Here is a 1,153,433-nt window from a genome sequence, read left to right as displayed (position 1 = left end):
ATCCTTGCCTCACAAGTCTCCTTTTTTTTTGGCTATCTTGTAGATGTAAATTACATAATCTTCTTATTTTGAATGTTGCTTTGGAAAAATATAAGACGTGTTTGAATCTTTTCCTTATTTAATGGCTTATTTCTTTGTTTGGATGTTCAGAGAAAATTCTTTCCTTCCTTCCTTCCTTCCTTCCTTCCTTCCTTCCTTCCTTCCTTCCTTCCTTCCTTCCTTCCTTCCTTCTTTCCTTCCTTCCTTCCTTCTTTCCTTTCCTTCCCTTTCCTTCCCTTTCCCTTTCCCTTTCCCTTTCCCTCTCTCTTTCTCTCTCTCTTTCTCTTTTTCTCTCTCTCTCTTTCTCTTTCTCTCTATCTCTCTCTTTCTTTCTTTTCCTGAGACAGGGTCTTGCTCTGTTGCCCAGGCTGGAGTGCAGTGGTACCATCACAGTTCACTTGAGCCTCAAACTCCTGGGCTCAGGCAATCCTCCCAACTCATCCATCTAATTAGCTGGGATTACAGGCATGTGCCACCACTGCACTGGTTTCCATTCCCAGAGAGAATTCTTTCTCTCCCTCCCTTCTTTCATCCCTTGCACACTCACTCTGTCTCTTCCCTGTGCTTTCTCTCTCTTTGTTTGTCTCCAACTTCACAGGATGTGTCTCGTTGACTATTCTGACTCAATTTTCTCTGGCCCATGTTGTGCCCTTATAATATGTAGAGCTGACTCACGCCTATAATCCCAGCACTTTGGGAGGTCAAGGAGGGCAGATCAGTTGAGCCCAGGAGTTTGAGAACAGCCTGGGCAACATGGCAAAACCCTGTCTCTATCAAAAAATACAAAAATTAGCCGGGTGTTGTGGCACGTGCCTATAGCCCCAGCTACTCAGCTGAGGTGGGAGAATTGCTTGAGCCCGAGAAGTGGAGGTTGCAGTGAGGTGAGCTCATGCCACTGGACTCCAGCTTGGGTGACAGAGGGAGCCTGTCTCAAAACAAACAAAAGAAAAAGAAAAAAAATGGTTTCTGTTTTCTTCTCTAATTATAAGTATGTTTGATCTCTTTTGCTATTGTAGCTGTCATTTTCTCTCTAATTCACTTTAATTGTATCTTTATTTCAGTTCCTTTTGATTGTATTTCTTTATCTGTCCTCAATATTACTGTCTTTCTACAATGTTTAGTCTACCTTATATACTTTCCAATTTTGTCTTTATTTCTCTGATGGTTTTCTACTTTTTGCTAGAGTTCTGCTGGCTCACAGTTCATTTCCTCCTATTTTCTTTCTACAAATTCCCTGAATTCTGGCATTTAAAAATTCATGGTGAAATGTTAATGTGTAATTTTTTTTTTTTTTTTGCTTTTAGCAGCATTTTTTTTGGATGAATGTTGTTCGTATTTTGGTAAATTTTGTAACTCTTTTTGAATTTTCAACTAATAGTTACTTTGTATATATGCTATGTTAGTTCATTAAAAAAATCACTTATTATTAACTTAAAGTTTTTAGTTCCAGCTATTTAAATATGGTCTCTGATGGAGTGCATCTCAACTCAAAGCATTCTGTTCCTCTGCTGTTTATGAAAAACACTAGTTGCTGGAAATACGGTTCATCTGTATCATTCTTTTTTTTTTTTTTTTTTTTTTTGAGACGGAGTATCACTCTGTCGCCCAGCTTGGAGTGCGTGCAGTGGCACGATCTCGGCTCACTGCAACCTCCGCCTCCTGGGTTCACACCGTTCTCCTGCCTCACCCTCCTGAGTAGCTGGGACTACAGGCGCCAGCCACCACGCCCGGCTAATTTTTTGTATTTTTAGTAGAGATGGGGTTTCACCGTGTTAGCCAGGATGGTCTGGGTCTCCTGACCTCTTGATCCGCCTGCCTCGGTCTCCCAAAGTGTTGGGATTACTGGCGTGAGCCACCGCGCCAGGCCCATCTGTATCATTCTTTGTGTTGCTCTTCCTCCTCTGTTTTTCTGAACTTCAGGGGCTTCACCTGTGAATTGTTTCCTTCAGCTCCTGCACTTTGTTGCAAATAGGATATGTCATTTATGCACTTCAGGGTGAGCCACTTGCCTTCAGGAGTTCCCTGCCCAACCCGGCTTTTCAGCTCTGCCATCACTAAGTTCTCTTGCAACTCAGTCTTACTTCCTTTCTTTTTCTTCCTATGTGGTTTCTGTCTGATTTCAGTTGCTTTTTTTTTTTTTTTTATCAACTCTTAAGCATATTTTGGAGGCTGCAGACTATATTTTTCTTCTTGTTTCACTGAAAATGCAGTTTCTGGATTCTTTTTCATTTCTTCTTACTCCTTTTATGTGTTTTTAATAGAGAAAATGGATAAATAAGCTGATATGTGCAGCCATGTACATACCAGAAGCCCCTAAGATGATTTTAAGGTTATCTATCATATTGGGTTTTTACTGTTGTGAAACAGTGAAGAATTGGGGTTTGAGAGTCCTTAGAAGAGTTCTCCCCCCACTTAATAGTAAAATAGATTACAGATTACAAAAACAAACAAACCGTACCTGACTTTGACTATGCAGAAAGTTAAAGAATTATTTTAGCTAGCTCTGAGTTAAAACTTTAAGCACCAGACCTTTCCATTTGAACCACTTTAGAAGAAAGTCCTAAATATTAACATACTTCTTGCTTTCTTGGTGCTTAAAGAATGAACCAGCCGGGCATGGTGGCTCAATCACTTTGGGAGGCTGAGGAGGGCGGATCATGAGGTCAGGAGATCAAGAACATCCTGGCTAACATGGTGAAACCCCATCTCTACTAAAAATACAAAAAATTAGCCAGGTGTGGTGGCATGTGACTGTAGTCCCAGCTACTCGGGAGGCTGAGGCGGGAGAATTGCTTGAATCTAGGAGGCAGAGGTTGCAGTGAGTCGAGATTGCACCACTGCACTTCAGCCTGGGTGACAGAGTAAGATCCCATCTCAAAAAAAAAAAAAAAAAAAAAAAAAAAGAACAAACCGTGTGTGGATGGTTGCAGTTGGAGAATAGGGATTATTATGACTGTATTGTACTAAAATATGGTTATTCCATTTATGGAGCGGAGGGTGTTGACTTTCATATGAAGAGGCTCTAAAGCATCACTTTTTTTGTCATACATAGTTTTTTATTTCTCTCTTTTTTTTTGAGTAGGTTTTCTTTAGTCAACCTTTATTATAGCTATTAATGTGTTTGCTTGTTGTAGTCCTTTGAATTTAGTGAAGTCTCAGAATTTAGACAACAAAGATTGCTGGAATTATATACAAAGTAAAAGCAAATATACTTTGGGCATGACATGAGGGACTCTCCCACAATTAGGATGATAATCAGTGCTCAGACCTTGTAATATCTGTTTCAGTTGCTTGGGAATCTGCTGCTTCTTGGATCTCAGCAGCACTCTGATTAGGAAAGGAAGCTGATTACTTACATTTCTGAGACATCAAATGTGTATTTAGTTTTGATTTTATATGTGCTTAATGATATTATTTGACTTGTAACATTGTGACTATAAAATGTTCCTACTATATAATTTGTTTTATCGTAAATATTGTAGAAAGTCTAAAGAAGACATTTGCCACAGCATCCTACTGCAGAGAAGGGTGTTTTTGTGTTCTCAATGCCCAGTTGTCCTAGTGTCTGGGGGAGGCACAGACATTTGCTATGCAGGCTGAGTACGTAGGGAAGGTTCTAAAGTTGTTAAGTGCAAGCCGCAAGATTCTAAGATTAATTGTGCTTCACTCTCCAGTGAGATTAATGTATTATAAATCATAGAGGCATATCCCATCAATCTGGTGCCTCGATGCAGGGAACATTATAACCCTTAACTCAGCAGAAACATACCTTCCATCCATTACAGCATCTCTCCTGGAATAAAGCATGTGCTCCTCAGATAGGGCCAGGGCAACGGACAGCATTTTAAAGACATCTTTGAGATAGCTGTTACAACAGGGAAACCATTTCTATGGCTCCTTGGTTTCACTCTACAACAATAACTTTTGTAGACAATACATATTTAGAGAAGTGTTTTCTGGACACTTAGTATCTGCACAGCCCTGGGGTAAGTTCTCTGGGGTGTATGAAAGGAAGAAAACTTATGATTCCTACTCTTGATAAGCCTACTGTTTGTTAGAATACTAACAGCATGATTTTGATGCTAATAGCTATTGTTTATCTAGCATTTACTATATGCATACCAATAGAATATACTAAGAAATTATTCATAGAATGTATTTTAAAATAAATGCCAACAAGGTTAGAGAAAGAAAAGATATGTACTGGCTGGAGTAAAGTCCCTATAGAAGTCGGGCCTGTGTTGAGCCTTATTGGTGGAAAGGCTTTAGAGAGGTGGGACAGGGTACATTTCTCAATGTAGGGTATATATTGCATGAGAAAAATGAGGTTAGATAAGCAGTGAATAAATACAAGAAAAGAGGCTTGGAAGTAGCTAGCAGAACCACAGAACAGGCAAGAGCCTCTTGCTGTGTACTTTTTCACCCTTCCAGGCTCCATCTGATATCAATTTCATTCCCCTCTGGGGACACCTTGCCTAGAGGAAGAGAATTCCCATAGGAACTCATCACAAGGAAGGTGAAAAGTGAATAACGCAATAAAGCTGGACAGGCAGGTCCTATAGGCTACACCAATAGTCATTTGACTACATTGTGCCAGCTAGGTTGTGTGTGCAGATACTTCTAGGGCCAAAGTTAGTTTGCCAACATTTGGCAGGGAGATAAAACCAAGCTTCCTCCTCCCTTTCCTCTTCCTCCTTCCTTATTATAAAATAATATTATAAACTTATGACCCCTTCCTTCTCCTTTTAATTTATCCTCTTCCTTGACGCCAAGCTCAGCCCCCCTAGTTACAGCTTCATGCCATGCACGGCTCACTCAACTTCATTCATTTATTCATTCGACAGGTATTTATTGAGAATTCCATGTGCATCCTCAGAAAATATACAGCCTTATAAGGAGGACAATTAAGAAGAAATTACAATAAGTATGAGCATAGCATCCTCTATTTCTAACAGAGAGGTTTCTTTAAATTATTGAGGGGAGGAGGGCATCAGAAAAGAAATGACATACAAACTGAGACCAGAAGTATGAGTGGAGATGTTCTTTATCCTTCCCAAGCCTGTTGAGGGTACCTCTGTTTGCTCTGGGAAGCTGCCAGGCACTTTAAGGTTCTTGGCTGACTTTGGCTGCCACCACCAGCATACACAAGAAATTAATATATTTGTTCAATCAATAAATATTTCTTGAGAAGTTCTAGTATCCAAACAGTGTTCTGCGCTGTGTGGATTCAGCTATAAGCCAAATAGGCAAAGCACTTGCTGTCATGGAGCTTGCATTCTAGTAGGGATGGGCAGAGAACAAATAAATAAACAAAAATAGATAATATGTTAGGTGCTATGGAAAAAATAGCAGAGTAAAGTGATAGAATATATGTTCTTGTATGTGTGTGTGGGTATACACTATTTTAAATAGGGTGGTCTGGGTTTCTCTGCTGAGGTGATATTTGAGCAAGAACTGATGAAAAGAGTGTGATGTGGCTTTCTGGGGAGGGGAGCAGCACTCTAGGCAAAGAGCACAACTAGAGCAAAGGTTCCTTGGAAGAAGTGTGCTAGGTGTGTTCAAGGAACTGCAGAAAGGCCAGGTGATGAGAGCTCAAGGAGGAGAGCAGAAGTGGATAAAGTTGTGGAGTTTCTGTCCCCATGGCAAGGTTTACATTTAAGAGCTGCTGTGTCGAGATATGACAGTAGAGGGGCAAGATCAATAATGAAGGAGGTCAATAAGGAGGCTATTGCAATGGTTCAGGCAAGAGATGGTGGTGGCTTGCTATGGTGGAAGCATGGGAAGTGGCAGGATTCTGGATATACATACAAGATAGAATGGATAGGTTTGCTGATGACTTGGATGTGGGTGTGAGAAGAAAGGGGTCAATGATCACTGAAAGGATTTTGTTCTAAGTCACTGATAAAACAGATTTGTCATTAATTGAGATGGGAAAAGCTTCAAAAAGAACAGGTTTTGGGGAGCAAAAATATGTTAAGTTTGTTATGCCTGGCTATCATTCAAGTGGAGATTTCACGTAGGCAGATCATCATACAAGCCTGGATTTCAAGGGAGTGTTTGGGAGTTGTTATTTAAAGCCGTGAGACAGATTGATCAGCAAGTGGGGGACTCTAAAGATAGAATAGATAAGGGCTGAGGGATGAAGCTGGGGGGCCTCCTTGCTTAGAAGTTGGGGAGATGAGAAGGAGGTTGGGAGGGTGCAGCCAGAGAGGTAGAAAAAATAAGCAGTGTGTGCTGCCCTGGAAGCCAAGCAAACATTTCAAAGAGGAGGAAATGACCACCTCTGTCAAATGCTGCTGAGAGGTCAATGGTGCAAAGACCAGAGGTCACTGATAACCCTGCCACAGTAGGTTTGATGGAGTGATGGGTCCAAAGGCTGATAGGATGGGCCCAGAGAGGATGAGAGGAGGGAAGTGGAGAATGGCTATGGAGTCACCTCTTCCATGGAGTTGTGCCACAAAGAGGGGCAGAGAGATGAGCCTATAGTTGGTAGGGAAAGTGGGGTCAAGGGAGGACATTTCCCAGATGAGAGAATAGCAACATGTTTATGGGCATCATTTAGTAGAGAGGGAAAGCAATGGTGCCAGAGGGAGTGACAACTGCAGGGATGATGGCCTTAGCAGGTGAGAGGCATGAAATCCCACAGCCAGTGGACAGGAGTAGGAATAGCTCATTCCTGCAACAGGAGGGCAGGTGGGTGGGTGGCTTTGGGGTGTGCAGTGCAGGAGTTCTCCTCTGATGGCTTTACGTTTCTCAGTGAAGTGAGCAGCTGGGTCCTCATCTGAGCATGGGGATGGGGAGGAGGTGATAAAGTTGTGGGTGGAGAGAAGGGATGAGGTGGTCTAGGAGATTGAGAGAGACCAGCTTGGATGGAAGGCATGACTGTGGGGTAGTACGAAGGGCCTCTTGAGGGAAGTGGGCATGAATTTAAAAATAGCTCAGTCAGAATGCTTCAGGATAGCATTTACCAGGGTGAATCAGATCTTGGGCTTATTAAACCCACATGGGAGGAGACATTTTTGAAGAATTCCCAGGATGGTACTGAAGCCCATTGCCCTGTTTCATGTCTGGAGGACAGAGATATTCTGCCAGTAGATGACTTCTGACCACAGCTCTACAAGGCAGACATGGAGTTAGGGTATTTCCCATGGGGGGCGCAGAACCCCAAAGGATGGCCAAATGTATTTATCACAAATTCATCTTCAACTTCCTTTAACTATCAGTGGAGACATGCTAGAAGGTTATAGGAAAGACACACAAGCATTTAAAGGTTTGTTAAGATCAACACATAAGGATTTGGTGTGGAGGTGAGTCAGCTGACATACCAGAACTCTAGTGCACTGGGAGGTAGCCAGACAGAGAGGAGGGGAAGGAGTTCCAGGCAGAGGGACCTGCATGCAGAAAGGCTCAATGGTCATGAGAGCATGGAGGGGCATGGCCATTGCGGAACTGGAAGATGTTTGGAAATATTGGCTTATATGCGTCTGGGCAGCTGTCCTTCTCACTGTCTTCTACTCTGCCACCTCACTTCAGCCTCTAGGCCTTTACTCATGCTGGCTTTCCTGCTATGAATGCCCTCCATCTGCTAGGCATTCATCTGCTGCAATTGTGCAACTGGGGGCACATTAGCATGTATTTTATGTTCCCTTCTTGAGTTGGTTCAATTTCTCTGTCTTCCATGACAGCCTCTTTTTCTATTACAAGCCACACTTTCTCTCCCTTCTCTGAATTCCTCTTATATTTAGAGGGTAGGATTGCCAGATTTAGCTAATAAAAATACAGGATACCCAGTTAAATATTACACAGGACACATACTAAAACATTATTCATTGTTTATTTGAATGTCTAATTTAATTAGGAAGTCTGAATTTTATCTGGTAAGCCAAATAGAGAAAGAAATAGTTAAGCATTCATTCAACAAATCTTTGTAGAGAAGGAACATGTGAGGCCCTTTATTGGGCCCTAAAAAGTGGACTCCTGTCCCCAGGGTTGAGAGGCATCTTAGACAAAACAAGTATTTAGGTCCTTAGCCAGGTAGTAGCATGGAAAAAATGTTGCAAAATATTCAGCTTGGATAAACTCCTCCAGAATTTTGCAATCATAACATCTGGAGAAAAGCTATTTTAATTTCAGTATACATGAAATTTTTGTGATATATTTTCATTAAGTACTGTAATTTTTAATTTTAATGATGGCTAGAGATGGAGACATCATTATCTTTTCAATGCTGAGAACATCTAAAAGTCTTCATTAAGACTTGTTGCCTATGAGGAGTTTGTCATGTGTTATTAATATCATCATCATCATTGTCATCAACATTTATCAGAAGTGGCAGCTGTGTAGGCAAAGGCAGGATGGTACAGTGGTGAGCACATGCATCCTGGCGATATTATTTGCTAGCTGTGTGGTCTTGGGAAGCTACTTAATCTCTCTGTGCTGCAGTTTCCCCATCTGTAAAATGAAGTATATTAATAATATTTATTTCAGAGGGGTTGGTGAGAAGGTTAAAGAGTTAAAACATTTGAAGGGCTTAGAATAGTGGTTGGCACCTGGTAAGTGCTACGATAAGTGTAGGCTAATACAGTTTTCTCTTTTTTTGAGATGGAGTTTCGCTGTTGTTGCCCAGGCTGGAGTGCAATGGCATGATCTTGGCTCACTGCAACCTCTGCCTCCTGGGTTCAAGCAATTCTTCTGCCTCAACCTCCCGAGTAGCTGGGACTAGGGGCACACCACCACACCTGGCTAATTTTTGTATTTTTAGTAGAGATGGGGGGTTTTACCATGTTGGTCAGGCTGGTCTCAAACTCCTGACCTCAGGTGATCTGCCTGTCTCAGCCTCCCAAAGTGCTGGGATTACAGGCATGAGCCACCGTGCCAGGCTGGCTAATAAAATTTTAAAATTAATTTTAAACATATGATGTAATTGATATATATACTAGCACTATGGGAGCTCAGAAGAGGAAGCGGCTGGGTGAATGGCTGGGTCAGTATGCCTGAGATGTGAAATGAGTCTATTGGTGTTGGTCTTCTATCTTCCCTTAAACCTCCTTGAAGGCGAGAATCACATTGCCTGAATCTTTGTATCCATCCCTCACCCCCCTCAACTCTTTCTTTACTGGTGAAGTATGGGCTTTGACAACACTTGTTGATGAGTACATTAACACTATTGCCAGCATAAAAAGTGTTAGTGATATTCATGGATGTTTCACCAAGGCCACGGTTCCAAAATACTTTAAGTATCTTTAATTTCACTATTCTTGATTTATTTGTAAAGACTAAGGAAACATTTAATTCAGGATAAACACATCAGGATATCTCAGGTGAATTTTATAAATACTCTGGGAGTGAAAGCAAAATGACAACTCCCTTACCATTCACATCTTAGTATACATTGGTATTTGAGGTAAAAATAATACTGTTTTTACATATGATGGAGTTTTTAATAAGTGACCAACATGGTTTTCACCACTTACTCATTATCAAACTGAATTTCCCAAACCTCTCTGAGAGGTGTTATTCATCCCACATTACATACAAGAAAGTGGTGGTGTAGAGTGGTTAAGAAACTGTCTAAAGTCACTTAAATAGTAATGATTTGGTCCTAGGTTCAAGTTCAGGACTGTAGGATGTCAAAGCCCTTGCTCAAAATGAGTAAGAATGTTTCTCAGCCTGAAAAGTTAGTGGAAAAGAGAGCAGAGAAGAGACATGGGACTCTTTATTCATCGAGTCATTCATTCATTTGCTCAAGTTATCGGGCCTGCAGAGGTAAAAAGGATAAGGCCCTGTCCCCAGGGAGGTCACAGTCATAAAGATCTGGGTATAGGAGGATGTGATAAGTGCTCTAGCAGAGGTGTTCATCAAGCTCCCAGGTAGCATTGAGGATGTAAAAATAATGGTGCCTGAGAATGGGGCTCTGGCTGGGGAAGGCATCACAGAGGAGGTGACATTTGCTGAATTGTGCAGACTAAGAGGAAAAAGCGCTTGTTTAGGTCCTAGTCGGCATTTAATAAACACTATGTAAGATTTGCAATTAATTTCACTTTACCATCATTATATAGACAACAGGAAAACAAATATTTTTTGAAAGTCTACTCGGTACAAAGTCCCATGTTAGGCACATTTATAGACAGAGGTTAGCTTCCTGGCAACCATCTGAAATAGAAACTCTGATCTCTTTCCAGATAAGGAAACGGAGGTTCAGAGTGGATGAGACTTGCTGAATGTGGAAAGTTACTTAGTCAACAAATTCACTTATCTGTTTATTCACTCAAGAATTGGTTAAACCCTACTGTGTGTCAGGCAATGTGCTTGGTGCTGAATAACAATAATGAACCAAAGAAAAATAATCTCACTCCTTTAGAGTTTACCATCTAGTGGGGGAGAAGAACATTAATCAAATATATACGTATATACGTCTGTGTGGGCATACGTATACAGTTGACCCTTGAACTATGTGGGGATTAGGGGTACCAATACCCTGCACAGTTGAAAATCTGTGTATAAGTTTTGACTCCCCCAAAGCTTAACTACTAGTAGCCTACTGTTGACCAGAAGCCTTACTGATAACATCAACAGTCAATTAACAGCCGGGCATGGTGGCTTATGCCTGTAATCCCAGCACTTTGGGAGGCCAAGGTGGGTAGACCACTTGAGCTTAGGAGTCCAAGATCAGCCTGGCCAACATGGTGAAACCCTGTCTCTACTAAAAATACAAAAATTAGCTGGGAGTGGTGGTGTGCACCTGTAGTCCTAGCTACTTGGGAGGTTGAAGCAGAAGAACTGCTTGAACCTGGGAGGTGGAGGTTGCAGTGAGCCAAGGTCATGCCACTGTGATCAAGTCTGGGTGACAAAGTGAGACTCTGTCTCAAAACAAAAACAAAAACAAAAACAAAAAACAAAAACACAATGGCAAAAAACAAAAAACAGTCAATTAACACATATTTTGTATGTTATGTATTATATGCTGTATTACATGTATTCTTACAATAAAGTAATTTTGAGAGAATAAAATGTTATTAAGAAAATCATAAGGAAGAATATTTACTATTCTTTAAGTGGAAGTAGCTCATCATAAAGGTTGTTATCCGTGTTGTCTTCTTGCTGAGTAGATGGAGGAGAAAGGGTAGCGGGAGGGTTTAGTCTTGCTGCCTCAGTGGTGGCAGACAGGGAAGAGGTGGAGGAAGTGGAAGGGGAGGCAGGAGAGGCAGGCACGCAAATGTAACTTTTATTGAAAAAATTTCGGGTATAAGTGGACCCATGCAGTTCAAACTGATGTTGTTCACAGGACAACTGTGTAAGTACATAGAGATATAAGCAATGCATCTTTTGAGAAGAAATTTCTGGTTGAGGTGATTGAGGAATACCCCAGGATCTGCAATCTTGATTGTCCTTTGACCTCTTCCTGGCAGGTCTGTGCCCAGGTTACAGTGTCAGTCAAAACCTCCAATGCAGTTCCACTGAACATGGGGAACTGCTGTGTTCTGTGTTTACAGGGAGCACTATGGGGAACAGGAACAGAGAGGAACAACATGACTGACTCTGGTGGCCGAGAACGCTATTCATGCACATGTGTGAGACACCGTTGGTGGGTGCTGTGAAGGGAGGCTGAAGTGTCTGCTGTTTTTTATGGGAGCAAAACCTGAGCTGAGAAATACGGTTTAGTGCTCTTATTCTGTTACTAATTTTGCTCTTTGGTTTTTACAAGGGTGAGTGTTAGGAGAGCACAGGCTTCCAGGAGGGTGAAGCAGGGCTGCTATGTTGATTCAGACCATGGTACTCCAGAGTTGTGCAGAATACAGCCTTGCGACCACCTGGTGGCTCTGTGGGGGTTTGATGCAGGACAGCCTCTGCTGGGAGGAACAGGATGAAAGCACTGGGCATCAGGAAGGCTCCCAGACAAGTTCAACATTCCCTAAGACCCACTTTTTTTCCCTTTATCAATTTGAGAAAGGCTGATCCTGGAAAGTGTGTTATTTCTATTGTTTTTATCTTCCCTGTCCCCAAACCCCTGATGAGATGCACTTTAGGTAGGGGTGTATCTCAGGACAAGGCTACATCCTCCCTCCTTAATCTAAAAGGCAGCTCTAGCCTACACTGGAGAAAAGGAATTGTTCCAAAAATTTGAATGAAGTTTTTTCAACAATGAACAGGAAGAAGCTTTGACTTCCTGAATGAGTAGAACCTGACAGTGTTAGAAAGTTATGGAATAGGACAAAGACCATGTTTACAGAGCCACAAGGGAGAACAGGGGATCCCACAAAGGAGCCTTTCTTGCTACTGCAAGTGCGGTCTGCAAACCAGCAGCCTTGGCTTGTCAGAAAAGCAGAATCTCTGCCCTCAGCCCAGACCTGCTGAGTCAGCATCTGCATTTGAACAGAATCCCCTAGGGATTCATAAGTACATTAAAGTTTGAGAATCACAGGTATAGTTGGATAAAATAAAACATTTGATGTTTATATTCTTGGCTTCTGGGCAGAGCAGCTAACTAAGGGAGGCATTTTTGACGTGCTGGTGTATTTTGGGCTGTCAGCTGCTCTTTCTTTCACAGGATCTGCTATCATGCTTGTCATCTTGGTCCCTCAACAGAAAACCTTCAACTATTTATCTGGAGAGACCACAACCCACGCCATTAAAAAGCAGACAGATCTTTGTATTTGTGAAGGCTCACAATTAATATTTTATAGAGAAAGGATTAATAAAACATTATGCAATTAGCTGCTTCCCTTTAGCAATCACACCTCATTAAGGGAGGTAGGAGTCAGCCTACAGGACCCCCAGCAGCTGGCCTAGGCTCTGACTTAGAACAGGCCTGATGGTTTAGGGGAGTGACAGCCTGACTCTGCCTTGTTTGGAGCAGAATTTTCTCCTGCAAGTGGTGTAATAAGTGGGGTTGGTTCTCAGCAGGATAACTTAAGGCAGCCACGCCTTTTTCTGTATTTCCAGCACTTTCTATGAATTTATTCATTTACACTGTCTTCTGGATACTAGGTACTGTGCTACGTGATGGAAAAAGAGCAGTGGTAAATATCTCCCCCTTCAAAGATTCTGGATGCCATCAAAGACTCCTGCCTTTCCTTCAAAGCCCCTTCCCACCTGGCACCACCTTGTGGCTCCTGGCATTTCTTTCTGCTAGCCATCCTACCTGTTTGGCTCTGGTGTCTTCCACCCTATGAATATATCACCAGGTGCATTCTGCCCTCTGTGGCCCCCTCCTAGCCTTCCTTCTCTCTATCCTGAAGCTGCACAAAGAAGCCCCTTTCTCTTCCACCCTCCCAGTGGACTCTGTCACTTCCTGGGGATAGGTCTTTCATCCTGACACAGGGCACAGACACTTTTGTGTGTAGCATGCTGTCATCTTTATGGTAGCTCTGCTTGGCTGACACTTGTCTCTGCTTCTAGTCTGACATCCCCGTGTAAGGCTGTGTCTTTGTCTGAGATTAGCATGTTGACATGGTCCTGAAACCCCCAGAGACAGAGCTGACAGCACCTTCTAATTTCCACAGACTGCATTAACTCTTGCCCTCCTAAGAAGACTGTGATCATGAAGAAGCCCAATTAAACATGTGGGATAAAAGAGCATTGGGCTGGGATGTCACGCTTGGCAGCCTGACAGTCTACCCATGTGCTAGGTCACCTTCTCTAAGCCCCTCAGAGCTGGAGGCAAGAAAACAGGGCCTCAGTGACAGCATCTTCAGAGCCAAAGTGACAGAGGAGGGGATGCTCTTGTCAGCTTTGTTTGATCAACCCATAACAGGCAATCTAGAGCATGCCACCTCTAACACTCTAAAATAAATGAATTAGGAAAGGGAATTATCCGGGTGATTGCTTCTCCTCAATAGCCTACTTCATCCCTGTGGATGAGAAGGAGAGGAAGAGTAAGTGGGAGGGGCAGAGAGACATTAGGAAGGCTGATTTGACTTGGATCTGATTGTCGTGGTGGTCTTACATTTAGATGGACAAAATTTGGTCTATGCACCTCCTACCTCAGCTCAGTGCAGTTGGAATCATCTGACAGTTTTAATCAAAGATGTGATGCAATCAGATATGTTTGTTGGGAAGGCCATTGTAGCAGATGTTGTTGATGCCCTTCCCAAATCCCTTTTTTATGTTGGTGTCCCCATCTCCCAGCTGCTGTGAAGTTTTGCTGCAAATAGCTCAGAGGTGTCCGCTGCCTCCTCCTTTTTTTTTTTTTGAGATAGAGTCTTGCTCTGTCGCCCAGGCTGGAGTGCAGTGGCACTATCTCGGCTCACTGCATGCTCCGCCTCCCGGGTTCACGCCATTCTCCTGCCTCAGCCTCCCAAGTAGCTCGGACTACAGGTGCCCGCCACTGTGCCTGGTTAATTTTTGTGTGTGTGTATTTTTGGTAGAGACGGGGTTTCACCGTGTTAGCCAGGATGGTCTCGATCTCCTGACCTCGTGATCCTCCCGCCTTGGCCTCCCAAAGTGCTGGGATTACAGGCATGAGCCACCACACCTGGCCCCCCGACTCTTTTTTTTTTTAATGTAATTGGACAGATTGAGCTGCCCTGCCTGTTAAATGCCATGTCTCACCCCCAACCCACCACCCAGTCAATGGCTGATAGTCACAAGGAGGTAATTTACCTGGTCTCAAAGTGGGACCAGCTTTGGTACAGTTAGTGCCACTGAACTTATCTGAGGGATCAAACTCAGACCACACTTTGGCTTAGTTTTTTTCCTCTTCCCCCAACCCCTTCTTTCCTTATCTCCCTTCTTTGAGGGCATTCCCCAGTACATCACTTGAACAAGAAGCCCCATCTTAGGTTCTGCTTCTAGGAAGCCCAACCTAAAACAGTTATTATGCACAGAAATGTGAGGACCTAGTGCTAAGGAGACAGGGTAGGAGGCTCTGCCATGGTTCAGGCACACAATAAGGCTATGACCTGGGGAAGTGGCAGTGAGAACAGAAAGAATGAGAGAGGTGCCAGAGACATTAGAATGAGGCGATCTGCGAGGAGTCCATACGTGACTGGGTAGGGGCTGAAGGAGGAAGCAAACATGACTGATGTTTTAGGTATAGGTGAGGATAGCACATGTGGTGATACTCACATTAACGGGAAGGAAGATTCTTCACTTTTTCCTTTTCTATCTCTGCAAAGGCAACCACCTCTAGCTCACTTCTCCTGTCCTCCCTGCGCTTGCCTCTGGGCTCCTGCTCCTGCTTCTCTCTCCTCCCTGAGTTGTTTTGGGCTCACAGTTGTTCCCTGCCTGGCAGAGTCTCCATTCCTCAAGTGTGCTACATCTCTCTAATCAGATGATGATTTCCATGTCTTCAAGGACTGTGCTGTATTCGTTACTGTATAGAGGTCCATGTGTGTTTTTTGTGTATGTAAGGGGAATTTTAAAATGTTTGTCACAGAGAAATAGGAACGCTTTTACACTGTCGGTGGGAATGTAAATTAGTTCAATCATTGTGGAAGACAGTGTGGCGATTCCTCAAAGATCTAGAACCAGAAGTACTATTTGACCCAGCAATCCCATTACTGGGTAATACAGTATATAAAGAATAGAAATCATTCTATTACAAAGATATGTGCACACATATATTCACTGCAGCACTATTCACAATAGCAAAGACATGGAACCAACCCAAATGCCCATCAATGATAGACTGGATAAAGAATATATGGTACATATATACCATGGAATACTATGTAGCCATAAAAACGAATGAGATCATGTCCTTTGCATGGACATGGATGAAGCTAGAAGCCATTATCCTCAGCAAACTAATATAGGAACAGAAAACCAAACACTGCATGTTCTCACTTATAAGTGGGAGCTGAACGATGAGAATACATAGACACAGGGAGGGGAACAAAACACATACTGGGGCCTATTGTGGGGAGGGAGAGCATTAGGAAAAATAACTAACGCATGCTGGTCTTAATACCTAGCTGATGGGTTGATAGGTACAGCAAACCACCATGGCACATGTCTAACTATGTAACAAACCTGCACGTCCTGCATGTGCACCCCAGAACTAAAAATAAAAATTGAAATAAAAAAGTTTGTTGATTAATTAGTACCTTTGCTCTTAAAACACTGGTGTGCCATAACAAGTCCTCCCTGGCTGGGCTGAGGGCTTTACATTTATATAATGTCATTACCTGCAGACCTTGGTTTCAGGACCGTGAAGTTACTTATTTTGCTTATCAACTTTGTTGAGAAATAATTTCTGTGAGATAAACCACATCTATTTAAAGCATACAATTCAATGAGTTTCATCAGTTATTTGCACTTATAAAACCAGCATCACGATCAAGACAAAAGCCACTTGCATCATTTTTTTTGCCTCTTTGCATTCCATCCCACCTTACCTCTGGGCCCACACAACCACTGTCTTTTTTTTTTTTTTTTTTGTCACTATAAATGGTTTGTATTTTCTGAAACTTAAACTAAAACAAGTTGCATTTTATGAAAATGGAATCATCCAGTATGTATTCTTTTTTTTTTTTCAGGTATTTATTTTTTTAATTTTGTTTTTATTTTCATTTTTATTTTCGAAACAAGGAGTACATGTGCAGGTTTGTTATATGGGAATGTTAAATGATTACGAGGTTTGGAGTATGGATCTTGTCACCCAGGTAGTGAGCATAGCACCTGATAGGTAGTTTTCTAACTCATCCTCCCCACCAGCCTCCCACACATAAACTTTGCAGCAGCATGGATGTAGCTAGCGGCCATAATCTTAAGTGAATTAACACAGGAACAGAAAACCAAATACCTCAAGTTTAGCTTGAGTTTAGCATATTATGTCCGTATGTGCTCAATGTCCAGCCCCCACGTACCTCAGTGTTAAGTGGGAGCTAAACACTGAGCACACATGGACACAATATGAGAATAATAGACACTGTGGGCTACTAAAGGAATGAGTCACTTTCTAAGTCAACAAATGATGCTAGCAGAAGAACTGTGGAAGAAGAAAAGTTATATCTTTAAAATGTACCTTTTTTTTTTGGAGAATAAATTGCTTCATCTTGATCATGTTGGAAGAGGTCCAATGTAATCTACTTGCCACCTAATGTTTTGTAGACCCCATCCAGGGGAAGTTTGCCTCTGCTCTGGGCTTAGATTTGATATCTTCTGTTGGTAACCTCAGAATTAGAGAATAACAAAATCAGGTTTAGTGAGAAAAAGTCATTTTTTTTCTCATTCACTGCATAATATCAAGACAATAAATTCTCTCCAGAACATACTATGAAAGAAAGCAGACTTGCCTTACCCTGTGAGAAACTTAAACCATGCATATATATGCAGACATTGCATGTCTATGCAAAAACAAACTGATTCTGCTTTTGTTTGTTTTGATTGAAAGTATATGTTGGATTAATAATGCATGCCAGGTGTTAGGTACGGTATCATTCTGCTCTAACAATAGTATCATGTGTAGAAATGCAGCAGCAATTGGTATCTTACAGTATGTATTCTTTTGTGCTAGGCTTCTTTCACTCACCATGATCATTTAGAGATTCACTCATGTTGTTAAGAGTATTAATAGTATTAGTAGTCCATTTTCTAAGTTAAAATTTTCATTTTGACATAATTTTAGATTCATATACTGTTGTAAGAAATAATACAGAGGGCCCTTGTGTACATTTTACCGAGTTTCCCCCAATAGGTACATCTTACAAAAATACAGTACACTATTACAACCAGGATATGGACAATGGTACAGTCAATCACTACAAGGAAATAAATCTCTCAGTTGCTCTTTTCTAGCCACATCCACTTTCATCACACCCGCTGCCTCTTTTTAAAAAATGGGCTTTATTTTTTAGAGCAGTTTTAGGTTCATAGCAAAATTGAACAGAGGGTACAGACATTTCCCATATGCCCCCTGCCCCCACTGACATGCACAGCTTCCCCCGTTACCAACAGCCCCCACCAGAGTGGTATATTTGCTACAACTGAAGGACCCATATTGATACATTTTATCACATAAAGTTTTTAGTTTACATTAGGGTTTATTCTTGGTGTTGTACCGAGTTAGGAGTTGGGTCTTTACTCCAGAGGTGAGGATTGGACACTGGACCAAATTGGGGACTAGCTAAAACAGGGACTGGGCAAAAGCAGCTTTCCATAAGACATGCCCACTGGTATGCCATATTAGTTTACCATTGCCATGGCAACATCTGGGAGTTACTGCCCTTTTCCATGGCAATGACCTGACAACCCAAACGTTATTACCCTTTTCCTAGAAATTTTTGCATAAACCATTTCTCAATCCACATGTAATTAAAAAGTGAGTATAAATATGACTGCATAGCTGCCCCGAGCTGCTACTCTCAGTAGCAGCTGCCTATGGAATATCCCTGCTTTGCAGGAGCAGTCACAGAGCTGTAACACTGCCAGAGCTGTAACACTGCTGCTTCAATAAAGCCGTTTTTTTTTCTACCCTATCACCAGCTTGCCCTTGAATTCTTTCCCAGGCAAAGCCAAGAACCCTTGTAGGCTAAGCCCCAATTTGAAGCTCACCTATCCTGTATCAGTATATTCTATGGGTTTGGACAAATATGTAATGACATGTTTCACAATTATAGTATCATACAGAGTAGTTTCACTTCCCTAAAAATTTTCTGTGTTCTGCTGGTTCACCCCTCCCTCTCCCCTACTTCCGACCCCTGGCAACCACTGGTCATTTTATTGTCTTCATAATTTTGTCTTTTCTACAGTGTTATATAGTTGGAATCATACAGTGTGTAGCCTTTTCAGATTGGCTTCTTTCACTTAATAATATGCGTTTAAGTTTACTCCAGATCTTTTCATGGCTTGATAGGTCATTTCTTTTTAGTGCTGAATAACATTTTATTGTCTGGAAGTACCATGGTTTATTCATCCACTCTCCTACTGAAGGCTATCTTGGTTGCTTCCAAGTTGTGGCATTTATGAATAAAACTGCCATAAACCTTCATGTGCAGGTTTTTATGTGGACATAAGTTTTCAATTCTTTTGGGTAATACCAAGGAGCACCATTGCTGAATCATATGGTAAGAGTATATTTACTTATTAGAAACTGCCAAACTGTCTTCCAGGGTGGTTGTACTATTTTGCATTCCCACCAGCAATAAGTGAGTTTATTTGTATCCTCATCAGCATTTGGTGTTGTCAGTGTTCTGGATTTTGCCAGTTTAATAGGTGTGAGTGGTATGTCATTGTTGCTTTAATTTGCATTTCCATGATGACATATGATGTGAATCCTCTCTTCAACATGCTTGTTTGCCATCTGTATATTTTCTTTGGTGAGGTGTTTGTTAAGGTCTCTGGCCCATTTTTTAAATTGGGTTGTTTGTGTTCTTATTATTGATTTTTATGAGTTCTTTGTATATTTGGGATCATAGTTCTTTATCAGGTATTTGTTTAGCAAATATTTTCTCCCTATCTGTTGTCTTCTCATTTTCTTAACAGTGTCTTTCACATAACATTTTTAATTTTAATGAAGTCCAGCTTATCAATTATTTCTTTCATGGATTGTGCTTTTGGTGTTGTATCTAACAAGTTACTGTGTAACTCAAAGTCATGTCTAGATTTTCTCCTATGTAATTATTTTCTATGTAAATAATTAGAGTTTATAATATTTTACTAAATTTAGATAATACAGAAAAATAAAAATCATTTGCAATCTCTAACATGACTCCTACAAAGATCAAAGATAGTAGGTCTGTAAAAATAATAGATATTTGTTTTTTAAAATTGGACATTCTATAAATATTCTTTTATAATGTATATTTTCCATTTAACAATATATTTTAAGCATTTAAATATGTCATTCAATATTAACATGATTTTCATTATTGTACAGTATTTTATCAATCCTTATGTTCGTTCAGTTTGCCTTGAATATTTCAGTATTATAAATAATGCCTCAGTGAAGGATCTTGTACATTATCCTCTAGGGGTTTTATAGTTTTGTGTTTTACATTTAAGTCTATGATCTATTTTGAGTTAACTTTTGTGAAGGACGTAAGCTCTGTGTCTAGATTAATTTTTTTTGCATGTGGATGTCCATTTGTTGCAGTACAGTTTGTTGAGAAGATTATATTTTTTATTTTATTTCCTTTGTCCCTTTGTCAAAGATCAGTTGACTATGTGGACTTATTTATGGGCTCTCTATTTTGTTCCATTGATCTATTTGTCTATTCTTCCACCAGTTCCACACTGTCTTGATTACTGTTGCTTTTACAATAAGTCTTGAGGTTGGGTAGTTTCAGTTCTTCAACTTTGTTCTTCAATATTGTGTGGCTATTCTGTTTTTTCTTTTCTTTCTTTTTTTTTGCCTCTCCATATAAACTTTAGAATCAGTTTGTCAAGATTCACAAAATAACTTACTAGGATTTTGATTGGAATTGCATTGAATTTATAGATCAAGCTGGGAAGAACAGACATCTTGATAATTTTTTTGGTTTGGTTGTGTGCCCCCAGAATTCATATGTTGAAATCCTAACCCCAATGCGGTAGTTTTAGAAGGTGGAGACTTTGGGAGGTAATTAGGTCTGAGGGTAGAGCCTTCAGAAGTGGGATTAGTGCCCTTATGAGAAAAGACATGAGTGATTGCTTCCTGTCTCTGCTCTCCAGCATATAAGGACACAACCAGAAGACATCAATCTGCAAACCAGAAAGTGGGCTCTCATCAGACACTGAGTCTGCTGACACCTTGATCTTGGACTTCCCAGCCTCCAGAACTGTGAGCATTATATGTTTTTTTTAGCCACCCAGTCTATGATAATTTGTTATAGTAGTCTGAATTTACTAATACAACAATATGGAGTCTTCCTATCCATGAACATGAAATATATTTCCATTTATTTAGTTCTTGTTTACTTTCATTCAGCAGAGATTTATAGTTTCCCTCATATAGACATTGTTTATATTTTGTTAGATTTATACCTAAGTATTTCAATTTTGGGGGTGCTAATGTAAATGATATTATGTTTTAAATTTTAAATCACACTTGTTCATTGCTGGGATGTAGAAAAGTGATTGACTTTGCATATTAACCTCATATCCTGCAACCTTACTATAATCACTTATAGTTCCAGGGGTTTTTTGTTGTTGGTTCTTTAGGCTATTCTGCATAGACAATCATGTCATCTGTGAACAAAGGACGTTTTCTTTTTTCCTCATCTGTATACTCTTTGCTTTCTTTTCTTGTCTTATTGCATTTTCTAGTACTTCCAGTATAGTGTTGAAAATCAGTAGTGACGGGACAACCCTGCCTTGTTTTTTTTATCTTAGTGGGGAAGCTTCCAGTTTCTCTCCATTAAGTTTGAAATTGACTGTGGATTTTTGTAGATACTCCTCATCAATTGAGGAAATTCTCCTCTGTTCCTAGTTTACTGAGGGTTTCTTTTTTTAATCATGGATGAATATTGGATTTTGTGAAATGCCTTATTTTGCATTTAGTTGTATGTTCATGTGACTTTTCATTTTTAGCCTATTCATGTGATAGAGTACATTAATTGATTTTTGAATGCTGAAACAGCTTTGTGTACTTGGGATAAATACCACTTGGTCATGGTGTATAATTCTTTTTATACATTGTTAGATTTAATTTACTAATATTTTGTTGAGGATTATTGCATCTATTTTCATGAGAGATATTGGTCTGATATTTTTTTTCTCTCATAATACCTTTCTGGTTTTGATATTATGGTAATACTGGCCCTATCAAATGAGTTAGGAAAATTCCCTCTTGTTTCTATCTTCTGGAAGATATTGTAGATAATTGGTATAAGATATTCCTTAAATGTTTGGGAGGATTCACAAGTGAATACATCTGGGCCTGGTACTTTCTGTTTTGAAAGCTTATTAATTTTTGATTCAATTTATTTAGTAGATATAGACCTATTTGAATTGTCTATTTCTTCTTGTGTGAGTTTTGGTAGACTGTATTTTTCAAGGAATTGATTCATTTCATCTAGGCCATCAAATTTGTGAGCATAGAGTTGTGCAAAGTATTCCTTGCATATCTTTTTAATTTCCACAGAATCTGTAGTGAAGTCCCTTTTTCATTTGTGATATGAATAATTTTGTTCTTTCTTTTAGTTCCTCAGCCTGACTAGAGGCTTATCAATTTTATTGATCTTAAAAAAACAGCTTTTGGTTTGGTTGATTCTTTTCTATTGGAATCCTGTTTTCAATTGTATTGATTTATGCTCTAATTTTCATTATTTCTTTTCTTCCTCTTACTTTAGATTTAATTTGACCTTTCTTTGTACTTTCCTAAGGTGGAAGCTTAAATGATTAATTTTAGATCTTTACTCTTCTTTGTATGTGCAATCAATGCTATAAATTCTCTGTAAGCACTGCTTTTGCAACATCTCAGAAATTTTGATAAATGTTTTCGTTTTCATTTGGTTAAAATATTTTTAAATTTCTCTTGAGATCTCTTCTTTGACCCACGTGTTATTTAGAAGTGTGTTATTTAATCTCCAAGTATTTTAGTATTTAGTATTTTACATTCTAAAATACCTTTCTGTTATTGATTTCTTATTCAATTCCATTGTGGTCAAAGGGCAGGCATTGCATAATTTTTATTTTTTTAAATTTGTTAAAGTGTGCTTTATGACCTAGAATATAGTCTGTCTTGATGAATGTTCCATATGAACTTGGAAGAATGTGCTGCTGATGTTGTTGGATGAAATAGTCTATAGATATCCATTATATCCTACTGACTAATGGTGTAGCTGAATTCAACTATGTCCTTACTAATTTTTCAGCTGCTGAATCTGTTTTTTTTTTTTTCCCAATACAGAGTGTTGCTCTGTTGTCCAGGCTGGAGTGCAGTGGTGTGATCTCAGCTCACTGCAATCTCCGCCTCTCAGGTTCAAGCAATTCTCCTGCCTCAGCCTCCTGAATAGCTGGGATTACAGGTGTGTGCCACCATGCCCAGCTAATTTTTGTATTTTTAATAGAAATAGGGTTTCACCATGTTGGCCAGGCTGGTCTTGAACTCCTGACCTCGTGATCTGCCCACCTCAGTCTCCCAAAGTACTGGGACTACAGGCATGAGCCACCACGCCCAACTTCCTTTTTAAATTTTTTTGTGACAAGGTCTTGCTCTGTCACCCAGACTGGAGTACAGTGGTGCAATCACAGCTCACCACCTCAGCCCACTGAGTAGCTGGGATTATAGGTGCACACCACCATGCCTACCTAAGTTTTAAATTTTTTGTTGAGATGGGGTCTTGCCATATTGCCTAAGCTGGTCTCAAACTCCTGGGCTCAAGCAATCTTCTCACCTTGACCTCCCAAAGTGCTGGGATTACAGGTGTGAGCCACTGTGCCTGGTCCTGACCATTCCTGATACAGGTGTGTTAAAATCTCTAATAATAATGGATTCATCTCTTTATTCTTGCAGTTCTATCAGTTTTGCTTCACATATTTTGATGCTCTGTTGTTAGGTCATACATGTTAAGAATTGTTGTGTCTTCTTGGATAATTGGCCCTTTACCATTATGCAGTGCCCCTTTTTATTCCTGATAATTTTCCTTGCTCTGAAGTTCACTGTCTGAAATTAATATAGCTTTCTTCTGATTAGTGTTAGCATGGTATATATTTCTTCATTTATTTACTTTTTCTTTCTCTTTTTGTTTTGAGACAGCATCTCACTCTGTCATGCAAGCTGGAGTACAGTAGAACAATCATAGCAGCCTTGAATTGCTGAGTTCAAGTGATCCTCCTGCCTCTGGCTTTAGAGTAGTTGGGACCACGGGCACACACTACCACACCCAGCTAATTTTTTGTAGAGGCTAGGTCTTGCCATGTTTCCCAGGCTGTTTTCAAATTCCTGTGCTCAAGCAATTCTCCTGTCTCAGCCTCCCAAAGTGTTGGGATTACAGGCATGAGCCCCTGTGCCCAGCCATCCATTTACTTTTAATCTGTATGTTTCTTTATATTTCAAGTGAGTTTCTTGTGGACAACATATACTTTGGTCTTGTTTTTTGATCCACCCTGACAATCTCTGTCTTTTGATTGGTGCATTTAGACCATGGATGTTCAAAGTGATTACTGATATAGTTGGATTAATATCTAACATATTTGTTACTGTTTTCTATTTGGTGTCTTACTTTACTCTTATTTTTGTCTTTCACTGTCTTCCTGTCTTTTGCGGTTTTAACCGTTTTCCCATTTGCCCTGAGAATACTTGGTGGTGGTGCTTGTGGCTGCAGTATTTAACCTGATACCTTGCCTTGAAATATCTCACTTTTATTATTATTTTTGCATCACTGTAGTATATCAACTTTGGAAACAAAATACATTATTCTATTTATAGCATTTTGGTTTTAGTAGTGGTATTTCCATTTACAAAATATAGTAATTCTCTATTGTTGACAATGTCAGATTCTAGAAAATGTAGCATTCCTATGCATGATGTTAATATTGTTCTTGAACAATTATTGGCCAAAGATTCATTTGACAAATGTTATTTTTCTGAGATAGATGATTCTGATAATTTAGACAATCTGATGTAAGTTCTGTTTAGAAATAACTCCAAGAACAGTTTTTATAATTTATTTTCACATTGAAAATCAGTCATATTTGCTTCAGCCTCAAAGAGCACGTTTATATAAAATAAAGTGAGAGCTGGCAGTGAGCTGCACATTTTTTTTCCTAAACAAGAAAAGGGTTAATTGAGCATCTTATATGATTCCAATATTTTTTTCTTTTTAGCATGTCAGTGTAGTTCTTTTTTCATTTTTTTAGTGATTGCCCTAGAATTTACAATATCTGTTTACAACTAATCCAAGTTCACTTTTAAATAACACTATACTAAACAGAAGGAAAATGGCAGACAGGAGGCAGTGCTAACTTGTAGCTCCCACTTGGATGGACAGAGCAATGTGTGGAGACTCATATCGTAAACTTTTGTTCCAAGAACTATCCCAGGAACATAACAGGAAAGCTGAGAGAATCCACAGACCTTTGAAGGAAGCAGATTGCTCCTGCAGGCCTTGGGAGACAGCCCGAAAACTGTGAGTTCTCAAAGTGTGAAAGGGGGATTATCTACCCCCAAGCTCACACCTTCACTGGGGAACCTGAAGATCCAGATCACAAGAAAAGGATTTGACCTTACCTGGAGCTGAGACAATTTTAGAGAGCCAAGTGAAATACGGGGGATAGAAGAAGCAGCAGGAAGAGCCATCCCCAGGGAAGCCATTTCTGACTTTGTCTCACAGAGGTCACTTGGGAGGGCTGCCAGAAGAACTAGGAATAGACCATAGAGAGAAACTTCCAGCTGAACTTTGTAACAGTTTTGACTGAATGTGAAGTTTCCTGGATAGAAACTGGGGGAAAGGGTGAATCAAAAGAGCAGACATAGCACAGAAGCCATGGCAGGAGGGGAGGCCTGAAACCTGACAGCCCTGCTTGCTTTCTCAGCTGGGAGGCTGGTAGCCTGGGGCAAGTTCTCAGCCCTGCTCACTAGCTGCTGGACATAAACTTGGTGCTGTTGGTGGGGCATGGTGGGAATGAGACCAGCCTCTTGGGCTGTGTGGGAGCTAGATGAGGCTGGTAACTGCTGGCTCCCCCTATTTCCCTGTCAACCTGCATGACACAGCAAAGGCAGCCATAATCCCCCTGGGAACATAACATTGGCCTGAGGACCACACCCACATCCCCCACAGCAGCTGCAACAAGCTCCGCCCAAGTAGAGTGAGCTCAGATATTCATAACCCTGCCCCGACCTGAGGGTCCTTCTCTATCTCCCATGGTAGCCAAAAACAAGGGACACAATCTCATCGGAGCTCTAGGTCTCTGCCCATCACCTGATTCTCCCTATATCACAGCAGCTGATGCTCTCTTGAAAGCACCACCTCCTGGCTCGAGGCCAACCAATGCAAAACTAGTGCAATAAACAAAATTACAACTAAGGACCCTCACAGATTCCATTTCAGTCCCCTACCACCTCCACTGGAGCAGGTGCTGGTATCCATGGCCGAGAGACCTGAAGACAGTTCACATCACAGGACTCTGTGCAGACACTCCCCAGTACCAGCCTGGAGCCCAGTAGCTCTGCTTGGTGGCTAAATCCAGAAGAAAAATAACAATCACTGCAGTTTGGCTCTCAGGAAGCCCCATCCCTAGGGGAAGGAAGAGAGAACTACATCAAGGGAGCACCACATGGGACAAAAGAATCTGAACAGCAGCCTTGAGCCCCAGATCTTCCTTCTGAAATAGTCTGTTCAAATGAGAAGGAACAAGAAGAGAAATTCTGGTAATATTACAAAGCAAGGTTCTTTAACACTCCCAAGAGATTACAGTAGGTCAGCAGCAATGGATCCAAACCAAGAAGAAATCCCTAAATGCCAGAAAAAGAATTCAGAAAGTCAATTATTAAGCTAATCAAGGCAGCATCAGAGAAAGGTGAAGTCCAATTTAATGAAATAAAAAAAAGATACAAGCTATGAAGGGAAAAATCTTCGGTGAAATAAATAGAAGAAATAAAAAAAGATACAAGATATGAAGGGAAAAATCTTTGGTGAAATAAATAGAATAAATAAAAAACAATCACAACTTCTGGAAATGAAGGACACACTTAGAGAAATGCAAAATACACTGGAAAGTCTCACTTATAGAATCGAATAAGCAGAAGAAAGAACTTCAGAGCTCAAAGACAAGGTTTTCAAATTAACCCAATCCAACAAAGTTGAAGAAAAAAGAATAAAAAAAGAACAAAGCCTCCAAGAAGTCTGGGAATATGTTAAATGATGAAACCTAAGCATAACTGGTGTTCCTGAAGAAGAAGAGAAATCTAAAAGTTTGGAAAACATATTTGAGGAAATAATTGAGGAAAACTTCCCTGACCTTGCTAGATATCCAGACATCAAAATACAAGAAGCTCAGAGAACACCTGGGAAATTTATCACAAAAAGATCACCTAGGCACATAGTCATCAGGTTATCTAAAGTCAAGATGAAGGAAAGAATCTTAAGAGCTTAGAGGCAAAGGCACCAGGTAACCTATAAGGGAAAACCCATCAGATTAACAGCAAATTTCTTAGCAGAAACCTTACAAGCTAGAAGGGATTGGGGCCCTATCTTTAGCCTCCTATTTTCAGCCAAGAATTTTGTATCCAGTGAAACTAAGCTTCGTAAATGAAGGAAAGATACAATATTTTTTAGACAAACAAATGCTAAGAGAATTTACCACAACCAAGTCAGCATTATAAGAACTGCTAAAAGGAGCTCTAAATCTTGACACAAATCCTTGAAATACAGCAAAATAGAACCTCCTTAAAGCATAAATATCACAGGGCCAATAAAAGAAACACACACACACACACACACACACACACAACCAAGGTATTCAGGCAACAAATAGCATGATGAATAGAATAGTAATTCACATCTGAATACTAACATTGAATGTAAATGGCCTAAATGCTCAACTTAAAAGATACTGAATGGCAGAACGGATAAGAATTCACCAACCAAGTATCTGCTGCCTTCAAGAGACTCATCTAACACATAATGTCTCACTTAACTTAAGATAAAGGGGTGAAAAAAGATATTCCATGCAAGTAGATGCCAGAAGTGAGCAGGAGTAGCTATTCATATATCAGACAAAACAAACTTTAAAGCAACAGCAGTTAAAAAACACAAAGAGGGACATTATATAATGATAAAAGGACTTGTCCAATAGGAAAATATCACAATCCTAAATATATATGTACCTAACACTGGAGCTCCCAGATTTATAAAACAATTACTACTAGACTTAAGAAATAAGATAGACAGAAACACAATAATAGTGGGGGACTTCAATACTCCATTGGAGGCAGTAGACAGGTCATCAAGACAGAAAGTCAACAACAAAACAATGGATTTTTTGTTTCAGAACATTCTACCCCACAACTGCGGTGTATACATTCTATTCATCAACACATGCAACATTCTTCAAGATAGACTATATGATAGGCTACAAAACAAGTCTCAACAAATTTAAGAAAATTGAAATTATATCAAGTACTCTCTCAGACCATAGAGGAATAAAATTGGAAGTCAACTCCAAAAGAAATGCTTAAAACTATGCAAATACATGGAAATTAAATAACCTGCTTCTGAATGATCATTGGCTCAACAATGAAATTAAGATGGAAATTAAAAAATTATTTGAACTGAAAGTAAATAGTGACAGAACTTAACAAAACCTCTGAAATACAGCAAAGCCAGTGCTAAGAGGAAAGTTCAAACCCTTAAATGCCTACATCAAAAAGTCTGAAAGAGTACAAATAGACAATCTAAGGACACACCTCAAGAAACTAGAGAAACAAGAAAAAACCAAACCCAAACCCAACAGAAGAAAAGAAATAACAATGATCAGAGCAGAACTAAATGAAACAGAAACAAAAAAAAAATACGAAAGATAAATTTAACAAAAACCTGGTTCTTTGAAAAGATAAATAAAATTGATAGACCATTAGTGAGATTAACCAAGAAAAGAAGAGAGAAGATCCAAATGAGCTCAATTAGAAAGAAAACAGGAGATATTACGACTGATACTACAGAAATATAAGAGATCATTCAAGGCTACTATGAATGCATTTAGGTGCATAAACTAGAAAACCTAGAAATGATGGATAAATTACTGGAAATATACAACCATCCTAGATTAAACCAAGAATAAATAGAAACTCTGAACATGTTACCGGTAGAAGGTATCCAGGTTCTTGGCATCTCGAATGAAGAATTGGTCAAAATGCACAAACAAAATGAGGAAAGCAAAAGCAGGGATTTATTGAGAATGAAAGTACACTCCACAGTGTTGGAGCGACCTGAGTGTAGGGGGGCTCAGGAGCCCCACTTACAGAATTTTCTGGGGTTTCAATACTCTAGACGTTTCCCATTGGTTACTTGGTGTATATTGTATATAAACAAAGAGAATGAAGTGAAGTCACAGATCATTTACTCAGAATGTGTCCTATTATAAATTGAGAGGATGTTACGTGTGATCTACATAAACGGAGAGGATGAATGTGAAGTTACAAAGTGTAAATGGCATGAATGGAGAGGATGAAGTGAAGTTACAAAGCCATTCATATTCCTGTCATTGCTGAAGTGCTTTCATTTGATTTAGTTCTAGGAATTCATTGTGGATTGGCCTTATGTTCCCTGCCTCCAGGCCTCATTTCCCTGCCTTAGACAGACCAATAACAAATGGCGAGATTGAAATGGTAATATAAAATTGCCAGCAACAAAAAACAGTCCAGGACCAGATGAATTCACAGCTGAATTCTATCAGACATTCAAAGAAGAGTTGGTAGCAATCCTATTGACACTATTCCAAAAGATAGAGAAAGAGGGAATCCTTTCTAAGTCATTCTATGAAGCCAGTATCACCCTGATACCAAAACCAAAAAAGGATATAACAACAACAAAAAAAAAGAGAACAATATCCCTGATAAATATAGATACCAAAATCTTCAACAAAATACAAAAACAAAAACCCTGAATCCAATAGCATATCAAAAGGATAATCCACCATGAACAAGTGGGTTTCCTATCAGGTATTAAGGAATGGTTCAACATACGAAATCAATAAATGGAATACACCACATAAACAGAATTAAAAACAAAATCACATGATCATCTCAATAAACGCATCTAGCATCCCTTTATGATTAAAACCCAGCATCCCTTTATGATTAAATCCAGCATCCCTTTATAGTTAAAACGCTCAGCAAAATTGACATAGAAGAAACATACCTTCTATGTCAAGGTAGTAAAAACCGTCTATGACAAACCCACAGCCAACATAATACTGAATGGGGATAAGTTGAAAGCATTCCCCCTGAGAACTGGAACAAGATGAGGATGCCCATTTCTACCACTTGTCTTCATTATAGTACTGGAAGTCCTAGCCAGAGCCATCAGACAAGAGAAAGAATAAAGGGCATCCAAATTGGTAGAGAGGAAGTCAAACTGTCACTGTTTGCTGATGATATGATTGTATACCTATAAAATCCTAAAGATTTCTCCATAAAGCTCCTAGAAATAAATGAATTCAGCAAAGTTTCAGGATACAAAATTAATGTCCACAAATTAGTAGCTCTGCTATACATCAACAGTGACCAAGCTGAGAATCAAATCAAGAACTCAATCCCTTTTACAACATCTGCAAAAAAAAATACTTAGGAATATACCTAACAAAGGAAGTGAAAGATCTCTACAAAGTAAACTACAAAACACTGCTGAAAGAAATCATAGACGTCACAAACAAATGGAAACACATCCCATGCTAATGGATGCGTAGAATCAATATTGTAAAAATAATCATACTGCCAAAAGCCATCTACAGATTCAATGCTATTTCTATCAAAATACTATCATCACTCTTCAGAGAACTAGAAAAAAAATCCTAAAATTCATATGAAACCCAAAAAGAGCCTGCATAGCCAAAGCAAGACAGAGCAAAAAAAAAAAAGAAAGAAATCTGGAGGCATCACATTACCCAACCTCAAACTAGACCATAAGGCCATTGTCACCAAAACAACATGATATTGGTGTAAAAATAAGCACGTAGACCAATGGAACAGAATAGAGAACCCAGAAATAAAGCCAAATACTTACAGCTAACTGATCTTTGACAAAGCAAACAAAACATAAAGTGGGGATAGGACATTCTATTCAACATATGGTGCTGGGATAATTGACAAGCCACATGTAGAAGAATGAAACTGGATCATCTCTCACCTTATACAAAAATCAACCCAAGATGGATCGAAGACTTAAATCTAAGACCTGAAACCATAAAAATTCTAAAAAATGACATCAGAAAAACCCTTCTAGACATTGGCTTAGGCAAGGAGTTGATGACCAAGAACACAAAAGCAAATGCAACCAAAAGATAAATAGATGGGACTTAATAAAACTGAAAACTTCTGTACAGCAAAAGGACCAATCAGCAGAGTAAACAGACAACTCACAGACTGGGAGAATATCTTGGGAATCTCTACATCCAACGAAGGACTAATATCCAGAATCTACAAGGAACTCAAAGAAATCAGCAAGATAAAAACAAACAATCCCATCAAGAAGTGAGCTAAGGACATGTATAGACAATTCTCAAAAGAAGATATACAAATGGCTAACAAACATATGAAGAAATGCTCAACATCACTAATGACCAGGGACTTGCAAATCAAAATCACAATGTGGTACCATCTTACTCTTGCAAGAATGGCCATGATCAAAAAATAGGCCAGGCGCAGTGGCTCATGCCAGTAATCTTAGCACTTTGGAAGGCCAAGGTAAGTGGATCACCTGAGGTCAGGAGTTTGAGACCAGCCTGACCAACAAAGTGAAACACCATCTCTACTAAAAATACAAAATTAGTGGCTGGGAAGATGGCTGAATAGGAAGAGCTCCAGTCTGTAGCTCCCAGCGAGATCAACACAGAAGGTGGGTGATTTCTGCATTTCCAAGTGAGGTACCAGGCTCATCTCATTGGGAGTGGTTAGACAGTGGGTGCAGCCCACAGAGGGTGAGCCAAAGCAGGGTGTGGCATCACCTCACCTGGGAAGTGTAAGGGGTTGGGGAACTCCCTCCCCTAGCCAAGGGAAGCTGTGAGGGACTATGCCATTAGGAACGGTGCATTCTGGCCCAGAGACTATGCTTTTCCTATGGTCCTTTCAACTCACAGACCAGGAGATTCCCTCAGGTGCCTATACCACCAGGGCACTGGGCTTCAAGCACAAAACTGGGCGGCTGTTTGGGCAGACACCCAGCTAGCTGCATGAGTTATTTTTCATACCCCAGTGGCACCTGGAATGCCAGTGAGACAGAACCATTCAGTCCCCTGGAAAGGGGGCTGAAGCTAGGGAGCCAAGTGGTCTAGCTCAGTGGATCCCACACCCATGGAACCCAGCAAGCTAAGATCCACTGGATAGAAATTTTCACTGCCAGCACAGCAGCTTGCAGTTGACCTGGGATGCTCGAGCTTGGTGGAGGGAGGGGCAGCTGCTATTACTGAGGCTTGAGTAGGTGGTTTTCCCCTCACAGTGTAAACAAAGCTGCCGGGAAGTTTGAACTGGGTGGAGCCCACTGCAGCTCTGGAAAGTCACTGTAGCCAGACTGCCTCTCCAGATTCTTCTTTCTGGGCAGGGCATCTCTGAAAGAAAGGCAGCAGCCCCAGTCAGGGGCTTATAGATAAAACTTCCATCTCCCTGGGACAGAACACCTGGGGGAAGGGGCGGCTGTGTGCGCAGCTTCAGCAGACTTCAACGTTCCTGCCTGCTGGCTCTGAAGAGAGCAGTGGATCTCCCAGCACAGCTCTTGAGCTCTGCTAAGGGACAGACTGCCTCTTCAAGTGGGTCCCTGACCCCCGTGCCTCCTGACTGGGAGAAACCTCACAGCAGAGGTCGACAGACACCTCATACAGGAGAGCTCTGGCTGACATCTGGCAGGTGCCCCTCTGGGACGAAGCTTCCAGAGGAAGGAACAGGCAGCCATCTTTGCTGTTCTGCAGCCTCTGCTGGTGAAACCTAGGTAAACAAGATCTGGAGTGGACCTCCAGCAAACTCCAGCAGACCTGTAGCAGAGAGGCCTGACTGTTAGAAGGAAAACTAACAAACAGAAAGCAATAGCATCAACATCAAAAAAAGGATGTCCACACAAAAACTCCATCCAAAGGTCACCAACATCAAAGAACAAAGGTAGATAAATCCATGAAGATGAGGAAAAACCAGCGCAAAAAGGCTGAAAATGCCAAAAACTAGGATGCCTCTTCTCCTCCAAAGGATCACAACTCCTTGCCAGCAGGAAACAAAACTGGATGGAGAATGAGTTTGACAAATTGACAGAAGTAGGCTTCAGAAGGTGGGTAATAACAAATTCCTCCGAGCTAAACGAGCATGTTCTAACTCAATTCAAGGAAGCTAAGAATCTTTAAAAAAAGGTTAGGAAAATGGCTAACTAGAATAACCAGTTTAGAGAAGAACATAAATGACCTGATGGAGCTGAAAAACACAGCATGAAAACTTCATGAAGCATACGTAAGTATCAATAGCTGAATTGATCAAGAGGAAGAAAGGATGTCTGTGATTGAAGATCAACTTAATAAAATAAAGCATGAAGACAAGATTAGAAAAAAAGAAGAATGAAAAGGAATGAACAAAGCCTCCAAGAAATATGGAACTATGTGAAAAGACCAAACCTACATTTGATTAGTGTACCTGAAAGTGAGGGGGAGAATGGAACCAAGTTGGAAAACAGTCTTCAGGATATGATCCAGCAGAACTTCCACAACCTAGCAAGGCAGGCCAACATTCAAATTCAGGAAATACTGAGAACACCAAAAAGATACTCCTCGAGAAGAGCAACCCCAAGACATACAATCATCAGATTCACCAAGGTTGAAATGATGGAAAAAATGTTAAGGGCAGCCAGAGAGAAAGGCTGGGTTACCCACAAAGGGAAGCCCATCAGACTAACAGCAAATATCTCTGCAGAAACCCTACAAGCCAGAAGAGACTGGGGGCCAATATTCAACAGTCTTAAAGAAAAGAATTTTCAACCCAGAATTTCATACCCAGCCAAACTAAGCTTCATAAGCAAAGGAGAAACACAATCCTTCTCCTTCATAAGTGAAAGAGAAATACAGACCACCAAATGCTGAGAGATTTTGTCCCCATCAGGACTGCCTTACAACAGCTTCTGAAGGAAGCACTAAATATGGAAAGGAAAAACCAATATCAGCCACTGCAAAAACATACCAAAATGTAAAGACCATCAACACTAAGAAGAAACTGCATCAACTAATGGGCAAAATAACCAGCTGGCATCATAATGACAGGATCAAATTCACACCTAACAATATTAACCTTAAATGTAAATGGGCTAAATGCCCCAATGAAAAGACACAGGCTGGCAAATTGGATAAAGAATCAAGACCCGTCGGTGTGCTGTATTCAGGAGACCCATCTCATTTGCAAAGACACACATAGGCTCAAAATAAAGGGATGGAGGAAGATTTACCAAGAAAATGGAAAGCAAAAAAAAAGCAAGGGTTGCAATCCTAGTTGCTGATAAAACAGACTTTATACCAACAAAGATCAAAAGAGACAAAGAAGGCCATTACATAATGGTAAAGGGATCAATGCAACAAGAAGAGCTAACTATCCTAAATATATATGCACCCAATACAGGAGCACCCAGATTCATAAAGCAAGCTCTTAGAGACCTACAAAGAGGCTTAGACTCCCACACAATAATAGTAGGAGACTTTAACACCCCACTGTCAACATTAGACAGATCAACGAGATAGAAAATTAACAAGGATATTCAGGACTTGAACTCAGCTCTGGACCAAGTGGACCTGGTAGACATCTACTCTACCCCAAATCAACAGAATACACATTCTTCTTAGCACCAGACAGCACTTACTCTAAAATCGACAACATAATTGGAAGTAAAACACTCCTCAGCAAATGTAAAAGAATGGAAATCATAACAAACAGCCTGTTAGACCACAGCACAATCAAATTAGAACTCAGGGTTAAGAAACTCACTCAAAACCATACAAGTGCATGGAAACTGAACAACCTGCTCCTGAATGACTACTGGGTAAATAATGAAATTGAGGCAGAAATAAGTAAGTTCTTGAAAACCAATGAGAACAAAGACACAATGTACCAGAATCTCTGGGACACAGCTAAAGCAGTGTTTAGAGAAAAATTTATAGCACTAAATGCCCACAGGGGAAAGTGAGAAAGATCTAAAATCAACACCCTAACATCGTAATTAAAAGAACTAGAAAAGCAAGAGCAAACAAATTCAAAAGCTAGCAGAAGACATGAAATAACTAAGATCAGAGCAGAACTGAAGGACATAGAGACATGAATAACCCTTCAAAAAAATCAATGAATCCAGGAGCTGGTTTTTTGAAAAGATTAACAAAATAGATAGACTGCTAGCCACACTATTAGAGAAGAAAAGAGAGAAGCATCAAATAGACACAATTAAAAATGAAAAAGGGGATATCACCACTGATCCCACACAAATACAAACCACCGTCAGAGAATCCTATAAAAATCTCTACACAAATAAACTAGAAAACCTTGAAGAAATGGATGAATTCCTGGACACATACACCCTCCCAAGACTAAGCCAAGAAGAAGTCGAATCCCTGAGTAGACCAATAACAAGGTCTGAAAATTAGGTGGTAATTAATAGCCCACCCATCAAAAAAAGCTCAGGACCAGATGGATTCACAGCCGAATTCTATCAGAGGTACAAGGAGGAGCTGGTACCATTCCTTCTGAAACTATTCCAAACAATAGAAAAAGAGGGACTCCTCCCTAACTCATTTTATGAGTCCAGCATCATCCTGATACCAAAACCTGGCAGAGACACAACAACAACAAAAAATTTCAAGCCAATATCCCTAATGAACGTGCATGGATGCGAAAATCCTCAATAAAATACTGGCAAACCAAATCCAGCAGCACATCAAAAAGCTTATCCACCATGATCAAATCGGCTCCATCCCCGGGATGCAAGGCTGGTTCAACAAATGCAAATCAATAAATGTACTCCATCATATAAACAGAACCAATAATAAAAACCACATGATTATCTCAATATATGCAGAAGCAGCCTTCAATAAAATTCAAGAACCCTTCATGCTAAAAACTCTCAATAAACTAGGTATTGATGGAATGTATCTCAAAATAATAAGAGCTATATATGACAAACCCACAGCCAATATCATACTGAATAGGCAAAAGCTGGAAGCACTCCCTTTGAAAACTGGCAAAAGACAAGGATTCCTTCTCTCACCACTCCTATTCAACATATTATTGGAAGTTCTGGCCAGGGCAATCAGGCAAGAGAAAGAAATAAAGTGTATTCAAATAGGAAGAGAGGAAGTCAAATTGTCCCTGTTTGCAGATGACATGATCATATATTTAGAAAACCCCATCATCTCAGCCCAAAATCTCCTTAAGCTGATAAGCAACTTCAGCAAAGTCTCAGGATGCAAAATCAAGTGCAAAAACCACAAGCATTCCTATACACCAAAAATAGACAAACAGAGAGCCAAATCATGAGTGAACTCCCATTTACAATTGCTACAAAGAGAATGAAATACCTAGGAATACAACTTACAAGGGATGTGAAGGACCTCTTCAAGGAGAACTACAAACCACTGCTCAAGGAAATAAGAGAGGACAAAAACAAGTGGATAAACATTCCATGTTCATGGATAGGAAGAATCAATATTGTGAAAATGGGCATACCACCCAAAGTAATTTATAGATTCAATGCTATCCCCATCAAGCTACCACTGACATTCTTCACAGAATTATAAAAAACTACTTTAAATTTCATATGGAACCAAAAAAGAGCCTGTATAGTCAAGACAATCGTAAGCAAAAACAAAGCAAAAAGTACAAAGCTGGAGGCTTAATGCTACCTGACTTTAAACTATACTACAAGGCTACGGTAACCAAAACAGCATGGTACTGGTACCAAACAGATATATAGACCAATGGAACAGAACAGAGGCCTCAGAAATAACACCACACATCAACAACCATCTGATCTTTGAAAAACCTAACAAAAACAAGCAATGGGGAAAGGGTTCCCTATTTAATAAATGGTGTGGGGGATACTGGCTAGCCATATGCAGAAAACTGAAACTGGATCCCTTCTTTATACCTTATACAAAAATTAACGCAAGATGGATTAAAGATTTAAACATGAGATCTAAACCCATAAAAACCCCAGTAGAAAACCTAGGCAATACCATTCAGGACATAGGCATGGGCAAAGACTTCGTGACTAAAACACCAAAAGAAATGGCAACGAAAGCCAAAATTGACAAATGGGATCTAATTAAACTAAAGAGCTTTGGTACAGCAAAAGAAACTATCATCAGAGTGAAAAGAAAACCTACAGAATGGGAGAAAATTTTTGCAATCTATCCATCTGACAAAGGGCTAATATCCAGAATCTACAAGGAACTTAAACTAATATCCAGAATCTACAAGGAACTTACATTTACAAGAAAAAAGCAACCCCATCAAAAAGTGGGCAAAGTATATGAACAGACACTTCTCAAAAGAAGACATTTATGCAGCCAACAAACATATGAAGAAAAGCTCATCATCACTGGGCATTAGAGGTATGCAAATCAAAACCACAATGAGATACCATTTCATACCAATTAGAATGGCAATCATCAAAAAGTCAGGAAACAACAGATGCTTAAGAGGATGTGGAGAGAAAGGAATGCTGTTACACTGTTGGTGAGAGTGTAAATTAGTTCAACTATTGTGGAAGACAGTGTGGCGATTCCTCAAGGATCTAGAACCAGAAATACCATTTGACCCAGCAATCCCATTACTGGGTACACACCCAAAGGATTATAAATCATTCTACTATAAAGACACTTGCACACATATGTTTATTGTAGCACTGTTTACAATAGCAAAGACTTGGAACCAACCCAAATGTCCATCAATGATAGACTGGATAAAAAAATATGGCACATATACATCATGGAATACTATGTGGCCATAGAAAAGGATGAGTTCATGTCTTTTGCAGAGACATGGATGAAGCTGGAAACCATCATTCTCAGCAAACTAACACAGGAACTGAAAACCAAACATCTCATGTTCTCACTTGTAAGTAAGAGTTGAACAATGAGAACACATGGACACAGGTAGGAGAACATCACACACCAGGGCCTGTCAAGGGGGTGGGGGACTAGGGAAGGATAGCATTAGGAGAAATACCTAATATGATGGGTTGATGGGTGCAGCAAACCACCATGGCATGTGTTTACCTATGTAACAAACCTGCACATTCTGCACTTGTATCCCAGAACTTAAAGTATAATAAAAAAAAATACAGGATTATCTGGACATGGTGGCACATGCCTGTGATCCCAGCTACTTGGGATGCTGAGGCAGGAGAATCATGTGAACCCGGGATGCGGAGGTTGCAGTGAGCTGAGATCGTGCCATTGCACTTCAGCCTGGGCAACAAGAGTGAAACTTTACATGTTGGCACAGATGTGGTGAAAATGGAACACTTTTACAATGCTGATGGGAATGTAAGCTAGTACATTCCCATCAGTACAACCATTATGGAAAACAATGTGGAGTACAACCATTATGGAAAGCATTAGTGTACAACCATTATGGAAAACCATTATGGAAACAACCATTATGGAAAACCATTATGGAAAACAACCATTATGGAAAACAATGTGGAGATTGCTTAAAAAACTAAAAGTAGAACTACCATTTGATCCATCAATCCCACTACTGGGTATCTATCCATAAGAAAAAAAAATCATTAAATGAAAAACACACTTGCACACGCATGTTTATAGCAGCACAATTTGTGATTGCAAAAATATGGAACCAGCCCAAATGCCCATCAATCAATGATTGGATGAAAAACTGTGAGATATATATTTATATATATATACACACACACCATGGAATACTACTCAGCCATAAAAAGCAACAAAATAATGGCATGTGCAGCAACCTGGATGAAATTGGGGATCATTATTCTAAGTGAAGTAACTCAGGAATAGAAAACCAAACATCATATATTTTCACTCATAAGTGGGAGCTAAGCTACGAGGATGCAAAGGCATAAGAATTATACAATGGACTTTGGAAACTTGAGGGAAAGAGTGGGAGGGGGTAAGGGATAAAAGACTACACATTGGGTACAGTGTACACTGCTCGAGCAATGAGTGCACCAAAATCTCAGAAATTACCACTAAATAACCAAACACTACCTATTCACCAAAAACGTATTGAAAGAAAATAAATAAATAAATGACACTATACTGCTGCATAGGTAATGTATCTTATAATAACAACACAATCTCAATTTTTCCTTCCATTCCTTGTGTTGTTGCAATCATTCATTTCACTTACATTTAAACACATATATATATTTACACGTGCATATATAATCTATTGTTGCTATTATTTTGAAGAAACTGTTATTTGTTAGATCAATTAAAAATAAGAAAAAGAAAAGTTTTTATTTTACCTTCTGTGATATTTTCCCTTTCTTTTTGTAAATCCTAGTCTCTGACTTAGACAATTTTCCTTTTCCCTAAAGAATTTCTTTTTTTATTTTATTTTATTTTATTTATTATTATTATACTTTAAGTTTTAGGGTACATGTGCACAATGTGCAGGTTAGTTACATATGTATACATGTGCCATGCTGGTGCACTGCACCCACTAACTTGTCATCTAGCATTAGGTATATTTCCCTAAAGAATTTCTTTTAACATTTCTCTCAAGGCAGGTATACTGGCAACAAATTCACTCAAATTGTATTTTTCTGAAAAAGTTCTTATTTCTTTACTTTTGAAGGATAATTTTCGAGGGTATAGAATTCTAGGTTATTGTTTTTTCTCTGATTACTTAAAATTTTTCACTCTACTGTCTTCTTGCTTACATGTTTTTTTTTAACAAGTCAGATATAATTCTAATCTTTGCTTCTCTATAGGTCATTTGTTTTTGCCTGCCATAGTTACTTTCAGAATTTTTTTATTTTTGACTTTCTGTAGTTTGAAAATGATGTGCTGAAGTATTGTTTTTCTGGCATTCATTTTGTTTGGTATTCTCTGAGCTTCCTGAATCTGTGGTTTGGTGTTTTACATTAATTCAGGGGAAATTCTCAGTCATTTTTCCAAGTATTTCTTCTGTTCATTTTTTTTCTCTCTCTTTTTTAATCCTTCTCACATTTCCATTACATATGTGTTGCACCTTTTGTACTTCCTGGATATTCTTTTCTTTTAATTTAGTTGTTTTTCTCTTTGCTTTTCACTTTGGGAGACTTCTATTGAGATATCCTAAAACTTGGAGATCCTTTCCTCAGCCATATTCAGTCTACCATTAAGCCCATAAAAGGTATTCCGCATTTCTCTCACAGTGTTTTTGATCTCTAACATTTCTTTTTTATTATTTCTTAGAATTTCCATCTCTCTGCTTACCTTAGAATTTCCATCTCTCTGTTCTTGCCTGCAGTCTAGTTTATCCATGATAGCCCTTAGCATCTTAATCAAAGTTGTAAATTTTCTGTATGTTAATTCCAACATCTCTGCCATAGTCATATCTGAGTCTGCTTTTGATGCTTTCTCTGTCTCTTCAAACTGTTTTTACTCTTTAGTATGTCTTGTGATTTTTTTTTTAATAGCCAGACCCAATTTATTGGGTAAAAGGAACTGCTCTGAATAGGCCATTTGCAATGTGGAAAGGTGCATAGAGAAGAGAATTGTTGTGTAGTCCTCTGATTAGGTCTCAGTCTTTTAGTGAGCTTGTGCTTGGGGACTGTGAACTTCACCTGTGATTTTTAACCCCTCCCCCTGGCCCTGCCTTAGATGACAGAGGATAGCTAGAGTGGGCTGTAATTTGGTATTTCCTTTTTCCCAGGTCACTTAGGCTCTGACAAAACCCCAGCAGGTTAGGCTGTAGTAAAATAGTTTCTCCGGAAGGCAGACCTTGTTAAGAAGAACAGAATGCTTTGGCATATTTTTAAATGGTTCATTTTCTTGTCTCCCTCCTGGACATGAGGGGATTTTTCTCTGATATTGCCATAAGAACCTTGTAGAGGTTTAGAAAGTAAAACTCACCGAAGTTTGGGGACCCCTCACTGGTCATGACTGGTTCCCTCTGGAGTTTTTAATCTCTCAGGATTGTTCACACTGAGCCTCCAGCAATTCATCAATTGCAGCTCATGCTTTCTTACCTCAGCACCAGTTCCCATAGCAGTTTCTGCTCCTTCAAGTTGTGATTCTCTCTATTCCTCTGTTAGTCTCTCTAATTTTGGGGTCAGCAGTTTGCCCTGTGACACCACTTTAACGAATCTAAGAAGAGTTGTTGATTTTCCAGTTTGTACAAGTTTTTACTTGTTGTTAAGATGGAGTGGCAACTTGCCAATTTATTATAAGCTGGACTGGAAACCAGAAACCTCATGCCTGCTCTTTAGCCCCTAGCAATCACTAGTCTGTTCTCCATCTTTATAATTTGGTTATTTCATATTAATGAAGTAATTTATGTAACAGAATGTAACATTTTGGGAATGCCTTTTTTAAACCCAGTATTTCTCTGACAATTTATCCAGCTCGTTGCTTATAACAATACTTCATACCCTTTTATTGCTGAATAATATTCCATAGTATAAATGTATCACAATTTTTTTAACACTTTATCTTTGGTCTTTAATTATTCATACATATTTATATATTACTTATATTTTAAACTGCTAGGTGGAAGAAGCTGTATTCTCTTTTTACTTTCTTAAAAGTATTATTCTATTTCTATTTGACACATAATAATTTTACAGATTTGTGAGGTACATTGTGATGTTTTGATACATGTATACATTGTGTAATGATCAAATCAGGGTGTTAAACATACCCATCACCTAAAACATTTACTATTTTCTTGTGAGAGTATTCAAAATTCTCTCTTCTACTTATTTTGAGAAACACAATATTTTTAGCTATAGTCACCCTACTGTGAGATAGAATGCCAGAACTTATTCCTCCTATCTAACTGTAATTTTCTTGCTTACTGATAAAAGTTTCCTCATGCCCCATTTTCCCTTACCTTCTCTATTCTCTTGTAATCACTATTCTACTCTGTAATTCTGTGAGATCAGATTTTTTAGATTCCACAAATGAGTGAGAGCATATGTTATTTTTCTTTCTGGGCCCAGCTTATTTCACTTCACATACGTCCTCCAGGTTCACCCATGTTTCCACAAATGACAGAATCTCATTCTTTTTTATGGTGGAATAGTATCTCATTGTGTATATATATTACATTTTTCTTTATCCATTTATCTGATGACACTTGTGTCATTCCATATCTTGGCTATTATGAACAGTGCTGCAATAAGCATGGGTGTGCAGATATCTCTTCAATATACTGATTTAATTTCCTTTGGGTAAATACCTGGTAGTGAAATTGCTGGATCATATGGTAGTTCTTTTTTTAAAAAAAATTTTGAGGAATCTTCATGCTGTTTTTTTTTTCATAATGACCCTACTAATTTACATTTCTATTAAATAAGAAAAGGGTTCCTGTTTTCCCAGAATCATACCACCATTTGTTGTTTTGTGTTTTTTTGATAACAGCCATTCTAATTGGAGTGAGTTAACATCTCACTGTGGTTTTGATTTGCATTTCTTTGGTGATTAGTGATGTTGAGCATTTTTTCGTATACATGTTGGCTCTTTGTCTTCTTTTGAGAAATGTCTATTCTGGTCTTCTGCCCATTTTAAAATCAGATTGTCTTTTTGCTATTGTGTTGAGTTCCTCATATATTCTGTATATTAACCCCTTCTGAGATCCATAGTTTGCAAATATTTTCTTCCATTTTGTGAGTTGTCACTTTACTCTGTTGGTTTTTTTATCATATAGAAGGTTTTTAGTTTAATGTCATCCCACTTGTCTCATTTTGCTTGTGTTGCCTGTATTTTTGAGTTCTTATAAAAAATAATTTGTTCCCAGATCAATGTCATTAAGCATTTTCCCTAGGTTTTCTTCTAGTAGTTTTATAGTTTTGGGTCTTACATCTAAGTCTTTAATCTATTTTTAGTTGATTTTGTCTATGGGAAGAGATGGGAAGCTTCATTCTTCTGCATGTAGATATCCAGTTTATCCAGCACTATTTATTAAAGAGACTGTTCTTTCCCCAATGTGTGAGTGAGTCTTTTGCAGGCAGGATATAGTTGGGTCTTGTTCTTGTATTCATTCAACTACCCTATATGTTTTATTGGACAATTTAATCAATTTACATTCAAGATTATTATTGATGAGGCAGAACTTACTTTTGCCATTGTGTTAATTGTTTTCTGGTTACTTTGTAGATTAAACATTTTTTTTTCACAGGTGTTGATATTGTGTAAATATTTTGTTCCTTTCTCTCTCTTGTTGTTTACCTTTGTGATTTGGTGGTTTTCTATAGTCATTAGCTTTTATTCCCATCTCTTTCTAATTTGCATATTTGTTATTTTTTCTTTGTTACTCTGGGGCTTGCATTTACAAAATCTTGTAGTTATAGAACCTTTTAAGCTGATAACAACTTAACTTTGCTCACACAGAAATATTTTAGACTTCTACTTTCTCCCCCACAGTTTACAATTTGATGCCTTAATTTATATATTTCTTTACTGTATATTCCTTAACAACTTATTGCAGCTATGGTTATCATTGATCATTTTGACTTTTAACCTTTACATTAGAGATCTGAAAGATTATATACTACTATTCCAGTAAATGATTATCCTGAATTTGCTTATGGGCTTACCTCTACCAGTGAGTTTTATACTTTCATATGTTTTCATGGCAGTAATTAATTTCCTTTTGCTTCCAGTTGGACCACTTTCTTCAGCATTTATTGTAAGACTGGTCTAATCGTAATGAATTACATCAGCTTTTGCTTGCCTGGAAAATACTTTATTTTCCCTTCATTTCCAAAGGATAGTTTTTCTGGGTATGGTATTCTTGGTTGAATAATTTTTTTTTCCAGCACTTTAAATATATCATTCCATTCTCTCCTGGCCTGCTGAGAAATCTACTGATAGTCTAATGGAGATTGTTTTATACTCGGCTGGATGCTTTTCTCTTGCTGCTTTTAGAATTATCTCTGTCTTTGACTTTCAATAGTTGAATTTTAACATGCCTCAGCAAGGACTACTTTGGATTGAATTTAATTGTGGGCTTTGAGCTTCATGGAAATGGACATCCATATCTGTCCTACAATTTGTCAGCTTATTAAATAAGCTTTATGTGCCTTTCTCTGAGCTTCCTTCTCTATAATTCCCATAATGTGAAAATTTGTTTTCTTAATAGTGTCCCATAAGTCTCATCTTTCTTCACTCATTTTAATATTTTTTCTGTCTAAGTTATTTCAAAAGATCTGTCTTCAAGTTAATAAATTTCTTTTGCTTGATCTAATATGCTGTTGAAGTTCTCAATTGTATCTTTTATGTTATTCGCTGAAGTCTTCAACTCAGGATTTATATCTTATGTTATTTATTTCTTTGTTGAATTTCCCATTTACATCATAAATTGTTTCCCTGATTTTGTTGAACTGTCTACCCATATTCTCTGGTATCTTGTGGAATTTTCTTAAATCCAAAATCTTAAATCAAAATCCAAAATTTGGATTTTGTTCAATTCTGCATACCACACAAGTGTCTCAGCATTGTTTCTAGGTGTTGGAAGAATGTTTTAGTCTGTGCATGTTTGCTAGTTGAACTTTCTATGGGGGAGAATGGAGCCTGAGACTTCCTATTTGACCATTTTTTGAATGTTACTCTTGTATCGTAGTTTGCTTAACTGTAAACCCATTAATGGACATCTGGTTGTTTTCAGTATTTGGATATTACAAAAAAAGAAGCATATACATTCATGTACCGGTTTGTGTGAATATAAGATTTTATTTTATTTTATTTTTTGGAATGAGTACCCAGGGATGCAATTGCTGGATCATATGGCAGTTGTATATTTGGTTTTTAAAGAAACTGCCAAACTGTTTTCCAGAGTGGGTATGCCATTTTACATTTTCACTAGCAGTGTATCAGTAATCCAGTTTCTCCACATCCTGGACTGTCTATGGTGTTGTTATTATTTAAACATTTTTAGCCATTCTGATAGGTATGTAGTGATATCTCACTTGGTTTTAATTTGTGTTTTTCTATTGACTAACAATATCAAACATCTTTTCATGTGCTTATTTGCCATCTTTATAGCCTGTTAAGTGAAATGTCCTTTTATGTCTTTTGCCCATTTTCTATTTGGATTTATTTTTTACTGTTGAATTTTGAATGTTCTTTATATACTCTAGATGGTAGTATTTTGTTGGATATCTGGTTTGCAAATATTTTCTCCCAGACTATAGGTTATCTTTTCATTCTCTTTACAGGCTCTTTCATAGAGCAAAAGTTTTAAATTTTGAGGAAGTCCAATTTAAAGAAAAGTTTTTTTTTTCTTCAGTAGATTATGCTTTCTGGTGTTACATCTAAGAACTGTTTGTTTATTTTTTCTAAGTTTTATAGTTTTGTGTTTTATATTTAAGTCTGTAATACATTTTGAATGAACTTTTGTATAAGGTATGAGGTCCAGGTAAAGGTTTTTTGTTTGTTTGTTTTCTGTTTTTTCTTTTTGCCTATGGATGTTCAATTATTCAAATACCATTTAAAAAAAATTCTAAAAGCATGATTAGTAACATTTCCTTGTACTTTAAATTAACTTGAGAATAATAACTTAGTTTTCAGAACCTAATTATTATTTAAACATTTTTCTCCCAAATATTTATTAGTATATTTTAAAAGGGTTATTCAAAATTTATGGTGCAACTATCCTACACTTTTATTTTATTTAATATTTATTTATTTATTTATTTTTGAGATGGAGTCTCGCTGTCTCTCAGGCTGGAGTGAAGTGGCACCATCTTAGCTCACTGCAACCTCCGCCTCCCAGATTCAAGTGATTCTCCTACCTCAGCCTCCCGAATAGCTGGGATTACAGGTGTGCACCACAATGCCTGGCTAATTTTTGTATTTTTAGTAGAGCTAGGGTTTCACCATGTTGGCCAGGCTGGTCTCGAACTCCTGACCTCAAGTCATCTGCCAGCCTCGTCCTCCCAAAGTGGTGGGATTATAGAGGTGAGCCACTGTGTCCAGCTAATGAGACTTCTTTTTTTTTTTTTTTGAGACGGGGTCTACCCCTGTTGACAAGGCTGGAGTGCAGTGGTGCAGTCTTGGCTCACTGTGGCCTCAACCCCCCTGGCTCAAACAATCCTCCCACCTCACTCTCCTGAGTGGCTGGGACCACAGACACATGCCACCACGCCTGGCTAATTTTTTTGTAATTTTAGTAGAGACAGGGTTTTGCTATATTGCCCAGGCTGATCTTGAACTCCGGAGCTTGAGCGTTCCTCCCGCCTCTGCCTCCCAAAATGCTGGGATTACAGGTGTGAGCCACCGCGCTCGGCCCCCTATGTTTTAATCCATAAAAGTTTAGTATAATATTTTCAAAATTTAAATCTGTATGAAAATTTAGAAATCATTTTTAAGATTTTAAGATGCTGTGTTACTGCTGTTTGCGTGCTAGTTATGTGACTATCCAACCAATGGTGAAACAAACACAGGCTCCAATGTCATTTGCTAAAATGACTATCCTTCCTCCAACCAACTGCAATTGTAATTTTGTCAAAAATTAGTTGGGTAATTTTGTGTAGCTCTATTTCTGGGTTTTCAATTCTGTTCCATTGATCTATGTGTTTATTCCTCTGCCAATACCACATAGTTTAATTACTATAGCTATATAATCAGGCATAAAATCAGGTAGACTGATTTCTCTCACTTTTTTTTTTTCAAAAAAAGTTTGTTTTAGCTATTCTACCTTCTATGGCTTTCAATATACATTTTCCAATTATCTCATCTATATCCACAAAAGATCTTGTCAAGATATTGATAGGAATTGAATTAATCCTGTATATCAGTTTGAGGAACTTAATCTTATGACTGTGTTAAATCTTTCAATTCATAAGAACAGTGTATCTCTCTACTTATTTAGATCATTGATTTCTTTCTTCTATTTTTTCATTTTCAATATGAATGTCCTATATATTTTTTGATAAAAAGAGATAATTTATTGATAGCTGTTGCCTTACTCTGAGTTTTGACATTTCGTTAAAATTAAGCCTTAAAACTTTGTGTTTTGAAAGGCCCAAAAATGGTCAGTATAATGAGGACCTGACTTTCTAAAACTGAAATTAAAATGTATATCAGAATCAATTGAATTTTTCCTTCAAGAAATTGTTATCAAAGCTTCATCTCAATAAATTGTTTTAAAAAACAAATAAAAAAGACAATGTCAGTTTTGAACTAAGCCCCATTTTTTTTTAACCGTTTTCACTTACATGGATCCAGTCTGACTAACTTTAGGTGAAGAAAAGCAGTGTCATTTGGAAATACATAGATATTTTACTCCCCCTGGAAAAATTCATTTTTTTCTCCATTTAGAAATAATTTCACATTTAAGATCTCTAGAAGTTTACTTTTTTCCTAGGCAGATGCTTTTTATAATAATCTGAGATAGGAAAAAATCCTTAGCTGCTTCATAGGAATCAAATTATCATTTGTCTTAAAATGAATACATTTTACATGACCATTTAGAAATCCTAAAAGGTCCCTGTCAACCACACTTTAAAAGGGGAAACATTTAGAAGGGGAAACATTCGATTATTTTCTAGTATCACTCTGCTCTGTTGGGTGTAAAATATAGCTAGCAAGGCTGGGCAGGCCTCTGGAGAAGGAGGAAGGAGAGCTGGCGAGATGTGTCCATTGCAGGTCTCCAGGTCAGCAGCCTCCAGAGGGGCATTTGGGGCCCATTTGGAAGAGATGGCCCTGGCATGTACTAGGCTTTGTTCTTTTCTCTTGACCCTGGTGGGAACATGGCTGTAAGAATACCATCTTGTCTACTTTCCTTATATCCCTTGTAAACATATTATTATCCCATCTTGTAGTACATTTTAAATCACAATGCCAAAGTGCCACAATTCTCAAGGAGTGGTCCCTGCACACCTGATGGTCTCCCAGACCCTTTAGGGATTTGCAAGGTCACAACTACTTTCAAGATAATACTGAGATATCACTCATCTTCTTTGTTGTTTTGACATCTGCAATGGTGGATAAAATTGCTGGTGTCTCAGCGGGAGTCAAGGCTGTGGGACACAATTGTACTTGTATTGTGTAAATAGTGTACTATATTCTTCACTGCTATACCCTACAGAAAAGAAATCCAATTTTATTGAGAATATTCTTTATGCAGCCATATAACTATTAATTTTATCATATCTCAACCCTTGAGTACACGACTTTTTAATAGCCTATGTGAGGAAACAGGAAATTTATTCCCATAAAGTGTGGTTATTTTGAGGAAAAACATTTGTGTGGTTGAGCTGCAAGCTGAAATATTATTTTTTTAAAAATTTTATTTTTCCATAAGTTATTGGGGTACAGGTCGTATTTGGTTACATAAGTTGTTTAGTGGAGATTTGTGAGATTTTGGTGCACCCATCACCCGAGCAGTATACACTGCACCATATTTGTTGTCTTTTAGCTCTCAACCCCCTCTCACTCTTTACCCCAAGTTCCCAAAGTGTATTGTATCATTCTTATGCATTTGTGTCCTCACAGCTTAGCTCCCAGGTATCAGTGAGAACATCTGATGTTTGGTTTTCCATTCCTGAGTTATTTCACTTAGAATAATAGTCTCTAATCTCATCCAGGTCACTGCAAATGCTGTTAATTCATTCCTTTTTATGCTGAGTAGTATTCAATGCAATACCACCTTACTCCTGTAAGAATGGCCATAATCAAAGAATCGAAAAACGGTAGATGTTGGCATAGATGCGGTGATCAGGGAACACTTCTACACTGCTCGTGGGAATGTAAACTAGTACAGCTGCTATGGAAAATAGTGTGGAGATTCTTTAAAGAACTAAAAGTAGGACTACCATTTGATCCAGCAATGCCACTACTGGGTATCTACCCAGAATAAAAGAAGTCATTATTCAAAAAAGATACTTGCACATGCATATTTATAGCAGCACAATTCACAATAGCAAAATCATGGAACCAACCCAAATGCCCATCAATCAACAAGTGGGTAAAGAAACTCTAGTATATATATACAGATGATGGAATGTACATGTTTTATTAAATTTATACCTAAGCACTTAAATTTTTTAGTGATTGTAAATACCATTGCATTTATAATTTTTTTTTCTTTTTTTGAGATTGAGTCTTGCTCTGATGCCCAGGCTGGAGTGCAGTGGTACTATCTCGGCTTACTGCAACCTCTGCCTCCCATATTCAAGCGATTTTCCTGCCTCAGCCTCCTGAGTAGCTGGGATTACAGGCGCCCGCCACAACTCCTGGCTAATGTTTGTATTTTTAATACAGACGGGGTTTCATCATGTTGGCCAGGCTGGTCTTGAACTCCTGACCTCAAGTGATCTGCTCGCCTTGGCCTCCCAGAGTGCTGGGATTACAGGTGTGAGCCACCATGCTCAGCCTGTGTTTGTAATTTTGATATTAATGTATTCATTGTGAATATATAAAATATATTTTATTTTAAATGTATTTATCTTATATTCTGCCACCTTACTGAACTCATTATTAGTTTCATTTTTTCTTTCCTTCTTTTTTTGAGACAAAGTCTTGCTCTGCTGTCCACGGTGGAGTGCAGTGGAATGATGTTGGCTCACTGTAATCTCTGCCTCCCATATTCAAGCAATTCTCCTGCTTCAGCCTCCTGAGTAGCTGGGATTATAGGCGCCTGCCGCCACACCTAGCTAATTTTTGTATTTTTAGTAGAGATGGGGGTTTCACCATGTTGGTCAAGCTGGTCTCGAACTCCTGACCTCAAGCGATCCGGCCACCTGGGCCTCCCAAAGTGCTGGGATTACAGGTGGGAGCCACTTTGCCCAGTTTAGTTTCATTTCTTCTTTTTTTTTTTCTTTTTAAAGATTACTTTGGATTTTCAACACTGACAATATGAAAATAAGAACATTTTTTATTTCTTCCTTTCTACTCTGTGCATCTTTTATTTCTTTTACTTATCTTGTTTCACTGGCTAGAACTTTTATGTTGAATAAAAGTGATGATAGTGGACATCCTTATTTTGCTCCAAACATTAAGGGAAAACATTCAATTTTTCATCATTAAGTATAATGTTAACTGTAAGGTTTTTTGGTAGATGCTCTCTATGAAGTTAAGAATGTTCTTCTCTATTCCTTGCTGGGAGATTTAAAAAATATCATTAATAGGTGTTGAGTTGTATAAACCAATCTCTCTCCTTCAATTTATATAAGCATGTGATTTTTTTTCTTCAGTTTGTTCAAATGGTGGATTACATTGATTGATTTTTGAATACTAAAGCAGATTTACATCCTTAGAATAATCTCTACTTGGTCATGGCATATAATTCTTTTCATGTATTGCTAGATTCTATTTGCTAATATTTTGTTGAGAATTTTTGTTTCTGTGTTCATCAGGAATTTTGATCTGTGCTTTTCTTTTTTGTGTTTTTTTTCATGTTTTAGAATCAGGGTAATAGTAGCTTCATAAAATGAACAAAAAAGTATTCACTCCTATTTTCTGGAAAAAGATTATGTAGAATGAACATTATTTCTTCTGTAAATGTTGGATAGAATTACCCGTTGAAGCTTTCTTGTCCTGGGGTGTTCCTTTTGGTGGGTTTAAAAAATTATTAATTCAATTTCCTTAATAGTTGTGGGGCTATTTAAATGATCTATTTCATATTGGGTGAGTTGTGGTAGTTTGAGTTTTCTGAGGAATTAATCTATAATCTCTAAATTGTCAAATTTCTGTATGTGGAGTTATTCAGAATATTCCCTTATTATCCTTTTGATGTCTGTAGTAATATCTTCTGTTTCATTCCTGATACTGGTAATTTGTGTCTTCTTTTTATTTCTTTGTCACTCTTGCTAGAGGCTTTTAGATATTTATTGATTTTTTTTTAAGAAACTTCTCTTTGTTTCACTGATTTGCTCTACTATTTTTCTGTTTTCAATTTTATAAATTTCTGTCTTCATCTTTCTTATTATCTTTCTTCTGCTTGTTTTGGGTTTATTTCACTCTTCTTTTTCTAGATTCTTGAGGTGCGAGATTAGATTGATTTGAGATTTTTTTCTTTTCTAGTGCTAAAAATTTTCATTTCAGCATGCTTTCACTGTGTTCCACAAAGTTTGAGTTGTTTGTTTTTATTTTTATTCAGCTTAGTGTATTTTTAAAATTTATCTTGTAGCTCCTGCTTTATCCCATAAATTATTTAAATGCATGTTGTTTAGGCTCTGGGTGTTTGGAGACTATTATCTTTCTGCTACTGATTTGTAGTTTTATTCCATTGTCCTCAGATAATATACTTGGTATGACTTCAGTCATTTTAAATTTGTTGTGATTTGTATAATTTGTTTGCCCAGGAGATGATCTTTCTTTATATTTGTGCCATTGGCACTTGCAAAGAATATGTATTTTGCTGTTGTTGTGGGAAGCATCCTATAAATCTTTATTAGATATGGCTGGTTGGTGGTGCTACTGAGTTTTATATCCTTGCTGATCTTCTGTCCAGTTATTCTATCAATTGTTGAGAGAGAGGTGTTAAAGTTTTCCAGTAAAATTGTGGATTTGTCTATTTATCTTTTCATTTCTAACAGATTTTGCTTCAATTATTTTATGTCCCTGTTTTTTGGCACATATACATATAGGATTACTATGTCTTTTGGTAAATTGACCCTTTTTGTCATTATATAATGTTTCTCTCTATCTTTAGTAATTTTCTTTACTTTGTTGTCTTCTCTGTCTAATAATATAGCCACTCTGCTTTCTTTTTATTAATGTTTACATGATTATCTATCATCTACTATCTACCACTTTCTTTTACTTTCTACTATCTACCATTTTCTTTTACTTTCAACCTGCCTATATTCAAATACAACCTTGTAATATTTGACATGAGTTACATGTAGATAGTATATGTTGGGGTCATGTTTTTAAATCTATGCTGTCAGTATGTCTTTAACATGCTTAGACTATTTACATTTAATGTAATTATTATGTTAGATCTTAAGTTTGCCATTTAATTTTTTGTTTTCCTTTGTTCTCTTTTTTGTTTCTGTTTACGTTTTTCTGCCTTCTTGTGGGTTACTTAAACATTCTATAGAATTCCATTTTGATTATCTATTCGTATCTATTCTTAAGTATGTCTTTTTAAATAGCTTTTTAGGTGGCTGCTGTAGGTATTACATTATATGCACATAACACAGTCTCCTGGTGTGTCATTTTACCAGTTCAAGTGAAGTATGCAAACCTTACCTCCCTCTGTGTCACTTTATCCACTTTCATTTATAATATAATTTTCTTATTTTCTTGACATGCATTTAGAACTATATCACAGAGTGTTATAATTTTTTCTTTAAATTTCAAATATGATTTAGAAAACTCAAGAGAAAAGTATTATATTTTCTCCTATGTTCAGTTACTGTGTTTCTTCTTCCTGCTGGATGTTTCAAAGTGCCTTCTTTTATCATTTCCTTCCTGTTTAAAGATCTTCCTTTAAGCTTTGTTTTTGGATAAGTCTGCTGGAGACAGATTCTTTTGTTTTCCTTCATCTGAAAATTTCTTAATTTCCCTTCATTCATAAAGAATATTTTCATTGCATATAGGCTTCTGTGTTAATAGGTCTTTCAGCACTTGAAAAATACGTCATTATTTTCTGGCCTTCATGGTTTCTGATGAGAAATTCATTGTCATTTGAATTGTTTTCTACCTATAGATAAGTTAGATAAGTTGTTATTTCGCTCTTGCTGCTTTTAAGACATTTTGTTTGTCTTTAGTTTTCCAGTTTGAGTATAAAGTACCTAGGTGTGGATTTCTTTAGATTTATCTTCTCTGGGTCTTGCCAGAGAAGGAGAGAGGTGGATCAGAGAGGGAACTTAACACATATAAGTAATCAGGAGTCTTTGGGTCAGAGCGCTGTGAATGGGATCGTTATCGCTGCTGGATTTATCTTATCTATGATTAGTAGATGTTTGGTGTAGTTTCATAGGCTATGCAAAGCACACAGGCTCTAAATGGCTAACAGTCTGCTTCTTTGAGCTGTGTTTGAAATAACTGGATTTGTAAAACTTGAGTTTGATACTAGTTGGCTTTTGAGTGAATTAATCTCAGCCTTCTGTGAAGAAGTAAACAAGCCAGGGGCCAATACACAGAGGTCATATTTGGCTCATTTATGTAACACAGATGACACTTCCTTAAGTCTTCTCTGACATCACCTCTGACACCTTGGGTGCTGAGCTTCCTAGCTTGTCTGCTTTCTTATTTACACTTTCAGTCTTCTTATCTTTATCTTCTATGTAAAATGTAGAGTGTTTTTAGTTGTATTTAGAGGAGGCAATAGGGAAAAGTACATCTACTCCATCTCCTGGAAGTGCAAGTCCCAGGACATTCCTTTATATTATTGGGTAGAGTATTAGGTCGTTCTCACACTGCTATAAATAAATACCTGAGACTGGGTAATTTATAAAGAAAAGAGGTTTAATTGGCTCATGGTTCTTCAGGCTGTACAGGAAGCATAGTGACGTCTGCTTCTGGGGAGGCCTCAGGGAGCTTTTAATCACGGCAGATGGTAAAGGGTGAGTGAGGCATCTTACATGGCAGGATCAAGAGGAGGAGAGAGGGAGGAGCTGCTACACACTTTTAAACAACTAGATCTCACGATAACTCACTCACTCACTATCACGAGAACAGCACCAAAGGGATGGCACTAAACCATTCATGAGAACTCCACTCCCAAGATCCAATCACCTTCCACCAGGCCCCACCTCCAACACTGAGGATTGCAATTTGACATGAGGTTTGGTGGGGACACAGATCCAAACCATATCAAATAGTATTTTATTGTATGAACATACCACATTATCTTTACTGATGAATATTTGGGTTGTTTCTCTTTTTTTTTTGAGATAGAATCTTGCTCTGTTTCCCAGGCTGGAGTCCAGAGGCACGATTTTGGCTCACTGCAGTCTCTGCCTCCTGGGTTCCAGCGATTCTCCTGCCTCAGCCTCCTGAGTAGCTGGGACTACAGGTGTGTGCCACCATGCTTGGCTAATTTTTTGTATTTTTAGTAAAGATGGGGTTTCACCATGTTGGTCAGGCTGGTCTTGAACTCTTGACCTCAGGTGATCCACCCTCCTCGGCCTCCCAAAGTGCTGGGATTACAGGTGTGAGTCACTGTGCCTGGACTGTTCCTCATTTTTGACTATTGTTAGTAAGGTTGCTATAAATATTCACCTAAAAGGATTCAACTATACTTTGTACAAACAAAGATTCACTCTTTTTTCAACATGAGGAGATATACAGTTCCAACAAACATTGGAAGATAGTTCTTGTATCCATCTCATCAAATTCAATCATGGTCTTATGAGAACACTGTTATCTTCATATTGTATAATTAACCATCTCCACTAATACTTGTAAAAATAATAAGGGAAACTAGGAGAGAGGCAGAACACACAAACATATACACACATATACAATAAGCAAGGAAAAAAGTATGCACAGCTCTACAGTCCATGTTTTTATAACTAATAACAAGTCTATAGCTGGCATGTATAATTTATTTCTTCCAATATCCATGTTTCCTTTGCTTTTAGAAAACCTCAGCTAGTATGTGTTCTTTATGACGTGGGGTGACTGAAACCTTCATTTCTGAAGGGCCTAAGTCTTTAGTGGTCCTGCCATTTTTGATCTTCTGTAGTTTTCCATTGATTTTTCACTGTTGAACAGGGAACTACTAAGAGCCAGCCCAGAAAATTCTCTTTGTTTTAGACATAGTCCTCTGTGCTGTCATTTAGTGGCAGTAACCTAACCCTCACTAATCAGGATCAATTATTCCAGCAGCATGAGGAGCCCAAATGACCATGTGACTTGTCTCAACGTCCAATCCAATAGAAGTCATTATTTTGTGTCCTGGTGAAAGCATTCCTTTGTTCTGGGGAACAAAGATCTCCAAACCACCAGAACTCAAGGTGGAGGAAACAGGAATGAAAAGTTATGCTAGTGTAATTTAGGTATTGTAGTGAGAAGAACCATTTTCACTTCTGCCCTTTGATTCCTGGATTGCTGTATTCTTGTAGTTAGTGAAGTGGCACCATAGATTTGTGACCAATGCAAACTGTGTACTGAATCCTGCATAATGGAACCCTATCCATTCATGCTATTATCTGCCAGCTGGTTCTGTAACTAAATCTTTAGCGTATCACTTCATCATTCTATCAGTTCTGCTGTTTTAGAGTGATGAGGCATGCAATACCATGGGCATGAGCCCATTGCTCCACCTCTTTTGCTGTGAAGAGAGTTCCTTGATCAGAAACAATATGTGTAGAAAACCATGATGTTGACATGGCAGTTTGCAATTGCATGGAATGCCATGCTGGTAGAAGCATAGATAGATAAGACAAATTCACATCCAAAATTAATGCCTAGTCAAGTGAAAGCATATTGTTTTCCCTTCTGTGATGAAATGGATGTATTATAGTCAACTTATGTGTAGGTGTCTGGCTAGTCCCCTTAGGGCATTTTAGGATGCAGGGTTGGGCTCTGCTGCTGGCAAGTTAGATACTTGGCAATAGCAGTAGTAAAGTCTGCCTTGGTGAGGGGAAATCTATGTTGTTGGGCCCATGTATAACTGATGCCCTGCCACTATGCGCACTTTGTACATGATCTGTTGAACACACATTGGGGTGATTTGTATCCACAGAACATTTTACCTTGTCTATGTTATGAAGAACATCCTCTGTAATGGATTTCCTTTGGTGAGCATTTATATGGAACATAAATACCTTTCCATTCTGTGTCCATTCATAGAGGTTCATTTCCACATTTTTCAGAAAATTTAGTAAGTTTTTGGTCATTATTTCTTCAAAACGTTATCTGAACCAACCTTCTCTTCTAATTTTGGCACTCCAATGTCAGTCACAAATGTCAGAACTTTTGATATGATTCCATAGGTTCCTGAGGCTGTATTCACTTTCTAATATCTTCTGTTGTTGTTGTTTAAAATAGGTAATTTCTACTGACATGTTTTCAAGCTTGCTGTCTCTTTCCTCTGTCATCTCCATTCTATTGAGCTATTGAGACCATTGGTTGAGCCCAATGGGCTATTGAGCCCATTCAGTGAATTATTTATTTCACATGTTCATATTCTCTTTTTCAGTTCAGAAATGTCCACTTAAACTTTTTTTTTTAATTTCTCTGGATGAAAATGTCTACCTTTCTATCCATTTAAAGAGTGTTTACCTTTGCTTGATGAAGCCTGTTTATAACAGCTCTTTGAAGTATTTGTCTGATGATTCCAAAATCTGTTTCATCTTAGAATTGGCATTCGTTGAATATATTTTTCCTTGAAAGTCGATCACATTGTACTAGTTCTTTAAACATTGAGTACTTTTGGGCTGGACGTGGTGGCTCAGGCCTGTAATTTCAGCACTTTGGGTGGCCAAGGCAGGCAAATTACTTGAGGTCAGGATTTTGAGGCCAGCCTGGCCAACATGACAAAACCCCATCTCTACTAAATATACAAAAATTAGCAAGGCATGGTGGTGCATGCCTTTAATCCCAGCTACTTGGGAGACTGAGGCAGGAGAATTGCTTGAACCCAGGAGGTGGAAGTTGTAGTGAGCCAAGATTGCACCACTGCACTCCAGCCTAGGCAACAGAGCGAGACTCCATCTCAAAAGAAAAAAAAACCAAAAAACAAAAAACCATTGAGTACTTTTTTATTTTATTCTGAACATTTTGAACATTATGTAATAAATCTCTGTCCCATTAAATTCTCTGGAGAATGTTAATTTTATTGTTTTAGCAGGTAATCAATCAATTAAGTTCAAAGTGCAAGTTCTCTCTTGCCATCTGTGGGCAGTGGTTCCAATGCTAGCCTAGTTTTATTATACTGTTTTGGGTGTAGTCCATGCACATGACATTCTGAGACATGGGTGGTGGATGATACTGTAGTTCAGATTTCAAAGGCTTTGCTATGATGCATTGGATTTATCTTGTGTAAGCACAGCTTAGAAATTATCTTGGAACTTGTGGCAGAATTAGGGGGTCCCTTTCTCCAGCTATCTTATCTCTAAGATTTTATCTACATTCTTTAGCTCACAGGGTTCCTTTTTCCAGATCCTCTGCCCCGTTTCCCAGGCTGGAGTGCAGTGGAGCAGTCAGGGCTCATTGAAGCCTTGACCTCCTGGGCTTAGGTGATCCTCCCAACTCAGTCTCCTGGGTAGCTGGGACTACAGGTGCATGCCATCATACCTGGCTAATTTTTTATATTTTTTGTAGAGACGGGGTTGCACCATGTTGCCCAGGCTGGTCTTGAACTCCTGGACTCAAGCAATCTGCCTGCCTCAGAATCCCAAAGTGCTGGGATTACAGGTGTGAGCCACCATGACTGGCTGATTTTCTCAGTATTTAAAAATCCCTGTCTGCTGCATAGTTCTGCAGTGGTCCACCATTGAGTCAAATTCAGAGGATAAAAGAATAAAAAAAAACTAGGAAACATTCCTTGAAATGAATCACTTTTTATGTTGCCTCCTTCCCTAATCTACCTACTATTGTTATTTTTTAGAGTCAGCAAGTATTAGCTTTTTGTATTTTGTCTGAGTTTTTAGTTGTAACCAGTGGGAGAAAAAGTTGAAGTGGGCTTACTTCATTTTGACTGGCATTAGAATTTTCAAACAACGATATTCTTAGAGATGTTGCTATGACTTTGGAGTATGCTGCCTGAGAATTGAGTACTTTTATTCATGTTTTTGTACTAGTGAACAGAACATGCTGGTGGGTGGGATCTTGAGTAGAGTGTACCTGATATGGTTTGGCTCTGTGTCCCCACCCAAATCTCATCTTGTAGCTCCCATATTCCCATGTGTTGTGGGAGGGACCAGGTGGGAGATGATTGAATCATGGGGATGGGTCTTTCCTGTGCAGTTCTCTTGATAGTGAATGGGTCTCATGAGATCTGATGGTTTTAAAACAGGAGTTTCTCTGCACAAGCTCTCTCTATTTGCCTGCCACCATCCATTTAAGATGTGACTTGCTCCTCCTTGCCTTTCACCTTCTGCCATGATTGTGAGGCCTCACATCAGCCACATGAAACTGTAAGTCCAATAAGCCTCTTTCTTTTGTAAATTGCCCAGTCTCCGGTATGTCTTTATTAGCAGCATGAAAACAGACTAATACAGTAAATTGGTACCAGTAGAGTGGAGTGCTGCTGAAAAGATACCCAAAAATGTGAAAATGACTTTGGAACTGGGTAACAGGCAAAGGCTGAAACAGTTTGGAGGGCTCAGAGGAAGACAGGAAAATGTGGGAAAGTTTGGAACTTCCTAGAGACTTGTTGAATGACTTTGACAAAAATGCTGATAGTGATATGAACAATAAGGTCTAGGTTGAGGTGGTCTCAGATGGAGATGAGGAACTTGTTGGGGACTGGAGCAAAGGTGACTCTTGTTATATTTTAAAGAGACTGGTGGCATTTTGCCCCTGCCCTAGAGTTTTGTGGAATTTTGAACTTGAGAGAGATGATTTAGGGTATCTAGATGGCAGAATAAATTTTTAAGAAGCAAAACATTCAGGAGGTGATTTGGGTGCTGTTAAAGGCATTTAGTTTTATAAGGGAAGCAGAGCATTTTTTGGAAAATTTGCAGCCTGACAATGTGATAGAAAACCAAATCCCATTTTCTGAGGAGAAATTCAAGCTGGCTGCCGAAATTTGCATAAGTAATGAGGAGCCAAATGTTAATCCCCAAGACAATGGGGAAAATGTCTCCAGGGCCTGTCACAGGTCTTCATGGCGGCCCCTTCCATCACAGGCCTGGAGGCCTAGGAGGAAAACATGGTTTCGTGGGCTGGGCCCAGGGTCCTTGTGCTGTGTGCAGTCTAGGGACTTGGTGCCCTGCATCCCAGCTGTTCCAGCTGTGACTAAAAGGGGCTAAGATACAGTTCCAGCTGTGGCTTCAGAGGGTGCAAGCCCCAAGCCTTGGCATCTTTCATGTGGTGTTGAGCATGGGGGCACACAGAAGTCAAGAATTGAGGTTTGGGAACCTCTGCCTAGATTTCAGAGGATGAATGGTAATGTCTGGATGCCCAGGCAGAAGCTTGCTGCAGGGGCGGGGCTCTCATGGAGAACCTCTGCTAGGGCAGTGCAGAAAGGAAATGTGTGGTTGGAGCCCCCCACAGAGTTCCTACTGGGGCACCACCTAGTGGAACACCACCTACTGAGAAGAGGGCCACCATCCTCCAGACCCCAGAATGGTAGATTCACTGACAGGTTGCACTGTGCACCTGGAGAAGCTACAGACACTCAATGCCAGCTCATGAAGGCAGCTGGGAGGGAGGCTATACCCTGCCAAGCCATAGGGCTGGAGCTGCCCAAACTTTGGTAACCTACCTCTTACATCAGCATGACCTGGATGTGAGACATGGAGTCAAAGGAAATCATTTTGGAGCTTTAAGATTTGACTGCCCTGCTGGACTTAGGACTTGCATGGGACCTGTAGCCTCTTTGTTTTGGCTAATTTCTCCCATTTGGAATGGCTGTATTTACCCAATACCTGTACCCCCATTGTATCTAGGAAGTAACTAACTTGCTTTTGATTTTATAGGCTCATAGGCAGAAGGGACTTACCTTTTCTTGAATGGGACTTTGGACTGTAGACTTTTGAGTTAATACCAAAATAAGTTGTGACTTTTGGGGACTGTTGGGAAGGCATGATTGGTTTTGAAATGTGAAGATATGAGATTTGGGAGGGGCCAAGGGTAGAATGATATGGTTTAGCTCTGTGTCTTCACCCAAATGTCATCTTGGAGCTCCCATAATTCCCATGTGTTGTGGGAGGGACCAGGTGGGAGATGATTGACTCATGGGGGCGGGTCTTTCCTGTGCAGTTCTTGTTATAGTGAATGGGTCTCATGAGATCTGATGGTTTTAAAAATGGGAGTTTCTCTGCACAAGCTCTCTCTTTTCACCAGCCGCCCTCCATGTAAGACATGACTTGCTCCTCCTTCCTTTCACCTTCTGCCATGATTGTGATGCCTTTCCAGCCACATAGAACTGTAAGTCCAATAAGCCTCTTTCTTTTGTAAATTGCCCGGTCTCAGGCATATCTTTATCAGCAGTGTGAAAATGGACTAATACAGTACCACAGAGAGGGATCCTAGTATCTACAAAAAAGGATCTTGGTTTCTACAAAAAAAAAGACTAGAAATGACCTCCTTTATCATCTATGAGCAAATTTCTAACTTTGGAGGAACAAATCATTGCATGCTATTTGCTGACAGATACTTTGGAAAAAGGAAATTTTTGCCTAAAATATGATGTATGCTGAAGTGGAAATAGTAATTGGTGACTACAGTGACCAACGGCTATCATTAATATCATATGGGGTCTGCAGTTGAGTCCTTGAATGAGGTCTAAAATCCCTTGTATGGTCAAATAATAATTTTTCTTTCTTATAAGAACAAATAGCATTAATAATTTGAGACACCTACTCTTAAGTAGGTAGGCCCAAACCACATACCCTACCTTGGATGGTTTTCACTGGGGGAGAGTGAACATTATTCTCATATTCTTATTTAAAGCCCCTTTTGTTTAGCAATTTCATTTATTTAATCTTTTGATACATATGTAGTTTATATGAAAAGGAATTTGTATTTGGCTTTTACTGAAGACTCACAATTTTTGCTCTACAGAAACTAATGAAATTAAGGAGAAATTTGTTCCTTTGACTCCCAAATAAGTAAAAAAGAAGTTGCAATTGCAGTTTGCTTCAAAAATTGGACCCAAAATTTTTGCCCAGCAAAGTAATACAAAGGGTCATGACATTCAAGTCCCACCTTTTCCAGGGACAGTTTGCTTGCCTTTGCCATCGGCTTTAGACACTGACAGAGAAATGTCAGATCTGGTTAAAAGTTTTTAGATCAGGAAATATTCTGCTACTTAGGGAAATGGTTGAGTAGAATGCAAGTTATAACAAGATATTGCTTGGATTTTGCATCTGATAGAATTAAAAGGCATGTGAAACCCTTTGGCCAGACCTCGAGACTAGGTTGACAGGTTTTGAAAACTTTCATTTTATCCTAACTAAAAATAATTGAAGCTGTGCACGGTGGCTCACACCTGTAATCCCAGCACTTTAGGAGGCCAAGGTGGGTGGATCACGAGGTCAGGAGTTTGAGACTAGCCTGTTCAGCATGGTGAAACCCCATCTCTACTAAAAATGCAAAACGTTAGCCAGGCATGATGGTACACGCCTGTAGTCTCAGCTACTCAGGAGGCTGAGGCACGAGAATCGCTTGAACCCAGCAGGTGGAGGTTACAGTGAGCCGAGATCGTGCCATTGCACTCCAGCCTGGGCAACAGAGCGAGACTCCGTCTCAAAAAAAAAAAAAAAAAAAAAAAATTGAAGTACCATTTAGTCCAGGGAGGCGAGCAGCCTCAGAATTGGTGGGCTCTAATGCATAAGACAGGTCTAACCCTCACAAACATTTCATTTCCTCCCCAGGGTACCTCCCAAAGCAATACTTTCTTGTGGTAATCCTTTTGCTTGAGACCTCAAGTTTAAAGATGAGACATAATGAGTGTTTGGAGGAGGAAGTTTAAGAAAACTGCATTCATGTTTTTGTTTGTTTGTTCGTTTGTTTTTTTCCCTAAGCAGCTCACTAATTACGGTCCCCAGAGAGTATGGCTCAAACTACTTTGCACAATCTCACCTACAGATTATATTTCCCTCTCACCCCCAAGGCCCAGAGGGCTAACCTGGGGGGACCTATACTTGGAGTGGACTTCTTACTCTGGTCTGGCGTAGAAAGAACCAGAGACCTGTGTCTGAGGCAAAGTCAAAATCAACACGAAGACCATGGCACAGGGGAGGGGTGCGAAAGGGATCCTGAATAGAAAATCAGGAGTCAGGCTGAAAGTGGAGAAAACAAAAATGGTTCAGGAATAAAGTGGGGGTGGTTCTGTGTGGTTTCTGGCACTGGTGCACTTGAAGTTTACATGTATTGGTTAGGGTGGAGCAGAATGGGGTGGGGGTGAGGGGCTGATGTAGACAGGCCTATTAGAGGGCTCTGAAGGCACAGGAAGAGACACAAACAGACCACTGTGGAAAAGGTATCTTTGGTACTTGTTTTCCTCTCTCTTTGTCAGAATAGTGGCTATAGACTCAGCTGTAAATAAACATTTTTTAATTTGTTATTTTTCCCTTTTTATGGGTATAAGTATTATTTTAAAATATTTTATTATAACATTAAATGTGCTAAATGGTAAACAACAGCAACAACAAAAATCAAACACAAACTTTGAAACCACAAAAAAGGTTTGAGAAAAAACTAAAAATGCACCAGTAATCAGAACACACAGAGGTAACTACTACTGGTATTTAGGTGAATTTCGTACCTGGTATTTTGGTGAATTTCTTTATAAGTCTTCCTTTTCTAAACTAAAAAGCAGCCCCCTCAATATTGTTTAGATTCATTTATCTAAAAATATGTAATGAGGCCCTACTCTGTGCCTGACACTGTTCTAAGCACTATTACGTATGGTAGGAATGAAGCTGACAAAATCTTTGTCTTCTCTTGCTGACATGCTCGTGAGAATGGGGGGAGACAAACATAAGCAAAACAAGTTAAATATATAATATTTTATATGTGAGTGTTAGAGAGAAAATAAGGTACAGGAGAGGCAGAGGCTCTTGGTGTCTGAAAGAATTGCATTTTTAAAAAGGGTCATTACAGAAGGTCTTACTAAGAAGGGGACATTTGAGTGGATACCTAAGGTAGTGAAAAGCCACGTGCACATCTCAAAGAATAGGGAATAGCAGGTGCAAAGGCCCTGAGATGGGAGTGTGCCTGAGCTGTGAGAGAAGTGTTGAGCAGACCAGTGTGCCTGGTGTGAGAGGGTGCAGGAGACTGGCAGGAGATTAGGTCAAAGCAGAAGTAACCTGCTGAAATGACTTTGGCTTTAACCCTGGGGATGATGATAAGCCCATGGAGTGTTTTCAACAGAGGAAGGATATGATTTGACTTATGTTTACTAGAATTTCTCTGGCTGACAGGGTGTGTGAGGGGCAGCGGAAGAAGTGGCTAGACCAGAGAGGAGGTCCTTGTGATAATCCAGGGGGAGAGGGGATGATGGTAGCTCCATGTAGGTGATAGCACTGGAGGTGGTGAAGAGGGTTTGATTTGAAGGTAGAAGTGGAGGGCTTGATGATGAACTAGATACGGGATGTGAAAGAGGAATTCAGAGTGACTCGAGATGTTTGGCCTGAGCAATTGGAGAGATGGAGTTACCACTAATTGTGGTGGGAATACTTTGGTAGAAGCAGGGTTTTGGGGGCAAGATTAGGAGCTGATTTTGAACCTGTTAAATTTTGAGATTCCTAGTAGGTTTCCAAGTAGAGATGCTGAGCAGGCAGTTAGACATGTGAGTCTGGAGTTTAGGCATGAGGTCAAGGTTGACATAATTTTGTGAGTCATCATCTGCATGTAGATGACATGAAAAGCCATGAGAGCAGATGAGATCATTAAGGGATTCCGTCCAGTTAGAGAAGTGAAATGGTCCAAGAACTGAACCATGGGGTGGGCCAGAGCTAAGAGGTCAGGGAGATGAGGAATCAGCAAAACAGTTTGTGAGATAGGAGGACACCAAGGCCACCTGGTGTCCAGAAAGCCAAGTGAAGGCACGTTGAAGTAGGAGGGACAGCAGAGTGATCAGCTGTGTCAATGCTGCAGATAGGCCACAGAGCCAGGTGTGGAGTGTGTGGGGAGAAGGACTGTGCTGTGCGAGGGTTTTTTTCTGAGCGTGGTTTATGGATGTTACAATATTTCTCAGAGGGAAAAAGAGGAAGAACATTTCGAGAAGGAACTATTTGAACAAAATCAAGAGAACTGAAAGCAAATGTTTTTAGTGGAGTGCCAAGTAATTTTGGGTATGGTTGGAGAGATGCTGGGAGATGAGGCTGGAAAAGTCCAGAGGGGCCTTGAATGCTCTGCTAAGGAAAAGGGAAGGATTAGAATGGTCATTTGTTGAGATTGATCAATAATTAATGAAATTACTCCAGTTAATTTTCATGACAAAGTAACCAGGTCAACATTATTGCTTCCATTTTACAAATGTGGACAGTGAAACTCTGATGAAGTAACTTTTCTTACACCCTGTAAGTGGTACAGCCAGAGTTCCAACCCAGACCCATCTTGCTCAAAACCTTTGATATTTTCAAGTAACCAGCCTGCATTCCTCAGAGGTTTAAATGGAGATGTTTGAATTAGCAAGTGACACATTCAGATCAATGTTTTGGATAGGTACCTGGCAGGAGAGTAGGGCATGGGTTTGGGGTAGCCATGGTCTCTAAAATCACCTCAGATGGGTGAACACTTACACAGACTACATGTACTTTTAATTGTTGACCTTGTATTTTCAACCAGGGGAGCTGGCCAGGTGAACCACAGTTGCCAGGTGAGCCGCACCATCCAGAGCAGGGAGCATGTGCTGGGGTATTGATTGGAGAAAACTTTTTACACATTTGCCCTCAGTAGATGTACCCTGTTAGTGAGCCAACATTATTTTGTCAATGTCTGTGACATGTTTCATCATGTGGAGCATCTGATACCATTTAGACAAAAGACCTGGAAAAATAAAGTCCAGAACAATTCAATTAAATGAAAAAGCTCAGCTTCTCATGCAAGTCTAAGGAGACCCATTTTCAAGTCAATGTCATTATAACGCTCAGTGGGGGAGCATAATTCATGGAGCATCTTCTGCACTAAGACCTTATTACGATGATGGGTGTAAAGAAATATCCATGAGACATGCACACAGAAGATAATGAGAACCTCAAACCATGACGTGTTCAATGAACTGTTTAATTGGATAGAATTTTATCTGAGACGGCGGCCATCCTTCTGCTCTCCAGCTATGATGGGAAGTTATGGAATGTCGATCATCATGAATGCTGTCCACAACCCAATGGCAGAATGAAATCACATAAATGCAAATTACACTGTAATTAAAGAGGAAAGAGGCAAGAAGCAAAAACATTTAGCTGAGCTTGGCCTTCAGAGTCCTCCATTGCCTTTGAGAGTTCAGTAGGCTTAGGGTTTGCTTTGAAATAATCCACTTATGCTGTTGATGGGGGCAGGAGGTTAATGAAGAGGAGTGCAGGGATGGTGCAGGAACTCAGCACTGGGGTGTGATAGGAAAAAGGAGAAAGAACAGGGTATTATTTATATGGGGAGGCAATGCTAAGACTGTTTTTATTGGCTGCAGTTATATCTATTTTTTAATTTAATGTTTTGAATAGTTCTAAGATTCCATTCCAAAATAAAATAAGATAAATAAAATAAATAAACAAGTCAAAATTCTCCTTTCCCACCTTTAGCCCCTTCCCAGTTTTCCAACCCCAGGAACCACTGTTGTTTGTGTTTTTAGTGTCTTTTCAGACTGTTTTTGTGCTAATACATACTGGAATTTGGAATTTCCCCCCATTTTTATGTGGAAGGCAATATACCTTGCTTTTTTTACTTAATATATCATTGATCCCCTTCTATACTAATACAAATAAACATCCTTATTCTTTTCTACAGCTGCCTAGTGCTCAATGGAAATACCATACTTTACCAATCCCCTGTTCTTAGAGATTTCATTTATTTCCAATATTTTGCTACTACAAACAAGTGCCATTGATTGGCATTTCTGCTTTCCCCACTGGATTCTGAGCTCTATGAGGGCTATGTCCCAGACCTTACTCATTTTGGTATTTATAACACATAATACAGTCTCTAATAGATAGCATATGTTCAGTAAATGCGAATGGAATTCACTTAAATGGAACTCAAAGAATCCCATATAAGCAGCCGTGATGAACACAGCTGTCAGCTGCCTGTGGGCCGAGAAGATGGCTGCCCATGTGCAGTGATTTCAGTAGGCCTGGTAAGACCTCATTCCCCCTCCTACCCAACTCCAAATCTTTTCAGACTTTCTGGATCATACTTTAAATCCCTCTATTCCTTTCATCCCTTTAGCTTCCTGATCTCACTCTTATTAAACAGCAAATGTTCCACCCTCATATTTGCATCATTCACCTCTCAGTGGGGTCTTTGGACCTTCTCTCTCTGGCCACACCACCTATTCTGACCGTTTTAATTGCTATGAGACACAGGTCTTAGGAACCTGAGGGACAGACACCTAAAACCTGCAGTGTCAAATCAGAGCTGGCTCTCATTAATATTGCCAGATGGTCACTTGCCCAATTGGTCCAGGACTCGAGTAGAGACTCAAACCCAGACAGCCGGGGCTCAACTTCTAGCTTTGTCACTTAGTAGTGTGTAACACCAGGAAGTCACTCTCTGTGTCTGCATTTCTTTATCTGCAAAATAGAGGTTCTTACAGCTATACCTACTGTCTTAGTCCTTTTGGGCTGCTATAACAAAATAGCATTGACTGGATAGCTTAAACAACAGAAATTTAATTCTCACAGTTCTGGAGGCTAAGTCCAAGATTAGGACAGATGTTGTGTCTGGTGAAGGCCCACCTTCTCCCTGTACCTCACATGGTGGAAGGAGCAAGGCAGCTCTCTAAAGCCTCCTTTATAATGGCACAGATCCCACTCATGAGGGCTCTGCTCTCATGATCTAATCACCTCCCAAGGTCTCTATCTCCTAAGCATTATTATGGGAGTTAGGATTCCAACACATAAACTTCAGAGGACACAAACATTCAGACCATAGCACCAACCTCATAGTGTTGTTGAAAGAACAATGAGTTAACATACGTGGAGTACTTAGTACAGTAGCTGGCTTGTAGTAAGTGCTATGTAAAGGTTTTCTGTTATCGTTATTGGTCTTCGGGGTGGGCAGCAGGGTGGATGCCTGCTCTCCGCTTTAAATCTCTGTTAGCACTCCTGGGTAACCATCTCAATGCAGGGAGTGGTTGGCCCTCTCTGTTTTGCTTTCCTGGGGCAGAAATTTTGGGTCGCTGGTAATATTTAACTGAAATGCTCTTACCTTATTTGAGGAGCTCTAGTTATGGAATATAATAACAGCTGTCTTACCTCATTTGAAACACTGGGCAGGGAAAATCTTTTTCCTCCTCTTATTATGTGATAAAAATACTAAAACACAAGCAAACATGCTTTCCAGATAAAGATGGGACTGCTTGCATGAGCTTTGCCAACATTAAAAATTCCTTTCCTATGTTGCATTTGCATTATTTGCTTCCTAGGAATGAACTCACAGATTCTTCATGAGTTCTTCTTAAGAGCAATAAAAGTAGCTTCAGCCTGTCAGTCCCATCAGTTTCCAAGTTGAGAGGAAAACCCATGCCATGAGGATAGCACAGTGTCCCTCCTCTGTGCTCCCAGAATGCCACATGCTTAGCCCTATGAATGGAATTAAAACATTTTATAGAGTTAGTTATACATGTACTGGACTGGTTTTCCATGAGCTGCCAGGTAGTACTCATTATTTGAACCAAGACGGGAGGGCTGTCCTCAGCATGAGTTGTATAGGTTGCACATGGATAGAATTTAAGTGACACCTTCCAGACTTTACTAATAAAAGCAATGTGGGGGCCAGGTGTGGTGGCTCACGCCTATAATCTCAGCACTTTGAGACGTTGAGGCAGGCAGATCACTTGAGGTTAGGAGTTTGAGACCAGCCTGACCAACATGGAGAAACCCTGTCTCTACCAAAAAACACAAAATTAGCCGTGCGTAGTGGCGCATGCCTGTAATCCCAGCTACTCGGGAGGCTGAGGCAGGAGAATTGCTTGAACCCGGGAGGTGGAGGTTGCGGTGAGCTGAGATAGTGTTATTGCACTCCAGCCTGGGCAATAAGAGTGAAACTCCGTCTCAAAAAAAAAAAAAAAGTAATGTGAGGTCTCTTGCCAAAATACAGATTCCTAGACCCCATCACAGAGGAGGCAATTCAGTAGGTCTGAGGTTAGGCCTGGGAATCTGAATTTTCACTCTGTAGCTCAGGTAATTCTCATGCTCTGGCAAGTCTGGCAAATACTTGCAGAGTGCTTAAGAGCTCAGGCTTTAGTCAGACTTGGGTTTGAATCCCAGCTCTTTCACTTACTAGCTGTGCTACATTGGTCAAGTTACTTCCTGTCTACACCTCACTCTTCTCATCAGCTAAACATGGATTATAATAATATGTCCTCAAAGGGTTGCTATAAGTTTAAATGAGAAAATGGATGAAAAATGACTTGCACAGCCCTGACACATAACACATTCTACAAATGACAGCTCAATTTTCACAATGACACTAAGGGGTAGTATCATTACGAAAATTGATCCTCATTTTGAAGATGGGAAAGCTGATATACAGGCAGGCTAACGAGATAGCTGAGTTCACACAGCTAGTGAGTGGCAGAGTTAGGTTTGAAATCCAAGCAGTTTCTTTTGAAGTGGCTCTTGACAGGCTTGGGGACAATCAATGTTGGGAGGGAATGAAGTGGGGCTTTGAAATACATGCCTTGCACATACATTGACCCTTTCCCTATAATGCATTGAGAATCTGAAATTGAATCCTAATGTATTAGGCAATATATTAGGATTAGAGGGTTCTCCTCAAAGTCTGAAGGAGATAAATTTAGAACTTAAAGAGAAGCTCTTCATGGAGTAGAAGAAATTTAAGGAACCAGTTTTTTAGGCTAATAATATAACTAATTTTAAAATAAGTAAAATTCCTGTATAGCAGATCCCTGAGAATCTCTGAGGGTGAGTGATGGGTTGTGGAGTTGGCATCATTGAGGGTAGCCAAACTTCTCAGGGTATGAATTTCCTTGTCATGACTTTATCCTTGCAGTTTCCAGGGTTATAGTCCACACCTAATCAGCACTATCTGAGAACACTGTCCTAGGACCAATTCCAGAAAGTTTTTCATGGTAATGGCAGTGGAAAAGGAAGACGAGCAAGGATGTACACAAAATGTTTGCTTCTGATTCAAATAATGAAGGATAAAAATGACCTTCAGTGCTAACAGGAAATCACTGGATAAACAAACCATAGACTCAAACATGTCTTTACAGCCATCAAAGAGCTGTAGGTGCAAAGAAACAGAAAAGAAATACACTCCAGAGATATCAGTCCTTTTTAGGTAAACTGGGAGTGGACACTTTCATATCAGGGGCTGGTTGTACTGAGGTTAGGGACATTGTGGGCAAAAGAGCAAGCCTGCCAGAGTCTTGGCTGGGATAAGAAGAAACAGCCAATTTATTTTTATTTTTATTTTTTTACAAATCTGTGGCTGGCCTTTGGATTTGAATGTGGAAGAGACTTAAATGCAAAGATAATCTACTCTGCCCAGTAATTCTCTTACATAGAAATCCTGTGTAATAAACAGAGCTTTGAGGCAGAGCTGGGAAGCAGAAAGAAAGTTTGTGATCCTGCAGTCTTACAGTTTCAAAATCTTGGGATCTTGAAGTCTCATGGTCTCTCATTCTTGTGGTCTTGCAGTTTCCTGGCCCTGCAGTTCTGAGGTTCCATAATATCACGTAATGCGCTCTCAATAGTTTTGTGATTTCAGTTTTGAGGTCTAGCAGCCTGTGGTCTCAAAATCTTAAGGTCTAGCAGTCATGTGGTGCTTTAGGGAGAGGCCTCAACTTATTTAAGTATCTGAAGACATATTTACTGGAATCTAATTAATGGAAGCTAATTTAATGGAAGCTAATCAAAGCTGCAACCAAACATCTTTACCCCAGCTGCCTAACTAAAGCACACAATTTATATACTTTAGCCTCTACTATTATTTTATAAACAATACCTGGCATATATAAAAATTATAACACATGTAAAGAAACAGGAGAATGGGAACCATAGACAAGAGAAAAATGAGTAAGTAGCACTGAGGTTGAGATTAGCAGACAGGAACTTCGAAATAACTATAGTAAATACATTAAAAAAGCTACATGAAAAGATGAATATAGTGAGTAAAGAGATGTGGAAATTTTAGAGAAGGTGTAAAAACTATAAAAGAGAACCAATTGGAAATCCTAAAATTAAAAAAATATATACACACCTTAAAAACATTTCACTGTGTGGAACAGCAGATTATACATACAACTGAAAAAAGGAACAGCGAAGATGAAGACGTGCAGTAAAAGCCATCCAAACAGAACAAAGTGAAAAAGGGTAGAAAGAAATAAACAGAGACTTAGTGACCTGTGATATAGCAACAAGTGGTCTAAAATACAGGTAATTACAGTTCTAGGAGGAAAGGAGAGAGAATGAGACAGAAACATTGTGATGAATTTTGGCTGGAAATGTCAAAAGTTGTTAAGAAACAACAACCCCAAAATCTAGGAAGCTAAGTAAACTGTAAGCAAGATAAATTCAAATAAAATCACACCCAGACACATCATTGTCAAACTGCTGAAAACCAAAGATAAAAACATCTTGGAAACATCAGGAGAAAGATGGTGCAGTACATACAGGATAACGTGTTCCAAGTGACCATTGACTTACCCTCAGGAAAAAAATGGGGCTCAGAAGACAATAGAACAAGTTTTAAAGCATTGGGAAAACAAACAAACTGTCAACACAGAATACCATGTCATTCAAAAATATCCTTTAAGAATAAAGGCAAAATTAAGGCACTTTCAGAATATAAACACACATACACACGAAAATTAATTGATAGCAGGCTTGCACTACACAAAATGCTAAAGGTATTTATTTAGGCTGAAAGGAAATGATACCAGATAGAAACTCAGATGTGCAGAAAGGAATGAAGAACATCAGAATGGTAAATATGTGGGCAAATAAAATATAAAAGACTACTTTCCTCTTAATTAAAAACTTATGACAGTTTAAAGTCAAAATTATAACATTGTCTTGTGGGATTTTAAACATATGTCAGTGTAAATAATGTGTAAAAGTCATAAGATAAAGAATGGGGGATGGGTGTGTTAATTTTCTATTTCCGCTTAACAAATTACTACAAATGTGGTGGCTTAAAACATCATAAATCTATTCGCTCACAGTTTAGTAGGTTGGAAGTTCAACATGGTTCAGCTGAAGGCCAAAATCAAGGTGTTGGCTAGGTGGAGCTTTTATTTGGAGGCTTTAGAGAAGAATCTACTTCCAAGCTCATTCAGTTTGTTTGTGAAATTCAATTCCTTATTGTTGTAGCCTGTTTATTTGTTGGCTGTCAGCCAAGGGCTGCTCTCAATTTCTAAAAGCTTCCCAAGTTTCTTGGCATATGGCCCCCTCCATCTTAAACCAGCACTGGAACTTCAGATTCCTCTTGTACTTCAAATCTCTGACTTTCTCTTTTGCTGCCAGCCAGAGAACCAGAGAACACTCTCTGCTTTTAAAAGACTTACCTTATGGTTCAAGCCCACCTGGGTAATCTCTGTATCTTAATATGAACTGGCTTTGCTCTTTAATTATATCTGTAGAATCCCTTCCCAGCAGTCCCTAGATTAGTATTTGACTGAATAACTAGGGGATAGGAGTCTTAGAGCCATCTTTAAAATTCTGCCTACCACAGTAGAGAAATGCATCTATATTATTGCAAGATTTCTATATTTAACATAAAATGGTACAATATTATCTCTAAATAGACTGTGAAAAATTAAGGATGTATATTATACTTCCTATAGCAATCATAAAAACTACAATGCCAACAGACATAGTCAAAAAGCCAGAGAAGAATTCTAAAAATTATTTAATTAATCCAAAACAAAAGCAGGAAAGGAGGAGCAGAGGAACAATAAACAGTGGAGACAAACAGAAAACACATAGAGAAACAGTTAAATACTATTCAGAAATATGAGTGAACCACTGATACAATGATATAAATGAATCCTCAGATTTATAAACCTCAAAAAAGACCACATACTATATAATTTCATTTATATGAATTACTAAAGTACTAAAAATAATCTATGGAGGAAAAAAAGAACAGTTGTTGCCTTGAGGAGCAAGGCAGAGATTTTTCTGGGAATTGACATGAGGGAATTTTTTTGGAGTGAAGTAATGTTCTGTATTTTGAAAGAGGTTTGGGTTGCACATGTGTACACATATGCCAGATCAATTGATACACTTAAGATTTGTTCGTTTTGTTGTATGTAAATTTCACCTCAAAATTAAAAAAATGTAAATACTAACTATAGTTATGATACACATGCTAAAGTATTTATGGTAAAACATACTTATATCTGAAACTTATGTAAAAATAAGGTGAATTGATGGGTAGAGAGATGGATAGATGATAGATATGTAATAAAACAATTATAATCAAATGCCAATCATTGAATTCTAGGTAGTAAATACGCAGCGTAATATTATTTCAACTTTCCTGCATGTTTGAGAGCTTTAATGAGAAAACATTAATAGAAAAAAGGTACAATAAGACATTTTCAGATAAATAAAAGCTGAGAGAATTTGTTGCTAGCAGATCTGAACTCAAGATGTGCTAAAAAAGTTTCTTAGGTGGAAGGGAAATGATACCAGATTGAAGTCTAGTTCTACAGGGAGGAAAGAAGATCAATGGAAATAGTAAATAGAGAATACTATTTTTCTTTATTTTCTATGTTCCTTAAATTCAATGGACTGTTGAAAGCAAAAATGCTAACAGTGGATTGTGGCATTTAAAATATATGTAGAAGTAAAATATACAACAATAATACAAAGGGAAGGAGATAGTATAAACAGAATTATACTTCGTAAGTTTCTTCATTATAATGAAGTGGTATAATATCTATTCCAGGCAGACTATGACAAAAATGCATATTTTAATGTAGTAGGCAAACAGAAGACATAATGAAAGCAGTTATAGCTAAAAAGCCAATAGAGAAGACAAAATGTTAAACTAAAAAAAGCTTAATTAACCCCAGTAAAGTTAGTAATACAGGAAGAAAGAACAGAAAAAATAAGTAGAAAATAAGAATTACATTAAATATAAACAGACTAAACATGTTGTTTAAAAGGCAGCAATTGACAGATTGTATAAAAAAGCAAGACCCATCCCTATGCTGTTTAAAAGATATACAGAGACACAAAAGATTGAAGGAATAGGAAGAAAAATATATAGCATGCAAATACTAAGCCTAAGAAAATTGGTGTTATACCAGTTTATAACTGATAGGCTGTATTAAAATCATGTAAGGAGCATTATTAGAGATGAAAATGGCCATTTCATAGTGAGAGGCTAAAGTTTGGTCTAAGCATTTTTATAAAGGATTCTGAATTTCAGGCAGGTTGGTGAACATTTGCCTAAAACACCTGCTTTGTGTTTGAGGCTTCTATTTTTTAAATGAGGTCAGTTTCTGATAAAGTTTGGCTGTGCCCCCACCCAAATCTCAACTTGAATTGTATCTCCCAGAATTCCCACGTGTTGTGGGAGGGGCCCAAGGGGAGGTAATTGAATCATGGGGACTGATCTTTCCCGTGCTATTCTCGTGATAGTGAATAAGTCTCATGAGATCTGATGAGTTTATCAGGGGTTTTCGCTTTTGCTTCTTCCTCATTTTCTCTTGCTGTTGCCATGTAAGAAGTGCCTTTCACCTCCTGCTGTGATTCTGAGGCCTCCCCAGCCATGTGGAACTGTAAGTCCAATTAAACCTCTTTTTCCCCCCCCAGTCTCGGGTATGTCTTTGTCAGCAGTGTGAAAACAGACTAATACAGTTTCCAAATGGAGGGGGCTGTCTGGGTTGTGAGTTTTGCTGAATCAGACCACAATTCATGGATCAGTACAGATCTATTAGGTGTTGCATGGGCTCCCGGTGCTGGACAGGTTGATGCCAGGGACATAGGCTACATAACCCTTTCCTATGAAGAGATTATATCTTCCTGATGATACACATACTTACCTACAACTGACAGCACAAAACAAGAATTTTTCTCCAATCACAGGCTTCAAACATGCTCTGTTGTTTTTCCCTTTCCTACCCCTTGACAACAGTTCAGGCAGATCTTGTAACGTGGTCCTGTCAGCTACAATGATGGTCATTTTGACAGCTGAGAATCATGTTCAGGCAGCAAATGGTCCTTGGGGTCAAATTGCAACTTCAGCCTCCCTCTCTCCCCTCTAAAGCTTCTCCCTCTCCCCAGCTCAGCCTGGCCTGTGTGTGACTCAGGTCTTCTTTCATTCTCTCTTCGTCATTAGGATTTTTGGGGGGTGGGCAAGAGGAGGGAGAATTTGAAGAAAGGGGTCAAAGCGCCTGTACTTAATGGTCTCTGCTGTTGTGGTTCCTTCTTTGCTCACAGGGGCTGGCTACGGATGGTTTTTAGTGCCAGGGAGGAATGTGCTTGCTGTCTTGCAGTTACATGTGTGGGTTTTTCAGAAGCCTCTCAGGAGGGGGCCTTACCACCCAGATCCCTGGCCTCCTGGTGAGGCACTCCCTGCCTGGCCTCTTGTGGCTCCTGTCCCCAGCTCCTGCCCACAATGCAGTCCCTTCCTGCTGGGGCTCCTTGGCTTATGGGAGGTACACCCTTGCTCCTCCAAATTCTGTGGCTCTCTTTCCTCATGGGCTACTCTGCTCAGCCTTCCACCCTCAGAATTCTCCAGCTGAGATCCAGGAGACTATGCCTTTTCTCCCCTAAAGTACAGGCAACTCTTGTCCAAGTCTCCCAAGAAGGGTGTCCCCACATTCTTTACTGGGGCAGCCCTGGGACAGGACAGGGATCTCTGCAGCTCGGCAAGCATCTGGCTGGAGAGGATGGTCAAGCTCCCTTTCTGCAGCATCCTCCATCTCTCTGAGTGTTGTCCTAAGAGCCCTTCTCACCCGGCCTGGGTTGGACAGGAGCACTCATCTCCCCACTTCTTTCATAGCCATCTCCCCCAGGGACTATTTCTCTCGTTAATGACCTCCTTTGACTTTCTAGTCTGTGTATAAGGAGAGGGGAGTAGTGGGGCAGGCTTATAGGACCACTTGGTTGTTTCATCAGGGCCTGTTATGGGGTGGGGGGAGGGGGGAGGGATAGCATTAGGAGATATACCTAATGTTAAGTGACGAGTTAATGGGTGCAGCACACCAATATGGCACATGTATACATATGTAACTAACCTGCACATTGTGCACATGTTCCCTAAAACTTAAAGTATATTAAAAAAATAAGCATTTGGTACTCTCTTTATAATTAGGGGCATTTAACACTAAAATCCTCAGGCACGGGGCTGTGATTCTGAGCTGGGCTGGAACATCTCATTCACCCTTCTGTCTACGCACAGATGAAGGGAAAGCATCAGAAAACGCATGGTAATGGACTTGACTTGGGGGTCTCTGCTCTGCCCATTAGGTGTTATAAGATAGGAAAGACAACAGGCTTGGAGTCTTAAGACTGCAGGATCAGGGCCTGAACTGAGCCTTGAGGGAATTTTTTTTTAACTTGAAAAATTGCATTATAAAAGTTATACATGCTCCTTATACAAAACAGCCACAAATAAAATCAACCTTCCTTCCCTCCAGTCTTGCTTCTCTAAGATAACCTCTCATGACAGTTTGCTCTGTGTACTTCCTGCTTTTTAAAAAAATGCACATATAAAAGCACATATCCAAACCACAAATAAAGCACACAGATTTTTTTCAAGAGCACCCCATGTGTATTGGCTTGAAGGATTTCGAACAGTCGTTTTCAAATATTTGTGTGCTTCCTGTCCCTGACCTGGAGAGACAGGGCTGCCAGGTATGACTGTGCAGGCTACACTCTGTCCGAGAGTGCCTGCCTGAAGGATTTAGGGGGCCTGAGAACCAGCCCGTGTTCTGTTGCCCAACCACACACCCTGGCTATGTGCATTTGGAGAAGGGGCACCGGAGGGAGGGAGGCCTTTTCCTAATTACAGCAAAGGCACTGGATCTTTGAGAAAGTTCCTGGTTAGTGAAATCAGAGAAGGAAACTGACCAGTCAAATGCCAGAGCAAGGCTATTGTGTCACCCAAGGCCATGTGTGCAAAGAAGCAGGTGGACTCTATACCAAGGACACATGAGCTGTGTGGTCAGGGACCTCTGGGAACTCGGAAGAACACATGCTCCTGCCCTCTGGAAGCTGACAATCCATGAATGGAGGAAGTCACACACCTGAAATGTATGTGAACAAAAGTCAAACGGAGTACGGGATGCTGCTGGTATCTTAGATCCATGCTTCTGTCTGGGGATATGCTCTTCCAGGCTTTCTGATGGTCAGTGTCACTGCCCTGCTCAAAATCCTTCACTGGTGTGTCTTCCATCACCTTCAGGAGAAAGAAAACCCAAACTTCTTTCCAGGACACGTGAGGAGAGACCTTTGAGATCTGACCCCTGCCCCTGGCACCAGCCCCATTTCCTGGCCCTGGGTTGCTTCCAGGATCCTCTCCCTAACATGCACCTGCTCTCACGGCTCTGCAGCCTCTGGCGTTGGCACATGTTGCTCTCCCAGTCTGGATGTCCTCATGGCCACCTGCCCCAGGTGCTCCTCTCTCTCTCTGGCTAGCACTGACTTAGTTCCTAACTGTGGTGATGCCCATGTGGTTTGGGAATTTCCTTCCAAATACCGTCTTTAATCTCCCTTGTAGTTTAAGTGGAGTTGGAAACAGTGCAGCTGGTAATAGACTGTCTCGTATTCATTCATTCCTAAAACTTCATAGGCCTACAGAAGTGAGAAAGGAGGTCCAGATAGCCCTGCCTGGGTCTCAGAGAGGGAGGGCTTCAGGAAGACATATTGAGTTTTTGTGCAAATTAAACTTTACGTGCAGTGACAAACCATTACATGCTCTGTTGAGGTAGAAAATGGCATTTTTCTCTAAGCCCTGTTATGTTTGAAAGTTATTTGAATAACAGTATACTTGTACATCCAAATCAATTTCTTGTTAGAATAAGTCTACTTTTGAAAAACAGTCTTTCAGGACACACATATTTAATCTTGATGGAAGATCATTTCATTTTCTGACACCATTCAGCTTCAGTGTTCAGTTGTAGTTGGAATTAACACAAATAAGCTCCTAATTGTGTTTTGTGAATCAAAACCTAGAAAAAAATTAAATCTTCCTCAAAAAGAAAATATATTTCATATATATGGTGCCCTCTGGGTACTGTGGAAAGCCTGAGGTTGCCTCAATCACCTGAGCAGGTTAGACTTTTTATGCCAGTGTTTGCTGCCAGTGATGGATGAGTTTTCTTTCCTGAGGAATGTGGATGATGAAAAATAGTGACCTCTTTGCTTTCCACAGGGCCCTTCCATCTGCCCACGCTGCTCCCATCTCCTGATTTGTGAAATTCATCAGGTGTGCACCCTTCTAATGGCTACTCCAATGAAAACAGTAAAAACCCATCAAGCCAGACCAAGAGGAGTGACCTACTTATATCAGATTGTGTTAACTTTCCGTAAGTGTGCATTTTCTGCCCTGTTCTCAGCTTCTTTTGATAGATGATGTAGGGAGCTGATCGGTGAAACTCCTCTACAGTATTTATCGTAGCTTGTTGGTGAGGATATTGACACCAAATCAGTGGACCCTGTTTGAAGAGCCACATGAAAATTTGAAGGCTTGAATACAAGAAAGGCTTTGTTTCATCCAAGAAACTGCTATGCTTGATTTTCCATGGACAGATTCAAATTCATAATTGATTGTCTTCTTTTGGCTCCCAGGAATCTCAGAGCCATATTTGCAGTCCAGCCTTTCACCCTTGTCTGACCCTGTGAACCCCATATTTATGTATGCTGTCTCTTGATTCATCTTTCTACTTTATTTACACTAGTTTCTGATGTTTATTGGATCTATATTTATATTCATATATCTAGCTCTAGCTCCTTTTATCAAGCACATAGAATGAGTGGAACCTGACAAGATGCTAGCAGGAGACAAGTATTTATGTGTATTTATTCTTTTGCACCACTATCCCATCAGACCTGGTCTGTGGACCACTCTTCCCTGCATCCAAAATGAAATTGCTACACAGTACCATAACTTTTCTTGTCAATCTTAAGTAAAAACATTCTTTGTTCACTTTCAATCACAAGAACAGTTTCATCTTCATAGTTTCAATGTTCACTTCTGAGCAGTAACAAAAATTCAGAATTGCTTTCAAGTTTCAACTTCCCCAGCTGTGAGTCTACTTCTGGATGTGAAACCTTGCTGGGTGGGGGCACTGAGGATGCAGCGAGCATTGACAGTCAGCCTCTGTTTTTCTCTGAATTGCTCTTCTAGCCTTCTCCACCCTCTTCCCCACACTGCGTCTTGCTCCTCCTGAGTAGAATGGAAGAAGGGGGTAGGAAAGTTCTTACCTGCTGGGGTTACCTTGTCCTGAGAGATAAGGCAGTTTTGGTCTTTTCAAAATGACCCATCTGGCTTCCATAATGCAGCCCTGGGGCTAAAACACAGGATGCACCTCTGTCCAGCTGTGGGTGGAAGGCAGTTTGCTCCTAGGTTGTTTCAGCCAGCTTCCCATGCATTCCTTTACACCTAGGTGGTGCAGCCATCTCTGTGCCTGTCACACACCAAAGACACAGGTTGAACTCCACAAATGTTTTTTGTAATACTCTTGCATTTTTCTGACTTCACAATTTGGCCATGGGCCAGTTTATTGGCCAGGAAAGAAATGAGCACTTAGAGGGCTGCTCAGGAGGGTTCAGTGAAGGGATTGTGAGTAAAGGCAGTGTGGGCAGGGCAAGGACAAAAGATTGTGAGGCTTCTGGACACTAGCAGCATGCCCTGAAAGGGTTGGGAGAGGAAATAGTATATTGGATGTGAAAGACAGGCCACTGGATAGGTGTAGTGGCTCAGAGGAGCCATCCAGAGCCACAGCAGTGGCCAGGCAGGGGTGTGTTATGGGTTGAACTGTGTCGCTCCAAAGATATATTGAAGTCCTAACCTTTGGTATCTGTGAATGTGGCTTTTTTTTTTCTTTTGAAATAGAGTCCTTGTGATGAAATCAGGACATAATAATTAAGATGAGACCATACTAGATTAGGGTGGTCTTTAATCCAATATGATTGGTATCCTTATAATAGGAGAAGAGACAGACTCAGACCCAGAGAGGAGAACACCATGTGGAGATGGAGGCAGAGCTTGGAGTGATGCACCTACAAGCCAAGGAACACTGTGGATGGCAGCAGCTGCCAGAAGCCAGGAGAGAGGCATGGAGCAGGTGCTCCCTCAGAGTCACCAGCAGGAACCAACCCTGCTGACACTTTGATTTCAAACCTCTGTCTTCCAGAACGGTGATAGAATAAATTTCTGTTGTTTTAAGCCATCCAAGTCTGTGGTAATTTATTATGGCAGCTCTAGGAAACTAACACTAGTGTAGGATAAAAAATTTTCTCAACTCTGTTCCCCTGTTTTCTCTCATTATGATGCCTATCACTGGCCGGACCCAACTGGAAGCTGGAAAGCAAGGGAACTGTGATGTGGTCCCTGGAGGTCAGCCTCTGGGTGCAATGCAGAGCAGAGAATGGATGGAGGGTGACTATAAATGGAGAATAATCCAGGCTTCTGACTTCTTCAAGTTCAGAGTCAGGTGGAAGATGACATGAACCCCAAAGGCTCTGGAGAAACTGCTGTCCCGACCCCTCTTTTCCACCCCTTGCACCTGGTTCTGTTGTGAGCACAAGCAGGCTGCGAACACAGCTTGTTCCTCAAAACTGCATCTTGGACAAGAAATTGACTTTCCCCGGGAAACAATGTTATAAACAGGCGAGGAGTGGTATGTGCGTGCCGAAGAAAGAGATGATGTAGAAGTTAAAAGGCTGGAGAACAATAAACATGAAAAGCAGTTCAACGTCATTTGTAAGCAAGCCAACTCAAGTAAAAATAACACTGAAATGAATTAATTGCCACCCTTCAGGTTGGCACAGAAGGATGTGATGGCTGTCTCCCAGGGCTGGTGAAGGCAGGGGGAAGAAGACTCACTCTCTACTGCTGCAGGACTGGTTGTGGATTCGGTGAGGCATAAAGACCCCAGCACAGTGCTGGCTCCCTTTCTCTTCCTGCTCAGCTCCTTTCCCGACATCTGCAACTTGCATTGTAAAGCATAAGACAGGGAAAAGTCAAGGTTCAGCATCAATGTCTCAGTGCTGTGCAGTGTTATTTGCATAAACCTTCCCATTCACTGATGGAAACCCCTGGCATGTTCATGCCGAGCATTCTTAGCAGTACACATACCTGGGGCAGATCAAGTGCTATCATGAGAAAATTGACTGCATTAAATCACACAAGTCTTAAGGGAAGTGGAAGGGCAGGGTGGGAACTGATAGCTAAGAACAACATTTGCACCTTATGACAATTGCCTCATCATTGTGGGGAAGCCTATACAAATATGACTAGTGTAGCTGCAGTGTGTGTTCTGCCCATAGCTCCTCAGGTATTTTCACCATTTCCACCTGTGCCAACCTGATGTCTGGTAACTTATACTTTCATCTTTGTTGTGGTTTGCCTTCAGAGTACAGAAAACCCCTTTGTCCCTGTAAACAGCCAGCAGGAAGTGCCTATGAATTAATCACCCTTAACCACTGACAAGTGGTTTATGAGTGTTGGTCAAGAATATTCAGCTCCCTGGCCAAAATAATTCTGAACCCTATTTTGTGCTATTTACCAGAGCGCCCCCAGAGGATTAAGCTTTAATCTTCCACTGTTGTAGCTGGCTGAATAATGGTTGCCTTCCCCTCCCATACCACTTGCCCTCCTTCCTACCCCTGTTCCTTGCACCTCCCTATAGGTGGCTTGTCCTCAGAGACTTGGCTCAAAGTCTGCTTCTGGGGCAATATAAACTAAGACAAGTGGCAAGCGAGGCCTCCTTAGCCCATGTTTTCCAGATATACATTTTGAGACTCAGGGATTGGGCTAACTTTGGCCACTTGCTCCTTGTTTTTTTGTGTTAATCCATCACCAACAGTTGCACAGCTCATTCATAACATCCACATAATGAAATCATGTATCCAGCAAGGGTTGATAGGTGTAAATTATTAACAGTTATTAAATACTTTTATTATACTCACTTAACTACAGCAGAAAATGGGGAACTAAGAATAAGTAACTTGTCAGGATCACACAGTAGGTGAAGGAGCCGGATTTCAAACCCAGCACCTGTATTTTGAACCCCCATTTGTAATGACTGTACCATACCATACCCTTAATAGAATGATGCCTGCTCTACTGTTTTGTATCAAACCTTATTGCCATTCTTCTTATAAGTCTTTTGTTTCATGTAAGTGAACAGAGAAATAAACATACAGGCCCATGGGGATGTAGATGGCCAAGTGAGAGGGAGGCCAAATAGGCAGAGCTCTCTAGAGTTCCCATCCCTTTTCAACCAAGAAATTCCATATTCATATGTTATATGAGTACATTCTCTGTAAGATGTCACAGGGTACTGGGGAAGTGTTTGGCAGCCACCAGTGTGGTAAGACATGACCTATTTTGCACTGTAGCTCTGCGGGGACTCAGGTGTGGAAATAGAGTCTTTGGATGGGGGTGTGGGATCACTAGGAAGCCATAGGAGGAGCAGGAGATGAGGTTACTTGTATCAGAGACTAAGGGACATTCAGAGCAAGAGAGGCTGGTGGGTTTAAAGAGATATTTGGGATATAACATTTCAAATACAGCACTTACTTTCAAAGTCTAGCTTCCACCTTGTTATCTAATTGTGTCCTCTTGTTTTTAATTTAAGTTCCTCAGGCTTCAGATAATTTATGATATAGCTTGTTGATCAAAGGGAGAAAGTCCTGTTAGAAAAATGCTTCTTTGAACTGGGGGTGGGGAAAGGGTGGGTCCCACTTCCTCAAAGTAGATTGTCCCAAGACTCCACCAATGCATTGGGCAGAGTTTTCTCCCCCATGCTGAGTCCTGCTGCCATTATTAGGGACTTCAGCAACCTTGTGGTGGTCAGTTCCATGCTCTGGCCCCTCAGAATCCTGATCTCCTTAACTCAGGAAGCCTTCAACTCCTCTCCACTTCAGCTGTCTATTCCCATGGTCATACCCTTGTGATCACTTGGGTCTCCTCCACTCTGGGATCTCAAACGACAGTAATACTTTGACCACACCTTGTATTTTTCTGTCACTCTCCCTGGGTTCATCTCACAGCATCTGCTCTTTGTCTACATTGAGATTTCTAATTCCTTAATCCGTCGATTGTCTTTGTATTTGCTTACTTCCCTCTCAATCTAGTCCTGACCTTGGGGTCTGTCATCTCAGTCTCTCTCTTGCCAACAGCTTCACTCCCTTTACCTAATCTGCCCTTCAGTGCTACCTATACTTCCACATGGGGTCAGCCTGGCCCTCCACCATCTCTAATCTTACCTGGGCTACCTGCTAAACACTGCTGGGCACAATTATACAGTGTTGCTGTTTGAGTCACCAGAAACTCATGGTCTGATACCTGAGTCAGGTGCTCAACTCTACCTGGAAAGAACATGCGCCCTGGGCAGTGGTGTCCCCCAATCCTCTCAAAAACTCTTACACTCTCTCCCCTCTCTTCAACCTCCTATGCCAGCACCTCTCCTTTTTCCACTGGAGGTTGACATGGCCTCGCACTGATGCTCAGAAGAGGATTCTCATCCAGAAAAGGATTTTTGTTCCATCTTCCAAAACCACCTGCATCTCTGCCCAGCTCTGTCTCCTTCCTTCTGGTCTCTCTTCTTGTGTGGGGTCACTCACTGAAGCTGGATGTTTTCCTCTTGTGGAGTTTGCTTATTTTGTTCCCTCTACCTGACTAACGCCATTCGTTCTTCTCACCTTGGAATAGTCCTTTAATCACCCTCCACCCCTCCTCTTCTCATTAGCTCAGCAAGTCTGCTTTTCAGTTTCTCTATTTCTAAGGTCCTACCTTATATGTTTAATGATTTCATGAGCTAAAGGCATGAAACCAGTGGGGGCCAGGGCAGAGGTGAGAATTGGGTCTCCTGAGTCCCCCATTTCACTCCTGCAACAGGTTAGGCTCTGTTCCAAATTGCCACCTGAGGCATCTTAAAAACCTTGGCCTCTGAGGAGAAGTTGAGTTTTCTCAATTGTCATTAACACTGACCTTTTGAAATACAGCCCAGAAAGAAGCAAAGAGGATTTGTCTCTTGATTTCAACCCTGTGTGCCTCAGTTGCAGAATTGTGTTTGGGGAGCTTGTTCTTAGTAAGCCTATTACAAAAATAATGCAGATACATAATTGTAGGGGGAAAATGAAATTTTATTCTCTTTCTGTGATGGCCTTGAGGGAAAATAGAAGCACACAGAAAATTCTTTACTTAGGAAAATAACCAGAACCTCCCCCATGTGCTATGTAATTTAGTTATGAGGTACCTTGAAAAACAGAAGTCTATTTATCTTAAGCCCCTAAAGAAATATCTTCATGGAGAGATTATTCTAGTGAAATTTATTTTGAGGAATTTTTTAGAGAACATCAGTCTTTACTACCCATTAATCAGATTTCATTTGCTGTTACTTTGGTTTGTCTTTAGTTATGGGCAATTATTTTAAGACTGCTGATTGCTTGCTATAAAGGATTGGATTTTTATGTTATAAAAACATTCCAAATGATCTATTGGCCCGAACACTAGCCCAAATGCTGTTGGGGAGTACTGGCAGAATTCTGGGAGGCAAATCACTTTAAAGTCGATTGGGGTTGGTCTGGGCTGTGACAAAGAAGGATGAAAATGGTGCTGTGCAGGAGGTGTGCTTTAGAGGTGGAATATTTCTCAAATGTGGCAACAGTTTTAAAGGCAGTGGTGGAATGGGTTGAGTCTCTGGAGAAGGAGCATGATCCAAGCCCACTTTTGGGGAGGCCAGCTCCCACAGCCTGCTGGGAGGGGTGCTATGCACCCACCCCCACCAGCTCCTCTGGGCCTCCCTTCAGCTTCCCTCCCAGGGCTCTGGGAAGAGCCCAGATAAAAGGACAAATCCTTACATGTCCCCAGCAGTTCTCTCTGGCAGAAATTATGCCCCTCATTCCCCAAAGTCAACATCAAGACAGACCTGAAGGGCAAACAGACACAAGGGTTGGATCCATTCATCCACAGTTTGATCTGACTTGCAATGGTGGGACCTTGAACAAGTCATTTTAATGCTCTGAATCTCTGTTTTCTCACCTGTACAATGGAGAAATAAGAATACTTGCACTTCTATGGAGCTGTTATGAGGAATCAATGAGACCCTGCATATACAGCATACATCCTGATGGATGGCCCCTAATAGATACTCAGTACATGCCATTACCATTTGTATCTGTTAAGTGGGCTAATAATCTCCATCTCAGAGATTGCTGTTGTAATGATTAATGACATAACTTAGGTGAAGGACTTACACAGTGTTGGGCATACAACACACTCTCACTATGGGGTAGCCATTAATATAAGTATCAGTAACTGTGTTCGGGAAGGTTCCTGTCCACCTTCCTGAGCTGAGCTCTGCCCACTCTCCTCCTCGTTCATGCGCTCCAGCCACCCTGGCCACTGTCTGTCCCCCAACTCTCCAGGCTTGCCCATTCTCCCCTTGCCTGTCTCTTGCCTGTGTCTCGGTGGCTCCTGCTTATTGCTCAGTTCATAAGTCTAAAGTCTTTTCTGCAGAGACCACCTGGGTTTAAGAGCCTCACTGCCAACCTGTCCCCCTCCCACTCACCATCCCTGAGCCATGTCCATCCCCTATCCCACGTGATGGAGCATGTACCATCATTGATTCACTTACTATCTCTTTTCTCCTACTAGGCTGGATGTTCCATGAAAATGGGGGTCTCTCTTATTCACTGCTGCTCCCCAGGGCACAGTACAATGCCCAGCAGAGATCAGGTGCTCAAAAAAATACCTTCACCACCTTCACCCTTTTGAGTCCCTATTGAGAGCCCCTGCCCTGCCCCCCAACCCCCAAGAAAATTCATTTTGCAGTCAACATCTTGGAGCCTTGAGAATGCTTAATGTTCCCTGAAACAGGCCATATAAGAAACTTCACAGCACTAAGCATTGAGAATGTGCAGGAAAAAAATCTCCCCAAGGATAAAAGCTGAATCTGCAGGTAGGGCTTGGGGAAATTGTGTTAGATAGAAGAGGGAGTTCCATCTTCCAGGAAGGAGGCAGTGGCAGCCAGATCCTCCTGGGGTACCTTCCTGCCCAGAGAGAGGGGAGAGGAAGACACCCTCACTTCCTGGGCATGAATGCTGTGAATTGCTGTGAACAGCAACATCACTGGATGCTCCTGGCCAGAAGCCTGGCTCCCAGGGGTGGGCTGCTTCAGCAGGGGTGGGAGAGAGGGGTAGGGATGCAGTCTGCAGCTATGGAAAGGCAACATGTGAGCCCCAAAAATGATTCAGTCTAGAAGATGTGGATAGCCTCATGGATAAACCAGAGCATGTGGGAGAGACAGGAGAGAAGGAAACAGTATTGGGAGTAACTGAAATAGTCAAAACAGAAGGCCACAGGAGAACAAGATGAATTTCTGTGTTTAACGGGTATAAGACACCCATCCATCCATCCATCCATCATCCATCCATTCAAATACTTACAGATCTTTTCCTCTTTCCCTCCCTCCTTTCTTCCCATCTTTCCTCTTTTCTTTCTTCTCCCCATCACTTGGCCTTGGAACAAATCACCTGCTGGCTGCTGGAGGCATAAATAAGTGCCTAATCCAAATGCTTAATGAGTGAGTTGAAATGGGGAGGGGGAGATAAGCAGGGTCAAGCCAGAACATGAGGCACCTTTCTGAAAAATTTAAAAAGCGCTTCTTTCACTAGTAAAAAATAAATCAATGTTAGTACATGGTCCCACCTGAACAATGGTGCCCAGAAACCATGACTCACTCTGGGGGAGCTTTCCAGAGCCCTGGCAGGCAGCACATGTCCTGGCAGGCATCACATTTGGATGCTGAAGAGCACAGTCCAATATCCCTGCCTGTTCCTCAGCCCTTGGCTCAGGCAACTGAGTCAGGATCAGAGTCAGAAGCAGGGTTCTGGGAGTGGAATTGCATCTCCTGGAGCAATGATGGGCAAGAGAAGTGACATTGGGAGAAGGCACAGCTGCACACACAGATGAGTCAGTGACAGCCTAGAGGCTTTCTCTCCTGAGTGAGCACACTGTGCCCGGGCTGGCTGTGCCTGGTGGGTTTGTTGGTGGCAGCGCATTGCTACTGCCCCAGGACACACCTAGCTGGGAGTCCACACACTCTCCAGTGTTCTCTCAGATAAGTGAGTATCTGAGAGCCCAGTGGCATTCTTTAGGTGTGGTGACCTTGTACAGTGTACTATCTGAACATCCATAAATACCAGTCCTCCAGGTAAGTAAAAACATTAATGTAAACGGCATGGCATATGCTTAGACAGAGGTGAGTAGAGGGCTAAAGGGGGCACAGTAGATGGCACTAATATTGCTTCCTGAAGCTCCCTCAAATTCTCTTGTATTGCCCATGCCTGGGGCTTCTGAAGAGCTTCTCAAGTCATCAGGATGCCTCCCTCTCCCCTGTCCAGCAGGACGTTACTTGGCCCCATCTGCCTTTGCATCTTGATCCTGACCTTGCCTGGCTTTGTTGGGGTGGGTCCCTGGTTGTGGGCTCCAAGACTGGTTCTGGGCCAGCAGTTCTTTGAGGACTCTGGCACGGTCCCTCAGCTCCTCGTATCACATTCATGGACAGGAAGTGCCACTTGCCTACTCCTGCTGAGGCCCCAACATCCCCAGCTCTCACTTGTCAAGGCTGGGCAGCTCCTCAGCCCTTGCCCCTGGGCAGAGCAAAGAGGAAACAGCAGGTCTGTGCTTCAGGATGTCTCTGCTTTCCTCTACTAGCGTACTTCCCTGGGAGGCAAGCACAGCCTTTAGGACGAGCTGATGGTCTTGTGGCCCCCAGGGAGGACAAGCTGGAATCAATAGCATTAGGGAAATACTGTGATTTAACAAACCCCACACAGCGGATGACGCCAGCATTTGCACCAGCCAACACAACACAGAACAAGTTCTTGAAGGATTCTGTTTGATTTATACAAGTTTTCCATGAATAATTGACTGAAGCTGACAGTGGATTGCTGCTGCTGAATTATCTTAATGTCTTCCTGGAGAAACTCTGTGCAGGTTATTCTTCTTGCTAATAAGAATCACCTATCTATTTATCTATCTGCCGGAGAATAAAGAGTCCACACTGCCAAGGAACATTGTCCTTGCTGGGGAAAATTTTGTCTTTCTTGAGATGTATGCATGTGCTCTCCAGCTGACTTATCAAAGGTCCTCCTGGGACCACAGCAGCTGTTGCATTCCTGGCGCTCTGTCTTTGAGCTGGAGCTTACCTGCGGCAGCTCTCTCACGTTTGCATGACTGCTTGCAGGGGCCTCAGATGTCTCATGCAGTGGCATAAATTCTCTTTCTACCCACACACCATAGCTCTGTGTCTATTTCCTAATGCTTTCAAACAAAGTCTTTCTTTCTTTCTTTCTTTCTTTCTTTCTTTCTTTCTTTCTTTCTTTCTTCCTTCCTTCCTTCCTTCCTTCCTTCCTTCCTTCCTTCCTTCCTTCTTTCTTTCTTTCTTTTTTGAGACGGAGTTTTACTCTGTGGCCCAGGCTGCAGTGCAATGGTGTGGTCTCAGCTCACTGCAACCTCTGCCTCCCGGGTTCAAGCTATTCTCCTGCCTCAGCCTCCTGAGTAGCTGGGACAAAGTATTTCTACTAACATATGCACATATATTAGAAGGTAGAGTGGAGTAGTTGGGAAAGATAAAACAAAACCAAAAGCATGGATTCTGAGGCCAAGACCTGGGGGTTTGAATCTTGGAAGTAGCTGCCCTAGTAGTTGTGTGATCTTGGCCATTATAGTAGACAGAATGATGGCCTTCAGAAGATATCCACATCCTAATTCCTGAAACCTTTGAATATATTATCATGTATGGCAAAAGGGACTCTGCTGATGTGGTTAAGAATCTTGAAATGAGATTATCCTGTATATTGCAGGTAGGCTGAATGTAATCACAAAGATCCTTATAAGAGGGAATAGAGTTGAAGAGGAGAGATGTGGTGATGGAAGCAGGGCTGAGAGAGAGAGAGGGAGGGAGAGAGAGAGAGAGATTTGGAAGATGCTACACTACTGGCTTTGAAGAAGGAGGGAGGGGACACAAGCCAAGGGATGCAGGAGGCCTCTAGAAACTGGAAAAGGCAATAAATGCATTATTTCCTAGAGCCTTTCAAAGGAATGTGGCCCTGCACTGACACTTTGATGTTAGCCCAGTGAACCCATTTATGCTCTCTGACCTCCAAAACTATAAGATAAGGAATCTGTATACTTTTAAGCCACTAAGTCTGTGGTACTTTGTTATAGCAGCAATAGGAAACCAATATAGGCAGCTGCTTTACCTTTTGGCTTCAGTTAGCTCACTTCTAATAAGAGGAGAGGAGGTAAGTTAGGGATTGATTTCCTTGTAAGGAGTTGAGTAGATGAAATGAGGTAGTGAATTTGCAGTGGTCAGCAGATAGCGAAGAGGGAGGAGGAAGCAGAGAAAGGCCTTCAGGATGAGGTACTCTGGACAGGGCTTCTCAGACCGTCTGTGCTGAAGGCCCCCTTCCTTCATTTAAAAATAAATTTCAATTCTTTGTGGATCAATACTTTTATATAATACAATAAAGATGAATTATTAGAAAAAATTAAAATAGCCAACAAAATTCAAGTCCTGCATTTCAAAATTATTAGATTCAATAGTCATAAAATTGTTCTGTGTAATTGCTCTAAATGTTTTTAAACACGTTCACTTTCTGTGCTTACCTCACTTTCTGTGCGTGGGTAACAAATAGTTTGGTGGTTGTCCCTGGCCCTGGCCCATACTCTGAGTCTACTATTATCTGGAGGTGAGTATAAGTTGCAGTCAAGGCCTGGGGAAGTCAAATTGCTTTACAGATGAGGCCAAGGCCAGATTGAATTTTGAAGTATGAATAGGAGTTCAGCAGGAAGAAAAGAGCAAAAAAGAAAACAGGAGAACAGCATGTTGAAAGGTACCAAGGGAAGGGGTGTGTCATGCCTCAGATGTGAACTTGCATGACATTTTTGATGGACAACATACTGAAATTTGACCTGTTTTAGGATCTTGACAAAATAGAGAGTAAAATATACTATAGTTTAATGATGAGAACATTATCTCTCAGCTGAAAACCCCTCAGAAGTTTCCCCCTGCCATTAGGATCAAGTGACAACTCTTAGAGGAGCATGGAGCCTGCGGAAACTGGAGAGCCCTGGCCCTTCCTCTTGCTTCAACCTCTCTTTGCCCTGCCCGAGCCCCAGTGCTCCAGGCCCACTGGCCTCCCTTCTCATTCTCACAGGCATATCCTGCTCTAGGACCCTGTCACGCCGTTCCTTGGACTGGCATGCACTTCCAGTCTTCTCCTTGCCAGGCCAGCTTCTCTCTATCCCTCAGGTCTCAGCTTGAATGACAGTTTCTTAGGGGATCTTCTCTTACATCCCAGCTTTGTCCAGTTACGTGTTCCAGTAAGCACCTGAGATAGAGTTTTGCCTGTCTTAGTGCTCAGTAAATACCTAGTGGATGAATGAAGAAGCACACTACATGTCTCACTTCCTAGCAGATACCACAACTGCAGTGAAAGCTCTACGTATTTATGTTTAATGTCAATATTCCCACTAAACTGTAAGCTGTATGAAGTCAGAGATTGTGTCCATTTTGCCCCTCACAGTGCCTCATACACAGTAGATGCCCAATAAATACCCATTGAATGGATATGTGAGTGATTGAAAAGTTGAGTGATGGGCTTTGGGTTGGATTGGTGGGGTAAAACCTAGAGGAAGCGATTAATTGTCTCCTTGGAGTTGCATCAACAATAGCTGACATGCAAAGTTCTCCCTCTCACCCAAAGCCTTCTGCTGTGGTTGATGGTGGGATCCAATGATCACAAGAAATGAAGCAACTTTTCAGATCACAAAAAGAATCAGTGAGGGGAAGATTACATTTTCCAGAGAAACAAAGGCAACCAACCTATTTATGCTTAATTATTTTGTTTTAAGAGTGTCCTGGACATTTTCTTCAGGTAGTCGTAGAAAAACCACATTCAATTACGCTCTGTTCTCTAATACTAAAACAAAAACAAATGAACAAATGAAACCCATAATAAAAAGTAAACCAATAACAGTTAACAAAACAATCAACCAACCCAACTGTATAAAACAACCAGAAGACATCAATAACTCCTTTCTTAACAATTTACCCCAGGACACATGTAAAATACACAGAAGTAGAACCTTACATGTATTAAGTGCTCTCTATATATTAACAGATGTGACTTTTGTCCTCTAAGATGCAGATCTCATCCCATGGCCCTGGCATGGTAGGATCTGTAGCTTCTTGGAGTGGATTTAACAGCTACAAGGGCTCCTTGGGGAGATGGGGCTGAGTTAGGATTATAGTTGTTGAATGTCCCTGGCTTGATGTGATGTGCCACTTTGGATGCAAGGACCAAGGAGGACTCTCTGAAGCTCTCTGCCCTGAGCCATCAGATGAAAGGTACATTTCCAGCCATGAGTATACAGTAAAGTGACAATCTTTTTCTTTGTTGGGGGACAATCATGGCTTCATTAAATATTAATTCCTCAGGGACAGTGGGCAGGGCTTCTCTTTGGAGCCTTTATGATTTTTAAGGTAGGGTCAGCACTTAGTCATGCTGGTTAAAGGCTCACTGACAGGCTAGTCCCTGTAAACACTAGTTTATAGTCCCCAAGAGGAAAGATGATCAGTAGAAAGAGACCAATAGGAAGGGAGTTGGGAGACCTGGAACTTAGTCCTAGATCCATGATCTTTCTGAGCCCCTCTGGATTCCACCCACTCTGCTGATTGCTGGGGGTTGCTGTGAAAATCAACTGAGTTGATGAACATGGCCATGGATAGGAAAGTCCCAAAGAGCGATATAAACGTGACTCACTGGTTGTGTAGGTGGATTTATCTGCGAATACACATAACATAAAATTTACCATCTTCACCATTTTAAGTGTACAGTTCAGCAGTTACATTCACATAGTGGTGCAATCAATCTCCAGAGCTTCTTTCATCTTGCAATACTGAAACTCTATACTCGTTTAAACAGCAACTCCCCATTTCCCCCTCTCCCCAGCCCCTGGCAAACACCCTTTACCTTCAGTCTCTATGGCTCTAGATGTCTCACAATAGTGGAATCATATAGCATTTGTCTTTTTGTAATTGGCTTATTTCACTTAGCATAAGCTCCTCAAAGTTCACCCATGCTGTAACATGTAGCAACATTTCCCTCCTTTTTGAGGATGAATAATATTCTATTAAATACAAAACCACATTTTATTTATGTGTTCTTCTGTCAATGGACACTTGGGCTGCTTCCACATTGTGATGATTATGAATAATACTTCTATGACTATGGGTATACAAATTGCTCTTCAAGACCCTGCTTTCAATTCTCTTGGGTATATACCCAGAACTGAAATCGCTGGATTATGTGGTAGTTATGTTTTCAAGCTTTTGAGGAACTGCCATACTGTTTTCCACAATGGCTGCATCGTTTTATATTCCCATCAGCAATACACAAGGTTTCCAGTTTCTTTACATCCTTACCCACACTTATTACTTTTTTTTTAATAGTAGCCATTCTAATGGGTGTGAGGTGGTGTCACTTTGTGGATTTGATTTACGTTTCCTGGGTGATTAGTTATGTTGAACAACAAGCATTTTATATGCTTGTTGGCTATTTGTATATCTTCTTTGGAGAAATATCTGGTCATGTCCTTTGTCCCTTCTTAAAATCAGGTTTTTTGTTGTTGTTTAGTTGTATGAGTTCTTTATACATAACTTCATTTTATTTATCTGATTTTCTTGCAATCCAAGCCAAACTTACCTGATTTGGGAAATAAAGAAGTCTTTATTTCCCCAAGGGTCATGAAATGAACTCATACTTTCTGTTCATGGATTATCTAATTTCATCTTCATAGCAATCTGTGAATAAGTTATTACTATCACCTTCACTTTAGGGAAGAAGAGACTAAGGCCACAAGGAGTCATTGTCTTTGACCAGGTCACAGGTAGTAACTGACAAAGCCATTACAGCTGGTAGCTAGGTGCCTAGTCTGTGCTCTGAAACTGCTCCTGTCTGCCTTGGCCAGTGCAGAGATTCCTGGGTGAGTTCTTACGGTCTGAATGACATATTCTGTACCCTCTGGACAGCCTGGTGGTCTACCTTTAGACATTATCCTGATCTCTTCCCATCCCTTGCCAATAGGCACTTCAATGTGACCCAAGTGTGTGAGCCTTAACTTAGACCAGACCTGAGGCTAGTTCTTGGAATCCGAGATTCATTCATTCATTCATTCTACAGATATTTGTTGAGCACCTAGCAAGTTTTAGGTATTAAAGCAGATTATCCAGTATAAATAAGACCCAATTCTTCCCAAGTTGCTCACACCTAGTGGGGGAGACAGACACAAAAGGCATGTGTATTGTTAATTTTGTGTGTCAGTTTTACTGGGTCATGGTGCCCAGACATTGGGTCAAACATTATTCTCGGTGTGCCTGTGAGGGTGTTTTTGGGTGAGATTAACATTTAAATTTACAGAATGATTAAAGCAGATTGCTCTCATGAATGTGGTGGGCCCCATCCAATCAGTTGAAGGCCTGAATAGAACAAAAAGGCTGATTAAGAGGGAAGTCCTCTTGCTTGACTGCTGAGCTGGGACATTGGTTCCTTCCTTACTTAGGGCAGAAACAATGGCTTTCCTGGGTCTCAAGCCTGCTGACTGCAGACCTTGTGACTTGTCAGCCTCCATAATCATGTGAACTAATTCCTTGTAATAAATCTCTCTCTCTCTCCCATCCGCCCCTTTCTTACACACACACACACACACACACACACACACGCACCCTATTGCTTCTGTTTCTCTTGAGAACCCTGACTAATACAGCACAGTTATGAAGCAGAGTGGCCAGCTAGTGGTGGAGGCATCAATGCTCTGTCACGAAGGCTCTACCAACACAGAAAAGTGGGCCTTTGATCCCAGTCTGGGAGACCTCAGGGCACATGGAACTCCTTCCTTGCATCAGCAGCCTCCATAAGGGCTGCACTTCTCTGGCCTGGTAAATTCCAGGGGCCATGGCTTCCATAATGTCTAAAGCTTTCAAGGATATTGGCAGATGCATGGACTTGTGCACTCAGTAAATGTGCCTTGAATACCTTTTGTGGGATGGATCCTGTTCTAGGAATACAGTCTTGAGGAATGCAGATTCAGAAGCCCCTCCTCCTATGAGACCTATGGTATAGCAGAGATGGGAGACTAGTCAATAAGAAAATAGTAATAAGTTCCATGAAGACAATCAGTTAGGCATTGTGTTGACTTCTTGAGTTAGGTGAGAATCACATTCCAGGCAGTGAGAAGAGCCAGGATAAAGATGAATACAGAAAGGAGGATGATGGAGCTGGACCTGCTGAGCATGGGCAGGATGGTCTAAGGTGAGACCAGAGAGCTGGGCTGGGCCCCTGACCATGGAAAGGAGCTTGTATTTTATTCCAAGTGTGAAGGAAAGTCTGGAGAGTTTGGAGTAGAATATTGTGATCTGATTTATAATGAAATAAAATGTCCCTCTGTTGCAGTTGTCTAGACAAGAGGTGATGGTGACCAGGACTTAGGTGGAGACAAAAAAAGAGGGACAGGCATGGGCAGGCTTGGGATATATTTTGGAGGTAAAATTGATTAGAATTGCTGATGAATATTGGGGAAAGGAAAAAGGAGAATGGACTTGAGGAAGAAGCCCTAATCTAGGAAGCGGTGATCTGGCTGTCTCTGAGGTCAGCAGAGGCCCCAGATTGGAATCGGCAAGGGCACTGGCCACAGAGAGGGCAAGGCCAATAGGTTTTGAGCTGAGGCCTGTCACGCCACTTTCTTTAGTTCATCTGAGCATCAAGTTAACAGTTTCTAGTCTCTTCCTTAGTTGTCCCGTTACCTGGACCAGAGCTGTCTCTGGAAACACTTTAGATCACCAAGGAAACGTGGGGCTATCTTCTGCTTCTCTTATCTTGTCTTAAGACCTACGTACGCCTCTGCTTCCCTGAGAGGGGATGCTGCTCAGTTCCTGGGCCTCTCAGGTGCTGGGCAGAGGTCACTGCATGCCCCTGGGAGAGCTACCCACAGGACACACTGTTCCCCTGATGTGTTAGGCTCTTCATACCTCTGCCCCATCATGCTGCACTCTGTGCCTGGAAGGCCTTTCCCCTCCTCTGAAGACTGACTCCAACATCATGCAGCAGCCCTTTCTGACAGCTGCTCCCACTCCAGGCCTCTCCTCCTTGTATCCACAGCCTCTTGGTACATGTAATAATTGTCCCTTAACTGAAGAGTCCTCCTGCATGAGCTGGTGGATTTCCAGAGTGCAGGAACCATGTCTAACTTATCCAGCCCACAGCCCAGGGGGCTCAATCATTGTTTTGATGGAAGCAGCAAAAAGAATCCCATTGTTGGGTACAGCAGTAGTGGGCTGGGGGAGAACAACTTGACTTTTCCAGAGATGTCTGGCTTCTCTTCCATAAACCATGCTTCATGTACCAGCAGCACAGATGATAATAGACTCCAGCTTTATCTTCATTTCTCTGATTAGGAAGATCTACTTTTGAGTTAAGGTTGTAAATGAGGTGCTGTGACTACTTCTTGAATAAAAGACCAAAATTTGCTTGAACTTAGGTGATAAGTATTTTACTTTTACGACATGTTTGGCATTATGTTCAAAGCAGAATACATTAGACGTTCTTATAATACAGGCTCAGTGTTGGGCTAAAATTCAAATGTGCTCGCACAAAATGGGAAAAAGTCTGGAGGCTTTAATCACAGCTTGTGATTCAGCCTGATTGACAGTGTTTCCATTTTAAAAAGTCTCTCTTTTTCATGTGAAATGAATGACTCTTTTTTCATTTTGTTCCTTTAATAGGAAATGTTCTCATCGTGGAATGAAATCTCTACAAGCATCCCATTAAATAGTAAAATGTTACTGCTGTGTCTGAGTGAAATTACCATCCAGGGGAGGCATCGGATTGTAGGTGTACAATACTAGAGTATGTTTTCCCAACTTGCTGAGCTTGGAGGCAATTTGTTCATCTGAGGACAAACGCACTCAGCATCCTTGTCCTTCCTCTCCTTCAAGTGAAACCTTGTTTGCACATTAGCTGGGCCTTTACTGGATGTCAGCTCTGGCAACTCCATTCCGTCTACTTCAAGTGAAGAAGGACTTGGTGGGAAAAATCTCAGAGTGAGTTTCTGAATCCAATCCCAGAAATAAAGCCAGGCAGCAGGACCAGAGGTGGCCTGGAGTGCCACCCCAAGCCAGTGAGGCTTTACTTTCTTTCACTTATCCATGTTTTCTCTGCCCTTCTGACTTACAGTAGTCCAACCGTCTTTGCTGCACAGTTCTCACAGTGGAACAGGGTCATTGCTACCACTCCCAAATCTGCCTGCACTAAACCAGCCACTCAGAGAGAGTCTGACCCCCTTCTCAGTCTTAAATGCAGTGCCCCTCCTTGAACCAGTCTCTAATAGCCACACATGGGTCACATTATCCGATGGAGCTTCTGCTACAACCCTGAGATTGGATGAGGGAGGGTCATTTCCTAGGAAAGCGGTAGGAAGAATGTAATCCAGGCTGCACCCATTACGTTGCTAACAAGGACCCAGATCCACTCTACAACAGAGAACAAGCTTAGTGATGCCTACCATGCTGGAATTCACATTCTGACAATGAAGCCCATAAAGACCTACTGGTGGACAAGGGCTTACACAGGACAGAGAACATGTATTTCTGATTCTATGTGGAGTTGTGACCACATGTAAATCCCAGATGCTTGCCATCACATTCTTAGGGCTTGTGCAGTTGATTTGTCTTGGCAGAGGGGCAGGGGGAGATGTCGCCACTCCTCCCAAGCCGTTTCCTTTCTCTCCCTCAGACTGGATCCTCACTAGGGGATATTTACCACAGACCAGGAGCCTCCAGCCTCACTGATAAAGTTGCTGACCCTCAAAAACATGGCTTCTATACATCTTCTAGATGTGGTATTGGGACTGAGAAAGGCAATTTGCTAAGGTCCCACAGAGAGGAAGAAGGGACTGGGATTGGCATTCGCATATTCTTATATCTAAGGCCTATGTTTATTCCATAATACCACACTGTTCCCAGGGACAATGGATAGAAAATAGGCCTATCGTGAGAAAGGATGTAGACGTGCATGGATGGACCAGGTATCTGCTGGGATTTCCAGCTGCTAGGACCTCACGCTGGCTTAGAATCCCATTCTATGCCTCGTGGAAGCTCACAGACCTCGAGTAGATATTGTTAATTTCTCAGGGGCTTATGTGCCCACTGTTCTGTCATGGGTCAGGTTCTTGGGCCTGTGGGTGCTTTTTCCATATGGCATAGCATTGACCCAGACATGCAGACACCTTCCTTTTATTAGGTAATTCTCTGACCCTAAGGTTTTGTCAATGTGAGTGTAGCAGCCTTCCTGAGGATTTAGAAGTTTCCTTCTGATGATGCAGACAGTCTACGTTTGAATTAGTCACTCCCACACTTTATCTTTTGGTCACCACATTCAGCGACATTTCCACTCACTCTACTCCACAGAGTCCTGTTGCTTCTCACCATCCCCAGAATTCACCTCTATTTCCTACTTTTTCTTGAGTTTCAGGGTAAAACATATTTTCTCTTGCCTAAGAGCTGCTAGATCTAAATCTTCTTGCTATTTTCAGCCTCTCTTAGAACTCCTGGGTGGAACAAGAGCTTCTGTTCATGAAAAGCTTCCTTCATCTCTGCCCTGTGAGCTGCTGTCTCTCTTTTCCCCAGATCCAGACTTGCTTGTCTACCTGTAGTTGCTGCTGCAGTTTGCAGCCACTCACATCAGTATCTGCTGTTGGAGATCATTTTTCTCTGACAGCATTGGCTTGGCCCTCCCTGCTTGGGGCCTCCAGAACAGCCATCCTTGAGGAGAGAGAGAAGGCATTTCTTCTAAGAGGAGCAGCCAAGAAAAAGTGTGGTGGCAGAACTGACTGAGGGGTGTGCAAGGAACAGTGGGGACTGGGGCTGAGGGACCTGTTGTGTTGAGGGACGTGAGATGGTAGATGCCACAGGGCCCGGCTAGTCTGGAGGGGCGCCATGGTCTATGCAGGGGATAATGGAAGGACTTGTCTTTAGCTTTGGCCCATGCATGGAAAGTAAGGGCTAATTCTTAGGCATATTTTTGTCTTCAGCCCTAAGCATAGTGTCTGGGTCATAGAGGCAAATGATAAATACATGCTAAATAAATGAATAAGCACAGGAACAGGTTTTGTCAACTGTGAAAGAGATTTAAGGCATTAGGGGTTAGGTGGATCCAAGAGGCCATTTTGTAATCCCTGGAATCCCACTCTGTAGACATCTACCTTAAGGTCAGCTCTGGGTTAAAAAAGGGCTGTCTCTGCTCCCCACTGGGCAATCCCTGGGGACCAGAGCTGACTGAGCCCACAGGACCTGGACTGGTGAGGCCCATCAGCCTGCAAGCCCCTGAGGGAGTTAGTCTACTTTATTCAGCATTGTGTCTCCAGCCCCAGCACACATGGGGCTTTAGGAGTTCGTGAAATGTGCCCCAAAGGAAATTCTTCCAAATAGAGACTGTTGTGGCCACCGGGTGGTGCCATTGTTCCAGCCAAAGCCCACAGAGCCTACTGGGAAGACCGCATTGTTTGGAACTTTGAGTTGAATCCAAGGTTCTTCAACATATCTCTCAGGCTCTAATCTCAATGCAGTATATTCTCATCCCATAACAAGGGGATTAACAACACAATTGTAGTTAATTTGAATTGAGAAAATCTATTTCAGAAAGCAAAATTCACGGCCATTCTTTCTCTCAGCCAGCCAAGAAGGGCCCAACTTGTTGATAGGGGCAGGTTCTGCACAAACTGGCAAATCGGCTTGCAGGCTGAACTTCCTACACAGCTCACTACTGTGCTGATTCACAGAACTGCAGAGCTCACTAAGCATTCCGGCCCCTGTGCACTATCTTGGTACCCATCATAAAGGCAGCTGGAGACAAATACAGGAAGGATCCTCAACCTAAATTCCCATCACTCCTTCCCCAGCACTCTTTGCTCGCAAGCTCTTGGTGTAGGATGCGTCTCTACTCTTCTCCATATGTTCATATCCTACCTTTCCTTTAACGTTAATTTCCCAAAGAGGACTTTTGTGTGCCCCCTGCTCCTAAAACCAAAACCTTCTCTGAATCCTGGAAGCACTCTGACCAAATGGGCTCTGAGAAACAGCACTGTGACCCACATTTTTCTGTACCTGTTGTTTCTTGACTCGTGATTAAGGTGGTAATTCCCTTTAGGACAAACTTCATTTCTTGAGTTTGTTGTGTTCCTGCACACAAAAAGCACTCAGTAGATATTTATGGATGTTGAAGAGCAAAGTAAAACATACCGCTTCATATTCAAAGGGCTGAGAGATGTTTAATAGCTAAACATAAAAAGAGAGAGTTCCGTGGGTCATTACTCTTGTTCTCAGATAGCTATAGATTATGACTTTAGATTATAATCTGTACACTAGCAGTATGACTTTGTATTAATATTATTATTAGAAATAACATTAATAATAAGTGCATTTATTGAGTGCCTAATATATAGTAGTCACTGTGCTGTGCATTTTACATATGTACCTAATTTTTTTCTCAACAACCCTGGGAGGCATTATTTCCATTTTCCACAGGGGGAAGAGTAAGGCTCAGGAAGATTAAGTAAACTGTTCAAGTTTCTAAGTTAGTGCTGGCTGAGCTCTGTGGAGTTGACTATGGGGTTCGAAAACCCAAGCTGCTTTTCAGAATCCTTGTCCATAGGGACCAGGTCCCATAGTGGGTGTTGGGGTCATGCAAAGCTACACTTAATTAGATCCGACTCTTAAAGAGCTCACGGGCACAGAGAACACTATGGCTGGAGGAGCAGCAGCCTAGGGTGATGGCCAGAAGCAATGCATCTTGGAACTTTTATAGAAGTGAATCCCTCAAATTGTCCTTCAGTAGGAACCAGACAAATCTCAAAGTACAATATTCTTGCCCAGTAGAGCATGTGCAAGGAAAGTGTATCATTGCTTATATGGTATGATTTGGAGGCCACCTGGGAGACTTTCCTATCCCCAAATACCTTCCTTTCTTGCCTGTTATGATGCCCTGAATGTCACCAATAGTTCTTATTTCCTTTGAGTTTTAAGTGTTTTTACATTTCTCAACATTCTTCATGACCTATCAAACCTGGTAAGAGATGAGTTGAGAGCCATTTGGAGAAGGATGAGTGCTTGGAAGTGGCAGGGGACTGGGCTTGCTTTGGCTGTTGGCTTCTCCTGCCATGGTTGGTGATGAGGCCAGCATGCAGGCCAAAAATCTGTTAAACAAACATAGCAGGTATTGCTAGCAATAAAGATGGAGGAGAGAACTGTAATCCCAGCACTTTGGGAGGCCAAAGCAGGTGGATCACGACATCAGGAGATCAAGACCATCCTGGTTAACATGGTGAAATCCTGTCTCTACTAAAAATGAAAAAATTAGCCAGACATGGTGGTGGGAGCCTGTAGTCCCAGCTACTCGGGAGGCTGAGGCAGGAGAATGGGGTCAACACAGGAGTTGGAGCTTGCAGTGAGCCGATATCGCAACACTGAACTCCAGCCCGGGCAATAGAGTGAGACTCGGTCTCAAATAAATAAATAAAAGATGGAGGAGAGAAGACATGTCTTCAGAAAAATCTTTACTCAGCTGAAGATGCCTGCAAAAGAAATGCATTTTTAGGGATGGAAATTTCTGGCTTGACACTGAGTATTTCCTTGGTGAGAAAAAAGCTAAAAGGGCCAAATTGGCTGTCTACATGAACAGTAGGAAGCTCCCAGTCAATCTCTGATGCTGGCAATCCCTTCTTCAGAGGACAAGGATTTTCATCCTACTATTAAAAATTAAGCTAAGGGTGAAAGCCCTTGTATATTAGTCCATTCTCACACTGTTATAAAGATACTACCCGAGACTGGGTAATTTATAAAGGAAGGAAGTTTAATTGGCTCACAGTTCTGCATGGCTAGGGAGGCCTCAGGAAACTTACAGTCATGGTGGAAGGCAAAGGGGGAGCAAGGCACGTCTTATATGGTAGCAAGAGAGAAAGAGAGAGTGCAAAGGGGAAACTGCCAAAAACTTTTAAAACCATCAGCTCTTATGAGAACTCCCTCACTATCATGAGAACAGCATGGGGAAAACTGCCCCCATGATCCAGTCACCTCCCACCAGGTCCCTTCCTCGACATGTGGGGATTACAATTTGAGATGAGATTGGGTGGGAACACAGAGCTAAACCATATCACCTTGGAAGAATAAATTGCTAATTTTTCTCTCTCTTGGGAATTGATTGATGTGGAGAAAAAGAAGAGGATTAAAATGTGAGGGCATTGAGCACCTGGGGGCAGGTGTGGCAAGATAGCTCAGGGCATCAGGGATGCCTTCGGAGTTTGCTGATTTCATAAATGTGTTATGAGTTGGTCTAAAGTGCATGTGACTGAAAACGCTGTACGCTTGAGAATTTAATAGTTTTCTGGGTTACTTTCCTAGAGTGGCTGTGGTGGGTTGAATAATAGTCTTCAAAGATATCCAGGCCCTACTCCCTGGAATTTGTTAATGTTACCTTATATAGAAAAAGGGACTTTGTGGATGTGCTTAAATTAAGGATCTTGAGAAGGGAAGATTTTTCTGGATTATCTAGGTGGCTGCTAAATGTAGTAAGAAAAATTACTGATAAGAGGAAGGGAAAGAGAAACTGGGCTACAGACAGAAGAGAAGAAGGCCATGTGATGAAAGCAGAGGGAATTGGAGTCAGAAGCAGAGAGAGAAGCTGCTGGCTTTGAAGTTGGAGGAAGGGGCCATGAGCCAGCCAAGATATGCGAAAAATGCGGCTGCAGGGACTGGAAAAGTCAAGGAAAGAGACTTTCCCCTAGAGTCTCTGAAGGGAGTACAGCCCTGCTAACACCTTGGTTTTGACTGTTTACCATTTTGGACTTCTGACTTTTAGGACTGTAAGAGAATACATGTGCATTGTTGTAAGCCATCACATTTGTAGCAATTTGTTACAGCAGCCATAGGAAGCTAATACATGGGTGGTTTGGCTTGAATATTTGTGAGTGCAATCCATTTTTTGTCCTGTTCATTTCTTCTGCCATGTGAAGATATAGCAGTTTTCCTCTCCAGAATATGCAGCAACAAGGTGCCATCTTGTAGCAGACGGAACAAGCCATCACCAGCCCCTGAATCTGCAGGCACCTTGATCTTGGAATTCCCAGCCTCCAGAATTGTGAGAAATTTATATTGTTTATAAATTACCTGGTCTCCGGTATTTTGTTTTAGCAACCAGAACAGACTAAGACTAAGACAATGGGCTAAGATGAAAATTTTTATCCATGGGATCCTACCTTTAAGGAGCTTTCAATTTCTGAGAATTGTGGGTCAATTTCTGAGATAAGACCAACAGGAATCTTTGAATGCTAACTGTGCACAATATTATTTCCTTTCACCTTTAGTTAGCAGTGGTGTGAAGCAGTGGGAAGTAAATGGGTTTATGCTCAGAGAGACCTGAGTCTAAGACCTCTTGCTACGACTTATCAACTGATTGACCTTGAGAGTGTTATTTGAACTCTTGAATTTCAGTGGCCACATCCTAAAATAGAGCTAAAAATGTAGGCTACTGTGGACATAATGATATAAGGGCTGTAATAAAGTCACAACTAGCTCAGTGCCTAGTACAGTAGTATTAAATCTCTCCTCTTTCTCCCCATAGATATACAAGGTATCAATGGTTCACAGTAACTGGGGACATAATTGTGAGTTAGTAAAAAATCTAAATTTGAGGCAATTTTGGGTAAAAAAACTCCATCTTACAGATGGGGAAATAGATTTAGAGAAATTATATGATTTGTTTAGGGTCATACTACAAGTCAGAGCCTTACTGTAGCTCTGGTCCTGCCAGTCAAGTGCTCCTTACTGTTAGTGAGATGTACTGTGATATGATCTAACACGCTTTTCTTGGATTGTCAGTGACCACAACCCATGATTAGTTCTTTGGCTTTTGGCATTCCTCCCTCTCACAGGTTGGGGGAGACTGAGTTGGGGATTAGGCACAGATAGAGAAATGAAAAAACAATTTTTTCTAAATGGACTTGGCATGGACTTTATTGACATTAGGTAAATGGAGTCTGCTTTTTAGCAATGTTATGCACTGCGGCATAAGGGATGATGGTGTCTAGAAACAGTCCTGATGATGCTGAAACAGCAAATGCTTCATTTTCCTTGACCACAGCTGAGTTCCTTTATGCAGACCAAAAAGAAGAGGAAGAAGAAAGAGGAAGAGAAGGAGAAGGAGGAGAAGGAGGAAAATGTAAAGCAAAACTCAAATCCTGTGGGATTTAAACTGGTGTGCATACTCTACATGTATGTACATACATGACTAAGGAGGTGAGCATGTGCATGTCTGTGCCCATGTGAGCTGGCATATGCACCATGCCCTCTGTTAGCTCAGACTAGAAAGCCTCAGAAAGCAGAGCCCAACACAAGGGTTTTGTGCCAATGATTTGTTTTGGGAAGTGAATCCAGGGAACAGGAGTGGGGAACTGAGAGTTGGGAAACAGAGAAGGTGGGACCGCCAATCCAAGGATGCGTCATCGAGCTGGTCACTGCCATGGATGGCTGGGCTCAGCCCCACTGGAACCCTCTGTGGCGCTGTCCAGGATGTGCCTGGGAATGGCCCACTTGAAGATGGGAGAGGCAGTCGTTATCTGGGGGCGTTCATAACTGTCGCCCTTTTAGGCTTCCTCATGATTCAGAGTGGCTGACCACTTTGCCATGGGCATTTCACAGGCAAGGAGTAAAGAAGCCTGGGGACAGCAAGGAGAGAGAGAGTGGGGGAGCTCTAGCAGTTGGGGACACAGGACTCTCTGGTTACATTTGCTTACAGTTGGTGTCTTCAGTAAAGGATGTGGTAACAGGGCAGGTAAAGAGTATGTGAGATGAGGCACAAGAGGTGTCTGATACATCCTCCTACCAGAAGATTCCTCTTTTGTGTTGAAACTTCAATCCTGTGGTATTATTAAAAGTATCTTCCACATGTTGAAGACCACAGGTAGAGACCTGATGGATTTTGTTTATGCTTAGGGAATTATTTAGAATTTTCCTAACTGAGGGCAAATAAAAGGAGTGACATTGGCCAAGGATCTATGATGCATCCTAGACTGCGCTAGAAGGAGGTGTGAGGGGATGAATATAACATGAGTTGCTGTCTTTAAGAAAGTGTCATAACAGAGTAGGGGTGTTGCTGACTTGTGACAATCAAATGGAAGTTAAATTTTCAGCTCCTCATCTTATTAGCTGTATGGACCTAGGATCACAACACCACTTCTCTGAGCCTCAGTTTCCTCATTGGTGAAATGAGAAAAATAATTACTTCTTTAGAGATATAATATAATAATTGAATGATACAATGAATGTAAACTGCTTAGCCCAGTCCCTGGCACATTATATGTGTTTAAAATGGTGGTAATAAGAAGCAAGTGGGACGATATCAGCACATAGATGATTTCTGTGTATCCTGTTAAGGTCTATGTTAAAGAGAAGCAGAGTGAAGGGTGAGTATAGGCTTTCTGAAGAAGCTTACTTCAAGATAAATAGTTGAAATAATAATACAATAAAAGATGAAATGAAATCGGTACTTTTGAGAAACCATTAGAACTAGTAGCAAATTGAACAGTCTGAATGCTTAGGAGTAAGCCTAACAAAAGAGGGACGTGATCCACATGAGACAAAGTTTAAGGTAACAGATATACCATGTTTCTAGATGGGAAGAGACAACATTTAAAAGACGATAATTCTCAAATTATTTTATAAATTCAGTAATATGCATCCATTTTTGGCGTAAGATTCATTGCTACCTCATTTTTTTTTTTTTTTTTTTGAGATGGAGTCTCACTCTGTTGCCCAGGCTGGAGTGCAGTGGCACAAGCTCAGCTCACTGCAACCTCCGACTCCCAGGTTCAAGCGATTCTCCTGCCTCAGCCTCCCCAGCAGCCGGGATTACAGGCAGCTGCCACCGTGCCCGGCTAATTGCTACCTCATTATTGAAAAAGAAATTTGTCAGTATCTGTCGCATCACACCTTTTGACCTAGCAAATTCATTTCTAGGAATCTATTCTTTAGCAATACTTTAATGAGCATAAACATGTCCAAGGCTCATTGTAATAGTCTGTATTAGTAGAACGTTGGAACCTGTCTGTTCTTTAAGGAACGATTGTATTGTATTACGGAATGAAATGTAATGTAATGGCAAGCAAGACTTTTGTCAGCCTATGTGTATTGACAGGCAGATTTTCTAAGGCATTGAGTCACAGAATAATAGGTAGAGTATGATTCCAATTATGTAGAAAACGTAGTATGAGTGTATGTATGTGAATGAAGAAATATGGGCCTGGATGGGCACCAATTTTCCTGGAAATTGAGCGAGGTTAAATGGAGGCTTGATTTTGTTTTTCAAATGGAAGGAAATTGTGTTTGTTAATGTTTTAAAAAGGTGAAATAGTAACAGATATATTAAATGACACTCCTAAATTCATGAAAATAGCATAGTCATCAAGTAAAAACCTAAATGGGGTTATTCCTTTCTATTTTTCTTGACTTATGGCTCAGTATTTAAAATACAGCTTTTACTCATGATCATTAAATATTGATTTTTCCAGTTTTTAAAGTACTTTCAGGTTAATTTCCCTATTCATGTAAAAATCAGTGTTTGGGTGACTTACCAAAGTTTTATGTTCTTTTTTTATTCCTTCATCCTCCATAATTGTTTTTCCTTTTTCCATATATTTATACTTGAATACATTCTTGATTTTTACATTTTACTTTACATCCTGCTATGCTGTTTAGATGTGTTACATGACCTCTTAGTTATACCCGTGACATCTGCGAGTCTTTTTCTTAGCTGATAGAGCCCACACTTAAAATTTGGGGGTGTCAACTCAAGATGTTCCCCAACTGTTCTCACAGGGTCACCAGCTAGTCTCACAGATCCATGATGGTGGGAGTCAGGAGCTGCCTCCACGCTTAGTCTTTTCCTGTCTTTTCGCTATCTCCTCTAAGGTCCTGCTTAAGAACCTTGAGTCTTGTGTATCCCAGGGGAAGGTTAAAGTTGTCAGAGCCTGCTCCAAAAGACAAGCAAGTCTTTCTCTTCACAGCCTCAATGGCATTTCCTAGCATCATTTGATGGGCTATCATGCTATTAGTTTCTTTTTCAGGAAGGGAGTAGACTGGAAGGAAAGAAAGCTGAGAGAGAAAAAGCAAACCTCTTTCTTCCACAGCTGATGAGAATGTAAAATGAAACATGAGCAGGAGTTTGCCAGATAAAACATAGGAAGGAGTGGTCCCGGCAGTGGAGGCTGCTGGAGAGAAGAACAACCTGGGGAGGGTGTGAAGCACGAGCAGCTCCAAACGATGGAGAAAGCCTAGTGGGGGCCGCCTGGCCAAAGTTTGTGGATACTGACTTCACAGGGTTTCTCTCCTTGCCTCAGTTTCTTCATCTATAAAATGGAAAGAATACTAGCATATACCTCACAAGATTATTGTGAGAATTAAGTGAATTAACATTCCTGAAGTGCTTAAAACGGGGCCTGGTGAGTGGTATGGGCCATATAGTGTATGCATTATAATTGTGAACAAGCTGTGGCCTTTAATTATTTTGGCCATTTCTTTACATATGAGTTATCTAATTTTTAAAAATTTTTCTTATAAATTTTTTTTTCCAGTTTGTGGAGAGAAAAGCTGTCAACTTTGTACGTTTAAAAAACACAGTGGTTTTATTTTAAAACAGTCCCTATTATCCTGTCCTGGCCAAAAGCTTTTCGGCAGGTTTTTTTTTTGAGACGGAGTCTCGCTCTGTCACCCAGGCTGGAGCGCAGTGGCGCGATCTCGGCTCACTGCAAGCTCCACCTCCTGGGTTAATGCCATTCTCCTGCCTCAGCCTCCCAGTAGCTGGGACTACAGGCATCCACCACCACAGCCAGCTAATTTTTTGTATTTTTAGTCGAGACGGGGTTTCGCAGTGTTAGCCTGGATGGTCTCGATCTCCTGACCTCGTGATCTGCCCGCCTCAGCCTCCCAAAGTGCTGGGATTACAGGCGTGAGCCACTGCGCCCAGTTGGCAGTTATTTTTCAATTGGATTCATCTGAAGGTTGGGTGGCCTCTGAGCACATGCTGCGTTTTCCTCTCGGAAAAATCAATGGCAGATGGCTGTCAGTGGGCCTTTGAGTGGCCCTGAAGAACTTGTTGAAAAAACTACTATAGAGGAAAGCTGTGCTTTGGGTCCAAAGTCCCCTACAGAGTCCATCCTCCTGCCTCTGTGGGCTCTGGGTGGGCCGAATGGGTGGGGATGGTGAAGTGTAGCCTGCCAGCAGGGGTGTGCTGGTAAGTTGGCTCTGCTGGATAGGAGCTTTGATTCGTAGCATTTGCTGATTACTGTAGTGTAAATCCTTCCACCATGAGGTCGCTGAGTGCAGAGTTGGGAAGAGATGAGCACAATCAGCTCTCATAAGTTGGTGTGAGCCAGCTGAGGAAGGACGTGGGCTGGATGGGAGAAACCTTATTCCTATAGCAAAGGGGCTGGAGCAGGTGAGGCTTTGGGGGATTTCTTTTTGAGCAGGGAACATCGGAGGAACCGGAAGGGAATTAACATTAGCTGAGCATTTCCTGAGTACATTCTGAGCTAGGTGCTTTGCAGACATTATCTCATCTGATCTTTGTAATGACACTGTGAGTCAGCTAACTTCAGCTCCATTTTCATATGAGAAGAGAGGGCCTCAGAGGAGTTAAGTAACTTGCCCAAGGTGACACAGTGGCAGACTGGGGGTTGCAATGAAAGGATAGTGACTCCTGGGATTGAAAGTAGCAGAGATAACGCTAATAAAAAAGTTATAGGTAATTCTCTATGGGTGAATCCATTTTAACTTCACCCCAACTGCTCTGACATAAAATTCATGGATTTAAGACCTGGGGGGAGCTTTTATTTAGCTCAAACAGATAAGGAAAGTGAGCTAGAACAGTTTGATTTTGACATAAAGTAAGGCTTATATGAGGACATGTACTTGCTGCAATAGTTAGGAAGGTGCTCTGTGCTTGTGGAAGAAAGAGACTGGGAAAGGGTGATTTCACCCTCCCAGGCTCACGCCCTTCAGGGAAAGAAGCAAGGACCTCTGCCTGGGGAAAACAGTGATTCTTGGGGCCAGGAGCCCATAGGAGGATGTGCATCCTTTCTTCTCCATGGGGAAGACCCCATGAATTCTGGGGACATGAATTGAAGCCCAAGGAGAGGGACACTACTTGAGGATGCTGACAAATTGAAATCTTCAGGCAAACCCTTCAGTCAGGGGCAGATGCTTTCTGGTCTCCATCAAGGAAGGCCACCTTCATAAACACAGTTCTCAGCATTGTGGGACCTACTGATTTGGCTGTCACTTCTGTGCAGAGGGGATGGGGGAAAGTTTCTGGCCGTCACCTCATATTTTAGCCTTTGTCTATTAGGGAGGAGTTGAGTGGGGACATTTCAAACACGGTGTCCACCCTGCTTTATTTTCCTCTGTGAATGATTAATTAGCACCTGGTTGGAGGAGGCCACATTTACTGGGGGCATGGTTACTCTGTCTTAGAGGACCTGCTGGCATGCTCCTTGTCATGTCCTATGTCCACAGGCAGTGGGTTTCCTCTCTCTGCAAGTTCACCTGGGCAGAGCCTGCTTCCTCAGCTTTGGGCCACTTCAGTCTTTTCTCCACCCCAGATGTTTAAGCGGGTAAGTGAACTTAGGGCTATTTGTTGGGACTTGATCATTTTAATGGTGAAGGCATAAAATAGGTGCTCAGTGGAGATGAATAGAATTAGTGTTTTTCCTACCATACTGCCCTCTGGGGGTATTGCATATCCTCCTGTAGAATGTGCTGTTGTGCTGTTAATATAAGTTTCACTCACACATTCATTCTTTAATGCATTTATCAACAAATATTTATATGCCAAGACTCTGCTGAACCATTAAAGATCTCGGAGGCAGAGTCCCTCACTCTTCTCTTCTTTCTCCCACAAGCCCTGACTCACAGCTGGTTACACAGGAGTATGCAGCAAAGAGTTATGATGCCTCCTGATCTTCAGCTTCTGGAGTCCTGTGGAGTTAATCCAGGTCCCTCACGGTGCTCAGATGCCCAGTTACAGGCTCTGAACCTATGGTGCCAGATCACATGTACTTCAGCCCTCCACCACTGCAGGTGTTCGATTGGACTATGAATCTCTGGGATTTCAAAATATTCAGGCTTAATGACCCAGTTCTGGCTCATGTCCATAAAATTCAGGGAACCTTAGCTAAGCCAGTTGAAATCCATGGAGAAATGGGGTCTCAGAGCTGCAGACGGGAGGAGAAAAGGACCCAGAACACAGCTGCCTCTGCTCTGGCAGACCCGGGAGTCTGAGCTAATGCAGCAAGGAGGGACCCAGGGAGCCAGACCTTAGTGATGGGTGAGCCACACTGTCTCCATGGGCAGAGCAAGTAGCATTTACTGGATGGAGCAGGAACTCATTTCCTTTCCAAAGAAAGGGCAACCTGTTCAAGTGGAAAGAAGAAGAGAATTATTAGCATGTGAAGCCTTCAGCTTCTTGAGGCAGAATGGCAGGAAATGGTTGCCTGGGGAACCCCTGCAGCTCAGGCTCATCTGAGGTGGCCAGAGAATTGAGTTCAAACTCTGGGCTGGCCATTTTGTGGCTTTATGACCTTGGGCGGCCATGTAATCTCTCTGAATTCAGTTGCCTTTTCTTTAAAGTGGGGAGTAAGAACACCTCTTTATGGGTTATTGTGAGGACTTCAGGGTGATATTTTTGAAGTACCGTGTACAAGACAGGCACTTGGTAAATGCTGATCTTCCTCTTTCCATCCTCAATGAACATCATTTCTGTGGTAGCTGGTCTCCAAAGATGGCCTTCAGTGAGCCAGGCCTCCCAACATTCACACCCTGGAACCTGGGCTAGCTCTCACCAACAGAATGCAGTGCAAATGATACTGTGTAATTTCAAGGCTCGGTTACTAGGAGCTGAAGCATTGCAGCTTCTCCTGAGCCTCTTGGAAGGCTTGCCCTTGGAATGCCCCTTTCAGAAGCCAGCTGCCATCATCATATGAAGAGGACACATATAGGCACTATGGTTGAGAGCTCCAGCTGAGTGCCTAGGCACCTGCCAGCATCAACTGTCAGTCATGTGAGTGAGTCATCTTGCATATCCAGTCTGGTCAAGCCTTCAGATGGCTCCAGCCACAGCCACTATCTGACTGTTGCCACATAAGAGACCCCAAGTGACCACCATTCAGTTAGCCCATAGAACCAAGATACATGTACATTTTTGTTTTAAGCACTATGTTTTGAATTGGTTTGTTGAGCGGTAACAACTGGAACCTTCAATAGCCAACAATTGTTTTTGTGTGGAAATTCCACCATTACTGATTTATTTCTATGAGTTAGACATTAACCTACTTGGAAGTCCCCTTTTAGAATGCAAGGTCCTTTTACCCTAGATTTTGCTGGGACTGGGTTTCAGTATTGACTGAAGAAAGAAGACAGGTGGAGAAGACAGCTTGGGGACTCTAAAGCTGAGCTCTGTGATGGGTCCAGTACCTGGCCTGATTGCCCCAGCTCAGTTCTCAGGCTCACAGGAGGAGGCCACAGGTCCTGAGTTGCCTGTGGTGAACCCAGTGCTCTACAGCTGTTGTGCTCACTAATCTTACCCAGAACCCTGTGAAGCAGAGAGGATTACACCCATTTTATAGATGAGTAAATGGAGGCTCAGAGATGTGGAGATGTGCCCTCATTCACAATCACAGAGCCAATAAGAGCAGGGCCAGGCTATGTCCATTTCTGCCTGATTCTGAAGCTGGGTCTCTTTATGTTGAGACTTTTTGGGTATTTCTGGCAGTAGTTCTTTTCCCTATCCTGAGAGCCACGCTTTGGACCAGAGGCCTGCTACATGTTTAGATGGTGGAGGTGGGGCAGTTTTCCCCAGAGGGCCATAAGCAGGGTGTGCTGTCCATCCCCTCAGAGGCCTGTGGTTCCAGAGCAAGGTCAACGGTCTTCCCTTTGGTAAGCCTCCAATCTCTGAATATAAGTTGCTATTCTCATTGAAGCCCTGATTTTTTGGGAGATAGGTCAGAAGCCCTTGTATAGCTGGGTCAGATGCCTGTTGGGTAGCCGCCAGGAGGGTCTGAGTACTTCGGTCTGACTGCTCTGCGGCTCCATCCGCTCCCATCACACATAGCCTGTTGCTGTCTCCAGGATCCCATGCACGTTCCAGGCCTCTTCACCAACAGGACAGATGAACTTGGAGAGATTAAAGTGGGAAAAGTCTGGGCATCTCCTCTCCTCAAGACAGAAACTCACATTTTCCTGTTAGCAGCCTCTCAACATGCTGGCTTTATCTTAAAGAAACTAAAAAGATGTGCTGCAGCCAAAACGGGTTTTCGACATAAACCTGCTATCAGATGGCCTATCAGTCACTCTCTGTCTACCTGCCTAACTTTCCACACAGATGGCACCTGTCTTAAATTCAGGAACAACCCCATTGTCCAAAATCAGGACTCTGGGCTGGGCTAGACTCAGGAAAGCCACAGGTCACTGTGGGAGAGGGAAGGGCCTGGCTCACCCAAGGGCAGAGTGGAGGACTGCCCATGCTGTGGGCTTTCAGGTGAGGAGGGGAATTGGACAGCTGCTCTAGAACAACCCCTCATGGGGCGGGCATGTCACCAGGCACTTGTCAAATACCACATCCTTTATTTCTCATGACATCTGTGTAGGATGAGCATTATAACCCCTGTTTACAGATTAGAAAACCGAGGATCAGAGATATTAAGTGACTAAGATTTTCTTCATTCATTCACTCACTCACTCACTCAATAACTATTTACTATCTTAGTTTGGGTTCCCTTGAAGCAGAGCCTGACACAAGTATTTGGGTGCATCTGTTGTACTGAGGGAGTGTTTTCAGAAAATTCTAGTAAGGAAGTGAAGGAAGCAGGATGGGCAGGGGAAGGAGCTGAGCAAGGATGAGGTCTTGAGTGTAGTCTGGCCTTGCCATGAATCACAGGGGCTCCAGAGCATAAATGGCACCACAGAGCTGCCCCACCTTGAGATAATGGGGCTGTGCTCTCATACCCCTGTATTAGTTGGCCAGTGGTCCCCCGAGGGTGGCGATATACCTCCCAGTGTCTCTGGGTGAAGCAGCTCCTGTGAGTGAAAGATGATTATCTGGAGAAGGCCACATGTGTAAACCTGTAGCACCAACTCTCACAGCAGGAGCTGAGGCCTGGGTGTAACCTGACACTGTAAGCATGACCAACCATCTTGATTTGCTCAGGACCAAGGGATTCCTGGGATGCATGGGCACCAACAGTATCTACTACATTGACTGAGGGTCTTGATAAAAGTTTTCTCAAGAAAACTCTTCTTGGTCATGGAGATACAGGGGTTAGTGGTGGAAAGATATGGTCCCTGTCCTCAAGCGCCCACAGTCTGGTTGAGGAGACCCACAAAAATGACAATGGCTATACTACATGGAAAGAGGCACTTGTGGCCCTAGGAATTCAGAGAAGGAACCCTCACCCAGTGTGGAGGGGTGGAACATGGGGAGTGAGGCAGAGCTTTTCCAGAGAAGGTAATGCCCAATAAGAATGTGAAAAAGAAGAGGGACTTAGCCAGGTGAAGAAGTTGGGAGAGGAAGGGAAGGGTGATATTCTAATTATGGAAATTTCAGGTTTAAAAGATCGAAACTTAACTACAGAAAAATGATGAGATGTACAAGGGTGTACCTGACATGTGTTAGTTACCTAATGTTGAGGAACAAATTACCCTAACACTTGGTGACTTAAAATAACAAACATTCATTATCTCACAATTTCTGAGGGTTGGGACTTAAGGAGCAGCTTAGTGAGGTGGTTCTGGCTCAAGGTCTCTCATGAGGTTGTAGACAAGGTGTTGTTTGAGCCATCTGAAGGCTTGGCTGTGGCTGAAGGATCCACTTCCAAGATGATTCACTCACATGGCTGTAGCCAAGGGGTCTCAGTTCCTCTACAGCTGTTGACAGGGGGCCTCAGTTCCTCCCCATGTGGGCATTTCTATAGGGCTGATTGAATGTTCTCTGACATGGCAGCTGGCTTTTCCCAGAGCAAGTGACCCCAGAGAGAGCAAGATGTAAGCCACAATGCCTTTAAGACCTACCCTCAAAAGTCATGTTCAGTCATTTCCACCACATTTTATTCATTAGAAGCAAGTCAGTAGGTTCGGCCCACATGTAAAGGGAGGGGAGTTAGGCTTCATCTGTTGAAGAGTTGAAGAGTGGAGTGTCAAATAATTCATGGACATATGTTACATTTACCAAACCTCAGACTTCACTGGATCCAGGGTCAAAAATGAGGTCCATCATTATCTCTGAATCTCTCTCTCTTGCTCACTCTTGCTTCTTTTCCTGCTTTAGCTCCTACAGCTGGAAGATCTGTCCCCACTGGCAGCAAGAGGGGAGGATGGCATCTGGCAGACCCTGACTTACATTATTCCAGCTCCCTGACCTAAAAGATAAAACCTACTCCTCCTCATTTAATAAAATCAGAAGGAAAATGCAACCAGAGAATAAAAAAAAGAAAATCACAAGGAAAGGCTTTGGTTCACCTCATTTGGATCATATGGCCCATCTTGTTTTCCAAGGGAAAGCAGCTCTCTGATTGGCTGATCCTGGATCACATGCCCATTCTTATGTCTGGAAAGAATAAGAATTGTGATCATTGGTCCCTCAGGAGTCACATGGCAATGCTGAAGGAGGAAAAGCTTTTCTCAGACCACTATTTCTATTGCATGTGATAGAAGCAGGAGATAACTCCTGTAAAGGTGACAGGCAAAGAATGGGATGCTTCCTGGCTACATTTTGTGTGTGTGTGTGTGTGTGTTTGTGTGTGTGTGTGTGTGTGTGTATGTGTGTTCGGGCTGGGTTAGAATGTTGGTTGGTGATGAGGGAGCTGGAGAGAGAAGACAAGGCCAAGGCTAAAGAGGGGCCAAGTGTGTGATGATGGAAGGTCTCCCATGCCACACAGAAGAACTAATATCCATCTTGAAGCAAATGGCATCAGAACAAGGGTATGCCATGATCATATCTATTTGCAGAAAGATTACCCTACAATAATTTAGAGGCTAAATTAGAGGAGGCTGACTGAAGACAAGAATGCTGATTCAGAAAGCATTTTGGTGATATAGTTGAAAAAGTCACTTTGGAAGAATTTTAAATGTCATCACATGTGGTGAAATTTTAATTACTCCTGTTGGGTGACTAGGAGAATATTATAGGCAGGACAACATTCTGGCCCTTTTTATTAAGCTGTATGTTAAAACATGCTTTGGCTGGGGCCAGGCATGGTGGCTCACGCCTGTAATCCCAGCAATTTGGGAGCCCGAGGGGGTCAGATCATGAGGTCAGGAGTTCAAGACCAGCCTGGTCAACATAGTGAAACCCTGTCTCTACTAAAAATATAAAAATTAGCCGAGCATGGTGGCACATGCCTACAGTCCCAGCTACTTGGGAGGCTGAGGCAGGGGAATTGCTTGAACCTAGGAGGCGGAGGTTGTGGTGAGCTGAGATTGCGCCACTGCCCTCCAGCCTGGGCAACAGAGCAAGACACTACCTCGAAAAAAGAAAATGCTTTGGCTGTTCCTGTTAAGCCTTTTTCCTGTGTTTCTCATTTACTCGATAAATATTTGTGAGGCATTTAGTCAGGGCAATGGCTAAGCCAAAAGAATGAATTTCTGATAATAAAATATCAAGGCATCTTGACAGGTTGATAGGGGAGATATTTTTGAGTAGAAGGGATAACAACCTCCTTGTTCCATGCATAAAACTTTCAAAACTTTCTCATTCTATGATAGTTAAATATAAAATACCTCTGCTTTTCACATATTCTTAAATTTCATCCTCATAGCCTCACAGCACTTACTGGGTATGCTGCCTAATGAGTTGTCTGAGCGCAACCATCAATCCTCCCACAGGGTTCAGCACCAGTCATGGGCTTGCAGAGATGGGCCAAATAACACCATGCCACCAGCAACAGCAATGGCAATTTAAGAAGTTCTAGGCACTGTTCTAAGTGTTCTATGCATATTATCTCATTTGATTTTCCTAACAGCTCCAAAAAGTAAGTACTATTACTATTCTCATTTCACACTGAGAAAACTGAGGCTTAAAGAAGTTAAATAAGTTGTTGAAAGTCACATGCTAGAACATAGTGGTTTTGAATCCAGGCAGTGTGATTCCTACTGAACTGCTCTATGGACTCTCCTGTGCTGACTTTTGCTAACATGCCGCAATGTAAGGCAGAACATGAACCTTGGGTGGAGACTCTCTAATGTGGGTCACATGGGCCATCTCCATGTGTTCTTTGGAGCTGGCAGATGGATGCTATTGTAAAACTCCCCCCGGGAACATTTTGTTCTCAGTGAATCTCCAGGCAGGGTCAGGATTTCAAGCACTGTTACTCCTCTGGGAAATATCTTACAAGAAACAGCGAAGAAAAGCTTGGCAAAAAATTACAGCATATTACAGCAGGAAAATATAGTATCACTGCATGCATTTTCTTTCTGCAACTTTATACGGGTGCTTCTTTTGCATTCAGAAAGGGCTCTGAAAACATCCTTGAGGAAAACTCTGAAAATGTCCAATCCAAGTGTTGTTGTTAGGAATGCAATTCTCCAGTATTTCCAGTTCTCCTCTTTCTAGGTAGTGGCAAGTGGCATGCACCTGCTTCTTTGAGGTCAGATGTGGCCATGTGACTTGTGTTGGCCAGTGGAATGTGAGTGAAGGTGAGGTGTCTCACTGCTGGGTGGGATCCTTTAAGAGTGAGTGTACGACTCGCTGTGCTCCCTCTCTTTGCTGTGGTGTCCAGCAAGTCATGCTGTGTGTGCCTGGCTCTTAAGCTGCAGAGTCCCAGCCCACCTGTAATAGACACTGAGTAAGGGAGTGTTACACTTTTCTTATCTTAAGCTATTGATTTTGGGGTTGTTAGTTGCTTGATTGTTGTCTAGTATGTCTGTTCAACCAAAAAAGCCCTATGTTCCCCTGTTGAAGGAATTACCCTGAGTCCCTGATTGGAGTTGATCTAAAGGACAGATAATGCTTTGGAGACCATTGTATCTGGATTTTGACCCACTGATTACCTCAAAGTCACAATAGATAAATTGTAGATAAAAGTAGATAAGTAGATTAAAAAAATGAAATACTGAAATGAGGATCATAATGGCACTTGATTGATGTATGATTTGACTTTTTAGAGCTTCTACATCTACCATCATTTTTGCCTCCAATGATAACAAAAACAATATGTGACAGATTCTGTTTTCCAAAGATGGCTTAATATCTGCCATCCAATATATGCTCTTCTGCAATGTGACCTTGGCACTCCTCCATCAAGAGGTGGGGTTGAGTTCTCCATCCTTGAACCTGGGTGGGGATGGTGACTACTTTGGCCTATAGGATAAATACAGCAGAGGTTATGCTGTACCAGCTCTAGGAGTTGCCCTTCATTGGCTGGGAGCTTCTTATTCCTGCCTGCCATTAAGAGGCAGCCTCCATATAAGAAGTCTGACTGCACTGAGATTTCTATGTTGAGAGAAAGCAAGAGATGTGTTTAGAGCCTGGGATGAAACAATGTGCAGAGGGAGAAGAAGAGAAGAGAAGGGAGGGAGAGGTATAGAGATAGCGACAGAGAGATATCGAGGGACAGATTAAGAGAGGGAGAAGAGAGAGATGGAAATTGATCAACAAGTGCCATTGTGCTAGGCCATTGTGCTAGATATGAGAGTAAAGAAGCACCATAGAATGGAATCCTCCAACTCCAGCGGCCCCAGCTGATGCCACATACAGCTAAGATTAAACAACCAGCTGGGTCCTTCCTCAAATTCTTGAACCACATAAACATGAACAAAGTAAAGGATTATTTTAGCACTATGTTTTGTGATAGTATGTTATGTAGCACTAGACAACAAAAATATAAAAAACAGCAAAACCTGGGAGGTAGAAAGGCATGACTTATTTTCTTATTTTAAAGATAAGGAGGCTGGGCACAGTGGCTCATGCCTGTAATCCCAGCTTTGGGAGGCCGAGGCAAGCGGATCATGAGGTCAAGATATCGAGACCATCCTGGCCAACATGGTGAAACCCTGTCTTTACTAAAAATACAAAAACTAGCCGGGAGCGGTGGTGCACACCTGTAGTCCCAGCTACTCAGGAGGCTGAGGTAGGAGAATTGCTTGAACCCGAGAGATGGAGGTTGCAGTGAGCCGAGATTGCGCCATTGCACTCCAGCCTGGCAACAGAGCGACACTCTCTCTCAAAAAAAAAAAGATAAGGAAACTGATGCTCAAAGACATTAAATCATTTGTTTGAGGTCATAGTGCTCCTTGCTCCTTGGTGGAATAGGAAGGACTGGAACATAGATTATCAACCTAGCTGAGGGTCTTTCCACAACAAAAACTATCCTGGTACATAGGATGCTTGGGGTATAACTCACAGATGATCTATATGAGAAAGAAAATGAAGCCCAGAGAGGTTGAGGGCCTTGTTAAAGCCACACAGTGAGTCTGGGCCACTGACCAGATAAGAATTCCATCTTCTGACTCCTGGGTCTAGTTCTCTGGCCTCCAGGGTTTTGATTTCACCATTATATGAAAGAGGAAGAGCCAAATTGCTTGAACAATTACAGTGTGTTTTTGTTGCCTCTGTTTCTTGGTATTACCCTGTAAAAGCAAATGATAATTCTCAGGGGGATAGTCAATAAAAAGCTGTAAAAATATCTCATTGCCACAGGCTGAACATTTGAAGGAAAATTTGCCGAGGAATGAGCCCCGTTGTTGGTGCCAAGAGACCTAAGGAAAGGAGAAGTCAAGGCACCTGCCTCCACCACAGGAGCCCTTGCTGAACCCAGAGCCCTGGCTCAAACCTACCCCTGGACATTCAATTTCTGCAAATAGAAATCAAAATAGAAGTATCTCTATTGGCATGTTTATATATAATAATTGTATATATATGTACATATATATACAATTGTATATATATGTACATATATAACATTGTATATATGTGTACATATATAAAAATATGTCTGTGTATATACATATACACATAATTTATATAATGGTGTAATAATTTTGTTGACCGGTTTAAATTCCCATCATTGTCTTCCAATATGTCCTGTTAGATCTTTCTCTCCCCATAATGTTACCTCCAGATAACAAGATTCATAGCTTTCTGGTCACTTCTTAGTTATAACAGTCCCATTTTCAGGTATTAAAAGGTCTAGTCAAATATAAGTCAAAACTTTAATCTCACATCTGACTTCTCTCCTCCTCCCAGTGTAGATGACCCAAACTTAGGGCCTTTCGGTGAGAAAGAAGGTCCTCGACTTTTTGCTCTTTCTCCCATTCCCCCCACCTCCCTGCTACTGGCTCCTGTACCCTCTACTTTTTTCCCCCAAAGGAATACCTGCATCCTCTTGCTGATCTGGCAGACACTACTTTTGAGCCAGACTCCATTAGGATAACTGAAACCCACTAACTTCTGTGGTGTCCGCTTGGCACATGGGAATCCCACACATCCTTGCCCCACCAAATAGTAGCAGTGCAGCCTGCCCAACTTTGTCTTATCTCCTCTTGTACCAACATCATAGGTATCTTCTGCCAGGCTGTGTCCTTATGGTTTTCCAGGCAGGAATCAAACATAGTCTCTAGGCTCATTATATCAAAAACTCTCAAAGGACATTATTAAGGTATATGAAGAACTCTCACCATTGTATGGGCTAGCTATTTCTGTAATGTTATTTAAGAAACCACTCCCAACGTCAGTGACATGTAACTAGAAACATTTATTCTCACAATCATGGGCTGTAGTTCAATTGACGCAAGTTGGCCTTGCCTGGGCAGGTTGGTTTGAAGTGGTGGTTCTTCTTGGTCTTGGGCCCTAGCTGCTGGTTGGGCTCAGGTTTGCTGCACATATGTTCCTTCTTGGCCAAAGCTAAAGGGGAAGCAGCTACCCAGAGGAAGCTATACCCAGGAGATGATAGAAGTGTGGGAGAAAAAACCAAACCACACATGCATACTTCAAACCTCTGCTTACATCAGGTCTGCTAATTTCTCATTGGCCACAGCAAGTCCCATGACTGAGTTCAAAATCCAGGGGTCAGGAGGTAGGTATACTCTGCTCACAGTAGGGCCAAAACAAGTCACATGCTATGCCCAACACCAATGGGGTGGGAAAGAATGTGGAGATGTCTGATTGAAGGGAATATTAACTCAACAGAAATCTAGTTTACCACAATCACTGAGATGGAATCCCATTTCTGCAACTCAACTTCCAAACATTACCAATTTCTTCAAGCAATTCTCTTCTTCCTGTCTTAAGGGGGCCACTCCTTCCTCTCCATTGTAAAGGAAGGGAGGAGACTGATTCTCTAATCCTACTTTACAGTCAATGAACTCTGTCTGAATGACTCATCTTTTCATTTATAACCAGAATGAAGAAGTGGTCACTGGGCTGATTTTGCTGTCTTTTAGCAAGTTCTGCATGGCTGTGTCTAGGGATTCTCTTTAGAATGGGTATATATATATATATATACTCATATATATATATACTCATATATATACTCATATATATACTCATATATATATACTCATATATATACACATACTCATATATATATATACTCATATATATATACTCATATATACTCATATATATATACTCATATATATATACTCATATATATATTCATATATATATATATATATATGTCACCTTTTGATCTCAGCTTTGGAGCTTCAGCCAATCAAAGGAAAAAGTCCCAATCAAAGGAAAAGTCTCTTTCCATAGTGAAGCAGCTGCATTGTCTGGGGTATATACCCTGGGGTTTGTCATCATGGGCCAGGGAAATTTAGGACATAGACACACACGAGGAATTTAGGAGCAGAGGTTTAATAGGCAGAAAAGAAGAGAAAGAGAAATAGCTCTCTCTATAGAGAAGCGGGTCTCCATGTGGAAAAGGCTGGTGGACGGCAGATGTGCTGGATTTTATAGTCAGGTTTGAGGAGGCGGTGTTTGATTTACGTAGGGCTCACAAACTGGTTCGATCAGGTATGATGTTTACATAGCTGGGGAAGGCTGGTCGCCCCACCCTAATCTTATTATGCAGATGGGCTTCCCAGTTGATCTGTGGCCAACTTGTCTGCTCCTTATTGCACACGTGGTTGACAAAGAGAAGGGAAGATGAGGCGCCATCTTGAACATGATCGGCACAACTGCCAGTATCTATGTCTGCAGCTCGATTTTACAGGCTGCTTTTCATTTGAAAGGGAACGACTTGTTTGTAACAACTTGCTTTCATGACAACTAATCTGGTCCCATGAAAGTGATAATTTGGGGCTGCTTTTCATTGAAAGGAGAACCTTACCGAGGATTTCTGTACCCTCACTATCTGCGTAAATAATTTCTTCTTAACACCTGTATCAATAGGATATGCTATAATTCTTCTCATATTGTCTACTTCATTTTCCCCCCTTCATATGAATCGGTAGACATCTTTTCATGCCAAGACATACAAGACATACACAATTCTCTCATTCCTTTCTGGTTTTTTTTTTTTTTTTTTTTCAGACAAGGTCTCACTCTGTCACCCAGGCTGGAGTGCAGTGGTGCAATTTTGGCTCACTGCAACCTCTGCTTCCTGGGCTTAAGCAATCCTCTGACCTAATCCTCCTAAGTAGCTGCGACTACAGGCACATGCCACCACACCCGGCTAATTTTTGTACTTTTTGTAGAGATAGGGTTTTGCCATGTTGCCTAGGCTGGCCTTGAACTCCTGGACTCAAGCTATCTACCCACCTTGGCCTCCCAAAGTGCTGGGATTACAGGCATGAGCCACTGTTTCTGGCCTCAATCCTTTAAATGTATGAAGATATCATTATTTAAATAACAAAGCTCTTAAATGGGAGAGATCTAGGCTGTTTTTATTTTATTTTTGTTACTTTGAATACCTTTGCAATAAGCATTCCTGATATGTATCTTTATACACTTTATTTCCATGGAATTTATTACTAAAAGTGGGATTGCTGAATTAGCAATAAACTCTAATAAATAAAGATTGTACCAATTTTTACATTTTTGTGGAGAAATTCAAACCCAACATATTTTTATATAACATTTCTTCAAAACCTCTATTGCAGGAGGCATTATTACTCTCTTTAATTTTTGTAGACTAGCAATTCTGATATAAAAATGGAAGGCCTCAGTGGTAAATCTGACTTAGAGTTGAGAAGATAAAGGCCAAAAAAAAAAAAGAAAACCCATAAAAAACCACAGTTGCCTTCTTTCCTCTTTTGTCATGCATACACTGACTGACAGTGAAAGACTGAAAGGGTGTCTTTTTTTTTAACTTTTATTTTAGGTTTGGGGGTACATGTGAAGGTTAGTTACATAGGTAAACATGTGTCTTAAAGCCGAAGGAGAGATGAGACATCAGAATCCATGGGATTCAGATTCTTTGCAGCAGCAGCAGCAGCAGTTGGTGCCTACCTCCTTGAGCCCAGCTAACATGCAGACTACAGGGGAAACAAAAATGACTAAGCAGTAGACAGCCTCTTCTTTTTTTTTTTTTTTCTGAGACAGAGTCTCACTCTGTTGCCCAGGCTGGAGGGCAGTGACACGATCTTGGCTCACTGCAACCTCTGCCTCCCAGATTCAAGCGATTCTCCTGCCTCAGCCTCCCAAGTAGCTAGGACTACAGGCATGTGCCACTATGCCCAGCTAATTTTTGTATTTTTAGTAGAGACAGGGTTTTGCCATGTTGGCCAGGCTGGTCTCAAACTCCTGACCTCAAGTGATCTGCCCTCCTTGGCCTTCCGAAGTGCTGTGGTTACAGGTGTAAACCACCATGCTCAGCCAACAAACAGCCTGTTAATGGTATGGGCAAGCAATAGATTGTGATTGCATCCACAGTTCATGAATTTATCATGCACACCATGGAACATAAGCTCTTATATTTAATAGTAAAAAAAGGTTATATCCTGGTATCAATTTTGCTGTCTTTGTTATTTAAGAACTTTAAAATATTTTCAACTTATTTATTTTCTGATTATCAAATAGATACGTTATCTTGAAAGTAGAATAAAAACATAAAGATGCAGAAAAAGATTTGCTTATAATCCTGCTACCTAGAAGCATATAGAACATGTTGGTGTTTGGTTCTGAAGTCATACAAATATTATTTCTGGGTCTGCAGTAATGAAGTACCACCTTTGGTGGAAATTTCCTGAATTGCAGGTAATGAAGGTGATCAGTCATTTGCAAAGAAAGAAATGGAAAAAAGGAAGTGGCAAGCTTGTTCATCTTTATTTCAAGGCAAATGCCCCTAGAAGTTTATGTAGGGAGAAGTGAGAGTCTGGAAGGAGCACAGGCTTGGGACCAGAGGAGGAATGCATAGAAGTGAAGGGGAGTGCTTCAAAAAACAGTTCATTTATTCAATTCTCTTGTTATAAGTTATCTCTGCTTATTGCTATTGTTAAATTTCTTGCTGTACAGGATTTCTGCTTATTACTATTGTTAAATTTCTTGATGTTTTGACAGTAGATTAAAAACAGTTTAAGCCTAACATTTTAATTGAGTAATGGTTTGGGAGAAAACTAAAACATAGATTCCCCAAATCTGAAAATTAGGCAAAACGGTTTTTGTTACATTTAACTGTTTTAGTCCATTTTTTGCTGCTATAACAGAATACCTGAGTCTGAGTAATTTATAAAGAAAAGAGATTTATTTGACTGATGATCCTGGAGGCTGGAAAGTTCAAGATGGGCCGTTGTATCTGGTGAGGGCCTTGTGCTGTGTCACAACATGGCAGGGAGCAGAAGTGGTCATATGCAAACAGACCAAACACCAGGAGCAGTCTAGCTTTGTAACAATTTGCTTTCATGGCAGCTAATCTGGTCCCATGAGAGCAAGAACTCATTCCTACCAGATAGGATTAATCTATTCATGAGGAATCTGCCCCTATAGCCCAAAATCCTCCCAATAGGAGCCACCTCCCAACATCGTTATATTGGCAATTAAATTTTAACCTGAGTTTTGGTAAGGACAAACCACATCCAAACCATAGCATTAACTTTAGTTTCTGTGGTTTTAAGATAGAACGATTTTGGAAAAAGAAACAAAGAAATAAACTCCACCAAAACCTTTCTCTTTGTGTATGAGAGTCTAGGTATGGAGAGCTGGCAAAGTGGCTACAAGCAGAGATTGCAACCCAGGGACTCTGAAAATGGGGTTTATTTGCAGGAGCTTAAACAAAGGAACCCTTGGATGTGGTATGATTCTCTTCTATTTAAACCATGCTCTAAAAGGTGTCCACTTTAATTATATTAGTTGTTCCTGGTGGCATATTGCTCAGGCATTGCCTAGGCAACCCTCCATCACCAATGCCTGCACTGGACTAGGGGCCAGGGAGAAGGCGGTTGGATCACAGCAGGGATTTCTGACCCTGTCAAGTTTGAGGATCTCCTTAAATGTCAAAATATTCCTGGTACCTCCACAGGCTGACGCATGTGCTTTTAGCAGCTCTTTGTATTTTGTATTTGTTCATTGCCCCAGCAGCTTCCTACATTTGAAAGATACAAGCTGATGTGTGGGATAAGTGCTGCTCTTTTCTCAGTCTGCATACAGTGTTTGGTGTGCATGATGATTCCTAGAGCTCGTGGGTTGCTCTGTGCCCCAAATGTTGGGCCTCCCTGGGCCAGAAGATCTCTCTAAGCTGTTCATGGTGGAGATGATGACAGCCTTCCCAAGGCTGCCCTGGGAAAAAGTACAAAGAGGTCACCTCACTCTGATCTCAGTGCAAAATAAACAAACTCAGAGATAGTCCAGTTATCTTGAATGCAGGGCGTTTGAACCTGGCATCTCTGGAATCCTGTGGAGGCACAACATTGAGATTAGGGGCTTCTTGACTTCACTGAAATCCTTTGCAAAATCTTGTGTGTATCTGCTTTTCATTATGGTCTGCCATTTTTCCAGATCTCAGAGTCCAGTATCCCTGGAAGTTGTTCAGAATGCCTCTGCCTTGAAAGATGCAGACCACATCAAGACTTGTCTAGCTAGAATGATGGCAGTCACATGGCTTGTCACTGGAATTGTAGCAATGACTCTCAATATTGAGCACTTGCAACAACAGACCAGGCACCATGCTTGAGACTGTGGGGATGTATTCTCATTCCAAAGCCCTATAGTCTTCATGACCATCCTTCCCAAGGGGTGTTACTATCCCCTTTTACAGAATAAAGCCCTGAGATCAAGAGAGTGTAAACACCTTGACAGGGTCCTACAGAAAATGGTAGAAATAGGCATATAGACCCAGTCTGAGTACATTGATGTTGGGGCTCTCCGAGCACCACTCCAGGAAGGCAACAATTGTTCAAATGAGTCATTACCCTGGAAATTCCTGCAGATGGGTTAGGAACTTCACTTACCCATCCACTGTTCCTGAGAGCTGAGAAGGAAGACTTTGTTTCTGTAGTTGGGAACCAATCCTTTGAGAAAATCTGCTGCTCACAGGAGAGGTCTGAGGTGGAGTTTCCTCCACCCCAGTAGGAAGATTCTCATCTTTAAACTCATAGAGGCAATGGGCTTGTTCCAAGAACTCATCTCTTCCATTTCTGTAAACCATAACTGTTCACTTTTACTTGCACAAGACCTGTGACTTTCCTTTAAACTAGGAAACAAACACTTTAGTTAGGGACAGTGAATGCCTGACTTTTGGACAACAGTAGTCATTCCTTTACTGTTTATTTTATTATTATTATTATTATTATTATTATTATTATTATTATTATTATTTTGTGGGGAAAAGCCACCACTGAGGTGATACCACAATGCAGGGGAAGGGGAAGGGTCTGTCTGGGAAACCCAGAAATTGTGCAAAAAGGCCACAGCCTGCAGGGCGAGGCAGGATCATGGTGGGAGAAGGACAGCTCTAGTTTCCCTCCTGATGGTGGGTGGGGGTTTTGTCTCCCTCATCTCAGTGGCTCCAGCATTAGCACAGTGCCTGGCACTTAGTAAGCACTTGCTAAAGTGCTGCTGAGGAAGGCACAGTTTTCCAGCTCAGAAGTCCCAATCTGATAATAGTAAAGGGTGGAGGGAAAGCATTTTGTATATGGCAGAACCCCTACTCTAGCCAGCTTAAGTCATGAAGGAGGATTTGAGAGGCCAGGGTGGATACTGATACAGACCCAGGAACAAAGCCAGGTCCCTTCTACCTCTCACCTGAGTTTCTCCTGCCTTTCAGCATCATTCTTCAAGACCAGTTCTCTGTGAGACAGGGCATAGTGTGAAAGCAGGGTGGAGCCCTCATCCATCACAGCCTCCAGAGCAAGGGATGGGATTCATCTCAACCTCTCTGTGCCACTTAGAAGCTGTGTGACCTTGGGAAAGTTACTTAACATCTCTGTGCCTCAGTTTCCAAGTCAGCAAAATGGAGATAATAATAGTGTTATTAATAATAATAGGGTTGTTGTGAGAACTAAATGAGCCAATATATGTAAAACACTTGGTATAGTTACTAGAATATAATTACAAGTGTTTGCTATTACTCTTATTATTATTATTATTAATTTCCAACTCAACCACCTGTATATGCTTCTCATTAGCCACAGGATAAACTTGCATTCTGTTTTTCAATGGCCTCTACAATCTGGCTACAGATCCCTCTCCAGGCTTGTCATTCATCCATCTAACATACTAGTCCAGCCCTTCTACCTTTCTTCATGCTGTTCCCCTACCTGGCATGCCTACATTTCTTTCTCTGCTGCTCTAATTCCCTTACATTTTCGTGATGTCTGGGATGTTCCACTTCTTCCATAAACTTGGCCTGGATACTGAAGCCAACATGGGGTGAGACTGGACTTTTTTCCTGCCATTTCATGTGTGTTAGCCCATGGAACTTTATTTGCTCCTCATGCCCAGGGTCAGGCCGATGTAGCATTCAGTCAATTTGTATTGAGTGAATTTGCTATCTGCTTTGGTGCTCAGAGAGAAACTTCCCATGTCTGGCTTTAAGATGAAAGACTTTTTATTATTATTATGGTTTTCTTGGAAGAAAAAATATAAAAGAAATAAACCTTGAAACAGCCACTGTTTTATATAGAAAGCATTATTTCTGAACTAAATGATTTTTTCCTGAAAGAAAATTTAGAAATTAGATAGCTCCTGGTGGAATTGAAGGACTGGAAATGAAGTCATGCACAAATTCACAGCATCTGAAGAACTAGTTTTTGACCCTATTTTGCTAACTTCTACAACTTGGTATAAACAATTCAAGCTTCTGGGCCCGGTTCAGGTTTGCAACAACATGTGCCCCTTGGGCTTTTCTCCAAATTGCCTGTTTTTGTAGATTTAGTCAATTATTTGCCTTGGAATGTACTAGCTTTTCTGGGAACTTCTACACAACCTGATTTTTCTGGTCGTTTTCTGGCAGAGAAACTCCTTGATTTCAAATGAAAATGGCCTGACAGATCATTTGAAAACCAGGGTAACAGGAAAATGCCTTACTTCACTCTCTTCATGATGCCAGCCCTTCCTTCCTCCTCATCCTCTCTCTTGCTACAGATATCAAAGTGTTCTCTCAGAAACATACCTCCTCGATCTTCTAGTCCTTTAAGTCTCAAGGTAGGTCTGCATTGTTTCATAAGTTCTCACTGACCTCAGAATGGATGATGTGGTTCAGAAGCAGTGGCTGCAGATGTGTGTGTATGTGTGTGTGTTTGTGTATATATGAGTGTGTGTCTGTGTATGTTTCTGCATGCATGCATATGTGCTTGTGTGAGCCTGAACGTGTGTTCCCCACTGGGGAAGGGGAGTTGTGTGCTGGTAATACTTTTCCAAGGAAGACATGGCTATGGACAGAAGCGGGGAGGCTCAGAGGCAGCAGTGCTCCCACCACCTTGGGACTCAGGTTATCTTTTTTTCCCTGTGTATATTCCCTGCCTTGTTGCTGAAGTTCTTCGTGCTTTTCTCCTAATGCTCCCATATTAAATTCAGGCACTTATTACATTATTAATTAGACATACATAGAGTGGAATCTGGGATTTATTTATTTGCTTTGGAGTTGGGCAATGTGGAAATGATATCTACAGTTTAAATGACATCAACGTTTCCCCACAAGCCATGTTTCTCATTACCTTTCTGTCTTAGTCCATTTTGTGCTGCTTTAACAGAATGCCACAGACTAGGTAATTTATAATGAACAGAAATTTATTGATTCACAGTTCTAGAAGTTAGGAAGTCCAAGATCCAGGGGCTGGCATCTGTTGAGGGCTTTCTTGCTACATCATAACATGACGGAAGGCATCACATGGCAGAAGGGCAAAGAAAGGGTGAGAGAGAGTGAGAGAGAGCATGGGGTAGGGGGTGGGGGACACCTAAACTTGTCCTTTTGTAAGGAACCCACTCCCATAATGACAACATCAATTCACTCATAAGGGCAGAGTCCTCATGGATAATCACCTCCAAAAGATCCCACTTCTCAATACTGTTGCATTGAGGATTAAGTTTCCAACATATGCCATTTGGGGGACACATTCAAACCATGGCATTCTCAAAACAAGAAAAGGGAGATATGGCACATAGTAAACTCTGAAAGTTTAATAATGGAAATAAATGAGCATTTTCTGGGTGCTCATGTCCCCCTTCATTGCTTCGTCTCTGCTCTTTTGCATGATATCCTCTCTTCATTGCAGTCTTTCTTCTGGCTCTCACCTCATCCAATTTCTGCCCAGTCTTCAAAACCTAATTCTGGCCCTACAGCTAAAAACCATCTTCCAACAATTCAGGCCACCAGGTAGTGCTTCCCAATGCTTGTTGGGTTGGGAAAGGGCTGTTAACCAGAATTGCCCAGAGACTTTTGGAAAATACAGATGTCCAGTGCCCTACCCTGCAGAATCTGATCATGGGGTCTGGTGTGGGACCCGGGAATCCACATTTTTAAAAGCTTCATAGGTGATTCTGATGCTCATCTGGGTTTGAGACACATTGCTGCAGAGGCAAAACCACATATTGAACTGCCTAATTGCTTTTTAGTTGTCCTCGGGGTTTTCTTATGGTTAGAAAGTGATGTAATTTGGATGTTTGTCCCTTCTGAATTGCATGTTGAAATGTAATCTCCAGTGTTGGAGATGAGGCCTGGTGGGAGGTGTTTAGATCACGGGAGCAGACTTCTCACGAATAGCTTGGTACCCCCCACCCCCAACATTGCCCCCACCCCCACCACCATGGTAATTAGTTCATATGAGATCTGGTTGTTTAAAAAAGCCTGGAACCTCTGCCTCTCTTGCTCCTTCTCTTGCCATGTGACATGCTGGTTCCTCTTTACTTTCTGCCATGATTGGAAGATTCCTGAAGTCCTCACCAGTGCAGATACCAGCACTATACTTCATGTACAACTTGCAGAACCATGAGCCAAATAAACTTCTTTTTTTAATCAATTACCCAGCTTCAGGTACTTCTTTATAGCAATGCAAAATAGACTAATATAAAACATTAGTACTGAGAAGTGGGGCATTACTACAAAGATAACTGAGGATGTGAAAGTGGCTTTGAATCTGGGTAATGGACAGAGGTTGGAAGAGTTTAAAGGGCTCAAAAGAAGGCAAGAGGACAAGGGAAAGTTTGGAATTTCTTACAGACTTGTTAAGTTGCTGTGACCAAAATGCTGATAGAAATATGCACAGTGAAGGCCAGTCTGATGAGGTTTCAGATGGAAATGAAGAATTTATTGGGAAGTAGAGCAAAGGCCACTCTTGTTATGCCTTAGCAAAGAACTTGGCTGCATTGTGTCCATGCCCTAGGGACTTGTGGAAGTTGGAATGTAAGAATGATGACCTAGGATATGTCATGGAAGAAATTTCTAAGCAGCAAAGCATTCAAGAGTTGGAGTTGACATGGCTGCCTCTAACAACCTATGATCAGATATGGGGGTAAAGGAATGACTTAAAATTGAAACTTATAATAAAAAAGGAAGCAGAGTATAACAGTTTGGAAAATTTGCAGCCTGGCCATGTAATAGAGAAGGAAAGAGTGTTTTCAGGAGGGGAATATAAGTAGGCTGTGGAGCAACCACTTGCTAGCTCACTTAGCATGAATAAAAGGGAGCCAAGTGCTAATATCCAAGATAATGGAAAAAAGGCCTCAAAGGCATTTCAGAAATCTTCCAGGCCTCCCCTCCCATCACAGGCCCAAGGGCCTAGGAGGAAAGAATGGTTGCAGGGGCCAGGCACAGGGTGCTGCTGGCCTACTCAGACTCAGGACACTGCTCCCCACATTCTGGCTGCTCCAGCTCCAGCTATGGCTCAAAAGGCCCTAGGTACAGACTGCTGCTTTGGAAAGTACATGCTGTAAGCCTTGGTGGCTTCCACATGGTGCTAACTCTGCAGGCATGTAGAATGCAAGAGTGAAGGAAGCTTGGCAGCTTCCACCTGGATTTCAGAGGATGTATTGAAAAGAAGGATGTGGCAGAAGCCAGCCACAGGGGTGGAGCCCTCACAGAGAGACTCTACTAGGTCAGTGCAAAGGAGAAATGTGGGGTTGGAGTCCTCACACAGAATCCCTACTGGGGTGTTGCCTAGTGGAGCTGTATAAATGAGGCCAACACCCCTGAGACCTGAGAATGGTAGAGCCTCTGGCAGCTTGCACCCTCAGTTGGAAAAAAATCACAGGCACTCAACTATAACTCATGAGAGCAGTCATGGGGTTTGCACCCTGCAAAGCCACAAGGGCAGAGGTGCCCCAGGCCTTGGAGACCCACTCCTTGCACCACTGTGCCCTGGATGTGAAACATGGTGTCAAAGGGGATTATTTTGGAGCTTCAGGGTATAATGTCTGCCTTGCTGGGTTTTGGACTTGTATGGAGCCTGTAGCCCCTTTCTTTTGGCTTATTTCTCTTTTTTGGAACAGGAATATTTACCAAATGCCTATACCACCATTGTATCTTGGAAGTAAATAAACTTGTTTTTGATTTTACAGTCTCATTGGTAGAAGGAGCTTACCTAGAGTCTCAAATGAGACTTTGGACTTTTGAGTTAATGCTGGAATGAGTTAAGACTTTGAGGGACTATTATGAAGGGATGGTTGTATTTTGCAATGTGAGAAGGAAATGAGATTTGCAGCAGGGGGAGGGGGCAAAAGGCAGAATGATATATAGTTTGGATGTTTGTCCCCTCCAAATCTCATGTTGAAATGTAATCACCTCTGTTGAAAGTGGGGCCTGGTAGATGTTTGAGTTATGGGGGTGGATCCCTCATGAATGGCTTGGTGCCCCCCTACAGTTCATGTGAGCTCCTGTTGTTTAAATGCGCCTGGCACCTTTGCCTCTCTCTCTCTTTCTCTCTCTCTCTTGCTCCCTCTCTTGCCATGGCCTTCTGCCATGACTGGAAAATTCCTGAGGCCCTCACCTGTGCAGATGCCAGCACTGTACTTCATGTACAACCTACAGAACTGTGAGCCAAATAAACTTCTCTTTATAAATTATCCAGCCTCAGGTACTTCTTTACAGCAAGGCAAACTGGACTAATATGGAAAGCAACCTGAAGACAAGAACTAGCTTTGTGCCTTTTCGGTTTACCCTGCAGACCCTAGCTAAGGTCAGGACACTCAATGTCTTGAGTACTCTAGAAAATCAGAGTACATCCATTGATAATTTCTGAGTTTGTGTCCCCATCCCAGGCTTATCCTTTGGGCTCCAGCCTTGCATAATTGTGCTAATTATGAAGCTGTTTCCTCTTAACTCTGAAACATTTTTGGACTTAGTCTGCAATGCTGGGGCTTGGGCTCTTGCAGATGACATTTTTTCCTTGGCCAGTTAGCTCCACTAGGCTCTGCAATGAGGGGACACAAGAGGAATACAGGAAGACTGCAAGCTTGGAAGGGGGAGAAGGAAAGAGCTTCTTTCTGTTTTTTCACTATTCTGGACACCATCACTGCAATGGTCTCTCCTGGGCAGTGGCAGTATGGCAGTTGCTGTCAGTTTCCAACTTTTTCCCACACCCCTAGAACCAGCCTCATGAAAGTCCCTTAAATACACTCGCAACAACCAGGCAGTGATCCCTCCTCAGAGATGTGGATCCCAGCTAAGAGACTGTTTCTTTCATTCCACCAGCCCAAGGGGTGATAGCAGCTCCCTGCAGTTCCCATCTCTGTGTTATCCCAGTGTCCCTTTTCTATTCAAAGTCCTATAATACCTGTTTAACCAAGTCCCCATCTTCAGTTCTCTCTGTTTAAAATAACTGGTGTGGTCTCTGTTTTCCTGACTCAGTTGAACTGTTACAATACCCAGCTGCTGCTGTTTGATTCTGCTTGGCTGCTCCTCAAGCAGCTCACACTTCACTCACCCAAGGCAGAACTCTGATATTTTCCAGAAACTTGTCATTCTATACTGTCTGGATCCACCATCACCCAGTGCTTAATCCAGAGTCACAGGCCTCATCCTTCACAGGCATTGCTCTCTCCCATGCACCCCATTGGTAAGAAAGGGCTACTGACTCCTGGAGCCCACCTCCCAGCCCAGGTGACCATCGATTTATTAACAGTCTTCCTGCCTTTTCCTTTGGCCCTCCACAACTCATTTTCACATGGAACTGAAAGTAATGCTACTAAACTGGAAATACAAGTGTGAAGTAATTTTGCTTCACATCCTTCACCAGCTTCCTGAGACACTTACTCTCTGTGATGGCCCACAAGTCCTGCCAAGGCCATTTACCTGTTTTTCTCCCCTCCTTATTCCCTGAACTCCAGCCTCTAGCTGTGTTCGTTATCTGAACATGCCAAGCCTTTTCCTGCCCCAGGGCTGTGGTACCTATTGCCCCTCTGTCCAGAATGCTTTTCTCCTCCACTCATACATGGCTGGCTCCTGCTCATTCTTGAGGAAGCAGCTTGTAATTCATCTCTTTGAGAAGACTTTCACTGGCATCCTCTTTAGGGTTGGTACCTCTTAGCTCCATGCCTCTTTCCTTCCTAGCACTTCTCATTTCCAGTCATCTACATGCTTATATCTTCATTTATTTTATCTTACTCATTAGACTATAACATCCATGGTGTGGGGACTGCTTCTCTGTAATTCTCCACTGTGTCCCCACAGTCCCCTGGTCTCATTACAGATGTGCTAACAGAAAGAATGAATCTAGAATGGTTATCAAAAAAAAAAAAAAGAGAAGGGGGGCAAGAAAAACTAATACAAATTTAGCTAGCAACTGTTCTAACAGGCTGCAAGATGTTCTCAAGTAGACACTGCCACTAATTATCTCTAATTAGGGCCATAGACACTTCTCTAAAGAAAGGCTGTTAGGGATGTTGAAATATGTAGCTGTATACAGAGAGAATATGCTTAACATAGTGGAATTTTTAATAAACATATACTTACAAATCTCTTGATTATATTTGACACACACACACACACACACACACACACACGCATTATATATTGCACCTCAGACATGGGCCTGGGAGGAGGGAAGCTATGTAAATCATAACCTCAGGGACCAAATAATGTGCAGTTTCTGTGCCATTAAGAAATCCACATTGCATTTGGTAAATGGGTCAGCTACTGGTTAAGTGGGCTTCTCAAAGAATCTAGCTAGCTGTCTTGGTCACTGAATGCAAGTTTAGATGTTTTCTAGAGAGACAAGATCAGGGTGCTGTGGTTTATTTAATTCTAGCCTAGTCCTTGTTGGCACCATGAGTTGGTGTGAACATTGCAATGTAATATTCATAGAGTTCTATTTTTTTTAGTTTAATTTCATTTTAGTTCGTTAGTAGTAAAATCCCTGCTGGCGTGTCATTTAATTCGTTCTCTGTGCTAATAATGATTTCGAAGACTTTTATAGAAATGATTATATGGTAATACCAAATCTGATGGTGGATTCCAGCCATCATTTACAGTAATAGGATCATAATGAAGCTCCCTGGGGTATGCCTTCTTCTAATACTGCTTGGGGGTGGAGCAGGAATCTGCTTAGCTTCATTTTCTCACATTATCAGAAGATCCTCACTATGGATCTCTTTGTGGAATGGCCCTTTTCTGGCAGTGATGAAAAATAAAGGGTTGCAGAGCTGAAGTCCTACTGGTGAAGCTAGATGGGCTGGCCACATCTGCCAGTTGCACAGCTCATGAAAAGGATGGGATTAGAGGAAATGGAGACCAGTTACTGCCTGGTCCTTTTCATGGACAGTCCCAGTTATGTGTGTAAACATTCATTGTGCAAACTGGCACCTGGGGATGTTCAGAGGAGAGTCATTCTATGTGTCTGCCTTTCAGCTGTGGTGTGTCCCTCCTGGTACTAACATGTAATGTGTGCCTCACTGTCCCAAGCACTGAGGATAGAAGATGAATGAGACACCATCTCTGCTCTAAGACTCAGGACAAATGAGTCCTAAGTATCACAGGGCTGGAATGGGTGTCTCTATGGGAAATAGGGGTGGGACAGGTGGGCCCTGTGCTTAGTGGGGATGCAGGGGAGAAAGATGGTGTCATCATAATTTGGAGGATCACTGGGGAAAGTGGTTGAGCTGAGTCTTGAAAGACAGGTGGTGCTTTCTGGGAAGAAATGGCGTGGGGTTCAGTAGAGGGTCATTTCTGGCAGATAGGGCCTTGTATGACAAGAAATTCTAGGGACTTCATATTGTCTGAAAGGCCAAGCTAAGTTCAGTGAGGTTGGAGCTGATACATGATTTTGTCATTCTTCCATGCCTTGCTTCAAATGACCATAGAGGATCCTCTAACCAGGCATTCTACCGTTCTTCCTTTGCTATGTCCAGAAGGAGAAGAGGGAGGGCTCTCATTCTTTATGGCTTAGAGGTAGACCTCAGACCATGGGCTGAAAGTTGTGAAAAGGCAAATTCAAGTTCAATAATTAGGAAAAACATTTTAATGTTGGCTCCTTAAAATAGACTACATGGTGAGGTAATGAATTCCGTGGCAATCAGCGACTTGCCCAAGCACTCAAAGCTAGTTAGGCCAGCATTAGAATGCACACTTAGGGGGTCCTGACTGCAAAATACAGTGTTCTTTTTACCACCTAGAAGCTGGGTGTTGCTCCTACAAAACACCACAGAATTCTGAGCCTAGGACTAGACCTGAGCAGCTGGAAACATACAGACTTGCTGAGTGCCTTGCTTATTACTGCCATCATAACAAATAGTTGTCATTGAACAAACAGCAAGCCATGTCAGGTATTTCCTTTTATTAGCTCTTACAAGATTCCTGTTGGAAAGCTGAGAGGTCACGGAAACATTTGTCTACAACCTCCTTGAAGAATGTGGTGAGAAAAATATACATACATATGTGTGTGTGTATATATGTCTACTTTGTGATGAGTCTGAGGTTGTTTCCTGCTCTGAAGGGGCTCAGAAGTGCTTCTGGAGGGCAGACTGGATATTCTTCAGCAGGCCCCACTTAGCTCGGTTCTTCCCATGTCCATCTGGTGTTACCACCTGCAATCAGAAGCAAAGAGTCATGGCACCCAATAGACAACAGCTCCCAGTAGCCTGGGCCCTTCTGCATGTCAGACACTACACATATCATTTCATTAACTCCTCACGACAACCACAGTGGCTGTTGGTGCCACTTTATAGATGAAGAAGCTGAGGCTCAGAAGGACCAGGAAGCTTTCCCAAAGCCCCACAGCTACAGTGTCCTGGGATTGTGATTCCATAGGCCAGATCCTACTTCCTTTTAGGGTAGCTCATGTGACTAAGTGCTGATGACAGTGATGGGGCTGGACCGCAGGTGAGCTTCACCATAGAGGATCCCCTGTATCCTTCCTCAGCTATTAGAACTTGGTTCTGTCACAGCTTTTATCAGTTGTTAAGTTTCAGCTAATGCATTTGACTTTCTTACCAGACCATGAGCACCTTGATTGGGGTGTGGGGGAAATGATAGTCTTTCATCTCTGTGGTCCCAACACTAGTTATGGAAAAGAGAAGATTCTTAGAGAAGTATATGAACAGTGAATAGAACTATAATATAATTTGTAAATCTGCCAGTTGTTTTCCTTTGATGCTAGCAGAAACAATTCATACTATCTTTAATTACAGTGAATGGCCAGTGCTACCTGAAAAAGAAAGACTGTACTGGGCACGAAGGGTAAGAAGAACCCTCCTAGAAATCTCACCAAGTTAGCTTAGATGTTGCCCTTCATGCCTTACCTTGAAGATACTGGGTTTCTTCACTACTGTGGTCTGGCAGCATTCCCATTCCTTCCCCCCAAATATTTATGGAGTGAGGTCGAGACCCAGGGATGAAAGACAGTCCACTGGATCAATGGGCTCTGCTGAGGTGAATGAGGACTTGAGATAGAATGGGGGTGGGGTTTGGATGGTGAAGAGGAATGTTTATACAGGGCACAAAGTCTCTATGTACAAAGCTTTTAACCTTCTATATTTGTATATAAAGGGAAAGGGCAAAAACAAAGAAGCCAGACCCTTATTAGCATTATGCTCTCTGCTTTTACAAAATTTTTGGTTTTAGAGAAGACAGGGCTGCATGCAAGGCAAAGGTCATATTATATACATGATATTAGATTATCCATTGCTGAGTAGAAATGGAAATAATGCATAGAGATAACCCTGATAAAAGTAGTATAAATAATGTCCAAGATACACACAGAGTTATCAGAGGGCATGAGGAAGATGGAATGGTGTTACGAGGTGTTAGGAATTAACTCATAAATAGGAGATTGAGTTTTTGCTTTAAAATATAGTCAGAATCTTCAAAGATAAAGACTGTATGTGATATGTGAATGGAGCAGTGAGGATTGAGGTGTGTCTATGAAAAAGGGAATCAGGTAGAAAGAAGGACAGAAGAAACAGAAAAACAAAACTTGGAATATTAAAGAAATTGAAATGATAGTTGACATCTCTTCCCTGCCCCAAATGCCCCAGGCTCATATTGCTTTCCAGATGATTTCTACCAAACTCTTAAGAGTTATTGTAGAAAATAGAAGAGCAAAAAGTTTCCCAGCTCTTTTTATGAAGGTTGTGAAATATTGATTCCAGAACCAGATAAAAATATATGCAAAAAATTGAGCCCAATTCCCTTATAATTATAGATGCAATAAACCAAAATAAAATACGAGCTAACTGAAGTCAACTGTATTAAAAAGTAATACATCATGAACACACAGGATTTATTCCATGAATGGAAGTGGAATTTAGTATAAGAAAAATCAGTCAATGTAATTCACTTCATTAATAATGGCCTAAAGGAGAAAAATCATGTAATTACCTCAAATAATGCAAAAAATTTAATAAGTACCTATTTCTCAGAAACCTAGAAGTAGAAGTAATTTTCCTTAACTTAATAAGGATTATATACCATAAAAATTAAATAAAAAATAACTCAATGGAGAAACGTTAATATCAGGAATAAGACAAGGATATCTACTAACACTGCCACAATTTTATGTATGACTCAAGGTTCTGGCCAAAGCCATAAGGAAAGAAAAAAGAAATAGAATTGTGAGAATTGTAAGTAAACAGATAAAACCATCATTCTTTATAGGAGATAGGATCATATGCCTGGGAAAACAAGCAGAAATAGCAGATTGGGTCTCAGAATAGTAAGGAGAGTTTTTGACATTGCTGGAATCAAGATTACCCTACAAACAGAAATAGTCTTTATTCTAAACCAGTAATCTATTAGAAAATATAATAAAATAACTTTCATAATATCAACAGTCTGTAAACTATTTGGTTTATTTATTTATGGTATGCAACATGATGTTTTGACGTATGTATACAAAGTAAAATAATTACTACAGGCAGGCAAATTAGCATACCCACCATCTCACATAGTTATCTTTTTTTGTGTGTGTGAAAAGAACACCTAAAATCTTAACAAATTTTCTATCAATACAATATTATTAACTGTAGCCCTCATGCTGTACGTTAGATCTCTAAATGATCTAGTTTAACCAGGAATATGTGCACCTATGTAGGAAAACTTAAACACCCCAGTAAAGAAGATAGACTATGGTTTGAGTAAATGTTCAAACATATTACAAAAATACCATTTGTTTCCAAATTAATGTAGAAACACAATGCCTTCTGAATAAATTCTATCCGAATGTTTTCTAAGAATTCAAGTTACTCCAAAATGTATATGAAGAAATAAATTTCTATGATTAGCTAAATAATTTCCGAAAAAGAAAGAAGGATAATGGGCATACTTACCTTAGCAGTTCATAAAGACATGGCAGAAAGCTGAGGTTCAAAAATAATAAAACAAGTATGGTATTGATATAAGAGCAGAAATATAGACCCATGGCATGTAATAGAGTCCTCAGAGACATATCCCTAAATATATGGAAACTGAATATAAAAGTGGCATTTCTGGCCAGGCGCGGTGGCTCATGCCTGTAATCCCAGCACTTTGGGAGGCCGAGGCGGGCGGATCACGAGGTCAGGAGATAGAGACCATACTGGCTAACACAGTGAAATCCCGTGTCTACTAAAAATACAAAAATTTAGCCGGGCGTGGTGGCGGGCGCCTGTAGTCCCAGCTACTAGGGAGGCTGAGGCAGGAGAATGGCGTGAACCCAGGAGGCGGAGCTTGCAGTGAGCCGAGATCGCGCCACTGCACTCCAGCCTGGGCGACAGAGCGAGACTCCGTCTCAAAACAAAACAAAAAACAAAAAAACAAACAAACAAAAAAACCAAAAGTGGCATTTCCATTGTATAAATATGAATGATAGATATTTCTTGGTAGATGGTATTGGGAAAGCTGCACTACATGGTGAAAAAGAACATCCCTACCTAGGACTACATAGGCAGGGTACATACATACATTTGATACATACAAAGGCAGAGTCTGGATGGATTAAAGAGCTAAATTTGAAAGGTGAAACTGTAAATTTAATAAAAGAATATATAGAAGGTTATCTTTGTGATCTAATCCTAAGAAAAGACTTTTTAAATAAAACTTCAAAAGGTTAAGCTATAAAGAAAAAATAATTGATGATTTTGATTATATCAAAATTAAATATTTCTGCTATTTTATGAAGTACACTATGAACAAAGCTGATAGGCAAATGTCAGAAGAGAAGATAATACCAATGTCTAAAACCATTACCTAAAATATATAAGGACATCCTGCAAATCACCTAGAAAAAGAAAAATGCAATAGAAAAATGGGTGAAGGATATCAACAGGTTCTTTACAGAAGAAGAAATCCTGAAAACTAACAAAAATATAAAATGAAATTGAAAATAATAAGGACATATCATTTTATGCCTATTGGGCTAGCAAAATAATAGAAAGCTGGATCTTGCTAAATGTAGGTGGGGCTTAGGGTATAGTGGCTCTAATCTATTCCTTATGGAAGTGTACATGGATGTGGTCAAATTAAGTACCCACATGTCAATGGCCTAGAAATTTCACTCATATGTATCTAATATGGGGCGAATTGCACCTGACCCCAAATTTATATGTCAAAGCCCTAACCCCCAGTACTTAGAGTGTGATTATATTTGGAGATAGGGCCTTTGAAGAGGTGATTTAATTAAAATGAGGACCCTAATCCAACCTAACCGGTGTCTTTATAAGAAGAGGAAATTTAAACACAGAGAGGTATCACAATGCATGTGCACAAAGGAAGGACTATGTGAGGAGACAGTGAGAAGGTGACCATCTGTAAACCAAGGAGAGAGGTCTCAGGAGAAACCAACCCTGCCAACATTTTTATTGCAGACTTCCAGCCTCGAGAACTGTGCAAAAACTAATTTCTGTTTAAGCCACCCAGTCGTGGCATTTTCTTATGGAAGCCTTAGCAAACTAATCAATAACCCAGAGAACCCTTACACACCTATGGTGTCCATAAGGTGACATATATAAGGCTGTTCACTGCAGTATTATTGGAGGTCACCTGGGTGTCCATCCTGCCTGAAATAGACAGGTAACATGTGGTGAACAAATGCACATTCTGAAAGATCAGGTGTTGTCAGGAGTAAAAGACAAAATGCCCATAACAACATAGATGGATCATAAAAACACAGCATTTAAGAAAAAAAGGTAAGAAACAAAGTAAGATATGTAACACAATGCTAGTTGTGTAAATTAATAACACATTGAAAACAACAATGCAAATCATGGAAGAACACATAAAAACAAAAAGATACACATAAAACATATTAGAATGGATGTCACAAAAGGGAATATATAAATAAGAATAGGGCTTTGTATAGATCAGTGCTAATGATGGACCATGACTGAGGTGTATAATTAATTCAGACCTCTGTACATGAGGTTAAAAAGAAATCAGATCCAGCATGATCCTAAATTATACTTGTTCCAGGATTCAAGCCTATCTACAGGGCAAGCAAAGGAAGGACCAACAGGGTTCTGCTTACATGAAAGGTCACGAGCTCTTTAGAAAAGAATAAATCCTAAGGAGATAAAGAATGCAAACCATGTTGGTTTCATTTTAGGGCACGGAGTCACTGTGAGTGTGTGGGTGGCTGTGGGGTAGGCTTGGGGTAGTTATTTTGAGTGTGAAATAGTGGTGGTCATTCAGATTGAATGACCTCCAACCCTAACCTTTGAAAGTGTGTGGCTCCAACCCTAATCTTTGAAGGTGTGTGGCTCAGCCTGAGAGTCTGCAGCAGGAAGAGGAAAAATCAGGAAGGGAATTTCATGATGGCCAGGCAGTCCTGCTGTGTGGCTGGGGTTTCAGCAGGAGCACAGGCCGAATAGGAAGACAGCAGCACTGCAGAGACTCAGGGCAGCTGGCAGGACTACTTCCTCAGCCCCATCAGACACCGAGGATGACTCTCAGTGCAGACTGAGAAGGGCTTTGAGAGGATGGTTGGGGACAGGGGTTGCTGCATTTCCTGAAGAGCTAACAGGGAAAGACCCAGAAAATTACCAATTTGTAACTATTGTTGAGCTTGAATTTTTACCTCCAAGTCTGATGTAACCTAGGACATCCACTTTACAGATTGTGGTAGACAGAATAATGGACCCCAGAGATGTCCATGTCCCAATCCCAGAACCTTTGAATATGTTAGGTTACACACATAGCAAAGGGGAATTAAGGTTGCTAGTCAGCTGGTCTTTTTTTATTTTTTTGACATGGAGTCTCACTCTGTCACCCAGGCTGGAGTGCAGTGGCTTGATCTTGGCCCACTGCAACCTCTGCCTCCCAGACTTAAGCGAGTCTCGTGCCTCAGCCTCCCAAGTAGCTGGGATGACAAGCGCACACCACCACACCCGGCTGACTTTTTTTTTATTTTTAGTAGAGACAGGATTTTGCCATGTTGCCCAGTCTGGTCTCAAACTCCTGGCTTCAAGAGATTCTCCTCCCTCAGCCTCCCAAAGTGGTGGGATTACAGGTGTGAGCCACTGCACCTGGCCCAGCTGGTCTTCAGGTAGGGAGACTAGCCTGAATTATCAGGTGGGCTCAATGCAGTCACAAGGGACCTTCAAGGTGGAAGATGGAGGTGGAACAGAACCAGAGAGATGCTAGTGTGAAAACTCAGCCCAATGTTGCTGGCTTTGAAGATTCAGGAAGGGGTATGAGGCAAGGAATGCGGGTGGCTTCTAGAAGCTGGAAAAAGCAAGGAAATGCATTCTCCCTCAGGCCCTTCAGAAGGAATGCAATACGGCTGACACAGATTTTACCCAGTGAGACCCATTTGGACTTCTTCAGAATTGTAAGGAAATAAATAATTTGTATTATTTAAACAACTAATTTGTTACAACAACAATAGGAAACTAATACACAGATAGGCAGTTAGATTTGTCATGGGAAGCTTTCATGGAAGTCAGCTGAGATATAAAGTCAGAGGGAGACAGTGAGTCAAAGTAAGGAGACTGTTTTCAGAAATGGGTATGATGGTCAACAGATATATTGAGGACCAGAGGAAGAGCAGGAGAAGAAACTGAGGTCAACACGTACATGACTTACCCTAAAACACATTTCTCTACCTTCAAAAATATTAATTAGGCTCTTTGATGTTAGAAGCTTTCAGCTAGGGACCATGGGCACAGAAGGGTGTGTAAGACCAACACCTATCCTCATAGACCTGAGCCTAGTGGAGTTGGGACTTGAATCCAGGTACACAAGACCAAATACAATGCTCTTTTCAATGCGTAATCTTGACTTTCAAAAAATAAAAGTTCAGCTCTCCCTGCTGTTGGCTTTGACATCATTCTCCCAGAGTAAAGTACTATGTCCCCAGGGCTGAGCCTACCCTGTTCCAGACTTAGTTCCATCTGATCATGGTGCAGGGGAACAAAGGACTGTGGGCTTGGATGCAGACCAAGGTGTCCACTCAACTCATCCTTCCATGAGGCCTCATTTTTCTTATCTGTAAAATGGAAGACACTTTGCTTCTTACAGCCTCATTTTTCTTATCTGTAAAATGGAAGCAATCACTTCCTCCTTTCCCAGTGGTTGGGATGATTAGTGATAATGAATATACCCCATCTGACATAAAAATGACCTTCAAATGGGACCTTTCAAAATCATTAAAGTTAATTTTCTTGCTGCATGTATTACACACCAAATAAATCTCTTAAAAATCAAGTCCTAGACTATGCAAATAAAATATAAAAGGTGTTATTTCACTTTTTAAAACAAAAATACGTGTGATGGAAATATTGCATTTCGGATAAGAAATGATCCTGCTGCCTCATTGCAACATTTTAAGTGAAACCTTTCAGGAATACCTGCATAGAACTGGTGCCAAGGAAAAAATTTTGATTTTATAGGTAAGAAATGAAGTCATTACTTTTATGAAACTTTATAAATGTCATTCAAACACACATCTTATTTTCATTTGGTATTGAAGGCTTTAATTATGCAAATCATGACAAATGTTAAGGAAACCAGTGTTTCCTCTGGAATGCTAATATAACCACAAAGAAGGGAGGAAGAATTACTTCTGAAGGAAAAATCTATATTGCAGCTCCTCAAGTCAGATAAAAATGAAGCTTTCAGAAAACCTCATTAATTAGGGCTCTGCTCATTTAGATATTGTGTAAAAAAGAAAGGGACTGGAATGCATTTCCTTCTCTTACAGGGAGGGCAAATTAATCACATAAACACAATTTCAAGGGAAATGCTATTTTTTGACTGATTGTATAAAACACTTAACAGCTTTCAGGCATCTTATGGTACTTTGTAATTATTAATTTTATCAATTTATTTCTTCACTCTTTAATTTAGACATTCTTTATATGTTCATTTATTTGGTCACATTTTCACTCATATACTCATTCAATAACTATTAAGAACCGGCTATATGCAAAGTGCTGTGGTAAGCACTGTGGGAGAAAGAACCATGAATTAGATGTGAATTTTATTCTCAAGGAGTCCATAATTTCAGAAGGGCAACAAAAGCCTCTACCTAAAAAAAGCCAAGAGGGACTGAGATGGTAGACTGATGACATACTTTGGTATCTCCACCCATTCTTTCCCTGGCATCTGAAAATAATTGATTACATATATATACTTTTAGCAACAGTACTGAGTGCCCTTCATGGGCAAGACAGTTTTGAGGAATTCCTAAAAACTGAGAAGGCAGATGAGATTAGATGGAAGGAAAAATCCATAGTCAAGAGACATGTGGATGTGGGGCAGCCATGGGCATTCCGTGCTCTGAAGAGAAGGGTATCAAGAATGAGAAGGGCTTTGGGGCAACTGAGCAGCAGTGTAATTGGCTGGAGGCTGGCAGGAGGAGTGGCTAGCAGGCTTCCCCATCTCACATCCTTCCTGTGCCAGGTTTGACCTATCTCTCTCTCTCTCTCTCTCTTTCTATCTATCTATCTATCTATCTATCTATCTATCTATCTATCTATCTATCTATCTATCTATATCTGTGTGTGTGTGTGTGTGTGTGTATATATATGTGTATGTGTGTGTGTGTCCATGGGTGCTGGACTCTATGAGGCAAAGCATGTCCCCCTGGGGCTGGCAACCAGGATGAGTAGTCCCACCCTAGGAGATTTGCTATTGGTGTACTGACCACCCTTACTCCTGCTTTGCCTTTATTACTAGAGGTAGCAACCACTCGGATTCTTTTCCTCGAACATTTGACTAAGGAAACAGAGTATGGTTGGTCAGATGTTGTTGGGCATTGGAGCTTTAAGGTCACACAGAGGTTGGGCCATGACAATTCAAAACCATATACAAGCTGAATTTAAGGGAGCAGAAACTAAGGGCTAGCCAAAAATGGTGCAGATCCAGAGAGAAGCAAAGAGAATGAGAGAGTGAGAGAGAGAAGGAAGCAGGGAGAGAGGAAGAGAAGAGAAAGAGGGAGAGGGAGAGAAACTGATGACTCTCCAGTTCCCTTGGGTATCAGATCAGATGCATATCCTAGAAGTGGTCTCATGAGACTTCCTGTATCTTTGTCATAAATTTCTCTTTTCAAAAGCTGAAATGAATGGACTTTTTTGTTTTTGTTTTTGTTTTTTTTGCTTCTAAAGAATTCCTGATTAAGATGTAATCGACCCTGATTCCAAAGAACACCCTGATGGTTATATGGTAAGATAGCAGCTCTAGGCAGTCTTGGTATTTTTATTCTCTTTCTCCTTTTAATATCAATAAAATTATACTCATGAATGTGTATTCCCTGGAGATATAAAGAAGAGTAAGTCTTGGATCACAAAGAAGATAGGAATAACTTTGTCCTTTCTTTTTTGGAATGCACACTGACCTGCTTAGTGGCAGTTTCTCGACTTTCAGATGAACAATTGTTTTTAGTATAAATAGGTTCTAAATATTGCACTGGACATATTTTATAAAAATTATTGTGTGCCAGAAATTCAAATTTAACTGGGCATCCTGTATTTTCATTAGTTAAATCTGGCACTCCATCCTTGCCTGGGAATAGCACCTCATTTTTATCTTTCTCGTACCACAATTATTTCATGTCCTTCTCACACAACAATTATTTGTTTACTAGACCCTGAGCACCTTGAAGGCAGGGATTATGTTTATTTTCCTCTGAATCTCTACATCTGTACGCAATGCCTAGAACAAATGTTTTTGAATCAAATAGAACAATTCTCAGGCGTCATCTGCAAAGTCTGGTTGAGGCCAGCAGCCCTCTCTTTGGCCTCAAGTTAACAAATGTTCTGTGCTTAGAGGAAGAGTCCCATAGTGAGTTCTATAATCTCACGATCATCTTAACAGGGCCTCATCCAGAACCTACCATAGAAAAAAAAATCTGTCTGAGAAATAACGCACACAATACCTTGCAGATATCACTCCATTGCCCAGGACCATTATCATTGATGGCTCTAACTTTAAACACGTATTCTGTGTTGGGGGTCAGGTTGTGCAGCTCCAGATTTTGCTGCATTATGTCCCGAATTTGTCCACAGAGCTCCATTTGTACGTTGTTAGGAGGAGAAGTAATGACTTCATAGAATTCCATCTCAAAAGAGTCCACGTCTTCTGCTGGACATGTCCAGTAAACCTATGGAAGAAATGAACATACTGGTGTGGTACTAGTATACATCATTCAGCTTTCTTTCCCTTAAAGATTTGTGATGTTGACTATCTGTGGGGTGAGTTTAAGCTGACCCCATCCCCTGTAGCTACCGAGGACTTTTAATTAGACCATGCACAAGTCTTGGAAGACTGTGTGATGAGGCCTGGCATGATGGTTGTAATGAGTTTCACAAACAGAAGGTTTCTGTTCTGTTACTGTCAGTCGACATGGAGGTGACAATTGTCCTCCTGCTTGAAAAATACCGAAAAATAGAGGGGAAGAAAATAAACGTCACTCATAATCTCACAATTCAGTTAATTCATTATTATTTCTTTGCAATTTCAGAACACACACACACATACAAACATATATATATATAAAAAAAACTTGGATTATGTAGCTTTGATTTCTATTTTCTTTTACTTATGTTGTATGTTTTCCTAAATCATTACAAATTCAGTAAACTACCATCTTTGAAATTTCTCCCAAAATAATTTAATCCTTCTATAGTTGAACATTCAGGTTGTTTCTAATTTTATACTCTAATAAATAAATGCTGTAATAAATACTGTTGGGCATAAATATTTGTCTGAATTTTTAATAATTTTCTTGGAAGAGATTCCTAGAACTAAAACTGAGTTTAAAAAATCTCTATGATATTAACAATACATATTGAAAAGGTACAACACAAGTTTTAGAATATTTTCTATGCTAAAATCCTAAAGATTTGAGAGTGATGTTAACATAAACTTAATCTTCTGCATTGCTAAGCACTATGATTCCTGTATGAAGTCCATTCCATTATCCTAAAATATGAATCGATGATATTTTAAAATCAAATAACACTGTCTGGCAGTAGGTTTAGGTGTCCTCTTTCGACAGCAAATGACTTGACTGAGTTGTTTTGCATAGGTCTGTTTTTTGAGCTCATCAGGGATGACTAATAGGTGGCATGGGGTGACTATTTTCCATGCCCAGGTATAGAGCAGATACTAGCAATCCTCTGACTCCAGAGCAAGATCCTGCCAACTTCTCAAGAGGTCTCAGTTGGACAAGGAGATGAGACCCAGTGCTATACTTGAGGTAATAAGCATACACGATAGGCCTTGCTGATCCAGTATCAATTGGAAATGTAGTTCAGCTGCTCAGTTATGGGCATTGCTTCTGTGAAGGGCAGAAACACTTCATCATGTCGATAGCTCATGGAGTGTTCTATCTTGCAAAGTATGGGTTGTTCTTTGTGTTAATTATAGACAATAAAACATAGATTGTGATGCGTCAGGAGAATGGAAAAGTAAATCTTGGTCTGTATCTGGCCTTCATTTGTTAGATCCTTAATACTAAAGTGTAGTCTGTAGACAGCAGCATTGGCAGTACCTGGAAGTTTGTGAGAACCAGAATCTCAGGCCCCTTTGAAACCTACTAAAATAGAATCTGCATTTTAACAAGATCCCCAGGTGCACATCAATGTTTGAGAACTCAAGGATCTGAAAGTCTTTGGGAGTGTTCTCAGATTATGGGAGACAAAATATGAGCTCTGCCACATGGGAGCAGGCCATGGGTTGACTCTAGGAAAAATCCAAGAGGAGGAAAGAGGCACTGTAATAGAATATTTAGTTGCATGTTAATTTTTCTCCTCCATAAACCTTAATAAAGTGTTCTACAAAAAATTCAGTGTGGGTTCAGCTAGATTTGAAAGGTATGTTAAAGAAAAGGCCATTTGTTCATGTTGTCCATGTTAGGTCAAGAGGGTCAAAGGGAAGTCATGTCCCTTGAGGCCAGGCAATGGCACTTACAGAGGTCTGTGACAGACCCCACTCTTCACTCTCTCCCTTCAAGGCGGGTTGAATCTCAGAAGAGTTGAAATTTCATTGGGGATGATCCTCCCAATTTTTCCAAATCATAGAGAGTCTGGATATTTGCTTTAGGAAAGGTAGCAATTTAAAGGAAACAGCTGATAGGTAATGGAGCCTGCATTTCTAAGTACAATTTCTGTGCTGTCTCTATTACAGGCTTTCCTTTGGGAAACATTACACTGCCAAGTAGTGTCTCCAAATTACTTTGGTTCCCAAATTGGGTTCTCTTTCAGTTGAGAAGCTGCCTTTGCAGTGGAGGTAGGGCTTTCAGATATATTTACGATTATGAGTTAAGTATATTGACTGTTTGGTTTAAGCTAATTTTGGGTTACTTAAGATTCCAGGAACTTATCCCTTTTGAATGGGATGACCACAAAGAGTCTAGAGGAGCAGATATGAGTGACCAGATCCTAGAGGTCAAAGAGGTAAGTGCAACCTTTCCTGACTACTCACTTCTACTCTGTGCCCCACATCCTCCCACTTCCCCACTGGGCCCAGAACCTTTCTTACCTTGGCAGCTCTTGGGTACACCAGAGTCTGGTAGATAACAATTGGGCCTGGGGTCTTCACAGAGCCATCGTTGAATGAGTACCAGTTGTGGAAGCTGCTGCTGTTCTGTACAGACTGGCTGTCTGCTCCAGCACTCCAGTAGGTGTAGAGGCCGTCTGTGGGTTTGGCAGGGGTGGCTGACTGGGCTCTCCCACAGGCCTCCAGACCCACCTTGGCCTTCTTGTCAGTGTTGCTGAAGGACAACATGGAGGAGCTTCGCTGGTATATGTGCTGGTTGCCGAGGCTGTGGGTGCTGAAAGTGACCTTCCTGGCAATCATTGTTTCTGAGTGCACGGGGTAGGGGGAGGGCAGCGAGTCCCCTGAGGGGCGTACCTTCTTGGGCCCTGTGGGGAAGAGCTCATGGATGGCACTGGAAAGCTCAACAAAGTCCAAGGGCATGTAGTTTATTGAGTGCAGCCGGAGCTGTGGGTCAGGCCTGTAGGTGGTCTGGATGCCGTCCTCGATCTGGTCCACCAGGATCTTGGCTGACTGCAGGAATGCCACCTGGCCAGTCTCCTTCAGGGCTTCCTTGGAGTAGGCGATCAGACCATCCATCTCGTTCACTTTCATGGTTGTAACATACACATATTTTTCAATTTCCTTCTGCCTGGACACTTCTAGATTCTCTATCTGCTCCATGATGATCTTCTCTTTCTCCTGAAGAATGCTGCGCAACTTGAGAAAGCCATTTCTGATCTCTTTTCGCTTTGCCTCCTTGTCAGCTTTAAAGCTGTTTTTTAAGATGTTGAATTCCATTAGGTCATTATCAATTTCATATCGGACTGCAAAAATGCCAAGTTAGTTACTTTTAAAATTTTCATCTCCCCAGGTGTCAAAGTCAGTAGCAAACTAGAACAAATTACCCTAGGCTCCAAGAGGTGAATGAAGAGGGAGGGAAGGCACTTGTAGTTGGGCTGAAAGAGGCTGGAATAGGTTTATGAAATGAATTTGGTCCTCCTTGGTACACCCTTCCCCTTCTTCCCCCTCTGATCCTTCTCTGGGTTATTTCTGTCTTGTAACAGTAATCCCTATGGCCTTGGGTCTGAGACTGGAAGTTCAAGCCCACCCTTGATATTGGTTTTTACGATTTCAGTTGTCTGCAAGTTGGACTTGAGAAGAGGTGAAGTCACAAAGTGACTGGTGCCTGATTTTCCCTGTAGGAAACCTAAGCTTTTGCAGTGGTAAGAGGAAAAACTAAGTTTCTGCCTACTACTTCTAAAGGTTGTCTTGCATCATTCGCTAAGCCTCCAGCCCTGTACAACAGTGGGAAATCAGCAAAGCTTCCCTTCATTGAGGTGGCTCTCTTAGATGCCCTTTTCCCCCCTTTGTCCCTCTTGTGGTTCAGCTATGTCACTTCTCTTTGCCTTTCCCCCACTCCTTTCAAAAAAGAGTCTGCTGTCACACTTCAAGGAAAACCAGTTTACCCTGTGTCCCCTCATATGGCATTTGGATTTTAAGTTCACTCAGTCATTCAACAAATATTTACTGGAGCCCTGTTACATGCCATGTATCTTTTAGGCACTAAGAATATGGTTATGATTATGAGAGGGCATCTGTGCTCAAGGTATGAATAAATCCAAAGATACTACAGTTTAAGGATGCTATGGCAGGGTAAGCACGTGGCACATCTCTATCTGTGAAATGAGCTTTATATGAAAGGTGAAATGAATACCTTTGTTAGCTTTAAAGGATTTGAGGCATTAAGGAGCAATTTGAAGAATGTCAACCTTCTGTGGTCTATGCTACGGGTAAGGTTCTTCTCATGAAAGGTAAACTCTTCAGTGAATTGATGGGCAATAATCCTTACCAAATTTTACTCAGGAGTGGGGATGACTAGCTATTTTTGCACTTGGTTCATAACATTATCCTGGGTTCATAGGAAGCTGGACTTCTGTGAGTGGTGGTCATTGTAACAAGGGTGTGCACTTGAATATGGGAAACCCTAGTGTTCTGTCAGATCATGAGGACAGGGACCACATTACCACTATGACTATGGTGGGTAGAGGTGAGCAAATGTATTTGTTGAGTAAAAGCCATTCTTTCCTGTCTTCTAACATCTCATTGGTGAATGCCAGCAGTGTCACTCTCTGGCTAACTCCCTGAAGCCCCAGTGTTTTCTTGCCACCTCCTTCCTCACACTGGCTCAGAAAAGATGAGGTGATGCAGGTGAGACTGAAAGGGAAACTACCAGGGTGCGATTTCAGTGCTGAGAACTGCTTCTTGCCTTCCCCAATGCACTGTGACTATGGCAGCCAGAGTTCTACTTTGCGCATTATTTTCTTTGACTATTCAATATTTACCTACTGTTAAAGATACTTGGATAGGAAATTTCTTGCTGTATTCGGGATTGATTAGGCTTATGTAGAGCAAAGTCCTGAGAAGCAGGATAAAAATTTCTTAGATGAGAGGAAAAAGGCATCTCCAGGAGAAGAAAAAAGACAGAGGAAGCCAGAAATGTCCCACCCCAAACCTCTGCAAATATGAAACCTCTGCAAGAGCTGATTTTAAAGCAAAGTCAAATCAAGGTCTCTTTTAGGCAATACACTTAAAACTAGTTGTTATTTATTAAACACTTTTTATGGACCAGATCCATATGTTTTTATCTATCACATATATCTTCTTACAATGAAGATATTGTTTCCACTTATAGATGAAAAAGCTTGAGGCCCTGGGAAGTTAAGTGATTGTACAGTGTTACACATCAGGTAAATGGGAGAAACTCGGCTCTGTCCCTAATTCTATTTGTCTAGCTCCAAACTAGGTTCTTAATTGCTTCAGCTGTGGCTCTCAGCCCTCTCTGAGTACCAGAATAACCTGAGAGAGTGTTAAAAAAAACTCTTCTCTTGGACTCATCTGCTAAGATTCTGAATCAATGGGCCTGTACTGGGGCTCAGGAAGCCAGGTGAGGCAGTTTTCAGTGAGGTTTAGAATCGAACCCAGAGAATCTCCTGGGATCATGATAAAGATGCAGATTCTGATGCTCTAGGCCTGGGGTGGGTCCTGAGATTCTGCATTTCTAACAAGCTCTCAGGTGATGCCAATGCTACTGGTCCTTGAACCATACTTTGAGTGGCAGGGACCTAAACTTTTGAGCTCCCTTTATTTCAGTGGTTCTCGACCTTGGCTGCACCATAGAATCACATGAGGAGTTTTTAAAAATTCCATTTGCTGAGCCTGCACCTCTATGTGGATGGGACAGGGGCATCAGTTTTTAGTAAAGCTTCTAGAATGGATCTTCTCTCTAGGTCCCCCAGTTTCTCAATGTGTATTCCCAGATCACTTGCTTTTGAATAACCTGGAGATCTGTTTAGAATGCCAATTTATGGTACCTCCCAGAAAAGTGAATCAAATGCTCACGAACAAGTTTGAACCCTGGTTAAAAAAAATTTGTGTGTCTGTTTCTTCAGCAAGGATGAAAGGTTAAATTCTTTACTTATAGCTAATATCTAATTTACCAATTATCCCTTTTTCCCTTTCCAACTGCTGGGTTTCCTGGAATTTGGACAGGCATTTTCCCCCCACCTTGAATTGAGCTTTGTTGTCTGCTCAAATTTTAGGTGCCCTGGACTCAGAAAACTATCCTAAGTTTCTCATGTATTAAGGACAAGGTTCTCTACAGAGGGATGGAAGGCACAGTAGGTTGTAGGCGGCAGTGCCTTCACCATGCTGAGGCCCCAAAGAATCCAGCCAAGCCCTGGCCTAGGGAGGCAGTGAGTCCTACCTTCAGAAAACCCTTTTGGAACCAACAGTTCTACCATTTTCTTGGTAATGTGGTTCCTGCAGGGTTCCTTTAATACGAAGTCTTCCCTGGTGGTGGTTCCAAAATTAAATAAATGTCAATTGACAAGCAAGGTTTCCAGGTATGTGGCCATTGAGAAAAATTAAGGTATTCCTGAAGCTACTGAGAGGTCCAGGGTGATGTGGTCATTAGCAAAGCCTGTTTCTGACCCACCTTTACATCCAATGGGACCTTTCTGTGCAGGTCAAGGAAAAGGTGCCTCCCTCCCAAATGTGTAGGCCTATCTGAATGATGGAGACTAACAGATCTGACAAAGAGAAAGGCCTGGGTTGATCTGGTGCACTTTGGTAACTGACTGTAGGCCACTCCTTAATGAAACAGACCATGGATGGTAGTGGTGGTTCCCCTTCCCTCCCCTTCAATCTCTTCATCTTCAGATTCTGGTCACTGCTTAGCACAAAGTAGATTGTCAAATGAATATTGTGGAATTAATGATAGGCACTGGAGTCAAATAGACTGCATCTGCCACTTATTAGCTTCCTGTCCTAATTTTTTTTTTGAACCACAGTTGTCTTATCCATGGAGGACATTTTAATGCCTGTACTGTAGCATTATTGAGATTAGACAAAATGTGCTCCACAGGCCTGAGTAAAGTTGACCTTTATACAAGGAACTATTCCTGGGGGTAAAGGGCACTAAAGGGATCTTTTGGATTCTCATGTCTGACCGGGTAGAGACATACCCAGAAATTATGGGGCTCTTTGTTGAATCCTGTGAAATATTATACTTGGTTTTGTCGCTGAAACCAGAAATTATGGGCTCTTTGCTGAATCCTGTGAAATACTATTATGCTTGTTTCCATCACTGAAACCATCATTGAAATATTATTTCACTTAAAGCAATATTATATGTAACAATATAAAACAACCAAATCACCATGAACAAGCATGCAGAGGAAAAATAAGCTGTTGACTAGAATGCTATTGACTAGTTAAGAGTTGTCCCTGTTGTTATATGTTTGCTGCCAGTTTATTTACTTTGGCATCTGCAAGTTTTGGAAAAAAATTCATGGAGGGAAATTTAACATTGAGATAATCCTCAGCACTGACTTAATTATCTCCCCCTGCATATTTAGGAAAACCAAAGAGATCCAACAGTGACAGAATATCTTAGAACGTCACAGAACATCAGTATACTATAGGATCAAAGTCTTCATTTTCCAAAGGAGAAAATGAGACCCGAGGACATGAAGATTATAATCAAGATTGTAGAATCTTTATGCACTTGTCATATGACTTTTTGCATGCTTTACATAGAGGAACTCAATCCTCATGGCAACCCAGTGAGGGGGTCACTACTATTCTCCTGTTTCATAGGTGAGAAAAGCAAGGCACGGGGAAGTTAAGTGGCTGGTGGTGGTTGCCAGGAGCGGACACCAGGATAGTGACTTGCAGGGTAGCACAGTGTTTCCTGGTGCCTTGATTGCTCCACTAGGTGGAATCTGTTAAGGCACTCACTTAACAGATTGCCCCACGCCATCTTCCCCATGTGTTCCTGAACTAGAAGTTAGGCTAAAGGAGTGGAAAAGGGGAGGACCTGCTTTGAATTTGGCGATGGCGCTGAAGAGTGAGGCGGCCCTCTCGGAGCAGGCATCGATGAGGCTAATGGTGTCGTGGCCATTGTGGAAAGAGAACTTGCAGAAGGTGCAGAGCAATTCGTTGTCATTGCGGCAGTACTCGATGATGCGGCTGGATGGGTGGTGGATGCAGATCCTCTCGTCCTGTTCCTCGGCGCTGGTGTCCACAAAGACGTGGTCTTGCATGGCCACATCCGAGTGGAAGGCCTTGAGGCAGTCGTTGCACAGGTTGAGGCGGCAGGTGATGCAGCGCTTGTAAGCGATGCGCCTGTTGCGGCAGACCTGGCAGAGGATGGGCCCGGAGGAGCGGTCAAAGCGCCACTTGAGGTAGCCGTGCTCCTGCATGTAGCGCTTGGTGAGACGCCCGTGCAGGTAGTTCTCGGGCAGCTGCATCTTGTTGCTGTAGGGCATGCAGTGCGAGCGGTCGCACACTGGGCAGATGAGGATGAAGAAGTTCTCGGTGACCTCGGCGTGCTTCTGCAGCTGCCGCAGGCACTTCTCGCACAGGCTGTGGTTGCAGGGCAGCATGAATGAGTGCAGGCGCAGCCGGCTGCACATGGGGCAATTGAGGTGGTTCACCAGGTGACTGTTGGCTGCTATTGACTTTACTTCATCCACCTGGGTATCGCTGCGCCCAGTGCGCAGGGCAGTCTTGGAGCTGAAAGGAGAAGCAAAGGCAGGGTTTCAGGAGGCAGGCTCAAGAGCTTGCTCTGCTTCTCTACCTCTGAAAGAACTCTTGGTTCCTGAGGGGCAGTCTAGTGTGGTGGTGAGGAGCCTGAGCTGGGCGCTAAGGTGCCTGCGTTCTCAATCTGTCTCCACCGTTTTTCAGCGGGGTGACCTCAGGTAAGCCAGTTAACCTCTCGGCCTGTTTCCTTGTTATAAAATTAGTACCTATGTCATAGAGTTTCTTGAGAAGATTAAAATTGAGTTTAATACTTGTACGGACTAAGAGCAGTCCGTGGTACACAGCCAGTGTGCTGAGACTGCTTGTTGTTATTAAGCAAAGGAAAAGCAGCAGAGACTGGCGTTGTCAGCTAGGCCTTGGTGTTCGGTTGGACATGGGTAATATCAAAACACAATATCAGACAAGGCCATTCTGTGACTTCGATGGATCAAAGCAGAAACAAGACCACTTAATAATGTTTGGACTCTGACAAGAACGTTGTCTAAATCACAAAAATGACCCAACGGCCCCCGATCCTGGTTGATTTTTTTTTTAACCAAAAAACCTAGTTGATTTTTTTTTTTAACAACTTTTGGGTCACTCTGTTCTTCCTACCTTCTAGATAAGATTTATTAAGATATTCAATAGATTTACTCCCGTGTCCTTACCTAACATGAGCCCAAATCCTGTAATAACTTTTCAAGGTACGTTACACTTTCCCATGCTTTATGGTCTCACTTGTTGCAATGAGTCAATAAATTTAATCTTGTCCAACTACAGGTGTGTTCTCAGTGTTTTTTTTTTTCCTGGAGGACATTGACATTATTTATTGTACATAGATGGAACACAGAGCAAGTCTGTACCTGAGCCAAGCCTAGAACCTGTGTGATCTGCCAACCAGAGCAATAGGTAATGGTAATGGATCTGGGCTTTAGAGGCAGAATGCATGTGATAAAAAATGCATTTTTACACTTTACAGTTGTACCTTCTGAGATGTTTTTTTAAACCTCTCTCATGTTCAGTTTTCTCAACTATAAGTCAAAGCTCACAGTACTACTTGCTTTGTGAGGTTTTTATAAAGTCTAAAAGATAATCCATGTAAGTGCTTAACTGCTGGTACATAGTAAGCATTCAATAAATGTGGCCACTGTAATTACACCCCTTTGCCACTAGCCAGCTAATGTCTGCAGTAGAGAGAAATCATAATACAGGAAAATAGTGGCCAAGTCTGTGAAAAGTATGTGCTTCTACTGTTTCATTTATGTGTGTTAAGGCTCTCCATTTGTCTAATGCCTGAGGCTGATTTCATATATTTAATCGTAAGAGCTATGGCGTAAAAGCATACTTATAAAATTCAAGTACCTGTTCTAAGAACTTACAATCAGCAAATGCAGTGTATAAAAATAAATGAAATAGCTGTGGGAATGGAGGTGTAAATAGGCACACAATTTGCTGCTATTGCTATCTCCTCTGTTTGCATAATAATATTTGGATACTAATCTTGACATTGCGGCTGTGTTCCTTTTTGCTTTTGTCTTCTTGCATTCCTTATGTGTCCCTGTCTTCCCCGCTCCCTTGGCCAGGAGCCTATGTCTGAGTCCTGACAGTCACAGGTGCTTCCCAAGTATATTGGAATGGAGTGGCCCTGTGGTGACAGAGAATGCTCCCTGTGTAGATTAAGGCACCTGGAAAATTTGTCCCTTAGGGATCTGGGAGCTCTAGGCATGCTGGCCTCGATGTTCTCAGCTCTATTTCCTCTCTGCTTTCCCAGATTCCTGCATGGGTCCTGAAGGGATCACCTGGTGGTACAGGTTAATTGTCCATGTAGTGCTTGGATGGACTTTAGTTTGCTTAAAAAAGTAAGGCATGGAGAATCAAGGTATAATATAAAGAGAGGCTGTTATGAGGCCTTCACAGGAGGTATCTCTACTAGGAAGCTCATGAACTAGCATTTTCACAAAAAAGAAAGAAGAAGTGGGGGAGGGAGGTGTTGGAGGATGAGAAAGAGGTCTCAGGGCTAAGAGACAGGTATTAATGGCCTAGGGAGCTGTGTTAGAGGTGAAAAAGGAAGTGAGAAAAAGATTAAGATGGAGAGGGTTGAATGAGACCAGAGTGAGGCAGGACAAGTAAGGTGCTGAGCAGAAGGTGGTGATGAGAAGCAGGGGAGGCAGAGGGTCAGAAGCCAGGAGAGAGGCCAGATTGAAGAAAAGCACCCAGAGCCGACCTCCTAACTCTTGTGGTAGCATCCCTGCCCATCCTCCAAAAGCCTCAGGCTTGGACGGGGCATTCAGTGGCCATGGTTCCATTTCAAAACGGTCATCAAGCCCAGCGCTTTTATCTTCTTGCTGAGATATCCTGTCTCTGCTCCTCTGCACAGCCCCCTCTGTCTCCCAAAATCAGGCCTGTTCTTGCACCTGGATTCTTACTGTACCACCTATCAAATCTCCTGGCTTCCCTCCTAGCCTCCTGCAGGCCATTCTGCACATTAGAATCACCTGAAGCGGGGTGGGGGGGTTGATTCTAATTAATTCAGATGCTCAGATGGTACCCCAGACCAATAAAATCAATGTTTGGGGGGGTGGGGATCAGGCATCAGTAATTTTAAAAGATCCCCAGGTGACTTCAATGCACAATAACGTTGGGGAGCTACTGAGCCTAAGGCATTTTCCTAAAGCACCAATTTTATCCCTTTCCTGTTGAAATGGGCTCAGAGGTTCAGTTGCTGTTGCACAACTGAACAACAGGTAGTTGAGAGAGGAGTGTGGACACAATTTTCCATGTTTTAGGATTTCTAGACTTGCATTGAGAATCCCTGGATTTCCTATTTATGCAAACACTATGAGAGGGTCATGGGTGGAGAGCTATGTTTGTTAAGCATCTACTAAATGTTTAATTGCAAGATGGATAATATCTTTCCCCTGAATTCACCACACCTTTGCTCACAGAATTGCTTTTCCAGGCTTGAAAGCCTTCAAACTGGCCTTCCATTTTTCTGCCTCTTCTAATCCTGTCATCTTATGGTGCTGTCATCTTTCCCCTTCTAAGAAGTGTGCTCTTACTACTTCAGACTCCCCTCATGTGTGACATAAGAAGACTGGTTTGGTAGAGCAGGTGAGGATAATGTAGGACCTGATATGAAGGGTTAGCACTCCAAATGAATAATTGAGACCCTAAGTACTATGACTTCTGGATGGGAAAAATAAGGTAGTAGGAGTTCATGGATGTATGGGGTATTTATATGGTCCGCAGGGTCAAAAGTGCCCCATAGAAGTTCTTACTTTTCCATTAAAAGTTACAGGTATTAAGAGTTCATAGGAAGAGAAAGAGCAATTTATATTTTTATATCACATACAGATTACAAAGCACATACATTAATCCTTATATCTACAATATCATGGGGGGGGGTATTGTCTCCGTTTTGCAATACAGCATTTTAAAGTTAAGATCCCAAATTTTACGTTCCAATCCTGACTCTGTATGTTTCCAGCTGTGTGATCCTGGGGCTACTTAACTTCTCAAAGGATCAGTTTCCTCATGGAAACAGTGGACTTAGGGTGAGGGGTTAGCTGGGGTCATGCATGAAGTGCCTGGCAAGTTCCTTAAGCACTAAGTATTAGCTATTACTGTTTTGTACAGATGAGAGAGTTGGGGTTCAGAAGAGTGAAGTGCTCATTTACATAGTTAATGGCGCTTAGATTTGGAGCTCCTGGTCTACATACATAGTGACCATTTAGGATCCAATTAATTGCTACAAAATTCTTGGCTCCTCCTTTTAGATAAAGAAATGAACTCAGAGGCTCACTGGCCTGCCCTGTAGACTTCACAGCTGGCAAGTGGTCCCTAGTTTTCATGAGCCAATGCGGCCCCACATCTGGTGCCTGGCACTTACGAGGTATGGATGCTCCTGAGGCGGCCCTTGTGGAAAGTGATGATGGTATTGCGGCAGCAGCGGCTCTCATAGTAGTAGCAGTTGAGATTGCTGCTGGCTGTGCAGCAGCACTTACAGTTGGGATCATTGGCCCAAGAGCAGCAACACCAATGGCAGTTGGGGCTCTCAGAACAGGTACAGTGGCAGAACTGGCAGTTCCGCTCATCTTTGTAAGGGCAGGGGAAGCAGGTGCAGTTCCGCTCTGAGGTGAAGATGAACTTGCAGCACAGACAGGAGCATAACTGAGGACAACATCTCGGCCATGTACAACATGGACAGCAAACGCACATAGCAGTTTCCATGGTGCCTACATGATTACCACCGGCCTCCCAGGACTCTTGATGCCTCCTCTACCAGAATACTGCTGTCAGTTCTCCAGTGGAGGAGTCCTTCCTCCCATTCATGAGGCCATCAGCTTGAGAGTTGCAAGAAGTTGGCTGTTATGAGGACTTCACAGCTGGTGTCCCTACCAGGAAGCTCATAGGGTGGCATTTACATATATCAGTCTGAGGGTATTTGCTTATGTCACAATCCCTGTCTCTCTACCATGCTGGGTAGATAGGAGGATGCGGCCTTGTGGGTGGTAGCTGGTATGTTGGTGGAAACTCCATGCTTCCATGGAACCAGCTGTAGAGGAGTGGTGATGCAATGAGCATCCTGGAAGTTTAGTTGTCATTTGTCACTTTTTGGATAATGGAGTAGATTTCTGAAGCTATTTCTCCTTGTTTGGTGTTCTGCCTGCAATTTGGACAAGTGGACTTCAGATTATGTCTTCGTAGACTGAAAGGCTTGGGTATGGTTAATTAGAAAAGTAGATTCACATGGTTTTCCACATGTTAGAGGAATTGATAGAATTCTATTTGAACAAAGGACAGTGTTTACAAATAATAGCAATGCCATATTTAAAGAGATATCACCATTCAGAGAAAGAGTTAAAGAAAAAATATATAGGTTCACTTAGGAACTTCTTTCAGTAGTAATTGATTTTATCAATCAATGCATAGTCGCTGCTCATTTTCATGAAGCTTTATACTTAAGTCACTCTGAATATTTCTTGGGTTTTTTGTAGCTGCATGGTGTTTGGGTGAGGTTCAAGCTTTCTGTCTTTTCCCCATCCTACCCCCACTCCAAAAAGAGGCTGGAACTCTACATTAAATCTTTAACTGTTCTGCTAGTATATGCTCAGTATTCCTAGAAAAAAGACCCTATATTTTAGGGAAGAATTTCACCTTCCCATTTAAGCAGCTTGCAAAGATTAAAAGAACAGAAATTTCATGGTCATAGTACATTATAGTATGAATACTGTCTTGTTTTTAGAAAAAGAAGCAGAAGTGAGAGCTGAGTTTAGCTGCAGGAATTTACTGCATAATTTAGTATCTCCCCCTATGGTTATCACCTTTATAATAGAGAAAATCACTGAGTGCCAACTATGCCAGCCACACATTGATATTAGATTTCTACAAGTGAAAATCCCGGATCTTAGGGTATGTCCTTTATCTTTTTTTAAGGCAAACTGCTAAATTTCTTACTCAAATAAATGTGCCAGTTAATACCAGCAAGGAACATACAACATTCAAAAAAGTGAAACACCTTTTCCTCACGTTTGCCAAAACTCAGTTTTATCAATCTCTCTCTCCATCCTCCAGGCATATAGGTTAGAGTTTCATTCCCAGATTTATGATACATTTTCACTATTGGTTTCTATAAGGTCTTATTAAAAACTTATTAATATGTAATTCACTTACCATTAAAGTCACCATTTTAGAGTAAACAATTAAATGGTTTTCAGTATATTCATAAAATTGTGCAACTCTCACCATTATCTAATTCCAAAATATTTTCATCACCCCTGTAAAACACTCATTAGCAGTCTCTCCCTGTTCCTCCTTTCCCCTAGCCCTTAGCAGATACTCTACTTTTCTGTATTTATGGATTTGTCTATTCTGGAGATTTCATATAAATGCTATCATATAATGTGTGGCTTTTGTGTCTGGCTTTAATTTAGTATAATGTTTTCAAGGTTTATCTGTGTTATAGCATGTATCAGTTTTTTTTTTATGGCTGAATAATTTCACATGGATATACCACATTGTATTCATTGTCAGTTAATGGACATTTAGATTGTTTTCACATTTTAGCTGTTAAATGTTTAAATGTTTCTGTGAGCATTTGTGTATACATTTTTTTTGTGTGAGCATTTTTGTAGAAATATGTTTCCAGTTCTTTTGGGTAGGTTCCTAGGTGTGGGATCATATGGTAACCCTATGTTTAACTTTTTGAGGAAATGCCAAGCTGTTTTTCAAAGTGACTGCACAATTTTACATTCCCACCAGCAATGTATGAGAATTACCATTTCTCCACATCTTTTTCCAAACTTCTTGTCTTTTTTTCTTCTGATTATAGCTATTATAGTAGGTATAAAGTAGGATCTCATTGTGATTTACATTTGGATTTCCCTGATGGCTAGTGATGTTGAGAATCTTTTCATGTCCTTATAGGACATTTGTATGCCTTCTTTAGAGAAATGTCTATTTAAATCTTTTGCCCATTTAAAAATGGAGTTAATATCTTTTTATTGTTGAGTTGTCAGAGCTCTTTGTATTAGCTAGATACTAGACCCTAACCAGATATGATTTGCATCTATTTTCTCCATTCTATGGTTGTCTTTACATTTTTAAATGGTGTCCTTTGAAGCACAAAAGGTTTTAATTTTGATGAAGTCAAATTTATCTCTATTTTTTTTGTAGCTTGCCCATTTGGTGTCATTTAAGAAACCACTGCCCAATCTAAGGCCATGAAGATTTACACCTATGTAATCCTATAATAAATAGCTTTATAGTTTGAGCTCTTACACTGAGGTATTTGAATTATTTTGAATTGTTTTTGTATTTGGTGGGAGTTAGGGGCCCAATTTCATTCTGTTGCATGTGAATATCCAATTGCCATAGCAACATTTGTTGAAAAGACTATTGTTTCCCATTGAGTAGTCTTGAAACCCTTGTTGAAAATCAACTCACCATAGATATATGATTTATTACTGGACTCTGAATTCTATTTCTTTGATCTATATGTCTATCCTTGTGCTAGCCACACCATCTTGATTACTGCAGCTGTGTAGTATGTTTTGAAATTGGAAAGTGTGAGTACTCCACTTTTGTTTCTGTTTTAACATTATCTTGTATTTTCATATAAATTTTAGGATCAGCACTACTACTTTTTGTGCAAAAGTCCACTAGAATTTTGATAGCTATTGCATTAAGTCTGTGGATAAATTTGGGGAGAATTGCCATATTAAGTTTCCTGATCCACGAACACAGAATATTTCACTATTTATTTAGGTCACCTTTAATTTCTTTCAACAATATTTTGTAGTTTCCATTGTACAGGTCTTGCACTTATATGGTTAAATTTATTCCTAAGCATTTCATTCTTTTGATGCTACTGTAAATAAAATTGATTTTCTTTATATTTGGATTGTTCATTGTTAGTGTGTAGAAATACAACTGATTTTTAATAGGGCCATTTATATTGACTTCTGTGTATATCTTGCAACCTTGCTGAAATCACTATTAGCTCTATTTTAAAAATTTATTTTAAAGGGTTTATATATATAACTTTGTGTTATCTGTGAATAAAGATATTTTCAGTTTTTCCTTTCTAATTTAGATGGCCCTTTTTTATTTTCCTTGCCTAATTTCCCTGGTTAGATCTTCAAGTACAATGTTAAATAGAATTGGCAAGAGTGGACATCCTTGTGTTGTTCCTAATCTTAAGGGAAAAAATTTTAGTTTTTCAACATTAACTATGGCATTCGCTGTCGGTTATTTACAGATGTCCTTTTATCAGATTCAGTTGTATTATTTGATTTTCATATGCCGAGTCAATTTAATAATCAAATTAATTATTTGATTTTCATATGTTGAGTCAATTTTCTGTTCCTGACATAAATCTCATTTCATAATGATGTAATTTTATATTTTGTTGGATTTGGATTGCTAGTATTCTGTTGAGAAATTTTTTAACAGACTAAGACAATATGATTTGTTATTCTGAAGTAAATATACGGTTTATAAATATACAGGAACCTGTGATTCCCATCAAGTTCCTGGTAGGAACAAAATGGCACTCAAATTAATTTGTAGAAAAATTGGTTTCTCTTAAATGCAAATCAAAACCACAATGAGATACCATCTCACACCAGTTAGAATGGTGATCATTAAAAAGTCAGGAAACAACAGGTGCTGGAGAGGATGTGGAGAAATAGGAACACTTTTACACTGTTGGTGGGACTGTAAACTAGTTCAACCATTGTGGAAGTCAGTGTGGTGATTCCTCAGGGATCTAGAACTAGGAATACCATTTGACCCAGCAATCCCATTACTGGGTATATACCCAAAGGATTATAAATCATGCTGCTATAAAGACACATGTGCACATATATTTACTGCAGCACTATTCACAATAGCAAAGACTTGGAACCAACCCAAATGTCCAACAATGATAGACTGGATTAAGAAAATGTGGCACATATACATCATGGAATACTATGCAGCCATAAAAAATGATGAGTTCATGTCCTTTGTAGGGACATGGATGAAGCTGGAAACCATCATTCTCAGCAAACTATCGCAAGGACAAAAAACCAAACACCGCATGTTCTCACTCATAGGTGGGAATTGAACAATGAGAACACATGGACACAGGAAGGGGAACATCACACACCAGGGCCTGTTGTGGGGTGGGGGGAGTGGGGAGGGATAGTGTTAGGAGATATACCTAATGTTAAATGATGAGTTAATGGGTGTAGCACACCAACATGGCATATGTATGCATATGTAACTAACCTGCACGTTGTGCATATGTACCTTAAAACTTAAAGTATAATAAAAATAAGAAAAATTGGTTTCTCTTTTTTTAAAAAATTTAACTTTAAGTTCTGGGATACATGTGCTGAATGTGCAGGTTTGTTACATAGCTATACATGTGCCATGGTGGTTTGCTGCACCTATTAACCCATCATCTACGTTTTAAGCCCACATACATTAGGTATTTGTCCTAATGCTCTCCTTCCCCTTTCCCCTCACCCCGCTACAGGCTCTGGTGTGTGATGTTCCCTTCCCTGTGTTCAACTCCCACTTGTGAGTGAGAACATGCGGTATTTGGTTTTCTGTTCCTGTGTTAATTTGCTGACGATGATGGTTTCCAGGTTCATCCATGTCCCTGCAAAGGACATGAACTCCTTCTTTTTAATGGCTGCATAGTATTCTATATTGTATATGTGCCACATTTTCTTTATCCAGTCTGTCATTGATGGGCATTTGGGTTGGCTCCAAGTCTTTGCTATTGTAAATAGTGCTGCAATAAACATACGTGTGCATGTTCTTTATAGTAGAATGATTTATAATCCTTTGGGTATATACCCAGTAATGGGATTGCTGGGTCAAATGGTATTTGATTCTAGATCCTTGAGGAATTGCCACACTTTCTTCCACAATGGTTGAAGTAATTTACACTCCTACCAACAGTGTAAAAGCGCTCCTGTTTCTCCACATCCTCACCAGGATCTATTGTTTCCAGACTTCTTAATGATTGCCGTTCTAATTGGTATGAGATGGTATCTCATTATGGTCTTGATTTGCATTTCTCTAATGACCAGTGATAATGACCTTTTTTTCATATGTTTGTTGGCCGCATAAATGTCTTCTTTTGGGAAGTGTCTGTTCATATCCTTTGCCCACTTTTTGATGGGGTTGTTTTCTTCTTGTAAATTTGTTTAAGTTCCTTGTAGACTCTGGATATTAGACCTTTGTCAGATGGATAGATTGCAAAAATTTTCTCCCATTCTGTAGGTTGCCTGTTCACTCTAATGATAGTTTCCTTTGCTGAGCAGAAACTCTTTAGTTTAATTAGATCCCATTTGTCAATTTTGGCTTTTGTTGCAATTGCTTTTGGTGTTTTAGTCATGGGTCTTTGCCCATGCCTATGTCCTGAATGGTACTGCCTAGGTTTTCTTCTAGGGTTTTTATGGTTTTAGGTTTTTTATGTTTAAGTCTTTAATCCATCTCATGTTAATTTTTGTAGAAGGTGTAAGGAAGGGGTCCAGGTTCTGTTTTCTACATATGGCAAGCCAATTTTCCCAGAACCATTTATTAAATAGGGAATCCTTTCCCCATTGCTTGTTTTTGCCAGGTTTGTTGAAGATCAGGTGGTTGTAGATGTGTGATGTTATTTCTGGGGTCTCTGTTCTGTTCCATTGGTCTATATATCTGTTTTGCTACCAGTATCATGCTGTTTTGGTTCCTGTAGCCTTGTAGTATAGTTTGAAGTCAGGTAGCATGATGCCTCCAGATTTGTTCTTTTTGCTTGGGATTGTCTCGGCTATATGGGCTTTTTGGTTCCATATGAAATTTAAAGTAGTTTTTTTCTAGTTCTGTGAAGAAAGTCAATGGTAGCATGATGGGGATAGCATTGAATCTACAAATTACTTTGGGGGGTATGGGCATTTTCATGATATTCTTCCTATCCATGAGCAAGGATTGTTTTTTCATTTGTTTGTGTCCTCTCTTATTTCCTTGAGCAGTGGATTGAAGTTCTCCTTGAAGAGGTCCTTCACGTCCATTGTAAGTTGTATTCCTAGGTATTTTATTTTCTTTGTAGCAATTGTGAATGGGAGTTCACTCATGATTTGGCTCTCTGCTTTTCTATTATTGGCATATAGGAATGCTTGTGATTTTTGTGCATTGATTTTGTATCCTGAGACTTTGCTGAAGTATATCAGCTTAAGGAATTTTTTGGAGTGAGTCTGTTGAGAAATTTTATATTTATATTCATAAAGGTTATTGGTCTGCAGTTTTACTTTCTTGTGATGTCTTTGGTTTGGTATCAAGATAATGCTGACCTCATAAAATGAGTTATCAAGTGTTTCTCTTCCTTTAATTTTTTGAAGGGTTTGTGAAGGATTGGTGTTAATTTTTCTTTAAATATTTGGATTTAAGTTACTGTTTGGTATCCTTTTTTATCAGCCTGAAGAATTCCCTTTAGTATTTTTTTATGGCTGACCTGCTTACAGTAAATTCATGTTTTGCTTATTTTGGATGTCTTAATTTTTCCTTCATTTTTGAAGGAAAGTTTTGATGGACATAAAGTTCTTGGTTGACAGTTTTTTTTTTCAGCACTCTGCATATGTCATTCCATTTCCCCCTGGCTTCCATTACTTCTTTTTTTTCGTCTTTAATTTTTGTGGGTACATAATAGATGTATACATTCATGGGGTACATGAGATATTTTGATACATACAGTGCATAATAATAATAGGACAGTACATAATAATAATAGGATGAGTGGAGTATCCATCACCTCAAGTATTTATCCTTTCTTTGTGTTACAAGCAAGGACTCCAATCATACTTTTTAAGTTATTTTTAAATGTACAATAAATTATTATGGACTGTGATCACCCTATTATGCTATCAAAGAGTAGATATTATTCATTCTACCTACCTATATTTTTGTGTCCATTAATCATCCCCATTTCCCCCCACTCCACTACCCTTCCCAGACCCTGGTGACCTTCTTTCTACTCTCTATCTCCATGAGTCAATTGTTTTTAATTTTTAGCTCTTTTGAATAAGTGAGAAAATGAGAAGTTTGTCTTTCTGTGCTTGGCGAATTTCACTTAACATATTGGCTTCCAGTACCATCCGTATTGTTGCAAAAGACAGGATCTCATTATTTTTATGGCTGAATAGTACTGCATTTTGTATATGTACCTTATTTTCTATATCCCTTCATCTGTTGATGGACACTTAGTTTGCTTCTAAATCTTGGCTATTGTGAATAGTGCTGTGACAAACATGAGAGTGAGATGTCTCTTAAATATACTGATTTCCTTTCTTTGGGGTATATACCTAGCAGTGGGATTGCTGGATCATATGGTAGCTCTATTTTTAGGTTTTTGAGGAATCTCTAAACTTTTCTTCATAGTGGTTGTATTAATTTACATTCCCTCCAACAGTGTATAAGGATTACCTTTTCTCCACATCCTCGCCAGCATTTGTTGTTGTCTGTCTTTTGGATAAAAGCATTTTCACCTGAGGTGAGATGATATATCATTGTACTTTTGATTTGCATTTCTCTGATGATCAATGATGTGGAGCACCCTTCCATATACCTGTTTGCCATTTATATGTCGTTTGAGAAATGTCTATTCAGATCTTTTGCCCATTTTATTTATTTATTTTTAAAATTTTGTTAATTTTATTTAATTTTTAATTTTTTTATTTTCACAGGTTATTGGGGAACAGGTGGTGTTTGGTTACATGAGTAAGTTCTTTAGTGGTGATTTGTGAGATTTTGTTTCACCCATCACCCGAAAAGAATACAGTACATGCAGTTTGTAATCTTTTATCCTTCATCCCCTTCCCACCTTTTCCCCTGAGTCCCCAAAGTCCATTGTGTCATTTTTATGCCTTTTGCATCCTCATAGCTTAGCTCCCACTTATCAGTGAGAACATACAATGTTTGGTTTTCCATTTCTGAGTCACTTCACTTAGAATAATATTCTCCAGTCTCATCCAGGTTGCTGCAAATGCTATTAATTCATTCCTTTTATGACTGAGTAGTATTTCGTCATATATATATATATATATATATATATATATATATACCACAGTTTCTTCATCCACTCATTGATTGATAGGCATTTGGGTTGGTTTCACACTTTTGCTATTGTGAATTGTGCTGCTGTAAACATGCATATGCAAATATCTTTTTCGTGTAATTTTCCTTATACGAAATTTTCCTTATACTTATTTTCCTCTGGGTAGATACCCAGTAGTGGGATTGCTTTTGTGGTAGTTCTACTTTTAGTTCTTTAAGCAATCTCCACACTGTTTTCCATAGTGATTTTGTGCTAGTTTAAATTCCCACCAGCAGTGTAGAAGTGTTTCCTGTTGACTGCATCCAAGCCAACATCTATTATTTTTTTATTATGGCCATTCTTGCAAGAGTAAGGTGGTATTGCATTGTGGTTTTGATTTGCATTTCCCTGATCATTGGTGATGTTGAGCATTTTTTTCATATGTTTGTTGGTAGTTTGTAAATCTTCTTTTGAGAATTGTCTGTTCATGTCCTTAGCCCACTTTTTGATGATTTTTTTTTCTTGCTAATTTGAGTTCATTGTAGATTCTGGATATTAGTTCTTTGTTGGACGTATAGATTGTGAAGATTTTCTCCCCATCTGTGAGTTGTCTGTTACTCTGCTGATGGTTCCTTTTGCCATGCAAAAGCTCTTTAGTTTAATTAAGTCACAGCTATTTATGTTTGTTTTTATTGCGTTTGCTTTTGGGATCTTGGTCATTAAATCCTTGCCTAAGCCAATGTCTAGAAGGGTTTTTCTGATGTTATCTTCTAGAATTTTTACAGTTTTATGTCTTAGATTTAAGTCTGTGATCCATCTTCAGTTGATTTTTGCAAAAGGTGAGAGATGATCAAGTTTCATTCTTCTACATGTGGCTTGCCAATTATCCCAGCACCATGTGTTGAATAAGGTGTTCTTTCCCCACTTTGTTTTTGTTTGCTTTGTCAAATATCAGTTGGCTGTAAGTATTTGGCTTTGTTTCTGCATTCTCTATTCTATTCCATTGGTCTGTGTGCCTATTTTTATACCAGTACCATGCTGTTTTGGTGACATGGCCTTATGGTATAGTTTGAAGTCGGGTAATGTGATCCTTCCAGATTTGTTCTTTTTGCTTAGTCTTACTTTGATGATGCAGGCTCTTTTTTGGTTCCAAATGAATTTTAGGATTATTTTTTCTAGTTCTGTGAAGAATGATGGTGGTATTTTGGTGGGAATTGTGTTGAATTTGTGGATTGCTTTTGGCAGTATGGTCATTTTCACAATATTGATTCTACCCATCCATGAGCATGGAATGTGTTTGCATTTGTTTGTGTTGTCTATGATTTCTTTCAGCAGTGTCTTGTAGTTTTCCTCGTAGAGGTCTTTCACCTCCTAGGTTAGGTATATTCCTAAGTATTTTGTTTTATTTTTTGTAGCCATTATAAAAGGGGTTGAGTTCTTGATTTCATTCTCCACTTGATCACCATTTGCTTATAAGAGAGCTACTAATTTGTGTATGTTAATTTTGTATCCAAAAACTTTGCTGAATTTTTTTAAAATCAGCTCTAGGAGCTTTTTGGAGGAGTCTTTAGGGTTTCTAGGTATACAATCATATCATCAGCAAGCAGCAACAGTTTGACTTCCTCTTTATTGGTTTAGGTGCCCTTTCTTTCTCTTGTCTGATGGCTCTGGCTAGGACTTCCAGTACTGTGTTGAATAGAAGTGGTGAGAGTGGGCATCCTTGTCCTTTTCCACTTCCCAGAGGGAACGCTTTCAACTTTTTCCCATTCAGTATTATATTGGCTGTAGGTTTGTCATAGATGGCTTTTATTACATTGAGATATGTCCCTTAATATGCTGATTTTGCTGAGTTTTAATCATAAAAGGGTGGTGGATTTTGTTGAATGCTTTTTCTGCACTTATTGAGATGTTCATGTGATTTTTGTTTTTAATTCTGCTTATGTGGTATATCACATTTATTAGCTTGCATGTGTTAAACCATCTCGGCATCCCTGGTATGGAACCCATTTGATCATGGTGGATTATCTTTTTGATATGTTGTTGGATTCAGTTAGCTAGTATTTTGTTAAGGATGTTTGCATCTATGTTCATCAGGGATATTGGGCTATAGTTTTCTTTTTTTGGTTAAGTCCTTTCCTGGTTTTGGTATTGGGATAATACTGGCTTCATAGAATGATTTAGGGAGGATTCCCTCTTTATCTTATGGAATAGTGTCAATAGGATTCGTACAAATTCTTCTTTGAATGTCTGATAGAATTCAGCCGTGAGTCTGTCTGGTGCTGGACTTTTTTTGTTGGTAATTTTAAAATTACTGTTTCAATCTCCCTGCTTGTTATTGGTCTGTTCACAGTATCTAATTCTTACTGATTCAGGAGGGTTGTAGCTTTCCAGAAACTTATCCATCTCCTTTAGGTTTTCTAGTTTATGTGTGTAAAGGTGTTCATAGTAGCCCTGAATGATCTTTTGTACTTCAGTAGTGTCAGTTGTAATATCTCCTATTTCATTTCTTATTGAGCTTATTTGGAGTTTCTCTCTTCTTTTCTTGGTTAATCTTGCTAATGGTCCATCAATTTTATTTATCTTTTCCAAGCACCAGCTTTTTGTTTTATTTATCTTTTGTAAGTTTTTTGTTTCAATTTCATTTAGTTCTGCTCTGATCTGTGTTATTTCCTTTCTTCTGCTGGGTTTGGGTTTGATTTGTTCTTGTTTCTCTAGTTTCTTGAGGTGTAACCTTAGATTGTCTCTTTGTGCTCTTTCAGACTTTTTGTGTCTCTTGAAGGCATTTAGGGCTATGAACTTTCCTCTTAGCACCGCCTTTGCTGTATCCCAGAGGTTTTGATAGGTTGTGTTACTATTGTCATTCAGTCAGATCAAAGAAATTTTTAAATTTCCATCTTGATTTCATTTTTGATCCAATGATCATTTAGGAGCAGTTTATTTAATTTCAATGTATTTGCATGGTTTTGAAGGTTCCTTTTGGAGTTGATTTGCAGTTTTCTTCCACTGTGGTCTGAGAGAGTGCTGGATATAATTTTAATTTTCTTAAATTTATTGAGGCTCATTTTGTGGCCTATAATATGGTCTGTCTTGGAGAAAGTTCCATGTACTGACGAATAGAATATATATTCTATGGTTTTTCGTTAAAATGTTGTATAAATATCTGTTAAGTCCATTTGTTCTAGGGTATAGTTTAAGTCCATTGTTTCTTTTTTGACTTTCTGTCTTGATGACCTGTCTACTGCTGTCAGTGGAGTATTGAAGTCCCCCACTATTATTGTGTTGCTGTCTATCTCATTTCTTAGGTCTAGTAGTAATTGTTTTATAAATTTTGGAGCTCCAGTGTTAGGTGCATATATATTTAGGATTGTGGTATTTTCCGGTTGAACAAGGCCTTTTACCATTACATAATGTCCCTCTTTGTCTTTAACTGCTGTTGCTTTAAAGTTTGTTTTGTCTGATATAAGAATAGCTACTCCTGCTCATTTTTTATGTCCATTTGCATGGACTATCTTTTTCCACTCCTTTACCTTAAGTTTATGTGAGTCCTTTTGTGTTAGGTGAGTCTGTTGAAGGCAGTAGATATTTGGTTGGTGAATTCTTATCCATTCTGCAATTCTGTATTTTTTTTTTTTGAGACAGAGTCTTGCTCTGTTGCCCAGGCTGGAGTGCAGTGGCACGATCTTGGCTCACTGCAAGCTCCGCCTCCTGGGTTCACACCATTCTGCTGCCTCAGCCTCCCGAGTAGATGGTACTACAGGTGCCTGCCACCATGCCCAGCTGATTTTTTGTATTTTTAGTAGAGACAGGGTTTCACTGTGTTAGCCAGGTTGGTCTTGATCTCCTGACCTCATGATCTGCCCACCTCGGCCTCCCAAAGTGCTGGGATTACAGGAGTGAGCCACCGTGCCCAACCCAATTCTGTATTTTTTAAGTGGAGCATTTAGGCCATTTACATTCAACGTTAATATTGAGATGGAAGGTACTATTCCATTCATTGGAATACATTTATTGTATTTTTTAATGGTTTCTTTGAGATTTATGCTTTAAAAAGGCTCTGTTTTGATGTGTTTCCAGGATTTGTTTCAAGACTTAGAGCTCCTTTTAGCAGTTCTTGTAGTGCTGGCTTGGTAGTGGTGAATTCTTTCAGCATTTGTCTGAAAAAGACTGTATCTTTTCTTCATTAATGAAGGTTAGTGTCACTGGATACAAAATTCTTGGCTGATATTTGTTTTGTTTAAGGAAGCTGATAGTGCCCCATTCCTTTCTGGCTTGTAGGATTTCTGCTGAGAAATCTGCTGTTAATCTGATAGGTTTTCCAGTGCTTTTGCCTCACAGCTCTTAAGATTCCTTTCTTTGTCTCAACTTTAGATAACCTGATGACATTGTGCCCAGACAATGATCTCTTTGCGGTGAATATTCCAGGTGTTCTTTGAGCTTCTTGTAGTTAGATATCTAGATCTCTAGCAAGGCCAGGGAAGTTTTTCTTGATTATTTCCCCAAATATGTTTTCCAAACTTTCAGATTTCTCTTCTTTCTCAGGAATATTTCTCTTCTTCCTAGGAATAATAATTCTTGTTAGGTTAACATAATGCTAGACTTCTTGGAGGCTTTGTTGGTATTTTCTTATTTTTTTCCTTTGTCTTTGTTGGATTGGGTTAATTTGAAAACTTTGTTTTTGAGTTCTTAAGTTCTTTCTTCTGCTTGTTTGATTCTATTGCTGAGGCTTTCCAGAGCATTTTGCATTGCAATAAGTGCATCCATTTTTTCTGAAGTTTTGATTGCTTTTTATCTATGTTATTTATTTCATTGAAGATTTCTCCCTTCATTTCTTGTATCATTTTTTTCAACTTCCTTAAATTGGGCTTTGTCTTTCTCTGGTGCCTCCTTGATTAGCTTAGTAACTGCCCTTCTCAATTCTTTTTCAGGTAAATCAGGGATTTTTTTCTTGGTTTGGATCCGTTGCCAGTGAGCTAGTGTGATTTTTGGGGGGTGTTAATGAGCCTTGTTTTGTCATATTACCAGAGTTGGTTTTCTGTTCCTTCTTATTTGGGTGTGCTCTGTCAGAGGGAATGTCTAGGGCTCAAGGCTGTTGTTCAAATTCTTTTGTCCCACACGGTGTTCCCTTGATGTAGTACTCTGCCCATTTTCCTAGGGATGTGGCTTCCTGAGAGCCAAGCTATAGTGATTGTTATCTCTCTTTTAAATCTAGCCACCCAGCAGGTTTACCAGGCTCCGGGTTGGTACTGGGGGTTGTCTGCACAGAGTCCTGTGATGTGAGCCGTCTGTGGGTCTCTCAGCCATGGATACCAGCATAGCATTTGGGCTGTCTCCTGGGTCCTGCAGGAGCAATCTGCTTTCTTCCATGGATATGTGGGTTCCCTCAGCTTTCCTGACTTACTTGTGCGGTGGTTCTGGAGTAAGAGTTCATAATGTGAGACTCCACAAGCTCCTCTGTTCATCTGAGTGGAGCTACAATTTAGTTTTGCCTCCCATCTGCCATGATCCCCTTTTGCCCATTTTTAAATTGCAGTATTAGATGTTTTCCCATAGATGTTGTTTGAGCTCCTTATATATTGTGGTTATTAATCCTTATCAGATAAATAATTTGCAAATATTCTCTCTTATTCTGTGGGTTATCTCTTCACTTTGTTAATTGTTTCCTTCGGTGTGCAGAAGGTTTATAACTTGATGTGATCCCATTTGTTCAGTTTTGCCTTGGTTTCCTCTGCTTGTGGGGTATTCCTTAAGAAATTTTTGCCCAGAACAATGTCCTGGAGAGCTTCCCCAATGTTGTCTTGTAGGAGTTTCATAGTTTGATGTCTTAGATTTAAGTCTCTAATTGATTTTAATTTGATTTTTGTATATGGCGAGAGATAGGGGTCTAGTTTCATTTTTCTGCATAAAGATATTCAGTTTTCTGGCACCATTTATTGAAAAGACTGTCTTTTCTCCAGTGTACATTCTTGGCACCTTTTTTGAAAGTGAGTTCACTGTAAGTATGTGGATTATTTTCTGTTTCATTGGTCTCTGTTTTATGTCAGTACCATACTGTTTTGGTTACTATAGCTGTGTGTTACAATTTGAAATCAGGCAATATGATTTTTCTAGTTTTGTTCATTTTGCTCAGGACAGCTTTGGCTATTCTGGGTCTTTTTAGGTTTCATATAAATTTTTGGATGATTCTTTTTCTATTTCTGTGAAAAATGTTATTGGTATCTTGATAAGGGTTGCATTAGATCTGTAGATTGCTTTGGGAAGTATGGACATTTTAACAATATATTGATTCTTTCAGTTCATGAATATGGAATACCTTTCCATCTTTTGTCTCCTCTTCACTTTCTTCAATAAATGTTTTGTAGTTTTCATTATAGAGCTCTTTTACTTCTTTGGTTAAGTTACTTCCTATGTATTTAATTTCATTTATAGCTATTGTAAATGGAATTACTTTATTGATTTCTTTTTCAGATTGTTCGCTGTTGGCATATAGAAATGCTGCGGATTTTTATATATTGATTTTGTATCCTAGAATTTTACTAAATTTGTTTATGAGATCTAACAGTTTTTTTGTGGACTCTTTAGGTTTTTTTCAAATATAAGATTATATCATCTACAAACAAGGATAGTTTTACTTCTTCCTTTTCAATTTGGATGCTCTTTATTTCTTTCTCTTGTCTGATTGCTCCAGCTAAGACTTTTAGTGCTGTGTTGAATAACAGAGGCGAAAGTGGGCATCCTTGTCTTGCTTTAGATCTTAAAAGAAATTCTTTTGGTTTTTCCTTATTCAGTATGATACTAGTTATAGGTTTGTTGTATATGGCTTTTACTATGTTGAGGTATGTTCCTTCTATACCCAGTTTCTACGTCTGGGTGCTTTAGTGTTGGGTGCATATATAGTTACAATTGTTATATCATCTTTCTAAATTGACCTCTTTATCATTATATTATAACCTTCTTTGTAACTTTTTTACAGTTTTTGTCCTGAAATCTATTTTCTCTGATATAAGTGTAGCTATTCCTTTTCTGTTTTGGTTTCCATTGGCATGAAATATCTTTTTCCATCCCTTTATATTTTAGTCTATGTGTGTCTTTATATGTAAAATGTGTTTCTTCTAGGCAACAGGTTGTTAGGTCTTGCTTTTAAAAGATTCCATTCAGGCACTCTGTCTTTTGATTGGAGAGTTTAGTCCATTTACCGCCAATGTTCTTATTGGTAAGTAGGAACTTACTTCTGCCACTTTGTTATCTGTTTTCTGGATGTTTTGTGGTCTTGTCTTCCTTCTTTCTTCCTGTCTTCTTTTTAGTGAAGGTGATTTTCTCTGATGGCCTGTTTTAATTTCTTGCTTTACATTTTCTGTGTATCTGTTGTATGTCTTTTGACTAGAAGTTACTATGATGCTTGCAAATAATATCTTATAACCCAATTGTTTCCCCTCAGCTTTTAAGTTCAGGGGTACATTTGCGGGATGTGTGGGTTTGTTACATAGGTAAACATGTGTCATGGTGGTTTGCTACACAGATCATCCCATCACCTAGGTATTAAGCCCAGCATCCATTAGCTATTCTTCCTGAGGATATCCATCCCTGACAGGACCCAGTTTGTGTTGTTACCCCTTGTGTCGATGTGTTTTCATCATTCATCTCTCACTTATAAATGAAAACATGCAGTATTTGGTTTTCTGTCCCTGAGTTAGTTTGCTGAGGATAATGTCTTCCAGCTCCATCCATGTCCCTACAGAGGACATGATCTCATTCTTTTTATGGCTGTATAGTATTCCATGGTGTATATGTATCACATTTTCTATATCCAGTCTGTCATTGGTGGGCATTTAGGTTAATTCTATGTCTTTGCTATTGTGAATAGTGCTGCAAAGAACATATGGATGCATGTATCTTATTAAAGAATGATTTATATTCCTTTGGGTATATACCCAGTAATAAAATTGCTAGGTCAAATGGTATTTCTGCTTCTAGGTCCTTGGGAAATCCCCACACTCTTCCACAATAGTTGAACTAATTTCCACTCACACTAACAGTGCAAAAGCATTCTCTTTTCTCTGCAACCTCATCAGCATCTGTTGTATTTTGACCTTTTAATAGCCATTTTTATTTGCATAAGATGTATCTCATTGTGGTTTTGATTTGCATTTCTCTAATGATCAGTGATATTGAGCTTTTTTTTCATGTGTTTTTTGGCCACATGTATGTCTTCTTTTGAGAGGTGTCTGTTCATGTCTGTTGCCCACTTTTTAATGGGGTTGTTTGGTTTTTTTCTTGTCAATTTAAGGTACTTGTAGACTCTGGATATTAGGCCTTTGTCAAATGGATAGATTACAAAATTTTTCTCCCATTCTGTAGGTTGTTTGTTCACTCTGATGATAGTTTCTTTTGCTGTGCAGAAGCTCTTTAGTTTAATTATATTCCATTTGCCAATTTTTGCTTTTATTGCAATTGCTTTTGGCATTTTCCTCATGAAATATTTACCCATGCCTATGTCCTAAATGGTATTGCCTATGTCCTAAATTGTATTGCCTAGATTTTCTTCTGGAGTTTTTAAAGTTTTGGGTTTTACATTTAAGTCTTTAATTCATGTTGAGTTAATTTTTGTATATGGTGTAAGAAAGGGGTCCAGTTTCAATTTTCTGCATATAGCTAGCCAGTTCTCTCAGCACCATTTATTGAATAGAGACTCCTTTCCTCATTGCTTGCTTTTGTCAGGTTTGTCAAAGATCAGATGGTTTTAGGTGTGTGGTCTGATTTCTGAGTCCTCTATTCTGTTCCATTGGTCTATGTGTCTGTTCTTGTACCAGCACCATGCTGTTTTGGTTATTGTAGCCTTGTAGTATAGTTTGAAGTCAGGTAGTATGATACTTCCAGCTTTGTTCTTTTTGCTTAAGATTGCCTTGGCTATTTAGGCTCTTTTTTGGTTTCACATGAAGTTTAAAATAGTTTTTTTTCTAATTCTGTGAAGAATGTCAATGGTAGTTTAGTGGGAATAGCATTGAATCTATAAATTGTTTTAGACAGTATCACCATTTTCATAATATTGATTCTTCCTATCCACGAGCATGGAATGTTTTTCTATTTATTTGTGTCCTCTGATTTCTTTGAGCAGTGATTTGTAGATCCCTTTAAATAGGTCCTTCACATCCCTTGTTAGCTGTATTTCTAGGTATTTTATTTTTTTGTGGCAGTTGTGAATGGAAGTTCATTCATGATTTGGCTCTTTGCCTGTTTTTGGTGCATAGGAATACCAGCAATTTTTGCACATTGATTTTGTATCCTGAGACTTTGCTGAAGTTGATATCAGTTTAAGGAGCATTTGGGCTGAGACAGTGGGGTTTTCTAGATACAGGATTAGGTCATCTTCAAAAAAACAAAGATAATCTGACTTCCTTTCTTCCTATTTGAATACCCTGTCTTTCTTTCTCTTGCCTGATTTGCCTGGCCAGAATTTCTAATACTATGTTGAATAGGAGTGATGAAAGTGGGCATCCTTTTCTTGTGCCGGTTTTCAAGTGGAATGCTTCCAGCTTTTGCCCATTCAGTATGACATTGGCTATGGGTTTGTCATAGATGGCTCTTATTATTTTGAAGTATGTTTCTTCAATACCTAGTTTGAGAGTTTTTAACATGAAGGAATGTGAATTTTATCAAAGGCCTATTCTGTGTCTATTGAGATAATCATGTGTTTTTTGTCTTTGGTTTTGTTTTTGTGATGAATCACATTTATTGATATGCATATGCTGAACCAACCTTGTATCCCAGGGATGAAGGCAACTTGGTCGTGGTGGCTAAGCTTTTTGATGTGCTGCAGGATTTGGTTTGCCAATATTTTGTTGATAATTTTTGCATTGAGGTTTATCAAGGTTATTGGCTTGAAGTTTCCTTTTTTTGTTGTATCTCTGCCAGATGTCAGTCTCAGGATAATGCTGGCCTCATAGAATGAGTTAAGGAGGAGTCCCTTTTTTTCCATTTTTTTGGAATAGTTTCAGTAGAAATGGCTCCAGCTCTTCTTTGTATCTCTGGTAGAATGTAGCTGTATATCTCTCTGGTCCTAGGCTTCTATTTATTGGTAGGCTATTTATTACTGCCTAAATTTCAGAACTCGTTATTGGTCTATTCAGGGATTCAATTTCTATCCAGTTCAGTTTTGGGAGGATGTATGTGTCCAGAAATTTATCCATTTCTTCTAGATTTTCTAGTTCATATGCATAAAGGTGTTTATAATATTCTCTGATGGTTGTTTGTGTTCCTGTGGCATCAGTGGTGATATCCACCTTGTCATTTCTGATTGTGTTTATTTGATTCTTCTCTCTTTTCCTCTTTATTAGACTAGCTAGCTGTCTATCTATTTTATTAATTTTTTTCAAAACACTGGCTCCTGGATTGATTCATTAATTTTTCTTGAAAGTATTTTTTTTTTTGTCTTTATCTCCTTCAGTTTAGTTCAGCTCTGATCTTGGTTATTTCTTGTGTTCTGCTAGTTTTGGGGTTTGTTTGCTCTTGGTTCTCTAGTTCTTTTAGTTGTGATGTTAGGATGTCAATTTGAGATCTTTCTAGCTTTTTGATGTGGGCATTTAGTGCTATAAATGTCCCACTTAACACTGCTTTAACTGTGTCCCAGAGATTCTGGTACATTGTCTGTTTGTTATTAGTAGTTTTAAAGAACTTCTTGATTTCTGCCTTAATTTCATTATCTACCCAGGAGTCATTCAGGAGCAGGTTGTTCAATTTCCATGTAGTTGCATTGAGTAAATTCTTAATCTTGAGTTCTAATTTGATTGTGCTGTGGTCTGAGAGACTGTTTGTTATAATTTCAGTTCTTTTGCATTTGGTGAGGAGTGTTTTACTTCCAATTATGTGATGAATTTGGAGTAAGTGCCATGTGGCAATGAGAAGAATGCATATTCTCTTGTTTTGGGTGAAAAGTCCTGTAGATATCTATCAAGTCCACTTGAGCCAGAGCTGAGTTCAGGTCTTGAGTATCTTAATTTTTTATCTCGATGATGTATCTAATATTGTCAGTGGAGTGTTAAACTCTTCCACTATTATTGTATTGTAAGGGACTCTAAGTCTCTTTGAAGGTTTCTAAGAACTTGCTTTATGAGTGTGGGTGCTCCTGTATTGGGTGCATATATATTTAAGATAGCTCTTCTTGTTGAATTGAGCCCTTTACCATTACATAATGCCCTTCTTTGTCTTTTTTTCACCTTTGTTGGTTTAAATTCTGTTTTGTCAGAAACTAGGATTGCACCCCATGCTTTTTTCCATTTTCCATTTTCTTGGTAAAATTTCCTTCATCCCTTTATTTTGAACCTATGTGCATCTTTGCAGGTGAGATGGGTCTCTTAAAGACAGCATACTGATGGCTCTTGGCTCTTTATCCAGCTTGCCATTCTGTGTCTTTAAATTGGGGGCATTTAGCCCATTTACATTTAAGATTAGTATTGTGATGTGTGAATTTGATCCATCATTGTGATGGTGGCCAGTTATTTTGCAGACTTGTTTATTTGGTTGCTTCATAGTGTCACTGGTCTGTGGAATTCAGCCTGTTTTTGTAGTGGGTGGTAACAGTTTTTCCTTTCTTATTTAGTGTTTCTTTCAGGAGCTCTTACAAGCCTGGCCTGGTGGTGATGAATTCTCTCAGCATTTGCTTGTCTGAAAAGGATCTTATTTCTCCTTCACTTATGAAGCTTAGGTTTGACTGGATATGAAATTCTGGGTTGGAAATTCTTTTCTTTAAGAATGTTGAATATTGACCCCCAATCTCTTCTGGCTTGTAGGGTTTCTGCTGGGAAGTCTGCTGTTAGTCTGATGGGCTTCCCTTTGTAGGTGACCTGGCCTTTCTCTCTGGCTGCCCTTAACATTTTTTTTTCTCTCATTTCCACCTTGGAGGATCTGATAATTATGTGTTTTGGGGTTGACCTTCTCATGGGTTTCTTACTGGGGTTCTCTGCAGTTCCTCAATTTGAATGTTGGCCTGTCTTGCTACATTGGGGAACTTCTCCTAGATGATATCCTAAAGTATGTTTCCAATTTTGTTCCATTCTCCCTATCTCTTTCAGGTGCTCCAATCAATTGTAGGTTTGGTCCCTTTACATAATCCCATATTTCTCAGAGATTTTGTTCATTCCTTTTTATTTTTTTCTCCATTCTTGTCTGCTTGTCTTATTTCAGAAAGATAGTCTTCAAAGCTCTGATAGTCTTTCCTCTGCTTGGTCTAATCTGGCTTGTAAACTGTTGCTACTTGTGATTGCACTGTGAAGTTCTCATGTTGTGTTTTTCAGCACCATCAGGTCAGTTATATTTCTTTCTAAACTGGCTATTCTGGTTATGAGCTCCTGTATTGCTTTATCATTATTCTTAGCTTTGCATTGGGTTACAACATGCTCCTTTAGCTCAGTGAAGTTCATTATTACCCATCTTCTGAAATCTAATTCTGCCAATTAAGCCACCTCAGCCTCTGCCCAGTTCTATGCCCTTGCTGGAGAGGCATTGTGGTCATTTGGAGGAGAAGAGGCACTCTTGATTTCTGAGTTTTCAGCATTTTTGCATTGATTCTTTCTCATCTTTGTGGGCTTATCTACCTTCAGTTTTTGAGGTTGCTGACCTTTGAATAAGGTTTTTGTGGGGTATTTTTTTGTTGATGTTGTTTTTGTTTTCTGTTTGTTTGTCTGTGTGTTTTAACACGCCACTCTTCCATAGGACTACTTTGGTTTTCTGGGGGTCCACTTCAGACCCTAGTTGCCTTGGTTTTTCCCATACCTGGAGATGTCACCAGTGAAGCCTGGGAAACAGCAAAGAGGGCAGCCTGATCGTTCATCTGGAAACTTTGTTCCAGGTGGGTACTGACCTGTTGCCAGCCCAAGCATGCCTGTAAGAGGTGGCAGGAGACCCCTGTTAGGAGTTCTCACCAAGTCACAAGGAATGGGATCAGGGAACCTGCTTAAAGACACAGTCTGTCTACTTCTTTGTAGAGCAGGTGTCCTGTGTTGTTGGTGGGGGGACCCTTCCTTGTCTAGACCATTTGGGTTCTTCAAAGCCTGGAATGGCTGCATCTATTGAACCACAGAGATGGCAGCTGCCCCTCCCCACTGGGAGCTCTGTCACAGGGAGAGATCAGAGCTCTATCCGTGGCTGGATTGGCTGAAGCCCCCACAGAGAAGTCCTGCCCAGTGAGGAGGAATGGATTGGGTTCCCTCTTAAGGAATCAGTCTGACCACAGTCTGGCAAGGCAACTGTGCTGCCTTTTGGGGAACATTTCCTTGTCCAGGCTCTTTGGGTTCTCCAACACTGGCAGGCTGGAATGGCTGAGTCTATCAAACTTCAGAGATGGTAACCACCCCTTTCTCTGGAAACTCAGTCACCTCTCAGGAAGATTTCAGCCTGCTGCCATTGGCTAGCTGGAATTGCAAGCCAGTGGTTCTCATCTTGTGAGGTGATGTGGAAGTGGGGCCCACAGAAGAGTGCTGCTTGGCTCCCTGGATTCAGTCCCCTTCCTAGTGATACGTATAGACAGATATTCCACCTTGCTGGAGATCCTGGGGATGGAGAATATAAAACTCCTGGGTCTCTGTGTGTGCCTGAGTGGTTGCTCTGCCAAGACTTCACAGAGCCCTGTGTAGCAGACCCAAGGCCCTAGTGGTGTGGGCTCATGAGGGGATCCCCTGATCAGTGGGTTGCAAAGCTCTGTGGAGAAGTGTGGTTTCCTGGGCCAGGCTGCACAATTACTCACTGCTTCCCTTGGCTGGGGGTGGGGGTTTCTTTGGCTGTGTGCCACTCCTGGGTGGGCCATCACCCCACCCTGCTTTTCTTTGAGTTGTTTGCCTAGTCAGTTCTAATGTGAGAACCTGGATATTTCAGTTGAAGATCCTGGATTCACTTGTTTTTTCATTCCTCTCTGTGAGTGCCACAGACTGCAGCTGCTTCTAATTGATCATCTTGACCTCCAATCCCAAATTTTAAACCGATGACAAATTAATAATGAATGCATAAGAAAGCCAAAGAGAAAACTGATACAACTCTTTAAATTCATTCCACTGTTGTTTCTAATTATATTTTATTGTACTATTTCTTAAAGTTTTTGCAGTTATTATTTTTGATTGGTTCATCTTTTAGTCTTACTACTCCAGATATGAGTATCTTATATATCACAGTTATGGTGTTATAATATTCTATTTTTCTATATATTTAGTGAGTTTTGTACCTTCAGATGATTTCTTATTGCTCATTAATGTCCTTTTCTTTCAGATTGAAGAACTCCCTTTAGGATTTTTTTGTAGGATGGGTCTGGTGTTGATGAAATCTCTCAGCTTTTGTTTGTTTTTGTTTGTTTGTTTCTTTGTTTGTTTGTTTTGAGACAGAGTCTCACTCTGTTGCCAGGCTGGAGTGCAGTGGCGCGATCTCAGCTCACTGCAACCTCCGCCTGCTGGGTTCAAGTGATTCTCATGCCTCAGCCTCCTGAGTAGCTGGGATTACAGGTATGCACCACCACACCCAGCTAATTTTTGTATTTTTAGTACAGACGGGGTTTTACCATGTTGGGCAGGATGGTCTCAATCTCCTGACCTCATGATCCACCCACCTTGGCTGGGGCCAGCGCACCCAGCCCTTTTGTTTGTTTTTATTTCTCCTTCATGTTTGAAGGATACTTTTGCCAGATATACTATTCTAGAATAAGATATTTTTCCTTCAGCACTTGAAATAGTCATGCCACTCTCTACTAGCCTGTAAGTTTTCCACTGAGGAGTTTGCTGCTAGACATATTGGAGCTCCTTTGTATATCATTTGTTTGATTTCTCTTGCTGCTTTTAGGATCATTTCTTTACCTTTGACTTTTGGGAGTTTGATTATTCAACGTCTTTGGGTAGTCTTGTTTGGGTTAAATCTGCTTGATGTTTTATAATCTTTTTGTACTTAAATATTTATATCTTTCTTTAGGTTCAGGAAGTTCTCTTTTATTATTATTTTGAAAAACCTTTCTACTTTTATTTCTCCCTCTACCTTCTTTTTAAGGCCAATAATTCTTAGATTTGCCCTTTTGAGGCTATTTTCTGGATCTTGTAGGCATCCTTCATTTTTCTTATTCTTTCTTCTTTTGTCTCCGCCAACTGTGTATTTTCAAATAGCCTGTCTTCAAGATCATGAATCATTTCTTTTTCTTGATCGATTCTGCTGTTAAGAGATTCTGACGCATTCTTCTATCTGTCAATTGCATTTTTCAGCTCCAGAATTTCTGCTTGAGTCTTTTAAATTATTTCAATCTCTTTGTTAAAGTTATCTGATAGGATTCTGAATTTCTTCTCTCTGTTATCTTGAATTTCATTGAGTTTCCTCAAAACAGCTGTTCTGAATTCTCTGTCTGAGGTCACATATCTCTGTTTCTCTGAAATTGTTCACTAGTGCTTTATTTAGTTCATTTGGTGAGGTCATGTTTTTCCAGATGGTTTTGATGTTTGTGGATGTTCATTGGTGTCTGGGCATTGAAGAGTTAGTTATTATAGTCTTTGCCTTCTGGGCTTGTTTGTACCCATCCTTCTTGAGAAAGCTTTCCAAGTATTCAAAAGGATTTGGGTGTTGTGATCTAAGTCTTTGGTTACTACTGCCAGATCTGCATTAGGGGATGCCCCAAGCCCAGTAACACTGTGGCTCTTGCAGATTCATATAGATACCATCTTGGGGTCTTGGGTAAGATCCAGTAGAAATCCCTCAATTGCTAGGCAGAGACTCTTGTTCTCTTCTCCTACTTTCTCCCAAACAAAGTCTCTCTCTCCATGATGAGCTTCATGGACTTGGTTGTGGGGTGATACAGACACCCCTGTGGCCACCACCACTGGGACCGTGCCAGGTTAGACTCAAAGGCATCACAGCACTGGGGCTCATCCAAAACTTACAGTGACCACTGCATGGCTACCACTTACGTTCACTTAATGCCCATGGGCTCTACAGTAAGCAGATGGCAAATCCAGCCAGGCTTGTGTCTTTCCCTTCAAGACATAAGTTTCCCTGGCCCCAGGTAGACCCACAGGTGCTGTTCAGGAGCTAGGACCTGGAGTCAGGAACCTTAGGAATCTAGCTAGTACTCTATTCTACTATTACTGAGCTGGCACCCAAGCTGCAAGACCAAGTCCTTCCCATTCTTTCCTCAAGCAGAGAAGTCTCTCTGCATAGCCACCACCACCACAGGCCCACGGTGAGCACTGCCTGGCAACTGCTGATGTTCACTCACATCCCAGAGGCTCTTTAGTTGGCCTGTGATGAATGCAGCCAGGCCTGTGTCTCTTCCTTCAGAGAATTGGGCTCCCCTCTGGCCCAGGGCAGGTTCAGAAATACTGTCCAGGAGCCAAGGCCTTGAATCGAGGACTGCAGGAACCCACTGGGTGCTCTACTCCACTGTGGCTTAGCTGATATTATGCTGCAAGGCAAAGTCTCCTTCAATCTTTTCTCTCCTTTCCTCAAGCATAAGAAGCCTCTCACGCTAAACATCACAGCTGGGAATATGCTGGACCACAACTAAAGCCAGCATGGCACTGACTCTGACCAAAGGTGAGACCCAGTAGTCATCAAGGTGAGTACAGCCTGTCTACCGCTGTTGGTTATTTCGGGCCCAAGGGTACTTTAGTTAGCAGGTGATGAATCCTTCCAGGACTGGGTTCTTAACTTCAAGGCAGTGGGTCCCTTCTGGCCCAAAGTGTGTCTAGAAATGTCCTCTGGAAGCTAGTGTGTCTGGAATTGGTGGGTTCTTGGTCTCACTGACTTCAAGAATGAAGCCGTGGACCCTCGTGGTGAGTGTTACAGTTCTTAAAGGTGGCGTGTCCGGAGTTTGTTCCTTCTGATGTTCGGATGTGTTCGGAGTTTCTTCCTTCTGGTGGGTTTGTGGTCTCGCTGGCTCAGGAGTGAAGATGCAGACCTTTGCGGTGAGTGTTACAGCTCTTAAGGTGGCATATCTGGAGTTGTTCATTCCTCCCAGGGGGTTCATGGTCTCGCTGGCTTCAGGAGTGAAGCTGCAGACCTTCGCAGTGAGTGTTACAGCTCATAAAGGCAGTATGGACCCAAAGAGTAAGCAGCAGCGAGATTTATTGCAAAGAGCGAAAGAACAAAGCTTCCACAGTGTGGAAGGGGACCCGAGCGGGTTGCCACTGCTGGCTCTGGCAGCCTGCTTTTATTCTCTTATCTGGCCCCACCCACATCCTGCTGACCTGTTGATTGGTCCATTTTACAGAGAGCCGATTGGTCTGTTTTACAGAGAGCTGATCGGTCCATTTTGACAGGATGCTGATTGGTGCGTTTACTATCCCTGAGCTAAACACAAAAGTTCTCCACGTCCCCCCTAGATTAGCTAGATAAAGAGTGTTGATTGGTGTATTTACAAACCCTGAGCTAGACACAGAGTGCTGATTGGTGCATTTACAAACCTTGAGCTAGATACAGAGTGCTGATTGGTGCATTCACAATCCCTTAGCTAGACATAAAGGTTCTCCAACTCCCCGCCAGATTAACTAGATACAGAGTGCCGATTGGTGCATTCACAAACCCTGAGCTAGACACAGGGTGCTGATTGGTGTGTTTACAAACCTTGAGCTAGATACAGAGTGCTGATTGGTGTATTTACAATCCCTTAGCTAGACATAAAGATTCTCCAAGTCCCCACCAGACTCAGGAGCCCAGCTGGCTTCACCCAGTGGATCCCACACCAGGGCCACAGGTGGAGCTGCCTGCCAGTCCCATGCCGTGCGCCCACACTCCTCAGCCCTTGGGTGGTCGATGGGACTGGACCCTGTGGAGCAGGGGGCAGTGCTTGTTGGGGAGGCTCCAGCCGCACAGGAGCCCACGGTGGGGCGGGAGTGGTGGGGGGAGGCTCAGGCATGGTGGGCTGTAGGTCCTGAGCCCTGCCCCATGAGGAGGCAGCTAAGGCCTGGCGAGAAATCGAGTGCAGCAGCTGCTGGCCCAGGTGCTAAGCCCCTCACTGCCTGGGCCGGCGGGGCCGGCCGGCTGCTCCCAGTGCAGGGCCCGCCGAGCCCACACCCACCTGGAACTCACGCTGGCCCACAAGCACCACACAAAGCCCCGGTTCCCACCCGCGCCTCTCCCTCCACACCTCCCTGCAAGCCAAGGGAGCCAGCTTCAGCCTCGGCCAGCCCAGAGAAGGGCTCCCACGGTGCAGTGGCAGGCTGAAGGGCTCCTCAAGTGCGGCCAGAATAGGCGCTGAGGCCGAGGAGGCACCAAGAGTGAGTGAGGGCTGCGAGGGCTGCCAGCACGCTGTCACCTCTCACTAGGGCCTGGAATAGTGGCCTCCCAACCCTTCCTGGTGCCCTGCTCTACTATGGTTGAGCTGGTATTCACGCTGCAAGACAAAGTCCTCTTTACTGTCTTTTCTCCTCTCCTCAAGCAGAAGAAAGAAGTTTCTCCCAGAGCTGTGAGCTGAGCTGTCTAGGGTCGGGGAGGGGTGACACAAGCCCTTGGTCACCCTAGCTGGTGTCTCACTAGGTCATGTGCACCCCAAGTCCAATGGCTTTAATCCCAGCACAGCACCAGGACTTTCCCAGGAATTGCAGACCTTGTGGCCTAGATTGCCTTTCAAGTTTAGTTAGGAGCCCAGAGAACCTTATCTAACAGTAGAGGGGCTTGCCAGTACTCAGGTTTCAACTGCTGGGATAGACAATCTGCCTCTGGCTATGGCTTATCTAAATGATCCTTCTGTGGGTGCCACTGAGTTCTGCCCTGTGTTGCTTTCTGCTGTGACAGGACAGCACTGAGTTCCAATGCAAAATCCCACAATCACTTTGCTCTCCCTCCCCCAAGCACATACATTCTCTCTGTGTGCCACACAGCTGCCGCCAGGGAATGAGAGAGGGGTGTGTTGCAGGTGATTCAAGGCTATGTTTTCTACCCCCTTCAGTGCCTCTTTTCTTACTATGATGTTAAAAACAGGTACTGTGATTGCTCACCTGAGTTTTGGATTTTATGAAAGTGGTTTTTTTTAGCGTGTGAATAGTGGTTCAATTTGGTGTTCCCGGGCAGAGGATGATTGATGGAAATTTCTCTTTGGCCATCTTGCTCCGCCTCCCTGTAGTCTTGGCTTCCATTATTTCTGAGGAGAAATCTACTGTTAATCTTACTGAAGATTGTGTGTGATTCACTTCTCATGTGAGATAAGTAAATTCATTGCTTTTCTCTTATTTTTTCAAGTTTCTATCTGAATAGTTTGATTATGATGTGTCCAGGGTGAATATCTTGGAGTTTATTATTATGTTTTGAATTTGTGGAGATTTTTGATATGTAGCTTCGTGTTTTTCATCAACTTTGGGAAGTTTTTAGCCATTATTTCTTCAATTTTCTCTCTTCCTCATTCTCTCTCTTTTGTACTTCTATAATTACCATATACCAGCCTATACTAGTATGCTTGATGATGTCTTTTTTTTTTTTTGAGATGGAGTCTTGCTCTGTTGTCCAGGCAGTGCAGTGGTGGGATCTTGGCTCACTGCAACCTCCACCTCCTGGGTTCAAGCGATTATCCTGCCTCAGCTTCCCAAGTAGCTGGGACTACAGGTGCGTGCCACCACGCCTGGCTAGTTTTTTCTATTTTTAGTAGAGGTGGGGTTTCACCATGTTAGCCAGGATGGTCTCGATCTCCTGACCTCATGATCTGCCCGCCTCAGGCTCCCAAAGTGCTGGGATTACAGACATGAAGCACCATGCCTGGCAGTGATGTCTTACATCATCCTGAATTTCTATTTTTTTTTAATGGACTGCTGAATTTCTTTTTTTTAATGTTTCTCTTTACTCATAATCTTTATTATTGTTCTTAGACTTTCATTTAGTTCTGCAGGCATAAATTCCTTTAGTTATTCAATGTTTTTTAAAATAGTGAATTCTGAGTCCTTTCCTAGAAAACCAATGTCTGCACTTCAGGGATAATATATATTGACTGCTTGTTTTTTTTTTCCATGAATGGGCCATACTTTCTCTTTTTTTTTCTTTTTTTGTATGTCTTGTAATTTTTTGTTGATAACGAGATGATATGGTTTGGTTCTGTGTACCTAGCCAAATCTCATGTTGAATTGTAATCCCCAATGTTGCAGGTGGGACCTGGTGGGATGTGATTGGGTCATGGGAGCAGTTTCTCAGGAATGGCTTAACACCACCCCCTTTGGTGCTGTTCTTGTGATAGTGAGAGAGTTCTCATGAAATCTGGTTGTTTAAAAGTATTTATTACCTCCCCCTACTCTCTCTTCCTCCTGTTCTGGCCATGTGAAATCTTGGGTCTCCCTTCACCTTACACCATGATTGTAAGTTTCCTGAGGCCTCCCCAGAAGCAGAAGTCACTGTATTTCTTGTACAGCCTGCAGAACAATGAGCGAATTTTTTTTTAATAATTACCCAGTCTCAGGTATATATTTATAGCAATACAAAAACAGAGTAATAAGCCAGACATTTCAAAGATAATAATCTGAATTCTGGAATTCAAACTCTGCCTTCCCCAGGGTTAGTTGTTGCTGCTTATAGTTTTGGTTTGCTAGGTAACTTTCTGAATAAATTCTGTAAGGTCTGTATTCTTTTTATGTGTGGTCACTGAAATCTCTATTCTGTTAACTTAATGGTCAGCTAATGATTGGACATAGATTTTTTTTAATGACTTGGAACTAAGAAGTCTTCTACTCTGAAACATTCAAGTTGGCTTTTCTCACATGTCTGACACTTTGGCAGAGTTCATTCAAAGACTGGGTTCAGCTAAGACTGCCATGGTCTCTTTAGTTTGGTGGCCTCAAGTAATCAAACTTCTTATATGGCAGCTCAGGCTCTCAGGGAAAATGTTTTAAGGGATCTGTGTGACAGATACTAGGCACTTTATGACCTAATATTGATGTCTTACAACACCATTTCTGCTGCATTCTATTGATCAAGCAGTTACTAAAGCCAGACAAGATTTAAGGGGAAGAATTAGACTTTATAGACTTTATTTCTCAATATAAGAGTAGAATTTTTTTTCACTATCTTTAATCTGGTATAGTAACCATTAAACAAATAATTTTTAAATGGAAAAATATCTAAAATGGAGAACATAAATAGAGCATATAGCTTAAATATAGTCTTTGTATATATAGTAAAAATAAAAGTACAATATAAAATAATATGATAGAAGTAAAGCCAACAATACTGCTCAAATCAAACAACATAAATAGGCTTAACTCACCTATAAAAAAATTAAAGACTTTAATACAGCTCTTCAATCAAAGACTGATCAATTGTACAAACATTTGTAAGATTGTAAATCTAAAGAATATAATGAATACCTCTGAATCCTAGTAACAGACAACAGACCATCTTTTCAAATGCACATGAGAGAAGGGGTTGAGGAGAGCTAGAGTCAGAGACCCAGGAGTTTCCTGTGTCCAGTGGTGCTGGAGCTGCCTGAGATACCATGTTTCAGAACAGAGTAAGACCCCTGGTAAAGAAGAACTGAAGATATTGTACAGATATCAGATATAGTCTAAGTACAAAGAAAGCACTAACTTGCCTCTGTGGTAACAGGGAATGGAATGGGCCCCAAGCATACTACAGCAGCTCTATGGAAAAGTGGCCAGATTGTTACGTGGGTGCTCATTCCCGTATCTCTTCACAAGGCAGGTCCTCCAGGCCTGGGCCTCCAGCCACCCCTCACCAGAGCTATTGAGCCAATAGCAACTCGGCAACTCCCCAGACAGAGCCTCCAGGGGCAACTGAAAGCCTGGCAGTGGAACTGCCCTTGCCACCCTTGTACTAATGAAGGACCAAAGACCCTAAGTGCCTTATCCATACCTCCAACAAGCTGCAGTCAACCCAAGGAGAAGTGTCCAGTCTCTCTCCCAAGGGTTCCCCCTGTCCCCTACTGCTCATCACAAGACAGGAAACCCCTGGCTTGGGCCCATAGAACAGACCCTCCATCCTAGGCTGATTGCACTGAGTGATTGCTGGCCTGCATCTCTCTGGGGTATGAGCCGCCAGGAGACACGCAAATGACCTTTGGACACAGCCACTACTAAGATCCCTTTCTCTACTACCTCCAAGTTGGGGAAGGGACACAAACACTGAGATCATCTCAGAGCTGCAGTGGGCAGCCCAGGAATGCCCAGTTACAATCTATAGCCATCACTCAAGGGAGAGAGGAACCCACACTTTCAAAGCTTTGGCAGGGAACATGGTTGCAACTGTGACAGAACATAAGGGAGCCACACAACCAAGTAAGAGTCTACCAACTGACCAATAAACCTAAGTTCCACCTGCTGAATCGCACCCTAAACCTTCAACACCAAAAATGCCTCACTAACATACCTTCCTTTGAATCCAGAGACAGAAACCAGCTTCAAATAAAGATCCTGCACAAAGTCTTGGCCCAGTGAAGACATCTGGAAAATAAGTGTATTGACTGTACTCAATCTACTCTGCAGTTAAAAAAAACACCCACATGCAGAGATGAGAAAGAACCAGTGCAAGAACTCTGGTAACTCAGATGGCCAGAGTATCTATCATTTGTCCTCCAAATAATTGTGCCAATTCTCCAACAGGAGTTCTTAACCAAGCTGAACTGGCTAGAATGACAGAAATAGAATTCAGAATATAAATAACAACTAAGATCATCAGGATTCAGGACGATAGGAAAACCCAATTCAAGGAAAATAAGAATCACAATAAAGCAATACAGGAGCTGAAGAATGAAGTAGTCAGTATAAAAAAGAAACTAACAGGTCTGACAGAGCTGAATAACACAATACAAGAATTTCACAATGCATTCACAAGTATTAACAGTAGAATAAACTAAACTGAGGAAAGAATCTCAGAACTTGAAGACTGGTGCTCTGAAATAAGGCAGCCAGACAAAAATAAAGAAAAAAAGAATAAGCAAAACCTCCAAGAAGTATGGGATTATGTAAAGAGGCCAAATCTATGAATCACTGGCATCCCTGAAAGGGAGGAGGAGAAAGCAAACAACTTGGAAAACATATTTCAGAATATCATCCATGAAAACTTCTTCAGCCTTGCTAGAGAGGCCAACAGTCAAATTCAGGAAATACAGAGAACTCCTGCAAGACTCTACACAAGATCATCCCCAAGACACATAATTATCAGATTTTCCAAGATCAAAATGAAAAAAATATGTTACAGGCAACTAGAGAGAAAGGACTGGTCACATACAAAGGGAACTCCATCAGGATAACAGCTTACCTCTCAGCTGAAACCCTACAAGCCAGAAGAAATTGAGGGCCTATCTTCAACATTCTTAAAAAAATCTTCAAGAATTACATATTCAGCCAAACTAAGCTTCCTAAATAAAGGAAAAATAAGATCCTTTTCAGATAGGCAAATGTTGAGGGAATTAATTACCTTACAAGAGATCTTGAAAGGAGCACTAATATAGAAAGAAAAGACCTCTATCAGCTAATATAAAAACACACAGACTTAGTGACACTGTAAAGCAACCACACAAACAAGCCAACATAATAACGAGCTAACAGCACATTGACAGAATCAAATCCACACATACCAATACTAACCTTGAATATAAACAGGTTAAATGCCCCCACTTAAAAGGCACAGAGTAGCAAGATGGATAAAAAAGCAAGAGCCAATTGTAAAAAAGCAAGAGCCAATTGTAAATGCTGTCTTCAAGAGACTCATATCACATGTAATGACACTCCTAGGCCCAAAATGAAGGGATAGAGGAAAATCTACCAAGCAAATGGAAAACAGAAAAAAGCAGGGGTTGTAATCCTAATTTCAGACAAAACAGATTTCAAACCAACAAAGAAAAAAGAGGATTAGATAATCATAGATGGTTCAATTCAATAAGACCTAATTATCATAAATATACATGCACCCAACACAGATTCATATGCACCCAGATTCATAAAGCAAGTTCTTGGAGACCTACAAAGAGACATACAGTCCCACATAATAATAGTGGGAGACTTCAACACTCCACTGACAGTATTGGACAGATCACTAAGGCAGAAAAGTAAAGATATTCAGGACCTAAACTTAACATTGGGTTAAATGGATCTGATATCTACAGAACTCTCCACCCCAAAACAATTGAATATACATTCTTCTCATCATCACATGGCACGTACTCTAAAATCGACCACATAATTGGATATAAAACAATCTCAACAAATGTAAAAGAACCAAAATCATACCAAACATAGTCTTGGACCACAGCATAATAAAAATGGAAGTCAAGACTGTGAAAGTTGCTCAAAATCATGTAATTACATGAAAATTAAACAACATGCTCCTAAATGACATTTGGGTAAATAATGAAATTAAGGCAGAAATCAAGAAGTTCTTTGCAAATAATGAAAACAAAAATACAACATACCAGAATTTCTGGGACACGGCTAAGGCAGTGTTAATAGGAGAACTCATAGCACTAAATGTCCACATCAAAAAGTTAGAAAGATAACAAATTAACCACTTAACTTGACAACTGAAAGAATTAGAGAAGCAAGAACAAATCACAAAGCTAGCAGAAAATGAGAAATAACAAAAATCAGAGCTGAACTGAAGAAAATTGAGACAGAAAAAAACATTCAAAAGATCGGTGACACCACACACACCTACAACCATCTGATCTTTGACAAACCTGACACAAACAAGCAATGGGGAAAAGATTCCCTATTTAATTAATTGTGTTGGGAAAACTGGCTAGCCATGTGTAGAAAACTGAAACTGGACCCCTTCCTTATACCTTATACACAAATCAACTCAAGATGGATTAAAGGCTTAAATGTAAGACCTAAAACCATAAAGATCCTAGAAGAAAACCTAGGCAGTACCATTCAGGAAACAGACATGTGTAAAGACTTCATGTCTAAAACACCAAAATCAATGGTAACAAAAGCCAAAGTTGACAAATGGGATCTGATTAAACTAAAGAGCTTCTGCAGAGCAAAAGAAACTATCATCAGAGCGAACAGGCAACCTAGAGAATGGGAGATAATTTTTGCAATCTATCCATCTGACAAAGGGCTAATATCCAGAATCTACAAACAACTTAAACAAATTTGTAAGAAAAAAACCAAACAACCCCATCAGAAAGTGGGCAAAGGATATGAACAGGCACTTCTCAAAAGAAGTCATTTATGTAGCAAACAAACATATGAAAAAATGCTCATCACTGGTCCTTAGAGAAATGCAAATCAAAACCACAATGACATACCATCTCATGCCAGTTAGAATGGTGATCATTAAAAAGTCAGGAAACAACAGATGCTAGAGAGGATGTGGAGAAATAGGAACGCTTTTACACTGTTGGTGGGAGTGTAAATAGGTTCAACCATTGTGGAAGATGGGGTAGTGATTCCTCAAGGATCTAGAACTAGAAATACCATTTGACCCAGCAATCCCATTATTGGATATATACCCAGAGGATTATAAATCATGCTTCTATAAAGACACTTGCACACATATTGCAGCACTGTTCACAATAGCAAAGACTTGGAACCAACCCAAAAGCCCATCAATGATAGACTGGATAAACAAAATGTGGCACATATACACCATGGAATACTATGTAGCCATGAAAAAGGATGAGTTCATGTCCTTTGCAGGGACATGGATGAAGCTGGAAACCATCATTCTCAGCAAACTATCACAACTATGGAAAACAAAGCACCACATGTTCTCACTCATAAGTGGGAGTTGAACAATGAGAACACATGGACACAGGGAGGGGAACATCACACACCAGCCTGTCAGGGGTTGGGGGGCTAAGGGAGGGATAGCATTAGGAGAAATACCTAATGTACGTGATGGATTGATGGGTGGAGCAAACCACCATGGCACGTGCATACCTATGTAACAAACCTGCATGTTCTGCACACATACCCCAGAACTTAAAGTATAATAATAAAAAAAAGATCAATGAATTCAAGGATTGATTTTTTTGAAAAAAAAATAAAATAGGCCATTAGCTAGATTAATAAAGAAGAAAAAATATCCCAATAAACACAATTAGAAATGATGAAGGGAATGTTACTACTGACCCCACAGAAATAAAAACAACCATCAGAAGCTTCTACAAACACCTCTACATACACACATTAGAAAAGAGATAGATATACCCACCCACAACTGAGTGGGGAAAAACTGATTCCCTGAACAGACCAATAACAAGTCACAGAATTGAATGAGTACTAAATAGCCTGTCAACCAAAAAAAGCCTGGGATCTGATAGTTTCACAGCTGAATTCTAGCAGATGTACAAAGAAGAGCTGGTACCATTCCTACAGAAACAATTCCAAAAAAATGAGGAGGAGGAACTCCTCCCCAACTAATTCTATGAAATCATCATCAGCTTGATACCAAAACCTGGCAGAGACACAACAACAACAACAAAAACGTCAGGCCAATATTCTTTTTGTTTTATTTTATTATTATTATACTTTAAGTTTTAGGGTGCATATGCACAATGTGCAGGTTAGTTACATATGTATACATGTGCCATGCTGGTGTGCTGCACCCATTAACTCATCATTTAGCATTAGGTATATCTCCTAATGCTATCCCTCCCCCCTCCCTCCACCCCACAACAGTCTCCAGAGTGTGATGTTCCCCTTCCTGTGTCCATGTGTTCTCATTGTTCAGTTCCCATCTATGAGTGAGAACATGCAGTGTTTGTTTTTTTGTCCTTGTGATAGTTTACTGAGAATGATGATTTCCAATTTCATCCATGTCCCTACAAAGGACATGAACTCATCATTTTTTATGGCTGCATAGTATTCCATGGTGTATATGTGCCACATTTTCTTAATCCAGTCTATCATTGTTGGACATTTGGGTTGGTTCCAAGTCTTTGCTATTGTGAATAGTGCCGCAGTAAACATACGTGTGCATGTGTCTTTACAGCAGCATGATTTATAGTCTTTTGGGTATATACCCAGTAATGGGATGGCTGGGTCAAATGGTATTTCTAGTTCTAGATCCCTGAGGAATCACCACACTGACTTCCACAATGGTTGAACTAGTTTACAGTCCCACCAACAGTGTAAAAGTGTTCCTATTTCTCCACATCCTCTCCAGCACCTGTTTCCTGACTTTTGAATGATTGCCATTCTAGCTGGTGTGAGATGGTATCTCATTGTGATTTTGATTTGCATTTCTCTGATGGCCAGTGATGGTGAGCATTTTTTCATGTGTTTTTTGGCTGCATAAATGTCTTCTTTTGAGAAGTGTCTGTTCATGATGTCCTTCACCCACTTTTTGGTGGGGTTGTTTGTTTTTTTCTTGCAAATTTGTTTGAGTTCATTGTAGATTCTGGATATTAGCCCTTTGTCAGATGAGTAGGTTGCGAAAATTTTCTCCCATTTGTTATTCTTAATGAACATTGATGCAAAAATCCTCAACAAAATACTTGCAAACTGAGTCCAACAGCACATCCAAAAACGAATCTACTGTGATCAAATGGGCTTCCTCCCAGGATGCAAGGTTGATTCAACATACCCAAATCAATAAATGTGATTCATCACATAAAAAGACAGAAACCACATGATTATCTCAATAGATGCAGAAAAGGCTTTTCATAAAATTCAACATTCATTAATGTTAAAAACTTTCAATAAACTAGGTGTTGAAGGAACATACCTCAAAATAAGAGCCAGGTATGACAAACCCACAGCCAACATTATATTGAATGGGCAAAGCCTAGAAACATTCCCCTTGAAAACTAGCACAAGACAAGGATGCCCTCTCTTACCACTTCTATTCAACATAGTATTGGAAGTCCTAGCCAGAACAATCAGGCAAGAGAAAGAAATAAAAGGCATCCAAATATGAAGAGACGAAGTCAAACTATCTCTGTTTACAGATGACATGATTCTATATCTAGAAAATTCCATAGTCTTGGCCCAAAAGCTCCTCCAGCTGATAAATAACTTCAGCAAAGTTGAAGGATACAAAATCAATGTACAAAAATCACTAGCATTCCTTTACTCCAACAACAGCCAAATGGAGAGCCAAGTCAGAAAGGCAATCCCATTCCAAGTGCCACAAAAGAATAAAATACCTAGGAATACAGCTAACCAGGAAGATGAAAGATCTCTACAATGAAAATTACAAAATATTGCTCAAAAAAATCAGAGAAGACACAAACAAATGGAGAAACATCCCATGCTCACGGATAAGAAGAATCAGTGTCATTAAAATGGCTATACTGTCCACAGCAATTTACAGATTCAATGCTATTCCTATCAAACTACCAATGACATTCTTTATAGAACTAGATAAATTTATTTTAAATTTCATATAGAACCAAAAAAGGGCCCAAATTGCCACAGCAATCCTAAGCAAAAAGAATGAAGCTGGAGGCATGATGTTACTCAACTTTATACTACAAGGTTATAGTGACCAAAACAGCACGGTACTGGTACAGAAACAGGCACGTAGACCAATAAAACAGAATAAAGAGCCCAGAAATAAGGCCACACTTCTATGACCATCTGATCTGTGACAAAGCTGACAAAAATGAGCAGTGGGGAAAAGACTCCCTATTCAATAAATGGTTCTGGAATAACTGGCTAGCCATATGCAGAAGATTGAAGCTGGACCCCTTCCTTACACCATATACAAAAATTAACTCAAGATAGATTAAAGACTTAAATGTAAAACCCAAAACTATAAAAAAAAAAAAAACCTGTAAGACAACCGAGGCAATATCATCCTGGACATAGGAATGGGCAACTATTTCATGACAAAGACACTGAAAGCAATTGCAACAAAAGCAAAAATTGACAAATGAGATCTAAATAAACTGTAGAGCTTCTGCACAGCAAAAGAAACTGTCAACAGAGTAAATAGACAATCTACAGAATGGGAGAAAATATTTGGAAACTATGCATCTGATAAAGGTCTAATATCCAGCCCTATAAGGAACTTAAACAAATTTACGAGAAAAATCAACCCCATTAAAAAGTGGATAAAGGTCATGAACAGACACATTTTAAAAGAAGACATACATGCCACCAAAAATCATATGAAAAAAAGCTCAGTATCGCTGATCATCAGACAAATGCAAATCAAAACCAGAATGAGATACCATCTCACACCTGTCAGAACGGCTATGATTAAAAAGTAAAACAATAATAGATGCTAGTGAGGTTGCAGAGAAAAGGGAATAGTTATACACTGTTGGTGGGAGTGTAAATTAGTTCAACCATTGTGGAAAGCAGTATGGCGATTCCCCAAAGAGCTAAAAGCAGAACTGCCATTCAACTCAGCAATCTCATTGCTGGGTATATACCCAGAGGTGTATAAATCATTCTACCATAAAGACACATGCACATGAATGTTCATTGCAGCACTAGTCATAACAGCAAAGACTCCAAATCAACCTAAATGCCCATCAGTGACACACTGAATAAAGAAAATGTGGTATACATGCACCATGGAATACTATTCCACAATAAAAAAGAAAAGGCACATGTCTTTTGTGGGAACATGGATGAAGCTGGAGGTTGTTATCCTTAGCAAACTAACACAGGAACAGAAAACCAAATACCATATGTTCTCACTTAAAAGTGGGAGCTAAATGATGAGAACTTATGAACAAAAGAAGGAAAGAACAGATACTGGGGTTTACTTGAGAGGGGAGAGTGGGAGGAGGGAAAAGAGCAGAAAAGGTAACTATTGGGTACTGGGCTTAATAACTGGCTGATGAAATAATATGTACAACAAACCCCCGTGGCATATGTTTACCTGTGTACCAAACCTTCACATGTACCCCCAAACTTAAAACTTAAAAAGCAAAAACAAATGCACATGAGTCATTCATGAAAATTAACCATATTTTAGCAATCAGAGAAAACCTCCATAAATTCCAAGGAGTAGGAATAATATTTTCTGGTCACAATGAAAAAATTAATGAAATTAATGCTGGAAAGGAAATATCCAAAGGATCTTCTTCCCAGGAACTTAAAAAAACATATATTAAGTAACATTTAGATCAAAGCAAAAATGCAAAAAAAAATTGCATAATTTATTATAGATAAAATAATAAAAGCATGACCTATTATAATCTATATAAAGCAGTCTTCAAAGAAAAATTTATAATATTAACTATCTTTATCAATAAAAATAAAAAGTAGAAGTGAGTTAAGACCCAATTCAAAGAGCCTGTAAAAGAACAAGGTAAACAAAGAGCAGAAGGAAGAAATTAATAAAGATAAAAGCAGAAATTAATGCATCAGAAAACTTGTCGACAAACAAATGACAAATAAACTAAAAAGTTTATTCTTTGAAAAATAAATGAACCGCATTGTCAAAACACCCACATATCTAGCAGAAAAAAAATGGAGAAAGTGTAAATACACAAAATAAAAGTGACATGTAATCAAAACAGAAATTCTAAAAGATTATACTGGACTATTGTGTACAACTATGGAAACAAATTAATTGTGAAACCTAAATGAAATGGACATTTTTAAAGAAAAATGCAACTTGCCATATTGATCCCAGCAGTAATGGAAAGTCTAAACAGACCAACTGTCATAGAATCAGTAGAGAAAATAACAAATGAGCTCTCCCACAAATGGGCACCAGGACCAAATATTTTTTGACAGGGAATTCTGATAAATCTTTAAAGATTTGAGAAACCCATGTGCAATAAATACTGTATTAAATATTACAATGTTATAATAAATATTAAAACACAATAACTTTTCATTTCAAACAGTATTGATAGTGGTAAAATAATAGACTGACTGCTAGAATAAAAAAATTCAAATAGACCAAATTGCAAATGGAAATTTAATGTCTGATAATGATATCTTTTCAAATCAGTGATGGAAAAGGAGTATTTAACATATGGGGTTAGGAGGACTGGATAGACTTATGTATAAAAACAAAATTGGATCCATTTCTCATACTATCCACCAGGGAAAATTCTGAAAGGATCAGAGATTTAAATGTGGTTTAAAAAAAATCTTATAAGTAATAGAAGAAAGCTTGTGTTAATTGCTTTATTACCTGGGATTGGGGAAAAACTTTCTAATTATGACACAAAATACAAAAGCAATAAAGGAAAAAGATTGATAATGAAAAACTGATAATTACAACAACAATCTTTTAAAGGACAGAGCCAGCAAAAAGAAAAAAAGAAAAAACACCCACAAGAATACCAACCCCGCTAACAAAGTAGAAAGACCAATAAAAAATTAGAAATAATTTATGGCCTACATCATAGGCAAGGATTTGATTTCCTTAACATCTAGAAAGATTCTTAAAATTTTAAATGAAAAAGATCAAGACTCCTATAGAAAAATGAGCTAAGAATATGACAGTTTACAGAAAAAACATAAATGGCCTGTAACCATATGTAAATGTGCTCACTTTTGCTCATAATAGAAATACAAAATAAAACTAGACTGAGATAACATTTTTTGCCCATCAGATTACCAAAATTAAAAAAAACTGTGAACACACTCCATAGCGAAACTCGGGGAACAGGCGTTCCCATACATTACTGGTGAGAATGTTATATGACACAAACTCTATTAGAAGGGAATTTGACATAACTCTCTAAATTACATTTACCTGTTGACTTAACAATACTATTTCTGAGGATCTTTCCCAAAGATACATGGACAAAAATTAAAAAAAAATCATTTATTGGATGATTATGGCATTATTTGTGCACAAAAGTAGAGACAATCTGAATATGCATCAATAGGAACTGGTTATATAAACTAGGGTACGTCCACACACTGGTGTCTACTGCAGCTATTATAACAACAAGAAAAACCCCTGTCTAGCATCCTAAACTGGTTTTAAAGATATATTATTGAGTGAAAAAAGCAAGGTGTAGAAATGTACGTATAATATGCTACCATTCATCTCAGTAAATGTCTTAGGTCTCTGTTTTATATATTCATATGATATGGAAAGATAAACCAAAAGCTTAGATTTATGATCAAAGGTGGGAACAGAGTGGAAGGGACTGTATACCTCAAATAAGTGGTCTTAAAATCATCAAAATATTTTACATAATTATAAACAAAAGTAAAAAGAGCAATTGTAAAAAAAGCAAAGTGAAACAAATGAGTGTAAGTACAAACTAAGTTGGTGGGGAATTATTTCAAGTTAGTTAGTTTAAAGCACAGTAATTTTACTGTACATCTCCAGTGGGGTTTATCCCTAAAAACAAATAAAACAAAGATAATTTAAAAATTATTTCAGTAGTCATATTGTTAGGGGTAGTGTTATTCTGAAAGTGTTGTGCATGTATTATACAATAAAACAAATGATGAATTATGTTGATGTCAATGTGAATCAGAATTTTTGACATAGAAAGGACAGACCGATGGGCAACTCCTGAAGTCAGGAAAATCTTATAGTCCTGAATTTGAGTCTGAAATATCAATATCAACCCACGATGTATTTTATCTGGAAAAAAGAATATTTCTAACACTGGCCACAGAAAAGGCCCAGAGACCATGACTTACCCAGTAGTAATGGGTCTCGTTTTTTCCCCAAAGTAGTCTCTGAGTATGACTAAAAGGAAGTAGGGCATTTTGGAGGAATGAGTGATTCCCGATCTGGGCAGGAAATGTAAGATAAACAGTAGAACAGGAAAAACAGCACTCCAGCAGGGCAGGGTCAGGTGTGAAGAAATGAAGCCAAATGAGTGGGTATAGTGATGCTGTGGTGTGCTGCACAGTTACCTTTGTAGGAGTGAGGCACTCATTCTCTAATTGCTTAGAGTGTTGGCTGCTCATAGGTCACAGCTGAATCTTTCTCTGGGAATTGCTTTCAGAGGAGGGAAGCCGCCTTGCCCAGGGTTACTCCCCTATTCAGGGAGCAGCCCTGCCTAAATTGAGACAACTTGAAGGGCCGCCCATGCTAGTGAGGAGGTCCTTGAGTAATTGGCTAAGGTTTACAGCTGTAACTATATTACAGTTTAGCTTTTTCCTATGTCCAGTCCTGTTCAGCACATTCCCCAAGAGCACTCCCCAGTAATCTGTCCAGTCCTGTTGGCCTCATTCCCCAAAAACACTCCCCAGTAAACCTGGGTGCAAATCTCTCTCACACAGTCTGTTTCTTGCAGAACTTGGCCTAAGAGAATGAGTATGGGAGCCATCTGGCTTAACTGCCTTATTCTCCATAGAACATAATATCTGTTTTTCATCCCATAGGATTAGCTTCCAGGGGTCCTAGCAAGGTGCATCACAGTGTCAAGAATGCACTGCATTCAGAGAAGTTCAAACTATGGATTCCCACCAGGTATTTATAATTCATTGACAGTCCTCCCAGAGCAGGTATAGTTTAATAATTAGAAGTCATTTTTACCATAGGAAATGTTGCTTGGTAACATAGCTGACATTCCACCTTTACTAGGTTTCCAGGGAAACCGATATAGAAAGTTAAATCAAGGTCATTTTTCCATAGAGAAAGAGCACGAGTTTTATTAACCCTCTGTTCACATTTAAAATCCATGAGTTCATAAAGATAAGTGAAACAAAGATCCCAACAACTCTCACTAGAAAACAAATTCTATTATAATTATTTGAGAGGGGGTCTTACTCTGTTGCCCAGGCTGGAGTCCAGTGGCATGATCTCTACTCAGGCTCAAGCGATCCTCCGACCTCAGCCCCCCAGATAACTATGGGCGCATATGTCAACATGTCTGGTTAATTTTTAATCTTTCTGTAGAGACGAGGTCTCCGTATACTGGCCAGGCTCATCTTGAACTTGGGTTCAAGTGATCCTCTCGCCTTAACCTCCCAAATTGCTGAGATTATAGATGTCACCACCATGCTTGACCAACTAATTCATTATTTTTAAACCTGGTAAATAAAGGAAAAGAATAATTTATATAGACTATCTTATATGAACTGCAGCTCAGGATAATGAATGAATTGATAAAGGGAATTTCCTCTTGATAGAAGTATGCCAGCTAATAAGTGAAGGGCAGAATTAAAAAGTATCTCCCCTTTGCCGCTTCTACTGAAAAGAAGAATCTAGACCAAGATCATCAGTGACTGCTAATAGCGCCAAGGGGAGACAATTAGACATTATGTGCCCCCTGATGGAAGTACACAATACTACCTGTAGTATTCTTGCAAAAACGTCTAACCTGAATCTTACCAAGCTTCTAGATCTAAGTACCAATTTTTGGGGACAGAGGAATAAGCTAAATAATATTGTAGTGATGCAATTTTCAAATTCCAGATTGTGGAAATCTCTACAGGACAAATGGCCTGGTTTCTACAACAAAGTTATTGACATGGGGGGTTGGAGAGAGAGAGAGAGAAGGGGAGGGGAGCAGGGACCAACAGAAGGACAGAGAGACATGGATACGTGAAGAAGGGAATGCATAGATAAGAGAGACCTGAGAGACAAGAGGCATATTAACCAATTATAATGCATAAAACATATATATGTTGATTTGAACAATGTGTAAATTTATGATTCAGTTGAGCAAAATTAAACATTGAAAACCCCAGGCATTCTAAGGAGAGACACCTGGCCGACCCCAGGCATTCTAACAGGAGAGACTCCTGGCCAACCTCAGGCATTTTAGCAGGAGAGACTCCTGGCCATCCCTAAGCATTCTAATGATAGAGACACCCAGATGACCTCAGGATGATGAGGAAGAAATTATTAGTTTTTTCAGATGTGATTATGATATTGATTATGTTATTTAAGAGTCCTCTGTCTTAGTTCATGAGGTAAAAAAGAAAACTAAAAAAAGTCTTCAACTTTTGGAGATACAGACAGAAATATTTACAGATAAAGCAATAATCTGTTCTTTTTCCTTCCAAAATAATCTGCACTGTAGGGAAATGGATAAAAGATTAGAGGTAACTAGATTGGACATAAGTTGATAACTGCTGAAACTGGGCAATAGAGTTCATTACATGTTTGAAAGTCTTCATTATAACAACTAGAAGCATATATACATTTAATTTTTAATATGATAATCTCACTCCAGGGAATCTATTTATAGATATCACCCCAATAAAAATGTTTTATGTAGCAACACTAACAACAAAAAACCGACCAATAAGCCCAGGAAATAAACACCCAACAATGGCATAAGGTTGAATAAATGATGATGCATTCATACCATGTAGTCAATAGAAAGAATAATTTAGAGTCAAACCAGTTTACCTGAAGTTTTCAGGAATATTGCTGAATGAGAATAGTGAGATGCACATATGTATGCATGAGATCCTATTAAAAAAAGAAAGACAAAAACCCTACATTTGCACATTTGTATATGTGAGGGTGCCCAGAGGGTTATTAACATGGGTTGGGAAATTGTTTTGGGTAGATAGTAGGGAGGTGAAGCTGCTGAAAAACTTTAGTAAAAATTAAAGGAAGCCGTGGTGTGGCCCGTGTTCTGCGGGCCATGTTCTCTGGGTATGGCCAGAGTGCGAGCTGTCATGTCAGGCTGTGTTTCAGTCCTGCTTTGCCATTTGCCAGGGGTGACACAATGGAGAGGTTAGCAGTGTTCACAGAGCACCTACTGCATGCCCAGCCTGGCCTGGGAGCTCGCAATACACAAGTGAAGATGCCACTCCTTCTTCTGAGAAGCTGCTGTGCTAAGGTCAACATTTTAAGCACAGGATGCTACAGGCATAGCACTTAATTTTATGAGCCTCAATTCCCCCATTTGTAAAATGGTGTTACAATATCTGCCTCACAGGGCTACTATGAAAATTAAATATGTGCAACATGAGTGTAGCTATACCTTCTTGGATCACACCCCTCTCACTATTAGGACCAAACATGTTATTATTGTCTCCAGGGGTAGGAAGATGGGTAGTTGAAATAGGTAAGGTGGGGTGTGGTTGGGGGAGAGTCAGAGAAAAGTCTGAGAGCTAAGGCATAAAAAAGTAAGGCAGAATTTTATGATTGTTTCTTGAGAACGCAAAGGAGGCAAATTTTTTCATTTATTAATTTGAAAATATTAATTTAATGTTTACTATGTTATACAAGTTTATTTTCTCACAGTTCTGGAGGCCAGGAATCTGAGGTCAAAATGTGGGTAAGGCCATGCTTCCTCTGAAGGTACTAGGAATGATCTGTTCCAGGCCCCTTTCCTAGCGTCTGATAGTTCTTGGTTTGTGGCAGCACAATTTTAATTTCTCAAGGTTTTCTCCCTGTTTGTGTGTCCATCTCTGTGTCCAAATTTCCCCTTTTCATAAGGACACCAGTCATATTGGATTAGGGCCACTCTTTCCCCTATGACTTTATCTTTCCTAATTATGTCGTCAATTAGCCTATTCCCAAATAAGATCTCATTCTGAGGTACTGGGGGTTAGGACTTCAACATATAAATTTACATAAAAGGAAAGGACATTGAAATGCTCAAGTGGGTGGGTGGGTTGTAATCTTAAATAGGGAATTCAAGGGGGGCCTCATTGAGAAGGGGACACTTAAGTGAATGAAGGCTTCAGGAAGTAGAGAGTGGGCCATGTGTCAAGCAGAGGGAATAGCCAATGCAAAGGCACCAAGCTGGAGCAAGCTTGGGATTTTCCAGGAACAGCAGGGAACCAGTGTGGCTATAGCAGAGAGAAAGTGAGGGAAGATGGGAAGGCAGGGACCTGGTTGAGATCGTGTGGCCCTTGGAGACCTGTGAAGAACTTTGGCTTTTACTCTGAGCATAATGGGGAATTATTTGCAGACACTAGACAGTAGAGGTATGATCTGGTTTGTGTCTTGAGAAAGGTCACTTTGGTGGTGAGTTTTAGAATACATTGTGAACGGGTGGGGAAGCCATTAGGAAGCTAGGGGTGTGATCTAGACGAGAGATGACTGAGACAGAAGAAAGAGGTGAGACTTTCTGGGCAATGTCTTGAGCAGAGTAGTAGAGATGGGATTTGCTGCACAAATAGAGGGATTGGCTTTAAAAAGCCATGGCATGGTACCGGGCCTCTGAAAATATTTATAATTTCAATTCTTTCCGATTACTGCAAATTTAAAGAACATAGCAAAATATCTGGCGGACAGAAGGCCCTCAATAAAGGTCAGTTTCTTTTCTTTCCCTTGTATTCTTAAGTCTGTCTCACCCTACACTTCTCCATTCCCAATCACTCATCTTAATCTTTGCTGGCTCTTTAATCGTTAAAGAGTGTAAATGGTTGTTGGCTTAAAGCAGTACATTTTAAATTGTCCTCTGAGGAATCCTAGGTATTTGAGACAGTGCCGTGGGGCCCAAGTGGGGGTCAAATAATGGCTAACTGGAGGGATCTTGAGCTGCCCCTGCCCAATCCCCAATTCATACAGAAACACTTATACCTGTGGTTTGTACAGGGCTTTATCTTTTTTAAAAAATTGTTTCTACTTTAAAAAAAATCCATTGTCTTAAAGCATTCCTCCTGTCTGAGATATTTTAAACCTTTTAAAAACAAATAAATGAGTCTTTAATGGTCAAATTTTAGATCCTGGTTCTGCTAGTTTTACTAGCGTTTTTCATATAGGCTTTTCTACTTTATCAAATAATAATGATGATGATGATCACCAATATTTGTTGAGGGCTAAACTTGCTCTTGTTTAGAATCCTGCCTAGGAAATTGTAAAGAATGAAGCTACACATAAAGTCATAGATCCATACAGGCATAGAAAGTAAGAGGTTGGAGTACCCTTTTAAAAATTCTCATTTCACCCTCTCAATTTATTAACAAAATAACAGAGAAATGTTGACTTGGCCAAAGTTATCCAAGAATAGCTGAATCGAGAATCCAAGTGACTTGTGTCTCAGGTCACCAGTTTTCCCATTATATGCTGCTGGGAGGCAGGTGTCCTTAGATTAGGATAGGGAGTGTCATGATCCAGCTGTTGAAACAAAAGGTAGACACGGAGTATGTCCTGAAGACATTTGATGTGACATTTACCATCCCTGGGACTTCAGGTTTACAAGCTCCACCACATTTAAGAGCCCTTTAAACTCTCTAATTGCTCATTTATCTGATGTTACACAAATAGTCCCCACAGATACAGACTGACAGGTAAACAGCTTGTTGAGAATTTATTTAAAATGATAAACTAACATAATGCATCTTCTCTTGAGAGAATTACCAAAAGCACAGGATTGCACTGCAGTTTGCAGCCATATTTCTTCCATAGTCACTATTGGCTGTGACCTTCTAATTTTCTTGGGGAATGTTTCATTCCTTGATCCGTGAATTACTGCACTGCAAGCAAACCTGGCAGATCTTTTGGGAACAGAAAGATTGGGGCAACCTGGTGAAGGTAAGAAGAAAACACTCTGGGTATTGGCCAGATCTGGATGGAAATCCTGCCTCTGCCTCTTATATCTGGCTTTCTATGGGCAAGCTCTTCAGCTCACTATGCCTCAGTTTTCTCTCAGTGAAATGGGAATTATAGTAACATCTACCTCACTGGATGGTTGTGAGAGTTAAATGAGCTAAGTTGATACAGAAGCCTTCCCCCCAACATCTCTGACTCATGCTTCCCAGCTTCTCCTTGTACTCTGGTGATGGAGAGCTTCTTTCTTCTGCCTGAGGAAGCTCATTTCACTTCCCACTTGGGAGATCTCTCTTTTGGGAAACTCTTAAGTTGAGTGAATATGTGGTAAAGCTCAAGGAAACATAGAGTCACTTGGGAACTATATCCCAGTATTGGGACCCAGGTTCTTTGAAGTGTTACTTTCTTTTTATGAAATCATTTTATTTTTATTGACCAATTTTGGGGGACATTTATGCTCCCAAACGGTGAGCCACGTTTCTTTCTAGGACACATTCCCCTGTTTAATTTACAATAAAAGTTTTTTAAATTCCAAAGGAAAATAAGCAATTTCTTAATTGAATTAAGTCAACAACGTATTTACTTTGTATTAGCTCTGAGCTAAATGCGAACTCTCAGGTTTTTCTTGTGCTAATTGCATGAAAAGGAGCATCAGCCTTATTATTCATAATGCTCATTCTGTGACATTCCTGAGTTTGCTTAACAATATTTCGTCAGTGTGATTACTTTGAACAATCTGAGTCCTTGTCAGTACTGCATGACTTGCTTTTATTAGGTAGAAGGGGTTCCACTAGTTGGGTTCTAGACATGGACACTTGCTGCAGCAACGCAATTTCCCCTTGATAGTTAAGATTAATCATCCCAGGCAGAAGAATAATCTACTTCTTTGCCTGTTGTAACCCTAGCATGCAGAATCCAACATGACTGGGTCTCAATCTTGACTTCCAACTCAATGAAACCATTGTTGTGTCACCCAGTGACAATATTTCTCTCTTGGGATCTAAGACTTTTTAAAATAGTAGAGCCTGAAAGTATAGGGACAGGAAGTATCAATTCTTCAAGTTGAAAGGGGCTATTCCTACTTCCATCTTTTGATTCCTGGACCCATGTACACTAGTTTTGGGGGAAACAGTACCATATGTTGGACATAGATTCAACAACATCTTTTAGGATAGTACCCCAACCTTGCAAGTATTGTTTCCCAGCTGGCTCTGTAATGAGTCTTCAGCAAGCTATTCTATGATTCTATCACTCTAGTGATGGGGTATGTGGTAAGACCAGTTGGAATTCCATGAGCATGAGTCACTGTTATGTTTCTTTTGCTGTGAAAATGAGTTATTTGGGCAGAAGCAATATTGTGAGTGGTAAGACAGTGAATAAGCATTTCATACATCCGCAGATGGCAAAGGGCAGAGTAGGCTGATTTGCATTCTGTAGAAAGGCCTATTTAATAGTGGAGAGAAACTGTTGCTCCTCTATGATGGAAGAGATCCACTGTAATTAATGTGCCACCATGTGACTAGATGGTTTTCCAGAAAATGGCACCACATGGGGCTTTCAGCATTGATCCCTGCTGCTGGCAAGTTACTACTCAGCAGAGGTGGTAGGCAGATTAGGATTGATGGGTGGAGGCCCTTTTTGAGTTCATACATAGCCTCCATTCCTGAGTGGGATGAGTGAGCAATCACATAGGACACAAATGTACACAACTCATCCCCATTTGTAGGGGTACACCCACATACTCTCCCTGCAGACCTCCCTGGGGAAAGACATATTTTTCTTGTTCTTTTCAAACACCATCCGTGTAGCCAAACCATTAGCCACTGCCTGTGAATCATTGTAGACCCGAGTTCCTGATAATCTTATCCAGACAAAGTAGATGACAAAATGTGCTGCTCAATGGTCTAGGAGGGTCTCTCTTGACTACTATTTTTTGAGATACTCCTGATTGGGGTTGAACTTCTGCAGCTGCCACTTTCAGTTTGTACCAGCATATTGTGCAGTAATATCTGTAAATCAGACCTAAGTTTTTATTATTTGTCAAATGGTCATACAGATTTTCTATGATGCTGAAGGTTTGAGATGAGGGAGAGGTAAAGTAAGAGTCTCAGCTACTTGCTCATGGAATTTACTTGTGCCCAAAGGACCTGTTCAAAATAGATCTTGTATATACCATTTTACATGATGGAGCTGCTGTACATACCTAGTCTTATGGCTTTACCAAATGGACAAAGAACAGCTCATATCTGGTCATTTGATGTTTCACAGACAGGTATTCATTCTCTCCTAGTGTATAAGCCAAAAATTCTCTCTCAACAGGTGTAACAGTTAACTACATAAAGTGGTCGTGGCCTTGCTTCAAAACCCTAGAATCTCCTGCTGTTATTTATCCTCTTTTAGGAGAATTCGGGAGGCTTTATACAGTATTTTTCTTGCCTTAGATATCTCAAGTACTATTGTGTGTTTGGGGTCACGTGATCTAAAGGCAAAACAGCTTGCACTTCACCAAACCTGCCCAAAAGCCTTCATTTGCTTTGTTCCACCACACAAAACTGGGGGTAATGTGAGCTACTCAGTAAACAGGTCAGAGCAGCACACTCAGATGTGTTATATACTGCTTTTAAAATCCAAGAGACTTATCAAGGATTGGATCTCTTTCTTAGTGGTGGGCAATGCAGGGAGCAGAAACAACTTTTATTTTGGAAGCAATGTCCTAACAAATTCTCAGACCATTAAGCCTCCAGAAAATTGCACCAAGTTGGTTGGTTTCTAAGTTTTAATGGAGTTTATCTCCTATCTTTTAGTAGTGCATGTACTGGTAGGCATTTTATACTTTTCACCATATCCAATCAGCATGAATGTCATTTGTAATAGATTAGTATAATGATTTGTAGAATGTCAAGATGACTAAGTCTCTGTGGCTAGATTATGACAGAAAGCAAGAGAATTAACATAGCCTTAAGGGAAGAGAGGGAAGGAAGGTGTATTGCTGTCCCAAACATAAATGAAATGAATTCTGAAGGCCCAGATGAGAAAGAGAGAGAGAATTGGCAGATTAATAACTGCCTACCAGGTGCCAAAGATTGTATTGATTTGCTTCATTAAAAAGATACTATATTTGGAACACCACCCGATCAAGTTTGCAATAATTCATTGTCATTCTTCTTTATAGGCCAGTGAGTGAGTTAAATGGGTATGTGATAGGAATTACCACTCCTGTATTAATCACATCTTGTGTTACTGATGTCTGTGATTCCCAGTGGGATGTGGTGTTTCTTTTGGAATAACTATTCTGGTAGAGAGAGGAAGTTCCAGAGGCTCCACTTGCTTCTTTCTGCCATAATAGTCACCACTCTATAGTTCAGGGGGTCAGTATAGGAATTCTACCAGTTGCTCAGTATGTCTGTTCTGATTATACATTCTGGAAATTGGGAGTGATCACAGGGTGAGTATGTTGATCCACTGGACTTACTGTGAGATGTTCCCTGGCCAAAACTACTTATCATCTATTCTCCGTAAGCCTCAATATTAAATGTTACACTACAAGGTAACATTGAGATATTAGCTTCAACTTAGCCCATATTTAGGAATTCTAAAGGTTTCACAGTACAAAGTAACCATCATAAATGGCCACAAGTCTTTCTGGGTAAGGCTTGTAGAAAGATTTAAACTTTTTACCTGTGGATGTAATGCAGGGACCTCCTCAGAAGGGCTCAATATTACCTTCAAGGGGCTTTCAGAACTTGCAAGAAGCTCTAACTTTCTTTTTTTTTTCTTTTTTTGATATGGAGTCTCACTCTGTTGCCCAGGCTGGAATGCAGTGGCCAGATCTCGGGTCACTGCAAGGTCCGCCTCTCGGGTTCACGCCATTCTCCTGCCTCAGCCTCCTGAGTAGTTGGGATTACAGGCACCTGCCACCACGCCTGGCTAATTTTTTGTATTTTTAGTAGAGACGGGGTTTCACCTGTTAGCCAGGATGGTCTCCATCTCCTGACCTCATGATCTGCCCGCCTCGGCCTCTCAAAGTGCTGGGATTACAGGCGTGAGCCACTGTGCCCGGCCAAGAAGCTCTAACTTTCTATAAGGCCATTCATCAAGCTTCTTATTGCTACATTTAGAATATTTCTGGTTATATAGGTACAGTAATTCTTTAGTAAACTGTCAATCTATTTTATTCTTAGGAATGTTGTGGTCAATTAGCCATTGTCAAAAGTTCCATAGAGGCCAGGCACGATCACTCATGCCTGTAATCCCAGCACTTTGGGAGGCCAAGGCGGGTGGATCACCTGAGGTCAGGAGTTGGAGACTAGTCGGGCCAACATGGCGAAACCCTGTCTCTACTAAAAACACAAAAATTAGCTGGGCGTGCTGGCAGGCGCCTGCAGTCCTAGATACTCAGGAGAATGAGGCACGAGTATAACTTAACCTGGAAGGAAGAGGTTGCAGTGAGCCGAGTTTGCTCCGTTGCACTCCAGCTTGGTTGACAAGAATGAAACTCCTTCTCCAAAAAAAAAAAAAAAAAGTTCAATAGAATCAAAACATTATGATAGCCACTTCATCTCAGTTCCCTACTATGTTAATTACATCAACCTTGTTTCTGGTTATAAAGTTCTACAATGTGGTTTCTGCTTCTTCTGGATCATATTATTTTATTTTTATTTTTCGTTAAAATAATAGAGACATTAAAATGATAACAGTATCGGATATCCTATGCTGATTTTATTCCTAAGGTATGTTTGTTGACTGTAATTAAAATTTTTGTTTCATTTTCTAATTGTTTGCTTCACTCATGATTTGGGCTCTCTGTTTGTCTGTTAATGGTGTATAGGAATGCTTGTGATTTTTGCACATTGATTTTGTATCCTGAGACTTTGCTAAAGTTGCTTATCAGCTTAAGGAGATTTTGGGCTGAGACGATGGGGTTTTCTAAATATACAATCATGTCATCTGCAAACAGGGACAATTTGACTTCCTCTTTTCCTAATTGAATACCCTTTATTTCTTTCTCCTGCCTGATTGCCCTGGCCAGAACTTCCAACACTATGTTGAATAGGAGTGGTGAGAGAGGGCATCCCTGTCTTGTACCAGTTTTTGAAGGGAATGCTTCCAGTTTTTGCCCATTCAGTATGATATTGGCTGTGGGTTTGTCATAAATAGCTCTTATTATTTGGGGATACGTCCCATCAATACCGAATTTATTGAGAGCTTTTAGCATGAAGGTCTGCTGAATTTTGTCAAAGGCCTTTTCTGCATCTATTGAGATAATCATGTGGTTTTTGTCGTTGGTTCTGTTTATATGCTGGATTACGTTTATTGATTTTCATATGTTGAACCAGCCTTGCATCCCAGGGATGAAGCCCACTTGATCATGGTGGGTAAGCTTTTTGATGTGCTGCTGGATTCGGTTTGCCAGTATTTTATTGAGGATTTTTGCATTGATGTTCATCAGGGATATTTGTCTAAAATTCTCTTTTTTTGTTGTGTCTCTGTCAGGCTTTGGTATCAGGATGATGCTGGCCTCATAAAATGAGTTAGGGAGGATTCCCTCTTTTTCTATTGATTGGAATAATTTCAGAAGGAATGGTACCAGCTCCTCCTTGTACCTCTGGTAGAATTCGGCTGTGAATCCTTCTGGTCCTGGACTTTTTTTGTTGGTAGGCTCTTAATTATTGCCTCAATTTCAGAGACTGTTATTGGTCTATTCAGGGATTCAATTTCTTCCTGGTTTAGTCTCAGGAGGGTGTATGTGTCGAGGAATTTATCCATTTCTTCTAGATTTTCTAGTTTATTTGCGTAGAGGTGTTTATAGTATTCTCTGATGGTAGTTTATATTTCTGTGGGATCGGTGGCAATATCCCCTTTATCACTTTTTATTGCGTCTATTTGATTCTTCTTTCTTTTCTTCTTTATTAGTCTTGCTATCGGTCTATCAATTTTGTTGATCTTTTCAAAAAACCAGCTCCCAGATTCATTGATATTTTGAAGGGTTTTTTGTGTTTCTATCTCCTTCAGTTCTGCTCTGATCTTAGTTATTTCTTGCCTTCTGCTAGCTTTTGAATGTGTTTGCTCTTGCTTCTCCAGTTCTTTTAATTGTGATGTTAGGGCATCAATTTTAGATCTTTCCTGCTTTCTCTTGTGGGCATTTAGTGCTATAAATTTCCCTCTACACACTGCTTAAATGTGTGATTCTGGTATGTTGTGTCTTTGTTCTCATTGGTTTCAAAGAACGTCTTTATTTCTGACTTCATTTCATTATGTACCCAGTAGTCATTCAGGAGCAGGTTGTTCAGTTTCCATGTAGTTGAGTGGTTTTGAGTGAGTTTCTTAATCCTGAGTTCTAGTTTGATTGCACTGTGATCTCACAGACAGTTTGTTACAATTTCTATTCTTTTACATTTGCTGAGGAGTGCTTTACTTCCAACTATGTGGTCAGTTTCGGAATAAGTGTGATGTGGTGCTGAGAAGAATGTATATTCTGTTGATTTGGGGTGGAGAGTTCTGTAGATGTCTATTAGGTCTGCTTGGTGCAGAGCTGAGTTCAATTCCTGGATATCCTTGTTAACTTTCTGTCTCGTTGATCTGTCTAATGTTGACAGTGGGGTGTTAAACTCTCCCATTATTATTGTGTGGGAGTCTAAGTCTCTCTAAGGACTTGCTTTTATGAATCTGGGTGCTCCTGTATTGGGTGCATATGTATTTAGGATAGTTAGCTCTTCTTGTTGAATTGATCCCTTTACCATTATGTAATGGCCTTCTTTGTCTCTTTTGATCTTTATTGGTTTAAAGTCTGTTTTATCCGAGACTAGGATTGCAACCCCTGCCTTTTTTTGTTTTCTATTTGCTTGGTAGATCTTCCTCCATCCCTTTATTTTGAGCCTATGTGTGTCTCTGCACGTGAGATGGGTTTCCTGAATAAAGCACACTGATGGGTCTTGACTCTTTATCCAATTTGCCAGTCTGTGTCTTTTAATTGGAGCATTTAGCTCATTTACATTTAAGGTTAATATTGTTATGTGTGAATTTGATCCTGTCATTATGGTGTTAGCTGGTTATTTTGCTTGTTAGTTGATGGAGAATCTTCCTAGCCTCGATGGTCTTTACAATTTGGCATGTTTTTGCAGTGGCTGGTACTGGTTGTTCCTTTCCATGTTTAGTGCTTCCTTCAGGAGCTCTTGTAGGGCAGGCCTGGTGGTGACAGAATCTCTCATCATTTGCTTGTCTGTAAAGGATTTTATTTCTCCTTCACTTATGAAGCTTAGTTTGGCTGGATATGAAATTCTGGGTTGATAATTCTTCTCTTTAAGAATGTTGAATATTGGCCCCCACTCTCTTCTGGCTTGTAGAGTTTCTGCCGAGAGATCCGCTGTTAGTCTGATGGGCTTCCCTTTGTGGGTAACCCGACCTTTCTCTCTGGCTGCCCTTAACATTTTTTCCTTCATTTCAACATTGGTGAATCTGACAATTATGTGTCTTGGAGTTGCTCTTCTCAAGGAGTATCTTTGTGGTATTCTCTGTATTTCCTGAATTTGAATGTTGGCCTGCCTTGCTAGGTTGGGGTAGTTCTCCTGGATAATATCCTGCAGAGTGTTTTCCAACTTTTCCATTCTCCCTGTCACTTTCAGGTACACCAATCAGACGTAGATTTGGTCTTTTCACATAGTCCAATATTTCTTGGAGGCTTTGTCTGTATCTTTTTATTCTTTTTTCTCAACTTCTCTTCTCACTTCATTTCATTCAGTTGATCTTCCATCACTGATACCCTTTCTTCCACTTGATCGAATCGGCTACTGAAGCTTGTGCATTCGTCACGTAGTTCTCGTGCTGTGGTTTTCAGCTCCATCCGGTCATTTAAGAAGTTCTCTACTTTGGTTATTCTCGTTAGCCATTTGTCTAATCTTTTTTCAAGGTTTTTAGCTTCTTTGCGATGGGTTCGTACTTCTTCCTTTAGCTTGGAGAAGTTTCATCATCTGAAGCCTTCTTCTCTCAACTCGTCAGTCATTCTCCGTCCCACTTTGTTCCATTGCTGGCAAGGAGCTGTGTTCCTTTGGAGGGGGAGAGGCGCTCTGATTTTTAGCATTTTCAGCTTTTCTGCTCTGTTTTTTCCCCATCTTTGTGGTTATATCTACCTTTGGTCTTTGATGATGGTGACATACAGATGGGGTTTTGGTGTGGATGTCCTTTCTGTTTGTTAGTTTTCCTTCTAACAGTCAGGACCCTCAGCTGTAGGTCTGTTGGACTTTGCTAGAGGTCCACTCCAGACCCTGTTTTCCTGGGTATCAGCAGCAGAGGCTGCAGAACAGCGAATATTGCTGAACAGCAAATGTTGCTGCCTGATCGTTCCTCAGGAGGCTTTGTCTCAGAGGGGTACCCGGCCTTGTGAGGTGTCAGTCTGCCCCTACTGGGATTGCCTCCCAGTTAGGCTACTCGGGGGTCAGGGACCCACTTGAGGAGGCAGTCTGTCCGTTCTCAGATCTCAAACTCCATGCTGGGAGAACCACTACTCTCTTCAAAGCTGTCAGACAGGGACATTTAAGTCTGCAGAGGTTTCTGCTGCCTTTTGTAACAATATAGTTTCATTGTACACCACTCCCCATCATTTGTGCTATTCTTGTGAAACATATCTGTATGTGTTATAAAGTGTGTAACATAGTGTTACAATTTTTGCTTTAGTTATATATCCTCTAAAGGAATTACAAATTCTATAATATTTTGTATTTACATGTATCTTTACAGGTAAGAGATCTTTCCAGTTCTCTTCAGTGTGTGTGTGTGTGTGTGCGTGCGCGTGTGCATGTGTGTGTAGATTTGAGTTTCCATCTAAGTTCCCTTCAGTCTTTAGAACTTTATTTAGCATTTCTTCAAGTAGTATTCTCATGACAACAAATGCCTCAATCTTGTTTTATCTAAAAATGTCTTTTCTCACTTTTATCTTTTGTGGACAATTTTTGACAAGATACAGAATTCTGGATGTTTTTTAGCACTTTAGAGGTATCATTTTATTGTGTTCTGACCTTCATTGTCTTTAAAGAGGAGCTATTATTCATTTATTTCTTTTTTACATTATGTGTTGCTTTTTTCTGGCTGCTTTTAACATTTTTACTTTATCTTTGGTTTTTAGCAGTTTGATCATGCATGCCTAGCCCTAATTTTCCTAGTATTTATTTGTTTGGGGTTCTCTGAGCTTCTTGGTTCCATAAATTGATATTAACCAAATTTGAGAAAATTTCACCTATAATTTCTTCAAATATGTTTTTATTCTCCATTGTCTGTTGCCTCTTTTGGGTCTTTAGCTGCATGTATGTTAGATTGCTTAATATGGGTCCACATATTACTGTGGCCCTTTCATTTTTTTAAAGTTTTCTGTTTTCCCTGCCCTTCACATTGGAAGACCTATATTGATCTGTTTGAGTTCAATGACTCTTTCTTCTGCCATTCCCAATTCACTATAAAATGCGTCCAGCAGGCCAGGCATGGCGGCTTACCCCTATAATCCGAGCACTTTGAGAGGCCGAGGTGGGTGGATCACAAGGTCAAGAGATTGAGACCATCCTGGCCAACATGGTGAAACCCTGTCTCTACTAAAAAAATAAAAATAATACAAAAATTAGCCGGGCATGGTGGCGTGCACCTGTAGTCCCAGCTACTTGGGAGGCTGAGGCAGGAGAATTACTTGGACCCAGGAGGCAGAGGTTGCAGTGAGCCGAGATCGTGCTACTGCACTCCAGTCTGGTGATGGAGGGACACTCCATCTGAAAAAGAAAACTAAAACAACAACAACAACAACAACAACAACAACAAGAAAACCCATCTGGCAAATATTTATGTCAAATATTGTACTTTTTAGTTTTTGATTTTTCTATTTGTTTATTTTACATAGTTTTCACTTCTCTGCAGAGGATCCTCCTCTATTCATTCATTTTTCTATTAATTTTTTTATTTAAACATCCATATACTTCTTTAAGTTCTTGAAAATATTAATAATAGCTGCTTTAAAGTCCTTACCTAATAGCTCCAATGTCTGACTTATCTCAGAGTCAGTTGATATTGACTGATTTTTTTCTCATGACTTTAACTTATATTTTCCTGTTTCTTCACATTGTCTAGTAAGATATAATTGTATATTGGATATTGTGGATGACACATGATTGAAACTCTGAATTCTCTTATCTTCTTCTGGAAAGTGTTGATGTTTATATCAGGAGGCAGTTTCTTCGCTGGACTCAACTCCACATTCTGTCTCTCCTATGGTAGGCAACAGCTGAATTCAGCTTTTTCTGTCCTCCACTTACTGCTTTTTGCCACAGTTTTTGAAGTTTCCTCCCATGCATGTGTATTTCATTGATCACCTGAGGATTTGGGTTGGCTTTACATGCAGATTGTGGGGCTTTACCTTTATAGCTTCCTTACCTTTCACCCACCCTGGAAACTCTGAACTCCAGCCTCTCAGTTCTCAGGCTGAAGGACTGTGAATATTTGCTTAACTTACACCCCCATGGTATGGATGTGGGAATGCCTGCAGGAGGAAATCTGCACAAACCAATATCCAGTGATGTCCCCTTTATCATGCTCCTCCGATTTCTGCCTGCTTTTCACTGCTCTTTAATGTTTTCTACTGGATTACTTCTTTCCCAATTTTGTCCAAAGTTTATAATTGTTATCTATGGGAGAGTTTGTGATGGAAGTTACTCTTTTGTTACTGAAATAGAATTCCCTTACCCTAAACTTTTAAACATAAAATATATACTTGTACACCAACTCACCAAGTTTTTGATGTGGGGCTATGGCATTTTCTTTGAGTATGTACCTTTCTGATTATGTATGTTCACAATTTCCAATTTGGAGTTCTTCAAAAGTAGAACAAGAGCTTAAAGACGTTTGTGAAGTGCAAAGCTCATTGTCATGCTCCTAGGCTCAACCTGATAATTATACCTGTAGTTACCTAACTACAATTGTGAGGCCACAGTTGGTTTCAGCTTCTAGCAGAAAGATATAGCACAGTAAACACAGCAGGATATCAGGACAGTGTCAGGTATATCTTTCATGATGTTCTCGTAACATTCAAGAGTTATTTTGTAGCCCTTTGAATGACAGCTCACATGGGAGAGGAGACGGTAGTTGGGGGTATGAGAGTGAGACAGATTGTATTTTTCAGTTATGGCCAGGACAGTATTTCCCATTCCATATGTTCTTCTTAAGATGTGAACCTGTGACTTCTTTTATCATAGCGGTAGGAGTTTGTCTCTTTCCTTTGGGTCTACTTTGAGGAATTCGAGACAGCTTCTTTTTCTTTTTGGTAATATGAGGATTACCTGCATTTTGAATATTTGCTAGAATTCATTTGTGAAATCATCTGTCTATAGAAGTTTGGATGAATGGGAGATGTTGAGATGGTAGCTGTTTGACATATTTGTTTTTCTGGATAGGAATTCATATCTTTATTTAGCATATCAATGTGGCCATTGTCCAGAGGAGTGGATTACATATTCCAACAGTTGTTATTACATTGGTAAGAAAAAAAGAACTTGGGAAGAGAGTCTGATGGCCTGCGCTTTTAGAAACTCCAATCTGCTTTCTATAGATAACAAAGAAAAGATGGTAAGATGTAAATGTTTCAAATACTATTAAAAGCAGATTTCAGTCAATATTATATTTGTAGAAGTAATCCATAGGCTTGTACATGTTAGGTTATTTATTTTCAAGGCTGTGTATTTAATTGATTGACTTCATAATTTTTTTTATTTCAATAGGTTTTTGGGGAACCAGTGGTTTTGGTTACATGAATAAGTTCTTTAGTGGTGATTTCTGAGATTTTGGTGCACACATCACCAAAGCAGTGTATACCACACCCAATGCATAGTCTTTTATCCCTCACACCCCTCACACCCTTTCCCCAAGGTCCAAAAGTCCATTGTATCATTCTTATGCCTTTGTGTCCTATAGCTTAGCTCCCACTTATGAATGAGAACATACAATGTTTGGTTTTCCATTCCTGAGTTACTTCACTTAGAATAATGATCTCCAATTCCATCCAGATTGTTGCAAATGCCGTTGTTTTATTCCTTTTTACGGCTGAGTAGTATTCCATGGTGTATACATACTCATTTTTTTTTTATCCACTTGTTGATTCATGGGTATTTGGGCTGGTTCCATATTTTTGCAATTACAAATTGTGCTGCTATAAACATGCGTGTGCAAGTATCTTTTTCATATAATGCCTTCTTTTCCTCTGGGTAGATACCCAGGAGTGGGATTGCTAGATCAAATGGTAGATCTGCTTTTAGTTCTTTAAGGAATCTCCACTTACCTACAACTATCTGATCTTTGACAAACCTGAGAAAAACAAGCAATGGGGAAAGGATTCCCTATTTAATAAATGGTGCTGGGAAAACTGGCAAGCCATATGTAGAAAGCTGAAACTGGATCCCTTCCTTACACCTTATACAAAAATCAATTCAAGATGGATTAAAGATTTAAACGTTAGACCTAAAACCATAAAAACCCTAGAAGAAAACCTAGGCATTACCATTCAGGACATAGGCGTGGGCAAGGACTTCATGTCCAAAACACCAAAAGCAATGGCAACAAAAGCCAAAATTGACAAATGGGATCTAATTAAACTAAGGAGCTTCTGCACAGCAAAAGAAACTACCATCAGAGTGAACAGGCAACCTACAACATGGGAGAAAATTTTCGCAACCTACTCATCTGACAAAGGGCTAATATCCAGAATCTACAATGAACTCAAACAAATTTACAAGAAAAAAACAAACAACCCCATCAAAAAGTGGGCGAAGGACATGAACAGACACTTCTCAAAAGAAGACATTTATGCAGCCAAAAAACACATGAAAAAATGCTCATCATCACTGGCCATCAGAGAAATGCAAATCAAAACCACTATGAGATATCATCTCACACTAGTTAGAATGGCAATCATTAAAAAGTCAGGAAACAACAGGTGCTGGAGAGGATGTGGAGAAATAGGAACACTTTTACACTGTTGGTGGGACTGTAAACTAGTTCAACCATTGTGGAAGTCAGTGTGGCGATTCCTCAGGGATCTAGAACTAGAAATACCATTTGACCCAGTCATCCCATTACTGGGTATATACCCAAAGGACTATAAATCATGCTGCTATAAAGACACATGCACACATATGTTTATTGCAGCATTATTCACAATAGCAAAGACTTGGAACCAACCCAAATGTCCAACAATGATAGACTGGATTAAGAAAATGTGGCACATATACACCATAGAATACTATGCAGCCATAAAAAATGATGAGTTCATGTCTTTGGAGGGACATGGATGAAACTGGAAACCATCATTCTCAGTAAACTATCGCAAGAACAAAAAACCAAACACCGCATATTCTCACTCATAGGTGGGAATTGAACAATGAGATCACATGGACACAGGAAGGGGAATATCACACTCTGGGGACTGTGGTGGGGAGGGGGGAGGGGGGAGGGATAGCATTGGGAGATATACCTAATGCTAGATGACGAGTTAGTGGGTGCAGCGCACCAGCATGGCACATGTATACATATGTAACTAACCTGCACAGTGTGCACATGTACCCTAAAATTTAAAGTATAATAAAAAATTAAGAAAAAAAAAAAAAAAAAGGAATCTCCACACTGTTTTCCATAGTGGTTGTACTATTATAGTTTACATTCCCAGCAACGGTGTAAAAGTATTCCCTTTTTCACCACATTCATACCAACATCTATATATATTTTTTTAATTTTTTGATTATGGCCATTCTTGCAAGAGTAAAGTGGTATCGTATTGTGGTTTTGATTTGCATTTCCATGACCATTACTGATGTTGAGCATTTTTTCATATGTAGCCATTTGTATATCTTCTTTTGAGTATCATCTATTCATGTCCTTAGCCCACTTTTTGATGGGATTCTTTATTTTTTTCTTGCTGATTTGAGTTCCTTATTGATTCTGGATATTAGTCCTTTGTCAGAAGTATAGATTGTGAAGATTTTCTCCCACTCTGTGGTTGTCTCTTTACTGTGCTGATTATTTCTTTTGCTGTGCAGAAGCTTTTTAGTTTAATTAAGTCCAATCTATTTATATTTATTTTTGTTGCATTTGTTTTTGGGTTCTTGGTCATGAAGTCTTTGCCTAAGCCAGTGTCTAGAAGGGTTTTTCTGATGCTGTCTTCTAGAATTGTTATGGCTTCAGGTCTTAGATTTAAGTCTTTGATCCATCTTGAGTTGATTTTTGTATAAAGTGAGAGATGAGGATTCACCTTCATTCTTCTACACGTGGCTTGCCAATTATCCCAGCACCATTTGTTGAATAGGGTGTCCTTTCCCCACTTTGTTTTTGTTTACTTTGTCGAAGATCAGTTGCCTGTATGTAATTAGCTTTATTTCTGGATTCTCTATTCTGTTCCATTGGTCTATATGCCTGTTTTTATACAGTACCATGCTGTTTTGATAACTGTAGCTTTATAGTATTATAAAGCCATATTTATAAATTATAAAACGATGGCTTTAAAGCATTCTTTGAGCTTCTTGTATTTGGATGTCTAGATCTCTAGCAAGGCTGGGGAACTTTTCCTCAATTCTTCTCTCAAATATGTTTTCCAAACTTAGATTTCTCCTTTTCTTGGGAAAACCAGTTATTCTTAGATTTGGTCATTTAACATGATCCCAAACTCCTTGGAGGCTTTGTTCATTAAAAAAAAAAAAAGAATGCTTTTTTCTTAGTCTTTGTCAGATTGGGTTAATTTGAAAGGCTTGTCTTTGAGCTCTGACATTCTTTCTTCTCCATGTTTGATTCTATTGCTCAGACTTTCCAGTGCATTTTGCATTTCTGTAAGTGTGTTCATTTCCAGAAGTTGTGATTGTTTTTTATTAATGCTGTATATTTCACTGGAGTTTCTCCATTTATATCCAGTACCTTTTTTTTTTTTAATTTCTTTAAGTTGGATTTCACTTTTCTCTGCTGCCTCCTTGATTAGCTTAATAATTAACCTTCTGAATTCTTTTTCTGGCAATTCAGAGATTTCTTCTTGGTTTGGATCCATTGCTGGTGAGCTAGTGTGATCTTTTGGTGGTATTAAAGAACTTTGTTTTGTTGTATTACTAGAATTGTTTTTCTGGTTCCTTCTTGTTCGGGTAGACTATGTCAGAGGGAAGATCTGGGATTCAAGGGTAGCAGGGGAGTAAAGTAGACTGTGTGAAGGTCCTTGGTTCTATTTTTGTTAAGTACACTGGTTTTGTGTTGGTTGGCCTCCAGCCAGGAGGTAGTGCTTTCAAGAGGGCCTCAGCTGTGGTTGTATAGCTAGGATACAAGCTTGCCCTAGGGTCACCTAGAGATAAGTATTGAGGTTTCTCAGGTGGTGGGCAGGGCCATAGAACTCCCAAGAGAGTATGTCCTTTGTAGTTCCTCAGCTGTCCCACGGAGTCTGAAGTGGCAATCCACCTCCTTCCAAGGGTCTGTGGATTATCTCAGCTTTCCTGGTGTGTTCCTGTGGTAGGTCTTGGAGCAAAAGTTCATGATGTGGGTCTCCACATGCTGCTCTGTTGGAGCCCACAGTTAGTCTTGCCTCCTATTTGCCATTTTCCACAGGTCTTCTTTGACATATTACTTAGTTTCTATCATGGTTTTCCCTTTCCTATTTTTTTTTTTTTGGTTTGGGTAATTTATATTTTCCTTTGAAAATCACACATTTCATTCATATCTTCAAAATTCCTAACACATTGTTGAATGAAGTGTTCTTTTGTGTATATCTTTGGATTTCCTTGCATTTGTGTTTTCTCCTTTTTTCATTCCTATTTTATAATTTTGTACTTTCTACATTTTATTCTTGACTAAACTGACAAATGATATTTTAGCTGTATTGAATTTTTTTCTCTGAAGAATCTGCTCTTAAAATATTTAATTCTATTTGTTTACCACCAATTATTTTTTGTTTATATTTTTCTCAAACTTTTGAAAAATTGTTTTTTCTTTCTCTTTTAATCTTTGATGATGAATATTTATTTATTTTCATTCTTGTGCATTTAGAGATATGTGTCCAAGGATATGAACTTTCCTCTGGGTACAATTTTGAAGTTTTTGTAGTTCTAATTTGTAATGTTATTTTTAAAAGATAGTTAACGATTGCAGTTAAATCTATTATCTTTGACCCAATAGTTAATTGAAATGTTTTTCTCCTGATTTTCCAGTGTTTGGTTTTTCTGTTTCTACATTTGTTACTTATTTGTTTTATTGTATTGCCATCTTAGAATGTGGTTGGTATTATAATAGCTTCTTGGAATTTATTCCTGAAAGATGTTAATTTTTATAAATGCATTATAGCAACCTAGAGATAATTTTAATTATTCACATATTTTATATCCTTATTTATATTCATATACTTTATCTGTCAGAGACCAAAACAGGTACACTTGAATCTTTTTATTACTTTTTTATTTTTGTCAGTTTCTCTTTTATTTTCCTATGATTTTCCATTACAAATGTTGATGCTTTGTTATTTGATTCCTAATGGTTCATGACAGTATAATCTCCATGGACTGCGGACTTCATCATTACTAAGTGACTGCTTCTGTCCCTATGCAATGCTTTTGACCTTGAATTCAACTTTGTCTAATAACAGTGTCACAACTCTTATCTCCATTCAGATTTCTACTCTAGGTTAGAAAGTTGGTTTGGGGACAATAGAAGTGATGTAGCTGCCCATCTCTCTCTCAGCCCTGTCTGCATTATTTCCTCTTGTAGTAGAAGAACAGCCTCCTGCAGGGTTCACTTTCTTCTTCCTGGCTCTCCTAAGCCCCGTGTTTCTATATCTCCTAGGTGAGCCCTTGAGATCCCTCTTCTTTATCTTTTCAAGTTTTCTAAGCACTGGGGATGCACTCATGAATAAAATACAGACACTGAGTCTTAAAGTCCTCTTGCTTTATTGGAGACAATCAGAGTGTAAATTCATAGTACAGAAAAATAAGAGTTACAATTGATGCGAATTCTGCTCTATGTAGGTAGATGCTGTGGGACTCAGACAAGGAACACCTCCCCATTTCAGTCTTCCTGAGGAGGTGAAATGAGGTGGCCTATGGCCTGAATAGGAGTTAGCCAAGCAAATGACAAGGTATATGTGGTATACAAGACAGACAGGATAATATAATCAGAGTCATGGAGACTGTTATTAATATTCACTCTTCACAGAGAAAGTAGTTGAGTTTCAAAGAAGTGATGTACTTAGCCCAAGATAAGAGTTAATAGGTGGTGGGGTCGGACTTGAATCCAGGTCTTTCTAAACCTAAAGTCTGTATTCTTCTGTCTAGTGTGTCACTTGCCCAAATACATTTTCCTTTCAGTCACATTCCATTTCCTCGCCCTCTTTATATATTTATATGTCTAGCTATCATACCCTTCTCTAGTGACAAAGCTTTTATACAGAGGAGCAAATGACTGACAATAGTCTAAGATACTTTCTCTCCAAAGAGATCTGTATTTTAATGATGTAAGTTAGAAGCTAAAAGAATACAACTACAGCAATGGAATTCCATTCTTTGTTCAGAGAGGGAGATTTCAGAGTTGCCTTGTCAATGTCTGGTAAATTTCACCACTTGAGCTGAAAGTTGTGAGTCTGAGTTAAAATCTGGCCTTGTTCTGAGCATCCCTCTTTTTCTTTGGATTTCTATTCTTTGTGTCCCTTTTCTCACACTAATTCCCAAATTCTTTGTACAAGGAAGGAGTCTCCAACCCATTTCCTTTATGACTGAAGTGATGGAAGACCTGGCCCTCTGGAGGAAGGTGCTGATTGGAATCATAGACTGCAATGGATGAGAACAAAATTTTTCACCATTTACACTTTTCTAAAGCCATTCTTGCTTATGTTTTGGTTCATATTTTATTTCCAGGTCTTGTGAGGACCCTTTATCTTGGAGTTCTGAGCCTTCCTTGTCTAAAAAGATTTTCAGAGTTGTGGGCATGCTTAACTTACTAGTGTCAGGAAGAGGCTGTGATGGACCTTGGGCTCTGTGTGGGTGTTCTTTTCTGAATTTGCACTGCCCTCTCAGCCTACATCTTTAGACCTCTTTGTGGTGGGAGCCCTCTGAGGCCCTGAATCTGGTTGTTCAGTCCTCCAGGAGTACATTTGCAGTTGGGGCTGGGAAGAAAGGGCTTTCCCTCAGGCTTTGTCTATTCCCTGTTTCAGGAAGATAGGTGGTCTTGCCAAGAGCCTGGTCAGTGAGAGCTATCTTGCTCACAGGCGTTTTATTCTGTGGCTCAGTATTTAGTGAGCTCTGCTCATTCAACATTGATCAACAGTTTCATATCCACCCTAGAGTTTCCAATTCCAATGAGTATTGCTTTGAAACTCAGGGATTCCCTAACACTTGGCATGAATTATTCTTAACTTTCCATCTGTATTTGTTTATTCAATCAAACACATACATACCATCTTGGAAAGCTGGATTGTGCCCAGGGTGTGTTAGCTACTTTAAGAAATGTAAAAATAGAGGTTCTTTATTACATCATTCAGCTTATACTTTTGCCTTTGCTGACTATATTTTTCAAACCAAAATCAGGGTATATGGTGGGCGTTCATGATTTTTTATTTTGAAGTAAAAGAATACCTAATGAAGACTTGCTTAAGCAGGGGGGAAAAGGAGTTTTTGGCTCATTTAACTGAAAATCCAAGAGCATAGATGGTTTCAGGTGCAACTGGTTCTAAGGATTCAAATAGTCTCAAGACTCAGTTCTCATCATTACTATATTGGCTGCAGTATCAGGTTCTATGTGGTAACATAATAGTGGCAACAGACTCACACTTTGTCCTTAAGGTTTAAATCCAGAAATGAAGAACCTGTCTCTCTCCCAGAAGTCTCAGCAATATCTTATTGACTCTGATTGGGTCATGTGAGCATCTTTAAGCCAATCACTGTGGCTAGAAAAATGTGGTGTGCTGATTGGCTTAGACTCAAATTACATGTTTACCCTTACAGCTGGGCATGGCTTTAACTCATTCAGATTACATGGATTGAATATGAGACAGGGTGGTTCCCCAGAGAAAGACTGGGATAAGACACCAGCACACTGGCAAAGGGATGATGGGAGGCCAAAGCTACAGATATCCACCACACCTACTCTGATCAAGAATTTTTGAACTTCTGGACGTAAAGCCAGATTGGAAGAAGTAATATGATGCCAGTGTGTTGTCATTTCTGGAACATATTTTTTGGGCAATGTAAGTTTGTCACAGAAAGTCAGTGATTTATGGTCACAGAACTGCTATCTCAGTCTTGATAGTCTTTAAAATTATTTGGTAACATCTCCCAGGAAAAACCAACAGAGAAAAAAGTGTTTTACCCAGTCTGGATACTGTTGACAATTTTGAGAGACATTGTTTTGAAAACTTATTTATTATATGTGCTGAGTACCTCTAAATTGCTTTTAACATCTTGCAGAGAAGCATGAAGTGCTCTGAAGGCTGCCAACAAAATGTCAAGTGAGTCCACTGACAAAAAGGAAGAGATACCTTGGAAAAACATTATTGCTTATGTTCCATCTGAATCTGAGCAGCTGACCTGAGGAAGGAGGTAAGAGGAAATGAAGGAATGAAATACTGAGTAAGCACTTTACTAATAGTTTTAGAGGGAGGGATTCTACCTTTATCACTGAAACTCTACGAGAAACACCCGTAGCTTCAAAGACATTGGAATGCCTTTGCTTGTAGAGCAAAACTTACAGAATGAAAAAGAGACCTCAGCACAAATTTCTTTGAGCAATGTTTACTAACAGACTTGGGTTAGCCAAATGATTCCTCAAAAAGCTCTTAACATTTTTAGGAAAGCAAGCAAAATTATTAATCTTGAAATATTAATTATTAGTAGACATATTTTACGGCAAATACAGAACAGTAAACTTGTGCCAGGACAGTGATCTGATAGTGTTGGGAGAGACAGCCATGCTGCATAGATTAAAGTCAAGGCAGTGGAGAAATGGTTATAGATAAGTAGAAGCCATAGAATTCAAGACCTTCCAGGGAAACTTCTATTCCAGTGAATGCAGAGTCTCACTGCTAACAAAAGTATTTGAGCAAATTCATTAAGGACAAAACTGTGGTAAGCTCCCAGAGAATAGAGATAGTCCTGTAAACTCTGAGATGGCTTGTCCCTTGGAGATTTGGGTGGTAAAATCACTGGGTTGAAAGGTTTGTGCTATTTATTTTGCTTACATAAGTTAAATTAACATGATGTATTACTCTTTGAAAGGATTATATGCCAAAAGGCCAGTGGTTATTCTGATGGTCCTGAGGTCTCCTAAGGGACAAGCTTGAGGAGGGACTTAAATGGCCAAGGATGAAATAAGAAGCAGAAGAGGCTAATGGTCTTTCTGATCCAAAGCTGTAAGGCCCAATGAACCAATTGAGTTTCATCTTTCTTTTCCTCCTTTCTCATGTCCTATGTGCTTACACACAAAGTTCAAGACAACTTTTGCCCCAAAATTGCCTCAATCAAAAAATGCCTGAGTGGTAGGTGGAAAAGGGGAGCTCTGTTTTTGGTGTTCAAAATCCTTTCCTTTTATGTTTTGGGTGCTTTTCCTTGGAATTACCTTTCCTCCTCTTTGAAGAGGTGAACTTTAGAAAGGAAGACTTATAGATGACTTTGGTTATAGCTGCCTCTCAGGTAAAAGAAGCCCTCTACGTAGTTTATCCTAGCTTACTGGGGGCTAGAGTGGAATTGAGGCCACAGTTTTCTTCATGGTAACACATAGGATATGTTCCTGGCATACATGACACTATAGAGGAGGAAAGGGAAATGGAAGAGGTGACTGTGCAGAAGTGGATTCTGAATTTTGGTATCCTTGATCCAGACAAATTTAGCCTGTTTCCATCACTCACAATCATCCTAGGTAGAATTTAAACTTAGATCAACCAGATTTCAAAGCTCATGCCTTTTCTTTGAAACATTTTCTACTTAGAAGCAGTGTCATGGAGAACAGGTAGAATTTAGAAAGGCAGAGGGGTGGGGCAAGAGGACTCGAGAGAGGGCAGAAGAACAAGGAAAGGCAGAAGGCCAAGGAGAAAGCATTGGATTACTAAGGATGGAATGTGGTGGTGGTTGTAGAGTAATTGAGACCTCTGCTGCTGGAAATGGGGACTTTAGATGTAGTGATAATAGAAAAGTGATAGCGGAGAAATCGAGACCAGGAAAGGACCCTGTCTTTGGAAGGTGGATGGAGTAGTCTGGGGAGTCTGAGCAGACATGGACATGGTGGCAGCAGACTGTTAGGGGCAGGAGCCTTGCGGCTGCTGTGGTCAGCAGCGACTGATTTTCCCGAACTCTTTCATAGACACACCAATCCATCGGCTCCAATTCCATTTTTGCTTTGGAATTGCATTTCTAATCCAATTCCTCGATCTGTTGGCATTTCCTCTGTCTCAGAGGCCTGCAGGCCTATGACTGAAGAGGTGCAGCTCCCAGTCCCCCTCACTCAGCACTGTCAGTTGGCGGAAGTTAAGAGTACAAAGGATCTTGGTGGATGGCTCAGAGTTCCTGCAGCTAAATTATGGCCAGATTAAGGCCTTTAGATTGAGTCACAAATGTGAGAGAGATTCTGGAAGTAGAGGAAGGCAGGTTTAGAAAGAAAAAGTGGTTCCTTATGAGCTGATCTAATCACAAATGAGCAAAGAAAGCTCCTGGAGCCTAGGCGACATGCTGGCTCAGTAAATGAGGAAGAGGATTTTCACAAAATAAACTGTCTCCACCTACCACTCCTCAATTACCCTTAACTCTTCGGGGCTAGCATGGTAATGATGCATTTAGTTCCCAAGACCTGTAATGGAAAAGAAGAAGGCAAACTGGTTAAAACAAATAATGACTCACGTGACTAAAATGTCTAGCAGTAGAGAGTGCAGTCTTTAGGCACATTCTGACCAGGGCTCTGGCTCCATTTCTCTGGCATTCTTTCTGCTGTGCCATTTTGAGTCAGTTGCATTCCCAGACTGGCTTGCCTTAGAGTTCAATGGTTGGAGCATTCCTGGGCTTCACATCCATACACCATTCCATTCAGAGAAAGAGAGATTCTCTTTTCCAAACCATCAAAAGTCTTGAATTTTGTTCTAATTGAACCAATTACTCTGTTGAGGAGGAGGATCTGCTGTAGGACTTTTGGGGCTAGTGTCAGGATTGGGGTTGGTAGATCAATCTCACTCAGACCCTGTGCCTACACAATGGATGGAAAGAGATAGATGTTGGAGGGTGAGGGCAGCCAGCAATGTCCTCTCCAGAGTCATCAGAGCAATGGACAAGTGTATCCATAGCATGGATACACTTATGTGGAAGAGGACAAAAAACATGTTTACCACAATAATACAGATCTAGGGCCATACCTGGAATGGGTATAGCATTGCAGAAGAAATATTTTTTCTTGTTTACCCCAAATATACCATTGGCAGCAAAGGCAATGATTACAGGGTCATCTTCTCTATGACATTTCCATAGCCTTGCCAAAGAAATAGGTTGATAGATTGATGTATAGATGGATGGATGGATAGCTAGCTAGCTGGTGGATAGGTGGCAGATAGATGGATAGATAAGGCAAATTCCATGGGTCTATGTGTCTGTTTTTGTACCAATACCATGATGTTTTGGTTACCATAGCCTTGCGGTATAGTTTGAAGTCAGGTAATGTGATGCCTCAGCCTTAGTTCTTTTTGCTTAGGATTGCTGTGGCTATTTGGGCTCTTTTTTGGTTCCATATGAATTTTACAATTTTTTTTCTAATTCAGTGAAAAATGTCATTGATAGTTTGAAAGGAATCACATTGAATCTGTAAAATGCTTTGGGTAATATTGCCATTTTAATAAAATTGATTCTTTTTATCCATGAGCATACAGTGTTTTTACATTTGTGTTGTCTCTGATTTTTTTCAGCAGTGTTTTATAATTCTTGTTGTAGAGATCTTTTACCTCCCTGGTTGGCTGTATTCCTAGGTATTTTATTCTTTTTGTGGCTATTGTGAATGGGATTGGATTCTTGATATGGCTTTCAGCTTGGACATTATTGGTATATAGAAATGTTAGTGATTTTTGTACTTTTTTTTTATCCTGAAACTTTGCTGAAGTTGTTTATCAGTTCTAGGAGCCTTTGGGCAGACACTATGGGGTTTTCTAGGTGTACAGTCATATCATCTGTGAAGAGAGATAGTTTGATTTCCTCTCTTCCTGTTTAGATGCCTTTTATTTTTTTCTCTTGCCTGATTACTCTGGCTAGAACTTCTGGAACTATGTTGAATAGGAGTGGTGAGAATGGGCATCTTGTCTTATTCTGGTTCTTAGGAGGAATGCTTCTAACTTTTGCCTGTTCAGTATGATGTTGGCTATGGGTTTGTCATAGATAAGTATTATTATTTTGAGGTATGTTTCTTCAATGCCTAGCTTGTTCAGGGTTTTTAACATGAAAGGATGTTGAATTTTATTGAAAGCCTTTTTTGTCTTTTGAGATGATCACATGGTTTTTGTTTTTAGTTCTGTTTATGTGATGAATCACATTTATTGATTTGCATATGTTGAACCAATTTGCATCCCAGGAATAAAGCCTACTTATTTGTGGTGAATTGGTTTTTTTGATGTGCTGCTGGATTTCACTTGCTAATATTTTGTTGAGGATTTTTAAATCTATATTCATTGGAGATATTGGCGTGAAGTTTTCCTTTTTTATTGTGTTTCTGTCAGATTTTGATATCAGAATAATGCTAGCCTCCTAGAATGAGTTAGGGAGGAGTCCTTCCTTCTCAATTTTTTTGGAATAGTTTCAGTAGGATTGGTATCAGCTCTTCTTTATACATCGGTAGCAATCAGCTGTGGACCCATCTGGTCCAGGGCTCTTTGGGGTTGGTATGTTTTTTTATTACTGATTTAATCTTGGAACTTTTTATTGGTCTGTTCAGGATTTCAGTTTCTTCCTTGTTCAACCTTGGGAGGTTGTATGTTTCCAGGAATTTATCCATTTACTGTAGGTTTTCTAGTTTGTGTGCATAGGAGTGTTTATTATAGTCTCTGAGGGTTTTTAAAAATTTTTTGTGGGGTTGGTGGTAATGTTCCCTTTGTCATTTCTGACTATGTTTATTTCTATTTTTTATTAGCCTACCTAGTTGTCTCTCAATCTTATTTATTCTTTTAAGGGACCAACTTTTGGTTTCGCTGATCTTTTCATGGATCTGTTTCATTTTGTTGTTCATGTGTCTGTTTCATTCCGTTAAGCTCTGATTTTGGTTATTTATTTTCTTCTGCTAGCTTTGGGGTTGGTTTGCTCTTGTTTTACTAGTTTCTGTAGGTGTGATGTCAAGTTGTTAATTTGAGACCATTCAAACTCTTTGATATGGGTGTTTAGCACTATAAACTTGACTCTTTACACTGCTTTAGCAGTGTCCCAGAGATTCTGAAATGTATCTTTATTTTTGTTAGCTTCGAAAAATTTCTTGATTTCTGCCTCAATTTCATTATTTACCCAAAAGTCCTGCGCGAGCAGATATTTTAATGTCCATGTAATTGTATGGTTTTGAGAGATCTTCTTGGTGTTAATTTCTACTTTCGTGCTGTGGTCTGAGAGTGTGGTTGGTATGATTTTGGTTTTATTAAATTTTTTGAGAATTGCTTTATGGCCAAGCATGTCATTAATTTTAGAATGTGCACAACATGCTGATGAAAAGAATGTCTATTCTCTTGTTTTTGGGTGGAGTGTTCTGTAGATATCTGTAAAGTCCAATTGGTCAAGAGTTGAGTTTGGGTCCCAAATATATTTGTTATTTTTCTGCCTCAGTGGTTTTTCTAATACTGTCAGTGGGGTGTTGAAGTCTTCCACTATTATTGAGTGATGATTCAAGTTTCTTTGTAGGTCTCTAAGAACTTGTTTTATGAATCTGGGTGCTCCAGTGTTGGGTGCATATATATTTAGGATAGTTAAGTCTTCTTGTTGAATGGAACCTTTCATCATGATGTGACACTCTTTTGGATTATTGTTGGTTTAAAGTCTATTTTGTCCAAAATAAGAATAGCAATCCCTGCTGTTTTTTGTTTTCCATTTGTTTGACAGATCTTTCTCCATCCTTTTACTTTTAGCCTATGTGTGTATTACACATAAGGTGGGTGTCTTGATGATAGCATATTGTTGGGTATTGCTTCATTATCCAGCTTGCCACTCTGTGCCTTTTTAGTGGGATGTTTAGCCTGTGTATGTTCAAGGTTACTATTAATATGTGTGGATTGGTCCTGTCATGTTGTTAGCTGGTTTTTAATGTAGACTTGATTGTGCAGTTGCTTTATAGTGTATATAGTCTATGTACTTAAGTTTGTTTTTGTGGTGGCCTATAATGGTCTTTTGTTTCCATATTTAGTGCTCCCTTGAAGACTTCTTGTAATGCAGGTTTTGTGGTAAGAAATTCCCTTAGCATTTGGTTGTCTTAAAAGGATTTTGTTTTTCTTTTGCTTATGAAGCTTAGTTTGGCTGGATATAAAATTCTTGTTTGGAATTTATTTTCTTTAAGGATGATAAATATAGGCCCTCAATCTCCTTGGGCTTATAGAGTCCACTGGTGGCCTTACGAGGTTCCCTTAATGCTGAATATAGGCCCCCAATCTCCTTGGGCTTATGGGGTTTCTGTGGAAAGGCCCACTGGTAGCCTTATGGGGTTCTCTTTGAAGTTGACCTGCCTCTTCTCTCTAGCTGTCTTTAATATTTTCTCTTTTATGTTGACCTTGGAGAATCTGATGACTATGTGTCTCAGTGATGGTCATCTTATATAGTATCTTGCAGGGGTTCTCTGAATTTCCTGAATTTGAATGTCAACCTCTTTAGTGAAGTTGGGGAAATTTTCATGGACAGTATCCTTGAATGTTTTCCAAGTTGATTTTTCTCTCTTTCTGTCTTTCAGGGATGCCAGTGAGTCATACGTTTCGTCTCTACATAATCTCATATTTCTTGGAGGTTCTGCTTATTGTTTAAAATTCTTTTTTCTTTATTTTTGTCAGACTGAGTTGATCAAGGAATCAGTATTGGAGCTCTGAGAGTCTTTACTCAGCTTAATCTATTCTGCTGTTAATATTTTTGATTGTATTATGAAATTATTATTGTGAGTTTTTCAGCTCTATCAGATCAATTTGGTTCTTTCTTAAAATGGCTATTTTGTCTTTCAGCTCTTTAGTCATTTTACTGGATTTCTTAGATGCCTTGGATTGGGTTTCAATTTTCTTCTGAATTTGATGATCTTTATTGCCATCCAGATTTTGAATTCTGTGTCTGTCATTTTAACCATTTCAGTCTGGTTAAGCACCATTGCTGGGGAGCTAGTGCAGTCATCTGGAGGTGGGAGACACTCTTGCTTTTAGCATTGCCAGAGTTCTTGCACTGTGTTTTTCTCATCTCTGTGGGCTAATATTCCTTTAATTTTTGAAGTTGCTGTCCTTTAGTTGGGGCTTCCTGCTTTTATATTATTTGATGCCCTTGAGGGTTTGACTGTGGTATAGGTTGGGTTTAGTCAACTGGCTTTCCTTCTGGATGATTTCAAGGTGCCAAATCTCAGCTCAGCACTCCTTGGCTGAGTGCTCTAACCCTGAGTGGCTGGGACCAGGCCCGTGTCTTTATTCTCTGGCACCTCAAGGTTAAGCATCTGCTGTATTGGAGGGGCTGAGGTGTTCCTGGTCCACTGGCAACAATACTCTGATGGGGGTGCCATAAAAAGCACTTTGTCAGGGCAGTGGCAGTGGTATTTGTGCTTGCACATGTATGCCAATGGTGGTGAGGTGGTAAGGCCCACATTGCATGCATTTGCCAGCAATGCAGTGGGGGGAGGCTGTGAGTGGGTGTGAGCTGACAAGGCCCATCTGCAAAAGCTTTCTGATGGTTAGGAGGAGTCTGCCAGTGACAGAGTTATGGTGGTAGCTGCTGGGAAGTGCCCTGATTGGGCAACCAAGGCTGTGTTGTAAGCAGGTGTGACCAGGCAGGGACCCTGGGAGAGGCTGGCATACAGGGCAGTGTTCAGATCAGACTGACCCCTTCCCATAGGCAGGATATCCCTGTTCTGTCCAGGTCTGACAGTCAACAAAGGCCAAAGCCTCCTAGAGGAACGTGGCAAGTCTTGGTGGATGAGCATTCCTGGCCATGCTCCACTGCCCCCACTGCCACATTAAACCTTTTGGGCTCTACACAGACTGGATCCCTGGTCCTGCCAACTTTTTAAACAGCTCTCCATGCCAACTCAAATGTCATTGTGGGTTGTGGGGTCTTTTGCATCTAGGATTTCCAGAGGCCCATGGCAAGTGTGGCTCACTCCATGCCTGTTGTAACTCTTTCCCCAGGAGCTACTTGGGGCCAGGAACAAGTCCTGGTGCTCAGCAACCCTGTGCAGGGTTCCCAGATTCCTCTCATTTCAGCCCAGGGTCTGTGTCCTCCCTCTCTTTGCTCTCAGTGCCTTCCTCTTGAAGATCTGCTCGGAATGTGCTAGTCTTCTTAATGGTCTGGTCTGTCAGTGACAGAAGCTCTTCCTGGCTGAGTCTAGTTTGCCATCTTGGCTTTTTCAGTTTTTAAAAAGCAAGAAATCTAACATCTAGGTGTTTGGCTACTATTTTGCATCTCTTCACATTCCAGGGGTCTTTCCTTTGCTCAAGGCAGGTGATCAGGTCTGGCTTAGAGATAGCAACACTATTTTCTGGCTTCTGGGGGTCCTGGCATCGTAGTTATGTGTCTCCCAATACCTGCAGGTCATAGAGTCACAGAGGCTGTGGGAGAGTCACCTGGAACTCCAAGAGCAGTGGACATAGAGCAGTAAAGGCAGGACCTGGAGTGTTGGTGTCCCAGGAGAGCACTCTTCAGCTCCCACTTTGGAAACTTATAACAGAATGTATCCACTCAGCCTGGCTCTTCTCTGTCCTGAACCTTGATCTTGACCTTATACAATATATATAAAAATTAACCCTAAATAGATAGTACTTTCATATAAAAGCTAAAACCATAAAACTTCTATAGGAAAACATAGAGGCAAGTTTTTTGACCTTGGCTTAAGTAAAGATTTCTTAGATAAAACACAGAAAGCAGAAACTATAAAAGAAATTTGATAAATTGAACTTCATGAAAATCAAATCTTTTGCCCTTTTAAAGACTCTCTTAAGAAAATGGGGCCTACTTGAGGGACGATCGGGAAAAATAACTATCGGGTACCATGCTTAGAACCTGAGTAATGAAATAATCTGTTTGCCAAACTCCTGTGATATGAGTTTACCTATATAACCTTTTGCATATACTCCTGAATCTAAAATAAAAGTTAAAAAAAAAGAGACAGTGAAAATACAAGCCTCAGACTGGGACAAAATTTTTGCCAACTGTATATTGAATAAAGGACTTATATCCAGAATATATAAAGAACTCTCAAAATTCAGTATTAAGAATCAAAACATTGAAATTTTTAAAAAGGCAAAAGATTTGATCAGGCTCTTTACCACAGAGGATATATGAATGGCAAATAAGCATATAAAAAGATGCTTAACATTATTTGTCACAGGGGAACTCCAAATTAATGGTACCTCAATGAAATACCACTACATACACATGAACATGGCCAGATATAAAAAGACTAATGATACCAAATGTCAAACAGAATGTGGAATAACTGGAACTCTTGTAAATTGCTGACGCAAGAGCAAAGCAGGATAGGCTCTTTAGGTAATAATTCGGTATTGTCTTATAAAGTTAAACATATATTTACCTTATCTTCCAGCCATTCTACTTCTGTGTATTCATCTTAGAGAAAAGAAAACATATGCCACATAAAGATTTGTATACAAACGTTCATGGCAACTTTATTCAACATAGACAAAAACTAGAAACAACTTATATGTCCACTAACAGGTGAATGGATAAGTAAATTTTGATACATTCATACAATGGAATACTACTTAGCAATAAAAAGGATCAACCTAATGATATGTGGAACAACACAGATAAATCCTAAAAGCATCATGTTGAGTGAAAAAGCCAGACCTAAAAGACCATATACTTTATTCTTCCATTGTATGATATTCTAGAAAAAGCTGAAGTGCAGTGATGGGATCCAGATCAGTGGTTGCCTGAAGAAAGAAAGTTGGGATAGAGGCCAAAGGGAATGTTTTGGGAGTAATGCAAATATTCTATATCTTGACTGTGGTGGTGGTTAAAAGATTATATTCAATTTGTCAAAACTAATCAAATTGTACACGTAAAATGGCTGACTTTTGGTATGTAAGTTAAACTTCAATAACTCTCATTTTAAAACTTGTTATAGTGTGTTTTGTTTTGCTGGTTACAAGGTTTCCATGTTATTGCACAGTGGGTGAGGTGTCCGAGTGCTTGAGACCTGGTTTAGGGTGCATGGCGGAGTACTGTGAGGAAAGAGGGGCAGCCTGGGCTGCAAAGCATCAGCAGCTTTATAGAAGACAACCACTCCCTCTAGTACCTAATGGGTGACATCACATTTCTTTCTACTGGAGCCCCCATCAGCAGCCTGGGTTCCACGTTTGACTGCACAGGCAAAATCCCCAGCTTCTGCCTGGTGAAGAAGCTGTAGGCTCAGAAGTTTGAGGAAGTGAAGGAAAAATATCAGCACTACTGAGGAAAGGAGAGAACAGTGGACTGGAAGTGGATCTAGGGCTGCACCTGACTCACAGTTACTCACTGGTTCTCTGACCTTGGGGCTTTGTTCATAGACTGATTGATTTAGCCAGAGCTGGCTGAGCACTTTTCCTGGGCCTGACACTCTGTGATCCAGCAGAGTTGCAGTGGTGACTTCAATTTGTCCCTAATTTCAAAGATCTCACAGCCTGGGAAGAAAAGCAGACATAGGCATAGATAACTATTATAATGTAATTGGCAAGTGCTGTGATGCCAAGATGTACTCAAGATATTACAGGGGCTGGGACTCTGTTAAGCCTCAACAACCTCACATATTAAATATAGGTAATAACAATAGCGACCTCCCAAGATCATTGTGAGGAATTAATGAAATATTTAAAAATGTGTTTTCAAGCTGTATGTTGTATAAGTTGCATATGAAACAGCATTCACAGCATGTTTCTGATCTCTGCTAGGCCCTAGCTGGCTTTAGGCCCATCTTTAAGAAATGGGGTATGGCTTATGACTGAATAAACTAATCATAATAATAGCTACCAGGTGCTGTGCAAATATTATACTATTTAATCCTCATAAACATCATGCAGGATCTGTACCGTTAGCCTCATTTTACCCTGGAGAAAAGCAAGACTCCTAAAAGTTATAGAACTTGTCAAGAGTCACCCAGCCAGTGAACACTGACTTTAGTGGAAGGCAGTTAGAAAGGCAGGATTCCAGGTCATTTTTTTTCCCTCTTAGTTAGACTTATGCTGGTTTTGCTGTGCTTGTGATGTTATGAAGGACCACAAACCCAAACTCCTACAGAATCTAGGCAGGTAATGTAAAAGAGGGAGGGAGCTGCGAAGCCAACTGTTAGACAAGTAGAGACTGTGGGGAACTGAGGGGCAGGGAACATGCCCTTTCTGAAGAAGTGAGCTGCTCCCTCTCCAACCACACATGCTGTGCCAAGCAGGAGTGCCAGCTCCATGTGGCTATTGCCCGTGATATTCCCAAAGAAGCAGAAATTTGAATTTAAAAGTGGATCTGACAGTGAAGTATCCTGATTTTTATTGTTAAATAGTTTAAAATTAGTAAAAATTTTGTGTAGGCCTAACTGAACACATTGTGGGTTTAGTTTGCAACATCTGATCTACATAATTTTTTTTAGTGGAAGACTAAGAACCAGAAAAATTGCCATGGCTAAATTCAAAGATCTGGCATATTGTATTGCATTTTTGCACGACAGGCTATTTTAAACCATCTTGGTCAGTTACATGGATAAGGTTAAATAATGACAGATGGGGCAGGGCTGCTTTTGGGGTCTGGAGCAGTGGTTATGTGGGCTATGATCAGCTGTCTCACATTGGAGGACTGTATTCCATGTAAGTTGTCTCTAAAATACAGTACAACAAAACCCACAGGGAACTGGGAAATGGGGACAGCGGCCTGCCTTCCAGACTCTGCAGCCCGAATAAAATAGCTTTTGAAGGAGAGACAGCCATAGGGTTATTTGCCACTACTTGCAACAGCTTCACTAATCAGTACTGGCCTCAGGGCTCAAAGTCAAAAAGCTAAAGAAATTGAAGGTTAAAGTTTCTGATTCAGTGAATAGAGATTTTACCTGGTTACAGGTCTATTGGTAATGCTTGTCAAAGGACAGAAATCCTTGATTTGTATATCGTAAGCTAAAGAAACCTCAACCTCATGTATTAGTTCAGGGTTCAATTGGGATGATTGGCTGTCTAGGTAGGCACAGGGTAGAGAGGTGCAAGTCACAGTGCTTACTTGCATCCTACCACTAGTGTTCAGAATCTGTGCTGTGTCCCTGAGTACTGAGTCAGGTGCTCTGCCCGATCAGGGGCAGCACCTGTGCTGAGGGGCTGGAGATGCAGCTAGTGCTGGGATGTGGAGTTATGACACTGGCCTTCAGCATCATCTAATAAATAGAGTTTCCTGGATTAGCTCCTCTCAGTACATTTTTGGCTGCTTCTTTGGATTGCCTTCTCACATGTCAATAATTTGGCAATGTCATTGTTTATAGAGAGAATTAAATAGTAAATCAATCTTTCTTCTAGTGTGGTTGATCCAAATTTGCTTTTTGTCATCAATAGTTTTGGAAATTGTTTTTCAGTTGTACACTTTATTTCCATAAATGTCACATAAATTTTTAGAGTTTTGTCACATTTGGGAAACTGTTAAACATAAAATTAGACAATTTAGTTCTTTATGTAATTTCTACATTCTTTGAGGCATATTTTTCTATCTTGTCATCTTTAATATTTCTGGGACTTTTAGTCAAGTCAAACTGATACACCCTTAGGAGTATCAATTTGATACTGGCCAAAGCATCTTTAAAATGCTTAAAATAGAAAAAATATAAAAAGATAATGAACAGAATCAGAAATCTTGAAAATTAAATATATTTCAATAGCTGACTGTTATTTTAATTTATGCATTATTTTGTCTCATAATTCCTGTCACTTTTACTTATAATTCTTCTCATAAGGATCCTAGACATATTTAAAGTCATCATCAGAGTGTCTATAATTTTACTCTCATCTGGAATGAATTCATATTTGATTATTTTGTCTTCCATTGCATTTGATTTCCTCATGCATTCGGAATTTGGGTCTGTAGGCTCATTTTAAGAGAGAGGTCTTGCCTCACCTCCTTATCTTCATATACATACACACACACCACACACACCACACACACACATACAAACACACTGTTTTAATTAGGGTGCATTTGGCCTCATGTAAGCAGAAACCCAATCAACATTGGCTAAACCATAAGGACATTTATGATTTACTTTAGGATAAGTAAGGTTGGGTATTCCAGGGTTCACTGAGTGGTCCAACAATGTCAGGACTCAAGGTCAGTGTTTCTCCCTTTCCTTAATAGTTGCAGAGGCTGTCTCAGCTTTAGGCATACTGTTATTACCATGACAATTCTGGAGTCTTGACGTATTTGCTTTATATAGATATAGTGAGGCCAATAAAATCAGATGACTATTCATTTTAACCCATTTGGATGAGTTCGAACCTTCTTAGTGGCCTCAATGTCAGGGAAAGCTAAAGAAATTGAAGTGGAGCTTCAAGTGGATCTACTGATGCTGCAATTGTTCTCAGTCTAAGCCAGCCCACAAAAGCCACTGCATGGGAAGAAAGACCTGTGCCTTCCTTTATCATGGGGTTTCTGGCCATTCTGCCCCGACACTGGGTGGAACAGCTGAGGCAACAGGGTACACAAAACCTATGGTTTATTTACAATGAATGGCCGCATCATTGCATGAGTCAACAGATCTGCTGCACCTAGGAAATTCCTGAGTGCTGTTGCTTAGGCACTGACTTTCCTTTACAACTTCAAGACCATTCTTTGGGATCATTATGTAGCCCTCAACATTATGAAGAAAAATTGCTTAAAGCTTGAGAATAAGGCAAAAATGCAGGCAGATATCCTTCTAATGGTTAACAGGTTCAACTGAAGATTAATTTTTAATATCTATGAGAATGTACCTGTGTCTGACCTTGCTATTCACTATTTTGGTCCAGACATTGTCAAGTTATATGCCAATTTGTAATCTGTTTAACAGAAAATAACCTCTCCCTTGCCAACCCTCAGTTGTGGTCTTACTGCCCTGTAAGACAGTGACTAGTTTTGCATCTGGCCTAGCAATCTGTTTTTTTTTTTTTAATTTTGTTTTCTTTTTCCCCTAGCAATCTTATTCAAGGGCTTACCCTATTCCTTATATACTCTTGGAAGCAGCTCTATCACCTTATTGGAATGACTTATGGTGGAAAGCATGCTCAGACCTGTCATTTCAAGCTTCTCCTCCCTTTATGTGCTCTAATATCTCATTGGCCAAAGCAATAACATCAAATTGAAGGGCAAGGAACTTCTCAAAAGGAGGTAGGAATGAAAATTAGCCAAACAGATATCTTACCTACTATAGTGGGTAAACTAGAACATTTCATTAGAAGAAAGGGCAGTGTACTCATTGTCAGATTCTTATAACAAAAATGATCATGTACTATATAAAATACAAAAATATCCAAATTGACTTATCAGCTAAAGTGCTGATTGCAAATTGCACCCCCATCAATGTGATACAGACTTAGTTGAGCACAGTGGGACTAACAACTAAATTCGAGCCATCCAAACATGGTAATGCCATAAGCCTGTACTGGTATCACACAGAGAATTTCTTTTTAAATGGCTGTCAGCTGTCACAATTTTGTAGGTAAACAGAGTTGTCATAACATATTCTTACAAAACTAAGGTTATACCCATGACAACAAAATCTATGATGAGATAGACAATTTGAAGCAGACAGAAGTAGGGTGCTATGGCCTGTGGTCCAAATCTGGCCTACACCTAATTTTTGCAGATAAAGTTTTATTGGAACACGGTCATGCGCATACCTTTACGTGTAGTCTGTAGTGGCTTTTGTGCGGCAATTGCAGAGATTATAGTTCTTACAAAGCCTAAAATGTTTGTTTTCTGGCCTTTTACAGAAAATGCTTACTGATTGCCAATCTAGAAGAACTCCACAGTTACGATTTTTGCCTACTTTTGAGCTGCCTCTGAATAGAACACAGTCTATAAAACCAGCGAGGTGAATAGGGTGGCATAGCAAGGTTTCCTAACCCCCAGCCCATGAGCCTTCACTGAAGTGTGGAGTTGGAGTCTGCAGGAAGATTTCTAACGGAAACCCCTGCTAGGGGACCTGCTGGTAGCTTCTCCCTCCCTGTACCTTCTTAGGTTTTGAAGAAAAAAAGTTTCCTGAAGGGAAAAATGTTCTTGATACTACCAGCTCTCAAGGATTAGAAAGGTTTACCTCTGTCACACATCACAAGCTGAAAACAAGGGATGCTTATTTGAAAATGTGAAAACTCAATTTGCAGAAGTAGGGACAGGCACATGCAATGTTAGGCTGTTCTCTCCCCACTGACATTGCCAGGATTAAAAATAGCCGTTCTGTTTGTCCTTCAGCCCTGTATTGAACTGGAGCCTCCAAGTTGCATTCTCCTTAGCTTCATGCTTAATGAAGCATTATTTGTATTAATAGCAGCTATTAAATCTAGAGTGCTTAATAGGAATTTAGAGTGGAGGGCCTGAGTCACCAAGCTCCTCAAACATGGTCCCCAGAGAGCTGAGCTCAGGCCTGAACACCAGCAGCAATGAATTTTGGGCTTGGTAAGGTGAAGCAGCTGTGTTTAGCAGGAGGAGAAAGGGGAAAAAGAAACGAAGAAACAGGACTCAACACCTCCAATTCAGCCTGGGGGTTTCTCAAGTTCCAGGTTCTATAATACAAGGGGGTCCCTTATTCGTATTATGTCTGCATTCCGGAAAAGATTGCTGGGTGCTGGAGAACACATGGGCTTGACAATTTTACACACTTGCATTCAGATTTAGTGCTGCTGTGTGACCTGGCTTTGGTCTCTTAACCTCTCTGAGCCTCAGTTTTTTTCTTATCTGAGAAACAAAGATAATCAAGTGGTGATAACATAATGGGAGTTACTGTGAAGATTAATGGGGGAAAGATGCATAGCAATGAAGATTGGATGTTGGGTCTGCATCTCTGTTTTCCCGTCCTTCTCTAAACCCAATTCTATTTTGAATACAATCTGGAAGGGTTTTCATAGAAAAGTATTTTGGGAAGCCAAATAGCTTCCTTTTAGTCCTGCATTAGCAAAAAATGTCTCTGACTTGCTCAAGCTTCCCTTTAAACATTGTGTTGTTTGTGATTTGCTTTGTTGTAAATCCCCTGTTTAAATGTCTGTCTCCATCCCGACCCCATGAGCTCCTTAATGCTGTGAGAAGAAAATGTGTTTTTCTCACCTTTCACTCCCATTGCCTAGGACAGGGTCTGGCACCAGGCAGGTGTGCAGTCAATTGTGGTTTCTGTCATCACCACTATTTTACAATTAAGCAAACAGTGTTAAATACAGGGAGTTTTGTCTGTTTGGGTATTACCAACTGATTGCCCTTGTTGAGAGGATTGACTAGAAAAATAAAGCTCTTGGGCAGGGCTTGTGCCCTATAGTTGTTTTTACTAGAAGTATTCTATAGTATTTATTAGAGCAAGAAAAACTGAGTCTCCTTCAGTGCACAGTCGGTAGCTTATTCTGACAGTTGCACATTCAGCATGAATGTCCTTTTCTGCACTGGGCTGTGGGTGGGTCCGCATGGTAGAAGCCTGGCTCCACACATGGCTTCTGCTCAGCACTTGGGTAGAAGGAGACAGCAGCAGAATGTGAGCCTTCAAAGAAATTATCAAGCTGGGCAGCTTGCCTTTGGAAGGGAGTCCATTTGTGGCAAGCCATTACAATGTCCTAGGTCCATTTAAATATGCCCAGGAAAAAAAAAATAACTTCAACCATCCTCTAACATCCTGAAGCAGGAGAATTAACAGCCTTGCCTTGAACTCAGGCAGCCAACAGGAGAATACACACAGTGAAGGCCTGGCTATGCTAAATCAATGTGAGCTGAGCATCCTCACTGCACGTTACCTGTGCAAAGAATCAGCCATGACAGAGGATGAGAGAATTTTCCATTGCTTTAGAGAATGGTGAGATGCTTTCCATTTCATGTGCAAATCAACAAGCCTGTAGACTGTCCATAGGGCAGGAACGTGCAACATAGGATGTGATTTCAGGTGATTAATCACTTCTATGTTGGCTTAACTACAATGGCCCAGTTACAGAGGGACTCCTTGCTGGGCCATGTGCATCTAAAACAAAGTTTCTATGATTTCTTACAAAATTAAACATACTTTTACTGTATTATCTCCCAGTCATGCTCCTTGGTATTTACCCAAAGGAATTGTAAACTTATATCCACACAAAAACCTGCACATAGATCTTTATAGTAGCTTTATTCATAGTTGCCAAAACTTGGAAGCAACCAAGATTTCCTTCGGTAGGTGAGTGGATAAATAGACTGTGGTACATCCAGATGATGGAATATTATTCAGAACTAAAAATTAATGTACTGTTAAGCCATGAAAAGACATGGAAGAAACTTTAATGTATATTACTAAGTGAAGCCAATTTTAAAAGGCTACATACTGTATAATTCTAACTATATGACATTCTAAAAATGGCAAAATTATGAAGACAGTAAAAAGATAAATAGTTTGGGAGAAAAAATGATGAATAAGCAAAGCATAGAGGATTTTGGGGGGCAGTGAAACTACTACTCTTAAGACACTATAATGATGGATCCATGTTGCTATGCATTTGTTAAAACCCATAGGATGTACGACACCTTGGTATAAACTATGGGTGGAAATGATGTGCCACTCTGGTGGGGATGTTGATGATGGGGGAGGCTCTAGATGTGTCGGGGAGAGGGTATGTGGGAAATCTCTCTACCTTCCATTCAGTTTTTCCATGAACCTCAAACTGCTCTAAAAAGTTGAAGTCCTTGAACAAACAAACAAAAAGCCAAATAAAGTTCCCAGGATACTTGCTTATCTGCAGAGTACAAGCTGTTCTGCGGTTTTGCTGACTGACTTGGCAGACTCTGAGGCAGATCCCTCAGCCCTAGGGATGTCCAAACCCTTGGGAAAGAAAGGACTCTCTGTATGTAGAAGAATAATCAGAGGCCTAAAGGGTGGCGTGACTTAGGCAGTCACAGAGGCAGGGTGATAGTAACATAGCCAGCTCACTAACTCATCCCTTTCATTTACTGAGCAAGTCCAAGGTGCCAGCACAGGGCTGAGATAGGGGGTAGAAATATGAAAAAGAGTCCTCACCCACCTGGGAGTGGATCTCACTGCTATGTATCCTTTTAGTGAAAATAATATAAGATTATGAATATAGGTAAAATGCAAATATTTATTTAGCATAAGAAATTACATCAAATATTACATTTTTAAAAGCTGAAAAATTCAGAAAAACAATCCTCTACTTGAATTAACTGACATATATCTATAGTATTTGTTATTATATTTTGATAGCATGGTCTTTGATCATCTCTTCATATGACAATGATTTTGTGATGTTATTTTCCAAGAAGAACCAAAAGACGATTCAGTCCTTTCTCTTGTATAGTTTATCATCAAAAATTGCTTTATGTTATCGAGAGCTGGGAAAAGTTTTTTATCCTCATGCATCGTTACGGTAATGTCATGTAAGAGTGAGGATTGTTGTGAATGTGGACAAAACCTCTACCTTGGATATATGAATTCTGCACTCCATCTCTTCTGCTCTTTTATTTCTTGTTTGATAGTGTGTTGATTCTTATAACCTTTTTATCCCTTTTTTTTTATCTATTTCTGTTTTTTGAATATCGTGATTCTTTCCTTATCTTCCTCTGTGCCATCAGCTTTTTAATCCATGTGATATAGGAGGTTTGGACATTGTGAAGCCTTTGCTAGTCTCTCAGTTGACATTTTTGGCTTCCACTAGGATGCTTCCTTTCTGTCATATTTGAGTTTTGCAGTGATAATTCCAAAAAATAGACAATATTATTCTGAAATTAATGCATACACAAAGGAGTTTAAATACATGTTTAACATAGTACCCTGTGAACTTACTTTTATACTACATAACATTGTGTAGCATTTTTGCCAGGCTGCTTTCTTCAGATCATCTTCCTGCATTGGTGATGATTTTGTATGCTGTTTTATCTGAATCTTTCAGGTTTGGGGAAGACAAATTGTTTCAGATACACCAAGATCTGCCCTGATCCATAGGGATGTTTAAAACATGCTACTTCCCATATTGACATGTTCTCTGTTTGTAGCTTTGTTACAGGTTTGTGCCCTATAGCACAAGAATTATGACACAATTTATTTTGTGGTATTCCTATAAAAAATGTTTAAATGTGTGCCAAATTTATAATTCCATATATGACATTATTGAATATATTCCTGAGAGGCATTTTCAATCTAGATGTGGAGGAACATAGAAGTCTTTGCTAGTAATTTTATTCTTCCTGTGATTTTAAGAATATCACACAGATAAGCTTCCAGCTCTGAGCATTTTAAACTTTGCTTATCTTCCACCGCCAGGTGCTGTAGAACATGTTCACATCATAACACAATCTCTGGCCCTGCACTTTTGTACATGATACTGGAGGGGTCTGTGCAGTAGACAGTAAGAATATTCCACGGAAGTTACTGTGAAGCGCTTTTGTAAAATACCCCCACTGACCCCAAATTAAACCTATCCCACAGCCACTTCAGTGTACCCCACGTGAAAGGAAGTGACATAGAGGGGAAGTCAGGTAGAAAAAGAAGGCATTTTTAATGGGTTGTGTTTGAATCTTTTTGACAAATCATATGACCATGAGAAGACATTGTTGAGGATTGTGTTCTCACTGATTGAGGACATTGTTGTGGCCCCTCTAAGAGCCTTGGGAAGGAGCTGGGCAAGTGAGGAGCCTGAAGCTCGGGCATCCTCAGATTCATGGAGAATCTACCTCTGACACTGCCCATAGAAAGCTCATAGAGTTGGGAGTGAGGAGGATAGATAGGCTAGTAGACAGGCAATGACAGGGTGATTCTATCTTTCCACTTTAGGGAAGCACAGGGAAGTGGAACATCAGAGAGGAGAAGCCTGGGTCAACTTGGCAGAGAAGGCATCTTCAGAGAAGGAGTGCCCACACTGACACCTGAATGATGACTAGTGCTTAACCAGATGAACTGGATGAGAAAGACATTTCAGACGCAGGGCATAGCATGAACAAGGGTCCAGAGATGAGGGTGCAAGCAGAGTCCAGGATGCACAGGGAGTTCAGTACAGCTGGAGCTCAGATGCTAGGGAGAGGAGTAGGGAGAAAAGAGGCTCCATTACAAAAATGTAGGCATGAGATCAAAGGGAACCTGGAGTACTATGCTAAGGGGACTCAATCCTAGGTGATGGGGAGGCATTGAAGGATTTAGGTGAGATTGGCATTTAGGAAGCTCACTTGAAGCAGTGTTGAATGGATAGGAGTGGGGTAAGACTGGAGCTGGTGCAGCAATATGGGTAAGTGTAGCTGTGTGTGAAAAAAGGTCCGAGTTTAATGGGAAAACTAAGGAGTGTGGGGTGGGAGGAAACTTGATGAGTGAGGATTTCCAAGGATAATATTCTAGATGTGTGGGTTGATGACAATGCTGAGAGCAGGGACAGAGGAAGAGAAGCAGGCTTGCTGGGGGGAAATGATGAACTTCTTGAGGTTCTTACCAGACACCTAAGTGGAGATGCCCTTTGGGTGGAACATGCGCCCACACTGCTGATAAGGGATCTGCATAGTGGGGGGGAGATTTGGAAGTCAATGAAGCCACAGATAGGGATGAGCTTTTCAAAGAAGAGAGTGTGGAGTGAAAGGGTTAGGGACATAGAAGCAAACCGTGAGACCCACTCCACTGAAGGCAAAGAAGAGGAGGAGTATACAGAGAACACAAGGAAGAAGTGGTCAAAATGTAGAAGGAAGATTGGTCTCCAGGGGTGGGGGGGGGGTTCCTGAATTTGAGCATGATTTTTAGTGCACAATACATCCCACAGAGCTTTCAAGAAATACTTGGTGGTTGGTGAAGACCAAATAATGGCGAGTGTGTTTTACATTTTAGAGTTCCAGGTAATTTTCCTTCTTGGTATCATCTGGTTATGGTATATAATTTGGAGGAAAAAACTACTTTCATTCACTTTTTATTTTTCCTCAGAAAGACTTGAAGAAATACAAAACCATAGGACTTTTGATATGTGATGGAGACATTCCATACAATTAGTACAGAACATAGACAAATGGAAAATATTGTGTTTTGCTTGAAATTATCTCTGTGGACTAAAATGTAAACCTAGATTTTGCATATGCATGTGTATTTATTAATGACATTATTTAGCTCTCATTCTAGATAGTTTTGTGTTGAACTCTATTTAGATAAGTAGAGACATACTAATTATCTCAGTTAATTAGCCAAAATAAATCTACATAGTTTAACACATCAAAGATTTATTTTCCACTCATGGTTTATATTTACTATGGGTCAGTGGGAGTTATGCTCCACATGATTACTCAGGGATTCACTCTGACATGGGTCCACTGTATTTTTTTTTTTTTTTTTTGAGACAGAGTATTTTTAGTAGAGACGGGGTTTCACCAAGTTGGCCAGGCTGGTCTCAAGCTCCTGACCTCAGGTGATTCACCCACCTCAGCCTCCCAAAGTTCTGGGATTACAGGTGTGAGCCATTGCCAGGCCCACCATCTTAAAACTGCACCATCCTCAGCAGGGGAAAAAGAGAGATGCTGTATCACATCCTGTCTCTGCAATGCTTTGTCTGGGAAGGGGCACATACTGCTTTGATCCACAGCACATTGGCCAGGACTAAGCATGCAGTCTCATCTAATTGCATGGAGGAGCACAATTCCTCCATGGCAGGTGGTACAGTTCTCTGCCACACTCGATATTGTATAAATCCAGGGTCCCAGAAGATAGAAGGCAGCAAAATATAAGGAAATTAATGATACCTTACAATTAATATTAACACTATTACCAAAATACTTTTCTTAAAAATTATGTAAACCCAGTATGCATCTATATAATTTTACAATATCTAGTTTCATTAGAAGCAATTTATTTTTTAAAACCCAGTTCTTTGGATTTAGAAATATTATTTGTAATATTGTAATACCATATTAACATTACATTTATATATTTTCCAGTATCAATTTAATTAAGAGTAACTAGACTGTATTTTATTGTTGTTTTTATATGAAAATAAGTATAAGAAATGTAGAAAATTGCAGTCATAAAAAGTTTCAGCTACTTTGCCTCTGCCATAAAACCTAATCTTGGTATAATTAAAATATGTCATGATATATTTCTATCTTTGCTTTCTGTAGAAACTGTGCAAATGCTAGACAAATAAATCACACAGTCACTTATAAAGAATTGAATTTCAACAAAAAAATTACCAATAGATTTTTTTTCTTATTTCAATTTATAAGGAAATTGCTAGACTATGAAAAGTTAAATTTCCCAGTTTTATTATACAATATGTTTTTATTTCTTTTGAACTAAAGCATTCAATAAAAAGTTCCCAAGTTTGAAATTACCAATCATTTAGAGAGAATAAAGCTCATGTGTAAGATTTGTTGTCTTAAAAGACAAGTTAGGGAATAGTTCTGTTTTCTTGTCTTGGCTCAGATTCTACAACTTCATGGTGGAAATTTTATCCTTGAACTTCTAATGTCATTTTATGTTTATCTTAAGTTTCTATTTTTATACTTTAGTATAATTTTAGAGCGTTGCCAGTTTCATAGCATATTAATTACTTTCTTTTTAAAAGATTATATTTAAACATAAAATTAGTAATTAAAGCACAATTTGATTATAATAGCATTCTATTTCCTGATTTTGAATTTATCATGAAATTGATAAAAATTATAACTTGCAGCTGTTTACAAACACTTGTATATATTACACTTTTTCCTAGTTAGGACATATTTATTTCTCAAGCAGACTTTTAAAAAATGTTTTTATCTTTAAAAAAAAAAAACTTTGAGGTTCAGAGTTACACGTGCAGGTTTCTTATATAGGTAAACTTCTGCCACGGGAGTTTGTTGTACAGATTATTTAGCCACCTGGGTACTAAGCCCAGTGCCCAGTAGTTATTTTTTTCTGATCTTCTCCTTCCTTCCAACCACCTCTTTGTGTCCATGCGTTCCCATCATTTAACTCCCACTTACAAGTGAGAACATGCAGTATATGGTTTTCTGTTCCTGTGTTAGTTTGCTAAGAATGATGGCCTCTAGGCTCTATTCATGTTCCTGCAAAAGACATAATCCCTTCCCTTTTTTTTTTTTTTTTTTGAGACAGAGTCTTTCTCTTGTCACCCAGGCTGGAGTGCAGTGGCATGATCTGAGTTCACTGCAACCTCTGCCTCCCAGGTTCAAGTGATTCTCCTGCCTCACCCTCCTGAGTAGCTGGAATTACAGGTGCCCTTCACCACACCCGTTTAATTTTTTTAATTTTCAGTAGAGACTGGGTTTTGCCATGTTGGCCAGGCTGGTCTGGAACTCCTGACCTTAGGTGATCCACCTGCCTGCCTCAGCCTCCCAAAGTGCTGGGATTACAGGTGTGAGTCACTGCGCCCAGCCCAATCTCTTCCTTTTTTATGGCTGCATAGTATTCTATGGTGTATATGTACCAAGCTTTCTTTTTCTTTCTTACTTTTTTTTTTTTTTGAGATGGAGTTTCCCTCTTGTTGCCCAGGCTGGAGTGCAGTGGCACGATCTCAGCTCACTGCAACCTCCGCCTCCCAGGTTCAAGTGATTCTCTTGCCTCAGCCTCCCGAGTAGCTGGGATTACAGGCACATGCCACCAGGCCCGGCTAATTTTTGTATTTTTAGTAGAGACAGAGTTTCACCACGTTGGCCAGGCTGGTCTCGAACTGCTAACCTCAGGTGGTCCACTTTCTTTATCCAATCTGTCATTGATGGTCATTTAGGTGATTCCATGCCTTTGCTACTGTAAACACTGTTGCAGTGAACATACATGTGCCTGTGTCTTTAAGGTAGAATGATTTCTATTCCTTTGGGTGCATACCCAGTAATGGAATTGCTGGGCCAGTGGTAGTTCTGTTTTTAGTTCTTTGAGGAATCACCACACTGTCAAGCTGACTTTTTAAAAGAAGTCTTAAAAAATACACTTTTATAGATAGAGTTTTAGATTTTCAATTTCATATTTTATGTTGGATATTCAGGAGAAACCCTTACTTATCAGACAATCTTTTTTCCCCCTCAACTTAATTTCTGAATATCATTTTAAAACTATAAATTTAAATTACTTTACAAGACATTTATATAAATTATAGAACACTAAGCTCATGGCTTTCTCCACCATCCCCACTTTTTTAAGAAAACGGAAGTCCTTGTATTTGAAATTGTGCAGAAAGATTAACATGGTATCAGGAATCTATTTGTCTGCAAATAATAGAAAACCAACTAACACTGACTAACAGATTATAAGAAGTAGGGTAGGGTTGGTGGGTAGCAGGGAGTCCAGGCTGTTCCTGTGGCTCGGCAAAGCCACCAGAACCCAGCTCCTTTAAATCCCTCTGTTTTGTCACCCTCAACATGCAGACTTTCTGGCTCAGTCTTGGTGTGCCTTATGGTTATGAGGTGGCTGCTGCCCTTCAAACCTCTCATCCATGGTCCAGGTAGAAATAAGGAGGACGGGGGAAAGCAAAAGGCTACCTCTCAACAAAGCTTTCTTTTATATTTCAGACAAAACATCTTTGTCAGGGCCACTTACATCTTATTGCCAGACTGAATTAAATCACTATGCCTAGCAGCAAGGGCAGCAGGGAGGCTGAATAGTTTGAATTGTTTTGTTAGTAAGAAAGTGGAAATGGATACTAAATAGGCAATTAGGGTTATCTCACGAACTTAAGTGAGTTAAAATAAAGCCACTTGTATAATTAAAAACTTAATATAACCGCATATATTTGACCTGCACATTAGAAATATTGGATTTTTATTCATAAGTGGCCTCATTTTAGCTTCCACCCCTATAAAGAGAGCCACATTTGAATATTTCTCACCTGGGTATTTCTTATTATTTTTTAAAACGACGTTTGATTATTTAAGAAATAAAATGAGGAGTACTCTTTTGGTTAATTCCTGAGGTAAGCAGGCAGATGTAACAGATCTGATTAAGGAAATGCAGAAACCTAAACACACAAATCCAAGTGTATACAATGGTTACTAGATGATGAAATGTTACATCTCTTAGTTTTGTCCTATGACATGTTTTAATTCTTTTTTAATTTCTTTACATGAACTTGCTCCTATAAAGTCCAAAGCAAGTGTTCCTGATTGGCACATAGTGCTTTTCCAACTGGTTCCATCTCCTGGCTCTGCCATCTTTGACACATGGCTTCCAAGGCTGCATGTTGATCTGCATACCTTCCACCTCATCGTTCATCCTCCATTTCCTCAACTCCTTGTACTGCAAATGCTGCTATAACAAACATGCTCATTTACCATGTGCATCTGAGAAAACTTCCCTGGGGGTTGTTCAGAAGGGAATTCCTGGGTCCTGGTTAATGGTGCTGGGTTGGTTTCCAGCATGGCCGCCCCTGCCCCTGCCTGTGTTCCCACCAATAGTGCACAGGGGTTCCAAGTTCCACCAACTTTGATGCTATCCAGCTCTCTAGTTTTGTCAATCTGATGGGTCTGTGATGTCAGATTTTGGTTTAAATTTGCATTTCTAGAATTAATGAGTTTGAGAAATATTTATATGCTTTTTAGCATCTTGAGTTTTCCCTTCAGTTAATTGTTTGTTCATTTTATTTGCCCATTTTTCTATTGGGTTCTGAAAAAAAAAATTCTGATCCCTTTTTAGCTGATAAACAAATCTCTTATATAGATTTTCATAATTAGAATTTAAGCAGCCCTCTCTGAAGTGTGGATTCTTGTTCAAAATATTTCAAGTGTTAACTAACCATTTCTCCTTATTCTCTCACATATGTACGATGCTATTTATAATGAAGTAAATTTGAAGAAATTATCACTTTAATTATGTAACAATCTGTCTAGTTAGTTTTTAACTAAGGATTTCTTTGGAGTAGTTAATTTAGTTTTTAACTATTACTGGTTTCTTTATGCCTACTATAAATCTTTTACCATCTAAATGCACAAAAACATACAGTTTTTTTTTTGCCATTTCTGGGGGTTAAAACTCTCATCTTATAGTAAATTAAACCTATAAAAAACTAAAGAAGGTGGGAAGTCTGGTTTTCTTTCTTCTACCTGCCTCCCTCCCTCTCTCTCTCCTTCTCTCTCTCCCTCTCTCTCCATCCATTCCTCCCTTTCTCCTTCCCTCTTTCCTTCTCTCTCTCACTCTCTGGTGTATTAGTCAAAATAAGAGTCCTGGAAATTTGGAGCTCTATGATTTTGGGGATGTTTTTAAGGTGTACAATTTTGCCTAAAGCAGAATATCGCATTTGAGGGAAATATTGTTTTATCCCAGAGAACATAAAGGCTTTATAGCCATAAGATATCCACACAAACTGCACCATTATCCTGGTTGACGTGGGGCTTCCTTGGACTCTCCATTCATACTTAGCCTCTCACCCAGGAGAAGAACATCCCCGGACTAGTCTGCCTTAGCTCTCCCCAGGAGATGTGTATGTCAGGGGAAAAATACATTCAAACCCATCTGTCTTGTGTTAAGATTTCACTGTGTACAGACGAGATCCTCCAGAGGTTCTTATTTCAGAAGTCCAGCTTGCCTTCATGATGGGCTTACAGTGCAGGCTGAGCATGCACCCTCACCCCCAGAAAAATCTGGAGGTTCCACCTAAGCCAGCACACGGTTCTGAAACTGTTACCTTAAATTTCTGTTTTCAACTAGAAGTGGCTAGTCCTCAATAATACACCTGGGGAGACAAACTCATCAACACCACCTTTATCCTTGAGTCTAGACAAAATATTTACATTTTTCTTGCCTGAATCTGGCAGCCAAACCTGTTCAGGTGAGCTGGACACACATACAGATTGCACATTTGTGGAAACCTTCATTAGGGTTTCCTAGTAGCAAGTCATCTGTCCCGTGGCCTCTCTGTCAAACAGTCTCTCTGTTGGAGGCACCTCATAGTGGAAGAACCAGCTTCTAGTATTTGGGCCAAAATCTGTTAGAAGCAGGCTTTAATGATAGAATTCTAGCTACTGTTGAGAGACGGAGTACACAGAGGGCCTTTTTAATCAAAGTACTCTCCTACCAAGTGACAGAGTTAACATATTTTTATAAAGTGCAAATTACTTTATCGTTTATTAACAGAAGGAAAGGATACAATGCAGTTTTCCCATTCCTTAAACGCCTTGTCAGAGGAAGCTTGTGGCTGCTCATCACTAGTGAGGCAGATAAATAGCTACATTTTTCAGAAGGCCGCCTGCTCATTGTGGTCACTTCTCACTTTCCAGCTGCCTTACCCACTGCTTAGCTACATCTGTTGGATGTATAGGTGAGCTCTGGAATGCAGAATTCCACATAGGCAAGGAATGGTGTGGATGTGTCTGTTATATGTAGGTTATAGCCAGCTCATTAACAGTGCTGGGAGCCATGCAATGGGTTTCACTTTTATCTTGAAGTCATGAAACTCTTAGTAGATTTTGAGCAGGGGAGCAGCATAATCCTGAGTGATAAAATTTGAGCCCATTTGGAAAGATCCTCATGCCTACTCTACACACTCACTGATTGTCTTTCAGGTGGCTCATCCAAGCTGAGACATGGTGTTTCAAGAGGTGAAACCACAGGGAAAGTTTGAAATGAAAGTCATATGGGAAGAAATGGAGAGAAGCAAGTTGGAGATCTTTCTAGATCACCATCCCGTATTGGTACCCATGCCTCAGTTTATTTCTGCTGGAGAAGGTGATGCTAGAAGCTCAGGTTCTCTGTCCTCTCCATGATCCTGTGAGCTGTCTAATATCCCTCCATAAAAGCCTGCTGTCTTAAACTAGCTAAAGGTGACTTTCTTGTTTGTATCTAAGAACTTTCACCAATACACATCGCTTTCTCCCTCTCTCTCAACTTACTCTTCACTTCTTTAGGGTAATGTAAATTTAAAGTAATCAGGTTTTCCTGATTATGGCACTTCACCCTATTATAGAGGCTCACAGCTCCAGATGTTTCTCCTTTATAGTGCTTATTGTAAGTGCAGTTATATACTTATTTATAGGATTATTTAATAATCCTTTCTTTCCACTAGAGTGGAAATTCAGTGAGGGCAAGAACCTGGTGGGGTAGGTGTCTCTGGTGCTTAGCACAGGGTATGACTCACAGGAGGAACAGAGTTACAGTAGTTGCAGAACATCTTTGGCAATGAATAGTTAATGAATAAGGACTTCAGGTTGCTCTATGTTTCCAGGGTCCTTGTGGGTCTCAGGGCGTGGAAATGGTCAGAGATCTTGAGGATGTTGTTACTGCTCTGGGAGAGGAGATTGATTTGCCCTTATTTCTAAGTCTGTATTTCCACATAGTTTGCGCTCCTGCTGTTTTTTAGTCTCTCTCTGGCTTTTTATAAAAAACACTCATTTTATTTTTGGAACAGTACTTGTATAACCAGGGCTTTTCAGTTCCTATCTGGTGTGTGTTTGGGGACTGATTGTAGCTCAAGGTGCTAAAAAGGAAAATGGCATTTGTCACTGGGTTGTAGTACTCTACACTCTGCTTTCTTAAAAGCCACATTTTACTCTTCAAGGCTGATTATTCCCTAGTGGTTTGGGTAGACGTTTGGCTCAGGGATACAACCACAGTATTCAGAATGTGACATCTGTGATGGAATCTGGGCTCTGCCTCTCACCACCTGTATGACCTTGGACAGGAGACCTAATATTTCTGGAACTCAATTTCTTCATTAAAATGAGGATGAAGATACTTTCATGGTTGCTGGAAGGATTAAATAGAAAATACTAGTGAAGTCCTGATCCAAAGTAAATACTCAGCAAATCTTTGTATAATACATCTCCATGCCCTTTCTTTTTCCCCTCTTTCTCAAAATAATCTGAGGAGGCCACCCATGGAGAATTTTATCTAGGCTCGACCCCAGAATCTCTGAATGGATGAGTGAATTAACTCAGTGAATGAAGAAAGGAAGATTTGAATGAATGATAATGTGAGCCATACAATTCATTACTAAAGGATGCTGGGACAGTAGTGGTGACAGTAATTATTTAATGAGTGCCCAAAGGCTGGACTTTGTGGCAGGCAGTTTACAGAAATTATCTCATGTAACTATTATAAGAGTCCTTTAAGAAAGTTACCATAGTCACCATTTTACAAATAAGGAAACAAAACCTCAGTGAAATTGTCACACAACAGTGGTGCCATGACTAGTAAGTGGTTTTACTAAGGTGTCATGAAAATAGAAGGCCACAGATATGTATGTGTGTGCATAGATGTATTTGTGGGTATATGTATACATGTATCACACTCATACATACATGTGTAGTATTTATCTTAGTCTCCCCAAAATAGTAGTCATCCAGGACATGATTGTACAGTTATTGAGTGACTATAAATGTTGGTGGTGATTGGAAGAGTAAAGGCAGATAAAGTGAAGGGTAGAACAGGAATGGTAGCTTTGACAAGGTAGCCTTGGGAAGGGGAACACAAAGGCAATTGACAGAGGGCTTTTGGGGCTACCTTCCTGTTCTTTAGAGATGAGAGACCTGGGAGAGTTTTCTGAGCCTCTGAGTAAGGCAAGAAGGTTCACAGATCCCAGGATCCAAGGCTGCAGGGCTAGTATCCAGCAAGGGCACTGATGAAACCATTGGGCACGTGTGTACATCTTTGCATGTAGTGAATTAAGTGATGTATGTCAGCATCCAGAGCTTTCCCTCTTAAGGGCTTCCAAGTAGCTTTATAGTTGTAATAACACTGGAAACACATGGAATATTGACACCCAGTTTTTGAGTGACATGAAGCAGACTGTCTTGAGTGGACATATAGATTGAAAGCACCAGTTTAAGTTGGATGGGGATCCTGTATGGCCCTGAACCCTGGCATCACATAGCCTTGGATTATTTGTCTTTCTGTGTTTTATTTCCTCATTCGTAGATGGAGATATAAATGTGTTTATCTGATACAATTTTTGTGAGGTGAAGATGAAATAATGTATGTAAGGCACAGCACAATTCCTGGCACCTAGTTAGTGCTTAATAAAGTACATATATTTATAATGATTCCCATGAAAAATTTGTTACAGGGAAAAACATTTGTAAGCCTTAGTCCATTCAGCTTTAGGATCACTAACAAGACACAGAGGCTCTTTGGAAGGTTTGTACCTTGGTTTATTTTGCTAACATATTCTGGTCCTAGTTTAGTGGGACTGACCCAGAGTGAGCTTTAAGCCAGGCTGTTAACACTCTGGACAACTAGTGAAGAGGAAGAGAAGGCATTTCCCAGGGCTGCCATGTGCCACTCGGGGTACTGGGCCTTGAGGACAGTGTGGAGTCCTTTGTCTTTGGCCATTTCCCTTCCATGCCTGAGCATTGTGGGGTTGGAGACACCAGCCATCTTCCAGCCTGTGGTGTCGACACTCAGGTGGTCAGCACCAGTCATGGCTGCCATCACACCTGTGTACCAGCATCCTCTAGTCAGCTGCAGTGTCTGCATAGTTGGCCTCCATAACTTTTCTCAGCTTTTGAAATAGGCTGATTGAACCTGAGATCAGACCTTCCTGAGCAAGGTCAAGAGGGTACAAACGGGGAGGTAAGGCATATTAAATGGGTAGTCAGAGTAGACAAGCCTTGAGGGAAATGGAGCAGGTTCTTCATCCTAGAAGTCATATTAAATGGATGCTTAATTGTCTAATTCAGGATGGTTCTCCAGAATGAGGTACTAACAAGGGGAAGAACCCTACATCTTGGCTCCAGGTCCTTATCTCAGACTTAAGGTCACAGTTCCTGAAGCATGTTGGAGTGAATGCTGGTCCCAAAAATGTTTAAGGAGGTAAAGGGTTCCATAGTCAAATTGGTCTGAGAAACACTTGCCTATTTCTTTAGATGATTTGCAGTAAACATCCTGAAAATTCCTAGAATAAACAAAACCTGTTCAACCCATTATTTTCAAGAACAGAACTTTTCAGGGAGCCTTAAAAAATCGCATCAATTGAAGAATATTCTATGTGCTCCATGCAGTGCACATTAGGAACATTAGGCTCAAGGGCTTCTTGATCTGAAGCAGTCAGTGGGAGGATATTTCTTGTGTCTTCCCAGCCCTGTTCCTTCTTTCAGTGAAGGTTCTCTGTGTCTTCTTTGAGCAATGCTCCTCCCCTCTCCCCTGCACCATCTGTCTCCCAGATATTTGTTCTTGGTGGTGAGGAGAGAGGGAGGCTGTCAGACGTGGACCCTAGTCCCATGCACAACTCCAGGGGCTGTACATGACACAGGGAGGGCCAAAGCAGTGCTTAACCAAGACTTTGAGCCAGTACCAAGGAGATGAGCACTTCCCTTTCTGAAGTTATAGCAGACAAAATGTGAGCTTGAGAGCTGCCATCTACTACAGAACCCACCTAGTAATAAAAATTGGTTCGAAAAAACCTGCCAATATGCAAAAAGGGCAGACATGAGGGGCACGTAGTTAGGGCCTAATAAATGATATAGCATAAAATGTTGATATTAACACATAAATAGTATACAATATAATTATGTAATTAATATATAATTATGTAATTTATATAGTATAATATGTAATTTACCTAATATATGCCGTATAATTATATGTTTATATAATATAGAATGATTAGGTCTTGCTAAGGTTAATATATATTATATATAATTTATAAAATTATATAATGTATTATTACAATATATACAATACCAAACATATATAATTTTATATGGTTATATAAAATATAGGTATATATATATATATATATCTCAATAACCTTAGCAAGCCCTAATTGTATGTAAGCACATAATATGTAACTATGGAATTATATATAGTTATGTACAATGATTAGTTAGATTTATGTAATGATTTAGATATTAACCACCTTAGCAAGTCCTAAGCTTCTCGTCATCAGTGAGGCCCAGCCACACCTCAGCTCTTATCACTTTTGGGTTATGAGAGCGAAAAATACATATCCTTTTGCTTAGATTTGTCCAATTTGCCACCAGAAAGAATCCTGATGAACACAGGCAGTTTCTAGAGGGGCCCCGCCCTCCACCGAGCTGCCCACATTTCCAGCTTGGCTTTAAATAGGGCAGTACTGAGTCTAGAGAAGATTATAAAATTCACAAAAAATTCCAAAAGGAGAGCAAACAGGAGCACTAGAGGTTGGGCCTCTTTTGAAAATTTTCTGTTCTTCTAGGTGGGGACCTGATATTGTCAACTCTCCTCTATTTCAGGGCTTGTTTCATCTCTCCCAGCATTGCTCTTTTCCTCTCCTCCCCCTGCTCCCTGTACCCTGGCTGTGTCTCATTTCTCAGTCATGAAAAGTCAGGAGGTGGCCACATGGTTTGTGGTTTGTGATGGAGGAAAGGTAGCTGAGTTACTTGTCCCTTCTGCCCTCCAGGCTCCTCTGTCTTTTGGAGCACAGTCAGTTTACAGCACTCTGTCTCTCCATTCTGGTTCCTTCTCCCCACAGAGTCTTCAGTGACTAAGCCTCACTTAATGTAACCAGCAGCCCCCATTCAAGTCATTTACCTATTAACAGAGATTATAGTCATAAATGAAAGTGGCAGCATTTTATCCCTGGTTGTGTGAAGGAGGTTTTCATGTAGGTCATGAGTCTTCCCAATACTAGATTGAGTCATTAGGAAGGTGGCAGGTTTATTTGCTCATGGTTAAAGGTGCTCTTGGGTTTTTCTTGATATCTGATCTTTAAACAGTGATGTGAGCTAGAGCTGGCTCCCAAAAGCCAATGGTAGCATCTCTTTCCAACTCTGAGCTCAGTGACATCATGTTGATGGCTTAAAACCAGCCATGGTGGTACTTGCACCATGGGAATCAACACTTTACAAATTAGACCTGCCCCAACCCCAAAGGTGGTTGTTAACCATTTACCAGCACACCACTGCCGAGATGCTCACATGGCTAATCTTTGCTTTTACCATCTCTGTCCTTCTGCCACCCTTGCAGTGGCATTTATGAGTACCCATCACCTACAAGACCCAATCACCTAAATTGAGGGTGTTGGGACAATTTTTTTTCTGGTTAATCTGACACACCTGGTCCATGCTAATATAGTTTAGAATGGAGGCTGCAACCCAGTTGCCCATGTATTAAATTCAGCCTGACAACTTATTTTACTTGGCCCCTGTAACATTTGTTTAAAAAGTGAATTTTCTGCCCCAATTTTAAATCTGGTAGATTTCACATGGAAAATCTGTGTTTTTGACTTCTCTTAAAGGAAAAAAAATCAGAAGATCTGGCAATAATTGGCAACCATCCTTGTACTGAGACAGTTGGCTGAAGCTGAGGTGCAGCAAGCCCTCTGCACTTGCCATGCATTTTTCTTTTCACCCTAGTCCCACTCAGGCAGCTGTATTCACTTATGCTACCTGCCTTACCTCTGCAGGTGTTTGAGTTTGGTTTAGAGCAACATGTTCTATGTCTTGTTCTCCCCACCTTCCACTAGAAGGAACTTAACAATAAGACAGGACATGGTCCGGGGGTGCATAGAATGGTAGGATTACATTCCACTGGGGAAATCAAGCATGGCCTCACTGATAAATAGCTCTGCAACTCTGAAGTGAGACCTCCAGTTAGGGATAAGATTTTCATTGTGTAAGACATTAAGGAGGGATGACATTCCAGGTATCAGGAGTAGCAGGAACAAAAGCGTGGAGATGGGAGTCTCCATGTGCTTTGGGACTGCCATGTGCTTTGAGAATGCCAAGACCTAGGATTTGTGCTGGGCAAGTGGGCAATAAAAGGATGAAAACTTAGGTTGAGGCGAGGTCATTAAGAACCTTGGATTTGAGGTTTAATTCAATTCTGTATAATAAATTATTTCTGAGCCCTTGCTATATCCCAAGCTCTCCACTAGAGCATGAACCCAGATATGATTGTGATAACACCTCTGCCCAGGACTTTTATCCATAGTTTATACATTTGTTTTTGTTGTTGTTTTGAAGTTTTTGCCATGAACCTCTACCAAGTTTATTCAAGCCAGATAAACTAGTATTTTTTCAGGATAAAGAGTATAGTTTATTGGCCCCCTAGGGACTGGGGAATCCTTAGAGCACCAGGGACTTTGCTTTGAAAATATAAGTTACTGGAAGTCTCTGTGGCTTGTCAGCCTGAGGGGCACCTCCCACTGCAACTTCAGCAATGTTAGCCCCATGGCACGTACGTAGTCTGGAAAGATGGAAGCCAGGGAGGAGGCTGCTGTGGTGGCTGAGGGATGAGGAGATGCTTTTAAAAGAGATGAGAAGGAATAGACACAGAAAGGCAACGAAGAATCTATCAGACAGCAAGAACACAGGCCAGAATTGTTTGGAGAGTAAGAGAGTGGTGCGAACTGTCAGAAATTTGGTAGTGAGCTGCTACATTGAGCACCAGAGAAGCCCAAAAATAGGTGTGTGTGTGTGTGTGTGTGTGTGCATGCACGCGCGCATGTACACATGGAAGTGAGGAAGGTATAGTGTGGAAGGACTACCAAACTGATGAAGGCTTCTTAGTTTCCTTGTTGACTCTCTGAGATGTAAAAGAAAAATTATATTTCCAGTTGACAAACATTGGGCAGAAAAAAAATCCTATCTTAATGTTTAGAAGAAAAATTCCTATTAAGGTGTGAATGATCTATATTTGGGAACAAATCTTGATTAACTGCTTGGGGTAGGAGGACGAGTATGGCTTTTGGCAGGAGACCAGGCAATGAAGAAAAGATGATGATGCTGCTCTTTAAAGAGAAAAAAAAAGAGGCTGGGCTTGGTGGCTCATGCCTGTAATCCCAGCACTTTGGGAGGCTGAGGCGGGTGGATCACGTGAGGTCAGGTGTTCAAGAACAGCCTGACCAACGTGGCAAAACCCCGTCTCTACTAAAAATTCAGAAAAATTAGCTGGATGTGTGGTGGTGCGTGCCTGTAGTCCTAGCTACTCGGGAGGCTGAGGCAAGAGAATTGCTTGAAGCCAGGTGGTGGAGGTTGGCAATGAGCCGAGATTGTGCCACTGCACTCCAGCCTGGGTGACAGGCTTTAAGAGAGACTCCATCTCTCTTAAAAAAACAAAAAACAAACAAAAAAAAACTTACTTTTTACATCTGAGAAGGATGAAGAGAGATGAGAGGAGGGAGAGAAAGGAGTGGGGAGAGGGCAGGAAGATGGCACATGGCTGGGGAGGCTGGCCAAAAGGAGTCCAAAAACAAGAATGTTGATTGTGATATGTAGCTGTTTGCCATATCCTGGGCAAGTGATTCATCTTCATGACCCCAACACTTCCAACAATACTTTGTTTGAATTTTCCCTGCTGCCCTGAGGAATTCAAGCAAAAGATAGGGTTTTGTATTGGGTTGGCCCAATACAAAACAGGATGGAGGCTGCAGTAACCACAACTTGCAGAATCCTAGGGAAGTGCTCTGGATCTCTGCCAGCTCTCGATGGCAAAGGGAGCCCGTCTTCAGTGGGCTTTGGGGGAAAGGGGACCCTGGGGGGATATCTGGGTGTTAGGGCAGGTCAGCAGGACGAAGGTCTACTGGAGGAGCAAGAGGGAACAAAAGAAGCAGTAGGAGAGAGACAGGGAGGTTCCAATTCTGCTGCCCTCATGCAGGGCCCCTGACTCCTCTGAGTCTCATCTTTTCCACATTTAACAGTAAAAACAGCCTACCTTGGGGGTTAAGATCATGCATGTAGAGCTCCAGCACTTCGTAAGTGCTGAATAAATGCCCAGTGTTATAAGGATCGTCTTTTCATTGGTCTCCAATAACTGCGCTACCAAATTTGGCTCTGGGTGTAACAAAGTTCCCTGACTGAAGCCTGATAGGGGCCAACTTGCCATGCCACCAGCCTCACATCCCGCCCATCTCTCTTCCCCAGGCATGGATTTAGGACAGAGCCCCAGAGAGTATTGACCCAGCCAGAGCGGTTCTTGGTGTCTTGCCTTATCAAATAGTCTGAACAATAAAACTCTCAGAGGTCATCTTTACTGTGAAATTCTAAAATCATATTTATTCACCAATTCACAGAAAGTGTCATAACGACCACCAACATGAATCAGTTTGTAGGCATTTACAAGCCACAGCTGAAAATAAAAATCTGTCTGTGTTGAATAGGCATTTAACAAATTACTTGAAAACTGCAAGAATCATAATTATTATAAATTTAAAGTTTGTGATTCAAACATGGGTAAGATCACAGTCATGGGGAGAAGCCCAACAGATTCCTGTGATGATCCTTATTTTCTTCCTATATCTTTATATACATAGAGACTCTCAGCGCCCCTCACTCTGTGTCAGTCTGAATTGGATATGACAGCTCAGTTAGGCCTGAGAGAGGATTCTATGAAAAGGAGTGGGGAGGGGAAAGGACATTTTCTCTGACCCTCTGTGGCTGGGCAACCTTGTTGACTGAGAAGACAGTGCGCTCTTCTGAAATTAGATTCAATTTTCTATAAATTCATACAGTCCTTCTAATGAGATACTCCAAAGTCTGCATTGTTTCACACTCATACACAATAGTATATTTATCAAATAAACACATTTTCTAGACTAAAAAGATTCATTCTTTGAGGCAGCTTGAAGAGCTCAGAAGTCTGATACATGTCAGGTACACACTGGTCCACCGCTGGAGGCAAAGCCATCCACTGTGGGAGACACCGGCCAGACTGGCAGTAATGGCCCAGACAGTAGCAGTGATTGAAGGTGATTCTGCAAGACGAGGCTGCTCCCCCTCCTCTCTCTGCTGTGTCAACACCACAGAGACTCCGGAGGAGAGAAAACATATCTCTCTCTTTCAGGCCTTTCCCACACACACTGAGGTTGAGAAGCTGGGAATAAACAGCGTCCAACACTTTTAAATGGCGGTGGCAGCTCCAGACAAGGGAGAACGGAAGGACTGAGAGAAGAAATTATTAGACTTTTTAGACTGGCTGAACCCAGAACCTTTACACTGGTTACAAAATCATGCCTGGAGGTGAAAAATTCAATAGCATTATACCAAGTGTTTGGGCAACGGTGTAGAGACAATAGTAGAGACAAGCTACAGCTTTAGACAGTGGTAGAGAGAAGCTACAACTTTAGCTTGTAGAAACAGCTGTTGGGTGTTCAGCAGATGCAGTCTAGGTGCATGCAAACCCACTGTGTGCAGCATGCCTTCACTCTCACGACAAGGGAGCCAGACCTTGTGTCTGCGGCTGGCTGAATATTGCATGGAATCTGTGGATTCACAGAGGCTTCTCCTCAGCTAAGAGGGAGTGTGGCTGGATGCATTTCTCTGTGGCTCATTCAATTTGGGGTATACTCATACTACTGAGTCTCTATGAAGTAGTGATAAGCTGGGTCTTCAATTTCCAAATGTTTACCAAACTCCTACTATGTGCCAAGCACTATTCCCACTGCTTTGAGAGCTAACGGTAAACAACAACAGTGAAAAAACATGTAACATCCCAACCAGTGCTTCTAAGGATTTAAAATATGCTGGTACTTTTGACTTTATTCTTACTTCTGTATTATAGATATGTATATGGCTTTGGGGTATGTGTATATGTACACATATATGCACACATATACACACACACACACATATATAATCAGCTGTCCATAGCCTACTCTTCTCTGGAAATTTATATTTTGTACTCAAATTTCCCAAATACCCGTACCAAATCATTCTCTCTTCCTTACCAATATTATAATGTCCCTGACAATAACATAACAAACCCAGCTCTAACACCTACAGATTTCTTTGAGAACAAACAACTTCTACATGCAATTTCTTTTCTGTACTCACCAACTGGTTTTCTTCAACCTCCTGCCCACCCTGTCCAGCTCAGGACATCGACAACCCTTTATGGAAACCACTGAGGTCAGACTGGATGCAGTCAGTTGGATTGATTCATCATGACTAGTTCAATTAAGAGCTGATCACCTTCAAACAGCTCTGACTTTGGAAGCAATTGATTTGCCTGCCTCTTTGGTCACATGGCCAGATTTACCCATAATTTTTTGCAAACTTGGATGCGTCTTTAGATACAGAGCAATGCTTTGGCATCTGGGGGAGGGGGTTGTTCCTGGTGGTGTCACTTGTACCCACTCTCCTGTTTCCTCTCCAACTATGAGTCACATTTTCCCTCAATATCTCCTATCTTACTTTTTGAGTGATCAGCCCTGACTTTCAAGTCTAAATTTCTCCTCCACGCCAAAAACAAAACAAAAACAGAAAAACAAAAAAAGCTTTTTGCTGTATCACACCACCTAAAGTTTGGCTAGTGAACATGAGCAGACCTCTTCTGAATCCCACACATCAGCCATGCTCTTGCAGCCATGTAGAGGAGCTGGAGGTGGGTGGGCGTGGGCTCCAGATGTGGGTGTTCTATATTGGCCAGGATGGATGCACTTTTGCCACCAAGGGTGGATGAGCCTTTATATTAACATCCATGACCCACAGGCACAAGCAAGGCCCTCCTCACAGAGGCCCTTATGAATCCTTCTGAAGGGGAGATGCTACCTCCTCATCCCTTTGCCTGCCTTCTCTGCAGAGGCGCTGGAGTCTGCAGCTGAGACCTGTGGGTTGATTCTCTCTGCACACAAAATGTGGGCTCATTTCTCTGGTAGCTCCTCCTGCCGGGGAAAAGGACCCTCAATACGTGTGTGGGTGTCCCATTTATGTTCTGAAATGTGCAGTAAAAAGGGTCCAGGTAACAAAGATGCATTTTCATTTCAAGATAAAAGCAAACAGACATTAAAGCTAACACGTTTCTGTTGTCTGTGATTAATACACACTGTCTGCATTTTGGCTCTTCTCAAGTCTGTTGCCCTCTTTTCATTAGTCTACTGGGAATTGAGCTTCATGTTGATGAATCTGCTCTGCAGTAAATCTGATAAAAGGAACTGGAGAGCAGCACAAGGCTGGGTCATTAACAAATTAGGGTTTTCTCTCCTCAGTTGGGATGCTGCCCATGACCTCGACGGTGGAGCAAGCAGGCCTCACCCAGGCACATCTACCCCTGCTCCTTGCTTAGGGGCTCCATTTACTGACTATAGCTAGGAAGGGGTAGTCCCCAAACAACCCCACTCCTGTTTTCTCCCATGTGCATCACAAATGTTGTCCTCTGTTCACTGCACTTCCACCCTTGTCGATCTGATTTTACAAAGGACCTTGACTCACAAACCGAGAAGGAAGATGGAGGAGGCTTTCTCCACTGGGGGGTCTTAATTCTTCAAACCCAGTCCCTTCACTGAGGTCAAGTGATCTCTGGGATTCAATTCAATTCAACATTTGTGGCACACATGTCATGGGCCAGGTGCAGTGCTAGGCCCCCGTGGTGCCACAATAGCTAAGTCGGTAGTCTTCTTACCTTGAGGAGGTGGCCATATCAGCAGAGGCAGCAATAGTTGGACATCTATACTAGTCTCACATGGCCACGTTTTCCAAGGTCCTGGCCAGGCACCACATCATTCAACTGCATGTTCTCATGGGGCCGGGGTCCTGCCTCTGGGGAGGTGTTGCCTCAATGGTCCAGAGGTACCAGCTCCTTTCTGTTCCCCAGAAACAGGGGTGTCTTTGGGCCATTCAGGAGGACTCTGAAAAGACTGCTGAGGCTGTGAGCAGGAGAGAATCTGGGTTCTTCAGAACTCAACAGATGGTGCTAGTTTTCCTAGGCTACATGTCTAGTCCCTTTCCTAGACTTACTCTTCTGTCCTTCCACCCCAAAGCCCAGGGCCCTGGCCGTCTGACTCTCCATCTCAAAACCCCTCATATGAGGAGACTGTACCTCATAGGAGTCAGTTAGGTGTACACGACTGACAAAGTACCAGCAAGTTCCTTTCAAAGGTCTGTGGACCTTCACAGAGTTTAAGCTATAAATCAATAGTTGCTGGGCCTCAGGGGAAAGGAGAATTGGTGCATCCTGGCAGCCTCACAGACTTTAGAAATCAGAAGGCCCAGACAGATTCTAATTGTAAATGAGGCTGTAGGTTTGTTTTTGGATTTTTGTTTTCTACTTTTAGTAACATCCAGAATGAGTTACTGCCCTTCCAAGGAAGGCCATCCATTCCCCAAGCAATTCAGTGTTTGAATTGTGATGCTGCATGCCCCAGTCTCATTACAAACAAACAGAGCAGTGCTGCGGCAACCTGGCAACGTCCTTAAATGACCCCCTCCACACTCTGCCAGGCCCTGGGTGTCTCCACCAGCATACAGGCTGTGTAGAAAGCAGCTCTCCTAGTGACCCGGGTCACTGCTGCAGTTTCAGTGTTTCTCCACAAAATATGGCCCTCGAAGAGGCTGCTCAGCTTACAGAAACCTGGCAGGTGGCCTTCCTGGGGATGAGTGACCTCATGGCAGCCTCTCCTGGGCAGTCTCTCTCTCTAGGATAGAAGGGGCAGGCAGGCAGGAATTGTCTCATGCCCAAGGGCAGGTGAAGGATGGGGACTAGGACCAAGGTTCCTTGAAACCACTGCTTCAGTGAGTATAAACTGGAGCCGAAAAGGCCCAGGATGGGGGCTGGGGGTGGTTTGCTTTGGCACCCTCGCTGCACTAGTCATTGATTTTACCTTGTTAGTTAATAGTCAGTTCTTCCCAATGCCAGCTCAAGTCATCTCCTCATCCTCTGCATCAGTGGTTCTCAAACTTTAGTGTGTGTCAGAAAGCTCATTAAATCACAGACTGCCTGCCTCCAGAGCTTCTCATTCAGTAGGTCTGGGGTGGGGCCCAAGAATATGCACTTCTCACATGTTCCCACGTGATGCAGCTGGCCCAGGGAACCACTGCTCCTCAGCACCAAGTGTAAGCCCTCAGCAGGTCTCGCGGAGGTGGGCCCTCCTTAGATCTTCAGCTCTTATGTTGGGCCTCAGGAGGGCTCCCTTGCATCAGTCTGGCTTGTGCCTTTTGAGACTTGGCTCCTGCTGGCCCCTCTACCTGCATCACCCTTCCTAAATTTCCAGGTCCACCTGGCTGCTGTTTATATTTAAGGACTGCTTCTGTCTTACTTTCTCTGAATGTCAGCTGTCAACCATGTTATTTCTGCCCAGTGGGCAGGGTAACTGGCTTTCATCCATAAGTGAACTGAGTCAGCCTTGATTGGAATTGAGGAATATTCAGGGAAATATTGCCTACTTCCCTGGAGAGCTCCTCAGTCTGCCTCAGTGATGAATATCAGGACCCCTAGAATTACACCTGTCATCTGACTTAGGGTGGGTAGCTGTCAAAGCAAGTTACCCTGCCTCCCTAACACTAAACTTCTGTCCCCAAAGTCCTGACTGCTCGTGCACAGCCTCCAACACCACAAAGGGACATCCCAACAGCTCACAGGCCAAGAGCTCCTCATGGTCAGGGAAACATGCCTTGTTCATCCTCCCTTCCCCCTGTTGCTGGCACAGGGCCTGACCCATCACAAGTGCCCAGTGAAGGTCTGCTGAATTACACTGAACATAGCTGCAAACACAGACTCCCATCTGTTTACTACCTGCATACAGGGAATGTCTGTCAGCTTTCTGGGGTGCTGCTGGAGGTAACTTCTTCTGTCTCTTTTTGTCTCCCTGGGATGGAATGAAGCCTGGCTCTTAATCCACAGCCCCTGTAAAGCCAACTCTCCTTTTCCAGTTGGCACTAAAGGGAAAACTAGAGCATTATCTACATAGCAGGTATAGAATACATCTATAAAGTAAAGGAAATAAAGACAGGAAATGAGGGTACTGGGGTAGACTTCAAAACTTTCATTGCTCATTTCTTTTGCCTGCAGCTGGACAATGGAAAGTGGTTATGTGAAAATTAAATTGTGCCAAGGGCTTTTGCTTGTCAGCCTCAATAAATGTCTCATATAGATGCAGAATCCTGTACCATTCATAGCCTGCCAGAGTACATTGCAGAAGGCTTTGGGGATCCCCCAGAGGCCTAAACGTTATCTTACCTAAAAATCATCTACTTTTCACTGGCAAATACTTTCAAAGAATTAAACCCACTTCCCTACTTTTTTGTAAAAACTATTTGGTTAATTTAAATGTGGGGATGATTAAAAAAAAAGTTGTCTTTTTTTCTTCTTGCTGATATTGAGCCATAGAGCCAAGAAGATTGCTAATTTTGAAGTGTGCTTGGTCGGGCTTTCTACTGATGATGTTGCTATTGATTCAAACAGTCACAAGTCTTTAGGATCATTTTTAGAGCAATGGCAAGAGTAGGGCTGAAATGAAAATCAGTCTGAGATAATGAACACTCCTGCTCAGAGATCATTATGGGCTGAGCTGTGCCGGGAAGGCACTGAGCCTTGGGGGGCTAACACTTGCCTCAGTGGAGTTAGCACTCAGTAACCAGGCAATCACCTCGATCCAAGGCTTTCAACTCTCGTGGAATATCTGTCAGTTTGTCAGTTCAGCAAATAACAAGTGTTTTGTTTGTTTCTTTTTTGTTTTCCCCCGGAACATGGACTTTTAAAACAGCTTAATTAAAAACTATGGCACTTTTTCCTGTTGTTCAGTTTGGAGGCAAAGACTACTGGGTAGTTGGTGAGAGGCTTAAGAGAGCAGCTTGCTTTCTCCTGAAGTGGAAGGCTAACTTCCATGGTGTATGGTACGGGTTGCCAAACTTTGGCCTTGGGCCAAATCTAGCTGGCTGCTAATTTTCGTATGGCCTGTGGGCTGAGGAAGGTTTTTATATTTTTAAATTATTAAAAATGTAAATCAAAAGGGTAAAAAAAGATATGAAAATTACATAAATCCAAACTGCCTGCTTTTTTAGTGTTTTTAAATTGTTTTATGGAAACTAGATAAAGTTGTATTGAAACATTCATTTGTTGTACGTATTGTCTGTTTTCATGCTACAATAGCAGAGCTGAGTACAGTCATCCCTCAGTATCTGTAGGGGTTTGGTTCCAGAACTCCCCTCGGACACCAAAATCCACAGATGTTCAATTCCTTTATATAAAATGCATAGTATTTGCATATAGCCTATGCACAACTTCCTGTGTTCTTCAAATCATCTCTAGGTTACTTATAATACCTAATACAGTGTAAATGCTATGTAAATGCTGTTAAACTGTATTGTTCAAGGAATAATAATGAAAAAAAGAATATGTTCAGGTCAGTTGCAACTATACATTTTTTCCCAAATATTTTTGATTCAAGGTTGGTTGAATCCATGGATTTGGAAACCTCAGATATGGAGGGCTGACTATTCTGTGACAGGTACCAAATGGCTCACAAAGCCCAAATTATTTACTATTTGCCTCTTTACAGATAGTTTGCTGACACCTGACATATAGGAATGGGGGACATTGCTTCCCACCACCCCCAGCTCTCTCACTGGATGGTCCATGTATACAAAGTAGAGCCCTTATTAAATGCAAAGATGTTGGTCTAAACCCTGTTTGATAGGATGATTGAGTAAATTCAAGAAAGTGGTAATGAGGGCTGGGTGCGGTGGCTCACTCCTATAATCTCATTACCTTGGAGGCCAAGGTGGGCAGATCACCTGAGATCAGGAGTTTGAGACCAGCCTGGCCAACATGGTGAAGCCCTGTCTCTACTAAAAATACAAAAATTAGCCGGGCATGGTGGTGGATGCCTATAATCCCAGCTACTCGGGAGTCTGAGGCAGGAGACTCTCTTGAACTCAGGAGGTGGAGGTTGCAGTGAGCTGAGATTGTGCCACTGCACTCCAGCCTGGGTGACAGAGCAGCAAGACTCTGGCTCAAAAAACAAACAAACAACAACAAAAGAAAGTGGTAATGAAAAGAGATTTCACTGAAATCACATGTTTGGTATCTAGATGAATTTGGGCCTTGGCTATGCTTACAGCATTTGATCAAATGTATGATGATACATGTTTAGTATTTTTTAAGGCAGGCTACCAACTAGCCGGTTGCTTTACTCCACTGAAGCAACTCATTCTGCACTGGGATTTAAGAATTCCAATCTTCTCTTCCAACTTCTCCTCCATGTCATCTGAATCACCTGAGAGTTGTAGCCTATTTTCAAGCTCAGGAAGGCAGAATCTGGTTGTCCACTTGGCAAGACAAGCAATGAACTGGGCTGTGGCCAAACCAGTCAGCAGTTCCTCCTGGACATGAGCCTGCATCTGCCTGGCTGCCGACATCTCAGTGAGAGGTCACAGGGTGTCTAGGCCTTCAGGGGTTTTGGTTCCTGGATGCCAGCATATGGAGGGTGGAAAACGCCAGACTGATTAATGACACCTTTTTCTTGGGATCAGAATATCTGGGGGAGGGCAAGCCACATTACCCTGCTCACCTGGATACCTCCCAAAGCTTCTGTTACTGGGATATAACCACTCCCGTCTTGTTCTCATCCATGGTGAGGAAGAGGGTGTTGCGAAGATGACCAATGCCTGCCAACCCAGTGGATTCATTCAAGTGTCTGATCTTTGCAGCTGACATGCAGAGAATGACCTCTCATAGCCAGAGTTGAGGGAAACAGCTCTGATTTGTTGTCACCACTATTTCTCTGCAAATGAGTCCACCAACCAAATGCTTCCTCAAATTATTTATCTTTGCTGCCCTAGCCATGGGCTACATTTACCTGCTACCCCCGCTACCAAAAAAACCCCAACACATATAAAGATTTTACCTAACAGCTCTCTCAACTATGAATAAGGCAGCCACCCAGAGAGCATGAGGAACACCTTCCCTACCCAACCAGATCGAAAAGACTGAGCAAAGAGAAAAGTGTTCTCACAAACACCAGACTTAAATATTTAAAATCAAAATCTAATTTAAAAAGAATGGGTTTTAAGCATATGAAGTGTTCTTTTTGCTGCCACAATTTTGGGAGATTTCAGTTGCTCCTAAATGCCCAACTAAAGATCTTTTTTTTATTTAAATGGGATTGTGAAAACTAATCAGTCCTATAGACTTTCCTCTTGTGGATGTACAGACACAGCCTAATAGAAAAGGGCTATTTGGTTGGGAGAATTCCCAGGAGAAATATCTGTTTCCATCCAATGAATATAAAACCCTAGCTTCTTCTGGTGTTTTTCCCTGAGAAGGGAAAAATAAGAACACTGGTTAAGTTTGTGACCGCATCCTTCTTCTCTTGTGACTTCTCTTCCTCTTCATTTGTCTCTTGTGTAATTTCTAGGCCTGTTTATTTCCCCTCTGCAAATATAATGTAGGGGAGGAGCTTATCTTATTCAGCTTTTCTTTTTCTCACAGCTGTTGGTAGAATGCTTAGCACATAGTAGGTTTGCAGCAGTGTCTGTTAGGTGCATACCTATGAACATAAGTAGAATCCTGGACCAGGAGTGGAAGTTGGGAGTCTGGTCTTGTCTATACTTTTGAATGACTCTGAACAAGACATTGAATCACCAAGCCTCAGTTTACTCATCACAAAAATGTATCTAACAACGGATGTCTCAGTTACTTCACAGGATTTGTTGTGAGGTCCAAAGGAAGGAACAGATGCAGAAAACACTTTAGGAGGTGGGAAAAGCTTCACAAGGTTGTTCTCATGAATCAGAAAGTTGAAAAGACCTGCCATGGGTCCTCCCTGGGTGGAGGTCAGACTAGAGGACATTGGCAGTAGTCCCCTTCTTAAGCTGTTTTGATGACACAAAGAAAAGGCTGAGATTCTGAACTATTTTTTTTTTTTTAACATAAATGCCACTTAACTAGGGACCAGCTCTGTGCCTGTGCCAAACCAATTGGTGTGAGCTTGGGGAGGAGTGAAGGATGGGGACAGAGCATACACATTGATGACAAAGAGGAATCTGAAACAAACATGTTCTCAGAGCTTCGTGGAAATTCTGTCAAGGCCCTAATTCTTGCCTGCTATTCTCTTGGCCACAAAAGATCACAGACCAGTTACTATAGAAACAATTCTCTTCACGGGTTGTGCATGTTAGGATGGAGATGGAAAAGATTTCCTTATCAAAAAAAGAAAGAAATTAGGTTTTCAGATATATTTGCCCTCTATCTAAAGTGTTCCTCCTTTTATGAGCAGAAGAAAGAAGAAGCTGCAATGATTGCAAATATGCTTCTAATTCCTTGCAGTTAAATTTCAAACTTTCATTGTAGACTTGGTGGAGCTCGTGCGTTTCTAATACATCCAGAAAGCGTGTATTTTCTCAAGAGGGAAAATAGGAGATAAGGGACCATAAGGCTGAGTGGTGAGAGCCTTGCCAACCTCAGGGTCCCCTCTGTCCTGGGGGAGCCCAGCCACCCCCACTCCACCCACCATGAAGCCTACGTTTGACCTCATTAGCATTTCCATCTGCTTTCTGGCTCTAGGCTTGTTGTGACTGTCCTTGTTTTGTGTTGTGTTGTGTCCTTGTTGTGACTGTCCTTGTTGTGTTGTCCTGGGGCAGTGCCTGTGTGGAATGCCTCCCGGGCCCTGTGGTTCTGTGTGCTGAGCGCCCCTGGCAGGGCAGCTGCATGGTTGTAGCAGGTGCCCCGATAGGCAGGCTCAGATAGCTCTGATGGGGGATCAGACCCTGCTTGTGGCCAAGGACCTATTCTTGGTTTGGGACTTTTCTTATAAGCTTATATGGCCTCAGAAAGAAGCAAGGGGAAAGGCTCTCCAAGCTGGGGAACTAGATAGACAGAGAGAGAGAGAGAGAGAGAGAGAGAGAGAGAGAGAGAATGTGTGTACCTTTCCCTGTAAACTTAGTTCTGCCTCAACAAGGACTTTCCTTTAAACTGTTAAGCACTAAGACCTTAGGTGTGTGAAGTTCAACCACCCTCCTTGTATGAAGCAACCTGGAGTCAGCAGAGGAGGACCTGCTGGTCTGTGTGGAGGAGACACACAGTGAGTTGGAACCCCAGGGCCTTGGGGACTCTGAGCCTGGGGAGGTGAGTGACACAAAGGTGGGCCTTCTTCCCTGCAGGAAAAAACAAAGGCAGACTCTGCACACAGGTAGTCAGGATGCTGGGGAGCTTAGGGCAGAAGTGGGGGCTACAGGACAAAGTCTACCCTGAAGTCCTCACTGATGGCCATGCTGGGCTTCTTGGAACTTCCCCATGGATGAGACACAGGGAGTGCCCAAGGCTTAAAGGGTGGGCTCCAGGAAGCTGGAGAAGGCCTTCCCAGACATGTCACAGACATCAGAGGTGAGGTATGATAGACATGGACATACACTGGGTCAGGGTTTACAAAAGGGACATGTGGGCCGGGCAGCAGACCCCTGGGCACTAGTAGGGGAGGGTGGAGTCGTCCCACTCCAGCTGGGCTTGCCTGGCTCCATTCTGCCCATGTCTGCCTCTGCCCATCCCTTCCTCCTCCTCCTCCTCTTCGCTGTCGTCAGAGCCACTGCTGGAGCTCATTTCTTCCTCTGCTTCTTCCTCCTCTTCTCCCTCAGTCTCATCTTCCCCATGCCCTGGTCCTTCATGTTTCTGGATATCAAGGAGAAAAAGCAAATGCTCATCAGGGGCTGAACAGAGGCCACTTTGGAGCTTATGTCTCTCCATCCATTAAGGAAACATTTACGGCCCCTTGGAATTTCTTCTTTTAGTGCAAAACTCTTCAGCCTGGAGACAGACTTCCTGGAAGGGAAGTCTTCTGGTAAAAAGGAAGCTAGAAGGTTCAAGGCAAAAGCCTGAAATAGCAAATTCCAAGGCATGAACTCAAGGTAGACTGTTGGGTATAAATGATGGGCTGGACATTTTAGCCAATCCTATCCATCATTTACTGAACCTTTCAGGCCAAGGCTTGTTTTCAGGCATTTCTGGGGCTTATTTAAATGGAGCTGTCCAAGCCTTAGTGTTTGCTTCTCAGTGAGAGGATGGCATTTGATCTTGTGTCTCTTTTCCAAGTGTGCATGCAATGTCCCTGGGAGCAGAAGGCATTCTAAGCAAAGACTCAGGTATGCTTCCCCTCAAAAATATTCCTTTGGAAAGGACAAATTTATTGGTCCTCGCTTTCCATGCTTGCTGCTCACCCCCTGACTTGTGTCCTCAGGCTGTACCCCTTCCTTTCCAGTCCAATTCCCCCTCCCTCCAGCTTTTGGATAATTCCAGCAAAATTTCATTTCTGGATTTATGTTCTGCATTGATGAACCAGGTCATAAAAGTTGTTTCTCCTTGCTTGGCTACCCAACCCCTCCCCTTACACTTCTTAGGAATTGTCTTTTACCTCCTACCTTCTACCTTACCCCAAATCCTACCCACTCTTCAAGGTCTCCCCTAGGCCAACCTCCTCCAAGGAATCTTCCCTGATTGTTGCAGTCCTGAAGGCTTTTCCTCCTCAAGGTCATTGACTTTTGACATCACAAGGTTGGCCCTTGTTAGGCACACTCTTGCCTTGTCCTCAGACTGCTCCAGGTATAGTGGTCTTGTTTTCTACACTCAAGGCTCAGCTCTTTGAAGGTGGAAATTCTGGAGTCTGTATAGCACTGAGCTCAGCATTTTACCTACAGCACATGCTTGGAGAAACTGAGCCACATCAGCACACTGGCTTTGAAATTGGAGTGTGAGTCTAGCCGAGGTGGAAACTGGGGACCAGGCTGGGGTAATCATCTTCCCCTACCTTTTTTAAGCCTGTGTCTATCATCAACCAGAACCCATGGGCAAAGGGCGTGATGTAGAGGGCTTCCTTTGACACTGATGGATAGATTCTGGGGGCTGTTGGCTAACTGGAAAGATACAGACTTCAGAATCAGACAACCTTAAATTTGACTATTGGCTGTGTTAATTTGAGTATGTTACTTCTTTTCTTAGTTGGTTTCCACCTTGGTAAATGAAGATGATAACTCCTGTTTTATAGGCTGTTGGAAGATTAAATGAGGTGGTGTATATAGAGCACTCTATACAGTATCTGGCATAATGGGGGCTCAATAAATGGCAGGCGTTGCTGCTCTATTTTTCTTTTAATCTGTTCCAAGCCTTTGAGTGAACTCTTCAGGCAGTGTAGAGCAAAGCCATCTAATTTGCACTGTTAGTTACTCAAAACTTCAATACTGAGTCCCTAAGTGTTAGTTAGCTCTGAGCTGCATACTATGGGGGAAGGAAGGCATAGCCACCTCGTGGTGTTTGCTTGCTTTAACAAAATTTCTGGTTCTGTTTGTGGGGTAAGAGCAATTAATACATTTTAAATCAGAGAATGTAGTTGGTGGGAAGGTATGATCTGTTCAGATTGAGAGGGCTAGAGGAGCTCAGAGACAGGAAGAATCAGTGGAGCTGGACTAGATGGGGCAGGGCTTCCAGAAGGAGGGGGTATGGGGCTGCTTTAGGCATAGGAAGGGTTGAGCTGGGTAGAGGGAGAAGCACCCCACCCAGAACTCCCAGCCGTGCATGAGGATCACCTCCATGGGGTTGACTGTGATAGTCAGCGCAGAATCGTCCCAGTCCATCTCAGATTCCTTGGCAGCCTCAGTCTCCTGGATGAAGTGCTGGTGGGCGATCCGGACCCGGTACACACCCATGGCCACGACAAACACGAGCATGCACACGGAGATGATGATGACCACTGTGGCAATGCTTGGGACCACTGGAACAAGGAAGAAACTCGCATGACATGGTGAACAAAGGCCTAGCTCATTCTTGTGAGGGAGCATGAACATCCATGCATAGGATAAAGTCTGCCCTACCACTTCCCAGCTGTAGAACTCTAGAGCAGCACCTTACCCTGTCTGGGCTTCACTTTCATCACCTCTATAATGGACATAATAATTCCTATCCTATGAGTAATTGTTAGGTGTAAATTAAATAATCTGTGAGTTTCCACATAGGCACAGTGTAGGTGTTCATTAAATGCAAATTCTCTTTTATTCCTGGCTTTACCCCTCAAATTATAAAGAAACTTCCACAGAGCCAAGCACTGTAGAGTTTAGTAGAAACAGATACAAGTGCCCACCAGATGGTAACACAATATGGCAAGTGCTCAAATAGAAATTTGGGTAGAGGACGTTGCAATATGGTGCGTACGTGTGTGTGAGTGTGTGTAAAGGGCTCATGGAAAGCTTCATACAGGACATGGTTTTGAGTTGGGCCTGAAATTTTGTCCCAGCCCTTTGTACTGACCTCTGCTATTGTGTGTGTTGTGTAATTTCTTGTTTACTTATTGACTGCCTATTGAGGGTGTGAGTATCTCAAAGCCAGGGCACATTTTCTCCATTGCTGGGTTCCCTCCCTCAGTTCTGGGCACCTACGTTTGCTACAACATAACCATCTGTTGAGTAGATAATCTTGAGTCACAATGACCACCTGTGTCCTGAGGGTCCCTCCTCTTGGGCACCCTACCTGAACTGCGCTGGATGCTACTCCGGGACTCAGGATGATGGACAGACTGGAGGAAGGGAGGCTGCACAATCAGATGATTGACATGCTCCTTATCTGAGACTCTGTCTTCATGAAGGATGCTGACCTGGGAAGAGTGGGGAGAGGTGCTATTGACCCAGGAGTGGCAGGTGGGCCAATTACAGCAGTTCTGAATGAATGAGGGAATGGGTGAGCCTTGGCTTCCCTAACAATGGCAGGACCCACTCACCTCCAAGTTGAACTCATTGCTAGTGTAGCGCCCATTGAGTTCTGAGCACTTAATCCGGAAACGCCGGGCCTCAAGGGAAGCTGGACACCAGTTGCGGTAGCGGATGTGATGTAGCACCTGCTCATAGCGGCTCATGGAGCCCACACCTGTGCCAAGAGACCACACCTGTCATCAGAAGGCAGAAAAGGAGGAGGAAGAGAAGAGAGGAGACAAGCCAGGGCTTGTGGTACAAGACCTCATGGGTCTTGTAAATTTGTTGAGGGTAAGAGCTCAAGATATTTTGGGCAGACAATGTGCAGAAGTTCTAAGGAGCCAAAATTACATTGATGCACAAGCTTTCCATACAGACTGCCTCAATCTTCCAGATGTTTCTGTGACATTTGTTGAGCTCAAACATTGTAAGAGAAGGCATCCACCTAGCTTCTACAAAAGAATTCCCCAGGAGTGGGAATGTGGGACTAGTCCCCAAGATGCTGGAGTAACTTGCCAAAGGAGGGTCTAGAAATCCATGCTTGAGGCCAAGGATCTCCAACTGGTCCCTGGGGCTTCACAGTGCTCCTTCACAAGTGCAATCTCACTCATGTCTCCCTGGACAAGGACATTCTAAGAGGACACCCTTGGGGCAAAGGGGGCTGAGTGTGGCCTTACCGTAGATGGAGTAGCCTGCAGTAGAATTAGTGGCATCCAGGTGTCGTTGGTGGAGCTCACTGTGGTTGAGCTCCAAGCACTCCTGCCTTGGGTCCAAGTCCCCTCCGATCACCAAAATGTCACAGAAATCTAAGTTATGAAGCATTTCCTCTAAGACTTCTGATTTGGGGTCTGTAGGAAGACAGACATGGGAAATGCAGGCATGAAGGACAGCTCAGAAAACAGCCCTTGCTAATCACCTTCCTCCTCTGTTATTGCACCCCAGGTTAAGGCTGGGTCAGGAGCAGAGTCTGTGTGATCCCAAATACCACATCCGCTGCTCAGATGTCCGGGCATCCCTGAGGTTGCGTAGCATGAATTAGTGGGAACAGCATGAATACTGTAGCCAAAAGGTGTGATTTGAATACCAGCTCTGCCACTGAGAAGCTGCATAGTGTTAGAGGAACTACCTACCACTCAGTTTCCTCATATATAAGGCAGGCAAGGGTCTTGGGATGGTTGAAAACAGTGTCCAGTGCACATTGTAGGTGCTCAATAAACAATAGCTCTCATTTGGGGAGAGGTAAGTGGCCTTCCACCATGCTCTCATAGCTTTCTCCATGTGATCATAGTCTCCCTGACCACCTGAGATCCTGAAGGGCAGAAACACTATCTTTTTATGATTGAATCCTTGGTGTCTAACCCAGGAGCTAGCATGGAATAGTTATTAATAAACCTTGCTCAAGTGGAGCTGAATCATTAATAATCAAGTCAATATGATATAACCAATAATCAGTATTTGATAAATTAATATAATTAATGTGCTCCCAGGGGAGCACATTAGCAAGTTGGTCAGTCAAGTTGTCCTTGCCTAATTGTATGACTCCAAATTTCCCAAAGAAATGTCTGAGTATTTGAATGCTGGGCAGAGTTCGGCAGTCCTAAATTAAAATCCCATCTTAAGAAGGCGACTGGTATTTATGAAATATGTGCTATGTGCCAGTCATGTGCAAATATAATCCTAATAGACATTAAAGGGGGTACTATTACTATCCCCATCTCACTGATGATAGGCTAGTTGTCTTCAAGTGGTTTTGATCTTGCACTCCGTTATTGAAAAACTTGTGAAGAGAGATAATTTAAATAAGTATATTTATTCATTTATAAACTGCACTAAATATACTTTGTGTGTTATAAAACATTTATTAAAACAGAAATTTAAAAAATTCACTAAAGATGGATTATTTTAAATAATTATCTTTTAAGTTTTTAAATGATATCAAAAATATTTTTGCTCTCACTAGGTATATATTATATATTATTATAAATAATTTCTTTATCTTAATTTTTAAATGCTTGTCAATCACAATGGTTTCGTGTATAATCAGCAAAATCTAAAAGCACAATAACATACGCTTAAGACAGGATCTATAATTAGCAATGCTGTATGTGCATCTTTATTTCAATGGCCTTCTCACAGTTTCCAGGTTTTTTGCTGGCTTCTTGTCAGGTCTGGTCATATCATCCTTGTTCCTACCTCCCGCTGTGGCTGACTGAGAGCTCCCTGAGGTAGGGAGTGTGTCACGGCTGCCATTTTCTCATGGTTCTCTCTCACCATGGATATTATCTTCCATCTGCAGGTTCCTTGATTCCCACTGTGTACAAGGGAGTGTGCTGGGTTCAGGGACCCAGAGGCAAATCGGCCATGGATGAGCCCTCGGGGTCTCCTGGTCTGGTTTAATAAACAGGAAATCACCACCAAGGGCTAAAAAATGTGTGCTGAGGGAAGCACCAGCAGTTGGAAGTGTCAGAATGGTGGTGGTGGAACAGCCTTCTTGGGGAGGTGCTGAAGGCAGGGATATTTGCCAGGAATCAAGGGACAGGGAAGGAAAGGGACCTTCCAGCCAGAGAGCAGAGCAAAGGTGTGAACTAACAGAGTGTGAGGGAGGCGTGTGTGTGTGCATGTTGGGGGAATCTCCTGTCTTTGGTATTGACAGCATAAAGAGAATGTCAATGGGGGCAGCAGATGATGCTGAAGCCGGTCACTGAGGCCTGGGGGCAAATGCCATTATCCTACTTGTTTAAGATATCCATAGTAATGACCATTCCAACAACAATAGGAGTAAAAATTTAAAGGCACTTATAATAGCCCTTGGACACTTGGCTATGTGCTCTGCCTGTACCTCTCATAAACAGAAGATGAAACGTGAACCCAGATAATTGCTCTTCCCTGCATTGCCTGTATGCTGGTGTCAGATGTAGCAAATCCAGACACTTGGTCATGGCCTGCAACCACTGAGGTCAGAGGCTCTTCTTTATTTCTCTCTGATTTTAGCCACAAATGAGAACAGGGGAAGAGGGACAATCATACAACCTAATGCATGTTGGCCTGTGACCAGGAAACTGCCCTGTCTGGACAGGTGGTAAAACATCATCTATTTTTTATGAGCTAAGAAGGGCTGTCTCTTGAGTACCCCATTCACTAGGGACCAGGGTGGTTTAAGGCAATAGGTAATTAGGATTATTATAACAGCAGCTCCTCAGGGACTTAGGACCAGAGGCACCAGCACATCATTAGCAGTGGCTTTTGGAGGGGGAGGGGAGAGTTGAATATATTCTCTTGGAAGAGGCAGCAAAGGACACTTCTGAAATTTATATTTCCCCTGTCTCTCGGAGTAACAAAAGGGAGGTTTTCTTCCCGCCCTCCCTTGTTCCTTTCCCGGTTTCCTTCTTTCTCTTCCCCGCCCCGCCGACCCCTGCCACCAGCATATACTATAGCTTTCAGCATAACTAAGTGTTTCTCTTTGGTAGATAATTCAAATTACCCCTCTTTCACTGAAAAACCTTCCCAATAATGAAGTTGTTGGAAATAACAACTTAAAAGTTTCCTGAGAGCTTAGAGTAATATTGCTGAATGAGACCTAACTTTTATATATATAAAGATGCAGCTATATTTTTTCTTTATATATCTTTAGCTTTTCTTCTGATTACCAGAATAACACATGCCCACTATAGAACATTTTTGCAATTACAGAAAGGGAAGGGAAGCAGAAACAAACGGGCTCTCGTTATGCCTCTCAGAGAATAACCCTGTTAGCATAGGGTGTGTGTCCTTCTTGGCATTTTTCTGTGTTTTTTTTTTTTTTTCTTAAATGGTTGAGATCATTCTATGTGTAGGTACTATGTAACTTTGTGTCTTGCATTTTTTCACTTACCATTTAGCACAAATGCGTTCCCTCCAACCTCATATCCCTCATTGCTAAGCCATCCATTCACCTCATATTCATTTCATTTGTTTATAGCTTTGTCTGTTTTGCTATAATACATTACGCTGCCATGTATACATTTAAGCCATGTATACATTACATGAACAACGCTGTTGTTCTGAAGTATGTTTTCACATGGCTGTAAAAAATTAAGGTCCACCCTCCCCACAAACTCAAATGCACCTGTACCTGTGGTTTTCACGTCCCCGGGGGCTTTGGTTTTGGCGAAGGTGCTCACAATCTTGATATCAGGGAAGAGGGTCACTCCCCTGGCACTTTCAAACTGGGCAGCAGGTCTCCAGAAGTGGTCTGTGCCCCGGAGGGTGATCCGGGGCTCGATGGCCTGGAGGACCATCACATAGGCATCTACCTCAGGGATACTGATGCATACGTCTTCCCCAAAGCACCTGGGAAAACAGTCTCGGTCATGGCACTGATGAGCAAACAATTAAACCATCTGTCATACAGCCAGGAACAAGGGGTTGCCACCTCCAGTTCTTAACAAGGCATCGTGACTGCGTAAGTGTCTCTGAGGATGTCAACAGACATTCAAATTTAAAGCCACATTATAATCAAAACCACTAGTGATCTAGGGACTTGAAAGATTGGCTCCTGAGAGAAATAGGAATTTTCTATACGAGCAACACGTAACCATGAAACCTTTCATTATCCTTTAACAAAGAAATCAATGACAACATTAATTAGATAGCAACTGCTTGTTATGTGCTTTAGTATTTGGTAAGCAAATTGTTGTCTAACTGGTTGGTTACACCCGTTTACTAATTGAGACCCCAGGGCTAAACTCTCCTGCCTCTGCTTATACAATATGTCTCTATGTGGATATCACACATGTGTGCCTTTTCTAGGTGTGAGAGCAAAGTGCTATTGTAATCATCCTCCTTTCTCCTGATACACTGCCACACAATTATCTGGGAGGCAGAAATGGTGTGACCAAAAGAGCGAGGTCTGAGACAGACAAGGATCCATGGCCTGGCTCTGACACTTCTGGGCTGGGTAAATGTGGACAAGGCACTTGACTCCTGTGAACCTCAGTTTCTTCATCTATACAGTGCAGATAACAATAATTTTGTCCTATAGTAAAGGATTAAATGCAGACATATATAGAAAAGAAGCTGACCAGAGCTTGCATCATGGTTTGAGCTCAGTAAGCACTCGTTGATTTGAACTTCTCGTCAGACCTCATGGGGGCATTATGTCATTAGCCCTCTCCCCTGGTCATCTAGATGTAGGTTACAATGGGGGACCCCAGAGCCAGATAGATGCTCTGGGAGTGCTAGGTGGGGTTCAGCTGGTGACAGCCATCACCTTACATGCCTTGGGAAAGTTCTCAAGGAAATGGTAGTCTGAGTGGATTCCATGCTGAGCTACTCCATCCTCTTCTACGGGTGGGTGAAATGTGGGAGCTGTGGTGGCCTCCTCCTCTTCCCAGTTTTCTCCCACTTGTGCCAGGCCAACCCCACAGCACTCCTGACCTTTCTTCAGTTTGCAGAAGCCTGGTCTCAGCAGGACGCAGGCCAGTTTGTTCTCTCATCTTCACGCTAATGTGGCAATGACCTGGAGGTACCTGTTTCCTACCCCTAAGCCTGTAAGGGTGGAGCACCCCTCCATTGTTCTAGAACTATTGAATGTAACTACCATCTGCGGGGTTTTTTTCTGGTGCCTGTCCCAGGCTCCAACAATGTGGCAGTCAGCAGATCCATCTTTCCCACCCTTGTTCCTCTCTTTCTGAGTCCTTCTCCCGACTCTAGGTGCAGCATGACTGCACTTCTACCTTCCAGGAATTTTCCTGGGATCCCCCTCCTAGCAGCCCTCCAAGGTAGCCACTGTGGCTGAGAAGTGATTTGATAGGCCAGTGAGTGAGTTATCCAAAGGCTTCAGTAATCCTCTAATTTAACTCTGATCCTTGGAAACAAGAACCATGCCTTCTGTTTTTCTGGCATACCTACGGGATTTAGGAACTCTACATAGCTGGGTTGGTTAACTTAATTCAATTTAATAAACATTTGTCAAGGATTTCCTATGTGCCACGCACTGTGCCCTTAAATCAGAACACTTCAAACGCACACCCAGATCACTTCAAATTCCTAGCTCTCTGAGAATTTATAGAAAGTAGTACCTTCTAGGCATTAGATAAGATACATGATAGAGAAAGGTGGATTCAAGGTGGTAAAACAACAGAACATCTTGCTTAGGAAGAAAACAAGAACACAGATCCATTGAGGCATCCTCAGAGGAATAGCAGAAGTTGAGGACAGCTGAAGGAAGGCAAATCCTGTTTTGTGAGGGAACATTCCCAAGGGACCTCAGTTGGGACCTTCCCAACTGCTGACTCAGTTGGCCCCAGGCTGACCAGCGTCCACTCACTGGACTTTGGAGGAGACTTTGAGGCGCCGCACACCCGCCGTTGGGAACTGCCTGGAGTTGATGTAGGAGACTTTCTGGAGAGCACGGTTAATGTTCCCAATGTCGTCACCTTCCATCACCAGGATGGACTGCGAGGGGTTGAAGTGATACTGGAAGACAAAAGTGAGCATCATGGAAGAGAATGGTCAGTGATGTACATGGTTTTATGGGAGCACTTCCTGTCCATACAGGGCACCAAGGGTCACCATAAACACCTCTAGAGCATCTGCCAGTGACACAGTTGTGTGTACAAATGATAGTGTTTAAACTCTCAAGCATTTCCTCCTACTCTCTGGTGGGCTTTGCGGCCCTTTCCTATGAGGTCTTTCCAGGGACTGTGCCTGGTAATATCAGTCTGAGCCACAGGAAGGAATATTGAAAACCCAGCCACGGTGCTCTCACAGCCCAGCCCTTGGCGAACAGTGGTCCATGCTCTGTGCTAGCCGGGTGGTCTGGACCACTCAGAACTTGCATTTTCACTCCTTTTGCTGTCTTTGTCTTTGCCCTTGAACTGCTCCCCAAATTCATCTTGCACTCCATTTTCTGACCCATGCCCTATCTTCTTAGCTTCCAACCTTCAAGCTCATTTTTCAGTTAATGGCTTTCTTTCTCTCTCAGATCTAATTTTTTGTCTTCCTTTTCAAGTGCTAAACTCTGGTTTCCCATGAGTTGTACGCACCTGCTGCTTACACATCTGCCAGCAGCCCTGGGTTTCTTATCTATCCATTTCATCCAAAGTCCCTGGTATCCCACACTTGCCGAAGGCCATGTAGCGGCGATTCTCCCCACTGAGTCACTTGGGTACTCAAGCTGGACATAGATCCTTGCCCTCTCCATGTCCCCACAGCAGTTACTCTTCTTGGAATGAGGCAGGGAAAACTGCCTTTGTACTGCCCTGAATTATTGACTTTGACACTCGTTTGAGCAAGAATTATTAGGAAATGCTATCAATAAAATATCAGAAACATATCTGTGAATTCAGAGTATATATCGAATGCTCATGGCACAGGAAAGGGAGACATGGATTTTTTTTAAGTAGCTACCTAACTTAAAAGTATTTACCCTTTTGAATAGATAATATATTCACATGGTTCAAATGTACACATGTGCTAGGTGAAAAGTAGCTATCTCATTTCTATCTACCATCCACCCAGTTTCCACAGTCCCATCCCACAAGTACTCATTATTATGTTAGTTTCTTAGTGGTAAATTGCATTATTGTTCAAAATTAGTTGCTTTCCCTCCCGTGGGAGACTTATACATGTTTGCCCTATTGTTAATAGGCTTGATCGTATGACTTATGGTACCCTTCCCTGCAGGATATATGTTTTTGCCCTGTGCACTCAGCAGAGGTCATGTTACTTGCTTGGTCAACTAAATGTGGGCAGAAATAGTGTTTGATTCATACGCTATGGAAGATTTAATAACCAGTTCATGGTTTGCCACGTCCCTTTCTCTCTGCCATGAAACTGGCAACATTCCTTTAGGGGCTAGTCCATTGGCTTGCATCTCACAGTGAGGGAGGTATGGATCAGAGCTGCAGCCAATCTATAATGGACATGAAGCATGAGCAATAAATAAAATTTGGCTGTATAAGCCACTTAGATATTAAATAATTTGTTACTGTAGCATAACTTAGCTTATCCTGACAGTTATACTCAAGTATTCTTATAAATATATAATCAGTGAATATAGATTTCCATTTTTTTCTTTCTTATATCAAAAGTATCTCATACATAATGTATCACACTTTATTTTTCACTTGGCTCATATCTTGGAGCTCTTTCTGTATCAGTACATGACAAGCTTCCTTATTCTTTTTTAGTAGGTGTATTCCATTGTATAGATAAACTGTAATCTTTAAAACCAGCTTTGCAATATGGACATTTGGGTTATTTGTCATCTTTTACTGACAGTGTCAGAAGGAATAATCTTGTGCAAACACATCTGTAGGATACATCACTACAAGTGAAATTGCTAGGTCAAACAGTATATGCACTTTTAACTTGGATAAATGTTGCCAACTTCTCCATTGCTAGAGATTATATCAACACATACTCCTTCCACCAGGGTATGAATGCAGCTTGTCTCAATTCCTCAACAATACAGTATGCCATCAGATGTCAGGATTTTTGCCAATCTGATAAATGACAAATGCCATCTTAGTGTAGTTTAAGTTTGTATTTTTCTTAGTATGAGGATCTGAGTATATCTTTTCATAGGTTTAAGGAAAAATGTATATTAACTTTTCCCTGATCTGACTTGAATGTCTTTATAAGGGTGTTCTGTTCTGTGTCTGGACTGAAACAGGAGTTGGATGTCTCATGAGCACTATTGTTGACACTGAACCACCTAAATCCCTTGCATGGTGTCCCCTAGCCAACTGATAGCTCAATCTTTGTCACCTTCGACCATCACATGTGTACTTCATTGTTACCTACTCATAAGGCCTCCCAGCTTCTCTCATTTTGGTCCCCACTGCGCTTTGGTGCCTTTCTCCTATATCGTTTACAAAATGGTAACACCACTATTATAGTACAGTGGCCAGTAGCCCCTGAGCACAGGGACTCTGCCTCTTATCCCTGAATCCCAGAACTTAGCCTTAGTGTTCTGAAAGCCCCTGTTAGACAAATGAGTGAAGGCTCTCGAGCCTACATTTTACTCACTATCATCTCCTGTCACTCCCCAAAAGGACTTTTTTCTTTCACTTGTCTTTTTAGTGAAGCGCTGTGGGAGTCATTATCAGTACTCACCAAACCCTGTTCTCCTTTCCTTCCTGGGCATTGCGGAGGCTACACTTCTCAGCCACCTTGTACCACAGGTGGCCAGAGTCACATGACTACCTCTGGCCAATGGGCAGGAGAGGAAGGGAGGTGTGGCAATTCTGAGCTGAGGCAGTGGAAGATCCTGAAAGATGCTCGAGCCTCTTTTTTTCCTCCACTTCAGTGGCTTGCAGCATTCTATGCAGAAACCCCACCCCACCTCTCTAACTGAGTGTAAGAGAAAACTAAACTTGTCATGTTAAGCCAGTGAAGCTTGAGGTTTGGGGATCATATGTTACTGTAACAGCTTAGCCTGTTTGGGAAAATTTAGCACTTCCCAGGCCTGATTCTCACTTCCCCAAGGTCATAAGGCATCTTTAAAAGAGCATGGGCTTTGTGGACTGTAATATTCCAGTTCTAGTGCAAAATGCAACTTTGGAGTATTTCCTTTCCCCTCTTAGACTTCATTTCCTCATTTAAATAATGGGGAAATTAATATCTACCTGTGTGGGTCTTAAATGAGATAATATATATAAAGTTTCTAGCACTTACAAGATATTAAATATATGATAGCTTGGATGATCATTCTTACTACTGTAATTATGCCAGCACTGAGTCTTTGTGCCCCAGCCTTCACTGCTCTAGTACCCTTGTGACACAATTCTCTTCTGTCCTTCCAAGTCCTGAGGAGCGGTGTCTCGCTGAGCCGTGACATCAGGCCAAGAGCACCACCCTCTGGTGCTAGATCTTGGAGCCCCCAGGCATATGCATGGTTGATGCCACAGTCAGTGTCTGAGTTGGCATCTCTCTTGCCTGGAAGGCCTCACCAGCTTAGAGTGCTTATTCCTGGAGCTGCCTCACGCTAGTGAGTCACGATTAGTTCTGAGGTATTCGCAAGTCATCAGTTTCAGGTTTGAGAAGACCCAAGGTCCTTATTCTACAAATACCATCTATGTTTTAAAAGGTTTTTCTGCTCCTCTTCTCCAGCCTCGTCCCCTGCACCATCCTCCTATAGCAGAGTCTTGTGCTGTTGCTATCTGTCCGTCTGCATCCTCCAGCAGATTGTGAGCACCTCAAGGGCAGGGGCTACTGACTTTTCCTCAGCATCACTGCAGGGTCTAGCACATCGAAAGCATGAGGTAGATGATAGGTCTGCAGTGGAGGTTGGTCTCTGAGCCTCACATGAGGGCTGCCTAGGAAAATCAAGAGGTTCTTCTAGAGGGATGGATAAGCAGTATCCTATGGCAATCAGCAGAGGGCACAATCTCTCTGCAGCCACCTGTAGAGAGACCAGGAGAGTGTGTTGGATCTCCAGTTAATACCCTGGTCTGTGCCACAGCATTGGGAGGTCTGTCACAGAGCGTGAATGTGGGCACTGGCCTAGCCATCAGCATAGTTCTTGCAGGGTCAATAAAACCTCCAGAGCAGGTTTTGGGTGTTCTTTTTTTTTTTTTTTTAAACTGCGGTATTCCCAGCTCTGTGAGTGGGCTTCTGATTAAACAAGATACCTGTTTGTACTTGCATCTCTACCAGGGCAGGAGATGGTGACATGCTAGGGGACCCAGCAAAGGGTGGCATTGCTCACTCGCCCTTGGGTATCTGTGCTGTGACCATAGCCTTTCGTTGAGCCAAGAAGGTGCTAGACAGATAGCCCTTGCAGAGTGGTCTTCTTATTAGAGACTTCTCTTAGAGATTCGACTGGCATCTGCAGCCCCACAGCAGGCTGGACCATCAGGGAAGTCCCTGCTCAAAGCCCTGGCCTGTTCCTTGAGAGAAGGCTGGCTATGACTTGATAGGAACCCTGCTGCTCCCTATGACACCTGCCTGCCCATGGTCCATATTAAGTAAATTTGGACTCTGATTTTTCTGACTTACAGATTCAGCTGAACCATTTCTCTGAGTGGGGCCAGATGAAGATTTGCCACTTTAGAAGTTCTTCTGTCACAAAAGGGAGCTATGATTTGTTGAGAGTCTATTAGGTTTGCTAGGATATATATTGTGTATACACTAAAATATATATATTTAAATATATAATATATATATTTAATTATATGTAATATATAATTTAGATGTATAATTAAATTCTTACAACATCACTACAAGGTAAATAATATCAACTTATTTTATACCCAAGAGATTCGGGCTTAAAGGATTAACGTGTCTTGCCCAAGGTCACCCAGCTAATAATCAGTTGACAGAAAAAAACTTAACACCTAAACATGGTTAATAGGTGGCCTCTGATGTGGCCCCTGCCTACCTCTCTGGCACCTTCCACCTTTTTCCTCCTGCAGTGATTTGAACCTAGGAGTGTCTAGTTCTAAAGTTCTTGCTCTTTCCCACTCTTCCACATGATGGAGATGAAAAATTGGCAGGGATTGTGCTATGAAAATCAGAACAGGGTACTACTCAGGAATGTGGTGATTCCACAGTATCTTGTATGGATACAATACAGCAGCCACCAAACCATTTTAGGACTCCAGACATGCTGGAGAAATATTCATAAATATGCATGATTCAGAAGAAGACAGGTAAAGCAAAAAACATGGGCTTGTCCCTGTGAGCAGATAGAGAATTTCCTTAATCACAAAAGGGCCTCAATTCTCTCGACCAGCCAGAGAGGTGGGAGGAGGGCAGTAACTGTCAAATAAAATAGCAGTCATTATTCAGAAATGACATGAGGAGTAAAGGGAGGGAGGAAAGGAAAGAAATTTGTTTTAATGATTTTCAAGAATGTCTTCTAATCTGAGTTGCTGATATGGAGGAAAGAGCATGAACTGATTTTGGACAAATCCCTGAGCCCCAGTCCCCTTAGTTTTGAAATGGGGTCATAGTATTTAATTTGTTGTAAGAAGTAGGGATAATGAACATACAATAGCCCCCAGTGGGTGCTCCATAAATTGGGCGTCTTATTAACTTCTCACACGGTGCTCTAGTTCTTACCAGCCATGCCCTAGGAATGGAAGAGGATCATTTGCAGTGGCTTGGTTATAAAAAGGCTTATAACCAAGGCTTTATAACCAAGCTTGGTTATAAAAAGGTTATAAAAAGTTTCAGTATCCTGAAAAATCAGATTAGCCTCCTCAGTCCCCACAGTTTTTTGTGCCACTTATTTTAGCACCTCCTCTTTTCATAGGCTATGATGACTCTAGAAATTGCTATGGTTCTTTAATTTATAATTTTTAAAAGGCATGACTTTTGAGCCCAGCATCTTTGTGTTTTTGCTCTATGGGGCCTAGTACCCTGAAACCGTGCCTGCCTGGAACAGTTCAGAGCAGAGAAGATCTATGCAGATGCAAAGAGTAAATTTAGAATCAGAAAAAGAGAAGACATCAGGAAGACAGATTTTTGCATCACTGGATTGACAAAACCCTAAGGAAGCAACACAAACAGTACGTCAAGACTGGCCTTTCCAATATGAGATGGTCTTTTGAGCTTGCCCCAATGACAAGTGATTAGCTATTGAGAGCAACTCTGTGTGTGTATCTAATCCATGAAACATTGTTTTGGAAAGTCAATCCTGCCTTGCCATGACTTTTGTACTCCTCCCATCTTCCCCATGCTACCCAGTCTCCAGAGTGAGCATCCTAAACCCCACATATGCTGAGATCATGCTCCCTTGCCTGAGCCTTCAGTGGCTTCCCATTGTTGACAGAAAAAAACGTAAACACCTAAACATGGTTAATAGGTGGGCTCTGATATGGCCTCTGCCTACCTCTCTGGCACCTTCCATCTTTTTCCTCCTGCAGTTTGGGACTCATAACACTGGCTTTGTTGAAGTTCTAGTGAATACTGTGCTATTCCTCAGCCCTCTCTCACCACTCACACTTTTGGATCTGCCTGGAATGACTTCCCTCTTTCCCATCCCCTTTCCACTACTGCCTTTTCCCTAGCTGGTTCCTACCTATTCTTAAACATTCTACTCAGGCCTCATCACCTCATCCAAGGAGGCTTCTCTGACTGCCAGTCTCCAAGGTTCTGGATCTCTGGAGTGGGACTGAATCTACTCATCACTAACTCTGGGATCTTACACAAGTTCCCATCTCCTTCAGTCTTTCGTTCCTCATGTACAAGTGTTCTGGGAATCAATACCCATAAAACGTTTAGAACAAACAGTGTCTGGTACTTGGGAGACCCTCAGGAAATGTTAGTGTTCATAATTATTGTGGTAGTCATCAACTGGATTACAAATGTCTGCTTGGGTCACTGAGTTCCTCAGAACATTTCTTTTCATATCTCAGAAACTAGCCTATAACAGAATACTAGCATATCCATGGAACGATTACGGAAGTGGCTGCAATTTAAAGAATACTCTCAGACCGCCAGCTTTTCCAAGGGTACCCGGCACCAGAGCTTGACTAGCAGTAGGCTACTGATCTGGAAATTTCTACTGGAGTAGTGACTCCCTGTCCAGGAGAGGCAGGCCCAAGGCAGGGCAGAGCTGCCCATGGGCAGTACTGGGTCAAGGATGTTAGGCCAGCTGAGAAACCTCTGCTTTTGTCACATTCTCTGGGGAAATGGCCAAGGACAGAAACCCTCATAGCTTCTGGGGCTTCATGGGGCTATCCTGTGCTCCAGGAGGCACAGGCTGGTCTGTTCCAACTTCCAGAGGAGGCCGAGGGACTGTCTTTTCACACTGGGGTCCACTATGATTGAGTGGGGGCTACAGTGATATTGGCTCTGCTCTTTATTCAGGACCTCGTGGGCCGGTGCCAACATGTGCTCGCTCTGTAAGTCCAGGTGAGGTTAGAAAGTGACCCTGGCTGTTGGGGTGCCTGCTGAGGCCATAGTCAGTCACATCCCTCCCTGCCCTCTTTGAGAGGAGCTTCTCTCAAATGAGAGAATGAGAGAAGCTTCAGTCAGAAGAAGCTTTGCTTCTCTGAGATCACTTGAATATTTCTATTTTGCATAAACAATACAAATCATGAACTGTTCATGTTTTTTTTCTTTTTCTTCTTCTTCTTCTTCCTCTTTTTTTAAAGATGGAGTCTGGCTCTGCTGCCCAGGCTGGAGTGCTATTGGTGCAATCTTAGCTCACTGCAACCTCCGCCTCCTGGGTTCAAATGATTCTGCCTCAGCCTCCTGAGTAGCTGGGATTACAGGTGCACGCCACCATGTGTGGCTAATTTTTGTATTTTTAGTAGAGATGGGGTTTCACCATGTTGGTCAGGCTGGTCTCGAACTACTGACCTTGTGATCCACCTGCCTCAGCCTCCCAAAGTGTTGGGACTACAGACGTGAGCCACAGGCCACCATGCGCAGCCCATGTTTCTTGTGCCTTGAAGTGACAATGTAAGACGGAATGACCTCCATACCTGCTTTCTCATTCTACCTCACCCAGGTTTTCGCTTTCCTTTTTAATTTGTATTTCACAAGGTCCTAAGTTTTTGTTTACTTTTTATGCTTTTGAAGTGCATCCTTGCATCCTTTGGTTCCTTTAGCCAAATAAACAACAGAGCAGCCAACTAACGCACAAACAAATGAAATACAACAACTTCCTCCAGGTGGACATTGAACATGTGCCTGCTTTTGGGTAATGGACTGATTATACACAAGGGCTTGATCTAGGAGTTTCAGAAGATGGCAGCAGAAGCCCATTGTGGAAGTCATGGTTACTAATCTCCCTCCGGAACCCCCATCTTGTGGCTGCACCTTTGCCATGGAGCCATTTCTGTGTAACGTTCCAGGAAGCTCCATTTCCTGGCGTGTGCTGGCGCTGTGCAGGCTGGGCATCATGAATCCCTGTCTTATTGGGAGTGATGCCAGCTCCTGCCTTACCTTTATTCCTTGGCCAAGGCTTTCCAAGGAATTAATATCCAGCCCTTCCTTGCAGGCCTGCAGGCAGGAGATCACCTTCTGGCTTTCCATTTTGCCAGGGCGGATGGTGAGACTGGCCAGGCTTCCATGAAAGAACTGAGCAAACCGTGGTTTGGTGACTTCTCCTCCTGAAAAAACAAACACCATCATTTGCCCTGTGAAGACTGGGTAGGAAACAGCACCTCAAGGCACCACTTGGCCATGAAGCCAAAGACGCCTTGATTGTGTGTCCCCTGAACCTGAGCTTTTCCTTCTGAGTGATGAACGCAGTAGCCAGAATCTCAGTAAGAAGTTATATGCTGCTAATATCCTGGCATACCCTGGCTGCACCAGATTTAGGAATCCTGGCATTTCTGAATTTTAAAGGTTATTTTCAAGGGCACACTGTCTTAGGAGACTGGAGGGCTCTCGTGAGTGAAAATAGGGAGAAGGTGTCACTGATTAAACTTCAGGCCTGCCTTGTGCCAGTCTGTCAGGGACTTCATCTGAACAAGCCTGCAATGATGTGGTGGCATTGTTTTCACCTGGCAGGTGCAGAGCCCTGAGACTCAAAAACATTAAGGTAGTTGCCCCAGGACATATACAGCTAAACACTGCAGCTGGAGCTCTAGTTCTGGTCTGTCTGACCTCAAAGCTCGCATTTGCTTCCCTACATTCCACTGAGAGCTTGGCATGAGACTGAGGAATACTAGAAATGCTGCATTTATGAGCTCTGGCTTTCTCACAATGTGTTGATTCCACCCGTGCTTAAATTCAAGGCCTTTTACATAAAAGGACTTCCCTGATTCCTGTGGTTCTCCCTTTGGCTTTCCTCTCATTGCCTGCTTTCTTTTACTGTCATACTCTCTCCTGGCTGTGCTAAGTCCTATGGGAGCTCAGGTCCACTTTTACCCATGTGCAAGTGTTCCAAGTGCTTGTGTTGCCATGCCAGCTTGGAATCCACTCCCTCCTTTTTTCTCCCTGGTTTTCCAAATCGGATCTCTGAGGTCCATTTGAAGCCTCACCTTCCCTAGGAGACCTTCCTCACTGATTTTACTGAGCACAGGCTCCTTCCATCTCTGAGCAACCTTCCCAGCCTGGATCTTGTACTGTTTGTTCAGAGAAGAAGAACAACGCATAGAAAAGATGGGCCTGGGTTGAATTCCAGCTTTGCTAGTTTCCTGGGAAGGTTTCATAAGCTCTCTGGGCCTCTGTTTTCTCCTAGGGCACACTTCTGGGTTTTGCCTCCAGGTTCTCCTGGGCTCTCTTGGTGGCTCCTTCAGCTTCCCCAATGCCTGGCTCTTGCAACACCTGGCCAGCAGCTTCCCCAGCCCTCTTTGCTGCCAGCAGTTGCTAACAGTGTGTGCTCCAGTGGGACACCTTCTGTGAAAGTCTTCTCTGGCTCTCTAGAGGCCAGACTTCCAACAAATGACACCCCTGCAACTTCTCTATTCTTCAAGCCATGCTGTGCCAACAAAGTCTAGACCTCAGCTTGGGGGTGGGCTGGCTTTTTCTGGGGTGCTCTACCTCAGCCCTGAGGGTAGTGGATGGTCCTTATATATTCTATTCCTATGTTCTTTAGAGTTCTCTTTAGAGTTCTTACCCACTAATCCTGTGTTACTCCAATCCCCATATTTATAATTTTTAGAAAGGTTTTTCTGTTGAAATTATAGTTTTCTTTCTCCTGTTTGAATCTAGATCCATATACCTTCCATGTCTGCCCATATGCCTTTGCTTAAACCCATTCCTCTTTATACTGAGACACCACCCCTAAATAGCTTAGATTAGGCAAATCTCAGAGTTCTTCAAGGCCCCTTAAGCCTCCTGTTTCCTGATGCTCATGGAAACCCTCCATGATCCCCCTCTGCCCACCATGTGTCTCCCTCTCCTGGGACCCCTCCCCTGCATACCCTCTCCCTGCCTGGAGCCCTACCCCACCCTGCCCCCTCCCCACCCTGAGCCTTAGAACGTTCATTTTAACATACCCTTCACCACCTGGCATTATTAGCTAATGGTTTGCATGTGGGTGTTTATGTCCTCAGTAGCCTAAAATATGGTGGTTCTTAGCCTTGGCTACACATTTTAATCATTTGGAGATCCTTAAAAAGACAAACTGATTCCTGGTGCTGGGTCACATCCCCAGGGATTCTAACTTAATTGTTGTGGGGAGTTTTAAAAGCTTCTCAGGTGAATCGAATGTGAAGTCAAGGTTAAGAACCACTGGGCTATAGCTTCTTGTGGGGTTGGGCCTCTTGTGCACTCCTCTTGTGATCTCTATCCTTTGTGCCACCCGCAGGCTTACTCTTGTCACTCTGTGCACACTGTTATAATTTATTAGTTTGAGTCTTTCTCTCCTGGATGGCAGGGATCACTCATGCATTATTCATTTTAATGAAGATAATACTGAGCAAGTGTTAGGGGCTGAGTGCTGCAACAGGCACTTTGCATAAGTCAGCTCATTTATTCCTGTCAACAACACTGGGCATCTTGCAATTTTCTGGCATCCTGCACTGTGCCTGGCACATAGCAGATGTTTTGTAATTGTTTGCTTGAATTGAAGGAGATGTTGATTTGAATATCAGCAGAGTGGTGGGCCCTGTGGTTGTCTTTCCAATATCCATCTCACTCCTTCCTTCTTGCAAAGGCAGCCCTAAAGTTTAGGGTTATTGACTTTAGCTCCAGAGACAGACTGTCTTTAGTTCAAGTTAATTAGATTATTCCATCCCTATTGCACCTGTGATTGATTGAGGGGTGGACCTGGGACCCAGGACGAAGCCATCACCTGGCATTCAATAAGCCACAGGAATTGATCCAGGAAGAATCATGAGAACAAATTGAGGCCAATATCATGAAATAAGTTGATTGTCAACCTTTGTATAAAAAGCTTCTGTTTTTTCTCTTCTGAAAGTTTCTGGAACAAATTCTTGCTCTCTTTCCTGGACCCAGTTCTGGGAAGATGGGAGGCTGGCTGTTGCAGCTATCTTGCCAGCAGACTGGTGATGACCAAGGCCCTGCATGGAGAAGGGCAGTGGCAGGAGAGCCCCAGCAGGGAAGAGCAGAGCCTGAGCTGCCCTGCTCTCTGCCCTGCCTTGGGACGTTCTCAGCCTGGGGTGCCACTCATCCATCTTTATGGTTTGAGCCATTTTGACCCACAGTGTTGTTACTTGCCACCCAAAGCATCTTCACTTTGGAAATAAAGGATAAGTTTCTTTTGAGGTGCTCAGTTTACAAAAAGTTCTAAACAGATTTGGCTTTGAGGAATTAGTTGAGATGGCCCACGGCTATGGGAAAGCTAACTGGGGTCTTCTGATTTAAATCTTCAGTGACCCCATGCATAAAGTGCTCCTTCAAGCCATTAGCATGTTCCTGTCCCAGCAAAAGGGCATCTCTTGATCTGCAAGCGGAGGGTGTGAGCCTGTGTGTGAATGGTGGAGCTGCCCCTCTCCAGGGCATCCAGTTGGTCATCTCTTCACAGCCTCCTCCTCCATGGAGCAGCAAATCCAACAACAACTACTATCATTTACTGGGCATACAATATGTACCCAACACCATGTGATATCCTCAGCGTACATCATCTCATGGAATCTTCATAAAACTGTTGTGAGGTAGATACTCATTCTATAGTTATAGATGAACAAATTTAGGCTTACAGAGGGGAAGTAGGTGACCAAAAGCCACACCGGTAGGAAGTGGTAAAATGTGTGTTCCTATAGTGTGAGTACATCCATCCATGCACAGGACCAGCTGAGGTTTCCTGGTGGTGCCAGGCAACCAGGCCTAGAATGAGACTGACAGAAAGCCCATTAGGATCTATCTTCTAACCCTCTTCAACTGCTCACTCAGCAGCTTTAGCCTCAAAGGCCAAACTTTGTGACTGTCTTGAATGCTAAGACAGTTTCCTATAAGCCATCTTCTCTCAGCAAAATACACTCATGTTCTATGTTTTTGACTCAAGAATATCAGATGTGTGATGCACTCTATTTATCAGTGACAAGGCTCCAGGAAATTGATTCAATGAGCATTTTTCAACAGGAGGCCAGTATAAAATTTGAAATATATTTGCACTCGGGTGGTTATGATGCAGGATTTAAAAAAAAATAGATATATTGAAAAATCTTTCCTTTGAATATCTAGGGTGTCTGCATGGGCTGCATAGGCCACGTGACTCCTCTGTTGGTTAACAATTAGACATAAACATGCTTATGAATCATCTTAAAATAACCTGATTTTTTCCATAAAGAATCTTCCTTAAATGTTTGCAAACATGATTTTGGATTCCTGATGCTAGATCTGCACCCATTTTTAAAGCATTTTCTGTATGACTAGCCTTCTGTTAGTTTCAGTTAATTTAAGATGTGAACCATGGTCTTCAGGAGCTTACATTGATTTGAGAGAATAACATATTGACACTGAAAATAAAATAAAAATATGAGTAAATTGCCAGTATGATAGATGTTCTAAGGCAGGATATGATTCATTTCCAAACAATTGATATAGGCAATGTGTCCAACAGGTAAGAGGGAAAAAAAATAACCATCATTTGTTATGCCCTTGAAACATGACAAGTTCTTTCACATGCTATTTTACTTAATCCTTAAGTGGAGGGACAGTATTTTTGAAGTCTTAGCTTCTGTTCTTTTAATTTTTCCCTAGTTGTTTCTTCTACCTTACCTTCCATCTAAATACACCCTGGCTTCTAGCTCATTGTCGCAGGGAGGGTCATGGCAGAGAGAAGAGTAGAAGGGGCCTGGAGCTGAGTCTCTGCCTGGTGTGGTTTCCAGAAGCCTAAACCATGAGGAGGGTGGAGGAGGTCTGCGTATAGATCAACCTTTGGGGGAAAAACAGAATAAGAGAATCTGGCCTCCTCCCAGAGTCATAAAGAACACCCCAGACATGGAGGTGGGTGTGACTGTGGCAGGGAAGGGGCGAAGACATCCGAGGTGCAGAGCACAGACATCTGAAGCCTGCTTCCTGGGCTGAGCCCTGGCAGGGGTGATGCCAACAAGGAATGCTGGCCTGGTACATCTAGGCAGATGGACCACGGATGTTCCTACAGAGAAAGCATGAGAAGCAGCAGAAATATTTGTGTGCCCCCTAAGTAAGGTAATCCCGACAGCTGCCAGTTCTGACAGACCATTAGTGACCAAGAATCAGAACAGGTGAGCACAATTTCCACAATGCACGGAAAAGTTCCTGGAGGCTCCGCTGAAAACTCTAGCACTTTACAAATCTCCCTGCAATCAGCCAAGCACCCTACAGAAAATGAATAATTGTAAATTAGCAGCAGTTAAATCTCCCCCACTCAGGTGGACTGGGGACTTGACCTGAAACAAGGCTGGATGTGAGAAAGACAATTTTTAAATTTGTGTATTGAGATTCTTATCTGCCACACTTAAAACTTTAATAGATGAGGTTTTCAAAGTTAGGTAACTTGACCAAAGCCACATAACCAGAAATGAGTGAAGCCAAGATTCAAACCCCCAAGCTTGCTTCCAAGCCTTTGGCCTACATGCCAGACAATGAGATGTGGCTTGGAAGGTTCAAGGGGGAATTTCTTGGAGGGGGATGGGTTGGGACTGACTCAATGCTGGGGGAAAATATTCAGTTATAATGGGCTCTGTGGACACAGAATGGCTTCAGCAGCAACTCCCAGAAACTGGTGTTAAGGTTGCTGGAATACATGGTTGTCTTAAAAAACCGTTGTATTTAGCAAACACAATTTAATGCAGACTGTCTTATTCTGAGTCGGAGTTTGCATCAGGAATGAAGAGCTACACACTCATTCCCCCAGATTCCTTTCATTTGAGAGGTGGGGCTCACACATGATAAATACAGCTTTTGAACCAGTGTGTCTACCTCTTCTATTTTGAGGTAAAAATAAGCACGCATCTATGTAGTGTGAACATACTAAGTCTCTTCCTGTGCAAAGTGTGTTCAGGATGCTGCTGGTCTTTCCAGCTGTCATTCCCATGGCTATTTAGTCTAAGAAACTCATGGAAAGGACTGGGGGCCATGAATCCTCTCGCTGGGGTTGGATGCTGCTCTGTGTATGGCTGTTTCCTGGGGATGCCCCTTGATGAACACAATTTCATGGATGCTTGGGTGTCAATTTTAAGCAATGCAAATAACGAGACCATCTGAAATCTCGCTTTCTCTCATTCCCTCATTTCAGTGATGTAGATACCTGTGGAATGCAAAGACTAAGTGAAGTGTGTAATAGACCCCTATAAGTGCAGCTTTAAAACTCGGTCCACACAATCCCGGGGGATGCTCACACAGCTGTAGGCTGCAGGTGGCTTGTGGGGACAGATGACCTGTCATCACGGCTGGCCATGGCACACTCCCAGCAGGCTTTCTCAACCCTTTCATTTTTATGAATCTGCCTCTGCAGGCTTTCCAGCACATATTTATATAGCATTACAGTGAATGAAACATACAACTTAGCGATGACAACAAATGTCAGCTCTCTGGGGTTGAGAACCTAAACTCGTGGAGTTGGAAGGGCTTTCATCTATCATCCAGAATGTTGTTTTGTTCTTCACGTGAAGGAACTAAGGGCCTGAAAAAGGAAGATACTGACTTCAAAGACCTAGAGCAAATAAGCAGCAGTAGGAAGGTTCTAGAATTCTCTACTGACTCCAAATTCACCCCTCCCCCTACTAAACATGATGTCTGATGGGCCTGTCAATCTTTAGTCCTCAGATTGACTCTGCTCAATCTGTGTGAAAAATGCCAAGGGAGTTTGGGTAAATCCGGAATCCTCTGGCCTTCCTTACTTGGCTGAGGTGGTCCAGCAGTATACACAGGGGCGAGGGCTTTGGTGGCATAGACCTGCATTCAAGTCCAGCTCTACATGACTCGCAGCAAGGTACTTATCTCTGAATCCCAGTTTCCTCATTGGCAAAATGGGGGTCATACTTACGCCTATGCATCAGGTTGTGAGGACTAAGTGAGAACACATGTAAGATGCTCAGCACTGCGCTGGCTGCGTACAACTCAGACTTGGCAGTCAGTGATAGAGAGCAAGGTGCCAAGAAACCCCAGGATGGGATGCATCAGGTGAGTTTTCTGTCTTGTTTTTTAGGGTCTCTTCCCCTCTCCCACTGAGTATCTCAGAGACGATACTGTTTTTGCTTTCAGACCCTCATCAAATCTTCTAATTAATAACATCTTCAAAATTTGATACAAAGTTAAAATTATAACTCAGTGATACTGTGTTTCCAGACATGATTCACTGAACTTTAGACTTGATTTTAATCTGTATCATCTTCACACCAAATGCACCCCCATATCAAATTGACTCCAGGACCTAAAACAATTTTTTCTTGATTTTTAATATAGACAATGTTAAGAGACATCTTTTTAGTTACCTCTGTGTGTGCCAGAACATGAGCCACATACCTTTGTCAAAGTAGCCTCAAGAATAGGATGTAATTTAACAAACATTAATTATTAACCTTCTATAGATCCTGAAGTCAAGGAAGGCAGAGGAGAGGATCTCTCAGAGCAGCTAGCCCTTGCCCCCTGCAAACTCTTGACCTAATAGGGAAGAACTGCATTAATAACTCCTTTAAGATGTTTCACAGAGTGAGTTCTATGGCTGCATAAGATTGAGGAACCTGAATCAAAGTCAAACAGATTGCTTTACTGGAGTACTTTTGAGAGCCTTTAATAAGTGAACATGCATTGTGACTCTCAAATATGGTGGTTTGGGAATGGCTTATCCTGTTTCCCCGACTTGACCTTGGCCTCTTTGTGAAAGGGTATCCTGTAGGACTGGAGCTTCATGAAGAACTCCTTGGAAAACATGACCTGAATGTAAGGCAGACTCTGCTAGCATGTGCCTCTTTGTTCCAGCTGTAGACACCCTAGGGACTCAGGATAATTTAAACACAGACTTTATTAAGAGAAGTTTGTACTAAATTAGGCCAAGCTTATTAAATGAAGGCATGCACTCCAAGCCTCTGTACTAATGCTGTTGTCTGGCAGAAAAAAATGACCTGAAAATGTGCAACCACATGATCTCAGGACCACATGAGGCTCCAGTTTCCCCATACCCACAAATCATACGTTACTGCTTACTGCAACTCTCAGGGGTTATTTCTGCCTTCTTATCCCTTTTTGACCCTTCCTATTCTTTGCTTTGGCTTTTCCCAAAAGCCACAGTGAGAATTCTGCATCTGTCTATTTACAGGCTCTAATATTTAGAAACAGCTTCTCTACATCCTGCTGCCTTATTTGTTAAGTAGAGGGTAGGATTCAGCAAGACCAGGATCCAGGGTAGAAAGGCTTCCTTATCTAAGACTAGAGGGAGGTATCATAGGCAAGGCTGGACACTCTAGGAAGGTTACAACCCATGACACTGGAGGAGAGTCCCCTGGCAGAGACAGGGGCTGAGGCAATCACTAGAGTGGAGTCACAGGTAGCCTACCCTGAGATGAGATCTCCACCAAGAATAGATGAGGATGAGGCAATCACTAGAGTGGAGTCACAGGTAGCCTACCCTGAGATGAGATCTCCACCAAGAATAGATTAGGATGAGGCAATGAGCAGGGCCCTGAGATGAGATCTCCACCAAGAATAGATGAGGATCAGGCAAGGAGCAGGGTGGTAGCTTTGTGAGAAAGTGCTTAGAACTGTAGTTCTTCAAACATGCTTAGCCATTTCATTAACGGCTAACACAAAATAGGTAAAACAGAGTTGCTCTGGTCATGGCATGGGGAGAGATGCCCTGGACCTCCACGTGCTGCAGCATCTCCTGGAAACCCCAGGGCTCCCTTAAGGCACTGGTCTGGCACAACCAGCAGCCTACCTGACTCACTCCCTTGCACAGCTGGGTTATAGTACCTGGGTGATCAGGACCAGTTTAGAGGTCCAGGATTGAGGCAGATGTGAGTATACAATTTTTATTGTTTATGAGTAGAACTTGAATTTTTGTTCTTAGAAATGGGATAAGTAGGAAATCTAAGGAAAAGGACAAATTAATTTAGTCTTTTAAATGATCTTTTACCTTGTGACCCAGAGAGAAATAAAGAACCTGGTATTTGTCTAAAGCCAGGAGCATCTGACTCAGCACTGGGTGAGCTCAGCCATGGGAGAGGGTCTGCCTCCATCCTGAGTATTGTGTCATCCTGGACACAGAAATGATAGCAAGGGGGTGTGCATTAGCCACAGCTACACAGAGGAAGGGGACCTCTTTTGTGATGCTAGGTTCATCCTGACTGCACAGGCCTTTCCCTACAATTGAGAGATGCCACATGCTGTAGGCCTTTCCGGTAACATTTCTTAAGTGTAAATGAAGTCCCATTTTTTTTTTCATTGCTAGAATAAATACTAATGGAAATGAAGTTTCAGTGTTTATTTTGGCTTTCAAATTGGCTAATAGGACTAGTTGTCTAATTAGGGCTGCAGAACACTGACCAGCCACAGTGCTAGAGCCAGTTCCCAGGAGATCCCAACAAGCAGCTGCTATCAAACCATTTTCTACTTCCATTGTTAAAGCCTTGTCGGAAATTTCACAAATGGGAGCTAGTTCCCTTGCCAACCTCAAAAGCACCTGAAACACTCCCCACAACTGCAAGCCCAAAGGCAATTAAAGGTTCACACAGAGAGATTATACTATGTATATAAGTGGACTTCAGAAGGTTTAGAAACATGCAGAGATAAGGGCTGCATCATAGGCCATTAATTTCACAGCATCAGGTCTTATTGAAAGATCTTTTGATATTTTCATCTAAGACAAAAATGTGGCTTCAAGGAGGATGTGAATATTTGTGGGAATCCAAGGTCTTTAACAAAGCAGTGTGGTGTCCCAGGGTTTGGTCTCATCTCCTTGTCCCAGATTCCACTCCTTCTGGTTCACGTACATTCCAGTGATAAGGAACCCTGAATACACGGATGCCAAACTTCCCTGCCATAGCATATGGTGTTGCCTCCCTTACCTTCCTAGTGAACTGTTAGACATTCTATAAAGCCCAATTTTAAAGATCTTAAGAATTTTTCCTCTGCTGAAAATTCACCAATGGGTTGTCATTTCTCTAGAGAAAATACTCAAATCTTCCCATGGCCTAAAACACTGCATGATCAGGTTCCTATCTCCATCTCAAGCCCCACCTTCCAATACCTGTCTTCTGATTATTTTCCAGCTTCATTTACCTTTCTGACCATCAGTGAACCTGTGAGGTCATCAGGGTCTATATGTGAGGGTTAGTCCTGAGGAAGGAGAAAAAAGTCAGTGCATGCAAGGAGCTATGGGAAAGCCAGGGCCACAGAAACTAGATCATGCTATGGTCTTGCAGATTGTCTACAGTGTTGGTCTTAGATGAGAGGCTCAGAGAAGGTTGTGGAGGAGGCAGGGGGACAGGGAGATGTTCTAAAATTTACACAATCATTCAAGCAAAACATGCCAAGCACACTAGATGTGCCTAGCATCTAGTCCTTACAGGAATTCTGTGAGGTGGGTCTTACTCTTATTTCATAGATTAAAAATAAAATACAAGCTCCAGGAAGTTAAGGATACTGCTGGGTCCGTACAGCTAGTAGATGGCAAGGCTGGGATTTGATTTGAGGTCACTTTTTTTTAACCCCAAAGCTGAAACTCTTTTATTGTTCCTTGGTTGGTCACTTAGGTTTTACATAATAAAAGATTAGTAAGGGGAACGCAGCATTCTTGTGTGTTTTTAAAAATTTATTACAGGGTTGTCATATGTCTCAGGAGTTAAAGGGTTTGTAGCATTTGTATCAGTACACATTAGCTCCTGCCTTTTTCCAGACATAATTACATAAGCAAAATGACCAATTAGCAATAGAGGGCAGTGAGACACAGTGAAAAGAGCATAGGCATTGGAGGCTTGAGGTTGGGCATATTCAATTGAGCGACTTTGGGTAAACTCCTTCATCTCTGAGCCTCAGTTTCCTTATCTACAAATTGTGACGAATAACATTTTATTTCAGAACTGTGAACACCCCATGTGTATAAAGGGCCTCCTTGCAATTACAGCTTTTAAAGTTTCCACAAGGAAACAACATAAGGCACTTCTGCTCACAGTTAATTTGCCAAAGCAAGTCCCATGACCACACCTAACTCTAAGGGAGATCAGTCCTAGCATATATCTGGAAAAAGGACCAAAAATACTTGGTGAACACCCTTGTCATCATTCTGTCTACTATGTTCTTTGAAAGTCAATGTATACTTGGGTTTCCCATTTGAAATCATTTTTGTGGAATGGATTTTAAATAAATTGTAATGAGATACAATAGTAGAGCAGCTATTTATGGAGTGACAATGTCCTCTTCAGATGTAGCCTAGGAGGATACTAAGGAAGGAAATATCTTCCGGGGAATGGAATAAAGGGCCACAAATAATATTTCCCACCCTAAGGGAGGGGCCCTTATAACATCTGCCCCAAGGGATTTCAGAATTGCTGTGGACCAAAGACTGCTGTATTTCTCCCTCTTAGTGAAAGAGTTTTCTGGTTGGTCTGCCTCATTCTACTGTTGTATGGTATGTGTGCACGTGCACGTATGCAGATGCATGAATGTGTGTATGTTGGTGGGGAGGGCATGGTGGTTGCTTTGGTGGAAAGTAATTTGTCCTGTTAGTATATAGGTCTCCACATTAAGTGCAGCTACAATGTGGCCTGCTGTAGGCCTCTGTGCATCTCACTCTGATGAGGCAATCACTAGAAATCACTCGGAAAGCTTGGACATTGAGCCTGGAACCAGAAAGAAGTGAGAATGTGGGCATGTCCCATTTAAGGAAGGATGGGAGTATTTTCTACGTGGGAAAGAGAGCCAAACAAATATCTATTGGCCTGGTGGACAAACTGTGGTGTTCATCAATGTTAATACAATATTTTCATTTTTTCTTCTAGATACAGTGTAGATTTCATTTTCTTGCCCTGATGTAGTTAGATGTGGCCTTCTGACTTGCTTTGGCCAATAAAATATGAATAAAAATTATTGGCATCACTTGTAGGTGGAAGCTTTAAGAGTTTGTGCACGATTTGCCATGTTTTCTTTTCCTCTTGCTACATATCCAGCCACGCAATGTGGCTGCTCTGTCTACTGACTGTGGATAAGGCGGAAAAGAACTCTCACTGATTTTCAGTAAATATGAAGTGAGAATTATTTTAGGAACTGAGAGTTGGGGCTTGTTGTCATTGCAGTGCAACTTAGCTTATTCTTATTGATTTTAGTTCCTTATAAAATCACATTTTATTTTGTGGGGCTACTTCCCCACTCTGGGCAGTAGGCATGTAACTCAGCAGCAGTTGCTGTAGCTGGCCTTGCAGACATGGGGGTGGGTTTCCATTGCACACTGGGGTGACAGGGATTCAAATGTGGTTTCTGAGGGGCTCTTGAGAAGAAGCATGGTAACATGGAAGGGGACATGATTAGGGCAGTGTTTTCTTAGGGGCATTATCCAGGCTATGTTCCATAACACCCACAGGCTGGTTGGAGTGTGTCTGGCTAGGGCACTAAGCCACACCAGGGGAACATTTCTCTAGCATAGTTGTGTTCAGTGTTATTGATTCCTGTGCAACCTCTGAATCACTGCCCTGCTATACTAAATAGTTTCATGAACTCTTGCCATGTGACACGGTCTACCTGGCATTCTGGGGAGCCTGCAACTGAAGATACTCTCATTGCCAAGCTCTACTGAAATATTTAATAAACATTTTGCTATCATGTGACACATGTGAGACATCAAGTAGGTGGGCTCAGCTCAAAAACACTTTCTCTTGCCTCATTTATACCTTATCTCCTTCCTGGGTTTTGAATCTCTAGTGCTTCCAGGCTGCACTGTATGTACTCCTTTCCATCTTCTTTTACATGGAGCTGCCCATAACTCACTTTGTCCAACCTACAGGGGCATGTGTCAGTCCTAGTTCACTCATAGGTCAGTTGGTCTTCTGAAGGCATATTCTTTTTTTTTTTTTGAGACAGAGTCTCGTTCCATCGCCCAGGCTGGAGTGCAGTGGCGTGATCTCAGCTCACTGCGAGCTCCACCTCCCGGGTTCATGCCATTCTCCTGCCTCAGCCTCCCGAGTAGCTGGGACTACAAGCACCCGCCACCATGCCCGGCTAATTTTTTGTATTTTTTAGTAGAGACGGGGTTTCACCGTGTTAGCCAGGATGGTCTCGATCTCCTGACCTCGTGATCTGCCCGCTCTGGCCTCCCAAAGTGCTGGGATTACAGGCATGAGCCACTGTGCACGGCCGGCATATTCTTATACTATAGCCCACCTCTATCCCCAGCCCCTCATGGTGAAGAGTCAAAGTCACAAATCTTGGTGATTTTCACAGAATCCATCAACACAAGGTTGTGCCACATCTCAAAGTACTAATCTGCTTATTTGGGGAGCATTTTCATATCCTTCTGCTCTCTTACTGGTACTTCAAAGCATACCCAGCCCTTAAAGGAGCTGAAACAAAGACTCCAGCAGACCTGAGTGAGAGACAGAAAGATCACATGCATGTTTGGAGAGCCGGGTTTCCTGATCCCAAGGAGATTAGCCTGGGTTTGGGGATTAGGAGAGAGGCAACAGCACAGGAAGAGAGGAAGGGGCAGACACCTTCAAGTAGGAAGGCATAAAGGGCCTCTGTCCTTAGATGCCAGGGAAGGCACTGAGGGCTGAGCTGACCTTGAGCGTGGCTTTCTGTGGCCTCGTGGCTTGTGGACAAGCTGCCTTCCACAGCTCTGGGCAAGCCCTGGGCATTTGTGAGTTCCCAGAACAGAGGGTTTGGGGCTTAAACAATTTGTGTGGGGATAAAGGGAGATCCTTAGTTCCTGATCAGCCTAGCACTCATCAGAGCCAACCAGAAGTTTGAACACAAGATTCTATACTCAGTTTTTTTCTCTGTATTGCCCCAGTTTGGAAATGAATAAGACTTCAAAATAATAAAATACATTAGAAACTCAGAGACAACCATGAAACTGCTCATGTCAATCTAAAAATCAAAATCTGGCCTTAAGCTTGTTATTATACAATACGTTTAGTTTGTGGATTTATACTTATTTTTATATGTCTTGCATTTTTTTTTTTTGTAAGGGGTAGTAATTTTTCTAGCCTATTCTCACACCACTTGCTTTTCCTTTTTCTCTACTGGTATCTTCCAACAACGATTCACAAACAGGTCAGAGAAAAGGGTTTCACTTAGGATTACCTTGCCAACAAGCGCCGACTGTGAGTTGCATGGCTATGTGAGATGGATGAATGGGCCAGTCGTTGGTCACCAGGTATGGTTCATATGTTGCTCCATCCATGTATAAGGTTACCACAGGAAACTCCACATTGATGACATAGTAGTGCCACTCTTTGTCACAAATCTAAGAAAAGGAAAGAGAAGCAACATTTAAAATTGAATATGTAATAAAACATCAAACAGGCTTTTACTCTATGAAAGGAGAACAACACATTTTTTGGTCAACAATTTTTATTGCAAAGCACTCAAGGAATATAACAGTTGACATACACTGAAGTTATAGAAGCTCATCATCAAACATGATGGGGCAAACTGTGGGAAAGAGAAACACCCAAGAATCCGATATCAGGCAGATAGTGGATGATGGGGAGATTTTCAGCCTTACCATGGTGCACCTGGGGAGGCAGAGAAGAACCACAAGTGGGTCCTACTGGCCTGGACTCAGTACAGGGCACCCTTTCACAACCTTTTAAACCCAAGACTCCTGGTCTCAGGGCTGGGAATCTTGTGTCAAAATTTCCAGTTGGCTCTGATTATTGCTAGGCTGATCAGGAACCAAGGATCTCACTTTATACCCACACAAGTTGTTGAATCCCCAAACCCTCTGTTCTGGGAAACCACAAGTGCCCAGGGCTACAGAAGGCAGCTTAGTGGATTAGTGGAGATGCTGGGGGGCGGGAAGAGAGTCACAATTCTTAACCTCAAGGGACTGAACTCATACAGCATGAGACAAGATAGAAACCAAGATGGGCATGTCTTGGAAAGGGAGATGGGAGGCATGACAGGTGGCAAGACTAGAGAACGATGCCACCCCCGGTCCTATCCCTAAGCAAGTGCCTTGGGAGTCATGCTGGACTCTCCTTCACACTCCCTCTAATCCCCCCACACCCTGTGGAGGACCCCTCTGAAATGTCTCTCATCTGCATCCTCTTGTCTCCATCGACTCTGCCATCTGTGGCAGAGGAGACAGATGAGTTCTGAATGAAGGTGACCCCAAGGTGAGGGCATCAAAGCCCTCCCTACAATTCCATGCTGGATTAAATATGCTGTTTCTCATGAATAGATAACACCAACAGGGATGCTAAATAATCTTTCTCCTTTCAGTTTGAAATAAGATTTTTTTCATTAATGTTCTTTTTATATTGTCCTTTCTCATGTCTCAGAAAACTGCTCCTTTTGAAGCCCATTAGTCTGATAAAGCCTGATGAATATTTTAGGGGACTTCGGAAGGTAAGCAGGAGGGGTCCAGACAGATCTCTGTGAAGTTCTGTTATACTCAGTGAGAGGTCCTGACCCAGTTTCCACTCCCCTCATGCTCGGTGCCCTGGACCAAACCCTGGGCTGGGTGCAGGGCTCTCAAGCTAGGCCTGTTATTGGGGTGGGGTGACCCCAAGACATACAGGTGGCACACAGGCAGACCTGAACACAGAGTGCAGGGCTGATAGACTAGTAGAGAACTACATATTTGAATCAAGCACCGAACCCAAAGAGGTAGGAGCACCCTGGGCTTGGGGTTTGCAATCAAGGATAGCCAAGCAACAGAGGTAACCTGGAATGTGGTTCACATCCTGAGGATATTCCCAGAGGTATCTGGAAATCTCTGGTCAGGCCCTGGGCAGGGAGGAAGCGGGTGACAGTGAGGTAACCCTGACCATACCCCATGCCCTGTGGAATGTAGGTAGAGTGCCAAGAACCAACCAGACAGCACTTGGGGGCTCCCCCATCCTGGCCTCCATCACTCCCCTCACGGTGACCATCCTCTCTGTGTGACTGGCATGTTGAATCCATGTGCTTTAGCTGGCTCTACAGCAATCCACATCTGCTGAAGCTGGATGGAGAATAATCCTCTGGCATTATTTCATTTACAACACTTAGCATTTTGGTAGGACAACATAAACAATTGCAAAGAAGAAGTAATTCTATAACTCAACAGTAGCAGCATCCCCTCTCAACATTACAATGTTTTTCCTAGGTGTTTTTTCTCCAGTTCTTCCAAAGTGTGCTAGATTGAACAACAGCCCCCATGATGCGCAGCATAAAAACAGTGATTCTCAAACTATAATAACTTTTCAACCTTACTGAAAAATAGAACTTTTCTATTTATAGCATTCCTATAAACATCCATGAAACAACAGCTGGGAAAGGTCTATTTGGATCACACTGCATAAGAATTTGAGAGTTTGCATATTTCATTTAGCATCAGCACTAAAATGCCTTTAAAAATTTCATTTTAAGTAGCTGTGTAATATGGCTATATACTATACTTATTTCCAGATATTAATTATGTAACAGCTATTATAAATGGTATTATAATGAATTTCTTGTGTATAAATATTTGTTTGCATTTCTGATTATATCCTTAGGAAAGATTCCTGGAAATGGAATTACTGGGTCAAAGGCTGGAGGTATTTTTAAGACTCTTGATACATATTATCAATGTTTTTTTCTGCAAAGGTTACGCCTATTTATACTCCTACTCACAGAGGGTAAGAGAGCTTATGCATGGCACCCTTGCCACACTGAGTAATAAAAAATAAATAAAAATCCTGTTACTATAAAAGGGACACATTTTATCTCATTTTAATATGGGTCACAAAAGATGGCAAGGTTTATATTCTCCAACATCAACAGGGAGAGCATTGTTGGTGTGAAGAACAGCCTCAGCCAAGAGTCAAAGGTAGGAATGCTTGGGAGCTGCCCCAGTGAGCTCCTAATTGGGCGTCTAAACAATCTTTTAGCTCATACAAAGCTTATGCCTGCAGAGTTTTTCCACCAAGTAATCTGTGACAGCAGCTAAAGGAAATGCCTAATTAGGGTTTTATAAATGTGGATCTATGATCAGGAAGAGACCTACATTGACCCTCTGCTAGAACTGCAGGGGCAAACTGTAATTGAAAAATGATCAAGCCAGGAGGCAGCTAAAATAAATGTGTCAATGCATAGTTCAACCAAGAAAGAAGAAAATTCAGCAAAGTGACCTTTCCTTGGGGGAGAGAAGAACTTCAATTCCCGACTGTTCATGAATCACTGGTGTATCCAGCCGCACCAAGTATGTCCAAGCTCCAAGAATGTCTGACACCATCCCCCAGAATGATGCCTGAGGCCTTGCCTAGTCCGAAGACACATGAATCTCTGGACACCTGCAGATGTACTCCCACGGCAGGCAGCTGCAGCATAGCTGGTAAGTGACTCAGAGACCAGAGACCCAGGGATACACGTTCAGGAAGGGTAGCAGGGACAACGCCAAAGGAGGTCTGAGTTAGGAGTGTGCTGGAATTTCAGTGTGAGTCAGGGGCCAGGGAAGCCTCCCATGAGATGAGGAGGAGAAAATCAGGTGAGAGGTTCTCTGTGTAGTTTCTGACTGGTTGATCCAAGTGTTATATAAGTGGCCAAATTGGAAGTTCTGACTTGGTTTCCTCAGGAAATCAGGTGTTTTTGAATGCAGCTATTCAACCTAAGATACATTCACCTACCAACTACTATCTGTCAACTATTATGTCTACTAGGCGCTGCAAGAGATACAGAAGTTATGAGATAGGTCCTTTGCTTTCAAGATTTTCAATCTAATGGAGGGGCTGTATCAAGTACACAAAATCTTCAAATGTAATGAAACTTGAGATAAGTGTTGTAGACCAGGTGCAAGGCACTGTGAGGTCCCAGGGAATGGAGAGATTCTTCTCACCTTGGAGAAGGTGGAATTTAGGGTGGATATTGAAGAACTGTTAATATTTCATTAGGAATAGATGGCAAGTAATAAATTCTAAGGCAATGAAGCAGAAACCTCTTATTCCTCTATTCATTCATCTTTTGTTGTCAGAGGCACTAGGTTTGGGGACATATAAAGATATACACATTCACTCATTCGTTAACTCCTACAGACATTTACTAAATGCACATCCTACTTTGTGAACAAAAAAGCACCCGCCTTTATGGAGCTTATAGTCATGGAATTGACAAAAAGGCTTATAACAGATCGGGGTTCATATCCAGCACAGATTTGTGCAAGGTGCCATGTTAACCCTGTTGAGGTAGATGAGGATGACAGAGTTTGGGGTTGTCAGGCTGCATTTGCGAAAGGTGAAGAGTGTGCAATAAGGCTGCAAGGAGAGATCTGAAACTGAGGACTTGGATTGCTTTTATTCTGTAGGCAATGGGAGATCTGGAGGCTTCTAGGTGGGAGAAGGGGGTGATAGTCATAAAAACAATCCATCAATCTTGGAAGATGCTTTTCAGTATTGAAGCAGCTTTTCATATTCCTCCTTATACTATTTAATCTTCACCACAACCCTATAAAATAGGAGGACCAATTCTGTCTTAGGCACTATTAGAAAATTAAGGAGAAAGAAATGACATTATTTTTCAAGATAATTTCAACTTTTATTTTAGATTGAGGGGTACATATGCAGATTGTTACATGGGTATATTGTGTGACTCTGAGGTTTGAGGGACAAATGATCCTATCACACAGGTACTACCCAAGCATAATACTCAATAGGTGGTTTTTCAACCCATTCCTCTCTCTTTCCCTCCCCCATCTATTAGTCCCAGTGTCTATCATTCCTATATTTATGTCTATGGGTATCCAATGTTTAGCTTCCACTTACAAGTGAAAAAATATGGTATTTGGTTTTCTTTTTTTGTGTTAATTTGCTTAGAATAATGGCCTTTGGCTCCATCTATGTTGCCACAAAGGACATGATTTAATTCTTTCTTATGGCTGCATAGTATTCCATGGTGTATATGTACCACATTTTCTTTATTCAGCCCACTGTTGATGGGCACCTAGGTTGGTTCCATGTCTTTGCTATTGTGAACAGTGCTGCGATGAACATACAAATGCATGTGTCTTTTTGGTAAAACAATTTGTTTTCTTCTGAATATCCAGTAATGGGATTGCTGGGTCAAATTGTAATTCTGTTTTAAGTTCCTTGAGAAATTTCCAAACTGCTTTCCATAGTGGCTGAACTAGTTTGCATTACCACTAACAGTATATTCCTTTCTCTCCATAGCCTTGCCAGCATCTGTTATTTTTGATTTTTTAATAATTGCCATTCTGACTGGTATGAGATGATATTTCTTTGTGGTTTTGATTTGAATTTTTCTGATGATTAATGATGTTGGGCATTTTTTTCATATTTCTGTTGGCCAATTTTACATCTTCTTTTGAGAAGTATCTGTTCATATCCTTTGCCCATTTTTAAATGAGATTATTTGTTTTTGCTTGTTGATTTATGTTCCTTGTAGATTCTGGATATTAGAATTCTGTTACATGCATAGTTTATTAATATTTTCTCCCATCCTGTAGGCTGTTTACTCTGTTGATAAATTCTTTTGCTATGAAGAAGCCCTTCAATTTAATTAGCTCCCACTTGTCAATTTTTGTTTTTCTTGCAATTGCTTTTGGGGACTTAGCCATAAATTCTTTGCCAATGCTGATGTTGAGAAGGGTAGTTCTTAGGTTTTCTTCTAGGATTTTTATAATTGGGGTTTTATATTTAAATCTTTAACCCATTTTGAGTTAATTTTTGTATATGGTGAGAGGTAGGAGTCCAGCTTCATTCTTTTCCATATGGCTAGCCCGTTATCCCAACACCATTCATTGAATAGAGTGTCCTTATTCCATTGTTTATTTTTGTCTATTTTGCTGAAGATCAGATGGCTGTAGATGTGCAGGTTTATTTCTGGGTTCTGTATTCTGTTCCATTGGTCTATGTGTCTGTCTTTGTACCAGTACCATGCTGTTTTTATTACTGTTGCCTTATGGTATAATTTGAAGTCGAGTAATGTGATGCCTCCAGTTTTTGTTGTTGTTGTTGTTGTTGTTTTGCTCAGTATTGCTGTGGTTGTTGTTTTTTGTTTGTTTGTTTCATATAAATTTATGAGTAGATTTTTCTAATTCTGTAAAAAATGACATTGGTATTTTGATAGGGATAGCATTTAACATATAAATTGCTTTGGGCAGTATGGCCATTTTAATGATATTGATCCTTCCAATCCTTAAGCATGAAATGTTTTCCCATTTCTTTGTGTCATCTCTGATTTCTTTCAGTAGTGTTTGGTAGTTTTCTTTGCAGAGATCTTTTACCTCCTTGGTTAGACGAATTCTTAGGTATTTCATTTATTTTGTGGCTATTGTAGATGGGATTGTGTTCCTGATTTGGTTCTCAGCTAGAACATTATTGGCATATAGAAATGCTACTAATTTTTGTACATTAATTTTGTACCCTGAAACTTTATCAGTTTCAAGAGCCTTTTGGTAGAGTCTTTAGGGTTTTCTAAGTAAGGAATCATATCATTTGAAAAGAGAGATGGTTTGACGACTTCTTTTTCTATTTGGATGCATTTTATTTCTTTCTCTTGCCTAATTGCTCTGACTAGGACTTCCAGTACCATGTTGAATAGGTGTGGTGAGAATAGGTGTCCTTGTCTTGTTCTAGTTCTCAAGGGGAAAGGTTCCTCTTGGGCTTTTCTCCATTTAGTATAATGTTGGCTGTGGGTTTGTCATAGATGGCCTTTAATATTTTGAGATATGATCCTTTGATGCCTAGTTTGTTGAGGGTTTTTATCATGAAGGGATGTTGGATTTTATCAAAGGCTTTTTCTGCATCTATTAAGATAATTGTGTGGTTTTTGATTCTGTTCACATGGTGAATCACATTTATAGATTTGCATGTGTTGAATCAACCTTGCATCCCAGGAATAAAACCTTCTTGAATGTGGTGACTTAACTTTGTGATGTGCTGCTGTATTCAGTTTGCTAGTATTTCATTGGGGATTTTTACATCTATGTTCATCATGGATATTGGCCTGAAGCTTTCTTTTTATGTTGTGTCTCTGCCAGATTTTTGTATCAGAATGATGCTAGTTTCACAGGATGAGTTAGGGAGGAGCTCCTTCTCTTCAATTTTTTGGAATAGTTTCAGTAGGATTGGTATCAGTTCTTTGCAGATCTGATAATGGGCTGTGAATCCATCTGGTCTAGGGCTCTTTTTGGTTAGTAGGTTTTTAAAATCTCAGAATTCATTATTCGTCTGTTCAGGTTTTCACGTGCTTCCTAGTTCAATCTTGGGAGATTGTGTGTTACCAGGAATGTATCCACTTTCTCTAGATTTCCTAGTTTATATGCAGAGAGGTTTTCATAATGGTCTCTGAGGATCTTTTGCTTTATGTGGGATTGATTGTAATGTCATCTTTGTCATTTCCAATTTTGTTTGTTGGGATCTTCTCTTTGTATTTGTTAATCTAGCTAGTGCTCTATCAATCAATCTTGTTCTTTCGAAAAAGCAACTCTTGGTTTTATTGATCTTTTGTATGGACTTTTGGGTCTAATTTTGTTCAGTTCTCCTCTGATGTTAGTTATTTCTTTTCTTCTGCTATATTTGGGGTTGGATTGTTCTTTTTCTCCCCTTCTTCCTCTAGGTGTGATGTTAGATTGTTAAATTGAAATCTTTCTAACCTCTTAATGAAGGCATTTTAGTGCTATACACTTTCCTCTTAACACAACTTTAGCTGCATCCCAAAGACTTTGGTAAGTTGGGTCACTATTTTCAATAATTTCAAGGAATTTTTTGATTTCTGCCTTAATTTTGTTGTTCACCCAAGGGTTATTCAGGAGCAAGTTGTTTAATTTCCATGTTTTCTTGCAGTTTTGAGAGATCTTGGTATTGATTTCTATTTTTGCTGCATTGCAGTCTTGAGAGTGTTCTTAGTATGGTTTTGATTTTTTTGTATTTATATTATTGAGACTTGCTTTATGACTGAGCATGTGATTGATCTTAGAATATGTTCCATGTGCAGATAAGAAGAATGTATGTCCTGTGGTTGTTGGGTGGAGTAGTCTGTAGATGTCTCTTAGGTCCAGTTGGTCAAGTGTCTAGTTTAATGCCAGAATTTTATTGTTTGTTTTCTGCCTCAATGATCTGACTAACACTGTCAGTGGGCTGTTGAAGTCCCTCACAATTGTGTGGCTGAAATGACGTGATATCTTAACTCAAGGAACATATAATCTTATTGTAAGTTAGAACTAACATACACACCACTGTGGGCTTCCACATATGGCCTCTTATATTTTCACTTCACACGTAACCAATGTCAGCTTCACATGCTCACTTCCAAATCAGGATCTTGAGCAGAGAATCATCTTCTAAATGGTGTACTTGCATGTCAGAGTGTCTCCAAATTGCCCCACTTGGATGTTCTACAGGTACTTCAAACACACTGTGTCCAAGTTTGAGTTCAGTGTTTCCCATGCTACAGCCTAGCCTGCTCCCTCTCCTGTGATCCCTGGCCTCAGTAAACACTCCCTCATGCAATCTGTTATCCAAGCCAGAATACTGCCGTTGCTTTTGAATTCCCCTACTCTTTCTCCACTTCCTTTACCGCACAGTTCTGATAATGCTTTCGTCTTATCTATTCTCCCCCCATTCCTGATCTGTGCTTACAATACCCACTAGAGAGGGAAAGAGTTGGATGGAGGGGTGACTGATTGAGAAAGTGAGTCTGAGACAGGCTATTGCAAGACAGAAAGGATTTGAACAGGGGAAGAGGACCATTTGTAGCAGGAGAATAATGAGAGGGCTTTGATGTGAGTGTGGTTGAACAGAGCGAACAGTCTGCTAAGTGACCAGCTGCCCTGGGGTTTGAGGAACCACAGAATGAGACAGACAGGATAGCGAAAGGGATTGGTACAGGCCAAGTCTTTGGGTAATGAGTTGGGTATCACAGCTGCTTCATGAATTTCTAGGGAATCATGTTCTGACTTTGGGAAAATAAGGGAACCCTTCTAATCCTTGGGAGCCTCACATGTGAAGTGAGGATAATAATAGTATCTATGCATAGGTTTGTTGTGTGAATTGAGCTAAGTAAGGCATATACAATGTTTAGCACATATTTTCAGCCTGACTGGATAGGGGACTGCTTTCCTTTTCCAAATAAATTGAGATGCTGGATATAATATAATATTAACAACAGAAGAAAACAAAAATAAAAAAGCTGGAAAGAGAACTCTTCAGGAATCAAAAACAAGGGAAGCATAGCTGCACTGGGGGAGCTGAAACTGAGTGGCTGCTGAGGAGCTGTGGCCTACTGCCTCAGCTGGAGTTTTAAAGTCCATGAGGAGCAAGAATGGAAACCTAAGTTCTCTACACAAAGAAAACTTGAGATGGGATGTCTGCATAAAGCCTGAAGCTTCAAAGGACTGTCTGAATTCGGGTCCCAGAATAAACACTGCCACTGCCCGAGGGATGCAGGGAGTAAGCCAGACAACCACTTTGGAATAAGTCACCTCTGAGAAGTTAGACGCCCAGGCCTGCTCTGTGCACGGGCATCAAGTCCAAATGCACACAGTTCACACGCCGTAGAAATCCTGAACTGAGAAACAAACCTAAAAAATGCATCCTTGAAGTCTTTAGGGCACTGAGCAAAGACAAACTCAAAACCTCTCAATACAGATATATTTACAGCTTAGGGCATGTGTTAGACAATTCCTACTAGAGATAAGCTCAGAGTAAAAGATTACAAAACAAAGAAGAAACAACCCTTTGCCTGTCTGAGAAATAGCAAACACAACAAATGATTAAACTCACATAACAGGAACCACACGAGCAGTTTGAAAGGGAACAGGGAAAGCAGGTTTGAAAAAGAGCTGAATAAAAATTTCGGAAAGGAAATAAAAATAAATCAATAAGTTAAATATAAATGAGAAAGTTGAGAACAAAATTAGTGAATTTGAAGATAGATGAGATTGTATGACAAAATGATAAATTCCAACAAATATCCTTGAAAGATGTGTGGCTGGAGGTGAGGTTGGGCTCTAGCGGACTAGCATGCTACAGTAAGGAGTGTGTTACCTTATTTTAGTGCCTTGCATTCTAGAAAGCCATTCTTTACTCCAACAGCCTTATTGTGTGTTCAGTTTAGATGGCAATGGACAGAACTACAAAAGCCCCTGCTCCAAAGGACATATTTGAAGGGTCACCTTCATTTCATGAAACAGAGAGCTGTTTACCAGGAGGATTGGAACCATGCAAACCAGATTCTCTTAAGACTTGCAAGGCCATACGGCCTCAGGCCACTAATTTAAACACTAGTAAAAAGAGGCTGGACCTGGGGGCCAACATGGCCAATTAAAAGCAGCTGCGGTCTGTGGCACTCACAGAGAGGAATGAAAGTGATGCCTGAATTCAGCACCTTCAACTGAAATATCCAGACTCTCACATTGGGACTGACTAGGCAAACAACCCGACCTGTGGAGAATGAAGAAAAGCAGGCTGGGGCAACAGCCACCTGGGAACAGCATGAAGCCAAAGGAAGCAGTGAGTGATCCCACCCAGGAAACCATGCTTCTCCCACAGATTTTTGCAACCTGCAGATCAGGACATCCCTTCATTAGCCCAAGCCACCAGGGTCTCGGGTCTGACTCACAGAGGTGTGTGGAGTCCCTGCAGAGCAGCCACTCAGGCAAACACAGAGACCCAGTTTTGCTGGCCCTGGGATTCCCAGCGAGGTGGAATGTCAATCCCTACATACCCCTAGGAGGCGGGCTCTATCCAGGGAGCCAAGCAGTGTCATTCTGCGGGCCCCACTTCAACGGCACCTTACAAGTTAAGACCCACTGGCTTGGAATTCCAGTGAGCTACAAGTGACAGGCTGGAATCTGCATGAGAAGGACCAAGTTCCTGGGGAGAGATGTGACCGTCATTTCTTTGGTTCAGTCAACTCAGCTGTTATAGCCTGCTGGCTCTGGAGAGTCCAAGGGTCTGGACAAGGAAGGGTCCCCCACAATGCAGCACAGCTGCACTACCAAAAATCAGCCAGAGTTCTTATTTAAGCAGGTCTCTAATCCTGTTCCTCCTGACTGGGTGAGGCCTCCCAAAAAGGGTTCTCAGCCACCTCTTATAGGTGCAGTTCTGGCTGGCAACAGGTCACTAAACTGCAGGATGGAGCTTCCAGAGGCAGGAGCAGGCTGCCATCTCTGCTGTTTCTCAGCCTTCACTGGTGATACGTCCAGGTACAGGAAAAACTGAGGCAACTAGGGTCTGGAGCAGAACCCCAGCAAACTGCAGCAGCCCTATGGAAGGGTAGCCTGACTGACTGTTAAAAGAAAAACAAACAGAAAATAACATCAACAAAAATCCCATTCAAAGGTCAGCAACCTCAAAGATCGAAGGTAGAAAAGCCCACAAAGATGAGAACGAATAAATGCAAAAACGCTGAAAACTCAAAAAGTCAGAGTGCCTCCTCTCCTCCAAATGACCGCAACACCTCTCCAGCAAGGGCACAGAACTGAGTTGAGGCTTGGCTGGACTGATAGAAGTAGGCTTCAGAAGGTGGGTAATAATGAACTTTGCTGAGCTAAAGGAGCATGTTGTAACTCAATGCAAAAAAAAAAAAAAATGCAAAAAAGCTAAAAATCATGATAAAACGACATGGGAGCTGATAGCCAGTTTAGAGAGGAACACAACATGAGACATTCACAGTGCAATCGTGAGTATCAATAACAGAATAGACCAAGTGGAAAAAAGAATCTCAATGCTTGAAGACTATTTTTCTGAAATAAGACAGGCAGACAAGAATAGAATGAAAAGGAATGAATGGAATCTCCAAAAAGTATGGAATTATGTAAAGAGACAGAACCTATGATTGATTGGGGTACCTGAAAGGGATGGGGAGAATGGAACCAACTTGGAAAACATACTTGAGGATATCATCCAGAACTTCCCAAACCTAGCAAGACAGGCAAACATTCAAATTCAGGAACTGCAGAGAACCCCAGGGTGATACTCCATGAGATCAACCCAAGACTCTTGATATGGTTTGGCTGTGTCCCCACCCAAAATCTCATCATGAATTATAATCCCGATAATCCCCACATGTCAAGGGTGGGACCAGGTGGAGGTAATTGGATCAGGGGGCTGTTTCCCCCATGCTATTCTTGTGATAGTGAGTGAGTCTCATGAGATCTGATAGTTTTAGAGGCATCCAGCCTTTCCCCTGCCTGCACTGACTCTGCCCTGTGAAGAAGGTGCCTGTTTCTCCTTTGCCTTTCACCATGATTATAAGTTTCCTGGGGGCTTCCCAGCAATGTGGAATGGTAAGTCAATTAAATCTCTTTCCTTTATAAATTATCCAGTCTCAGGCAGTTCATTATAGTAGCATGAGAAAAGACTAATACAATTCTCCAAGATCCAAATGAAAGAAAAATAATGTTAACAGCAGTCAGAGAGAAAGGCCAGGTCACCTACAAAGGGAAACCCATCAGACTAACAGTGGTCCTCTCAGCAGAAACCCTACAAGCCAGAAGATACTGGGGGACAATATTCAACATTCTTTAGGAATTTCCAACCCAGAATTTCAGAACCAGCAAAAGTTAGCTTCATAAGTGAAGGAGAAATAAGATCCTTTTCAGGCAAGCAAATGCTGAGGGAATTTGTCACCATCAGGCCAGCCTTGCAAGAGCTCCTGAAGGAAGCACTAAATATCAAAAGAAAAATCCATTACCAGCCACTACAAAAAACACTGAAGTACACAAACCAGTGACACTATAAAGCAACCACATAAACGAGTCTACAAAATAACCAGCTAGCATCATGATGACAGGATAAAATTCATACACAACACTAGCCTTAAATGTAAGTGAGCTAAATGTTCCAATTTAAAGACACAGAATGGCAAGCTGGATAAAGAGCCAAGACCCATCAGTATGCTGTCTTCCCAAGACCCACCTCACGTACAAAGTCACACATAGGCTCAAAACAAAGGAATGGAGGAAAATTTACCAAGAAAATGGAAAACAGAAAAAAGCAGGGGTCACAATCCTAGTTTAAACCAATAAAGAAAAAAAAGACAAGGTAATTACATACTGGTAAAGGCTTCAATTCAACAAGAAGAGCTAACTATCCTAAATATATATGCACTCAATACAGGAGAACCATATTCATAAATCAAGTTCTTAGAGACTACAAAGAGACTTAGACTTCCACACAATAATAGCGAGAGATTTTAACAATAATAGCGAGAGACTTTAACCAACCAATATTAGATCACAGAGACAGAAAATTAACAAAGATATTCAGGACCTGAACCCCACTCTGGATTAAGTGGACCTAATAGCTATCTACAGAACTCTCCACCTCAAGAATATACATTCTTCTCATTGCCACATGGCACTTCCTCTAGAATTGATCACATAATCGAAGTGAAAGACTCCTCAGTGAATGCAAAAGAACTGAAATCATAGCAAACGGTCTCTCAGACCACAGTGCAATTAAATTAGAACACAAGATATAAAAATTCACCCAAAACCACACAATCACATGGAAATTACACAACCTGCTCCTGGATGACTCCTGGGTAAATAATGAAATAAAGGCAGAAATCAAGAAGTTTTTTTGAAACTAATGAGAACAAAGAGACAATGTACCAGACTCTCTGGGATGCAGCTAAAGCAGTGTTAAGAGTGAAATTTATAGCACTAAATGCCCACATCAAAAAGCTAGAAAGATATCAAGTTAACCTAACATCACAATTAGAAGAACCAGCAGCAAACAAACTCCAAAGCTAGCAGAAGACAAGAAATAAAGATCAGGACTCAGAATAAAAATGACAGATAGGAGGCAGGACTAACTTGCAGCTCCCACTTGGACAGACAGAGCGACATGTGGAGGCTCATGTTGTGAACGTTTGCTCCAAGAACTACCCACAGGAACATACCAGGAAAGCCGAGAGAATCCACAGACCCTTTGAAGGAAGTGGATTCCTGCTGCAGGCCCCTGGAGACAGCTGAAAAACTGTGATTTCCCAAAGTGTAAAAGTGTGAAAAGGAATCATCTGCCCCTGGATTTACACCCTTACTGGGGAACCTGAATGTCCAGATCACCAGAGAAGGATTTGACCTTACCTGAAGCTGAGACAAATTTAGAGAGCCAAGTGAAAAACAGGAGTAGGAGAAGTAGGGGGAAGAGCCCTGGGGGCTCTCTAAGATCCCAGGGAAGCCATTTCTGACTTTGTCTCACAGGGGTTCTTGGGGAGGGCTGCCAGAGGAAATGGGAATAGACCACAGGAAGAAGGAAATTTCCAGCTGAACTTTGTAACAATTTCACCTGAATGCAAAGTTTCCTGGAGGTGAGAGTGAATCAGGAGTGCAGACACAGCACAGAAGTTGCTACAGGTAGGAAGGCATAAATCCTGAAAGCCCTGCTTGCTTTCTCAGCTGGCAGGCTGGTAGCCTGGGGCTAGTTCTCAGCCCAGCTCACCCACTGCCTGGAAATAAACTCGGTGCTGTTGGATAAGTATGGTGGAAGTGAGACTGGCCTTTTGGGCTACATGGAAGCTGGGTGAGGACTGTAAGTGCTGGCTTTTCCCTACTTCTCTGGTGACCTGCGTGACACAGGAGAGACAGTCATAATTCCCCTGAGAACAACCCCATCCCCCAAAGCAGCCACAGCAAGCCGCATGCATGGAGAGTCTGCGCTCAGACACACCTAACCCTGCCACCACCTGATGGTCTTTCTCTACCTGCCCTGGTAGCCAAAGACAAAGGAAATAATCCCTTGGGAGCTCTATGGCCTCACCCACCACCTGATCCTCCCTATATTACCACCACAGCTGATGCTGTCTTGAAAGCACCACCTCTGGGCTAGAAGTCAACCAACACAAAATCAGTACAATAAACAAAACCACAACCAAAGATCCTAACAGAGTCCACCTGATTCCCCTCCACCTCCACCACGGCAGATACTGGTGTCCATGGCCGAGAGAACTGAAGACGGTTCACATCACAGGACTCTTTGTAGACACTCCCCAGTACCAGCCTGGAGCCCAGTAGTTCTGCTGGGTGGCTAGATCCAGGAGAAAAATAATAATCACTGCAGTTTGGTTCTCAAGAAGCCACATCCCTAGGGGAAGGGGGAAAGTTCCACATCAAGGAAGTACCCCTTGGGACAAAAAAATCTGAACAGCAGCCCTTGAGTCCCAAATCCTCCCTCTGACATAGTCTATCCAAATGAGAAGAAACCAGAAAAACAATTCTGGTAACATAACAAAACAAGGTTCTTTAACACCCCCAAAGTATCACACCAGCTCACCACCAATGGACCCAAACCAAGAAGAAATATCTGAATTACCAGAAAAAATAATTCAGAAGGCAATTATTAAGCTAATCAAGGGGCACCAGAGAAAAGTGAAGTCCAATTTAATGAATACAACATATGAAGGGAAAAATCTTCAGTAAAATAGATAGCATAAGTGAAAAACAATCGCAACTTTTGGAGAGGAGGGACACACTTAGAGAAATGCAAAATACACCGGAAAGTCTCAACAGTAGAATGGAACAAGTAGAAGAAAGAACTTCAGGGATTGAAGACAAGGCTTTTGAATTAACTCACTGCAACAAATTCAAAGAAGAAAGAATTTTTAAAAAAATGAGCTAAGTCTTCAAGAAGTTATGTTAAATGACAAAACCTAAGATTAGTTGATGTTCTTGAGGAGGAAAAGAAATCTAAAAGTTTGGAAAACGTATTTGAAGGAATAATTGAGGGAAACTTCCATGGCTTTGCTAGAGATCTAGACATCCAAATACAAAAAGCTCAAAGAACACCTTGGAAATTTATCACAAAAAGATCATTGCCTAGGCACATAGTCATCAAGTTATCTAAAGTCAAGACAAAGAAAAGAATCTTAAGAGCTGCGAAGCAAAAGCATCAGGTAACCTGTCAAATTAACAGCAGATTTCTCACCAGAAACCCTACAAGCTGGAAGGGATTGGGGCCCTATCTGTAGCCTTCTTAAACAAAATAATTATGAGCCAAGAATATTGTATCCAGCAAAACTAAGCTTCATAAATGAAGGAAAGATACAGTCTTTTTCAGACAACAACAACAAAAAAATGCCAAAAGAATTCACTACTACCAATCCAGCACTATATGAACTGCTAAAAGCACCTCTAAATCTTGAAACATATCCTCCAAATAAACCAAAATAGAACATCCTTAAAGCATAAATCTCACAGAATCTATAAAACAAAAAAACTATGAAAAAAAGCAAGGTATTCAGGCAACAAATAGCAGAATGAATAGAATAGTATCTCACATATCAATACTGACATTGAAAGTAAATGGCCTAAATGCTCCACTCAAAAAATACAGAATGGCAGAATGGATAAAAATTCACCAACCAAGTAGCTGCTGTCTTTAAGGAACTCACATAACACATAAGGACTTAGCATAACTTAAGGTAAAGGGGTGGAAAAATATATTCCATGCAAATGGTCACAAACAGAGCAGGAGTAGCTATTCTTATGTCAGAAAAAACAAACTTTAAAGCAACAGAGTTAAAAAAAGACAGAGGAACATTACATAATGATAAAAGTACTTGTCCAATAGGAAAATATCACTATCATAAATATATATGCACCTAACACTGCAGCTTCAAAATTTATAGAACAATTACTACTAGAGCTAAGAAATTAGATAGACAGCAATACAATAATAGTGGGGGCTTTAATATTCTACTGACAGCAGTAGACATGTCCTCAAGGCAGAAAGTCAACAAAGAAACAACTTACTTTAACTTAGAATGAATGGACTTAACAGATATTTACAGAACATTCTACTCATCAGCACATGGAACATTCTCCAAGATAGACCATATGATAGGCCACAAAACAAGTCTCAATACATTTAAAAAAAATTGAAATTATATCAAACACTCTCTCAGACCACAGTGAAATTGGAAATCAACTCCAAAAGGAACCCTCAAAACCATTCTAATACATAGAAATTAAATAACCTGCTCCTGAATGCTTGTTGGGTAAACAACGATATCAAGATGAAAATTAAAAAAAATTTTGAATTGAATTATAATAGTGATACAACCCATCGAAACCTCTTGGATACAGCAAAGGCAGTGCTAAAGGAAACTTCATAGCATTAAATGCCTACATCAATAAGTCTGAAAGAGCACAAATGGACAATCTAAGGCCACACCTCAAGGAACTAGGGAAACAAGAACAAACCAAGCCCAGACACAGCAGAAGAAAAGAAATAACAAAGATCAGAGCTGACTAAATGAAACTGAAACAAACAAAACAGAAAAACAATAAAAAGACTAAACCAAAAGCTGGTTCTTTGGGGAAAAAATAAAACTGATAGACAATTAGTAAGATTAACCAAGAAAAGAAGAGAGAAGCTCCATTAGAAATGAAACAGAAGGTATTACAACCAATACCACAGAAATACAAAAGATCATTCAAGGCTACTGAACACCTTTATGTGCATAAACTAGGAAACCTAGAGGAGAGGAATAAATTCCTGAAAGTATACAACACTCCTAGATTAAACCAGGAAGAAACAGAAACTCTGAACAGACCAATAACAAGCAGCAAGATTGAAATGGTCATAAAAATAATAGCCAACAAAAAAAGTCCAGGACCAAATAGATTCATAGCTGAATTTTATCAGACTTTCAAAGAAGAATTAATACTAATCATCCTGAAACTATTCCAAAAGATAGAGAAAGAGAGAGTCCTCCCTAAATCATTCTGTGAAGCTAGTGTCACCCTAATATCTAAACCACCATGCAATTCCACCTTACTTCTGCAAGAATGGCAACACTAAGAAAATAAAAATAAATAGATGTTGGCATGGTGGCATGGATGTGGTGAAAAGAGAACACTTTTATACTGCTGGTGGGAATATTAACTAGTACAACCACTATGGAAAACAGTGTAGAGATCCCTCAAAGAACTAAAAGTAGAACTACCATTTGTTCCAGCAATCCCACTCCTGGGAATCTACCCAGAGGAAAAGAAGTCATTATATGAAAAAGATACTTATACTTGACACGCATGTTAATGGCAGCACAATTTGCAATGGCAAAAATATGGAACCAGACCAAATGCCCATCAATCAACAAGTGGATAAAGAAATTGTAGTATATGTATATGTAGTATATGTATATGTATGAATACCTCTCAGCTATAAAAAGGAACAAAATAATGGCATTCACAGCAACTTGGGTGGAATTGGAGACCATAATTCTAAGTGAAGTAACTCAGGAATGGAAAATCAAACATCATATGTTCTCACTCATGAGTGGGAGCTAAGCTATGAGGATGCAAAGGCATAAGAATGACACAATGGACTTTGGGGTGTGAGGGATAAAAGAGTACATATTGGGCACAGTGTATACTGCTTGGATGATGTGTGCACCAAAATCACAAAAATCACCACTAAAGAACTTATTCATGTAGCCAAACGCCACCTGTTCTCCAAAAACCTATTGAAAAAAATATAGAAAACTATACAAAATTCAAAATAAGAAAGAACCAAGATCAGAGTGAAACTGAAGGAGATAGTGACATGAAAAACCCTTCAAAAAAATAAATGAATCCAGGAGCTGCCTTTTGAAAAAATTAATAAAATAGACTGCTATCTTGACTAATAAGAAAAAAAGAGAGAAGAATCAAATAGACACAATCAGAAATGATAAGTGGAATATCATCACTGACCCCACAGAAATGCAAACAACCATCAGAGAATACTATAAATTTCCAGTATGCACATACACTAGATCCCAAGACTGAACCAGGAAGAAATTGAATCCCTGAATAGACCAATAACAAGTTTTGAAATTAAGGCAGTAATAAATAGCCTACCAACCAAAAAAAGCCCAGGCCCAGACAGATTTACATCTAAATTCTACCAGAGGTACAAAGAAGAGCTGGTACCATTCCTACTGAAAAGAAGAGCTGGTACCATTCCTACTGAAACTATTCCAAACAATTGAAAAGAAGAAACTATTCCAAACAATTGAAAATACCTAACTCATTTTATGAGGCTGGCTTCATCCTGATATCAAAATCTGGCAGAGACACACACACACACAAAAAAAAAAAAAAAAAAAGAAAGAAAAAAAAGAAAGCTTCAGGTCAGTATCCTTGATGAACATTGATGCAAAAATTATCAACGAAATACTGGCAGACTGAATACAGCAGCACATCTAAAAGCTTATCCACCATGATAAACTTGGCTTCATCTCCAGGATGCAAGTTTGGTTCAACCTATGCAAATTAATAAATGTGATTCATCACATAAACAGAACCAAAGACAAAAACCACATGATTATCTCAATAGATGCAGAAAAGGCCTTTGATAAAATTTAACATCGCTTCATGTTAAAAACTCTCAATAAACTAGGTATTGAAGGGACATACCTAAAAATACTAAGAGCCATCTGTGACAAACACACAGCCAATATCATACTGAATGGGTAAAAGCTGGACGCATTCCCCTTGAAAACTGGCACAAGACAAGGATGCCCTCTCTCACCACTCCTATTCAACATTGTATTGGAAGTTTGGCCCAGGAAATCAAGCAAGAGAAAGAAATAAAAGTATTTAAATAGAGAGGAAGTCAAGTTATCTTTGCTTGCAGATGACATGACCCTATATCTAGAAAATCCCATCATCTTAGTTGAAAAGCATCTTAAGCTGATAAGCAACTTCAGCAAAGTCTGAGGATACAAAATCAATGTGCAAAAATCACTAGCATTCCTATACACCAACAACAAGCAAGCAGAGAACCAAATCACGAATGAACTCCCATTTACAACTGCCACAATAAGAATAAAATACCTGGGAATACAGCTAACAAGGGAACTGAAGGACCTCTTCAAGGAGAATTACAAACCACTACTCAAGGAATTTAGAGATGACACAAACAAATGGAAAGACATTCTATGATCATGAATAGGAAGAATCAATATCTTAAAAATGGGCATACTGCTCAAAGTAATTTATAGACTCAATGCTATTCCCATGAAACTACCATTGACATTCTTCACGAGATTAGAAAAACTATTTTAAAATTTATATGGAAGCAAAAAGAGCCCAAATAGCCAAGGCAATCCTAAGAAAAAGAATAAAGCTGGAGGCATCACACTATCTGACTTCAAACTACACTACAAGACTATAGTAATCAAAACAGAATGATGCTGGTAACCAAAACACACATAGACCAATGGAACAGAATAGAAAAGTCAGAAATAAGACCACACACCTACAACCATCTGATCTTTGACAAACCTGACAAAAACAAGCAATGGGGAAAGCATTCCCTATTTAATAAATCGTGCTGGGAGAACTGGCTAGCCATATGCAGAAAACTATAGATGCAAAAATTAACTCAACATGAATTAAAGACTTAAATACAAAACTCAAAACTATAAAAACCCTAGAAGAAAACCCAGGCAATACCATTCAGGACATAGGCATGGGCAAAGACTTCATGACGAAAACACCAAATGCAAAATTTTGAAACAAAAGCAAAAATTGACAAATGAGATCTAATTAAACTGAAGAGCTGCACAGCAAAAGAAACTATCATCATAGTGAACAGAAAACCTACAGAATGGGAGAACATTTTTGTATTCTAGCCATCTGACAAAGGTGTAATATCCAGAGCCTACAAGGAACTTAAGCAAACGTACAAGAAAAAAAAAATCACATTAAAAAATGGGCAAAGGACATGAACAGACACTTCACAAAAGAAGACATACTTGTGGCCAACAAACATATGAAAAAAAAGCTCAACATCATTGATCATTAGAGAAATGCAAATCAAAACCACAATGAGATACCACCTCACACCAGTCAGAATGGCTAATATTAAAAAGTCCAGAGGCAGGCGGATCACGAGGTCAGGAGATTGAGACCATTCTGGCTAACATCGTGAAACCCCGTCTCTACTAAAAATACAAAAAAAAAAAAAAAAAAAAAAAATTAGCCAGGTGTGGTGGCTGGCATCTGTAGTCCCAGCTACACAGGAGGCTGAGGCAGGAGAATTGCGTGAACCCGGGAGGCAGAGCTTGCAGTGAGCTGAGATTGCACCACTGCACTCCACGCTGGGTGACAGAGTGAGGCTCTGTCTCAAAAAAAAAAAAAAGTCCAGAAACAGCAGATACTGGCACAGTTGCAGAGTAAAAGAATGCTTTTACACTGTTGGTGGGAGCGTAAATTAGTTCAACCATTGTGGAAGACAGTGTGGTGATTCCTCAAAGATCTAGAGGCAGAAATACCATTTGACCCAGCAATTTCATTACTGCATATGTACCCAAACGAATATTAATCATTTTATTATAAAGATACAAGCACGTGTACGTTCACTGTAGCACTATTCACAATAGCAAAGACATGAAATCAATCTAAATGCCCATCAATGATAGACTGGATAAAGAAAATGTGCTACATATACACCATGGAATACTATGTAGCCATAAAAGGAGTGAGATCATGTCCTTTGCAGCGACATGGATGGAGTTGGAAGCCATTAATTATCCTTAGGAAACTAACACAGGAACAAAAAACCAAACACCACATGTTCTCACTTATAAGTGGGAGCTGAATGATGAGAACACATAGACACACATGGTGGGGGGAACAGCACACAGTGGGGCCTGTCGAACGGGGTAGAGTAAGGGGAGGGAGAGCATCAGAAAGAATAGCTAACGGACACTGAGCTTAATACCTAGGTAATGGGATGATCTGTGCAGCAAACCACCATGGCACACATTTACCTGTGTAGCAAACTTGCACATCCTACACATGTACCCCTGAGTTTAAAATAAAAGTTGAAGGAAAAAAAAGAGACTTTGGTTAGCACCCAGATCAACTTTATGCCAGGGCAAAGATGTTACTCTCATTTGCAAATCTATTCAAGATCTTCCCAGGAGGTTGCCTGCACTTCCAAACTGGCAGCAAGAAGTGTAGTGTGTTTTCACTGGAAGGTAATCATGACAGCTCAGAAAGCACCTGCTGGGCCTCCTGTCAAAAAGTGACTGCTGACTCAGGGTGCTGGAGTGCAGGGGAGCAGGAAATCTGAAAGGTAGCCTGTGTCAAAGAGACCACCCTCATTTGAAATTTGGTTGAGCAACATTTGGGCAAATCCCCAAAACAATCCTGAAAAACCATCCTTGTAATTTGTGCTTAGAGCATGTAAATCAAGACTTGCTTTGCACCCAGGATTTAATCTCATCCCCGGGGAGAGTAAGCACACCTTTATTATGCGCTGATGATGTGCCTAGCACTCTAGCACCATGCTGCGACTTTTGCATACATAATCAGCAGGGGTTTTTTTCTTTCTTTCTCACCACTGCTCTTAAGCAGTGTCAATCAGATCTCCCTTTCCGCACCTAGATGACACCTTGGCAGATCTGTTAGTGTCTCAAGTCACTGTTTTCATGTACAGATGATCCCTGACTTATAATTGTTCAACTTTACAATGGAGCAAAAACAATACGTATTCAGTAGAGACTGTACTTTGAGTACTAATATAACCATTGGTTTTGACTTTCAATATAGTTTTCAATAAATTACATGAGATACTTAACACTTTATTATAAAATGGAAGCTTTGTGTTAGATGATTTGCCCAATTATAGGCTAATGTAAGTGTTCTGAGCACATGGAAGGTAGACTAGGCTAAGCTTTGATGTTCAGTAGCTTAAGTGTATTAAATACATTTTTAATTTATGGTATTTTCAACTTACGATGGGCTTATTGGAAAACAACCGCATTATAAGTTGAGGAGCATCTATATTAAAAAGTCCACTTCAATTAGTCTCTTATCTAATTCAAAGCTTCTCCCCTTACCCAGCCTGGGGCTGATTTGCAAATTCCACAAAGCCCCACAGAGGTAGAGCTGACGGTGTTGATGTGAGAGCCAGAGGTTAGGGCAGAAAATCCAGTCTCAACGAAGTGGGGGTTGTGCATTCCCTGTGCTGTCTCCTGCAGGAGCCTGGAGGAATGGGACATGCCAGGAGGAGATGAGGCCCTCCATTCACTATTACTCGGGGAAATGTTCACCTCAGACCCTTTCAGACTTCCTTTCCCCACTGAGGTGCTGATTGTCTTGCCAGATATACCATGAACAAAGGGGCCCAGAGTAAAAAATGCTTTGGAAAAGCCTCATTTAACAGTCCATCAGGCTTCTTTCAGCAGGATGCCTCAGAACAGTGGTTCTCAAAGTGTGGTCTCTGAACCACAGCATCAGTATCAGCTGGGAACTTGCTATAAATTCACTCTCCAGCCTCACCTCAGACCCATGGAATCAGAAACTCCAGGAGTAGGGCTTGGCCATTTGTGTTTCAATAAGCCCTCCAGGTGGTTTTGGTGTGGTTAAGTTTGAGAACCTCTGTCTCAGAGACTATAATATGCTAAGGTGGGGAACAGAGTAGACCATTTACCAAATTTTTGGACCATATTTGTCCTCCTGCTATGTACCTATGGCTATCTCAGGGACCAAAAAAATCCTAGATGACACATGCTGTGAAATTCACTCAATTCATTCACACATATGTTCCAGGTACTTCCCAGGCATTGGGGATGTGACAGTGAACAAAACAGACTGTAGCCAGCCCCTTCCCACTTTTCAGCAAATGACAGTCTCCCTCTTGCCCCACCATTCTTCCTACCCCCATTTCAAAGCTTCCCTCCCTCTGCTGACATATTTCTTCCTGCTTCTTATTTTGAGCATGAGGACTCTTACCTGTGAGCCCCCACTCAAAAAAAAAAGGGGGGCAAAAAAGCAAAACCCTCTCTTAAGCCCGCCAGGCTTTCCTCCTCTTCCCAGGTTTTTGCTTCCAGGACATGCCACAGAATTCATCTAGGGATATTTTCCTCATGAATTTCCTGAACCAGCTGCTGTCTGTCAGGGCCCTGGGCACAGATTCAGAGCTGCAGAGGCACAGCCTGCCTGTTGTCAGTTGTAAGTGCCCATGTACAGAGTGAGTTTAATATTTGAGCAGGCCAGGAAGCACCTGTCTTAAATTTGGCAATTAGGAAAGGGATATTTCTCCTCATGTGTTCCCTCTCTGAACACAATAAACTGCACAAAGACTAAGCAGATCGCTTGCCTCCAAATAGGAATTGTCTTCAAAGAGAGTCATTTTAGGATGGGGGTGAGGTCCCATCCTATGGGTTCTAACACCTCCTGCAAAAGCCTCTGAGCTTCTCAAGGTAAGTATAAGGGATATGATAGCCATTCAACAATTAGTATGTATTGGCAGATCAACTGACTGACTGAATGAATGAACAAATGATTGCATTAAGAGCTAGCGACCCTGGAAATGATTCCTGTAGAAAAGGAGAATATGAGGGTCCAGCTTGGAAACTGGGAGGGCGTTCCTGGGGATAAGGCCATGTCTGTGCCAAATCCTTGGAATTCTAGCAAACTCAGCAGTGCCGTCTGTCCAAGAAAAAGAGTTGAGAAGTCCCTGGCAGACACAGAGGGTTTTGGTTAGAAGATGAGGGCCCCATGGGGAGAAGGAAGGAGGGTACAAGTCATCAGATATGAGTGAGTCCCCATAAGACTCTAGCTAGGGAGGGGCCAATGCATGTTGCACAGGTCTCCTCACCAGCCTGTGGCTTCCATGCACATTCTGGGGATAGCAGCACCTATTTGGATTTCCACTGAAAGGTAGTGGCTTTGAAGTGAGTTGGCTCAGGGGAAATTTCAGCTCTATCCACTTACTTGGGATTGGAACTTGGGGCAAGTTTCTTAAACTTGCTGAGTGTTTCTTCATCTATAAGATGGGTAGAAAGTCTATCTTGCAGGAAGAATCGATTATTTATTAAATAGGTATTTATTGGTATGAGGTCACACATTATGTTAGGTGCTGAATATAGAAAGTAAAAATAGACATAGCTCTTTCCCTTAGGTGACAGACAGAAAATTAAACACTCACGTAAATAAATGTAACATTATGTCTATAAGACATCCTATGAGTAGAGGTACAAGGTGTCATACAAGCCCATAATAGAGGAATTTTACCTAGTTTTGGAGATCAGAAAGTGATGGTGAAGGAAAGGACGAGGACGAATGTCACAGCATTCAAGGCAGACAGAACAAGCAAAGGCAGCACCCTGTGGCACAGAAGCGAGGGGTGGGTTTGTGATATAGGGGTAGAGGGCAGGTGCCTTCTCCTACCCCTGCTCCTGTCAGCACACCGGTGGGTCTACCTCACCCCAAACCATGGGGATGCCCATTCCAACCTTGGAGGAAGGCTATACATAGCACAGTTCCATGTTGAGGCTGTGGAACCCGACCCCTCAGGTTCAAATTCTGATTCGATCACGTCCTGACTGCGTGATCTCAGGAGAGTTAGTTACATTTCCTGTCTGTGCCTCAAACAGAAATGATAACAATAGTAACTACCTTGAGGGGTTGTGATGATTGAGTTAATACATGTAAAACACTTAGAACACTGGCTTACCTCGTAAGTGCTAAAAGGAGTAGGTGTTACTCCTGACATTCCTTCCTTAACTCATGGCCCTCAGTTATAATACTTACATGGTTCTTGGCATGAGCCCTCTTCCCTCCCTCTGCCCAGTCCAGGAAGAGGCTCAACCCCCGATGTTCCTCATCACCCCATCTGGACCAGTGTGACTGCACCAGCCTGTACCATTCTCTGTCCATCCTGGTCCCTCACATACTCAAGACACACATGTAATTTTACATTTTCCAGTAGCCATATTAGAAAAGTAAAAAGAAACAGGTGAATTTAATACTGTACTTTAGTCCAGTATAGCCATTTATCATTTCAACATGTAATTAATATTAAACATTCTTACATTTTACATTCTGTTTTTGTACTCTTTCCAATCCATCATGATTTTACCCTAGCAGCACACCTCAATTTGGACTAGCCACATTTCAAGTGCTTGACAGTCACAGGTGACTAATGGCTCTCCTATGGGTTATAGCCCAGCTCTTGACTCTTTGATCCACAAGGATAAGAACCACATCCACTTCCACATCTCCAGGTATGAGGTAGGTGCACAGCAAATGTTGGTCACAAATGAGAGCGTGGAGGGGGAGTGGATCGATGAATGGTGGTCATGTTCTGCAGAGCCCCACCTGTCCTCCCAGGCTCTTACTATGTTACTGGGCACAGAGCCTTTTAGCCACAACGGGATCAAATCCTGGGTACCGAGTGCTAAATTACCATCCCAAAGAGAAGGTGAGGGGAGGGCTTGAAGGACCCTGGGGGTCCAGGGCAGCATCATAAGGAGGGGAGTGTGAAGAAAGAGAGGCAGGGGAATATTCATGCTGTGTAAAGGAGAAAAAGAAATGATCCCAGAGGACTCAGGCAAAGAGAAGAATGGGCAGAAGGAGGGAGGCATCTCCTGACATGGCTTTCCCTGCTTCTTAAGGACTTGCCAGGGGAAGCAAAGATTAATGGGAGGAATGAGAGAGAGAATACTTTCATGCAAAATGTTTCTTTCCATGCTTAATTTCTCCTTTCATTCTTTCCTAGGCAGATAAATAGCAGAGAGTGATTACACATAACTCTTCTCACCACGGATTCCGGCATTTGTGGGCAGCTGCAGAAGAGTAGGTGGGAGGATCTCCCAGATTATGAGGCCAGTTTTTCTGTGGCTCAGAGAGTGCCAGTGACTCGCTCAAGATAAAACAGCTTGTTAGTGGCAGGGATGGAGCCCAGAAATCCTGTTTCCTGTCCTCAGGAGTGTGTGTTCGAAAGAAGTTCTTGGCAAAGGTGAGAATAAATCATAGGCTCTTTGAAGAGGACTCCAGTGTATTAAACAAATAGGTTGCTGAGATGCAGTTAACTACTCAGTAATGTAGTTGAAGAAAATTAATTTTTCATTCTGCCACTCAGAATATCGAGGCTGGCCATCTGTAAACACAGCCTGTCTCTAGGAGAACACAGGTGGAATCCTCCTTGCAAGTTTAAAAAAATAACAGAGTAATCTCAGTGGATGTCTTAAGAGAAACATAATTATAATTTAGTTGACATATCTCATATCTCAGTGATGGTAAATAAACCTTCCCTAAATAATTCAATAATAAATGTTGCTCCTTTGGAGAAGTGAACTGAACTGGTCTTGAATGGAATTGGGTAAGTGTTTCCACATACAAAAAAACAGCACGTGCTGGCGAGAAAGCATGTCCCACATCTCAGAGCTCACTGGGGACTGCCTCAGCTACTGGCTCTGTAAACCAGCAGCTCTATGGTAACGGGACTCTCCTTCAACCACATGGCTGCCTGTGTGTGTATCTGATTGCTCTGTGGGGGAGTGGCAGAGAAGAACAGTGTGCATTTATAATGGAGCCCCAGTACAGACCTTTCACCACAGGGGCTTCCCAGACCAATCTTGTTCTGGTGGAATTCAGAGCCACTGAATGAAATTAAAGGCCATCAGTGGGGTCATGCCATGAACATCACATCATTGCTCTAGAAAAGACAAACCCATTCCAGCCACATCTGGACCACCTGCTCCCCTTGTAGAATGATTTCTGCAGAAGGGCCAATTTGCATTTCACAGGGGCCTCAAGAGAAGGCTTGTCAACAGGTTGTCTCAGCTTGGAATTCCACAGCAAAAAAAAAAAAAGATACTTTCTTTGAACTACGAGTCAGTCTGTTAAGTTTGGGGGAATTTGTAGAAATATTTGAAGAACAGTTGCAGTTTTAAATCCATTAGGATATCTAAGATCTTAAGCACAGGCTGTTATGGATATTTGCCAAGCGGAATTTTCACTTGAGTTTTGGTCTCATATAAAGCTCTGGAAACTGATTGAAATCCAGTAATACTCTTTCCCCTCCCCCCAAAAATCAAAACAAAACAAATGCCACAAACACAAAAGCGTTCCTCCTACCACCTTTCTCTGGCTCTGGAGAGAAGGTGGAATAGTCCTTATACTTTCATGCTAGGTTCTGATTAATCACCTAGGATAGTCTTTGTGAGTGCCAATTACAGGCAAAGCATGTGCTGGTTCCAAGCTTTGGTGTGACTGTGGATGTAAGAAAATGTGAATATAAATGGCCTCCCTTGTTTACTGAGATCAGTGTGGCTCATTCTTCCTGATGACTTCCATCCAACCTGCACTGTTCAGGAACCAGATTATACAGTCTTAGAACAAGACTGGGAAGGCCTCAGAGTCCAGGACTCTGTTTTGGTCTTCTCTTGTTCCCCACTATGGCTCTCAAATACAGGGCTAGGGGCATAAAAATGCACAGAGTGTTCACTGCATTTGATACCATTACTCACTATGACAGAAAAAGCAGTGGCCAGAATAGTGGAGCACCACCTTTTTTTTTTTTGGCATGAGAAAAATATTCCTTGAATCGTATATAATATTAGTAATTTGTAAGATGTTCTATGTGTTCAGAAAGTGCTATTTTTCAAGAAGGACCCCTTGTTAATGACAATAAAGGCTCTCATGAAAAGGTCCATAAACCTCACTCATTCATTCATCTGTTAACTAAATATGCATGGAGCCTGCCATGTATCAGGCGCCCTGCTCCACACAGAGAAAGCTAAGAGCTGGAGCCTCAGAACTGCCTGGCAAAGCCTTGTAGGTTCCCTCTCTAGTGATCTGGCAGAAGTGGATGAGGTGCTCAGACTGAAGACTATTTTAGAGGGCATTGATTCTTATGCCTGAGATTCTAAGGGATTTTGTGGCTTTATCTGCTAAGGGGAGGGCAGTTTTGAGAAGAGAAAGGGGAGGCTGAAGATGGCAGGCTCTCAAAGGTCGTCATCACCTGTAACTGTCTTTCCTGCAGTTCTTCCTAAGGAGCCCCCTTGGAAGGAGACCCCACCACTATGCCACATACTGTGGGTCCTAGGTCCTCGTGTGAGGGTAAACTTCTACTTATAAACCAGGGGCTATAGCCGAATCAAGAAAAATTCTTTTTTCTTCTGTCTTTAACTGTTGGATAATAATTTTGTTCCTTTTAAGAAATTTTCTTAAAAAGTTGAATTTCTAACAACATCCTGGAGAGCTGGCTCATTAAGAGCATTCCTATTGTGTTGTCAGGATAATGGCCCCCTTATAGGTTCATGTCCTAATCTCTGAAACCTGTGAATATGTTACAGTCATGCATCGCTTAGCAACAAGGACACATTCTAAGAAATGCGTCCTTCGGTTATTTCATCATTGTCGAACATCATAGAGTGCACTCACACAAACCTAGACGGCATAGCCCACTACACACCTAGGCTCTATGGTACAGCCTATTGCTCCTAGGCTGTGGACCTGTACAGGATGTTACTGTACCAAATACTGTAGGCAGATGTAACATGATGGTAAGTATGTGTTTATTTAGACACAAGCAAATATAAAAAATGTAAAATGGTGACGCAGTATTATAATCTCATGGGATTGCCTTCAGTCAATGATATGCAGTCTATCATTGACTGAAATGTGATTATGTGGCACATGACTGTACTTAAACAGCAAAAAGGACTTTTCAGAAGTGATTAAATGAAGAATCTTGAGATGGGGAGAGTATCCTGGACCATTTAGGTGGGTCCAATGCTACACAAAGGTCCTCACAATTAAAGAGGGAGGCAGGAGAGCCAGACATGATGTGATGAATGAAGAAGAGGTTGAATAATGCAGTGGCTGACCTTAAAGATGAAAGGGGCTATAAGCCATGGCGTGTTGTAAACTGTAAAGTAGAAGGAAACAGAAGCTCTTCTAGAGCCTCCAGAAGGAGCACAGCCTTCCCAATACTTTGATTGATTTTAGCCCCGGAGACCCATTTCAGACATCTGACCTCCAAGATTGTAAGATAATAAACTTATGTTGAAGTCACTACATATGTGGTATATTATAAGGTTGCAATAGGAAACCAACACACTCATCTTGCTCAACACACAATCCTTGCTTCTCTACACAAACTGATTTCCTCAATGTTCCCCTTTTATACTAGACTTTGTGTACGCCACTTCTGCTCTGCTGTCTCATCTCCTTCTTCCACTTCTCCCGACCAATCAGCTTTCCAAGGCCAGCTCCACACTCCACTGCACCCCATCCCCTGCCCTGAAATTCTTCATAGATGCCAGGCACAATGTGCTCTGATTTCTGATTCTCTCAGTATTTTGAAGAGTGTTTATCAATATGTGTAATTCACGATTAGTTTAGACAAACAAAAAGCTCATCTTCCAAAAGGTGTTTAAAAGTGCTGGGCTGACCACACACAGGATAACCAAAGACCACCTCTGCTTGGTGGCTTCTGCATGCCTAAGACTCCCCAAGCTGTTTAATAAGGGCTCAATTCCTGATTGCCTTCACAGTGAACTGTGGGGTACAGGGGTCAGTAGCTGCCCTCTGTCCACCCTGTATGCAAACAGGCCTGCATCCTTCACTGCTCAGCCCCACAAGCCTGTGTTCATTTGCTACAATTTCCTCCATTTAGTGGTGTAGAATTAGTTGACTTTCAGGTCAGACAGTGCTGAGCCTGAAAGATGTGCCCTTCTGAGTCTCTGAGACATCTCCCTGGGGAAAGGCCCACTTGGGAGAAGGTTCCCTTTTTTTTTATTTTACCCTTCACCCACCACCACCATAAGCACAGCCTGCTTTCATACATTTTGTGCCATACCCTGGGCTAAGATCTTTGCATTGCCTATTCTCCCAATAATTCTTGGAGGTATTACTATTATTTTCTCCATTTTACAAATAGACTGAAGCTCAGAGAGGTGGAATAACATGTCCAAGGTCACACAATGAGTTTGTGTCTACAGCCTTGCTGTTTGAACTGTGGGCCATGAACCAGCAGCACAGGCATCCCTTGGGAGCTGGTTAGAAATGTAGAATCATAGACTCCACCCCAGGCCTTCTGAATCTGAATCTTAACAAGTTCTCCAGGCAATTAACATGCACATTAAAGTTTGAGAAGTTCTGCTCTAAGCCACTAAGCAGTACTATCACTCAAGAAAGAAAAAGAAAAACAATCATTTATTGGATGAGAATTTAGATAGAGTGTCTGTGTAAGGATTCTTGTAGGTCAAATGGAACTAGACACTGTGGGATGGGGGAGGGCCTTGGGAAACACAACTCAACTCTTACCAGCTGTGGCTCAGTTATATAATCTGAGGAGAAAACCTGCTTTCTATGGTTATAAATTTTGCTAGAAAAAATTCATACAAATGACTCTGAAAAGCATGGAGCTCCCATTAACCCACTGTGGAGCTCTTACAGAGTTTGTCTGGGAGAGGAGCCGAGGCCTCCTGAAGGATTTCATTTAATCCCTAAGGACGCAAGGGTGCCCCTCCTTCCTGCATCTAGCCTTCAGGCTAGGCAGGAGAAAGCTAGTTTGCAGGAGGACTGGTATGAGGAAGTTATCCTTGTGTGGTGGCCATTGAAGCCAACAGCCTCCAAAGAGCATTAGAGTGACCAGGGCTGCTTTTGCAAACATCTGAACTGAATCTTTTTTATCCCTTAGCCTAATGAAGAAGCGATGGAATTTCAGGAACTTAATTATTGGCAAGCTAGAAAGTATGCAGGAGAGAGAGAAAGAGAACAAGAGCAAGGTGGGTGGAGGGAGCGAGAGTGACTGATTTGGGAATGAGGTAACTTGGGCACCATGTGTGTTAAGTGAAGGGCTGGCTCTCTCAACAGCAAGATTCGCTCCATTAAACAGTGTCAGGGGTTCCTTCCCTTCACCCAAACACTCAACTAGAAGTGAGAGGAACAAGACTGGTACTCAATCATAATGATTCAAATTATTTAAACCTGTTAATTGAGGTATTATTTATTTATACTCCATTTCTCAGATTTAGGGTTAATTTGTATTAATAGATTCTTAATAGCCATGGTTAATGGCAACAGCACTAATCATTTTCCATTAATAAAATAATACTTTATTATTTTCAAAGTACCCCCACAATATTCCATTTTCTCCTCAGTCTCCCTGGGAGGATGAGTGGGTATAATATGCATTCTACAAATGAAAAAAGTAAGGCCAGAAGAAGTACAATGATTTCATCAGAGGCAGCTTATGAGGTTGGGGGACTGGGACCAGAGCCCAGCTTTCCTGAACTCTAGGAGGTACTTCTTCCTTGGCTGGCTTTTCCAGCCAACTGAGCAAACACGAAAACCAAACCAACAATAAAAACACAACACTAATCAAACACAGGCAAAGAATAGACAGGTCCAACACTCCTCTGATTCACAAACATCCCAATTTCTTGTCCTTTAGTATAATCCTTGTTTTACATTCATGACTGTAGAATCCTGCTTGAATGGTTTACTTTGGTTCCATGATGGGATTGCTCATATCAGAAAGTTTGTCCTTCCCTCGCAGATATTCTGAGTGCATTCCTAATTTTGAAGTAAGTCTTTCTTTCTGGGTCCTATATATTACCCAGATATTTTCTGGGTCTTTAAACAATCGCCAATAAGGCTGCTTTTTGGACCAGCCTCTGACAGTCAAGTAGAAGAAATGCCTGAGTGTTATACCGAGTGGACAAAAGAAAAGATACTTGTTTCCAAAGTCCTCAAGGCTTACAAGCTGACTCTGAATTTCTGAAACCCCACTTGGGAGCCCTGAGCTCCCTGTGAAGTTCCCTAATTTCCAATCTTTCCTACTTCTCAATGAGAACTTTTTTTTTTTTTTTTTTTTTTTTTTTTTTTTTTTTGAGACGGAGTCTCGCTCTGTCACCCAGGCTGGAGTGCAGTGGCATGATCTCGGCTCACTGCAATCTCCACCTCCCAGGTTCATGCCATTCTCCCGCCTCAGCCTCCCGAGTAGCTGGGACTACGGGCTCCCGCCACCATGCCCAGATAATTTTTTTTGTATTTTTTAGTAGAGACGGGGTTTCACTGTGTTAGCCAGGATGGTCTTGATCTCCTGACATCGTGATCTGCCTGCCTTGGCCTCCCAAGGTGCTGGGATTACAGGTGTGAGCCACCGCGCCCAGCCAGAACCTTTGCATTTTTATAGGGTTATTAGGTACCTGTACCCCATGCATAACAAGAGGCAGAACTTCAGGTACCAGGGCAGGGCAATCAGAGACGCTCAGTGAGAAGTATTTGAGGATGGGGTGATTTTTACCACCCCCTGCCTACACCATAGGCAATTCTGTCAGTGAGCAGAGCTGTCCTGCATAAAGAGCAGCCTCACTATCTCCAAATGCTCCCTCTGCATCCCAGGCCATTGGGCAGCTCAGCACCCAGGTGGGCCTTTGTTTCTTAGGTTACAATTCTCAGCCCAGAAAAAGAAAAGAATGCCCAAGCCAAAGGCATCCTCCCATGTCCTTGGCTGACCATTTAATTATAAGGTCCAATCAAACTAATTACACATTGGGGTCCTTGAAGACAGTAGGTAATTCAAGTGCCTTGCTGTTGAATTCCAGAAAGGTAGATTATTTTTATTACAGTCAGTAGATGGGGCTGTGGCTCATGCAGTTGAAAAGGCAAACCTTGAGACCAAGGGAGTCAAGAGAAAGAGAAGCGTCTTCAGATGACAAACTCTGTAAGGGCTCCATAGTGGGTTAGTGGAAGCTCCCTGCTTTTCAGAGTCAGGTATATGAATTATTTCTACCAAATTTATAACCATAGAAAGTAGGTTTTCTCATCAGATTATATAACTGAGCCACAGCTGGTAATAGTTGAGTCGTGTGAAGATTAAACAAGGCAAACCAGCCAGTGCACTGTTGGGCATATAGTAAATGCTCAATAAATGGTTATTATTTTGATATAATGATTGTTAATTATTTGGTTTAGTGAAAAAAAAAAAACATTCAAGTGCTCACAATGCCAGACAGAGTGCTCAGTGCTGGGGATTCCAAAGGCATGCTGTCTTTGTACAATCTTGGATTTCCAATGACAATAGTAACCAAGGCTGAGAGGAAATCCTTCAGGAGACAAAATCTTTATACTTGGCCTGAGACATTCCATTCAAGGGTACTTTTTTGTGGTAAAGAGGTGGTGACAACAGCTAGTGGTTGTGACAAGACATCCTCAGGTACCCACTTCAGCCACTCTGGGTCACTCCAGGGGATAAAAGAGAAGGGATGCCTTGAGGATACAACTTTCATTAAAGAGAGTGAATTAGCACAAAACAAATAATTGTTTAATTTTATTTGTACCTTGACCCACCAAAACTGCATATGGCGTGTGAGAATAAAATCAATACAAGATTTCTTTTAAAAAGAAATAGTAGTCATGGAAGGGAAACTGGATGTGTCATACACGTCTCTGGGCTCCCTCTGAGCTCGGCACCATCTGGGGCAGGAAAGGTGGGGGCATAGCCACTTGGCACTGGCTGCCTTCATGGTAAATACTCTGTGTGGTTCACCCAGCTGCTGCCCAGGGATGGCCTTCCCAAAGGTGCAACCCAACAGCACCTCACTCCATTAGGGGAGCTCCCTGATTGTCCCTGAAGAGTGGCAGAATTCATGCCCCTGCCACTCAGGTATGCAGGGGAATGAATGCTCCTGGAAAAAATCTTGGGCTGATTGGAGACCGGCGCCAGCGGATAAACTCTTCTCTCTTTCTCTTCTCACACAAGACACAATAGTTAATTATTTTTAGTTAATAATTGCTTTGGATTATTAGAAAATGTCTTGGGGGAGAGTCCAAGATGACCAATTAGAAACAGCTGCAGTCCATGTCGCGTAGAGAATGAAAACAGCAAGTGAATTCAGCACCTTCAACCGAAATATCTAGGTTCTCGCATTGGGACTGAATAGGTGGAAGACTCGACCAATGGAGAAGGAAGAAAAGCAGGGTGGGGCGACAGCCCACCCTGAAGTGGTGCAGAGCCAAAGGAACCCCCAACGCCAGCCAAGGGAAGCTGTGAGTGATTGTATGACCCCTCCCGGAAAAACATCTTCTTCCATAGATGTTTGCGACCTGCAGATCAGGAGATTCCCTCATGAGTCCATGCCATCAGGGTCTTGGGTCTGATACACAGAACTGTGTGGAGTCTTGGCAGAGCAGTCACTCAGGCTCACTCAGAGACACAGGAGTTTTATAGACTCTGGCCCCAGGAATCCTAGCAAGGCGGGAGATCCATCCGTACACTCCCCTAGAAAGCACGCTGAATCCAGGGAGATAAGAAGTGTCGTTCTGTGGACCCCACTTCCATGGCACCTCACAAGTTAGGACCCACTGGCTTGGAATTCCAGCCAGCAGGGGCAACAGGCTGGAGAATGCCTGAGACGAATGAGCTCCTGAGGTGGGGGCGGCCGCCATTTCTGCGGTGAGGTTGACTCAGCCATTCTAGCCTGCTGGCTTCGGGGAGTCCAGGTAGTTCGGTCAAGAAGGAATCCCCCATAGCACAGCACAGAGGCTGTGCCAGATCGTGGCCAGATAGCTTTTTCAAATGGGACCCCCAATCCATCCCTCCTGACTGGGCGGGGCCTCCCTGCAAGAATATCAGCAACGCCAGCCACGGTTATATGGATAAAACTCTGATCCCTCCCTGGGATGGAGCCCCTGATGGGAGGGGTGGCCAACATCTCTGCAGTTCAGTCAACTCAGCTTTTCCAGCCTGCTGGCTCTGGAGAGTCCAAGCAATCTGCACGAGGAAGGCTTACCCCCAACACTGCACACCTGCTCTACCAAAAAGCACCCAAACTGCTGCTTTTTTTTTTTTTTTTTTTTTTTTTTTTGAGACGGAGTCTCGCTGTGTCACCCAAGCTAGAGGTTAATAGCGCAATCTCGGCTTACTGCAATCTCTGCCTCCCAGGTTCAAGTGATTCTGCTGCCTCAGCCTCCCGAGTAGCTGGGATTACAGGTGTATGCCACCACGTCCGGCTAATTTTTGTATTTCTAGTAGAGACAGGGTTTCACCATGTTTGCCAGGCTAGTCTCGAACTCCTGACCTGGTGATCCACCTGCCTCGGCCTCCCAAAGTGCTGGGATTACAGGTGTGAGCCACCGCGCCCGGCTAGACTGCTTGTTTAAGTAGGTCTGTGATCCTGTCCTTCCTGACTGAGACCTCCCAAAAGGGTCTCCAGACACCCCCTACAGGAGCATCCAGGCCAACAACAGGTCAGTACCCACCCTGCGCCTTTGATAAAATTCAACATCCCTTCATGTTAAAAACTCTCAATAAACTAGATATTGAAGGAACATACTAAAAACACTAAGAGCCATCTATGACAAACACACAGCCAATATCATACTGAATGGGTAAAAGCTGGATGCATTCCCCTTGAAAACTGCCACAAGACAAGGATGCCCTCTCTCATCACTTCTATTCAACATTGTATTGGAAGTTTGGCCCAGGAAATCAGGCAAGAGAAAGAAATGAAATGTATTCAAATAGAAAGAGAGGAAGTCAAGTTATCTTTGCTTGCAGATGACATGATCCTATATCTAGAAAATCCCATCACCTTAGCCCAAAAGCTTCTTAAGCTGATAAGCAACTTCAGCAAAGTCTCAGGATACAAAATCAATGTGCAAAAATCACTAGCATTCCTATACGCCAAGAACAGACAAGCAGAGAGCCAAATCATTAAGGAACTCCCATTCACAATTGCTATGAAGAGAATAAAATACCTAAGAATACAGCTAACAAGGGAAGTGAAAGACCTCTTCAAGGAGAACTACAAACCACTGCTCAAGAAAGTCAGAGAGGACACAAGCAAATGGAGAAACATTCCATGATCACGAATAGGAAAAATCAATGTTGTGAAAATGGTCACACTGCCCAAAGTAATTTATAGATTCAATGCTATTCCCATGAAACTACCATGACATTCTTCATGGAATTTGAAGAAAGTATTTTAAAATTCATATGGAGCCAAAAAAGAGCCTGAATAGCCAAGACGATCCTAAGAAAAAAGAATAAAGCTGGAGGCATCATGCTACCTGACTTCAAACTATACTACAAGGGTACAGTAACCAAAACAGCATGGTACTGGTACAAAAACAGACACATAGACCAATGGAACAGAATAAATAACTTAGAAATAAGACCATACACCTACAACCATCTGATCTTTGACAAACCTCGCAGAAATAAGCAATGGGGAAAGGATTCCCTATTTAATAAATGGTGCTGGAAGAACTGACTAGTCATATGCAAAAAATTGAAACTGGACCCCTTCCTTACACCTTTATACAAAAATTAACTCAAGATAGATTAAATACTCAAATGTAAAACCCAAAACTATGAAAACTCTAGAAGAAAACCTAGGCAATAACATTCAGGACATAGTCATGGGCAAAGATTTCATGACAAAAACACCAAAAACAATTGCAACAAAAGCAAAAATTGACAAATGGGATCTAATTAAACTAAAGAGCTTCTGCACAGTAAAAGAAGTTATCATCAGAGTGAACAGACAACCTATAGAATGGGAGAACATTTTTGCAATCTATCCATCTGACAAGAGTCTAATACCCAGAGCCTACAAGAAACTTAAACAAATGTACAAGGAAAAAAAACACATTAAAAAGTGGGCAAAGGACATCAACAGATACTTCTGAAAAGAAGACATTCTTGCAGCCAACAAACATATTTACAGAAAGCTCAACATCACTGATTGGTCATTAGAGAAATGCAAGTCAAAACCACAATGAGATACCATCTCATGCCAGTCAGAATGGCTAAAAATAAGAAGTCCAGAAACACCAGATGCTGATGAGTTTACAGAGAAAAAGAAGCACTTTTATACAGTTGGTGGGAGTGTAATTTAGTTCAACCATTGTGGAAGACAGTGTGGCGGTTCTGCAAAAATCTAGAGGCAGAAATACAATTTGACCCAGCAATCTCATTACTGGGTATATATCCGAAGGAATATAAATCATTCTATTATAAAGATATATGCACATATATGTTCATTGCAGCACTATTCACAATAGCAAAGACATGGAATCAATCCAAATGTCCATCAATGATAGACTGGATAAACAAAATGTGGTACATATACACCATGGAATACTCTGTAGCCATAAAAAGGAATGAGAGCATGTCCTTTGCAGGGATATGAATGGAGCTAAATGCCATTATCCTTAGCAAACTCACATAGGAACTGGAAACAAAACATGCATGTTCTCACTTATAAGTCAGAGCTGAATGACGAGAACTCATCAACACATTAGGGGGCACAACACACACTGGGGCCTGTTGGGGGTGAGGTAGGGGAAGAGAGAGCATCAGGAAGAATATCTAATGGATGCTGGGCTTAATACCTAGGTGATGGGATGATCTGTGCAGCAAAGCACCATGGCACACATTTACCTATGTAACAAGCCTGCATATCCTGCACATGTACCCCAGAAGTTAAAAGTTGAAGGTCAAAATGAAAACAAACAAAAAATAATTGCTTTGGAAGAGCAATCAGCTGAACTTGATCAGAAGAGGTATCCGGCTTGATAACCTACCTTTTTGTTTACCTCCCTCATTCTCTGTCTCATTCTCTTACCTCTCACAGTCCTCTCCCTGGTCTTGTACTCTTTATTGTGAAGGAGAAGGTCATAAACTTTTGCACTGGGCTTTGCTTTTTGGGAATGCAGACTAAGAGGGAATGTTAAGATGAATCCTTGAAGGAGGTGTATATGCTTTGCGCCCTGAATGTATGATGACAGAGTTTATATTCTTTAGCAGAGGGTCACACAATTGGTTCTAAGCTTCGTAGCAGCCAATGCAAAAGGAAACTTGATGTAATATTGTCTTATTATGTCCATAAAATTAAAAGTTATCTGTTGTTAAAGAAAAACAGATTTTTTTCTTGTATGGAGTCCAGATAGAAATCCTTCTGTGGGTTTTCAAAAGAAGACATTCTGTGATGTGGACAGCTCTGTCCTCAACATCACCCTTTATTAATCTAATAATGAATTTGGGGAATTGGTTCTAATAACACCCTTCAACGTGGTCTATAAGGTTGGCATCAAGATATGCCCTAGTAAGAGTAGGTTTTTAGAGAGACCAGTTAACGAGCTGTATGGCTAAGTAAGCCATTTCAATTCTCATAGGTCTCCCATCTATGACATGGAATAATGATTCCTCTTCACAGACTGCTGTGACGAATAAAAGAGTAAATGTAGGCAACGCTCGTAGAGCAGATCCTAGCACAGAGAGGCTTAGGTGATGTTTGTGCCTTTGACCCTCTCCTTCCCCCTTCTGTTATATTATGACCTGGTTATGTTTTCCAGCCCCTGACATGATAGGACAGCTTTGCCAAGTATTTCTTGGTGACTGCCCACAGAACCTGGTTCGTGCCTAGTATAAGGTAGGTATACACAGTAGGTGCTACTCACAAATATTTGGCTGAAGAAGCAAACTTGTCACATTGCCCTTAGGTTGCATGACTAATGCTACAGTTATAAGAACAGCACGACTGAGATTCCAAACAGACCCTATATTGCGTGTAAATGATTCTTGACTATCCTAAATAATAACGCAGATTTAATTAAAAACACTTTAAAGACATCCTTTCAAAGCCTTGCCCCAACCCTCTGTTGCTTTATCAGGCTCTCAATTTGCTGACTTGAGTGTGATTTTTGCTGAAACCTCTAAATGGCAAATCACATTTTCATCCCGAAGTGTCTGAGATAAAGCCATGTGAGAGAATGGAATAATTAAAGGCCAAAAAGGTAAACCCAGCCAGGAAGGCAATGGGAAAACATGAGCGAGGCAATAATGTTCCCAGACGTTTTTTCCTTTGCTGATTAAACCAAAGGTCTTGGTTGTAAATTAGAACCTTGTTCTCCTGAAATATTAATCTATGTCTGAAGTGAAAAAAATAAAAACCTCCATGGTTGATTTTAACAATTCCAACTGCTGGTGAGTGTCCTTGGCAGACAACCCTGATAAGTAGGGTTTGTCAGACTCTTCTGTGGAATATTCCTTTATATGGTGGGAGTCCCCTGTCTCCTGTGGGGGCAGTTTGTCTGCAGATTCTGGAGCTCTTCTCATCCCTGTTCATTTCCATCCATCCATCCATCCAACCAGGCAGACAGCATATACTTACAGAGCCCCTACTATGAGTCAGACACAGCTCTAGTTCTGGGGGATATAGTAGGAAATAATACAAAGTTCCTACTCTTATGGAGAGATACTATATATTTACATAAACATATTTATATAGAATGTAAACCAAGGTTACCCATCTTGATGTTCATTCATCCAAATTTCCTTGAGCAAAGTTCAAAAGGCTTAGCTTTTCTGGTTGTAAGGTGAGTGACTGTGTATTCCTGAGAGAGTAAGGGACACCTTGGATTTAGTCCTGTATTTCAAGCTTCCAGCATAAAATCCAGAACACAGTATACACTCAGAGAAAGTGTGTTCAATGACAGTAATCTACTATCCTCATGGACATGCATAATGTCTTATTGCCGCTGCTACTTCTTTGCTCCAGAATAGGTTTTAGTTCTTTCAATTAGCATTTTTTGAGACCTGTTTATTTCTCAAAGATTATACATGTCTTTTAATAAACACATGTATTTTTCAGCTGGGTAGGTGACTAGGAATGGAACTACTGGGTCCGCTTTAGCAGATATTGCCAAATAGTTTTCTAAAGAGGCTGTACCAGTTTATACTCCCACAAGCAATATACAAAACTCCCAGTTGCTCTGCATTCTTGCCAAATCCTGGTATCATCTCTTTTGAAATTTATTTTTTTTAAGCCATTATGGTGGGTGGTTGGTATAGCTCACTGTGGATTTAAATTTTGCATTTCCCCAACATATAATGAAGTTGAGCACCTTTTTGTGTGTTTATTGGCCATTTGGATAACTTGTTTCTTAAAGGGCTTTTTTGGGTCTTTTGAAGGTCCAGGGTCTTTGTCTTCTTTGTTCAATGTTGTATTTGCAGGCTCCACAGAAATGCCTGCCAGGTAGGAGTCTCCCAAAGGAAGTATTTGTTAAGTAAATGAGCAAATTCACATACCTCTTCTGTCACTTTCTTAATATTTTTATTTAAACTAGCTTACTTTTACTTAAGTATTTGAGACAGCGTCTCACTCCAGTTGCCCAGGCTGGAGTGCAGTGGTGCAATTTCGGTTCACTGCAGCCTCGACCTCCTGGGCTCAGGTGATTCTCCCACCTCAGCCTCCTGAGTAGCTGGGACTATAGATGTGTAGCACCATGTCTGGCTAATTTTTTGGATTCTTATTAGAGAGCGGTTTTGCCACATTGCCCAGGCTGATCTCCAACTTCTGGACTCAAGCAATCTGCCCGCCTTGGCCTCCCAGTGTTGGGATTACAGGCGTGAGCTACCACACCCAGTCTAAAATAATTTTATTTCATTTTACAACTGTGAAGTCATGTTTTAATGTGTAAGTTACACCTTTTCTCCTATGCATTAAAATAAATGGGTAACTACTAAAATTTTTAAAAGTCCGTTCAAGTATTTCTAATATCTCTCTCTAATGTCATTGCTGGTATATCAATATCCCTCAAATTAAATGAATTGATACCACTGAAACATTTAAGTGCTCATTACATGTTAGCTCTGCTTAGATTTCCTTACCACCAGCAAATCCAGGGCAAGGATGAAATGAGGATTTGGAAAATGTGTCTTAGCAAGGCAGTGGTGGTTTTTAGAAAGATCATGAAGGCAAAGTAGAAGGGAGTAAAGAGAAGGCTGGAGGGGCACCAGACTGGCCAGGAGACAGAGAAAGACAAATTAACACTTGATTTGGTTGTCATATAAAGTATGCTTTTCAAGATTTTAAGTGACCATTTGTGTTTTACTCCACAGATAAAAAGCTTTAAGTTTATCAGGGATGTATGACTTATGGGGGTTGACACCGTGCTAAAATCTTAATGAACAGGTTTCCAATGTTCTGTCTCTCTCTGTCTCTCTGGATAAACTGCTATTAGAAGAAATGCAGAAATGGGACAGCCCTTAGTGATCAAGTGCAGTGAGAAAGTCTCACTGGCTTGGTCTCTTATCAGCCATTCACATGAATGCTTCCTGGCTACATGTGAGCAGGTACTAGACATCACAGCTGGGCAGGCTAGGCTGCAAGACCTTTGTGAGGTGTGGGGTCTGCTCCTCGTTACTGAGCAGATCGTAGTGTCAATGTTCAGCCTATGACACTGCTTGGTGAAAGACTTCCCATAACTGCTAAGTGAGAAGTCACAGAATTTCACTCTTGAAGCCAAGGGCCTGCCCAGAACATAGTCCCAGTGGATGTGCCATGTTTTTTTTTTTTTTTTTTTTCTGAGACAAGGTCTCACTCTGTCACCCAGGCTGGAGTACAGTGGCACAATCTCGGCTCACCGCAGCCCGATGTGTCACATTTTGAAGTGGTCCAGGGCAAATGGCAGCAAGGATGAGAGCCTTCTTTGTGGCCCAGCTTCAGTTTTCTGGAATAAGTGTCCGTGGGATGCCCCTGGTCTGGGTGGAAAATGACTCCACAGTGTTGCCCATTAGGTGCTGCTTCTGGGGATGTGTCTAGCATGGAGGAACTAGGGGCCTTCATGTACAGCCCTGACCCCAATAGGAAGGGATCCTTCCTTCATAAGGAGATTTAAAGGCCCTCCTCCCATATCCTTGGAGGTGAGAGAATATACAGAGAAATGACCGGTGTGGATTCCATATGGCCCACAGAGCAGAGACCCAGAAGATCTGGTTAGAGGCAGAGGCTGTATATGTGTGTGTGTGTGTGTGTGTATATACATATATATATATATATATATATATATATATTTTTTTTTTTTTTCTTGTCTGTTGCCATCCTCCTCATCCCGTGATCTGGGCTGCTCACTTCTATAGACTAACGACCTGTTCCTGTCCGGGACCCTAGACGCACTATTTCTCTGGCAAAAGAATGCACACTTGATTCAAAACTCAGCGTTTCTATTTCCTGGCCAGTTGATACAGAGCCAGTTGTTTTCTAATCTTTCCAAGCCACAGTTACCTCACATCTGAGTAATGGGTAATGAGACACTGAGGTGAAGATGTGTAAAATGCATAGCAGGGGCCTGTGAACAATTTATCTGCCTACATCCTCCCAAAAAGCCCATTCTGGTTCCCTTTTAGAGCCAACACGGGGTTGATTTCATCCCAGTATCTTTAGAATGGGCCGGGGTGTGGTGGGTGTTTAAACATTGTCAGGTCTTCTCCCTGCTGCTCCATGTAAGCCTTCCACTACCCCCAGGCCCAGTTAGGTGATCCCTCCCAGACAGTCTTCTGTATATGGCTCCTGTCTATCCCTGATCTTGGTACTGTAATTACCTTTCTCTCCCACTAAACTCTAAGCTTCAGGGCCAGGATTGAGCCTCACTCATTGCCATAGGGCCCAGAAAAGTCTCTAGCACACAGCAGCCCTCAACACATGCTGTTTCTTCCACTTAAGTTACTTTTTATCCTAAAGCAAGATGCATAAAGCTACACAAAACAAGTGTAGAACTTAATGAACTATTATGGAGTGAGCATCCTTATAGCCACACCCAGGCCAATAATTGAAACCTTACCAGCTGTGCAGAAGCCCCTTCCCTGCACCCCATCCCAATGTCAACCACTATTCTCCTCCCAACCACTACTCTCCTCTCAACCACTACTCTCCTCCCAAAAGTATCCATTGTCTTGACTTTTACAGTCTTCACCTCTCTCCCATTTTATCACTTAAATCTGTATCCCTAGACACCGTAGTTGAGTTTTGCCCATGAAAAAACTAATTTATGTTTTTCAAAACTTTTTAATCTATAGCTTATACGTTAATTGTTTTCTTTTCCTTGCAATTTATCTGTTGAAGAACACAGGATAACAGATTTTCCCAGTCTGGATTTTGTTATTTGCACACTCATGTGTTCCTCTGTCCCAGTATTTCCTGCACATAGCCAATCAGATCTAGGCTTATTTTGTTCATTTTTGCCCCAACTCAGAAACAGCTGTTTCTTTAAGAGACCCTGGAATCTTTTAGTGCAAATGGTATTTTAAGACCACAATCTGAATGTGATTTTCTGTTTGTCAGTTCTGTTTGCCATACTTCTGTTTGCCAGTTTGCCAGTATACTCTCTGCTCCAGTGACTGGTATGAAGTAGCTGCTGCTAAAAAAAAAAAAAAAAAAGCACGTATTAAATGCATTCCACAGCAGAACTGTGGTTACTTCATCCACAGTTTCTAAATCTCAGTCAGTCATCTGTCTATCTCTGCATGTGAGTGTGAGACCGTGATGGCCAACAAAACACTTCCATGGGTCAAGTGTTCTGCTGTCACTATGTTAATCTTGCTTTACATTCATTACATCATTGAATCTTCATAACCACTCCTGAGGTGTTCATATTTATCCTCATTTTACAAATGAGGATACTAAAGCTCAGAGAAGTGAAGTGACTCACCTAAGGTCACACAGATAATAAGAGACAGAGCTGAGTGGCAAACAGATCTGAGAAACTCCAAAGCCTACATTCCTTTGACTGCTCCATAATGAACATTTGTCCCTGAAATATGTTTGTTCATTTTTAAATTTGATCTTGACCAAAACTTCTTGATGAATGGATAAGTGAATGAATATGTACTTCATGGGGCACAGTGTAGACACAGCCTTGTTCTACACTCAACCTCCCTAAGGAATGCTTTTTTTTCTTCTTCTCTGGGTTCCTAATGTGACATACTGTTGCTAGATGTGGCAGAGGGATATTTTTAGTGTTTTGTAATAAACCCGAATGTGTATCTTTGCTCTTGGCTTATAAGACTCATTTTATGTCTATGTTTACAGGCAGAAAAATAAGTGGCTGATATCAAACAATTCTTCAAGTTCCAGTTCATATTTATAACCCAATTGTGGGCTCACTTTTTATTTGAGTCTAGATAATAGATATAAGGCTCTGTCTTTGCTTTGTGTCCAAATAGCTATAGCCTTATTGTTCCCTGTATTTGTGACTAATGAAACATTTGACATAGTTGTGTTTGATGGAAACAGAAGCAGACCATGTGACAGGGCTATTACTAAGCTCTCCACTTCCAGGGCAGCCTAAACAGAGGGACAAGGGGTCCTCAGTATCTAACATTTCATGTGATGCCGAGGAGGCAGACGTTAGGCTTTTCTGTTGGGAGAGGGAGAGTTCTGTCTTTCCCATGAACACATAAGAAGTTACTGCTTGCTGAAGAGAAGACAGGCATGTGGAGCCATGGGGTCTAGCACAGGAATAGTTCTAGCACTGTTCTCTGTTTTCTACTTTGGACACTGGAATCAGAACAGTGTTGAAACAAATACCAACTCATTCTCACTGACACAGAGAAGGGAAGGTCAAACTATGGTTTTACCTTTAATTAGCTTAGAAGATTATAAGGAAACTGGCAGGAAAGCCTCTATTGGGCTGTTCTCAGAAGCTGGTCTACCTCTTGAGGGAAAAATGGCTGAGAGGCCTGGAGATAAGCAATGAGGATTCAAAGTATTTTCCAAATAAATATGGGAGACTCTTGGTGCATATGAGCAATAATTTCTGAGATCTTTGTGGATACCCACCCAACTCATGAATACTACCTATAATTTTCCCCTTCAAACATCTAATTTATGGCTAAAACCATTACTTTTTCAGACTCTTTCACCCTAATCACTTCCATGACTATCATCAACAATTTGAGTAGAGAGTGATTTTTCTGTTTATAAAGGGAAAGAAGGCACCTGCTCTTTCAGGTATTCCTCTTGACTCCTTGGGGCCTTAGCACAGGTCCATATTGAGGCAAGGCTGACACTATTGTGTGCATCCTGGAATCAGCAAATCCCACACTCCTAAGTCATTCTCCAAATGCCTTAAACTTACATCTGTTGGTGCTCTCTTACTTTCCCAGGTCCAAAACTCAGAATTTTCTCTCTAGGCTTTCGAGAATCCTTTTTCATGCCAAATAAGCAACTCTGGACATGTGCCCAACTTCCAGTTCAGGGTTTGAAGGTGAGACTGGGCCCTCCTTCATTATTCACGCACCTCTACAGCATTTTCCTTCAGCATTCTCTAGATATTCCTGGTCCAATTTCTCCTTTCCTACCTGTGGCCCATATATAATGAACAGTTCTTGCCAATGATGCTACCTTTGCCCTTTTGTCTGTCGATTTCAAGAAACCTACGACATCTGCAGCTTGAAGTTTTTTTGCCTGGAAGTACTCCTCCCTCTGCCTGAGTATTCATAGACTCTGAACTAAAGTGGGCCTTCCTTAATATGCATCTTTGTCTTATCACAGTATTCTTAGAGTTAACATTGTAACACTTCACATAAAGTTTAAGAACTTTGCATCAGTAGAACTCATTTAACACCTCCATCCTTTTTTTGTTGTTGTTCTATTGTTCCTTTGCCCTTAAATACACTATATGCCCCACAATACACAGTTATAATCATTGGATTTAACAGTCATGGTCATTTAAAGAAATGAAAGAAGGAAGGACAGTCTTTTATATTTATTTACATAATTACCATTTCCAATGCTCTTCTTTCTTTCCTATGAATCTGTTTTTCATTCTGATATCCTTTCCTTTCTACTTGAAGGACTTCCTTTGTCATTCCATTGTCTTTTGGTTTCCAAAGTTTTCAGTAAAATGTTGGTTGTCATACACATTGGTCTTTTCCCATATGTAATGTGTCTTTTTCTCTGGGTGCTCTTAAGAGTTTATCTTTTGGGGGTGGAGCCAAGACAGCCAAATAGGAACAGCTCCATTCTACAGCTCCCAGCGTGAGCAATGCAGAAGATGGGTGATTTCTGCATTTCCAACTGAGGTACCGAGTTCATCTCACTGGGGAGTGTCGGACAGTGGGTGCAGTGCACCGAGTGTGAGCCAAAGCAGGGTGAGGCATCGCCTCACCTGGGAAGCATAAGCAGTCAGGGAATTCCCTTTCCTAGTCAAAGAAAGGGGTGACAGACGGCACCTGGAAAATCGGGTCACTCACACCCTAATACTGTGCTTTTCCAATGGTCTTAGCAAACAGCACACCAGGATATTATATCCTGCACCTGGCTTGGAGGGTCCTATGCCCACGGAGCCTCACTCATTGCTAGCACAGCAGTCTGAGATCAAACTGCAAGGCAGCAGTGAGGCTGGGGGAGGGGTGCCTGCCATTGCTGAGGCTTGAGTAGGTAAACAAAGCAGCTGGGAAGCTCGAACTGGGTGGAGCCCATTGCAGCTCAAGGAGGCCTGCCTGCCACTGTGGACTCCACCTCTGGGGGCAGGGCATAGCCAAACAAAAGGCAGCAGAAACCTCTGCAGACTTAAATGTCCCTGTCTGACAGATTTGAAGAGAGTAGTGGTTCTCCCAACACACAGCTTGAGATCTGAGAACAGACAGACTGCCTCCTCAAGTGGGTTCCTGAGCCCCAAGTAGTCTATCTGGGAGGCACCCCCTAGTAGGGGCAGACTGACACCTCACACGGCTGGGTACCCCTCTGAGACAAAACTTCCAGAGGAACGATCAGGCAGCAACATTTGCTGTTCACCAATATCTGCTGTTCTGCAGCCTCTGCTGCTGATACCCAGGAAAACAGGGTCTGGAGTGGACCTTCAGCAAACTCCAACAGACCTGCAGCTGAGGGTCCTCACTGTTAGAAGGAAAACTAACAGGACATACGCACCAAAATCCCATCTGTACGTCACCACCATCAAAGACCAAAGATAGATAAAACCACAAAGATGGGGAAAAAACAGAGCACAAAAACTGGAAACTCTAAAAATCAGAGTGCCTCTCCTCCTCCAAAGGAACACAGCTCCTCACCAGCAATGGAACAAAGCTGGACGGAGAATGACTTTGATGAGTTCAGAGGAGAAGGCTTCAGACGAACAAACTACTCCAAGCTAAAGGAGGAAGTTCGAACCCATGGCAAAGAAGTTAAAAACCTTGAAAAAAAATAAGACGAATGGCTAACTAGAATAACCAATGCAGAGAAGTCCTTAAAGGACCTGATGGAGCTGAAAACCACAGCACGAGAGCTACGTGATGAATGCACAAGCCTCAGTACCTGATTCGATCAACTGGAAGAAAGGGTATCAGTGATGGAAGATCAAATGAATGAAATGAAGTGAGAAGAGAACTTTAGAGAAAAAAGAATAAAAAGAAATGAACAAAGCCTCCAAGAAATATGGGACTATGTGAAAAGACCAAATCTACATCTGATTGGTATACCTGAAAGTGACGGGGAGAATGGAACCAAGTTGGAAAACACTCTGCAGGATATTATCCAGGAGAACTTCCCCAACCTAGCAAGGCAGGCCAACATTCAAATTCAGGAAATACAGAGAACGCCACAAAGATACTCCTTGAGAAGAGCAACTCCAAGACACATAATTCTCAGATTCACCAAAGTTGAAATGAAGGAAAAAATGTTAAGGGCAGCCAGAGAGAAAGGTCGGGTTACCCACAAAGGGAAGCCCATCATACTAACAGCTGCTCTCTTGGCAGAAACTCTACAAGCCAGAAGAGAGTGGGGGCCAATATTTGACATTCTTAAAGAAAAGAATTTTCAACCCAGAATTTCATATCCAGCCAAACTAAGCTTCATCAGTGAAGGAGAAATAAAATCCTTTGCAGACAAGCAAATGCTGAGAGATTTTTGTCACCACCAGGCCTGCCGTAAAAGAGCTCCTGAAGGAAGCACTAAACATGGAAAGGAACAACTGGTACCAGCCACTGCAAAAACATGCCAAATTGTAAAGACCATGAAGGCTAGGAAGAAAATGCATCAACTAACGAGCAAAATAACCAGCTAACATCATAATGACAGGATCAAGTTCACACATAACAATATTAACCTTAAATGTAAATGAGCTAAATGCTCCAATTAAAAGACACAGCCTGGCAAATTGGATAAAGAGTCAAGACCCATCAGTGTGCTGTATTCAGGAAACCCATCTCATGTGCAGGACAGACATAGGCTCGAAATAAAGGGATGGAGGAAGATCTACCAAGCAAACGAAAAGCAATAAATAAATAAATAAATAAAATAAGAGCAGGGGTTGCAATCCTAGTCTCTGATAAAACAGACTTTAAACCAACAAAGATCAAAAGAGACAAAGAAGGCCATCACATAATGGTAAAGGGATCAATTCAACAAGAAGAGCTGACTATCCTAAATATATATGCACCCAATACAGGAGCACCCAGATTCATAAAGCAAGTCCTTAGAGACCTACAAAGAGACTTAGACTCCCACACAATAATGGGAGAGTTTAACACCCCACTGTCAACATTAGACAGATCAATGCGACAGAAAGTTAACAAGGATATGCAGGAATTGAACTCACCTCTGCACCAAGCAGACCTAATAGACATCTACAGAACTCTCCACCCCAAATCAACAGAATATACATTTTTTTCAGCACCACACCACACCTATTCCAAAATTGACCATATAGTTGGAAGTAAAGCACTCCTCAGAAAATATAAAAGAACAGAAATTATAACAAACTGTCTCTCAGACCACAGTGCAATCAAACTAGAACTCAGGATTAAGAAACTCACTCAAAACCACTCAACTACATGGAAACCAAGCAACCTGCTCCTGAATGACTACTGGGTACATAACGAAATGAAGACAGAAATAAAGATGTTCTTTGAAACCAACGAGAACAAAGACACAACATACCAGAATGTCTGGGACATATTCAAAGCAGTGTGTAGAGGGAACTTTATAGCACTAAATGCCCACAAGAGAAAGCAAGAAAGATCTAAAATTGACGCCCTAACATCACAATTAAAAGAACTGGAGAAGCAAGAGTAAACACATTCAAAAGCTAGCAGAAGGCAAGAAATAACTAAGATCAGAGCAGAACTGAAGGAAATAGAGACAAAAAAAAACTCTTCAAAAAATCAATGAATCCAGGAGCTGGTCTTTTGAAAAGATCAACAAAATTGATAGACCGCTAGCAAGACCAATGAGGAAGAAAACAGAGAAGAATCAAATAGACGCAATGAAAAATGATAAAGGGGATATCACCACAGATCCCACAGAAATACAAACTACCATCAGAGAATACTATAAACAACTCTACGCAAATAAACTAGAAAATCTAGAAGAAATGGATAAATTCCTTGACATATACACCCTCCCAAGACTAAACCAGGAAGAATTTGAATCTCTGAATAGACCAATAACAGGCTCTGAAATTGAGGCAATAATTAATAACCTACCAACCAAAAAAAGTCCAGGACCAGATGGATTCACAGCTGAATTCTACCAGAGGTACAAGGAGGAGCTGGTACCATTCCTTCTGAAACTTCCAATCAATAGAAAAAGAGGGAATCCTCCCTAACTCATTTTATGAGGCCAGTATCATCCTGATACCAAAGCCTGACAGAGACACAACAAAAAAAAGAGAATTTTAGACCAATATCCCTGATGAACATCAATGCAAAAATCCTCAATAAAATACTGGCAAACCGAATCCAGCAGCACATCAAAAAGCTTATCTACCACAATCAAGTCGGCTTCATCCCTGGGATGCAAGGCTGGTTCAACCTAAGAAAATCATAAACGTAATCCAGCATATAAACAAAACCAACAACAAAAACCACATGATTATCTCAATAGATGCAGAAAAGGCCTCTGACAAAATTCAACAACGCTTCATGCTAAAAACTCCCAATAAATTAGGTATTGATGGGATGTATCTCAAAATAATAAGAGCTATCTATGACAAACCCACAGCCAATATCATACTGAATGGGCAAAAACTGGAAGAATTCCCTTTGAAAACTGGCACAGGACAGGGATGCCCTCTCTCACCACTCCTATTCAATACAGTGTTGGAAGTTCTGGACAGGGCAATCAGGCAGGAGAAAGAAATAAAGGGTATTCAATTAGGAAAAGAGGAAGTCAAATTGTCCCTGTTTGCAGATGACATGATTGTATATTTAGAAAACCCCATCGTCTTAGCCCAAAATCTCCTTAAGCTGATAGGCAACTTCAGCAAAGTCTCAGGATACAAAATCAGTGTGCAAAAATCACAAGCATTCTTATACACCAATAACAGACAAACAGAGAGCCAAATAATGAGTGAACTCCCATTCACAATTGCTTCAAAGAGAATAAAATATCTAGGAATCCAACTTACAAGGGATGTGAAGGACCTCTTCAAGGAGAACTACAAACCACAGCTCAATGAAATAAAAGAGGATACAAACAAATGGAAGAACATTCCATGCTCATGGGTAGGAAGAATCAATATTGTGAAAATGGCCGTACTGCCCAAGGTAATTTATAGATTCAGTGCCATCCCCATCAAGCTACCAATGACTTTCTTCACAGAATTGGAAAAAAACTACTTTAAAGTTCATATGGAATCAAAAAGGAGCCCACATTGCCAAGTCAATCCTAAGCCAAAAGAACAAAGCTGGAGGCATCATGCTACCTGACTTCAAACTATACTACAAGGCTACAGTAACCAAAATAGCATGGTACTGGTACCAAAACAGAGATATAGACCAATGGAACAGAACAGAGCCCTCAGAAATAATGCCACCTATCTACAACTATCTGATCTTTGACAAACCTGACAAAAACAAGAAATGGGGAAAGGATTCCCTATTTAATAAATGGTGCTGGGAAAACTGGCTAGCCATATGTAGAAAGCTGAAACTGGATCCCTTCCTTACACCTTATACAAAAATCAATTCAAGATGGATTAAAGACTTAAATGTTAGACCTAAACCATAAAAACCCTCGAACAAAACGTAGGCAATACCATTCAGGACATAGGCATGGGCAAGGACTTCATGTCTAAAACACCAAAAGCAATGGCAACAAAAGCCAAAATTGACAAATGGGATCTAATTAAACTAAAGAGCTTCTGCACAGCAAAAGAAACTATCATCAGAGTGAACAGACAAACTACAGAATGGGAGAAAATTTTTGCAATCTACTCATCTGACAAAGGGCTAATATCCATAATCTAAAATGAACTCCAACAAATTTATGAGAAAAAAACAAACAACCCCATCAACAAGTGGGCGAAGGATATGAACAGACACTTCTCAAAAGAACACATTTATGCAGCCAAAAGACAGATGAAAAAAATGCTCATCATCACTGGCCATCAGAGAAATGCAAATCAAAACCACAATGAGATACCATCTCACACCAGTTCGAATGGTGATCATTAAAAAGTCAGGAAACAACAGGTGCTGGAGAGGATGTGGAGAAATAGGAACACTTTTACACTGTTGGCAGGACTGTAAACTAGTTCAACCATTGTGGAAGTCAGTGTGGCGATTCCTCAGGGATCTAGAACTAGAAATTACCATTTGACCCAGCCATCCCATTACTGGGTATATACCCAAAGGATTATAAATCATGCTGCTATAAAGACACATGCACACGTATGTTTACTGGGGCACTATTCACAATAGCAAAGACTTGGAATCAACCCAAAGGTCCAACGATGATAGAATGGATTAAGAAAATGTGGCACATATACACCATGGAATACTATGCAGCCATAAAAAATGATGAGTTCATGTCCTTTGTAGGGACATGGATGAAGCTGGAAATCATCATTCTCAGCAAACTATCGCAAGGAGAAAAAACCAAACACTGCATGTTCTCACCCATAGGTGGGAACTGAACAGTGAGAACACATGGACACAGGAAGGGGAACATCACACACTGGGGCCTGTTGTGGGGTGGGGGGAGGGATAGCATTAGGAGATATACCTAATGCTAAATGACCAGTTAATGGGTGCAGCACACCAACATGGCACATGTATACATAGGTAACAAACCTGCACGTTGTGCACATGTACCCTAAAACTTAAAGTATAATAATAAAAAAAAAGAGTTTATCTTTATTTTCGGTCATCAACAGGTTGAGGATAGTGTGATTAGGTGTTGCTTTCTTTGTATTTATTCGGCTTGGGGCTTGCTGATCTTATTCAATCTTTACGATGGTGTTTTGAATCAAACATAATAAGTTTTCCACCACTTCTTCAATTAATTATTTAATGCCTTGTTCACTTTCTCCTGTCCTTTGGTACTTTTGAGACTCTCTTTCTTCCATTTCTATTCTCTTATGTGCGAAATCCATATTTTCACTTTAGATATTGTATTTTTCCACTCTACATTTTACATTTCTGTATAGTTTCATTTATCTGCTGAGATTCCCTATCAGTTCATTCATTATGACAATCCTTACTTTTAAGTTTGTAAACATGTAGAATACTGTTTTAAAGTTATTTTCTTCTAATTCCAACATTTGTGTTCTATCAGGGTCTGTTTCTCTTGAATGATTTTACTCTGGACCTTAGGTCACATTTTCCTGTTTTCTCACATGTCCAGTGATTTTTATTGCACACTGGATATTATGGATAATACATAGTAGAAACTCTGGATTCTGTTATTGTTGATTTTTATTAAATTACTGGATGATTACCTTGCACTTGTAGAAGTTTTGGTTTTATCCTTTATAGAGGTGTGTTTGTTTAGATTTACCCTTAGTCCTGGGCCAGTCCTTAAATCCTGGCACATAGTCTGTGCTTTTAAGGTGTATCTCTTCTGTATTTCACTGGAAAACTCTAGATGTTTACCTAGCCCTTCTTGGAGGAATTCCAAAATTTGTCTCCTTTGCAGTGAACAGTAGCTAAAATACCTGCTCAGATCTTTTCATTTTCTTTTCCTGACATTGCTTTCCCTGGGTTCCTGAAGTCTCCTCTGTATATACACAGTTCTGTGAATACTCAGGGATTTGAGGGGAGTTTATGATCAGATTTTGACCTCCTTTCCTGCATCTCCATTCTTATTGGTATTAACTCAATTTCTGGCAACTCTGGCATTGATGAATTTCATCCTCTAACACCTTAGGCTCGGAGAATATGCCTGCCTCCCTTCCTTCCTTCCTTCCTTCCTCCTTCCCCCTTCCTTCCTTCCTTTCTTCCTCTCTCCCTCGTCCATCCCTCCCTCCCTCCTCCCTTCCTCCCTTCTTCCCTTCCCTTCCCTTCCTCCCTCTTTTTTCAGTTCTTGTTTTTAATCTTTATTGAGGTATGATGTATGCATCATAAGATTCACTCATTGTAAGTGTATAATTCAGTGGTGTTAAGTAAATTTATATAGTTGTGCAACCATCACTGCAATCCAGTTTTAGAACATTTCCATTATCCAAAAAAAGTCTGTGCTCATTTGCAGTTGATTTCCACTTCAACCCCATGCCCTAGGCACCACTAATCTGCTTTCTGTCTCTACAAATCACCTTTTATGGAAATTTAATGTAAATTAAGTCATATAATATGTAGTCTTTGTTATCTAGGTTCTCTCACTTAGCATAATGTTTTTGAGATTCGTTCATGTTGTATGAGTCAATAGTTCATCTTATTGTTGAATAGCATTTCATACATGGACACGTACAGACTATTTACCTGTTAAAGGACAGCTTTTTTTTTTTTTTTTTTTCCTGGATGTTTTCATCCTCAGATGGTACCTGTATAGCTGAAATAGTGCTTGTAGACATAGGGACCACTGTTTGGGAACCACAGTGTAGAACATCAGCATATGCCATTTAGATAATTTTTTAAAAAAATTAAGAAGCATTCATTAAACACATATTTGTGTTAGAAACTCCTAAAAATTAAAAAGGTGAACAAGACGTGATAGTCCAATGCAGTGAAAGAAATAAAGCAGTGAATAAATAAGTATCATAAGGTGTAAAAATGCTGTGGTAACAGTCTTTTCTTACCTTTTCACCGTGAAGGTAAGGTCAACTCTCTACTGGGGAGGAAGTTACAGGAAAGTATTCCTGAAGGATGTGACCCCCGAGTATGGTCTTGAAAGATGAAAGGTAATTGGCTAGTCAGATAGTGGGAATGACTTCCCTGCCTATGACACAGTGTGTTTTATTCTTCTGAACCATGCAGACATGTTCACAGATAGTATTTTCCAGTCTGCCAGTGCCATTGGGGATTGCACTGTAGCAAACTATTTCTGTGAGTTTCTGCTGAGATCGACAAATGAAGAAATATAGTGAAGACTTGGTGGATACCCAGTTCTGCCAAACTATCTAAATCTTCTCAACAAGACAAGAACATAATGGAAAACAACATGGAGCTTTGGAGCATGGTGCTTGGTCCAACACCTTTGGTAAATGACTTAATTTTTCAGAGCCTCAATTTCAGTATTTATAACATGGAGTTAAGTTTTAACCTCAAAAGTAACTGTGTAGTTTAGACCTAATGTATGTAAATCAAGAGTTTAGGGATTGGAACACTATAGCCTCTCAAAAATGCTAGTTTCCCTTCTTTCCCTCACATGTAATATGTTTCTGGTTAACGTTTACTATTCCTGCACCTAAAACCACAAGGAGTTAGTGCAATTACAAGGCTTGTTTGTCTTTGGACTGCCACTTCTATTGCTTCAAAGCTACTATCTTCTAAGTAACCAAGGGAGGCAGTAGCTGCTTCATAATGAGACCTTGCTTCCTTCTAAGTGTGCACTGATTGTCAAGGTGATGAAGGAGGTTCATTATTTAGAGGTATAATTAAAGGGCACTTCCTTTAGCTAAACTAATGAGTAGTAAGTGCAGCAATATTTGCATGTTTAGACATTAAGGATGGAAACAAATGACTCATAGGATATTGGGAGTAAGCAGGGATGGTAGAGCAAATTAATCTCGCTGCTGGGCCTCCAGGGTTATTGCTTTTTAAGACTTCCTCAAAGGAGTAGTCTTCCCTGGGAAGTTGGCTCCAGCCTTCTTTTGTCTTATGGAATGAACAGCCTTCTCATTACCTTGTCTCAGGAGCGAGGTGATCTTTGCTTCAAAAGATGCTAAAACAGGCTGGGCACGGTGGCTCACACCTGTAATCCCAGCACTTTGGGAGGCCAAGGCGGGTGGATCACGAGGTCAGGAGATCAAGACCATCCTGGCTAACACAGTGAAATCCCATCTCTACTAAAAATACAAAAAAATTAGCTGGGCATGGTGGCAGGCACCTGTAGTCCCAGCTACTCGGGAGGCTAAGGCAGGAGAATGGTGTGAACCCAGGAGACGGAGCTTGCAGTGAGCCTAGATCACGCCACTGCGCTTCAGTCTGGACCACAGGCAAGACTCCATATCAGAAAAAAAAAAAAAAAAAAGATGCTAAAACATGATTCCTGATGAGCTGAACTTGAAATCTGTTTCTGAATGGACATCCATGCCTGGTTCTAAACATTTAGGGATATGAGTATATTCTTGTCCTCGTGCATATTCGATTGTACATTCACCCAAGTTAAGACTGGTGCTTTTTACCCTCTTGGAGTATGTATGTTTTGAGGTCATATACAAGGTTTTTCCACTTCTCAGGTGAGAGATGTGGAAAGCACCTTGCTATATCTTCCACTCTTCATCCATAATCTGGGCATTTTGCCTAAATGGAATGATTTTTGTTAAAACTAAAAGAAAGTGCTTGATATAAATAAGAACTGAAAAAATGCTGGTTCCAAGTTCCCTTCTCACTGCACACAGACTTCACAGTGGCCAGTGCCTTTGCATCATGTCTCCCAAGTAAGCAGGATTAGCAATGAATTGGCCATTACATATTAGGATTCAATTTTACCAATTTTTTGCGCTTTCATATCGTGGAAGTGACAGAAAATATCGTTCATATTATGAAAGCAAACATTTGGGTTCCAAGCCAAGGAGACGCCTCCCTCCCTCCCACTGGCACCAATCCCCAAAGGAAACGAGAAAGGTAGAAGCACGACACAATCAGTGCAGTGACTGAGCTCCTGCTGCTTCCATCAGGACCACTCCATGGCTTGAGTATCTTCATTTATTATTGAATAGATTATTTGATTTACTAAGCATTTATAATTGTATTGACATTACTTCATTCTTTTTAACTGTAAAACAATATTATTTTTAATGTTTATATTATTCCCTTCTTTTTAATGCTGATTTTAAATATGTATTAGGGGATGTCTACTGAAAACATGCATTCATTGCCTCTGGGCAGATGTACAGCCTGAAACACAAATAATGATTTTACAGAAGCAAACGGAATTGCTGAGCAGGTGCTCCTCAGGAGAAAAGAGACCAGACAGGATCCAAGCTTGCCAGCAAAAGGGGAGAAATGTAGAATCATTAGCATCTTTGATTTGTTGAGATTTAACAGTGATATAACCTTAGACTCCAAGTCGGGATGAGAAAGCAGGGGAAGTGGGTGAGACGACAACAGGGAAAAGAACGGCATCCCTGTAGCTCTCTTCACTGAGAGTGTGGATTCTTCTTTAGAATAGGCTCTTCAGAAGAAAAATAAAGAAAATCCAAGTAATAATGAAAACCCAAGAAAACTTTGAGAAATCAGCTCTTCAAGGAAATGGCTCAGGATGTAATGTTAAATAAGCTATGGAAACCATCAGTGTGTTTGTGGAGACTATGTCTATAATAGGGCACATATGGAATTATCTGCTTATCAGATTTTTCTATTAGTTAGGTATGCAATATGCTCCATCAACATTGGACAACACCGATCTGCACTTTGTTAAACTTCCTTCCCTTTATTCACTTCACTGTGGTCTCTTGGTGACTCCCTCCTTTTAGTCATGGTACAGCCTCTGCAACACAGCAGACGTCTCTCACTTGCTGATAATCATAGCAGTCACTACTTGTTCATTGCCTGCTATAGATCTGAAACTACCTGCACTACAAGGGTGAGCTAGAGCAGAGAGTTTATTTAGAAGGTGATTCTAGGTTAGGAGGACAGATTAAGTGAAGAGAATGAGTTAAGGAAGGAGGAAAAGCCAATCCAAGAGGGTGTTAAGGTTGCCATTGCGTGTAGTGGGGGCTTCTTTCCACTGAGGCCCCTGAGAAAGTGCAGGGTGCTGCCCAGAATTGCTCCTAACTTCCAGGACTGACTGCTTCTGCACCCCTTTGGGTGAGGGGTGCTCCTAGGGGTGATAACACTGCCGTGGTTCAGGACTGTGCTCGCCGGAGCCCAGCAGACTCCTGCGGCCTTGGAAAAGGCCCTGAGGAGAAAAACAGAAAGGTCCAGGAGCGCAGGGTGTGCACTGCAGAGCAGATTGGCTGGGTAAAGTGGGTTTCTGTGCTGCTTTAGGGGAAAGGCAGGTATGGTCTAGAGAATCTAATTCTCATATCAACTTTGTCAACTTTAAGCTTCCAGGTGAAGCGCTGTCAAGAGAAAGAGGATTTCATGAATTTGCTTTACTACTTACAGAACCAAGCACAGAGGACTCAGACAAAAGGTTTCTTTTCCACTTCTCGTAGCAGGTAAGGCGATTTGGCACCTTCATCTATTAGAAAAATGTGACTTAGAGAAAAAAGAAAAGCTCCAAATCTGCTCCATGGGGATCCTAGTCCTGAGGCTTATAAGGAAGCAGGCCTGGTGAAAAGCCAGGAGCAAGCAGTGAATGGGGGTTTTAAAAAGCAGTGCCTCTTCCTCCTTCCTCCCTAGTACCCAAGCTGGAAGGGGAGGGCTGTGGAGACCTGTGGTAGAGACATCATACACTGGTGTACAGAAGAGCCTACACACCTCTTCAGAAATGATGGCCCAGGGTCACCTCAGCAAGGTGTAGGGAGATGGGAGGTGGATTGATTTATGAGCCTGAGGCAGCTCCAGGGCTCCCAAAGGCTCACGAGTGAGGTATTAGTTTCCTATTGCTGCTGTAACAAATTACCACAAACTTTGTGGCTTAAAACAACACAGATTTGGCCAGGTGTGGTGGCTTATGCCTGTAATCCCAGCACTTTGGGAGGCCGAAGCAGGTGGATCATAAGGTCAGGAGATCGAGACCATCCTGGCCAACACGGTGAAACCCTGTCTCTACTAAAAAAAAAACAAACAAACAAAAAACAAAAAATTAGCCTGGCATGGTAGCAGGTGCCTGTAGTCCCAGCTACTCAGGAGGCTGAGGCAGGAGAATTGCGTGAGCCCGGGAGGCGGAGCTTGCAGTGAGCCAAGATCGCACCACTGCACTCCAGCCTGGGCAACAAAGCAAGACTCTGTCTCAAAAAAACAAACAACAACAACAACAAAAAAACCAAAAAAAACCCCATAGATTTATTATCTTATAGTTTTGGACGTCAGAAGTCTGAAATGAATTTCACTGGACTAAAATGGAGGTGTCAGCAGGGCCACATCCCTTCTGAAGGCTGTACTGGAGGATCTGTTTCCTTCCCTATCCAGTTTCTAGAGGCTGCTGCATTCCTTGGATCATGGTCTCACATCATTCTGACCTCTGCTTCCATCTTCACATCTCTGTTTCTGGCTCTTACCCTCTTGCCTCCCCTCTTATAAGAACACGTACTATTATATTGGGCCCATAAGAATAATCCAAAATCATCTCTCCATCTCAAGACCCTTAACTTAGTCACATATGCGAACACCGTCTTGCCATGTAATGCCACATATTCACAGCTTTCTGGGGTTCAGAGGTAGACATCTTTGGGGACCATTATTTCGTCTGCCACAGGCACCTAACAGAGCCCAGAGGTGCCAGGTAAGGTGACATGGCATGAGAATAATGAGGAGAAGTCATGCAGCAGGAATCTGGGGCATGATGAAAAGCTGCAGGAAAGGGGCTTTAAGATGGAACGAGCATGGCTCAGGCAGTGGGTGCAGTGCTGGGTGCCAGCACACTGGCACTCTCTCAAAAAGAAAGCAGAACAAATGGGATATGCATGCCAGCAGCTACCTTTCCAGAGAGTGGACAATCCAACCATTGCACAACTCTGACCTGAGAAGCCCAGGATGTCCCATGTGGGTCTGAGGACCCTTCTCTGCCAACACCATGAAGCTACAGAAGCCAACTCTCTCCAAATGTCTTGAGGCTCTCTTTGAAATGGAAACAGTCAGGGAGAGGGACTAGAATATGACTGGGGCTTGTCAGGAAGCCATATATATCATGGGGAAATAAAGAGAGACTAGGTTCACTTTGCATATCCAAAGTGAGTCACTATTTGTGACTGTCTCCCTACCTCCAAAACACACATACATATATTATTCACCCAGAACAACCCTGCAATTTGATGTCATAGAAAAAGTCATTCGGAATTCTGCCTGAAAGAGAGAGAGAAAAAAAAGACATTCTGGACATCCTTCCCCCTCTGTTTAGGACACTGGTTCCTAAAGGACACATGGTCTTAATGAGGGCAGGGCACAGGCAGGGATGCCGAGCAGAGTGGCCTGCTGCATTGGAAGAAACATGCCCAATGAAGCCAAGAGCTAGTCTTTAACAGCAGGATTAGAGTGCTGACAATGCCCAATTATTTTGCTCATTAAGATGACCGGTCTGAACTGCACTGACCATTCTCCAATTAACTCCTTGGCACTTGGTTATAATAATGATTGAACTAACCTATTTGACTCCCCGTGAAACCGAATGAGCAGATGCAAGTAAACTGACTCTGCATCATTCTAACACACTTTCCTCACCAAGAATAAAGGATGTATTCACTTTTAGATCCTTCTAGGAGCTTTAGAATTCTATGCAAGTAGAATGGACTTGATAAGCAAAGGCTCTGGCCCAAGACAAATGTGCTCAAATCCTGGCTCTGGGGAACTCGGGCTGTGACTTATGCTCATTTATATGAGAAGGAGGAATACCACCACCAAACCATGGACCTGGGTTGAAGGGACCCTCTGGGTATGGTGAAGGGCTGCTGGGGACCTGAGAAGCTCCCCTCATTGCTAAACTGGGGAGTTTAGCATTCTCTATGGGAGGTAGGGCAGGGGCAGAGAGAATTGGAAACATTCACAAAGGTGAATCCTCTTAAGAGGATCCAAACTTCTCAGACGCATTATTGTGTGGCTTTCTTGTATCAAAATAGTAGCTTTTTAAATCAGTAATCTCAAACCAGAGACCAGAGAGTAAAGGTGGACTGCAGAATATTTTGTTTGGCCAGATGATCTGTTTTTGTAAATGAGCACATATTAAAGTTGAGAAATTTTACATAGAAATCTGATTTCTAACTTCTGAGCAACTGGAAGTGCAGCACGAGGCCCAGATTCTTGTATAGTTTATAGATGTGTAGTGGCTAAACCTTTATTACTTTATTTTACTTTCCACTGAATCTTACATTCACCCAGCCAGGTATTGTCACTCATCTTGATGCTTCTTCCCACCCACAATTATTAGAGTTTGGGATTCTTGCAAAAGATGCTCCCAAGGATATGTAAACTGGGTATAAACTGAGCAGGGCTGAGTTTCCCCAGGGTGGAGTTGTGTTGTTCTTCTCTTGATCCCTGATGCCTAGTACAATTTCTGGCACAGAGAGGGCAACAGCCAACTGAATGAATCCGACATTTGCATCCTGTGCTTGTTGCAATTTTTCAGAGATGCACTTTTTTCCTTATGTGAGCTGGGGGTACCTGTGCGCTTGCTGGTCAATTGAGGCTGTCACTCAAGCTGCGTCTTCCCATAAGTGGAACATAATGTAAAACATCAGCAGATTTCCCTGCAGTCACCATACCAGGTCCAAAGGGAAGATTATTAGATCGTGACACTGAGTCAACCATATCCAAATGATATTAAAGCCAGGAGGGGCTGCAAGTTAGTCAACCTATCCTGTGTGTGCTGGCAGCTGGGCACTCTCCTCTGCTTTTGTCTGGGTTTGCACATGACTCACTGCAGGCTCCAGGGATTTGCATTAGTGGATCATAAGTGAAAATCCCATTAAAATGACATTCTCCTCATCATTATGATGGCTTTAGTGAGATGCCCTGGATTGTCACAGGCATCTCCTGGAGCTGCCTGGTAATAGATTTACCTGGCTGTCCATCCACCTTGGCCAGAGCCTGCTGCGGTGCGGGGCAGAGGGGCTGGGCTGCCTAAAGCACACAGTGCCTCTGTGGAACTGCCTCTCTCAGCAGCACTCCTGAAGGGCTATGTGAAAACCACTGTGCCTGGTTTCAGTGCCATGAAGAGCCGCTGTTCAAACATGTCTGTCCAGGGCTGGGGTTCCTGGGGAGCTTCTAACATAGCCCCTGCCACCGGCTCCATTCAATGGCCTCGCATGAGTTATATTTGCTTAAACTTGATAAATCTGATGAATGTCATACTAGAATTCCCTATATTTTCCCATCTCTAAAATTATCAGTCTTCTCTTGAATAGTAGATGTTTCAATTATGGCCCATTCCTTTGGGGATAAAGCGCCAACTCAATAATATGATATAAAAAGCCATTTGGGGTTTAATGTCCACCTGCTCCTCCACAAGGTGTCCCAATACCTGTCAAAGCTTTCTCCTTCCGCCCCATGCCTGTGCCTATGCCCCACCACACTGAGAGCTCACACGCCCTGACCCCAGCCTTCCTGCTCACTGCTCTGCCACTAGGCTGCCCTGCCCTGCACCACAGAGAACTCCACATTCCTTGCAGATGTTCCCTCCCAGAGGCCTTCCCAGGCTTTCAGCCCCAGGTGCCCCTGCATGGGCTTCCACAGACTCCCCTGATCCGGCCCCAGCCCACCGTGCCTATCACATGGAATTGTAAACTGTCTGTTGATGTGTTTGTTTGACCCATTATCATGGAAACTTCTAAAGAACAGAGACTCTTATTTTAGCTACTAATCCCAGGTACCCCACACAGAGCCTAGAGCACAGTTTGTGTTCAGAATAAACTGCTGAATAAAGAAATAAGCGAGTCCCCATCAGGCATTAGAACAGATAAAATGCTGAAATTCCCAAGGTAGGCCAGGAGTTAAAATATGGACAATACATTAGACTGGCTTGAGTCCTTTCTGGCCAAGGCCAGAAAGTTCTGTAACAGTTACAAATCCACTGGTGGTAAATCTAGTAAGATCCTGAAATAAGACATCAAGATCAAAGATGAACAATGTTTAAAATCCAGAGAGTAAAAAATGGCAACATTTAAGCATGTTAAAATGCTCAATAAAATGAGTCTAAAGATCAATTAATCACCCGGAGGTTTTCAAAGATCTCTGGATTTTTCCTCTTTCCTCTCTCCCTCCCTCTTCCCCTGCCTCACTTCATCTCTCCCTTCTTTTAATCTTGACATCCATTCACTGTTACACAAACATTTACTGGGCGCCAACCATGTGCTCATGCCTATAACATGCACAGAAGAGCTGGAGATGAGTAAGACACTACCGTGCCCTCCAGGAGTTCAGTGCAAAGTGAGCAGACAGGCAGGATAAATGGGTAACTACAGAACAGTAGGAATGGGGATGGAGTTCTGCCTGGAGACTGGGGAGCAGAGAAGAGAGGCAAACCACCCATGGGGGTGACCCAGGATGGCCTCCTGGGGGAGGTGACCTTACTAGGTATGCACATTCTGGGCATCAAGTGATTTACACCCAAGAAACTTCTGGCAAGGTTCTGTCTACACAGGGAGCTGAGTAAGGAGAAAGAGGGGTCTCTGGGTTGGTCAGTATATACCACTGGATTGCTAGCATGGGAACTGTTGAGGTTTCCTACACCCTACTCACTGTGGTTCCCTTCAGAGGGAGGGCAGCTGTGCAGGTGAGCTGGGGCTCTGATCATCAACAGGCAGTCTTTAAACTTTTTAAATGTTAATTTCTTTAGTAGAGGAATGCTATGGACTGAATTGTGCCTCTCCCAAATTCATATTTTGAAACCCTAACCCCCAATATATTTGGAGCTAGGACCTTTAGTAGGTAATTAAGGTTAAATGAGGTCAAAAGGGTGGACCACTATTTCGATAGGGCTGGTTCCTCATAAGAAGAAAACACACAAGAGTGCTCCCTCTCTGCCATGTGAGGACATGGTGAGAAGGAGGCCCTCTAAAAGCTAGGAAGAGATCTCTTAACAGGAACCAAATTGGCACCTTGATCTTGTGCTTCCTAACACCTTTAACTGTGAGAAAATAAATTCCTATTATTTAAGCCACTTAGCCTGTGATATTTTGTTATGGCAGCCTGAGCTGACAAAGAACAGGACAGCTTGAGCAAAATGAAGAAGTGACCATTTTAGAGGATTTCATCAAGACTATGAACATTTTGTACTTCAGTGATAATTCTGATCTCTAAAATTTTTGTAAATTTAGAAATGCAAATTTTTAAAATTTCAAATTAGCTGGCACACCAAAGCAGCAGCCGGGCATAATGGAAAGGGCAGGTCCTACCCACGGTTTGCTGTGTGACCTTGTGCAAGCTACTGGACCTCAGTCTCTTGCCACACATTAGCCACCAGGAAGGGCTGTAGCAGAGATGAGAATAATTTCCCACATGCATCCTGCCTAGCACAGAGCAGGCATTGATAAACGGTAGTCAATGAGATCAGGGTAGTTTGGAATGTGTTTGGTGAATCTCAGCTCCTCCTTAAATTCACCACTTTGGGAACAGATGTTAGAACCTGCTAGATTCACTATATCTTTATCTTTAGAACCAGAATTCCTTCCTCACCTATTTTTAATTTCCAAGCCCATGACTTCATTTGCCTGCATCAATGCCTCTCAATCCCATCTTAGAAAATGCCTCAGGATATCTATAATTATCTCAACCAGTATAGCAATGTTCCTATTTTAAAAACCCTCACAATATGGAATTTATTTTAATTCACTTCAATTTGTATTATATATTTTAAAACATCCCATAAAAGCCATATGGCACTTTAGGACATAGCTGAGAGGTTGCTGAGAAATAAAATAAACAATGTCAAGATTTCACAATTCCTACCAGATTCAGAATTCCTAACTCAGAGGAACATAGACTAATCAAGATGCCATATTTTTAGAATTAGCATACAGCAGGATGGGATTTACTGGGAGTGGATTAGGCAGTTGCCACTGGGCTCCCCTAGCAACTTTTCCATCAGCTTGGCATCCTTAATCTTGTCACATTGCCTGGAGTTCCACCATTGAGAGTTTCCTTAGAGTTAATGAATCTTTGTTTTAGAGAACATACATGTGTACTTCTATGAGGATGAAAGGTGGCAGCAATCATTTCCATCTCAGTGTGAATGAATTCCTCCTGGAATACTTCCTAGTAACACTCCAAGATCAGCTTACTGGAGGACTGGAGACTTGGATGGAACAGAGAGAGGGTGGGGGTGGAGATATAGTAACAAAGAAGGAGAAGGGAAAGGATTATGAATCAGTCAGCCCTCAGCAAGGTGAGGCAGGTAGTGTAGTACACACAGTGGGCTTTGGATGAAGTAAAGAAGACTGGGGGTCCCAGAAGTGCTTAACCCAGCATATGGAAGGGGCAGAATAAAAACAAAATGAGGTCCTGGGGCCCCAGGGAGGAAGGGTCAGAGAAAGGGCATCATTTCCTCTGCCTCATTAAGCAGCATCTATTCCTTAATCCCATTTTCTGACTGCTGGCATTCTTTCTCTTGATAATTTAAAACACTTTTTAACAATTAGCGCCTGGTCCCTTTCAAATTTAAGCAAAGGCCAACTCTAGTCTTGCTACATAGACGCTTCCTGATGGCACAGCCACCCAGAAAAGTGAGTACTACTTCCACCGTTAATGCTCCACAGTCCTCAGAAACATACTTCAAAGCTTTGGAGTCACACCAGACACTTGCTTTGTCATTGAAAGTATGATGCAGTGGCTCTTGTGATCAAAAGTCATGAGGCTCTGGAGTGAGTCACAAATTTTTCCACTTCAGAAAAGAGCATGCACTGCCTAAGGTGCTCTGTGTCACTGCTTACTTCAAAGCCCTCAAGTCCCTGTCCTCAACCTTGTGTCACCCAAAGGAGGTAGTAGAGCACCAAGGGAAGACATGGAGCATTTGTGATTTAAAGATGTGCTAACAGAGATCATAACTGGGCCTGGGGATCAGGAGAACTGGCTTCCACAAGCTCGATGTGGAGCAAATGGACAAACCGCACATGACAGGTCCAGTGACCCAGCAGCATCCCAGCTGGGAAGCGTATCCCTTTCCACCTTCACCTGGCTATAAGGAGGCAGTTTCCTTCCTGACTTTAAGATGCTGTGTGTCTCCCTAAGCTGATTTTTCCAAAATTCAGCAAGTGGTCAGGACCTTGCAGTGCCTCCCCACTGCCATCACCATTGGATTGGACTGGGCACCCCCGCAGAGGCATGAGTAGCAGCAGGTGTGAGGTGAGCACCATACCTGATCCAGCTTCCAGTGGAACTCCGCGGGGCGAAAGGTGTCAGCCTGGTCGAAGTCCTTCCGCAAGAGAAAGACGAGGCGGCAGTTGTGCACATACAGGGCATAGTGATGCCGGTTCATTTCTGAAAAGCAGAAAGAAGGTTTGAAGAGTGAGAGAACCCCTGTGTCAGCCTCCACCAGAGGAGTCTTCCTGCTCACTCACTTAGCACAGCACAGAGGACAAAGGCATGGGCACTCCAGTCTTCTCATTTACAACTGGCTCTGATGATAGTTCTATAATGCACATGATAGAGCTCTTCCAAAGTGGAAGAGGAAGACTCAGGAAAACCCACAGCCAAACTCTTGCTGAGAAGACATCTGGACTTTAAATACCCACCTAACTTGTACTCAGATACTGCATCAGACCCAGGGTACAAATTACTTAGGTTAGCAAGCTCCCTGTTTGTTGGTTACAGATGCTTCTGGAGGGTTTAGGGAGCTATATGCCAATCACATCAGTCACTGTGTGCTCCTTTAACATACTGGTTTCTTCTAGAGTTCTGGGTTTTTATTTTATTTCATCAGATAGCAGTGACAACAGTGACCACATCTTCTCTGTCTGCCTAATCTATATGAAGCAGAGCTGCCTCACTTTTAGCTGCTGGGAGGAGGGGAGAGGTTGATTTTCCAGCATTAGAGATAGTTTTGTGACTCCAACATCCCCTCCCCATACACAGGCAATTAATGGGAAGTTTTCCTCTAATGTAGAAACTTCCTTTCCTGCTTAGAAAATTTCACGTCATGGATCCTGGCAGAAGAGGAAATGTTCTTTGACCAATTCTTAGAGAACTTGAACCTTATTACATTATCGAACACACCAGAAATCTACCAGGAGGCGCGTGCTCCATAATGTTGGTTGGATGAGCAGGTGCCCATGTGTAGTGGAAAGAGCATGGGCCCTGGATTCAGATAGACTTTGGGTGGAGTTGTAACTTGGGTGATGTTGAGAGAATCATTTCACCTCTCAGAGCTTCAGTTTCCTTAACTATATCATGACATTGAAGCTGGATTATCATAATGTATCCCAAGAATGGAATATTGCTACCAATTCCTGTACATCCTGTATATACCATGCCTATAAAGTTTATAGGGAGGAATCAATACCAATTACATTTCTAGGATGGGCTCTGATTGCTCCTGGCCAAACAGGCTCATGGGAATCCCCCAGCACATGACTTGTTCAGGATCCATGACCATGTTCCTAGTGCAGGCCATTCTCCTGGCTTCAAAGCTTCTGTCAGGGGTTGGCAAGTGGCTCAGTTCAAGCCAGTGATATGAGCACTTTTCTCAGCAGTTCTGGGAGAGAACTGCTCTTTTAGCAGAAAGCAAACAGAAGAGATACTTTCCTTCCCGCTGGAAGTTTTATTATACCACTGGGAGGCTTGGAGCTGTGCAGCCATATTTGCTAATGTAAAATGGATACACTTACAGGCACAGATCTGAGAAATTGCAGAGAAAAGGAGCCAGGCCTTAGATACACTTTACCTTGATGATGACTTCATGAGCCTTCATAGCTCTGGATGTTTTCAGTTACAAGATACCCACATTCTCTGTATTAGTTTGATTTTTTGGTTATCTGATATCAGTTTGGTCTGGACTTTCCATTCCTTGTAGCTGAAAGCCTCTTAATTGATACAATGAGGAAATGTGTGGAATGCATCTGCCCAGAACAAATGCTCCCTAACTGTTACTTATTAGAAGGACTATCACACTGCCTCATGATCAGGGCAACACAACGAAGTAGTGCTTTCAGGAAAGCATTACCATTCTTGAGAACATAACCAGAGGATGGCAGGAAGGAGAATGGTCAGGGTCTTACTGTGGCAGGGCTGGCCTCGGCCAACATCTGGGGGACCATTTTTAGCCTCTGGATTGGCAAAACACCCAGGACTGCTTATGGGGATTTTACTAAAGATTTCTTGTCCCCCTCATCACTGTATACCTGACTTTTCTGTGGCTTCTGTTGATAACTCTTAGGAAACATAGAAAGGAAGAATTTTTGCCTTTAGTTTTATTTGGAGTTAGGAGAGGTTGGGGCTAAGGAGGTGGAACAAGAAGAATGGACGGGCAAACCTCACTCTACTACAGCAGCTTCTGGCCTGGGAAGTTTCTTCCTCCTTCTACTCCCTTTCTCTGAATTCGTAGAGTCAACTCATATGCCAGGGTACCTGATTTATTCACTGTGTTGGTGATGCGATTTGCTCAGGAATCCATTTTATTCCTTTTCCTGTCCTTAGGAATTCTTCGTTGAATCTTTCTTCCCTTCTCTCTGTCCACGTCTCAGGTAGATCCTAAAGCCTTCTGCTCACTTTCATGAATTAGAATAGTCTTGAAGGGTTTAATCAAATCAAACATCAGTCTCTCATCCAGTTAAAATAGATGTTCCTCTTCTCCACTCAGTCTTTACCCGTGGCTTGGTGGCCCACAATAGGGAAAGGACGGGGTGAGATCTTTCATTCTTCTTGTTCCACGTCCTCATCCCCCAACCTCCTCCTAGCTCTAAACATGGTCAGAGGTAGGGGAATATGGATGAGAGGAAAAGAAGTATAAAGTCTCTTTAGAAAGCCAGTAGAGTTTTTCATTTTCCAAAGGCTCTGCAGAGGTCTCCAAATTGCCATCTTCACCTCCCCACCCTCTGTAAGGATGGCCCTGCTATAAATCTTTACATAGGAATTGATATGGTAAGTGACACACTCCTTTTCTGGGTGGCTGGGACATTTGTGCTTGCGGCAAATTCCTCATGCGAAAGATGCTCTTTCCAGTTGATCTTCCGTAATTCCTCCTCAGCTTCTCCCTTCTCTCAGGAATCCCCTCCAGCATCAGCTCCTGCTACTGGGGCCCCTCTTCCTGGCATGCAGCCCTCTGGTTGCTAGCCTTGCACATTTCTGGATGTCCCTTTGGCCCACAATAACAAAAACACCTGTGTTCTGCCAAATTGTACCAGGGAACCTGCTCTCCCTCTGGCCCCTCTCTCCTCACCCTATAATTGTGGCAGCCCCGTCATTCACTTGCATTCAGACACCCTGGGCAAGAATCAGGGCCAAGCTTTCATGTACCCTAAACTTGACATGAGTCAGGCCTTTCTAGGACTCGCCTGGGCTCTGCTCTGACACCAGCCTGGAGCAGACTTAAGAGTGTTTGCAGCTCAGCCAACTGGCAGCAAAAGTAAGGTTCTCACTTCCTTTCTACAGACGACAACCTCAATCCTTCTGAGTGGTTTTCTGGACACCTCTGCAAGTGTGAAAATACCCCCATCCCTTTCCTAGCAGACAGGGGGACCATCCTAGCACTCTCTACCAGGCTGACACCTCCATCTCTCTCACCTGGTGATTGCTGAACAAGGTTGGCCCCTCTCTCTAATAAAGCCCTGTAGGGAAGTGGCTAGCACTGTACGTAGCCACTGATCATTCATTGTTCTCAGTTCAAACTCAGAGACAGAAAAGGGCTACATGCCAGGGGAAGAAGATTCCAGCAAGAGGAGCTGATGTGTGTGTAGGAGGGTATTGATTACTGCGACAAGGCAGGGGCTGAGGAGGAATCACGGAAGGTGACTGGAAAGTGCACTGTTCATGGGAGGAATGGAGAGGTAAACCCCAACAGAGGTGGGCTTAGAGGGGCACAGGGCCGCACACAATGACCTCAAGGTAGACACATGGCTATGTGTTCACCTAACCCTATTTCCTATGCTCCTAGGTTCACATTTAAACTCATTTCACAGCCTCCCCCATGGGTAGGTGGGGCAATGTGACCAAGTTGTGGCAAATGGAATGTGTATTAGAAGTCAAACATGCTACTTTCTATTCTGGCCAATAAAATCCTTCTGTGTTCAGCTCTAGCCTTACTTTCTGTTCTGTGGTTGAAAATGGCAGCAGCAGATGATGCAAGAATCCTTGGCTACTGAGTGTTCTGGGCAAAGTAGAGCTTGCTACCCTCCAGACCCACGTGGGGCTGCTGGACAATGACAGGAGGTAAAACCATGGGGAAAGAATGTTACCTACTGAGATGTTTTTCTTGGTGGAAGTAGTGGTGTTAGTGGTACTCTCTCTCTTTTTTGCAGTTAGCCTTTGCTGACTAGTCAATTCTGTTATCCAGCTATCTATAAAATAATTTATAATGGAACAGCATTAGTAAGTTTTACTTAGTACACCAGACAAACTTAGTGCAATCTTCATGAAGAGCAATTTGACAATTTACAGCAAAAGCTTCCTTTCCTAACATTTCTATTATTTGAATCAGTAACTCAACTTCTGGCTGAAATAATAAGAAATGTCCAAAAGGTATATACCAGAATCCTCTTTACAGCATTGCTGTGTTTGCATTTAAAAGGAGACAATCTAAATATCTAATGAAAGGGGGCCAGTGACATGAAGTATGATAAATCTACATGGCAGAGTTTTAAACTCCCAAATAATCCATATTTTAAAAAATATTTTATCACATGGAGAAATGATGTGGAGATAATGTTATATAAAGGTAACTGATGACATAATAATATCACAGATATTATAAAAGTTTAAGGACATTCTACATATACACAGAAGCAAAAATAACATTGTAATGAAATGTACTAAATGTTATCAGAAAATATCTCCCTAGTGGTTAGGATTTTAGGTAATTTGTGTGTTCTCTTTTATGCTTTTCTGTGTTTTTCATGTTTCCACTATAGACATACATTGCTTTATAACTTGAAAAAATTTTTGATGTAAAAAAGCTATAATCAAGCTTTCATTTATTCTGGATTTTTTTTTTTAATTTAGGATGGGGTATTTATAGATTTTTTTCTTGCTGTCAGAAAAGTTAGAGAAATATCTTCCCACTTTCTCTGTGCCAATCTTGAGTGTTGTTTCACACAAGGGCCCAAGCTGAACACTGGGTGCTGCTAATTTGGGGGTGCTGAATGCCTTCTCAGGGGACTGCTGTGATGACAGTTGAGGCCAAATTCAGCCATGGCTTCCCGTTAGGCTCCTCCAAGATTCTTATTGAGCTGGGTGGGGCTCTAGCATCTACACGTTTTTACAAGTGCACTAATATATTCTAATGAGGACCACTGGTGCAATAGCTTGGGCCTGGGACACAGGGTCAGAGGATCTAGGTCCAATCCTGTCTTTCTTGATAATCATCTGTGTCATCCTGGGCCAATCACTCAGCCTTCCATATTCCAATTTCCTCCTTTGTAAGCAGTAACATTTATATCTGTCTGACTTACCTCCCTGGGGACTCGATATAGCTCAGAAAGGACTATATGTGCATGGCCACTGACCCCAGCTCACACTGCTTTGCATTTGTCTGCACATTCTTAGGCTGTTGTCTCATTGGGATGCTGGCTCCTGGATTATGATGGGAATACCTCACAGGGCACTGCACAGGCTACTGAACTGCGTCCCAAACCTCCACCTTCCTGCATGAAGGTCCCAAAGAGAAACCTGTCCTTGGCACTGACTTCTACATAGACTTGCTATATAAATAGGGAAAGCCAGGCACCTCTCAGTTTCTGCATCCAGAAAATATATTAACATTTATTATAAAGATCAGTTGAAACAGAGAATGTGGCATTCTTGTAGCAGTGTAATGAGGAATAAAACTGGAAGTAATAATAATAACAACATCAAATAAATTACTGGAACACTGATTTATGCATGTGATGCTACTAAGTAATTTCATACTTTATTTCATGTTTATTTTCCCCATTTTACCTACGGGGAAAATGAGGCTCGGAGAGATTAGCAACTCCTGAAAGGTCATGACTTAAGAAGTGGTCAAGCTGAGATGGAAACTTTGGCTGTCCAATAGCAGAGGCCGAGCTTCAGCTCTTCTTCTATATTGTCTTTTTACTGTTACATCTGCTGTGATTGTTATTTATTTTGGGTGTTTTAGCAAAAGTTGTATTTGAAATGGGAAATTGTAGAATTATAATTAAATGCAGAGTTGTACAATTTGCATAAGATCTTGGGATGTTTGTGTATGTGTGTGTGGAGATGGGTGGGTGTAGTGACAAGAGCATAGGTTTGGATTTAGTTGGATCTAAGCTGACATTCTAGTTCTGATACTGACTGTATAACTACTTGTGACAAGTTAGTCAACCTCTAAGGAATGTTTTATCCTTAAAATGGCAAAAACGATAAGGCTTTTATAAAATAATTATAGAGACTTGTGTTTAGAATAGTAATAGCTAACACAGATTATCATACTTCCTTTGTGCCAGGCACTGTTCTGAGCACTTCATGAGTATGAAGTCATTTAATCCTCATAAGAACCCTATGAGGTAGATACTACTATAACATCCCATTCACAGACAGGTAAAGTGAGACACAGAAAGGCTAAACAACTTGCCAAGGTTACCTAGCTAATCAGTGTTAGGGGACTTTTAACCACCAAGCCGTGAACTTCTTGCACAGGCTCAGCATGCTGAAAAGCCTATCGAATGGTAGCTATCATTACTATATATGTCAGAGGTGTTCAAACTACTATTCTAAATTAGCAGTACTTTATTCAAAAGATAGCTTTTGGAAATCTTACTGTATATAATACAGTAAAGGTGGAGCTTCTTTGTTTGAAGTAGGAATAAAGATTCCTCTCTCTCCCCCATCTCACTTATAGCAGCCCCAAAGCACTTCTGGGAATGCTAGCATTCTGAGGAATCTAGTTTGAAAACCACTGATTCCAGCTTTTACATCCTTTGTGTCTGTACCCCTACCTTCCCCACTTTTCTGCTCCTGCTCTACCTCAAGCCAAGCCTGGAAAATCAGCAGCCAGAAAACCAGAGACCAGAATATATATTGGCAGGGTTCCTCTCAGGCTCCTGCTTTTCTTCCACATCCTCCTTGGCTGTGTCCATGTCCAACCATCTGGGACAAAATGGGCAGCTGCTGGGGTAGGGGTGGAAGGGTTGGGCTAGAGACTCACCGGTTTTGTCTGAGTTGCAGAGGATGGTTTCCTTCTCGGCTCTCATACCAGGGCTGGGGCCGTGTTTCATCCACATGGTGATGGTGAACTGATCGGTCAGGTTCTTGGGCACAATCCCATCGGGGATTTTGGCGCCCTGCCTGCCGTCGAACTTGAAGATCATCTCACTGCTGTCCACCAGCAGTCCTGCAGTCCAGTTGGTGGCACCACTAGGGGATGGCAAGAGGTCAATGATGCCAGAGGAGGCTCCTGCAGAGGGTCAGGAAAGAAAGGATAACAAACAGGTCATTCCTAATGGGGCGGTGTCCTCATCTGTTTTCCGCTCCTGGGTCAAGATGAACTACTCAGTGCACTTACTCAGAGACGTCTGTGCCTAATCGTGAGCTATGTGACTTAGGAAAAGAAGTGCCAAATGCTATTCCAGCCCCTGAGTTATGTATGGTTTTCTTGGGGAGGCATCAGTAACTTACAGACAAAAGTGCTGCATGTGGCAAGATAGGATGCAAGAAAAAAGTGTTGGAGGAATTTAGAAAGTTGGAAAAACCCTGGGGGCTCTTACTAGCAGGGAGGGTTCCTGGAGAAAGCCAGGATTTGATTTGGATGGATGGATTCACTCACACACCTATCCATCTGTTAACCTGCCAGCCATCTACTGAGCACTAACCATGTGCCAAGACCCCTGCTAGGTGCTGGCTCTATGAAGGTGAGTCAGACTCAGTTCAGAGCCGGCAAGTTGACAAAATGTGATCAGGGCTGTGACTGGGGAAAGTTCTAGATCCTGATCCCATAAGAAGGAGCATGAGCCACTCATTACACTTTTTTACAAATATTTGTTGAGGCCAAATGATGCGGTGGTTGAGAACACAGGTTTTGAAGTCAGCAGAACTTGAATTTGACACCTGGCAGCAAAATTTGCTAGCTTTGTGACTATGAGCAAATAAGTTGACCTTTTTGACTCTGTTTCCTCTTTCCAGCGAGTGGTGAGGGCTGAAGGAGATAATGCATTAGAGCTTGCAGTAGCATGCTCACTGCATGGCGAAGGTTCACTCAGTGTTAGCTGTCATGTTATCATTGTCATTATTATTATTTCTGCTGCTACTACAATAATACTCAGGCTAAGGCACGAAGACTTCATCTGAGGCAGCAGGAGTGGGGGCAGGTTTATTTTAGAAGAATCACCAACTTTGTGGAGGGGGTTGCTGAGGTGAGAGGCGACAACTGGCCTGCCAGAGAAGACTGGATTGTCCTGCTGGGTAGGTCTGGGGCCTCCACTGACTCTCCACAGAGGCTCAAATACAGAATTCTTTCCATCCTTCTGTTCTATACACAGACAGGGCTCAAGCACTACGGGAAGGAGGGCCAGGAACTTGCAGTCATTTTCAAATAATAAGAGTCAGGGAGTCTAAAATGTGACCTGAGTTGGGTGGGCAGGGGTATGGGGGCTCTTTCCTCATATGGCACTGACCAGTCAGTCATAAACTCTGATGGGTTTAATGGACAGTGGTTGTGTGTATTACCTGCCATTTGCCCAGGTTTGGGATTTTTGACTTTTGTATTTCAGAGCCTCATCTCACCTAGGGTTTGGGTTCCAAAGTCAGCCACTACAAAAAAAAAAAAAAAAAAAAAATCTCCTACCATTAAAATGACCCTTTGAAGATTCCTCAAGGAAGGTGCCATGCTGGAAATCAGTTTACTTGTTTGAAAATGTTCAACTCAGCCAGTTTTCCCTCCATCTGTGGAGGAGATCATCAGGTCTATATCCATTGGCTAGCAATAGAAGGTTATGCTATGTGAAAAGCATGTATCCTTAGAACCCAGATGCCCTGCTTCTCACCATGACAGGTTCACTCTGGGAGAGGCTTCTGGAATTGTGGTGTCTGTGAAGGTAGAGATTAAAATCTCCCAATTCATGCTCATGCTGTAGCTTGTATGTATCAAAGGGAAGTGTGGGCAGAGTTGACGGCATCATTTACATGAGTATTTCCTAGAGATTTTGCCTGTTACTGCACCTGACACATAGTAGGCACTCAGTTAATATTTATAATTGCCACTCAGTGCTCTCATGAGATGCTCCTGGAAATTCACCCAATGCTTAGGTGGGTCCATCCAGCCCCTTGTCCACGCCCCACGCCTCTCATCACACTTACCTGTTCTCATCCCCTGCTGCTAACTCCTTAATTGATATCCACGTTACTTATGTGATAAACTAATTTACACAAATACTTTAATGGCCAATAAAATCCTTGCTGTCCTTTAATACCACCCTCCACAGATATTTCTAAGAAAGACATCTATCAAGGTGGTAGCAGAGAGAGATTTGTGAGTGGTTTGGAAGTAGGAGATACATGGCTTTTTGGGGAAAGTGCATTTTCCTAGTACCTCTGGAATAACACAACATGGCAATAGCTTCTTTGACCTATTAAGTGGGGTCTGATACCAAAACTTGTCCAGTGTGAAGACAGATGGTGACAGAGGTACACACAGAGCATGTCGGTGCCTAAAACCTGGGACGGCCAGAGAGATGCAGGCTGAGCACTCAGGGCTTCTGACTTCTAGCTCAAGCCAATGGGACCAATATGATCTAGCAGGGCCCGGTGCAGAGATGTGTGTGTGGTGGCTGCAGAGGCCAGCTTTGCTACCATGTGGAGCACCAAGGCCTCCACAAGGGGAAGCAGGGTGGGGTCTAGCAGGGCTTGAAACTCCACCACCAGAGGGTCCTTTTTTTGGCTAAGGACGTTGCTGTTCCTATAGAATTCACACTTCAATTAATACCTTACACTAGTGAAGAAATTGATTGTGAATTTCCCTCCAAACAGGTTTGGATATATATAAAGAGGTACATAGCAGAGAGGACCATGTTGGGGGATGACATCAAGGGAAGGTTGGGAGACAAAATTTGTTACAAAATAACCCCAGTGCTGGTCAGGTTTATTCTATAGATATGTCCAATATTTATATAACCTTATTTATTTTATTTTATTATTTTATTTTATTTTTGAGACGGACTCTTGCTCTCGCCCAGGCTAGAGTACAGTGGCGTGATCTTGGCTCACTGCAACCTCTGCCTCCTGGGTTCAAGCGATTCTCCTGCCTCAGCATCCTGAGTAGCTGGGATTACAGGCATGCGCCACTATGTCTGGCTAATTTTTGTATTTTTAGAAGAGATGGGGTTTCACCATGTTGGCCAGGCTGGTCTTGAACTCCTGACCTCAGGTGATCTGCCCGCCTCAGCCTCCCAAAGTGCTGGGATTACAGGCATGAGCCACCATGCCTGGCCTATATAACCTTATTTTTTATAGTTACAGAACTTTATTGTTTTCCTATGAACTCTTACTGGGCACAGAATGAGTGCCAGGCCTGAATTAAGAGCCTTACACATGCTTTTTAGTTACTCATCTGTGCGGTGAATATCGTTAAGATTCCAGGTTACAGATAAAGAGCCCTAGGCAGAGTGAGCCCAGGATGGCAACCAGCTAGTGAGTGGACCCATCACCAGGACTTCCCAGCTCCAGAGCCCATACTCCCCATTGCACCTCCTCAGTGGACCTGGAGGGAGATCTTGTAACCTTCTGCTCATTTTGCAAACATAGAAACTGAGGCCCAGAGAGGGGAAACGACTGGACCAAAATCACACAGTCACAGCTAGCTAGAAGCAGGCCCAGCTCTCAGATACCCAGTTAGTGTTCTTTCTACCACACAGTAGTGTTTAAGGGGCCAATCATATGACCTGCGAAGCACAGCCTAGTCACATGGGACTCCACCTCCCTACACAGGCCACTGCTCTGACAGAGGGGCACATTGAGGACATATGCCCTGGCAAAGCCATAATGTGGGACTCTTTTGTCTTCCCTGCTGAGGGGGCGCGGCAGGCCACTTTCCCTAAACCGCAGATGTTGCCTGCCAGAAACCATCAAGCTGCATTTAACCAGATGGTGCAGACTTCCACAAACTTAACAGATTGTATTTCATTTTTTGGTACACTTAAACAAACTGAGAAGATTTACTTTCTCCAAGGTTTTTCTGTCTCTCTTCTCCCCAGGGATCCCTTGGGAAGGCAGTGGGTAAACAGAATGCATCACTTGCAGTGATGATACAGCACTGTCTACACATCAGGGTGTATTTAAGATGCTCCTTTGGAATCCTCCGCGAAGGTCCCTGGGGCCCCCAGGCTGCTGAGGATTCACTCTGGTCTTGTATACAGCAGCTGCAGCTTGAGTGCTGGGGGACTGAAACCAGGGATGAGATCTGATTTGACGTCCCTGGGCCCTAGCAGGGTGGGGAAGCCACTCTGAGCCAGAAAATAGATACGGACACAATGAATGAGGCAGATTTCAGGGCACACTGTGGTACAAAAGCCCAAATGGGGCCTAGGGATAGCAGTTACTGTCTGAACTTCTTAATTGATGAATTTGCATTCTTCTCTGGATGGCCTTGGTGAGGCCAGAGGGTCCTTAGCACTTCAGGGAGCCTATGGCAAGAGTGATTGACATGGGGCCACCAGTTGTGCCTCCTCAGGGTCCACCTCTGGGCATGAGAAAGGGCAGGGATAAGTGGGGAATCTCAGGGAGAGGATCCAGTATAATCAAGGACACAGGCCTCACTCTGTAAGATATTCTCACAATTGGCAATATCAACTCCATATTATGCCAATAGACGTTTATGTAATATCTAAGTTATGCCAGGCACTGCCATTAGAATGCAGCAATGAACCCAACAGAAGTGGCTCTACCTTGGGGGATGCAATGAAAGTCTTTTATTTTCTGAAGGAAGAAGCTTGGTGGGTGGAGGAGTTCAGTGATATGGAATCTCAGGGGAAGCGAGGGAGGCCCTCTTGACAAGTGCCGTATGGACTGCCGGGACTTTGTGGTGGTAGAATGTATTCTATTCACAACACAAATCTCTGACCCACTGATATCAGCTTAGCCATGAGACTTGCTCTGATGGATGAAATATGTGTGCATGTGACATGTGTCATATCAGAGCAGAAACCTTAAGAGCCCATCTGTGGTTCACCATGCATCTTTTCCATCTACCAGGAAATCAACAATGTTTTAGATCAAAGCTGTTCCATTTTCCTGGATCCTAGTGGGGAGCTAACATGGCGCAGAGCCACAGCCAATCCAAGGACATGTGGTAAGAATGATAAATAAACCTTTGTTATTTTAAGACAGTGAAAGTTTGCAGTCAGTTGTTACTACAGCATAACCTGTCTTACCCTGACTGATAATCAATATCAGTGATTGTCATCAGCAGTTAAAATTCCCATTTCTCTATCCGTGTACCTTAAGCATAGGCACAGAGGACTTTTTGATGTCCTTTCAGGAGCTCACACACTATTGATCCCACAATAAAACTATCATTTCACTTCTAGAATCCTAGAAAAGAGGAGTTCCTCCAAGGCCCTGGAATCAGAAACTTGGATTGCCAGGTGAAGGAAACTAGGTTTTGCTTCATCTGGGTGGTTGGCCAGGATCCTGAGTGAGAGCCATGGATACCTAGTTGCTTTCCAGCTTGGTATGTTTTTGTCACTGCAGGCAAAAACCTCCTCCCCAACATAGTGGGCCATGTTGTATTGTAGTTGCTTAAATGACCTGCAAGAAATAAGCTTAAGAAAGAAGCCCACTGCTCACTGTCAGCATCCATAACTCAGTGTGTGCAGCCTTTCACTGTTGTATGATTGGGGATCTAATCAGACTTCCAACAGGTGTTCACCTATTTTCCTTAAAGTAAAAGGCCCACTTCATCTCTCTGCGAATGGAGGCACTGGCTATGACTAGGAGACTGACACTGTCATGCTGGGAAGCTCCAGCTCTTTAGCAGTGTCTTAAAGAAACCCATCATGGCTTCCTGTAGTTGGGCTATTATGAGGGTGTGAAAACCTCTGATGGTGGTTATTAGTAAAAGTTCTGTTGAGCTTCAAGGTGCACTAGAAAACCATGAACTTTTATAGCTCCTAAAAAAAATTGCATTATAATTTTCTTAACATGTCTGTCTTCTCCAGAAAATTGAATTTTTTTACGTTAAAAAATTTAAATTGACACATAACAATTGTACATATTTATGGGATACAATGCAATATTTAGATACATGTATACCTTGGGTAATAATCAATTCAGGATAATTAGCAAATCTACCATTCAAATATTTATCACTTCTTTGGGGTGAGAACATTCAAACTCCTTTCTTCTAGCTATTTTGAAATATACAATACAGTATTATTACTATAGTTGCCCTACTGTGTAATACAACACTCGAACTACATGATCTTTTAATCTCTACATTATTTTAAGAGTTGGCACAGCATCTGAATACTCAACAGATATTTGTTGAATTAATAAATTTGTGCAGGAGTGAATGATGAATGAGCCCTCTACCAAAGTCTCCTGGGCTCACATGTATATAAATCCTGAGAACAACTTAGGGTCTGGTCATGCGCACTGCTCTGACACATGAACCACGTGATTTTTGCAGCATGCTCTTACTCTATGGTCTTTTGTTCAACAGGACCTGCCCTCAGCGTTCTTCACTCCACACGACACAGCCGACCCAGACATCATGTGCAGGAGGTACTGGCCAGCAGCCAGGAGCCCTGTGGTCCCTATGAGGAACCACCAAGGTTCCTGGCCTCGCACCACCAAGGGCATATGCACCACCGACTACTTTTCTAGTTTCTGTAATATGTAGTGATGTAGGGCCATCAAAGTGGACCTTTTCTTGGGCTGTTGTTAATGTCAAATTTAATTTGGCCAAGAGGTCTCACTGAGGGCTGCACTCTCATCTCATACTCAAGATAGTTCTGTGACACACACCTCTGGAAAGCCTGGTGCCTAGATGGCAGGGTCCTTCATGTGGAGCTATGAATTCAGAGGAAGTGATAAGCAGTTGGTCCTGCTTCTCTAGGAAGCCTGGCTTCGTGTAGAGCAAAGGAAGGTGGGGGCCACTTGAGTTACATCTGGCCCCACAAGCTAAAGGGGACACAGAGGTTCAGGGGACCTCCATTTTTTTTGTACAAAGCAGAATGGCAGTGTCTCCGTGCATAAATCCATGAAGCAATATGCCTGACATCCAATGCTTCCCTAGGCCCAAAGAGTCATTTCAAGTGCTTCTGCATCTACTCAGGTACCTCCTGACAGCAGGCTTGACACCAGCTACTGTCCAGCTCCCCAGTAAACCAGATTCCCTCATTGCTCCTAATGGGGTCTAGACTGCAGGAGGAGGAAGCAGGTGGGCAATGTCCAGATTTCCATGATGACCCTCCGAGGAGATACCCGTGGCTAGGTTACTGCACGACTACAGCATCACAGAGGAGACTCCAGAACTCAAACTACCAAGGTAGCTCCACAGACTGACTCCCGGTGTGCATAGAGGGCAGGCAAATGCTGACTGGAGGGAAGGGTTTGGAGAGTTGAAGGGGAGAGAGACCATCCTAGTGGGAGGAGAATGTGAGTGAAGGCTTATGGATGAGAAGGAACCAGGCAGAGGGACCAAAGCAGGTGCCCTGACCAAGCAGAAGCAGAACATCAGGGCGAAATGTGCTGTAGTAATGGATCAGCAGGGTGGAGGCTGATCTTTGGGAGGGTCAAGAATCAGGCTAGAATGTGGTGTTCATACCAGGGTATACCACAGGCAACTGCCATCGTTGTCCCTTAGATGTACCCTTGCTCCTGGATACCTGGCTCTGGTTGGCGGCACCCTCATTCAGTTAGACACTCACACAAGAGCCTTCTTAGAATCCTTTCTTACTCCTGACAGCTAATCAATCATTGAGTCTTGCTGACTCTTGTCTCCAAGCCTGTCTTAAATTCATTTTTCCTGCCATTCCCCTGGTTCAGAACTCATTATCTCTTGCTTAGACCATGGCTCTAATATCCTCATTGGTCTCCCTGTTTCCATCCAAAGTCAATAAAGATTTGTAGGATGAAAAATGCATGAATACTGAGGCTTAAATGGTCATGGCAGCTCCCCAGTTGGGAAGCCCAGCAAGAAGCTTGTCTACCATCCACTGAAGACACACAGAAACTTGTCTCTGGAACTGAAAGTACCCTACAGGAGTTAGGCATTACAACCCAGCTTCCATTTTAGAAGTGATCCAGCCTACATTTCCCTTATAGTTGGAGAGAACCTGAGTCCCTACATGGAAGCTGACCCCAGGATCGGATTTGCATCTGGGCCTCACTCATTTGCTTTCACGCTTTTTATCTGAGCTCTCCTCCAGTGCAGTTCAAAAGCCAGGCTTCTAATGTAGAGGCAGGACTGACCCTGCTCAGCAGGGTTATTGGGACAGGATTACCATAGGTGTGGGGGGCAGTGCCATGGAGAGAAACACAGGCTTCTGTCCTTCAAAGGGTAGCTCCCAACTCCAAATAAGTCCACACCTTGGGGGAAACTGCCTTGCTGGCTGAATTAACCTGCCCTTCTGCAAGGCAAGGTTGGCAGCACAGATGGAATGAGCTGTGTTAACATAAGAGATGCAATTTTGTTCGAAAATTTCTTCCTTCAGGAAATCCTTATTACACTCCCTATCTCCCCATCTCTCCCCAGCAACATTCAAAAGCAAATCACAAGTGCATGCCCTTGGGCCCATCTGATCTTTAACAAGCTGATCCCATCATCTCTTCCTAACCTGGAGGAGTTTAGGAAACAATGCTAACTAACCCACAGTGGCCTGGGGTTCTGTTGACTTATAATTCAGGTGCATGGGGAGCAAAATGGGGTATTCCTTCAAAGTAAGATGTCATCTTAGATGACTTCTCTGCTGCAGAATGGAGGAGAGGACTGGAGGTGGTTTTCTGAATATTGCAGATCCCTTATAACCATTTTTGCAAGAGCTGTATGGAATATTGAAGTTGTGGTGATTTTTCTGATCTGCTGCATCATTCTGGAGAGGTGTGCAGCCCCATAGGCCTTCCCTGCCAGCCAGGTGACGTGAAAAATGGAACATGACAATATCAAGCAGAGTTTATTTCACATTGAGTTCTAAATATTTTTACTTGGTTCCTTGGGTTAGAACAGTGTGGGTGAAGGGGTGTGTGTATGTGTGTATATGTGCTTGTGTGTACGTATGTGTGAAAGTTGAGGGAGAAAAACTGCCCCAAAGATAATAGTGGAGAGGCCCACCTTGGGGGAAGGCAGGCTAGACTGTGCATTCACAGCCTCCTCTTCTTTTGGAGGAGATGCAGTTACCTCCAAATACAAGCCCACTGTAAGAGTAAGCCCTTTCCTAAGCTCCCAAACATGGCTGGAGAGTCCAGTGTGAGTTCCTGAGTATTTTGGGAGAGAACAAGGAAGAAATCAACTATGTGCAGGAGTAGGAGTGAAGGAGGCCCATCACCATGTCAACAGTCTGACTTACTAAGCACATGAGGCACTTCTCGCCTTATGAGATGCTCTTTTTCTCATTTCACAGACTCACTGAGAGATTTACATTCTAGCTCCCGAGGCCTGGATGGAGGCCTGGATGGATAGCCTTAGTGGATACTGAGCTAAAATGCCCATCATTTAGACAGACTTACTTTCAAATCCTGGCTCTGTTGCTTTCTATCTGTGTGACCTTAGACAGGTCATTTTCACTCTCTGGGCCTCAAATTTTTCATCTCTAAAATGGGATGGGTGACCTCCTCATGGTGAAGATGGGAGAACTAAATGAAGCAATGCATGTGAAGAGGCTGGCAGGGCACACAGAGCAGGTGCTCAGTGAAGCTGGCTTTCCTCCATATCCACCTTTCAGAGCACCCCTCCATCAGCTTTGTTTCCTAACTCCTGGCCTGCCTTCTTTCTTGTGGCGCCATCTCACAGCCAAATGACAACAAGCCCTCTCTGTCCCTCACAAGTGAGTATCTTCCTTTGTCTACCGTCACCCTCACCCCAAGCTCTTCTCTGCTGTGGGCAGCCAGACTCAGCTTCATGGGCATGTGACCTTGTTACCTGGGGCAGTGACTATGTGACAGAGCTGAATTTCTACCCTGTCCTAACTTTGCTTATCTTTAACAAACAGACTGCCTGTGGTAAAAAGTTCCCTTTGCAGCCAGACCAGCTGAGACTGGTACATAGAACCAAGACAGCCGACCAAAGGACTTCAAAAAGACCTCAGTCTTCATGATAATCTTATTTCCATGCTAAATGATACTCCCTCCAGCACCATGACAGTTGACAATTGCCATGACAATGACTGGAAGAAGCCGTAAAAGGACTAAAAGGGAGGCGGTACTACTGATTCCAGGAGGTTCACCACCCACTTCTGGAAAAGACATGAATATTCTTCCGTTTTCTTTTAATGTCAACTCCTTCATTAGAGAAATCCTGTATCTTAAGCCCCTCACCCTCACTTGTTGTGAAGTTGATTGTGAGCCATGCTCCTGCTTCTCAATTCCACGGCCACTGAATAAAGCCTGCACTGCTTGACACTCACTTTTGGTTTTTGTGTATTGGCTTTGTGATACTGAATAAGGAAAGACTCCATCTTTGGTAAGACCAGCTTTGTCAGTAACAACCTGAGTAGTCATATAGGGCCCAAGGCTTAGTTGTGTTTACTTGGTTTAATGCTTTGCTGTCTCTGTTGTAAAACTCTTGTTAATTTTTGAACAAGAGCCCCAAATTTTCATTTGCACTGGGCCCCACAAATTATATAGCTGGCGCTTTGGGGAGGAGACCAATCCCTTTCCAGGTGACTGACACTACTAACTCTTCATACTGGGTCTGGTCTGATTGCTCTTTCTAAACCAGTAGGGCAGAAAGGAACTCGTGTTTCTTTGGGCCCTGCCCTAGGTACTCCTGAAAGTATCGTGCCATTTAATCCCCGTTTTACCAAAGAAGAGCAAAGGCTTTGCTTTTCCATGTCACTTGCCCAAGGCCACATAACTAATAAATGGAGTCTGAGTCAGGAGTCCACTGCCAAAAACTGGGCCTTCCAACCCTTCTGCCATAAGTAAACTTAAAATCCATCCAGGAGTTACACATATCAGTGCAGGAAGGGAGGGCTGATTCTTGCCTAAGACAATAAGATATGCTTTTTTGGTATACATCATTTAAAAGCAATTGATTTTTAAAATCCCAAAAGGGAAAAACCTACCACATAACTTCTGAAGGGATTTCTCAGAGTAGGTCTCCCGGTCACAACCCTTCCCAATGTAATTAGTCTGCAGCTCTGCGACGATCTGGAGGGAAGACACGGCTCCATCGCACGTCTCCAGGTGGATGCTGGGGAACAGGGGCATGCTCCCGGAGCCAGGCTGGTACTCAATCCTCTTGGTCCAGTCTAAACAAACAAGGAAAGGACGAAAAGTGAATCAGGTGCAGTCAGTTCTGCTGGAATATTTCTTTTAGAAATGTGAATTTGTTCCAACGAATTATTTGCCCCAACACATATATTAGATATTAGGGAACAGTTTGAGAATAATGGCAGTTTTACATTTGCTTATGCAGGGTTTCCTCCCTGGGAAATACTAGGCAAACACAGAAAACTGCACCCAGCTGCACTGAGCCACGTAGGAATGCACAAAACATGTGCAGGCACGTGCATACTCACACGAGCACACACACACACACAGTCACACCCTCAAACATATACCAGCTACTTAGTTCACCATGTGTTATAAGCCACACCCATCCACGCCTGCAGTTACAACTTTTCATTCATTTCCCAGATAATCCTTCAAGGACTTCACAACAACACACCAGAGGCAACCCCCATCATCCCCAAACCTTTTTTTTAGTATCTCAAAATTTATGTTTTAACTTTTATTTTAGGTTTAGGTGTACATGTGCAGGTTTGTTAGATAGGTAAATTTGTGTCATGGGGGCTTGTTGTACAGATTATTTCAGTACCTGGGGAGGCAACCTTCTTACATTCATTTCACAGGCAAACGTCAGATCTCAGGGCAAGGTGCCATACTTATTGTAGTACTTGTGCAATATTGTGCTAATGTTTTCTCTTTCTCCTTTTTTTCTAATGTGCCACCGATGACATTTTTGAGTGTTGTTCCTCTCACCCCATTTTTCAACTTTGCCTCACGTGGTAATTTTTAGGAAGGCATGTGCCTTGTTATAAAACAAAAGGAAGCATGGTTGTTCAAGGATCTCATGAGGTCACAAGGTAGGGTGAAAGGATTCTCAGACCCTCAGAACTGTGAGTTACTGAAGTAGGTCTCATGGTCTTGTCACTGCTTTTTAGTGAAAAAATAATGTGGAAATGATAAAGCATCAGAGAGGAACAAAATCACGATTAAAATGGCACCATGCAAGAACACAGCAATCAACACATACAAACTCTACAAGTGAGTGTACACAGGAATTGACTGATATAATAACAGCAGCTCTGAAAAGTCAGAGCGGACTCAAGGCAGGCTCCCAGTGACTGACGACATGTGTTTGCCTCCCACAGCGGGCATCCCACGCTCTGCGAGGACACATGTCTGAGACGGCTGTGCAGCCATCCTCAGCCAGACTTATGTGCAGAAGAGTGATTCTGAGTCATCAAGCAATGTGAGTTATGGGTGCTATTAGTTTACTAATCCCAAATGTTTGTCACATAGAACATTGCTAGATGATATCCCTTTGCTGAAGTAGAAATAAAAATCTATAAAGTTGCCTGACCTCACCCATGAGAAACTCAGAAAGTCCTGCATTGTGGGACTCAGTATCAGGCTGCAGTTACCAGAAGGCTACTCAGTTCCCAATGGGCCACTGGAGCCACCATGGTGATACCAGTATCTTGGAAGAGACTGGGCTTTGGGGCTAGCCAGACGGCTTTGTTCACTGAGCAACCATTTGTTCAGGGTTTGTTTCTATGTGCCAGGCTCTGCCTGGAGTACAAAGGGTACAGCAGTGAACAAATCAAGAGCCTAGGGAGAGAGGCAGGTGATGAATAAGCCTGTGCTGCTCTAACAGAAAGGAGTAAGTGCTATGAAAGGAAAAGCCAGTGATAGAGAGGGGCTCCTTTAGCTTGAGACTTAACCTCTGAGCTGAGGCCTGAATATCAAGGACAAACGCATTGGGGGAAGCCTCAGGGAAGCATGTGTGAAGCAGATGCAGCAACAATCTTGGCTTGGCTTTGTAAGGTCAGGAAGTTCTTGAGCAGGTTACTGAAGGTCTCCAAGCCTCAGGCATCTCATCAAGGAAATGGGGACCATAGCACTGACCTAATAGTATTGAGGTAAGGATTGAGTGTGAAAATGTGTACATAGCATGCAGTAGGGACTGATCAGTGTTGTTCCCTGTCAAGGAAGGAGACAATCCGCCCTCCTGCATCACAACTTTGATACATTTCAGGTACCTTTGCAATCTGAGTTTAGCTCTGAGCCCCCATGGTCACCAGCTGCCCTTTATGGGGTTTTCTGAGTGTGTCACAAGTAGAGGGTGCATATTACAGATGTGAGATTCATCCCTAGGGTACTTATAATAAGAGGATGTTTGGATGAGAGTGAATAATTGTAAAGGAGAATATCCCTACTTCTATGTTATTTTCCTCAAAGTCTTTAGGAGCTGTATCTGGATTAGCCCATCCCCTCCCAGAGGATGAGATCATGAAGTTGCTGCAGCCCATGCTCTAAAAGCCTCAAGTGCAATCTTAAGGACAAACCACTGGAGCAAAAGGTGGCTTTTTGTCTGGTGTATCTAAAGTCATAATGCCATAGGAAGCCCTCCGCACACGGCCAGCTGTGTAGTGTCCTAGGTACAAAATGCTTCGTGCCACTCTGTATTTCTGTTGTTTCTTCTACTTGGGGTTCCCTTTCTATCACTATCCCTCTTGCCACCTCCTCCATGTGTCCTTCCGGGATTTCTCCAGTCTAGGTAGATGCCCTCTCTCCTCCATGCTTCTACAGTATTTTCAACATGAGGCTGCAGCATTAGACTCCAAGCTTCATGGTGCCTCTGAGGCCCCATCGTGCTAGTCAGTGCCTGGCACAGAGTAGATGCTCACTAGTGGTAGAAACTGTGACAGAATCCTACAGGCTATCTTTTGATAGGAAATATTTGCTGGGTGGATCTGGGCAGCCCAAGACATCTAACCTTGATTGCTGCCTTGGTAGCACTTCTTGAGCTGCAGACAGAATCCATGGCTTGTTTGCAGCTTCTCTGGTACTGACCCCACCGGCCTGTATCTTCACTCCTGCTGAACCATCTATCGCTTCTCTATATGGAACCATCTATCTCTCCTCTCTCCCCAAACCCTCCATAAACTCCCTTTCTGTCCATTGAAAACGGAGAAAGCAGTTTTGTGCTGGGAGCGGGAGCTTGGTGTGCACCCTGCGGCACCAGTCTTGAGGTTCTCCTGTTTCTGCTAGTGTAGGAGAGCCCTCCCACAATACCTCCCCTCTGGTCATGGCTGGAGGCCTTTTCAATGGAGAAACCCAAGACACCCTCCTCATTGATTCCCTTTATTCAGCAGAGGCTGCAGGCATCACTTTCTCATCTAGATATTTTGGTGGTTATCTATGATGAGAAATTCCACCTCAAATCTTTTTTAAAAGGAGTTCAAATAAACAAGCAAGTAAATCGTGAAGGGAAAAGCCAGGAAGCACAATGCTGAAGGGTCTTCATCCTCTCACTCACCCCCTAGCTGGCAGGGCAGGGCCCTCTCTGGCCACCAGGGAGAAATCAGGTATAAAAGAGTTTTAGGAACATCACAATTGCCAGTTGCTTTGGTGACCTCAAGAGGCTTGTTTTTGAGGGTTTATGAGGAGCAGGCAAAATTGCAACCATATAGTAAAAGAAATCGATGAAGCTTTCTGAGCACAGTGTACTTGAGAGAGTGAGATGCTCACACAAACATCTTCCATTTTCCAAGAAGGAGTTGGGATGGGGTTAAGAGAGCAAAAGGCAAGTCATCAAGTTCAGGCTTTACCACAAGAAATGTCTGTCCCTCCTCATCTCTTGGAGGGTAGGATAGCATCGTTCTTAAAAATATAGATGTTTAATTCAGCATACCTGAGTTTAAATCCCACGCTTACCACTTACTGTGTAACTTTGGGCAAATCACGTATGCTCCATGAGCCTCAGTTTCCTCTTCTGTAGAGTTTGTATCTACCACCCCGGATTTTGGGGGGATTACATGCAGAGTCATTTCAGTACCAAACACAAGGACCATGACCAATAGATATATTATTGGTAAATTACCATTTATTCAATAACATTTATTGCAAGACATAAGAGGAAATCAATGACTAAGCACCGACAAGGTGCCAAGCACTTTTATACCTATCCTTTCACTTAATCCTTTCAGGGACCCAGTGGGGGAGTGTTATCTTAATTGCACAAATGATAAAACCATGCCTAAGAATTGGTGTGACTTGCCCAAGGCCATGTAGCATTTTTTTTTTTTTTTTTTTTTTGAGATGGAGTTTTGCTCTTGTCACCCAGGCTGGAGTGCAATGGCACAATCTCAGCCCACCGTAACCTCCACCTCCTGGGTTCAAGAAATTCTCCTGCCTCAGCCTCCCTAGTACCTGGGACTACAGGCACCTGCCACCACGCCCAGCCAATTTTTGTATTTTTAGTAGAGACGGGATTTCACCATGTTGGCCAGGCTGGTCTCGAACTCCTGACCTTAGGTGAGCCACCCACATCAGCCTTCCAAAGTGCTAGAATTACAGGCCACATAGCTTTTTTACAAAACTCCTCCACTATTCTGAGGATTTGCCAGAACTGAGACAACTATAATTTTTACAGATTCATGTTTAACGTTCAATTTATGCTGATATTTAAAATTAAAAGAGTGATAATCCCAATGTTGGCAAAAGGTCAAGAAGTATTGTCAGTTTTATCAGTGTCTGACCTTGAGGGCAGCTTATGGGGGCTGGAGGTTTGCTTTGACACTGAAGACTGCAGAAATCCAGGCTGGAATCTCAACTCTGCCAAATGCGAGTCATGTGAATCTAGCAAAGCTGCTGTCATCTTATAGCCTCCATTGCTTCATCTGCAGATTGGGGAAAATTATATCCCCTCGTGGGCTTATGGTAGCACGAGATATGCCAGGCTAAGGGCCTAACACAGGGACCTTCCAATGAAGGCTCGGTATGGGAATATCCCACCAATTGGTTCAGGAGTGTCTCAAACTTCTCTGAACTGTCCTGCTTGGAAACAAAATCTTTTCAGTTTATAAGGAGCCTAGAGACTACTTTATGAATTGTGGTTCAATTTTTTTCTTAAGTGAAGAGAAAGGGAGCAGCCTGCCTGCTGTTTTAATAATTGGGCCTAAATTACCCTGTAAGTATTCCTGAAAAAGCTATTGGGAGTTAAACCCCTTCTTTGTGGATTAAGAACTTAGAAAGATGATGATTTTATTATAACTACCTCTACATTTGGGTAACTTATGTTTTCTTATCAAGAGAACATTAACCACTTGGAAGTTTCATATTAGATGCCTACAGGGGGAATAAAGCTAATCTAAGAGACTTCTGGAAAGCATAGGCTTTGGGGCTGTTGTAATCTAAGACGTTCCGTCCATTGTTCCAATTCTGTGGTCAGAAACAATGCAGAATAATAAAAGGGAAAGAGGTAGGTGTGGCAAACACACGCTTCCTTCCTTAAATGTGCATGCACAGGAGCCTCCAGTTCTTCCTAGTCTCAGCTTCCAATGGCTGGAGAAGCATCAGGATTTCTAGGAAATTGCTGGATTTACACAAAGTGAGTGGCCGGATATTGGGATACCGGGGAGTGAGAGGGATGAGAATGGGGTACCCCAGAACAGGGATTGTTCAGGCAGCTGACACTGCAGCCAGATCTGCAAGCGTTCACTATCTGCCATCTTTTAGGAATTTCTCTGAGGGATGAGTGGCTTTGATTTGGGCACCAAGGGTCTTCTTCCCCTCCTACTGGAAGAAGCTAGGAGGGTACCTTTGCTCAGCAGTGAGTGCTGTCATCTCCACTGACCATCCAGTGCATCTGAACTGGGGGTGAGTCAGGAAGCAGAGATGGGCTGGAGAGGTAAAAGAAGGTCAGATGATGAATGCTGGGTAAGAGGTTTGGATTTAATCCCAGGGCCAGTAAGGAGCCATACATAGGATGTTTAGCGAGGGTGTGAACTATCCAGACTGCTTCAGAGCCATCATTCAGCAGCTGCGTTAGTCCTGGTGTTCATTTCCAGAACAGCAGGATACTCCTGATAGCCACCCCTCGATCAATCCATGCAGGTGTCACCACTGACAGGGCCATACCAGAGGGAATTAACTACAATTCATTGAAGTTTAGTTCAATTCTATTGAGTTAAATTTAAGAGTGTTAACCCTGCAACTGGACAGATTCAGATTCAGGGATAACCACACCACAGGCAGGGGAGGGGGCAGAGGAGTACCAGTGTCAGCCACGAGGCAGAAGGAAGGCAAGAAACTGTGGGCACAAGGCTTTACTGTGGCTTCCATGGGAAGAAACAGGTAAGGCAGGGCAAGCATTTTAAGATTCGCTAGTTTGAATAATTCCAGTCAGCTCTTGGACATAGTTGTCTGGTACCTGACCCTGGGGTGATTAGGGCAGGTGAATGGTGTCCCAGAGTGTAAAAGCCCCAAAAAGGGGTGTGTAGGGTTGTGGGCTCCAGATTGGTTAGAGTGCATATGAAAAGTGAGAGGGTGAGATGTTTAGGATCTCTGAGAATCAGCTAAACCCGAGAGGGACAGTCCCTCCAGGGTCAGTAGGGCCCCCAGATGTCAAAACATCAGAATATATACTAGAAAATAAAAGGCATGGTTAATATAGCATTGCAGAATGAGAGGAATGCTGGACTAGAAGAGAACTCCAGGATGTCTTCATCAGGGCCCCATGTCAGTACAGCTCCAGGTTCAAGTGGTGCCATTCAGATGGAAATGATGTGAATAGTACTTCCACTTCTGAGTGTACAACCCAGCAGCTGCCATGTCTTAGAAGGTGCAGACATATGTGAGGCTCGGGAGGGCTTCATGGGGCCCTGGTGTAGGGTGAGGCACTTTGGAGCCAGAAGACAAGGACCTTGGGTGCTGGGCCAGGGAGTGGGTTATTTAGAGCGTCAGAAACAGACTCTTCAAGGCCTTTGCGGAAGGGAGTGACAGAAGCTGACTTCTGAGATTCGCCTTCTCTCCTCTCTCTGCGTGACCTTTAGGGATGAGTTCCTCAGGACCCAACAGTGGGTAGGGCCAAGGTGTCACTTAGACAGTAGGGTGCAGAGGCTGAAAGTGAGGGGCCAGACGCCTGGCTCCAGACCCTGCCTTCTCTGCTTACCAGCTGCTGCACCTTGGGCAGTTACTTAACCTCTCTGTGCCTCAATTTTCTCATCTGCAAAGTGGGAAAACAGCATAACTACATATGGGGATGTTGTGATGACTAAGTAAGATGATAAATGTGAAATGCTTAGCAGAGTGCCTGACATACAATGAGTGGTTAAGAAACACGGGCTATTTTATTAGGCTTCCAAATTTTGGTTCCTTGTCACAAATCCTGCTCTCAGGAGAGACAAGGAAAGGACTATTCCTGGATCTCCTAGGGGCAGGTACTAAAACTTCTGTGAGAGAATGTTTTCCTCCTTTACGGGAGAGGAAACCAGACTGGGGAGAGAGTGAGTCACTTACTGAAGGTCCCACAGCCAGTTGGTGCAGAGCCAGCACTTGTGCCAGGTTGGACAACTTCTAAGTCAAACCCAGAAAAGAATGTCTTGCTTCTTGCTTTTAGGAATTCATATTCTTTTGACATTTCATTAACTGCTATTATGGGTCTACAACCATCAGGTTGGAAATTCAGCTGGAAGGAGGCAGGGGTGGTGAGGAATCAGAGACGCTGGACCTTCAACCCTGGATCTGCAACCAGTTTCATGCTCAGAAGCGCCCCATCTTGGTTTAATGCTCTGCTGTGGCTGTCTTAACTTTCTTAATAATTTTTAAACAACGAGCCCCTTGTTTCCATTTTATACTGGGACCCACAAATTATGCAGCTGGTCCTGCCTTACCAGCTGAGCAACCTTGGGCATATTCTTTAATCTTTCTGAGCTGCAGTTTCTTCTTTATAGAATGGGGACATTAATTAATTGCCCCAAAGGAGTCCACAGAGCATAACTGCTAGGAATCAGGGCTTTGGAGTCAGACCTGGGTGTGAATTCCAGCTCTGCCACTTGGTACCGTGTACTGTGAGCAAGCCATTTTTTTCCTCTATGTTTAGTCATGCAACATGATAATGATATCATTACCTATTTCAGAGTTGTTTATAGGGTTTCTGTGAGACAATAAATGCAAACCACTTAGCCCTGTATCTGACACATAATAGGCACACACATTTTTGAGCATTAAATTACATAGCTTTTTCTTCTCCAATTAAAAACAATTACACACAGGTACCATTTAAAAAGAAACAAAACACGAATTCTCTGAACTCAATTACGAACATAAGGAATCCCCTCTTTTCCTTTATTACTGACCCTTTTCCATTTACTGTATTTTATTTTCACAAGAGTATTTTATTACCTTTTAATTCCTACGAAGAAGAGATAATTAACTACAAAATGAAAGTGGGGGAAGGATACATATCTCTGTGCCATATCCTCAGTGAAGCCTCAGGGCTGTGACTGTTGCTGTTCTTCTGCCTGTGTACTCGCTCGGTCCCTGCCCTTCCTAGGGCTGGTCCTTCCTTCATCCAGGTCCCACCTCACAGGTGACTTTGTAAAGGAGCCCTTACTGGTATTGGCCTCACCTTGATGAGTTCCCCCCAATCTCCACCCCAGCCTCCACTCTCCCTGAGAATTTACTGATTCCTTTAAGTCCCGCTCCCACTCAGGAGCATGACTTGTACATCACTGTTCAATGCCTGGCACATAAAAGTTGCCCAACAAATATCTATGAAATGAGTGAGCAGATGTATGAAAATCAGAACACACATACACATAGATACACACCCAGACATATAAACATGCACACTCCAGTTCTCACATAGGATGGTACATCTTACTTATCAATCATCTGCTTAGCCCCAACCAGCTGCCAAAGGATAGCCTGCTAGGCATTAAAATGGGAAGGATTTGAGACATGGCTGCTGTGTGTGTGTGTGCGTGTGTGTGTACGTGCACGTGTGTGTGTTTGCATGTGCACGTGTGTGCTGTGTATGTGTGCACACCCCCCACCCACCTGAATTGAAATGTCGTGGACAAATGTGAATCCTGAAACTGCACTTAAAACTGGCTTCAACTGTTCTGTATATTTTTAACCTTTTTAGTCCCTAGACATTCTCAATAAATGTCAAATGAAAGAACTAGAAATCTGTTCTCAAATTTTGTCTTGCTCACGAAGTTCTTTCCAGTTTCCTGATGACAGAGGAGATATAATTTGGCCCCAAATCAACACTGTGATGACTGACTCTGTGACCTAAGAAAAGCTTCACATCTATCTGGCAGACCTCAGAGTCATGCACGTTGGCAGAGACTTTGGGGCCTTATTCTGGTAGCAACTGGGAAACTGCAGGCAGCCCCTCGCTGAAGCCCAGGCTTATGTCAGGCCCTCCTCCCTGGCCTCTCACTGCCAGCCAGGAGAACTGGTGCCACTAGTTAAGGGCAATGTGTAAAGACAGCTTGCTGAGCAGACTGCATTGGAGAGATGGCTGGCTCAGGCCTCTGAGACACCACATTCCGTTCCTGGAAGGCTTTGGCCTTCCCCATGCTGTGAGAGGAAACCATCCTATTCTGTGTGGTTCCCTCATGCCAGCATGAGTGCTTCCATTACCCACCAAGTCTCTGATCTTGCTAGTGTTGGGCACCACCTCTTTAGAGCCTGTGCCAAGCCCTCCTTTCCTTTTACCCTGGCTGTCTGGGGGGCCGTGGGTCAGCAGCCAAAGTTGAAGAGAACTCTGTGGTGTTCAGAAGCCTGGACCCACCCAAGGCTCGGCTGCAGCTTTCTCCCAGTCCCTTCAACCCTAAAGACCCTCAGCTCACACCCTTCTCAGCTCCCAAACAGAAACACATCCAGCAGAACTGATGCTGGAAAGTTACAGAAACCACGCACTTCAAAGCAGCCCTTCTGAAAGACAATCCTTCCAAGATCAATGAATTCAGCCAACCAGGGTACTTTCTCTTAGATGTATAGAAATGCTTCTCTCTTATGTACAATAAACATGAGCATCTTCCAGGCAATTTTTTAAAATCTCTTGACAAATGTATTATTAGTGTAAAGATGGAGCAGTGGTTCTTTAAGAATCTTTACTTACATGGCTTTGAAAAACATTCACAATTGAAGGGTAGAGGTTTTCATGCACATATTTTTCAATCTTTTTGAAAAGATGGCTTATGTATACTTTTTCATATTCTAGGTATGTAAATCTCTTTTTAAGCTATCAATTGCACACAGCTTCAAAGCTTTTTTTTTTTTTTTTTTTTTTTTTAATGAAAGGACCATTGTCCTAGGTGGTACTAGAGTGCGGGATTTCCCATTTCTCTGAACAAGAGTCGCAAGCTGAAATCAAATTCTCACTTCTGCAGGAAATACAGTCTAAATCTCCAGAGTCTGTTGAATACACTGATGCCCTCTATTCCCCATGTGTGAGGGTGGGAGAGGTGGCTCTCTGACAGGGTTAGGAGTGTACACTGTCACAAATGGTTAGCAAGATGCTTGACAAAATGTATCTCAGTTTTCAAAATGACCATAGACTTTGGCCCAGTAAATAGAATCCTGAGAAAGGTAGCCAAAATTCAAAGACTTTTGTACTAATTGCCATTGCATTAAAAAGAACAACAGAAGCATGCTGACATATGATAATCACATGGCCCTATCTAACTACAAGGACACAGTCAAGCACATTTGGATACACCTATAGAAGGGGACGTTATGCAGCCACTGAGGGGGTCAGTGAAGTTTTATGATGTGGGGGAATAAATACGACATAAGGTTAAGTGGAAAAACAACATAATGTTCAAATGACTATGTATTGAAAGAAGAAAACAATATTGACAATACTGCATTAATTGAACTATGGGAAATTTTTATTGAGTTTATTCTTTTTAAAATCATTTTCATATGAGGATAAAAAATTATAATTTTTAAAAATTACATTAAAAATATCATGGCAGCCCAATTGCCACTTACTACCTCAGGTTCTCTTAACAGAATGCAGAGCTCATAAGTCTTGCCTGAGAAACATCCTTCTTCCTTGCCTGGGGGTGCCCACCTGGGCAGCCAGACAGCCAGCCTCTTTCTGTTGTCACAGAGGGCTCCCGTTGGCAAGTGTGAGCCCCACCCATGCATTAGACATGGAGTGCTTTGTTGGCATTTGGTGATGAGGTTTTTAGAAACCCAAGGAGGCTGAGAGCCTGAGGAGCAAAAGCCTTGGAATTTGAGAAGGGATGACATACTTTATTATAATATTTTCTTCTGGATCTAGAGCCTGAGAAAAGGGCTGAATTTCCCTAGAAGCTCACCAATGGTGGAAGATTCAGCATGTGTGAGGCTGTCATTAACCAAACCTCCCGGCTGGGCTTGGTGGCTCACGCCTGTAATCCCAGCACTTTGGGAGGCTGAGGCAGGCGGATTGCGAGGTCAGGAGATCAAGACCATCCTGGCTAACATGATGAAACCCCGTCTCTACTAAAAATACAAAACATTAGCCGGGCATGGTGGTGGGCTCCTCTAGTCCCAGCTACTCGGGAGGCTGAGGCAGGAGAATGGCGTGAACCTGGGAGGCGGACCTTGCAGTGAGCTGAGATTGTACCACTGCACTCCAGCCTGGGCGACAGAGCAAGACTCCGTCTCAAAAAAAAAAAAAACCAAACCTCCCAGCAGGTAGAAGGTCCCTGCTCCTTGCCTGCCTGGTTCAGCCTGTGTGAGGGTGGCTGCTACAACCAGAGATGCAGAGTCTCAGGCCGGAGACAGACACTGGCACTGGGGAACACAGAGAGGGAACACAGCTTTCTCAGCACTGTCCACCAGCAGAGCCTTGTTACTAAAACAAGAGTAACCAAATAATAATGCTTGTCTTAAACTGTGGCTGAAAGTGAGTTCACATTTTACCCTAAATACCAACCTCCACCAACCAAGAACTTATCAGAAATGAGTCCTCCTCAGAATGCATTAGTTTTTAGAGGCCCCAGACAGGTTCCCCGCATTCCCCACACAGGTCTCCCTGGGCTTCCACACCTGCCGGGGCCCCACTGTCCATGCCTGCTGCTCATGTGGCCAGGACTGGCCCTCTTCACCTGACCAGGGAACACCCAAGCCACAGGGGCCCAGACTGGCTGGGATCCATGGAAGGTGGGGAGAAGGGGCTCTCCCCGGGGAGACCTACCTTGTGCCTTTGCCAGGTGAACTCTGGTTATTATGTCCACTGCCTCACAGAATCTCTCTAGACAGTTCGATCTACTTACTTCATGGTCTGCATTGGAAACCTCACTACATCTCTAATAAAAACCAACAGTAACGCACTTACAATGAACTTATTTTTGACAAACGTTTCAAAAACATACACTGTGGAAAAGACAGTCTCTTCATTAAGGGGTGCTGGGAAAACTGGATATGCATACGCAGAAGAATGAAACTAGACCCCATCTCTCACCACATACAAAAATCAAATCAAAATGAATTAAACACTTAAATATAAGACCTCAAACTATGAAAACAGCTATAAGAAAACACAGAAAAATCTCTAGGACACTGATTAGTCTGGGCAAAGATTTCTTGAGCAACACCCCACAAGCACAGGCAACATGTTCACAAGGTGAACATGGACAAATGGGATCACATCAAGTTAAAAAGCTTCTGCACAGCAAAGGAAACAATCAGCAAAGTGAAGAGACAACTCACAGAATGGAAGAAGATCTATGCGAACTACCCCTCTGACAAGGGATTAATGACCAGACCATACGAGGAATTCAAACAACTCTACAGGAAAAAAATTCTAGGAATTCGATCGAAGGATGGGCAAAATATTTGAATAGACATTTCTTAAAAGAAGACCTACAAATGGGAAACAGGCATATGAAAAGGTGCTCAACATCACTGATCATCAGAGAAATGCAAATCATAACTGCAATGAGATATCATGTCACCCCAGTTAAAATGGCCCATATCCAAAAGACAGGCAATAACAAATGCTAGCGAGGATGTGGAGAAAAGGGAACCCTTGTACACTGTTGGTGGGAATGTAAATTAATACAACTACTATGGAGAACGGTTTTGAGATTCCTCAAAAAACTAAAAAAGTAGCTACCATTTAATCCAGCAATCCCATTCCTATGTATATACCCCAAAGAAAGGAAATCAAGTGTATTGAAGAGATATCTGCACACCTATGTTTGTTGCAGCACTGTCTACAATAATTAAGATTTGGAAGTAACCTAAGTGTCCATTAACAGATAAATGGATACAGCAAATGTGGTATATATACACAATGGAGTACTATTCAGCCATAAAAGAGAATGAGATCCGGTTATTTGCAACAGCATGGATGGAACTGGAGATCATTATGTTAAGTGAAATAAGTCAAGCACAGAAAGACAAACATTGCATATTCTCACTTATTTGTGGGATCTAAAAATCAAATCAATTGAACTCATAAATATAGAGAGTAGAAGCATGGTTACTAAAGGCTGAGAAGGGTGGTAGGGGGTTGGTAGGGGGAGGTGGGGATGGTTAACGGATATAAAAAATACAAAGAATGAGTAAGACCTACTATCTGACAGCAGAAGAAGGTGACTATAGTCAATAACTTAACTGTATATTTTAAAGTAACTTAAAGAATATAATTTGATTGACTGAAACTCAAAGGATAAATGCTTATGAGGGGATGGATACTCCATTCTCCATGATATGCTCATTTCAGTTTGCATTCCTGTATCAAAACATCTCATGAACCCCATAAATATATACACCTACTATGTACCCACAAAAGTGGTAAAAATAATTTTAAAATTTTTTTTTAAAAGATACAAAAATATATTCAAGATAAAAAAAGGAAAAGAAAACAAACAGGAAAACAAAACACACTAGTCCATCTACCCCATCACTCACCTTTCTCCAAAACCCTTCTCTGCAACACAAATGCCTGTCTCCTGTCAGTCATACAGCCACAACGTTGACAGAAGAGTGGACGGAAATGCCCTGGAGGTGCAGCAGTTAAGCAGCAAGCTCTCCTGCGGATGCTGTTCCCTGCTCCTTCCCATCACTGGCCCCTTCCCCAATCCCTTAGGCATCTGGCTAATGTATTCATCCTTCAGATTTCAGCCTAGGTGCCACCTTCTTGGGGAAGCTTTCTCAAGCCTGGCCACTGTACCTTACCTCTGTTCTCACAGACCCTAGGCTTTGCTTGTCAGTGCCCTGACTGCCCTGTATTGGAATGGACTGCTCACCTGTCTGCCCTCACCTCACCACCGCTCCAGCTCATGGTTCCCAGGGGCTGGTCGGGTGCAGAGTAGGCCCTGGGGGAAGTTTCTTGAGTTGAGTGGAGGCTCAGTTAGGCCAGGACTACACTGTCCCTCTGCATGGTTAGGGTGGGGTCAATGCTCCAAGCCCCTAAGTTGGTACTTCATGGGTCACACCACACTTAACAGTGTGAATCCAGAGCTCCTGGGGCCAACCTCGGCCAGCTCGTGGCTCTCTATCCAGTTCCTCCCTCCACCAGGATCTCTGGGAGGTAGATGTGGGGAGAAGGGGGCACTGTTCTGCCCACTTTAGAGATGAGGACAACTGTGGCAGGGAGAGGGGGTGACTTTCTGTGGTCACACACATTATGAGAATCCAAGTATGGCTTGTGTGCAGATGGCAGCATAGGTACCCAGGCTGGCTGGGGCTGCCCTCCACTGGGTCATGCAGAGAGCAGGATGGAAGCCGCCATTTAACAGGCACTTTGCCAGGCCTCTTACCCATGTTATCAACCTGCACAGCATCCATCTGAGGAAGGGATTAGCAGGGTAATTTTACCATGGAGACAATTGAGGCTGAGATATCAAATGACCTGCCTAAGGTCACACAGACAGCAAATAATGCTGACAGGCTGGCCAGACTCCCAAAAGCACTTTAGTCACATCTACTTGCTCTCCTCTGCCTTCACTTTCCTCATTGTTAGAATTAATTTAGGCATTCCTACCTGCCAGACACAGTTCTGCCTTGTGACAACCCTCTGTGATAGGTACTGCTATTAACCTCATTTTGCAGATGCCACATCTGAGGGTTCTGAGAGGTTAACTGACTTATCCAATGTCCTTGAGTCAAATGGAACTGGATTTGAACCTGGGTCTTTCTGGCTTCGGAGCCTGCCCTCTGAAGCTGTATCCTCTGCTGACTCCCTGCAGGGAGACATTCTGGCCTGCTGCAAAATTTCAAAGAACTGTCAGTGGAAGAGGGAGTAGGCAGACTGTGCAGCTCAGGGACAGACCCAGGTCCATGGGGAGATGAGGTAGCATGTGGGGCTCTGAGTCAGGAGGCCTGATTCTAGCTGTGGTTCCACCTCTCTACATAACCTTGGGCAAGGCTTTTCCCCTTATGGTGCCTGAGAGGTCATCTAAGGTTGAATGATGAATGACCTTATTATCCTGAATGAAGACAGGTCCCAGTGGTGGGCCTGGGTGACAAGAGTGATACCCCTCCCACCTCCACCATCCACAAGCCATGGTCCTCTCTCAAGTCTGCCTTACTATCCAATGACATATTTTCTTTTTAACATGGGGGAAGAGTTCTAATTTCAGAACTTTCCCCCAAATAGCTTTCCTCCAATGGCCTCAAAAGATGCCAGTGTTCTCCTTTCCTTTGAGATGCATTGTAGGAAATTGGGCAGGATCTCTATGTCTGCAGACAGATGGAGCTGGCCTCAATATTACTAGCTGTGTGGCAAGTGTAGTAACCTCAGTGATCTCATCTGTGAAATGGGAAAATAACAGTTTTCAGGGTTCAGTGAAGAATAAATGACCACGTGCATGCAATGAATGCCCTTAGATAAGGCTTGGCAAATAGTAAGTGCTCAGTGAGTGGTAATGATTACTACTGTTATTATTATTGAGTACTGTTTGGGATGAGTGAAGTCCGCCCACACCCTCTTCCCCTCAGGGCTGATGTTATTGGACCTAGAAAACCTCCAAGTCTCATTACCCTCCAGGCTTATCCACAGGAGAGTCAGATCAAAGCAGACTTGAGCATGGGCGCTTTTATCTGGCAGCTCTTTAAGCACATTAAGATACCATTGAGTAGGTAAATCAGCATCCCGTACAGAGCCATTTGTTGCACCTTAATGATCAGCTATGTCAGTGATGTCAAAACAGGTCATTATTCATGGAGAAGTGCCCCCACGAGGCCCTCCGCCAGAAGCTCAGCTGCTTGCCAGGAAGATCTGAGCAATCCCCTTAGCCCGGAGCACCTGCCCTGGGGTCACGCTGCTGCAGTCAGTGGAATTCAGGCCTCAGTAATGATTTTTCCAATTATTTGAGGAAAAAATACTCCATTGTGATTTTTTAAATTGAGATGAAGGGAACTAAAACGTGCTGCTGTTCTCTGAGCCCCATCGTGTGTGGTTCTGTGCAAGGCTCTCCACTGGCAGCCTTGCAGCTGGTCCTCATAAGAAGGCACTTACATTTAGGGAAGCCAAAGCTGAACAGCAGTGACTTTCCCAAGGTTGCAGAGTGAGCTAGGGCATAGCTGAGACTGAAATCTGAGTTCCTGGACCGACCCCCAGGACTGTACACTTCCTACCCCACCCCACTGCCTCCCTTTGATCCCAATCTTAAGTACAAAAATCCAGGACATGATGCTTAAGCCACACAGCCTTACTCAATTCTATGGATTTAAATGTGTGTACTCATGTGTGTGTGTGTTCATTTGCATGACGGTGTCTATTTTCCCAATTTAATCATAGCATTCATTTGCATAGGGATTTAAATTTTGTGAAGTACTTCTACGCTGGAATCTCTTTTGGTCTTAACAATCTTACAAAATAGCTTGGCCAAGGATTATGATTCTTAATTTACAGTTAGGGAACCAAAGCTCAGCCAGAGAAATAGCTTAAGCAAAGCCTGTGGCTAGATTATGACCCAGCTAAGGGTTGGGTTCAGCCCTTCTCACTCCATACCTAGCTCCATCTCCACTGGTTTGCACCTGACCCCATTCCCCCATCACCTACCCCTGTGTGGGGTTCAGGGCATATGCTTAGGAAAGGGAAGAGGAGCAGAAGGAACCAGAGGAAGAATGTAGAAGAAATGAAGGGGAAGGAGAGGCAAGTCAAAAACGGGGACAGGGAGAAGAGAGGTTATTGATAAAGAGGAGAGATTCAAAAAGATAGGAAAGAGACTGTGAGGGTGGAGGAAGAAGCTGAGCCCTCTGGTATGGAGCTCAAAAAGTCAGTGTTGTCCTATTGAATGGAAGGGTATATGGGTAATTTTTCATGCTGAATTCTCTTTAAGGAAAAGGTAGAGTCTTCCTGCCCTGGTGTAAGGAGCCACACCTGGGCCCAGCATCTTTGGGTTTGAAGCTTGACACCCAAGTCTCAGGCCCACTTTGTGTTTCTCTGGCCCATGAGATAATCAGAGGTAACTTTAGTTTCAGGCAAGTAGTAGCTGAAAGATGGACAGTCTTCAAGCCTGGGTTTATTTTTGAACACATTATAACTTCAGGACAATGGTTCCCTATACCTGGTTCAATCAAGGAAATGAAAGTTGTGGCACCTCTTAGGTGCTACGTAGACATTGTCCCATTGAACTCCAGCTACCATTTCCAGGTAAGTCTCATCACCATCTTATAGATAAGGTAACTGAAAAGTTAAATACATTGCTTAAGGACATACAGGCTATGTCTCTCTTCTAAAATGTTTTCTGATATACCCTTTTATAAAGCTCATAACATCCCCCTTTGGAAATTCTCAATCCCCTTTTTCTATCCTCTTTCTTCTGACACAGTAAGATGCCCTCTGGAATAGGCTGATACGAATTTGAATTCCATATTTACCATTTACCGCTGTGAGATTTTGGGCAAGACAGTCAATCTTTCTAAGTTTTCCTTATCTATTAAATGGTCTAGAGTTGCTTATCTCACAGGATGTTCCTGCCCTTTGTGCAGTGAACTTTGCTTTGGACTTTTACACTTCTTTGCCTCTGTCTAAATATGTCCATTTGATCTCCCATTCTTTCAAGGCTTTGCTATGCATGTAATCACCCACTCCCTGCTAAGGTGCCAATGGACAACAAGAGCTTCACACAGGGGTCACGAAACTTTTTCTGTAAAGAACCAAATAGTAAATATTTAGGCTTTGAGGGCCACATAATCTATTGAAGCGACTCGGCTCTGCTGTTGTAGGGTAACCATAGGCACTATGTGAACTAATGAGTGTGGCCATGTTCCAATAAATCTTTATCTACATGCACTAAGAATAAAACTTCATATAATTTTAATGTGCTATGAAATATTATTTTTCTTATTTTCAATGATTTAAAATGTAAAAACCATCTCTTAGTTCACAGTTGTACAAAAACAGGTAGTCAACCAGATTTGGCCTATAGGCTACACTTTCCTGACTCCTGCAGGAGGTATTTTCATTTCTCAGGGGGGATTATCTATTAAAATAAAAGGTTGGTACTGCAATGGTGGAACCTCAGACACCCTGGCAGGACAGTAAAAGAGAGAACTGAGGGCAAGAATCCTTCTTTACTCTGTCTTTCTGGCAATGCCCTGAGCCCACTTTCCAAGCAAATCTGGACACCTTCTTGGGCTTATCACCCTCTGATTTGAAATCAATGCCTTTCATGTAGTAAAATGTAAGCCAGATCCTCAGTTTATTTAATAACCCATCTGACTTTTGGAAGGGGCAAGGTGACCAGCTGACCCCTGGGGACTGGGTGTTTATCTCCTTGGTAGGGTGGTGGCAGGTGACAGCTGCAGAGGGAACTGGGACATACACTTGACAAGGTGTAGCAGGGTCCTCTTCAGCCCCAGACACGCCCAACTGCCACCTTTGTCCCTTTGCCTATGGAGTCTCATGAGATTTGCCTGCAAATCTAACCTTGATGCCCACTTTAACTTGAGTTTGGAATAAACAAATACATGACTTTTAGTACTTTTGGGGGAGTGCTCTACTTGAAAGTGCACTCAGAAATAATCATTCTTTTCTGCTGGTCTCCCTCCCCTGAGTCTCTGCATTCCAGCCAACATCTATGTGGTTTGCCGAGGAGTCCTTCGTCCCTAAGATACTCTTAACCACATGGAGGCAGGAAAGCCTCTGCGGTCCCCTGTCCTCAGGATGATATATGAGGAGGCCCTCCCTCCAAGACCTGGTCCTCAGTTGGCCAGTCCAGTCTTCTTCCCCCTGATCCAGCCACATTGTGCTCCTTCCTACCTAACACCTGTTTTCTAGTCTGGAGTACTCCCTCCTCTCTGTGCTAAAGCCCAGTATTTTTCTAGATTTTCTCCAGGAACATCTCCCTGGGTCTCCTGCCTGGTCCAAGGTTAAGTATCCCCTTTGTCTTCCCACCGTCCCTCCAGTGCAGCTTTTATCCTCAGCATTTCTATCATCTCCTTCTATAATCGGAGTTCTGGTAGATCCTACCCGTATCCCCAGGCTTTAGCACACAGTAGGCCTTCACTAAAGGGTTAACTAATTCACTCCAAAAAAAAAAATATTTCCCACCAGGTAATATGCATTCAATTTCAGTGTCTCTCACAATGCCAATAACTAAAAGCAACGAATCTAGCCAGCATTAGATTAGTTGCTGCTAATCTAATGCTGATTAGATGCTGTCTTTCTGCCACTGTCTTTTCAACACAAAAGTGTTAGACACACTCAGCATCTAATAAGTATTTTCTGCATGGTCTTAGTCAAAGTGAAGTTGATGGAAGCAGCCAGACCTACCCCAGACTTATTAAATCGGGATCTGCATTTTACCAAGATCCCCCCTACCGACTGATGTGCGTGTTTGAGTTTGAGAAGCGCTTCTCCAAAAGCTGCCACCCTTCCTTCCTAATGAAGGACCTGTTTGTGGGATGGTGGAAGAAACAGTGCAGACAATTTGACGCACCTGGAGAATTATTCAAAACCCAAAGAACAGAGAGGAAATGGTTCAATTATGTGGCTGCATCTCTCTTTCTTTTCCTTTTAAATAGGACATCTTACTGGGAAAGTAAAAGGAACCGAAATCAGTTGGCCTGTGGGAGAAACTCTTCCAACTGGTGGTGGTGTGTGAATTGCTGCTGAGCAAGGTGTAATTAGCTGCCATGGGATCACACTCATGGATGAGGTGAGCAGACAAAGAAGAGCTCCTTGGGGGCTGGAGAGCTGATTCTTCAGTCTGGGAAGCCTCAGACACAGAAAAGCTGGAAGTCCAGTCAGCAACACATCTGGGGAAAAATAGTGAAAGCCCACAAGGAAAGTCTCTGGTGGCTCTCTTCAAAGGGGAATAATTTTGCATAAAGGGATAGTGAAATACTGAACTTTGGGTTCATTCTAGCAGAACAAATAATGAATACAAAATCTGACTTGCAACAATAAAAGGGAAAATGTACCAAGTAAGTGTTGTGGAAGATAATCTTTTCAGCTTGAAACATAGAAAAAAAGATGGGCCAAGGGATTAAAAAGAATAAAGGAAAGCATAAACAAGGGATGCATTTCTCCAAACAGCATAACATAAAATATAATAAAAACTAAACAAACAAACAGAAAAACCCCAAACTAGCCACTGGATTACAAACGATCTTCTAAAGGACAGGTCAGTGCCCCTGTAAGGAGGGTTCAGCAGGGACATGTGGCTAAGCTCAATCTCTGGCTGGGCCCACTGCTGTTACTGCCACCCTCACCCTGACAGCCTCCAAGGGTACTACATCCTCTGCAGTGCTGTGGTCCACAGAGGGATGCAGGTCCTTCTCCAAGTCATCATAGCGCACACAGGCCCAGACTTGGGTAATTTCATTCAGTTGACAAGAGGGAAACACTAAGAAGACCAAACTGGGTTCACTGTATAGTGCTCAGGTGATGAGTCCACCAAAATCTCACAAATCACAACTCAAGAACTTACTCATGTAACCAAATACCACCCATTCCCCAAAAACCTGAGGAAATAATAACAAAAAAGAAAATAGAGAAAGCTTAGAAACACTCAAGTTGAGACATGTGCATATTGGGATCCCCACAGGCTATCTAGCAGCCCGTTTAGAGGATTCTCCATCTCTGGGAGTGTCTGTAGCCTTCTTTTTACTCTACGTGTAATGAGATCCATGCCTAAGCCCTCCACTATCAAGCACATATATCCAGGAGACTCAAATCTCCATCTCTAGCACATACCTGTCTCCTAAGCATCAGATGTGACAATCCCACTGCCCACTAGACATCTCTGGCACCTCACATTGATCTTTTCTCTAAAATGGACTCTTTAGCTGCTGCACATAACTCCTTCTCCTTCCATGTTGCCACCTCAGCGACTGGCATCATAATCCATCTGGGGGCCCATGTGCCAAACGGGAGAGGCAGACCTATCCTTCTCTTCCTTATCCAGTTTATCTACCATGGTCCACTGAGTCTATCTACTATTTCTCAAACTTGTTCTCTCTTTATATATATATATATATATATATATATATATATATATATATATATTTTTTTTTTTTTTTTTTTTTTTTTTTTTTTGAGACAGTCTCACTCTGTCGTCCAGGCAGGAGTGCAGTGGCGCGCTACTGGCTCACTGCAACCTCGACCTCCCAGGTTCAAGTGATTCTCCTGCATCAGCCTCCCAAGTAGCTGGGATTGCAGGCATGCACCACCACGCCTGGCTAATATTTTGTATTTTCAGTAGAGACAGGGATTCGCCATGTTGGCCAGGCCGGTTTCAAACTCCTGGCCTCAAGTGATCCACCCGCCTCGGCCTCCCAAAGTGCTAGGATTACAGGTGTGAGCCACCGCACCCAGCCCCGTTCTCTCTTTAAATGATGCTAAAGGTGGAAAATACCATGTAAGAAAATAAACAGTAAAAGTGAAAACAGTACTCTTAAAACTCAAACAGTCTATCTGGTTCCACAGATGACTCCTTACTCATTCTTTCTTGCTGGGCCCCATGTAACATCAGGTAACCATAGGTCCTTACTAGGAGGACAACATCCAAAACCTCTCCTTCCCATCCTAACTACTCTACTAAGACCCTGCCCTTAAAGACTTCAAAGATAGCTTTTGTACGTCATCTCCTTCTTTCTCCCTTAAGACAGTCAGTGCTAAAGACCAAACGTTTGTGTCCTCTCCAAATTCATATGTTAAAACCTAATCCCTTAAAGAAAATGTAGTTCATATATATACACCACGGAATGCTATGTGGCCATAAAAAGGAACAAGATCATGTCCTTTGCAGGGACATGGATGGAGCTGGAAACCATTATCCTCAGCAAACTAATGCAGGAACAGAAAACCAAACACTGTATGTTTTCATTTATAAGTGGGAGCTGAACAATGAGAACACATGGACACAGGGAGGGGAACATCACACACTGGGGCCTGTCAGGTGGCAGGGAGGAGGGAGAGCATTAGTATAAATAGCTACTGCATGTGGCGCTTAATATCTAGGTGATGAGTTGATAGGGATATCAAACCACCACGGCACACATTTACCTATGTAACAAAACTGCATGTCCTGCACATGTATCCCAGAACTTAAAATTAAATTAAACTTTAAAAAGAAAGACTGCAAATTCAAAAACCTGGCATGAGAGGCAGGATGCAAGCCTGTCATTAGCATGCGACCTGCTGCAGGTGCATCACTTTCCTAGTTCCTAATATAATTTTTCATCCCTGAAAACTAGAGGTACCTCTAAGCACACTGTGAGTTCTCAAAGCTCAGAACAAAACAAAGAGAAGTAGTTCTCCCTTCCACTCACACAGGTCTGGCTTATGCTTTGAGCCATCCTCTTCCCTGGCCAACTGAGAATGGGAGTGTTCCCTTCAGCAAAGTTCCACCTCACTGCAGAGTGAGCAGACCATTATCACCTATTCAGAATTAAAACCTCAGAATACAGCAGAGAAGACAAAGCTCACATAAGAGCAAAATGTATGTGCCTGGCACCCTGGGCTTGTTTTCTGGATGCAAAGTCTTCCTTCCTCCCCTTGCTGTAAGCTAAACCCTTGATAAGCCCCACCCTGCCCATTGGTGAGTGATGCTAGCAAACACACTTTTAGTTCATGCTTAGGTGATGGATGGAAAGTTCAGTGCCATGGGCTGCAAGAAGTGTGGTTCCGCCCTAAGGGAGAAGATAAGACCAACCCACAGAGAAAAGGCAGGAATAAGAAAACCATAGCCTTGGTAGATTCTTTGGCCAAGGTCTGAAAGGCAGGCAGCGGAAGAGCCGGGGTCTGAGATGTCCTTCTGTGCATAGCTGGGTAAGGCCAGCAGCATTCAGAGAAAGCCTCTTCTGGTCCTGCCCATGGAAGGGGCAATTGTGATAAACAATGAGGGCCACTGCCCTGGGGCATCACTGGAGTCTGAGAGCAAGTCCTCATGGGCCCTGCGAAGGAAGGAAAGGCTCCAGCTGTGGGGCAGGGTTCCATGCTCTGAGAAAGCTCCCTGGAAGAAGCTGGCCACAGTAAGGACTGGGTGACATGCTGATTGGGAGTGCTTGGGGGAGGTGGGAGCTCTTGCGTGTAATGGATTGGATTCACTGTGCTGCAATCTCTCCCTGCTTAAAAGGAAATGGCTTAGAACAGGTACCAGAATTCAAACTGCCAAAGTGCATTTGCTTGGTTACTCCAGTTGCTTGTGAGGAGTCAGTTTGGTAGAGGCCTCTGTTCTCCCAGAGAATTAAGTGGAATTACATCTGGCAAATGCACACAGCCCCCTCTCAGCTGGATCTGAGGGGGTTGAGGCTCATTGCAGCTCCTCACCCTGACCTCAAAACCTCAACCACCCACCCTCCCCTACCACAGGCCCCTCCAATCTTGCTTTCCACATCTCTCCAGTCACAGCCTTCTGTGCAAGCCAAACTGCTCTCCTCATATTGTTCATTGGTCCCCTGAATGTTCTCCCCTCTCTATGTTCCTTGTCCATTTACAAAGTGCAGGATTCACCCCATACTGGCTCCATGAAAAGCCAACCCTTTCCCCCAAGGCATTTGATGCCCACTCACAGTAAGGGGCAGTCTGCATCATCTGCAAGTAACAAGCAAGCCAGTAAAACATAGTTCGTTCCAGTTTGCTCTACACAGCTGGGAGAAGGGGCAGGACAAGAGACATACAACTCAGACCAGTTGTGGTCAGTTCTTACCTGGAGAAAGGTGAACTTCCAGTTAAGAGGCTGCAGCCCTGACCAGGGATATAAGAGAGAATAGGCCCCAAGATGAGTGAGTAAGAGTTGAGGGTTGTCCAAGTGGAGGCATGAAGTTAATTAGTAGGCTGGGAGGAGGAGAGGAGGTTCCTCTCTAGGTCTGGGAGCTGGGACAGGAATGCTAGAAAGGCCTTATGGCCTGTTACAGATATCAGAGAGCCTGGAGGGCCTGTCTATGATCTGGAAGTCTATTGGGGCAGTGACTGAGAGAGAGGACATCCCAGACTCTGGATCCGGATGCCAAACACAGTTTGGCAGTTTGAATTCTTGTACCTGTTCTCAGTCATTTCCCTTTAGGCAGGAAGGAATTGCAAGGGGTAAGCTGGGGGAAAAAATTAAGGATGGAGAACTCATTGTCAGCTTCTGCCACTACAGGCTGGCAGCTGTTGGGAATAACACTCAAAATCCTAAGGAAATTGAACACTCAAACAAAGGATCCTTAGCAAAGCAATTTTACTTCTGTGCAGAGGGGTGCTTCTCCTTGGCCAGTCGCCATGAGAGCACACCTGAACAAAGGGGCAGGAGAGCCTTTATTCCTGATGCAAGTCCTGCCCCTGTACCCTTTCCCCACTGGCCAGGGTCAGTTCCCACAATCTGAACTAATCCCGGTTGCCTAAACATTTGAACTTTCTTTAGATAGGGTGGGCATGTAAGGGAGAGAGGGGAAAAGGGGAAGGGGTGTCTGCAATGAGTTAGAGAGCTAGTCTTCTTTCCAAATAAGGAAAGGAATGTGAGCTGGTACTGATAAACCTGGTACTGTGACATGTGTGGGCATGTAGCGAAGGCAGAAAGGGAAAAAGAGAAAAAGAAAAAATGGGTGGTGGGGGGTACTATGAATTAAAGAATAAAGGATTGATTAGGCTATTTGAAGAGAAACCTCATCATATCCCACACAGTTAAGGCAGGGAAGCCACTATGAAGTAGTTGATTCTGATGTTACATGTGTTTAAATCACTGTGCCCGACACTATGAATGGATGCAGGGAATTGCCTCTTCCCTGCTTTCTTTATTCCACAGAAAGGTGCATTTTTTTAACCAAAGTTTTGCTGACCATTTCTCCATCATTAAACACTTGCTAAATGCCTCCATCATGTCTGGTTCTGTGCTGGGCACTGGAGTGTGCTGGGCACTGGAGACATAATAGCAAATGGGCACCGGCCTTGCCCAACAAGGTTTGTCCAGAGCTGCAAACAGCAGTGTGCGCTATAAGGTGGTGCTCAATACATTCTTCACTCGTAGAGTTAAACATTGTGACCAGGTTTTTCCTTGCATACATTTAATAAGTACAAATTCTGTTAGGAAATTACATTTAAATTTAGGAATAAAAATGTAATCACACATCTGTAGGTGCCTCATTTGTCAAAGTCAAAGAAGCATTGGGACTATTCTTCTGACATAGCTGTGTGTTTTGCTTTTCCTACTTAAATTCTCATTGTGAACATATTTCATGCATACAGAGTTTATATATCCTTTCCAGGTTTTCTCTTCAAAGGCCACACCTTCATTGGAGCTAATCTTCATGAGTTAAAAACAAAACAAGGTGAGTTCTTCTTAACTCATATACCTTTTCTTTCATTCATTCATTCATTCATTCATTCAATGACTATTTCTTGAGCACCCACAATTGGCACTAGACACTGCACCAAGCTTGAGAAATTCAGTGGTGAACAAGACAGAATTCTGTCTGCAGGGTCCTCGGGTCTAGTATTATAGCCAATCAGAGCTCAGGCTCCCTGAGGTTGGGAAAACAAAGTTTCCCACTCTGGCTTGTCCTTCTTTCTATGTCTCTTCCTTGATCCTAACAGACTGACACAAAGATGACTCTGCTTTGTTCTTTACCTCTCATGTGCCTTACCTGTGGTTCCTTTACTGAGCATTTCTTCTTTTCTACTTTGTTCAAAGGCATACAACTCTGGCTCTCTCCAGAGGTGGGTTAAATTACCCCTTCCGATCTTTTCAGTTTTAAGTTTTAGGGAGATCAAGTTGTGCAAGGGAGGAGTGCTTTGAGAACTGCCTTCTGAGGGGAATGATGTCAGGCAGCTTCTGAAACAGGTGTCCTTACTTTGTACCATGATGTCCTGCCAATCTGACCCTGATGAATTGAATTAGGAATGAATAACTGACTAAAAGACAGTCATTCAAAGACTGACCAGAGATTTATAGGGTGGTCTGGCATCAGTCTTCCCTACAGGGATGTGAGTGACTAACACCAACCCTTTCTAGGGAATTTAAGAATTAAAGATAGCAGAGAGAGAGAGAGAGAGAGAGAGAGAGAGAGAGAGAGAGAGAAAATATGAGAATATAAGAGGGAGGCAGAAGCTTAAAGACACACCAAGAGAAGGCAGTACACAGAAATGAAGCAGTTTATGAGTTATGAGTAAGCAATAGCCTGCAGCATCTTCAACATATGAAGTAGAGACAGGGAGTCATCGGGCAGCCAAAATAATGGTGCAGAGATAATTCTAGAATCCCTGCTCAGCCACCAGATCTATTGGCATCACCACTAAAACTATTATTATTCCACAAATCACTCAAATCTCTGTAAGGTCCATCTATGCAGCTGTCCTCACCTTCCTTACTTGCCCTCAGTTCAGTGATAAACTGTTATCTAAGGGTGACCTAAGCATTTAGTTTCCTTTGCATTCTAAGAGCTCTAAACTGACACAAAAATCCACCTCCATCCAAAGCCATTGCTTCTTCATTCCCAGAGTCAACATTTTATACATTCCCTAATCCAGAGTCTGGATTCTGGGTCTCCCGCCTCTGCCTGTGTGCATTCTGTGTGAGCACAAAGAACATGACGACTTTCCCCAGGTGTTGATCCATGATGCAAAACTTGAAATGCATCAGGTAGACCCAGCACCCTAGGGTAAAGTGAATAGGCTTGCTGGCAATTTCTCCTACATGCTGTGAGATAATTACTATTGATCGAAGATGTCATGAGATTGGAGAAAGGGAGCACTGGACAAACTGGGCACATGAGGTTAGAGGAGATGTCTTCGACATTCTCAGCTGAAAAATGGGGATAATATATCACCTAAGAGTTGTGAGAATAAGCAAGCTACTTTGTTTCTCACAGCAAAGTGACTGTACTTTAAAAAGTTATGTGTTGTGATGATTTGAGGACAAGTACACCACCTTCTATACATCAGACCATGCTGCCTTCACACAAGACTGATAAAACAGGCCCACCTTGCCAGCCAGGCTTGCAAACTGGCTTCACATCCACCTGCACCAGGGTGTCCTGAGCAGCGGGCTTCTGTCCACAGTCATAGGCGGTCACCAGGATCTCAAACTGGTGTTGTTTGTCATAGCTCAGCTTCTCAGTGTTCCTGATGTTGCCTGAGGAACAGAGATGTTCAAAAGCATTTCAGGTCAATTTAACTGCACTGTACTTCTCCCAGATCTCTTCTCCACTCCACCCACCTTCACAAGAAGAAAGTGACCCTTTTCCTTATCTCTTTGTAAAAACAAGGGCAAACAGGAGCATGGCTCCACTTGTAGCATGCTTATGCTTTGGTAGCAAATTCCTGGGAACCCACTGGCTGAAGCCACCTAGCTGCGCAATAGGACTGCCAGGGAATTTTGAGCACACGCCTGGAATCCAGCTGGCTTGTGTTTATAAGTAATGGGCTGCCAGAAGACTTCCTCCTGAAGTACAGCCGTGTGATTGTGTCCCTGATGTAGGGCAAAGACCATTCATCTGCAAGGATATCTCTGGGAAAAAGATGGAATTCAGAAAATGTCCTGACACATATTTTTTAACATCTGGGCTTGTCGCCAGGAATGTTCACTGCCTCATCTCACATTATTTTTGCTACCAAATAGGAAGTAAAATCAATAAGAAAACGTGTGACCTCCCTTGTGAAAGCGACATAGAATAACACACTTTTCGCCCCGAAGAAGACATTTTTCTTCTCTAAGAGAGACCAAGTAACATTTTTCTGAGTTGTTTGTGTGTTTTTGCTCCTGTGGGTTTCATATTATAGTTCTGAAATAAATATTTGGAATTAATGAGCAAAATTTTAATTCATTATTTTTGCTGAAATACAATTTTAGTTCCAAAGAACTAATAAAGACCTAAAGTGAATTTAATACTTTTAAGCTTTAAATTCTAAGAGATTAAAATATTTTGCTGAGAATAATTTCATTCCTACTACTTTTTTTTTTGGCGGCAGAGTTGACAGCAAATTAGAACTCAAATGTTATCATCGTTTACCAGAAACTAAATTTTAAAACTTGAAATTAAAAAACAAATGAACAAAATAGGCTGGGTGCAGTGGCTCACGTCTGTAATCCCAGCACTTTGGAAGGCTGAGGTGGGTGGATGGCTTGAAGACAGGAGTTTGAGACCAGCCTGGCCAACATGGTAAAACCCCATCTCTATTTAAAAAAACAAAAATTAACCAGGCGTGATGGTACACATCTGTAGTCCCAGCTACTCAGGAGGCTGAGGCACGAGAATTGTTTGAACCTGGGAAGTGGAGGTTGTAGTGAGCAGAGATCGCAACACTGTACTCCAGCCTGGGTGACAGAGCAAGACTGTCTGAAAAAAAAAAAAATCAACAAAATAAACAAAGAGGTAATGGCTGATATATATATATATATATATATATTTTTTTTTTTTTTTTTGAGACAGAGTCTGGCTCTGTCACCCAGGCTGGAGTTCAGTGGCATGATCTTGGCTCCCTGCAATCTTTCACCTCCTGGGTTCAAGTGATTCTCCCGCCTCAGCCTCCCAAGTACTGGGACTATAGGTATTTGCCACCACGCCTGGCTAATTTTTGTGTTTTTTGTAGAGACGGGGTTTCGCCATGTTGGCCAGGCTGGTCTCGAACTCCTGATCTCAGGTGATCCACCTGCCTCATCCTCCCAAAGCGCTGGGATTACAGGTGTGAGCCAACATGCCCAGCCTGACTCAGGTATATTTTTATATTTCATCAAAACTAAAGAAAAATTGCCTAAATGAGCTTTCTTCTAACTGCTATGTATTGTTTATGCATATTGAGAGAACATGGAATGAAACAAGAAAGCTTGGAAAATTAGAAAAGTCAAATAATGCTTGAAAGATTTTTTTTTTTAAAAAAGGTCCACCAATTACACAATATTAGTGAAACAGTATTGGTACCCAGGCCATGAGCAGGTGCTGCACATGTGAATCTATGTGAGGGTGGGAGGAGCAGGAAATGGGAAGGTGAGGGTCTGAGACAAAGTTCAAGTAACTTGTCGTGGACGCTGACTGATGTCCAGGAGGGAATACGAAGTTGCCCAAGACACTGGATCAATAATTAGAATAATCAGCCTGGCGCAGTGGCTCACACCTGCAATCCCAGCACTTTGGGAGGCTGAGGTGGGCAGATAACAAAGTCGGGAGTTCGAGACCAGCGTGACCAACAAGGTGAAACCCTGTCTCTACTAAAACTACAAAAATTAGCAGGGTGTGGTGGCAGGCACCCGTAATCCCAGTGGCTTGGGAGGCTCAGGCAAGAGAACCACTTGAACCCGGGAAGCAGAGGTTGCAGTGAGCCGAGATCGTGCCACTGCATTCCAGCCTGGGCCACAGAGTGAGACTCCATCTCAGAAAAAAAAAAAAAAAAAAAAAAGAACTAGAATAATCTATTCTGCTATCTTCTCTGGACTACTTCTAACAATACAGCTTCATTCACCAATTTGAGATAGAATTTAGTTAACAAAGTCAGTCAAAAATATCTCAATAAAAACGTGTTTGATGTGTTTCTAGCTTAGTGGCTGGTGTTCGGAATCCCTTTCATTTCTCCTCAATTATTGTTTCCCTCTCAGTTCTGAGGGCTTGCACAGGTCTGGAATGGCTCAGTATTGGTTGGTAACACTCAAACTTATATGTGGTTATAGTTGTCACAGGGGAGGAATTCTGTCAGGTGGAAGCACTTTAATATAACCATGAGAAGTATATCTTCACAACATCACATTGAATTTTGGAAAAAAAAATTAACTTTCTTTAAAATTAAATGGCCCTCAAAAGATACTCCTCTTACAAAAGGAAGGCTCAGAGTTTACAATGTGTACAACATTAAGCAGACCAAACACTATTGATTGTGGTAGAAAAATAAACACACAAGCTGAATCCTTGGCTCGATTTGTTGCAGGTCTACTTCCATAACAAGTCTTAATGAAACTGTCTGAGTAACTAATTTACCTTCTCCACCACCACCAACTTTGTGCATGTGAAAATGAGTTTCAAAGCACAGAATTTGAAGCATTAGCTAAAAACTAAGGGTATAGTATTGTGACGAATTGTTGCATGGGAGAAGGTCATATTTCAATAAGATACACATTTAAATTTTTTTGAAAGCTCAGAAAAGTCACCTGTTTTGCTTCTGTTACAACTGTATCTTTTTCTCCCATATTTGAATGATTTTTCTATCACTATCTTCTCAGGAGACCTAATCCCACAGTTAACCATGGTGAACATAAGTCCCTGGAGCTATTTCTCCAAAGGAACTTGAAAAATTCACCTTCAAAAACAACCAGTCCCTACCTTACACATTAGTTTAGGTATTTTTTTTTAAACTCGGAGAGTGGGGGCTGAGGGGATAAAACAGACATACTGACCAACACTCTTCTAGTAGAATTTAAATGGGAACAACCTATCTGGAAAGCTACTTGGCAATATATGCTAGTCAGTTTGAAATTGCTTATACCTTTTGGGAGTGCAATTCCTCCTCTAAAAATTGATTCTGGAAAAATGATACAATTGCAGATACATGTACAAATATGTTCATCTAGTATTTATTGCACTGAAAAATAGCCTGACACTATAAGAGAAGAGCTAAGTATAACGTCTATGCATAAGATGGATTGTTGTTCAGTAGTAAAAGTGGTGATTATAAAGAACGTTTAAAGATGGGGAAAATACATATAATTAAATGTTAAGTGAAAAAAGGGAGGACAGACAAATGCAAGGATATTGCGGCCCTAATTTTGCTTAAAAACTTTACAGAAAAACTATTGAAAATTTGGCAAACAATGATTTAATGGTTAACTGTTAATAATGGTTACTTTGGCAGGATTATGGGTGACTTCATACTTCTCTGTGCTTTCCAAATTTCCCACACAAGGCATATAACGCTTTTCCATTCATATGGGAAATAAGCATTTTCATTCACTTTAAGAATGAGCAGTCTTTAGGATACATTTGGCTCAGAAGCATGAATCCTGTTATTCACTAGGGCAGCCTTCTGTCAAAGAGAGAGCCCAGCTGAGGCTGCATGAAGACCAAACAATTGCTTGAAAAGTAGAAAATCTGCCAAGTGGTAACTGGGTGTCGTTGAGAGCCTACCGCTCCCTCCACTGTCATTCTCTAACATGGCTGAGTGGCTGGCTTGTGCCAGAGGCTCCAGTATTTTTTTTGCATCAGTTCAGGTAACAATCACACTGCACCGGTACAATATTCAATTTCCATTTTACTGGTGAGGGTCTGAGACAAAGTTCAAGTAACTTGTCAAAGACCACACAGACACACACATACGAGTGGTAGATGCAAGTGTGGGGTCCACCAACTTGCAGGATTTTTTTCCAGCTTTATGGAGGTATGATTGACAAATGAAAATTGTATATATTTAGGGTATACAATGTGATGTTTTAATATATGTATACATTACTAAATAACTACCATGATCAAGCTATTTAACATATGCATCATTTCACATAGTTACCTTTCTTGTGTGTGTGTGTGTGTTTGTGTGTGTGTGGTGAGCTCTGTTGAGATCTACTCTCAGCAAATTTCAAGTATATAATGCATTACTATTAGCTATAGTCACCCTGCTGTACATTCTCCAGTATTTATTCATCTTATATTAATAACTAAAGTTTATATGCTATGATCAATATCTTCTCTTTTCCTCCACTCCCTCCCTAAACCCTGGCAACCACCATTCTACTCTCTATTTCTGTGAGTTCAACCTTTTAAGATTTCACATCCAAGTGATATCATGAGGCATTTGTATTTCTGTGTCTGGGATATTTCACTTAGCATAACGTCCTTCAGGTTCATCCAAGTTGTTGCAAATGGCAGGATTTCCTTCTTTTTTTAACGCTGAGTAATATTCCATTGTATGTTTGTATCTCCCACATATTTTTTATCCATTCATCTGTCAACAGTCACTTAGGTTGTTTCTGCATCTTTGCTATTGTGAATAATGCTGCAATAAATATGGGAGTGCAACTATCTCTTCAAGATACTGGTTATTTTCCCCCTATGGATACATACCCCGAAGTGGAATTGCTGAACCTATGGTAGTTCTATTCATAATTTTTTGAGGTACATTCATGATGTTTTCTGTAATAGCTGCACCAATTTACATTTTCACCAACAGTCTACAAGGAATCCCTTTTCTTCACATCTTCACCAATGCTGCTCCTTATGGACTTTTTGACAGTAGTCATCCTAATAATTGTGAGGTGATAGCTCATTGAGGGTTTGATTTGCATTTTACTGGTAGTTAGTGACATTGAACATCTTTTTGTATGCACGTCGACCATTTATATGTGTATCTTCTTTGGAAAAATGTCCGTTCAGGTCCTTTGCACGTTTTAAAATCAGTTTGGTTTTTTTTTTTTTTCTATTTTGTGTTATATGAGTTCCTTATATATTTTGGATAACTCTTTATTGCATATATGGTCTACCAATAATTTTCCCATTCTGTAGGTTGCCTCTGCATTTTGTTGAATGCTTTCTTCACTATGCAGAGCTTTTTAGTTTGATATTGTGCCACTTAATTTTGCTTTTGTTGCCTATGCTTTTGCTATCAAATTAAAAAATCGTTGCCACTACCAATGCCAAGGAGCCTTCTCCCTGTATTTTCTTCTAGGGTTTTTATAGTTTCAGGTCTTATGTGTAAGTCTCTAATCCATTTTGAATTTATTTTTGTGTATGGTGTAACAGAAGGGTCCAATTTTGCTTTGTTTTTCTTGTGGATATCCAGTGTTTTTCAGTACTATTTATTCACAAGTCTATTCTTTTCCATTGTGCATTCTTGGTGCCTTTGGTGAAAATTAGCTAACTATATATGTGTGAATTTATTTCTGGGTTCTCTATTCTGCTCCATTGGTCTATGTGTCTGTTTTTATGACAGCTACATACTGATTTGATTACTATAGCTTTGCAATATAGTTTTATAGTTTGAAATCAGGAAATGTAATACCTCCAGGTTTGTTCTTCTTGCTCAAGGTTGCTTTAGCTATTTGAGGTCTTTTGTGATTCTATATGAATTTTAGGATTGTATCTTCTGTTACTATGAAAACTGCCATTGTAATTTTGATAGAGATTGCATTGAGTCTCTATCTTGTTTTGGGTAGTATAGACATTTTATTAGATTTTTAAATTTTTTTATTTTAATAGTTTTAGGGGTACAAGTGGGTTTTTTTTTACATAAATTGTATAGTGGTGAAGTCTACAATATTAGTGCACCTATCATCCAAGTAGTGTACATTGTTCCCAATGGGTAGTTTTTTTATCCCTTCCCACTTCTCATCCTTTTCCTTCTGAGTCTCCAATGTCCATTATACCACTCTGTATGCTTTTGCATACCCATAGCTTAGCTCCCATTTATAAGTGAAAATGTGCAGTATTTGGCTTTCAATTCCTGAGTAGAACATTTTAACAATATTGATTCTTCCAATCCATAAACATGGAATATCTTCTAATTTATTTGTGTCTTCTACGTTTTCTTTCATCAATGTTTTATAGTTTTCTGTGTACAGATATTTCACCTCCTTAGTTAAATTATTTCTAAGTATTTTATTTCCTTTGATGCTATTGTAAATGCATTTTTTAAAATTTCTTTTTTGGATAGTTTGTTGTTAGTGTACAAAAATGAAAATAATTTTTGTGTGTTGCTTTTTTATCCTGCAACTTTACTGAATTTATTTATTAGTGACAGCAGTCTTTGGTGGGGTCTTTGGGGTTTTCTCTATGTAAAATCATCTAATCTGCAAACAGACAATTTTACTTATTCCTTTCTGATGTGAGTACATTTTATTTCTTTTTCTTCCTTAATTGATCTGGATAGAACTTTCAGTACTATGTTGAATAAAAGTGGCAAGAGTGAGCATCTTTGTCTAATTCCTTACCTTAGAGAAAAAAGCTTTAAACTTTTCACCATGGAGTATGATGTTTGCTGTGGCCTTGTAATATACAGTCTTTATTGTGTTGAAGACATTCCTTCTATACATTATTTGTTGAGAATTTTTATCATGAAAGGATGAATTTTGTGAAATGCTTTTTCTGTATCTATTGAGATATCATATGATCTTTGTCCTTCATTATGTTAATGTAGTATATCACATTTACTGATTTGTGTATGTTGAACTTTTTTTGCATCCCAGGGCTAAGTCCCACTTAATCATGGTGTATGATCCTTTTAATGTGCTGTTGAATTTGGTTTGCTAGTATTTTGTTGAGGACTATTTTTGCATCTATGCTCATCAGAAATATTGGCCTGTAATTTTCTCTTCTTGCACTGTCTTTGTCTGACTTTGATGTCAGGGTAATGCCAGCCTAATAAAATGAGTTTGAAAGTGTTCCCTCCTCTTCAGTGTTTTGAAAGTTTGAGAAGGACTGGCATTAGTTCTTTCAATGTTGGGTAGAATTCAGCTGTGAAGCCATCAGATCCTGGGATTTTCTTTGATGGGATATTTAAAAAAACTATTATTATGAATTCAGTCTTCTTACTCATTATTGGTCTGTTCAGATTCTCATTTCCTTATTATTCTGTCTTGGAAGATTGCATGTCCTTAGGAACTTATCTATTTCTCCTAGGTTATGCAATTTGTTGGTATAAAAGTGTTCTTAGCAGTCTCTTATATCCTTTGAAAATTATTCCAGTGGTATCAGTTGTAATGTCTTCTCTTTCATTTCTGATTTCATCTATTTGAGTCTTGTCTCTGTTTTTTTCTTAGCCTAGGTAAAGGTTTATCAATTAGTTTATCTATTTAAAAAAACAAACTTGGTGTCATTGATCTTTTATACGGTCTTCTAGTGTTTATTTCCATTATTTCTGTTCTAATCTTTGTTATTTCTTTCCTTTTACTAACTTAGGGTTTAGTTTGTTCTTGTTCTAGTTCCTTGACATATAACATTAGGTTTTTTATTTGAGATCTTTCTTCTTTTAAAATTTAGGCATTTATTTCCATTTATTCCTATAACATTCCCTTTTAAAATGGCCTTTCCTACATCCGAAAAGTTTTGACATATTGTGATTTCATTTTCATTTGCCTCAAGATATTTTCCTTTTGATTTCTTCTTTGACCCATTTGTTGTTCAGAACCACGTTATTTAATTTCACATATATGTGAATTTTCTAGCTTTTTGTCCTGCTATTGATTTCTAGTTTCATACCGTCATGGTTGAGAAAAACATTTTATATGATTTAAATCTTAAATGTAAGACTTAATGGCTATAGTGAATGCTTACAATTTTATGTTACCTTGGCATTCATTTTGAATATTAGTTGGACTTCCCCACACCAGAAGCAGGACTCAGTCACTCTTAACACAGCTTCCAGTTCTCCAAGTTTCTCTGTGTGGCTAATTCAAACAACTGCCTTATACAATAGCCTCCTGGTGACCAGTTCCCTATGGGACAGCTAGATACAGCCTACTTGCCTGGTCCTGCTGCCCCTCATACTCTGCATGGACTGTGCAGATATGCCACAGTGACTACCTTTCAGTGAACGTGTGACCTCCTAGAACTCATGCCTGCTTGTTTTAAAGCCAACAATTAAAACTCCCCATGGGGTTGGGTGTGGTGGCTCACACCTGTAATCCCAGTGCTTTGGGAAGCTGAGGTGGGCGGATCACCTGAGGTCAGGAGTTTAAGACCAGGCTGACCAACATGGAGAAACCCCATCTCTACTAAAAATACAAAATTAATCAGGTGTTGTGGCACATGCTGTTAATCCCAGCTACTCGGGAGGCTGAGGCAGGTGAATCACTTGAATCCGGGAGGCAGAAGTTGTGGTGAGCCGAGATTGCACCATCGCAACTCCAGCATGGGCAACAAGAGTGAAACTCTGTCTCAAAAAACAAAAACAAAAACAAAAACAAAAACAAATCTCCCCGTGGGAAATCTGTTTAATTAATGCTTTGAACTCAATAAAAACATAGGCCCATTGGTCTCTTTTTCTCTACCAGCCTGTACTTCCTGATCTCTGTGTGGCCTGTAGGCATGCCATGTATTCCCAGAATCTGTACATACTAAAACCTTTTAAACTTTCACACTATGGTTGTATCATTGAAGTTGTGCCCACAGCCTAATTTCTAATGGCAAGGCTGCCTCGAAGAGATCCTTGTGGGTGAATTCCCCTGCTGATGTTCTTTTGTCTGAGCTTCTGGTGGTTGCTGGGCACAGTAGATACCAGCTAACTTGGTAGAGAAACTTGAAGAGTTTCACTGAAAACAATGACCTAATATGTGATCTTCCTGGAGAATGTTCCATGTGTACTGTATATTCTGCTGCTGTTTGATAAAATGTTCTGCATATGTCTGCTATGTCCATTTGGTCTAAAGTATAACAGTTCAAATCCAGTGTTTCCTTATTGATTTTATGTCTTGATGCTCTATCCATTGTTGAAAGTAGTTGCTTACTATTCTTGTATTGTTGTCTATTTCTCCCTTCAGATTTGTTTGTATTTACTTTATATATTTACATGCGCTAACATTGGGTACATATGCACTTACAATTGCTGTATCTTCTTGATGAATTTACTTTTTTTTATTATCATATAATGACCTTCTTTATCTCTTTTTGCAGTTTTTGACTTAAAGCCTATTTTGTTTGATATAAGTATAGCTACCCTTGATCTCTTTTGGTTTCCATTTGCACAAAATCTTTTATCATATCTTCACTTTTATTATTTTCATGTCCTTAAAAGTGAAGTGAATCTCTTATAGGCATCATATAGTTGGGTCTTGTTTGATCCACTCTATGCCTTTTGATAGATGCATTTAGTCTATTTACATTTAAAGTAATTATTGATAGGTCAAGACTTAATATCTCCATTTTGTCAACCTTTGCTGGTTGTTTTGTTGATCTTCTGTTCCTTTCTTTCTCTCTTGCTGTCTTCTTTTGTGACTTGATAATTTTCTGTAGTGGTATGCTTTGATTCCTTTCTCTTTATTTTTTTGTGTATCTACTCAGGCTTTTGCTTTGTGGTTACTGAGGCTTACATATTATAAAACATATTATGGTTGTACCAGTCTATTTTAAGCTGATAAAAATAACATGAAATGCACATAAAAGCTTTGCACTTTTATTCCCATTTTATATTTTTGTGCCACAATTTATGTTTTTATATTGTATATTCATTAACGTCATTTTAGCGATAATGATTTTAATACTTTTGTCTTTTAGCCTTTAGAGTTATAAGTGATTTACATATCATCTTAGCAGTATTTGAATATTTTGAATTTGAATATTTACTGATTTTTACCTGTGAGTTTCATACCTTCATATGATTTTGTATTAACAAAGAGCATCCTTTTGTTTCAGCTTGAAAAACTCCCCTTATCATTTACTGTAAGGCAGGTCTAGTGGTGATGAATTCCCTAAGCTTTTGTTTGTCTGAGAAAGTGTTTGTTTCTCCTTAATTTCTGAAGAATAACTTTGCCAGGTAAAGTACCCTTGGTGGTAGGTTTTTTTTTTTTTTTTTTTGCTTTTTATTTCAGCATCTTAAATATATAATTCTATTATTTTCTGGCCTGCAAGGTTTCTGTTGAGAAATATACTGATAGCTTCAGTGAGGTTCCCATGTATATGTTTTTTTTTCTTTTGCTGCTTTCAAAATTCTCTGTGTCTTTGATTTACTGACAGTTTTATTATAATGTGTCATGGCAAAGTCTTTTGGGGTTGAACGTAATTAGAGAACTTTAAGTTTCATGTACCTAGATGTCCATATCTCTCTCCATATTTGAGAACATATCCACCATTATGCCTTTAAATAAGCTTTCTACCTCTTTCTTTCTTAGCCATATAAATATCCCATAACAGGAATATAAGCTCTCTTGATAGCGTTGCATACATTATGTAGGCTTTCTTGATTTTTTTTTATTCTTTTCATCTTTTTTCTCCTCTTACTGGACAACTTCAAATGACCTGTCTTTAAGTTTGCTTATTGTTTCTTCTGCTTGGTTGAGTCAGCTACTGAAGCTCTCTATTGCATTTTTAAAATTCAGTCATTGTATTCTCAAGCTCCAAAATTTGTTTGGTTCTTTTTATATTTTCTCTTTGTTGAACTTCTGGTATTTTTCTTCCAAAGTTTTCCTGATTTAGTTAATTGTTTATCTGTGTTCTCTTGCAGATCACTGAGTTTCTTTAGAACAATTTAGTTCAAATTCTTATCAGGAATTCAGTAGCTATTCTTTGGAGTTGGTTACTTACTGACAGTATATTGTGTTGCTTTGGTGCTACCACAGGTCCCTGATCCTTCGTGATACTTGTAGTCTTGTGTAAGAGTCTGAGCATTTGAAGAAATAATCACCTTTTCCAGACTTTATGAACTGGATTCATTAAGGAAAATCCTTCACCTATGGGTAGGTGAGGGGGGGATGGGTAATGCTGGAGAGCACTGTGGCACTATGCTTAGTGCCTAGTGTATGGGTGGCTCCAGGTTTTGGAGAGGGATGCAATGTCTTATTGGTTCAGGTAGCTGGGGTCTGTAACATTTGCAACTGTGTGTTCCTTGGTGTGGCAAAGGCTGTGGGAGGTCCACAGTGTCTGACAGGACTGTAGGTATACTCAGTGGTGCCCTGGGTCCAGTGACAAAGGACTCGTGCAGGCAGCAGGGGGAGTCAGGGCCATTGGTGTGTTCACACTCAGCTGTGGGCATGCACTTAATGGTTAGGGCTGGGGCAGAGCCAACTGTGGTTATATGGCAGCTGGTGGCATGTACATGCATGACTATAGCAGTCAAAGCTCATAGTATACATATGTGCAATTGTAGGGACCAGCTGCATGCACTCATGTGGTGGTGGGGGCCACCAATAGGAGTTAGACCAGCTACATATGCATGTTTAGCTATGGGGATCAAGCTGGAAGTGTACATGCATGCAGCTGCAGGGGTGAGCTGCAGGTACAGGCACAGTGGTGGGGGCCAGGGACAAAAGTTGGGGCTTGCACATGTACAGCTATAGGAGCCAGGGCTGGGTAAGCACGCATATAGGCACAGAAGCCAGACACAGACACATTTTCAACTGTTAGACCTGGTGATGGGAGTTGGGGCAGCTGCTCAGGTACACATAGCAAAGGGGTTAACCACAGGTACACACATGGTTGTGACAGATGGATATTTGGCTGGAGCCCAGGCCATTTTGGGGCATACATGTAGTGGCTTCCCTGGGTTCCTGGGTTGGGGTGTCTACAATGGCAGCAGCTAAGGCAGCTTTGGGGAGAGGGGAAGAAGAGAGGTGGTAACTCAAGTACCTAGAAACTGCAAAAGTGAAAAACTTTGGGGTCCTCAGCAAAAATTGTGAGGGGCCCCTATGGCTATACTGGTTGTTGGTTTCCTCAGTGGCAGAAGCTGCTGAGTTCCATAATGGTAAACACTGTAGGCTCCTTGTCAGTGAAAGCCAGTAAGGGGTGTGTGGTGGCTGTGAGGCTGTTGAGATCCTGAGGCTAGAAGACAGCTGGGGTCCCATGCAGAGCAGTCACTAGGGAACCTGGTGGCTCCTGCGACATGGCTGATACTGATAGCCCCACCCTTCTTTGTTCCCAGATGTCTCCAAATGTCTCAGCCATGCTGATCTCCCTAGCTATATGGGGTGGGGTGAAATTGAAAGAGGTCATTTGGGGGAGTGTCCTGAAAGCTCACGAAACTGATTGTTCATCCTGTTATCCTTTTCTCTTCAAGGGTAACTTTTGAGCTAAGGAGTTCTCTCTCTGTGCTAAGCAATGCTGGTCTGGGGGATGAGATGATGCATGCAAGGTGAAACTGTTCTTCCTACTCTTTTTGCACAATTATTCTCATTGTTTTTCTTATACTGTGTTGCTGTATCTTCTCAACTGGACTCCTGAGCTCTCCTACAGCTATTTTCTTTCATAGATAGCTGTCTGATTGTACTTTGTGGGGAATGAAGACTGGGATCTCCTTCTCTGCCTTTTTGCTGACATCACCCCATACTTCGTGTTTGCAAACTTAAACACCACTGCCATGCATCCTGTAAATTATCATCAAGGAGGTGCGATCTGATGGAAAGGTCTTGGGGCTAACACTCAGGAGACCTGGGTTGAGTCCTAGCTCTATCACCACTGTGACAGTGTTATTAGGCTAGCTCTTTATGTTTTAGGATTCAATATTGAGGACCCAAGCTCTACTTATCTCAGAAAAACTAGCTAGCAGACGAGGCCATCTCAAATAGATCCAGAACTTTCCAAGAGGAAGGTGATGTGATGAACTCATAGTTATCTGCTCATAATTTAAGCCTGGTAAATAAATCTCAAGTCCCAATCATCCAGGTAAATATTTAATAATTGTGGCACCATTTATTGAGTGCTCTCTCTATGCCAGATACCCTGCAAACAATATCCCCACACACTGCTTCTCCTTGAATACTCACAACCCCACAATGGGGTAAGGACTGATAATGCCATAATTTCATGGGGAGGAATTCAAAGGGAGGGAGTCTGAGGGCCTCTGGTAGGAAGAGGGTGAGTCTCTGGTTAAAGACAGGTCAGGTTGACTCCACATTGTGTCTTCTATTCTCCCTGCTGCCATTCTTTACCCCACAAGCAAAGAGCCTGGAAAGTTGGAGGGGCCAGGAGACATCCATCTGAAGCCATGGGGTAGGGGAAACCTAGGCCTCAATGAGCAGGCTCTAAATTCAGCAGCACTTTCCTTATGAGCATGCAAAGTACTTCTTCAAGGAGTCAGAAAGGTTGCTCAGAGAAACTGATGGATAAGGGCCAATTGGGAAGCTCATTAGAATGGGAGCCGTCTCTGTGTCTGCCCCTAGGTCCTGCTTCATTACCTGGAGGACTGCTTCTGTACACCTCGCTGTCAGGGGCCCACACTCCCTGAGAGGGCCCATTCTCCTCTTCATCTTAGATTGTAAACCAGCATTAGAGGCAGAGGCCTGGCAAAGGCCCATTACTCACATTTAATGAGACAGCCAGGGAAATAAATTGGCATATGTTAGCAAAATGGCTCATCAAGGTGAGTAATTATCTTCATGACTGGGGCAGTTTACCCTCCAAAGAAAGAATTTGCATCTCATCTCACTGAGCTGTGGCTCTTCAGAACTAGGGCATGAGGCCAAGTAGAGCTTGACCACTGAGCACAGATACCTCCACTTGTCTAGTCTTGCTATTCACCATGGACTTGTCACTCCCCAAATTCCAAAGCTTTTATGGGATACACTGCACAACTGATTATACAGAAAAAGAAACCCAGAGGAGAAAAATACAAAGAAGTTGTTCAATATTTTATGGAGTGGTGTGTGCACATGTGTGCCTCTGTGGTGGGGACAGGCTAGTCATTTCACAGAGCCTGTGGGAGAAACTATCGGGGAACGATTCTGACAGGCTCTACTAATTAAAATTACCTTCTTCTTAGTTTTGAGCCAAACTTTAATTAAAGTCCTATATTTCCTCCTTTACTTGCTTGTGCATTGACACTGTGGCCTGTATAATTATCTCATGGTATCCAGGTATGTAATTGTCTTTTCCCCATGTTTTAGCATTTGAGAGGGAAATTACCTTATTATTATTTTTTTCTGTCTTATGAATATTAGTTCTGTCTTCCAAGACTGATTCTAAGCTACTTAAAGACAGGGACGAGGGTGTCTTCTTCGCTTCTAGCCCCTATGGCATCTGCCGCAGTCTCAGGATACAGAAGACAATGCCATAGAGTAAGTTTCTACCTGGTCTCAACATCATGAAGTGTTGGGTTTCTCCTGAAGGTGTACAAGCAGGTGGCTGATGCTATTTTCCTCTAGACATTGGCTATCAGGAGGTACAGAGCTAATTTGTTGCCCAACCTTGGTTCATGGCATTCTTTGTGCACCATCTTCACTCTTGCTGCCACTGGATTTTCTATTTTTTTCTGCTAGATGATGAGCTGTATGTGGACAGGCCCATGTCTATTTTAAGTTCCACTCTATCTCCTTTCCAGTGTTCTGCATCATGCCTGGCACTCAATAAATAATTACAGAGTGAATGGGGTTTGAATTTTGCAACTTTTGCATCTTTGTGTGCTACTTAAATCTTATTGGAAACAAAGTAGGAGGAACATATAAACACCCACACACTCACACTAATAATTAAACAATGTACTTGGCAAATAATTACACTTGATTTTAGGTGTTGAAGGTGTTGAAATTTACAGCTAAAGTGGGCTGAGTTTGTTGGGGCTCTGGTTGTGGCGTTTATACTACAATGAGTTTTCTATTCGTGGTGAAGGGGAAATGTCCAAATGGCTTTATAGGAATGCTTCCAGTCTTGTTCAGTCTGGGATTGGGTTATTGTGGGAGGGTTCTTTCATTCTTCATTCTCACTGGGGTTGAAATTCTCAAAAAGGACACTGGCAAGAGCTTTATAAAATCCTGAATGAGGCCAGGCACAGTGACTCACGCCTGTAATCCCAGCACTTTGGGAGGCCGAGGTGGGTGGATCACTTGAGGTCAGGAGTTCGAGACTGGCCTGACCAACATGATAAAACCCCATCTCTACTAAAAATACAAAATTAGCCGAGCATGGTGGCGCACGCTTGTAATCCCAGCTCCTCGGGAGGCTGAGGCAGGAGAATAACTTGAACCCAGGAGGTGGAGGTTGCAGTGAGTGAAGATTGTGCCATTGTACTCTAGCTTGGGCGACAAGAGCGAAACTCCGTTTCAAAAAAAAAAAAAAAAAAAATCCTGAATGAATCTATGGTTTAGAAGGGATTTCAAAAGTCCTACCTCCTCTGTTAGCATGTCTTCATCTAGAGGCAATAGGGCTGGTATTATGACTTATTACATAGGAAACGGACCCAGATATGGCCAAGCTGATGGCATGGCTCACATCTGGATGACAACTGGAAAATTTGACCAGGAAATCAACCATCTTCGGTATCTAGATGTGTGGCACTGTGAGTTGTACAGACTACATTGAGTGAGTAGGTTTCTGAGGTTTCCTGAGGGTGTTTTAGACCTGGCAGGGCTGCTAATCAGATAAGGCCATTCCCTCAAGTGTGGGACTGAGCTCTGGGTTATGGAGCTTAGACCAAACATGGCAAGGAAGGCATAACTTGCCAAGCATATTCAGAGCCCGTGTTGGGTCTTCAGAGTGGAGGCGATGGATTTGTTTTCCTGACCCCACAGGGGTCCTCTGAGGTCACTCACCATTTCTGTCGATGGCAAAAGGCACATCTGTGGTGACGATTTCATAGTTGCAGATCTGGCTGTACTGTGGGGAGCAGTCCTCGTCAACGGCCTCCACCTGCAGAATGCTGTCATAGATCTTGCCCTCCGTCACAACAGCCTTGTAGGCTGGCTCTTTGAAGGTGGGAGCAAACTCGTTGACATCCTTCACCTGTATATGGACCACGGCCCTGGGACCACACACAGAAAGGAAGGGATGGTGGTAAAGAAAGAGTCACACCAACCTCCTGTACCTCCTGGGGGCACTGACTGAGGTCCCAAGGCCAAGTGAAAGGAGAAACCACCAGCCAATTGTGGCAGTTGTCTGAGTGTCCCATCCTCCCTCTCACTGGAGACTCTCTACTTGCCCTTGCTCTGACGCTCTAAGATGAATCCATCCCAGAGAGACTTTTATGCCCTTCCCTCTGCACCAGCTTTAGGCAACAGGTTTACTGTTCATTCCTCCCTCTATTCATCCACTCCTCCATTCAGTAAGAATTTAACCCCTCTTACTCTGTTAGGCTCTGAGATAAACATAAGGGAAAAAGCAGTGACAACCCACAGTGAAAAGTGCTGTGACAGAGAGCAGCTTATGGCACGGCAGAGGCCCAGGGAAAGGTCCTGACCAGGTCTGCGGGGTGGGCCAGCTTAGGGAAGGCTTTCTGGAAGAAGTGACAGCTAAACTCAGACCTGAGGGTGAAACAAGAGTATCTTCCAGTGAAGAAGAGGGAGTAGAATATTGCAGGTGTGGAAAGCAGACTGGGAAGATGCCTGAATGGGACCAGGAAACTGCCAAGTAGTTGAGCAAAGTTGGAGCACCATTGTGTGACAAGAGGGTAAACATATCTGAAGAGCAGCATGTGAATGAAGTGGGGTGGGCACGGGAGGGAGGGGCGTCCAGAGGGCTCTGTCAGGCCACTCACTTGTGTGACTTTTTCCAGGCTGTCTCGTGGGGCCCAGCACCACAGTCATAGGCCTGGATGATGAATGTGTACTCCTTCTGCAACTCACAGTCAATGGGGCTCTTGGCACGGAGCCGGCCCTCTCCTGATGTCTTGTTGAGCACCACAGCCTCAAAGGGCAGCTCCTGGCCGTGGATCTTGAACGCACAGATTTCCCCTGAAGAAGGATGGAAAACAGTGAGTGGGAATCCTGAGAATTGCCAGATTGAAGACAGTGCTTCCATTGGACCAGATTCACAAACTCAAAGCCTCCATGCAATTTCTTCCACGCACATAGTGTGGTCCATGAGCCAGCAGCATCAGCATTGCCTGGGAGCTTCTTAAAAATACAGAATCCCAGGCCCCACCCAGACCTCCTGAACTGGATCTGCATTTTAACAGGATCCTCAAGTGATGTGTGTGCTCACTAATATATGAGCAGCACTGCTTTCCTCTTTCCTTTACTCCTGGTTTAAACACTGCCTACATTGCTGCAGCTAAATTCCCTCTACCTCCCCCACTTCTCCATTTTCTGTCTCCAGCTACCATTTCCCCTTCCAAGTTGCAGTTTTCTCTTTTGAAACAGTGGACCTGAGTCTATGTGGGTTCCAGAGTTCCAGAGCCCCTGTGGAGCCTGAAAAACTAACATCTTAAAGAGCTGAACATGTTGTGAAATTAATGCATTTCTCTCCTTCAGCTGGGTTAATGTTTATTATAACTATTTCTATGCATTAAAATTATAATGCCATGATAATATCTCCTTTTTTCTCAATCAATGCATGTTTATTTATTGAACCCCAACTGCATGCAAGACCTGTAGTAAATGTCTTGGGAAGTGCTGAAAATTTGAGACATGTCCTCTTTCCCTATTGAGAAAATTTACAGACTTATTAGAGAAAAGAGTTTAGCTATAGGCTTCGAGGGATCAAAGCAGAGGCCAAGAGCCCAGAGGCCTAGATTCACATTCCAGGCTTGCCACTTACTAACTGATTGGCTTAAATCAAATGATATTGACTGTCTGGGCCTCTACTATGTCATCCGTAAGATGGTCCCAGAGATGGTGGTGGGGTGGGAGGCATCTACCCTAAGATGCTCCAGCCCTGGTCTGACACTGCCTCAGCTGCACTGCTGAGTCCAAGGAGGGGCAAGCAAGGTACCTACGGTGCATCATTTAATGGGGCCTTGCTCTCAGGTTAACCCAGGCACCTTCTTGCCTCACCCTAGTCCAGGTCCTGCCCAACTATTCGTAAGAGCTGACACAGTGAAGAGAAGGGATGAGATGATTGCATGCTTGCTCTGCACCAGGCACCAAGCTTTGTACCCATACCCAGAGAACTTCATTTGAACTTCATAAAAAACCTGCAAGGCAAGTATTTTATATCAATTTATTCCAATTTTTAAAAAAGAAAATCAGAAAGGTTAAATATTTGCTCAATGTCACAGAGCTAAAGTTAAGTATTAAACCCAGGTATGGCTGATTCCTAAGTCCATGTACTTTCTATCCCACCACACCATCTCCAAACAGCCCCATAACTTCTAAGGAACCACTCCATGGATTGCCTGGAGAAACTCTCTACATTCCAATTCAAGTCTCATTCAGGAAAGAAATCCTCTGATTTACATATAGGAATCATGCCATGATCTCTTACTAACAATGTTTTCCAAGATGTTCAATCAATACCAATCTTACCTTTATGCTTTTCAAAAAGAATTTCATTGATCCTCAATTTCATTATTAACATTTCCTTTTCACTACCACCCCCATCTCCCACTCCCCCGCCGCCACCCCTCCTAGCCATTTCTCAATGTACTTGTGGAATAAATGGACAAGACAGGTTATGGACCCAGTTCCAGTAAGAAGGCTAGTTCCCATTCACTTCCGTTTTTCGGGATCACTAGTCATTTCGGTACTGTGCATTCTGACAAGTTCTGCAGCCTCCAGGGCAGGAGAATAGGGTTTCTCAAATTCTCAAGTTTAATTTCTTCTCTAAATTAGAAGCGTTGAATAGATGAACCTCTAAAGTAGCTGCTTTTTGATTATCTCCCAAGATCAATGCCAATATGACAATATTATCAACAAATGTGTCTAGACTGTTTCTGGGGCATTCTCTGGAGTGCCCAACCACTGCCATGGTTATAAGGCTAATCAGACCATTTCTCTTTGAAGACTCAAGTCAAACCTAGAATAGATGAGTGTAATCTTCTCTTGGAAAGATCTGATCACAACTAAAGTAGTTTTCAAGATGCAGAAATCCTTAACAACAGAAAAGGAGAGTAGAGAGGGAAAGAAGACAGAGGAGAGGAAAGAGGAGACACAAAGGGAAGACAAGATAAAGTTTAGGTGACATATTTCCATCTACGGAACAATTCAATTCAATAGAACTAATTTTTCCGAGGGCTAAGTCTCAGGCACTGTGCTAGGTCTGGGGACACAAAGACTAACAACTTGGGTACCTTAAAATATAAGGATGCTTTATCCTAAAGTACTTCTTACCTGGTAGAAAAGACAGACAAGTAAAAAGGACAATCAAGACCCACTTTGTTTTCATCAAAACCTAGAACAGAACCTAACATTCATGTCACCCTCATTTATCCCACCTCTTCACCTGACACTTGTGTTCTGGTTGCAAAAACATTCATTCATTTATTCATCCACCTCATAAATATTCATTCTTCTCACAAATATTTTTTAGGCACTATGTGCCAAGCACTGGTAAACCAATAATAAACAAAAATAGACCCAGCCCTGGCCTGTAAGCCGCTTGCAGTCTGGTAGAAAGGGAAATAAGCAGTCAAATAATCAGTACCTGAAAGAAGGATGGTGATGGTGATGAGTACACTGAAGGAGAGCTATGTGTGCTAAAAGTATTCTGGCCTGGTCAGGCAAGGCAGGGAGGGCCTCCCTAAGAATGTGGTGGCTTAGGACCCTTCAGAAGAAAGGAACATGGTGAGCCCAAGGGACCGCAGGTCCAGTGTGGCAGGAGTGGAGGCTGTGGGGCAGGGCTAGCTTCACAGGCTTGTGACCTAAGAGCCACCCAGGGTCCTGTGCTCAGAAGCATCCTGAGCTTGGTTTTAATCTCTTCTGTCTCTGTCCTGAATTTTTTTTTTTAAGATGAGGTCTTGGTTTGTCACCCAGGCTGGAATGCAGTAGTGAGATCATAGCTCACTGTAGCCTCAAACTCCTGAGCTCAAGCAATCCTTCCATTTTAGCCTCCTGAGTGGCTGGGGCTACAGGTGTGTGCCACCAACAACCAGCTAAGTTTTTTATTTTGCAAAGGTGGAGGTCTCATTATGTTGCCCAAGCTGGTCTCGAACTCCTGACCTCAAGCCATTCTCCTGTCGGCCTCCCAAAGTGCTGGGATTACAGGTGTGAGCCACTGTGCTCAGCCTTGAAGTTCTTAATAATTTTATCTTTGAACCTCTGTTTTGTGAATAAAGTCTGATGGGACAATGGAGCATGTTATGAGCAGAGGAGAAGGCTGCAATACGCATGTCCACCACGTCTTGCTGCCCCATTTGCATATAGCTTTCAGAATTCCCATGGACCCAACAACATGTGGGATTTCAGTGGGACTCAGAGTGAGAACAAGGTAATCATGTTATGTCTTCAACTGACTAAGTAGGAAGCTGACCTCCCCAAGAGGCCACACTTTCCCTTTGAACTAGAACTTGTTTCAAATGCAAAAAGAGGGAGTAGAAAACTGAGAAATGTGAACAACCAAGGAACCCTGTTGTAGCCTGTCTTATTCACATTACATCCTGTATTAGCCAATCACTTACACTGAAAACGATGGTGGAGGGGAAAAGGGAAGATCAGACGACTCATTGCTTTTTTTTTTTCAGGCTGCCCTTGCTATCAGTAACCCAAAGGTAAACAGTAATATTCACATGAACATAAAGATGGGGAACAGACACTGGGGAATACAAACAGGGGGAGGGAGGCAGGGAGGCAAGGTCAGGAAAACTACCTATTGGGTACTATGCTCACTTTCTTGGTGACGTGATCAATCATACTCCAAACTCTAGCACCAAGCAATATACCTTTGTAACAAACCTGAATATGCACCCACGGAATCTAAGATAAAAGTTGAAAAAGAAAAAAATGGAAGTCAAATTAAAACAGTTGAGTTTGTTTTGTGTAGTATTTATACTGTTGTGGTAAGAATTAAATACATATGTATATATGAACTGTAAAATACAAATTCTGTAATTTTGGTATTCTGTATGCTAGCTAAATGCTCTTATATTTGTATTTAAAAATGGACATTGCATAATAGAAAAGGTAAAATTCAAGCTAATAATTTAAAGTTTTAAATATATCTTTACTTAGGACTATACCAAATAGAATATTTAAAACGTCATGACAAGTTGAAACAGAGACTTCTGGAAGAAAGGTCCCAGGACGAAATTCTAGATAGAAAGATATTTAAAACAGCAGTTCTCAGTGTCAGTGTAAGACACATTAGGCTGTCTTATGTCTTATACAAGAACTTTTTTTGTGAGGCTTGTCACTAGCATTTGTTATTATACTAACAGAGCACTGCAGTGGGAGGATGATACATTTAAAAGTAAAAGATCAGACCCAATGGTTTTCATATAAAGACATCATTTTCAAAATCTTGCCCTCCAATATGCTTTTGGGTGAGAGAACTGCTACTGTGCCAGGAATTGTGTGTGGACAACACACAGATGAGCATGGGTGTGAGGCTAGCCATGGGCTGCATGGAAAAGGAGGCCAGCAGCACCAGGCCACCAGGCTCACATGGGCTGTGGGCCAAGGTGGCTGAACTGGGGCTTTACCAAGAGCCCCCTTCAGGGCCAGACCAAAAGATGAGCCCCTGCTGTGCCTGAGTGAGACATGACCACTCCAGACCCTCAGTCCTGTGAGCAGGTATCTCACAGTTACCTGCTTCTCAGCAGAAAGACATCAGCAGAAGTTGGTGTAGTTGTCTCCTAATACCTCACATAGGATTCTGGGGGAAAGGTCTTTAACCTGATTTTTAGAGCACATTTTGCTCCTTCCTTTGAATACTTTTGAACAACAAAGTAAGCTAATTCAATTTTTTAGATGAGGAAACTGAGCCTCAGAGAGATTACGTGTTCATCCAAGGTCACTTTGACAGCATAAAGCCAACTAAGGACTAAAATCTTGGCATCTACGGTCAGCACCCTTTTTGTTCTTTCATGCAGCTTATCACTTACTGGGTGAGTGTGATGTTCTAGGACAGTGGTTCTGAGTGTGCTCTGTCACTAATTTGTTTTTTTTTCCAAAAATATATCTTTTTTGTCAAATTATGTTACTTGTGTTAATATGTATTGAGTTTATTGTTATTTTTTAAATGAATGAACATTTGAAAGTTTCTCAGTTTTAATTTTTGATATAGTAAATATTGGACATGCAGATGTAACCCACATAAAGAAAAACTCTTGAGAATCTTTAATAATATTTAAGAGTGTAAAGGGGTCATAAGACCAAAAAACATGAGAACTGCTGTTTTTACAATTTACCAATAATAGTGTCCCCCCAGCTCATAATTCCATACCCTGCTCCTGATGCTAAAAACATGACCCATCACCTTGCAGAGTGCTCCCAACCTCAGAGCGGCTCAGTTTGCTTTGTATTCCACAGCTAGGCCTTTGCAGTAAGAGTAAGAAGAATTGCATGTCCACATAATAAATTGTTGGGGGGTTGGGGAAATTATTTCCACATCTCTATCCAAATCTGGCCCAGATGGGCTGGATTGAAATAGTTATGCAGTTAACTACCATGGGACTGCAGGGAAGTCACTTACCTCTCTGTGCCTGTTTCCTCATCTGTAAGTGGGATGGTATTAATAGTAGTTAACTCATAGGGTTATTGGTTATTGGGAGGATTAAATGAGTTAACATATGCTAAACACTTAATAGTGCCTTGCATGGAGTAAGCACTGTGTAATTGTTAGCTCTCTTCCCTGTTATTATATTGAAGAAAAGTCACACACCTCAGGCAAACTCCCTGTTCCTGTTTAAGAACTGAAAAGGCTGAAGGTAGAGATCATTTCAACATCAGAAATATTTTGAATGTCACATGTGTGACATTCAAACAATCTGACTCCTTGAAGCACCTTGCACCTATCAGCCACAGTTTATGACACACATTTTTTTTCCCTGAATGACAACATCCTCTACCTTTTCATAATCTCATCGAGGGCCAGCACTGCTCCCACGGGGAGAGTTTAGTGAGGGGGATGTTTTGTTTGACTGTTTTTGCTCATCGCAGTGATGGGGAATTGCTAATGGCATTCACTGGGCAAAAGTCAAGGTGCTAAATATCTTGCCCGAAGCAGATCAGTCATATACTACCAAGAATCATCTCACTGCAGATGATTATAGGGTTCTTTTGAGAAACACTGAACTCAAAACATGAAGGCGGTCTTCCTGGAGCGAACACCTGGCCAAGTCTCTGCCTCCAGGTTTGAGGAAATAGTTGGCTCTTATAAAGCCTTCTCCTTCAGATTGGTGAGGTCCCTCCAGACAGATTATGGTGTCATCTGCTCTCAGCTGCACACTGTCCTCTCTAGTACACAGTTGGCAGACAGTCAACACTGACCACACTGCCAGAGGGCTGGGTGGATGAAGTTTTTAAAGTCCCTGTCTACATGGGATCATCTTTAGTCACTCTAAGTATAATAAGACAGGAAAGGAAAAGTGCCAATCACATCAAGAGGTAATCATGTGCAGAATATCACTTTAGGGCTGAATGTAGAAATAAATCCATATTGTAACAGAACATTGAGTTTAAACCCTCCCACTTCAGATTAAACACTTAAAATCTTCAAAAGTAGAAAGCTAAAGGGAAACATTTGCAGGATGTTACGTAGGGTGTTTCTTCACACATCTGGGTTGGGGATACTCAGACAGGCCCTGCTGAGTTCCATCTCTGCCCTTCTCAGCTGTGTGACCTTGGGTGGTTCTCAAGTTTCTCTTTATTACAGCTGAAGATACTACCATGCCTAATCCTGAAAGTTCCATGAGGCTACAATGACACAATAAACGTGGAAGAGATGTGGGAAGTATAAAGGTCTATCTACTTTTTATTATTACAATTATAATAAATCCTGCCTTCTGGCCTGCAAGCAGCTAGGTGCATAGTGATAACTTAACCTTGGTTCCCATTCAACCAAAGCAGGGGGAGGGGGCAGTTTTCACCATTTATACCTTTCTTTCTACTTAGAATTGAGCAAAATAAAACATATTATTTTATTTTAAAAGTCATTTTTCTAAAGCTTTGTGCCAAGATCAAAATCTCCCTCTTTTGGAAGATTAACATAGCAGTTATTATGTTTCTGAAAAGCAAATAAAAGTGATTCATTTTTTTATTCTTTGGCAATATTTGTTGGGTGAATACATGATGTAAAAACTTATTTATATGCTGAGAGACTTGCAGAGGTCCCTGTGACTCAGCTAGTCATAATTTGGTCAAGTGGAACTTGAAATAATGGTCTGCCTGGTGCCCAGTGGTTCTGGAATTAAAGGAGTCCAAGTACAAATACCTACTGTACTCATTCACTCAGCAAGCCATCCCTGGACATAAATAATATAGTAAGAACAGAATGAATAATAATAACAATTTACAAAAATCACTCTAGTTCATACTTATTCAGTGTTTACTATGGGTCAGGCACTTATTTAGGGCAACAGTGAAAACAGCCTACATCTCTCTGTGCCCTGACCTGCCTGGGGCTGGAGATTTGGATGAATCAGAAACCAGCTCCGTCTTTACAGACAGGAGAAGGAGGCAGATGGACAAAAAGTTAAGTGCAATGAAGTACTGCAAAGGCTGCAATAGGTGTCGTTTCTGGGTATTGTGAGAACACAAACAATGATGGCTTAATCTTGCCTCCTAAATACTTCCAGAATCAATTGCTTGCTGTCATGTACCCACCAGAGAAGAAGTGCTGTAGCTGCAAGAAGGAAGGAGTTTCAGCTCCTGAAACTGATTCTGCTGAGACAAGGCCTTGTCCTCTGGACACTGTCATGTCCCTCTCTTTACAATGGCATTTCAGTGCTTCTATTTTAAGATATTGCAGGTAGTACAGGTCAGTGCCTAAAAGAAGGGTAAACTTGGATTCAAATCCCAACTCTTCATTTATCATCTTCATAAATTTGAAAATGAACCATACCTCCATCTTCTCATCTGTAAAATGGGAATAAAACCATTGTCCTCCTATGGTCATCATACGACAATCAGAATAGAACTTTCTTTTTTGAAAAAACTGAGAATGTAGTAAGGCAGGGAGTGGGTTGAATGACTTATAAAAAGCTAGTTTAACTGTCAGACAGTTTTATGAGCAAGCCAGCACAAAGGGATGGCAGACCAGCCCAGACAGGCACTTCCTGTGTTCTGCTGTTGTGCCCTTTCCCTTTTTACAGACTCCCAGCCCTCCTGCTGATGCACTGGTTGATTCTGAGGTGCCCACCATTCTAGTCAGGTGTTGGAAGATTGCAAAGAGGAGGAAGAGAGCAATGAAAACACTTGGAAAAGGATGATGACTGACTTTGTAATATCTAAATTTTTAATATTTGCCAAGAGAGCATTTTAAACCCTGTGTCTCAAGAAATACTGCCCTGGACCCAGTTACAAGATCTGGATAAATCATTTTCCCACTGTCAAGCAGGAGTAGAGAATCTTATTAAACAAGGAAGGGATCTCATTTGCCCACAGCTCTCAGGTGATACATTAGTCAGACCCCTCCATGATCATTACCTAGATCCTACCTTGGTTAACTCTTACTTGTCCTTTAGGAAAATAATAGACATTGAAACACCTTGGAGAGTTAAAGAAGTCCCATACAAATATAATGGCCCTTTACCATGTCCGATTATCTCTGTCAACAACATCTCTGTAAGCAGCCACCTCCTGTAAGGAGGAATCTAGCAGGCATGGAGGTTCCCAGAAGCCCAAGACTCCATTCAGGGGGTTAAAGTTAAGTTTCAGAAACAGAAGCTACACATAGGCCCAAACAATTAAACGTATTTGAGGTTTTTGAGTGTCAATGAGCACTCAAGATATAGGGGCTGAATATTGCAGCCTCCTCAGTTAACCAGAGGAAGACTTAATATTCAAATAGAAGTGGTGCAAATCATGCTGACAGGTAAAATCTTTGGAATCTCTCTCTCCCCTTTTTCTCAGTGTCCAAACACGGGGCTGAGATGGGGCCCCAAAGTTGAACCAGTCAGAAGTTTACCCAAAGTCTGTTTGTCCTCATCTGCTATGGTTTGAAAGTTTGTCCCCTCCAAAATTCATGTTGAAATTTAATCCCCAATGTGGCAGTGTTGAGAGGTGAGGCCTTTAAGAGGTGATTGGGTCGGGAGGGCTCTGCTAATTCATGGATTAATGAGTTAGCAGGTTATCATGGGCGTGGGACTAGGGGATTGATAAAAAGAAGAAAAGAGACTTGAATGACAACACTCAGCCTTCTTGTCATATTTATGCTTATGCTGTCTCAGGACTCTGCAGAGTCCCCACCGGCAAGAAGGGCCTCACCAGTTGTGGCCCCTCGACCATGGACTTCTCACCCTCCATAACTGTAAAAAAAAAAATTACCCAGTTTCAACTATTATATTATAAACACCAGGAAATCAGACTAAGACACCATTTATTTTTTAAATTTATTTTTTTCCTCTGCTTCCTTCTGAATATTTCTCATCACTAGTGTCTTTAGGAACTTAGGCACAAATTGAAAACTCCTCCTCGAAAAATGACTTTTTTAATATTCTATGTCTGCACTCTTTAGTGCAGAAGCCGCTAGCCAGAATGTGGTGTTGGAATGCTTGAAATGTGGCTAGTATGACCAAGAAACTAGAGTTTAAATTTTATTTTTAAAAAATTTAAATTTAATAACACACTCAATTTAGTCACTGGAAAACTTTCAAGTATGTTTGGTTATGTGAATCAATTTTTCAACTATAAATTACATAAACTCTAAATATAGATCAAATATTTCTGATAAAAACCTAGAGTCCTATTTGAGATGTCTTAGACTGTAAAATATACACAGGATTTGAAAGACTTTTTAAACTAAAATTAGAATAGAAAATTTCTCATTAATTTTTTATTTGATAACATGTTGAAATAATAATATTGGATATTTTGGGGTTAAACAACATATATTACTGAAATCAATTTTACCTATTTCTTTTTTTTAAATGTGGCTACTAGATAATATATTACACAATTATTTGTATAATTTGAGTAATGTTTCTGTTGGATACTGCTGCTCTACCTAATCAACAGCACATATCATTAAAAGCTCATAGAAATAAATGTAAAGCAGAGAGGATACACTCTACAATAACTATAAAATTATTCTCTTTTATGCTCACTTTTGTTTTCTTGGCCTTATTTCTAATATTTAGGATAATGTTCCCTCTTAAAACAACAGTGGATTTGACCTTTTTTAGATGGTTAATTCACATTTAGCTTCAGTTCCCAAACTGCTGGTTGTCAGGTCTTAAATGATCATCACCTCTTAATAATTGCTTAGATGGTATTGTTATGGTATATAAAAATATTTTAAAAATTTAAAAACATTACATTTTAAAATAATAGCATCTTGGTCACTCTCAGAAATCCAGATGTATGTACTGAGAAATGGCTTTCACCGACTGACTATCAGCTAAGGTGGAAGTCTTTTGGCAATAGGGTTCTAGTTCATAATTTGCTTAGTCATTACATTATAATTCTTAAAAAAAACTTAATATTGTAAAATAAATTTAATATTATATTAGTATTATTTTAATAAAATCACTATAAATTATATATCGCACATCAAATCATATCATGTTAATATTCTTATTGTACTAGTTCTAACTAGAATAGTTCAAATTCATATAAAATGTCATGTACTGCACATGTTTAAATGAAATCTGGGGACAGAGAGCAAGCAAAATGACCTGGGGAGTTCAGCCTCTGCTGTGGATGAGTAAGCACACTGACCTTCTCACAATAACATCACAAACCTGGAAAAATACCCACCCCTCCCCGCTCCCCCCACCACGCAAATAGTGAAGGGCTCTAGAGAGTGATTAAAAATAGGCAGATGTTGGTGGGGGAGCTGAAACCTGGAGGAAGCTACTAGGGATGGATGAGTTTTTTCTTTTGATCCTTTGCCCTGAGGGCAGCTGCAACCCTGTGGTACAGCGTGGAGGCTAAAACTTTGATAGAAAGCCTGTTGTCTTTCTGGCAGGTAAACAGGATTGCCTGAGTGTGAGAGGGGAATCCTGGAGAGAAGATAGCCAGGGAAGGGGAGGCCCAAACTCTGTGTTTAAACCCTTTCCAAGTCTCTGGCTGCCCCCAGTCCCCTGCATGTGGGGACAGACTGCCAGCCATTTGAACCGAGACCAGAACTGCTGCCCATGGCAGGCAAAAAGACAATTTGCAGTTTGAGTTTAACCAAGTTAATGGTCTGTTAAAACAAAACATTACTAATTTTTGAAGGACTATGACAATTCAGAGTGTTTTCATCATAACAATTCAAAATATCCAGGATACAGTTCAAACTTACTTGACATGTGAAGAGCCAAGAAATAGGACCTTTTCCTAAGGGAAAAAGACAACAGAGGCCACCCCTGAGATAACTCAGATGTTTGGATTCTCAAATGAGTACATTAAATAAGTTCTCATTGGTATGTTCAAAACACTTGAAGGAGAAATGGATAGAGTTAAAGGGAGAAATAGACACTCCACAATCATAAAGAATAAGGCATGAAGTGATCAAGAAAGTAATGGATAATATAAATAACACTATCACCATTTTGTCCCAACTAATATGTACAGAATACTACATCCAACTGCAGAATTCACATTTATTTCTATCTCACATGTTATGTTCATAAAGACCATATGCTGGGCCATAAAACAAGTCTCAATCAATTTAAAAGGCTTAAAATATGCAGAATATATTCTCTGACCACAATGGAAATAAATCAGAAATCAATAAAGAGATCTAGAAAAACTTTAGATATTTGTAAATTAAACAGTACACGTTTAAAAGAATCATGGATCAGAGGAAAAATTAAAAGAAAAATGAAAAAACAATTAGAACTGAAGATAATACAAACACTACATCTCAAAATTTGTGGGATGCAGTCAATTCTGTGCTTAGAGAGAAATTCATAGCTTTAAAAGCATGTATTATAAAAGAAAGAGAATATAAAATCAAGAAGCTAGAAAGAGAAAAGCAAAGTAAACCTAAAGTAAGTAAACACAAAACTTATTATCATATTTAAGTAATATGCTAAGGAATTTGAATATGTTATGTATTTTTTTTTTTTTTAAGAAACTTTTCCTCAAAGAAAAGTCCAGGCCCAGATGGCTTCATTGGTGAATTCTATCATTCAAAAACAAAATAATATTAATCATACATAATTTGTTTTTAGAAAATAGAGGAAAGAGTGGTTTTTAACTCTTTTTAAGAGGCTAGCATTACCCTAATACCAAAATCTGTCACAGATATCAAAGTAAAGAAAATTAGCTACAACATCATCGATCATTAGAGAAATGCAAATCAAAACCACAATGTGATACCATCTCATGCAAGTCAAAATAGATATTAAAAGGTCAAGAAACAACAGATGCTGATGAGGTTGTGAAGAAATAGGAATGCTTTAATCTGTTGGTGGAATATAAATCAGTTCAACCACTGTGGAAGACAGTGTGGTGATTCCTCAAAGACCTAGAACCAGAAACACCATTTGACCCAGCAATCCCATTACTGGCTATATACCCAAAGGAATATAAATAATTCTATTATAAAGACACAGGCATGTGTATGCTCACTGCAGCACTATTCACAATAACAAAGACACGGAATCAACTCTAATCCCCATCAATGATAGACTGGATAAAGAAAATACATATACACCATGGAATACTACGCAGCCAAAAAGAGGGAAAAGATCATGTCCTTTGCAGGGACATGGATGGAGCTGGAAGCTATTATCTTCAGCAAACTAACACAGGAACACAAAACCAAACACCATATGTTCTCACTTATAAGTGGGAGCTGAACAATGAGAACACATGGACATGAGGAGGGGAACAACACACACTGGGGCCTGTCAGGGGTGTGGGAGGAGGGAGCACATCGGAATAAATATCTAATGCATGTGGGGCTTAATACCTGGGTGATAGGTTGATAGATACAGCAAACCACCATGGCACATGTTTACCTATGTAACAAACTTGCACTTCCTGCACATGTATCCCAGAACTTAAAATAAAGTAGAAAGAAAATTAAAGAGCTCTATTTGTCATGAACATAGATATAAAAATCCTTAATAATACATGTTAGCAAATTTAATTCAACTCTATAAAAGGGATTATGAGTAAGTAGGATTTATCACAGAAACACAAGATTCCATCTAATTAATCACATTAACAGGATAAAAGAGAAAAACTACATGGTCATTTCAACAGATGCAAAAAACAGTTTGCCAAAAGTTAACATTCATATATAATAACATCTCTCAGTAAATTGGCAACTTGTTCAACCTAATAAAGGGTATATATGAGAAACCTACAGCTAACATTAATGGTGAAATATTAGATACTTCCTTCCTAAGATCAGGAACAAGTCAGGATGCCAGCTCTCATCACTTAATAGCCCTTGAATACTTAACATGTGCCAAGTACTATGTCAATGGCTTTAGAACAACCTTTGTGCAAGTGCCAAGTTCTCTTCCATTATACAGAGAAGGAGACTGAAGCACAGAGAGGTTAAGAAACTTGCCCAATGTCATGAAATAATCATAAGCCAAAATTTGAATTCAGGTCTCCCTGCCTTTAGAGTCCACCTCTTAACCACAACTGTCTTCTCAGTAGTATAATAATAATTACCATTATAGGAGTCTAAAGGGAGAGTAGAAGCTCTGTGCCTGGCTTTTTCTTTACACTTTACCCTCTACAGGCTCAGATGCAAAAATAACTGCTGATGTTTGTCCACTGGGGACAAAGCAGACAGGCTAAATAACACACAGTTTATAGGAGATGCTAGAGAGTTGCTGTGTGATTTATGTATCTCCATCAAAGGTGCCATGCTCTCCATCAATAGCAATATTCAAATTACAATGGTATTTTCCTCCTAAAAGTGAGTCTAATTTGCTCATTTTCATTATTTACAGTCAGTTAATTAAAAACCCAGCAGATATTTATTTTGCTCCTTTCACATCACCAGTGATTTCTTGCTGCCGCACTTTCACAGCATTGCAGTTTTATGACTCAACACAGCCTGTAGTGGGTTTCTTATGGTTGTATCTCCATTACTTTAATTTCAGGCAAGACGTTAAACCACAGCAAGATTTCAGCTACTGCTGGTGAAGCATGAGAAGCAATCGTGGTGCTTGTCGATAGGAAAGAGTAGACACCACCAAATTATACAGCAGGGAATAGAACCCAGTCCCTTCAACAGGGAGAATGAGTGGTTGGCTCTTGGACTGGTGAATGAATGATCACAAGTGTTATACTGGCCAGAAACAAAAAATCTGAATCATTCAACCATTCCATTATCTCTCAATTATGGAGAAGGAATTGCTATACCAAAATGTAGCCCACGTCTACTATGACATTTCTAAAAAAGCAAAGCTTTTATTATTAAATCATGTAAATTTTGAAATTCACTCCATAAAGTGCTAAATATCTTTTAATTTGAAGTTAATTCTATTTTACCCTTGTATCTTTGAGTATAATTAGAATTCTAAGAAAATGTGTGATGTTTTTCTGTAACCCCATACCTGCTTGACAAGGGCCACTTCGGGCAGAGAGAAGTCCTGCTCTGAAATTGCTGGTTTAAGGTTATAACATCAGGGACCCAGTTGGCAAAGAATGAGCCAAATTTTCAATCTGGAAATTAAGGAGGAACAACAAACACTATTAACAAGCAGGCTTTTGCAATTTATCGCAAATAGGAACCTGTGGAAGCAGAAAGGCTCGCAGGATGCCCAAAGGAGAGGTTAGTAAACAGCTGTTATAGCCACCAGTAGCCTTTGTTGCCAAGAAAATAAGCCATCCTACATGCTCTTCATCAACTAACAGAGAATTCTCTCTTATAGCTACCAGAAGAACTCCTACACAAGCTTCAAAATCCAGCATAAGCACAATCTCTTCTAAGAAGCCTGCTCTGGCTTCTCAAGCCAAGGTCTCAGTGGAGATCTCCTTGATGCTCCACTGTGCCCCCTGCTCTCCTCCTACCCATGCTTTTCTTCCTGCATTTTCAATTGTGTTCACCCATCTTTTTCCTCCTCAGAGCTCCATGAGGCAAGAATCTGTACTTCCTCATCTCATCTCCCTGACTTTACAGCCCACACCTATGTTAAGTTACGCCTTAAGCTAGGCAGTAAAGTTGGTTGGGTGTAGAAAAGACTAAATTTTAGTAAGTTTAGGAGAAGCACTGTTGTAAGGTACTTGGATGTGCTTTGGTCAAGGTTAGGCCAAGGCAGACATCCAGGTCTGCATGACTCAGCAAGTTTAGGGCACAGGCGCATACTCCAAATGTTATATAACCTGCTTGTGTAAGTTCATACTTGGCTTGGAGCTACTATTGTCTGTAAAAATTATAGCTGCCCTGCTGACACTGTGCACAGGCCTTGGCTCTTGGGTATGGCTCAACATGGCTCTTGTGCAGGTGCTGGTGCCCAGAGAAAGGGAGAGAGAGATTGAGAACCAGAGCTGTCCATCTTGCAGATGGACAGAGGGGAGACACAGCATGGCTCGGCACAGCACAGCACAGCATGGCACAGCTTGTTCTCACGTCCAGAGAGAGAAAGAGTTAAGCTGCTGACCCTGAAGGCAGGGGAGAGCTGGCTGCACAGCTGTGTGTGGGAGCGACCAGCTCAAGCAGCTGAGACAGGGCGGACAGTGTGAGAAAGCTGCTGATGAGACGGTGTGAGAGAGCTGTTAATCAGAGAGCTGCTGAATACAACTACATTTCATCTGCTTACAGCCCCCCAAGTGTTATTTCAGCCATCGCCTATCCATCCACTCCCATTGGACCTCAGCATGGACCAGACCCTAACACTGGACCCTGGCATTTGGGTTTAACAAAGTTATACTGGCTAAGACCAGAGTCTTTGGAATTGTAATTGGAATGACTTGGTTTCAAGTACCAGCGGCAGCATTTCTATCTTTGTGACCTTGGCCAAAGTACGTTAACTTCTCCTGTCTCAATCTTCTCAGGCACAGGATGGGAGTAATAACAGATTATACTGTATTGGGCTATTGTGAAGTTTAAAGTCAAGAAGGCAAAATGCCTAAAGCACTTTGCATAATGCTGGCATGAAGAAAGTACATAGTAAAGGTTGGTGATTGATAACATGAATGGTGGCACCTTCATGCTGAAGGTGAAACTCATGTTCTTATGGTTTTGACTTCATAGGAGGGAATGACCCTCAGAGCAGATCACTGTCCAGTGTCAGATCCAAATAGGGCCATTTCTGGACTCCTGCCTCCGTGCTTCTCTTTGCCAGCTGTCAAGTTTCAGCTCCTTTAGCCAGCCTCATTTCAAGGTCTGTCTGGCCCCTGCCCCAGACCCCTGCCCTAGACCCCAGCTTGCTTCTCAGGCCTTGTGCAGTGAGTAATTAGAATTCTAAGAAAACGTGTGATGTTTATCTGTAACCCCATACCTGCTTGACAAGGGCCTCTTCAGGCAGAGAGAAGCCCTGCTCTGAAATTGCTGGTTTAAGGTTAGAACATCAGGGGCCGGGCGCGGTGGCTCACGGCTGTAATCCCAGTACTTTGGGAGGCTGAGGTAGGCAGATCACGAAGTCAGGAGATCAAGACCATCCTGGATAACACGGTGAAACCCCGTCTCTACTAAAAATACAAAAAAAAAAAAATTAGCCAGGCGTGGTGGTGGGCACCTGTAGTCCCAGCTACTCGGGAAGCTGAGGCAGGAGAATGGCGTGAACCCGGGAGGCGGAGTTTGCAGCGAGTCGAGATCGCGCCACTGCACTCCAGCCTGGGCGACAGCGAGACTCCGTCTCAGAAAAAAAAAAAAAAAAAAAAAAAAAAAAGAACATCAGGGACCCAACCGGCAGTGAATGAGCCAAATTTCTAATCTTTTGAGCCATCACGAGAGTGAGTCGTCTCATGGATCCCATACTATGAACCAAGATGCTTCTTAGGTGTGAGACCTTATCTAAGCTAAGGGGTTTCCCCTGGCTTACTTCTGCCTTAGTAACACAGCTGGATATACTGCTTAGTCTTCCCAAATTCACTGCCAGTCACTGAGCACACTGACTACATGATCTCTCACCCTACCACCAACCCTGCTGCTCAGGGTTTTCAAACAATTTGACAGATGAGTCAAAAGAGGCACAGAGCAACTGGATGAGTTGTTCAAGGTCACACTAGGATTTGCCCACTTCTTTTCTGGCTCTGGTGCCCACACTCTAAACCAAGCTGCCCGTGAAATTGATGAACAATGGCAGGTGCAAAAGATCCCATATTTCCACTCCTTGACAAATCTCACCCATAACCCCAAAATTGCAAGTTCCCAAATGTTCCTGTGGGGAACCCCAAAGGGGAACAGGAATATTTTAAATGTTTAATTCAAGTTAAAGAAAGTGTCAGGAAAATCCATATTTTGAGCTGAAGAAGAAAGACAAATGACAGCCCAATCAATACTACAGGAGTATATGGACTCTTTTACTGTTCTGTCAATTCTTGGAGCTAATAAGTCAGCATCTCAGGGCACAGTTTCATACTTTAAAACAAAAGTTCGGAGGCCTGCTTCCTGTCAGGTGTGACTCCAGCATTCATTCTCATCCGAGTGAGTGGAAAATGAAGGGACTTTCTTAAACATGCACCAGGCGACCCCTGGGCACCTCTCATCAAGGCTGGGACTGGTCAGCTGATAACAAGCACCTTCGATATGACTGGCTAATTCTTCATTGCATTGTCATCAATACTGCTGACAACCCCCCACAGAAGGCATGCTGACTGAAATGTTAAATCAAACTCAGAAGAGAAGTTTGAAAATCAATTTTAGGTTCCCGCAGAAAAGACCAGGGAGGATAATTAAGACTCATAACTCCCAGCTTCATTTTCATTTTCTAATTCTGGAGCAAAATAAAACAATTATTTGCTAGGAAATCAGCTGGAGCAGGAATGAAATGGTGGAGTGGAACGTGCTCCCTGGGCTGTGAGCCATGATGGCCAAGGCATTCCCAGTTCAGGGACATGCACTCCAGTGAGACAGCCTATCAGCCAACTGCCTCACAACAACTTTCATTTTCTTTTCATGTACCTTTTATTTTTTTCTGTTGGCAACAAAAAGCCAATGTAAATGTGAAAGGTTGGCTGCTTCCAAGTTTACAGTAAATAACTTGAAAGAGCTGTAGATTACCTAGGCCCTGGGTGTCAGGAGCTAATGCATTCTAAATGTAACCCGTTTCCAGCAGAGCCAAACCCTGCTTTGACATTTTCCTTCACAGTACGTGGATATTGGTATTACAGGTGCTTTGCTCTATCCCTAATTTGCCTATTGTGATTTCCACAGACCAGCAATGCTAATAGGATGCTTCATTTCCCCACTGGGCCAATGCAAGATAAATTATAGCCGCACGATCCATCTCACTATATGGTAAATACCCTTATGCTACCTCTTACTTTTCATGCAAAATATATTTGGATGCATTTCACTTTTCAAGCTGCCTAGAAGTGGGAAGAGAGATGGAATTCCCTCCTCTCTATATATAGTGGATATTTGTAGAAGGCCCAGGATAATTTAATTCCCTGCCCCCAGCAGCAAAGGTCACATGTTTATACTATCCCCAGTAAGATCTGAAATTCTGTATACCTCAGAAAAATAAAATTGACAGAAGTCATTTTGTAGCTGCTCACAATTACCTATGTTTTTATTGATTGGGGAGTCTGCATGGTATGTTTTTGCACAAATTTATCAGCTGTTTGGCAAATAGTATTTGGTCCAGAACTTCCACGGTAAGCTTAGAATTCAATCACTTAAATCTTTCCTCACTTGCCCTTCTCTCAGCCAATCAAACTCAAGCACAGAATATTAGAAATAATTAATGGGCACCCGTTATATACCAGGCAGTTCAAAGAAGGTAAAGAAATATGACCACATCTCTGTGCTTTAAGGTGACATCCCCTTATGAAGAGAAGCTGGGTTCACATAGCCCCCCTGAGCTGAACTATCTATTTCCTGGTCAACTGAGTGTCATACAGTAGAAAATATCCAAACCTTTTAGTTAGATTTTCTTCATTTCTCCTCCTTAGGTAATAAAGTCATTTTACTATCCTCACAGAGTATATGTGAAATATGCTTGAATGCTTAGAGTTTATGCAAAAAATAGCATCTTCTGGTGTTTCCTCTTTGTTTGACTTTACTTCTTTGTGGGAAGGAGGTTTTTGAGCAGGGTTATTGCTGTGGTCTGAATGTTTGTGACCACCCCCACCCCCACCAAATTCATATGTTTAAACCTAATCCGCAGTGTGATGGTATTAAGAGGTGAGGCCTTTGGAAGGTTACTGGGACATAAGGGCAGAGTTCTGAAGAATGGGATCAGTGCCCTTATAAATGAGGTCTAAGGGAGATTGTTTGCCACTTCTGCTATGTGAGGACACAGTAAGAAGTCAGCAGTCCGTAAGCCAGGAGAGGGCCCTCAGCACAGCCTGACCATGCCAGGCTGGCAACCTGCTGGTTTCTCAGCCTCCAGAGCTGTGGGAAAAGATTTTCTGTTTTCTATAAGCTACCCAGTGTATGGTGTTTTATTATAGCAGCTCCAATGAACTAAGACAATTATCCTGTTAACCTGGGCCCCAAAAGGAATGAGGTAGAGCACAGCCCACAGACCCAAACAAAGATGGCACTGGCTGTAGGAGTGATTATCAACTTCCATGAAATTGAACTGACTTCCCTGACAGATTTGCTTAAATATAAATTAACTGAAAGTACAGACTATAAACCATTCATTTTCCCTGGATGATCAGCCTTCTTCAGCATAATGGCCCGCACATTGTTGGGGAATAGTGACTGTTTCCATTCACAGGTTATTCACAAAACAGTCCAGCACCCACTCTGTGAAGGATCTGAGCTAAGGGTGGGTGGCCCATGGAGACTCAAGCTAACATGATCCATGTAGTCTGGGACCAGGCCTAATAGAAAAGGCAAGTATCAAATGAAGAAGCACAAGATTAAAGATGTGATTGCAAACTGTGTTAAATGTTAGGATGGAAATAAACAGGAAAATAACTGGGAAGATATAATGGGTAAGCAAAAAATAATAAGAAATTAGGCAGACAAATTGGAGAGATGCGAGGGTGGAGGGTACCTACACACTGCATTTTGGGTAGAAAAACAGCAAGTGCAAAGGCCTTGAGGCAGGAGTACAAGCCTCCTCTTATGGAACAGAAAGGGAATCTGGACATAGAGAAGGAGAAGTTGGTAGCATAAAAGAGTAGGCATGGACACATCATGTTATTCAATTCAATGCTTGCTGGTCTGACCCCAGATTTATTCTTTGAAGAACCCTTGTTTTCCAATATTTGGCAGACTTCATGGCAAAGATGGCCTCTGTGACTTTGTGTAATAATGGAAAGCTCCAATTGTTCAGTTCAGCAAACTGATTTATCACCAGCCTGTTTCTGGCACTATGCTTTTGCTGGAAACATCTGGCTGATCCACCTGGGAGGTCCCTGCTGGTGTGGTACACTCAGATCCTCTGCCCTATGGAGTCAAGGCCATGATGTCAGCCCTAGTAGGTTAAAGCCAGACAATCTCACCTGAATGGGGTAACAGTATGGCCAGTAAGTGGAACAATGAGAACTCACATTTATGATAAGTCAAGTATCATGCTATGAGCTTTACACAATTTAGACCTCACAATGACAACAAAGGACTTAGGTATTCTTTTTACTCCCAGTTTACAGAGTAGGAGGTGGCTGAGGTTCAAAGACACTGTATGGTTTCCAATGCTACAGAGTTGGTGGAGTCTGCCTTAAGAACTGTTATGGGGTGTATTATGTGTCCCCCCAAAAAAGATGTGTTGAAGTCCTAACTTCAGAATGTGACCTCATCTGGTATAGGGGGTAATCAAGTTAAAATGAAGTCACTAGGGTGGGCTCTAATCCAATATGACTATGTACTTATCAAAAGGGGAAATTTGGACACAGAGACAGACATGACCATTAGGAAGATGATGTGAAAACACACAGGGAGATAATGGCCATGTGGCTGGAGTGATACATCTGCAAGCCAAGGAAAGCCAAAGACTGCTTCCAATCACCAGAAGTTAGAACAGATGAGGAAAGATCCTCCCCTTTAGCCACCAGAGGCAGCATGACCCTGCCAATAGCTTGATTTCAGACTTCTAGCCTTCAGGGCTGTGACACAAAACATTTCTGTTGGGTTAAGCCACCCAGTGTTTGGTACTTTGTTATGGCAGCATAGAAAACGAATACAGACTCCCAACCCGGGGTAAACATGCTCTGCTTTCTGAGCTACCAGGCCCACAACTACACTTCTTCAATTGCCCTTCAAGATCCACCTTGGTCCTGTGCATAAGCCAGAGGGGAAGAAGAAGACAGGACCCCAGAAGGAATGCACAGTTCAGCCATGGGTTGCCTGTCTGTAATCCCCCTGTATCACGGTCTCTGTGAGAAAAGATTGGTTCCAGCAGATGGTGGGGTCACAGCATGCTTACTAAATGAATGAGGAGTTATGCATCAGAGTTGGCCATGGATGCCCAGTCAGTGAGGCAGAGAAGGTGGTACTTTGTAGGAAATAGGATCAGTAAGAAAGGTGTTTTGGAGTTTGCTGAAGGTGCTTAAATAGGCTTCATGCCACTGACCATATTTTCTCAAGAAGAAATGAAAATAATTGTCAATGTTTCCAAAACTTGGATGAATTGCAGAATTAAAAAAGAAATTCTCAAGTACTTCAATAAAAGAGCTATAAATAAACCTGTTATTATTTCACTGTTAGGGCCATCCCCTGAGGGAGCCAATCTGAGAAGCATTCTAATTTACACCTGGCTGGACAGTCTTAGATCACACACGAGGGCACCATTTGCTTTGCTCAGGGAACAGGGCTAACCCATAGTAGAAGCCCTGCCTCCCCTTCCACCAGGGCCCCACAATGGGTTGATTATGATGGGGTCTCCTGACTCTGTGACAGGCACACACTCCCAACTGCCCCTCACACATTTTTGGGCATTCCTCAAGCCCAGTGTTATCCGAGCTGGCTCAATGGTCCATTCTATAGATCACTGTCTGGCTGGGGTCATTCAACAGGCATGAGATGGCTCTTATTCCAACAAGTTCCCCTGGTGTTGTCTGAAATTTCACCAGAAAGTCAATGTCTTTGGATTCAGTATCACTTATATTAGTATCTCTTGGTGGGTTTTGTTTCATTGTCAATTTTTATGCTCAGTAGATAAAATTTATAAATATAAAAAGGCAAAAAAGGAATGGTAATCCTATTTTTTGGAGGCAATTGGTAGTAACTTTTAGGCATATTTACTTCCACAGTCTTCTTTCAGTGAGCTTTCATTAAATAGTAGAGATCATACATTATGTATAATTCTGTACCCTGCATCTTCATTTCATATTATAAGATCATTTTCGTAGCTTATTAAAGACACCCTACAAGCTTTATTTTGATGGCTACATAATATTCCATCCTACGGATATGGCAAACATATTTAACCTGTACCCAATGACAAAATGACGATGAATTCCTAAAAGTGGATATACTGGGCATGCACATTTTAAAATTGATGCTGTGTTTTGCTATTTTACTTTAAAATGAAGCCTCCCATGTTCCCTTCCCCAGGAGGAAAGGCATTGCATCTTCAGCACTCCACTACTCTGATGTCAACCTCCTAGGAAATGAAGCAAGCCTTCCAATTCATGGGGTGGATGCCACCACAGTGGTCGAAGACCCTGGCTGAATGATTTCCCTACGATCCACAGAATGTCTCAGCCACTGAGCTACTCTGAAGAGTCACTGTCTCCTCCTTCCCCTTCCCTTCTCGGCAACCTCCACAATGACTGTGACCTCCCCTGGATCAGTCTCCTAGGGTACTCTGGGTGTACATCCCTCTCATTATGGTCCAGAGATTGTGTCCTCCTTTCTTGGTCATGCTGGCACCCAACACTGTCAGCAGAGAAACAACAGGCCTAAGTGAGATGGTCTCAGCTCCTGCTGGCAAACACTCGGCAGCAACTAAAGGGGAAAGTGATTCATCTGTGCCTCTTCATTCTTCCAGAATGTGGGAGCTCTTTGGGGTTTGAATTAGCACCTTTCTTGCCAGACAGCAAGATTGGAATGGAGCAGAATGTGCTACTGCAGGGGAAGCCCAGCTGCTAAGCTAATGTGGACAGTCAACCACAACAGATAAAGACTTCAGACCTCAAGCTCATTTCAGTAAGTTGAGGCTATGATTTAAGTTGCACTGATTGCTGCAGGAAGGAGGAAAGGTGGGAGGGAAGGGTAAAGCCATATATAACTGAGCATCTACTATCCGTCAAGCACTAGATGTGGTGTTTCACACATATCAGCATGCTTAATCCTGGGTAATGCTCCTGAGAGCTAGCTATTTTTACCACATTTTAGAGAAAAGTAAATTGGAGCTTAGAGAGGCTATGTGACTCACCCAAGGCTGCACAGCCCGTAAGTCACCCAGTATTTCTGATTCCTGTTCCCATGCTCTTTCTGAGTACAAGGATCCAAAGAAGCTCTTCCAATTGGACTCACAACCTCCCTGCTGCTTTCTCCACAGCCAATTCAGATGAACAATAGGATCATAGTGCCAACAAGTAAGCCTAGGTCTCAGATCCCTGGCAGGCAGATATTATAGCACCAACAATAAACAGATTAAATTAACTGCATCTTGAGCTCCACCTTTCCTAGTGTCAGTAGAACACTCTTCACCTACGGAAAAATTCTATTCATTTAGGAAGGCTGTGGTCCTTGGCCTCATATAGCCTAAGCTTGTAAAGGGCCTGGAATAGAATTAAACATATTCAGATATTAGTTCTCTTACTCTATTAGAACCAGATGGCTTTGCAATTTATTCATCAAATATTTACTGAGCATCTACTACATGTCATCCAGAGTAGGTGCTAAATGAAGTATCCGGTCATTTATATACATTGAGAGAGTCAAGTGTCACTTAACGATAGGGATACATTCGAAGAAAATTGTCATTAGAAATTTCATTGTTGAGCAAATATCATAAAGTGGACTTTTACACAAACCTAGGTGGTACAGACTACTACACACCTAGGCTATATGGTGCAGCCTGTTGTTCATAGGCAACAAACCTATACAGCAAATTACTGTATTGAATACTGTAGGAAAGAAATTATAATAAAATAGTAACTATGTGTGTATCTTAACATACCTAAACATAGAAAAGGCTCAGTAAAAATATGGTGTAAAAGATTTTTTTAAAGTGGTAAACCTGTACAGGGCACTTACCATGAATGCAGCCTGCAAGACTGAAAGTTACTCTGGGTGAGTGAGTGGTGAGTGAATATGAAACCCCAGGACACTGCTGCCCACTACTGTGGACTTTGTAAACACTGCACATTTAGGCTACACTAAATGTGCTAAACATATTTTTCTTTCTTGAATACTAAATTAACCTTAGTGAATAACTTTTGGACTTTATAAGCTTTTAAATATTTTTTAACTTTTTGAGTTTTGTAACACTGAGCTTAAAACACACTGTATAGCTGTAAAAAAATGTTTTCTTTCTTTATATTAGTATTTTTATTCTATAAGCTTTTTTCTACTTTTGCAATTTATTTTTATTTATTAAGCTTTTTGTTAAAAACTAAGACATGAACACACACATTAGCCTAGGCCTACACAGGGTCAGAATCATCAATATCACTGTCTTCCACCTTGTCTGACTAGAAGTTCTTCAGGGTAAATAACATGCATGGGGCTCTCATCTCCTAGGACAACAATGCCTTCTTCTGAAATACCTCCTGAAGGACTTGTCTGATGCTGTTTTCCAGTTAACATATAAGTAGAATGACTATGCTCTGAAATAGCAATAAAAAATAAATACATAAATCAGTAATATAGTCATTTATTATCATTATTGAGTATTATGTCCTATACCTTCTGTGTGTGCTATACTTTTATATGACTAGCAGTGCAGTAGGTTTGTTTACACCAGCATCACCACAAACATATGAGTAATGTGCAATGATATGAGCTACAATGGCTATGACATCAGCAGGCAATAGGAATTTTTTAGCTCCATTATAATCTTTTGGGACCACTGTCACATATGTGGTCTGTTGTTGACCAAAACATTGTTTTATGGCATATAACACACACACACATACTCTTTCTCTCTCTCTCTCTGTGTGTATGTGTGTGTGTAAAACACTAACCTGAAATCCTCTAATCTCTGGCCAATTCCTGTATGCATCTGCTACCAGGGAAAAAAACAAGGGAGTACCTATAGCAAAAGTATGTTCCTTTCCTTCACTTCAGAGGGCGGGGACGTGGCTCTTGCTCGCTTTAAGACTTCATCAAGACAAACTGATAGAAGAACAATACAAACCCAGCCTGTGGACCTTTCCTTATGCTTCCTTCCAAGAATTGTTATGAGAATACTACAAATAACATGGTAGTTTATTTCAATTAAAGGTAGATACTGCTCTCCTGTTGGCAAATCTTGCCAAATGTGATTGCACAATCAGACAAGACATGGGATTTAGGATACAACTCCTCACAGGAACTCTATGCAACATGTTGTGAAAAACAACAGCAACAACTTTGTAATAGCATTTAAAAGCAAAATCCATGTAGGGTTTACCTATCAGAAGGAAGACTTCGAATTCTGGTCATTTGTCTACTGGATTATTCTACTAAATATTTTTAAACTGAGAAGAAATAGAGGAAAAATGCAGAAAGGAGGGGAATCTTTGGCAGGAGGCTGTGATGCTGCCACAAGATTATCTGGAAAGAAGAAAGCATCAGGCCTCCATTTCATCCGTCTCCATCACCACCCTTGGTTAGGAGCCTACCTGCAGCAGCCTAGAAGGGGCAGCCTTGAGTACCTCTCATTGCCCTCTGTCATCTATAGCTGATGGAGGTGGGGTGAAGGTTAGAAGTTGAAAACTGAGCCAAGCTGAACTGCTCACTCTGATCCTCTCTTTTTTGCATTTGGAATTGGCTAACAGTGACAGAGACAGTTAGATAGTAGGGAGTTCTGGACTGTAAGGCATGAAACTTGAGTTCAGTGGTTAGGTTGGCTTGGAAAAGCAGACCTCAATTGTTTGGAGAGAGCACATGGAGCAGAAGAGCAGAGAGGGACCCCAAAGTGAGTGACACAGGGAGATCATAGTTTTTGATAACTTTTCATTTCTAATGAGGCTTAAACATCCTAAACTGTACTTCTTTTTTGATATTTTTCTGAATTCTTCTAATAAGTATTGTATGGAGTTAGCATAAGTAGTTTACTGTTTCTGGGCATCCAAGATGTTTCTAAAACCCTCACAACTGGTTTCCTCATGATTCTGCCCCAGACTTTCTGTTTTGTAATTAAAGAGCAAAAAAGACAATAAAGGAATAGTAAGTTATCAACAAAATGATGAATCAAAGACAGAATCATTTAAAACAACATGTAAGGCAAATAACAGGGCTAAAATAAAAATGAGCAAGATAAAAATAAGGCCCAAAATAAAAGTTGAACATGATGAGAGGACCAGATAAAATATAAGCCATGGGTAAATGTAAAAGTGAGATAAAAGAGAGCCATTAGGGCACAAGTCAGCTGAGAACAATTAAAATACAAGAAACAAAAGAGCAAAGTGGATACTAAAAGAATATAATCTACAAAGTATAAAACTAGGGTAATTGGGCAATAAAACAAAATGGAAAAGAAGACAGAGCTCATTTGGTCATGAGGCATATGCTTAAGGCTGGGTCCCCATGAATAAAAACTGTCATGGCCTTCCCAGGCATGTCAGTCACCACAGGTGCACAGGCCTCCCACAGCTGCCAACCCATAGCAAGGGGTCCCCTTCCTCAAGCAAACATCCTCTGAGTGGAGATCCCCAGGGATCACAAAGCACAACATTTATCCTTTCCCTTTGAACTCCCTTTGAATGTGTGTCTCCTCCTCATTCCAGTTTCTTCAATGTACCAGAATGAAAGCATGACTCACATTTTCAGTGAAAACTGAGTCAGATCATCTGGTCCTCTCAACTACCTTTCCTCTCAGCTACATTTCCCCTCAGCTACATCTCCCCTCAACTACATCTCCCCTCAGCTACATTTTGTGAGCAACAAAGAGCATTGTCCATCCATACATATCATTATAGAGTCCAGGCATCAAGACTCAGAGCTACCACATTGGCTCCTAGGTGAGCAAAGGAAGGGAGAAGGCCAAGAAACTTGTGAGTCTTAAATTCTGCAAAATGCAAAGGCTTTAAGCTGGGCTGGTGTAGTCAGAGGGAATAATTGGAGTGATAAAGTTGTCTATGACCAACTTCCTTCTCTCAAACCTTACCACGGTGCTAAAAAGGGTCTGCTGATAACAGCAATCAGGCAAAATTGAGATATATATTATTTATGTAAGACTAACGTGAAAGCTATCAGGAAGCTCTCAGTAGGCTCAGAAAGAACAGGTATCTACTTAAGAAAATTGCTGATTTCATTTATTTAAGAGCTACAGGATCATTTAGGTTTTCTATTTCTTCTTGCATTAATTTGATAACTATTTTTAAAATTTGGTCTTAAAAATTAAAATTTCAAATTTATTTTCCTAAGTTATTTGTAATACCATATTATTTAATATCTGGTGTCTTCTTTTCTCATTCCTGTTAAAATTATACAGGAAATTTATTATTCTCCTTGTAACTTCAGTAGAGGTTTAACAATTTTATTAGTATTTTCAATAAACATACCCAAAGAATAGAGATTAATGAAATAGTAAACAGACATAAGATCACTCTGTGAGGACACACCAGGCAGGATGTGGAACTTGAGTTGGGTTATAAAGGACGACAGTGTTTAGACAGACTGAGAGGAGGAGGAAAAGAAAGAGGAGGAGGAGAAGGAAGAAGAAAAAAAGGAGGAGGAGATGGCAAGAAGGCCTAAGCAGAGACATAGAACAGATAACTGATCAACCTGGCTTCTGTCATAGAATTTAAGGTCACAGAATTAAACAGTAAATCAGGACCAGATCATAAAGGTCTGTGATGTCAACACCAGTGGGAAGGAGTTTGTGGAATATGCTGAAGTCAGGGGCAGCCATTGAAAGTGTAGGAAGGATGCCATGCTGTAGGAGGTCCTTTCTGCAGGGGAACAAAGAACAAACAACATGGGACAGGAAGACTGTCAGGAGGTGATGGAAGCCATCCAGGCTCAGTGACAAGGGCCTGCAACTGGGGCCTGCAGAGAAGATGGAGATAAGGTCTAGAGCCTGAATGGTCAGGAAGGGAAGAGTGCAGAGAGCACTCAAGATGTCCAGTCTATCAGAAAGTCCTGGCAGGTGTTAATGGCCCATTTTAGCACTCCAGTGCTGGTGGAGAGCTCCCTGTCTCCTTGCTTTGACCCTGTCCCCTCCTGATGATTGGGAAGATAGACTTCACCTTGCTCTCCAAAGAGACAATTGCATTTCCTGACTTACCAACCGTCAGAGCCTCACACATGATGGTGTATGTAGGTTAGAGTGATTGTTCCTTTGCCCTAAAATAGAGCTCTCTCCCTCCTGAGCTAATAGTACTGATTGTCAGTGCCCTTTTGCACTTAGAGAGCTCTTTCTCTTAAAGACGGTCTCTGCACTCTGGATGGGCAGCCCCACAGCCTGAATCAAGGGAGGACAGAGAGATTTGTTCTGGGCTTTTGGTCTCTGATTTTCCTGCTCAATATAATAGACAGCACATCACAGAGCAGCACTCAGAATGCACCTTTTGTGAGAGTGCAGCAAGGCAGAAATCTGATCATTTTCCAGTTGAAAATGTAGTTGTTAACACTGGGCATGTTTTATGCTTGGTGGTCACTCAAGGAGCAGTAGGGGGAAGAGGCCATCTTTCTCTAATGGCTGATCTCAGCTTCTCCTAAGAATAAGAACAACAGTCCTCAGGGTTTTCATGTGATGATCTCTCCTATTGTCAGTGTTGGAATAGAATTGTGACAGAATTTGCCAGGGCATGGCTGCTTTTTCTTAATGTTATACACAGTCACAGTTCTTTTCATAGCTACATATCTTTGGAAAATACCGAGTTAAAAACAGGTTTCTTAACTGCAAGACTTTTCAGAGCCTTTTTAGTTTTTTAAAAATTATTTATTTATTAACTTTAGAGGCAGGGTCTCAATCTGTCCCCCAGGATGGTGCAATGGCTCAATCACAGCTCACTGCAGTCTCTAATTCCCAGGCTCAAGTGATTTCTCCTGCTTCAGTCTGCTGAGTAGCTAGGACTACAGGCACTTGCCATTATGCCTGGCTTATTTTTAAAAATGTTTTGTAGAGAAGGGGTTTCTCTATGTCGTCCAGTTCCTGCCCTCAAACCATCCTCCCACCTTGGCCTCCTGAAGAGCTGACATTACAGGTGTGAGCCAGAACCTTTAGTATACTCATTTGCACTGTGAATTTCCAAGAGAACCAGTGTTCCCATTACTATGCATTCTTGGAGCTGCACTTTTATAGAGCATTACATGGGACTAGTGCTTCACAGGGTATGCTTAAGATAGATGGTCAAATGGCCATCTCACCATTTTGCCAGCTCCATGTTAATGGAGTTGCCTGTGTTCTGAGGGTTGTCTTCAGACTCACCTCACCATTACTTGCCTTGAGACCAGAATCTCAAGGATTCAGGGGAATTTTAGTGCATCACAGCTGGCAACATCACATCGCCTAATGTTACTGTCAGCAAATAAAGTGCTTTGGAAATAGAGAAGGGATACTTTGCTCATCCCAAGTCATCATCTGCATTCAGGGATGGCATCCAGAAAGAGGAAATACCTAACCAGGAAGGTGGGAAAAGATGCTCTAGCAAAATAAACAACATGAGCAAAGGCCAGGGAGCACAGCATGCTATGCTTGGGAGAACTGCAGACAGCTCAGCACAATTAAAGAGAAGGGTAACTTCAGACAAGCATCTATAGATGAGACCAGCAACGGGGATCAGGAGGCCATCTCAAGATGCCCTGAGGAAGCAGACTGAGGAGTGAGAATTTCATCCCAGATACTACGAGGAGCACGGTGGCCAGGGAGAAAGACATGAGTGTTCAAGTGTGGGATTCCAGGCAGGGCAACAGTAGACTAAGCTCCTGCTCCTCCCTCCCAGCTCTAGGATCTTTCAGGTTTGGGATATCCCCACCCAAGGTCCTCCACTTTCATCTTAGGTCCTTGAAGTTATCCCTGCTCCACCCAGATCCCCAGTTACAAACCCAGTTGCCACGCAGTCGTTACTGGCTTGGTCTCTCTGGCCTCCCACAGCCCATCATGAAACATCAATGTATTACAACTCTGCCTGGGGAGGGAAATGTAGGTATGTCCCTGGGGTTAGGGCTAGTTTCAGACAGCATGCCCACTTATCAGAAGTGCCACAGTTTAATGTGAAGCTTCCAGACCACATATTTCTGAACATGTGCTGCCTGCTATTGGACCATAACTGGTTTGGTAGAGATGCCAAGAAATTAATGCATGTGTGGCCCTTGGCTAGTCCTATAATCTCCCTGACTTGCAGTCTCTCAGCTGAAAGTAAGGATCTAATTTCCCTCTCTGTCTTTCTGTGAGGAAGGATTCCATGGGACAATGGATATTGAGGCTCTGGTCCGAGTGTGGACTGAGACCCAACATGCCCAGGCACAGGTGGCCAACTGGAGGGCAGGGCCTTAGGGGCTGATTTACAGGAAAGTTCCAGGGGCAGCCACCGGCCAGCCCTGATGAAGGTCAGGGTTGGGTGTGCATTAGTCTCTGAGGGCTACTGTAACAACATGGTCAGTCCTTGGTTATGACAGCTCCTTGTTTCCCAACCCTGCCCACCCCCAAATGCCTCTGTTCCAGTGAATAGGTTTTCCCATCTTCTGCAGATTTTTTTCCAACGAACTTGCAGGTCCATGTCTTCCAGCTCCAGCCTCTACCCCTTATCTTCAAAGGCCAGCCTAAATGCAGCCCTGAACCCCTCACTTCCAAAGGCCTCTCAGATCCCTGTCTCCAGAGGTACCTGCTGGGACTCCTGGAAGGCATGCCTCACCTGGCTCCCTTTATCTGTTAGCAGCTTCAGTACCAGGAGAATTGCCTGTGAAATACATCGCCTCTGGAAGTGAGAAAATTTCTGCAGAAGGTGTTTGCCAGAAAGACAGCAAAAGGTGTTGTTTTCACTTAGCAGGTGTTTAAATTTTTATGAGGCTCAAACTCTGCAGAAATCACAGACCTTCAGAAAGGTGTTTGATGTCTGGAGCCACCATGCCCTTGCAGCCAAGTTGTTGGAGGTATGTGTCATGTGTTTGGCTTGTCCAGGTTAGGGGTGGGTGGGGCCGGTGCTGGGGTGGGGCATGTGTGTGCTTAGATTATGATGGAAGAAATAAAGTGTACTTATGCATCCAGCATGCCCCCAACTGCTGGGAGCTTCACATCAGAAAAAGCTATTCAGCTCCCAGAAGGCAACTCAACCTTGAAATGTATATTTGTTCTTCTGCAGGCCCGATGGTTCTCTTTTTTCAGCTGTGTGTATTTCCCACTTAAGCTCTAATCCAGACTGCCTAGGGTGAGGGCATGCCGAGTAAATAAAGTTCTCTCAGACCAGTGGAGTTGTGCTGGGGTCATCTCCTTCTTCTTGAAACCTGATACAACAACCATATTCTAGAACTGCCAGATCATTATTAACCAGGTCATAAGCTTTCCATGACAATTCCCTCCCTTCTTCTCTCCCTCCCTCCCTCTCCTACATATATACTGAGCACCTACCATATGCCAGACACTGTGTTGCGTGAAAAATCCGGGGTGAACAACACAAAGCCACCTTAGGTCTCTGGTCTGGTGGTACAGGCAGAGACCCTAAGCTTTCCATCCTGGACTGTACTTCAATCCCATGACTATTGACCTTAACAAGACTGACTTCCTTGGGACCAGCGATTCTGCACCTTGACTGACATGAGAATCAAGGCGTGGGCATGGGGGGGTGCTTTGACATATGCTGATAGCAGGCCTCAATGGTGAGTAATTGAAGCAGACTCTAGGGAAGGCCCAGGCTGTGCATCCTAACCCAGGGCCAGGGTTGAGAGGCCCTGCTCTGGACCACCCAGTCCCTGTCAGACAACCTGTTCACACATCCTCTCACCTGTCACTCATGACTAATGGAGTGTTTTTCTGTGAAAATTAACTTGCCCTGAAGGGGCAACTCTGACTAAAGACATGACCCCCGCACCCACAACCCAATGGAAAGAATCCTAATTAGTCTCCATTGTAAATGTGTACTTTTCTATTTTGATATACAGTACACATCTATAACATAAAATGATCCCCAGAAACAACTTACAGGGAGCCTACTGGCTGCTTTGGGTGGTGCTACCCATAGTGGGGCCATGTGTGTCCATCTATAGACATGATTCTCCACAGTCTGCAATTAGAGGTTTTAATTCCTGGTGAGTAATACAAGGCTAGGTAACAAATGAGTGAGGCAGGTCTGAGTGAAGGGCAACAAGCTGGGGGTGGAGGAGGGGTGTGCTGTGGCCACAGGAGCAGTATGTTTGGTCCAAAGTGGCTCGGCTGATATTTAGCTCCAACTCATGCGGCCAAGCAGAAGTTGAAAGGACCATGTTGGCATATTTTCATTTTTTTTTTTTAACAAATTATTATCAGACATCTCAACTGATCAGATTCTGTTTGTGTCCAGAAGATAGCAAATGCATTGCCCAAGGAGGGATCCATCCATGCAAGACCTTCTGTGATAAATCATCACAGTAAGTTTATGCTGATCCCAGGTTTAATTTGTGATGTTAGGGGCAGGAAAGCTCTCTGGCTGGCCTCCCTCTGTTGCCTGCAATGAAATGCAAGTATGAAGTTCATAAAAACCTATGACATAAAACTATCTCTCATTTTCTCATTGTTGACTTATAATGACTGCTGATGAATTTTACACAAGACAACTAAATTGTAAGGTATAACAACTGAAGTGTCTAGAATCCAATTGATGAATTTACTAATTATTCTTCCTCATTTAAACAATCGGTCTTAGATGTTGCTGGGTAACAGAACAGCAACAATCTAGCCAGAGACTCATTTATTTATTTAAAAACAAGCTACTGAACCTCTACTTGAGGTGGGCACTGTGACCCAGAAAAAGCTGGCAAGTCTCATCCTAAAAGAGCTCACACTGTCCCAGAAAACAGTCAGTTAAAATGTCTAAATTATGCACTGTGAGGGAGGCAAGCTAACCAGGAGAGTGCAGGAAGGCTTTGCTTGCCTTTCTAACTGCTTACCAGATGCTTTCATTTTAAAGGTTACCCAGAACACCGTAAGAAAATCCGTGAATGATAATGCTATATAAATGTTTCTAAAATGTTCACATAAAATGAATAGTATGCTGTGGGTGCTCTGGAAGGAAAGGGTTTCACACAAAAAGTCACAGAGTCCTTGCCTATTTCTCCAGCCTGAACATCCACCAGCCTCCCATGCAGAGGACCTTTCAGGGTTCAAGTCCTGACCAGTCTTTGCACAGGTGGTGGGCTCCTCTTTACCTCTGTCTTTGTGTAATTCCCTACCTGTGCTAGTCAGAGTCCTAGGAGGAAGCAGGAAGTATGCCTAAGTGGCCTATTCATGATGGTGAGGTTTGAGTGTAGAGAAACCACAGGGGATCGGGCAGGAACCAGGGACATAGATACCACCCCTTGGCCTGGAGTGGGGGATGAGGAAGTGGTTTCAGAGACCCGAAGCCAGAGGCTGTGATGATGGGGCCATTTAACAGGACTTCCAGCTCTTGGTTAAGGGCACATCCAGCCTGTAATGGCTAGGCAGGAAGGTCCCAGGGCAACGAACAACCTGGCATCACTCCCTTTTCTTCCTCTGAGCTCTTGCTTGGTTCCACTGGCTTAAGCAACTGGAAGCCAGAGGGAGAGAGCTTGTTGATGGTGCTAACTGCTTAGGGCACAAGCAATGCAGGAAAGCAGGTGGAGTGCTCTGGGGGGCACACAGATTCATACAACTTGCCACTAGTCCTTTAAAATACAGCCGGGCCACCTCATCTGGGAGGCTTCTTGACCATGGCCATCCTCAGGCTAACTTAGGCATCCCTGCTCTGCACTTCCTGTGCACAGTGACTGGCTCATTTTAGGTGCTCAGTAAAGATGCACTGGAATAAATAAAAAAATCATCACCTAGGAGTTTCCAGTGTTCTCCCTGATTTCGATTTTAGGGTCTGGAAGACAAGTTTGTTTCCCTCCTTCTTCCCAGTGATGTAACATGACCACTCCTGCTTCCTCCTGGGCCAGGACAGCTACGGTGACAACTGTGTTAACCAAGCACTCACTTTGCTCCAGGCCTCAAGCTGAGAACTGAAACTGGGCTTCCCTAATTTAATCAAACATCCCTATGTGGTAACTACTATCATTATGGTTTACAAATGAAGAAGTTGAGGCTCAGAGAGGTTCCCAACTATACCCAATGCTACAAATTTAATAAGAGGTACAGCTAAGGCTGGAATAAGAACATTAGGGACCTCGTGTATTAAAAATGCTGTGGAGCCCCACAACCCTCACAGTTCAAAATAGAAACAAATAATTCAAGACATGAACACAAAACCCAGGTAGGTGCTAGAAGTAAAATAGCTTCTAGTTCTGTAATAGTCAAGTTCCAAATACATTTCCCTGTAGCTGAATTCTTCTCTTTCCTTTTTTTTTTTTTTTTTTTTTGAGACAAAGTGTTGCTCTGTCACCAGGATGGAGTGCAGTGGTACAATCTCGGCTCACTGCAACCTCTGCCTCCCCGGTTCAAGCAATTCTCCTGCCTCAGCCTCCCAAGTAGCTGAGACTACAGGCATGCACCACCACACCCAGTTAATTTTCATATTTTTAGTAGAGATGAGGTTACACCATATTGGCCACGATGGTCTCGATCTCTTGACCTCATGATCTGCCCACCTCGGCCTCCAAAAGTGCGGGATTACAGGTGTGAGCCACGGCATTGCTTCTCGGTCTTTTGGCTAAGATCAAGTGTAGCGTCTAAGTTCCATAATTGTAAAGTTCCAAATACATTTCCCTGTAGCTGAATTCTTCTCCTTTTTATGTGTCCTCCTATTCTTCTGGTGTCTAAAGCACCCCTTCAGTGTACCTGTGGATCATCCAGCATAGGGTGGGAGGGCTGGAATCTGGTGGTGGGCCCAGCACCAAGTGCTTAATCACCATGCCCACAATAACCACCATACCAAGCCCACCTTCTAAGTCCACCTGAGTTTGGCTTGGCCTGCCTTCCTGCAGATGCTGCCGAGCCCCTGCTTGGTGCTAGTTCTACCCTGGGTTGGCTGATAAGAGCAGCCTTGTCATTCACAATGCCCAGGACATCGGCTCTTCAACATTTCCTAGTTGCCAGCTGGTCCCTGACGCTACAAGGGAAAAATCCAAATATATAAGAAAGGTCCTGAGTACAAGGACAAATTTCAAATAGGAACAACCTTGGCTGGAGTTTTGAGAGAGACATAAACGATCACTCTCAGTTGAAGGGTTTTGTGGGCACTTGCTTGGAAGAGGCAGTGTCTGAGCTGGTGCAGAGAGTGGAGGGAATTGCAGAGCAAATGAAGTGAGGTGAAGGCCCAGGAAAGGCAGCAACTTGCTGGGGTAGAAGAGAGAGGGAAGACAAGCATGAGCTAATGACAATGCAAGGGCCCTATACAAGCGGGTCCTCCTCAGGCACCTCTGTCTGAAATCAGCCTGGGGGTTTGGCCTGCTGCCATGCATTTTAGTGTCTTGGTTTAGACTGACATATTTTTCTTTCTAAATATTTCATGCCTGCTTTCTTAAATGCTCTCTCAAGGCAGAAGAGATCCTGTCTCCTGTCTCATGACTGGTTCCAGGAGAGACAAATAATCAGACTGATTGCTCTAGGCTGGGGCTGCTGCCCATACTCTGAGTGTCACCTTCTCCCTACCCCCAGACAGTGTCTCCATTTACACAGCAAGGTTTCTCCAGCACGAATCCTAGCCAGCAGTTTCGGGGAGGGGAGGGGAGGGGAGGGGTGATAAGGACACTGTCCATCCATCCCAGGGATCAGTACGATCAGGGAAAGTGTGCACGTGTGCCTCTCTGACACGCAGCAGATGAGCACGGCTGACTGTCACGGCAAGGGCACTGTGGCTTGTTCCCCTCCTGTGTCAGCTTGTCCTTGGCCAGCTAGTAGGTAAGCAGCTGTGCGTGGAGAGGGTTTCTGGCCCAGCAAGTGCCAGCCCCCTTTCTAAGAATGCCAGTGAGGAGACGCCCTGGAGCGTGGTCCCCCAGGAGGAAGAATACAAGCTCCTTGGGAGGCCCTCTATGCAAGCTCAGGGTGTGGGGTTGTTCCTCGACTTCTCTCTAGATGTTTCCCAGCAGCTTTGTGAATCATAAGCAAAGGAAAATGTTTTTGTTTCAAATGTGCAGCTCCCTCTGCCCCATCTATCTCCAAAGCACCAGCCCCAAATACAGATTGACATGTGTAGGCCTCGGTGAGTATTGAGTGAGCAAATGAAGAAATGGTGGGAGGAAGCTTAACCCCAGGGGTCAGATTTTGAAGTCCTGGTTCTGGCACCACCATTTACCATCTGTGTGGCCTTAAGTCCCCTCACCTCTCTGGGCCTTGGTTTCCCCGATGATCACAATAGCCTTGCTGTCCTCCCTGGGCTGTGGGAAGGACATGGGAGGAAACCTGTGGAAGGACTATTCAATGGTACAGGGCTGTGCAAATAAGACCATTTGTTTGTTGATTGATTTTGAAAACTCTGCGTAAGTCACATTGCATTTTGAAGATACTAAGAATTCTTTGCTTTGGGCCCTGTAGTGGGTCTCCTTGAAAAATCCCTTTGAAATGGGAATATCTTCTCCTAGCACGCCACCTCTGCTTGGCTTAAAGCTGCCCTGGCTCAGCAACTCAAGCATCTCCACCTCTGTATCAACACCAAACACTCTGTGGCTTCCACCTATTTTAGGAGGCAGCATTTATTCATGCATTTGTACATGAGTTTGTTAGTTCCTTCCATGAAATATAAGTCCAGCAGCAATTTCCTTGCTCTCCCCTAGCCTAGTCCTTGCTGAGTGTTGATTCTCCATTTGGGATGCTCCCTTTTCTTCCCTGTTTTCCTGCTAACTCACACTCATTGTTCAGGTCTCTGCTGGCACATCACCTCCTTCAGGCGGCAGCCCCTAGGCATCTTCATGTTGGATTAAGATCTTCCAGTTATCCCTCAGCACCTGGGCTCCCCCAGCATTGCACCATGTTAAAACTACTAGTTTTCTATCTGCCTCCCAGCTTTGGACCATTACATTCTGTAAGAACAGGAACCTGTCTCTCTCATTCACCACTGTGATTCTAATGTGTGCCCAATGCCCACTGCAAGGACTGGACAACAGTGGGCACTCAATTAATATTTCCTGAATGAATGAATGAATGAATGAATGAATTTCCCTGTGGCTGTAATACACATTTTCCTCAAAGGTAAGTGATGATGTGAAATTTGAATTAAGAACCTTCCCAAGATGGGCCTCTGCTTCTATACTGGCCCTCTCCCTGCCTCATTATCCAAGCCCCTTCCCAGACCCCAGGGACTAGACTCTCTTGCTCTTTTTTCCCCAACTGCTATTGTAAGCTGCTCACTCCTTACCCCACCCTTAGCTCCTGCTCCTGGCGCCCTGGACATAGGTACCCTTGCTCCTCACTGCTGCATCTGAATGGAACTTCAAACATGCAGTGGCCTCACACATACAAGTTTCAAGGTGGTCACCAGAGAATCAGACCAGAGACCAAATGGTGCGCAAAGAGGAAGGTAAGATTCTAGGGACTTCATGCAGTTTCTGTGGTAAGTGTTGGTTTCTCAAACTCGTGTTCTTAGAAGGGAATGATACCCTAGGACAGAACCCATCAAGCCCCAGGCCCCCAGCTTGAGGGCACTAAGGGCAAGGAGAAGGACCAGCACCATTCAGACCTCCAGGGTCCCCTCCAGAAGGTCCTCCCAGGGAACTCTGGGTGAGTGTGTCTGATACCCATGACTGTCTGCTTCACACGAAAAATAACTGTGTCCACTCCTTGGAAGTGACTTCTGGGAAGCGGGTGGATAAGATGGAGGACTCATTAAAAATGTGCTCCTTGAGGTCTAGAATCGGGACTTAGAAAACAGTACAGCAATGAAGGACCTTAGAGTAACACCTACTGATGATTAAACGCACAGGGAGTGTGTGCTGGCCACATGCCAGGCACTGTGAGTGGTGCTGCATCCTGTAACTTATCACCTCTTGGTTTGCGAATGAGAGAAATGAGAGGCCTCCCAGTCAGGGTTTCCTGCCTCCTACTGCTCCTCATTTCTCTAAGTTGGCCATTGCCAGAGTAACCCACTTGGTCTCCTAGCCCCCAGGTTCCCCCTCCTCGATTCATCCCTCACCAAGCAACTAGAGGGTCTTCGTGAAACCCAACTTGGATCTTGTTACCCTCAAGCTTAAAATCTTGGATGGTTGCCCATTGCCCTTAGGATAGGGTCCTCCACATTTTCACCACCATCCCACCTCTTTGGGAAGGAACCCTGCTTGGGTGGAATGTGAGGCAGGGAGAAATGCAAATGAAGACAGAATCCTAAGTGCCTACCAGGTCCCTCTGACTGCCCGGCATTTCCACTGTCAGCTGCCATGGTACCCAAGACTCTGCTATGCTATCAGCAATGTTGGAGAATCAGAATCTATTTTTTAAAGCAATTTCATTGAAGTATTTACATACCTTAAAATTAACCTACTGTAAGTGCATATCTCAATTACATAAATTTACAGAGTTCTGTAACTGTCACCAAAATCCAATTTTAGAACATTTCTATTACATGCAAAAGATCCCTTGTGCCTATTTGTAGTCAAGTTGGGGGCTCTCACCCCTAGTTCCAGGCAGCCACCTGAGACAGATTTGCTTTCTCTCTCTATAGGTTTGCCCTTTCTGGACATTTTCATGCCAATGGAATCATACAATATGTAGTCTACTGTGATTAACTTCTTTTATTTAGCATAGTGTTTTTGAGATTCATTTATGTTGTACTGTTTATTAGTAATTTATTCCTTTTTATTGTTGAATAATATTCCATTGTATAGATATACCATATTGTTTATATACTCACTAGAGTTGACGGACATTTTGGTTAACTTTTGGGCTACTATAAATAATACTTCCATTAATATTCATATACAAGTCTGTATGTAGACATGTATTTTTCATATCCTTAGATGATACCCAGGAATGAAATTTCTAGGTCATATGATAAGTTTATATTTAACTTTTTAGGAAACTGCCAAACTGTTTTCCTAAAGTGGTGGCATGATTTTACTCTTCCACCCCCACCAAGAAATGTATAAAGGTTATAGTTTCTTCACATTTGTTAATACTTGTTATCATCTTCTTAAAATCATTATGGTATATCTGTTCTTGGAAGCCTGAAATGGCAGCTTACTGTGGTTTTAAATTGCATTTCCCTAATGACTAATTATATTGATTGAGTACCATTTCATGTGCTTATTGAACATCCTTATATCTTCTTTAATGAAATGCCTATTCAAACATTTTTCCCATTTTAAAAATTGGGTTGATTTTCTCTTATTATTAAATTGTAAGAGTTATTTATATATTCTGCATTCAAGTCCTTAATAGATATATGATTTGTACATTTTTTTCTCCAAGTCTGTTATCTTTTTACATTCTTAATGCTCTTAATGTCTTTTGAAGCACAAAAGTTTAAAATTTTGATTAACTCCATTATATAAATGTTTTTATGAGTCATGCTTTTCATGTCATACCTAAGAATTAATTGCCTAACACAAGGTCATGAAGATTTTCTCCGGTGTTTTAGTCTATAGGTTTTATTGTTTTATGTTTTACGTATAAGTTAATTAATGATCCATTTTTAATCTTTGTGTCTTTTGTGAGGTAAGGGTCTAAATTCACCATTTTGCATGTGGATATATTATACTAGCACTATTTATTGCAACAACTGCCCTTCATTACATTAACTTGGCATCTCTGTTGAAAGTCACTTGATCATAAAAGTTTAAGGGTTTATTTGTAGACTCTTATATCTGTTCCATTGATCTACACTCCTGTTTTATACCAGTACCTCACTGTGCTGATTACTGTCGATTTATAGCAAGTTTTGAAATCACAAAGCCTAAGTCTTTGACTTCGTTATTCCTTTTCAAAATTGTTCTGGAGATTCTGGATCCTTTGCATTTCTAAAATCAGTTTGTCAATTTCTGCAAAAAAGCCTACTGGAATTTTGGTAGGAATTACGTTTAATCTGCCAATGAATTTGTGGAGAACTGCCATTATAATAATATTGAAGCTTTTAATCCGTGAACCAGGACTATTTCTCCATTTATTAGATCTTTCTTATTTTTTTTCTGAGCTATGTTTTTGTAGTTTTCAGTATACAAGTCATACTTCTTTTGTTAAATTTATTCCCAGGTATTTATCATTTTTGATGCTATTTTGAATGTCAGTTTTAAAATTTCACTTTCAGATTGTTCATTTCTAATATAAAAATATTAATATAACTGCTTTTTAACATTGATCTTGTAACTGCAATCTTGCTGAACTTGTTTATTCATTCTAAGATAATTTTGTTGACTCTGTAGAATTTTCTACATCCAGGTTCACGTTCTCTATGCATAAAGATAGTTTTACTTCTTCCTTTCCAATCCAAATGTCTTTAATATCTTTTTGTTTGTTTTATTTCAATGTCTAGGATCACTAGTTTAGTGTTGAATAGAAGTATGGAGAGTGAGTATCCTTACCTTGTCTCCATCTTATGGAGAGAGATTTCCATCTTCTACCATTAAGCATGGTATTAGCTGTACATTTTTTGTTAATGCTCTTTGTGAGGTTGAAGAAGTTTCTCTATTAGTTTGAGTAGGTCTTGAATTTCTTCGCATCCTTTTTCTATGGCAACTGAGATGACCATGTGATTTTGGTCTAATTTTGTTCAATCTAAGAAGATGGTGTATTACATTGATTATCGGATGTTAACCCAGTATTTGGTTTCTAGGCTGAATCCAACTTGGTCATGTTGTATAATACTTTTCCTATGCTGCTGGGTATGATTTGTCAATATTTTACTGAGAAAATTTGAATTCATGCTCATGAGAGACACTGTTCTGTAGTTTTCTTGTGATGCCTTTGTTTGACTTAGATATCAGAAGAGTACTGACCACACAGAAAAAACCGACAAGTGTTTCTTCCTCCTCTATTTGCTGAAAGAGTTTGTAAAAGATTCGCATTACTTCTTCTTTAAGTATGTAGCAAAATTCACCAGTGAAGTCATCTGGGCCTGAGTTTTTCTTTGTGGGAATATTTTTAATGATTAGTAATTCCATTTGTCTGCTTATTGAGGTCTATTCTGATTTTCTATTTCTTTTTGAGTCAGTTTTAATTATTTGGGGTTTTTTTCTTAGACTTTTTTCCATTTCATCAAAATTGTTTAATTTATTGGCATAAAATTGTTCCTAATATTCCCCCAGTGTTTTATTTGCTTTTGATAAATTCCCAGAGTCCTGAGATGGTTGTTTTGGATGAGCTTTTTCACTTGTATTGTTCTTCTTTAGGGAGAGGATTTGCTGACCTCCCTGCCCCACTTTCCCAGCAGTGACATCTTCTGGTTGCACAGCACGTTCTCATTACTTAGTGACGAAGACTGTGTAAGAATGACTTTTTCAGTCATCTGAGTTTCTATTCAAATGACAACTCCTTTGAGAGACCTTTCTTGATCACTCAAATGCTTCTCCTTTTCCCCAGGTACTTGCTGTCACACCAGCCAGTTTTATTTTAGTATATCACTTTTCACTATATGGATTTTTTCTGTGTATTAAGTCACTTTCTCACTTACTTATTGTCTATTACTCCATGCTCACCTAAGCCTCCCCGCCAGGGTGTCAGCACCATGAAAACAGAGGCCACCGTCAATCACATCTACAGCTACCTGGCACATGGGAGAGCCTGAAAAATATCTATTGATTAATGAGTGAATGAAGGAATAAAGGGGAGAAAAAAGGAACGATTACAGGGGGAGATGAGTTCTCAAACTTGGATAACTTGCTTTCCAGGATAGTAGTTTTACCAGTACATACTCCTAAATTATAAATGTGTTCCCAGCATGGGAGTGGGAGAAATTGTACGAGGAAACTATATATATATGTGTGTGTGTGTGTGTGTATAAAATATGTATGTATGTGTGTATATATATTACATATAAATACATATATAAAGCGTATATATTTATATCAACATCTATCTATATTTATATCTGTATCTGCTGAGCTTCCACCACCCACAGAGAGCTAGTAGACCTTCACTGCACATTTCCAAACCTCCCTTGCACTTAGGTTGCTGTCAAATGACTAGTTCTGGCCAAGAGGATATAATTGGAAATGAGTACATTAAGTTTCTCTTTTCATAATTCAGCAACGTAGATATTATTATCTTCCTTTAAAGTTGAGGTTGGTGAATGTCAGTGGTAAAATATTGTGACTAAGCTTACCCAACTGACAAGAGGTGAGGTCCGCCTTCATTTTAAATCGTGTTCAATGTATTTGAGATCATTCTGTGTTGCTGCTGCTCTGGACAGCCTGCACAGGAGTAATTATGCCATTAACTTATTATAAACAATTACAACCATAGATGGTTTATTGTGAGTTAGGCAGAGAATCAAAAGCCCCATTCCTTTTTCCTTCTCCTTTCTTAATGTGTGTACACATAATGTTTAGCATCAGTGCAGCCCTGGCTAACTATCAAAATTATTTTTATGCTGACTCAATTAAAATTTAGAGCAGAAGAGCTAGTTAAGCATAGAAATGGCTTCATTATGTGACATACGTGGTTTAATTTTAAGCCTTGCATTTGAGAAGTTCCAACGTTTTTGTTCATTCATTCACTCACTCGCCCACCAAACATGTTTTCTGTTTGATTTCCTCTATCAATGGATGCAGAAATGAGGAGGTACAGCCCCTATTCTGAAGAATTCAGGGTCTCAAGTGGGAGGCAGAACCAAAGGCTTTTTTTTTTTTTTTTCTACAAATGCCAGCAAAGAAACTGCCATCTCCTGCTTCTGGCAATAGTTCACGGGGCTGATGTTATGGGTGGGACACTGGGTGATGGCAGATGAGAGATGACACTTTGAACGACAGGATCTTTGCTCTTGGTATAGATGTCTGAATGTTGGAAGAGGGTTTGGATGCCAGTCCTGCCTGGGAGGTGATTTAGATGTGGCCTCTGCTCTCTCATTTGTTCCACCACCTGTGACAGCCTTGGTGTGTACCCATGCAGGGAATTCCTGCCATTCCCTGATCCCTGTTGCATTGTTACCTACAAATCAGCCTCTCTCTTCCCAGGTGTCGTCATCTGGGGCATTAAATAAACACAGGTGTTGTTATCTCACCCCCAGACTAATGGGATCAAAATACGGGAGTTGGGGGATTGGAGTGAAGAGGTGGGGGCATTGGTAAAGGATTGATACTTCTGAGAATGCTCCCAGGTAATACGTTGCCAGTATTGAGAACTAGAATAATATTAATCTAAAATAATCTCTTGGGTCCCTTCTAGGTCTGTGCAGAGATTCAAATATGCAAGATATGACCCAAGAAAGGGTCATGGTCTCTAATCACATTTCCATGGCTGAAGCATTTCTGATACCTTGCCTTTGATAATGCCTTATGTTTTTCTAAGTGCTTTAGTATTCATTAAGGGAATGATCTTTAAATTACTAACACTACAGTGCGGTAGGTCTTTCAGGCATTTTATGGATGAAAAATTTTATAGATTAAAAATTCCCCCAAAAGGACAGTTCAGAGCCTTTCCCAAGGTCACCAGCTGTTTAGCCACACACCGGGACCAGAGCCCTGTCAAGCTGCTGACCCCAGCCCAGAGCCACCTCTGGGAGCTTTAAATGCTTCCTAAAGCCAGGAAGCTTCCAGAAAGTTTTTCCAAGGACAGATGGAGGTGGGGCTTGGCCATGTCTCCCTAACACTTTGAGAGACTGGAGAGGCAGGATTCACAGAATTCCAAGTCGAGGAGACCCATTGGTTGGCCACCTTCTAACACAGAGCCTGGGGAGTCCTACCCTGTCCAGCAAGCACTCACCAGCCATCAGCTCTGATGGAGGATCAAAGACAGCTTAACCCCCATGTGACATGAGTAGCCTCCCTCAGTGTCAGCCTGGCTCATGCTATAACAGGGAGAGACATTCTTGCCAGGGCACTTTACATTAACCCCTTGCTATGGGCTGTTAGAATCCATAAAAGCATCTGCATTCCTGACATGTAATCCAGAAACTCGAATTTTTCCTAAGCATAAAGTCATTGAGGTTGGTCAGCTCAGCATTGGAGCTGACTAGAACATACTGGTGACTCTGGGCCATGCTGAAGATGATAGCATCCAAACCATACTCCTCTGCACTCTGCATAGGACTAACCCTGTCTCTGAATCTCATTCTAAAGGCATGTTGAGAAAAACACAAAATGAGACAGATAGTGGAGTCTCTGCCCTGCTCTCTCTTTCCTGGCGGCCTCTTTTCTGCCTGGGCTCAGTGTTCCTGCCTCTGCTTGCCTCCCTCACAAAAGGGACCATCTTGGGTCAACAGGGCGAGTGCTAAAGTGAGCACTCCAGGTCATGGCAACCTCTCCCAGAGGGCCTCTGTGGGTCTGTCCCCACCCCACATTTGCGCATCTGGAATATGCAGGAATAACAGGTATGAATGCATGGGCATGTGTCCATTGGAAAGACGTCTGGAGGGGGTGTCTGTGGATGTGGCTCTGATGTTGTTGGCCCAGGGGCTGCATTCGGAAATGCAGGGTGAGTTCATCTTTCTGGCTCCTTCCTGGCAAGACATTCTTTAACCATCTGATGCATATATCCTTGGAAGGTAACCATTGTTGCAACTTTAGAAGATTCGTGGGCTATAATGAATATAATTGGTAATATTTCTGGCAATTTAAGAAAAATGAAGATCTGTTAGTCACTTACTACATTCCCGACCCTTCACTAGGAGCTTTAGCATAAAATATCTCATTTCATCTCCATTTTCCAGATTGAGGTTCAAGAGAGGGGACTTGCTCAAGACTCACAATGATTACATGGTTGAGTTGAGTTTCTAGACTGGACCTTTCTTCTGTGCCTTTGCTTTGCTTTGTACTATCCCTGTGGCCCAGGGCTGCTTTCTTCTGTCTGCCTCGGTTTCTTCACCTGTAAAATGGAGGGTCATGCCAACTATATCACTGGCATGCTATCAGACTGAGACACAATGCAGAACATGGTCTCCACAGAGTAACTGGTACCCAGTGCATTTTAATTTCCAATTATCTTTCCCCTTTTCATTGTCAGAAAAGGTAATACAAAAGTTAGAACTGTATGTTCTGTATGTTTGGAATTTTTCTTTCTTTTTTTTTTTTTTTTGAGACAGGGTCCAACTGTGTTGCCAGGCTGGAGTGCAGTGGCATGATCTCGGCTCATTGCAACCTCCGCTTCCTGGGTTCAAGCAATTCTCCTGCCTCAGCCTCCTGAGCAGCTGGGATGACAGGCGTGCGTCACCACACTCGGCTAATTTTTGTATTTTTAGCAGAGACAGGGCTTCACCATGTTGGTCAGGCTGTTCTCGAACTCCTGACCTTGTGATCCGCCCACCTTGGCCTCCCTAAGTGCTGGGATTACAGGCATGAGCCACCGCGCCCAGCCCCGGAATTTTTCTTTTTAATTAAGGATAATTGTTTTCTAACATGTCACCCAGCTCAGGTCCATGTAGGGCTTGCCTCACAGAGAGTTTTGTCAGTCATAGAAGTTTTGGTGCAAAGATATCTCCAGGTAAAAGTACAAATGCAGCCTGCTTTGTGAATCTACTCTGATCTGTCCAATGGGGTGATCTCTGCTCTGCTGACTCCCAGCACACGTTCCGCTTTCTGCTCCCTCTGATGATGATTTGTTTCTATTCTCATCTTCTTTTTAAGTTCCCATGTTTATTGAGCTGTAGGTCCAAGGCTCTGCAAACTGCTGGCCAGTCTCTTCCCTCTAAGAGCTCACAGTCGATGGGAAAAACAGGCAATCAGAACTCAGTGTGACAAATCTGCATGGTGGAGATACCACAGAATGGAAGGCTCCCTACCCCAGCATGAAGGACCCTGGAAGATTTCTGGAAGGAAGTGGTGATGCCTGAGCTGTGTCTTCACTAAGGTGAGTTTTGCAAAATACTCAAAAATATTTATGGTCAACTTTTCATTCATTTTTTATTCAAACACAAAAGCTTATATTAATTTACATTTTTAGAAGGCAAAAAACACATGCTCGCCTACTGAAAAATAAATGCAGCCCTTGAGTGAAATAAAAGCCTCTTTTCTCTGTGACATCCTGAACACGACAGTCCCTTGGCAGGCTGTGGCCTCCAGGACTAATCCTGTGAGGCAGCCACTGATACAGCCATGGCATCCCCATTGCTCCTGGGAATGCGAGGTGCTATGAGCCTGCCTTCTTAGTCACTTCTCCATGCTTGGCACCAGCCAGATTGCCTTTCAAATTTTCTGACCCATGCTGCACAGCACAACTTTCCTTCCCCAGGACACTTCCTGGGATGCTCCAATCCACACTAACCCTTCATCCCTGAAATTTAGCAGCAAATGCTTGCTGTCCCAACACTGTGTCTGATAAGCCCATATTGTTGACAGCCCTCCACCTACTGACGTATTTACTGAGCAACTTCCTTATTCCAGGCATCATCTCAGGAACTATGCTATATGCTGAGGGCATTTTCTCATTAAGCCTCACAACAATCCTATGAAATTGATATTAATATTCCCATTTAACAGATAAAGAAAACAAGACTCAAATGACTAAAATGTACAGAAAATTGTAGACAAATTTCCTGAGTCCAACTATAGTCCAACTTCAACTATCAGTGGAGTGAAGTTTCATATTTAGGTTCAAAAACTTGAGTAAGAAATGTCTTTGTTAAATAGAAAATGACATTCTAAGAAGTGTCATTACTTTTTTTATCCATGCACAATTTAAAACCAATGCCACTTTCTTTGTGTAAAACACCCTGGGCTTATACAACTGCTCATCTGGTCTTCTGATAACACAGTGAGAGCTGGGTGCAGCTCCTTCCCCTACCAACTAAGTCTAGATGCCATAAGGATGGGACCAGGTCTTGAGCTTCTTCAGATGCCTCCTAGAGTGTCACATGGGGTGGAGCAAATGAAGGTGTTTGAAGAGCCACCTCACACCCTGAAGAGTGTCTGACAACTAGCAGGAGAACAGTAGGTGCAAGAGCAGGGGCACCATTCTCCAGAAGTGCTACCTTATAAAGGTAAATATTGACCCAGCAACTTCGAAGACAGTGAGGGAAACATGGCAGGGAAGCAGTGAGAAAGCAAAGTCTGTTTTGGAGTCTGTCTTATACAAAAGGTAGTTAAAAGGAGTTACTTTTTTCATGCTTGATTCCCACTAACCATGTTCACTAATTGTGAATTAGTGAACAAGCCTAATTCAGCCAGGCTCACTCCAGATACAGCCCTCCCCCATTAAAGTCCAGACATGCCTGTGGCTACAATGTAGGCTAGGGTGGCACTATTTGGAAATGGTCTCCTGCCATGTCTTAGGAGATGCCTATGGAGGGGAGTTGGGGAGGATTTCGTAAAAGACAGAGATCCTTTTCCACCAAGAGTGCCACTCAGAGCTCTAGGAAATTTGTCAATGTGGGTGGAATCATGAATGGAGTGACACAGAAATAAAGCATACGTGGTTGTCATGAGAAGACGGCAGTGTGAATAGTAGAAAGATATCACCAACTGACAATGAATGCAGAATTTCTTTACAATTAAAGGGCAAGAGATGTCTTTAACCATTATATGTACGGAATCTTACAAAGCTTGATAAACAAACAGGAGGTGCACTCCCAGGTGGAGTTACAGTGCCCTTGAGTAGCCCAAAGTTCCACCCTAATCCATGCAACTCTGGGTAACATCCTATGGAACCAGGATGTTGTCAGATGTGAGAAGCTCCATTTGCCATTTTCAGAAGGGTCTTTCATACCTTGTCTGGCCTTACATCCTCCATCCCTTTCCTTCTGAAATTCAAGGTGCTGAGCCTAGTTATTCTCTAGATGGAAGGAGCCATTACAGAACAAGCCAGCATATTCTTGAGTACTTAATGTGTGATGGGTGAATATTGAGCTGATTTCCCAAGCTAAACATTTTCCAGTAGGCTCAGACTTAGATCTGCCTTAGGCCCACTATTGCAGTTCAGCACCTCTATGGTCTGTTGTGACCTCAGCATTTTGGCGTTGTCCCTCTGCCTACAATCACAAAGCAGCCTGTTTAGTTGAACCCAGGAAAAGATGGACAACACCACATAGCATTCATATCATTAATCTTTGAGTATTACTATTTAGAACTGAAAAATACATAAATGGCCCAGAATAGATATTATCATTAATTATTAATATTTTATTTTGGCCATCTCAGTAAGCATTAGATCTGCTATGAGAGGTAGATACAATCATCCCTTGATATCCATGGGAATTGGTTCTAGGACCTCATTGGTGTGATGGTTAATACTGAGTATCAACTTGATTGGATTGAAGGATGCGAAGTATTGATCCTGGGTATGTCTGTGAGGTTGTTGTCAAAGGAGATTCACGTTTGAGTCAGTGGGCTGGGGAAGGCAGACCCACCCCTTAATCTGGTGGGCTCCATCTAATCAGCTGCCAGCGAATATAAAACAGGCAGAAAATCGTCAAAAGGCGAGACTGGCCTAGACTCCCAGTATACATCTTTCTCCCATGCTGGATGCTTCACGCCCTCGAACATCGGACTCCAGTTTCTTCAGTTTTGGAACTCGGACTGGCTTTCCTTGCTTCTCAGCCTGCAGATGGCTTTACTGTGGGACCTTGTGATCATGTGAGTTAAAACTTAATAAACATATATATATATGTATATATACACACACATACATATGTGTGTATATATATATGTGTAAACATACATATATATATTCCATTAGTTGTGTCCCTCTACAGAACCCCAACACACTTAGATACCAAAATTCACAGTTGCTCAAGTTCCTGATAAAAATAGCATAGTATTTGCATATAACCTATGCACATCCTCCTGTATGCTTTAAGTAATCTCTAAATTACTTATAATAAGTTTTAATATCTGATACAATATAAATCCCATGTAAATAGCTGTTATGCTATATTGTTTAGGGAATAATGACAAGAAAAACAGTTTACACAGGTTCAGTACAGATATAATTTTTTTCCAAATATTTACCATGCAAGTTTGGTTCAATCCACAGTTGAGGAACTTATGGATATGGAGGGCCAACTGTATTACTAGCAACTTGAATAAGGCAGAGATTGAATTTCTGAAAAGATGTAGCCTGACTGGAGATGCCAGGAGGTTGGGTAGAAAGAGATGAATTTCCCTGCTCTGAAGAAGATAACAGGCCCCAACAGTTAGAGAAAAAAAAAGTCCCAGAAATAGATATCATTTTAGAGAGCAGCTCTGAGGAAGCACAGGACACGCTGACAGGGGCATAAGGGAAAAGACTGCTGTATTTCTTACAGGGTCTTAGAGGCTTTAATGAGTAGGTAAGTATCATTGTTAATGAGCACATCCATTGTCGAAATGCAAATGTATTTGCTAATCCAAGCAGCTCTACTGTAACGTACATTTACTGTGCCCTTGTTTACAAGGTAATTGTTCCAGAATCCTAGTTAATAAACTGCTGCTACAATAGGGGTGAGAGATTCTTAACAGCAATTCCAGAAAAGCCCTGATTTCTGAGTCCAGCTTGATATTGGAGGGAAAGATTGAGTTGTCTTAGGACAAAGCCTCAAGGACCAAAGACTATATTGTAATGGGAAGAAACTGAGCAATAGGGATTTCCATCCTGCCTTTTTGGTCCTAACACCTGTGCTTTTCCAACAAATGTTTGTGGATTCATCTGTAGCCCTAGGACCTCCCTTTGGCTTTGATTGATAAAGAATAGTAATGATAACTTTATAATTAAGAGATATCACTTACTGAGTATTGGTAAATACCTCATCTCTTTTAAATGTCACAGCAACCGTCTGGAAGATCCAACTATTATCTTTAGTTTTTAAGCAGAAAAACCAAGGTTTAGGAAGATTAGCTCAATCTTCTCAGCCTACTCATTGGGATTAGAACCAGGTCTGTCTCATTTTCTTGCCAAGGTATATTACTCAGGCACATTTATTCTCTACAGGAAAAAAAAGATGGTAAATTTCCTTTCTAACTTTCCAGTTTTGTCCTTCTCTGTATCACTAATCTACACATGTCAGTACTCTTGGAATTTTTACTTGTTTATATCTCCTCAAATAAAATGTGTGAGTTTATGCATCAATGCCTTTGCACTTGCTGTTTCATTTGCTTTAAGCCTATTAAGAAAAAAAAAAAACCTGAATATAAGTTTTCAAAGATGATTATATGACCCTTTAAGGCTATATATCTTTGCTCCACCAACAGAGGTCGGGCCTCTAGAGCCTGCAGGACAAATGCAGCCAACCACTGTTTTTCACACCCATTCATTTAAATACTGCCTATGCTGCTTTGTGCTACGATGGTCTGATTGAGTAGTTATGTTAGAGACCTTTTGGCCCACAGAGTTTAAAACATTTACTACGTGGGCCCTAACAGAACTAGTTTGCTGACCTCTGCTCTAGGAAGGCTTGACTGTGTTTGATTTACTATTTACTATTGATTAGGGTGCAGATATTTTGTACTCTTTAAAGGTTAGAGGTGAACTTATAGAAAACTGACAAGGGGGAATGCTAGTAGTAAAGAATCTTAAAAGTTACAGTTTTATTGCCCTGCAGAATGAACCAGCTTTGTATCTCACTTAGGTATCTCTTCTCAGCTTTCCTTTTTATTTCACAGACTATAAAATCTCAGTTCTTATGTTCTCTTTGTACTGATTTTGTTATCCTGCTGGTTCTTTCATTAAAAGGTTAAATTAAACCCTCTCTTTCTTTCTCTCTCTCTCACACACAAACACTTTTGAAAATTTTATTTTGACAAGCTCTTGCATCCACTTTAAATCACACTTCAATACTTAAGTGTTTGTCCCCCACTCTGGGAAGTCTTCCCTGTTGGTGTCTCTCCATCCTGTTATTGGTCCTTCTTACTGGCCTCTCTCTCTGCACCTGAAGCATCCTGAGTACCTTTCCCTCAGCACTAATTCTCTCAGTTTATGAGCAAAGCAAGGGATGCTGAGCAAACAAGGAATAAATCTACTGCAGGGTCTGAGAGGAGCTCAGGTATGTACAGGACAGGTAGGGGCAGGGATTGCTGTTGAGTCCAGGGTTTTGTGAAACACTTAACTAGATTTTTGGCAACTTTACTCCTGACTTCCTCCATCTCAAGCATCTAATCTCAAACTCTTCAGAACCATTAGGAGCCCCAGGCTTCAGTAACCTGGGGTCAAAGGCAGAAAATAATTGTTTACTTAAATGTAGTAAAATAAGTAAGTGCCTCATTACATGCATGCCATCTGCAAAAGATATATATGAACTTAGAAGCATTTTATCAAAACATCTGGGAAGGGAGAGTTCAAGAAGTTTCTAGCAAGCAATGAATAAATGAGTAAATGAAACCCAATCAGGGGAAGTACCCACTATTGCCATTTTAAGATGTCATTGGTATGCTCATTATTTAGTATGTTCTTCAGTGTTTTACTTTGGAGACAAAACATGCATAGGTGCTTTCACAATTCATGCCCCCTCCCTACCCCACATCCCATCTTCTTCATTAGATCTAATTCCTCACTCTTAGACTTTTAGGAACCCAATGGCCATGGCAAAGCTTTGTGTTGGAGGCAGAATTCTGTAGCTCGCTTTTTAGTTTCCACATAATATCTGCATTTGCAAGTTCATTTTGCATGAGTGAAACTCCTCTAGCTATTATTATCTTCTGAGATTAGCGTGGATTTCTGGCAGGTAGTGTTCTTGGCACCATTAAAGAAAGATTTGGTCTTCTGAAATGTGCTCCATTCAGCCTTCCAAAGTTATTATCTTTCTTCCTGTCCACCCCCACTCTAATCTGCCACAAGGCAAGAGGCAGAATCACGTGGGCTGTCAAAGCCAGAGATTGCAAGGTGTGCGTGTAGTAAAAAGAGGTTCATTAACCCTCAGCCTTTGTGTAACTCCTGACTCTTTTTTCTGGACTTCAGTCAAAGTTTCAAAAACTGTCATCCAGATGACGCATTCAATCTATGAGAGATGTCAACAAGGTGGTGGAGGGGAGGATGTCAGAGGTGGTCTTGGATAGAGATACCATGATATAAGATGTTGTCTTCTGTTATGAAGCCTGCCATCAGGACAGAGTGATGGTGAAACAGGTGGGTGGGTGCTCACTCCATGCTAGCAACATGCAGTTTTAGAGTCTTGTTAGAAGAGGAAACTGTCGTGGAGCCAAGGTGAAAAGGTAGCAAGCAAAGATTGTAAATGGGCATTTGTTGTTTCAGTTCTGGGTCCTGTTGCCTTATAATTTGATTCAAGCACCTGAACTTTCAAATGTCTGAGCAACCATTTCAAAGATTTCACAGATTCACAGATTTTAGATCTGGCGATTCCCACCCCCTCATACCACACCCAATACTGCAGCCATAGATTGGATCCCCACTGGAATGTCATCTACTGTCTTCTTAAGAATCTACAGGATTGTATTAAGGGAACAAACAAATGCTTCTTGAATCAATAAATGGATTATCCCCATTGCAAAAGGATTTTCATTTTACAAAACAGAACACGAGCCTTTATTCCTATACTAACTTCCTTTACCACACTTTAAAAGTAATTAGGTTCTGACCCAGTGACAAAGCAGATGCTCATTTTTGATATAAAATGAAGAAAACAGTCAACCATAGTGCATTAGTCCATTCTCACGCTGCTATAAAAACTGCCCGAGACTGGGTAATTTATAAACGAAAAAGGTTTCATTGACTCACAGTTCTGCATGGCTGAAGAGGCCTCAGGAAACTTACAATAATGGAGGAAGTGAAAGTAAACACATCCTTCTTCACACGATGGCAGGAGAGAGAAGTACAGAGGGAAGTGGGGAGAAGCCCCCTATAAAACCACCTCATAAGAACTCGCTCACTATCACAAGAGCAGAATGCGGGAACCACCCCCACGATCTAATCACCTCCCATGAGATTTTTCTTGCAACATGTGGGGGTTACAATTTGGATTATAATTAAAGATGAGGATTTGGGTGGGGACACAGGCAAACCATATCACACAGTAATGACAACCAGTCTTGGCAAAGTCATGGGGATTCTATTTGTGCCAGAAGCAGGGGACTGGGAGAACAGGGGAGAGACTGCCTAAGCTACAGGGAACATCCCTGTGCATGTGTTTGTGGATGTATATCTTTGACACAGTGGAACTTTCGGGGAAGGAATTTCCTCCAGTACAGGAAATAGAAGCAGGGCTGGCCTCACATATTAGGCAGACTGGGCTATTACATATGTGGTGTGATTTGGAGCATAATATGAAGGTCTTCCTGTATGAAATTTTATCCTCCACCCACTACTGAGGCCTACCTTCCTGTAATTGGGGAAAATCTTTCAGTCCTTGGATAGATTTTAAAATAATTCTCTAAGAGAAAGAAAAATAGTGAAACTCATGTTGAGATGTATGTGACTAATAGCAGATCCCCTTGGGAGAGCAGACTGATGCTGATGCCTGATGGTGGTTAGTGACTGGGGTAGGGGGTACTGCCCTGGTCTGGACACAAGGATGAAGAAAGAAGAACATAAGGAAATTGAAAATAGTCTTTGCTGATTGACTCTAAATCACGGCATGAATATAAGGGTGATCAGAGCAAGAAAAAGCCCTTTTAAGCTGAAATACATGTTTTAAAAGTTGGAAAACTTGGTTTTGGGATTCAATGCACAAAGAAATGAGGCTCTAGAATTCAGCTCATCCAAGCTTATGGGACTAGACTGCAAAATATGGTTTCTCTCTGAGAAACTGAATCCAAAGAAGTAGAGCCACTACTTCTATGTTGGTAACTCTACCATTTCCAGAGTGGGGAAAGAACATTTCCAAGGTCAAAGCTCCATACTTGACCACAATTGGTAAACTTTGTATGTCTAGGAGGTAGAGCTAACACTCAGCACCTGTGCCATTACTCTTCCTTTCCAACTGACAGACAACGCTAACTTTCCAAGTGATAATCAATAACATTCCAAGTGATAGTCAATGCTAACTCATCAGAGCATCCTTCCTGCTTAGCCAATTTTCAGCCTCAGAATCCTTCTCAACCTAGCTCTCCAGGCTGCCAGCATTAGTTGATTGGACTTGTCTATTGGGTAAAACTTTATTTTCCTTTCTTGATTAAAAGCAATGTAGAGATTCCACATATAAATTCTTTAACAATTCCATCTCTATGCATTTTTCCCTGAAAAGGCAAATTAGGATAGGGTACTGTAGTATATATGTAGTAGATCTATGATGATTTGATGAATATGCATGTGAAAAGAACACACAATCGACCCATTAACAATAATTCCTGAGAGTGAGGTGAAAGCAAGTACTACCTGGAGATTGTGAAAGTATATTTGCTAGGATGGCTCATTCCCTGTTGACTCCAGAAGAGAAATAATCCACTGAGGCCTTATCTATGCAGAGCTCTTGCCATGTTCAGCAAGAAGAACACATTGTAGTTTGTGTTTTATTGAATTTGCCTGCTCAGAAAACAGCAGAATCATGATGAGTTAATATGTTCATACCAGGTTTAGGCCTTTTGGAAATGTCTGGAGCTCACCAGTATGGTGGGCTCTGGAGCACCTCCTTGTTAACAGTCATTAAACAAAACCAGAGTGGGCTCAAGTTTCAGCAGTCCTGCCAAACCTGTTCAGATTCCAAACCCTCTCTTAGATTCCATGTCACTGGAAATGACCTAACCTCTGTTGTTTAACAAGGAAAAGTTCAATAGCAAAATGTATTTTCTTGTTGTTGTTGGTCTAGTAGGAGATGCCAAATAACACATTTTACTCCATGTTTCAGTCAGTGGTGTTTATTGAGAAAACCATCAAGAAAAACAATTCTGTTCAAAATGTGTGTATGACTCTCAGGAGAAAACAGAACCTGGGCCCCTTTAAAGAAAATAAAACAAAACTTTAGTTCAGCCATGAAATCCCTGCTCAGAGAGAAAAGTTGTGAAAAATAAAAGTTAGAAAAGACGTTCTTTCAGTATTTACTATCTAGTCATTAGAAGTAAAGAACAGCACAGTAGGCTAAGGCACTACTACAGGGAAATCTGTGCTACTAGTTTAGGTAAGGTAAGTGGATTGGGAGATGCAAGTTCCCAATATTAACCATTATTCCAGATTCTGGAGCATCTACCAAGAACCACATACACTTCCCTCTTTATCCATTCCCACACTCCTCCCGACCACCTTCAAGGCTGTTATTATCTCATTTTTGCAGGGGCGCACCATGAGATGCATGAGTCACTGGCCAAGAGTCACTATGGAAAGGGAGAGGCTGACTGTGAAAAGAGACTGAAAAGTAAGTTTTCAGCCCCAATTTTGGATAAGGATCAATAATGACTTTGTCCAGAGTTTCTGTATATTTGACTCTTGTTCCTAAACTTGCTTACTTAATCCTCATAATTTCATCCCACGAGTTCATTGAACAACTCTGTTTAAAGCATTTGCCCACTGCTGGGAACACTGCCTGGAAGATCTGAATGGGAAGAGCTGGAAACATGGGAAGTCAGATCTCAGAACAGGGTATAGATACACGGAGTGGGTTGAAAGGGAGCAACAACCAGAGTATGGGTCACTAGAAACAAGATGAGGGTGCCAGATACATGCTGTACCTACTCCATACATTCTCATTCTAGCTATCTGTAGCCCTTTCCTAAATGAGAATACCCAAAAGAACTTGTTTGGGCTATTATATGCAAGGTGGCTGAGGGGACTTGGCAAATATGAAATTATAAATGTTAATAAACAGTGTGGTAACTGATGAATTTTATAGCTCACTCGACTGGCATACAATACACACCTTTCAGATAAAGAGAATCATCTGAACATTTGCAAGCCTAGGGGAATTAGAAATGGCACAAAAAGAGACAGTAGGGTTTGGGGCTGTGCCACCCCCTGCCATATCTCATATTCTGTGTATTGATTTGGAAGAGACTTCTGAATCTCTCCACTCACTTCTCTGGATGGGGACCCAGCGTGGGAAGCCATGCATGGTTGCAGTAAGCTGAGATGATGGACTATGACATCCAAGTGTACCATATTGAACCAGCAAATACAGATAATTGAGTTACCTTCAGAATGATCATTCACAGCGAAAGGCTTTGGATTCCTTTAAATTAGGAGCAGCTGTGACTTTAAAGTACCATCCGGCAAACATATACATTCCCATCTCCAGCTCCATTCTGAAGAAGCTGAAGTCTGAAGTGGATTAAAAACAGCTAGCAAGTCTGTTCCCTCTACCTACCCATTTGCCTCTGGAAAAATCCAAACAAAACTGAGTGGCAGCCACACACATGCTACTGCCTTTACACACATGCACGGCCTTCTGCTCCATGCTTCTGGCTCCATGCCCTGTACCAAAAAAAAAAAAAAAAAAAAAAAAATTCCACACATAATCACCAATGATAAATCCTGCATAAAAAATGGCTATATCCGGCCGGGCGCGGTGGCTCATGGCTGTAATCCCAACACTTTGGGAGGCTGAGGCAGGCGGATCGCCTGAGGTCAGGAGTTCGAGACCAGCCTGGTCAACATAGTGAGACCCTATCTCTACTAAAAATACAAAAAATTAGCTGGGCATGGTGGCAGGCGCCTGTAATCCCAGCTACTCGGGAGGCTGAGGCAGGAGAATCGCTTGAACCTGAGAGGCGTAGGTTGCAGTGAGCCGAGATCATGCCATTGCACTCCAGCCTGGGCAACAAGAGTGAAACTCTGTCTCAAAAAAAAAAAAAAAAAAAAAAAAAAAATGCTATATCCACTCAATGCCACCCTGTATTGGATCTTGGATCCCCCAAAACTACTTTTGGGGAACAAACTGGCAAGAAACAAACCTACTCCTCAAGTAAGGAAAAATGAGGGAAACAAAAGGCAAAAGGGCAAATGAGGATATGACACCATACAGAACAGAACATAAGCCACATGCTCTACACTGATTTCCTAGTCTCGACATGCCCTGAAAGCAGATGGCATTTTTTGGATACACTCAGATGTGCCCAGACGGCTCGTATGGTTCATTCCAAATGGCCTGCCCACTTGGAAATGCCAGAGCCCCATTTCTTTCTGTGCTTCTCCAGAGCCATCAGTGTAGAGAAGTCGCAATCCCCTCACCCAGCACCACTAACACAGCATGCATTTGCTCTTCAAAACCTCTAAGCACTGTGCTGCATGCTGGGGAAATAATGGTGATAAGATGTGGGTCAACATTCATGGAGTGGTGGGGGAGATAAAGACAGGTCAATTCAATTTATGCAGTGTGATGAGGTTTATATGTGCAAGCTGTTATGTGACCCAGAGGAGAGGCAAGGAACCTAAGTATGTCATCAGGGAAGGTACCCCAGGGGAGGTGGCCACTAGCTGGAATCTCAAAAGATGAGTAGAAATTAGTCAGAGAGTGCAGTAGTTGGACGCCCAGTGGGAGGGTATTTCAGGTCAAAGGGATGGCACACAAAAACTCTAGAGGCCAGAAACACCATGGCACTTATAGAAAAGGGACTGGGTGTGATAGATTAGATTACTCTTCAGGAAATATTTACACACTCTCCTCCTGCCTCCTGGGGTTGTCTCTGGCATGCAACGTGATGTTGGAGTGGCAATACAACTTGTTTTGGCCATTGGCATGTTCACGGACATGACGTGAGCACAGGCTTAATGTGTGCTTGTGCAGTCAGCCCTGCCCTCTGTGCTCCTCCGTTTTGCCATGACAGCATCATGTCTTGGAAACCTCCAGGCCCAGCACAATGAGGTGTGTGTAGAGCAGACTTGAATCTAATCTCCACTGAGCTCAGCCTAAACTCCAGACGATGACACACATGGGAGGGGTAAATAAATGCTTACTGTTGTATGTCAGTGAACGCTGCGGTAGCTTGTTATGTAGCATTACTGAAACTATAGCAGGTAAGGTGAAGTACAGGAAGAGAGGACGCTGGAGAAGAAACAAGCTGCCAATTATAGCCAACTGGAACAAACAGAAAAGAGCCAAAGGAAGCAAAAATGACTCTGAGGCTTGGGGCGGGGACTGCCTTCTTTTGGGTAGTCATCCGTGCCTGGCACCTAGCACAGTTCTGAGCACACAGCAGCTCCTCGGTAAAGACAGTTGAATTACCAAACCAGCTAGTCCTCTGCCAGGGCCAGTGAGCTACACATACATCAGCAACAAAGACTACTTGCAGCACTGGATCAAAACATTCATAAGCAAAATTTTTGCTATGGTCACAGCCTAGAAACTCTTTCAAGTTAGAATAACCGTATAAACTTACTCAGTGTAACTAGAACTTGGATGAACATGAAAGAAAAGTCAAACTCATTATAATAATATTTTGTCTGGACCTTCCAGGCTTAAGAAACATCTCACAAGCCTCTAATATAGATAATATTGGGTACAATAAAATGCCCAGTCACTGAGATCAGAAATACTTCTTCAGTAAACATTTATTAAGCTCTCTGTTTATGCACTGCATTGATAGTCCCTGGAAGATACAAGTTGACTCTTTAAGATGGTCTTTTAAAAGTAGAGACTTACGTGCAATCTTATATCAAGTACACCAGCACCACATTTTTTTGTTGAGCTAACCTCATAGTAACCAGTGTTGTGGTTTGGCTTGAAATGAGCTTTCTTAAGGCATAGTAGAGTTAGCTGTTATTAGGATCAGGGAATTGAGAATTAAAAGGTTCTCAGAGCCACTGATGATATTCAGAGGGAATGCACCTAACGAAACTCCAGCATCATCCTCTTCTAGCACAGCTAGGGGGTAGTTTTCATTTCACTCTTTCAGGGCACTCTGGAGCAGCCTCTGTGGTGAATGAAAGGAGAGCAGTGAGCCTGGGAGATACGAGCCAAGAGCCATGGCCCGTGGGATGAGGTATGGGAAACAAATTCTACAGAAAGATAAAGTCAGGGAAGAAACTGGAGAAGATGGCCACAAAAACGTACCCTGCCTATGTGCTCTTCATACAATGTGACTTTGACTACTCCTCCCGTCTGGGAGGGCTTGTGACCACATTGGAAATGATGCCACATGAGATCTAAGCCTTGGCCATAAAAGGCAACATAGTTTCTACCTGGTTCTCTTGTGATACTGGCCTTTGGGGCCCTGAGACACCATGTAAGCATCTGAGTGCCCTGAGGCTGCCATGTTCTGTGGAAGCCCAAACCACATGCAGAGGCTGCAAGATGTTCTGGCCACAGTCCCAGCTTTGTTCCAGATGACAGCCAATATCAACTCCTGGGCCTGTGCATGGAGACAGCTTTGGACAATTCCAGGTCCTGGCTTCAGGTTACCCCTAGCCTTTGTGTCTTCCTAGTGAGGACCCCAGACATCAGGAGCAGAGGCAAATCATCCCTGCTGTGTTTCTTCTAAAGTCCACAAAATCCAGAAATGATCATTGCTTTCTCTCATTATGCGTTGTTACATGGCAATAGATAACTGGAATAGGAACATGAGGGGGGCTGTCTCCCTAGTCTTCCTTTGTGCTCTCTGCAGTGAAAGGTGAGCAAGTTATCTGCCCTACACAAGCTGGAAGTGTATCTTCCAGACCCCAAGCAGAAACAAAAGCATATGAAAGAAGTACAGATATGTTTCATTGTACAGGACCTAGAAAGATACTCATTCCTTTAGAAAAGTGGTTCTCAAGTGAGAGCGATTTTGTCCCCCAAGGGACATTTGGCAATCTGGATACATTTTTCAGTGTCACAACTTAAGGGAATGGTGCTATTGTCATCTAGTGGGCAGGGGCCGGGGTGCTGCTAAACATCTTGCAATACACAGGACAGTCCCTGGATAACAAATAATTACCCAGTCCATAATGTCAATAGTTCGAGGTTGAGAGAGTCTGCTTTAGAAGATAGTAACTACTCATAGCTGGGCAACTTGCTAAGAATCTTCCATTTTCACAAAGGAATGCTACCTGGGCCAGGAAGACAAGGCTATGTATGACAAGGTATAATTGAAGACTCTTTTTCTTCTCTTTCAGATGTTAAATAAGTGAAGCAGGTTGTCTACCCCAGGGTGCCCAGCCCTCACAATGTCCTCCCTGAACCTTGCCTTCCACACCAGGCTCCCTTTAAAACACAGCAATTAACCACCTGCTGTCAGACTCACTCTGGAGGACTGCTTCTCTTGAAAAAATATTATATATATACACATATAAAATATATATTCACTAAGGATAGTAAATTTTAGGACAGTGCCTGCTGCATGTGGCCAGGACATTGTTACTGTAGTAAAAGCTATCTAATTTCAATGTATCACAGACTAACTTCTTTGACAAAAAGCCACTGGAGGTGTGGGGCCCCCGGGGGCCCACTACCAGCAATACTTGAACACAGTGTGCCTGGTCCTGAGCTGGGTGCTGTGTTTTGAGTGGAAGAAGGTGTAAGCCGACTGTCCTTCAAACTGCTGGGGTGTTTGCAGGTGGCTGGATAGAAACCTTCTTCTTCAGCAAGATTTATGCCCTGTTTACTTTCAACAGCAAGAAGAAAATGTGGCTGAAAGTCCCCTTCACTTTTACAGTAAGGATGCAGCCTCCCTGGCTGATTTATGGGCCTGCTCATTCTGACACCATCGACACTATTGGAAGTTGCTCTGCCGGATACACCCTCTGCAAGGCAGGCAGCATGGGGAAGAGGTCAGAGGCACACTCAGCAGGAATCAAGGCCAGTGGCCAAATTCGCAGCTGAGACTTCTAGAGGAAGACTGTGCAATAGTGTTGAAAACCATGCCAAGACAAAATATAAGGAAAGGATGAAAGTCTAAAGAGACTGTCAATGTTTTCCAAAATAAAAAGAGCTCCTTTCTCTTTGATTATACAAGTAATTATGCTCACTGGGGGAAAAAAGGACCTTAGATAATATGGAGCAATAAAAAGGAAATAAAAGTATCACATGGAAAAAAAGGGTCAGGGAGGGTAATTTTACGCTGGAGAAATCTAACAAACACTACCTCAACCAGGTGGTCAAGGTCAGTGTTGACAGTGGTAAGTCAAGCACCTCGATATAACGTGATGAAAATGGCACTTACCACTGTGGTCTTCCTCCTCAAAACCCATAACCTCATCTAATCATGAAAAAGTCATGAGGCAAGTCCCAGTTGAGGGGCGTTCTTCGAAATACCTGACCAGTATACTTCAAAACTATCAAAGTCATCAAAAACAAGGAGGCCTGAGAAATTATCACTGCCAAGAGGAGTCTAAGAAGACGTGACAGCTAAATGGAATGTGCTGTCCTGAATGAGGCCCTGGATCAGAAAAAGGACATTAGGTAAAAAGTCAGGAAATCTGAGTGAGGTGCTGACTACAGCTATCAGTAATGTATAAATATCAGCTCATTAATTATATCGAATGTACCACATCAGTATAAGATGTTAACAATAGGGTACACTGGGAGTGGGGTTTATGATAACTCTCTGTACCATCATTTGAAATTTTTATGTCAATCTGAAACTGCTCTAAAAACATAAAGTCTATTAAACAACAAAAGGAAAGGAAAAATCATTCATAATTGTGTCTTCCAGGCATAACTACTGTTAACAACATGGTTTATAGCCCTCTCTTTGCATATACAATCATTCTATGGGTATACAGATTATTTGTATTTTTTAACCCAGATAAAGGTTATTCTACACTTACGTTTTTTAATCCTTTTCATTCCCACTCTGGCCCTCATTTGCAAAGCTGGCTGGCATACATTACTATCACATTCCATAACCAGGGGAAGGTGATATATATTTACGAAGTACATTAGAACATCTTAAACTCAGGCGTACTTTACAAATTAGCCTGGGCTAAGATAAAATGCATATTGTAGGAGGACATCTGCTAGGCAAGGACTAGTTAAACAATATTATAGAGGATACATGCAGCCTATAGGAGAAGGGGAGGGAGAGGAGCCTAGACTTGTACCATTATATTATATGCCACTCCTTTCACAAGTACCATCTCTTTCAAATCTCATGGAAACCCTGCAAGATCACGTGCTCATTTTCAGGAGAGAAAACTGGGGCTCTGAGGGATATCTGTGACTTGCCCAAAGTCACACATCCAAATAACACTTAGTATGTGGTGGAGCCAGTGTCTGGACCCACAGCCAATTCTAAAACCTGGGCTCTTTTTCCTGCATAAGGCAGTGTTGTTGCTTGGACTAAGTAAACCTTCTAGAGATAAGAACACTAAGAACAAATGGGTATATGACTAAGCACAGTTCAGCCACTATAACAATGTTCATTAACCATGTCATGTGTAATTGTTTTTGCATAGTTTGAGTATTTGAGTGGTATCTGTGGCTCTATGTGTACCTTGGGGAACCACAGGGTGAATGTAATTTCGCTAAGGACACAACATCTAAGCCTCTGTTTCAAGGCCCCCATGGTTCTGAGGTAGCACACCACCAGGCTGGATGCAGAGATTCCTGGTTCTCAGCCCCAGGGATCTCATTTAGTAGGTCGAGTTTATGGCCTGGGAATTGGTAGCTTTTTAAGCTCCCCAGGTGACATGGATGCACAGTCAGATTTGAAAACCACTATGATGGATGGGCCCTTCTAGCTTTGAGATTCTAAGAGTAAGTGATTAGCAAATTAAATCCCTGTAATTACTCTTCACAAATCTCACTGTAATTCCAAAGGGCCTCTTCTGGTCTAAATACCATTTCCTTGGAGAAAGGAGGTGGGGAAGAGAGAGAGAGAGAGAGAATCAGTCTGCTAGCATTCTTCTACCCTCCACACAGAACACTGGTCATGGGGGAAGGATTCTTGAAATTTCAAAAAAGCACAAATAGTCCAAATGGGAAAAATTTCCCTGACAACCTTTGATCTAACCGTTTATGGTATAGACAAGGTACCAAAGTTCTGAGAACCATTCTTAAACCTGGACTGTCCACCTTGAGCCCACACATGAGCCAGCATCCAAGGAGTAGATGGTGTGGCTGTGGGTCACGTCTGCCAGCACACGGCAGCTTCACCCAGATGAGCCACTGTGCAGCATGACACATTCCTACTCCCTCCTAGTGGAGCAGCCTACGTGGGTCTGTGTCAGGCGGCGGGAATACTCATCTGTGCTCCCCAGCTCATTAGATAACAGCCCATAAAGCCCACCCCGGTGTCTACAAAACACAGATAAACTCAGTGCATTTTGGATTAAGATAGCAGCTAGCCAGGCTATAAGGGGGCAAGGAGGGTGCTGCACCTGCTCACTGAGCATCTTCAGGTCTGGAAGAAGGACAACCAACACTTCCCCTTCTGGTCTCCAAGATGTGTGTTCCACTAGGCCTCATGCAGGAAAAGCCTTGTGCAAACTAGTGACCAGGCCCATGCAGTAAAGTTATCAGACTATCTCACAGGGTCCCCACGAATAAGAGCTCTCTGAAAAGCTTAGTGCCACACAACACCTGACAATTCTGAGTGCACCATTCACTGAGCGCTATTGAGGCTGGGGGGGGGAACTGAACATTTTATGTGTATTTCCCAATTTCATTCCTTCTGCCACCCTGCCACCCTTGTGGGAAAGATGGCATTACTCTTCCTTTATAGATGAGGCTCCGAGCGCTAAAAACACTGGCTGTAGAGCATTGATAGAGCTGAGACCTGAACCCAGGCATGAGCAGGGTCGACTTACAGAAGCCCTTGAGGTGATGTTATAGATTCAGATTTTATTCTAAGAGCTACGGCATCACAGACAGACTTATGACCCTAAACTTGCATTTCAAATAGATTTCACTGGCTGCAGTACGGAGTAGAAAGTGGAGTGGATACAGATGGAGATCTATCACTAAGTTTCTTAAAGGAGAGGGGAGCACAAAGAGAAAGAGAGAGAGAGAGATCAGTCAGAGAAAGAAAACCAGGGTGCTGGTGCTGTCCCAGGGCCCAAAGGTCAATGACCTTCTGCAACAGAAGGTGCTCTTAAACTTCAGATTCCTGGGCCCAACTCAGATATACTCTGAGGGAAAAAGCCTAGAAATTGGCATTTTCAATAATTTAAGATCAAGAGCTTGGGTCCTGGATCCAGATAGCCTTTGTTTCCCCCCAGCTCTATCACTCCCTAGCTCCATGACTCCAGACAAGAGAGTTGCTCTCTTAGTAAGTTGGGCATCATGCTAGTCTCTGCTCCATGTGGAAGTTATAAGGGTTAAATCAGTTAATACATACAAACCCCATAAACTAATTCTAGCCCATGAGTAAGGGCTCAATTAGTATCCAAAGACTTCTGAAGGCGGCATTGCTGATTAAATAATCAGCTGGTGGAGTCTCAGTTTCCATGACACCCCTGCAGAGATGCTTTAGTTGAGGACCTAATCTGGGGCTCAAGAAATCCTACTGAAGGCAAGGCCAGCCCCATGACCTGGTGGTATCTCCATTAGCTGTGATACCTACCAATACCTACTTCCTCCCATGCGGATTCAGGCATGAAGGCAGCATCTTAACTGTCATGTGTTGCACTGTGTCCCCTGAAAGAAATCCTAAATCCCTGGTACCTGTGAATGTAACGTTATTTGAAAATAGGGTCTTTGCAGGTGATTAAGTAGAAATACGGTCATTGGGGTGGGCCCTATTCCAATATAACTGGTGTCCTTAAAAGAAGAGGAGATTTGGACACAATGTAAAGGGACAGAATGTAAAGAAGGAAGACAATATAAAGACACAGGGAGAATACCATTGACAAGCCAAGGAATGCCTGGGGCTATAAGAAGTTAAGAGAGAGGCCTGGAACAGATCCTTTTGCACAGCCCTCAGGAGGAACTAAATGTGACAACACATTGATCTCGGACTTCCAGGCTCAAGAGCCAATGAATTTCTGTAGTGGAAGCTAACCAGTTTGTGTTTGTTTCAACGGATCCAAGAAATAAATATATACAACAACCTAGAATGGGCAGTTACTGAGGATCTAGAATTAGAAAGGCTGAGTGACAGCTCCCAAGAAGTAAGCCCCACATTCCTGAAATCTGGATCCTGTAATCCAGCCTGCTGAGCATCAAGTGATGCAGCGGCCCTCCAGAGACTGAAGAATTGCTACTGATGGGCAGGAAACAGCTGCTCAGTTCTCCCCTCACCTGTTCATCTTCTTGAATTATTGGCGGTGTGGGGAAGGTGGGGCGGGATGGGAGCATAAGGACAATGAGAACCATTAGCCCCTCCCTCACCTGTGAAGCTGTGAAGCAGCCCCGTTAGCCCATTGTCCAGTGAATGCCAAAAAGCCTTTGGCAACCAGTTCTCTGCAGCACAATCCACAGAGCAGCAGCAAATGGTTCCATGAAAAAAGATACAAAAGCTCTCCCCTCCAGGACTTTGGCTTTTAAACATTGAAAGCAGTTGGTTTTCAACAAAGTCTTGGCAAGTCTATGCCAGTGCTGACAGGCTGATGAAAGCTGGGGTGTCTGTGTGCTTGGCAGAGGATAAGTTCCCAACCCCACCCTGGCTAGGTGGGGTCTCTATGACAGACGGAGCCCCAGAATCTGGGTGCTAAACAGTGAGAGACTTCTGCCATGCCTTGGGGCTTGCACACCTCAGGAGAGTCTCTGAACCTGAAAAACCAGGAATGAGAAACTCTGAGACCCCTAGAAGGGTGCTCAAGATCCTTCATGATTCCTCCTTAACCATACTCCAGCCTCATCTCCTTCTCTGTTGCCCTGGGCTCCAGAAATTCTGAGTAATTGGTTGTTCCACCTGAGTTTAAATCCTGTCTCTACCACAGAGCTGCTTTGTGAGCTTGGTTTCCACCTGTGTGTAATGGAGAAATGAATATCAATTCTATATGGCTACTATAAGGATTACATGAAATAAAATGTTTAAAATGCCTTCACGGTGCCCAACACACAGTCAGCATTCCATGGTAGCTAGTACTGATCATCAATAACTCATTCATCAATAACCTGAGTCACCAGTATGTGACCCACAAATAACTGCCAATTGACAACAGATTTACCAGTAATCAACAGAGCAGTAATCGGCTCCTTCATCCTAGTTTTTCAAGTGATTCCAAAGCCCCAACTATGACACTACAAAAGACTAAAGAGCAATTTTCTGGTGTCTAGTTTAACCTAGACTTGGTGTGGCTTGGAGCCCCAGTTTTATGGGACGGGAGGTATCCTAACAGCAGTGCAGATGAGATGAAAGAAGGCCATTAGGGACACTCCACCTCTCCACTGCCATACACATGCACACAGCCACATTCAAGGCTTTTGTTAGTTCATTTCTTCCTCTCCTCTCTGAAGGATTGACTTCCTTAAGCCCATGGCTTGAAAATTACAGGTGTATGATCGAATTAATTTTAGCATTGCAGGAACCAGCAGATACTTGGAAAGATCTTTGTAAGTACTTGTATTCTCCCTTGTCTTTATTACAAATAATAGTAATCAGTGAGAAATGTAGTCTCCAAGGCTTGCAATCTGACTTCTGTCTTCAACTCTCTTTGAAACCCTAGCTGTCTTTTATGTCTTAGGATATTGCAGACCCAGGTCCTGCGGAGGAGGGGAGGGCCCCAGAACTGGGGGTTGCACTGTGCCTTTTGACTCAGGTCAGATAATAGCCACTTCCCAGGGTCAGTGGGGCTTTTTTTTTTTTTTTGGCCTTTCACATCTTCTGAGCAAATGCACACATCTCTGAGTTTCCTCAATAACTTCCCTACCTGCTGCCTGCCATAATCAACTATTTTTAAGAATAGAAGGTGGTACCGATATTTATATTTCTTTAACTACTACCACCATATAGTACACGATTCTTAAATGGGTAATTTTGTGCCTTGACTCCACTTCCTGCCACCAAATGGGTCACCAGGTCCAAAGGGCCTGGATGGCCAAGGCAGGCTGCCCATCCCATGCTTGGATTTTCATCAAGACCAGGGTCCAACTTACTACTCACAGAGCTGGAGATGCAGCAGCCTTTATCAGGTAGAGGGTGAAGATTCTCCAGCTTTTGAGGCCCCACCAAGGCAACCTTCAGCCAAAGAAATGTCTGGCCAGGGCAAGGATCCAGTCGCTCCTTTAAAAGCCCCCCTTTGCCATTCCTCTATGGAGATTTATACCCTCCTGGAGCTCCCCTGGAGACAAGGCTCTGTGTTTGCCTGTCCAAGAGGGAGCAACAAATGGTAACAATGACCGCACATTCCTGAGGTTCTGGGGGTAAATATAAGGTTGATTTCCAGGGTCAGCTTCCCAGATTGCTGGATTGGCTTCAAGCCTGATTGCCCATTGACTCCCACACCTTCCTTCCAACTTCAGCCTGTTGACATTCAGCTCAAACTCCAAGGCTCATCTTATCCACCACCTTCTGTTTCCACTCCACTTCTGTTGCCCCCCTCCTCTGTGAAGCTTTCTTGATTGCTCTGGGATAAATTAGTGACCCTTCTTTCAGTTTCACATGGAGGAATGTCCCTTCATTCTGTCATTTAGCAGAACATACTGAAATTATTTTTGTTGATGGGCCTCCTCATGTGGCTCCTCATAAGGTGCTGTAAGGTGACTCCACAGTCCAGTCCAGGGCCTGGCACAGAGCAGTTCTTTAGCAAATATTGTGTGCTCACTATTCACGGAAAAGCAAATGTACTAGTAATACAGAGCAGAAGCTTTCAGCTGGGCAGTGACGAATGAGTCCACCAACACTGTTCTTTCATTTTTATTCTCGAGTGCTGTCACAAGTCCTCCATTTACTCAGGTCACAGCCACGGGAATGTGTCATTTCTCAGTGGCTGGAGTAGTGACTGTTTTTTCTTATCTAGAAAGCTTTTCTGTAATGGATGATAAGCAATGACTTCATGATAACACTTCCTCCCTCTAGGGTAGCATTTGGATGCTTTTCTTGATGTACCTTTATATGTACTATCTCCATCAACTTGTGACACCCCTCCAGAAATAGGAGCATTTTCATTTTGTAGATGAGGAAACTGAGGCCCAAGGAGTTAAGCAGCCATATCCAAGGTCGCATGGAAGGCTAAGATAAAGTCAAAATGAGGCTTCTACCCCCTGCCTTCTTCTCTTGCTCTTTCCATAACAACAGTCTGCCTCTCCTTGATCAAAGAGACATATCATCCAGACATAAAATCCATGTGCAATTTTTTTTCACGTTTCTCCAGCCCTTATCTGATCTGCTCATAGAAGTATCAACAGAGGACTGAATATGGAGCTGCAAATATTTCTGGGGTCAGTGTTTCACCCCTAACAACTTTCTATATAATCTGTTCAAATTAACTCACCAACCTATTTTATGACAATAAGTTAAGGCTTTCTTTGTGTTTCCCTCAGTAATGCCTACTCACAATAATTTTAAATTAATTCAGATACACACACACACACACACACACACACAGTCTCCACTCTAATACTGTTAGTTTCTATGATGAAAGTTGGCATAAATGATGATGAAATGCCTAATGTGGCGGGAAACCAAGGTAGTAGCAGAGAATTCTACTGAGGGGAGGAGGAAGGGGACTAAATAGTGGAAAAGAGGAAACAAGGGGTAAAACTGTAGTCAGACCATGGGCACAGGGGTCCTGGGAGAGCTTACATGATGTGATAAGGCCTTGGGCTTTATTTTCTAGAGTGGAGAGCCATGGAATTATACAAGCCTATCATGTTAGATTTGGGGTTCTCAGAGATAATCTGGTCCACTCATCCCTTTTACAGAGAGACACGCTAAGACCCAGACAGCACATGTGACCTGCCAAAAGTCACAGGGCGAATTATTGGCAAAAGAAGTGCATAATCAGATCTCTGATTCAGTTAAGTCCTCACTGGTGGTAGCATGGAAGTGGATTAATCTGCAGAGAGATGAAGGAGGTGGATGATGCTGATATGCCTTGGCAACAAGCTCGTGCACTTACAGAAAGAGAGGCAGAGAGAAGTGATGCCGAAAGGAGAGGCAGGAGAGGAGCAATCCAACATTCGCTGAGCTCCACCTGGGGTCCTACTCAGTCAAGCTCTGGGCCAGGTACTTACAGCTGTATTGTCTCCTTTAATGGCCTTAACACCCCAGTGCGGGATCATGGACTCCCTTGCAAAGGAGATTTGAGATTCAGAGTAATTTGAAAACTTGCCTAAGCCTAAACCTGGCTTTGAATACAGGTCAGTAAGACACTAAGACCCAACCTCTTTCTGCTCAGCTGAGCCTTCTTTAATTTTCAAAGGTTCTGCTAAGATCTAGAGGAAATGAACAGGGGATGAGGTCCTCCACCCAGCCTACTGCCAAGTCATTAACTGACTCTCCTATTCTTACTCCTCCTTGTCTCCTACCTATCTCTGTCGGAAGGGCAAAGGGATCCTTCCTATAATTTTTTTTTTTTTTTTTTTGCCAGAAAAGAAAAGAAAAAACAAGCATACACTGTGTGACAGGAAGGGGGTAGACAGAGTTATTCATAGGCTCTGAACTTCCTCATTTGCTCAGCACCTTCCAGGTTTAAAAGACTAAGTATATTCACAACATTTCTCGTCCACTCATTACAGACAAGTGTACATCCAAGCCCAATAAAACAAATAGCAATCCATATAAAAAAAGGTAAATGTTGAAAAAATTATTGAAATTTCTACCATTTGCCAATGATAAGCAAGAACAAAGCCCTTGCTGAACAGCTGGCATGTCTTCCTGCTGCTTGCAGCATTGAGTATAAGCATCTTAATAGGCTTTTCCTCCAGGATAGGACCTTGCTCACCCCTCCCCCAGCTTCATCTCTTTTTTCCTGCCTCCAGTTTGATAACGCAAGAACATTAAACAGCTCAGAGTCTTCTGTGTGCATTTCTTGTCCTCATATATTTGAACCTGCTGTTCTCTCTTGGTTTGTCCTCCACATCTCCTCCCCTCCCTCTTTACCCAGTGTTAAGACAGCTCAGGTAATCATCTGTCACTGCCTCCATAAGGTTGACACTGGCCCCCTGGGCTGATAGAGGGACCCTGCCATGGCTCCCAGAGCCCCTGTGCTTCCCTCTATCACTGTTCTTTATCTCTCTGCTTGTTTTATTTTTCCACTAGAACAGGGACTGAATTGATTCATGTCTGCAAACCCAGAGCCAAGCATATTATTGGAAAACACTGAAAATATTCTTGAAGAATAAACATACAAATGAATGGATGGATGGAATCTAATAAGCACGGTAGTGGTTTGGAGGGAACAGACATAGTGAGCTTGGAAGCTTACTAAAAATAGTGGAGACTTAATGAACAAGCACTGGCAAACAAGCACCTTACAGGAAGAAGAATGAGTAAAGGAGTCAGCATTAGCCAAAGGCAGATGCCAAAATGAAAATGTCACAGGGGATGTGGAAGAGAGACTAACTGCCTTGGTTACAGGGTTAGGTTTATAAATAGAAGCAATCAGACATAGGGCAGAAGTCCAGGTGACTGAGGACCACAACAAGCCTATAAAATGCCTTTGTGTGAACTGGAAAAAGATGTCCAGATATCCTTGGTGAAGATGTCAACCTGAAGCCATGCAGCCTAGGGAATGATCAATACTTTTGTGTTAGGAAAAGGAGTCTTTTGTTTTGGTAGATGCAGCCTGGCACTTCAGGGTGTGGCCTGGTGTGATGGTTAATATCAGATGTCAACTTGACTAGATTGAGGGGATGCCTAGATGGCTGGTGTTGTTTCTGAATATGTCTGAGAGGGTATTTTCAGAGGACACAGACATGTGAGTCAGTGGACTGTGCAAGGAAGCCCCACCATCATTGTGGGTAGGCACCATCTGATCAGCTGCCAGCCCAGGTAGAAAAGCAGGTGGAAGAGGAGAGATGAGCAGCGTGCCGAGTCCTCTTTCTCTCTCTTCCCGTGCCAGATGCTTGCTTCCTGTCCTTCTGCCCTCGGACTCAGACTCCAGATTCTTCAGACTTTGGACTCTGGGACTTGCATCAGCAACCTCCTGGGGGCTCTCAGTACTTCAGCCTCAGACTGAGGCCTGCACTGTTGGCTTCCTTGGTTGTGAGGCTTTTGGAGATGGACTGAGCCATGCTACCAACTTCTGTCTTTCCCCAGCTTGCAGATGACCTATCATGGGACTTTGTCTTATACTTGTGTGAGTCAATTCTCCCTAATAAATTCCCTTTTCTATATAGATATAGCCTATTGATTCTGTCCCTCTGGAGAACCCTGATTAATACACCTGGTGAGCAGAGCAAGTGCCTGATTTTAAACCCTAGGGTTAGATGCCTATGAACAATGCCCAACTTACACAACTGGGTACAATGCTCTCACCTTGCAAGTCCAGGTTAGATGTGCACAGAACAAGTGGTACAACTCAAGCTCAGCTATTTTCACAGAATCCGAATTTTAGAGCTATTTGGCTTTTTTGTCAGGCCTCAAGCTTCCAAAGTTCACTTCTCCTTCCAGAAATCCTCCCATATGGTGAACCTTTATCTTGGTGTGGGTTCCCCTGTAAGCAGAGCCTGAGACAAGTACTTGGATGAAGTAATTTACTTGGGAGGTGACCTCAGGAAGCCAGAGTAAGAGGGCAAGAAAAACAAGACAAGGAAGCATTGAAAGGTGCAGAAATAGGCTAGTTATTGCTATGGGCAAACTGGGGTTTAATACTGCCAGAGATCCTTTGAATAAACACATAAAATGCATATCAAAATTAAACCTTTAAAAGACAGGTGGCTGGGACACTTGTTGACCACCCCTCATTAGTTGGGAACCACCAACAGGAGCAATAACTTTCCCACACTTCCAGGCAGTACCTGAATGTGAGCTGAGTGAACTCAAAAAGATGTGGAGATGTTGACAGTGTGGATTTACCTATCATCACTGCACTGAAATCAGGCAGGTTGAAGAGTCATGACATGGAGCACGACAAGTATCTGCCACAGCCTATCTACTTGCCAAATCAGACACTGGGAATCTCTGAAGATTCCCTTCCCAAAGAGTTAGGGAAGAGTAGCAGCCCCTAAGTATGTCTCTCTTCCAGGAGAAGCCAAAGCTGTTGCTTGAAGGCTTGGCACTCTGCCATTAATTCCCCTGAAGCAGCCAGCATCATAGAACCCTAGGAAGGACAACTTCCAGCCCTAAACAATAAAGGTGCTGGCATCACATCCTGCCGGTTCTCAGGGGCCAGGCTGGGCACTCAGGGCCATTCCTCCCTGAACAGGGGAAGAAAAAGGCACCAACTTGGCCCTGGCTCTTGAGTAACATTGAATTACTTAACTTTTAATATTTTATGACTGGCCTAATGATATAAGCTGCATTATTCAGCATCCATTAGAAATGAAGGGACATTTATATTTTAGTGGCACCTGGCCATAGATCCCCATGCCTGTTTTGCTGGGGCCATGCCATGAATACAGGAAGCCAGATGAGAGGCCATTGATCAGAGCTTGGATCTTTACCCCATAAATAGACCTAAAGTGCTTATGCCTATAAAATCAAAGAAAAGAGTTTGATTTTTTATCAGGTTAGGATGAATTTTTTTTTTTTAATTCAAGATGTGTCACATGCATTTATAAGCCATATCTCAATCCTTTCACTAGAGGGTTGGAGTTTGTTCTGTGAATGCCTGGTACACAGCACAGGAAGCAGACATGGGGAGGAGGCCAGGCAGCTGACCCTAGAATCAGCCATTTCTGCCCCATCACACACAAAGTCGTAAAGTCAAAAGATACAGAAGACATCTGTATTTATTTATTTAGGAGACAGTCTCAATCTGTCACCCAGGATGGAGCGCAGTGGCGTGATCTTGCCTCACTACAACCTCCACCTCCAGGATTCAGGCAATTGATTCTCCTGCCTCAGCTTCCTGAGTAGGTGGGATTACAGGCATGTGCCACCATGCCCAGCTAACTTTTTTGTATTTTCAGTAGAGATGGGGTTTTGCCATGTTGGCCAGGCTGTTCTTGAACTCCTGACCTCAGGTGAGCCACCCATCTCAGCTTCCCAAAGTGCTGGGATTACAGGCATAAGCCACCATGCCCGGCCAACAGGAAGTCTTTCAGATCATCTATTCCAGCCAAATGATGAACTGAATGGGGGAAAACAGTCCCAAAAGAGAAAGTAACTTGCTTAAAGTCATACATCAAATTGTTAGAGAAACCAAGACTACAATTTGGATACTAACTCTGAGTTCAGTGCTTTTGTTTTTATTTTTGACAACCTCATAATAACTCACATCATTAGAAAATGCTGAGTAAAGTGTCAAGGAGAAGTTTACTGAATGCATACTGCATGCCAGGTACTGTTTAAAGCCTTTCCATCATATTAATGCTCACAATGACTGTCTGAGAAAAGTACTGCTACTATCATTTTTATTTTAAATGTTAGGAAACTGAGGCAGGGAGAAGTTAAGTAACTGGACCAGAGTTACTCAGTGATAGAGCCAGGGTTCACATCTAGACTGTCTCCATGATCCACTGTCTTTACCATTCTACTAGATTGGTTCTCATCAGGATTCTCCATATCTCATGTTTCAACAGAGCGGCCTTGCCTACAAGCAGTATACAGAATTGTATTGTGAGGGAAGGCCTCAGCTCTCTTCTTTCCATCGTGTTTGTATTGAGCTCCCCTAGGGCTTCTAGCTTAAGAAAACTCGAGGGTAAAGAGGAGTGGGAACCATAGGAAGATAGCTAACACATACGATCCCTAAAATCCCAAATGTTTTACAATTCAATGAGGTTGACACTAAAGGAAGAAGTCTGTGTGGACCCAGCAGCTTAGTAACATTCTGTGTGGAGGGTGAGTCTGCCCTGGGTTTTGAAAAATGAACAAGACAGTTTAAGGAGATGGTCTCTCTGCTGATTATCGTGGTGTGTGGTCCTTCTCTGAGAACTGTGGGAAAGATTAAAAAAAAAAAGACACATTATTTACTTTGCAAGATGCCTGAAAGTGTCTGTCTGCCCTGGTTTGGTTGGGAGCAGAGTCCAGCTCCCATAACTTCCTAGTCTGTGGCTGGAGAAGATACATAGTTCCCTTCAGAAGAAGTTAAATCAGTACCAAGACCAATGCAAGTGAAAGGAAGCATCAGGATAATCCGGAACAACTAACAAACCATCTTCTTGTGATTCCCATGGGCTTCTGGGATGCCCTCAGAGGGCTGGGATTGAAGGAAAACTGGCCTGAGGTGCTAGGGCTCCAGGTTTCCCAACCCCATAGCTCAGCTTTTGGCTAATTTAATATTAGGTTTCTAAGTACATTTTCATTAAACAAATGTACCTATCGCTAAGTATATCTGACAACTAGTTAGAAATTATGCTACACTGAATTATTCAGATCCTACAGTATTCTAAAGATGAGTGGCAAGGAAACTGACATTTATCAAGTGCATGGTACTCATTTCACTTAATCCCCACAAAAACACTAAGAGGTAGGCTTTGCAGTTACATTCACTTGACAGATGAGGAATCTGAGGTTCATGATGGTTGACTTGCCCAGATCACACAGCTGTTTGTCAGTGGAGCCAACACTTGAAAGGAGTGCTGTGTGACTCCAAAGTGCACATTCTTTTGAGTATACTAGGTAGCATGTTGAGAGGTTTTCCCCAATTCCCTTTCTAAAGTTTGAGGAGAGATATGAGGAAGGTCTGGCTAGTGGTCTTCAAGAGACCTACATTCCTAACCTGAGCCCAGCAGAACACTAATCCTATCAAGGTACAAGCCACCTTTGGGGTCCTTCTCATGCATGAAAGTGCTTCATAAGCCATGCCTGTTGCTAGGGCAACAGAGGCAGGTTGTGAGTGTTTAGGGTTATTCTACCTGTTATTGTCCTTCTGGAGTACAGGGTAATGACTATGTTGTGAAGAGGAATAAGAGCATTTGTTGCTTTAGTGCACAGTTGAGCATCAGATTTTGATTGGGTACCAGTAAGCCTAGCTTCAATTCTAATGATTCTGTTTTTCCCTCAAGAATTAACCCTGGCTCATTCAGCGCATGTGTATATGTGCGTGTGTGCGTCTGTTTCTGTGGGTTAGTCTTGTCTCTTTGTATTCTGTCTTCTTTCTAGCATTGTTTTAATGATACTGACCTGTTTGCCAAGAGCTGCATACACAATTGCTTTAATGAGGTTTTATTTTTTTCTATGTAATAGATAATCTTATTTGATTGCTTTTTTTCAGTTATTCTTCAGGGCAAACAGTTGGTATTAATCTTAGCAATGATGGATAAAAGGTCAGATATAAAATATTTCACATCCAAAAAGTTGACCTTTCACTCTTAAAAGAGATGTCTAAAGCGAGTAAAGTTATAGAGGGCACTTTTGGAAAATGTCACACCGAATTACACAGGTCAGTGAGAGAGTTTTGTCTGGAAATGTGGGAGCAAAAAGAAAGCTGTAGATTACAGTCCGACCCTAAGCTTTTATTCCTTGGGTCCTTCATCATCAGCACAATGTCATGGCTTTCAGGAGATAGCAGGACAAAAAGGGTGGTAGCTTTTGGAGAATGCTGTCTCTCAGGTTCTTGAATCTTTGGGAGGAATCTGAGATGGAAAAATAAACCATAGCCTTGAATATTAAATACACCATGTGTTAATGTGAAAACCTCCAAATTCAGTTTGGAAAAGTGAGGCTGAAACAGTATTATGGATGGGAAATGCCCAGCCCATTCTAGGTTCTTTTTCCCTTGGTTCTATGAAAGACGTAGGTAGTGTACAACTTCAGATGACTGCAACAACTAATGGGAACAATCATCTCTGGAAGCCTTAGGCACACAACAGATAAGAGCTTTGAAGAACTTGCCTTTGGGGCCCCTTCTTCCTTCTGTCTTGCCTCCCCAACTCCACATCCAGAAGTCTTCCCTATTGGTAGTCAGCTATTAACTTGTGAGATGCTGCTGACAAGGACATGAAGATTTATCCCCTGGCAGGAAAGTATGCTTTGGGGAAACTTAAGAAACTGGGAAGTATTCAAGGCTCAAAAGAGTAAAGCCATAATGGTGGCATTTCAGACACAGCACCCGGCAGCAGAGAAGAGTGTGGAATTCTGACACACCCAGTACTTATTATAATGCATTAAAATGGTATGTCTTGTTTCTAACACTTTGTTGTGGGGTAGGAGTGTGAAAAGGAAAAGTACATGTTTGAAATTCTTGTTCCCCAGTGCTGTAAAGAAATAGCACTTGAACATAAATTTAATTTATGTAGTAAGGCCATTTTTACTTTCTGCAGAAAGGGTAGACTCACCAGCAGTTTTGCCACGAGAGTACACTGAACAAAGGAGACAGGGTCATTTATAACCTGACGCGTCCACCCTACTGCTGTGTCTGGTTTCCATTGGCTGGAACGGGACTTCACATTCTGTATTTGTCCCGATTGGCTAGCAACTTAGAACTTTTTAAGAGGCAAAGGTAGAGGAGAACAAAGGAAGGAGGAAGTAACTTGTGGAATGCTGAGAAAGGTAAAAACACTTTTAAAATAAAGAAGAGGAACAGGCTATGACCTAATGCTTGCTTGGACCAGTATAAACATACCAGGGCAAATATTTAGGAGCACAGGTCTTTGAATAAATTTTGCTTCTAAGAGAAGTTACTATTTATTCCTAATTAGATGGGGAGGAAAGTCTTTGAAGAGGAACCTCTACTTTTACTTTTTACAATACATTTGGCTTCTTAAGCTTTGATCCTCGCTTTATGGGCAAGGTGTTTGGGGAAGGAGGGGGTCTTCATGAGCAACCTATCCATGGTGAGGTGAACTGTATCATTCACCTTCACATCATACTGGCCCTCTGGCAACTTGCAACTCCATTTTATGCTCAGGAAGAACCCTGGAAGCCCACTGCTGTGGGAACCCACTGCTGGGAAGTCACTGCTGGGGAGGCCTGCTCAAGGACATTTTATGCTTTCTGATCTAGCTCATCAAACTTCTTGATTTGGAGGCATCCTTAGAACTTTAATCTCTGTCCAGGTGCAGTGGCTCATGCCTGTAATCCCAACACTTTGGGAGGCTGATGTGGGAAGATCTCTCGAGTCCAGGAGTTCAAGGCCAGCCTGAGTAATATAGTGAGACCTTGTCTCTACCAAAAATTTAAATAAAAATTTAAAAAGAACTTTAATCTCTTTGTAATCAAAACAAATCTTCTCTTAATAAGGATGCATGCCAATCCTCTTTAATTTGTCATAGATATTAACTGTGGTTTCCCAAATCTTCCACAATTTTGTGTTACATTTGCAATCCCTGAAGAGTCCCCTAACCCACATTTCTGTGGTCACCATCATGGCAATATCACTTTTAGTTTATATAACCTGTTCTCAGTGCAAAGAAGTCCTCTCCCTCATCTCTCACTTGTTTCAACAAATCTGGTAAAAATGCATGAGATGTAAGGATTTTCACATACAGTCTGGGCTGCTTCTTCACATTGATTTGGATGGAATAGAAAGATATAAATATACATGCAGATTCATGTCAAGAGGGCATTCTCTGCAATCAGGCTAAGCACCATTGCTTTAAAAAATTATTTTTCTACCTGTTAAAAAAGTAAACATGTGAATCATACAAATTTTGGAAAATTATAGGGAAAGAAAAAGGAAAACCAATTCATCAGGTTTCCACAATCCTAGAAAAATTGCTGTCAACATTTTGGTCTACTTTCTGATAGCAGATTCTTTTTCCCTATACATAATTTTATTTTCTACATATATTTGCTTTCCTTAGTGGAAATAATGTGGTGTATATGCATCCTTTATATTACCCACTTAACATTATATATTAGCATTTTTACATGTCACTTAAAAATTATTTTTAATACTCTAGAACTAGAGGGGTACAACATGGACTGTTTAATTATTTCTTGATTATTAGATTGTTTCCTATTCTTTCTTGCTTTTAGAAATTAGACCACAGTGGACAGCTTTCTACACAAAGGGTCAAGATTGCTAAGCATGACAATTTTTAAATAACTGAGCCCTCCATCAACTGTTTTTAATTAGTAGTAACACTTCAGTGAAGGTTTAAGGTGCCCACAGTACTTTTCAAGGTGGTATAGAAGAGATTTGGCAACAAAATATCATGTCCCTACCCTTGAGCCTTATTTGAAGAGCTGTGACAGATGGTTTTATCTAGCTGCCCCTCAGAGATCTATTCTTCTTTGGTAGAGGATTTCTTAGTCAATTGACATCAGGAGGGATCTGCTTCAGGGTGCAGCCTTTGAACATTATTGGGTGAGGATATGACATTTGCAACTGTTGCAGCCATGTTGTGAAGAAAAGCAAGAGCTTAGTCTCAGGACAGAAGCCCATGCTGGAAACTGGATCCTCAGTGATGTTATCAAGCTGCTTATCTGTCCTACAGCCAGACTTCTTATTAAATGAGAAAATAAATTTTCCTCATTCTTTCTTCTAGTTGAGTCAGACTTTGTTAATTGCAGCTGAAAGCATCTGAACTGATAAAGTGAAACCAAGACATACCATAATAATGACTACCATTTATAAAATATATTACATACTTTATCTTTAGTAGAATAGTAATTCCCCTCACTGAACAGATGAAGAGACTGAGTATTAGAGGAGCTATGCAACTTGCCCCAGATCATGGAACTGGGATTTTAATCCATATTTGTCTGAGTCTAAAGCCTTGTGGATTACAGAAGTGAAGAATGCCAATCATTTTATCTATGAGGCTGAAGAGGAAGTGGGTAGCTTGCTTAGCTTCCAAACCCTTTGTTGAGATGTGCATGTGTGGAGCTTACTGCTTTATAAAATCTCTTTGCATACTAACTTATTTTATCTTCCCTTGTATAACCTGTGGAAGAGGAGACGGGTCCAGAGTTCTAACTGTTCCGTCCAAAAGCACAATGCCAGCTGGCATCAGAGGCTGAACTGGAATCCAAGTTCCCTGACCAGTGGTCCAGAACGCCCTCCGTAAAGCCCCCTACTCCAGTGCTCAGGAAGAACCCCGGAAGCCCACCGCTGTGGGAACCCACTGCTGGGAAGCCACTGCTGGGGAGGCCTGCTCCAGGACAGAACCCCTCCGTTTCCTGGCTTGCTTTCTTTAGTCCCCACCATTCAATGTGCTTATTTTCTCAAGCGCAGCATCTACCCTGTGGCACTGTTAACAAATATAATACATCAGAGAAAGAATTACAAATATTTATGGTTGTAATAACTTCCCACCCAAAAAAGGGGCATGGATCAGATCATTAGAGAAAATCAACCCAGCATGAGGTATGTTTTTTATTTCTCCCTTAGATTTTAATTCAGATAATGTACATGCTTTTCTGGGGGTGAGAAACTTCTGCTTAGAGAAACAGGATTTCACATGGCAATGATGCTGGTTTGCAAATAGGAGATTTATTTTTTGATTCACTGATTATCTCAGAGTTCTGTAACCCAGAAATCCCTCAGAGGCTTTACAACCAGGACTCTGAGATTCTAGGAGTGACAGCATTCCAGTTGATGTGTGAGTCTAAAATACACAGTGCCTTCTCTTTCAAACACTCTGTCTCTTTCACAACCTGCATTAGAGGAAATCTTTCTGTTAATGTGTTTTTAAGGTTCAACAAGAAATAAAAGCAAATGGCTTATTCTAAAAGACTCAGTACATTGACATCTGCTGTAGAAATTTCCCTGACCACTTACCCTTGGGATGGTTTGAGGTTCCTCTTCTGTCTACAATCCCATGAAATGATTCCTACTCAGCACCTCTTGCTCTGCATCACATTTGGCTCTCTTGTCCTCCATCTCCCCCACCAGCATCTGAGGTCCTTTAAGCAGAAACTATCTATTTGCGTTTCTATCCCTAGTCCTCAGCATGAAGCTTGCCATGGGACTAGGTGCTCAATACATGTTTATTCAATGACTCCCAAATGATGCACAAGAAAATAACTCTGTGTTGGTTTCCATCTGAGTGTTCAGGTTGGTCTGTTGCTGCCAGATGCTGGGCCAGGCCACCTGATGGAGACCAGAAATGCATGACCCAGGCCAGGGAAGCCCTGCCTCTCCCCAACACTGTAGTTCTGTTTCTTTCCTTTTGCTGACAAAGTGCTCGTTCTGGAACTGAGCTATGACTAACACTCTGCCCCTGAGCAAGGTGCCTGCCCCAGGGCTGCCTTTCCCCTGGGGGCCTGAGGTCTGAAGAGATGGAGCTACAGAGGGTGGTAGAGAGTGACAGTGAGGGCCTTGGCATCTGCCCTGCAGCCAAACACCAGCTGAGGATGCTCTGGTCCAAGTGCTGATCCTGTACTACACAAGGCTGCAGCCTTCAGTCCTCCTTTCCTACGAGCCTGGATTCTCAAGGAAGCTGGAACAGAGATGGTACCTTGGGTGCCAGTCTGTACTAGACATTAAAATAGCAGACATGGGGGAAAAGCGTATTCCCAAGAACTTTTTTCAGAGAGGACAATCTGATAAACTCTGGGGGACGTTGTGGGGCTGAGGAATCATGGATGCCTCCTAACTGCCTTCTTAGGAGGGGAACTCGGGTTATCTGAGGGCTCCAGGGTTTTGGTGGGGTATGTACCTCCTCAGGTCTCCCCCGCCCCCCGCCGCCCTTATCCTCACTGCTAAAATGTGCAGCAAAAATTTAAGGACTATCAGCTTGCAGGGGTGTTACATTATTAGCTTGGAGGGTCCCCAGTGGTCTCTCTCCAGCTTAGGGCAGGGGACCTGAGCATGAATCCACACCTGAGGGTGTAGGGAGCAAGGGGAGAAGAAGGCAGTGCCAAGACTGGACAATACAGGCCACTCCTGGGAGCTTCAAAGGTCCAAGGGGCTGAGGGACACATGCTCACCTGGCAGGAAATCACATAGGAGATTGACAGAGCTGGTCAAAGGTGGTGCTGAAGGTGTGTCAGTGAGGACAGAGGCAGGCTTAGGAGACTTGAGCATGGGGTTAGATTTACTCTGCGCCTATGGATATGGAGAGTCCAGGGCTAGACCCTTTCTAACTTTTCCTCAAGGCTCCAAAGCCCCTTTTCCTGGAACAAGCTGCACTCTGCCCAGAATAGAATCACACAGCCAAGGGAAGCTATCTTTTCCCACAACCTCTCACAAGCAGTCAGCTAGGGCAGCTTGCCCTTTACCTTTCATAACCAAGCCCGTCAGTTTCAGCCCATACCCCGCGAAAGATGAGAGAGCATTCCTTGATACTCCCAGCACATCCTTTGTATGGTACCACTGGGTGGAGGGTTGCTTCTGGCACCCAGTGAAGTTACTCCAGGTCTTATTTGCTGTCCCCTCTGTTCACCTCTTATCAAATGAACAAGCCAACGTAACCAACTCAGGCTCTCAAAGACTTGCCTTGTCTTCTGTTCCTGCCTTCCCTCACTGCCGCTGTCTATGTTTGCATTTCTGAAACTGCTTGAGGCTGTAGTTGCATCCCTCAAAGTGGTCTTTTCCTGCTTTTGACATGGTTCAGGGCTCCAGCTAACAATGAACTTGTTCCTGTATCCTTTTTTTCTTTTTTTGGAAGGGGGAGTCAATAGTCAATACATACATTATGCATATAAATACATATAATACAATAATAATATGTGTATTGACCCCTGCCCCCCCCCAAAAAAAAAACTCAAATACAATGGAAGCATGGGCATTACATGGTTGCAGGTCAGGCCTGCTCGGTGTCACCCTACTGTCAGCAGCCCCACTGGCATGAGGTGTCTGCTCAATGCCAATAGGTAAAAAGTATGCCCAGTAGCATCTGACAGTCACTAAGTCAGGACTGTGTCATCAGTTTATCATTTTCCTTATTAGTCCTATCACTCACTCTTCTCCTTCTTCTAGGGGGAGGTGATCAGGTTGTTACTTTCCTTTTTAAACCCATGACTGAAACTCCCTTTCCTAACTTTCCTTGACCCAGTGCCCCAATCTCTACCTGAAAACTGAAAATGGAAGTGAACTCTGACAAGGCCCCCCAGTGCCCAGAGTCTGTGATGTTCTCCAGGTGGGCAGTTGTCCTGGCAACCCTATTCCTCTGTGCATGGAGTTCTTAGGTTCTTTAGGTCTCACGGCTGGCTTGCACCATGCAGAGCTCCTGAAGGTAACCTGAGCACAAGGACTGTCAGAGAAGCTGAGCTTCCAGAAGCCACAATGCATGGTGATTAGCAGTCAGACCTGGCCATACTTTATGATCCCAGGTGACACTTCAGATGCGAATGCCTCTCATGGCATGACAAGGACGTTTGTTTAGGACACTGGAATACAGTGTTCAGAGACTGCTGGGAATGCACTTGCAATAAAATGGAAAAGCCATAAAGCAGCTGCGAGGTGTTTGCAGCAAGAGTGGCCTTTTCTCTGAGGGGAGGTGACTGAGTTGCCACTTCTCCAGAGCATCAGCAGAGTGCTGTGCCTGGGGCACGTTTCAAAAGAGCAAAATGATTATTATTTGGAGCAGAGACAGAAAGAAATTCCCAGAAGGGTTTGCACCTTTGCTTATTATTAGAGTGATCTATGGTCATGCTAAGGCACATGCTCAGAACTTTCCATGTGTCATCTCTCTATTCCTGACAAACCTCTTATCATGGTACCTGTGGATGCTGTTGCTGGCTGCCTTCCCAGCATCCATTTCCTATCCCACTTCCTAATTAGATCCTGATTTGTTCTGCAGCTAGCCCTTCCCTAACCCTACAGGGGCAGCCTGATTACTTAAGAAGCAAATTGGTGTACGGCATTCTCTTGCCCACTGTCACTCAATTGAAAGATTTTCATGACCATGGCTCAGACAGACTGAGGTTAAGGACACGTGTGCCAGGGCCAGAGGAATTGATTCTCCTGTTCTATCATGCTGGGCAAGAACAAAGAGGCACGCAGACCCAAGTACCAATGGCAGCCACTTTAGGATCTCACAGAACTCACCCTCAGCATGGCACCCATGCTGAAGATGCCCGAGCAGAAGGACAGGGAGACTTGGGTCCCTGATGCTATCACTGAGCTGCTGGATTTGCCCACCCTGGCTCTAGGTGTCTTGTAGTATGAAACAAGACATTTTCTTAATTCCAAATTCGGGGTAAGTTAGAATTACTCTTACACTCAGAAAAATCCTAATCGATCTAGGACTATTATCATTCTCATTTTACTAATCAAGAAACTGAGGATTAAGAGACTAGTTAATTTGCCCAAAGTTATATAGTTAGTAAACAGTATAAAATTCAAGGATAATTTAACTCCAGAGTCCAAACTCTTAATTATTCTTATTTATGGGTTCTCACAGTAATATGCAGAAATTTTACAATTCACCTTCATTGAAGGGAAGAAAAATAAATCAAGATTGTCTTCCAAGAACTCAGAGGACAGATTGTTTTGCAGGATAGATTACTTATAATAATTATTTTAAAGTTTAAATTCTCCACTTTACTCTTTCTCTGGACTCCTCCTCAACATTTAGCACAAGCTTAGGTACAAAGTAGGCACTAAATGTATGCTTTCCAAATAACACCTAAGATCTCCCAGCACAGACTGGTGGCTCCAATAAGGACCCTCAGGTTTCCAGACCCTTTCCTGCATCACAGTAAGTACCTCAAACTCTAGCATTTAGAGACATTTATGCCAAAGTCTGTTTAGCCAATAGCATGAAGAAAATCATCACCTTTTAGCAGTAGCAAACTTTGCACAGTTAATCACTAATGTTTAGGTTACAGCCTGAGACCTGAGGGGGCCCTTGATAATCTCCTAGGCATAGACATATGAGAGGGGCTCTTCAATAGCTGCTCTACTCTGCTAAGTACCAGGAGCTTCTGCATAAACCCAGCATCCTGACATCACCCTTTGTTTGAAAACCCAAATTCCTGATCTACCTGCTCTGTCTTTACTAAACCTGACCCTACTCTCTGCTCTCCCCACAACCATTGGGATTTATCTCACTACTTATATTTCCAAGCCCCTCCTTGCCACTTCATCATGGCTCATGTTCCCTTCCCTGTGTCTCATGGCCTTGGCTTGTCACTGGACCACACGTCTGTCTTTGCCCAATGCACCTTAGCTTACCTGGGTAAAACCATTCCCAGAAGACTGCCTGAGAGATGGTATGGTGCAGGTGTTAAGACTATTACCTCTGGAGCCAGGCACCGTGGCTCCATCATTTACAATGTGAGCTATTTTGGACGTGTCACCTAATTTCTTTGTATCTTACTATCCTCATCTAAGATGGGAAAAGTAATAGTTCCTACCCCATACAGCGGTAATGTGCGCTGGGTCGCAGTGTAATGAATGAGGTGCATGACACCAGCGGGCACTATTGATATGATGCACTGCCTGCACAGCAGCACAAGGCCGTCTTGACCTTCACATAGCGAGCAATTAATGCATGATCTTATTGTAATGAGGGGAGGCAGTCTCTAAAAGCCTTGATTATAAAAATTACAAAACTAGGGGAGGCACAGAGAGGCTTCCTAAGGAGCTAACAAATCTGGTACTACATGCGAGGGAGAAGAAAACAGTTACATCTTTAATATGAATTCCAATGTTTATTCATTTCTCTAACAATTGTATACTGAGTCAGGTAACAGTCAAAAAACCTTTATAGTATTCAGAGAGTAAGTTAGGTTCCCATTTGAGCCTCAGTACTCCTGAACAAGTAAAGACAGAATTTCTGTTTTGCAGGTGAGAAACAAAGTCTGGAGAGATTGGTGAATCTTGACAGTGGTCACTTATGGGTCTCACACTGGAATTGGGGTCCTGTGGCCAACAGGCTGTAGGAACTTTTATAGAAGGCACACTCCTCCAGTGGACTGCAACTAAGGGAGGGACACTCTCAGAAGACAGGCCTGGTTGGGAGGCTGCCAGCAGGTCTATGGCTGCTGAAGCCTCACTCCCTACTTCTTTGGTCTTTGCAGCTGAGGTTGCATCAGGAAGCTATGGCTTCCAACCACTTGAGGAAACTTATTAAATGAGCTCCCCAAGAAGAGTCCCTGAACTTTTCCCACCTGCACATTCAAAGGATGATCCAAGGAGCAACAATCCTGTTTATAACTGAGCCATCTGGTCCACTCAACACTTCTTTGGTATAATTCATGAAGATTTTTGTTTGTTTGTTTTTTAAGGGCTCAGCATCATTATAAAGAAGCATTGTTCCCAGAGGATCCACTAATCTGGGAAATCACTGAAACTCTCAACTGAAAATACCTCTGATAATTCACTTTATTATGACTCTGCCTAACACCACGAACGAATTTTCTTGATGTTCTGGAATTGTCTCTAAAGTGAGACAATTTCCCCATCAGTATATTGACAGCCTACCCTGCATTATTTCATGGCAGGCTTTATTTGCATTCACAGTGAGTTTAAAACTTGGAGTAGTTTGATGAGATTAATATGAGGTGTCTCTTCAAAAGTTGAGTGGTATAACAATTTAGCAATGCCTCCACTATGTGAAATGAAATATTAACTTCACAAACACAGTGACAGATTAGAATATCACTTGCCTCCAAGGCAATTACAGCTTCTGGTCACACATTACTACCCACCGTGGGAAATGTGTGAGCCTCTCTCTTAATCACCCCCAGCAGGTATTCACCAAGCACCTGCTTGTATCCCACACTACCCTGAGAGATCTGAGACACAATCCCTGGCCTTAAGAAACTGACATACCAGCAGAATGAACTGATGATTAAAACGGCATGCCACCAAGAGGCAAAACAATGACACAGACACCAAGAGGTATTAAGAAAAGAAGACAGGGTAGCAGAAGAAGGAGCTTCATGGAAAAGAAATGAGATAATTGCAAGAGTGTGGGCACTGTTTAGCAGGTGCCTACTTGTACTAGCATCATGGTAGGCCCCTGATATATGCTATTGAATTTGGACTTGATCACGATTCTATGAGATACATCCAAGGCTCACCTAAGCTCAAACAGCTGTCATTGTTGGCACTGGCATGATCTTGCTTCCCCTCTAGGACTTGAGATTAGGAGTTTCTACCTCTCATGCAGGGTGAGGTCCCATTCCTCATGCCAGCCTCCTGTGCTGGCTTCCCTCCTTCACCTCACTGCTTGCACTGAATGGTAATCATATGCTAATCTATCTATCCTCAGCTGGGCTGTAAAGAGCATGGCTGGGTTTCATTTATCATAGTACCTCTGGCACCTAACACAGAGCCCAATGCACAGCCAGCACTCAGCAGATGCCTACCAAATGAGTGAATGATTTTAAAAACTCCCAGTTCTCTCAGAATTAGAACAAGGGTAAATGCACTATCTTCTGAAAGTCCATCCTGACTGCTTCTCCTTCCACTAAGCTCCCCTCTCTCTGATCAATTGCCTTGGAGAGACAGAAACCATCTGGAGGCAGAGGCCACACACTCTCCACCTTTTATCCTGCCTACCCTCTACTCTGACACTGTGCCATGCTAAGCCGATAGCTCCTGCTTTGGAAACTGATTATAACGGGAGGGACATGCTCTTGTTAAAAGATACCAGCTCTGATTAGGACTTTTGCTCAGACAGAAAAGGCATTTGGGTCCTCCTGTAAGACACATTGCTAGAGGGAGCCCCACATTCAAGTAACAGCCACTCTGTGGGGCGTCTCTAGGACACCTGAACCTTTTAATCTTCCTTTACTAGTTAAAAACCAGTTTTCAACTAAAGGACTGAGCAAGGAAACAATGGAAGGTCTCACATTTGGCCCATGTGGAAGGCAGAAAAGCCACAGTAGTAAAAGGATAATGGCATCCAAACGAACAAATAAACATTTTCATAATTTGCCTACTAATTAAAATAGCAAATACAATCAAATTCAATTAACATGGATTGGTCTGTGGGGCTTTAAATCAGAGAAGCCTGGTTGATTGCTCTGGAGTCATTAATTAGGGCTGACACAGTTTCTTCTAAGTAAATCCTCTTGGCATATACCTTTCCCAATTACAGGATTCGTGATTGGCTGGGAGATCGCAGGTGTTGTGTATAACTGGACTTTTGGAAGGGTCTGTTTCAAGGGTTTCCCATCATTTTACACACATTTTCACTTATTTAGGTCATAGATCACTTCCACAGCTTCCGAATCTGGTTGGTGCATGTGCAGATTTGGAGCTCTGAGCAGGATCCAGGGATGTGGGTGAAGGCCATCCTCCCTTCCCTCATCAGCAGTGCTTTATTTCTGCTCCTTGCCAGCAAGCACTCACAACTTTCAGGACACTCTAATAACTGCCTTGGCATAGGCTGGAAAGTGATCTAACTCTCTCATTTAAATGAGACCAGAGAAACTTAATGCAACCACGGGATCCCTCAAGGGTATTTCTCTGGTGCTTGCTTTGTGCCAGAGGTTGTTCGTGAATGAAACCATGGGGCCGTTCCCTGAGGGAAGGAGGATTCCTTCCTTTAGGGAGACAGACACTTACATAGATAGTTACACCAATGTCCCCAGGAGCCAGGCCACCACTAAACCAATAAGTGGGCCTGATGAAAGTAAAATAGGGAGGGGTGGGAACCATGGTGAACAGCGCAAGCTCCTTCTTAAGGGAGTGTCCACTATTAGACTCAAAATGATGGTTGGGTCCCAGTTCCCAGATATTCTAGGTTTACTCAAAGATTAGAAATCCAGATTCGTATGCAAAAGCCCCTATTTTTGTTGTTGTTTGTTTTATGTTTTAAAAGTGGCTTATTTAAAGAAAAAAAAAAAAAAGCACTGGCTGATACTTCAGGGTATCATGGGGCAGAGGAGAGCATCTAACTCTACCACTCCAGAAGTCCCATGAGGCCTCCAGGGGAGTGGCACATGGGTGGGATCTTGAGAGTTAGCAGCTCTCATCCAGAATAATGGGAGCAGGACAGGTAGGAGGCACAAGAAACAATGCATGCAGAGTCATGGGTTCAAGGGGATAACCTAATATCTTCCCTGTCCCAGGGGTCTTGGCATTTAAACCATGACAATAGAAACAAGTCCAAGGTAGCAAGTAAGGGAGGCAACACGTCAGGAGGCCTGGGGTCTTTCATGTGAAAGAGTGCTTGGCTTTGAATTAAACCCATGATACTTTATCTTTACCCAACTTTTTTCCTAGGAGCTTGGCTTTGAGGATAGTTATTTAGTTTCTCAACTGGAAGACAGAAATAAGAAGAAAACACCTATGGGATTGTTGTGATGATTGCATGAGACAGGGAAATGTCCAGGGTCTGTCATGAACTAATGTTTGCTCTACAAATGGTAGAGTTCACTGCTGTCAAAACTCCCAGTCACACAAAGCACATCATTTCCTTGAACCACTCTATACTACCCACTGTAGTCCTTTGGCCTTGTGGCTACCAGAGGAACTGGTACTGGGGCAGGTCAAAGGGGACAACGCCAAAAAGTGGGGCCTATTCCTGTTTTTTCCACTTTGACCTGCCCTCAATATTCCCAAACTGGCAGATGTCACCTTCCCAAAGGCCTGAGGCAATGGCAGAAAAATTTGCCTGTGCATTTGCTATGATTTGGAGATCAGTGCACTGCGCTTTGTGTCACAAAGTCATTATGATGCCTGGACTTTTTACCCATGACACACTTCACTTTGCGAGTATAGAAATAGCCTCTCAGTAGCTGGTATAGATGCACTGGGAAGCTGTAAAAGCTTCACTGTCAAGCTCTGCGTCATTTCACTCTTGGAATCATTATGCCCCTTTGCTACAACTTTATTACCCATTTGTGAGTCTTCCAAAGCAGTGACCGCAACTGCCACCTCCTCTAGGCACTCTCAGCTCTATTCTGCTTTTGGCCTCTCTCAGCAGTAATTTGTCATAGAATTCAAAATGACACTGCACTCCACTGAACTGCCATCTCTTCTATGCAGTCTTTCGTGAGGGCCCTCCCTAGGTGGAAAAAAAATTCCTCCCCTTTTGGCCTCCTGTCAGGGTACCACGGCTGTGTGGCGATTTGCAGAAGCTATGGATCTTGGAGTCAGAAAGCTCTGAGTCTCAGTTTCCTTTTCTGTAAAAGGAACTAATAGTCTCTAATTTTCAGTGTTATTATGAAGATTAAGCAACATGAAATTTAGGACATCTGACATGGGGAGGGGTTCAATAAAGAGCTGTAAAACAATTTGTTCCACTGATGGGTTTTTTTTGGGGGCTTTTCTGCCAAAATAGGGTTTCCGGATAGTAGAGGCAGTGTCAGATTCAGCCATCTTTATATCCCCAGTACGTAGAACCATGAATGGCACATTACTTGATTCAGTGAATATAATTGCCTAAACTTTTGCTCCACCAGAATCCTTGCATTGCTTCTTTAAAATGTTTTCTTATGTTCAAAAAGAAATTAACAAATATACCAATAACACAAAATAGAAATTGTTCAGGATTAGGTCGAAGACCTTTGCAGACAAGCTAACAAATATTCCAATTGCTGAAAATGTCAACCCTTTAAAGGTTTTGCTCTCAATTTTCAAAACAAATGCAAATTTCCATCTCTCTTTCTCCCATGTAACCACTGTCAGACTCAAAAACCAAGGCAAACTAAACTATGTTTCTCTGAAAACCTCCAATTTTTTCCTTGACTCCAATTAATTACAATTTCATTGTGGTTTTACAGAGTTCACTTTGCTGCTGATTGCAACACACTGGCTTATCCTGGCTCCTGACAATGCTAACAACATGACAGAAGAAGAGACCCAGAGGTGTCCAGCTTCTGTATTTCTCATTGTTTTAAAAGAAGGCGTAGACTTTCTTGCATGCTTCTGATGCAGAGCAGTTACTTCACACATGCTCACAGCTCAAATTCTACAGAAAGAGTTGTAGACGAAAGGTGATAACCATGGCTGTCAAAGCTGTTGGTATATTTCCTTGGGGAAAAACTACTTGAAAGAAAAAGGAAGAGAAAAAAGATTCCTCAGATGCGATAATGATAGAGCAGGTCAAGGTCCCAGTGCTAACAAGTGAATGGCCAAGCGCCAGCTCTTCAAACCAGCCATCAGCAAGGAAGGCCACACTGTGCAGAATCCATACATGCCAAAAGGGAAGAAGTCACTTAGTTTTGTGTAACTGGGATTCCGATTTGTAAAGTAAAGCTCACCTAGGATCTCAAAATAATGACTTGTTAGAAAAACTAGCACAGAGCAAACAGCTACTGAGAGAAGACCTTAGAGATGCATATCCTGGCCCTCTCATTAAAAATAAACATCTGCATGGCTTCCAAGCATTTGGGGAAGATATCCCTATACTGCATGGGAGAAAGGGAAAGCACTCTGAGTCTGGATGAACTGCAGAAAACAGAACCAGGCTTAATTGCATTACCTCTAATTAAGTGACTCTAATGAGAACTGAAGAACACTGATGACACACATGTAGAGAAGTAACTGGAACAATCTTCATAATTAGAGATGCGACTCAAGATAAGCCCTCTCATTCCCTGGGTGATTCGTTAGCAAAAGTTTGTTCCTCCATCTACCCATCTACCTGGAGCCCAGGATCTGGGGTTGAGTGCCTGTGTAGAAATCCTGGCCACACTTACTGTGGGACTGGGGCAATTTTGTCAACACCCCATGTCTCGTGTCTCACTTTCCTCCTCAGGAAAATGGAGATGATGAAAATAGCACTTATCTCATGGTGTTGTCATGATGATTACATGAGTTATCACATATAAAACTCTCAGAATAGTGCCTTAAACATAATAAGTATCATAAATCTGGCCGGGCGCGGTGGCTCACGCCTGTCATCACAGCACTTTGGGAGGCAGGCAGGTCACTTGAAGTCAGGATTTCAAGAACAACCTGGCCAACACGGTGAAACCCCATCTCTACTTAAAAAAAAAAAAAAAAAAAAAAAAAATTAGCCAGGCATAGTGGCACACACCTGTAATCCCAGCTACTAGGGAGGCTGAGGCAGGAGAAGAGCTTGAACCCAGGAGGCAGAGGTTGCAGTGAGCCAAGATCAGGCCACTTCACTCCAGCCTAGGCGGCAAAGAGAGACTCTGTCTCAAAAAAAAAAAAAAAAAAAAAAAAAAGGATAATAAACCTTAGCTGTTATTATTATTATTAATTCACACACTAATGCATCATCTATTCGTTCAAACAGCTTTTACTAGATATTTTCAGTGTTCCCAATCCTGGGCTAGGCAAATCTGGTGATATTAGCCTGAATTCAGCAGCCTCTTACTATTTTTAAAATAGAACTCTATTGACTCACTGCCCAATCTGGCTCACCTATTCCTTTCTCTCTCTGCTGTTGTGGCACTGGCTTTCCTCAGCCTCTCTGACTAGCCATGCTTCACCCTTCCTCCATAGGCCCTTTACACAGGCCGTTCCTTCAGCCTGGGATGCTCTGGAATGGCAGAGTCAATGTCTGCTTTTATTTGTTCTTGAACCTGCAGCACCTAACACAGAGGCTGGTTTGTACTAGGTACACAATTAATATTCATTGAATAACGAATACATAAATTTTTTAAATTAATATATAAGACAGCAGATAATAGACAATATTTAGTGCTTGCTCTGTGCCAGACACTGTTCTAAACACTTCTCTTGTATTATCTCATAATAATTCCATCTTGAATGGAATGAAATAGAATAGAATGCAATGAAGTAGAGGAGAGTGGAGTGAATTAGAAAAAAATAAAATAGAATAGAATAGCATAGATGACCCTAGCTTAGGTCTATGAGGGAGGGAGACCTGTAAACAAACCACTATAATCAGTGAGCTAAGCACCCTGACTGAGGTGAGTGGAGGGCACTACGCAGCCCAGAAATGCCACCCTGACCGCTTGCAGACATTGATGACGGTCCCACAGAGGTCACCATTACTGAAATAAGGGCGGAAGGGTTGTCTGTGAGAAGCGGGTGGTGCCTTTCCAGAAGAAGGAGCAGCAGTTAAAAGCACCGAGGCCTGGGAGAGCTTGGGAAACCAAATGAATGTCTGAGCCTGGGCCAGAGGGAGTGTGCTGGGTAGAGGTGCGACAGAGGCTGGGGAGATGGGTAGGGCCAGCCAAACGTCAGGGCGGGGAGGGGGTGCGGTGGGGGCGCCTATGGGCCAGTTTGGGTGCTCACTGAAGTCTTTAAAGTGACAGTCAGGTTTATGGTTTATAAAAATAACTCTGGCTGTAGCACTTATTGGGGAGAAAAGTTGGGAGACTGCTGTAGTAACCCAGGGGATGTGTTTAGATCTGAGCTCCTGCAGTCTTAGAGGAGAAAGGGCAAATTAAAAGGAGGAGATGGAGGAGGAAGAGCAGGAAAGGGAAACCAGAGAAGGCTAGAACCCCATGACCAGATCTCCCTTGGGTTGATATAAGGACAGGGTAGAAGGGGCCCTAGCAGGATGACTGGGGAACAAGCCGCCACGGTGAGAAATGTCAGTCCTGACAAAACTATGAGGCTTCGGTCCTAGAAGAATTTGATATATGTGTTTTTATGTGCTGAGTAGAGTGGGAAGGAGAGTGTAGAGCCCAGGCCTGAGAGATTGGAAGTTCAGGGCCAAGTGCTAAACCAGGATGCAGACATAAGGACATTAAGGCCCCACGGAATAGGGAAGGAGAAGCACGAAGGAAAGACTTAGTCACGGGGGAATAATTTCTGGTAGGGCACGTGGGGGTGACTCTTGTGGCTGTCTGGTTCTTTTAGCTGTGACCTGAAGCCCCTGCCTAGCTGTCTTGATCACTGAGGGACCCTGCTGTGCCCAGCAGGTCTGCTGGAATCCACAGGTCCTACCTTCTCTGGCCTGCCTGCATTGCCATCACCTATGCCCTGCTTGTGATAACACTTGCCCTCCATGATACTGTGATGTCATTGGTAAGACTAGCCCCACTCCTTCACTCCCAGAAGCCTCTGGGGTACCTGCCTCCTTTTCCTCTACAGACACCCAGTGTCCAGCCTGCAAAATCTGGCCCCACCTCTCACCAGCCTTACCTGGGACCATCTCCTGGGGAGGATCAGCAGGTAGGCCAGATATCTTCCTGTCACTTACATGCCCCAAGCATCTTGCCACCTCTGGTCCTTCACTGCTCTTCTGTCTACAAGTCCTACTTGGCCTTCCTCAGAGAAACCTTCCCTTGGATGCTAGGTAGGCCAGGACCCCGGTGACATGTTCCCAGGACCCTATACTTCTGCTTTGTCTCACTTGTCAAGATCATAATTTAAATAATTAGTTGTTTAATTATGTGCTTAATGTCTGACTCTCCTACCTGATTGTAAGTTCTATGAGAGTAGGGAACAGAGAAGACAGAGTCAAGCACTCAGCATGTTCTCAATAAATATTTGTTAAATAAACAAATGAATAAATAACTGATGAAACCATGGCTTAAAGATTACACAGCTAGTAAAATGTTGAATCAGGACTCAAATCACCTGTTCTGTGTAGCTTCAGGACAGTCCAGTCAGGAAATGATTCTTAATGGAGAATTTGCCCTTGGATTTCCATTAGAGCTGCGCTTAGGGAGGCAGCAGAATGGGGGAGGATGGCAAGGGATTCTAACATGTCAACAAATGGCAGTTTTCTCAGAATACTGGATGACTTAGCATAAAACTGGAGTGAAGATTGTGCTTCTGAAATGTTGAACATTGTTTAATAATTTGGCACTGTACGATGAGAGGTTTCTGTCAACACTGAACATGCAGACTCCAGCTGGCTGAGAAATGAGCAGGGGTGGTTTTGAAAAATTCACCAGTTCTCTCGGGGAAGGCCAACTAATCTGATTTTAATGCCTCACACAATGCTTCAGAATTGCAGTCAGTCACTTCAAAATGTGCTTGCTAGAATTAACTAGGTAGATGCTCCCAAAGGAGATGCAGACTCCTCCATAAACACCACACATTTATTTATCAGGACACAGGGTGAATTCCAGGAGGGACTGCAAAGGTTATATAACAATCGAAGCCATTTATGGAGAGCCTACTAAGTGGGTTTACCAATGCTACCTTCCTTGGTATTGAATGCCACCTTCTGAACTGGTGCCCCTTACACCTACACTGTGTTGAAGCAACTTGCCTGGACATCAACATCTAATGTGAAGTAGAGGTGGCCTGGGAAACTGAGGCCTTCTGGCCCTGAAGCCTGTACTCTTTCTCTGATTCCATTTTGCCTGGTTCCTAAGTGGATATTGCTACTGTCAGTGTTCCAGAATAGAAGGATCTGTAGCCTTCCATAGATGCCAAGAGCCAATTCTAAGGTGACTGGACAACCTAGTACACTTTCCCCTAAGGTTCAACATTCAGTAAATGGAGGTGGGGTCTATCATGGGGTGGGGAGGAGGTGCTGTGGTTCATCCTTCACATTCATGAGCCAACTTCACATTATTGAGGCCTACGGTTGTGCCTGTAAGGATTATATCTACAGACCCTGTTAAAAGGATACTCTGAGAGATTTCTGAGGGAGCCTTCACCATACAACCCTAATTGTTAAATGTAAACATTTAAATGAAATGTATTGTTAATTGGTTTGGCATTGCTCTATTTTTAATATACCAGAAGCCTTAAAAAGCAGAAATGACTCAGACTCCTCTGCTCACATGAATGGTGGAAGAAAGCAGAATATTCACAAGCTAGGGTACAGACATTTTAGGGAAGCTGATTTCAAGAAGATACAGGGACTATTGAGAAAAGATAAAGAGGAAGAAACAACGAACCAATTGAAAAATTCACTCAATGAACATTTAGTGGGTACCCTCGATGTGCCACGTCCTGAAAAAGGCATAGTCCCATGGACGTGACTAAGTACCGCCTCCAAAGTCATTAAGATTTTTCAGCATTTACTACATGCCACATACTTTATGCTGAATCCTGAGAGGAATACTTAGAGGTTATTAGATCAAACTTTTTTTTGTTTGTGTAGAGTGAGGCAGTGAGACATGGACATGATAATTGACAGCAGCATAGTCAATGCCCTGCTCTGCCAAAGAGCTCAGAAAAGCACAGGGGCAGGAGTGCCCAGGAGGAAGGGCAAGGAGAGCAGGAGGAGGCTGGCAAGGTGTGTAGCAGGAAGCTAGACAGGGTTTGGAAATGTCCCACATGGTTTGGGAATCTGAGTTGTATTAGTTTGTTTTCATGCTGCTGATAAAGACACACCCAAGAGTGGGCAATTTACAAAAGAAAGAGGTTTAATGGGGTTACAGTTCCTTGTGGCTGGGGAAGCCTCATAATCATGGTGGAAGGCAAGGAGGAGCAAGTCATATCTTACATGGATGGCAGCAGGCAAAGAGAGAGAGCTTGTGCGGGAAATTCCCGGTTATAAAGCCATCAGATCTCATGAGACTTATTCACTATCATGAGAACAGCACTGGAAAGACCTACCCCCATAATTCAATTACCTCCCACCAGGTCCCTTCCACAACATGTGGGAATTCAAGATGAGATTTGGGTGAGGACACAGCCAAACCATGTCACTCATGTAGAAACAACAGAGAAGAAAAAATAAATAATAATAATAATAAAATAATAATAATAATAAAAAGACAAAAATGGATCCCAGAACACTAGAACTCTGATGGGGTTGAAACAAACTGCCTTCGGTAAGTAGAAAACCACTTCAGTGACAGAGTCATGAATTTTCTGGAAAAGCCACATGATGTGGGTGCTGAAACTAGAGACTCAAAATAGTAATAGGGTTCTGTGTCCAGAACACACAGCGTGAACGACCAGGCAAAACTAGTTCTTTAAGTCCATGAAGAGTAGGACAAAGAGCAAGGCTGTGAAGCAGCTACTTGATGGCAGGCATTGTTCTTATTATATTCATTTCCTCTAATTCTCAAGTCCTGCAGATCAGGAGATCAGTCTGCCTTTGACTTCCACTTTACAAAGGTTCAACCTGGGCCTCAGAGTTTTAATAACTTACCCAAGACCACAGCATAGTGTAGCTGGGATCAGTTGGCAATAAAACCTGAGGTTTTTTTTTTTCTAAACATGTTGCTGTCCTCTTAGAATTACGATGCTGTGGGAAGGAATTACATCTTCTAATGAATGAGGTGATGGTGGGTGTTTATAACTAAGGGAAACAATAAGGAAAGACTCTTCATGGCATGTGATTCATCGGGTGGCAGACTATTGATGAGTGCCCTGTGTGCACAGAACTCCCAGCATTTTGTGTTTAACACAGTGGAAGCCCTGTGGGAATAAAGGGGATACACAGAATGTGCAACTGTGAGTATATTTGACAAGGGCAATCTGGAAAACACTGGACCTTGAAGGATGTATAGGATCTGGATATGTGTAGAAAGGGAGATACATTTCTATGAGGGTGTAGGGGGCACAGTGAGAGTAACTGACTAGTGGTGGGGATGACTATAGTATCCATGGTCTGTTCTTAGAGTAAAGAGATGGAGATTTCAAAATGCCATTCCTTACCCGATTATAAAAGTAACACATGTTCACTGCAAAAATACTTGGAAAGACAGGGAAGAATAATGAAATAATTAAAAAGTTATCTATCAGTTTTTAGTGTCAGTCCTGCCAGGCTTCATTTTTTGCACTTTGAAAAAAAAAACTCATATTCATGATCAGACTGTACATACAATCCCGTGCCTCACTTTTTTTATTTAACAAAATATTGGGAGTATTTTCTCTCTTTAAAATATTTTTCAAGAGTCTAAATTTCCATGGCTGCACATTGCTCTATTAAGGGCCCCCCAAGTTCTTCTTTGTCCTGTAAATGTGTCATTCTGTGCTGGAAGGTAAGGACTATGGCTGTCCAGGATGGAAAGGTGAGCTCAACAAGGCATCCCTGGGTTCTCCTTGGTACCAAAGTCCCTGGTAAGCTTCTCATTTCTGCCTGAGCAGGTTCTGCTTCCTCTCATGATATGTCTGACCTTGCTGAGGTGATGTAAAGGGAAAAGAAGGAAGAGTTTGCTTTCCTTTTGGAGATAAGGGATTTGAAATGCCTTACCCCCACCACACTATACACACAGCAACTTAAGGTGTTTCGAAGACACTATCTAGTGGGAATGGAGTTTAAAGGGACCTGTATTCAGTTTCTGAAAGTATTAAGAGATGTGATTTCTAATTTAGCTCCTTATTGGAAATGAGCATGAACAGGCTATTATATAATATATATTAGATAAATAATAATATACAAACGCAGCCCTTTCTGGCCCTGTCTTGTCTGGTGACAGCTTGAATCCACGTACAGGATCCTCAGCACGGAGTGGAGGCTACACAGTGATTAGTACTAAAGAGGGAACAGGAGGAAGAGAGAGAGTATCACCATAGAGAGAGAGAGAGAAAGAGAGACAGAGAGAGAGTGTGTGTGTGTGTGTGTGTGTGTGTGTGTGTGTGTGTCTGTGTGTGTGTGTGACAGCTATGTCCTCCAGGGAGAAGCAAACTATCATGCATAGCTCGCCTCTAATGCAACATTCAGGGCATTGGACAATCACTGTAGGTCATTTTACTTCGGACTTACAACAATAGGTAAGTAAAAAATAATTTCCTACCTGAGGAGAAGAGGTTGAGCATTTTACCCAAGATGACACACCTAGTAAGTGGTGGGGTTGGGGTGGGGACTCAAATCAGGCTGGACCCAAAGCCAGCTTGCTTTCCACTACACACCACTAACCCTTTGCGCTGATTCAATGAGAAAAGACGCTTCCTCCCTGTCTCTGTTCCACTACAGCCCTGGAGAGTCATCTTCAAAATCCAAACAGGGTATTATGGATTAAACGCTTGTGTCCCCCACATTCATATGTTGAAGCCCTAGCTCCCAATATGAGGGTATTTGGAAGTGGGGTCTTTGGGAGTTAGTTAGGCTTAGATGAGATCATGAAGGTGGGGCCCTCATGGTGGGATTAGTGTCCTTATAAGAGGAGGAAGATAGATCAGAGCTTGCTCTCTGCCGTTATGAACATACAACAAGAAGATGGCCATCTGCAAGCCAGGAAGAGAACCCTCACCAGGAGCTGAATCAGTTGGCATCTTGATGTTGGGCTTCCCAGCAGCTACAACTGTGAGAAATAAATTCCTATTGTTTAAACCACCTAGTCTATTTTATTTTGTTATGGCTGTCCAACTAAGACGCAAAGATTCAGAGCTCCACCATCAGCAGAAGACTTCACTTGTAACTGAACCCAGCATTTTAGATTATCAGTGATGGAAAAAGAAATATGGAGGAGTTTTAGGTTAGCCACAGTTATCGGAAAATTCAAAGAAATGAAGTTTCATGTAGTTATAGCCAGGAGCTATTTCATCTTCCTACTGCGAGTTTCAGAGATAACCACATAGCTCACACATAGCTTTTTCTGAGTATTACATATATTGTCTCATTTAATCCATACCACCACCCAAATGAGTAGGTTTTCTGGTTGCTATTTCAAAGACAGAGGAAAGGAGACCACAGAAAGAAGTAACTTGCTTAAAATCAGAGAAGTGGCACTTCTGTGGACTTCATTTTCCCCAGCATCCTAGATTTTTAAAGTGCCAAAGCTGCAGGCCCTCCCAGTGAATGTTGATCCCGTGGAAGTCCAAAGTGAGATTCCTGGTCATGGCTGGTCTCCTCATGCATCTGGCCAGAGCAAGTTGATGCCTCTTAGGATACAGGAGCACTGCCTACATCCTCTAGAGCCCCTGTGTTACTGGAGCCAGGTCACAATAACAGGGTCAAGTTGGGACACCGAATGATCCCTTCAGGCACAGATTTGTTCCGGAACATTTTACAGACATCTCTAGAAGCCACCATAATCTCCTTTTCCCCAAGTGACCTTCAGTTGGATATATTTTAAATTTTGGAAGTAAAATAATTTTGTAAACTGTAGAGACCTCTGTGTTTGAAGGACGTTATTGTAATTATGCTTGGAAAAAAAACTGGAATGATTATTTAGATATTATTTCTCTTCTACAAGCACAAAACAGTGAGAGAAGCTAAATGACCTGTCAAGATTCACAAACTTGGGCAGACGCAGAGCTGGGACTAGAGTCTGACCTTTCCTTTGGATTCAAGTTAAAGAAATGCTAACTGAGCATCTACTGTGCATTCCAGCATTGTGCCAGGCACACAGGAGAAAAAGACGATGCATGTCCCTGAATGAGAGAGACCACATCTTGGCCTCCTCTGGTTCCTCAAGCCTTGTGGTATATGCTTGGCACAAAATAAGCACTTAAGAAATATCTGCTGAATTAATCAAATGGCTGAACTCAAAGATGTTCATGCTCTTGTTTCATCTTGTGAACAGTTAGAACCTAAACTGAGATCTGAATTCATCCCGGAATGCCTTAGGTTTTCCTGTCAGCATTTCCCCTTTATTCATATGCATCCCCAACAAGATTGTGTTCTCTTCAAGGGCAGGGACCTTGATCTTGCTCTTGCCTGCTATGCTGTGTGCATCGCGGGGCTGGACAGAGATGGAGAACTCAGCAATGGCGGAGGGATCACAGTCCTGCCCCATCTCCGGGGCTGACACACTTTTAGCTCACACTAGAATGTCAGTCGTCATTTGGAAATCTGAGCCCACCTGACTCCACACTGGGCCCACATCATCCCTTCCTACAAGCCACCTTTCTCTGTCTCCAACCCTCCCACCTGGCCTAGCAAAGTGGAGCATTCTTCTGTCTGTTCTATACACTTGCCTCACTCCTACAGCTGGACAGTAGGCCGCTGTGGGGGCATCTTTTCCACATCTCCAACCATTCCAACCTTGGATGAGAGTTTTGCACATGGCAGGTACTCAATAAATTTGTGGTAAACACAGAAAACATTTTAGCCACACGTGTTTTGCTTGTTTTCAGCCAACGTTTACTAGCCTTTGAGAGTAAATGCTTTGAAGACCATATTTTTCAAAGAGCTCCTATGCAAACCTAGAATTAATAAGCATCTGAATTACAAATCTCACCATGTAGAACAAATTGGATTTCTTTTCATTAATAGCAAAGAAGCAGAAAACAAGCCCAATCCCAAGGGAACCAAATGAACACAGTTATTTACCATTTTCTCTCTCATTATTTTTTTCTGTCCATAAACCCAACTTTATTCAACTATGTAGTTCATAAATATGGTCCCTGTATGTCAGCACAGTTAACAAGTGGTCTCCAGCATTACAGCCCTTTTGACAGCTCACCTGGCCTTGCAATAATAAACTCACAGTTCTGGTTCTGGAATTCTTTTTGTTTTTCTAAATGGAAAAACAACCACCACAAGAAACAAAAACTAGCAAAACCCAACCAAGCCTCAAATGATCACAATGTTCCAAATATTAAGACAAGGGTCTAGTGGCTTTTTAATCAACTAAATGTCAATGTTGTTCTACATAACAGCATAGAAGCCACATTAGTAACAAAAAACAAAGTCCAATCCATGCACAGAATATTTTATATCTGCCTTCTTAAAAATATATTTGCTTTAAACAGAGGCCTGAGGTTTTTGCACCATTCTGTGTACCCTAATAGCAAAGACTCTTTCCCAAAAAAAAAAAAAATACTATAATGGTTTGAGGAAATTCTACCTCTGTCCTGAGATTGCTGTGACATTTCCCATTTGCTTGACATGTAGCTAGCTGGGCAGGAGGTAGGGATGGGCAGTTGCTGCTTGACAGTCACACAGCCTCCAGGAGGAGTACCTGGTCTCCCTGCCTACACAGCAGAAGTCTGAAGCCTGGCAAGTTAGCCAACTGTAAGTCCTTGAGCTTCTTTTCTCTAAAATAGAAATTCTCAAAGTATAGTCCAGGGAATCCTGGGGTTCCCTGTGACCCTTTTGGGGCAAGAATCCATGAACTCAAAACTATTTTCAAAATTATAGGAAGATGTTATTTGCTGTTTTCACTTGTTTTTGCTTATCGATGAACAGTGAAGTTTTATAAAAGCTACATGAAATATAATCTCGCCACAGAGCAAATGTAAAAGCAGAAATAAGAATCCTGCTGTCTTCTGTGAAGGTAGACATTAAAGAGAGTTGCAATCAAGTAAAGTAAGGCCACTCTTCTCACTGGATTCACCTTGTTTTAGAAAATATGTTTTTTTCATAAAAGATGTAATTTATGTTACCACGTAATAGATTTGTTATTATTAAAAATACATTAAGTAAATACTTTTAAAATATCAGCTTTAACTTCTAATACGGTTAAGTATTGATAGCTATAACACTGTGATGGTTAAGTATATGTTTCAAGCTGACAAGGGGTGCCCAGACTAAACATTATTTCTGGGTATATCTGTGGGATGTTTCTGGATAGCATTAGTGGATTCACCAAAGTAGACTGTCCTCCCCAGTGTGGATGGGCATCATTCAATCTTTTGAGGGCTTGAATAGAGCAAAAGGGCAGAGAAAGGAGGAAATTGCCCTTTTGCTTCCTGCCTTCCTGCTTGAGCTGGGACATAGGTCTTCTCCTACCTTTGGACTGGGATTTACACCATCAGCACCTCTGGTCTGCAGGCCTTTGGACTTGGATTGCAATTATACCCTGGCTTTCTTGGGCCTCCAGTTTGCAGACAGCAGATAATGGGACTTCTCAGCCTCCATAATTGTGTAAGTCAGTTCTTCATAGTAAATCTCTTTATGTATGCATATATATATATCGCCTACTGGTACTGCTTCTCTAGAGAACCCTGACTAATCCGGATCTACTACAAATAAGTTCTTTGTGGCCCTCAGTAATAATTTTTAAGAGTGTAAAGATATCTTGAGTTGAAAGAGTATGAAAGCCACTGTCCTAGGACATTACTCAGCCTTTCATGGGCCCACCTAGCTCCTACTTATTATTCTTCAGATCTACGTTCAAGGCACATCTGGGAACCTACCTCAGAGCCCCTGACCCCAAAAGAACCCTGTGCTGGGCTCTGTAATAGCACCAACTATCTAGTAATATATTTATAGATTTTCCTTGTATTTCCCAATGCCAACTCTCTGAGGCAGGGCTGGGTGGTTTTCATTCCTGAATTCTCAATGCCAAAGAAAGGGCTTGGCACCCAAAAAGAATTTAGTACATGCTGAAGGAAGAAAGGCAAGACAGAAGGAAGCAAGACAGGTAGGAGAACAGACCCTGTAGGAATTTTGGTTGAAGGGCATTAATCAGCATCAAAGAACCAGCAAGACCTGTAAAATTCCCAATCACAGTGATTCGCTGAGGGCCTAATCTCTGCCCAGCCCTGCATCAGGAAGTTGATTCTTATGCATTATTATGCATAAAATCCCTTGAGTTATTTATTAAACTGCAGATTTTGGCATCCTATTCCCAGAGATAATTAAAGAGCAAATCCTATACAGGTGGAGATTGGGAGAGAGACTGCATTCTGGGCAATAGCTCCCAGTGAGGGAGCCAAGAGCTGTAGCTTCTGAGCAACAAGGGGGAAACATTTTCAGCTTGTTCACAATTCGGAAGTTATTCTTTTCATCGAAAGGCAAGGCTGTACACAAAACCATCATCACATGTGGCATTCTCCCAACCATTCAATAAAAACACTAGCATTACAGAAGAGGAAAAAGAAAACCCTCACTGAGAGCTCCAACGTGCAAGTCTGTGTAACTCACACCAAGTTCTAGAAGTGTACATGTCCATGCAAACTAAATTAGGAAGAAACTTGCTAGTGTGATAGAATATAGCCAAAGAAGAAACCATATTTATTACGAACTTTGGGCAATGGTCTATGGAGGCTAAGATGTCTCTGAAAATCACTTTTCAATCTTATACAAGCAGCATCCTTCATGATGCAGAGCAAAGTGGGATGTAAGTCAATAGCCAAAGATAGGTGACCGACACAAAGACACAGTAGGAGAAGACAATTAAGGGCTTCTAGACAGGATGAGGACTGATACACACTCCTCTACACCTGGCTGAAGGCTCTGCTACTTCCCTGACAAGCAAGGACTGCAGTTAACACGAATGAAACGTTACGGTTGGATTTAAATATGACTTATCTCTATGAATATGCATGTAGATACGTACAGTATATGCATGTTATGATTAAGAACACTGGTTTACTAAATTGAACAGAACTGACTATATATACTGGAGCTTCAATAATAAATGAACCTTAAAATATCTTTTTTGGCTAAGGATTCCTATAGGTTTGGTTAAGGACAAGGGCTGGGAACCAGGGGTGCCCACATAATCACTTAAATTAAGATCTGATGAGTGAATGGCTGTCCAGGGTTACAGCCCCTTCCTCCCTAGACAGGGTCTGTTCCCATTCATTTGGGCCACACACTATAATAATTGAAAGTTGTGTCCTGGAGTAGTTTGGAAGGGCTTCCTGCAGGAGGGAGCACTTGACACTGGGCTGTTAGGAGCCAGTAGCACTTAGCTGAGTGGAGGGGAAAGTGAGCACTGGAGAGCCGAGGTGACAGTGAGGCACGGAGACCAAGGTACAGGGGGAAGAGGGTCAGGGACCATGCTCCCCACAGGTCCACCACTGGGTGAGGCACTATTCAGAGTCTCTTCATTTGCAGCTGCAGCCCATTCCCAGATCTCAGATTCCCAAGTCCCCTAGCTTTTATTCAGGTTGAAGGGCCTTCCTTGCCTCTTCAAGGTGGGTTTCTACCCTCATGCCTCTTCACTCCAATTTTGTAGTTTATTTGCATTTCTTTTTACACCATGCATTCTGTTCTCATTCTTGTATGTTAATTACCCCCACTGCATCCACAGTTGCTGCCCCACTGGACAATGGGCTTTTGGAGGAAGTTTATTGCCTTTTGCCTGACAAAAGCTTTGCTTTGTGAATGAATGAAAAACTGAATGAGTCTTCTTGTGTGATCCTGGGCAAGTTACCTCCCCTCCTGGGCTTCACAGCTTCCCCAATGTTCCTGGGGGACAAACCCTGCTCAGGCTGCCAGACATACTACAAGCAGCTTCCCTATGTGTCCTCAACATTTTTTATCATAGACAACTGCAGCTATGTGTTTCAGTGTTTATCTTTTTCTCTAGATGGTGAGCACTTTGCAAGTTTATAGGCCAACATAAATTATGATTATTGTCATCATTACTATTGTTATTTCCTTCCGGTCTAATGGACACTATATTCTAGGTGTGTTTTAAGGACTTTACATAGATTATGGCCTTAAATATTTACATTAGTAAATGAACTATTACATGTATTTTATAAATAAACTATATTAGGCCCATTTTACAGATAAGGAAACTGAGGTTTACACATATTAAGTGATTTGGCCAAAATCACACAGCTTGTATACAGCCAGAAATTGTGTGCAAGCCTGTCTAAATCAGAGCCAGGGCTTAAAATCACTATGTATTTAGTTTATTTTTTATTTTACAATATCCCACCTCTATAGCACAATGCCTAGCACATAGCAGAAGCTTAGTAAATTGTTGATTTGAGTGAATGAATTATGATCCCTAACTTACCATAGCTTGCCTAGTAATTTTTTGACTTTACAATTGTATAAAAGCAGTACACATTTAATACATTCAACTTATGATGGGGTTACATCAGATGACAATATTGTAAGTGGTAAATGTATTTTCTACTTTCAATGGGTTTATCAGGATGAAACCCCATGGTAAGCTGAGAACCACCTGTATTAGTTTGAGCCATCATGATGGAAGTTGGAAGCCCACGTATCGCCCACATAGGCTAAGGAAAATGTCATTTGTGTAGAGTCACATAGCTTCCCTGAGCCTTGGTTTCCTAATTTGTTCACTGGTCACAATGCTGTATGCTGAGGGTCAGCAGACCACATGCAGCCCACAGGTCGAATCCAGCCCGATACCCATTTTTATATGGCCTGTGAGCTAAGAATGGCATTTTTAACTCCTAATTTAGAAAAGGACTCTAGACTTTCAGGAGACTGGTTACTCTATTTTACCTCTTGGCCTGCAAAGCCCAAAACATTTACCTGGCCCTTTTCAGAAAAAAAACATTTGCCAATTCCTGCTGTCTGTAGTGACTAATTCACCAGCTCATTGTGAGAATCAAGTAAATGTTATTGGTGGAAATTTAGTGAAAAGGAAGATGTAGTAACAAAGGCATTTACGTTAATAAGTATTAATATTAGTTACAATTTTGGTGCCAGAGATGGCCATTTTTCCCAAAATCCTTTGCCCCTGTTCCCAAGCAGTGGGCATGAGATTCTATGTCCTCCAGCACCCAGAGTGGCTGTGTGATATCTGTGCAAAATTGCCTTTCAGAGTTGATGTGGAGAGCAGTTCAAGGACGGAGGCTGACTGAATAAACACCAAACTGGCTTAAAATACTTGGCAAACAAACACAACAAATTGAGTCCAGATGTTTCTTAGTCAAAAAAAGTAGCCAGAAGTTAATCATTCTGACTAATGTCCAAAGAGCTCCTCACAGTGGAAGAGCTGGAGGGTCTGAATTTCACCTGAAGGAAGCTGGGCACACTGTGGAATAGCTCCTGAAGTTCGGCACTCCTCTGTCTGTCTGACCATCCACCCATCCACCCAGCACAGTGGTGCAGAGGCTGCCTGTAGGGTGGGCCTGGCCACTCCTGCTGGCTTAGCCCCAGCTCGTTCTTGTTTATCCTCCTGGAGCTCAGGTTCTCAATCTGTAAATTAACCTGTTCTTCCTTTCCTGTCTACCTAACAGGGAGGTTATGAGGAACTAACAGAAAAATGAATGTGACAATATAGCCTTTGCTATGATTAGAAATAGTAAATCCCAGCCCTAAAGGGACAGATGGTCGGAGCCAGAAACCTTAAAAACCTCTGTAGAGAAAACTAACTTAGACAAATACATCTAACAAATACTTGCGTTGTATATAATGAACAAAGAGGCAGAATCATTAATTTATAAAGAATTCTTACAAATCAGTAAGAAAATGATGAGCATCCCAATTAAAATAGGAGAAAGTGTGAATTAGGCAATCCATGAAAAATATAACAAGTAAGCTGAGACTGTTTGAAAAGTTGCTCTGCCTTACTAGTAATCAAAGAAATATGAAATCGAAATGACAATGGCGTATCATTTTGTGTTAGGGCAATACAGATAAAGTGTGATGATGTGTGATGTGAGCAGAAGTGTGAGGAAATTTTGAGAATTCAAATTAGCTCAAATTTCCCAGAGAGCCATTTACCAGTATCTATCAACATTTTAGATCTACATAGCACATCTCAATCAACTTTCCAACAGGATAGTTTTCAGGGAATTGACATAGTGATTCTAAAGACCATCTTCAAGAATAAATATGTGACGACATCTAAACAACTTCAGAACAGAAAGAGCAATGAGGAAGGTGGCTCCCCCTTCTAGATTCTAAGATAGTTAAAGCTATGAAGTTGCGGGTGATAGATGCAAGAAAAGACACATTGGTCAGGAGAAGAGCATGAAGAGTTCATAAATAAATCCAGATATAAAGGCCATATTGTAAATCAGAGCAGGAGGGGTTTGAGAGGGCCATTCAACATATAAGAATTGGATTATAATAACATTTCAGTTAAAATAGCCTCAATTCTTGAGTTAGTCTCTGTTATTTCTCAAAGGTCTTTTAGCTGCTTAAAACCAGAATTTAAAGTATTACAGGCATAAAAAAGGCTCTAAAGAGTAATCTAAGGAGCTTATGAACCCTCCACTCACCTTAAGAAATAGGACTTTACTGATACATTTGAAGATTCCTTTGTCCCTCATTTCTGATCATATGACTCCTCCTTCTCCAGACCTCCAAAGGCAATGGTCGTCCTGAGTTTGGTGTTTATTTCTGAGCATTTATACTTATAATGTATTTGTACTTATCTCTAAGTGATATATGTTGTTTTACATAGTTGCGTATTTTAAATAACTGGCATCATACTTTAAAAATAAAAAAAACTTGGGGCAGTTGTGTAATACTTCAGGGAAAAAATAAAGCTAGAACTTTATATCACTTTAAACCAAAATAAATTTCAGATGGATCAAAACTTTAAAGGTAAATAACACAAGTCCATAAATACTCAACAAAAATGTGAGCAAATATTTTTATAATTTTGAGGTAAGAAAGGCAGAAGCCTTTCTGTAAAGGAAAAACTATGACAAACAGATTGAAAGGTGCATTTTAAAACCAAGGGAAATAGTTTATGTGGTGGATAAAAGGCTGAAATACCCACTATACAAGCTGATTTCAAAGCCATAAGGAAAAGTTCAATATTTCCACAAAGAAATGGGCAAAGAAAATATGTAATTTACAGAAAAAATATGAACAGCCAATAAACATATGAAAATATGGTCATGTGATCATACTCGCTTATAATAAAATGAATATAAAAAAGCAAGATATGGCTTTTTCCTAGAAAATTGGCAAAACAACTTGTATAAAACCAGGTATTTCTAGAAAATTTTACAGAGGGAAGGAAGGTATTATGGACCAAACGTCTGTGACCCCAATACCCCAAATTTGTATGTTGAAACCTTAACCCCCAATGTGACAGCATTTAGGAGGTGGGGCCTTCTGGAGGTAATTAGGTCATAAGGACAAAACCGTTGTGAATGGAATTTGTGCCCTTTTAGAAGAAACCCAAGTGAGCTCTACCACCCCCTTCTCCCCATGAAAGAATACAAGCAGTCAGCAGTCTGCAACATGGAAGAGTGCCATCATCAGGACCCAACCATGGTGGCACTCTGACCTTGGACTTCCAGCCTCCAGAGCTGTGAGAAATGAATTTCTGTTGTGTATAATTCACCCAGTCTATGGTACTTTGTTATAGCAGCCTCACCTGAATAAGACAGAAAGAGAGAGGGGAAGAGAAAGAAAATGAGTGTTCATTGATGGCAGGGGTTTGATACACTCACACACTGTGGGCAGGGAGGGAAATTGATCTCCTAGGCTCATGGAGTTTCTGTTTCCCACAGGCAAAAAAAAAAAAAAAAAGACATTGGGGAGACCATATAACTTGCCTTGTCCAATGAAATGGAAGCAGAGGAAGCAGAAGCCTTTAGGAGCTGGGGAACAATTTGTCACCCTTCATGATGATGGTGATCAGTGATGTTCTTAATGGTGGAGGTGACATCTGCCTGGGGCCTCCAGTGAAAAAGACTTGGAGCAAAAGTCAGTGTAGGCATGTAGCATGAGTAAGAAATAAACCTTTTGTTATTTTAATTCATGGATAAATAAACCTCTGTATTTTAATCTACTGAGATTAACAGTTTAGCCCATGATTGTTACAATTTCTAAACTTTGTAATTACCCTGTTAGGTTAGATTATTTCCCCTATTTGCCAGCTTGACAAGCTGAGGCTCGCAGAAGCTAGGTGACTTCATAGTCACATCACATGAATGAACAAATCAAGACTTTTGATTTTATAGAAACCATACTCCATTTGCTATAACATGCTGTAACCCAAGATTTGTATGTTAAAAGGTATCTTAGAGATCCCTCAGTCCAATTGCCCCTTTGGAAGATGAGTAAATGGAGGCCCAGAGTCAGTGCTTTCCATGGGGCACAGAGTAAATCTGGGTTTCCTTTCAGTCTTATATTCTTCCCATGGTTTGCATCTCAGTCTTTGATTCTGAAAACTCTAGAGCCTTCACAAAACTTAGGAAAGGTGGAAGGAGGATGGAATAGAGAGAACATAGTGTAGACAAAGGAAAGGGTGAATTTGGCTCTCAGCCAGAAAACAGCCAGTCAGGGACTGGCTCAAGACATCAGAGGTGCCCATCAATGCTTGGACCCAACAAGCCCAGAATCAAATTGTCAGGGTGCCTCAGCATCACTCCTCCTGAGGTTCCTCTCACGTAGTAAATGGTATCAACATCTTCTTCATCTCTCAGGATAACATCCCTGGGACTCTCTCAACTCATCCTTTCCCTCATCCACTCCATTATCTAAGTTCTAGGTACCCTCCTGCCTAAATATATCTTAATTTCATCCTTTCCACTGCTTACTTAGGCCATCATGATCATCATGGGACATTCCTCTCAGCTCAGCCCAAGCACCTTTTCTCTGACATATCCAATGTTAAGCTTTGTGATACATGTATGTGGAAGACAGGCCCCTGTCACTGACTAGCTTGTCCATGACCTACCCATGAGGAAGGGGAAGAGCTTTGTAGCTGTGAAGATAATTCACAGCCTTGCCTGGATAGGAAGTAGGAATGACCAGTGTGTGCTCAAGGTAGGCCTACTAAGGAAAGTGCCATCTGCCCCTCCGTGCTGCCCACTGAGTGCTCTCCTCTCCTCTGTCACTTTACATCCCTCAGTCTACACTAAGAGTTCACCTGCTTATCAACCCAATGAACCACCTTCAATACCTCTTTCAAATCCACTTCTCCCAAGAATCCCTAATTATTTGATCACCCTGAAGATTCAGCTTGTACAAATGGGCTGGGAATGCTGTTGTTAAAGAGGGAAGACAAATCAACCTTGATTCCAGTCCTCTTTGCTAGGCTTCTCCATCAATGTGCCACTCTGGTTCTGAGGTCTAATAGTGTTTATCTCACGTCTACTCTAAGTCCGTAGGGACAGTTTACTAACTGCCTGGGCAGCAGGCCAGGGTGACTCAAGGCAAACCACCAACCAGAGACTCAGCCTCATTGTCTTCATAAATGACAACTCTCTTACAGTCTTCCAAAGTGGAAAACTGTGGTTTATTTAGTCATTAACTATTTGGAAAGTTCCTTGTTATTTTTAAAGCACAGACACACACATTATCTTGCGTAGTTCTCCCAGCAGCCCTGTGACAGCTATATTGCTATGCTCACCCTCATTTGGCAAATGATAAAATTGAGCCTGAGAGAGGTTAAGTAACTTACTTAATGTCATTTGATTAATAAAGGTTGCAAGGTGAATTTACATCCAAGTTTTCTGACTGTGCAACTTGCATGATTCTCTTCTCTATGCAGTAGTTCTAACAGGCCTGAAGTGCTGGGGTAACTAGAGATTAATGTTGCAGCTTATGGGTAAAGGTATCAATTTGTTAATTCTTGGACAAAGATTTGCTGAGGAATGAGTCCATCACTATGTGAATCACTCAGGACACAGTAATGCTCAAGGCAGATAATGTTCCTGCACATTGGGGGCTCTATTTTAGCAGGGAAGAAGAAAAAAAACAAATATTGACAACATAGTTAACTGGGTGAATCAGAGAAGGCCTAATTGAGGAGGAGATATTTTGGGCAGGATATTCGTAACAGGAAGGAAGCGGCTGACAGCCATGGGAAGAATGAGGCAACAGCTCCCAGGAGGAGGAGCAGCACATGCAAGGATCCAGCCTGTTGGAGGAATGGAGAGAGGTGAGAGGGTTTGGGTGTCCTGAGCAAGGAAAGGGGTGGCAAGAGGAGTGCTTGGGAGGCAAGCCTTAGATAGGTCATGGGGGTTTTATAGGCCATGGAGAGAGGCATTGTTTTTTACTGTAAAGACATTGAAAAGTCTTTGAATTGAATTGAGGAGGGGAGAAAGATGATCTAGATTTTGCTTTAGAAAGATCCTCCAGCTTTGAGTGGAGAATACATTGAGAAAGTGTGAGGTGGACTAGGGAGACCAGTTAGGAGGCTCATGTGGTCCTCCAGGTGGGATGGAGATGGAGAGGACACACCAGTTTGAGACAGGTTTTCAAGCGGCAGCTGGTGAGACTTGTACTGTGGTGTTAATGGGCAGAGGAATCAAGGCTGATTCTGAGTTGGAGTGGTTGGAAGCTCATCTTTCAGACACAGATGACTAAGGGACAATCATTTGAGGTGTGAGGAGGCGGCAAAGTTCTCCTTTTGGCATTGGATTAAAGTGCTTGAGATGGTGGAGTGGAGATGCCAAGCAGACAGGGGAATATGCAGGACTGGAGTTCATGAGAGATCTCGTCTGGAGATGGGGGAAGTTGCCAGCATATGGATGGGCCAGAGGATAATTTTGGAGGAAGGGGCAGAAACAATGAATAAAAGACTCCATTATTTGGCTGTCTGGTGGAAGAAAAGGAGGCAGCAAAGACAACTGAGAAGGAAGTTCAAGAGACAATGGAATCACAGAATGCAGGAGAGAAAGGTGTTTCAAAGGGGAGGGGCAGTCGGCATTGCTGAGTGATGGGAGAGGTCCAGCAGAAAGTTGGGGGGGGGAGGGGAAGCACTTATCTGATTTAGCATCAGGTCATTTACTGGTGACCTTGACAAAGGCAGTTTCAGATACACATTAGGAAGGGAGGACAGCCTGGAGGGGAGAGAGAGTAATAAAGTGAGGAGGCGGGGCCATGAGTACACAAGGCATTAGAGAGTAATAAGCACTAACATAGTGAAAGCTCATCTGGGGCCAGGCTCTTTCTATATGTTTTACATGAATTCATGGATCCATGTCCACTTTTTAATAACCACATGGGACAACTATTAATATTAGCCCCCTTTTAAAGAAAAAAATACTCTGGTGTTCAGAGAGATGAGTAATGTTTTGCTGAGAAGGATGGTAGGGATTTTTGGATGTAATTGAAGGTGATGTGAAGAAAAGACAGGGATTTAAATTTTATGTTGTTGTTTTTAATATCAGGTAGTTGGCCCTGTTTGTATGCTGATGAAGATGATCTGGGAGAGAGGGGTGTGAAATGAGGGCATCATTGCAGATCAGGTGAAAAATTAGCCCTGAAAGGCATGAGGACATTGCTTCCACTAAAGGAAGGATGGTAAAGGAGCTGTTGTCTGGTAGCTTCTATTTTCACAAAGCATGGTGTTGGGTCATCAGATAGAGGAGTAGCAGCTAAAGGTGGCTTGAGGACCAAGGAGGAAGTGTGAATCAGGATACTTAGGCTTAGACATTGAATTATCCATTCTATGCTCCAAAGCTAGCGGTCAACCAGGACTCTGGAGGATCGCAACCAGTGAAAAGCCTTTCCTTGTCAGTCGCTTGTAGGTTGTATTGTAATTGGTGCATTTGTGTGTGATTTGCCCCATAGACTGAACTTCTCAGAAGACAAGAGAGTGTTCCCTTCCCCCTGCCTCCTCCTTTTCCTCATTTGTAGAGGTCTCTCCTCCTGTCCCTCAATCCCACCCCAAAGGGCACCCCATCTAAGAGGCATGCATTGGTCTTCCAAAGTCCACGTCAATGAACCCCTTCCTAATGCTCGGGTATATTGTGGGCTCCTCCTACTATGTTAATGCCCCAGAGGATGGGAAGATCCCTGGAGGCAGAGCTCTGTCCTCTTAGTCACCTTTTAAACTCCCTGTATTTCCAGTTCCTCAGCCCCTCACCCCAGGGCTCAGTGCTGTGCCTGACTCAGGGAAACTATTCACTAAACTAACTGTGAGATGAACTTGATCACATTCCAAAACAGGCTCAAACACTTCATCAAAATGGGTGTTCTGAGACAACTCCAGAATCCGTCATCTTAAAAATACAGAAAGATAATGACAATCTTTTCTGATGCCTATTAGCAAAATCAGAGCACTAAAGGGACTTTCGATCCTTATTTCTCTACCTTTTACATAAAGTCTAGTTTTAAAAGCCTTAAAAATGGCTGCTCAGCATCTAGTAGGCTGATCAAAGAGACTTCTGAGACCCTTTTACATGCCACATAAGCCCTGTTTCTTATCTGAAAACAGAATTTCACCTGACTCAATATGAAAATTTGTCATCATTTAACATACATGAGAATCCTTATAAAATTTTATATTTTTGGTTTTTAAACCTTGTCTGATATTTAGGAAACATATCTCTGAGATTATTGGCAGGGCTATATTTTTATTTCATGATCAAGTTGGCAGAAATGTGATTTTAGAAAGACAGCAATTACTGAACTCTGAGCCCTCATACAGATGTATCTTTTTGTGTGTGCATGCACTCATTTATTTCTTCATTCATTCAACAAACATTAAGTCACCCATTGCCTGTTAATGATGAAAAGAAGTGAAGGTTTGTTAAAGTGTTTGGCCTTGATTCTGGAGGCAATGAGAAGCCATGAAAGGGTCAGAGACCCAGTTAATGCTGTGCCACAGATGGGATTGTGATATGGAATTAGGCTATGGTCCTGTTCCTGCTCTTTTGTCTTCAGTTTTTGACCAATTTCAAAGGGACATTAACTAGGTACCAAAAAGAAAGGCTCCAAATTTTAAAAATACAACTCAGTGGATTTTTTGCAGGGAATACAGCTCCTCCCCCCAACCCCCTGCCAAAACAAAAAACAAAAAAAAACAAAACACAAAACCATGAAATTGGGCTTGGATCCAGGCTGGCTGGGTTTGAATCCCAGCACCTCCACTTTTTAGCTGTGTGACCTTGGAAAAGTAACAGAACCTCTGCCTCAGTTTCCTCTATATAATAGGAGTAATAACACAGCTTATCTCATAGAATTCTGATGATTAAAGGATTAGATACAGGTAAAGCCCTTGGAACCATGCCTGGCACACAGTAAGCAGTCACATTAGCTACACTGGGGCTACTTTACTCTGTGTGAATAACATGTATCATACTCAAGGAGCAGCCAGTGAAGATTCCAGAAGATTTCAACACAGCATAATCAATGCAGCAACAGAGCAGCAGCAGCTGACCCAGGTGAAGAGGAAAAGGGCACGGGGGATCAGGGAGGCGAGTGTCTGGGGAGGCTGCCCAGAAGAGGCAACTGGGAGGTAGGTATGAAGGGTGAGTAAAGAGTCCAGCTCCCTCAGGGGACTGTGGAGAATGCCACAGGCTGCTATAAATCAGTTGGATTTTCTCCACTTAAAGATAAATTCATTAGTTCCCCAGCCTGGCTCACAGTCATTTTTATTTAAATCCCTCAGAAATTGTTAATGGAACATTCCATAGCCATGATGACAGTATCATAAGAGATAATTAGTCAGTGGTGTTGGTGGGAAGCAGGAGATGCTAACTGGGCATAGTGAGAAGAAGGAAAATCAAAACAATTGATCAGCATTTGCTCAAGCCAATATACAAACCGCAGAAATGATGTCTTGGACTTGGGAATCTGAATTCTGCTAAAATACTGAGGGAAGAAAAGTGTCTCAATTAGCTGCATTTTTTCTCAGGCAGCACTGCTGAAGACTCTTTCTAAAACACCTAGGAAATGGTGTTTAGTGATTGCAATAGAATCCTCTTGGAACAGCTGGATATCTGAGAGGATCCCAGGGCATCAGTGTGAAAGGAATGTCTGGGAGGGGAGATGGCAGCACACTCATCCCGGCATATAACCCAGAGCGGACACTTATTCTCTTCATGTCTTTCTTCCGTCTGTCTGTTCTTCTTTCCTTCCACTTTTTTTCCCACCCTACTTTCTTTCATAAATTTTTTACTTATATTTATGATATATAAAACATGTTAATAATCAGACATTCAAACATAACAATAGGTATACATGTGGAAGGTCAGTTGTCCACACCCATTTCTGACCCCCCCGTTTCCTGTTCTGCTGAGGCTGCTTTAGAAATGAAGGCCATGTGTCATCTATCAAGAAGGAAATCATTTGGCATCAGTTGGTTGAGTTAAAAATGTTGAGCTAAAGTTATCCTGATAAGCATACGGTAGAATCCTTTCCCAACCCAAACCCATTTTGAAAGATGAGCAACTTAGTCTTCTGAGATTTTGAAGTGTTATTTGGCTCATCAGTTTATCTCTCTCTCCTTCTGAGGACTGGGGCATGCTTTCAGATAGAGCACTGATTTTTGAGAGACACAAAATAAATGGCTCAATGATTTGGGGATCGGATAGACCTATGTTAGAATGCTGGCTCTGCCCATCACTCAGCAGCTGTGTGACCCTGGGTAAGTCACTGAATATCTCTGAGCCTCTGTTCAGAATTTGTAAAATGGCAATTCAATACCTACATCACTAGGCTGTTTGAGAGAATTATGTGAATTTACATATACCAAGTATTCCATTTTCATTAGGAAAAAAAACTATGTTTTTTTCTCAACTTCCCTATTCTTATGGTATTCCATTACATTAACTGGCCAACCTTTAAAATGTGCAGAAGAAACTGCACATATTTAAAGTATACATTTTTGACCAGTTTTGGCAAGTGTATATACAGTGAAATCACCACCACAATCAAGATAACAAGAATTCTTCTTTCCCCCAAAAGCTTCCTCCTGTCCCTGTACAATCCACCCTTCCATGTACTCCAATGCCCAAACACTGATCTGCTGCTTTCTGTCTTGAGAGATAAGTTTGCATTTTCTAGAATTTCATATAAATGGAATCATATGGGATGTGCACTTTTTTTTTGGCCTGGCTTCTTTCACTCAGCATAATGATTTTGAGATTCATCCGTGTTGTATCAGTAATTTACTGCTTTGTATTGCTGATTCACATTTTCATACCTGGATTTTTTCAAGTTATTCAGGCATCCCTTAAGAAATCAGACAACATCCGCCGGGCGCAGTGGCTCACGCCTGTAATCCCAGCACTTTGGGAGGCCGAGGCGGGCGGATCACGAGGTCAGGAGATCGAGACCATCCTGGCTAACACAGTGAAACCCCGTCTCTACTAAAAATACAAAAAATTAGCCGGGCGAGGTAGCGGGCGCCTGTAGTCCCAGCTACTCGGGAGGCTGAGGCAGGAGAATGGCGTGAACCCCGGGGGGCGGAGCCTGCAGTGAGCCGAGATCGCGCCACTGCACTCCAGCCTGGGCGACAGGGAGACTCCGTCTCAAAAAAAAAAAAAAAAGAAAGAAATCAGACAACATCCTTAAAATTCAGGAAGCTAGATAGATCTTATTGTTTCTAATCCTCAGAAACCTTTGCCACTATTATATTCTACTTTGATGCATGATGCTGACCCTTGAGCTGGGCTCTTAAAGCCCTTCATTATCTGCTCTGTGGATTGAGCCAACCTGTTTCCCCTCTCCTGACCAGCCTGATTCCTCACTTCAGCCTGTCACCTAGACTTTCCAGGACTTCCAGCTTCTGTGCTTCTGTTCATGTTCTGAAACATCATCGCTTACCTCCCACTCCTACAAAGCCCACCTATCCCTCTGGTCCACTGCCTACACTACCTCCTCCAGGACCCCACTACTCCTCCTTCTCCTATCCAGGGCTGTCTTCCCAGAATATATGTCTCACAACACAGCATGTGAAGTGGAGCAGCCTCCTCCTTTCTTCAGGGACAAGCCTCTGACTGCCAGCTCCCTGCCACACTCTGAGCTGAGTACCAGGAATGAGAGAGATGAGAAACATGGTCCCTGCCCTGAAGGTGCTTATACTCCAAGGCTGAGGAGGGAGGCAGAGTGGCATACATCATATCTATGGTAGACACTGAATAGAGGGCGGCAAAAGAATATACATATATAACTGTCTGTCTGCCACATGAGAGTTGAAAATGGGCATCATCAAACCATTCTTTCTCCCTAATTTGTCAGGGACATCACTGGAGTGGGGAGCAAGTTTTATGCACCTCCTATCTGCCGCCTCCCTACCAAACATCTACACAGGACTGAACAGAAAGGATGATCGATAAACACTTAACTGATTTGTGAAGGAGAAATAGTCCAAAGAGTTTCCCCAGATCTCCTTGAAAACACCACACCTATCAATGACGGAAAACCACAGCCAGGTATGAATAAAAGGCTCAGCACACAACTCTGATCCATGGTCTATTCCACAGGCTATTGGGGTGGCCTCCATTTGAATCAGGACCTGGACAGAGAGGTTGCTTCCTTTACCGGGGGCAGTTGTGGACCACAGCTGCTCAGAAATTGGGGATAAAGTCAAAGCTCTTGCTCCAGGGGCCATCTGGACCCTCTGCTATTAGTGAAGTAGCTCATCTTAGAGCCTAACGCTAAAGTTTCACAGTTATTACAACACCCCTGCATTGTCACAAACACCCTGGAGGCCAGCAGGGCTGTGCCTGAACTTTCCATTTCGAAAAGTGCTAAGCCCCAGGTCATGGTATTGGATGACTCTTGCCCTCCAACTAGAGTGTTCTACTTGTAACCGTTTGTCCAGGATTGTTCCAGTTTTGACACCAAGAGCCTCACGTCCTGGAAACCCCTCGAGTCCTGGGCAAATCAGGGTGATTCATTATTCTAGTTCCAATTTATATCCTCTGGCCCACCCTTTATTTTAGCCCAGAAATTCTGGAGATATGGTCACCTGACCAGCAGCATTGGCATCAAGAGAACTTGTTAGAAATGCAAATATTCAGGCTCCACCACAGACCCAATGAATTAGAAACCCTAGGGAGGGCAATTGGCAATCTGTGTTTAACAAGCCTTCTGGGAGATCCCAGTGCTGGCTCATATTTCAAAACCACTGTTCTAGTGACACCTGTTGCTGCCAGCTTTACACAGGAGTATCCCATCAGCTCCTGCTTCTGCTGCACCCCAGAACTCCCACTTTGCAACTGCTTCTCTAATGCAGCACTGGAGGGTGTCTGTAGGATCAACCTGTACCCATGCAAGCCGACCTGAAGCGTGAGGGCATAACACTCCCTTAAGCAACAGGAGCTGGTGCCAGTAGATAATTGATACCCTCTTCCAACTCCCCAGTAGACAACTTGAAAGCCCAGTCTACACATGAGCTGTCTGTTTCAGTGGTCCATATGGGTATATATGAGTATTTAAATAATTAAAATTAATATAATAAAGGACCCACATTTCAAGTACCTACTAGTCACATGTAGCTAGTAGACAGAATATTGAACAGCACAGAGAACATTCCCAACATTGCAGAAAGTTGTATTGGACAGAATTGTTCCACATGGCTCCTCCAAAAAGCCCAGGGAAACCGAGCTCCACTTGCCCACAGCAATGACCACCTCCAGGATGCCCTTTTGTATTGGCTTTTCCTCTTTCCCTGTTTTACTCTACTCAGTCACCCAATCCTATCTCTTGCAATAAACCTGCATGCAAGCCTTTGTCTCAGGCTAGGTTTTCTTGGAGTAGGGGTGAGAGGTGGGGGTTGGCAGGCTAGGTCAGGGAGCTATCAGGAAGGGCTAGAGAAAGACAAAGCCCCTACTGACTCCTAGCCTCTGACACTGGTCTTAACTCTGTCCACCTCCCTGGTCTGTAGTGTCAGAACAAGCAGATGGGACATGCAGAGGTTTCTGCCAACCCAGCAAGTGCAGGCTTTTGACAGAGGGAGTCTTCATATAGACAAATGTAACTTGAAGATTAACAGGGAACAAAGCCTTTGGAAGGAGCTGTTTCACTCAGAGGTTTGCACTGACTTTGAGAGAGGATTTGTGCTGCTGGAGCTTTTCTTTCCTCAGAAAATAGGCACCTGAGGCTGGGCACATCCTGATGGAGTGGCTCTTGAGCTAGGAAATCCACAATGCAACCCAGGCCTGATTCAAGGACTTGATCTCTGCAACCCCCTGCGGTTTGTGAATAATGTGATTTTCTTAGGAAAAAAAGTCACTCTTACATTTTCTTTGGGACTCCATGAACATTATATATGTGGAACACCTCTACAATTGGCTGTTTTACCTTAAAGACTGGTTAAGGGTGATGGTGTTTTGACATCTTTTCAATTCAGTTCAATTTAACAAGCAATTATGGCAGTCCCAGCACAGTGCTTTTTAGTCCAGAAATAAATTAGAAACCCAATTTGTTCTTTTATTTTTTTAAAAAAATAATAGAATTTAGATTTTAAAATATAGGAAATGCTTATTTTGATAAAATCCTACCTGGATTTCACATGTCATTGCTGTATCTTTGGAATAAAGGTTTATTTCAACAGTGAGTATCTTGCTGCCTTCTCTTAAAATAAAAACTGTTCTTTTGGATGACAATTTTATTTGATCAATAATTGCATCAATTCTTGCCAAAAGCACATACTAGATGCTCAAGGTGAAATTTACCAGCTTCCAATTTTTAATTAGCCTGTTCCTCCTTTACAGTTGGAGCTTCTAACAGAGAATTAGAGCGAAGTAACTCACTGAAGAAAGGCAAGTCATGCAGAAAATGCCAATATCAATTTCCTAAACAAGTCATAACTTAAATGCCACACACCCAGTTCCTGGGCCCAAGCTTTAAAGGGGAGAAGCAATCAAAGAAACTGATTGAGCAGAGAACATTATCAATTAATGAGAGAAGGGGAAAAAAGAGTGCATTAAATAAATTGGAAAAACAAATTCCAACTGAGGCTTGATATTTTCAGTCTGAGGAGGAAAGGCTTTCTGTTTGGACTCATTCATCTTTCTCTGTAACTGAACACTACTTAGGAAATAACAGCCAAGACCCTGAGACCTGGGAAGAAGAATATGCCCTAGAGGCAAGAGGGGGAGTCCAGGGTACCAGTGTGGCTCTGCCACCATCTGGGTGACCTTGTGCCCATCCCCTAACCCCTCATGAAGTCCATATTCCCCCTCCATAAAGCAAGGGTAATGCAATCAGCTTTACTGACCCCACAGGCTCAGTTTACAGGATAAAAGGGAAGCATGAATCACCTGTTCTGGTCCATATATTCTGGTGCACAAACGTGATTGCACATGTGCACTAGTGTGTGCAGGCATGTGTACAACCTGAAAAAGTATGACTTTGGCCCTCAGAAAGATGAAGGTACATATGGAAATAATAAATACCAAATTTCATCTGATTAATACCTATGGAACATTTGGTTAAAGGGGCACATAGGGATTCACCTGAACTAGTGATGCTTTATTTACTAAGCTGAGTAACAGGAAAACAAAGTTTGCCATATTAGTCTCTAGAACCTTGTATATTATAAAGTATTTCTTTTTATTATTTTTTTAAAAGAGAAATTCCAAAGGGATAAATTTCTGCTTACAATAGGAAAATAGGAACTCTGAACAACATGATTTAGGGATTGTACCTCATTCCCAGCTCCACTGAGCAGCCCCTGGATATCATTGGTGAGATACAACAGCTCAATTTTAGTTGATAACGCCATCCTGAGGACCCACTTTTCCTCTGGAAATAGCAGTTGAAGGTTGAAGGGATCTTTTGCGATGGAAAAGTCCCTTGCTCAGCTTAGCCAGAATGGGTTGCAAGTGGGAAAAGTCCAGATACTCTCATAAGTTTTCAAGTAATACACATACTGTACAACAGCACAGTGAGAGAAATCTGAGTCATTTTTGAATTGAGACCTAGTTTCAAAACTCAGTTTCTCTGGCCACCAGCTCTGGCACCTTTGGCAAATCACCAGGCCACTCTATAAGTTGGTTTTCTTGGTGTACACAGGATAATAGTACCCTCCAAGAAGATCACACATGATGTGACAAATATGGGAGGAATCCTTGGACCAAAGAAAGAAAGTCACAGACTAGTTTCTTTGGTTTATAGAGTGTTTTAAAAATACTGAATTAGCTGCCAATATTTTTGGCAGACTTCACAGAAAGCTCTTATTTTCAGCTTACTGGATAATCTGAAGCTCTGCTTCACCAGGTCTTTCTTCTATATGCAGCAGTAAACTGAAGGGAAAGGTGGCAGCTGTTTTCTGGGCGCCTCATGCTCTTGGTCACACTCCAGACCCTCCAGGCCCACTCAAATATGGTGTCACCTCTCTGCACCTGTACCACTTGGGATTGAACCTCCTTTTGTGAGGCTTAAAGGGAATGTGGGTTAAGAACCTAGTTTAGCAGTTCTTCCCCCATCAAATTGTGCCTCCCTGAGAAGTTGAGAGTGGAATTCCAGGAAGCATCAAAGCCAAGCTATTTTGTAAGAATAAACCATTCAGAGCTGGCTCATGGACTGAGCAGAACATCATGTAAGCAGTGTAAGCAGAGACATAGTGTAAGTAAGCAGAGCATCATGTAAACAGAACATCATGTAAGTGTACCTCATAGGTTCAAGGTACCTATCTACCCTATACACACACATACACACGCAGTTTTGGGCTGGTATGTCTAGTGCCCCAAATAATGTCACTATTACATTTTATTTCATTGGGATTAGTGTGGCCAATTGCCTGACTCCTTCAGAAAATATCTCTGCCCCTGTGTCCTGGTCCTCTTTGGACCAGTTAACTAATCCGATAGAGCAGCTAAAGCAGCTTGTGCCTGGAGGGCAGGTAGTCGAGCCAGCCAGACAGCACCCTTAAGGCTGGACTTTCATTGGCTTCACATGGTTTTCAGGCTTCTCTCTCTCTCTCTCTCTCTCTCTCTGACAGTTTTATTATTAATTTCAATCAGAGGACTCCCTCTAAAATTATCCACTCCCCACCTCCCATCTCAAAACTTGACGCTTCTAATCAGCTGTGGGTTGAAGAACAGACACAAAGATTTTTAAATCCATAAAATCTCAGCGAGTGCACTATGAATGAGATCCTGGAAACATCTCCCAGAGTTAGGTAATTAGGTAACTAGAAGGGCCTTTTTCCCTTCCTCTATGTGTTTCTGGATTAAAAGACACAGGCAAAATAGCAGTGACCACGGAACTCAGTCCTGCTCCACCGTGAGTGAGAAGCCATCTGGATACACTTTCCCAGGTACCAGCTGCCCCACAGGTGATGAGATAAGGGTGAGCTAATATTTTTTTGTTTTTGCTTTTGTTTTCATTTCTGAAAGAGCCTCAAAGTCCATGAGCTCACTGAGGGCAGGAACATTCCTTCCTGTTATCTCCCACCATACCTACCACATCTTAGACACTAAGTAAATATCTGTTAAAATGAAAATAATTCATTTATATTGTATTCTAGGGCTGATTGAATGAGATTTTAATAGGTAGTGATGTGCCATCTTGCTTTGAATGAGATTTTAATAGGTAATGATGTGCCATCTCCCCTGCTGGGAGGCTGTCACACACATGGACTCACACTCCCACTCAGACCTGTACATTTGAAAGGAAACTTTGAGAAACTCAACCATGGCCACTCTTCTAAGACATCCAGGACAGACATTGCTAATTATGTGAATCATGCTATTTTTCTCTTACTGATCCTTGATCCTACCTCAAATCCTTCTCAATACAGCACCCTGGGAAGATTCAACCAACTAATCTGAATTGACTTTTAGATAAAGGTTATTTGCCATCCCAGGTCCAATTTAGTGTACAAAAGTCCTTACCTTACAAAGTCCCAGGCTGACCCCAGGCAAGTTCTTCAAGTTCCTCCAAAGCAGCCCTCCCTCTCCCACCTTCCCCAGTGCCCTGTGCACCTACACCTGTGCGTCTACCACTTGGCTGGTGCATAATTGCAAGTGAAGTGTACATAAAGCCAGCCTGCTCCATGGCCCCATCTTGCATCATGGCACACTGTAAGAAGCTCTAGTTCTACAGCCAAGCAACTAAGCAGAAATTCAAGCTTCAAGGGAGAGTTCATTCTTAATGCACAGCAAAATGTCCTTATCATTCTTTATCTTTCTCAGTTCCTTATAGGCATGGGAGCTGCTTCCCAATTGCTTTCCTCACTGTCCGAAGTGTGAAGAATTCTCCTCAAACTAGTCCTAGCTGCCTCTTGCTGCCCTTTCTCCTTCTACCTTCTGGATATCTCCTACTCTCTTCTACCAGTAATTTTATGTCTATTTCAATGCAAATAAATCTAGCCAGATTTTCTTCCCTTCCATTTTCCCACTTACTCATTACCATGATTCTGCACAAAAAAGACCCAGGATCCGAAATGACAGAGTCAGCATCCTACTAATGGGTCAGGGGTACGGGAGAGAACATGGATATTGAAATGGTAATATTTACTTCATTTTGCACACATATTATTATGTAAGATCCCAGAATCTCAGAATGTAGTCTACTTTGCACATTTCTTCTTCCTTCCCTAAAACTCCCTTTATTTCAGAGGGAACATGAATATTTCAGTTTGATACTCTCACTCTTTGCTGAGCTTCTCTTGTCTGGCCCAGGCCCCGCACCAGAGCTGTAAGCAAAGAGTTGAACAAAGCATGGTCCCTAGCTAAGGGATGAAATGGACTGGCTGGGGACTGACAAGAGAGTGGAGCGAGCCACCAAGGGACTGCTTTAGCCACCAGGTGATGGTTTATTGTGCACCTGGAAGGTTGTGCTACACTCTGGGACAGATCAAGTGGATGCCAATGGGTATACAAACCCCAGGACAGCATGAGAAGGAGGTCTAATTCTCCCTGATCATCATCTCGGACAAGGCTATTTTGAAGGAGCAAAGGAATGCCAATAGGAGCTATTGGCCCATTTCTTTCTTTCTTTATTTTTCATTTGGCAGTAACTTTACTGACAGGTGCCAGGGACACAGAGACATAGAAGGCGGGCTGCTGACCTTGAGGGGCTCATCCACCACAGTTAAGCAGATGTCACCTACTTTCCAGATTTCTCCCTGTTAGGGCCTGAGCAGAGACACAGCTGCATTACTGCAGTGATCAGAAAGGCAGACTACATCAGAGTGGTCACTTGGCAGAGCAAATCAGGGGTTTCAAGAACATAGCCATCTGCTCATAGCCACCACTGACAATTCCTTCCTCCTCCATTTATCTCCTAGCTCAATGTAACACCTTTTGGCAGCATACCTCAGGTTGTCTTTTTTCAATGAATCAAGGCATGCAGCAACTTCAGCTTGTGGGTCTGAACCACATCCCTAGAAGGATCCTTGGTCACCCAGCATGGACTTGGACACTGTCCAGATGTGCTGAATTCGGGTGCTGAGCCACAGAGCCCTCAACAGCCAGTGGGAGCTCTGCCTGCAGCCCTGGGCTTTTCTCTATCTTCACAAGGAAAGGCTCTCTCAGTGGATATCTGAATAGGGAAGTCCTGCATAGGATGAGTACAGAGTACATAGAAGCCAATGGGATGGATCTCATAGGCATAATGTTGAGGGAAAGAAGCCAGACACAAATATACTTGCTGCATGATTCTATTTATATATAGTACTAGAGTAGGCAAAGCTGGTCAATGGTGATACAAATCAGAAGAATGGAGAGCAGGCATGGTGGCTCATGCCTGTATTCCCAGAGTTTGGAGAGGCTAAGGCAGAAGGATTCCTCAAGCTCAGGAGTCAAGACCAGTCCAGGAAACATAGTGAGACCCTGTCTCTAGAAAAAATTAAAACAATTAGCCAGGCATAGTGGCAGGCACTTGTAGTCTCAGCTACTCAGAAGGATGAGGTGGGAAGATCGCTTCAGCCCAGGAGGTAGAGGCTGCAGTGAGCTGTAGTGCACCACTGCACTCCAGTCTGGGCAGCAGAGTGAGACCCTGTCTCTAAAAAACAAAACAAAACACCTTTAAGGGAACTGGCAAAGAGGTAACTGTGATGTGCGTGTTGCACAAGCTTGCTTTAGTTTATTCCAGTCAAAAGACAGTTCCTGGCACTAATCTGTGCCATCTTCCTCTCCAGGACTGGCCCAGGGGATGTAATGAAGCCGCACACTGCTCATCCTTGCAGAATTCATTGTCTGCTGGTGACATAGCCTTGTAGGCTGAACCATGAAAGGAGGCCAGCAGGAGGAGGGCTGGAGTTACTGGAAGGCTAAATTCTGAAGGGTGAGCAGCCATGAGCCTGGGAAAAGGAGAGAAAGTGCTTCACAGGCAAAGGGGCAGCCTGAGAGAAGCTGTAAAGAGTAATGGGGACCCGCTCGCTCACAGTGTTGTGCCCTGGAGAAAAACAGCAAAAAGCACTGGGAAAGAAGGGTAGAGAAGAGGCGGGGCCCTGTGTGAGGACCATGCATACCTCAGAATAACACCCTGAGGACCAGCTGGTTCTGGCCCTACTTCTTTTTCCTCATAAATTCAGGCCACAATTGTCCAGGCATCTATGACTTACTGTAATCCAATTTAGAGTGCTCAGTCTTGAATACAAAGTACATAGAGGAGTTTAGGCGTAAGCCCCCTCAGACTACTCTAATCCTGCTTGCACACTGATTCTGCGGGCCTGTGACACTTCAGGGGGCAGCTAGGTCTTCAGTGGGGTGAGCCTCTGACTGACAGCCGGTCTTTAAGGAGAATATCTCTCGGAATTGGCAGAAAGAACCTGGGCTGCCTGTTTAAGATGCAGGTTAATCCTTCTTCTGAAAGCACTGCTGTCACAGCCAACAAAGAATTATTACTTGTCTACATGTATTGTTTATTTCCTCTTGGAATAAAGCATCACAGAACATGGATATTCCTTCATTTCCATTTCTATTAATTGTAGTGTCTTTGAGGTGAATAATAAGACTGTGCAATCAATAGTAATGATGGAACCACTCAGCGCAAACAATATCTCCTCCACTGTCTCTCCTACAGCATCTATCTGCTTTATTAAGTGGCAAAGTATATATTTTTTTAAGTGCACTGGTAGGGGAAACAAATCTACAAATAATTATTTTAAAAAATTAATCGTTGGTATAATTCAATTATGCAGCATGCAGTGCAGAAAAGTTCTCTTAATTACAACAGAATTGAATAGAACATTCTTCAGACTTAACCTTGTTATTTTTCAAGGTGAGCTATTGCTAAGTAAATTCTAGGATGGCTTTCAATAGCCTCTCTTTGGAGCAGTCATCTGCAGAACTATTCAGAAGGAATCTGTCTCAGGCCCAGTGCAACTGGAGATAGCTGGAGGATAAATAGGTAACTGGAGGCAGCATGTGAAAAGCAAGGAGCATGGGCTTTGAGGCTGGACAGACCTCTCCAGCAGAAACAAAGCCAGGGACCTTAGGGGAAGTAACTCAACTCCTCAGACCTGCAATTTATCTCATCATCCCCTCCTTGAAGAGTTCCACAGACAATGAAATGGTTAGCATATACAAAGCACCTCAAGAATCACAGGTACTCATAACAGACATAATCATATCTGGCCCTACTTCTTTTTCCTCATAAATTCAGGCCACAGTTGTCCAGGCATCTATGACTTACTGTAATCCAATTTAGAGTGCTCAGTCTTGAATACAAATTACATGGAGGAGCTTAGGCATGAGCCCCCTCAGACTACTCTAATCCTGCTTGCACACTGATTCTGCTGGCCTCAGCCCATGTCTGCAACTCTATGGACTGTTCCTGTGTATGCTGATGGCTTCTTACCTCAAGGGCCTGCCTCTCCCTGCTTCTCTGCCTACAGGCTTTCTTAAGTGCCATAATAGCTTGTGAAAGGCAGCCCAGAGTGCTGACCTCTAGAGGCCACACTCAACTAATGAGGAATAGAAGTCCACAAATACTTTGACTTCCCCCATCCTTTGATACACGTTCTATGTGATACTGGAGACCAACCATACTAGTTTTCCAAGGACTGAGGAGATTCCCAGGATGTGGGACTTTTGATGCTAAATGATCAGTCTAGGCAAAGCAGGATAGTCACCCTAATTATACCTCACAGGGTCCCCAGTGAAATGGAGCCCAGATACCCACAGCAGTAACCTGTTCATGACTGCACCATTGGTTGGCTTTTCTCTTTTCCCTATTTTGTGTTCTCCTGTGTGGGAGCTTCCTGGGGTTACCTTCTAAATAAAACACCTACACTCAATTCCTAGTCTCAAGAGAAAGCCAGACTCAGATAGTACTTGGCCACATGGTGGCTGCCTTTCCTCTACTCCTTCTCTTTACACTAGACCCTTACTCATAACTGAGCCGTGAAGGGTGTGGGCTCTAAGGTGAGCCAAGAGGGTATGGAAATGAAAACAGCAAAGGAAAGACTGCTTTCTGGAAGTTAAATGGACTCTCAGGGCCTTCAAACTGGGCATGCCAAGGGGATACATATGCATTCTCAATTACCTGTGAATGGGCAAGGTGTTGTCAGTTGGCTGGTTATCCAGACACTAGCAACAGCCTCTACCTTTCACATCTTCCAGTGTTCCCATGCCCATGGAGCTACACCTCATGGGGAGAAGAAAGGTGCATTCTTTGCTCTCTGGGTGGAAATGGAAAGGCCACCCTTTCAAGGTCTCTGCAGCTTATATCCAGGTTCTCTATTCAAACCATGTTAAAGCCCAGGCAGCCGGACTTCCCTCTTTGCTGGTCACTAGTGCCCCAGTGCTAGTCACCTGGTCACTGCTTTTGTATCTGTGTTCACCCTATGCCCCTGCTTACAATCCTCCCTTGGTCTAACTCCTACCCTTCAAGATCAAGCATAACCCTGTAACATTCAGGAAGCCCTCACCAACCATCACAGTCCACATTGACCTCAGTCTTTCCATTAATTGTCTGTAGCCTTTTGTACTTACTCTCCATGGCTGTGTAGTTACTCTGCTGCTTTCCTAGCTGGAGGTGAGTGTCAAGGGAGCGAGACCTGAGCACCGTGGTGACAGCTACCCAGAGCACACAGCAGGAGCTCAGAACCCGCTTTTGCAGTGATGAACCAGCATGGGTAGAGAGTCAGGTGGCCTCTTATGTGGGGCTTCCTAGCAGAAGACCCTGAGATGCAGGTTCTTGTAAAGGTGATTCATTAAGAAATCCTGGCTGAGTGGGTGACTCATGCCTGTAATCCCAGCATTTTGGGAGGCCAAGGTGGGAGGATTGCTTGAAGCCAGGAGTTCAGGACCAGCCTGGGCAACATAGCAAGACCCCATCCCTACAAGTAATAATAATAATAATTTTAAAAGCTGGGTGCCTGTAGTTTCAGCTACTCAGGAGGCTGAGGCAGGAAGGCAGGAGGATCACTTCAGCCCAGGAGTTGAAGTCTGCAGTGAGCCCTGAGTGTGCTGCTGCAATCCAGCCTGGGTGCCACAGTGAGACCTCCTCACTTAAAAAAAAAACTCCTCCCAAGGGGTACCTGTAAGGAAGGGTTTTTGGGACAGGGAAAAGAGGAAGTCAAACAAGGATGTGATTTCAGGTGGAGTTCTGTGGAAGGTGGCTTCAGCCTGGTCCTGCAGGGGATATCTGGCATGTAAGTTAAATCTCAGAGTTGCCCCGATCTGAGGATAGGAAGCTGGACTTCCATGCTTCTTCACTGGACAGTCATTGGTTAAGGGCTGCCCCAGGGTTGGATGCATAGATATCCAGATGCTTCTATCTCTTCAACTACAGACAAAGCCATTCCAGGATCCCAAAAGCTGTCTTCCAAAGAAGAGACTAGGTGCTGAACACTGAGGACTAAAGCCACAGGAGCCCACCCTGTTCCCTGTCTCCATGCTCGCCAGAAGTGGCTGTTGCACAGAAGCAAAGTGTCTGGAATATTTCCCGATTTCCCAGCTTAAATTCTGACCCACCTTGCTCTCTGCTTTGTGATCTGTGTCTGTTATTTTTCTCTCTGATCCTGTGAGGCCTTTACCCTCAACAGCCTTTCCTCTTTCTTCACATCTGATGAGACCACTGCCTCTCGAGCCCAGACCTCTGACTTACCTCCTTGTAGAGAGATACACTTCCCTCTCTCAAGATGCTACTTACACTAATGCTGGGAAACTGCCCACTCTGTGCGCCATCCCTGGACCTGGTGGACAACATGCCTGATGACCTGCCCTGTCTCAATTCTCCCAGTGCCCTGGACATCCAGGATTTTCAGAGCAGGTGAACAAAACTCTTCCTACCTTTTTGTTCTATTACTGTCTGAAGATGCTGGCTCATGGTTGGCAACTTTACAAAATAAAACGGGGCCAATTTAAACAAATAATTAACATCAAGATTAGCTGAATGGACAGAGTTGGGGTGGCTTCCATCAGACTTTGGGGAGCTGGTCCGGCCTCCCTCATAAGCAGCAGGGGTCTGTTGTCAAGGTTGTCCTCAGTCAGAGCTCTTCCCAGGCACTCAGGATAAGCAATGCCAGAGCTCTCTGTCACTCTGTCATACTTTCTTATCTAGGAAGCAGAGTGTTAACCCATGTGGCCTTTCCTTAGTAGATGTATGGTTCATTCTGACCCTCCCATGAGGGGCACATGGGAGGAGCCAAAAGGCCCCAAGCCCTGTGTGGTAAGATCAATGTTACCATGCCAAGTCTCCCAGGACACTGTCTCAGAGGTTATCATGTGCAGCAGGCAGGCTCTTCCTGGCTCTTTCCCTGGAGCCGGGAGGAGGCTGAGCTGTAACCTTTGCTTAACATATGTCACTTGAGGAGGATGATGGTCACATTCCTGTGGCTCTGTGCATTCAACTATCAAACATCCCCTGTTGTTTTGTGAGCTGCTCCAGTCCTGTCCCCTTTGAAATTGAGCCAGGTCCCCAAAGAGCCATAGTAGGTAAGGACATTCTTTGAGTGATATGAACTGATCAACTACAAAGTGCCTTCCTATGACTAAATTATTAGGATTCAACTTTTTGAAGGCTTTCCCAATGCTCTGACATCCACCACTATGAGTCAGTAGAGTGGGCGAGTTACCCTGAGGAATTGCTTCTGTGGGCTGACGAGGAGGCCCTTGCTGGGTTTTAGGAGAGGACAATCAAAAACTAGCATCCATTTAGGCACCAACTCTATACCAGGCCTTGGGGCTCTGACACGGTGGTTCACTTAACCACACAATGGCTTATACAGATGTTCCTCTGCACCTGATTATTATTATCCCTATTCATATATGATATAGAAAAATATAATTTCTGAAGTCATCCTGAGGCCACATGTAGCTGTGAAGCTTTCATTTCTTCAGCTCTAACATTGTTGTGAGAATCAACTGATCATGGGAAAAGCGTCTTGCAGCATGGTGGATGATAAATATATGCATTCTTATTTTACTTTAAGTTCCAGATACATGTGCAGAGTGTGCAAGTTTGTTATGTAGGTATACATGTGCCATGGTGGTTTGCTGCAACTATCAACCCATCATCTAGGTTTTAAGCCCCGCATGCATTAGGTATTTGTCCTAATGCTCTCCCTGCCCTTGCCCCCCATCCCCCAACAGGTTCCGGTATGTGTTATGATAATGAATGTTTTTAAGAAGAGGGAAATGAGTATATCTTCCAACCCACAGGAATAAAATTATTCCTGGGGTGAGTCTGACTTCAAAGGCAAAGTCACTCTTTAGTAAGTTGGCCCTAAAAACGTGAAGAAGATGCTTCCCTCCTCTTGGGTGCTTCTTTGTCTGACTCTGAATATATCAAATGATCACTGAGTGACAGCGGCAAAGAGGACATGGGGATGGGGAATCTGAAACCCAAAATAATAATCACTGCAAGAGCTACTTCCTTCACATATTTCAAAACTGAGCCAGGACTGAAAGGAACATTGCCAATCACAACCTTCCTTAAAGATTTCATGATTTTCCCATCTAGTAATCAATACAATGAGATGTAAAATACTGAATATTAAAGTTCAAATAGTCATTCTAAGGATTATTATTATTATTTTTTGAAGACAGGGTCTTGCTCTGTCACCCAGGCTGGAGAGCAGTGGCACAAACTCGGCTCACTGCAACCTCTACCTCCTGGGTTCAAGTGATTCTCCTGCCTCAGCCTCCCAAATAGCTGGGATAACAGGTGTGCGCCACCATACCCAGTTAATTTTTGCATTTTTTTAGTACAGACAGGATTTGGGCATGTTGGCCAGGCTGGTCTCGAACTCCCGCCCTCAGGTGATCCACCCACCTTGGCCTCCCAAAGTGCTGGGATTACAGGCATGAGCCACCAAGCCCGACCAGTCATTCTAATTATTATAACCTTACTGATTGGCTATTGTATTCTAGGAACACTCTTTCCCATATAATCTATTTGTCTTCATATTTACACTGTGAGATATCAATTGCTGACTTTATTCACAGCATATGGCCATAGATTGCATGGTTACTCTGTGTCCGGCATAAAAGAGGAACAAACTGCAGCCAGCAATCATAGGTAACTTGCCCAGGGCCATTCAGCCAGTTTTGGAGGAGCTAGGCTGTGAGCCTAGATCTAGCTTGTTCAAAAACTGCTTTTTCTTCCCCCAATATCCCTGCATGATCTTCTAGGAATCTAGACGCAAGCAAAATAAAAATAGAGAAGGTTGTCCTTTATCCAGCTTCTTTCTTGTATTGCCCCTTCTTGACACACACACACCAATTCCAGAATGGCAGAAAGTTAACGGCATTCATTTTGAGAAACTGCCCTGGTAGCTGCTCTAAACACCGCTATTATCACAACTGAGAAAGAATAGGACAGGAAGTTAAAGATTTCAGAATTGGGTTCTGTTTGTACTTCTATTATAGAAGCTCAGTGTTCATCGGCTTAAGCCAACACATTTTGCACATTAGCTGAGAACCTACACATCTGGTGTCTGCATTATACAAGCACATGTAGTGTGTGACTTTCACGAGCTTTCCTTGTTTTTAAAACTAGTTGAGTCCAGAAGCAGCTTCATGTGCTAATGAACACATAGTCTTTTTGCTATGGTCTGAATGTTTCTGTCCCTCTAAAATTCATGCATTGAAAGCTAATCACCAGGGTTATGGTATTAGAAGGTGGGGCCACTGGGAAGTGATTATATCATAAGAGGGGGGTCCTTCTGAATGGGATTAGTGCCCTTATAAAAGAGGCCTGAGGGAGGTTGTCAGTCCCTTTTCTTCTTCCACCACATGAGAATACACAGCAGGTGCCATCTATAAGAAATGGGCCCTCACCAGACACTGAAACGCTGGCACCTTGATCTTGGACTTCCTGGCCTCCAGAACTGTGAGAAATAAATTTCTGTTGTTACAAACAGAAAATTTGCCATGTATATAATACACTGGGGTAATCCCAGTGTTCAGTAACTTGTTATAACAGCTAAACAGACTGAGACACCTTTCAGTAGCATAAGTAATTAGCCTGGAGGGGAGGTGGGCTAACAGAGGCACACCAAATAACCTGCCACTTGCCCTTTCCTGCTTGAACACGAGCTTGCATTTGGGCTTCTGCCATCTCATGTGTCTGGGATCCTGGTGAGCAGAGGTGACCTCCAAGAGATTTTGAGATGAATGGTCACAGAATGCAATGGTGCTCTAAATCCATTTGACTGGGGAGCAATGATGCACCGAGCCATCAGCTGTTTGGTGAGCCAGTGCAAAGTGATTATGTGGCTCCCCGGGAAGGAAATCACCCAGAGACGCCGCTAAAGAATTATCTAGCAGGAGGAAGTTTGGGAGTAATCCCTCTTAAATTACTCTGTTGCAAGACTATCCAATGGTGCTAAATTGTCTCCATGCTTGAATGAGAGGTCAAATGCAGACACCTTCCCAGGTCTGTTGGAGAAGCATGATGTTAGGGAGGGAGCTGCAAGTCTTCCCTTGGGGCCACAGACTGCTCTGGACTACAGGCACCGGAGTTCTGCTACCAGCGACTAGGTAAAATTCATGTGCTTTTCAAGAGAGAATAAAGCTCCAATACTTCTGTGGGTGTGAGGAAATTCGCCAGAAATGCTGAGTGTCCTTGTGGCACTTGCCACTTCCTGGACCACAGTTTCCAATTGTAGATCCACAGACCTACAAGGTGAACCTGCTACCACCCTAGCATCCACAGCCCTCTTCCCCCATCCTCCTGTCTACACACAACCAGGCTCATATAGAGGATTCATGTTCTTACTGGTCCAATGTGTGAGTCATCTGGATGGGAGGCACTAGAGTTGCGGCCAGGTAACATGTGGTTTTCCATTCTTAGCTTGTTTCAGGCTTGTAAATTCTTCCCTAACAACCGGACGGCAGACACCTCCCAACCAGGGACCCTGTCTCATTTGTTACAAAAGTGGCTGACAAAGTGGTTGACAAAGCATCCTCTCTCCCACAGACACTCCCAGGCAAATGAACACATGGCAGAGTGTGGTGGAACCCAGGCTCTGGGGCCAGGTGCATATGGGTGTGAGTCCACCTCCATCCTGGGTTCTCACATATCACTTGACTTCTTCGAGTGTACATCTCCTCACCTGTGTTAGGAGGTTCCAAGTATCACAGGTAAGAGGCAATGAATGAGGAGCCATTAGTGGCCACATAGTTAGTACTCCAATTAATGGTAGCCATCACATCCTCATTCACTAGGAAATTTCCTCAGCATGTTCATTCATCAAAATGGGCTTAATAGCATGTACTACATATATTGGCTTTGAGGCTTAAATGTAGCCCTGTCTTTAAAGATGGGAGCCCAGCAAACATTTGCTCAAGAAACTGGCCTGCTTTTCCTCTTTCTTGTTTTCTTTCTCTACCATATCAGACCTCATCAAATCCTCACAAAACCTCTCTGAGATAAGTGTAGTTATGATTGTCATTTTCCAAATGAGAAAGCTTCAGAGAGGTTATACAACTTAGGTGGGATCAGACAGCTAGTGAATAATGGAGCTGGGATTTGAACCTTGGAGTAATCCCTCTCTCAATACTCCTTCAAAATCCCCTGGGGTCAGAAGTACCCTGTAGGTGCAGTTTAGGAGCTACATCTCACACAGTCCCAACTTCCTATAACTTCCTATAAATAATGTGGTCCCTCATCAGTTCAAGAAGTGGGGCTATGCACACAGAGTTCACTCAATAATATCGAAAGCTTTTCTTTCCAGAAGGGGCTGTTTAATTACCTCCAGTTCTACCAATGTGCCACAGGCTTGGCCCTCTCTGTCCCACATTTGTGTTGAGCATTAGATTTCTGTTAATTAATACCAAGTTTAATCTTCTTTGATTACAAACATTGATTGTCACTGAACTCTCAGCCATCCCTGCCAGCGGGTATGTATCTGAGTTCCAAAACACTCAGGCACCATCGTGCCAGGAGAAAGGTGAAATGAAACATTAAGCTGAGTTTATGGTCAATTTAATTAATGCAAATGTTCAGCTCGGTTCATTTAGCCCAATAATGTTTTCCAATAAAGCTATTGGGGACAAACACTTCTTGAGTGTTTATTTTCTATGTCCTCTTAAAGAAAATCCTGTTTTGCAAGAAACTGAGCAAGGTACCACCCAAAGGATACTATTAAGTTCCAACTTGTATCCATGGAAAATCTTCCTCTTGACTAAAGTTCTGAAAGCAAGGGGTCTCTCAGTAAATAAGGAGTAAGCCTATGACTTGGTGTGGCTGATGGTAAAAGGTAGATGTGAGAGAAGCAAGAAGACAAGAGGCACTATGGAATGTTAACTCACTAGGAGATTTATTCAAGACTTCCCTGATCAATTAATAGACAAATCTCTATTGAATAACAATATTTAACCTCTATATGGAGCCTTCCAGGGCCCAGAACACCACTACCTACATTATCTCATTTGATTGCCTCTCACAGCAATCAAGGTAGGTGCCTTATAGTTTCTATCCTGTACATAGAGGAAATGAGACTCTGAGAGGGCAAGTGGGTTGCGTAATGTTGTACAGCATCAAAGCCAGGACACAGATTATATACTGCCACTGCCCACTGCCAACTATACCATGTACAGTTGTGCAGGTTGCACCCTGCACAAGGACACTGGACACTCCAGTGCTTCACTAGCTAAGTCAACATTGTGGCTGGATACTGAGTTAGCCAGGAAGGAGAATGGAACCTCTTCTCCTAATTTGCACAATGACACCTCTGTTTGTCAAGCCAAGTTTTTGTGAGTGATGTTTTGCCTGGGAAAGTTATCATTTTCTAATGTGCCCCAGTGTGCCACATGAAAGCTCACAACACCCAGTCCTGCCTGCCCGTGTCCTTGCACATCAGATCTATTATAGCACCCATAACACTATAAAGTGTATATGTTTTTCCATAGGCAAGCTCCTGCTACAGATCTTCCTGAACTTCCTCAGAGGAAAGACTGAGCTTCAGTCACTTCTATGTCCCCAGCCCAACAGGGGGTGTTGTACTGCTGGACAAATGATTGGTAAAAGGGCTCAGTGAAAGAATGCATGCACACACATCCACTGCTCCTTTCTCTACGTACCCCTGGCCCAGCCCTCTGCTGGATGATTCCTCCCTCTTCTGAAGGCCCAGAGTCCTTCTCAGAACCTTCTTATTGGGTCTCAGAGTCATCTGTGCACTTATGAGACTACTATTACTAGGCAGTAGGCTATGTGAGGGCAGCCAGTGGTTCACCCCGATAACTCTTTTCGCCTCCAAGCTCAGAGCTTGGCACTAAATGTATTTCCCTCCTTTTTTCCTCTGCCTCCAATTCATTCCCCATTTTATGTAGCCTGTGTTTAAAGATAAATGATAAGCTTATATAACAGGAGCTAATGGATGTCAATGTGGGTATAATATCATTTCACAGAATCAGAGTCCAAGAATAGCTGTGCCTTCTAGGAATTCAGTCTTCCGAGAATTCTCTCCAGGCTTTTCTGCTCACAGTTATATCCTTCCTAAGCTGGAGTTCTGAGCCATACCACAGTTCCCACCTTTCCAAGTTTCAGTGCAAATGTAATGTTGAGGTAGCAAAAATATGGCCCAGCTCTCCCTCAGGCCAACCAAACTAGAAATCACTGAGGTTTTCCCCTTGTATTTTCAAAGATTCCCTGTCTCCTGGCCTGGGGCACAGCAAAACTTCTGGGCTTGTGTCTGAAAGAGGCAACACAGTGGTTTTAAACAGCCCGGTCTCTGAGAATATAACTATATACCTATTTGGCTAAAGATGTGTTCACCTATTTTCCGGTCCTTTCAGTAATTGCTATTGCCTGTATCTCTCTCTTTGCTTTGGCGAGGTTTGGCTTTTCTCCCTAATCTTCAATGTTCCTTCAATATCCATAGACTTTCATCTTGCCCTGAAACCTGGGGATTTGCAGTAGACCAAGGAATTGGAGTTTGTGGACTGAGACTGTTAGACTAGGACAGAGGCATTCTACATCAGAGATACCTTACGGAGTAGTTTTAGAGAGTGGGCTTGCTCCAAAATCTCATTTCTCTGTATTTGCTCCTCAAGCTGCATTCTCCTCATTCTGCTTTTTAAGGAAAGATATGAGGTTTTAAATGGATGATAGGAACTCACAAAACCTTGGTGGGTTAAGAGGAGGGACCAACATAGTATAACAAACAGGAAGGTACACACTTTCTCCCAACTACATACTCCGCCTGGGAACCTGGGAGGAACACGGTCCATTCTTCACCCACCTAAGGATTCCCGGGTAGACCTGGTTTCCAAATCGTGCAGCTTTAATCCAGGAATAAAAAACACAGGTCTCACTTGTCCCATTTCTCTCTGCCAGCACTCATGGCAGACATTGCTAATAGATCACGATACTGTCCTCTACTGAGCCAATTTCAGCCTTAGCATTCTTTCTAACAAAGCATTCCAGACAACAACTAACAACCAGAGTTGGCACATAAAATGCCATAGCTCTTTTCATGCCTGCCATGTAGCCAAGGACAAATTGCTGATTAACACCATGGCCAGGTGGAACAACCAATGGATCCACGGCTTGGGTCTCTATTTAAACTTCCTGTGATCATGATCACTTAGACTAATCAAGATCTTTGTGTTTTGACCATTAGTCCAACAATACTTTGTCTGAGGTTTAATGCCTGGCATAGACAAGGTGGATGAAACCAAAACATACCAGTGGAAATTCAGGCACATTTTCATTTATTCAGCTTCAACTCGCGGCAGAACAACTTATTTAAAGCTAATGATGAGCTTTAGGAATAGATAGGTAAACAGAATACCAGTGATGCAACTTTGAATAGCTCTCCAGTAGCTGAGAATTGGAATGTCCTTTAAGCCTTCACATAATGTGACTGTGAAGCAAGGCATTCCTTAAACTTGAAAGGGAAATTGGAATATCCTATCTTAATTTTATAAGAACATCATGACAACCACTATTATAATATGAATTCTTTCAAGTTTTCTTTTGTTGTTTTGGATCTCACTGTTCCTGTGGGATTTCCAATGTTGCTTTACTTTGTTTCATTTTCTGCTCATTTATGCTTTTTATTGGTTTCATTCGCCTATATGGGTAAGAACTTTGGAGCTTCCACTCAAGGTATAGCATCTTCTCTCCATTCCCTCCAGCCATCAGGGCAATCACAGGATAATGGGGGGTGTGCCAATACTGAGTGCAGAGAGAGATCAGACACAGGATATGGGAATTCACCCTCAGCAATCCAGCACCTCTGTTTCAGATGTTGAGCTACTGAAGGCTGTCAGGTGCAGTACTGGAAGGTTTGTTAGGGCACCCACGAATAACAGTGGGTCTGTCCTTAGCTGGCTGAGCTGAGGCCATGTAGTGATGATGTCTGTACCAGCTACAACTATGCAGTGAGGGATCCAAGAACCCTAGACCCTCATTTTCCCAGTGCAGGGATGCTTTCTGAATTTATCAGATCATATCACAAGAGGAAGACTCACACTGACACAAATGCCTCTATCTGCCTAGTTTTTCTAGGCCGCCAGCCCTGAGTGTCCCTTTGATATGTAATATTCTTGCTGACTTACAAACTTCCCTCTTCAGGAGCTCTGTGTGGGAGTGGGAATAATGATGAAAATCTGGCCCTTACCTAAGAAAACTCAAAGCACTGATGGTTTTACTTTTTTCCAGATAAAATTGGCTTTTATTTCATATCAACAGCAGGAGAATCACTGTTAAAAGTCAATGCTGATGGAAAGTACATTGAAACTGCGCTTAATCACACTCAGTGGGGATAGGCCATCCAGAGTGATTATCTTTTTTGACAAAAGCTTGTTTTCTTAAAGGCTGGCCTCATGGGGCCTCTGACAGCCCACGTACAGCTGTGGTTTAGAACTCTGATTCCAGGGGGTCTGGGTAGTCTCAGAGTCTCTGAGCCTTCTCTCCTCTGCTGAGAGGTCGTTAGGTCACGCCTTCTCTCTTCTACTACTGTCGAAGCCTCCAGAGGTGTGATTGGCTTTGGGGCTCCTCCTCCAGGCTTTCTCAGCCCCCTTGTGCATCGCCAGTAGAGAACACCTGCAACTTGGAATTGTTCTTGTCTTGTTTCCACATCTGTCTCCCCAGCCATAAAGGGCAGTGTAGATGCATGGTTGAGGGCCTGAGTATCCTTGGCTTCACTGTTTGGGCCCAATTCCTGGTTCTTCCACATACCAAATGAATTCAGGCAAGTTATCTGACCTCAGTGACTTCCTCTAAAAAATAACAACAGTAATAGTACCTCCTCGTAGGGTCATTTTGCAGATTAAATGGACAAATGTGTATAATGCACTACAGCAATGGCCAGCACACACTCAATACTTTATGTGCTGGGGGTTGTGAAGGAGGGAAGGATGAAAAACTATGAGCTCCTTGAGGGCAGAGACCTGTGCACATCATTTCTATAATCCCAAGATCTAGTCTGGCACAGAGAAAGCACTCAATAAATGTGTTGGAAGCACACTTGTACTCTTAGATCTACCCCACTGGCCTAATTCTCAATTAATAGTCATTGTTCAATGAAAATCATCATTTTTTTCAGCTGTCCTAAAAACCCCTGAGCAATTCTCACTCTGCTCTCTCTGTCCCATGCTCCTGGGCCACTTACCAAAGAGGCTTGAGATTATCTCTTGACAATGAAAGGCAATGTAAGTGAATCCTCCTCAAAGGAAATTATCAACTATAGCCAGTTCTTGCTATTTGCAGCAGTTATGGTCTATAAAGGTGCTGCAAAGACTGAATTAGCAAATATTGAACTATCACTTGGAGGGAAATACAGGGTCAAGCATCTTCATGTCTCCGGTTATGATATTTTTGTCAACCGATCATTTTATACCTTGTTTTATGTCACTGTTGCATTATGTGTGTTCTTGTTTAAAGATGCCTAATTATATATATATATATATATTTGATTCATTAACATTGAACTCACAGCAACAGCTCTGTAACTCATGCCTGAACTAAGCTTACCTGACACATGTTTTCTCCAGAAGGCAAATCACAGCCTTCTCGTACTTAGAAACACAAGACAGTGTTTCAGTACTATGCTTGGGAAGCCATTTTAAACAGCAAAATCATCAACAAAAAGTATAAAAGTGAAAAACATGTGGCACTAAATAGACCAGGAAAAGGACATTTATTTACAATATGAGAGATGGAAACAAAAAGCCAGAGCATCACCTCGTTTGACCTCAGCTGGGAACAAACATTGTCAGGTACCTCAAATTTTTCACCACTCTGCACATGCCTACAAATAACTGTGAAAACACCCAAGTTTGATAGTGAGAGTACAGATAATTTATAGTAAGTAGGCTAATTCACAAATATTTGTAAATAATGAACACTGTGTATGATTATACAATAGGGAATGAAAATATTAAATATGGTACTTATAACAAATGCCTGGAGGACTTCAGCTCCAGTTGTTTTCAGACTATCAGAGTTCAACTGTAAACTTTCTTTCAAGGATGTTTCTCCCTACTGGAATTACCAATAAGTAATTAATATGAATATTTTTTTGTTTTAATAAGGACCCAATTTTATAGAAATTGAATACATAGGTTGAGCTAGTTGTTCTAAGTCACTGGACACAAAGACATTTATTTACCTGCAGCCAAACAAGAAAAAGGGAAGAGATGTAAGGTTAAGGGGAGCATCTACTCTGTAGTACAAATAATATTTGGTACTATGCATATGTTTCATTAAATCTGGTTAACTGGTAATTAGGCTCCCTGTTTTTCACAGATGAAGCTACAAAGACTTCATTGCCCAAAGCTTAGGGCCCTCCTTCTAGAGCAATACACCCCACAACCTGCCTGAGTGAGCAACCTGTGAACCCCATGGGGGTGAGCCAGTGGCCAACCTCTTCCACATCTTCCAGCTGGGTGCCTGTAACCCATTAGGACCAATCCCACCATTCCACATGGCCCTGATTACTTCAGCCCAAGTGACCCACCTCATCTCTTATCACCCTCACTAATCTCCACATATAGGTTCCCTACATTTCCTAACATGAACCAAGTTCCCATTCTCCCAAATATTTCCACAGTTGTTTCTGCAACTGGAGGTTTTGTCAGTACTTGACCATCATATATCCTTCACTTCTCTGAATAACCCCTTCTTTTTCTTCTGACTAAGCCAGGCTATCCTCTGAGGACACCACTTCCCTTGCAGTCTTCTCATTGGATAATGTATTTTTGTTTGCTTGCTCTTGGGGGTTTTTTTGGGGGGGATGTGGGGAACGGTCAAGTACCTCAGGAACACTCCAAACCATTTGTTCTTCTTCAAAAATCCTGGCTCATTTCAAGTTCATCCTGCAAAGCTGTATAACTCACTGTCCTCCTTGTGTTTCCTCCATTGACCTCCCAGTGATCCCTTTCTTTCTCTGAAGAGGTCCGGTCCTGGCTTACCGTTTTCTTTGCCATACTTCTTACTGTCCCCATTCTTCATAATGTCAACATTCTACTGGAGAATCTGTCCTACATCCTGGGCTCTTTGTTGACTGCTTCCAGACCAAAAACCTTTACTCTCATCATTTCCCAGCCACTCATTCTCATGGCCATACCAAAGGTCCTATCTTCCCTGACAACTGCACTACCTTCATAATGTAGATACCAGTCAGTCTTCTCTTATCACAACATCACCTGAAATTCCACTTCACTTTCTTTACTAAAACAATTACCACTAATCTATGGGCCCCAAGAAACATATAATCCATTCATCTTGCCACTTTTTCACTCCCCATCAACAATATTACTTCTTCACATTCACTTTCAACCAGTTAGAGTTCATAATTCATCATAAAAAATAATTTTATTTTGACCATCTTTAACTTTCTTACACTCCTCTCTCTTTTACTTCAGGCCAAACAGCACCCATGGATAAGCCCTCTCTTGTGCCATGCCTGCCCCTGGGCAGTTGAACATGCTGGGAAAGCCATTGAAAGCCATGCTGACTGGCATCCTATGGGTGGAACAATGTCTTCATTCCTCTGGAAGGCCAGCTTCACCACTCACATGCTGAGCCTGATTGCCAACCACCAGCTACTCTTGCTTCTAGTTTATACTTTTTTTCATATTCTACTGGCTCATTTCCAGCAGCACATAAACATGCTTATAAACACAGTATATATAAACACAAAACCCTGCCAAGGTTCTATTGTAATCTCATTTCCCAAATCAAAAAACTAAGCTTCAGGAAAGTTAAGAAACTAAACTAAGGTCACACGGCTAATTGAGCAGAACAGGACAACTCTAAAACCTGTACTTTTTATGGCATCATACTAATTAGCCTGGGGGTAGGATTGACCTTGAAATAACTCTCAGTATTAATGATAACTGGTAGATCAAGCTCCAAAAACATTTTGGTAGCTAAGATAAGCCATAAAAAAATAGAAGGTGGGCATTAAGTAAATTAATGGTGATGTTAGGAACCAGGTCTCCTACTGTTGGAGAGCTTACAGAGAAGCAAGAGAAGGTGGCTACAATGATCCATGTGTTAGTGCCTTAGAATAGAAGACATCAGTACAAACTCATGCTTAGCTTATAGACACAGATAGTAACACACACACACACACGTACAATATGTAGATATGTATATAACAGGCTAGTATACATAGTAAACATTTCTCACCTTGTCAATTGAGAGAAAATAGAAGCAATGATTCCCTAGTAGCAGCAAGTACACGTAGCACCCAGCTCTTGGTTTCTAATACCAGTCTCCAATAAAAAGAACCAGGGCTCCTTGGAGAAGCAGTTTATTCTAAGACTTGGGTAGGGAATACAGAAGATGAGCCTGGAGTATCTTGCGGTGCCAAAAAATAAAGAAGTGTTCAATAAAACCCAAAAACCAAAAGACAGTGATGGGGATATATTAAAGGGAAACAGGAGCCAAATAAAAATGTCTCCCATGGCCATAGCTGTTAACCATCTAAGCAACAGTGTAAAATAAAGTAGTACTGAATTATAATCCTAACTATTAAATAAATATCCATGAATCAATACTGGCAAAAATAAATGATTAAATATAGAAGGAAATGAAGAACAGACAAATCTCCTGGGCAGAAACATTACAAATAATTTATGTAAATATTCTTCCCTCAAGAAGGTAATGCATAACCCCCAAGAAGGTGTGGGTTATGTATAGTCATTTCCAAAAACTGTATTAAGAAAAGAGGGCAGGGAAAAATGAGTAACTTTATAGCGAGGAGACCTAACAAACACTTCCTGAGCCAGAGGACCAAGTTTAACAGCAATGGTAGTAAGTTATGATGATATTACATATCCTTTATTTAACATGATGAAAAGGGGTACCTCACCCCTGTGGTTTTACTCTCATAACCCATAAACCAGTTTTTACCATGAGAAAAACTATCAGATAAATTCCAATAAGGGACACCCTACAAAACACCTGACTGAGCAATACTTCTCAAAACTGTCAGGGTCACCAAAAGAAGGAAAGCCTGAGAAACTACTACAGCCAAGAGAAGCCTAAAGAGATATGGCAACTACATGTGATATGGTAGCCTAAGTGAGACCCTGGAACAGAAAAAGAACATTAGAAAAACATTAATAAAATCTAAATAAACTATAGACGTTAGTTGATAATAGCGTATCATTATTAGTCGTAATTAATGCATCATACTACAGTAAGTTATGAATAAAAAAACTGGATATGGGTTATATGAAAACTGTACTGCCTTCTCAATTTTTCTATAACTCTGAAATTGTTCTAAAGTCTAAATCAATGTAATTTACCATATTAACAGACTAAAAAATAAAAACCATATAACTTTTTATATTAGATGTAGAAAAATAATTTGACAAAATCCAGTACCCTCCTTTAGGAGCAGTTGGGCTGTTAGAAAACTCTTAGGAAACTAAAAATAGAAAAAAGATTCCTCAACCTCATAAAGAGCGTCTGGGAAAACCCTACTTCTAATATCATACTTAATGGTGTAAGACACAGTGATACTTCCTAAGATCAGGAAAAAGGTAAGAATGTCTGCCCTCACCATTCCGTTTAACCATTCTCAAGGTCCTGAAGATAGTGTAATATGGCAAGAAAAGAAATAAAATACATTTATTTTAATTTTGTATGGTGTACAGTATTTTATATATATATATATATATTTCTTTTTCACCTTTTATTTTAGGTTCAAGGGGTACACGGGCAGGTTTGTTACATGGGTAAATTGCATGTCACTGGGATTTGGTGTATGAATGATTTCATCACCCAGGTAGTGAGCATAGTACCAGAAAGTTTTTCAACCCTCATCCTCTTCCCACCCTCCACCCTCAAGTAGGCTCCTGGTGTCTATTGTTCTGTTTGGGTAAAAGATATTTTTATTAGAACAAAGTACACAGATCTGTCTTTATTAATAGACCACCTCATCTATGAACAAATAATTCAGGCATATCCATGCAATGGAATATTACTTATCAATTAAAAAAATGAACTCACCTATCCTAAAACGTGGATGAATCCCCAAATTATGATGCTGAGTGAAAGATGCCAGAATATATAGTGTATAATTGCATTTATATAAGATTTTGGAAAATAGAAAATAATCTACAGGGTCAGAAATCAGATCATTAGTTGCCTGTCGGGTAGATGGGGTTTGAAAAGGTGGGAGGAAAGGCTTACAAAGAGGCAAGGGAAAACTTTTCAGGATATAGGTGTGTCATCTTGATTGTGGTGATAGTTTTATGGATTTGTACAGGAATGTCAAAACTTATCAAATTGCATCCTTTAAATGTGTGCAGCTTGTTTTGTTTTGTTTTGTTTTGTTTTTTGGAGATTGAGTCTCACTCTGTTGCCCAGGTTGGAGTGCAATGGCGCAATCTCAGCTCATTGCAACCTCTGCCTCCTGAGTTCAAGTGACTCTCCTGCCTTAGCCTCCTGAGTAGCTGGGATTACAGGTGCCTGCCACCACACCCGGCTAATTTTTGTATTTTTAGTAGAGACGGGGTTTCATCATGTTGGCCAGGCCGGTCTCGAACCCCTGACCTCAGGTGATCCACCCGCCTTGGCCTCCCAGAGTGCTTAGGATTACAAGCGTGAGCCACCGCACCCAGCCCGTGTGCAGCTTTTTTTTTTTCAATCAATTATTCTTGATAAAGATTTAAAGAAAAAAATTAAAATTTTGTCTTTTAAAAAAAAATACATGGAGGCTAAGATAAAAGTATAAAAAGGATTGATCCAAATGTGTGAGTCAAGAGCATGGTATAGACACCAAACTTGGCATGTTTTACTGCCAAAAATATGTCCATGTATTGCTGTGTCTGCTCCACATAAGCAGTCATGATGTTATATGCCTATAGATGATTTACACATCTGCATATATACATGATTTTCCACACTGGGAAAGTAGATATTGTAAACAGATTTTGAAAATAAAGATAATTCCACAGATGTCTCTTTTTAAGTACACCCTGTCATCAGAGAGTTTTACAATCATATGGCAAATGTCTGATAATTATATGGCCAGTGTCAGAATGATGGAAATTTCCAACATATTGTTATGTTATGTTATTTTATGGGTCTTGTGCCCCATAAAAAATGGTTCAAAGATATTAAGATGAAGTTTCCACAAAAGACATTAAAAGAGGGGGGAAAAGATTAATAAGAAGGAAGTTATAGAATTTAACTGCAAGTAGAAAATTTATCCTTCCTTCGGCTTTGAGCAAATACATATCACAGCAGCAAATGGGAAATGACACACTTCCTATCAAAAACATGACTTCTCATTCTCATTGTGACACATTCACAGCTTTGCCAAGGATTTGACTAAGGAGAGCCAGAAGATGAAAAAGAGAAAGACAAATGAATTGGAAATGACCTTTTCCATTATCTATGGCCACATGAAGGAAATAATGCCTTCCCAAAGCCCGGCCATGGATTAGCTGTCAAATTAAAAACCTGTGTATAAATATTTGACCCAAGCACAAAGTATTAAAGTAATTTCAGCTACATATGTCTCTAAGAAAGTCAATGCCCATCTGGAATTAGCAAATTGGAAGATGGAAGTTTCCACAAAGGGCTTCCTTTGCTTAATCCTAAGGTCTGTTTAAATAACTTTACTAAAGGGAGGTTAGCACAATAAAAGCGGGCTGAAAAAGCTATGAAGAGAGAATGTGTAAAAAAGAAAATTAAAAATGCCATTAAGCCTTAGGAAAAATGCTCAATCATTAAAGAATAACAAATTAAAACAGAAATGAGATAATTTTGCCACCAAGATAGAAAAAAAAATACATAATAACATTTAGTATTGGCAGGATTTCATGAAAGGAAAGGTAACTGAACACAGTTAGTAGAAATGCAAAATGACAACTCTGAAAAGAATATATGTGAAGAGCCTTAACTATGTTTATATCCTTTGACCCAGTTATTTGTCTATTGGGACTTTATCTTAAGGAAAGAATCTGAACTAGAGATTGATCTTTGAGCACAAAAAATCATGACAATGCCATTTTTAATATTTATGTTTATATCAGCAAAGTTTAGAAACAACCTACATGCCCAGCAGCAGAATTGTTAATTAAATTATGACACATCGATGTGTCAGAACAGTTTGCAACCATTAAAAACACATTTTCAAGACATTTTTAATGACCGAGAAATTCTTTAATATTATACGGAAAAATAATTGTGTACATAGAATGTGATCTCATAGCAGACACACACACACACACACACACACACACACACACACACACACACCCACCCACCCAGAAAGAAATAGGCAGGGAATACTAACAGTGCTTACTGCTCTTTCCCAGTGAAAATACTGGTTATTTAAATTTTCTTCTCTATAAATAACTGAACAATAGTCAATTTAAGATAGAAGAAGATGCTGTCATAACACATGTGATCCATAGCCAATTTTTCTCTATCACTTTCTCCAAATACAAGACTTTTTTCATTACATGGGCAGGCTGTGTTACTGTTGCTTATGTCTTGTCCACAGTGTCATGATTTTCCACTTTTCACCTAAATACTTTCACTTATTAAATAAATTTAATCCCCTAAATGATCTCCAGAGACTTTTCCACATGTAGCATGCACCAAGGGCTATTTATGGAGCATACATTTAATTATTGTAGGGGCCTTCATTAGCATAAAGCATATTTGCTTTACAAGTTTGAAGGTGATCCTTAATATCCCTTTTCAGTCACTCTGGTGAACACTGATTCAGTTTCATGAACAAATTTGTTTTTTAAAAAAATATTAAGTGCCCATTCAAAGTGCTGGGATTACAAGCGTGAGCCATCGCGCCCGGCCTATGTATGCCTTTCTATACACACATTGCTCTCCTGTGTTTTAAGTTTGTCTTCCCAGCCAGACTTCCCAGCATAGAGTTAGCATAGAGCAAACAAGTGCCTAGTGTGCACTGGCTTGGAAAGACTGCTACTTCTTGAATCAGAATGTAAATTTAAAAAACAAAAACCAAAAAACCTCAATGCATTATAAACGTTATGCAATGGTCCTGATGATATTTTAGTTAATGATATTTATTGGGCTGTCTTTCTGTTGAACCGAATCAAATAGAAGTCTCAATCAGAAATTTTTTATCCTAGGGACAGCCCAGTTCAAAAAGGAAGTACCATAAAACCTTGAGGAACACTCCTTTCCTAGAATGTCAGGTCCAAATATGTTCTTCTGTGATGTAAAGTGGGGATGACAGAGAATGGAAATATCAATCTGAAACTAATTCTGAAGGTTGCCAAGGTAAACAACTATTTTTGAGGCCCTACTCTGGGCCAGGCATAGCAATGGCATTTTCTCATTTTATCTCATTAAATCCGCACAAATAACCCAGTGAGGTGGATGTGCTGATATTCCTTTTATAAACCTCAGTGAAGTGAAAAATCAGACTTCCACCATAGGTTGGAACAGTCTGCAACCATTCAAAGACATATTTTCCACAGGGGACTAGTTTGATCATGAATGAAAAAACACAGAATTCCATAGGTTGCTTTTTGGGGCAGTGTGACTCAAAAGGTAGTTTAATGTCTATATGTTAGGCAAACATCAAAGAGAGATGGGCATCTACATTTTGAAAGGAGGGGCCCCAATCTTTAGGAAAGTAGTGGGGTAAAGGATGGGAGAGGAGGCTGCATGGATGTTTTGAAGAAAGGCCTCTCTTGTTCTTCAGCTGCCATACCTAGGACTAACCTTGACCTAGAAATAGCTTTGTTATCTCACACTATCCATGACCCTCACATCAGAAAAATGTGGGAAAAGGGAATATTTGGATTGGCAGAGGCGTGGCTTATACACACAAAAATCAATTTGTTAGATTCAGCATTTGAGGATCGTAGTATTCCAAAATGTCCTGGGTTGTATAGATAGAGCCAATAATTTCTGTCCTCAAAGCTTGTGCTAGAGTTGAAAAAAGTGTCAGCACCCTGGTTATATGTCCAATTTCTAAGGATCAAGAGGCATAGGATCAACAAGCCCTAGACATTTCTATGCCTAAATTTAACAAAATTCCTTTTTAGTAAAATTCTTTTTTTTCCAACTTTTATTTTAGGTTCAAGGGGTATATGTGCAGGTTTGGTACATGGGTAAATTGCATGTCATGGTCATGGGGGTTTGGTGTACAGGTAATTTTGTTACACAGATAATAGCCTAATACCCAAAATGTAGTTTTCATTCCTCACTCTCCTCCCACCCTCCAACCTCAAGTAGGTCCCAGTGTCTATTGCTGCCTTCTTTGTGTCTACGTGTACTCAATACTTTGCTCCCACTTATAAGTGACAACATGCAGTATTTGGTTTTCTGTTTCTATGTTAAGGACATGATTTGTTGTTTTTTATGTCTGTGAAGTATTCCTCTGTGTATATGTACCACATTTTCTTTATCCAGTCCACTGTTGATGGGCATCTAGGTTGATTCCATGTCTTTGCTGTAGTGAACAGTGCTGCGATGAACATACACTGCATGTGTCTTTATGGTAGAATGATTTCTTTTCTTTTGGGTATATGCCCATATGTGAGATTGCTGGGTCAAATGTTAGTTCTCTTTTAAGTTCATTGAGAAATCTCCAAACTGCTTTCCACGATGGCTGAACTAATTTACATTCCCACCAGCAGCGTATAAGCATTCCCTTCTCTCTACAATCTCACTAGCACCTGTTATTTTTTTGCTTTTTAATCATAGCCATTCTGACTGGTGTGAGATGGTATCTCATTCTGGTTTTGATTTATATTTCCCTAATGATTACTGATATGAAGCAATTTTCATGTGCTTATCAGCCACATGTATGTCTTCTTTTGAGAAGTGTCTGTTCATATCCTTTGCCCATTTTTTAATGGGGTTGTTTTTTGTTTGTTGATTTAAGTTTCTTATAGATTCTGGATATTACACCTTTGTTGGATGCATAGTTTGCAAATATTTTCTCCCATTTTGTAGGTTGTCTGTTTACTTGTGCCGTGCAGAAGTCTTTAGTTTAAGTCCCTCTTGTCAATTTTTGTTTTTGCTGCAATTTCTTTTGGAGTCTTCATTATAAAATTTTTCCAGGACTGAGGTCCTAAATGGTATTTCCTAGGTTTTCTTCTAGGGTTTGTACAGTTTTAGATTTTACATTTAAGTCTTTAATCCATTGTGAGTTGATTTTTATATATGGTAAAAGGAAGGAGTCCAGTTTCAATCTTCTGCATCTGTATGCCTAGATTTTCTCACTGTAAACTGTAGATAATGGTCTCTGTCCTTCCTCATTAACAGAGATGACAGAGATGAGGACCACATAGGATACACACACAGGCTGTTCATAAATTTAAAATTGTTAAAAATCTCTAAGTTTCTTCAGCTATTTTTAATCCTAGCCTTTGAAATTTCATAAATGATATTGTTCTGCTTCCCATAAAAATGTACAAATGCACATATGCAAATATGCACACAATTACTTTAGAGAGTTCATAGAACCCTGAAGTCACCATGAAGCCTAGATTGAGAGCCATTCTTATAAATTTGTTTGGGAAACACTCCTAAAAGTACTTTCTCTGGTGCAGGATCCCCTCACTCATATATGTAATGATTTTTTCTTCTTGCAGGAAGCAAAGATTAGTAATTTGACTATTTCTTATAACTCTTAAAGTTTGCAAGGATCTGCATCTCTTCTCAGATTATGTCATGTATGTGCAATGGAAGTTGAGAACATGAGAAGTCTGCAAATATTTTGTAAAGAGTCTCTCCTTCCTATGTTATTATTTCTACAAAAGAACAGAGAGAAATATGACCAAATTAGGTAAGGGACCCACAATTTTTACCCCAAGGAAAATTCCAAAGGAGGCAAAACATGACTTCCTGACCCCTGTGAAATGTCACCCAACTGACCCCAACAAAGGCCTTCTCAGGGCTTTGAGCACAGCCCTAACAGTTCACCCACATCACTAAGCAGCCCTTGGGAGCTCCGGAAGTGTCACTCAATCAAGGAATCCCACAAGTCTTAGAGGACTAAATGGCAAGAACCTATCTGGATGGTACTGTAACTGCAAGAGAAAAAAAAATAAAAAAGACCGAAACCCTTTGGTGGGTTCCTGTCTCCCGGGATCCTGAACTTTTCTGTCTCTTTATAATTAACAGAATTAGGCCCAGGTATGTCCCAGAGAAGGGAGCCAGGCCTGTTTTGGCAAATAAAGAAACAGGTCTTCCACTTTACCTTTCTGGCTGTGTTTTCTATCAGTACACCCTTCCGTGTCAGGAAAGGCTGGAATGCTGACATGTCAGGGGCCTGTGCTCATACTTTCCCTGCCTGTACTGTGCTGTTTTTGGATTTTTAAAGTGGATTATAAAAGAGCAATTATACAAATTTGATTACGTAATATCATAAACAAATGTAGTTGCTGCCAACACTAATTAAGGAACATCAGACTCCTCCAGTGCCACATGCACAGTAGATGGAGTTCAGAGGAGCTGACAACAGGTTTTCTGGGGATGGAGAAAGCTCCTGTGGTCCACCTTCGGAGCCATGGAAGAACCTGGCAGTGACCGCAGCAGGACCCAACACGCTGACCTTCACTAGCCCCTACCTTCCTCCTCCTACTCCTGCCTGTGACCACAACTAGCTGACTCAGTCTTTGCAGCTGTAACTTTGTAACCTAGAATCTGTCTCCTACTCTCTATCCCTCTGCCTCGACCTTAGGTAGGGCTCCCACTGTCTTTTGCCTGGTGTACCTGGTCTACACAGGCAGCCAGATTGATCCCAGTGATCGAACTTACACGTATTTCAACAGTCTTCTTAAGTACACATGCACATATGGCTGACTGTGAGGTAGCGTGGTGGGGAGGGGTGGGGATATCCAGAGATTGGCATTAACTTAGCTGTTGGCCTGGTCACCCTGGCTTCCACAGAGACACACTGGCCACACAGATCTAGCCATCACTGGCTTTCATCAGATGAGCTGGGTCATGGTGAAAGAGCTCACAGGCTTTCTCAGCTGCTCCACCTATCCTTTCAAGCCTCTGAGCTACTTTCCTTGAAGAACGTAATCCACTCAGTAAGATGCATCATGCTCCACACAGCTAACTTGCTTCTACCTTAGGCACCTGCCCTTACAGGGTTGTGCTCCTTTTTCCTATGATCCTCTGCATAACTGTGCTTCTCAGCTTTCACATGTGTCCAAATGACCCAGAGAGCTTGTCAACATGCATAACATTTTATAATTAAGAGAATTAAGCCCATATATGTTCCAGAGAAGGGAGCTGAGCCTGATTTTGGCAAATAAAGAAACAGCTCTTTCACTTTACCTTTCTGGCTGTGTTTTTCATCTATACGCCCTTCTGTGTCAGGAAAGGCAGAGAGCTTGTTAACATGCAGGTTCTGATTCAGTAGGCTTAGATAGGGCTGAGATTCTGCATTTCCAGCAAGCACTGGATAAGGCCCATGCTGCTAGTCTGTGGACCACACTTTGAGTACCACGCATCTCTGAGTGCTAGTTCAGGACCCTCAGCGAGGGAGGGCTGCTCAAAATCTTTATGTAGGATTGGAATGTAAGCCTTGAGTTTCACTGTGGAGTTTGCTCCCTACCCTGACCCTTCTGGCCTCATATCACTAGCCTAGTCTCTTCCTTCACTGCTCCCCTTACTTTTGTTTCCAAAAATGTCTTTATAAATAAAGTTCATGCCTTGTTGTGTCACTCTCTTGCTGCTCCCCTCACTTTTGTTTCCAAACATTTCTTTATAAATAAAGTTCATGCCTCATCGTGTCACTCTCTTGCTTAAAATTCTCCAATGCCTCTCCATCATGCTTAGAAAACAAACTTCTTAATATGGCATTTATGGCTTGTTATACCCTAGGCCCTGTCTGCCCACTGCAGCTGCCACATCAAACCCTGCAATTCCTACGTGTGTCACAGCTGTTGCCTCCAGGCTTTAAGCACATTGCTGTTTTTTGAAACCTCCTCTTTCCAGCCTATTCCTTTCTTTCGGCCTCCACACAGATTCCACTTCCTCAGAGTACTCAACGCAGTCTTTTGTGTTGTCTGTTTACTTCTTTGCTCCCCTCACTGACAGAGCCCCATGAAGGCAGAAACCTGTCCTTACTGTCACATACATAATGTACCATTGGCAGCATGAAGCATAGGCTTGGCTCAAAGGAAGCACTAAACAAGGAAGAAAGGGGGGAAGGAAAAAGGGAAGGAGGGGAAGCAAAAAGAGGAAAGGAAAGGAAAGGAAAGGAAAGGAAAGGAAAGGAAAGGAAAGGAAAGGAAGCTAAGAGTTGCGTTATTGACTTTCTTTTCCTCCTGCCACTCCATCAAACAATCAGGTGTCAAATGCCGGGCTAAAGATAATATCTTCAAAGTTTCTGAAACATTTTTAGCTCTTTCTGCCAAAGATTCAAGAAAAGGAAATTAGCACTTCAGACTCTTAGTCACAAAATATGCGTTTAATACCTAGGCAAATTACCAAAGTATAGAAACAGATACTGAATAAATCATACAGCCCATAGCACTTTTGTAATAGAAGGAGACACTTATGATTATTATTTTGAACACATTTTTACAAATGGCAAACTCAGTGATTGCCTTGCCACAGAAGAGATGCCAAATTTCAGTGCCGAGAACAATGAAGTCACTATCTGGCAACGTCACTCATTCATTCCTCCCTTCTCTCCACAAAGAAATAGAGATGTCTACAAGGATAGACGCAGAGAAAGCCAGCCAGAGAAGATGTGACTCTGGCCTTCAAAGCGTTCAGAGAGGCAACTACTCAGTCCCATGTCCCACATGTGGGCGGCCAACATATGCTTGGCATAAATGTCATGGCATGGACACATCTGCCACATGGAAACTAGTCAGTGAGGAAAAGACTCTTCTCAGAATTCTGCTGCTTAAGAAATGCTTTAAAATTCCATGTTGTCACTTCTGGATTTACTAAAGGTCACACAAAAAGCAATATCTTTTCCACCAAAAAAAAGCAATCTGTGAATTAAGGTCTTCCTAAAACTACATTTCACATTAATGAAGACTGTATTATTAAAATGGATTTAATTTTACTGTTTTACTCTCGAGTTTGGGGGAAAAAAGTGATTAAAGAGAATGCTCCTCTCCCCTTGGGTAGATTTTCACACCCATTTGGCCTAATTATCCCTGGCGAAGGCTCATCCAATTGCAGCTGAATGCAGCTTGACTCTCCCAGTGTGGAGAAATGTCTGTCTGCTCCTGCAGGGGCTGAGGCACTTGCAGGGACAGCAGCTCTGACACCACTCCAGGGAAGCCCCAAAGGAAGAGCATTACATCAAATGATTATGTAAATTTGACTTCTAACAAGTAATTGAAATAGATTGTTCACATTTTTCCCTATGAAAACTTCATGAAACATTAGTCCCAACCCTGAAAAGAGGCAGAGCCAAATAGTGACTCTCAGCTGTAGCCACCGGACATGGAAATTTTCTCCCAGTTTATTCTCAAGCCATCTGCCCCCATTTCACCATGAAGGTACAGCACATTCTTTGGAAGGCCTTGATGTGTGGATTCCCAAAGACAGGACCATATCTGGTTTACTCTATTCCCAGATCCAGGTACATTGCTCGGCACAGAGTGGGTACCAGTGAACCTGTGCTGAGTGAATCATAACTCACCCATAATCCCTCAGGACACATTTGCTGCACAAAAAGTTTGGTTGCTGAATAATGTCTATCTTCCTAGTACATTGTGTTGTAGTCTTGTTTGGCTTTATCCCTCCAAAAAACAAGTTATTCTTCAAGTTTTTTGCCTAATAAAAAATTAGGCAAGTATCTCTTGAAAAGGAATATTTGCAATTTCTTAAATTGAAATGACTTGCCTGGCATCCGAGGTCATAATACTTGTCTTTCTGAGCTTTCCCTGCCAGCTGTAAGCCATAAGCCAGGATGTAGAGCTGCATTAATATTGATGCTGCCTTCCAGCTGTTGCCCTGCGGAGTGGGGGGTTTTTGGTGAGCATTCTAAACTCAGGCCTTTCTAAACCCTTTCTTGACATCCCTAACCTCCTGCACTGTCAAGTTCTCTTGGTTGGGACCCATGAGTTTCAGTAGTTTCCAAGAATGGTAGGTGAAATGCCGATAGCTAAAATTCATCACGTAATAGAGGAAAGAAAATAGCCTTGCATATATTAAACAGTCTAAAGTACAAACTAACTCTTTCCTTATCAGTCCCCCAATCCTCCATTTTCTCATCTGTAAAATGGAGATAATAATGCCATAGAGTTGGTAAAAAGGATAAAATGTGCAAACCACCTATCTTGTACCTGGAATTGTGTAGGTGCCCAATATGGAAGCCATTCGCTGCTATGCCCCTAGCTTAGGTCACATCTGCTAGTTAGACCAGAATCTATAACCATGACCTGCCCCAACCTTGTCATTTCCTCCTGAGAGCTCCAGTCCCCAAAGCAACATGGTGCCAGATTAGCCCTCTGCAGAGTGCTGGTCCAAACCACAACGTTGTCAGACTGCTCATATTCTCAGCTGGGCATGGTGATGTGATTTGCAAGGCAATCACTCCAGCCAGAACATCTGCAGCAGTCCATTCATCTTCATCTAGGCTGAGATTTTCAACTGGAGTTGTTGAACAGAGAAATAACTTTAGGGACAGGACGGCCTCTCTCTGGGCCCTGTTTGTTAGAGTAACGGCTTACAGTGGTAGGGCCTGACTTGTACCAAGCTGGCTGGTGTCTCAGACTCTCCATGGCTCCAGGAGTCATAGGGTTGTGCTCAGAAGCAGCAGGGAAGGAATAGGAACTGTGACTGGGAGCAAAAAAACAAAGACCTTACAGGGTCCTCCCTCCATGCTGCATCTCTCTTTAAATAGATAACTGAACTCCCATGAATTTCCAATGTGTCAGTGCTAAGAGATCCCCCAGAAATCATTTAATCCACTTCTCTCCTTTTAAAATCAGATAAATGGAAGCCCAATGAGAGAAAGTGATTTACCCAAGGTCATATAGTTACTTAGTGGGAGAATTGAGTTTGAAACCTGACTTGAAAATCTGTAGACTGTAGTTCCTTCTGTCTCTCATGTATAGATGAAAATTTTATAATGAAATAATCTTCAAACATATTATGAAAGCACTCAGCTGGAGGAATTCTATAAGGACCCTTCATTCATGCAGTGATCCTGCACTAGAGTGAACTGGTAGAGTTGTTGTTACCAGGCCTCCACGCCTGTGGATCTGTTATTAACTAACGAGTCCTTCAGTCCCATCTTCATATCTGCAGGATGTCAGCTGCCCCTCTTCCAACTGCCACCAGATGTCTTCCTAGGTGCACATTGCTGGAAGCTCCCAGAGTGAATCTCACACAAGCAAGTCCATTGAATGCATTCTGGCCCCCACATCCATGCTAGAGCCTTCTGCCCACAGGCCAATGGAGAAGAAGCCTTAGCCTCCTCTAGTGCTGCCCAAAACTGCTGCCACTTTCTCCTTTGGACTTGCAGCTGCTGCCTCTCTGCAGACCCAGGCATTTACTACCTACAGGAATCAGGAGAAAGCTCCTTGTTCCTGGTGGTGGCACTTCCTCATGGGGTCCCTAAGCAGTATGGTTTGTGTCTACACTTCAAAATAGCCCCTTTGGCTTTTCCTATATCCTATTATTCTGTGGGCATTCAAAGCTAATGCTTTGCTCTGCGCAGGAAATGGACACAGCAAAATATTTCACATTGCCCTGCTCCTCCATCAGATACCCACAGACAGGTCTTTGAAGATCCCATCACACATACCCATTAATTCCTGCCCTTGGATGCCTGGGAGGCAGCAGGTCTGACATGTATTGGCATTTGGAACCACCTAGTACTCATACATCCTGCTGGATTAGAGAGGTGACCTCAACCCTGGGAGCTTTTAAAAAATCCTTGTGCCCGGCCCAACCACAGACCAATTAAATCAGAGTCTATGGGTGTGGCCTGGGAATCCAAATATTTGAAAAGCTCTGGAAGGCAGGGAAAGTCTTTACCTGTGGAGGTATTTATTAACTGGGGTGAGGAATGAGGGAGCCCTCCAGACTGCTAGAGATGTTCCATCTCTTGCCACATAAGGAGACAAAAGCTTTCTCTAGGAGGGTCTGTGAGGGATGGAGGTGTCTTTACTGTTGATGAGCCCCCCACACTGCCCTCACACTCTGTTAGATGGCCGCCTTTCTCACTCAAATGTGACCCCCTTCAGAAGTATAAACAAACACACCCAAAGCCATGAGGGGACAGAACTGCAGCAAAGTAAATAAATCATCTCATTTTGTTTTACTTTAGAGATCCAGATGTTCCCTGCTCTCACGCTTGGTTTTTAAATGAAAGAAATCTACCTAGTATGCCAGTTTGACATTGATAATTTTAGGCAACAAATAAAAGTGGCTTCATGTAAATGTACTTCTGGGCACTATAAGGATGCCAGAGCTTTCCAAATGTCCCCTGGCCCGTAGTGGGGCAAGAGAGGACCAACTCTCCTGTTTGCCTGGAACTAAAGGGTTTCCCATGATGCAGGATTTTCAGAACACTAAGAAAATCCCAAGAAAACCTGGATGAGCTTGTTATTTTACCAAGAATTAGGCCATAGTTGCTGCTAGTAGTTAGTTGGGCTCTCGGTATGACCACAAAGAGACACAGAGTTAGAAACTAGAGCCCTGTGGTACAGAGAGAACTGATAACCAAGACCCCAAGGTCTATGTCAAGGCCCTTTCACGATCTGCAGCTCACTTTTCTGAAAACCAAAGCCCATCTCTCAATGGTGTTCATCCTTAATTAGAAGAAGAGACTTCATAAACCCATCAGGGTGGATGTGTTCTACATTCTGTTTTCTGGAATCAGTCCATAACTATGGCCCCCAGGTACTGGGCACCAGGAATCCTGATTCAGAATCCTCACAATGACTAATAAGAGCATTATTATTTCCATTTTAATAACCCTAGGATTCGGTCCCAAGTCCATCTGAATTCATAGCCCATATCCTTCCTACTGCACTATGCTGCCTCTCAGGAGCAAATGAGGAAGCGCTGACATGTAAGCAGCTCCACAGGGAGCTGCTAAAAAGCCCGACACTTCTGGAATTCCTTCAGATGCACCCCCTGCCTTCCTACCTGCCCACATATGCCCCTGTTGCTCTCTTCCCAGCCCTTAGACTGATTAGTTTGACATTTTCCATTTCTGTTGAAACTTTAAGAAAATAACAATATCACCAGTGTTAAATGCACTTACGATGTGCTGGGCATTTTGCTATGTATGTTACATTGTTTCATGAAATCCTCATTCTCTGAAGTCAGTATCATGCCCATCGTGCAGGCAAGAAAACACAGGCCTAGGAACATGAAATAACTGATCAAGTGTGTACAGCTTCTAAGTGGTACTGCAAGGTTTCTGATTCACATATGTCCGATTCCTTCACCTGGCTCAAACAGGAAGGGAAGCAGAAAGGCCTCCAGACTGTTTCTTTGGACCCATGGTAGTAAAAGATCCCCCAGTAGCAACTGGCCACTAAGAACCACAGTTATTTACCAGGAACGCTCTCTGATTGAAGGGGCAGGAGATGCATTCAATTAACATTTCATGCAGATCAAAATTCATGACTCTCCCGGGGAAAATAATAAAACGTCACCTTAATCATAATTAAAAATGATACTCAACTTTCATCTGATAGGCATCTAAATCTATTTTAGTGTTATTAGTGTGGAAACATTCTCCATCAGTGTCATTCTTGGTTCATAAATAAGCTAAAGTAAAAGCAAAATAAATTTCAAGTTGGAAGGATCAACGTAAACGCATTTTTACAAGTTGTCTTATTTACAGTCGCAGATTCACAGTTTATTGAGTGCAAGCTTTAAAAAATCCACACATATCTGTATAGCATAATAATAAGACTTTTAGGAAATATGAATATCAATGATACACATGTCCTAACTCAGTGCCACCAGCCATGCAGGCTAGAGCATGGGCCACACTCTAAGGCATTCTTCCTCAGTAAGTGTGAGCTCACAAAGTGCAAAGCCACTGTCCAAAGCCACTGCAAGTCCCTGCAGTCAGGAAGACTGGCACCTTTCTGAATCAGAGCAGGGCACTGTCCCAACAGAAATATACTGACTTTAGAGAAGGGAAAGATCTACTTATTGTGATCTAGGACATTCTCAACTCCAACGTTTGTCAGTTGTCACATTTTTTTTTGTGGGGGGGCGGAGCTAATGGTCTCTGGGGCATGGCAATGTGTTTATACCTCTAAGCTGTTGACCATACTGCACCCTGCCCCATTCTTGTCACCACAGTGAATTCAGTTATCCTTCCACAATTTGTTTTAGTCATCATCTAGGTTAAGGATTGCACACTCCTTTTTCTTTGCACCTTCCAAGCCTTGTAAATCCATTATCTGTTCCCTTTGTCCACAGTTGGGAAGTGCCTTTATCTGTCTCTCTTTCAAGTCCTTGTATTTCTTGGGGATGGTGCTTGGTCTTCTTCATTTCTGTATTCACCATGCTCAGCACAGAGCCTGGCACAGAAGCAGTCACCTGAACATAGTCATTGAGTTAAATCAGAATTAAATAAAATTTATTCCACCCTGGAACTTATATCTATTTGTCTTTTTCACAGACCTACTTAGATTTAGTTATTCATTCAGTAGACATTCCTTCAATACCTACTAAGCCCTGAGGAATAACAGCCGAGTGTAAAACACATTGCCAGCCCTGGAACACGTGGTTATCAAGTTAGAAGACAGATGCCACACATACCAGAATAACTAGATCAGGGTCTCCCGAAGTACATTCTGAGAAATCAAGACTCTCTGAAGAAGAGGCTCTGTGGGATGAGGGAGGCAAGTTTGGGGTACTGTGCACACCTCCACTTCCCACAGGGGCACCTGCATGTTAGCACAGCTAAGGTCTGAATAGTCCACGACATGATATGCCATGGTGTTTTCAAATCTTGACATTTCAAACTTTAATAAGCTATAGAACTTTAAAAATATATATAAGGTAAAATTAACATTTTGCTGGAGTGTTACAGAGAATAAACTGCAATAAACATCAAACTGGAACTACAAACTTAATTAGATATTAACACAAATGCAGTATAACACAAATAGGGTATCAACACAAATAAAAAGGGAATCTGTTTGGGAAGGTGTTCAACAGGATGACCTCTCCTTTGGTTAAGTGAGGCCTTGGTCTTGGAGAGAGGCCATTTTCTTACTGCAGTTAAGTTTGCATCAATAAACTGTTATTAAGCAGCTATTATGTATGTGCCAGGCATGAACTTAAGGGCCAGGGTTACAAAGATGAACCAGACACTGAATCAAGTATAAAGGCTGAGCCTGGTGCTCTAAGTGCATGAGCGTGGTGTGTGTACGTACACACACTAAGACAGGGACCCTTCCCACAAACATCGTAGCCACCTAGTTGGATGTAGAGTGGAGGAGAGAAAGGGGCACAGCATTTCCTGACGGTTGTAGGGTGGGTCCATACTACATAATGCCCTGAATGGCAGTGATGTCAGTTTGGCTTCACACTACAATGATTCCCTTCTAGCTGACTACCACATCACAAAACCCACCCTCATGCAATCAGGTAACCCCTCTCTGCACCCGTTCCATTCCTCGCCACATCAGTCAAGTGGTGTAGTCCCAGAGGGCCACATCCAGGTGCAGGCAGTACAAGGAGACTTCTGGCATGTTGCTACATAACCCTGGCTTGACAACTCTGCTCCTGTTAGCCACAGCTGAATTCAGATGCAAGCGCTTCTTCCCTTAGCACTCAGCACTGCCAGCCTTCCTCTCTACTTTACCTCAGGCACTTCTGTCAAACAGACACAACTCCTGACAGGAGAGGGACCACGGAATGGGCAGAAGATGTGTGGCTATAGGTCTTGGTTGCACAAAGAGGGGCCAGTTATACTCTGTGTTTTACCAGGCCTGGCTGTAGTCTGACATGCACTGACTGTGGAGCATCTCTCTTGGCCTGTTTTCTCACTTGCGCCATTCAGGGAGATAAACTCTAAGCATGTGCTTCTCAGATATTCATGTGTTTATAAATCACTTGGAGATTACACAATTGATGCAGTAGATCTGGGGACCTGATCTGCATTTCTGGCCAACTTCCAAGTGATGCTGACACTGCTAGTCCATGGACTTCACTTTGAGAAGCAAGATTGTAAGCTCTCCTCGCTCTCTCAGAGTCTAGAGTGTCCACGTTTTCAGCCTAGTACAGTGGAGATCTTTAACTGTGTGCCTCAGCCATCAAGCCCAAGTGTGGCACTTTCACTATGTATGGACAGCCACAGGGACACCCATACGACATGCACTCTTTGCAGTTGTGCACACATAGGTGCACAAGCATGGGCCCTCCCTCTTCTTTCCCATGTTCCCCCAAACTTCCATTCATTTACTAAACCACAGGCAAAAGACAGCAACATAACCCAGATGTCTCAGGACACCAAGACCCCTTTATAAAGATCTACTTATGGGGAGGCCCATTACTGACTTATCATTTACCCATCAATGGTTTCCTTTCTGAAGTCTGGATAAAAATATTGAGTCTCAAATTAGCCCTTGGAGAGTGAGTAATCACGTCCTAACTTGGGAAGGGAAGACCAAAGTCTATTTCTGTCCCTTTCCATTAACAGCAGGCTTTACTGTGTGCCCCTCCCGTGTCACTGACCTTGTGCTCTACTCTGCCATGATGGGAGAGGGTGAGCTGTGAAACTTGAGAAGGCCTTTATTCCCAGGGCATGGTTTGGAAAGTGGGACTTGACTTACATAATTAGTAATCATATGCTTCCAAGGTTTAGGAAAGAAGAAATGTGCTATGGGCTGCAGTAGCTTGGCAAGATTTCGAGCTTAACAATGAGTCAGGAACAAGGAACAGCAGCAGGTGTTGATAAAAGTGAACACATAGGAAGTGCAGTAGCCATGAGCGCATGTGTGGCTCCTGTATGTGAGTCCCAAATGAGGGCAGCGTGGGACAGCTCAGGCCCTTCCTCCAGGGCAAGGCCATAACGGTGCAGTGTTCCTAGGGGATGCAACCTCTTGAGAAGTGAGCACTTTTCCTCCACAGGCCATTGGGCAGCAAGGACTCCGTCAGGCCCCATTGCCTCTGTGAATGCCAGACACAGGCATCCTGGGGAATGGGAATCATGTCCTCTCATAAAGCGCAGAATCCCATGAGCCCTCGCTTTGGGTAAGTGCCCGCAGGAGAAGGTGATGGCTGAGTGTCAAAACTCTTGAGGTCCATAAAACCCTGTAGTTCCCAACCAAGTGGAAAAAGTAGGGGTACAGGCCATGCCTCTGTCTTATTTTGGAAAATGTTAACTTCCTTGGGCTCTGGGAGGCTGAACTCAGAGAACAGGGGCTCGAGATGAGGCACACCAGGGCTCCAATATGGCTCTTTAAGTAAAAAAATACCCTCAGAAGCTGGTCCATGGAAGACTTAGGGCCACCTTTTCCAATATTATATTTCAAATGTGCTTTCTTCACATTTCTGCTAATGTCTCAAAGACAGGTTTTCATGGGAAGTATTGGGGATGTGTTTAACAATGGTGACATGGTTTCTGTTAGTCTTTCTCAAGTAAACTCATTAATTCCTGAAATGGCCAGGTTTCTTCTATTTTTATGTATTTATAAAATACTGTGACTGGGTGCAGTGGCTCACACCTATAATCCCAGTACTTGGGGAGGCCAAGGTGGGCAGATTACCTGAGGTCAGGAGTTCGAGACCAGCCTGGCCAACATGGTGAAACCCCATCTCTACCAAAAATACAAAAATTAGCCAGCCAGGCATGGTGGCGGGCACCTGTAATCCCAGCTACTCAGGAGGCTGAGGCAGGAGAATCGCTTGAACCCAGGAGACGGAGGTTGCAGTGAGCCAAGACTGTGCCATTGCACTCCAGCCTGGGCAACAAAGTGAGACTCTGTGTCAAATTATATATATATATATATATATATATATATATACACACACATATACATATATATATGTGTGTAGATATATATACACATATATATGTGTGTGTATATATATATATCTCGCATATGACCTCTGTAGCACATAAGCAGCTGGATTAAATTGTGTGCCTGTCAAAGGCCAATTTTCCTTCCTCACAGGAACACTCCAAGGACTCCATTTGTTTTGTCCTCTAGTATATCCCCAGCCTCCAGCACAATCCTTGGTATACAAGTGCCTAAGCAAAATGTGTTAAATGAATGAATAAATGAATACATAGTCAAGTCACTTGTGCAGAAGAGTCTGGGAAACTAGAATCAGGGGCAAGAGGTCTAGGAACAGTTACAGGACATCAGTCAAGATTGGAGCTAAGTGCAGAATCAGCTCCTTCTAGGTCATTTCTTACATGTTTATTCTCCACGATCTTCAAAAGGGGCCTGGACCACAGATCAAGGTCGGTGGACTCACGAGACATTGAGTCCACTCTCCTCTCCCTCGTCCAACATGGATACTAAGATTTAAGCCCTCACACAACACTTTCTCACTGAACATGGACTTACCCTTAGAATATTGGACAAGAGAACATTCCTAGCAGTCACTGCTAATTGATTAGACATGTCAGGAGATATGAAACCTATTTACTATCCTGACCATGGGCAGCAGGGATGGGTAGGCACAATTTGACAAAATGGGTATAAGTCATACCATGAGATGGCACTCTTAGTATTCTTTTCTTGTTTTCTTTGAAATTTTACTATTTTTCTAAAAATATTAAGAACAGAAAGCATAGAACCATAACTACAAGTCACGATTTCTAAGCTGACTTCATGCATTATCATTTTCCATGTCTGTCACCTTGTCAACAGTTACAGTCCCTCATCTCCTGAGATCCTGGTACATTACAACCTCATGATGGTCGATACATGCCACTCCCCACCTCAGCCTCTTAGTTGGTGGCCAGCATCCCATCCAGGAAGAAAAAGGTTCTCTCATGGAGAGGGGATATAAAGGCAGGGACCCTAGTAGTGCCACGTAAAAATCTGGCTGCTTCTTTTACCCCAGCTGCAGAACACCTTTTACCCAATGATCAGTCTTCATTGCTTCGGTCTCTCAAAGTTAGCTTGTTCTGGTCTCTCTTCCTCCTTAACTCTCTATTCTGCTGCTTTGGCAAGAGTAAGGTCAAGGATCACCTAGCTTCAGCAAAGTCCTCACCCCTTGGCTTGTGGGAAGTGTGTTAGCATCCTGGTAGTAAGAGTGCTATCCATGTGTGTATCACTTTACACCTGTATAAATGTTAACTCATCTGTCCTCTCAACAAACCTGTTAAGGTGGTATTATCACATGGTCATCATCCCATGAGTAAATGAGCCTCAGGGAAGGTTTATAATTTGCCAAAGTTCACACAGTTGGCAAATATTACAGCTAGGTAAGGGGCTCAAATCTTCTCTTTCCAAATGTCATTCTCCTTTCACGTTGTCCCATGACTTTTTTTTTTGTTCATGTAACTGGCTCGGTACTATATGGTAGTATTTTATATGTATGTGTATGTGTGTGTGTGTGTGTGTGTATATATATATATGTGTGTGTATATATATGTGTGTGTGTGTGTGTGTATATATATATATATATATATATATAGAGAGAGAGAGAGAGAGAGAGAGAGAGAGAGAGAGAGAGAAACCAGGTGCAATTAAGGTATAGCTTTATGGCCAGAGCTAGGCTGGAGCTTGAGGAAATGCCAAGAGCAGAGGTGAATTCACAGATGGAATTCCTGTGCTCAGGAAAGGTACAAAGGCATAACCTGCCCTCTGCAATGATATCCTACAAGACAAAATTTGCTTTTGTTTTAAGATGTCTATTTTAGTTATATATATACACATATATATACATAAACATGAGTGTTTGTGTGTATGTATACACACATATATGTATAAACACAGATATATATACATACACACATAATGTATATTTTTTCATATTTTATCATCATTGAAATCATGTTGTATTTTATAATCAATGGCATTTCACAATCTCTGGCCTGGCTATAGTCATGACGTAGTTGTAATTGATAATGTGTACGCATCAAAATTTGCAGAAAGGCTTTTAGCACTTGGAGAAAGTCCTGGACACAAAAATGGAGCACTTTTTAGAAACTACTGCATTAGCAATGCTCTTACTGACACAGAGGATGATATTGGGTGGAAAAACTTGGACAATTCTGAATTGCAAATGATTACGAAATTGAGTCTTTGAATACGGAGCTGATTTGGGAACATTTCAACCATTTAATATTGTCTATATTGTATTATCATTTTTAAGTATGCATAAGAGTGATGATATTCATTTATTCATTTTAAAAACTCTTTTAACAAGTATGAAGTAAAATTTCTAAGCATTAAGAAAGCATTGTGTCATAGCTTAGCTGGCAATGTTTTTCCTTTCCTAGTGGTACATAAAATGACAATTGATATCACAGCTTTGATAAATCGAGCTCACATATGTAGTATGTGTATGTATTCATACGTGTATGTATTTGTATGTGTGTATCTATTCTGCAACTCTAACAAAAACAAGCTGCAGGTCTGGACTGAATCAAAATTGTGGAGTTAACTCATTTTGCTTTTCATACCACCAAGCACTCTGTCCTGTCTCCTCACAGCCAGTATCTGGGGATACTGGCAGCAAAAACTAGGGTTACTGAAGCCTTCCTGCAACCCAGATGTGGCCAAAGATTGCTGGGATAGAAGATGAGATAAAAAGTACATTTGAGAAAAGTACAGCAATATCATTTCCGTGTGTCACTTGTATTTTCCTCCAAATGAATGCCTTCAATTCAGCTGAGCAATCTAACTTTCCTTTTAGAACCATATCCATTGTATATTACAGCATCAACGCTGAACTAAAACTCTGGAATTCAAATCTCTTCTTGCCTTAATCGTTCTATGATTTCAATGCATCACATATTTCTTTGTAGCCAAATCCAAGGCTCTGAGGCATTCTTGAAATAGTCTTTTTAAAGCTGACATTTTTTCAAATGTCACTAACTCAAATTAAAATGGTTTTGACATGGTGTTCTGAGAAGGCACAGTGCTTAATAGCAAACACTCCTCATGTATTAAGCAGGATTAGTCATTCTAATTCTAAAAAGATCTCATAATGAGTGTGCTGCAATGGATGTTGTAAAAGTTGGGCCAAATGTTCTTCTTTTTTTATTCTAATGTCATGAAACATAAAAAGAAAGTTCTACTTCTGAAAATGAAGAGAAATCTCTGATTACCAATTATAAAACGAGATGCAGAAAAAATGGATAGGGTTCAGACTTATTATTTCTTTTTCCTAGTAGAATTAAAATAAATCAAGAATGGTTGCTTCTGGAAAGTATAGATTTTTTTTTCTGTTCTGTGCAGGAATGTTCCTAAAATAGAAAATAGAGAACTTTACCTAGCTGAAAACCATGCATAATTCAGTGTAGAGAGTGAACCATAATCTCTTTACACTGTTTGGGTAAATGGTTTGTGCTCCAAAAACAGGAATTTTCCAGAGAGCACTGAAAAGTCAGATTATATTTCTATTCAATACAAATATCTGTCACAAGTGGAGGCTCTGGAAATCTATCCTGTGGCCCCAAAGGGTCAGAAGAAATGTCTTCTGTCCTCAGATGTAAGATAGGATGCAAATATAGCATTAGAGTTAATGCCTTAAAAAGCATCCATGATTATCTCTGAACACAAAGATAAGCAGAATGGACCAGTCCCTTTGAATACTGAATAGGTTGATGTGCAAACACATGTTGATGTCCTTGCTCTGTAATTGGGAACTACCAAATTATTAAGATTTTGACTTGATTTACAGAAATGCTTTTGAGACAGCAGAGCCTAAAGTTGAGATTATGACTTCAAATTACTGAGTAATTGTTAACTGTGCAAGCTTGGGTAAATTATTCAATCTCTCTGTGCCTCAGTTTCACCATTTGTAAAATAAATATAAAAACAGTATCTAATAGGACTTCCACTTCATACTATGATGAAATAATAGAAGCTTTCTGCCTTAAAAAAACAGAACACTGCAAAAATGTATTAAACTGGCTATCAGGTATTGTACAACAGGTAGCAAAAAATAATGATCTCTGAAGAAACAGAAATAAATAAGGTAAATGTTATGTCTCAGCTTACTGCCTGGCAAGATTTTCCAGGCTGCAGTACCAGGAGAGAATACCCAGACAGAGCTTAGCAGTTTCCCTGCATTAAGAAGTCAGAGTCAGAAGTTCAGGAAGGTTAGGCAGTTATCATGTACGGGGAAGAGTGTAAGAGAGGAAGGAGACGCATAGCGAGACAACCATGGAGATCTCCAGAAGGTTTTCCTCAAGTCCTTGAGCTCTGATCAGAAGATGCACATGAGAAAACTACCAAGGCTGAGGAAAAACTACTAAAAAGGAGCTGGCAGAATAATCCCTGGAGCTTTTACAGTGCTACAGATAGTTTGTCTTCCCACCAGCCAGTGAGGGAAAGCCTTGTAATGTACGACACATGGAGTATTGCGTCAGTAGTGGGAACAAATTATCTCTAGAAAACAGAACAGAACAGCTGATCTGTTCCCACCTAAAAATGCTTAAAAACAAGTCTTGAAAAGCTCAAACTGATTCCAAATAACTTAAGTGCATTCCAGAACAAAGTACCAAATTATTTCAAAGAATGCATAAAAATCTACTAACTAAACAACATAAAGTTCACTATGTCCAGAATCCAATAAAAAATGATTTGGCATGCAAAGAGTCCAGAAAACATGACTCATGATAAGGAGAAGAGATAGTTCGTAGAAATAGACCCAGAAGTGACACAGATAATGTAATTAATGGATAAAAACATTAAAATATTATAAATATATTCCATATGTTCCAGAAGGAAGAGAAAAAAGGAAGCATGAGAAGGTAAGACAGTGAAATTTATATATATATATATATATATATATATATATATATATATATATAGACACACACACACACACACACACACACTATATAACATAACATGTAATAGGAAATGAACAAAAACAACATTGGGATTAAAAATATATTGGATGAGATTAAAAACAGATTAGACACCATAGGAGAAAGAGTGGTGAACTTGAAGACATAGCAATAGAAACTATACAAAGTGAAATAGAGAAAAATACAACTGAAAAATTAAGTGAATAGAGCATCAGTGAGCTATGGGATAGGAAGAGAAGCAGCCTAACATACATATAACTGAATCCTTAGAAAACGGGAGTGGAGGCAGGAAAAGCACTTGAAGAAATAATTATTTGAAATTTAGCAAATTTGATGAAAACCATGAGCCAAGAAGAAGCTCAATGAGCCTGAAGTGGAATAAATGACAAAAACACAAAATACATCAAAATCAACTTGCTGAAAACCAATAGTAGAGAGTGACAGTTTTAAATTAGCCATAAAAAGGCAAATTACACATAAACTAAGATTGACAGCAGACTTCTCAGACTTTCCATCAGAAACAATATAACAATACAAGTCAGAAGACAGTGGAACAACATCTTTAAAGTACAGTTAAAAAAATAGAAATTAACTCTTAGGGCTATGTTAAGGTTTAAAAGAGGCAATTATTATTTAAAAATTCTTATAATGGCACAAAAAAGTTGATATTTAGGTATTTGGTAAATTTTTAAAAATAAAGTCATAGAGTTTCCCAAGGGATACAAGAAATTTAGGTGTGTGGAGAGGCCCACAGAAATCACCAATTCCAAATCTGTGATTTTACAGGGTTATTACTTGAGGCTCAGAATGGGGCTAACACTTGCTCAGGGACACACAATGAGTTGCAGGCAGGAACTCATGGGTCCTCTTGACACCATCTGCTACAGTCACCATCCATGACAAACCATCCTATTTTCTCCAGCTTTATTCCCACTGCTGTTCTTCACTACTACCTCCTTTCCAAACCTCTTGCTTTTGTTAAGCAATGTATTTATCTTCATTTTCTCCCTTCCCACAAATAAACTGTCCTCACCTTCTCTAATCAGCCCCCCACTACCACCTACTCCTACAATCATAAGGCATTCATCTACTCAGTAGGAGAATGTTTATGAACCCTGGGGATGTTCTAGGGCTTCCCTCTTAACCCCTACCTCTCCTAGCTTCACTGGCTGAATAGCTCTGGAATCTGCTGGTACAGACAAGGTAGACAGCAAAGGTTTCTCACCAGAGAATAGTGGTAAGGTAAGCCAGAAGAAGACCAGACTCTATCAGTCATAGCAAACCAGAAGACTAATTAGAGCCACTCAGACCCACAGGAGGATCCCCAGAGCTGCACACAACTGGACACAGCTTAGGTCCTGGTTTATCAGTTAACACCATTATCACCAAGCATGTGCTTAAATTTCTGCCAACACAGACCACTTCTGCTTCAATACCCAGCAGCACTCAAGGTATCCTCTACTGCCATCCTTTTTCTTGGAGGGCTACATGGCTGACCTGGAAAGTCTTCATGGAAAGGAAAGGGTAATAAGGGTGGCGTGAACTGTTAGGGCCCCCATCTGGCCTTCAGGGGTCAATCATGGGGAGAAAATCTACCATCTTAGGCAATGTACATTAATCAGTCCATTGTGCCCAGCTATGTGCAAAAAGCCATGTACTAAAAGCATGGAGGACACAATGAATATATTTTGAAACTTCAATGTGCTAGAAATACTTGTCATATTATAGTTAATCCTCACAACCACCTTGAAAAATTAATATTATTCCTATTTTGTAGTTGAGGACATAGAGGCTCAGAGAGGCTGAATGACACAGCTAAATAAACACCCAAGGAGATAAGTCTCATATCCAGTGAAGCCACTTCTTCTGGAGTTGTGTGAGCTCTGGGAAAGAGGGGAACTCTGTGGCGGTAGCCATAGTGTCTGTGTGGCTTCTGCAGAAGATGGAGCTGCTGCAGAACATTAAGAGACAGGCAGAGAGGAGGAGCAAGAAAATGCAAGCTTGGGAGAGCTACATGGATAAAGCAACGGTGCAAGAACAACCAGGGCAGTACACAGAGCAATAAGGAGACCTGTCAATGGGGACAGAAGGCTGAGCGACATCAGAGCAAGTGAAACACATAGAGCCACAGTTCTGATCTTCTCACGTAGGCATTGGGATATACCAAAGCCTTCATGAAGAGGGATAGTATGAAGGAAAGCAAGCATTAGGAATCTGGCTGTGATAGGGAATTTCTTGTCATGGTACCAGCACACAGGCAAATAAGACCACAACAGCTGAAATATATTAAGCATTTTAAAATAAACCAAACACTGTGATAAGAGCTTGACATGACTCATCTACTCTCCACTATGACCTTGGTAGCTAGATGTTACTTTCATTGACCACATTTTACAGAGGCGAAAACCGAGACCCTGGGAGTTAAGTTTTTTATTTTGTTCCAGTTCACACCATTGGTAAGCAGTGGACCAAATTTAGGCACAGGCAGTGGGATTCCAGAGCCTACCCTCAATGGCCTGGCAACTCAGAGTGTGGTCTAGACAGCAGCAGCTGTGGCAGCAGCAGCATCACTTGCAAGCAGTGGTATTTGTATTTGAAGATCTTTTCCTTAATGAACATGAAAGTACTTATAAAAACATAAAGCTTTATCAAAGAAAAAGTATTAGAAATGCCTTTCAGCCATGGAAATTGGATTTGTGACCGTGACCCTTTCTCGGGTTATGCCTTGCATATTTGAATCTCAGCAGCACAGGGCTGAGTGGGCCCAGATGCTCATGAACAAAGCTCTAGAGCAGGTATCAGCAACCTATTTTTTGTTAAGGGATGAAGAATAAATATTTTAAGCTTTGCAAGCCATATGGTCTCTGTCATGACTACTTAACTCTGCCACTGTGGCATGAGAAAAGTCATAAACAATACATAAATCTATGAGTGTGGTTGTGTTCCAATAAAACTTTATGAAAACAGGTGGTGAGTTGCATTTGGCCCTCAGGCTACAGCTTGCAGCACCCTATTCTAGAGCACCAGCTATTCCCCTCTGGAAGAGGGGTTGTGGAAGGAGAAAATATGTTTCAAGATAAACAGACATATTAAAAAACCAGCTGGACACAGGATATTTCAGTGGAGGGCAAGGAAGCTTTGGATACTGGGTATCTGAGATTAACACCACAAGCTTTAACAGAGTCAAGAAGAGTATGAGACCATTTATGGCAGGGAAAACTTGGCCCATTCATATCAAATTCCTGTTAGATGGGCCCTTTGGAGTAGAAGAAAATGTCATCTAACATATACAATTAATTTTTATGTATTCAGCTTTACTGAATGACTACTATATGGCAGGTAAGATAAATATGGGATAAATAATGAAGTATTCCTTTTCTCAGAGAGTCCATAGCTCGATGAGGAAGGAAGATACAGCCAAACCAGGGTAGTGCTTCCTGGAATGCAGATAGCCATGGGGTGCTGCATGAGCTTGGAGGAGAACACCTATACAGACCAGAATCTGGGGGTCAGGAGCAGCTTACAGAAAGAAGGTCAGCCTCTGTTGAGACCTGAGGACTTGGCGAACGTGGAGTCGACCAAGTGTCGGTGGAGCAGAGTGAGCAATGCATAAAAGCTAGAGGCGGGAGGAAACACAGGCAGTTAGAGCAATGCAAGTGCAGAACCAGAGACTTGAGTCTGAGAAGGAAAAGTGGGGTGCTGGGGAGAGGGAGAATCTAGGGTCAGAGTGTCAAAGACAAAAGGCATTTACACTCTCTGAAGGAATGGGGCCCAATTCTTAGGGTAATAGGGTGCACTGAAGCTTTCTAAACCATCAAGAAATTACATCTGCATTTCTCTTTTTAAAACCTAGAAAGCTTGGTACTAAGGTTTTCTCCATGGAAAATGGATGAAGTGAGGGGAGGCAGGGCACGACGGAGGGGAGGTCAGTCAGGAGGCTCTGGCAGTCACCCAGGAAACAGCTGGTGTTCTGAACTAAGCTAGTGACACAGGTCAGAGAGAGGGGGTAGTATAATAAAGAATTATGGAAGTAGGACTGATCAATATTGAGATGTCAATGGTGAAGATAATTAAAGAAGACACTCAAGTTTCTGGCTGAGTAACTGGGTGGATATTGGTACCATTCATTGCAATATTAAATACAATAAGGGGGTAATGTTTGGAGGACAAGTAATAAGTTCAGTCTTAGACATGCTGACTTTGAGTGTCTGTGGAACAGAAGAGGCCAGTAAACATGCTGAGTGGGTAGGTACATGGGACTAGAACCTCAGCAGGGAGATCTGGGCAGGAGGTTGGGATTTGGAACATCAGCCCGTAGGAACTGTGATCAAAGTCGTGGGATCTCAGGGATAAGATCATACAAAGAGAATGCATAGGGAAAGAAGAGCAGAGAGTCCAAGGGGACCCCTGGGGAGAGATGGGCAGAGTAGGAAAACCATGAGAAGAAAGGAAAAGGGCACCCATGAGGAGGGAATGAGGATCAGGAGAGAGTGGCTAACATTCAGTGTCAAGCATGGCTCATAGATAATCTCATGTGATGCATTCAATAGCTCTATGGCTAGATCCAATTATGCTAATTTTACAGATAAGGGAACTGGAGCTCATTGGGATATAGCAATCTGACATCTGACCAGGTTTGCAGCATCAGTAAGTTTTGAAGGTGGGACTGAACCATGTATTTGCTTTTTTCTTTGAAGCCTGTGTACTTCCATCTCACAAGCTATATCACAGGTTTCCAGAACAGAATTGATACCTAACATTTATTTAGTATGCACTGTGCTGTAGACACTGTTATAGATATTTTAAATACTTTTCCTCATTGAATCCTCACACTGAACCAAAGATATATAGTACCCATTATCCGGTTACATTATTTCATTTTTCAAACAAGGAAATTGAGATAAAACAAACTTGCCCAAAGTCACAAAGCTAGAAAGTGACAGACATGGGATTTAAACAGAGAAGGTGTGGCTGCCAAGTCTGTGCTCCTAACTACTACACTACACAGCTTGAATTGACCTGAAATCTTTCATTCAGCAAAGGCTAGTTAAGTGATTATCATATACCAGGCATTATGTAAGGTGCTGCAATTCAAAAACGATCTAAAACATCACATTTCCTACTCAAATGGATCTTACAGTCCAGTGCCTTCTATAATTGATTCCCAGTCTTATCTAGGAAAGACACACAATGAAGAGATAATGGAGCAACGTGACATCATAGAGGAGACTTGAACTAGGAACCAGTTGGGAGGAATACAGGCCTCTATCGAGTGCCTCAGTATGGAGTACTTTTCCACACCTGAGATGAGCTATAATAGGCAACCCAATTTAAGGGAACAGTCACTGTATATTTTAGACTTGCCTTGACCTGAATTTGTCTCCCCTTATGTGTTTTCCTGTAGATGGTATTTTTGTGATGGTTAATTCACTGCTCATGAAACAGTCGGCATTTTTTTTAAACCGGTTTTTTCAATCTCTTTTTGTGATGGGATAGACCTAGACATTTATAACTTAGAAAGTTAGGATTTATGGAGTCGTGGAACTCCCGCAGTAGATGATGAGGGAGAATATTGACAGCTCTGGAGCCAGGGAGATGGGAGGGCGTGTCTGCTTCAGTTAGAAAGGGCTCTTGGGTGACATGATGAGATAGTGGGAGCCCCCTAAAAGAAGCTGAGACCTCCCTTACTTAATAATGGTTCCTTCTACCTCTGGATAATTCTTTTCTCACCATGCACTTTGACTGTTATGATGGTGAGAAAGGTTAGAAGTGGGGGAAGATCTATAAAAGATGTTTCATTGTGAAGAAATAGTTGACTTATAATCAGATAATTATTTTCTTGTTTAAAAACCAGGTTTGAGACCTTTTATTGCCTTCAGGAACTGCCAGGCTGACCTCACACTGCCAGTGAAGCCTCCTGAGAGCCTACAAGGTTCTTTGTCCTTACAGTGTTATCCAAGACTCCAGGGAAACCTAAATATAATGAAGGAGTGCTTTGGGAGTGATTCCCTGCATGGATACCAGCTTAGCATCATCTGTAGGGTTCATATGATGTCCAAAGGTGGTGTCTTAAATTGCTGTGCCAGTTGGTTCAGGCTGGTATAACAAAATACCATGAACTGGGTGGCTTATAAACAGCATCAATTTATTTCTCACAGTTTCAGAGTCTGGGAAGCCTAAGATTAAAGCACCGGCAGATTTTGTGTCTGGAGAGAGCTAGCTTTCTGTTTCATGGATGGTCTCTTTTCAATGTGTCTGACAAGGTGGAAAGGATGGGGTCTGTTTTATAAAGGCACTAGTCCCATTTATGAGGGCTCTGCCCTTATGGTCTAATTGCCTCCCAAAAGCCCCACCTCCTAATACTGGGGTATTTGGGTTTCACAGTTTCAACATATAAATTTTGGAAAAACAAATATTCAGAACATACAGGCTATATTTACTATTTGAAGCTTGCTTCAAGCACTAGACTAGCTTTACTCATTGAGTAAATTATAGGTAGGTCTAAAATACCCACTGGTTTGACATATGCCTTTGCTCTTATGATGCTATCCATTTGATCACACAACACTGCCATAGAAAACCTTCCCAACAAGTATACTTGCCTCACAACACTGCAATCAGTATGTAATGTCCCATACATCAGCAACCATGCCAAAACGGCCTCTTTCCCCTGCTTGCTGCGGCCTGATATTCCATCAGGACCCCTTCTATCCATCCATTCCAATCATCTGCTGGCTGTGCATTTACTTTACAAGTCTTACCCTGGGGGTGAGGGGATGAATCAGAAAGATCCCTCAAGCAGCTCACAGGCTACTAGAGAAGACAGATGTGAATGCAATAATTCCAATATACTGTGAGAGATTCTATATGGTTGTACTTCAAAACCAAAAAAAAAAATAAACTGGGCTACCACATCACATCCTGCTCAGAGGGACGATCAGGATACACTGTGAGTATGAGAAAAGCTAGCCGACTGAAAGCTCAACATCTCCTTAGGGCAGGAAGGAACCTTCATGGTTAGTACTTAACATTTCAGAGAGCAGGAGCTTCATTTGCCTTTATAAGAGAAGATCTTGACAGGAAAAAGGCTTGAAAACTGGGTCTGATGCAGCCCCAGAGGAATGTGTGGAGAAGGTGAGAGCCGGAGCAGGGTTTTAAGCCTATCAGAGTGAGCAGAGTGGCTTTCCCCTTCCTCCTTCACTCACTCAGGTACCTATTTCCTTGCCTGCCTGAATGGGTTTTAGCTCTCCTGAATAATCAGGAGGAGCATCAGTTCAGTTCATGCTTTGTCAAGTGGAAGACAACGTAGAGATCTGAGGCCCAGAGCCCTGGGATGGAGAAAAAGGAAAAGGAGGGTGGGAGGCAGGAGAACTGGGTCATGTGGTGTCCCCAGAAATGTGGGAATGTGGCGTCTCAGACCCCACAGCAGCTCCAGCATCTAAGTGACCAGTTTGGAACACAGACAGTGAGTGGAACAGTGGACTGTTCCTGGATTTTATTATTTTGCTAATGAAGCATTGGTATAACCACTGTTGAGAAATACTTGGAACTCAGTTTGGCTGAATGCCTTATGTATACATTTTCAAGTACACATCATGAGCTCCTGGTTTCTTCTTTTTAGCTTTTGCTCCAGGAAATCCTGGATATGGATGGGTGGCTAGTTCTCCTTCCTGAGGCTATCTAGGCTCCTGCAATCCTGGAACTCATGCTTATGCTCATGGATCTGCTCCGCAGAAGTCACCCAGCCTAGTTCTATGGTGGGGCTCAGGTTCCTCTCTCTGGCTCTTGGGAAGACCAGGAGAATCTCTAATTCCTCACCTCAAGGGACTCATACAGAATGGACACATAATCTTTCTCTTCTCCATGCCAAGGACCAAGTGGTCAACTTTAATCTCCAGCTGATATGGTTTGGCTGTATTCCTACCCAAATCTCATCTTGACTTCCCATGTGTTGTGGGAGGGACCCAGTGGGAGGTGATTGAATTATGGGGGCGGGTCTTTCCTGTTCTGTTCTCATGATAGTTAATGAGTCTCATGAGATCTGATGGTTTTAAAAACAGGAGTTCCCCTGCACAAACTCTCTCTGCCTGCAGCCATCCATGTAAGACATGACTTGCTCCTCCTTGCCTTCCGCCATGATTGTGAGGTCCCCAGCCACGTGGAACTGTAAGTTGAATTAAACCTCTTTCTTTTGTAAATTGCCCAGTCTCTGGTATATCTTTATCAGCAGCATGAAAATGAACTAATACAGTAAGTTGGTACTACAAGAGTGGGGTACTGCTGAAAAGATACCCAAAAATGTGCAAGCAACTTTGGAACTGGGTAACATGCAGAGGTTGAAACAGTTTTGAGGGCTCAGAAGAAGACAGGAAAATGTGGGAAAGTTTGGAACTTCCTAGAGACTTGTTGATGGCTTTGCCCAAAATGTTAACAGTGATATAGACTATAAAGTCCAGGCTGAGGTGGTCTCAGATGGAGATGAGGAGCTTTTAGGGAACTAGAGCAAAGGTGACTCTTGTTATGTTTTAGCAAAGAGACTGGTGGCATTTTGCCCCTGCCCTAGAGACTTATGGAACTTGAACTGGAGAGAGATGATTTAGGGTATCTGGCAGAAGAAATTTCTAAGCAGCAAAGCATTCAAGATGTGACTTGGGTGCTGTTAAAGGCATTCAGCTTTATTAAGGAAGGAAAGCCTAAAAGTTCAGAAAATTTGCAGCCTGACAATGCGATAGAGAAGAACATCCCATTTTCTGAGGAGAAATTCAAGCCAGCTGCAGAAATTTGCATAAGTAACGAGGAGACAAATGTTAATCCCCAAGACAAGGGGGGAAATGTCTCCAGGGCATGTCAGAGACATTTGTGGCAGCCCCTCCCATCACCGGCCTGGAGGTTTAGGAGGAAAACATGGTTTTGTGGGCCAGACCCAGGGTACCTATGCTGTGCACAGTCTAGGGACTTGGTGTCCTGTGTCCCAGCCACTCCAGCTGTGACTAAAAGGGGCCAAGGTACAGCTCAGCCTGTTACTTCAGAGGGTGGAAGCCCCAAGCCTTGGCAGCTTCCAGGTGGTGTTGAGCCTGCGAGTGCACAGAAGTCAAGAATGAGGGTTTGGTAACCTCAACCTAGACTTTAGAAGATGCATGGAAACACCTGGATGCCCAGGCAGAAGTTTGTGCAGGGGTGGGGTCATTGTTGAGAACCTTTGCTAGGGCAATGCAGAAGAGAAATGTGGGCTCTAAGCCCCCATACAGAGTCCCTCTTGGGGCACTCCCTAGTGGAGCTGTGAGAAGAGGGCCACTATCCTCCCAATCCCACAATGGTAGATCCACTGAGAGCTTGCACCGTGCACCTGGAAAAGCCACCAACACTCCATGCCAGCCCATGAGGACAGCCGGGAGGGAAGCTGTACCCTGCGAAGCCACAGTAATGTAGCTGCCCAAGACCATAGAAACCAACTTCTTGCATCAGCATGACCTGGATGTGAGACATGGAGTCCAAGGAGTTCATTTCAGAGTTTTAAGATTTGACTGCCCTGCTGGATTTCAGACTTGCATGGAGCCTGTAGCCCCTTTGTTTGGGCCAATTTCTCCCATTTGGATTGGCTGTATTTACCCAATGCGAGTACTCCCATTGTATCTCGGAAGTAACTAACTTGCTTGTGATTTTACAGGTTCATAGGTGGAAGGGACTTGCCTTGCCTTGAATGAGACTTTGGACTGTGGACTTTTGAGTTAATGCTGAAATGAGTTAAGAATTTGGGGGACTGTTGGGAAGGCATGATTGGTTTTGAAATGTGAGGACATGAGATTTGGGAGGGACCAGGAGTAGAATAATATGGTTTGGTTGTGTCCCCACCCAAATCTCATCTTGAATTCCCAAGTATCATGAGAGGGACCTGGTGGGAGGTGATTGAATTATGGGGGCGGGTCTTTCCTGCGCTGTTCTCATGATAGTGAAAGAGTCTCACAAAATCTGATGGTTTTAAAAATGGGAGTTTTTTTTGCACAAACTCTCTCTTTGCTGCCATCCATATAAGACACGACTTGCTCCTCGTTGACTTCTGCCTTGATTGTGGGGCTTCCCCAGCCACATGGAACTGTAAGTCCTGTCTTTCTTTTGTAAGTTGCTCAGCCTTGGGTATGTCTTTATCAGCAGCATGAAAACGGACTAATACACCAGCACTGCATAGTTTAGGTCCTGTTCGATTATCTAGTCTCTGTTAGGCAATTATTCACATTTCTAACATCTTTTTTCCAACATTTTATTATAAAAAATTTCAAATATGGAGAAAAATTAAAAGAATTCTATAATGAATACCCATATACCACTTTATCCCATATCTATCCATCTATCTAGCTGTCGATCCACCTTATTTTCCAACATTTTCAAATTAAGCTTTTTATTTTGAATATAATTATAGATTTAAACACAGTTGTATAAAATAATACAGAGAAATCCTATGTATCTTTTACTCAGCTTTTCCCAGTGATAACATCTTGCAAAGCTATAGCACAATATCACAACCAGGACATTGACATTGATACAGTCAAGATGCAGAATGGTTCATCACCACCAGGACCTCTCATGTTACCCTTTCATAGCCACATCTACTTCCCTCCCATCCCCACCCTGTCTTTAATCTCTGGCACCACTAAATGTTCTCCATTTCTGTGGTTATTTTAAGAATGTTATATAAATGGAATCATGCAGCATGTATGTAGCCTTTTGGGATTGGCTTTTTTCTCTCAGTGTAATTCTCTGGGGATTCACTCAGGTGGTAGTATATATCAACAGTTAATTCCCAAGGTGTTTTCCAAGGCATTTTCACACCCTAGGAAAGCTATTCATAGGCTTGTGCTGGTATCACCCAATAAAATCCCCAGCAATATTATAGAAGAAAACATATTATTTTAGAGTCCTTTAAAAAAAAAAAAAACAATCAACTTATGGAGATTTTGACACTTGGTCATTATTGGCCAAAAACAGTTTGAAAAGTTTCCAGTGTGATTTTCATTTGTGTGAGTTTGAGAAGGGCATAAAAATGTCAGTGTCAAGGCCAGGTGCAGTGGCTCATGCCTGTAATCCCAGCACTTTGGGAGGCCGAGGTGGTAGATCATGAGGTCAGGAGATTGAGTACATCCTTGCCAACATGGTGAAACCCCATCTCTACTAAGAATATAAAAATTAGCTGGGCGTGGTGGCACACACCTGTAGTCCCAGCTACTCTGGAGGCTGAGGCAGAAGAATCACTTGAACCTGGGAGGCAGAGGTTGCAGTGAGCCAATATCGCGCCACTGTACTCCAGCCTGGGCAACAAGAGCAAAACTCCATCTCAAAACAAACAAACAAACAGACAAAAATGTCAGTGTCCGTATTCATCTTGCATAAAATATTTGAACTTTATGCTGCACTAAAACAATAAATTGTCTCTGTAATAAGACATGGGCAATTAAACAAGCAAGAGAAACAATTCATGTAGCTCAAGTCAAATGGAAACAGTGCAACTGAAGTAATGTAATCACACTCCAGGAGCCAGATAATGGGATGTGTGCCCAGGAAAGGTGGCTGGTGTCTCTCTTACCATCACCTGGGAAGGCAGGCCAACCAGAAGGACAGGAGTCCTTCTTTACAGGGATAGCAGGGCCCTTCCCATAAAGCAGCAGGTGGGGGAAGGGTGGAGAGTCTGCCCAGATAGCTCTGTGATTGGTGTGAGCCTATGCTCCAGAGCTGGGAGGCTGCTGACCCAGATGGCTGGGACTGATGCTCCTTTGTGAGTTGTTACTGAATTCACACATAGTGCAACCTGGATAGGCCCAGCATAGACATGTTGGAGGGCTGGCTGGCGTACTTGCTGGTGGAGCAGGGAAAGCCCTTTTCTATGGCTGCCCTTCCTTGGGTTGCTTGGCTTAGGCACAGACCACCTGGTATTTCTCCTTATATTGTGGACTTGCTTTTTCACTAGTCTCTCTAATCTCTAGCTTAGTATTTTCCTTCATGTGTTTCTCAGAACATAGGTCAATGGGAGTCTAACAGGAATTAGCAAACAAGAGTTTTGTGGTTATATAAGTTTGGGGAATGGTGGATTAATCAATGCTAAATAAGTGTCTTTATGGAGGGCTGCTCAGATCCTTTGACATAGGACTGGGCACAGAAGGTCTATATTATTATGTAAGACTCTATGGTTATGACTGATTATATGATTGTAATAAAATTTTTATAACCTATTTGACCAAGGAACCTTTTTGTGATGCTTCAACCAGACTACAGTTCTGTGGGTCACACTTTGAGAACTTTGATCTGCTTGCTTCATGTCTATAAAGCCTGCACGCACATGAACACATAATATAAACTCCATGCTGGCAGGGCTCCTCATTATGTTCCCTGATGTGTCTTGACTGTCTAGGACAGTCCCTGCTCATAGTAACTACTCAATAAACGCTAGCTAAATGACTAAAAAATAATAACCAGAATATTTATTGAGTTCCAGAAATTACTGTAAACTTTTTCTGTCATTATCTCATTTGACTTTCAAAATGATCCCGAGAACTGAGTTCTATCGTTACTGTCTTCTGTAGATGAGAAAGTGGAGGATTACAGTGGTTAAATGATTTGCCATTGGTCACACAAATAGGAGGGGGCCAGGCTGGGGCTTGAATCTAGATGGATATGACTGCAAAGCCAATGCTGGTAACTGTTCCACTTTATTGCTTCTAGGAAGTAATGGATAAATAAATATATGAATTCAAAACATACCCGGGGACCACTCACTATACTGTAAGGGTATTAGCCTAAGTGGCCTCACCAAAATATCCCATTTCCCAGTGCTAATTCACCTCTGGATGCAGCCTTCCAGAGTTCTCTGGAGAGAAAACACATGTCTAGAACCTTCTTCACTACAGAGGATGGCACACACTCCTGTGGGAACTGCAGCATCACCAAGAACACGAGTCACCTGAAATATCTGACTTGATCCTCATTAAGTTACATGTGAGTCATCTTGAAAAAGTCAACACTGAGCACTGTAGCATTTGGAAGAAAGCAGCCACAGGAATCCATGTTGCAGGGTGGGGACCAGGAGTATGAAGGTCTTCAAAGCAACGAAATAATTGCTGTGGTTTCCAAAAAGGAAGTTAGAAGTATTTATTTTAGCACAGTAGACGGAGGCACAGGAAACAGAGTATCAGAAGCTCTCAGCATTTCTAGCATGTCTGTGAGAGACATCTACCCGGCATTGCAGAAGAAAGAAAATAACAAAACTGCCTAGGAAAGTGAATGATGATAGGGTAAAAAGCCGGGTGCAAAAAAGCATTCTAGGATCCTTCTTTGGAAACTGGAAGTGCATCTCTCGGAGCATGCAGAATGAGTGCCCCAGTACCCAAGGACCCCCTTTAGCTCCCTCCAAGGGCTGGCAACAAGCTCCAGGCCTCACGAGGGGCTGGTCCAGATGCTGGGAGGTGGCTGCTTCGCTTTGCAAGCCCTCTCAACAAAGACTTAGCTAGGCATTGCCCTGCCTTGAGGAAAAGCAGCCTGTGCAGCATGAATAAACTGTTGATGTTATTAGGGTTGCACCACAATCATAACAAACTTTTCCTTTCTCCAGTTGATGATTTCTCCTATGATTTGTGCTTGAGCCAAAGATGGAGACTTGTTGCTAGCTCCAGGTAAGATGTCGCTTCTGGCCCAAGTGAACAGGGCCATCTGGGTGAGTGAGAAAGACATTTCTTAATCAACATTATCTCAATTCAGTATGGGGCATGGTTAAGAAGACAAGCTTTCAAGCCAGATTGTCTGGGTCTGATTCTTAACTCTACAACATCGAGTGTTGTATCTCTGGGCTTCAGTTTCCCCATGTCTACAACTGGGATAAAAATGAGGACATTTACTTAAGATTGGGCAAAGATGAAAAGATAGAAAGATATAAGGCATTTAGGAGTAAGGCCTGGCATAGCAGTGTTTTTTGTGTTTTTTTTTCTTAAAATTTTAATTTTCAATTTCTATGGGTGTGTAGTAGGTGTCTATATTTACAGGTCACATGACATATTTTGATACAGGCATATAATGTGTAATAATCACATCAGGGTAGTGGGGTATCCTTTGTGTTAGACAATCCAATTATAATTTTAGTTACTTTAAGATGTATAATTAAATTATTTTGGACATAGTCACCCTGCTGTGTTAGCAAATACTAGGTTCTATTCATTCTTTTAAAAAGTTTTTCATTTTTAATTTTTGTGGGTACATAGTAGGTATATATATTTACAGGTTTCATGAGATGTTTTGATATAAGCATGCAATGCATAATAATCACATCATAGAAAATGGGATGTCAATTCCTCAAGCATTTATCCTTTGTGTAACAATCCAATTATATTTTTTTCAGTTATTTTAAAATATACAATTAAATTATTGACTATACTCACCCTGTTGTGCTATCAAATACTAGGCCTTATTGATTCTTTCTAAGTTTTTTTTTTGTATGAATTAACTATCCCCACCTCCCTTCCACCCCCATCCCTCACTACCCTTCCCAGCCGCTTGTAACCATTCTTCTACTCTCTATGTCCATGAGTTCTTTTAATTTTTAGCTCTTACTAATAAGTGAGAACATGCAATGTTTGTCTTTCTCTGCCTAGCTTGTTTCATTTAACATAATGACCTCCAGTTCCATCCATGTTATTGCAAATGGCAGGATCTCATTCGTTTTATGGCTGACCAGCACTCCGTTTTGTATATGTGCCACATTTTCTTCATCCATTCATCTCTCAGTGGACATCTAGGTTGCTTCCAAATCTTGGCTATTGTGAATAGCACCACAATAAATATGGCAAAACAGATATCTCTCTGATATACTGATTTCCTTTCTTTGGGGAATATATCCAGTAGTTGGATTGCTGTATCATATGGTAGCTCTATTTTTAATTTTTGGAGGAACCTCCAAACTGTTTGCCATAGTACTTGTACTAATTTACTTTCCCACCAATAGTGTATAAGGATTCCCTTTTCTCCACATCCTTGCTTGGCTTTTGGATATAAGTCATTTTGACTGGAGTGAGATGCTACCTCATTGTAGTTTTGATTTGCATTTCTCTGATGATCAATGATGTTGAGCACCTTTTCACATACCTGTTTACCATTTATGTGTCTTCTTTTGAGAAATGTCTATTCATATTTTTTGCCCATTTTTAAGTCAGATTACTACACTTGTTTCGATAGAGTCATTTGAGCTCCCTATATATTCTGGTTATTAATCCCCTTGTCAGATAGGTAGTTTGCAAATAATTTTCTCCCATTCTGTGGGCTCTCTTCACTTTGTTGTTTGTTTCCTGGTATAGAAGTGTTAACTGCCACTATTGCTATTCCTGGTCTACATTTCATTATCCAAAGTCATTGTAGCCAGATATGTTCCACAAGTCACTTTTTTTTTTTAGAATTTAAAAATGTAATATAGTGTGTGTAATTTATATTATGTAGCACCCTCTGCAGAGTTGAGGGCAACACCCCATAATCAAAAATATTATTTCCACATCTAAACATAGAAACGTTCACATTAAGTAAGATAAATAATTTTTTTACCAAATGAGTTTTGGCATTAAACTTAGAAAAACACTTTCTGTTTTCAGAGTTTTATGAAATTTGGATAAAAGATTGTTGACCTGTCTCACTGATACCCCTGCAATGGGTTGCTGTGTCTATACTGGGGAAAATGCCCTCTCTGCCAGGGTCCCCTGAGCTTTGCTCCTGGCTGACTGTACAGTGACTAAAAAATAATAACCAGAATATTATTCTGCTATTTCAGCAGCAGAATGTTTCTGCCTAGACCTTGTCTATGAGTCTCCAGAGAGCCTGTTGGCTGAGCCTGACAATGGTGGGTGGTCCATGGAAGTCAGGGCTCCAGTTGCAGTATATATTAATACAGATAACAATGTTTAACTCACCACCTAACTGAGAAGCCCAGGACACAGTGTAGGCAAAAGCACTGGGAACACAGTCCTGGGCAAATAGAGGCATCTATGAGTTTCACTCTCCTTTCCTTCTCTGCATGGAAACTGCCCTGTCCCCATCACAAATCAGCACAAAATGATATTCAGTCTTGTTCTGTTCTTTCTCTTCACTAAGTTCATGGATGTTTGCTTTTGGACTTTTAATTAGATAGAAAGCATCATGGAAGCAGGTGCCAATCCACTCACGTTATCTTTAGAATTTGAAGATATTTCTACTGATTGAATGGAAATGTCTCTTGGCAAATGTGCCTCTGAAAGCATCCAGAATCTCCTTCATGAGTTATTCAGGTAATAATAACAGACCTGGTGGATGTGCTTGCTATGCTGCCCAGGCAAGGATGCCTGGTTCTGAAGCTAAAGGCATCTAGACCAACTTAAGACTGAAAGTGGAAACTATAAACTAACCATGGGGCTCAGGAAGGAAGACGACAGGCCAAATTCCAAATAATGGTCCTGCTAATGCCCACAATTCTATTATCCTTGGAACTTGCACTCTCTGCCCCCACCAGCATTACAGGCTAGTGACCAAATACAACACAATACTGACATATATAGGATTGAGATCATTATGCCATGGCATTGGAAGGTGGGTGATCTCCACCAGGAGGCACTGTGAGCACAGAAGACTGAAGACCTTGAGAGGTCCTCCAATCTGTGATAGCCCAATTTGCACTAGTGCTGAGACTGAAAGCATTTGATTGTTTTCATTGAGACGTTATTTTGCTGACTGCAGGAAAAGCATTAGAGGCAGTATAGCATAGCAGTTCAGAGTACAGCATCCAGAGCCTGTCTAGATTTGAACCCAGGCTCTGCCATTTATGGTTGTTGACAATATAACCTAAGCCAGTTCTTCTTCCATTTCTCCATCTGTAAAATGGGGATATTCCTCCTGGGGTTGAAGCGATATGGAATGAGGAAATATGCCCAAAGCTCTTCAAACAGTACAGAAAAGAGAGAGTACTCAGTAAGGCCTCTATTACTGAGTAAGAGGTAGGTATGATAGCGATGATGCTGTGCCCCACTATTTTACATAGCACATCCACAGAGAGGTGCCAACACCAAACAAAATGCTTGAAAGAAGCAAAGCCTCTAATAAATTGCCTTCTTGGGGACTTACCTTGCTAAGTGGGTATGCAGGAGGCCCTGCTGTCTCCAATTCCACAGCTGAATCTGCAGCGCTGCCTGGAAGGGCTGGGCACAATCACTGAGGGAGGGTGGCAGTGGAGGGGAGGCCTCCCACTGTATTTACCAGTCTCTAGGACAGCAAGATACACTCGCTCTGAATGACGAGCAGCAACCACAAAACATTAAAAATACATCAAGAAGAAAAGAACTCTGGAAACAAGATCGCTCTCAGATAAAATGCCATCTTGTTTTCTTAAGGAGCTTTGAATTCTCCGATTTAAGGAACTGTGGTTTGAAAGGTTACCTGCGGGAAATCTGGAGCTTTTAAAGCCCTGGGCTTTAATTAAAACTCACTCACGCACAACTAATGTGTGAGTCCAGAGGTCCCCTGCCTGCTCTCAGGGAAGGCAGGTCAGAGAAGGTCTTTGATAAGATGAGAAACTTTAAAGTCCTTGGCTGCACATGTGAGGCCCTCTGCACCCTCTTCCCTACTCTTTATGGAAGGCTATGCACCTCACTTTTTAGAAATAAATGCAGCAGGCACACATGTCTCCAACATTCCTGCAGTTCATGTATCATGTATTCCTGCAGTTCGAGCCTTTTGTTTGGATACATGATACACGAACTGCAGGAATGCTCCCAAATGGACCAGGGCGTGGATGGAGTTGATGCCCTAGTTGCATTAAATTCCCAATTATTAAAAACAAAACAAAACAGCTTCATGTGACACCTATAACAACCTCGTGTATGAATCAGACACCACCATTTGGAGATTCCTCTCCATTCAGGTTACGTTCCCCTCTGCTGTCTGTCTACCACTTTTTAATCCTGCCTCACATGACCACATTTGTGAAAGCTGCTTCTATATTCTTGTCCCCCTGGGGGATTCCACATAGTCTGTTATTAGAAACAAATCCAAGTCATCATTTCCCTCAACAAATTGTGTCCCAAACACTAACTTTGCTCCAGGTTTCATGGGGCTTTAGTTATTTTATAAAGCTGCCATCCATCTTGAAAGCTTCTTGAGGAGAAAGTTCCTGAGAGCTTAACTGGTCCAAAGCTATGCTTGCTTGACCTATTCAGTATTTTTAAAAATTTGAACTAGTTGCTGATATGTAAAAATCAGGAAGGTTTTTTTTAATATATCTACTTAGGTTCCTCTTGAAAATCAGACTATCTAGCAACAGGGGGTCACAACATTCCAACAAAGCCATGATTGACTGGGTGCTGCTTCTAATGACAACCTGCTATCTCACTTTCTTTCACTTCCTGCTTTGTCCTGGGATGGATCTTTTCAGCTCAAGAAGTAAGGATAATAATAAGTGAGCAAAAGCTTTTTAGTGCCTGGATTATGGCAGAAACACCACCCAAGATCCCAAACAGCTTTGCAACTAAGGGATAGGTAAGGTTGCATCTTTACTTGCATAGCAGAGAGATTACTACAAGCAAAACAAAAGCAAATGCAGTGGCTCGGGAGAGTTTTATTTCTAAATACCAGAATCTCTCAGCGAATCAAGCTGATCATTTTCTTACAAGAATTGGGAAATTTCTGCTGACAGGAGCTTAATAATATAAAATATTATGTTTGAAAAAATGATAGCCATTACATTTTCTCATCAACGTTCAGTTTTGTTTTACTTCCTGAGTTCCATCCTTTTGATAAATTCTTGGAAAAGGACCACAGGGTCCTATGCCTGGTCATCCTGCTACTCATAAATGGATCAGTTCATGTATATTGAGCCATCAAATTAAGGTTTTGAGTGGGGATACAGTTCATTTCAGGGCCACATGAATTGCTAATGTGCTTCTGAGCTGAAGGAAATTAGGTTTGGTTTCTTCCTTCTTTTCTGCTGTGGAGAACCTTTAAAATTTAAACTCATAACTTCCATGCTTCCTCTGCACCTGGCATTTTTTGAATAGTTTCATTTTCTTGCCCAACAATAGTGTTCTGGTTTTCTAAGGCAAATATGTCACCCTTTGCTCTAGAAGCAGCTGACTGGGAGAAAACCAAAGGGAAGGGAAGGATATTAGAAGAAATGTGTCATATATGCCACAAATCCTAGGACGTCAACCCTTTCTCAAGACAGCAACCATTTCTATTGCCTCCAGATCTTAAAAAGGTACAGAGACTATCGTAATCATCATATAAGACAAGGATTATTTTGCTTAATACATTTTCCTATTTTTGTCATGAACACAGTAATTAACAAAACTTTTTTATGTGGTGATGTTGAATGATAACCAGTTTTTCCTGGATCTCGGAAAACCATGGAGCAGGTTCATTGTGGGTTGAATGAAGATAAATTCTACAAGAAAAGCTAGTTCTTGGGGGCAGGTTACAGGTTACAGCTCCTTGGGCAGCCATTCAGGACCATAGGTGCTTAGTTACCTTGTCAAATTCTTCTTGGTAGGAGAAAACATCCCCAACCTTGGCACAAAATTGCTTCTAGAAGAGTGAAATAATAACCTGTGCTTTTAAAAATAAACTGTTCTCTAAGGATGTGAAAACTACACTGGTAGATGTAACCGACCCTCAGCTACAGCCAGAGCAAACTCCTAGGGAAACTGTAAAATCAGAAGATTTGGGCGTAAGTATCCTCTCCTTCCACAAGAATGTGGGAGTTAAAAAAACTGCACCCTGGAGTCACATCACTGGGATTCAGATTGTACCCTGATCGTTTCAGCAGCGTGATCTTGGTTAAGTTATTTCACTTCTCTGGACCACTGTTCTCTCATCTGTAAAATGGGTATAGTAACCATGTCTACTGTGTGGGTTTTTATAAGGATTATGAGTTAGTATATGTAAGGCATTTATAACAGAGCCTGGCATATGGTCAATTAAATATGTCAGATTATCTGTGCGACCTCCTTTCACTGTAGTTTCCCAGGTTTTTCTGCCTGGTCTTGTCTGAGCATATTCTTCCTATTTCACATCCATTACCACCAAAACCTAATATCTGTACAAAACTTGGAAGTTTACAAAATGCTTTTGCACTTTACATCTCATATAATCTTCACATCAGCTCCTAGTATTATTTCCCTTCTGTCTGATTTTGGACAACCAGGCACCATTTTCTCTTCTCTATGCTTTCCCTTAAATCATAGGATCTCAACACCCAAGAACCAAATTTCCTAGCATTCTAATCAGCAACTGAGAGGTTTGGTTTTTTAATTTTTGTAAGAGTCACAGCAAAGAGGCACACGTGGAAAAGCTTAAAGGGGAGGAGAAGCAGAGCACTCATTGCTCCAGAAGCAGTAGTGGGAAGCAATTCCTCTGCCCTCCAGCAGAGGGTAGACAGTGGAATGAGGCCAGTGGCATTTGGGCATCCTCCTGAGAAGCCCCCACGTTAGTGCTGTACTTCCTCACCTCCTGAACTAGTGGTGGCTTTTCCTTTCCTTCATCCCTTCTGCTTCTCTAAAGACCTTGTATCCTCTAATTCAGTGGTCGCCAATGTTTTGGGCACTAGGGACCGGTTTCACGGAAGATAATTTTTCCATGGATGGGGGTGGGAGGTGGGTTGTTTCGGGATGAAACAGTTCCACCTCAGATCATCAGGCATTAGATTCTCATAAGGAGCTTACAGCCTAGATCCCTCACATGCACGGTTCACAATAGGGTTCATGCGCCTATGAGAATCTAATGCTGATCTGGCAGGAAGTGGCGCTCAGGCGACAATGCTCACCCACCCCCTGCTCACCTCCTGCTGTCCCGCGCAGTTCCTAACAGGCCATGGACCAGTAATGGCCCGAGGCCCCAGGGGTTGGGGACCCCTGCTCTAATTCCCTCTATGAGATCCCTTTTTGTTTGAAATACCTAGTGTTTCCACTTTCTTAACAAAACCCAAACTAATACACCTACTTTATATTAGATAATACATATTGAGTACTCACTATATGTCAAGCACTCTTTTAAGCATTTTATATGAATTAACACATTTAATCCTTATAACAATGTGGTTTGAAAGGTGGCACTATTACTGTGATTTTTAAAGATAAGGAAGCTGAAACACAGGGAGGGTAAGTTACTTGTGCGTGATTATTGCTATGCTCTACCGACTCTCTCCACTATTGCTATACTGTACTGACTCTCTCCACCTACTGAATGTTTACTGTATGCCTGGCATTGTCCCAAATTCTTAAATAAGCAAGGAGTCTCAGGTTTCTCCGAGATTACATAGCTAGTCAAAAGCCAAGCAGGAATTCTCATTCATTTCCAACCCCCTATCCAATGCTTCTTGCTCCAAAACTTCTGCACGGAAACAACTATCATGGGAAAAAAGGACAGATAAATTGCTACAGTTAAAGTGTGTTTGTGAACGAGTTATCTGCCTTTTGTTCTATGTGCTCTTTATGTTTTACCAAAGAAACTGTTTTATTCCAAAGAATGAGGCTGCCATATCCCATTAGGCCCAGGGATAGTTGGGTATTGCCATATAAAACACAAGTAAGGGGAAATGGGAGGAGAGAAGGATTGAAGAGGAAGAGAGGGAGAAAGCATATGAGGGAAAAGGGGCCAAGAGAAGAGTAAGAAAAAAGATCAAGGCAAGAAGATGAAGAGGAGAGAAAGACGGCAAAGCCACAGGCTTTTCCTATTGTAAAACCTATCAGTCATACATCAGAGTAAAGGCAGAAAAGAGAATCTTCCCACCTCCTATTTCTACCAGGGGATCAAGTTCTCTCATTGCAAGAAGTGCAGTTACTAAAATATTCATCCCCTTGCCCTAGATTTACATTATAATGCAGAATCCATAAGTGTTCGTTATTTTGGTGGCTTGATAAAAATTTGATGCATTATGATTAACGTGCATATAATAGTCTAAATTTATTATGTTGTATAAAGACTTCAAAAATATATGGCGCCTACGCTTTTCCAAAGTGTAAGAAAACAGATAAGGTTTCAGACAGTCAAAGAAAGATTGCTTTCATTAAATTATGCCGTTATTGAATTTCTTCCCCTATGCTGTATTTTCCCGGTTCTCAAAGCTGTCTGCCACATGAGCAATGACTTGGTGTGGGAATTTCCCCTAGATCTCTAGAAGCAATCCTTGGAGATACTATTTAAATAATTAGGGGATTCTTTACTGAAGGTCTGCAAGTAGTGAAGATGTGTTAGAAAGATGTTGGGAAACCGAGTTAGTGTTGTGACCAGGTTACTTGGAGATGATGCACACTGTGGCTCTAGTCCCTGGGACATTTTGAACCTGAAGAATACTGATCACCTACTCATGCTAGGTACTTTAAAAACCCTTTCAAAGTGGACCTATTCTTTTTTTTTAAGACAGAGTCTCACTACAAGGCCCAGGCTGGAGTGCAATGGCATGATTTTGGTTCACTACAACCTCCACTTCTCAGGTTTAAGCGATTTTCCTGCCCCAGCCTCCTGAGTAGCTGGGACTACAGGCACGCAGCACCACACCCAGCACCACAACCAGCTATTTTTTTGTATTTTCAGTAGAGATGGGGTTTCACCATATTGGCCAAGCTGGTTTTGAACTCCTGACCTCAAGTGATCCGTCTGCCTCAGCCACCCAAAGTGCTGGGATTACAGGCGTGAGCCACCATGCCTAGCCTATTTTCTTTTTTTTTATAGATAAGGAAGTTGAGGCTTGGATAACCCTACCTAAGACAGATCTAGTAGAGTTGACTTGGGGATACCTTGTACTCATTGCTCTTTATTTTACTTTAGAACTATAAACTAAGCTGCTGGGCCAATTAAACTTTTCTGATCACTGAATCTTGAATGGATTAGCTCAAGGATAGAAATTAAACCTAAGTGTTCAACCTCCTACAAGGCCTGTAAGCTCCCTCTGCTCTCATATCCCTCCAGCAAATCATCTTCTACTTCAGTCAGCTTGGGTGTTTTTCTGTTGCTTACAACTCTGTATCTGACTGATACAGAGCAGGGCTGGATTCGAGCCCCAATCTTACTGAAGCCAATACACAAGGCCATGTTGACCTTCTGCAAAGAAAAGTGAGACTCCACCATCTTGCTAACCCCCTCGCTAACCAAGGGGCCCTGCATTCTCCCCATCACACGGTCAGACCTAGAATAGATGAATGAGGCTAAAACCAGGCATCCTCCTAAATGTAGCACAGAGGAGGGGACCCTGTCCACCAACTGCTACTCCTCAGCACAGCATTCAGCTCTGCTTCTTGGGCAGCTCTGGGCCTCTATCTCTTCCCAGGCCTGTGGGCCATGTGCTCCTCACTTTACTCTGCTAAGAATCAGCAGAAAGGCCTGGGTTCTCAGCTTCCTTAGGACTAGCTCCCGCCACAGCTCATGCCAAACAATAGGCAGGTGGAAGGATTATGCCCTACACAACCTATGCTCACTGGTATTGTCCAGGGACTCTCAGGATCTTTTAATTGCTTCCCTACCCCTGCCTAGTCCTGGATATTTCCATATCATATCACATATTTTCTTTGGGTAATATGTGGGTACATGAATACAAACATGCAAACACACCACAAACGACACACACACACAACACACACACACGTTACAAAAAATAATACTAAATCTAGGGAAGGATCCTGGGACTGAAGGTGGTAGTCAGAGAGGAGTTTAACTTCATCTGCTGTTTCTTTTCTTCCTTTTTTGCTTAAACAAGGAGAACATGTTCATATATTACTTCTGGTATTAAAAATGAAAGGAAAAGTGCTAATGGCTATGAAGTTATTTGAAGTTTAATTGCTTGATGATTGGTTCATTTATTTGCCAATATCCATCAGGCTCCTCCTGGGAATCAGACACTCTGTAAAGAGACAGGGTGTGGTGGGAAGACAGACTGCACCTTCCCTCAAGGAGCCTATGCTAGAGAGCCAGCAATCACAACAGGGAATGAAGGGCACTGTGAGGGGGCACACAGCTCAGGAATGGAGCACAGGGATGGGTGTCCAGAGCCTCAGGGCTGAGGCCTGGTGGGTCTTATGGTGGGGGATTAGAATTTCAGGCATAAGCGACAATATGTGGCAAGATCTAGAGTGAACAGAAACATGGCCTATTTGAGAAAATCAAATGAGTTTGTTAGAGCTAGTGGGAGGTAGGAGGACCTGTGAAAGGTGAAGCAAGAGATATAGGAGGATACAGACAATAAAGGGCCTTATGGGCCAGGTTACAAACTTTAGACTTTAGCCTAAAAGCAGAGGGGAGCCATTGAAGAATTATAAGCAAATGAGACTAAGCAATCTCAGGCTAGCTAAAGGCTGAGAGGCTTTGGGTGGTTCTCAGAACAGGGCCTATAGGCATTCTACTTACAAATACACAGTCTTGATATCAAAGAGGTATAACAGAATCAACTGGTAATTATCTATATGCAGATTAATTACCTTGTGGATTACCAGTGGCAAATGAAAAATGTTACCCCAAACCGATTTTCCATTCTTGCACAGGACACTGATGGCTGCCTTTCTGTCATCAGTCACCAGCTCCCCTAGGGCTGTAAACTCATTTTAACACTGGACAGATCCAACACAAATCCAGAAGGTAAATCTTTGTTAAAAATTATAAACATAATGCACCAGATAGTCGAGTGTAAATGACTGCTCATTCAGGAAATGCTCACAGCAAGCACCTGTTGTGTTCCCGAGGAACTGAACTATCATGCCTTGGATTCAGTGGAGTCAGCATTTGCTGCAGATGTGTTTGAATTTTGGCCCCTCATGAGATCCATGATGTTTGGAAGATTACTTAATCCCTGTTCATCCATTCCTTCATCTGATGTAAAATATGGATGGTGCAGGGAAAATCTATGCAGGTTTAGAGTTAAAAGTCAGTAGGCATGCTGAGAATTGAAGATTAAACACAGTCAAAATTACACTTTAAGAAAACCCTTAACTCCTCTTTAAATTGTGAGCACTAGGCCCTTGGAAGCCCAAAAGCATCCGTTTCTTTCTTTCCTTCTTTTTCTTTTCCCATCTTTTACTGATTGACTGGAGGTTAAAGTCTAGTTTGAGGGGCTCAGGAAGAAATGGTCAAATAGGGTAAGGGGTGGGTTATTTAGGTTTCTTCCTATTCAAATATGGTTTCATTCAAGTAAGTTAAATGTGTATTATTATTCAATTTCATTTTAGTACTAAAAGCATTACAACTACCTAAAGTCTTTTATTGCAGAGGATTAAATGAATATGTTTATGTACACACAAATATATTCATATATATACACACACACACTACACACACACACACACACACACAGATTTTGATCCTTGGAGTCCCCAAGTTTAAAAAATCTGAGAGCAAGATAAGTGTGCAGTAGACAGAATGTTAGTGATTTTTTGATAAATAATATATATATATATATATATATATATATATACTGTGTGTGTGTGTGTGTGTGTGTGTGTGAATTACCAAGCATATATCAGGTGGTTTAGGCCTCTCCTTATGTCTACTGGTCATGGAGAATTGAGAACTGATTACTCATCCCTGCCAACCATTCACCCTGGAATGAATCTTAAATAATGGAGCTTGGAAGTTCCTTTAAAATTATACAATCTGAAGATCTTATTTTATAAGGAGGAAACTGAGGCCAGGAAGGGGAATGATCTGTCAGGGCCACTCTGCTACTGAGCACAGAGATGGGAGCACAGGTCTCCACTCTCCTGACAGCCAGTCCAGAGCTTCCATTTCACCATATTGACCCTTCAAAGAGCTAGGCTCTGTCTGTCTAAGGGATGAGACACCTCCCACCACACATACCGACCCCAAGCCTACAAAATCTTTCTTTAAAATCATGTTCACAATTATATAGTAAGCAGAATTCTCTGTGCACTGTTGATGGAATACTTGCCGGTGAAGAGGGGGAACTATGAATCGAAGACCCAAAGCTTCCTAGGATGCTGAGGAAATGCTGAGTTATCCTCAGATTCATAGCTATTTAGGTGCTTGTTACTACCCTCTTCCTGATCCAAATCCCACCTCAAGAGTTATAATTACGTTCATTCTGTAGGTTTCTATAATGACCCTCCTGCTCCTTCAAACCCACTGCATGAACAGGGTCCACCAAGATCTACCCAAGATGAAATACCCAGGAAAGTAGCATTCTCTCTCAGGGATGGTGCAAAGACTGGTCCAGACACAGTGTGGATTCACTGCGATAAAATATCCAACCAAGAGAGAAGCAGCTTGATGTTTCCTTAAGCATCTGTGACCTTAGCTCAGGAAGGTATATACATTCCCTCAGTATAACAAGAGAAAACCAAAAATTGCTCTCAAATTTGAGAAGTCTGTACCTCAGCTGGGAATGTCTTTCTCCTGCAGGGTGTGTATCATGTGGGTTGAATAGCTCATTGGTGACAAACACCTGCCTAAAAGTGTGTACTGCTTCCAGATGTTTCTTAGCATCCAGATGTACAGCCTGCCTCGGCTACTGCTGCTTCTATCAAGTTGAACACTGTGTCTCTGCTTCATGAGTTACATCCTTGAAAACATAATATGATCATTCATGGGATGTGAGAATTGGTTTTAGTAAGCATAAGCTAAGGGTTTTAGAGTCAGGCAAACTGAAGGTAAGATTCTGGCCCTTCCCTAACACAAACAGCGAGTTCTTTGTGCCTCGATTCCTTATTTGTGAAGTAAAGACAACAGCAGCAACCTCCCAGAGTCATCACACAGATGACATGATGCACAGAAGTCTCTTAATAAATGTGGGTGACAACATAGGTCATGGAATGATAGAATGAAGAGTAGTTTTTCTCAGAGGAGACAGGGAAGCTTCTGTCTGGTCCAACACTGTAACCTCAGCACTTAGTACATGGCAGGAGCTCAATAAATATGAGCAAGGGAGTGAATGTATGAGCACCTGAATGGCCCCTAATTTGCATCCCTGTAAGTCCTTAGAAAAGTCCTTGAAATCTAAGCTTGCAGTGAGAACTAGGTTGAGGCTCCAACTCACTTCAGAATTGAACCACTGAAAAGCCCTCTTCTGTCACCACCTGAACTGAATTCACTCCCTTTCATCATGCCAGCCCCTTTATGTTACTTGTCCTCTCCAGTTTCTAGCCCAAGGGAGTGAGTGGTGTACAGGGGGGTGTAACTTTTCGACACTGAGTATCAGTGTCCTCTGCATCCTTAGCCCAGGGAACTGTAGGTTCAGGCAGCAGTACGGACAGTGCTGGGCTTCAACAGAGCCTTAAAAAGCTCCTGACTAGCAGCAGCTAACACAGCTTCCCTCAGCACCCCATGCAAGTATGTATAAAGCTATAGGATGAACCTTCACTCCCCAAAGCACCAAAGTCTGTCCCCAGCAGTTAACCTACTTCCAGAATTGAGAGGAGAGTGCTATCTCGCACCAATGAAATGGAAATTTTTAAAAAAATAAAAATCCCTCTATGGCCACCAAAGCTACATAGCTGAAAGAAAGAGAACCCACTGTCCTGAAAGCATAAGGGATCAGAGTCCATTCATTCCTTGTCTTCCCTGGATCCAGAGATGCAAAGTCAATGCCTACCCAAATACTGAGCTCTCTTTTCTATTGAAGGGAGCCTAGTTTCAGTGGCCAGAGTGCTGCTCGCTGCATCATCTCCAGTTCTCCCCCCAACTCCTGCTGATAATCATAATGCATACATCATAGATTTTGATTCTTGGAGTCCCCAGGTTTAAAAAATCTGAGAGCAAGATGAGTGGAGTAGACAGAATGGTAGTGATTTTTTTTTCATAAATAAATTGTTCTTATAGAAAGGTGCTGCAATGGTAGCAAAGATGTGAGGACACTTGGGATTACTACACACTGGGAATTGCCACTTTCTATATACACTGTATCTTTTCAGACTGTGAAATAGCCAGACAGTGAAGGTGGCGGTGGGGTGGAGGCATGAATAACATTTACTGAGCTCTTCCTATGTGTCAGGCATGGTTACAGCAGCATGTAAGTACTGACTTCCTTTATTCTCCCAACTACTCCCTGAGTACAGAGAACAAGTCACACGGCCTTTATGTGGCAGAACTGCATTAAAAACAACAAATAACATGAAAAACCCAGAGAATGAACTAAAAAAGATGAGTAAAATAAAAAGGATTGGGACAGAATCCCAAAATGCAACCTTAGAATTAAAATTTGCATTGGTGGTGCACAGGTGCTGAATGAACACTGGAAAACTGAGTCAGGGATGCAAAAAATAAAATGAGAAGATGTATAAGAAGGCAGGAAAATACCAAAGTAATGAACAATAATGTCAGAACACATCATGCACTGAGAACAGAGATCCTAAGCATCATCTGGATTTGTAAAGAATGAAATCAGTAAACAAAGATACAGTAAATTCCCCTTGCCTAAAATAAACAAAAAATTAATCATAACTGTAAGATTAAAAGATCTCATTGTATTTCATAAAAGAGATAAAGTTAGTGAAGTCTGTTCTCCTAAATACAGTCAGCTAAATTTATTGAGGATTAATAAATATTTCTGAGGCAGTAAACTGTTTCTATTAAAAAGAAATTAGGTTTGAGCCTCCAATCGTACATCAAAACAAATTTCAATAAAGAGTTCCCTTGAAAATGAGCCATGTATAACCTTGGAAATAACTATATTAGCATTGTTTGGATTTTTGGTTGGAGAACCTTTGTTTTTGCTTGGAAGAAAAAGTAATGAAAAAATGATAAAACATGAATGGATTAGATGAATACAGTTTAAAAATTATATCCTAAACCCAATCAAAATTTAAAAGCACAAAATAGAAATATTTTTGCAAAAAATCTGGCAGACAATGGGTTACTATTAAAAAGAAGTTAGAGAGAGACATTTTTGCATTTTAATAGGGAAGCAATAATTACTATAATTATAAATATATATGAATATTAAACTTACAAAACAAGAAACTCACACACCCCATAACCAACAAAATGCAAAATAAAATGTGGCAGCAACTTTGCTTGTCAAACTGGCAAAACAGCAGAGAGAAGCAGGTGCTTTCTTAACTGCTGGTAAGCCAGTTTTTTTTCAGAACCAGTTCTGCACTGGGAAGCAATAATACTAACGATCTATACATTTGACCCAGCAATTCGAATCCTAGGTATTTACCCTATGCAACAATCAAACAAGTGCATCAAGATGTACACAGGAGGATTTTCAATAGGCACAGGATATTCTATTTACCCTGTTCTCAGCTGGTCATGATTATTTTAAAAACCACCATGAACATAAATCCTCACAGGTGTTTTGAACTTTTGACTTTGTGAAGCATGTTCACAAATGTCATCTTATTTAATTTTTAAAACAACTTCCTGAGGAAAGCATTACTACTTCTATCCCCATTTAAAGACACTGAAAGACAAAAGGGTAAGTTGAGTGTAGTCTGAATTAAAGGTCACAAAGTTTTCTCTGATGTCTGAAATTATGCCATTAAGACAGAAAATATAGTGGTAAGATGGGAATGGTGAATCTTTAGACCAACTCCTTTCTCTTAAAAATTAATGAATTGGCATTTAGAGAGGTGAAGTTTCTTACTAAGGCATACATAATGATTCTGGGACACTACCTCACTGTAACATACAAACATTCTCAGAACGACTTCATGGGCCTACTCTCAAAGCACTTCTGTTTGTTGTTAGCTTATTAGGGAAAATGCAAACACCTCAGAAGCTGGAAATGGGACATGTGATAGGTTGGCTCTGATGGAGAAGTAGGAAGTTAAGGAAGATGTGAAGAAAGGAGTCAGAATCTTCCTGACATCCCCATAGGCTCTGGGTATACAGCAAGCACCTGGATGGGTCAAAAGGAGGACTACAGGAAAAAGAGGGAACCAATACCAAATGCTGAATGTACCACTCAGGCCAGGGCAAGTTCTGATCCCTCATGGGAATAGGACTTCCCAGCTCAGGCAGGTGGCCAGAGCTGCGCTGTAGGTTCTGCATCTGCCCACCAGATGTCTATTGGCTACTGGGCATTTTCTGTAAGGACGCTGGACAGCACTTCAAGCACACTCAAAAGAGAAAAAGGCCCATCAGACTCTCTCTACCCAGAGATTCTAACAGGGCAAGTACAAATGTCTCCTGGGAGAGTTTGTGGGAAGCTTTGCTGGGAGATTTTAAACCTAGTCTCAGCCTCTCTCCTCGGCTGCTTCGAATCCATTTGGCAGCACATTTATCAGCTACTTCATTATTTAAAAGAGGAAGCCCTAAAGAGTTGCTTTGGGGAGCTAATTTAGGTCTGGAAGATAAGAGCCCAGTGTTTGGTTTTCATGTGTCAGGTGTCCTCATATTTGATAAGAGCCGATGGGTATTAAGAAGCCAGAGCCAGCCTGAAGCACTTCAAGCTCATTTCCTGCTGGCTGGGGCTGTGATTCCTTGATAGGTTCCTTTAGGGCCACTTTGCCAAATCTCTGCCCTGCCACTCTTCCTTAGCCTCTGGCTTGGCCTCTGCCCTCAAGCTAGGGGAGGTTGAGCTGAGGAGCTCTGCAGGGCTAGCCCAATCTATAGGAGATGTGTCTCTCCATGCCTCTACCTCCTGCTGAGACCAGGTCTGCACTCTGGAGAAGGAGAAGCTCTCCCTCTGGGCTGCATCCTGCCTCTCTTAACTCCCTTGACTCCAGTGCCAGATAATACACCCTCCCAACTTCATGAACAGACTAATTGGGAGTTGTTTACAGCTCTAGATCTCAGCAGCAGTACTTCTACAGGCAGCAATTTGTTACTTATTAAAGCAAATGTTCTGAAGTTTGTGAATGATTTTCCTTTCTTTTTTTAATGAGTGGATTCAAGGTTATATCTTTAATAAAATCCCTCACTCCTGTGCTTTCTGTAGAGAGCTCCTGTGCTTTTTGGGAATAGAGAAGATGGAGCTCCCAGCCCTCAGGGGCACAGTGCATGCACCTGTGAGTGCACACGGGAGCTCCATCCACCCTGTATAGCAGCCAGGGACTGACTGGTGGGGACTGCTGGTCTGGAGCTTCATGAGTCATGGTTGTCTGCCTTGATCAGGGAGTAAAAGCTCCTTAGGGCAGCAACCCTGCCTTATTGCCCTTTGGCGACATGGTGCTTGCACACAGTAGGGGCTCAATCATCATAGAGTGGTGGAAAGCGGTGTTTTGACTGATGAGCTCATTAACTATACAAGACCTGTAATTGTGAACATGCATAGCAGGTGGCTGTGTGTGGTGGGGGGGTGGGGGTCAGGTCCAAACAACAACTGTACCCAATCCTCAATCCTCCTTACCTCCTCTGTGGCTTTCCTAATTTTTTCTGCTCTCCAGCCTCAGTTTAATCTCCCTCCCATATTCCCACCTTTTGTGAACCATGTAGCACCTGGAAATTGTCTTCCTCTAAACTCCTACTTCAAGGTGTGACTAACTTAATCCTTGAATATTTATCCCGTGTTCAGGTGCTTCAGGCACATCTGTTTTGCCTTCTTATCTACACTGTGCATGCCCTATAGGCAGATATCACACCTTCTGCCTCTGTGGCATCTATGTCTCCCTTGTATCACTAAGGACTCCATGAGAGCTCAATACGCATTTGAATTCAGTTGAACCACACATAGGTATAATGATAAAGAAATAAAACCCATAGGATTTGGTAGTTAAATCCCAGCAAACACCTTTGGATGCTGTGTGATCTTTGGCAAGTTACTTAACATATCTGACTTTTGATTTCCTCAACGTGAAGATTCAAATAATAGGTCTTCCCTCTTCCTGGATGGAACAAGGGCCATAACTTACAGAAAATGCCTACCCTCTTTTCATAAGCCTCCCTCTTCCACTCTGACCCACCTCCCCACACCCCTCCTGACTCCCCAACTCCCTTTCATATTTGAGCCCCTCAAGAATCATTAGCAAGTCAATAGTGTCATGAGGCCCATCAATGTACTGTCCTTAGGGATTGACTATCTCTCCCCAGTGGCCTCATATAGCCAGAATGGGGGACAGGGGGACAGACAGACCTGACAATTACAACCTCCACTGCAGTTCGGCTGCCTGTGGTGGCAGTAACCAGGGGAATAAGACCCTAGGCAATGGCAAGGACCTCAAGAAGGCTCACGTTGCCCTTCAGATGAGAGAAGGTTACCCTCAGCACATCCAGTTTCCCCAGGCAGGGACATTTGGGCATATTGGAGTGACAGGCTGATCATCACACTGTTACCTTTAGTTCCAGAGCTTACCCCCACTCCCAAGTTTTGTCCTTGACAGTGAAGCCTTTCTTTTACAATCAACTAATCCAAGGATTTGCCTTTTCCCAAATTAACACAAAAACAAACACATACACGTGCAAATAATTCCAACAGCTAATTTACTGAGAAGTGATTATGTGGCAGATACTAGGTACTTTACATGTGTCCATTTGTTAATACTCCCCTCAAGTATGTAGGGTAGGTACTGTGATAAAGCTCACTTTACAGATGATGAGCCAAGGCACAGAGAAAGGGTGAGTAACTCGTGCAAGTTTGGAGAGAAAGGGACAGATGATAAGCCGTGAGGTCTGGCATCAGTCTTAGCTTCTGGGTAGTGCCCTGCCCTGCCTCTCTAGGCCAAAACGTGTTTTTGGGTGGCCCCAAATAAAAACAGCTACCACTTATGAACACCTTCCACATGCCATATGCTATTTCAGATATTATTTCCATGTTCCAGAAAGAGAAATTAAAGATTTGAAAAGTTAAATGATTTATTCAAGATCACCCAGGTAGAAAATGGTGAAGCAGGAATTCAAAGCTGAGTCTAACATGCCACACTGTATCCCAAAAGATACTTTTTCTTTGAAAATGGGGGACAGAAAGAAAGAGATCTAGGGAGATTAACTGCAAGAGGATGCCTTCTCAAGGAGTGGTCCTAGCTGCCTCCTCCTAACCAAGACCCTGGAGACACACATTTCTCCAGCAACTTTGTTTCCTCCTCTGGCATCTGCCAATTAGACGGAATCTTGCGGGTTATTTTCTTACCATGCTCCAGTTTCTACCTTAAGCAAAATCTTTGCAGCCTCTCCCTCCTCTTCCTCTGTCATTGTTCCTACCACAGCTCATTACCATCCCTGGAATCTCTCCAAAACAAGCACTGCCAGGAGAAGCCATTGTCTTGTCAGCTAAGTCCATTAAAGCTGTCAGGCTCCCTAACAAATCAATCAGGCACCAGTAGGCCTTTCAAAATGATATCATTTGCCATTCAGGCAGAAACAAATAGCTATCCCAGGTGACTGGCAGAGGCACAGGCCATGCGCCAAATTGCACCGTGGTCTCAGGAAAAGAGCTAACATTTTCTACCAACAAATGGCACAGGATGTTCAAATTTCTCCCATCTTAAAAACCAAAAAAAAAAAACAAACAAAAAAAAACCCCACACTTTCTCTTGACCCCTCTTCCCTCATCAGCCAACATCCTATTTCTTTGTTATCCTTTGCAGTAATGTTCCTAAAAATGGAGTGGGTCCTGCCTCACTGTCACCTTTTTAATGTCCTCCCATTTTCTACTGAGCAAGTTCAATCAGATTTTTGTTCACCTTTCCCCTAAACTATACTTTTCAAGGTCACCCATGACCTCCAGGTTGCTACATGCAATGATCCTTTCTCAGTCCTAATCTTACTTGACTTAGCAGCAGCACTTGATCACTCCCTATCTTTGTCAGAGTACACTTAAGGCTGTAAAAACCAACTTCAAATCTCAGTGGCTTAAAATAATAAAGGTTTCTCGCCCACGACACATTCCAATTTGGGAGGGGAGGGTACTACTCCATGTAGACATTCAGGAGCCAGATCCTCCCACCTTGGGGTTCCACTATTACTGAAGGCTACGGGGTCCTCTACTGCTCAAAGATTGCAGGAGATCTTACTGGCTAGACCAGGAGGGGGCATAGATCACTTCCACCCACATTGCACCGTCCAGAACTCAGTCACATGGATGGACCCAAATTCAAGGGAGACTGTGAAATGTAGACTAGTTATGTGCTCAGGAAAAAAAGGACCTGTTGGGTGGGCATCTCACTAGTCTCTTCCATGCTCCTTCTATACTGTCTTTACTTTGCTGCTGGACACTTGACTCTCTTGGTTTCCTCCTAACACACTGGCCATTTATTCTATCTCCTTTTCTCATCCTATCTCTTCTCTTGAACATCTGAATGTCCCGTGGCCTAAAAGACTAGCTGTTTACCAATTGTCCTAAATTTATTTCTGCAGTCAGACTTTTCTCCCAACCTCCAGGCTTTGGCATCCAACTGCCTACTTCACATCTCCACTTGGAAGCTATAAGGCACAGCAGACAGAACGTTCTAACGTGAATGCCTGGTCATCCTTCTCCAACCTACTCCACCCGCATCCTTCCTCCAACTCAGCAATGATACCTCCATCCTTCCAGTTGTTTAGGTTCCAAATCTTGTAGGCATCTTAGACTTCTTTGTTTCTCTCACACCTCAGATAGAACACATCAGGAAATCCTGTTAGCTCGGCCTTCCAAACATACCCACCCACAATCCCACTACTTCTCACCTGCTGATATAAGCCACTGGCACTCTCAGCTGTTACTGCAGTGGCCTACTAAGTGGTCTCCCTGACACTGCTCTTGAGCCCTGTAACCTCTTCTCAATATAGGAGCAGAGAGGCCCTATCACAACGTAAGTCAGATCACATTACTCTTCTGCTCAAACCCCTGCTGTGGCTCCCATTTCACAAAGGAAAAGCCTATGTTCTGACCACGGCCCACAGCCCTGCTTGATCCGCCCACCTCTAACACCGCCTGACCTCCAGGCTTTCCCTAAATAGCCAGACCTTTGCAATGGCAGTTGCCTCTGCTGAAAACATCAGAGCCAGATAGCACAGGGTGCATCCCCTCACTTCCTTCGAAACTTTGCTCAATAACATCTTCACAGTCAAGCAAACCCTGACACTAAATCTGCCCTTTCCTCCTCTTCTATGTTTTCAGGGTTTTTTTCCTCATTTTGTATCTAACTTATTATATATCATTATATATATACACACACACATACACACACGCATATACATGTGTGTGTGCATGCATATAATTTGCTATGTCTGTTATTTATTGTCCGTGTTCCACTCCTACCTCGGCTGTGATGTAAGCTTCACCAAGGCAGAGAACACTTTTTGGCTTACTGATATATTCTAAGTTTCTAGAACAGAGCTTAGCACACAGTAGGTGCTTAATAAATATTTTTAAAATAAATAATTAGTATTTTGCACCACTGGAAGTTATAGAAGTTGTAGAACATTCAGAGTTAGTCTCTCAGTGGCTAAGGTATGACACCTTGATTCCCCATGCCTCTATTCCAATCATGCCATTCTAACCCTTCCTGGCTCTCCATTAAGTACAGATCCCAGCTGTCAGTGAACATCCTCTGCATTTTTGTCCCAATGCTCTTCTCTCATTGTTGCTCCTACTTCCCCTACACGAGACCTGTGTGCCAGGCAAAGTGACTGCACAGCTACTACCTTGACAAGGCCCCATTTTTCTCCCCTCTGTGTCTCTGCTCCAGGCTTTCCTGCTCTTTTTAATGCAGCCCCTGAGACCTAGTCATCTCCCAATGGCTATTTCGAGAATCATCTCCCACAAGAAAGCCTATCCTGATGTCCCCAGTTGAACGGACACCAAACCAGTCTCTAAACAACACAGTGCTCTCTTGTATCTCTCTCATGTCAGCTTCCTCCTCTGAATAAAACTTTTGAAGGCAGGGCCTCTGTCATGTTCATCTCAGCCAACAAGTACAGGGCTTTATGCTCATTTATGTAGATTTGTACTTAACAGACAGTTCTGTTCTGTGCTAGGATTGAGGTCAACCTCCCTGACTTCAAGATGCCCCTTTGGAAGAGGAGACTCCTAGGGGAACAAGCAGTTTCAAGGTTATGCTATCAAGGTCCTTTGAGTGATGTGTCAACTTGGATAGGGAGGGGGTGTACTGGGGAAGGCTTAACACAGGAGGTGACACCTGAGCCAAGACCCAAAGAAAGAGCAGGTGTTTAAAAGAGGAAGCAGGTGGGGGAGGGGAGGTGTCCAAGAGTAAGGACCAGCAAGGGACTCAATAATATGTGTTAAATTCAATTCGATCATTGAGAAATGTTCTGTCTTTCATGCTCTTTCAAATGTTTGATTATATACACACAATGTCTTAATGAGATTGAGGAAAAACTCTAGTGCCTTAGGACCAGAAAAAAAGAAGTTTTAACTTAATAGCAGGATTGTGCATGTCAACATAGCCTTATTAAACCTTCCTGATGCTTTCACATCCCTGGCATATTTTTTTCACAACTATCCTGTAGATATAAAGAGCATGCTATTAGCATTGCCATTTCACAGACTAAGAAATAAACTCTTATTTCTTGTATGGCTTGTTGACTGCTGTCTGACAGGCATACTAACTCTGTTTTCAAACACAGGCTCTTTTTGGGGGTCATTACGTGGAGTCTAAAGATGGGGTTCCTGAAATGACTTAGGGGATCCATAAATCCCCTGAAACTTATGCAAAATTCTCCAAGAATTTTTTAGGGCACTAAGTTCTGTATCTTTCATTATATTTCAAAAAAATTATTTAAAAATATGTACAAACCACTGCATCATACCATAACCAAGGCCTCTGAGGAGAAAAGAAATCTTGGCTTTCACGATAGCCTTGATCAAGATCAAACTTGGGACTGGTTCATACAGCCCCTGCCTAGAACAAAGTTCCCAGGGAAAGAAACATAAGGGGAGACGTAGAATACAGACTCTTATATCTGAACTGCCTACATGCCTGGACTAAAGGCCTTGTAGGAGGTACCCAGAGAGCCACCAGCTGCTTTTAATCCTGGCATAAATAATGCCCTCTAGTCAGAATCTGAACTGTGTTTGTGCATAGTGTTTGGGTTCAGTGCCACTAAATTTAAAAGACCTTTGCAATTTCAAACATACACTGTTTGGCTTGGATTAAATGTCATTAAAGTCTAATTAAGTGTTTACTAGCAGCCAACTCTGAGTCCACCTGATGGCCAGGGGCACTTACTCAGTTTGTTCCTCCCAGTGGTTCCCACACTTTGGAGAACATCAGATTCAACTGGGATGCTTATTAGCTGTATAGCTATCCAGAACTCACCCCAGGCCCACTGGCCTCATTTCTGGGAAGGCCAGCTGTATCAGTCAAGTGTGGAAAATCTGGGGTAGAAAGAGATTGAAAGAAAAAAATGTGCAGTATATCCCAACCATCCTTGATGACAATAACCAGGTGGGCAGGGGCCTGGGCAGCTCCTAGTTTGATAAGCACCCCTGATGATTCTTACCACCAGAGAGGATTTTTCTGGGAAACACTCACCTCTTGAGTGGCTTCCAAATTTGGCCCTGTATCAGAAATGCCTACACGGTTTCAAACCAATTCTGACCAGGTCTACTCCAGACATACTAAATTAATTTTTTTTAAGGGGTGAAGCCCAAGAATGTGTTTAGAAAGCTCCTCAGGTGATTCTGATGGTCAGGAAAGGAAATCAATGATGAGATAAAGGGTTATTCTGATGAAGAAAGCCTACATATTCACCAGTTTCTTCTCATTTCCCCCTCAAAAGAGCCCTAGCTACTCCCAGCCACTCCCATCAGCCAGTGTTCTTTGCCCAAAGGGGGAGAAAAATTCTGATGCAATATTCTGCGTACTTACAAGATAAGGAAACTCACACATGAAAAGATTGGCCCGAGACTAGACTGATTTTCCACCTTCTGGCCCTGACACTTTTTTGAGGACTTGAGAGAAAGGCTCAGAGTTAGAATCTCCATGGAATATGAGAAAATAATTTCCCCACACAGGGGCTGTCATCCGGGCCAGGCAGGTAAACTAGAGGCCCTGTCTCTCAGTTGGTTTCATTCAAAGTGGGATATAATTTCATCCATACCTACGTTAACCTCCTGGGATTATTCAGAACAGGGAATTGTAGGCCACAACCCACAGGCTAAATTCAATCACTTTTTTAGAGCCTGCAGACTAAGAATGGTTTTTACATTTTTAAATGGTTACATTTTAAATGGTTAGATTAAGTACCTACATAATGGCCTAAACGTCACCTGTTGACCTACAAAGCCTAAAATACTTACTATTAGATCCACTACGAAAAAGTTTGCTGACCCCTTCTTTACAGGATTAAATAAAGTGCTTGGCATATGTGTACTACCTGCTGTTATCTTTCCAAAACCTTTTAGGAGCTGAGAACATCCCCCAGCTGACAGCCAGCAACAAAGCCGGGACCTTACCCTAAGACAATAAAGAACTGAATTCTGCCAACAGCTGGTGAGCCTGGCAGAGGACCCTGAGCTCCAGAGGAAAGTGCAGCCCAGCCAAAGCCTTTCTTTCAGCTGGGTGAGACTGAGAACAGAGGGCCCAGTCACGCTGTGCCCAGTCTCCTATGCACAAAAATTGTGAGATAACAAATGGGTATTATTTTAAGCCACTAAATGTGTGATGCTTTGTTACACTGCAAGACAAAACTCATACAGGTGCCCCAAAGGCACCAACACACCATGAAGTATGCAGCTGGACTGTGGACACAGTCATTGTCTGGTTCAGAATGGGCAACTTAATTACAGTAAGAAGATCAAATTTAAGAGCACCATCCACTACCGCCCAGATACAGTATGATATAAAGGCATTTTTCCTATTGCAGAATATGTGAAGTGTCTATATGTATTTATTGATGCCTTCTAAAACCTTTCCATTGCTTTTGCTTGAAGCACTGGTACAATTCATGAGGACTTTCAAGACCACTTCAAGAGCCACAAATAAAATTCTAATTGCCCAGGATCCACAGGATAACAAAGCCAGAAATACCTTAGAGATCATCCAGTAAAACAGTCTGGCCCTTTGTTTTGCACATGAAAAAACTCAGCATCACAGAAAGGAAATAATTTTTTCAGGGATACATTCTGAGCTAGATGCAGAATAGAAACTAAAACTGAGCCCTTCTGCCTTTTGAACTAGGATTTCTCAACTTCAACATTATCGACATTTTGAGCCAGATAATTCTTTGGTGTGGGGCTATCCTGTATATTGTAGGACGTTTGGCTGCATCCTTGGCCTCTACCCACTAGATGTCACAGCAACCTATAATCTCCCATTAAGACAACCAAAAAATGTCTCTGGACATTGTTAACAAGCTTCTGAAGAGTAACAGGGGTAAGATCACCATCAGTTGAGAACCAGCAATCAGAACGAGTAATGCCCATCTATGTGAACTGCACTCTAACATTTACCTGACAGTATGATTTCAGCAAGTCACTTAACTTCTCTGAGCCTGAGTTTCCTTATCTTTAAAAAGAAAAAATAATGCCACCTGTACAAACTCATGTGATTGGTGAAAATGAATAAAACAAATTTTATATATATTTAGTGATTTTATTTAGATTCACATATATGTATAGTCCCCCAGTACAGCACCAGGCACATAATAGACTGGAAATGGCTATGATTTTTATTACTTTTAGAAGATGTGATGGCCTGACATCAGGGTCCAGGCTGTTGATATCCAGCAAGCTCTTTCTCCTCTCTGCAATCTTCTGTAAATGCCACTGAACAATCATTTCATAGTGAGGACAGCTACCTTGGCAGCAGTGAGCTGAGACTGTGGCCTTCTCACATTTGGAGGAAAGAAGGAGTGCTTGCAAGCCAGGCAGGGTTGTATTTGCCCATACTGGAAAACAAACTACATGCTATTGTTTGTTTTTGTCATGTCTTTAAGCTTCCTTATCTCCAGCTGCAGGATTCCGCAAAGTAAAATTCAATTAGTATTTATCATCCTTTTCCTAGCTGAGTAAGTCAACTGCTTTCATTCCCAAAACTCATAAAAAATGTGGAATTGCCAATGACCTCTGAAAATTTCAAGATTTGGGGACAGAAAAGGCCTAGGTGCAAGAGCAGGAGAGAAATAATGTTTTTCATAACAAAATAACGATGTTGCTATTGTGATCACAGTGCTATATGAATATGAACAGAATCTTCAATTCTGGGGTTTTCAAACTTTGGCTTCCCCATGAAACCTGTGTGTGAAGAAGTCTAAGACTGTACAATAGATGAGAGTGGATAGCTTTGTCTGTTCTGGCTGCCTCTTTTCTGTTTCCACCCCCCACTGTGGATGTTTATGCTGGTTGTAATTAAACGGGACTGAAAGGCACATATGCATCTTCGGAGCCAGCAATGATTATCTCATATCCATTCTGATGACCAGCAAGGGTCAAAGGAATGTGTGCTGGAGACTTCAGGGGTCTATCCCTGACTTCTTTCTCCCCTGGAAACAGCAAGTAATACCCATTCCACTCTGGTTCTTCCCAGCAACCTGGTTTGATCAGGCAAGTACATGCTGAGACAACTGCTTCTGCCTTGACTCCCATTTCCAGAACCTGCCCAGGAATGATAACTCGTGAACAAATCCTACATCTGCACCTTAGCCCTCCTGTTTCCTTCCTGGACTTTCGTTAGTGTGACTTGGATTTTTCCACCTGCCTTCCTCTGTCATGAGATTTGGGAAAGCTCCGCCATCTCTGACAATGACCAGCTGCCAGGACAAGGATGCCTTCAAAGTCAGAACCTGATGTAGCTAAAAGGTGCCTGTTTTTTCTCTTTCAGCTGTCATTGGAGCTAGTGTGGCTGTTCCCAGGCATTCTTCTTCGGCAACACGAAAGATGCCTTTGGATTGTTGAGAAAATCCGCCTAGGACTAACCATCAGGAAGATGCCCCAACTAGGGAGCTGCCCATCATCGCATCTATTTCTGAAACCTCTTCTCCATCAGCATCCACTATAGAAGGGTATGTTTCATTTGTTTATTCATATAAGCTCCATAGTGAGAAGTCCTTATCTGTCTCATTCATTCCCTTTATAGTTTATATGCAATAGGTAATAGTTTCTTATATATGAATGAATGTGGGATAGGAAAAGCATCCATTTTTGAGACGTAAAAACCTTTGAGTGTACCAAACTCACAGTCCTTTATCCTGTATTGCCTAGGTAACTTCAAGTAAAATTCACAAGCTCGTTGGCTGGGGTGAAATACAGTCAGCAGTATTGTTTAATCTATAAACTCTTTTTCTATATGATGCTTTATAGATAAAACTAAATTACTTTTTAATATACATTTGGAAATTCAACACAAAACTCTGGATTCTGGCTTCTTCTGGAAAATGACAAGATCTGGCAGCCTTGGGCTTGCCTTTCCAGATTTTTTTTTTAAAACTAGCTATTTTTTTCTCATAACCATTCTTTTATTATAATAAATTAGCTTTATTTTTCTTAACTATTCTTCCCACTAAGTAAAACTAAAACCCTGGACATAATATATAAAACAAACACAAGAAGATTCTGAATGCTGGGGAGAAAAAGGCAGACCACCTAGGGGCCTTGAGACCCAAGAAATGACAGAGTGGTGTGTTCTTTAGGTTTTCTTCTTACCTCATACACCCAAAACTTGGAGCTGAAGGAGAAAGCAACTCAGAAATGACAACTGGTACAAAGAGAAACCAAAAAATACCCAAGAAAAGGCTGCTTTCTCTAGCCAAAGAGCTAGGAAAATGGCAACATAGCAGACAGAAAACCTTCAGACAATAGCTGCTCTACTCAGAAAAACACGGCATAAAGAATTGTGGCCTCACTCCTACCCAGGTCAGCAAAGAGTAAGTAGAAAGCCTAGACATCCACACTCATGGGGATGTAATGAGGTGCTCCCACACCCAGCTGGAGGAATATCAGAGAAGTGAAGAAGGAAGCTAGAACTTTCATCCCCAATGGCCAGCAATGAGGACCCTCCTGTAGTACAATGAGGAACCTCCTATAGACCACATGAGAGGCCTGTATGTCCACCATCACCGGCAGTAATGAGGAGTTCTATCCTCTCCCCACTGGGGTTGTATCAGAAAAGGCTAATTGAGGAGTTAGGACTTTCACCATTGCTCAGTTTTAATAAAGCCACTTCCACTGCAGTATTACTGGATACCATATGAGAAGCTGGAACTTCCACTCTTACCCAGCAATAATGAGGTGATACCCTCACTTAGGTGTCAATGAAGCCCAAGGAGAGAACCTGGAATTCTACCTCCAGTTAGCAGTAAGGAGGTGATGCCCCCATTGCTGAAGCAATGTCAGAAAAAGCTAACCAAAACAGAAAGTTTAAATAAGACCCAGAGTCTCAGAGCATAACACAAAATTGCCCAGATTTCAATAAAAAAATTACTCATTACCTCAAAACCAGAAATAACTCAACTGATTTTTTAAAAATCAGTAGATGCCACTACTGAGAAAACAGAGATATTACAATCATCAAACTGCTACAGACTGAATGTTTATGTCCCCCATTTCCTCATTTATATGTTGAAACCTAATCCCCAATGTGATATATTTCAAGGTGGGGTCTTTGAGAGGTGCTTAGGTCATGAGGTAAGAGCCCTTACGAATGGAATTAGTGCCCTTATAAAAAGAACTCCAGAGAGCTTCCTCATCCCTTCCACCATGTAAGGACACAGTGAAAAGATGACCTTCAATAAACCAGGAGGTGAGCCCTCACCAGGCACTGACAGCATCTTGATCTTGGACTTCTCAAACTCCAGAACTATAAAAATAAATTTCTGTTGTTTATTAGCCACCTAGGGTATGGTATTCTGTTCTAGCACCCTAAATGGACTAAGACATTGACAAAGATTTTAAAGTAGCCATGATAAAAACACATGTATGGTCAATTCTAAACACAGATGAATCAAAAGAAAAAGTAGAAAGCTCAAGCAAAGAAGTAGAATGTCTCAGCAAATAAATAGAAAATATAAAGAACCAAATGGACACTTTGCAACTACAAAATAAAATAACCTAAGTAGAAACCTCAGTGCATGGGCTCATCAGCAGAATGGAGGAAAGAATCAATGCACAGGAAAAGAGAAAAATAGGAATAACTAATTGAGCGATAGAGAGAAAATAGACTTACAAAATACAGAGCCTCAGGAACCTATGGAACTATAACAAAATATTCAACATTCATGGCATTGGAATCCTAAATAGGAAAAAGAAAACAGTGCTAAAAAAAAATCTTCAAAGCAAAAATGGCTAAAACTTTCCATATTTGGCAAAAGATACAAACCTATAGATTCAAGAAGTTGAACAAACACCAGACAGGATATACTCAAAGAAGTTCATGAAAAGACATCACAATTAAACTGAAAATAAAAGACAAAGTTAAAATCAACCAGAATGGTACCTTACCTATAGTAAAACAAACAAACAAACAAACAAAAACAGAATGACAATGGATTTCTAAGCAGAAATTAAAAAGGCTAGAAGGAAGGGCACAATATTTTTCAGGTGCTGAAAGAAAAGAATTTTCAACCCAGAATCCTATATCCAGCAAAAGTATCCTTCAAAAATGAAAAGAAAATCAAGACATTCTCGAATGAAGAAAGACAAAAGGAATTTGTCACCAGCAGGCCTATTCTGAAAGAAAGGTGGTTAAAGGAAGTGTTCAAAACCAAAAAAAAAAAAAAAAAACTATAAAAAAGGAAACCTTGGAGCATCAGAAAAGAAGAAAGAACAAGATAAGCAAAAATAATGGTAAATACAAAAGCCCTTCCTTCTCCTCTTGAGTTCTTTAAATCACATTTTACATTTTAAGCAAAAATTATAATACTGATACGGCCCTAAGCATATATAGAAGAGACATTTAAGACAATTATAAACAGAGAAGGAAGAAGCAATGGAAAGGAAAGATTCCCATACATCTTTTGAACTGATAAAATGACAATACCAATAGACTATAATAAGTTATGTAGAATACCTAGATCAACCACTAAAAAAAGCCATACAAAAAGATACACTCAAAAAGCCATAGTTATATCAATATAGAGTTCTAAAATGTGTCCAACTGACAAGAAAGCAGGAAAACAGAACCTCCCCCTACCCCGCCAAAAAATAGAACAACACAAAAATAAAATGGCAGATCTAAACCCTACCATATAAATATAAATGATCTAAATACAACAATGAAAAGGTAGATCTCAGCAGAGTAGATTGAAAAACATGACCCAACATGCTGCTAACAAAAAATTTACTTCAACAGAGGCAGTTTGAAAGTAAAACAAAAAAAATGGAAAAAAAAGAATATATCATGCAAACAATAATCAGAGGAAAGCAGTGTGGCTACATTAATAACAGATAAAGCAAACTTCAGAGTAAAAAAAAATTACTGGAGACAGAGAGTGACATTGTATAATGATTAAAGGGCCACTTCACAAATATGATACAGCAATTCTAAATGTGTATGTTCTAAACAACAGGGGTGCAAAATATGGGAAGAAAAACTAGTAGAACTAAAAGGAGAAATAAGTCCATTATTGTAATGTAAAATTTCAACATCCGTTCCTCAATAATTCATAGAACTAGTCAGAAAATCAGCTAGGATACAGAAAAGTTCAACATCAAATAACAGGATGTAATCGACATTTATAGACCCGAACAAAAGCAGAACATGCATTTGTAGTAAGTTCCCACAGAATATCTACTGAGATAGATTATATACTGGAATATAAAGTAAACCTCAAAAAAATTGAAATCATACAAAATATGCTTTCTGAACCACAGTGGAATTAGACTAGAAATCAATAATAGAGAGATAACAGGACAATCTCCAAACATTTAGCAACTTTGCAACACACTTCTAAACGCATGGGCCAAAAGAGAAGTCTCAGTGGAAATAAGCTAGTACATTGAACTGAATAAAAACACAACACATCAAAATTTGTGGGATACAGCTAAAGCAGTGATGAGAAGAAAATTTATAACATTAAAAAAAGGAAACACCTCAAATCAATAATCAAAGCTCCCACCTAAAACATCTAGGTAAAGAAGGGCAAAATAAGCCCATACAAGTAGGATGAAGGAAATAATACAGAAAAGCAATAAAGAAAATCAATAAAATAAGAAGCTATTTCTTTGAAAAGATTTATAAACTTGATAAACCTGCACTAAATATGAACTAGTGAAAACATAAGTTATCAATATCAGGAGCAAACTGGCAGATATTACAGATCCTCCAGAGATCAAAAGGATACTACAAACAACTACATAAATTTGTCAACACATAGATTTGTCAACTTAGACAAAATGGACCAATTCTTTGAAAAACAGAACCTACTACAACCCATCCAAAATAAAATAGACAATTGAAGAGCTCTGTAACTATGAACAAAATTGAATTCATAATTTAAAAACTCCCCTAAAAGCACTGTCATGGAGAATTTCACTGGGGAATTTTAACAAACATTTAATGAAAAATTAATACCAATTCTACATAATCTTTTCCAGAAAACAGGAGGGGACGCTTCCCAATTCACTTTATGAAGTACTATTACTCTGACATAAAACTAGACAATAGCAATACAAAGAAAACTACAGACTAATATTCCTCATAAATATGGATTAAAAAATTCTCACTAAAACATTAGCACATAGAAATCAGCAACCTATAAAAGAATGATATACCACAATTAAGTAGGATTTAGTCTAAGGATGTGAGGTTGATTCAACATTTGAAAATCAATCAGTGTTATTATATTAACAAACTAAAAAAAATTACATATTCATATTGATGAATGCAGGAAATAAGTATTTGACAAAATCAACACCCATTTATACTTTTTAAAAAAACCTCACAGAAACCCAAAAATAAAGAACTGCCTCAACTTGAAAAAGGCATTTACAAAACCTCTACAGGTAACATTATATTTACTGGTGAAAGACTGAATATGCTTTCCCCTGAGACTAGGAACAAGGCAAGGATATCTTCTCTCATCACCTCTGTTCAATATCATGATGGAAGTTCTAGTCAGTATAAAGATAATAAAAAGGAAATAAAACCCAAAGGATCAGAAAGGAAAACATAAAACTCCCAAACTGCACATGACTTGATTGTCCATATGGAAAGTCCCAAGAAATCTACCAGAAAGAAAAAATCTAGAACTATTGAATTCAGCAAGGTTGCATAACATAAAACATAGCACCATACACATAAAAAAAATTGTACATCTATATGTCAGCAGTAATAGCAAATACAACACAATTAAAAATACAATACTATTTACAGTCACTCAAAAAATGAAATACTTAGGTATAAATATAAGAAAACATGTGCAGGAATATATATTTAAAACTATACAACACTAATGAAAGAAAAGAAATGTAAACACATGTAGAGATATAACATGCCCCTGCACTGGAAGACACAACGAGGTAAGATGTCAACCGTCCTAAAGTTGCTATACATGTTTAACTCAGCCCCTATCAGAATCCTTGCAGGCCTTTTTTTTTTTTTTTTTTTTTTTTTTGTAGCTATAGATGAGGTTATCCTAAAATCTTTTGGTAAGGTAAAGGAAATAGAATAGTTAAAACAGTTTTGAAAAAAAAAATTGAGAGTAATCCATTTACACAATTTCAAGGCTTATATAGCCACAGTAATCAAGACTATATAATTTTGGTGGGGCCATTGACACAAAGATTAATGGATGAGAGAAGAGAATCCAGAAATAGACCCATACAACATGCCTGCTGTGCTCTGAATGTGTGTGTCCTCCCAGCAATTACATATGTTGAAACCTAATCCCCCAGGTGATAGTATTAGGAGGTGGGGTCTTTGGGAGGTCATTAAGTCATGAGGGCAGAGCCCACATAAGTAAAATTAGGTCCCTTATAAAACAGGCCCTAGAGAGCTGTCTTCCCCTTTCTACCCTGTGAGGACTTAGCTAAAAGTGACATCCATGAAGGAGAAAGAAGGCCCTCAGCAGAAATCAACAATGCTGGTATTCTGATGTTGAGTTTCCCAGGCTCCAGAGTGGTGAGAAATAAATTTGTTGCTTATAAGCTTACTCAGGCTATGGTATTTTTTTATGGCAGCTTCAATGAACTCAGACGATGCCCTGCTGATTTTTGACCAAGGTTCAATTCAATGGAGGAAAGATAAACTTTTAAACAAATGAATGAGGGAGGAATTAGATATCCATAGGCAAAAAATACAAATAAAGGAGTCTCAACCTAGCTGTACAGGTTTTACTTTATACAAAAGTGTTTTACTTTATACAAAAATTAAAATATTTACAAACCACATATCTGACAAAGAATTAGTACTTAGAATATGTAAATAATTCTCAAAACTCAACCGTAAGAATATAAATAACAAAAATCCTAATCCAATTATAAAACGAACAAAAGACATTTCATGGAAGAGGATATACATGTGGAAAATAAGCATATGTAAAAACATTTGACATCATCAGCCATTAGAGAAATGCAAATTAAAACCACAATGAGATAATACATACACACCTAAATGACTATAATAAAAAACAGCGACAAGATCAAATGCTGGTGTGGATGCAGAGAAACTGTATCACTTATACACTGCCGGTGGGAAAGTAAAATGGTACAGCTAGAATACACTTCAGCAGTTTCTTATAAAACTTAACAGGCAACTACTATATGACCCAGCAACTATACTCCTGACATGTATCCCAGAAAAATGAAGACTTATGTTCACACAAAAACTTGTACATAAATGTTTACAGCAGCTTTATTCAAAATAGCCCTAAATGGGTAATAAGGAATGGTTAAAAAGAGTGTGGTGTATCCATACTATGGACTACCACTCAACAATAAAAAGGACAGACTATTCATATAGGCAACAACTTAGATGAATTTCCAGAAAATGATGCTAAGAGAAAAAAAGCCAATTCTAAAAGTTTGCTTACTGTATGATTCCATTCATATCATATATTTAAAAGGACTAAATTACTGAATGAGAACAGGTAAGTGGTTGCCAAGGGTTAAGGAGAGTAGGTGGGAGGGAGTAGGTATGGCCATAAAAGGGCAATGTGGGATCCTTGTGATAGAAATGCTCTGTATCTTGTCTGCAGTAATATCGATATTTTGGTTGTGATATTTTACCATAGCTTTGCGTGATGTTATCACTGGGGGAAACTGAGTAAGGTATACACATAATCTCTCTGTATGATGTCTTACAACTGCATATGAATCTGTAATTACCTCAAAATAAAGAATTTTAATTTTTTAAAAAACAACCTTCTTAAAAAATAATCACCCAATGCTAGGTAGCATCAGTCTCTTTCCTTGCTCTGTTTCCTCTTTGAATCACCACAGTCCCCTCTAGTCCAGACTTACCCTAGCCAGGCCTCTTCCTTCACTGGGCTACCTTAAGCATGTGCATGGTGATCTGGGAAGCACACCAGCTGGGATGGCATTGCTCCAAGTAACCAGAGGGCCACGAGGAGTTGGGATTAACCCCTGCAGGGTGCAATGTAAGCATCAGGATGAGGCATGCCCTTCTCTCCCTACCACCATGCTTCTTAGTGGTAGGTTGTAAGCCACTCAGTCCTTTTCAATTCAAATCAACAAATATTTACTGAGAACTTCTAAGCTAACTGGTGTGCTAGGACATAAGGATAAACAAGCCTGCTTTGGTAGGGGGAGCAGACATTGAAATAGATTGCATTGCAAGTGCTGCCGAATTCGGGACTGAGCCCAGGAGCAAACACGCCAAAGCATAGAAGGTGAAAGGTCAGCTTAAGCATGTAATGTAACAATCTATCATTCATTCATTCAACAAACTTTGAGCACCTACTCAGTGCTCAGTGCTAGAAACACAAAATGGATTCAGAAACTGCCTTAAGACTAGTGAGAAGGCAGGCTCACAAATAGACAAGTACACTCCACTGTGGCAAGTGCTGGGACAGAGGAGAGCACTTCAGGACCTGTGGCCATGAGGATGGAAGCCAAAGGAATGCTACTCAAGGATTCCTTTGATCAGTGCTGATATCAAGTCCTGGGTGGGGTGGAAGTGAGACTTTGATATGGAGCAGGTGGAATTATATGGCCCATCTCAGCACTCCCCTGCTGTCTGACTACTCCACGTTGGGTTGCATTTGGCTCAGTGCCCTCTTGTAAATCAAGTTGATACATTTATAATGATGTCTGATGAACTGAATGTGGGCATGAGAGGAGGAGTGAGTGGACAGATACAGTGCAAACCAGATGAAAGCCAGGAATATCAGCTCTTGAGAGAAAAGAAAAGCACTACACATGAGAAACAATTGAGAAGGCAGAGGTCAGAATCAGCAGCAGAGACTTGAGTGGAAGTTTACCTACCACAGGACAGCTCAGGCCTGTATTTGAATATATCACTCAGACCTAAAACCTGGGAGCATCAAGCCTTCTCTGAAAAGGAAAGACTATGAGATTATAGAAAGAACAGTATCACTAAGAGTTCAAACAACATCTCTGATGGAGCTCCTGAGCAACAGTAGGCCAGAAGAGAAGGGCCTTTTCCTCCTTGCTGGGGAGAGGGGCGATTAAGGGAGGTCAGCATGATCCAGGGGTATGTCAGGATCAGGGTGGGCTGGTGAGGACAGCATTATAGTAACAAGCATCCAGAGGCAGGCAGTGGTCACCAAGAGGCAGAGGCTGAGAGCATACACCCCAGTGGTATGGCCAGCCTGCCACATATGAGGCTGGTGTGGAGGCTCATCTCAGGGAGACAGAGCAGCAAAGGCAGCCTCAGTGCAGACATGACAGGCAACAGGGAATAGCAGCCGAGAGGAATGGCCCAAGGAGTAGCAGAGGGCAGGCTGCAGTGTTATACCTGGTGTCTCACCTCTTTAGAGACTTCAAGGGAGAGGCACAAAAAAAGGAAAGGGCCAAGGGCCATGCAGTGGATTTGGGGACAAAGAGAATAAAGATTTTCCCCTTGCAACCGACAGCCTGGTAGAGTTAGAAAAAAAGCCGTTTGCTCATGTGCCTCTGTGCCCTCACTTCCCAAATTTGTTTGTTTTGTTTTTTTAACTCCTTGCTCTTCAAAATTTGCTATTGGTATCATTAATGAGCAGAAAGAAACCCTAACACACTGGGATTCACCTTTCCATTAAAAAAAAATACACAAATTGTATTTCAATGAAGTCACAGCCACTCAAGCCAACCATTGCAAATGATGTCACTTACCGTGGCCCAGCACTATAACTTAGATAAATAATAATTTTTAAAGTTTGTAGATCATATTGAACTTGGCTTAATAGGCCCTCTCTTCAAACCTCTGAAAGGATGGCTCATAAAGAAGTAATTAGTTTATATAGACTGTCAAGGTTCATGGGGGACAGCTGGCCTTTGATGCCTCATCTGTGATTACAGGCAGCTACAAGATAATAAAATCAAGCTCTGAACTCATGCCAAGGTATTCAGTGATCTCACTCTGGACACTCTGCCAAGCAGAATAAACTATAAATGTCTGGTTGCACTCTTGTTCTTTGGTTTGTGATCTCAAACAAGTTCACTGAGACATTTAGGACTTTCAGAGGCCCCAAATTCCCATTAAAGTAAAACCATTAACCTTAAAAATTCATGTTCATAATTAATATTTGTGGTGGGCTCCAATTCCAGGACTATTCAATATGGCTACTGCAGTAAGCCACAGAAATGGCTTCCGGAGGAGAAATTTGAACTGGTATTAACTTTTCTAAGCTTGTTATTAAGCAGTCCAATTACTGGCAGTAGGAGCTGGTTCTCAATATCATTGATTTTGCTGTGATGATTGCCAGTTATGTCTTTTTAAAAGACGATTTCCTCAATGTTTTCAAATTCCCAGTTCGTTCTTCTCTATGCTGCCATCTTATCTGAGCTTTCTTGGGTCTTTCACTCTTCTTCAGCTTTAATGATGCCCCATGTCCCCTTAACACAGTAAACTATATAACAGGTGGTTTTCACTAGGCCTCTTTGGTTTCCAAGGACAGAGCTATTCTTACTCACCCATCTCAAGAGATAGAGTGGATAAAAGTGCAACAACAAAGATGATTTTGTGGAAATTCAGGATCAATATGACACCAGGACCACTCAGCAACTGAGGCTATCATTCCCTTCAGGGACCACACACTCCCTCCCATCTGGGCACATCTGCTTTTGTGAGACCACTGTCCTCCCCTCACTCTGCTGACAGGGTACTCCTAACTGCAGTTTGAGCATGTTATGGAAGCTTCACCTGCAACAGTTGCCCCCTTCCCCACGTGCCCCCCACCATCTCCATCTGCCCTGCACCCCCATCCTTTTAACCTCTCAGCATTCAAACAGGAAGCCAATTGCACTATTTGATCTTTTCAATCCAGCTAGCAAGTTACATTGCAGCTTGGGTCAGGTGCCCACCCCTGGCCCAATCACAGTTGGTCAGGTGGGCTGGGTCATGGGGCTTGAAATTTGACCACTGGGGCAGTGAGCAGAGAAAATACCATAATGTGTTTGCATCATTACTTGTCGATGAAGCATGCCATTGATTTAAATTCTCTGATATCCCAGAATGTCTTTAAGCTTGGAGCTTGTTGAGTCTTCTAAAGTGTTCTTCCAATAGAAAAAAGGAAAGGTGGTTGGGGGTCTTGTTCTTTATTTTTTGTTTTTCCTGATTCATTGTATAAAGAGCCCTGACTTTGGAGTTCCAGGTTTGAACCACTGTCTTGCACTGAGGCTGGACAGAGTCAGCCACTGATGTGAAGATGAATGAAAAGAGTTTTCTTAGGGACTAAGCCCAGGATCCTGAACTCAGGAGGATTCTTCAGACTCTTGCCAAGTCCCCTGGACTTGGGATATAGCAAATAAAACCAAATGATGATGAAAGAGCTTAACAGGGAGCAGCAGAGAACAATAAACAGGGGAGCCCACTTTAAGGAGCAGAATCACTCTTAAAATTGGGGGGTACCGGCAACATTTTTCCAGCAGGATATCAGAATTGCTATGGGCCACACCAGTGGTAGCTATGTGCCTCCCATTCTTCTCCTCTTGGAGTGGGAGTCTTACTGAGTTTTCCTTCCCGTGGTGTATATGTGCGGGAAGAAAATTTGTCATTTATCGGCCTCTGGATCAAGAGGAGCTGCATCCAGTTCTGATAAGGATCACAAAATATTGATCCTTAAGCCAGATGCCATGATTAGATACATTTTGGGGGTCTCTAGAATAGGGATGAGCATGTTTTACATGAAATAGGGGTATGAATAATTTTGACCTACAGTTGAGCTGTGATGAAATGATGGCATTGATGACCCTACCCCCCACGCCCTTTAGTAGTCCACTCCTGCACTGACTCTGGGCTTGGCTATGAGACTTGCTTTAGCCAGTGGGACAGTGATATGGTTTGGCTCTGTGTCTCTACTAGAATCTCATCTCGAATTGTCATCCCCAAGGGTCAAGGGAGGGACCTAATGGAAGCTGACTGGCTCATGGGGGTGGTTTTCCCAATCCTGTTCTCATGATAGTGAGTTCTCATGAGATCTGATGGTTTCATAAGGGGCTCTTCCTCCTTCACTCTCTCTCTCACCTGCTACCACATGTCTGCTTCCCCTTCTGCCATGATTTTAAGTTTCCTGAGGCCTCCCCATCCAGGCAGAACTGTAAGTCAACTAAACCTCTTTCTTTATAAGTTACCCAGTCTCAGGGAAGTTCTTTACATAGCAGTGTGAAAATGGACTAATACAGACAGTAACAAACTTGTCATAAGTAGCTGCTTGCCAATGTGCTTTTACATTTCTGCACTTTAAGGAATAAGCTCAGGGTAGCCTGCTGGAAGAACACACGGAGAACAGTGTCATCCCAGCCAAAGTCACCATACAGAACAGCCAACCTACGGCCTACTCATTAACAGCCGGTGGAGACATAAACAAGCCCAACCGAGATCAGTTGAGCCTGGCTCAGACAAGCAGAGCTGCCCAATAAGCAGGAAGCTGCCCGATAAGAAAGAAGTAATGGTTGTTGTTTGATGCTCATAAGTTTTGGGGTGGTTGTTGCACAGCAATACTTGCAGACATCTGGGCTGAAATTACAACTTCACGATTACTACTGTGTTCTTGGCAAATTATATAATCTGACTTAACATCGGTCTCTCCTATAAAATAATAATAATGCCCATTTCAGAGGATTGTTGTTAAAATAATGATATAGTGTGTGCAAAATAATGCCTGGTGTGTATAAACATTAGCTAATTTTCAGTGCTGTTGTGTACAAGTTGTTTTCAGTACGATGATGTATGGCCCAGGGGGCAAGTAGGGGCAGAAATCCACTTTTTTCTCTACTTGCCAAGCCATGGGCTCTGGAGTGAGACAGTGTCCATCTATAAGAAGGGGCACCTGTTTCTAATTTGCACAGTTAGTATATAGGCTGGCACCAGATCTGCTATTACTATTGATTTCATTATTCACTTTTCATCTTGTTTTAGTACAGTATTGTCATTAACTCAGAGTCCCAGAAAACTTGAAATTCCTACATTCAACTGCTTCTCTCAAGCAATCTCTTAGTGCCAGTGCTCAAGTGTTCTAACGTGAAACTCCACATGTCTCCTCTGGTAAACCAACTCACTCTGGTTTACGAGGACCTTCCTGGTTTGGGCACTAGAAGTCACACATCCCAGGAAATCCTTCCTTTCCAAGCAAACCAGGATAGTCTGTCTCCCTGGGTGTCCCCTTTCAACCTTAATGAGGGAAAATGGCCCAAAAGTATCCACTGATTGTCCCCTAAACATTAGTTTGGCCTAAAGCAGGATCTATCAATAGTCTTCTTATTAAGAAAGTCCAAAAGCTCTCGGTAAGGGTCACTGGTGCATGGGTGTGACAGGCCTTGCTGACCCCATCCCTCACCTTCTACCATCAATCAGACCATGAAACCCATGGTCCCTGCTGTAGATATTTACCTGGGACCTTTTACCCTCTTCTTGGCTCACTGAAGCCTGCACCTGTCATCCTTCCTCTGTACTCTGGCTCTTAGTCCCTCCTCCAGCCATCCCCTTGAGGCAACCTCTTCAGCTTTCCTCCATGGGCTTTGTGCCCTCAGAGCCTGTCTCTGACCACTCAGCACAGAAGGAGCTGTGTATGCCCATCTTCACAGGTCCCCAGCTACTGCCAGTAAACTCCTTCCAATCAGGATGCCATGGACAGAACTGGGGCATCAAGGTTGAGCACAGAATATGATGGAGAAGTACACAATAGAATCTTGTAGGTGAGAGGCAGTAGCCCAGATGGTGGATTCCAGATAGGTCTGAAGCTGATTTTCTGCAGGGAGGGTGAAGAATTGACCTTTGGCTGAAGCCTCATGACTGGGTGGGAAGCAGAGTGGGATACCAGGGGACACCCTGCCTTCTGGTCCTCAGGAATGGCCCCCAAACAAACCAGCTTGGAATGCAAAGGCACATCTACTGTGAGATTAATGTGGATGGCATCTCTGCTGCGAGGCCCGAGCTCAGAGAGCTGTGGGGCAGGACAGACTGAAGAAGGCTGGGTCCTGTGCCCATGATCCTGAAGGCGCTGGATAGGGAAATGAGGTCCTGATGTGGTTATTCCACAATATCCCACGTGGTTCTCACTCACAGACCTCTTTCATCATTTTTGCTGCTTCCATAAACTGCTTAAATATTAGTTTACTTTTTTTTTTAATTTGGTGTTTTTAAAAACTCGAGTGCATTTATTTTAAAAGAGAATGACTAAAATGAAAAGCCAGCAATCCTTGCCTTGAATAGAGAATAACCTAAATAAAATACAACCGAATGTTATTAAAATTCTAGCTTGATGTTGTTGCTTACTGAAGGCTTGGTGATATAACTTGCTTCCTCTTTGTCAAAAAGAGAGATTAGCAAGTATTTGAGTGGTGTTGAAGATGTCTTGAACCTCCCAAGCTGCACCTTTCTCCTGGACGTGATCAGAAAGAGAATTTAAAGGGGAATGACTCACTCAGCATGGGATCCAGCACTCTTTAATGCTATATCTGTGTATCATGTAAATCTTGTACTTCCAATGAGATAAGTCCTACACACTGGAAAATTGGCAGAGGAGAAAGAAGGCAGGACTTGGAGTCTGAGAGTATGGAACTGAGTGGCAGGGCTGATCCATCCTGGCTAGGTAAGCTTGAACAGTATTTGAAATTTCCCAAAGCCTCAATGTCTTCATTTGCAAAACAGAATCATAATAGCTGACCTACCTGTTCCCCAAGGTTGGTAAGGTTTGGACATAAGTGTGTGTGTGTGTGTGTATGTGTGTGTGTGTGTGTAATAAAAGGACACATGGTTTGCAACAGTCTGAAACTGTATCTTTCAACTAATAGATTATTCCATAGGGATACATTATAGGTAGAATGTAAGAAAATTTATTCTTAACTGATATTTATTTGTAGAATCCTGAACAATTTTCAAGCTATTTTCCCTTACATTATTTAACTGACTGTCCCACACCATTACACTACCCAACAATCTAGGCAACATACCTTGACAGTACAAATGGGTGATCAAGCCTTAGAACAAACTCAAAACTTTTCTCTTTTTTAAAAAAAATCACAGATTATAATTGCACTATTGTAATCAACCCAAGTGAATCAAACACTTGTGGCTTACTGATAATAATACAAATTTCAATTACTCTGATTACCCTCATTATTATCATTGCTATGATTATCACAACTATGATTTATTGGGTGTCTACTGGCTACCAGAGAGAGCTCTAGGCACTTTGCATTAGTATCTTACTTAATCTACATATTAACACCAGGAGTGGGTACTATGATTACCCCCATTTTAAATATAAGGAAACTGTCCCTCAGAGTAGTTCAGTGACTTATCTGAGATCATACAGCTAGTAAGTGGCAGAGCCTATGTGAGTTTGGGCCAAAGCCTGTGACCATTCACAATGTCTGCCTTCCCTTCTCACTATAAGACACATGGCTATCCCAAGCATGTGGGAGAGGCTTTGCCAAGGGTCTATCCCAATCCCTGTGGGAGGGTCTTTGCCATCAGGCACCTATAGGGCCTGAGGCATGAACAAGACCCTGAGGCAGGTCCAAAGATAAGGAGGCAGATACACTAGCAGGCCCTGAACAAAAGGACAAACAGTTAACCATGTATGAAAGAGCATTCCCAGCTGCAACCAGCACTGTAATCAGCTAATCAAAACCAGGCCAAATCACGTCCCAGGCAATTTTCTGGGCAGCCCTCAGAGAGTCACCCAGCTTGAGAAGTCAGCCAATTATGCCTGATCATTCTCTGCAGCCCTGTCCTTATAAAAGACAAGTCCAGACTGGCCCAATGTAGACAAATGAGCAGTTCTATCATCTCTGAAAGGCAATCTAATTCCCTTCAAATTTAAAAGTCTCTACAGTTTCCTAACAGGCCTCGGTGGGGCACAGGTAGAAATTAATAAGTTCATGGTGTGCCCAGCTTGCTTTCATTATCATTTTTTGCCATGCAGCGGACAGGATTTTCATTATTACTCGAGGATTTTCTTTTCTGTATCTGATTCTCTAAGAAGGTCAAATCTACAGAGCTCAGACACTGGGTTAAGAATTGAGACAAGTCTAGTGGACTTTACTGAAGTCTGAGGGAGGTTTCACTGACTGAGCATCAGCACTTTACTAATCAGGTGGGGCAGAGATGAAAAGGAAACATCACAGGGAAAGAGAACTTAGAGTAAGTGCTGAGAAGCCCTGGTTCTAGATTCAACCCCAGGCTAGCCTGTTCTGGGATTCTGGGCAAGTTGCTTAGCCTCTCTGAGTTAGTTATCTCCCCTGCCAACTGGCAGGGAGGAGGGTATGGAATAAGAAACGCAAATTTATTAAACTTCTCCTATATCTTGAATCATTGCAAGATGTGTCATAGACACTCTTTAAATTTCATCAAAACAACAAACAGCCCTGGAAAGCTTATATTCTTTTACAGATGATGACAGCAAGGCTACTACTAAATCACACCATCAGAATGAACCTTATGAGGGCCAGGGACTGAGCGACTTGGGTGGTGTGAATGAAACTGCAAACTCATACAACTTTTCTGGAAAGCAATTTAACATGTTTTACAACCTTTAAAATGTTTGGCCAACTAAAATTCTGGAAATCCATCCAAACAACAGAATCTGAAATGTGGACACATGTTATAATAAAAGAGAATTGGAAATAGACAAACTGCCAGTCAGAGAATGGTAAACTCTAGAACACTCATTAAATAGGAAATCATGTAGTCATTTAAAAAGTTTCAGAAAAATATGTAATAAAATGGCAAATTTTCGTTAATGTGAAAAAATAAGGTATAGTATTCAAAATGAGGTATAATAGCAAGTTTTTTTTTTTTTTTTCTGAGATAGGGTCTTGCTCTGGAGTGCAGTGGAACAATCTCAGCTCACTGCAGCCTCAACTTCCTAGGATCAATTGATCCTCCTACCTGAGCCTCCTGAGTAGCTGGAACTATAGGTATGTGCCAACACACCCAGCTAATTATTAATTATTATTATTATTATTTTGTAGAGACAAGATCTTACCATGTTTCCCAGGCTGGTATCAAACTCCTGGGCTCAAGCAATCCTCCCCTCCTCAGCCTCCCAAAGTGCTGGGACTACAAGCATGAGCACCCAGCATGATCACAATTTTTGAAAAAAAAAAAAAGGTAGAAAAATGACAAGAAGGAAATATACTAAAATGTTAAAAGAGCCTTTCTGGGGTTATGAAAACATATACCTCATGCTTTTACTGTGTGTTTCACTGTATTTTCCACAGTTTCTACAATAAATACTTGTATATCTCACTTGTTATTGTCATAATCAGGAGATATACCATAAAAGCTATGTTAAATCTTTGAATTTTGCACTTATATACAAAATGCAATCATAATATTTATTTAAATGAAAATCACGTGAGATCATGTATGATTCTAAATGATATGTGTAAGATGGCAGAATCTATGTGTAAAACATTTTTCTTAAAAAAAATTAAAGGGGAAGACAGATAAGAGAAATAAGAGCACAAATGGTATGGATGAAATTGTTTTCCACAAAGCTTAGAACCTACCTCCTGGGCTAAATGAGAAATAAAGACCACTGGGAAAGGGGTGGGAAAAGTGACACACAATACAAAAGCAGCTGATAAGCTAGGACTAAAAGCTTCAGTTGACTTCGAGGAGTGATGGAGTTGGCAGATATGAATTTTTCAATTTTATGAGAACAATAGGGATCTGAAATAAATCTTCGGTATTTTCTTTTTAAGATAAATGTTTTAAAATAAACGCCTGCGGCATGGATGGATGGCTAGTGCCTGTGTCCTGTCTTAGAGCTGATCATAAATAACACTGAGAAAAATAGCTCTGGCCATTCTAAAACCACCTTTATTTTTTACTCCTAAGAGCTCAGAGGATTATATCTTGATGCATTAAGCTAGACTCTTTTAAGGCAGCTGCAAATCATAGAAGTATAGAAGTTGTCTTTAAATGGAAATAACTACTCAAGACTTGGCTTAGAAGGAAACTATGGTTTCAAGAAGTGTCTGAACAGTTGTGGGTGCATCTAATGGTCAGAATACTAATTCAAGTTTAAAGGCATTTGGTGGGTTTCTGACTTAAGGAAATCCTTTTGTGAGTCTTCAGATGAAACATTTAATTCTTCTTCGGCCCTATAACCAACAAACTTAAATAACCTTTTGTAAGTCCAAACTTTCAAATATCAGATTTGCTTGAGGTATTTTTTTTTCTATTGTGGTCTGTACATTAGAGAGCTTATAACTTTACTGTAGAACAGCTTATTCAACGACTTCGGTTTCCCTTTCACTATTAGAAGAGAACAGGACATTAAAGGCAGACATACAATCAGACACATTGCTCATCTTTTAAAGTGCCAGCCTCAGGACACTGCAATGACTTCATGTCATCTGATTACTTCCTGTTTGTCTTTTAGTTTTCTCTGTCATATTTGAAAGAGGGGTCATATGTTCAGATGGAAAGGTGAATGAGAGGATCTTCTTGGTGGAAGGGCCTCTGCATATAGGCTGAGAGGAAAGGGGATGAGGGAAGTGAGGGGTTCATGCTCAGTGGAAAAAGGAAAGCCACTATTCAGCTGTGTATTTCAGATTTATCAAGATAAACCATAATCCTGCATTTTTATGCTAAATCTCTCAATTTCTAAATGTTGTTTCTATTTATTTTTTGCTCTGTCACATAGGATAGAGTGCAGTTGGTGCAATCAGAGTTCACAGCAGCCATCTAAAATTCCTTGAGTCAAGCGATCCTCCTGCCTCAGCTTCCTGAGAAACTAGGACCAGGCATGCACCACCATGCCCAGCTAATTATTATTATTATTATTTTGTAGAGATGGGTTCTGATTATGTTGCCCAGGCTTGTCTTGAACTTCTGGCCTCAAATGATTCTCCTGCCTCAGCCTCCCAAAGTGCTGGGGTTGCAGGCATGAGTCACTATATCTGGCATCTATTTTTTTAAGTGCATAATAAACCAAACATTTCCATGACCCAAACATTTTTACTAATATTTGTTTAAAAATCTCATTTCTGGGGGTTGCTGATAATTACTGACTAATACCATTATTAGCTATGTCCAAGAAAGGGATGTGTTAGAGTCTTCCTAGACTGGCAAAGAAGGTTTAGGGAAGATACTTCATCTTTTGTGGTAAAGACTGCAAGGAGTTTATACTTCCAACAGGCCTTTGGTAAAACTGGGACTTCTAAGGGTGATTGGGAAATGTATGGAAATGCCTCAATTCTAAACATCACGGAAGTCACAGGTACCCTTAGTGGTTTTCATTCTACATAAAATAAAGCTTTCTTCTGAGAATAGAGTATCTCCCTCACTCTTTGCAAGAATGCTTATGGGTTTATCTTCACATAATACTGAATTTCCCCATTTAATATAACTACCTTCTCGCTCCATACTTTATAATATTCCATAATGAAAGATGTCTTCACAAAGCTTATCTCTTAGAAGTGCAAAGGAACCCCCTTTTCTCTGCCCAAGCAGCTCATAATGTAGCAGGCAAACTGTCAGAAAAAAATAGACTTCATCCTGGTGAAAACCTCAGCCTGGCACCCATCTATCATAAAGCAATCTTCTAGAAATCTTGAAAACCTTCATTAAATTTCCTGTCTTTCTCTGGACAGTTATAAAATGTTAACAATATTACTCATGATGCAGGCATCTTCAGAAATCCTTTGTCTAATCCCTCCTCCCACTGCCATGACCAGTCCCTTCTCTTTGCCAAAATCCATGGAAGCATGAAGCATAGCCGAGTTCCTCACTCACCCCTCCTGGGGCCTACCCCTTGAAGAGGGTCCGAGGAGGAAACAGAGGTAGCCTTGATGATAGTGAGAGGCTCTCTAGCCACAAGAGGGAAATATGGCACTGCCTTGGGATTCCTCCTGCAGAGACACACCCACTTGGAAGCTCAAGGACAAGACCCTGTGCCACTCTTAGCAGATATTTCCTGGTCTTTTTTTCTCTCTCTTTTCTCTTGCCAATGTACCAAGCTATGAGTCTCCACTTATCAGTTACATGTGGGTAGTCGGCCAATAGGTCATCTCTCTATGGGTAAAATTCCCCTAAGAACCTTACTAGCCCAACTTCTCCAACTCCACAGGCCACTTCAGCAATTTACCACTCCTTAGAAGAAGAAGAAACAAGGGTCTTGCACTGGAGGCAACATGAAGGAAAAAACAAACAAACAAAAACATAAGGATAGCCAGAATCCATCCCAGAAATAAGAGGCATACAGCTTTAACATCACAGGCTGATCTAGAGATGCACAGGGTGGTGACAATAGCTATAAAGCCATATTCTGGGCTTTGTGGAGGTTTCACAGCACATCTTCAAAGTGAGCCATGCCCAGCCGTACGAAGCCATAATCTCACCTGCAAAAGGAACCGGTGCATCTTTATCCAGGGCTACCAGTGGTGGGTCCAAAATGACCGTGTCATTGTTCTCAGTTATGACTCCATGATATGAAGTCTCGATCCATGGCTTGTGCTTATTGACTAGAAAATAGGGGGGAAAAACAAAAAGGATCATTATTTAAATAACAAACCCATAATAATGTATTATTAAGATTGTATATTTGCCCAATCATAGGCTCTCATCCAACAATCCCATGAGAGACATGCAACATGTTAATCCCATTTTAAACCCAGAAAAGCTTCAGAGAAGTGCGGGAAGAGGTTCAACACCTCACCCAAGGCACTCAGAAGGTGAGAGACAGCATTGACTATCAAACACTGTTTGTTTTGCCTCTAAGACCATGGATTCTTCACCTCGTCAAAATCCCATTATTTGTATGTCTGGATACCCAGTATAGATAGATATTATTGAGAACTGATTGAAAGCTTTAATTCTGTAATGCTACCATCTATTAATAGATGTTTCAGAGTTAAAGTCCTTTGTCACTCAATAAACTAGCAGTTACTACTATGTATGCTCAGCTTTCTGACCTCAACCAAATCTGATCCATCATTAGAAGTTACTGCATTTTAAATACATGTATACATGTATACACACACGTATAAATATCATTATATATGCAAAGATACAACAGATATTTGAATATTTTCTGATCATTTAAAAACTGTGTATCTCAGTGGTCTAAATTATTGGTAACTTAAATTGTTCTTCAATAATTTGACTAGCTGAATTAAATATTAACCAATGAACAATTAATACACTGAAAATACATATCGAATATATTTTATGGGTTGAATTGTGTCATCTACATAAAAAAAATACATTGATATCCTAACAGTTAGAATCTCAGTATGTGAATTATTGGGAAATAGAATCTTTACAGAGGTAATCAAGTTTTAAAATGTCATTAGGGTGGTTCCGCATCCGATATGATTAGTGTACTCGTATAAAGGGAAAATTGTGGCACAGAAATATGTATACTGAGAGAATCTCATGTGAAAATAGAGTTGTGCAGCCCCAGGCCAAGGAACTACAGGAAGCTAGGAGAGAATCCTGGAACGGAGCCTTTCCTAGAGCCTTCAGAGGGAACCTGGACCTGCCAACACCTTGATTTCATATTTCTGGCATCCATAAACGTGAGACAATAAGTTTTTGTTCCCAGATTCCCAGTGATATGGTTTGGCTCTGTGTTCCCATCCAAATCTCATCTTGAATTGCACTCCCATAATTCCCACATGTTGTGGGAGGGACCCAGTAGCAGATAATTGAATGATGGGGGCGGTTTCCCCCACACTGTTCTCGTGGTTGTGAATAAGTCTCACAAGATCTGATGGTTTTCTCAGGGGTTTCCGCTTTTACGGCTTTCTCATTCTTTCTTTGCCTGCTGCCATCCATGTAAGACAGGATGGTAAGAGGTCCAATTAAACGTCTTTCTTTTGTAAATTGCCCAGTCTGGGGTATGTCTTTATCAGCAGCATGAAAACATACTAATACAGTAAATTGGTACCAGCAGAGTGGGGCATTGCTGAAAAGATACCCAAAAATGTGGAAGTGACTTTGGAATTGGGTAACAGGCAGAGGTTGGAACAGTTTGGAGGGCTCAGAAGAAGACAGGAAAATGTGGGAAAGTTTGAAACTTCCTAGAGACTTGTTGAATGGCTTTGCCCAAAATGCTGATAGCGATATGGGCAATAAGGTCCAGGCTGAGGTGGTCTTCGATGGAGAAAAGGAACTTGTTGGGAACCGGAGCAAAGGTGACTCTTGTTATATTTTTGCAGAGACTGGCAGCATTTTGCCCCTGCCCTAGATACTTGTGGGACTTTGAACTTGAGAGAGATGATTTAGGGTATCTGGTGGAAGAAATTTCTAAGCAGCAAAGCATTCAAGAGATGACTCGGGTGCTGTTAAAAGCATTCAGTTTTAAAAGGGAAACAGAGCAGACAAGTTTGAAAAATTTGCAGCATTCAGTTTTAAAAGGGAAACAGAGCAGATAAGTTAGAAAAATTTGCAGCCTGACAATGCGATAGAAAAGAAAATCCCATTTTCTGAGGAGAAATTCCAGTCAATTGTAGAATTTTTCATAAGTAACGAGAAGCCCAATGTTAATCCCCAAGACAATGGGAACATGTCTCCAGGGCATGTTCAGAGGTCTTCATGGCAGCCCCTCCCATCATAGGACCTGAGGCCTAGAAGGAAAAATGTGGTTTCATGGGCTGGACCTCTGAGCTGTGTGCAGCCTAGGGACTTGGTGCCCTGCATCCCAGCTGCTCCAGCCATGGCTGAAAGGGGCCAATATAGAGCTCAGGCCATGGCTTCAGATGGTGCAAGCACCAAGTCTTGGTGGCTTCCACATGGCATTGAGCCTGCGGGTGCACAGAAGTCAAGAATTGAGGTTTGGAAACCTCCACCTGAATTTCAGAACATGTATGGAAATGCCTGGATGCCCAGGCAGAAGTTTGCTGCAGGGGAGTGGCTCTCATGGAGAACCTCTGCTAGGGCAGTGCAGAAGGGAAATGTGGGGTCGGAGCCCCCACACAGAGTCCCTACTGGGGATCACCTAGTGGAGCTGTGAGAAGAGAGCCACTGTCTTCCAGACCCCAGAATGCTAGATCCACTGACACTTGCACCTGTGCCTGGAAAAGCTGCAGGTACTCAACATCAGCCCATGAAAGCAGCTGGGAGGGAGGCTGTACCCTGCAAAGCAACAGAGGTGGAGCTTCCCGAGACCATGGGAACCTACCTCTTGCATCAGGGTGACCTGGATGTGAGACATGGAGTCAAAAGAGATCATATTGGAGCTTTAAGGTTTGACAGCCACACTGGATTTTGGACTTGCATGGGCCCTGTAGCCCTTTTGTTTTGGCCAATTTCTCCCATTTGGAATGGTTGTATTTACCTAATGTCTGCATCCCCATCGTATCTAGGAAATAACTAGCTTGCTTTTGATTTTACAAGTTCATAGGCAGAGGGGACTTGCCTTGTCTCAGATGACACTTTAGACTGTGGACTTTTGATTAATGCTAAAATGAGTTAAGACTTTGGGGGACTGTTGGGAAGGCATGATTGTTTTTGAAATGTGAGGACATGAGATTTGGCAGGGGCTAGGGAAAGAATGATATGGTTTGGCTCTATGTCCCCACCCAAATCTCATCTTGAATTGTACTCCCATAATTCCCACATGTTGTGGGAGGGACCCAGTGGGAGATAATTGAATCATGGGGGCAGTTTCTCCCATACTATTCTTGTGGTAGTGAATAAGTCTCACGAGATCTGATGGTTTTATCAGGGGTTTTTGCTTTTGCATCTTCCTCATTCTCTTTGCCTGTTGCCATCCATGTAAGATGGGACTTGATCTTCCTTGCCTTCTGCCATTATTGTGAGGCTTCCCCAGCCATGTGGAACTGTAAGTCCAATTAAACCTCTTTCTTTTGTAAATTGCCTAGTCTTGAGTATGTCTTTATCAGCGGCAACAAAATGGACTAATCCACCCAGTTTGTGGTACTCTGTTACAGCAACCCTAGCAAATCAATACAGTATACTTATATCAGCAGGTACTAATGAAGAGTAGAGAACTGAAATAAGACTGTGCCAGGAGTTTTCACCTCATCTGGTGAGAACCCAGTTCTTGCCAATTCCTTCCCCTTCTATGTCTTGTTTGATGGGTTCTAGCCCAACCCACTCCTATCTGGATGGCTGCAGGGGCCTCCTGACTGGTCTCTCCATTGGAAATCTTGCCCTACTCCATTCTATTCTGCACACTGGTATCAAGAGTGATCTTTCTAAAACATTAATCTGATTACTTAACTGTGAGCTACTTGGTTTCTCTTTTTTAGTACCCCCCGCCCACCCCCAATACCCTCACAGAAGTCTGGATATAGAGTAGGTACATCAGATTCAAAATAACAGGTTAGAGGGGGTCTAGAATAATCAAAATTGTTCCGATGCCAAACTTCACACCCTAATTCATAGTTTAAAAGGTGTGGTCACATATGCAGTGCTTCCCACAGCATCCTGTGAGGTAGGCATGATCATTATAAAGATGAATAAACTACCTCCACAAAGCGTAACTTTCCCAAGGTAATTATATGGTTAAAAATTAATAAATAGGAAAACCAGAAATTCATACTTTGTGATATCTGAGAAGTGCAAACACACACACACACACACACAATATATAATATATATTATATAATATATGTATTATATATTGTTATTATATAATATATAATAACATTATATATAATATATAATACATAATACGTATTATATATTAATATATCATATATAATATATTAATACATAATACATATTATATATTATATATTATATATAATATATAATACATAATACATATTATATTATATATAATATATAATACATAATACATATTATATTATATATAATATATAATACATAATACATATTATATATTAATATATTAATATATAATATATAATACATATTATATATAATATATAATACTTATTATATATTATATATAATACGTATTATATATTATGTACTATATATTATATATTATATATTATACATATTATATAATATATAATGCACATTATACAGTATATATTTTATATATTACATTACAAATTTTTCAGTAGCCACAGCAAAGTGAGAGCTTATAGAATTGAGAGCAGCTCTGAAGCAGTGGCTGTTCCCTTCCTGCCTCATCCTTCAAAAGGTCAGTTCAGAGCTGTTCCAGGAGCAGTGGCAGACTCAACCAAGGCCATCATTTTGCTCCTTCTCACCCATTCCACAGCAATCACAAACTAACTGGAAAGCAGTCTAATGAGGCAGGGACATATGCCTTGCTATTCTCAGGTCTTGGCCCCTGAAACCCATTTTTACAGATTGGACCATGCCCAGGGCAGAGAGAAGCTCTGGCCACTGCAGGTGTGAATTGGACAGTAGGTACATCCATTTTCACAGTTTGGCATTCAGACTGATGCTTCATTATGGACCCTGGAAAAATTATAACCACACTGGGCTGTCCCCACACTCCTTTGCTCTTTTATTAGCCATCAACACAAATGCAATGTAAATAATTTGCAGCTGTTGGGAGAAACAATTAAATCTTTTTTCCCCTTAATTAAACCTAGGGGCCTGTCCATTAGAACTGTGTACAAAGCATACACCAGGAGCTCAACCAGTGCTTCAGATTCATTGTGCCTATCTAAACGGTCTAAATTAGATAGGCTCAGTGGCAGGCAATGAAATCTAAAGTTGCAGTTCCTGGTTTTAGCCCTGACTTAGCCACTTTTGCCTGGTCCTATGTGAATCCTCTGGCCTCTCAGAGTTTCAGTTCCCACGACTGTAAAATGCTGATGGTGATGCCACTTACAGTGTTGTTCTGTCATTCATATGTCCTGTGCTAGACACACAGCTGCTGCTTTTTCATTACTCAGACTTACCACCCTGCTTGCTGGGCAGTGACAATGTCTGCAGGAGAGGTGATTTATAGACCAACTTAAAAGTTGAGGTTTTTCCCTCATTAGGAAATGAGCTGACTTCCTTCTATGTACAGGTCTGCCTTCCTTTACTCCTCTCTGTCACTACTTCAGTTAGGGTACCTATCACATATTAGGTATTTGATATACATACATTTACTAATCCTCACAACAACCCCATTGGGAAATAATTTATTTCTCATTTTGCAGGTGAGTAACTGAGGCTTAGAGGGATTTAAATGTTCTCATTTTGGAAAGTAACAATGCTAACATCCCCCAAATTTTCTCCCTACTTTCCCACATTCTAATTTCCCTCACATCAGGATTTTTGCTTTGTCAAGATTGATTCATAAACAAAATTGCCTTCTATCCTTTGTCTATAGATCAAATCATCAGGGTTGCAAACCAATAACTTAATTTATGTTAATTCGACTACGAAGATATCATTCATGGATGAGCCAAGTATTGTACAATAATTACTTATTCTTCTTAGTGGTCAAATGATCATTTTGAGGACAACATTATTTGCATCCAGATCAACTGGATTCTTTATTTTTTACTCCATCAAATGGCTGAATCATGTTCCTATGATCACAGCTTGCATCACATTTGGAAGCAGCCTCCCTTGTATATTTTTGTTTCCTGAATTTAATGATTATTGCCTTTTTATTCCTATTGAGTAATGAAACATAAAATTTCTTCTGAGCTCAATTATGTTATAGCTTTTAAATCATCCCATCATTACTCATTCTTCATTTGTAAAATGAAGATACTTATTTCTCAGGAATGTTGTGAAAATTGCATGAAATGATGTATGCAAACATAGTACCCAGGAACACAGCAGGCATTCAAATACTCATAACTCCCCCTACCCCATCTCATGATCCTGGGTGGCTAAGGTGTACCCTTGCACTCTCAGAAATGTTCTACCCAGCTTCATCCCTTCAATAAATATTAATGGAGTATCCAAAATGTACAGAAAACATACATATTGAGATAAAATGAGAAAAAAGTCTTTTAAAAAGCATCTGACAAAATTATAATTAAAACTATTAGCAAATGAAAAATAGAAAACAACTTTCTTAACTGGATAAAGAACTTTTACAAAAACCTATAGCTAATATCATACTTAATGGTGAAAGGATAAATGCTTTCCTTCCAAGAACAGGAAGAATACAAGGATGGCCCACTCTCAGCACTTCTATTCACATTGTACTGTAGGTTCTAACCAGTGCAATAAGGCAAGAAAAAATATTAAATTGGAAATGAAAAAGTAAAATTGTCATTATTCACAGGGAACATGATAATCAATGTAAAAATTCTATGGAATAAAACATGCTTAGAACTAATAAGAGTTTAGGAAGGTCAGAAGATAGAAAGTCAATATTAAAAAGGCAATGGTATTTCTATGTAGAAATCAACAATTGGAAATTTCAATTTAAAAAATACTGTTACAATAGCATCAGAAACATGAAACTTAGCAATAATTTTCAGAAAATATATGCAAAAGTTGGTACACTGAAAACCCTGACACTGCTGAAAGAATTTAAAGATCTGAAGAGGTTTTAATGGAGAAATACACAGTGTTCATTATTTGGCAGACTCAATATACTTAAGACGTTAATTTTCCCCAAAATTGATATTTAGATTTAATGTAACTCCAACCAAAATTACCAGCAGGATTTTTGAAAGAATAAGCAAATTCTAAGATGTACATATAAATGAAAAAGACCTGACATAGCTAAAAATAATTTTAGGAAAAAAGAACAAAGTTGAAGGACTTATACTACCTAATTTTGAAACTTACTGCAAACCTACCCTAATCAAGATAGTGTGGTATTAATATAAAGATAGATGTATACATCAACGGAAAGAAGAAACAGTCCAGAAATAGACACATACATATGGTCAGTTCATTTCTGACAAAGGTTCTAAGACAATTAAATGGGGAGGAGAATAGTTTATTAAATGCTGCTAGAGAAAAAATGAATATCTATATGCCAAAAAAAAACTCCAGTTGTATTGTGCTATAGAAACAAAAATTATCTCTACAGGAGTCATAGTCCTGAATGTAGAAGTCAAAATTATAAAACCTTTAAAATAAAGCATATGAGAAAATCTTAGTGTCCTTGGGTTAGATTAGAAGGCTCCAAAAAAAGCATGCCCCATAAAAGATAAAATTGATAACATCAAACTTTATAAAAATGATACACTCTTATTTTCTTGAAAAACTCTAAAAAAATTGTAAGCCACAGACTAGGAGGAAATATTTGCAAAACATTTCATAAAGGTCTTGTATCCAAAATATATAAATAATTCTTTCAATTAAATAAGACAATTTGATTTTCAAAAAGCAAAAATTGAATATACCTGTCACTAAAATAAATACATAAACAGCAAATTAGAGCATAAAAATTTGTTCAACATCAATAGTCATTAGGGCCATGTAAATTAAAGCCACAATGGGATATCACCACACCACCAGTTGAATCGCTAAAATAAAACTGACAATATCAAGTTCTGATAAACATGTAAAGTAATTGGAACTTTTAGACATTGTTGGTAAGAATGTAAGACTAATACAGTCACTTTGCAAAATAGTTTAGCAGTTTCTTATAAAATGACTCAGCAATTCTATTCCTAGGATTTACCCAAGAGGAATGAAAACATAAATTACATGAAAGACTTGTATAGAAATGATCACAGAATCTTTATTCAGAATACTTAGTGCCAAACTGGTAACTAAAATGGCCGTCAACTAGTGAATGGATAAACAAATTGCAGAATATCCAGATAATGGACACCCACTCAGCAATAAAAGAACAACTACTGATCCAGATAACAAAACAGATGAATCACCAAAGCTTTTCACTGGTGAAATGAAGTGAAATAAGTCAGACAAAAAAGACTGCATCATATTTGATGCCATTCATATGACATTTTAGAAAACACAAAACTATAGGGACAGATAACAACAGATCAGTAGTGGCTAGGGTTTGGGGTGGGGTGGGATTTGATTGTGAAGGGGAACAAGGGAATGTTCTGAGACGATGAAACCATTCTGTATCTTGATTGTAGTGGTGGTTACACTTCTGCACGTGTGCGTTTGTCAAAACATATCCAACTTCACACTTCAAAAGATGACTCTTATTCTGTCTGTGTAAATTATGCCTCAATACATGTGGGGCAAGAACAAAGTTTTAGTACTCAAAGGACTCCCAGACTAGAGAGGTAAACAGTATGGTAACAGGTAAGTAAGAAGAGGAAGAGCAGAGTGCTATGGAAAAAGAGAAGTGCTAACTCAGTCAAGCTAACCCAGGATTACTTCCAGGAGAAAGTAAACTCTAAGTCATGAGCAGCAGGAATTAAGCAGGCATAAAGGATGTGGAGGGCTCCAGGCAGAAGAACGTGGATGGGCAAAGGCCCAATGATAAAAGCATTTAATATATCTTGGGGGAAATGTAAATAGTTTGGTTTATCTGTAGAACAGAGTTTGAAGGAGCAAGGCCAGCCACAGTGCTGGACTGAGACGGCATTCACATTACCCAGTGCTTTTTGGCATGTACAGAAATTATCCAGGAGCTACTTCCAAACCCTGGCTTCATGGGATGCTGGAGAACCATCTCCTTTCCAGAAAGAAGTAGTGGCTGTTGATGCCTGTGGCTTGGCTGTTATTCCTTATTTAATCTGTTCCATAGCCTGATGTTCCCTCCCTGAACAAAATGCTTTGTCTTTTTGTTCCAACAGAGTGAGGTTAGTCAGCTCATGCTTCGCTTCATTTGAATGTAACTTCAGAAGAACTAAGTTTTTATCAGTTCTTGACAAGATAATATCCCTGTTTTCTGCACATCCCATCTGGAGGCTGAGCTGTGTCATATCATGCCCCTTTAGGACTAATTCTTGCCTCTTTCTTATCTCTTTTCCATGATGTTTCAGCATTTGGAAAATGCCCATGTCTTTGCACTCATGCAGAGGAAACACCAGTGTGATATTTCTGCTCCATTTACACAGAAATTAGGTCTTGCCACCCAATGTGCCTTTAACTAGAGCACAGATGCATTCCTCAGGAGAGCTCCTCAGCTCTCTTCTCTTTGCTTACACTGCAAAAAAAGTGTATTAATGCTCCATCCAAGCAGCAGGGCCAAGCGGCTCATGATTTACCTTTTGAATCTTTATGCTTTTACCTAAAGATGACCTTTCTGGCTACTTTCTGACCTTTCTGGACAACCCTGGATCTTTAAAACTCCAATACTGCTCCCTGAGTGAAAGTAAACTATGAGTAAAAAACATGCTTTACTGATGGCAAAATGCTCTAACAAGGTTAACCATACTCTGGTAAATATATTATTCCAATTGTCAGGCTGGTCTTTTGCCTGCCATGCTCAACTTCCTCTTCTGATCTGATCTCCTAGTAGAACTGCTTAGGCCAAGATAGATACTGGACCCTTGGGGTAACTGATGGGTGGAGTAGGCCAATGTATTAGACCTTGAAACTTTCATTTCACAGGCCAGAAACTAGAGCTCATTTGGCAATGGGCACTTGAAATCTTGAGACAAAAGTTAATAGGGAGTTGGGGCTAGCATTCATGCAATCAGCACTCAAAGTTTAGGGGGAGCTGAAAATCCATTTAAATGAGAGACAGCCATCTGCCAGGAGACACAAGGTTTGAGAGTAGATAGGCAGAGAGAAGAAATGGACCCCAGATGGCTGTAGGCAACACGGAGGCACCTCTCCACTCCTGTTTTCCGGCCCATCCCCTGCTCACTTTTCACAGACTCATCAGCCTTCTGTGGGGTGTGTGAGGCTGCCAAGTGAAGCCTTTCAATAGTTATTCTCCTCCAACTTTTAAAAGAAAAATTGTGCTAGTTTGAGTCTCTGTTCTTGTAATAAAATGATTTCTAACTATAATTATTATAATAGCATTTTGAAAAGTATTTTTATTCTTTGCTTCAGTCAGGCCAGGATAGGAGGGCAAATCTGATTCTGCCCTTCCCCCACTAGGATACCAGGCTAGGAAGCTGTCCTGCCCTCCATTAGGAGATCAGATGAGGCTACCCTAGGCCCCAAGCTCTCTAGGTTATCCAGGCCTTTGCCATAATTGTGCTGTCTACCCCTGTGCCCACACTCCTATTCATTCTTCCAGGTTCAGCTCACTCCCCTCCCCCGGTTGCCCTCCTGTTCTCCCGTCACCCTGTACTGTCTGCTCTCATGCCACAGGTCTACTGTGTCGCCATTGGATCTTTCCTTGTTCCCATTTCCTGAAGAACCCTGAGGCCCCTTGACGGGGAGGCACCATTCTAATCATGACGATGTCTACAGTTCCTAACACAGTGCCCAGCATATAGTGAGTCACTGGTAAACAAAGTGAGCACACGTTTTCCTTGCCAGCATCTCCAATACCTGAAGCAATGATCAGCACTTTGATTCCAATGAGTAGGTACTCCTGTATCACGCAAATAGAAAGGGCATGCCTCCCAAATCTTAGGGTGACATTTGCCATCACTTAATCAGAGACAACCTATATTACTTGCTAGAGGTACCAATTAGAAAGTTTTAAATACAAATCCCATGTGTGTGACTCATACATGAAAAATATCCACAGAAGATGAGATTACATTTCACTATTTTAATTGGATTGAAAAAGTATTTGAAGGACAGATGGCTAAGTCATTAATCCTTAACTGCTTGATAGGTGCTTTCGGTGGGGGCAGAACATTGCTTTCCTTCCTTTCTCACTTCTTTCCTATTTTCTTTCCATCCATCAATCCATCCATCCACCCACCCATCTACCTATCCACCCATCTACCTAGCCATCTGTCCACTCACCATACCTATTTTCTTCTTTCCTTCCAACTATCATTTTCTACCCATAAATACTCAATTGTTTAGAGTGTGGACAATCCCAAAGAACTTACCTAATTTCTCCAGCCTGGGAATGAACTATATGGCAATATCCTTTTGGGTAGTGACATCTGAACCAAGAGCAAGGCTAGGAAAAATTGTGCACTGGGGTACCATGTGAGATTTATGAAACTTAAATTTTAAGTTGTCTCTACACAAGTCATCTGGATCAAGCCAATTGGCCAAAGTTCACCCTAAGACAGACCCTGAGGTTGAGTGTAAGGGGTATTGCAATTAATGTCAAAGTGCTGCCTTTACATACCAACAGGATATTTTAGTTAAGTCTTTCAAACTTCCCAGGCCTCCACTCTCTTTTACAAAATGGAGGTAATACCAATTCTGCAAGGTTTTTGAGAGGAAGATAAAATGAGACTCTTGAGTTAGAGCTGGCTCATTGGTGACTAGCACTTTATAGGTTGCCAGCAAAGGTTTTCAGTTCTGCACCTCAGTATCTACAGGCTGGAATCAGGACCCACACAGGACCCAGTGTGCCCACAACCCAACTAATCCGTTGGTAGGATGAAGACCTAACAGAACCCTAGGCTTAACTCCCAAGGGCTGGAAAAATTAGACTAAGTCTATGAAGAAGATCAGGAGCCATGCAGAAGAAGATCAGGAGCCATGCAGAAAAAGATCATTTCGAATACAAAGGGGCAAGGAAAAAGGGACTGTGATTGTTTAATGCTCACATTCACTTGCTAGAGTCAGCTCATTTTTTACACAAAATATTTTACCTACTGAACATTATTGGACTGAAGTGTGCATTAAATTGTTATATCTCTAATTCTCCAAGATTGTTATTACTTCAATATCTCACACTTCATTGCATTTTAAACATCTTTAACCCCTAAGATAGTCCTTAACTTACTTTGGAATTCATGCTAATAAATGTAATTGTCTAAAACTTTCTGTAATTGCCATTGACAAACCAGAATCATTAACATAGCTAACCAGAAGCCACCACTCCTGAGGGCCTACTATGTGCCAGCCTTTACGGTCGTGTTCTCATTAAATTCTCACAAGCACCCCTGCAGGATGGCAGAATTGGCTCCACTTCATGGATGAGGGAACAGGTTCAGAGAGCTTAAGGAACTCATACAAGCAAGGCCACGGCTCCTAGATGGAAGAATTGAAATTTCCTCCCTGGATGGTCATCCTTCTCCCCACAAGAAGTCAATGCAATGGCACACATTCAGTTCCATCTCCTGTGGGTCAAACTGTGGACCAAGTGCTTGGTAGGGTACAAAGAGACAATATAGCCGAGACTAAAGTGGACTGGGGAATGAACAGTCAGGGTTCACCAGAGAAACAGAACCAATAGTACATAACAATCTCTCTAAATCTATATCTATCTAGCTCTACATCTGTGTGTGTGTGTGTGTGTGTGTGTGTGTAGAGACAGAAATTTTTAAAGAATTGATTCATGCATTGTAGGGGGTTAGCAAATTTGAGAACTGTAGGTCAGGCCTGCAGGCTGAAAACCCAGACAGAAGTTGATGCTGCAATCTTGAGGCAACTTTTTTCTTTTCCGGGAAATGACAGTTTTTGCTGTCAAAGCTCTTCAACTGATTGGATGAGGCTCATCCATGTTAGTGAGAGTAATGTCCTTTACTTAAAGTCAACTGATTGTAGATCTTCAGCACATCTACAAAATATCTTCGCAGCAATATCTAGACTAGTGTTTGATTAAATAACTGGGTACTACAGCCCAGACAATTTGACATATCACAAACTAATCATCACATGCACTGAAGAAGTTTTTAAGACTGCTGTATTCAAATTGAGTGAGAAGATTTGATAGGATAGTACAAATTTCTCTAAAGCTTAGAAAGAAACGCTATACTTTTGTTTCTCTACTGGCAAACTAATAAATAAAACCCTTGTGGCTTATGCTACCAACTTTGTTCTAGAAGGTAGCAAATGCATGATACATTTTTATTGCGAATTCCATTTCACGCCTTAGATTCTAAGATGTCCAGAACGATGGATGACAATTATCTGGTTTACAGTATATTCACTGCAAAATGCTTGCCTGCTTCTCCATGCTTCAGAAAGAAAGCACTGGCAGGCCAATTTTGCTTGTTATTTATGTGAACTGTTATGTGCATTTCCCCAGCTCTGACTCCTTCCTGAAAAGATACAGAGTATAAGAGGTAGAAGACAAGCAAAAAGGCCCCCGCCACCCAGCCAAATACATAATTATAACAAAGTTGCAAGCAAATACCCTAGGTCATCCCCACAATCAGATCTGATTGTCAGTCTATCAGAGAATTTGGTTTTATTTGCATCCACATGTCTGCATTCCTGCCTGCTCAGTTCAGCTCAGCTCAGGCACCACTGACAGGGGCTCTGACACTCCTCTACTCTTCCACCCCTAGATAAATAACCAATACTAAATTAAGTACCTCTCCTTGTCCTCCCAAAGTCCCCTGCTTATCTCTAGCATAGCAAGTACTATACTGGATGTAAATATCATTTTGTACCTTTTTTATACCAGATGGTGGAGAAAGATGCTGTGTGTTTTATGTCTATATTCCTAACCCAGCACAAAAGTTCTCAAAATATGGCCAGGAACCCTTGGGAGGGTCTCTGAGACCCTTTCAGGGGTTCACAAGGTCAAAATTATGTTTATAGAAGTGCTAAGATAGTATTTGCTTTCTTTGCTTTTATTCTCTCTAGAGCAGTTTTCCAGAGGTTATAAGCAGATATAAAAATCCAGCTGTCTTCTATTAAGCCAGACATTAAAGATAATTGCAAAAATGTAAAACAATGAGACTCTTCCCACTGTTTTTTAAAATTCTTGTTAACAGTTGTTTTAAATAAAAAGTTTGTTATTTTGGTCAATATTTGATGAGTTTATTGTTAATTATAAGTAAATTAATAAATATAGATTTTTAAATTTTGTCAGTTTAAATTGCTAATGCAATATATAGTAACAGGTATAACCTACAAAACGAAAGCTCTTTGGGTTTGTTAACATTTAAGAATGCTAACTTGTTAAGAAACCAAAAGTTTAGTATGTGGCTTGTCAAAGGACTTGAAACACAGCACATGCTGCTCAGGTAGGAAAGAGTGTGAGTGTAAGGGGAGGAAGAGAGTGGGGAGAGAAGAAAGGGACAGTAGGAGGGGAGAGAAAGAAAGGATAACCAAAGTTATCCAGGCAAGACTTACATAATTATTTCTTAGATTTAACTCAGTTAGGGAGGGTTGATCAACGTAGTGACAAGATTGGTTCTTTTTCCGGTTCTGGTTGTGAAGGAAAAGTGACTTGTTGACTGGATCACTAGCACATCAATTTTTGTGATACTGTGTAGGTAATAGAGCCTCTGATTCTTTTGGAAAAAGGAAGGGGAGCATCTTTTCTTGTATGAACTTGAGTGCATGCTGTCAGGAGAATAATTGTCTGAAATCACAGTCTTTATATCTTTTGCAACCTGGTTGGAGAAACTGCCATAAAAATAAGCAAACTTCATAAATCATCTCTGTAAAAGGCGTCAAAGGTTAAAAGCATTGTGATGAATTTCTGAAATAAATTTGAACTCTGAATTTTCAGAGTGTTTAGGAGGCAACTATTGTGTCTCAAAAGAGTAATCATGATCTTGGAGATTTTAAAGGGTAATTCCACTGTTGAAGGTGTCCATGTCTCCTAGTGGTAAATAGAACAAGTACTTGCCAGCTGGAGGAGTCTCTCAATCCCTAAGGCATACTTCCCAAAATTGCTAACTGAGACCTTTGCTCTTACTAGTACTAATCCTGAGGCCTGGCACATGGTAGGTGCTCTGTGTGTGTTAAGTGTGTGTTAAAAGATGAATGAATAAGCTTTGACTGCTTGTGTTAATTATCTGAGCAAAGACTGACACACAGTGATTCCTCCTCAATGATAAATTATCTGAACCAAAGAAAGCAAATAGTATCTTAGTACTTTTATGAAAATCATTTTGATCTTGTGGATGGACCCTTGAAAGGGACTCAGGGACTCCCCACCAAGCATTCCTGGGTGTATTTTGAAAGCTAATGTGGTAGGTTAGGGATATAGACATAAAAGACCCAGCATCTTTCCCCACCATGTGGTAGAGATTGGGACCTACTTATTTCTGAACAACTTTTGGTTGACCAAGAGAATTTTGGTTTTCTTATACACCAATACTTCTGGGGATAATAAGACAAGAAAGAAACAAGGAAAAGGAAAAAAAATAGGATGAATAGACACTGTAGATAAAAGAAATCGGCAGACAGTAAACACTGGCCTAGAACAGTCCAGCATGGAATGAGAAAAATGCTATAGAATTCCATGAAATTGAGAATGTCTCAGGAGGAAAAGTCATTCCTGAGTCATAAAATCATATTTACATGAAACATTTGGGTGGTGAAAAAGACATACATGTTATATGCAAAAAGCACATAAATTTACTAGCAATGAACTCATTTAGGGTTGGGAGAGTCTAAAAAATTCCTATAAGCATGATAAATGCAATTAATTGTGCAGGGCTCACCATATTAAATTTAAGATACATGTCATGTCTTTGGTAGTGTTTTATTGAATGTTCTGTATGTCAGTGAAAACAGATTATTTACAGAAACTCTAAATACACATTAACTCTAAATATCATTTTCTTAAATGTTTCTTTTATATTTTTAGAATTTCAACTTTTATTTTACATACACGGGGTATATGTGCAGGTTTGCTACATGGGTATATTGATGATCCTGAGGCTTAGGATATAGATCCTGCCACCGAGTTAGTGAACACAGTACTCTAGGAAGTTTTTTTTAACATACACCCTCTCCCCATGCTACTTTCCCCTTCTAGTAGTCCATAGTATCTATTGTTTCTGTCTTTATGTCCATGAGTACCCAATGTTTAGCTCCCACTTGTGAGATCATACAGTATTTCATTTTCTATTCCTGCACTAATTTGTTTAGGATAATGGCCTCCAGCTGCATTCATGTTGCTGCAAATGATATAATATTGTTCCTTTTTATGGTTGCATAGTATTCCATGGTATATATGTACCACATTTCTTTATCCAATCTACTGTTGATAGGCAACTGGGTTGATTCCATGTCTTTGCTATTGTTAATTGTGCTGTAGTGAACATACACGTGTGTGTCTTTTTGGTAGAATGACTTGTTTTCATTTGGATATATACCCAGGAGTGGGATTGCTGGGTCGAATGGTACCTCTGTTTTAAATTCTTTGAGAAATCTCTGAACTGCTTTTCACAGTGGCTGATTTAATTTACATTACCACCAACAATGTAAAAGCATGCCCTTTCACCACAGCCTTACCAGCCTCTGTTTTTTGTTTTTATAATAGCCATTGTAATGGCTGTGAGATGATATTTCATTGGGATTTTGATTTGCATTTCTCTGATGATCAGTGATGATGAGCATTTCTTCATATGATTGTTGGTTGCTTGTATATCTTCTTTTGAGAAGTGTCTGTTCATATCCTTGGTCTATTTTTTAATGGGGATGTTTTCTGCTTGTTAAATTATTAAGTTCCTTATAGATTCTGGATATTAGGCCTTTGTTGGATGCATAGTTTGCAAATATTTTCTTACATTCTGTAGGATATCTGCTTATTCTGTTGATAGTTTCTTTTGCTGTGCAGAAGCTCCTTAATTAGGTCCCATCTGTCAATTTTTATTTTTATTGCAATTGCTTTTGGGAACTTAGCCAAAAATTCTTCACCAAGGCTAATGTCGAGAAGACTATTTCGTAGGTTTTCTTCTAGGATTTTCATAGTTTGAGGCTTCACATTTAAATCTTTAATCCAATTTGAGTTCATTTTTGCACATGGTAAAAGGTAGGGGTCCAGTTTCATTCTTCTGTATATTACTAGCCAATTATCCCAGCATAATTTATTGAATAGGGTGTTCTTTCCCCCATTGCTTATCTTTGACTATTTTGCTGAAGATCAGATGGCTGTACCTGTGTGGCTTTATATCCAGGTTCTTGATTCTGTTCCATTCGTCCATGTGTCTGTTTTTGTGCCAGTACCATGCTGTTTTGGTTACTGCAGCCTTACAGCATAGTTTGAAATCAGGTAGTGTGACACTTTTTATTCTTTTCCCTTAGGATTGCTTTGGTTATTCAGGCTCTTTTTTGGTTCCATATAAATTTTAGAGTCGTTTTTTCCGATTCTGTGAAAAATGACATTGGTAGTTTGATATAGTGTTGTAAACTGTTTTCAGCAATATGGCCATTTTAACAATATTTATTCTCCCAATCCATGAGCATGGAATGTTTTTGCATTTGTGTCATCTACGATTTCTTTCAGCAGTGTTTTGTAGTTCTCCTTCTAGAGATCTTTCATCTCCTTGATGAGCTGTATTCTTAGGTATTTCAATTTTTTCATAGCTAGTGTAAATGAGATGGTGTTCTTCATTTGACTTTCAGCTTGAATGTTATTGGTATATGGAAATTCTACTGGCTTTTGTACAGAGATTTTGTATCATGGAAAAAAGTCATTTATCAGTTCTAGGAGACTTTTGACAGAGTTTTTAGGTTTTTCCTGGTATATAATCATATCATCAGTGAAGACAGATACTTTGACTTCTTTTCCTATTAGGGTGCCTTTTATTTCTTTCTCTTGCCTGATTGCTCTGGCTAGGACTTCCAGTACTATGTTGAATAGGAGTGGTAAGTGTGGGCATCCTTAGCTTGTTCCAATTCTCAAGGGGAATGCTCCCAGCTTTTGCCCATTTAGTGTAATGTTGGTTGTGGGTTTGTCATAGATGGCCCTTATTGTTTTGAGGTGTTCCTTTGATTCCTAGTCTGTTGAGGGGTTTTGTTATGAAGGGACATTGCTTCTCGGCCTTTTGGCTAAGATCAAGTGTTATGAAGGGACACTGGATTTTATTGAAAGCTTTTTCTGCATCTATTGAAATGATAATATGGTTTTTGCTTTTAATTCTGTTTATGTGATGAATCACATTTATTGATTTGTGTATATTGAACCAGCCTTGCATCCCAGGAATAAAGCTTACTTGATCATGGTGTATTAGCTTTTATGTTCTACTGGATTAACCCCAAAGCAAGTAGAAGAAAATAAATAACTAAATTAGAGCAGAACTGAATGAAACTGAGATGCAGAAATCCATACAAACAATCAATGAAACCAAGACTTGATTTTCTAAAGATTAAACAAGACTGATAGATTGCTAACCAGATTAACAAAGGAATAAAAAAATATCCAAATAAGTACAATCAGAAATGACAGATGACATTACAAGTGATCCCACAGAAATACAAAGATCCTCAGAGACTATTACGAACAACTCTATGCACACAAATTAGAAAATCTAGAGGAAATGGATAAATTCCTAGAAACACACAGCCTCCCAAGATTGAACCAGGAGGAATGTGGAAACCTGAACAGATCAATAACAAGTTCCAAAATTGGATCAGTAATTTAAAAAACCTACCAACCAAATAAATCCGCAGACCAGATGGATTCACAGCTGAATTCTACCAGACATATGAAGAAGAACTGGTAACAATCCTACCGAAACTCTTCCAAAACATTGAGGAGGAGGAGCTCCTCCCTAACCAATTCTTTGGAGACTAATAGGAAAATCTGGAACAGACACAATGGGGAAAAAAAAAAACCTTTAGGCCAATATCTCCACTAAACAGACACAAAAATCCTCAACAAAATGCTAGCAATCTTTTTCTTTAAAAAAATAAAGATTGAATAGTTCTGAGCAGCGATGCTTCCCCTCATTGAGCACTTCTAGGAAGTCAATCTACTTCACACTGTATCCTCTACAAAGGGCAGGGGCAAGACCTCCCCTGTGTCCTGGCTCATATCTGACAGGATTAATCAGATTAAAAAGAGCCTTTGCTTCTCTCTGATGTCAGCGGGGTGTGTTTGTCCAGGTCCTCCGAGAGGCAAACACCAAGACAGGATTAAACATGCAAGGATTTTATTAAGAAAAATTATTTTGTGAGGGAAAGTAAGGAGGGAGCCAGAAACGTCTGAAGAGGTCAGACCTTGATGCAGACATAACCCCAGTGGAGGGGAGAGGAAGAAATAAATTGTGAGAAAAGTGTCCTAGACTTCCATGCAGTCTGAGTAGGAGGTGATGAAACCAACACCTACAGTGTCCTCAAGTCAAAGTCAACTGTCAGAGGAGTCTCACCTCTTTGAGGAGAAGGTCTGCTTTAGTATGCCTCAGTATCCCACACTCAGTCACTGGCTCAGACAACCCATGGATGGCATGGCATCAGTGCCAAGATCTTTCACTGCCCAGCAGCTGGGGCCTCATTACACTCCCTGAAGTTGCAGTCTGTGAGATACTTTCTCAGAGCTGCCATATAGAATGCCTGGTCAGTTCCTCAGTTCCCTTAAAGTTAACTTTAAAAAAATTGGCAAATAACATTCATCAATTCAATAAATATTTATTGAGAATCTATGATACAGAAGGCCCTATTTCAGCGTGAGCAATAAAATGGAAAAGAAGCATATTCCTGGAAATATCTAGCAGTGGTTGATTTAGAGTAAATTGTAATTGAAACATCGTAGAACAAGTGCACAGAGCCTGTCCTCCTTTCAGACCCATGGCAGGCATGGGTAATCAATCCCACTGACCCTGAACATGACCTCAGACTCTTTCTCAACACAATGTTTGTGGCAGCCTCTTTTTAATAAGAGGTAGCACCTAAGATAAAACTTATTTGCTATCCCTGTCCTAGGAGAGTAGTGGACAGTGGAATGAGGGAGGAAAGAAATGCAAAAATGTTATACACCAAAAATAAGTAACAACGCTGAAGAAGGAGGACAAAAGAAAGATCAATAAAATTGCCCCTAGGAGGGCTGGAAATAAATCTGTCTGAATGGGAAAAAAAATGAGAGAAAGCATGGCTAAGGATATTAATGTCAGCTTCTTACTCTTGTATCTTGGGCCTAATTAGCTTGGAAATGGTTTTCAAAGCAAATGGCAATCTCAATGCACTGAATTGTCATGACTGTCTTGGAATTTTGGAAGCCCTTGACTTACTGGTTGTTCCATGACATTAGAAGTCTTTGACGAGGGAAGCTGGCTAAGAGTGGGCACTCAGCAAGCAAGTGTGTGATGAACCAGATTGAAGACATGTTTGCATCATGACAACTTGGGTATTATCTAGGATTTCCCAATGCACCAAGCAAACAGGATCATGGGCATACTCAGAATAACCTAGACCCAGTCACTTGCTTTGGGAGACAGCCAAGACAAGATGTTCTGCCTTAGAATCTGAGTAACCTGCTCTTTTCTTAAATATGAGCCCCTGACCAGATATAACTTATTGTTCCCCTTCAAATATTTAGGAAACTCCTCGCCTCTGACTGCCACTTTGGAACAAGAGCCAACTTTCCTCCCCAGACCTGCTCCTCAGCTCATGGGCACTATCTCAGAAAATGGCACACTATTGCTGCTCAAGCCAATACCCTAGGATGTACCTTGATTTCTGCTTTTCCCTAATAAGCAGTTCTTACATCACCATACATAATTTATCAGCAAGTTTTGCCATTCCTACACCAACACAGTAAAACATAGAACTTCTCTTTCTCTACCTGCCAACATTCCATTCCCAGATGATACTACCTTAGCCTCTGCAAGAACCCCTTAGTTTACCTCTATCCATTCACTCTAATCATCGGCAATCCCTTTCCACAGAGCTGCCAGAGTAATAGCTTCAGAAAGGAAGCAGGTCCTGGCAATTTCCATTTAGACCCTCTCAAGGCTGTGGATATGGTTTGGCTCTGTGTCCCCACCCAAATCTCATCTTGAATTGTAATCCCCACATGTCAAGGGAGGGGCCTGATGGGAGGTAACTGGATCATGGGGGAGTTTCCCCCATGCTGTTCTCATCATACTGAGTGAGTTCTCATGAGATATGATGGTTTAAAAGTGTGGTACTTCCCAGGTTGAGGCGGGCGGATCACGAGGTCAGGAGATTGAGACCATCCTGGCTAACACGGTGAAATCCCATCTCTACTAAAAATACAAAAAATTAGCTGGGCGTGGTGGCGGGTGCCTGTAGTCCCAGCTATTTGGGAGGCTGAGACAGGAGAATGGCGTGAACCGGGGAGGCAGAGCTTGTAGTGAGCCGAGATCGGGCCACTGCACTCCAGCCTGGGCGACAGAGCAAGACTCCGTCTCAAAAAAAAAAAAAAAAAAAAAAAAAAAAGGGTGATACTTCCCCTCTCTCTCTCTCCTGCTACCATTTAAGACGTGTTTCACTTCCTCTTCACCTTCTGCCATGATGGTAAGTTTCCGGAGGCCTCCCCAGCCAACTGTGTCAATTAATCCTCTTTTCTTCGTAAATTACCAGGTCTCAGGTAGTCCTTTATAGCAGTGTGAAAATGGACTAATCCAGCTGCCCACCACACTTAGAATAAAGTCCAAAGTACTTCTCATGGTTTATTATACCCACTCCTAACTCATCTCCTACCACCTTCCCTCACCCCCAGTCACACTGGCTTCTTTTTTATTCCACAAATTCACCAAGCTTAGGCCTTCCTTGGAGTATCTGCACTAGATGTTCCCCCAACCAGAAGGCCGGAAATACTTTTCCCCATCACATGACTGGCTCCTTATTATCATTTACTCTCCACTCAGACCTCTGATAACCCCTTCTTGAAGACCCCATCTGAAGGATCCTCCATCTGCCCCACAACTGATCCTCTCAAAATTTTATTATTTTCATCACAATGATCACACCTAAAATTAAGCTTTGTAAGTCTTGACTATTTTGTCATCTATCCTTGCCCCTTGGGAATCCAAGTCCTGAGAGTAAACACCTTGTCCCTTTTGTGCACCACTATTTCTCTGGAGCTTAGACAGTGCCCGGAAATGGCAGCTACCAATAAATATATGCTGAGTCAGTGAATGAGCTAGCATCCATCATGGCTGTCAGTGAGATCAGAAAAGCTTCAGACATGAGCTCTCTTCTTGTAGATCCCCTTCCTGACTCAGCTGTGCTCCCTCTGGAAGCTCCACTCCCACCAGTGTTCTCTCTCACCTCCCATGGCTGCCTTCACAGCCCTCTGTTTCCTCTTCCCATTACCCCAAGGCCTGAGGTGGAGCAAGCTCAGACATTCCCCACATTAAGGCTCTCATTATTGTGCAAAGAGAATTTGAGAAGTCCCAAGGCCCTTTACCCTCAAAAGGGATGAAGCTTTCAAAGAAGGAATTCAGAGGTGAGGTAACAATTTGAGAACGGCCCCTTGTGCCTTGATTTCCTTTTTAACAACACTTCACCACCCCGTCCCCCACTGTCTACAACATACACACAGGTGCACCCAGCCTTCATAGCTCTTTCAGCATCACTGGCTGCCCTAGCTGGTGGAGAAGAGTGAGCAGGGCCTGCCCCAGAACTGGAGGGGAAGCCCTGCTCTGCACTGCTGCTGGGCAGAATGCCCAAGCCACAGCTCTCGCCAAATTCTCGCCGCAAGGAGGTGGCTCCAGCCTTGAAGAGTTACACACTCAATAGGAGAGCATGCTCATGTTTTCATGTAGGACAATTTGTTTTTTTAATTGCCTGGCAGCCCCTTATATTACCAGTGCCAACGGGTGTACTTGTTCCTCCACTCCTACGTCTTTATAAAGCAGCCCCTGGCTGCACAAGCTACAGAACTCACAAGGGAGCTGAGAGAGGCTGTGCAGGGGACATGTACCAGGAACCCTCTCTCAACAGTGGAAGTCAAAACCTCAACCCCTTTTCTCCACTGGAGTTTAACAAGCCCCACATTGTGCCCTGGTACTCAGTTCCAAAATGTTCGCACACCAAGCTGTGACACCACATAAACCAGGAAGGCACCCAAGCTCCACAGCCAATGAGGCTCCAGTCGGGATTCCATTAGGAATGTTTGAGTTAAATTTAGTGCATGTAAGAAAAGACTTTGGTTCCAGGGCCTGTCCTCAGGGCTTGCACACAGCAGGTTAAGGATTTTTTGGATTATGAAGCATTTATGTCTTGGGTATGTAGATTATCTCTAACTCCACTAAGCATGGAGCAGGAAAAATGGTATTTCCTACAGCACAAGGGAAGGGGAGTACCTGTAAAGCAGAAATTATAAACCTTATACTTAATCCTGAGATAGGGGTTAAGGAAAGCAGTAGCTTTATTCCCACTGGAAATCACTTCCAAAACAGCTCCTACCCACAAATGAGACTGCACTAATAGAATGTGAGCACCAATTGCCCATGTATACAGTGTAGTCCACAGCAGCAATTTCATACAACAAATATTTATTTACTAACTATTGGGTTGGGTGGGACTATGCCAGGTATTGGAGGGTCAGCATTAATAGTTATACTAATAATTGCCCAATTATACTAATTATATAATTATAATTGGGATAATTGTGAAGGAGAAGTACAGGATCCCATAAGAATATATGTCAAGGGGAAGTGACCTAATTGGGAATATTAGATGGACCACCCTTCAAAAATGACAGGTGAACTGAGAGGGATTGAAGAATGTTCCAGGAAGAGAGAACAGCATGGGAAACGAGAAAGGAGAGAAAAAGTCACTGGTCCATCTGAGAAAGAATCATAAAGAGATGATTTAGTGTGTGAGACAAGAGAGACAAGGGGTGGCTCTGCCTGGAAAAGCTCCCAAGGACATTAGAACATGATTCAGGGCTCTTTGTAATTTATTAGTGTATGAATTAATAAAATACATTAATTTTTAGTAATAATACATTAATTAATAGTTAATCTAACAGATGTAATTTTGTAGAAACTTCAGAGGAAGGGGAGGTCAAGGATGAATTCATCTTTACAGGCTTTCAGGAGCCAGGGGCTGGACCAGAGCTGGGTCTTAAATTATAATCTGAGTGGGCGGAGAAGCAAAAGATGGTGAAAAGCCTGGATATCCACCTAGACTCCTCCCTTCTTCCATCAGTCAGCTCATCTCTCAGCACATCTGTATATTGCTCCTTATAAGAATGTATCTTCTCTGAATCAGTTTTCTACCCGCACTGCTTAGGCCAAGTCCCCATGATTGTCTTGGGACAAGTGGGGCTGGCAGCACAGTAGGTGTCTGACAAATGCTTAGGGACACTTAGCTATTTGGCTTTAGATCAGACAGAGCAATATACCACTTTTTGGACAAGTCATTTATAGACATAAATAGCTTCAGGAGAATTTGCTTATAAGCTTATACACAAGAGATAGGTGAGTGCCTTTGATTGTCTTCCCATGTCGTACCCTCCAAGGCATCCTCCCGACAGCAGGAAGCACGGCCTCTTTAAAACACAGACCAGATCAAGCCACCTCCCTGATTACACCCTTCCAGCAACTCCCGTCACCCCGTGTATAAAGATCCCACTTCTTAGCCTGGTTCACAGGCTGTTCATTTTGCAATCTCTGCTTGTCTGTAATTCCCACTTATTGCCTAATCTTTTATGACACCTTGAGCTACCTGAGGTGTTATGGGTATTCCCTGCTCTGTCTTCACCCCTTCCTTTAGCTCAGAGCTTCTCTCCCACTATTCCCAGAGGTCTTAAGGGATTACACTCTTCCTAAGTGACCTTCCTCCACAGGTCAAAGGTATCCCCGAACCACTAATTTTCCTGTGACAACCACTCACTTATCTCTTGTGCAGAAGCTCAAAAGCAAACCTTCCTGAAGCTGTTTATATTTGCAAACTACTTGTCCAAAAGGCTCTTATTGCTCCATCTGTTCTTCTGAGGCCAAGTAGCTAAGCACTGCCCAACCATTTATCAAGTACCTGCTGTGTTTTCAGACCCATGTCAGCCACCAAGAGAGGTACAGGGCAGGTACAGGCCTTCCATTGTGAAGATCACAATCCAATGTCAGTGATAAAACCATAAGGAGCCCTTCTAAGAACAAGGTGCAGGAGGTGCCATATAAAATTAGATCAATTTTAACTTTCCTGTTGCTTTTTATTATTAATATTAATATTTTATATGGGCTGAACACCTATCTTATGTACTGGGAATTGTACCATGTTATGGCAGGGTGGGTTCCCTGGGAAGCAGACTCTAAGACAGAATTTGGTGTGCAGGATCTTTATTTAGGTGTCCCCTTGGGATTAATATCAGTGAAAGAGAAGAAAAAAAAGCAGCAAGGGCAGAGAAAGAAGTGGAGCTATGATACAGCCCAATGGCAGCCTCAACACACCTCTGGATGCTCTAGAGTTTGAATGGCCCTTTCCCGGTTGTCTTGAGTTGGGCTAAGATGGATGGGCCTTTATATTCTTGCATTTATCAGTCACTGAATAAGGGCCACCCCAGGAAGTTTAATTTTGGGTAAAGTACTTCTCTGAGCTGATGCAATGCCTGAAAGGGTTGACGGCTAAAAACTGTTTCTGCCAACAGTTCTCCCAGTATCTGGGACAACTAATACTTTAGTGAAGGGAGAGCTGGGTGGCACATTGCTGGGTTTACCATATACTTTGAAAACTCACAACAATCCAATGATGTAGATGTCATTTCCATTTTAAAAATGAGAAACTGAGGCTTGGTGAGAGTTGCACTGACCAAAGCCCTAAAGCTGGATTTGAACTCATTTCTGATTCCACAGCATATGCTTCTATTACTGTGCAATGCTCATTCCTTCCAAGCAGGTAGATTGGGACTCACTGTGTCCCTTCACCTAGCACACAATAGACCACAAGTGCCTATGCTTACTTAAAGTAACTAGGATGACAAAAGGAAGTAGTAGTGCATTCTCAGGTGAATATGGGGCATGAGTAGAATATGCCACAAACATGTATATTCACCTCTATCTTCACTGAAGGGTGATGCCTCATCCTAGGCCACATTCATTTTTTCCAGCTGTCTGAAAAATCATGAGCAATCCTCACTCTCCTCTCTCTGCCCCATGATACAAGTAGGTAGTTTAACAAAGATACCTACTTGTCACGAACCCAAGACATGATACCAGAGCTAGGATTTGTGAATGGTGTTGTCTAATTTAGCAAATAAAAATACAGGACACCCAGTTAAATTTGAGTTTCAGATAAACTATTTTTAGCATAAGTATGTTTATACAATAGTCTGGACATGGTTCTACTAAAAAATGCTATTTATTGGCCAGGCGCGGTGGCTCACGCCTGTAATCCCAGCACTTTGGAAGGTCAAGGTGGGTGGATCACAAGGTCAAGAGATCAAGACCATCCTGGCCAACACGGTGGAACCCTGTCTCTAGTAAAAATACAAAAATTAGCTGGGCCTGGTGGTGCAGCATGCCTGTAGTCCCAGCTACTCAGGAGGCTGAGGCAGGAGAATCGCTTGAACCCAGGTGGCAGAAGTTGCAGTGAGCCAAGATCGTGCCACTGCACTCCAGCCTGGTGACAGAGTGAGACTCCATCTAAAAAAAAAAAATGCTATTTATCTGACATTTGAGTTAACTGGATGCTCTATATTTTATCTGGCAACTCTACTCATGGGTGAAGAGGAAGGCTTCCATCTCTATCTACAAGGTGATTTCAGTGACAGAGTTTCTTTGGACCAAATGGTTCCAGCCTGTTATCTGACATCCATTTACCTGCACCCAAGCTTTATCATTGCACAGTTAAAGTTTCTGCTTACCACGCTGGCACCCCTGGAGGAGTAGATACATGAGATATACTTGTTCACTCTCAAGGAGTTACTGAGAGCAGGTTTTGAAAACACACACAAGAGGGCACGGATGGGGAGAAGGGACAGCCAGGAATGGACATTTCTAAGGGGGTGAAGTTCTCAGAATGAAAAGAGTTCAGTGGTGTGCAAGGCAGGTGAGCTTCTCCATATTGCTCAGTACAGCTCCCTGAAGAGGAAGTTCTGGTCTTTTAGGATTGCCCAGCAGGCTCAAGGACCTCCGCTCTCTGGCTTGAAGGAAAACACTCTGGCCTCTCCCCCATAGTAAACCACTGCCTACTAACAACCAGCTGCACTCATGGCCTGTTTGTAAGCCACCAAGAAGTCTGGAGTCCCAGTGCCATTGCATCTGAAACAGTCCCAAGTTTTGCAATAGTCTCAGCTTCCTGCTCAGGGACTCCTCATCCTGAAGCTGACCTAGAACTTGAGGCTTTCTTAGCAGCTCTAATGGCATATCGACAATAAAAATGTTACCATAAATGACCTGCACTTCTTCCTTTTCTCCCAACTTTCCAGAGGAGCCATTCCCGTTTATTACCCAGAGATTCATAAAAATGCGTAAGTGAATGCAGCAGCCTAAATAGGTTTCTTTTAGGAGTTTGGCACTAAACACATTAAGTGAATTTCCTCAGCCCTTGGACAAGAAGCCATTAGATATGGACTATTACTTGCATTGTCATTACATTAGTGGGTCATTATGAAAAATAAAAGTTCTAATCAGCATGAACATTTATAAAGTGCCATGATAGGGAATATGCCAGGCTGGGCTGTCTCAAACATCCAAACTAACCACAGTGAGTAATGACTTCAAACAAAAAATGGTTGAACATAAAGAACTGCTTTAACAAATCCCACTCAATGTCATTAGCAATTAAAGGCTTTAGGGAGAAAGGGGAGGTCCACCCCCATCTCTCCAGCTGAGAGTTCTCTGAGCTCTCCTTGGTGCCTGATGACAGCACTCAATGTTTTTACCTTCCTCACCCAGCCTCCAGCTGGAGAGTGAGAGGATCCTCTAAGGTCCCCACAAAGTTCCAGGCAGCCTTGAGGTCCTACAGAGGTAGCTAAGGGGCTGTAGCAGGTGGTGGGGAGCAATTGCGTGAACAGTAGGGCAAGCCCTCCATCCCTGCTTTAATCCTGCCCTTTCCACCCTTTCCATTTCAGCCATTTAGTTTTTACTGTGATCCTCTTTATGAGTCGCAGACTATCAAAAATGAGCTACATCCACATCCCCCCTGGTTTTACCTTCAAGGGCAAATAGGTAGCTACTCATACAAGATGAATTTAGGCAAGTTATCTGATCTCAGTGACATTCTCTAAAAAATGACAATGGTAGTAGTACCTCCTCATATGGCCACCATGCAGATTAAATGGACTAAAAAGTGTGTAATGCACTATAGCAATGGCCAGCACACAGTCAATACTTTGTGTTAGGGGTTGCGAGGAGGGAAGGATGAAAAACTAGAGCTCCCTGAGGGCAGAATACTGTGCAAATCATTTCTGTAATCCCGGGATCTAGTCTGGTGCAGAGAAAGCACTCAGTACTGTGTTGGAAGCATGCCTATACTCTTAGATCTACCCCACCACCCTAATTCTCAATTAATATTCATTGTTCAATGAAAATCATTTTTTTTCAGCTGCCCTCAAAACCACTGAGCAATCCTCACTCTCCTCTCTGCCCCATGCTACAAAAAAATAGGTAGTTTAATCAAGACACCTACTTGCCATGTTGCAGGAAACCCTGTCATGCCCATAGGAGTGTGGGTCAATCATAGGGGACAGATGCTAGGGCTGGCACTATGGAAAACTGTGTAAGCAGTTGAGCTAAGGATTTAACAGAGAAGCTGACATTCCTGAAAGCAAGGCTCCTTCAAGGATGGGGCCTGCATTTGAAGCTAGAGAAAAGAAACAAGGTGGGCATAAAGCAGGAAGGTCATCTTTGAAGCCTCAACCTCAGGGGTTCTTCCAGTCTCCACTGGGATGCTCTTCCTGATTTCCTAGGGTGAGTAGTCCACACCTCAGAGGACCCACTGGGTTCTGTACAGACATTTACCTAAATACATGGAAGTAGTCTTGTATTTCCTTGTTACTATCTATTGGACTGTGACCTCTGCTAGGGAAGGGGAGTGTCTACATCCATTCACTCATCCATTCATCCATCCATTTATCCATTCACTCATTCAACCATTAATTTGTTCAACAGATTGACAGTCAACATGTTCCTTTCATGGTGCCAGGTGGTTGTATTGTCTCTGTATATCCCGTGTTTGAAACAGAGCTTAGTGCTGAATAGATACTAAATAAGGGTTGAAGAATAAATGCATGGATGACTGGAAACTTATCCTGTAAACAGGGCTGTGTTCCCAGGCAACCCTGTTGCTGGAGGGATTAGAGGAGGTGGTGCAGGAGGAACGAGGGGATGGTGGCATGGTGACTAAAGTCTCTGGTTCTGGACTGACATGAATATCCCAAACGACCAGAAATGTCTCCTGCACTTGGCCATCCTAGGCACATGAAAACTTTTATTCCCAGCACCATTACTCTTTTGGACTAAGATCTTTTCTTCTTCGTGTTGCTAGTATGTACTAGATCATTTTTATCACTTTTTAAGTGCAATACAACTTCTTTCAAATTTTTCTTGCCCCCAAGATGAGCTTCCTCTGAATTACCTACCTGCTTTATTTAGCAAATCCTCGAGTAGGCTTTGAGGACAGAAGGACTTCCCATTTGTCTCTACAGTACAGACTCCTCCACAAAACCTTTTCATCTCACTTTCCATTCTCTCTTTTGCTTTGTCTGAGCTATCTAGCCTGCTTTTCAGCAACCAACCAACAATGCTTTGCTGAGCTTTTGCTATTTCTACAATATCCTTTTCCTAAGAAAAACAACCTGTGTTGCACACTGCATTTTAACTACAGTTAAATTCCTCCTCCCTTATTGTGTGTTCAGCAACTTTTGGGCCTCCCAGCTATTATAAGTTATTATATGCTTAGTTGAACTTATTAAATTCCACTTTTTTCCAGTTTTGTTTATTTTCACTACTGTAATGAATTCTGTGCTCCTTCATACACATTTTTACACCAGGCTTTCTAAACGAGCAGGGCCATAGGAAATTATACCTCACCAGAGGGTGACAGGTGGGCTCAGGATGTCTTGGGAAAGGTTTTCCCGGAGTCTTCACTGTGGCTCCAAGAATTTTATGACCCCATGTCCAAGTCCATCCAACTAACTCCCAGAAACAAGGTAGGCTTCTTGTGGAAAAGTGTTTTTGAAATGGCAGGCCATCACAGAGGCCAGGCAGTCTCACTCATGGACAATGATTTTCATCAGACACAATGTTCTATAATGCCATCTGTCCCACATGGGTGGGATGTGTTGGAAAGATCATTCTGCTGGCTCCAAGAATATTTTTTGAACCCAAGAAACCCTCCTGTGCTTGGATGAGGCATTGGAATCTTGCCTGGAACTTGTTAAATTGCAGAAGGCTGAGGAGAGCATGCAGAAAAAGCTGGAAATGTGTTACAATTTGCCACCGGGGTCTCGGTCAGGGTGCAGGAGCAGCCCTGGGCAGAGGTGCTGCTTAAGCACAACAAGCCTTGGCTAGTAGAAAGCAAAGCTTAATTTCCCACCACACACCAGTGTCTGCCGAGATGGTCAAGAGAAATTTCTTCTAAGTAATCCCTTGGGAATCTTCTTATTCCAGTGATTCAGCCTTGCTGAAACTGTTTGGAGAACTTCTCTTAATAACTTCCTTCAGAAGCTATGGACCTTTCAGCAACTGCTCTACAGTGCCCATGTGTGCTGGGCGGAGTGCTTGACCTGTGTCATTCATTTCCCCCAGAAACTTTATGCCTCTAGGAATCATGTTCTTCTTTATACAGATCAGGCTATACCAGGCTCAAAGATGTTATGGATTTCCCTGGGGCTCCTTCACTCCTATGGGCCAGAGAAGGAGTTTGAAATCAGAACTCTCTGAAGACATAGCCTGAGCTCTAGCCACTCACCCATCTTTCCTATCTACAGCTATCTGTAGTCATTGGATAAATATTTACCACAGTGACACCATAGGTCAGGTGTTGTGCTAAAAGGCCATTTACAGAGGATTTTGTTAAGACATGTCCTCTGATTTAAAAGAAATCACAGTATGGGGAATAATCCGTTAATCAAACTATTCCAAGGTGGTAAAACTACCAATGAGTAGATAAGGGCCCACAGGGGTGTGAGGATAGGAAATGGTCCTCTGGGGGAAATCAGAGGTGAGAGCCTCTTTCACAAAAGATATGAGTTGAAATAACTCTTCACAAGGAGGCATCCAGGCCCCAGAGAAAGGGAAGTTGTTTCAGACAGGAGAAAAGTCACATGCAAAGGCCCAGAGGTGAAGAATGTGCAGCCTGTTGGGTGAATAGAAGTAGTTCAGTGTGACCTGGATTCCAGATGCCAGGTGGCACGGACTGGGGTGTGAAGAGGAGCCCAGTATCACTAACTTCCAGTACAAATAGCACTTTGAGCCTAATCTGCTCTTTTGGTTTTATGGGCCCTAAAAGCAATATTTAGGAAAAAAGAGATGGGTGGAAGCATTTTAAGTACTTTTTTTTTTTTGGAGATGGAGTCTCGTTCTGATGCCCAGGCTGGAGTGCAGTGGCGCGATCTTGGCTCACTGCAACCTACGCCTCCTGGGTTCAAGCAATTCTCTCTGCCTCAGCCTCTGAGTAGCTGGGATTATAGGCACCCACCACCATGCCCGGCTAATTTTTGTATTTTGTATTTTTTAGTAGAGATGGGGTTTCAGCATGTTGGCCAGGCTGGTCTTGAACTCCTGACCTCAGGCGATCCACCCGCCTTGGCCTCCCAAAGTGCTGGGATTACAGGTGTGAGCCATCACACCCAGCCCATTTTAAGTATTTTTAATGTAATCAGAATAAGTCTGCAATCTTCTAGGGGGACTACTTTTAACATCAATCCTCATTTGGAGGTCCATTTACATTAACAGGAGTCATATTTGTCTCCACCCCTCAGAATTTTTACCTGTCATCAGAAATAACTGTGGAAGTCAGTTCTTTAGCAATTCCTATTGACAAACATCTAATTCCCTAATCTTCAAACTTGACTGAGTGTGATGCTTTTCATGTGATTTGGGAGGCTCTTGCTAGCGCATCTCTCTCACAAACCTCAGCCTGGAAAGGATGATCTTGAAGGCTTCTGTTAATTTTATCCAGCTAGAGCACTGGGGAGCACATTCAACTCCAAAAGACATCTATTAAGTTGTCAGTCATGATATCATTTGCCTTAACAGTGTTTAGTATCTACAGAGCGGAAGCTGACAGACAGCACAAAGGCACTTTGTGAGTGAGACAGCATGCTAATTAGCACAGCACTCTCCACACGCCTTCCCTGGTTAGGAAAGTGAGAATCATAACATGTCTTTCTTCACACTTCTTTCAAAGACTTCAGGCAAAGGAGAGTTGGAAGTTTGCTATCAGAGCATCCTAAGTTCCTACACAACTGATTAGGCAGGCTTCCTGACTGGCACATGTAGGTGGGACTGGGCACACCCAGCCAAAAGAAACATCCCTCCACAACAGAGGGAATCTGGTGGCGGTTAATTTTATGTGTCAGCTTTGCTGGGCTCAGGGATGTACAGATAGCTTGTAAACCATTATTTCTGGGTGTATCTGTGAGGGTGTTTCTGGAGGAAATTAGCAATTTGAATCAGTATACTGAATAAAGAAAATCTGCTCTCAACAATGTGGACAGGCATTTTCCATCCATTGAGAGCCTGAAAAGAACAAAAAGGCAGAAGGAGAGTTAATTTGCTGTCTGTCTGAGGTGGGATATCCATCTTCTCCTGCCCTTAGACCCCAGGCTCCTCGTTCTCAGGCCTTCGGACTCAGATGAATTATACCACTAGCTTTCCTGGTTCTCCAGCTTGCAGATGGCATGTTGTGAGATTGCGGAACTTCTCTCTTCACACCACACACACATGCACACAAAAACAGGTCTGCCTGGCAGAAATACTTATACTCAGATACATGACGATGATTGTCACTATGATTATAATCATTATAACAGCAGCTGCCATCTCAGGTTTTTATTCTATATGCCAGGCACTGTGTTAGATGCTGCAGACACATTATTGGAATTCATAGCAGCCAACAACCCTGTCGTGATGAGGGTATTATTATCCCCATCAAACAGATGAAAAAATATGGTTCTGAGAACTCAGTGGACATAATGTTAGTAAGTAGTAGAGGTGCTTCAAGTCCAAGTTGATCTGCTACTCAGGCTTGTAGAGTTTAAAATTGTCTACAAAATCCCAGTGCACTTTCCAATGGGTCATCACCTCTGACTTCCTGTGGGGTGGACAGGACAGGTGCTGTTATTCTAATTTTACAGCTGGACAAACTGAAGTCCAAGGAAATTAGGTGCTTATCACTTTAGATCACAATGGGCTAAACCAAGGTCAAAATGCCACCTCCTTCTTCTCTGGGTTTCTCTCCAGGTCACGAAAGGACCCAACAGCACCGACTGGTCATTATTTGAGCAGGAATTTCCAGATAAAGGCAGAATGACAATAATTCTTGTCACATGAAAAGAAATGTGAAAATAAGAAGAAAAACTAACACAGAAATCCAGGTGCAGAACTTAGTCACAAATGACCTTTGCTATAATTTATGGAGATGCAAGCCAAGAGTGTCCTGGCACCTGGTGTGGGTTTGGATAGGGTGGCCAAGCTCTGCCTAACTTCTCAGCATTTGCCATGGACAATCTACTCCCTCACAGCTGTGGTGCGAAGGCTTCTCACTGAGAGGCCTGCCCCAGTGTGGGCCTGAACAGTCCCACAGTCCTCTGAGCCTCATCTCAGGGTAAGGGTCCCTCTATGAGTGGCCTTTCTGCACTCAGATGCTTCCTCCCTTGGATATCCCTTGTTTCAAGCAGATACCTCCATTAGTCCTGATGAAATTAACAATGAAACCACGAGCCCTGCCCTCAGCATCAATACGAAGGAAGCAACATGAGCCAAGTTGGGACTTCGCAAACACACATCTAACGCCAAAGTTTAATGAAGAATGTGTACCTCCTAGCCCACTTGTCTCCTTATACAAATCACAAATCAATATATTACTCTGACAAATGAGGCAACTGAGGCCAAGAAGAATGCTGTGAGGTTGTTCAATTCCTCAAGTCCTGGAGTTGCTGCTTCATTTTATCCCAGTTGAACAGTTCTGTTTTTTCGCTTATTTTTTGTTTTCTTTATTAATTGGAGGAGACAAGTTTGGGAAACTACTCAGGACAAGACCCCTTCTGGGGTAAGCGCAGCTTCTGAAACAATGGAACTCCCTCCAGGGAGTGAAGCAAAAGCCCTCTGTGGCAGGGAGCTTGATGGAGCATAAACGCTGGCTTCTCATCCTCAGGTAGTAAGCACAAGGCAAAGACCATGGGCACCAGCCCCATCCACTACGCACAGAGTTATGCTATGTGGTGTGCATGTGCCAGGTCTGAGGAGGGCTAGAGGCTGGGTTCCCGGGCAGCATAAGATGCTGGAACTGACTAGCTTGGCTGCCGGTGCTAGGCATGGACACTAACCAGGTGACCACCCTTAGGAGATCAGTGGCAGATTTTGTTAGCAGCTGTTCCCTGTACTGGCCAGGCCAAGGGGTTGTCCGGCTTGCTATTATTGCCATTATTCTCCTAAGACAGGCTGGCTTTCCAAAAACTCAACAACAATAACTTCCTAGAATACACAGCCATTGCCATGCTTCCTCTAAAACAGCCCCTGTCTATCTCTGTCACTCCTGCCTGTGCCTTCTTCCAAGTAGTGCCAGCATGGTCCTGATACCACCCACTTCTGCTGATGGCAAGCAGTTTCCATCTGGTCAAAGCAAAAGGCAGAACAGGACTGTACCAGGCCAGGTGGGACCTTCAGAATCAGTGTATACATCCCAGTAGTCATGAGGCAGGATTTAGGACAAAGTCCAGGTCCAGGGACTGGGCATTAAACAGAAGCAGAGATCCCCACCTCCTCTCAGACTCATCCTGTGACAAAAACCATGACTGAGGCAGGGGTAGAACATAGAACACCACTTTCTCTGCTTTCATTATGTCCTTCAAGACCAACTTCATCTAAGAAGGCTTTCCTAACCTCTGCAGCCCACAGCTGTCTCCACCCTGACTGACTCCACAGAAGGTGTCTTATGTCAGGAGCCTTTGGGCCCTTGATCAGTCCCTATTGCTATTGCTGTGGTACATAACTAGAATTTTTTTTGTCTTCCCTGACGGAGGCCATGAAAAATGTTTTATGTAAGTTAAGGAGGGGTCGCTTGTCACTCAATCTGCCTGGAACATGGCTGGGAATATAGCAGGAATTCAATCCAATCCAACCTGGAGGCAGAGTGCTATATAGAAAGAGGAAGATTTTAGAGTTAGGCGGTCCTGAGTTCAATCCTGACTTTGCCACTTAAAAGGTGTGTCCCTCATCAAGTTACTTTGCAGAAGAGGATAATAAAACAACAAACTATTTATCAATCTGATCTTCCTGAGATAGAGACAGTTGCACCTACTCAAGTAGTTTTTGGAGATTAGAGGTAAATAATTGAAATGGTTTGGATATTTGTCCCCTCCAGATTTCATGTTGAAATGTGATTCCCAATGTTGGAGGTGAGGCCTAGTAGGAGGTGTTTGGGTCATGGGAGTGGCTGTCTCATGCATGGGTTCGTGCCCTCCCCTTGTTAACAAGTGAGTTCTCACTGTTAGTCCACAGGAGAGCTGGTTGTTTAAAGGAGCTTGGTACTTCCTTCTCTCTCTCTCTCATCATGTGATGCCACCTGCTCTTCCTTTGCCTTCCACCATGTTAGTAAGCTTCCTGAGGCCTCGTCAGAAGCAAAAGTCAGGTGCCATGCTTCTTGTACAGCTTGCAGAACTGTGAGCCAAAATAAACCCCTTTCTTTATAAACTACCCAACCTCAAGCATTCCTTCATAGCAATGCAAATAAGCTAACACAACAATAAAAGGATCTAGGCTGCCTAGACAGAGGTTCTCAAAGGGTGGCCCCTGGACCATCAGCATCAGCATCAGCATCACCTGGAATCTTGCTACAAATGCACATTATCTGCCTTTCCTCAAACACACTGAGTCAAAAAACCTGAGGCTGGTGCCCAGAAAACCTGCATTTTAACAAGGCCTCTGAATGATGTTGATGCATCTAAAGTTTGAGACCCCTCTGTAGGCTCTAAGTACATGCCACTGTTCCCTCTTTCCAAATTCAGAGACAAAGAAATGACTTTCATCTGCACTGGGTTTCAGATATAGAACTGAAGAAGTGTCCAGCGTCCAGGCAAGTCGTGATATAACCAAGATCATTTGGGACACATCACTGGACAAAGAAGTGTAGTTCACTGACTGAAGTATAAGCCGAAAACACATCTGATTCAATCTAGTCCAATAAGAATGTGAGTGGTTGCTTTACACAGAGTAATGAACTCACCTTAAAAGCAGGCATTCAATATACACTGGTAGAGTCGGATCGAATTAAATATGGGCTGCCGCGTATATTTCTTTAGCTCTGCTTGCCCCTGAAGCAGCGGTTTTCACCCTGGCTGCACATTGGAACCAGCTGGGGAGCTTTGAAAAATCCGGACGCCTAGGTTGCACCTCAGACGACATCAGCACCTCTGCAGAGGTGAGATGCAGGCATGAAGAGTTTTTAAAGCTCCTCAGATGATTCCAATATGCAGCCCAAGGCTGTGAACTATTGAACCATGTGGATTCACCTGCAATGCAGTGGACCCTCAGGCAGGCAGGACAGCCCAGCCCCAGCCATTCTCATTGCAGAGGTGTGAAGCTGGCTCATTAGCTCAGTCACTTAGACTTCATCAAAACCTTCAGAGAAAGGAAGGGCAAATATTATGATTTCAATTTTGTGAATTAAAAAGATTGCCATCTGAGATGCCAAGAGATGCTTAGTAGCTTAGGAGGCCAGGAACTGAGCTGAGACTGGATCCCTGGCCCTGGTTCTCTGCAATGCAAGTTCACTCTACTGCAACATGCTCTCTCTCCCTTCTGCCTAGAATGCCGCCAAATACTGTGCACCTACCATGTGCTAGGCACTTGACATCATCCCTCATTTTTAGCAACCATGCTGCCAGAGAGGTGCAATTACTCACATTTTTATAAAAAACAAAGTCCAGGTGACAGAAATAATTAATCTGCTCAATATCACATTGATAGTAAATTACGAAGCTGGAGTTGGACCTGGATCTTTCTCTATTCTAAATACCATATTCTTTCCACTGCACTTCACTGCCTTTCTTGGAGAAAGAATGTGAGAAAATGCCGACACTGCCTTTTAAAAATGGAGCTTGATTTGGAGACACCACAACAAAATAGCTCAACTCTAGAAAGGGGCTCATCTTCTACCACTCACTTTGTACATTTCTCCCTCTTTTCTAGAAGGCCTGGCTCAACCAGGAGCAGAGGAGAACCTCAGAGGTCGTATTGACTTTGGTGAGAGTAGGGGGTAACTCAGGCATGAAAAATAGCTCAAAGCAAAACCCAGTAAGGGAGTGTCCATGTGCTTTCTGGGGCCACAAAACTCCAAGATAAGATGTTGACATGTCTTCTAATTCTTGATGAGTTTGTCTTTCAGATTTGAGGTCAGGCTGCGGTTCCCACATCTACCTGGCTTCCCACAGCCCCATTATTAAACTCCTTGCCAACTGTGCTACCTCCAGACCCCTGGAATATGCACTTACCTCAGGTGGACTCCAACCCAGGAAGGATGCTTTTCCCTAAGCACTGGCCTGGTGGCTGGATGGAGCTCCTACTTTGCTGGCCCTGGTTCAGCAGGTAAAAAGCATAAGGTAAACAGACACAGAAAAAGATCCATGGACAGCAGTGCTGTGAGGGCAGCAAAGTTGTTTTTCCCCCCCTTTTTAAGCTGTCCCTGTCTCTTTCTGCAAGGTACTTGGTCCTTCTTCGGAGCACATGAGCCACAGGAGAAATCTGCTGTCATTTGGGGTACTTTTAATATTCACAGCTCAAACTCTATTGTACTGTTAGCTTTTTGGTCTTGTGGAGAGATGTCATGTCTCAAATGACATTTACCTTTAAGCAAGGGTAAATGTAATTTAGGGAAAGGAGACTCCTTACTAAAGACCCTTCCATGCTGCACTGACCACTATGGTTCTGCACATGAATATGTGTATGTCGTATGGTTCTGTGCATGTTACTCTTTCCTTAAGACTTCTGTTAAATAAGCAAGCAAGCCCACAAAAGTCCTATTGTAATAGGGAAGGCAAAAGGATTTGGAATCACATGGACCTGGATTTAAATTCAAACCCTGATGCTGCTTAACCCTGCACAACTCACACAATCATTCTGACATTTCTTCCTCATCTGAAAGACAGAGGAATAGGGAAGCAGTCTCTGCTCTACTGATGTTGTCTGCCTCATGGGGCTGGGCGAGAATTAAGTGAGGAAAGGCTGAGAGAGTGCTTTGTAAACTGCAAAGCATTATGTAAATATCAGCATAGTCATAAGAACAGTTACTATTATTGTGTTTCTTTGTGATTTTAAGTATGCAATGCCAAACACATTCAAATCTCATCATTACTACACCTAACACATGACAATCCCTGGGCTAGACACAGTCTTTGCCATCAAGAGCTTGGAGTCTAGGATGAAGACATTCATGACTAGAGGACACGAAGTGATATGTGCTAATCTAGTGGGAAATAAGCACAGAGCGAGAACTATGGGTTGCAGAAGAGAGGCACCTAGTCTAGTTTGTGGTCCAAGAAGGCTTCATGGAGGAGGTAATCCTTGATCTATGCTCAGGATGTATAAGAATGATGCAGGTTGGAAAGCTGGGGTTGGCAAGAACTTTCCAGGCAAGAAACAGCATGTGTGAGGAATGTATATTATATCAAAAAAATCCTATATTTGTAACTCCAGCAATTTGATATTTGCAAAAGTCCCCAGCCCCCAGCTTCAGCGATTTTATATCATTGGGATCCTGAGCCCTTCTGGGGCTGGGACAGGAGAAAGATAGAATTCTCTTTGTTCCTGATAACAGGAGTATCCCTCACCAATGGTTCTCTCTTCATAATAAATCAATTGGCAACTCCAGTACCAAGCCCAGGTCCTAGCACATGGTTAGTAGTTAATAAATACTTGTTGAATAAATATAGCTTCAACCTCCAATATAATCTAGAGGCAGCAGGCTACAATTGTGATAAAATAACCATAGAGTATCAAATAGTCCCACATGTTATAGCCATTTCATTTATAAACTGACTTCAGCCATCTCTTCAGTTACCTGCTGTATTCTCTGCCACCCATTCTCCACAGTCATACCTGAGGTTAAGCTCAGCTATTCTTTCCCCATCCATCCACATCACCCCCTCCTCACAGCCAAGAGGAGCTGCCATTCATTGATCTCCTGCTCCCTGCTAGGACAATGCTCAGGGTTCATTGGGTTTTCCCATCCAATTCTCACAACAACTCTGCAAGGCAATTGAGAGTCACCATCTTTTACAGGTGAAGAAGCTAAAGCTTAGAGATGACAGTGATTCTTCTGAAGTCATATGGATGGTTAATAAAAACAGCATCAAGATTCCAGCTCAAGTACCTTTGACCCAAAACCTGTGTTCTTTGAAACACTTTGGGTCAAGTATCCACCTGGATTAAAATCAGGCAACATTACCACAGACTGCGTAATAAAAATAGTAGCAACAAAAATAGCGACTGTATATTGAATGTCACAGTTCTCATTGACAAAGCACAATACTAATTTTCATCTTAATCCGTAGGACAATTCCTACAAGAGAAATACCACTGTGTCCATTTTACAGATATAGCGCTTAAAGTTCAGAAAGCTTAAGTAACTTTCTCTAGGACACAGCTATTAAGAGGTGGAGTTAAGTTTGCCTAATTTCACAGCCTGTCCTCTAACTACAAAACCACATTAGTGCCAGCTACAAATATCGCAAGAATCAAGGGGGAGATTTGCCTATGCTCATCAATAGGAATCCAAGATCCTCTAGGGGAACAATGACCAAGGGTGATATATATTTTCAATTATTAGAGCACTGCTATCCATCCAAATCATTTCAGGGTAGCTGTGGCTGATAGGCATAATCAGCCTCACTCTATTTAATAAGCTCTGAAGGAACTGCTCATTAAGAATGAAAGTGACCCTCACTCTGCCTTTCTGGATCTGAAATCTTCAAATCTTCTTAAGTCCAAGATAAATAATGACTTACTCATATTAATGCTCCAAGATAGAGATCTAAATCTCCTAAGCATATATCTGCATTCACCAATGCTCTCGAGACGAACAGCAGAAATATAACTTAGTTTGGGGTTACAAGATTTTAGAGATTAGAGTTTAAGCCAGATTCCTAAAATGGAGGGGATCTGGACAGGAAAAGACTCTCATAACAAAGGTACCCTGCAAAAAAATTATAGTTGAGCCATATACGCCAATCTCAGTTTACAAAATGTTTCCACCAGATTAGTGTCCCCATTTCTCAAAGAGCCAATGCTATTGTTCCTCGTGTTATTGTGTGCTCCACTATGGATCCTCTCTCAGCATATGAAAGGCAGACTGCCATGAGCTGTCCAAATGGCTCTGTAATATCCGCTCTCAGTTTCCTCCTTCAGCAGCTTTTCCTTGACATTCCTAGAAGTTTAGTTGCTCATGGATTTCTTCTATCCAAACTAGTTTGTTTGTAGAGACTATGAGAATATAAACACAACAGAAATGACATATTGAATCAACTTTATTCTCCATTTAGCTCAAGATTCTACTGGTGGAGATAATCACAAGGATTACACTGAGAAAAAGTGTGATAGAAACTTGCCAGAGCTTCCCAAAGTGTCAACCACAACAGAGGGAGAGGGTGTTATTTGGGACATCAAAAGAATTCCAGAATCAATACTTTTGGGAAACACAGAAGGAAACAAAATTAAACAGGTATCTTTACTAAGATATGAAAGTCTTTGATATGCAAATGTGTATTGTATAATTCCATAGGATGACTGTAATACCCAGCATATTTTATATATATATATATATTTTTTTTTTTTTTGAGAGGCATTACCCTGGACTATTGTTATGTGAAACATCCTCTTGAAAACACTAGGTAAATCTTGTTTGAAGATATTTTTGTTTGCAAAGTGAACAATATCCTGGGGCAAGGAATTCCATGTGCTCTATATTCTAAAATGTTCATATAGTCACCTTTCCAACCTTCTTTTAACAAACCAACTTAGGTAATTCTTCACAAGCCATCATTTAGGGGATAGTTGCATGTATTTTGAAGCTCTTGATGAATATGATGTTCCCCGATGGATTAGTGGAATGACAGCTCATGCACCTTAGGCACTAAGTGACAGCTGCTCCCTCCACCCTCTCCTTCCCCCAGCCCAGCTTCACACTGATGATCGCCGTTGCACAGTGTATTGCCTGGTGGCCTCTATGCTGTGTTGAGAGAAATCTGTAAATTGGACACTCAGAAAATATCAAGTTATCCTCTCCTAAACTGATAACCATGTGGTAACTCCCTATGTCCAAAGAGGCCAGATTAAAACCCCAAATTTTTCAGCTTTGGCACGGGCTGAGTTTCTATGGAAACATTATTTTATGGGTAACATCTTAATTTAGTTCTGTAGACTGCTTGGAGGGCCTTATGAGCCCCACGCATGGTTGCTCTTCCCAGGAGGCCAGATGGGTGGGGTGGGGGTTGGAGATTAGTCCTAATGTGTAGAGAGGAGTTGCTCTGTCTGATGTCACCTGGAGAGCAGAGAATCAGACAAGCAAGGGATAGACAGACTCTGGCAGCAGAGAGTTCTAACTGCAGTGGAAAGATTTCTTCTATGTCCAGAAGGAAAATATTCAGCTTAGAGAATGAGCACATAGGGGGAGAGGAGGGATAAGGGCATCTTCAGTGCTTACAACTATATGATAAATTGATAAATGAGGAAACAGATTTAGAGGAGATCCCACAAGTAAACGATGGAATTGGGGCTCCAAGCCAGGTGAGAATTAGCTCTAATTTCAAGTCAGTCACTCACTGGACTCTAAGTACAACCAGTTTCCCAAGGATCATGGATGGGAGGGAGGAGATATTCCATCCAAGCTCTGACTTCTCAAGGTCCAAACTGCAGCCAGATGTGACTATTGCCAACAAGGCAGGCTGTGGCTATTCACGTAAGGAAGACAGTTACTACTCTCTTATTTCCATAGAGAATAGTAACTTTGAAACTACACAGAGGCCTGATTCTGCAGTAGAATTACAGCAAGTTTCTCCATGCTCAGGCTACTGCTCAGGGCAGGAGAACTGTTTTGTCTTCTTAACCTGCATGGGGAGACTAAGTTGGTTTACAAAATATTTTTGGTTTTGCTGCCCTGCATTGAGTACCTTGCATGAAGTATCTTTAGTCCTGCCTCCCAAGCTATTCCAGTACTATGTAATGCGGTTGACCTCCCAACAACACTACCTGTGAATGCTCTTAAAACTGGCAACGAGGGCAGCCTCCTGGCCCCCCCACCTCTGCACTTATTCAGGAGTTGACCTTCAGATGTTGTGGGAGGAACCTGGGCCTTCCCAAAACTATCTTGCATGCTTCCACCCAGTCCCTGGTTATGGATTTACTAAGTGCCAACTGCTTCCAGGTTTCTCTGGAGACACCTTAGGTACAAACACAAGTAACCTGAGCATGGAGAAACTTACTGTAATTCTACTGCAAAATCAGGCCTCTGTGTAGTTTCAAAGTCAATAAGTAGAGGCTGGTATGGTTTGGATATTTATCCTCTCCAAATCTCATGTTGAAATGTGATCCCCAACGTTGGAGGTGGGGACCTGATGGGAGGTGTTTGGGTCATGGAGGCGGATCCCTCACGAATGGCTTGGTCCCCTCTACATGGTAATGAGTGAGTTCTAGATCTGTTAGTTTACAAGAAAGCTGGTATTTTAAAGGAGCCTGGCACCCCTCCCTCTCTCTTGGTCCCTTTCCCACCATGTGACATGTCTACACCCGCTTCGACTTCTGCTACGAGCAAAAGCTTTCTGAGGCCTCTGCAGAAGCTGAACAGATGCTGGTGCCATGCTTGTGTAGCCTGCTGAACCACGAGGCAAATAAACCTCTTTTTTTAAAAAAATAAATTATCCAGTCTTGGGTATTCCTTTATAGCAATGTTTTTAGCAAACATTCTATGAGCATATCCCCATCTCCATTTAAAAATCCTTTAAAATGAAGACATTTTCCAAAGACATTGAAAACATATTTCAATACAATATCTTAGACAAAACAAACCCTGGGATGGAGTAAGGGGTAAATTTTGCTCTTTTCACAAGAACACAGATGTAATTACAAGGAAGTGATTATTCACTAGCTGTGGATATTAGTTGAGTTGCTTTTGCAAGAACTGTTTTGAATTCCCTTTGCTACTAACGATGTATTTCAACTTTAAGAAGTATAAAACTGTTTTAAAAGAATCCAGTTCCCTAGAGCACCTATTTTGTGCTAGACTTTCACATGTCATCTCATTTCATCCTCATGACACCTCTACTACATTCAACTTTCAGGCAGAAAACTGACCCCAAGACATACTAAACAACTCCTCATTTCTGGAAAGTGGCAGAGCCTGGACAAAAAAATTGGGTCCACTAAAGCCCGTGGTCCATGTACTTTCTCCTGCCTCACCCATTCTTTCCTCTGCATCTTGTAGGGCAGGAGAATTGTCTTATTTTCTTATCCTGCATGGGGAGACTAAGTTGGTTTACAAAATATTTTTGGAAGATGTATGCATTCTAAGTGAGGTTACTTGCATTAGCTTGAAAAAATAAGAAGGAAGGTGCATATGGATCTATTTATTATTCACCTTCAAACACACAAAAAATAATTATTTAAGTGCTATCAGTAAAATCATAGAAATCAGAGGAAGGCATTTCCCCTTAAAGTCAGGAGTCTTTTACACTCTTTCCTCCTGTTAAACTTCAAACCAACATGAGTTATGTGAGCCTGCCATGCAGAATAGCGATATGTATCATAATTGCAGCTCTCCATGTGAGCTATCTATCAGGAACCTTAATGTAATTGCCAGACTGAATCCTAATTCATCTCTGAGAGAAGCTTATTACTTTGGGGGTTGTTGTATCACCTGCTTTTAAATCACACCCAAGTATAGCTGCAATGATCTATTTAGTCTTCAACGTTTTAAACGTCGCTGTTTGTGTCTACATTAATTCCCCATCTGCCAGCCAGTTCAGATAAGATACTGGTCAATTGTGGGACAGTTTTAGCCCACTCTTGGTGCTGGCATTCTCCCCTCTGTATCTTTTCTTCCAATCCATTCTCCTCTATACAGCTGCCAGAGTGAGCTCCCTAAAGCACAAAGCTGTCTGTGCCATGCTTTGCTGAAAAGTCGTAGGAGGCTCCCCATCACTATCAGGACATGAGGCCTCTCATGATTCAGCCACCTGACTGTCCCACCTCCTCTCACAGAATTACCATTTTCAAGTAGAAGCAGAATTATAGACCACTCTAGAAGTAGTTAAAATCAGGCTAGAAATCAGCCGAAGTAGGTCTGCCTGTTGCCACCAAGGGGCTGTGGATATTCATTCTAAATGTGAACTACGAACTTGACAACCTCTGTCAGAATACAATAGAAAGGGACATAAATATAAAAGTCATGATAGAGAAAATGATAAATACAGAAGATTGCAAATGTTCAACATATGCATAATTTGTATTTCAGAAGAAAGCAAGAATACAGAGCATGTTCTGTAGAAGCAACAAAGCATAAAAAGAAATTTGCTGAGCCAAAAAATGACCTTAGAGAATCATTGCATTAAAAAAAAATCATAAAGAAACTCATTCTTTGCAACCTTCTTCAAAATTTTGGATTTGAAAGAATTTTTAAAATGGTATCATAAGAACCCAAGCAGAGATTAGAAATTATAAAATGGGTTTGCTGCCAAAGAAATAAAGCCCGGCTTTTTTTTTTTTTTAAATACACTAAACGCCATGACACAGATCTATCAGGTTTTGAGGGACAAAGTGGTTAAGATCCAATGGAAGTATGACAAGAACGTTCTTCATTTCTGAAGGCCATTGAAGGATCATCTTCAATCTTTAAACACTCAGAAAACATGGCCCTGGTATGTTTTTCCTGGTGCTATTATTGAAAGGGGTCCAGGGGGAGAAACTCAGTCCAGTGAAATCAAAGAGAAGCAAAATTAAGAGCTCAGGAACAGGAAACTATGGTGTAAAGGGTTGTCAGTGCTGAAGCCAGTTAAACACAGGGTCCAAGCATTGCTCTGAGTTGGGTTACAAAATTGCAAATGTCAAGACTTCTAGAAAACAAAGACGCAAAATATATCACAGGAATATACACACAGGAAAACATAGCCACCTCTTTCTTCCCCTGAGAAGGTCTCCAGGACCCTTCAGGCTGGGTCAGGAGCCTCATCCTTCCTCCAAGTCCCCTGTGCTTCTCCCAGTAAAGTACTCATCTCAATGCTGCACATTAAATTAGTTTCATGTTTTCTTTGCCATTAGAAGAATGTGAGCCTCTAAGCAGCAGGGGCTCTTGTATTTGCATCTTTCCCTGCCATACAGTTTGTAACTGTAAATGTTCACTGAGAGAATTAATGAGGAAAAGCATGAATGTTCCTTCACTGTCCCCCAGTCAAACTTCCCTAAAGGCATGATGTCCATTTCCTCAGGCAAAACTTCCAGGAGGGTTTCCCGGAATGTGCATTTAGTACCTGCTCTGAGGATCAGTGAAGGTTCCCATAACATGTTCTTAAGCTAACAGCTGTGTGCATGTTACAACAGCTTCTTTCCAATGTGATTGCAGAGGGCTCCCTGAGCACTGTCATTTTTGCCACCACTGAGTTTGCTACTGCCATTCCCACAAGGCAAAGGAGGCAACTCACAGAGGTCATGGAACTTTCCAAATTCACATGGTGCAGAATGAAGCTAGAGCCTCACCGGATCTCTAGGACCATGAAGCTCCCACTCTGCCCCCAGCCCTCCTCCAAGTTTAGAAACCAGTGTTAGAGGCTGTCGCATCGCAACATGCAGGAGTTTTATCTCCTGAATGTCAGCAGGACAAACTGGGTATCCATCCCACTAGCACTTTGCTAAAGCTGTTCAGTATGCTGCAGACAGAATTTGTGTTCACTGTACATTAGGCAGCTTACTTTACCAGGACAACGCTGTGTCCCCTTGATGAATGGGGTTCCAGTTGCATTTACATGAGAGTGGGATTGGAGAGTGGTCTTCCAACATGTGACAAGGGGCTCCACGATGCATCACTCACTGTGTCGGCATGCAGAAGTCAGGGGTGATGAATGGCACTCCAAGAGAAAGGGCTCCTGGCAGCTCCAAGCTTCAACACACCAGGCCCAGCTGATCTGGTGCCTGATTAGTAGTTCAAGAACACTAGCTCCCTCAAGTTCCAGTCCCCAATACATGCATTCATTTGTCAACAATTTACTGAGCATCTTGGGTGAACCAAGGGGTTGCTAGATGCTGCAGAGACAGAAGAAAGATACAGTCCTTATCTTTAACCTACCATCTAATAATGAGAACATCAATTATTGAGCACATACTGTGTACTAGACACTTTGCATGCAATGTTTTGTTGATTCTACACCACTTCCCTATGGGGTATTTATAATCCTTATTTAAAGAATGGGAAGCCTAAGACCAAGAAGGATTGAATAACCATTCCCAAATCATCACAGCTAATTAACAAAAGAAGCTAGGTTTGAACTTAGGTCCACTTGACCTAAGAGTCCTTGCTAGTAATTTTTCTGTGGCTATGTGGACAATAGAAGCTACTGACAAGGAGTACCTACAATGTGTCAGACATTATTCCTGCTTTGTCTTATCTGTATTTTCACGAAAAAGTACGGGTACATCAGAACTCTCTGTGCGACTTTTGCAGCTTCCTAGGAGCCCATAATTAGTTTGAAATAAAAGTTAAAAAAAAAGTGGTAGGAATCAAATCAATTTGATAAACACTTACTAAACTGGGCTCAGCTCTATGCTGACATCAGGGGAAACTGAGATGGCCACTCAGTTTCCAGGAGCTGAGGATTACAAGTTTTTGTATTTACTAAGATTTGCATCCCCTAAAATGTTCACACTCCTGATCTCCTAACTGTCGAAACACTATTGACTCTACCCCACTGAGAATGTAAGTATGCACCATGTCTGCATCTCTGATGACCTCATGTGTTAATCTCACATTATCCACTCAGCTCTGCCCCCTTCTGCTGCCAAGGTCTCTGAACCGGACAGCACCCACTGGCCTCTCCAAATCCACCTTCCCTTCTTCACCCAGTTCTGTGCCCTGGAGGCCACATGGACCCCATCAATGAGCTCTCTCGCCTGCCCTCTCCTGGCTGGGTTCAGCAACAGAGAACACTGAAGCCACGGAAGGAAGAGAGAGGAATTGGGGTATTTATTCGCCCAGATCTCTCCTAGTAGGATCACTGTAATGCAGCTGATCCTCTCCATCAAAAGGAAGGTCACACTTCCATCAGGGAAGCCTCCATGCCCAGTTTATTTTCAGGTTTCCTAATGATTCCCTCCCCTTTAGGCCTAGGGGTGATCACTTCATTCCACTATGTCTAGCCCCAGACTATCACACTACCCCTTGTAGTTTATAATATCCTGCCCACACTTTTGTAAATAATCCTTTTATTAACCTCTCCTCATACTACCTAATTTGAATGTGCCATCTGTTTCCTGCCAGGATGCTGTCTGATAACATCTTTGAGAGCAGAAACCATATTTAATGCTTTGTTTCATTATCTATGGAATCAACTACAAAGCAGTCAGGCCCACAGTGGGTGGAAATTGCCTGACTGGATATCTCCTCCCTCGCCCAAGAGCTGGTCTTATTTTTTCCTTTTTCTTTTTTTCAAATGGAATTCTATTTTAATTGGGAGAGCTTAACATTTCTTAACCTATTTTGGGGACATGGGATCTCTTAGGAAATCTGATGAAAGCTCAACCTAGAAAAATATACAAATGCATGTTTTCATAAACATTTACATAAATTTTCAGGCAGTTCCTAAACCACAGGTTAAGAACCCCTACAATGAATCCATTATTTATTAGAACAAGGAATCCTATCATGGTGTGAGTATTTGCTTCCTAATTCTAAGATACAGTCAATTTTAGAGGCTTTATTATTACTATGATTATTTAAATAAGGATGGCACTTAGATTTACAAGTCAGTGTGGTATTGCCAGGGTTTGGTATGAAACACAAGAATTCTAGAGGCTCATAAATAACATAGGAGAAAAATAATAACAGGATCACATCTAGCCCTTATTCTTTTCCCAGCCCTGTTCTACCTGCTTTATATATATTAACTGGTTTAATGCCCACAACAACCCCATGAGGCCAGAGTCCTATTCTTATTCCAGCCTGTACTCCTGAAGCCTTTGAGATGAGCCTGGCTGTCTCTGTCCATAAAGGGCAGGAAGTCACTTTTTGACTAGGAAGTTTGACTTAGGAAGGGCCCAAGAGCTGTGATTCCTGACAGCCCCCTCATCCCAACTTCCATAACACCTTTCCCTCAGCACTGTCATTTGGCTCAGCTATCAGAACTCCAGTCACCTGTTGTGCACCGCCCCTGTCGTCAGATGGTTTTCAACATCTTTCTCACTGTGACATTCAAGATCCAGAAGGTAGGCTGCAGCATATTAGTAATCATAATTAAACCTAAAATGTATTAAGACTTTCTTATGTACTGCGTTAGGCCTATTCTCAGAATTTTATAGCCATTATTTATCAGCTAAGCCTCATGACAATTCTACCATTGTCATGGAGTATTATTATTGCTATCTAACAGGTGAGAAAGTAGAAGTTCAGGGAGGTTAAGCAATTTGCCCCGGGTCAAATGCCTAATAAATAGTGGACCTGGGATCTGCAGCCTGTCAGTAACACAGATTGTTACTATCTGTGTTGATGATGGGGGGCAGTCCCTCAAATTTCAGCTGACTGGCCCTAAAATCATCCATTTCTCCCAGACTTTAGAAAGTATTCTAGTATGCAAGTGAGAAGGAATGACATATATATATGACATATGATATATATAATGACACATGATATATATGACACATATAATGACACATAGTGATAACCTTGAACTTGCTTTTTTTTTGAAGTCAATATTTTGCTAATTACATTATTTTAACTATTGTCAGGAACACAGTACTTGCAACCCACCCCACAATGGGTTACAGCCACTGGTGTGCCTTTACACAGTGACTGGGCCCACTATGATGGGCATGGTTCAGATGTGACCATCCCTGTGTCTGCAGCACCCAGCCTAGACCCTGGCACAATTCAGGCTCTCAGTGAACATTTAAATGAATGCATACAAAGGTGCTTGAAAGAATAAAGCTGAAAAAGATGGTTCTCAAGTCTTTAAGATACAGGTCATTAGGAAAATATTGGCAAAAATGGGAGAAGCAAGTGATGGAGACCATACTACCCACTGTGTCTCCCTTTATGCCACCCAGTATCCCTCCCTGATCTCCAAACCCATATGCTAGGCCCTTTGGAACTTGGAGAATATCAAATCAAATTCACCTCTAGCCTCGGTCTCAGCTTTGGATAGTTCCTTCACATTCTAAGGGAAACCTAGAGGTCCCTTAGGGCTTTTTTGGCACAAGCATGTGCAAAACTCTTCTAGGAGTAGAGGCTAACTTACTACATGTCAGGGTCTGGAGGTGTGGAAGTATACTTCTGGATCCCCACTGCCACTTCCACACCTTTTCATGTCTTTTTCATCCTCAAACTCCAGCTCTTTTGAAGCATATCATCACACTGCTGCCATCTGCCTACTTCCCAGCCACCCCCACCCTGCCATTCTCCAAGCACTTCACCTTCTTCCCCATCACCTCTCCTGTCTTCATTTTGGCAGACTTAAACATCCATGAGAATGGATTCTCCATACCCATAGCATCTCAGTTCCTTGCCCTTCTCAACCCAATGATCTCTCTTCTCCTCCCACCTCGTGGCCCCACTCCTAAGGCCATACATCATCACCAACCACTGAACCAACCCCACATTTCTCTTGCAATCATCCATTCCTGACCATCATCTCCTATCGCCTCCTCTCATTCACTCTAGTATAAATGCACTGACAATCCCTTGACCCCCTCCAGGGCCCTCCAGCCCCCTGCCCCGATGACACTTTCACTTCCTTCCTGTCAGTCATGTTGTCATGTCCTCATTTCTTCCTTTTTCAGCTTAGTCCAGCATGTAGTGCTCCTTTCCAAAACTGCTTCACCCCCTTGGCTTGTGCTCTTTCTCCTTCCTTCTCTCCAACCATTACTGCAATTCTAGTCCCCTTTTCAGCCAGATTCTGCACTCACATAAAAGTGTCTGGAGAACACGTAAACAGTGCCAGTGAGACTCAATCTATATGGCTGAACCCAAATCTCAAGTGGGTAATCAGCACTGCAGACAACACTATTATATTTCCCCAGTAAATTTGCTGTCTCACTCCCCATGTGATTAGTTCACACCTTCCTCTCTATTTAAAACACCCACACTCCCTTCCAACTCCTCTCAGCTGATACCTTCACCTCATCCTTCCTTTTAAAAAAGAGAGGAAATCAAGGAGCCACCTCATATTCCTGTCTCCAACTCACTGGTATCTGCTCTCATGTACTCTGCCTTCCCACTTTATCTTGGTAGAAACCTCCCTCCTCCCCATGCCCACCCCGCTACTTGTGTCCTAGATGTGTCCCTTGTGCCCCAGAATTGCCCATTTGTGGGCTTTGCTCCTGTAACTGCCCTCTCTGTCCTGAATGGTCAACAATTTTTTCACATATAAGTGTGCCTTAAAATGGACTCTGACACTCCCCACCCTACAGCTTCACTCGCCTGTTCAGCAATTACCCCATTCTCATGCTCCTATTCACTGCAACCTTTCTCAAAAGAGTTGCCAAGACCCATGGTTATCACTTCCTCTCCCCCCATCCTCCCTCAACCCACTAAAGTTGGGCTCTGTTCCTACCATTCCACTGAGACCCCCAACGTCATGAATCACTTGCATCCCACTACTAAATCCAGTGGTTAGTTCTCAGGCCTCATCTTACTCAACTGCTGCAAGGATCACTCTGGCTCTCTTGAAACATTGTCTTCTCCAGGTTTCTGTCACCACAGTCACTTGGTTTCCTTCTCCTATGGCCCTAGCCCCTGTCTCCTTTGTTGCTCCCCCTTCCCTGGACTCACTGTTGGCCAAAGACTTGGTCCTTGTCCCCATTCACTATCTGCACTCACTTCCTACATGTTCTCATCCTGCACTAAAACTTCACATATATTCTATCGCTGATGATGCCACCATTTCATTCCCAGGCCTGAATTTTCCCCTAAGATTGAGTTCTGAATATTTAACTGCCAAACTGACATCTCCACCTGGCTGTCTCATGGACATCTCAGCAGCTCAGAACAGGGCCCCTGATGGCTGCCCCCATATCTCCTCCTGGCCCAATCTTCTCCATCCCAGTTACTGGCACTGCTATCCATTCAGTTCATCAGGCCAAATACAGGGGACTTATCTTTAACCCTTAACATTGCCTGCAAATCTCATTCATCAGCAAGGCCTATGGCTCTACTTTCAAAATTTTTTCACAAATTCATCCACTTCTCACCACCTCCCACCACTTTTGCCCTGGAGCAAGCTGGCATCATCCCTTGCCTATTTTACTTCATTAGACAACTGCTCTCCTTGCTTTCACCACTGCCCACTGTAGCTCAGCCCCTCTGCAGCAGTCCACTAACAACCCCATGGCTTCACATGCTAATATTAAATAAAATTCAGCTGTTAGGAGGCTTTCTTTGATCTTGGCCCTGCTTTCCTCTCCAGCTCATTGCCTATCCATCCCCAGTCACTGAGCAACCATACTAGGCTTCTATTTTTCAATATACTCAGTTTCCACCCAGAGTCTTTGCATGTGCTTTTCCTCTCCCTAGGATGCTATTCTCTGTTCCCCATATGCCTTTCTCCAGTAGTTCATACTGTTTCCTACATTACTTTTAGCACTTATCACCACCTCTTTTATAATTACGTTTTTAAAATTGTCTCTCTCTTCGTGCTATAGACTGAGTTCTGCCAGCCCCAAATTTCTATGTTGAAGCCCTAACCCCCAGTGTGATTGTTTTTGTAGATAGGGCTTTTAGGAGGTAATTAAGGTTAAATGAAGTTATGAGGGTAGAGTTCTAATCTGATAGGATTAGTGGCTTTATAAATAGAAGACATATATATATATATATATATATATACACACACACATATATATACATATATATATATATATATATGTATATATATGTCTCCATCTCTCTCCCCTCATGTGAATGCACTGAGGAAAGTCCATGTGAGGACACAGCAAGAAGGCAAACATCCACAGGCCAGGATGAGAGGCCTTACCAGAAGCCAACCATGCTGGCCCTAGATCTTGGACTTTCAGCCTCCAAAATTGTGCAAAAATAAATTTCAGTAATTTAAGCCACGCAGTTTATGGCACTTAGTTATGGCAGCCTGAGCTGACTAAGACACCCCATTAGAATGTGAGAACCACAAGGGCAAGGATCCCTGATTACTTTGACCTCTGAGGTATCCTGCATGCTCTAGAATTGTGCTTGGCATGCAGAGGCACTCAGGGAGGTTTACTGTCTGAGTGACTTCCAAATGAGGCTCCTTCAGTGCTGTGCCCTCCTCTCTGGGAAGCTCATTGTTACGGTCTAAATGTTTGCATTCCCTCCAAAATTCATGTTGAAACTTAATCTCAAATGCAACAGTGTTCATGATGGGCCCTTCAGGAAGTGATTAGGCCATGAGGGCTCTGCCTTCATGAATGAGATTAATGCCTTATAAAAGGACTAGAATGAATCAACTGGGCCCTCTTGACCTTCCACTCTTCTACCATGTGAGGACACCACATTCATGTCCCGCCCCCCACCCCCCTGCCCCAGAGGACACAGTAACAAGGTATCATTTTGGAAGCAAGAAAGTCAGCCCTTACTAGACACCAAATCTGCCAGCACCTTCATCTTGGACTTCACAGCCTCCAGAACTGTGAGAAATAAATTCCTATAATTTCCAAGTTACACAGTCTTAGAAATGTTGTAATAGAAGCATAAATGGACTAAGACACTCATGAACTAACTACCTCTCCAAAGCTCCAAGACAATGTTGACAAACTTTGGCCCAATGGCCACACCCCGCTCATGGCATATTTTTGTATATCTCACAAGCTAAAACTATGCTTTACGAAGTATTATAAAAGAAGTAAAGGAAAAAGAAGAACAACAAAATATGTGACCGCAACTATATAGCCCACAAAGCCTAAAACATCTGACCCTTTACAGATCAAGTTTGCAGACCCCTGCTCTAGGAAACCAAGGGAACAGGAGGCAGGCCTATCACTTGGGGGGCCTCTGGAGAGGGTGCAGCACCAACTGCTTTGCCACCCTCAGACAGACACTCTCTGCATGTGTCTGATTTGTGCACTCCCTCCCTGTGCCATTAATATTGCATTTCCAGCCCATTAGGGGAGCTAATGTGGTACACAGCAGAGTGCTCAAGAGGCTTCTTCATGGAAATTTTCTAAGAATCCATTTCTTGGGAGTAAAGGCATTCTTTATTATCTAATAAAATAGTTATACTGTGAATCAGGAGTCCATGATTTAGCTAACGTGATTCCATTAGTGGTTATCACCACTCCTTGTCATTTAGCCTCTGTTGTGTACCAAATGTTCTTCTCCTCACATCTATCCACGGTATTTTGCCAGCTTTGAAGAGGGGCCAGCCAGGCTTGCCTCCTCATAAATACCAAACCCACACAGTTAATAGATTCATACTGTTAAAGATGCATTGACAAGTTCCTGTAGTGGGGATAGGTGTCTTCTGGCTGCAAAAAGCATGCTGAAAGCTGGTGTGCACCCATGGAAGCCATAATTGTAGTCAAACCTAAGTGTTTTCTAAGGGCAGTGTGAGAAATGTCGAGTTGCAGAACAGGAGAGAGACCATGGGGAGATACAGCCAGCTTGGTTTCATGCTGCTCCTGATTGGATCAAAACTATAATTAACAATCCTCTCCATGACAGTTACTTTTTCACTCCCCCTAAAGCTTTTACTGGTGTCAACTTCAAATAGCAGGGTTGTGTTTTTTTTCTCCAATTCAGACTTAATGAGAATTGGTTTTCTCAGGAGGGAAGGTAAGATCAAGCCAGACCCTGCCTGTGTTTGCCTGTTCCTGTGTTGGCAGCGTAGTCCTCCTCATGCATGTCCAGCCTATGAAAGACAGAGGTTGTCTTCAGAGCTGGACATTGCCCTGCTATGGACAGTCTCAATGTGCTCCCTCTCACCAAGCCCACCAAACAGCACCTAAGCCAAGCCTCATGCTTTTTCTTCCAGACCACAGAACTTCCCTTGCAGTAACCTTTTTACAGTCAGGTGGAGTGAGAAGGGGACTGAGGACTTGGAGGAGGTGATGAGACTCCAGCACCTCCTGGTCCTTGTTTCTGGGACTTGAGGTCCACCTTAGCTTATTCTTAAACTCCTGTTCTTGTGGCTTCCCTTTTCTCTGCATCTCTGCAAGGAGTTCTGCCTAGAGGGAGAGGAAGCTTACTATATGTTGAGTCCCTACTATGTGTTGGAACTTTCACTTTATACCTCTAGATCTACTCTATGCCCTGCTCCACCACTCTGGGCCTGGGAAGCTCACCTATCCAGCCAGCAACAGAAAACTCCCTTGTCTCTTGCTTCTGGTTGAATTTGACCATCTAGAAATCCCAGGAAGTTTTCCCCTACACAATACCCATTTCACATGAGAGGAAATTGGGGTGTTATGGCCCCAGCTCTCTTCCCGTGGTACACTCTGGGCTGACTGCATCCCTCCACTGAAGGCCACAGTCCTCTCAAGAACCCCGTCTATCTTGAGGTTCCTGTAACCTTTTCATCATCCTCTTGTCATTTCTAGCGCAGGGGTGGTAATATCTCACTGTTTCTAGCTCTGAGATACCGCACTACTTCTTGTGGTTTCCCTCACCCCTGTCCACACATTCAAAAATATTCTTTATTAAATTATTCTCAAACTAACTCAATTGACTGTGTTACCTGTTTACCAGAGGCTCTGGCACATACAATGCTTTATCTTGATTTCACACTAGTAGATGATTCCAAAATACTTCAGGGGCATTGAAAATGTGTGTGTACCTGGCCGCCAGGGTGTTTTGTGGCCAGGGCACAGGGATGCCTAATGACCTGCAATGCATGGGACAGTCCTCTATAGGGAGAAATTCTCCAGCCCAGGTGGTTGAACAGAACTCCCACTGGGAACACTTCACAGCCCAGTGAGGAAGCCCTGAAGATAACTGTGGTCTTACGATATACAGATGACAGACAGACAGACAGACAGACAAGATATTCATCCATGGTTCCTGGCTCATAACTCCTAACATCTCTAAGATCTCCAAAGTACGATGTTTTGTGTGTCTTCTGTCTGATAAATTCAAAGTGGGGCTGGTAACCAGAAAGGCCAAGGCAGGATCAGAGGGTTGGAACTTTCAGCCCCATTCCCCAACCTCTGGGGAGGGGAGAGGAGCTGAAAAGTTGATCACCAGTGGCCAATGGCTTAATCAATCGTGCTTATATAATGAAGCCTTCATAAAAACTGAAGAGGACAGAGTTCAGAGAGCTTCCAGGCAGCTGAACTCATCGAGGTTCCTAGAAAGTGCTATGCCCAGGGAGGACACAGAAGCTCTGTGCCTTTCCCCATACCTCACTCTACATGTTTCTTTATCTCTATCCTTGGTAATAGCCTTTATAATAAACCAGTAAACATGTTTCCCTGAGTTCTGTGAGCCACTCCAACAAATTAACGGCATCCAAAGAGGGGTTTCTGGAAACTCCAAATTGAAGTGGGTCGGGTCAGAAGTTCCAGAGGCCCAGGGACCCAAGGCTAGTATCTGGGGTGGTGGTGGGCATTCTTGATGACTAAGCCCCAACCTATGCGATTTGATACTATCTACAGGTAGTGTCAAAATTGAATTGGAAGACACCTAGCTGGCATCCACTGCTTAGGGTGTGGGGAAAAACCTCTACACATTTGGTCCCAGAAGTCTTCCTCTGTGTTGATGATTGTTGTGGTGGTATAAGACGAGAGGAATAACGTGGCTGGAGAGAGTTTTTCCTATACAATACCCATTTCATGGGAGATGAAACTGAGGCTCATGGAGTCTTCACTGGGCACCTAAGTGGCAGCTGAAGACTCCAACTCAACTGCAAGCAGCAAAGACTCCCAAATCAGTGTTCTAAGCAATAAGATGCCCTACTGCTGACCAGGCACAGTGGTTCATGCCTGTAATCCCAGCACTTGGGGAGGCTGAAACAGGAGGATCACTTGAATTTGAGACCAGCCTGGGCAACATGGCAAAACCCTGTCTCCACAAAAAGTACAAAAATTAGCTAGGTGTGGTGACATGCATCCATACCCCCAGCTACTTGGGAGGTGGGAGAATTGATTGAGCCTGAGAGGTCAAGGCTGCAGTGAGCCATGATCACACCACTGTACTCTAGCCTGGGCAACAGAGCAAGACCCTGTCTTAAAACAAAACAAAACAAAATTAGGTGCCCTGCTGCCTCCCATACATTCCAACAATTAACTGTGATATAATTAACGGCTTACACTAACCAAACATGTACTATGTGCTGCATGTTTTAGACTTATTACTTGACTTGTGTCTTGTCTGTACATCTTAGCAGCCTAGCCTAAGTAAAGGGAGGAACTAAAGCTTCTCTTTCCTTCCAAGCCTCAGCATCTAAGTGCAGAGCTATAGACAACGGGAGCTCATTACCAATTACTGGTTGACTGTTGACTTGATTCTGGGATTCTGCTGAGTGGGGACATGACTATAGTTTACCTTTTCTGCTTCTAATCTAGGAGAAAGCAGTTTGGAGAAGCCGGCAGTTGAGAGAGGAAGGAACATGATCATGACCTGTTACAATCTCAAGCTATGACATCTCAAACCCCACTTCCAAAGCAGGCATTTTGCCCCTCCTGGGGCCCAAGTTAGTGGGGAGCTAATTCCTCTCTCTCTCCCTTTCCCTGTGTCCTCCTTGGATCCCACCTGCCTGCTCTGCTATGTTGTTGGGTTTATTTTATTATTTTTTTTCTAATATCTGGGGCTTCTTACCCACCTTCAGCCCCATACTCCTACTGTGTCCTGGGAATATAAGACCACCACCAGAGGAACTGTTAGTAAATGAAGTGATAATAATGATTGCAACCATCACTTGGGGAGCCCCTTTCTATTCCTGACATAACACGCATTTCTGCCTTAGTAGAGAACATGTCATCCATATTCCAAAGATGTAGAAACTGAGTATTGAAGAGGTTAAATAACTTGTCCAGTATCTGTAATTCAAACCCAGGAGTCACTGAAATTGGACTGGGCCCCCCACCTATCCAATGCAAACTCCCCAACAGAACTCATTCTAAGGCCTTCTATCCCCCAGTCTTTCTACCTGATTCTGTCTTCCAAGAGAGGTTAGGCTCCAGATTGCACCCGCTGACATATGCCCATTTTTGCCCCTTGTAACCACTGTTGACAGTGAAAGAAAACTCTTTTTGTTTCCCCAGCCTCATCACTGCTGAGGTCCTCCGGAGCATTCCTCTTTGACATGCCTCAGATGGTCCCAGCAGCGATGAGACCAAATCGTGAAGCACTGATTGTCTCTGGAAATGGGAAGTTTTTCCATATTTCTCCTTGCCCAGATATCCCACTTTTCTTTTGTCTTTCAATTCCAACACATGGCCCATATTAATCTGCTTAGGCAGCCACAACCAAGTACCACAGACTGGGTGGCTTAAACACAAACCTTTATTTTCTCATAGCTCTGGAAGCTACAAGTCCAAGAGCAGGGTGTCATCAGGATTGATTTCTTCTGAAGCCTCTCTCTTTGGCTTGCAGATGGCTGTTTGCAGACCACCGTGACCCTATATGGTCTTGTGTCTGTCCTAATCTTCTCTTTTTATAAGACACCAATATTAGATTTGAGCCCATTGTGATAGCCTCATTTTACCTTAATTACTTCTTCAAAGGTGCTGTCTCAAAATACAATCACATCCTGAGGTACTGGGGCTTAGGGCTTCAACATATAAATTTGGGGAAGACAAAATTCAGCCCATTGCTGGCCTAAGAAGGAGGCATTTAGCAGCAGGGCATCCTGATGAAAGGGTTACCTAGAGACGAAGGACTGAATAGAAAGAATATGAAGTCCAGCAAGAGTCTCAGGCCTGCCTGCCATGAGCTCTGTAACCTTGGTCAAGTCACTTTGCCTCCCTGGTTTTCCCATCTGTAAGATGGGCATAACTGCATCTGCCCCTGCTGTCCCTCCATTGCTCTGCTAATCCTACAAGTCTGTGGCTATGAAAGTTCCTGGAGGGGCTAAAAATACTGGACTTATGTGGTTATTGCAATTTCCATTAAAAGGAAAAGGGGCAGACAACAGTAAGTATTGTTTATAGAAAATTGATATCTGCTTCCCCTCTCCTACCCCAAGAGGCGACCCACCTTTTTAATTAGCTCCCTTCCATGAGGGCTAGCAGTCATGGGAACATGTCATAGGCTGGCTCTGAGTCAAGGGACCTGCCCACTTTACCTCATAAAATCTTCACCATTAGCCTGGTGGGAGGTACTGTTAGCTCTGTTTTATAGGCAAGGAAATGAAAGCTTCGGGAAGTTCTGTGGTGGAGCAGGCATGCAGAACTAAGGGCTATCTGATTCTAGAAACTGTGTCCCTCACCCCATGTGCTGGATCAAGCCCTCGTTACATGCACTGAGGACACTGAGCTGTGTAGGACACATTCTTGACTCTGAGAAGGTCAGAGGCTGCAGAGAGGCAACCACGGCGGGAAGGGTAGAGGTCATTCTTCATCGTGGAGAAGGCAGAGGAATGCTAACTGCCCTGAGGGAATGAGGATGCCTGAGCAGAACTCTGAGGAATGAGAAAGCAGCAGGCTGAGAAAGACATTTCACACACAGGAAACACCACAGTGCACTCAGGGCCATCCTAGCAAACTGTCCCCCTCCCAGCCTGGAACAGTAGAGCAGGGGAAAGGGGGGCTCCAGAATATGGGAGCAATTTCAGAAGACTGACCAAAAGCCAATAGTACACTGATGTCAAAAAAGGTAAAATGGTACATTCTGGAAACTAGAGCCTGGAAAACCTGATAAAGCACTCAGTGCACTTTGCTAGTGGGATAATTAACTGAGAGGCATATGGGTGCTTAGAAGGGATCTAGCCATCACTGAGGGCTGTCTCAGCACAAGCATACCAACTCAGGCTGTCTTCTGGTTGAACACTGAGCAGAAGGTGGGTATTTCCCATGGCTGGTGCTCAGGTAATTTATTTAGGTAATATAGGGATATGGTGATAAATGACACTCAATCATAGAGGGCTGGGACTGAGGCAATGCCAGAAGACACCTGGGGGGGCCAAAAGTTAAGGAGGCTCTCACTCTCAGAATGGTACAAAAGTACAGGATCAGCCCTGCAGGTGAGTGCTTCCTTAAATTTTGCACACAGGAGCCTCACTGACCCCACCCTAGTCCTGGCCCTGTTCAAAAGGAGAAAACCAGTCCATTTTCAATTCAAGGTAAATTCCTGATTCCTGTAAGAAGGCAGCAAATATGTCTTTAAGCCTGGCTGCACTTATTCTGGCTTTGAGCAAGCCTCCTGCTCAGAGCCTCCTGCAGGCAATGGTGTCTAGCTAGAATTTAATAATATTACTTTGATTTCACCATATTTACTTTTACAGATTTATAGTAAGTGATATTTTTTTCCATTTGTGGTTGAAATATAAAGTTTCCTTTTAAAATGAATTTTACTGAGTTTAAAGAATAAGTTTCTCTAAAGAAAATTACTAAGTCAATAATAGACCAGGAGATTTGTAGATGAGGCAAAAACTGTGGAGGTGGATGTGTATGACTAAGGTTGGGAAACACTTGATATTCCCACTTCAGCTGCTGCAGGAATAGAAAGAGGTTAGTCTGGGAGGGGTCAAAAACGGCCCCTCCCCTGACATCAGGCACCAATGTACCAGACATTCTGTCCACTGAACCCAGAAGCCACTCCTGCTCCAGGACAGCAAACCCAGGCTACATTTCCAGCAAAAACAAGTGTCTACATTCTCATCAACCGATCCGATTTCTTAGCCTAACAACGGAGCCCACTCTGGGATCACCTCAGAAGCTCTTCTATGTAGAGGATTTCTGATCAAGCCTAGGAAGCTACTTTTTATTTCCTGAAGAATGAAAGCTTCGGAGCAGTTCCTTTTCAAGGAGAACAATAGGATGGGGACGTTTTCTCAGTGAAGACTTCCTTAAAGTTTCAACCCATCTCTTGGGGCATGACATTTTGGAGACTGATGAGGACATGGCTTTGGTGCTTTCACATGAAAAGAATCTCAAACACAAAGGCTTTTGGCTCAGGCTGCCCTGCCTGCTGAGGGGCAGAGATCAGAGGTGACAAGCTGGTTTGGGGAGAAAATCTAATCAGAAGCAGGGCCTTTTTCTCCCTGCCCTTTACAGAGAACTTGCTATTCAAATTTCTCTGCTCGGCCCTTGTGTCAGTGAAGAGCAGGGAGTGAGGCCTCTTCTTAGCCCTGATGAGCCAGAGGTGGGGGTGAGAGGCCAGGAAATATGTGGCCCCCACCTACCCACCCACCCACAGACACTCCAAGCAAGGAATAGGCTGTCTTGTATTTCACGATTTTATATCTTTGAACACTGTAAACACACACAGAGAGAAAAATCTATGTATCTTTTAAGTGAATGTCATGTACCCCACTATGGTGTCTTGTAACCAGGAAGGCAAAGACAGCATCATGAGAAGAGAATAGATAGGCTTAGGGGCTGAAGAATAAGATATAGTTTCCATATCTCCCCCTCACTTGCGCACAGTATGTGATTTAGATTCAGCCTTGCAACTCTTGGAACTTCAGTTTCCTCAACTATAAACTGGGCTATTGTTTCTTCCTTTCAGGGAACTACACACATAATCACCTAGAAACAAAAAAAGTGTTGGTTGGGCAAAAGGCCTTGTAATAATGCAGGAGAAGATACTACACAGGTACTGAAGAGAGCTGGCAAAAGTCGAGGTGTCAGTCACATCAAGGCAGAAGGGAGACTGCAGTGGCTGTCACTGAGAGTGTCCCAGCAATGGCTCCTAGAAAAGCCACATCAGAGAATATTAACCATGTTAACAATGGAGAAATGGGGGGAGGGGGCAGAGGTGAAGGTCGCTGTGCAGCTGGGATGATGAAAACAATATTACTCCATTTGTTATTCATTATCTTTGCTCTTCCAACAAATATTTAGGTGAGAACCCTGTGTGTCAGACACCAGAAATAGAAATGATGTAAATATGATATCCTGCCTCTAAGATCCTTAGAATCTAGTAGCCAACATATCTGGATTCAGTGTGCAGTAGCCATTTGAAGAAAAACACTAATTTGAATGCGTACATTCTGCCATGGCAATCAGCTGGATCTTACAATAAGAGCTATTATCCCTTTGTCTAAGACCGCCCCTTTGTTCTTCCAACATAAATTTATTGAGAAGCTTGGGCTAGGTGATTCAGCTTTAGATAGACTCACAGAAACCTGTTGCCCAAGAACTTACAGGCCAGTGAGGGAGACAAATAGAAGACAGAGGACAGGACAGGATGCCAGGTGATAAGGGTGATGCCAGATGCAGGGCCAGCGGGAGCACCATGGGGCAGACCTAATCCAGCCTGTAGGAGAGGACAGGAATACAGGGAGCATTCTTGGCAAAGAAACAACACATGCAAAGCACGAAAAGTGGGAGAAGCAACAAATTCTGGGAATGATGAGTAATTTAGTAGAGCTGGAAAGTGGGTGGGAAGGACTGTGAGCATAGCCCTGGAGATGGGAACTCCCAAAGCAGGTGAGAGTGACATGAGCTCTGGCTGGAGATGGGGTGTTTTGAGCCTTATGGGCAAGGCAAGGAATCTGAGCCTCATCCTGAACTCCAGCAAGAAGATGGTAAGGATCCATGTCTGCTCAGAGGTAGTTTGTAAATTGCTGCAGATCACCAGATCCCCAGAGCTTGCCAGTTCTCTGTTCACTGGCCTGATCCAACACAGTTATCCCACAGAGCTGGTGGCTTTCCCACAATTATGAATAACTTCCCACACTACATATCACTTATTCACATGTGTAGAATATCACACACACGTATACACATATATACACACACAATTGCTCCATTCACTTCATTGTTTAAAATGGATCTTTTTGCTCAACCTGATAGTCGTGCGTCACTATCAATTAGTTTCATAATTTTGCACAAAGTATCCAAGCACTCCCTGCCTCAGTTTTCTTGTCTGTGAAATAGGAATGATTATGCCCAACTTAACTTGGAGGGTTAATATGAAGGTAAGTAAGATGCTTCCCAGGAGTCTTTTAAAATTTTAACCCAAGACAAATGGAATTATGTGACTGAAACCCTAAACCCCACAGTCCAATTTCTCACTGTTGTAAATGGTGTTGACACACAGTTAGAAAGGGGCAGAAAGGAATGTAGTTGGTGCCAAGAGTAGGACAGGAGATTGGGAAGGGCACAGGCCTGAGACGGCTCAGACAAGTGCTCTGTGAGAACCCCGGGTTGAGATTACTTGGAAGCAGTTCCCATTTTGAAACTATATTGAAGACCAAGAGTGAGTGCCGCAGCCACTGAGAGAGCGAGTTGGGGTCTGCACCCAGTCTGCAGGCACTGTAGCCAGCCCCTAGGCTTCAAAGGGTCTCTGCAGACCTTTGGGGAGCACAGCCTGGGTTGCTGCTGGATGTTCAGAATTTGATATCAATTAGGCACAGTGGTATGCTAGTAAACTGGCTCTCTTGCGAGGGCAGGAGTGGGGAGTGGGAGAAAGAAACTGCAATTTGTAATGTTTGCCGATTTCCATGGTGTAAAATTCCATCCATGGCCAATTTCAAGCCACTAACAGTTTAACAACTGGCTCAAAAAACAAATCAGAGTATTTAACAATTGGTTCCCACAAGCTGGAAGGCACTGGCTCCAGCAGAAGACTAAGGCAGCCATCAGAAGGATGGTTCTGGCATGTTAGGGCCTCTCCTGGAAATTACTACAAACACATTATGAGCCATTTTCTGTAATAAGCATTTGCACTTCAGTTTGGTTAAATGAAAATCAGCTGCAAAGGGATTTTTATGGTCTGTTTTTTTCATGCTCTGTCTCTAAAGGCATGTTTGCAAAGCAGAGAGAGGTTTTCAAATTTACCTTTTCATAGTATCAACAAGCAGGATTTGCCTAGAGCTCGAAAGGGCAGACTGTCTGCTCTTTCTCTCACCACGGTGCCTGCTAGGTCAGACATGCAGTCTCAGCACGGGTTCATCCTGCCTCTGCTTGCAATCTAGCATTTCCCCTGGACTGCATGCACCCATAAGAAGCCAGAGGTTAGAGCGACTCAAGCCTTCAGATTCACCCGTATTTGACAGAGGGATAAATGACTTTCCCATTTACCGACTTATGAAGGAGATCATGGCATCGTGTGTAATGTTCAGGTGCACAGCTGTCTGCATCTGCACCACGTGCTCACTGAGATTTCTCCATGAAGATACACTCCTGTGAATTATAAGCTGCCTTATTATTATGGGCTTTAAAAATGCATATTCTATGGCAGAAAATTTAGGAGAAAAGTCATTATTTGGAGTGTAGTAAAACACACACACACACACACACACACACACACACACTTTTAATATTTGCTCCTCTTCCCTGTAACCTCATTTCATCTACAATTTCAAAAGCAAAATAAGCTCCACAAATAATGGTGTTCCTGAAATCGCTTAGAAGACAAGTAGTTAAAGGATGGTTTCTCTTTTCAGTGCCACCCCCTCACAGAACATAAGTGAAAATTTCATCAAGATGGCCCTTTCTTGTCTTCTTAAGCAGGAAATGAATGTGTGTTCTATTTTAAAGAAAATTTTGGTTTCAACAGAATGAAGAATTCCTTCCAATTCTTTCACTGGGTTTTGAGCCAAGGCATAGCAGTGATGCTTGGTACCTGCAAACTGCATATACTTTTGTGTTGTGAGATGAGTAGAGCACAGGTCCCAGGGTTGGACTGTGGATTTGAAGCCCATTTTTGCAGACCACTGGCTGTGTGGTCGTGGGTAAGTCACTTGTACTCTTGTAAACCTCAGTTTCATCATCTCTAAAGTGAGTTCACCTTCCAGGGATGTTCTAAAAATTAAATGAGATCGTGCATATGAAGTCCTTATCACAGTGGCTTCTGGTGCAGAGGGGGCAGTCTATAAATGATGATGATAATACTCTCTAGCTGTTCCAAGGATATTTACCTTGTTTTTTCAACTATACCTTGACTGCTTGAAGAGACGGGCCATTTTTACTCCTCTTGTAGGCCCCAGGAACACATGGGGTATAGGTATAAAGCAAGCTCTCATAGACTGATGTGTTGTCGATCAGGAGCTCGGGGCAGGAAGAAAGAGATCTGCACCCAACATAAGAAGGGAACCCTTGTAGAGAGGGTGTTCCTCTGTGCGGGTGGGGGCACTTTGATACACTGGGGCTCAGGCCTAAACAGAGAATCTGCTCCTCCACCACTTGGCTTCAGGGGTTGTCTCAAGGTGGCCCCTGTTTGCGAGGTCTCTCCAGGTAGCCTGCCCCAGTGGCTCATGTTTCTATTGGAGAGTTCATTTGTCTGACTTGGATAAAAAAGATGAAGACCCTCACTAAGTCTGCATCTGTGAAGTCTTCAGCATGGACTCAGAGATTTGACCAGAGGAGATGAACAATCACACACAATTCAGATAGAGAGGGGAGGGAAAGAAGAATGGAGGCATGGAGCGAGAAAGGAGTTGTGTCTGTAGGGGAAAGGGGCAAATACAAAGCATAAAATAGAGATGTTACACTGAGCACAGGACTACTGCAGACTGTCTCTCTAATAGAATCACTGGCCCCCTTGGAATAGCAGTGACCTCAAGAATGATTAGCCATGATATAGGAAGCATAGAGTGATACACATTAAACCTTGGATGTGCAGCTTCTTCTCCTGAGAACAATAGGAGAATGGGGTTGAAGAGCCCAGGATCCTTCTAGGAGTACAACCTGGACAAGCTACAATCTGGATTGTGTTTCCACAACCTGGAAACTGGACAATGATTCTGGAATCAAAGTGGCCTGATTTTCTTCCTGGGAGCCAATTGCAAGTCCCATCTTGGTCTAGGGGCTATGAGGAAAGAAAGAAGAGAAGCCAACAGCCCTCCTCCAGAGAGGTTTGCCATCTGACTAGAGGCAGGGCTTCCAGGTGGGCACCCAGAGGCTGAGGTGCAACACAGAGAAGCCAGGGCTGAGTTAGAAAAGCAAGCCCTTCCCTACCTGTGTGCCTGTGAGGCATCAAACTTCAAGGAACCTTAGCTTCCCTAGATCTACAATAGAAATAATGAGGAATGATCCCAGCATTTGCAGCAATATATCGATCCTCCAAGGGAATTACTCTAGAACATCCATAGCAAGCTTTTTAATTTTTTCTCTAATAACAAAGAGTAAATAAGAGCTTTTGAAGGAATAGCAAAGTGAAAAGTCCTGATCTTAGAATCAAAGTTCTATATCCTCTACAGAAGTGTAGAAATTAATTTCTTAATTCAATAACACGATGCCCCATGGTGTTTAATGTTTACATTTCCCTCTTTGCTTACTGCCAAAATATTACTGTGAAAATATGCTCTGAGGTTTCTCTTATGGAGTAGTTCATGCCCTGATCTTTAAAATTTCCTTTGTTAATAATCAGGGAGTAGGTAGCTCTGTAAGGAAGATGTTGGTCGTCTTAACATCCAGTTGGGAATCAAGAACTTCATCCTAATTAAAAAGCTCGTGGAAGCCCTGAGTCATCTAAATAATATGTGCCTCAAAATAAAATGACTGAGAAAAGTAAAATCTGATTAAGGTGGAATTGTTCCAATATTTGCAGATTTTAAGAGGAATGGTAGTAACTTGAAATTGCCAGTCCTTTAGAATAAAGACATATTTTTAGCAAAACCTGGCATAAAATTGGCATAAATGATTCTGAGACTTACGGTCCTGGGAAGGCTGATGAGGGCTGGCACATGGCAGAGTGGGAGGGTTGACTGTGATCAAGGAAACCTGGGGTGCTTTTAACACATTTCTTTTCACTGATGATGGGGAAAAACAAGCCACAGAGAGGAGCATGACTTGTACTAAGTCACTTGGATGTTAATTGCAAAGCTGGAACTGAAGCATGGCCTCCTGACTAGATCACGCAAAATCCAAGTTCTCAGGCATAGTCACTTTTGCTCTGGGCTAATTCTTTGGTCCTGTCTCTGTGCCACCAGAAAATTCTGCTGCTGGAAAGAGTTGCCCTCTCTACCAACCCTGGGAACTTCCTTAGTTCCCTAAGAATTCTCCTAGCTCTTCTAAAGATCTCTACAGGGCTCAGTGCTTTCATAGAGCACAGACATTATGGGGACTTCCAAAGATCAAAATAGCTTTGAAAAAGACCAAGGAGCAGTCTTTTCATAAAAAGCCCATGACCCCACTGTATCCATTCCTGGCCTCCAGAGCCAACAGGAAGGGAGATTCGCCACCTACTTTTACCCAAGCCTGGGCCAATTATCACCTCAGCCAGGCAAGAGCACCTCTCCCAATTAGAGCACATCAAGGCTTCTAAGGGCATGGTTCGGTTGAGTCACACAGTCTCTCCCAGGGAGCTATGCAGAGACACTGTGAGCAGCCTGTGCTGAGATTCCCGGCTCTTCCAGGAGGTGACTATGATGCTCTACAGTAATACCTGGATTTCTGGTAGAGTAGAGAGAACTATCCTGGAGCCAGTAGCCTGAGATCAGGTAAAGGGCAATGGTGCAGGTAATCTTGTCCTGTTACATTGGGGCAAGGAAAAAAAATAAGACGTTTCCATGTGTAACATGCTGAGACCCCATAAAGACTCACATGCCCAGAATTAACTCCCTAAGCCATGAACCACAGTGCATAGGTTTCCATCCATCCCAGTCTCTTGTTCAAATCCAAGCTCTTCCACTTCATAGCTGCCTGGCTTGAGCAAGATACTTCACCCTTCTGAGGCACACTTTCCTATCTTTAAAATAGGACCATAATACCCAGTTCATAGGGTGCTCTATGCCCCTCTGTGACAGGGCATAAATGGAGCTCTCCCAGTGCCGGGTACCTAGCAGGAGTACAACAAATGCTAACTCCATCCTTTTCCTTTGGTTGAAGAATTTCCTTCTCTGGGCTCATTTTCTAAAGTGGCCATGTCCAAAGAGGGAACATAGCATATTTAGATGTGTGCTTCTTACTAGAAGAAATAGGGCTTCAAAATACAACAAAACAAAACAAAATAAATACCATGAGATGAAACAAGCTGCATCTCAGCAAATTCCAAAGCCCAATCCCTGTCTTATCTTGCCCTTAACTGCCTTGACTGTGAATTTGAGACTGGAGTATTTTGAAACCTAAGAATGACTCCACCAAGGTTCTTTTTAATAAAAAACACAAAAAACAAAAACAAATAAAAAATTCAATGGGACTTCTAGCTGCAGGTAAAGTATCAGGTTTACAGGTAAGGAACATGCCTGGAAAGGGAATGGAAAGAGGCAGGGAGGGGTGGATTCAGCCCCATTGCCACTGTGGCAGGCTTCCCAGGTTCCATGGGCTCCAGGAATCCCTAAAGAGCTTTCTTCTTATGAGTTGGACAAGTGTAATGGAGACTTTGACTTCTAAGTAATTGCATGTGATATAGTATTAAGTACTGAGGCTTAATACTCAAAAGAATAAGCATATTTTATGCCAAACACACTTCAATTTCACCCATGCAAGTTATGACTGAAGGTTGGAAATGGTCAGTGTCAGCTCCAGAACTTGATGATATGGTGGTTCTACCTGTATTTGTAGAACCACTGGATGAGTAGATAACATTTCAGAAGATGCTGTCTGAAAAAGTAATTTCTATATTCTCTACACACTGAAGAGGAACACGTCATTCCTAGAACACAACAGGCCACTCTTTCTTGAGGGTGTCCCTTATCAACCACTCATTGCTCTGGCACAATGGCACGAGAACAATGGACTCGGCTCAGATCAAGGTCCCAAACTGCCTATTGCTGGAGGCACTGCCTCAGAGAAGTCTCTCACTTTTTTTGAGTCTCCTCTTCTTAGCTATCAAACTGAGAGATGGACACCTATGTCTCTGCAGTCTTGTGAGAATTAAAAGATTGAGGAGGACAAAATAGTTTCATGAATCCCAAGTGAAACGATAATCCATTTCTCTTGGGATAACAAGGGAAGCAGCTTTAGAGAGTGATGTGACTCTTACAACCTTGGTTCAGCCCCAAGGTGGAGAGGTGAGGAACCAAATTCTACTTTGCCTATGGACTTTATGGACTGCACATGAAGGGGGAGCTACTGGTTGATGAGACAAACAGGAAAATTTTCTTCAGCTGGCAGGGTTTAGATACAGTTGTACTCAGAATAGTATTAATATTCCCCTCAAGAGACAAATATGCAGATATCTGATTCAGTAGGACCTGTGCTTAAAGGACCAGGTGAGTCTGCACTCACATTGAGGGTGAAATGACAGGAAACCCCTTCCCTGAAAATCCACCCTGCAAGACTCTTTTCTGGAGTTGTTCTTGGGTGTCAAAGAGCAACAGTGACATCAGGAACTGTTCCTATTAGAATGATGCCAGCTTGGGAAAGGCTAGGGAGAGGGAGTGGATCCAGGAAAAGAGATGCCCTTTCATATTAGGAGAAAAGGTGGAGAGGAATCTGATAAGTGGGTAAAGATTTAAAGACCGCAAAGGACAGGCTACTTTAGGGAAAGATGGCAGGGGATCCAGGACAGGATGTGGAGGCTCCCAAGCAGATGTCAACATAGAGGATATTATTATAGAAGCTCCCTGTGGGCTCTGTAGAAATTCTGATGTTGGGAGCCCTCTAGTCCATTCATGTCTGCCTTTTTTCAGCTGTACCAGCATTCACCAAAGGATTCATATAGATTGTTAGTCCTCTTAAAATCTTTATCTTTAATGCCAGACAGTAGTGAAATTGCATTAAAAAAGGACAAATTGTCATGTCACTAATTAAATGATCACTTATAAAGTGAATTCCTACTCAGATATCCCCCCGCTGCTTAACACTAGTGTTGAAAAGAAATAATTAACACTTGACTTAGCCAAAATAACACACAGGCACAATTATAATTTTGTTAAATGTAAGATATAATTAGCATGCTTTCATAATTTAATATTTTTCTTAATAGCATTCTAAAAATCTACCAAGAAATTTTGCTATTTTGCTTTTCTGAAGACTCATTTTGTAGACAGCCTTTCCTCTGTAAAAATTATGTTTAAATAACAGGGTCCTTGAATACTGTCCAGCCTGGAATGGTGGTTTTGAGGGAGACCTAACTGATCCTCCCATTTTCCTGTGGGCCATCCTGGAGAGGAACCTTGTCTTCTGGAAAGGGCCACTGCCTAGAATTCTAGGCAAAAGCAGTCAGTGTGAAGCTTTGAGCAGTGCTCACCCACAGGGGCAGAGAGAAGACCATAGGATCCTGGAAATAACAAAGACCCCACCTCCTGCTCCATCCTGTGTGTCAGGGAGGCCTCACTCTGAGAAGACAGAGGCAGTGGACATCTGGCCTGCATGGTTCAGGTTCAAGACCCAGGCATGAGGCTGTGCTCACCTTGTCAATGGCAAGAAGCCTTTCTTGATCAAATCTGTCTATTCTGGGAGAATTCTGGAAGGCTCTGGGAGGTTCCTAGGATCAGCTGTCAGGGAAAACCACATATTAAGGACAATGCAAGTTACTTAAGAGGAGGCTTCTCTCCAGAATAGAAATAGACCCTGGTCACCTGTTACTCAGGGAATCTGTTACTCAGGGAAGGTATGCTGCTCAGGGTTGGATTGTTTGTAAAAAGGAAGGAGAAAAACAAAGACCAGTTCTTTAAAGACTGGATCTGACTATATAAGGCAGCTTCAGGTGTCTGCCATACACATGGCTATTTGAAAAGGAAAAGGCCTCCACCCATCTTTCCTAGGGAAGTTACCACGTTCTGCCGATAAAACCAGGCCCACCATGCCAGCCTCTGCAGAATAAATAGGGGATGATTTCCACATTGAAGGAGGCTTTACTCAGGCCCCATCACCTCTTAGGTCACCGAGTGTGACTTCTGCTCAGAGAGGGTCCCATGTGCTGCACAGCATCAAACCAACCCACAGCAGCCCTCTCTGAGCTAGCACATATGCTGGGGAGGAAAACAGGTCCCTGAGGCTGAGGTGCTTGTCCTGTACATAGGAGATAAGATGCTAAATGTCTATGAGGCCTTCTCTATCTTACAGTCATTGGAAAGCTGGGGCCCATGGTGCCGGGGGTCTGATGAAACAGCATCCCACCCTGCCTCACACTCCCCAGTAATAAGTCTGCAACATGGAAGGAGCCTTGCATAGATTAGATGCTCAGTAAATATTTTCCCAGTGAATGGCTCTAAGAAATTCACCTAATATAGATGCCCAGGTCCTAGGAGTGGGCAGTCAAATCTTTCAGCATGCTCTGAGGAGGGGAGAAGATACTGAGAAGCTTGGGAGAGAGGGAACAGAGGCTACTATCCAATCACTAATTATTACAAAAGCTACCAAAATGTGTGTCATATGCTGGTCCTTTAGATGTTTGGAGTGAGAGTTTATGGCTGTTTTAAGATATGATGCCTTCTCTCCAGGAACTGTGCTCACTTGGGCATCAGCATTGCTGAAGGCCTTGATGTTCAACCAAGAGTCTGTCCTAAGCATAGTTATAAACAGGCATATGAATGCACTTTGTCAGTAACTTTAATAAAGCAGCTAAAGTCAGACTAGATTACTTAAAGATGATATATCATAAGAGGATGAATTTAAAGAAGTCTCTTGATAAACTTGTTGCTCTCTCACAATTCTTACCTGCTGTTAGTCACTGCTTAACCAAAAGCTAGAAATATCACAAGACTTGAATAAAACACCAGAGCCCTTGTCCTGGAATAAGATTTCTATATTACCACCATAAATTCAGGTTTTACCTTTTGTTTTTTATTTTTGAGACAAAGTCTTGGTTCTGCCACCCAGGCTGGAGTGCAGTAGCACGATCTCTGCTCACTGCAACCTCCGCCTCTGAAGCTCAAGTGATTCTTGTGCCTCAGCCTCCAAGATAGCTGGGACTACAGTCATGCATGCATCACCATGCCTGTCTAATTTTTGTATTTTTAGTAGAGATGAAGTTTCATCATGTTGGCCAGGCTGGTCTCAAACTCCTGGCCTCAAGTGATCTGCCAGCCTTGGCCTCCCAAAGTGCTGGAATAATAGGCGTGAGCCACCATATCTAATCTTGCCTTTTAATTGTATTTTTTTATTTGTCAGCAACACTTTCTCTTTTTAGACACTTTCTCTTGGACTTAAGTTTTCCTTTAATTCTGAACAGCTACACTTTATGGGGTAAATCAGCGAGCATTTTGTATAAGCTAGAATTATTCTATCTGCACACTTGCCATAGCTGTACAGTCAGCCAAGAACTAACACTAGTATAGTCTTAGCCAATGACATTAGGTTGAGGAACAAGAAAAGTAGGAGCTCCTCTTAGCCGAGCATTGTTTAGTTGGCACCAAACAAAGAACCCTAGGTCTTTTCTGACATTTGTGCTAAGAACAGAATAGAAACTTCTACCTCTGCCAGCTCTTTCTTGGAGGAGAACAATGATCTTCCAAGTGTGGGTGGTATACTTCAGAGAGTTTATCTCTTTCTCTTGTGCCGCCAGCCTGCTGCTCTATGAAGGAGAGGGCAGGTGGGAGGAACTGTCTGTGGAAAAATCCAGGCCATCCTTTGAAGGGTGCAACTCAATCTTTATTACCACTGGAGTCAGCAGAGAGGAAAGATATCCTCACTAACTGCATGATAGTGAATTGTACAAGTTGGCAATATTCTGAGTAAAGCTGTGAAATTCCTTCCATTCCAGCTAAATTTACCAGTTTTTAATGTGAACAAGTATCTCCTTGTTCCCTGATAAGAACAAGGTGAAGATAAAGTTCTAATCAGCTTTCACAGTTCTCTCTCCTTTCTCCATCAATCATGTCCTAGTTCTCTGGAGATCAGAATACCACAGTTTTTCAATTATTGGCAGATATTATTCTGTATTGTTGCACAACCCTTGTCTTGCGAATCCCTTTTTTATGTGTTTATCTTTTCTTCCCATTTAGTCCATAAACTCTTTGAGAGCCCAACTGGGACAAGGTCCATAGTAGGTGCTCTATAAATGCCTGTTGCATTGGCTGTGATTCTCCCAGACTTCAACAAGGCACAGAAAACAAGGGGAAATGACGTATTACTCCTGGGAACTACTCTGTATTTTATCTTTGACAGTCTAGACATGGCTGAGCCTACTACCCAGTGTAGACTTAATCTGACATATTGAGACTAGGATTCTGAGATCACAGCTAAAGTATTTTCTTCAAAAGGACCCTGAAAAATACATGAATGCAGAACTCACTTATCAATGCTGCTGATGGAAAGTTAAATGTATAATCTCTAAATGTAGCCACAAAAAGCCTATGATGATGGAATTGGAGGCACTATGGCAGTCGTGGGAGGTTGACAGAAAATTGTGGTTGAGAGAAAAAATGCTTCCTGTCTCCTCTGAAAGCACACTATGGAGGGGGTAGCTGCCTCTTCTCCACCCACTGTAAGTCAGCTGTGCATCACTCATTCAGTTCTGCAGCAGAGAGTGATGAAGACAGTGAGAAGGCCATGTGGAAGTTAGCAATCCTGGCTTGGTTAAAGATACAGCCCAGCCTCTCATCAAAACAAGATTATCTCCTGTTGTTCTGCCCAGCTGCTGCAACCTTACAGACTAAGCTATAAGCAATGCCCAGGTACTGGGAACATGGTCAGTCTTAGAAATCTGAGGTCAGTCTGACTGAGGTCAGTCTGCCTTAAGCACACTATTAAATAATAATGCTGGTTGCTACCTTTAATTGTTGAGCTATTCTCTTCTAGGCAGTCAGTTATGTGATTTTCATACTTGATTTCAAATTCTCAAAATAGATATTAATATCCTTATTTGAAAGGTAAGAAAACTGAGGGTCAGAAGGGTTGAGAAAACTGAGGGTCAGAAGGGTTGAGAAAACTGAGGGTCAGAAGGGTTGGGTAAATTGCTTATCACAGAAAGTTTTGAGCCTGGAGTATTGGACCTCTTGACCTGTCTGACTTCAGTGCTCTTTCAACTACTGGTCATCATGTAACTATTCTGTGTTTTCATATGTCATTCTGACTACCACAACTAGAGTTCTCTTTCCAAGTCTCTTCCATCAACACCTGGGTGAATCTGAGATTTCTGTTCCCCAGCCTCTCATACCAGTATCATTAACAATGTGAAGAAACAATGGAGTCATGTAGGTCATAGAAGACAATGGCTTTCAATTGAGTTTTAGTTGTCTGCATAAAGAAATTACTTCCGGGCTTTTGGGAAATCTTGCCAGGCAACCCACAGTAGGACCTTCAAAGTTTCAACTTGAAATCAGAGGCAAGATTCTTTGCAATATGTCTCATGATCCACCACCCTGCCCTGCTTTCCAAGGGCCTGAAGTCACCTGCTCAGTCACTATGAAGACCCAAGGCAATGACCACAAGCTTTTGGCTGCCTGAAATAATGTCTGAGCACAACAGGCTTCTTGCCCCCAAATCATGGACTGTTGGTTCTAGATTGTCCATGGGAGATCAGAGCAAGTCCCTTGGTACAACTTCTCTTTGGGGATGTCAACTCCATCTACAACTCCGTCTTCGAGAACATGTCCCTAACACAGCCCCTGCCAAGGAGGCAGCAATGCATGTGACGGTGTCCTTCCTTATCACGAATGATTGGCCCAACTGTAGACAGCAGTTTATAGGAAGCCCATTTGCCAGCCAGCAACCTCTGTATGACATGTGTGGTCTGACTTGAAATTAGGACCTAGAAAATGGCCTCTTTCATCAAGAATTTGAACTAAGAAATCCTCAGAGAAGTTAGAATTTAGCTATAGACACTAGATATTTAAGACTTTGTAGACCCAGAGTATGGAAGAGAGAGTTCATGTTCCCCAAACATCCCTGTACTCTCCTACATACCCCTGCCTCCCTTGCAACTGAGTTGCAGTCACATGACTAGTTCTGGCCAGCGGACTATGAGCAGCACTGAGTTGTTTCACTTCTGGGCCAGCGCAGTTAAAAGCAGTTGTGCCTTTTCCATCGTTTCCTCCCCTTCCCTTTGGCCATATGTTCCAGATGACATAGTTATAAGATGGAAGCAGCCTGAAGCTCTGAACCATGCCTTAGGAGAGATCTGTTCTGGAAAACCAACAACCCACACCAAGCTTTGCAAGAATGACAAATAAACTCTTATTTTATTATACCATTGAGACTTGGAAGGTCATTTGTTATAAAGTGTAACTTGGCCTATTCTGACTAGTATACAGAGCCAAAGCCATTATGAAGCTCACACAGGGAAACTAGCTGGGAGAAAAAACAAAAGACACAAATGAACAAAGGAAATTTGAGAACCATGAGAAAGAGGCATATAAGAGTTGCCCAACCTGGGAGCGACTTCAGTGTCTGTCCAACCTGATGTCTAGTGGTGGTTCAGCTTTTCCTGAATTCCTATGAGATGCATACAAACATTTTAATGTACATGTACACTGGCATATGCAGTAATAACCAATATGAATATTACTATTACTGCTTGGTGACTAGCTGATAAAATAATAATGGGTAAGTCTATGGCCAGCATGAAACTATGCAGTCCACTGGAGGGTAGGGAAAAGGAGTAGAGGACAGAACTCAAATTTACTGAGTGCCTATTACGTACCAGGAACATGGCTTCATTTATTCTTATACAAATCCTAATAAAGTAGACATTATCAACCACATTTTACAAATAAAAAAATAGTTAAAGGACATGTAACCAATAGTTCCCAACATCATGAGTGAGGCCCACCCAGTGTGACCCCAGTGTACCAGGTGCTTCTTTCCAACCAGGGTCTCTACAGCCTTGCCCTTCCCTCTGCTTTGCACACAGGCCTGTAGTGATATATCCTAATTACAAGGGACAGCATCAATGCTACCAATAAAGGCAGGCTTGACTTCTTCTCCAGGAGCATGAGGGCACAACATGAGCATGGAAGGGTGATTGTACTCACACATGGGCATTGGAGCCATTATGAACCATCACTTCAGGATTTACGGAATCTTGCCAACACTCTACAGCAGCCTTCTGGCTGATGATGCCTCTCCCGGCGTGTTAGAATGTGAGCCTCACAGCCCACCTCTGCTGTACACATGCGTGAAATTATTCTCCACCCACAGACAGGATTATGCGTGTGGCCCACACACAGCCTGGATCCTCAGGGGGCTGTGTGGGAGGCTGGGTAATCAGTACATTTAGGAAAGCAAAAGAAAGTAAAGCCTTCTAGTGACTGCAAACTTACATTTTTCTATCACCAAGTCATGTTTTGAAGAGAACTTAAGGGAATCCCACAGTGTTCAGTCCTTCCCTTGTATCTTTTGAGTTTAAAAGTGAATGCTGAACGCAACATTTTAAATCATTTTCTTGATCACTGCCTTATGTTAATAAGTGGAAGATAAGGTAGCATTGCCATAGGGATGCAGATGGTAATTGTAATACCTTGATACAGTCCACAGCCAAGGGGATTGGGATCGGAGCGAACTCTACATTTTATGGTGGAGGGGAGGGAGGAGGAGGGAAATAATAGAAAAATGTCCTGTGTCAAGTCAAGAAGGAAAGGAGTTCACAGCAATAGATGAGGGGAGTCATCAGGATAAACAGACAGTTAGGACTTTCAGAAAAAAAGAATTTACAAAAGTTGCATGGTTCAAAAAAAAAAAAAGAGAAATGCAACTTACAGAGGATAATGTTGGATTTTAAAAAGTGTAATCCAGCCCGTGTATGTAGGCAAGAGTTTCTACGATAAATAGAAGGGAAAAAACTCTATGTGACCTCCCAGGAGGAGGGAAAACGAAGGAGAAAGAGGATGGCCAACATCCAGCATTGCCAGCCATTGCCCTGCAACACCTGATTACCCACTGCCAGAGAAAGTAGGTCATGAGGGCATGTGCTGCTGTCTCAGGAACATCTTACAGGTGACCCAGAGCCTGGCCGACAGAAGCTGATCCAGTCTCCTAAATCCATCTTTGACTCCTGCATTCAACTTACCCCTTAACCTGTGACTGCCATTTTCTTCAGGGTTGGCAAATAGATTTTATCTGCTGTACCAGCTCTAACTGAACCTGAAGCATTACACTGAGAGGAATTCTGTAGCAGAAATGCATCCAACTATGAATATATCTTCTCACTCTGTCTTGCAGACAGAGGGACTATGGGACCCAGTTCTTGCCAATGAGATGAAAGTAGCAGCAGTTTGGAAGTTGTAGTGAGTTGAATAGTGGCCCGCTGAAAAAACAGGTCCACATCCAGGCCGCTGTGAATGTGTTCTTCTTTGGGAAAAGGGTCTCTGCAGATGTATTTTAGCTGAGAATCTAGAAACAAGATCATCCTGGATTATCCAAGCTGGCCTTCAATTCAATGACAAGAGTCCCTATAAGACACCAAGGAGAGATGCATGGAGAAGAGAAGGCCATCTGAAGATGGAGGCAAAGATTAGAGCAATGCAGCCACAAGCCAAGGAATGCCTGGAGTCACCAAAAGCTACCAGAAGCCAGGAAAAACTGTCCCCTAGAGCCTTCCGGGGACCCAGTCCTGCTCCCCAGAGTTGAGAGCACAGAATCAATTTCTGTTGTTTTAAGCCATGCAGTTCCTGGTAATTTGTTACAGCAGTCCTAGGAAGCTAATATAGTAGGACTTCTAGGAGAGCTGCTTAAAAGCTGACAACTACTCTTTCACTCTTCTATTAAAATCTGCCCTAAGAGAGAAAACTGCAATTGGGTGAGATTGAGCCACATATGGACCAGCAGATTCTCATGTCCTTCTCTGGACTGTGGCATCTGGCACGCACATCTCCAGGCTCTCCACCTCCATCCATGCCTCTCACCACCTCCCATGTCCATGTGTGATCTCACCTTTAAGTATGCCTTGGGCCTGTGGGAGAGGCCTGGATTTGTGATCTGGCCTGGACAGTGTCTCCACTTTTCTTTTTGACATGGCTGTCCAGTCAATTTTAGCTCTCACCCCTGCTCCTAGGGAAGCATTCAGACTCCTAATGCTCTCACATAAAATAACAAACTTTCAGGAGCACAAAGTCTAGCTCAGTAACTCAGATCCCATGGAATAAGATATTTGGAAACCAGATGGGAGGCAGACAAGAGACTTCATGTCTACCATAAAACAGTGAACTGCATTCAGGGAGGATTACATGTTTGAGTATTTAGTAATTGCCTCTAAAGCCGGGGGAATGAATAAAATCTCCAGCCAAAAAAAATTTACTGCCTTCAAAATAGTAAATATGCAATGTCTCTACATTTCCAAACTAACATATTTTGATTAAGCAATTAATGTCACTTTGTAGCTCTTTCTCTGTCTCCCTCAGTCTTGCTGAAGGATTTAACATCAAACAATTCAATAGTGACAGCTGGCGAGAAATCAGCTTTGAGATTTCTCATTAAAAGTAATGCTGTGTTAGTAGCCAAATACTTGTGAAATGTTAAAATTTAATGGTGTGGAAAAGGCTTATTCTAACTTTGCAGATTGTACCATCTTTGCAGAAGTTGGTAGAAGATAACAACTTGGATTGTGGAAGGCCTGGTGTAGTTACAAAAATGACAGGAATTTGCAGAAATAGGTGTCTACAAGGTTGTAGAAGTATCCACCTGAGTTGTGATACTTACTGTGGTTTGCTTTGTGGCATTCTTGAAACCTCCAATTAGCTCTCCTGCTTGCACAAAATAAAGTTTTTTTGTTTTGTTTTGTTTTTTGTCTCTGCTTCTTCACTCTACAGTCTCACCATTTTTGGCTGTTATGCTGAATAGACAGATTTATTCAGCTTGTATTATCTCCCCAATGCTGTTTTCAGGAATATTCTGTCCAATGTCTTATATCATGGCATTGTATAGGCATTTACGAAATTCATTTCTCTGGGAGGAATAGCAGGAAATAAACTTTCATTTGTATTTTAGATGGAGAACAAAAATACGAGAACTCACATCCAATGTAATCAAAGCTGCCCATTTGCATTTGGGGGAAATAATTACATTCTTTATCTCCTAATCTTAAATCACTTCCTGAAAACTCCAAACACCTGTGACAAAAAAAATGTACAACTACACAAATTATTCAATGGATCCCATCTGTAGATTTTAATATCAGCACCTTCCAGCCTAGTAACTGCACTGCAATTGAGGCTAGTTGAGAGGAGGAGGTAATACGTGGGCTCTCTGACCCACCCCATCATTTTCTTTTCTAAAATTCGAAAGCACATGGAGTGGGAACAACATGGTTTCATATACAACTATGTATGCATTTGAATGATTTGTGTGATTTTTACCTAATGTTTCATATTAGTATGTCTTATCTCCTCAACTTGATTGTAAGCTTTTCAAGGGCACATAGTTAGAGCTGAAGTATATTGGCTGCTGTGAGCATTATTATCATCAAGGTGATCGCAAGAAAAATGGTAGGCTGAAAGTAAAGCGGGGGGTGCTATAGCAAGCCAACAGAAAATCCAAACCAAATGGCTGCTAAATCTCTCAGTTTAAAAGTAGGGTAGAGAGAGGACAGGACCACTGTGCTTGGGGACAGGCAGTCCCTAGTCCCAGTACTTCCATTCTGTGATCTTCCATAAGTCACCCAAACCCTCTGAGGCTCAGCATCTTCATGTATACAGTGAAGGTAATAATATAGTTGTTATTATATTAGAAAAAATATGTAAAGCCCCTGGCACATTATCAATACTCAAAAAGTGTCCACTCATTTGACAAAATAATTCTATAATATTGTACCCAATATTGGGGCTGGAAGAGTTCTGAGAGCTAAGCTGGTCCAACACCTGTTCTTATAGTGAAGAAACCAAGGCTTAGAGAAAGGAGTTGATCTGCACCCAAGTTTAGTCAGGAATTTGCCCACTCAGAGTTAATGGCAGAGCAAGAACTAGAACCCAGCGGGCTACACCAAGGCTGTGGCTATAGCTACTCTGCCTACTGCCTCTTTCATGTCTCTTCACACAGAACCCTAATTCCAAGGGGATATGAACTCCTTCTTTTTATCTTTTCTTCCCCACAGCACAGCCTCCTATTCCAGACGAAGAGATCACAGAGCCCTTGTGAGATAAAATAAGATCAACTCTGAATCAGGAGCCTGGGGCAACTGCCAGGCTTCCCATATGGGCCACATCTAGCTTTGGGCATTTTCAAAAGAGGCTTTGATGGATCTCTATCTGCAGTGAAGCACATGACCAGCTAATGTTCCCAGCTGATGTGGTCCTGGTTCATGACCTAGAAGAATTCTTCATAACTATCTCCAGGAGTAGTCATGAGAATAGGGACAAATCATTAAACAAAACACAATAGCAGGAAAGCACTCCCACCAAGATATTCTCTCCCAGCACCTTACTTCCAGTGCCACAAAATCTACCAACAGAGCTTCATCCCTTCCAAGGATGACATTTATCCTCTGGCACGTCACAAATGCTCTTGAGAGATGTAACATATTATAAACCATTAATACCAATTGAATTATCGGAAAACTTCCACTGCAAAAGCTGGGAACTTCTAAGCAGAACATGATTTGCATTAGATAGAACTGGCCAGAGAGGGAAACAGGAAGCAGTTGGAAGCAGTATTAGTTATGCCCTCTGCTGTTTGGGGAGCTGGGGACAGCATGAAACCACTGGACACTGAAGAGAAAATGAGATTTCAGGATCAGGAAGGCATGAGGATGATGAAGCAGAGAACTCTAAAACTGGGCTTTGCAGTCATTTGGTAAAATCAAATTACTTTCCCTTAGAATCTTTTCTGAGAAAGGCGCTCCTGTTTTTCCAAGAAGCTGAGTAAATCATCATCCAGTGTCCTTAAATTTCCTCTTCTACCCATTGTGCTATATCTCCTAGGAGAGCAACTTGACAAAACTGCACAATCATTGCAAACAAGAGCCCATCACAGACAAACAGCTACCCACTCACCAACAGTGTGGGTGCCAGCTTGTAACTCAATTACTTGCACGTCCTAACACTAATTTACAGGGTTTGGAATGGCTGTCACCGTCCTTGAAAACATAGCACTAAAGAGACACAGATGTTCGTCACTGGTCATTGACATGGTCCCAATAGCCCAGGTGTTTACTTCCAAGCACTCTTCCTCTCTCATTTTCTGCAGAAAATTTAGTGTCATGTGACCAATACTCATAATCAGGATGCAGGAAAAGTCTCCATACACTTTATGAGAACTGGGGATGTTTGTAGTTGGAACGGAATAATATTAGTAGTTATGCCAAAGCCTGATCCAAATTATTACGTAGGGTAGAAAATGCATGACGTGATCAGAAGCGGAGTAATTGTAGATAGCCAACTGCTTCCTCCAGCTCTCCACTAATGGCACTGAGCTTTCCTGGGTTAAACATTCATATACAATGTCCCTGTTAACTACAGGTATGTAAGAGCTAAGTAATTTTTAATTTTGGATATTTGTCCTGAGGGCATCAAAGAATATGGTTAAGCAATCTGGAGTATCGAAATAAAGGAGGGCCATACCCACTTGACAAGGCAGCTTTTCAGAAACTGTCCTCCCCACGACAGTAGCTCCTGAAGAACTTTCAGAACAAAAGTCAATGTTATGAGTTACTATTTGTTCTACCACTCTATTAATATTCTCACTGCCATTAACGCTCCTAGCCTCCAGACATCCTTAATATATGAGCAGCTCTGGTACGGTGTTGAGGGAGAGACAGAACTAATCAGAAAGGGGTAGAGAAATTGAGTTAGTAGAATCTTTGTGAAAGACTCTTGAAGGGTTAAGAATACTACAAGACTCTCACAAGCTGAGAGCATCATGCCATCAATAAAATCTACTTAAAGTTCTATAATCAGTCTTGGTCTTAATTTAAGTCATTTTGAGACCTTGAAGTCCCACTGACTCCTGCTGGTTCCAGCAATGACTACAAAGCCCTGGCTGCAGTACGATCCTTGACGTATTATAACGTCATTTATGGAAAGTCAGTTTGCTATGAGTGAAACCTCTGACAAAGCAGAAGACAGTGTGCTCAACAGACTTCAGAAAACTGCCAATTTCCATATTCAAGGAGAGCCCCCTGACAGTATAACTTGGGGGCACAGACACTGGGGAGGGCTCTTGTCTGCTTTTTTTCCAGCCTTTGTCTGCCACTGCTGCTGCAGACTAAAGGATACACTATTAATATTGCACAGCACCCTAGCTGTTTAATTTAGGCACTTATGATGTTACATTTTTAAATTAGAAAGAGTTTTGAGCACTGAACATTCCATTTGCTAATTTTTTTTCCTTTCTTCCCTCTAGAGGTTCCTGTACCATTTGAAATAAAAATTCATTTCCTTGAATACATGGAATTGATCCTAATTAAAATGCCTGCAAGAGTTAAAGGAATCAGCCAGCCCCAGGAAAATATCAGGTCAGTTTTATTTTTCAAAGGGCATGGAGAAAAATTAAAATATCCTTAATTCAAGTCATAGATTTTATAGAATTTGAAGAGACTTTACAGCCCCTCTAGCAAAGTAGGAGAAAGGGCATGGTCTCTAAAGCCAGACAGACTCAGGTCTGACGCTTGGCTCTGCCCCTTCCTGAGTCTTTGACCTTAAATAAAGACAATTACCCTACTCCCCACCCCACTGGATTAGAAAAAAGATGTTTTTAGCAAGGAAGATCTGACTGTCAAATGTGTGTAGGATGTGTTTCTGTTTTACTTTGGCATTGGGGTTGAGGGTTAACGTCTGTTGAAATGAAAAGGATATTAGTGACAGAAAAATGAGTCCAAGTTCTATTAATGAGAAGAATTTGAATTTCTCATATGGAACACATGGGCTGCTTTCAGAAGGAACTGTGTCCTCTCAGGCATGAACTCTCCTATTTCAGATTCCCCCGGGCAGTGTTCCAACACGTTAGTCATTCCCATATTACCTCTGAGGGTTCTTGCCATATCTGGACTCTACTTGTATTTACTCCTGTTCTTTTTACTAGACTTTGAATAAACTCATTTTAACGACTTATCCTTAAGATACTACTACTTGTAACTTAGAAATAATAGGTTTGACATACTAATTGTACATATTTTAACATATAGTTAAATACATACCTATAAATAGCCATGTTCACCTTATGCCATTCAAAACAATTTTGCACACTGGTCATTGGAAAATCCTTCTTTAGGGGAGAGATAGAGTGGAAGATCACCATGGTTTTTCCCCACCCCATCTTAAAATTATGAGATCTATGTCCCCAACCCTGCCACAGTGAAGAACAGTGAATGCTGAGGCAGAGCTCACCCCACCCTCTGCTAGCCCTCAGTCACTGGCATTAGGGGACATTGAAATTCAGCAAAGAATACGAAATGTGCAGAGGGGACCTAAACTCCAATATTGAAGGTAAGTGGGAAGGGGAGGGGAAGGAACCAGGGTACAAGTGAGAAGGGAAGAGAGGCTAAAGGAAGAGACAGCTAACTGGGGGGTAGGATGAAACAAGAAGGCAGTGAGGACACCTTCAGGCCATGGCGGGTACAGATCATTGCTGAGCCATCTCCTGGCTCCATGACCTGGTGCCATTGTTTATTACTTCAATTGTCATTTACTGGACTTTAAATACACTCCTTTTACAACTTAATTAATATCTGTGAAATAATGGCTCAGGGAGCAACCAGAGCAGGCGACACCTCTACCCCACCGCACCCAAGGAAGCCTGGGCCGTGCTGCAGTTGAGGGAGTCAGTAACAAAATGGGCCTAAAGCCTCTCTCTCTCCCCACCTTCTCTCTCTCTGTCCAGCTCTGTAGCTCCCATTTGAATACCGTGCATAACAAAGGGCTTACATCCTCACAGGGGCCCAGATGGTATACCCACACTCTGGGGAAAGATGAATCTAGTGGCTTCCAAAAAAGCTGATCAGCACCCACCATCCACTCACCCCTCATCCTTGTTCTTGGCCACCTGGCCAGCATGCTTAGCGAGGAGAACCCCTGAGGTAGGAGGAGCCAGGCAGCACCCAAGTCACCGTCCCTGGAGACTGAAATGCACCATGGAGGGAAGGAATGGAGGAGCTTGCAGGAGGATTGCTGAGTCCCTTCTCAAGGTGGTGAGCACTGGATGAGCTTTCATTGTTAGCGGAACTCCCTCGTGTTGTAATTAACTTGCTTGAGTCCACAGGAATCAGGTTTGAGAGCAGGGATCAGACAGAGGTCTTCTGACTTCCAGCCTACTGCTCTCTGCAAAGTGACTTCACCTGATGGTTTCCCAAGGCTCATGCACCAGCCTGGCACACCCCGCAGTGGCTGGGAGCACAGTCCTGGGGAGAAAGACCTCTTCAGTGGGCCTCCCAGCTCTGCAACCTTAGCAAGACCCTAAGCCTCTTTAACACTTAATTGCCCATGAATAAAATAAACACACCCCACTCTAAGCCTCCTTCCAGGAGAAACAGATAATGTTTGTCAATACTGAGTACACTTTAGTGAACACCAGCTTCTTCCCATGAAATGTTCAGTTCTCTGTGCCCAGGACTGAGAGCAAAACAGGGGCATGTCTCTCATCCTTACACTTTTATCAAGAGGCTCACTTTTTTCCTGGCAGAATTATCCAGCATGTCCAAGAGTGTGTTCCCAAGTGATGACTGTGGGAGGATTCTTCAGTGAATTGAACAGTAAGACAGCATCCCAATTCCTAAACACTTCTAAATAGGGCCAGGAGGTTTGAGGGGGCACACAATGCACTCTCAGGAGCCTCATAGTCTCATCAAGGATCCAGATGCTGAAGCATTCTCACAGCAGCTTTTGCAGACAGACTTGGAGGGTGGGGCTGATCCAACGGGCTGGTAGGGAATCCCAGGACCTGCTCTCTGTAAAGCTTCCTGGATTGAGGCACAGCCAGACTTGAATTAGAGAATCCTTACTTATTCAACAAACATTTACTGAGCACCTACTATGTGCTGGGCATTGACTGGGGACTAGGAATACCACGAAGAATGGAGAAAATTAGACAAAGCAAATGGAAATTGCATTGTTGTATGGTGAGGCAATAAAAGCGAACACAGAGGCTATTGTTCCCATTCATAATGGAACTTTAAAACACAATATAACTTTTAAGTACATCATCAACAAAATCCCTAATGGGATATTGTTCTTCTGTGTTTGTTTGAGGCTTTGTGTTTGGCCCTGAGGAACCACAGAAGGCCCAGAGTGGAGCTGTGGATGGCCCACGCCTTCTGCATTTCAATATCAAAGTGAGGAAATGTTTTCATTTCCTGAGTAATTTCAAAAAATGATTTCATAGAGAAGTGCAGCAAGTCAGCATAAACATTTTTTAAATGTCTTCAAACTGTACACAGATTTAGGTAATGAAATGTTCTGGGCTTCTGTGACTGCCACATACCGCCCAGGCAGGCTCTGGTGTTTTCTAGGAATTCCTTCCCCCAAGGAAGGCAGCTACTCACTGGCACGGCTCCCTGAAAGCAGTGGTCTGTTGGGTACAGCCGAGGAATGGGTGTCCAGGATGAGGGCTGCCTGTGTGTCTGGATTTTGCACTGCTTTGTTAAGGCTCAAGAGTCTGTTCAGGACATGTTACCAAGGGTATACTCTTCCAGCTGAGTCATCTCTCCCTGCCCGCAGCTGCTCTGTGTGGTCTGCCTCATGCTGTTGGGCACCTTATGTTTATCAAGCACTGATTATCCATCAGGCACCAGTCTCCATGTTTGTGCACAACAATCCTTACAGCAGCTTCATGAGGTTGGGGTCATTATCCCACGTTTAAAATAAAGAAATGGTGACTGGCTCTAGAAAGCCACCAACCTCCCCAGGGGACACAGTTGTCAACAGAGTCAGTCTTGGCCACTCCACCACATTATGTAGGAGCAGCCCAGAGTTCCTCAGAACTCCTCTACCCATCACCAGGCTACCTACATGCAATACACCTTCTCTTAGGATCAGATTCCCAGTTCCAAATCTGGCATTTGAAGGCCGCTAACTTCCTACCACAAAGCTCTGTTTTGACCTCCTGACCAGTAGTACCCTTTCCTGCCCCCATACACCTCCTTTAACTGTCTGTCTTGCCCTTATTATGTCCAGCCTGCTTCTGAGTCTTGATTCCTCACTTTAGAAACTTCACCCTAAGTTTGCCCTACCCTTCAAGGATCAGTCAGCCTCACCTCCTCCAGGAAGTCTTTCCTGGCTGGTGTAGCCCACTCTTCCCATGAGATTCACTGTTCCCTATTTTCTGTGTTAGTGTTGTGTCTCCAACAGGACTTACGCTCCCAGAATAAGGGGTCATGCTTCATCTTGCTTCCACCCACATCACCCGACATACACTAGACAGCAGTAAGCAACTGACCTGCATTTGGCCATCCATTATTGATAGTACCTTTGTTTTTTCTCACTGATCTTCAATGTAGCAGATTCATCAATATAAAAGAGCTGAAAAAGGCCAGGCATGGTGGCTCATGCTTGTAATCCCAGTGCTTTGGAAGTCAAGGTGGGAAGAGACAGAGCAGGATTATTGCCATCTTGGACAAGTATTATTTTAAAATTCACCTTAATCAAAAACCACCTAAATCCAAAGGGCATCAGCCTAATGGCTAAGGCCAGCATGACCATAAACCACAAATAACATCTCCAACCAGAAACATTCCAAATTCCTCCCCAAGCAGAGACATGCTTGCCCCAAGATAACCCCCCTTCAGCCGGGAAGATGCCAGCCCCGAGACAACCCACTTCCTGCCAGAAAGATATCAGCCCCAAGATAACCTCCCCTCCATCCAGAGACATTCCAGCTCCACCATAAATTTCTCCCCCACACAGAAACATTCCAAGCTTGTAATAAGCCCCCTCACCCTAAAACCAATATATATACTCAGTCTGTTTAAAAAAAAAAAAAAAAAAAAAAAAAGGCACTCCCAGCTGAAATCAGCCAGAAGCCCCTCTCAGGTTTTTTCTCTAAAATAAACCTTCCTTTAACTGTTAAGCCGTGTTTTGTGTTTCTTTCCTCTTTCTTTAACTCTTACACAGATCACTTGAGCCCAGGAGTTTGAGACTAGCCTGGGCAACATGGCAAAACCCCATCTCTACTAAAAATACAAAAAATAGGCCCATGCCTGTAGTCCCAGCTACTCAGGAGCCTGAGGTGGGAGGATCACAAGACTGGGAAGTCACGTCTGCAGTAAGCCAAGGTTGCACCACTGCACTCTAGCCTGGACAATGGGAGCAAGACCCAGTCTCAAAAATAAATAAATAAATAAATAAATAAATAAATAAATAAATAAATAAAACCAGCTGAAAAGGAAGACCAAAATAGAGCACCCTCAAAAACACAGGGCTTTATTTCTTTACTGCTTTGGGAGTTTAGAGCCTGCTGAACTAATAGGTCCCCTTTTCCACTGGGCAGAACAAAAGGGCTTCCCTAGGACCACTTCCCTGCTGGAGAAGCTGGGTTGAGGCACAGACTTAAAGGCTGCACTGAGGGAGCCATCTCAGGTGTTGAACCAGGGCACTCAGAAGCCACATAATCCAAGGGTGAATCTGAATCTTGGCCAAGAAGGGAAGCCAGAGGTGAACTTCAAGAGACTAGAAGAATTAAGCTTGATTTCAAAGGGCACACAAGGCCACACAGAGAAAAATAAGGCCCAAATCAGAATCCCAAGAGATATGAACAAGTGAGACATGAGGTAAAAGGTGTGAGCCCTAGACCAGGGCTCAGTCAGCTTGTTTAATCGAGCTCCAGTTATATGAGCAGCTTCTAAGCTAGCAGGTCTTCAGGAAACAGGGACAGAGACCAAAAGACTCAATGTGTTTTGCATACTTACATTTTTAGTTCCATTTTAATGTTTGTGCTTTTTTTTGTCTCAGTTGATTTAAATTTTATTACATGCATTTTTTTCCACTTAAAAAACTTGGAACAAAGTATAAAGTTTTAGCAAATGTAAAATATTTATTTACTTTATCCAGTGAAATAAGTTGAAATTATTCAACTAAATTTTTAAAGAAAGAAAATAAGAGAATGTGACAGATACTATGAAATTCTGTTTCAAGGTTTTGCCTCAGATATTCCACTGCAAGCTGTGAAGGCCTCCCTTGCAGGGTCCAGGAAGAAACCCAGGGGAGAGGCATGACATCACCACATCCGTTGTGCAGATCAAGTCAGGTCAATCCAGTATTGACAGTCTCCGAGGAACCTCAGTGACATGGAGGTGGAAGGACTTTGGGTGGGGAGAGTCATAGGAGGGGGCAGGGGTGGTACTGACAGCTTCCAGGGAGAGATGGCTTCCTTTGTTTTTCTGCAGTTGTAACCCTGTGAAGGGCAGCTCAAATGACCTTAAATGTCAGTGTAGACTTGGTGGCCATAAATGTGAAATGGGGTTGGGATGGGAAATTGTGGCTCAGCTGGATTCTAGATTAAAAATACAAGACTTTCAGAGAAATTCCTCCCTCAACAAGTTATGGTGTGTCCAGGTGTCACATAAAAGTCAACCTTGATTTATGTGGTCTGCACAAGAATGAAGGAGACCCTGGATTACAAACTGTCTGGAACTCATTGTCTGGCCATTATCAGAACAAATCCTATTCTAAGATAATGGACATCTGTTAAATCTTCTACTGTTAATAGAAAATGTTGCCTGCAGGACAGTGGCTTTTATGATAGTACCATCTCTTCTGTGATAAAAGTGCTCTAAATCTTATTTTAACCAAGTGATTATGTTTGCATCTGGTTTTCTTAGGGGGGAAACGAATAATGGGCCACAAAATAATCCATTGTGTTAGAGATGTCATGGCATAACGAACGGTTGATGAGATACCAAACTCTCCTGCCTTTAGCCTCCTGTTGAGCCCCCAGAGATCAGTGGCTCCAACCTCCTTAAAATTGAGACTCCTTAACCTGGACTATGAGATGAATAGGGACAAGCTCCCATGCCACTGCCACCTGTGCAATTTACGCTCTAAGCATGCCAACATTTTGAAGTTTCCCACACCTTCCAGACACTACTATCTCTCTCTGCCCCAAACTCCTCACCTCTATTTCTTTCCATGCTACAAACAACTTATCCACTTAACTCAAAATTCACCTCCTCTGACAAGCTTTCAATGATATTACTCTCCTCTCTCAGGTTGGGTTAGGTGTCCATTTTGGGAGCCCCAGAGAACCTAAATATTTTGTTTATATCAGTCACAATCTTACTGTTTGAGTATGTTTACTTTTTATTTTCCCCATTTGACTCTCAAAGCACAACCCTCAAAAACAGCAGTCTATCTTTTTTACTCCATTATCCACAGCACAACAATCTAGCTCAAGAATGATTAAATTGATGATGGGAAGGATCAGTGAACAGATGAATAGCAGAATGAACTACTTACAAGAGGAAGATGCTAGGAGGTAGAAGCTGAGCCCTTCCAATGCAGAATGCTGAGAAATAGCTATTAATAACAGGGCAGAGGTATTACAAATTTACCTTGGATCTTAAAAATACAAATTCAATATGAAGAATGGCTACAATTCATATGTTTAACCTTTAATCAGCTCATTTGCCTGATCCTCGATGTATACCTCTCACTGGGCTCTGTCCTAATCTTCATAAACTGTCCTTTGAATTAAGGGAAACAATTCAGTCTTCTTTCTCCCTCCTTCCTGAAGTTCAGCAAAGGTAAAATGGACACAACTACAATCTGGTTGGTCTCAAGACACTGGTTTCTGAGCCTGTACTTCACCCAAACTCCCAAATCTTATATCAGCTATGATCCTCTTCCCTCCATTAAAAAAACCTTCTCCACCAAACAAAAGGTCTTTAAACCACCTTTTAGGTAAGCAATGACCTGAATCCAAATTTGGGACCTACCATTTGTCAGCTGAGAAATCTCAGGCAAGATATTTAAGTTCTCTAAATGTGAAAGCTCTTATTTGTAAAGTGGGGACTATCATAGTGCCAAGTTAAAAAGGTCATTGTGAGGAATAATGAGGAAAATGGGAAGCTCTTAGAACTGTATGTGATACACAATGACTAGTTAATATGCCACCAGGATCTGTCAAAGACAGCTGTGAAACAGAATTAGAGCAATGCCTGAAGATTAAGCAATGACAAAAGTCCTAATTTTCAAGGATTGAGAGAGTATGGATCCAAAATACATGTCTGAGATACACAGTGATATCCAGGGGAACTGTAGAAAACATCTGAAAGAGACGGTTTATGAGCACTTAGAAAAGACAGTGGTAAGCCTGGGGACCCAAAATGAGTGTATACATGATAAATAAACCAGGTGAACTTTAACTCCTGTTGGATTGAAGGTCACGGATATGTATTTGTAATTACAATAACAGCAAATACTTACGTTGCACTTATGTGCCAGGCACCATTCCAAGCACCCTGCACATATTAGATGATTCAATCCATACAAAAGCCCACAGGTAAGTACTATCAATATTCTCAATGACATATGAAGATATTGAGGCACAAAGGGTTTAAGTCATTTGTCTAATATCACACAATTATAGGAAATATTAGAGCCAGGATTTAAATTGATGAAGTCCAGCTCCACAGCCTGTTCTATGCACTACAGCATGCACACTACAGCTCTGCTATCCCATTCCCATAGCAGACATTGCTAACCAACCCCAGCATTCGTTATCACCGAACAGAGATATAGGTTCAACATTTTTCTCAAAAGACTAAGAGTGACTACACCTACCTAATCTGTTAGCACTGTCACACCAGAGGAAATCCATTTGTCATTCCTGTCATTGGCATAATATGTCCAGATATTCATAAGGAAGGCAGCAAAGTCTATCATTATTATGGACTTGGTGGAAAAGAGACCCATGAGAGATTTATAGTTGGCTGAATACATGTACCTTAAAACATCATACTTCTCACTAACAGATCAATGTGCATCTGAAGGGAGTCTCCAGGAGTTGCCCCAAGTGATCTGTACTTTAGCTCATTCTCTGCAACCTAGTCATCACAGACTTTCATGAAGAGCTAAAGCATAGGATCCGGTGAATACACAACTATGTCACACCATAGTTTTGAGATCACAGTTCAAAACATTCTCTGAGGCTCTATATCCACAGGAGTCTGCAGAGGCAAGTTTTCCCTCTAGACATTGTTGTATTGCTCCTGTCTTTACTCAGGCTTGTGGGAGATCCTGGGGCCAACAATGGAGAGAGGGGCACAAGAGGAGGTAGAGCAGGCCAGGATGTTCAGAGCAGATATATAAAAAAATGACACCTGAGTCTCACCAGATGGACTCCAGCACCCAGCCATACACAACTAGTTGTGTCAGCTCTCTAGCCATAGTAAATTGCCCCCAGAGGATTTGGATTCTCATTAAAGGTGAGAAGGTGTCCACAGCCCAACTGGCCTCTCCCTGCTTCTAGGTGAGGTTGGTCCCAGCAGGGTAAGACTGTGAGCAGAAGACTTGGAGAAATGTCCCTAGTGTGGTTAAATACCAGCTTATACCACAGCCCTGCTTACGTATATGTAATGAGGAAAGTAAGCGGGTCTAAAGGCTGGTCAGAAAGCGTGTCACTGTAAGAAAATGAGGCTCTCTCATTGCTGGCAAGAAAAACACCTTGTGCAAACAGGGGAACACGTTCTCTAGCCCACCATCTTTCTTTCAGTGCAGTAATGCAACAGCAGTGACATCCATCTGTTTGTTGACTTCTTTTCTAAGGCAGGAAATGAGGTGTCCACAGAGACCCTGGATGAATAATGCATAACATGTGCAAACAAAATCAACCCTCAATTAACTGTGCTGGTGGAGAGAGGCTGCAAGAATCGAAAATATCTGACAATCCTAGAAAAGTTTTAGTTCTCCTTGAAAATGTTGCAGAAGTAAACGATAGAAGATTCAGCCACACACACACTAGAAACAAACTCATGGATTGCACATGCTATGGGTACACCACATTTACACTCACACACATGCTTATGTGTACGCACACACATTCAGTTCACACAAACTCATACACAGGTTGAGTCCCAATTCAAAAAGCAAGTAGACTTCCTCAGGAGGGTACTGTATTCTCTGTTGCTAGGAAGTAGGTAAGCAGGAGTAGAAAATGCTTGTTGCAGATGCTGGAAAGGAGATTCAAGTATCTGCTGGGAGGAATGCCTTTAGGCTTCCCTGAATCCCTTAGAATTTGTGATTTCAAAATTTGCTCAAGTCCAGCAATAGGTTATATCCCATATCAGTGTGTCTTGCACCATGAAGTATATTAGAGAACCCTCAGGTAGTTTCCTTGAACCTGGGAATTTGGTAAAATAACCATAAAACAGCAACACATTCTGTTGCAGTTGTCTGTAGACTTGGTTTCTGATAGACTTCAGTAGACTACTGAAGGAAATTAGATTTTGTCAGTCAGCTATCATACATTTGAATGCATACGTATCTACATACACACTTATTCCTAACCTTAGTGAAACCACACAGATATTAAAGGACTTTCCAGAACTCATACAGGTGGTTAAGGTCTTTGCTGAATAAGGACCTCATGTTCCTATTCCCTGCCCAGTACTTCATTCAGTTACTTGGGCTGTAGGAGGAGGCTATACTTATTTCATATGGTCACATCCTGAATCCTGGCCTCATATCTGTACCTCTCTGTCTTTGGTCACCACTACAGGGTAGTGATGTTGCAAACATGTGGTGGTGCCTCTCAGGAGGGCATACAGGAGATGTACATGCATCCCATTTGAAACAAGAAAGGCAAGGAGAACACCAATATGCTGATTCATCGGGATGTGACCTCCCACTCCTCTAGGGTTATATACAGCATCATGAAAAGTCTACATTTCCAGGTTAAGAGGACCTACTACTTTTCTTTGGTAAAATCCTTTTAAAGGCAATAAAGAATATCTCCTACTGATCTCCAGTTTATGTGTTACATCAAATATGGAAGTATCAGGAGTCCACTTTTGATGCTTACTGAATGGAGGCAGAAGATCAAAGTTTGCTGTTTTTTAAAAAAAATGAAAAAACACTTGAAAAAAAATGCTGACCTTAAGACACATGCATGCTAATATCTTCACTCCTTTGTATTCCCTTGGTAGTGTCCTGCCCACAGATGTCCCATGGGCCGCACTACCACCAGAACTGTGTAGTTTTGCTGTGCTCAGGGAAGACTCCCCAGCACAGGTGGGATAAAAGCCAGTGGATGGAAAATCCTACACTAAAACTTGAACTCATCATGTGCCACGTAGCACAAGCACCAGGTTCTGCCTCTGAATGTGCAGACATGTAAGAATGTGGGATTCTGGGGTAATAGAATATTGGTGGGGCAAAACATGAGCTAGAGTTTGGAGAGGAAAAGACAGACATATGGTAAATCTCTGGATGGCTCTCAATTGCCAGAACTTGCTGCTCGGGAAGACCTGGTTTTATTTTCTGAAATATTAATTCATCCAACCAATCATTAATTCATTCATCCATTCATCCAACTAGCCAGCCATTTAAGGTTTTCTTTCCAGCTTTTTAGACATTTACTTTGAAAATTCATCCCTCCTTGCTGCCATTAGAAAATTTGGGCTATCAAGTTACCAGTCATTTATTTAATACAAATTAATCAGATAGCAACATAGTAGACTTGCCACTGTGTCTGGCACTGGGCACAGAGTGGTGAAAAAATTAGATCATAGAGCTTACAGTCTTGAGAAGACGACATTAAATATTCAAATCATCATACAAACAAATCAGCAAAAAACGTAATAAATGCTATAACAGAAGAATACAAGAAGCCATGAGTTCTTATAAAAATGAGCCATATAGTGTCCAGCAAAAGGCTTCCACAAGGAAGTAACATGTCAGCTAAGACCTAATAAAGTTTAATTATTGAAGGGATAAGATAGATTTTCTCAGGCAGCGGAAACAGCATGTGTAAAGGCCCTCTGGTTGAAATGATGGTGCTGTCCATGGCTGCACCCAAGTAGAAGGTATACACATTTTCCACGTGCTCCTTGACATCAAGACCTGGGCTTGCTACTAAAGCAAAGACGGAGAATATATAAAAGATACAGCCTGAGGTGTGAGTTCACTGAAGCAAGGGACCATGTCCAGTTCTTCCTCATATCCCTAGAACCTAACACAGTCCCATAGGAAACTATGGTGGATCATGGGGGCTTCATGGATTGAGCTAAAAGACTTGAAGTTGTACAGACAACTTCTGGCAAGACAACTCCAGAAAGGGGATGGTGACAGAGCAAGGCTTGAAAGCAGCAACACAACTAGGGGATGAGAAGGAGTAGGAAGCAACTCCTCTGCTTGGAGGGGTGTATGGGGGAGCATTAGACTGTAGTCAGAGACTTGTAGAAGTAGTGGGGGCCACAGTGGGAGGCTCTCAAAATCCAGGGTGGACTTAATTCATTCTGATCCCAGAAATGAGGCACGATGGAGATATGTTCATTTCAAAGATGCATTTGCCAACCTTGTTGGCCTGTCCCCTGCAATGCAAAGCCTGAAAAGATGGCCCATCCCGCAATTTCTTAATAGATAAACCCCAAGCCAAAAAGCAATGCACATTCCCATCATTCCCCCTGCCAGCCCTCCAGACGCAGCACACAGCCCTCTATATTCAAGGAATAGGAGAGAAGGGAAAGAATGCCAGCCACAGGAGAAGAGCCCCCAGTAGTCAAATAACTTCAGAAGAAAGGCTGCAGTGTGAAGCAGAAAGAATTACATTGCTCAAAATTCTCCTGCTCTAGGGGACAGAACAATATTTATGACAGTAGTCTTGCCTCCCACTGGGCATCCACCCGCTGTGAGTCAGAAGCAGTCCTTGGTCCACTCCTGCTGCTCCATTTAAGGTGTTTTAGCACCCCTAATAGGCTTGTTGTCTTCAAAAAGCTGGAGAGAAATGCCCTGCTTGACATTAACTCTAGGTAGGTGGAGGGTGGTGAGCCATGAACAAGTTACAGTTAGTTAAATGAATCAGCCAATAGGTAGTTACAGCTGAGTTTTATATATAATAAAAAATAAGTAAGCTAGATCCAGAAGGGTTTAGCAACTTGCTGAAGGTCAAACAGCTTTTGAATTACAGAGCTGGACAGCTGAACCCCAACCTCTCTCCAGTCTCCAGAGTAGAGTGATGCTAAATCCTGTTGATCGGAATGAGCAAGGCTCTAACCCTTGCTCTGGACAGAGGCTTCGCGGTGTGCAGAAGGGGTGGTATGATATCATGATATCAGGCACAGCTTGGGAAAGAGAAGGGGAAGGAGAGAATTGAGCGGGGAAGGAGAGAATTGTGCAGGAAAGGGAGGACTCTGCAGGTGGGGGTAAGGGTGGGAGGAGGGGGAGGGATACACCAGTGTGACCTCCCAGTGCCTGGGGCTGCAGCGCAGAAACTGAGCAATTTCCTTTCCTGATTCCCTACTAAATAAAATAAACGTCTCCGCCTCATGTCACAGTTTGCATTTTGAATCTGATTCATGGGGAAAGCATTGGCCGGTAATCTTTATCCGTTTCAAGTGTTTAACTTTTCACGCAGAATACTAATGACAAACATGCAAAAGAGGAGAAACATCAACCTTGGCACGAAGAAAATTAATCTTTCAATACAAAGGAAGAAATTAAACTTTCCAATGCTGTCAATACTTTCATATTCTTTATCTTTTCTTCATTGTTCATTTTTAGTAGTGTCTTGACATTTGGGAGGGATTTGCCCTAAGGGGGGAAAAACCAAATTGAAAAATTCCACTATTGTTCAAAATTTCCCCCGTGAATATCTGTTTTCTTGCAGAGAACCATCACTTGCTCACACATCTTCACCTTTTGTTCCATTCTGTCATCAACATAAGCATCTTTCTTTCTTTTGGAGGCCCATTTTCCACAAAGACATAGCATCGGTGTCACATCACTGGCACAGCTAAGTATGCTGTGGAGTGCAGGATATTCAGAGGTCAGCTCATCCCTATCTCCACTTTACTGACTCACTTTCACACACAGCCTTCTCACAGTGCAGTGTCCCATAGCTGGTAAGAAGCAGAAGTGGGATGGAAGTTTCCACCCTTATAGCCTTGTACTTATCCGTGTAACACACCATGCACTCATCCCATCCTTGTGGCAAACCTTGGGTGCTGCATAGCCATTGTGGGCTAACAGAGCTCCAGCCCCCAGGAGTAGGGGGACTGATTGGAGGGTGTTTGGGGCGGTGGTTTCCTGGAGTCCTCATTGATGGCTGATGAGCAGATACAGCCAAATAGCTTGAACTGCAGATGGGACTGTGAAAGCCTATGAAGCAGCACCTTAGACTAGTGGAAAATCATGGGGGAAGCAGAGAATCCCAGGAGACTGCAAGTTTGGTGAGCTGGGAGAACATTAGTCTTAATGAAGAGAGACTCAAGGGCCAGAGAAAGAAGGTTGGGTTGGGATAAATATGAACCCAAACAGGAGCTTGAATAGATGAGACTGAGACCCACTGTCACTCAAAGAAAGGTCTAGGAGCTGGACACCTAGATGCTGTCTTCAAACATTCATTCAAAAACCTTTCCCAGGCACCTACTATGTCCAGTCACTTCTTTTGAAGTCCTGGAGGTTCAGAGATGAAGAGGATACAGCTATTACAATTCTGGAGTTTCCTTTAAAGACAAAGAGTAGTGAACAGATAAGCACACTGCAATGAGTTATGTGGGCTGATGGAGGGAGGCCCAGCTGTGGCCAGAGTCTAGAGGAAGGGCACTCACCGGGCTTCAGAGAAGGAGGTTCAATGTTGGTTTCTCAGGTGACAATATCCTTGCTCTATCATGAGGCTGCAGAAAGACCACGAGACTGGGGTATGAACTCTGGCCTCACTCTAGCTGTGCAACTTGAATCTATATTACATATTTTGTTCTCAATATCCTCATGTAGGATGTGAATAAAATGTCTCATATGACTGAATTATAAAAATAATGTATATGAGCACATCTTCCTCAAAGTTAGTGTATGTTAATTCCTCCTGCCATTAATCAAGAATAAACTTACATGCACTGGACCTAAACATGAAAACATAAAAACCATTATTCATCAAAATTGTTTCTAGATTTTAAAAATATCAATTTGAAACTTATTTTGCGTAAAAAGTAAACAAATGTAAACTCTTATTTCTCCTTCTCATCCACCCTAGTTTCTTTCTTTTTTTTTTTTTTTTTTTTTTTTTTTTGAGACATGGTCTCACTCTGTTGTCCAGGCTGGGGTGCAGTGGCACAACCTCGGCTCACTGCAACCTCTGCCTCCCGGGTTCAAGCGATTCTCCTGCTTCAGCCTCCCAAGTAGCTGGGATTACAGGCATGTGCCACCATGCCCGGCTAATTTTTTATATTTTTAGTAAAGACAGGGTTTCACTGTGTTAGCCAGGATGGTCTCAATCTCCTGACCTCATGATCTGCCCCTACGTTGGCCTCCCAAAGTGCTGGGATTACAGGTGTGAGCCACTGCACCCAGCCTACCCTGGTATTCTTTTCTACAGTGTCCATAGTACATGATCCTACCACATTTGCTTGAGTATTTCTAGAGTTTGTCATCTTTTAGAAGGATTTTCTGTATCTCTTGGAAATTTATGCTCTCTCCTGAAAATTGATATTAATATGAATATCGTTAATCAACAGATTGAAAAGGTCACATACACCATACAACGCTTTCTTGGCCTTCAGCTCAGGAGTTCATTGAATTGGGAGACTATAATGAAGTATAAAATACCAAGATAATGATGGCATCAGCAAACCATACCTGTGGTTTGGTAAGTAGGAAACCTACCAGGCACCATGTTAGAAGCCTTTATAAATAGACATGATGTCACCTGAGTCTCATAACAACCCTGGCTAGGGAGATCCTGTTTCATGCAAAAAGAAATTGATCAATGGTCATGCAGCTGACAGACAGAACTAGGACTCAAAAATAGGTCTTTCTGACATCAGAAACCACACCTTATTCCCCAGCATTTCCATGGTATCCTCCTTATGGATAAACTTTATATATTCCTATCTCAATTCCCTTTTTCAAAGACTGAAAACTTTAGCTTTGATCAACACAACATGGCTGCTGTGTCTAGCAGAAAGTTGATTTTTTCCCTGAATTTCTTATTCACTAACTCATAAACTTAAAATAAAAGGTATCAAGTTCAAAACCAGTTCAATAAAGCCATCCCAGAAATAAACGATTGCATTCATTACCATGACTCTGTTAATACTATTGATTTTCCCCTGCACCATTTTCCTTTTCTTTGTTCTTTTTATAAACCACTAGCAGTGGGAAAGCTTACCATTAACCCCACAGACAGCACTGGTAGATCACCACGCTGTCACTCCCGCCCTCTTTTGTGTGTCAGCATAATAATTCCAGGCTGTGGCACAGCTTTTCACCTGTCAGTCATTGAAGACTGTTGGAGACATACACTCATTACATGGAGCTCCCCAGACAGGCTGCTGTCAGTTTGCAATCCCAGATTAAAAAGTCACCTTTAATTTTGTAATGTTCTCAGTAGTATATTATATCACACATTAGTACTATGTTGGCAAAAATAGAGCTCAGTTCTGCCCCAGTCATCTCCCCCATCCAAAATTACCAGATACCATGCATTGACCAGCTCCAAGTTCTAATTTCCAATCCAATCAACAAATTAACCAGAAGGAGCTAGTTCAGTACTTCAATGTTTTACCCATTGAGGAGGTAAGTCAAGCACCAATGAAAGGTTAAGGATTAGAGCTGATCACAGGAGAACTACTGCAAGCATCTCCTGACATTGATCCAAAAGAGGGTGCAGGGTGTCCTGTGAGTCCACAGGATAAAGCTCAAGTGGGCTAGAGGGAGCCTCCAAATGCCACCAGCACACATGGTAACCTCTGCTTCCCCTTTGATCTTCCCCTCATCCACCGTGTTACCCAAAATTCAGCTTCACAGTTGACCCTTTGCAGGGGAAATTTTCTACCAATCCCAGCAACATTTCTCTCCAGTTCCTACAACTTCCCTTGAGAAGGAACTTCAAGCCTTAATAATCACACTCAAATCTGGTTTGGATTCCAGGAGAGTTCACATATAAATTGTCAAACAGTTAAATGCTAGAGAGGGAGCAAACCGGCCATTCCAAACATAAGCAGCTATGGCAAAGTGAGCATTTGATACTGGATGAAAGGACAACAGAGGAAAGAGCTTTGTGGGCAGTGAGCAAAAGTATTCTAGGTTTGAGTATTTTCAAACTATAAGGTTTGAGGTTTTTTTTTTTTTTTTTTCCTCCCCTCTACATGAGAGGGAAACTGAGAAGACCTCTTTCACCGCAGGCACAATGAGGTTTTGTAGGCAAGCCTCAGCAGTGTACAGGGCAGGCCTTCCTGATAGGCAGAGCCCCTTCTCACTAAAGAGAGTCTCCCCAACATCTCGCACATTTGCAGACATCTGTGTGGTACCAATAGAAACAGAAATAACTGAGCAACCGAACCACCAATAGAGCTCTTAGATTAAGAACCTTGGTTCAAGGAAGGAGTTTTGAGCAGGTGCTGGACAGAAAGACTGAGAACTCTATGATGTAAATGAGAGCCCTGTGATAAGCCAATCAGCCTGCTGTGGCCTGGAACTGATTGATCATGGGCCAGGAAGGAGCACAGAGGGGTAACCTGGCAAAGAACAAAGGAAGAGGTAGCCACTGGCAGAGAATGACTAGAACAGAAGAGGCCCAGAAGAGAGCTAGGACTGGGAATCCAAATTTACATACGGATGTCTAAGAAAACTTCAGGTTCACAATGAGGCTCTCTTAGGCATCACCTGCAGATGATCAGAATGCTTTTTTTGCTTGTTTGTTTCTGATAACTTCTACATGCTTTCCATTTCATTGAGAGAATTTGGCCTTCTTCATTCATCTTAGAGCTAGTCGTCCTTGTAAATTCAGAGTTGAAAAATGTAATTCAGGCATTAAATGCTGGGGAGCCATAGTAGAGAAGACAGATAATCACCAGCTCCAAAGCACAGTGCCTGGGCGGGCATGTTGTGTGTGCTGAGCATCCCACCGTGCAAGGCAGTGTTTAAAGCTGTGAACACACAGATGCAGGGACTGTGGTCTCCCTTTTCATGGTGTTCTCACCCTTCATGGCATCCTTGGTCAAGGTAGGGAGGCCAGAGAGAGCTATAAAGATATACAGAATAATTCACGCTGCACAGGCTAAGTACCAAATAAATCATGCAGGCATTCACTGCTGTAGAGTTCCTAGGCAGCACAGTGTGACCCAGGGTGGCCAGGGAAGACTTCAGAGAGAAGTTGGGCCTTGAAGGCTGGGGAAAAAATAATAAAAATTAAAAATAAAAAAAAAAACACTGCTGGTGAGAGGGGAGTCATTGACCACGAAGTTGGGCAGGCAAGTCTGCCTGTCAGCCAGAGTGTGGGAGGCCGGCATTGACATCCATCAGTCACTCAAGTGACATGAAATTCACATCCCAAGGCAGGTCCTGCCTACCAAGCTATAGGAGACTTTTCCTGCTTTAACTATAGGAGCACTGTTGCTTCTTGTGGCGACTAAAATGAGCAGAGCCTGGAGTTTGTCAAAAATCACCCAGGAAGTCTGGGAGGGAGGCTTTAAATTAGTAAAAATGAGCACAAAGCAGGTGAGGAAACAGCCTAAGAGTCCATCAACAGATGAATGGATAAAGCAACCATGGCATATACACATAATAGAATATTATCCAGCCTTTAAAAAGGTGAAAATCCTGCCATAGGCAACAACAAGGATGAACGCGAAGAACATTATGCTAAGTGAAACAGGCCCATCACAGAGGACAAATACTGTAGGATTCCACTTACATGAGGTATGTAAATAGTCAAACACGTACAGAAGGCCGGATGGTGGTTGCCAGAAGCTGGGGAGAGGGGGAAATGGGAAGAGGCTGTAAGAGGTGTAAAGTTTCCATTAGAGATCTGCTGTACAACAGTGGGTCTATAGTTAACAATACTGTATTGCACACAGGGAATATTTTTAAGAGGGTAGACCTCATGTGAAGTGTTCTTACCACAATTTTTTTTTTAAAGGAGCACAAGATAGGAACTGCAGAGATACCTGCAGGGCAAGAGAATTTGGTGCCCACCTGAGAGATGATGACATGGCCCCTCCTGTCCCTCCACCAACACGAACACCAACTTGTTCACATCCCCAGCGACTGTGCCATGCAGAGAAGGTAGAGGCAAAAGCTGAGCACTAGAACCAAAAAAGCTGAGTTTGACTGGACCACGTTCCTTCTGCATCCCAACAACAACTCACACATAATAGCTTCTTGACACCAGGTGAAGTCTCTAACCTTAATATCCTCATTTGTGAAATAGAGAAATTGACACCACCTGAGCAGGGATGGCGTAAGGAGCAGAGATAATGAGGAATTCCTGCCACAAGGTTAGGAGAGATAAATGGGAGGGTGTTTCTGTTTTGATGTAAGAGTATTAGAACTTAAGGAAAAATCAATAATCAAAAGATAAAACAGAAAACTCTCCTATATACTTGGAAGTTAAGAAACATACCTCTAAATAACCCATGAGTCAAAAAAGAAATTATAATACAAACAGGAAACTATTTCGAGTTCTATGAGATATGTATATATAAACATGCAGGATTTGGCTGAAGCAGTGGAGGAAAATGCAGAGACTTAAGTGAAGGAAGGACAAATATTAGTGCACTGAAACATCCACCTAAACTAGAAAAAGAGAAAAGGAACCCAAAGAAAGTAGAAGAAAGAAAATAATAAATATTAAAGCTGCTACTAATAAAATAATAAATGTAATTTAGAGAGGGCCAAGATAGCCAATAGCAGGTTCTTTGAAAAAGCTAATAAAGTTGATATACTTCTGGTGAGGCTCACAAAAAGAAAGGAGCAAATAACTAGTATCAGGGATGACTAGTGAGGGCATTTAGCTGGGTATTATTGGTGCTTCCAGAGGTAAAGCCTTGGCCTCTACCTCAGGATCCTGAAAATGCAGGGGAGAGACAAACGGTGTCCATGAAAAATACCAGGAAGTGATTTGGAGAAAGTAAGTACTCTGGGCCCGGGGTTCGGTGGAGAGTGAGCCCCTGACTGGGAAAGCCAGGGAAGGCATTGCAGTGGGGGTAGGTCACTGTTGGATCCCACAAGGAGAACTTTTAATGATTGAGGGAACACAGGTGATATGAAAGAAGACTGCATCTCATAATCTCCCCAAGCTCAGGCTCCGGAGTCAAATGGAACTGAATTTGCGTCCCATCTCTGCAACTACCAGCTTTGTGACATTGTACAAATCTCCGTGCCTCTGCTTCCTCATCTGTAAAATGAGAGTAATGATAGCATCTCTCCCTTAAAGGTTGTCATGAGCATTAAAGAGTACTCAGCTGCATTGAGTATTACTATTATTATTTTTACACCTCTATTAACGTAATATAATGTACCAATTTGGGCAAGAAGCCAGAACTGCACTTCTGTGGATAGGCCCAGACAATAGGGCATCCCTCATCTCTCCATCTGCTCGGCAGTCATTTATTAAGCACCTCCTTTGTGCTAAGAACAGCTACTCCCCCAACCCAGGTTGTCGACATGCTGCCCAGAATGGAGGGGCATCTCCAGTCAACACCCCGGCCAATGCACATGCCAAACCAGGCCTTCTGTCCATCACTACTGGGGGTTGGGGGGAGGCAAGGTGAGGAATTATCTCTCAGATACTCAAGTGCTCAAGAATCAAGACAAAAGTTGATGATAATTAGCCCTGAGTGGAAGTGGGTGATTTTTAAAAAATAAACATTTTATCTAAGGAAAATCAAAGGTCAAATGGCAGGTGGAAAAAAAAAAAGCAAAACAGCAAGCTACAGCTTTGATCTCAGCTTTCATGCCAAGAGCTAGGGTGCTGGTGTGCACAGTAGCCATAAGTGGAGGAGGGTAGCCGGGCTGACCACCACCAGGCAGCAGCACCTGTGTCTGGGCCTCCTGGAGCACAAGGCATCATGCTCTTCAGCCTTCCTTGACCACCAGAGAGCCAAGTCTGCTTTTCACAGGGGCAGGGCAGAATGGACTGAGTTCAGAGCTTTTCAGGCAAGTTCACAGGACTGTAAATCATAGAAATGGAAAACAAGAGCAAGAAATAAAACCCCTGGCTTCTCAAGAACTGCCAGCCACTTTCTTTTGGCTGTAAATAACCACAGTTAAACCAAGCACCCTTTGCACTTCTAGGCAGGGAAGTGCATGAAAACATCTGATGTAAGGATTTTAAATGCTCTCCTCCAACATCTATTTAACACCTACAGCTAAGTGTCCAGTGCTTTAAGGAGAGCTCTGGTGTACCTGCCCCACCCTCGCCAGTGCTCTAGGAGGCCGAGTACATCCTTGGTCCATTGGGAGATGCTTTACAGGGATGGATGTCTGCATGGCACCATGAATGAGGAGCAGGGGGTCAACTGGGCCTGGCAAAGGAATGTGTGTGGCCTGTGCCAAGGGCCCAGTTGTCTGCAGTGCCAGCTTGGCTCTCACCATTCTTCAAGTCCCAAATCAGTCAGCTGGTGAGGCAGCAGCTGAACCCAGATTCAAACCTACATTGTCTTAGTTCCAAAGCTCTGGCATATTTTCAATGGGCATCCACACAACCTAACCAGAAAATACATCCTGGGGGGTGGGGGTGGTAAATGTGGCTGTGTTTTTGGAGTTGGGATAATCCCCCTCTCTCCTTCTTTCTTCCCACTCGTCTATACCTTTACAATTTCACCACATTACAGGATCGTCTTGTAGTCAGGAACTCAGACTTGTCAATTCTGCATTTTCACTTTGATGATATCTTATAAGAAAATGACTGAAAAGCAGTGTTTTGGATCATCTGGGTGGCCATTTTTTACGAAGAACAGCCCAAAGTTCCAGTGCCACCATTCGTGTTTGTGTTTACCAGGAGAGTCGCTGCAAATTAAGATCGAATGACATCATGGCCATCTGCGGAGATAAAGGTTTCAGAGTAATTTGAAAAGAAAAAAGTGAGGAGATAAATTGAGTCCTCCGGGTAGAATAAGCAAGAAGCAGAACTCAAACAATCTCCATAGCAGTCTGTGCCTTGGTAACGTGCCTCAGTTCATTAGCAGTAAGGATGGCAGTAAGTACTCCAGGAAAAATGTCTCTGTTCTCAGTTCCAGGGATAATTAGATTAAATACTATTTAACACACATTTCAATAAGCCACAATGCTACCCTTATCTTCAAATAAACCGAGTAGCTTCATGGAATTATCAGTGACAGCTCATTAAAACTGGCTTTGGAGATTTTGATTAATCATGGATCTGAATATCTTGAACTAACAAGGAAAGCCTCAATGTATTAATACAATTTTGAAGCTTATTTTTGTAAACAGGCCTTCCCTTCATTAGTATTATTAGACTAAAACATAGATGTTACATATAAATTGAATCTGTGTCTACACAACCCCACTGTAAACACAGCATCAACACTTTAAACAGAACACAACATACATCTGATAAAATTAACATTGTTAATTTGAATTTTATTTGTATTCATTTACATATAACTAATACACGTGGTTTTGATTTATAGAATATAAGAACTATAAGGCTATGAGATTTATACTCAGTTTAATAGTTGCACATATTAGAGAAACAACAGAATAAAAATCATTAGATTCAACATAAGGATTTCTGAGAATTCCTTTTTCTTTCAAATGGAATTGATTCATTACTCAAGTTTCAGCAACATTGACATAATGAAACCCTACTAATGGATATTTATGTTGTTTTCTGTTTTTTTTAAGAAATATAAACAATGTGCAATTAATCTTTTTTCCAAGTATCTGTGTGTTTGAGCATACCTATAGGATAAATTTCTAAATACGGCAATGCTGGGTCAAACTGTAGAAGAAAGTTTGATGCTCATAAATGTTGTTAAATTACCCTCCAACAAGATTGCAATTATTCTTTCAAACTATGCATGGGAAATGTCTATTTCAACATACCCTTGACATGTTTTGAATCTTTGCCAATCAGCAAATCTGACAGGTAAAGATATATCATAGTTGTTTTCACTTACATTTCTCTAATCAAAAGAAGGTTGAGCATTTTTTCATGTTTGGTGTTTTTCTTTGTTATTTATTTATTTATTTATTTTTTAGACGGAGTCTCCCTCTGTCCCCCAGGCTGGAGTGCAGTGGCACAGTCTCGGCTCACTGCAAGCTCCGCCTCCCGAGTTCATGCCATTCTCCTGTCTCAGCCTCCTGGGTAGCTGGGACTACAGGCGCCCGCCACCACGCCCGGCTAATTTTTTGTATTTTTAGTAGAGATGGGGTTTCACCGTATTAGCCAGGATGGTCTCAATTTCCTGACTTCGTGATCCGCCCGCCTCGGCCTCCCAAAGGGCTGGGATTACAGGCGTGAGCCACTGCGCCCGGCCTTTTTCATTTTTTATTATGTATGTATGGATTGCCTATTGATGCTCTTTGCTAATTTTCTATTGGATTGTTTATTGATTTTCTCATTTGTTAGTCATCTTTGCATACCATTTCTTTATGTTTCATGTGGGGAATACTTGGTCTTGTTTTTCATGTCTCTGTTGGCTTCTCTAAAGTATAGGTATTGAACAGGATTTTTTTTTTTAGAATAAAATACATCAACCCTCCTTTTCTGTAACCTTTTTGTGATTTTACTGACTATTGTACCCATCTAGAATTTCTTTTCTAGAAAGCATGCGGAAGGTATTGCAATGTCTTTTCCTTTTTCCAAATATCAACATAGTTTATTATTGAATAATCCATCTTTTCCTGCTCATTTTAAATGTCAAGTTAACATATACTAGATGTAAGTTCTCCCAATATTTGTACCTATTTCTGCACTTTTCTGTTGCACTGAACTATTTGTCTATTCCTGTGCCAGTAAGTAGTGTGTATTTATAAAACATTTGAAATTCGATAAGGCTAGTCTTGCCGTGTCAATCTTCTTTTTTTAAGTTTTCACAGGTCTTCTCATGGGCTTAATTTTCTGGATCAGAAATCTGCAAACTTTTTCTTAAAGGGATGGATAATAAATAATTTAGACTTTTGTGACCCATTCAGTCTCTGTAGTAACTACTCAACTCTGCCTTTGTAGCTGGAAAACAGCCACAGACCATATATAACCAAATGATAGTGGCTGTGTTCTAATAAAATTTTATTTACAAAAACAGCAGTGGGCTGGATTTGGGCAAGCCACAGACTGCCAATCCCTCTTCTGAATGAGCCATAGTATCATTTTGGAAACTCTTCCCGCCAAGAAAAAACAAACCTTTTGGGGCTATTGTTTGGGATTGCTTACAATGTAATAGTTAATAGCTGGGAAATTAACATTTTTAAGTATCGAATCTGGCCATCCAAAAAATATACTCTTTCTACTTAGTCACAGCTTTGATTTTGTTCCTCGGTAAGATTTTGAAGTTTTCTCCTATAGCTCCTGAACATTTCTTGTTAAGCTTAGTGTATTTTGTCTGTTTTTATATTTGTTTATCATTGCATATGAAATTGTTTGTTCCCTTTGGTTTTTGTTCAAGATGCACAGACATCAGGAGTCAACCTACTAGTTTAATACAAGGCTTATAATGAGGTCTGTAGACCTCCACGAGGTTGATGGAGAAATTCTACGGGAGCTATATACCTCCTGAAATTGTATGCAACATTTGTGAAAAATTATATTTTTCTAGGAAGAGAGTCTACATCTTTCACCAGAACTTCAAGATCATCATTCATTCTTCTGCACCAAATATGAGATCTCTGACTTAAGATAGGTAAAGGCAGGGATGCTGTTATCTAAATGGAATCTGGCATCTAAATGGAATCAAAATATAGGTGACCACAAATGTGCTGACAGCAGGACCAAAGACAGTGAGAGCCACTGACCTGCTCAGGCTATCCAAGAGTAGGTGTGATGGTCAGGTTTATGGAGCACTTTCCCACTGTCATCCATGCAGGCAGTGCTACCTGAAGGCTAAAGCATTCCAGAAGGTCTGAGGCCATCAATCTTGCTCTCAAACAACTTTCCCTAACTTTCATGCTGAGGTGTCTTCTCACTTCCTTCCCATATAGCCTTGTTCTAACTGCTTACTGAGATCATGGATTGTGTGATCCATGCAATCCCAGCTGCACCCTAATCTCCTGCCAGGGCCCCCTGCTGACCCTCTATCAACCCTGTAGTCCTAGCCTCATGGAGAGAAGCAGCATGGGATGGAGGAAGGACACAGACTTCAAAGTCTAGCTAAATCAAGTTTAAATCTTGCCTTTGCCAACATGTGCTATAAGGGAAGATGTGAACTTCTCTGACCTCAGCTTTCTCATAGTAAAAGGGCAACATGAACACCTCCCAAGCATGGCTATAGGGATTAGCGGAGACAAAGCATAAAAGCTGAAATCCACTCTTATGATATGGAGCTTGTCATTCAGGCATGGAAGGGTCATACTTACTTCTTATACAATCAGCTAGCATCAACCAGCCTCCATCACTGCCCATGAAGCCCATGGAAGATTGTGCACTCCCCCTTCCCACTAGTTGGGGTCTGCTTTCTGCAGGGGTCTCAGCATCTCAACAGGAGAGGTCTATCCAGGCCCTACCATTGATCTGGTGTCTTGGTGTCATGCTGTACCCAGGATGCTCCTGATAGCCAAGTTAACATGGGGCACTTGGTATAATTTCCGGCAGCCACTGACTCCAGACCAAACCCACCAAAGGTGAGAGATTTGTTTTGCTATATACAGAGAGGGAGGGTTATGTCCTCACATTGCAAAGAGCTGGTCTGAACTGAGAATGAGGATAGGATAACTCTGAAATCCAGAATTAGATCTCAGGCAAGACTTAAATTTAATTTTCCTCTTGGAAAAGGAAGACTCTCTCACTGACATTTCCCAAGCCTTAGCTTTCTTGTCTGCAAAATGTAGACAAAAATAAGGGCAGCAAAATGTTATTGAATACCTACTATGTGGCAGGAAAAAATTCCTCCCCAAAATCCTATGAGAGAGATTCTATTATTATTAAAGAGCACAGACTGGTTAAGTCATATGACTGAAGTAACAAAAATGAAATCTGAACCAGACAGTGTGATGTTAGAACCTAGGCTCTTAATCACTATCATTTACATGTCTGTCTCATGCAGTGCTTTAAATATATACAATCATAAATTTCTACCACTGTGTCCATGGTAGATGTTTAATGAATGATAGTTTCCTATTCCTGAAGCAGAAATTGGTCTTCTTATTAGGAATTGGCCTCCTGCCAACTGGCCATCACATCAGGAATTGGCCATATTTTCAGACAATGTCCACTCCATCAGAAACTGAACATTCCATCAGGAATTGGTCATCTTGTCAGGATGATTCTAAAAGGCAATCTTCCAGCTGATGCCTGCCCAGGAATCAAACTGTCACAAGGTGGGCTTGAATTCAACAGACATAGTTCTTTAGTGGAAAAAGAAAACACATTACTATTGAATGCATCTCAAATCCAAGTACCCAGGGATTCTTTCAAGTCCATTTGCATGGAAAGAAGAAGGCAAAGACATGGGTTTGAGTCCACCTAGAGTAGGAGGGTAATCTACTAAGTGCCAGGAACCTCCAGCTATCAGTTTCTCTAGGTCTTATAAGAACTCTAAAAGGGTTCATTGAGTCTATTTGTAAAGATTCTAAGGCCCAAAGAGCGTTACATGAATTGTCTAGATTTGTGGAGCTTATAAGTGGTAGACCTGGGATTATGAAACAGTGGCTCCAGGCCCTTTCTACCAAATTTCAGTGTCATCTCCAACCTGGCCACAATGTGTCCCCAGAGAAAGAGTGGCCTATGCCCAGGGAAAACTCTGCCTCCTTCAAAACTGAATCAAGTCTGGCTCTGCCCAGGAGCAGCCTCTTTGCTCCCTTTTAAACCATCTTCCAAGGAGTATTTGGATTTAACTCTCTGCCACTGCCCCCGGGCTTGGGAGTCCTAAAAGAACAGAGCTGTGTCCATAGTGCCCAGCACAGAGCCTGGAATGAGCCACAGAAGTCTCGTACACGCAGTGCCAAGATTCTACCAACACTTCTGACAAGAGGCAGCATTTTCCTTTCAACCAGAGAGACAGTAACCTAATGCACATTACTACTTTTTTTAGTCCTTTTTAGGAAGGCAGCAGGATGAGGTAAGAAGACTGCTTATTTTAAGAATCCCATTACTGAAAAGTCAATGAGGCAAAAATATCAGCATCAAAACGATAGAAGCAGCCCCGTCTCTCCCAGGAAACATCCCTTCCTAAAATGACCACTCACAGGGGAGCCCTTGTGATCAGAAAGGGTGACAGCATCTGTGATCCAGGCACTTAATCTTCCACAACACACAGATTTACATCCTGACATCACCTCTTCCAGTGTGGAATCTCTGGGAAATTGTTTAACCTTTCTGAGACTCCACTTTCTCCTCTCTAAAATGGGTATAATGCCCACTTGAATGGACCTTCTTGAGGTTTAAATAAGAGCATTTATGTAACAGCCTTTGTGCCAAGTAGGTTCTTGGTATGATGGTTCCCTCCTTGGAGCTGCAGGGGCAATATCAGCACAGAACTGCAGAGACCACGGGGGAGTTTCATCTGTGGGAAACAGATGAAAGCTGTGAATCACCCCATCAATGGAGCTGGAGAGCTGAACACGAATTTTGCAGTTTCAGAGAATTATAGCAATAACTGTTATTTTTGTTTTCAAATTGAGAAAGGTAAGAAACCAAATGCTGTTCAGCCCCAAGCATGTGTTACTCTGCTTGGAGCTCTACACTCATGATCTTCAGCGTGGCCCTGCCAAGTAGGTCCCAGGGTCGCCAGTCTAGTGAGGAGGACACTGAGGCCCAGAGAGCTTGTATACTATCACCACATTCCCCTTTGAGTGAATAAGACTTCTTCCTTGTTACCCCATGTCACCTCATATCATCCATCATGAGATCACACAGACTGGATGTTGGGGAAAGGGTCAGGGATCAAACCTCTTCGTTGAGATTGATGAAATCCACTTATGTCATCTCTTGCTCTGATTAAAATACACCAATGATAAATTACTAAACTCCTTAACATAGAGACATGAGTGACAGAAGTGCCACAGACAACTGGTCCAGGGAGATCACAGCAAAGAGAACAAGAATAGTGATGCACAGCTACCTCTTTGCCATAGTTTTCTGACTCCTAAGCATCTGTGAGTGTCTGTGAGTGAAAGGTAATGCATCTGATGAATTAGAATGGGATCTGGAGGTTATGGTGGTCAAAGATGAATGTAAACCAACAACCTACTGCTTTTGCTTAATATATCAGGAGCCTAAGTAGAGTTCCCCCACCCAAGGTAGCAGAACAGTAAAATGGTGGAGTGTCTTGACATGCACCAGCCTCTCCTGTTGGGCCTATTCCTTTCTCACAGAAACATTCCTGTAAAAAAGGTTTGGTACTTTCAGCCCTAATCCTCTTCCTTTCTAGAGCTTCTCTCAGGGGACTATCTCCTAAAAATCAGTCAGACTTTAATGTTAATATAAAGCCACTTGTCTTCTTTCACAGGGTCATTGGCTACCCAAGCCTTTCCTCTAATAGTGGAGCAAAGCGTTTGGCACCTATAAATAGAATTTCAGGCACCAGGTAGAGATTAGAGAAAGAGTCTTGAAGAAACAGCATGGTGGAGGCTATGTGCTTCCCTTTAAGAGGTAGGAAGCGGGAGGCTGCTCTGCAGCTCACACTGGGACTGCAGACAGACAGGCTGCTGGGGGCTCCACAGACACTGAGAAGCACAGAATGAGACATGCACAAAATATTCTGTCTGCATTTATGCCTGTCTGAAATATAGTAGGATGGTGGAGTAGAAATATCAAAGGTCTTAGAATCAAGGTGCAAAGCTCATCTCTGTCACTTGCTACCTGAAAAACCATTGGCAAATTATTTGATTGCGTAAAGCTTCAGTTACCAATTCTGCTGAATGGGATAATAATATCTGCCCATCAGTCAGTGGTGGTGAATATTATATGGGGTAGTGAATGCAAAATGAGTGGAAAATCATGAAAACATGACAACCATTAGTTCCCTTCTCTCTCCACCATGGTTGGGCAGATCATATTAAATTAATCCTTCCATGGGATTGTAAAAGTAGCCCATTGAGGCTTAATATTTCCATCTAGAATTTTATTACTTATTGGATAAGGTGCCCCTCACTCCCAAGGCTGTATTTGCCAACAGCACCCTTTAAACAAATGAAGTAAAGCATATGATGCATTTAATAGTTCCAGGGAAGTGGGCCTTTAAAATCCCCACATCTTCTGACCTTCTGGTCTAGAGAGACTTTATAGTATCTTAGAGACCAGTTAAGTCTGGGTGCTGACCTAGAGAGAAAGGAGAATTTGCTTTCCAGGGCGACTCTCTCTGCCCCCAGTGCTCCTGGCTTCTCCTCTCAGGATAACACATTCAAGTCCATAGGAATTACCTGAAGTTGTGAAGTTTTCAACACAATAGCTTTGTATAAATCAACTTCCTGACCAAGATAAGGAAAGTTCTTCTCCTCGAGTTACTGTTAAAATTGCATTTGAACAAGTGCTCAAAACTTCTAAAACCCTTTCCCATTGACAGTCAAACTCAGTGGTGAGTAAGTGGTAAGGGGCTCCCTAGATGACTGTGAAGGTGAAACGCAGGGCCCAGAAGGCAGGGCCTGAGCCTCAAAGACAGGACACTGTGGATTGGTCTCCAAATCCAATCATCCCAGACCTTCGGCTCACCTGGCCTCACCTCCCACACACCTGCCCTTGCAGGTGAAGTCAGGTGAAGACCACCTGCTCATTGTCTGGCCCCATCCCTTTGCCTGCTCCTGTAAAATACTAAGTCTGTTTTGATTCTTCTCTGAAGCTCATTTCTCTTCTTTTGGATAATTCATTAATCATCATTTTAAATTGCTTCCATGGTTGTTAGCCAAGTTAACTTTTTGAGCCAAATCTGATAATGCATACTTTCTCAGAATGCCATACATTTCAGAGATTTTCCAATATCTTAGCTGAGATCTATATGTATTATCTTCTTGTAATTTGACTTAATCTATTCCATATCCATGGTGATATTCCCTTTGTCATCTTTAATCTTTGTGCTTTATCTCTTATTTTCTCAATTATATCTAAGAAAAGAATGTCTACTGGTTTCTTTAAAGAATAAGCTTTTAGATTCACTTATAAATTCTAATGTTATTCTCTTTTCTAATACATGAATGTCTACTTATACTTATGGCTTATTGCTTCTTAATTTCCTCAGATGAATCTTTTTTAACTTCTTGTGTTGGATGCTTTCATTCTTTCTCATTGATTCAGAAGGTATTTAAGGCTATGGGTTTGCTTCTAAGCACAGCTTTGGTCACATCCCATAAGTTTTGGTTGTTCTAGTAAAAGCTGGTCATTGTGGTTTTGATTTTCATTTGTACCCAAAGTTGTTTAAGAAAGCTATGCTTTTTTCTTTCCATGTGATTTGGTTTTATTTTGCTTTGATTTTAATTACAAGTGCTAAAACATGATTCTCCATAGGCAGGAAAGACATTCTACTCCACTTTTTATAGAGTAAGAACCTGAAGCATGATGAGGTTAAGTGGCCAGCCTAAAACTTTAGTGATAATTAGCAATGAAACCAGAAACAGGAAAAGGAGATCAAAACCTTTTGCATAAGTAGACGCTCCCTACAATCCTTCTTCAGCAAAAGGGATTGCATAACTGTTGGTGGCCTGTCTTAGGTCTGAGGAGGGAAGTAATTTGGATGTTTTAGAAGTGTTTTTAGCAGCTGGAAGCCATCCGTATAATGGAGTGGGCAGGCCCTCCTTCAGTCAGACTGAGAGGCAGCTCCCCAGAGTGCTCTGCTACCTGTTCACGCTTGCTCACTGGGCAGGTATAAGGTAGCCAATGGTTACTGCTCCATCTTTCAGACCAGATCCAGAGCAGCAGAAGCAAAGGCCCTGGCAGGGGCTTCTGGGATTGAACACAAGCACTCCAGCTGCAAGAACAGCACCCAGGGGTCACTGTTAGACTTGTCCAGAGAGGGTCAAATAGCCGTGCTGTTCTGGGTGTGATACTCCATAATTGAGTTGTTTAATCCTATGAAGTAGTTATTAGTCCCCTTCACAGATAAATCAACTGAGGCTCAGAAAGATGAAGAAACCTCCTCCATGTCAGGGCTCAAGGTGCAAGATGGCCCCTCCTACAAAAGGGTGACAAGATACTGAAGGAGGATATAGTAGGGATTTAGACATTCCTATTTCAGAGGAGGCAACGGAAGGGGTTGTTTAATGAAGGACTGCTGGGGTTCTGCCAGGGTTTTAAACTATCATTTACATATTTAACTTTAAAAAGATTTATTTTCCACACTCTGTCCACATGCACTTCTTGTATTCCCTAAGATAAGGATGAATTTACCTGCCTCACAGTGTGACTGTGAGCCCTGGAGACTGCAATGCATATCAAAGCTTTACACGTGGCAGGTGCTCAGTTAGCATGGATGCGGAGTGAAGAAAGCAGGAGCTTTACTCCTCTCCGCTTTTATCATTTTGGTTCTAGCTGGGAGATGGCAGCCTACCTCTTGCAAAAGCAGACACCACTCAAGTGCCAGGGCTAGAAAAAAGCCCAGCAATACCATCTAGCCCAGGGTTCACTACTGGAGTTCCTGGGTAGAATTCAGGGGGGTAGTAAAATTTAGGTGGGAAACGCTTGATCCTCACTAATCTCATAGCAATATAGAATGTCCTTCATTATGCATGCAGGTGACAGACCACAGCTCTCCTAGCTGTGGATCTAGAACATTGTAACCAACAGAAATCACTGGTGTTTATGTGACATAGTTGCCCCAGACATCTCAAAATGTCATTTACATTAATGACTACTTCAAAATTAGATTAGGTATTAAACCCACAACTAGATCTTGTCGCTTAATGTGTGAAGGAAGCATATGTATCTCAAGATCACAATTTTTTATATTTTGATAACTCTACTTCATTACAATTAGCTTATTTTATAATCAAATGTATTATATTTTGCTGATTAAGAATCTTCATGCTGAGATAATGTACATAGGGGCTTCATCAGACTGCTACAGAGACCCCTCATATAAAAACCAGGGTGTTTAAGAACCCTGGTTCAGACAAGAAAATGGGCCCAGAGGAGAGATGTGATTCACTCAAGGTCACACAGCAGAGTTGGGACAAGAACCCAAGTTTTCCCACCCTACTAGCATACCATGAGCTTACAAAAAGTGGGGAAACACAGGGGTACAGTAGTCACATAATGAGTCATGGCAGCTCTGGGAGCAGGACTTTGGCTCAGCCAGGGCAGGGCAAGGAAAAGGAAAATAAAAAGCTATCTATGCAGTCTGCAGCTCTGCCTGCTCAGCCAGGGAGCTGGTTACAAACATTTATTATTTGTTTTGCTGAGGTCTGCTCACATGGAACTGGGTAATAGATTAAATGATTCTTTAGCAGCCACACAAAAGGGTGAGGAGGCTTTACTTCTCTTTGCACTTAAAACCCACATCACACACATGTGTTCTTCATAATTGTATTGAGCAGCTCAGGAAGATAATAGAATACCTCAATATAATATCTCATGAGGGTGGGCATGGCTGACTGTAGAATAGGGACCCCTCAATGTGGAGTATGGTTCTTTTTCCTGCTACCTGAGACTTGCTGAGATTGAAAACTTGGAACCAGAAAGAGGTGCTTCTCAGAAGAGGATGTTCACATGTTTAGGGAGGACTGACATCATCATGACCAGTAGTTTGCAAACTGAGTACCCGGGACTCTATGGCATGGACCCACCACTCTCCTGGCCTTCCCTGCATACTTGATGCATTTCATTCATGCTTAGCTCTCACCTGAAATTACTTCTCTACAGTCCTTTACCACTACCACTATTAATATTAATACTAACTATAATAATAATTGGTTAGCCACTCCTACAGCTTGCAGACTATTGGCAGACAGGAGCTTTCAGTCTATAAAAGGAAGCTTCTGCAAAAACAGCCATTTTAAATACTGTGTGATCAGTATCAGGAGAATCGAGCACAGGCTTCTGTAGCACCTAGAAGAATTGACCTTTTAGCTAACTCTTGAAGAAGTGTGGAAGTAAAAAGAATTCCAAGCATAGAAAGCAGCACATGCAAAGGCACTATGACAAGAAACAGCATGATCCTTTCAGGCCATGGCAAGATTTTCCATCTGCCTTGGTGCAGAATGCAACTGTGTCCTGCCCTGGGTAAACTGCAACAATGTAGGTGGAATTTCTCAGAGAGGCAAAGTTATCTTTGGTTTAGAGCCCGGCAGGAGTTATGATAGGAAAGTAACTCCTATCGTATTCTTGGAGGGGACTCCAGGCCAGAGGAGAATGGTGCAGGGGACTTCCACCTCCCACTATAGCAGAGCAACTGCCCTAAACCTGGAAAGAAGCAGGGCTGGTGGGGTGAAGTGTAAGCCAGCTTCCTGTGTGAAATCCACAGCCATGAGGTCTCCTAGGGCAACCCAGAGAGATCCTCTTCCTAGAAAGTCAGGGATGTAGGAAAGGGGTGGGCAAATTGAGACTGCAGTACTGGGCTGTTTGATTTAGCTTTTCTTCTCATTTACACAGTGTTATAGAGCATGGGGTCTAAATGGACTTATGTTAGAAACCAACTAATGCTCCAGATAAATGAAATGTGTCCATTCACATCCATTTATCTGCCTGCCCTTTAATTCCTCTCCCCTGATGGTTTACCTACCACATTGGTTGCAAAATAGAAGTTGATTCAGAAAAGCTCACTTTGAGAAAATGACCAACATTAGTATTTCCATGTGAATTGAGAAAACTGAAATATTGGCAGCTTAGGAGAAATCAGAAAAGCCTTGAGGAATCTTGCTTTCTGGCCCCTAGGCTGAGTAAGTAATATCTTCTCTTATGCCCCTCTGCTCAGGGCTTCCCTCTGCCAGCGCTCTGACCCTATGTCTGGTCCTGATCGTTAACTCCTCTGTCTCCCTCTCCAGGCTGCAAACTCACTGAAGGCAGAAATTCATCCTTCTCTGGATTTGCTTGGCTTGGCACAAGATCTGACCCGAAGAGATGGTCAGGAAATGATGAAGGAATAAAAGAAATAGCACACCCACGAAAATCAGATCCTGAACTCAGTATCTATGTGTACAAAGCACAAAAGGGTCCCTGTGTTGCCCACCACTGTGGTTAACACCAGTTACCCATCAGGTCAACCGCAGGCCTTGTTACTCTAGATGCCACATCAGGCAGCCCTATTGGTGATGGGCCCAGACATTACAGGGCTGGCTCTAACAGTCAGAAGTGAAGCACCTCCCCTGAGCCAGGTATCCACTGGGCTCTGATGACAATCATCCATTGGCCTTCCCATTGCCGAGGGCCAGGACACTCAGACAGCCAGGAAGTGTCAGAGCTGGGGCCTACCCCTGAGGACCAGGGATTTCCTGGAATCTGCACATTTCACTTACCTTGGAAAGTCAAGCCCACCCTTACCCTTGTGGAGTTCATTTCCAAGAGGACTTTGGGGATCGTATTAAAGCAGCTCCTCATCAAGCCGTCAAGTTGGCAGTGAGGCAGCTATAGTAAGAGTCATAGGCAGTCTTCCTCCCGTGACCCCCAGCCCCTACTCCATGAGCTTTCTTCCCTACTGATATCACACCAACCCTCCCCACCGAGTTTACTCTCCTACCATCTGGAGAACCAGTCTTTCAGCTTTCACAACGGTACATATATTATTCTCTCAGTGCCAGGCTATAAGAACAAAGGCATAACGATGCAAGAAAATGATGGCAAACTTGTGTTGAACTCTTCCTATATGCCAGGAACCTCGCTGAGTTATTTACAAACATCTTATTTAATTCCCCTAACAGCACATGAAGAAGATTTATTATATCATTTTACAGATGAGGAAACTGAGGCCCAGAGAGATTAAACAATTCATCAATTGCCACAGACATGGTCAGTGGAAGGGCTAGGGTATTATGCCAGTTCCTCCCCAGATCGGTGTATTAGGATGTTATTCTTAACTCCATCATTAAGCAAAACCATTAATGTCTTGAATGAGGTCTTTCTTTATAACTAAGAGCCCTTATTTTTTGTTATTTAAAATACTTTCCCTGGACATTTCTTCTTAATAGACAAATACCTCCCATTGCAATTTTGGAAAGCAGAAAGGTTGCAGGTTCAGCCTGAATGGGGAAGAGACCATCAGTGCCTGGGAGTAGGCTCACTTCAGCTGCTTCCAAGTGGGTGTCTTAATAGGGCAAGCTTCTTCACTGCCCTGACCTCATCCTCTCATCTGAAAAGTAAGGATAATTATATCCACCCTGCCATCCTCAGAGGGGGCCACCAAGAGGACTGAGCAAGCTGATGGTTGAGTGAGGGCTTGACAGGAAGGCTTGAGGGGAAGACTGAGCAGGTCTGATGGCCCCCCAGAACCCTCTCCATGTAACTCTCTTTGGTCTCCTGCTCATCAGCACTTTTAGCTCCATCAAGAACACACCTGTGTCTTAATTCCCTGGCACATCACCCTGAGCCACCCATTCCACATTGAACACACATTTATGGAGTCCCTCTTGTGTTCCCAGCACAGTTCCAGGCCCTGGGGGGCAGCAGTGCACAAAGCCCTGCCCCTCTGGAGTTGTCAGCCATCTGGGAATCAGAGCTAACACTCTTAGGACACTTATCATGGGTGGTTCCAGGTAGTTTTTGTGCATTTGCTCACTTAACCCTTTCCCACAAAACTCTGAGGCAAGAGCTAGTATGTTAGCTAAGGAAACCAAGGCACAGTGAGGTTAGGTACATTTCCCCAGATTGCACATGCAGGACGCAGTGGAACTGGGGCTTGAACCCAGGGAATCTGATGCCAGAGCCCACACCCCAACATCACATACTACTGCCATGGGTCTTTACATGCCTAACTTCTGCTAATCGGGTGCCAAACTTTTTCACCTTATCCTCCATAGCTTCTTATCCTCCATGGCTTCTTGGGTCTTCTCTGTCTCTGCTCCCCACTGGTCAGGGCCCTCCCCCTCCTCCTGGAAACACAGCAGCCTCCCTCTGGCTTTCCTGCCTTTCGCAGGACACCACCCAATTCCCACCTAGCCCCTCTCACCTTCATTCTGTCTTGGACCCCACCTGACCTTTTCTTTTTTTTTTTTTGTCATGGGTCCCAGTAGTGTCTAGACATTTAACTCTGGCCTTCAAGGCCCCCCAGAGTCAGTCCAGCACAAAATGTTGCATATCTCCCTCTGTTCTACAATGCTTAGTTCACAAAAACTGTTCACCAGGAGAGTAGGTCTAAACTTTTGGGGTAATCATTGGCCCTTTTGAATAGATGACAAAAGTTATAGACCTTTCCTTCCCAGGAAAACAAACAATTGAGAGCTCTTCCCAAAGATATCACCCCCTTCCTAGACTTAACCAGCTCAAGCTTTCACCATGAAGATCTCCGCTCCAGGCATGCAAATTCTATTACTCTTCCTAAATTCCTTTAACATACAATGCATCTGTCCACCTCCCTTTCAACATCTCATTCCATGTCTTCCATCCATGATGCTTCCTCCATCATTAATAAAATCCTAATGAGATCCTGGTGACCTATCAAAGCCCAGTTCCAATATTACTAGGCCAGATGAGGGCTTTCCCTTGAGAATTTCACCCACAGCTACCCACACGGAATTTCAGTGCTCTGCTGCCTGGGATTTAGGAACACATCTTATTTCCACCTACCTGATTTGACCCCTTGAGGGCAGGTATACTGGCTTAGTCGTCTCACAACCGTTCACTTCACCTAGCATAGAACTCTGTAGACAGCATGCCTGAGTGTTTAGTTTTGGAAATTTTTTTTTAAAATGGAAGCAGTCATCTTTATCTCCAAATAGAAGGTTTCAGGTTACTAATGAAATGGACCTTTCATCATCCATGTTCTACTAATAAGGCCTTGCAGAGCGTGAACTTCTGGAAAATTTCACCAGACATAAGCCTCAGAAAATCATCTCTTGCCTTAGCCATTTGTTAGAAATATAAACATTCATTTCCATGGGTTACTGCAGTTCTTGAGTTCCTGCTTAAATCTCTAATGTTAACCTAGTTTATAGGAATCTATGACTTGGAAATAAGGTCAGATTCTGATAATTGGTTGTGATCCATATTTTGTATCTGATAATTAGCTTATAGCCGCAGTGATAATTGGGCCCTACATTTTTGGGAGGTGGCATATTTTAAGAAAGCAAAGTGCTCTTCATGTGCTCTGATCTCGTCTCTGCTTTATTAAGGGGTTGTTAAAGAGAGAACTATAACGTAGGAAAAAAATGAATACGTTTGCTCTCGAGGATGCAATTAAAATAAAATGTAAATATGACTAATGAGGCGATTAACTTTTCTAGAAATACTATGCAGGAAAATCAATCCCTGGAATGTAACATTTCCATGCTAAGAAATTCAGTTTAGTGGCATCCCCTTAGTGATGAAAGGGATCTAAGAATGAAGAACGTTGCTACTGTCAGGGAAGGCCAACAAGTGCAGAGAGATGGCTATGAAAAGCGCCCATTTCTTCCCAGCTTGATCTGCTCAGCTATAAAACATCTGCTATTGCAAAGGCTCCCAAAAGTATCTTCTGCATGTGTACAGCTTCTTTTCAACCTGGCATCAGTAGAATGGCACTAATGCAGGGGTTAGGAGCACTGGGCTCAAGTCTCAGCTCCAGCAGTTACAGCTGAGTGGCTTTGGATCATCCATGTCATTGGATGTGCATTGCTTTGGATGTGTATTGGTTTGCTTCCTCCATATGCATGGCCTCAGTTTCTTCATCTGTGCATGGGCATAATGACACTTGCTTCATGGAAAAATGCCTACTATGGAGAAGAGCAGCCAGTATGTCCCGGGAAAATCCCTATTGAAGCTGCAGGATGGGGAGGGTGTGAGAAATCCCTGTGCAGGAGGAGGCTCTGGCATGAGGCAGGAAACTCTAGCAAGGGAGATTCACAAGTCAGGATTCTGGGTCTCACCCTACCCTCTAAGTTTAAGCCATGTAATCTTGGGCACTGATGTCACACTTTCAGTATCCATAAAATGATAGCATTTAAGTAAATGATTTCCAAGGTGCTATTCAAGGAACCTAGCCTTGTTCAATGCTACAAAATAGTTCATTTTTTTTTTCACAAATATCTTGTTACTAAACAGCCTGAATTTCTCCAAATATGACCTACTGTCAACTTAGTTGAGTTTAGGTCCACAACTGTAGGTGCCCACAATTACACTGTAATTAGAGAGTGTAATTTGTAGCCCTGAAGGGCCTCTGAATTTTGCAAACTTCCTCTCTACTCTTTCTCAGTTCCTATCTGGGAGCTGCTCCCTATTCTTCAGTTCATGTTTTGGCCATTAACCTAACCCACGTGTTCCATAAGCCAGGCTCCCCACCCAGGCTGAGGATACAGAGTTCAGTCCTGTCCTCAGAAAGACGGAAGTCAAATGGAGGTCACAGGCCAGAAACAGACAAGGCCATCCCAGTGGGGCATGGTTTATGACAGAGAAGTACACCTGGAGCCCTGTGGGCACAGATGGGAGGTCACCTAACCCAGAGTGGGGGTTGGCAGGAGGGGAGATACTTGGTAGAGTCCTTGACATCCAAACAGGCATTCATCTAGCCAGTAACTATTTATTGTGTACCTACTGTGTACCAGGCACTGTGCTAGGTGCTGAGGTTACATCATTGAATGATGTCATTTCCTTAATCAGCCATCCACGAGAGCTCCCTCTAGCCACTCACTTCAGTGTTCATTCCATACTCTGCTGCCTCCCTGACATGACTTCTCCAATGTGGCCTGGGCTTCCCAGCGAACAAACTGTCTTTCTTCCTCAAATGCCCCCTCCAGAGCAGGCCCCCTCTCCCATCCTTTTGTGGTATTGGTACCAAGTACCACAAAGCTCTTGGTACTCTCCAATCCAGCCTCCTCCAAGACCTTCTCTTTATATCAATGATGAGTGCCATTGTGTACTTCAATCTCAATGGGCCAGCCTGATGGGCATCCAGCTCTTTCGTGTAGATGCATCTTATATTCCCACTCAGGCTCTAATATCCTTTGATCTAAGGCTCTGCTCCTTTCTTCTTTTACACATTATTGTGCCAGACTGGGACTGGGAGACTGATTAACTAGGCTCTGAAAATGAGATGTTTCCTCCTACCTGTTAGCGCCTTTCTAAGATTAGTGCTAAACCAGAGCACACTTGGGTTTTTGTTGTTGTTGTTCAAGGAGACAGAAGGAAAAAGGAAACATTTACTGAGCACCTACTTCACAGTAGGTACTACGCTGAACGCTTTAGTTTTATTGTTTTAATCCCCACCACAACCCTGTAAGGCAAGCATTGTTATTTCCTTTTTGCATGTACAGAAACCAAGGTTTACGCCTTGGTTTGTTAACCCGCAGGTTGGTTAACCTGTCCTTGGTCTCGCAGCTAATGAGTGGCAAAACTCGAATGTAAAAACAGCCATGTGGTTTTGAAATCTAAGCACTTCTTCCAACAAGCTTTCTCCCAAGAACACATGTTCTTTTCTACCTCCAAATATCTGCTTAAATGCTGCAATCTGGAAAGATAAACATAAGGTGTTTGCTGTGTGGTGGTGGCTCAAAATCAGGTGAAAATCCTAGGCTTCCTCAAGGGAAAGGTAGGCCCCTCCAGGCCAGAGTTTAAGCAAACAAGATAAGCAGAGTAAGAAAATGGTTTCTGGACACTGCCATCCATCTCTGGAAAGTCTTAGACAGGAAGCAGCAGGTGATGAAATGGAATGAAATTCTGAGGAGAAAAAGAGAGATGAAAATGAAAGTTTTACACATCACTGAGCTGCTTTCCTATCTAGAAGGAAAATCCAACATTAATAAAACAGAAAACCTTCAACAAAATCAAAGCCAATTTTCCTGTCAAGTTCAGAAACAACAATATATAAGCCTGCAGGCATATCCCAGGTGTATTCCATAAATAGTCAGGTTTCTGAGAAGTTGGGTGGAAATCAAATTTGGGGGACCTTGTCCCCATTACCAAAATGAGGGAGAGGGACCTTTGTTGCTACAGAATCCAATAGGCATAGTGCCTCTTATGACATCAGCTTTAAGTTTTTCTCCCAAACTCCCTTCTCCTTTTTCCTACCCCAAAAAGTCTACCTTTGATAAACAGTTAAAAGTAGTCAACAGACTCTGGTTGACCTCCTCTAATGAATTTGTCTATGATCACATACACCCCCTACAAACTCACATGCAGTGGCTTGTCCTATACATGGCCCACTGCATTCTATTAGTCAAAAGGTGAAGATCTTGTCTCCTCACCTGGCTAGCAGGTAAGGGTCCCTGGCAGAAATGGGAAGCAGGAGAGTGTATAAGTCAGTGGGTATGTGGGTGGCTATAAGCAAAGCCTGTGGCCAGATAGATCTAGGTTTACAAGTCATCTCCACCCCTTACTGACCGCGTGGTCTTGGACAAATTATTTACCTTCAATGCTACAAAATAGTTCACATTTTTTTTTTCACAGATATCTGCATATGGACAGCTTTGAGCATTTCTTTTCAACCTGGTGCTGCTAGAATGGCACTATCATTGAGGTTTCAGCAACTATCAAAGGGAGAAAAAAAGTGCCTGTTACTTAGGGTTAAGCAAACGCATCTTAAAAATGACAGTATAAGATTCTGGGCTTCAGGAAGGTACTTGATAAATGCCCAGCCTCCTTGCTATTCTCCACCCTCCCCAAATGTGACCCATTCTTGAAGTCCTAGTTCAAGCTCACCTCCTCCAGAAAGTCTTCCCTGACCAAGAACCTCCCCCTCCCACGAGCTCCATAGTACCTTTGGTCACCACCAGCCCCTTGTCTTTGGTCACTCACTGCTTGCTCTGTGAGAGTTAAACATCTGTGCATGCCAGGATTTCCCTGCCAGATGGTAGCTGCCCGAGGACCAGCTGTGATGACCCTCTTGTATTGGGCCCGAGTCTAACTCAGAGATGGCAACTGGCAAACATGTGCCTACAGACAAGTCATTCAAACACCAAAAGGGGCTTCAGTGAAAAAGGTTCCTTACATGTGTTGATGCCTGACTATATGCCAATCACTTCACATCACCCATCTCACTCCATCTCCACAATAACCCCCTGAGATAGGTGTTATTGATTCCATTTCACACATAATGAAACAGGCTTATGAAGGTGAGCTAGTAGCTTCACCAAAGCCTCACAGCTCAGGGGGCAGGAATGAAGGCAGATCTTTGGAGAAGGAAGAGAAGACAGAAATAAGAGAGAGAGGAGGGAGATGAGGGAATGGGGAAGTCAAACGTGAAAAGCAAAAGTAAATTCTTGTCAGTTGAGCTCCTGTTGCGAGCTGGCTCCTGGGCAGTCCTCCACACACATCCCTTCTCTTAACACTCACCACCACGCTGCATCTGGTGCCTTTGCAGCTGCTGTACACTTTTGTTAATCATGCCCAATGAAAGCTAGTGAGACAGTAGCTGTGACTCTGACCTCTGTCCCCACCCAGCTGACCAGCGAGTTTATCCTCAGACACAATCCAGTAACTCCGGAGAACCAGAATTGGAACTAGATTGCTTTCCTCTAATAAAATTTATGGTGTATACAAATTCAATTACATCATCCTGTGTGCTGGTGGTGGCTGAAGGGGCCAAGGTCACTTACACACATTCATCACCAGGGTGTGAAGAGCCAGAAGCGTGAAATTACCTCCCATCCAGAGTCCAGAGGATGGCAGGAGCTCAGCAGAGGCTGCTGACTATGAGGAGTGGCCCTCAGGCAGGAGGATGCTTGTGTTCAGGCTTCATGTCCTCCCTCACCCGAGAATGACAGGGAGCCCAAAGGGATGCATGGGAGGCCTGACTGCCAGCGCCATCCAGAGAAGGGCTCTGTGCTCACCCCTGCAGGCTCGTGGTTGGCTGTGCTGTCTTGATGAGATCTGTGTCTGTCCCTACAAACAGCCTGCTTCTGCCCTGCATGGGGGAGAAACAATGTGCTGCAACCACACCCAAGGTTTGCTATTAAATCCTCACTATATACATGTGGGGCTGCCAGAGAAGGAAGGCTCAGGAAGGTTAGGTAATGTGCCCAAGACCACACAGCCTGTGAATAGGCATGCTTGCTTGGAACCCAGGTTTGTTGGGCTCCAGAGCCCATGTCAAAAATGAGTTTTTTCACATATCAGCTGGGCAGAGTTGGTTTTCTGAGGAGAAGAATGAAAGGGCTACGCTTCAAAAGAGAAGCTCAGAGAGGCCAACTCTTATCTCAGGGGGCATTTCCAATCCGACTTTGTGGTGGTGGGAGACACAGCTGGCTACAAATAAATATTTTAAGCAAGTGCTCCTTTCCTGCCTTCCCCCAGGGTTATGATCCAGCAAGTCTGGTAAACAAAGGCCTATGAGAATAAACCTAGCATCGGGTGGGGAGAAGGTGTGGACCCTGGGATCATTTAATAACAGAAATATTGGCCAGGCGCGGTGGCTTATGCCTGTAATCCCAGCACTTTGGGAGGCCGAGGCAGGTGGATCACTAGGTCAGGAGTTAGAGGCCAGCCTGGCCAATATGGTAAAACCCTGTCATACTAAAAATACAAAAATTAGCTGGTTTTGGTGGCGTGCACCTGTAGTCCCAGCTACTCGGGAGGCTGAGGCAGAAGAATCACTTGAACCCAGGAGGTGGAGGTTGCAGTGAGCTGAGATCATGCCATTACACTCCAGCCTGGGCGACAGAGCGAGACTCTGTCTCAAAATATAAATAAATAAATAATAACAGAAATATTTTGAGAAAAGAAGAGCCCACTGCACAGACTCAGCCAGCCAGGCCTGGAGAAAGATAAACAGATTTCAATTCTACATCCACTCTGGACCAATTGATCTCAAACAAGTCACTTAAACTATCTGAGTCTTCGCTTTCACTAAGGCCATGGTTCTCAAAGTGGCGTTCCCAGACCAGCAGCTCAGCCTGCCCTGCAAACTTCTTAAAATGCAAGATTCTCAGGCTCTGCCCCAGATCACCTGCATCAGCAACTGTGGGGTGGGGGCCACGTGACTGTTTTGCCAGCCCCTCCAGGTGGTTTCCATGTCCCTGCTCTAAGGTGTAGTGCTTTGTGGCTGCATATTGAAATCACCTGCAGGGATTTTACAACAATCCCAGAATCCAAGCCACATTCCAGACCAATGACACCACCATCTCTGATATGAATGATATGGAACCCAGCCTTAATAGTGTTTTGAGGCTTCCCAGGTGATTCCAGATGTAGCCCGGTTAAGAACCACTGTTCTCTGGAAGTAACAACACAGTCCTCACAGGGAGTAGAATGAGACAACAGATGGAGAAACACGCGTGTGAATAATCCCTCCTCCTGGGCCCTTGCAGCCAGCAGACGGCACTATTACTCCTCCCTATCCTTTTGCCTGTTCAGCAGAGTGCAAGAAGGGTGCAGGCGGGGTAAGAATAAGGAGAGAGATGTTTAGGAAGATGTGCAGCGACCATGCTGAGGATGGAACGGGAACGGACTGAAGGCAGGAAGGGTTTCAGCAATGATTTTAATGGGCTCCATAAAAGTCTGTAATATTTTACCCAAGTCTGATTGTTTCTCATTTATCAGAAACAGTCCTGAAGGTCTGCAAACTTTTGCAAATTACACATCCCACAAGATTGATGGCTTCTCCAGACAGCCTCTCTCTGATGCAATTTGCTGTTTAAACCCCAGTTCTACCAAAGACCTTGAAGCTGTTCACACGATCAGCAAAGCCTGAGCTGTGAATGGGCATTGGAAGCCCTGTTTCCTGTTCCCTTGGAGCTGAGGGAGGCCCCAAGGATGGGCAGGGGAGAGGGAGTGGGCAGGCCAGCCCCCGGGCCCAGCCAGGGAATGTTAGATGCTGTGTTCAATCCAGGACAGCCCCCAAATGTGCCCTTTGTGTGTTCTTTTGTTGTTCAAAAGCTGTGTTTCTTTCTTTGTATTGAAACCTTCCATCCTTGTTTACCCGTTTAGCCTTCAAAACCCCAACAGTAACAATAAAAATAGCAAGGAGGCACCCACTCAGCACCAGACCCAGCACTGCACCCTGTAGAATATCTCCTTTTGTCTGAACCAAAAGCATGTGAACTTGCTATTTTCCCATCTTGCCCTTCCAGATCCATCCTCCACTACCCTTCTCTCTTCTGTGCCCTGGGAGGCTGACCTCTATGGACTGCTTCATCCAAGCTCCCTCTCCTTGTCTGGCTGGGTTTGACAAAACAGCAAAAAACTGAAGGGCAGGAGGAACAAGAGGTTAGAGTATTTGTTCCTCTGACTTCCTCTCTGCTGGGTCCCAGTTTGGTCCCCTGTTCTTCAACAGAGGGTCACAATTCCTATGGGCTGGCCTCACTCCTACAGCTGCAGCTCTTGGGCAGGCCCACTAACTGCTCCTGGTAACTCTCTTTCCACTTCTCCTTCAGCCTGGGGATGGTCATGGCTTCCATGATGCTAGCCCTGAATATTTCACTATCCCTTTCTGGTATCCCTTAACATTGCTACACCTCTGAACTATGTGAAATTGCCGTGTGTGTAGCTCAAATAGTAGTGATTTCATATGGCTCAACATAGTAAACATCCTTTCTCCAATGGTCTCTCATCACCTGCTCTGAGCGGGCTTTTGTTTCCTGCTCAACTCACACAGCAGGCTTGGAGAGATGGCGTTGACCCCTGTTCCCAGGTGAGAAACAGAGACTCAAAAAGCTTTGTGGATTTGCTCAAGATTATCTAATGTATGGTTGAAAAAATAATAGCAATAACAAGCTGAGAATATACTGTGTGCCAGGCACTGTGTAAGCAGTTTCTACAGATTAACTCATGTAATCCTTGATACTCTGAGATAGGGACTGCTGTTACACAGATTTTATCAATAAAGAAATCAAGACCCTGGTAGCTAATCCAGGTACCTTCCTTTGGTTAAACCCAGCCAGAAGCAAGACAGAAGGTGAACTCAGATGAAGCAAGTCGTCAGAGGTCAGGATCCTGGGGCCCAAAACAGAATAGAGAAAGTAGAGAAGAGATCTGGAGGGACAAGACAGGATAAAACAAGCTTCCATGATTTTGATTAGAATAAAAGGAGATATGCTAGCTAAGGGCTCCACACTGCGATCACCTTTTGAGGGGTCACTGGGATCACCACTGTCTTGAGGTCTTGTGCTGGGGCAGAGCTCGCCTCTCCTTCCCGTGACCCTGTTAAGTTCATGTTCAGCCACTGGGATCCTGATGTGTGTCTCTTGAAGCAATGTGGTCAAAAGGAAACTTTTGAGCCAGACAGATCATGGCCCAGCTTAGGCACTCTCTATGCAGAAGGTGTCTATGGACAACCCCACCTGGCCTCATTGCTCATGTGTGTCATCCCCAGTACTGGAGGTAATAGTCCCCCCTCAGGGAGGCTGAGAAGCGAAAATAAAGATGGCCTGGGTAAAATGTGTAGTCCCTAATAAGCATTTAATAAATGGCTGGTTCTGTTCCCTCATTCTGGAAATAATATTTCTAATCTAAACATTATAATTGGTGGTTTAAGAAGGGAGACTAATACTGTTTATCACACTTTGATTTTCTGCAACTGGGGTTAGAAAAACTCTCCTTAAAAGATGGTTTTCTTGATTTTACTGTTAAATTTCAGGATTTCCTTGGCAACAGCTTTCAGGAAGACGAAGAAGTCAGTCAGAGGCCACCCAAAGGGGAAAGACGTAAAGGTGATTTATTCCACTCCAGAGCTGGCCCTCTTCAGGGATGCTGGTCAGTGTATCCTCAGTGGAGATGCCGTCTGTGCCTTAGATAGAATTAACTCCCCATGCTTGCCCAGTCCCTTCAATTGTTTCTCTGGCTCAAACTCAAGTTCCAGCCAGTGCTGCCTGCATGGGCCTCCTCCAAGAGATTGGGGGAGGGGGTGTGCAAAGACCAGCACAAACAGGTGCTCACTGGGGCCACCTAGAGCAGTGCCGCCGGTCAAATCCGGAGGGAATGGAGGTCGTGAAGCAGCAGGGACTGGAGAACAGGAAGTGAGAGTCTGGGAGAGCTGGAGGCATGGGCAGGATTTGAGTTTGGTCTTTCCCTCTCGGTGTGGTGGGCCTGGTGGGATCAACTGTGGCAGCTGGAGGTCTGTGGCCTCAGTACAAGTGCACCTGGAATTTACAGGGTCGTTCTCCAGCTTGCCCTGAGGCTTTTAACACAGGCCCACTGCCCCCCACTCCCCCCAATAAGGAAGCCGACATTACCTGCCCCAGGTCACACCCAGCTCTTCTACTCTCTAGCTATATGACCCTAGGCAATCTATCTAATCTCTCTTTGCCTCAGTTTCTTTATTTGTAAAATGGTGATGATAGTAAGAATATCTACCCAATAGGGCTGTTGTGAGGTCTAAATTAATGTGTATAAAGAATGTGGACAATGCCTGGCCCCCGAGGAGCAAGCACTACTTTGGGTCAGCTACCATTGCTGTTAGCAAGAAGGTGGTCAACTCTGAGAGTCATTCAGTATGTAGGCAGGACTTAAGGAAATCTGAATCTCAGTACAGCCCACCACCAGTTGTTGGCTAGTGCCAGAAATCTCACTGGAGATCTTTATTCATCCACTCATTCAACTATGACCTAGGCTGTATTTCCCAAGATATGGTCCATGCACAACTGTGGTATATAATTTGACAGTAGGGTTTACACTAGAGATTGTTCTAATTTTAATAGCCATGCATTTAAAACATTTTTCTCATATTAATATTTAAGGCAAGAAATATCAGCTTCCATTTAAATAAGTAATGACAACATTTTAGATAAATTTATGCCCATTTTGATCACAATTTTCAGCCATATTCCTTCCTCCTCCTTTCTCTCCTCAGTCATATGGGAACAATATTCTTCTGGTCATTTTTTAATATTTCATATTTTTAATAGCCATGCATTTATTTCCTTGTGTCATTATTTAAGGCAAGTAATGATCATTTCCCATTTATAGTGTTAACGTATTGCTATGGTTTGACTACTTGGCCACTTCAAAACTCATGTTGAAAATTAATCTCCATTGTGGCAGCATTGAGAGGTGAGGCCTTTAAAAGGTGATTGGGTCATAAGGGCAGAGCCCAATTCATAGAGTAATGGATTAATGTGTTAACGAACTAATGGGTTATGGTGGGAACAGGAGTGGTGGCTTTACAAGAAGAGGAAGAGAGACCTGAGCTAGCACGCTCAGCCTCGTCACCACAGGATGCCCTGCACTACCTGGGGACTCCACAGAGAGTCCCCACCAGTGAGAAGATCCTTACCAGATGTGACCCCTCAACCTTGGGCTTCTCAGCTTCTATAACTGTAAGAAATAAATTCCCTTCTTTATAAATTAACCAGTTTCAGGAATTCTATTATAAGCAACAGAAAATGAACTAAGACACGTAGAGTTTCCTTCCTAAATTAATTTACATTATAAGTTAAAATAAAATATTATGTAAATAAAAAGCACAGATAGCATATTATATGGCAGTTAGAAACAATAAACTTTATATACCAACACAGATAGTTAAGACACATGGATGAATGAAAAAGAAAGTTGTAAGGCCATATATATGTTGTGTATCATTTGTGGGAAACTAAAATGTACTCATATATTACTATTAGGATTTCTTATTACTATATGTATTTACTCTGTAAAGATATACAAAATTGACTACAAGGTGGTGTTTCCCATGGAAAGTGAAGCAGAAAGAGAAGAGAAAGGAATATAGCTCAGATTGATGTGTGGCCCCTTTGTAAGGCACATAAATTTACTAAAGGTTTTAATATCTTTTTTATTTTTAAAGGAAGAGGAAGTAACTTGAAGAATATGTGACACAATGCTAGCAATCTTGGTGGAAGCAACATGGATGTTTGCTAAATATTCTTGACTTTTTCTTCATTTTATTGATCTCTCAATATCAATGATAATATACGTGGTAGGCAAATGTTCAAAAATCCCCTAGAGGGACAGTTGGAAGCAGGCAACACCAATCCAGGATGCTACAAAGTGGCAGGGATGCAGAAATGTCAGGCACTTCACTCAAATGTGGAGCAAAGAAAGAGAATTTCCACAATTCTTTGACAGAGGTAAGCCAGGGATGCCTCCTAGAGAAGATGAAACCAGAGCTGTCCAAACTAAGCTTCATAAGTGAAGGAGAAATAAAATCCTTTATAGACAAGCAAATGCTGAGAGATTTTATCACCACCAGGCCTGCCCTACAAGAGCTCCTGAAGGAAGCCCTAAACATGGAAAGGAACAACCGGTACCAGCCACTGCAAAAACATGCCAAATTGTAAAGACCATCGATGCTAGGAAGGAACTGCATCAACTAACGAGCAAAATAACCAGCTAACATCATAATGACAGGATCAAATTCACACATGACAATATTAACCTTAAATGTAAATGGGCTAAATGCTCCAATTAAAAGACACAGACTGGCAAATTGGATAAAGAGTCAAGACCTATCAGTGTACTGTATTCAGGAGACCCATCTCACGTGCAGAGACACACACAGGCTCAAAAAAAGGGATGGAGGAAGATCTACCAAGCAAATGGAAAACAAAAAAAGGCAGGGGTTGCAATCCTAGTCTCTGATAAAACAGACTTTAAACCAACAAAGATCAAAAGAGACAAAGAAGGCCATTACATAATGGTAAAGGGATCAAGTCAACAAGAAGAGCTAACTATCCTAAATATATATGCACCCAATACAGGAGCACCCAGATTCATAAAGCAAGTCCTTAGAGACCTACAAAGAGACTTAGACTCCCACACAATAATAATGGGAGACTTTAACACCCCACTGTCAATATTAGATCAACAAGACAGAAAGTTAACAAGGATATCCAGGAATTGAACGCAGCTCTGCACAAAGCGGACCTAATAGACATCTACAGAACTCTCCACCCTAATCAACAGAATATACATTCTTCTCAGCACCACATCACACTTATTCCAAAACTGACCACGTAGTTGGAAGTAAAGCACTCATCAGCAAATGTAAAAGAATAGAAATTATAACAAACTGTCTCTCAGACCACAGTGCAATCAAACTAGAACTCAGGATTAAGAAACTCAATCAAAACCGCTCAACTGCATGGAAACTGAACAACCTGCTCTTGAATGACTACTGGGTACATAACGAAATGAAGGCAGAAATAAAGATGTTCTTTGAAACCCATGAGAACAAAGACACAACATACCAGAATCTCTGGGACACATTTAAAGCGGCGTGTAGAGGGAAATTTATAGCATTAAATGCCCACAAGAGAAAGCAGGAAAGATCTAAAATTGACACCCTAACATCACAATCAAAAGAACTAGAGAAGCAAGAGCAAACACATTCAAAAGCTAGCAGAAGACAAGAAATAACTAAGATCAGAGCACAACTGAAGGAGATAGAGATACAAAAAACCCTTCAAAAAATCAATGAATCCAGGAGCTGGTTTTTTTGAAAAGATCAACAAAATTGATAGACCTCTAGCAAGACTAATAAAGAAGAAAAGAGAGAAGAATCAAATAGACGCAACAAAAAATGATAAAGGGGAGACTACCACCGATCCCACAGAAATACAGACTACCATCAGAGAATGGTACCTCCATGCAAATAAACTAGAAAATCTAGAAGGAATGGATAAATTCCTGGACACATACACCCTCCCAAGACTAAACCAGGAAGAACTTGAATCCCTGAATAGACCAATAACAGGCTCTGAAACTGAGGCAATAATTAATAGCCTAACAACCAAAAAAAGTCCAGGACCAGACGGATTCACAGCCGAATTCTACCAGAGGTACAAGGAGGAGCTGGTACCATTCCTTCCGAAACTATTCCAATCAATAGAAAACAGTGAATCCTCCCTAACTCATTTTATGAGGCCAGCATCATCCTGATACCAAAGCCTGGCAGAGACACAAGAAAAATAGAGAATTTTAGACCAATATCCCTGATGAACATCGGTGCAAAAATCCTCAATAAAATACTGGCAAACCGAATCCAGCAGCACATCAAAAAGCTTATCCACCATGATCAAGTGGGCTTCATCCCTGGGATGCAAGGCTGGTTCAACATATGCAAATCAATAAACTTAATCCAGCATATAAACAGAACCAACGACAAAAACCACATGATTATCTCAATAGATGCAGAAAAGGCCTTCGACAAAATTCAACAGCCATTCATGCTAAAAACTCTCAATAAATTAGGTATTGATGGGACGTATCTCAAAATAATAAGAGCTATTTATGACAAACCCACAGCCAATATCATACTGAATGGGCAAAAACTGGAAGCATTCCCTTTGAAAACTGGCACAAGACAGGGATGCCCTCTCTCACCACTCCTATTCAACATAGTGTTGGAAGTTCTGGCCAGGGCAATCAGGCAGGAGAAAGAAATAAAGGGTATTCAATTAGGAAAAGAGGAAGTTAAATTGTCCCTGTTTGCAGATGACATGATTGTATATCTAGAAAACGCCATCGTCTCAGCCCAAAATCTCCTTAAGCTGATAAGCAACTTCAGCAAAGTCTCAGGATACAAAATCAATGTGCAAAAATCACAAGCATTCTTATACATCAATAACAGACAAACAGAGAGCCAAATCATGAGTGAACTCCCATTCACAATTGCTTCAAAGAGAATAAAATACCTAGGAATCCAACTTACAAGGGACATGAAGGACCTCTTCAAGGAGAACTACAAACCACTGCTCAACGAAATAAAAGAGGACACAAACAAATGGAAGAACATTCCATGCTCATGGATAGGAAGAATCAATATCGTGAAAATGGCCATACTGCCCAAGGTAATTTATAGATTCAATGCCATCCCCATCAAGCTACCAATGACTTTCTTCACAGAATTGGAAAAAACTACTTTAAGTAAAGTTCATATGGAACCAAAAAAGGTCCTGCATTGCCAAGACAATCCTAAACCAAAAGAATAAAGCTGGAGGCATCACACTACCTGACTTCAAACTACACTACAAGGCTATAGTAACCAAAACAGCATGGTACTGGTACCAAAACAGAGATATAGACCAATGGAACAGAACAGAGCCCTCAGAAATAATACCACACATCTACAACCATCTGATCTTTGACAAACCTGACAAAAACAAGAAATGGGGAAAGGATTCCCTATTTAATAAATGGTGCTGGGAAAACTGGCTAGCCATATGTAGAAAGCTGAAACTGGATCCCTCCCTTACACCTTATATAAAAATTAATTCAAGATGGATTAAATACTTAAATGTTAGACCTAAAACCATAAAAACCCTAGAAGAAAACCTAGGCAATACCATTCAGGACATAGGCATGGGCAAGGTCTTAATGTCTAAAACACCAAAAGCAATGGCAACAAAAGCCAAAATTGGCAAATGGGATCTAATTAAACTAAAGAGCTTCTGCATAGCAAAAGAAACTACCATCAGAATGAACAGGCAACCTACAGAATGGGAGAAACTTTTTACAATCTACCCATCTGACAAAGGGCTAATATCCAGAATCTACAAAGAACTCAAACAAATTTACAAGAAAAAAATAAACAACCCCATCAACATGTGGGCAAAGGATATGAACAGATACTTCTCAAAAGAAGACATTTATGCAGCCAACAGACACATGAAAAAATGCTCATCATCACTGGCCATCAGAGAAATGCAAATCAAAACCACAATGAGATACCATCTCACACCAGTTAGAATGGCGATCATTAAAAAGTCAGGAAACAACAGGTGCTGGAGAGGATGTGGAGAAATAGGAACACTTTTACACTGTTGGTGGGAATGTAAACTAGTTCAACCATTGTGGAAGACAGTGTGGCGATTCCTCAGGGATCTAGAACTAGACATACCATTTGACCCAGCCATCCCATTACTGGGTATATACCCAAAGGATTATAAATCATGCTGCTATAAAGACACATGCACTCGTATGTTTATTATGGCACTATTCACAATAGCAAAGACGTGGAACCAACCCAAATGTCCATCAATGATAGACTGGATTAAGAAAATGTGGCACATATACACTATGGAATACTATGCAGCCATAAAAAAGGATGAGTTCATGTCTTTTATAGGGACATGGATGAAGCTGGAAACCATCATTCTCAGCAAACTATCACAAGGACAGAAAACCAAACACCACATGTTCTCACTCATAGGTGGAAATTGAACAATGAGAACACTTGGACACAGGGTGGGGAACATCACACACCGGGGCCTGTCATGGTGTAGGGGGAGGAGGGAGGGATAGCATTAGGAGATATACCTAATGTAAATGATGAGTTAATGGGTGCAGCACACCAACATGGCGCGCGTATACATATGTAACAAACCTGCACATTGTGCACATGTACCCTAGAACTTAAAGTATAATAATAATAATAAAAAAAGAAACTAGAGCTGTCATTAAGCATCTGGGCTAGGGCCCATCAACTGATGAATGGAAAAATAAAATGGGGTACATCCATACAATGAAATACTACTTGGAAATAAAAAGGGATAAAGTACTAATAGACACCACAATATGGTAAACCTTGACAACACGGTACTGAGTGAAAAAAGTCAGACACAAAAGCCCACATTTTTTCTAATTCCATTTATGCGCAATACTCAATATGGATAACTGTGCAGCAGAAACATAAAGTAGATTAGTGGCTGCTGGGGCCTGGTGGAGAAAAAGGAAAGCTGCTGATGGGTACAGGGATTTCTTACTGGTTTCAAACTGAATACTCAACCAAATGAACCTAAATGTATATTAACTGCTAATGTGTTTGGAGTTTCATTGATGAAAATGTTCTAAAATTTTGGTGATGGTTACACAGCTCTGTGAATATACTAAAAACCATTGACTCATGCTCTTTAAATAGGTGAATTGTATGGCAGATAAATTCTATGTCAAGAAACCTGAGATATATATTATACAGCCATTATGTATGAAAATAAACAAACGAAGACTAGGGCTGGCATGCAGATGGAGCAGAAGAGAGGTATCATGGCCGATGACAGCTCAGCCCCCTCTTCCCTCCTCACAAAGGTTTGTCTCACCCAGTCTGTACAAGCTATTGCAGGGGCTGCTGCAGACACAGCAGAGACCCAGGCAAACAATTTCCTTCCTCTGTGCAGGTTCTTGCCTGGTGGGTTGAGAGAAGCAACGACACTCATGGTCCACAATGACACAGATATGCATCTAAAGCTTCATAGGAGTCGGTGAGGCCCGGAAAGCAGACCAACACCTTTCAGGCAGAAAGAGCAACATGTGCAAAGCATGGAAGCCAGAGAGATGGAGGCTTTCAAAGCTACAAGGAGTTTGTACAGAATACAAAGGCTGGAAGGAGATAAGTCCAAAATGACAGGTGGGGGCATGGAGAGGCCCAGCTCTGCATCTCTCCTCCTCCACCACCTACCCCTCTCCATAATTTATAAAGGGAAGAATCTGCATTTCCTCTGGGACTGTCCTCTGTGAAGGTCTTTGGTAAGGTGAACCTGAGTTCTCTTACTCCCAACTTCCTGGACATGGAGAGACAAGGGTCTGCCTAGAAGCCTTTTCTGCTGACCCCTCTGTTATCTATAAAATAAAAACCTTCGCACATGCACCAAATGGTCACTGGTGCAGAGCAGTTGGCCATCTCAGCCATGAGCTGGCTGTACGTGGCCAAGTGACCTTCCTTTATTTGGCCTTGAGAAGCAACTCTAAATAAACTTACTTCGAGTCAGTTAATTAAAGTCAAGATCACAGACTGTATATCTCAAGATGATAAAAATGAACAGTTATGTGTTCCCACTGCTCTCTGGATTTAACGTGATGAATGGAAGAGGTAATATACTGCAGGGAGAGCTCACAGAAGCTCCAGTGAAAGATATCTCCAATCTTTATTACTGTGCCTTTTCTCCACTCGGGCCGTCTGATTTGGAGAGCACTTATTTCCTTCATTTATCACTGCCATCTGCAGCATGAGTTGGATGTCAAAGACCCATTTTCTTTCCTCATCCTCCCATCATGCCAGAAATGACAGATTTACCACGAGAACCTCCTAACAGCCAGATCCACACACTCCACCTTGTAATCATGAAAAATACCCTCTCCCCTTCAATAGGGCTGTCACTCGTGCTGCATTATCAACAGCCTCCAAGCCAAGACTTTATTCTTTTTCTCTTTCCACTGGGTTCAAACTAAATAAGAAGTAAAGGCACATTTCTAAAGAAGTGTTCTATTTTCTTTAATCTCCTCAAATTGCTTGGAGACTTGACTTTCCTTTCACCAATGGGAAAAGCCATCAGCACTGAATAAAATATTCAGACCCCAGGCAGAATTCAGATGAGGTAGGATTAAGTTACCTGGTGAGGAATACTAACATGTGCACCTGTGGGACATTAGATACTGACCTTCTTCTCTCCACCTCCCAAGCAAAGAAAGGGCATATGAGAATGCTTGCCAGGGGTGAGGAATCTGCTCCTCTCCATAAACACACCTTGTAACTGTTCTGTTAAGTAATTTGACTATATCTAACCTATGCAATGCATTGTCTGGCCTGAACAGATTCAGACTATTCCTTTCTTTGCACATTAGCACCCCAGGAGTGTTGACTAAAACTTTAGTGATGTGTTTCTATGATAAATGGCAAAGAGGAACTACAGAGCACACGGATAGCGCAGTGCCATCTGTTTCAGGGTGAGAATTGCCTCAGCCATATGTAGGGGGTCATTGAAAGACACCAAAAAAGATGAGAAAAGAAAGGTACAGCTACTGAAAATGGCTGATGTGTAAAACATGGGAGAATCAGACTAGGTGAATTCAAAACACTGTAGCTTTAGCAACTTAGTAAACAATGTCATAAACTATGTAAACTCACCTAGTAAAATGCTTGGCTTATAGAAGATGGACAATGAATTTTACTGTACAGAATTGTAATTAATATGAGAGCCCTGATTTCTTAAAACGTCTTAAAATAAGGAAAGTTCAGATTTATTTAACTCAAAATAACTTAGAAATAGCTCAACATACTTGATACTTAGAAGTTGTTACTGTCATCTTTTAATCTAGTTGGTATTGTTTAATTCATTTGTTTATACTTATTTAATAAGTTAAATACTCTGTAATATATCTATGTCTATTTATACACATATGCATGCACAAACACACATAAATAGATACATACATAAATCTATACACACAAAACAAGACATTCTCCAGAGCCTAGAATCCTAGCCTTCAAGTTGTTTTCAGCCCCACAAATTACTTGGTGGCAGTGGAGAGACATCAGAGCATTGTTGTGGAGAAGAAAATCAATAGTATTTTTATGACAGGCCCTTAATCTGAATCAGTTGTAGGAATGTCATGCATGGTTATGGAAGAAAATAAACTCTAATTTATTTACAAATAGTTCATGCTTTTAAATATTGTTAGCATAAATAGCACAAGTATTAATATGCAAATTTAAAAAGTACAAACTAGAACTATCCAATTAGCTAGGAATAGAGAATTAGATGGAAAAGCTAACAGTGGGACAGCAATGGGAGTAAGGGGGGAAAGAAATTTGGCAAAATGTATTACACTGCTACTAAAGTAATTGCTGTTTTTTTACCATTAAAAGTAATGCTAAAAGCCTTCAAAGGGGTTCTACCCCTTGGACCCAGAAATTTCACATTTTAAAATTTATTTTAAAGTAATAATCATATTTAAAACAGAGATTCAAATGTGAGTGTGTTCACCACTACCACATTTACAATAGAGAAATATGGGCATAAAGATATCCAGGTAAAAGAAATGGATTAAATAAATTATGGTACAGGTAAGTGATGGACTACTATGCAACCACTGGATGAATGAACGAGGTTCCAAACCAAGACATCCCTTAAGAGAAGAAAGGCAATGAGTAGAAACTAACCTTACCAGATATCTGGGGTAAGTGGTGTCAGACTGCCAAGACCAATGAAGTCAGGTAAACTCACTGGGATGTGTCAGTTGCAACTCATAATGTGTTTTGTCCTAAAAATAGGTTAAACCAAGTGAAATTGCCAATATCAGATCACTTTAACTAATAACAAGACAATTTCTTATAGTTTGACCTAATACATTGTCCTTTGCTCTATCTAATGAGAAGACTAGGAACAATGAAAAATCTTAGTAGCAAAGAACACACTTAGTATCTAGAAAACATTTTCTAATACAAGAAACTAAGATAAGTCAATTTTGTAAAATTTAACCATCACTAAATATTTCATGATAGTGAGGAATTACTTTTTTAGGAGTGATAATGACATTGTGGGTATGTATTTAATAAAAGAAGCCTTATCTCAAAAATTTCATGACAAAAACACCAAAAGCAATTGCAACAAAAGCAAAAATTGATAAATGGGGTCTAGTTAAACTAAACAGTGTCTGCACACCGAAAGAAAATATCACCAGAGTGAACAGACAACCTACAGAATGGAAGAACATTTTTACAATCTGTCCATCTGACAAGAGTCTAATATCCAGAGTCTACAAGGAACTTAAACAAATTTACAAGAAAAAAACAACCCCATTAAAAAGTATGAAAAGACATGAACAGACACTTGTCAAAAAAAGACACTCATGTGGCCAAGAAACATATAAAAAAAAAGCTCAACATCACTGATCATTAGAGAAATGCAAATCAAAATCAGAATGAGATACCAGCTCATGCCAGTCAGAATGGTGATTATTAAAAAGTCAGGAAGCAACAGATGCTGGCAAGGTTGCAGTGAAAAAGGAACGCTTTTACACTGTTGGTGGGAGTGTAAATTAGTTCAACCATTGTGGATGACAGTGTGGTGATTCCTCAAAGACCTAGAGGCAGAAATACCATTTGACCCAGCAATCCCATTACTGGGTATATACCCAAAGGAATATAAATCATTCTGTTATAGAGATACGTGCATGTGTATGTTCACTGCAGCACTATTCACAATTCCAAAGACATGGAATCAACCCAAATGCCCATCAATGATAGACTGGATAAATAAAATGTGGTACATATACACCATGGAATACTATGCAGCCATATAAAGGAGCAAGATCATGTTTTTTGGAGGGACATGGATAGATTTGGAAGCCACTATCCTCAGCAAACTAACACAGGAACAAAAAACCAAACACCACATGTTCTCAATTACAAGTGGGAGCTGAATGATGAGAACTCATGAACACATAGGGGGAACAACACACATTGAGGCCAGTCAGTGGGGTCGGGGTAGGGAGAGCATCAGGAAGAAAAGCCAACGGATGCTGTGCTTAATACCTGGGTGATGAGTTGATCTGTGCAGCAAACCACCATGGCACATGTTTACCTATGTAACAAACCTGCACTACCTGAACATGTACCCCAGAACTTAAAATATGAATGAAAAAAAAAGATGAATGCATAAGAAAAAAGAAAGAAACAAACAAACAAACAAAAAACTACATAACATCATCCAGATTATTTTTTTAAATACGAGATTTTACAAATTCCATCTAGTTTGTGCTTAATCTCCATTAACAATTTTATCACTCTGGTCATACAGCCTCTTGATTATGTTACAATTTAATTTCAAAATTACGAATTGATTAGGGGAAAAAAGAGGTCCTTATCTTTTATCAATCCAGGCTACATATTTATGGAGGAAGTAATGTGATAGCTGAAAGTTGCTTCAAAATTGCTCTGTGGTAGGTGTTGGGTCTGGGTAATAGGTACATAAAGGGTTGTTACCATGTTCTGTGTTTTTATGCATGTTTGAAAGTTTCTGGGCTCAAAAGTTTTTTTACAAGTTTGAAAACAATAATTAAGAAGGTTTAAAAGTGTCCTTGATGTATTTATTTTCAAAGAAAATATGTACTATATAATTCCAAATTGGTGCATAAATGCAGTTGTACATATAACACAAGAGAAAAGACTAAAATTATAAATTATACTCCAAATGCAGACTTTAATTATCTCAGGGTACAGGAATTATGTTTTAACTTTTTTATGTATTTCTATCTTTTATACTTAATAGCATGTGTTTTAATTGAAAAAGTATTTTTACATCTAGCATTTAGTATATACAATATACAAGAATTAGAGTAAAAGTGCCCTCGTCCTAAATAAATATAATCTAAAATGTAGGACAGAAATTAGTGACAACATGCTAAATACTGGAAATATGCTGATGAGTAACAGATGCCTTGCATTCTATCTGATGTTGGGCCCCCTGTAAAGATAGATCTAGCATGCCCACTGATGTGATCAGAACAACAGGGATGGGTGGGACATTTGACATAATGCTGTGATTTGGATATTAACAATATGTTCACTTCATACACAATTGTGAAGGAAAGCAGAATCTTAAAGTGAAAATCCAAATGTTTCTAGATTTCCTGAGTTGTGCACAGATTTTGGGCTTTTTACCTACATATCTGTATTTTGAGACCATGCCCCTGGATATCATTATTTCCCACTTACTTCAAACAAAAGTATGAACTAGAAAAGGTAGAGATGAACAATGCCCTCTGATTCTTCAGGGAAAACACTTCACAAGGCCGAGGGGGTTATTCTAGGCTTCAGCCAAGCTGTCTCAGTGTTGGTCCCTAATTAAAAGCAGCATAAATCACTATATGGATTTGGGGCTAGACTATAATTGTTTTAATTAATGACATGGAAACAGTTCTAAAAAATGATACAGAACGTAAGTAGAATGTATGTGATTGTTAGTGCTTCAGAAAGTAAATGCTCAACCACTCACTCCTCAAATACTATCTAGCTTACAGATAGTACTGAATCCTAGGCCAGGCACCAGGAAACAAGGGCAAGCAAATGAATGCTGCCCCTGCCCCTGCCCCTGCAGAGCTCACAGATTGCTGGAAGAGACAGGTTCTAATCAGATAAAGACACAGTGTATAATTACAAGTGGTGATAAATGCCATGCAGAGAAAGAAGAGGCTACTTTGTGAGCTCATGACAGGGAGCCCTGGCTCCCTGCTGGAGTCCAAGCTGAGAAGTGGCATATGTTACCCGAGCAACTGGGAAGGTGAGTTGGGAAGAAAATGCACAGGGAGAAAAGAGCTCCAAAGGTAGCACTTTCCAAGGACAAAAAGAAAACAAATACAACAAGACCACAGGCAAGGGGCTCAGGATGAAGTTGGAGAGGCAGGCAGAGGTCAGGTCTTGCAGGGACTTCACAGCCATACTAAAACTTTTGGTGTTCAGTCAGTGAAGTAGCTTAAACAAATGACTGGCAAAATAATAAAAATTGCTAATATCAACAAGCTTTTCTGTGAATCAAGTACCATTCTGGGGCTTACATAGGTTCCCTCACTTAATCCACAAAACAACCCTATGAGGCAGGTACTATTATTATCCTACATGGAATGATGGAGGCGGAAGGAAGTTAAATAACATACACACAAGTTCTCACAGCTAGTAAGATTTAGAACTTGGATTCCAACTGACTCTACAGTTCACCCTCCAACAGTCCCTGATGCTCTTTTGCCTTTTGTGCTCGCATTGGCTGCTATGGAGAAAATGGGCTGCAAAGGGACAGGATGTGAAGGAAAAGCACAGGCAGGCTGCTGCAGTCATCCACTTCCTACTGCCCTATGTGCTTTACAGAAAGGTTACAGCACCATGACATTCCCATCCATAGACCATTGCTACTTACTTAGTGATTCCCTTGACAAGGTACCACTGGGATCTCCAAGCTCTCTTTTGGTCTTGGGACTGATCAGAATTCCTACAGATGAGAGTCCATTAAAGTTTCTTGGCTAATGGTCATTAGGATGGAAATCTGGCTTGCCAGGATTTAAAACTTCAAAAGGTAAATGTTTACTTCAAAAAAGCTCCAATATGTATAATTAGTCAGAAAACCATGTCCTTAGTGTGTCAATAATCCCCAAACCAGGTAAAGGTAGGTTCCCGAGAATTTCTATAAAGGCCGCTAGGGGCATAAGAGAGCCATCAAGAATGGAACTCCAAAGCCCAAGAAAAGATTTGTGTGTGGATAGACTGCTTCTTGCCCACACAAGGATGACAATACTTAGATCCTAACTTTTGTTGTGTACCTCCTGTGCAATCTGGGGTTTGCATAAGTAGTATGCCTTTTAGTCACCCTGTGAGGTAGTCATTACTAGCCCCACTTTATGGATGAGAAATTTGCATTTGTATCTAGGTCTATTTGACTTACAGTCTCTATCTCACACTACAGAGTGAGGAGGTTGGAGGAAAAGAGTTGATTGCTATCAACAGATACCAAACTTCAAATAATTTCTCCTCCCCCCCGTCCCTGCTTCTCACTCTCCCAGAGCTTCAGAGGCTGGAATTCCAGCTGAAGAAGATGCTCTGGCAAAAGAGAGGAAGGCAGGGTGGGCTCCCCTAAACCTGCAAGCCATGTAAGGCCAGGCTCAGCATTTGCAAGTGTGCCATCCATGTGGAATGCTTAATGGCAGGGTGCGGATTATTCCCAAGAAAAGAACACAGGGTACCTCTATGGGGAGGACAAGCCCCATTTCAAACTTTGATTCCAATTTGGCATTCAAGACTCCTGTGGCCTCTGGGATTTTTATTCCCTCTTTCTGACAAAATGATGACATCCCAGTTCTAGGTTAATGACTAAAATATGAGAATTCCCATTAGTTGCTTCCCCATAGCACTACTCCCTCCTCCACTACCATAGACTCCCTCTCTGAAAATCATTTGCTCTTTTCCATGCTGCATATGACTTTGATATAAGCATTCATTCAGTTGCCTCAGGCTGTCACCAAGAAAATTACTTATTAATTTCTATGCACTGCAGAGCTACCTCTAAAACAAATAGAGAGTTGACTCAGGATTGTCAGTGTTAACCCCATGCACTGGCTTTGTGCTTTCCACCAGAGCATAGAAATGTTTTTAATATAGAGTCACACACATTTGATCACATTTACAAAATGCAAATTTACTCAACATTAATTGAAAATGTACATTGGTGCAGTCTTGAAAGTTTGTACCCTTTCAGGCTGTTAAAGGCTAATGAAAGACATTTTCTCTCCCGCATATTAAGGTAAAGCTAATTATTTCAACCTCCTCCTGTCTAAAAAGAAATAACAACTCACTAGATTAGTGGGCTACAATTTTTAGATCTTCATCCCTTTAAGGATATGAAAGGTGATATAGACCCTCTCCCCAGAAAAATGTATAATTTCACCCACCTATGCCTACCTGCACAGAAAAAAGATAATTTTGCACGTACATAAAGCACAATTTCAGATATTTCCTAGCCTCCCTGAGAGCCAGGAACCCTGAAGAATATTCTGCGTCTCTTCTTTTTTCAGTCTATTGAATTGGTCACTAAACTAATGGCTGCCTGTTTCATTTGTGGGATTAGTGCAGAATGAAGTAGTGAAGGTACACAGTGATAGTGGTGTTTGTGTTCATTTCTCTGCTCTTAAGCTCAATTATCAGGTATTTTGCACACACACTTAATATGTGCTAATGGCCTCTGGGGGGGACATCTGGCTAAATGTACCATTGGAATGGAAAAAAAAAAAAAAAGTATCATGCCTGGCACTCAAAGCAAGGTATAGCAGAAGAGGAAGCTTCTTTCTTATCCAAAGCCAGCACCTGGCATAAGAAAGGCACTCAATAAAAATTATTCGACTATCACTGTGAAGCTATTGTGTTTGGGGGGCACAGAAACTAATTCCTGCCTGTTCCCTAATGAAGCGGGTTGATCCTGCCATCCTACTAGTCCCCCTCCGTCTACACAGAAGGTCTGTGCAGTATTACTGTTCTCTTCAGATGTCTCAGAGCACACTATAGTTTTCATGTGTTATCTACTACGTGTCAGTCCTCCTATTTCTTTTCAAATATTGCAACAACTCTATGAAGTGAGTATCATTATTCCAGTTTTAAAAATAAGTAAACCACAGAAATAAGTAAGCTCAGAAAGGTGAAGGGGCTCATGTTGGCTTTCTGGCTGTCCATAGGTATAGTCAGATTCAATGGGTACTGTCTCACTTTAATGTCCTTGCTCTACCGTAAGGGTCAGTCTGCCTCTCCCACATCTATAGCACTTTTCAGTTTGCTCACAGACCAACTCATTTCTCACAGACAAACCCAGAGGAGCATTTTGTTATCCTCAATTGCCATTTTGTAACTGGAGAACTTGAGGGACATGAGACCAAGGGATTTGCCCAAGGTCACACAGATGACTAACCAACAGGGCTGCAGGGCTGGAAGCCACTGTAGATCCTACCCCATGCCTGATGCCCATATGGCAGGAAGGCATGCACATACCTCTGCAACCCTGTACCAGCTTTGGACCACCCAGAAAAAAGTACTTGTGGCTGGGCACGGTGGTACAAGCCCATTATCCCAGCACTTTGGGAGCCCGAGGTGGGCAGATCACCTGAGGTCAGGAGTTCGAGACCAGCCTGGCCAACATGGCAAAACCCCATCTCTACTAAAAATACAAAAATTAGCCAGATGTGGTGGCTGGCACCTGTAATCCCAGCTACTGAGGAGGCTGAGGCAGGAGAATCGCGCTTGAACCCGGGGGTGGAGGTTGCAGTGAGCCAAGATCACGCCACCGCACTCCAGCCTAGGCAACAAGAGTGAGACTCCGTCTCAAAAAAAAAAAAAAAAAAGTACTTGTTAGCCCTTGATCTTAGGCTTGGTGGGAGCACACAGAGAAAGCAGAAGAATAAGAATACATTTTAAGCAGACTCAAAAAAAAAGAAAGGTTACATGTGAAATACATTTTTAACAAATTAATTTTTCATTGTGAGTAAATGTATGGGTCTTTTCTCCCCAATAAGTCTGTTCATCTTGCAGTTATAACTTTCATGACAAGTCTATGCAATATGTTCATGGGCAGCGCTTTCCTTTGGTCTGTGGGGGAAGGAGGTCAAGGGTCTTTCCCACCTCTACTTGTGCTTGTTCTGGGTGTAGAGCACCATGTAACAGTGTTCCCATCGCTACAGAGTATTAGGACTAGTGAGCAGTTTGGAAACCCTGGAGTCTAACCTCTTCATTTTACAGAAGGGTGGTGAGGTCCGAAAGACAAATGACTTCCCCAAGATCACACCATCAATTGTGCAGTGGCTGAAGGACACTGGAGCCAGACTGGCTGGTTTGAATCCAGCTTTGCCTCTTAATAACCATATGACTTTGACAGATTACTTAAAGACTTTGGATAGCATCACCCCATCTATTTATAGCAGTTGGGGACCCAGCTCTAACAAACAGCTTCTGAGTCTGTGTCTTCTCCATTGCATCAAATTGAAACTCACATACACTATCCTTGTTTTCAAGAAATACCTGGAATCAGGAAACTACAAATATCCCTCCATATTCAAACCAATACAGTTGAAAGGAGAAAACTAGGATATATCTCCAAAATACAGAAGGATACCTAATTATCTGAACCTATTTAGTTCCTGAAAGTTGGATAGCAAAACAGTGAGAATTTGGCTAGCTAAGGATACCAGCCCTATTTCAAAACATTTATCCAAACCTATTAATCTCCTAAATTTGGAAGACAAGAGCTTCAGATAGTGGAGGATGCCTCCCTGGGACACTTCCAAGTGGCTACCAGGGTTTAGGCAGCCAGTGCCTCAACCATCCCAGGAATGTAGTGATTATTTTCTCCTCACTAATTCAGAATTTCATGCTGCAGGTCACTAACAAAGAACCAAAAATGACCAAACAATGCTCTTCATAGTCCAAGGATGTCTTCCCTCCACATTCTGCATGTGAAGTCCAGTTTGATTTATAACATAACCAAAGAGAAGCAAAGCATGACCCTACATTGCTTTCCTAGGAAAACTGCTGCCAGTTTTCTAATTGGATTTATTTAAAGCTTTTAAGAAAAATTAAAAGTGTATGTTGATGTCTTTAGCAGAAGGGCATCCTAGCCTTTGGCCATGGCTTTGTCAAGATTTCCCAAGAGGAATAAAAGCAAGAAGAGGCAGTGTCAAAGCAAACACACCTCCCCAACAGAAGGGCTGACATAAACAAGGGAAGGAAATGTGCCCATTCATCTGGGGTGCATCTTACCCTCAGTCTAATTTATGCCACAGAGTCATTACACAATTTCTCTGATTTTAATAATGCATCCCACCAAAGGGAATTCAAGGCGGAAGCTGCAATTTATCTGCCATTTTGGGTACTTAGTGAAAATGTTGTTGGGCATGTGTTTTTTAATTAACAATTCCAAAACTGTACGAAGGAATTTTCATTTCAGCTAAATTATCTCCTACAAAGTATTAGAACTATCTTTCTCGATAAGGGACCACAGAGGGGTGTGAAAGAGAGCTGAGAGTCAGGGTACCTGAGTAGCCCTGGGTCCTCTCCACCCTGGTGCTGTTTCCTCAGTGGTAAAAAGCAGGGAATGTCAAATTCTCCACACTCTCTTCCCACCCAGTGTTCTCTGAGTCTACCACCTGCCTAGTGAGTGACCTAGAATAGACCTCCTGGACTAATTTTTAAAAAAGGGAAATGGAGGCTGCAGGAATGAACCACCCCTACCCCTACCCACTCTCCTTCTGTCTACTTCTTAGCCTTCCAGTGACACAGCTGATCAGAGTCAGGATCCAGGAAAGAAGAAAGAGCTGGGGCTTTGAGGTCAGCCATCCTAGGAAGTGTATTCTACTCACACCAGAGGTATAACATTGGGGAAGCTACCCAACTCTTCACATCCACGTTCATAAGGGGAATAATATCATCTGTCTCTCAACCGGATTGCAAAGGATGTTGTCATGTTGAATATGTGAAGTCCCCAGGACAGCACCTGGCACATTGCAAGCCCTCCAGACAGGAAACAGTAATTTTTTCTCTGTGGTCCTGTTGCTGTCCCCTCGGTCTGTTGCTCTTACCAGCACACAGCTCCTGACAAATCTTAGTGCTGCCAAATGCAGTATTTGGCAATGTGCTTTATCACTGAACAAAAGCAAAGGACCAAGATGAGATGCGAAGAGAATCAGCTGAAACCATGACCTCTTGAAAATAGCTTTACCTTCTCTGAAGTAAAACTCTGGGGTCTCTATAGGGCATCTTCTGCATTCTGGCAACTTTGAAATTCGGTTGCCTCCAATTTGGGTCTTGGAGATCTCAGTGTTTGATGAACCAAGTGATACAGAGGTGTCAGCAGTTGGAGAGTGAAAATAAGAAGTAATCCTAGAGGAATCGCAGGGGAAGATAATGCTCCCAAGACAAGAGGTGAAAATACCCCAAACTTTAAAATATTGGGAAAAATTTAATTTAAAATTTACAAAATTTTAGACACCTGCTGTATAAGCATTTCTCATCTCTATGTGTTTGGTTTCTGTGCATTTCTTATATACAGATATTCCCCAGGCCCAAATCCCCTGTGAAGTCCTTAATTCATTGAGTCAAACTGTTTGGGGAAGATTGCTCTGAAGGCTACATTATGGTTTTGTAAGAAATGACTTCAGATCTCAAACAATAACATTAAAAATCAGCATGTGGGACTCAGGTCTTGCAGGCATTGGGCAGACATCCGTATCAGCTGTTCTATTTTCTCCCAGCCTCCTTTACAGATCTAAATTTAAAAATTAATTTAAGAACATATACATACCATATGTATACTATATACTTTTAGTCACAAAACTCATTATTTTTGCTATCTTTAAGATGTAAAAATGTAGGAAAAGAATTGGCAAAGAATAGAATTCACTTCTTTTCATAAAACCTCCATTTATTCAAGCCAACCCACACTTTCACTCCAGACAACCTAAGAGAAACTTAGAAGTATGTATCAGATTCTCAGAATGAGAATGTTCTGGATCATTTGATAGTTTTTGGAGAAGGCAAGAAAAAAAAGGAAGTAGACTCAATTTTAAGATGGCACATCAGCATGAATGTGGAAGTGCACCCACCAAACTCATCGTGCAATGACAAGACGAAGGCCTCAGTGTTCTGCATAACCTACTCCATGCTAGTCAGTGCTGCTTCCAAATGGAACATGAAACCTTCACCATTCACTTTGCAGGAGTCATCTAGCCTTTTTCTACCACACAATGGGTCTTCTGCTTAGCAACACTAGGGCACCAGCAGTGGAGGTGTGGGACCAGAGGGTCCATTTTCAGTCAAAGTGAAGCAGCCACACACCAATCTGGCTTTCCCTGGCCCTGTCCTTCTGACCTATGTGTTAACAGAATACCAATCCTTGCTTATTTCTCCCAATATTGTCTGCTCTGTATTAAGGGAACCTGGAAAATACACTAACAGAAGACATTCAGGGACCATTTATGGCCTTGGCGCCAGGGATTCTCACCCCACAGTTCATGCTCCATAGGCAGTTGCCCATTCATTTGTTGTGGCTGGCACTCAGCCCATTCTTGCAATTCTCTCACCCACACTTGTAGTCACATGCATTCTCTGCCCCAAATTCCTTTTCCGATCTTTGTATTTGAAATGTAAGATAATCTTGGGATGAAATACGGTATCTGTATCCTAACATGGGAGCCCTCCCTTTCCTCTCACAGCATCTTTCACCCTCCATCTGGAGTCCCTGGTGTCAAGAGTTCACACTGAACCATAAGGGAGGTGCCCTGGGGTTTGGGAGTATCTGTGAAGGGACAGGCAACTTCTCTCATGTGCAAAAGGCTCCAGCACAATGATCAGAGAAGTAGCTAGTGTTCTGGGGCCTGGCTGAGTGTCTGAGTGCCCCTCTTCCCCTGTGCATGCCTGCCGCTTGCTGGGAATGGACAGCACAACCTTGAGACCAGGATAAGCTTCTACCTAAGAAACACGACCTTCCCTCCAGGTTGCTGCTATTCCCCCAATGTGCTAGGGATCCAGGAAGTCCTAGAGATCATCATCCTAGTTGACAGCAGAGCCCATGGATGTGGAAAGTCCTCCTGAACAACAGCAACTACCTTTTCCCTGACCTGCTCTGACCCAAGCACAGCCCCAGCTTCCTGAACACATCATTACCTTCTGCACAGCATGCATGGGAGGGTGATAGGATTGCTTCACTTTACACATGAAGAAGCCACTGCTCAGAGAGGGCAAGTAAGTGGCCCCAATGTTACCAAGCGAGTCAGTGGCAAACCAGTATCCCCAATCAGGTATGATGCCACAGCTTCTGCTCTCAACCACGGAGTGAGCTGCTACCTGCTCTATCCCTTCTCTTTTGTCCCCTCTGGGTTAAAAGATCTTTGCGGAAACAAAATTTTTATAGCCCAGGGATTTGTCAGTAGAAGCATCAGCTGTGGCGGCTTCCTTTACTGTGGATGACACTGGGGTCTGAAGGCTTAAATGGTCACAAAGCTCACTCATGAGCAGACAGCAGACTTGAACTCCAGTTCTCAGGATGATGCCTTCACACTGATTGAGGATGGGGAATGAGAATCATGCAGTCTATATTAGTTTTTATGGGCTGCAGTAACAAATTACCACAAACTGGGAGGCTTGAAACAAAAGAAATGTATTCTCCAATGGCTGTGGAGGCCAAAAGTCTAAAATCAAAATGTCAGCAAGGCTATGATCCCTCTGAAGGTTCCAAGGGATGACCCTTCTAGCTTCTGGTGGAGCTTGGCATTCATTGGTTTGGGGCTGCCTCCACCTTCACACGGTCCTCTCCCTTGTGTCTCTGTGTGCCATCTCTTCTTATAAAGACATCAGTTATTGAATTTGGGACCCACCTTAATCCAGTATGACTTCATCTTAACTATTTGCATCTGCAAAAGTTCTCTTTCCAAACAAGGCTATATTCTGAGGTTCTGGGTGGACATGAATTTGAGGAAGACTCAATCCAACCCACTGCAGTATCTAAAGCAAAGCCATTTCTCCTGCCCCTCCACTTGGCCTGCCAGATCAGTTTTGCTCTGATGAACGCCCTGGGCTGACAATTTCAGAAGAAGGGCTGATATGGTCAAAGGTCTTTCAAAGTTCTATTAAAATTCACAGCTTAAAGAGAAATCTCACCACCAGCCCCAAGTCTAATCTATGCTCCCATTGGCGATAATTCCCAGAGCTCCATTCCATGGGGTAAGGCTATGGATCTGCAGAGGCTGCATGCCAGAGCTCCTGCAGTCACTCTCCCACCTTGGCTCAGGGACCTGCGATCCAGCCAAGAGGAAAAGTGACCACCCCAGGAACAGCAATGTCAATCTGACCAGGGAGTCCTCTGAGATGGGAAGGGGGTTCCCTGAGATAGGAAGTAGGGGGTCTCACCTCCCTTCTATGGGCCTCTTATACCTGTTTGTAAAATAGGGAGCCAGTTCTTTGACTAAGACATTCCTGACCATGAAAAGACAGAGAAGATATCACACTCAGTCAGCCATTCAGCCTGGAGGGTCACCTTGCCATCTGAGGCCAAGATCCCTGAGGGGCGGGAACTTCTGAAGAGTAGACTGCAGTCCCTCCTCCTCCCATCCCTGTGATCAATCCAATAAGAAACAAGTAGCAATCCAGTTTCTCAAACCCCAAAGCATTTCATGACAGAGACAGGAAGCAGAGAAAAGATGGCACTTTATGTGAGGGCAAACTTTTTTGTCCATTTAGTTTTTTTCCTGCTTCCTGAGTCTTGGGACACATTTAGCACATACACACCCCACACAGCACAGAAAGGGCTTGGTGATGTATGTGCAAGCACTTCCATATACTATTTATTTTACTTACTGAAATATCATTTCTGTCTGGGAAAGATATTGGGTATGGTTGGCTTTTATGCTCTCGGCACTTTTCCCCCAACAAAATCCTTCCCTATAAATCTACAGTCCATGGCCTGACTTCAGAAAACACTTTAATAGTCCCCAACTCCAATGTTTTCCATAGCCATATATCCTCATGTCAAGAATACTAAAGTGCAGAGGTTTGAATTCATCAAACAGAACTCATCAATACACTGAAAGTAGGGTTAGGAGCTTAATCTCCAGGAGAGATCCTGGAGAGCAGATGGACCTGCCAATGCTCCCCATCACTCCCATCTCCAGGAACTAGCAGGGTCTGGGCTGTCAGGAGGGAAGGGAACAAGGGATCACCTTCACTATCAGCAGCAGCAACCACAGAGCCCTTGATTCCACATGCGCGGTACTTGCTCAGTTCCCACTATCACGCAGCCCAGTGCCCACATCATTTCATTACATGGCCCCAGTGAGCTGCTTCTGTCTCCATCGCATGTTCATCTTGAAACAGGACTCAAGTCTATCCTCATCCCATAAAGCAAATCCAACCTCATGCAGTAGAGCAGTACACTCAGCAAAACAGATATCACTGAAGATTTTGGAGAGGACTGCGTCATACGTCATGCCAAAATCTTCTTTTAAATCTTCTTTGGACAACTCTTTGGCTGCAGCTGTCATCTCTCTCTCTCCTCTTCTTCCTGCTTTGCTCGTGAAGAACATTTTAACTCCCTCCTCATCATCTGTCAACCCCATCAACAAGAGCATTGGTTGGGAGGCAGGGGGAGATTTGAAATAACCTCCACAATAACAACAACCAAAATCTCATATGGTTGGCCTAATTTTTGTTTGATTTCCTTTCTACAGACAGAAAGCTGAGGGTCAGGCAGGATGAGCAACTTGTGGAAGGTCACAAAGCTGGACAAGCTGCAGAGTCAGGATCTGAGCCCAGAGCCCCCAGAACTCTGCTCTTGCAAAGCTGCACCTGGAACAAAGTGAATCAGCTTTCTGAACTTCCGTCATTTCTGTAGGTATTTTTAAGGCCTGCCACTAGATGTACACATCTTTAGTTTGGGTCAGCACACCCAGAATAAAATTTTTCTGAGAACATTTCTGATGTATCCAAGAGAGTAAACAGAAACAAAATTGCTTGGGTAACAATGCTGGGGTCAATTTTGAAGTTCTTACAAACAAAAAATGGGGAGCTGAAGGGAAAGGATTTGAAAAATGGCAAGGTTCCTGGCCAGGGAGACCCTAGACAAGTTACCAACCCTCCATGGGGCTTAATTTCTCATCTGCAAAATGGAAGGACTTGACTATGGTTTCTTCCAGCTCAAAATTCTTGGTCTAGTTCAAATACCTTTGTATATAACTATTAAGATTTATCACTAAAAAGTCAAATCCCTGGCATTATATACATTCATTTAACAAAAGTAGCCACAACTACCATTTATTGAGCATAAAATATGTGCCATGTACTTTATCTGCAGTAATTTGAGTCTCAAAACAATCCTACAACACAAGAATTACCACTCCATTTTATAAATGACAAGACAGAGGTTGGAAAGGTCTGACTGTCTTGAGGCTATAAGCCAAGATTTGGACCTTCACCTAAGTCCTAAGTTCTCCTAAGTTCTCCATCAGTCAAACCACCGTGAGACTCAACACTAACAGTCCTGTTCTGACAACCAGCTGCCAGTCAGAGCCAGCTGCATGTGGTGCAGGAGTACCCAGCTCCTGCCTGCAGCCTGAGCTGCAGGGTGTTGCTTGCGACTAGCTGACACCAAGGCCAGGCCGAGACTGCCTAGGGGGCTGCAGAAAACCCATTTAACACCCTTAGTTCTCTCCAGGGAAAAGAAAACCTTGCTTCCTTGAGAAAACAAAAACAAAAACAAAAAAACAGCCATGCAGCTGATGTGGGTCCTGCCTGTGACTCAGTCCAGGGCTCCCTGGGGAAGGCAGCACACTTCCCAGGCCGCCCACATGTGTGAGGAACAGATACAAGAAAAGGCAGAAGGTGGGCACCCATGCCGCAGGACACCCACACTGCGGAACACAGCCACCTCCATACTCAGACTCATAACATCTTTTTAGTCATAACCATGAAGCAGCTGGCATTTAATCAGGGCTAAAGATGCCTCAGGAAGTGTGGTAAGGTCTTTACATACACTCTTGCATTGAGTCCTCACCATTCTACAAAGTTGGTGACATGATCCACCCCCATTTTGCAGAAGAAGTAACTGAGACCCAGATTGGCTACATTATGCAATTAGCAGAGCCGGGGTTCAAACCCAAGCAGTTTGGCTTCAGAGGCTGAAACTTTAACCTCCTTGTTGACTGCTTAGAAGCAACTGTAGTCCCACAAAGAGCCCTCCCTGCTACTGTGAGACAGGGCAGAGGGAGGCAGTGAGGCCTGCAGTGGTTTGGCCCCGTAGCCTGGTGCCAGACGGAGGACACACCCAGGCTCAGTGCTTCCAGCCTGGGCACTTTTCCTGAGAGCCAGACTCCTGCCAAGAAGCAGCAGCGCCTGGGTGAGCGAAGCGGGGAGGTGAAAATGCGAGGCACAATGTCTAGGGAGAGCCTCTTGGTAAACAAGGAGTCTGCTCGGAGCTCCCCTGGGCCTGCAGCCAACACGAAGGGGGCTGGTGCTCAGCTTGAGCACCTCCTGGGGCAGTAGAGGTGCCCCAGTGTGCTGGGGACACAGAGCAGCTCCACCCTTGGAAGGTCATCAAATGGAGTCTTCTTTCTTGTTTTACAAATAGGGAACCAGGCTCAGAACAGCAAGGGTCAGTCCAGGCCCAAACTCAAGGAAAGTGCATTCCTGTGTTTCAGAGGTTCCCATCTGCTCTCAATGTGTGCGTCTGTCAGTCCTCCTCACTCTGAACTGTTGAGCGAGTTCTCCTCTGTCTACTCTACCCCCTGACTCCCTGTTTTGGCCATAACTTAGGCAGAAACATAACAAGCCTCACAAGGTTTCCAGGTGCACATCGTGGTGGGAGTTAAGCTGTTTTTGTGAGGTTTGTGCGCTCCTTATCTCAGCCTCCCCTGTCTAAGCCTCCAATGTCACAGGGCAGGATGCAGCAGCAGCCACCCTCTACATGGCCTCTCACCCTGAAGGTGACTTCCACCTGCAAGACAACCTCTCCTCTCACTGTCCTGGGCCTGGTTACCCTTCCCCTGGGGGTGAGATCAGTGAAACGAACCCACTGGTTTTGGGTGAGTGGCAGTGTCCAGGAGCCAGGCAGGATAACCAGTGAAGCCAGGAAGGTAAGGGGCTCCCAAAACACACAGCTCCCAAAGAAGAGCAGAGGAACGTTGAAGCCCTTTCCTCCTAATTTTGCCTCACTTTCTTCTCCCAATCAGCACCTTTGCTATATTAGAGATGCAGGGGTGGGACCTTGAGGACATTACCCCTGGGAGGGGCTCGCACAGGGACTCGGGGATCTGCTCCTTTCCATATGTCCTGTTCAGAACATCTGATTCTGGGCCTGTCTGGAGAGGCTCATGCCCTAGCTCCCATGGGACCAAACAGGAATTAAGGATAAAACTACCTAAGATTCTACAAGTCACACCAGCACCTGTCTCCTTGTGCAAGGGGGTCTATCACTGTTACATAACACTTGCCCACCACCCCCACCTCCATCCCATTCTCCACACAGCAGCACCATGGGTGAAATTAAGTCACTCTCCTTCCTGGCCCTCCCCATTGCCTCCAGCAAGGCTGGCTGGAGCCTTACCAAACAGCCCTTGCTGGCTCATTGTGCAGCCGTCCCTCCTGCAGCGCCCAGTCTCCTGGCCTGGTTCAGCCTCACAGCTTTTGTGCTGTCTGGGCCTCTCACACGCAGTTCTCCCTATTCCTTGGTTCAGTGGACCCCTCTCCTGGGCAGCTTGCCTCCATCTCCAGACCCAGGCTCATTGCTCTTCTGCAAACCCTTACTTGCACATCGCATGTGAACTTGTCCCAGCACCTGCCTGGTGGCAGCAGTGTTCTCTCTCAGTCACTCTCAGTGACTCTCATCTATACGCAGGGATGGCTCAGGCCCTCTGTGGCCTGTACTTCTTCCCTCCTCACCCCAGCCAGCTGCCAGGCTCCAGCTAGAGTCACAGGAAAGGGAGGGACCATGCAGAGAGCAGCTGAGGCCCCCAGCACTTCTGTGCTTCTCTCATCTCCTTCAGAGCCCTCTGCGGCAACCAGGCTGCCCCCAGCCAAGGCCACTCCCCATTCCCACTGCTGCCCAGTGAGTCCTCCACACTGGAGGACCCAGAGTTCATAGCATAAGCTTCCATTTTTTTTCATCAAAACAGCCTGGCCTTCAGCATCTTTCCAGGTGACTTCCTGTCAGAAAAGCTGTGCCCAGGTCCCAGTTTTGTCTGCCGCCTGACTCGGCAAGTCATATACCCACTCTGGCCTTTGTCCTTCTTACCCCTAAAGTGAGTGTGTTGGATGGCATCATCTTATTGTTAACATTCAATGGCTCCACTATTGTGTGAACCAATGTATTAACAATGGAGAATGCCTTATAGGGTAGTCCTGTCATCTGGATTTTAATGGGGGTATTTTTGCCTTAAACCCCAAAGAAATTGATCTCTTATGGGTAGAATATCAAGTGCAGTGGCATGTGGGTGAGTAAAAGTTCTGGACCTGAGAAGAGAGTACTTCCAGATGCTCCCCTCATCATCCCAGAGTGGTCACGTGTACTTCCTTGGTGTTCCTGGAGCATAAATTACAAACCAACCCCAGCATACAGAGACACATTCATAAACACACACGACCCACCCAGACCGTAGAATACCAGGTACACACCGGTGGTTCTAACTCTGACAGGGGAAGTTTCTAACAGGACAGGGCTTGCTGGTGTCTGGGAGCTAAACATAGGATGATGCATGCCTGGCTCACTGCAATGCTGCCGGTACGCCACGCCATTGGGTTGACTATATTGACTGTCCTGCTCTGCTTTCAGTCCATCACTGGCACATAACTGCCATTAGAATCCACTTCTCCCAGGGCTCTGTGCTGGAGTGAAGCCCTTCTTGAAGCTCCAGATCCCTTCAGCCCACAGAAGCATTAATGAGCATAAGGGGCAGTAACTCAGGGTACTTAAGAGTGTGTAATAACATCACGGCACTTAGGAGGATGGGGATGGTCTATGTAGCTAGGAATGATGCTTCCACCATGGACGGAGACCTGGGGAAACCATGGCTCCAGGAAGCATTTGGAGCATCAGGTGGGAGGAGCATCAAGTCCCGCATCGTAAAAGTTATTATCTCACAAGAGAGTAGTTTTTTTCTTCAATTTGTTTCTAAATACAAGGTTAAAATGAGTGCTGGGTGGAGAAGGGAGCACACAAGCATTTAAGTCATTTATAGTTTACATTTTTACGGCACAGCAGAGATCGGCATCCATTTTCCATCTGCAATTAGAAGACGAAGCAGTCTGCCAAGCCTCTGTGTAAATTGTGCCTATTAAAAGAGTCTATGTCGTGCAATGATTGATCAGCACCAAGGATTTATTCACTGAGCTAACAGCGGTTTTTACTTTTGCCATTACCCAGGGTGATACATAACAATTTAGATAATGTGCCCAGACAGATGCATTTATAACCCTGGTGTCAGAGTCCTGCCTTGGAGGCTGGTCAGCCTAGCGGGAGGAGAAGATGCTATTAGTGGTCAGACCAGAGAGCCCAGAGCCTGTCTGGCCTTGCATTTGCCATCCCAGGACAGGGCACAATGGGAACGCATGAGGACAGAACTGCTGCCTGCCTCCTTAGCAGCACACTGAGCTTGTCTACAGACAGGTCTCCCTCATTCTTCTCATGTGTTAGTGGTGATAACATGGCTGTTGCAGGGGTAGAAAGAGAGAGGTAGGAAGCTAAGACGAGATGCATGATGGTAGGTTTAGAGATTCCAGTATTCATAAAGGCATATGTGAGCATGCAGGAGGGTTCCACCTGGGTACACACACATGCACACACACATATACTTGGAAAACACTCTCTCTCCATCCCTCTTGCACAAGCAACACACTTCATCCCCTGAGCATAGGGTCTTCTCACAGAGTCACCAGATAGTGTTGAACACCCATGCTGGGTTCTGGTGACAGGTACTGAATGTTCGCTTCTCAGCATTACCAGCCTGCTCTTTGTGTCTGCCGGCTCCTGGGTAACAGACCTCAGCAGGGGAACATGCCAGGCAAGGCACTCCCGATGGCTGTCTCCTGGGAGATAAGCTCTGTGGAAACACAGATGAGCTCCACATACTCCCCAGGGTTTCAACCAGCCCTCACCACCATCACACTAGTTGCTCCCATCTCCTAAATCTGTGCTCCCTGGGCATCTCCCACAGAAGGTCCCAGAGGTTCCACCCAATTTGACATGCCCCACAGAACATTCATCACCTTCCCCGACCTATTGCCTTCATCTGCACCCTCAGGCACCAGCATCCCCTGGGTACCCAAGCCAGAAAGTGAGCCCACTCTGACTCTCATGAACTGGGTCCTGATTCCTTTTAGGTTATTCTGCCTAAGTATCTTTCCACTCTGGCCTCTCCTTTCCATGCCCACTGCAACCACCAAATGTGCCACATCCCACCCAGATAAGTACACTGGTCCCCTCAACCCAGTCTCCCTACTCACAATCTGACCCTCCGAGAACCTTTCTAAAGTGCAAACCCAATCATATCCTTCCTCTGCTTTAAACTCTTCAGTGACTCCTGCCAAAATCAGCTTTGCCTGGAAATATGTCTGACAAACATTTCTTAAAAATACCCAACTATGCCATCTGTATTAGTCTGGGTTTTCCAGAGAAACAGAACCAATAAAATGTGTGCAGAGAAAAAGAGTGAGAGAGAAAGGGAGACAGAGATTTAATTTTAGGAAACAGGTGATTATGGTGACCCAGGGAAGAGCCCAGGTTGCAGCTGAAGTTCACAGGCCACTGGCTGGCAGGAGTCCTTCTTACCCAGGGGAGGTCAGTCTTGATTCTATTCAGGCCTTCAAATGATTGGATGAGGCACACGCACATTATGAAAGGTAATCTGCTTTACTCAAAGTCTACTGATTTAAGTGTTAATAACATCTAAACAACACCTCACAAAAACATTCAAAATGATGTTTGACACAATATGTGAGCACCTTGGCCCAGTTAAGAGGACACATAAAATTAATCTTCACACCATCTTTTTTTATGATAATGGGATTGGGGCTTTGGGGAGCAAGGAGGGTTTATCTCCCTCCTGCATGACCAGGGCAGACTCCTCTGAGTGGTTTGAAGCAGAGGAAGCCAGACCTTCAGAGCCGAGGAGACTCCCAGGATCATCTGATTAGAGCCTCTCTTGAAGCAATGGGAAGAGATGCCCAGAGTCAAGGTCCCATACACATGTAATAATCCATTAACTGGGAAGGCAAGATGTGCTATGGATCAAATCAGTAAGTATTTAAAATATGAGTAACATTAGAGAACATATAAGTTGAACATCCCCTACAATGCAGTATCCACCAATGAGTACTTAATGTTTACTTAGCTTATCTCCTTATCTTGAGTGACTTGGGACAGATGAATGAGGATGATTCCCTAAGATCCCTCCCTAGTTTGGAAATGCAGCTGTTTACACACAAACTATCTTACTCTGCAGAGGAAGAACACCAGAGGCACATGGAAATGACCCACTGGAGGTCACACTGCAGTAAGCAGGAGCTCAGCCTTGAAACTGAGCTAGCCTACAGACTACCCACTTTCTTGCACCCTTTTCCTCCCATGTTCCTCCTCAGAGAGCCACCAAAGCACAAAGAGTCCACTACCCACAGAGACCCTCAAGGGAGACAGGACTGTACACCCTGCCCTATGCAGCAGGCTGCAGTCCTAGAAGAGGGCATGCCTTGGGCTTATTCAGATCCAATGCCTTCCTAGCTTCTGCACAAGTTTCTTATGACAGCCAACCCCCGTGCTCAAGCGGGACTTCTACCAGCAGAGACTGCTATAATATTGCTGCTGCTGGAGTTATGGCAAAATGTCTCCCCTCCAGGCCTGAGGACTCATATAAAGAAGCATCACATTACAACTGCAAGTGGGTTTTCATCTGACCATTAAGTAAATATGAATAGAACATAATGTCACATTGAAAGCATCTTCCAGACACAGAAACACAGCGACCACAGCCAATTGCTCAGCCACTACAATGAGACGTAAGGATAGAAAGATATTTTTCTTTTAAAATGTGGAGAAAAGGAGTGCCCTGAAGTTGTACCTTATAATTTTTGTTCCATTTCTCAGACTCAAAAGAACAAAGCCCTCCATTCCTTCCTTCCTTCCTTCTTTAGAAACAAAAATAGACTGTACTGGTCTGTCTGCAGAGGCCAAGATGATATCTTCCTCCACTGTCAGAGTTATTTAGGAAAAATAATCTCTGGCATAGGCCGAGTGCTCATAAATACTTCAGGATGAGACAATAAAGCCGCTCCCAGGTCCTGGCATGGCCCAACCTCAGGACACTGGCCTACACATTTGCAGGTAGAAGCAAAGGCCTGCGTCAGGCCTGTGGCCAGCTTTTGCTTGTGCGGGAGGCTCTAAAATGAAGAAAATCTTACTCCAGGTCTCCTTCCACTTTGTTGCCTCTAGAATGTCATCTCCCTCCCCTCATCTTGGAAAGGAGTCACTCCACCCCAACCATCCAAAGGCTGATGGGCCCCACTGACCAACTCAATCCCACACAGTGCCTTGAGCCTAGTTGTGTTCCACTGTATGCACAGCCCTACACATGTGCCTGGAGGTGGAGGGGCACTCGGCTCAGCTCAGGCCCCCAAGGAACTTTGCATGGGGCTGGTGGGACCAGTGTTGAAACCACATAGTCAATGCTCATGGAAGGTCAGTGGCAGGTGTTATCTCAGCATCCCTATATCCAGGTCCAGCCTTTTCCAGGCTTCCCTCTCTGTAGCTATGCCTATCCAACCCATTCTCCTTGCTTTCAAAACCCTTCAGTGACCACCCTTCTGACAAGCACTTTCCAACCTTCCTGTATCACAGCATGCATAGGAAACAACGACCTCTGCATGGAACAGTAGCTTAAACAGGAGGCTGTGCCTGGAGACTACCTGCCCAGGCTCAAGCCATCTCCAGACCTGAGAGGTCAAGCCAGCACTTATGTCATCAGCTGAGAGCACACTAATAGGACTTCCAGACATTTAACAAGATCCACAGCGAGCCACACAACTACATGGGACCAGGACACACCACAGGCATGTAACTGAAAGACAGCTTTCATGAAAGAGCACTCTAACTGCATGTGGTACTCCCTGATATTCAATTCTAGCCTACAGTTGATTCTAGAACAACTCAAGAGTTAGGGACACCGACATCGCTTGTGCAGTTAAAAATCAGTGTGTAACTTTTGACTCCCCTAAAACTTAACTACTAATAGTCTACTTTGACTGGAAGCTTACTGATAACATAAACAGTTGATTAATATATATACTTTATGCATCCATCATGGTTCACCTGTGAGGTTTTTTTGTTTGTTTCTTTTTTTTTTTTTTTTTTTTTCAGAGTCTCACTCTGTCACCAGGCTGGAGTGCAGTAGTATGATCTCGGCTCACTGCAGACTCCGCCTCTGAGGTTCAAGCGATTCTCCTGCCTCAGCCTCTTGAGTAGCTGGGGCTACAGGCACATGCCACCACACCCAGCTAATTTTTGTATTTTTAGCAGAGACGGGGTTTCACCATGTTGGCCAGAATGGTCTCCATCTCCTGACCTCATGATCCGCCCGCCTCGGCCTCCCAAAGTCCTGGGATTACAGGTGTGAGCCACCGTGCCCAGCCTGTGAGTTTTTTCAAATTGTCACAAATCTTCAAAAAATATTCTAATATATTCATTGAAAAAAAATTTCATATGAATGGATGCTCACTGTTCAAATCCATGTTATTCAAGGGTCAATTCGTATTCTATTCTATTCCTATCATAGCACGTCAGATGTTTTCTAAAATTTTGCTTCTATCTTATTAAATTGAATGTATAACCACTCCATAGGTCTTAAGTCACAGTTTGAAAATCACTGGTTTGCCAGATTTCTTGGCCTGGCAGACTGAGGGATTCCAAGCCAGTCTCAGCTCTCCTCATTTCTTGCCAACCTCCTTTGCCGCAGTAAGCTTCAGCTCCTAGAGCTCTTAAAAGGTCCAAGCTTTCATCTCCCACCCACCCCACAGCCATGCCTCTGCACATGCCACTACCCTGTCTAGGGAGGCCTGTCCATTTCTGCACCTGTATAACAGTCTAAGTCCTCCTATAAAGTGACTACAGACTGCTTATCTGGCTGCCCTTCTGGGCTGAGGCTACACTCTTCAGGGCAGTGACATGGCTTTCTCAGCTTTGTGTCCCAGAATGGCCTAGCCTAGGGCAGATACTGGCCAATGTTCCTGAGCAGGTACCAGCTGGGAAACTTAAAGAGAAAGTCAATTACAATGGCATAGGAGGGAAAGTGGTCAGAAAGGTGGAGCAGAGGCTGACAGCCTGCTTTTTCCGGGAGTCCTTCCCGCCCTGACCAGAACATTCATTGCCATAATCACAAGAGCAACTGCTCTAGGCAGACAGGCCTGATCATCGGGCCCTAGGCCCAGCTTCCACAGTCTTGCTTCTGAGCCATTCAAATAAACAGGTAAATCAAACTCATCATGCCCAGAACTATTGATTTTTCCATCCCAATCTGTTCCTCCCATGATGTGCCTCCAACTAGGTTGACAGAAATCCCATTCTTCTGTTTCTCAGGCCCCAAACCTTGCAGTCCTTCTTGCTTTTTTCTTCTCTCACACTCCTTATCCAATCTGTCAGGAAATCCTGTTGACCAACCTCCAGTGTACACCCAGATTCTGGCTTTTGTTTTGCAATACTCCTACTCCTGTGACCCTCATCCAAGCACTGTCATCTCTTTCTCAGGTGACAGCAACAACCTCCTACTTCCCTCCTTCTCCTACTATATCATCATCATAGTGTTGGGGGACAGTTCTCCATGGCATTTGTCCTGGACTGTCTTGTCAAGGATGTTTACACAGAAATGCCTAGGTGTATACTCTGTGTACTCTTCCTGGACAGAGAGCTGATTGTTTCCTGAGCAGGATAATAAAGATATTGACTTACTCTAGGGCAAAGTTAGGGCAGATTTGCTAGTAGTCCCTTATAAGAGTAGGGGTTTCCTAAGATCAGAGTTCCTCAGCTATGACACAGACCCACAGGGCTGCTCCAAATCACCCCTATGGGACTCACGGAGCAAGGGGGATGGATGTGAATAAGAGGCTCACGCTGTCTGCTGTGTTGTGGTAACAAAGTCCTTTGTCTCTGACCAGGAGCCCCGTGTCTCTGCTAGCATCTGTGAAACTGCAGCAGGCTGTTAGCTTGTAAGCAGAACTTTCACAGTTCTTGACACAGAGGAGCCAAAGATCTCATTTCATATCTAAGTCAGATCAAGTCCCTCCTTTACTCAAAATCCTACAATCACTCCCATTTCAGATAAAAATCCAAAGTTCTTACGATGGCCACAAAACTCTGACTGATCACTCCCATCCTCCTGCACACTCTGCCATCTCATCCTGTCTCTGACCCCATCCCTGCTCCTCTCCCTATTCCTCACTCTTCTCCAGCCATATGGGCCTCCCTGCAGTTCCTCAGACACGCTGGGCACAGGCCCTACTGTGGACCTTTATACTTGCTCTTCTGTTTGTGGGACGCTCCTTCCCTCACACCCTTGGCCCACTTGCTCATCTTCTTCTGTCTTTGTTCAACATCCCCTTATTACTGAGCTCGAACCCCCTATTTAAAATTGCATCCTGGCTGGGTACAGTGTCCCATGCCTGTAATCTCAACAATTTTGGAGGCCAAGGTGGGTGGATTATTTAAGACTAGGAGTTTGAGACCAGCCTGGCCAACATAGTGAAACTCCGTCTCTACTAAAAATACAAAAATTTGCCAGGCATGGTAGCATGCACCTGTACTCTCCAGCTTCTGGAGAGTCTGAGGCATACTTGAACCCGGGAGGTAGAGGTTGCTGTGAGGCAAAATAGTACCACTGCGCTGCAGCCTGGGTGACAGAGTGAGGCTCTGTCTGAAAAATAAATAGATAAATAAAATAAAATAAAATAAAATAAAATTGCATCCTCCCTGCCATCACAGGCTCTCGACATTACTTCTCTAACTCAAGGTTCCCCAAAGGGCAACACTGACCTAGTCTCAGTGCCACCCCTGACAATGGCAGACCAATAGGTCAGCAACAGACCTGAGGTCCTCTTGGCTATGGAATTGGAAAATGGCATCAAGGAATACAATAGTAGTCAGAAGGAAGTAGCTTTCTGTTCAGAAAGAAGCCAGAACAAAGGGAACAAGGGATGACTTACATAGTTGGTGTAATGTCCAGATTCCCTGGGGAGTTGCAGAAATACCTGGGGAGGAAGATGTGACACAGGGCTGAGCTCTGACCTTCAGTTAAAAGAAGGCTTAAACTACAGTGATGTGGGCATTCAAGAGGTGGAAGCTGCCCCCACCTCTAACGCTGGCTAGTGACATCTGGAGGAGTCAGCTTATATATTCAACTAGTACATTTCTACAGCATCTTATTTTTTTTTTTAGTTATGGTTTTTAGTTTGGTGATTATGACAGGCCTTCTTTGCTATTTATGTTTCTGATTATTTTTAGGGTTTTGCAATTTGATTTTCTTAAATTAAAACTTGAGATCTAAGCATTGGATTTTCTGTGATGTAGCATTGTGTGTTCATATATGCAGTTTATATATTTGGATTGAAAAAGCCTCAGAAAAGAGATATTTCAATATTTGGCACCCAAACGGCCTTATTTCCATATCACCCACATGTGTCCCTGTCTCCACGCACTGCTTTCTATTCCCACACTTCCAGCGACAAACTCCGGATCCTTGTGAGCCAAAACAAAGAGCTGGAACAAGTAGCTAGGCCCTCTCTCCATGCCAAGCTCTGCTGTCACCACATGTGGCTGGGACAGGGCAGCACAGCCTGCAGACTTCACCCCCAGCCCTAGGCTCCAGAGCTTCAGGCCCATATGGGCTTTCTCTCACTCACAATTAGATTCATGGATTCCCAACAAGGCTCTCTGGCATGTTTCTGGGATTAATTCCTGGCGTACAGAAAGTACATGATAACTGTTTGCCTGAAGAGACCTGGTTTTCCTACTGGTTCTGTGACCCCACCACATCCTCCCTGGTGGATGATGCTCTCCTGGCTCTCTCCCTGTAGCTGCTCCTTGGCTCATCCATCCATTGAGCAGGCCCTCCTCCCTTGGCCTCCATGATGCTGACACTTCCCCTGGCTCCCTCCTGCTGCCTGGGCCAAGACAGCCCTCTTCCTCCTAAAGCTGCTATCATCCATGGTTGTAACAGCCACTCCCATGTCTCTATGTCCAGCCATACCTCCAAGCTGCATTTCCAGCACCACTGCTGTTTCTATTCAGATACACCTTGAAATTTCAGGCTCATCAGTTTCCCTCTAAAGTCCCTCCTGCTTTCTGACCTTCCTCACTGTGTTAATTCAACCTTCCATGCCTCAGGCACCCAGGCTTACCCAGCAGGATCTATGGAACTTGCTCTAGCTCACCTTCTACACATTTCCAACCCTTCCTATTTGCCTGCCTCACTGTGGAGGCTGCAAAACCTAATGACTCTCCTTCCTTGCAGCTGGGAGAGTCGATGAGCTGCAGTTCTGCCCATGAGTTAGAAAGAGAAGTCCACTGGGGAGTCTGGGAAAGATTTTGCTGGTCATCCCTCTTCCTTGGGTCCCCTTTGCCCCTTCTTCCCCGCAACATCGATGCATTATCTGGAGCTGCTACAACAGTCCTGACTCCCTGGGGCACAGCAAATACACAGGCTAAGAGTCCAAGGCAGGAAGAGAATGCTGGGGACCTTGACGGCATCGCCACCAAGCTCTGGACAGCCTGTCCTGGAAGATAAATACATGTTTTTATTGAATTTTCTGTTGCTTGCAGTGAAAGCATCCTTACTGATACACATAGTAATATTCTTTATTTCTTCTCTCCCTGCTCCCTCCCCTTTCTTTCATACACACAGCTTCTTACTCAATTGCTATCACCTGTTTCCCTCTCCCTTCCTTCCTCCCTTCTCTTGGCATTCTCCTTGCAAGTGCTTTTTGAGCACTCACTCTGGACCCGCTCTGTCCTTCCTCACAGAGAGAAAGCAGGAGCCAACCACGCACTGGACCATAGAGAGCATCTTCCTTGTGCACCTTACTCAGGCAGTGCCCAGCCTTGTCAGCCTCCAGCCACAGTCGGCTTTGCCTTCTTCAGGGTTTCCTGCACACCTCCAGCACAATTAGAATCTTAGGTTTTCTCCAGTGAAGTATTGCAATGGCCTTCAGGTCTCCCAGAGGGTTCCCTGGTCTCAATTTCCTGACTAGGACCATTTGGCACCCCAGATCTGGGGTCCTTTTCCTCATAGCCCCACTCTCACCCCACACTCACTGCCTGTCACTGGGACCCTGGTGTCAGCAATTCAATCCCCCCCGACCCCTGCCAGACACTTACCCATCCTGCCAGAACTCAACAAAACTCTCATGCAAGGTCACAGCAGCCAGGAAAAAGGGCCCAGCAGTCAAAGCATGTAGGAAGAACCAGGCTTAGGTTAGGACACAAGAACCAAAGAGCCCTGAGGCGAGTTGTGAGAAGGATGAGGCCAGGGAGAGATAACCCCTTATTAAGTATATGCTATGTACTACTAAGCACTAGGCCAGGTAGCATCTGTGTATTCTCTCATTTTAAAATGCACATTTGGGATAGTTTTACAGAGAATGGATTCTGAGGTTCAGAGAGATTCAGCAGTTGGTCTGAAGTCACATAGCACATAGTGGGCAGGATGGTCATCTGCGGTAGAGAAAAATGAAGTTGGAAGAGCTGGTGGTCTGCAGGTCAAGGTTTCATGTCCTGGAAGAAGAGAATAGCCACCTCCCCCTACCCTTTGCTGCTGGCTCCTCGGCTCTGCTGAGACCACTTCCTAAAGCAAGACATCCACCAAAACTCCAGCAGAGGAGGTGTGACAGACCTGACTCTGATACCACAATACTTGTCATTATGTAGACAAAATGCCAGTCAAGGATTATAGACTCCTGAAAACATTGCTCCCAGGCATTTTTAACCAGGCTTCTAGGTTAAAAGCACCATGGCTCAAGCTCAGAGCCCTCTGGGGTGGGTCCCTGGGTCTTTCCAGGAGGGCCTGTGGAAGCAACCTGCCTACTGAGGCCAGCAACCTGTTTATCCTCTGACCATGGTGACATGCCCCTTTGCAGGTGGTTGGGAGGACCGCCCTCTGCCCCAGCTCAGATTCCACCCCTCTACTGATGCTCACTGTAACCCCCAGAACACACAGGCCATTCAGGTGCATCTGAAGCACAAAGACAAAGGGACTACCAGTTCTAGAATATAAAAGGGCCCTTCTTGTTTAAAGTTGTTTTATAATTGACAAAGTAATTTCATATCCATTATTCCACTGGGTCCTCACAACAATGAAGCCAGTGTTGCTTTTCAAATTTTCTACATGAACATCATCATCAACAACAAAGCAAAGCTCCAGGAAGTCTAGCATGCTGAAGACCTCACAACAGTTGGGGAGTGCAGTGGATGGTGGGAGTAATCAATTTAGTCTTCCTCTCCTTCCTTCTGGTCTCCTGTGGGATGCAGTGTCCAGAGGACATCATAACCCTGGACACAGCAGGAGGTTCATGGAGGAGCCTGTGACCCTAGTCAGGCCATTCAGAGTCCTTCCTAGGATGTTTGATGGAATTATCAGGAAAGAGCAAGATGTAAGCCTGGAAATTATCAGGAAAGAGCAAGATGTAAACATGGGCGATTCCTCTGATCAGAGAGGAGCGCCTGCCAGACAACAAGGCAGGCCAGCCCTAGAAATGGAAAGATGAATTTCTGGGAACATGGAACACACAAATGCAGCCATGTCTAAAGCCAGTTCTACCTCTGGAATTTTCAGTTACATGAGTCAATATTTTCTCATCTTATTTATGACAGAAAGAGTCTTCACACCAACACAAAGAATAAAACCAACACCTCCTAGTTCATGGCAGGGTACAGAAATCTCCCAAAAGATAGAAATGAAAATAAAAGACAAGCATAAGTTTCCTACCGCAAACAGTTACTTTTATTCATTCAACAAATATTTACGGGCCAAATACCAGGCAAATAGGCTGGAAAGACGGTAATAAGCCAAAGATACAGGATCCTTGTGTTCAGTAATCTTAATAGAACAGAAGTGTAGGTGTTATGGATGACTGTGGGTGGCAACAGTAATAATACACACCTAGTCTGAGGGAGGGCCAGGAAAGACATTCTCAGAATGTCACATTTAAATTGAAACTGAAGGACAATCAAATGTGAGCCTCATGAAGCAACGTCTGGACAAGGGCAACAGCGTGGGTGAAGACCCATTGCCGAGACAGCAATTTCATTATCAGTGACTCATGAGTGCTGATGCACTTTTGTGGGAGCAATACAAGTGGATGCTACAGCTTCTTTTGTAGTTTGGAAATAAATACATATGAAAATCTTTCCAAACTGATCAGATAATCATGCAAAGAAATATTTATAAGAACTTTTTTGTTGCAGCAATTTTTATAACAACAAAAATTTATAACAACAGAAACTTAAAAATAAGACATGCCAATATAAACTTACAACTGAAAAACACTTTAAAAGACAATGTAAACATAAATTTATTGACTTGGAAAAATACACACATCTAGAAGAAATGAGCAGGTCTCAGAGAATATAGATAGGATGATTCCATGTATTGAGTACAAAACAGGAATTCAATAAATATTTATTGAATAAATAGCAAATAAATATATCTGAACAGATTAATACCAAATAAAACACTCACATTCATTATTTCTGGGTGAAGAGATTATTGGTGATTTTAAATTCTTTTCTGAATTTGTTTATCTGAACTATCTAATTTTTTTTGTAAAATACCCATGAATTACTTGCACAATAAACAGGAATAAAGAAGGAAATCTATTCAAAGCAGGCAATGACTTACCAAGGTCAGTTTTAAAGATCAACACTTGGAATCAGAAAATGGGGCTTCAGGAAAGAACAGAAAATAGCATGGCTGGATAAGTACAATAGATAGGAAATATTCCTCCTATGAACATTAAGGAGAAAGAAATCTTTCTTCAATGTCACAGCCAAAATTTGTCCAACACAAGTTCATTCCATGTTTATTATTTATTTAGCTATCTGTAACACTGCACATTAGTTAAATATTAGTAAAAGGAAAACATTTACATTGATGCAAAAATAAAGTCAACAAGGCTTCTGTGTGCATGAGGCCAAAAAATTACATTTAAAAAGTCTTTGTATTCCAAACATCTAAATATTTGAGAAAGTCTGCAAAACAAATGCTATTTGGATCAACTTCTAGGGGGACTGATGGTATCATCCATGTTTCTCTGATGTGTTAGCATACTAGAGAATGCAGCTTCCAACAATCAAGCCAGTAACTGGGCACAAACACAGCCAGCTCCGTCTTTGCCATCACTGGAAACATGTGCTGGGCAAGTAACATAACTGACTCTTTGATGGCCTTCTGGAGCCAAATTGTAATCCTCTGATTGTTCATATTAGGAAAATTCTGTTAACTTTGAAACTCTGGAAGCCCTGATGGAGGCAAAGCATTGGCTCTGATCCAGGCAGAGTAGAATAAAGCAGACAGCAGGTGCTGTGGAGAGCTGGCCAAATGGCGGGAACTGGGCCCCGGAGGACCCCCACACATTGCAAGAACAGCTGCCTGTCTCCCACATAGCGTCCCAGGCCCTGCACAAGCAGCATGGCTCCTGCTTTCTTGGGCTTGTCTCACCTACCAGGCTACAGCCTCCTTACTCAGCCCAGCATGGAAGGTGTTCACAGCAGGCTGAAGAAGTAAGGCAGGCTGCAGGAGCAGAGGCGACCTGAGCCTTGGAATACTGGGCAAAGAGAAAAGGATGCCAGGGGCAATGATACCAGGGGCAATGATGCCAGAAGCATGGTCACACAGGCCATGCAATGGCCTAGGGCAATCAGGCAGCTCACAGCTATTCCCTTGAGGAAGCACAGGACACTCATGGGACACATTCAAAGACTTAGGAAAGAAGAGATGTCATCACCTCCCAGAACCATGCTCCCAACACTACTCACTCTGAAATCAGGCATTCACGTGTGGTTATTCCCCCTGGAATATGAACTCCTGCAGCTGGTGCTACATCTTACTAGACTTGGCATCACTGCAGCTGGCACAGTATTGAACCAAGACTCTTCACTCAATAACTGTTGGCAGTTAGATGAGTAGATGGATGCATAAAACAGCAAATCTAAAGGCTAGTTCTAGATCAGCACGTGCTGTGAAAATCATGGATAGTTCAAGTTACCTCCAGGAAATCCCTTAGATTGCCCAGAAGGTACATACAGAATCAGCCAACATCTCTCCTCCACCACCGGACAAGGTCAGTGGTTCTCTGCTGAATGCCAGAGGAAGGGGCTCACATAAAGTTAACATGATGTACAGTCTCAGTATGCACACACAAGTAACAAACACAAGGAGCGCACTTAGCTTTGCAAGGTGCTCACACTGTAGTAGGTATGTGGGAACTGAGACCCACGGAGAGGAGAGCCAGACCGAGCCTCCCACCGCCGCCTTGCAAGCTCACTCTGAGTGGGATGGTGGATGGAATCCCCAGCATTATTTAAACCATCTTCCTTTTCTCCTTTTCAAAACTGCTGGAAGCACAGATGAATGAATTAAATTCATATTTCATGGGACTCAAATCCATTCCTGTAATTGGATTACCATAAACCCAAAACGAAAAGGGGACAGGATGGGGGAAGGGGAAAGGCTGCCCCATCGAAATGCAGCCCTGGCCAGCAGCTCCCATTGGCACCCCTCATGCCTGTGCTAACCACACCAGCTGCCAGCACACCTGCCTCTCCTGACCCCCAGGCCCTGTTTCCACACCATCTAATCAGGCCTTGGCCTGGGCTCACACCAGTTAGTTATTCAGTCTCAACTCAGATCTGTCTGCTTCTGGACACATGCATGGCTTTCTGAGTGCTATTTCCTCAGCAAGCCCAACAGCTTAGTGAAACCATCTCTGCAAGATGGACAGTCTCCCACCCCATTCCATCTCATTTTCATATCCCTAGTAAGTGACAGAGGGAAAAGGAACTTCTCGGTGGGTCAGAAATAGGCATGAATGTGTAGTTATTCATCACCCTCAGTGACATGCTACTGTCTATTAGAGCCTGAGGCAAAAGGAAAAATCAGTAACGCTAATCTTGTATTTATTTGAAATCTTGACATTTGTTTATCATGGATTTTTGCATTAATCTTTATTTTCTAAAATATTGCATTCAATATTTATTCTGATATTAGAGTGGTTTCTTTTGGTGCCTCCTTAAATTTTGCAGCTAAGCGCCTCCCTCATTTCATCCTAATCATTAGAGTTACTATTGATAGAGCTACTGTTTACTGAGTACCAATAATAAACCAGACACTGCACTTATAAAAACACTTATATATAACCCTCGCAATACTCTCAATCGTAGTGAGGAATGTTTTAATTTGACAAATGGGAAAACTGAGGCACCAAGTAAATGTCATAGCAAATATCACACAGCTGGTAACAGGTGTGGAACAGAAACTCAGGAGACAGGAAAGACAGCCATGCTTGACTAGGAAATACCAACGTGCTGTGGATCTTATTTAGGGAGCAGTGACATGGGGAAAGCATGATAAAGCACTATGCAGCCAGCCAGAGAGATTAAGCGTGGATTCCAAGGTGCCTGGAGAGGTTCCAAGGGATTTGAAGGAGGCTGTGGAGACCAACTGCCTCCATGAACATTTGCATATGGACTAAGGAAAGGCTTCCCTGCTAGAGGAGTCACATCCTAAAGAAAGCCTGGTAGGTGTTTTAGAACCCAGGCTTTGAATTTTTCATAAGATTATTTTAGATTTGTGGGAGGAAGATTATTATAAAATCTGTGGCCACAAGTACTTTTCTTGCAATTTCTTTTTCAGAAAGAATAAAACAAAGTTATCTTGCACATGCAAAAATGTCTAATTTGATTTAAAGCCATAGGTCAGTTTATTCATCTGCTCATAAATATCATATTCTTATTAACACCGTGGGACCCATGGAAACTCCACTGAGAAACCACAAAACCTCAATGTGGATTAAACTGGAAGCTCTTTTTCCAAGAATATGTATATTATATTGAATATCAATGTCAACTCTGGTTCCTGAATCATAATTTTGCTAATATTAGCAGTAGTATGAATGAACTTAGATATTAACTCTTAGATGAGATCAAGTATACAATATTGTTCAGACTAAGCTGCCTACACTAGAGAGTGTTGGCTATCACCATTCTGGCATGTGTGGGTTGGCACCTCTCTACAATTTTGTTATCATTTTGCCTTTTGCCATTGCTATTTGCCACATACCTTACCAGCTGATGATGGCATTGGCCCAAGTCCAAAAGTGGACCAGAAAACATATCCCAAGTCAAGATCTGCTGCTTTTCCCACTTCAAATTGCATTAATTTTTTTCACATCAGACTTCTCTAGCACCGCACCCTTTAGCCCCACACCCTTTAGCACTGTATTTAATTAAAATACAGTCCTATCTTGTTAAAAATTGAGAAACTTTTGTCTCCTCAGGTCTAACTAGCTGTTCAATGATGGGAATTTTGTTTTACTTAATCCCATGCATTCAGTTTAGGGATAAGCACATATCAAGCTTCAGGTAAAAGGCTTACTGAGGCCGAAAGGAGACACAAAGAAAAGCAGGAGAGGCTCTGTGTGTGAGTCCTGGTGGGCAGGGGGTGAACGAAGATCTAGGGCCCTGATGGGACTATATTGGTACTCTAAGGAAATTTAACAAGAGGCTGGATCAACACCAAATGCAGGGAATAAAGCCAAGGTCATCAACAAACAAGTACAAATGGAGAGAGAATGAGAACAAGGGAACCAATAATTACAACACAAGCGTGGAAGATCTGGAGTGAGGAGAGGGGCAAAAATCCACCCATGCATGTGGCTCAGGACTGAGGCCATGCCTGACATGAGAGTGTTGGAGAATACTCGTGGCCAAGGGTTCATGGACACTGTCCTCCTCAGAGCTGCCATGCCATGACCTTCCTCCATTCCTGGGCCAAGGTCTCTAGTGCTTGTCTCCTTTACCCTTGGGTTCTTGGAGCTCAGCTTCAGCTCCACATTCTCTAGTGGGTGTAAGACCCAGGGCTAGCCACAGACCACCACTCTTTCTTCCCTATCCTTCTACAATGGCCATAGGAGACAGAGACCACCTCATGCAACAGCACTTGTTTTTGAATCATAAACTGTGGTCCCAGTGGACCAATAGAAGGGGCATATTATATGGACAATATGTGGAGAACAGCACAACAGTATCAGCTACAGGATAGAGAGAAGCTCATCTGCAATTTGTATACCTTGCTTAACAAGGTATAAAATACCATGGAGCCCCCACAAACAATTCCATTGGGTTTTATTGTGAACTGGCCAAAGATAACAATCAAATTAGCACAAGCAGCCTCTCCCACTGGATTTTACTTGTATTGATTAAAGAAGCCAGAAATCAAACCTTCTTGACTGGAAATATGTCTCTTTTTTCCAATTCAGATATCTTTTCCAAGTCTTTGCTCCCTGATGAAAATCTCCACTATGTTAGTAAATTACTGAAAGTCCATGAACAGCAGGGAACTAGCTTTCTAAGAGGGCCCCAGCATCAGAGAGGCTTTCTAAAGAAGGACTGCTTAAATATTTTTAGAGATTCATCCTCCCTGCTGCTCCTGTGAATGGCTCTTGGTGCTGATTGCTGTATGGGGTTTCCCTGTGGGGATCCAGATGGCCAGAGGTGGATTTGCACTAACTTCTCCCACATCTCACCTAATCAATGCCTGCACCTCACCTGGAGGGCTCTCCAGATGGTACCTGTCATAAATGGAAACCAAGGTCAGATTAGTCATCTGTTTACATAAGAAAGTCACTTTCCAATTTATTAGCTATCTCTCTTTGTTTTAATTCTATAAGTAAACAAGAGAACTGCATACTAATGAAGGTACTTATTTAATTAATTAGTATAAGAGAAATTGCAGTGAAGGCTACCTGGCTATGAAAACTTCAAAGAGACAGTGGGCATTGCTTGATGTACAAAATATGAGTGCATATTTTTTATTGAATTGAGGTAATTATTTCCTCATTCTATCTGCCTAATAGAGGAAATGGAGAGCCTTCTCTTGTGGAAAATAATATTAGCACCTCCATAACATTTTATATGCAATGACGAACATACAAAAAAATTATCAGACATATGAAGAGGCGAGAAAATTTGATCAATAATCAAAGAAATAAAGATCATAGAAATGGACTCATGGATAATCCATACATTGGAGTGGCAACAAGGACTTTAAAGTAATTGTCATTAACATGTTAAAGAATCAAATCAATTAATGTGTTACATCACATCAACAGAATGAATAACAAAAACCACATGATTATTTCAATTGATGCTAAAAAAGTATTTGATAAAATTCAACATCCCTTCATCAAAAAATTCTCAAAAAACTTGGTATAGAGGAAACATACCTCAACATAATAAAAGGCATATATGACAGACCCACAGCTAGTATCATACTGAATGGAAAAAAAAACAGCCTTTCCTCTAAGATCTGGAACATGACAAGGATGCCCACTTTTACCACTGTTATTCAACATAGTACTGGAAGTCCTAGCTGGAGCAATCAGAAAAGAGAAAGGTATAAAGGGCATCCAAATTGGAAAGGAAGAAGTGAAATTATCTTTGTTTGCTAATGATAAACCTTAAGATTCCACAAAAAGCTATTAAAACTGATAAACAAATTCAGTAAAGTTTCAGGATACAAAATCAACATACAAAAATCAGTAGTGTTTCTATAGGTCAATAGTGAACAATATGAAAAATAAATTTAAAAAGTAATCCCATTTATAATAGCCACACATAAATTTAAATACCTAGGAATTAACTTAAGAAGTAAAAGGTTTATATAAGAAAAACTGTAAAACACAGAAATTAAAGAAGACAAAAAATTGAAAGACTTTCCATGTTTGTAGATTGGAAGAATCAATATTGTTAAAATGGCTATACTACCCAAAGCAATGTACAAATTCAATGCAATTCCTATCAAAATACCAATTACACTCTTCACAGAAATAGAAAAAGAAATGCTAAAATTTATATGGAAACACAAAAGACCCAGAGTAGCCAAAGCTATCCTAAGCAAAATGAATAAAACTGGAGGAATCACATTATTTGACTTCAAATTATACTACACAGCTATAGTAACCAAAACAGCATGGTACTGGCATAAAAACAGACACACAGACCAATGGAACAGAATAGAGAACCCAGAAACAAATCCACACACCTACAATGAACTCATTTTCAATAAAAGTGACAAGAACATACATTGGGGGGAAAATACAGTCTCTTCAAAATGGTGCTAGGAAAGCTGGATATCCATATGCAGAAGAATGAAACTTGACTTCTATCTCTTGCTATATACAAAAATCAAATCAAAATGGATTAAAGACTTAAAAATCTATGACCTCAAATTATGAAACTACTACAAGAAAACGTTGGGGAAACTCTCCAGGACTTTGGTCTGAGCAAAAATTTACTGAGTAATACCCCACAAGCACAGGCAACCAAAGCAAAAGTGAAGCAATGAGATCACATCAAATTAAAAAGCTTCTGCACAGCAAAGGAAACAATAAACAAAATGAAGAGACAACCCACATAATGGCAGAAAATATTTGCAAATTACTCATCTGACAAGGGATTAATAACCATAATATATAAGGAACTCAAACAACTCTATAGGTAAAAGTCTAATAATCCAATTAAAATGGGCAAAAGATTTGAACAGATATTTCTCAAAAGAAGACATACAAATGATAAACAGGCATATGAAAAGGTACTTAACATCACTGATCATCAGAGAAATGCAAATCAAAACTATGAGATATCATCTCACTCCAGTTAAAATAACTTATATCCAAAAGACACGCAATAACAAATGCTGGTGAGGACGTGGAGAAAATGCTTGTACACTGTTGGTGGGAATGTAAATGAGTACATCCCACTATAGAGAACAGTTTGATGGTTCCTCAGAAAACTAAAAGCTACCATATGATCCAGCAATCCCACTGCACTCCCAAGTTTATTGCAGCACTGTTTGCAATAGCCAAAATTTGGAAGCAACCTAAGTGTCCATTAGCAGATAAATGGATCAAGAAAATGTGGTACTTATGCACAATGGAGCACTATTCTGCCATAAAAAAGAATGAGATCCTGTCATTTGCAACAAAATGGATGGAACTGGAGGTCATTATGTACGTGAAATAAGCCAGGCACAGAAAGGGCAAACATCACATGTTCCCACTTATTTATGGGATCTAAAAATTAAAACAATTGAACTCATGAAGATAGAGAGTAGAAGGATGTTTACCAGAGGTTGGGATGGGTAGCAAGAGGGTGGGGAAGGAGGTATGGATGGTTAATGGGTACAGAAAAAAAAAACCCAGAAATCATGAATGAGACTTAGTATTTGATAGCAGGGTGACTACAGTCAATAATTTAATTGTACATTTAAAAATAGCTTAAAAAAAGTATTTTGGATCGTTTGTAACACAAAGGATAAATGGTTGAGGGGATAGATACCCCACTTTATGAGATGCTATTATTATATATTGCATGCCTGTATCAAAACATCTCATGAACCCCATAAATACATACACCTACTATGTACTCACAAAAGTTTTTTTAAAAGTTGAAGAAAATAAAAGATTTAAAAAAATGGAGAATTGGCACAGAAACTAGAACTTACAAAAAAAGTTTTAAAAGGCATTTGGAACTCAAATATGTGCTGTATTAAATTAAGAACTCATCAGGTGTATTTGATAGCAAACTAGACAAAGCAGAAGATGAGATTAGTAGATAGCAATGCTAAAGTGGAGAGAGAAAAAAAGGATGGGAGGAGAAGAGAAGAGCACAAGAGCTCTGTGGGAAACAACCAAATAATCTAACGTACACATAATGAGAGTTATACTGTGTTTTGACTTCAGAAAGACCTGAGTCAAACTTTAGCCTCCTTACTTACGGGATGAGTAAGTAGTATTCTTGGTAAGTGATCTAACTCTTCCAAGCTTCAATTTCCGCATGTACAATATGGGAACAAATAAGTCAACACTGTAGGCTTTTTAAAAGTGAGGTAAGTTATTTTGAAGTAGTATCTGAGTGCTTCTCACAGCCATCCTTGCAGTCCAACAAGTGCCTTCATTTTACGAGCCTCAGAATCAAGACACATGCCAATAACCACAGAACCCTAAAATAAAGGCCCCTAATACTGGACTGTCAGGGTTACAGGCCTTTGGTATAGGGATGAAGTCTCATGGAATGGCTTTTCCTGTCTCCTGGACAACAGTAGAGATGACATAGGATAGAAAACTAGAGAAAGGAAAGATAATATAGGCCAGAGAAGAGCAAGATGAGAAATCTAGCAGCTCTACCAGCGCAAGCAACATCCCCTGGCAGCACCCAGGGATCACGTTTAAACAGCTCAGCTCTTAGGGATGCTTCCCATGGCCATTATCCAATAGTGACCACAGAAATGGGACAATCTACAGAATGCAGTAGGAGTTAATACTCATCTGGGTCCTGACACTTTGTTAAGTCCTCATCTAACCTTCTCCATTTGGGTAACCCCTGTTTTATGGATCAAGACATGAATAAAATGAACTGATAATTCCAATGTTCATTATATTATCACAATTGTATTAATTACTATTATGATTTATTACATCTTATTTCAACTGTAGCTAATCTTTAATGGGCATAAACTATGTGCCAGGCACTGGTCTTCACATTTCACATGTATATTAACTATTTATCATAACAACCTTCCAAAATATTAATAAGTGCCAACTAAATATCTTCCTCAGGGCCGCCCAGCTAACAAGGTTCTCTGTCAATTCTAAAGTACTACCCCAGGAATGGGTAATACCTGCTGAGTGCCCGCTATATGTCAGGAACCTTTTACACTTGTCTGAATGAATTTAAACTGTAGCCTCTGAGATTCAGTTCCCTCATCTACAAATGTAGTTATGTTGTTAACCATTGCTAGCCCCACACTGCTGCTGTAAATCTTAAAGGGGATGACTATATGAAATGCCCATCACAGTGATCCTCACATGGGAAGGAAGGAAGGAAAGGAGGGAGGGAGGGAGGATCTTTAACTTAAAACTGTTCTATACATGTAATTTTTTTTTTTTTTTGAGACAAGGTTTCACACCATTGCCCAGGTTAGAATGCAGTGGCGTGATCATAGCTCTCTGCAGCCTCAAACTCCCAGGCCCAAGTGATCCTCCCACCTCAGCATCCTGAGTAGCTGGGACTAGAGGTACATGCCACCATGCCTAGACCATACATATAATTCACACAGCAAATGAAACCTAGGAACACCTACTTTTATTCTTGTACTTTTTAATGTACTTGATGAAAGTTAAATAAATAACAGATATGTCAGACCAAATTGTCTGTCTCCAATTTGGTTTAGAGTTGCAAGTTCAAATATCAGAGCTTACTGGAGTGTAGCAGAAACATTATTTTAATTGGTCCCATGTCTATCAGGAAAACCTGAGATCCCGCTGAGGCCCCCAGAAGAGCTGCCCCTCTCTGACCAAGCAGATAACCCACAGGGTCCCCATTCAGGACTCAGATTCACCTTTAAAGAGCTGCACAGGTAAAGGAAGAGCGTTGAGGTATGAGGCAGGCAGGTATGGGATGCTGGATCAGTTCCCCATTCCCAGGTTCCCCAGAAGTCAGGATTAGAAAACTTCACCCTGGACAAATTTACACTCAAACTAAAAACCAAATACTGCATGTTCTTGCTTATAAGTGGGAGCCAAACACTGAGCACACATGGACATAAACATGGAAACAACAGACACTGCAGACTACTGGAAAGGGAGGGAGGGAGGGAGCAACATCACACAATATTCCCATGTAACAAACTTGCTCATGTACCCCCTGTATCTAAAATAAAAGTTGAAATTTTAAAAATGAAAGGAAACTTCAGGGTCCTTGGGGCCATCACCACAGACCGCCTCAAGTGGCTGATGCCTGAAGGCAGCCCCTCTCCAAAGGGCTGGCACCAGCAATGTGTCTGCTCCCAGGCCGGGTAGGTCACGGGGACAGGCAAACATAATGGGGTCATTAAAGGATTCAGAAAAAAAAAAATCACAAGGTCCAGGCAGAAGAGGAAAGCTGAGTCTGAAGCTCCTGCTCTTCCCATCAGAGGTAATCTCATTTTAAATTTGGCCTCAAGGTTTCCAGAAACCTACTTAGATCTTACGTAGCCTGTGTGTGTGACTAGAATATAAGCCAGAAAATCCGCTGAGAAAATGAGGATGTCAGCTTCTAAGTTCTGCTCTGGGCCAGAGCAGGTGGTGAGACTCTGCAGTTCTGAAGCTGGAAGGAAGATCTTCAATGTCCTGCCCTGGCCTTGATTTATGAAAGGTAACCACTCTTTATTGAGCTTGTGCCAAGCATCAAACACTGACTGCAGACTTTAGGGAACTCTCCTAAAAGTGGCCAGGCACGGTGGCTCACGCCTGTAATCCCAGCACTTTGGGAGGCCGAGGCGGGCGGATCACGAGGTCAGGAGATAGAGACCATCCTGGCAAACACGGTGAAACCCCGTCTCTGCTAAAAATACAAAAAAAATTAGCCAGGCATGGTGGCGGGCGCCTGTGGTCCCAGCTACTCGGGAGGCTGAGGCAGGAGAATAGGAGAATGGCGTGAACCCGGGAGGCGGAGCTTGCAGTGAGCCGATATCGCGCCACTGCACTCCAGCCTGGGCGACAAAGAGAGACTCCGTCACAAAAAAAAAAAAAAAAAAAAAAAAAAAAAAAGGCATGTTGGGGAACTATTATCCCATTATCCCAATTTAAAACTGAGGTTGGGAGATGTGAAGTCTCTGCTCCAGTTCTCCTATTGGCAGGTGCAAGAATGTAGAGTCAGGTCTGTCTGATTCCTGAGCTCAGGAAGGCTTGTTTCTCCACAAAACGTTCTGTTCTATTGACCCATTGTCCTGGACCAACACTGCACTAGAAGACCCTGTACAAACATGACTTTCTCTTAATTCTCACAACCCACTTGCAAGTAGAAAAGAAAACTTTTTGACCATACTAAATGTCCATCAAGGTTTTTTTCTAATACTGGATATACCTCTGACTGGGAAGAAGAGAGAAGTTGGCACTAGTCTAAACATGTGCCCTATAACTCCAGGGTCCCCAGAAAACTACAAATTCCAAGTCTCTCATTCATGGAGAGACATAACACATTTATAGAAAGGAAGTTTTAATACTTAGAAATACGTTGATGTTTTCTAAAAGTGGCCTATAAATTTGATGCAACTCCATTCAAAAAAAATTTTTTTCAAGAGGCTCTACAAATTGACTCTAAATGTACATTTGAAATGTATATTTGAAAGAAAATAGACCACATCACTTCTGAAGAAGAATGAAGTGGAGGAATTTGCCCTACCAGATACAAAGACTAAGTACAGATGTGTAATGATTAAGGCAGAATGGCATTAACTAGAATGCCATTCTGTCTTACTAACAGGACTAGAAAAAATTAACAATGAACCAAAATAGCACAGAAAGAGATCTTCATATACATGGAACTTTAATGTATAAAAGAAACAGCACAAGAGAAAGGAGGGACAATTCACTCCATGGACCTGCAAAATTTGGTTCTCCATGTGTAAAAATTGAATTGCAATTGCATCTTTATCTCATATTTTTCACAAAATCAACCTTCTGTGTGTGTTTGCATGTGTCTTTCTGACAAATGAAGCAGAATGAGCAGAAAATTACTGCAATAAAATAAAAGATTGATACATTTGACTTCACTAAAATTAAAAACTTTTATTCATCAAAAGACGTCTCAAAGAAAAAGGACAAGGTAAAACCCAGATAAGATATCTGAGAAATAAATGACTAACAAAACATTAATATATTAATATCGAGAATCTATAAACAGCACCTATGAAAACTATTTTTTAAAATGCAAACAATGCAATAGAAAAATCAGCAGCAGTCACGATCAGGTATTTCCTTTTCTTTCTTTTTTTTTTTTTGAGACAGAGTCTTGCTCTTGTTGCCCAGGCTGGAGTGCAATGGCGCGATCTTGGCTGACTGCAACTTCCGCCTCCTGGGTTCAAGCGATTCTCCTGCCTCAGCCTCCCAAGTAGCTGGGATTACAGGTGCCCGCCACCACGCCCAGCTAATTTTGTATTTTTAGTAGAGACAGGGTTTCTTCATGTTGGTCAGGCTGATCTTGAACTCCTGACCTCAGGTGATCCACCCACCTCGGCCTCCCAAGGAGCTGGGATTACAGTCATGAGCCGCCACACCCGGCCACAGTCAGGTATTTTCACAGATAATTAAACACTTATAGCTAGTAACATATGAATAAATGCTAAGCCTTGATAGCAAACAGGAAAATGAAAAATAAAGACCATGAGAATTCATTCAGTTGGAAAAATAAGAAGTCTGACAATACTCAGTGTTCAAGAGAATATGGTTTAATGTAGATATTTTATACATTACCAGGAGGAGTGTAAAATGATACAAATGCTTTGATGGTGGCAGGCACCTGTAGTCCCGGCTACTTGGGAGGCTGAGGCAGAATGGCATGAACCCGGGAGGCAGAGCTTGCAGTGAGCCGAGATCGCGCCACTATACTCCAGCCTGGGCGACAGAGCGAGACTCCGTCTCAAAAAAAAACAAAAAACAACAAATGCTTTGAAAGATAATTTGGCATTATCTTGTAAATGTGGACAGCCACCTACCCAAAGACCCAACAGCAGAATGAACAAATAAAATGAGGATATTTCACACATTGGAATATTATACAGATACACAAAGTAACATATTAAAGCATACTGTGAAAAAAAAGTCCCAGAAGACAATATCCAGTAAGATAGTTTTTATAATGTTCAGTACAAGTAAAACCAAACAATTTTGGGTAAAGGTATTATGTATGATTAAAACTTTTGAAAAATGAACAAGATAATAATAATCACAACCTTTAGAATCATGGTCACCTCTGTGGTGTACAAGAGGAAGATAGATGGGAGGTGGACGGAGCACATGGGTAGATGTAAATTATTAGTAATATATGATGCTTAGTTTGAGCTGTAAGTTCACAAGTGTTTATTACATTTTTTAATAAAAGAGGGCCGATCCTAATAGTACATAATGAAAATAATTATGATTAATCCAATTCAATATACCTGAGGTCAAATTTTAAAATTCTAGGATATAGATGCAATTGAAGATTGGCAATTTCCAAAACTTCCATCTATTAAAGTTCCTGTCTGCCATCCATGTAGCTGCAGATTAGAGACTTGTGGCCATGTGGCTCTGCACTCCCCCTTTACCCCTGAGCACAGATGGCAGATAGATCTGCGGCTCCTTAATCCTGCAACCACTCTTCCTTGTCATGGGCGTGGCAGACCTCAACAATGGACCTGCCAAGACTTCAAATTCCTTTTCCACACAGCTCTCCACATAGTCACCTGGGACAAAACGTATGGAACAGTGGGTAAGTTCTGTACACAGAAGCCACATCAAGATGTCCAGAACTGCAGACAATTCAGAGATGAAGAATTCAAGGGATCAAAGGTAAGGGGAGAGGAGAAAAGTCTGCTAATGAAGAAGGATGAGAAGTCCATGAAACTGCCATGTGGCTCCCAGCTTGACAAAGTCCTGAGCTCAAGCTACTTCCTGCCTTGGTCCCAGAGAGAAAGAGAAAAATCAGGATAGACAACAGCGTATTTAACTTGACATGTGGAAAATATGCTATGCTGTGAGGTGTGGAGGCTGGAAATAGAAAGCAATTTCCCGAAGAAAGATCTCTGTTCATGGGTGATGGGGTCATCTGGGGTCCCTGAGGGAAGACTGGATATTGAGAGCTCAGGAAGGAAATGTGATTCCTCCAATGCCTCCCTGGATGCTCACAGCAAGCAGGACCTTAGCCAAGACAGATGATTGCAAAGAAGACCCGCGGGCATGGCTGATATCAGCAGCCTTTTTGATCCAATTGCCCCCAGAGCTACTCCGAGCCAGAGCCACAACTCAGAACAGGTGCCCCAGCAAATGTCAGAGAGATAAAGTCTGAGGCACCCGTGATGCATGGTTCTTTCTTTTGGTTTAAAGCCAAAGTCTTTTGGGCCTGGGACTTGAGTCATTTAGGAGGGACATCTAAGAGAGGAAAGCAGGAAAAGAAATAAGAAGGAAGGGACCATCTTTCTCTTGTAAACTCCTTAGTGGCAAAGGAAACAGCTGTGAATTTTTTACGGCACCTTTAATGCCTAGCAGTATATGAGGCATAGTATATTCTCAATAAGTGCTGTCTATTTCCTACTCAGTTCCTCCAATCCATGAGGCTCATTTAAGCAACAGGAAATATTCAGGGGAAGGACGTGTCATGCAAGCATTAAACAGGATCAGAGGCTGGCAGTGGAGGGGTATCAAGGGAGAAACAAAGGAGAGCAGTCCTATCAAGGGAACTGTGTATCCTGGAAGGTTTGCTTGCAGCCCAGGATCTCAGTGAGGGCAGAGTAGTAGGAGGATTAACACCTCACAGAAAGTTGTCTCCATATAAGAATAATAAAGACAATACTTTATGTGGTGGCCCAGGGCAGTGGAGTGAGCACAAAATCAGAAATTCAGAAGTCTAAAGTAAGGCATCATTTCTCAGTTTCCTCATCTGTTAAGTGGGTATGATGACTACCAAGGTTGTGTAAGGATTAAGTGATATGGACATGGATGTGGAATTATGACAAAAAGCTTGAAACACTGTAGAAACATAAGGAAAGGTCACTGACAAGTGCTACTCAAAAATGTGGCTAGGTATAGGCAAGTTGCAAATTCTTGCCTGCAGAAAGTGCAGGAAGATACAGTGCCCAAACCCAAGACCTGAACTGGTTTAGGCATAGCAGAAAAGCACTGGGTCTGCCTGAAGACCCCTGTGAATAAGATTTACTCAGCAGCCCCTGCTGTGGCAGGTGCATGTGAAGAGCAGAACTATCATCCCTGGGGAGAGAGAGAGGTTAACTCAGCACTCCACTGGGAGACCTTCCCTAAGTCTCTGTGAAGATCCCATCACACTCATCCTAGGGGTTAGGCAACAGCAAGCCACGGAACCACCCCCAGGCAGCTCCCAGAAAATAGCTCCCAAGGACTGGCCCTACTTCCACAGACTCATTGTATCAGTCACAACTCTCATTTGTGCAGTTTCCTGCCGTTTGTGATTCACTTGTCATATACTTTCTTTAAGTTCTCCCAATCCCATCACATCTGTCAGTATTTTCATACCCGTTTGTCAGATGAGGAAACTAAGACTCAAACTGGCCCAAAGTCATGTAAGTGGTTTATGGCAAAGTCAGGATTTAAACTGATACATTCTTGGCCACAAAGCCACTGTTTGGGACCTCAGCATTAATAAAGTCATCAGAACAACATCCAGAAAGTACAGGCACGGTTTGTGAGTTTCTTTTTTGGCGGGGTGGGGCATGGAGTGCAGGGGGTGAGATACACTGTTTGAGCCAAAGGCCCTTCAAGAGAGTGCACATTGGGGATCAAGGTGAGGCTCTGATATCCATTTGATCATCTTTTAGCCACAGACTCAAGAGTAGCTGGACACTAGCCATTGTTCACCCCTCCTCTTCCTTGCAGACTCCAGGGAGGAAGCAGTACGTATTAGGAAACGAAGGGCCACCCAGTATCCCCAGGACAGGGGTCTACAGTACAAGCTGAGCTAGGATATGAGGTACAGGCCACATGGATCTAGAACCACATGAATCTAAATCTTGGAACCAGTGCTAGAACCTCTGCAGGTAGAAGGAGAAAGAGAGAGACCATCAGCCCAAAGAAGGGTTTAGCCTAAATTACCCACCAAGAGGTACTCTTGGAATAGGAGGGAAGGAGGAAAGGCCAGGCTGGATCTCCCTATGAGGGAATGAGAAGAAAGAGGGCCTGTGTCCAGCATTCCAGAGTGACTGACCGCCCCCTCCCATACACACACACAGCAGAAATTGAGGCACAATTAAGATCTCACGCATTGACCAATCAGCCCTCTTTCCTCATAGGGGAATTGAAAATGAACTTTAGAAGAAAGAGAGAACTGCAAAAAGGGAAAATAAAATTAACTTTCTGTTCGTCCCAATAGGATGCAGAAGAAAGGAACTCAAAGTGTGCATGAGTACACTCTTAAGTGTAGTCTGGTCTCCAGGGAAGTGGTGGAAGAGAGGAAAGGATCAACAGGAGATAAGGAGGTTTAGAGCAAAGCAGGCTTCAACTGTCTAGCCCTTCTACTCCTCAATTTTCTGTACCTTCCAGCCTCCTCTCCAGAGCTCCTGGCTTCATATTCTTCTATTTCTCCTTGAGGGAAAATTCTGCTTCTCTTGTTTCACTCTCACATGTCCCCTCCTAGAATCCCTGGTAACCAGGAGGCACTTTGTAAACGGTATTGCAGCAGATAAGGGGCACAGGAGCTTTGATTTGATTAATGAGTCTGGCACAGTGCCTGACACATAATAGGTGCTCAATACATACTTGTTGAACAAATGGCTGAGGCTCTCTTTTGCCTACAGGAAAAATAGTACTAAAGGCTGGCACTGCTGCAGGAGAGCTTTGACTCTGGTGAGCCCTCTCTTCTGAGCTTTGCACAGGCAGATTCTGAGCTTCCTGTTATGTCTCCTGGCCCACCACTCCCTCCTCCTACCATGTCTCAGGAAGTAAGAGTAGAGTACAGGGTTGTCAAAGAGAAGGAGGCATTCTTTCAATTCTGAGAAGATTGTGACATGACTATATTTTACTCTTCTCCCTCTAAGAGTCATTGCACGAGCGATCCTCAATTTTTCATTTACCAAATGCCCCATCCTCATTCATACTTCCATGCCTTTGTGCATTCTGACACCCTCATAAATTGCCCTCTCCACACTCATCCATCTGTTAAAAGTCTTGTACAAGGATACCTTCTTCCCAGTTGCTAGTGAGCCCCTTGAAGAAAGAATACTTGTCGATTTCCATTCATCTAGTAGCAGGTATCCTATTTTTCTTTGGAAACCACCTTCAGTCCACACAAGTGATTGCATCCCCACCCCACATAACAGAACAAGCAGACCTGGACAATGGGTCTCAATTATAAGACTGATGTCAAAGCTGCTGTGGAGTAAATCCCTCTCCTTATTAGACCCAAAATCAATAGGATGGCCTCAAGTTGTCAGGGGCTGTATGGGAGGGTAAAGAAGAAAGCAAACCTGAGAGACAGAGGCTGTATAACAACCATGCTGCCCAAGCACCTGGATTCAGCCATGCCAGAAGTCCACACTTAGACTTTTCATTGTGTAAACCTACAAATTCTTTCTCTGTTTGTGTGTTCGAGCCAGTTTGAGTCAAGTTTTCTATCCCTTGCATCTGAAACAACCTTGGCTAATATAAATATCACCATATCCCGAGGGATCTAACAGAGCATGGTGCATACTGCACATTAAATAAGTATTTAATTAAATTCAGCAACTCGGTAGCAGCCTATTGAAACTCTGGCCTTTAAAAGTGCAACTTAACATCACTCTATGTCTTCTTGGGACAAAGAAAATCTCCCTGTTCTATTTTGACTGCTGATCTCATTGCAATATCACTTTGGTTTCTCGGGAACTGCTATGAGGAGAAGCTTATTGTCTTCTAACTTTTGGAAGAGCACTTCTAATTAAAGCAATATTAAACAGTAATAACTGTCTTATAGTTTTATGGCAATGCCCATGGTCACATAAATAAGCATTTTATATCCAATTAGCATTTTATATTTATTCAATCCTAAAACAATCTAGCATTTTTATTAATCAAATAGCATTTAATAGATATGGTTGTTTAAGCTTCTGAAATTAGCCACGTATAAAATAGCACTGCATTCAAGTATGCAATATATTGCCCCAAAAGAACAATATGTGCTCACCACAATTTCCATCAACACAGCACCTGTATTTACCCAAATAAGATAAAACCAACATTTTCCATAATTCTATCATCATTTGCATGATACTTTCATGATTTCTGCTATAGCTATGTGCCACCTGTACTATTATTTACTTTAAATATTTCTTTAAATAGATTCACTTCGTTCATTTAAATAATTTTATTTTAAAAAGAAAATTTTATATAATGAGTTGGCTACGCTAGCTATTCTTTAAGACAATATTAAAATGAAGACATAACAATTAATATAAAAATGGTTTATCTCTGCACCAATCTGAAGTCATTCTGTATACCAACAATGGCATTATGGTACATTTGGGGAAAACAAGTGAATTAAACCATTACAGTGAGAACTACAAGGGCATCTTGTCTAGCACCTTCCTGAGCCTATGAACTCCAAGGGCATCTTGTCTAGCACCTTCCTAGCCTATCTGTGTCACATGACATCTACCTGTTCAGCTCTCACCCCCCAGGTGAGGTCTCTACCTTGGACCTCCCCGTAGTGAGCCTTCTCTTTATTAAGCATTTACTTATTTATTGATAAACTAGGGACTTTCAGTAAAAAGTTAAAATTATCTTTTACATAGTGAATGACCTCTTTGATCTGGCAGGGTTATTACATTTTAAGCAAAGGATGCATTTCTGAAGGTGTCAGACAATTTAAAATAAGTAAATTTCAAGACCTAGGGATAAATATGAAGTAAGGGGGCGGGTCCTAGAAACACCTAAATCTGCAAGCACACTCTTGCATATTTAATTTTAAGGCTGCTTTTCATTTTCTCAACACTGGGCCTAATATTCCACAGAGTGCTCCCACCTACGCCACCATCCAGCATATCATGGCAGCCATCTGGCCTTCTTCATGGTATTTTAGCAGTTATGCCTTCTGGACCAAACTTATTGACATTCAGGTGCAATTTTCAGGACTAGTAATGTTCCTTAATGAACACTTGGATGACATTGTTATAGGGTATAAAAAAGGATTTCCAATTATAATAACAGTGAATGTTAAAATAACAGCACAATCATTACCAAAATGACTCGCAGCCTTCCAATGCCTACAAGCAACAAAAGATTCACAGGATGTGGACAAAGGATGGGCTATTTCGGTTTACCAGTTCAAGGGTGAGCAGAGTTTATAGTTCAGCCATCTGGCTTTGAAATTTTGTAATTTGTAAGAAAAAATAATGGGAGAATGAAATTGTTTCCAAATTTGTGCATAAAGTGACAATTAAAACTTTCACATTACACTTTTCAAATCTGCTAATTCAATTTCACATAGATTGCATTGTTGCTGTGAAGAGTCTTTCAGAAGGGAAGAACTAGGAAGTGCCATGGACTGGCCGGGTGGTAGGAAAAGCCTCTTGGTGGAATTTAAAGGTAGGGAATTTGCCAAGGGTGGTGGCGGGTAGAGGTGCTTGCCATTTGACACCACTACAGACACAGTAAGGCTCAGTGCAGAACTGTTGAGTACATTATCTCAATTGATTCTTACATCCTATTTTAGAGCTCAGAAATCCAGAGGCATGGGGAGGTTCCAGGATTTTCTGACCTCTGCAGGGTCCAGGAGAAGGCAGACTACTGGGGAGTGAGGGCAGACAGAGCAAAGGGCCCTGCAACACCCAGAAGGATGGAGAGTGGGGGAGATTGGTAACAGGCCACGTGGAAGTAAGAGGCACAAGCCATGTGGAGGGCAGCACTCTCTGCAACAGAAAAGATAAACAACCTGGAGTAGGGAGTGGAAGGCCTCAGAAATGCAGGGTAGGGAAACAACCACAGCTGAAAAGCATGGGAGGAAGGTGAGTGGAAGAGGAAGTATAGAGCTGTGATGGCTACAGAAAAGGGGTACCCTGCCCCTGCAGTAATAAGGTGGGGTCCTAGGTGGCTGCAAAGTGTCCTCAAGGCTTTGCACCAGGCCTGAGGCTAAATGGGAAGATAAGGAGGCTCTGATAGGGTTTGCAACATCAGAGGAGAAACCCCAGCAGAATCCTGGACCCAGCTTGACCATTTTTTACCCATGAGACCTGGGCTGGCTGTCACTGCTGTAAGGATTGACTGAATAACACAAGTCCAAGTGCTCCCCAAATTGTAAAGCAGATTGAAGAAGCAGTCTCAGGTTAGAGGGCTCTCCCTGCCCTTGCTGAGGAGGGAGTATGGCTGAACTCCTGTTCATATTACACGCATGAGATGACACATTTCTATCACACTCTGTCCTTCGGCTTACTGGGAGTGACTAAGTAATCATGCAAATCCATCTGCATTATAAGCCACAAACTCCTAATGGAATTTGTTCAAATAAAAATTTCTAAAACCAGGCAGGATCCCATCAGCCAGCAGTGGACTTTTACTTGCATGGAGGCAATACTTACCTCCCCAATACTCAAGTCCTACCAAGCTCTCTGGTGCATCTTTGCAACTTTGTCTGCTTAGACATCTTCCCACCCCTTGCTCCCCACCACGGTACCACCTTGCCTATCCAGAAAGCCTTCCAAACCACACAGACCATGGCAAGTGCTTCTCCTCAGTGCACCCATATTCTCCAGATGTCTGTTTACTTCTTATCCTCTCCATCACAAGAAAGTTTCTGGGGCAGGGACTACATCTTATTCCTCCTTTTACGTCATTACCTAGCAGAGCAGCCAGTACATACTGAACACAACTCAATAAACGGACTTTGTAACTTATGCTCCACAAACACCATGGGATATGGACCAAGTGGTCACCGTATGTGGAAGTTCTCCTCATTATGTTGGTGTTGTGCTGTCAATACTCTATTTTAAAATTTTAACCTGCTGAAGTTTGCCTATCTTTGTGAATGTAGCAAAATTTGCCGTTTTTCCCCCTTGTTTCTTGTTTTTAATGTATGAAATTTAAAGGGAAAGTCTAATTGGGCCCAACAAAGTAAAGAAAAATGTTTGAAACTCTGGCTGGTAGCACCAAGTCAGAGCTTCCCTGAAAGGGGAAACACAAGGCTATAAGGACAAGCGCTGCACCAGCTCCAGCCGCACTCAGCAAATGCCCCCAGGTCCCAAGAGCAGCATTCCCATTAAGATGCTTTTAGAAACATGCAGGTTTTACAATGCTAAAAGCTGGAAGATATCTAGTGCTGGTCTTCCAATGCTAAATAAGGGATCTGGCCCATTCTCTGTTTCTGAGAATTCACATTCACTATCCTTATTCCCTGTGAGAACCACTTTACTTGTCTTGTCTCGTCACTGTGGTTTGGTGTAACTGTGGTAGCTGTTATACAAGAAGTACAGGTCTTCTTCTGGAAAATTAAAATCATTCCGGTTCCTGTATCTCAGGGACTGAATTCCCCAGGGGTTCAGCGACTAATCTATCACCCTCTGGGTGTACAATTTGATCAATTTGATTTGTTGTTTGCCTGGTACCTCAGCAGATCTCTCTAGGAGGATCAAGGACATGGGAGGCAGAAGACCTGGCAACCTCCTACTACCTGAGGTGATTAAATTCCACTGACAACAATGATGTCCCTGTACTGTTTGTTGATTGACAGAAAAATAGTTCTAAGGAAGTGCTGTTACTTTTTTATTTAATATCTCTCTTACCTATGCAATATAAGCTCCAAGCTGATGGCATAATGGCAGGCAGCTTTTGGAAAGAGACCCTGTTGGTGAGAAAGGTGGGACTACTTGAGGGTCAGGCTGAAAGACGGAGGACTGATTAGCTCAGCCAATTACTTTATTGTCTATTTTCAGTGGCTCTGTTTGCCATCTAGTTTTTCCTGCCATAGATAATGCTGCAATTAACATTTTTAAATGTATAAGCTCTTGTCCATTTCTAATATTCCTTCCTTAGGGAAATTTCTATGACTTTAATTACTGAATGCAGGGGTATAAACATTTTAAGACCATTTGACACATACTGCAAAAGCACCACGCAACCAGAAGTTTGTAAGGGCCTGGCATTGGACATGGCCATTCCTTACTATCTTTTTAAATTATATGAGCAGAAAGGAAAAAGCAGCTATACTTTCAGTTTGCATTAATTGGATTATTAAAAAATACTTGACTCTCCGAAAGACAGAGGAACTAAATCATTGTGGGTGACTTGTATTCTTAGGATTGATAGGCCCATGAGAATTTTTTTTTAACAGCATCAAGCTACATAATAGGGATGTATGATATAATTTTAAGTCAAGGAGAGTGCATAAGAACAGTAACTGAGGATGATTAAGAAGTATCTTTCCATATAGATACCCAGCCTTCATACCAACCCTGTTTCTCAGGCATCTCCACCACCTTTCAAATACAGCCCAGAGCCAGCCCCCAGGCATCTCCACCACCTTTCAAATACAGCCCATAGCCAGCCCCCAAGTGTACAATGGATGGTGAAGACAAATCCAGCTCTCTGGTACTTTGTGTGCTGGTGCCATAGAGTTAGTCCATGAGAGACATCCCTGTCCTTACAGGCAGGGAAGAGTGTACATTGTACTACCAGCTAATGGCATTGCTGAGCACGATCAAACAATATAGGAATGTGCAATGCCACAATGAAAAGTCCATAAAGGGCTGGAGGAGACCTCACCAAAAGCAACAGAGAAATTTAATCTAGGCGCTGAAAAATCTGGGTGGAAGGAGAACGGAAACCAGAGACCCCACTACTAGACATGATAGAAAGCTTAATGTTCTCCACAAGAAGAGGGCAGCAGGGTTGCACTGAACAAACACCCTCCCTATAGTATTCCAGGCCCTGCAGGGTCACAGACAGCCAAATGTTAGAACTTAGCCCTGCCACTTACATTGGGCAAGATACTGAGCCTCTCTGGCTCAGAGACCATATTCCCTCAAAGGGCCGGGGTGGAGATTGATGAGATAACAAAGCCTAACATCTAGTGCCTCGGAAGCCATGGAATAAAGGGTAACTGTTATTATTAATAATTATGGTAATGACTCACAGCAAAAGTCTTTATGTGCATGTAATGATTTACTTTAAAATATCCAATACACTCTGAAACTTGCTTTATAAAAATTCAGTTGTATTCTCAAAAACCCAGACCAATCATGCAGATATGACTGTTTCCTCGCTAATATCATAGATGAAAACATGCCCAATCTGCCTCCCAAGGTTAGCATGACCTGAGAAAGAGATGCTAAAGAGCTTGTAAAGAACTGAAATGCTAGATAATCAGGAATAGTTAATTGATATCCAGCTAAACACCTGGACAACAAGGCTTGAGTCTGCCATGTCGAGTGTAGGAGCCACTAGCCACATGTGGCTATTCCAATTTAAATTCATCAAAATTAAATGAAGTTTAAAAATTCTGTTTCTTAGTTGCACGAGCTACATTTCCAATGCACATATTGCTAGTAACTACCATACTGAATGGCACAGATACAGAATATTCCCATAATCCAAGGAAGCCCTACTGTTCACTCTGGATAACATAAACTGAACCTCCTGGCAACCAGACCTTGAATACACACTCCAAAGGCATGGCAGAGCAACCAAGATTCAATTGCTTTCGTTTCCCCAGCTTTGTGCCTAAGTCTCTGTTTCAAATAAGCCTTTTTTAGTGACAGCTACAGTTCTCTTTGAGAATTGATGAGAGCAATGGATTCTACCTTTAGGAAAAACAATGCACGTGGGAACATAAACACACAATCACACACGCACACAGAATTCTGCAAACAATGTCAGAGTTTCAGGACATACACACCCATAGACACCCCAGCTAGGAAACACAATCTAGAGACCCCAAAGGACCATTTATGAAACAGTTGACTTTTATCAAGCTGAGAGGGTCATCTAAGAGGTTTTGCGAGGGAACAAAGCTCAAAAAGCTCTCCAAATTCTGTTTCACACCGCTTTATTTGGGTTGTCTTTCCTTACTTACACAGAAATGGCCAACTCTCCAGTTTTTCACGTCGTACTAGACTCGGTCCACCCCCACTCGGAGACTTGCACATCATGGCTGAGTTTAGATTTTAGATAGAGGACAATGTGCAGCCATTGGAAGGTTTTAAGCAGGAATGTGAGTTAATCTTATTTGCCTTAAAAAATCTGTTGAGTGGAGAATTGCCTATGGAGAGTGAATTGTGGAGACCAGAGCAGGAGACCATGTAACAGGTGACAGGAGATCCTGACAGGCAGCAATGGTGTGCGCTTGCTTGTGGCAGTGGAGATGGAGAGAAATGGGCAGATGTGAAACACATTTTGGAGATGAAGCTGATGGCATTGTTACTGGATTGCAAGTAATAAGTAAAGAAAACATTTTTGGCTGGAGCAGCTGTGGTATAGATACAAAAAGGAACAGATTTGCTGAGGATTGGCAGTGGGGAGTAGGGGAAGAAGCATTCTGTTTTGACCTTTGAGATATTCAGTTAGGATCCAAGTGGAAATATCAAGCAAGGAATCTGAGATACAAGGCAGGAGTTAGAGGTATAACTTTTGGAAACTTTCATCTTATAGATGATATTTAAAACATCTCATCACAGCACTGGATAGGATTACCTAGGGAGTCATGTAAGCAGAGCTCAGAAGAGCACCTTGGAGATAGCCCAAGAAAAGGCCAACACAAGGGTCAGAGGAGTTGGAAAGAAGAGAGGCAATCAGGACAGAGTGGTGTGGGAGGTAAGAGGAACAGAGACTCTGGTGTCACAGCATTTAAGAGAAGGCAGTGTTTTTGGGAGAAGGGGTAGTCAACAATGTTAAAGGCTGCTAAGAGATCCAGTCATATAAGAATGAAGAAGAACCCTTGGGGCAGGCAGTGAGAACAGGACCCTGTCAATGTCTCATGGCCACCAAAACCAAATAGGAACAGGGTGAAGGGAGAATAAGAGCAGAGAGAGTGACTAGATGTACCTCTTTCTGGTAGTGCTCTCATCTCCTGAAGCAGCATCTTTGATAACATTCCTTGTTTATGAGGGACACTGACCACCTGCAGCCTCCATGACTATGGATCAACCTGGAGAATAGTTTCTGGAGTAACAACCTAGGCTTTTGGCTAAAATTGGAATGTACCTGTTCCCTCAGTTACCACGCAGTGGGTGTCTCCACTGCTGTCTCAAACACAAGCTCCCTCTTACTCTCCTTCTCAAGTCCCATGATGAGTATTTTTGAACATGCCATTATTGCAAATAACCCATTGCTTAGCTGATTAAAGAGGCAGATCAATTTGTGGACTGATGCCAATAAGTTTTACCTTCAGTTCCAAGAAAGAATGAAGAATGAAAGAAAGAAATGTAAGGAATGAAGAACATTTGGGGAGGTTGAATCAAATTACAAATGATTAAGAAATAATATAGCCTTATATATTTATTTTTAGAAGCATTAGACTACTGGGTTTTAATTTCATATTATTACAGATATGCAAAGTTAATAATATACTATTGATTGGGTAAGCTTCATTTAACATGTATAGCACTTTATACAAAACAAAACAAGATATACAATATCTCCTAAATAATTTGGAGGTTGATTTTTTTAAACGTTAAAACTACATAGTAAATTATTACATAGTTTAATTAACTATAATATTGAAAGAAAGAGGCATTTTGATTCCCCAAGAAATTTAAATTAAATGGTATTTAAATATTTAATTAAAAATGGACTTTACATATAATTTTATACTTTTAGAAATCTAGTAGACAGCAGTGTTATTACTATGAAACAATCCCTCCTATCTCCAAAGTTCATAACATAACAGCATTTGGATTATCATGGCTTTAAGGTTAAAACAGAAGATGATTTCAAGGCCTTGGAGTGAATATGTAAACCTTATGATAGTGAATTAAGGAAAAAGCTCTTTTCTCTCTTTGGAGTGCTTTCAGTCATATTTCTCCAGATGAGACCCACAACTTCAAACTTCTTTTCTAATTAAGATTTTAATGTGGTTAGATTATATTAAATCAGATGAAAACCATCCTTCCCATCTTTTTTTTCTTTCAGTCCACTCTTTTTATAAACAGATTTCCACAAGAGTGGAAACTATTAAAGGTGAGCAACACATGTATAATCAAATTTCACCAGTCGAAATATATGAATACAACATGCCAAAACTAGCCCCAAATCCTTCCAGTAATAGTAGACAAAAAATACCAGATTAGAGGAAGACCTTGCATAGGAAAGAGCTGATCTCTGACGTTTTTATTTGTTGCTTTTGTTTCTAAAATATCAGTGACTGCTTTGAAGTACTGATCATTACAAAACTCTCATGCACAGCCAGATTATATATATACACTATATATATAAAGTATATATATAGTGTATATATAATATAGTTCATATATATAGTCATATGTGTAGAGTCTATGTAATACCCTTTGTAATCTATAATATACATATGGTCTCTCTCTATATATAGTCTGAACTAATGTCTAGAATTGGTCCACTATCAACATTTCCAACTTATCTCAATATTATCTAGTCATGTCTAGTTTTATTGAGTCTATAATGATTTTTCTCTATTCTATTCAGGTTACATGCACGTTACTTCTTCATAGGCTGCAACAAGGGCTGATTTGAGACTTTAGCCACGATGCATTACTCCACAGGAGGATTTTTAGCAGCAACACAGTGAAACTACAGATGAACCTTTACTCACAAACAGATTGGTTCTGAACACTACCACCCAGTGGTGGGTCAGAGTTGCCATACATCGCTTTCTCAGATCTATGAAAGTTTATAAATTGCAGATGCCAAATAAAGAAGCCTCTCTGAGCCTTGTTTGAAAAATTTCTAGCATTTGCAGCTATTAAATATTCTCATACAGCAGAAATTAAGCCCCCACAGAAGCATCTGAATACCAAGGGTATTATATCCACTAAGAAACCTCTGAGCATTTTGTAACTAAAAAAAAATTTAAGATGTTTTAATATTAATATAGTATACTATCATTCACAAGTATAAATATATTTAAATTTTGTACCAAAAAGCCCCTCTAAAGTATAATTGGAGCAGATGGTAAGTTCATTTGGCGGACTGTAATATAAAATTATATTAATAATAATACCTGAAAATATAAAAATTCAACCAAAAACAAACCACACAGAGACAAGAAATTAGTTGTATATTTTAATTTGCTGATGAACACTTAATTCAGTTAGGAAAACCTGCCCACAGTAAATTTGGCTTCTCCTGAGTAGCAAATAAATTATTATTGGCTGAATTAGCAAGCTCCTCATCTCTCAGGTCTATTCTTCCTTGCTCTGCCAATAGAGGGAAGGGAATGCTCAAATCATGGCAACTCTCCAACCTAGCTGCGTTGGAATACTGAAGACAGATATTGATCAGCAAGAGAGGGAGGGGTCAGGGTGGGGCAGCCTTGGAAACAGACAGAATTTCCTTCTCTACCTGTGATTCCCAGTGTGGAAATCCACTTTTTCATTTGCTTATCTTGTAGCACGAACCCAAAGGAGATAGAGGCTCTCAGGGCATTGGGGTGGCCCAAAGTCAAAGTGGATAACTGAGAAGAGCAAAGATTCTCTCCAAAAAGGCAACCAACCACCTTGCCTCACAAAGCAGCTATATAGCTTTAGGCAGCTAATTGAAATTGATTTAGCAAATGCAGGGACACAGTTTGGACGCCTGAACTCTTTTAGTTCCTTTGATTTAGTCTGCCTAACCTCTCTCACCATTTAATTCTAATCAGATAGAGCCAGAAAATTGAACTGGCAGGAATAGTCATTGACATTTAATTAATGTCTGGCATTCCATTTGTTGAAGAAGAAAGTTGAAGTAATGGAAACCTGGCATAGCCATCTTGAAGAATAGGCAATGATAAAAATTACATGAGGCCTGTGCTTTCAAAGGCCATTAATAACACAAGAATACTCATACTATTTTATGTGGTTCATTCTTGTCCCTGTGAAGAAGCTTAAACTTTAGGGCTGATGTTCTACCTGTGTCCCTATTGCCTAGAACAGAGCTAAGAATACAGCAGATGCTCAAAAGGATTTTAAAATATCACTGCGTTTTCACAAAGAGGGCAATTCGGGGGTGGGTGGCTGCACTATTCCCCATGCACACAGCTAAATCTTCTCAAAAAGTCAGTTGAGAGAATGACATTTTCCAAAAAGTTGTGAGAAAAGAGATGAGGCCACTGAGACATAATAGTAAAACCCAAATATGTGCAGATGACCCACAGGCAAGATAGCTTTGATTGCCCAATCAAACCCACACATAAAATTCCAACTGCAGGGAATTCTCTGCCCCTCCCCACATCATAGCACACACCATTAATTTCAGTTATCTAGGCACGAGTTACAAGAAAGAAAGAAGAAGGCAGTAAATGACCTTCCCAATGGCTGCTGGAAGTCAGTGTGCACCACTTTTGTGGTCACATAGCTCTCCGTATGTATGACAAACTTGGTGTAGGCATAGGTCTGAAGTCTCTTATATCCTGTAGTGCCTGGAAGTGCTCTGCCCACAGTGGGTGCACAATCCTTTCATTGAGACATTCAACACATATCTACCAAGTGCCTACTTGTGGTGGCACTGTTCTGGGGCTGTGGATAAATCAGGGGATCAAAATGTGAGATACTCTCATACAGATTATGGTCTGGAGGAGAAGATAAATAAATTAATAGATAATATAGTGTAGAATCGGTAAGTACTATGAAGAAATGTAAAGCAAGAGAAGGAAAGAGAGAGTGATGAACAAGAAAGAGACAAACACATAAAGGACAAGAAATTAGTTCTTGGAACCATTTTCTTGATGAACAAGAAAGAGACAAACACACAAAGAGACAAGAAATTAGTTCTATGGAACCATTTTCCATAATATAGTCATAGATGGACTTTCTGATGAGCCTGTGTTTCAGCAGAGACTTAAATGAAGTGAAAGAGCAAGGGATATGGACATCTGGAGTAAAAGTCCATCAGGGAACGGCAAGTGCAAAGGCCCTGAGGCAGGAGTAAGCTTGAAGTGGTGAAGAAAGTGCAAGAAGAACAGTGTGGATGAAGCTGAGAAAGGTGGGGACAGAATGATAGAAAATGAAGCTGGGGAGGTGGCCAGTTCATGTGAAACATAGATGCCTGGGAAGGCAATAGAGTTTTAAGGTTTGCATTTTCAGACTGGGGGCCTAGGGTGGGAACAAGGAGACTATCAGGAGACTACTGCAGTCATTCAGGTGAGAGATGATGGTGGCCTGGACCAACCAGGTCTTTGTTGTGTTCACTAAACAGGTGTAGAAGTTAATAGATTATAAATGCATTTTGAAAGTTGAATTCACAGGATTTCCTAGTGCATGTGATGTGAAGTGAGAGAAACAGACAAGAGTCAAAGGTGACTGCAAGATGACCCGAACAAGCAGATGAATGGAAATGCCATTTGCTGAGATAGGGAACACTAGGCGAGGGAGAAGAAAGGTCATGGGTTTGAGAGGGAGGAGCCAAGAGTTCAGTTTTGGCACATAAATCCTGGCTGATGATGATGATAATGACACCAATGGTGATACAGCAGAAAGCAGATTAAAGAGTTCATCTTGATTTTCAAATATTAAATAGTATTCCTCAGGGATACTATTCCCCATGCACACAGCTAAATCTTCTCAAAAAGTCAGTTGAGAGAATGACATTTTCCAAAAAGTTGTGAGAAAAGAGATGAGGCCACTGAGACATAATAGTAAAAGCTCCTCTCTTGCAGCTCTCTATAGGAACCTGGACTTAATTTTTTAAATTATTTTTTTAGAAATGTGCCTCTGTGCCTGAGACATGTAGGCGAGCAATCTTGCAGGGATGTGCGGGCTGTGGTGCGTGAGAGCCCTAACTTCCACAGATGCAGGCATGTCCACAGAACCTGGACTTTAGCTACTTGCCTGGTAAGAAATGGACCAAAGTTATTTTGAGCTCCATGAGCAAGGAAATATTTAAATAATGAATGACCACAGAACTGCCCCACATTCACCCTGGATTCCCTCTGTGAACAGGTGAGCAACCTTAAGGGCTCTGCTATTTGGGGCAATGGTCATTGCTAATGAAGCCCTCACAAAAGATGCAGGGGTGCCAGTGTGGAAAGGCACGGAGGCCCACAGTCACCAAGACTGGCCTGGAATCCTGGTCATGTATTGCAGATCAGAGGCACCAGTGTGTAAGTCTCAGAAACCAGGGTCAAGCTCTCACAGTTCTCTAGGCCTTCCACCTCCAAAGTGGGGCGCACATTCTGGGGCACGTACAAGGGGATCCCCTGGGTATTATAGAACTATTTTTGAATATTTTACTTAAAAAAATGAATAATTATTTGTCATCAAAGTTCTATAGGCACATAGTTTTAAAAGAGTCAAATCACTCTACAGGGCTTGTTGCCAAAATACAGCATTTATCCTGAATCTTCCCTCTGCCCCATGTTCCACTTGTCTGAGGCAACTGCTTTGAACTATTTTAGCGAACTCTTTCATTATTTGCCTCCACATCACTAAACAACATGCTTATATTGCTACCTAATTTTTCACCTCTTGGCATTAGCTATTGACTTTCTACTTTGGAAGATGAGGATTTAGTTCTGGTTCCCTCTCCCTTCCACACAACACACACACACACACACACACACACACACACACACACACAAAATCCCCCATCCTCCCAGCAGAGTTAGTTATATTGTACTTTGGTTAGCTCAATATTCAGTGTTTACACAATGATGACTATAGATGCTATTCCCAGCTAAGTCACAGAGATGCCATAGTTGACTTTTCCTTTTTTTTGCATAAGATTTTGTGTTTTCCAAACTTAATAACCATCCTGATTCTATCATTCTTCTGCTCTGGGTACTTTCTATGCAACAATAATAAGACTAAGCAAAACCTAAACCTCCAAACTTGAAGTTTACACGCTCATTCTCTCAGACAGTCTCTGTCCCACGCTCTCACATATCAGAGAGTTTTTAATGAGGATGAAGACATTATCCCCAGGGCAACAGTTCAAAAGCAAGTGTATAGATATCCCATGAGAAAACAGTTCTATCACCAACAGGGTTGGGAAAGGCCTAACAGGGTGCCTGGCAATAACAGATACTTGGTTTTGTTAGACTCAAATTTGTTGAACTATTGCAGAGAGGAGCTCAGGATCCCTTGCTTTTTTCTGCTCCTGGTTCCATTAAGGTAAAATGTCTCTTTTGTTTCTCTCTCAGCTCTGCACAAGCCCTTTCTCTGGTGCTTGTGTTTGGCACAGGGTTCCCCAGATGTGAATGTTCCTGCTTGGGGGCCTTCCTCAGAGCCAGCCCCTCCCAGTGTCGAAATGGGAAATGTCGGTTCTGTCTCATGTCATCATGCATCACAGAAACAGGCCAGCAAGGGAAGCATTAAGAACACGCTGAGCAGAGACCATGGAAAAATAATCTCAATTCCAAAGCTATATTTTTCTCAGCAGGTGAAGAATAAAAAACAATGTGTTTGACCTCTGCCCTGGCCAGTATACAGAAGCACCTGCAGGTCTGTTCTATGCTAAGCAGTGGCTCTTCTGCAATGCCCAGGCTGCCTGTTCAGGGCTTTGCCCACTGCCCCCCACCCCCTCCCCAGCCCCACCAGCCTCCAGGCCACACAGACCTGGTTAACAAAAAAGTCAGTATGAAGAAAGGAGCGTCCCAGAAATGCTCCAAAGCATGTGAATTGGAATGGTGCTGGCACAGACTCAGCCACCCTGATGCCAAAATACTTAATCTAGCAGGTTCCTGAGACATTCATGAGTAAGGGGGTAAAAAGAGCACAGGTGTACTAGTTGATACTGTTTATGGCTAATGCCCTCATTTTACTCAAGATCAATCTAGGTTTCTGGAAGAACAAGAGAAGAACAGAGGTCAGTGTAGTAAGACTCAGGAGGCCATGGAGGCCTGAGCCCAGGGATGCCAGCCAAAGAGGGTTCCTGCTCATGGTGTTCTCCCACCATGAGGTGCTTTTCTCTGGGGCCTCTCCTTCCCTCCTTCTGTCCATTCTTCCTTTATCCCTTGTTCCATCCCTGTACGAACCTGCAGCCTGCTTGCCTGTGTGTCTCCAAAGCATTTCCCAGCCAGCTCCTTGGTAGAAGAGATGTGGTGGGGATGAGAGATCATCTAAGGACCCAGGAACACTTGAGGAAACAGCGGGAATAACACTGACTCATATTCTCACCTGCAAATCAAATGCTAGCACTGGCAGGCAGGATAGAGAGTTTGAGGTTTTGTCTTTTCTCCCCCACTGATTCCTGTTTGCAAATGGAGTGTCTGCTTGTCCTCCCCAGGCCCCAGGTCCAGGTGGCAACTGGCTGGAGCAGGAAGAGGAGGCAGATGGAGCGGGCGGGTGCTTCATTATTGGAGGTCTCTAAAGGAGTAAACTGAATATTTGCCTTCTAGGCAGTATAATTGCTTGAGACGGTTGTAGGTCTCTTGCCAACACACACGTGTGCACGTGCATGCACACACATGTCAATGCACACACAGAAGTGCACAAATAACCCTAGGGAATCAACCCCTCAGCATGTTTCACACCCTCATATTACAGGTGTGGGAGAGGAGGCTTGGAGAGGTGAGATGACCAGTCCGGGGCCACAGTACCAACTGTATGCTGAGCCAGGACAGTGGGCACTGTTCTTTCCTCTGCTCCAGCTATCCCTGCTGGGTGAGTTCATCCCAGGACTTGGCACTCTGGGCACAGTGGGAAACGGAGGGACTTTGACCTCAGGCAGATTCCATTTGAATCCTGGCTCTACCACTTACTAGCTGAGTGGCTTGGGGCAAGTTGTTTAAAGTCCCTGAGCCTCAGTTTCCCTCATCTGTGCACTGAGGAGAACAGTACGTACTTCCCACTTTGTTTGATGAATTCTCTGAAATCCCATATGCAGAGCACCTGGCTCAGTGCCTTGCACACAGATGCTGCTTCCTTAAGTGGCAGATGTTAGTAATTCTCTTCTTTATATTCAGATTTGTGGCAAATTTAGATGGCTCTGCCCATCCTGGAAGGGCTTTAATTCCTGGGTGGACCCAGAGAAAGGGATCAGGGTACATCAGCAAAGGAGATAAGGGCACTATCACACCAGGAGGCTCCCGATCCCCAGGGTAGTAGAGCAGGCTCTTCCTATAATCTACAGGCTAGTCTGCCAGCTATGAGTGCTCTGCAAAAACATTTGGTGACAGAGTGTTGGACAGATTCTGAAATGTCAATGATCTGCATACAACCACGATCTGCCCATGGGGGTTATGGTAGCTTGATTAGTTGTATTTTTCAGCCTTTTGATTTGAAATCACTTCATGGAAAGGTCAACTTAATGCTACCCACAAACCTGAGTCTCTCTGTACTAGTACCTGCTTCATAACTGTGTCATAAGAATTACATGTAGTACGGTGTCAAAAGCCCTTAGCACACTGCCTCATAGGCTGCAAGAACCCAATGCAGCCTGTTGTTGTGGCAGCTCCTGTGTTGTGGCAGCTGTTGCCATGGCTGTGGCATGACAGAGAGCATCCATTCGCTGCAGAGAGGTGGTGGGGAAATTGTCCATTCACTCATTCACTGGACAAGCACCCCCTGCGTCCCACTATGTGTCAGCCTGGCCTGGTTGCTGGGACATACATACGACCAGAACACAGTCCCTGTCTTCATGAAGTTGTGTTTCAAGAAGCCCAAGTTGTTTCATTCCTATCTTCACATGTGTCTGAGGGCAAGACATCACAGCTTCTTTCTTATAACCAAGAGCTCCTGAATGCTATTTTGTAAGGCCTCCATCAGCCTCTCGGTCCTGATTAAGTTGAATGACTTCTCATAATCCTATGTCACATTTGCAATTAATATCAGACATAATGGTATTCATTCATTAACACTCAACAAGCACTCACTCCATGCCAGGCACTACGGAGACAGTGAGTCTGTGAGAGGTGTGGCCTCTGACTGGAGGGAGTACACAATCAAGCCCAGGTCCTGCAGCCTCCTCTTCCCATGCCAGGGCCTGAAGAACTCACTCAGTTCTTCCTAGTGCCCCCCACTTTGCCCAAGGTGCTATCTTGGCAGACTTCCTCAGCCCTACCTCCCACCCCAGTTCTTGAGGCTGTGCCTGCTACTCCCCCTCCTTAGGGCTCTAGGAAGCTACAGCTCTTATATCAAGGCCCAGGGTGGAGGTTACCACTCCCCGCTTTGTCTCTAACCAGCCAGGAGGCATTTTAGAATGCACTTTCTCACTCAGAGTCTCAGCCTCCTGTCTGCACACACAGCTCCTCCTCCATAGAGATATCCTGGGACTATGTGAGCTGAAGCATGAGAGTGAGGCACTCAGAGTGAGATAGCACCCTCACCCCACCTGCCCCTTAGAGCCCTGCAATCTTGGCCACACCACTACCAGCCCACCAGACTCTCCTCCTCCGCTCTCCTCTCTAAGATGAATATCCTAGACCTCTGTACAGGGCCAGGGGGCTGCCAGTCTGCCTACAACCCTCAGGTCTGATTACCCAGAATAAATTACCATGCAAGGCATTAGGCTTTTTAGTAGGGAACCAGCAATGGATTTTATATACAATTTAGAAAGAGAAGAATATTATTGTACTTTGTTTTCCTATGGCTATTATCCCCATAAAAGCTCATTTCTACCTCTTAACAGGGATTTACTTGGACTGATGAATTGGTTAAAAACCTTCCTGCCCAATTTCAATTTACTCAGTGCAACATACGCTGTAAAACATTTAGCAAGAGTGTAAATTCAGTCAATGCAGCTCCCTGGAAACGTTGCTTTTCTTCCAGACACCCCATCTCCCCTTTGCTGGGGCCTGGGGAGATCACATGATGCCCTCTGGGGAAGCAGGGAAAGGTGGTCCAAATTAGCCCTGGTATATCACTCCCCTGGAGCAGGACAACTGACAGCATATCTTGGACCACTTCTAGATGTGGGCAGGAGTACAGAGAGAGATTCTTATGGAGGAAGGTGTGACCATGTCTTGGTTGAGTCCAGGAAACCAGAGATTTTAGTCCTTGCCCTATGGCTCCAGTTTCCAAACTGGTTCTCAAAGGACAGGCAGTGTCATTTTGAGGCCCCAAAGCCTGGGTCTTCACCCTGTCATTGCAGTTTCCCACAAATGTTTACATCAAAATCACTTTCTCTCAGGCTTACAAGCACTTTGGGCTTGGGTCGAACTGCAAAATTCACAACTTGGAAAAAGAACAATAAAGATTGAGTTGTTCTAAATAATTCAGCAGTTTCCACCCTAAGTTCCAGGGCCAGGCTTCACAATGCTAAACTAAATTCTTCTTCCTGATAAAACCACAGACCCTGCCCATCCTTCCCTAGAACTGTGCCAGGGTTGGCAATATCAGCTTCTTGAAAGTACCATTTCTGGCCAGGAGTGGTGGCTCATGCCTGTAATCCCAATACTTTGGGAGGCCGAGGCGGGAAAATTGAATCCCAAGAGTTTGGGACCAGCCTGAGCAGCACAGAGAATCCCAGTACTTTGGGAGGCTGAGGTGGAAGAATCAAATCCCAAGAGTTTGGGACCAGCCTAGGCAACAAAGAGAGACCCCATCTCTACAAATATATTAAAAAATTAGCTGGGCATGGTGGCACACATCTGTAGTTGCAGCTACTCGGGAGGCTGAGGCAGGAGGATTGCTTGAACTCAGGTAGTCAAGGCTGCAGTGAGCCGTGATTGTACCACTGTACTCTGGCCTAGGTGACAGAAAGAGACCCTGTCTCAATTAAAAAAAAGAAAGAAAGAAAAGAAAGAAGCAAAGAGAGAGAGAAAGAGTACCATTTTTTTCCAGCCAGGCAGGGTCAGAGCCCCAAGTTCCCATTCTCCCTCTACCCCACACACCCGTGTCTCCAGTGTTGCAGACCAGCTGATGGCCCCTGTTCTTGAGGACAAGTCCTTCCCCCCAACCCCCAAGTTCCTAACATCTTATCTTTAGATCAGACAAATTCACTTATGAAAGCTCTACTGAGATGAGCCCTCCAATTTTTAGCTGGGTTTCTATGTTCTGGCCACTGACCTGAGCCAGTCACTAACAAGCCTGTGGCTGGAACTTGATGCTTGGGAAGACCAGACACCCTGCCTTGCTTCTCAGCCACACTATGCTTCCCTTGAATCCAAGGCAGCCATGGAGATGTGGCTTCTCAGTCATGAAGGAAACCTCACAGAAATGTGGGGATGGTTCATGGCAGATCACGCTCCTGCCAGAGCCCACCTAGGGCTATAGGATCAAGGGTCCCTGGCTACAAGGCCTCACCTCAGACATCTGCCACGAAAGCCTTCAGAGCCCTGCTCACAGTGAGCACCAAATAAGGAGTAGTTTCCTTTCCCACCAGTCTGATCAAGAACCTGATTATCCAACATCTCATCCATATATGAAACTGTAGAAGTCCTTTTTTATTTTTTAAGGTAGACTAAAGGAGCAATTAATGTGTAATAGAGGCACATATGCAGAAAAAATTCTGAGCCAAAAATGCTGAAGGGACATTTCTGTCTATTCATTCATTCATTCGTTCATCCTCCAGTCATGTAATACTACTACTGAGAGCCACCTGTGGGCCAGGCAGGAGGAAACAGTGGTTCTACAGTCCTCACACTCTTCTTCCTGGTGGAAGGCAGCAGGTGGTACCTCCAGCATTGCTCCCTGCATTCTTCATCATGAATCCCCTTCACTGTGGGAGCCGTCACGGCATTAATGCATGTCCTTGACTACAATTTACTGAGTGCTAGCAATGGACTAGGCCTTCTGCTACGGGCTTCCACGGATGATCTCATGGAATCTTTATAAGCCATTGAATAACTGGGGTTGCAGTCATTTTACTGACAAGGAGAGCAAAACTCTGAGAATAGGGGTGATGTTGTCAGCAAGTGATGGAGCAGAGTGTTTAGTCCACTGTCTGGCTCCGTGGCCTACTCTTTCCTCTCCACTCAGCTTAGTATTCACATCCCCAGAGAGATGCTAACAATAACATCATTATTTCCTTCACTCAGCCTCTGCCTGCAGTCTGGAGGTAGGACAGAGGACTGAAATACTTTTAGGATGCCTGAAAGAATAAAGGAGGACCGACTAAATTGTAAAACCCACACCCCCCAGGGTCCTATCAAACTTTTTTTTTTTTGAGGCAGAGTCCCACTCTGTCACCCAGGCTGGAGTGCAGTGGTGCGATACTGGCTCACTGCAACCTCCGCCTCCCAGGTTCAAGTGATTCTCCTGCCTCAGCCTCCCACATCACTGGGATTACAGGCACGCGCCACCACGCCCAGCTAATTTTTGTATTTTTAGTAGAGGTGGGGTTTCACCATGTTAGCCATGCTGGTCTTGAACTCCTGACCTCAGGTGGTTCACCCACCTCAGCCTCCCAAAGTACTGGGATTACAGGCGTGAGCCACCACGCCTGGCTCAAATTTGTTCTTTTAAGAAGCCTCTGCAGACAGTCTCCCTGACCCTCCTCAACACCTATGGTCAGGGATTCAGAGACTACCAGAGGTTGCATTTTGCAGATGGTGACACTGGAGCCCAGGGGACCAGGAAGGCTGATGTCATACATGGGCATGAGGCACAGCTGGACTAGAATCCATGTCTCCCATCCTTCAGTCTCCATTTCCCTGCTTGCTGATTAAGGAAGATCTGTCTTGTCCCATTCTCTGTGACTGGAATGTGGGTCTGGTTTGTACTCTGCAACCATGTGTGGGTTCAGAATTCAAGGTACCTTCCTGCTCATGAATGAAATGCTACATTTCTGGGTAAGCGTTGGCTCACTTGGATATAGACTCATTCCATGCTTAACAACTGTTCCTGCTTGGGGAACCGCTCCCCTTTCTTCAAGCCTGTCTCAGGCCATACGTCCTCCAGGAAGTCTGCAATGCTCTGCATTCTACAGCTTTTCCCTTGCAGACAGGGATCTTCCCAAGGACAGCAACTGTAGCCCACTCCTTTGTGTATCTCCCGCCTCAAGCCCAGGGCCTGGCACCGAGGAACACTCAATAAATGATTGTTGAATAAATTTTGTTGAATACACCAGAAATGAAACAACAGCCTCAGGCTCAAATAGATACTTCATTATCTGGTGAGAAATTAAAAGATGCCAACTCATCTTTAATATAATTGACTGCTCTTTTATGATGCCTCTCATCTAATTTCTCTCCAGCCCTGCAAAGCACTGAAGCTCCTCAATATCCCTCATAATCAGAGGTACTATTTATTCTGTAGGCATTTCATTTAACAGTACTAAGACCCCAGATCTTCAGTGGTCACTTCTTTTCTCTGGCATCAAAAAGGACTACTAATAGCTATTCAGACTGTAAAGAGCAAATGAGTGCAAAGAAGAAAGTTTGATAATTCTAAACCATAATCTTCCCTTTGATTGATTTCCTCAAGGCAAAAAGTCACCATTAAAAGCAATGTTGCCTACCCCAGTTTTTACAAAGACCATCAGCCCTCCATAATACTCTGTAATGCACTGACATGGGGCAAAGGGCAGGTTCACAGTGGATCTTGTCACCATTCCCTTAGCTTTAGCTGAATCCCATCATTACATATAAGAACTATTTCTACAGTTTGCACCCTCTCCCGACCACTGTCCTGTCATGACTTATGACTTGAGAAGGCTACAGTTACCCTTGGAAACAACAATTTCAGCACCTGGTCAGCTCCATCTCAATGGATGGCAGGAGGAAATCTCAGGTGGAAATCCTGCATGCATCTGCAGGGGCAGAGGGCCCACTATGGTCCACTGCTGCTGTGTTCAGGATGAGGCACGCAAAGCCGTTTACAGGTCATTTGTGACAAGCATCATCACCGAAACGGTCCAGATGCCTGGCACAGAGGAGCATGCAATAAATGATCTTCCACTAAGGGCTTTCACACATGCCTCACAAGCCCTCATGAGGTCATAGACAGATCACATATCTGTCACATACTTTCTTATGTTTTGTATTTTAGAACTAGGCTTTGAGCACCTCCTCTGTCCAGGATATGATGCCAAGTACTGTGGAGATTACAAAATGTAATCATAATTATAATGACCACCATCTATTGGCAGCGTATGGAGAGCATCCCCCACCAGATGCTTCACACATGCCAGCTCACATGGTGCCAGGAACCCTGTGTGGCAGGGATGTGGTCTCAGAGTAAGTTTTAACCTACCTACTCAGGCAGGTTAGCCAAGTGGCTCTCAAACTTTGCTCCTCCTCAGAGTCATCTGAGCAGCTTTTAAAAATTCTGATGTCCAAGCCACACCCCAGCCCAAATTACATCCAAATCTCTAGGAGTGGAACACAGACACTACTTTGTATTACCCTCCCTCACACATCCCAGTCATTCCAGAAATAGCCTAATGACAAATTGAAGTTCCCATGGCTGGTAAGTAGTGGAACAGGGTGAATTGAGCCCAGTTTTCTGACTCCAAAGCAGGTGCCCTCTCCTTTTATGTCACTCTGTAGGTACCTAACTTCAAGTTACCCACAGACTCTAATAAAAAGAACCAGGACAGTCTAGGGTGTCACAGGGGAGAATCAAGGCCATGATGTGGGTCCAAAGGGCTACAGAGTTTAAGAGAGGAGAGATCCCAGAATTTGGAGCCAGTGGGTGATGGTTGCTTTTGGAGAGTCTCATTTGAAAGGGGGCTGGAGGCACAGGTCCTCCTCCAAGAGTGGTGGTGGGAGGTGTTATAGGTGGAGCACACAACATGCACAAAGCAGCAGGCAGGAGAGCAGACAGGGTCTAAGTGAAGACACTCACGCAATTGGGTTGGTGTTTTGCGGACTAACAGGGAGAATGTGGAGGCAGGGCTAGAAAGACAGGTGGGTGCAGTGATGGCAAGGCCTGAGAGTCAGAGGGAGGAGGTAGTGATGTATGTAGTTGGTAACAAGAAGACCCTGAAGACTCTCCAACTGGCAATGACACGATTGTGCATAAACTCTAGGAAGAGTCTTCTAGCTGTGGCACAGGGGAGGCACTCAAGGTCTACTGTAGAAAGAAACTGATTGAGAGGTCAGATTAACTGGTATAGGAGATAACTAGGGGAAGGATGCAACCTCCCCAGGAATTAAGTACCCACCGAGGGTAGGCAGTGACACTGAAAAGACAAAGAGCAATTGGGATGGCAGATTGGACAAAATGTAGCAGTGACTGGCAACGTGGGAGGCTTTACTTTTGGTAGCAGCCCTGACATTTACTAGTTAGGTGACCTTGGGCAAGTCACTTAAACCTCCATGCCTTAGTATACAGCTCTGGTGAATGGGAATAAGACCCTTACTATCCATCTCGCAGGCTGGCTCTGAGTCTCAAATGAGATAATGCATGTGAACAAGTCAGAGGAATAAAAAAGCATTATACATACCAAGTCCTAGACAACTCCATAATGTTATTAATACTCTGCATGTTCTCTTTACTTTCCCAAGCTCTTAAACTTGAAGGCTGCACTACTATATGAGAAAAAAGTGTTAATAATGATGTCTTTTATAGCTTAAAGTTATGAACAAATAAAAAGAGTTTATGTCTTCTACTGTTGCTGGAGAACAGACTTAGCAATATGAATTTGAATTAAAATGTCAATAACTTTTCATTTGAGTTTCTTAAAATATATTTAATTTCTTTTTTATAGTTTTTCCATATTTTATGCAGCAATATATTCTACCTATTGAGTTTCTGGAATACTTCAAAATCCAAACTAACCAAACCACGAAGTCATTGCCTCGTTGCATTTGTGCTTCTGTAACAGAATACCACAAACTGGGTAATGTTTAAAGAATAGTTTATTTCTCATATCTGTGGAGACTAGGATGTCCAAGATCAAGGTGCTGACATCTGCTTTCTGGTGAGGGCCTTCTCACTCTGTCTTCACATAGTGAAAGGTGGAAGGGCAAAACGGGGAGCAGCATTGTATTCTCACATGACAAAAGAGTAGAAGAGAGTAAATCTACTCCCACAAGCCCTTTTGATAGTGGCATTAATCAACTCATGAGGGGTTCACCTCTGAAGGTGGTAGCCATGAGGATCATCATGTTTATGACAGGGGTCTTCAATCAATTATATTTATTGAAACTGGGGACACAGGAGAGGGACTTGCAGAAGAGAACAGGTTTGAAGACCAATCCTCAATTATCCCCAGAATTCTATTAACAAGTATTGCACTGTTCCAAGGGAACAAAGTCCTTGGAACTCTGGAATTCTGGTTAATTCTGGCTTCCAGTTTATTCTGTGGCCTCTAATGTGAGTGATAAATTCTAGAAGGACACTTTATGTGTTCAACAGGGTATATAGGCCGTCCAAAAGTAGAGTCTTATTTGGGCTTCTCACCTATTCTAAACCAAATAACCAATTATTAGATATTTTGATTGTACCTAATATTTAACTGTTTGCTGCTACACACACACATGCACACACACACACACACAGACACACATATATGTGTCTGTATGAGACTATGGGACCTCAGAGGTGTGAATCATCACATGTAGTTCCCTTCATTCCAACAGAACTGGCAGGACCACTAGGCAAATTGGCCCCCTGAAAAACGGGTAGTTTCTGCCTGCACATCATGTTTAAATATTAGTGTAGATGTGTAAAACCATGGAACTGTTTAATCATTTTTAAATAGCTATTTGGTATGACTTCAAAACATCTAGCACACAACTGGAATATTTTACTCCTGGGAAGCTGGGAGCTCTCATTTTCAAGAAAAGAATAAATTGGCAACCACTTTTAATAACAATACAGCCTTTTCTAAAACAGGAGGGGAAACAGAAAGGTATCATAGTCTTGGAAACAAAATAATACAGTGAAAACACAGTGAGGCTTCCAGAGATGTATGTGACGTTTCCTGATAGCTGCCTTGAGTCCCACATGCCAAACTCCCTTGGCTTGTTGCTGAAGGATGAACATAGGTGACAGCCATGACCATTCCCTGGCTGTCCTTTCTCAAAAGCATTGGTGTTGCTGAGGTGCAGCTGGCAGACAACAGTGCCCACTAGCTGGCAGCTTCTTATAGACCCCAATGCCCAGAAGTATGATAGAAGCGCAGCCAGTTCAATCAATCACACCTTAGTGGGTATAACTTTAGAAAACAAGACTACTTTGCAGACTGCTGTTTGACCAGTCATAGAAGAAAGCAGAGGATGGCAGGAGGCCTCCCACCCATGTACAGACCTCCTTTCAAAGTAGTCCTTATTCTCCTGACCCCCAAATCTATCCCATTTATCCATCATCCCTTCAGCTTCCAAGTCAGTCCATGACTTCTGCCATGGACAGGGGCAGGTGTTTAGGAGCACTGGCCCAGGGGTCAGCCCTGCCTAGGCCCTATAGCAGGGATGGCAGCAATTTATCAGGCATAACCTTAATAAGTTGCAAGTTTCCTCCACCTCCAACACATTTACTCATGTGTATGCCCCTAGCCATTTTCCTCTTCTGATTTGCACTCCAGTGTCCCCGTGAGGACAGACTAGAACCCTGGCAGCACGATAGAGTGATGATCCCCTGCCTCACTCAATACTGTTACTGCAGCCATATTCTTGGGTCATCAGCATAGGACCTCAGTCTCTACCTTGGGTCCTGCCCACTTCGCACAAACAAACCCAAAAGATAATTCAGCCATAGGCCTGACTCAGCACCTTCCCTTCACTCAGTCCATCAACAAACACTTATGAGCCTCTGAGGATTGCAACAGTTTACTTCAACTATTTCATGTTCTAGGGAAGGAGACACAAAAATAAATAAGTCATGAGAATGCAGTATTATTCATGCTCCAAGGGAGACCATGGTGCTATGCAAGCTCAGAGAAGAGGCTCCAAACCCAACCAGCAGCACACAAGGAGGACTTTCTAAAAGGGGTGAGGCCTGAGCTGAGTCTGAAAAGATGAATAAGGATTGGCAGGCAAATTGGGTGGGAGGCATGGAGGAAACAAACAACTATCCCAGGCAGAGGAAACCGCATCAGCAAGAGCAGGAGAGAACAACCACCATCTTCACAGCATAATAGGGGAAGTACAGACAACCATGGAGTCAGGAGTTAGGCTGGGGCTAGATCATAAAGGATCATAGATGCATATTAAGGAGCTTTAATTATGTCCTTAATATGACTGGAATTACTGACAGGAAATAATGAGATAGTAGCCCAGTGAAAACTGGGTTTGAGGATGATGTCCCTGGCTGCAGAGCACACTGAAGATTGTGGAGAGAGAGCAGGAGCTGTGGACTGGGTAGGAAGTTTCTGCAGTTACCCCTACCCACAGCTAAGACCTACTTGGATAACAACACTGGCCCTGTGGAGCCCAGGTCTTTCTCTGTCATTTAGTCACAGTAAGTCAGAACCCAGAGCACCTCTTCCACTAGCTTGTCTGTTCTTTTGACCCTGGCCCAGTTCTTCTAGCACCTGGCTGTGTTCCGTTGGCTAGCGTCAAAATGCTAGCACACTCTAGGGCAACCAGAGGATCACTATTTCAATAGGCTAACATCAAACCACTATTTAACGGGTTGACGGGGCAAATTGATTTTGAAGGAGAAGAGTGGGAGAGAAGGTCACTGGTTTGATGGGGAAAACAAATGAGTGGGCATGCCTCCGAATAACACTGGGCCATCCTGGGGCTTCAGGAGGATGCCAGAGGCTTCTAGAGAAAGGAGGAGGCTACATGAGGGCTCTGGGCCCCTGCAAGAAGGAGGGACAGGTCCCAGAATGCAAGAAAGCTAGGCTCTGCCATCTTACCTGGTTCTGAAAAGGGCTGAGCCAGCTTTGAGGTTGGAAGCCTGAGAAAGGATTGTGTTTGCCCCCGTCCTCTGAGAAAATGCAAGTGGGTCTTTTGATACAATATGACATAGCTAGACACTCTGTCTCGAATCTGGATAGAGCATTGCCATTTACCCTTCTCTGCCTTTTCCCACAGTACTCGCCAGAAGGGAGGCGCTGAGACCATGGCCCAGGAGCCCAGGCCCCAGATGTGGAGAATACCACTCCCACATTACCCCTGGAGAGGCATCGGAGACACATCAGCTTGACTTCTGCCTCCAGAGCTGCTCAGGAACCATGACTTTCTCAGAAGTACAAATGCCCCTGCTCCTTGCTTCCTCTGAGACACTGCAAAAGTTAAGAGAGAGACTGCCTGGTATTCCAAAGTAGGGAGGTTGGTTCAGCTCTCTTGTCAATGGATCAATCAATTCCAATCCTTCCCATGCAGAACCACTGCCCACAATCAGTCTTGAGCTAATGATAGAACCTTTGATTAATTACTTTAAACAGCTTTGAACAGAATTTCAGAACAGCATTTTCTTCACCAAATAACACCATGCAAACTTCGTGGGGCCAAGAGAGGGTGGCATGAAAATCAAAAGCACATTAAATGAAATCACTGAAGAAAACTCCCGAAGTATAAAATATCAACCGTAGTGGCATTGTCTGAAGCCTGCCATCAAGATGAATTGGGGTGCCTGGGAGAAATATCAGATGGTATTTGTCAACTTACTGCTCTGAAGGACAAAGCAGGTCATTCCCCAGTTGAAGAGAAGTGAGGCAGCCGTAATGGGACAAAGATATGTGGCCGGGAGGTCAAAATCAAACCTCCTGGAAATAGCACTGCATGCAACCAGCAAAATGCATTTCTTTCTCATTTAAATAAAAATGAAGAGGGAAAAATCATTGCAAAAATGGTTTCAGGTTGCACAATGTCCAGGTTCCTGGGAGAAGACACAGGAGTCAGTCCTTATGTTCATTGTTCATGTACCCACCTCACTCCCTCCAGAAGGCATCTCAGCCCTGGAAATGTAGATCTTCAGTCCAGCTCCACAGCCCTCCCCTGAGATCCTCCAGGGCAGCTTGGCCCCTTGACCCCCCTGCCAAGGCACAATGGCAGGTTCCTCCCTTAACTAAGGCCCTCTTCCCCCTTCCAGATGACACTTTGAAACCAAGTTTGTGTGTCACCTCTACCCTGCAGCTTCCTCTGACTCTCCATATCCTGCACCTACTTTATATCATCATGTACTCTCTTAGAAATGGGCTTTTCACCTGTCACACCTAACACTTGCACCGACCTCCAACATGGCCCAAATTAGATTACATTGTGATCATTCCTACATTCCTCTAGCCCATGAGACTAGGAGGTCCCAAGGGCACTCCCTGCATGGCTGTATCCCTGGAACAGAGGACACTGCCAGAACCCAATAAACCCTGGGGTGAGCTGAGGGAGGAGAGGTACGGCTGCTGATATCGTGATCTGAAATGTGGTACAGTGCTCTATAGCACTATGTTGTTAGAATATAAATACTAATTACATTTTAGGAAGCAATCTATTCAATAAAATGAAATGTTGGCTTTTTTTCCTAGAGGAAATATAAAAAAATTACTGAGACACAAACGGTGGTGTGAGCCAAGGCAGCTGGGGAACATCTGCCCTAAGGTGAAGTTAATAGAGAGAGTGGGGGAGACAGCTCCTGGAGCTGCCCTGGCAACAGCATTGAAGCCCACCTGTGATGTGACAGTGCCTGCCCACCAATTTCACTACAGCATAGGCTATGCTCCTACTATGTGCCAAGAACTCAGCTCAGCACTGGGCTCTGCTGTGCAAGACTCTGCCCAGGAAGAGCTCCCTAACAAGCTATACTGACAACTGCACAAACTACAGCCCATTATGCTCACCACAGGTCTCCTGGATGTAACTGCAGTTCCAAAACAAACAAACAAACATGAAACTGACAGTCGGCACAACCCACAAAAAGGCCTTATCAAATAGAACAGAAACATCTGTCTTTAGGATTACTGTGATGAGTGACTCTAAGGCTTACAATCTAAGCAAAAAGCTCACAGCAGAATTTGGAAAGACTAGTACAGAGACAATACCAATCTCTGCCCCTCTTCCTAGCTCTAAAATAACCCCAGAGATGCTGAAATGCAGGCCCTCCAAGGTGGGTCATGTGTGAGCTATTTTCAATTCTTCCTACCCATATCACCACTACCTCCCACTCTTAATATTAGGAAGTCTATTGGGCATACAGGAGGAAAAGGAGGTAATGTGATTGGAAATGTAGGACTAGATCATATCATTATAAAGTACTGAAGAGAGAGAGAAAAAAAAGCTGAATTCAAGCAGGACATTCAAACCAAACACCAGAGCACCTGAGACTGCTCTTCCAAGAAAAACAGGGAGGGGTCTGGACGTATGTAGAGCAAAAGTAAGGCTCCAAACCCTGTGTGGGGAGCAGAGGCTGAAGAAGTCCTTGTGTGCACAGAGTGTCCCTTTTGGTCACTCCAAGCTGAGTTCCTAGAAGAGTATGGCAAGAAAGGGGTCTCTGTCCCCCTCCTCCTCCTCATTCTCATCTTTTATGAGGGGACCAGAATAATATTCAATGAGTCAATTAAAATAATTTAATGTGTTGTAATAATAATAATAATAATAATATTAAATCAATGTGTTATCCTAAGAGATAATCACCAGTCACAAAATATGCTAGTTAGTTAAACATACAGGTACCATACAACTCATCCATTCCATTCCTAGGTATTTACCCATGGGAAATTAAAGCATATGTTCACTGGAGACTTGTACATGAATGCTCATATCAGCTTTATTGGGAATAACCAAAAACTGAAGACACTCTAAATGTCCATCAGCTGAATGGAGAAACAAATTGTGGTATATACAGATGATGGAATACTATTCAGCAATAGAAAAGAATGAACTATTAATGCAACAACAGATGAATCTCAAAATGATTATACTGAGTAAAAGAAGCCAAACGAAAAGAAGAAAATTCTTAATCCAAATTTTTAAATGTTGTCACTATTTTTTCAGTATTTCTACATGAAGAACTTTTTTAATTACAAAATAAATAAATCATATTTAAGGAAATCTGCTAATCTTTCTTGTTCCTATATAGTTCTGTTTAAATAAAATTCTGGGAAACTTATCTATAGTGACAGAGAGCAGAACAGTAGTTGCTTATGGGGTGAAGAATGAGGTTGGACGGGAGTAGCAGGGAGGGATTACAAAAGGAAATTAGAAAACTTTTGGAGGTCTTATATTTATTCATTATCTTGGTTGTGATGATGTCTTGATGGGTATATACATATGTCAAAAGTTATCAGATCATATACTTTCAATATGTGCACTTTATTATATGCTAATTAAACCTGTTAAAAATGACAGTAAAGAATGTTTTGCAACAATATAAATAGGAATACAAATTGATGGATCCCTCTTGAAAAGCAGTTTGGTGATATGTATCAGAAACTTTAAAATGTTCTTATTCTTTGATATTTCCTTTAGAACTGTATCCGAAGGGCATAAAATAAGTTACAAAATTTTTACTGCAGAATTATTTATAATGAAAAAATTGGAAACCACTAATATATCTGACCAAAAAAACCCTGCTCAAATAAATTGTAGTACACTCACATATTGAAATATTATGTAGCCATTAAAAGTAACATTTATGAGGAGTTTTTAATAACCTGGAAAAATACTTATGTGCTAGTGTTAAGTGAAAAAAACTAAGATATAAATTGTAAATATGGTATAAACTAAATTATGTAAAAATATGCATAGAAAAATCTCTGAAATACCTTTAGGATTATCTCTGAGTAATAGGGGTTATCATTCATTTTTAATCTTTTAATGCAAAATTTAAAATGTTGTTACTACTTTTAAGTATTTCATTAAAGAACATATTTTATTATAAAATAAATAAACAATATTTAAGAAAATCCGCTAATCTTTCTTGTCCCTTAAAAAGGCAAGCCCTTATAAAAAACCAGATTGCATTTCTTCAATCCTTGCCCTGTGAAAATGTAGAAATGTCTTCTCTGCAAAGTGCCACCCTATAATGTGAACCCATGTTCCTTTTTCTACTTTCAGACAACCTGGAGAACCAGCAGATCAACATCACTCATTTTCACCTGATTTTGTTGCATATTTTGTTCAAACCCTGCTTCTATCTACACCTTAAGTGTGAGCTTCCTGAAGACAGAGGTGAGGTCTTTTTCTTCACTTAATGCCTCCTCTGCCACATCCATCCCACCTTGCCACAATACCTAGGAAAAAGCTAAGGATACAAGGGGACACACAAACACGTGCACAATGATGACACATTCATAATAATGCTATATCATGTTCTTAAAACACCTCCCTTTTTGAATCAATACTCCAACAAAACAATAGCCCTGGGGGTGGGGGGACGTGATACTTTGGACCTGTTTTATAAAGAAGAAAATGAGACCAAAGGACTAACTTTGGCTGAGTCTAATTTCAGGAGCCTTTCCCTGACTTCCCTATGTGAACAACAGACAAAAGTACTGGTACTCTGGAGTCACTCACTTGCCTGTGAGCTTCCATGCTATCCTACTCAGTTTTGTATCTCTAGTGCCCAAGGCGGGTATTGGGTAAATTTTTGTGAGTGATTTCTAGATGAAAGGGTTAGCAAATTGGCAAAGGGATGGCTATTCATTTGATTCCATTTTCTCTAATATAACATACATCCAAGATAATCTTCAGTTTTTCAAGACCTATTTAATAATTTCTCAAAGATGTAACCCTCTAAACAATGTGTTTCACAAGAGTCTTTGCAGCAGTTCTAAATGACTGACACACTGAGGAGATCCTGCCCCCTTATCTCAAGAGTCTCCCAGCCCCCAGGTATGAAGCTGAGTCAGCCCCTGGCTTCTATCATGGTCATCATCACATAGCCCACTGGGCAAATATTCTAACATGGTTGAACCTATCTCCATGGTGCAGCACACAGTGCGTCAAGCTCATAAAATGATTGAATGCTTAAAACAGCTAAAATGATGGAAGGCAGAGAAGGAAAGGAAGGCAAAATGTCAAGAGAGATAGTAAGTGGGTACTAGTGGCTCAAACCCAGTGCTAGGCCTTGGAGGAGAGATAAGCATGGCTCATGTCCTCCAGAATAAAAATGCCTGGAAGATTCCATCTTTGATACTCTTCTAGGTAATAGGAAGCCACCAAAGCTTTTTTTATTAAGGACTGATATGTTTACATCTAGTGTGGGATACCTCAAAGGAGGTCAAGACAGAGAATATAGTGAGGAGACATCTCAAAACTCTGAAAGGGAAATGGGGGGGCTTGAACCAGGGTGAGAAAGAGAAGATGCGAATGAGAGGATGCATACGGCACCATAGTATGCTGAGCTGGCTCACCTCACAGGAACAAATTGTACATCACTTTCCAAACCCATGCTCAGTGATATCGCATTGGTAACTTGAAATCAGTCATGATGGGAGCATTTACACTAAAGAAATTGGCAAATGCTACAAATCAGAGGGCTTTCCCTTCCCTCTCCCCCTAAAAGCTGGTGTTTAATTAAGCATTTACACACACCACTGAATAAAGCATTTGAAAACCAGGTGGATTTGGGAGGTAAAGTAGAGAGAAGAGTCCATGATAACCCCATGATGTTTCTAGTCTGGATTTTAGAATGGATACAATTCCATCCTTTGAGAGAGAAAACACAGGAGAATAAGCTGGTATGGGGTGGGAGAGGAGAAGGTTAGCTCAGTCAAAGACATTTTGGTTTGTGGGATAAGATAACCCAAAGAATGTGGTTTGTGGATAGTGACATTCTGTGTCTGAAGCTTGGGAAACAGCTCTGTGCTGCAGAGAGAAGTTGTATTTAAAGCCATGGGTGTGAGCAGGTAGAGTAAAAAGAGGGGGGCGGGGTTGGCTGAGGGCACAGAATGAGCTTAGAACGCTACAGAACCCAATAGTTTAGAGACTTGCAGAAGAGATGACTGGCAAGGAGAGTGGGGAAAATTTAAGGAGCAAAAGGAAAGAAGGGGTGATCACCCAGGAGACAATGAAAGAGGAGACTTCAACAAATGGGGACAGCATCACTGTCAAATACTACAGACCCCAAAGAATCCTCTGAGCTTGGCATCAAATGTATCACTGGTCACCCTAACTAGAATAGATTCTGCAGAAAGTGTGGATGTGGAAAAGAGAAACAATGCCCCCTCGATATCTGTTTAATCTGGTGATTATGTATCATTGTAACAGTCAAGATTTAACTAAGAAGAAACTAACGACACTATGTACCTCAAAGAGAGGAAATGTAACATGAAAAATCAGTTACCCAAGTGATGGAGAATGGAAAGCTAAGCAGCAAATGGCAAGGCAGGAGGCCACTACCACCCCAGGGCTGGAGGGATAAAAGAAGGAGACACGGTCTCCACAGCCCAGGAAGTGGGACCACATAGTAGACCTGGAACTTTGGCAGCCATCCTCTGCAAGGGGGGCTCAGCAGAGGCAGAAGACATGTGCCAGAAGCTAGAGCTACAGAAGAGGAGAAGTGGTCACTGACAGTGAGATTGCCCAAGGTAGAGAAAGACACAGGGGAATACTTTGGTTTCTCTCTTCCTCTCACTCTTGTCTTCCACCAGTGCCTCCCCTTCCTCACCATAAGCAAGTTGGCAAGACATCTGGAGGACGTAGTTTCCCACCATACAGAGCTAAGTAACAGAAGGGTAGAAATAGATCTGACACCAAACAGGCAAATGAATGACACTATCATTTAACACATTTCATCACATCTAGGATGCCATCAATTATAAGACTCATCCTGATTTAAGAGATGTTATTATTTTTCAAAAGCCATCTTAGAATTGATGAAATATGGTATACCTGCAGAGACAGGATCAGATGGTACAATGCTTCACAGCCTATCTATTGCTCCAGACACGTGGGGTTTTCTTTGCATAAGACTGTCGTCAAATCCCGAGTCTACAGAATCACACACTGACCACTTAGAAGGAGCACAGAGCTGCCAGGTGTGCTTCTCTGCAGGTTCCCAGTTGATCTCCCTTCCCCCAGCCCACCTGGTACATCATGGCCAGCCACATTTTCATGTTCATTATACCACCCTGGACATAAATCAAATTTATTTTATTCCTTGATGTCCTACCACATTCTATAATGGATTTCAGTCTTTTGTACAGAAATGCATGGTGTGCCTCAAAAGAAAAGTAATCACTGAGGCAGAGGAAGGAGAAATACAGACAACAGAAAGGTAAAGCTAAAAATGAATGAGCACACAAAACTCACCTCACACCTCCTGACAAGGGCTAGTGGTGGGCACATACACCTTGTGGCTGATAAGCCCTCCCAAGAGTGGCCAGCAATATTCTTGGTGTTTGATGACTGCGGAGACATAGGAGACATCACAATGGGGCAAACGTTCTGGTGGCTGTACCCCTGCCAAGGGGCAACAATGTATCCAGGCCACAAATCAAGCAGGAGCAGGGATTTGCTCTGATTGGCCTCATGTGTGAGAGTTGGCCCCTAGTTTCTCCTTTTGAAGGAGAGCAAGCAGCCAGGCACCCTGGCTAAGCCCTGTGTTGTTGAGCTCTGACTTCATCTGCAGGGTGGATCAATACCAAACAGGGGGCCTCACAGCTGCTTTCACACAGGCAGTAACTCAGCAGGAAAAGAGAATCAGAAAATCAAGGACAAGTGGTTGCCTTTGATGAGTTTGACACAGGGGATCGCCCGGTGATTCTGAGACTGTGAGTGCCCAAGAAAGTTTCCTGCACTAGCCCAGCCCCTCCAGCTCAAGATCATGGGATTCCTATTCTGCCCAGGCCTTCCAAGAGCAGCTTGTGGCAAACAGGCTGGTCTTAGCTTGTGCCCAAACTAGCACATGTCCTCTGCTGACTTAGGGCCATCAGCTGACATCATTTCCCCTCTCTGAAACCCTTTCAAACCTCAAATCCTCATTACCCCTGTAAAGTCCCCCATGCTCCAAGGCCATCTCATTAAATCACTTCATTCATTCCTTTGTCTATTCAGCCAGTCAATAATTAGTTACCAGATGCCGGGATGCCGGTATGAATTAAGACATGAGCCCTGCACCTTCACATAGCTCATTATCTAATAAACCAATCAGGCTTCTCAGATAAAAAAAAAAAAGTAAAGATTACATAAACTCTATTTGAGGCATACACAGGTTAGAGTTGAGGCAAAATTATAGAAGGAGAAAGATGAAACTTCATTTTAAGAAGACATAGAGAAGGTTACTGTTGAGAGGATACTTGATCTCTCTGCAACAGTTGGGATCTGGATGTAGGCTGTGGGTAGGGAGAAGATGAGGGCATCCCAGATCCTGCTGGGAGAGTAAGTAGTGCTGCCTGGAGGGGTGAAACACCTGATTTCTTCCTGAGCTCGAAGTGTCAGGTGTGGCAGAGATGAGGCTGGAGAACTCATCTCTGGGCAGCCCCAGAGGCATGAATGGCCCCTGCTCAGAGCAGGCATCACCTGCTGTCATCACCTCTGCCAGTCCTGACTCCAGTCTCATTCAATGTCTGTGTTGCCCTCCTGTACAGCATCATCATTTAATATTTTAATCCGTCAGCTTGCTAGTTTCTGCCTCAAAACTTAAATCGTCTGAGGGCAAAAAACCTGTCTTTCAAATTGGCAATGCTCATTGCAGCTTTCTATGCTCTAAGCAGCCTGCTAAGCCCAGAAAGAGGGAAGGACGCATTACGGATGAAGCAGACACAGCCTTGGTAAAGTTAAGTTTGGGGAAAGTGATATTCCAGTCTAATTAGTTTGTGAGGGTGAGGCAAAAGGATGCATACCAGAAAAAAATAAATTATGTATTTTTTTAATTAAGATATTTTTGCTTTTCAGGGAATTCTATTACTGGTGAATGACAATCAGCATTGCGCTCAAAGTTTTTGTCATGTAAATTCTGCATTTATTCAACAGTTTTAACCTGTCAGAGCCATTGACAATATTCTTTAGAGGGTTTTCTTTCTGTTTTCTTCATGGTTATTGCTTTTCACCTGAAAACAGGAAAAAAGAGAGTCTGCTCCAAACAACACCTCCCTTTAGTAGACCTCTGTGTTACCATTTCAAAACCAATACTTTCACAATAAACTAGAACAAAATTTCCTTTGGAGAACAGGATGTGAGCAACAACGCCTTCTCTGTTCTCCATCGACCCAAGCCCAGCGGGGGTGACTAACAAGACAATCACCATGCTGGGCCACTGAGAAGGATGGTGGCCTCTCTGTCAAGCCCTAGTCTTCTCTTCTGAGGTATTCACATCTGCAGAGGAGGAGAATATAAGAGAAGGCACAGTCTCGCCTTCGATGAGTACAAAGTAGAGTTAGAGAAAATGAGTAATACACAATAAATACAGAACAAAATATGAGAACATGTTACCAAGTGGGAGGCTGAATACCGAAGCAACATAACCAGCATAGGCTCTGAACTCTGGGTTCATGTCCTAATGCCACTACTTATGGACTTTCTGAAGCTCTCTGAGACTCAGTTTCCATAACTGGAAAATAGGGAAGTCAGGAGACCCAACTCACAGAGTCGTGACAAGGGAAATCTCAGGTAGTCTGATGCATGAGAAATCTCCAGAAAAGGCTGGCTCCTGGTGAGTGCTCATCAAGTGTTAGCTGTAGGGCAGGCTGAATGCAACTTAACGAAGATGTGTAACTATCCTCAGGGTCCTACCACCCCCTGTCACTGCACATCTCTCCAGCCTTTGGGTCTAACCCTCTCCAGGGACTCCATCTTTGCTCCAGAGCTCCCTCCATGCATGCTGCCCACCTCAGAGGCTGTGATTCCCCAAGAAATGAATGTCCCCTATCCATCCTTTCTCTCTCAGAGCATAGAGACCACTGTAGCTAATGTCAAGGTCAGGAACAAAAGGAATCCAGGAGAAAATGCAAGCCATCAGCTAGTGAGAGGCACATCTGAGATGAGAAGGGCCTAGCTCTAGATGACTTCGGAGAGGGACTCAGCTGAATGCACAGAAGTCCCTGTGCACTGGAGTCCTGATCCACTAGGTAAGAAACATAACCATCCTGAAGTCATTTTATCTCTGACGCATCAGCATTGACCATAATAAATACTCTAGCCAGTTTGGTAGAGCCCAATCCACTGGACTACAAACATTAAATGATGTTATTTTTGTCCCTACCATGATCCAGTCAGGAAGCTGAATGCCATGTGGAGACCATGTACAGGACCTTGTCAGTAGCCAATAGCAGCCCATGAGCCCAGCCTGAAGAAACCTCCAGATGATCCCAACCACCAGTTATTCAAGGCAACAGAAATTGTAGAGCAGGGATAAACTATAACCCCATGTCTAAATGCCTGAGCCACAGGACCTGTGAGCATAATCAAATGGTCACTGTTTCGCTAAGTTGTGCAGGGGTTTGTTAGGCAGCAATGGATAACCTAAACACCAGCCTCTTGTATGCCAGGTTTTTATATCCTCAGGCTTACTGCATCTTTACAACAGCCTCTTGAGCTAGAGTTTAATATACCCATTTTAGAGATGAGAAATCTGAGTCACAGAGGAGTTATGCAATTTATCCAACATCCTGTAGCTTCTCAGTGGCATTGTGAGGATTCATACACTACTCACACACAATGCACGGGTCAGCCACCCAGAATTAAGAGAACTTTCCAAATAAATCAGATGTTATACTTCAGTGACTGGAATTGCTCTCTCTCTCTCTCTCTCTCTCTCTATATATATATATATAGCAATATTGCCATATATACATGTATGTGTATATATGTGTGTATATATAGCAACATATATGCTATATTTAATATATATGTTACATATGCTAACACTCTCCTCACTGAAATAAAGTTATTTGGCTGTCAAAAAAGTAAAACATACTAAATCCCATCCATTTAAGCTGGGCCATGTGTCTAAGCTAATGGACTAATTCACATCAAACTGCTCAGCTGACAATGGCTCGGTGCACTAAGTCTCTTAGAGAAACGCAGAATTTGTATCAATCAGATTTTTCATTGTCTTACCTGAAATACCTGAAATGCCATAGTAATTTAGACCTATGCACAAGCTATGGTGGATACAGGGGAAGGATTTTTAGTTCTGCCAGCTGTTCCACACCATCAAAGGAAGTGGTGAAGACAGAGGTAAGTGCTTTGCAAATCCACTTATGGGTGCTCTGGGAAAATACTGAAAATAGACACTCGAGAAATCTGGCTGTGATCAGAGGTGCCAGATGTTCCCCCAGACACTTGGGTTATGTAGGCTGCAGGCACTCAACTTAATTCAAGTCATTTCACCTCCAAAGGGTAGGTGACTGCCATACCCCAGATCTTGGGAAAAGAGCTAGGGCAACCCTGCCCTCAAGCAGCCTTCAGAGTCCTGAGCCCAGAGGAAAAATCACCACCACTGCCAGGTTCAGTGCCTGCCTCAGCTGCAGAACACAGCACAGCTTATTCTACCAAAGTCTCCTAGCCCCAGATGGATGTGAAGACAAGTTTAAGTGCTGCACACAAGCGCTGAGAGTTCAATGACTACACAGTATTCTCCAAATGCCCCACAAACCTCACAGCTGGCCAGCAAGTCTGACTGGATGCCCAAAGGAATCCCAGAATTGACAGCCTGAAATAGATTTACTGTATAGGTAGATGCAGAAGAGTGTCAAGTACTCTACTACAAAATATTTTCTCTTAGGAAACAACAGGGGCCAACTTGAGGATGGAGGGTTGGAGGGGGATGAAGATCAAGGAACTACCTATCAGGTACTCTGCTTATTACCTGGGTGATGAAACAATTTATACACCAAACCCCTGTGACACGCAATTTACCCATATAACAAACCCAACATGTTCCCCCTGAACCCAAAATAAAAGTTAGAAGGGGAAAAAAGCCAACACACACACACACACACAGCCCTTCTCTTGTTTGTTCCCTCTTAGTTTGAGCTCCATCAAAAGCAGGCCCTGAGGCAAGGATTTGAGCAAAGGTGTGTGTAGGAGGTGGTCTCAGGAAGTACCAGTAGGGGAGTGGAGAAGTGACTCAGGAAGGGAAGAAAGCCAGTAAAGGCTAGAAGCAAGTTACCAGTGTGGGCAAAACTGGAGCTTAATCCTCTTGGAGATGCCCAGACACTGGGTAAAATACCTCAGTCATCCTCCCACCTGAGGGAGAGGGAAGGGGGAGTTGGAATGCTGCTCCGTCAATGCCTGTGAGTCATTGGTAAGGACAGTTCCCAAAGGCATTAATTCCCTCTGACTACTGACCTGCCACACTTGGCAAGCACAGAGGGGTCTAGGGGCCAGGGAGAGACCACAGGTGCTGCTGGAAGTCAGGCCTACCTGCATGAAAAAGGCATGAGCAGAGGGGATACAGGCACAGCACTGACAGCTACAACCACCCTCTATGCCTGCAAATACCCTCTTCCCTAGAGGTTCAGGGGGAATATGTTGGGTTTGTTACATGAGTAAATTGCGTGTCACAGGGGTTTGGTGTACAGATTGTTTCATCACCCAGGTAATAAACAGAGTACCCAATAGGTAGTTTCTCAATCCTGTAGGGGAGAGGATCTGTGTGGGCATAGAGGGTGGTTGTATCAGATATGCCCTGCCCATATGATAGAGACTATCTAGTCTCTGTTCAACCTGTACTTTATTGAGCCTGATTAAAGGCATTTCCTAGAAGGTATCAAGGCCAGCTATGAGGTTGAACCCAAAGCTCACATTCCCTCTGGGGAGGAAGCCCCAAATTCTAAGCCACTATTAGCAGGTCCCACCTAACTCAACAACCATTCTACTCCTCCAGTTCAGCACAGTGGGGTAGCAGGTAGGGCTGGCCCTTCCCCATTCTGAGCTGGCTATGGGTAGAATATGGGGCCGTTTCAGACCTGATTTTGTGACCACCCTTGGTGAAGGGAGGTCTGTTTCTGAACCTCCTGGTAAAAACAAACATAAGCCCAGTACCCACAAAACCATTGCATCCTGGGGCTCCCTGAGAATAACCCCGACCTTAATCACTGCCTAGGAATGACATGTTGGGACCTTAATATAATCCATTTAGGGTATTTTCTACTTGGAAGGTGAGACGACGGTGACATGGGAAATGAACAGGTAGCAAAGGCCTGAATTTATCCTGAAACGGCAAAGAGATGCAAGAACACCATGCCCTAGCCATCCGTTTTGCTCCCCCAATTTTTTGTTAGACATACTTTTGTCTGGCTATCATAGGTATTTCATAAAATCTCAGGTTTTTACTGACAGGACTTTACCTTTCCTAAGCTCAACCATTTCAGCAAATCAGGATAAAAATTCCCCACAAAGTTAGAAAAGATTCCACGTTCTAAAAAATTCCCAAGGAACCAATGTAGGGGGCAAAAAACCAAAGCAGTCTCGGAGAAGGAAGCATTTTAGTAAGTCAAGTCAGAAGAGTGGGCATGAGGACACTCCTCTCCCTCCCAAGCTCCTCTTTTTATTGCACAAGCTGGGTCTTTGCAGGAGCTTGCAGAGAAGCTGTTTTTAAAATTCATAGTCCATCATCCATTATAATGGAAAATATGGTGACGCATAAGGAATGGTGTTGATTTTAGAATCAGAATGTCAACCAGGTCTTCTCATTTCAGAAATACATACATCCCTTAGTGCCCTGAAGTTACTGTTGGGCTGAAATTTTTATAAACTCAACTCCAAGTCAAATATTACAGAACTACCAAATGTCACTGAACTACTTATTAAGGGGCTATACCATTCCCCATTAAATCAAAATATTAAAATGCATTTTCATCTCAAAGTTGCTGAAACTCTCTTAGGCAATCCAGCCTCTCTCTTAGAAACACTTCAAGCTTATGTGAGGAGGGGGAAAATGAAAGAGCCATGTAGGGATTAAAACAAAAACAAAATAAAAACCCTCACCTCTTTAAATTATCCATGAGAAAATTAAGGAATAATTTTTATCCAAGAGAATAGCATTTTATCTCTGAAATATCAGTATTGACCTTAATAAACACTCTAGCCAGTTTGCTGGAGTCTAATCCACTGGACTATAAACATCAAATGATGTTATTTTTGCTCCCTACCATGATTTGTCAAGCTCCTCTTTCCCAAAGGGTGGTAGCTGCCTTAAAGATATTCCAGCCCAATTCATAGCTTTTCATTTCTTTTTTGTTAAGAAGACTTAGTCCAGTTCACTTTTAAACTTCAATCTTATATCTGATCCAAAGGTCATTGTCTCTGGGCCCAGTGTGGTCTCCCCGCACACCCCCTAACAGTGCTTCTGTGTCAGGTAGAGAAGCAGGCAATGGGAAAGACCATGAGATGTCCCCATGCTTAACTGGCAAAGCAGTGATCCTCCTTTTGCTTGGTCTAAATGATGTTCTCGCACATGATCTATGGGCTCCCCAAGTGGTCTTCCAGCATCCCCCACCAGGGAGACCCTATTCTCCAGAAGATCTCCTTGTGAAATCCTGGCCTCTTTCAGTTGACCACCAGCTGGTGACATTTTCCTCTTTTCCCCAAAAATGTATTTAGAAAGACCTATTTACTGTTCTAGAAGTTGTCTACCCTTTAAGGCAATTTCGGCCTGTAAGCACATATGAGATACTTCTTGGGTACCTCTTAGAACAAGGAAATGGTGAGTGCATGTGTGGTGGAGGGGTGATCCAGGCACCACTCTGCCTGAATGGCCCCCAGCATACCATCTAGAGCCCCACAGTTCTCTTTCCTATACCAGTGGCATTAAATTGAGTCAGCTGGATATTCTTTGTGTAGCTTTGATAAACCCTGAGCTTTCCAGGAATACAACCATCCTATGAATTGAGGCCAAAGAATGCTTTGTCTTATTCAAAATATTGCCAGAAGTCTTTCAGCGTTTAAAAAAGTCACATCGCCACAATATGTCCATGACATCTGAATCACCAATACAACACACACAGATCTGATTGCATCTGTAAGCTGTTGAATTCACAGTGATTCACGTGGTGTTGCTGCGAACTGACAACAAGCATCTAATTCACTACTTCCTTTTGTATGGTTGGGCCCAAGCATTGGTTGAAATACATATCATTTTATTATACATTATTTAACTTCTAATTTCTTTGTATTCAGTGAAGACATTATATTGATTTGTTAAATTATATAAATGCATAACAGTATCAGTACATTTCATTTCAGAAATAATAATGGAGGCACTACAAAATATGTGTTGTTAAAAGGGACCATTGGTTCTGATAGGGTTGAAAGTTCATGATTCTTTATGTTTATTTCCATTATCCATCCTGAAACTTTAGTAAAATCCTGTTTGGTCCAAGTCCAAGCCTTGATATCTAAAGAGAAATGTTATTTCCACTAGAGCCAGAGTTACAGAAAAAATGGTCTATTCTATCTTGGCTCAACCTCAGCCCATGTAGGGAGTGGCAGCATTATTTGGAGAAAAACCTCTACCCCTAGAAGAAAGGGAATTTCAAGGAGAGAATCAGGGCTGTTAGCAACCTAGCTCTCATCCATGTGCCTGGGGACTGTCCCTCAGAAGGTGACCCTCTCAACACCAGCCTCAAAAGCTCAGGATTTTGGTTTGGTTGAGGAAGATGGTATTTCCCCATATAGAGTGCCAAAGCTTTATACTCAGAACCAAACCAGCCTATCCTTATGGATTCCCATAAGGGATTCCCAGCAAAAAGTAAATTTTCTGTCTTCAGAGAGACTCCCATTTGTTCATTTTGTGGACTACATACACAACCTGGAAATCTCAGCACAGCCAAAAGTTGGCCCCTCTTCCTGCTGCCCTGCCTCCCGAGCTGTGGGCTCAGAACTCCACAGGCCTCATCACATTCAGCATCCCACTTTAATTGAAGACAAAGCTTTTCCAATTAAAAACTTCCTTCTTGCCTCTATACACACATGCATCTGATATCACAAATTGCAAATTGTTTTTAATGACCTGTTTGGAAAATGGAGCATGCTTTATCCACTTAAAACTTGTACAGTCTAGGGTTTAAGGGAATGCTGATGGGAGCAAGGAGGACCCAAGGAATGACATGGGAAAGTGTCAGATCCACCTGCAGCAGCCGATGGTTACAACCAAATTCTCATTAGTGCGTGACAGAAGATATTCTCCCACGTGTTTGGTATCCAATGCTATGGAGCAAAGTGGGGGCTTATGTCTATGCTACTTCACTGACAGCAAAGGTAATTTACATTAATTATCCAGGAAGGGTGCACACTCTGGAAATTGCCGCAGAGGCTCATGACCCTGGGCTATCTAGCTTCCGCTCCCCAGCCATAACTTATACCCAAAAGGCCCCTAACCCCAGCTGGGCTCTATCTCCCCATCTTGATTGTATCAGCTCATGCCAGCAATAACCAGTAGGGCCCTTCCTGGGATGTTGACCTCTCCTAATCCTCCTGCTCTGCCAGCCCTTATGTGTGTGTACTGAGGAGATGAACACTGGGGATCCCAGGGAATGAAGGAGAAAGATTAGACAAGGAAAACTCCACACACCAGCCTTACATTCCCCCACAAGGCAAAGAGCTGGGTTCCAGGGAGCTCCATCCATCATTCATCCACCTACTTCATCCATAGCATTAGACCGAGTCTGAGAACCTGGGAAGAAGGAACGCAATCTAGTGAGGCGCAGATAGGTGAGCAATGACAATGCAATCGAGTAGTGTCACTGTGGAGTTCTATATGGGAGCTACACAATGAAGGGAGGGGAGTGCCCCAGGGGATTCCCAGAAATGCTGAGAGCATGGGGGAGGCCTGCCAGGCTGCCAGGCAGGACAAAGCATAGGAGGAGACAGAGCAGTGTGCACAGCAGACAGAACACAGGAAAACTCCTCCAGGCAGAAAACTGGGTCGTCCTGCAGATGGGGCTGAAGTGAGAGGGGCAAGTGTGGAGAGGGTTCCCTCATTTGCTCACTCCGACACTGGGCTAGGTGCTGGGCTGTGCTCACACAGAGCTTCAATTCTAGCCCAGGAACAGGTAGGCACCAACTATGGGCCTTTTAAGACAAGCCAAGGAATGTGGACTGTATCATGAAAGTGGTGAAGTCACATGAGGAATTTTGAGCAGGAGTGACTGTGTGTGTGTATCTGGAAGATCCACCAAGGGCTATGTAGAACTGGATGAAAGAGAGATCAGTCCACAAGCTAGTGGAAAATGTGAGTAAAAGCACTGTACTAAAGACAGAGGACTTGCTATGAGCCACCACTTCAAAGCAAGTCACCTCATTCACACTTCCAATCAAATGGCCTCCTATATAAGAACAGGTGACTTGTTTTGAAGTGGTGGCTCATAGCAAGCCCTTGGTCTTTAGCAAGATTGGCTGGTTCTGATCAATAAAAGTAACAATTTTTTTTCTTTGCTTTTTTTTTCTTGAGATGGAGTCGCTCTGTCACCCAAGCCAGAGTGCAATGGCGCTATCTTGGCTCACTGCAACCTCTGCCTCCCAGATTCAAGTGATTCTCCTGCCTCACCCTCCTGAGTAGCTGGGATTATAGGCACCCACCACCATGCCCAAAAAGTAGCAATATTTTCTAAAGATGCTTTTGCTCACATCTTCCATTGAATTGAGAAAACACAAATTGTAAAGCTAGGGTGATGATGATTCTCTCCATTATGGGTAGTATTTTAAGGAGTGGCTTCCAGGGAGCAGCCAAACCCTACCTTCAAAAGCAGTCCTTGATGCTACCAAGGACAAGCAGAGAAAGATCCTGGAGGGGTGAGGGCAAGATAAGGGAAGAGTGAGACAAGAGGAGTGCTAAAGGCTAATGTGACGATTCTGTTTGTTCTCCTCTTCTGTTGCTGTGGCCATTGGGACAAAGTAGTAGTGGAATATTTAAAAAGCAAAACTGAAGGAAAAGCTACGGTTTTAAGAAGATTCTTGGCTGGTCCCTGACTTGAGTTCCTTCTCCCTAGGAAGACTGGAATTTAATTTCTGGAAGATTGGCATGGAAAGGAGGCAGGAGTTGTTAAAAAAGGAAAAAAAAAATGCAAGTGCAATAAAAATGCTTTATTTGTGACTTCTAATTAAAATCACAGTAAATTACTAAAAAGTCTTAAATATAATTCTAACATTAATAATTAAGCAAGATACAGCCATCTTGACATTTCTGATGATAGCACAATAAAGTCAAAATAATTGGTTTTCCTTTGGGAGAAAAAACAACAACAAAAATAAATCTAGGAAGGTGAAATCGGGGTCTTAGCTATGACATTCTTTTTACTCTCATTGTGAGTAATTTTAGCTTTCTTTCCTACTCCAAATGATGGTCCATTCTCCCACAAATAAAAGCATCATAGAAAAAAGAAAACTCTTAAAATATCATGAACTGAAAAGTGAATATTTTTTCTCACTCTCCAGCATCTTTGTGAGTTTCCTGAATGATAACATGTTAGTTATTGGCTTTAAGTCCTGATTATTAATCCCTGTAAGGCACTACTTAGAGGAGAGAAGCTAGGGCAATTTGCAGCAAAGAGATGTGCACCAATAAGTATTGGCAGAGTACAATGTGGTGAGATTCTAGGACTGTGGGCTTAAACTGTCCTTGCATGTTGGCTGGGAGGACCAGAGCAGGTTATTTTCTAACTGCAGAGTCAGGGAGAAGAATCCAAACACTCCAAAATGTTTTTTCTACACTAGATTTCATGCCTTATCATTAGTGATTCATTCCTTTGGGTTAGCCATTGCCCTTGGTAGGTTTGGAACCATCAGCTAAAAGATAGGCTGTTATCTGAGATGCACTCCATTTCAAAGAAGACTGGTTTGTGGAATATAGTGTGACACTGCCCCTAGGAGAGTGCTTGTGCATTTCAGAACTTTAAGGAGCAGAAAGAGTTGGAAAAATGAACATTCAGAACTTCAAGTCACCAAACACATATTCAATGAAACTAAGGAAATGTTTGTAGTCTCTGCCTTGAGTCTTCTAGTTCTTATAATGCAAGACTGCTTCCATCCTTTTCCTCTCTCTGGGTGCATAGTTATCTCCAGGAAGCCTGAGCAATAATGGTAAGTGCTCCAAAGAGTCATGGCCTCATAAAAGATGGGGCACTCCTAGTGACACACTACAGCAGAAGACCCAGATCCTCACTCAGGAAACTTTCCTTGAGAAACAGGCTTTTAGGCAGGACGGAGAATGAAGTCTTCTTCTGGCTGATCCTTGCCCTCCATCTCAGCAGGTGAGGGAGCAGCACCCTCTGCCCCTCAAGGCAGGTCTGAGGAGGGACCCCAGCTAAGGAAGATTAATGCCCATCCCTACCTCCCTGCAGATCCTTGTTTCTCCTCCCAGTAGCATCCCAAGGTCTTGTTCAAGAGCTGCAGTCTGACCTGAGCCTCCAGATGATCAAGTGAAAAGGGTAGAGGTGGAGTAGCAGCAAGACCAAGGGACAATGGCCCTCTGGTTGTTGAATGGGGCACTAAGGTCTGGCCACCCATACCCACTTGGACATGCCCTGTCTACCACCAAACCCAGAGTTGCTGGGGTACATTTTATTAAATAAAACAGAATTTTCCTTACAGCATCTGGCCTAAGCTTCAGGCAGAAGCATCTCCAGCTTCAGGCATGAAGTGACATGTTAAGGGTTTCTTGGCAGCATGAGAGAGAAAGCGTGGATATGTACCCATGTTCTCAAGCCATATAAATCTAGATAAACTGTACTGCTGCAGAGGAAATCATAAATCATACATCCTAAGGGCAGGATTTCAGTATTTTTGAAGGGTTTCATTTCTCCTCCCTTCCAACTTTGATATATGTACTTACTTAACAAGGGTCTAGGGAGGGTTAATTGAATTAATATATGTAAAGTACTTTTAGTTTGAAGAGAATGTGCAATATAAATGGAAGTGTCACTAAAAAGGTTAATCTAATTTACATCCAACACTTTCAGTCCATAGTGTTAATGAACTATATCCTTTTAGAGAGTGATTAATTTATAGAAATGTGATTATTTTTCTTAATCCTATATATGGGTCAGCTTTTCCTATTACTATAACTAACTTTATAGGAGAATTCAGCATTTTATATATTAAAATAATAAATCAAACACCTCTGTAATGGTTATATTTCATTAATTACAAGGAGACATGCATTAGATTAACATTTATCTGTTTTAATTAATTTGCTGCAATGCAGTTATCCACGCAAATTGGAAAACAACACATCAACTTGACATAATATTAACAGTTTTGACTGGTTCTTCCTGAAAATTTATGGGCCTGCAACTGCTGCATTTTTTGTGTAACCATGGTGACTACCAGCTGTGTGACTCATGCAGGCTACACATCAAAGAACTGGGAAGAGACTCACACTAAATTCAAACTTCTCCTGAAAATATAATTAACTAAATTAATTAGACAGTATAAAGAAAGAAAGACGTAGAGTTTTGTTTTGGGGTTTGAGTCTCGAAGATTTCTTAAATATGATCACCTTGTTTTTGTAAGCGCTTTATCCTTTCAAAAGGCATACAGAGCCACTTCCATGTGAATACTTAGAACTTTCTTGGGTAGAGGAGGTGCCATTGTGTCCTTTCTGCATGTGATAAAGACTCACACCCAGAGGGGCTGAGTGATTTGCCCTGAACCTCACAACTCATCAGTGGATCTAGGTCACATGAGTCCGAGACCATGACCTTTCTTTGATACTCTACAGTGATTCTCTAGTCAGACTTGATTAAGACTCCAAAGTTTTACCTAACTATGTAATACAGCAGACATCATAGAGATGCAAAGTGGCTGAAGTCACAAAAATGATGTCTTTTTTTTTTAACTGGCAATTTTCACAGGACAATTTGATGCAGTGATTCCATAGAAATAAGTCAAATGTTAGCCAATTAAGCATTCTCAGAAGCAATGAGAAAAACACTGACAGCCTTTCTGAATGAGAATTCCACTGGTATCTGCCAGCCTGACTGTTTAATACATTTCAAGGTGGTTAATGTTCTCTTGACTCATGTGCAGAAGCGAGTATTTTAAACCACTACGGAGCAAATGCTGCAAGTTGGTTTGGGCAGATAGTCAAATAACTAAAAGGGAAAGGCCTGCTGGGCAGCTCCTCCCCATGACCAAAGGAAGGAAGCAGTGCTGACGGGAGAAGGTACATGGGCACAGAGCCCTTCAGGATTTGCAGCCAGCGTGGGCAGCAGCGCCTAGCACCAGTCACCCCCTCAACACTCAGCATTTGCTCTGGGCCTTGGACAGTGCTGGGCAACAGTCATACAGAGGTGAGCAGGGCACTTCCCCCTCCAAGGGCTCACAGCCACCCTGGGAGACAGGTGGCAATGGGAGCTTTGACAGAGAAAATAAAGGACTGGTGGGTGAAAGACAGAGGAGCACAGCCCCCACCTGGAAGTAGCACTTAGTTGGCAGAAGCCGTAGAGTTTGCTGGAGTGGTTCTCAGTCTTGGCTGGGCACCAGAAATACTGGAGAGCTTCACATAGATTCCCAGGTGCTGTCCCTGAGCAATTACAACAAAATCTCTGGGATGGATTCTGGGCATTGGTGTTATTTTAAATCTCTCTCAAGTGGCTCCACTTTGCATCCAGGGCTGGATAAAAGGGGGGACTCTGAAACTAGACTTTCTAGATTTAAATCCCAGTTCTGCTGTTTTACTACTTGGGTAAACTGGATAAGTAGCTTAACCTTCCTTGCCTCAGTTTCCTCATCTGTAAAGTGGGGATAATAAGAGTGCACATCTCACTTGGTGGTCAGGAAGGCTGAATGAGTTAATATCTATAAAGCAGTCAGAATAGTGCTTGGTGCATAGTAAGTTCTTGAAAGATGAAAGCATTAACTATTTGGAAATTTCTAGAAAGCTCACTGACAGTAGAGAAGGCCAGATGGGCAAAATCGTAGACTTTTACGCCAGGCTGGAGAGTTTGGGATCTATTTTGGGAGGTCTGGGGCTTCCCTGGTCAGGTTTTTCAGAAGGGGTATGGCTGCCTGTTCTAAGAAGGAGGTTTGGGTTGTAAGGATGAAGGCAGAAGTTCTCTGAAGATACCTCCAGTCCTGGCCTTTGCTCTGTGAATGCCTGAGCCCCTAACTGAGGTTATGGTTGGGATGGGAGAGGTTGGAGGTGGGTGGCTTTTGTGCACCCACCCTAAAACTGAGACGAGCTGATTTCCTCTGGGATGGGAACCGGTAGCCTGTTCCAGCTCCCATCCCCAGAAGGTGATAGCACCCCTGGGGAAGTGACCACAGAATGTGGCATGAATATTAGATTCTAGATGCTGGTGGTATCGTCTGTTGCCTGTGGAAGTAGACACCCCAGGATCTCAAGGCACCATGCTGTTTGGACAATGGGCATCACAAGCAGTAATAACCTGTGAGGGAGGGAAATCTGAGGCAATTCCAGAGTGTTAAGCTATTCTTACAAACCTTACAGACCTTAGCGTGGAGGGTGAAAGATAGAATTCATGACTGAGATGGAGTTTCTTGCGGGCTTGGTGGGACTGGCATACATGCTGCCACCTTGACAGCAGCATAATGGGAGGGTTGGAGAGGGGGTCAAAATTAGAATTTAGTGCTTTCATTTGCACAAGATGCTAAACAAGGAAGAAGCAATGGGAATTGAGGAGAGGTTCTAGATGGTGATGATAGGATCAACCAGACATGAGGAAGGATGGGTTGTGATATTTGTGGAGAGACAAGCATGCTGGAGGATTGTTGGGGGCTCTGGCTTGGGTGAATGTATGGATGATGTACCTTTCACCCAGAGGCCACAGCAGAAGCAGTAGATTCTTGGAGGAAAAATGAGAGCTTGGGTTGGGACATATGGGGCTGCGGCATCCTAAAGGAAACAGATACTGAGTGAGCCTTGGGTGGGGTAGGAGGCTCAAAGTGAGCTAGGGAAAAAAAGTATTGATCAGGGGCATCTCTGGCCAATCTCTGGGGAGGACTGATATGAGTAGAGGGTCTTGAGCTGGAGACAAGCAAGATCCTGAGAAAGTATTGGAGATAAATTGCCTATCCTTAGAGTTAGAAAACTGCTCAGTAGTGAAAGAAATGGGCTTCAAGTGGCCATGGTCCAAGATGTCACCTAGCTCACCACACTGGCTCGCTGGTGCTGGATTGCAATCAACTGCGCACAGTCTGACCCCTTGTCCTGATTTTTGATCTGCTGCTATATGCCCTGTAATGTGCATTTACCAATGTGTAAGAGGGGTATCTGAGAACAATACAATGGCCATATATAAAATCCTGCCGGGACAGTGGAAGAAAAGGCAGCCCGATCAACAGTCTGGTATCTGCTACTCTTATATGATCCCCTCCCGCCCTTGCCATGCACACCTCTCAACATCCCCTTCTTATCAACTTTGTTATCTAGCCACCTAATATGTTTAAAAGTATGTATCCTGGCCTGAAACGGAGTCAGAAGAGGGCAATATTTAACCCAAATGAATAACTGAATCAGGAGAACTGTCGGTACAAAGGCCAGCCAGCTGGGATAGTCTTTCTGGTGCAGGAGACCCCTCCAAACATATCTGGGACTATACAGTGCAGATGGCTGCCTCCTCTGCTTGAGGCCAAGCATGACAGAAGGTGAGGAGGGCTTCAAGCTGTCTGGATGAGAAGAAACAGGTATTGCTCACTTGGAGAAGTGAGTCAGAGAGTGAGGCTTTCAGGGAAACCGACTCTTTCAGCAATTTTGAAGTAAAATCCAAACAAATATTCTTGGACAGCAAGGCAATGCCTTCCAGGGCAGCAGAGCCTCTCTGACCTCACTCAGAGCCTTCCTCAAGCAGACATCACATCATTCTGAATAGGTAAGCCTGTGTGAAGAGGGGAAACCATGCCTACCAGTGTATTCTGAGTTTGTAACCCCAGTTTCACCACCTCTGAGCTCTGAGACTTTGGGCAAGTTACCTCACTTCTCAGTGACTCAGTTTACTCCTCTGTAAAAATAAGATTGTAGATTTACCTCCTTCATAGGGTTGGTATGAGGATCAAACCAACTGACATATGTGAAGTGCTTCAAGATAGTGCTTGGCACATAGTATGAACTCAATAAACATTCACTGTTTTATTAGCTCTGGAATCTGATGCAGAAATAATATTTGACCTGGCTGAGCTCCCTCTTCACTCGTGCCTGTGTGCCAATCACTCTTACCACCTTGTATTTACCTGTCCAGTGCAAACCCCTGCCCCTGACATATGCTTACCCAATGCCTACCCACCCATCAACATCCCTTTTACTTTCTCCATAAATCTTTCCTGACCTCTATTGTTGCCAACTTCTTCCTTTCCTGCAAGGCTTCAGGGGGTCTGTAATGCACAATCTACCATTTTCCCATAAGTCACCAAGTTCTGCAATAGTTTGTGTGATGTGTGATGTGCAGTGTTTGCCCTAGACAGAGTGTGAACTCTTTGATAATTGGAACTTGCTTTTATCTTTTTGTTCCCCTCACAGAGAATAATGGGAGGCTGAGAAATAGTAATTGGCTGAAAAGGCTAGAGAACAGGACCTAGTGCATGTCTGGAAGGGCTAACTCTCATTCTAACCATTCTCCTCTGACCAGTACTCCCTCTGGCCTCCTGCTTGTTTCTTTCCCAAATCTCAGAGCATGATCCTCTGTCCTACACAGTTCCAGGATCTTCAGCTCAGTGCTCTTCCCCAGTTCAGGCCTCCCCATGGTCTATCCTCAAAACCTGTCTTTCCCAGGGAACCATTTCCACAGGGTCCAATTAGTGGTGGGTTAGATAACAGCTAATAAAACAATAATCTATTTCAAGCTGTTATTTGAATATCATAGCTTCAGTTACCCCATTCCATATAAACATGTATTATCACAAAGCTTGACAATACCTTAAACAAAAAAGTATGCCTTTCTGTTTTCTCAGGTAGCAGGGCTTGGAGGAAAGTATGAACTGGGCAGGAGATCTTTCCTTACAACCCAGATCACACCACATAAGCTCTCCCTCCAGAGACCAGAACCTCCCACACCTCTGGCACTAGCACATGGAGACAGGCTTGTTTATTTACTTAGATAGCAAATATTGCTGACCTTTACTCTGAGCTGGCCCTGCACTAAGTGCCAGGGCCTTTGAGATGAATGAGATGGAGCCCTGGCTTCAAAGACATCCGTAGACTAGTGAAAAAAAGCGTGTCTTTTTACAAACAAGTCAAGCCAAATGTGTGTGTATGCATGTGCATTTACATTTATATATGATATTTACACACAGGTGCATATCCACACAAGGGGAGAGAGGCAGAGAGAGACTGAGAAACAGAGGAACGGATAACAGTTTGAGCTGAGAAAAGATATGAACAAAGCTATTGGATTTCTAAGAGATCAGAAAAAAAAATTCACCAAATCTCAGACACTAAACTAACTGTTCAAGTGATCAATAATTAGTCATTGTATATTTAGTGCATTTTACATGCCCCAAACTGGGCTAAGTGCCCTCTAAGCACTATCCTGACAACCATTTTACAAGGTAGATCTCTGTATCCCCATTTTAGAGATGAGGAAACTGAGTCTCAGATGGGTTAACTAACTTGTCCAAGATCATCTAACTAGGAAGCAGTAGGGCCAGGTTTGGAACTCAAGTTTTTCTGGCCATATGCCCAAATTTTACTTTACAGAGGAGAAGGGAAAACACATAAATTGTCTATGTCAAGAAATGACAGCACTAGGGATTACAAACAGGTGTGTTCACCAAGCAAATCACTGCATACTACTCATCTCATATCTTGAGGTCAGGCTCTGGAGATACCAGGAGAGTCAGAATGAGCCTCTAGCACTGGTCTTTGAGCCCTGAGGACTAGAGTCAGACAAGGAAATACAGGCATGCAGGAAAGAGAGGCATGTCACTCAGAAGTAACCAGCCTGGGAAGTTTCCTTATGGAAGGCCAAATCTTGAGTAACAGTGGAAATTGGGCTGAGGAAGGTGACCTACTAGCCTGATGCCCAGAGAATCCAAGAGAGGTAAAGGGCACATTCCGGTCCAAGAACCACAGGCGTTTCAGGATGGCAGCAGGTCAGAGTACACTTTCTGATGCATTGCTGAGGGCTTTTTGGCATTTGTGCTTCAGTTGGGAAAATGACTCTGTTATACCACTAGAAGACACCTGCTACTTACCCAAAGATGACTTAGAACAATCCACCATAAAAATTCCACACTACCTTTGCCCCTGCAGGAAGTTCTGCAGTGTGCAATCTGGAATATTCAAGGATGGTTTTTGAATCTGTGGGAGAGAGAATGAGGTGACTGCTCTAAGCAAGAACATTGGTCTCCATGGTGAGAGCAAGGTCCGTTTCCCTCACCTCACCTGCATGCCCTTTTAAACAGCCTTAGACACTCATACTGTGCTCTTCTGTGGGCAGGACCACAAGGGCTCCTGGGTAACTCAGAGATGCCAACAGCTCAGCTTCCTTGTGGTCCCTAGACCTGCTTTCAAAACCACTGGGAAGACTATCTGACAAATAGGGGGCACTGGGTATAGTGACCTTTTTATTCTCATCCCAGTGCCACACCCTCTAGCTGGAGGTCTTGGCAAGTTCATTTACCCTCTCATAGAATTTGTTTCTTCATCTGTGAAATGGGCTAACACTGGCTCTGCACGTGTTGTAAGAGTTAGAGATTGCCCATGTAATGGGATTAGCAACAGTGCCTGTGACATACTAAAGAGGGACTCCATACACTGAAATTACTACAATTGCACCATACTGTTTTTATAATTCTGCTCCATCCTCCTCCTTACCTATTACCACATGCTGCTTTTGTAAACCTTGTCTCTGCTCTCCCATCTCCTTTGCCTGTGTCTCTATCACAGTCAATACTATACTTTGGACAAATTCTCTCCACTGCCACTCTCTTAAAATTTTCACATAAAAATCTTGTCTCTCCAACTAAAACAGAAGCTCCTCAACCCTAAAACTTAAAGTATAATAATAATAAAAATTTAAAAAAAAAGAAAGGTAGGGGTGGGAGGGGTGGAGGGTGGTCTTCTGCTACTGACTCAGAACCAGAGCACTGAGCCAGGCTCTTAGCACACAAGGCGGGCACTACAACAATTGATGGTCTATACTTGAGTATTGTTCCAAATGACCTCTATGCCTAGATGTTGGGAACTTAAGGACTGTGTACCAAGTCCTTGAGGTCTTGGGACCACTGACATTTTGCCAAATTTAGCACAAACTTTGAGGTATTGTCTAGATTGCATTGTCTTCCTTCCCTTGGATAAGACATGTCTTTCTCTGCCTCCAGAAACTCTTTGGGTCCACAACACCTTACCAGCTTTACTCATAGAACATGAGCATGTGATCTGGTCTCTTCATGGAATCCAAGAAGTATTTATCTTTTTTGAATCGCCAAAATATGTAAGGGTGAAGGGAAGGAGTTATAATTGCCTGGCCACTGTGTGATTTCTGAAATTGGAAATATGTCTACACTGAAAGTACAGTGATTCTGTGAAAACCCCAGGTAGTTGTCAGGGATTAACTGCTCGAGTCCCTAAAGCAAGAAGCAAGAAGCACAAAGGCAGAACAAGCTGTGCACCACAGACACAACATCTTACACAAGCCTGAAGCTGGGAGCACATGCTTCCAGACAGTTGTTTGGAGGGTGCATTCAACTCTGTCAGAAAGCTTGACTCCAGACTCCCAGTGTTTTTCTACACATGAATACAGAATTGTACGAAAGAAGTATCTGGTTTTTTGTTCAATCTTCACATGTCTTCCTGATTTTTTTTTGTGTGTGTGATGGGAATAACAATGGTATGAACCTTAAAAATGGCAAAGTCAGAGGCAGGGTGCATTATACATAAAACATACAGCTTTATCATTTCAAACATTCTTCAGAGATCATATGATTTGGAAACATAAATGCAAGTGCATTGTAATAAGGAAAGCCAGTCCTGTAAATACTAACTAAAGTGTCATAATAAATGTCTCTGTTGTAATCAAATATTACACATTTATCTTGAAAAAAAAAAATCAGCAGCAAACAGAGCTCTTTGCAGCCCCCCAGTGGTTGGAAGGGGAAAGAAGAGAGAACAAGGGGAATTCGGACAGTTAACTCTCAATCTGCAGGGCCAATAAACTTTTTACCCTGGAAAAACAAACGTCTAGTTGTTTGTTTGTTTGTTTGTTTGTTTGTTTGTTTGTTTGTTTGTTTTTGAGACGGAGTTTCATTCTTGTTGCCCAGGCTGGAGTGTAATGGCGCGATCTCGGCTCATTGAAACCTCTGTCTCCCGGGCTCAAGTGATTCTCCTGCCTCAGCCTCCCGAGTAGCTGGGATTACAGGTGCGTGTCACCACACCCAGCTAATTTTGTATTTTTTTTTTTTCTTTAGTAGAGACGGGGTTTCTCCATGTTGGTCAGGCTGGTCTCGAACCCCTAACCTCAGGCAATCCGCCCGCCTCGGCCTCCCAAAGTGCTGGGATTACAGGCATGAGCCACCGTGCCCGACCTGACAAATGCCTCGTTTTAACCAAAAAATGAATATGTTCTAAGTCGGATGTTGGTTAAAATGCACATAATTATCCACGTAAAGTGAATCATTGAAAGCCTGGGTTTTTTTTTTTTCCTTTTTTATCTCTCTCCTTCTCTTTCTCGCTTACCTCTATGAAGCTTCCCATTCTGACCTGAGAACTCAGCTGTACATTATTACTACTCACACCAGATCCTCTTCCCAAATGATTTCTTCCCTGTTCTGCACTTGCTGTGTGCTCCTCACCCTCCTTCAAACTCCCGTTTGCAGACATCTGCTTATATCAATTACTGTGCTACAAAGTGATGGGAAATCTCCTCCCCCCCACCCCCCAAAAAAGTAATTTGCCTGTTTAACAAAGTGTCTATATTGGGAAAGCAGGGGGGAGATGTTTGGAAGTTCATTGTTTTTTATTCTTGTCTTCACCAAAACAACAGTCTCTCAGCTTGATCCCTTCATATCAGCCACTTCTTTACCGCACTCTGAGATATTTTCATAACGAGTTTTTCTCTCATGAGATTTCTCATTTCTAAAAATAGAAACTGCCTGTCAAGGATACACCAAGAAAAAAAATGCTGAAAAGAAACAGAATGCCTGCTTATAAAATATTTTCAAAACGATGACACCAAAAAATTTAAAAATTACAGATAAACATAATCTCCCATGTTCTTCTCAAATATATCACTCCTAAGTTATCGGAGGGCCAGTTCCTAAAGCCTAGACAAGGCGAACTGCCTGCCTCCAGCTCTCCCCAACCTCCAAGAGTAATGCAGCCTGATAGGCATTTCCTCCCCTAAGCTGGTGGTCAAGTGTAGCTCAAAGCAAGCGTCCGAATCAGGCTGTCTCTAACAGGGAATCTATTTTCTGACAGGCACAAACCCCTCCGCCCTCTGATGATTGCCAGGCAGGATTTGGGGACCAAGTACCCCTCATTGTCACCTGGCGGATTTGGCCACAGCCCACAAACCAAACGCAAGCCCTACTTATGAACAGCGCAGAGAATCAACAAGTTATCACTAAGCTGTGCGCCCCAGCTAGGATCTGCCACAGCCTCCCCTGAGCCCACCACTGTTCCCCACCAGCTCTGCTCTTCCCTCGCCTCCCCACCCCCTGCAAGCACGTGACCTCCTGTTTCAGACCCGGCCCCCCACTCCAGAGCTCCCGGCGCTCCCAGGCAGCTGTCAAAGTCCGGGGTTCGCCGGCTTCCAGGCTCGCCTGACAGAGCCAGGCGTTCACTTGGATCTAGCTTCCTTCCGGGCGGGAGTCGCGGGGAGGTCAAGCTCTTCAAAGGAACAGGGTGGGCAGGGGAGTGGTGCCAGGTTAGGCTCCTCGGTCCTCGGTAGTCAGAGCGGAGTAGGAAAGGCAGCGGGGAGCCTCACATCCCGCGCTTCTTCCGGACCCCGCCGCCTACCCGGAGGGTACACGTTCCCCGGGGAGTCAGAGACGCCCCGGGGGAGCTTGAGGAGTGTCAGCGGGGCCTTCCCTGGAGCCTACAAGTTTCCACTCCATCCCCGAGCTGGGAGACAAGTCACAGCTCGGCTCCCTCCTTGAAAGCACCGCCGCTGATCCTTCCCCCAGGCAGGAGCAGACACCTGCTTGTCCCCACGGCGCGCCAGCGCCCTGCTCTAGCCGTCCCTTGGCCAGAGCTCGAAACTCACCCACTGAGCTCCCACCCCGGCACAGACAGCCCTCAAAGTTGTCCGTACTCCCCAGACCTCGCCTTCTGCTCAGCCCCCGGACCCCGCCCAGGGGTTGAGCTGACGTCCGCGGGTGGACCTCTCTGGTCCGCTGCGCAGGGAACTGACTTCGGGGATCCAGGGCGCACAGAGGCCAGAGAAGCTGCGGCAAGGGAGGGTGGGCAAATCCAGCTTGAGCCTAGGTCCTTGCCGCTTTCACCCTCAAGCCTGCCCTGCCTCCCTCCTGGGAGAAGAGCAAACTTCCCCAGCACCCACCTTTAGCCGCGAGGAGGCGGCGCTGCCGGCTGTCCCCGCCACCGCCGCTGCCGCTCCCCACGCCCAGCGCCAGCAGGAGCGGCACCCAGCACAGCCGCCCAGGCAGCATCCTCGCAGCAGCCGCCAACGAGCTGCAGCCGCCGCCTACTGTCCGCGCCGGCTCTCGCCTCCCGGTGCCTGCCGCACCGTGGGCCGCCTCGCCGTGCCCGATGGGTGCGCTTCTAGCGCTGCCGCCGCGGCGCTCGGCCTCCGGTTCCCGCCGCTGCGCCGCTAGCTCGCCGGCAGCAGCCGCGCTCACTGGCGCGGACCCGGAGCGGCTCAGGCGCTCACCCCGGGACGGCCCGTGACGTCACGGAGGGAGGGAGGTGGCTCGTGCATATTCATGAACGCGGGCATCGGCGCCGGGTTCCGCGCTCCCCGCCCCAAGGCCCCGACCCCCAACTTTCCTCAGCCGTCTCCACGCTCCGGGGCCCTGTCCAGGTCCCCCTGCCCAGTCGGGACCGGGCCCCCAGAGGACCCTGGTGGGCGGCTCCGGAGAGCCCTCCAGCCCCGCGCCTCCACTCCGACTCTCGTAAAAGCTGCCGCAAGGGATGGAGGGCTCCCCCAGAAAGTGGCCACCCGAGGCCTGAGGGTCATCTGGGGTGGCGCGAGGGACCCTGACCTGCCATGCCCTTTGAACTGATATCTGGGCGGAGAGGACTGACGGGCGTCGCTAAGGGTCTTGCCCTTGGCTGGGTCTCTGGGCGTTCTGCGTCGACTGGTCTGGGGAGGGCGCCAGGCGCACACTAGAGCAGCGCCTAGTGGTGCTAGGGGTTGTCGGGCAGAGTAGATAGCCTTGGACCTGGATGGCAATGGCCGGGCTCCGCGTCATCTCCGAGAAGCAGGGGCAGCCGCGGCTCTTAGAGGCTGATAGAACAGCTAGATCAGAAAACTTGGGGTGCTGGGCCTGCTGAGGCTGCAGTGGCGGGGGCGGGGTGTCAAACTTAAAATTCCCTGCTGTATGGTGCCATGCAAGAAGTTGCCACCTTTATGTTGTCACTCCGCATCTCTAAGAACAGGCTACTTGACGTCATGCCTTGTAAAATCTCGTGCCATGGAGTATTGTCAGTTCCCTGAGTGCAGGAGCCAGTGCATATCTTTGCATCCTCAACCATCTCTAGGCCGTGAAAAAATTACAAAGGTACTCAAAAAAAAAAAAAAAAAAAAACAGTAAGGACTCAGAATAAATCCTTGACCATATTTACCTAAATGAAATGCCAACATCACACACAATGCAGGGTTTATAAGGAATAGTTTGGAAATAAAGTAGATATGGAAATATAGAAACAAACAACATTATTTATTTAGTCATTGATTCAAGACGTTTGCTGAGCATCTAGACAGGCTGTATCACCCTGACAGTGAGCACTGGATTAGTCGTTGGAGATCCAAAGACAGAGGAGAGAGTGGGTCCTATCCTCAAAGCTTTTGTTCCCTGCTTGGGGAGCCAGAGAGGGCAGCAAAGGCAATTACAATCCCTTGTAAGTGTTATGGTCCTGCACATTCTTTATGTTGCTAGCTATGAGCCTATACAAATCAATTAACAAAATGTGTATATTTCAAGAGTGCCTAAACAGCATCCTCTAATTAATAACTGTAGTTTGAGGTACTCAACAAAGCCATAAAATCCATTAACAGCACTCCTGCAGCTCAGCCTCCCTCTGCTGCCCCGGCAGCTCACTCAGAGCCTCTGCAGTGGTGAAAGCCAACTCTTCAGGATTTCAGGCACCAGGATGTGCTTGGGGACAGCAGTGAATCATGGTGGCTGCATGGGGCTCAGACCCATGTGGGGCTCTTTACCTTCAGGTCTCCTTTAGCCCACAAATCAACATGTGCGCTATTATTCTCATTTCACACATGATGAAATAGAGGCTCAGAGAAGTTAGGTAACTTCCTTGTTCAGTGTCAAAAATCTAGTAAATGTCCCAGGCCAACACCAGGACCTTGCCTTTGTCAGATGTTGGTTTCAGAATCTAGAAAAGATGGCATGGAAAGGTGGTAGCTGACCCAGGGAAAATAAAAAAGCCAGAAAATAGAAGAGAAATGTAAATTTGTCTCATTTTCTTCCATTTATGCTCCACCCAACTACATATCTGCCCTCCTCCCTTCATTTTTTCTAATAAGTAGACCTATCTTACTGACCTGCACTGTTCCTTGATGTCATTATACTGGGCTTTGTTAAGATCACTGATTGGTCCTAATAATTTTACGTGAAGTTTCAAATTCAGACCAAATAATGAGAAACAGGGGGAAATGTAGCTTATTAGGAAGCATCTCCATGGAGAGATAGCCAGGAAAGAACACAGCAAAGAAAAACACTAGGGGGTGGGCCAGTTACCAACAGGCACAAAATTGCTAGCCTCCATCTCCTCCTCTACCAATGAGGGTAATAACAATGCCTATTGTGGTAGATCAAGTGCACTAATGGCCATTTGTCCATGCTTCTCTGAATCTGTTTCCTTTGGATGTGCCCTCCCACCCCAACTCTGAGCTAGGCCATATGATTTGCTTTGGTCAGTGGGACAGTGGCATGCATGTTGCCTCTTCCTGCCTTGAATCCCTGCTGCTGACATGAGAACAAGCCTAAGCTAACCTGCAGAAGGGTAGGAGACTGCATGGAGTAGAACTGAGCTGTTTCAGACAGCCAAGGTCACACTAGGCTGGTCAGAACCAACTGGCCTACAGGCTGGCTAACCACAGACACATGAGCAAGCCCAGGTAAGCTCAACCAAGATCAGCCAAGCCTGGCTCACATCAGAACTATCCAGCTGACTTATGAGATACAATAAGTGGTTTTTGCATTAATTCATTATGTTCTGGAGCAATTGATTGAGCAGCATTATGCCTACTTCATAAGATCATTACAAGAAGTAAATTTTTAAAATATGTTAAACAGTATGTTGCACATAGTCAATGTTCAATAAATGTAAAAATGTCTTCCCCTTATCCTACTTCCTATATCTCTGAAAACAAGTGTGCCAGTCACACATTTGATTTGATTCATTTGGGGAACAGGCAACAATGACCTGCCTTAGAGGAGATAAAAGTAAGTAAGTTCAGCCTTAGAAATACTCAGACATAAGAGCTTTTAAGTCCACATCATTTATATGGAGCACTACTGTGCCGTCTGCTTCTGCTGGGCCATTGCAGATGCAAAAGATGGGGTAAAGCAACCTAACAGTTAATGAGTCCTCATTCTTTCCGTGCCAGGCTTTACAATGGAGGATATACATTCCACACCTACACCTTCTTTAATCTTTGCAACAAGTGTGCTGTGGTTTGAATATGCATCCCCTCCAAAACTCATGTTGAAGCTTAATCCTCAATGTGGCAGTATTGAGAGGTGAGACGTTTGGCAGGGGACTGGTTCATGATGGCTTTGCTCTCATGAATAGATTAATCTGTGCATAGATTAATATATTAATGTGTCAATAGATCAATGGGTTATCATGGGAATGGGACTGGTAGTTTTATAACAAGAAGTAGAGAGACCTGAGCTATTACATGATGTGATGCCCTTTGCCACCTCTACAGAATCCACATGAACAAGAAGGACCTCACCAGATTTGGACTCTCAACCTCAGGCCTCTCAGCCTCCATAATTTTAAGAAATAAATTTGTTTTCTTTATAAATTACCTAGTTTCAGGTATTCTGTTATAAGCAACAGAAAATTGACTAAGACAATTGTGCTATTTTCCCTATTTAATCATAATCAGATTACTGGCTCAGAAAGTTTGAGCAACTTATCCATATCTGCATAATTGTGCAGAATATCAATTCATGTCTGCTTAATTCCAAATTTCATCTTTCTCCCACACATCATGACTTTGGGGAGAGGCATGCGGCATAAGTAAGCAACAAAAAATAGTTTCAAATCAGAAAAGATAGCTTTGGGGATTTGATTTTTAAAAAACCTTTATCTATCACTACCTCTGATTAAGGACCAATTTAAATAGCCAACTGTCACCAAAGTAGAGATACAAATCTCTGAATATCCATTACTTATTCTGGACTTAGTATTGTGGCATATTCCTCTAAAGACTTTATTCAAAAAATGGTGAACAGGGCCGGGCGCGGTGGCTCATGCCTGTAATCCCAGCACTTTGGGAGGCCGAGGCGGGCGGATCATGAGGTCAGGAGTTCAAGACCAGCCTGGCCAACATGGTGAAACCCCATCTCTACCAAAAATACAAAAATTAGTCAGGTGTGGTGGTGCGTGCCTGTAGTCCCAGCTACTCGGGAAGCTGAGGCAGGAGACTCGCTTGAACCTGGGAGGCAGAGGTTGCAGTGAGCCGAGATCATGCCACTGCACTGCAGCCTGGGTGACAGAGCAAGACTCCATCTCAAAAAAAAAAATGGTGAACAGGATGATGTAAAGCTTGGTCACTCTAAGCCTCAAGTCTGGGGCACCACCTGGCAGTGTAATAATGAATCTCAGGTAATTTATCTGGGTCAATAGTTCTTAATAAATAAATAACTCCCCTATTCCAGAAAATAGAATCTAACTGGCATAGGCCCCATATAAACATAGCCATTTCCTCTCATTTCACCAGGATCATTAATGTGTTGCCCAATTAAGCACCAAAACACAGGCCCTAAATAATTTAAGCTGGGTAATCGAAGAAAATAAATAAATTATATATACTTATGGAAACTTATTTTTAAAAAGAAAATTAAACTGAGGCTTTCTCCATGACCCAAATTTAATTCAACTAAAAGTACTTAACTTTAAAAGAAAGGTTGAAAAGCTGATCTTTACAGAACTAGAGTCATTTGTCATTCTTTTTTCCCATCTTGACAGGTAAAACTGGGGCTTCATGACCCTTGAACAACTGGACAGTGCAGAATTTTTAACATTGTTCTTGGAAGTTTTTACGCTGTTGCTGCCAAAGGAACTTCTTTTAAAAAAAGTTTAGGCATTTCTCTTCAGGAAAAAGTTAAAAAAAAAAAAAAAAAAAAAAAAAAAGCTTGTTCACAACCAAATCCAGTTCAGCATTGTTTGGACATGAGTGTTTTATGCTTGGCAAGGTGGAGTGCCCTGGCTGAAAACAAAGATATCATTAATAATAGCAAGGCATTATTCCAGTACACTTATGTATACTTTCCTTGGAATTTTATGCCCTGTGGTGTTTTGCTTGTTTGTTTTTTTAAGCAGCCATAAAATTCCGTGGCTCTTCCTCCATTGAGAGATGGAATCTATATCTCTTCTCCTTGAATCCAAACAGCCTTGAATCTGAGCACTGTTTCTATCAGTAGACTGCAGCAGCAGTGATGCTGTGTGACTTCCCAGACTAGATTATAATGGTGATGCAGCATTTGCCTTGCTTGCTAGGATGCTCACATTTGGAGGCTGGAGCCTCCATGTAAGAATTCTAACTACGCTAAGGCCGCCATGTTTTAAGGATCACAGGCCATGCGGAAAGGCTGTATATAAGTAGTTTACAGCCCCAGCTGAGTCCAACATTTGAGTTATCCTGAAAGTTCCAAATAATTCTTCCCACTATGCCCTGCCCAAATTCCTGACCTATAGAATCCATGAATGTAATCAAATGGTTGTTTATACCACTAAGTTTTGGTGTCATTTATAATACATCTAGAGGAAATAGAACATATTTATTTTCATTTGTTCCCTACAGCAAAGGCTGGGAAAAGATAAATATTATATTTCGAGGCAAGTCATGTGTAATTAGTCCTATTTTGTAGCTCAGATGTTGAGACTTGTAGAAGCCAAGGCAAGGAATAAGTAGAGCTTAGTGGAAAGAAAATGATTTCTAGAATCAGACAGACCTAAGTTGCAAACCTAGCTTTCCTGTTTTCTAATGATGTCTGACTCGAGAAAGCTACTTACTCTGAACCTCAGTTTCCTCATCTATAAACTTAGACTAATGAAGCAGGTTGTTTTCAGAGTAAAATGAACTGTAAACTGCTGAATTCTTTCCATGCCAGATGGTAGGGATACAGTAAATAGGGCCATTGATAGTTATAATGGACACTCACCCAGGGCTACACAGGTTGTGGATAGCCTTTTGCCTGACTTGATCCAGTATTTGGTGTTTTCTATGCAGGTAAAACGTGGACAGATATGGACACACATGACACCACAGAAGCTCCAGCCCCACCAGCCCCTTTGCCAATCCTGCCACAGGAAGCACCAGCCCACCTGCCCTGCCAGAGCAATTCAGATGTGTCTCAAGTACCTAAATCTATCTGCTCTGTCATTCCAGGGCTTTGTTCCACTAAGGGAGATGAGAAGGAACCTACCACTTATTGAGCACCTACGATGAGCCAGACACTGCACATATTACTTCAACCCTCCAAAAGTCTAGAAAGGTGATTTATCATTTCCATTGGACACCTAGGGAGATTAAGTTTCAAAGAGATTCAGCAACTTGCTCAAAGAAATTAAGGTGCACTGCTAAAAATGAAGAAGCTGGAATTTGAATTGTCTGGGTCCTCTCTGACTCTGAAGCCATGTTTTTCCAGCCAAGTGAGGCAATGTGTCCAGCCTCCACCACAGCTGTAGGTGCAGGGTTTGTACAGAGACCAAATGCACTACCCTGAGTCATTCTGGCCATAATCCCAGGTTTTACACAGAAGTCGTTGTCTTTCAGTGATTCTCTGAAGTTTCCCAGGTTGGAATCCTGTTTCCCCACTGTCTCAGTTGGTACTGGAGATCTTCCCTAGAGATGTTCCTTTCTCTTTTATTTCCTTTCTGTCCCTAAGGGCCTGACTCAAGCTCCACACCTCAGGCTGTCTCCTGACTCCATCCTCTCCTGCAAGGCTTTCACATAACCAGTGGTTTGATCAATACCTAGCTCTCCTACACTGCTCAGATACTTTCCAAGACTCATCAAGACTTATTGCAGAAGGCCAAAGTTGCTTAACAAAAATTCAAGTCCCTCACCAGCCTGGCCTCAACTTCCATTGATAACCTGACTTCCTGTGACTCCATTTTATGTAAACTCTGCTCCAGCCAGTCTGGGGACTCCACTGTTTTTCAATAGGGACCACACCAATCCTGCTTCTACACCTTTGCTCACGCTAGAAACCCTCTACTGAAGTGGGGCTGAATTGTGTTTCTCAAAAAGTCTTGTGTTGAAGGTCTAACCACTAGTACCTCAGAATATGATTCAGAATATGACTGTATTTGAAGATATGGCCTTTAAAGTGGTAATTAAGTTAAAGTGAGATTATTAAGGTGGGCCTTAATTTAATATGACTGGTGCCTTTCCTTCTAAGAAGAGGAGATTTGGAAATATAATGTGAAGACAGAGAAAAGACAGCCATCTACCAGCCCAGGAGAGAGGCCTCAGAAGAAACCAACCCTGACAACACCTTGATCTTGAACTTCCTACCTCCAAAATTGTCAGAAAATAAGTTATTAAGCCACACAGTCTGTGGTATTTTGTTATGCAGCCCTCCACACTAATACACCTACCTACAGTCTCTTCCTCTTTCTCCCCAAATAACCTTCTCAGTCTTACTTCCCAAATAAATATTTTTCTACCTCCCCAAGCACTTGCTTATCTTAAAGTCTTCAAGAGGCTTCTCATCACTCTTAAAATAAAAAAAAAAAAATAAACCATTTTAGTCTAACTCACAAAGCCCAACTTGATTATTCCTGCCTGCTTCTCTGACCTCTCCCACCTTGTCTACTGGCCTTTGGTCCTTCGAACATAACCAGCTCTTTCCTGCCTTTGCTTTAAACTGGGATTGTACTTCCCTCTTACATCACATGGCATTCAGGTTTCATTTTAAATGTCACTTCTCCAGGGAAGTCATTCCATTACTCTATATAGCGTTTCTTTTTTAATTCTCTGTAATCACTCCTTGCTGATATTTTCTTGAAAGTTTACTTGCTCATTTATTTCCAGCCTCCTCCCAATAGAACTTAAATTACAGGAGAGGCGAGACTCATGTGCCTGACACATGGGTGCTAGATAGTTATTTATTGAGTGAATGAATGAATGCATGAATGAATGGTTTACTTCTCTGAGCAGAGCACTTTTTGTCCTGCATCCCTCCTTTTTGACTATTGACATAAACATCCTATTGAAAAATCACTTAAATGTATATTCTTCTTATAAATATCTAGAACTTATATTTTCATGTAGCTTGAGCATAATACTGAAAAATTCATACTCATGGGTGGGGGGGGGTGTTAAGTAAGAAAGCATTTTAAAGGGTGAGTAGTACAGATACTGTTTTCGTTTTATACATAAGGAAATGGATGCAAAGACAGGTTACATCACTGGCTTAAGCTCACATAGCCTGGGCTAGATTCTTGTTTTCTTGAGTCCTGGTTCAGAACTCTTTTTCTATATCATGTCTTGGTACATAGTCAGAGTCAATAAGTAGAGTGCACAAACACCAGTGCTTAAAATGCCTGGAGCTGACTGAGCTAGGAGTCAGGAAATGCCTTCCACACAAACACCCCAGTGGAGAGATCCCTATGAAAGAGAAGAGAAGGGTTAAACGTTCATTTGCTTTCCCAACTCAAAAAGCAGCCTATGCCTGCTCTTCAGAGCCTTCTAGTCTAAGATCGACAAGCTGACTTGCTAGACTGCTCCAAGGAAATCATTTCACCAAAGTAATTTTAAAGTTTTATGTCTTTCCATTTCTCAGTATTTAAGAAATTTTTTCCAGGTTGGCATGGTTATGTGTCGTGAATCATGTGTCCAAAGGGGACAGGATATATTATATCATCTTCATACAATGTTCTATAACATCTGGGAATGTCAAAAAGTGGTATAGAGTGGATGGCACATGATAAATGGTATGTATTTGCCCATGGGGGAATTGAAGGACGTTAAACACCCAATGCCATGCCTAAATGGCAAAGTGTGGCTTCATTCCTGCTTTAGTCTATAAGTAACTGAATATTGGAGGCCGACTTTATGGTAAAAGATATCCAGCTATTTTTTGACTTTAGGGTTCAGGGATGAATACTCTTAAAGCAGACTACTAAAATCCATTCTAAATACATTTCCTTAAAACTGGTCTAGAGATTGATTTAATGCTGAACTAGGAGGAGTCAGAGAGAGAGTGAGAGGAAGAGAGAGGGGGGAACGTCAAAGAGGAGCTACATAAACAATGATTAAGGATTTTTGAGTATTTATATGATACAACTCATATACATGAATATGAAACTTTGTACTTTGCAAACAAAGATTAAGGTTTCCTTTACACTCTTCATAGAAATTCACTAGACGCCTGTATCATCAAAGTGCTTAAAACAGGTCTGTAATTAATAAATTATTTAAATATTTAAGCTGTCACTCAAAAGTGAATATGATATCTAGACATTCTTAGATACCCAGTGCTCATTTAAAACCAACAGGCCTTCATGAAAGAAAACCTTAAGATGAAAGAAGGCATCATGAGCAACAAAAATATATTGATCTAAACAAGATTTAAACAAAATTAAAATAAGAGTTAAATAATGAGTAATTTGCATGGGATGTAAGCAAAATAGGAACAAAATACTAGACAAAAGTAACATCAAAACTAAAATAGAGGGATCAAGATTAAAATATCCTAGGTTCCATATATTGTTCAAAAGGAGAGTAAAGATATAGAATACTTTCAGACTTTTCTCATGCAAGTGTTCTTGTCAAGATTTTAAGGGTGAACAGTTAAAGATTAGATAGAGAACAAATAGTTTCCAAACAATCAAGAAGAAGAGGGGAATGAAAGGAAACCCATCCAATAAATGATAGTAAAGGAATAAAACGTGAAGCATAGAAAAGTAGGTTTATTAGAACAAAATAAATTGATATGATAAGTTCCTATGTACCATACTAAAAAGGGAAGGATTAGACTTATGTATTAATAATAGAGATTCTGAAGTTAGATATATTTTAATGCTGTCATATGTTTGCAATTGGCACACCGAAAATATAAGTACACAGAAAAGTTGAAATGTACAATGTATATGTGAGTATGCATATATATTTACATATGTATTATATTGTGTATACACATATGTGTGTGTATACATATATATAGATCATAAGTGTTGCTTTTTATTTTCACATAAAATAAAATTTAAGGCAAAAAAGTTCTAAAATTAATGAGGATCACTATATAAAGGTAAAATGTTCAATTTGTCAGAAAGACATAACCGTTCTAATCCTCCATGCACTTAGTAACATAATCTCAAAATATATAGAAAAGCAAAAATTTACAGAATAAAAGACTCACAAATTCACAGTCATAATAAAAGATGTTAATGTACTTCATTTTGCAATGTATGGACCAAAACAATAAACGTTAGTAACAATAGAGACAATTTGAACAACACTATTAACAACAGCTCAAATGGACAAATTTAAACCTAGCAATTAACAATTAAAGGAAACAATTTAATCTTCAGGCACAAGTTGCTATTTATAAAGCACATCTCAACAAATACTAAGGAATCTCTATCATGTAGACAATATTTTTGTTACTATTATACCAAAATACAATTAATAACAATTTTTAATATGCACATATTTGGAAATTGAGGGGAAAATCTTCTACATGGCCAATAGATAAAAGAGAAAGTAAAAATACAAATTAGAAAACATTTAGAACTGAACAACAGTGAAAATACTACATATCAACACTTACAGAATGAAGCTGAATGTAATTTAGAAGTAATAGCCTTTAATGCTTATCTTAGAAAATAAGAAAGTCTGGGGACTTTTATGTTGAGTATCCCAGACAAAAAGTCATAAAATGAACAACAATAGTTCTTAGGATTGTGTGATATTGCTAAAGCGCAATAGAAAAATAGAGAAATGGAACAGAATAGATAACTTGGAAATAGAAACATACATGTATAAATACTTAATGTATGCTTAGAAGTCAATGAAGGAAAAGATGGACTACTCTATCAATGGTAATAAAATCATTTCAATGGAACAATGGCTTAATCTGAAAAATACAAAATTATAAGTTTTAGAAAAAATTTTAGTAGAATATTTGTATGACTTAAAAGTAAGAAAGAATTTCTTAAACACAAAAGGCACAAATCATGAAGAAAAGTATTGATATATTCAACACATCAAAATTAAGAAATTTTGTTCATCAAAAGACACCAAAAATAAAGTGAAATAGAAAGCCATGAGGTGAAGATTGATATCTGTGACTCTTGTAACTAACAAAGGATTGGTCTCACATATATGAAGAATTTCTACGAATCAGTAACAATAAACAATTAAGAAAAAAGGGGAAATTTATAAACTGGCAATCCATAAAAAATAAATCTGATAGGAAAATGCACAAAAAAATGTTCAATATTATAGGTCATTGGGGAAATAAAAGTTAAAAATAACAGCAAAATACTATTTCACACTTAACAAATTAGAAAAGTTTTAAAAGTCTAATAATACTATATATTAGCAAGAATAAGGAGCAATGGGACTATTTATACACTGCTGATGGAAATATAATTGGTACAACCACTTTAGACAGCATGAGATAGAATCTACTAAAACTGAATATGCACATACTCTGCAACCTAGTATATTAATTTCCTAGTGCTGCTGTAACAAAGCACCACCACCAACCAGCTGGTTTAAACAATAGAAATTTATTCTGTCACAATTTGGGAGGCTAGATGTCCAAATTCAAGGTGTCCGTTGTGTGGTGCCTTCTGAAGCCTCTAGAGGAAGACCCTTCCTTGCCTTTTCTGGCTTTTAGTAGCTCTGGATGTTTGCTGGCTGGAGGCAGCATAATCTCCACCTCAATCTTCACATTGCATTCTCCTTGTGTCTCTGTGTCTTTACACTGCCATCTTCTTAGACAAACACCAGTCATATGAGACTAGGAGCCACCCTACTTCAATGTGACCTCATCTTAACTGAACTAAATACATCTGCAATGACTGCAGTCAGCCCTCAATAGCTGTGGGGGCTGTAGGTTCCACGTCTGTGGATTCAACCAACAGCTAATTGAAATATTTGAAAGAAAAAAAAAAAAGCATCTGTAGTAAACACGGATAGATGTTTTTTTCTTGTCATTCTTTTCTTTTCTTTTTTTGAGATGGAGTTTCACTGTTCGTGCCCAGACTGCAGTGCAATGGCGTGTTCTCGGCTCACCGCAACCTCCACCTCCTGGGTTCAAGCAATTCTCCTGTCTCAGCCTCCCAAGTAACTGGGATTACAGGCACGGGCCACCATGCCCAGCTAATTTTTGTATTTTTAGTAGAGACGGGATTTCACCATGTTGGCCAGGCTGGTCTGGAACTCCTGACCTCAGGTGATCTGCCCACCTCGGCCTCCCAAAGTCCTGGGATTACAGGCATAAGCCTCGGCACCCGGCCCTTGTCATCATTTTCTAAACAATACAGTGTAACAATGAACTACATAACATTTTGTTTCACTGTACTCTAGAGATGATTTAAGGTACATGGAAGGACATACGTAGGATAGGCACAAACATTATGCCATTTTATATAAGGGACTTGAGCATCCATGGATTTCTGGCATCCATGAGGAGTCCTGGAACCAATCACCCATGGACACTGTGTGACAACTGTATTTCCAAATAAGGTCATATTCTGAGGTACTAGTTTTTGGAGGACAAAATTTTACCCATAACATCTAGCCATAACTATTAGTTATATATATTTAAAATATACCCATGCACATGAAAACATATGTAAATGTTTGTTGCAGCATTTTTCATAATTATGAAAATATAAAATATAAACCTTTAACAGAAGATAAGTTTATAAATTATGATATATATTTAATGGAATATTAAATTAAATCAAATAGAATAAAACTAAATTAAATTTAATGAAATAGAAATTCTCCCATCACATGGGGAAACCAAAATACATAATGACAAACATAAAATAAAAGTTGGAAATTTTCTGTTTCAACAGAGTGATAGATTAGATATTAAAATAATGGACAAAATAGAGAAGTTTTAAACACATTCCTGAGCTGATGCAAAAATAAGGATTCCACAAAATCTAAAATTAAGTGAAACCGGAAACACCGGGAAGTGTGTGAGCACCAAAGCTGGCTTTGCCGTTTGTGGTTTTTTAATTGGCACATAATGTTTGTACATATTTCTGGGGTACATGTGATATTTTGTTACATGCATAGAACATGTAATAGTCAAATTAGAATATTTAAGATATCCAGCATAGTGAGCATTTATTAGTTCTGTGTTGGGAAGATTTCAAATCCTCTCTTCTACCTATTTTGAAATATACAATACATTGTTGTTAACTATGTTAACTATAGTCACCCTACTATGCAGAAAGTGAAAATGAAGGTCCCAAAGTGGTAGCACCTACAGGTGGCAGAAGCAACTGTGTGCACTGAGGAATAAAACTTTACCTAGGCATCAAATAATCGCCACAGGTAAAGGGTGAGATAAAACAAGTAGCACAAAATACTATGTACACTTACATGAACACAAACAGGCAGAAAGAGGAGACAACAGAAACATACACAAAAGCACCAGATATTGGAATTTACAGACATAAAAGTCTAAATTATGTTGAAGATATATCTAAAGAAATAAAAGACAAGCTTAGAAAGATCAATAGAATAGAAGGGATCATATATAAACAAGAAGATTTTGGAAAAAGAACAAATTCAACTTTAGAAATAAAAAATATATAATAAATATATTTGACTAAAAAACCAAAATGAGTAACATAATCAACAAACTTGATGTAGCTAAAGAGATACGTTTTGAATTGTAAAATAGATCCAAATAAGTATCTAAAATCCAGGCCAGAGGTTTAAAAATTTAAAAGAAAGTTCAAGGAACTAAAAGATAAGGGGAGAATACCATAACTGAAATTCCAGAAGAAATAAAAAGAAGAGATAATATAAAAATAGTTTCTGAGAATGTTTTAGAATTGTTGAGCCTCACCAAGTCTCAAGTACAGAAATTCTAATAAATTTAATACAAGGTAAATCTTTTATAAAAATCCATGTCAAGATGTTGTCTGTGTTTGTGTGTGAAAGACAGGGAGGAGAGAGATGGAGAAGGTGAAAGAGAAAGATAATTCCAGCAAGCAGGAAAGTACAAACGTGGCAAAATGTTAACAATTGATGAATCTACCTGAAGGGTATGAGTATTCATTAAATGATTCTTGAAACCCTTCAGAAGGATTGAAAAGTTTCAAAATAATTTAAATACAAATTAACAATATAAATATTACATACAACACAAATATAAGAAAAATACGAGAATACTGACAAGCAATGTATCTATATTGATTCAGTAATTTCTATCTTACCCCACCAGACTTAGTCAGTTTTCACTGGACATTTTACTAAGCTTTCAAGAAACCAATAGTTTCAATCTTACATAAAATTTTCTAAAGATAGAAAAAGTAAGAATGGCTTCAAATTCATTTCGTGACTTGACAAAATCATGATGGCCAAATCTGACAAGGACTGCACAGAAAGAGAGGAAATTAAAAAGCAAACTCACTAATGAACTTACATGAAAAGAATCTCCTTCCACTAGAAAAAAAAATTATCAAGGTGACCTAACAAGGTATTGAAGATTAGGGTTTATTGCAAAAACACAAGGTTCATTTAATTGCAGAAAACAGAGTAATGTAATTCACCACATTAAGATATTTAAAGAAATAAATGGAATGCTAATTTAAAAGATGCAGAAAGGTGTTTTTAAAATTATATGTATATTCATGATTTTTTAAAAAGTCTCAGAAAACTATGAAAGTTCGTCACCCTTATAAAGTGAATATATCCACACCTGTATACATATCTATATATGTATTATATTTAAGTTTATATTATGTATACTACATATTAATATACATAAAAGTCGTGTATTAAATATCACATTTAATTGTGAAACTTTGAAAGCTTTCCCTTCTGAGACTGGGAATTAAGTAAGAATGCTGCTCTCATGACTTTTGTTCAGCTTTGCACTGGAGGATTTAGTAAGCATGATTAAAAAAAAGAAAGAAAAATCTCTGAGGATTGGGATAAAAAGGAAACAATTATTGTTTTCTTCAGATTCCGGTTATATGACTGAATGTAGAAAGTTAAAAAAAGTCTATATGTAAATCATTAGAATTAATAAGAACTTTAGCAAAATTATCGGATACTAAAACAGCATGCAAAAATCATTTGCATTTCTATGTACCAGGTACAAATAATTAAAAATTAAAAATTTAAAAATATAAGCATCAAAAAATATGAAATAACTAGGAATGTATAAGCAGCCTTTATAGAGATTATTATGAAACATTATCAAGAGACACTAAAAAGACCTAAAAAAGTGACTAGAGATACCAAGTTATGGGATCAAAAGTATTAATTGTAAAGATGTCATTTATCTCCAAAATAACATATCAATTCAATGAAATCTCAATAAGAATCCAAGAAGTATTGCTTACTGTTTGTTTTGTGGAGCTTTATAAGCTGGTCTAAAATGTATTTTATAAATACAGGAGGACAAGAAAAACCATTACACTCTTTTGGAACAAGGTATGAGACCCTGCTTTACCTTATATCAAAACTTATTATAAAGCTATAGTAATTAAGATAGAATGCTATTTGTTCAGAGACTAACAACTAGGCCAGGGGACTAGAATGAAGTATGAAGAAATGTACCTATATATGGATAAAGAGGTATTGGATACAGATGAGGACATAATGCCTTTTCAATAAATTGTGCTGGGATAATTGGATATCCATAAGGAAAAACAAATGAAATTCAATCCTTACCCTATGCCAATTCCATGTGGAGGAAAAAAAAAACCCTACATGAAAGGCAAATCCATAAAGTTTTCAGAAGATAATATAGGAGAACATCTTCAAGGCCTTGGGATAGGGGAGTATTTTTTTAACAATAAATAAGAAATACCATAAAGGAAAACATTATATTAAATTAAAAATAAGTATCTTCCAGTACCATAAAGAGAGTGAAAACAGGAGCCACATTAGAAGGTATCTGTAATACATCTAAGCGACTAAGTTCTAGTATCCTGAATATATGTAGGCTCATTAATTTGTAATATTAATTATAACCACTAAATTGTCCAAAATTAAACGTCTGATTGTATCAAATGTTGGTGAGAATTTGGATCAAGGAGACTATCTTATCTGACAGGTTGGAGTGGAAATTGCTACAATTCTTTGACAAACTGTTACATAGTAAAATTTAAGATGTAACGCAGTGACCCAACAATACTATTCCTAGATATTTCCCCAAGAGAAACTTACAGGTGTGGATCAGGAAACATGGGCAAGAGGGTTTATGGAAGCATTGTTTGAAATAGTTTCAAACTGAAAATGCCCCAAATGTCAATTCTCAGTAGAAGGGATAAATAAATAGTGACATCTTCATTCAATGGAATAAAATAAAATAATGAAAATGAACAAACTACAGCTACACACTTAAAAACATGGATGTATCTGTGATGTCATTCCTTTTATATAAGATTTCAGAGGCAAAAGTAGGTTGTATTACTTATGGATACATACATATATAGTAAAACTACAAAGCACAACGCAGACATGATTATGACAAACATCAGGATAGGTTTACCTCTGGAGTGTAAGCCCCTTGAGGGCAGGGGCCGAGTCTTATTATCTTTATCTTCAGCAGCTAGCACAAGCCAGACACACAGTTGGCACTCATAAATTTTTTAATTGGATGTTTTGCTATCTACAATATAAGTTACTAAAGTTTAATTATTGAATGCTTTCTAGTCTAAATTTATTTTCATTCCAGGCTTCAGGTTCCAAACAGGACAATCATAAAATAACCCCTGCTGGTCAGGACTCCCTCATGCAGTGCTGGCTGAGAGTGCCTAAGATTTATTCGTTGTCATGCTTTTTTAGGCAACACTGTATTTTAGGCAATGGACATTAAAAAGAAAAAAAGACCCACAGATCTTTCCCCCAGGCGGTTGCATCACGAAGAGGAGGCAGGCAAGAAAAGAGACAATGACAAAAGAGTGTAGGGCATTAAAGAATGATTGGTAATGATTAAATATGTTATATCTGTTGTGAAAATGAATTCTTTTTAACAGAGATCTTCAATCTTCTAGCTAGGTGCTTACAGAAGAAGGTTTGTGTGATGTAGTTTGGCAAATGATGAGGGAAGGGAGGAGAGATTTACTGGACATTCCATATCTCACCACTTCTACTTACTACTACTCACTACTTCTGGAACAAAATGTCTCCCGCCTTTTCACCTGCTCTTCATTCTATCTCTCAGCCCCCTACTCAGTGCACACAGCAGAGGCTGGATTTTGATAGTGAGAGTTGGGGCTACGTATCCTGAGAAGGGAAGGGAGGGGCATCACCCATGGAAGGGGATGGTCATCTGACCAGACATAGTTCCTTGGAAGGAGGACTTGGGACTGAAGAGGGCTGGCATCTTGGGAAGAGCTTGGACCTGAGGGACTTGGGTGTGCTGGTGAAAGTGGTCAGTGGGGATGGCTGCTGATGATGGAGGTGGTCCAGGAGGCCCCAAGTAGGAGTCCCAGATCGATTGAGCTGCCAGTTACTATGTGTTTATTCCTTAGTGTTATCCAGGAGCTTGTTGTAGAGTCTCGGTTAAATATTCCCACCTGTTGCCAACAGCTGCGCATAGGGAAATAAGTGAAAAGCTACAAGTCATTAGGATTTGGAAGGGGAATGGCACTCCATGAAGCCACTGTGGTGAGGAGAGTGGTGACTTGCCGGGAATCTTCAAGGGGATGTTAAACATAAGAAGACTAGAATCAGGGCTACCAAGCCCAGCTACATCTCTCCGCACCAAGTGTCTCCTTCCGCTGTCAACCTGACAGGCGGGGCTTGGCTTATTAAGGGGGTCTGCAGGTTCTGGTTCACCTGGGCGGCTGACTTTGCTCACCCAGTGACCAACACAGGGTGGCAGAGGGACTCTGTTGCCCATTGCGAGACTGCATTTCCCTAGGATGCAGGAGGAAGTTGGAGATGTAAAGTAAGTTGCACAGTGGGTAATCACAAAATAAGACAAATGGAGCTTGTAAAAATCTCTTTTCCAAATATATCGCAAAGCGTATTTGAGACAACTGTGTGTGGATCCACAGGACACAGGTGTGGAGACACGAGGTGAGAACCTTCAGAAAGCCAACCTCTCTCTGAGGCTCTCAGTTTGGGAAGCAAGTGTGAGCATGTTCCTGATTTAGTCTCTGCCTTGTCACCTTCAAAGGGAGATATTCCCAAGTCCGGCAGATCTTGCCCTTGTGTTTTCACAGCTGTGTGCTCTGTTGCTGTGACCCAGTTTACGGAAGAGGGACTTCCAGCCTAGACAGGACTTCTTGAAGAACACAGAGCAAGATGAGCCTCCAAATGAGGTTTGAGAGGCAACAAAAAACCACCAACTCAGCTAGGGAAACTGGTTCTTATCTTCGATAGCCTTAACTGGCTCAGAGGAAGAGCTCTTTGCTTCCAGACTTCATGATTCCAGACTCCAGAAGCTGATATCCTGGAATCAGATGCAACATGTAAGTAAAGCTGTGAAGGAGGAGATTATCTTTGCCTTCCAGTTTTAATTAAATTGTGGGAAATAATTATTAACTAGAGCCCAACACACAGCTTCTCAAAATACCAAGGAGAGCAGTTACATGCCCTTTGGGTATGTGTTGCTACATTACAGAAGAAACACAGGTATAGCAAATGTGACTTTTCCTCTACATATCCTAGATCACTGCCTGCCGGTTGAGTTTTCAATCCAAGATAAACAATGTGCCGTTGAGATTCCAGTCTCAGATTATCCCTGCAAACACTGCCTCTTTGCATGCATCTCATGAAGCTACAGTGGGGTTTTAGGGAAATGAAATGGTCTCATAAATCTTGTCATTGCAGTCCTAATTAAACCCTAGGTTTACTTCCACCTGGAATATTTGCAAAGGCAAGACCAGGCTGATTGGGGGGAAGATGGAAGCCTCTCCTCTTAGTGTTGAGGTGATGAGACTGAAGTGGAACAAAGTAAGTGTTGAGAAAAATCATGAGGTGACTTCATTCAATTCATGCCATGGCCCCTGCCTCCAGATCACCTCTACTTCTAAACAAGCACACATGGCCCTAGATGGTGAGGAAACTCCAAATCTGAGCCTCATCCAAAGATTAAAGAGGAAAATGTGCTTCTAAGGATGAGAAATGGGCTTGAGAGAAGCACAAAATTTTTCACTTCTAATAAAAATAAATTTGAACTGCCATTGAGGAAAATGAAAATGGACTTTTGAAAAGGGAAACATTTTCAAATTGGAAATCATCATTCTCAGTAAACTATCACAAGGACAAAAAACCAAACACCGCATGTTCTCACTCATAGGTGGGAATTGAGCAATGAGAACACATGGACACAGGAAGGGGAACATCACACTCTGGGGACTGTTGTGGTGTGGGGAGAGCGGGGAGGGATAGCATTAGGAGATATACCTAATGCTAAATGACGAGTTAATGGGTGCAGCACACCAGCATGGCACATGTATACATATGTAACTAACCTGCACATTGTGCACATGTACCCTAAAACTTAAAGTATAATAATAATAAAATAAATAAATAAATAAAAATAAAAACTCTTAAAAAATTGTAAAAAATAAAAATAAATAAATAAATTCACATACCTAAAAAAAAAAAAGAAAAGGGAAACATTTGGTAGCTCTGACTAATGGAACAAGGTCCAAATAGCTCTCGTAGAACATGGTGCATAGCTACATTCTATAAAAACTGATAACTAAAAAAAAAAATGATATGAGAATTATGGACAAGCTGTGCTCCTGTGGCCTGGACAGAGATCTCCAAATTAAAATGGTCAGATGTTGGCCATGCTTGAAAGAGTATCTTGTTTGGTCGTATCTAACCATGCCCTTGGTGGTAGGCAGTTTGGAATCCACTCTGAGCTTCTCTATTCAGACTATGATGTGTTTTTCAGGCCACTGGACACTTCCATGTGCCCAGTGTCGCCTGTCCTGGCCTGGAAGAGTACTCTGTGCTTTGTTAGCCTGGCTGAGTTCTGTAGAGCACTTTGCCAAGCACTAAGCTCTCCGCCCTCCCAACTGTGGAGCCCTGGCCTGGCCTCATGTTCGGTGCTCTACCCATGCCATTTGGCAGCTTGGAAACAAATTGAAGTTCACAAATCAGCAGTGTGGGCAGCTGGTCTCTTTCTCTACCAAACAAAGGGGGTAAGGCTAATGCAGGTCACTCCAAAGAAGGCTAAAGAGGGCATACATAGGAAATGTTGCCTTGTATTGGAAGGCTATTGCCTTTCAAATGAAATTTAAAATTAAGGAGACTGAATTACAAGTGTCTGCTATAGGAAGTAATAGGAAGACCACTGATTAGCTAATGAAGAGAGAATCGCATTTCAGTTATTGCAGAGTCTTAGGCTAATATGCACAACACTCCTGAAGAATTTTCAGCTCCCAGAGAAGTTAATCCCTTTAGCCTGAAAATACACGCATGCATGGACACACACACACACACACACACACACACACAAACACACACACAAACTGTTTTTTTCTCGGGATACAGAAGCCTTATATAGACAGATTTGATTCACTGATGTTGAAATAAATGACTCAATCCTGCTTCTTAACAGAGTACTATGTGTGAAAATGGCTTCAGGAGGAACAAAAAAGTAGAATAATTTGTTCTTATCGGTTAATCTTCTGGATTTCATGAAGCATTTACTCTACCTGGACTCTAGGAGGCAAAGCCAGCAGACAGTTTACACAAAAGCCCCCTTTTGGAAATGACTAGAATATCCAACAGCAGGCTGGGCAGCGAATCACAAGTCCCTGGTTGCAGGATGGTTCTCAATTGAATTCAGCAAGTATTTATCGAGCTCCTTGCTGTGCCCCAAGCCTGAGCTAGGCTAAGCCATAAACAGAATAAAAGATGGAGATGAGCTACCATCTCCCCCACCCTAGGTCAAACTGAACTGCTGGCTCCAGCTAGAGAGCTATGAGCCAGGCTTCCGGCAAATGCTCCCCAACTTCATTGCAGGGTTGAGCTTCAAGCTGTGTCAGCCTTCAGGATAAGAACTGTCCAGTATTCACCCAGAATCTGAGGCAAGTTATGTTAGAAGTTCTTCATGAGAGGCAATAAGGAACATGGAAAAAGAGGACAATTTAAAAGCCAAGTCCAGAGGCAGAAGCAGCAGCAAGTTGAGACTTGGCTGGATTTGATGTGAATAGGAGTCAGACTTATAGCCTTGGAATAAGAGAGAGGAAATTAAAAGTGCAATGGGTTAACAAATCCATTGCCTGACGTACTCATTTTTTTGGTAGTGAAAACATTTAAAATGTACTCTTTTAGCCATTTTGAAATATACAATGCATTATTATTTATTATATTCACCATTCTATGCCATAAATCATTGAATCAACTAAAAATAAAATTTTAAATTAAAAAATGCAATGCCTCTATCTGGCTGTTGAAAACCAAGTAGAGAAAGACCCTGAACCCTTCCACTCATCCATCTTTCATTTCCAGAGGGCAATTCCTTTGCAATCATCATGGCCCCGGGGGTCCCAGCTTTCTTCATTGTCATAGTAGGTGATTTCATTTGTGATAAAGAGCTCAAGTTTCAGAGTATAGACGATGGGATTAAATTCTGGCTCTAACGCTTATACAGACCCTTTGTATCCATGGGTCCTACCTTCATGGATTCAACTAACCACGTCTGGAAAATATTTGGGAAAAAATCCCACAAAGTTCCGAAAAGTAAAATTTAAAAATTCACCAAGTACCATGTTAAGTCTATGCTAATGTAGTAACATATATGTATTATATTAGGTATTATAAGTAATCTAGAGATGATTTAAAGTACATGGGAGGATGTACATAGATTATGTGCAAGTACTATGCTATTTTACATCAGGAACTTGAGCCTTGTAGTCCTGGAACCAATCCACCTCAGATACCACAGGGTGACTGTACTTCTAAAACTCCATTTAATAATACGTTCCTGTTGGGATGACATAAGGATCCAATAAGATCATTTAAGTCAAGTAAGCATGGGGCCTGGCACAAAAGAAGCCTTCAGTACATGTTACCTATGGCTTCATTCATTTTTCAACAAATATATATCAAGTGCCTACTAAGTTGGCCAAGCCTTGCTGTCTGTGCCATGCAGAAATAAACCCAACAGAATCACTGTCCCATCGGAACATATAATTCAGGAAGAAAGAGGCCAGTGAAGACACAACAGCTATAGCACAGGGTGAAGATACTTGGAGAGGCAGCTAGAGGCTGCTGAACCATGGAGGAAGGCCACTGCGCCCAGGCGGGGCCAGGCAAGGCTTCTGGAGGTCTTGACTCTTGGTCTGCCTTGAAAAGGGAGTAGAAACTAACTCGGTAAAGAGGAAGATGGGATATCAGGAGGGCAGGTCAGAAAGAGGATGCACCATAAGCAAAAGTAGGAAGGTGATAAGCAGCAAGACGGTGCTTGGAGAAGAAAGATGATTAGCTTGGGGCTGAGGAGCCTCTACTCATGGAGCAGGGCCTGAGAGAGGCTGAGCCTGAGAGCTGGGCAGGGGCTAGAGCTTTGTAGGGAGCACCAAAAGGTTTGGCCTCTCTTCAGGGGTCGTGGAGAGTCAGGAGGGGGCTCTGCATTCCAGAAGGATTGCTCTGGCATTGGTGACAAGCCCCTGCTGAGGGAAAGAATATGTGAAGGCAGAGTGGCGAGGAATTCAGGGTGGCAATCCAGGCCAGATGTACCTGGGGCTGACTGAGGGTAGTGGAGTCCAGAAATAATCAAAAGCAAAAAGTGGCAGAACTAGGAGGTGGGTTGGATATAGATGGTGGAAGGAAAAATCCAGCCAGGCTTCTAGCTTGGGAGGCCGAGTGGTTGGTGGTGCTGGTCTCTGAAACAAAGCAGGAGGAAGTCAGGTTAGGGAAGGGAGGGTGAGGACTTTGGATCTGGGACAAGTTTGGTTGGACTAGCTTAAAGGACCAGAGGTGGGGTCATTAGAGAAATGCAAATCAAAACCACAATGAGATACCATCTCACGCCAGTTAGAATGGCAATCATTAAAAAGTCAGGAAACAACAGATGCTGGAGAGGATGTGGAAAAATAGGAACGCTTTTACACTGTTGGTGTGAGGGTAAATTAGTTCAACCATTGTGGAAGACAGTGTGGTGATTCCTCAAGGATCTAGAACTAGAAATACCATTTGACCCAGCAATCCCATTACTGGATATATACCCAAAGGATTATAAATCATTCTACTGTAAAGACACACGCACACGTATGTTTATTGCAGCACTATTTACAATAGCGAAGACTTGGAACCAACCCAAATGGCCATCAATGATAGACTGGATAAAGAAAATGTGGCACATATACACCATGGAATACTATGCAGCCATAAAAAAGAATGAGTTCATCTCCTTTGCAGGGACATGGATGAAGCTGGAAGCCATCATTCTCAGCAAACTAACACAGGAACAGAAAACCAAACACCACATGTTCTCACTCATAAGTGGGAGTTGGATGATGAGAACACATGGACACAGGGAGGGGAACATCATACACTGGGGCCTGTCAGGGAGTGGGGAGTAAGGGGAGGGAGAGCATTAGGAGAAATACCTAATGCATGTGGGGCTTAAAACCTAGATGACAGGATGATAAGTGAGGCAAACCACCATGGCACATGTATATCTATGTAACAAACCTGCATGTTCTGCACATGTATGCCAGAACTTAAAGTAAAATAATAATAATAAAAGGACCAGAGGTGGGATATCAAAAAGAAGGGTGAGATGACCTTGTTAATGGGGGCTAACGGGAGTAGCTGGGCAGACAGAGGACCCAAGCAGAAAGGGCTGGTTCCTCTGGTTTCTCTCATAGCTCCCATAGCATGTCTCCCTCTCTGCCAGCCTGCACAGGTCCCACTTATGGCTGCCTGTGGCAACATGAAGGCAGAATGACTTTTCTAGTCCTTGCAGATGATACTGACAGCATAATAGCTTCTTCATTTGTCCCCTTACCTCTCATCTCTGCCCTCAAATGCATTCTCCATCTCTCCTGCTCCTGCAGATTGATGTTTCTAAAAGACTACATAAATCAGGTTACTTCCTTGCTTAGGAATCTTCAGCGGCTCCCTATTGCCTTCAGAAATCAGGTAAATCTCTTCAACATGGCAGTGTAATAACTTTCTGCTCTTATAGTGTCTACATGTTTTGCAAACAACTGAACAGAAAGGGGAATAAGTGCAGTTAGCTACATGGATATTTTTAAATGGATAGAGATGGTCTCAGAATTCTTAAGTATCTTCGTTACCCTTCAGTATCCATTCTATTTGGTGATACCTTAGCCCCATTTATTGCCAAGCAGCAAAGTGTCCTACAGTTTCAGAAATACAAAGGCTCTTAGACATCAGACAATTGCCTGGCTCTTCATGGGGAAAGCCCCTGAGGTGCCCATGTCTCTAATGCTCCTTTCTCATACCCTACAGCCATTCCTTAGAGAAATGCATATGAACTGCAGATCTCTGGTGCCATTCTTTCTCATTCCCCTAGAGTTTTAAACATGCATTTTCTTGTTTTTCCCCTCTTTCTTATGCCCGTTTACCTTTTATACTTTTTTCTTTGCCAGACGAATTACTACTTATTACTTAGGCCTCGTCATAAAAATCCAGAACCTTCCAGAAACCTTCTCCAATGCCTTCATGTGGGTTAGGTATCTGTCTTCTGCATTCCCACACCTGGGCTTCCTTCCCTCTGTCATATCACATCTCACACTTTATTGTTCTTGCTGTCCCTTCTCTAGCTGTTGAGTTTCTTAAGGCCAGGGACTGCGTATTGTTCGTCTTCACATCACTACTAGTTAGCACAGAGACCCAGAGTGACATAGGCACTCCATACTAGATAACCTAATTTCTCAAAAAACCCAAAACTTGGGTCTGGGTTTGGGTTTTTGGAGAAATTAGGTTATCTATTAAAGAAATTAACAGTTTATCTATTAATAGACAATCATTTATCTATTAAAGAAATTAGTTTATTATGAAGAGAAATAAAAAAGTTTGTCTCTCTTCATCAGGTTCACCTAGATGCCAGACAACTAACTGCCGAAACTTTCCTCCTCCAAAGAGTCAACGAGGCCTGCAATAGCACTGGTTTGTAAGTAGATGAATTCATTAACACACCAGGGGGAGTCACAGTAGGAAGGATTGTTTGCCTTAGTGTGGCAGGAACAGGATTATAAACTGGAGCAAGTGGCCTTTGGGGAGTAGCACCATTTAATTGTTATATCTAGCTGTCTCCATTATTCTAAGAAGCTTGGGTCGAAAATGAATTTAAAACAGTTAAGTCATTCCCCAAAGAAAACGGTTTAATAATAACTTTGCTTTTAGACAGTGTCTACATGGTTTCTAAACAATTAGATAGGAAGGTAAAAAGTAATTGCCCAGCTATTTTAGGCTGGGTAAGGGTGGGCTTAGAATCCTCCAGTATCTTCAGTTCTTCAATTCTGGTGAGTGGCGTCCTGACCCCATAGAGCCCAATATACCAGACAGTTCTAATATTTTAGAATTAGAAAGACTCTTACAGACCATATAACCCTGGAGCTTCATTTTAATTATCAAAAAAAAAAGTATGTCAAGGCACACATAAGTACGTGTGTGCTGTACTCAATTAGGTGCACATCTAAGATATCAATAAACTGGACAGCAATCCAAGAAGACCATGCGTTCTCCAGGAGTTTTGAGCATGAGGTTCTTCCCTCCAGGATCTCAGAGCTGGTGGGAAAACATATCATTTGAATGGGCAATCACAAGGGAAGTATAAGAAGCTATGAGTGCTGGCAGGAGGGAGTGGCTAACCCTGGACAGGAAGAATCAACCCCAGCCTCTTAGAAATGGAAATATGTGGACCGACACTAACTAATATGAGTTAGACTGGTAAAAAGGGTGAGGTGGGTAGGTAATATACTGTCCTAGACAGAAGAAACCACGCATACAGAAGCCTTGAGGTAAGAACTCATGGCAAATTCTGGAAATGGCAAATGGTTCCTAAATTCTGTACCATGGCTTTGGAGACAGGGTGGGAAGCAGTGAGAGGGGAAAAGGAGCTGAGGCCAAATTCGAAAGTGTCCTGTTGAGTAATCGTAATGCACAGAAATGTGAGGGAATTTGAATCACTTCCTGAGATAACTCAGGATAAGTTGAAGGGAAATTATATGAGAAGATCATGAATTTTAAGTTAATCACTGGCTACAGGATGGAGACAGGACCAGAAAACCAACAAGGAGCTGCAGCCAGGCAAGAGATGGACTGCAGTGAGGATAAGGGGAGTGGGGCAGAAACAAAACAGAACAAAACAGAGGGGCTTGAGAAATATTTAAAAGGTAGACTTGAGAGTGCTTAGTTATTGACTGATGTGGGACGTTAGTAATAGGAAGGGGTTAAGGGTGATATCAGCTCTGACTTGGGTGACTGGATGATGCCATTCACTGAGTGGAGAACACTCAAGAGGAGACACCAGTGTGGGCAGGGATACAGGAAGAACCATCATTTATTGTGCACGTGCTATATGCCAGGCTTTAAGAGCAGTGCTTTTCATGTTATTATCTCATTTAATCCTCACTACAATATTATACATTAGGTAATATTATCACACCCAATTTACAAATAAGATACTAAGGTACACAGATATGGATTTTTTCCCAATGATTTACAACTAATAATTGCAACAAACAGATTTAGGCATAGGTTTAGGTAGAAATCAACAATACTAAGTTTGTTAAGTTTGAAATGCTAGTTAAACACACAAATTGGACAGATAGGCAGAGTCTATATTTCAAGACAGAAGTCAATCCTGGTATCCCAGAGGTCAAGCAAAGACAGGGTTTCAAGAAAGAAAGAGTTATTGACAATTAAGACAAAGATTGGGAATAGATTTTTTAATTTGGCAGCGTGGAGCAAGAATGAAATCAGCCAAGTGGTCAAGACACATGCTATTTTTTGGTGCACTCAAAAAACAACAGTTGAGGAAGTGGAGACAGTGACTATAAAATTTTTCAACAAAATTTGCTATAAAGGAGAGCAAAGAAATAGGGCAGTAGAAAGGAATATGGGGTCAAGGAATGCTCTGCTTTTAAGATGGTAGTTAAAGCATGCTTGTAAGCTGATAAGAATGAGCCAGTAGAGAAGAGAATTCTGATGTTACAGAAAAAAAGAGAGTGAAAAACTATAGGAGGATAATGCTTGAGGAAGCCAGTATACAGGTAGAATGGTTGGCCTTAGAGTGGAGCAGGAACAATGGATCCATTGTTATAAGGGGAAAGGCAGAGCACTTGGACACAAATGAAGGTAGGTTGGTGGATGTGCTAGTGGGAGATTGAGGCAGTTTTCTTCCTATTTATTTTTTCTCAGTGAAAGAAGAAGCAAGATTCATGCTGAGAGTGAGAAGATGGGAAGTTTGAAAAAAAAAAAAGAAGTGTGAAATAGTTGTTTAGATCTAGAGACCCACTGAGATCTGTGAAGATACATTTTAAATGAGGTATTATGGTTCGAATGTGTCGCCCCAAAGTTTCTGTGCTGGAACTCAGTCCCTAATGCAACAGTTTTGAGAGGTAGGACCTCATAAAGGCTCTTCTGTCATGAATGGAGTGATGCCATTAATGCATGAGTGGGCACCTGATAAAAAATGAGTTTATGGCTGGGCACAGTGGCTCACGCCTGTAACCCAGCAGTTTAGGAGGCCGAGGTGGGTAGATCACTTGAGGTCAAGAGTTCAAGACTAGCCTGGCCAACATGGTGAAACCCTGTCTTTACTAAAAAATACCAAAAATTAGCTGAGCATGGTAGAGCATGCCTATAATCCCAGCTACTTGGGAGGCTGATGCAAGAGAATTGCTTGAACTTGGGAGGTGGAGGTTGCAGTGAGCCAAGATCTTGTCTCAAAAAAAAAAAAAATGAGTTTGTCCCCGCTTCTCTCTCTCTCTCATGCATTTGATGCCTTCTGCCATGGGATGAGCAGCAAGAATGCCCTCATCAGATGTGGAACATTTACCATTGGACTTCCCAGCCTCCAGAACTGGAAGAAACAAATCTCTATTCTGTATAAATTGCCAAGTCTCAGGCATTCTGTTATAGCAGCTCAAAGTGAACTAAGACATGAGACTTGATATTTTTCTGCGGCCAGGGCTAACTACTTAGATGCAGGTGTAGAATGGTTGGAAAGCTGGCTTTAACTGACAGGATTAGGATTTTTCCAGGAAAGTATAATGAAAAAAAAGAGAGAGAGAGAGAGAAGCAGAGGTGTATCCAAGAATTAAATATAGTGATGGAATAGAAGTTTTAAAATAACAGAAATCGTGGTGTTGGGTAGTGAAAATGTGGCAGGCTCAATGTTAGAGATCCCAGTGAGTCAAAGACTTGCCAGAAGGAGGGCACTAACAGAAACAAGCAGGAAAGCTGGCAGTGGTCAGAGTAGCTATGCATAGCATTAAGACTCTGGGGTTAAGATCTTTTAAAGACAAGGTCTTTGGTGGGCCCTGGGAGGGGGTGACTGAAGTGGAGTGGAGGAAGGTATTATTGGAGATGAGTCAGTTAAGCAACTGAGAGGTCAGGAAGTTAGATGACTCATCTCCAGGAATGCTGAAGTCACAAGTGATGGCAGAGCTAGTGGAGGAGAAAAATAGAGTGAGCCAGGCGTTAAAATCTTTGATGACTGATACCAGAAGAAGGGTCACTAAGAGGAGAGTATATAATTGCAACAAACAGTGTTAGACAGTGTATAACTCAATGATGTTCAAGTCAAACAAACTAGCATGGAGGCCTGTCATGGAGACCTCTCTAGGAATAAGGAAGACATGACCACCAGGAAATGGCAATGAGGAGCAAGGAAGACACCTCTCTCAAGCCTAGGCTCTGAAAGGGAAAAGACAGCCTCTACTTGAGAAGGCTGCTGAGACAGTCATATTCCTAGTGGGAATTCAGGTGTCAATGAGAGCAAGAAAGTGGAAGGATCATTCAGAGAAGAGGTATATAAATCCCAGACAGCAGGAGAAGTGGATAGGAGGTTGGGCGGTGGGGAGCTTGAGCCACACAGAGCTATGTAGAGTGTGTGAATAAGGTAAGAGATCCACAGTGGTGGGAGGCCTGATGGGGTCAATCTTGATTGTCCCTAAGGACTACTGTGTCATATGTTCCCTTCAGTGTGGACTTGATGTGCCTGCAGGGCATCCAGGACATTGAGGTCCAGTGGGCGGTGGGACCTTCAGGTCTGAGACTGAGAAGAGAGGGCCAAGCTGAGATACAGACCTAGGAGTTGGCAGCGTACAGATGGCTGCTGCAGCCATGGGGATCCATGAGACCATCTGAGGGTGGGCATCCTGTGAGGTGCACAGGACTCCCAATAACACCAACATCAAGAGACGACAGAGACAAGCAAAGCTACGCAGGAGACAGAAGGAGCATCCAGTGGAGGTGAAGGAGACTCAGAAGGCATGGCATCATGCAGGCTGAGGGAAGAGGACCGTGGCAAATGCTGCAGAGAGGTCAGCTAAGGTAAGGAGTGAAAACTTTCCACTGGATTTAACTGTAGTCACTGATGTCCTCAATGAGAGTCATTGCAGCAACCCCATGGAGGAGAAAGCCAGGCTGCCCTGGGTACAAGTGGGAGTGAAAAGAGGCCCAGAAAGTCATCCTCACTGTGCCATGTCTTAGCTGTGGCACCTCAAAGAACTTTCTTGACCTCTCCAAACCTCTGTTTTTCAACCTAGAAATAGGTATATCAATACTGATCTTATAGGATTGCTGTGATGAAATAAAATTAGATAAAACATTGTGTATTTGACAAATAGTAAGTGTGCCATAAATGGTAATTAGGGGAAACATGACATGTATTAATGTTGTTGCTTGGCTGTGAAGGATTTGAAAAATAAGATTGTAACAAGAATGAGATGTGGGATTAGCAGATTTATTTTTGTGTTTTTTTTTTAACATGGAAGATATTCACTGGAACAGCTTTAAAGATTGAAAATATAGCCATAAAAAGTGAAGAAAACTGTCCCTTGTTGGAATGAACCCATGACCTTGGCTGTATCAGCTCCTATTACAAGGAACAGAGCTGACTTGAAAATCCTCAAATGCTCAAATGCGTTTGGAAAAGCCACAAGGTTCCCAGAAAGTGTGGCTGTTCAGAAACCTCAAGAATTGCCATCCGTGGCTTCAATAGGCCTTATCACTCCAGCTATAATATGCTTTCTGGAATGAAATGTTGTTGATTATACAACCAGGCTATGATTTTCTGATTTGTGCAACAATATCTCTCTGGAAGGAAGATAGATTGTCATGCATTGAATTCCTAATCCAATGCCTAATTTTGTCCAAGGTGCTGTAAATCTTGATGTGTTACCTGAAGGGAAACTTTCGATTTCTGAAAAATGAATATTATAGAGTTTTCTATGACCCAAAGAGACTTGTGCAGCAGGCTCGAGCCGTGCAGTATGGATTTTTGCCAGCCGCATTAAGATGCTGAATATAGAAAACAGCAAGTGCTGATCCTGACCAACTGTCACCCTGCGTCTGGGGGCCCCTCACCTTCAGCAAACTTGATTTCTTAAAGTCTGAATTAGCACAGAAATAAATGAGAAGACAATGCTACTCTTCATAAAATGAAGTGCTTAAGGGTTAATTATGAATGTAAGTGACACTGGGGTATTTTTGGTCTATCTAAAAGGTTTGTGGGAGAAGCATTCACACTTCAGCCACCTCTCCAGACCTAGAAGGAGAGGAGTGGTGGTGTGGGAAGACCACAAGGCAGCTTCAGATGGGTTGCCAGAAACAAATTCACCATAATTTTCAAACATAACTCAGTTTACCTCCTCCAGGAAGTCCTCCTTGACATCCCTAGGTTCAGCCAGACGAGGAGGAGGGTACCTTTTTCTTTATGTTCTCACAGTCTCCAGGGCTTAAATCCTTGAAGCTATTATTTATTGAAGGCTCAAGAATTTTTCTACAGAAATGGGTTAATGGACTTCAAGCTGGTGGGTAAGGGCTAGCTAAAGCTGTAGTTTTCTATTCTTTTCAAAAGGATTGAGGAAATACCACTTGTCCATGTCAACAATTGTGGAGAAGGGGCTATTGAAAAATTAAGAAAAACCTTAACAATTGGTGCAGTGTCTGTATGTTGTAAGTACCCAGGAAGCATTTGTTGAAAGTATTTAATTGATGGACTAATTTAACTTGTGAGCATTTCTTACACCTTGGTTCTTTGAGCTCAAGCCCCTGCATATGTACTTCCCTTCCTACCATGATCCTTTGTGCGCTGCTTTGAGAATTTCTGGAGGAAGAGGGAGCAAGTTGAATTTGTATAAAGTAAAAAAGAAATGCAGTTCCCAACTCCAAGAAGAAGCTAAGAATTTTAAGAGTAAAGATGAAGGGAGGGCATCGTAAGTATTATAGTAGGAGTCTAAGCAAAATGGTTGAGAGGAAGAATCAGGAGTGGTCTAATCTGACTGGAGTATGAGACAGAAAATAAAATGGAGAAGAGAACCTAGGACGATATTCTGGGGGATCTTGAATTCCCACTCTAAGATTTTGGATAGAATTCAGTAGGCACTGGGAGTCACTGAAGATTCAGAAGCAGAGAAGGATCAAAAAAAGTTACTTACAAGATATTATTGCTTGAGTTCACATTAAAATGAAAACTTTCTTAAGTATCTGCTGTTTGAATACTAAGCATTTTTAAGATTAATCACTGTTTCTTGGAAAATGTTATTACTGCATTTAGTTCTATTTCGTAGACAATATAAATAAGGTCATCTGGATATATTTTCTAGTATAAATAGTTCATTTATTTGACAAATTTGTAATTGAAACCCTACTGTTCATATCACACTGCACTAGGCACTGTGAGGATACAAAAATGTGTGGAATCAGATTTCTGCCCTCCAGAAGCTGAAAGCTCAGAGGAAAGATGTGGTAACCATAACACACTGCCATAAATATCCAATTTAGTCAACACTTGTGGTTGTATGTAGCAGAAATCTATACAAATTAGCTAAAACAAGCTGTAGACATAAGCCATGGAAGTGTTCACTATAAAGACATAGATATGACTACATCAGGAAAGGGAAGAACAGCTGGGGCTCCCAGAGGCTGACCTGAGACTAGAAGCAGCTCCTCCAGCTTGCCTTTTGCCTCATCCCCACACTCTCTGCTGCACAGGTCACATGGTTGCTCCACAATGCCTTAGTTCTAGCCTCAAAACACAGCTTGAAATCAATGCCTCTCAGGCCTAAAGCAGCATCCCAGGACAGAGAGTCCAGCTAACCCAACCTGGCCCTTTCTCATCCAATCAACTATGGGGGAATATATGGAGATGGGCCATGTGATGCAGACAGCTCTGGGACCCTTCCTGTGGCTGTGGGGTGGCAGTCTGTCAAAACAGGAGATGTTTGTGAGGTAGACAGACACCCCAAAACATATCTTCCTTGCCAATGTGGTCACAAGAGCTTAGAGGACAAAGTGATCTGAGAGTTCAGTGGAGGATAAAATTGCTCACAACCGAGTTCCTGGAACCTTCCCTGGAGGGACTTTGAGTTGCACCATCCAGGATCACAGGGTTTAGGCTTTCATGTGAGAGGACTTCCTAAATGAGGGCAAAGCACCCACTGGCAAAGATAGATTGATAATGAGAGAACTTAAGCAGCATCTAACAGGTATAATGACACTTAAGTGAGACCTTCCTGGTATAATGACACTTAAGTGAGACCTTCCTGATAAGAAGCTGACCATAGAAAGTGTCAGGGCAGAGACCCCAGCAGGTGCCACTGCCCTGAGGTCAGTATGGGCTTGGTGTGTGGCGTGGCACCTAGTGACTGAGGGAGGATGTAGGTGCAGGTCCTGCAGGCCTGCTAAGCTGCAGTAGGTGCCACATTTTGTGCAAAGTGGAATAGGAAGCCTTTCTAAAAGTAACCAGGGACATGTTATGAGACAATATACATTTTAAGAGGAATCCTCTGGAAACTGTATAAAGAATGGATAGGAGTGGGTAAAAGCGAAGGCAGGATGACAAATGAGGAGGCTGCTGGGGTGATACAGGTGAGGGACAATGGTGGCTAGACCAGGATGGGGATGTGCAAATGGAGAAATGTGGACCGGTTACAGACACAACTAACCAAATGAAGTGATGGGTTGGCTATAGGGGCTGAGGGAAAGGGAGGAATCAAAAGTGGCTCCTGTATTTCTGAGAATGTAGGACAGGGGTGTGATGTTGTGTTTGGGAGGAAATAATCAAGAGTTTCATTTGGAAGGGTTAGGTTTGTGGTGTCTTTGAACTTTTAAGCTACAGTAAAGTTTTGTTCAAAACTGGAGTGCAGAGAAGAGCTCTGGGCTGGATTGTGCATTTAATGTCAAAAGAAGCCCCTCAAGCAAGCTTACGTAAAATCAGATTTGTTATGAGGATTCAGAGGAATCTCACCAAACCTGTGGGCAGAAATTATAGACAGTCCTCCCAAGGAGCTGCAGCCAACAAGCCATGCAGACCCCAGGAGTGGAAGCAGCTTCTCTGCCTCTGTATCTTTGATGGTCTCATATGGCTTCTCTGAGTCTGGGACTCCAGTCTGTCTGTCTGTCTGTCTCTCTCTCTTTATCTGCTGTGTCTGTCTCTGCATTTTTCTCCATGCCTGTCTGCCTTTCTTTCTGTGTGTCCATCTCTTTCTCTAAAAGTGTGGCTGCATGTGTAGGGTGTGCCTCCCTGACCTTGCCTCTTCAGGGTATATCTCTCCATATGTCTTTATAATTATCTGTGTGTCTGTCTCTGTGTGTCCTTTTGTCTGCCTGTTCTCTCTCTCTCTGCACTCTCTTAAACTGCCTTCTTTTTCCTTGCTTCCTCCTCTCTCTCTCTGTTTTTGTGTGCAAGTGACCAAACATGGCTGCTTCCATTCAACATTTACAATATCCTTTAATTCACCTGCCGGAGAGAGGCTGCCCACCAATTCTGAATTCCAATCCCAAATTCCTGGGGGAGAAGATCTGATTAGCCCAGCTTACATCAGGTGCTCATTTTTAGTTCAATACAGCTGTGGCCAGGAAGACATGAAATGGGGCTGGGAAGCATCAGGTGGTATAAAAATGATTGTCTGCCACTGATCAACAGAGCACTCAAGTCCAGGCCAGCAGTGGAAAAAAAAAAAGAGGTAAAATACTTGGAAAATAAAACACTCAGTATTTGGAAATGTTATAAACATCTACCAAGAAACAACAGCAGAATCAAACAAAATACAAGAACTTGCTGAAGTTACTGGATTGAAGAGCAATTTCAAAAATTAGTATCATTTCTTTACACTAGTAATAATCTAGTGTATAATAACTGGCAAATATAATTTCTAAAAAGATACCATTCACAATAGCTACAAAAAACACAAAATATGTAAGAATAAAAATGCCTACAGGGAGTAAAATTTAAAGTTATAACAAATAAAAATATATGTATGTATGATGATCTGAATAAATGGAGACCCATTCCAAAGTCATGAATGGGCCAGTTAATATCACAAGAATGTGAATTCTCCCCAAATTAGTTTATAAATTCAATGTAAGTCCAATTAATTTTCCAGCTGGAGTGTTAAAGGGACTTGATAAATGTACTTTATAATTTACATGAAACAGGAGAACTAAAAAGATTTCCTCTGGGGCATGCTGGCCTTCATAAAAAGTAGCTGCCATCAGTTGAGGACAGGCTGGAGAGCTGAAAACCTCTTGAAAAGTTCAAAGACATCACGAACCTCAATAGGTACATTGAGGTGGCCCTCTGAAAACTGGAGCAGGGGAACAAGGCAGAGAGAGATTTCCTGGGGTGTAGAAAGACAGGGTGGGGACAGAAATCAGAGTGAACTCCTCACAGCAAAAGAGCTAACATGGCTCAGAAAGCTGGTAGTTAAGCTGTAAAGCATAAAGAGATACTCAGAGCCCTGGATCCCTGGATCCCCAACCCTACTGAAGCGGAAGTCTTGATTCTACCCTCAAAATATTTGAAGCCAGTGGGAATTGAATCAAATTAAAAGTTCAAGAAATCTCTGGGCCAAGATGAACTAGACTTTAGATTAACTCATCCCCTACACTAAGCAGCCTGAGAAAAGAAGAATCAATCATGCCTTTTCCTGGAGGACAAAATTATTTACCTCAGTCTCTACTGTGATTTTAACACGTATCTGCAATACAGTTTAAAAATTATGAGACACAGGAGCAATCAAGACAGTGTGATGCAATGTCAAGAGCGGAAACAGCAAAGCACTCATTTATTTAAAAAACAACCTCTAAGAAAAGTCAAATTTGAAAGTGTATTAGTTTCCTATTGCTGCTGTAACAAACAACCATAGATACAGTGGCTTAAACAACACAAACATGATCTTACAGTTTTGAGAATTTGAAATCTTGAACAGTTTTCACTGGACTCAAATCAAGACATTGGCAGGGCTGTGTGCCTTTCCAGAGGCACAACAGGAGAATTTGCTCTCTTGCATTTTCCAGTTTTTACAGGATATCTACATTCTTGGCTCATAGCCCTCTTTCTCCACCTTCAACACCACCAACACTGGATCTCTCTGGCCATTTTTCTAGTAGTTCCATCTCCATCTGACTCTCTTCTTTTGCTTCCCTCTTCCACTTTTAAGGACCTTTGTGATTACTTTGGGCCTATCCAGGTAATCTAGAATTATCTATTATTTTAAGGCCAATTAGCAAATTTAATTCCATCTGTAATCTTAATTCCACTTTGGCAAGTAACATAACATATTTTTAGGCTTCTGAAATTAGGACATGGACATCTTTGGGAGCCATTATATTGCCTACCACAGAAGGGAACTTCCTTGATCTAATATAAGGCAACAGTGAAAAGCATGCAGTAAAAAGTTCACATTTGATGATAAAACATTGAATACCTTAAGATTGGGAACAACTGTTTCCAAAGATTTCTTCTCTCACCACTTCTCTACAACATTGTCCGAGAACTTTTACTCAGTGCAATAAGACAAGAAAAAAAAAGCACAAAAATTGAAAAGGAAGAATAAAAACAGTCTTTATTCACAAATACCATAATTTTATATGTAGAAAATACTATGGAATCACCTAAATTTGGTAATTGACTTTACTAAGGTTAAAGGATATGAGATCAACATTTAAAAATTAATTATATATTTATATATTAGTATGAATAAATAGAAAATGAAATTTTAAAAGTAAAAAAAAAATACCTAAGATGAATCTAACAAAAGATAAGCAAGACTTCTACCCTGAAAATTATAAAATATTTCTGGGAGAAAATAAAGAACAAAATGGAAAGATAGCATCATATTCGTGGGTTATACTATTCAAAGCTGATAAAATTGTCTACTTTCTCTAAATTAACCAAAAGATTTAGTACAATCCCAGTTGAAATTTTAGAATTATTTTAAAAAATAAATTGAAAAGGTAAGTCTAATTCTAAAATGTATATGGAAATGTAAAGAATCTAGAATATTCAAAATAATCTGAAAAAATAAGAACAAAGTTGGAGGACTTACACTACCTGATTTTAAAACCTACTGTAAAGTTACAGTAATCAAGACCATGTGTTATCAGCATTAAAAAAAACCTGTAGGTCAATGAAACAGAATAGAAAATCCCAAAATATGTCTACACATATAGAGATTTTTGACCAAAGAACCAAAGTAATTCAGTGAAGAAAGGAAAGTCTTTTTAACAGAATGTGCTAAACAACTGATATCTCTGTGGAGGAAAAAAAATTAAAATCTAGCTCAGTAACATATGCAAAAAATAATAATTTCAGAGAGATTAGAGACCTAACTTTAAATATTAGAACCATAAGCTTTCTTAAATAAAACATACAAGAATGTCTTTGTGACCATGGGTAGGTAAAGATTTCTTAATGATAACTCAAAAAGAACTAACCATAAAATAAAAATGATAAATTAAGCTCCCACAAAATTAAAACTTTCTGCTGATAAAATGGTACCATTTAGAAAATGAAAAGGCAAGCCATATTGGAAAATATGGAAAATTGGAAAATTTTAAATTTCCAATAGATATATTGGAAAAAAAATCACAATATATTTATTTGACAAAAGACTCATGTTCAACACATTGAAGTGAGGAGGGAGTGCTGAGAACGTCTATAAGTCAATAATGAAAAGATAATCCAAGAAAAAATAGGGAAGAGACTGAAGAAAATTGGGTAATCACGAAAGATTACCCAATAAGCACAGGTAAAGTTTTCACCATCATTAGTCACCAGGGAAATGCAAATTAAAATAACAATGAGATACATTTCATACCCACTAGAATAGCTTTTATCTAAAAGACTGACAATACCAAATGTCGATGAGAATGTGGAGCAACTGCAACTCTCAGACATTGCTGGTGAAATGTAAACTGCTACAGTGATTTTTTTTTTTTTTTTTTTTTTTTTTTTTGCTTGTTTGCTTTTTGAGACAGAGTCTCACTCTGTCGCCCAGGCTGGAGTGCAATGGCACGATCTTGACTCACTGCAACCTCTGCCTTCTGAGTTTAAGTGATTCTCTTGCCTCAGCCTCCCAAGTACCTGGGATTACAGGTGCCCACCACCACACCCGGCTAATTTTTGTATTTTTAGTAGAGACAGTGTCTCAACATGCTAGCCAGGCTGTCTCAAACTCCCGACCTCAGGTGGTCCACCCACCTTGGCCTCCCAAAGTGCTGGGATTACAGGTGTGAGCTACCATGCCTAGCCTACAGTGATTCTGAAAATTAGTTTGGCATTGTTTTATAAAGTTAAATGTAAGTCTATACCCTAAGACCTAGCAATATTTATTCTAAGTATTTACCAAAGACAAATGAAACATGTGACCACAAAAAGAGTTTAACAATAATGTTTATAATGTTCATTTATATAACATCAAAAAATTAAAAGCGGTTACAAGTGTCTGTCAACAGGTAAATGGAAAAACAAATCTACTCAGCACTAAAAAGGAATGAAATGTAAATACTTGCAATAACAGTGGTGAAACTTAAAAAATAAAACCTAGATCTAAAAGAATATGGGCTGTCTAATTCCATCTACATGAGGTTCTAATCAGGAAAAACTAATCAATGGTAGTAGTAAACAAAATGATCACAGTGGCGGGGGGGATTGACAGAAGTTCACATGAAATTTTCTGGGGTGATAAAAATATTCTACATCCTAAGACTGTCTCAGCTAATTAAAAATTTTTATTCTTTTTATTGATTGTTTCCTTTGCTGTGCAAAAGCTTTTTTAAGTTGTTGTGATCCTATTCGTCCATTTTTGCTTTGGTTACCTGTGCTTGTGATTACTACACATTACATGCCTGTATCAAAATATCTCATATACCTCATAAATATATACACCTACTATGAACCCACAAACATTTAAAATTTAAAATTTAGTAAAAAATTTTATTCTTCCATATAAATTGAGATATACTCTTATACATAACAAACATGGAAAGATCATAAGTATTCAGCTTAAGAATTTGAAAATTATATATATCATTTTTTTCGAGACAGAGTCTTGCTAGGTTGCCTAGGTTGGCCTCAAACTCTTGAGTTCAAGCAATCCTCCCACCTCGGCTTCCTAAGTGTTGGGATTACAGGCATGAGCCACTGCGCCCACTGAAAATTATATATAACCTTTGATGTATGCAAGTTGTGCCTCAATAATTTCTATGGAAGAATAAAAATGTATAGTTAAATAAGTCAACCTTAAGAAGAATAAAGAAGGCTTTATCAGATAATAAAATATACTATAAAGCCACAGTAATAAAAACAGTCTAATATTGGTCTACAAACAAAATACAAACCAAAAGAACAGAATAGAGGGCTAATACAGACCCATTACCATGCTTCTTATAGGATAGAATGACACTGCAAATCAAAGAAAATATTGTTTAATAACAGGGCTGGCAAAACTGGAACACAAGAAAAATAAAGCCGGATCCTAATATCATTTTATTCCAATATCCTAATATTTGATATCAGGTATCCAATGATACTTGATATAATTTTATTCCAAATGGATACAAGATCTAAATGTGTAAGATAAATGTCTATAATGATTAGGATAAAATATAGAAAGCATAATATCACTGTGACATAGAGGTAGGAAAGCACTTCCTAAGCAATTTCAAAAACACAAAACACATAGCAGAAAACAGGTGGATTCAATCATATCAAAAGTATTTTTGTATTTTTCAGTTCGATGTAAGATATATGGAAAAAGTTAATAGATGTTAATAGGTGACAGAATGGACGGAATGGAAGAATATATTTGTGGCATTTTATATCAACAAAAAATGTATTATTTATAATATACAAGAAAGTTCTGCAAGTCAAATGGAAAATAGATGGCAACCCTGAATTTAAAATGTTCAAAGGATATGACTTAGCATTTTATAGAAAAAAACTCAAAGGGCTAATAAACATGTGAAGAGATGCTCAAACTCATTTTTAATCAGAGAAATGCTAATTAAATAACAAAGAGAACTAATAAGTTCTGAGCTTAGAACTTATTAGTCTTGTAAAATTGGAAAACTGGATAATGCCAAGTGCTGGAGGGAATGTAGGGGCATGGAAATTGTCTTGTGCTGCTGATGAATGTGGTACAGCCATTCTGAAAAACAGTCCAGTGGTACTTAATCAAATTAGGTATACACATACCTATGACCCAGCTACTATGCTCTTGGGGCATATGCCCCAAGTAATTCTCACACAGGTTCAAGGGGCACGAGTATGCAGATGTTGAACTTTCAGGTTGCAGGAGGTTGGAAGAGTAGCTAGTTAAATTGTGGTTGATGCTCACCATAATGTATGTACTAGATAACAGTTAGCAGTAACCAATCAACTATGTACATGGCAATGAGGATGGATCTGGAAAACACAGAGCTCAGTAAAATAAGAAAAGTAATGAAATATATATGATACAATACCATTTAGGTAAATTTAAAATACAAGTATACAGAACAACAGTATGTCATTTATAGAAGGATACACATTAAACACTTTAGAATGACTGACTGAGGGCAGAAGCTAGAAGGAAATGGGAATAGAGAATGGAGAATAAGGAAGTAAATAAAACAAAAGAGGGATGGACCAACGATGATTATGAGCCACAAACTGAAGAGGCTAACTCAACATTCTGCACCCAAGGCTTAAAAACTGGTTGTAGGAACTCCCTTTCAGGGGAAGGAGGACAATGATCTAGAAGACAGAAGTTTTGCTGTGAAGACCCCTGTGAGGGCCCACAGTGCACCAAATGGCCATAAAGTATTATATATTCATCTTCAATTTTTTAAAAAGAAGAAATTGAAGTTCAGAGAAACTAAACAACTTGCCCAAGGTCACAGTTTGTAAGAGGCAGTGCCAGAATTCAGACTTAGTATCAAAATGAGTCATCACTTGACTGCTGCTGCCCTGGACCAAGCCAATATCGCTTCTCACCTGGCCTGTTGCCATAGCCTCATCCCTGACCCCTGTCTCCCACCATGCCCAACCAATCTATTCCATACAGCAACCAGAGCAGCCCCTTAGAAATATAAATCAAATTATGTCACTTCCCACCTCAAAATCTTTCAAAGCTGTCTCAGTCCCACATCACTGAGAATTAAATCCAAAATGCTTGCGTGTCCAACAAGCCCCCATATGGCCTGGCCCCTGCCTAGCTTTCCAGTCTCATCTCTGATCATGCTCCATCTGGCTCCTTCAGCTCAGCCATATTGACCTCCTTTCTGTTTCTTAAACACTCTGAGAACATTCCAGTCTCAGGGCCTTGGCACTAGTATTTCTCCCCATTTTCACATGGTTTCTGCACTATTTCACTCAGGTCTCTGCTCCCATATTATCTCTTAAGAAAGGCCTTTCTGACCGCCTTACCTCTAATGCACTATCTTCTGCCCCAGTCATTTTTTAATGCCTTACTCTGCTTTGTTTCTACCACTTATCCCTACCTGACAGCACGTTATTCATATTTTTATTTGCTGGTTTATTTTTGTCTCCCACGGTAGAATGAAGGCAAAACATTGCTCTAACCAGTGTGCTCTACACAATGCCCAGCCCATGGCAAGCCCTCCTTCAGTGTATGTGGATGAATGTTTGGATGTCTGAGCCCAAACCCATTTCTGTCCCCTATGACATCACCCGTGGCTCCCAAACAGAAGTGGGGAAGGGAGCATGGGGCAAATGGGGACAACAATGAAGATAAAATGTAGCCCTTGAATAGAAAGTAGGTGTGCGGGTCAGGGAGAGGAAATCCCAGAACCTGATGGGACTGAGCAGGCTTGGGAGCAGCAGGAAGAATGGGTAGGCCCTAAGATTTTAGGGTTAATGTTCTCTAGCCTTTTTGTTTTTGCTACAGAAAAGATGAAAACCAAACTGGCCAGTTTCCCCACCCCCAGATAAGCCAATGTGTCTGAGTCTGTTCTCATGAGCCTCAGGAGACAGAGATTTCACAACTGCCTTGCAAAATCCCTTTCCTAAACCTAATGACCATCACAATAAGAAATTCATCCTTATTATAGGCATAAATTTATCTTGCTGCAATTTTATCCCATTTTCTCCAAGAAATGTACTAGATTATCAAAAAATAAATAAGAGGTAAAGTGCTATAGAAATATAACGCATTTACACAACTCAAATAGGAGATTTTCCCCTGGATTGTAATAATGCATCTCGTGTTAATCCCAGCTAGCTCTCAGAATCTAGCTCTTAGGGCTGAGCTCGGCAATCAGCTTCCATAAAAGTGCCACTTACTGTATGTCTTCCCTGAAAGACACTATTGACAGGACCATTAAGAGAAGAGATTCCTTGGTGGGGATGAGAGTAAATCTTTCATCAAACAATTTATTGCCCTTCTGCTAAAAGCACATCTACTATTCATTATCACTCCAACTAAATGGTGGTATTAGGAGTCCTGGAAGAACTCTGACCTGGCCACAAAACCCACCCTGTCTTGTAAAAGGAAACTGAGCTATTCTCCCTCCAGCACCACCTGAAATGTTGTCCTCATGGATTCATTCCTTTGAGTTAAGCATTGATATTCTAGGTTCTGCATCTAAAAGGTCATTGAGTAATTAATTTTTCCATTTAATGCATTTTATATATAGTTTATATGTAGTTTTCAGTTCTCAAGTATAATTATCTTCTTTTTTATTTTCTAAAACCTGAATCATAGTTTAAAGCCTCCAATAACTGGATATCCTACAGACCTTTTATACTGCCAATTTTTAAAAATCTTGGTCATGAGTCATTTTATTTTTTTCTTTTTTCTATGCTCGTCAATTGTTGTTGCAGGCCAGATATTGCATATGAACAATTGAAGAAATCATTTAAGGTACTGGATAATGCTATATTTCTCCAAAAAGAATTTAGTCTTCTTGTATCAGGCATTTAGGAAGGGCACAGTTTGCTTAAATTCAGACAGGATTTGAGATAATTCACAAGTAGGCTTCTGTATTCGTAAGCTGCAAACTTTTAAAAGTCCTAGTTGAAAGCTTGGTGTTTACCAGGCCTCTCTCTGATGTTGGGCTCCACTTCACATTTTTGTCTACCACATCCATCCTCATGAGATAATTAAAGCTCTATTTATCTTTTCAGCCTCTGTTTGGTATTTCAAATTGGAAAACACCTCCAGGAGAAAAACAGTGCCAGGTTATCAGGCATACCTGACAAATGGGGTACTTTCTGTCTTCTTGCTTGCCTATGTTTTCTTATTTTTCTGCAGTGAGCTGTTATTCACTTAAGTTATACTTTATTGAAATGTGTCCAGCTGTGCAGCTTTCCCCATTGTGATGAATTTCTCTTGAGCTCACAACTTTTCCAGAAGTGTTTTGTTTTTCCCACTCTAAATAGACTCTCAGACCCCCATCCCCTTGGTCTGGCACTGCTGGACAAGGCTGGCATCGTAGCCATAATCCTTTCTAGTTTCATTACTAAGAATGTTCCAGCAGTGGGTTTATGACCCCATCATCATTTAATTAAGGAGTGGGCCCTGGGAACTGGGAACACCAGTGGCCCCAGCTCCCTAATGCCACCTGGAATGTGCAGTCTGGTGTACAACTGCACCAAGGCAGTGGTTCCATTCCCAGCTGCAGGAGTCTAACTATAAGAAGCAAAGTGTACCAAGCTAGGCGTTCCTTCCTGTGAAGGACTCCTGGCCCCAGAACTGCTGTCAGCTGCACCTTGGAAACAAGTGCCCCGAACAAAATGCACCAAGGAACTCATTACTCAAGGGTGCCCTGTGGCAAACCATTTTGCAAGCGAGCAATTCAGAGTGAGTGATCACTCTAGCATTTGAGTTTCACTCACAAGGATTGTTAACAGCACACTGTAAACGTCATTCACATTAATGTTGTTTCTTTTCAATCCTTTATTTTCAGAATAAAACATTCCTTCACCTATCCCTGGCCCAAAACTTACATATACTTGAAAAAATGTATCTGAGTAGCAAATAATTCTTCTCAATTTGTATTCCAATGTCTGAATTGGCTTTGATTTGGCCTTAAAGACTTGGCTGATCTCTCTAGGCTGCAGGGTAACAGATTCTGAAACCCAAGAGAATGAGCTCAGAGCAAAGAATAAATTTGAGGTTTATATCTTCACTGACGTGTGCCTGAGGATGACTGGAAATGGGCATCCCCCAAAACTTTTCTCCTCCTTCGTTCTACCTGCCCAGCTCTGTTTCTGTGCCATTTTTTGTGGAACTCATGGGTCCTAGAGCCCTTGACTAATTTTTGTCTTCCTGATTCATCGGTTTGTGACGGTTCTATGTTAAACCCTCCCACTGGGACTAGGGATTATCATTTTTACCTTGTATCCTATTTCTAGGTCATGTTACTAGTAGCATAAGGTCACAATTAATATATCTCAATGAATTATACCACTTATGCAAGGTCTTAGTGCTTTTCACCTTAAATTCTATTTTATCTCATGGAACAACTTTCTTGTGGCTACCATTTGTCTTATATGCTATTTCCATCATTTACTTTTTCAATTTAGGCTACAAGTCCAATGTGCTATCCATTGCACCAAAGAGCCTGCTCATGCTTTTAACCTTTCTACATTAATTTTAGTTGTGACTCTTATAAGCAGTGAAGAAATGAATTTTAAAACATTTTGATTTCTAGTCAACATGGTAGTCCCTGTACTTTAATATGGTTAGTTGAATATGTTTACACATGTGATTACCAATACATACTTTTTTATTCTCTGTTTGTCATGTTTTACTTATCATTTTTTTCTCTTTCCTAAACTTCCTCTTTCCACTGGTTTTATTTTGTGCACACACACACACACACACACACACACATACACATTTTCCCCCTTTTGTTGGTTTGATAGTTACAATTTCTGTTCTTTTAATGGTTGCTCAAAACTTTTAATATATATTTTTATTGTATATCTTCTAACAACGTGTAAAGTTTGGGATATTAGACCCTACTTTCTTCCTCTAAACCACGCAGAATCATCTTCAGTGTCAATGGTATGTAGAATTTTAGTTCTACCTCTGTTAAGGAGGTGTGAGAGAGGAAGGAAGCAGGGGGTGGAGGTGAAGTCTATGACACAAGGAATATTCATAATATTCATTCATGTTTTATTTTCCACAATTAAAATCACTTTATTGTCTGTGTTATGATTTTTTAGAATATATGTTTATTGAAAAAATTCAAGCAATATAGAAAATGGCAAGGGGAAAATAAAAATCACCCCAAATACTTTCTACCCTGAGATAACTAGATTCTGGTGATTTCATCCATTCATGTATCCATTCATGTATCTCTATGTAAATGAAACAAATATAGTCACATATTGCTTAACAATGGGAATGCATTCTAATAAATGTGTCATTAGGCAATTTTGTCATTGTGTGAACGTTATAGAGTGCACTTACACAGCCCTATATGGTATAACCTATTACACACTTAAGCTATGTGGCATAGCCTATTGCTCCTAGGCTACAGAACTGTACAGCATGTTACTGTACTGAATATTATCGGCAATTGTAACATAATGGTAAGTATTTCTGTATCTGTACACATCTAAACATGGAAAAGAGACAGTAAAAATATGATGTAAAAGTTTAAAAATGGTACACCTGAATAGGGCCCATATCATGAATGGAACTTGCAGGATGGGAAGTTGCTATGGGTGAGTGAGTGAGTGAGTGGTGAGTGAACGTGAAGGCCTCGTATTGTACACTACTGTACACTTTACAAACACAGTGCACTAGGCTATACTAAATTTACATAAAAATATTTTTTCTTCAATAAGTTAATCTTAGCTTACTGTAACATTTTCACTTTATAAACTTTTTAACTCTTTTATATTAACATGTAGCTTAAAAGACAAACACAGTATACAGCTGTACAAATTGTTTTATATTCGTATTTTATATACTTTTTATTTTTACTTATTTTTTTTTAACTTTTTAGACTATGTTATTAAAACCTAAGACACAAACATACACATTAGCCATAGTGCTGTCTTCCACCTCCACATCTTGTTCCACCTACACATCTTGTTCCACTAGAAGGTCTTCAGGGGTAATAATATACATGAAGCTGTCATCATCTATAACAAAGCCTTCTTCTGGAATTCCCCCTGAAGAACTTGCCTGAGGCTGTTCTACCGTCAATATGTATATACAGAGAGAGTAGAAAGGTAGATGGATAGATAAATACACACAGTTTATATGTGTGTGTGCATATATGTAGAAGAAATGTACAAATGTACTCTACAATAATGAAAAATTATAGTATAGTAAGTACATAAACCAGTAACATAGTCATCTATTATCATTAAGTACTATGTACTATTCATAATTATGTATGTTATAATTTTATATGTCTGGCAGCAAAGTAGATTTGTTTACATCAGCATCACCACAAACATGTGAGTAATGTGTTGCACTAGGCGATAAAAACTTTTTAGTTTTATTATAATCTTATGGAACTACCATTATATATGTACCTTCATTGTTGACTGAAATGTTATTTCAGTCAACATGTATACAGTGCATGACTCTATACAAATATAGATTTTCATATATAAACTTTACATAAATTGGCTTATATGCTCACTTTTAAAATCAAGTAATTATTGAACTCTGTTTGGATTTTTGTTTACCTCTCCCCTATTCCAATAGACACATCTTATATAGCCACTATATTAACAGCTTACCTAAATATTCTGTCCTACCTTTCTCAAGGTTCATTTAATCATATGTAGATAAATGATGAAGAAGGAAGGGAAGGAAGGAAGGAAGGGAGGGAGGGAGGGAGAGAGAGAGAAAAGAAAGCCAGGGAGGGAAGGAAGGAAGGAAGGGGAGGGGAGAGGAGAGGAGAAGAGAGGAGAGGAGGGGGGAGGGGAGGGGAGGGGAGCAAACAAATATAAAGAATTTAAGTCATTGCTATGTTATTAAACTGGGATTATATTACTTGTACTTCTCTGAAGTTTGCTTTTACCACTTTACAATTCATCGTGTAAATCGTCAGCTGCAATGCACTTGATAAGGTTTAGGATGTGCATCCCTTCCAAATCTTGTGTTGAAATGTGATCCCCAAAGTTGGAGGTGGGGCCTAGTGTGAGGTGTTGGGTCATGGGTGTGGATCCCTCATGAATGGCTTGTTGCCCTCCCCATAGTAATGAGTGAGTTCTCATTCTGTTAGCTTACAAGAGAGTTAGTTGTTTACAGGAGCCTAGCATCTCATCCTTTCTCTCTCTGGCTCCTGCTCTCGCTATGTGACATGCCTGCTCCACCTTTGCCATCTGCCATGATTTAAGGCTTCCTGGGGCCTTACCAGGAGAAGATGTCAGCACCATACTTCCTGTCCAGCCTGCAGAACTGTGAAAAATAAACCTCTTTTCTTTATAAATTATCTGGGCTCAGGTATTCCTTTATAATAATGCAAAGTGGACTAACAAAACACCCAATGATATTTTGTGAGTTTTCATTATGGAAGTTTCATACATAAACAAAAGAAGTGAGAAACATATGATGAACTCCCACATATCCGTCACTCAGCTTCAACAATTATCAATATTTATATTTTCCCAATCTTGTTTCATTAGTCCTTCCTCTGGTAAGCAGAATATTGTCCCCTCAAAGATGTCCACATCCTAATTCTCTGTGAATATGTTACCTTACATAGCAAAGGGACTTTGCAGATATGCTTAAATTTAAATAACATGAGATGAAGAAATTATCCTTTATTGTCCATGTGGGCTCAACCTAATTTTGTGAATCCTTAAAATAAGAGTATCTTTTCTCACTGTAATTAGAGAATATGCAACTATGGAAAGATGATTAAAGAAATAACATCTTGCTGGTTTTGAAAATGGAGAAAGAGGGCCATGAGCCATGGCCTCTGGAAGCTGGAAAAGGTAAGGACATGGATTATCTCCTATGTCCTCAGGAAAGAACACAGTCCCACCAACACTTTAATTTTAGCCCAGTGAGACCAGCGTCAGACTTCTAAATCATACAACTGCAAGATAATAAATGTGTGTTTTTTTAGGCTTCTCAGTTTCTAATAATTTACAACAGCAACAATGAAAAACAAATACACCTTCATTTCCTTCCTTCCTTCCTTCCTTCCTTCCTTCCTTCCTTCCTTCCTTCCTTCCTTCTTTCTAGTAGGGGCTGGAGTATTTTATAGAGAATTTCAGACATGACAGCATTTTACCCATAAATATTTTACTATAATATTTCACTATGTATTTTAACAGATGAAGAGCTTAAAAATAATCACAATACCTATCATCCTTTACAGAATGAACAATTGCTTAATATCATGTAATACTGTGTGTTTAGCATTTTCTTATTGTCTGAAAAAGTCTCTTTTTATACCTGGTATGTTTAATCAGGTTCTAAAGACCTCAAGTTACATTTCATTGATACTTGTCTTAAGTCATAATAGTTTTCGTTTCTCCCCTTTTAAACAGGCACTCTGTGTGCGTGTGTGTGTGTGCACATGAAGAGACCTGTCCATTTGCTTAATAAAATTTACTACAGTCTGAAGTAAGCCAACCACACCCTCAAGGTGTCAATTAACTTGTAACCTATTTCCTGTATTTCCTGTAAACTAGCAGTTAGAGCTAGAGGCTTGATTCTATCCATCTATCTATCTCTCATCTATCTATTTATTTATTTTGAGAAGGGGTGTTGCTCTGTCTCCCAAGCTGGATTGCTGTGGTGCATTCATAGCGCACTACAGCCTTGAACACCTGGGCATAAGTGATCCGCCTACCTCAGGCTCTCTAGTAGCTGAGACTACAATGGCACACCACTGGCCCCCTCACCAGTTGTTTGTTTGTTTGTTTGTTTATTTGTTTGTTTCATTTTTATTTTGTAGAGATGGAGTCTAGCTTTGATGTTCTGGCTGGTCTCAAACTCTTGGCTTCAATCAGTCTTTCCAACTTGGCCTCTCAAAATGCTGGGATTACAAGTGTAAGCTACTATGCTCAATATCTAATACCCAATTTAGATATTTTGATTAAACTCTTTTGGCTTCCTGTTGCATTGCATCTGGTTGTTTCGCCTTCAGTAATATGGAGACGGATTGGTGGTTCAGGTGCTGTCAACCTATCCATCTATTGTAGTTTTCCCACAGCTTTTCACTCAATGATACTGGGACTAAATGGCCTAAATCCATTATTTCAAACATTGTTTGGGTATCACTAAAACTCATTTGCATATATTTGATAAGTTTTATTTTTTTGCAATCATTATTTTAATACTCAAGTTTTCCCAACTTTAGCCAACAGAAACTCCTATGATTGACTGCTATATTCTTTTGGCATGTCTGCTAGTCTTTGACAGTCTTCTAGTATAAAATGCCATTTGGAGACCACAACCTAAGTGATGGAGGTTAATTCATTCTTTCTAAAGCTTAAATGATAGTTCGTGATATGAGTGGCAGATATTGAAGCCGAGCTCACTCACCTGCAATCTAATCTTGTTGGAGTATGTCTTACTGAGTGTTAAGGACAACATCTCCAGCCTCTCCTAGACCTGTGATTGCTCATTTGACCTAGTTTCTACCAAACAGGTACCTGAGAGATTCAGAAGTCAAAGTGTGGAGGAATTTTGCTTTGACTGTTTCTGGCATCTCAGCTGCAGTCATGGAGGCTGCTACATGGGAGCTGTCCTAGGAGTCCCAGTGACTGGTGCCTAGCTTCATGGATACCAAGAGTCAGGGGCAAGGCACTTATTTGCTGCTTTAAATCATGACTACCATAGTGCATCTTGGGTCCAGAAATTGAGGCTGCAGCTTCCTGAATCTCTAGCTTTATTAGTCAGCTTTTGCTAGATCATGCTGCTTAAAAAAAATCTTATTGGCTAAAGACAAAGAGTAATTTCTCTCTGAGGATACACCTTGGCTATGGTGTATCCTCTACTCCTGTGTCTTCATTATTCTTGAACTCAGGGTGAAGGAGCAGCCCATATCAAGGACATATCATAGTTTTGCTAGATTGAAAAGAGAGCAGAACTATGTAAAGGCACTTAACACCTTTATTTGAAGCTGGCACACATCACCCCCACTGACATTGCATCAAAGCAAATCATGTGGCCACACTTTATGTTAATGGGGTGGAAAATATAATCCCCTAACAAGTAAGGGGAGCAAATAATTGAGAACAATAATACCACCATTGTCTACCAATCAACTACCGACAACAATCTACCATCATTGTTATCTGATCATGCCAGAGAGAGGAGCAATCTTGGTGGGCCAGTTCAATGTTTGTATTCTACAAATTCACTCTGCACCCTCAATCCAGCCCTATCAAGGATTGCGTACCTACCCAATTTGCCCATGTTAACTCACTTTCTCTTCAACTTAACTATAATTGAACTCTACAGCCATAGTATGGATGTAGCACCATTTATTCATTCCACATTGATACACATTCCTTTGTTTCCAGGTTGTTGTTTTCATTTTGCTACTAAATAGAATGCTGCAACAAAATTCTTTAAAATGTATACTTACTGTATAGTTTGAAGTCGGGTAGCATGATGCCTCCAGCTTTGTTCTTTTTGCTTAGGATTGTCTTGGCTATACGGTCTCTTTTTTGGTTCCATATGAAATTTAAAGTAGTTTTTTTCTAGTTCTGTGAAGAAAGTCAATGGTAGCTTGATGGGAATAGCATTGAATCTATAAATTACTTTGGGCAGTATGGCCATTTTCATGATATTGATTCTTCCTATACATGAGCATGGAATGTTTTTCCATTTGTTTGTGTCCTCTCTTATTTCCTTGAGCAGTGGTTTGTAGTTCTCCTTGAAGAGGTCCTTCACATCCCTTGTTAGTTGTATTCCTAGGTATTTTATTCTCTTTGTAGTGATTGTGAATGGGAGTTCACTCATGATTTGGCTCTCTGCTTGTCTATTATTGGTGTATAGGAATCCTTGTGATTTTTGCACATTGATTTTGTATCCTGAGACTTTGCTGAAGTTGCTTATCAGCTTAAGGAGATTTGGGGCTGAGACGATGGGGTTTTCTAAATATTCAATCATGTTATCTGCAAACAGAGATAATTTGACTTCCTCTCTTCCTCTCTTCCTATTTAAATATGCTTTATTTCTTTCTTTTGCCTTGTTGCTCTGGCCAGAACTTCCAATAATATGTTGAATAGGAATGGTGAGAGAAGGCATCCTTATCTTGTGCCAGTTTTCAAAGTATCAAAACAGATATATAGACCAGTGGAACAGAACAGAGGCCTCAGAAATAACACCACACATCTACAGCCATCTGATATTTGACAAATCTGACAAAAAAAATCAATGGGCAAAGGATTCCCTATTTAATAAATGGTGATGGGAAAACTGGCTAGCTATATGCAGAAAACAGAAATTGGACCCCTTCCTTACACCTTATACAAATATTAACTCAAGATGGATTAAAAACTTAAATAGAAAACCTAAAACCATAAAAACCCTAGAAGAAAACCTAGGCAATACCATTCAGGACATAGGTATGGGCAAAGACTTCATGACTAGAACACCAAAAGCAATTGCAACAAAAGCCAAAATTGACAAACGGGATCTAATTAAACTAAAGAGCTTCTGCTTAGCAAAAGAAAATATCATCAGAGTGAACAGGCAACCTACAGTATGAGAGGAAATTTTTTCAGTCTATCCATCTGAAAAATGTCTAATAGCCAGAATCTACAAAGAACTTAAACAAATTTACAAGGAAAAAACAAACAACCCCATCAAAAAGTGGGTAAAGGATATGAACAGACACTTCTCAAAAGAAGGTATTTATGTGGCCAACAAACAAATGAAAAAAAGCTCATCATCAGTGGTCATTAGAGAAACGCTAATCAAAACCATAATGAGATACCATCTCACACCAGTTAGAATAGCGATTATTAAGAAGTCTGGAAACAACGGATGCTGGAGGATGTGGAGAAATAGGAATGCTTTTACGCTGTTGGTGGGAGTGTAAATTAGTTCAACCATTGTGGAAGACAATGTGGTGATTCCTCATGGATCTAGAACCAGAAATACCATTTGACCCAGCAATCCCATTACTGGGTATAGACCCAAAGGATTATCAATCATTCTACTATAAAGACAAATGCAATTTACAGATCCCTTCCAAGATGGCCGAATAGGAAGAGCTCTGGTCTGCAACTCCCAACATGATCGATGCAGAAGAAGGGTGATTTCTGCATGTCCAACTGAAGTACCTGGTTCATCTCACTGGGACTGGTTGAACAGTGGGTGCAGCCCACGGAGGGTGAGCCAAAGCAGGATGGGGCATCACCTCACCCGGGAAGTGCAAGGGGTCAGGGGATTTCCCTTTCCTAGCCAAGGGAAGCCATGACAGACTGTACCTGGAAAAATGGGACATTCCCACCTAAATACTGTGCTTTTCCAACAGTCTTAGCAAAGGGCACACCAGGAGATTATATCCTGCACATGGCTTGGTAGGTCCCACACCCACAGAGCCTTGCTCACTGCTAGCACAGCAGTCTGAGATTGACCTGCGGGGCAGCAGCCTGGCAGGGGGAGGGGCGTTCACCATTGCTGAGGCTTGAGTAGGTAAACAAAGCAGCCAGGGAAGCTCGAAGTGGGTGGAGCCCACCACAGCTCAGCAAGGCCTGCTGCCTCTGTTGACTCCACCTCTGGGGGCAGGGCATAGCAGAACAAAAGGCAGCAGAAACTTCTGCAGACTTAAACATCCCTGTCTGACAGCTCTAAAGAGAGTAGTGGTTCTCCCAGCATGGCGTTTGAGCTCTGAGAACAGAGAGACTGCCTCCTCCAGTGGATCCCTGACCCCAGTGTAGCCTAACTAGGAGACACCTCCCAGTAGGGACTGACTGACTCCTCATACAGCCGGGTGCTCCTCTGGGACCAAGCTTCCAGAGGAAGGATTAGGCAGCAATATCTGCTGTTCTGCAGCCTCCTCTGGTGATACTCAGGCAAACAGGGTCTGGAGTGGACCTCTAGCAAACTCCAACAGAACTGCAGCTGAGGGACCTGTTAGAAGGAAAACTAACAAATGGAAAGGAATAGCATCAACGTCAACAAAAAGGACATCCATACCAAAACCCCATCTGTAGGTCACCATCATCAAAGACCAAAGGTAGATAAAACCACAAAGATGGGGAGAAACCAGAGCAGAAAAGCTGAAAATTCTAAAAACCAGAGAGCCTCTTCTCCTCCAAAGGATCGCAGCTCCTTGCCAGCAATGGAACAAAGCTGGAAGGAGAATGATTTTGATGAGTTCACAGAAGTAGGCTTCAGAAGGTGGGTAATAACAAACTTCTCTGAGCTACATGATGATGTTCAAACCCATCGCAAGGAAGCTAAAAACCTTGAAATGGCTAACTAGAATAAACAATGTAGAGAAGACCTTAAATGAGCTGATGGAGCTGAAAACCATGGCACGAGAACTATGTGATGCATGCACAAGCTTCAGTAGCCGACCTGATCAAGTGGAAGAAAGGGTATCAGTGATTGAAGATCAGATGAATGAAATAAAGTGAGAAGAGAAGTTTAGATAAAAAAGAGTAAAAAGAAATGAACAAAGCCTCCAAGAAATATGGGAGTATGTGAAAAGGCCAAATCTACATTTGATTGGTGTACCTGAAAGTGACGGGGGAAAATGGAACCACGATGGAAAACACTCTTCAGGATATTGTCCAGGAGAATTTCCCCAACCTAGCAAGGAAGGCCAATATTCAAATTCAGGAAATACAGAGAACACCACAAAGATACTCCTCGAAAAGAGTAACCCCAAGACACATAATTGTGAGATTCACCAAGGTTGAAATGAAGGAAAAAATGTTAAGGGCAGCCAGAGAGAAAGGTCGGGTTACCCACAAAGGGAAACCCATCAGACTAACAGCGGATCTCTCAGCAGAAACTCTACAAGCCAGAAGAGAGTGGGGCCAATATTTAACATTCTTAAAGAAAAGAATTTTCAACCCACAATTTCATATCCAGCCAAACTTAGCCTCATAAGAGAAGGAGAAATAAAATCCTTTACAGACAAGCAAATGCTGAGAGATTTTGTCACGATCAGGCCTGCCTTACAAGAGCTCCTGAAGGAAGCACTAAACATGGAAAGGAACAACCGATATCAGCCACTGCAAAAACATGCCAAATTGTAAAGACCATTGATGCAAGGGAGAAACTGCATCAACTAACGGGCAAAATAACCAGCTAACATCATAATATCAGGATCAAATTCACACATAACAATATTAACCTTAAGTGTAAATGGGCTAAATACCCCAATTAAGAGACACAAACTGGCAAATTGGATAGAGAGTCAAGACCCATCAGTGTGCTGTATTCAGGAGATCCATCTCACGTGCAGAAGACACACATAGGCTCAAAATAAAGGGATGGAGGAAGATCTACCAAGCCAATGGAGAGCAAAAAAAAAGCAGGAGTGGCAATCCTCATCTCTGATAAAACAGACTTTAAACCAACAAACATCAAAAGAGACAAAGAAGGCCATTACATAATGGTAAAGGGATCAATTCAACGAGAAGAGATGAGTATCCTAAATATATATGCACCCAATATAGGAGCACCCAGATTCATAAAGCAAGTCCTTAGAGACCTACAAAGAGACTTAGACTCCCACACAATAATAATGGGAGACTTTAACACCCCACTGTCAATATTAGACAGATCAATGAGACAGAAGGTTAACAAGGATATCCAGGACTTGAACTCAGCTCTGCACCAAGCAGAACTAATAGACATCTATAGAATTCTCCACGCCAAATCAACAGAATATACATTCTTCTCAGTACCACATTGCACTTATTCCAAAATTGACCACATAGTTGAAAGTAAAGCACTCCTCGGCAAATGTAAAAGAACAGAAATCAAAACAAACTGTCTCTCAGACCACAGTGCAATCAAATTAGAACTCAGGATTAAGAAACTCACTCAAAATCACACAACTACATGGAAACTGAACAACCTGCTCCTGAATGACTACTGGGTAAATAATAAAATGAAGGTAGAAATAAAGATGTTCTTTGAAACCAATGAGAACAAAGACACAACATACCAGAATCTCTGGGACACATTTCAAGCAGTTTGTAGAGGGAAATTTATACCACTAAATGACCACAAGAGAAAGCAGGAAAGATCTAAAATTGACACCCTAACATCACAATTAAAAGAACTAGAGAAGCAACAGCAAACAAATTCAAAAGCTAGCAGAAGGCAAGAAATAACTAAGATCAGAGCAGATCTTAGTTTGTCTGAGAGACAGAAGGAGATAGAGACACAAAAAACCCTTCAAAAAATCAATGAATCCAGCAGCTGGTTTTTTGAAAAGATCAACAAAATTGATAGGCCACTAGCAAGACTAATAAAGAAGAAAAGAGAGAAGAATCAAATAGACACAATAAAAAATGATAAAGGGGATATCACCACCAATCTCACAGAAATACAAACTACCATCAGAGAATAGTATAAACACATCTGTGGAAATAAACTAGAAAATCTAGAAGAAATGGATAAATTCCTGGACACGTACCCCTCCCAAGACTAAACCAGGAAGAAGTGGAATCTCTGAATAGACCAATAACAGGTCCTGAAATTGAGGCAATAATCAATAGCCTACCAGTCAAAAAAAGTCCAGGACCAGACGGATTCACAGCCGAATTCTACCAGAGGCACAAAGAGGAGCTGGTACCATTCCTTCTGAAACTATTCCAATCAATAGAAAAAGAGAGAATCCTCACTAACTCATTTTATGAGGCCAGCATCATCCTGATACCAAAGCCTGGCAGAGACACAACAAAAAGAGAATTTTAGACCAATATCCCTGATGAACATTGATGCAAAAATCCTCAATGAAGTACTGGCAAACAGAATCCAGCAGCACATCAAAAAGCTTATCCACCACAATCAAGTCAGCTTCATCCCAGGAATGCAAGGCTGGTTCAACATACGCAAGTCAATTAACGTAATCCATCACATAAACAGAACGAACAACAATAACCACGTGATTATGTCAATAGATGCAGAAAAGGCCTTCAACAAAATTCAGCAGCCCTTCATGCTAAAAACTCTCAAGAAACTAGGTAGTGATGGCAGGTATCTCAAAATAATAATAACTATTTATGACAACCCACAGCCAATATCATACTGAATGGGCAAAAACTGGAAGCATTCCTTTTGAAAACTGCTGCAAGACAGGGATGCCCTCTCTCACCACTCCTATTCAACATTGTGTCGGAAGTTCTGGCCAGGGAAATCAGGCAGGAGAAAGAAATAAAGGGTATTCAATTAGGAAAAGAGGAAGTCAATTTGTCCCTGTTTGCAGATGACATGATTGTATATCTAGAAACCCCATCGTCTCAGCCCCAAATCTCCTTAAGCTGATAAGCAACTTCAGCAAAGTCTCAGGATACAAAATCAATGTGCAAAAATCACAAGCATTCCTATACACCATTAACAGACAAGCAGAGAACCAAATCATGAGTTAACTCCCATTCACAATTGCTACAAAGAATAAAATATGTAGGAATCCAACTTACAAGGGATGTGAAGGACCTCTTCAAGGAGAACTACAAACCACTGCTCAGTGAAATAAAGGAAGACACAAACAAATGGAAGAACATTCCATGCTCATGGATAGGAAGAATCAATATCATGAAAATGGCCATACTGCGCAAGGTAATTTATAGATTCAATGCCATCACATCAAGCTACTAATGACTTTCTTCACAGAATTGGAAAAAACTACTTTAAAGTTCATATGGAACGAAAAAAGAGCCCACATAGCCAAGACAATCCTAAGCCAAAAGAACAAAGCTGGAGGCATCATGCTACCTGACTTCAAACTATGCTGTGAGGCTACAGTAACCAAAACAGCATGGTACTGGTACCAAAACAGAGATATAGACCAAAGGAATAGAACAGAGCCCTCAAAAATAATACCACACATCTACAACCATCTGATCTTTGACAAACCTGACAAAAACAAGAAATGGGGAAAGGATTCCCTATTTAATAAATGGTGCTGGGAAAACTGGCTAGCCATATGTAGAAAGCTGAAACTGGATCCCTTCCTTACACCTTATACAAAAATTAATTCAAGATGGATTAAAGACTTACATGTTAGACCTAAAACCATAAAAACCCTAGAAGAAAACCTAGGCAATACCATTCAGGACATAGGCGTAGACAAGGACTTCATGACAATGGCAACAAAAGCCAAAATTGACAAATGGGATCTAATTAAACTAAAGAGCTTCTGCACAGCAAAAGAAATTACCATCAGAGTGAACAGGCAACCTACAGTATGGGAGAAAATTTTTACAATCTACCCGTCTGACAAAGGGCTAATATCCAGAATCTACAAAGAACTAAAAATATTTACAAGAAAAAAAAACCCATCAAAAAGTGGGCAAAGGATATGAAGAGACACTTCTCAAAAGAAGATATTTATGCAGCCAACAAACATACGAAAAAATGCTCATCATCACTGGCCATCAGGGAAATGCAAATCAAAACCACAATGAGATACCATCTCACACCAGTTAGAATGGCGATCATCAAAATGTCAGGAAACAACAGATGCTGGAGAGGATGTGGAGAAATAAGAATGCTTTTACACTGTTGGTGGGAGTGTAAACTAGTTCCACCATTGTGAAAGACAGTGTGGCAATTCCTTAAGGATCTAGAACTAGATATACCATTCGACCCAGCAGTCCCATTACTGGGTATATACCCAAAGGATTATAAATCATGCTACTATAAAGACACATGCACACGTATGTTTATTGTGGCACTATTCACAACAGCAAAGACTTGGAATCAACCCAAATGTCCATCAACGATAGACTGGATTAAGAAAATATGGCACATAAACACCATAGAATACTATGCAGCCATAAAAAAGGATGAGTTCATGTCCTTTGCAGGGACATGGATGAAGCTGGAAACCATCATTCTCAGCAAACTATCACAAGGACAGAAAATCAAACACCACATGTTCTCACTCATAGGTGGGAATTGAACAATGAGAACACTTGGACACAGGTCAGGGAACATCACACACCAGGGCCTGTCATAGGGTCAGGGTCTGGGGGAGGGATAGCATTAGGAGAAATACCTAATGTAAATGACAAGTTGATAGGTGCAGCAAACCACCATGGCACATGTATACCTATGTAACAAACCTGTAGGCTCAGCACATGTATCCCACAACTTAAAAAAAAAAAAAAAAAAAAGAACTCTCCAGCCCTTTGTTTTGGGGAAGTTGAGTTCAGTTTGTCTCCTCTATTGAAATAGTCTTGAATAAAGTCTTCCTTGCCTGTTAAAAAAAAAAATGTATACTTACTGCTTTATCTTCCTATGGGATAAATTTCAAGATGTGGGATTCCAGAGCCAAAGAACATAGGTGTGTTTTGGTTTGGTTTGGTTTGGTTTGGTTTTAAGAGACAAGGTGTTGTCCTTTTGCATAGGCTGGAGTGCAGTAGCACAATCATAGCTCTCTGGAGCCTAAACTGCTGGGCTCAAGTAATCCTTCCACGCCGGCCTCCCAGAGTGCTAGGGTTACAGGTGTGAGCCACTGTACCCTGCCAGGTGTTTTTAAATTTAAAAGTTATTTCCATGTTTCTTTATTTAAAAGCTAAAATAATTATTACTTTCAGTTTTTCCTGCATATTTACTAGTGATACATGATTTAACTCTTTACTATTTTTGACAATCTGATAGGTGAAAAATGTTACTTATTAGGTCCTTTACTCTGCATGTCTCTTACCACTAGTGAAGCTAGGCATCTCTTCCTTTTTTTTACAACTTTATTGAGGTATAATTTAATACCATAAAATTCACTTATTGTAAGTGTGCAATTGAATATTTTTAGCAAATTTTTAGAGTCATGCAACCAGTACCATAATTTAATTTTAGAACTTGTTTCTCTATCTAAAAACTTTCTGGTGCCTGTTTGTAATCAATCTCTGCTCCCATCCCCAGATCCAGGCAACCATTGACCTGCTTTCTGTCACTACTGATTTTCCCTTTTAGGACATTTTATATAAATAGAAATATTAGGTTGCTGCAAACATAATTGTGATTTTTGCCATTCAATGAAAGTAAAAAATAACAACCTAATAAATAACTTACAGTGTTTTGTATCTGGCTTCTTTCATTTAGCATAACATTTTCAAGGTTCATCCATGCTGTAGCATGTATCAGAATATCATTTTTGTTGCTGAATAATATTTCATTGTATAGGTAAACTGCATTTCATTTATTTATTCACTAGTTGATATACATTTGGATTATTTCTACTTTGGGCTATTACACATAATGCTGCTACGACATTTTGTGTACAGGTGTTTGTGTAAACATATATTTGTACTTCTCTTGGGTAGGTATCTAAGGATAAAATTGTTGAGTCATATAGTAAATTCATGTTTAATTTTTTTAAGTGCCAAACTGTTTTCCAAAGTCTGCCTACTTTTCTACCAGTAATGTGCAAGGATTTGTTTCTCCACACCTTCTCCAGCACTTGACTTTGCCATTTTTAAAACTTATTTTAAGTTCAGGGGTACATGAGCAGAATATGCAAGTTTGTTACATAGGTAAATGTGTGTTATGGGGGTTTGTTATATAGATTATTTCATCAACCAGGAATAAAGCCTAGTATCCATCATTATTTTTCCTGGTCCTCTCTCTCCTGCCACCTTTCACCTTCTGATAGGCCCCAGTGAGTGTTGTTCCCCTCTATGTGTCCATGTGTTCTCATTTAGCTCCCGCTTATAAATGAGAACATGCTCTATTTGGTTTTCTGTTCCTGTGTTAGTTTGCTAAGGATAATGGCCTCCAGCTCCATCCATGTCTCTGCAAAGTACATGCCCTCATTTGTTTTTTTGATGGCTGCATGGTATTCTATGGTGTATATGTACCACATTTTCTTTATCCAGTCTATCAAGAATACACCGTAGAATACTATGCATATGAATACATTTAGGTTGATTCCATGTCTTTGCTATTGTGAATAGTGCTGCAGTAAACATGCTCATGTGTGCCTTTATAATAGAATGATTTATATTCATTTTTTTTTAGATGGAGTATCATTCTGTCACCTAGGCTGGAGTCCAGTGGCACAATCTCGGCTCACTGCAACCTCTGTGTCCTGTATTCAAGCGATTCTCCTGCCTCAACCTCCTGAGTAACTGGGATTACAGGCGTGTGCCACCACACCCAGCTAATTTTTGTATTTTTAGTAGAGACGGGGTTTCTCCATGTTAGCCAGGCTGGTCTTGAACTCTTGACCTCAGGTGATCCACCTGCCTCGGCCTCCCAAAGTGCTGGGATTAGAGGCATGGACCTCCATGCCCTGCCTGAATAATTTTTATTCCTTTGTGTATACATCCAGTAGTGGGATTGTTGGGTCAAATGGTATTCCTGTCTTTAGGTCTTGGAGAAATCGTCACACTGTTTTCCACAATGGTTGAACTAATTTACACTCCCACCAACAGTATATAAGTGTTCCTTTTCCTCTGCTCTTCATCCAGGCTGGAGTGCAGTGGTCCTATCTCGGCTCACTGCAAGCTCCGCCTCCCAGGTTCATGCCATTCTCCTGCCTCAGCCTCCGGAGTAGCTGGGACTACAGGCACCTGCCACCACGCCCAGCTAATTTTTTTTTTTTTTTGTATTTTTAGTAGAAACGGGGTTTCACTGGATATTTTTTGACTTTTTAATAGTAGCCATTCTGACTGATGTGAGATAGTATATCATTGTAGTTTTGATTTGCATTTCTCTAATGATAAGTGATGTTGATCTTTTTTTCATATGATTGTTTGCTGCATGTATGTCTTCTTTTGAAACGTGTCTGCTCACGTCCTTTACCCAATTTTTAGTGGGGTTATTAGTTCTTTTTCTTGTCAGTTTAAATTCCTTATAGATGCTGGATATTAGACCTTCGTCAGATGCAATAGTTTGCAAAAATATTCTCCCATTGTGTAGGTTGTCTGTTTACTGTGTTGATAGTTTCTTTTGCTGTGCAGAAGCTCTTTAGTTTAATTAGATCCCACTTATCAATGTTTGTTTTTGTTGCAATTGCTTTGGCATCTTCATCATGAAATCTTTGCCTGTCCCTATGTCTTGAATACCATTGCCTAGGTTGTCTTCCAGGGTTTCTATAGTTTGGGATTTTACATTTAACTCTTTAATCTGTCTTGAGTTAATTTTAATATATGGTGTGGGGAAGGGATCCAGTTTCAGTTTTCTGCATATGGCTAGACTGTTATCCCAGTACCATTTTTATTGAATAGGGCACCCTTTCCCCATTGCTTGTTTTTGTCAGGTTTGTCAAATATCAGATAGTTGTAGGTGTGCAGTCTAATTTCTGAGCTCTCTATTCTGTTTCATTGGTCGGTGTGTCTGTTCTTGTACCAGTACCATGCTGTTTTAGTTACTGTAGCCCTGCAGTACAGTTTGAAGTCAGGCAGCATGATGCCTCCTGCTTTGTTCTTTTTGCTTAGGATTGCCTTGATTTTTGCCATTTTGATTATAGCCATCCTAGCAGGTGTGTAATGATATCTTATTGTGGCTTAAAACTTCATTTCCCTAATGACTAATGATGCTGAGCACCTTATCATGCGCATATTAGCCATTTGTATATCTCCTTGGTAAAATATCTAATTCAAATTTTTACCTGTTTTTAAATTGGGTTGCTTGCTTTCTTATTATTTGATTGTAAGTATTCGTTACATATTTTGAATACAAATCCTTTGCATACCATGATTTGCAAATATTTTTTCCCAGTTATGGCTAAGCTTCTAGTATCTGTGCCCCACCCCACCCTAGTAGAACCACTTTGGATACTAAGCTTAAGGGAAGGGAAATAAGAAATAAAGTAGTCCCCGGCAGGAATGCCACATACTCTACCCTTCTTATCTGAAGCTCAGCGGTTTTTACATGAATAAACACCTCTCAATATGTTGTTTGCCTCTGGTCAATTTCCAGACCTCTGAAATGGTTGTTTTTGATAATGATTTTCAGTTTGTTAGTTGTATTCTGAACAGAGGATTCATGAGTCTCTTTACTCCACCATGCCAGAAGAAACTAGACGGCATTTTTTATGTTTAGGAAAATTTGGAGTTGGTGGTCTTCTTTCCTAACAGCTCCAGAAAGTGCCAAGTTTGTGTTTTCTTCTCTTGGATTGGGATTGGGTTGTGTGCCCATCCTTGAACCACTCACAGCAGCCAGGGGAATGCATTACTGTGACCGACCAAGCCACTACCTACAGCATCTAGCCTGAGAATGGAGAGGGGTGGTCTTCCAGTAGTAAATTGGAGTCATTTTCCTTGAAAGAAGACATGATGCCAGGTGGTAAAACCAGCCAAAATTCACAACAGTCTCCCTTCAGGGTTGTGATTCCCTATGTGGAGGCCTTACATCACAGGCCAGTGCCCAACACCTACACTGTTCACCACCTTCAAGGAGATCATGTCTGACCACCCAGCCTTGCTGACTTCTTAATGATACCAGACAGACAAAGCCTCCTATGATCCAAGGACACAGAAATCTGGCTTCAGATGGGAGCAGACTTCAGTGCCCTCTAAAATCTCTTTCTACCCTAAGCCTAAAAACCTAGAATTCTAAATTTCTCTTTTGTTTTACATTTTAGTTTTTATGTGCTTTTGAGCCTCTTCTTCCTTCTTTTCAGCTAAGTATTATTTTAACTTTTTTTTTTCTTTAGACAGAGTCTCACTTTGTCACCCAGGCTGGAGTTCAGTGGTGCAATCTCCACTCACTGCAACATCCTCCTCCAAGGTTCAAGCAATTCTCCTGCCTCAGCCTCCTGAGTAACTGGGATTACAGGTGCACACCACCATGCCTGGGTACTTTTTGTATTTTTAATAGAGATGGGGTTTTACCACTTTTGGCCAGGCTGGTCTTGAACTCCTGGCCTCAGGTGATCCATTCGTCTCAGCCTCTCAAAGTGCTAAGATTACATCATGAGCCACTGAGCCTGGCCCCTATTTTAACATTTCTTATATCTTTCCCATCCCTGTTCTGTTTCTGTCATTCCGTCTCTCTGTTTTCTCTGTCTCTCTCTCTCTCGCTCTCGCTCTCACTCTTGCTCTATTTCTCTCTCCTTGTCTATTATCAGTATCAATTTACCAAACACCCACAACAGTCAGGTACTGTGCACAGCTACAACATTGCAAAAACAAAGATGTATTAGCTACACTTCTTCCCTCAAGTTTACAATGTCTTTGCCAGAAAGAACCTGTCATTCAATGCAAAGCTCACCACAGAAGTATAACAAGAGAGTACAACATGAGTGATGCTGACAGTACTGGCTGTGCATTCTTCCAAGGCTGGCCTTATGAACAGACAGCATAACTAAAAGCTTCTGGAACTCTGGAAAGGCATCCAAAACCTTGAATACTTTGTTTTTCCCAGGACTTCAGATTCCACACTTTACCTCTTCACACTTCCTGAAATTCCCGTAATGAGAATCACTAGCTTGCTGAACACTCTCCATTTATATTGGAGGATTAATTGGCTCCAAAATTTTACTTTCTAAGATTGGCAGTATCAATCTAAATGCAAGATGGCAGTTTTAATCTGATAGGAGAGGGATTCTACACCAGGGATCCATATTGGAGAAGTGGGCCTGCATGGGGCTCCCCATAGGGAATCATGTGCCTGTGCTGCAGGATAAGGTGGGTACAGGGGAAGAAAAATGATCTACATGTGGAGGAAACCTCATTACATTGAATACATCTACTGCACTTCTGTGCCAAAGACCACTCAGAATTCTACCCATTCATTAGTCCTTGTTTAATTTTCTCTCACTTCTCTTTTCCTTTTCCACTCAATTGTCAGTAGATGGGCAGTAGTATATATGTGATTCAGAACTCAGTGAACTAGACAAGGCATTTGGACTTTTCTTGAAGTTTAAAAATTGTGCAATTCATTTGATCAAGTATTGCTAATGTCACAGGCTGATGAGTAACTGTAAAGAAGAGCAAAATCTTCCATTTCTTCATGGGCTCATTGCCAACATAGTGAATTATCACAAGGGCAAGCCAAGTGCAGAAACACCCTTTTGGGGAGGGGGGAAATGAAGAGGATTATTCATGAATTTTGAGAAACTGAAAAAATAGACTCTAGAAAATGGGGGAGTAAAAGAAGGGAGAAAAATACCTCACCTTTGAGTGTGAAATTAGTTTACCTTCGTTAAGACACCAATCCCATAAAAACCATAAATATAGCATCCTGATTATTTAAGAGAAAAACGCTAATTTTCAAGTTTGTGCTATTTCTAGCAATTCCAATCTGCTATGCAGGAAGTGTGAGAGTGCTGATAATTAAGGAACACTATGTTAGGCGATGATAACACACCGCCTCTGGGTCCCAGCTCATAGTACCTTGTAAATGTGATGAAATCAGATTTGATACTGCTAAAATGTCAGGAATACACATTAGCAATCCTCTTATTTCAATACAATTCAGCAATGCTTAACTTTGCAGTGCAATCCTTGTGTCAGTGTTCCTTGTCATAAAGCAGATAATGTGAATTCAAGATAATTATTACAAGGAAATATCAAAAAGCCACAAGCTGAAATAATTTACGAATCATTTCTTCCCACACTTTTTGTCAATGACCTGGATAAATTGCACAGTCCACAGTCATGAGAATGAGGGGGTTGACTGAACTCCTTGGTGGCCTTCAGAGCCGTGAAGCATCAGAAAATGAACCCATAATTGTCTTCACACATCCACCCACCCCAAACCCTGTAGATCACCCCCTCCTAATCAACCAAGCCCCAACCTGGCTGTATTTCCAAATTCCTCACCATCTCATGCCAATCTTACTAAATCTCCTTAGGTGTATCTACTTCTCCAACCCCAGGTTCTGCCTCAGATCTTCTCCCTTTCTGAGTCACTTCCTGGCTCTGAGTCTGACTCTTCCACCTGGCTGTCTGGATGAAGTATCTAAAACAGAAATTTGGTCATGTTCCTGCCCTGCTTAAAAAAACAAACAAACAAACAATCAACAACAACAAAAAAACCCTGCGGTGGCTCCTGTTTTCCCCTATGTTCAAGTTCCAGTTCTTTGGCATGCCTACATTGTCCTCAGTGATCTTCCCCTGCCCATCTCTCTGGCCAGGCATACTCTCCACCTATGCCATCCATTCCCTGAACTTCATGCCCAAACCACGTGGGGTGCCCACACAGACCTTGCTGATCTGGCTGCATGCTTTTGTTCCCGCCAGCCTCACCTATCACTTTCATCTGAAGAGCGACACCCATTCTTTCAAACTCCTGCAGGAGGCACCTCCTCCAGAAAGCCCACAGAGAGAGATGGGTATGTTCTCTCTGAACTTTTTCATCCCTCCATCTGTCACATCACATTGTTGTTTATCTTTTATTATCCCTCATTCTGGAAGGTCCCTCAGGGCAGGGGCTGTATCTCATTCATCTTCCTATTCCCAATATAAAACAACAGACCAGGAATATTGTAGGCATCCTGTATATTTTCTGGAATTTGAACCCAAGTGTGGATTTAGCTTCCATTGGTAAAAACTACACAAATTCAGATACTATGAAGGAGTAAAATACTTCCTTTATTCCCTGCAATTCCTAGATTAAAGGAGCAGAAAAATGAATTTAAGCGTTAATTTAAGCATAAAATATGTCATACAATTATAAAAACTGTGGACTATATATTTATCCATATATAAGATACATTGTTCTATGTTCTAGAACTTATATAAAAGTACACATAAAGTATCGTTCTTTATGTTTTGAGATGTATCTTGTTTTTCCACTCAATAATGCATTTTTAAGATTTATGAAGACCTAGCTCATTCGTTTTAATTGTCGCGATGTATTTCATTGTCTAAATATATTATGCCTTATATATTCATGATTGTTATACTTTCTTTGTGGAATATGTAATCAATATGTAGAGTCCCTTTTTATTCCTAAGAATACACTATTTAATTCAATTTTCTTCATGTTGGAAATGTTACACAATTTTCTTTCTTTTATTTACATTTATAGGTATAGCTTGCCCATTTCTTTATTTGCAAATACTGTGTTCTCTGTGATTTTGTATTAAGGATGTTTTTAATGAACAACAAAAAGTTTGACTTTTACTATTTGTAACAATGATATTGGTTATTGTTGTTGCCATATTTTGATAGATGATTTTAAGCTTATGAATGTGAATATATTTAGATTTAATTATTACCAGGTAATTTTTTGTTTATTTGCTTCTTTGATTCTTCTAATTTCCTTTCTTGCTTCTTTTTGCCTCCTGTTGAATTGATAGAGTTTTCCTTATTCTTTCCTTTTTCTCCTTAGCTGGTTTGAAAGATTTAGACTAGTTTTTGTTTGTTGTTTACATTATTAATTATTAATAATGTTATTAATTATTAATTATGCTAATAATTATTAATTATTAATAATGTTTACATTATTTAGGCTAGTTTTTATTTGTTTGTTTACATTATTCATGTTCACTTTTTTTAAAATAAAAAATACTAAGTTAGAGTGAAGCTAGAGGCCAGTATCACACGGGAACATAAAACCAAATACCGCATGTTCTCATGTTATAAGTGGAAGCTAAACATTGAGGACATAAGTACACAAAGAAGGGAACAACAGACACAGGCCTACTTGACAGAGGAGGGTGAGAGGAGGGTGAGGATCAAAGATCTGCCCCTGTGACACACAAGTTCCCCATGTAACAAACCTGCACAAGCACCCCTGAGCCATCAATAAAAGTTCAAATTTAAAAAATTTTAAAAACCTAAAAAACTAAGTTATAATTCTTATACAATTTACCCATTCATAATGTACAATTCAATAGTTTTAATATATTTGTGGAATGGTACAACCGTCATCCCAATTTATTTTAGAACATGTCATCACCCCCGAAAGGCTGCTACCTATAGCAGCCCCTATTTATTTCTCCTCAACTTCTCCATCCTATCCCTAAGCAAACCGTATCTACTTTCTGTCATTCTGTGGATTTGCCTGTTCTGGACACTTCTTATAAATGGAATCATATGTTATGCAATTTTTTTGTGACTGACTGCTTTCACTTAGCATAATGTTTTCAAGATTTACCGATGCTCTAGCATGTAACAGTACTTCATTCTTTTCCATTGCCACATAATACTCCACTGTATAGATGTACCACATTTTATTTATTCATTTATTGGTTGATAAACATTTGGGTTGCTTCCACATTTTGGCTATTATGAGTAATGCTGCTATAAACATTCATATACAAGATATTTGTGTGAATATATACCTCCATTTTACCTTGGAGTGAAGTATATACCTAGAAGTAAAATTTTTAGGTCATATGGCAGCTAGTCTTTTAATCTGTTGAGGAATTGCTGGACTGTTTTCCAAAGTGGCTGCATCACTTTACATTTCACTAGCAGTGTATGAGGGCTCTAATTTCTCCACATTCTCACCAACATTTGTAATTACCTGTCTTCTTTATTATTGCCATCCCAGTGGGTGTGAACTGATATCTCATTGTGATTTTGATTTGCATTTCCCTGATGGCTAACACTGAGCTTTTTTTTTTTTTTTTTTTTGGATATTTGTGTATCTTATTTGGACAAAAGGCTTTTCAGATCCTTCGCCCATTTTTAAATTGTGTTATTTGTCTTTTTATTATTTAATAGTATTTCTTTACATAGTCTTGCTAGGTTTAAGTCTCTTATTCGACATTATTGGCAAAATTTTTCCCCTTTTCTTGGTGTGTCCTTTGACACACATAAATTTTTACTTTATTGATTTTCAAGTTATCAACTTTTGTTGCTTGTGCCTTTGGTGTCATTTCTAAGAAACTATTGCCCAACCTGAAGTCATAAACATTTATACCTATGTTTTTATTTTTAATATGTTTACTTAATTGTTCTGCCATTTCCTTTATTTTCTTTTTCTGAAAATCTATTTAACACACTTCAAAGTCTCTCCGTGTCCCTAATTGCCCTTTTCTATTGTAAACTTTTTGTGCTGTGTTCCAAATAAATTCAAGCCTACCTTCCAATTAATGAGTTCCTTCTTCAGCAGCTTCCAGTGTTAAGTTAATCCCGTTAATATTTTAATTTTAGTATTTTTTGTTCATATTTCTAGGATTTCAAATTACTCATTTTCATATCCACTTGTCCTGTTCCATTATAATTTCATAAATTTCTATTTTGTTCCTGGATGTCTTTATCTCTTTGAGAATCCTAAATATATCTTTACATACATAATTTTCACATTATCTGTTATTTTTATGTCATTTGGAGTGGATTCAGCTTACAATTTTCAATCTTTCTTAGCATTAGATTGTCTCTTAGGTTTTAGAATTTGTATTTACAGGATCACCTTGAGTAAGGTTTATTTTTTTAAATCTCTCTTCCTCTGAACTCAACTTCTATCCAGATCCAGGGCTCATATTGGTTACTCACAGTCCCTCTCCAATTATGTTATTTTTGCTATTTCCAAACTATCAGGTAGTCAATGGCAGCTTGGCCTGGGTCCTCCTGTGTCTGCATCTGTGCACCTTACCTCCATCGCAAGGAAGCTTTACATTGACATTGCCCCCAGCAGCAGGACTTTCTATTTCAATTTTTTTTCTAACTAACAAGAAGGCTGAGGCTCAGAAACATTAAGAAAGTTATTTGAGGTCACACAACTATAATAACTTGTGAGACTAAGATTTAAACTTCTCTGATTCCAAAACCCAGGCACTTCCCAGTGTGCTCAAGTGCTCTGAAGGGGGATGACACAAGTGGTCTTGTGTCATCTACACTGCCCCTACAATCCGAATCAGATACAAAACCCATAGCCATAGGAAACAGACAGCTTCTCCTGAGGGTGATTTTTAAATAAACACCCCTTTGTATGAATGAATCAACGGCCAGATGGTTACTGTTCCCAAGACGCACCTTGATGAGACCAGAAGGAGGCTTTCAAATTATAGTGACATAGGTTCAAGTCCCAACTCTGCCACTGACTTTTGGTGTAACTTGGACAGATTATGTCACAATTCTCAGCCTGTGTCCTTACTTGTGAACTAGGGACAGTAATGCTTATCTTCACAGCTCATAGCAAGAATTCTGTGAGCTCACTAATGCACAAAGTAGGTACCCTGTAATAGTGATTTCTGTTTCCCTTTCTGTGGACACAGTTGATTTTGCAAGGGGCCTCAGTATTGCAAGAAGCACATTTTGCCTCCTCCTGTCTCTAGAATCTGAAGGAAGCACTTGCCAGAAAAATCCAAGGCACAGCACATCAGACTTTAACATACCTCCTGCTATGTGATACCTTTCCCTTTCCCTAATGATCTGGGCCACGGGAGTGGAAAGGAGCAGGTAGCAAGGACAGGCAGGACTGGTGCCCATAAAGGCCCTTGTTCTAGCCTTCACAAGAGAACACTCTTCCTTGATAATCTGGGATAGTACAGACCCTCTGGAAGGCAATAATTCTGGGTGACAGCTCCATAGGCTGATACAGAGTCAGGAGAATACAATTGTTTCAAAGAAAATAAGACTAAATCAGAACTTGGGATTTTCCCTGAATAATGCCCTTGAGTTCCAATTTTTGGACAGGGCTGGAACACCAAGGCCTTCTTAAAATGAGATTTATGCTTTGGGTTAGGCAAATATGTCTTAGATATGGCACCAAAAATACAGTCCATAAAAGAAAAACACTGATATATTGGACTTAGTTAAAATTAAAAGCTTCTGGTAATATTGTCAAAACAAGCCAAAGACTGGGAGAAAAATACTTGTAAATCATATATCTGATAAAGAACATATATCTACAATATCTAAAGAACTCAATATCCATTGTCATTAGAAAAATGTACATTAAAAATATAATGAAGTTCCACTACATGCCTATTAAAATGAGCATGATAAGAAATTCTCACTATAGCAAGTGTTGCTGAGATGCCAGAGTCCCTATACACTGCTTGTGGGAATGTAAAATGGAAGAACTACTTTGAACTAGTTTGGCAAAGTTTCTTAAAAACTCAAACTTACACTTACCATATGATCCAGCCATTGCACTCTTAGCTATTTACCCAAGAGAAAAGAAAGAATGCATTTATACAAAAAGACTTATACTTAAATGTTTATAACTTCATTTGTAATACTCCTGAGCTACAAAGAACCCAAATGTTCATTAATAGGTGAATGGATAATAAGTCATGGTATATCCATACAATGGAATACTACTCAATAAGACTATTCAGTGATAAAAAGATGAATTATCAATATACATGACATGAAAGAATCTTAAAATAATTATGCTGAGTGAAAGAAGCCAGACAAAAATAGAGTATGTAATGTATGACTCCATTTATATAAAATTCAAGGAAATGTAAACTAATGTGTGGTAATAGACAACTACAGTTTTCTGGAGATGAGTAGGCAGGAGGGAGGGATTACAAAAGAGCATGATGAAACTTATGGGGTCGATTCTAATGATTATTTCCTGGGTGGATACATTTGGCAAGACATCAGATTTTACACTTCAAATATGTACAGTTTATTGTATCCCAATTGAACTTCAATAAAGCCATTAGAGGAAAAAGAACAGTAGGAGAAGACTTATGCTCAGTCATTCTCTCCTATTGACCAGTCACTCCAGGACACTAGCAGAAGTACCAAAGTATGGAAATATTTTCTCCAATTCAGAAAATCTTATTGGAAATTCAAGAACACATAGGGTATTCAGGCAGTTTTTATAAGTATAGAATTTTTTGAAAATTGATGCTTGAAAAGTTTTTGGTACCTGGAGCTGGCCTCTCCCTGTTTTTTGGAGTTTTTAATGGAACAGTTAGCCAGCCCAGTCCTCCCTCTTTTTCCAGTCCCAGCCATTTTCCTAGTCCTCTTGCTGCACATGTGTCACATGTGGCTTCTCAGCTTCATGATCGTGTCATGACAGATTCTCTGGCCTCTGCTCCAACATTACCCCTTGAAATCTTGGTTCTACTGACCATTTTTGGCCTTCTTCTCCCTCCTGTAGACTGTTGAGTGCATTTGGCATTTTATACTCTATCCTTTGTCCTCTAGTCCTCTACTTCTATACACCCATGTAGGTCCTTCTCCCTAGCCAGGGTTGTCCAGGTTTCAAATACTGACCAGACCCACCTGGTGCCTCTGGGTAGGGGCCGAGGGTAGAAGTGGCAGAGGTGGTTCAGATTCTCTTCATCAGGGCTGTGTTCTGACCTGTGGATAACATCATAGGATAGATGCAGATAGCAACACATGTTCTTTCAGCCCAAGTGTAGCCAGTTGGCTCAGAGTATCTCTGTAGGGAAAGCTCCCTAACCTCCCCTGCCCTTCAGACTGGGTTAGGCAGGTTAGGTGTCGTTCTCTCCTCCGGTATCCCATGCTTCCCTTTATCATTCATTTATTTCATTTTCTTTGTATTTTCTTACCTTTCCTCAATTCATATCCCTTTCCCAATATGAGAGGCTCTGTAGAACAGGAATCTTGTCATACATCTCAGTATCCTCAGCACATAGTGCAGATCCAGGCACATTGGAGACAAACAGTTAAAGAGTTGGTTTATTTTAAACAGGAAGACTAGCAGGACCTGAGTTGATAGTTCTTGAAGATCATCTGTGTTTGCTTCAGCTTCTATGACAAATGTGATTCCTCAACTTTTGATTTTTACCCGTGTAGTTCAGAAAGAAATATTAATCCTCTTCTCTGATAAACTTTTGAGACTGCCTAAGTCTTAAAGTGATATAAACACTAAAGAAGAATCTACCTTTCCAAGATGAACTTTAACCTTTTTTCTAAACATACTACATTTCCCAATCCTATGCGGCAACCTAATAGCTATGTTAGTTGTGTTTCATAAGGAGAGAGATGGTCAAGACTTATCCAAAATCCCTGGCCAATCTACTTCCCAGATATCCCTGCTAGGTCCTCCAAGTATAATAGCAGAATGGCCACTCCAGGGAAATTCACTTCAGAAAGTGCAACTTCCAAGCTTCTCTCCTGCCTGGGTAATGGGTTGAAGAATGGGAATCATCAAGGATCCCTCCTATCCCTCTTGTTTGAGAACTATACCAGAGGCCCAACAAATTGTACTATTTCTGCCTCGATTTCCCTCTGTTTCTGCTGGGATAATGCCTATTGTGTAGGAGGCATTCTCAGGCCTAGCTGATCACAGTGCTCTAAGAGATATTACCCATCTTTCCTCCTTCCATTTCTGGCCCCAACCTCTTTATCTCACTCCACCTCCCTGGGGGAGAATGTGATGGTCTCATAGGGCCCTTGTTCCTATCGGGTCCTTGACCCAGACCTGAGCTTGTCAGCCCTGGGAATGGAGTGGAAGTAGGGTTGAGGTGAACAGTTGGAGAGTGATCACAGTTACACATTGGACAAGTAAATTAAATCAGGATCTAGTAGGAATTCTGAGAAGAAGGCAGCCTGAGCCCATATTTCTGATACCCTCTATCACCAAATTCCCTCCAGCAGTAACTCAACAAGAAGGCAAAAAATATATCTTTATTCTTTACTGGGGAAAGAATTTGGCAATATTTCTCTTACCCGTTTTCGGCAATAAGAGAAATATGGCTCTGTCCTGCCTGGATCCCAGGCAGTCAGACCTAATGGTTATCTCCCTTGTTCCCTGAACATCGCTGTTATCCTGTTCTTTTTTCAAGGTGCCCAGATTTCATAGTGTTCAAACACACATGCTTTATGAACAATTTGTGCAGTTAACGCAATCATCACAGGGTTCTGAGGCGACATACATCCTCAGCTTATGAAGATGACGGATTAAGAGATTAAAGTAAAGACAGGCATAGGAAATTATAATGACGGATTAGGAGATTAAAGTAAAGACAGGCACAGGAAATTATAAGAGTTTTGACTGGGGAAGTGATAAATGTCCATGAAATCTTCACAATTTATGTTCAGAGATTGCAGTAAAGACAGGTGTAAGAAATTATAAAATTATTAATTTGGAGAAATAACAAATGTCCATGAAATCTTCACAATTTATATTCTTCTGTCACAGCTTCAGCAGGTCCTTCTGTTTGGGTTCCCTGACTTCCCGCAACACAAAAAAAGGCATTGAAAATGAGAGTATACCTGATGCTGAATCCTAACGGAAAGCCAACTCACATCTGAGGTTTCAGATTCCAAGGGGACTGGGCAGATCTGGGCAGTGGGCAATGTCTGTTCTGTGGAACTTGCTTCTATTACCCAGAGGACCTAGGACCCCATGGTAAGGGAGGAGGTGTCTTTGCTGGAAAAGCATGGAGTGAGGACATCTGACCACCCATCAGCATAAATAGCTCCGTGTGCTGGGCCTGCTAACTCCCAGAGCACAGACAAGAGCTGTGGCTGCCACCCAATCACTGCTCACAGTACTGAAGAAAATCACAGTCTTTCATTTCCTCCTCCTTACCCTCCAATTCACCTTAGCTTGACCCATCAGCCTGATCTGAACATGTGCTAGAGGAAACTAGAACTGCCAACATAGGCATAGAATGAATAACTACCAGTCAAGAGACTTCATAGCATAAAGGGAGACCAAGCAAAGAGCCAGACCTCTTTCTTATAAGGATGCTTTAATGAAAGAAACAGATGGAAAAGAAAATAAAAATCCATAGAAAATATGTAAAGTTACGCAATAAGAATTCAGGTAAATTTTTTAAATTCTGAATGGAAAAATTTAGTTTCAGAACTAAAACATAGAATTGATTCAACTGAAAACTGAATAAGTAATCTTACTCTTGTGGAGTAAGAATTATCTTACTATACAAAAGCAAAAATATACAAAGAAACAAAACAAGTGAAAAGAATAAGAGACATGGAGGATATATCCAGGAGATGTAATATGCAAAATGGAGTAGTTTCAGGAGACAAATGAATAGACCTAAGAGAAGCAAAAAATGTAAAAAGAAGAAGAAAAAACTCTGAGTTGTAAAAAGATATACATTTTCAAATGAAAAGTGTACTTATAGTGTCATATAGGAATTATGAAATATGTATACATATATATACATGCCTTGTAAAATGTCTGAACTCTTAGAATAAGGAAATTTGCTTATAGGTTTTCAAAAAGGAGAAAAATCTACTTTCAAAGGCAAGAGAATCAAATCAGCAACAGATTTCTCACCTGCAACTCCAGAAACTCAAAGACAATGCAACAAAATATGCTTAGCATTTAGAGAAAAGCTTTGTGATCCATGAATCTTACACCATTCAATAAAATGTTTATGTGGGAAGAGAAAAAAGTTTTTCACCACAAGAAAATTCGTAATGTGTGCCACCCAGATACACCTTCTAAGTAAATTGCTTAATGGAGTACTACAATAAATAAAATAAAATCAGCGATTCCTCAGGGATCTAGAGCTAGAAATACCATTTGACCCAGCCATCCCATTACTGGGTATATACCCAAATGACTATAAATCATGCTGCTATAAAGACACATGCATACGTATGTTTATTGCGGCATTATTCACAATAGCAAAGACTTGGAACCAACCCAAATGTCCAACAATGATAGACTAGATTAAGAAAATGTGGCACATATACACCATGGAATACTATGCAGCCATAAAAAATGATGAGTTCATGTCCTTTGTAGGGACATGGATGAAACTGGAAACCATCATTCTCAGTAAACTATCGCAAGAACAAAAAACCAAACACCGCATATTCTCACTCATAGGTGGGAATTGAACAATGAGATCACATGGACACAGGAAGGGGAATATCACACTCTGGGGACTGTGGTGGGGAGGGGGGAGGGGGGAGGGATAGCATTGGGAGATATACCTAATGCTAGATGACGAGTTAGTGGGTGCAGCGCACCAGCATGGCACATGTATACATATGTAACTAACCTGCACAATGTGCACATGTACCCTAAAACTTAAAGTATAATAAAAAAAAGAAAAGAAATTAAAATACTAATAACTAAAAAGAAAAATTAAAAATAAATAAATAAATAAATAAAATCAGAACAAAAATCTCAAGGTATGATAGACTATTCCAAGAGTAGGAGTCAGTCAAAAAATATTCATTAATTTCCTATTCTGTTCCAAAATACAGTGGTGAACAAGACAGAGCCCCTGCCATTTAAAAGTGTATATTCAGATACTAAATGTTGTGAAGGAGATTAAATAGGATAATGAGAAAAGGGAATGCTTTGGCAAAGTTGGAGAAGACATTCAAGTTGAGAATTGAATGTAAGAAGGAAGTAACTCTGCACACTTATGGAAGAGCATTCTGACCAGAAATGAGTCTCCAGAAGGAAATAAGCTTAGTGTGTTCAGCTCATTCAGAAAAAAAACCACAATGACTAGGCATAGGGAATTTGGGCAGACATGGGAGAAGATAAGATCAAGGAGGCAATGTGGCAGAGACCACCATCAACACACTGAAATCCAGGTTCTTCCTCTTATTCTATAACACAGAGCTAGACTGCATTTCCCAGCCTTCCTGGAAATTGGACGTGGCTATGAGAGACCCAGCCAGTGCAATATTAACAGAAGTGATACCTGTTTCTGCACATGAAAAACACTCATATGTACTTCTCTCTGTGTGTTTTCTCCTCCAGCTAGTCGAAACAGAAATGACCCCAAGGGTGACTTTGAAAGACAGACTCGTGTAGGAGATGACAGTCAGCCTATATCCCTGAATGACTGTATGTTGTTATGTGAGCAAGAAATAAACATCTACACCATTTGAGCCACAGTTAGTTATTGGGCAAATTTATTACAGCAGTTAATGCTCTCTGACCATTACAGGTTGGCAGGGTCTTGCAGAACCATAGGGCAGAGTCTGAATTTCTCTCCAGGTGTAACAAAAAGGACTGTATATGTTTGTATGTGTTGGGGGATGTAGAGGAGTTCAGAAAGTAAGTGACACGGTCAGATTAATACTCTAGGTTCTAGGGGCAGGGCTCCTAATCAATCAAGAGGCCATTGTCACAGTCTTGGAGAGAGATGATTGTGGCTTGGACTGAAGCTTTGGAATTGAGATTAACTAATTTGGAGAAACAGGACATGTGAAAGAGGAATAAGGAGATAGTTGGTTAAATAGTTCAGGGCTTTTCCAGTCAAGTACATGAGCAGCAATGTGTTAGTTTTCTAAGGCTGCCATAACAAATTGGTAGTTTAAAACATCAGATATTTATTCTCACAGTTCTGGAGGCCAGAAGTCTGAAATCAAGGTGTCAGCTGCATTGGATCCTTCTGGAGGCTCGAACAGAGAATCTGTTATCTCCTGGCTTCTGGTGGCTGCTGGCAATTCTTGGCATTCCTTGGCCTGTAGATGCATCACTCCAATCTCTGCCTCTGTCTTCACATTGTCTTCTCCTTGGTGTGTTTCTGTCTATTTTTCCCTCTCTTCTCTTCTAAAGACTTGTCATTGGGTTAGAGCCTGCCTGAATCCAGATAATCACATTTCAGGATCCTTAATTTGATTATATCTGCAAAGATTCCTTTTTTCAGATAAGGTCATTTACAGATTCCTAAACTTATCTTTTGGGAGCCACTGTTCAACCCACTACAACGGAAGGCAAGTGAGTTAAAAGGAGTTGCCAAGGAAGCTATAAGGCTAGATTGTGGAATCCAGGCTGGATGAGCAAGGGAAGGAGGCCGTAAAAGTGGTGAGATCAGATTGGAGAATGGCTGAGCAAGGGAGCTGGGAGTTGGGGAGGAGAAAAAGGGTGGCATTACAATGGCTGACAGAGTTCAGTTATTGATGATAACAAAGTCTGGGGAATGGGCATCCAAGTGGTTTACTGAGGTGATGCCTGAGAAAACTCCACTGGAGGATGGGATTTAGATATCCGGATGTTGGTTGTATCACCAACATGGTGATAAAGCCCCACAATGATGAAAGGAGTGGCTAAGGGGTGAGTCTGGTGCTAGAGGTGCTAGAGGCAACAACTAGTGAGAGGCAGGACTAAGGGGTCTAGAGAGCAATTAGGAGGAACTGAAAGTCATGCCTAACTCAGAACAAACAACTATAAAGGGATTGCCAACTACAACATATGGGATTGAAAGAGATCAGGCATACTATATAATTTAAAAAGCTAGGAACCAAAATTTCAAAGGAGTCTAAAAAAATCCCAGGAGTTAGTGGGGGAGATACAGAGAAGTTAGAGAAGTAAAAGCGTCCTGAAAGCTTCATTTTAGTATGGCGTGTATGGCTGATTTTAATTAAATAAAAACTATACTAAAAAGTCTCCTCTTGAAACATTGAGATGTTTACTGTATTGGTATAAAAATACAAACTTGAAGACACTCTTCAAAATATATGTATTCACCAAAAAATAGAAACATTTAAATTATTCCAAATCATCAAATGCCAAGAGAGTAGCTAAAAATAAAAACTCTTTCAATACAGTAAAACTTGGTGAGGGAAAAAATAGGAATAAATAATACATAATAGTACAGAAAGCCTAAAATAAGATAAAATAAGACCAAACATGTCCTTCATTTTAAATACCACAATTGTATTTAACATCTCTATTATAAATAATGATAAAAAGGTATTAAACCATCATTAAAAACAATCATTATGATGATTATTTTCATAAGTGTACAATCGTGCACTTTAAAATATTTGCAGTTATGGTACATCAATTCCACCTTAATAAAGCTGCCTTAAAGACAAAACAACAATTCTAAGATTGAGAAAAAGCATACTCCAATTTTATGCCCATGCATATACCTAGAAAGGACAAAGAAAGCCTGAAAAGAAGGGCAGCAAGTGGGAACAAATAGAAAACAGGGTTGGCAATATTTATATTATGTAGGTAGATTTTGAGGCTAAAAGTATTGTAAAACAATATAGATATTTTGTAATAATAAAAGAAAAACCATAAAGATGTTCTGAGTCAAAAAGCTTTAATGTATCAATAGCATAACTTTAAAATATTTAAAATGATAATTGTTAGAGCTACAACAGATAGGCAATGCCACAATCATATTAAGAAATTATAATACACCTTAATAGACTTCTCTTAAATTATCTGCTAGTCAAATCTAGTAGATAAGTATAAAGTAAAGACTGTAGATGACTTGAATAATATTTAACAAACTTGATACACATACACAGGTAAAACTTTACACTCAAAAAATAGAAAATGTACATTCTTTTCAAACACCCTGGTCATTAAAAGGAAATAGTGTATAAGAGATCCCTATCAACTCACTAAAATCCAGGTTCTTCCTCTTATTCTAGGACACACAGCTAGGCTGCATTTCCCAGCCTTCCTGGAAGTTGGGTGTGGCTATGAGAGGTCCAGCCAGTTCAACATAAACAGAAATGATATTCACTTTTTGCCCATAAAAAACGCTCATATGCACTTCTCCCTGTCTGTTTTCTCCTCCAGCTGGTTGAAACGGAAATAACTCCAAGGAAGACTGTCAAAGACAGCCACGTGCTGAAGATGACAGTCAGCTTGTATCACTGAATGACTATGTGTTGTTATGTAAGCAAGATATAAACATCTACATGGTTTGAACTATAGTTATTGGGCAAATTTATTACAGTTTATACAATGGATACACACACACACACACACACACACACACCACACACCCTGGATGTAACTTTGACGATGGCTCAAGGAAAATGTCTATTTTTGCCAAATGAGATAAAAATCATAAAATAAAACTGGAGAAAGTCAAGAGAAACTTAATCCATAAAATGTAAACAAATATTTTTAAACCACTTAGAAATTTTATAAAGTATCCTCTAAATAATCTGTGAATTAAAGAATAAATCAAAACTGGAATTTTAATTAGAAAAACAATGGGAAAATTACATACTAAAAACTATAAGACTAAGTCAAATAGTGATATTTAGTAGAAAATGTGCAGCCTTAATGTTATATATTAGGAAACTAGGAAGATTTTACATAAGAAACTAAGCATCCAACTCAAGAAGGTAAAAGTACAGAGTAAAATGAAAATAAATAGAAAAAAATAAAAACAGAAATTACTGAAATAGAAAACAAAAAGAAAACTCTGTGGTCATAAATAACATGAAAAGTTTGTTCTTCAGAAAAACGTAAAAATAATGGAAAGGCTATGACTTTGATGAACAAAAAGACAGTAAGCCCCATCGGGAATGGCACAAAGATAAAATTACAAACACTAAGAAGATTTAAAAATTTGAGCCAATGCACTATGCCAATTACTTTGAAAACCTAGATGCAATAAATGGTTGTCTAAGACAATATTAACTACCAGAACTGATTCAAAAAGAAGTAGGAAACTTGAACAGATCAAGAGCCAGAGAAAACGATAAGTTTTGTCAAAGACATATCACACACACAAAAAAACTTGACACATTTAAAATGTGTAGTATAGTAGTTGAGAGTGAAGACTCTGAGTTTTAATCCTTGCTCTGCTTGTCACTTTAACCTGGCTGCCAGATTTAGCAAATAAAGATACAGTATACCCAGCTAAATTTGAATTTCAGATAAGTAACAAATAATTTTTAATATAAATACTTCCATGCAATATTTAGGATACATTTATACTAATATTTATTCACTGTTGATCTGAAATTCAAATTTAACCTGGCATTTTGTATTTTACTGGCAATCCTAGGCTTCAGGCAGTTACCTAATTTTCCTGTGCCTCTGCTTCCTCATCACTAAAATGGTGATGAGAGATCCTGGTGAAGGCAAGTACCTCTTTACTTCATGCCAAAGCAGATCTCCAGGCATTCACAGCACCCACTCATATGGATTAGCACCCTAAGCTGCTCCATCCTCCCTGTGCATAGATTGTGGTGCAATAGAGCCCTCTCTGCTCCACACCCAGGAAGATCTCCAGGCATTCAAAGCACTTGCTCACCTGGATTGGCAGCCTGAGCTACCCTGCCCTTCCAGTGCAGAGATCTAGGTACAGGGGCCCCTCTGTGCTTCATGCCCAGGCAGATCTCCAGGCATTCAGATGACCAGCTCACCAGGACAAGCAGCCTAAGCCACCCTACTCTTCTTGTGCAGAGACTGTGGTGAAGGGGGGCCCCTTCCATTCAACACCTAGGCAGATCTCCGTTCATTTTGAACACTTGCCTTAATCAGCAGCCTAAGCCAGCCTGCCCTTCCTGCTTGGTGACCATGGTGAAGTGGGGCCCTCTCTACCCTATGCTCAGGGATACCTCCAGGCAGTCGGAGTACCTGTTTGCCTGGATTAGCAGCTGAGCTGGCCCAAACTTCCTGTGCAGAAATCCTGGTGAAAGGAGACCCTCTCTGCTACATGTCCAGGAAGATCTCCAGGCATTCAGAGCACTTGTTTGCCTGGTTCAGCTGCTTGAGTGTCCCCCACCCTTCCTATGCAGAGATTGTCATGCAACAGGGTCTTCTACACTTCATTCCCAGGCAGATCTCCAGCCACCTGGAGTACATGCTCCTGGATTACGAGTTTAGCCCACCCCACTCCCTTCCCCATTCAGAGAACTTGGGGCCAAGGAGGTTTCCAAGATCCACACACAGGTATACCTCTGGGTACTTGGTGGCTGCCCATTGGATTCTCCCTTGGCACTGGTGCTTGAGACTGCCGTCAGGGGATCTGTGGGCAGACCTAACCAGTCTGGCCCTGCCCATCTTTCGTCTTTGCCCCTGCCCCACAGGGATAAACAGCGAGCTAAGACCATGGTGCACTTCATGGATCAGCCCCTGGCTTGAGGCAACAGAGAGCTTCTCCCAGTAAAAAAGGATCAAGTATATACTGAGCCATGTTGTCCACAGCTGGCTCTTACCTATAAGTGCCATCTACAGGCTTATAGGTCAAACTAAGCAGCCCAATAAACCAGCCAAAAGAACTGTATACGGCTGTAGAAGCAAAGTCAAAAGGCTCTACCCAACATTCTCTACAGTCATATGGCTTGAGGATAGGAAGAAAGAGAAAGGGAAAGAAAATAAACGATAATATTATAGAAAAAGAAAGAAAGAAATCCTATCTAAACAAAAATAATTATAGAAATAAGAAGCACATGTATCTCCAGGTAAGAAGGAACCAGCATGAGAATTTTAGTATCATTTAAAAATCTGAATGTAGTGACACCACCAGAGGATCACTTTAGTTCTCCAGCAATTGTTCCTACCCAAAATTGAAACTGAGAAATAACAGGCAAAGAATTCAAAGCATGGATTGCAAGGAAGCACAATGAGATCCAAGACAAGGTCAAAAATCAATACAAAGTAACTTCTAAAGCAGGAAATGATGGAAGAGATAAATATCTTAAAAAGAAATCAACTGGAGCTTCTGGAATTGAAAAACCCACTTAAGGAATTTAAAAATACAACTGAAAGTTTTCTCAATAGACTGGACCAAACAGAAGAAATAATTTTAGAGCTTGAATACCAGTCTTTCCAAGTAACACACTCAGATAAAAATTTTTGAAAAATAAATTTAAAAGATAAAATTTTTGAGAAATATAGAATTATGTAAAGCAAACACATCTATGATAAATTATTGACATTCTTGAGATAAAGGAGAAAACATAAACAACCTGGAAAACATATTTGGGAGAATAATTCAAGAAAATTTCTCTAATCTTGCCAGAGATATAAACATTCAGATACAAGAAACCCAGAGAACACCTGTGAGATACTATACAAATGAATGTCACCAAGACATATAGTCAGCAGACTGTCCAAGGTTAATGCTAAAGAAAAAAGTCTTTTTTTTTTTTTTTTTTTTTTTGAGGGAGTCTCACTCTGTCTCCCAGGCTGGAATGCAGTGGCATGATCTTGGCTCACTGCAAGCTCCATCTCCCAGGTTCACGCCATTCTCCTGCCTCAGCCTCCCGAGTAGCTGGGATTACAGGCGTGTGCCACCACGCCAGGCTAAGTTTTTGTATTTTTAGTAGAAATAGGGTCTCACTGTGTTAGCCAGGATGGTCTCGATCTCCTCACCTTGTGATCCACCAACCTCGGCCTCCCCAAGTGTTGGGATTACAAGCGTGAACTACTGCACCCGGCTAGAAAACACTCATAAAGGAAACTAGAGATCTTGTATAAAAAGAACTCTATCAGTTCAACAGCAGACTTCTCAGCAGAAACCTTACAACTCAGGAGAGACTGGGGGCCTATTTTTTTCTTTTTTTTTGCATTCGTAAAGAAAAAATTTCCAACCAAGAATTTCATATTCCATCAAACTAAGCTTCATAAGTAAAGGAGAAATAAAATCTTTTAATGATCTAAATGCCACACTTAAAAGGCAGAAAGTGGCAAGTTGGATAAAATAACAAGACCCATCTCACACATAAAAACACCTAGGGGCTTGAAGTGAAGGATTGGAGAAAGATCTATCATGTAAATGGAAAACAAAAAAGGGTAGGGGTCAGTATTCCTTTATCAGATAAACCAGATTCTAGACCAACAACAGTAAAAAAGGACAAAGAAGGGCATTACGTAATAATAAAGTGTTCAGTTCAAGAAGACTTAAGTATCCTAAATACATATGCACCCAACATTGGAGCACCCAGATTCATGCATGTCTACTTCTAGACATACAAAAAGATATAGACAGCCAAACAATAATAGTAGGGGACTTCAACACCCCATTGACAGCATTAGACAGATCATCAAAGCAGAAAACTTTACAAAGAAATTCTGAACTAAAATTCAACATTTGACCAATTGGACCTAATAGAAATTCACAGAATATTCCACCTGTCAACCAAAGAATGTATATTCTTCTCATCTGTATGGGGAAAATACTCCAAGATCAACCACATAATTGGCCATAAAGCAAGTCTCAATAAACTCAAAAGAATCAAAATCATACCAACCATATTCTAAGGCCAATGTAATAGAAATAGAATAAAAACAGAAATCAATATCAAGATGATCTCTCAAAACCCCACAATTACATGGAAATTAAACAACTTGCTCCAAAATGACTTTTGAGTAAGCAATAAAATTCAGAGAGCAATCAAAAAATTATTTGAAAAAAATGAAAACAGAGACAGAACATACCAAAATCTCTGGGATGCAGCAAAAATAGTGTTGAGAGGAAAATTTAATAGCACTGCCTACTTTTAAAAGTTAGAAATATCTCAAATTAATGATCTAACATCACACCTACAGGAACTACAAAATGTGAACAAACTAACTCCAAAGCAAGCAGAGGAAAATAACTAAATTCATAGCAGAATGAAACAAAATTGGGACCCAAAAATCCACACAAAGAATCAACGAAACCAAAAGTTAGTGTTGTTTTTTTTTTTTTTTGAAAGGATAAGCAAGATCAACACACTGGTAGATAGATTAACAAGGAAAAAAGAGAGAACATCCAAATAAGCAGTGTCAGAAATGACAAAGGTGGCAACTGATCCCACAGAAATACAAAAGATTCTCAGAGACTATTATGAACATCTCCATGCACACAAACTAGAAAATCTAGAGGATATGGATAAATTCCTGGGAACACAAAACGTCTCAAGATTGAATAAGGAAGAAATTGAAACCTCGAACAGACCAATATTGAATTCCAAAATTGAATCAGTTATAAAAAACCTACCAACCAAAATAAGCCCTGGACTAGACAGATTCACAGCTGAATTCTACCAGACATACAAACAACTCACAACTATTCTACTGAAACTATTCAAATAAATTGAGGAGGAGGGAATTCTCTCTAACTCATTCTCTAAAGCCAGCATCACCCTCATACCAAAACCTGACAAAGACACAATGAAAAAAGAAAACTATAAGCCAATATCTCTGAAGAACATAGATGCAAAAATCCTCAACAAAATACTAGCCAACCAAATCCAGCAGCACATCAGTTAATCCACCACAATCAAGTAGGGTTCTTTCCTGAGAAGCAAGGTTGGTTCAACATACACAAATCAATAAATGTGATTCACCACATAAATATAATTAAAAACAAAAACCATATGACCATCTCAATAGACATGGAAAAAGCTTTGGATAAAATTCCATATCCCTTCATGATAAAAATGCTCAACAAACAGGGCATCAAAGGAACACACCTCAAAATAATAAGGGACACCTGTGACAAACCCACAACCAACATCATACTGAATGGGCAAAAGCTAGAAGCATTCCTCTTAAGAACTGGAACAAGACAAGAATGCCCACTCTCACCACTCCTATTCAACATAGTATTGGAAGTCCTAACCGGAGCAGTCAGACAAGAGAAAGAAATGAAAGGCATCCAAATAGAAAAAGAAGTCAAAATATCTCTCTTTGCTGATGATATGATTTTACACCTAAAAAACCCTAAAGATTATACCGAAAGGATTCTAGAACTGATCAATGACTTCAATAAAGTTTCAAGATACAAAATCAATCTGCAAAAACCATTAGCATTTATATACATCAATAAATTCAAGCTTAGAACCAGATTGAGAATGTAACTCCATTTATAATAGACACACACACACACACACACACACAGATATATGCATGCACCCACCCACCCAGGAATACATGTAGCCAAGGATGTAGAAAGATCTCTACAAGGAGAACTACAAAACACTGATGAAAGACATCACAAATTGACATGAACAGATGGAAAAACATTCCATGCTCATGGATTGGGAGAATCAATATAGTTAAAATGGCCATACTGCCCAAAGCAATCTACAGATTCAATGCTATTGCTATCAAACTACCACTGTCATTTTTCACAGAAGAAAAAAACTAGTCTAAAATTCATATGGAACCAAAAAAAAAGAACCCAAGTAGCCAAAGCAATCCTAATCAAAAATAACAAAGCCAGAGACATTACATTACCTGAATTCAGACTATACTATAAGGCTACAGTAACTAAAACAGCATGGCACTAGTACAAAAACAGACACATAGACCAATGAAAGTGAGAACTCTGAAAGAAAGCCACACAACCTACAGCCATATGATCTTCAACAAAGTCAATAAAAATAAGCAATGGGGAAAGTACTCCCTGTTCAATCAATGGTGCTGGAGTAACTGGCTAGCCATATGCAAAAGAATGAAACTAGACCCCTACCTTTCACCGTATACAAAATTAACCTAAAATATATTAAAGATTTAAATATAAGACCTCAAACTATAGGAATCCTAGAAGAAAATCTAGGAAATACCACTCTGGACATTAGCTTTGGGAAAGAATTTATGACTAAGTGTTTAAAAGCAATTGCAACAAAACAAAAATTGACAAGTGGGATCTAATTAAATGAAAGAGCTTCTGTGCAACAAAATAAACTATCAACAAAGTAATCAGACAACCTACAGAATGGGAGAAAATATTCACAAACTATACATCTGACAAAAGTCTAATATCCCAAATCCATAAGGAACTTAATTTGACAAGCAAGAAAAAAAAAATCAAAATCATTAAAAAGTGGGCTAAAGACATGAAAAGACACTTCTGGAAAGAAGACATGCAAGCAGCCAAGCATATGAAAAAATGCTCATCATCACTAATCATCAGAAAAATACAAATCAAAATCACAATGAGATGCCATCTCACATCAGTCAAAATACACACTATTAAAAAGTCAAAAAATAGGCTGGGCATGGTGGCACACACCTGTAATCCCAACACTTTGGGTGGCTGGGGCAGGAGGATCAGTTGAGATCAGGAGTTCAAGAATAGCCTGGGCAATATAGTGAGACCCTGTCCGTATTAAAAAAAAATTAAAAAAATATGGTGGCACATGCCTGTAGTCCCAGCTTACTTAGGAGACTGAGGCAAAAGAATGACTTGAGCCTAGGAGGTCAAGGCTGCAGTGAGCCATAATCACACCACTGCACACTAGCCTTGGTGACAGAGTGAGACCCTGTCTCAAAATAAATAAATAAACAACAGATACTGTTGAAGTTGTAGAGAGAAGGGAATGTGTATTCATGTTGGTGAGAATGTAAATTAATTCAGCCTTTATGGGAAGCAGTTAGGGAATTTCTCAAAGAACTTAAAACACAACTACCATTTGACCCAGCAATGCCCTTACTGGGTATATATCCAAAGGAAAATAAATCATTCTACCAAAAAAAAACACATGAACTTGCATGTTCATCACAGCACTACTCACAAAAGCAAAGCTATGGAATCAATCTAGGTGCCCATCAACAGTGGATTGGATAAGGAAAATGTGGTACATATACCTCATGGAATACTACACAGTCATAAAAAATACAGTGAAATCATGTTCTTTGCAGTTACATGGATGCAGCTGGAGATCATTATCCTAAGTGAACTAACACAGGAACAGAAAACCAAACACCACATGTTCTCACTTATAAGTAGAAGCTAAACATTGATGCACGTGGACATAAAGATGGCAACAATAGACACTGGTGACTACTAAAGAGGGAAGGAAGGGAGTGGGGCAAAGGCTGAAAAACTATTGAGTACTATGCTGACTACCCGGGTGATGGGATCAATCATATACTCCAAAGCTCAGCATCACACAATATACCCATGTAACGAGCCTGCACATGAAACCCCTGAATCTAAAATGAAAGTTGAAATTATTAATAAATGAATAAATAAAATGGTGATGATGATGGTGATAAAAACCTACCTCATAACAATGATGGGAGAATTAAATTACTCTTAGGGAACATACAGAACATAGTAAGCACTATGTAAATGTTAGTTATTTTAGTAATAACTCCTTTTCCCCCTTGCCTCCTTTTGCTCTCCCTCTCCTCCTTCAATTCTTCAATAAGCACATACTGAAAAATTACCAAGTGCCTGGCTTTAGGCTAGATACTGGAACAGACCCAAATAATAAAATTAGAAGTATCTCTTCCTTATTGTTGGGTCCCCACTCTCCACCCCAACACCCACACCCACACAGCCCATATTAGAAACAATTCCAGCTAATCACCGTACAAGGTTTTCCCTTTTCTGACTGCAGGACAGGAACAGCACACTGATGTATGTTCTATTCAGGAGCTCATGCCCAACCTTGGAAGAGACCCCGTCATCCTTCCCATGATTAGCTGTCTCACATTCATAACTTTTGAATCAACAACCTGTGGCCTTGTTCAGGTGACTTTACCTTTTTTCAGCCTCCCTAACATAAAACGAGATATCTAAAGAAGATTATGAATGCATGTAAGTGTCTACCATACTACAGGCACTGAGCTTTTCTTTACACTGAAAACATTAGGGTGATAGTCAAGCCTTGAGCATGTTTGCTGACATAGGCTTTTCCATTGGGTTAATTGCTATGGTTGCTGTTCTCTGGTGAGAAACAGTAACCAAGACAGAGAGAAACTTGGCCTCTTCTTTGCTCCCAGGCTTTCTTATATAACTTCTCTGGCTCCCTTTGTTTTAGCATTTCAGTTTGTAGCCAGGTCTCAGAAACCTGAAGAGGAGCATAGACCAGCCCTGCCACCACTGTTGGACTGTTTCTCCTGAAGCCCACCTTAGCTCCTCAACCAGGCTACACCTCCTGCTGCCCAGGTCCAGACACCTGGCTCACCTCAGCTCACTTTACTTGCAGGATACCCCACCCTGTGGCAGCCACAGGGTTGTCACTCCCTTTGGTGGGCTGTTCTGATGATGAAGTCAACCTTCCCCATGTCCCCAGGTGTCCTCTTCAGTCCATCCCCTTCCCCCGCCCACTCACTTCTACTTCCATTCACTTTGGTATTTCACCCAATACTCCACACCCTCACTCCCATCAAACCCAATCTCAAGAGATAACCAAGCATTTTAAATTTACACTTCAGAGTGACTGTTGAATGTTAAGGACTCTACACTTGGGTAGTGGAAGGAAAGGATTTATTTCTTCTTGAAAGAGAAAAGTGACATCTATCGAGCTCCTACTCTGTGCTGGACACCAGCCGAACTCCCTTTCCACACATTTTTCTTATTTAATTCTCTAATAATGTGGTGATGCGATGTCATTATCTTCATTTTATGGATTCAAAAACAGTTTCAGGGACTTTAAGTATCTTACTCAGGGTTATTCACAACTAAGTGGGGGAGTGGAGATTTAAATTCAAGTCTCTTTAACTCCAAGTCCAATATATTTCCCAATATTCCAACTTATGGAAGTTGGCTTTAATATATCTATGTGTGTGTGTGTTTTAAGATTATAAGATTTTTTAAACAGCACCTAGATCTGTATCAGTTCTGCTTACTTTCTGCATCCAGATCTGTCCCTGCTTCTTCCTGCTCTGGGTTATGAGTTGGTCACTTCATCATCCTGTCTGTTCAATCCCATGGTCAGCCAGACCCAGAAAGGAGAACATACACTTAGGAAAAGCAAGGATGCCCGCTGCTTTTTGCTGCTGTTGTATAACACATTCCAAAATAAAAGCCTGAGTCTTCAGGCAGTGTCTTGTTTTCTCTGAAAGCACAGACCCTTAGTGACTGGGATGCAGCCAGAGTGGTATTCCCTCAGCCTCGCCCTTGACTCCTGCACTCACCAGCAGCCAGGATCACATCTGCATGCTTGACAAACCTTGAGCTTGTCTCTCTCCTCTTTCATTTTATTTCTCACTTCCTCTCTACCCCTCCCCTATTCTCATCCTCTCTCTCCCCCTACTCCCCCTTCTTCTCCCTCCCTCTCTCTTAGTTGCTAGGGCTACCAGAACAATGTACCACCAATGGGGTAGGTTGAACAACAGAAATATATTTTCTTGTAGATCTGGAGGCTAGAAGTCCAAGATTAAGGTGTAAGCAAAGTTAGTTTTCTGAGGCTCTCTCCTTTCATCATAGATTGCTGTCTTGTTCCTGTGCCTTCACATGGTCTTAGCTCTCTGTGTCCAAATTTTCTCTTCTGGTAAGGTCATAATGCCAGTAATATTGGCTTAGAGCCTACCCTAATAACCTCATTTTAACTTAATTATCTCTTTAAAGACCATATCTCCAAATACAGTGATATTCTGAAGTACTGGGGGTTGGAACTTTAACATGTAAATTTTGGCGGACACAATTCAGTCCCTAACTCACACACTCTCTCAACTATTGAAAGAAGGTGGCAAATGCTAGGTTGAGGCTGAAGCTGTACCTGTCACCCTGGGATTTCCTATATCTCAGGTTTTCTCAGGAAGAGAAACTCAGTGCCTCAGCAGCCACCTGCTCCTCGTTAATGAGAAAGAGAGCAACAGGTGCTAGCCAAGGGCTGGGAAAGGGGAAGGTTTCTGTTAGTGTAGAGGGCTCCCAAGGGATCCTAGAGGTTTCAGGGAAGGGTTTCTGAGCTTGGTGCATTTGTCACAGGTGGGTGTTAAAAGGCTATGAAGAACAGAGTAGGAGAGTTGGGACCCAAGCAGATCTACCCTACCCTGCTGGGTCTCATGGCTGAGCTGTTTCAATAACTAGAGTCCACTTTCATATTCATAGAGTCTTAAAGCCTCAATATGGGTAATTTTTTAAATTTGTATTTTCATTTTAATGATCATCTAAGAACATTAACATAAGTACATCCTGAAATATCAAGATGACCACCCAGAGGCAAGGACTGCAATGACATTTCAGTGCCTACGTTTGTGTTCATTTCTATCATTGTGTTGGTGCCAAAAAACACTATTTTAAGTGCTCAGAGCCAAAATGAAAAGAACATAGTTGAATCCTATGTATAAATAAAATGCTTATGCAAACTGAAGGCCAAATAATGTCACAGCACATGGTATGAATTGTAGTTTAAGTTATTACATTGCAGAAATAGAGAAAGGAGATATGAGAATTGAATAATCACACAGCACAATTAAAAACCTGAAATTGGGAGATAGTCACAAATCTTAATCCATCATCCATCATGGATTAAAAAAAATTTAATCAATTTTTTAAATTGGTTAAATTTGTTAATCACATTTAATGGTTGAAATTTCTTAATTTGTTTTGATATTTTTGCATTAGCCTATAAATATAGGAATTTGAATCTAGTTTTGTGTTTATGAATATTTAAGAAATACATTAAGACCAGATTTACAGTTCCAATTAAGATAGAGTGGATAGTATCAGACTAACTTGGGCTAAGAAAAACTATAAAAGCTGGATAACAGTCCCAAAACAGCTGTCTGGTGGCATCAGAGAATAACCAAAGCATCTAAGACCTGAGGGGCCAAACGCCTCTGAAAAACAGAAACATTTTGTGATGAGCCTTGCATTCAATAATGTGTTTTCTATTTGAGTTGTTTATCATTTCCTGGCATGGGGTGAAGGGGAGAAGCAAGGCAGTGCCCTAGAGCTTACAGAAGTCTCACTGGGCTGGACAGACAAAAATTAGAGTTCAGGCTACAAAGAAATCAAAACTTGAGGCCCAAAATGCTGGAGAAGAGGGAATCACAAAAAGATAAAACTGATATACAATTCCTTCTTGAGACATTTTATTATTTCCAAGCTACATGTTGGTTGAGACAGAGAAACCAAGTGGGAAAAAACTTTCAAGACAGTAAAAATCTTAGCATAGGATTATACACCCTCATGGTGCTAGGAAAACAAAAATTGGTGTTTGGGGCCCGCCATGAGTAAAGCCCTGGTAAACACAAGAGTTTCAGTTGAGACTCCAGAAGGGCTGTTTTAGGGGTAAGGACAAATCATAAATAGAAAGCCTACACTGAATCAACGTGATTTCTCCATATCCTGTCTGCTTGCAGGAAGACTTATTCCCTTTCTGGTCTGACCTAGAGAAAGAGTTACAGCAACATGAAGCTACTCACCCACAACCTGCTGAGCTCCCACATGTGTGGGGTGAGGCCCTCTGGCTTTCCCAGGTGATTCTAGGCCACAGAGGTTCACATCAACCCTACAGCAGTCATCCTGACTTGGTGGCATGTATGGTACCCAACATGAGGTGGGCAGTGCTTCTGAGGGTGGCCAATATCTTGCTTCTGGTTGAGGTGTTTAAAAGGCCAATCTAAGGGTAAGAGCATGAGGAGAAATTTCTGAGGAAGATGCACAATGTGCTGCAGGAATCTGTTCTTCATTAGCCTCAGGATCCCCCAAAATGCTGCTGAATGATGAGGAAACTGAAACTTAGCCAGTACAGACACCAATTTTTCATTCTGTGATTGTGTATATATCTTTCTTTATGTATATTATGTTTGCTCTCTCTGTCATGTATATCTTCAACCCTTGACCTGATGACACACCAAACACACAGTGTTCTTGAGATCAATATTATATTTGTTTTTCTCATTAAAGATTCAAAACCAGAAGAAGAAAAAGAAAAAAAGAGAAGAAGAGGAGGGGGAGATAAAGGCGGAGGCAGGGGACTTATTCTTCTCTCAGGCATAAGACAACAGAACACATCATCCAAAGTTTCTAAAATGTTTAAATACAGTGTTCATAATTCAATAAAAATTTCAAACAAAAATTATGAGACATGCCACGAAAAGAGACTAAATCATTGAAATCCAAGAGAAAAATAGAGCCAGTAAAGACAAAGAAATAAACAGTATTCAAATAGGAAGAGAGGAAGTGAAGTTGTCTTGGTTTGTAGGTGACATGATTTTATATTTAGAAAACCGCATCGTCTCAGCCCAAAAACTCCTTGAACTGATAAGCAACTTCAGCAAGTCTCAGGATACAAAATCAATGTGCAAACATCACAAGCATTCCTTTACACCAACAATATGCAAGCAGAGAACCAAATCATGAATGAACTCCCATTCACAATTACTACAAAGAGAATAAAATACCTAGGAATACAGCTAACAAGGGATGTGAAGAACCTCTTCAAGGAGAGCTACAAACCACTGCTCAAGGAAATAAGACAGGACACAAACAAATAGAAAAACATTCCATTCTCATGGATAGGAAGAATCAGTATCGTGAAAAGGGCCATACTGCTCAAAGTTATATATAGATTCAATGCTATTCCCATCATACTACCATTGACATTCTTCACAGAATTAGAAAAAAGTATTTTAAATTTCATATGGAATCAAAGAAGACCCCGTATAGCCAAGACGAAAGAACAAAGCAAAAAGAGCAAAGCTGGAGGCATCACGCTACCTGAGTTCAAACTATACTACAAGGCTACAGTCACCAAGACAGCATGGTACTGATTCCAAAACAGACATATAGACGAATGAAGCAGAACAGAGACCTCAGAAATAACACCACACATCTACAACCATCTGATCCTCAACAAACCTGACAAAAACAAGCAATGGGGAAAGGATCTCCTACTCAGTAAATGGTGCTGGAAAAACTGGCTAGCCATATGCAGAAAAGTGAAACTGGACCCCTTCCTTAAACCGTATACAAAAATTAACTCAAGATGTATTAAAGATTTAAACGTAAGACCCAAAACCATAAAAACCCTAGAAGAAAACACAGGCAATACAATTCAGGAAATAGGCATGGGCAAAGACTTCCTGACAAAAACACCAAAAGCAATTGCAACAAAAGCCAAAATTGACAAATGGGATCTAATTAAACTAAAGAGATTCTGAACAGAAGAAACTGTCATCAGAGTGAACAGGCAACCTACAGAATGAGAGAAAATATTTGCGATCTACCAATCTGAAAAAGATCTAATATCCAGAATTTACAAGAAACTTAAACATACAACAAACAACCTCATTAAAAAGTGGGCAAAGGATATGAACAGACACTTCTCAAAAGAAGACATTTATGTGGCCAAAAAACATATGAAAAAAAAAACTCAACATCACTGATCATCAGAGAAATGCAAATCAAAAGCACAATGAGATATCATCTCTCACCAGTCAGAATGGCAATTATTAAAAAGTCAGGAAACAATAGATGCTGGTGAGGCTGTGGAGAAATAGGAACGCTTTTACACTGTTGGTGGGAATGTAAATTAGTTCAACCATTGTGGAAGACAGTATGGTGATTCCTCAAGGATCTAGAATGAGAAACACCATTTGACCCAGCAATCGCATTACTGGGTATATACCTAAAGGAATATAAATCATTCTACTATAGAGACACATACATATGTATGTTTATTGCAGTATTATTTACAATAGCAAAGACATGGAACCAACCCAAATGCCCATCAGTGATAGACTGGGTAAAGAAAATATGGTACATATACACCATGGAATACTATGCAGCCATAAAAAGGAATGAGATCATGTCCTTTGAAGGGACATGGATGAAGCTGGAAGCCATCATCCTCAGCAAACTAACACAGGAACAGCAAACGAAACAACATGTTCTCACTCATAAATGGGAGTTGAACATTGAGAACATGTGGGCACAGAGAGGGGAACAACAAACACCAGGGCCTGTTGGGGGTGCAGAGTGAGGGGAGAGAACTTAGAGGACAGGTCAGTAGGTGCAGCCAACCACCATGGCACACATATACCTATGTAACAAACCTGCACGTTACGCACATGTATCCCATTTTTTTTTCAGAAGAAATAAAGAAACAAAATAGGAGCCAGTATAAATAGACCCAGAAAATAGAGTTATCAGATATGTACTTTAAAACAACTATTATTATGATGATCAAGAAAATAGATTTAAAAAGCATTTTACCAGAGATTTGTAATAATAAAAAAAAAACTAATAGGATTCCTTTACCACCTAACTTTTTGTAGCTTAGTCTAGAAACCTAGGTCTTATTTTTTATTCTTTTATCTTCTTCTGCCTATTAACACACTTCACTATCCACTACTTACTGCCACTTCTCTAATTAAGGCCAATATCATGGTTCACCTCTATGTTTCACACACACCACAGAATGAACTTTCTCTATTGCAAATTTGATCATGTCATTCCTCTTTATAAAATTATTCAATGGATTCCCCATTGTCTTAAGTACAAACTCCAGCTCCTTTCTGCACTGTACTAGGTCAAGCATGATCTTACTCTTGCTTGATATTTCCTCACTCCAAACTCCAGCAAACACTTGTCCTTCAACTATTGCAAATCAATTTCAGTTACTCAAATGCACTGTGCTTTCTCTGCCTCCTGAAAGTTACATATACTGTTTTACTTTTACGACACTGTCACTCTCTTCACTTAGCAAATTCCTACCTACCCTTCAGAACCTTGTCTTTCTAGAAGCTCTCTAATTTCTCAGGACCTCATTAGGTTTCCTCCTAACATAACACACCCTTTATCTGAGCATTTATCATGTTTTTGATAATTTTATATAGGGATACATTTCTCCCCATTATAACTTCTTTAATGGCAGGGACTGTGGTCCCCTGGAAGTTTGAACAACTAATATAATATTGGTCTTAGAATTTGTGCCTAGGAGATGGCATTATAATCAGGGTCCTGGAAACAGAAGCTCAGCACTAAAAAACAACAACAACAACAACAACAACAACAAAAGGATTCATCCCATCCTGAACCCAAGTACTGACTCTGGGACTCCAGTTCTTTGTCTCCACCCACATGGTCCCAGAGGTGAGGCCAGTCTCCATAGAGGGCTGGTGACTATAACCAACCCTTCAGCCTCTGGAGATCCTCACCACCTCACATCAACCTAGGAACAGCATAAACACCAATGTTCTATTTCCAAACTCCATGAAAGGCACAAGTGTAAGGAATGTGCTCCCCACGGGCCCTTCTAAAAACTGCAGGCAAAGGCTAATGCTAGCTGTTGTTATCTGGCTGCAAGTGCTTTCCAAATGTTCTATAAAAGTCTACACTCTTCCCCAAAGTGAGCTTTTCTCTTAATACCAATGTGGATAAACAGTTATGTGCTGCCCACAGGCCTGGAGTGAGGAACATGTGTTTTAGAAAAGTTCAGTTGAAATGATTATACGAACGTAAGAAGCGACTAGTACTCTTTTACAGTTGTTGCTCAGACAAGAATAGATGGGACCGTTCTCTCAACAGTGAATCTTAGATGGTCTTCATACCCCTGCACTTACAGCTCCAACACACACTTATCTCTACAGCACAGCATAGCACAAACGCTTGGTGGGTCTCCTCAGAGATTACAGCTTTAGAAACAGTTAAAAAAAAAAAAAGACATCATCATTATACTAGCAAAGAGCCTCTACTGAAATTTTTCCATGGCTTATCTTTTAATCTTTACAATTACTCTCCAAGGTGAGCATTATCATCTTCATTTTGGAGATAAGGAAAATGAAGCTGAGAGGCTAAATAATTTCTCTAGGATCACATAACTAGATGCAGGCAAAACTAAAACTCAGGTGAAATGGTTTATTTCCCCTTGGGTATATGTCCAGTAGTGGGATTGCTGGGTTGAATGTGAGTTCTGTTTTAAGTTTTTTGAGAAATCTCCACATTGCTTTCCACAATGGTTGAACTAATTTATACTCCCACCAACAGTGTATAAATGTTCCCTTTTCTCTGCAACCTCACCAGCATCTATTGTTCTTTGACTTTTTAATAATAACTATTCTGACTGGTATGAGGCAGTATCTCATTTTGGTTTTGGTTTTCCTTGCTCTGATGCACTTGTGTGTTCATGGCAGTACTATTCACAATAGCAAAGACATGGAATCAACCTAGGTGCCCATCTATGATGGACTGGATAAAGAAAATACATATACATGGATAAAGAAAGTACATATACACCATGGAATACTATGCAGCCACACACACACAAAAAAAAACAAAATCATGTCCTTTGTGGCAACATGGATGAAGTCAGAAGACATTATCCTAGGCAAACTAATGCAGGAACAGAAAACCAAATACCACATGTTCTCACGTATAAGTGGGAGCTAAACACTGAATACACATGGACATAAAGATGGTAACAACAGACACCAAGGACTGCTTGAGAGGAAAGGTAGGGAGGACAGTATGGGTTGGAAGGCTACCTATTGGGTACCTGTGGTCACTACCTGAGTGACAGGATCATTTGTACACCAAGCCTCAACAACACACAATTTACCCATATAAGAAACCTGCACATGTACCCCCAGAACCTAAAATAAAAGTAGAAGAAGAAAAAAAATAAAAAACATAAACTCAGGTGAACCTGATGGACAGTGGGTTGTTCCCTCCCAATTTTCCCCTTTTCTGCTTAGTTGTTCTGAGCACAAGTTATTCCTATTCATTTGGTGAGGATTCCACCACTTGCAACCAATGTGCCTGGGAAGAGACAAACACACTTTTGAATCATAAACGTGTAAACCTAAACTTAAAATATTGTAACATCAGAAAAGGTCAAGGGTCAAGGCTATTTCAACTCTAGTATGCTGTCAGCCAAAGGGGAATCTGTTTCTACCCTTGGAAAGGTCGTTCTATCCCAGAGCATCTCTGCTGTCTGGATAACATTTGTGCCAAGCAACCTCCCTAGAGTGAAAAGCACCAGGACTCCCCTGAGGCCCATGAACCAAATGTTTTTGTGCCTGAAATCTCCTTCCAAGGAACACAGGCCCTCCTGGTCCTCTGATTACACTTGATAGAACAAGATATAGTAAAAAAGAAAGCTTCATAATGATGATGCACTGCTTACTGCTGCAGCCATAAGGAATGAAAATCTCACTGTGGCCTAATTTATAAGACAGGCAGCCACAGCCTAATTTTGTTTCAAGGTAGAGACATTATTAACTTGTGACCCAACCTAGGAGCCAGGCAGCTGTGAAATGATGTTTCAGGTTAAAAAAGAAAAAAGACTCTTCAGAACATATTGCTGATAAAATGTTTACACTCAGTTTAACAAATTTCATAGTAATGAGGCTTTAAAAATGGGTTTCTCATGAATGGCTTTGTGATACTGAATGCAAATAAAGAAATAATGAGTTTGGAATTGCAAACAGATTACTTCTGTCCTGGAGTTGATGGTATCAGAACATTACCCACTGTAGCCAAACCCATAGGCACGGATTTCCAGAAGATCTTATAAACTGCATTTTGGCTCCCTTGTTGAGTCACATGGTTGCCACTGGAAAGTTCCATATGGCTGTAGGTGCTGTGGCAACAGAACAGACTTTTCAAACTAAAAAAAAAAAAAATCCCAGGAATTTGGTAGTTGGCCATGTCAGCACCATGGAAACAAGAGAAACTGAGGAAAGTGACACAACTCCCAAACCAACCTCAGCATATTTGGCATGGAATGGATCTGAAACAAGAGAGAATGCCAACTTTGTGTAGAAGAGGTAGAGATGCTATTTTAATCCAGAGAAACACAACAATACTTCTAAGCATGGCGGGGCTGGATGCCAAAGTAAGACCCACTTTCTGAATTGCCTTTTGGCCAGGACCCTGCAGACAACAGGAAACACCTATGTCTGTGAGGCTTTCTCTCCCACAGGCTCAGGACACACAAAAGAGGAAAAGGCTCAATTTAATTATCTATTATAATTCAAACTCACACCCAACATTCCTATGCAAGCTCAGTTACACAGCATGCTGCTGGCTGGTGGAAAGTCCAGAAGGTCAAAGGGCTGGCATTAGAGCAAGCAGGCAATTCTCATCAGGTACAGGGAACACAGCCACTAGAAGGACAAAACAATCAGGGCACTAGGTAGGGAAACCAACAAATCCTGGCTTGCCTGGAACGTTCCTACTTTTAGCACTGAAAGTCTATGTACCAGGAAATCCCTCAGACTCAGGCAAACCCCTAGCATAAGGGCACTCAGTTTAGAAAAAAGCAGAAGCTGCAGCCTCCGCAGCCATTCCTGAATTAAACCAAAGGCAGGCAGGTAGAATTATGCAAAGCTCAAGAAAAGACTGGAAAGCCCCCTCACAAGCAACACTTACAGTGAATGTTGAGAGCTTGCAGAAACAAAGACGAAGGCATTTGGCACTGAGTGGAGGAAAACAAATGGATTTCCCAGGGCAGACAGTTCTTGATCACAGAGAACCCACAGATGTGAACAGGTAACGCTGCAGGAAGACAAGCCCAGGTTGACACACTGGTTCTGCAAAGTTCTGTGCAAGACTTGGAAATGGTGATCACAACCCACTATGTATCTCTTACAGTCTATGCATAGAACTATAACGAGTATTTCTTTCTCCTCTTTGTGTGTGGATGAGGCTCAGTCATGTTCAATGCATTCTTTGGTCCACCTTACAAAGTACTTAATTAAAGAACACTTTTTGATCATGTCATAGGTGAATGCCTGGATGAAGCAGGCTTGGCCTGATTATTAGAGTAACATTCTGGCTTAAATTCTTACAAACAGGATTTCATAAGCCCTAGGTAGGGCAATAGTGTTCAAGGAGGGCAAAAGTGAAGCCTCTGATGGATCAAAATGTGGGTTTACACATCATTCATTTCTGTCAGAAGCCACAGTATAAAATCTTCAGCCATGACATAAAATCACCTTAAAAAAACAGTTTTTAAATACCCCAAGACCTCATGTTGTTATTATATAAAAAATAAATATTATTAATTACCATTGTTATTAGAAATCGGGGCGAAGTTTGATTTATTATTTCTCTTACCCCTCCTGCCTTTTAAGACTCTGGCAGACAGAGGATATCACAAGGGATGCTAAGTAGAAGGGACCTGATGATGTTTTACTCACGGGCCAGATGTGTACACAGTAACTCCTAATGCACATGAACCACTGAACAAGCTGGGCTAAGGAGGAGATTTTCCTTCATTTGCCTCTCCCAATTTGAAGACCATAGGCCCCAAGAAGCTGAACAGAGAGCTTGCCTTGCAGTTTGGCCTCACCTAGTGCTGAGTGGAGAGCAAGAAAGAGTATTCAGGGCTGAAAACATCCCCTGAGGAGACAAGCAGGAACTAGAAGCTAGCCCCAGCTTCACTCACCAAGCATCCTATAAAGGCAAAAGGGGCACAATTGTCCCTGCACAAATACATCTACTCACCAAACCCTGGGCAGCTGTGCCAGATAGGACCTCATTTTCAAGCATTCTGAGGCACTTGTGATGCAGCTTGCGGTGTGTAAGTGTACTCTTAATAATCTCGCTTCACTTCCTGGTCAACACCTGGCCTGAATGTTAGCAACTCCACCGCCCTTAGAAGGATTAAGTTAGCAGATAGCAGAGAAAGAGAAGGCTCTTCTCTGCGAAAACAGAAATCAGGTGGGATTAGGGTTCTTCCCTGATTCCACCCAGGTTTTGTCTACTTATCTCATTGGGTCAACTTGCCAAGCCTGACCAGCCAGGGTACCTCTGTCCTTCCAAGGATGGAGGCCAGCAGAGGCACTCTACTCTCACAACATACGCTCATGCCTCTCATCACTACCCAGGGGCTAGAGGGAGGGGCAATTCAGCTGTTACCTTCAGAAGCCTCTGAAATAATCAGAACAAGGCATTCAGTAAAATCACTCCAAGTCCTCACTGTACCCTGGGCCAAAAATTTATCCTGATTGTATTTTCCATCTCAAATTTCAAGCCACACTGTCCAATATAGCTCAGTAGAGGAAGCTGTGCCACAAACATCACATGACAGCATAAAAATACCCCAATGAGCACAATACCAGCAACTTAAAAATACCCTGAACTTCAGCCTTCTGGAGCCCTCTCCTTTATTAAATTCTAGGAGGAAAATCAAAGTTCAAAACCAGAGCTCCCTTCCCTTTGCAAATCAAAATCCAAAGAAATGAAAGGCCTTTCCTCCCTGAGACTTGGAGTCCCCCTCGTCTCAACCAGGGTAGCTTCCCTGCTGGAGTCTGAGTGTCTCCTTTGGGAGCAGCTGCTCACTGCGTGTCTACCCAGAATGGGTGTGACTCCTGAAGCAACAAGGAGGTCGGACTTATCCAATCCCAAGGCCCTCATGTGTCCTGGTTTGCAAGGGATATGAAAGTCAATAGGGTACACAAGAATATCGCAGCCCCAGCCCCAAACCTACCAAATTTAGCTGAGCAACATTATGTTCTCAGAAGCCATGTTTCTGTTGCCAGCCATGGGATGTAGCAGATGCTTGGTGACATCTGGGAAAGAAGAGTTGGAGAAAACAAATGTGAGACATAGAAAAGATTCTGAATTTCAAACTCACTACAGTTGCCAATAAGACTGGCATTTGCCCAGGTGCAGCCGAGCCTCCAGATTTTACTTGGGGTTCCATCTCCTTCAAATTTATAAAAACTCCTAATTCCCATTTCACGTCTGAGCCTATGTTCCTGGCACCCCTGGGGCTGTTTCATGTGTTTGGTCTCCCATGCCCTTTGCTCCTGCAAGCAGGGTTTGCCCAAGCCAAACACATGTGGCTCTTCTCACACTCTCTTTTCTGGAGTTGTTACCTGCAGCCTTGAATGTTTCCTGGCCTGGCCATGTTGGCTGCTGTTCTGCCTCCAGTCCAGGCCCTATGAATCCTGTCAATTAGGGCATTTTTCTTCTTAGTTTTCTTGACTCAGCTATATGAACACTGGGAACTGAAGCTGCTGTTCACGTTTCCAGAGAAGACCATCTCTTCTGCCCTGGGCTCCCTTCTGAAACCTCACTTCTCCTCATCTTCTGAATTGTTCTTCCTGCCACCTCCTTTCCTGGGGCAGTGGGACAGGCCTCTGGCATTCCATTTCCCTCTGTCTGTCATTCTCTGGCTCCTTTCAGGCTCAGTTTTAAAATGAATAACCTGCCTCTTCAGTCAGCCTCTTCCCTTCTCTACCATGGGCAGGGCTAGTATTCTCTTTTTTTTTTTTTCTGCCAGATCCTGGTGCTTTATTTTTCTATTTTTTGTTTGTTTATTTGTTTGTTTCAGACCCAGATGTTTGTGTTTCTAGCCTTCGACTGTATTTGTCAGGTATGGTCTCCCATAGCAAGAGAGAAAGCCAGAGTCAGAGGCAAAAGTTTCCATTTTCCAAACATGTCCTGCCTACCTTTGTCACTCTGAAGAAAGGAAAAACACCAGGGGGTATCTTCTCTACAGCCGTTCATCCAACAATCTATAAAGGCCTTGCTATGGGCTAGGAACTGCCCTGGATAGTGGGATACAGCAGTGATCAAAGAGAAGTCCCTGCCTTCCTGGAGCTTACACTCAGCAAACCAGTCCAACATCTAACCTGGACTTCACTCAGCTATGATGGTTTTCCTACCTGGCTCTGCTACTTGTTTTCCAGTCCAAGCTTCACATGTTTTTCTAACACATTTCTTCAAAACCTGTGCCAGGACTGCCTTCCCACTCAGATAAGTGCTGCACCTTGAATTTGCCTTCATATGCTTGAATCATTCTCTTGGGCTATTCTCATCTTCCCTTCTCAACTCTATGCAGACTGTCTTTAACCTCCTTGTATAGCCATCTCATCTTCAAAGAGGGGTTCCCTAATTGCTTTTATCATGAACTCTTTCTAGCTAAAGCTTTTAATTCTCTTCTTAGCCATAGGATTCATAATAATTCCATCTTACTTTTGACACATCAATCCGGGAAAATGTTATTTACATTATATAGCCAGAATTCTCATACCTGTTTGTCCACTCATGGATTAAAATCTGCCACTTCTCTGAGGAACAACCCCACATTTAGGACCCTGAATATACCGGGATGCTCAGACCATATGTAAGGAACAATCCAAAGCTGGTTTGAGAGAATAAGGAAGGAGGTGGTTTCAGGAGCCCATGAACCAGACACAAGGATCCCAGTTTGACCCATAAGAATCTTTCTAGGTCCTAGATGCAGACTCCAGAAAAAAAAAATTTATGAGACAAGTGAGCCTGTGTCTCTTTCCCATACTCTAGTTCTCAATTCTCATGTGGAACATGGATATTTCTGGCAATTCTGAGTACCATGCATCTCATACAGGCTTTGGGTGAGTTGCTATATCCCACATCAGCCAAACACCATGGATTCCCAATCAGCTCACATCCTCTTTCAATCAGGATAGGCTACGTTATGTTGCAGTAACAAAAAGCCTTCAAATCCCAGTAGCCAAGCAAGTGCTTATTTCCCACTCACACTATATTAAGTCACAGGACATCTGTGGGAAAAGAGGGTCCTTTGCTCTATGTTTTCTTCATTTGGGACCTTGACTGAGGAAACGTCTCTGTCCTTCTGCAATTATAAATTATATTCATTTTCATCAGCATCATTATTTATATCTATAATATAAAAATGAACTGTACTTTCAGTCAAAAGACTTTACCTTAGTCCTGGCTTCACCACTCAATAACTATGTAATTTTGTGCCAATCACTTTCCCTGCCTGGGCCTCTGTTTCCTCTGTAAAATGAGGGGATAAGGTCACAAATAATCTCTAAGGCCACTTAAATTTCAAAAATTCTATGTTTCTTCTACACTGGAAAGGATAGGGAACTAATGTTTATTGAGTATCCTCATAAGTACTCTGTAAAGCATAAAGATTCTCACTATATGGATTAGAAAACAGCGGCTTAGAGAAATTTGTAACTTGCTCAAGATCACACAGATAATAAGTAACAGGTGTGGGATTTGAACCCATGACTGTCATACTTCAAAGGATTTTTCTTTTTGTTGCATTTCATTCCATACATGATCTGACATTACACATACAGAGAAGGAGGATGAAGAAACAGGTGCAATGAAATGAGTGAAACACCTCGCCTCAGGGGCTAGCCTTGATGGGTAAGTGACCCATGGTATTTTTATTTCTTTGTATAATTCAATTCAATTTAACTTAGTAACAACAGTATTTAATACTTATTAACTGCCAGCTCCTGGATGAAATGCTGGATATACAAACACTAATTATGCCTGAGAAAGTAGGAAGCACACATATCCGTTAGGGAAATACAAACTACTCTGCATATTTCAAGAGGGAGGAATTTATCTCAAGAAATTCAAAACTCATAAAACTGGTGGGAGAGCTGGGGAAGCAATGGGAATGGAAAGCCGATGCTGGCTTTCAGGAAATCAGCAAGTGGGGGAAAAAAAGAAAAACATCAAAAACTGCCATCTCTCCATGCATCTATCTGCCATTCCTGGAAGAAATAATGATTTGTTATTTGCTTTTGCCTTGCAAATCTCATGCGCCAGTCTGTCATTTGAAGAATTTAAGCTGGAACTTTTACCTGTCTTGCCTCAACCCAGCTCCTGTTTTCTATCACTCCATGTTCCACCAGCAAAGGAATCTGGACAATGTGCTTTCCAGACTTCCAGGCTCTGTGACACAAGAACAAGCTTAGAACGTCAGGAGGACCATTGAGTATCAACAGACAACAGCTAACACAGAACACCAGTTCTAACTGGAAGAGTCAGGAAAGTCTTCTGAAGGGTGACATCAGCTGAGCTTGAAATAAAATTCGAAAGGAGAAGGACCCTCCAGAGAAGTGTGTGAGTAAAAACAGTGACAAAGGCTCCTAAGGAAAGTGAATTTACTGAGTTCGATCAGAACATGAAGTGGTAGGGAATTGGGCTGTTTTCAAGTGAGGTAGGTTAGCAGGGACAAGATTGCAGAGGACCCAATACGCCATGCTAATGAGTTTGAACATTATCCAATAAATAATACAAAACTATTGAAGGCCTTTTAAAATAGAAAGTAATGGAATCTGTTGCGTATGTTTATAAAGATCCCTCTCTCTGTAGGTGTTGAAAACCATTTGGGGAGGCAATAGGAAGACCAATGAGATGATTTTCCCATCATCTTAGGTGCCAGGTGATTGGAACTTGGACTTGAGCAGTGGCCATGTAACAAGGACAAGAGAGCAAGTTTGGGAGACAGGACACAGGTAAGGCTGAGTGATTCGTGAGTTGTGGGAGTGAGAGAGGAGTCAGTAGGCTTCTGGCTTGGGTAATTAGAGGATGGTGGAGCCATTCACTGAAGTTGGAACTTGGGAGAAGGAACAGGTTTTGGGGGTAAGGGAAATGGAGATTGCTGAGCTTGATTCTGCACAAGTTGAGTTTGACATGCCTGGGAGATGAAAAATGTGATTAACACCAACAAAGTGTGAAGTGACATCTTACCAGAGATGAGGGCCTCTGCTCAATGCCAGGAGCAGTAAGCTACATAAGGCAAGCCCTGCCTTGGAGGAGCTCTGAATCCAATCAGCCCCTGAATGTCTGTGGTGCCAGAGGAGCCTCAGCAACGGAAACCATTGGGGGAATGTTCAAACCTCATTTAAGATGAATATTTTCAGTTCTACACTTCTACAGTGTCTCTAAGCAAAAATTCTCTGGAGACTTTCAAAAGCTCATTAGAAATGGGTATTCATTTTGCTTTCCTTCTGAGCCCCAAAGTTTTGCTACAAATCCAGGAGGAGAGGAGAAAGTTATTCCCTGCTTGATCTTGATGAAATCCCTAATGATTAAAGAAAACAAATAATCAACTACGCATTGAGGAATTTTAAAAACAAGTAAGACCCGGCTCAAGTTTTGGTCAGCCAGAGTCCACTCTATGTGGCAAGGCTGATGGCTCACTGGGGCTGAATTAAAAGTAAGAGTCCACTAAACCACTGGTGTGGGGATAAGGGTGACCATTTGTCTCCATTTTCCTGGACTTACTAGGTTTTGGCTCTGAATCTCCCATGTCCTAGGAAGCCCTTTGGTCCAGACAAACTGGGACAACTGGGCACCCTAGGTGGCAAGAATGAGGCTTCTCTCCAGACTCCCCAGAGCAGTTCCAGCTGCTCCCCTCTGACCTGCCTACCAAGCACTTGCCAACAAGGAGAGTGAAAAGGTGCCTAAATACAATCAATGTCAACTCCACTTTCTCTGTGAAAGCCTGGCTGACTGCCTTATTTAAGGTGCAGCATCACCCCCAGAACCCCAATCTCCTTTTCCTGCTTTGTTTTTCAAATTTACTCCGTGACGTTTCTCAATTTCTGTCATAGCATGGAACATATGTCAGTATTGTGTCAGTTATTTATTGTCTGTCCTGCCCTACTAGAATGTAAACTCCTTGAGGGAAGGATTCTTCAGCGGTGTTTGATTCCTAATGTATCACATTTGTCTGGCACACAATAAGCCTTCCGTGTACATTTGTTAAATAAATGAATGAGTTAAATACACTTTCAATCTATAGCATTTTAGAAAGAATATGACCAATCTTGACTTTTTTTTTATTCAAATGGGACTAAGGAGACATTTGCATTATTTCAAATTCAAAACCGAATGTTGACACATTTAATTTTGCTAAACTCGCCAAGTGTAGCGGCTTTCTCCTGCCAGCAAGTTACATAATCTTTCAGGCACACATTTGAAGCACCAAGCTAACCTTCGCGCATGGCAGCTGTGGAGCCGTGATTGTGAGGGGGTGTCTCTGAAGGGCCAGAGAAGGCAAGCCATCTGCTGCAGCACCAGAGACGGCCAGGGGCAAGGATGTCAGGCCTCCTGCGATGCCTCATCTTCCAATTAGCTCTCCCCTCACTGGCTGAGTGGGGCCTCCAGGCTTGGACAGCTGGAGCTGCGGATTGAATAGAAAGGTCACCAGCATAGTGACCCAACAGCCCGCCTGTGCTGGAGCTGCCATGGGATTGAGTGGGTGCTGGCATCTCCTACATGAAGGGGAAAGGAAGCTGTTTCCGTAGTCCCATTCTACAAGCCTGAGGGGAAAGTGGGAAATGCTTGAGGGAGCAGGCCGTTAGGTGTTCTATTTTCTATGCCAGGCTAAAATGGTGCTGCCCAGCTCCTCAAACACACTGTGCTAGTCTCACCGCTATGCTTTTGACACATGTTTATCTCAATACCTGCAATGTCCTTCTCCCTGTTGATAGCCTGATGAACATCTTTTTACCCTTCAAAACCCTGCAAAGACCTCACCTCTTCTGTGTGAACTTCCTGCCCATCTGCCAACAGAATTTGCTTAAACTGAGCTACTTCAATAATAATAATAGCAGCAATTAAAATTTGCCAAGCACTTACAATGTATAATAAAATGTGTAATAGTACCCTGGCCATAGGTGTGTTTCCATGTTTAAGTCAGCTAATATATATACATCTGTTGGCATGTAATCCTCATGAAAGTGCTACAGAAGAAGTATTCCTATCTCGGTAATGCCCCAAGCTTTATGCAATGCCCCATGCTTTCTGCATGAGCCCCAAGCTCATGTATGAAGCACTACACTGTGCCTTGCACATGACACCACCACCTTGCACTTTACTGCTCCACCTTCATTTGGCAACACAGCCATTTCCCTGTTAGACGTCCCTCCTTTAGGTCAGCTTCTGGGGTCAGGTTTGTGCCTCTTTAATTCTACATGTCTTGGGCCCTAGCTACAGTGCTTGGCCTGGAGTGGGTGCCAAGTAAGCATTTCATGAATTGAACAATACAGGTGAAGAGATGGCACAGTGGTTGGCTGGCCCAAATTGACCTTGCTAATTAGGCTAATTAGCAGTATCTGAAAAATTATGATGTGTTTGAATCTGCACTCACCAAATGGGCTCACATTTTCTTAGTTTCCTGTGATGTTATGATTCTTTGAGAAGGACCAAGCCTCCCAAGGAGGCAAGACACTGACAGTCCCTGTCACCTGAACCTCCTAGAGGTCCTCTGTGGTCCTGTGATACTGAGTGTTTGACACAGGGCCATGCACAGAGTGGGAATCAAACATAAAACCACTGCCCTGCAGAAGCTGATGATCTGGTTATAAATGTATATGAACTCAGGGGTCAATGAGAGAATGTCCCCAAAGGGCTAGATCTGTGTGGGAGCCCAGCCCAAGGCAATAGAAAGCTATAACCAGAAAAGCTTGTGGACCCAAGCAGTTAGGAGGCAGGAGTGCATGCATGCTACTACACCAAGGGCAAATTTTTCTTTCCCCATGTGTCCTTGTCACACACCCTGTCCACAAGGCATCAGATAATCCAACTAAGAATAGAAGAATGAGAGAAGACAGAATTCAGGTAACATTTTAAGCTTGACACATAACAAGTGATACACCTGATAGTCTACTGAGTCCAATTCTGTGGGTGATCCAGTCCTTCCCCTCAGACACATGGATTGCTGGAGAACCTACTGTTCCCTTTCCTATAGAAAATAATGGCATTCAACCTGGCCCAGCATCAGCACCACAGGAGGGCTGTATCCTGGGATGTCGGGAAACACTGCAGGTTGCCTGGGATTCCTCTCCTTTCCCCTAGCTAGAAAGATCCAGCTCATCTATGCTTGGCCAGGACTTTTTTGTTCTTCTCTTTGGCAGAAGAGCCAGAACAGGGGAGTACAGGTGGTACCTGCTGCTCTCCTTCTCCTGAGAACCCACCTGTTTGCTCATAGGAGGATAATTTTGAGATATGACTGAAGATGGAAGTCACCACCCTGACAATAACAACTGTGATAATAATCACATTCATATAGCACCTACCCTGTGCCAGGCACTGTTCTAAGCACTTTACATACAGTAACTCATTTACACCTCACAATGACCCCTGAAGTGTGTATGTATTACTATCTCTATTTTATAGATGAGGAAACTGAGGCACAAAGAGACAAAATATCCAAGGTGTCATCTAAGGGCCCCTACGACAGTCCTCCTTAACTCAAAATACCTCTTTCACTAATAGCTAATTTTATAATTAGTGCATACCTTTATAGGATAAAAGAGCTCTTTTATGATAAAATGTTCCTATTAGGAAAAACCTAGGGTAACCATTACATGGATAAGAGAAGTGGCTAATACTCCAGACTTATGAATTTACTCCCTTCCCCATTATGTAACAGCAGTGTGACTCTGAACAAGTTGCTGAATTTCTCTGAGCCGCTGTGTAAAAGAGAGATAGAAATGAGTCATCCTGAGGATTAAATGAGACAATCCTTTTAATATGCTTGGTATAACATGACATTCAATAAATGCTGACTGCTGTCATTATTAATATTATTGGTGTTATCTTGTTAAGAGTTTGTTTCTCTTCCTTTTCTCAGTGTCCCTAGCAGAGAGCAATGCCTTCCTGGGGGCAGGAGAGGTGCAGTTTTTATAAGAAGCGAGCAGCAAGAAATGATTTTGCAATCTGATTTTCTGCCCCCAGGATGCCTGACATAGGACAGGGGATGGAAGAGGGTTTCCATGAGGACACTGATCCTATAAAAGAGGTGCCAGAAGAAGTAGGATTTTACAGAACATGGTGGGATGATCCAGACAGAAGCTTGGCCAGCTTCAGAAGTGTGTGGTTGTGTTTGGGCTTTCTAAGGAATGTAGGAGGCTTCAGCAGCTTCCAATGCTGCCAGCCTTTTGTTCCAAGACACACTGCAGACCCAGACAGAATTACCTTCACTTCAGCAGCAGCTGGGTGCCTGAAACATCAGTCCCAGGCAGACGGGAGCTTCTCTGCTCCCACTTCCAGGTCTCTAAGGGTGTTTTTCTTTCCTTTGGGAAGACTATACTTCCAGGAGCCAGTTTTGTCATGAGGCCAGAGAGGAGGCGGATTTGACCAGATGGCATTGTGTCTTGTTACCAATAGGTTCTTATATAAGGTCCTCATGACACATCCCCTTCTAGAATTATGAGCCAAGAATGGGGGCAGTGCATACTAGGCACCCTGCTTACAATAATTGCTTTCATTTTACAAAAGATACACCCTGTACTCAAAGAAATTCGTCTTTCCCAATGTCACATCTGAATCTCAGATCTTTGTCTATGTCCAAGGCACTTTTTCCCTCCAGGATGGCACAGTGCTTCCCCAGATGTTTACTTATGCAAGGCTTGCCATTTTCAGGCACGGAGGACAAAACAAACAAGTGTACTTTCCTTTTTTCTTGGGATGCCATGAGCTTTGAGCTAAATTTAGAGTCACTATCTCTCCTACTGATTTCCTGGTATAAGTTCCTCCTTCCTTCTTTTATGTACTTTCAGAAAGCCATTTAGAAAATCTTTGCCTTAACTCTCCTCATTCATAAGTTTCCTTAGATTCTTTATGGAATATATGTAGCATGAATAACCATTTTTAAGTATTTACATCTAAACTTAGTGTCTACAAGGGCCCCTGATACAGACAATGTGTGTTTGGGGAGAGAGATGATCTGATTAATAGAATATTCTGTGCTGCTATAAAGACACATGCACACATATGTTTATTGCAGCACTATTCACAATAGCAAAGACTTGGAACCAACCCAAATGTCCAACAACGAAAGACTGGATTAAGAAAATGTGGCACATATACACCATGGAATACTATGCAGCCATAAAAAATGATGAGTTCATGTCCTTTGTAGGGACATGGATGAAGCTGGAAACCATCATTCTCAGCAAACTATCGCAAGGACAAAAAACCAAACACCACGTGTTCTTGCTCATAGGTGGGAATTGAACAATGAGAACACATGGACACAGTAAGGGGAATATCACACACTGGGGCCTGTTGTGGGGTGGGGGGAGGGGCGAGGGATAGCATTAGGAGATATACCTAATGTTAAATGATGAGCTAATGGGTGCAGTACACCAACATGACACATGTATACATATGTAACTAACCTGCACGTTGTGCATATGTACCCTAAAACTTAAAGTATATTAAAAAAAGAATATTCTGATGGATAGAGATATAAACAGGCTGTATTTGCAAGTGGAGAGGGAGGGTGGCAGCTTGCATGGTGTGATCTAAGGGGTGTGTAGGAGCCTGATGTCTGTGAGATGTTCTCCCTACTTCTGGCTGACATCTGATATGCCACCTTCAGAGTTTCATCCTTTAGCTAAAGATTTTCCTTACCTGTTAAACTTGAAATCCCTCAGGAAATGTGGGAGGTGAAAAGGAGGAAGTGTCCCATGCAAGATGATTTCAGACATGGCCAACTTGGTGGACCTCTTAGCTGCTTTTCTTAGGGTCATGGTCTACAAGAACAGGGCCACCCTAAGGGGTTCATTGAGGCCCCATGCCTGCACTGTGCCATCTGCCAGCACCATACCAAAGGGTGTTAACTGATGCATCCCGACTCTTCCTCCCAATTGCTCCATCCACAACCTGCAGTCTGCTCTTGCCCCTGCCAGTTTCTGACCCCATTCCTCAGGCTGCTATTCCTCACACTATCAAATTGGTGATTGTTTTAGTTCATTTTCTGTTGTTTATAACAGAGTGCCTGAAACTGGTAATTTATAAGAAATAAAATTTATTCTTATAGTTCTAGAGGCTGAGAAGTCCAAGGTCAAGGGGCCACATCTGCTAAGAGCCTTCTTGCTGGGTGGGAGTGGGGAGACTTTCTGCAGAGTCCCAAAGCAGTGCAGGGCATCCCATGATGAGGGGGCTGAGTGTGTTAGCTCGGATTGCTATTTCTTTTCTTATAAAGCCACCGGCCCCACTCCTGTGATAACCCATTAATTCATTATCCACAAATGAAATAATACATCCATGAGGCAGAGCCCTCATGACTTAATCACTTCTTAAAGGCCGCACCTCTCAATACTGCTACATTGGGGATTAAATTTCAAGATGAGTTTTGGAGGAGACAAACATTCAGGCCATCGCAGTGACATTTGCCCTCCCCATCTCAGTTTCCCCATGCTGGGCCCTGCTCTTCTATGCCTGCAGCCCTCCTGTCCTCAAGCTGCCCCAGCAGTGTCCCCGTCTCCTCAACCTGCCTTCCAGGGGTGTCCCAGGCCCCAGAATCCACCCCCTCTCTCTTCACCCTCCATAGAACACAGCTTTCGTTTCCCTCAGTGCTCTACTTCCAGGCAACTGACAAAAGGAAAGTAATGTGTTTGTCTAATGTGCACAGGGAATTGGATGGCAGCTAACGTCTTACCATGTTATCTCGGGTAGGATGAAGAAGGAAGTGGGGTGGCAGGATGTCTTCCCACACATGGTGAACTCTCACCTTTACCAGACACCCCTTCTTGGTAAGGGGAACCTCATTCCACCCAATGGCTCAAGTCAAAACAGAGGAACCACTCCTGCTTAGTCCTCCAAATCACAGCCTCTATCTAACTGATCACCCAATCGAGCTCTATCCCCCAAATTCCCTCACCTGCCCTCTATCTATCTCCATGGCCTCCATCCAAGGCCAGGCCTCCAGCACCTCTCCTCTCTCACTGGATAACTCATGATAGTCTCCTAACCAGTCTCCTGCTTTCCCCTTGACCTAGTACAATCAGTGCACCACAAAGGAGCACAGATGGTCCACTTTAGAGCACAATTTACTCCCGATCCAATTCTTCCCAAGGCTTCCCACTAATACCGATTCCTCACTCACAAGGCCATGCTTGATATGGCCACTGCCCACCCCCGTCTGATCTCGGACCATCCTTCACCCCCACTTCACACAGTTCCGCTGGATTTTTTTCTTTTCTTTTAACTTGGTAAAATTCATTTTCAGCTCAGGGCCTTTGCACTTCCTGTTTTTCCTGCCTGGTCTCCACTCACAGTTGTCTCCTTCTTGAAGCTGAGCCTCAGTTTAGATGTCTCTCCCCAGAGAAGTTTTTGCTAAATACCACTCTCCCTAGACCTCTGTCACCTCACCCTGCTGTGTTATCATCAGAGTACTTAGCACTTCCCAACATGGTCCTATGTATTCATTGCCTGTCTCCCCCAGCCAAAATGTAAGGTCCATGTTACAGGGCCCCTTTCACTGACGTATCCTCATGCCCAGTGCTCACTCATGCATGATGGATGTAATAGAAGGAATTAGGCCTTGGGTTAGACAGCCCTGGGCCTGAACCCTAACATGCCCTCTAAAATCTTAGAAAAGTCTTTTAATCCCTCCAGGCCTCTGTTTTCTCCTTTAGGAAGCTGAAGACAGTGATATTTCTCACGGGCTGCTAGGAAGATTGATTAAAGAAATTGAGAGCTGTATAGGGCCTATTGAGGCCCTAAGTACATGAAGACCCTCAACAAGTAGTCACCTCTCTTCCCTTTCCTGCTCCTTTGCAGGTTTTGGGGGCTGTTGCTTGCATACCTGGTTATCACTAAAAGGTGTGTACCTAAGTAAGTGGGAGCAGAGAACCACACCTGGTTAATGGAATTAGAGATCTATAGTGGGTTGGATAGTGTCACCCCAAAATTAATGTCTACCTGGAACCTCAGAATGTGACCTAACTTAGAAATAGTCTTTGTCCCAAGCATAGTGGCTGACATCTATAATTCCAGTGCTTTGGGAGGCCAAGGTAGGAGAATCACTTGAGACCAGTAGTTCCAGACCAGCCTGGGCAATGTAGTGAGATCCCAGATCTACAAAAAATAAAATAAATAAATGACAAATAACAAGAAAAAATAGGTATAATTTAGGTAAGGGTCAAGATAGGATCATACAGGATTAGGGTGTGTACTAAACCCAGTGAGAGTATTTTTAAAAGAGACAGAAAAGTACATGCAGAGACAAGGAGGAAAAGCTGATGTGATCATGGAGGCAGAGACTGGAATACTGAACCTATAAGCCAAGGAACACTGAATATCACTGACAACCACCAAAAGCTACAAGAGGCGAGGAAGAATTCTCCCTCAGAGCCTCCAGAAGGAACCAACCCTGCTGACACTTTGATTTCAGACTTTTGTCCTCCCAAACTTTGGGGAAATATATTTCTGTTGTTTTAAGCCATCCAGTTTGTGGTATTTGCTACAGCAGTCCTAAGAAACTAATATAAGATTAGAGAGAGCCAAGCACATTTGCAAAAAGAAAAGCACATTGACATTGTGGAAGACTTTACAGCTGTTGGGCCACTTTTACTGCATGATCCTCCTGGGCTCTAGCTGCATCCATGACTCCTCCCATTTTTCAGATGAGGCTACCTGGCTTACTCCAGAGCACACAGCTGTCAGGGCAGGGGTGAGGAGGTGGAAGAGTGGCTCCATTTCATCTTCTAGCCTCCTGATTTGACTCAACAGTGAGTGGGTGAAGTTCCTATATTCACTCAACAAATGTTTGTGGGCTGATTGCTGTTCACCAGCCCGCATGATGGGTGTTCCAAGAAAGTGAGGAAGACATCTCTACTTCCATGAGCACTCCCTTTGAAGGCAGTGATGCAGGTATAAACACAAGGCTGCACTGGCTCGGGTGAAAAGACAGGCGATTAAAGCTGCTTTGTGGTCAGAGGGGTGGGAAAGACTTTAGAGCCTGGGGGTGCCATCTGTAGGTGATACTGACTGGCAGTGAGACCACAGGTCTCCCTCTGCCCCTCTTGGGGACCCAGCACTACTAAAATAAAGTTGGATTTAGCATCCCTGGAGCCCGTCCGGTTTAGACAGTCTCTGATTTTCTAAAGTTACAATACTCAGGGTGGTGGGTCAGCTTGAAACACCCTAATGATGCCCGATTCACTTCTCCACACTACATTGTGCTAATTTTTCCCGTTTTTAAATCCCAGTGTGGCACTGCACCCGAAGGGGATTCACAGGGCCATCAAAACCCAGATTTGAAGCATTTCCGTTGCCTGGAAACCCAGGTCCAGTTCCCTGTGGTTAATTCCTCCATGGGGAAAGAGCTAACTAGACTAAGGTTCTGGAACCATCACTGCAGCAGTCTCCCCAGGAAGGCCTTTGTAGCAGAGTTAATAGCCTTATCCCTGGCAGGTATCTACTAGGTGGGAGTGCTGGGGCAGCTGGCTAGTTAGGAAAGGAGGAGGGTAAGGGACTTCCTCTAGTCCTAATGATTTAAGCAATCCCTCCATCTGCATTATTGGAGCAGCAACCTCCAGATATCTACTGAACATATTTCATGTACCAGGACCTTTGCCAAGCCATGGCAGTGTTGAACAGGTACAGAGGAAGAGTCGCCATTGACTTAGCCAATCTTTGCCCTTAACAGATGCATCAGAAATGGGTGATTGTCTTTTATTTTGGCGGGGGTGTGGGGGTGGTTTATTTTGTTTTTGGTACTTGTATGGTTTTTTTTTTATTATTATACTTTAAGTTCTAGGGTACATGTGCACAACGTGCAGGTTTGTTACATATGCATACATGTGCCATGATGGTGTGCTGCACCAATTAACTCGTCATTTCCATTAGGTATATTTCCTAATGCTATCCCTCCCAACTCCCTACACCCCACGACAGGCCCCGGTGTGTGATGTCCCCCACCCTTTGTCCAGGTGTTCTCACTGTTCAATTCCCACCTATGAGTGAGAACATGCAGTGTTTGGTTTCCTGTCCTTGTGATAGTTTGCTGAGAATGATGGTTTCCAGCTTCATCCATGTCCCTAAAAAGGACATGAACTCATCATTTTTTATGGCTACATAGTATTCTATGGTGTATATGTGCCACATTTTCTTAATCCAGTCTATCATTGATGGACATTTGGGTTGGTTCCAAGTCTTTGCTATTGTGAATTGTGCCGCAGTAAACATACAGGTGCATGTGTCTTTACAGCAGCATGATTTATAATCCTTTGGGTATATACCCAGTAATGGGATGGCTGGGTCAAATGGTATTTCTAGTTCTAGATCCTTGAGGAATCGCCACACTGTCTTCCTCAATGGTTGAACTAGTTTACAGTCTCACCAACAGTGTAAAAGTGTTCCTATATCTCCACATCCTCTCCAGCACCTGTTGTTTCCTGACTTTTTAATGATCGCCATTGTAACTTGTGTGAGATGGTATCTCATTGTGATTTTGATTTGCATTTCTCTGATGGCCAGTGATGATGAGCATTTTTTCATGTGTCTGTTGGCTGCATAAATATCTTCTTTTAAGAAGTGTCTGTTCATATCCTTCGCCCACTTTTTGATGGGGTTGTTTGATTTTTTCTTGCAAATTTGTTTAAGTTCTTTGTAGATTCTGGATATTAGCCCTTTGTAAGATAGGTGGATTGCAAAAATTTTCTCCCATTCTGTAGGTTGCCTGTTCACTCTGATGGTAGTTTCTTTTGCTGTGCAGAAGCTCCTTAGTTTAATTAGATCCCATTTGTCAATTTTGTCTTTTGATGCCATTGCTTTTGGTGTTTTATTCATGAAGTCCTTGCCCATGCTTATGTCCTGAATGGTATTGCCTAGGTTTTCTTCTAGGGTTTTTATGGTTTTAGGTCTAACATTTAAGTCTTTAATTAATCTTGAATTAATTTTTGTATAAGGTGTAAGGAAGGGATCCAGTTTCAGCTTTCTACATATGGCTAGCCAGTTTTCCCAGCACCATTTATTAAATAGGGAATCATTACCCATTTCTTGTTTTTGTCAGGTTTGTCAAAGCTCAGATGGTTGTAGATGTGTGGTATTATTTCTGAGGGCTCTGTTCTGTTCCATTGGTCTGGTTTTGGTACCCGTACCATACTGTTTTGGTTACTGTAGCCTTGTAATATAGTTTGAAGTCAGGTGGCATGATGCCTCCAGCTTTGTTCTTTTGGCTTAAGATTGTCTTGGCAATGTGGGTTTTATTTTGGTTCCATATGAACTTTAAAGTAGTTTTTTCCAATTCTGTGAAGAAAATCATTGGTAGCTTGATGGGGATGGCATTGAATCTGTAAATTACCTTGGGCAGTATGGCCATTTTCATGATATTGAGTCTTCCTATCCATGAGCATGGAATGTTCTTCCATTTGTTTGTGTGCTCTTTTATTTTGTTGAGCAGTGGTTTGTAGTTCTCCTTGAAGAGGTCCTTCACATCCCTTGTAAGTTGGATTCCTAGGTATTTTATTCTCTTTGAAGCAATTGTGAATGGGAGTTCCCTCAGCATTTGGCTCTCTGTTTGTCTGTTATTGGTATATAGGAATGCTTGTGATTTTCGCACATTGATTTTGTATCCTGAGACTGCTGAAGTTGCTTATCAGCTTAAGGAGATTTTGGGCTGAGATGATGGGGTTTTCTAAATATACAATCATGTCATCTGCAAACACGGACAATTTGACTTCCTCTTTTCTTAATTGAATACGCTTTATTTCTTTTTCCTGCCTGATTGCCCTGGCCAGAACTTCCAACACTATATTGAATAGGAGTGGTGAGAGAGGGCATCCCTGTCTTGTGGCAGTTTTCAAAGGGAATGCTTCCAGTTTTTGCCCATTCAGTATGATATTGGCTGTGGGTTTGTCATAAATAGCTCTTATTATTTTGAGATACACTCCATCACTACCTAGTTTCTTGAGAGTTTTTAGCATGAAGGGTTGTTGAATTTTGTCAAAGGCCTTTTCTGCATCTATTGAGATAATCTCATGGTTTTTGTCTTTGGTTATGTTTATATGATGGATTATGTTTATTGATTTGCATATGTTGAAACAGCCTTGCATCCCAGGGATGAAGCCAACTTGATGGTGGTGGATAAGCTTTTTGATTTGCTGCAGGATTCGGTTTGCCAGTATTTTACTGAGGATTTTTGCATCGATGTTCATCAGGGACAGTGGTCTAAAATTCTCTTTTTTGGTTGTGTCTCTGCCAGGCTTTGGTATCAGGATGATGCTGGCCTCATAAAATGAGTTAGGGAGGATTCCTTCTTTTTCTATTGATTGGAATAGTTTCAGAAGGAATGGTACCAGCTCCTCTTTGTACCTCTGGTAGAATTCAGCTGTGAATCCGTCTGGTCCTAGACTTTTTTTGGTTGGTAGGCTATTAATTATTGCCTCAATTTCAGAGCTTGTTATTGGTCTATTCAGGGATTCAACTTCTTCCTGGTTTAGTCTTGGGAGGGTGTATGTGCCCAGGAATTTATCCATTTCTTCCAGATTTTCTAGTTTATTTGCATGGAGGTACCATTCTCTGATGGTAGTCTACATTTCTGTGGGATCGGTGGTGATATCCCCTATATCATTTTTTATTGCGTCTATCTGATTCTTCTCTCTTTTATTCTTTATTAATCTTGCTAGCGGTCTATCAATTTTGTTGATCTTTTCAAAAAACCAGCTGCTGGATTCATTGATTTTTTGAAGGGTTTTTTGGGTCTCTATCTCCTTGAGTTCTGCTCTGATCTTAGTTATTTCTGGCCTTCTGCTAGCTTTTGAATGTGTTTGCTCTTGCTTCTCTAGTTCTTTTAATTGTGATGTTAGGGTGTCAATTTTAGATCTTTCCTGTTTTCTCTTGTGGGCATTTAGTGCTATAAATTTCCCTCTACACACTGCTTTAAATGTGTCCCAGGGATTCTGCTGTGTTGTGTCTTTGTTCTCATTGGTTTCAAAGAACATCTTTATTTCTGCCTTCATTTTGTTATGTACCCAGTAGTCATTCAGGAGCAGGTTGTTCAGTTTCCATGTAGTTGAGCGGTTTTGAGTGAGTTCCTTAATCCTGAGTTCTAGTTTGATTGCACTGTGATCTGAGAGATAGTTTGTTATAATTTCTATTCTTTTACATTTGCTGAGGAGTGCTTTACTTCCAACTGTGTGGTCAATTTTGGAATAAGTGTGATGTGGTGCTGAGAAGAACATATATTCTGTTGATTTGGGGTGGAGAGTTCTGTAGATGTCTATTAGTTCCACTTGGTCCAGAGCTGAGTTCAAGTCCTGGATATCCTTGTTAACTTCCTGTCTCGTTGATCTGTCTAATTGTTACAGTGGGGTGTTAAAGTCTCCCATTTTTATTGTGTGAGAGTCTAAGTCTCTTTGTAGGTCTCTAAGGACTTGTTTTATGAATCTGGGTGCTCCTGTATTGGGTGCATATATATTTAGGATAGTTAGCTCTTCTTGTTGAATTGATACCTTTACCATTATGTAATGGCCTTCTTTGTCTCTTTCGATCTTTGTTGGTTTAAAGTCTGTTTCATCAGAGACTAGGATTGCAACTCCTGCTTTTTTTGTTTTCCATTTGCTTGGTAGTTTGAGATCTGAGAATGGACAGACTGCCTCCTCAAGTGGGTCCCTGACCCCGGAGTAGCCTAACTGGGAGACATCTCCCAGTAGGGCCAACTGACACCTCATACGGCTGGGTGCCCCTCTGAGATGAAGCTTCCAGAGGAAGGAGCAGGCAGCAACATTTGCTGTTCTGCAATTTTTGCTGTTTTGCAGCCTCCACTGGTGATACCCAGGCAAACAGTGTCTGGAGTGGACCTCTAGCAAACTCCAACAGACCTGCAGCTGAGGGTCCTGACTCTTAGAAGGAAAACTAGCAAGCAGAAAGGACATCCACACCAAAATCCCATCTGTATGTCACCATCATCAAGGACCAAAGGTAGATAAAACCACAAAGATGGGGAGAAACCAGAGCAGAAAAGCTGAAAAATTCTGAAAATCAGCACACCTCTTCTCCTCCAAAGGAACGCAGCTCCTCGCCAGCAACAGAACAAAGCTGTATGGAGAATGACTTTGACAAGTTGAGAGAAGAAGGCTTCAGACCATCAGTAATAACAAACTTCTCCGAGCTAAAACAGGATGTTTGAGCCCATCACATAGAAGCTAAAAACCTTGAAAAAAGATTGGACGAATGGCTAACTAGAATAAACAGCATAGAGAAGACCTTAAATGACCTAATGGAGCTGGAAACCATGGCATGAGAACTATGTGACACATGCACAAGTTTCAGTACCCAATTTGATCAATGTGAAGAAAGGGTATCAGTGATTGAAGATCAGATGAATGAAATGAAGCGAGAAGAGAAGTTTAGAGGAAAAAGAGTAAAAAGAAACAAACAAAGCCTCCAAGAAATATGGGACTATGTGAAAAGACCAAATCTACGTTTGATTGGTGTACCTGAAAGTGACAGGGAGAATGCAACCAAGTTGGAAAACATTCTGCAGGATATTATCCAGGAGAATTTCCCCAACCTAGCAAGGCAGGCCAACATTCAAATTCAGGAAATACAGAGAATACCACAAAGATACTCCTTGAGAAGAGCAACTCCAAGACACATAATTGTCAGATTCACCAAAGTTGAAATGAAGGAAAAAATGTTAAGGGCATCCAGAGAGATAGGTCGGGTTACCCACAAAGGGAAGCCCATCAGACTAACAGCAGATCTCTCGGCAGAAACTCTACAAGCCAGAAGAGAGTGGGGCCAATATTTAACATTCTTAAAGGAAAGAATTTTCAACCCAGAATTTCATATCCAGCCAAACTAAGCTTCATAAGTGAAGGGGAAATAAAATCCTTTACAGACAAGCAAATGCTGAGAGATTTTGTCACCACCAGGCCTGCCTTACAAAAGCTCCTGAAGGAAGCACTAAACATGGAAAGGAACAACTGGTACGTGCCACTGCAAAAACATGCCAAATTGTAAAGACTATTGATGCTAGGAAGAGACTGCATCAACTAATGAGCAAAATAAACTGCTAACATCATAATGACAGGATCAAATTCACACATAACAATATTAACCTGAAATGTAAATGGGCTAAATGCTCCAATTAAAAGACACAGACTGAGAAATTGGATAAAGAGTCGAGACCCATCAGTGTGCTGTATTCAGGAGACCCATCTCACGTGCAGAGACACACATAGGCTCAAAATAAAGGGATAGAGGAAGATCTAACAGGTGATTGTCTTGCCTCTGCCTCTGCCAGTGGGACACCTGGAGCAGGTTCTTTCTAGCCCCCTTTGCCAAATGTTGGGTGAGTGCATGGGAGGACAGCTGTTTTTTCTAGGCCACTGCCACCAAGGCAGGTGTCAAGGCCTTTTCTCTTCTCTGGGGACTTAGGCATTTCCTGGCCCAGGGAGAGCACAGTGTTGGGGTGGGGAGAATCAAGACTTAGCAAGACCTCAGAGCATAGGTGGGCATCACTCTTGCTATTGCATCAACTTGAGCTGCTGACTGATGCAGGTGGGTAATTATCTTTAGCTGCATCTTTAAATGTAACTAATATTGTTCCTTAGCTGGGACCATGTCTTCTGTTCATGTACAAAAAGATTGATGCAGTCACTGATGGGGCCTCCTCAGACAGAACTCCAGGCATGAAACTCTTCGTGCTGATTTGGGTGCAGTTTACAGTACCTCCCCTTTCCTCATTGTGGAATCTTTGTCTAGTCTTAGGGTGTGTGTGTGTATGTGTGTGTGTGCACGTGTGTGTGTATGTGTGTGCAGGGCTAAATGGGAAGGAGAATGAAACCCCATTGGACTGCAAAGTTTGCCTTTTTGTCTAGGCCCTAATTTTAAATTCCAAAGCCAAGAATTTGACATATTTGCTCCCTATTGTACTCTGAAGCCCTCCTGCCTCAGGGCCATGTGATTCCCATTTATTTGCCTGGTGTGGGCATATAACATTTTGTTTTAACCTATGTGTCTCAACCTGACTTCTTTGTATCTAAAGAAGGATACAAAGAAGTCAGGTTGAGACACATAGGTTAAAACAAAATCTTATTTGACCACAAAATCTAATCCAGATTTAATATACAGAGTTCACTACACTACAAGGCATGAATAATTATTCCAGAAACATTTATTGAACATCTACTATATGCTTTATGCCAGGTAATATGCTGGGATCTTGGAGGAATAGGAAAAGATAGTACAAAGATAAATAAAACAATTTCCTCTCAGAAAATCTACTAAAGGTAATAAAATGCATAGACATTCCTACAATTCAAGACAGAATATAATGGCAATGAGATAAATTGTAGAGTATTTGTGGGGAAATAGACATAAAGTGAAGAACAACTTAAATATGGTAGGAAAGCTAGACAATTTGACTCTCTACCTAAGAAACCCAGGATAATGCACTAAAGAGCCATTAAAAACAAAAAGTGAGTTTAGGAAGATGATTAGGTACAAGAGCATACAACAACTAGGAAATTTTCTCTACATCAGCAATAGCCAATTACAAAATGTCATGAGAGGAAATACTTTGTTTGTGTCTGCAACCAAAACCATAGTAAGCCTAGGAATACATCTAACAAGATATATGCAAGATTTTTTTGAGGAAGGCCATAAAATATTACCAAAGGACATAAAAAAGAATTGAATAAATAGAATGATACTGCATGTTGTTATATAGAAAGACTCAATATTGAAAAGATAGCAATTCTCCTAAAATTAATTTGCTATTCAATACAATCCTAATCAAAAGTTCAAACAATTTATTTTTAAAATTTGATGAATAGATTCCAAGTTTATCCCGGAAAAGATAATATACAAAAGAGACGAGGAAAATGTTGAGAAAAAGAGTTAGGATAAGGAAAAAAAGAGGGGAGAAGGGACATTCTTTACCACATATTAAAATATACTCTAAAGCCAAACTAATTAAGACAGCATGATTTTTATGCAGGACTAGACAAATTGGATTGGGGATAAATAGATAAAACACTCCAGAAACAGGCTCCCCATATGTATGAGAATTTAATGTGTGAAAAGGAGTCATTCCACAGGGAGAAAGAATGGACTACTTCAATAAATGACATTGTCCTTGAACCCATTGTATTTCCCTTGGGAAGGGCATAATGCAGGGTGGGAAGATGCTTGGCTTTAGGTCAGGAAAAAGTGGACTCAAATTCCATCTCTATCAATTATATCTGTCATATTGAGTTTCTTCAATTCTATGCTTTTCTTTAAATCGAGGAACAGCAGTCCCTGTTTTTCTACTCACAGGATAGTAATGACGGAGGAAACAATCTGAATATTAAAAAACATAGGTTTTGTGCTGCAATTCTCAGGACTCTACTAAATGAAGACCCTGGGGTTTAAAAAAAAAGAGGAAAAAAGCCTCTCACGTGTCTAAAGCCTGAAATGTTAAGATGTCACTGTTAGAATATCTTTCTAACCTCATCGTCTCGGTCCATGCTGTAAATTCCCTGAGAGGCAGCTTTTTAAACTATTGCCAGCCAGTGAACCCTGAAAGGGAAGAAATTCTCTGAGAACAGGCTTGAATGAGCAAGCTGAGCATAAAATATTCATCAGAGGACAAGCTCAAGGCCAAAGAGGCTAGGAAAACTAAAGACCACCGCTGCCATCTTCCAAGGATTGCAGCAGTCAACTCTCCAGTCTTTGTAAAGAATGCTGGTCATTTGCTTGTTGGCTGTCCACTCCATGTTCTTTTGCAGCTCTACTCTGTATGGTAAAAAACCATACTTCTCAGGCTCTCTTGCCAATGTGCTCCTGGGTGGACTCAGCTAGTGGGAGACACAAGTGGAAGGCTGGAGGGTGGGAAGAATGAAGAGAGCAGGGTATTTCTTCTTGTCATGCATTACTTCAGTGGTATCTCAGTAGAGAATAGTAGCAATGGTTACTTTTCTCCTGTGATTCTAGCTCTGGAGAAACAGATCCTTTCCTTATTGCCCCACCTCCCACTGGACAGGCCCCACAATGTTTCTCAAGCCAGCTTGATGGCCCTGGCCTCTGAGCTCTCCTCCTATTGTTTCTCCAGCACTAAAATGATAGCAGTTTCCTGTTGTTGCTAATCTCTGGAATTCCTCACTGTCCCACAGTTTGGCTTCTCAGCTCTTCCATTATCTGTATAACAAATGCCCTATGTTAAATTTCTCTACTTGAAAGATCTAGAATCACTTCTATTTTCCTGATTGATAGGGAATCTCTTGAATAAAACATTAAATACTTGTACGAATATTAATGCTAACATATGGCACCTATATGTGCCAAGGATTGTGCTAAGAGCTTTCGATCATTTCATTTTATTTATCTAATCAACATGAGTTAGGCATATTATTACCCTGATATTACAGATGACAGGAACTGAAGCTTACATTCAAAGTTGAAATCTTTTCTTTCACAGAAAATATTTTTTATCTGGGAGGAGGCTGATTCTGAAAGATGAGAGAACTAAGTCAACCCTCAAAACCCTGTACCCTACAACTTCACTGGAACTGTCAAAGGTGTTTAAACCAGAGCCACTCCATCTTGAATAAGGGCTGGGTAAAACAAGGCTGAGACCTACTGGGCTGTATTGCTAGGTGGTTAGCATTCTAAGTAAGTCACAGGATGAGATAGGAGGTCAGCACAAGATACAGGTCATAAAGACCTTGCTGATAAAATAGGATGCAGTAAAGAACCCAGCCAAATCCCACCAAAACCAAGATGGTGACAGAAGAGTGACCACCGGTCATCCTCACTGCTACACTCCCACCAGCCCCATGACACTTTACAAACGCCATGGCAATGTCAGGAAACCACCCTATATAGGGGAGGCATTAATAACCCGCCTGTAGTTTAGCATATAATCAAGAAATAACCATAAAACTGGGCAACGCTCTGCCTGTGGAGTAGCCATTCTTTTATACCTTTACTTTCTTAATAAACTTGCTTTCACTTTACTCTATGGACTCAGCCTGAATTCTTTCTTGTGTGAGATCCAAGAACACTCCCTTGGGGTCTAAATTGGGACCCCTTTCCAGTAACAGAGCCTCTATACATGGTTGTAGGCACTGCCTAGCCATTCCATCAGCTGAAGTGAACACATTGGTTCTGGCTGGTGACCCCCCTCACTAGTTCTTCTTTGAGCAGAAAAGCACAATCATGATCTGCAGATGGTCATCTGTCTTCCTCTATTGAATGTCTGTGTGGTGGCTTTGATGAAGAGAACTAGGGGTGGCCACCTCAGCCATTTCACAATCACAGAATCTTTTATAGCCAGAGCCTTTGCTGGATATTAGGGTGGTTGAGACTTCCATTCTGAATCTTGTCTTTCTTTGATCATTTTGCAGAGAAAACACAAGGTGTTATTTAGGCTGCACAGAAAAGCCTGCAAATTGCTCCTCTCTGTCCTAATGCTTCTCTAAAACATGACTTTCCTCATTACCCCCTACACTCTCCTGATCACTTCCACAACTGCTGCCTACTCTCTTAATATTCTTCCAAAGTAACTACATTGAAAACCCATAAAGGCTGATTTCTGTGGAGACTTCCATCTGCCTCAGCTCTCACCTTCCAACTTAAGGAAGGCAATTAATTGTTTCCTTATGTATTCCTATATGCATCTTTCCCCATCACATCTTGAGATCAAGAGTTCTTGGACTCAACACACAAAAATTTATCGATTCTTTTCCTAATTTGCATGCCTGTCCCCTTCCAGAGAGCCCCATGCCTCATTTCCCTTCAGTGGCTTAAATGTTAGAGATGAGAGAGACAGAAACATTCACAAAGATGAGTTTTGCCTACATTCTGGAATTTTTGTTCTATTTTTCTGGGGGAGAGAGGTACTCAGCATGTTCTGCCACTTGGTTTCATAACAAGAGCCTAAGCAATCAAAAGTTTATCTCTAGTTGAGAGCAGAAAACTCCCTTTTCCTATTACCTTTGGCCAGTGATGTGGGTTCTAGTTTATTATTAGGTTTCTTGTAAACTAGAAGCCACTCATATCTGCAGATAAGAGAATACATCTGGAGATAGACAGCTTTTACAGCTCTTCCCTTATTGCACTCTAGCCACTTTTAGAAGACAGCAAGCAGAGCAATTTGAAAAATATAAGCAATTACTTTAAACTAATATAAGTTCTTATTATGTCAAGGTATCTGTTTTGTAAAGGAAGACACTTGGAGGTAAAAAAATCAGAAATGTGAGGCTGTCTATTCAACCATCAACCAATCAATCAGTCTCTAAGCACAGTTTAAGCATTTACTCCATGCTGGGTAAAGAATAATCAGGGAGGGGGAAGGAAGTGGCTGACTCAGCCTGTGTACTCTCTGGATTTACTGCAAAATTTAGGAGACATGGTTCCTAAAGACCCACACCTTGATCCTAAAATGTGCTCCCCTCAGATTTGTCATGGGTGCAGTCAGGCTGTGCCCAACAAGGGCATGTTTACATGAGAGGCCTAGGAAGTCTCCTAGGAAACAATCCATCTAAAGAAAAGGGAAATTCAAAGCACACAAGTTTAGTTTCAGGACAGAGTGACAGTTTGGTACCTGGGGAGGAGGGGGTTGGTAATTCCGAGCCTAGCCCTTGTTCCATAGTCTAGTGGAGAAAACTTCTGAATGAGAAAACACATTCAGAAGCCTAGGCAAAGGAGACTGCAAAAACAAACAAAGCAAGATGTAAATTAATGGAAGAGTTCTACACTGTTTATCTGTACTCTTTGGTTGCAAGTAACCAACACTAACTGAGGCTGGATTAAACAGGAAATGAAAATTTTAAGGATGTAAGTTGGCTGTCAGTACCCACGGATAAGAATGTAGCTGGAGACCACAAAGGTCTAAACCAGGAATGGAAACAATCAGGAGCATGAAAGTACTGTTCCTCCGTCTCTCTTCTCTGCCTCTCTCAGTGCATGGGAGACACTGTTTCTCAGAAAACTGAGCTCAAATTGTCTCTTATTTGGCCAGTGGGAGATTATTTAAGTTTCCTTCTGAATACTTTTAACACCACCCTGACTGACTCCTTGATTTCTGGTGTATCAAGATGTTTCAGGCTTACCTGGAATATTCTTTGACCCAGACATAGAGCCAGACATTTCCCCCAAAGAGTTCTGACTCCTTTTGGTTGGAAGTGATGTTTGGAGACCACAGTCTGAGTTCTAGGTGTGCTCATTGCTATTTGGTTGGTCATTGTTTCTAGATCTTTTCCAGGAAGAAAACTAGGAAATATGGTTTTAAAATATTTTATTCTTATCCAACTTTTTTTCTTGGTTAACTATGGCATTACACTTGGCTGTCTAAGGTCACTGAGTATAACTCTAGCTACACAGACTGTTTCTCTCAATCCTGCATTTTAATGGAAGCATTTGGCTCATGTTAGCTAAGGGCCCTACCTTGGTCCAACTCTCTGTAGCCAAAAGGAAGGATCACACTGCAGCAGCCTGATGGCCAGGGACCTATCTAGGGCAGATTGCGTCATGCAATTAAGGTAGTTGTAGTGAGCTGAGGAGGCAGCTAACTACTTTTATTAACTTGTCCAGCCCACCATGAGCACAAGGCTTCAAAAAGATGCAGCTATGACAGAGTTTTGGCAGCAGCAGAAAGCACTGCTATCCTCTGTGGCTGTGGAGAAAGTCTTCTGGGTACAGAAGCCAGGCTCCCGTCTCATGGGCATACATAGTAGTAGGTGGTACAGTGGAGACAGCCACAAGAGACGACAACACAGCTACAGCAGAAGAGAAGAAATTGAGAGGAATCTGAAGGGACTGAAGTTCCTACAGAGCAGGTGGGAGCAGAACAAATTCATTTTTGTGATTGTTATTTTTGTCTTCAGGCTGGTGTGACCTCAGAAAAATGTTACATATGTACATATAAAATAGTTAACACTACATGATGCATGTGAGATGTTTGAGAACAATGAGTTTTCAGAAGAATGGTGAAGGCTGATTAGGCCTACTCATATAACATTTTAAAACTTTTATTATAGAAAATGTAAACCAGGCACTAAAGCTGACAGAATAGTAACTCCTCCTCCCAGACAGCCAGCACTCAACCCCAACAATCACCAACCTAAGGCCAATCCTGCCCCACCTGCAGTCCAACCACTTTCCTCTCCCTTCTTATTGGAAAGCAAATCCTAGACCTTACATTACTTCATCTATATACACTTTCATATTAATTTCTAAAACATTAGGATATTTTTATAACAAACCCATTATCATGACTGCAAAAACCCATAATTCTTTAGTATTATCAAATATCTAATCTGTGATTAAAAGATCAATTATCTCATAAATTTTATAATATTTTAACATGTTATTTATTTGAATCAGCATCCAAATAGGATACATACATTATAATTGATATGTTCTTTTTTTTTTTTTTTTTTTTTTTTTTTAGACAGACTGTCACTCTGTCGCCCAGGCTGGAGTGCCGTGGTGCGATCTCGGCTCACTGCAAGCTCCGCCTCCCAGGTTCAAGCAATTCTCCTGCCTCAGTCTCCCGAGTAGCTGGGACTACAGGCACCAGCCTCCATGCCTGGCTAATTTTTTTGTATTTTTAGTAGAGACGGGGCTTCACTGTGTTAGCTAGGATGGTCTCGAAGGGTCTCTCGTGATCTGCCCGCCTCAGCCTCCCAAAGTGCTGGGATTACAGGCGTGAGCCACTGCGCCCAGCCGATATGTTCTTAAAATCTTTTTTAACCTACAGATTCCTTCTCCTTTTATTTTTCCCTCCTGAAATTATTTTTTTTAAATTGGGTCATTTTTCCATAGAGTTGACAGTGGTCTAGATTTTGCTCATTTTACCTATGTGGTATAGTTTAAAATATTTTTATATTATGTTTATATCCTATAAATTGATAATTATATCAAGTGGCTTAATCAGATTCAGATTTGATTTTTTTTTTTTTTTTTGAGACAGGGTTTCACTCTGTCACCTAGGCTAGAGTGCAATGATGTAATCATGGCTTACTGCATCCTCGACCTCTTGGGCTCAAGTAATTCTCCAGCCTCACCCTCCCAAGTAGATGGGACCTCAGGCATACACCACCATGCCCATCTAAGTTTTAAAAAAAATTTGTAGAGATGGGGTCCCATCTCTGCAAATGTTGCCCAGGCTGGTCTCTAACTCCCGGGTGCAAGTGACCCTCCTCCCTCGGTCTTCCAAGGTTCTGGGATTACAGGTATGAGCCACTATGCCTGGCCCTTATTTTCAAAATAATGGCAAAATAATGAGGGCTTTAGTTATCTCTTGCTAGGTAATGAACAACTCTATAACTTAGTAGTTAAAAACAACAAGTATTTATTAGTCCTCCCAATTCTGCAGTCTGGCTGGGCTCAGCTGGGTGGCTCCTCTACTGCATGTTACGTCTTCTGGGGCTGGAGCATCCATGATGGCTTCTTTACCCATTTGTCTAGCACCTCAGTGGGAATGGCTGGAATAGCTGGGGGCCTGCTGGGAAGTTTTCTCTCCATGTGGCTATTTCAGGCTTCCTCACAGCGTAATCTCCAGGTAATCAGGCTTTTTTTTTTTTTTTTTGAGACAGAGTCTCGCTCTGTCACCCAGGCTGGAGGGCAGTGGTGCAATTTTGGCTCACTGCAAGCTCTGCCTCCCGGGTTCATGCCATTGTCCTGCCTCAGCCTCCTGAGTAGCTGGGACTACAGGAGCCCGCCACCACGCCTGGCTAATTTTTTGTATTTTTAGTAGAAACAGTGTTTCACTGTGTTAGCCAAAATGGTCTCGATCTCCTGACCTCATGATCCACCTGCCTTGGCCTCCCAAAGTGCTTGGATTACAAGCATGAGCCACCGTGCCCAGCGTAATCAGGCTTTTGACATGACAGCTAGGTTCTAAGAGCAAGTTGTGAAATATGCAGAGCTCATAAGTCTCAGTCTCAGAGATTACACAGCATCTCCACAAAATCCCATTGGTGAACACAAGTACAGAGCCTGCCTCAGATCCAAGGAAAGGAGATACAGACTCCAGCTCTCTGGAGGAATGGTAAGTTTCCAACCATCTTGACGTCACTATACCTAGCATCCTCCAAAAGTGACCATTTAGGATTGTCTTATTCTTTCTTTTTATTTTTAATACTATTGCAAACTAGTAGATTTACATATATATTTGATATTCTTTAATCCTTTGCAGTTATTACTTTTATTAATGCTCAAATTGTCTCTTATTTGGCCAGTGGGAGATTGTTTAAATTTCCTTCTGAATCCTTTTAACACCACCCTGGCTGACTCCTTGATTTCTGGTGTATCAAGATGTTTCAAGCTCACCTGGTATATTCTTTGACCCAGACATAGAGCCAGACATTTCCCCCAAAGAGTTCTGACTCCTTTTAGTTGGAAATGATGTTTGGAGACCACAATCTGAGTTCTAGGTGTGCTCATTGCTATTTGGTTGGTCATTGTTTCTAGATCTTTTCCAGGAAGAAAACTAGAAAATATGATTTTAAAATATTTTATTCTTATCCAACTTTTTTTTTCTTGGTTAACTATGACATCTGCATCATCTGCTTGATGACTTCCAGGACACTGGATTTTTTTTTAGCCATGCTTAGAATGATGCCTGGTACACCTCTGTTCTATACTGACCTTTTGAATATGATTTAGGAACGAGTACATGCATTTCTTCTTAGAAGAGTTCTCATCCATGGCCTACAAAATTATCTCATCTTAACACTAACATAGCCTGGAATTCCTAGTTTCCCTAGATGGCTTTCTTGATCAGTTTTCATGGTATGTATTTCAAAATTTTTCACTCTCTAAAACTCAGTGCCCCGTCTCCCACCAACATCTCCTTTGTTATCAGATGACCTGACAACCTCTTTTACTCAAACAATCTAAAATCCAGAGGGTTACAATCCCTCCATTTTCTGACACTCACCTAAAAACTTCATTCTATTCATATCCATCAGCCCTCTCCTTCCTTCCTACTTCTTTGGAAAGAGTGTGGAACTTTCAGGAATCTTTTGGTTGCAAGCAACAGAAAACCCAATTCATACTGGCTTAAATAAAGAAAAAAAGGCTCATCTAATTAAGCCTCCAGATATGGATTTGACTTGAGGTTAGCCACATGAGAGTGAATTTGACCTTATACTTTCTGCATGTTAGTTCCCAAATCACTTGAGTCAATAAATTGAGTTCTAAGTTGGCCCAATTAAAGAAAATCCGATGAAAAACCTCTGGTTGCTGGGGGATGAGAAACTCTCTCTCTGGACAACATGATATGTGGATGTGAGGTTCACAGTATCAGTCATTTTGCTAAATGAGGGTAACTTGGCAGAGCTAAGACACTCAATGAATGGCAATGAGTGTCAGAGTAGAAAAAATATTACAAAAATACTGAATCAGAGCCCTGATGAACTACACTTACCACTAAACATTTTTACTTATGTAATCAATGAAATTTCCTTTATTGTATAAACAAGGTTTTGTTCACTTTTCCATTAATTGCAACCCCCAAAATCTTAACTACTACAGACTTCCAAGTCTTCAGGAAATTATAGTATTTCCTTACATTTGGATAGAGCTTTAGAGTCAAAGAACTGAGACAGATTTTATCTCATGGGTTCTCCCACCAAACTTTTAGAAGCAGCTTGGCAATTCTGCCTTTATTTTATCTTATGTTAAGGAGGAAAGAATCATTAGGTATATTACTTTTTAATTGTGGTGAGATATATATATATAAAATGAAATTTACTTTTTTTTTTTTTTTTTTTTTGAGATGGAGTCTTGCTCTGTCACCCAGGCTGGAGGGCAGTGGAGTGCAGTGGCACGATCTAGGCTCACTGCAAACTCTGCCTCCTGGGTTCAAGCCATTCTCCTGCCTCAGCCTCCGGAGTAACTGGGACCACAGGTGCCTGCCACCACACCTGGCTAATTTTTTGTATTTTTAGTAGAGACGGGGTTTCACTGTGTTAGCCAGGATGGTCTCGATCTCCTGACCTCGTAATTCTCCCGCCTCGGCCTCCAAAAGTCCTGGGATTACAGGCGTGAGCCACCGTGCCCGGCCAAAATTTACCATTTTAACCATTTTAAGTGGGCAGTTTAGTGGCAGTAAGTGCATTAACGTTGTTGCATAACCATCACCACCAGCCATCTTCAGAATATTTTCATTTTTCTCACTGAACTCTGTATCCATTAAATAAAAACTCCCCATTCCCTCCTCTCAGTCCTTGACAACCATCAATTCTATTTTCTGTCTCTATAAATTCAGTTACTCTAGGTACATTTTACTAGTGGAATCATACAATATTTGTCCTTTTGTGGCAAACTTATTTCAATTACCATAATGTCTTCAAGGTTCATCCACATTGTGGCATGTGTCAGAATTTCCTTCCTGTTTAAGGCTGAATAGTATTTCACCATATGTCTGTACCACATATTGTTGATCTGCTCCTCCACTGATGAACACTTGGGTGGCTTCCACTTTTGGGCTATTGTGAAAAACGCTGCTATGAATGTGGTTGTACAAATATTTGTTCAAGTCCCTACATTCAATTCTTTTGGGCATATGTCCAGAGGTGGAATTGCTAGATCACATGGTAAATCTATTTTTACTTTTTTGAGGAGCTGCCATCTCATTTTCCACAGCAGCTGCACCATCCTACATGCCCCTTAGTGATGCATAAGAGTTCCTATATCGCCACACATTTGTCAACATTTGTTATTTTCTGGTTTGAGGGCTCCGCTTTGTTTTGTTTATAATAGATATCCTAATGGGTGTGAAGCATATTCTTTTTATTATTAATAATTTGCCCACCAGCCTGGCAAGGGCACCTGGAGTGGGGGTTACACCTCAGGTATCAATCAGTCAATTGTCTGGGAGCAGAAACATGGGACTCCTAACTGAGCATGGATTAGACAAATAGAGGTTGTTCCACAAATGTTTGTCAAAAGAATGCGTGACTGAGCAATTTATTTAAGATGAGTAACTCCCCAAAAAAGAAACCCAAAAACTTAACTGAAGAGCTGGGAAGGTGAAGTGAGTGTGAGGCTTATGGTGGGAGATGGGGCGTGGGACACTAAAATGAGGGATGAGTATAAAGACAAAGGCTGGCCAAGCTTCCTGGCAAAACTTCTAGGGACACCTGGTCTTGGCACCTGGAGTCACCCCTGCCTCACTTTCCCTAGTGGTCTGCCTTTCTTTATGTCTAGAATCGTCTTTGCAGATGTGTTTAAAAGTCCCAGCCTTCTGAGGTAGTACATTATAATGGGAATGCCAGTGATGGCCATGCTTTAGTTTATATCAACAATGTGTATTATTGTGAGAGCCCTCTAGTAGGGAGTCCCTTCAAAACTCATGTGCTCTAGGTCTTTAGCTGGAGAGAGGATTTACAGGGCCCTGAATCTCAGCACACTTGCCTGAAAGCAGCTGCGGAGATTTTTCCTATGGACGTTAAGCCTGGGGATGATCAAATTGATACTGTTCCTATTGGGAAGATCCTGGGGTGTTAAATTCTGAGAATTTTCAGTTGCGCCAGGAACACTTCAAAGCATCTGCAAGTTTTGTCTCGCCAAGGCTGTAAAAGCAATCAGATATTTATCTAAAGCTTGTCCAAACCACTTTTATCTGGACATGAGGCAGGAAATCTCCTGAGAAGCAGTCTCTTTGTGAAGCTTGCTTTTTCTCTCTTTCTAGGGAGGATGGAAATAGCAAACAAACAACAATGCAACTTTGATGATGTGATTTTCTCCTTAATAATCAGGCTGTGAGGAGGATCGAGGTATTGCTGTTTCTATATTCACTGCACTCTGCTCTAGAAGCCCTAAATACTATTTCTTCGACATTTCACTCCTCCCACCAGTTTCTTCCCAGAGTCATTGCTGAATCCTGATCCTTCCCTCTTCCCCTGCCCCGCCTTGCACGCTCTGATCTACAACCCACCCAGCAGCAGCCAAGTGAGTCCCCCAGGGATATGTGGGCACCCCAGTCCTTCTGGTGAGGAAAGAAAGTGGGAGTGACTCCTGCACCCGATATCAAAGAAACCAAAATATCAAGTGAATTGTTGTTCTGTAAAACAGACTTTTTCTGGCCCAGATGGCTTCACTGGAGAATTCTACCAAACACTTTAGGAAAAAATAATATCAATTACATAAACTGTTCCAGAAAATAGAAGAGACAGCAGCTAAGAAAAAACTACATGCAACAACATGGATAATCTCAAAAGCATTATGCTAAGTGAAAGAAGTCAGCACAAAGGGGTCCATGCCCTATTATTCCATTTACATGATAGTTTGAAAAAGAATTATAGCAACATAAATCAGATCAGTCGTTTCTAGAGGCTGGAGATGGTGGGGGAGATTGGATGCAAAGGGGCATGTGGGACCTTTTTGGGTGATGGAACTGTTCTATATATTGATCATAATGATGGCTATGATTGTATGCATTTGTCTATATTTATTTAGCTAAATACTTTAATGGGGCAAATTTTACTGTATTAAATTATATCTCAGTAATGCTGACTTTAAAAGTTAAAAAAGGAACCCCTAGTTTTCAAAGCATTAAATTTTAATTTATTCAAAAGTGGCATTAAGAGAACACATTTGCATTTATTATTAAATATATGCCTACATGTGTATATTTACATAAGTGTGTATGTATATGTGTGTACACACACACATGTGTAGATGTTTATTTTTTTCTTCTCATGCTGCCATGTTACCACATCATCCCCACTGCCAGGAGTAAGAACAGCTTCTCAGCTGACCCCCCATCTCGGGCTGCCCCTGCTGTCATCAGTCGTCTTTGTCTCAGGCAGGTGAATGTTTCCCAAGCTCTGCTTTGTTCGTAGATACAGCAATGACTCAGCCAAGGCCACTGCCCTCAGGAAGCTTACAGTTTAGCAGGCAGTGAGAGGATCCCTGCCATAGATGGGCAATGAACTTGTGAACTCTGTCATCTAAAATAATAGAGGTGTTGTGAGATTCAAGTGAGATATGTGTGAAGTGCTGAGTGCATAATGAGCCCTCAACAAATATAAACTATTTTTGGTACTTTTATGAGCATTTCTATTGATTTTATTTACTATCATCAGGCTCCACTTGGCTTTCCTGTGTTGCTAGGCACCATTTCCTAGAAATAAATTAACCCTGTCAGATATTTATCTAAAGTCATCTCCTTACCTAGAGACATACATAGGAGGCAGAGGGAGTCTTACGTTGTGTATTGAAGTATGAGGCCCATCAAGTGGTAATCAGTTTTTTCTTCTGACATGGGTTCTGGCATCATCTCTATTGCATCAAGTCCGGGAAATGCCAGCATTAGTCAACATGTTTCAATTATTCAATGAATATTTAATAAGCACTTAAGATATTTCAAATACTCTTTCATGCGCTGGGGATACGGCAGTTAACAAAACAGACAAAACTCCTTGTGGATGCTGCTTTTTAATTCTAGCCCAAAGTGATCTTTTAAAATATACATATATATGTATATATGTGTGTGTATATATATATGTATATGTATATATGTATATATACACATATCTACGTATGTATATATGTATATATACACATATCTACGTATGTATATATGTACATATACATATATACGTATGTATCTATGTATCTATGTATATATACACATATACACGTATGTATCTATGTATCTATGTATATATACACATATACACGTATGTATCTGTGTATCTATGTATATATACATATACACGTATGTATCTGTGTATCTGTGTATATATACATATACACGTATGTATCTATGTATATGTGTATATGTACACATATACACGTATGTATCTATGTATATGTGTATATGTACACATATACACGTATGTATCTATGTATATGTGTATATGTACACATATACACGTATGTATCTATGTATATATGTATATGTACACATATACACGTATGTATCTATGTATATATGTATATGTACACATATACACGTATGTATCTATGTATATATGTATATATACACATATACACGTATGTATCTATGTATATATGTATATATGCACATATACACGTATGTATCTATGTATATATGTATATGTATATGTGTATATGTATATGTATATATGTATATATACACATACATACGTATGCATATACATATGTATGTGTATATACACATACATATGTATGTATATACGTATATATGTATTCATACTTACATGTATGCATATGTACATATGTATACATACATGTATGCATATGTACATATGTATACATGCATACATGTATGTATATGCATATGTATACATGCTTACATGTATGTGTATGCACATGTATACATGCTTACATGTGTGTATATGCACATGTATACATGCTTACATGTGTGTATATGCACATGTATACATGCTTACATGTATGTATGTGCATATGTATACATGCTTGCATGTATGTATATGTATACATATATGTGTGTATGCGTGTATACATGTTTACATGTATGTATATGTATACATACAGATACATATACATATATGTATACATACAGATACAGATACATATATGTATACATACAGATACAGATACATATATGTATACATACAGATACGTATATGTATCTGTACAGATATGTATCTGTATCTGTATATGCATATGTATATACATACATACAGATATGTATATGTATATATGTATATTTACAGACATATATATACATATATATGTGTATGTATTTTTTACTAAAAGAAGAGGTGAAGATCTATGGGACATCTCTTTACCTTTGAGTTTAGAAGCTCCCCAATGTTGGGTAGAGAAGGATAATAAAAGTATGGATGAGAAAGCTTAGGAGAGATTCCAAGCTGGAGCAATGAGATGAAACTAAAGAATCACTAAGCACAATGGTTGAACTAGTTTACAGTCCCACCAACAGTGTAAAAGTGTTCCTATTTCTCCACATCCTCTCCAGCACCTGTTGTTTCCTGACTTTTTAATGATTGCCATTCTAACTGGTATGAGATGGTATCTCATTGTGGTTTTGATTTGCATTTCTCTGATGGCCAGTGATGATGAGCATTTTTTCATGTTTTTTGGCTGCATAAATGTCTTCTTTTGAGAAGTGTCTGTTCATGTCCTTTGCCCACTTTTTGATGGGGTTGTTTGGTTTTTTCTTGTAAATTTGTTTGAGTTCATTGTAGATTCTGGATATTAGCCCTTTGTCAGATGAGTAGGTTGCGAAAATTTTCTCCCATTTTGTAGGTTGCCTGTTCACTCTGATGGTAGTTTCTATTGCTGTGCAGAAGCTCTTTAGTTTAATTAGATCCCATTTGTCAATTTTGTCTTTTGTTGCCATTGCTTTTGGTATTTTAGACATGAAGTCCTTGCCCACGCCTATGTCCTGAATGGTAATGCCTAGGTTTTCTTCCAGGGTTTTTATGGTTTTAGGTCTAATGTTTAAGTCTTTTATCCATCTTGAATTGATTTTTGTATGAGGTGTAAGGAAGGGATCCAGTTTCAGCTTTCTACATATGGCTAGCCAGTTTTCCCAGGACCATTTATTAAATAGGGAATCCTTTCCCCATTGCTTGTTTTTCTCAGGTTTGTCAAAGATCCGATAGTTGTAGATATGGGGCGTTATTTCTGAAGACTCTGTTCTGTTCCATTGATCTATATCTCTGTTTTGGTACCAGTACCATGCTATTTTGGTTACTGTAGCCTTGTAGTATAGTTTGAAGTCTGGTAGTGTGATGCCTCCAGCTTTGTTCTTTTGGCTTAGGATTGACTTGGCGATGCGGGCTCTTTTTTGGTTCCATATGAACTTTAAAGTAGTTTTTTCCAATTCTATGAAGAAAGTCATTGGTAGCTTGGTGGGGATGGCATTGAATCTGTAAATTACCTTGGGCAGTATGGCCATTTTCACGATATTGATTCTTCCTACCCATGAGCATGGAATGTTCTTCCATTTGTTTGTATCCTCTTTTATTTTGTTGAGCAGTGGTTTGTAGTTCTCCTTGAAGAGGTCCTTCACATCCCTTGTAAATTGGATTCCTAGGTATTTTATTCTCTTTGAAGCAATTGTGAATGGGAATTCACTCATGATTTGGCTCTCTGTTTGTCTGTTGTTGGTGTATAAGAATGCTTGTGATTTTTGTACATTGATTTTGTATCCTGAGACTTTGCTGAAGTTGCTTATCAGCTTAAGGAGATTTTGGGCTGAGACAATGGGGTTTTCTAGATATACAGTCATGTCGTCTGCAAACAGGGACAATTTGACTTCCTCTTTTCCTAATAGAATACCCTTTATTTCCTTCTCCTGCCTAATTGCCCTGGCCAGAACTTCCAACACTGTGTTGAATAGGAGTGGTGAGAGAGGGCATCCCTGTCTTGTGCCAGTTTTCAAAGGGAATGCTTCCAGTTTTTGCCCATTCAGTATGATATTGGCTGTGGGTTTGTCATAGATAGCTCTTATTATTTTGAAATATGTCCCATCAATACCTAATTTATTGAGAGTTTTTAGCATGAAGGGTTGTTGAATTTTGTCAAAGGCCTTTTCTGCATCTATTGAGATAATCATGTGGTTTTTGTCTTTGGCTCTGTTTATATGCTGGATTACATTTATTGATTTGCGTATGTTGAACCAGCCTTGCATCCCAGGGATGAAGCCCACTTGATCATGGTGGATAAGCTTTTTGATGTGCTGCTGGATTCGGTTTGCCAGTATTTTATTGAGGATTTTTGCATCAATGTTCATCAAGGATATTGGTCTAAAATTCTCTTTTTTGGTTGTGTCTCTGCCCGGCTTTGGTATCAGAATGATGCTGGCCTCATAAAATGAGTTAGGGAGGATTCCCTCTTTTTCTATTGTTTGGAATAGTTTCAGAAGGAATGGTACCAGTTCCTCCTTGTACCTCTGGTAGAATTCAGCTGTGAATCCATCTGGTCCTGGACTCTTTTTGGTTGGTAAGCTATTGATTATTGCCATAATTTCAGCTCCTGTTATTGGTCTATTCAGAGATTCAACTTCTTCCTGGTTTAGTCTTGGGAGAGTGTATGTGTCGAGGAATTTATTCACTTCTGCTAGATTTTCTAGTTTATTTGCGTAGAGGTGTTTGTAGTATTCTCTGATGGTAGTTTGTATTTCTGTGGGATCGGTGGTGATATCCCCTTTATCATTTTTTATTGCATCTATTTGATTCTTCTTTCTTTTTTTCTTTATTAGTCTTGCTAGCGGTCTATCTATTTTGTTGATCCTTTCAAAAAACCAGCTCCTGGATTCATTAATTTTTTGAAGGGTTTTTTGTGTCCCCATTTCCTTCAGTTCTGCTCTGATTTTAGTTATTTCTTGCGATTCCTCAGGGATCTAGAACTAGAAATACCATTTGACCCAGCCATCCCATTACTGGGTATATACCCAAAGGACTATAAATCATGCTGCTATAAAGACACATGCACGCATATATTTATTGTGGCATTATTCACAATAGCAAAGACTTGGAACCAACCCAATGGTCCAATGATGATAGACTGGATTAAGAAAATGTGGCACATATACACCGTGGAATACTATGCAGCCATAAAAAATGATGAGTTCATGTCCTTTGTAGGGACATGGATGAAATTGGAAATCATCATTCTCAGTAAACTATCGCAAGACAAAAACCCAAACACCTCATATTCTCACTCATAGGTGGGAATTGAACAATGAGATCACATGGACGCAGGAAAGGGAACATCACACTCTGGTGACTGTTGTGGGGTGGGGGGAGGGGGGAGGGATAGCATTGGGAGATATACCTAATGCTAGATGACGAGTTAGTGGGTGCAGCACACCAGCATGGCGCATGTATACATATGTAACTAACCTGCACAATGTGCACATGTACCCTAAAACTTAAAGTATAATAATAAAAAAAGAAAATTTAAAAAAAAGAATCACTAAGCAGGCTAAGAGGAATAAATGCGAAGTGTTTATACAAACTTCAAAATCCAACTGAGACTTTAAGAGGAATATAGCAAACATTTTTGCATGCAGAAAAAAACAACGAACAGGCAGGTAAAAAGAACTCAAAATAACACAAGGAATAGATAGAATTAAACTCAGGAATAAGGGATGTGATATCACTCCTGAATTACCTAAAAGTAATTTCTCCAATTGGAGAAAGTAGTAAGGCTTGTTCTGTATAGCCCTAAAAAGTGGGATCTACATAGAGATATATTTTGGCTCAAAATAAAGAGGAAGCCCTTACTATCACAGTAACCTTAATATGGAATGAACCACCTCCATTTGGAGTGAGTTCCTCATTCCTGGAGGTGTTGAAAATGCTGTAGATGAGTTTCTACTTTGCTCTGAAAGGATGCCTATTAAAAATAAACCTCCTGGTATTCATTGTATACTTACTATGTTCCAGGCACATGATTCTACTTCTCAATCTGGGTCTACTGAAGGAGACACCAAATTACCCAACAGAGTAATCAGCATAGTGCCAAAAAGGTGTACGGGCAGGGAGAGCACAGCTCCTAACTCAGCATAGGGGTCAAGTAAATCTTCCTGCAGGAGGTTTCCTGAGCTTGGCTTCCAATGATAAAGAGGAATCAAGCAAGGAGTCAAGGGCCAGAAAACAGTTGGACTAAAATTAGTGTATTTCAAGCTTGCACCATAGACCCCTAGGATATTCACATGGACTCTTGAGGGGTTCCTGGAGGCAAGACTATGTGGCTGGAGTTTAAAACATTTCCTACACTTCAACCAAAGCGATAATTTTAATCTATTATGTACCTTGGGACTCCACTTAAGATTTTCAAATAAGTCACCTGCATTTTAAAACAGATCACAAAAATATTAATTCAGTAAACCATGTCCCAGAGGTTGTGTCTCCTAACCTGGGTATGCTTTTTATAGATTATGACTCCATATTGGAAGTATGGAGGTAGTTTACTGATGGGAAGAGGTCCCATAGAGCCCCAGACTCAACTAGGGCCTGCTTGTTTCTGCCATTCGGTCATGCTGATGGGTGCTGGCATAATGCAGTGAGACCAGAAGAAACTGACTTAACTTCTTCTTCCTCTGAGGAGGAGCCTGTGGCTTTAGAAGGGAAATAATAACCACCCAATATAACCAAGATGCTAAGCCATAACTTGGTTTTCTGAGCCCTCACTCATCACTCTGGAAAAGATGGTTCAGCACCAAGGACAGCGCTCACAGCCGCAGCCCTGACAGAAGACGCCAACTTCACCTCCTTAAGGCCTGGTCCTGTGTCTCTCGAGGTATAGGAATCCTGGTTTTACACTTAGGTTTATTTTGGTTCTAATCTCGCTAGAAAATCAGACTCTGCTGCACTTAATCATTTCTCATTTAATTTGAGCCATCTCCTTTGATTCTGATGTATAATTAGCCTTAAGCATGCTAAATATAAGGGTACACTACTCACCTTCAGGACGTGATCAATGAAAGAGAGCTGAGAAAAGGGCCCTAATCTACATTCTTTACTAAATGCAAAGAAAGCATTCAATAAGCCACAGTTCAGGAAGTTGATCTTTTGACGGTAAGAGGGGAGTCTGGGGGAGGGAATGTTCTCACAGGTCAAGGTGAAAGTCCACAATATTGCACTAAAGAGAAAATGATAAATTATTTATTGTCATAAGGAGATAGTCATGAGTGAGTGGAAAATTGGGGTCTTTACCCTGGGTTTCCACGGCACAACACGATTGGTCAGAGGCAGGGACACTCTACACCTGGCCCATCTTGAAGTAAGTTTAGGCCAGAGGCCTTATCTTTGGCCACCTTCATTTCCCCATATCATGGCGAGACAGTGTATAATAGTATGATGGGTGCTTGGATCTACCCTCAAACGCTTCTCAATGTAACACCCCTGGCCAGTCACTTTAATTCTCCAAGCTGCAGTTTTTCATAAGTAACATCAAGATAATATCCTCCTTCCCCAGACAATCATTGAAGGATTCAATGAGACAAGTTGTATAAAAACACCCAGCACAGTGCTGGTGCATAGTAAGTACCGAGAAATATTAGATGCCGTCCTGTGTTCTTGCAAGGAATTGATTCTTTGCTGAGTGAATTGATATGGTTTCTAAGTGGCTTATTAATGACTGCCCAGAAAGCATAAGCCTCTCTCTCCATCTGCTCACTTTCCACAAAAGTAGACAGACATGTTTGTGCCAGGTCCTCAGCCCAGTTTCATCTAAACTGGCCTTTGGCAACATCAGCTCCACATGCTCCAGTGAAGTCAGAAACAGGTCAGTAACTTTTGTGTAGGGGTCCTCAATGGCCTTTCCAAATTGCATATTTCTCAATTACAAAGGAAATGAGCCTGAAAAAATATCTATAGCTTAATCATTAAATGTGCTTTTGCTGAAGACCAAAATCCATAGCTTTTCCTCGCTTAACTAGAAAGTGATAGTTAAGCATTTACAACATTGACTATTGGGCTCAGTCTATTCTGCAACGATTTGTATTCATCACCCACTATATGCCAAGTATGTCTCCTGGAGGCCTCAGGCCTTTGTCTGGTATAATGCTCCTTGTTCTTAGAGACTCATCTCAAGTATCTTCAACTTGTTTAAAGGTGGAACACTTTGGGGAAAAGATGAGGCAAAGAATGGAAAGCGGTAATGTCATAATACGAATGTCATAACACATTTTAGAAAACACTGTCCTAGACTCGCTTGCAGAAGTTTGTACCTTACAATTTAAGAATCAGAAAGAGGAAGCAAAGCAATGACAAAGGGCACAAACATTGTCAAAAATATACTGTCCCAAGGAAAGAGGGCATTTGGGGCCTTGAGGAATTGGGTAATACATTCCAACCATCCCTACTCTGATAGAATAACAAAACAGAGGCCCTTCTATCCTAGCAGGCTGCAATCAGAAAACTGGGATTTTTCTGCCCATGTGTCTGGTGTTTCACTTGCATCAGTGCCCCCTGGAAATGCAAACTGAGAGCACTTGGCCAGTCTCTTTCAGCCACTCAGGAAGCCCAGTTGCCCTACAGCCTCCTTATCAGGAAAGTGCCTCCTGAGGCATTTATAATACTCCGAGAAGCATCCCTAAAATTATTCATTGCTGTCCAGAGGTGATGTTTGAGATGGGAAACTCAGGCGTGGAAGTCTGGCCATGGCATACCTGTATTTGTCATTGCCTGCCATGTAGTCCATCCTCGTCACCAGACTCTACTCATCTACCCTGCTGGTCTCTTGCTCTTTATGGGCCAATTGTATTTGTATCTTCCAGGCAAAGTCCTACAGTGAAGCGTATATGGGCTTAGCTCATGACTATAACTTTTTGTAGAGTAGACCTTAATTTCTGGCCACCTCAGAGCTTTGGCACCCTTTAAACAGATCTCCCCTGGATCAAGGGCTGATCTTTGATCCAATTAGCAACCACTCTGGTTCTTTGAGCCAGGGGTTAGGGCAGAGGACCACTAGCTAGAGGCTTCTGGCCGTGCAGACACCAAGATGGACATGTTCAAGACAAATCCCCTCTGGTAGCATTTGCTGGGTAGACTGATAGGAATCATGTTGGCAAAATCACTGCATGAGTCTTTCACAGAAATGCAGAATGGAGCGTCCACATGACACCCTTCTGTCTCAGAGCCCTATATTGTGTTCACACACATAGAGTAGAACTTAAGTGCGTGGATTTTAGAATAGACTGTTTATTTCTCTGCACTAATATTTGTTCCATGTACAACCTAGAGCAAGTTACTTAACCTCTCTGTGACTCAATCTTCTCATCTTCAAAATGGAAGTAAAAATTAAATCAATTAAATTTGTTAACTATATGCAAAACACTTAGAACTGTGCCAGGCACTTAATAAAATAGCTATCATTTCTCTCTTAGAAAACATACATGGAGAATCTCTGGTGTGTCCTCTGCCCACCCAGGACTCAAACCAAACGTAGGAGGTGTTAAGTGCTTGGAAACCACTTAGTTAAAAGAACCAAATTCAGAAAGGCAAGTGTTAGCCTGCAGACACTGTGCCATATTTGATGAGGCTTGTGGGCGTACCAGGGCCAGAGGACTTAGCTCGGAAAGGATGAGTCATCCATGGTGGATGAGACATGAAGAGCAAATTATCATCCTCAGCCCAGATCCAGTCGAACTGCCAGAAACAGCAAGTAATTCTTGGCTTATCCCAAGCAGTAATATAGAGTAATCATATGTCCATTTGGCTCTAACTCCAAATAGATCTTTTGACCACTTTTATGTTTCTGCACAGCCCCCTCCCTGGTCCCATCCTTCATCCTCTTTGATCTGGGCTATTATCTCTGTCTTCTCATTCATTCATATTTCCTCCACAGGTCCTCCACATGTGGTACCAGAGTGACACTTATTTAAGACACTTAAATTAGATCAGGTTCCTCCCTCACCCTCCAAGGTGTGGTCACCAGGTCCTTGTCCACAGTTTAGTACTTCTCTCTCCTGCCTTTTTCCCAGACTTCCTGCCCTTGGCTAAGTTCCTCCACGAACTCCTCAGCTTTGTGTGGCCCTGTGCACATGGTTTCTCTGGCCCAAAAGCTCTCCTGCCCTCTTCACCTGGGTATCCCTAGACCTCCTCTGAGCACTCTCCCAGGTTGAATCTGATTCTCCTGTTATACTTCAGTCCTTCACACCTTCTGCTTTCATTCTTGGCATGTGTCAGTTATTTTATATTTATTAGTGCGATTATGCGTCTGTTGTACATGCTTCCCAATACATCTTGAGTTTTTAAAAGAATAGATCATATCTGTCCTATTTACCATTGTAATTCCAGTGCTGAGCTCAGCTCAATAAATATTGGTTGAATGAATAAAATCAAACATGATATCTGAAAGCAGAGGCAGCCGCTGAGGCTCCAAGCATTGCAGCAAGAATCCCCTAAAAGCTCCCTTGAGTGAGTGGAGTTGGTTTTTGGAAAAAAACTAATTTTAAAGGTGATTATTGGGCTGCTTGTCACATAATGTGGTCCAGGGCGTCCTTGCAGAGGTTACAAACCGGTGGCCCAAAGGCCAGTTAGATCCATAGACATGTTTTCTTTTGGCTGCCATGTTAGTAATTTTTTGAAGTTTTACTTTAATAACCAGATTTCTAGATGGTCTCAAGAAGCTGGGAGGTCCAGCAACACCAAGGCCACATTCCCCTGTGGCAGTAACCCACTGGAAATGTCAATTGCCACATCAGCTGGGTATATGCTCTCCAGATACCACTGTCCCTGTTGTGCTTCACCTCCTTGCGCATCTCCCCAGCCCCCATAGGCATCTGAGTTTTCACCCTGTGGGCTCTCACAGCTGGAAACACTGAGGCATCACTGATGAGTGAAGGTACAGATGCCTGGGAGAGGCCTGCTCTCAAAACTGAACTCACAACCTTCCCTGATTCTATTCTGGTGGGGTGATCACTAACCTAGGTGGCTTGCAGCCCTTAATGCAGTGATGAGCCCAGGACCTGCTCCTTAATCATTCATGCCTCAGTTTCTCCATCTAAGAAGCAGGATTACTTCCTTCACAAGGCAATAGAGAACCCAAGCCCCAGCCCCACTCCATACCTACTCCCTGTTTCTCACCTCCCATTTGCGATGCTGCTTTGACAAGCCCCGATCTGTGTCCCCATCTTAGTGTCACCCAAACCTTCTGAAAGGAATGAAAGACAAATGGTAGACTGACAAGCAGTGGCATTGCTGTTTCCCAGCCAATGGCCTTCTCAGCCTTCTTATGCAATGGCTGCCATTTCCATTTGTACAGGACTGGCTTTGCTTCCTAGGCAGGCTCTCTAGTGTTTCCTTGTACCACTCAATTTGCAGCTTGTGAATACCAGGTAGGAGCTAGTTAATCCAGCTGATGTTAACTGGGTAACTAATTAGAAGAGCCCTATCCTTTGCCAAGTGCTCTTACCCACACTACATATATACACCCCAATTCTTCACTTTCCTGTAATGGTATCATATATTCTTACTGTCACTATGGCCTCATGTTGGGCAAAGAATACTTCCCTAACCATTGACTTTGCGCTGGACTGTATGACTTGCTTTGGTGAATGGGATGTTAGCAGACTTGGTGCAAACACAGGATGGCAATGTGCACGAATGGTTGGTTTTGACTCCCTGTGCTTTTGCCATTACCATAGGAAAAACACACTCCGGATGGCCCACTGGTCCAAGGAGGATGAAAAACAGTGACATTGATCCAGATCATCTGCAGCCTGGAGCCAAGTCTGGCCAAGTCTAGCACAGCCCAGCCCAGACTAGAATACCCAATCCCCCACCCAGATGACCTGCAATAACATGAGCAAGAATAAATGTCTGTTGTTTCAAGCCACTGAGCTTAGGGGTGGTTTGTTACACCCAAAAGCTAGGTGATACATATATCACTGGATTTTTGGAACTGCTCTGGGACCTGTCTCCTCCTTTCTTCTCTGCCTGCTCCTCACTGCATGCAGGGTCACTTCTTCAGCCTGATCTGGGTGCAGTAAAACTTATAAATAAAGACTTGGGAACAAAGGATGCCCAGGAGAGGTGCTATGGCCCTGCCTGCAAGGGCAGGGGCAGTTTCTCTGAGGAAGGCTGAGAAGGTTCACCTGAGACCTGAGTCCCAAAGCTGTTGAAGTGTCTGATTTTGTGCTTATGTGGTCTTTCTTTACTCTTCTTCTCTTTTTCCCTTGGTTCCATAAGCAAAACCCAGGAAGCTACCTCCTCAAACCTCAGCTTATTTTGTCTGAGTAGATATAAAGAAATGAGCTCACATCCTGCCTCTATCATTTATTGCACTGTAACCTTGGACACAATAGACAGTTCATTATCTGTAAGTAGACTAACAGTGCCTTCCAACTTTGCCACTTCTAAGATCTTAGGCAGATTGCCTCATCTCCCTGTGCCTCAGTTTCTTTAATACTACCTGCTTTATAGTTTCATTGTGAGAATCAAATGATTTAACACCCATAAAATTCTTAGAAGAGTGTCTGACCAATAATAAGCCCTCAATATTGTTGTGAAGTCTTTAAATAATAACTGTGAAAGAAACCAGGACAGTTCTGAACACATTGTTGGTGCACAGCAAAGGCTGGTTATTCTCCCCCTCGCTACTTTCTAATCAACCATAAAATAGGATATACCTCTAAGCAGGCAAAACCCCACCATTAATAGCCATGGTCACTTTAAGCCCCAAGTAAGAATTACGCATTCTTCAGCCAGGGTTTGCTGGTTTTATCTTCAATTCAGAAGTTTCTCTTGGGCCTCAAAATGCCTGCTGGGTTAATCCATTTAGATAATCTAGAAGCCCCTCAAAGTACGTATATTCAAAACAGACTCACCATGTCTACCCCACTCTGCTCCTCTCTAGGACCTCAGTATCAATTAATAGCACTTCCATCTACCCAGACATCCAGCTAGAAAAAGGAAATCTCCCTCAACTTTCCCCATTCTTCCTATTTCATGATCATTTAGCTCTCAAGGCCTGTCACTTCCTAGATATGACATGTGTCCATGCTCAGTCTTTCCCATCCCCAGGGGAGAACGCCTTTGGCTCTAACCCAGATGATGGTGGCAGCCTCCTTGCAGGTCTTCCTGTCTCAAGTTTTACTCCCTCCATGTGACAGCCAGCATGATCTTTCCAACTCACGCACGAGTCCCTGTTGGCCTCCCCATCACCCACAAGATGTAGTCCAGGCTCTTTCAATGAGTACACAATGCCTTCCCTGATCTGGCCTTACCTGTCTTTCCATTTATCTGAATTGTACCTTTCGACCCAAAAGCAAACTGCTTCCAGCTCCTCACCTAATCCATGGTTCGTCTCATCCCCATGGCTTTTCTTGTGATTCCCCTTCATGGTATACCATGATTCCCACCTCTCATCTCCAAGCCCTTGTAGAGTCCCCTTCCATATTGAATAGGACTGATTTATACAATGAATCGAATATTACAGAAATAACAGCATGTGATTTCTGAGAGTAGGTCATAAAAGACATTACAGATTCTGCCTTGCTCTCTTTTGTATCACGTGCTCGAGGTGAACCAGCTGCCATATTATTAGGACTCTCAAGCAGCCCTATGGAGATGCACAGAAGAAACTGAGGCCTCCTGCCAACAGCCATGTGAGTAAGCCAGCTTGAAAGCAGATCCTCCAGCCCCAGTCAAGACTTCAGATGACTGCAGTCCCAGCTGACAGCATGACTGCAACTCATGAGAGGATCCAAGCCAGAACTAACTAAGCTGCTCCCAAATTTCTGACCCATAGAAACTGTATGAGATAATAAATGTTCACTGTTGCTTTAATCCACTGAGTTTTGGAGTAATCTGTGGCATAGTCATAGATAGATAACGAATGCACTCTTTCTCCTTATCCCTTCCTATCTGACTCTTTATTTTTATTTTTGCTTTTTTTATTTTTATTTTTATTTTTTTTTGAGATGGAGTCTTGCTCTGTCACCCAGGCTGGAGTGCAGTGGCCCAATCTCAGCTCACTGCAACCTCCGCCTCCCAGGTTCAAGCAATTCTCCTGCATCAGCCTCCCAAGTAGCTGGGACTACAGGCATGTGCCACCATGCCCAGCTAATTTCTTGTATTTTTAGTAGAGATGAGGTTTCACCGTGTTAGGCAGGATGGTCTCGATCTCCTGACCTCGTTTTCTGCCCACCTCGGCCTCCCAAAGTGCTGGGTTTACCGGCGTGAGCCACCGTGCCTGGCCCTATCTGACTCATATGTATCCTTTCGACTCTAGTCAGCCAGAAGCTCCTGCAGAAAGCTGTTTCTGGCCATCCTCAGATACCATCTGCTTTTGTCCTCAGAGCAAAAAGACATGATGACATGTCCCAAAATGCAGTTTTTCTCTTTAATTTTCTTTCTTCCCTATTAGATTTGGGGATGCTTCAGTGTGGCATCCAGGCCTTGCCTTTATTCCCCCTTCATTTTCCAACACACAGCAGTAATTCATCTGTCTCTGATGAATGAATGGGAGGAGTACCCCAGCTAGCGAAGGAGCCAGAAGGAGTGACAGTCTATTACTCCCAGCTCAGCGCTCTCTGCCGCACCCTCAATGGCCTCTCTAGGATTTGCAGACTCCTCATTTCCAGGCAGGAAGTAGCTTTTCAAAAAATGTGCTTCTCCCTATAATCATAGAGATTGCATCTGACTTCCCTCGTTCAGACTCTACTTCACCCAGTTAGAGGTCCTTCCCAAGCACAGCCCTACCTGGTGACCCAGCCATTTTCTGAAGAAGCATGCTGGCTCCCTCCCTCCCTTTTGTCCTCACCTCCTTTTCTTACCTTCCACTGATGGGCCAAGAAGGGCATTTGCACAGCAACTCTCACACTTTGCACGTCTGCTAGGCTCTAAAACAACCCTTTAGCTCACCTTCCAGTGTTGAGACTTAAAGAAGCAGATGGTGAGATGGCTGGTCTCAGGACAGAGCCCATCCTTAGGTGTGGAGCCCAAGTGTCCCACAGGGGCCTCCAGACAGAGCAGAGCCAAATACCAGCCACTCCCTGGGTCCTGAGGCCCCAGACAGCCTCAGGTGCTGTCTGATCCTCCCCTGGCTAATGGAGGCAGCCTGCTCAGCTTCATCTAAGAAAACATGTTAATTACAATTCTCAGAGGGAGGTTATTTAAAGCAGGCACTTGAGAGGAACATCCACCTGGAGGATAAATCTGGAAGGATACCTCTTCCACTGCTGCTTCAGGAGGTTTCTGCTCTGCACTGTCATGGTCTGGGTTTGTGCAGCAACCTGCTGGCTAGTCTCTTAGACTGTGTTCTCATCCCCTCCAGTGAGCATCCAGAGCGATGTTGTTTCTAACCCTCCAGTGGCCCAGCAATGAAGCCCAAATTCCTAATCACGAGGACAGGACCAGCGTAGTCTGGTTAGCCTGACCTCCATGGTTTCTCTCCTGCTTCTCACTCCTAATCACCCCTTAGCAGGTACCTCTGTCCAATACCCAGATAACCCTCAAATCTGCATCTCCACCTTCCACCCCTTCTTGAGCTTCAGAGCCTGTTCCTCTGTGTTCTGCCAATGTTTACCTAGATGGTCCTCTGGGTCTGCAAACTCAACCTACTTCAAACCAAGCTCAAATCAAATTTTCCCCCTGGGGCCAGGCTGGTGGCTCATGCCTGTAATCCTAGCACTTTGGGAGGCAGAGGTGGGTGGATCACCTGTCAGGAGTTCAAGACCAGCCTGGCCAACATAGTGAAACACTGTCTCTACTGAAAATACAAAAAAAATAGCTGGGCATGGTGGTAGGCACCTGTAATCCCAGCTACTCGGGAGGCTGAGGCAGGAGAACCGCTTGAACCTGGGAGGCAGAGGTTGCAGTGAGCCAAGATGGCACCATTGCACTCTAGCCTGGGGAACAAGAGGGAAACTCCATCTCATTTTCCCCAGGGATTCCTGTTTCTGTGGCAATCTACCCCCCACCCCCTGCCTTTTAGAAGCATGTCTCTGAACACTGGACTTCTATATCCTGTTAATCTCACTGTGTCCACTCTCTCCTCCTTTCACTTGATTTGGTTTAGAACCTCATCCTCTGTTTCCAGAGTAAGGTAATGATGTGACCATATGTTCCTTGTCTCCAGACCTGCCCTCTCTGTCCAGAAGCCTGGGTTGCCTTTTCCTAAAGTGAATTTATCACTTCTTTGTGCAGAAACATTTGGTGGCTTCCCATGTCCAATGAAATGTATGTTCATGTACACAATAGGACTGTTATTACCTACTTTTCAGGTTTGATATAAGAATGAAATGAGAAAATGAAAGTACACCAAAGCATCTAATCCTGTCTCTGGCACACTGAAGATAGTGAATGAATGGTCACTTTTTATTATCATCAGTCATTCATGCATTCTAACATGTACTAAGTACCTAGACCCTGGAGATAAGTAATGAACGAAAGTCCTTGCTGTCAGGGAGGTTACATTCCGGTGGGAAGAAAAAATAGTAAAGCACAACTAAACATCAGGTGATAACAGTGCTATGAAAAAAAATTACATGCAGTAAGGAAATATTGACAGAGAGTGCTACTTTATTTAGGGTGGTCAGGGAAGGTGACATATGAGAAGATGTCTGAATGAAGGAAGGGGGAAGTGAGGTGGATGGCTGAAAGAAGAGCATTCCAGGCAGAGGGAACTGTGTAGGAAACCTGAAGTCTTGGTGTGCCACACCGGACTGTGTGGTTGGAGCAGATTAAGCAAGGTGGAGAGTTAAGTGGTGACAACAGATAATTAGACATTGCTACGTAAGACATTGTAAGCCAATGTAAGGTCTACGTAAGACATTGTAAGCCAATGTAAGGTCTTCGAGTTTTATTTGAGTAAGTACGACATGTATCAGAGAACTCTGAGCATAACACTCACTGAAGTGTTCTAGGAGAATCACTGACTGCTTCATGGAGAAAAAACTAAGAAGCAGGAGAAAAACTAAGAGTCTATTATAACAGCCCAGGCAAAAACTCATGGGGGCTTGGACGACAAATGTAGGAACAAAGATCACAAAAAGTTACAGAATTCTGGCTATATTTTAAAGGTAGAGCTGAAAAAGTGTGCTGGTGAATTGATGTGGGGTATAAGGGAGGGAGGGGCCAACAATGGCTCCTGGGCTTTGGCCATGAGCAAATGGAAAAATAGGGTAGGAGGTCACTGAGATGGGAAACATGTGGGAGGAGCAATGTTTGGGTGGAAATAAGGAATTTGGTTGGAGGCATGTTGAATTTGAAAAGCCTTTTAAATATTCAAGTAGAGATACCCAGTGGGTAATGGAGTACAAGAACCAGACTTTCAGGTAGAAGTATTTGCTGGAAATAAATTCTGAAAGTCATCAAGATGTAGTCAAATCCTGAAACATCTATGAGTTTGCTCAGACCATGAGTGTAGATAGAAGAGAAGAGAGAGCCAGGAATAGTCCCTGAGGCATCATCAGGGTGACAAGAAACCAACAAAAGGGAATGAGAAGGGATTGCCTGGGAGCAGGAAGAAAGTTAGGAGAGTGTGGTGTCCCAGATGCTAACGGCATAAAACATTTCAAGACAGGAGTGATCCACTGTGTCTAATGCTGTTGACAGACCTTGAGGTCAAGTTACATGAGCATTAACCAGTAGATCTGGTGACAGGAAGTCACTGGTAGCCTGAGTAAGAGCAGTGTGGTGGAACAATGAGAAAAAGACTGGGAGAGTTCCACAGAGAATGAGGGAAGTTATTATTAAAACTACAAAACTGACCTGGCACTTAGGGACCTCAGTAATTATTCCCAACTCATCTTTCCAGGTGCATATTTTACCCTCCTCTCCTTCCTACCCCACTCCTCAGCAAGATCCCTGCATCTATTCAATAAGAAAGATGTGTATTTCCCTCTCTGTTGTTGGCAAATTTCCTTCTCTGCTTCTCATCCCATTATAAAATCCTGTCATCCTCATTCCAGTCTTTGCCCTTTGAAACCCAGTCCATTCTTTCTGGCTGAGCTTAGATGCCCCATCCTCCCAGGAGCCCTTCCTAAACAGACCTCTTCCTGTGTAAAACAATTTGACACATATGTGAAATAATCAGTGTGATTCCCATGTTTTCCAGGAAAATCTGTGTTTGTTTCCTATTACTATTTTAACAAATTATTAAAAATTAATAGATTTTCAAAAATTTATTCTCTTACAGTTCTGGAGGTCAGAAATCCTAAAACGAAGGTGTTGGCAGAGCTGTGTTTTTTTTTTTCTGGAGGCTCTAGCGGGGAATCAGTTCACTGGCTTTTTCCAGCTATTCTAGTCCACCTGCATTCCTTGGCTCATGGCCCCTTCCTCCAACTTCAAAGCCAGCAGCATGGCATCTTTCAATCACATTCTCTCTGCTTCCATCACCACATCCCTTTTTCTGAATCTGACCTTTCTGCCTCCCTCTTATAAGGCCTCTTGTCATGATATTGGGTCCACCTGATGATCTGGGAGAATCCCTCACACCAAATTCTTTAATTTAATCACATCGGCAATGATCCTTTTACAGATATAAACTAAATATTCACAGGTTCCAGGAATTGAGACATGGACATTTGTTGGGAGTACTGGGGGAGGTGGGTATCATTCTGCCTACCATACAGCCCCCAATTCGAGTTTTCTATTCTCAAGGGAAGCCATCTATCTCAATTATTTTTGGTTCAGAAAAATGACTCTCTGTAATCCAAGGTCATTTTTAAGAGCCTGATACTGTAGGAATCTCTGTGGGTATGCTCCATCCCCACCCCCTTAAAAACAGATGCTCCTTCTACTCAAACACCTTGGGGAGCATATAGAATGCAGCTGCAGCCGAGCTCTCATTTTCCAATCATACACTGATTCAACATTTACTGACTGCTGTACTCTGGACCCTGTGACGGCTCTGGGAGAAGACACATAGTCTTTCCATTGAGAGGCTTGTGGTCAATTCATTTTCCCTGTGCCTTGTTCGTATCTTTTTCCTGATATCCAGCCCCATGCCAGGCATATGGCATGTACTCAATAAAGAGTTTGTAGAGTTTGTTGAGCTGAAGTGAGCTGAGATGTTGCTCAGCATCATCACCTTCCAATAAATTCTTTCTGCTGCTGTCTTCCTGCTCGCATCATCTTTTGCGCCGCTTATGATTCAGGGCAAGAAATGCCTCCCACTAGACTAGGGTCTAGCTGAAAGGATAGGATCTGGGCTGTATGTGTATGTGTGTAACTGCTTTTCTTGAAGCCAAGTGTCCGCTGGCTGCAGATTTCCCTCCCACATGATGCTACACAGCAAGATGCCTGCGCCATTGCATCATGTGATTCAAATTCATAAATACTTGTTGCATGGAGCAAGTGCCTTCCAGATCGTGCAAACACAGGAGGGACTTCTAATGCACTAAAGGAATGTGCTTCTGCAGCTAATGTCACATTAAATATGTATGCCCAAGAAACGGTAGCATTTTCTCCCACAGAGAAAGAAATTAGGAGCAAACTCTGGAATGGCTCTGTCATGAGTGAAAAACAACAGCAACAACACATAAGTGGCACAAACAGCATCTGCAGTCATGCTTTGGTAATGAAGGGGTCCAGAGAACTGTTCATTTGCTTAACAAATACTGAGTGCCCACTGCATGGCAGGCACTGGCCTAGGCAATGAAGAAATTGGCAGTGAACAAGATAGTCAAAATGTTCTTACAGAGCTTACTTTAGTGAGGGTGGTGGAATGGCAATAGCTGACATTTTGCTGAGTGCTAACCCTGTGCCAGGCACTGTACTGAGTGCTTTGCCTATGTTAATTTCTTCTTGTCGTCTACAGACTGTTATTTTCATTCCTCTTTTACAAGGGGAAGGAACTGAGCATAGAACAGTAAATTAACCTGCCCAAGATGGCAAAGCTTCAGGGTGGGCAAGTGGGGATTTGGTCCCAGGTAACGCTGTGCTATGAAACCCACACTAAACAGCTTATTGGCTGCTTCTTCTCATATTAGAGGTAGGGAATTTAAGAGAAAGTCTTAATCTTCCAAGAGTCACAGCAAAGAAAGACAAATACTTTGGTTTCTGGGATTGGTGATTGGGAGGAAAGACAGGGAAGTTGAGAATGAGAAGAAAAAAGCAATGGGCTTCCTACTGGCCTCCATAATACCTGAAGTCCCATCATTAAGGGTTACTTATGTTTGGACAAACACTGTTGTAGTCTGTGTTAAGTACCCTTAGTATAAATAGAGCTAACCTCCTTTGAGTTTCTCCTAGAGGCCAGCAATACAGTAGGCACTTTATATAAGATACCTTATTTCATTTTTATATCAATTCTTTAAAGCCAATATAACACCATTTACCAAAGGATAAAGTTGGGTTAGGCTATTGGATGACGAAGGATTCAACCCTGGGTATGTGGAAAGCCCTGTTTAGTGTTTTTTTCCATTGCCCCACCCCTCCCTTTTTTGCTCTCACCATCAATATTATTAAAATATTCAAACCAGTTAACCCAGGAAATCTACTTCTAAAAATTTGCTCTCAAAAACAATCAGATAGAAACAAGAATGTTTATTGTAGTCTTATTTACAACACCATACTGTAAAAATGGAATGAAAGAATAACCCAAGTATCTAATAACAGAAAATAATTAAATAAATTGTGAGACTAATTTAATAAAATCCATGATACTTTTATAAAAGGTATATTTAAACATACAGAATTGTTCTATTTATATTTGGCAAAAACAAATCAAGTTTTGCAGTAAAGTAAATATAAAGGTTTGCTTGTCTGTGTGTGTGGGTGTGTGTACAGGTATGTGCATGTCACAATTTCATGTGGCTCAAACTAACAGAAAAAAAAAAAACAAAAACCTGGCTTGGCATGGTGGTGGCTCATGCCTATAATCCCAGCATTTTGAGAGGCCAAGGCAGACGGATCACTTGAGCTCAGGAGTTTGAGACAAGCCTGGGAAACATGGTGTAACCCCATCTCTATAAAAATACAAAAATTAGCCTGGCATAGTGGTGCATGCCTGTGGTCCCAGCTACTTGGGAACCTGAGGTAGAAGGATCGCTGCAGCCCAGGAGGCAGAGGTTGCAGTGAGTTGAGACTGTAACACTGTACTCCAGCCTGACCCTGTCTCAAAAAAAAAAAACAAAAAAACAAAAAAACAAAAACAAAAACTCTGTTGGGTGTACACCAAAATGCTAATTATGGTTATCTATTCATAGTGATTTCAAAAGGATTTTCACCTTACTATTTGTGACTTTTCATAATTAAATTTTTCTTCAATGTGCATGCATTGCTCTTTGATCAGAGAAGCCTATAGAAATAAATGCAAATAATTAGAAACATAAAAATTCTATTTTGACATTTATTTTTCAGTAGCATGCTTGGCCTCTCAGGTGTTACGATCTGAGAATAGATTTTTTTAATGGACCAGTTCTAGTGGTTAAATTGAGAACTCATGACAAAAAAAATTGAACAGTTGGAAAAATTGATTTGTGAAATGACTTTTTTTTTTTTTTTTTACTTTTGGAAACATTTGAGCTGGGTTATCAATCAAATCATGTGCAACCTTTAAGGTAGTGAAATCACTGGACCATCTTAACACTGCCTGAGATGAAGATGGCATCAGATTAAAAGCTAAACTCTTACCTATGTAGAATTTGTAACTGGCTGAATTAACTGTAAACCAGCTAATCTGGTGTGTTATAGGAAATAATAGTCAAGGTTGATATGATGATCCAGTGCATGTCTCCACCAAGAATGACCACAATACTTGAAAGTCAAGATTTTGTTTATATTTCCCTTTGGAAGGTCAGATGTTTATTAGGTTAAATGACAGTGCAAACTTTGAGCTATAGGAAAATGCAGATTGAACTGGAATCTTTGTTAGGAAAGAAAGGTACATTATAGAATATGCATTGGCAACAATGTCTTTAATGCAAAGGAAGCAATAATTCCCCTTGACAATGGAACGTCAAGGACATCTCAATTCATGATTTTGATTGTTGTGCCTCTGTATTGCAAACCTTTGGTGTGGTCTCTATCCAGGACACAGAAGAGACTATCTTTTTAAACTCCAAGCTCTATTCCACATTGGAGTTTCCATGCCCTCAGAGAAATGAGAAGAGTCTCCTGGAGCTCTGCCTTCCTCCTAGTTTAGAAAGTCCAGGCTCTTGCTGTTGATTTTCCTTTCAGGTTTGGTGTTTTTTATTTTTTGGTTGAAATTTCTTCCTTCCTTTGTAAATGTGAGCTCCTCAAGGAAAGAAACCATTGTTGACACAGTTTTATGCACACCACAGTCACACATGCTTGTAGATAAAATGAGAAAAACAAGGTTCATATTTAGAAAACATTAAACTATGTGTTTATCACCCTCTCCTGCATAAATCATGTTTCTCAGCAGCCAGCCAGTCATCATGGTGGGAGGAAAGGATGGAGTAGAAATGGCATATGGGAAAATCCCTTTTAAATAGAAACTGGAAGTAGAAATTCCACCCTCCATGAGTAGGAGAAAGGGAGAGTAAAACAGGTAAAAGAAGCAGATGGTGAGAGGCCTGTTCCGAATACCCTTTCCAGGCAGGGAAGAATTGTAGATAGGCTAAGAGGAAACTAAAGGCAGGGGGCTTCTGCCCTGCTCCCTGTTCAGGGCTCACAGGTCACACAGCAAACACGGAGAGTCCAGGATAGATTCCAGGTTACCCACAGGCAGGGAGCCTGAATGAGCATTCCCGACTGAGCTCAGCTGCTGTGTGCAGCGAAGACACTCCCGCGGCCAAATGAAGGAGTCAAACTTTATCTTCTGGGCCATCAGGCCTTGAAGGAATTGTTCCTGTGCCTGTCAGCCTTGGCCTCTGGCAGGGACCAGAAGGACAGTAGCCCATACTGACTACCCTCTATGGCCATTCCAGGAGCCCTATGGCCAGAGATTAAGCCCTACCTCCTGGGAAGACTTTAATCCACCTCAGCTGGCCACGAGGTAGATGAATTGTATCAAAGTACAGCAATCACTCTGCTGGGAAGAGAAGCTGAAACATTGTACTCCAACACATGCAAATCCTCTTGATTGACCCAAAAAAAAAAATTAAATGTCCAACTTACCATCCCTCCACCACTGCTGCAGGAATCGATTTTGCTCCCCAAATATTTATGACTTGTGGAATATAATGCAACTGCTCTGCTCAAGCAGGGTTCTGAGAGACTCGTGCCATGTTTCATCTCAAAACCTGTTACCAGAAGAGGAGGATATTCTGTCAGAAACAGGGAGGGGGATAAAATTTACACCATCTTCTTTCCAGCCACTGACGCCTCTTAAGATTCATGGCCACTGTGTGTGTGCATTTCATCCAAGCATCTGGCCCTCCATTCCACAAATGCGAAGCAAGCATTCCCTCTGTGCCAGGGCTTGTGCTCACTCACAAGATGCAGACCCTTCCAGGAACTTAACGACCTGGAGTGGGTCAAATGGTGAGTCCTAAAAAAGATTCCCCTATGTCATAAGCCCCAGAGCCCTGGATATTATCTTATATGGCAAAAGATATAATTAAATCAAGGATCTTAAGAGAAGGCACTTATTTTGGATTACCTAGGCTGGCCCTACATGTAATCACTGGCATCCTTATAAGAGAGACACACAGAGGAGAAGACACAGAAGAGATGGAGGCAGTGTGTCTACTGAGACAGAAATTGCAGTGAAGTGCCACAAGACAAGGAACATCTGGAGCCACCAAAAGCTGTTGGGGGCAAGGAACGATTCACCCCTAGAGCCTTCAGGGAAGTGTGGCCCTGCTGATTACCTTAATTCAGCCTCCGGAACTGGGATAGGATAATCTTTTGTGGTTTTAAATCATCCAGTCTGTGGGAATTCATTATAGGAGTCAGAGGAAACTAATCCAACACTAATAAGGGAAATGTCCCAGTTGGCCTTTCTGAGGGCAGCCAGGGGACAAGGGCAGGAGTTCCTTCTCAGGCATCTTTCTGGGAAAGAACCCAGAAGTCCCTCCTGAAGGTAGATGTAGAGGAGTTTAAGACCAATCCTAGTGGGTCAGATTAATCTTCTATAACAATACAAGACTTTGGAGGAAAAAGAACCCTCTCCAAGTCCTTGCTACTGAGAGAACAGTCTGTCTTGAACACCATGTATACCCTTTGCCCAAATGGCCACCAGTCTGTGTCTTTTTATGTCATGGAAGCTCAGGTGGAGGAAGCCAGTATCTCTCTGTGTGGATAGGTAGTCTTCAGTATAGCTCTAGGTGAGTCTCCCACAAAGTTATCCCAAGTCACACTACCTACCTCTGGGAGGGCAGCTGGCTCAGACGGGGTGGGGGCTGGGCAGCTGGCTACATCACAGGCCAGTGCTGGGGAGAAGAATGGCCACTTTAGGTCAGGCTTCAACCTCCTGAAGGGGGGTGGCCCTCTCCCTGGAGTCCAGTTGAAGATTGTATCTGTCTAATTTCGTTTGGGCTTTGCTGATGGATAGACACAAAGGTATTTAAGCCAACCAATGTGAGATCCCCACACTGATGGAGTAGAAGATTTCAGGATTGTGCATAATGTTCAGGAGGTAACATGTTACACCTGAAGGACCAGGACCACGACATTGCACAAGCTATGTCACATGTGACTTTTATCCATTCTTTTTTTTTCTCACAACATCATATTCTCTGTGAATGGAAACTCCCAAAGTTTTGCAAGGTGAATGATCTGTCATGGACAAGCCAACATATCAAGGGCAGCCAAGGCAGCTTGCTAAGCTGATGGAAATCACAGAATGATCTCTTAATGCAGGAGAGGATGCAAGGAAGGGCCACAAAGAGTGATAGAAGCAAGGAGCCCTGAGGATGGCTTCTGGTCAGCTGAAAGGGCAGGGAAAGATTCTTGGGAACAGGAGAACCTGGGCTGGGCTTGAAAACAGTACCACTTGAGAGAGGTGCTGCGAGATGCTGGGGTTAACCCTTTCATTTCTCTCTACGTTTCACCTAGTGCTGTTTACAACTCATCCATGATTTTTTTTTTTTTTTTTTTTTGGAGACAGAGTCTCACTCTGTCACCAGGCTGGAGTGCAGTGGCATGATCTCAGCTCACTGCAACCTCCGCTTCCCAGGTTCAAGTGATTCCACTGCCTCAGCTTCCCAAATAGCTGGGACTACAGGCGCATGCCACCACAGCCAGCTATTTCTTTTTTGTATTTTTAGTAGAGACTGGGTTTCACCATGTTGGCCAGGATGGTCTCAATCTTTTGACCTCGTGATCTGCCTGCCTTGGCCTCCCAAAGTGCTGGGATTACAGGCGTGAGCCACCATGCCCAGACCATGATTTTTAAATAATGCAATCCCTACTACTACTCACCCAAGATCATGTTGTGTAAAGTTGCCTGTGTGAGGTGTAGCTCAATTGTAAATCAATCCGTGTACCTGGGAGGATCTGCACTTAGGATTTGGATTTGGGGGTACATGTTGGAAAGCTGTGTGCTTTGTGGGCCCACGATGTGTTAATATGCCAGGTGTGTGTCCTCTGGCTCACAGTCCCCGGATCTCTCCTTGTACCTCGTTTTAGCTGCTGCAGAGCTGTCTGCATACTGCTTTGAGGTGCCCCCTGGGACTCCCAGGGATTTCACAGAGGCCGCGTGGCCTGTACTTAGAGGCAATCCATCCCAAACAGACTATCTAAGCTTTGTGAAAATCAAGCCAACTGCTTTTTATGTTTCACGAGAACAGATAAGCGCAGGGAAACTTGGCTCCATTTATGTAAATTCTGGTTCAATTTCTGTCTGAGCATCAGGAGGCCCCCAAGGAATAAGGGAATTTCTACCACCAGGAGAGGGGTTTATCCAAGGCCACCAGAGACAGCATGTGGTCAGCTTGGAAAACTAAATCTGCTGTCTCATGGACCCACCTTAATGGACAAGGGAAGGAAAGGGTGGAGAGGAGAATGAACTGCCAGGTCACGGACACAAGTATTAGGAGGCAGAACACAGAAGGTGTGAGAAATGGGTCAGGGCAAACCGTTTAGAACTAAAGCTGTGAACACAGAGAACCTGAAAAAAGATGCCATATGGTTCAACAAAAATGCCTGAAATGCCTAATAAAAAATGTGTGAGTCTCAAATTATATATATATATATCTGACTTAGGATGCTTATTGACAATTAACATCACCCACTTTTACTTTGTGTTGCATCAGATGGCTTTTGCTCTTTTTTAGACCCTAATATTTTATTTAGAAAATTTTAATCCTGAAGAAAATAAACAAGTGCTAAATAAATAAAACACTGAATCTTTTTAGACATATTGAAATACTAGATTCTCTGTTGAAAAGAATACAAATGCTCCTCAGCTTTTGATGGGGTTACAGCTTGGTAAGTCCACTGTAAGTTGAAAATATCTTAAGCCAAAAATGTATTTAATACACCTAATCTACTGAACATCATAGCTTCGCCTAGCCTACCTTAGACATGCACATAGCACTTACATTATCCTACAACTGGGCAAAAATCATCCAACACAAAGCCTATCTTATAATAAAGTGTTTACTATTCCATGTAATTTATTGAATACTGTTCTGAAAGTGAAGAACAGAATGGTTGTATGAGTACTCAAAGTATGGTTTCCACTGAATGTGTATTGCTTTCATACCATTGTAAAGTCAAAAAGTCCTAAGTCAAACTGCAGTATGTTGGGGACTATCCGTCTATCCAAATTTCAAGGCTATCAAGTCTTTAGGGATATAAGCGGCATAAGAAAGAATTGTGTCTGTTCCTCTGAGGGGTGCAGGAGGTTGGGGAGGTTAGGGGAGGTGGGAGTGCATGGTCAGGGCAGAAAGACGGGGCAGAGGATCAGAACCCCCAGTAACGTGCTTGGCCCTTCTGTGTGTGTGAGGCAATGACAAGGATGTAGTAAGTGGATTCAGAGAGAACCAGTGCTATGGTTGATTACAAACACTAAAGAGATGAGAAAGCTGAGGGACGAGGGCTAAACACAAATGTGACTCTGTGTTATCCTAATTTTGAGGGTGGGACAAGGTTAAGAAAATGTCCAGCTTCATAGTATTCATCAGGATGCTGGTAAAAAGTATTCTCAAATCAGTTTGGCCCATACAGCAAATGTATTGGCTCACGTAGCTGGAACAAGCAGGGGTTTGCACCACACCACCCTACACCACACACAGGACAAAGCCAGAATGTTTGATCTTGCGTTCTTTTCTCCTGCCTCCTGTAGCAGTGGAGAAGCCTCTGCCATGGATGCAGGCGGAGATCAGAAGGCCCATCTCAGGAGGGCCTGATAAGCCTGGGCATCAGGGAAGGAGGAACAGAGAACCCAGGAATATTGGGCATCCAGACCAGACAGTTTAGCCACAAATATCCTGCTGCCAGAGGACAGGTGACTTTTATTTATTTTTACTTTTATCTTTATTTTTTTTCCGAGACAGAGTCTTGCTCTGTCTCCCAGGCCAGAGTGCAGTGGTGCGAACTCACCTCACTGCAACCGCTGCCTCCCAGGTTCAAGCAATTCTCCCGCCTCAGCCTCCTGAATAGCTGGGATTACAGGCACCCACCACCACGCCTGGCTAATTTTTGTATTTTTAGTAGAGACAGGGTTTCACTGTGTTGGCCAGGCTGGTCTCGAGCTCCTGACCTCGTGATCCACCTGTTTCAGCCTCCCAAAGTGCTGTAATTACAGGCGTGAACCACGGCACCCAGCCCAGGTCACCTATAGGAACCACTTGCTGAGGGGATGGGCAGAGTCCTTTTGACCAGTGCTCCAGCCATGGGACAAACACTGCTGGTCTCCATGAACCTTTTGGAAGCCCAAGGGAGTATTTAAACCCCTCTAGACACCTAAATCTAGCTCTGTGTTAGAAAGATATAGAAGTGGCTAGGACCCCTAACCTGTGTTTTCCTCCAGTGGCCCACCACTTCCAAAGGCTTCTGAGAAAGAGGGGCAGAGTTGCTGCTCTAGCCAAATTCACACTGTGTACCACTCTAAGGTTTTGGTCCAAAGCCCCTCTATGGCCAGCTCCAGGGAGCAGGAGGATTCCTTTCGCAGGACCTAAAGACAGATCTAAGAAGAGCTCAGCTCCAGCAGCTCCATAGACCTTCTTCCCTCAGCTCTTGACCCATTGTTTTACCTTGAGGGCCTTCTTACTTTCCCACCAGCCCACAGCCAATGGCCTAAGCCAGGTACTCCAGGTCTCTCTGCATGGCTGACACCTGAGTTGGTTTCTCCCTTGCTTTCCACAGGGAAGCAAGGGGAGATGTGTCTTCCCAGGCAGAAGGGACTGTGGGCTTCTCTTACCCCACTAGGCAAGCTATAAGACAGTATTCAAGGAAGGTAGTTTCAAAGGATGACACTGCAGGTCAGGGAAAGCCAGAGAACAATGCCTCGTGCAAACCAGACCCCTGAAAACCTGTGCCAACACAAAAGCTCCACTTCCTGGTACCTATACCTTTACCATCCTCCTCTGGGTAAAGTGGTAGAGTGAGGGTCCTCACTGGCCTCGCCTCTGACCCTTTAAACTTTGCCTTCCTACCCACCCCACTGCCTGCTCTGGTCTCAAGGAATGGATGGTCACTGTATAGCCGCTCACATCTCCCCCAGTGACCAGCAGGAGAGTCTCTCTTTCTCTCCCTTGTCTCTCTCCTCTCTTTTCTGCTAAAAAGGAGTCTTGTATAATATAATGTTACCATGGGACTTATATCCCATCACATTTGCTATATAATGTAATTTTGTCAAGGGAAGACATCTCATTGTCAGCTTGGGCTGGTATAACAAAGTACCACAGACAGGGCAGCTTCAACAGCAGGAATTTATTTCCCACCATTCTGGAGGCTAGAAGTCCAAGATCAACATGTTGGCAAGGTTATTTTCTCCTGAGGCCCCCTCTCCGTGGCTTGCAGATAGCTGCCTTCCTGCCATGTCCCCACATGGCCTTTTCTCTGTGCACACACATCGCAGGCGTTTCTTCCTCTTACAGAGATACTAGTTATATTGGATTAGGGCCTCACCCTTATGACTTGATTTAACCTTAATTACCTCTTTAAAGGCCCTATCGGCCAGGTGCAGTGACTCACGCCTGTAATCCCAGCACTTTGGGAGGCCGAGGCGGGCGGATCACCTGAGGTCAGGAGTTCAAGATTAGCCTGACCAATGTCGTGAAACCTCACCTGTACTTAAGAAAAATTACAAAAATTAGCCGGGCATAGTGGCAGGTGCCCATAATCTCAGCTACTTGGGAGGCTGAGGCAGGAGAATCATTTGAACCCAGGAGGTGGAGGTTGCAGTGAGTTGAGATAGCTCCATTGCACTACAGCCTGGGCAACAGAAGCAAAACTCTGTCTTAAAAATATATATAAATAAAAAATAAAGGCCCTATCTGCAAATATAGTCATATTGGGGGTTAGAGTTTGAGCATATGAATTTCAGGGGGACATAATTCAATCTCTAATAGTCACTTCTCCAGGCCTTTCCCGATTGCCTCATTCCCATCTTGCCCACCCTGCCCCCACGACCTTTCCATTCTGGCCAGGAAATAATGCAGGAATCAGGTGTCTGAGTCTCTGAGTATGCCTGCCCACTCACTCCCAGCACCCAGCCACATGTGTGCTGGAGACCACACATCCTTCTGTGTCTCTTCCCTTGAGGGCATTTCCACTCGAAGCCTGCGGCTTTGCAAAGCCAGGATTTTGTTTCTCTATTCCATTCAATTAAGGAATGAGGCAGAAGGGTGCTTTCTCAAGTTTAATGACTGTTCTTAGTTAGCACCATCCAGCAAATGACTTCTTAAATTGAAGACCAAAAACACTCAATTTTCTGGATATTTACTGTCACGTCTACAGCAACACAGCTGCCACTGAGCGTGTGATTCCCAAGGCTCATGCTGAGACGGGAGGAGACGCCAGTCTCCTGGTGCCGAGACCTCCAAACAAAAACAACAACTGCCTGTCAGTCTCTGGGGCTGGCAAAACCATAGCCGTTAGCCCAGGCACTCCTGCTCGTATTCCAGGGCAGCCTGATCCTCCAGACACCAGGCACAGCTGCCTGTTAGGAAAGGCAGGAGAAAGACATCTGATCCATGAGCAGAGAAAACACTCACCTCCTTCCAGTAAAAAGGCTGTCTGGAAATGCTGTCTGGCCTGAGAAGAGATAAAATGTTTCCCTGCAGGAGAAATGGTGCATTCAAAACACAGAAGTCAGTGTTTCTTCTTAGCAGGAGGCTCTGAATAGAGAAGGAAGGCTGGGTTCAGAAGTTAAACTGTACCTACATGGAAAACCCAGGCCTTTTTTCTGGATTTCTGTATGGCTGATGGGAGAAACAGAAGAAGGTGTCCTGGTGTCTCTGCTGGTGGAGTGGTGACCCATACCACCTCCTCTCTGTGGCATGGAGCAAGAGCATTCTCTAGCAAATTAGGATGGTCAGGAACCCCAGAATGCCTGAGCTGCAGCTACAGCTGTGGGGCAGTACCATCCATAGGGTGTTCTGAGGACCCTGACAGTACTTTAGCCTCAAGTTGATTGGAGCCACCTCCTGCACAGTGGGCTCCAAAGGCATGACTGAGACGAGGGCTCCCATCCCAGGAAAAGCACATCAGTGCCACACGGGCCTTGTACCCACAGCAAAGACCAGTGTACCTGCTCTCAGCCCAACATCTATTCCCCAGTTATTCCTCTGCCCAGAATCCTTCAGCAGCTTTGCTTGTGTGGCTGTCATAGCTATAGGTGACAGAGGCCCATTCACATCTACTTTAGGTACCACATTTTCTTCCACTGAAGTTCTCAACAACCAGGATGCTATAGCCCTGTGGGACTTACCACATGTTGTTCCCTCTGCCTGGAAGTCTCCCCTTACCTCCTCACGCCCCATTGCTAATAGGTCAACTCCTGCTTTGGGAACCCAATGTTTCAGGAACTTACTAGGAGCCCTTGAAGACAAACACTGTGTCTTACATATCTACTCCCCTACATAGGGTGTCACACTGTACCAGGTGCTGCTGGCTTAGTCATCATTTGTTAAACGAATGAATATCAATGTATTAGTTTGCAATTGCTGGGTTAATAAATTACTACAACTTGAGCAACTTAAAACGACACACATTTATTATCTCACAGTTTTTGTGGTTCCGGAGCCTGGGCACAGCTTAGATGGCTCCTCTGCTTGAGGTTCCCCAAGACTGCAATCAAGGTATCAGCTAGGCGGTGTTCCTTTCTGGATCTGGGGTTCTCTAGCACACTCACGTAGTTGTGCAGAATTCAATTCTTTGTGGTTGTAGAACTGAGGGCCTTCTAGAAGCCACTCCATTTTCCTGCTGTGTTAGGGAATTAACATTATAGCAGCTTGCATCTTCCTTCACGACCAGCAAGAGAGTCTCTGTCCCTCTCTCTTGTCTGCTACGAAGGAGTCTTAAGTAATATAACATTACCATGAGAGTTATATCCCATCACCTTTGCTACACAATGTAATTTAATCAAGGGGAGGGCATCCCGTCGCCAGATTCTACTGGTTAGAAGTAAGTCACGGGTTTTGCCTGTATCCAGGGAAAGGGAAATATACAAGGGCATGACTCACTGGGGCCACCTTAGGGTGGTCTGCCACAGTCGGCAACTCAAAATGAGAAACAATAAAAAAGAAAAAGCTAACATTTACTGAGCTCTTGTATATGCCAAGCTCTGTTCTAAACTCTCTGCAAGCATTATCTTATGAATGAATGAAGTGAAGAACCTGATGAAGTAGAGAGAGAACCTGGATATCCTATCTGGATACCATGATGTAGGAGAGAACAGTGGAAGGAGTTAAAAAGCAATAGCTGCCCTCCTCAACAAAATATTCCCTCTCCCCCCACCAGTCATGGTGACTCAGCTTCAAATCAACTAACCACAAATGTTTTCAAATCAGTTCTTGTCCTGTGAACAAGCCTCATGCTGTAACCCCAGGTCCTTTCTACATGACACAGACCCTCTAAATTCCATGTGCTGGCCTGTCTGCCTGTCTGCTAAGCAGATGTATACTACCCAAGCCAGGCCCTGCAGCCCCTTTCTCTGCAGTTGTGGACACTGCAGGCCACTCCCATCTTGCTTCTCTGTCCCCCAATCCTAGTTCCTTCCATGTCTGTCTCCTCCTTTCTGGTTGATCACCTTTGGCCAGTTCTTAACTCTTGCTATTGTCCAAAGATCTGTTTCCAGTCCAGCAGTCTTCTCATCCTTAACACCTCCCAGACCCTCCTTCCTACCCACTGTGAACATGACTGACCCTATGGCTTCAATCTTCACTGCCTGCCAATGACCCCGAGGACTGTCTTTCACCCCCAGCCTCCTCACAAAGCTTCAGGCCCACAGATCCAATCACCATATGGGATATCCCTCAGGCTTCCCAACTCAACATGGGAAATTGAATTCATCGACTTTTCCCCAAATCTGCTCCTCGTACATCTTCTTCCCTGTTACCAAACAGAACTCCTTGGCCTCTTTCTCACTCTGAAATTCTCCTCTTGCCACCATCAAATACATTCCACCTCGTCCTGCTGATTCTGCCTGTGGAACATTTCTCAATGCTTCTCCCCGTCTCTGCTCCACACTACCCTTCATGACCTGTCCTAATCTACCTCCTCGGTGGCATGTTTTGTCACCTCCATCCATCTTCCTGGAACCCTGCCCTCCAGCTACACTGAACCACTTCCAATTTTCTGAAGGAACCATTTTTCTTCTCCCGTCTGGCACTTTACCCTAAACGTTCTTTCCACCTGGTACATCTCCCTTCATGCACTCTTCTTTGACTGGCTAACTCATACTTGTCTTTCAGGACTCTGCTTAGATGCCACCTCATCCAGGAAGCCTTCTTGGACTTCTCCATGCAGATTGCACTGCTGTCTTTGGGGCTCCCAACTCCCCGTGCTATCTCTACCAGTTCGCATCACACAGTTCTGCCATCTTCTGTTCACTCATCTGATCTGTGAATTCCTCGAAGGCAAGATCCTGTGTCCCCAGGTCCTGGCTCATGGTGAACAGTGACAAATGTGGGCTGGCAATGGTAACAAACAAATCACCTGCCACCCACCTGCACCTCCAGCTGTCACCTGTCCATTTTGCCTGCACAGCCACCCCCATAAGATTTGTCTTAAGACTGTGCCCTGCTACTTCTGGCCCAGGACTTGAGGCTATGACCCTACTTGTCTCAGTCCATTTCAAAGATATTGATTTCACTTGGCTCCAAGGGTGGTGGGCCCGGAGAGTGTTCTGTAAGAGGCTAAATAAACACAGCTCCCCTCCCCTGCCCCTACCAAGACACACACACTGTGGCTGCCTGTCTGCAGCATTCATGTGACAGTTTGCTCCCAGAGAATACTTGGAAGCGAATACTAACAAGAATTCACCTACTCTATTCTTTGGCTCAGTCTGAACCTCCAAACTTCTCTGGCTTCCTCTACCTCAGCTGAGTATAGCTGATGGTCCAGCCCCTTGCTGGGTACTGCAGGGAACTTAGCAAGAATAAAGTCAAAAAATGAAGTGTAAATGGGTAAAACTATTTGCATTTTTATCACTCAATAAGCTAATTTGTTAATATAAAATGATACCCCAGAAATCAGGAAGAAAAAAGACCAAAACAAACCGCAAAAAGTCGGGAAAAAGGGTAAGGTCTAGGAACATTTTAGAGGAAATGGCTCTTGAACATTTAAAATGGTGTTCAGCCTCATTTATATTTTTTAATGCAAAATGAAAATTATAATGCCGTATCTCACCTATTGAATTGACAAAGATCACAAAGTTTGATCACACATTGTGCTGATGAGAGTGTGAGGAACAGGCACTCTTGTGCACTACAGGGAGAAGTAGAAATCGGCACACTAGTAATGGAGAACAGATCAACCATATGTATCGAAACTGGAAATGCTGACAGCTCTTCCTCTTCTAGAAATCTATCCCACCTGTATACATGCACACAGCAACATAATGCAGCCAAATCATTTGTTGCAGCATTGTTTTGGTAGCAGAAGCTCGGACAACTTATATATCCATCAATAGCAGATTGGGCTAAAAAAAATATGGCATATACATGCAAGGGAATGTATGCAACTGCAAAAACAATGCAAGAACTCTTTATGTGCCAATGTTGAAAGTTATCCAGGCTGGGTGCGAGGGCTCATGCCTGTAATCCCTGCACTTTGGGAGGCCGAGGTGGGCAGATCGCAAGGTCAGGAGATCGAGACCATCCTGGCTAACACGGTGAAACCCCGTCTCTACTAAAAAATGCAAAAAAAAAAAAAAAAATTAGCCGGGCGTGGTGGCAGGCGACTGTAGTCCTAGCTACTTGGGAGGCTGAGGCAGGAGAATGGCGTGAACCCGGGAGGTGGAGCTTGCAGTGAGTGAGACTCCGTCTCAAAAAAAAAAGAAAGTTATCCAGATATATGTTTTATGTATGTGTGTATATGTATATAAATGTGTGTGCTTGTGTGTGTAGATACACATATATACACACACATTTATGATATCATGCATAAAATATCTGTGGGAGACAGGCATGGGGGAGAATTTTTCTCTCACTTCCTTCCTCAGTTTCTTGCTTACATATTTGTCCCATTCTGCTCACCCAACCCATGATTCCACTTCTCTAGCTGAGGCTTTCTCCTCTGGGGTAGGAGTCTTTGCCATCCACTGGTTATAAAGATGTTTAGTGGGGAGGGCAAACAGCATGAAATCAGGGTTAGTTGCCTTGGCACAAATGATAATGTCCCCAACGCTGCTGTAACCTTAAATGTTAATGTTTCACAGGGCTCCATCCACTGCTTCTGCTTCTCTCATTTCATACATCAACTTCGGAGGCTCCCTTTCACCTGCGCGGCTCCAACTGTCCATCATCACTGAATATACCCAGTACTCCTCTCCAGCCTAGGCTTCTCTCCTAATCAAAATCCTAAGAGTGTATATTCCTGGACACCCTCACATCTGCTTAACAGAATCTCCTCTCCCAACCTGGAACCTGCAGAATATGGATCAGGGAGCCCAGATCAAAGACTGAGCACTATCAGCCACATCCTTCCTCTAACACCCCATGTCCTATCCCGCACCAAATCTTGCAGCTTTGACCTCACTCATGCTCTCAAATATGTCTGTCAGCTCCAATCCAACCCCTGCCTCCTGTTTTCTGACCTGGACCACCCTAATAGTTTCTTAATAGTTCTTCCTGCCTCCGAGGCCCTCCTTTTTTTCAAGCCACCCTCCACATTGCTGACGGAGTTTTCTAAGATTCAAAGTTAACTAAGTGAAACCCCCTGCATAAGTTCTTTCAGTGGTTCCCCATATTATTATTTTTTAAAATTTTACTTTAAGTTCTGGGAGACATGTGCAGAACATGCAGGCTTGTTACACAGGTATACATGTGCCATGGTGGTTTGCTGCAACTATCAACCCATCATCTAGGTTTTAAGCCCTGCATGCATTAGGTATTTGTCCTAATGCTCTCCCTCCCCTTGCCCCCTCTCCCCCAACAGGTTCTGGTGTGTGATGTTCCCCTCCCTGTGTCCATATTCTTTAAACTACAGTGTATTAGTTTATTCTTGAACTGCTATAAAGAAAAACCTGAGACAAGGTAATTTACAAAGAACAGAAGTTTAATTAGCTTGTGGTTCTGCAGGCTGTACAGGAGGCATAGTGGCTTCTGCATCTGGGGAGGCCTCAGGAAGCTTCCAATCACGGAGGAAGGCAAAAGGGGAGCAGCATCTCGCATAGTGGGAGCAAGGGCAAGACAGTGAGAGGGGAAGTGCTACACACTTTTAAACAATCAGATTTCATGAGAACTCACTCACTATTGAGAGGACAGCACCAAGAGGGTGTTAAACCATTCATAAAAAAACCACCCCCGTGATCCAATCAGCTCCCACCAGGCCCCACCTCCAACACTGGGGATTGAAATTCAATATGAGAGTTAAGCAGAAACATAGATCCAAACCAAATCACACAGCGTGAACTCATTCATATGTCTTTCAAGGCACTCTGTGATGGGATTACCTCCATCGCTTCAGCCTCATCTCTGGCTCACACACACCTATACACTCATGCACACAAACACACACACATCACATTCATGCAACAGTATTATTGAGGGCCTGCTTTATGCTAGGCACTGCTCTTAGTTCTGGGGACACACCAGTGAACAAAACGGACAAACTGCCTTCTCTGAAAGGACAAGAGGCAAAATTAAAAAATAAACCGTCCAAGAAAGCAAAATGATTGCAGATTTGACAACTGCCATAAGGAAATTATAGGCTGATATGATAGAGTACCAAAGGATTGGGGCTGGTGGGAGACACTCCTAACATGGGCAGTTAGGAAAGGCCCCTCTGATGAGATGTATTGTGAGCTGACCACACATGGGGCACCCACCACATCAAGCATCTCAAAGTGCCACTAGCCCTCACACTGGCGTGTGCTTCCCTACTATTTATTTTGCCTGAAATGTCCTCTCCCCTTCTCCAGCTCCCTAATCCTTGCTTATCCTCCAAGACTAATGTAAGATGTCACCTCTGCCAATAGCAAGCCTTTCTTGACCCCCAAGCTGGACTAAACACCCGTCCTCTGGGCTTGCACAGCTCCCCAGCATCCGTATATCACAGGCCTAGGCCCCAGAATATAATTTCCTATTTACTTGTCAGTCTATCCCACTGGATAGAAGTTGCTCCAGGACCAGGCAAGATTTCATAAAGTCCAGAGCACCAGGCTGAGGAGTCTGGGCTTGCTAAGGAGGGAGCCCATTGTAAAAGCTGGAGCCATGGGGTTGCAAAATGTAAGAGAAATATATCTCCATTCTGGCCATTTTTGACAGCTCGCTTTATTGCCTAAAAGGAAAATTCACTTGATGAACTCTGGGCCTGAAGATGCTTAAAAGATAAATATTTTTGAAACAGAGAAGCTACCCTTTCTACCCTGGATTTGGAAAAATCAAAGCTTTTCTTTCATGTCAGTTTAAAAGATTTATGAGGCCTACTCCTTGCTGCGTCTCTGGGTAGATGTTGCCTGTGAATGCATTAATGAGTGGTAAAGAAACCTCAGAGCGGTGTGGTAAGTATGTGCCACCAGACACCAGACCACTGTCTCATTGTGACCCTTGCCAGGGGTGGGGGCTGGTTCCTGGGGCCATCACACACAAAATTGGCTGCATCAAAGCTCTTGCACAAGCCTTTGTAAGCAGCGTCTTGCTATAAATAAGCCCTGAGCTTGGAGCTGGGGAGATCTAGACACACTCACACTTCAGTACACTCACAACCCCAGATGTGTCAAGATTCATTTGGATATAAGTGTCAAGAACCCAACTCAGACTGGCTAATACAAAAAGGACTTTATAGGCTTACAAAACTGCCAAGTCTAGTGGTATGTTTGCCTGCAGACCTGAGCAGATCACGAGCTCAAATAGACTTGGAGGACCCAGGCTCCAGACCCCTCAGCTTTGTCTACCTCCATACTACTGTCACTCTCATCTGACCTCCCTGTACAAATGGGCCCCAAGACTCTAGGCTTCCATCCCATCAGCTCAGCAAACCCAGAAGAAAAATGAGGCCTTGTTCCCAAGAGTTTCCTCAGGAATCCCAGGAGTAATTCTGATTGGCCAGTTTGAGGTCATGTGATAACCCCCAAATCAGGAAGGTCAGGTCAGCTCCAGCCCACCAGAGTGCAGAGTTCAGAGGAGTGTATCCTTGAGGAAAATCACAGCAATGCCACCTTATAAGAAAGAGGGGAATGGGAACTAGATCAACAAAAGCAAGAAATGCCCACCACACTGGACAAATCACGGCACCTCGCTGGGACTCAGTTTTATCACATGCAATACAAGTGTGTCTATAACACAAGTGATTGGTCTACCCTGGGCAAACTCTAAAATTCTTTGAAATACCCAAAGAATTACATAAACTGAAGGCTGAAAAAGATTTATAGAAATGTTTTTAGTGGGTCAGAACTGATGTTTTACCTAGGTGTATTGAGGTTTCAGGAAAGAAGTAGAGAGATGTCAGGAAGTAAAACAATGCCCCCTGCTCACATCCCCCATAGAGCCAAACCCAGCAGGGATGGTCTGACTCCAAGAGCAAAGTGGTGATTGGCTCCCCGGTCACATGGGTTCTTCCCCAGGCTCAGCACCTTTGGGCCTGGAGCAGTGCTTCTCAGGTAGGAAAGTTTTTGCTGCTAGGGGACATTCAGCAAACTCTAGAGACATTTTTTATTGTTGTGATGCAGGGAGGATTGAGAGGTAGAGGCTGCTACTGGCCTGTGGAAGGTAGAAAGCAAAGATGCTGCCAAATATCCTGAAATGCACAGGACAGTTCCCACGACAAGGAAGAGTCTGGTCAAACACATCCATAGTGCTGAGGTTGAGAAACCCGGGTCTAGAGGGAACTGTTCTAGAGCACCTGCTATGTTCACCCAGGACTTAGGTGTAATGAATCCTATAATTTATACACAATTACAATCAAGGAAAGTCACCATGGCTGCAGTGTGGATAATAGCTTGCAAAGGGGCATGAGAGGAGGAGCAGGGGAGACAACTTAGGAAGCAAATGCCATACTCCAGGTGAGATCAGGGCTGGCTCATGGGCGTAATATGACTTGTGCAGTCACACAAAGCCCCACACTCAGAAGGGCCTCCCCTTGGTTTAATGCTGTCCTGTCACTGTCTTGAAATTCTTAATAACTGTTGAGCAAGGGGCTCTACATTTTCATTTTGCAATGGGCCCTGCAAATCACGCAGCCATTCCTGGATGAGAGATACAAGGGCCTGAATCAGGCCAGAGATAATAACAGTTTGAACCAGGGCAGTAGCAAAGAGGACAGAGGGACCATCCCCTCACTAGGAAAGCATCACCCACTTTTCTAGCTCCCCAAAGTCATGGGCACCTGCCAGTTAAAAACAGGGGCCACAGTTTCAGAAAGTTTATTGTTGTAGGTTTAGTAAATCATGGTAGACTGAGTGAAGGGGTCCAGAAGCCAAAGAAATGCATGGCCTTCCACTAGCCAGCTGGAACAATACTCCCATTCAATAAGGGATGGTTCTTGCCCACCTGGCATGATTTGGAAGAGAGAGAAGGAACCTGTGCAGCACGTGTGAGCAATGAGAAGCCTCATTGCTTTTAACATTGAAATAAGAACACATTTCTCTCAATGTCCATAGGCTGAATGCTGGGCAGCAGCACCAGAGCAGTTCCCTGATGGCAGGCCGGACTTGGACAAGGTCAAAAATCTCAGGTTTTCCAGGGAGGCCTATGGGGTAGTCGTTATGAGCACAGACTCCAAAGTCAAGGGTATCTAAGTTCTCATTCACTCCACCACTATTAGTTCTGTGACTCTGAATAGTTTATTTAACCTCTCTGAGCCCCCATTTCTAGTAAATGAAAAACCAATAATACCAACTGCATGGAGGGGCTGCGTGAATCAAATGACATATTGTGCTTGTGAAACTCTTAGCACATTGCCTGGCCTTGAGCCTTAGTCTGCTCAACCATGAAGTAGGGATATAACTTAGCCACTCTGTCATAACGTGGCTGGAAGGATTCAAGCAGATGATTCATGGGTAAGTGTGAGGAGTGTTTGTTTTTGTTGTGGTCATCATGGCTTGGGCTCCCTGACTCAGACCATTTGCCCTAAGATTGATCTCCATGATGAAGCTGATCCCACTGGGCAGATGTCAGAGGAAGTGCTGGCCCTGCCCATGGAGGAGAATCCCACCTCCAGCCCAGCACCCTAAAGGAAGCTGTGTCCCTTCAACTATGCCTCCATATGAAGAAGCATATGGTTTTCTCAATATTTCCCTTGGTGACACCCAGAGGAACCCACTCTATATCCATAATCCTCTTCTTTATACCACAGTCAGCACTCTGAATACTGCAGTGTTTGGGAGTTGGGGTTTAAGTGTGTGTGTGTGTGTGTGCACATGTACTTGTGTTGAGGGAGAGGTTTCCTTTAAATGACCAAGGGATGATGGTACATATTTGCTGGAAATGTTTGTCACTAGCAGACAACCACCAAGGAAGCGTGAGCTCTGTTCTTCACTCCCTGTTCCCCACAGTGGCCAGCTCAGGATTACTGACCATTCCTTGTCTTTTGGACATGGACCATCTGATTCTATTTCTGAAACTTTGTACTAAATAGTGTAAAATAACAAACTGCCGTCTGGCAGTTGCAGAGGTCACTATTAAACAGAGAAGGCATTTTTCAAATTTCTCACCAGGGAAGTAGGTTAAAATCTGGAGTGCACACAGGAAGGAGACAGAGATGGAAGGCGCAACCTTGGAGTCCTCCATCCCAGTTTTTCCAGCATTGCTTATGCCCAGCCTGAGAGGATGAGGGCCTGGAAAGCCAGCTGGGGACATTATCACTGGCAATAATTTCAGCACCAGTCATTGTTTTTGAGAACTCACTGTATGCCAGGCATCACGCCACATCAAAAGTACCCTGGTTATGCATGACCTTTGTAACAGTCCCACAGGCGAGTGAAGCAGGAAGGACACAGGCGGTGGGGGTAGACAGGCTGAGTCGGAGTGCTGCTCCATCTTTAGCTGGGTGAGCATAGGCAGCCATTTAAACCTCCAAGGCTCAGATTCTTCACCCATAGAATAAGGATGATATCACTTTCCTCCTGCCAGAGGTACACCAGATACCCATCTTGTGCTTGTGGGAGTTGATTGTGCACTTGTCTTTCCAACTCTGTGTTTAGCGGTGTCAAGTGGTGGGTTGAAATTAGCCATGTTGAAAATGTTTACATCTCAGAAATTGGCAAACCACAAATCAAGGCTTGCTTTTTTTTAGAGAGAAAGAGAGCTAGTTGTTAAACATTTATCAGCACACTAATGTCTACCTCATACACATAGAAACTAAGGGAAATAATGTCTTTATAGCTCTCTGCATAATTCCTGGCACATACATGCTCAAAAGTTAATAACTATAATTATGTTTCATATTTTCATACAATGAAACTGATGCTCAGAGCAGTTGCATAACTTATCCTTGGCCACATAACTGCTATGTGGCAGAGACTGGCTGGTTCTGTCTGTACCTCTGTCCCCTCACTACTCTGCACAGCCTCTCGGGCAGAGGTACAGGTGAGAGTGAAAGAAGAGGAGGAAACAGTGTTCAGCAACTTGGTGATTCCTGGATGGAGGGGCAGGAGGGGTAGTGGAAAGGGAAGATTTGAGCATATCTGGAGGGACAATGGGACTCAGAGACACCAAAAAGCCATTCCAGGCTAGGGAATGAAGTGAGCAGAGGCACAAGGATGGGAGTGAGAGTGGCCCATAGCCTGGGTGAGGTTGTTTGCCTCCCTCTTACAGCAAGGACACAATCCAAGCCAAACTTTGACTTCTTTGCAGTTCTTTCAATGTTGGCAAAGTTTTGGAGTCTGCAACAGTCTGCTTTAAACTTACACTGCCTTCCACTTAGGAACGCCACCCTCCCAAAAGCCACTATAATGTGCTCATCCTTCTTGTAGTCTCTCAGACAAATAGCTCTAGTTGTTCCAAAGTTCTCCTTCATGTCCCCTATTGCACCACTCAGTTAGAACACATTTAGGATTAAATACAATATAACCTAATTATATTTAATGATAAGTAGTGAAGTTTTTAAAAATAAAGTCATCGTTTTATTGGTCATAGTAGTAGATTTATGGACCATCTTCATCTTATTGTTTACCTCTCCCTGTGAGGTTGGTGTCATCATGCCCATATGAGAGATGAGGAAAATTAAGGCTCAGAAAAATCCAGTGACTTGACTAAGTAGCCTCGGCTGGGAGGCTGCTGTAGCAGGATTCAATTTCAAATCTGTCTGACATCAAAGTTCCTATTCTTCGCACCAAGCAACCCACTATTTTTCTGTGGCCTGTTTTGGTACACATTCAGCTTCCTGGCAACAGGCCCTGATGCTGCATCCCCCCTCATCCCCTCCAGGAAACCTGCAAAGAGCCCAGAATGCACACTCTGATCAAATGTTGCTCAAACTAGTAGCAGCGTTTGGAAGGCACTTCATGACCTGCAGAGTTGCTCCCAGTATGAGGCACTGCCAAGTGGGAGCAAACAATACTTGTGTCCATGCTCAAGGCATTGGTGGAGATTTAGTCTCAGTGACTTGGGAGTATTAGGCTCCCAAGCGCTGCCAGCTCCAAGCAGCAGCCCCAGTGATTTCGAGCATTTGCTGCTGAGACATAGCAAGCAGATGGGAGCAAGGCAGCCTGGCCGGGGGCAGGCATCCCATGCCTGCCTCTGCCGAGTCACACCAGAGAAAAAATCAGAGGACGAGGACTGAGATAACGAGCAGATGCCCACGAGCTCCTTTGGTCACCAGACAGCTGGGCCTAATGGAAAGCCCACGTGCCTGGAATCAGAAGGTGAGTTCTCCTCCTGACTACTAACTCCGGCTGCATAACCTTGAGCAAGGAATTTCCCTAGAAATGTCAGGCTCCCCAGCTGTCAAGTAGAAATAGTAAGACTTAACAGGTCTACCTCATGCAGCAGCACTGGCCGTTTCAAATAGGGTCTTTCTCAACTCTGAGCTCTTCCAAGAAGCATTTTATTATTATTTCTGGACAGTGTTTTCTCCTATCTCTGAACTTTTCTTTTCTTTGAGACGAAGTCTCACTCTGTCACCAGGCTGGAGTGCAGTAGCGTGACCTTGGCTCACTGCAACCTCCACCTCCCAGGTTCAAGTGATTCTCCAGCCTCATCCTCCCAAGTAGCTGGGAGGACAGGCACATGCCACCACACCCAGCTAATTTTTGTATTTTTAGTAGAGATGGGGTTTCACCATGTTGCCCGGGATAGTCTTGATCTCTTGACCTCATGATCCATCTGCCTCTGCCTCCCGAAGTGTTGAGATTACAGGGGTGAGCCACTGTGCCCGGTCCCATCTCTGAACTTCTAAAGAATTTGCTCAAATATTCTGGTTATAAACATACTACATGATCATTGTGGAAAACTTAGAAAATACATAAAAGAAAACAACATAAATTATTCATAATTCTATCATTCATAAATATTTTTCACATTTTGTTATCTATCATGTTATATATATATAAATGGTTAAGATAATTTTCTACAGTTTGCATTTTTCTTTTTTATTTAATGCTATATCAAAAAATTTAAGGTCATTAAAAATATGTTTATGAGCATGATTTTTAGTCTGTAAAATATCCCATTGTATCCAAGTGCCAATCCATTTAATCCTTCCCCTATTGTTGAACATTTAGAAGTCTTCCAATATTTTGATATTATAAATTGTATTTCACAAACATCTTTCTTCATAAAGCTTTTTTCTTCCCCATCTCTGATCATTCACTTAGATTTCTAGAAATGAAACCATCTTGTCAAAGGGTAGCAGCATTTTGAAGGCTCTTGTGGCATACAGAAATGTCGCAGCAATGTTCATTCCCATCAACAATGTGGGCTAGGCCAACCTCCTATGGTCTTTCCATCATTTGACTATTATCCTTTTTTAAAGTCTTATTATTCTGATTCAGATAAAATAGGTTCTGACTGCTGCTTCATTCAGATTTTTTAAATTACTTGTTAGGTATTCTGCTCATTTCCATGATGGGCTTAATTCTGCTTCACAGATCTGCTTGTGTCTTCCATTGCATCCACCTGTACATCTATCTAATCTCCTGAGAGACAAGGCCTGAACCCACAGTGGTGGACTGCACCAAAATGCCTTCTCTGGCCCCTGTTCAGATGTCTCAGTAGGGTCCCATCACTTTCCAACCTCACCCAGTCTGTCTTGTGATGTGCCTGGCTCTTTCCTCACCGACTCAGGATCTTTAAAGGCCTCCAGGGCCACATCACACAGCAGGACCTGGCAGCCAAGACAGTGAATTGCGGTGGCTTATGAGCCTTCCCACCCCTTAAACAGAAAGCTTCTTGAGAGGCTCTCTGTATCCATTAGCTCTCAGTGTAGGGGATACTATTCCCTACCTTTCTCTGTGTTAACAAGCCTTGGCCCACAATAGGAATCTTCAGTCCCAAACTCCCCCTAGAAGTACCAGTTAGGAGCATACATCCTTTCCTCCATTTCCCAGTCACTCATGACAGTGTGTGAGATAGGAGAGACTGGCAGGAAGGAGCTGGGCGTGTGCACAAGTCAAGCTAGTCTCCGGGACTCTGTCAAGTGAGACTGCCTGACCTCAAGATGCCTGTCCTTCTCCATGCCTAAGACTACAAGGTGATCCTATCAAGGCAGGCTTCTCTCCCATGGCTTGTGCCAACGTCAGCACAGTTCAGAGAGGATGAGGAGCAGAAAGGCCCCAAATGACCTCAGATGCAGGGCTTTTCTCTCTGCTCTCCAACCTTAACACCCATAATGCTGATGTTTCGGTTTCTCCCTAACTTGCTGGTCCAGGAGTCATTAAGAGAAAGGAAAGAGAACTCTTGTCACCCCAGGTTCTGCAACACTCACAAAGGTGGCTTTGTGTAGGGAAAGGCTGCATCAGTGGTCTTGCCACCCTCTTCTAGAACTAAGTGAGAGTGCTCTGGAATTAACAAATAAGTAATCTCTAAAATCCACGGAATTAACTTTTTATCTTAGACTATTGTTTCTCAAATTTATTTCTAGATTTTGTGGGCTATGATTGGCATGCATATGTAAAAAATAAAACTTCGGGATCAATTTGCATTAGAAGAACTTTGTAAAACAAAGTTAATAGGTTTGTTACCCACGAGACTTCTCAGAGTGTTTAATATACTGATATATGTTGTGAATCTTCAAGAAAAGTTTGAGACATGTGTTTCACAAACATCTTTGACTTCTGAACTCTTTACTGGTTACCTCATACAGAACTAGGGTTCAAGAGAGCATGACTTGGGAACCCTACATTATGTCTCACATTTCCCTCCACCATATATGTATGATATTTCCCAGGAGAAACATCATAAACCTCTAGTAGGAAAGAAAGCTCTGGCCTAGTCTCTCCCTGAATCAATTCTCTTTCTATCCAAGTCCTAGCACAGGCTCTGGGACTGAGTCTGCTTAGATAATATAGGGCAGAGGTCAACAAACTTTGTCTTGTAAAGAGCCAAATAACAAATATTTTAGGTTTGGCAGGCCATACAGTATCTGTTGCAACTATTCACCTCTGCTATTCCAGCTTGAAAGTAGCCATAGATAATACTCAAATGGGCATGGCTGTGTTCTAGTAAAACTTTATCCACAAAAACAGACTGCGGGTCACATTTGGCTCAGGGACCATAGTTTGCTGACCCTTGTTGTAGGGCATCTCAGACTAGGGAGGAAGGGCCCCTGGGGACTGAGTCTGAAGAAGTAAGTTGCAATAGGGGAAGTCATGACAACCCCCCAAGGGGAGTCCAGTGACCCACCCTTGGACAAGAAAGCATTTCCTGAAGCCTGCCACAGTGCAAATGATGGGTAAACAGTCATTTTCCCTCCCTGCTTTGGGGTTCAGCAGGTATAACTGCCTTCAATACTCAATGCTACCGGTGTGTGATCATAAAAAGTTTCTAAAATGTAAAATGCCCCTGGGAAGCCACATGAGGCCTTGTGTGAAATCCCCAGCATTCCTCAAGAAGTGGATTTACTTAGGTGAACTGAGGGTCAGTGGCCTCGTCTGAACCAGGATGCTTAATTAGAGAGCAGCTGCTGCAAACTCAGGCAGGAGAATAGGACCAAGTGTCTGCCTGCATTCCATGTGCCATTCTTACTCCTGAGTCCACTGTAGGGGAATGTGCAGGGAATGCAAGGACTGCCAACAATGTAACCCCCAGAGCACTGGGCCATGTGGACTGAACAGGCTTCAGAGAGAGCAAAACAAGTGCCATTATCTATAAGTCAGGCCTTATCTTCCAACCTGTGATGGAGGGAACCATGGAGTGCCATCACTCAGAATCAAGGGCTTTGTCAGCAGTGTGATGGGGCAAGCACAGAGGGGTGTGACTGTAGACAAAACCAGCTAGGAAAGCTTCCTGAGGGACTCAGAAAACCCCTCCTCACCCAGAAATTAATCCCAGGTGCCTGACCACAGCTAGAGACCCATCACTTCTTCTTTTTTTGTTGTTTAGATCGAATCTCACTCTGCTGCCCAGGCTGGAGTGCAGTGGCCCAATCTTGGCTCACTGCAACCTCCACCTCCTGGGTTCAAGGAATTCTCCTACCTCAGCCTCCTGAGTAGCTGGGATTATAGGTACGTGCCACCACAGCCGGCTAATTTTTTTGTATTTTTAATAGAGACAGGGTTCCATCATGTTTGCCAGGCTGGTCTTGAACTCCTGACCTCAGGTGATCCACCCGCCTCGGCCTCCTAAAGTGCTGGGATTACAGATGTGAGCCACCACACCCAGCCACTCATCACTTCTTTAGGGAACCCCCAGTGGAACCTGCCTGATCATTGGCTTATCCATGCCCTGGAGCAGATCTCATCATGCCCGTACACCTTGGATTTCTCTGAAGTCTTAATTTAAAATACTCTGCCCCAGGTTTGCCATGAGTCCTAATCTGTCACTCAGAAAATGTACAACCGTGACCATATTTGGGGAAATAACTATGGTAATCTAAGGTATGACCAACAATTTGGGAGCTAGTTCTACATAGAGAAGACTTCCTGGGAAGTTCAAGTTGGAAGATGCAGAAATATTGAACTTCCTGGGTCATCTAAAGAATCAAGAAAGACTACGGTACAAGATGTGCTGAAAAGGCCCTGATATGAGTAGACAGGAGGATCTTGGCAGAGCACCAAGAGCATCCATTAAAAGTGTCTATGAATAATAATTATTATTAATTATGTATTATTAATAATTACTATTAATAATATTACTTATTATTAATAATAATTATTAATTACATGGTTCCCTCCATCACAGGTTGGAAGGTAAGGCCTGACTTACAGATAATGGCGCTTGTTTGGCTATCTCTGAAGCCTGTTCAGTCCACGTGGCCCAGTGCTCTGGGGGTTACATTGCTGGCATTCCTTGCATTCCCTGCACATTCCCTTCACATTCCCCTACCTATTATTATTAATTTTATTATTAATAATAATATAATTAATAATTAAATATTAATAATGCATTAAATATTAATAATATAGTTATGATGATATTAATTAAATATTATTAATAATATAATTAATAATAATGATAAAAATGTTTGCAGACAAGAACCAATTGAGTGCCAAGAACTTCACAATTACCCATAGACAGATAAAACTAAATCAAACCAGAGGCCTTTCCTCATCCTCTTAAACTGGCATGTATTAACTACAGTCTGTGCAGGAAGCCACTCCAGGTGATGCAGGGTGGCCAGAGAACTTGCCCTCGAAGAACTTATGACCTACTTAAGAAGTCAAGTGGTTAAATTTTAAAATTACATAAAAATAGAAAAGTCCAATAATACCTACACATCAAAATAAAAACAGAACTACCATTAGGCAGTATTTTGTACCTACCAATGGGCCTGAATGGAGGAGAAAAATCTTCATAAACTGAAAGAAAGGGAAGAAGAATGAGTTTTGGCAAAGTCAGGGAAATTTCCATGAAGAGTTCTCCATACGCCTTGGCTGGAAGAGACTTTCAAGACCATCCAGCCAAGAATATAATCGTTAGACATGAACCTCCTTTCTTAACCATGGTAGGCACCATTAATAGGCCATGGAGTTATTTTCAGCTAAGCCAAGAAATGCACTGTTTCAAAAAGGCAGAGCCAAACAATCAGAAATGTTACACAAAATGAAAATGCTATCACTAGGCCTTCAACCACAGAAGAAACAGGCACAGCAACTCAAGCAACCAAGGTCTCATCCAGGAGGTTAACAAGCAAGCCAAGACTAGAGCTCAAGACTCGTGCCTCCGAATTCTGAGGCCTTTTCTGATATTGGGCAGAGGCAGTGGGCCTCTCCAGTGTGTATTATGTGTTGGAAACCCCAGATCCCCCTTGGAGAATCTCCTTTCGTGTGGCTGCTGTGGCTGCTGGAACTCTTCCTTAACAGAAACCCAGATGCGGAGAAGTCCCAGGGCAGTTCTCAGGATTGAAGAAGGAGCCTTCTTGAGGGGTGACAGCTCTTATCCCAGCACTGGCCTGAGTGGGGAGTGTGATCCCAAAGAGGAAGGGGTCCCTCCATTCTGAGGAGATCGGGATATTGAGTACGAAGGGCACCAGCATAAATCAACTTTGGCTCTGTAAAATGGGGTTCAGATTAGCTCCAGGAGGTGGGAGGAGCTCCCATGTGAAAGCTGCTGAGTGTTGTCTGCAAGTGGCTCCCGCTGCCCCTTTCTTCAGCAAGTTGCCCTCATCCCTGCCCAGGAGGTCACCCTCATCCTCTCACCTGCTCACTGGGAGATGGGTGTGAGGGCAGTATTCATTTGGAAGTTCCCTGGATGGAGCCTAAGAAAAATTAACTAGGCTCAATCAGGTTAATTTTGCAACTTCATATTTATTAAGTCAATGGCTCTAAAACTTGAGCGTGCACAAGATAGCCTAGGGGGAGAGGAGAGGAGACTTTTTTAGAAATAGACCATTAGCCCAGCGCGGTGGCTCACGCCTGTAATCCCAGCACTTTGGGAGGCCTAGGCAGGTGGATCACGAGGTCAGGAGATCGAGACCATCCTGGCTAGCAGGTGAAACCCTGTCTCCACTAAAAAATACAAAAAATTAGCCGGGCGTGGTGGTGGGTGCCTGTAGTCCCAGCTACTCCCGAGGCTGAGGCAGGAGAATGGCGTGAACCCGGGAGGCGGAGCTTGCAGTGAGCCGAGATCGCACCACTGCACTCCAGCCTGGGTGACAGAGCGAGACTCCATCTCGAAAAAAAAAAAAGAAAGAAATAGACCATTAAGACTCATGCACAAGAAGAGTGAGGGCTGTAGTGAAAACAGTCTAGTCCCAAGGAATGCCTCAACAACAGAACTGGCTGCCAGTGGTTCCTACAGTCAAGGCCAAACTCCTAACCCATGACCTTCAAGGCCACCCCCCTACATCTTTACCCCACTCTCTCCTTCGCTGTCTGTGCTCCCATCACAAGGAACTTAAGAGAGCCTCACTAACTTCCACAGCAAGGCCCTCACAGAAGCTGTTTCCTCTGCAGGGAAAACTCTGACCCCACTCTCAACCCAGTTCATTCCTTCTTCATATCTCCTTTCAGGGGCCTTCCATGATACCTCCTCCCCATACCAGACTAGGCCCCACCATGAAAAAACACACTTGGGTGATGATATGTATGATGATTTTCCTACTGCCTGCCTCCTCTGAGCTGTAAACTGCCTAGAAGTATGGACAGTTTGTTTTTACTCACAGTTTTAGCCCTGTGCCTGGCACCAGGCAGGCACCCAATAATAATTGTTTGGCCGAGTGGTCTTGCCATTGTGCCATTGTTCTTGCAAGTGGCATACCATTCCTACAATATTTATTATCTACTGTGGTGTGTGCCAGGCACGGGACTAGGTTCTGAGTATATGAGGATGGATTAGACATCTGCCATACTCCTTCTACCACATATCGGACTGTAGATATTTGGCCTGTAGACACCAAGGCCTTTTAACATGACCTGTTGGAAATTTCAAATGTTGAAACATACTCTCACCTAGGAATGGGGAGGAACTTTCATTCTAAGGCAAGGTAATATATCTAGACCCCCCTAAGGATGTTCCCTCCTCCACCCCATTTGTCATCACGAAAGGATGGTTTAGGCAGATCTGTGATTGTGCTAGGATGTTGGTAAAATTGGGACAGAACCAGCAAGTTTGGCTCCTAATAGGTTGGTAAAATGTTGTCTCTCTACATCAGGCTTGGACTAGAACTTGCTTAAACACCTGTGACATATCAAATGCCAAGTGACAAAAACATTTCTAAGAATTCTTCCTGCTTGACAATGGCTTATTTTAATTTTAAGCTGCCCTGACCATGACCATCCACAAGCCACTTGTGGTATCACACAGTACTCGTGCAATCCAAGTAATTTTACTATCAGGAAGTGTATAAATCATTGTCCTTTCTCATATCACTTTATAGCTTTTGACTATCTAATATAGGTAAGCTCATTTCTTCTAGAACCATAAATGAAGCATCCTTGCTAAGTATGAAATTAAGAAACAAAGGGTACAGGACCCCTCTCCTCAAGAAGGGGTGAGGATGGAAAGCTGGGAAGAGGAGACTTGGAAAGACTACAGGAACGCTGGTGGACATAGGTGTGTGAGTACCTCCCACCCATGAGGGAGAGTGCCCTGTGAAAAAAGCTGGCTGCTGAGGCTGCCAGGAAGATAAACCCATGGCAGCTGAGGAATATGAGAGTGGGCAGGGACTTGGGCATCAGACTAGCCTCAGATGCCTCAGCAAAGGCTGGCCTTCTGGGAAAGAAGAGGAGGTGACTGCCTTTGGGATTGGAGGAGGAGGTGCAATGGGAAGGCCCCCTCTTACCAAACACCTGTCTCTCTGGCCTGCATCAGAGCCCAAAACTGCCCTTACACCCTCCTTTGGGCTAAGGCTCCAAGGGTCTTCATTCAGACATTATCTTGGAGTACACCAGGGGAAGTCATTATATTCTGGTAAACCAATGATCTTCGATTGTCTGTACAGTAAAAACACCTAGGGATATTTTAAAAATCCAGGACCCAGGCCACACCAGACCAATTACATTAGAATCTCTGGGGCAAGGGCTCAGGCTTGAGTATTTTTTAACTCCCTAGGTGATTCTAATGTACAGTTGGGTGAGAACAATATCTTGATGAAGATTAGCTTCTTAGGCATAGTCTAAGAGCAAGGGGATGGCACATAGGTGTGGAGGAAGCACTGGGTGCCAGGTGCCCCATAGATATACTCAAGCCTCATCCTCATCCTCGCAACAGATGTAAAAGGGGGTCTTTATTATCCTCATATCTATAATAAGAGGTCTAGAGCTTGGGGAAGTGAACTAGCAGTGTGGGTGTCAGCATCAACGCCTGTGCTTTTGGTGTTATATTCAAGAAATCATTGCTAAGATTGATGTCAAGAAGGTTTCCCCTATGTTTCCTTCTAGGAGTTTTACATTTTCAGGTCTTAAGCCTCTAATTCATTTTGAGTTGATTTCGTGTAGGCGTAAGCTAAGGGATCAGTTTTATACTTTTGTATGTACAAACTTGAAATGCCAAAAAGACTATTCTTTCCCCATCCTATAAACTTGGCACCCTTAAGATCATTCAAGCATATATTTTTGGGTTTATTACTGGGTTCTTTATTTTGGTCCATCAATCTATATGTCTGTCCTAATGCCAGTATCATACTATTTTAATTACTGTCACTTTTTAATATATTTTCTTTACTTTCCTTTATTTATTTGTTTATTTTGAGACAGAGTCTCACTCTGTCACCAAGGATGAAGTGCAGTGGTGCAATTTCGGCTCACTACAACCTCTGCCTCCCAGGTTCAAGCAATTCTCCTGCCTCAGCCTACCCAGTAGCTGGAACTACAAGCACGCGCCACCATGCCTGGCTAATTTTTAAAATACTTTTAGTAGAGATGGGGTTTGTCATGTTGACCAGGCTGGTCTCGAACTCCTGACCTCAAGTGATCTGCCTGCCTTGGCCTCCCAAGGTGCTGGAATTACAGGCGTGAGCCACCATGCCCGGCTGCTTTTTAATATATTTTCAAATCAGGAATTGTGAGGCCTCTAGCTTTGTTCTTCTTTCTCAATATTACTTTGGCTATTTAGGGGCCTTTTATGGTTTCATATAAATGTTTTAATTAAGAAATGAAGGGTACAGTGACTTTTCTATTTTGTTTTTCTATTTTGGTTAAAAAAACATGCTATTGAGGTTTTGATGAGATATTATTAATCTGTATACCACTTTGGGTAGTATGGGCATTTTTACAGTTTTTTGTTTGTTTGGTTGGTTTTTTGTTGTTGTTGTTGTTTTGGTTTTGAGACGGAGTCTCACTCTGTTGCCCAGGCTGGAATGCAATGGCACGTTCTTGGCTCACTGCAACCTCTGCCTCCTGGGCTCAAACGATTCTCCCACCTCAGCCTCCAGAGTAGCTGGGATTATAGGTATGTGCCACCACACCCAGCTAATTTTTTGTATTTTAGTAGAGACTGGGTTTCACCATGTTGCCCAAGGTGGTTACAAACTCCTAATTTTTTATTTTTGAGTATTTTATTCCTTTTGATGTTATTGTAAATGGAATTATTTTCTTAACTTCGTTTTCAAATAGTTTGTAGTTAGTGTGTAAAAATGCAGCCTATTTTGTATGTTGACTTTGTATTTTGCAACTTTATTGAATTCATTTATTAGTACTAATGGGGCTTTGTGTGTGAAGTTTTTAGGGATTCATATAAAATTATATTATCTTATGTAAAAGGATACAATTTTACTCTTTCATTTCCAATTTGAATGATTTTTATTCTTTTTTCTTGCCTAATTGCTCTAGCAAGGACTTTCAGTACTATGTTGAATAGAAGTGACAATTATAGCTAACAATGATTTTTTTGTATATTTCAAAATAGCTAGAAGAGAATTGCAATGTTCCCACCAAAAAGAAAAGATAGATGTTTGAGATTATAAATATCTCAATTACCCTGATTCGATTATTATACATTGTATACAGGTATTAAAATATCACATATACCTCAAATATATGTACAAGAATTATATAAAAAGCCAAAACCACTACAGTTTCTCTGTCCTACACCCACCAGAATAGACATGTTATCAGAGTTTAAAATACCAAGAGTTGGCGAGGATTTGAGTAACTGAAACTGTCACATGTTAAAAAGAAAGAAAGAAAAAGAAGTGGCAAGAGTGAGCATCCCTGTCTTGCTTCTGCTCTTAGAAGAAAACCTTTCAGTTTTGTTTTGGTTTTTTTTACCATCGAATATCATGTTGGCTGTGGGCTTGCCCTATATGGCCCTTATCATGTTGAGATAAATTCCTTCTGTACCTCTTTGTTGAGAGTTTTTATCATGAAAGGGTATTGAACTTTGTCAAATGCCTTCTCTGCAGCTATTGAGATATCACATGGTTTGTATCCTTCATTCTACTAATGTGATTATCACATTAATTGATTTGTGTATATTGAGCCATGCTGACCTTCCAGGAAAAAAGTCCCACTTGATTATAGCATATGTTTCATAATTCAGTGAAAATTTTTATGTGCTATTGAATTTAGTTTGCTATTATGTTGCTATGTTTGCTATTACGTTGCTATTGTGTTTGCTATTACATTTAATGGCAAAAAACACACAATTACTCTTGCACCAACTTAATGGTATTTTGTTGAGGATTTTTTCAACAATACTCATCAGGGATATTAGCCTGTGGTTTTCTTTCTTTTTTTTTTTTTTTTTTTTTTTTTTTTTTTTGATACAGGGTACCACTGTGTCACTCAGGCTGGAGTGCAGTGACATGATCACAGCTGACAGTAACCTCAAACTTCAGGGCTTAATTGATTCTCCTGCCTCAACCTCCTGAGGTTGCTTTTTTTGTTTTTCCTGTTTGTATTATAATGCTTTTTGTTCCTCTTTTTTTCTCTTGTTATCTTTCTTTGTGTTTCATTGACTCTTTGTAGTAATATATTTTGGCAGTTTTCTTCTTTTATGTATCTTTTATGGGTATTTTAACGTATGGTGTATGTAATATATGCCATAATCAAGTGGGATTTTTTTCCTGGAAGGTCAGGATGGCTCAGCATTCACAAATCAATTAATGTGATACACTGCATTAGTAGAATGAAGGATACAAATCATACAATCATCTCAATAGATGTAGAGAAAGAATTTGACAAAGTTCAAACATTCTTTCATGATAAAAACTCTCAACCAAACAGGCATAGAAGGAATTTACCTCAACACAATAAGGGCCATATATGATAAACCTACATGTAAGACTATATGTGAATGCCACCATGGCTGGCTACATTTTAAAATTTTTGTAGAGATGAGATCTTGCTATGTTGCCCAGGCTGGTCTCAAACTCCTGGCCTTAAGTGAGCCTCCTGCCTTGGCCTCCCAAAGTGCTGTAATTACAGGCATGAGTACTGCACCTGGCTCCTCTTTTCTTGTAGTTTCTGACTGGCTTTGTTATCAGCATAATGTTGGCTTCATAAAATGAGTTTGAAAGTGTTTCCTTGTTTTCAATTTTCTGGAATAGTTTGAAAAAGATTGGTGTTAATTCTTTTTTAAATGTTTGGCAGAATTTGCACTTCATACAAATAAAATTTTGAAAGCAGTAAGAAAGAAGGAACTCATTATGTGTACAGGAGCCTCTATAGGAATCTAAGCAAATTTCTCAGCAGAAACTTTGCAGGTTAGAAGGAAATGGAATGATATATTCAAAGTCCTGAAAGAAAAAAGAAAAAAAAAAAACCTGACAACCAAGAATATTATATCCAGAAAAAGTATCCTTAAACAAATAAAGGAGAGAAAAATACTTGCCTAGAAAAATAAAAGTTGAGGGAGTTCATCGCCACTAGACCTACCTGACAAGAAGGGGTTTTCCAAGTTGAAAAGAAAAGATACTAAATAGCAACATTAAAGCATATTAAAGTATAAAAGTCACTGGTAAAGATAAATATATAGACAAATACAGAATACTATAATATTCTGTATATTATATACAGATATACAGATTATTATAATGTATATACAGATATACATAATAATATAATGTAATGGTGATATGTAAATCAATTTTAATTTCATAAAACAAAAGTATAAAAGCTAAAAGACAAAAGTACTAAAAATAACTATAACTACAAAAATTTGTTAATGGGTATACAATATAAAAAGATATAAATTGTGACATAAATAACATTAAATGTGGGAAGCATTAAGTATGAGCTTTTTTATTTGACTGAAGTTATGTTGTTTTCAGCTTAAAATAGAATGTTATAAATATAGGGTGTTTAATGAAAGCCTTATGGTCAGCACAAAGATAAAATATCTATAAAAAGTACACAAAAGAAAAAAAACCCAAACATATTATTACAAAAAAAAATCAATGAAACACAAAGGAAGGTAACAAGAGGAAAAAAGAGAAACAAAAACATTGTAACATGAACAGAAAACAATTAACAAAATAACAAAAGCAAGTGCTTCCTTATCAATAATATCTTTAAATGGAAATGGATTAAACTCCCCAATCAAAAGAGTGACTGAACAACTGGGGAAAAAAAAAAGAACCAACTGTATGCTGTCTACAAGAGACTCACTTTAGATTTGACACACATAAATTGAAGGTAAAGGGTTGGAAAAAGATATTCCATGCAAATAGTAAACAACAGATAGCAGGGGTGGCTATATTTAATAGTAGACAAAAGAGATGTCAAGTCAAAACTGTCACAAGAGACAAAGAAGGGCATCATATAATTATAAAAGGATCAATTTATCATGAAGATATAGCAATTATAAATACATATGCATGTAACATCAGAGCACCTAAATATATACAGGAAATATTGACAAAACTGAAGGGAGATAAAGAGAGTAATGTAATAATAGTAGGAAACTTCATTACCCCAGTTTGAGTAATGGACAGAAAATCCAGATTTGAATGACACTATGGACCAAATGGACAAACTAACATACAAAACATTTTACCCAAATGCAGCAGAATATGTATTCCTCTCAAGTGCACATGTACATTCTCCAAGATATAGTACATGTTAGGTCACAAAACAAGTCTTAAACAACTTAAAAAGACTGAAGTCATACTAAATATATTTTTCAATCACAATGGACTAAAACTAGAAATCAATAAATGAAGGAAAATGGAAAAAGTCACAAATATGTGAAAATTAAACAACATACTACTAAATAACCAATGGGTCAAAGAAGAAATCAAAAGGTAAATCATAAAATATCTTGAGATAAACACAAAAATATATAATATACCAAAACTTATGGGATGCAGCAAAAGAAGTACTAAGGGGGAAGTTTATAGCAATAAATACACTTAAAAAGAAAAAAATCTCAAATAACCTAACTCTACCAAGCTTGTCCAACCCATGGTTCGTGGGCCACATGCAGACCAGGATGGCTTTGAATGTGGCCCAACACAAATTCATAAACTTTCTTAAAACATGATGAGATTTTTTTGTGATTTTTTTGTAGCTCAGCAGCTATCATTAGTGTTAGTGTATTTTATGTGTGACCCAAGACAATTCTTTTTCTTACAATGTGGCCCAGGTAAGCCAAAAGATTGGACACCCCTGCCTAGATCTTAACGAACCAGAAAAAGAACAAACTAACACCTAAAATAGCAGAAGGAAGGAAATAACAATCATTAGAACAGAAGTAAGTGAACTAAAAATGAGAGAAACAATAGAAGAAATGAATGAAACTAAAACTTTGATTTTTAAGAAGATAAATAAAATTGACAAACCTTTAGCTGTACCTAGCTTAGAAAAAAAAGAGAAGACTCAAATAAATAAAATCAGAAATTGAAGAAGAGACATTATAAATAAACAAGATCATAAAAACTGCTATGAGCAATTGTATGACAATAAACTGGATAACCTAGAAAAACTGGACAAATTCCTAGAAACATACAACATATAAAAACTGAATTAAAAAAAACAGAAACTCTGAACAGATCAATGATGTGTAAGGAAATTCCCTTGATTTTTGTTTGTCTGAGAAAATCTTTATTTCTCCTTTATTTTTGAAGGATAATTTCACAGGGTACAGAATTCTAGGTTGGTAGATTTTTTTCTCTCAACACTTTAAATACTTTACTTCACTCTTTTCTTGCTCACATGGCTTCTTTTTTCTTTTTCTTTTTATTGTGATGTATTTAAGCTGTACAACATGATTTTTCATATACTTAGTGAAATGTTTACTATAGTTAAGCAAATTAATGCTTACCCATTTTTTGTGGTAAGAGTCCTAAAAATCTACTGTCAGCAAATTTTCAGTATATAATACAACATTATTATTATAGTCCTCATGTTGTACATTCTCTAGCCTTATTCATCCTACATATCTCAACTTTTTACCCTTTGACTACATTTCCCCATCCTCTCCCTGATAATCAGCATTTTATTCTCTGTTTCTATGTGCTCAGGCTACGTGGTTTCTGAGGATAAGACAGAGTCAGATGTAATTCTTGTCTTTGCTGATCCATAAATAAGGTGCTTTTTCCTCTGGATTCTTTCAAGATTTTTTCTTTATCTTTGATTTTCTGTAGTTTGAAAGTGATATGCCTAGGCATAGTTTTTCTGGCGTTTAGGTGGCTTGGTGTTCTCTAAGCCTCCTTGATCTGTGATTTGGTGTCTGGGGAAATTCTCAGTCATTATTGTATCAATATTTCCTCTGTTTCTTTCTCTTCTCCTTCTGGTATTCTCATTATGCGTATGTTACATCTTTTGTAAGTGTCTCATAGTTCTTGGATATTCTATTCTGTTTCTTTTTTAAATCTTTTTTCTTCTTTGCCTTTCAGTTTTGGAAGTTTTTCTTGAGATATCCTCAAGCTCAGAGCTTCTTTCCTCAGACATCTTTATTCTACTAACAAGCCCATTAAAGGAATTCACCATTTCTGTTACAGTTATTCCATCTCTAACATTTCTTTCTGGTTCCTTCCTAGTGTTCTGTCTCTCTGTTTACATTGCCCATCTGCATGATGTCTACTTTTCCGTTAGAGCCCTTAGCATATTAATCATGGCTGTTATAAATTCCTATCTGATAATTCCAATATCCCTGCCATATCTGAGTCTGGTTTTAGTGTTTGCCCTCTGTCTTCAAGCTGTGGTAGTATGTCTTGTAATTTTTTCTTGATAGCCAGACCAATGAGGTGGGTAAAAGGAACTACTATAAATGGGCCTTTAGTAATGTGGTAGGAAGGTGTGGGGGGAAGGGAAGTATTTTATAGTCCTGTAATTAAATTAGGTCTCAATCTTTTAGTTAGTTTGTGGCTCTGGACTGTGAGCTTCACATTTGTTTCTCAGTACCACCTCCCTCCGCTCCCACCCCTTTTAGTGGGACATGATAGCTAGAGTAGGCCATAATTGAGTATTTACCTTCTTCCACTTGGAAGATTAGAGGGGACTGGGGTTTGGTATTTCCCATCCCCTATGTCAGTTAGGCTCTGATAAAAGCCCAGCAGGGTAGGCTCTGGTTAAGTCGTTTCCCCTGAGGGCAGGCCTTCTTAAGAATAGATTGCTCTGGCATATTTCAAAATGCTTCTTTTCCTTTTCTCCTGCTGGAAACATGAGGGGACTTTTTTCCCCAATATTCACAGTGAGAACCTGGTAAAACTCCAGCAGCTAAAACTCACAAAAGTGTGAGGGCCCCTCTATGGCCGTGTCCTCTTGGAGTTTTTCTCTCTCACACCTGTTCACATGGAGCCTCCACCAACTCATAAACTATAGTTCAGGGTGTTCTATCCTGACACTTGCTCTTTCTGAAGCTTCTGCTCCAGTAAGCTGTAACTCTCCGTATTCCCTTGTTGGTCTTTCCAGTTTGGGGGTCAGATATCTGTTTTGTGAATTAATTATCTTACAGATTTAAAAAGAGTTATGAATTTTTCAGTTTATTCAATAGCTTTTTACTTGTCATTAGGATAGAATGGTGACTTCCCAGTTTCTTACATGAGAGACTGGAAACCAGAAGTCACAAAAGGACGCTTGCTAAAAAGAAGCCTCATATCTCTGGCTCCTTCAAAGCTCACGAGAAGAGGCTGAGTGAGAGCTCTGAGTGAGGGATTGTCAGGAGGCAGGGCAGGCCTGATTTGGCCATGACTCATGGCCCTATGTGGTGTGACCCTGACGCAGGGCTGACTGAGTGTGAGAGTCTAAATGGTAGGCCCCTTTTTGTCCAGAGAAAAACCTCAGTGTAAATCTGGTCTTCCATGGAAAGGCCCTTCATTAGGCAAGTAGTCATTTCTTCTCTGAAGGCAGAGTCTTACTTGTACGATCAGCTTTGTTTTCTGTCACTTGGACAGGCAGCAATGAAATAGTGCTCCGAAAAATTACATTCCCAGCAATTTCAGAGCGTGCCTGGCTCATGAAGCATGCACATAATTGCTACTTCATACAAGTTTGATAAATGAGATGCAAAATATACTGCTACTTCCTCTGAACAATGTAAGGGGGTCTTATCTTAGGGGTCATTTTGTATAATGAAAAACACGACTAATGAGTTCAATTAAAGAATTCATTAACAGTAGAAAATGTTTAGGAACTAAAAACAAGCATCTTTACCTGGGACTGTCAAGCCAAGTCACCTCAGCTCAAAGCCTGAGGGGCCAATGTTTCAGAGGGGCTGGTTTCTGGGCTGTGCTCAGCTACTTGTGACCTCCTTGGAAGTCCTTGGGCACATCCCGGGCCCTCTTTCTGCTTTATTTCTCCCAGCTGGGGAGCAAAGATTATACTTGACCCCTGGATTTTTAGATGTTGGTTCTGGGGCCAAATTTTACTACAAAAACCAGTCCTTTGCACTGGAACCATAGAGAGCCTACTGCCTAGCAGGACACCCAGGACAAAAATGAATGGCAATAGGTGAATTTCCATCCAGATGTCTGGTTTCTGAACACAGTGAAAAGAGCAGCATTGGGTGAATAAAATAGCTTCCATCTTAAATGACTATTTCAAACCTCCATGACAAAGGAAGGCATAAGTGTATGTGTTTATTGGGACCTGTGTGCAAGTGTGTGCATGTGTTTATGAGTGTGTGTTTTATGAGTGTTTATGCATAAGTGTGCATGAGTGTGTGAGAGTATGGATGTGAGTGGGTGGATGTGTGAGAGTGTGTATGTCTGTATATATACCTACATGTATCAGTAGGTTTATGAATGTGTATATGAACATACAGGTGTGTGTATGTACAAGTTTGTGTGAAAGTGTGTGCATGTGTTTCTACAAGTATGTTTATGTGCTTGTTAAGTGCATATGTATGTGTACATGTGAGGGTATGTGCATGTGTATATGTGTGTGCATCAGTGAATGTGTATACAGGTGCATGCACATGTGTATCATTTTTTAGGTGTCCTGCCTTTAGCCCCCTCATACGTGTGCTTTGCCCCCTGCTGGTATACTCCTTCAGAAGCTCTCTCTTCATATTATTTCCTTTGCACAAAGTAACCCCAAGCCGTAGTTTAATAACGCAGCCTGAAAGTGTATGTAGATCAATTTGTAACAGCCTTTAAAAGCAAATTGTTTTAAGCAGAAGACTACAGCATTGCAAAGCAGTACTAACCCATTCATATTATCTTGAAAAAAAGAGCAGGTTCTGCAGAGGAGAAGGCAAACTGTGCCCCAGAACTGAAAAGCCTGTCAGCTGTGAGAAAACAGAGAAGAGTTTATATTTAGAAAAGGTGCCAATTATTTCATGTCACAAACATAATCTTATTAATGCTTAGTCAATAAAAGCTTTTGTTTTAAGAAATGTGTAAGTACTTTATAAAGACCTAAATATATTTGGCCTGAGTCTATTCCAGACTTAACTATCAAAAATAAAGACACACTTTCAGCAGAATGAACTGAGGACATAAATTGAAAGCATAAACAGAAGCACTGTTCTCCTTCTATTCAAACAAGTGTTTGCAAACATTGGCCCAATTCTTAACACCAGCCCAGGTTTAAACATCACTTTCTGGAAGGAGAATTTGGCATTCTGGGGCTAAGAATGCACAGGTCATATAGAAAAGTTCCCAGAAGACAAGAAAAGATGCCAATGGACTCAAAGGAAAAAGGAAAATACCCTCAGTTTCCATTCCAGCGTGATGTCTAGATGTGGTCAAAGCTCAAAAAGCTGCATTTTATAAATTAAGTGAACACGTGAATAAATTAATTGATCAATCAGTAAAATAATGCTATGGGAGAGAAATGATAAGCCCCTTCCTGGCTTACAGAACAACCTTCCATTAAGATGAATCCTGCCAATAATGTTTTTATTCTTAAGCCTGCATGATCCCCAGAAATTACAGGTTTCCCAGAAGAAATTCCAACGGCATAGTAATTTTCAGACACAACTATCTTTGTCAGCCAAAGGGATCAAATGTTATAGATATATTTGGTGTGAAAGTAGTGGTTCCTATTGTTGCAGTGACCGTTCTAATAATTGTGAGGATGTCTAAAACATATTGAAGCAGTTTGATTCAACTAATTTTTATTGAGCAACAAGATGCAGCAGTCAGGATACCCACCAGGAAGACCAGACCCACTCCTTACCATAGAGCTCTTTGGGTCCTCACTCAGAACCTGTTAACAGGTCCTTATAACTGTTAACACAGTCCTTATAACCTGGAAGATCTACTCTCCAAGACACAAAGACTCAACACTTCAAGTTAGAAAATAGATGGCTAGAGACGGCATAGTGATACTGATAACAAATGATATCAGGTATAAAAAGGAAGGAGGAACAAGTCTATATACCATTATGAAAGAATTCAGGGATATATGAAGTGCAAAACGCAAGGTAGAAAAAATACAGTTTGCTATCAATTATCTATCAAAAAGGATTATAAATATATAAAATATATTTGCTTATATTAAAAGTACTGTAGGTCAGAGCTAGACTTCTTTAAATATACTTTGCTTTATAAAGTTAATTTTGGAACCCCATAAATGTTCTACATAAGTAAAAGACAAATTAAATTTTAGAAAAGTAATTCATTAAAATCAAAAGCAAAATGAAATAAGTGAACCTAACTCTGTATTCAGTGAGTAGTATAACCACACAGAGCAGAATTATTCCAAACAATTTAAAAACACAGTAATTTAACTCTACATCCATTCCTAGTGAAATATATCCTAAGGATAAAAATAACTGTAAAAAATATTTAAATTGATATGCAATGCTTAAATCATAATGTCCATGGTGGCGTTTGTACTGTTATTCTTAGACCATTGCATGTGTATTGTTAGTGAAGCACATGAGTAATTATCTGGTGACATTGAGAAATAATATTTCCAGTAAGGGAGAAGAGGCATATAGACATAAGATCAATAAAGTGAAGTAAAATTCCATAATCCTAACCTAAATAGTAGCAGCAGTATTAACTCAGAATATATTTCATCTTAAATATATATCCACTCTTTTCCATCTCTGTTCATTTTAAAAGCCTAGAAACAAAGGCTAAACCAGTGACAACGAGCACTGCTAATGTCCGCTTTTCCTAAAAGAAAGCAAGAATCCTCGGAGAAATGTTTAATGACTAGTCTGTGGCAGGAATTCCACAAGTTGAGTCTGGGACATTAAAAAGCAAAGGAACTATGAAAGACTTTTAGGGTCATGTCAAAGGACTCAGGAGAAAACCTGAAGATGCTCCCACTGGCCAAAGGGAAGCCACTTGAGCTTCAATAATGATAACTATAATAGATTAAAGGACCTCAAATGTGACTAAATTCATGAGTTTATAAAAATCAAAAATAAACTATTTAATCATCATTGGAAGATGCAAATGAACCAACTAATTATCTTAAAAATTGGTTAAGAGAGGGGGCATAATCAAGCATCTATCTTGCTTTTTCTAAATGAACTATCCCTCAGGGTAACTGCAGAGTTGATGAAAAGAAGTATCTATTTATAGATGTATTCAGCTAATAAACAAGGGTGGCATGAGAGAATTAGCTTATCAACATTTTGCCAAACCCAGTGAATGAATGGGTCTAGGCAATGAGCATCAGTGTGTTTAAACGTGACAAAGAGACAACCAGACACTGCATGCCTCCTGAGGCAAGTGCACCGCACCGCCTATGAAGTAGTCTTGCCCCCCCACCAAAAAAAAAGTGAACCTGAATACAGTCAAGCCTCTAAATACGACTAAAAATACAGGCAACAGAGGAACTTGTTAAACTATACCACATAAATACAATCAGCAAAATTCGAAGTGTGACAAACTCTCCAGGACAAGTGACCGAGACCAGATTCTCCAACAAATAAATTTCAAAAGAAAAGAATAAAGAGCAAACGTATAGATTAAAACAGACTAAAGAAAGATATTGATCTATCACAATGTTTAAATGTTATTTATATTCTTATTCAAACAAACTCTAAAAAAATGTATAAAATATTCAGGAAAATTTAAGCATATATTTGTTATTTGATGAAATTAAGGAATTATTGCTAATTTTCTCTATATGAAAATGGTATTGTGGCTATGATTTTTGAAGAGTTCTTCTCATATAAAGGCATAACCTAAAATATTTAGAAGTGAAGTGATAGAATAGCTGGAATTATTCCTGAAATAATCAGGAATGGGGTAGGAAGAAAGTAGGAAGAGAATATAGAGAAAAAAAGACTAGCTATGACTTAGTAATTATTGAAGCTGGATGACGGATAAATGGGGGTTCATTATAGTATACACTCTACTTTTGTATATGTTTGAAATTTTCCATGATAAAAAAGAAAAGAAAAAATAGCAGCTGACAGCCTTATAAAGGCTAAAGTAGCGAACAATAACAAAAGGCAGCAAGCAATAGGCAGTGTCTAAGAAGTCAGACACATGTAATAGAATGTACAGGTTCTTCCTCTAAAAAAAAAAAAAGGAAGAACTACAAAACCCGCATAAGCCCCACCTATCTGAAAATCTCCATTTGTGGAAGACGTTAGCCTCTAATACCACCACAAATAAAGTTTCACTACTTTTTATGTTTATTGTAAAAATGCCATTTACATAGCATTCCCTAGCTCTCAAGAAACTTCTTTACCCACCCTCTAATTTAATGTTCCCAATATCTCTGTGGAGATGCCATTATTAGTCTTACAGATGAGAATTCTGAATCTCAGAGGTGTTAAATGACTTATTCAAGGCCACACAGTGCTGACGCTGGGACCAAAAGCTGGATTTCCCACCTGTCTCCAGCGAGGTTGGGTTTCTACCTGTCCATGTTGGCTCCTCTTTGGGAAGGACATCATGGCCTTTGGTGAACACACTGGGTCTCTCCCTTGGAGAAGTGGCACTACAATCTCCAAAAGGGCACATCATGCATGAAGCAAGCAAACCCCTCACAGTCCATTGATTCTCACATTCCCAAGGTACCCGCCATTTCATTCAGTGTGCCATCACTGTCTCATTTATTTCAATCATATTATTGATGTTGAAAAATGGTTTCACTAGTGTTTTAGGCTTTGTTGTGCTCCCTGGTTAAAAATATTTATTTTAAGGCAGCAGCTTTCAGTTCCTAGAGGGTCTTTTTGCAGCTCAACTCACTTAATGCAGTGTCATGGAGCCTCATCTTTACCATGGCAGGTGTGAGTTGCCACCCATGTGAACTAAGTTAGGATTCCTGTTTTGGCCTTTACTTCTTAGAAAATGACATCTCCCTAACTTTAGTAGACATTGGAGCTGGATAATTGACACCAAAGGCAACCAAATTGACCTCAGCTTCTTGGTGCAAAGCAGGAAGCAAAGCATTAGCTGAGAAGGTTGGCCACACTCTGTCAACCTATATGCCCAGTGATGTGACCAGAGGTCCCATCAGGGCAGGAGCCTGGACACTTGCGTGGTTCTCTGAGTCAGTTCCTTAGTCCTCTAAACTTCACAGTCCCCCTCTCAAAAATGAGGATGATAATCCCCACCAAATCTCAGGTGGTGACAGCTGAGAGAGCCATCATGTGGGAGTCCTGGAATCACTGGTGTTGTTAAGAAACTTTGATAAGAACTAGCTCTCAGAACAATGACCGCAGTCATAACAGCCATCATTCGGCAAATGCTGGCCATGTGCTGGGCATGGGCTTCCCACATTTCATCCTCACAGAGACCATGGAACAAAGGTAGGATTATGATTTCCATTTGCCAATGAGGACCCTGATACACACGGAGGAAGAGTAAATTGTTCAATCACCCAGCCTTCAGGTAGTGAGATAGTTAGACTCCTGGTCTTGCTGATGCCAAAACCATGCCCTTAACTGCTGGCTACATTGCCTTTGTATCATTAAATCCTAGTACAGGGGTAACAAATGTAAATACCCAATCAGTATTTTAAGCAAATAAACAAATGAATAAATGGAAGAAAGAATGAATGATTAGTATCTCCTGGTGGTAAAGTGATTGTTCAGTCCATAGCACTGAATTTATGCCTTGTGTACTATTGTGTTGGAGATGCCCAGGGCTTTGTCAAAAACATTTTTCTGCTGATTATGGTAATAATGCATGTTTGTAGTGGAAAATGAGGAAAGTGCAGAGAGGTATAAAGAAGAAAATAAAACTCATCCATAATCTACCCTTCAAAATGTAGGTGCTATTGACATTTGGGTGCATTTAACCTTAGAAAATAGAAAATCTTGGGTAGTCCAAGACCCAAAGTGGTCCTTTCTGTCTCTTCAAATGTCTTGGTACAGAGATTGTGCACATCAAGGAACTCAGCAGAATTCTAGTACCCTCTAATCATCATCATCATCATCATTCATACAGCATTTAACACGTTACAGGCATCATTCTAAATGCTTTGCATACTAACTTACTTACCAGCTGGAGAAAGAGCCACTTTATTGGTAAATTTCAAAATTTTATGGTATCATAAAATTTAGTCCAATAACCTTAAACTCTTCTCTCTTCCCTTCCTTTTCTCTACGCTCACAAAGAAAAAAAAATCTTTTTTAGTTAATATATGAGCAATGACTTATTAAGCAGTAGCTTTTACCAAAACATTAGGTATGGCTCTTGATAAAGAGGCTACCTTCCCTCTGACTCAAAAGATATTGTTGGGTTATTAAGGAAACAGGACATAGGCCCACTAAGTAGTAATAATCACTTCAGACCAGCAGCATCAGCCACATCTGGGAACTTGTTAGAAAAGCAAATTTTCCAGCCCCATTCCAGACCTACTGAATTAGAAATGCTGGGGTGGGAGCCAGCGATGTGTGATTCAACAAGCCCTCCAGGTGTTGCTGATGCACACTCAAGTTTGGGAATCTCTGTTTTAAGAGGCTTCGATACCAATCATACCTGCTGTCAGACTGCAGACTGGAGCAATCAAGGAAGCCTTTCTGGAGGAGACAATTCTTAACTGGAGCCCAAAGAGGTCCTCTTTACAAGGAGGAGAAATGAGGAGTAAGGGAGTACTAGGCTTAAGAATTTGAACAAAAGATGAGTATCTCTGTATAAACCAGGGTTCCCTAGAGGGACAGAACTAATAGGATACACACACAGACACACAGACACACAGACACACACACACACACACACATATATATTTTTATTAAGTATTAACTTACGCGATCACAAGGTCCCACAATAGGCTGTCTGCAAGCTTGAGGAGCAAGAAGAGCCAGTCTCAAAACTGAAGAACTTGGAGTTCAATGAGGGCATGAAGCATCCAGCATGGGAGAAACATGTAGACTGGGAGGCTAGGCCAGTCTCGCCTTTTTACGTTTTTCTGCCTCCTTTATATTCGCTGGCAGCTAATTAGATTGTGCCCACCAGATTTACGGTGGGTCTGCCCTCCCCAGCGCACTGACTCAAATTTAATCTCCTTTGGCAACACCCTCATAGACACACCCAGGATCAATACTTTGCATCCTTCAATCCAAACAAGTTGACACTCAGTGTTAACTATCACAAGCTCCTCTTGCTGAGTTTGGGCAGCACAGCCAGAACTTGTGGAAATCCTTCACTCCCTCACTTTTAGCTCTCAGTCCTGTCACCATCAGTCAATAGCCGTCAATGGCGATTACTGTGAAGAAGCAGGGAAATGCCGACTGGGCAAAAAGGCAGTGAGAGGTATGGGCAGCAGAGAGCCAGAGGTGGTGGAGAGGTGAGGCTTGGAGCCCATGGGCAGGCCCTCATTGACAGTCCTGTCCCCAGAAGTCATCCCCTGTGTCCTCTGTTACCACAGGCTGCTGAGCCTGCACCCCAGGATTCCATGATCTCCTAACAAGGCACAGAAAGCCCAGAGCATGAAAGTCAGACCATCCATCAGTCAATGGGCATATTTCCACAAAGGTCTGTCATATCATATGAACAGCTGTGGACCGGGCAGGAGGGGGTTGAATGCCAGGTCCTGCTGGCCCTGGGACTGCTTTCCCTTATGTCCATTACTTGCTTTTCCCCTACTCTGCCCTGCAGGACAGAGGGGCTGACTTTCTTAAGTCTATATTTGCCAAGCTCCTAGGTCAGCAGGCTTCTGGCTGGCTCAACCAACGAGGATGGCAGGAGAAAAAGAGAAGCCAGGGTATTCATCCCCTGCTCTCTCTGCTTCACATGGCCTCTCCAGCCACAGCTGATCATCTTTATGGCTGTGGCCCCCATCATAGGCTCTGGTTAACTTCTTCCCTTTGTCTCCACAGCCCCCTCTTCACCAGTGCCTAGGGATTCCTGGGGCCGCTAATTTCCAGATTAAATTTGCTCCACTGAGCTAGGTGGTCTGCACTTTCTTTTCTCTGCTGGGCCTTGTCTGATCTAATGCCCTGCCCTCCTCTGCCAGCCCATCCCCCCTCAACATCTTCCTGAGTTGAGAGCCCTTCTGAGTTTCTTGGTTCTCACACAATGCCCAGACTCCTTGGCAGACCCCAAACCCCTCTCCAACTTCATTTCCACCTGCTCTCCTATGGCCGAAGAGGAAGCCTCACCAATTTTTTCCTTATCTGATGTCCTAGGCCTTGCCTGTCCATGTATCCTTGTACTGGCCTCCTTCACCTTACCTGTATTGACCTATCAAAGCCCTCTCCTTCCTTCAGCACTCAGAGTGAACACCCACCCCTGTTTTCAGGAAACCTCCCTGCTCATATACACTTTCTCCTCTGATCCTTCAGGTCTCTTCTGACACCTAGCCTATCTCACATACAACATGAGAATATTTGCTAGGGATTTGCATAGATTTGGTCCCCAGCTCCGTGAAGGCAGGTCCAAGACATCCCAAATCTCTGTTTCCCCACTACACCAGGCACAGAACTTTCCATAGAATAGAGTCCACTGACACATCCTCACTGATCTCACAGCCTCTAACCTTGCTGCCTCTCTCATCTATTCTCTACACTACTGTCCCAGTGGTCCCCCCAAAATTGTCAGGTTAGCTGCCTGCCCCTTCTGCAAGCCCTTCAACAGCCTTACTGCCTTCAGGATAGGGTCTGTTCTTCTCAGCATGGCCTACAGGCCTCCTTCGATGTGGCTGGGCTTGCAGTGGTGCTCTGGATGGGTTGTTGACTTAAATGGAGGGTAGAGACTGTATCTTCCCCTCCTTCTGACCTGCTCCCCACCCCACCTGTCCCCCAGCTATGCCCAGGTCTGGACATATAAGTAGCAAATATATAATAATCAGGATTTGGTTCCTTAATGGATTAATTTTTAAGAACATGGGAGAGAGACTGAGGCAGACACAGACTTAAATCCCAGCTCCATCACTCCCTAGTCCTCTCACTTCTCCAAGCTTTATCTTCTTTCTGGCAATATGGGTACCTCCATCAAAGAACAGCAAACTAATCAATAAGGGCACTTCTGGCCTACTGCCAGTGCCTCCTAAGCACTGGTTATTGCATCATTATTGGCCAAGATACCCCTCCCACCCAAGTCCCCTTGCCTTTGAGGGAGTTTGGGTCTACCCTTCTCATAGAAAGACAGGTCCTTTCATGCACACTGCTGTAGAGGGGCTGGGGTCTCTGCTGCTCTTTGTCACTCACCCTGGCTCTAAACCTCCCTTCTGTCTCTTTGAATGGCATGAAGACATTCAGCTCCCCACAGGGTCCTCTAGCTCACCAGTAGTCTTAGAGCCTGCAGATTAGAGCAAGCTAATGCCTCCTTGATGAGGAGTGAAAAAGGTTGTCCTGGTGGAGGCTACTCCAATATTCTGTGTTTGGGGGAAACTTCGCATAGCTTGACACTCTGAGGTTCTGATGTCCTGACCCTGTCCCCTCACAGGTCACTCAATCCTGAGGGGAGGAGATGCCAAACACGGGGTAGAAGCTCAATGGTTCCTGTGAAACAAGAACTGGTTGAAATGAAGAAGGGTGGGAAAGTCCTCCTCAGAGGGTCAGAAGTTTACCTTCAGTAGAAACTTCAGTTCAGATTAACAAATATTTGGGGTGTAGCTAAGATAGGGCAAGAATTGAAAGAGCTAAGACTGGGTTTTTTGAGAATCCCGTTTTTTCGACTCTCTATCTCCTGGTCCTTGCACAGTGTTTGTCCTCAGCAAAGGCTTAGGAAAACAAAAGGAAAAGACATGGAAGGAAGGAAAGAGGCAATACAGTCCCTACTGTGTGACAGGACCTGGGATCTAGAGATGGACAAGAAGCACTCCCTGATCCCATGGGAACCACATGTCCTAGAGCATCCTCACTGCCCAGACATGACCTCTGTTGAGATGGTCTGTCTGCCACCCCAGCACTCGGCTTTCTGAAGGCAGGCCCTCCCATTGGTTCTCCTCAAGTGGGGGCTGTGAGCACACCTCTGGAGACAGAAGGCTAGTGGGAGACCAAGTGCACACTTGAGAAAGAACCGAGGGACTATGGACACAGCCAAGTGAGAGGCCCCGATAGCAAGGGGTGCCAGACCCTAGATGAAAGGGAGAGCACTCATGCAGCAGATACAGTGACCATAGCATTCTGGGAGCTTCCCAATCAAGTAGGCCTGGAGCAGAGCCTTGGCAAATAAGGCAGGTTTATTTGAATGAAGAGGAAGGGGCAGGGGCATGTGAGCTGTGGACAGGACAGGAATACACATGGATGAGTCAGGAAACACAGTAGAGAGGCTGCATTAGCCAACAAGTGTGCCAGGTGTAGGTTCCATCCAGAGAAGTATTAGTAAGTACCAATAAAACTGTTAGCAAAACCTGACAACACTATTGTCCTAAGCAATTTATCACTTGCTTTTATACACACAGTTTCCTTCAGTTGTCACAAGGAGCCTCTTAGCCACCATTTGGCAATCCCTGTTCAATTGCTTCTCATATTCCCCTCATCAACCATTTCACACCCTTACCATGTTCTTGACATTTCTACCACCTCCTCATGCCCGTTGCTCTCAGTGCATAACCTTGTCTCCTGCTTCACATAGAAACGGAGACCCTCCAGGAAGCTTTCTTCTCAAGCTAGACACCACTGCTGGCTGCCATGTGCCCTAGGTCTGAACACCTTTTTATGGAGATGACTTTCCAGCTAGACTGGGAGTTCCCTGAGGCCCCATCTTATTTATCTCCCTGTTTCCTGGGCCCAGCACATAGTCTGGACCAGAGTAAGGGCTTAGGAGATATTTGCTGAAAGAATGAATGATTCCTACTTGTTTGTGGAGTAGTTATTATCATCTCCACTTTACAGCCAAACGAATTAACTGTCAAGGTTACCCTGCAAGCAAGGGCAGAACTAACTCTTAAATACAAAACTTCTGATCTCTGGTTCAGTACTCTCAAGGCCCTAAGATTCTCAAGAGAGGAGCCCGTGAGGGTCAGTAGGGTCATGTGTGAGATGAAGCTGCTCGGATGGCTATCACTGTGCAGCTGATTATCTGCTCATGTCTGATCATGAGCATTCACTTCTCTACCAGTCATCCTCAGAAGTGCAGGATGAAGGGACGTATGTGGAGAAGCTGTGTGGGTGGAGAGCAGCCAACATATGGCTCCTAGGCCTTCCTGTTTATGCGTGTTGATATTTCCCCATGCCATTTGCTGAGCCCATATCCTCTGTTTGTTTTGAAGTTAGTATAATTAGTGAACCAGGCCTGACTTCTCTCTCTGTGCCAGCTCTTGGCACACTTCTAACTAGATGGTTTCACTAAGGGGTTTCCCTGGCATATATGTAAATGCTGTGGTGCCATTTGCCCTTCCAGGGATGTGCCGATGGGATTGCCATGCGCCTCCCAGAGAGTGGGACATGAAAAGTCAACAGCAGAGAGGAAAAGTTTCAACACTTCCCCTTACCTCAGACTCTCTGCAACTCCAGTTGTCAGGAGATGGGGTCCCAAAAGGGGTGCGGTTTTAGGGGCTTTTCAGCACACACAGGTGGCATTGCTTCATGTGGCTCTGCTACTCCTTTGCTTGAAATCTTTTAAAGACCCCCTCGTTCTGCAGGGTCTGTCAAGAGCACCCTCCCTCCCCCTTCATTGCCTTCTACCTCTGCCCTCGTGCTTGTCTCTGCACCCAACTCTCCAACGAGTTTACCATGCCCCAGCCATTTCACCACTGCTCACCTGTGCTTTTGCCACTCCCTGCACCTGGAATGCCTTTCCTGATCTGCCCCACACAAAGTATTATCACGTTCAATACCAGGTTATTATATTACTGCAAAGACTGGTTTGTTGTACCCATTCTACAGAGGAAGAAACTGCAAGTTAGAAAAGTTGAGTAACATCCATGGTGACACAGTCAGTTAGTGGCTAGTTGGGATTTTGACCTGAGATCTCTTTCATGACAAACTCAATGCTCTTAAACACTTCATGCTTCTATGTTGTATTCTCATTTCTCAGGATTCAGTTCATACTTCCCCTCTTCTCCAAGGTCTCTCCTGATCCCCCCTGCCAAAAGCTTCTCTCTCTGTCTCTCCCTACACCTCCTCCAGGCAGAATTCCGGCAGAGCACCTGAAATGGCGGACTTACCACTCTAGCACTTACTCTCTATCTCCCCACTGGATCAGGCATGCCCCAAGTCAGGGGAGGACTCATTTGTGGCACTTATAGGAAGCTCTGACAAACTTGCAGGCACCCAGTACAATGTTTTTAAATGAGCTAATTAATGGGTGACAAAGATAGCCTAAGTCTTAGTAAATGCAAAGGGTGATGAGAGTTAAAACTCATCCTTCCCAGAGTGACACATCCTTCTTTCATCATCACAATACCTGGCATGCTTTTTGAGTTTCCAGGATTTACACTCAAGAGGCTCCCAATTTTCTCTTGGACAGTTTTCCTGCACAACATATGCGCTAACCTCATATGACGTATGATACCTGCAGCAGAGTCTGGCTGATGATTGCTTCTGGGCACACAGCTAGACCATGTATCTTGCTCTCTTTTGCAGTGAGGGGTAGCCATGTGACTGAGTGTCATGTGGCCGTGATATCCACCTTTCCAAATGGAGCACACTTTAGTGTAACAAACATGTACTTAAATATTGACTCATATGAAGTGACTTTTATGAAAGAATCCAGGGTGGAGTTCCCTGGCTTCCTCACAAATGCCTACCTGAATGAGGCTTTACCTTCCCATGAAAAGGAGATCTGTAACCCTTCTCTCTTTCTCCTTTACCTGGAGGCAAAAATGCCTTCACGGTCTTCTACTGGTGCCATTGTCTTTAATTCAAAGGAAAGGACATGCTTGTTACTCTCCTTAACATACAGGAAAACAAGTTTCTAATGATGTTCTTTCTTGTCCTTCATCTTTCATGAGAAAAAGAGAAACTATGGAATAACTCAAGAGTTGGATGAGACCACTGATGCTATGAAAACCCTGGTGACAAAGTGTACCTGATCCAGGGAAGCACTTTCTCATTTTCTCTTAAGATAATTTGCACACAGCGATTCCCCTGGTAAGATGTGTCATTTTTACAGAGAGAAAAAGAGAAGAATGGTGGATATGTGGCTGAATGAGTCAAGCCATCTCCCTGCTCTCCTCATCCTTATTAGAGCAGTTAGCAATACTACACTCTAATTGTCTGCGTTTGTGTTCTCATCTCCCTCCCCATTGGTTTTGTTTTTGTTGTTTTTTTTTTGTTTTGTTTTTTGTTTTTTTTTGAGATGGAGTTTCACTCTTGTCGCCCAGGCTGGAGTGCAATGGCAAATTCTCGGCTCACTGCAACCTCCGCCTCCTGGGTTCCGGCAATTCTCCTGCCTCAGCCTCCCGAGTAGCAGGGATTACAGGCACCCACCACCACGCCCTGCTAATTTTTGTATTTTTAGTAGAGAAGGGGTTTTACCATGTTGGCCAGGCTGATCTCGAACTCCTGACCTGAAGGGATCCACCTGCTTCAGCCTCTCAAAGTGCTGGGATTACAGGCCCCCTCCTCATTGTTGTAAGAACTTCTGGAAGGAGGGATTTTGCCCTACTTTCTCCATATGCCCTGTCCTTAAACCTCATCACCCTTCAGTAAAAGTGGGCTAAATAAATGAATGTATGAATAAGGACATGGGCCAAAGTGAGGATCCCTCACTGAATTCTATCCCAAGTGATCTACAGTTGGGAACTTCACTGTGACTTATTTATGTTCTTATTCCTATACTGTAAATAAAAAGCACATAACAAGAGAAACAATCATAGAGTCCAGACGAGCCATCTCCCACCTTCACGACCACACCTCAAGTATCTCAGATTAAACAGATCAAACTCCAAGCACCAACAAACAGATCACCTACTGTGTGCCAGCACACTACTGGAGATGCAGTTAGAGGTGGCCATGTGACTGAGCGTCATATGGCTGTGATGTGCACCTTTCCAAGCTGAGCACACTTTACTATAACGAACACCATATTTAAATATTAACTCCTATGGAGTGACTTTTGTGAAAGAGTCCAGAAGGTGGAAGATGCCACACTTATTTCTGAACACTGCAGAAGTACAGGGCCCACGGCTACAGTGCTGGACAGCCCCGCTAAAGGCTGGATTGGGGAAGCTGCATAGTTTTTAGGGTCCAGAACAAAATGAAAATGTGGGGCTCTGGCCAGGGATGAGAAAGTCAATCACCTCTTCCCACAGACCTGCTGCCTCAACTCACAGTGGTCAGGCCAGCTCCAAGCTGCTGCATGTCCCCACCAGGACTGAAGGTGAATGGCAGGCCTTTGCAAGCCTCCACTGAGTGTGCTGTGGCACTGCTGGCCAGAGTGAGAGTAGCTTCCACATTGTCCCACCCTGAGATGCCATGGGGCACCCACTCGATCCTGACCTTCCCTATACCCGCACCTAGGCACAGCTAGGGGAAGAGGGTGACAGAAGACCATAGGCCTCCTCCAAGCAATGCAACCTGGTCACCACCCTTAGCAGCATAGGGCAGGGAGGGGAAGGAGAAGGCTAGGCAAGGCCCAGGATGCTTGGGAGTGGGAGCAGGCAGCTGAGAACCCATCCTGGCAAAACCTAAAGATAGCAGGAGGCGGGACCATGTGTGAGCCAAAGCTCAGCCTTGGCAGCATGTTCCATTGTCCTATCAGGCTTCACTTATAAAACACAAATTCAGAGATAAGTTATCACAAATTTTAAGACTAAATCCAGGAGCATTCAACCACCCTTCAGAACACAGGGCCTGTGTGCCTTGTTTTGTGCCCACAGAGCTGGCCCTGGGCTAGAGTGTCACTAACTATCTTGATCTGTTTTGTGTTGTTATAACAGAATACTTGGACTGGGTAATTTATTTTAAAAAGAGGTTTATTTGGCTCACAATTCTGGAGGCCTAAAAGTCCAAGAAGCATGGCCCTGGCCTCTGGTGAGCTTTTGGTGAGAGCCTTGTGCCACATCACAACATGATGGAAAAGGGGAAGGCCAGGAGAGTGCAGGAGAGAGAGACCAAACTCAAGAGGCAAACTCATGACAACAACCCACTCCCACAAGAACCAATCCATTCCCATGGGACCTATCCCAGCCTCTGAGAAAGAGATGAATTCATTTTGACCATCTAATCACCTCTTAAAACCACCACCTCCCAATACTGTTACACTGACAATTAAATCTCTCATGAATTTTGGCGGGGCCAAACCATATCCAAACCACAGCACTGACTATAGAATCAAGAAGAAAGGGAAAACAGAATTTATCAGACAAACACTAAGGAGGAAGTGGAACCCGACTTCAGTATGAGTCCTGGAAAAGCATGAATGGGCAGAGAGCTGAGAGAGACTATTACAGCCCATCCTGGCTGGATGTAGGAGAGGGCAAGCCTGGCCTGTGCTTTGTACCTATAGCTCTCCAAGTGTGGTCCCAGACAAGAAGCACCAGCAGCACTGGGAAACTTGCTAGACATTCACATTCTCAGCTCACCCTAGACCCACCAAACCAGGGCCTCTAGGGCGGGGCCCAGCAATCTATATGATAACAACCCTCCAGATTATACCAATACATACTCATCTGTGAGAACCCCTGGTCTAGACCTAGCAGTGTTTGTAGACCACCAATACTCACAGTGATCCCACAGGGAGGAAACCTAACAGAGGCAATGCAGAATAGTGGTTCAGAGCAGAGGCTGTGTAGGCAGACTGCCTGGGATTGAGCCCCAGCTGTGCCACTGCCTCACTGTGACCTTGGATGATTCCGTTAATCTCTCTGTACCTCCACTCCCTATCTGTAAGATGATAAAGATCCCACCTCTTGGGGTTGTTATGATGATCAAATGTGTTAAGACTTGCCGAGTGGTTGGAAGAGAGTCTAGCATATAGTAAGTACTCTACAAGTGCTTTTTAATAAAAATACAATGATGGACGTTAGCATTGATCAAGCACTATATATTTGGCACTGGGCTATATTTATGGTGATGATCTCATTTGGTTGTCACCCAGGTTGTTGCTTTACTATTCATCTTCATTTTACAATGGAGAAAGTTGGGAAGCAAATCCCCAAGGGCAAACAGAAATTAAATTCTGGGTCCACTGCTTACTAGTCCTAAGTCTTTGAACCTGTTGCTTACCTTATTGATCCTCACTTTTGTCCTCTCTGGAGTGACAAAGTATTTGTCCAATTTGGTTGCAGTGAGGATCAAATTAAGTTCTGAAAGGAGTCTGGCACATAGTAAGCCCTCAGTACATGCTGGCTCTTTGGTGGTAACCCATATACCTGTTCCGTGGGGTGGCCTGCTCGCACACTAGCTACCATGCTAATTGCAGGATGAGTTTTGTCCACCCAAATCTCAGCACACAGATGCCAGAGAATTCTTAATTGCCACATCCCTCTCCCAGCCCTGCTAATAAGAGAGAAACCTCCCTCCCGTTATTCCTAAACCATTCCCTTTGAAGCAGCTGGAAATGGTGGCCTAGTCTTTCACCTTGTCTTGGCCATTTCTGCTATTTTTCTCCTTGAAGAAAGGACATAAATATTCAAAGAACACTGGCATTTAGATGCCCTACAATTTAAGGACCTATTTAAAATTAAGCATGCTGAATAAAAGGCCTTTATGAGGTGTTCTAAACCCCTATAAAATACCATTGCCGACACCTCAGTAAGTGGGTTATTTGCAGCTTCATAAACAGAGCTATGTGGTGGGTGTCTTAGCTGCACTTGTCTCTACCTTTGTTCCTTCTCATAAATGTGGATTGGACCTTTGGAATACAGTTATGTGAGCCTAGCAGAAGGCACCAAGCTCAGCCTCAGATTGGGGATTCATTGAAGAATTATGTCCTGAAGCATGAGTAATCTCCGAGTGAGAAGAAAAGCAAACAGAGTCGGGGTTTGTGAAACCTGCACATAAATCTGAAGGTCCGAAATGCCCTTCTTCCTCTACACTTGCATTTCTGCTTGCCTGGTGGTGGAGGGCCTGGACAATCTTCAAGCCCCCTTGCGCATCTCTGCAGGGGCCTTTTGTGGCTGTGAGGGGCTGAGATACCCCGACTCCAGTGGACCTCAGGTCAATGCCTCTCTGGGGAGTGGCCTTTGAACTATCTTTTCTGAAGCCATTTTCCCTGCTTTCTCACAGAAATGCGAAATGAAAATTCAAAGGGCAAACTACACACATACATTGTCCTAACGTCAATTTCTTGGTTCTATATTTTACTACAGTTACATAAGATGTAACCATTGAAAGAATCGAGGAAAGGGGACACAGGACTTCTCTGTCCTGCCTTTGCATGTTCCTATGAACCTATTTCAAAATAATTATTTCAAAATAAAATGTTAAAATAAATTCAAAGGGAGACACCGGGTTTTGAAGAGTATCCTTGGCTGCTCAGTGAATGGCACATGATGTGATGAGCTGTCATCACCTGCCATAGCGAACCAATTCCTGAAAGAGTTTGGGTGATTTATGTTTTTTGTAAACTGATCCTTGTCATTTAAACTCAGGAAGAAAATTTGATTCACTAGACATTTGTTAAATTGTCCACTAAGTATCCTGCTCTGTGCTGGACTGTTGAATTTTGTACTTGCTTAAAGGAATTTAGTAATTATAATTACAACAAACAACAATATTATATAGTGGAGACTGCTACGTTTCGTACTATACTAAGGCCTAAATCTTTGCACAGGCTAGTTTCTTGGTCAGCACTTAACAAAATTCTCATTGATTGGTTGTCTGATTCAATGCTGTTTTTCCTATGTACATCTTGATTAATTTCAATTCAATAAGCAATTCAACAAATGTCTATTGAGCACCTATTATGTAAAGTCTGGAACTCAACAAATACCTACTAAAACTGATAATAACACTCAGTGCAGTAGGATTCAAATAAGTACATCCGACCATGGCCAAACTGGGCTAACCATAGTAATGGCCATCCCAGGGCACTCACCATATATGGTTCATTGCGACAACTCTGTGTGATAGGTACTATCATTGTCATCATTATCACCATCATCCTCATTCTCATGTCATAAAGAAGTAGGGAGATGAACTAACTTACCCAAGGTCATACAGCTAGTGAGTGGTAGAGTAAGGATTCAAACCCAGCAGTATAGTTGCGGCATCTGGGTTTTTGACCCTATGCTACACTGCCTCTTTCTAAGAGACATAACCAAAACGGTACAGAGTGCTATGGAATCCCCTAGGCATGAACAATTCACTCTGAGTTGAAAAATAAAAGATTTCCCAGAGAAAGTGACATCACAACTGAGTTCTGAAGAGTACAGATTCAGCAAGCAGAGCTGAAGAGAAAGTGTTCCAGGTGGACTGAGTCCCCTGAGTAAAGGAGCAATGACTGGCGTTGTCCATGACTATGTACACCAAGCACTGCATTCCTCACCATTGTGTGGCGATGCCTGCATGTCAAAGCCCTAGGAACTCAGGTCCCATGTGGCCAGATGTGTCCACCATCAGAGCAGTCTCTATCTTGCTTTGCAAGCCCTCCAAGAGAACTCGCTTTTGTCATGTGAAAGTGCAAGACTGTCTTCCTCAGTAGTGGAGTTCCCTGTTCTTGTTCTCTGGGCTGCAATGAATTTTTGGCCCCAAAACACAGCAGAAATACCTTTAAGTACTCAGGCAAGAATCTTTTTAGTCTGGTAAAAAATACATAACACAAAGTGTACCCTCTTAACAAACTTTTAAGTGTACAGTACAGTATTGTTAACAATATGCACATTATTGTACAGCATGTCTCTAAAACTTTTTCACTTTGCATGACTGAAACCCAGCTAAGAATTCAAAGACAAAGAGTTGAGTCCCAAGTGGTGTACCTTGGATTAGGGTACTATCCAAGGTAATAAAATACCAATGCCCAGAGTAGCAGTTTCTCTGGTTGGTCCTCAGGAAATGCTAGAACAGAGAGAAAATCTTACTACTAACTTCTGCAATTATCTCACTAGTGTTGAAAGTAAGACAGAAATCAAAGAGATAAAAACAGAATGGGAAATATTTTCCTTAAATAAAATAAACTAGAAAAAAATACATGAGACCACTTCAGAAACTACAGTGTTTCAGAGATGGGTTGTTTTCCAAAGACAAAGACAAAGACTGTGGCCATCGTCTAATGAGCACTGAGCTGGGAGTCCACTAAACTCTAGTCCAAATCCCACTTTTGCTTCTCAGATAGCAATATCTGCCATTCCAACTTTGTATAGTTCAAAAATAAAAATGAGATACTACACAAGAAAGCAGTCTATATCAGGAAAGCATTAATACCTAGGACATTGTTACTGCTAATAAAGTAAAAAGTAATGCAGAAAGATTGGACAGATTTACTCCTACCAAATAAAAATATCTTAGGTTCTGATTTCCTCACAAATATACTAGATTAGAGCTCTAAGTCATCTTTTTATGGAATTAGCAAAGCCTGTTAGTAAAAAGGATACCAGCTCTCCTTTGAAGAACACTCATTTCTGGCATATCTTGATTGATAAGGCAGGACATTTGACAATGGCCTAATGACAGGACAGGGAATTTACCTTCTCTGGACCAGAAAATGAGGTGCCAGAACATGCAGAGAGGTCTCAGGTCAGACCCTGTTAATCTGAACAACAGGCCCCAGAGATTATGTTGAGTGTGAGGTTACATTATCCAACCCCAAGCTAAAACCACACTCACACCACATTCAGATAGTCAAAACACTTAATCATTTACCAAACTCTGTGGAGTCCCTGTATTCCATGGTCTCTGTCATAAAGTAATTTTTTGGAAAAAGTTGTGGAAGTGAGTTTATGGAGCATCTTGAGATTTCACCTGAGGATTTTAAATATTATCCCTAAATTTTTCCTAAAGAATTTAAATGAAAGAATGGTAATATCAATCTTGGTTTTTAGAAAGGTAGTGGGACTCTCTTTGAGACAGGAAGAGCAGCTAAGGACAGATAGTCTCAGCAAGAAAGAATAAATTCTGGCTGGTGCGGTGGCTCACGCCTGTAATCCCAGCACTTTGGGAAGCCAAGGTGGGTGGATCACCTGAGGTCAGGAGTTCAAGACCAGCCTCGTCAACGTGGGGAAACCCCATCTCTACTAAAAATATAAAAATTAGCCAGGCATGGTGGTGCATGCCTGTAATCCCAGCTAATCAGGAGACTGAGTCAAGAGAGTCACTGGAACCTGGCAGGTGGAGGTTGCGGTGACCCGAGATCATGCCACTGCACTCCAACCTGGTCAACAGAACAAGACTCAGTCTCAAAAAAATAAAAATAAAATAAATTCTAAACCAATAGTAAAGACAGTTGGAGAAGGAGGCACAGATTCTAGAAGTAATTTAATGGGAGATTCTACTGGGCTTGGTGTCTGGTTGGACAGAAATAAAGAACTCTTGAAGGTTACCTAGATTTCTGGATTGGCATCTGAAATAACATTGGTGCCATTCACCAGGCCATAGAATACAGAATGAGGAAGAGTAGGCTTAAGAGAGGAGATGGTAAGAATGAGGAATTCTACTGTAGGCCCCAGAGTAAGGGCAGTCCTGGTGGAAATAGGTCTGGGATACAGGAATATTTCTTGGCTGGACTAAGAGTTGTCTGCAAGTTGATGATAATTAAAAACGTTAAACAAAAACATTGGCCAGGCAGCGTGTAGATTGTAGATACCGGATACCAAACCAGAACCTAGGGAACACCAGAGCTCACAGATGCAGAGGAAGTCTCACAAGATACCAAGAGGGACCAAACAACAAAGTGGGAGTAAACCCAGGAAAGAGTGGTAAGTGATGCCATGCAGAGACAGAGGTAGAAATTCAGTCAAATTTTCCCACAGTGAACACCACCAGGTCTTCAGTGTGATGATCTGATATTTCAAAAGAAATGAGCAATGGAATGTTTGTTGAGTACCAGTCCTTTCTTAAAGTTCTGCTAGGAAGCCAGAGAACTATAAGACACAATTCCTGCCTTCAAAGCACTTCAACTGTTGATAAAAGTTGATGATTACCAAAATAAGAGTATGAATCCTGAGAGTCATGAGGAGTCAAAGTCGGGGAACAGGCGGTACTTAAGAAAGGCTTTCTGGAGAGGTAAATTGACACTTGAAAAGTGGCAAAGTGCTAGGTGGTGAACTGGGGATCCACAAAACAGAAACAAAGGCCAGAAGGGAAAGAAAAGAGGGCCCTGTGGGATGCAACTTGGCTACAATCAAGCTGTGTCCTTACCTACACTCTCCCTTGAAGCCGTGTTAAATGGCGTGCAATTCCTCTAAAACTCCAAGATGCCATGCCTCCAGGCCTTTTCATATACTCTGTCCACCACCCGGAGTGCCTCACACTCTTCCTATGCCTTAGTCCTATTATCTCCTCTTGAAACTGTCCTATGATGCCTGTGCTTGCCCTAGACAGATCAGAAGACTGTGAGTTCTCAAAGGGAAGAATCTGTATCTCAACTATATATCCCCAGGGCCAAATTTAATATTATTCAATTCACAATATCATAATTGTTAAATAAATAAATGAATGGTAACCAGCAACATGAAACCAGATGGAAGAGGCAGGGAAGATGTCTTGAGAAGCAACATGTTTCTTAACTGATGATTCACCTGGTGTTTGAGTTTATAAATTTACTTTGCATTATTCCAATGTGAGACAAACTAACAGATCAATAGATTTTATAGTGGCAGTGTGAGGCATGAATTAGATTTGGGGAGAAGCAAACATCCACTCTAGATTTAGAATTTTTTTTTTAGCCTATCAACTTTTTAACCACAAAATGCATTTTAATCCAAAGCAGTCTGGGTAATCACTTCTGAAATATTGCAACATATCCATAACTGATCACCTGGAGCCTGGGAGCCTAGCTTTATGGCAAGGTAAATGTTTTCCATCTTTGACTTTTTAATATTCAGAGAGTCATTGGCCTCAGAGAATTGTAGTTAACCAGTTTCCACTTCCTATTGTGCTGGGCTCTGCCAGCCCTGCTACCCAGCCCATTCCATGAGCACTGATGGGGGACTGGCTTCAGCAGCCTTTATTCCTCACTTCCTAACTGTAATTAGTTCTCTATTAACTATTTATCCAGTCTCACCCTGGTGAAGAACGCAGATTCTACAGACTGCTCTGGTTCAAAACCTAGTTGCAGCATTTTTTAGCTAAGGGACCCTGGGGAAGTTCCTTACCTTTCCTGAGACTCAGTTCCCTTACTTGTAGGGAGGGGATTATAATACACCTACTTCATGGGGTAATGGTTCCCAGCTGGGGAAATTTGGCATTGTCTGGAGACATTTTTGGTTGCCAAGATTAGGAAGAGAATGGCATTGGCTACTAGATAGAGGCCCAGGGATGCTGCTAACATCCTACCATGCACAGGACAATTCCCACAACAAAGAATTATCCAGCCCCAACCATCACGAGTGCCATGGTTGAGAAATTCTGCTCATGAGGTTATTATGAAGGAGTCAATGAATGTTGGCTCTTCTCCACCTCATCATCAGAATGCCATCATTTCTCTTGGCATCTAGCTTCTTCATTCAAAATCCTTGTATGTTCTTTCTTCTATCCTCAACACAAATATCCTGACACAAGCCCACATTTTTCAAACCTTTTCACATCAGTGTCTCCTACTTCAGCAACTTCCCCTACTCTTCACACAGCCAAATTCTATCTATTCTTCAAATCAAAGCCCAAACTCACCTCCTCCCAAAAAGGTCCTGGCTACCCTAATCCATCAGCCTCACTCTCCCTTTACCTTCTTGTCATAGGGACCCTGGGCATGTTCCTTCTGTGTCTTACACTCAGTTTCCTCATCTGTGAACCAGGCAATGATGGGGCCTTTTATGGATCTCAATATCCACAACCCTTCTCTAAACAAGTATCAAAACTACTGAGAAATACAGCAAAGTTGAAGGAAGACAGTTTGAAAACAAAGCAAACTTTAAATCTCCGAAGTTTATGTCTGCAGACATTATTAATATGAATATATCTTCTAGATTTCCCTTGATTTTTTTTCTGATTTACTGGCAAATTCTCCCTCATAAGTTTAGAAGAAAAGCTCTTTTTATTTAATTATTTGGGGGAGGGGAAACCAAATGGTTATTAAAATCCCAGTGCATTGCCTCCCTGTGCTTTTCAGCCCCAGGCTCTCAGAGATGGAGCTCTCTGAGAGATGGAGGCTCTCAGAGATGACCATATGTTCCAATAAGCTTCACCCTCAGAGGCTTTTAGCTTCCATTAATAAATGTAATTGAGAGCAACGAAACATTTGGATCTCACTTTAATAAGTCAACAAAATGTAAATGAGGACTGCGGTTGGCAGGAGCCTTTTGTCCTGGAAAAGGAGGCATCTCTTCCACCTACAGCCTGCTTTATTTAGGGGCTCAGGATGGAAAAGGGGATGAAATGAAAGCATGCACATAGAAAACCCTCTGTAGGTGAGGTTTGAGAGGCCCCCATGCCTCACGTGCCTCTGACGTGTACTCAATACAGTGCCTGAAATCCCACTATGAGTGGCTCAATTTATTCTTATCCACAGATGGTTCCTCCCTCAGGGTTCACTCCTAACATTGCCTTTGAGACTAACCCTATCCCTGGTTTGGGAGAATTTAAGAAGTTTGAGTGGTGAGTAGAAAAAGCACCAGAAACTTTTGCATTCTTATGAACGCCTGATAAACATCTTTTTACATAGTAATAATTCAGTAACAGTCACACACTTGCCTAGAAACCTCAGCCTCACACTGTCAAGCTGAAATGTAATGGACAAAGGTGGAAAATAAGTTCCTGTCCTCAGAACATTCTGTCTAACCTGGGAGAAAACATTACAAGGGTAAAGCCATCACAGAGAAGTTAAGGAATAGCTGTGATGCAAGAAGCATGCAGGGAGGCCTGCGGTGTTTGCTGAGAGGAAGGGTTCTTTCATTCACACATTCAGAAAACATGGGGTGCCAGGCCTCTCAACAGGGTGATGATGAGTATTTAAATTTGCTGAGATCTGATATCTCCTGGACTTTCTGAGCCTAATCCACTGGTTTTGCCATTTGGAGGGCAGGTTGACAATATTTATGGAAGATGAGATACACACACTCTTTGACTCAGCAATTCTACTTCTAAATACTCATCAAACAAATATACTTGACATGTGAAATGTGGCATACATACAAAGATATTTGTGGCAGCAGCGTTCATAATAACAAAGAATCAGAAACAACCTAAATGTTCATCAAAAGAGGAACGCTTAAATAAATTAGTACAGCTGTGAAAAAGAGGTCATTTTTGTATACCAAAATGAAAAGCTATCTGACATATTTTGTTAAATGAAGAAAGCAAGTTTCAGGACAGTGAATAGGGGAAAAAATACCATTCTAAATCTCTGTCTATGTTTGTAAATGCACAGACTGTCTCTGGAAGCACACACAAGAGGCTATTAATGGTGGTTGACTCTGGGAAGAAGAAATGGGTAGAGGAGGAGCTGGAAGAATAGCTTGCTCTTCTTTGTGTTTCCTATTTGTATCCTTTTGAATTTGTGCCCAATATCTGTTTTCAAAGAATAAGTAACATTACTAAAGGAAAGAAAAGCAAGAGTTTTTTAGCTGAGGATATGAATCTCAGCCCTTCCACTTACCAGCTGCATGCCTAGATGTGCTGTCTAACCTTGCTGAGCCTTGGTTTTTTCAATTTCTAAGTAATAATAATGTTATCTACCACATCTGATTGTTGTGAGGACTGAAGGAGACAGTGGCCCATGCTAAGAGCTCAGTAAGTGGTAGCCACTGCCACCGTCATAATCAACATCACAAGTGAAGATCACTAACCATTGCAAAAAAGATGAGAAGGTGGTCTTGTTCTTTCCTTAACCACAGACTGATTCCTATCACTGATCAAGGACTGACCCCAACCTTAAATTCAGACTAAAAGTCCTGCTCAGATAGCACCCTATTCATGACCCTAGACATGGCCAAAGCAGGGTGTTGTCCCAGATGGATCCTATAGAAGAACCAGAAAAACAGTATGGCGTCAGGCTAGAGGTGTGGCTGCAACTATTTTGGTTTAAAAGCTCTCCAGTATGACTCCCCTCATTGCTGGCAGGAGTATAAATTGGCTCAACACTTTACAAAACTGTTAGGCAGTATTGACTAAAGCTAAACATAAATGTACCCTGTAACCAGTGTTTCCATTTCTCAATATATACCCAACAGAAATGAGTGCATATGTGCTCACAAATACTTGTACAAGAATGTATGTTCAGGGGTTGGGGGGCAGGGGAGGAATAGCATTGAGAGAAATGCCTAATGTAGATGACATGTTGATGGATGCAGTGAATCACCATGGCACATATACACCTATGTAACAAGTCTGCACATTCTGCACATGTATCCCAGAACTTAAATTATAATTTAAAAAAAAGAATGTATGTTCGTAGAGCTTTATTTATAATAGCCAAAAATTGTTAACAATCAAAATGTCCATCATTAGGAGAATGGATAAACAAACTGTGGTATATTCATGGAATAGAATACTACCCACCATTAAGAAAGAATTAACTACTAGTGTCCAACACAACATGGACAAATCACACAGACATCATATTGGGGTAAAGGAAACCAGGCACAAAAAATGAACAAAATATATGAGTCCAACAACTGGCAAAACTTATCAGTGGTGAAATGAAAGAAGTTAAAGTGGTGATTATCTTGGAAGAGTTCGTGCTCACCAGGAAGTGGCACAAAGAAAACTTCTAGAGTGCTGGAAATGCCCAATATTTTGATCTGTATGGTGTCACATGGGTGTCTACATAGGTAAATACAGACACACATCACAGAATGACATTTTGGTCAACAACTGATCACATATACAACAGTGATCTCATAGGATTTTAATGAAATTGATAATTTTCTTTCGCCTACTGATGTAGTACCATTGTAATGTCATAGTGTAATACGTTACCTTTTCTATGTTTAGATATACATAGATACACAGATACTTACCATTGTGTTACAGTTGCCTACAGTATTCAATACAGTAACATGCTGTACAGGTATGTAGCCTAGGAGCAACAGGCTGTATTATACAGCTTAGGTGTGTAGTAGGCTCCACCATCTAGGTTTGTGTAAGGACACTCTATGATGTTCATGCAACAACAAATTTGCCTATCAATGCATTTCTTAGAACATATTCCTGTCATTAATGATGCATGACTGTAGTCATCAAGCTGTAGCTCAAGATTTGTGCATTGTATACCTTTTATGGTATGCATTATACCTCAAATAAAAATGAAATAAGTAATAATAAAGCTCTGTCCCAAAAGTTTTCTTGAACTTCTCCCTGTGTATTGATCTAACCTCAAAGGCCAGAAAGCCCATCCTGTTAGCTAAGTTGTCGTCCCTTCCCATGAGGGTCTGAGCCTTTCTCACCTGGCTCTATTCAATTGGTCCTGGAAAATATTTCTACCAGAACAGACTTCTTGAGAGGTCATCTTATTCCCCAGTTGTCTGGTCTTGACAGCACACTAGTTGTCTTCACTGTGGGAGCAGCTGCTCCCACTCCCCCAAGGCTTTCTACACATGGGGTTTGGGCAGGGGAGTCTCACAGCAAGGAGGTAAGGTAGCAGATTGCCCCTCATTAAGGCTGTGGTTCTCTGTGGGAAGCCGGCTGCCCAAAGTGGGGAACAGGTGCCTCTGATCAACTGAAGAGCATAAATCCACCTACAACTTCAAGGAAGGGTCCTTTGTTATTTGTTTGGTGTCATAAACAGAGAGAAACAGATGGAAATCAGAATTGCTAATGCTCCCATCTGAGGCCCTTGGAGGCTCTTGGCTTCCATTCCAAGCTCCCTCTGCTGGTTCTTGGGAAAATGTATCCACTTGGCCAGTGTTTGTGCTCCAGACGGAACTGGCCTCAGGGAGGGAATCAGAGGCTAGAAACCTAGCTTCACAATGTTCTCCTCTTCCACCTCTTCATTGGAGTCCCTAGGGTGACTGGCTTTCCTGATCATCCCCACAGCAGGAGAGCCAGGAGAATGAGAAAGCTGGAGGTGTGATTTTGAGCGAGGGTGACCATTTTGAGCCAGGGTGACCACTTAGACACCCTCCCCTCCAAAAACACGCATGTGTGTGCGCGCACACACACACACACACCCCTACACACACACACACACACAGAATTTCTGAGAAAACTGGCTCCTCGGGAATAAACTGAAAATGTTCATCCACAGAGCAGTTTTCCCCGGGATTATGGAAAGTGATCTAAAATACCTCCAGTTCTTCAAAGCCCTAATTTACACAGAGTTAAATGGTAGAGAAGAGGTGGCCTTGAAGACCAGAGTTATGAGCTGCTTAAAATAAATGCATCTATTTCCATTTCTTGGCCCCCTCTAGGGGATCTTGTCTCTCAGGAATTCTCAAGACTGTTTTTATCTGGAGAAAGCTGAGAGATTTGTGAACTATGCCCAACTGAAGATAGGCGCCTGCTTTTGTTCCAACCTAAGGCGTCAGAATTCTCTCCTATGTCATTAAAACCATTTGAGGTGTAATTATAGCTCCTCTGCCAACTGACCCCTAGGAGTGGGGGTGCAGAAGGCAAGAAACGGAATGCACTCTTTTTAGACTTCTCAGTGCTTTCCCAATAACAGCTATTTAAAGCACTGTCAAGCTAACCAATGGCTGCAATCTTGTTAGAAATACGTTTGTCTTTTGGCTGGGCATGGTGGCTCACACCTATAATCCCAGCACTTTGAGAGGCCAAAGCGGGCAGATCACTTGAAGTCAGGAGATCGAGAACAGCCTGGCCAACATGGTGAAACCCCATCTCTATTAAAAATGCAAAAATTAGCTGGGCATGGTGTCACATGTCCGTCATCCAAACTACTCAGGAGGTTGAGGTGGGAGAATTGCTTGAACCCGGGAGGTGGAGGTTGCAGTGAGCTGAGATTGCACCACTGCACTGCAGCCTGGGCAACAACAACAGCAAGACTCTGTCTCAAAAAAAAAGAAAAGAAAAGAAAAAGAAAAAGTTTGTCTTTTAATTTTTGTTTTACAATTCCAAGACCTGGTTGAATTTGGGTCAAATTTAGCTTTAAATTCCTCAACAAATGTTTGGATTGACAAAGAAAACACAAGCATCAATATATAGTGCAAAGCCCACCTCTGTTCTGGTTGCTGTCTGGGCTGACAGCCAGTACTTCTGGCAACTTCAGTAGTGGAGAATGTATTTGTTCAGATCCGCAGGACTTGGTAGGACAGAGTATAAACATCATAATAGCCTGGACCCTGAGACAACAGATTTGAAACATCTGGCCTATTGTTTAAGGTGTGATCCAAATAGTAATCCCTATCATTTATCTAAAACAATCGGGCTTCATATTTTATGAACTTTGGACCCACATGATGGATGAGAGTCACCTGTGTGCCACATTCCCAGTGGCCTTTCCCAACTATCTGAGATTCCCTTCCTGTCTCCACTCCATGCAACCCTCTAAATCTCAAGGAACCATCTCTCCATGCAAGGGATAAGCATGACACTATTATGGGGATAGCAAGAAAGTTACCCCAATTTGTTCAGAAAGTGAATCTCTCACACAAATAACAATTTTTAGAAACAAATTGTGTTGAAGAGCAGGCAGCTAGGAACTCATTGGCCATGTTCTTCCAGAGTACCTCCACCACACATATCACCACACCTGACCTGCCCATCACTGCTCTGCCCTGTCTCATGCAACATGCTGTGGGTTGCTGGGAGAATAGGGTGGGCTTTAGGCTCAGGGTTGAGGTTGTACAGCCCTCAGGTAGGACAGGAGCTAGCTAGCAAGAGGAGGCAAAAAGAGAACCCTTGGGTAGAAGATCCCTCTGAGGGAGGAACTGCTACCTAAGAGGTGGGGCATGGACATAAAGGGGGTTGAACAGCATAGAGAATAACTGATTGACAGGGCTGCCATCAAGGAGCAGTTGCCAACATCCATTCTGAAGCTTTCAGGTTGTTAATATGGCTATGCTCAGGAGAAAGAAGGCTGAGTAGTCAAAAACGTTTGGGAAAAGCTTGATCAAAATTATATGGGTTTCTTTCAGCAAGACTTCTAAGAGCCTTTAATGTGTAAATGATGAGGATTATAGTTTTGGGTATTTATGCAACCTGTTAGATCTTACAGTCTCTCTCTCTCTCTCTCTCTCTCTCTCTCTGTCTCTTCCAGAGCATCTCAAAGGGTTAATGAGCTGCACCATTCTATTGTCAACTGGGTCAAGTTGAAAGCTCAGAATCTCCTTTTCTCTATGGCTCCAAGTTCAAGTTGGCTAAAAGCAGAACTTTCACAAGACTTGGGAAGTGGAAGTGAAGCAGTAACTGTTTCTCTCTAAACGTCTTTGAAGTCAGAAATGTAACAGAAAGACAGAGAGGTGCCTGATGGGCTTCAACTTGTTCTCATCCCGTTTCTAGCTCTAATCACCAACAGTGGTTCCACACCCACTACCAGATGCCTGGTTACCACAGAAATAGCAGCTGCAGAGATTCAACAGCTTCCCACATACCTTTCCATGAATCCCACCTCACATTTCCACTTCAACATTTGGACCTGCCTGACTTCTCAGATTCTCCCTGCAAGTTCCAACTTGCCCATCCATGTCAGGGCTTGAGGAGGATGGATGGTGACTATGATTCTCCAAATTCCCCTTTAAACTGCATTAGTTTGCTAGGGCTGACACCACAAAGTACCACAGATCAGTTAGCTTAAACAGAAGAAATTGATTTTCTCATGATCTGGAGCCTAGAAGTTCATGATCAAAGTATCAGTAGCATTAGTTTCTTCAGAGGCCTCTTACCTTGGCTTCTAGATGGCTGTATTCTCTTTGTCTTTACGTGGTCTTTCCTCTGTGTGTGTCTGTGTCCTAATTTCTTCTTATAAAGACACCAGTCAGATTAGGGCCCATCTTAGTGATTTATTTTACCTTAATTACCTCTTTAAAGACCCTGTCTCCAAATACAGTCAGATTCTGAGGTACTGGGGTTAGAACTTCAACATATGAATTCAAGGAGGGACCACAATTCAGCCCATAACATGAATCTTCACTTCCCAGATTTTTTTTCGCAATTGTGTAAAGTCTAATTCTTATAGCAAATCCCTTTTCCCGTGACATACACAGTGGCTCCACCTATCTGACTGAACCCAAATACAGAAGTGGTACTAGGATTGGACTGCTGCTGTAAAAGAAAATCAAAACTAGTTATATTGGCCTTGGGACTAGATGGCGGGCAGTGGCTGAAAAAGTAGTGAGGTCAAGCGATGCCCCAACTGCAACCTGCCTCCAGCTTGCAAAGAGGCAGTAGAGGGCTCTGGCTGGGAGTGGGTTGGAGTGCCTCAGGGACAGGGATACAGGTGGACTACCCCAAACTAAACCTCCTTTCAGCCATGGCTTACTGTGCTGATGGCTAAACCCAGAATGTGAAGAGACAGTCCTTCTCAAGGACACCTGGCCTGGTCTAGCCACCAAGCTGACCACGAGACAGGAGCCTCCAGCAACAGGGAAATAGCTATCTTCTCCAGATGACCAGACACAGAGGCGAGGCAATTAGCGAACCACTTAAGTCTAGCTATAATTAACTATCTATATGTGTGCCACAAACAATGCATGTCCTTCTTCTCCCCTACATTATGCTCCAGCCAAACCAAACCACTTATAGCTTCCTGAAATGTCAGGCTATTTCACGCCTCGGGGCCTTTGTTCAACTGCTTCCTCCCACTCGGAAGCCCTGCCAGCATAGCTGCCTAGCAAACATCTATTCATCTTTCAAGCACCACCTTTTCTCTGCAGCTTTTTCTTTTGACATCCAGCTAGCTATCATTTATTAAGCATTTGCCATGTTTCAGGAAATATGCAAGGTACTTCATTTGATCCTCTTGACAGCTCTATGACATAGATACTCTTAGCCCTTTTTACAGATGAGAAAACAGGTTCAGAAAAGTTAAGTTATTTGCTCATAGTCATCCATCTATAGGTGGGACAATTGGGCTTCAAACTCAGACCATTGTGATGAAAGCCTGGCTCTACACATCCTCGTATACTTAATAAGATTGGTCCTCTGAAGCTAGGTTTGAGCCAGAGACTGAGGCGCTTTGGGGTTTCTACCAGCATCCTGATAAGTTTTATAGCAGTCTGGAGGTCAGCAACACCATCTGAAAACAATTCTTTTCAAGCAAGGCACCCACCAATGTCTGGATCTCTCTGGAACCGCTTGAACAGGACACAGAAATGCCAGTCTGCATCAGGAGGGGCTCCCTCTGCCACAAGGCAGCTCCTGCTTGTCAGAAGTTCTCAGAATACCCCAGACACCTTATAGTGACTCCTGACTTCTCCAGAAGACAGCCATTCTTCCCACAGCAGAAGTGAGAAGTAGGACAAGACCTAGGCTCAAATCTTGCCACCACACTCTCTGCTCCTAGCCCCTCAAGTTGGGAATCAAGAGGCAAGCATCTAGTTTGTTTTGTTTGTTTTTTAATTTTTTTATTTCCATAGGTTTTTGGGGAACAGATAGTATTTGGTTACATGAGTAAGTTCTTTAGTGGTGATTTGTGAGATTTTGGTACCAAGGCCATGTTTCCCAGCCTTCATTTTCCAAAACACAATTAGGTCCTTGCCAAGTCATGCTAGCTGTATCTTCCAGTCACTTGTTCATAAAGTCACCCATCTGAACTCTAAGTTGACCCTATTTCCTGTATACATGTCACATGTGCATATGTGGGTAGGGAGTAGGTGTGTGAGTGTGTGTTTTTGTGTGTAGGCATATAATGAAAAGTTTGAGACCAACCTGGGCAACACAGGGAGATTCCATCTTAACAAAAAAAAAATAAATAATTTAAAAATTTAAAAAAAAATTTTTTTAATTGGCCAAGTAGGGTGGCATGTGCCTGTAGTCCCAGCTACTCTGGAGGCTGAGGCAGGAGGATTGCTTGAGCCCAGGAGGTTGAGGCGTTGAGGCTGCGGTGAGCCATGATCGTGCCACTGCACTCCAGACTTGGTGACAAAGTAAGACCTTGTCTCAAAAATAATAAGATAAAATGAAATCCCATAATTCCATACACACAAGTGTTCTCCAAGCCTCCTATCACCCTTCAAGGCCTAACTTGACTCAACTCCCCAGCAAGGCTATCCCTACCTCTCTCTGGTCAGAGCTAACCCTCTTCTCCTTCATGTGTCCACCATGTCTCGCTCATATCTCTAGCTGGGTATCGACCATGCTGTGTTGTTATGTGTCTCCCCCAACCCTAAGTAGAGTGAGCTCTGAAGAAAGAAGCCAAAGTATTAAAAACTTTCATCACTTCTACCCCATATCAAATTGGTGCCATTGGGCAGCACGTTTGCTGTATGGTCTGCCTTCTTTGAAAGTTCTTCTGCTTCCCATGGCTCATTTTCACAAAGCCATATTTACATTATTTAAGATTTCAAGGTTGTAGGTGCCCATTTTTCTTATGGGAACAAGTGACTAATGAAAACTTGAAATAAATCAAATTCCTTGCTTAGCGCAATGTTGGCTACTTGGCACTCAATATATAAGTGTTGAATGAATGAATGATGTTTAATCATTCAAATTCACCCAAAGATATTTTTAATCTCAGAATTCTGCTTTACCCTAAAAAGAAAAAAACAGAGACTTGGACAAAGTTTATGGTCTAGTGAATGTGGAAACATAGCTCTCTAGAGACAAGAAAATTGTCTCTTGTCCTTTGCTCTTTCTTATACTTCCTTCATCCTTTCTTCCTCTTGGCTTCTTGGCAAACACACTGTGCTGCTTAGAGGTCAGTGTTTTAAAAGTAAAATGTAAATGATATTCATTTTCCCAATGAAAATGGTAAGCTTCCATAAGAAAAAAACAAGTAAATATGAAGGGAGAAAGAAACAACTTGTGGTCCTGTAAGCTTTCATCTGCAGACTCTGAAAGAGGCATGAGGGTCAATGCCATTAAGACTTACTGCACAGAGGCAAAGAATGTAGGCTCTGCTGTTTACAGCACCATTTAACCAGACATGGAAGGTCCTTGTCTGTGCTATAAGACCAGAAAAAAAAAGAGGTGAAAAACTAAATAAATAATAAAATACACAGCTATCATTTTTAAAAAATAATGTGCCCCCTACAGAAGTAACAAAAAATTTATAACCAGCACTACAACTTTAAGAGAATTTGGATAGGCAGTTATAGATAAGATAATATCACAAAAAATCCATAGTATTTCATCACACTGTCAAAAATCACCTAAAAACATAATCAAAAATAGGATAGCATACACAATAAGAACAAAAACAAAAAAGTATCTACAAATTTAACAAAACCTGCATAGAATATTTTTTTCTCTGTAAGAAGATATACATAACATATGAGTAATCGAAGGGATACACCATGTTCAGTGACAGTTTAATATGGTGCATATGTTAAGCCTTCCAAATAAATAGAAAAAATTCAATGCAATTCCAATAAAAATGCAGCTCAATTTTTTAAGACCCCATTCCAAGACTTTAAAGGAAGAATATGGTGTCATAAATAGCTAAGTCCAAGAAGATAGTAAAACCTTCTACAAAGCTGTAGTAATAACAACAGTATAGGATAGGCATAGGAATGAAATAGACGGATGGCACCCAATATACCAATGGTACCATCTATATACAGATACTTACATACAGTCAAAGTAGTACACAGAGCAATAGGAAAGAAGATTGCTTAGTGAGTGGTGTGGGGAAAGTGGCTTGCCATAAGCTGGACAAGTTATTTTGTGCTGAAAGATTCCAAATGGAATAAATGTGTAATAGGAAAAGTAAAACTATAAACCTCATAGAAGAAAATGTAATTTACTATCTATGATCAAATACTCAAAAGCACAAATCATAAAGCAAAAAAAAAGCACATGAAAATGGATAGACATCACAATTTGGTAGTCGTGAGATTTCACGAGGTGTACCATAGACAAAGTTAACAAATCAATGACAGACTGGAAGGAGATACTGCAATATGTAACACTAATAGTTGATTAATATCTAGGCTAAACTCTGTTGGGAACTTTAAATTACCAAGAAAAAGGTGGTAAACTCAATATTTTTAAGTGGTGGGAATATGAATAGGCAACTCACAAAATAGGAAGCCAAATGAATAATGAGTTAATACCCTTACTCCATAGTAATCAATATATGCAAATTAAATTATAAATGAGACAGTGCTTTATACCCACCCGGGTAGCAGAAATTAGAAAAGTAGGTAATTTATAGTTGAGGTGAAGATGCGAGGATTTGGAAACACTGTGCATTGCTTGCTGGGATTTTAAGTTAGTACAGCTTTCTTGGAAAGCAATTTAGTAGGATTTGTTAAAACTATGGGGATTTGTGTCTATAATCTGACTATTCCACTCCCATTTTTACATCCCAGAGATTTTCACAGATCTAATAAGGGAACCAGTATGAGATGTTTATCAACAGTGTTATAAGTTTTAATAGCAGGAAGTTAAGCTTGGGGGTCCATCATTGGAGGGGTAGTTAAGTAAAATGTGCTGGAGAATAAAACACCAGGCAGCAGTTAGAAGCTGTGGACTAGATACACATAAATTCAACAAAGATAGACTTAAAAGCATGGATTGAAATGGGAAAAGTCAGAGCCAGAATAGGTTTTATGGGACAATGGTTTTTATGTAAATTAAAACCCAGGCATGCACAAAACAACTCCAGAGATTTTATAAGAAGACACACCTATTTAAATTTTTACACAAAACTCATTAGAGCAGGAACCTATGAAGTGTGGGGGAATGGGTATGGTGATCAGAGATGGCGGGGGGCGAATAAATAGATAAGTAGTAAACAGACAGACCTGGAGAGAGTGGCCCCGTGTAAATAGATGGTAATGGCGAGGTGCTAAAAGAGGAAGAGGAGAGGAAAGAACAAAGGAGGGAAGGCACTCCAGCAAAAGAACCAGAGAGCCAACAATGGCTTAGGAGCAAACTGGTTGGCTTCTTTCTAATCCTGGCTCTACCACTTAATAGATCTGACCTTGAGCAAGTGACTTCACTGGACTTGGTTTCAGTTTACTCGGCTGTAAAGCAGAAATGTTAATAGTACCTATATCAAAGGATCTTTTGAAGCTTAAATAGTATTCATGCAAAACACCTGACGAGCAGTAGGCACTCAATGAACATTAGCCATGATTGTTTCTATATCCATTCTGTGTTTTATAGTAATGTGTACTTTGAAAGAACTAAAGTGACATGACAATGAGAACAGACATGGGGTGTTTTAATTGGCCATCACATGGATCATTTAGTTCTACTAGCAGATAAAAATAGCATCCCCACAAAGTGTTTATGGGGATTAAATCTGTACAGAACGCCTTTAGCACATAGGAAGCACTTTGTAAATATTAGTTACTAACATTATTGCCAGGGGTGGTGGAAATCCCAGCCAGGCATCTCCAAATGGAAAGAGGATTCCATATCAAAACCCTTTCCAAAAAGTCCTTGTGTGATGGTAAATTATTCCCAAAAAACCTAGGCACAGCCCCATAGGGAAGTCCACCCCCAAATCCATGACATCACCTCCGTGAAGCCATGAGAGTTGCGGGACTCCTGAATCTCTGGGGTTTTCATCCCAGGGAAGGGACTCAGTGGATGGATACAGATTTGTATGCCTTCTCCCTACAGCTTGTACCATGTTCTCCCTGTGGAAATGAAAGGCAATTTCAGGGGAAAGGGTTGATAGGTGGCCTCCCTTTATGAAATTAAATAGCCAGAAAGAACTCCAGGAGTTAAACAGCCATGTGTTTCTAAGGCAGTCCTGTGCCAAAGGCTCTGGAGAATTCTAGCTCTGACCATAGTAAAGCTATTCACCCTTGCCCAAGGAAACAATGTTTTAAATTTCCCAGACTATTTCTTCCTAAATCATATTTGCCAAGTGGTGACTCTTCATTTTTGTTGGATTTTATTCTTCCAGATTTCTAATGGAAGTTTAAGTTTCTGGAGGTGGTAAGATTTTAGGAAACTTTCAGTCACATGGCATACATTGAATTTCTGGAGAAGACAGAACGATTTCTCTGTCTCTGAAGAGTAGCCCACATTTCCTGAGCCCAGCCCTGCACTAGGCTGTGCGGCTCTAGCAAGTTTCTGTCCTGGAGATAGTTGTTCTGTTACCAGCAACCCCAAAGATGGGCATCCTAACTAACATCTACTGAACCAGAATCTCATTATGACATCCACAGGCAAGCTTTAGGCACTTCAGCCTTCATGGACCACTCCCTCCATAAAAAAATTAAAAATTATATTTTGTGACCACATTGGTATAAAGATGACTATAATATAGGCTGGATTCATTATTATATACTTACTATTATATCCATGTTTTTTTCTGATTAAAAAAATATAAGATATTTCATGGGCCCCTGCAATTATCATAGGCCCTAAGCTTGGTGCCTACCGGGCCTAGTGGCTAAGTCAGCCCTGTATTGAGCATCTGATATATGCTCCAGACCATTAGATGCTTTGAAGAAATACAGAATGATGATAATGAGGACAAGGAGGAGGAGGATCACATTATACCATTAATTGAGAGCTATGTATGTGACAGACACTATGACAAGGACTTTATATAAGTTACTTTTTAATACTCTGAGCAACCCTGTGAAGTTGCCATTGTAATTCCCATTTTACAGATACAGAAACTAAGGCTCAGAGAGATTAAGTGACTTATATAAGGCAGTAAATGGTAGAGCCAAGTCCAGCTGGCTATTAACACCCCACTGCATGGCCTTCTTCTGCCCTGGGATACCCAGCCACAGCCTAGGTGGGAGGAAACAAAACACACATCCGAATTAAAGGGCAGCATCGAAGACTCCACCAGGGCTAATTCAAGTGGTTCAGACTGTAGCTCATATAGAACATCAGCAGATAGAAATCTGGGGACATTCTCACCAAATAGATGGCACTCATCCCAGGCCTGTATATTAATCAAAGTTCTCCAGAGAAACAGAAGCAATAGGATATGTGTATGTATGTATATGTATGTGTGTGTATGTATATATATGTATACGTATGTATATATAGATATATATTTATATAGATATATATAGAAAGAGATTATGGAAATTGGCTTATGTCATTATGGAGGCTGGGAAGCCCCACAATCTGCCATCTGCAAGCTAGAGAACCAGGAAAGCCAGTGGTATAATTTAATCCAAGTCTGTTTGCCTAAGAACCAGAACCAGAGGGGCCGCTGGGGTATGTTCCAGAGCCTGAAGCCCTGAGAACCAGGAGTTCCAATGTCCACAGGCAGGAGAAGACGGATTTCCCAGCACAAGAAGAAGGGAAAGATTTTGCCCTTCCTCTGCCTTTTGTTCCGTTCCAGCCCTCAACACATTGGATGACACCCACCCACGGTGAGGGTGGATTTTCTTTATTCAGTCTACCAATTCAAATGCTAGTCTCTTCCAGAAAAATCCTCACAGACATACCCAGAAATAATGTTTTATCAACTATATGGGCATCCATTAGCCCAGTCAAGTTGGCACATAAAATTAACCATCACAGCTTGGAAGACGAAAGAGAATTTGAGGAGAGAGAGGGTTCATTCCGGTTGGGTGAGAACATTCTGGCAAAGAGAGAAAGATGAGAGAGTAGCGTGTGTAAAGTCCACATGGAGCCCCTACTTCGGACTTGCCCTGCTTCTGCCTCTAAGCTACTAGCTAGGATTGTGCAGTGGACTTCTAGTGCTGAAAGGCCCCAGTGATTTCGCCACATTTAACAGGTGTCTGTTAGCAAAACAGAGCCCCAAATGTGAGCACTTGCTTCATAGCCAACCATGCTAGAAAGCAGATGCTGTCAAACCAAGAAAATGATTTTACAGTTCTTATAAATGATGATTCTACTTCCCTTGGGGACTCAGAAGGAGCTTCTAAGAGAAAAACTCAGCTTCCCAATGATAGGGCTGTTTCCAAATAAGAGTTGGCATTTGCATCAATTTTGCTGAGGGTGAGCAATTCCTTTTTCCTACTCCAACATGATGGGGCAGGATAAAAGAGTTTGGTTCCTTGAACGAGAGAAAAATATGTTTGAAACTGCAGTCTTGGGGGAAAGATGAAGCCTTGCAGGTTCAGCCCTAGTATTGGTGTTATAAAAGATGGTAACTGTAATGAGGAACATGTGAGGCTGATGGTATCCAACAGGATATGGTCAGCTGGAGACTTTGAACGGAGCCCCTGGACGTCTCTCCATGGGAGCAACCTAGGGAAGGGAGGAAGGACTAAGCATTCCCCAACACCCTTTGGAGTTGCCACTTGTCTCACAGCGTGGTGAGTTCCCATCAGTTTTTGTTTTTAATTGATTTAGTTTTTTCTGATTTTGCGGATTCTCTGATTTTTTCTGTGAGCCTCCTGTCTGCATCCTCTCTAAGCCTTCCCCTCACAGATGTCAGACATCTTCCCAAAACTCTTGTCTGCGTCCTCTCTCAGCCTTCCCCTCACAGATATCAGAAATCTTCCCAAAACTCTTGTCTGCATTTGTTGGCCCATAGCTTAGAGACCTCCTACACTCCCTGTGGTCTCAAAGTCCATTTAAATTTCCAAAACTGTTCATGCCTAAAGCCTATTGGCCAGAGAATGACTCTACTTTTTTTGAATTTTATTCCTCTCTTGCATTCAAGGTCCTTTACAATTTTGCCTTTCTGACCTGGACTCCCCATGGACCCTTCAGGACCTCAGCAGACCTCTCATTTATTCCCACTGCCATACTATGGTTCCTATGTCTATCCAACCTGAGACGCCCTTGCCATTCCTTCCTGCCTTTCATTAACAGCTTCATTCACCCTAAATTTACTGACCTCCTTCTCTGGGCCAGACCATGGGTTGGGAGTCAAATGGTGAAGACAGAGCTTCTGCTCTGATGGAGCTAGTGAGGGTGAGAGAAAAGGTAAAAGAACTGGAAACACGATGTAGTCATTAAAACAGTAAGAGAGAACTCATGGCACTATTGGGGCACACATCAGGGAATGGCCAGAGGAGGGGCAAGAGGCCTCTTTCTACCACCTCTAGGCAGCCTCCCCTGACCCTGCCAGCATGGCCTCCTCAAGCAGGCAGTCTGTGCAGGGCTTAAGAGTCCATATTTGGAGGCCTGGCTGCCTGAGTTTTTAATCTCAGCTGTATCACATACTAGCTGTGTGGCCTTGGGTTAATATCTTAACGTCTCTGAGCCTCAGTTTTCTAACATGTAAAATGGAGATAATAATACTACTGACTACTAGAGTGACTACAAGAATTAAATGATATAAATACGTGTCTGGCACAGTGTTGGTGCTACAGAAGTGTTTGCTATTATTTTCTGGGGCCTTTGTATATCCATGCCTTTGGGTCATTTCCAGCACATTAGAGCTGCCCCATAAACACTGCTGGAAGGTGGTATTCAAGAAAATGATGACTTTCATCTATATAGATACATATGTATCATCATAACCCTCTGCCTTGATCGCCATAATGACAATTCTTCTGTTGGAAGTACTCTATCTCATTGGCTCGCACACTATACATAGACTCCCAAAGAGTGCTGATAACATTGCATTTTGATTGGCATTTTTTAAAATGATATTTTAAAAAAACTTCTGTCTTCAATGTCCAAGAATAGACTCCTCAGTACGTCTTCCAGCTTCAGGCCTTGGACAGAATTGGAAGAGGAAGTGATCATTTGTCGTCTTTCTTTATAGACTGCATTTCTGGCATCAATTCCATGCTAAATAAGACTTTTTAAAAATAGTCTTAACAAGCATTTTGACAGAGACTCCATTATGGATACAGAGATATGTAGCCATGGAGTCAGCATGTATGAAATCTGACCTGGCCCCAGACATATGGCCAGTGGCCCTCTCCTGAGGGATATGTCCAATGGCAGTGGGGACACTGGCTCAAGGTGACCATTTTGGAATATGGCGTTGGTTTGATGCTAAAGCTCTAAATATCTCCCTTCCTTCAGCTGACACTCATTCCCTGTGTGAGGTAGGATTAGCCAACTGAGAGGCTGTTCATTCCACAATGCCCACTGCCCTGTTGGGTGCATTAAATGAGCCCCTCTCAGGGACATATCCCAGGGTGGGTCTTTTTTAGAGCCTTGTCTCTGCAAGATCAAGTCAAGATCAAACCTAAAATGTCAGTGAATATTGGCTGAGTGCTTTCATACATAAGTGATGGGCTTGGCTGGAAGGAGGGATTGTGTGGAGAGGGAAATGCCAGACTGTCACTGAAGAGCAGCATTGTGGGGTAGAAGGATCTGGGTCTTCACAGGTAGACATGCCTGGGCTCTGTGGAGCTTGTATCTTCCTCTCTGTGTACTCTGGGTTCCCATCTGTAAAGTGAGGATAATAATAATTGCTTTATAGGGATATGGTAAGGAATTATAATACTTACTATTGCAAATGCAGGAATGATCACTATTATTATATCACCTAAATACCCTGTAGAGGCAGGATAAGTCTGCAATGCTTCATTCTGGAGAGGAAGACAGGAACCTGCTGCCAGCCAGGATCCCAAAGTAGCTGCTGTCATGGCACCCACCCAAAGTGGCTCTAAGGGCAGCTAACTGATGCCCACAACTCCATGCCTGCCACTGGCCCATCACTCCCCAAACATTTCATCAGAGGTTGCTGCTAATTCCGGAACCCCTGCCTTACCCCTCTTCATCCTGGCCACTGGGAATTCCTCTCCATACTCCCTCTATTCCCCCACTTTCTCCTTCTCCCTGCCTTCTCTCTCCCTCATTTGCCTCTATTCCTTCTCCTATTCCTCCTCTTCCTTCTCTTCTTTCTGCTCTAATCGTACTGCTCTGCCTTTTCTTCTTTTGGCCAGAAAGAAAGTGAAAAATCAAGTGGGACTGGGAAATAGAAGGGAAAGGAGCCACCTCTGAACATCCTTGATTCCAGTCAGTGTGGCCACCAGCACAGCTAGGGTCAAGATTCCAATCTAAGTGTGCTCCCATCTGGAAGACAAAGCTGGAAGATAACAGAGACACCCCAGAGCCCAACCCAACTTAGTACATGCAGGAAAATGATATCCCTGGGGCAGAAGGAGATTTAAATCCTTCCAAGCTCATGGGAGATCTAGTATTCCAGACTCCAATCAGGATCTTTCCCCTAGACTCAACCACGTGGTGTCCATTCAACAAGGTGCCTTTGAGACTTAACCTCCAGCCCCTTCTCTCATAAGCAGGCAGCTGATTCCCAGAACCCAAGCTGCAGGCCAGGTATCAGCTGAGCTGGAATTCAAGTGCTAGTCCCTCCATTCCTCACTGCCCTCCTCCCCCACCTTACCCACCTGCCTGTCAGCAATAGAAGGACTGGAGAGGTGTGAATGATCCCCGTCAAAACTCTTTCTGCCTCTCACTCCCCTGCAACACACACACCTGTTGATAATGGCAGGTAGTGAAGGGGATTGTTTCTTTATTGCTCCTTTGCATTTTAAGAGATATTTATCAATTATTCAACCAATCAACAAGGAAACTTCCTGTACTCAGCACTGTGCTTACTTCCATGGGAGAATCAAAGAGGCAGAAGTTGTCACATTTACCTTGAAAGAGCTCACAACCTGGGTGGGAGAGACTAGCAGATTTTCGGCTCACATTTTTATGACATCTTTATTGAGATATAACTTATATACCATACAATTCACCCACTTATAGTGTACAGTTTAATGGTTTGGAGGCATACTCTCAGAGTTAGGCAACCATTACCACAATCAATTTTGTAATATTTTTTATCATCTCAGAAAGAAAGTGTACCCATTAGCAGTCATTCCTCATTCTCCCTCCCCCAGCCCTAGGCAACCACTAATCTACTTTCTGTCTCTAAAAATTTGTCTACTGAACATTTCACACAAATAGAATCATACAATGTGATGATACGATCCTTTGTGACTGGTTTCTTTCACTTAGCGCAATGTTTCAAGGTTCATTTATGTTGCAGCATCATCTGTACTTCATTCCTTTTCATGACCAAATACTATCCCATTGCATGAGTATACCACATTTTGTTTACTCATTCATCAGTTGATAAACATTTGGGTTGTTTCCACCTTTTGGTTATTATGAATAATGCTGATATGGAAATTTGATTGCAAGTTTTTATGTGATCATATGTTTTCATTTCTCTCAGGTATACACCTAAAAGTAGAATTTCTGGGTCATATGTAACTATATGTTTAACATTTTGAGTAACTGCTAGACTATTTTCCTAAGTGGCTGTACCATTTTACATTCCCAGCAGCAGTGTATGAGGACTCCAACGTCTCCATATTCTTGCCAATACGTATTTGTCTTTTCGATTACAACCATCTAGTGGGTGTGAAGTGGTATCTCATTGTAGGCTTGATTTTCATTTTCTTAATGGCTAATTACATTGAGCATATTTTCATGTACCTTTGGCCATTTGTATATCTTTTAGGGGAAAGCTGTTCAGATTCTTTGCCCATTTTTAAATTGTGTTATTCACCTGCTTGGATTTTAACCCTTTGTTTATGAAATAGATTGACTTTCAATTACTTTAGGATTTATGAATATTTTAATCCATTTACATCTAAAAATACTCGTTTAAGAATGTTTATTGGCTCCATTGCCCAAATTGCATCACATTTTTCACATTATTCTCAAGTTAGATGGAGAAAACCGATCATCAGAAAGCCGTGGGTATAAACATGAACTGCTAGAAATACAAGTTTAGTCATGCCGTCTTTCAAACCAGAGTTTTGAACAGAATTTGAACAGAGTTCTTGACAGACAAGCCTACACTGGACATGTGAGGTGATCAGTGGTGGTTGTCATTCTTACAACTATGCAAGCAGAGTGGGAACCAGCCTGAGTGCAAAGAAAAGTAGCATCCACCTCTGGAATCAGAGGCTCATCTGGCCTAGAGGCAATGGATTTGGGAATTATTCACACCTGGGGGGATCTTCTGTGCCCACCTCCTAGTTTCCCATCTACTCACCTGTTTGTTCCCTCAACTCCCCAGTACATACGCTAACCCAGCCAGCCTGACGAGGATCAATTATGTAAGTAAGAGTAGGTGCCTCATTCATTGTAAGAAGCATCCTCTGAGCATCTACTTCTCTATGTGCCAGGTTCTATACCAGGCACTACGGCATTCACAAACCATTCCATAACATTAGTTAATCATGGTCTAGTGGGAAAATAGGCAGTTTCCATCCCATGCGACATACTTTGATAGAGGGACGTGAAGGGGGTTTGGGGCACAGAGGGAGGGCCTTACCCAGCCTGGATGTCCTAGAAAGCTTCCTGGAAGAGGGACCCCAGGCTGGCCCTTAATTGTTTAATAGAAGTTATTTAAGAATCCTTGGCTCAAGACATAGTGTATGTACACACCCCCGGAAGGAGAAAAACCACAGTGACTGTAAGTTCAAGTTTTTTTGATCCACAGCATTTATAATAACAGAACAGCTATGCTCTTGATTTTTTCTTTATTTGTTTGTCTATTTAATAAATCTCAGGCAAAGAAAAAAGACCAAACCCCTATCTACAAGAAATTCCTCAATTATAATAACTTCCTTCACCTACCCTGAATTCCATTCCACCCAGCTCCAGATTTAAAGATGTGTGCTTTAAATTCACAGATGGACTGTAACTTTCTCAGAAGCAGAGACAACTTAGATTTCTCTTCTGTCTTCCATAGCTCCTAGCAAGACAATAACCTTCCAAAAGGCAGAAAGTGTGTCTTTTCTATCTGTGCCTAAATCTCCAACTCTGAAAAAAGAGTCTGGCACAAAGAAAGGGTCCAGTAAACATTGGAAGTTGAGGGCAGCTTCAAGGCTGAGCTGAGTCAAGACTTGGGCAAGCCTGAGCCCTGGGTCATGGAATCTTTAAGGGTAGGGCCAGGTGTTTCTCATTTGGGGGATCCTCCAATACTCATTTTGGAGTCCCTCAAGCACTAAGCCTGGCACATTGCCCAATGCACACAAGACAGTCAATGCCCAGTGCGTGTCTATTGAATGTGGTTGAAACATTCTGAATAGTCAAAAACAACTGAACTATTTTGACAGAATGATGGCCTTTTTAGATGACTTTGAGAGAACAAAGACGGAACAGGACTCAGTTTAGAGGGCAGTGAGGAAACATCAGATGGCTACGAATTTTGATGGAACAGAGCCTCTCCCAGAGCACTATTGTTGGCCCTGAGTTCTGGTCTGAGCTCTGCCATCTGAAACTGGGCATCTAAGGTACTAATTGAAACAAGGAGTTTCCACTTCTCAGGGGCACTGGCCCAATAGCTGTGATGGCTGCTAGGGCTAAGGTGAGTTTTCTTTGTGTCAGGGAGACTTGCATGACTGAACCTGGAGGACAGAAGCAAGGTGAGAGAAGCATCCTGAGTTGCTCTTAAGAAGTCTTGATTCCCACTAATTTTTAACAATTCTCTCTCTCTCCCTCTTCTCTCTCTTCTGAAAGTTTTTTGGATCTTTGCTTTATCTCTGGTACTCTGGCCTTGGTGTAGCACATTTTTCATGTGCTAAGCATGTGGCAGGCTCTTTCTATCTGAAACTCAAGTCCTTCAGTTCTGGGAAATATACTTTTATTATCTCTTTGATAATTTCCTCCCACCAATCTTCTGTCCTCTCTTTCTGAAGCTCCTATTAGTTAAGTTTAGGCCTCATAGATTCAATCTGTAATTTATTTTCTTTCTTTCTTTTTTGTCATTTTGTTCCTTTTTCTGCTTTTTTATTCTCTGTTCTGGAATGATTCTACATGAGGGTGATAAGCCAGGTAGTCAGCATTCTTGTGGGGGCTGAGCAAAGGAGAGGCATTGGGCTCTCCCCAGTCAATTGTGGACTTTGAGTTGACCCCTGTGTTTTCAACAGCATCCCCCAGAACCCCCTCTGTCCTGGGTTAATATCCTCAGTTCAGGCCTCACTGATAGAGTTTCTTTGGAGTCATCTCCCACGACCAGCCAAAGAAGAGGAGGACTTCAGTCTACCTGCTCCTTGTACAGACTTGCATTCTATCTGTCTGTCTGAGTCTTACTCTTGCCTCCCCACTCCTGAAATTTTGGCTCTGGGCGTGAAGCAGTTAAGTTCTCACTGCATCCTTGCTTCAGATAATGCATTCCAGCCATCTCCTTAACCTGCATCCCACCTTCCCCAAAGTATGGATCTATCACCCACTGTCATATTTGCTCCTATTCTTTTTGTCTTTGCAGATTTACATAATTTTTATTTCTTTTTCTGCTATTTTATTGATCTATCAGGAGAGAGTAGAAATAAATGCATGTGTGTAAGTCACCCTGTTTAACTCAAAGTCTCTATTTTTATTTCTTCTTTTGTTTAAAAAAAATGCAATTTTATGCTGTCTCATACCAAACAGCTGTGATTGGATTTTAACAATTTAGAATGCCATTTTTTTCTTGACAGTTCTAACACATTTTCAAGAGCCTTAAAAAAATGCTCTTCTGGGAATTTCAAGAACTGATATATTCAACTCCCTCCCATCCTCAAACCCCCACCTCCCCAATAAAACCAGAAACCCAGATAATCCACTTAGGATTCAATCAACAAGGATTTGATGGGAATCAACTGCATTATTACTACATCATTAAATTGGTCACACAGGCCTCTGCAAGTTCTACCTGTGGGGGTGAAAGTGAGGTTCTGAACCCTGCTGCGCTCACTTCTCTAACTGGACAATGCAGGGAGGAAGTGGGCCATCAGTCCTCAGGAAGATTTTGAAAGAGTGAAATGAGATGATAAATCTGAAAGCTCTTGGAAAATAAAAGGGCTATATAAATGCACAGTGTCATTACCAGACCTAGGGCAGCTCAGACAAATCCAGCCCTAACTCATTGTTGTTATTGGGCAAGTACATTACAATAATCTATTGTGGAGATAGAAATATCCCTGGACATGACAAATGCTTGGAAGTGTCTATGAAGAAATGTAACATTCATTAAGGAAATTAAAGCCCAGGACATCCAAGGTTGACTCAGGAAGAGATCGTCCCCATCCCTCTCTTCCTCTGCCATGGGGATCACAGAGGACATGTATGAAGATACTGGCATTTCAAAATGGAGGGAGTCTGGGTCCCTGAGTCACCAGCAGAGGCCCTTGCTGAACCATATCAGACTTTATTTAAGTGAAAACAAAACCCTTGTTGAGCTAAGCTACTGGGATTTAAGATTTGTTTTGTTACTACAATATAGCCCAGCCTACCCTAACTAAGAAGGGCTGCTGCCTACACACCAGTGTCTGGGTGAGTTATATGGTGATGAGGGAAGGAGAGGATCACTTGGATGCTAAGGGCCTTCCCTCATGCCTGGAGGTGGAGCTGAAACCAGAAAGATCTCTGTCTTAGTCTGTTTGTGTTTCTATAAAGGAATACCTGAGGCTAGGTAATTTATGTATTTTTAAAAAGAAGTTTATTTGGCTCATGGTTCTGCAGACTGCACAAGAAGCATGGCACCAGCATCTGCTCCCAGCTAGGGACTAGAGCTACTTCCACTCATGTCAGAAGGGGAAGGGGACCAGGTGTGTCACATGGCAAGAGAGGAAACAAGAGAGTGGGGAAGAGTTGCCAGGATCTTTTCAACAATCAGATCTTGCAGGAACTAATACAGTTAGCACTCACACATTACCAAGAGGAGAATAGCACCAAGTTGGTTATGAGCTTTCTGCCCCCACAACCCAAACACCCCCTACCAGGCCCTACCTTCAACACTGGGGATCAAACTTCAACATAAGATTTGAAGGGGAAAAAATACTCAAACTATATCAGGCCCCCTGGATTAGGCTTCATTAAAAATTCTGGAGTAAATAAACAAGAAGTGGCAAGATTGGAAGCAATTCACCTCAAAGGACATTACTTCTTCAGGGGGCTGCCACCGGGTGCCATCTTCTGTTTCCTGATCTTCCCCCTGTGACAGGTCCCACAGCGCCATCTCACAGGCCTACTATGGAACCTATCTTCATGGAGGGACTTTTCTGCCTCCATTTCTTGGGGGAGGGGGAACAACATTAGCCATGGCCTCCCTGACCAAAGAGACCCTGCCCCTGCCCAGAAGTGTGAGGTCTCCCTTTCATATCTTTCCTCCTTTCAAGGCTTTTTTTGGAAGACTGCACAGCCACTCAGCCTTCAGTTTCTGCCACAGGGACAGGTGCAGAAAGGGTGGCCTTGTCTTACCAACCTGCCTAATTTATGTTGAAACACAAATGACCCTCAGTCCTGACTAAAGTCATAGCTTTGAAAAACAGAAGTCCCTTGGACATCACATATTTCAGTAGATCTTAATCTTTTTTGAGTCACACAACCCTGTGAGGATCCAATGAAATCAGAAAAACACAAATATACACACTTTAACGAAACATTAAATGTGATTTTTTTCTGGTAGTGCCAGGATTATCACTAACCCCAACCTCGGGAGAAATGAGTCATCATGTATCCCACATTCTATGGTGAGCCCAAAGCAGTTAGAGCCAGACATTCACACCCCACCCCAAGGCTTGGATGAAATGGCAGAGCCAGGCCTGCCAACTCCAGCCATGGGCCACACTGTCCTTTACCAGTCTGTTTAACAAGGGTAAAGGGGACTGTCCCAAGGAGAAGGGATGTTGGTGGGGAAGAGGATCACACTCCCCTGCCAGAGTCAGGTGCAGGAGGCTCCAGTAGATGAACTTACAGGGATTGAGGGAGCCTGCAAGAGGAGAGTGCTGGCATCACATACCCATAGGTGACTTGGCAAACTTAGCACTCATAGGCCCTCTAATATGGATGCTGGCTGGAGTGAAGGCTGGTAATGCCTTTTGGGGAACGTTTGATATGTGTTCCTTGCCATTTGGGATATATGTCTACACAGAGGCTGAGGCCTGCTTCTCTCCTAGAAATTTCTGAAGGTAGGAGACTGGCAGCAGCCCACATCAGCAGTGTCATGAGGAACATGGTGTAGAGAGCCCCCACCACTATCACCAACATGTGTGACTCACACCTAGTGCAAGAAAGGACCCTCTTCCATGTCATGGCCCCCAGAAAAGGAGTTATGAACATAGACTATGGGATAGAATGAAGAGTCTTGGCTGTCTCTTTATGGGTAAGTCCCCAGTTAAGGGAAAGTTGAACACCGACCCCAAAGCCCACGTACATCATTGATGTGGGGATTGCCATATCAGCCACCAGCCAGAGTTAAGACTGCCCCAAACCTCAGGGAGGCCAGCAGCCCCTGCCTCCGTTCCACTAACCAGTTCTCAGATGTGAGGAAAGACTTCTGCTGTCTCTTTTTCTTCGCCTTGCTCTCAACCTTGAAGGACCCAGACCAAAGGGATAAAGGGGAGCAGGTGTCTGAAAGACATATCCCAGACCCCCCAACTCTGTGGTGCCAGGCAAGGGAACAAATTATAACTACCTCGCTCCTACAGGTTCCTAGAGTCATGGGTAAAATCTTCACTGGAGGAGGAGAGGAGAGGAGATCCAAATTGAGCTTCGGATTGAAACTTTGAACTGGACTCAATTTCTGATAACTGAAAGTGACAGAAAAGTGATGGATTCTGCCCAAGATGTTGCTAAGGACTGAAAAGAGTCAACATACATAGTTAAAGGCAATGATTAGAGAAAATGAAATCATCTCATGCTTATAACCCAACTGAATTAAGACTATTCAATAAATCACATATGCACCCAAAATTTGGCATCTGATTTCAATATGTTCATGTACCACCAAAGATTTTTTTAATAATTATTTTATTTTTCATTCAACCCATCCATTTTGTAGATTAGTGTAACCAGAGTAGAGGTAGTTTACCCAAAGGTACATAGCTAGTAGCAGAACTTAGAGCAATTCACACCCATTGACTTCTGCAGGGTCAGTGGAAGCACCTGTGCCTATCATTGTCCTTAATCATCCCACTGGGCCTGCAAGGGTAGTGCTTCAAATCCAAACCACTGAATAGTTTTTTCTGTCCCCAGATAGTCTGAGGCAATCTGAAGGCAAGCCTGCATTAAAAAGAAGACCATCTCTTAGCTGGTGCTTTGCATACATTTGAGACTTTGAGACCAAGAATACAGGATAGGAAGACAAGCTGCATGATGCACTGCTTTGCTTAGAGCCCTGTGATTTCAGGACACGCGCATGCATATTTATACATAAGTTAAATAAAGGCCAAAACAAATCAAAAATATAAAGATTGTTGGATGGTCTGCTACTTTGGACAATTCACCTAGATTTATTCCCTCCATAATTGCTGACTACTGCATTTTAAGAGTTAATGGCCCCAAGGCCTAATTAAGGGAAGAAATGAAAGAGAAGCTGAATAATGAACAGATTCTCATGCCCACATATAAGAAAATATGTGTGTTTCCAAGTTTACCTTAAATACCACTGAATTGTTTTATTTTAAAAAATTATAAGCCAACCTTTCTTTCCTGTTAGAAATTGTGCAAACATGGCACATCTTCAGCGTGCCTTGCTAACCACAGATTCTATTATGTGTTTAATAATTGACTATTCAATAGAGCATTGATGCATTTTTGTCTGGAACTAATTCACCTTTGTCTGTGCTTCAGCATGAATGTTCAGTGAATCACAGATAGGATCGTAGAAGCGCTTCAAGTGCTGGCTGCCTGACACAGATCCACATCCTTGGGATTATTCATGTCAGGCCTGGGTTCAGAAATGTTCTAGCATGCTAAAACCACCTGAAACTGTGATTTATGAAAGTCAGAGAGTGCGAGAATACACCTTTTCCCTTCTAATGAAAACTAACAAATCACAGTCTGCAGGACACTTAAACCAGCAAAGAAATTGTAGGCTACAAAATTAACAAAAATGAACACTCTTACAGCCTATTAAGGCCATGGAGCTACCCAGCTGGAAATCAGGCTGAAGTGTGTTGACAGGGAAGCAGGTATTAACAAATGCATATGTCTTGACTTCTCCGTAGTAAAAGGAAAATCCCTATTCCCTCCTGAAGAGTTTTCACCTTGCCTTTATGGGTTTAGATTTATGGATTTGAGCAGCACCCCAAACAGCACAAATGGTGCATAATTTTATGATGAACTGGGCACACCTTCCTGTAGGGCACTCTCCTGGGAAGGATGAGCTCTGTGCCTGAGCTCAGAGGCTGAACAGGGTTGGTGTGACATGAGCACCACAGACCTTAAAGGGGGTGGGGAAGAACTTATTCCAAAGCTGTTCTTATCCATTGCAATTATCTTGGTTATTTTTATATCAGAAACAGAAGACTCGGCGTGGACCTTGGCAGGGAATCCCGCATACTGGCTGGAGGAAAAGGGCCCTCCAGCAGAAAGCCTGGTTGCTTGGGTCTCTGCCCAGCCATGAAATAGTAGTATTCCAGAATGGGGGAAAAGGGAGTAATGAAGTCACAGGAGAAATATCTATTTTGGTCTTTTACAGAAGCTGGGGCATATGATTTGACAGCTAGTATATTGTTTCATTAAAATTTCCACACACTTCAAATTTCCATCTACAAAGTTAGATGTCTAGTTCACCTTCTTGTTGTACCTTGAGTTAGTCAATGGAATTTCCATTGCTTGGGGATGTGGGATCTATTATTTTGATTTAGTGGATGTCCTAAAGGAATGAATTACTAAATTCATGTGTTCCATTAAAGGACTCTACTCCTCTGTTAGATGCAGGAGAGAAAAAAAAATGCCTGACTTTCTCTGCCATCATCACTGCTTTGACTAGTTTCATTTGGTTGACTTGAATGCAGACATGCAAATTAGCATGTGCCCAAGGAGCAGGGGCTGAGGATTGCCTGTGCTTTCTGAGGCAGCCAGAGGGTGTGATTTAAGCTGCAGTTATAATCGAATCTGCACCTGGGCCAAGATTGGAGAGGTTGGCCTGCTGATCAATTCTATTTTTCACCAATCAGCAAAGTTGTTAAAATACCCTCAAAACCACTGCCCAAGCCTCAAGACCTCTTGAATGAACAGGAGCTAGCTGCTGTTTTTAACTTTATTATCCTTCAGAATAGTCAAGCTGGAGAATTAACAGCCAATAGTTTTAGCTATAACAATAACTTAAACTTATATAGCAGTTACTAAAATATAGGCTTTGTTCTAAGTATATTCTAAGTATTAACTGATTTATTCACAATTATATTATATAAGGTAATTATCTCAAAATTAAAGATATGGAAGTTGATGCCCAAAGAGGTTAAGTACCTTGCTCAAATTCACACAGCCAGTGGTAGAGCTGGATTTGGAACACAGGCTATCTGGTTCCATAGTCTATGTGCTAAATCACCATGCTACTTTCTTGCATAGAGTAGAAATGCAACATGCTGTTGAATCATTAATAATTTAAAAGGTTTTGACCTTTTTGCCATTAATTCTTTCATTCAGTCTCTAGTGTGTACACAGCATTATGATAAACCATAAAGGAATAATGAAATATAAAGATGGAGCACAATCTTTCCTTCCACAATCCAAATAGAAAGATAAGGAGTGTGCAATGGTGAAGAGCAAAGGCTTGAGGCAGAGGGATTGCCAGCTGTGCCTCTTGGCAGCTGTGTCAACCTGGCAGTTTAACTTGCTTCTCAGAGCCTCAGTTTGCCCATGTGTAAAACTGAGATATTAAGCTCTGGCTTGAGGCATTCCACTCCCTTGCAGGAAGGTTGTGTTCACATAGGCCTACACTGAACGGTCACCATTAGAAAGTGCTTGAGGTGGGATGATGGATGGCCAAGGTCTGGGGCAGCAAACATGTCCCGGTATAGGTGATCAGCTGGAGATACTGTGCTAATGTTAAGTTTTTAAAGAAGGTGTAGCAGGGCCACCAAGTGTAACCTCACAGAGGACAAGGGACACCAGACACATGGACTGTGATGTGAATAGCACTACCTGGAGTTATGCAACATAGTGACCCTAGGGTGGGAGAGAAAAGCATGCCTGGAAAGGCTGAGGAGGGAAGATGTAAAGAAAGGAGAAACAGGGGCAGCTACTGAGGGAATTTTTTAAAGGAGTTATTTAGAAAAGTTTAATAAATGTGATGTAACTTCCCCTTCCATCTCTCTTTCTTTTTTTTTTTTTTTTCTTTTTTTTAAGACAGGGTCTTCCTGTCACCCAGGCTGGAGTGCAGTGGCACAATCACAGCTCACCACAGCCTCAGTCTCCTGAGCTCATGCAATTCTCCCACCTCAGCCTCTTAGTAGCTGGGAACACAGGTTCATGCACCACACCTGGCTAATTTTTTTAAAAATTTTGGAGAGACAGGGTCTTGCCATGTTGCCCAGACTGGTCTTGAACTTCTAGGCTCAAGCAGTCTTCCTCACCTCATGGCTGAGGCGAGGGCCTCAACCATGTGCCACATGCACCACATTGGCTGATGGTAGTGACTGCCTTCAGGCTGCACAAAGACAGAGAGCTCTCCTTAAACCTCACACACCAACAGAGAGGTTAGAACCTGGAGACCACTGGGACACTATGGGTTCTATGGCTCCAGCTACATTATGAACTTCAAAGGGTTTGGCAATAGATAATTCTCCCAGAGAGGAAAGGCTTACCAGCTAGTCATGAGCCTGCCTAGTGTACCATCCCACAGCTCTCCAGTCCCCACATCTGGGAGAATCAGGTACTATTTGCTGAGTGCCCAGATGAGCCAGACACTGTCTTGGAGATTTTGGGGTCTGGGAAGATTACATTAGAAACTAGTCTGCCTATTGCCCTCTAAATGTCCTATTTCCATCTGTACCCAGAGAAAATGGTTGGTAACCTTGGCCAGATGTGTTGGGGCATGCTCTGTCTCTTCAGAGGGACCCCTTCTTACACTCTAGGTAGCATGATGGTGTAATTAAACCCTATGAGGTGGGAGTTAGAATGACCATTTGACATAGATAAGGAAACTGAGTCTCTCTACATGAGAAACTTGCTCACATTACCCAGCTGCTAAATGGAAGCATTGGGATTTGAGGCCACCAGACACATGATGGGCCTGTCTGACTCAATTCTTCTCCTGCAGCCTGACTAGAATGTTGCCCTCCAGCCTCACCTTTCCCATGCTTGCTCTCCTGTACTGCCACCCCACCTCCACTCATGCCAAAGACTTGCATCCCCCACGTATCACTGGGCCATTTCCGAGGCTCTTCTAAGTCCCCTGCTCCAACACTCCTAAAAGCTCAGCTGAGGTGCCATTTCTTCTAGAACACTTTCCTGGACACCCCACCACCACCCCCAAGGCTGAGCTCCCATGAGCTCCCATAGTGCCTGTGCTTCCCTTTATCATGGCTAATCAGTGAGTGTCATTGTCCTTTACTTCTCTGTACCCCTTGAGACTAAGCCAGGTGAGATTCATTCTCTAGCTCAGTGCCTAGACCAGGACCTAGCTCATCAGGGACTCAATAACTATTTGTGGAAATGAAAGAAAGGAGGGATGAAAAAAGAAAAGAAAGAGAGGAAGTTAGGGAGGGAGAGGAGGAGGAAAGAAAGGGGGAGACCTGACCCCCAAGGAACATCATACACTCCCCTTCCTATCCTAGCTAGTCTGACTTTCCCCCACCACTACCACCTGACCCTCATATCTGACAAAGACAGTGACTTCTCTATCTCCAGATCAGGGCACAGATTCCCAGGCTGGGGCAGTAAATTGACACTGCAGTCAATTTTTAGTCTTCCTGAAGGGCACAATTTGTTGGCTGGTGATCTGCAGTGAATTTTTAATCACAGATCAGCTACTCCCCATCCCCTTGTCCCTGACAGGTCTTGGTACTGTGTGCTGATGGAACACAGACTCTGTTTGACTAAGGTCTGCAGTGGAACTAATCAGGAAGGGAGGATTGCTGCTTAAGCCTCTGCACTGGCTGCTGAAGCCTCATGCAAACATTTTCATATAGTAACTGTCCCCTCAGTGCGGGCGACAGTTCGAAGTTGAAAGCATTAAGAGGTGTAGGGATAATTTGCTCACACCAGGTTACAGAGGCCTCATGGCCACTACTACTAGGAGAGGCATGGAAGCTGGTGATACAAAGTCTGGTTGGGGGCAAATGTGGACCTAAGACTTCCCAAGTTATAAAGACTTTCCTGTTTGTGACCTCAATAAATCCTCACAACAGACACACAGGAGGTGATATCATAAAAGTTTTTTTGTTTGCTTGTTTTTTTAGTGAATGCTTATAACATGCCAGGTACTTTACACAATTGCTTTACAAACGCTACCTCTTTTATGTCCATGGAATTTAAGAGATAGTTTCTCTTATTTTAGAGATGGTATGTTAAGTTCCTTGCCTAAAGTCACACAAGATGTGTGATGAAAGTTCTGGAGCATAGATTCAGGTCTACCTCCTGACAAAGGCCATGCATTTGACCAGGCTGACAAGCAATATGCCCATTTCACAGATGAAAAATTAGTACATGGTAAATTCAAGACAGAATTTGAGCAAAGGTGCAGAGAAATGAGTGTAGGCTCTGAAATGAGACAGAATGAAACTGAAGTCTTGGCTCAGCTACTTAGAAGATATGTGGCCTTGGGCAACGTGCTGAGCCTCTGTTTCCTCAAGTGTAAAACAGGAATAACAGCATCTGTCTTGCAAGATTGTTTGCTGCAAAACCTCTCAACATGCTGCCTCGAAAAAATCAAAATATTCTTACATTGCCCATCTTCTAGATTTCTGGAGCCATCAGTCTTTAGAAGCCAATGAGTCATTCTTGGCTCAGGTTCTCCCTATGTTAAATGTTCATTCATTAAAGGTCACAGGGTAAAAGAAATAATTACTGTTGCTGAGCCCTGACCACATTTCAGGCACTGCACTAGGCACCTTCATGTGCTTGACACTGGCCTACAAAGTTGGGATTTTTATGCATTTTACTGGTGAGGAAACTGAGGCACAGAGAGGTGAGGTGATGGTCTCAGGTCTGGTCTGGGGCAGAGCCCAGGTTTTTTGGTCCCAAATTCTTTGCTGCCCATCCCACTTGTGATTTTCCATAGCAGTCAGTCACCTCCCAGAAAACAGCCCTTCCTTATTCGGAGCACCTGCTCTTTCATCAGGAGGCAAGGCCAAGTCTCACCTGTACAAGTTTGGCAAATTTTAGACAGCACAGCTCTACTAGGCAAATAACTTAATTATTTGGCCTTTTATGTTTTACTTTTCACCAGAATACAATGCATTCATCATGTAGGTAAGAGTTTTTTCCATCTGTTTGCAAATAATATTATTTAGCCTTCTTTGTACTAAAGGGAATGTACTTAGGAGTAAAAAAGAAAGAGGAAAAAGAAAAAGAAAGGAGGAAATTACAGTGAATTATAGACCTAGGGGACATAATTACAGAAATACTGCAGGTTCTGCATTAGCTGAAAAATTGCAGCCATTTCATTGTGGGAGTAAAGCTATTTTCTTTTATTTTAAAGTGGATCCTTCACCTTCCAAAGGGCTAATTATGGTACTGCCTACATGTTGTGCTCATAGGCTCCAATTTCATCTTTTCATTAACCACAATGGCAAATAACTAAATTGTGCCTGCGCTCTGGACGTATCTTCGTGATGGCTCTCCTAACTGACGGGAGGAACACAGCAAATCACTTGTCTCATGACTCAGTCCATGTTTTCCATAATTGAGCCCACCGAAGACCTTGTCAGAGGCCCCTCCTTCAGCTCAGCCAAAAAAAATTTATAAAACAATGCAAGTGGGCAGCAGGAACAGGGAGGTCTGGGGATGGGGAGGCAGAGGGAGGGCAATTCAACGGCTGTTAAAAGATAAAAGCCCTAAACTGATGTTTATGGAGAGTCTTTAATGACATGGGAGAATGTTTGAAATATAATACTTAGAAGAAAAAGCAAGATATACAATGTGTGGACAGTATGATTTCAACTGTGTTACACATACATATATACACACACATATATTATGGCATTTTATATTTAATATATATATGTATCAATTAACAGATGTCTTTAATATCCCAATATAACTCAACCCCTAACCTCACAGAAAGGCAGAAATCCAAAGCATCCTCCTTGATATTTCAAGGACACCCTGAGAAAAGGAGATTTCCTTTTTCCAGGGGCAGCCTCTCTCCTCTTATTCCAGCCCCTCCTCTTGGCTCAGCTGTCAATCCCCTTGAGAGATCTCAGCACCGACCTTTTGTGTCCTGCTCTTCTCTCTAAGCCACTTAATCCCTCGCAGGACAAGGACCTGTCTCCTGCATTCCCCATGTTAGCAACAACATGAGGCTGTTTTGTGAAACAGCCTTTGTCCTAAAATGTTGAGGACAATAAGGTGGAGGCTGCAGCACATGGCAAGAAAACACCGGGAACCAAAAATCCGGCTTCTGTCTCTGAAGTTGATTGGACGTGATGGGCCCAGGCAAGATTTGCCTGGCACATCGTTCCTAAGGAAGCAGGTTAGTTCTGGTGCTCAGAGTTTCCTGTTCTGCCGTGTGTGTGTGTGTGTGTGTGTGTGTGTTGTGTGTGTGTGTTGTGTGTATGTGTGTGTGTCTGTGTGTGAGTGCATGCATGCACATGAGCACATATGCACATTCCTGTTTATCTCTGCCATTGGAGTGTCCCTCTCTGTGTCCCTTCCTCTCCATCCCTCTCTGTCTTTATCTCTGCCAGCTCCCCTCTCTCTATATCCCTCACTTTCTCCGTTTGTGTAACTCTATTTTAGACAATCTCTTAGGCTTCCCAACATGTTCACATATTTTCTTTTCCAATTTCTAGGATCCCAACAATGGAACTTTCCACCTCTGCTGTCAACAAAGGACTAAAAAACTTCTGTGTGATTTGATACGGACAATTTAGAAAACTTTTGTTTCAAAGTTTCCCATCCAGACTAGCCAAGGAGAGCAAGGGAGGGGAGCTAATAAGCCCATTAAGGTATCTTCCCAAACAAATGTTTTCTTTGTCCTTCTGCCCAAATGCAGAAACAGCTGCAGCTTTAAAAAATAGCATACTTTTATCTTTTGAAGGAAATATGCGAAAGTTTTAGCACTGGTTGTCTTTGGTTGGCAAGAAATTGTTTAGTGTTATTTATTTCTTCCAATTTTTCTGAATTTTCCAAATTGTCCACAGCAAGCATGACTACTTTATCATAATAAAATCTCCAATGTATTATGCACCTGCTAGATCTCTGACTTAATCTTCACAATAGCCCTAATAGGGAGATATTAATATGCCCATTTAGAGGTTCAGAAAGGTTAGGCAATTTACTCAAGGTCACACAAGCAGAGGTGGAAATCAAACTAGACCTTAGGCCCTGAGCCACTAAATAATGCTGCTTGTGGAGATGCCCGTCCTCTACTTCATCTGCAGGTGCAGAGCCTTGCACATACATGAAAGCTCACAAGATCATCTGAATTTCCTCACCTGACTCCTCATTGTAAATGTAAGTGCTTCAGTACATTATGATTCAAAACATTAGCTTTCCCTGGGAGGGGATACTACTTTCTCACCCCACTGACATCAGACTTGGCCCTGTGACCTGTGTTGGCAGAGGGACTATACATGCTTAGCTTATTGAACCTAAAAGTGGCATATGACTTGCTTATAAAACATAGAGGAAAATGACATGTCACTTCTGCACAAAAGTGGTAGGAGCAAGCCATAGTTTTCCATGTCCCTTTCTTCCCTCTGCCATAAGGCAATGTCTCCAAGAAGATCAGTGTATAAATAGGGAGTGAGCAAAGTAACAGTTGGCCCATGATAGAAATGTGGCCTGGCAAGAAATAGACCTTCATTTTTCTAAGCCATTGAGATGTGGAGGTTGCTTGTTACCACAGTGTAACTTAACCTAAGGTGACTGACTCAATATATGTAAAAATTCAAATGTATAAGCAGTTACAAATACACTTCATACTTCCTCTTCTTGGAAGAAAAAAATAGGAAAGTGTTGACCAAGCATTCGTGTGAAATTTCACTTGTCCTTTCTGAAAATGATCTTGGGAAAATTATCTCCTCCTCTAGGTTGTATTTCAGCAGCATGCTCTGTTGATGGGGCAGGCTGTCAGAATCAGTCCCAGTCACGGGCTCTGGAGCTGCCCAAGGAAAGGCAGGCCGATTAACGCATGGATCTAAGTCATTACAGGACCACATGGAAGGAAGCATTCAGCCTGCTCTTCTCCTCTCAAGGGCACTGAGTTCTAACCAACCGCAGCCACAACTGGAGGCTTGAGGCTCAGGTGCCATCTGGGCACAGCATGAAGCAATAAAGACTGACAGAAGGAATGCTTGGGGGGAATGCAGCCAATTACCACCTTTTGGTCTGAGATCCAGAGAGACACACAGCCTTCACAGACAATCTGGGCTTTCCGTGCCATTAGCAAAGCTGCCTTCAAGAGAAGAATGGCAACTTAACCAAAAAATTTCAGGATGAGACTAGAAGAGTAGCTGTCATCACTAAGGAACATGCAAAAAAGAAAGCAGTGCTTTTGCCACTGAATGAAGCAGTCAAGTGATTTTTCAAGGAATCCCTGGGGGGTAGACATGATCATCTAGTCCCTAAATGACTCAACTGGTTGCTTTGTTGCCGAAGTGTCTTTATTCAATTTGTTCTTTTCTCATGATTCTTGCATTCTTTCATTCTTTCCTTCACTCATTCTATAATTCATCCATTCCCTCACTCGTCCAGCCAGTGAGTACCCTGAGCACAGCACTGGTCCAGACATCACAGCACACAGAGTGCAGGCAAGTGCACAGGGCAGGGCCCGGTGGGTGGAGGAAGGAGACAGAGCCAGGGTTCGCAGCTCAGTCTTTGTTACTAGGTACAAGAACTCAGTGATGAAGCCTTCATGTCTGGCTATTATTTTAGATTCTGGAATATGGACAAAACCTGTTCCTCACTATAGATATCACCCTAAACTGCCCCACTTTGTTAGAAAGTTTGGCACAGAGCTATGAAACATGTGCAGGGGACCTAGGGCACCCCATGGGCTCCTGTCAACAACTACTGGTTGGTAGAAGGTATGGCTGACAGGGAGATGTACTGCTCAAATCTGCCTTCAGAAAGGACTTGCTTCCCGGGTGTGAGGAGTGCAGTTTTCTGACAGTCTTCAGCTGTTAGCTTCTCCAGGGTCTGCCTCAAGTTTTCAAGCCAAGGCCATTCTGTTCTTTGGCCAGCTAGGGACGAAGCGAAGGGAAGGCACAGAAGCCCGGCCATTTCTGCTCAACACAGGACTCCTCTCATGGGTCTGCATCATAGTCTGACATCTCTTCTGTCCAATCCTGCTTCTGCCCTTTTTCTTTTACAGGTGTTTGTCCTTGTAAACCCTTTGCACCTTTAACTCCATCTCAGCAGCTGCTTCCTGAAGAAACAAACAGGCACGGAACACAGGAGGAAAAGTGGGAAGAAGGAAAGAAGGAATGGGCTCCTGTCATGCCAGGAGCTCTGAAGTTTGAGAGTGGGTAATGTTTCTTGCCAGCTCCTTCTCCGAAGGCAGATCAAAGTTACGGGATCTAACTTTGCCTAAGAAGTCCTGTCCTCTCTTTGTAAAGTTACCATCTGAGGCAGGACAGCACCAGTTAGGAGACACTAGGTTAGTAGGAAAGATCAGGATATGGCCCTGTGGCCCTACTAGACCAGCTGGGCAGACTGAATGTGGCCACACAATTCTGGCTGTGAGCATTAGAGACAAATATGAAAGGGCCAGTGAGACCATAGAGGACCATTGCAGATCAGGGCCTTGCTGAGGCAGTAAAGATCAACATGGTTTTGCCACAGGAACATAGAGTAGGGAAGGCTGTAAGGAGGAGCAGGTGATATTTGATGTGAGCTTTGATGGGCCAGCTCCCGGGGTACACAGTTACAAACCAGGACTCACAGCCTGCTCAGTACATGTGTATTTAGAAAGCTGAGCATGCATCAAGGTATCACGAAGACTTCTTTGGACATAGCAACAGAAACTGACTCTGGCTAATGTAAAAGAAAAGAAGATTTGCAGGAAGGCCACTGGGGAGCTGAAGAACCAAGCAGGGGAGCAGAGAGAAGCCTGGAAGCTCTGGTGCCCTGTGTGGCAGGAGCTCTTTTTCAACAATTCCACCAGGGCACCACTGTGAAAATGGATGAACACCACGATTTTTAGTGTCAGAGTTTATTTGTTCATGATTCAATTTCTAAGGAGAGATACAGTGTTCTCCCACTAGCTTGGCAGGGTCTGATGTTTTGATTAACAGTCCTGACAAGAAAGTATGCACACTCCAAGAGGTAAGAAGAGAACCAGGAGAATGTGAGGTCACAGAGATAAGGGAGGAGAGGTTTCTATGAAGGCAATAGCTAATATCATCCAATGTGACCAACAGGTCCAGTAAAATGAAGACAAATATTTACCTATAGGAATTAGCAATCAGAAAAAGTGGTTTCAGTGTGGAGGTAAAAACAGAAGCTAGATGCTCTGGGTTGAAGATTAAAGATGAGGGAAAGTGCGGGAAGACCATTCCTTTGAGAAATCTGAATAAGAAGAGAAGGCAAGAGATTTGTTGTTAGAGATGTCATTAGATAAAGGGAAGAGTCTTTGAGGATAGGGGAGACTTGGCCCTCATATAAGCTAAGAGAAGAGAGCACAGAAGAGGAGAACGTAAAGATACAGAAGAGAATGGCAATAACAGACAAATCACAGAGGCCAGAGGAAGCGATTAGGGCCTAGGCAAGGACCTCCTTTACACTCTGTCTTTGATGTAGTGTGCTCCTTGCAGTTCAGAATATATTATACCTCACACTTTCTTGCTCTCTTGTTGCTTGAGTATGATTTTAATCTCTATGATGATTAATTTTATGTGTCAACTTGACTGGGCTAAGGGATGCCCAGATAGCTGGTAAAACATTATTTCTGGGTGCATATGTGAGGGTGTTTCTGGAAAAGACTATCATTTGAATCAGTAGACTGAGTAAAGAAATCACCCTCGTGAATGTGGGTGAGTATCCTCTAATCTACTGAGGGCTGGAACAGACCAAAAATCCAGAGGAAGGGCAAATTATCTCTCTTATTGAGCTGGGACATCCATCTTCTCCTGCCCTCAGACATCAGAGTTTCTGATTCTTGGACCTTTAGAAACTTACACTAGCATCTCTCCTGCCTGCCCCAGTTTTCAGGCCTTCAGCTTCAAACCTGAAGTTACACCATCAGCTGCCCTGGTTTTCAGGTCTTTGGACTCAGACTGAATTACACCATGGGCTTTCCTGGCTCTCCAGCTTGCAGATGGCAGATGTGGGATTTCTTAGCCTCCATAATTATGTGAGCTAATTCCCTTAATAAATGTCCTCGTCTATCTATCTATCTATCATCTATCTATCTATCCATCCTATTGGTTCTGTTTCCCTGAAGAACCCAGACTAATATAACCTCAATTCAACCATAAGCTCCTTGAAGGCAGGAACCATGTCTTTGTAAGCAGAACAGGAATGGTGCTGCATAGGAGATTGAGAGACCAGAATCCTAGGACTAATTTGTATTATCAGATTGTGCTAGGCTGAAAGTTACTGATAACTACAGTGGTGTGGCCAGATAGGTTTTTTAATTTTCTTATAAAATAAGAAGGCTGGAAGTAGGCAGTTCAGAGCTGGTACAGCAGCTCCACGGTGTATTTAACATGTCAGACTCCTATTCATTCATTCAGCCATCTTTAGTAGGTGGCTTTGGAGTTCACGCTTGGAGTTCACTTCTAAGATTCATAATGGCTCCTTGGCCTCTGGGCTTATACCCACATTCTAAGCCAAAAGGAAAAAGGAGGAGAGGGACAGAAAGCTTGCAAAGCAAAATCTTCCTACTAATCCCAGGTGGACTCCTGTTTGCTTCTTGTGGCCATCTCTAGCTGCACAGGAGTCTACCGCTCTAAACTGAATTGGGGCTTCATTGTACTCTAGCTTCTCTGCATCCCTGCCTTCCTCCTAACAGCATTCTATGGGTTTCCGTTTGGGAAATTGCCCCTCTCCACTATGAGAGTCTTAGTAGGAGAGTAAATTCAGATGCTTTCCTTTCAACTTCTGTAGTTGAAGGAGTTTGCCAACACCTTTCCCAGGACAAGTAGGAGAGTGTATACTAATGTTGGCCAATCTGAGGGCCTCTCCCAAGACTTTGGCTAGTGTGCAAGTGAAACAAGGGCATAGAAAGTGTCTAGAGTTTAATCATCTATCTCTGCAGCAGCTTCCTGACCAGACCATTTCTACTAAGAGATTATTCCCAGGGTTTTCACTTTCTAGCTTTTCAGAGCTGCTTTCTCCCTATCCCTTTCTAAGCCTGGATCTCCAAACTTTCTGTAAGTTCTGAAGGCCCAATCCTGCCAATAAACTCCCATCTACTGGGTCACAGAGACTGTTTCAATTGCTTCTAACAAAAAAGTCCTGACTAATACTCCAAACCCACCACTGGTCAGGCGTGATCTCGAGAAAATCCTCTAACCTCTCTGGGTACTCTCTACTGATCACAAAAGGATGGGTTATTCCTAAAGTGTTTTCCATTATGACTTTGACCACCTCCAGAAGGCCCTCTTTGTACCAAGTAGGCCCAAATGGACATCAAAGCCTGGATTAGGGTTTTAGCAATAGGGGTAAAATATAAAAGCTCCATTAGAAACGGCAGCTGACAGCACTGGGATGCTGCTACTGGAGCACTCCTTGGGCAATTAACCCAGGTAAGCACCAACCAAAACCCACTCCACTGCTTTTGGCACCAGAGTGCAATGTTTTCATTAGCAAACAGGCACTATTTAGTGTCTTCTTGCCATAATTATAAAGGTCCACTTATAATTCTGTGCTTTCAACTGTTCTTGATTATAAGACTTCTTAATTGTGCCACCATAAAACATGTTTTCAGGGGGAATCTGTTTTCCACTTTAAAGTCTCTCCTGCAGCAATGTATTTGCCTTACAAAACTTCAGAATAAAGGGTAGAGGCTTCTGTAAATTCATAGTCTGTACCTTCAAGGAAAAATTACTTTGTTAGAATAGCAAAGTGGCCCCAGTTTGGCCTTATTTTCTAGCAAAAACTCATTGCTTAGCTGCATTTAATAATCCATGGAACATTTCTATTAACTTCAGTGTGTGAATTGTGTGACTGCAGAATGGGTAAAAAAAAAAAAAAAAGTGAGAATCAGGAATACAAAATATGCAGAAAATGAAAATAAGTGAGATGTTAAATATTTGATCAAGGCCTTTATTTTCAGGTAACCAGTTGCCATCTTGGGGTCTCAAATGCCAACAGAAGCCACAGAATACTATTCTGAATTATTAAAGTGACTAGGAGAACCTTGTTTCTTTTTACTAGCGTATGTAGCCTCTCAAGCTAACCTTTGCTTAAACATTTAACGTAGACATTGGGTGAAATATAAAAAAGCAAAAGTTCTCAGTCTAATACTCAACCTGTAATTATAAATCAGATTACATAATACAGCTCAGCCATTTCATTTTATTTTTCTGTGTTCCAACAATTTTTTTCAGTTTGAGAGGAACCTAACCTAGATTAGTTGAAAGTCTGCATACTAGAATATTTTTATCTGTATGTGTACTGAATATATTTTTCATTTGCTCAATTCAATGCATTCATTCATTCAACAGATATTTATTGAATATCAGGTGCTAGGCACTGTTGTGGGTGTGAGGACATATCAGGGAACAAAATGTATAAAGATTCAGCCACTCTTGGGCCCTACACTTCTGCGAGGGAGACAGATAATGAGCAAAATATCCTCCAATGATAGGTAGTAAGCACTACAAAAGGGGTTGTATGAGAGTATTTTTGTTTGTTAAGTGGAGCTGTCTATTAGAAAGCTAATGAATTGGGAAAGTTACCCTAAGAGTGGGCGGTGTGTTATTTAGGTCAATGAGGACAGCAGCACCATGGTTCTAGGTGCAAATAGGCCCAGTGTGTCCAAGGAACAGCAACAGAGTCAAGGAAACCAGAGATAAGAATGGCTGACAGCTGGAGCACTTGTCAGGGCAGATCCTTGAGGGCCTTGCACACCAGGGGGAGGACTTGAGATTTTACCCTAATTGTGGTGGAAGCCACTGGAAACTTTTGAGCAGAGGAGTGTTATAAACTGATTCACGTTTTAAAAGGATAATTTTAGCTCAATAGTAAGTATAGCCATGAAGCCAAATTGACAAAGTGAAGGTTTTCTAGTGAGGACCTGCTTTGATGCTTGTATAAGAAAGATCTGGCATGAGCACTATCTGTTCACTGTTTGTAAGAAAACACCTGGCCGGGCAGGGTGGCTCATGCCTGTAATCCCAGCACTTTAGGAGGCCAAGGCGGGTGGATCACCTGAGGTCAGGACCAGCCTGGCCAACATGGTGAAACCTTGTGTCTTCTAAAAATACAAACATTAGCTGGGCGTGGTGGCGAGCGCTTGTAATCCCAGCTACTTGGGAAGCTGAGGCAGGAAAATCACTTGAACCTGGGAGGCGGAGGTTGCACGCCACTGCCCTCCAGCCTGGGCTACAAAAGTGAAATTTCATCTCAAAGAAAAGAAAAGAAAATGCCCATCTGCTGAAGTAGTTGCAGTGACTGAAAAGTTTGCCCTCTTTGGTCACTTGAAAAGTCCACCAGTCTCCCTTTTACATTTTACTTTTACCCACTCAAAGCTTGCTTTTCCTCAGCGACAGGTCAGAAGTCAAGGTTAGAATAGGTTCATCCAAATACAGTGGCTGCCCCAGTCTACGGCCTCATCACAATCCATCCACAAGCAAGCTTTCCAGAATGGCCTCAGGTCCATCCCAGGACTGTGACTCTCAGCCATCTGCACATTGCTTACTGCCCAAAGAGTTCCTCCTGAAACTTCATCAGCACACCGTTAAGTGATAGAAGGAAACTGCAGAATAGTGTTATATTATAGCCAGATCTCATTTTAGTAATGACATTTTTATGCCTAGAAATAATGTTTTAAATGTTCAAAAATATGAGCTAAGTGGTCAGTTCCAGCTTTTTTCCCTGTAGAGACCTGTCTCCTGCAGCCTTGGGTGGGATGATTCCAAGGCATGCTCTTCACACAGTTTTCTAGGATTTTCCCCTAGGATTAAGCCCTAAACATCTATTATAGTAGCTGGCTTAATCTTTTATTGAGCTCCCCTTTTCTTCCCTGTATTGCTTCTTCATTACTCTGCTGGTGTTCCATGTACCTCTCAAATAACTACTTGCATTAATTCTTACCTCAGGATCTGGTTCTGAGGCACTCAAGCTGAGACATCCTCTATGTAAAATCTTCCTCCTTCCTGAGGTGGCATTAGGTGGCCACCTTCCTTGAGCCATAATGGCAGATAGGATCCAGGAGAAATGAAACTTACCAATAAAGGAGAGATCTGAAAATATTATTCCCATTATACCCATAATCCAATAGTCTTTTTGTGAGCTTAAGCAAGTACAAGACTTGCATTTAGGTATTCCTCCTTCTAAAAAATTAGGAGGTAGTTGCCTCTCCAAAATGGATTTCTCAGCCATTGCGTCTTCACCGCTTAGGTTAGGTAAAGCTTGGCTATTATATGAGGTTCTTACCTTCCAGCACAAGGGGACACTACTTTTTTAAAAATATATTTTTATTTCCATAGGTTATTAGGGAACTGGTGGTATTTGGTTACATGAGTAAGTTCCTTAGTGGTGATTTGTAAGATTTTGGTGTACCCATCACCCGAGCAGTATACATTGAACCCAATTTGTAGTCTTTTATCTCTCACTCCCTTCCCATTCTTCCCCTCTGAGTCCCCAAAGTCCACTGTGTCGTTCTTATGTCTTTGCATCCTCATAGCATAGCTCCCACTTATGAGAATATACCATGTTTGGTTTTCCATTCCTGAGTGACTTCACTTAGAATAACACTCTCCAATCTCATCCAGTTGCTGTGAATGCCATTAATTCATTCCTTTTTTCTTGCCTAGGAAACCAGGCTTCCTCCTAGACCAAGCTTTAGTCTTCACTACCTCAGGCAAAGAAAGCTTCCCTTGCATGAGGAAGTCATTGCCCAGCCTCTTCTCTGCTCTCTGTGTGCAGCTTCTCCCTCCC

At 41.9% G+C, this 1,153,433-nt stretch overlaps 2 protein-coding genes and 1 long non-coding RNA gene across 3 annotated transcripts; 1 reads left to right on the top strand and 2 right to left on the bottom strand.

Annotated features, from left to right (window-relative positions):
- Nucleotides 1–132,928: 132,928 nt before the first annotated feature.
- TRIM42 (tripartite motif containing 42) lies at nt 132,929–156,178 on the bottom strand. Its single transcript, XM_003826532.3, has 5 exons — nt 155,534–156,178; nt 150,941–151,638; nt 145,567–146,387; nt 142,961–143,185; nt 132,929–133,199 (listed from the first exon to the last, which is right to left on the bottom strand). Exons 1-5 carry the CDS (start codon nt 155,872–155,874, stop codon nt 133,113–133,115), a joined length of 2,172 nt encoding a protein of 723 aa, XP_003826580.1. The 5' UTR covers nt 155,875–156,178; the 3' UTR covers nt 132,929–133,112.
- A 101,471-nt stretch (nt 156,179–257,649) lies between these two features.
- CLSTN2 (calsyntenin 2) lies at nt 257,650–898,323 on the bottom strand. The gene is made up of 17 exons (XM_034957513.3): nt 896,786–898,323; nt 655,759–655,881; nt 429,268–429,463; nt 428,327–428,535; nt 412,169–412,318; nt 384,851–385,036; nt 373,783–374,031; nt 366,841–366,962; nt 301,132–301,294; nt 286,945–287,111; nt 278,369–278,517; nt 276,173–276,390; nt 272,739–272,909; nt 272,091–272,236; nt 271,844–271,967; nt 270,907–271,091; nt 257,650–268,999 (listed from the first exon to the last, which is right to left on the bottom strand). Exons 1-17 carry the CDS (start codon nt 896,892–896,894, stop codon nt 268,799–268,801), a joined length of 2,868 nt encoding a protein of 955 aa, XP_034813404.1. The 5' UTR covers nt 896,895–898,323; the 3' UTR covers nt 257,650–268,798.
- Nucleotides 325,087–328,027, top strand: LOC130541362 (uncharacterized). Its single transcript, XR_008955406.1, has 2 exons — nt 325,087–326,992; nt 327,480–328,027. It is a non-coding gene; the product is annotated as an uncharacterized LOC130541362 (long non-coding RNA).
- Nucleotides 898,324–1,153,433: the final 255,110 nt, after the last annotated feature.

This window comes from Pan paniscus, chromosome 2 (assembly GCF_029289425.2).
Source record: "Pan paniscus chromosome 2, NHGRI_mPanPan1-v2.0_pri, whole genome shotgun sequence".
Lineage (NCBI taxonomy): Eukaryota > Metazoa > Chordata > Mammalia > Primates > Hominidae > Pan > Pan paniscus.
Note: the sequence above shows the minus strand (reverse complement) of the source record. Positions and strands in the feature narration are given on the sequence as shown.

Bases quoted from the DNA above. Each gene is read 5' to 3' on its own strand.
- TRIM42 (XM_003826532.3), bottom strand. From the start codon at position 155,874: ATGGAAACTGCTATGTGCGTTTGCTGTCCATGTTGTACATGGCCGAGA. The intron at 146,388-150,940 runs GTCCTCCCCTTT...GCATTTTTGCAG, and splicing joins CATCGCCAAATTCAAAGCAG to TCCGATATGAAATTGATAAT. The intron at 143,186-145,566 runs GTAAGAAAGGTT...TTTCTTCCATAG, and splicing joins TGTACCCAAGAGCTGCCAAG to GTTTACTGGACATGTCCAGC.
- CLSTN2 (XM_034957513.3), bottom strand. From the start codon at position 896,894: ATGCTGCCTGGGCGGCTGTGCTGGGTGCCGCTCCTGCTGGCGCTGGGC. The intron at 655,882-896,785 runs GTGGGTGCTGGG...CCTATTTTCTAG, and splicing joins CCGCCTCCTCGCGGCTAAAG to TCAATAAGCACAAGCCATGG. The intron at 272,237-272,738 runs GTAAGGCCACAC...CTCTTGGCACAG, and splicing joins TGCAGGCTACTCCATCTACG to GTGTGGGCTCCATGAGCCGC.